This window comes from Typopeltis vanoorti, chromosome 23 (genome assembly GCF_054136105.1).
Source record: "Typopeltis vanoorti isolate ZY-2024b chromosome 23, IOZ_Tvanoo_1.0, whole genome shotgun sequence".
Lineage (NCBI taxonomy): Eukaryota > Metazoa > Arthropoda > Arachnida > Uropygi > Thelyphonidae > Typopeltis > Typopeltis vanoorti.
In genome coordinates this window covers 11,401,728-12,512,522 of record NC_143571.1, presented here as the reverse complement: position 1 = coordinate 12,512,522, position 1,110,795 = coordinate 11,401,728, and the positions used below count along the sequence as shown (strand labels likewise).

Sequence of the window (1,110,795 nt, the reverse complement as noted above, 5' to 3'; positions counted from 1 at the left end):
ATTCCAAAAAAAAAAAAAAAACTTCAGATATGAAACATACGTTATAACTTTTGCATTTTATTTGGACTTGTTTAAACCTGTTGTTTGAACACGCGTGTAAGTAACAGCCAACCGGGATATCAAAATTCAATTCAAAGCATTTGTCCCTCATTCGTGTCTTAGGAAAAACTTTGTTTGCATTTTCCTCTGCAGGCAAGATTTTAAATCCATGTTTAATTAAATTGTTGTTTCTCTTAAGCCGAGACTTCCAAGGTACCTTTATACTATACGTTGTCCAAACGATCGGATTGTAATCACTAAAAATTGTCACTTAAAAAAAAAAAAAAAAAAAAAAAAAAAAAGGATTTTTCTTTCTATTGTGTTACAAGCAACGTGACTATTTGGGATTTTAATATTTATTCTACACCATAAAACTAGACACGATTTGAAAAGAATTTTAATGTCTAATTTTAGCCGATTATTGCAAGGCTACAAAATGCATGTAGCATTTATTTTACGATTAAAAGACAACGAAATTATTTCTAATGCTAATGACTGTCATAATTTTTCATAAGTTGTTGGAAGCATTGACAGTAAGAAGCTATGATACGGATAATGAGTGTAACTTTCCTAGAAAATTAAAGCAGAGAGAGACTCCTTGAAATAAAATAATGAGAAAAAAAAAAGATGTCTATTAGAGTGTAAACCATACACTGCACTTCAAAACTTTGATGGAGCGATAAGTTTTTTGTTTTTTTTTTTGACAGTACCGAATTACTTTTAAGCACACAGACCTGCGTCTGATATCTCGTCTGTTTTTGCATTGATTATTTTCATTCATATTACTTAATCTGATTTGTGTACATGTTCAAAGACCGCTTCTCGTTAGTGGATCTAGAAGTTTATTGAAGCGCAATAATTATCAAGATCTAAAAGCACTAAATACTATTGAAACATGTGATGTGCAATAAAAAAAAACGGAAGATTTAATGACAAGGAAATAGTCCTAATAACGTTTTACGCTACAGGACAGGCCATTGTTATTATCGAGCAAGGCAAGGATAACGACCTTTGGAATAGATTTAAGCCTGGAGACTACCCTATCACCTCCATTATACTTCTGATGTAGTAGACGCAAAAGGTGGTTTATGAAGACAAAGATAAGAGAGCAGTACTGTGACCCATAAATTTGATTTGCTAGAAGGGAAAATTGGAGTTGCTTTATAATATCGACTTAATATTCTACAGAATAAAGAACGATTTGATTTAACCTTCAAAACATTATGCATTTCTAGCTAAATGTTGCTATGCCTTGTGATTGTGTACCTTTAGCAATGCGTAGGCTAAGCGGAGAAGGCCGCCGCAATTAAGTAGCTTTGTCACGCATAACTTTGTTTCATGGTTCGCTTGTGGTGAGAGAAATTTTCCACGCTTGTTTCAAGCAAGATCGAGATAGCTTAAATAGATAGCAAGATGAAAGGACCACACACACACACACACACGTGCACAAACGTAATTACTTCTTGATTTAACAGTGTCTGGAAAGCAATGGCGAAGCTATCAGACCAAGATATTATCACCTAGTAACAGAATGATATTTCTGATAATACACTAAGTTACATGACAGTACGCAATGGATGAATAATAATTTAATCATACAATAAAATACGAATGGCAATCTTTTAGGATCAGGGATTATTAACTCTATTTGTGAGAGATGGCATTTATAAGTATAATATTTCAAGATCAGTTTTTCAAACAGTTCCTTTCATTGAATCTAAAACCATCTAAGACTGGGCTGTTACAGCACAGTTAGCCAAAATTTTTTCATAATAATAACAGTGGAGCTCAGTGGATGTGGCATTTGACTGCACGAAGAAAGACTTCTTGGTCTTGAATCTAGTCAGCGACTAGAAGAAATTTTTCTAAGCCTTTTTTCGACTGGTTCCCGAGTTAAGTCGATCTCTGGTACGCGCAAGCGTATATACTTATGCCTAAGTATATACTATATGTATATTGCTGTGTATAAAATACGTGTTTCCCTGGTTGCGAGACAAAAACCTGAGCTTCGGGGGGAAAAAAAAAACCTACTATCTGCATATGATACCGGTCAACTCACGTTTAGTTGAAAAGCTCTTATAAATTCTTCGTTTCCTCCCAAAACCCGTGAACATAAACAGACTATGAGAACAATGAAAGACGAAACTACGGCCACGAAAATCATCATGCCAAACTTTCAGGAAGCTTGGTTGGTTCAGTGGATAGCAGCTCATCTCTCAACCTATCATGTGATTAGAATCGCTTGAAGTGAGACTATTACCCTGTTTACTGAAAGTCAGGAGGAACTTGTAAAAAGATTCATGATGATCTAAACCAGGAAGGGGGCCGAGGGGCCCTGGCCCCCTCCAAAAGAAAAAGGAAAGAAAACACTAGAAAATTTTTTTAAAATCTTTTCCTAACTAAAATTCATTTTTTTATTTATGTTGTGTCGTGTCGTCTATTTCTACTTATGAATTAGCGGTCATATAAGGTGGGAATACCCAATAGCGCTCGGGAATCTGCCGCTGTGAACGCAAGGCGAACGAAGCAGTGCTCAGGAGGACCGAGCGCTACTTCGTTTGCCGGGTCGGGCTAGAGGAGATCACGGTTATCATGTATTGGCGATCACTGCAGATGATCAGTCATAGGTCATATACAATGCGTAGTGTGTATTCTCAAATCGTCTACTCAACTCGGCCTTCCCCCCCCCCCCCTCCAATATTAAATCCTGAGTGCGCCACTGATCTAAACTCATATGCATTACCACCTGCAGCCTGGCTGGCAGATTACAGAGAGAGAATCTTCATTTTCACCCGCACGATGTGGATCTTGTATTATTAATCGGGGATTCCAAATCATGGGGGGAGACCCTACAAACATTACGCACAATATACCTACGTGCTTGTGATATTTCCCACAATTCGTCCAAAATATCACCACGGAAGTGTCAACTAACCATTATTGACACGATACCTATCACACTTCTCTTTAAATGATTCACCGATGAAGTACTGATATCTACCTCAGGTAGCCCATTCCACTCATTTACTACTCTCGGAACAAAAAAATCTAAACTACACATCCCCTATGTAATTTTACGAAACTTCTAATTATGTTCTCTTCTTCTCCCACCCGTCATATATTGAAAAATTCCTCTCGCATTCTATAAAATCCTTTTACCAGCTTGTTTCTTTCACATCCCTCTCTTCCAGCTGTCAGTTTTTGTAATCCACAAATCTTCAATCTCCGGATCCTCTCAACTACCTACACAGTCCGCGCGGTTAGCCTAATGGCTATGCTCTTCGCAACCATGTGCCTGGGGAAGGAGTATCCTAGGTTCGATTCCCATCGACGACGTGAGGAGCTTAAAGATCCTCAGCCATAGCCAAGTTAGCCGGTCTTGGGCATGGACAGTAAGGTTTTCTTCCCCCAAGCAGGCAAACCGGCCCCGTGAACACACACGGATACAGTCAGGAATACTTAAGACAATCCCTCCAGCCATAGGAATGAATTGTCAGCTATGCCGCTCTCGAGCCCGGATAAAAATGGGGGGGGGGGGTTTGAGGTGGTGCTGTACCTCCCCGTAAAAGGGGCTCACGTCGTTGAATCACCATATGCAATAAAATGAATGAATGAACCTATACATTCCCAAGAAACCCAATCTGAACTCAATAATTCATATCCTTATAAAGAGAGAGGGATTGCTTTATCCCTAGTAGTCAGCATATTATTAATATTTTTGTTTGTTTACCAGTGTTTGCAATATGGTCTGTGAACTTCAGTTTCCTATCAACATTTCCTCCTGGTTGCTGATCTTATCAATCTCCAACACTGAAACCCTATCAGTAGAATATACAAATTGATACTTTTCAATTCAAACTGCATGACTTTACATTTTGCCTCATTGAAAGAAAAACCATCATCCTTTGTCGGCAGACTTGCAAGATGCCTACATCGCTTTCATTTACTATTGCTCTTCTCAGGGCCGGCCGTCTCTATAAAGGGATCTGGGTGCAAGAAACCTTTTGGGACCCTAAAATATTTTTCAAAGGTAAAAATTAAAGGATTCGAAATAAACGTATTGTAAAACCTCTTACCTGCAAATGATTTTGGCACAGTAAAACAAAAAACATTCGAAATATAACAGATTAACATAACGTTTACTGAACACAAAACAAAAGTATTAAATAATTAAAATAAATATTTAACATAATCAAAAGTAACCTGACTCACCAACTAGCACACAAAAACTATTTACAATTAATTATTGTTTAAAGTAATAAAAAAAAATAAATAGGTTTACTATTTAGGGGCCTAGTTTTACTAACACGTATATTGCTTAATATGTATTTATTTAAATATGCGATTTTTTTTTTTTGCTGTCATTAATCATTATCGAAAAATTACAATTTTTGGCAATTTCCTTTTCGATGCTTAATATAGCAAGTGCATTTAAGCGTTCTTCGCACATACTTGACCGAAGATAATTCTTTATCAATTTTAATTTGCTAAAAGAACGCTCTGCACTTGCTATAGTAACTGGTAACGGAAAGAAAATTTTCAATACAGTTAGTACTTTTGGAGTACTAACTGTAACGCGTTATTTACATTTTTTTGGTCCAAGATCAATTCTCGTAACAAATCAATTTCCTGGATTAAGTCTTCATTTTACATCTTTACTATAATATTTTACAAAATCCCTTGAGCGGTTTTCTAGTTCATTTTTTTCTAATGTTTTTATATCAGTGATTAATTTAAAATAAGAAATAACATTGGGTATATTTTTAAATCTCTCATCTATTTGTACAATAACGGTAACAATCACAACGTTGAAAAAGTGATATCTAAATTCCTCTACCGGTTTTAGTAAAACTTCATCTTCTGCTAGTTCAGAAAATAATCTTTTTCTTTTTCGAATTCTTTTTTCAGGGAAGTCATTTTTGCGTCGTCTAAAAATGTGTTAAATTTTGATCTTAAATTTTGGATTTCATTTTTAATTTTATTCACTAAATTAAAAGCAGAGTCAAGAACAATTGTTTTTGCTTGAAATAGTTTGTTGATACTATTAAGTTTTGACAATATTTAAACCACATCGATAAGCTTAAAATAAATGGCATTTCTTCTAATGGATCTAGTAGACTTTTAGCTTTGGATACTGCTGTGTTATCGTTAATTGCCCCAATAAATTCTTCTAAGGCATAAGTTTGTTCAAACTGTGTATACGCTGCTTTGACTGCGTCTATTTTGGCTTCCCATCGAGTACCACATAATGGTTTAAGCGTAATATTTAAATACTTTTGTATAATTTCCCACCTTTTTGTAGATGCAGAAAATACACAATATAAACATTGCAATATTCCGAAAAATTTTTTCCAATATATACTACTGGAAGCAGCATCACAAATTATCAAATTAAAAGAATGTGATAAGCAAGGTACATAAATTGCATGAGGGTTTAAACTAATTATTCTAGATTGTACGCCTTTATATGTTCCTTTCATATTGCTACCGTTATCGTATTCTTGCCCTTTACAATTCATAATATCTAGATCAAGCTCACCTATTCTTTTTAAAAGCGAATTTGCTGGTCCTTCACCAGTTACTTCAAAAAATCCTATAAATGACTCATAATTAATTTTTGTCTACAAAATTTACATATCTAATAATTATTGAAGTTTGTTCCTTGTTAGAAATATCAGGAGTACAATCCATTTGGATACTGTAATATATGGATGCTTTTATATCGTCTTTAATTTTATTAAGGACTTCATTACCTAATGCAGCAATAATTTCCTCTTGAAATCTATGCGCCAAATGATGCACAATTCTTTTTTTTTTCGTATTTTTAATTCTGTTTACATGATCCATTAGCGCAGGATCATATTTACTTAATAATTCTATTAAACTTCTATTAAAAAATTTCCATTATTCGGCGTTCCTATTTTTTCATGGGATCCTCGAAATGACAGATTATTACTTGCTAAAAATAGAATTACATCTACAATTCTTTGGAATAGTAATTTTAGACTTTCCGTTTCTTTATTTATATTAATTTAATTTGATTTGTTCTGTCAACAGTCGAACATAAATTAAGCCTTTTTAGTAATTCTTGCCAAGCAATAAAAGAATTAAAGTGACCAACAGAAAGCTCATGATCTCGAATTACAGATGACAGTTTTCTCCATTTATTAAAAAAACCATATATGAATCGTGTTGATTGATCTTTTCCTCTTCTTTTGGAAAATAATACACAACAAAAGCAAAATACTGAGTCTTGAGCTTTTGAGTAACTAACCAGCTGCGAAGCTGAGTTTCACCATTTGGCATTTTTTTAAATAGTACGATGTAGAAAATTATCTACCTTCAACATTTTCTTAACGATGTGTCTTGATGATGTTGTTTAGGTCCGGTTTTAACACAAAATAATCTAAATTTATCATTTATAATATTGGGCCACAAACCTGGATCATTTATATTCACTTGATCACCATCGTTATTATTGTTTTCTTCGTTATTTGCTGTATTCAAAACGTTTGTATAATCAGACGCGTCTTTTTCGACGAATCCCACAGTTTCTACATTTCCGTTGAAAAGTTGTGCAGCTTGTTGGAGTTTTCTTCTTCAGTTGAAGTTTGAATCGCAACTGCTGAAGTCGTAGCAATTTCGTTGTCAGATTTATTTTGTAGCCATGAAAACAAATCTACTTGTGACTTTTTGAGATTTTGCTTTTCTTCTTTTTTCTTTTCTGCTGATTTCCTTTTTTGACACCCAGAGGGATACTTTCTTGGCATGGACATTATGGGTTAGGCTTTGCCTGTCTAATAAGTAAATAATATTAAATATTTTTATCCCATGAATTAACAAAAAGTTAAATATGTACATACTTTTTACAATATTACAAAATTTTAGAAACACTTAAGAAATGTGTTTATTTTTTTCGTTTGTTTACTTCAGTACATCAGTTTCACCCTCACTATTAACTAAGTTGAAATTAACGTAGTTGAGATCTAATCACGTGCAGACAACACTTCATAATTCTGAATATTGATAATTATTTCACATAGCTTTAAAAATAACTTGCCGCATTTACCGGAATATAACTGGTCCTCGCAACCCTGATTTTACTTTGCGAAAAAAAGAAATTAAAAAGTTTCGCGTAACCTCGCACAGAAGAAAAAAAAAAGTTTAATCACGTTCACTTCATGGCAATAGTGACTCGCTTCCCCTGGCAAACCACGCGCCTTCCATACTAGCCAATACTTCTGCAGACGCCAGTAAAAGCATGTTGTATTATTATATCACTGAATAAGGTACAAACATTTGCAGTCTGTGTAATATATTTCTCAACAAATAGTGCAATTAGAGACAGCTGGGATAAAGGCACTAACTAATGAATCGCATGTCTCTTCTCCCCAAAAACTATGCTATTTAGCCACAAGCAAAACCATATGCTGCACTGACAAACAGTAAAAACTAAATATGTGAGATATAATAAATTTAGTTTAATCCTTTATCCAAGTGTGAGCAAACAAGGTTTGCGCCTGAAAGTATCTTCAGGACTGGGGTAAGGTGGTACAACACCAGGGCACTCCTTGCAAAGGTGAAGCAAGCTACCAACACTCCTATCTCAGTATCTCCAATAATGCACAACACATCTCCTTGCGGATATGTCTAATGTTATGCATTAAAGGACCTGAAGATACTTTCAGGCGCAAACTTTGTTTGCTCACACTTGGATAAAGGATTAAAACTAAATTTATTATACTCTAACCAAGTGAAAAATAAACTTTCAACATCTTTCTCTAAATCCAGAGTAATTTATTAAAAAAGGGTGGCACACCATTTGGCAACTCCTATAGGTAGAGATGACCTGCTAATGCTTCTGCCTAGTATCTCCACTTGGGCCTGGCTCCCACTGAAGAGACCTCAATAAAGGTCGAAACTAGTCTGGGTTGTGGCCCTTCCCTTAATGCATAACATTAGACATATCCGCAAGGAGATGTGTTTTGCATTATTGGAGATACTGAGATAGGAGTGTTGGTAGCTTGCTCCACCTTTGCAAGGAGTGCCCTGGTGTTGTACCACCTTACCCCAGTCTTGAAGATACTTTCAGGCGCAATCTTTGTTTGCTTACACTTGGATAAAGGATTAAACAATTTATTATACTCTAACCAAGTGAAAAATAAACTTTCAATAAATATGTGAGAGTCTGTCCCTCCAGCTCAAATGCAGAGCAACAATAAAAATCAACAGAAAGTGTTAAAATTCGTAAACGTGTTAAAGCTAGGAAATATATAGTGAATATTGTTATGGCACTTTCAGATATTGAATTTAGTTGAAGAGAATTAGCATTTCAATTCAAAAATTGTCTGCTGACTTTTATCTTTGACTCGCGCGATCTTTTGTTAATACCGCACCAATCATATGCACATATCTTTACTGGCCTAGTACCATAGCTGTCTGTTCATTAGTCATTCGTGAAGGATTGTTCATTAAGTATCTCAAGTCTTGTAAATTACTGCTAATTTTTGCTTGAAATAATGGGAAAGCAGATGGTGCTATTTGGGTAGGATGCACCAAGGAAACTGCTCTCTAGGCAGGAAATAGCAATTGCAATTACGAAAAAAACAAAACTTTAGTTTCCGAAAATCAATGTAAAGGAAATTTGCTTTTATATCTAATAAGTTAAACATGTTAATTGACAATAAATACTTCCAATTCATATTTTAATGACTTACAATTTAATAAAATCCAAATACACTTTAGAAAACGGATACGTTCTTTACGAAACATGAAAAGATATATCAAATGATGGTAAATGAGTCACGCCACGTCTGGATGCCTGACGAATAATGCAACAACCGAACTGAACAAAACTTGTACATCAGTATATCGCGGAGATATATTGATGGCTTGGAAATAGGATGTTTGTTTCTAATTTTCTTATTACTTATTATTATGAAACAGTTAGAGTTTAATTAATTATTGCATTTTTATTTGGTATAGCTGTACTTAATAAAATTATATTATATTAAGTTAAAATATGTGTCAGCGAAGATGTTTGAAATGTATTTTTTTCTTTAATTATTTTTTAAGGTGAGCCCTGGGTTGCGTGCCGAAAAAAAAAGTCATGTTGTCCACGGTTGGCAGGCATTTTAAGGGTTGTCCACCCCTACTCTAGACTAACCATATATAAAGAATATAATAAATATTTTTTCAACGGTTTCGATAACGTGCCAAATGATATAAATGTGCAAAGATTAGAAAAAAGCTAATGATGAATGAGGCATTTTAGGGTAAAAATGAAATCGTGTTTGTTAATTTTTATACACTGCATAAACTCATCAAAAGGGTTAAGCAAAAACCCTAATATAATAGAGAAACACAGATATTATTATTACTGGAGTCCCTAAAATCCTGTCGATGAAATCCCTTTAGATATAAGCAAAATTAGAAGAAGAAAAGAAAAACATACGTTTCTGTAAATGTGTACCGACTGTGCCCACTTGATCGTGGGGCCTGGGTGCATTGCACCCATCGCTAATCCCCCCCCCCCCAGATGGCCGGCCCTGGCTCTTCCCAACTTAGCATCATCAGTCAACAACTGATGGCGCCTCGTCAAATGAGTAACCAGCATTAAACCGTGATGGATAACAAACAGAGCTGTGTGACACACCAATCCTTGATTCCACTCCATCATGCACTACTCTTTGATACGTCTGACAACCATCCACTTATCCATCTCACCAAACCAGTATCCATCCCCATTTGCTTCAGCTTACTTAACAGATTCCCAAGCGAAATCCTCTCAAATGCTTTTGCAAAGTCCGACCATTATCAGAGTAGGCATTGCCTTTATAACCACAAGAAAGAACATATCTTAAAACTCTAACTCCCATGTTTCATCAAATTGTAATAATTTGTTCTTTTCTTTTAGGATATATAAGAAGACATAAAAGTAATTAATACTTACTCTAGGTGTTTATCAATACTTTCCAGACCTCCCTCATATTATGGAAACAAAGTAATTGACTAAGACAAAAGCTTCTTATCCACTAAAAATTAAATTATCTTCGTTTTAACTTTTATCCATTCTTGAATACTGGTTTTCATCAGCTTTTTCAAAACTTTAACCAGTATTCCCAGATAATAACAAGTTGTAATTTTCAGCCTGTGCTTTAAATCCAACTTTATGCAATGGCACTATCATACTTACCTTCCACTCTCTTGGAATTCTGCCGGAACTCTAATATAAATTCTGCATTAACAAGAAAGAAAAAAGAAGTCAAAACATTTATCTGTTTCACAAGTTAAATCGCAGTTACTATTGGAAATACAGTGCTTAAAACACGCTGTCAACATACAGCCGATTATACAATCCCTTTTGAAGTAGCTGGAAAGTATCTACATAAAAATAAAACTTCATTTAATTAAAACAGATACAATGATTCAAATAACAAACAAATTAAGGGAATAAAAATAAATTCAATTGAAATCGATTATTATTTGACCGCTAGTATTCCAGTTATTAAGAAGAAATCAAATATTTATGATTCGAATTATGATTCAAAAGAGCTAGCTAAAGGTATTATAATAATATTATTTTTACATACCGGCGTTATGTGGAATCCACTAATATGTATCCACTTGTCTCATCACAAATATCCTTTTTCGCACGTCTATAACTTCGCGAATAATTTAAAGCAAAACTGATGATATATCTCTCACATGACAAAAATTTTCCATTGTTTTCTAATTCCTATTAATATTCGTATAAAAGAGGTTTAATAACATGTTATTTTTGTTAGAGGTAAACCTCGTGAAATAGCTCAAGTGGAAGTTTATTCTTACAACGGCATATACTACGCATCAGGTGACTATGAAAGATGATACGTGGGACATATTTTATGGAGAGGAAAAAGGTCATTTTAAGAGTGGATACAGGGTATCCGGAGAGTTCATCGAAAAACAGTTTACCGAAAGACAATTCATCGAAGGCAATTCATCGAACAACAATTGATCGAAAAAGCAATTCACCGAATAAACAATTGATCGAAAAAGCAATTCACCGAATAAACAATTGATCGAAAAAGCAATTCACCGAATAAACAATTCATCGAAAATCAGTTTATTGAACAATTAATCGAAAAAGCAATTCATCGAAAGACAATTCATCGAAAGACAATTCACCGATGAGCAGTTAATCGAAAAGACAATTCATCGAAACGCAATTGATCGAAAAACAACAATTCATCGAAAACACAGTTCACCGAAAAATGAATTATAAGGCGTGTGGGGGCGAAGATGTATGTGCAATTTTTTTGTTTGTTTTGGATTATTTTGAGAGGTATATATATATCTTTTTATTATCCTACTTCGTTCGGAAAGCGATTTTTTGGCGGGGCATACTGGTTGCAGTGAATGATATCCACTGAGGCGGGTATAGTTGAAATGTTAAAAGAACATTTCATAAAGGGATTTCATCCTTGTGAAATTTTTTAGCTCATATTCTAACCGATGATGAAACATGGCTTCGTCACTATGACCCAGAGAGCAAACAGCAGTCAATGGAGTGGAGACACAAAGGTTCTCCATGGCCAAAGAAGTTTCGAACCAAACAGTCAGCAGGGAAAGTTCTTGCCATTGTCTTTTAGGATATGGATGGTGTAATCCTTACCTTACCTGAAGAAAGGTGAAAGTGTTACAGCAGCTCTGAAGGAATTGAAGGAAAATCGGTTCGAGAAACTAAGCAGAGGCGTGTTGCTTTTGCAGGACAATGCTTATGAAATCCAACAGTCAATATACGACTTGGGATTTCAATATCTACCTCAAACACCATATATTCACCAGGACTGGCCCTAGGGCCAACCCTAGAAATTTTGTCGTCACGTGCAGTACCATATTTTTCCGCCCCTTCCCCTTAAAAAAAAAACTTTTAATGACGTCTTAAAAGCCATGATATTAATCTAGGCTTCAACATCTCTGATCATAAATTCTAAATAGCAGCATTAGCTAATAAAAATTCATACGTTAATGAAAACGGATCATAAACTATATTTTTTACAGAGATTTTTTACAGAGAGAGATTTCCTCTTAATGTGTAGTATAATAAAATGATTCGAAACGTGTTATTGTACTTCGGGATCTTTTAATTTTTAAAGGGGGGGGGCACAAAAATTTTGCACTCAGGCGGCGCAAACCCACGGAACGGCCCAGAAGATCAGTCACTAAGAGTTGTGTAGATTCTAGTTAATTGTTAAGAAAAGTTAATTGCTCTCCACATGTTTACTTGTGGCACCAAATAATGAATGAATGATTCCAGGAAAAAAAAAGTTTCTTTTCCAGGCATTAAAAAATACACAGCCTATATATTTACAAATGAATTGTAAGAATAAATTGCCGGTAGACAGTGTCACATATAAATGTATCACAACAATCGAGTTGAAGCATATAATTACACACACACACACATATATATATATATAATATATAACTAAATAACTAATAAAAAGTAATATACTAATAAAGTATACTAAGAAAAGTGATCAGACTTTATCCACCTTTACCACAAGTTGCCTTGGACTTGCACTACTTACAGGCGCAAACTTGACTTTCTTGTATCAATTATGTGTGGCGAATTTTTACCTGTATTTTCAAGTTTTTAGATACCTCAATGTTTATTACTATTCTCTTCCTTTAAGAATACCTGATGATGGCTATTTTAAGCCGAAACTAGTTGTATTAATCTTATTAAATCTTTATAAGTAATCTCGGTTTTTAAGTCATTAAATTTATTTAAAAAAAAATATATATATATACATATGTAGAAAGTATTTTACCTTGGGTATAGTAAATGTTAAAAATACCAAGCAATTTTAAACCTGGTTTTACTCCATTTCCCAAGTAAGCAAACAGACAAACAAGTCAAGTTTGCGCCTGCAAGTGATGCAAGTCTAGCTGATCCTACAGGTAGTGCAAGACCAAGGCAACTCGTGGTAAAGGTGGCATAAGCTCTGATCACTAATCTTAATATTTACCCTTAATGCCAAAACACATCTCCAAGAAGGGGATGCATGATGTTTTGTTTTAAAGGCAAGAGGCCACTACCCAGACCGGTTTCGACCTTTATTGAGGTCTCATCAGTGGGAGCTAGGCTAGAAATACCAAGATTTAGTAATACAGAGCTTATATAAGTATTTTACCAGAACAAGTTGCCATAAGGTGTTTTAACCAGGTAAAACCAGGTTTGAAATTGCTTGGTATTTTTAACATTTACTATACCCAAGGTAAAATACTTTTTACATTTATATCTCCTCCAGAGATTTTTATTTAATAAGGTTAAAACACATTATGGCAACTTGTTCTGGTAAAATACTTATATAAGCTCTGTATTACTAAATCTTGGTATGATTGTGAGTGAGTGCGTTACGTTTTGTTTTTAATGCTTAGTTCAGAGTTCCCTTCAACATTAAAATGATAATAGTGATTATTTGATGCGTTAACAGCGTGCTCGATCATCAGAGCAGGTAAGACTTTTTATTTTCATCTTCAAAAACATTTTCCAGGCCCTCTCCTGTTCCCCGCCCAGTGCAGCACTCTGTGGTTGAAGGGACAAGGCAGGTCCTTCCCCCACTTCAAGTCTAGATTATGGATTCACCATATGAAGATCTCTCCTTCAAAGAACTGCTAGCTATCTTTCGGCAAATTGGTAACATCTTACACACAAAATGGCCAGGAAAGGTAGAAGTTCATCAGATTATGGAGGTCGAGACAGAAGACCCTCAAACCTCCGAACTTTCTCCTCTCCCTACACATGACAGCGTCATTTCCTCCGCTACAACTGACATAGACTCTATTGATTACCAGGAAGTCAGCAGAAAGAAGAGAAAGAAAGAGTCTCTTGCTGCAGAACATGAATTTGCACCTCAAATGGACACATCAGCACAATCTAGTGCAAGAACTGAGACAAATATACCGATACAGCCCAAAGAGAGGATCCCACCAGTAGTCCTGCGATCTAAGGAAAAATGGTCGTTGCTTGCAGAGACGATGAAGAAAAGTAACATCAAGTTCTCGTCAGCCAAAAACACAGATGACGGAGTCCGCATACAGCCTGAAGGAACAACGGACTACCGCCAGCTCACCAGACTTATGGACCATCATAAATTTCCATACCATACTTACCAACTTAAAAGTGAAAAGAACCTTAAGGTGGTGATCAGAGGATTGGTAGAAAACACAACATCAGAAGAAATAGCTACTGACCTTAGATTACAAGGCTTGGAGCCGATCAAGATTTCTCGAATGTATCGAGCAGACAAGAGCCCCATGCCTCTGGTCTTAGTAGAGATCAGTAAAGACCAGAGAGAAATTTATGATCTTAAAATAATCTGCAACTTGGTCATCAAGACCGAGCCACTACGAAGAAAGGCATCGGCTGGTCAATGCCATCGCTGCCAAAAATTTGGGCATGCGCAAATGTTATGCAGAGCAGACTACAAGTGTGTGAAATGCGGTGGCAACCATCCCTCGCACACTTGCGTCAAGCCAAAGACCACACCTGCTAAATGTGCGAACTGCAGTAGCCCACATCTTGCAAATTACAAGGGTTGCTCTCTCCACCCATCCAACCTTCAAAAGAAGCCTAGACAGGAATTAACCCAGCCCACTCAGAAAAATATTGTGAGATCTGTGCCTGAAATCAAAGCGCGAAAAGTTACACCAGATAAATCGTATGCTTCCGTGGTTTCCTCGAGTAACACTGAGGTACTCCCTGCAACTAGCAGTCAAAATTCTTCAGCAATACTCGCTGCCTCACTTGGGGAGATGCTAATGGCCCTCAGCAAAACAAATCCAAGCCAAGCCGACACCAACAAATTCCTTAGGAATACTCAAGTCATCTTCTCCATGATTAATGACTAATCCGGCTTTAATATCAAATTCCATGCAGATAATATTCTGGAATGCAAACGGTCTCCAGCAAAATTTTGGAATTACAGGAACTTACAGATCACTTGCAAATTGATATTCTCCTCATTAACGAGACTCACCTACGTCCCTGCGATAATCCCAAACTCAGAAACTACTCGTTACTTAGAAATGACTGACTTAATGCCAGAGGTGGAGGCACTGCCATCTTTGTCAGAAGAAACATTCGCTATAATGAGATCAAGAAGATTAATACATCTAACCTCGAGGAGACAGGCATAGAAATTCATACCAACAATGCAGGCAGCTTAAGGATTTATTCTGTATACAACCCCCCTGGCAAACCTCTACTCCCCTCTGATCTCTCTCAGCTATTAGATACAAATGAAGCAATAATTGTAGCAGGAGATCTTAATTCCAAGCATCCTTTATGGAACAGCAAAAGTTTAAACAACAACGGAATGATCCTCTACAACTTGGCCTTGAAGAGAAATATTGTTATTGCAGGCCCGATTGAGCCAACACATTACGGAGCGATCGGCAGACCTGATGTTTTGGATATTGCTATTTTTAACAATATTTCTCATCAATTCCGACTTCAAGTGGTTGACGAGCTAAGCTCAGATCACAACCCAGTACTCTTAAGTTTAGGGGAGGAGCCTGAGCTCATTCCCAGCCAATCCCACACAAACTTTGCAAAATTCAAGACTAAAATGAACACTATCATAGACTCAGTACCTACTATTTCCACCCGTGAAGAAATTGACGCGGCAGTCAACAATCTTGAATGTAAAATACAGGCTGGCTTATCCGCAGCTTGCTCTACTTCCACCCCAGCTCAAGTTAACTTACTTTCTGCAGAAATCCTTGCTCTGATAATGAACAAAAATAGGCTCAGACGCCGCTATCACAACACGCTATCTCCGCAAGACCGTCGAGAACTAAATAGAGCGTCCAACCTAGTCCGTTACGCTTTAAAAGATCACAGAAACCAGCAATGGGAAAGAAAACTCTGTTCTCTCAAAACTGAAGATAATTCTCTGTGGAAGTTGACTAAAGCTCTCCGTACAGATCACTCTAACATCGTCCTGTCCTTTCTTCACGGAGAAAGGACAGGACGCAGGACATATATGGCGCAGAGGGTGAAGCTTGACGCTTTTCATATTCCCTGTTGTCTGTTTTGGGAGCAGTGATGGGAGAGATTTTTGAGCTATTTTAGCTCGCCCTGAGTGGGCAGAAGTGGTTATTCGTCGTTGGGTGTTAGGATGGCTTTCGGTCTTTTATGTTTCCAGTAGTCATTACCGTCATAGTTTCCGGCTTGTTGTATCAGTTGGTTTGGATGGATCTGGTCTGGTTTGGATGAGTCTTCATAAAGAATTTTTCTGCTAGGGAGCGTAGTAGTGGAGAGATGTAGGGGATATTTATGTCCCGATGGATCTGGGCGTTCCTGATGAACCACGGGGCGTCCAGAATCATTCGCAGGCATTTGTTCTGTAGTCTTTGTAGCTTGAGGATGTTTGTCTTGGAGGTATGGCTCCAGACTGGGGAGGCGTATATGACTTTGGGACGGATCACTGTCTTGTACAGTAGTATTTTATTTGTTGAGCTTAGTTTGCTGTGTCTGTTGATCAAGGGGTATAGCTGGGTGATAACTTTTGAAGCTTTGGTGCATATGCTGTTGATGTGGCTGTTGAAGCATAATCGCTTATCGAGAAGTATTCCTAGGTATTTTGCTTCAGTTTTCCAGGGAATTTTAGAGTTGAACAGGGTAATGTCTCCTTTGGGGGATGCTCGTCTTCTTGTGAAGAGTATCGTTGTACTTTTCTGGGGGTATAATTGTAGTCGCCAGTCTTTAAACCATTTTTCTAGATTCAGGATGGTGTCTTGTAGTTTTTTGGTGACGAGAAGTGGTTGACGAGATCTGGCTAGAATAGCCGTGTCATCAGCATAAAGGGCGATGGTGGATGTGAGAGGATTTTGAGGGATGTCTGCTATATAGATGTTGAACAGGATCGGGGCTAGCAGTGATCCTTGAGGAACTCCAGCGAGGATTTTCCGTTGGGTTGAGACTGTTTCATTGATTTTGACTTGCATCCTCCTGTTGGAGAGGTATGATTTGATCAGGTGTATCATGTTTAGTGGAAGGTTAGCGATGATAAGTTTGTAGAGGAGGCCTTGGTGCCAGATCTTATCGAAGGCCTTTAAGATGTCTAGGAAGACAGCTCCAGTGTGTTGATTCCAATTGAATCCTGTGGTGATGTATTCTACCAGTCTATGGATTTGATGGGTGGTGCTGTGATTTTGACGGAAGCCGAATTGTTCTTCTGGAATGATATTTAATTGGTTAACATGATCTTGGAGTCTGATGAGGATGATTTTCTCAGCTATTTTCCCTAAATTGGATAGCAGGCTGATGGGACGGTAATTTTCAGGTAGGTGTGGGTCTTTGCCTGGTTTGTGAATTGGGATGATGTCAGCTATTTTCCATGACTGGGGGAAGTGCTGCCATTTGAGGATGGAGTTTATGATGTTTGCCAGATGTGCTATGGCTTTGCGTGGTAGTGCCTTGATGACTTGGTTAGTGATGCCATCCGGACCTGGGGCTTTTTTGATCTTGAGATGGTTGATGATGCCGATTATTTCAGTAGGTGAGGTAGGCATTATAGGACTTGGATTGGCATCGGGACGATTTACTGTGAATCTGACTTTACGATGGATCTTGTATACGTAGCTGATGTTTAGGTTATCATATGCAGGACTGCATTGTTTCTCTAGGTTTCTTGCTATGGCTTCGGCTTTGTCAGCATCTGTGTATGCAAGGTGCTGTTCTGCTTGCAGAGGGAGGAGGGATTTGCGCTTGATCCTGAGGTTGTTTAGGAATTTCCATATAGAATGATCTGCTATGGAGATGGAGGTGAGCTTGTTGTCCCATTGTTGGTTCCTGTGGTTCTGAAGAGCTTCTCGGACAGATTTGTTTAATCTGTTGAGGGCTGTTTTGTCACCCATGCTGGGGAGCATGAGTGTTGTGATATCTTTTTCTTTGTCTGTTTTTTTCTCTTATTAAGTCCATGATTTCTTCCGGGAGACGATTTTGTTTGTGGGTAATCGTGGATACTGTGGCTGCTGTTATGGCTTTATTGATTTGATTGGTGAGGTTCTTTATTGCCGTGTCTATTTCTTCCTTGGCTTTTATATGGGGAACCGAACCAATATGTTCTGGTAGCACTTTCTTGAGTTTCTCCCAGATGATGGAGGTTTGGGGGGGAGGTGACTGATCTTTGTTCCCTAAGTGAAGTAGGATTGGGTTGTGGTCTGATGATAATTCGTTCAGTGCTTGAATGCTGTGCTGGTATTTGATGTTGTGTAGAATGGCGATGTCTAGGATGTCGGCTGTGCCAGTTGGGCTGTGGTGGGTTGGTTCACTGGGTCCTGTTATGAGAGCGTTGTTTAATCCTGTGTAGCTGAAGAGGATACGGCCATTTTTATTTGTGGTTCTGCTGTTCCAGGAGGGATGTTTGGAGTTTAAGTCCCCAGCGATGATGATGAATTCATTTGTGCCTAGTACAGCATCCAAGTCAGAAAATAGCAGGGTCTTAGCAGGGGAGTTGTAGGCGGCGTAGATTTTAAGTCTTCCAGTTGAATTTGTGTGGACTTCGACACCGGTGAGTTCTAGGTTGGAGGTTGGGTTGGGTGAGTATTCCATTGTGCCTGATGCAGTTCCTGATAAATATGGCTGTACCACCACCTCTGTAGTCCAGTCGGTCGTTTCTGTATAGTGTGTAGCCTCTCAGTTTTGGATTGTCTGCAGGTCTTAGATGAGTTTCATTAATTAGGATGACGTCAGGGTTGTATCTGTGAGAGAATTCTTGAAGTTCCTGTCTTGTTTTTTAGGCCATTGGCGTTCCAAACGGCGATCTGTAGTGAGTCTGGCATTAATCTAGTTTTATTCATTAACAAGCATTGATAATATGGTTTAGGTTTCTTTTAGAAATCTTTTTGTGGAATTTGATGAAGGGTTTGACTTACTGAAGTCTTGAAGCATGTTTGCCAATGAGGCTGTGATGACTGCTGTCATGTTTGGAAGAATTTGGTCCTGCTGGATATATTTGGATGAGCGGGCAACTTCGGCATATGTCCTGCTTCGACTGTGGCTTTCCAGACTGTTGGTATTTTCCACTTGTGAGAGCTGGTATTTTGTTGTCTTTTGTTGCGTGTCAGGCAACTGGGGAGCAGTCAACTCAGGTGCCTGTGGGCAGGGTTCAGAGATCTGTTTCCTTTTGTTGTCTGTTTTATTCTTAGGGTAGTGACTGCAGCCTCTGTAGTTTGCCGGGTGGGGGCCCCCGCAGTTCGCGCATTTGGCTGGTGAGGTCCTGGGTTTTGAGCAGGTTGCTGTGGGGTGGTTTTGTCCACATTTGAGGCATTTGTAGTCTGCTCTGCAGAGTTTCTGTACGTGGCCGTACTTCTGACATCTGTAGCACTGGCCTGACAAGGCTCTTTTTCTTAATGGTTCTGCTGTGATTTTCAGGCCACAGATCGTTGTTAAGTTGTATATATTCTTGTGTGTGTTAGGTATCTCAACGAGTACTAGGGGCATTGGACTCTTGTCAGCCCGTAGCATTCTGCTAACTTTGACAGGTGGGAGATCGTGGAGGCAGAGGTCTTCAGTAATTTCATCTGTGCAGATGTTTTCTGTTACTCCCCTGAGTACAACTTTTAGGTTTTTCTCCGACTTCAGTGAGTAAGTATGATATTTAATACTTGGCTCGTCCATGGTTTTTGTGAGGAGTCTGTAGTCTCTTACTGTGGTAGGCTGGATTTTAACTCCGTCGTCTACGTTTTTTACCCAAGAATAGGCAATTTGGTGGTTTTGCATAATAGGCCTAAGGGCCGTCCAACGTTCTTTTTCCCGTAGAACAATTGGGGGAACTTTTTCGTTGTTGGGCATGGGGAGGTCAGTGTTGGGGACCTCTTCTTCCATCCCCTCGTTTATCTGAGTCTCCGCTGTTTTACGTTTTTTCCGTGCATGGGTTTCTGTATCATGTTTTGGAGTGGGAGCAGAGATTATCAGGTTCATCTTCCCTTCTTCCCCTGATGTTGAGTTGTCCCCTTCTGTGGAGTCGTCTGTCGCTGAATATAGGTTTAGAAACCCTGGCCACTCTACCTCAAATTTCTTCAACAGTTTTTTGAGGAGGTCGAGTGCTAGCTTCTTATCCAACGATTTGATAAAATCATCTGGACTTAAACTGGTCATGTTTGAAATATTCAAATATATGCTTACCTGAGCTGGATCACAAGGATTTCCGTATAGCGTATAAACACAAAATATAACACTCTAAAAGACTATCGCGAGACCGCAATCACTAATTAACAACACAATCATCAGCTACTTGATTACCTTCGCTTTCCGCTTATATCAAAAATCTGAATCAACACTCCGAATTATTCATAAAAACTATTTAAATCACTGATCACATATATAAACACTTGGCAACCGCCACTGTTAACTATTAACTGTTAACTTAAATGGCGAGATGGACGTCAGTCCCTTGGACTTTTATCCCTTCATCGCTAGATTGTGATTATCGATAAGAAAAATTTTTTTTGAGCGCATGGCTCGCACGAATTAAGGCTCTGTAGAATCGTGTGAAGCGATGATCAGACCTGCCTTCGGACGTTTGTGTCTCCATCTGTCGTTTTCATCATAATTTGATGCATCACGAATGAGTTGGTTGGGGTGGAGTGATGCCTGGGCGAAGTACTTGGTTGCAGTCTGGTTGAGATATGAAGGTATGACTGGCATGTTTCCGTCTTGGTGGAGGAGAGCATTCCTAACAAACCACGGGGCGTCGAAGATCATTCGGAGGCATTTATTTTGTGGTACCTGTAATCTTTTGATGTTGCTGGGAGAGGTGTGGCTCCATGCCGGCGATCCGTACGTTAATATGGATCTGAAGATTGTCTTGTATATTGCTAGTTTGTTTTCTGAACTGACTTTGCTTCTTCAGTTGAGTAGCGGATAGAGTTGAGTTATTGCTGAGTTGGCTTTGTTGCAGGCATGTGAGATGTGGGAGTTGAATCTGAGTCGGTTATCAGTTTGATACCCAGGTATTTGACTTCTTTTTGCCATGGGATACCAGTGTTAAACATCGTGACTGCTCCGTGGTGGGTTGCTTTCCTTCTTGTGAATAGTATGGCAGTACTTTTGTCGGCGTTGACATCTATCCTCCATTTCTGAAACCATTCTCCAAGATTTGTTGCTGCGTCTTGTAGTCGTTGTGTGGCTAAGTGTGGCCTGAGTGATCTGGTCATTATTGCCATGTCGTCTGCATAGAAGGCCGTGGTAGTTGATGCTGTGTTTGGTAGGTCTAAGATCAAAATGGTGAAGAGTAGCGGCGATAGGAGGGAGCCTTGCAGGACACCTGCTGTGATGCTTCTCGTGGAGGATCTGAGGCCACGTAGCTTAACTTGAAATTTTCGGTCTTTAAGATAGGAGTCTATGATTTTTGCTAGATTTAGTGGGTATTTTGCAGCTAACAGTTTGTGGATGAGGCCTTTGTGCCATACTTTCTCAAAGGCTTTCGCCACATCCAGGAAGATTGCACCTGTGTGTTGTTTCCAGTTGTATCCAGTAGTTATGAATTCTATAATACTGTGGACCTGTTGGGTTGTGCAGTGGCCTTTGCGAAATCCGAATTGTTCTTTTGGGATTAGGTCGATCTTATCCGTTTCATTTTGTAGGCGGTTCAGAATTATCTTTTCCGCGATTTTTCCCAGATTTGATAGGAGGCTGATAGGTCTGTAGTTCTGGGGGAATTGAGGTGCTTTTCCGGGTTTGTGGATGAGGATTACATCTGCCTGTTTCCAGCGAGTGGGGAAGTAGTTGAGTCTGAGCATTGCGTTCATGATCGCCACTAGATGCATAACTGATTTATGGGGGAGTTCTTTTATGGTTTGGTTTGAAATCTTGTCAGGACCTCGGGCCTTTCTGTTGTTGAGGCTCTTGATGATTTGATGTACCTCCATTGCTGTAGCACAGCTTGTATTGTCTTGGCTGCTGATTTGATGGAGTGCACAGCGGACATGCCTGTGTATTTTTTCAATGAAGTGCAAGTCTCCATGCGCATAGTTGGGGCTGAATTGCAGTTCCAGGGCATCCGCGAAGGCTTCTGCTTTCTCGTCGTCTCGGTAGGCCATACCCCTTTCTCCCTGGATTGGCTGAATGTTGGGGCGGTCGCTGCGAAGGGCTTTCGTCATTTTCCACAATGAGTTGTCTTTGGTGTTTAATGAGCTTAGCTTCTTCTCCCACAGCTGGTTTTTGTGATCTTTGATCGCATATCGAACAAGGTTTGTTGCCCTGTTTAGCCTTTGTCTATCCTGGGGGGATAGTGGTGTATGGTAACGGCATCTGATCATGTTTATGCTGCGGATGAGCTTTAGAATCTCTTCTGGGAGCAGGTTGGCTTGAGTTGGAGTGGTAACGGTGGAAGCTGCTGCTAGGCCAGTTTGGATTGTGCTTTCCAGTTTTCTGATCGTTGTATCTATTTCTTTAGGTGAAGAGATGGTTGGAACGGGTCGTGTGAGGTTGCAGAGGATAGCATTCAGCTTTTTGAAATTTGTGCAGAACTGCCTGGGGATGATTTCAGTTTCCCCGCCTAGGCTTAGTAGTACCGGATTGTGGTCGGAGCTTAGATCATTGACTACCTGTAACTGGAATTAGTGGGAAGTATTCCTTAAAATGGCAATATCCAGCACATCTGGTCTTCCCAGTGGTCTGTACTGTGTTGGTTCGGAGGGACCTGCTATGATGGTGTTTCTTTTCATAGCGAACGTGTGTAGGCTCTTCCCATTGTTGTTGGAGTTCCTACTGTTCCATGCAGGATGTTTTGCGTTTATGTCTCCCGCCACAATTGTTGCTTCATTTGTGTCGAGGAGCTGGGAGAGATCCGAGGCTAGTAGTGGTTTGCCTGGAGGGTTGTAGACTGAATATAGCTTTAGGTTACCTGCATTGTTGGTGTTTATCTCAATTCCAGTTTCTTCCAGGTGTGTAGTCATTGTCTTCTTGATCTCATTGTATCTTATGTCTTTTTTGACAAAGATAGCCGTTCCACCTCCTCTGGCATTGAGTCTCTCATTCCTTAGTAGTGTGTGGTTCCTTAGTTTGGGGTTATCGCAGGGCCGAAGGTGCGTCTCGTTGATTAAGAGGATGTCTATTCTATGTCTTGCTGTAAATTCTTGTAGTTCCAGGAGTTTGTTGTTTAGGCCGTTGGCATTCCAAAATGCGATCTGTATGAAGTTGTTCGAACCAGGTGTATTATTCATTGCTTATCATTGTGAAGATGACTTGAGTGTTTTTTAAGAACTTGTTCGTATCACTCTGATTGGGGTTGGTCTTGCTAAAAGCCGTTAGCATCTCCCCTAGGGTGGCAGCAAGGATAGCAGCTGTGTTCTGACTGTTGGGCATAGATTCTGCTGATTTAGCCTTTGAGGTGACTGCTGCAGCATATGAGCTGTGTGAGGTTCGCTGATTGATACCTTCTTCAAGGGGTGTTGCACGTTTTTGAGCTGGTGGAGTGCCTGATTTTCTGTTGCTTGCCAGGTTATCTGGGTGGAGAGTGCAGCCTCTATAGTTGGCTAGGTGTGGGCTGCCGCAGTTTGCACATGTGGCTGGAGTTGTGCGTGGTTTGGAGCATGTGTGAGTAGGGCGACTGTCCCCGCACTTCACACATTTGTACTTTGCTCTGCACAGTTTCTGTGCATGCCCATATCTCTGGCAGCGATGGCATTGTCCTGCCGTTGCTTTCTTTCTGAGTGGTTCTGTTTTAATCCTGAGATTGCAAACTGTTTTGAGATCGTAAATCCTTCTTTGTTCCTTATTAATTTCCACGAGAACCAGCGGCATGGTACATTTGTCTGCCCGGTACATTCTTGGTATTTTTATGGGCTCCAGTCCTTGAGATCTAAGGTCGATGGCTATTTCTTCGGACGTGATTTCTTCTACCAGTCCTCTAATGACAACTTTTAGGTTCTTTTCGCTTTTCAGTTCGAAAGTGTGGTATAGGGTCTTTAGCTCGTCCATCACCTTTGTTAGCCAACGGTAGTCTGATGTCCCTTCGGGCTGGATACGGACTCCTTCATGGGAGTTTTTGGCTGTTTTGAATTTAATCTCGGAGTTTCTCATGGCCTCCGAAATTCTCGACCATTGATTTTTGTCTCGTAAGATTACCGGCAGAACTTGTTCTTTGATCTGTGCCACTGTGTCTATTGGCTGGTGTTCCAGTTCTTCGGGTGGTGTCTCTTTTCGTCGCTTTTTTCTGCTCACCGTTTGGTAGACGTCTGGTTCTTCCGGAGTCTGAGTATCTGTGGCTGGGTTGTTGTCTCTTGTTTCATCCTGCGATGTGGTGGGGAGAGGTTCTGAAGGTTGATAGTCCTCAGATTCGACTTCCGCAATTTGATGGATCTCTACTTTACCTGGCCATTTTGTATGTAGGAGGTTTCCTACATGTCGGAAAATTGCAAGTAGCTGCTTAAAGTCTAGTTCATCGTAAAGAGTGCTCATGATGATTAAGACTAGTCTTTTTCCTTTACCTTACCTTACCCACTTACCTAAAATTTCTGATCACCTGTCTCAATCTTTATCTTTACCTAACCTTACATTACCTTCACTCTAACTCTCAATGGGATTATCCATCCTCTTGGAAGATCCTCCTGGCAACCGCCATTATGCACCAGTGCCCTGATATCCTCACAGAGAAAGAGGTCTTGTTTACAGAGATAACGAAAAAGCAGAAGCTCTCGTTCAGGCCCTCCAACTTCAGTGCCGTCCTAATTATGCACAAGCGGATCTAGGCTTCATAGAAAAAATACATCGTAGGGTACGCTCTGTGCTTCGGCGACCTTGTAGCTGTGAAAATATCCTCCCCCACCTCACCTAAAGAGGTCTATTCAATCATTAAGAAGCTTAAAAACAAAAAAGCCCCTGGTCCAGACGAAATTACCAACAAAACAATTAAAGCCCTCCCACACAAAGCTGTCGTGCATTTAGTAGCCATTATTAATGCAATTCTGAGAATTAATTATTTCCCCTCAAGATGGAAACAAGCCAAAATTTTCCTTATTCTCAAGCCTGGTAAAGCACCTCAGATGCCACAGAGCTATAGACCCATCAGTCTTCTATCATGCCTAGGAAAAATCGCAGAAAGAGTCATTCTCAACCGACTTAATGAGGAGGTGAATAAAAATAATATAATTCCGAAAGAACAATTTGGTTTCCGTACTGGACATAGCACTACACAGCAAATTCACAGACTGACTGAGTTCATCACTACAGGCTTTAACTGGAAACAGCACACAGGAGCTATCTTTCTAGATGCTGCAAAAGCTTTCGATAAGGTATGGCACAAAGGTCTCATCTACAAATTAATTGCAGCCAACATCCCTCTTTATCATACCAAAATTATTAACTCCTTTCTTCAGGACCGTAAAATTCAGGTTAAGTTGCATGGAATTAGTTCCTCACTGAAAAAAATCACTGTTGGTGTCCCTCAAGGCTCGCTGCTCTCACCACTGCTTTTTAACATCTTTGTTTCTGATGTTCCTAGCACATCACTAACCACTATAGCTAGTTATGCGGATGATATGGCAATTCTTAGCAGATCTCTCAGGCCTAATATAGCTACTCAGCGATTACAAACTGCAACAACAAATTTAGAGGACTGGTTCAAAAAATGGAGAATATCTGTAAATGCCGATAAAAGCACTGCCATTCTATTCACAAGAAGACAAGCATCTCACTTTGGAGAAGTTAAACTTTTTAAAACAGCCATCCCATGGAGATCTAGCACCAAATATCTAGGCATTCAACTTGACAACCGTTTAAACTTTAACTCCCACATAGTTTATGCATGCAAAAAAGCAAACTCTGCAATTGTACAACTCTATTCTCTCCTCAATAGAAGAAGACAAGTCAGCACTGATAACAAACTACGGATCTACAAAACAATTATCAGGCCATCGTTAACTTACGGACCGCAAGCCTGGGGTCACACTTCCCCCAATAACATCAAAAAGCTACAAGTTATACAAAACAAGTGCCACCGTATGATCTTCAACGCTCCGTGGTTTGTCAGAAATACTCTCTTACATCGAGATGCCGATATTCCAGATATTCCCACTTTCCTCCATAACAGTGCTGCTACTTTTTTGCCAAAGCAGCTGTTCATCCAAATCAACTCATTCAAGAGTCATCTAATTATGACGAACACGATAGGTGGAAACATAAGCGCCCAAAAGATGCTTTGGTATTCTGGTACCTCCTTACAACCCTAAGTAGGGTGAGCCAGGTGCTCGCTAACATTTAATACACGACTATTTCATACCGATTAAGGGATCGAAGTCCACGGGACTGTAATCCATCAAGCCTGTTAACTGTTAACTTAAATGGCGAGATGGACGTCAGTCCCTTAGCCTTTTATCCCTTCATCGCTAGATTTTGATTATCGATAATGAGAAATTTTTTGAGCGCATGGCTCGCCCGCATTAGGGCTGTGTAGGATCGTGTGAAGCGATGATCAGAGCTGCCTTCGGACATCTGTCGTTTTCATCATAATTTTATGCATCACGAATGAATTGGTTGGGGTGGAGTGATGCCTGGGCGAAGTACTTGGTATTAACTTAAATGGCGAGATGGACGTCAGTCCCTTAGACTTTTATCCCTTCATCGCTAGATTTTGATTATCGATAATGAGAAATTTTTTGAGCGCATGGCTCGCCCGCATTAGGGCTGTGTAGGATCGTGTGAAGCGATGATCAGAGCTGCCTTCGGACATCTGTCGTTTTCATCATAATTTTATGCATCACGAATGAATTGGTTGGGGTGGAGTGATGCCTGGGCGAAGTACTTCGTTGCAGTCTGGTTGAGATATGAAGGTATGTCTGGCATGTTTCCGTCTTGGTGGAGGAGAGCATTCCTCACAAACCATGGGGCATCGAAGATCATTCGGAGGCATTTATTTTGTAGTACCTGTAATCTTTTGATGTTGCTGGGAGAGGTGTGGCTCCATGCCGGCGACCGTACGTTAATATGGGTCTGATAATTGTTTTGTATATTGTTAGTTTGTTTTCTGTACTGACTTTGCTTCTTCGGTTGAGTAGCGGATAGAGTTGAGCTATTGCTGAGTTGGCTTTGTTGCAGGCATGTGAGACGTGGGAGTTGAATCTTAGTCGGTTATCCAGTTTGATTCCCAGGTATTTGACTTCTTTTTGCCATGGGATATCAGTGTTAAACATCGTGACTGCTCCGTGGTGGGTTGCTTTCCTTCTTGTGAATAGTATGGCAGTACTTTTGTCGGCGTTGACATCTATCCTCCATTTCTGAAACCATTCTCCAAGATTTGTTGCTGCGTCCTGTAGTCGTTGTGTGGCTAAGTGTGGCCTGAGTGATCTGGTCATTATTGCCATGTCGTCTGCATAGAAGGCCGTGGTAGTTGATGCTGTGTTTGGTAGGTCTAAGATCAAAATGGTGAAGAGTAGCGGCGATAGGAGGGAGCCTTGCGGAACACCTGCTGTGATGCTTCTCATGGAGGATCTGAGGCCACGTAGCTTAACTTGAAATTTTCGGTCTTTAAGATAGGAGTCTATGATTTTTGCTAGATTTAGTGGGTATTTTGCAGCTAATAGTTTGTGGATGAGGCCTTTGTGCCATACTTTGTCAAAGGCTTTCGCCACATCCAGGAAGATTGCACCTGTGTGTTGTTTCCAGTTGTATCCAGTAGTTATGAATTCTATAATACTGTGGACCTGTTGGGTTGTGCAGTGGCCTTTGCGAAATCCGGATTGTTCTTTTGGGATTAGGTCGATCTTGTCCGTTTCATTTTGTAGGCGGTTCAGAATTATCTTTTCCGCGATTTTTCCCAGATTTGATAGGAGGCTGATAGGTCTGTAGTTCTAGGGGAATTGAGGTGCTTTTCCGGGTTTGTGGATGAGGATTACATCTGCCTGTTTCCAGCGAGTGGGGAAGAAGTAGTTGATTCTGAGCATTGCGTTGATGATGGCCAACTGATGCATAACTGTTTTATGCGGGAGTTCTTTTATGGTTTGGTTTGAAATCTTGTCAGGACCTCGGGTCTTTCTGTTGTTGAGGCTCTTGATGATTTGATGTACCCCCTTTGGTGTAGCATAGCTTGTATTGTCTTGGCTGCTGGTTTGATGCAGTGCACAGCGAACATGCCTGTGTATTTTTTCAATGAAGTGCAAGTCTGCATGCGCATAGTTGGGGCTGAATTGCAGTTCCAGGGCATCCGCGAAGGCTTCTGCTTTCTCGTCGTCTCGGTAGGCCATGCCCCTTTCTCACTGGATTGGCTGAATGTTGGGGCGGTCGCTGCGAAGGGCTTTCGTCATTTTCCACAATGAGTTGTCTTTGGTGTTCAAGGAGCTTAGCTTCTTCTCCCACAGCTGGTTTTTGTGATCTTTGATCGCATATCGAACAAGGTTTGTTGCCCTGTTTAGCTCTTGTCTATCCTGGGGGGATAGTGTTGTATGGTAACGGCGTCTGATCCTGTTTTTGCTGCGGATGAGCTTTAGAATCTCCTCTGGGAGCAGGTTGGCTTGAGCTGGAGTGGTAACGGTGGAAGCTGCTGCTAGGCCAGCATGGATTCTGCTTTCCAGTTTTCTGATCGTTGTATCTATTTCTTTAGGTGAGGAGATGGCTGGAACGGGTCGTGTGAGGTTGCAGAGGATAGCATTCAGCTTTTTGAAATTTGTGCAGGACTGCCTGGGGATGAATTCAGTTTCCCCGCCTAGGCTTAGTAGTACCGGATTGTGGTCTGAGCTTAGATCATTGACTACCTGTAACTGGAATTGGTGCGAGGTGTTCCTAAAAATGGCTATATCCAGCACATCAGGTCTTCCCAGCGGTCCGCAGTGTGTTGGTTCGGCGGGACCTGCTATGATGTTTCTTTTCATAGCGAACGTGTGTAGGCTCTTCCCATTGTTGTTGGATTTCCTACTGTTCCAAGCAGGATGTTTGGCATTTAGGTCTTCCGCCACAATTGTTGCTGCATTTGTGTCGAGGAGCTGGGAGAGATCCGAGGCTAGTAGTGGTTTGCCTGGAGGGTTGTAGACTGAATATAGCTTTAGGTTACCTGCATTGTTGGTGTTTATTTCAATTCCAGTTTCTTCCAGGTGTGTAGTCGTTGTCTTCTTGATCTCATTGTATCTTGTGTCTTTTTTGACAAAGATAGCCGTTCGACCTCCTCTGGCATTGAGTCTCTCATTCCTTAGTCGTGCGTGGTTCCTTAGTTTGGGGTTATCGCAGGGCCGAAGGTGCGTCTCGTTGATTAAGAGGATGTCTATTCTATGTCTTGCTGTAAATTCTTGTAGTTCCAGGAGTTTGTTGTTTAGGCCGTTGGCATTCCAAAGTGCGATCTGTATGAAGTTGTTCGAACCAGGTGTATTATTCATTGCTTATCATTGTGAAGATGACTTGAGTGTTTTTTAAGAACTTGTTCGTATCACTCTGATTGGGGTTAGTCTTGCTAAAAGCCGTTAGCATCTCCCCTAGGGTGGCAGCAAGGATAGCAGCTGTGTTCTGACTGTTGGGCATAGATTCTGCTGATTTAGCCTTTGAGGTGACTGCTGCAGCATATGAGCTGTGTGAGGTTCGCTGATTGATATCTTCTTCAAGGGGTGTTGCACGTTTTTGAGCTGGTGGAGTGCCTGATTTTCTGTTGCTTGCCAGGTTATCTGGGTGGAGAGTGCAGCTCTATAGTTGGCTGGGTGTGGGCTGCCGCAGTTTGCAAATGTGGCTGGAGTTGTGCGTGGTTTGGAGCATGTGTGAGTAGGGCGACTGTCTCCGCACATCACACATTTGTACTTTGCTCTGCACAGTTTCTGTGCATGCCCATATCTCTGGCAGCGATGGCATTGTCCTGCTGTTGCTTTCTTTCTGAGTGGTTCTGTTTTAATCCTGAGATTGCAAACTGTTTTGAGATCATAAATCCTTCTTTGTTCGTTATTAATTTCCACGAGATACAGCCGCATGGGACGTTTGTCTGCCCGGTACATTCTTGATATTTTTATGGGCTCCAGTCCTTGAGATGTAAGGTCGATGGCTATTTCTTCGGACGTGGTTTCTTCTACCAGTCCTCTAATGACAACTTTTAGGTTCTTTTCGCTTTTCAGTTCGAAAGTGTGGTATGGGGTCTTTAGCTCGTCCATCACCTTTGTTAGCCGACGGTAGTCTGATGTCCCTTCGGGCTGGATACGGACTCCTTCGTCGGAGTTTTTGGCTGTTTTGAATTTAATCTCGGAGTTTCTCATGGCCTCCGAAATTCTCGACCATTGTTTTTTGTCTCGTAAGATTATCGGCAGGACTCGTTCTTTGATCTGTGCTACTGTGTCCATTGGCTGGTGTTCCAGTTCTTCGGGTGGTGTCTCTTTTCGTCGCTTTTTTCTGCTCACCGTTTGGTAGTCGTCTGGTTCTTCCGGAGTCTGAGTATCTGTGGCTGGGTTGTTGTCTCTTGTTTCATCCTGAGGTGTGGTGGGGAGAGGTTCTGAAGGTTGATAGTCCTCAGATTCGACTTCCGCGATTTGATGGATCTCTACTTTACCTGGCCATTTTGTATGTAGGAGGTTTCCTACATGTCGGAAAATTGCAAGTAGCTGCTTAAAGTGTCCATCAAGCCATATCAGGTTATCAGGTTAAATCTTGGTATTTCTAGCCTAGCTCCCACTGATGAGTCCTTATTCCCCAAGACGTGAAAGAGAGCTCCAGTTCGAAGAAGAAAGAACCTGTGCCTACCAGTCCAAAAGAGGATCCAGTTGAACATGGAAAAATGGCGTTTTGCCTAGTGCTCATACATATGATCCGCGATTCTGATATTTGATATAAAATGTGATTTAATGAACTCAACAAATATTTTTACTGGCAGTGAATAGTTCTACTGGTATAGTCAACCGGTTTGGTTCTTGAATAGGCTCATAAAAACTAATTCAGTAGGTAAGTTAACCTTTTTCGAAACAACGGCGGTACGCTAGGCTTACTGCCATCAGCATCGCATTGTTTCATTGCATCAGTTATTATTTTAGAAACTATCTATTATCACAATACGCTAGAAATGGAAAGCATGTCCTGTTCTCTAGAACAAAACGTGGTCCAACCACAGACCTACCGTACGAGGAACTCACCTTCAAACAGCTCCTGGCTATTTTTAAGCATATTGGAAATCTGCTACACAGAAAATGGCCAGGTAAGGTAGTAGTTCATGAAATCCAAGAAGTTGATACAGACGACGTTCAACTTCTTGAACTACTCCAAGACAACGCTACTGAAAAAACAACAACGGCTGAAGATTATTCCCGTACTGACCACACTGATTTTCAGGAGGTTCGCGCAAGCAAAAAGCGCAAAACTTCGACCTCCGAATCACCAATTATAGATGTCATGGAAGAAGATGGCTCTGCCCCAGACTCACCTACCTCCGCAAGGGAAAAGATCCCCCCGATTATCCTGCGTGAGAAGAACAAATGGATGACTCTAAAGAACTTAATGAACAACCTAAAGATCTCATATAACAATGCAAAGAATATCACAGATGGTGTAAAAATTCACCCTAAAACTGTCACAGACTATCGTAGGTTAACAACAGAACTAAATTCCAGAGAAATTCAGTACCATACTTTTTCACTCGGTTCGGAAAAAAATCTCAAGATTGTGATTAGAGGCGTACCTGAGGATGTCTCCACCGACGAAATCATCACAGACCTGCTCTCGAGTGATTTACCACCAATCAAGGTCAGCAGGATGACCAGGAGGGACAAGACTCCAATGCCATTAGTGCTGATCGAGATCAGTCAAACCTATAAACACATATATGACTTGACAACCATCTGTGGATTGAAAATCTCGGTAGAACCGTTAAGGAAGAGAGCTTCTACTGGGCAATGCCATAGATGTCAAAAGTTTGGGCATGCCCAGAAAATGTGTAGGGCCGAATTTAAATGTTTGAAGTGTGGGGTTGGTCACCCAACGAACACCTGTTCTAAACCAAAATCTACCCTTGCCAAATGTGCCAATTGTGGCGGTCCTCACACATCCAACTACAGAGGATGCTTGTACAATCCATGTAACAGGAAATCTGAAGAGGGAACATTCTCTCCTTCCATCAGTTCACCTACATCTGCGGCTACTTCACAGCCTCCTAAAGTTCAGAATAAAGACTCAGAAGCCCATCTGCTGAAAACTGAGGTCCCTCCAAAAACGACTCTAAATTGGCAGTCCAGGACATATGCGGATGTAACCCACCCTAAACAGACATCTCTAGAACAGTTACCATCACTTCCAAATTTGACAGCTATCATTACCGCGTCCCTGGCAAATATGCTATTAGATTTCAGCAGATCTAATCCTTCACAAAGTTCTACTAACAGATTTCTAAAAGACACTCAAGTTTTATTTCAGCCCTCACTAATGAACGGTAAAAAAATTAAAACCAGAAGCCCTAGAGATAATAGCCTGGAATGCAAACGGCTTAAGGAATAAGATCCTAGAACTCCAAAATTTTGCCCACAGAGATCGGCCAGATGTTCTATTAATAAATGAAACGCATCTAAGATCAGCGGACAATCCCAAAATTTATGGATATCAGTCGTATAGAACTGACAGATCAACCCACAGAGGTGGAGGCACGGCAATTTTCATCAAGAATTTTATCTCTCATCACTCCATAAACATTCCTTCTACCTCCAATCTCGAGGTCACTGGCATCGAGATTCTCACGAGCTCAGTAGCCAAATTAAAAATTTTTGCAGCATACCATCCACCTCAAAAATCATTACTACCTTCTGATTTGAACGCTATATTTGATACTGGAGAGCCTACCATTGTGGCAGGTGATTTAAATGCCAAGCATTCTACCTGGAATAGCCACTCCACTAACAAAAATGGACAGATACTACAGAACTATGCTGATTTCAACAACCTTCACGTAATAGGTCCTGCTGATCCCACCCATCACAACACCTATGGCAGGGCTGATGTTTTGGACATAGCCATACTGCAGCACATCAGACTCCAATACAATTTAATGACAATCAATGATTTATCATCAGATCATAATCCAATACGGTTAAAATTAAGAAATCTTGAAAAATTATCCCCACCCCCTCACTCATTTATTCCTTGGGAAAGGCTCTCCAAGGTGCTTCCAAAATATATTGGTCCTGTTCCCATCATTAAATCAAAAGAGGAAATTGATATAGCTGTCAAAAATCTAACAGAACAGATTACAGCAGCCTGTGCAGCAGTTACTACCCCTGCAACTACCCACAAATCCAACCACCTGCCTGTAGATACTATGAATCTGATTAGGGAAAAAAATAGGGCTAGAAAAAGATACCATAACACTAGGGCGCCCCATGATAAACCGATCTTAAATAGGTTAAACTCTGCAGTGAGAGATGCACTCGCAGCTCATAGAACTCAACTCTGGGAAGAAAAACTGACCTCCATTTCCACTGACAGCCACTCTGTATGGAATCTTATCCGAAAGATCAAGAACAAAAATAAACCTCTTCCCCCTTTGCGAACAGATTCAGGTCTCATCCACACTGATGCTGATAGAGCTGAGGCAATAGCTAATCACCTTGAAAATCAATGCAAACCCGCATGCGATCACCTTGACATTAGTCATATCTACAATATACACTGTAATGTCAGATATTCGCTCAAGTCTGCTCTTACACATTCTACTCAAATTACACCCACCTCACCTGCTGAAATATATGCTATTATTCAGAAATTCAAAAATAAAAAGGCTCCTGGACCCGACGGTATCGCCAACAAAGTTATAAAACTTCTACCTCGCAAAGCTATTGTTCATTTGGCAAACATAATCAACTCCATACTTCACTACAAGTATTTCCCTTCCTACTGGAAATTGACTTACATTGTTCCAATTCACAAACCTGGAAAGGATCCCACTTTGCCACAGAATTACAGACCAATCAGTCTCATCTCTAATCTCGGAAAAATTGCTGAGAAGGTAATTCTTACTAGGCTTCAAGATTCTGTACTCCAGTTAAACATCCTGCATGAGGAGCAGTTTGGCTTCAGACAGTTGCATAGTACCACACAACAAATACACAGATTGGTGGAACATATCATTACAGGTTTTAACTGGCGTCAATGCACTGGGGCTGTTTGCCTAGACTTAGCCAGTGCATTTGACAAGGTTTGGCATTATGGCTTGCTATACAAGCTTATATCATCCGGTGTTCCAATCGGAATCATTCAACTCATCAAGACGTGCCTCTGCGATAGACGCATGCAAGTGAGATTAAGTGGAGTAGTGTCCTCACAGAAACACATCTTGGCTGGAGTTCCACAAGGGTCCTTACTAGCACCAATCCTATTCTCCTTATACCTGCATGATATACCACACAACCCATTATCTTCAATTAAAGCTCTTTACGCTGATGACACAGCGATATTGGCCAGATCATTAAATCCTCACTTAGCCATCAAGAAACTGCAAGAAAACCTACTGCAAATAGAACAATATTTTGCAAAATGGCGACTCCAGGTGAATCCTCAGAAGAGCGTAGCCATCTTATTCTCTAGAAGATCAGTGCTTCCCAAAGAAGATATTCTCCTCCTTAACACAAAAATTCAGTGGAAAACAGAGATCAAGTATCTCGGTGTAGTAATGGACTGTAAACTGACTTTCAACTCCCATATCAAGACTCTCTGTGCAAACACATCAAAAACCATAGCCCAGCTCTATCCGCTAATAAACAGAAACAGTAAACTGAGCACCAGAATCAAACTTCTCATATACAAACTGATGGTTCGTCTAATACTCACCTATGCCTCACCAGCCTGGAGCCATACTTCAAACTCAAATATCATTAAATTACAACGCATTCAGAACAAGTGTCTTAGAATGATCCTGGGCGCTCCATGGTTCATCCGAACTGTCCAACTGCACCGGGACACGGAGGTCCCCTACATCTACACCTTCATGCAAACTATAGCAACCAAATTATTTTCAAAAGCAACTGTGCATCCTAACAGACTGATCCAACTGGCCGCTGACTATGATGCAATGGACTCTTCTAAGCACAAAAGACCTAAAGCCATCCTCAACCCCCTCACTGAGGATTAATCTCCTAGCCCACTCAGGGCGAGCAATATAGCTCATAAACTCTTTCTACTCACAGTCTCTATTAAGATAGCCGGGAATACGAAAATTGACAATTGACATTTATGTCTTTAGGGGTGAAGCAAGATTCTTTTCATATTCCCCGCTGTCTGGTGTGGTTACAGTGAAGGTAAAATTTATGAGCAGAATGCTCGCCCTGATTGGGCATGGAGATTATGCATCACTAAAGGAGGCCAATATAGCTTTTGGTCTTCTATATGTGAATATGTCAGTTGGATCGTATGCTGTAGCTTGTTGAACCAAATCGTTGGGATGTGTGGACGTCTTTAGGAAAAACTTGGTGGCTAAAGATCGTAGAAAAGAGAAAATATAGGGAATATTTGTGTCTCTGTGGAGTAGATTGTTTCTAACATACCACGGGGCGTTCAGAATCATTCTCAGGCACTTGTTCTGCACTCGCTGTATTTTGATGATGTTAGCATTAGAGGTGTGGCTCCAGGCCAGAGAGGCATAGGTGATTATAGGACGAATTATCATCTGGTATAGTTGCAATTTGATTCTGTTGCTGAGCTTGCTATTTCTATTAATTAGCAGATAGATCTGTGCTATGGCTTTAGATGCCTTTGTGCACGCAGACTTGGTGTGTTGATTGAAAGATAGCTTTTTGTCGAGAATTACACCTAGGTAATTTGTTTCTGACTGCCAGGGAATTTTAGTATTGAATAGTAACAAATCTCCTACAGGAGACATTGGCCTTTTGAGAAAAGAACGGCTGAGCTTTTCTGGGGGTTGACTTCCAATCTCCACTTAGAGAACCAACCCTCCAGCTTTAGAATGTTTTCTTGAAGCTTTCTGGTAATGAAATGGGGTCTGAGAGATCTGGTTAGTATTGCCGTATCGCCCGCATATAGGGCCAAAATGGGAGTCATCGGATTGTGCGGGATGTCTGACATGTATATAGAGAACAGTAATGGAGCCAGTAGAGATCCCTGCGGCACTCCAGCAAAGATGTGGCGCTGGGAGGATATAGAACCGTTGATTTTTACTTGCATTGATCTATTTTGAAGATATGAGTGGATTAAATGAACCATTTTAGGTGAGATGCCGGCTGAGATAAGCTTGTGCAGGAGTCCAAAATGCCAGATTTGTCAAATGCTTTGGATAAGTCTAGGAAAACAGCGCCTGTGCACTGGCGCCAGTTGTAGCTGGTTGTGATGTATTCAACAATTCTGTGGATTTGCTGGGTAGTACTATGGTGTTGCCTAAAACCAAATTGTTCTTTTGGAAGGATATTTAGGTCATTTATTGAGGTCTGAAGTCATGAGAGGATGACCTTCTCTGCAACCTTACCCAGATTTGAGATGAGACTGATTGGACGATAATTTTGGGGTAGGTGTGAGTCTTTGCCTGGCTTATGTATGGGAATTACGTCAGCCAGTTTCCAGGTGGAAGGAAAATAGTGAAATCTTAAAATTGCATTTATTATACTGGTCAGGTACACTACTGCCCTCCGGGGCAGAAGTTTAATCACACGATTAGTAATGCCGTCTGGTCCAGGAGCTTTTTTGTTCTTTAAATTTTTAATAATGTCATATATCTCAGCAGGTGATGTTGATGCAATATGGTCAGTGCTGGTGATAGGAAGTTTGAGTGAGTGTCTGACCTTGCTGTGAATCTTATGTATGTGGTCAAAGTCAAGGTTTCCATACGAAGGCCTGCATTGCTCTTCCAAGCTGTGCGCTATAACCTCTACTTTGTCCACATCTGTGTGAGCAAGGCCCTGATCAGTTAATATTGGGGGAAGGGATCTGCCTTTGTTTTTGGTATTTTTCAGTAGTCCCCAGATGGAGTGATCACTAGGTGAAATGGAGGAAAACTTTTCATCCCATACATAGTCTCTATGAGCTTTCAGTGCATCTCTTACTCCCCCATTTAGTCTATTTAGATTTGTTTTATCTTGTGGTGCACACGTGTTACAGAATATTTTTCGAGCTCTGTTTTTGTCTCTGATTAAGTTCATGATGTCTTCAGGCAAACGATCTGGCTTGCGGGCAGATTTGTAGGAGGAAGCTACCTTTATAGCAGAATTAATTTGTTGTGTGAGATTTGTAACTGCAGTTTCTACTTCTTCTTTTGTGCGTATGTGAGGAACAGGTCCAATATAATCCTTGAGTGCTGCTGACAGTCTTTCCCATACAATGTAGGAGTGAGAAGGAGGACACAGGAATTCATGATTTCCCAGCTGTAGTAGAATTGGATTGTGATCGGATGATAGTTCATCCATAGATATGATACTGTACTGAAGTTTAATATCCTGCAGGATAGCTATATCCAGGATGTCAGCAGTGCCGAACATACTGAGATGAGTTGGTTCTGTGGGGCCTGCCACAACAGCGTTGCTTGATCCTAAGTAATTGAAAAGGATGCAACCATTCTTGTTTGTGGTTGAACAATTCTATGCGGGATGCTTGGAATTCAGATCCCCGGCAATAATGGTGGGCCCTCTGATGCCTAAGATGGCATTTAGATCAGAGTGACGTAGAGATTTTTGGGGAGGGTTGTAAGCTGAGTAGATTTTCGGTTTGCCAGTGGAGCTGGTGGCTACTTCCACTCCTGTAATCTCAAAGTTAGTGGTTGAAGGAATGCTCACGGAGTGGTGCTTAATGTAGTTTTTAATGAAGATGGCAGTGCCACCGCCTTTGTAGAGTAATCTGTCATTTCTGTATAGGGGATAGCCCCTTATTTTAGGATTGTCTGAGGGTCTTAGATGAGTTTCATTGATTAGAATAACATCTGGCTGATACCTAGATATGAAGGCACGGATTTCCAGGATTTTGTTTTTGAGGCCATTTGCGTTCCAAGCAACTATTTGAAGAGATGCTGGAATGAGTTTGTTACTATTCATTTATGAGAGCTGCGAGGATGACCTGTGTTTCACGAAGAAATCTTTTAGTGGAGGTTTCAGTAGGGTTTGATAGGCTAAAATTTTGTAGCATGTTTGCTAGTGAGGCCGTGATAATAGCTGTTAGGTTTTTAGGTGCTCTTGGTTGATTTTGTTCTGGAATTGGCCTAATTGTACGGGTCACATCGGCATAACTTCTTGTTTGCTTTTGGTTGGAGGTCTCCGACTGTGGCCGCTGAGTCTCAGGTTTTGATGTCTGGGCCTCTGGTGTTCTTGTACTGTAGTAGGAGGGCTGACTGATTGTCTCCATCCATCTGTACTTTGGGTGTTGAGTACATCCTTTGTAGTTCGCCGGATGAGGGCCACTGCATTTGGCACATTTGGCCGAGGTGGTCCTTGGCTTAGTGCAGGTATTGGTTGGGTGGCTGTCTCCACATTTTAAACATCTATATTCCGCTCTGCATAGATTCTGGGCATGGCCAAACTTTTGGCACCTGTGTCACTGCCCAGAAGATGATCTTTTACGGAGTGGTTCCGGTGTGACGATGAGACCACAGACTGTTTTTAAGTTGTAGATATCCTTATATATTTTGTGAATCTCAACAAGGACTAATGGCATGGGAGTTTTGTCTGTTTTGTACATTCTGCTGACCTTGACTGGTGGCAGATCCTGAGAATTTAGGTCAGCAGCAGCAATTTCTGCTGTGTCAATGTCTTCACAGACACCACGAAGGACTACTTTTAAATTTTTTTCCGAACTGAGCGCAAAGGTATGATACTGGATGCCTCTGTCATCCAGTTCCTTGGTCAACCTTCTATAGTCTGTCACTGTTTCTGGCTGGATCTTTATGCCTTCATACATGTTTTTGGCCTTAATGAAGCCAATATGCAGATTGGACATTGTGGATCGTAAAGCTGCCCACTTTTGTTTTTCTCTAAGGATGACTGGAGGCACCTTTTCTTTGGGAGAAGTAGCGGCGTCCGAACCCTGAGAATCTTGTTCCATTACAGTATTGTCATTGTGCGGTTCTTCTGTTGTTCTTCGCTTTTTGCGAGCACGCACTTCTACAAAGTCTGAAGGAGTAGAAGGCATCGACTCTAAATGATCTTCAGCGACAGCGTCTGAGACACATTCGGGGGGAAACGTGTCATACAGTTTAACTTTTCCCGGCCAATTATCACTCAGTAGCTTTCCCAGTCTGAGGAATTCCATGTAAACTTCTTCGAATTTGGTCTCATTCAGAAGCTTAGCCATCTCAAGAATTTAAAATTTGTTGAGACACAGATGGAGAAAGAGTAGAGATCCCTCAGGTGCCCCAAGCAGGCAAAGATAATCCTGTGGACTTTTGAGGTTCCACTATCAAATCCCGTAGACACTCTTAGGTGTCTACCAGCAATAAAATGTTACTCTATATATAAATATCCCGTAGATCAAATCGATCTACCAGCATCGGTAGCAAATATTTCACCTTAAAAATCCTCAGAAAATGATGAACACTTACCTCTATATATATCATTTATCATTCAAAACAATCGCACTGAACTGATACGCGAGCCGCCATTTGCATTCCAACCGGAATACGAAAAGCTTTTGCTTCACCCTGTTAACTGTTAACTTCTGTGGCTTGATGGATGTCAATCGCGTGGATTCTGATCCCGTCATCGGTATGAAAAAGACTTATTTTAAAGGTTAGCGAGCACTCGGCTCACCCTGATTAGGGCAATGCGGAAGCGCCTGAGCCGAAAGGTAGTGCAGCTTTCGGGCGCTTAGAAAACTCCTGAATGAGTTGCTTGGAATGAAAAGCTGCTTAGGTGAAAAAGTAGCGGTAGTGTTACGAAGCAATGTGGAAAAATCTGGGATATCAGCATCGAGATGCAGGAGAGCATGTCATTGGGTGATCATGGAGAAGATGACTTGAGTATTCCTGAGGAATTTCTTAGTGTCGGCTTGGCTGGGGTTCATCTTGCTAAAGGCTATTAGCATCTCCCCTAGTGAGGCAGCAAGAATCTGTGCAGAATTTTCACTGTAAGCTGTCGAGGCTACGGGTAAAATCCGCGGAGAGAACGCAGAAGCGTATGTTTTATCGGCGGGAACACTCCGCACTGTGACTTCCGGCGAAGGTTTCGTGTCTTGAATCTCGGTTGGCGGAGCCAACGCCGCTCTTGTCTTCCGTAGGTTATATGGGTGAATTGAGCAGCCTTTAAAATTTGCTGGATGGGGGCCGCCACAATTCGCACATTTAGCAGGTGTAGACGATGATTTTGTGCAAGTGTGCGAGGGATGGTTGTCACCACACTTTACACACTTGTAATCTGCTTTACATAACTTTTGTGCATGCCCAAATTTTTGGCAGCGGTGGCATTGACCGGCGGATGCCTTTCTTCTGAGTGGTTCGGTCTTGATGACTAAGTTGCAGACTATAGTGAGGTCGTAAATTGCTCTGTGGTCTTTGCTGATCTCCACTAAGACCAGAGGCATGGGGCGCTTGTCTGCGCGGTACATGCGCGAGATCTTAATTGGTTCAAGACCTTGTGATCGGAGGTCAGTAGCTATTTCATCAGTTGTTATGGTTTCTGCCAGACCTCTGATGACTACCTTAAGGTTTTTTTCGCTTTTTAGTTGGTAGGTGTGATATGGGACTTTCTGTTCATCCATAAGTCTGGTGAGCTGGCGGTAGTCAGTTTCTCCTTCGGGCTGTATGCGGACTCCATCGTCGGTGTTTTTAGCTGATGAGAACTTGATGTTATTGTTCTTCATCGTCTCTGCAAGTGACGACCAGTTTTCTTTAGCTCTCAAGATTACTGGCGGAATCCTCTCTTTGGGCTGTGTCAATGTCCCTGTTCTTTCATCAGCTAGCGGTGATGTATCCATTGGAGCTGTAGTTTCCGACGTCTGAGGTATTATTTCAGGATCTGTTGCAGGGGATTTTTTCTTTCTCTTTTTCCGTTTAACTTCCTGAAAGCTACTGGAGTTTGAAGGAGAGATGTCTTCAGTTGTTATTGCTGGCTTGCAGGCGTTGTCATGTGAAGGGTGAGGAAGTTTATAGGGATGGGTATCCTCTGTCTCCGCTTCAAGGATCTGGTGTGCTCCGATTTTATCTGGCCATTTTTTATGTAGCAAGTTGCCTAAATCCCTGAATAGCGTCAAAAGTTCCTGAAAATTGAGATCGTCGAAGGACTTATCCATGGCTAGGCGAAAACGAAATGGAACTTCACTGCTGTAAAACTACAAGTACTCTCTATCTAATCAATTACCTAATCATAACCATAATAATCATTTTTCGCCTCCACCATTTGCTTCACCCGTTAAGCCAGAAATGTTACTAGTTACTAGGATCCAGTTCCCGTGGCCCGAAGAGAGAGCTCCATGCTCACTTTCTACAGAAGTACCTCGGCGTTGGTAAGACCTTTTTTCTTATTATTGGCTCTTTTACCCATTCCTTCTGGTATCTCTTCGCTTGTTGTGTGGGACACCTGGCGTTCCCCGACTTCACCCTCCTTTACCCCCCCCCCCCCTTCTACAGCCAGTAGTTAGGTCTTTCCCCAACAATGCCGTTATTCTTACCCAGAACTAGAACGCTGTTAACTGTTAACTTAAGTGGCGAGATGGACGTCAGTCCCTTGGACTTTTATCCCTTCATCGCTAGATTGTGATTATCGATATGAAAAAACTTTTTTTGAGCGCATGGCTCGCCCGAATTAGGGCTGTGTAGAATCGTGTGAAGCGATGATCAGAGCTGCCTTCGGACGTTTGTGTCTCCATCTGTCGTTTTCATCATAATTTGATGCATCACGAATGAGGTGGTTGGGGTCGAGTGATGCCTGGGCGAAGTACTTGGTTGCAGTCTGGTTGAGATATGAAGTTATGTCTGGCATGTTTCCGTCTTGGTGGAGGAGAGCATTCCTAACAAACCACCGGGCGTCGAAGATCATTCGGAGGCATTTATTTTGTAGTACCTGTAATCTTTTGATGTTGCTGGGGGAGGTGTGGCTCCATGCCGGCGATCCGTACATTAATATTTATCTGATGATTGTCTTGTATATTGCTAGTTTGTTTTCTGTACTGACTTTGCTTCTTCGGTTGAGTAGCGGATAGAGTTGAGCTATTGCTGAGTTGGCTTTGTTGCAGGCATGTGAGACGTGGGAGTTGAATCTTAGTCGGTTATCCAGTTTGATTCCCAGGTATTTGACTTCTTTTTGCCATGGGATATCAATGTTAAACATCGTGACTGCTCCGTGGTGGGTTGCTTTCCTTCTTGTGAATAGTATGGCAGTACTTTTGTCGGCGTTGACATCTATCCTCCATTTCTGAAACCATTCTTCAAGATTTGTTGCTGCGTCTTGTAGTCGTTGTGTGGCTAAGTGTGGCCTGAGTGATCTGGTCAGTATTGCCATGTCGTCTGCATAGAAGGCCGTGGTAGTTGATACTGTGTTTGGTAGGTCTGAGATGAAAATGTTGAAGAGTAGCGGCGATAGGAGGGAGCCTTGCGGGACAACTGCTGTGATGCTTCTCATGGAGGATCTGAGGCCACGTAGCTTAACTTGAAATTTTCGGTCTTTCAGATAGGATTCTATGATTTTTGCTAGATTTAATGGGTATTTTGCAGCTAATAGTTTGTGGATGAGGCCTTTGTGCCATACTTTGTCAAAGGCTTTCGCCACATCCAGGAAGATTGAACCTGTGTGTTGTTTCCAGTTGTATCCAGTAGTTATGAATTCTATAATTCTCTGGACCTGTTGGGTTGTGCAGTGGCCTTTGCGAAATCCGAATTGTTCTTTTGGGATTAGATCGATCTTGTCCGTTTCATTTTGTAGGCGGTTCAGAATTATCTTTTCCGCGATTTTTCCCAGATTTGATAGGAGGCTGATAGGTCTGTAGTTCTGGGGGAATTGAGGTGCTTTTCCGGGTTTGTGGATGAGGATTACATCTGCCTGTTTCCAGCGAGTGGGGAAGTAGTTGATTCTGAGCATTGCGTTCATGATCGCCACTAGATGCATAACTGTTTTATGGGGGAGTGCTTTTATGGTTTGGTTTGAAATCTCGTCAGGACCTGGGGCCTTTCTGTTGTTGAGGCTCTTGATGATTTGATGTACCTCATTTGGTGTAGCATAGCTTGTATTGTCTTGGCTGCTGGTTTGATGCAGTGCACAGCGGACATGCCTGTGTATTTTTTCAATGAAGTGCAAGTCTCCATGCGCATAGTTGGTGCTGAATTGCAGTTCCAGGGCATCCGCGAAGGCTTCTGCTTTCTCGTCGTCTCGGTAGGCCATACCCCTTTCTCCCTGGATTGGCTGAATGTTGGGGCGGTCGCTGCGAAGGGCTTTCGTCATTTTCCACAATGAGTTGTCTTTGGTGTTTAAGGAGCTTAGCTTCTTCTCACACAGCTGGTTTTTGGGATCTTTGATCGCATATCGAACAAGGTTTTTTGCCCTGTTTAGCTCTTGTCTATCCTTGGGGGATAGTCTTGTATGGTAGAATCTCTTCTGGAGGCAGGTTGGCTTGAGCTGGAGTGGTAACGGCGGAAGCTGCTGCTAGGCCAGCATGGATTGTGCTTTCCAGTTTTCTGATCGTTGTATCTATTTCTTTAGGTGAGGAGATGGTTGGAACGGGTCATGTGAGGTTGCAGAGGATAGCGTTCAGCTTTTTGTAATTTGTGCAGGACTGCCTGGGGATGATTTCTGTTTCCCCGCATAGGCTTAGTAGTACTGGATTGTGGTCGGAGCTTAGATCATTGACTACCTGTAACTGGAATTGTTGCGAGGTGTTCCTAAAAATGGCTATATCCAGCACATCAGGTCTTCCCAGCGGTCCGTAGTGTGTTGGTTGGGCGGGACCTGCTATGATGATGTTTCTTTTCATAGCGAACGTGTGTAGGCTCTTCCCATTGTTGGAGTTCCTACTGTTCCATGCAGGATGTTTGGCATTTAGGTCTCCCTCTACAATTGTTGCTTCATTTGTGTCGAGGAGCTGGGAAAGATCCGAGGCTAGTAGTGGTTTGCCTGGAGGGTTGTAGACTGAATGTAGCTTTAGGTTACCTGCATTGTTGGTGTTTATCTCAATTCCAGTTTCTTCCAGGTGTGTAGTCGTTGTCTTCTTGATCTCATTGTATCTTATGTCTTTTTTGACAAAGATAGCCGTTCCACCTCCTCTGGCATTGAGTCTCTCATTCCTTAGTAGTGCGTGGTTCCTTAGTTTGGGGTTATCGCAGGGCCGAAGGTGCGTCTCGTTGATTAAGAGGATGTCTATTCTATGTCTTGCTGTAAATTCTTGTAGTTCCAGGAGTTTGTTGTTTAGGCCGTTGGCATTCCAAAATGCGATCTGTATGAAGTTGTTCGAACCAGGTGTATTATTCATTGCTTATCATTGTGAAGATGACTTGAGTGTTTTTTAAGAACTTGTTCGTATCACTCTGATTGGGTTTGGTCTTGCTAAAAGCCGTTAGCATATCCCCTAGGGTGGCAGCAAGGATAGCAGCTGTGTTCTGACTGTTGGGCATAGATTCTGCTGTTTTAGCCTTTGAGGTGACTGCTGCAGCATATGAGCTGTGTGAGGTTCGCTGATTGATACCTTCTTCAAGGGGTGTTGCACGTTTTTGAGCTGGTGGAGTGCCTGATTTTCTGTTGCTTGCCAGGTTATCTGGGTGGAGAGTGCAGCCTCCATAGTTGGCTGGGTGTGGGCCGCCGCAGTTTGCACATGTGGCTGGAATTGTGCATGGTTTGGAGCATGTGTGAGTAGTGTGACTGTCCCCGCACTTCACACATTTATACTCTGCTCTGCACAATTTCTGTGCATGCCCATATCTCTGGCAGCGATGGCATTGTCCTGCTGTTGCTTTCTTTCTGGGTGGTTCTGTTTTAATCCTGAGATTGCGAACGGTTTTGAGATCGTAAATTCTTCTTTGTTCGTTATTAATTTCCACGAGAACCAGCGGCATGGGTCGTTTGTCTGCCCGGTACATTCTTGGTATTTTTATGGGCTCCAGTCCTTGAGATCTGAGGTCGATGGCTATTTTTTCGGACGTGATTTCTTCTACCAGTCCTCTAATGACAACTTTTAGGTTCATTTCGCTTTTCAGTTCGAAAGTGTGGTATGGGGTCTTTAGCTCGTCCATCAACTTTGTTAGCCGACGGTAGTCTGATGTCCCTTCGGGCTGGATACGGACTCCTTCGTGGGAGTTTTTGGCTGTTTTGAATTTAATCTCGGAGTTTCTCATAGCCTCCGAAATTCTCGACCATTGTTTTTTGTCTCGTAGGATTACCGGCGGGACTCGTTCTTTGATCTGTGCCACTGTGTCCATTGGCTGGTGTTCCAGTTCTTCGGGTGGTGTCTCTTTTCGTCGCTTTTTTCTGCTCACCGTTTGGTAGTTGTCTGGTTCTTCCAGAGTCTGAGTATCTGTGGCTGGGTTGTTGTCTCTTGTTTCATCCTGAGGTGTGGTGGGGAGAGGTTCTGAAGGTTGATAGTCCTCAGATTCGACTTCCACGATTTGATGGATCTCTACTTTATCTGGCCATTTTGTATGTAGGAGGTTTCCTACATGTCGGAAAATTGCAAGTAGCTGCTTAAAGTCTAGTTCATCGTAAGGTGTGCTCATGATGATTAAGACTAGTCTTTTACCTTTACCTTACCTTACCTACTTACCTAAAATTTCTGATCACCTGTCTCAATCTTTATCTTTACCTTACCTTCACTCTAACTTTCACTCTAACTTCCACCTCCACAATCACCTCTTCTGTCTGAACCCTCCCTTCGATGCCAAGAACGCTTGGCATCGAAGTCAAGCGGCTCCCATATGAGCGGACGTTAGTGAAAGCTCTGATTGATACAGTAGGGGCAGAAAACATATACGGTTTCACACCGTACTCAAAAGAAAGATTCCAAATTGTATTCAAAAATGACCAAACAAGAAGCAAATTATTAGAGGGTTTCCCCTGTGCGGGACAAACGATCAAACCTTATTTAATAGGGAGTTTACGGAAAACGTTAAGAATAACTAGATTTCCCTTGGAATACCTGGAGAATGAAGACGACGTCAAGAAATTTTTTAGCCAAAGGGCGATATTATTAGTATCAAAGCATTTGAACATGCTGATTACAAAGGATGGAAAACAGGCGACGTTGAAATACAGATGGATATGAAAAAGGAAGTTCCCAACTTCATTTTAGTGGGCCAAACAAGGGTCATGGTTAACTACCCAGGTGTTAAAAGATTGTGTTTCCGATGTAACTCTGAGGGTCACCTAGGGGAAGAATGCCCAAAACTACAGTGTGGAAATTGCAAATCAACAGAGCACAAAATAGTAAACTGCACAGAAGCTTGTCTTAAATGTGGGGACTTGACCCATAAAGTGGACACGTGCTCGCACAGAACACTCTCAGAAGCAGCCGGAGGGACCATAATACCGATCAGGGCTATACTCCCTCGGTAAACCTGAGGTATCATCAGGGAGCGATTTTCCAGAGCTCCGGCAACAGACCGAAAAAGAAACACTAGCAGAAAACACAACCTCCATGAAACCCGTAACGGGTAAGACACCCAGGGCAACCCGCCACATCAAGGAAATAACAGCCAACTTCGAAACCCGCAGCAAAGAGGAAGAAGTCGTAACAACCAGCGCCCCAATAAAGCGCACAAGAGAGGCAGAAACAGAAGAGGCAAAAAAGGCTAAACAAAGCAGCCTACTCTCGTCAGAAGATGAAATGGACAACATCCAAACTACAAGCCAACGCGAAGGCACCCAGCCCCTTGAGGAGGCGGTAACAAAGACAGGAAACCTATCCCCAGTAGCGGACCAACCTGCAGTACCCCATTCACATATATGCAGCACGGACATTTATGGCGTCACAGAAATGGAATTTCAAAACCACCTCGTTATGGATATTCCAAACAGCTCTGATAGTGAATCACAGGTGGAACATTTAGAGCAACAAACGACAACACCCCCCCCTTCCTCCAAATACCAACATGGATTTTAAAATTGCCACTTTAAACACCAACGGTTTATGCAACCCCTTCGCACAAAGCACTGTCTGGAAGCTAATGTTAAGGTACAAAATTAATATCCTCCTGATTCAAGAAACCCATTTTTATAAGCATTGGGACGTGGAGAACTTCTCGAGAAGCTACCCAGTCACTAGCTACTGGTGCTTTGGGGATGCTCACTCGCGAGGGGTGGGGATACTAATTCGCCCCTCAATCGCGGGGGGGTTCTTCAACGTCCAGAAGGACGCCATGGGACGTCTAATAACGGTGGACTGGAAGTACGGTGGCCGTACCATCCGGCTTGTTGCAGTATACGCCCCGAACAGCCCATACCACATAAGCGGTTTCTTCTCTGCCCTTGAAAACTACCTCTTGGGAGCAGAACACCTAATAGTAGCCGGGGACTGGAATTGTGTGGAAGACACACGTTTGGACAAAGTAGGCGGGAACACAAACTCCGGAACCGGCGGAACCGCCGCTCTAAAAAGATGCTGTGTAAATTTTGATCTCGTCGATGTCTGGAGGAGGAATAACCCATCGAAGGTAGAAACAACGTGGTGCCGCGGCCAGATATCGACGAGACTAGATAGGGTGTACGTGTCCCAAAACTTGGAACAGTATGTTCAAAGGACATGTCACACCACAGCACACAACATGTCAACAGACCACAAATTGGTCATTTTAAAAATTACACTCCCAGAGGTTATGGAAACAGCCAGAGGTCCCTGGAGGCTTCCTCCTACCTTTCCCAGTCTTTTTAGCGACCAGCTACAGAAACTCTGTGATGAATGGACAAACATCAACTGGGACTGGGAAAACTGGCTGCACTTTAAGTGGCAGGCTAAGGAACTGTTACAGCGAACTCGGCTGGTACCGGTCAAGCGAACGGAGCGGAGTTCCCTGCGGACATCTTATCAGACAGGTAGAAATAGAGCTGCAGCAAGAGCGGCAGAGTAAAGTCGATGACCTCGACTTTCGCACGAGACTCTATCTCAGAAATTTGGAAACACCCTCCGCCGCATTCTACAATCAACAACGGGTGGCAGCAAACGATGAAAGAACGATTTACCAGATCGAGGAAAAAGGCCAGATTCTAAATTCAACCCATGAAATACTCCGTCACTTTCACCAGCAGTATCTCGGCATGTTCGCTGACCAGCAGGGCACGGATGACTTCAGTGAGTGGGACATCAAACGTTTTCCCGAGCATCTTAGCGCCCTGCATGACAGGCCGATAACTGCAGCTGAAATAAAAGCCACGTGCAAAACGATGAAGACAAAAAAAGACCCCAGGGCCAGACGGACTGGGGATAGAATTCTATAGATCTATCTGGGACCTTGTACTGCCAGCACTAGTAAAGATCTTTAACGAATTCCTCACTTCCGGAAACATCCCCGAGGAATTCGCTAAGAGCTATACAATCTTTATCCCCAAAAAAGACCGAGATCGGACCTTGTCAAATAACTGGAGTCTCATCTCTTTAACTAACCTAGACTATAAACTTTTCGCAAAAATTATCTGTACACGCATTAAGGGCGGAATAGAAAACATAATAACAAGTTCACAGGTCTACGGAATCCCAGGTAGATCTATGGAATTTAATCTCTTCCTGCTAAGAGACCTAATCAGACTGGCCAAGGAAAAAAATTACCCCCTGGCACTTCTCTCCACCGACCTGGAAAAAGCGTTCGACAGCGTCAGCCACACGTACTTACAGGACACCCTAGAAAAAGTAGGCATAGGCCCGAGACTTCGGCGTACAATTGTGTCGAGGCCTCCGCGTACATATTGTACGCGGAGGCCTCGACACAACTGTCTATTAATGGGTTTCTGACAGAACCAATCCGTATAAGGAGAGGGGTTAGGCAAGGCTGTCCACTAAGCCTCCTTCTCTTTTCCCTAGCATCAGAACCCTTCATCAAAAGAATAGAGAACACCCCTGCAATTAATGGTATTCCACTGCCCCAAGTCTCCAAACAGTGCAAAATAGTAGCATATGCAGATGATGTAGTGGCCACACTCAGAGACTCTGAGTCTATCTGCATCTATCTTGACATACTGCAAAACTTCAGCATAGTCAGTGGTCTCCGAGTTAATGCACAAAAAACCAAAATCAAAAATTTTGGAAATTTCCATAACACCGGACTTCCCTACGGTTTAGCGCTGCATATGCAGCCGCTAACAATACTAGGAGTTCCCTTTTCTGAGTCGCTAGCTTTACCAGTTAAAAAATTACAGGAAATAAGTACAGAAAAGATAAGTCTATTCAAACCGACCTTTTTCTCCTTTTATGGCAGAGCCACAGTGATAAAAACAATCATTACCCCAATGCTGATGCACACAGTCAATATCACAGGCATCACACTGCTACAAGAAAACCAATTATCCAAAAAACTCATAGATTTTTTCTGGAATGAAAAAAACATGAGGTTAAAAAACAATACCTGCAACTAAAACATGAAGAAGGGGGGGGGGTACGCTCTGCCTGATCTCAAAAGCTTGCTTTATGCAAATACATTCAAAACCGTACGGAAGGCCTTAAACTCAAACCATATTTCAGGCCTCCTGATTAGATATTTGATAGGACTTTTCCTCCCCCTCTTTGGAACCACAGACTATGCTGGACCCCGTGCAAGGGTTGTGCCCAAGTGGTACCGCACACTAGTAAAATCACTCACAGTACTTAGAGACAAAGGAACAGAAATCCTCACACACAAACCCAAAGCAGTATACTGGGATTTCTTCCAACTCTCCAGGCGTGATACACCAAACCTCGGGACAAACAATGAAATTCTCTTTAAAAACATCAAGAATAGCTGGGGACAGCCTTTTCATTGGGATCTGGCCTGGTGAATAGCTTATGGGTGGCTCCCGGTGAAACAGGTTAAATCTAGGTACGTACCCAGTCCGTGCGTACCCAGTCCGTGCCAAACAAATCGTGTGTGAATTCACGGTGATTTCAAAAGTGTTCTTACTTAAACATACATAACACATCAATGACACTGTTTGTTCTTTTAAGTTTACATATTTATTTCACAAATATTATTTACATTGCAATATGCAAGAAATAGGAATTGAATTTACATATATCACCAATGCAAATGGTGATTTTCTTGGCGTAACATTTCTTTGAAAAAAAAAAAAAAAAAAAAACTTACATTTCTTTCCTGAATGGGAACATCATGGTACTATCTAGGTTTTCTGAATATTCCAAATTGTTGATTAACATATATTCACAGAACACAAACACAAATCTGAAAAGACTTTTCATTATAGGTTACTGTGGCTAACATATTCACACCACAAAACACACAAAACATAGGAGTTGATGGATATTTCTGTAAGTAACCAGAAAACCTAGTGGACTACTTAATTTACTTTAGTATCCGTTTGGTTCTCTGTATTAATCTTTCCCACGGGTGATCCTTGGTAGGAAAGTCTATGCGCTGTTTTGTTTAGGGTAAGTGTTAATTCCGGTTTCGAATTCCGATTGCTGTTAGTGTATGGAATTCAGACAAGTGAAATTATTTTTTTTTTTTTTCAAATTGATTGGTTGTTTTCTGTATTTTACTTTTAAAAGTCATTCTAACAGAATAACTGAGTAGAATTAATAAATATATAAAGTATATGTGAATTTATTTTCCAACACTGAATATTTCTCATTAAGTCTTTTCTTATCCGGTCGCCTTTTGTTGTACGTAGGTGAGAAATCGTGTGTTTTGTTTCGAACTCTTGGTTTCTGTTGGGAAATTACCAATATAACTATTAATTTTACCTTCGATTCCTTGTGCTCTTAACCTATTTCTGTAAGTAGAATTTATTTGTGAATTATTTTCCCACACTGTTAATTTTCATTAACCTTGTTTATAGATAAATGAGTGACTCATTTCCGATCAGTCGGTCATCGTTCTTTTCTTAGCTGTTACTTCAAAGGTAAAATTTTTCTCAGGGATGCGTATTAGTCAACTTTCTGATGGGTAGCAAAGGTTCGTAATTTGACCTTGTGTGATCGATGAGAACTAAGTTATTCATTGTCACATGATGTGATTTTTGGTTTTCCATTGGTTCTAATTTTTTTATAAATAGACTAAAGGGTCGCTCTTTGGTTCCAATTTGAGTTTCTAGTAGTTACTTTCTCGTAGTATTTGTAACAGTTGTATGCATTCAGAAGATTATTATATTATAGTTTCAAAATGAGTTTTCCTGGAGAAAAGGTAAGTTAATTTTGTTATTTTATAGCAATGTCATGCGAATTTTAGTGACTATATTAGCGATTTTTGTCTATAATGTTATAAGGTGGTTTTTGCAATGGAAAACGAATAATCATGTTCATGATATTCAATCTGTTTTGTGTTAAGTGAAATCCCATAAGTCATATATATATATATATATATATATATATATATTTTTTTTTTTTTTGATTGGGAAAAGATATTGAGTGTGGTTGTTTAGTAATATTGTGTTAGTGAAACCATCGCATAGTTTCATCGAAATTGCTAATAAATTATGATGAGTAACATTTAATTAATTTTTTTTTTGGTTATTAGGATTTTTTGGGGAAAAATTTTGAGGGTTGATGCTTAGTAAAAGTGTGTTAGTGAAACTCTTATGTAGTATTGAAATTGCTAAAATCACCTTGAGTTTTTATTTCTAAACGATATTTCTGAAATCTAGAAAGTAATTTTTTTTTTTTTTAATAGCGATCATCTGTTATTCGGTTTATTGATGGTAATGGGTATATATCCAATCATCAACCCACCATTGTAGAGGTAGATTTGACTGGAGAAAATGAAGAAATCACAGGACGTGGTATTAATTCTAATATAACAATCGCTGGTGTGGCTGGAGGAAATCGCGACCCTCCCCAAAATTTATATGATTCACATTCAGTTACTGGATGTGAAACTAAACTCTCTACTTCTACAACTATTGAACCCTCACTCTACAGGGACTTTTATACTGTTTCGGTGGCCCGATCACGTAAATCCATCAAGTATCAAACTCGACAATTGGAGTATCAAGTTCGATTTCGTGATCTGGAACTCTTTTCACCAGAGTGTTTTTTTGAAATATTTCGAGATATGCTTAATGAAATCATTCAGCGTTTATCGGGTTCTGGAACTTTTTCTCACGTTCGGTTGGGTGTTAGTGCATCCAGTTTAGAAAGCAACATAAACTTACCGTTCATGTTGCTTTCTGAACTAACTATCCAAAGGATAGTTGATGCTTTTTATGCTATCGCCCAATCGAAACGTGAATTTCTTTTGGCAAATGATCTTGTGATCGATGTCGTACTTATCAATATCAGTAACAATGGTGATGGCAGAACTAATGTTAAAAGAAGAACGCTGCTTAGCCTGGATGAATTTGTGAAAATCAAACGAGCTATTGTGGAAATTAACAACAAAGACAATCTTTGCATGGCCCGAGCACTTGTTCTGGGTGTTTCTTCACACACTGATGATGTTGCAACATACAGACAAGTGCGGTTAGATTGTAAAAAGTTACAAACAAAGAGGGCTTTAACTCTCCACAAATTGCAGGGGTTCCGCTCCTTTCTTGCGGTATTCCAGAAGCAGATCTCTTTCAAAAGCATTTGACTCCGGAATACCAAATCGTAATTTTTTCGGCAGATGCTGATTTTTCTCTAGTGTTTCGGGGACCAAATGCAAATAAACAGATCTGTCTTTTATACCGCAACTCTCATTATGATTTAGTGCGTAGTGTGCCAGCTCTGTTTGGGAATAACTATTATTGCCCCAGTTGCATAAAATCATTCAAAAATTCAATGAAATTGCAAATGCATAGATGCCAAAATGTGTGCACCCGCTGCCGCACAAACGCCAATCATAGTGTGCAGAACCTTCTTTTGTGCAAGTTATGCAATAGGTTTTTCTACGGCAACGAATGTCTGAATTTGCAGATACAAAATAATATTTGTTCAAAATTCCATCGTTGCGGACAGTGTTTGGCTACTTTCTCTACAGATAAAAGTCACGTCTGTTCACCTGAAAATTTCTGCAACTACTGCAAATCTGTTCACCCAAAACAGAAATGCTTTGTGCAAAAATCTGATGTCTCAAATAAACAAGTTTCTATGGTTTTTTTGACACAGAAACTATAGCTAAAAATCATCGTCATGTACCAGTATTATGTATAGCTGATTTCGGTAGTCACGAACGCGAGTTCTGGGGTGAAAACGGTGTGGGTCAGTTTCTAGATGAGCTGTTTTCTGTCAAGAATATCATGAAAAGAGATCGAGATAGTAAGATCCTTCGGACTGTCAAACCAAAATACGAAAATGTTCGTGTGATTGCACACAATTTTCGTGGTTTTGACGGGTATTTTATTTTGGAATATCTTTTTTCAAAAAATTTCCAACCCCGTGTAGTGTTTGACGGATCGAAGATACTTGCTATCTATTATGACCCTTTAAACATCATATTTCTTGATAGTTTTTCCTACATCAGTGTCGCTCTTCGGAAACTCCCAGCCATGTTCGATCTCCCAGAAGTTCGTAAGGGTTTCTTTCCTCATAAGTTTCACACATCCGATTCTCTGGATTATCGTGGAGTCATCCCCAAAAAATCATATTTCCAGCCGGAATTTATGAATAAAGAAACTCGTACAGAGTTCGAGACTTGGTACGAAAATCGGCTAGACACTGAATACTGTCTGAAAGCGGAACTTTTAGCTTATACGAAAGATGACGTGCGTGTTTTGCGAGACAAGTTGCAACACTTTTCGCACTCTCTTCATACAGCTCACCCAGATTGATCCCTTTCTCCATGACATTACAATTGCAGGAGTATGTTTGAGAGTATTTCTCCAAAACTTTTTGAAACCTAACACATTGGCCATACTTCCTGCTCGGGGTTACATAGGGGCAAACGTACAAAGTCGAAAGGCTTTCGCTTGGCTCAAATGGCAAGAACAACAGAACAACATAACCATACAACATGCACGTTCTGTGGGGGGGTGGAGTCCTCATCGGACCTTATTTTGTCGATGGGAAATGTGGAAGCTTAATTTTTGAATATTACGGCGCTGCTTCTTCCATGGATGTCAGTTTTGTTACAAGCCAAATACAAACATGATAACCCTTTTTGAGCAAACAAAGGATCGCGAAAACTATTTTCGTAGCCAAGGATTCGATGTTATCTCAATTTGGGAATGTCAGTTTAATGCAGAAATTTCTGAAAACACAGCCTTGAAAACCTTTATTGCTGCTCTTAATATCCCAGATCCCATATTACCTCGTAGTGCTCTGCATGGTGGCAGAACCGACTGCTACAAAATGTATCACAAAATTCAGTCAGAAGGGGAAGTTATTCGCTATTTGGACTTCAATAGCCTTTATCCATGGGTAATGAAATACCAGGTATTTCCTATGGGGCATCCCGAAGTTATTATCGATAATTTCGACTATTCTCCTGGGGTATACTTTGGTATTTGCCATGCAAAAGTGGAAGCACCTACAGATCTCTTTTTACCGGTTTTGCCCATCACAGTTAACGAAAAATTAATCTTCCCCCTGTGTGGAAAGTGTGCTTCCGAAATGGCCCCATTATGCTCTCATACCGACAGATCATTTACAGGTTATTGGTGCAGTCCAGAGTTAGATTTAGCACGTTCTCGTGGTTATAAAGTTATTGAATTTTACGAGGTGTGGCATTTTTCTCAAAAATTTGAAGGGGAAGAAAACTTCTTTGCTCACTATATTGATACCTTTCTGAAGATGAAACAGGAAGCATCTGGATGGCCTGAAGGTCAAAACCGACAGGCTTATCTGGACGAGTTTTTGCTAAGGGAAGGTGTTATGTTAAATAGTGAGCACATTAGTAAAAACCCTGGTAAACGTTCACTTGCTAAGCTTTGTTTGAATTCTCTATGGGGAAGGCTTGGCATGAGAATGTTAAGAACTCACACCCAGGTGATTTCCTCTTATGAAGACCTCGTAGAACTTTTTTTAGATAACAGTAAAGTTATCCAAGATGCCAGGTTAGTTTCAGAAGAGCAGATGATGGTTGCCTACTCGCCTGTTGAAGGCACTGAGCCTGAAAATAGGAAAGGGAATGCTGTCATCTCCTCATTTGTAGCTGCCTACGGTAGGATAAAGTTATACGAGGTCATGGAACCTTTGCAAAGACGGCTTTTATACACAGATACTGATTCTGTGATTTTCATTGAAAAACCGGGCGATTACTCACCGTCCATTGGTCACTACCTTGGGGAGCTAGGTGACGAACTCGACGGTGACTTTATTGTTGAGTTTGTTACCACAGGCCCCAAATCTTATTCCTACAGAACGCGGAGGGGTAAGATTGTGACCAAATGCAAAGGCATTACTTTAAATTCTCGCGCGGCCACTGAGATTAATCTGGAATCTATGATTGCAGCAGTAAGGGGTGAGCCACAAAATATCCAAATTCCTGTACCATTTTCTGTCCACAGAGACAAATGGAGCTGTCAACTGAAAACGACCTCAGTAACAAAAAGATTTGGATACACTTTTGCGAAGCGCATAGTGTCAACAGACACATGCACTTTTCCCTATGGGTATTTTAAAGGATAATTCCTTACACTCATATACCCCATAAGCAAAAGATGCCATCTATGGGACAGAAAACTAAACAACATTCTACCTGGTTGGTAAAAATCCATGGTTGTTTCCCAACACGATGATTTGCAGTGTCGCCCTTCTCTTGTACATTTTTAACATCAATGTTATTGTTACTATTATTCCACAATAGCTTTTTTTTTTCTTAGAATTAAAAACGAAAATTCGTCTTGGCATGATTACATGGTGACTGTGATAAAAAAATTAAAAAAAATGTTGACAAGGAGATTTTTTTTATATTAAAACAAGTATCTATTTGTTTTTACATGATCTCTAGTTATATAAAAACAATCACAGACTTATTATATTATCATTTTCAATTTGTTCATACATCCATTTACATGTATAATTTCGGGAGCTACTCAGTCAGGAAAAACAACATTCGTGTTGTCTCTCATAGAACATTGTAATCAACTAATCAAACCACCACCGGAACGAATCGTTTACTGTTACAGTGAAAATCAAGATAAATTTAAAAAATTTACCAATATAGAGTTCGTGAATGGTTTGAAGTTACCTGAATTTGATTCTAATGTGAGAAATTTACTCATAATCGATGATTTGGTTCACCAGGCTAAGGACAGCACGGAAATAGCTGATGTATTCATAAAAGGTTCACATCACCGTAACCTTAGTGTCATTCTACTGACACAAAATTTATTCTGTAAAGGTACACATTTTCGTACAATTTCTCTCAATAGTCATTATGTTATTGCTTTTAAAAATCCCCGAGACTCTTTGCAGTTTTCTCATTTAGCTTCCCAAGTATTTCCAGGACAAACGAACGTGTTAGTTCAGATTTATAAAGATGCAACACGGGAACCCCACTCATACTTAGTTTTAGACTTTAGACAGGAAACACCTGATATTTTACGCTTGAGGTCACGGATTTTGCCAGGAGAAGAACCCAATACAGTATTTATCCCTGAATGGCTGATAGACTCAAACGCTATGAATATCTCATCAAGTACTTATCTCATTCCTCTCCCAAACAAGCAAATGATGCTTTAAAACATTGCACCTCCAGCCAAATCACCACACTCTGTGAAATTTGCAAAAATGTATTATGTGGAAATATTCCACTAAAAAACAAGCAAAAGTCACGCCTACGAAGGAAAAAAAAATTATAAGAGCACTAAGTAACAAATCGCTTCCCTTCATAACCAGAAGAAAATTGGTTTTACAGCACGGAGGAGCACTGTTCCCATTATTAGGCAGTATCATTGTTCCTTTATTGACTTCACTTATTAGAAAATGAATATGTTTAAAAAATTTACGCTTCTCCAATCACCAGAGGAGCGTGAATTGTATGCACTTGATGATGAAATGAGTGCTATTTTAAAAATAAGAAATAAACATGCAGATGAAAAAGTAAAAGCATATTTAAATGTTCTGCAAAAGTATTTAGGGTTGAAAAACCAATTGGCTCTCACAGAAGGAGAGCAACAGGAACATAGAATACCACGTCCAGAACCTTTACTGAACAAACCAAATACCCAGAACCATTCCCATCAACCATCAACATCAGCCACTCCCAGTGAAGAAAATGCTTCCACTCCAATCCCTCCCCGCAAGAGAGCTCGAAGAAGGAGTACCAAATTCATCTCTCTATCTCCCAGAAAGCTGCGTGGGAATAAGAAACTGGTTTGGAAAAAATGGTAAGTGAAAAACAATTTTTTTTTTTAATTATTTTTTATTTTCAGTAAATGATCTGTAACAGCATTAGTTACTACAATATCATTTAACCATAAATCCTTACAATAACATTTGTTAATAACATTTTGCATAGAAAGACCACGACATCTCAATATTAAAAAATACACACAATGCAAACCACAAGCGACAGATTCCTTAGCTTGTACAATTACAGAATTATAATACCATTTATTAGTATTAATATTCAGAAAGTTAACAATATCGTTTTCGTGTGGACGACCGAAGCTATCGAAAAAATCACCGTGTTTGTCTTTAATATAGATAGCTTGCCAATGTTGTCCTGGCAACCAGGTCGGATCTGTGTTCACGACGAACATCGACTGTTGTTTTCTGATCGGATATAGTGGCAATTCATCACCAGCACAAACTCCTAAACCCACTTTTCTCGTCGTGGGTTCTAACTCTAGTATGCTTACTAATTGTTCAGTGTTCATAGTCCAGTAACACAGAAAGATCCTTTGTTACGGATAACGTACACTCAAATTCTGCATAAAGAACCACTGTGATGTTTTCAGGAAGAGGTTGAGCAAATTTAACCTCGAGTCGCACACTTCCTCTTCTTAACAGGCTGACATGGGGGGCAACGGCATTTTGATCTGGCGATAAGTCAAATCCATAGAGAACGTTTCCCTTTACGTATTCTTCATAAGAAATGTCATTACCACAGTCTCTGTTCCATTTACCTAGTGATGTGAACAGTGACATGTAACATCTGCTGTAATGCCTTTCTTTGAAGTTCGGAGTCAAAGGTTGTGAGGGATACTGAATACCGTCAGCGGCCACTACAAGAAAATTCAGATTGAAATGATGAAAATTAAATGGATTTCTGTTGAAAGTGCCATTAAATCCATTACTAGCGACCAGTCCAATAATTAATCTAGATGGTATTTCACCTAGATACAGATTGTCTCGTGTGGCATCTGACATACCCTTGGGAATTGAAAAATAAGACACTTGCACACGATTGATGGGGTATATCATGTTTGACTTGTCTAACACAGACAGGTGAGCCAGTTGAATCTTTGAATTTATTTTGACTTTGCGGACAAAAAGTGTAGCCTCTTCAATTTGCACTTTAGCCTTAGAATCAGCATTTGCAGTCAGTAAACAAAATTCGGGAGAACTGCGAACCATACGAACACGAACAGTAACGTTATTGATCAAGTACCGGTCTTGATGCATGATGTCAGCGTGTATTCACCCAAGCATCTCGACACTTTTTGATTGGTTAATTCGAGCTTGTCGTCTACGCATCCCACATTCACTTTTGGTAAACATATCACTAACATTAGCCACATCATCTTTAACAAATAGTTCATTTGTGAGTTGACTGTTTTTAGCATCTCTGTCATAATTTAGTAGGTTTTCAATATAAGCCCTATAAGGATACGTGTCTGATGCCACATTCACTAGTTTATCTTGGAGAAAAACGTCAATTTGACTGAACAGGGAATGGAAAAAATTATTCACAACACCAACTGAAGAATCTTCGATAGGTTTATTATCATTGTCGGTGATGCGCACACGAACACGTAGGTATGAGTTTCCCAAATCCAAGTATTCTTCAGATGTACCTGGTATGCAAAATTCTACAGGACCTCGACTATCAGTACTGGATATTGGTTGGTAGGTAACATAAGAACTTCTTTCCACACACATGTTGACACGAGGGTGGGAAAAAAGATCTAACTCTGACATCATATCCTCAGCATAAGATGTCATCTCGCTTGCGTTTTTTAGTATTCGTTTTTTTCTTCTTGCTTCCTTGACCTCTCTGAAGTAATCGACTCTGAGCCTTTTCAGCAATGGTTTTCCCAGCTTCTGATGCTCTGTTTATAAAGGCTCGACGTATAGGTACCCCTTCCAAGACATCTCCTATCATATGCTGACCGGCTTTTAAGGCTTGACGACCGACAAATTGAGCTGCAGGTTTTAAAAGTGGACTTAGAAAGGAGAAGACACTTCTGAAAATGCTACCTAATTCATACCCACGCTCTATTGGGGACCCCGTAAACATTTGAGCCCTACCTGCCTGCAATGTGTAATATCTGAGATAATCAGTCATCCTTCACTTGTCGGAACTGTAATTTAACTATTGTCTTGCCGCCACGAAAATGAAACAACTCGCCGCTGTCAAAACGAATTTCAATGCTAATTGACTGAAATGTTTGATTTTGGTAACGGATAATAATCAGGTTGAGCAAAAAGGAAAGAACACTTGGTGCTGCACTGAACAACTCGTAACAATGGTGCACATGTATCACCAACTATCTGTTCTTGTATTAAATCAGAATAAACAAAATATGCGGCTACACCCCTCTTTATATCAACTGGATATTTCCCTGTGATTGTACCTTTCAGTTTAACACCAATCTGATTAAAACCCAGTAGAAGGCCCAAACCTGCGGCCTCCTTGGGAAACAACAGGTTGTAATCTTTTGGAACTGTCAGAGAAATAGTGTTGTTTGGGTTCTTTTTTCCAGTAATTACAGAACTCACATCAAACACTGCTTGAAGAACTTCAGAGGGTGAATTGTAACTGCCATGGGGAATCTTGTACACTTTGTAAAATCCTTCTTTAGACTTTTCGAAAACTTTATTTCCTGCGATGTTGTTGTCGATATTGTTGACTCCTCCACCAATTGCACGTATCATATGAAACTCATCGTAACCGGAATCTATGTTATTAAATTCTCCCGGAAGATGAATTTCGGCAAGAGCAACTTCCGATTAACTTCCCATTAAGTCTGATCTCGTGTGGTAATTCCACTTGAAATTTCGTTTGCGTGTTTGTAGGAAACATTTTCATACTGGCATTACTGGGGAGGGTTAAGTAAGACATCTTCGCTACGAACCCAAGAATTATACGATGAGGGATAACCGAGCCACTTAACAAAATACTGAAGCTTTCCTTTCTGTTTGCGCTGCTTAAGTACTTGTTCGATTAGATACACGTCTTCCGGAAGTTCATTGGGTATATTAGCCTTTTGCAGTTGAGCTTCGTAGAAAGTTCCCTCCACTATCTCTCCGTCCCTACTGCGAACTCTATATACTACAGGGTTTCTATTAATAACCTGAGCAATAGTGAACAATTCTCGTGTCCAGTTACCCCAATACCCTTTTCTAAATTTGTGGGTATCATCACTTAAAACTACACTATCACCTACTTGAAATTTTGGTTTGCTAGCCTCCTCTTGGGTTCCGTACAAATATTTCCAAACACGATCCTCGTTGTGAAGGTTAACTTGGGAAGGAGCCATACCGATAGTGCGGTGTGGTGTGAGGTTATACGTATGTACAGGGGTCGGCAATACATTTGTATAACTTTTACTTTTAGTATACGTCATCCACTTGTAGATCTTTGTTTTCAATGTTCTGATAAAGCTTTCTGCAATGGGTGCTTTCATTTCGCTCCTGGTCGTGTAGAAATGAATATTATGGTTCTTAAACAATGCACGAACTTTCTTGTTGCAAAACTCTTTTCCTTGATCAGTGTTTATGTAACATGGCACTTCCTCTTTAAAAACAGACTCGAAAGCATTAACAACATCGTCTGCTGATTTCTTCTTCAGTGTTCGAACCCACGCAAATCGGGAAAAACAATTAATGCATACAAGAAGGAAATACACACCCCCATTCTCTTTTGCAAGGGATGACATATCTGCCAAATCACATTGAAAAGTGTGTAAAAGTGTCGGGACTTTGATTTGATTGCGTTTAAACTTTCTTTTAATGGGTTTATGTCTCACATAAGTAGGTTGTGTTGCTAACCAACTTTTCACGGTTTCATGTGGCAAATTTGTATGTTTCTGTAAAGCTTTGATACTTCCAAAACTAACTACTGTATTAGGATTATAGTAATCTGCTAACTTTTCCATTACTATCAATGGTTTTTTTTTCTTTGCAGGTGAAAATCAAGAAACATCGCAAAAGTGGCAGTTACTTGCTTTTATAGCAGTACTGCTAATATTAGTGAGCGGAGAAATAGCCATAATCATTTGGGAAGTAGTATCAAAAGCAGGCAACCAAACTTGCCTCATCAAAGAAATGTTACGCCAAGAAAAACACCATTTGCATTGGTGATATATGTAAATTCCTATTTCTGCATATTGGATTGTAAATAATATCTGTGAAATAAATATGTAAACTTAAAAGAACAGTGTCTTTGATGTGTTATGTATGTTTAAGTAAGAACACTTTTGAAATAACCTTGAATACACACACGATTTGTTTATTTATTTAGTGAATTTTAAGATCTTAATTGAGACAAATCAAAATATTCGGATGAATTATGAATAAAATATGAACTTGATTAGAATATGTATATAGAAGAAAATACAGATGAGGTATGAAAAAAAAAAAAAAAAAGTATGTGTGTTTGAGTGACACCAGTATATAATTAATTATTCAGAAAAGCTCGAATAGCTTATTACACTACCGCCATCGCGACTTACTCTAAGAATCCCACCGTTTAACAGGAAATACCTCAAAATGTATTGGAAAATTAGTAGAACCATCTATAGAAGAAAAAAAAAACTGTATGTTTGAGTGACATAGCATATAATTAAATTATTCAGAAAACCTCGAAACTGTGAATTTCCAAACACATAACGTCACGATTCTTATCTCTAAATATCACCCACAAGGCAAAAAACGAACCAAAAACATCACGTGATATTTCTGACAGACAAGGGCCCCAGCGAATTTCCAAAATCAATAACAACAAACATTCGCGTCACGATTCCTTATCTTATCTTGATCTTGATCTTGTCAGAAGTGTCCCACCAATCATCACACGATTACTTATACACTAATATATCTCCCTTTGCTTTCAAAACAATAACGTCACTTATTTACAACTAACAAATGACATCACTTATCTACATCTCATAACAACAAACATTCACGTCACGATTCCTTATCTTATCTTGATCTTGATCTTGTCAGAAGTGTCCCACCAATCACGACACGATTTCTTATCCACTAATATCATCCTTTCCATTCAAAACAACAACGTCACTTATTTACAAATAACAAATGACGACATTTATTTACAAATAACAAATGACGTCACTTATCTACATCTGAAAACAACACCCACCCACGTCACCATTCCTTATCTTATCTTGATCTTCATCTTGTCACTAGTGCACCACCAATCACAACACGAATCCTTATCTCTACTATCACCCATAATCCCATACGTGAACCAAAACACAAGAGCTGAAGCCAGTGACACAGTTGCCCACAGGGAAATTCCAAACATTCCAGACCCATGAAGCCATGCACACAATGACGTCATCAGTCAAACACGTCACGATTCCTTATCTTATCTTGATCTTGATCTTGTCACTAGTGGCTCCCATACTACTGACCTTGCTTACCACTATGCTACAATTTTTTATTAAGTTCATAATACGGAACTAAACAAATATCCAATTGTCTCGTAAATTTTCTGGAAAGCTCCATTGAGAGATCATTATAAATAAAATAACTTTCTTGCCAAGTCTAATCCTATTGCTAATTTCTTTAAACTGAATTCTTTAACGGACTTATCGCAATCATAATCTTTGGCAGAACTTTCTCCGCCATTTGGTTCGACGTCATCTATTAATTGTACCAGTTCCTCCTCGTTTAACATCACCCCCATCAACCGGGTAGATAACTTCAACTTCTTATAACTTCAGCAGATAGCATTCATCGTCCAGATAAATCTGGATACGATGAATGCTTATCTGTTGAAGTTATAAGAAGTGCAATTCGGCCAGCATGTCCATTAGAAGGTGTGATAAACCCTCCCGCTGAAGAGAACAGTTAATCGGATTACTCACGCTCATAGCTGCATCTCAGTTGTCTGTAACAAGGAATGCAGTTCTTCGTTCTATGCTGGGTAACTGAATCCTAGTTATATTGGATAAACTAAAAATATAGAAATTATTTTTATTTTCTCTTTTTGTTGTACAAAGCAATTTTAATGCCTGGACAAAATAAAGGTTAAATATCGCCTTACCTTGGAACACTAATTTCATTTTTGTTTATTTTTATTTTTTTGCTAATTTTTTCTAATCGCTTACTCCACAAAACATTTTCTTTGTTCTCGAAAAAAATTAATTCACGATAATTATTTGAAATATTTGAATTATTTTTGAAGAAAAAAAAAACAGGCTGCGGAGGTTCAAAATTATGTTATAATTTTGTTCAAAATCATGTTTCGAAGAATACTTCATAGATTTCCTGAAGGACCTGCTTGAGCGACTCTGTTTTATAGAGAATAAAATGAAATTCTTTAATCATATCACTAATTTTTTTTCTTTATTTTCCTTATATTGTAATCTTCTTGGTTTTCTTGTATAATTGGTCATTACAAAATGAAATTAACGGTTATGATTTAAATTTATATGTATATATTTTCTGCTAGTTCAGCTATACTAATTGTATCAGATGTGTTATAATGGCAAAAATAGCAAGAAAATAATCATTTACACTTTCCTTCCAAAACACAAAGAAAGGACATTGTAAATTCACCCAATGAAAAAGAAAATACAACATATTTTTCTTGTGTTATCTGCTTTTTTTTTTCTTGTAATACAAAGAAGAAATCGCTGCCCATAAGATGGTAGAATAAAAGAGGGAAAAAATCTGTAGATTGATTACATTATAACTAATAGAGATATGTCAGAAAAAAATTATTTATATAAGAGTTCTAACATCAGCAGATGTTATTACTCTTGTATAAATGTTATTACTCTTGTATAAATATTTTTTTTCTTCCAGTTTAGATACATGGCATTGTTGAAGTAGCTAAACATTTGCTACTATTTACACTAAAATGAATGGACATGTTTCCCCAAGTGATTTACGTTTGTAACAGTTGTCTTGCGAAATTTATAAAATAAATTCTCTGAAATATCTGCAGATTGAATGTCTATAATCCCCCCCCGCCCCACCAAAAAACAAGATTATGCATATGTTCCTTTTCTTTCAAAAACAATTCAAATCTTCTTTTTTCAAGATAATTGAAAGAAATAATTTATAATTTTTCGATAATAAAAATGAAACTGATCATTACAAATTAAGAACTTATTTTAGCATAAATACTGTATCAGCCTGTGAAAGAAATGTCTATATTTATTTCTATGTTAGGATGTCTACTAATCAACAATTGAAAACAAAACACAACATTCTTGATCTAATTCGCACTACAGCTTGAGGCACTTTAGTGTCCCTTCTGGCTAAGTGTCCTCTCTTTTCCTTTCTCAATAGCACCCGGAGTAATCTAAGCCTTTACCCTTTTCCTCCAGCTAAGAGGATTACTATCAAATATTTCTAAGACGTAGATTACTTCAGAAATAGCAACCAGCATCAGAAGTAGAAGTAAAAATATTTAGATTATTTTAAGAAAAAGAAACAAAAATCTGAAATTTCTACTAAACTTTCTTTTGTGTGGTATGCATATAAGCAGTTTTACACGTTGAAAATATAGCATAGTGTTTCTAAAATTTCAAATAATTTCAGCAGACAGTAGAACAGCTGATTTAAGATGGCAAAGAAAGATTACAGGATTAGAATCTTCACGGTACAACAATATTATTCTCTTATTTCTTTTGTCAAAATGGTAAAATGGAGTAATAGATTATGAATACTCTATGGAAACTTTTTCAAACCTGTAGAAATTAAGAGTGGTTATGTAATTGAATTGCAGGAGAAAATAAGGAGGGGGGGGGGGCGTTAGCATTAGAAATTCTTCTAAATAAGCATAAATTTTGAATCATTCTCTATATGATATCCTTCATATTATATTTTCAACATATCTACGGTGGTTACGCACTGGATATTATCGTAATGTACATCCTACAAGAAAAAAAAAAAAAATAAAAATAAAATTAAAAAAAAAAAAAAAAAATATATATATATATATATATATATATATATATATATATATATATATATATATATATATATATATATATATATATATATAATATACTCTCATATAAATCCAGTATAAGTCTGCTTCCCTAAATAAACTGAATAAATGCTGTATAAAATTTGGTATGAAAATCAACAATAAAAACACGAAATGTGAACTGCATCCTGAATGGAGAACTTACAGAAGAAGCATAATATTTCAGCTATTTAGGCACAATTTTTAGTAAAGTTGGCAAATTTAAAATTTTAAATATGGAAATAGACAACAGAATTAGCAAAGCTGGTATGGTAGGAAGGAAAAAGAACAAAGTTTCATGGAATTAGATAAATTATTCAAAACACTAAAACTAGCTGTATACAAGACAGTGTTCGAACCAGTTTTAAAAAATTATGGATCTGAAAGCTGGTTTAGAAAAAAAAAAACACTATCAAAATCTAGAGACCTCAGATATTAGAGAGAAAGATTAGGAGCGTGAATAGAGGGCATCAATGGCAATATCATATTAAAAACAACGATATGAGGAAAGAACTCAACATTGCTAGCATTGTAGGTTTTTTATTTTATTTATTTCTTTTTTACTGTCAGCAGCTCTTATGTCTTATCAATAATAGAAGATATCTCAAAAATGCTAATATTTTGTTGTAAATCAACTTCTTATAACACACAGAAGTATTCATTTTTACTCAGGAATTGATCAATTTTTACTACTTCTGTTTTGTCCGAAGACTACAATGAAAATGTCCATGTACCATTAAAGAAACTTTCACTTCAACAGATGCTATAATGCAGAAGCCAGAAAACAGGTGGCTTTGTTTAACACTGAATACAGTAAAAAGACATTTATGTATTGCGATGGCAAATAAGTTTGTTCAGTTTATGCGTTAGTAAAAGTTTACGCCTTTACGAAATTTACTTTTCATATCGGTATCAATGCAATATCATTTCAATTTTCTAGCGAATAACATTTTCAGCGAATTTTTTCTGCAATCAATAGTTCGCGAGATGAATTTTTCTGATTTTTCCTCGCGATTAATTGTTCGGTCACGAACATAGCCATATGTAAAAATCGGAAAAAGTAATCATTTGGGAAAATAACTCTTTTACTTAATTATTTATACACGAATATAAATATACGCAAAAGAAGAAATCCATCGGAATCAAATCGGGACTGCGCGGTGGCCACAAGCATTGGGATACGCGCAGTCGCCATAATGTGGAGTTGCTCCATCATGCTGGAAAATGAGGCCCTACACATTCTCAATGTGGGAAACACAAATTTCTCTATCATATTTAGGTATGCCACTCTCGTAGTCGTCTCCTCATGGAAAAAATGGCTCAACAATGCGATCATGCACGATCGCATTGTTGAGCCATTTTTTCGAACCAATTCGAAAATTCCAAAACAGAAAAATCAACTTTAAGAAACATCCCATCTCTGGAAAATGGAAGACTACAAAAAAACTTGGCGTGAATGTATAAAAAAAAGTCCTCTATCCTAAACTTATTTTCTACAAAACTGCAGAAACCGAGAAGAGAAAAATTCTACAGCTCATTTAATGAAACTGCTGAAAAGGACTTCAGCATCCTACGTTTATCAAGGATGTCAAGCGCCTTTATCAGGACGTTTAACCTGTAGGTGAGTTAGCCTGTCTCATACGAGGATGGAAGGTTTTTCCTCTCTGAAATTTTTTCTTTGTTTTTTTCTTGCCGAAAAACAAGCGAACCGAATAGGAAAAACACGCAGTGATTTAAGGCCAGTTGCTTCTTCCTTAATTCAAAACAGCTCAACCCAATTCCAATTTCTTTCAGCACTGTGTTTTCTAACTGTGATCTGCCGACCACTGGCATCCTTCAAAAGTCGAATAAGACTTCCAACCGCTGCTCATCTAAATATAACACCAGATGAGTATGCTTCTAAAGGTTTACAGGTTTGTTTTTTAAGACTCTTTATTCATTATTCCTTATTTTATTATTTTCCTTTCCTAGAGAATATTTTAACCTTTTATTATTTTTTTTTAACTAACTGCACCGATCACCTCCTCAAAATCCAGAAATATACCCACACATATACTCATTAGTATTCTTAGCCTATTCCTTCCCTTATTAACTGCAATTACTTGCTTTCGAGGTTATTCGGGAGATAAGTGCATGTGACACTCCTGTCGTTGAGGAATAACAGAAACAGGAGTAAATAAGTGAAACATGATTGAAAAATCTTCAGGAATGAATTTTTTCAAGTTTTCCAATTTTTTACTCTAAATTCTTGTATATTTTATTATTATATTGTGAAAAATATTTACATCAAAGAATCAATTTATTATTATTAGTAGTAGTGGTAGTAATATTAATGATTAATACTATTTTCCCTCATCCTCCTCAATATAATGATTGTTGGTATAGCAATGCTACTTTACTAAGGAATAATTACAGAACAATATGGATTCTTATTGTCTTTCTTGTCCGATTTGCCTATTTCCAGCAGGAAAAGCCTAGTCATCTCAGTATTAGGCCTACTAACTTACGTTCAGTAAATTTATTTATTTATTACATTTATTAATGAAAAAATTTGATTTGGATTCCGTATTTGAAACTTTTACAAAAAAATGTCGAACCATTCCAGTTCAGCTATATTCGGGGCGACAAAGAAATATGTCGAAATTATGTATTATAATAACTCGCTGACTTAGCAGAAGTTTTCAGTACAAGAAGCTGAATGCACGGTTCAGTTTTAGTTCGTAATGGATCACTTTTATCATGACATTTCCGTAAAGAAGTTCCTAAATGATATTAGCAATTTCGCTCTGGCTGGATGAAATTAATGAAATTTTTAATTTCAATCGACTAGACTTATTGTGACAAAATTTGGTAGAACGAATTTCTTAGCCTATTCCTCCCCTTATTAACTGCAATTACATGTTTTCGAGGTTATTCGAGAGATAAGTGCATGTGGTTCTCCTGTCTTCTCTACAGATAAATCGCTAACTGTACAATGAAGCAGGATGTACACTTACATTAAATGCTCTAAAATGCAAGAAAATAATTATTACGTTTCAATGACCGCTTCCATATGTTGTCTGTATCATGAGTAACGTTCCGCATTGTTACTGAACATTTTCTAAACAATAGTTTGCAAGAAAAATGACTTTTCGATGAATTATGAAAGAATTCATCGAAAAATTTTCGGTGAATTGTGGCGAATTGCTTTTTCGATGAATTGCTGTTCGATGAATTGTATTCAGTGAATTGTCTTTCGATTAACTGTTTTTCGATGAATTTGCCAGTAACCTGGATACAGGTGTTAACAGCATAGTCATATTTTAGATTTCGGTAAATGCTAGTCACTGAAATTTGATCAGAAAAGAAGTTTGAACTATGGATAAAGTACAACACACATTATAAAGGTTAGTTGTTAATGACAATTGGTAATTTGCAGTTAGGTTGGGAACGGGGATTTTTATTATTTTTTTTTTTTTTTTTTTTTAGAAATCCATTATTCAAATTTTAGAAGATATGGATAAGCAGTTGTGTATTATTAAAAAAAAAAGTACGATTTTTTTTTTTTTTTTTTGTCAGGTCAGTTTATACTAGTTATACCCTTCATAAATTGTGATGACATTCACTTTTATATACAGGGTGGCCATAAATTAACTTTTCTTTGGAGGTATCTGTAACTAAAACTAATACACGGAATGAGACCAAATTTTATATTGAGACTTTTGAAGGCATGGGGTAGATGAATTCTGCGAAAAAAAGATTTAATACCAAAAGTCGCCAATAGATGAAATTTTGGAGCTGGCGGAGCCGAAAGCAGTCAGATATTTGCAGTAAACGCAAGTGAAAAGGATTATGCAAATTTTACTGTGCGTATGTGACAACGCCACCAATTCCACTTAAAAAGGGATTGGGAACGTTCAGGCAGTTATTCGAATGACTAACGAATTGTGCTTTGCTTCAACGTGCTTTACTTGTTAAGTTGTTTAACTTAAACAGTGCAACGCCGTAGCAGCCCTTCGGGAATTTAGAAGGCTTCATAACCTGTGTACAGGTCCTATGTCAGCTGTAGCACTGAGAGCTATGATTACGAAGTTTGAAGAAACCGAATAACCAGGAGTTAGACCTGGCAGAGGACGGAAAGCAGTGCAAGAAGAGACAGTAACAGATGTTGCTACTGCGGTGTTCGACGACACAGGGACCAGTACTGGTCCAAGCGCTCCTGCCATAGCTCTCAAACTTGATATGGCTTATGGTTAGGCTGACTATATTTCCTTGGTCAGCCTAACCTAACCAAAAGTTTTATTACATAAACATACTGAGCTTACCATTATTGTTCAGTGACAGAATCCATACAAAAATTTAGGTAGATGTAGAGGGGACTGTATTTCACCACGATTGTGAAATGAATATTTCTCCGATGAAGTGATCTTACGCAGCAAATTTCGGTCTTTCAACACTTTATGAAAGTTCTCACAATCGATGACACAATTTTGTCTTACAACTAACATAGCCCTCATTGTCTCAACATTTAATCTAGATTTCTCCTTTGACCGCATACTGTTCATAACTGAAAATATTTTCTCAACAGGTGCTGTACTTCCTGGAAGACAAAAAATAAACTCTACGATATTAAAGTCTTGAAAGTCTAGGCGTTTTTCACTCATTTCAGAAAAAAAAAATCTGTACCCATCTATCAGAAGGAATGGTTTCTTTATTCCATGTATTCAACTGCCTCACAATTATTGATATTATGAGGGTCCACTGATCGAATACACGAGTTTCTTCTGTTTCTGTGCATGTGATAAGTTCCTCTTTCCGGCTTTCCTGTATTTCTTTCGATTCAGGTGTCTTCCTTAGTAAGACTCACTTGAACTTCTCAGTGTTTCCTAAACTGCACTTCCACTTGTTGACATATTCCAGCTGGTTTCACAGAAATTCTCAACTACCTCAAGAAAACTTAGCTCATTAATTTCTCCTGAATCTACTAACATTTTCAGTTGTTTTTTGACATCAGCAGTTACAAACAATTCACTTTTTCTGGACTCAATTATTACAAGATTTTCAATGTTCATGACTACTTCTGTAACTATTACCCAAGCATCCTTATGTTTCTGGCTACGTAGATGTTCGTTGATATGTCACTTCTGCCTCCATGAGCAATGGAAAAATGGACATTACAACGTTGGCATACCGGTTTCATCACTACGCAGCTTGTCCAATTTAATAAATTTGAATTCTTTCTGGAGATCGTCATTACTGCAGTTTCGCCTCTTTGACATTGAAAAGGATAGACTTAAAGTTTTAAAACATAAAACTTAAAACTTTTAAAAATATGAAACTTAAACCACCGGTTGGCATATGGGCAAAACAAAAACTAACGCGGCGTCTGAGACACGCAGGTGTTGCCAATGTGTATTTTTTATTTTCTCTGAATAAATCACAGCAGATATCGATATTCAGTATCGAGCAATGCGTCTCCATTGGTTATACAAATTACTGGTATCCATGATATTGATATACGATTATTGATTATGAATAATAATTTATGATTGACCAATATTAAAGTATATTTATAGTTTTTACTAAAAACGGGACAAAACTGACATTTTCATTAAAACGACGGGACTGCCGGGAAATATGAAAAAAAATGGTACTGTCCCATTCAAAACGGTACGTATGGTCAGCCTACTTATGGTACAGTCAGGAAAATGCTTCACTTCTATCCGTACCGCAGATTATACCTTCGCGCTAACGTTTCTTGCCCGAATGGAGGTCGACAACGTCTGGCCTTGGAGAATATTGTGGAGTGATGAGGCTCATTTTTTTCTGAATCGTTTGGTCAACACTCACAACTGCAGAATTTGTGCATTTGAACATCCCCAAGCGATCCAGCAAGTATCACTGCATTCTCCAAAAGTAACGGTGTGGTGTAGCTTTGCAGCCGATTTCATAATAGGACCATACTTTTTTGAGCGTATTACCCCTACAACTCCTGTAACCTGCTCCATTACTGGAGAGATTTATCGACGAATGCTGGAAAATTCTGTCATTCCTGCATTGCAGCAAAGACAATGTTTGGACTCCATAATGTTTATGCAGGATGGAGCATGGCCACACATTGAACGTTCAATACAGCGCCTTTTACGCCAGCATTTCAGTAAAATGAGAGGGTTATCAGTCAGTTCTTTCCGACGGCATGGCCGCCTCGATTCCCGGACATCACTCCATGTGACTTTTGGCTGTGGGGATATTTGAAATCCGTTGTGTATATGTTGGTGGCATTCCCAACTTGCATGTCTTGAAAGAGAACATAAAACGAGCTGGTATGAACATCCGACTCCTTACACTCAGCTGTAGAGCATATCGCACACCGGATGCAATTTGATGTACACAAGAAAGGTCAGCACATTGAAAATCGTGTATGTGGTCCATGGAAAACTGATTGTGATGAATAAAACAGTTTTTCCTGTGATTTCAATCACCACATTAATTTCTGTGTCTCTCGCAAGTTGTTGTTTTAGTTTAATTATTATTATATTCTTATTATCATTGTAACGCGCAACATATCCAGCTGGAATGAGCGACGCGGCTGTCGCTTACACCATCGAAATGTTATTATTCCATTTTATCTGCCTTTAATGTAATTATCCGTTTGTTTTCCGTTCCGCAAGCGCCAAAATTTCCCCTATCGGCGACTTTTGGTACGAAATCATCTCTCCATGCCTTCGAAAGTCTCAATATAAAATTTGGTCTCATTCTGTTTATTGGTTTTAGCTACAGATGCCTCCAAAGAGGGAAAGTTATTTTATGGCCACCCTGTATAATTAAGTGCATTTGTAACCTAGTCGCAAAGTTTTGGTTCCTTACTATTGACTGCCATTGGTTCGATTCTAGCGCAGACTAGAAGTTTCCTATGCTGTTTTCATATTCATGAGTTAGTCTATGTTTCACGCGGCAAGAGAGAGAGAGAGAGGGGTTGTATTTTTTTACCCTCTCCTGGACACTCGTTTTTATCTCTCCGCATAATCAGAAAATAATAATATTTAGGGTTTAGGAACATGATATGGCAACAAAAAGCATCAGTAGTTAGTCATGAACTTATCTAAAAACAGCCTACCTATTTTCAAAAGTTAATTAGGACTAAAAGAATCTGGCTACTCCTTTCCTCAATAAAAAGGTGTTAGAAGATTAATTTATCTGACTAGTAGTTGAAAAGTCAATTTGAATACTTCTATATTTTGCCTTCCTCAATGAAATAAAAAAATTTTAATTCATCTTGTGAATTTTCATCTACTACATTCAGAGCCAGAGCTAGGGTCTTTGTCGCCTGCATGCAATGTCTATCTAAGCGCCCATGTAACAATCTGGGCGTGTGTGGTTCTTTTAGGATAATAAAAATTTAAATTATTTGAAATTTCTTAAATAAATTTTGACAGAACCGCTACACATGGGTTCGCTAAATGTAACGAACCTGGGGTGTTGGCTAGGCAGGATAATCGTTTAAAACCCGAATATTCAAAAAATTCTCAAAAGTTAAAGCAATTTTGATAAAGCCACTTCACTTTAATCGTTGAAGATAATGATACAGGGATTATAGCCTTCTCACCGACCCGAATCGCTAACAAAATTAAAATGAATTTTAATTAAAGTTAAAATTTATTTGAACTAAAGTTTAAAAAATTCTTGCATTTTACAAGTTACTAAACTCTTAGTAACTTGTAAAAATTTTTTTAATAATTTTTATAAATGGAACTATCTTTTAGGAAAATAAAAGAAATTCAAGATAGATGAGAAAATAAGAAAATAATTCAGAAATAAATAGAACATTTAATATAAGTATTCAAAAAATAACATCTTTACAGAATAAAGAAAATAAATTAAATTACATAAATATACTTGAAATTTTTTTTATTAAAATTTAAGGGTTTTTGATTTCATATTCATAAAATTAGAAATAATGGTCTTAACGTCTAATTCCGCACATATATCATTTTCAATAGCTATTATCGAAAACTAACAAGCTTTTTTTTTGTGACATACTTGTTCTTAAGTAGGTTTTAATCAATTTCAACTTGGAAAAGGAACGCTCACCGCTCGCTACACTAACTGGTAAGATTAATCATCATCATACGTATCAAGGATTTAGGCCTAGCTTGGCCTGTTCCAGCCTTAGAAGTCATCGTTGAATCGTTTAAGAGGACGTCCTGATTTTCTTTTTCCTAATGGCTTGTACTTTAAGGCTTGTTTTGGTAATCTTTGTGTTTTCATTCTTAATTAAGTAAGGTTAATAGTATTCTTAAAGAAATTGAAAAGTTAGGGAAAGATAAATTATTGGACAAAATAAAATTAAGAATATCGAAAGTGTTTTGAATATTTAAATTATCCTTCCGAAAAATATCCCGGAAAGCACATAACTCGTCATATAATTCTATTGCATTTACGCCTTTATTGTCGCCGTCCTTCAAGGGAATCTCTAAATCGTCGCAATTTTTTCCTAAATCTTCGTTATTAATTTGTAGTAATCTATGCAAGAAATTTAAATTATCATAAAATGTTTTTAGTTGTTCAAAACGTTTTTTTAACGAACACATTGCAACGTCTAGAAGTGCATAAAACACATTCACTCTAAATTTATCTTCTGGCGATTGTGGATTTTCGTCATGATGTTCGTAGTCAAATTGTCGTGTCGTCTTTCGTCGTCGGACTTCCGTACCAGTTTTAAATTCTTGTTCTCCGTCCACCTCTTCACTCAGTTCTTTTGCCGTTTTAGAACTTCTTTAAAATTTGTATCTCATCGATACTCTTCTAAGAATATTTTTAAGATTTCGATAGATTCTAAAACAAGTGTAATATACATATTTTTGTCTTGAAGCATTTTACTCACAGGGTTTATTCTGTTATGTAAATCATGCCAAGTTATAAGAGAGCAAATAAATTTGTACTCCTTTATTTTAGCACATAATGTTTGTGCTGCATGCTGAGTTTCTTTATTAAAATTTTCATTATTTAAAATTTCAAAAAGTGCATCGTAAATTTCTCGTAACTGGTATCATAAAGGGCAGATTGCATTAATTTTACTTTCCCATCGCGTTTCTGATGGCTGTTTGAATGTTAATTTTTTACGAACTTTAAAAGGATTGCCCAACGTTTGTAAGAGAATGAAAATAAATTGTATATTTCTTGAATAATTGCAAAGAAACTAATTGTATCTGCATTCACTTCGGCTGCATCGTTAATGATTACATTTAGAGTATGAGCAGCACATTCACGTAAAATGCTCGAGGATTTTTGTTTAAAAGCATATTTTGGAACCCATATTTTTCCCTTTCGTATTTGCCCCATTGTCATATCCTTGACCTCGCATGTCTTCAATGGGAATGTTCCGTTGTTCCATTATTGTTGCACATAAACCACGTCCTGTGGAATCTGATATATCTGCAAAACCTACAAAATTTTCCCTCATCTTGACAATTCCATTGTCACAGGAAACAAAGCGAATATTAATGGTCATTCGTTCTGTTTTACTGCGTCAGGTGTGCAGTCTAAAATTATGGAATAATATTTAGATTTTGGAATTGATAATAAAATTGTATCCCTGATTGCGTTACTTACAGTTTCCAATATTTCATTTTGAACTGTCTTTACTCAAATAGTGTACTCCATTGTTTCGTTGTAGGGCCCTTTCAACATGATTTTCCATAACGGGATGAAACTTCGCAAACAGCTCGACTAATTTTAAAAAATTGCCGTTATTCCTTTCATATAATTTATCAGATTATCCGCGAAAAGCTAAATTTTGGCTACCAAGGAATTTTATAATTTCAATTAAGCGTTCTAAAGCACTCGTCCAACGTTTCTTTTCCAATGAGTCTGGCAATCAATAGTAGTTTTGTTTTTTAAATTTTTATCAACTTCCTTCCATTTTAAGAAATTTTTCATGTGAGTTAAACTAGTCTCATGTCTATGCAAAGTTGTACTTACATTTCTCCAATCGTTATAACCTTGTACAAGACTACTTGATTCGGTAGGTGCGAAAGGTTTGCAACAAAAGCAAAAAACAGAATTTAAAGTTTCAGAATAAATGAGCCATGTTCTTGGCACGAGCTCACCGTTTTCCATTTTTCTATTATAATACGTGTCGCCAAATTTATGACCATATGTATCTCTAGGATATATTATACTTTTCCTTTGAACAGGCCCCATTTCAATTAAAATAGCTCGTAATTTTTCATCAATATTTCCCCATTCACCTGGACCTTCTAAATTTACAGAGACTAACAATATGTTAGTTTCGTGGTCAACTACAACTAAATCTTCTCCTAACTGTTTTTCACTTAAATCATGCGTCTTGTTATCTTGTTCAATAGTTGAAATAGTACTGTCATGAAAACTGGATGATGTGCACGGTTCTTCAACTCTGATTTCTGATGTATCGAGTTGGTTACAATATGTATCAGAATATTTTAATATTTTAACAAATTTATTAAGAGCCCCAGTTTGTTTCTTAACATCTGCTTCTTTCGCAGCATGACGCTTACGATTTCGTGCACCGGATAACTTTTTTTTTAAATTTTTGATTCCATTTCTATTTTATACCCACAAGAAATTATTACACAACACGACCCAGAGACGAAATAATAGTCCACACTGTGCTACTGTCAGTAACCTGCTGAGATGCGTACCATATGACTGATTAACTAGCAACAAATGTTTTGTACGAAAATTCGTTTCTGCACATAAAAACCGTTCACCATTTCACTTTAGATTAGATTGCAGAAGACAGCATTTTGTAGGCAAGCATTTAGCCTCCTCTTGCTGCAAAATTGTAAACAGCCGGCTGATCACAGAGGCGGCAATATACAATTTTTTTAAATTTTTATTCGGTGTATCCGGCCTTGTTTATTTTAATAATGATCATTCTAAGAATTTTTTGTTTTCATGATAAAAATTTTGTTTCTTTAAAATCAACTTATGAATGGCGCCCCCTTCGTAGCGACGCCCGCATGCATCGCATGCCTGCTTCCACCGGCCATGACTACATTCATTTTATTAATAAATGCATACATGATAATGAAAAACATTTCAGATTTAATCGTTATAGTAACTGTGTCCTCTTGTTTGTTTCTGTCAGCTATAAATTCTGGCAGGCGTTGTTTAACGCGTTCAACGGTACCACAATCTTCGTGCATTGAATTCCCTATAAAGAGCCTCAGCATCGATTCTATAAATCTATACAAAACGGCATCCTCCCTTTTGAATAATAAAAAATAATAAATACTGTGTGCATGCCAGGGATTTGGTAGCTATTATGAAATATTCCCTTGGGTATAAAATACTGAAAGAATTTCTTTTAGATGCGTCCTAATACATTCAAGCAGCGTAACAAAGAGATGAATGACATGCTATTTATATAATGTTGTAATTCGCATCGCGACAGTAGCGGGTGTAGTGAAATAACTATTTTTCTTTTACTCTCGTAAGCAGTGGCGGCCGGTGAAAATTTTTTAAGTAAATTTTAAGGGGTGCTGCATATACAAAAAAAATCTTTTTTTCCCTAATCAGTAACGAATTTATTAATAAATAAATTTACATATTAAGAATTTCTTTATTAAAAATATTTCATCCTCACCACGAACAAACGCCAATAATAAAAGTTTCGTATCAATAGCAATGACAAGCACAAACGAATATCTGCGTTAGATCGCAGTGCATTTGTTTCGTGTAACGATAATTGAAAAAATATAATTATTTTCATATTTTAAACAGTGACATCGTCATAATTCAGCCTTGTATCTATAATAAATAAATAATTATATGTTATTTTAACAAAATAAAATAAGATTTACAAATAATAGTTCACCACGCACATGCACCAATAATAAATGTTTCATATCTCACAGAAATAAGGCGCGTAAGCATACTGAAAGTACAATGCCGTTTGAGCAGTGTGGGGTTGACGTAACGTGCAATGACAAACGCAAACTATCGGCGTTAGATCGCAGTGCATTTGCTTCGTAACCTAAAGCGTTAATCGAACAATTCCAATTATTAACTATTCAATCAATGTCGAAACTTAAGCTGTAATCTTTAACATTGCATTTATATAATGTTGTAAGCATTGTTATTATTTATAAGCACAAACAATTTTTAATTTTTTCATTTTTTCCTTGGGGGTGCTGCAGTGTCGCAGTGCTTATGTAAGGGACGCCACTGCTCGTAAGGCTATACAAAGTTAATGAAGCGGGATAAAAGAAAAGTACACAACAGAAACGGTCTTACAGGTGAAAGATTGTTGACTTTTTTGAAACTGCCATGGCTATTATTCATTCGTAAGGCTTAATAATGAAAGAGAGAGGGAGCAGGGAAAAAATTGCACTTGTAAAGACTCCCGAAGACGTCACATTTCGTACGGAACCGTCATAGTTATCGCACAACATTTCAGCACGTTTTACTAAAACTATATCAACAGGCTTAGCACCATCAGTTATGAATGGCACAATTGCCAAACATCTGCGTTGGCGCGTACGTAAGTGTAAATAAACGCCCAGCTTCCATCATCATCAGTTTAACGACATGACTGTGCACTATATAGAAACTTTTCTACCTTAGTGTTTATACAATATATGAAACAAGACACATATTATGCACTTTAGTCCAACTCTGCATATTTTACTTTTCAGTTTTGATATTTAATTCGGATTAAAAGGTGAAAATAAGAAAGTTTATAACAAGTATTATATTAAATAATACCGTACTTAAATATCTTTAAGACATTGTTCATGTAAACCAGGGGTCTTCAACACATGGCCCGCTGGCCACCTGTGTCCCGCGGAGCTCTTTGACGTGGTCCGCCGGCCATTTTGTAAAACTTATTACTTAACATTAAAACGCGTTTAAGTTAAGGGATATTACATCCTATATAGTTTCTTTAAAACGCGATTAAATAAAAAATTATTTCAATGAAACCCGAGGGCCACTAAGTTATACTGCGGTATTTAGAATTGTAAGATGCTTTCCAGATTCACAAGGAACGCTGTGCATTTGATACTTTACATAAAATCCTATAAAAATAAATATTAAATAGACATGCTTCTTAAGCCATCTACCAGCGCCAAGCGTTACTTAAGTACTAGTGCCTTTCCCGATAATCTCAAATGTTCTCGATACTCATTACTTTCATATAAATACAAGAGGATCTCATCCACAGTCAGTCAGTCAGTCGTGAACAGTGTGATATTCGTGTATAAGGGTACGCAGGTTCGTCGTGTCAGCCATAACCTGTTGTGGTTTTATATTCCCAGACTTTTTTTCATTAGTGTGAGACATATTCAATGGATAGTAACCGTTGCACGGCCATTTTGGATCATTTTTTGGGTTCACATTCCATCAGTATGGCGTCTACGAGTAAAAATCGTAAATCAAGTGATTCTTGTCGGGTTTTTAATGAAAAGTGGACCAATTTGTACTTTTTTGTGCTGACCGATGATAAGCCAGTTTTTTTTTTTAATTTGTCGTGAGTCAGTGTCAGTATCAAAAGAATACAATATAAAACGACATTATGTGACAAAGCAAGCGTCCATTTTCGATCACCTTCAAGGGCAGCTTCTTGTGGACAAAGTGAACCGTCTCAAATTGATTTAAAATGCCAGCAGGGTACGTTTAAAAGGCAGAGAGAAGAGAGCGAAGCGTGCGTCAAAGTAAGTTATATAATAGCTGAAAAAATTGCTAAAAAATCCAAAGCTTTCTTGGAGGGCGAGTTCGTGAAAGTGTGTCTCATCGCTGCTGGGGATATTCTGTGTCCAGATAATAAGGAAGTGTTTAAAAAACCGAGTTTGTCTGGGGTAACTGTAGCACGACGTGTCGAAGAACTTGCCAATGACATGGAAGGAACTTTAAAAAAAAACGGTCGTCCGAATTTGCGTCATATTCACTTGCTTTAGATGAGATCACAGATGTGAAGGATACAGCACAACTGGCTATCTTTGTCCGTGGCACTGACCAACGATTCAATGTGACAGAAGAACTGCTAGCGCTCGTACCTATGAAGGGAATGACGAAAAGCACTGATATTCTTGAAGCCGCCAAGAAAACGCTCCAGCGTTTCGACCTCAGCTTAACCAACCTTGAGGGTGTGGTAACTGATAGTGCCCCTGCTATGCTGGGAAAGACCGAAGGGTTTGTTTCACTACTACGGAAAGGACCGGAACTAGGAAAAGAGTTCGTCCATTACCACTGTTTAATCCACACAACAATTCCAATAGTTTCGCGCACATTTTTACAAAATGTGCGCGAAACTATTGGAATGTCATGAAAGTTATTGTGACTGTCGTCAACATTATTAGGGCAAGAGGATTGAATCATCATCAATTCCAAGAGTTTTTGATCCAAGAGTGCGTAGTGGATCACAGCGATGTGGTTTATTATAGTGATGTGCGTTGGTTGAGCAGAGGGAGGTTTCTTAAAAGAGTCTTTGACTTAAGGAGCGAAATACAGCAGTTCATGGAGACCAAGTGGAATCCGATTGCGGAAGTTAACGATCCGAAGTGGATGACAGACTTTGCCTTTGTGGCCGACATCTCGTTGCATATGAATGACCTAAATACTCAGCTACAATCCAAAGATCAACTGGTGCACACTCTGTTCGATCACATCAAAGCTTTTGTGGCCAAGCTCAAACTTTGGGAGGCACATCTCGCAAAAAAAGACTTAACTCATTTTCAACTTCTCGCTGAGTCCAACTGTTCATCTCTTGATGAATACGCTACAAAATTAGCCGTATTGCGAAGTGAGTTCGAAGAGAGATTTAGTGATTTTCGTAACCAACAGTCTTCTTTACATTTATTTTCAATGCCATTCAGTGTCAATGCTGACGAAATGCCAGGCTCAGTACAAATGGAGCTGCTTGAACTCCAAAACAACTCTTCTTTGAGAGAAAAATTATTCAATGTGCCCTTGCTTACATTTTACAAAGACTACATTTCTGAGGACGCATTCCCTAATCTTCGCCGGCATACTTTGAAGATGTGCGCTTTATTAGGAAGCACATACTTATGTGAGCAGTTCTTCTCCAGAATGAAGCATGTGAAGTCCAAGACAAGAACTCAGATAATGGACCAACATCTCGAGAATACTCTGCGCATAGAGATTTCCAACGTCGATGCCAACATCGACAAACTGGTCAAGGAAAAACATTGCCAAGTTGGCCATGAACATTGTAAAAAATGAATGTTTTCTTCATTAAATTATCTTTTTTCAAGTATTGGTTGTATTTACTTATCATGAACCCGACTCCTACCTACGCTCTTAAAGCTGAGTTTGTTTATTTTTATAGGATTTTATGTAAAGTATCAAATGCACAGCGTTCCTTGTGCATCTAGAAATAATCTTACAATTCTAAATACCGCAGTATAGCTTAGTGGCCCGCGAGCTTCATTGAAATATATGTGACTCGCACTGTCTGAAAGGTTGAAGAGCCCTGATGTAAATGAAACTTGCAATTCCTATATCCAACTATATTTTAAATTTAAATTTGAAATAGGCTTCTTGTCTGATCTGAAATTTCAAAATAATGAACATTTACTTGAGAATCACGTTTTATTCGATGTATTGTTGAGATCAACAAATCTCTGACCTTTCCCTACTCTTGAAAAACACGTTGGTGACTTTATTTCTTAATCTAAGGACATTAACATGACTTTCATGTTAATGTCCTTAGATTTTATTCTTTATTAATCATTAATCATCATCATTAATCTTAAAAATTTTTATCTTATCTTAATCTTCACTTTTAAGATAAGATAAAGATTTTTAAGATTAAGATATTTCTCTCGATGCCCTGTGCATCGAGAGAAATATAGGAAGAAACACTCCCTCCCTTCGGTGCTCTGAGCAATAAAATATGCATAATATGTTACTGGATGTTGAATTAAAATTACAACTGACTTTTATTTGGGAGGGAAAAAATGATTAAATCGTATGCTTATTACCATTTTCTCAAGTGATTAGCAGGGCAGCATTTATACTTTTGGAGACCCTAGGGTGCAACATCATTATGAGGCCTCAAAAATAAGCATTTTTTTTTTAGTTTATTGAAAATAAAAGTCAACATTTCCATAATAACTCATTTTAATAACACACAACATTGGTATACATATATTTGCATTTTAAAAAAAGTATAAAAATAAATCAGTTCAAATTTAAATACAAAATTTAATAACTAAATTTTTTTTTTCTGGCTTTGGTTTTAGCAAATATCTAAAATGTCATCATAATTGATCGAGTCCATTACATCTGATTCAATGCATAATAACGACAGGTCACTCGTTTTATTTTGGTGCAAGTTGCTTCTTAAATAATTTTTTATTCGTTTCAACACTGAAAATGAGCGTTCAGCTCATTTTTATTTTTATTTTTAAAATTGTTTCTATTTCTACGTTCGGAAAAGTAGACCTAAACCCATCGTTTATAAATTTGTACATATTTTTAATTGAAGAATTTTCTCCCTTTATCATTATTGAAAATTGCTTAACTTCATTAGCAAATTTTTCTGGATCAATATCAGTCCCATAAATTTGTAAAATTTTATCAATACTAGTCTTGTACTTGTCTTGATCTATATCTTCCTTCAAAAAATTATCAAACATATCTAATATGTCGAAATAGCTTTTTGTTCTTTCATTAATTTCCAAAATTAGCTTATCGCAAATGACATTCAAAGTGTTCTCAGCGAAAATTTCTTTTCCATGTAATATAATCTCATTGTTAGATTGTGAAACTTCGTCATTCATTTTTTTTTGTTTTTTAACTCTTTCCATTTCACCTTTAAATTTTGTCTTATCTGTTAATAATTCGCTTCTTCATTTACAGCAGCAAAATTATTTCTTATATCTAAAATAAAACCAACTAAAGACTGTAACAAATTATTAGCTAAAAACAAATCCATATTCTGATCTTGTTAGAAGATTTACTAGTAGCATTTATTCGTTGTAAAATTTTGTCCCACACAACTAATAAAATTGCTGTTTATGAATTGTCAAAATGTTCAGCCAATGGTGAGCTCTCTAATTTAGAAATAGGTTTTTCATGAGGAGAAATGGATAGTTCAAGTAATGAGTCTTTAATTTGTGTATATCCACGTTTCAAAGCCAATATGACAGGGGTGTCAACTAATGTTTGCATAAGATCGATATTGCCCATACAGATATACCTGCGATTTAGCTTTTTCAAAAATTGGAGTATAAGGTATAAGATTCTAATTTATGTTGAGACAAAGAAAAAATTATCGTGATATTATTTATTATTATTACAATATATTATTATAATTATCGTAATATTAATTAGTTATAATGCTTAAAAGAATATCGCAGTCACTCTTAACCACACTGATTAAAATAAACATTTCATCTTGAACTTCCTGATGAACCAGCGTTACTTATTCTGCACTGAAACGAGTTTGGGCGATATCAACTGCATCAATAGATTCGTCCAACTGCAGTGAAAAGGCCTGACAATCCTTAATATTCTGCTCTTTTAGATCCGAATTTATTACTTCTACTCGTTTTGCAACTCTATTTCGTTGATGGCAGCAACCATTTCTGATTTATTTTCAAAATTACAAAACAACGATTCAGCTGCTGCAAGAGATGCTTTTTTAAAAATTGCCCCATCACTAAAGGGTTTCTTATGTTTGGCAAGAATATGGCTCACTCTTAACGACGCAGTCGTTGCTGTCTCTGAGTTCGATATTATTTTAATGAAACATAACCACTGCTGTGATCACAAACTTTCCTTCAATTCTTGAATTTTGACTTTTCGTAAATCACTGTACAGTGATTCAAGAAAGTTTTGATATTTCGTAAATCGGTGCACAGCAGCATTTCATAGCTGCTGTGCACAAAGTGTCGTTCCAAATTCCCTTTTTTCGGCAGAGAAACACTTCCATTGCAAATCAAACAACAACATTTCTCTTTGATCATAATAAAGAAATAATCATGTTCCCCCTCTTGATGATAGTGGTATGTCTTTGCGTTTTTCGCAGTAGTCATGATGGTACAATTTTAAATTATATTAAAACACTTTAAACTTCAAATTTTAAACTTGTAGCAGAGCACAAAACAGACAAGTGAGCTTATAATACTGCTATCGTTTATACATCGAGCTAACGTGTTATGTTCGTGCAGTGCATCACAGGGAACCAAAACCCAAAGTGGGCGTGTCTATGAGGGCGCATTCATTTCCAAGTACACTCCACAACAAAAGTCTCATAGCGGGAAATTTGAATATTTTTAACTAATATTTATAATATTTTGAATTTTATTTAGGAAATTTTTGAAATAAAATTTAATTCAATATAATTGAATTATAAACTGGAATTATTGTACAAAAGATATTTATTTTAATTTTTTAATTCACGTAAATTTTAAATAGAACCGTAGTATAGATTATTATTTGATAAAAAAGGTTAATATTATTTATTTGCTTTATCGTATGCGGACTCATCTATAGATTATTTTGAAAATTGAGACAAAATAAATTTGCGATCGACTCCAAAGCATTATGCGATCTACCCGTAGATCGCGATCGACGTTATTGACATCCCAACAATATAGCGTCAGCTCTTGCGAACCACCTCGTTTCATTTAGTCTTTTAACTGTTAAAGATTTTTTTTTCTAAATGTTTAAGGATTATACCCCATCTTCTTGTTGAAGATAAAAAGTAATTGTGCATACATTTTGAATAAAACAAAAATATTGCAATGCTTCCGGACAACATTCCGCGATATAGTTGCCAATTAAATTTAAGGAATGGCTAGAGCACGATATATAGAGGGACAATGTTTTTTCAGCCTAGCTTTAGGCCTTTAGTTTTATATTATGAATTTAATATTTAAAGATAAGTATTTTATTTTGCAACTATAACTAAGCTGTTTTTTATTGTTCTTTGTGAGGAGTAAGGTTTTGAAATGTGGCCCCCATAGAGAGTGAGGGCCCCATCTTGCGCCTAATGGTAAATGCGGCCCAGATGATTAGAATTGTGAAACAGTCTAATGAACAGAACCAACGTGAAAACTCTGCTCTGTTTGTGTATTCTGTCCACAACTACCCAGTTATCTTGTTGACAGAATACCACATAAATGTTTCGTAATGTGTTTGTTCGATGGCAGATTTGTAACACAATAAAGCAAGATTTTGAAACACTTTGCAAGTGGTTAGATAATCCCATCTATACTTTTAATCCAAATTCAAGCAGGACATGATGGATATTCTTATCTTTCCAACAACTAAAATGAACAGTATATACCTGCGCTAAAATAACTGATGGGACAGCACTCTATTTCAGAGAAACCTAAAATTGCTCATACATAAGTGTGATCAAGGCTTTCCTTTGATCCTGATCAGACTTGCATGCCTGCAAGCATTCTCTCTCTCTCTCTCTCTCTCTCTCTCCACATGAAGGAAGAATGGTTTAAGAATAGGATCAGTATAAACTAATCAAGTTTTTTTTTTTAATCATTTTGCTCAGATTATGCCGAGATAGTATATCCAGTATAGTGTTTTCTTCATATCGCCATCTCAAAGAATCACCTAAACAATGATGACTTGCCATCCTAAAGATAGTAGAGAATTGTGGCTAACTCACTGAGCAAGCCAAAACACGGAAATGAAGTACTGTGTTCACAACCAATATTTTTGGAGATAAGTAATTTGCACTATGTGCTACCTGTTGAATGGTAAATAAATTTCTATTTTGATACTTGGTATTTGATGCCAGAATGGCTATTATATCAAATATTTGCTTTGGACAAACTGATAAAAATAAATTATTAATAAAAAACATTTTGCATTGTTTATTTTGTGTGGCAGCGTAGATTTTGGTAGAAAGTTCAATAGTGTATTGTAGTAATATTTTTGGACTTGTATCTACTCGTAGTTTAGCTGAGGACATATATGTCTCAAGCCAATTGACTTTATTTAGCGACTCTTGCAAAAGAAGCTTAAAGAGGTTTTTATTACAAAATAATATTTTCGCTTTGGTCTCACTCGATCATAAAGAACATTTTGCACTGTTGTGAAAATTGTCTCCAGTCTTCCGGAGAGTAATTTACAAATGTACAAATTGTCATGTTTTATTTCCTTTTTAAGCCCATGAAAACCGTAATCAGCACTGGATAAAAAAAAGTCGTTTAAAGAGAAACTTTTATTCCAGGTCCAATAAAGATATTCTTATAAACGTTTAAGAGATCCAAACAGTATTCTTTCACCATGGCCTCACATTTAAACCATAGATACTAAGTTAAGGCAGTTTATTCAAATCAAAAGTTTCTTTTTAAAGTTCGGATAATGTGACGTGATTAATAAACCGTGGAGAAGATCACTTACATCTTCATATTTAATGCTTTCAGCAATTTAAGCCACTGGACAAAGGGTGAATGTTTGAAATATTTTCGTTACAAATTTGTTTTTCGGATAGCAGGCTCTACGAAGGTATATTTGTGAGACCAGCCAAGAGAAAATTAAGCGGAAAAGCGACTTGAATGAACAGTGACCGTAATAAAGAGTGAAATTGTTTAAAAAATTTCTTAGAAAATTTCTCAGGAATCATAAAGTTCTGATTTCAAAAGCAATAATGGAACATATGTATAAAACTTTGAAAAGTAAAATTGTAATAAGACGAAGGTTCATTTCTTTCTCTATTGCAGAGTATGCTCTGAAATTTTTGGTGTAATGAGAGAAGTGTAAAGCGAAAGGTTTCACCAAGATATAAAACAGATGGAAAGAAAACGGTTAGTTAAAGAATAAACTTTCTAAATGCGTTGTTACATTTTCTTCTTTTTTTTTTAATGCTTTCGCTTTATTAGTAATAAGTTTCACTCTATGAGTAACTTTATTAGTAAAAACTCGTTTAAAAAATCGCTTATGGATTTAAAGTTTGAAATCAGCGTATTAAACTTCGGTATAGTAAGTTATTCGAATGCAATTCCCATTCAAGAAGTTTGTGAATTAGAGTTTGTAATATTTTCCCCTAATTATTTAAATAAAGTGCTATCGTAAGAAAATCCCATCACGTCTATTTAAAAGACGCTAATCATGGATATTAAAGAAGTCTGATAGGAAAATAATAGCTGCTCTTGCGATATCTTGTTACAGGAGAGTTTTGATCTCATATATTGAAAGACAAATGAATGGGTGCTAGAAAGGACCAGTAGAATTATAAAACTCCTTAAGGTTACTGACAGAAGAAGTAGAATACTTTGGACACATAAAAAATGGAAGAACTTCTAGGAACAGTAATAGAAAGCAAAGTTCCTGGAAAAAGAGGAAACTAGACCCTGAATGAGATGGGTGGATGGTGTCCGGAATGACTAGCTTTAGGGAGTTGAAGTGCAGTGAAATGACTAGACGTCCTTTGATGTCTGATGAAACTATGAATATGAATTATTCGAATTATTCATCCCGGTCTCATTGCAACAGGTGATTATCTTTTCACAGTTTTCAAGCTATGCTATGTATATCTAAAATAAATCCTATTTCATTCAAACAGAAATGTAATTTTTCCCCCTTTGTTACTTGCGTTTTCTGTAGATATTTGTATGGCCTTTCATCGATATTGGCCAATTTCTTCTAAGTCTGAAAAGCGGACAAACGGATATGAGTAGTAGCTGATAACAATTCAAACATTGATTCATAATTGAACTGTCGATTTGCAAAATAAGTTATTCTCCACTCGTTCTGTCTACTAGTGTCTTTAGAAAAATCACTCTTTTTAGTTTATTTTCTAATGTGTACCATTTGCAGGTCTTTCTCTTCAACTTTCTGTCCATTCACTGTGTCGCATATTATACATTGAACAACCTCCTATTTCGGCTTACCAAAATAATCCCCTGATATCACTTAATTAGTTGCAAAAGTGCAACAAGCAGCTATTCTCGGGTAGTGCAATGAAATATATAAAAACTCAGCTAAAACCTTTTACTGTCTTTTCATATAGGAAATAGATGAGGTCGTTTTAGCTCTGTATAACTTTTAGCGACCGTCATTTCATAGTCTGTGACGAGGGAACATTAATCTCCACTGGTAGCCAATCAGAGATAGCTAGAATGCCATTTATAATTAGTGATAGTCTTGGGTGAAGAAACAAATGACAAGTGCCGCCATCTCGTGATAACTAATCCTAACACAATGTTATCTGAAACAGCGGGGATCTACAGTCGATTTTCTTCAGGTTACAGGTCGAAAAATGGGACTTTTCGGGAGAGAAAACTGCTTGCAATACCAAAGTTCGACTAACTCGAGAAAGTTAGTCGAACCAGTCGAAGAAAGGATTAGAAAAAGTTTCTGTAGTCGGCGACTAGAATCGAACTTATCTTTCTCTGGGAGGCCTAGCAAGGGATGCAGAAAAGCTGTAATAAAAATATATTACCCATAACAACCACAAAATCCTAATAAAATAAGTTTGTTTATTTGTTGCCGATAAATTTACAGACAATAGAATACTAGTGGTGTTGGATAAAACCAACGTTTACTGTTCCGGTTCTTTTATTTCGTTTATTTATTATTATTATTTTTTGAGTGATGTACAGTATACAGCTATATTGTACTCTTCGTAGTCAGTGACGATAACGAATTGGCAGAGATCCTGCCCTCTCTTGATATAATTTAAAAACTCATAAAATAAATTTTTAATGTATATTTAAACATATAAGCACACCAGTGGCGTACCCCGGGGAGGGGGACGAGGGGATCTTCCCCCCCAAAAAGAAAATAAAACACTACAAAATGTTTTAAAAATCCTTTCCTAACTAAAATTCATTTTTTTATTTATGTCGTGTCGTGTCTTCTATTTCTACTTATGAATTAGTGGTCACATAAGGTGGGAACATCCAATAGCTCTCTCCCGGGAATCACTGCCGCTGTGAACGCAAGGCGAACGAAGTAGTGCTCTTGCGGACCGAGCGCTACTTCGTTACTCTGAGCTGGGCCAGAGGAGATCACGGTTATCATGTATTGGCGATCACTGCATATGCTCAGTCATAGGTCGTATGCAATGCGTAGCGTGTATTCCAAATCGTCTACTCAACTCGTCTCCCCCCCTCCCCCCCCAAGATTAAATCCTGAGTGCGCCACTGAAGTACACACAGAACATAGCTTCTCCATACAGAATATTTCAGGATGCTAGCTAAAATTTGGGTTAAATCATTTCAACAATAATTTCGCAAATATACACTCTTGTCAGTTTCATGTAAAGAACAATGCATAATTTAAACAGCTGTGACGAATGGTGTAGTGTGAATTATCCTAGTAAAGTTACATTTCTTACATTGCCTTTTAATTCGAAAGTGAAAGTTAAGATCACCTGTGTTTTTATTGAGATTGTGTATTTTGGTAAAATAGACGTTGAAAATTTTGAAAGGTTTCTTTCGTAGATCATATCGTTATTCATAAATTATTAATAGTGTTCTTCTATTAGTAATTACTAATAGTAATTCTATTAGTGTGTTCTAACAATACTGTAATACTGTTTTCTCATCGGTCTAAAATAAAGTCGACGAATCCTAACAATGAACAAGTGCTAAAATTTGGGTTAAATCATTTCAACAATAATTTCGCAAATATACACTCTTGTCAGTTTTGTGTAAAGAACAATGCATAATTTAAACAGTTGTGACAAATAGAGGGGTCAGAGACTGCCAGCTCTGGCTGTAAATTGAAAATATTGATGAGTTACTTTCTGAAGACCGGTTTATTATCATTATTTTATTTGTTTAATATAGAGGTTTTCGTAATTTATGTATTCTTTTTACATGAACAGAAGTTTTGGAGTTTATAAGTAATAAGAATAACCCAGAAAATGGTACCTACTGAGAGGGAAAGAAAAAGCAAAGAACTTCTGAGAATGATCGGTGAGGTACAAAAAGTCTCCACAGAAGACACAGAGCAGACCGAACAACTGGCTCTAAAAATGCGCAGTATTATCGATGCCTATTATAATTTTAAAAACGGACATATGACTCCATTCGTCGAAATAATATCAAAATACATAATATATTCGCTGTCCACCATTTGTTGGGCCCATAACATAGATGATTATAGATTAGTAACTGAACTGATTATTGAGATGATTTTAATTGATAGAGGGCAAGATCTACTTCTTGAACAGCATCCTGCTCCTGGATATTCAAATAGTAAAATGTTCCGAACTCCAATCACATATTTTTTATCGGCCGCCAATTTGGCCCGTTTAGCATTTGTGAAACGGCGATCGGGGGAAAGTCGACTTGTTCGACTAGTTGATATTATATGCCAGAATAGATGTCTATTTGAGAGAAAAATGTCACCTGCTTTAACACAAACCGTATTAAATTACGGCGCTGAGATAATTTTGCCGGAAACAATACCACATTGTACTAGTATGACTACCCAAGTATGTGTATTTATTATAAAATCCTTGAACGACATTTTAACAGGATCACTGACAGATTCTGATGGAGAAGACCTGAACAGTTTTCAAAACAGGATTAAGTGTGCAGAAATGATAATGCGTGTAGCTCCTCAACTCTCCTTACCAGTTCTCAAACAAGCTTTAACATATAGTATACTACCTTTACAAATGACATCCATCAATTACCTAAATCTTTGTGAAATATGGTTACCAGAATTTAGAAATATCTGTACAAAGCCTGCAAAATTGCTGCACTTATCTCGTAATAAAATAAGAAGATGCCTGTACGTCAAATGGGAACTTCCAGAAGGAATTAGGAAGTTGCCCCTTCCTCCAATTCTCAGTAAATATTTAAATCTGGATTGGTGAACAAGGTCAGTCAGTTGAATTTATTTCCGCCTTTAGTAAATACAGGAATGTTAGCATATGTGTGTATTTATGTGTGATATAAATACTTATCTCTTTTTCTTTCAATATACGCAGGAAAAATGCCATAAAATTATTTTAAAAAAGGTTGAAATTCTCAGACCGTTGTACCCTCCTCGCTTCGCCACTAGGACAAACACGAGGAGAGTACAAATATTGACACGGAAGTGTCAATATTTGTACATTATAATAAATCTTCATTTCAACATGCTAGTCTCTTACAGAAGAGAGAGAAAGGTATACAGGATCTTATCCAGCATATGCCATTGTCGCAGTTTATTTTATTTTATTTTATTTTATTTTACTTTCATTTTAACAAAGCGATTTTGAAGAAAACTTTCTTTCAGAGACTTCTTACTTTAGGTAGCAATGAATTGGTAATTTTTGTTGATTTCGTTTGAACCTGATATACTCGTAATTCCGAAAACAAAAACAGCGATAATCTTATGAAAACTAAAGTGACAAAAAATTGAATACAAAACAGCTGTTGTTTATGCCCTTACATTAGTTAAAAATAAATAAATAAAATAAAAATAGTTCCATTGCATAAAGGTGTCCCAAGACCGATGTAGCTAATTATAGACCAATTAGCATTGGTCTTGTTCGGATTAATTTGTTCGCCATGTACTGGGCCAACCAGGCTGACAAACCTCGACATATTTTCAGTAGTTTCCTTCACACTCGTTGCACATGAGAGAGAGATGGGGTGGGGGGGGGGGGGGGTGGGGGGGGGGGGGGGTGGGGGGGGGGGGGGGTGGGGGGGGGGGGGGGTGGGGGGGGGGGGGGGTGGGGGGGGGGGGGGGTGGGGGGGGGGGGGGGTGGGGGGGGGGGGGGGTGGGGGGGGGGGGGGGTGGGGGGGGGGGGGGGTGGGGGGGGGGGGGGGTGGGGGGGGGGGGGGGTGGGGGGGGGGGGGGGTGGGGGGGGGGGGGGGTGGGGGGGGGGGGGGGTGGGGGGGGGGGGGGGTGGGGGGGGGGGGGGGTGGGGGGGGGGGGGGGTGGGGGGGGGGGGGGGTGGGGGGGGGGGGGGGTGGGGGGGGGGGGGGGTGGGGGGGGGGGGGGGTGGGGGGGGGGGGGGGTGGGGGGGGGGGGGGGTGGGGGGGGGGGGGGGTGGGGGGGGGGGGGGGTGGGGGGGGGGGGGGGTGGGGGGGGGGGGGGGTGGGGGGGGGGGGGGGTGGGGGGGGGGGGGGGTGGGGGGGGGGGGGGGTGAATGAGACACTTCCTAGATGATATTTATCTAGACATTTCCTATATATATATATATATATATATATATATATATATATATATCCTGATGAAATAAGGTATGATAAGAAATTATTCTGATGGAGATACCTGCAAAAGGACCAATGGAGCATTTTACTGGGATCTGTCTTTGGTCCATTTGATGTTTTAAAAAAAAAAAGGAAAGAAATAAGTAGAAAGGCTTGAATTAAATGTACAATATGAACCAAAACTACAAATTGCACATGAATTCATAAATTATCCTTGGAAAACTTAAGGGTGAAAGAGTGGAAGAAGCCCTCCAACATAGCCTTTTAAGAAACATGGAGAATTGACCAGGACCTTCTGACCTAATGTTCAATCCTAACCTTCTTGTGGTGCATTCCAATAGCAGGTGTCTGCCTGGATACTGAATGAATGAAGATGAGCTAGCAATTGTATAATCTATTGAAGTGAATAAAAACACAAAGGTAAAAGAAGCTGAAAAGTTGGACAGGCTGGGATGTCTTCTGATTAAACAAGGGAGGCCCCTGCTGTTTTCATGATGGAACAAGAACAGCAATAAAAAGTCAGGTTCTGAAACAAACTTAGATCAGACAGCTGAATTCAAGAAAGGTACTACAAATGTAAAAAAAATATTGCCAGAAAAATGTGGCGCAGGTAGAAGAATTAGAGAAGTGCCACATCAACATAATTAGTGTTCATGAAACAAATAAGACAAAAACAGGCGAGATTCTTCCTAAATAATGACTACAAAATGTTATATTCAGAAAAAGATGAATCACAGAAAGAAAGGAGTCTCCAACACAAAACAAAGAAAATCTTCTTGAAAGGTAGGCAATATTAAGTAGAATGATGTGGGCAAACATCAAAATGGAAAATTGGAAAATGAGATTTATTTGTGCCTATGGTCAAACAGAAGGTTTGATTATGAAAGATGCAGAGAATTTTTTTGAGTCGTTAGAGAAGGCAGCTGATAAAGAAAAAGTTCATTGGAGATTTAAACAGCAGAATAAAATATGAACACCAGACACAAAGAAATGTTTGGGAAAATTTGGAGAAAAGAGCAAAGCTAATAATAACAGTAAGATTCTGCTGGATTTCTCTTCAGGACATGGAGGAATAATCATCATAAACATTATGTTCCAAAATGCAGATGTGCACAAATTCAAATGGAGACAAGATATAAGAAAAGTCTCACTGACTATATTATTGTTGACAGTGATATCTGCATACTGGTTGAAAAAACAAGAATAAATGAAATTTGAAATGAAATTTAAAAACTAAATGATTGCTATTTAGTTTTTATCAGGATACAACTGAATTCAATCATACCAAATAGAAAAGTGGGTAAGAAAATTTTTAAAAAGAATCTAAATCAAACAGTGCCCATGCTGTATTTTGATTCTTTTTTTGCAGGTGAACTGTAGAATCAAATATTATTCAAAAATGAATGAAATAATTTGTAAATAAGAACCAAACCTTGGAAACTGAGTGGAAGACCCTGAACAAAAAATAAATTGACTGATTCGGCCAGAGAAGTGTGTGATGAAGTTGTCTGCAAGGTTGAGAAAACAGAACTACATGATACTGAACTCAAGAGTTTAAAAACGGCAGTCATGGGAGAAAAAAAAAAAGTGTAGAAAACTTTTTAACAAGCAAGTCAGCTTTTGCTCTCTAAGCCTATCTGTGTCCTCATATTTATGTAAATATAAGTGTAAAGACAGCAAAATGCAGTATGAGCAGAAATTAACAAACCAGTCAAAGAAAAATTTTAGACGATTTTTTGATATGTGGCAAGAAGAAGGAAGGAAGAATGATGATGATAATAGCAAGACAATGTTAATGGATGATAGAATTGTTAACTCATGCAGAGAACAAAGCTGAGGTATTCGGTGAGCAATTCATCAGTGTGTCATCGTGAGAAGCCCAGTGTAGAAAGAATTGGAGAGGATGACTTACTGGTGAGCAAGCAAGAGGTATATAAGGAGTTAAGGACTAAATGACATCTCACTACACATCTTAAGGGAATGTTCCAGGGAGTTAGTATCAGCCTTCGATTACCAGTTTAAAAAGTTTTTGCAGCAGAACAAGTCCAAAAGGAATAGAAGGGAGATAAACCAGTTCCACTTAACAAAAGGTCCTTATCTTCAGCTTTTATGTTACTTATGTCATGGCTCAGATTCCTTTTACGGTGAACTGTAAAAGAATGTTTTTTTCCCTCTCTTTTCATTACTCTCCAGAACATTTTGCTACTTTTAAGATATTCGAAGACAAAGTCCAGGCAAAAGTTGGTGACTAGTGGTGTGCTGCAAGGTTTAGTACTGGGATCACTACTGTTGTACATATGTGTAAATTTGTATATAAATGGTATCAGAAATAACCTGAAAGGAAATATTCAGTTTTTTGCTGATGATGCAAAATTAAGAAGAGTAATAGTAGAGTGATTTAAATAGGTTGTCAGTATGGGTAAAAGATAATAGGTGTCAGTTTAATGTGGAAAAGTGTCAAGTTATGCATTTTGGAATAAAGAGAATACAAGCCATGTATCACATTAATGGCACTGTTCTCCAGGAAATAGTGAAATAATTGATGGTGCTAGGATAAACTTGTCAATTTTGATGCCTGTAAAACACAGTTTTGCCTTATTTCTCATAAAAAAAACTATATTATCCTAGCCTTACCTTTGACAACATTCAAATCTTTAGGCAAGATGAATTCTTTCTCCTTGAACATCAAGACTTTCTTAGCATAAACATATTACAACCATTGCCTCCTTAGAATCCAAAAAATTAGGATTTCACTTTTATTCAAGGTATTACTTTACCTTTGAACAGCTATTAACTCTGTACGAATCACAAATCTACTCATCCATCAAGTACTGCTTGCACATTCTGGGTAAGTGTCCCTAAGAGCTCCTGAAAAATGCTCAAAGCAGTGCAGAAGAAAGCAGACAGACTGATTAATGACATCTCTTACCAACTCACTCCAACCACTCTTGCACAGGCATCTAATATCTACTGTATGCATCTTCTACAGATATTTCCATGGTAAATGTTAATCAGAACTATCTTCAATAATTCACTCCCTCTCTACCAATCCATCAAAACAAGTACAGCTATCACCCAACATCCCTTCACAGTCAAACTCCATACTCATAGAACTCTTCGTCGTCCTTCACACTTACTACTGTTATATTCAGGAACAGTCTTCCTTCTCATGTGTTTCCCAAGGAATAAAATGCACAGGTCTTCAAATCCAATGTGAACAAGTTACTTGTTTCAGAATTCTCTTCCCCACATGGTGCTAATGTACTAATGTTTCCCCAAGAGGTTGCCCAACCAACCTCTCATGTATGAACTCGACATATAACAACAAAAAAAAAAAAAAAAAAAAAAAAAAAAAAGCAATGTTTTCTTATTTTGCATTTTCAAGTTGATATATATCAGGGGCGAATATTCTAGGTGTCCTAGGTGTGCAGTGCTCATCTACGAAATATCAGTAACACCCATATTATATTTTTGCATTTATTCCCATTAAAGGTTCCCCCAATTGTTTTCAGACCTCGCGCTATTCCTAAAATCAAACAATATACTAATGCTTCATTGTCCTCTTCACGAGGATAATGAAGCATTAGTGCTTCATGAAGAGGGCACTTTTTGACACGTAAACAATGCGCGACATTCACGTTAATAGCTCGGGTGTGCTTTCAAAATGCATACACCTTTGAGCCCCTCGAAAAGATGTAAAGAGGGTGCAGTGGGCTTTAAAAATACTAAAATGCTAAATTCTTAGCATTTTAGTATTTTTAAAGTGCTGAGAAGGTGAGACTGGGTGAGCTAACATTTTGAGGCTCACCCAGCACCTAGCAGCTATGACTGGTTATTGTGGCAACCAATCCAATTGAATGTTGTCACGTGTCATGAGTTGAGCACTTTCTGTATCCAATGGCTGTATTACAAACAGCTGTTACACATGTTTTCTGGAACTGAAAATTTGCAAGTGGATGTAAGTAGAAAACACCTAAATGTTTCTCTTGCTATGCAATATAGCAGATGTTGAGGTTGCAAAATTTTTTAACAGTATAGACACATTTTTATTCTAGTCTTCGGAAACAACGGAAAGTAAAAAAAAATATCTATTCCTGAATAAAAATGAATATTCTGTGTATTATAAGAAGTTGTTGATCTACAACAAAATACCAGCACATGTGAGGAGATTGATAAGACAGAAGAACCGCTAATACTATTAAAAAAAAAAACTGATGAATGTAGGATTCTCAAAAGTGTGGATAATTCCAATAATGATTGGATGTTGTGTATACTGAGTTTCAGTGAACTAAGAAATTTCTTGGAAATGGAGCGAAATATACACAAAACAGAGAAATACACATAACATGGGCAACAAATTTTATGAGATGATTTGCTGCTGTGAAATTTATGAAATTTGTGAGATGAAATTTATTCCTGCCATTCTCTGTCTCTTCGTAAGTTTTTTTTTTTAATTATGCCATCATAAATTCACTTACTCATGTCTTTATAGGATCGTGCTATTTGACTACCCAGCAACTTATAGGACACACATATCACAAATGTTAATTATTAATAATTCGTTTACCATTAATGAAAGTATTTCTACTCACACTTATTCTTTATTTTCATTTCCTATTCTAACATGTCTTATAAATGATGGTTCAATATTTTTATCTTTGAGTATTTCAAATATACCAACCAACTATAGAATTCTCCTTCATTGTTGTTTTCTAATAAATCTTAAAACAAACAGATTGTTCCCTCACTTTATGCAGAAGTATTCAAAGTTATTTTGCAATTAATTGCATTGGACCAATTAAGATGAGTGCTAATGCACTATGCACTCTCAAAACTTTCACACATCGATAAAAATGCAACCATAAGGTCATGGGTGTCTTCAGAGAGAGGGAGGCAAACGGGGAACTCCACCTCCCCTCAGGCTCGAGTAAAAAATTCCACAAATTATAATCATAAATGTGATTGAGATATGTAACCTTAAACCCTCGACCATGGAAAGCTTTGTCTGTCTTAAAATTTTATCATGAGTTGACGTGTTTCGGCCTACGGCGGGAGTAGTCATAGAATACATGTTTTATTGCAGCAATAAAATGCGTGTTCGTCTTTTTGGTTCATCTTTTTCTAATTTGTGAACAGCAAGACCAATTCGTTTGCCCTCTGTGTCTAGTGAGTCATTGAGTGAAGTGTAAATTGTAAATTTATAGTGAAACAAAAACAGAAAAATACATTTTTAAAAGGTAAGTGTATGTAATTTAATATTATTTTACTTTTAGTTTTATGATTTTTTTGCTTTTCAACTGAAATAATTTAATTTAGGATTTTGGGATTATTAATTAGTTAATTTTTAATAAAATATGCTAGTCATTTTTTTAATATATGAAATTGTGCTAAAAACTGTATTAATGTGCTAAACTCTACCATGTGCACACAATTAGTGGCACAGTGAGAAGCACCCCTCTCTTCTGGCTGCCTATCCTACCTAACATTGCTCCAGCAAACATATGGAAAAGACAAGCCTCAAGTAAAGAATTTAATAAAGCAATGAGCAACCCACTCCTGCCCCTGCACCAGACTCTCATAAATCGACCTAGTCTTTGCCTAAAATCTAGAAAGCCTTTCTGGTCCATGGACGAACCCTCTTCAGCTGCCCTGTCATCAACACCTGACATGTAAAGAGAATACTAGTCCAACAATCTCCCAACAAACAGCTTCCTGGTAGAAGATCCCTGAGCTCTGCAGCCTGGTTTTGCTCTTCCTAGGAAGATTTGGTAATCCATCAACAGGATGAGAACTAACCAGGACAGATGTGGCTACCAAGTACATAAATGGAGGCTGTTAGACCACCGTTATTGTGATTGTTCTCCTGTGGCTCAGACGATTACTCATATTTTGAACAACTGCCCAAGGTGCCAATTTCACGGTGGCCTACAGGACATCCACAAGGTGACGGATGAGGCCTTGGATTAGCTTTCCAGACTGGACATTGAACTGTAGCTGTTCTGTATTCCTTTTGCCATAAGAATAAATAAATAAGTATAGGCAAAGTTAATAAGTGTCAGGTTAAAGTTGAGAAATGTAAAATTATGCATTTTGGGATAAATAGATTACAAGCCATGTATCACAATGATGGCACTGCACTCTGGGAAATAGATGAAACTAGAGATTTAGGGGTAGAAAAAGAGAGTTAAAGTTTAGAGGACATATTGCTAAGGTAACCCATAAGATTACTTGGCTATTGAAGAAGACATTAACAAGTAGTGATAAAAAAGTTATTCCTCTATATAAGGCCTTGATATGCCCACATTGTGCTCAATCTGGTCCACTGGGTTTCTTGGGAATGAGGAAGCAGTGAAGATTCAGAAGTGAGTGACCAAGATGGTGAGTGGCCTGTGGAATGTTCCCTATGAAGGCAGATTGAGGGTATATGGATTGCCGAAGTTGATAGGAGAAAAAGAGGCAATATTATAGAAACATTTAAGTTGCTTAAAGGGTTTTATAAGATTGATGTAGGGGAAATGTTCAGCACTTGGTTAGAGGGATCAGAGCAAGGAGTCATTCCTGGAAGTTGAATAAAAGTATGGTTAGTGGGGGGGGGGGAGATTAAACTTTTTGATTGGAGAGTTCTGAATGAGTAGAAGGGGCTTCCAGAGTCAGTTGTGAGTGCTTTGTCTGTTAATAGGTTCAAGAAGAGGTATAATGAACTTCTGATATAAACTCAAGCTTTATTAGAAGATTTTTGGTTGATTTTCTGTCTCATATATCTCAGCTTTATAAAAAGATTTTTGATTGTTTGCTGATGATGCTCAATTTATCTCAATCCTTCTTTTTATGTGGTGTCCACTCAGGCACTCAGGTTATATGCAAATCTATAGTACATTGGTAACATGGATGGGAAAAGGATTTATTGAAATTTTTAGTTCATCACTTCAATGTTGGCAGAATTTGCCACAAAATCACTACCTTTGTTGAAATCTGATACATGCAATATTTATCAGCAATAACTGTTTTATACTGAGTATTAATTCTGGTTGATTCATAATATTCTTCTATAACAAGAAAAATATCAAAGGACTATCTTTAAGCCAATGATCTAATGAAGTAAAGTTTTCTATCAGTTATTTAACTGATGAGTTAATTTTGATCTGTAACCTGTTATTAAAGAATCAAAATAAATTTATGAATACTAATTCAATTTTTAAATTATGTTTATCTGTGCACAATTAAGTGAAGCAAAACAAAAAAAAACTATATAAAAAAATAGCAAAGTGTATTTAGCTGGAATGGAGCTGCCTTATGTGTCCAATAGTAGGCTATCAGATTAGGTCTTTTTAATGTTAACAGCATGTTACTGAATATAAATTAGCACTAATAAAATGATCATTAATTTGAATTTTACATATTAGGAAGTGCAAGAAGTCTGATAATACCTGAATTTTTGCACAATAAGGATTATATTGAATTTTCAACTGAATATCAAATTCAATACTATTACATTTTGTATTGAATTTGATCTTTCTTCTTCTTCTTCCTATCCAGTTTCTAGGCTAAGTGGCCTGTTCTGGACTCAGTCCATCTTCTTCTTGGTTGTCCCCTATTTCTTGTTCCTCTAGGCTTATATGTTAAGATCTTTTTTGGTAATCTTTCTCTCTGCATTCTTGCTATATGGTCTAGCCAGTTTTTCCTATATTTAATCACTGTGTCTGTTATGGAATTAATTTTAAGATTTTTAATTATTTCACTATTTCTTTTTTTTATCTAATAGGTTTAGTTTTTCTATTTTTCTAAGGAATTCCATTTCTGCTGCCTGAATTTTCTGTATATCTCTTTCTCCAAAGGTCCATATCTCATTTCCACATAATAGTGTAGGTTTGGCTATTGTTTTGTAGACTCTAAGTCTTCTGTGTTTCTGTTTGTAATTAGGTTTTAAGGTTCTGTAAATTACTCCAGTGATTTTTATAAAGTTTGTCATCTTAAAATCAATATCTATTTCATTTAGGTAAGATAGTTTACAGCCTAGGTATTTGAAATTATTAACTTGCTCAGTTGTTTTATTATTTATTACTATTTTACTTCTGACAGGGTTATCTCCATGAAAAGCCATGACTTTAGTTTTCTCAGTTGATATTTCCAGGCCATATTGTTGTATAATATTATTTAAATTATAGATTGATTTCTGCAGTACGTCTTCAGTCTTTCCAAAGATGATCTGATCATCAGCAAAGGGTAGAGTGTCTATTTTTGTATGTCGATTAATTTGGAAGCCACATGTATTTACTTCTCTCCATTTTTTGATAATATTGTCCATATATATGTTAATATGTTAAATAATATGGGTGATAAAGGACGGCCTTGACAGACTCCTCTATTTATTGGTTTCCAAGTAGATATGGTATTATTTTGCTTTATTGCTATTTCATTATTGTAGTATATGTTCAATAGAGCACTGTATAGTTGGTTTGGAATGTGATATTCCTTTAGAGTTTCCCATAGTTTATTTCTCAAAATTTTGTCAAATACTTTTATATAATCAATGAAAGCTATGTGTGTTTCAATCTTATATTCTCTATGTTTTTCTATAATTATTTTTAAAATAAAAGCAGAGGCTATACATGATCTTCCCTTACGGAATCCATTCTGTTCTTCTCCCAGCTGTGATTCTATATAGGATATTAATTTGTTTGTTAACATCTTTGCATAGATTTTATAACCTGTATTGAGGAGGTTGATGGCATGATAGTTATTGCAATCTGTTTTTTGTCCTTTTTTGTAAATTGGAATCACTAGAGCTCTACCCCAGCTTTTTGGGAATTTTCCCTCTTTGTATATTTGATTTATAAGTTTTAGAAATCTGGTATTAAATTCTTTACCTGCAAATTTAATAAGTTCTGTGTTTATATTATCTTCTCCTAGTGACTTGCCTGTTCTGCTTGGTTTGAGATGTTGTATTTCAAGGGGAATTCTTGTATCAAGGAGTTATCATGCCATAACTTCTGGAAATACTCCTGCCAGGTTTCTGGTTTGATTATATCGATTTTTGTTCTTTCTTTTAAATCGTTATTCATTTGTTTGAGGATTCTATATGTTTTAGGTCTTTTTAATGTACAGTCCTGTTCTAATTTTGCTATAAAATTTTCATATGTTTCTCTATTTTTTTTTTCTACATGCTTTCTTTGCTATTGCTCTTTTCCTTTTATATTCAATGAATGATTTATCTGTCTTTAAATTTAGCCACTGTCTATATGCTATCTTTTTTTCTTCAATTATCTGTTTGATCTCTTCATTCCATTGTCTTAGACCTCTGTGTTTTATCCATTTTCTTCCCAAACTCTCTTTTGCAGCATTTTCTAATATATATTTGATGTTTGACCACTGTCCTACTTTCCTCGATTGTACTCAACCAATCCTTAATTCTATTCTGATACAAGCCTCTGATATTCGCATCATCTAAGAGATTAATCGTATATAGTTCTGTGTTTCTATTTACTTTTCGTTTTTTTCCTTCCCTCCCATCTTGGTTTCCATTTAATTTTCTCTACTAGTAAGTAGTGGTCTGACTCTATCTCTGCTCCTCTGTAAACTCTGGTGTCTATGATCATATCTGATAATTTCTTATTAACTATTATAAAGTCTATGATGCTTTTTATATTTCTTGCCTGCAGGTATATCTGCGAATATCTTTGTTTATTGTTGCATAGGGTGAATGCTCTTAATCTCTTCCCCTTATTATTATATATTGGTTCACCTATTGGTCCTATATTGGGTTTATGTGAGGTATTAACAATTCTTGCATTTAAGTGACCCATTATTATATTGAATTTGATAATGTTAACAAAAATAGTATTAGACTGGAAATAATCTGAGATATGGAACCACTAAATAAGAAGACTGATACATGACAATAAAGCAAAAAATTATGGATTTAAAAAGAATTCAAAAAATTTTTTTTAAAAATTGTAGTTTTTTATATTGCATGAACATCATCCTTATCTCCAAAAATTCAGGTCTGTTCTAAATTTTTACTATTTCTAGTATAGAAAATTCAAATTAATGACTATTAGCAGTAATTTAGGTTCAGACAGCTACTAATCAGCCTACGACAAGATACATAAAGGCAGAACCATTCCAATTAGATAATCTTTGTTATAGATGTATATCTAATTTTTCAAGTGACATGAAATGTTTCTCAGAATCTTAAATTTTATACTCAACTAAACTATTTAACCAGAAGAAATTCAATTTAATTCAGTTTCTTCATTAGGTCAATACTAGAATTAACTTAAAATTATAATCACTGCTCCAGTGTAAAAGAATTACAATTAAGTATACATTATTTTATACATATTTTTAAGACTTTTTATCTACAATACTTTTAATTTACTTACATGGGGTGTTTTACTTCCATTTTCATTTTCTGTTTAGGTGTTCTGTCACCATGACGTATCACAGCTGTAACACAACGCAGCTCCATCCTTTAGCAAAATAAAGAATAATAATCTACACCTTTTTAGATGATATTTATTACATGCTTAACTCAAAGCAAGAGAATACTTTAATAAGAAATATGTGTATAAAAACATAATAAATCAAATTTTAGAAAAAAGAGAAAGAAAGTTACATCCAGATCTTCAAGAATGGTTTGCTAATCTCTATTAATGAAAAATTTTAACATCTAACTTTAATTTGGAAAAAGATATGAAAGAGTTGTTGAATGGCAGAAAAAAGGAGAGCAGACTGTGAGTCTAGACACTGAGCTTTTTGCCAAAGGTATGACATGAGAGAGAGAAAGAGAGGGAGCTGTGAATTCTCTTTCTCTTGGCACCTTGTCATATGCCTTTTCCAGATCTATATAAACTTACAGATACTTGTCATATTCCCATTAATTTTCAACTATTTGTCTTAAAGTAACATATCTGATTCTGAAATTCCTGCCCTTCTCACAATTAGTTTTTTTTTCTTTTTTAATAGATAGGTACTATAAGAGCTATACTCTATCTGGAATTCAACATTCTGACCAAGCCTTCTCAATTAATGCAGTGCAGCTACTGTAAATCTTTTATATTTTGATATTTAAGCATTAAATTAAATCCTTCTTATAAGGAGAGATTGGGGGTATGTGGATTGCAAAATTAAGTTGGTTCACAGGCAAAAAAGGGGGAGTATATGATAGAAACACTTAAGTTACTTAAAGGATTTTATAGGATTGATGCAAGGGAATGCTTCACCACTTGACTAGAGGGGACAGAACAAGAGGACATCCTCGGAAGTTGGATAAGAGTGTGGTTTGCAAGAGCTTGAGGACTAGATTTCTTGCTTGGAGAGTGATAAATGAATGGAATGGGTTGCCTGAGTCAATTGTGAGTGCATGGTTTCAAGGAGAGGTATAACAGCTATTGAGTTGAGGGAATCTACACTACCAGAACGAGTTTTGGGACTCTACGGGGGGTGCTGGTGCAATAATAATAATTTTTGCGCACTATTTCTATTAAACCACAGTGACACTAACGTTTTAGGCTATCTGTTGTGGTAGTGGAAAATTAGGAAAATTTTAGAGCAGGGGTAGTGGTGAAGGACTTCTAGATATGACTGCTATACAGTAAGTGCCTAAACACCAATCCAAACATGGCTTTGACATTACCCCCCCCCCCCCGTGCAGACTGCTATGTAAGTCTGCACGGGGGGGGTAATCCCTCCAGGCACAAACTGACACAGTAAGCGGTAGCAAAATTATTAACCAGCTCATTAGGAAGCCTCCTAGAGCTTTATCTCTACTATCTGCCAACTAACCTGCAGAACTCCTCTATTGCTGTACTCTCAAGCGGAGGCAGTGATGGCTCCCCAGTTGAATATTATGGTGTGGAGAGTATGCCCAGCAAGGCCATCATCACCACCTACACTGCTTCTGAGAAGACAGAGGAGAAACTGGAGAACTTAGAGACAAACATGCCAATAACCACTTCATATCTCTAGTAAGCAGGGCAGCATTGTTTCACTGGGTGATGGAAGTTATCCAGAAATTGGGATCTATTTGGCATTTCCTCCAACAAGTTCCACCTTTCTTACAGAAGGTAAGAAAGGTGGAACTTGTTGTTTCCACATACATGATATGGAAAGTTGAGGCAAGCTGCAGAGGATACTAGCTAAGATTCAGTGATGAATAATAAATCAGATCTGGATGCCTGTAAGTGATATTAGTACTGAGAGCATGTAAATAAAGTGAATGTAGAAGGGTTCCCCACCCCCCAACACAAATAGAATTTTGTTAAATGTTTTGGGGTGTATTTTTGTCATTTTCTGCAAATTTTTTGGTCCATTTTTAATAATTTTTGAAAATGTTCTGTAGTTTATTATGGGAGATTTTAACTGCACTGACACTATAATTTTTTTATCCTATGTTTCGTGGTAGTGAAATACTGGGAAAAATCTATGAGTAAAAGCATATAACAGGGGAGAAGAAGTTGTAGGCAAAATCCCATACTAAGACTGAAATCCAAAGATGGTCTTGACAGAGTTATCTTTCATTCCGTCTCTCAAACACTCTTCTCTCACAATGTTTTCCCTAGAGACTACAAATTGCAGCCTTTTAAAAATACATCAATAGGTTCCTTCTTTTTTCTTTATCACTTGTCTGCATACAACAGTGATTTCTAATAAATGTTGCCCCATGTTGGTTAGTAAAAGTTTGAGGTGGACCATTGCATTGAATATTGACTTCTTAAGAGGTCTAAGAATAATTATATTTCATGTAGGTCTAATAAAAGTAATGACAACAATTAACAAGAAGAAAAAATATACTTTTCAACTTACATTTTACCAAAAGTAGTAGGCACAATGGGAGGATCATCTAACTGAAAAGGCACAGACCATGGAATGTGAAGTTGAGGAGCTAATTCCCGAAGCATCATATTGCTATAATAGAAATTTTTAAATTTTCAATGCAATATAAATAAAGATCAGTATAATGTTCACATCAATGACATTTTATACTTTCATTTACATTTTTCAATCATGATCATCAATTTCCTGATATATATCCTCAAAGGGTGTACAGGCAACTATGACAGTACTACATGATTAAGTTTATATTATCACTAATCTCCTATCAACACAATTTTCCTCCAAATTAGTTTGTTAGTTGTCAGCACTCCAATATTGTCATATCTAACATTTCAGGTTTCTAAGGCATTTCTGATAGAATCAACCTACCTAGTTCTTGGTCTTCCTGTGTGTGTGTGTTTTACCTACCATCTTCGCATTAAACACTGATTTTGCTAACCTTTCTTCTCCCATTCTGTTTAAGTCACCATACCACTTAGATTAGCCTTACATACACATTCTTAAATGCAAAAAATGTCAAGGTCCTACCTAATGTCTTCATTTTGAACATGATTCTGCCATAATGCCATCTGTTCAGGCCCTTGAATTTTCTCAGATTTTCTTCATATCTATGGTCTCTAATCTCTGATCAAGTGTTTTATTTCTAACCGACCTCTCAGATCCACAATTTAAAACTGGTTTGAAATATGTCTTGTATACTGCTAGTTCAGTGTTTTGATTAATTTTTCTGTTATTCCATATAAATTTATTCAACTCACTCGACACCACACCATACCAGCTTTGCTTATCATGTTGACTATTTCCAGATTTAATTTATTTACTATATTCACTAAAAACTACCTAAATAGCTAGAATATTTTACTTGTTATCTATGTTCTCCATTGAAAATACTGAAGTTTTCTATCTTCCTGCTTATTTTCATCTTTTTATTGTTGATATTTTCTTTGCCAAATTTGTTACAGCTGTTATTCAATTTTGCCAGAGAATCCTGGAGACTTTCAATGGGTGTTTAGGAGTACTTTATCTGCATAAAGTAAAGAGTTAAGTTTGATATCTCAGACCCTAATATCAGGTTTGTTACTACTTTCTTTCATAATGTGATCCATATAGATGATGAATAAGAGTGATGATAGTGGATGCCTGATTTTACATCAAACCATCTTCCTGTATTTCCTTCAATTATACCTGCTGACTTTCAACTTAAAATATAGAAAAAATAGCCCCGTATGATGTCCAGCTTATCCCACATTGTTTTGAAAAAGCTTTTCTCTGGGCACCTTGTCATGTGCCTTTTTGAAATCTACAAAACTTAAGTACATATCCTTGTTATATTCAAATGATTTCTTAATTATTAGTCAAGGTGAAAATTTGACCTTGACAACTTCAATTTGGCCTGAACTGAGTTTGTTCTCCAAGTTTTTGTTATGCATTTATTTCTTTGCCTTTCTCATGTATGATTGCATAAACTTTAGCAGGAACACTCAGTGGGTAAATTCCTCTATAATTCTCACATTCAGCTTTATTCTCCTCTTTTTTTTTTATAAATGGGAACTATGAGAGTTCTAGTCCAATCATCTAGAATGCAACCTTCTGACTAGACCTGAATTATTCAGTGTCACCAGTGAAAAACCTGTATACTTCCATATTAAAGCATTTCTAGTCAAACATTTACTCCAGCTGACTTCTACATTTTAGACTTTTAATAGCATTTTCTATTTCAAATATTGATCTATATTCTTGTTTGCATTTCTCTTGAATATTTTGCTACTGCAAATAGTGTTCTGTCACTATTTGTTTCAATTAACTACTCACTTGAGACATAGAATATTCTTATCTTCAGTTCTCATGTCATCTAAATTATCTTTGATTCCTTTTAATGTACTCTTTCCACAGTTTCTAAGCTTTTTTCAAAAACCGCAAGAACAATCTGATATCTTTCTGATATTTATCTCCTATATTCTTACTGGGTGTATGGGATGGCAAGGAGAGATAGTACCTCTCCACTTGGACAGTCGCATATAATTGTGGTTCAGCTGGATTGGTTCTCACTGGACACCCAACATTCACTTATGGCTCTAAGAAGCTACTGTAAACTGGTAGTGGCCACACCCTGGTAAACTATGTCGACCCACAGGATAAACTAAGTGAGGGTAGCCAGATATGGTGATCTCAAGCAGCAACTATATTCAGAAAATCAGCTGCAAACAGCATCTATATTCCATGTTAGGAGCAGCTGAATTCAGGTCAAGGAGTGGTGGTTGACACTTGATGAAACTTAACCATTGAAACTGAATGAACTCTAACCAACCTAAAGATGCATGCCAGCTTGACCATTGCCAGGTCAAACAAGGGTTGTGAAGGCAAAAAATATGTTATTGGAACAAAACATCACCTAGTAGACATGAAAAACATAAGAAGCATAGGAACATGGAACATAAGAACTCCTCACCAGGAGCATTGGAAATACTACTGCATGAATTAGACACCTACAGATGGGAAGTGATTGGACTCTGCAAAACCAGATGGACTGGAAAAGGAGAATTTCACCATGAACAGTACAAAATTTTAACTTCAGGCAGGGAAGACAACAAACACAAGAGGGAGTAGCACCTATATTAAAATCAAAAGCTCAAACTCGCTATTGTCTTACAATCCTATCTCACTTAGAAGAATTAAAGCAAGATTTAAAACATCAAGTTGGATCACTGACTATTATTCAAGTATACTCACCAACTTCAACACATCATCATCAGAAGACATTGAGGAGTTCTATGCAGATCTGCAAAAAGCAGTACAGTAGACATCAAGTCAAGATCTCCTAATTGTAATGGGGCACTTAAACGCAAAAGTAGGCAAGGAGTGGGATACCTGGGCAAGAGTAGTCGGACAGTTTGGGTATGGAGAAAGCAATGAACGTGGCGAAAGACTACTAAACTTCTGTTCAAATAATAGACTAACAATAACTAACACTCTCTTTAAACAACAAAAACCCCAAAGAAAATGGACATGGATATCATCAGATGGACAAACCAGGAATCATCATCAGCCATTGATGGATGAAGGCCTTTCCAAGATTACTCCAAAACTCTCTGTCCGTAGCTCTCCTTTTCCATGTCACTCCTGCAAATCTGATAATATCAGCAATCCACCATGATTTAGGTCGGCATCATGGTCGTTTTTCCTCTCGTGGAATCCAAACCAGTACTTCTTTTGTCCATTGTTGATCTTGTCTTCGAGCAATATGTGCCCATTGCCACTTCAGATGTTTCACTATTCCTATGATGTCAGAGACTTTGGTTTGATTTCTTATCCACTTATTCCTTTTGTGATCCAATCTTGTGATACTAAGCATACTTCTTTCCATACTAAATTGTGTTGTTCTTAATTTTTGAATTTCCTTTGCATTCAGTGGCCATGTTTCACAGCCATATGTCAGTATAGGAAGAATACACTGGTTAAAATTTTTCTCTTCAGGCATAATGGTAGTTGGCTTTTGAATATTGAATGTAATTTTCCAAATGCTTTCCACCCAAGCATCGTGCGCATTTTAATTTCCGCTGATATCTGTTATGCTAAGTATATGTAATGATCTACTTGTTTAATTTCCTCATTATTGATTTTTATTATTTCTGGTTGGACATAGCTATTGAACATAATTTGGGTCTTCTTTAGGTTTATCTTTAGGCCTGCTGTTCTGCTAGCAATTTGGAGCTCATGGATATAGAGTTCTGTAATTCATGTGCAGTTGAAGTAAAGCTAACTATGTCAACTGCAAAGCGTAAATGGCTTAAATATCTTCTATTATCTTCAGACCTTTCCCTTCCCAATCAAGAAGTTTGAATATTTCTTCTAGGCACGCTGTGAATAATTTTGGAGATATTGTGTCACCTTGTCTTATACCTCTCTGTATTCCCACAGTAGAGATGTTTCCATTGAAATGAATTGCTGCTGTGGCATTGGTGTATGCTGATTTGATAGTTCTGATGTAGGGCTCCTTCACTTGTTGTTTCGCAATGCTTTAAGTATTGCATAAGTTTTAAGTGAATCAAAGGCTTTCTCATAGTCGATAAAACCAAGACATAGTGGTAATTGATATTCATTACACCATTCAATAATCTGCTGTACAACTTGAATATAGTCCATTGTACTAAAGCCCCTTCGAAAGCCTATGAGCTAAGACTTTTGTAAACACTCTGTAGACCACTGATAGTAGATTGATAGGTTGGTAGTTCATCAAGTCTTCCATCTCAACTTTTTTGTGTATCAGAATTAGGGTAGCATTCTTCCATGTTGTTGGTATATCATTTTTCTTCAGGCATAAAGTAAATAATTTTGCTAAGGGTTTGTAGATTATTTCTCCACCTGTTTTTAGAAGTTCAGCTATAACTCCATCCTCACCTGCAGCTTTCCCATTTTAGAAGCTTTGGATGCTCTGCATAACTTCTTCTGGTAGAATCTGTAGTACTTCAGCTGTAGTTGAAGTACTACAGATTCTACCAGAAGAAGTTATTGTTGTAGAAGTAGAATTCTTCAATTCTACTCATATAATATAATATGAGTAGAATTGAAGAATTCTACTTAATATTATATCAGGATGATGGATTAAATTGAGTAGAATTCTTCAATTCTTTTTGCTATAGCATATCTATCTCTGGTGATGGTCCCGGCTTATAGTTGTTGTAGTTGTCTTCATTTAATTCATCATCCTGATATAATATTGGGTAGAATTCTTCAATTCTTTTTGCTACAGCATATCTATCTCTGGTGATGGTCCCAGCTTGTAGTTTGACTGCAACCATCTGTTTGCTGTTCATCAATTGCTGTTTAGTTTTTTGATACTACGGTTGTTTTCAATTGTTTGTTGTATGAATTTACAATTGAATTTTCTTATTTCTTCTGTGATACATTTTCTGATTGTTTTGCATAATTCTGCGTATTCAATTTTATTCTGTAGGTTAATTGATTGTTTCATTTCTCTTCGTTTCTTCATAAGCTGTTTTGTTTCTTCAGCGATTTTGTCTTGTTTCTGTTCTGTGGTACCAACTATTTCAAGTGAGCATCGTAAAAGGTTTTGGATAATAATGCCATTACTTTCTGATAGATCAGCACTGTAATCTATAATAAGATTGTAATCTATTGTTTAGTCCGTGTTGGAATATATCTTTTTTTAATGTTGAATTTGTGTACATCTATGTTTTGCTTTGATCTCCAAAACATTTTTCTTCTTTCTTTTTGGCAGTTTATTTGGATTTTACTTTTCGCGTTGGAAGTGACCATCACATGATACGATGGTCACTTCCAACATTGAAGGTGTTTATAACAGACCAGTCTTCAAAGATGTTTTTCTTATTAATGAGGATAAAGTCATTTTCACAAGTTTTTCCATTTGGACTTTTCCATGTCCACTTTCTGTGTTTTTTCCTTGAAAAAGGAATTCATGATATACAGGTTTTCTTTTTCTGCAAATTCTATTAACCTTGCTCCTCTGTCATATCTCATGCCATATCCCAAATTTCCCATTGAGCTTTCATCTGAATGTTGAATACCAATTCTAGCATTAAAGTCTACCATTACAATTCTGAAATGATGTTTTCCTTATTGTAGAGTTGGGATACATCATGATAGAAGGCTTCAATTTGTTTATCGGTATGACTTATTGTTGGTATATAGACTTGGACAATCTTAAAAGTGTATCTTTTCGAGATTTGAACAACAATACTTGCTATTAGATCGGATACACTGTCAAATTCTATTATGTTGTTCTTCAGTTTTTTGTTGATCAAGAATCTGACTCCACTGATTCTTTCCTTATCTTGGCCTCTATAATATAATATGTCTCCATTTTTTAATAGAAGAATTTCTTCATCATTACATCTGACTTTGCACAGTTAGTTTTGTTAGTTCAGTTAGCTGTGCTTCACTGCTCAGAGTCCTACAGTTTAATGTTCCAAGGTCTAGTTTCCAATGGCAGCATGATCTGGTTACCCGAGGATTTTTAGCACTGTCTGCCTTCATGTTTAACTGCCTGCTGCAATAGGTAGTAACAATCCGGCCTCCGGCCCATTTTATTTCTAAACCAAGAATATGATTCACTATATTATTGTAAACCAAAGATGAAAATCAAGTATCCTAAATTGCAGATCCTTTGCTGCAGACTGTGGATCAGACCACAAACTAGTACTAGAAAACCTAAGAATAAAGTTAAATCTGAAAGGACTTTTAGAGTCAAAATGAGACGGAATATAAATAAACTACAAGACAATATTATTCTAAGAAAATATCAACTAGAACTGGATAAAAACCTGAAGGAACTATCAAAACAGAATATAAGCATCGAAGAAGACTGGTGTAAATTAAAGGAAATAATATTAAACAACGTGTGTAGAGGCTTAAGAGCTGTGAGGACATCATGTTGGAGGTTTAATGGATTTTTTACAACACTCAAAAATAATTAAAATAGAATTTAATACTTCCTATATTTCGTCCTAGTCACTAGGACATCTACGGGGATTACAAAAACAATTAATGTAACATATACACAAATAACAAACAATACTAAGCCCAACCACGTGGGTGACACTAAAGTCCTATCTAGGTAGAGCGCCCTCTAAGGGCAGTAGTAGGTGGCCTGGAATGTAAGGTGGGAACTCTGGTGATGAGTGTTTCCCAAATCTTCGGAAGCTTAATGCAACCGTATTTATTGAGATTTGGTTGGTTTTTGAGAGCTGCTGCTGCTTCTAAGAAAAGTCTCTCTTTCTTGAATTTGCTGTGGTGGAGCATGGTGGTTTTCTTCCATGATACTCTGTGGGTGGTGTCCAAAACATGGTCAGCCAAGCCTGAATGGCCATAGTTGTGTTTGAAGATGTAAGACTTGTGTTCCTCTAGACGGATGGATGCTGATCTGCCTGTCTGTCCAAAGTACGCCAGCTTACAGGAACAGGGTGCTTTGTAAACTCCAGGCAGAGAGAGAGGAGGGAGCTGATCTTTCGTAGAATGGATAAGGGTAGCAAGTTTGCGGTGGGGCTTATATGCTGTGTGTAGGTTGTACTTTTTTAGTATCTTGGCTATTTTTTCGGATGTGCCATGGATGTAGGGTATGGTGATGGCATTTTTAAAATCTTGTTGACGAGAAGGACGGGGAATGGGGGAGGAGTTGATTATTATTTTTTTTGATACTGTGATCGCTGTAGCCATTGGAGAGGAAAGTGCTGTGTATGTGGTTAAGCTCAGTAGTGAGGGCGGTTCCACTGGAACAAAGATTGTGGGCTCTCTTGGTAAGGGTTTTAATAATGCCATATTGTTGAGAGGGGTGGTGGTGGGAGAGTTTGTGAATGTATCTGCCTGTGTGTGTGTGGGCTTTCTGTATACAATGAAGGTAAGTGTATCATCAGGCAGGCGTGTGACTAAGGTGTCTAGGAAGGGTAAACAATTGTTCTTTTCCTTTTCCATAGTGAACTGGATTCTTGGATGTAGACTACTGAGATGACTGAGGAAGGAGTCTAACGTGTCTGGGCGATGAGGCCAAATAGAGAACACATCATCTACATATCTTAGCCAGATAGAAGGTTTGAGTGGGACTGAGTCTATGGCTCGTTTTTCGAAATCTTCCATATAGAAATTGGCAAGGGGGGGTGAGATGGGGGAACCCATGGCAGTTCCCGCTATCTGCTTGTAGATTTTGTTGTTCCAAGAGAAATATCCAGAGTTAATGGCAAAGGAAAAGAGATCTAAGATGTCACAGGGAAAAACGTTTTCTAAGAGAGATAAGGGTGTCAATTAAGGGAATATGTTTACCAATATTTTTTGGAATTCTCTCTGTGCAGAAGTTTCCGAAATGCCAGAAAGAATCGACCAAAGTTCAGGGTTAAAAACGGTGGAGAGCTCTGAATGTAAGGAGCCAATGGCGGCGTTCGTCACTGCGAGGGTAGCACGTGTAGAGGCGATTTGCTCACGGAGTAATGCCTGGCTGGCACGGTTATATATACGAAGTGCTTTTTTAGAATGGAAATTGATCTTCATTTTAACAGTTTGGTATCACTCTTGTGTCCCGACATCGTTTTAAAAAGGCCAGCCTATTTAGTTGCCTAGATAGTCGTAGTTTTGACTTACCGTATTGCTTGGATTTGCGTGCTAGTTCTTCTCCATGGATGATTAGAATACATGTGTAGAGGCTTAAGTGCTGTGAGGACATCATGTTGGAGGCTTAATGGATTTTTTTACAACACTCAAAAAGAATTAAAATAGACTTTAACACTTCCTATATTTCGTCCTAGTCACTAGGACATCTACAGGGATTACAAAAAAATTAATGTAACATATGCACAAATAACAAACAATACTAAGCCCAACCACGTGGGTGACACTAAAGTCCTATCTAGGTAGAGCGCCCTCTAAGGGCAGTAGTAGGTGGCCTGGAATGTAAGGTGGGAACTCTGGTGATGAGTGTTTCCCAAATCTGCGGAAGCTTAATGCAACCATATTTATTGAGATTTGGTTGGTTTTTGAGAGCTGCTGCTGCTGCTTCTAAGAAAAGTCTCACTTTCTTGAATTTGCTGTGGTGGAGCATGGTGGTTTTCTTCCATGATACTCTGTGGGTGGTGTCTATATGGAAGATTTCGAAAAACGAGCCATAGACTCAGCCCCACTCAAACCTTCTATCTGGCTAAGATATGTAGATGATGTGTTCTCTATTTGGCCTCATGGCCCAGACACGTTAGACTCCTTCCTCAGTCATCTCAATAGTCTACATCCAAGAATCCAGTTCACTATGGAAAAGGAAAAGAACAATTGTTTACCCTTCGTAGACACCTTAGTCACACGCCTGCCTAATGATACACTTACCTTCACCGTATACAGAAAACCCACACACACAGGCAGATACATTCACAAACTCTCCCACCACCACCCCTCTCAACAATATGGCATTATTAAAACTCTTACCAAGAGAGCCCACAATCTTTGTTCCAGTGGAACCGCCCTCACTAATGAGCTTAACCACATGCACAGCACTTTCCTCTCCAATGGCTACAGCGATCACAGTATCAAAAAAATAATCAACTCCTCCCCCATTCCCCTTCCTTCTTGTCAACAAGATTTTAAAAATGCCATCACCATACCCTACATCCGTGGCACATCTGAAAAAATAGCCAAGATACTAAAACAATACAATCTACACCCGGTATATAAGCCCCACCGCAAACTGGCTACCCTTATCCGTTCTACGAAAGATCAGCTCCCTCCTCTCTCTCTGCCTGGAGTTTACAAAGTACCCTGTTCCTGTAAGCTGGCGTACTTTGGACAGACAGGCAGATCAGCATCCATCCGTCTAGAGGAACACAAGTCTTACATCTTCAAACACAACTATGGCCATTCAGGCTTGGCTGACCATGTTTTGGACACCACCCACAGAGATCATGGAAGAAAACCACCATGCTCCACCACAGCAAATTCAAGAAAGAGAGACTTTTCTTAGAAGCAGCAGCAGCTCTCAAAAACCAACCAAATCACAATAAATACGGTTGCATTAAGCTTCCGAAGATTTGGGAAACACTCATCACCAGAGTTCCGACCTTACATTCCAGGCCACCTACTACTGCCCTTAAAGGGCGCTCTACCTAGATAGGACTTTAGTGTCACCCACGTGGTTGGGCTTAGTATTGTTTGTTATTTGTGCATATGTTACATTAATTTTTTTGTAATCCCCGTAGATGTCCTAGTGACTAGGACGAAATATAGGAAGTATTAAAGTCTATTTTAATTCTTTTTGAGTGTTGTAAAAAATCCATTAAGCCTCCAACATGATGGAAGTCAAGAGACATCAAACCAGTAACAGAAGTAAGAATCTACGAGACAATGGTTCCCCCAATACTTCTCTATGGACTTGAATGCTGGAATCTCAAAACAGCTGAAGAGAAAAAATTATTAACTATTGAAATGGGTTGGCTAAGAAGATTACTTGGAGTATCTCCGCTGGATAGACTAAGAAACGAAGACATAAGGAAACGACTAAAAGAAGAAATAACAATAATAGACAAAATCCAAGAAAGAAGACTGCGATGGTTTGACCATGTGACCAGAATGGGAACAGAAAGATTACCAACTAAAGCCCTGTATACAACAATCGAAGGCAAAAGATCCAAAGGGAAGCTCAGAATTAGATGGATGGACAAAATAAAAGAGGACCTGAAAACCAAATCACAACAAGCGACACCAAACTGGACAGAATTGTTCAGACTCCTCAGGGACAGACAGAAGTGGAAAGAGTTCATCCAGCCTCATCATCATCATACACATAGATGATGGAAGAGAGAAGAAGAAGATATTCTTACTGAAGTCTTCCCACGAACTTTAGTAAGACATATAACTAAGATCTCTTAAAATTTCATCTATTTTTTTTTTTAGGACATTTACTGACTTATTTCCTAAGAGCCTTCTATATGCTTTCTTCTTTTACAGGACTGCTTCTTTCATACTTCAGTTTAATATCTCCAATTCTAAATTTGGTTCAATGTAATTTTTCATCATTTCATCATTTTATGATGAAATGATGATTAACATTGTCCAATCTTGTTTTATACTCTGATTTCACAATCTTACTGTGCACATCCATTCTGTGTTGATGAAGCTATAAGATATTTATGAAGCAAAACTTGCTTATATTTTTACTTGTTTTCATTCATTACAGCAATAAATTCATTTTTAATCCATGGATAGATAGTATTTAGTCTTACGGCTGTTTGGGGGTAGCTATATATGGCACCATCTAGGGAAATGATTATGAACAAGGTGGTTTCCCATTGCCTTCCTTGTCATACTATATCCTACGACTGTAGCCTGTGTGTTCACAGGGCCGGTTTGCCTGCTTGCAGGATGAAAAACCCCAGATAAACTAGTGGAAAAAACCTCTGCTTGGCTATGGCTGAGAAAGATCCTTAAGCTTCTCACATCGTCGACAGGAATCGAACCTAGGCCACTCCTTCACCAGGCATATGGTTGTGAAGCACATAGCCAATACGCTAACCGCACAGACTTTTAATCCATAATGTTTATTAATTCTGAAGCAAACAATAATAAATGGTCAGATTAACTGGATAATGTATCAAATCATTCAAGTTACGATTTAGTATCAAGGTGCTTTTTTTTTCCAGTAGTAAGTCAATCAGCATAGAAATGGGACTTTCCATCACACTTCTAAAAGGAAAATGAAAGAGAAGTGAAGAGCAACTCACTCTTAATTATTATTTTTCAAGAAATAACGTATACTAAAATATTAATTATAAAAACTTTAATACTTTCCTATATTTTGGCAATATTATATTGCTATCATCAGGGATCACAAACAACAACAATAACAATGATGTGTGCATGCAGGCTCTAACACTGGGCAAGTGAAGCTAAAAAAAGCCAAAGTCAGGCCTAGACTCTAAAATGTTGCCCCCTAGTAAGCTAAATTGGATAGTCTTGGCCAATAGATTGAAAATCTGAGGATTAATGCTTCCCAAATTTCGGGCAGTCTCATGCACCCAAATTTGTTAACGTCTGGAAAGATTTTCAGGACTGGTGTAGATTTGAGGAATAGCCTTTCATATTTATATTTGCTACGGTGTTATAGAGTGGCCTTCTTCCATTGTACCCTGTGGTGGGTGTCCAAAGTATGGTCAGCAAGTCCTGATGATTTCATCATCAATAAACTTTCAACAGATGTAGTGTTTTGTTCAGAAATTCTGATATTGGCTGGCCCTTGTCTTTTTGCAACTACAATGGACCTAGTAGACACCTAGTAGTTCTAGAGATGGCCGGAATTTATTGGAGCAGATAAGAGATGCCAATTTTTTATATGGTCTGTAAGTGGTGAAAATGTTGTATTTACTTAGGATTTTTGTCAATTTTTTAGATGTGGCCATCTTCTTCTTCTGCAGCTTCTCCCACTTAAGTGGGGTCACTATTGATAATGAGTCTCCTCCACACCTTCCTGTCTTGGGCTGTCACCACATCCAAGTTCTTCATCCTCAAGTCCTCTTCTACCAGCTCCCTCCATCTCTTCTTTGGCCACCCACGCTTCCGCCTTTCTTGCACATCAATCTGCATGACCCTTCTTTCCACATATTGTCCTCCCTCGTCATCACATGACCAAACCATCTCAACTTGCCTCCTGTATCTTCGCTCCTAAGTTCGTAATTTTCACTGACATAGTCATTTCTCAGACGATCATTTCTGGTCACACCGCACATCCACCTAAGCATTCTCATCTCTGCTACTTCCATCCTGCTGATGTTATTTTTCCTAAGGGCAACAGTTTCTATAGCATATGTCACAGCTGGCCTCACTACTGTCCTATAAATTTTGCCTTTCAGATTGATCACCATCCTCTTATAGCATAACACCACAGCCATCGCCCTCCAGTTCCTCCAACCCGCTTGTATCCTGCATCCCACTTCCTTCTCAGCTCCTAAATCTTTTTCCACTGTTGAACCTAAGCATCTAAAGTCTCTCACCTTCCTGATGACATTTTCTTCCAGCTCCAGATCTGTCTCCTGCCTGCTGCCCACTGTGCAACACATATACTCTGTCTTACTTCTGCTCAGTCTCATACCTCTCTCTTCCAGTACTTTTCTTCATCTTTCCAGTTTAGTTCCCACTTCTTCTCTTGAATCTACACACAGCAAAATGTCATCTGCATACAACATTGTCCAAGGCACATCTTCTCTCATCTCCTCTGTTACTACCTCCATCGCAATATTAAACAGAAACGGACTTAATGCTGACCCTTATTGCAAGCTAACTGTTACGTGAAAACTTTCTGTCTGTCCCAAACAGGTCCGAACACTTGTCTTCACATTTCTGTACATTTCCCGCAACAACCTGACATATTTCTCCGGCACCTTCTTCTCCCTCAGACATCTCCAGACTTCTTGCCTTGGCACTCTATCATATGCTTTCTCCAGATCTATCGTATGCTTTCTCCAGATGTAGCTCCCTTTGTTTCTCTCGATACTTTTCCATTATCTGCCGTAACCCAAAGACAGCATCTGTTGTTGATCTAGCAGGCACGAAGCCAAATTGTTAATTTGCAATCTCAACCTCCTTCCTCAATCTACCATCAAGAACCCTTTCTAGGATCTTCATTGTGTGGGACATCAACTTTATTCCTCTCTAATTTTTATCTTGTGCATCCCGTTTACCCTTGTAGATGGGAACAGGAGTACTCTCTCTCCATTCCTCGGGTATATTTCCTGTTGACAAACTTTCATGAACAGGTCCCACAGCAGGTCAATTCCCTCTTCCCCATTGCCTTCCATGCCTCCACTGGAATTCTGTCGGGGCCCACCGATTTTCCATTCCTCATCTTCTTCATGGCCTCCGTCACTTCCATTCTACTGATGTTCTGCACCATCCCCTCAGAAGGCTGCCCATCTCCTCTGTGAGTCCTTGCATTTTCCTCATTCAAAAGTTCCTCATAGTATATTTTCCATCTGTTTCTTATGTCCACATCCCTCCATAATACTCTTCCTTCAGCATCTTTGATCTGCCTCACATGTAAGATGTCCTTTGTTGCTTTATTTCTACATTTCACTAGTTGGTAAATTTTTCTCTGTCCTTCCTTTGTTTCTAATTGATCATACAGATCTTGATATGCCATGGCCTTCGCCTGTGCCACAACTCTCTTGGCTTCTTTCTCTCTCTCTCTGTACACCTCTCTGTCCTCTTCCACTCTTGACTCATCCCACTTCTGCTTTGCCTTCCTCTTAGCTGTCACTGCCACTTGTACATTATTATTCCACCACCACCAACCCTCCTTCTGCTTTCTAATCTTTCCAGATGTCTCACCAAGCACCTCGATTGCACAGCTCAGGATTACTTTTGAATTATGTTTCCACCAATCTTGTACACTTTCCAGTCCATCCAAAATCCTGTCTAACACCGTCTCCCTAAAATGATTCCTCACACTCTCCTCTTTTAAGTGAAACCACTTAATTATCTTCATCCCATGGTATCCAGAGGTTCTTATCTTCGATCTTATTTTAAAGTCTGCGCACAGCAGCCGGTGTTGCTGTGTGACTTGATCTTTGGAATTACTTAACAATTTGTCATAACCGTAAGATGTTTTCTTCTAGTCAAAATGTAGTCAATTTGTGAACTTTTATCTGCTTTCAATAAAACTCATATATCTAGTTCTAGAGTTTTTTTTTTTTTTTTTTTTTTTTTTACTACGGACCGCTGAACAGTGCTGAAGTACCCAATGTGGCCCTCATGGCGAAAAGTTTGGAGACTACTGCTATAAGGAATACATTCCTCAAGTGCATGATAGTGATCACTATGAATTTTGGACCATTCTTCCTGTAGGCATGTAATGAAGTCCTGGGCTGTTGTGGAATGGACATCCCTTGACCTCACCCAATGCTCCAGTTCATCCCATACATGTTCAATAGGGTTGAGATCAGAGCTCTGTGGAGACTATTCAAGTGGTGAAGTTCATGTCCACAAACCCACAGTTACAGCAGCAACAGCCTTATGACATGGCATATTGTCTTGCTGAAAGAGACAATGGTCAGTTCCATAGAAATGCCACAAAGTAAGAAGCATTGCATTGTCCACAATGTTCAGATACCTCTCAGAGTTCAATGTTCATAGTACCACAAACAGAGACCAAACCGGGAAAAACAGGGCTATACATCATACTGTCACCTCCAAATTCCATAAGCTGTGGTTCTGTACTCTGGTAAGAGATGTTCACTCGGCATCTGGCACACCCACACCAGTCCATCTGCTCAGCGGAGGGTGCAGCATGATTCATCACTCCATAACACAGCTTTCCAAGCTTCCATTGTACATGCTCTTTGTACCACTGAAGATGACTGTCTGTTGGATTGGAATGCGGGGCTTGCATATTGCGGTCCTACACCATGGAAACCCATGTTGTGAGCTTCGGTTCTGAATGTTTTTTTGCGGATTTGTATTCCAGTTGATGCCCAGAACTCCACATCGAATGTGTTGGCCAACAAATGATTTTTACACATTATCCTTCATAGCACCCTACAGTCATGTTCTGGTGGGTCGTCCACTCCTACAGTTGCCACACTGACTGTTGACGTAGAATGCCCTAATCTGTCAACAATTTGCCAAACAGATGGCATCCTATCACATAGCCTTTTCAAATTCCATCAGTTCCCTTCTCAGAGCCATTTCACCTGGACACAGCTGCACTGACTTGAGAGCATTATATTCCTCCAATTTATGTGGCTACAAACATGACTCATTACATGGTTCGTGCGTCTTGCCCATGAAGGTGTCCGTTGACCTCTTTCCAAGAAGTGTATATACAATCAATAAAAAAATTGAAAAAATCCTTAGTTTTTTTTAAAAATCCATGTTACAGATGTAAATTTACTATAGATTTACAAAAAACCTTTTGTGGGTGGGACCAACAACAAAAAAAAAAACTATCCATCCTTCAATATCATTACAGACTTCATGATTTCTTTCATCATATGTTAATTTATTTTCATGGTATTGATTACAACACAGAATGTTTAGAAAATAAATAATTTTTATTAAATTATTAGCTGATATTTCACTGGTATCCAGCATCTTTAGAGCACAAGAACAGTTTGTCACTGTATTGAAAACAATAACAATTTGGTATAACAGCAGTACTTGTTTAAAAAACTGTAATGGACAAAACAAGGAACTAAAGTTCTAATTAAGTGCCATCAATGTTGGAAAAAAAGAGAAAACAAGTATTAATTAGATCTCAAAATGACTGCTTCCCAGATTTTTGGTAAATTAATGCAGCCAAATTTTTTGAGGTTTGGAGTATGTTTTAAAGCTGCTCTTGATTCCTAAAACAATCTCTCTCTCTGACTTATAACTTCTGTGTAGCAATATTGTGTTCTTCCATTTGATCCTGTGTGAATGGATAACCAAGGCATGGTCTGATAGACCTGACTTGCCATAGCGATAGTGCCGGATGTATTTTTTTATGTTCGCCAAAGCAGATGTAAATAGTTCTTCCTGTCTGTCCATAGTAAACCAAGTCACAAGAACAGGGCACTTCATAAACTCCTGGATGTGATAAAAAAGTTTGTCCTCAGGTGAATGGATGAGAGTTGCCAATTTGATATATGGTTTAAATATGGTGCATAGCTGATACCGTATTTACTCAAATATAACTCACCCTCACGTATACCTCCCACCCCTGATATTACTTTATGAAAAAAGAAATTAAAAAGTTTCGCATGTAGTTTACACACAAAAAAAAGTTTAAAACTTTAAGAAATAGATAGTAAATGTTGTTATGGCAGTTTCGGATATTTTGGAATTTGGTTGAAGAGAATCAGCATTTCAACTCAACAATTGTTGGCTTGTCTTTGTCATTGAGTTGTGCAAGCTTTTGCTAATAGTGCACCAATCATATGCATAGAGATGGAACCAACCAATAGAGGAAATGTTGGAGTGAGGGCATTGACTTCTTCTCAATCTTGGATTGTGCAGGGGTGAATTAAGATTAAGAGACCATTATTAGAACTGTTATGCAACTGGATTTTGAGAGCTTGGGACATGATTTCACCAGAAATAATTAATTTAATTACAGAAGCATTGTCACTAAAATATTCAAATATATTGCTTGATGAAGTTGAGCGGACAATTGCATAAATAATGTTGATAATTAACATTTAAATGCATTCGTTTTATAAATAATATGAACAATTATAAATTATGATGAATAATGAGGATTTAATTATAAACATCAATTTAGTTTCCTGAAAAACTTTAATTTCCGAAAATCCCCGCAAATATAACTTGCACTTTTTTAAGAAAAAAAGTGCAAACGGTACTCGAGTAAATACAATATTTATTAAGTACTCCAGATATCTTTTCAGATGTGCCTTAAATGTATGGGATGGTAACAGTTTTGCTGTAGTCTTGTGTGATAGGCAATGGAGGGAATTTCTGGGGAGCATTTAGTATATGGCTGTATAAATTTACTAAAAATCTGGGAGACAGTCATTTTAAGATCTAATTAATACTTGTTTTCTCTCTTTTTCCAACATAGATGGTACCTAATTAAAACCTGAGTTATTTGTGTTGTCCGTTTCAATTTTTTAAACTAGTCCCACTATCATACCAAATTGTTATACCAATACTACTGACCAGATTGGTCAGTAGTATTGGAAAAGGGAAGCCAGTTAATTCTATAAGCACTGCCTTAATGCAAATCATACATCTACCTACCTAAACCTCAACCAGTTTTTCTTCTGGACACATCATAGATGTTACGTCTCCCCTCAGTAGCTCATACCAAAATCATGTGCAACGCTCTTCTCTCATAGAATTCAGTTCCTCCAAATACTTATATATCTCATGTATTTTGGCAATATATTCTTTAATTAAATTAAAGCAAAAAAAACCACAAGGCCTATGTTGCTCAGATTCTGTTATGATGGAGATAATTTGCATTGGTCATCTATGCAGAAAGTAAAGAAAGAAAGAAAGCAAATAAGAAAATACAAGAAATAGAACAAGTATACAAAGCACTATTACAAGAAGAAAGCATTAGAATGCTATATCAATCACGATTAACAGATTACCTAAAAGAAGCTGCCTTCTTGCACATCCATCTGCATGACCCTTCTTCCCACATATTCGTCCTCCCACCTCACCACATGACCATACCATCTCAACCTTGCCTCCTGTATTTTCGCTCCTAAGTTCGTAACTTTCACTGTTCCCCTGACATAGTCATTTCTCAGATGATCCTTTCTGGTCACACAGCACATCCACCTAAGCATTCTCATCTCTGCTACTTCAATCCTGCTGATGTTATTTTTCCTCAGGGCCACAGTTTCTATAGCATGTCATAGCTGGCCTCACTACTGTCCTATAAATTTTGCCTTTCAGATTGATCAGCACCCTCTTATTGCATAACACTCCAGCCATCTCCCTCCAATTCCTCCAACCCGATTGTATCCTGCATCCCACTTCCTTCTCAGCTCCTCCATCTTCTTCCACTGTTGAACCTAAGTATCTAAAGTCTCTCACCTTCCTGATGACATTTCCTTCCAGCGCCAGATCTGTCTCCTGGCCACCACCGCCCACTGTGCAACACATATACTCTGTCTTACATCTGCTCAGTCTCGTACCTCTCTCTTCCAGTACTTTTCTCCATCTTCTCTCATAGAATTCAGTTTCTCCAAATACTTATATATCTCATGTATTTTGGCAATATATTCTTTAATTAAATTAAAGCAAAAAAAACCACAAGGCCTATGTTGCTCAGATTCTGTTATGATGGAGGCTTCTTCTCTTGAATCTACACACAGCAAGATGTCATCTGCATACAACATTGTCCAAGGCGCATCTTCTGTTACCACCTCCATCACAATATTAAACAGAAACAGACTTAATGCTGACCCTTGATGCAAGCCAACTGTTACTTGAAAACTTTCTGTCTGTCCCAAACAGGTCCGAACACTTGTCTTCACATTTCTGTACATTTCCCGCAACAACCTGACATATTTCTCCGGCACCTTCTTCTCCCTCAGACATCTCTATACTTCTTGCCTTGGCACTCTATCGTATGCTTTCTCCAGATCAATAAATACCAGATGTAGCTCCCTTTTTTTCTCTCGATATTTTTCCATCATCTGTCGTAACCCAAAGATAGCATCTGTTGTTGATCTACCAGGCATGAAGTCAAATTGTTCCTTTGCAATCTCCACCTCCTTCCTCAATCTACCATCAAGAACCCTTTCTAGGATCTTCATTGTGTGGGACATCAACTTCATTCCTCTGTAATTTTTACAGTCTTGTGCATCCCCTTTACCCTTGTAGATAGGAACAAGAGTACTCTCCCTCCATTCCTCGGGTATATTTTCCTGTTGGCAAACTTTCATGAACAGGTCCCATAGCAGGTCAATTCCCTCTTACCCCAGTGCCTTCCATGCCTCCACTGGAATTCTGTCAGGGCCCACCGATTTTCCATTCCCCATCCTCTTCATGGCCTCCGTCACTTCCATTCTACTGATGTTCTGCACCATCCCCTCAGAAGGTTGCCCATCACTGTGAGTCCTTGCATTTTCCTCATTCAAAAGTTCCTCATAGTATATTTTCCATCAGTTTCTTTTGTCCACATCCCTCCATAATACTCTTCCTTCAGCATCTTTTTTGATCTGCCTCACATGTAAGATGTCCTTTGCTGCGTTATCTCTACATTTCGCTATTTGGTAATTTTTTCTCTGTCCTTCCTTTGTTTCTAATTGATCATACAGATCTTGATATGCCATGGGCCTTCGCCTGTGCCACAACTCTCTTGGCTTCTTGCTTTCTTTCTTTGTACACCTCTCTGTCCTCTTCCACGCTTGACTCATCCCATTTCTGCTTTGCCTTCCTCTTAGCTGTCACTGCCACTTGTACATTATTATTCCACCACCAACCCTACTTCTGCTCTCTAATCTTTCCAGATGTCTCACCAAGCACCCCGATTGCACAGCTCAGGAATACTTTTGAATTATGTTTCCACCAATCTTGTACACTTTCCAGTCCATCCAAAATCCTCTCTAACACCCCTCTCCCTAAAACGATTCCTTCCCACTCTCCTCTTTTAAGCGAAACCACTTAATTGTCTTCATCCCATGGCATCCAGAAATTCTTATCTTCGATCTTATTTTAAAGTCTGCGCACAGCAGTCGGTGTTGTTGTGCTATTTGTCACAACCTTAAGATGTTTTCTTCTAGTCAAAATGTAGTCAATTTGTGAGCTGTTGTTACCACTCCTAAATGTTATCAAATGTTCTTCTCTCTTGTAGAAAAACGAGTTCACAATTGCCAGATCAAACGCTACTGCAAAGTCCACAACCCTCTCTCCTTCCTGGTTCATCATTCCCACTCCGTGGCCACCATGCACCCTTTCACAGTCTCTATTCTGTCTTCCTATGTGCCCATTCAAGTCTCCTCCGACAATCACCATCTCATTTTCTTCCAATTCTCTCATTTCTTCATCTAACACGTTCCAGAACTCATCTTTTTCCTCTGCTGTACAACTGACTTGCAGGGCATATACACATAATACGACCACCCGCTCTTCTCCAAGACCCAATTTCATTCGCATGATCCCGTCGTTCCTTCTGCCCATGTCCAGTACTTCACCCTTCGTTCTGCCACACACCACAATTCCTACACCATTTCTTCCCTCGTTATTCGCTCCAGAGTAGAACAATTTATATCCATCTCCCAGTTCCTTTGCCTTTCCCCGTTTCCACCTTGTCTCCTGCACAAATAAAATGTCCAACTTCCTCTTCCTCATCATGTCTGCCACCTCTCTTCCCCTTCCAGTCAAGCTTCCAACATTCAGTGTTCCCATTCGCAACATCCTCTCCACCTGCTGGGCCGCTTCATTAACCGCACCTGCCCTTGATGCGGTAGCCCTCGTCCACTTCTCGCAGCTGTAGGACAACGTGGCTGCACGTCGCTTAAGGGGTACGCCCTAGCCCTTATATCATTTTCTCTTTGACTCATAATCATAGTTTGAGTTGGCACTGAAGTTTTCCGACCGGATGCCCTTACTGACATCAACCCTCGCATTTATCTGGGCTTGGGACCGGCACCTATTGAGGCTAGCTTGCCTCCTTCAGTGGCTGCATAAGACAAAATGACTTAGCAAGATAGGAAAGACTCACCCCTAGCCCTCGAATACTCTAATAGCATCGGGGGGGGGGGGGGAGGGGGGGGGAGGAGCAAGGAGAGGAGAAAGAAGCAAAGAAAGAAGAGGAAGGACCAGTCTACAGAATAATATAACAGATATATATTACATGAAGTGAGGCATGGTCCAGCATCAGGTACCTCGGGTTTGCCATTCCCATACTCACTAAAGTGAGCCCTTGAGGTAAAATATTAAAAAGAAAAACATAAAATCTGGAACATAGATACAGAAAATGCAATAAAAGAACAAATGGCATACAAATCACTCCTTCAAAAATATAGAAAAAATAGAAGAAATATACAAAAACAAAAGAAATATAGCTAAAAACTGTAGTACAGAAAGCTCACCAAGATTCTTGGGACAGGTTTATTAATAAAATAGAAGAAGACATACATGGAAGATAAGACATAGCCTACAAAATATTAAAGAAATTAAACAATGAAGAAAGAGATACGGCACAAATCAACATAACACAATTGAATCAATGGATAGAGCATAGAAGAATTGATGGTATGACCCAAATTTAATAACAGGAAATAACAATGAAAAAATCAGTACTGATATAGTACCAATAAAATTAGAAGAACTAAAAGAATCAATAAAAGTATCAAAAAAGAGAAAAAATACAGAGCTTTAGAAATATGGTGGAGAATATATGCCAGCCTGGTTGGCCAAGTGGATAGCATATCTGCTCTCCAGCCAAAACGCTATGGGTTCAAATCCCGTCACGGGTATGGGTGTTTGTGATTGTCTGTGGAAATACCAGTGGTGGTCGGCGGTAGATGGCATTGGTGTAGTTGCGGTCAGTTGGTGATTGAATGGTGGAGACGGAGTTGTAGAGCAGGTGCCCTCCTCGATGAGTCCTTGGACTCTCTGGAGGTGTCAAATAATAATAATAATAATAATAATAATAATATTTACATCACAGATTCTTAAAATTAATAAATAACTGTTGGAGGAAATGTGCAGTTCCATCAGATTGGTTAAAAGCTAATGTTATATCTATATTTAATAAAGGAAACAGATGATTGTGGAAATTGCAGGAGAATAAGTTTATTAAATACAAGTTACAAAAGTCTTAGAAATATTACAAAAAAATCTACTCTCAGAAGAGCAAAATGGTTTCAGATATGGAAGGTCATATATAGACAATATTTATGTGTTAAAATAAATTATATAAAAAAAAACTTAATTTAGAGATTTATAAGGCCTTTATAGATTATGAGAAAGCTTTTGATAAGATACACAGAGAAAAACTATGTAATATAATGAAAAAAACATGGATATCTATTACATCTGGTACAAGTTATTGATTGATTGATTGATCTCATCCATCCCTATAGGACGGATAGAGTCCCCCTAATGAGGGGTTCACGACGAAATTAATGCGGTCGATTTGTCACTCCTTGCTGCATCCCCTAAGGGTATGACTTCATGACTGTAATTAATTCGTGTGTGTTCACGGCACCAGTTTGCCTGCTTGCAGAATGAAAAACTTCAGATAAACTGGTGGGAAAAAACCCTGCTGTCCATGCCCAAGACTGGCAAACTTGGCTATCACTGGGGAAGATCCTTAAGTTCCTCACGTCATTGACAGGAAATGAATCTAGGACACTCCTTCCCCAGGCATATGGTTGCAAAGCACAAAGCCACTAGGCTAATCGTGCAGATATACAAGCTATACAAAGATTATATATTACAAAATTACAGTTAGGTAATAAATTAACAGAAGAGATTGAAATAAATCAGTGTCAGACATGGATGTAGCTTATCTCCAACTCTTCAATATATATATATATATATATATATTGATCAGATTATTAAAATATGAAAAACAACAATAAAACAATGCATCCAGTTAACCAGAAGAGCTGTTATCAGTATAATGCTGTATGCAGATAATCAAATTATGTAACAAGAAAATGAAGATGACCTTCAAAAATCAATTTATGAATTAAACAAAATAAGCCAACAATACAATTTAAAAATTTCACAAAAGAAAACAAAAGTCTCTGAGAAGGTGTTTGAGTCAGAAGAACAGAACAATAACAAGACTATGGGAAGAAAGAGTATATGTTCCAGAGATTGTCTCATCCAGCATAAAAATATCATATCACATCAAAAGCTTCTAAAAAAACTAGGTATCCACCTGACTAGAAACTATACAAATCCCAAATTTGCCCATTCTTAGAACTGTTCATATGATTGGGATAGAGTGTCTAAAACTTCCCTGAAATTCTTTGGTCCAGAGGAAAGGAACTCAGCTCACAGACAATCACTCCCTTGAAGACTCACTTTAATTTCCATCTCATAGATATAACATTTCAGCTCTGTGTCAGTTCTACAGGTACTTCTATGGTCACTGCTCCACAAAAACTGGCAACCATCATTCCTCCAATTTCTGTTGGGCCAGCAGTTGCTCAGTATCCCTTTACAGTGCAACAGGCTAGTGATTTCATTAATTGAGTTAGTATCTCATAATGAAAACCACACATCCTTTTGGGTGTGCAGAATGCTATGCATTATGGGAAGGGCCACTATCCAGACCAGTTCTGACCTTTATTGAGGTCTCATCAGTGGGAGTCAGATCCATAAGAGATACCAAAGTTAACTGCCAAAGTTTGCACATGAAGTTTCTTCATGACTAAACTACTTAAAATATAGAAAGGCAAATTACCTCAGCCTAGATATCTCTTCTGGGTCTGGCTCCCACTGATGAGACATCAATAAAGGTTGTAACCAGTCTGCATGGTGACCTTTCCCATAATGCATAGAATTATACACACCTGAAAGGATGTGTGCTGTGCATTATGGAATATTAAGACAATTAATGTGAAGCCATTAGCCTCTATATAGTTGTAGCCTAGTCGTGAAGAAACTTCACGTGCAAACTTTGTTTGCTTACACTTGGACCTTTATTGAGATCTCAATAAAGGTCCAACTGTAATCTTCAAATGAATATTAAACAATATAATTTCTTGACATTTTTAATTTGATTTATAGCCGAGTGAGAAATCTTTTTACATCTAGTTCTAATCCAGAGTATTTTATTTTAAGAATAAAATATTACTCCTTTTCACTACTTGTATATGGGATATATATGACTTCTGCATTACTTCAATCTTGGTATCTCTTCTGGGTCTGGTTCCCATTGATTTTTTTTAACTCCACGGGAGTTAAAAAACTAATCTTTTACCTGGGAATGGGCAACTCCACTTGGTGACAGGATGGGCTTGTCACTGAATAGAATCACTGCTGATGAATTAAATGATCCTTCAGGTCACTCACTGGGTGATCTGCAGAATCACATGAGTTTTTGGAGAGGTATCCCTGCACTTTAACGTACCTTAATAAAGGTCAAAACCATTTTGGGTAGTGGCCCTTCCTATAAGTTCTACCTCTGGTGAAAGGTTACAAAACTGAACTAACATAAATGAATGAAATAAGCTAAGTCTGCTAATTAATTTAGCAGAGCCTAATTAAGAAACTTGCAATGCACTTTATCATTAAAAATTTGCTAATTGCATTTACAGGAACTATTTCCCATCTAATGATTTACTATTTACCCCTCCTAATTTACTTCAAATGATATAAAAGTTGGTTGCTGATTTACTTTAAATTGAAATATTCATTTAGATGTTCAAAGTAGGTATACATAATAAAGAAAATTCACTGGAGTGCTGCATCCACACATAAAGACAAAGAATAACATACAGAGAAGTCTAGATAGACAGTCTCTCTCTCTCTGGTCCTTCACTGCATGTCATGGTGGATGGTACCCTCTCTTTGAGCTTTGCCCCCCAATGCAGGAGTGAATCAAGGGTCTGATCTATCACCAATCCTCTTTCTCGTATACATAAATAACCTACTCTCTATAACTATCAATCCTATCTATAGTTATGTTGATGCACACTTCATTCATCCTACTCCTTTGACAAACCATGTAGTTCTCATACATCTTTAACAGTGAGATTATCTGCTAGTGCTTTAAACACTGATCTCCATATCATCCTGCATGAATCAAGATTAACTTGGTCACCTTCAATGCAACCAAAATGCTGTCCTGCCTTTTCTCTCACAAAAGGATTGGATTTTCAGCTCACCTTCCTTATCCTCAGTAATACACATATGACCAGACAGGATGAGAATGCTCTCCCTGGACTGACATTTACCTCCAACTCCTGTCACAAATACATCACACCAATAGCCTCTAAAACACTAGGCATTTTTTTTCTTGCAAGAAGCTATTTTACACCTCTCCAGTTACTAATTCTACATAAATCCCAAATCCACCACCCTTAGAATACTGTTTACACATTTCGGGTGGTGCACCTAAAAATTCTTGATGACAGAAAGTTTTCCTCTAGACAGAAAAATTCTGTCTAGAGGGGAGCAATTCAGTTCACAGATGACACTTTCTTCAGAGGCTCACCTTATCATCTCACAGATGATGCAATGGTTCAGCTTTGTCTCTCTTCTACAGGTACTTCCATGGTCACTGAATTCATGGTCAGTTCCATGGTAAATTGGCAAACATCATTCCTCTACTTACTGTTCGGCCTGTTATAACAATGACAGCAGCTGCCCAAAATCCCTTTTCAGCACAACTTCAAACACACTTCTCTATGTTTATTCCATCTACCTCTGTCCTCTGGAACAGCCTTTCTCTTGATATGTTTCCCATCAACTTCAACCTCCAGCTGTTTAAGAAAAATGTCAACAGATTTCTTCTTTCTCAATCCTCATCTGTACCTCATGGATGGCAATGATGTAATATGGATTTTTTTACCTCTCATGTGGGATAAAAAAAAAAAGGACAAAATAGTATAATGGTTCACCTGGATGGTGAAAAACACACTGTTGAATAGAAATAAGGAACTTATTCTCTCTCTCTCTCTCTTTATAAGATCTTGAGCAATAAGCAACCACATCTTGATCACTATTGCACAGATTGGGGCAATGGTTTCTTGGAAATGAAATGGTGCGGAGATTCCAAGTAGGTAATCAAAATGGTGATAGGGATATGTTTCACTGGGGAAGCACAAGGGCAACAGTGCGAGAAATGCACCTATGAGAAAATATTGCATCAGTTTTCGTAACTGTCATACTATAAAAGGTGTTGCTTAGCTATGAATTTGCTAAGGGTGCTAAAAGCCTAGCTCACTGCTGGTCACAGTTTGTGAAATGTTCCCTAAAAGAACAGACTGATGGTTTGTAGAATATAAACTTGGCTGAGAGGCAGAAAGGAGGACATGATAAAGTCATTAAGGGGAGTTTTATAGGCTTGATAGCAAATATTTCTTAATTTGTGATAGAGAAATAGAGAACAAATGTTCATCCTAGAAACTTTTAGCAAGGATGCGAGATCTAGCTTCTTTGCTGGTGGAGTGAATGAGTTTAAGGAGAAATATAATATGCATTATGTGAATAATATTCATGTGGGTCTGTGATGACTCCTCAGAAAACATGGAGATGGTCAGATAATAATAACAATAGGATCCTGGGAATAGTATTTAAGATCAATGTAAAATATTATCAGCCGGCATTCTTGTTCTGTATTTGTGTTTCAAAAATTATCAGTCTACTTAAGGAACCCGTGAAAGATAGAATGAAAAGAACTTTTAAGAAAGTAAAATTTAGGCATATAATGCATACCGATTTGAAATAATGAGAAGTTCTTACTGTTCATTTTATCCTATTTACAGAATGCAACTACAACTTACTGAAATTAAGAATAAAATTACTGAAAACAACTGTTCTTTAGTTCTAAGCTTTCATTATATATATATATATATATATATATAAAGAATTGAGAATAAGAAATTTTGAGAAAAGTAGGAGAAGCAGAAGTTACAGTTTTTATTGTAACTTCATATTAGCAAACATCTCTTGATGAAATAAAATATCGGAATATAAACAATAGTAACTTTATGCTAAATAATTAAGAATAAGATTAATTTTTTTCTACAGATTTTGCATAACATAGTAAAGCTTAATAAACCACAATATTAAATATGGTTTATTAAGCATTAAGTATGAAAGAAAATATAACCAGAAATGAAACCTACCCTAGAATTTTAGCGCAATCATCATAGTACTTCATGGAATTTTTCACAAAACTAAAGCCATTGACATCGCAAACATAAGATTTCCCATTTGCTCGTAGTAAATCAAATCCACATACTGTTTGCTGGAAAGTAGTAAATCATTTATGCATGAAATAAGTAGAATAACAAGTAAATGTTTAAAAAATATGGTTATTCTATTTATTATTTAATTTTAATTATTAAAATTTAATTGTAAAGTGTAATTATAAAATTAATCATATCATTAATACAGCAGCAAATAATTTCATAACTAGTTAATTCACAATTAATACATTTATAGTAAAATCCCTTTTTTACACTTTCCAGGGGACTGATGGAAAAAAGTGTAAACAACAGGAAAGTGTAAATAGCAGGAAATGTAAAAAACATTAAAAAAAGGCTAAAAGTGGAAGATCCATGTTACTAACATGGATCATCCACCACCACAACTTGAAAACAACTATCACACGCTAAACTACGTAGCAGAAATTCTGCAATATACCACGTGCTTCTGAATTGTGACTACGAACACCAACACTGCAATTTAGTGAAACGATATTTCACAAACTGTGGTTTATTCACTGATATCTAATATTCACGAGTAACAACTGTTACTTGGTAGAAGTGTGAATGTGATTTCACAATTTGTGTACGATTGTTGATCACGATTTCGATACAGCACTATGAATGTGAAATCACATCACAACACGTTACGGGTGCCATGAGCTACTGACAGTTTAAAATTACTGATATGAAACTTCACAGTATCGTTATTCACTACATCGCTGTTGCAAGCATGCAAGCCACTGTGATGATGAAAATGAAACTACATCCGAAAGCAACGCCATCTGGGAACAGAAATGCACAGATTTCTGTAGAAATCGATTTGAATGAGAGGAAATCGATTCGAAAATCAGTGTTGCCACTCAAGAAAAAATCGCAGAACATGTTAAATAATGTCCACATCAAGTTGTCAATGGTGGAAAAACAATATATCGTAAGAATAGGCCATAAGATGGGACTAACGGAAAATTACGTAAATGGCAGGAAAGAGTAAATTGGGAACGTAAAAACGTGGTTTTACTAATTTCATAATTATATAAAATTATAAGAAACTTAACCATCACAAAGAAATAAAATGTTTTTTAAACTGTTAAAAATATCTTATTGTGCTCCGTAAACCATTAGGTGAATGAACTAAAACTAAATTATCATCATCATCATCATGAAATTCCTGACATATACCTTAAAGGGATGTACAGGATATTATGACAGTACCGTATGAAGAACTTACATCATTGCTAATTCCTGTCAACAATTTTCCTCCAAATCAATCTGTTACCTGTCAAGACTCCAACATGATCAGACCTTATATTTCTATCTTCTAAGGTACTTTTTACTGTATCAATACCTATATCTGGGTCTTCCTCTGGGTCTTTTTCCTCAGGAAAAAGACCCGAAGGAAGAGAAAGTTCTCTTCCAACCTGGAACAGAACACTTGTTTTACTAATCTTTCCTCTCCAATTCTGTTTAAGTGACCATACCACCTGAGATTAGCTCTGGTAGCACATTCCTGGATGCTAACAATGTCAAGTTCTTAATATCCTCGTTTTTAATATGATATTGCCATTGATGCCATCTGTTCACACCTATAATCTTTCTCAGAACTCTAATATCTGTGGTCTCTAGTCTTTGGTCAAGTGTTTTATTTCTAACCCAGCTCTCAGATCCATAAATTGAAATTGGTTTAAACACTGTCTTATATACAGCTAATTTACTGTTTTGACTAATTTCTCTCTTATCCCATCTAAATTTATTCAGTTGACTTCCTACCATACCAGCTTTGTTGATTGTAGGAAGTCAACTGAATATATTTATATATTTTCATATTTAATTTACCATCTTCACTAAAAACTGTGTCTAAGTATCTGAAATGTTTACTTGTTCTGTAGGTTCTCCATTCACGATGCAGTTGATATTTTCAATGTTTCGGCCTATTTTCAATGTCTTGTTATTGCTGATTTTCATAAGAAATTTATTACAACAGTTACTCAATTTAGCCAGGGAATCTTGCAAACTGGTACTGGATTTATTTAAAAGCATAACATCATCTGAACAATTTTTTTTGTTCAGATGATGTTCAGGTTTAATACCATTTTTTTTCATAATGTGATCTATATAGATAATGAATAACAGAAGGGATAATGTACATCCTTGTGTGACACTAGATTTAACATCAACCATCTTTCTATACTTCCTTCAATTCTAATTGCTGACTCACAACTCAAATAAAGACTAAGTATTGCTTGATATAATGCCCCACACCATATAAATGTAGCGTTTTGAATAGCTCTTTCCTTAGCACCATGTCATATAACTTTTGCAGGTCTACAAAACTTAAGCACAAATCTTGTTATATTCCCATGATTTCTCAACAATTAGTCATAAAGTGAAAATCTGATCCTGACAGCCTCTATTTGGCCTGAATCCAGCTTGTTCTACACCAAGCTGGATACTCTTCCACATTCTTCTTAACCATTTCTCAAGTATACTTGCATAAATCTTATGCAGTATAATCTTAGGAATAAGGAAATACCTCTGTAATTCTCACATTCAGTTTTATTTCCCTTTTTCTATACAGGTATTAATGAGATTTCTACTCCAATCACCTGGAATTTGTCCCTCTCCAGGCCATGCAGTGCAACCACTGCAAGGCTTTTATACCTCCATGCTTAAGTATTTCAGGTCAAATATCAACTACTCCTCCTGCCTTTCCACATTTCAGGCTTTTTCTACTTCAAGTATGGATACGTATTCCTGATAGAATGCCTGGTCAGTATTTATTACTACTGTGCTGCTGCTGCATGTTTCATTTAGCAATTTTTCAAAGTAATTACTCCATACATCAAGGATGTCTTTTTCTCCAGTTTTTATGTTGCCTTTATCATCTCTAATTCCTTTTACAGCACTCTTTCCTCCATTTCTCAGCTTCTTCAACAACCACAAGAATATTATGCCACCTTCCTGATATTTATTTTCTATGTTCTTACCAAAGTCTTCCAGACTTTTGTTTAGCTAGTTTTACGCAGTGTTTAGCTTTCTTACATTTGTCTCTGTATTCTCTATGAGCACAAGCTGACTAATTCACCAGGATATCTTTCAATATTCTTTCTTCTTTTCCTTCACTGCCTCTTTAACTTCTTATGTCCACCATGGAGTTCTGATTTATCTATCCTTGCAGATCTCATCCCATGCATCTTTGGCTGAATCAATGTTTTCTTCAGGGCTTGCCAGTGAATCTCCAATGTTTGGATCCTGTTCTCAAACTCTTTCATTATTTCTTGAATATGTTTGTGTATTTTAGTCTACAGTTCACATCTGAGAGCGGCTCAACTTTTATTTACTTTAAAACTTTCTTACATGTTTTTTTTTTTTTTTTTTTTTTTTTCAATATTTCAAGCAAGGTATGGCATTTTTCAGCAGGATAAGAAGGGAAAGCATGGTGGTAGAGTATTGCTTATGATAAGTGACGACTTATGTCCTCTAAGAGTGGAGGCTCTGGAAGGCAGTGACAGTAATGATTTTTAAAGCATATGAGGTGAGGCAGAAATAGGCAAGGCAGGATATTTAGTGGGATAGAGGGTGGGGACCAGGAGATGTTTAGACACTTGAGCTTGGCAAGTGCAAGAAGAATGATAGTTATGGGAGATTTTAACTACAGCAGTATAAATTGGGGAGAGAAAGATGCATGTAGCAATAAGGGAATGAAATTTCTAGAATTCTTGAGGGACAAATGTCTTAGGCAACATGTAATAGAAGGAACAAGAGATACAAGAGTTTTGGATTTGGATAGCATCAGACTAGTTGATAATAACTGTGATGACATCTCTCCCACCGGTTGGAGAGAGTGACCATGTGGTTTTGACTTGGAAGATGAATAGACATGCAGGAGTATCAAAGAGACAGGAACATATGTGGATTTATAAGGCAGGTGATTATAATAGTCTTAGACATCAACTTGGGGAAGTTTCATGGAGGGAGGAAATGGAAGACTGGGATATCATTAGTGCTTGGGAAATCGTGAAGGTAATATTTGTTAGCATAATAGTAAGCTGTATTCCACAAGTGAAGATGACACAATATTAAACAGGAACTGTATGTGAAAAAGAGGCTATGGAAGAGATATAAGGAGACAGGTGAAGAGCAGATGCATGAAGAATATAAGACACAGGCCAGGAAAGTGACTAGTATGGTAAGGAAGGTGAAACTGGAATATGAAAAGAGATTGGCCCCTAAGATCCAAAGAAAATCCTAGGGAAGTTGTTAGCTATGTGGCCAGTAGGAGGAGAAATGATTGTGGAAGAATGACATTGTGGGATAAAAATGGGAATAGAGTGACTGATGCCGAGGACATAGTGGAATTGTTCAATGAACAGGAGAAGTAAATTTTAATAGTAGAGGGATAGGGCAAGTTTGAGGATTAGAAGTGCAGCAGGAGAGCATGTTTCCAATACCGAGTACTCTGGATGTCAGTAAAGTTGTGGGACTGGATGGTATTTCACCACGAGTTTTGAGAGAATGTGCTAAAGAACTGACAGCTCCTTTGACCTGGCTTTTCAATGAAAGTCTGGCTATGGGAAAGGTGTCCAGAGAATGGAAGGAAAGTAAGATAGTGCCACTGCATAAGGGCAGTAGCAGACTGGAGGTGTTTAATTATACGGGAGTTTGTGTGTCGTTAGTAGTTGCTAAGATCTTGGAGAAATTAGTTAGTGACCATATATAACATGGGACAGCTGAGGGTAATGTTATCTGTAAGAGTCAACATGGATTTGTGAAAGGTTGCTCTTGTTTTAATAATATGCTAGCCTTTTATAATAAAGTTACAAGAGCAGTAGATGAGGGAAAGGCATATGCTGCCATTTTCTTGAATTAAGTGAAAGCATTTGACAGGGTTCCACATGATAAGCTGATATTTAAGTTGCGGCACATTGAGTTTGGATGTCAGGTTGGTTAATTGGATTCAGGATTGGCTGTCCGATGGGTATCAGAGAGTTGTGTATGGTGGGACAGTTTCAAGGAGGCAGAGAGTTACAAGTTGCACAGGACTCAGTACTGGGACCTATGTTGTTTAACCTTTATATCAATGACATTGTCAGTGGATTGCAGGTGATATGATTGAGACTTTTAAACTGTTGAGAGGTGGTTACAGAGTTGACACTGGGGAGTTATTTCGCTTGGTTGAACAGTGGGAAGGAGGGATGACAAGGGACCATCCCTGGAAGTTACGAAAGGAAACTATGAGCAAGAGAATGAAGAGTGGTTGAACCATGGAATACAATGCCTGATAGAGTGGTGAGAGCGGGAACAGTGAATGAGTTTAAAGAGTGGTATGATAGACTTTGTGATTCCTATGAGGGACCCCCACCCCAACAATGAGTCTGGATAGACTTGAATTTCTTAGGAAGAACCTCCCGAGATGAGTCTTGTGACTCCTTGGAGGCCTAAATAATAATAATAATAATACGAAATTCAATTTTATCCTGTTCAAGACTAAATGGTGATCACTTCCAATTTCAAATTCTCTGTACACTTTACTGTCCTGCTGCACCATTGGGAAAACATCACCATCAACAATAACATAGTCAATGAGACTTCTATTTCTTGCCTCTTCTCTCCATGTGAACTTATGCACATTTTTACATTGGAACATTGTGTTAGTAATAACCAGTCCATGTCCTGAGCAGAAATCCAACAGGTATCCATTATTATTAGCTTTGCTCTTTTCTCCAAATTTTCCCAAAATATTTCTGTATGTCTGATAATCATTTCCTACTCTGCTATTTAGATCCCTAACAAGGACCAACTATTCCTCTTTCAATGTGTCAGTTGCTTTCTCTAGCGCCTCAAAAAACTCCCCCACTTCTACCGTAGTAAAACCTTCTGGGGACCATAGGCACAAATAAATCTGATTGTCCAGTTTCACCATTCTGATATTTGGCCACATCACTCTACTTACTATTTGCCCGCCATTCAAGAAGTTTAGCCTCGTATTTTGTGTTGAATACTATGGCTACTCCTTCTTTTCCTTGATTGTCATTTCCTGAATATAACATTTTGTATTTATTGTTCAGAAAGATCTCGCCAGTTTTTGTCTTTTTTGTTTCAGTCACCCCTATTATGTCAATCTGGTACTTATCCAAATCTTCTGCTAGTTCCATTTCTTTGCCATTCAGGCTTCTTATGTTGATAATACCAATCTTGAACCTTGGTGATGTTGAGTTGGGACCTGTTTCAGTTGTTGTTGAGGCGTGTCAATGTCCTCCCCCCCCCCCAGTCAACATGAAATTCTGTCATGTTGTATCATTATTTTACTTGTGGTTTAAGCCAATAAGAATACAATTTTATCAATTAAATCTGAAATTGCCAGCCTCTCCTAGTTCATTCAGTATCCAGGTAGATACCTAAGAGGGTGCACCATGAGAAGGTGAAGATTGGAAATTAGGTCAGAAGCCCTGGTCGGTTCTTCACATTCCTTTAAAGTCAATGTGGAGGTCTCCTCTCAGTTATACGGCTTTGACCCTTAAACATCCTGACTTTAAATTATAACATTTAAATTTTCAATGAAGAGTAGTGGCTAAGTAGAACATTACTATCAGAGGATGTTGGAAGTATGAAGAGCATGAAATTAGTTTAAAGCAGATTATAATAACTTGGAGTGTAGGTTGTAGGTACATAAGATGGATTTAATTTATGTATATATTTTTTATTGGTATAAAATTTTCATCCTAAGATCAAGGGCATCTTCAGTATGACTTAACAAGAACAGACAGGTATATTCAATAATCATCTCTTGGAATGAGATGATTGTTCAGTTATTTAATTTGAAAATCATACTGAATATGCACTTGATACAAGGGCAAAAATTTTAAACAAATAAGAAATATATACATAAATTAAATCCATGACATGTTTATTAATTAGATTAGGATAGATATATTACTGACTGAGTGGGATCCTTCATTATAAGTGAGCTTGCTCAATAGAGGTCTGCTAAGAATAATCATAATAGATTAATCCATTAAAAAAAAAAAAAAAAAAAAAAAAATCCTCCTTCATTCCTGAATCACATTCATAACATTATTGATGATGTTCATTAAGAGAACAAAGGAAGTAATTCAAGAGTAACCATATCTCATATGAACTCATCTAAATTAACTCATACGAAGTAAATCTTTTGGATGGTCTGAGAGAAGACTAAATAAGATATGAATAAAGATTTCTTAACATACCATTCAACACACACACACACACACACACACACACACACACACACACACACACACACACACACACACACACACACACACACACACACACACACTATTTTTAAAAAATTTTTTTTTAGCACCAGAGGTCAGGCAAATAGTTTTAACGGTTGATCAGTAACTTTAGCATGCCATGTAGATTGTAGTGCAGCTTGTTTCTTTGTATATATACGTATACTCCAGAAGATGACATTAATGCGAAGGTCGAAACATCAAGTGTATATTTTGGTTTATATTAAACTAAAGTTTTACTCTAACATAGTAGTTGTATCCATAATTTTTCATAATGTGCATACAGTGTTTATTTTAAAGGTGAAAGTCCCTCATATTTTGTGCTTAGAAAGCCACATTTTTCTTGCTCAGTCAATTATTAGAGGAAAAGCACATCTTCGACAGGCTTTCAAAAAAATCTGTAGATTGAAATAGCTATCTTATTTGTGAAATGACAGCAGTGAGAAAGGTCACAATCCAATGAGGATATGTTCTCTAATAATTTACATAGAACAACACTAGTAAGGGTATTATTATTTTTTCTTTTTTTCTCCCAGTTCTGATTAGTTACAAAAGCAGAGACCTTGCTATTACCTGCGATTACTTTACCTAGCAGAAAATCAAAATGTCTCCTTTGGCAAGTTTGTCTCCTTTGAGGGATTTGTAATCAGTGTAATTCTGACAACAAATATGAAATCTTTATGAATACATGCATGAAGTTAATATGGTCAATAAAGTGAAGTGCAATATCATTGTTTGCCTCAAGCAGATAAGCTTTTGTGCTATAATAGAATTTTATTTATTTTTTAAAAAACAAAATTAACTCAATCCTGCTCTATTTGGTTATCTAATCTAATCCTATGGCTGCCTCTTTAAAGAGGGTTGCAGTTGATGAACAGTCCACTTCCATGCCTCTCTATCTCTTGCTTCTATAAGAGGCTTGCCCATCCAGTCTTTGATGTTGTCTTTCCATTGCAGTCGGGGTATTCCTCTCTTTTCTTTCACCATCCCCTGCAGTACTATTCTGGGGAGCTCTCCAGAAGAACCCCTCAAATGTCCTGCAAATGCTACTTTTTCTTCTCTGGATATTAGCCATATAGTCTCTTTTCACCTTGAATCTCTTCATTGCTCACTCTTTCAGTCCAGCTGATATGATCCATTTTTCTCAAGCACCACATTTCAAATGCATTCAATCAGTCACTCATCTCCTTATTGATTGTAAAGGACTCGCATCCATATGCCCCCACACTCCAGATCATTGTCTTGAGGATTCTTACTTTTAACTGTTTGTTCAGATTTTTGTTTCCTAATATCTTTGGAAAAATGTTGCTTTTGCATCATTTTTAATTTGCTTCATTTCCTTTCCTTGAAATCTTCATCACTTTTGTCTTCTGAATGTTTATTTTCATTTATATCTCTCTCATTTCAAACCCTGTTCAATCTAGTCAAAATTCTTTGCAAAACTTTCTCTGTTTTGCTCATAAGTACAATATCATCTGCATTTCTCATATTATTTATCAGATGTCCATTTATCTTTATTCCATCCTTCAGATCTTCCAAGGACTCCCTCATCATCCATTCGGTATAGACATTAAAAAGGAGTGGGGCCATCCCACACCCTATCTTATGGGGATCCATTCAGTATCCTCTCCCTCAAATCTAACCTTGGCTTCTTGAGTTTTATATATTCTGAACAACAGTTTGATCATTTTTTCATCTATTCATATTTTATGCAAAATATCAAATAAAACAGAGTGATTAACATTATCGAAAGCTTTTTCGTAATCCACAAAGCATAGATATAATGGTTATAGTGTACTTTTAATAACAAGGCTCAAAACATATCACTATGAAGGTGAAATGTTCTGACCTTCAGACAACAGTAAGAAACTCTAACAAGACACACATGCCTTCAGACAACAGTAAGAAACTCTAACAAGACACACATGCCTTTGGTTATTATTTAATGAACCCATGACAAATCTTGACTAAAACCTACAGTCATTAAATAAAATGTCCAAAAGTTGTTATCATCATCATCATCATTTTATTATACAGGTGTCTCCATGGAATCAAAAGACGCATACCTCTCCTTAAACTTATTCACCATTGTGGCACTCACGACTACCTCTGGCAATCCATTCCACATATTCACCACTCTCCAAGTAAAGGAACTAGTCCACACACACCCTCACAACACAATCTTACACAACCTCCAGGAATATAATCCTTGCAGTAATCCTTGTTCTTCACTTACTTCTTATGTTTTGAAATTTTTATTTTGTCAATATAAAAATTTACTAAAGTTTATTACTAAAGGAAGGTCATGTTTTAGCAATTTGCTCATATTTTATAACAATGTTACGGCAGAGTTGGATAAAGGGAATAGATACACCAAGATAATGTTGGACTTTTCTAAGGCATTTGATAGGATAACACACGATAGGCTGCTGCTTAAACTGGAGAATATGGGATTGGAATATAATCTATTGACTTCGATCAGGGGATGGTTGACAGACAGATATCAAAAAGTGGTATACAGTGGGTGTGAATCTGCCAGATTTAAGATAACCAGTGGTGTACCTCAGGGCTCAGTCCTTGGGCCATTATTGCGCAATCTATACATTAATGACATCAAGCAGGGTCTATCATCAGATTTGCAATTGTTTGCCGATGATGCAAAGATAGGCAGGGCAATCAGGGATGCTAATGATATTCAGCAATTACAAAATGATTTGAATAGACTGGAAATCTGGGCAAGAAAAAATTGCTACCAGTTTAATGTTGGTAAGTGTAAAGTTATGCACTTTGGCGTGATTAGAGTTCCAGTGGCATATTATATTAGTGGAGTTATGCTACAAGAAATTGAAGAGGCAAGGGATCTTGGTGTATTGGTAGATAAGAATTTAAAGTTCAAAGGTCACATAGCAAAAGTTGCAAATTCAACTCAGAGGATAATTGCTATGTTGAAGCACCTTGACATGTAAGGATAAGGAAGTCATTTTGCCTCTTTATAAGGCTTTGATAAGACCACACCTGAATTACTGTGCGCAGATTTGGTCTCCTTGGTTCCAAGGGGATAAAGAAGCTATGGAAAGGGTGCAAAGAAGAGTTACAAAGATTATATCTGGATTATGTGATTTAGATTATGTGGACAGTTTGCGAGTATATGAATTGCAGACTCTTGTTAACAGAAGAAAGAGGGGTGATATGATAGCAGTCTATAAACTTTTGAATGGGTGCTATAACATTTCAAATGATGAAATTTTTCATTATATGGAAGGTGGGAGAGAACATGGGGACTTCCATGGATGTTCCCGTGTTCACAGTCAAGAAAGGGGTAAGAGCTAGGTTTTTCTCCCAGAGAGCAGTGAGTAAGTGGAATAATTTGCCTTAGGGATAGTGAGTGCATCTAGTGTAAATGAATTTAAGGGAAGGTATGATAGATGGGTTGGTTGGACAATTTACAGCCTCCCTCAATGAGTCCTTGACTCCCTGGAGGTCTCAGATAATAATAATAATAATAATAATATTATTATTATTATTATTATAGAATCCACTGAGTAACTTATAAGTTTCTATCATGCCCCATCTCATCTGCCTGTCAAATAAACTATGCAACCCACACACCTATGAGGTCACTCATCTGTGAATCCACTCCACTACTTCCTGATCTCCAAGAAACCCAGGTGACCAAATCTGTGCACAATCAATATGGCTGAATCATAGCATTATAAAGAGAGACATAATATCCTCTTTACCTTTATTTGTCAATGTGTTCTTCAGCATTCAATCCTTGGAATTACTTTGCCAACTTTTGCAATATGCCTTCTGAACTTCAAACCTCTCTCCACCATCATATCTCCAGATCCATAGCCTTGTCAATTTTCTTTAATCCAGTACTATCAATGTGATACTGGATTATTTGGAATGAAAATATATGTCATATTTTCATCTCAAAGTATATTAATATGTATTTTCTAACAATAAATTGACAACTCTTGTACTTTACCCACACTGCCAATTTATTTATATCATTCTACAGGATATCTACATCACTTTTATAAACTACTCTCCCAAGATTTGCATCATCAGCACACAAACTGAATATCCACCCTTAAATCTTTTGCAATATCACTAATATACAAATTAAAGAGTAGTGGCCCTAATACAGAGCCCTAGGGTCACTACTCCACTTGTCAGGTTTAATTCCACTCCACAATACACAACCCCTGATATCTGTCAGCCTCATATCCATTCCCTTTTACCCAATTATGTAATTTTCCATGTGATATTCTACCAAATCCTTGGCAAATTTCAGTTGTATCATATTACATTAATTTTCTTTATCCAATTTTGCTGTCACCTTATTATAAAAGTGTGAATAAATTACTAAGATAAAAACGAGGCTAATCTTCTTGAATGGCAGTCAGTCTCAGGTAGAGTAATGTGGGCAAATATGAGAATGGGGAACAGGACAATGAGACTTATTTGTGCCTATGGTCCCACAGAAGGTTCTACTAAGGTAGAAGTGGAGGAATTTTTTGATGCTTTAGAAAAAGCAACTGACACAATGAAAAAATAAAAGTTGGTCCTAAAAGTTGGTTCTAAATAGCAGAGTAGGAAATGACTGTTAGACATATAAAAATATTTTGGGAAAATTTGGAGAAAAGAGCAAAGCTAATAATAATGGCAAATATCTGTTGGATTTCTGCTCAGGACATGGACTGGTTATTACTAACACCATGTTCCAACATAAAAATGTGCACAAATTCACATGGAGAGAAGAGGCTAGGAATAAGAAAAGTCTCACTGACTATGTTATTGTTGATAGTGATGTTTTCTCCCTGGTGCTGGACACCAGAATGTACAGAGTATTTGAAACTGGAAGCGATCACTATTTAGTCTTGAGCAGGATAAAATTGAATTTCATATTGAAAAGAATAACATGTAAGAAAGTTTTAAAGCGAATAAAAGTTGAGCAGCTCTCAGATGTGAACTATAGACTAAAATACACAAAGATTATTGAAGAAAAAATGAAACAGTTTGAGAACAGGAATCAAACCATGGAGATTCAGTGGCGAGCTTTGAAGAAAGCCCTAATTGATTCAGCTAGAGAGGCATGTGGTGAAGTTGTCTGCAAGGATAGAAAAATTAGAACTCCATGGTGGACAGAAGAAGTTAAAGAGGCAGTGAAGGAAAAGAAGAAAGCATATCAAAAGTTCCTGTCAAATAAGTCGGCTTGTGCTCTTAGAGAATACAGAGACAAATGAAGGAATGCTAAACACTGTGTAAAACTAGCTAAACAAAAGTCATGGGAGGACTTTGGCAAGAATATAGAAAATAAATATCAAGAAAGTGGTAAAATATTCTGCAGGTTGTTGAAGAAGCTTAGGAATGGAGGAAAGAGTGCTGTAAAAGGAGTTAGATATAATAAAAGTGACATGAAAACGGAAGAAAAAGATATCATTGAAGTATGGAGTAATTACTTTGAAAAACTGCTAAATGAAACATGCAGCAATGACAGCACAGTGGGAAAAAACACTGACCAGGCATGCAGTCAGGAATATCCATACTTGAAGTAGAAAAAGCCCTCAAAACCTTAAAATGTGGAAAAGCAGCAGGAGTGGATGAATATTCGACCAGAAATGCTGAAATATGGTGGTATAAAAGTGTTACATAGGCTGCACTGCATAATTCAGAAAGCCTGGACAGAGGGATGAATTCCCGATGATTGGAGCAGAGCTCTTATAGTACCCATATATAAAAAGGGAAATAAAACTGAATGTGAGAATTACAGAGGTATTTCCCAACTAAGTGTTCCTGGCAAGATCTATGCAAGTATACTTGAGAAACGATTGAGAAGAATTGTGGAAGAAAAGCTGGGTGAAGAACAAGCTGGATTCAGGACAAATAGAGGCTGTCAGGATCAGATCTTCACTTTACGACAAATAGTTGAGAAAGCATGGGAATATAACAAAGATCTGTATTTAAGTTTTGTCGATCTGGAAAAGGCATATGACAAGGTGCCAAGAGAGAGAAGCTATTCAATATGCTTCAGTTATATGGTGTCAATGGGGCATTATATCAAGAAATACTTAGTCTTTATTTGAGTTGTAAGTCAGCAGTTAGAATTAAGGGAAGTACAGGAAGATGGTTTAATGTTAATTCTGGTATGAGACAAGGATGTACAAATCCCCTCTGTTATTCATTATCTATATGGATCACATTATGAAGGAAAGTGGTATTAAACATGATATCAAAATTGGAGATGTTAATGTCAGCTCTTTGCTTTATGCGGATGATGTTATACTTCTAAATAAACCTGCTACAAGTCTGCAAGATTCTCTTACTAAATTGAATAACTGTTGTAATAGATATGGTATGAAGGTCAGCAATAAAAAGACAAAGACAATGAAAATAGGCAGAATCACTGAAAATGTCAACTGTGTTGTGAATGGAGAACCTGTGGAACAAGTAAAACATTTCAGCTACTTAGGCATGATTTTTAGTGAAGGTTGTAAATTCAATATAGAAATAGACAACAGAATCAGCAAAACTGGTATGGTAGGAAGTCAATTGAATAAATTCATATGGAATAAGAGAGAAATTAGTCAGAACACTAAATTAGCTGTATACAAGACATTGTTCAAACCAGTTTTAACTTATGGATCTGAGAGCTGGGTCAGAAGTAAAACACTTGACCAAAGACTAGAGACCGCAGATATGAGAGTCCTGAGAAAGATTAGAGGCATGAACAGATGGCATCAATGGCAATATCATATTAAAAACGAGGATATTAGGAAAGAACTTGACATTGTCAGCATCCAGGAATGCGTTAGCAGAGATAATATCAAGTAGTATGGTCACTTAAACAGAATGGGCGAGGAAAGATTAGCAAAAAAAGTGTTCTCTGCCATGTTGGCAGGAAAATGACCCAGAGAAAGACCAAGACATAGGTGGATTGGTACAATACAAAGTGCCTTAGACGATAGAAATATTTTTCTTCTTCTTCTTATTGTGCCATCTTCTATCGACGGTCAGTGACCATCTTGGCGAACAAACTGTGCTCTTGTGCTAATCTGAGCAGTTGTGCACTGCTCTTTCCTGTCCACGTCTTGATGTTGTCAAACCATTATATTCTTTTTCTTCCTCTAGTTCCTTTGCCATCAATTCTTCCTACCAAAATAGTTTGTAGAAGTTGGTATTTGCTGTTTTCTCATGATGTGGCCAAGATATGATGTTTTTCGTTACGTGATTATTTGGTTACAAGGTGTTTAGCTTTGCCAATGGGTTTTTAAGACATCTTCGTTGGTAATATTTTCTGTCCATGATATCTTTAGCATTCTTCTGTATAGCCACATCTCAAATGCCTCGATTTACTTGATGGTTGTCACCTTCAATGTCCATGTTTCAACTCCATAGAGCAGAATAGACCACATGTAGCATTTCAGCATTCGGCATATGACTTCCATGTTTAGGTCTTTATTGCAGAATAGTGTTCTCATTTTCATGAAGGACTGCCGTGCAACTTCAATCCTTGTCTTTATATCTATTTCTGGATCCCACCGTTCATTAAGCCAGCAACCAAGATATTTATATCTTGACACTTGATCGATATTTTTCCCATTGAGTGTCAGTTTCATTGATGAGGCTGGATGTTTGCTGATGATCATGTATTTTGTCTCGTTGATGTTTATATTTATTCTCATTCTTTGGCTTTCTATGTATACTCTGTCAATGAGTTTTTGGAGACCCATAATGTTATCTGCAATTAGCACGGTGTAATCTGCATATCGTAGGTTGTTAACAATCTTTCCATTTATTGTGATTCCCTCTGGACATTCTTCCAATGCTTTTTTAAAGATTACCTCTGCATATATGTTGAACAGGAGTGGTGAGAGCACACATCCTTGTCTCACTCCTCTTTTGATGTTAATATCACTGGAGGTAATGTTGTCTAATTGAACAGTAGCTGACTGATTCCAATACAGATTTGTTATTAGTCTTATGTCTTGTTCGTCTAGCCTTATTTGTTGAAGGACTTCTATTAAGTTAGTGTGTTTGACTTTGTCGAATGCTTTTTCAAAATCTATGAAACACATAAAGACAGATTTCTGTTTTTCTATGCATTTTTGTATCAATATTTGGGTACAGAAAAGGGCATCTCTAGTACCAAAATCATTCCGAAAGCTGAATTGTGTTTTACTTAGAGTTTCTTCACTTTTTCTATAAATGCGATTCTGAATTACTTTCAAAAATATTTTTAATGTTTGGCTCATTAGACTAATAAGTCGGAAGTCACCACAGGAATTCGCTTTGGGTTTCTTTGGGATAGTGATAAATGTAGATTTGAGCCAATCTGATGGAAATTCATCACTTTCATATATTTCATTAAATAGTTTTTCAAGAAGGTTGATGTTATCTGGTTCTATTAATTTTAAAAATTCTGTCAGCACACCATCTGGTCCACTGGCTTTTCGCTTTTCCTGTTTTACTTGATCTTATGGCGTACTCTATTTCACATTTTGTGATTGCTGGTCCTTGAATGTTATCTTTTATATTTATAGGCTTCTGTCTAGTATCACTGAAAAGTTCTGTTACATATTTTATCCAAATCTGTGCTTTATTCTCTTCTTCTAGAACTATTTTTCCATTTTCGTCTCTTAGAGACACTATTTGCTTTTTCCTGAGTTTTCCAGAAATTTCATTGATTTTCTTATACAAATTGAAATTATCATGTTTCTTCTGAAGCAGTTCAATTTTAGAACATAAATTTTTCATCCAATTTTCCTTGGCTTCTTTTATTTTTTTCTTGATGATGTTATGTGTTTCTGTATACCTGGCAAGGTCTTTGTTTTTGTACATTCTTCTTGTATCAATAAGAGAAAGAATCTCATCTGTCATCCATTCCTGTTGTTTTATATTATTCACATAACCTACTTCTTCAATACTTGTTGTTACGATGCCATTCTTTAAGCTATTCCAAAGAGATTCCACTCTTTTATTTTCTTCTATGTTAATCTGTTGTAATCGCAGGTCTTGGCACTTTTATTTATGTTCGGGTCTTTCAGTTTTTCTACATCAATTTTCTTTTTCTTTTTTTGTGATTTTTTAGCTGATTTTAATCTAAGAAGTACTTCTGCAACTATGGGATTGTGGTCTGATGAGATATCTGCTCCAGGATAAGTCTTTGCACTCTTTATACTACTGTGGAATCTTTTATTTATCAGTATGTAATCAATTTGATTTCTGACAATGTTATGTTGGTTATCTTGAGGCGATTTCCAAGTGTACAGTCTTCTGGGTGGAAGTTTAAACCAGGTATTTGCTATTGTTAGATCTTCTTCCTGACAGAACTGGACTAGGCGATCTCCTCTGTCATTTCTGGTGCCTAAGCCATGTTCTCCAACAATTTCTCCATCATCCCCTCTTCCCACTTTTGCATTGAAGTCACCCATCACTATGTTTATATCATGTTTCTTTGTTAGGTGTTCATTCTCTTTTAGGTGTTCATAAAACTCTTCAACATCTTCTTCACTTTTGTCAGCTGTGGGTGCATAAGCTTGGATGATATTTATGTTAACGGGGTTTCCCTTAAGTTGTAACAGCATTATCCTTTCAGAAAATGGAATCCAATTTATTACCGATTTATTAATTTCTTCATCTGCTATTACAGCTACACCATGTCGATGTTTGTTCTCCTCATTCCTAGAGTAATACACTGTCGTATTATCTTGTTGACACTTTCCAGATCCTGGCCATTTTGTCTCGCAAATTCCCAAAATCTGGATACCCAGCCTCCTCATTTCTCTTGTGGCATTTCTTAATTTGCCAGCTTCATACAGAGTTCTGACATTCCAAGTTGCGATTTTAAAAGTGGACACCATTTTGAGCCTGGAGATTCTTTGCACCCCCATCCCATTTAAGGGACGCCAGGAACTTGGGGCCAATTCTAAGGGTTTGCTCGCCATAGTGGTTGTTCTGGAGATAAGGTAGAGCAGTAGTTTCTCCGTTTGCTTTCTGCTCCACAGTATTACAGACATACACACAATACAATCATATTGCCATCTGCAAATCTCTGATCACAAGCTTTTCCATCATCATTTGGCTTCAACCTTGTGTCAGTACTGACAATGCTGCTTCCCAATGTTAGGGGCAGTGACCCCAGCAGGTGCTTATTTAATGGTGGCACTACTCGCCATGTCACCGAGTTGTCATTGGGCTTTGTGAGGGTTTAAGTGAGACAGAGTTGCCACTTCTGCTCCCCCACACCCTGATAGCTCAGTCGCTGTTGATCCATGGCTGCTTATTCGCCAGATTGCTCTGCTTATATCGCAGCTAGCCTCCATATCTGAAGGCTGTTCCCCGATCCACCACCTGGGGACGCACCCGGTAGTAGTCAGCTCTGCCCTGGGGATAGAAATATAAGATCTGATAATGTTGGAGTCTTGACAAGTAACAGACTGATTTGGAAGAAAATTGTAAATAGGAAGTTAGTAATGATGATGATTACTAAGATAGGACTTACCTCTTATAAAACTATGATGTCCCCATAGAATATCATACTCCTATCCACCCATTCCCAAATTTTACTTTTAACCTACTTTCCAACATTCAGATACTAACTGGTCACTAATTTGCTACTTCTGCCTTGGAGCCACCTTTATGTAATGGAAATATTTACTCTCTTTCCACTCCCTTAGCTGAGATTTAGATTAAACAACTTCATTCACTTACACATTCTCACAGCATACAAGCCGACATCGTTCAGGCCCACTGCTGTATTCTCATTGATATTTTTCAATGTACTGAGTATCTCTAGTTCATCTACCCGAATTTTCACATTAGTGTCTGTCACGTCAGTAACTGCAAAGTTGCAAAGTCATCACCTGGATGATATACCCTTGCAAGATGATCACTTAGCAATCAATCTCTTTCTTCTGCTTCTGTCACTGTCCTACCATCAGCACTGAGTCAAGTGGTATTTCCATAAGCAGCAATAAACACTTTTGGATTTACTTTGGCCTGTTGAGGTAATTTTCTCTCAAAATATGATTTAGCCTTCCTTATCATTCTTGCTTATGCTTTATATTGGTCAAGAACATGCTAATCACTTTGAATTGAATGTAAGAATGATGTTCTTGGTGGGAACCCAATGATCATCCCTATGTATGCATATTCTTTTCATACTGTAACTCCCTTATCCTTCAGTTTGGAGTAGATCTCTTCATCTGGTACATTGAGGAAATCTCACTCTGATATTATGCCTCAGAAAAAGTTTAAAATTTTGTGCAAAAGGGGGGGGGTAACCATATTTGGCATCCTGATAAATGTAACCTTTTTTGACTGCGTGTCAGTTGATGCTTCAATAAGTATATCTGCTGAATGACACTCTTTACAGTCTTTGAAGATTCTACCAATCCTTCCAAACCCTTGAGAAGAGAAAAATATGCAAAAAAAAAAAAAAAGCATAGAAAAAAAAAAAAGAATAAAAAGGACAGGAACCATCACTGGAAGGTCCCCTTCACAATGATCAGGTGCCTCACATGGAGGGGAGAGGATGAAGGCAGTGACAGCAAATGAATCAATGTGCAGGTGGTGCAGAAGAAGTGTACAGATACCTGTGACCTGAATTTGACAAAATGGAAGGACTTATATAATGCTGATGGAATACACTTAAATGGATTCAGAATTGGGTGTCTAGAGAGCTTTGTTCATTGAAAGTGTGGAAGTGGAAGGTCAGAAAAAGTAAAGTAATCCAGATGAATGGGGGGATGTGTGTGTGTGTGTGGAGGCACACATGAGATAAGAATGATCAAAAAATGCAGAATCTAGTCTCTCAAGCAGCAAATATTGAATGGGTAGTAATACAGAATGTTAAGTTTATATATACTACTGCTAGAAGAAGAAGAGTGGAGTTTCTTGCCTTGGTTTGTGCAACCTGCCAGAAGTTAGAGTCAATGATGACCCTTATCTGTCAGCAGATACAATCACAGGATAGAATGTGAAGGGTCTAGTATTTTCAGAGAAGATAAGTAGAAGTACTGCTAATGATATTAGATGAACTGCAACGAAAAAGATTACAAGACAGTAGTGCAGATGGCAGTTCATTTGAGATAATGCAGTGTGAGACTGAGGCTAATAGCACAAAATATCCAGTTAGTTGCTGCTATAGGTCAGAGGAGGTCAATAATGATGTGGAGGAGAAGACATATATCAACAAATTGGCACAATGAGTGCAGGATGAGTAATTATTAAGAGGGACTTCAACTATGGAGACAGACTGGAGGGAGGAGCGATCACATGGCAGGAAGAAAAGAATTAATTCACCTAGTGAGAGTTAATTACTTTGAAATAGCATGCACTGGAGAGAGATCCTGAAGTATGAGAATGTTGGATCTGGTCAGTCATAACATTCATAACCAAGGCCACATTGCCTGTGATTGGGAAGATTGATCATTTGGTCTTGCCATGAAAAATTGAGAAATGCAGAGTTTACATTTAAGAAAGGGTACAAGTGGAACTAGAAGGCAAGTGATTATGAGAAGCTCAGGAAGTGATATGAAGCAGTGCTAAAGCATAAAAATCTGCAAAGGAAGGATATTATAGTGCATGAGGAATAGTCAAACGGTACTTGAAGAAAACAATACCAGAATATATACCCAAGGTCAGAAGGATAAAATCAGGTAGGAGTTAGATGAATGAGTACTATCATTAAGCAGAAGCTACAAAAAAGAAAACGTGGTAGAGGTTATGCAAGAAGAAAGGTGATTCACTAACTCATGAAGCACAAGGCACACAAGAAACGTGACCAGTATGGTAAGGAAGGCAAAATTAGATTATGAGAAGAAATTAGCAGAGCAGGCCAAAAGAAATCCCAAAATTCTGAGTGAGCGCTTTGCAAGGGTATATTATCCAAGTGAGGATACTGCTGTGACAGGGAAAACGGATGTACGAACAGATGTTGATGAATTGGAAGGACTTAGAATTTTTCAGAATCGCAATGCAAATATGACTGTGGGATTAGATGGGATATTAGCATCAGTTTGACAATAATGTGAAAAATGACTGGCAATGCTTCTGACTAGGCTGTTTAACTTAAGTCTCAGACAAAATAATTCCTTTGCATAAAGGAGGCTATAAGACTGCAGTAGCAAATTACAGACAAATCAGTATTTTGGGAATGGTGATAAAAGTATTGGAAAAGTTGATCAAGGACAGAATTCAAGACTGAGTGGATAAGAATATGATAATCTATGAAGGGCAGCATGGCTTAGTGAAGTGTCAGAGTCATGCCTTAATAATTTACTAACTGTTTATAACAGACTGACAGTTGAGTTTGATAAATAGAATTGCTACATAATAATACCGCTGGGTTTTGCAAAGGCATCTGAGAAGATACTACCTGGAACTCTGTTATGCAAATTAGAACAAATCGGGACAAATACCAAAAAGTAAAATAAGGAGGAGCAGAATCCAGAAGAAAGCAGATGAATAGTAGTGTGCCGCAAGGCTCTGTGCTTGGACTTCTGTTTAAGTTGTACATAAATGGTATAGAAAATAATCTGAAGTGAAATAACTCAGTTGTTTTCTGATGATGTAAAATTGGATAGGATATATTAATCAAGGTGATGTACACCCTCTGTCCAAAAAGAAACCGAACTTTTCGAAAATAGAAGAAACTACTGGCGCCACCTGTTGTATCTTTTTATTGTCGAAAGCGGCAACCTTCATTAGTGTTGTGTCAACTGTTTATGACATTTGTTACATTAGAAGCCAAGTTATAGTGCAAAGAGTGACAGTGTATTTTGACAAACAGTCGGAAAATGAGTTTCAAACAGAGAGCTGCAATTGACTTTTGTGTTAAACTTGGTAAAAGTTTTACCGAAATGCATCAAATGCTTCAAAAAGCATACGGTGATGAATGCTTATCCAGTACTCAAGTTTACAAGTGGTTTAAGCAATTTCAAAGTGGTCATGAGATGCTTGAGGACGACAAAAAGCCAGGCCATCCAAAAACTGGACTGAGCAAAGTTAACTTCCAAAATGTGTGTGATTTCATCAAAGAAAACCTGAAATCATCTGTGAGATTGATTGAAGATGAATTGGGGATTCCAAAATCAACTGTGCACAACATTTTGACCAAGAGTTTTTGAATTCGCAATTTGATCCCCACAAGTTGACCAACCAAAAAATGTATCAAATTGAACACTGCAAGGACCTCATTAAAATCGCTCGTAAGGACTCAAATTTCCTTGAAACAATCATTACTGGTAACGATTGTTTCAAGGAAGGCTCATACTCAAAACGTGGTGTTTTGAGTATGAGCCCGAAACCAAGCACCAGAGTGCTGAGTGGAGACCACCAGAAGAGGGGCATCTGAAAAAAAAAAGTCGCTTGGAGAAGTCAAAAGTAACTGATTTGTTTCTACGATTCCAAGTGCATTAACCACAAAGAATTCATTCCACCTGGCCAAATGGTCAATGGCAAGTTTTATCTTGAAGTTTGAAGAGATTGATAGCAAGAATTCGTCGCGTACGGCATGAATATCATGGTGCAGGCAGCTGGTCACTTTTGCACGATAATGCACTATCTCATCGTTCGCACATTGTGAGACAGTTTTTTAAGCAAAAATCAAGTTTGTGTGTTGGATCACTCGCCGTATTTACCTGATTTAACACCCTGTGACTTCTTTCTCTTCCCCCGACCTCATCTGCCGATGAAAGGAAAGTGATACGAAACCACTGAAAACATTCAAGCAGCAGTAACCACGACCCTCAACAGTACACTAAAACTGATATAATAAACTCATTTAACGAATTAATTGACCATGACAAACACTGTATGGAAGCTGAGGGAGAGTATATTGATTGAAATAAAATGATTTGAATAATTATAATTGCCTGTGTTTTATTTTCTATCAAAAGTTCAGTTTCTTTTTGGACAGAGGGTGTAAATTGCAGGATGATTTATATTAGTCAACAGTATGGGCAAAAGATAACAGGTATCAGTTTAATATGGAAAATTGTAAAGTTATGCATTTCGAGATAAAAATATTACAAACTGTGCACCACACTGATAGAACGGCACTCTAGGAAAATGATGAAGCTAGGAATTTTGGAATTGTAGTAGATGGAGAGTTGAAGTTGAGATAGTATAATGCTAAGATTGCACAGTACATTATAGGATTACTTGGTTATTGAAGAAGACACTAACAAGCAGAGATAAGGAAGTTATCATTTCTCTTTATAAGGCCTCAATACAACTACATCTGCATTACTATGCTCAGCTCTGGTTACTTGAGTTTCTTAGGGTTAAGGAAGTAGAGAGAATACAGAGGGAAATGAACAATGGTCTATGGAATGCTGCAGATAGCATTAGATTGAGAGTTTGTGGGTTGCAAAAGTTGGATGACAGGCAAAAAGCCCATCAACCAACTTTTCAAGAGGATATGATAGAAACATTTAAGTTACTTAAAGGTTTTTATTATTGATGAAGAAGTAAGATTTCAGCACTCAGCTAGAGGGGGGGGGGAGATACTGAAACAAGAGGTCATCCCCCCTGGAAATTGAGTAATAATGTAGAATGATATAATCACGTAATCACAAGAAAGATATTTATTTAACCAAATATTTCGGTTTGGAAATAGCAGACCATCGTCAGTGGTATTACAAAAACAGTTTCAAAAATACAAGCTAGAATACTAACAATAGATCGTTAAAATTAGAACACGCTGCGTGATGTTATATCACTAAGTATGAAACGGAATATTTTGAAGTAAAAACATGAGTGAATTTGGTATTAATAAAAAAAAAAAAAAAAAATTAATTAATTAATTAATGAGTAATCTTGATTAGACTTTCCCAGATTCTTGATATAGATATACAGTCATTACGATTCAGGTTGGGGCAATGGAGCAAGGCCTCCACGCTTTCCTTGAACAAACAATCGAACCTATAACGGGATCTATGTAAGAGGCGAGTCCTGGACCAAAGGATGCTGTGGTCAGTTTCAATCCCGTGTTGAGCCAAACCAGACTTTTCAGGTTTGTTGTGAAGAATGGATGATTGATGTTCTTGGATTCTTTTTTTCAAGAGAACGTCCAGTTTGTCCAAAATGAGAGAGATCACAGTTGCACGGAATTTGATAAACTCCAGGAAGAGATAAAGTTGAGCGTTTGTCTTTAGGAAAAGGAAAATGAGAAGATAATTTGTTAATAGGTGAATACGTAGTTGTTAAATCATATTTCTTTAAAATTCTTGCAATAGGTTCTGAAATACCGGAGTTATAAGGAATAGGCACTCGACGTATTGAAACTTTGTTGTTTTGTGGAGGATTATAAGAATTCAGAAGACGTTGAGTACTTTTTTCAGAAAAGCCATTGAGTTTCATGTGTTGTTGGATAGTAGAAAGTTCTTTTTGTAGATAATCAAAAGTAGAACAATTAGTTTGGGCTCTTCTAATGAGGCATTTTATAATTCCTGTTTTTTGACATGGATGATGGGCTGATTCTTTAAGAATATAACGACCTGTGAATGTTGGTTTCCTGTATACTGTAGTTGTAAGAATATTTGAAAGTGATCGGATGAGGAGAATGTCTAAAAAAGATAACTGGTTGTTTTCTTCTAATTCCATAGTAAACTTTATGCGATGATGCAAGGAATTAATACTGTTTAAAAAGGAAGGTAAAGCGTTTTTGCTGTGAGGCCAAATAGTAACTATGTCATCTATATATCTTACCCAAAAAGATGGTTGAGGGAAAATAGATGCGAAGAGGACTTTTTCTAAATGTTCTAAATAAAAGTTGGCTAAAGCCCGGAGAAAGAGGACTTCCCAAGGCCATTCCTTCTACTTGGCTATAAAATTTGTTTTGACATACGAAATATCCAGAATGTATTACAAAATCGAATAGTTTTATAATATCTTGAGGAAAGATGTCAGCAAGTAATTTTAAAGTTTCCTTGAGAGGTACATTGGTATATAAATATTCTATATCAAAACTAACCATAAGATCTGTAGGTTGTAATGAGACATTTTTTAATTTTTTAAAGAAATCTGAGCAGTTTTTTAAAAAAGAATTAGAGTTGCCAATGTAAGATTTCAATAATTTAGCTAGATATTTGGCTATACGGTAAGTAGGAGAATCAATACAATCTACTATTGGCCGAAGAGGATAGTCAATCTTATGGATTTTTGGAAGGCCATAAAATCTAGGAGGTCTTGCAAAATGAGTTTTAAGTCTTTCAATTGTGTGTTTATCCAAACTGATGACTTCATCAAGGAGAGAATTTAATTTCTTTAGTTGTCTGTTGGTTGGATTATAATCAATTTCTTGATATGTGGAGCGATCTCGAAGCAAAAGAGAGTTTTCTTCTGTAATTTGCTGAGTCCATAACTACTGTTGCTTTTCCCTTGTCAGCTTTAGTGATAATGAGGTGATTATTTTTTCTCAAGGACTGTAAAGATTTCATTTCAGAAGGAGATATGTTGGAAGGAGGAAGTTTAGCCTTAAGTAGAGATGAAGCAACTTCTAGGCGAAGAGCATTAGCTTTCTCACTGGTTAGATGATTAAGATTCCTTTCAATGTTAACTAGGAAATCTAGATATGGTATTTTATTTGGAACAATAGAAAAATCATGTCCTTTTGACAGGATGAGGGTTTCGCTTTTAGTCAAAGGACATCCGGATATATTTACAATCCAATTATCTGGAGTTATGAATGGCTGGGATTGTCTAGACGAAAGAGCTTCATATTTACGGTTAAGATGTTCACTTAGTTTATTATAAGCATGTTGAGTGGAACATTTAGCCACATTTAGAACTATGTGAGAAAGATGTGGATCCAAATTTGTGGATATATAGGTGCGCAAATCAGAAATCTCATGACTCTGAATAGCAAGGTCACGTTTAGCAGCTTTAAGTTGATTACAGATTAGAGTTAAACTAGTGTTCCAGTAAATATTATGAGCTCCAGGAGATTTTATTGTTTCTTTAATCTTAGCGAAATTGGGAATAATCTTGTTGTCACGGCACATTTTTAAGAAATTAATCTTTGCTCGTAACCTACCTTGTATAACTGAAAGTTTTCCTAATTTACCAGTTATTTTGGTAGCATTTTCCCCGTGAAGGATAAGAATTTGTTGTTTCAAGGATACTTGCGACATAAGACTGAATGATATAATCACGTAATCACAAGAAAGATATTTATCTAACCAAATATTTTGGTCTGGAAATAGCAGACCATCATCAGTGGTATTACAAGAACATTTAGAAAAAGTCCTCTTCGATTCTATTTTCCCTCAACCATCTTTTTGGGTAAGATATATAGATGACATAGTTACTATTTGGCCTCACAGCAAAAACGCTTTACCTTCCTTTTTAAACAGTATTAATTCCTTGCATCATCGCATAAAGTTTACTATGGAATTAGAAGAAAACAACCAGTTATCTTTTTTAGACATTCTCCTCATCCGATCACCTTCAAATATTCTTACAATTACAGTACACAGGAAACCAACATTCACAGGTCGTTATATTCTTAAAGAATCTGCCCATCATCCATGTCAAAAAACAGGAATTATAAAATGCCTCATCAGAAGAGCCCAAACTAATTGTTCTACTTTTGATTATCTACAGAAAGAACTTTCTACTATCCAACAACACATGAAACTCAATGGCTTGTCTGAAAAAAGTACTCAATGTCTTCTGAATTCTTATAATCCTCCACAAAACAACAAAGTTTCAATACGTCGAGTGCCTATTCCTTATAACTCCGGTATTTCAGAACCTATTGCAAGAATTTTAAAGAAATATGATTTAACAACTACGCATTCACCTATTAACAAATTGTCTTCTCATTTTCCTTCTCCTAAAGACAAACGCTCAACTTTATCTCTTCTTGGAGTTTATCAAATTCTGTGCAACTGTGATCTCTCTCATTTTGGACAAACTGGACGTTCTCTTGAAAAAAAGAATCCAAGAACATCAATCATCCATTCTTCACAACAAACCTGAAAAGTCTGGTTTGGCTCAACACGGGATTGAAACTGACCACAGCATCCTTTGGTCCAGGACTCGCCTCTTACATAGATCCCGTTATAGGTTCGAATGTTTGTTCAAGGAAAGCGTGGAGGCCTTGCTCCATCGCCCCAACCTGAATCGTAATGACTGTATATCTTATATCAAAAATCTGGGAAAGTATAATCAAGATTACTCATTAATTAATTAATTTTTTTTTTTTTTTAATAGAAAATTCAATCATGTTTCTACTTCAAAATATTCCGTTTCATACTTAGTGATATAACATCACATGGTGTGTTCTAATTTTAATGATCTATTGTTAGTATTCTAGCTTGTATTTTTTAAACTGTTCTTGTAATACCAGTGATGATGGTCTGCTATTTCCAGACCGAAATATTTGGTTAAATAAATATCTTTCTTGTGATTACGTGATTATATCATTCAGTCTTATGTCGCAAGTATCCTTGAAACAACAGAGTAATAATGTAGTTAGCAAGGGTGTGAGGACCAGATTTTTTGCTTGGAGAGTGGTGAATGAATGGAATGGGTTGACAGAGTTAGCTGCAAGTGTTTTGTCAATGGGTTCAAGGAGAGGTACAGTATATTTTCTCTCTCTAGTGTAGGTCTTCCAAAACGAGTCTTCAGACTACATGGAGGTGCCTATGTGATTGATAATAACAACTCCTGTATCATTTCATAGTTGTCATATCAAGAATAAGTGAGGATAAAAAAATAAGTAAATAAAAAATTAAAAAAAAGGAAGGACTACATGAATATTTCACTGTGCATAAATTAGAAACTGGATCAAGAACTTCCACCAACCTTGAAAGCAAGACATACTTTTCTTGCTATTAACTTTTCTGCATTGCTTAAAATGACAGGATAACGAACTTCCTTTCCTTCTTTATCTCTTTCGACTTTACCATCTAATGCAGGAGACTTCCTGGCCTCTGCATGTGCATAATCTGGTCCAACAGTATAAACCTATTACAAGCATTAGAAATATTTACTCAGTAATTTCTCAATAACCTTAACAAATGAAATATGTTATAAGAAAATTGAATCTGAATTGAACTACTCAATTGAAATACCATTCAAAATGTATTTTTCTACCGACAATTAACTATTTTTACAACTCATGACACCAACAATATACTTGTCATAAATCCTTTTCACTAGGCAAACATATGACAGCCTGGTTGGTTAAATGATTAGCAAATCTTCTCCTCAAGCAATGAACATGCTTGTCTTTAAATAGATGATGAAGTTCATTGCATTGTATGAGACCACGAACCCTGCTTAACAGATGCCTGAAGTGGCTTGAAAAAGTTCAATGTCTGTATCTAAAGCAAAGTTTCTGGATTATGTACAAAAAATAAATAAATAAAAATATATAAAAAATTAAAATAAATAAAAATATATAAAAAATTAATAAAAACAAAAAAATTTAAATCCTTAGGTCATTCACAGTATTAATGTACTATAGGTTACAACCTTTCATAGGTGGGAAGAGTACATAGCTATCTGAATAAATACAGTTAAATTTTGAGATACAGCTGACAGTATGAAATAATGCAATATAAAAACTATACCAATATTAAAATAAGCTTTCAAATTACAATTTCAATATGTAAAAAGTAATTATTCTTTACCCTAAAATTACTAAAATAAAAAGCCAAAAGCTTCATTCTGGCTCAAAAGTAACTATGTAAAGGATATTATAAATTCATTTAGATCTCACAACCAGATTAAAAATTTTCCTGAGAGTTTACAAGAACATAAGCTTCAGCATAAGAGTTGCCTTTGGTCTGCAATACTTAAAAGACGTGAACTCAGGCCATGAGCCCAAATATTCTCTTTATTAGTGCATTTTGATTTCCTTAACCTGGCATCTGTTTCAAATTGTTTGACTTCATGTGTTTTAAGTAGTACAAACCAAAGGCAACTCACATGCTGAAAACTATATTCTTGTTAAATTCTTCTTCCAAGTAGACTTCTTCCAAAAAATTGTTTTTCCTACATCGCAATTTCATTTTGATTGTTAAATCCATAATTATTCTGTATTTAACAATTTAAAATCAGAGGAGTAGCTTGTTTTCAAAAAAGTAACTAAACAATAATATAGTTTCTGTATAAAAACATGTATGCTCACCCAAAGCAGAAGGGAAATTTACAAAATCAAACAAGCCAATGTCAGATGCACAACATGTGTGAAACATATTCTGGGTCTGGCTCCCATTGATGGGACCTCAATAGAGGTCAAAATTGGTCTGGATAGTGACCAATTTCGATATTAGTCACTACCCAGATTACATGTCCATAAGGGTATGTGCTTTGTATTATAGGATAATAAGGCAAGTGATGTGAAGTCATTAGCCTCTATATACGATTGCCCACTCTTGAAGTTACTTCAGGTGCAAACTTTGTTTGCTTACATTTGCATGAAGGATTAAACCACAAATATATTTATTGTCATCTTTAATTTATGTGTAAAACATAGCCCAGCATGAATGTATTAAAAAAATACCTGATTGCAGGATTTTAATGTTAAAAATACTTGAGTTTATTTTTTTTTATGTTCAAAACATTTTATATTCGTAAAATTTAAATCAGAATTTTAAAAATTTAATGCAGTATGCCTCAGAAAAACTGGCAGAACTGAAAACCAAATATTCAGTATCCAGCTAAATTATGCTTCAACACATTCCTAATTACAACAGAACAACAGCTATAAATATATTAGTATGTGTTCTTTCATGTTTCTTCATTCTGCAATTAGGACAAAATGTTGAATATTTGGCCAAAGCATAATTCTTAATTAATTAAATTTTAAACATTGTGAATTAAATTTTACAAATGAAGCTTTGAACAAAATATATATATATATGTATATATAAATTTTTACTGAGTATCTTTTTTTTTTTTTTAAAAAAATTGTTTATAAAATTTAATTCAGTATGCTTTGGCCAAATTTCGAACTGAATGTCTGGCATTCAGTGCTTCGGCTAAATCCCACTTTGGTGCATCCCTAAAATTAAGTACATTACTTTGCTCAGATATTATATTCAGCCCTTCAAAAGAAGTCCAACTTGCATTAATTTGTTTTTATCTTTCTGCAAATCTTTTCTCTAACATTTTTGCTTTAAATAATACTATTATTTAAAGCTATTATACTAATCTTTTATCTTTCATTTTATTTAAATTGCCATTAAAATTAGTTCTACTTACATAATCTCAAATATTGGCACTTTCCTTTTCATATATCATTTTAAACATGTTCTGTCGTTATTATTATTAACCTGCAACCTATATGGAATGAAAGCACTCATCACAGGAGGTCTATACTCTCTCATGCAAAAGGATCATCGAACTGTAGCTTAAACTCAATCACAGTGTGGACACTGTCATTGGGTTTAAGTGTGGATTTTCCACACTTTCAGGTAATGCATTCCAGGGATAGCCTCTAGTTCTACCCTTGCCTCCCTCTACTATTCCACATTAATCTGGTAACAACCCCTCACCAATTACATCTCAAAATTTTGTGAAATGCAAATACAAAGTACAATTCGTAAATACGTGCATACTCAAGATCTTCATAGCTCAATAAAGACTGAAAACATCAGTGTTAAACTTCTATGTAGAATATCAAGAATTGTTATAAGGGCATTTAAAATGAAGATGAGTTAGTCAATCTCATAAACTAGTGATAGAGTTTTCACTCCTGAAAAACTAGTTTCATGGCCAGGAGAAAAAACAAACAAACACTGAGTATATCAAGATTAACAATTTTTGAATCTGATTTACATGAAAACAAGAATAAAATTTCTCCTGTACCATGCACAGCACTCCTCAACTAAATTACACACACTATATACATAAATCCTCCAAAAGTGGAGGATTTGCCTTGGAGGTCATTACCAGCCTGATTGGCCGAGTGGATAGCGTATCCACTATCCACCCAAAAGGCTGCAGGTTCAAATCCTACTGTGGGCATGGATGTTTGTGATTGTCTGTGAAAATAGTGCTAGTGGTCAGCAGTAGATGGCGTTAGTGTAGATGAAAATAGTTGCGGCTAGTGGAGTGGTGGAGACAGAGAGTTGTAGAGTAAGTGCCCTCCCTCGATGAGTCTTTCGACTCCCTGGAGGTGTTATGTAATAATAATAATAATAATAAAACTCTCAAATCCAAGGTAAAACTATTACAAGCAATAAACTGGTATTTTTCAATCCTATGCATAGATAACATAAATTTGAAAATAAACACACTTAAATTTTTCTGAACAAAATCCTTTTATACACTAATAATAATTAAATACTTAAGGAATTGACAGCGTACACTAGAAATATAAATTAAATCAACTTTAATATATACTTTCCAATATTTCAGCAACGTCATGTTGCCATCTTCATGGGAACTTAAGATAAAGACACGTGCATGCAAGTACTACATAACAGTAAATGAGAAACGAAGTGAGGAAGCTACTGTGTCCCTAAAGTCCTGATGGTGCCCCCTGGCGGGCTATATTAGGTGTTCTTGCCCTTTGGGCTGAAGTTCTTCTGATGTATGTTTCCCAAATTTGGGGCAGTCTCATGCATCCAAATTTGTTGAAGTTTGGCATGTTCCTAAGGACTGAGGCTGAGTCCATGAATAGTCTTTCATATTTGAACTTGTTGCGGTGTATTACTATGGCTTTCTTCCACCTTATTCTGTGGCAAGTATCCAGAGCATGGTCTGCAAGCCCGAAGTGGCTGTATGGGGAAATCGGATGTAGTCCTTGTGTTCTGAGATTCTGAAATTTGCTGTCCTGCCTGTCTGGCCAAAGTAGGACAATTTCCTCCCGATATCTCAGTCCTATTTCAGTTCACAATGAACTCAGGCTATTTTGTTTGGCAGGAAAAATTCTACAAACAGATAGATGGGACAGCCATGTTCACCACTTTCCCCACCCTCGGACAACTTCTTTATGGAGACTTTTGAAGAGAAAGCCTTAAATTCTGCCCCACAAAAACCAACCATATGGCTTCATTAGTTGATGATGTGTTCACTATTTGGCCACATGGCCCGAATACACTCCTCTCCTTCTTAACACACTTAAACAACCAACACCCTAGAATCAAGTTCACCCTGGAAAAAGAGGAAAACAATAGCCTCCCCTTACTAGACACACTAGTCACCTGCCAACCTGATGGAATCTTAGTTTTCTTCAGTTTATAGAAAACCCACCCATACACCAATAACCCACCAATCCCCCTCAAAACAATACGGTATTATTAAGACACTATTCAACAGGGCTAAACTAATCTGTTCAAATGACCAAGCCCTAACCACTGAACTAAATCACATTCTCAACATTTTCTCAGCCAATGGCTACCCCCCCCCCATAAAAAAAAAATCCAAAAAATACTAAAACCGGTTATCCACAACCCACCTCCCCCCCTTCACAAAAAAGATTACTCTAAATCCATCACCATTCCCTACATCTGAGGCACCTCAGAAAAAAATCAACAAAATCCTAAAAAAACATGACTTGACCTTTTTTTACAGACCACAGAAAATTGGCATCCCTTATCTGCTCCACTAAAGACCAACCACTTCTCCTAGACCTACCTGGTGTACACCAAATCCCTTGCAGCTGTAAATTGTCCTACTTTGGCCAAACAGGCAGGACAGCAAATATCACAATCTGAGAACACAAGGACTACACCCGATTTCACCAGTACAGCCACTTTGGTCTTGCAGACCATCTCCTGGATACTCGCTACAAAAAATAAGGTGGAAGAAAGCCACAGTAATACACCGCAGCAAGTTCAAATATGAAAGACTATTCATGGAATAAGCTTCAGCCCTTAGGAACATGCCAAACCTCAACAAATTTGGATGCATGAGACTGCCCCAAATTTGGGAAACATACATCAGAAGAACTTCAGCACAAAGGCTAAGAACACCTAATATAGCCCGCCAGGGGGCACCATCAGGATTTTAGGAAAACGGTAGATTCCACGCTTCGTTTCTCATTTGCTGTTACGTAGTACTTGCGTGCATGTGTCTTTATCTTAAGTTCCCATGAAGATGGCAATGTGACATTGCCGAAATATTGGAAAGTATATATTAAAGTTGATTTAATTTATATTTCTTGTGTATGCTGTCAATTATTTAAGTATTTAATTATCATGTTAAACCAGCGTATACAAGAATTTTATACACTAAATATGCAGTATTTTATTAATCTATTGCAGACTTAAGCTTAACATTACTTTGACATCTGTCCCATCTGTAGGCATGAATTCCTCATATATATATGATCCAGTTTTTCTCACTCTGCTTTCTGGAGAATAAACACTACTCCGGCTACCAATCTAGAAAAAATTAAAAAATAACTTCATTTAAAAAAAGAAGAAAATATATATATATATATATATAAGGCAAGACATATTTTTCTTCAAAATTAAACTAATCTGGCTTTAAAATGAGTTAATAACAACTTGCATGTTAAATTAATGAGAATCTTAACTGTTATTTTATAACAAAAACAATCACTTATTCTTTAAAAACCAACAAACCACAATTAAGACTACATGAAAACATCTTTCGGGGTGCTTAAGGGTCAAAGCTGTATAACTGAGAGGAGACCTCCACATAGCCTTTAAAGGAATGCGGAGAACCGACCAGGGCTTCTGACCTAATGTCCAATCCTCACCTTCTCGTGGTGCACCCTGTTGGGTATCTACTTTGATACTGAACGAACGAGGATGGGCTGGCAATTTGGGATTTAGCCGACCAAATTGTATTCTTATTGGTTAAACCAAAATAAAAAATGATGGTACAACATGACAAAATTTCATGCCGGCTGGGGCGTCGCCCGGATAAACAAGGCCCCCGTTGTTTTCGCCAGGGAACCAGGGCGAACAGTGAAAAGTCAGCTACTGGAACAAATCTGAAAACAAACCCCAACTCAACATCACCAGAGTTAAAGATCGGTACTATCAACATAAGAAGCCTGAATGGCAAAGAAATGGAGCTAGCTGAGGAATTAGATAAGTACCAGATCGACATAATAGGGGTGACTGAAACAAAAAAGACCAAAACTGGTGAGATCTTTCTGAGCAATAAATACAAAATGTTATATTCAGGCAATGACAATCAAGGAAAAGGAGGAGTAGCCATAGTATTCAACACAAAATACGAGGCTAATCTTCTTGAATGGCAGTCAGTCTCAAGTAGAGTAATGTGGGCAAATATAAGAATGGGGAACTGGACAATGAGACTTATTTGTGCCTATGGTCCCACAGAAGGTTCTACTAAGTTAGAAGTGGAGGAATTTTTTGAAGCTTTAGAAAAAGCAACTGACACAATGAAAAAGGAAAAGTTGGTCATTGATGGGGATCTAAATAGTAGAAATAGGAAATGATTGTGAGACATACAAAAATATTTTGGGAAAATTTGGAGAAAAGAGCAAAGCTAATAATAATGGCAAATATCTGTTGGATTTCTGCTCAGGACATGGACTGGTTATTACTAACACCATGTTCCAACATAAAAATGTGCACAAATTCACATGGAGAGAAGAGGCTAGGAATAAGAAAAGTCTCATTGACTATGTTATTGTTGATAGTGATGTTTTCTCCCTGGTGCAGGACACCAGAGTGTACAGAGGATTTGTACTAATGTAATTTAAACTATTTAGTCTTGAGCAGGATAAAATTGAATTTAATATTGAAAAGAATAACATGTAAGAAAGTTTTAAAGCGAATAAAAGTTGAGCAGCTCTCAGATGTGAACTGTAGACTAAAATACAGAAATATTATTGAAAAGAAAATGAAAGAGTTTGAGAACAGGAATCAAACCTTGGAGATTCAGTGGCAAACTCTGAAGGAAACATTGATTGATTCTGCCAGAGAGGCATGTGGTGAGGTTGTGTGCAAGGATAAAAAAATCAGAACTCCCTGGTGGACACAGGAAGTTAAAGATGCAGTGAAGGAAAAGAAGAAAGCATATCAAAAGTTCCTGGCAAATAAGTCAGCTTTTACTCTTACAGAATACAGAGACAAATGTAAGAAAGCTAAACAGCATGTAAAACTAGCTAAACAAAAGTCATGGGAGGACTTTGGCAAGAATATAGAAAATAAATATCAAGAAGGTGGCAAAATATTCTGGAGGTTGTTGAAGAAGCTTAGGAATGGAGGAAAGACTGCTGTAAAAGGAATTAGAGATGATAAAGGTGAAATGAAAACAGGAGAAAAAGATATCCTTGAAGTATGGAGTAATTACTTTGAAAAACTGCTAAATGAAACAAGCAGTGATGACAGCACAGTGATAAAAAACACTGACCAGGCATGCAGTCAGGAATACATATCCATACTTGAAGTAGAAAAAGCCATCAAAGGCTTGAAATGTGGAAAGGCAGCAGGAGTAGATGATATTCGACCAGAAATGCTGAAGTATGGTGGTATAAGAGTCTTACAGTGGCTGCACTGCATAGTTCAGAAAGCCTGGACAGAGGGACGAATTCCCGATGATTGGAGTAGAGCTCTCATAGTAGGGAAATAAAACTGAATGTGAGAATTACAGAGGTATTTCCCTACTGAGTGTTCCTGGCAAGATCTATGCAAGTATACTTGAGAAACGGTTGAGAAGAATTGTGGAAGAAAAGCTTGGTGAAGAACAAGCTGGATTCAGGCCAAATAGAGGCTGTCAGGATCAGATCTTCACTTTACGACAAATAGTCGAGAAAGCATGGGAATATAACAAAGATCTGTATTTAAGTTTTGTCGATTTGGAAAAGGCATATGACAAGGTGCCAAGAGAGAAGCTATTCAATACGCTGCAGTTATATGGTGTCAATGGGGCATTATATCAAGCAATACTTAGTCTTTATTTGAGTTGTGAGTCAGCAGTTAGAATTGAAGGAAGTACAGGAAGATGGTTTAATGTTAAATCTGGTGTGAGACAAGGATGTACATTATCCCCTCTGTTATTCATTATCTATATGGATCATATTATGAAGGAATGTGGTATTAAACCTGATATCAAAATTGGAGATGTTAATGTCAGCTCTTTGCTTTATGCGGATGATGTTATACTTCTAAATAAATCTGCTACAAGTCTGCAAGATTCTCTGACTAAATTGAATAGCTGTTGTAATAGATATGGTATGAAGGTCAGCAATAAAAAGACAAAGACAATGAAAATAGGCAGAATCATTGAAAATGTCAACTGTGTTGTGAATGGAGAACCTGACAAGTAAAACATTTCAGCTACTTAGGCACAATTTTTACTGAAGATGGTAAACTAAATATAGAAATAGACAACAGAATCAGCAAAGCTGGTATTGTGGGAAGTCAATTGAATAAATTCATATGGAATAAGAAAGAAATTAGTCGGAACACTAAATTAGCTGTATACAAGACTGTGTTCAAACCAATTTTAACTTATGGATCTGAGAGCTGGGTCAGAAGTAAAACACTTGACCAAAAGACTAGAGACCGCAGATATGAGAGTCCTGAGAAAGATTAGAGGCGTGAACAGATGGCATCAATGGCAATATCATATTAAAAATGAGGATATTAAGAAAGAACTTGACATTGTCAGCATCCAGGAATGCGTTAGCAGAGCTAATCTCAGATGGTATGGTCACTTAAATAGAATGGGAGAGGAAAGATTAGCAAAACAAGTGTTCTCTGCCAGGCTGGCAGGAAAACGACCCAGAGGAAGACCAAGATATAGGTGGATTGATACGGTACAAAGTGCCATAGACGATAGAAATATAAGATCTGATAATGTTGGAGTCTTGACAAGTAACAGACTGATTTGGAGGAAAATTGTAGATAGTAAGTTAGTAATGATGTAATTTTTTCATGTAGTACTGTCATATCCTGTACACCCCTTGAGGGTACGTGGCAGGAATTTGATGATGATGATGATGATGATGATGAAAACATCTTTCATGCAAAAGAGGTTCATGGTGTGATATGAATTTTCTTTGTGGAAAACAACACTGCTGCAGATTTTCACTGATGATTGTGGAAGGTTTATGGGCCTAACATAATGCGTGACAGTAAAGTTAGGCAGTGGTGTTTGTTAAAAGAAGGGCACAACAACAATGTTCAGGATCAATAACGCAGTGGCTGGCCAAGTGTGGTGACATACAATTTGGTGGAAAGAGTGAACATGAAAATTTGTGAGATTGTCATTTCACAATTACAGAACTTTCTTTTGAATTCCAAGAAGTTTCATGCTCATTCATTTCATTCATGAAATTGTGACAGAAAAGCTAGAATATAAGAATTGTGTGCCAGGTATGTCACAAAAATGCTGACCAATGCACATAAAGCAATGAGTGGAATCAGCTCAAAAATGTTTGGAGTGTTATGAAAATGCAGGAGACAAACTTTTTTTCTCATATCATGACTGGTGAAGTAACATGGATTTCATACACATAGTCAAAACAACAGTGAGTGTGCCATTCATCACCTCCGAAAGCAAAAAAAAAATTCAGTCACTGTCAGTCAAAAACATTATGACTATTGTCTTCTGTAACAGAAAAGGGATCTTCCTTGTTAATTTTCTTCAGCAAGGAAACACAATTTTTGTGTTCACTCTTTCCACCAAATCATGTCACCAGATTTGGCTGGCCATTGTGCTCTTCGTTATGAACATTGTCGCGCTCTTAAACTTAAATTACAGGCCTAATGCCTGTAAACCTTCCAGTCATTAGTGAAAATATGCAACACTATTGTTTTCTACAAACAAAATCTGTATCACACCATGAACCTCACAACTGGCAGGATTTTTTTAATCACAGCACTCATTATAAATTATTCATAAAAGACCACAAATAATATAATGAAATTAAAATGGTTAACAACCAGCTAATGAGTTATGCTATGCTACTAAGCATGTGCAACCCCTCTCCCATATCTTATTTGGCAGAAAATTCTGAGTGGACCTTACTTTCTAGATGCACCTCATAAATATGTATATTACCTTGATGGACCTGTGTTTCATTCAGGATTTCTCCATGAGTGCAGGAAGATGCCTCCAACGATCTCGATCTTCAGCCTCTCTTTCTTCCATGTTATACCCATAGATTACATTAGTGGATCTTCTCATCTAGTAGGTGGTTGTCCTGCTTTTCTAATTATTTTTGGTTGCCAGTTTAGTATTCTATATGTCCATCTATTATCCCTGAGTCTGGCTATGTGACCTGCCCATCTCATCCTGCTTTCATATACTGCAGTTACCACATCTTTTATGCCTGATCTCTTTCTTAGTTCTGTGTTTCTAACATGTTCAATTTTGCTGATGTTACAAATCCTACATTCTATTGCATGCTGAGTTATTCTGAGATTCTTTTTCTTCTTTTCTTGTCGTGTTCCATGTTTCTGATCCATATGCGAGTGATGGAAGAATATCACTATTAAATAGTTTTGCTTTCGCAGAGATGTCAAGATTTGGATCAGTAAGTGTTTCTTTTAGTCTGTTGAATGATAGCCATGCAGTTTTCTTTCTTTTTGCTAGTTCTTCAGATAAATCATTATTCATTTTTATTGTTTGTCCTAAGTAATTGTATGAGTCAACTTGTTCTATAGGGATGTTATCAATACATAGGTGACTGTCAGTCACTTGTGTAGATGTTTTTGATCCATTTTGTTTTTTCTAGATTCATTTCTAAGCCTATCTTACTGCTGTTTGTGTATATTTTTTCACCCATTTCTTCTAGGTCTTTTCAGTTGTGAGATATCAGTACTAGATCATCGGCAAACATAAGGATTTGTAATTTTTCACCATCTATGCTTATTCCATCGTTTAGGTCTATTTTTTTCAGAATGTATTCTAAAGTGCTGGTAAATAGATTTGGGGAGATTACATCGCCTTGACGGACCCTCTCTGTTTATATCTATATTTATGGATATAAACAGAGGAGGTTAATTCAAATAGGGTTATTTGTGTGGTCTGATTTTTGTTAATTTCTTTTATCATGTGGATGTAAGTAGGGTCCACATTTATTTCCAGTAAGGCACTGATGACTGCATTGTGTTCTATGGTATCAAATGCTTTTTTTAAAATCAATAAAGAGGAAACATAGAGGGATTCAGTATTCTCTGCATTTTTCTGTTAGTTGCGAAATGACCTGGAAATGATCTATTGTGGAGAAGTCTCTTCTGAATCCTGCCTGCTCTCTACTGGAGTTGTCTTCGAGTGTTTTGGAATCTGTTCAGTATTACTCTGTTACTATGTGAGAGAGTAGACAGATTGGACGATAGTTTTTTATGTCTTCCTTGTTCCCTTTTTTGAATAGAAGTATGGATTTTGAGGTCTTCCATTCCTCTGGAATCTTTCTTTCTTTGAAATACCACATGAATCTGGCAGCCAACGCTTTGAAAATAATTGGTCCACCTTGTTGGATTTCTTCAGCTTTAATATGATCAACTCCTGAGGCTTTACCTTATATATATATATATATATATGGAACTAACTTCAAAGTTTCAGAGATTTAATTTTCCTAACTACAATCTGCATGATTCCTTCAACCCCAAGAATCGAGTATGCACATTTGTGAATTCTAACATCTATGTCAGATAATGGAAATCTCTAATCACCTTTTTTGATCGGCTCGAGCTCAAAATTTCCTTGCCATCCCATTCAGTTTTTGTCTCGAATGCTCTCTAATTTCTTATAATCACTATGAACCTTTTTTATTGTTATTATTTGTCTGAATCTTGATTGATTATCTATATGCTAAATACTTAAATGATGTGAGGATGTCTTTCTTGGTTACTAACATTTAAAACTTTGGCTGCTTTCTTTCTCCAATTCCACTAATCAAGCTGAAAGAGATGAAAAGATATTTGATGTCAGCAGTATGTATTCACAAACTGCCACTCTATCTAGCCAATAGAATACACTCGCCAAACACTGTCAGTTATTCTTTTGGAAGCTAAGACCATAACTCACATCTCATTCTACCTCAAAACCCAGACCAATCTAAACTTTGGTTCTCCAACAATGTACCAAGGCAGTGGAAGAAAATAATTCAGCCTATTTCAAGCGACAAAAATCAAAATTCTAGCATCCCACTCAGCATAGACTGCAGCACAAACAGCTGCAAAAAGACTAAGACTGCAAATGCATGAAGCTTGCCTGCTACTCAATATGTACTCACATCTCAATATGAAGCTTGCCTGCTACTCAATATGTACTCACATCTCAATATGAACCTTGCTACTCAATAGTAGAAACATTAGGCAGAGGCCTTTGTCAAGGCCGCTGGGCATAACTTCTGCCTAACGTTTCTACTTCTTTCACATCATATGCTACTACTATAACCTCATCCATAGACAAGGATGACCTCCTAGTACCATTCTTCCCTTCACTAATGATCAAAGCAAACTAACCCCCCCCCTCCATACACACACACACACACACACACACACACACACACACACACTTCAGGAGGAACCGCTCTCTACATCCCCCGATAGTCTTTCATCAGATAATGATATCATAAGAATAACAAATAACACAGATACCAACAAGTCTTCTGGTCCTGATGGTTAAAATATATGTTCTGAATTACTGGCCAACCTATATTATCTTTTGTTGTAAGTGCTGCTAGTCTTTATTTATATTTTCTAGGTTGCTCCACTTCCCAAATGTGTTCTGACATTTGTATCTCCCCTGACCAGCTTATTTGTCCCACACAATAAATCCCACATAACTAACTGATCACATATATTATTGGTTTTTTGAATACTGACTGAGAAAGTTTTGGAGGAAACCTGAGATCAAGATTACAAAGTAGAAGCCATTTTTCTGCCTTATTGAAATAGTATTGAGATCATTTCAGTGAGACAAATCACATGTAAGGGAGCAATACTGCTCTACATTACTATTTTTTCTGTCCATCTATTATTTATTATAATTTTGTAAGGATAAGATTGATTTCTTTTCTCTGTACTGCTGGAAATATATGTTCTCTGTCTCATAGGATGTTTAGAATACCAATTTCTTTGTGGTCGATAGTAGTGGAACATTGCCCTGCGGTATCTTCCTGTGCAGGTAACTTTTTTGTAGCTGAAAAGCTAAGTTTATTCTATTTGGTGACCTCTAGAAGTGTGTCTAAAAAACATAGGGATGTTTTTTTTCTAATTAAACAGTGAACTTGATATGAAGAAGAATGTTGTTAAGATGATGAACCAAGTCCTGTAATTGCTTTACTAGGCTTTCTCTCTGGTAAACAAAGCCTCAAGTATTGTTTACCCTCCAAAACCTCTCCATTAACCATTAAAAAGCAGATCATGGTGGGGGGGGGGTAAGCATAAATCAGGACAGTGGCACATGCAACAGAAAAAAAAATAATCAAATACTATGGCAGTGTACAGAAATAGTCTACATTGATCACAATTTCTTCATTAGGCATTCAATGAACCATTAAAAATTGAAATCAATGTAACAGACAACAAGGTACAAGCCCATATCATGCTGGGTTATCTTTCATCAAAAACCTCTCACAAGGCAGATCTCCATGACAATCTATGCATCATGTTGCTAGTCATTATAATACAATCAGAATTGCACATGCACCACATTGTTAGTCTATTTCAAATATTTTGTATTACTGTTACTATTAACTTGCTTTGTACACAACTAGTATGTAATATCAGTTTAGTATTTTTATGTGTATATGAAAACAGTAAAGATTAAACCTTAAATTGTTTAACAAACAGTCTCCACATAGCATTTATGCCAGACAAACTTTTAACATGTTCCCCATCCAGAATAGTCTACAAAACAAGAAAATTGGAGTCCAGAAATCAACATTGCATAAGTTGTAAATTCTGTGCAGTTCTGAGTAGTTCTCAATTATCAGATCAACTGTCGCAGTATCACAAGTGCTAATTTGTTTGCCCAATTTTATTACTAAAAATGGTGTAACTGAACCTAAAATAAGATGATACGACAAATTTCATGAGAACTTAAATATTAATTCAATTACATTCAGCTAGAGTGGGACTATTAGTATAATTTATAATAATAATACCAATGAAAATTGTCCAGTCTAACTAAAATTGAGGAGGGGCACATATTGACATCAATCAGCGATTTTCTGTCCACTATTGGACAAAGACTTCCAAAATCTATGCATCACACTATCTACCCATCATTAATAACAGGAATGAATCACCACAAACAGCGCTAATGTCACTCCCCATGCATGTGAATGGCCTTGTTCACCAGATCATTTTAATGATGCTCACTTGAGCAAGAGAAACATCAGCTTGTAAATAATTAATTTTGGTGAATAAAGTAGTTATTTGCATTCCAGTGTCTACATAGTTTTCTGTTCTGGAAACTTCAATATGAAAAATAGCAACAACTACCAAAATTTGAACATGAAAATCAGTCACAATTATCCACTCTAGCAACGAACCATAGAAATGCAAAATCTATCATCATCAGATCAGATATGCTACATGTCTATCTGGATAGTCAGATAATTTGATCAATCCAGTAACAAGTGATATACAAGAACAATACAAGAACAAGGGAAAATTACAAGAACAGTAATTACAAAACAATTAAAATAAAACTTCCAGTATTACCTTTCGAAAAAGTCTCTGGCTACCTCCGCCAGCAGAAGTAGGATAATAAATATAAATATTATGGTCCTCGGCAGAAATAGGTTTTTCTACGAATGGCTTATTGAATACAACTCCATTTACTTCTACATGGTCTTCTCCTTCCACCAGTTCTCTCTCTGTACAAAAATACACACATAAAATAAAAATTCAATTAATGCAATATTAATTATTATATAATAAATTTATCTGCAAATGCAGTAATGGTGTGCCTCAAATTGATGAAAGTGATCATGAAGTTTTAACTTAAGCAGTAGCAAATCATTATCATCATAATGCTAATTATAAAAAAAAAAAAAAAAAAAATCAGCTAATGCCTTTTTTATTCCCGTATACGGGGAGTAGGTGAGGCCATTTAGCCCTATCTAACTTTTGGAGACTGAGTGGGCAGCTCAATCTCCACTGGTACCAATCAGAGATAGATGGCCCAAGGCTATCACTAATTAAGCGGTACTCAGTGAAGAGAGACGGCTCAAATGTGCCGCCATCTCGTGGTCCCTAACCCTAACACAATATATTTAATGTCTGAAAAAATAACGTGGGTTCTATGGTCAATTTTCTTGAGTTTACAGGACGAAAAACCCGAGTTTCTGGGAGGAAAAACCTGCTTGCCCGTGCCAGAGATCAACTAACTTGGGAACCAGTCGAAAAAAGGCTTAGAAAAATTTCCTCTAGTCGACTAGACTCGAAACCAAGTCTTCCTTCGTGCGGCCAAGCGCCATGGTTGGCAAACGCCACATCCACTGAGCTACACAGGCTCCCTTATTGTTTTTCAGCCAGTATGCGAAACTCTACTTATGCGAAAGAGTTTTGCATACTGGCTGAAAAACAATAAGGGATTTTTATTCCCTTAATTTATCAACTTCGCCAAAAAAAAAAATAGCTGTTTGGCTTTTCATCTTGGATATAGACTATATTGGTCGGTTCTAGTCTCATTATACATCTAATATCCTTTTTTAAGGTCTACCCTGCCTTCTCTTTCCAATTGGTTTATATTTTATTATTTGCTTAGGATATCAGGTATTGGTCATTTGGTTTACATGTTCTATCCAATTTTGTTTATAATTGTTTAGTGTATCTTCTATTGATTTTTTTTTTTAGTTCTTTTAAAATATCTTCATTCCTTTTTTGGTCTAATAATGTGTATCTTGCAGGTCTTCTCGTGAATCTCATTTCACTTGTTTTTATTCGTTGTTATCTTGTTTGTTATTGTTCAAATTTCGCTACCATATAATAATGTGAGCACTGCTAAAGTATTGTATATTTTCAAGTGTATTTCTTTTTTTGTACTATATTTGAGTTGAGTGTTCTATTTATCAGGCCTATAATCTGTAAAAATTTTCAAGTGTTCAAATTTTCTCCTTCATATGATATTTCACATCCAAGATAACTGAAAGTATTCATCTGTTCTATTATTTTATTATTAATAACTATTTTTCTTCTAACTGGAGTTTGTCCACAAAATGCTTCTTAGTTTTATTTTCATTCCAAGCTGTTCTACTCTAATGTTTATATTATATATTGCTCTTTGTAAATTGTCTTCCTTATCTGATATTATTACCTGAACATCTGCAAATAAGAGCATATTTCTTTTGCTATTCTGGGAAATTTCTATAGCTGGATTGTTTAATATATTTCACTGTATTAATATTTCATTAATATAAATATTGAAAAGTGTTGGAGACAGAGGGCATTCCTGTCTTACTCCTTGGTTTACAGATTGTTTTATAGATTGTTTTTCAGACATTTATTTTTATTTCATTAACTTTGTATATATTCAATACTGCATTGTTATTACGTTGTGGTTTTTCTTTAAATCTATGTTACTGTTATTCCCCTCTTGTGCCAACTAAGAATGAGATCTTCAGTCTATCTCTTTGGGGCCATCTCCTTTTCGAACTCTGACAAATTTTTTTTTGTTCCAGCTGCGCCAGTCAGAGTCCTAGGACAGAAGAATTCTTGCTCAGAGAAACTTTCCCAGAGTTCTAGCAGCTACCTAAATTCGTTAAATATATATATAGCGTCTGTAGAGATCTCAGTTTGCAGTCATGGCCCTATCCTTTCTAATTTATTCTTTACCTTCCCCTTATGCATAGGTTCAAACTTTTATGAGTGATAAATTAGTCTCATGCTCAAGCAAAACTCAGGCTTACATAGTAAAACATGTTTATTAAAGATCTAATGAGTTTACAATTAGGTTTAAACACATCAAAAGTTTATCACAATATCTATACTAAACCAACTGACAATCATAAATGAACACTCTGGTTAATGAACATATAACTCATATCCTCTGGTCAATTAAAACACACTTAGCATGGGAAAATACAAGTTTACAATTTTAACTTCAAATGCTAACACAGATCCCACCCCCATTAATTAGGTCTCACACAAGAACTTAAGTCCTCCAACTACCAGTCCAATGGAGCTAACAAGTTACAATGCATATATGCCATTGAAAAATTCTCTAGGCAATTGTCCATTTTTCTTCCAACTAGAAATGGATTCACCCTTTTCCTCTAATGCTAATTGTTAATAAAATAAGAAAATTCTGTACATTACTACCGCTGCATGAGGTTACCGTGTCCCCTTTGTCCGTCCTTTACTGTTAGATACTTTATTGCTTCAGTGGGTTGCGTCAAGGTGGAGGTCACTTCACTCGTCACGTACAACCATTTTCTGCACTCTGCTGGGCAAACGCTCGTCTTGCTGGTTCTCGCTGGTCACTATCGTCAGACTGCCCGTCTCCCTGGAGGGACTTTCCGTTGTCTCATTCCGGTAGCACTTCTACTAATGGTTCGAGTCGGTGGACGCCGTCATCTCGCATACAGCTCGCCCGATACTCACCAGTCAGCAACGGGGAGAAACTTGCCATCTGATGCCGTAGTATTCCCTTCCGCTGGTCAGCATCGTGGGTACGAATAAAAACAGGAACAGAAAAAACAGGGCTTGAAACCCGCACGAACCCGCATTTATTATCTCTTGTTGCGCCCTCTCTTCGTTGCAGAAGTTTTCTCACGATGCCTTCTTATTGGCCCTTAAGTTGTTTAGTCACAACTCTTCTCCTCAAGAGTGCTTGTTTTGGGGAACGTGAGTTCAATTTGCTTTCCACGAATGCCTTCGCTTCGGTCGTTATGCTTATCGTGGGTAACTCACATGCAACCTTTGGACTTTTGTTTGCATTGACATACATTTTGCATAGAGTATTTTTTCTTACTAGTGTTTTCAAACAACAATATTTCTATCTAGACAGACAAATTCCTCCTTTTTTTTTGTACTTCACTTTAAAGTAACTCAATTATGTTCTCTATTAACAATTTGTTTCTTTACTAACAGTACAAGTATTTCTTGGTTATTATTGTATTCTTGTTAAATCTTGAATTAATGATCCTTTTGATGAAAAGGTCCTTATTCAAGATCTAACAGCATGTAGTAAAATATTAGGTATATTTATTCTTTGTAATATATCAAACAGTATATATATTTTTACTTTGTCAAATGCTTTTTCATAATTTATAAACAAAATATGAGTTTCTTAATTAAATTCTCTTCTTTTTTCTATAAGCAGTGCAGTTTTAAACAAAAAACTGCATACATTGTAGAGCATCCTTTTCTAAATCCATTTTGACATTCTAATATTTTTTTACTGTATATTTTCAATTTTTAGGTATGCTACTATATATTTTGTAGCATGTATTCAATAAATTCATACCTCTGTAATTAGCAGGTTTGGTTTCATCCCTCTTTGTAAATATAGGTATTACAATACCTGTTTTCCATTCTATTGGTTTTTGTCCATTTGTATATATTTTATTTAAAATTTTTAATAATCTCTGATGAAATATTTTTCCAGAAAATTTATACAGTTCAGAGTTTATCCCATCTTCTCCTGCTGATTTATTATTTTTTATTTTACTTAGGCTGCCTTTAATTGTTTCATTGTTATTATATCATTTAAAACATTTTGTAAGTTTTATGTTAGTATTACGCCGGCCGTTGGCTAGCGTATCCGCTCGACAGCCAAAAGACTGCGGGTTCGAATCCTGCTGTGGACTTGGATGTTTGTGATTGTCTGTAAAAATGCTAGTGGTAGTGGTGGGCAGTAGATGACATTGGCATAGTTGTGGGTGGTGGAGATAGAGAGTTGTAGAGCAGATGCCCTACCTAGATGAGTCTTTGGACTCCCTGGAGGTGTCAAATAATAATAATTATCTTATTATTATTATTATTATAATTATCTTATCACAAGCAGTGATAGCCCAGTGGTAAAAAACACTCAACAGGCATACAGTCAGGAATACATTTCCATACTTGAAGTAGAAAAAGCCATCAAAGGCTTGAAATGTGGAAAGGCGGCAGGAGTAGATGATATTCGACCAGAAATGCTGAAGTATGGTGGTATAAAAGTCTTACAGTGACTGCATAGTTCAGAAAGCCTGGACAGAAAGACGAATTCCCGATGATTGGAGTAGAGCTCTAATAGTACCCATATATAAAAAGGGAAATAAAACTGAATGTGAGAATTACAGAGGTATTTCCCTACTGAGTGTTCCTGGCAAGATCTATGCAAGTATACTTGAGAAACAGTTGAGAAGAATTATGGAAGAAAAGCTTGGTGAAGAACAAGCTGGATTCAGGCCAAATAGAGGCTGTCAGGATCAGATCTTCACTTTACGACAAATAGTCAAGAAAGCATGGCAATATAACAAAGATCTGTATTTAAGTTTTGTCGATCTGAAAAAGGCATATGACAAGGTGCCAAGAGAGAATCTATTCAATACACTACAGTTGTCAATGGGGCATTATATCAAGCAATACTTAGTCTTTATTTGAGTTGTGAGTCAGCAGTTAGAATTGAAGGAAGTACAGGAAGATAGCTTAATGTTAAATCTGGTGTGAGACAAGGCTGAACATTATCCCCTCTGTTATTCATTATCTATATGGATCACATTATGAAGGAAAGTAGTATTAAACATGATATCAGAATTGGAGATGTTAATATCAGCTCTTTGCTTTATGCGGAGGATGTTATACTTCTAAATAAATCCGCTATAAGTTTGCAAGATTCCCTGACTAAATTGAATAACTATTGTAATAAATATGGTATGAAGTTCAGCATTAAAAAGACAAAGAGAATGAAAATAGCTAGAATTGTTGAAAATGTCAACTGTGTTGTGAACGTGGAACCTGTGGAACAAGTAAAAAATTTCAGCTACTTAGGCACGATTTTTAGTGAAGATGGTAAATTAAATATGAAAATAGACAACAGAATCAACAAAGCTGGTATGGTAGACAGTCAATTAAATAAATTCATATGAAATAAGAGAGAAATTAGTCGGAACACTAAATTTGCTGTATACAACAGTGTTCAAACCAGTTTTAACCTAAGGATCTGGGAGCTGAGTCAGAAATAAAACACTTGACCAATGACTAGAGACCACAGATATGAGAGTCCTGAGAAAGATTAGAGGTGTGAACAGATGGCAGCAATATCATATTAAAAAACGAGGATATTAGGAAAGAACTTGACATTGTCAGCATCCAGGAATGCATTAGCAGAGATAATCTCAGGTGGTATGGTCACTTAAACAGAATGGGCAAGGAAAGATTAGCAAAAAAAGTGTTCTCTACCAGGTTGGCAGGAAAACAACCCAGAGGAAGACCAAGACATAGGTGGATTAATACAGTACAAAGTGCATTAGACAACAGAAATATAAATTCTGATAATGTTGGAGTCTTGACAAGTAACAGACTGATTTGGAGGAAAATTGTAGATAGGAAGTTAGTAATGATGTAAATTTTTCATGTAGTACTATCATATCCTGTACACCCTTTGAGGGTACATGTCGGGAATTTGATGATGATGATGATAATTATCTGTCCAAAGTTCTGCAAAGTGAATTCAAGAATTCTTTGAAATCTATTTCACAATTTATATTTGCAGTTTCATGGAAGATCCATTTATTTACACAATAGCTATCATTCACACAATACCTATCATACTTCTCCTTAAGCTCCTTCACTTGATAAAGCATCAACAACCACCTCTAGCAACCCATTCCACCAATTCATAACCCTCAAAGCAAAAAAACCTAGTCCTAACATCTTTGCTAACCACACTCTTAGACAACTTTCACTGGTTCTCTCCCCTTTTTGCCATGTACTGAAAAAGTCTTCAGTGTCAATCTTATAAAACCCTTCCAATAATTTAAATGCTTCTATAATTGGCTTCCTTGGACAGAGGAGAGGACACAGTAATATACTTAGATTTCGCAAAGGCTTTTGACAGATTACTGCATGATAAGTTGATAGTCAAACTATCAACTTATTGGGGTTGGATATTAGATTAGTGCATTGGATCGGAGACTGGCTATCTGATAGGTATCAGCAAGCTGTGTATAGGGAAGAAATATCCCGTAAGACGAAAATCACTAAAGGTCTTTCATTCTTGTGAATATGCTACATGGCCAATATGCTACAATGTCATCAACAACCAACTCTTGTACTACCTAGAGATCTAGAAAGTATTTTACCCTTGGGTATAATAAATGTTATACATTTCCCAAGTAAGCAAACAGACAAGCAAGTCAAGTGCTGCAAGTGTTGCAAGTCTAGCTGACCCTGCATGTAATGCAAGACCAAGGCAACTCATGGTAAAAGTAGAATAAGCTCTGATCACTAATCTTAATATTTACCCTTAATGCAAAGCACATCTCCTGGAGGAGATGTATGATGCTTTGTATTAAAGGCAAAGGGCCACTACCCAGACCAGTTTCGACCTTTATTGAGGTCTCATCAGTGGGAGCCAAGCTAGAAATACCAAGATTTTAGTAATACAGAGCTTATAAGTATGTTACCAGAACAAGTTACCAGACTTGCAGGTGCAAACTTGACTTGTTTGTCTGTTTGCTTACTTGGGAAATGGAGTAAAACCAAGTTTAAAATAGCTTGGTATCTTTAACATTTATTATACCCAAGGTAAAATACTTTCTACATTTATATCTCATCCGGAGATTTTTATTTAATAAGGTTAAAACATCTTATGGTAACTTGTTCTGGTAAAATACTTATAAGCTCTGTATTACTAAAATCTTGGTATTTCTAGCCTGGTTCCCACCGCTGAGACCTCAATAAAGGTCGAAACCGGTCTGGGTAGTGGCCCCTTTGCCTTTAATACAAAGCATCATACATCTCCTCCAGGAGATGTGCTTTGCATTAAGGGTAAATATTAAGATTAGTGATCAGAGCTTATTCTACTTTTACCATGAGTTGCCTTGGTCTTGCACTACATGCAGGGTCAGCTAGACTTGCAACACTTGCAGGTGCAAACTTGACTTGTTTGTCTGTTTGCTTACTTGGGAAATGGAGTAAAACCAGGTTTAAAATAGCTTGGTATCTTTAACATTTACCTAGAGATCTAACAACTAATCAGTAACCAGCAGTACAGATTCTGCCAATCACGATCTACAGCTGATCTAGCTTACACAACTCACCTCTGGACTCGAACTATGGAAAAATTCGGAGAAACTCATGTTGACATTTCAAAGGCATTTCAACAGGATTTTAGCAAATTGCCATCCTATGGTCTGTCTTCCACACTCTGCAACTCAATTGTCAACTTTCTCATTGGTTGTTCATTATTATAACTAAGTTCGACTGTATAAGCATATGCCAATGATGCAGTGGGCACTTTGAGGGATAATGATTCTATAAACATCTTTTTGATATTTTGGAAAAATTCAGCAAAATCAGTGAATTAACTACCAATGCTGACAAGACAAAAAATCAAAAATTTTGAGGCATTCCCTTTGGACTAACTCCTAAGAGAGAACCTCTCAGTATACCCAGGAATTCCTTTCTCCACCTATCCAATATTACCAGTTCAAGAACTTAAATACAAAAATATTGAAATCTTGGGCCACTTTCCTTTTTTCTAAAGCCATAGTACTTAAGACAATAATCTTCCCATCTCAGCTGTATATAACAAATATTATAGACATCACAGAAGCCAAAGAAAAACAATTATATATGAGATAGACCAAATGATGGCAGCTTGCTTAGTAAGCCCTTGTGCCAGACCAGGTCAAACGCCTTGGAGATATCAAGTCCAACCGTTTGAGTTTCACCAAACTTTTCCATGGCATTTGTCCAGAGATGGGTGACATATGTGAGCAGATCTCCTGTTGATCGGCAGCGAAGGAATCCACACTGGCGGTCATTTATTAGATGGGTAGCATCAAGGTAATGTAGGAGTTGGGAATTGATGATTTTTTCCATTACTTTAGACAGGATTGAGGTGAGCGAGATGGGACGGTAGTTGGATGGCAGTGACATGTCGCCCTTCTTGGGAATGGGTTGAATATAGGCCAATTTCCAGGCTGTGGGATAGATACCAGTGCAGGTGGAGTAAGACAGTATATATAAGTGACACAGGAGAGAAGAAAGTTCTGGTGTGCAAACCTTCAGGACAATTGGAGGAATGCCATCAGGGAGGGGAGACTTTTTTGTTCTAATTTGGACAGTATTTTGCTGATCTCTTTCTGGCAAAAGGATATAGTGAGCATCTGGAATGGTTGGGAGACATTTGTCATCATCAATTATGTGGGCATTGGAAGCAAAGTGTAAGGCCAGGAGATTGGCCTTTTCTATAGGTGAAGATGCAATGGAGCCATCTGGGTAGCATAGAGGTGGGAATAGTGTTGGGCAGAAGTTACAACTGATTGCTCTGGCGAGGGACTAAAAAGGCTCGGCTGCCATTTGGACAGGCTGCTAATTTCCTGCTTTTTCTCTTTCGAACTCTGTTTTGGAAGACTGATTTTTTTTGCATTTATTTCGGGCTTGGGTCTAAGCCATTACAGCATCTGAAGTTATCGCAGCCTATAAAGAATGCCAGACAAGAAAATCCCTGATGGAAAATCCCAAAAGAACTGATGGTCTAGGGATAGAACTTTACTGCATGGCCTGGGATTTTATTCTTCCTATTCTAGTTATACTATTTAATTCTTTTCTCTCATCAGGACACAATACCAAGTGAATTTGTAGCAATCCATACCGTCTTCATTCCAAAACATAATACAAGAGAACACACCTTAATCAGCAGCTGGAGACCTATTTCTCTATCTAATACTAACTACAAGATATTTTTCAGCATTATCAATAACAGGCTCAAAGTGGGAATGAGATACATAATTAAAAGCACACAGGTGTATGGAGTTCCAGGAGGAGCAGTAGAATTTAATCTGTTTCTGCTACATGATCTAATCCACTTAGTAAATATGAAACAGCAGTCAATGGCAGTGCATCAGTAGACCTTACTCAAGCATTTGATAATGAATATCCTCCAGCAAATTGGTGTAGATAAAAAACGGCTATCCATTATCAAAGGCGCCTATGCCAATTCAACTACCCACCTCCTAGTTAATGGGTTCCTGTCAGACCCAGTAAAAATTCAAAAAGGAGTCAAGCAAGGTTTCCTTCTCAGTCCATTGCTCTTTGTATTGGTTCTTGAACCTTTCTTAAAGAAAGTTGACAATACACATGCTGTGTGAGGAATAAAATTTCCTTCAACTATGAAGGAAAATAAGGTATTAGCATATTCCAATGATGTCAAAAAAGTTATCCTTCAAAAGCACTTTGAAGGATAATGATTCCATATATATCTTTTTTTGGAAAAATTCATTTTTTCAAATGCAGACAAGACAAATTAAAAGTTTTTGGAAAGTGGGATCTTGGAGGCATTCTGTTTGGACTAACCCCTAAGAGAGAACCTTCATTATACTTGGAATTCCCTTCTCCACTTACCCAATATTCCCTGTTCAAGAACTTATATACAAGAACTTTGAAACCTTAGAAAACTGGAAAATAGAAGCACTTTCCCTTTCTTCTAAAGCCATAGTTACTCAAAACCATAATCTTTTCTGCTCAGTTGTATATACTGAATATTATAGACGTCAGAGAAACTGAAGAAAAGCAATTATATAGTAAGCCTGTACAATCTTTTTTTTCCAGCCGATACCAAAAAGTTAAAAAGAAATTTCTTCAATTATGAAAGAAGTATGGAGGATTTGGGCTTCCAGTCTTAAAAGTAAGCAAGACAGCTTCAAAAATCCATAAAATATTGCAGACCTTCTCCTGTATTACCTGGGTTTTCATCTTCCCCTGTTGGAGTAAATGACTATAAAGGTCCAAAAGCTGAGATTGTTTCTGAATACTACAACACTCTGTGCTTAACTCTAAGACTGCTACAACACTCTGGCATTGACATTCTTTCCATTAAAAAAAAAATTAAAATTTCATATACAGAAATCTTTAATCTCTTTCACCGCAAGCCTCCACAGTTGGGTACTGACAACAACATATTGTTTCACAACTTATTGAAGTTCCAAGGATACCCTAAGAGGAGAGATCGACTGGTATGATGTCGATATGATGGTATCCAGTCGATATCATCAAATGGAAGTACTTTAACATTGGAGATCCAATCTGTGATATATGTTACTGAGTGGAAACAGTAGAACATGCAGTCTACAGCTGCCCTCTTGCCCTGCATCTTTGGAACAGATTATGTAATGTGTTGGGAATTCCATTACTTACAACAGAACAGATTATTTTTTTTGCAGTACCCACAGCCTGTCAACAATGGGAAGAGAATTTTGATTTTTATAATTAATGAATTATGGGTATTTATGGAATCTACCATAAATACCATTTATGGAAGGTTCGAAAAAAACATGGATTTGAAAACCAGCAATATGACATCCAAATGCTTTATAATATTGTATTGTGGAAATTTTATTGTTCAGTCAGATGATTTTTGTTGTATAATGAAACCTGTGGAGCATTCATGACTAAACATACACATGTAACCACAGTAATAAGATTTTTTTAATAAGTAATTGCGTACTTATTTTAATATTAATTCTATACTTATTAAAAAAATCTTATTACTGTGGTTATGTGTGTATGTTTAGAGATGATTTTTGTATTTAGAAAGAAGCATTCTAGGAGATATCAAATTTTTGACAAGATGGTATCAGTGATTCTTAACTGGAGGGGGGGGGGGGGATTTATAGAAATTTTCTAGTTTTTAAAATTTTGAAATCTCTTAAAATAATTATTCTTAGCTCTTTATTTTACTTTGTTTCAAATTTTTATCGTTTTGTATTAGTAATCTGAATTATGCAGTTTAATGCAGTAGTTTCTTTCGTGGTGGTGCCACAAGTTGACTTTTCACTGTGGGTAACACTGCTAGTTGTGACATCTGCCTACTGGATGTGTGACCATGACAGAAATGACTCTCTGAAGTTTTAAACAATACTAGTATGAATACATAGAAGATAACATTGTTAAGTGCTACTCGAGTGCAATTAATTTTCAAAACTTTCAGTGCTGTAATACTGACTTGTTATTGACTTCCTTATAAAATGAACAAACAAAGAACATTTTTTGATTTCCTAAATATAAATACACCTGATAGGTCAAAAAGAACACGTGAAAGTAGTGATAGTGATAATTCCATGGATGATGTAAACGCATGTGAAACAGAAAATAATGCCAGTTGTAAAATGTAAAAAAATAAGTAAAAAGATATATGATACAAGTTATATAAAATTCAGATTTATTAGTGTAGAAATGGATGAAATTCAAAAACCACAAATTTTCTGGATGAACTGAAAAATCATAAGTCCTTCATGAATGCAATAACTGTGAAATAAAGCATTAGTGAAAGCTTTGTAAAGAAGAAAAGTTTGGTCCAATTTTGGATACATATACAGAAGGAATATCACCACCTGTTTACCATTGCCATTCAAAATTTGTTGCCTTTTGTTTCTACACATTTGTGAAAAGGGATTTTTTTACAATGGTAAATAATAAAACGAAAATGAAATTGACTCCGAACAGAATCCTGCATGCGAATAGCACTGAGTAACACAATTAAAACATGAATAGACAAATTAGTAGAGAGTGTTCAACAACAGAGGTCTCATTAAAATACATTTAAGTAAAGTTGATTTCTGTTTTCTGCTTTTTTTGTCATGATAATCAGTAAGTAAAAACCACTATTTTTTTTTTTAAAGTTTTATTATTATTAGATAAAATTTGGAGGAATAAGATGGTGCCATACCTCCTGTAAAAGGGACTAATGGCTGCTGTATCATCATATGAAATTATTATTATGTTACTGCAAACTGGGGGAGGGGGCATGAAAATATTTTAGGATACTTAGGGGGACTGTGACTACTGATAGGTTAAGACCCACTGGTGTAGACCACCCACATTATGCAATATTCACCAGAGGGAGATAAAATTTGTCTATATTTGCTATGAGAGGCTTTTTAAATAGTTCCATCCTCTTAATTCAATGCAGTCTTATAGTTAATTGAAAGGATAACTGGAGAGTAATCCCAGGCAGTTAACTCAGATAAGGCTAACTGCCTGGGTATCAGTCATCTTTGCGCTTTAGTTTAAATTGGTCTTTTGGTAGTTCATCTATATGAGATTGGTGAAAAAAGGAAAACTGATAGCCTTTGGCTATATGATAATATAAAAGCGCTGAAGCCCTTTCTCTATCTCTCATACTATCTATCTGTCTTCTCATTCTCCTAATACTATCAGGCTCTCTTTCACCCCATACTAACTACTCTAGCCTATGATGAGCACCCTTTTACTTTTTCACCTTAATAAATGTCAAAACCAGCCTAGGTAGTGGCTCCTCCCATGTCCGTAAGGATATGTGCACTGCATTATGGGAGACTAAAGCAACTGACGTGAAGTCATTAGCCTCTATATACAAGTAGCCCAGTCATGGAGTGACTTGCAAGTGCAAATGTTGTTTGCTGACACTTGTGTAAAGGATGAAACCAAGAATATAACTTCTTGGAATCATTAATTTATAGTAACAAGAGAAACAAGAGAGAGAGGGAAAATGGAAGTTTGAAAACGTAGACCAGAGAATTTTGTTTGAGGAATTTTCTCTTTTGTAAAACTTGGCAGTTGGAATTTATTAACAGATGATTCCAATAAGGGAATCCTAGCAAGGTGAATCATTTGACTAGAAAAGTTGATACTGTCTAAACAGGTGAATAGTAACAAAAGGAGATCATAAATAGACGTACTATTTTCAACATTCAAAGAAAGAAAGGAAAGTCTCAGAGAAAGTATTTTCCTTCTGTCTCAAGGACACCAGTAATATGGATCATCTTCAAGAACAAGCAATGGAATTAGGCAAAACTGAAACTATAAAGTGGCTTCAATAAAGAGCTCTGCTTTGATACACTTTGTTTATAAAGTATTAAAAGAAATTGTTGCTGATAAAAAATTTATGATTTGTGCTTCTTGTAATTAAATTGACTGAGGTAAGATTATTTATACTCAGTGAAACAGTGAAGATGCATGGAAAAAATATATGTTAAATAAAGAAACACTGTATAGTCTCATGGAAGTTAAGAAGTTCTATATTTTAAGAAAAGGTGTGATAAAGAACTGATTTCAATGAGCATTTATTGCTTTTGCACGAATTTGTTGTGCAAAACAAAATGCTGTTTGGTAGCCTGATTAAGAATATGTAAAGCAAACCAATAACAGAATGAGTTCAGCAAGAGAATGAATTTATCCATTAAAGATATAGGAGATCTCAAAATATAGTTTTATTTAGAAGGCATTGGATACAAATAGTTTTGCAGTTATTTAATTATATTTACCATGTATATAGTTTTATTTAATTTCATTAAATATACATTTTTTATTTGGTCTTGAGTCAGTCGTTTCCATGATTCTAAAGGAATGGGGTTAAAAGTTATTGCACTTATCGGATTGAACTCTTGTAAATTTACTTAATGCTCAGCGTGAAAACAGTAATGCATCTGAAAGAATTGCATCACGTGTATACACAGCACACACACACAGAAACAAATACAGATCATTAATAAGAATTTAAACAATAGCCTTTGGCTACATGATGATATAAAAGAGCTGAGACTATTTTATTTCTCTCTCATATATGGGGCACATGAAAGTCAAATTAAAAACCAAATTATAGCCTATCTTTTTTTTTTTACAGCAAAAGGCCAATTTTTTTTTTATATGTGACTAGTCATGGACAGTTAAAATTAAAGGAAGCTACACAATGAACAATGTTTTTTTTTTGTTGGGAGGAGGAAGGGAGAGAGGAGAGAAAGAAGCTTACAAGCTGCTTTCAAACTGACCATGCAATGCATAAATGTTACATCCAAATAACTCAAAGATTAGACTCAAGGATTAGACTCAAAAACCAGCTTGATGGTTTTTGAGTCTAATCTTACTTTATGAAGAACTGAGAGAACTTTTATATAAATTTATAATTCAGATTTAGTACTTAAAAGTCATAGAATTTTTAATCTCCTGAGCTTCAAAATAACCAGATTCTGCCACATGTATACTGTGGATAATCAAATTAAGAAACCTAATACACAGTGTTGTAAAATTAAATACCTTCTAAATTTGGCGAATCTCTATCAAGTACTGCATACCGTGGAAGTTCAATTCCTTCCCTTTCCAAAATTCCATAAACCTTTCTTCTATAAACACAAACAAGTAAAAGGAAATTCTTTATTCTCATGGAAAGGCTTAGACATTGGTTATGCATTTTTTACTAAATAATTTAAGGAAATTACAACGTCAACTAGGATATACATTAAAATAAATTTTAATATACTTCAATATTTCGGCAACGTCACGTTGCCATTTTCATGAAACTTAAGAACAAGACATGTGCACGCAGGCACAACAAACAGTAAGTGAGGAAGAAGCAGAAAGCTATTATTTCTCCTAAAGTCCTGATGGTGCCCCCCGGTGGGCAATGTTGGTATTCTTGGGTGACTGAGCTGAAGGTCTTCTGATGTAATTTTCCCAAATTTGAGGTAGTCTCATGCAGCCAAATTTGTTGAGGTTTGGATTGTTTCTTAGGGCTTAAGCTGATTCCATGAAAAGCCATTCACATTTGTATTTTCTAAGGTGTATTATCGTGGCTTTCTTCCACCGTATTCTATGGCAGGTATCCAGTGCATGGCCAGCAAGACCAGAGTGGCTGTATTGGTGAAACTGGATGTAGTCCTTGTGTTCTGAAATTCTGATATTTGTTGTCCTGCCTGTTTGGCCAAAGTAGGACAGCTTACAGCTGCAAGGGACCTGGTATACACCAGGTAGGTCTCGGGGGGGGGGGGGTCTTTAGTAGAGCAGATAAGGGATGCCAATTTTTTGTATGGTCTGTAACAAGAAGTTAAGTCATGTTTTTTTAGGATTTTTGTAATTTTTTCCAAGGTGCCTCGGATATAGGGTGTGGCGATGGATTTAGAGTAATCCTTGTTGTGAGGAAGGAGGGGAGGGTTATGGTTTACTGATTTTAATATTATTTGGGTTTTGGGGGGGGGGGGGGGTAGCATTTTGCTGAGAAAGTGTTGAGAATGTGGTTTAGTTCTGTGGTTAGGGCATTGGTGAATGCTGCCTGTATGGGTGGGTTTTCTATAGACTGAGAAAACCAAGGTTCCATCAGGCTGACAAGTGACTAGTGTGTCTAAGAAAGGGAGTTGTTTTTTTCTTCTTCAGGTGAAAAAAAGCCACGATAATACACCGTAGTAAATACAAATATGAAAGGCTTTTCATGGAATCAGCTTCAGCCCTAAGAAACAATCCAAATCTCATGCAGTCAACAAATTTGGCTGCATGAGACTGCCTCAAATTTAGGAAACCTACAGCCCAATTGCCCAAGAATACCAACATTGCCCACTAAAGGGCACCATCAGGACTTTAGGAGAAATAATAGCTTCCTGCTTCTTCCTCACTTACTGTTTGTTGTGCCTGCATGCACGTGTCTTGTTCTTAGGTTTCTGGAAAATGGCAACGTGACGTTGCCAAAATATTGAAGTATATTAAAATTTATTTTAATGTATATCCTAGTTGACGTTGTAATTTCCTTAAATTATTTAGTAAGAAATTCTTTAGCTTCATATATAAAATTATTTCATATTAAAATTTTATATATTCATTATATAAAATTTATTTACATAAATAAATTATATAAACATACCAGCAATTCCTGAACTGTGGCAGTATAATTACAGGTATGCATACAGGGTAAAAAAACTAATGATATAAATTATTAAATATTTTAAATTCAGTCATTTTCAAAGTTTATTAAAAATAAATAAATAACCATTTTAAAATAACAATGAACTGAATGTTCATCACTTTCTATGGCTGGAGAATACAAGGGTTAAGTATGATTATGAATGTAACTGAATGTCTGTAGGATTAGTTTAGAGCCCCCCCCCCCCAACCACTATACTTTGGCAGTGTAGTGGTTGGTTGTAGCTGGAGCAATACATTACATAATTGTTAACATAACCTGCATTATTGTGAGTTTTTCGGCATCAGTTTTTTTGTAATTAATATTGTCAATCCCAACACAATGAGCTTAAGTAAAAAAGCGTAAAATAGATTCGGAACATCAAGCATTTAACCCTGAGTGGACAAACAAATTTTTTTTACATTGCTTAAGGACAAAATAGTGTGCATTATTTGCCAGAAATCTATTGCTGTGCCGAAAGAGTACAATCTGAGACATTATTTTGAATCAAAACACCCTACCTTGGCAAATTGGATGCAAGTGAAAAGCAAATAAAAGCAGCAGTTATTGAAAGTCCTTAGCAATGAGCAATAAGCCTTTAAAAAAGTGACATCTGCAAATGAAGTTGCCACAAAGGTAAGCTTAAAAATATCACAAGAAATAGTTTGTGCTGGCAAATCATTTACTGAGGGAGAGTTGATAAAAAGTGTCTAATGATTGCCATTTCCGAATTGTGTCCTGATAAGAAAAATAATTTTGAAAATATCAGTTTGTCCCGTATGACTGTTCAGTGCAGGATGGCTGATATTGCCGAGGATCTTAAAGATAACCTGCAAAAATTGGTTGTGAATTTGTCTATTATTCACTTGCTATGGATGCAAAAGATACTGCACAGTTTTTAATATATGTAAGAGGCATTAATAAGAATTTTGGGGTGACAGAGGAGCTTGCTGGTTTGTGTTCAATGAAAGGAAGAATAACAGGAAAGGAGATCACAGAAAATGTAAAGATGTGTGTAACCGAAAACTATCCTTAAATTTCAAGAATTTAGTAGCAGTTTGCACTGATGGTGCCCTATCTATGTGGGGAAAAAATGTTGATGCTGTAACATTTATTGAACAGTATGCAGATAAACCACTGATAAAATTTCACTGCCTAATTCATCAGCAGGTGTTATGTTCAAAGGTTTTGCAGTTTGATCATATGATTAAAGTAGTATTTGCTCTGGTCAACTATATTCGAGCTGGGGTTTGAAACACAGAGTATTTCAGGTGTTTCTAGAAGAAAATGATGCCGAGTTGAATTTTTGGAATCTCAAGAAGATATAGAAAAATTCCCAGAAATAATGGACAAAGAATGGAATAAAGATTTATTTTTCTTGTTTGACATTTTGGGTCACTTGAATAACCTTAACTTACAGCTTCAAGGAAAAAATAAGTTTGTTTGTCAGTTAATGTCTCTTATAAAGGCATTCAAAATGAAATTATGTTTGTTTGAAAATAAACTTGCTAAGGGGGATATGTCACATTTCTTAACTTGTCGACGGAATATTCCATCAGAATATTATTCAATGGCGGGTGGAAAATATAAGAAGCACATATCACTTCTAACTAAGGAGTTTTAGAAAAGAATGCCATTGAGTAATGAAGATGAAGTCAGCATAAAAGTGATTGAGGATCCATATTCTGTCGAAGCAGGAAATCTACCTGTCGAACTCCAGATGGAAGTTATTGATCTCCAGTGTTCTGAAAACTATCAGATCAAGCATAGGGAAAGTACTTTACAAGAGTTTTATTCTATTCTGCATCAGGATAAATTTAAAAGTTTGTTGGATACTGCCTACCAGGTATTTTGTATGTTTGGGAGCACATATACTTGTGAACAAACATTTTCAGTCATAAACTTGAACAAAACCAAACAGTGTTCATCTTTAAGTGATATCAATTTAGAGGCCATATTAAGAACGGCCACTTCAAACATGACACCAAACTTTGATAAAATAGTGGCAACAAAGAAATGCAATGTGTCACATTGTGACATTCTGAATGTCGCGATGTGACATTCAGTCACTGATATTTCACTGAGAATAAGTGTGATATTCTCAGTGAAATTATTAGTAAACTTTGTGTTTATGTTTAATTGGTTTTTATTGAGAAATTTTGCAGTTATATCTGTTTGTAAATAATTTTGATTATAATTTTAATTGACTCTCTAAAAAATTTAAATATGCATATTAATTAGTATTTACTGTAGACCTACTAACAAATTTACTTAAGTTTAGCTGCAGTGGACTAGTCTAAGATTCTAGGACCAAAGTGCTTGGTCAGGTGGTCCAAGTTGGGTTTGGCCTTCAAAGACAATCAAGTTGTGCAGGCCTGACCTATACTGATATTTATAATATCAAGACACAAGTTTTGTATACTCATCCCCACCTCCCATCAGTGAAGTTCTGTCACCAGTGTTTTGACATATCCTTCACATCTGTCTTCATGCCATCATTACTGTTGAATTGTGAGCTACTAAAAAGCTCTTCAAGTGAGGAAAAAAGATGAGTCACTTTTTTTTCAAGAATAAAAGATAAGTGCTGGAACAACTTCCCATTTGAACTGTTTGAGAAGTTGGCACATTTGAACAGCAACAGCATGCACTGTAATGGATTAAAATAACTCCTGAGTTAAGGAAGCCTCATCTTTTGTTTCAAATAGACCACCACATTTTTTTTTGTCTTACAGTAAAAATTATAAATGCAGACTTCATGTCCATGAGGCAAAACATCGTGTCTATCACAAAATACAGTGCACATGATCTTTCTGGAGGAAAATACCTACCTGAATTTCTTTGCCCTTGAAGAGCCACTATGCCTGGCAATGCATTGATTGCTGCTGATTGTCTGATGTCACATGGGAAATCCAGGTTACATTTCCTGTTACAATGTGATTCAAAAATTTGCAACTGTCATTATGATACTGTTCCAAAAAAGTTCAGTGATGTCACTAATGCATTTTGTTTTGTGATCATTAGTGAATAATTTTTGCCACCCATATTTAACACAATTTGTGATATTGTAAGTGTCCCATGATGATTTTGTATAATAAACAAAAAATGTGTGATCAGCTCAGAAATACTGTTTCTCAAATCTTCTCATTCACCTGGTCAAGCAGGTCGGCAATGATAGGCAGCCAGTTCTGTTTTCATCATTCACATTCATCCTCCCTTTGCTGAAAATTCCCTAGAAAAATATTACTGGCATTCAAAAATTTTATTACAAACTGTGTCTCCCAAATGATGGAATTCGATTTTCTTACTCATTTTATGACATGGTGCAAACATATATACACACAGACTGAGAACTGACAATATGCCCATCATATACTTCTTAACACTCATGTACCAACACTGCACAGGCACATTCTCACGCCTGGCCACTTGAGCCACTGTTATGCAATCAGAAATGATTTTCTAGACATGAACTTTATCTGTTTATAGGCATAAGGAAAGAAGGAGGAATGGTGGAAGCTATCTCACCTAGGGAAGAAATCAAAGAGACATAAGATAGAAAGAAAATATTTGAGAAAAAAAAAGTGACTAGAGTGAATCTGTGTGTGTGTGTGTGTGTGAGAGAGAGGGAGAGAGAGAGAGAGAGGTCATTAATTAACCGGGATACCCTCTTCTTGAAAGTATCAAGCATTTTATATAATGAGGTTTTTAGTGCGCAACCCTTAAATATGATGAACATATTTTAAGGTAGAGCAGATCTGAAAGTTATAATGTTATAGAAGTTGTAGAGAAAAAAGGTAATGTTGTGAACAGAAAAGGATACTTGGTTTTTTGGAGCTAGAGGAGACAATGGGTATATACATATGCCAGAAAAGGATACAGAAGCAAGTCAGCTCAGCCCAAAAATATGATCTGATCCTGAATGAACATCTCAATATCATCAAAGGTGACAGGTGGTAAAGTGTGATATAAGATGGAAAGAAACTAGAGTGAGTCTAAAATAAGAAAGAACTGTGTTTTCAGTTGGTTAAGGACAAGGTCATCCTCATCTGACTGAAACATGGCAAGAAGATTAGAATTTAATGCAGTAGTTATGGAAATTATGGAGAATCTCACTGCTTTGGATATTTATAGATTGCAGGTTTGCTAAAAAAAGAGAAATGGATAGGATTTGAAGTTAATGAGAAAAATAATTAATAAATTGAAGCTTGGATTTTCAGTACATAGCCCTAGGCTACTTCAACATCATTTGGAGCAATTGTGTGGATCAGAAGAGTAAAAATAGTAATCCAGGAAAGGAGTAGAAATCACAAAAATTATCTCATTTCATCTCACTTTACTGCCAAAGGATACAAGAATGAAAGTGGCTGTGATCAGTTATCAGGAGGAGAGCTAACATTTACAGAACATTTGAAAGAAGAAGGAATCAGATTAAGAATGTTTAAGGCAGGTGGAAATTATTCTGAAGATATCTGCTGACAACAAATACCTCAGTATCCCTTCCATCTAAATCATTAGAAATGAAGAAGGAATGACAGTTTAGTTTGTGAATGTTGAAGTCCCAAAGAAAGATGACCTTACTGTTTATGTATCTAGATACTGAAAATGAAGCGCTTCAAAGATAATCAACAACAAAAAAAAGATCAGCCCAGTTATAAGAATTTGGAAAGCCACAGAAACAGTACATGAATGTGACTGAACGGGTGAAGGTAATTTTGAGCTTAATGCATCAAAAAGAGGAGATCCAGAATTAGCATTCTCTCATATGTCACTTTTGATAAATGGAACTAAGAGTGCTCCAGTTACATTCCTAGAAGTGGGAAGAATCATATAGAGTACAATGTTAGAAAGCTGAGTGGATAGCAGTTGCAGAGGCTGCCAGATGAGGTTCTGTTAGGAACGGCACGTTGGTTTAGAGTTAAGATCAGGATGAATGTTAGTGCACCTGATATGAATGATTTTTCAAATAATAGTTTTGGTTGTTTTGTTTATTGTTTTTTGTATATTTTTTTAAATTCGTTATTTTTTGTTATGAACGGTTTGAAGTCTGATGATTAATAAACCCTCGACATCACAAGTTAAAAGAGGGTAAAAGGAAGATGATGATGATGATTTTTTATTTTTGGTAATGTTCTGTAGATAATCTTCTTTTTTTTTTTTTTATTCACAGTGTTATTTATCAAAATTATTTATGATGATCTATATCATCGTATGTTGGGAGAAATTAATCAAAGAACAGGGACGTGGAGGAAAGTGTGTGTCTCTCCACAGAGTTCCTAGTCCTCTGCACAAAGCATGGCCTCAACAGTGCTGCTGCATATCACTATACTCAAACTCCCTTCAGGCACAAATGCAGCAAAGCAATAAAAGCCAGATTATTTCCTATCTGTTTAGATCTTATCTTATGATACATTACCACAATTGAGCAGAACGGCTTACCTACTGGCAGTCCATGTTGATTTATTTAACAATATTAAATCACAACACTAGAATAATAATAAAAAAAATTAATGTTTATTTAACTTATTTGCTGATATCATCTCCAGCATGTTTGTTATAGTACATGAACAGCAACAATTTATGATGATTCTATGTTATTTTCGACCATCTAAATGTAAGAAAATTGACATAAACTGGGTTTTATATTGGCCGAAGGATTTTAATTGATACTAAGTAAGAAATACCAACAAGTTTCGCCAACTTAGCTGTTTGGCTTCTTCAGGGTGAATAAAAGAGATACAAAACAACTTAAACACTTAAACTGTTCATGAAGGAATAAACCAAATACAGTTGTATTTTTTACAAATACAGATTTGTAAAAAAATTTGAAGCATACATCAAACACATGGAGCATGTATGATGTCAGCTGTTGTTATGCAGGAACATTCTGTAATTAGCAGTGGAATTTACCTCTGGCATGCTTAATGATCTTATGAAGGTTTTCCGAATATCAGCTAGAATTAATTCTTGGTTTCTATTGAGATGTTTAGAACGGATAACTGTTATGGCTTCTTTTATGTATCAGGAGTGGAAATCTTCCTCTAAATAGGGCATGGAGCTTTTGTCCTATTCGATGGTATGGTTTGTCCTCAAGAAATGAAGGGCTAACCCAAAATTGTCTTCTCTGTTATTGTTTACATCTCCTACGTGTTATTTCTTTGTAATTTCCAAACTTCTTGAGGTCTGACCAATGTAATTTAATCCACATGAACAGGGGATGTTATAGACACTGGCATATTTGAAAAAGGCATGACTGTCATTCAGAGATCTTAAAAAATGGCAGATAGTCTTTAAAAGTCACTTGTATTTCATGTGGCTTGAGGAGTGTAGCAATCTTTTTAGAAACTGTCCCAGCATAAGGAATGGCGATGGTGGATTTGTGTGTGTGTGGGGGGGGGGGGGGGGGTTGCAGAAAAGTATCTTATGGATCAATTTTTTTAGATAACCATTGTCTATCAGGGTTTTTGATATGTGGGATAGTTCATCTTTGAGATCTTTATCATCTGTAGTGATGCGAAAGGCCCTATTTTTTAGCATGTGTACGATGCTTAGTTTTTGAGAAATGTGGTGCGAAGATGTTAAGTGCAAGTATCGACCTGTGTTGGTTGGTTTGTGATAGACTACAAGGCTGATATGTCCATCCATTTGTTTCTTAATTAAAGTATCCAGGAATAGTAATTGTTTGTCCTTCTCAGGTTCCAAGGTGAACTTTATTTTGTGATGGAAGGAGTTGATCTTGGTAAGAAAATCAAAAAAGATCTTTTTCTGTGTTTTTCCATAGGATAAAAATGTCATCCACATATCTCCACCACACTGTGGGTTTAGGGTCTAATTGAGACAAAATGTCATTTTCTAGTTTCTCCATAAAGAGATCTGCACAAAGGGGGGAAAGAGGGCTGCCCGCTGCGAACCTGTTAATTGTTTGTAAATCATTTCATTCCATAAGAAAAAAATTGATTTTAGGCAATGATGGAAAAGAGAAGTAATATCTTCAGGGAAGAGGTTTCTCAAAATGCTGATTACTTCCTCTACTGGAACATAAGTAAATAGGGATATTACATCCAGGCTTGCAAGAATGTCTGTTTCAGAGATCGAGATGTTCTTTAATTTATCAACAAAATGTTGTGAATTTTTTATGTAGGTATCCGAATTACAGATACAAATGCTAGTCACAATGTGCCATAACGATAGTGCTGAATGTATTTTTTATGTTATCCAGTTGGATGTCAACAGTTCTTCCTGTCTGTCCATAGTAAGTCAGGTCACAAGCAAAGAACACTTCACACTCTCCTGGATATCGTAAAAGAGAGAGAGTTATCCTTAGGTGAATGGATGAAAGTTGCCAATTTGATATATAGTTTAAATGTGGTGAGGACCTGACAGTTATTAAGCACTCTAGATATCATTTTGGATGTGCTCTGAACATAAGGGATAGTAACAATTTTGCTGTAGCCTTACACATGGCTACAGCAAAATTGGCAACGAAAAGGATTTCCAGGTAGCATTTAGTATTTTGTCAATATTTGTGGATTATAGCCATTGGCTAAAAAAAGAAAAGAAAAAAAAAAGAAAAAAAAAAGTGTGATGCAAGTGAGTTCAGTAGTAAGAGCATTGTCATCAGAACAGAGATAGCTCTGGCTTACTGAGTAGTATTTTTAGAATAGCATATTGCTAAGATAGATGACGGACTGAATGTGCTAATACTGTTCAGTATGTGTAGGTTTTCTATAAAGAGAAAAAGATAATGAAACATTTGTTTCAATAATGGAATACTGTGAAATGACATAATCAAAAGATATATTAAAAAGGCGGAAAACTTACATAAATAACTTAAATTTTCACCTAAGTATCAGGCATCATCAGTACAGGATCACAGAAGGGAAATTAAACAATAACAGACAATTCCAAAAAAACCACCTAAGTAGCCAATGTAACTAAATAAAGACAATAATTTCGTAACTAATATATATATAATTATTATTACATCGCCCTCCAGGGAATCCAAAGACTCATCGAGGGAGGGCATCTACTCTACAACTCTTTGTCTCACTACTCCACCAACCTTCATCATCTAACACCAACAGCATCTACCGCCAACTACCACCACTAGTACTTTCACAGACAATCACAAACATCCAACCCACGGCAGGATTTGAACCCGCAGCTTTTGGCTGGAGAGCGGATATGCTAACCACTCAGCCAACCAGGCCAGCTGTTTTCTGATTTGTTCCAGATCACTGGATGAATGACAGTTTTCCTTGTTAGGGCAAGCAGAATTAAGAATATGATTAGATAATGCGCCTGCTCTAGTTCTACCAAATGTAATGTCTCTCACATGTTCTTCCATATGCAACTCAATGGATTTCTGACCAAAAATAGGGCACACTGCAGTTACACCAAAGACTATAACTCCTGGATACTTTAGGCTGTCATGTTTCGGTTTAGGTGTACCAAATAAGGAAAGGAGTTTCAAATGACAACTTCAATGGAACGGCTTCAAATGACAACAATATATTTGCAAGTTAATTTATAGCTGCCTCTTGTAATGTATATTTTTTGTACTTATCACTTCATGTTATGCACCCGATGAAGTCTTCTAAGAAGCAACTAGTTGTGTGCTCAAATAATAAATAGCATTTTTTCTATTTTGGTATCTCTCTCAGCTTCTAGTCATTAAATTTTTTAATCATGCCATATATCTGAGTAATCCATTGCATCATATATACATATAAAGTTAGGAAAGATTAGCAGACATACTATCTCCCATAAAGGGGATAGAAGCAGACCAAGTTAGGACAATAAAGTAAAGTTTCATCCGTTTCATTATAAAAACATTCTATGAGGAAACAACTTTTATGAAGGATTCTTGTTTTGTTACAATAAACTCTATGTTAGTGTCAATAGTATGTTCAGGCTTGTCTTATTTAATATAAGACTTGTGTTGTTCTAGATAAATAAAAACAGATCTTCTGATTTGTCCAATATAAGATAACCCACAAGAGCAAGGGATCTATTAGATACCTGGAAAAGATCTTCTTTGATCTGTTAGACACCTTTGAACAAGAAGCCATCAAAAAAGCTTTTAATAGTTATGATATCTCTACCTCTTCCAATAGAGAAGAAATGATTCAGATAAGGGATGCGAATCATTTCTTCTCTATTGGAAGAAGTAGAGATACCATAACTGCTAAAAGCTTCTTTGATGAAAAATCCTTAAAACCATTAGATAAAATGGTGGATTTAATATGTTGTAATTCTTTCTATAAAGATTCTTTTAATAAATTATAAGTGACTTTTCCTCCATTTTTATATTTCTTTTGATAATGACCCATCAGGAAGACTTGTAACTAGTGTATCTAAGAACAACAGATGGTTATTAGTTTCCACTGTGAAGTGAATTTTAGGGTGTTGGCTATTTAAATGCACTAAAAATGTATTTAATGTGTCTTGACCATGTGGCCAAATAGCAAACATAATCAGCATAGCACAGCCAAACACTGGTTTGAGAGCGGCTGTATATTCACTGCTTGGTTTTACAAGTGTTCTATGTAGAAATTGGCTGCTGTCCATTACAATTCAAACTATAATGGATAAAAATATATATATAATACCATAATACTTATTTTCTACAACATTAGAGGGCACTAAATTAGGACTTTAGATCTTTCGTTGCTATAATTTGAATTGTTTATACTCATTGTCACGAGTAAACTGTAACATGTTGTTTTGTGCTCTGAAAATATAAGCCAGTTATGGGGGAGATGAAAATTTCTGATAAACACTTAGAACAGAAATGATATTAAAGCAACTGATATAACCCCAAGAAAGAACATATCCTAAAACTCCTTAATACCCATGTTTCAAACTGTAATAATTTGTTCATTTTCTTTTAGAATATATAAGAATTCATGTCAGAGGTTTTGAAGAAATTTAAAGACACAGAGGTGCAGGCCATCATCAAATGTTTCATACTGCACGAAAAGTCGACAACTGAGATTCACCAAACTTTGTGTGAATCTTTAGGGACTGTGCCCCAGTATATCCAACAGTTGCCAGATGGGTGGCCAAATTTAAAACTGGACATCCTGACACAGCAGATGCCCCCAGGTCAGGAAGATCTTTTACAATGATCACACCTGAAAACATTGACGCAGTGCACACCATGATCCCTGATGGTAGACAAATACCAGCAAAAACCATTGCAAAGACTCTGGGGATATCTAGAGGAAAAAGTCTAGGTCATTATCCACCAACATGCAGAAGCTCTCAGCGAAGTGGGTCCCCAAATGGTTGAATGCTGACCAAAAGAGAGAACATGTGCAGTCATCTTAAGGGATTTGGGGTTATTTTGAGAAATCAGGTGCAAATTTTTGGCTCATATTGTGACTGTTGATGAAACATCACTATAACCCAGAGGCCGAACAACAATCAACGGAGTGGAGACACAAAGGTTTTCCACAGCCAAAGAAGTTCTGAACCCAAAAGTCAGCATGGAAGATTCTTGCCATTGTCTTTTGAGATACAGATGGTGTAATCCTTATCAAGTACCTCAAAAGAGGTGAAACTGTGATAGCAGCAGCAGTTTATTTAACGGCTCTGAAGGAATTGAAGGAGATACTGAAGAAAAACGCCACAGGAAGCTGAGTGGATGCATGTTGCTTTTGCAGGGCAATGCACCTATTCACACTGCTCATGAAACCAAACAGACAATACACAACTTGGGCTTTCAATGTCTGCTACACCCACCCTATTTGGCAGACCTCCATCTATTCCCCATACTCAAATTTAAAGAAACACTTGAAAAGAACGAAATTTACCACAGATAATGAAGTCATATCTACAACTGAGGACTGGTTTGTGCAACAAGGGAAATACTTTTTTCTCAGAGGATTGCAAATCATGCAGCAGCATGACAACAAGTGTATAACACTTCATGGGGAATATGTAGAATGACATGTAATTTACATGGGTCTACCTCAATTCCTTCATGTGATTATCACAACTTTTCAGTAATAAACGTCTTTTAATAATTTACTTTGTTTGGTGTTGAAATACCGTTAAAATAAGTTATGAATGGAGATGGCAGGGTTTTTTCTCCCATAAACTTAAGTATTTCATTCTGCAAAACATGCAAACTGGCCAAAGAACACATGCAATTTATATCTGTAATCACCGTACAGAAAAGATTAACCTCCCTATCAGAGTATTAAGTTTTCAAACAAGCCAAGTTGGTTGGCCATGACAAACTCTTGAGTCTAATATGCAAAGGAAAATGGGAAATGTAATTTCCATATTTGTCATCTTAAGTATAATATTTTGCTTTAACTCTCACCAATACATCAGAACATGTTTTCTAACTGGTTTGTATTTTACAGTGGGAGTAGTGGAAGGAGACCAAATGTAGGAGGAGAAATCATATTACAATCTAAGTGACCTTCAACTGACATGCCCTTTTAAATGTTCCTCATATTGTAGATTCTTAACCCATGTTTACCAAACTAAAAGCTGTTATCACTATCAAATGAGGACACTACAACAAAAATAATAAATAAATTTTAAATATAAGCTCCATGAATTAGTTTAATTTAAACTATTAGGTTGTGTAATGTCTAATATGGAAAGACTCAACTTCTTTTTGACCTACTGTATTTACTTGTATTAGTTCATCATGGATGTACTAATGTTGTTCATCCACTCTGATGATGCCCTTCTGTATGAATACATTGTGTAAGTCACAAGAGCACTGTAGAATTCTAAGTGACCAGATAAGAGTAACATGTTTAAGTGAAGCCTGAAGATAGTATAGTGAGGAAGTTAGTTGCACCTCTTGCTAACTCTAAGAAGTGTCCCCAGTGTAAAGGATAGGTATGAATGTACTGTGTCATAATTCCAAAAATATGGCAGCAGTCAGCATGAGACCTTCAGCACAATGGTCAAGATTGCTAATAATGACAAATTATGATTCAACAACTGGTACTTTAAAAATATAATCAATTTTTTTCCCACTTTTTGTTATAGTGCCTGCCTCTGTGGCACACTTGGAAGAATGACAGGAAATATATCCTTCAAATATAAAAGATCAGGGTTCTGATCTTGTTACGATAAGAGGAATGTTTATACAGTAAACACGCTCTATAACAAATGCTGCTATTACAAAATGATGTGCTATAATGAACTGTGCAAAAGTCTCAGTTCTTAAGTCTCATAAAACTAGAACTAATGCTATGTTAAGCTCAATAATGCAAACAGTGAAAGTTCAAATCTTGACGATAGTGAAAATTTCATTCACTGAACACAGACACACAACTCATCCCCAACTTACACAAACTCGGACTAAGCAAATTACCCTGAAACAGCCATGGTAAAAATTGAGTTATAAAAATTTTACTTACCACGCTTATGTAATTTGCATGCCAACTATGTCTGCAATGCATATTTCATACACACACCTTTCTCAGTTTCATTTTGTTTACTATTGTACATACTATGTATTAGTATTCATACACGTGAATAATTTCTTTATGTTTGCATACACTCTGTTAAAGTACAAGCATGACAAGAAAAAGGAAGAGATGTGGAAAAAGTAAACGCATGTGTAAATGTACCAAAATTGATCTAGAGATGCAAATGAAAATTATAAAATTCAAAAAATATGAAGATGAACAGATATAAGATGTGTTCATTTTTCACCATCAGCAACGAATAAAAAAATTTTGTGAAGAATGCTGCTCATATAAAGAAGCATGTGAGAGAATCTTCTTCTTTCAAGTCAATAGTAGTCACACAAAAAAAAAAAGTTCTGAGGCTATTTATGACAAGGAAAAATTGTTAATTATTTGCATTGAAGATCAAATCCAAAAGCACATTTTCTTAAGCTAAATGATAATTCAGATGAAGGCAAGTCTTTTTGGAAGACATACAATCAAAATATCCAGAAGGCTCTCAATCCTTTGTAGCAGGTAATGGCTGATTCACTGATTCAGTCCTCTTTTCCTAAGGAAGGTTGAACAGCCAAATTAAACTTTTTATTTTTTCTAGTTTCTCGTTCTATTTATACTATGTTGTATTACTTTGCATTAATAATTACATATGTAAATCTAATATGCGTGTGCATCATGTGAATGAAATTAACAGAAATAACCTTTTAAATATGTTCAAGTACTGTAAACATGTAAGCAATAGTAGGTTAATGGGTGGGGTAGGTTAAACCCAACTTGCATAAAATTTATGTCATGTAACTCTTATGTAAGTCAGGGTCTGCCTGTATTTTTAAGTTGCTGTTTTTTTATTCAAAACAAGAGTGAAGTGTAATATCTGCAATGATATGGTAATAGGCATGAAACGATTTCACCATGTCACAGAATGGAGGGGAGGGTAGCTCAGAACAATGTTTACAATGAATGGCTGTTGAAAACTAACTCAAATTACATCCACTGGAAGTAATGCTGTGGAAAATACTATGAGATTTATTTATATTTCAAACTAACACTGGAAAATTTACTGACAGCAGCTAAATCAAATTCATGTTGTTGTTGTTCAAATTCATCAACTGTGAATATGAAAAAAATAAAAATTTAGGAGTGGAGAGAATAAGTCAAGTTTTGACCACCACTACCAACCACAAATTTATAATGACCTGCTATGTGCTAAACTAATAAATATTCAATATTTTATAGGCAAGACAACAAGATCTACTAAAGAGTGATAAATTGTTAGACAAAACTAACTGAAGTCAGTAAACAAAGAAGGAATTAACAAAGAGAACAAAGGAAATAGCAGGGAATTGTATGCTGATGACACACACAGACACACACACACACACACACAAAAAAAACCTCAGCTAATCATGTATCAATGGCAGAACACAAAAGAAATGGCTGAAAATTGTCCATTGATGGCAAAACAGAAAGAATTGGCAGGAACCACAAGTTTCATATACATAATGAAAACTTGGAAAATACAAATTCAAACAATAACTGGAGATGTTCATTGGACTTCTACAGTACAGAGGCCACAAATTTAGTAATTAGAACTAATTTTATTAAAATAACAATAAAAACCCAACTAGTCTCATAAGCCATCGAACTTGCATCACTGGGTGCATGGGACTGTGTTTTAATGATGAAAGTCCAATGACTTACAAAAAAAAAAATTAATGATGCAAGTCTGATGACTGTTGATATAAAACTAGAAAGATAATTAAACATGAAAGATTTTTCACCAACTTCAACAGTCTAAGACCCTGTTCTTCAACCTGTGGTCTGCCACTGGTTGATGGAAATTTCTTGGCAGTCTGCCAAAAATTTCCCTCCAATCATGTAGAGGCTACATAATTCGGGCACTACATTATTGCAGGGTGAGCTGGACGCTGCACGCGACAATGCAGCGCCCGAAGTATAGATGAAGTGCGCCGCCGTTGAATGCCAGTATTGCATCAGCTCGCATGTCAACGATGCATCGCAGAAACTCTTGCACTCGTCCATATGGTTTTCTAATGTTGTGTTGTGGTATTTCAGAAAACAAGTTATTTCTTTCATAAAATTTGAAACCCTACAAAATGGAAACAAAAAAAGTCAAACAGCAAAACCTTTTAACCTTCTTTAGTAGAGGCAAGGACAATATTCAGGAGAAAAGTAGTGATGGTACCGAAAGTATGCCAAGTACTAGTGCTTCAAGTTTAGAAGAAACAAAGAAAAAGAAATATGTTGATACTTCGGAATGTGCAATACAAACCAAAAAAAGAAAAGGAAACTTTGTTAGGCATTTTGACAAGGACTATTTAAAGCTTCGTTTCATTGTAGCTCCTGGCAGTGAACTATCGCCACAGCCATTGTGTAGTATGTTCCGAAATTCTGTCAAATGACACTATGAAACCTTCCAAACTTGCTCGTCATTTGCATTCTAAGCATAGAGATTTTATTGATAAGCCACTGGACTTTTTTCAAAGATTACGTGACCAGATGAAAAGTCAGAAAAGTGAAATGAAAATGATGACGACTAGTGACAAGTCGCTGCTTCGAGCGTCTTATTTAGTTGCTCTTCGAATAGCTAAAATGAAAAAAACCATTTACTATTGGTGGAGTTAGTAAAGCCTTGCATCTTAGATGTTGTAAGAGAAATTTTGGGTCATCAAGCCACTAAAAAACTGGAGGCAATATCGCTTTCAGACACCACCATTCAGAGGAGAATTATCGATATGGCCACCAATATTGAAAAGCAAGTTGTAGAGGGAATAAAGAAATCGAGATGTCTGGCAATTCAACTTAATGAATCAACTGACGTGAGTAGCCATGCTATCCTACTTTGCTTTGTGAGGTATAGTGAAGATGAAGACTTAAGGGAAGAACTTCTTTGTTGCCTTGACTTACCTGGACGGACCACTAGTTCAGAGATATTTAATGCTCTTGACAGGTATTTTCAAGTGCAGGGCTTAGACTGGAGCAAATGTGTCGGAGTGTGTACAGACGGTGCTGCAAGCACGACTGGATGTCGCTCAGGAGTAGTTGCGAAAATAAAGGAAGTTGCGCACCCAGAAGTTTTGTCCACTCACTTCATGATCCACCAGGAGCACTTAGCTGCGAAGAAGCTTTCTGCTAAACTAAACACTGTAATGAACGACGCGGTGAAGATCATTAATGAAATTTGTAGTCGAGCTATGAACTCCAGGCTGTTCACGACACTGTGTGAGAGTATGGACTCACACAGAGGCATAGCTGGGGGGGGGGGGGTCAACTCCGGGCAGCACTTTGAAACCTTTTGAACTTTTGCAGTTAATTCTAAAATACAGTCTCGAGAACTCATTTCCAAAGATTGTAATACTACTGCGAATTTTCCTCACAATTGTTGTAAGTGTTGCTAGTTATGAGAGGAGTTTTCCTAAATAAAACTGATTAAGAATTATCTACATTATTACGAAATAGACTTCGCCAATATCATCGACGATTTTGCTAACAGAAAACAAGAAAAATAACATTTTACATGGTGTTTTAATTTATTTCCCAATAAATCGTTTTGACTTTCTGTAGTATTTTTGGTGTGTACTGATAGGGGCTACAAACTCGGGGACCGCCACGGGTGGCAAAAGCTCTAGCTACACCACTGGGCTCACACCACCAACATCTCCTTCTCCATGCAGAAGTGAGGTGATTATCGAGAAGAAGGGTTCTTGCACGCCTTTTCGAACTGAGGGAAGAAGTAAAGCAGTTTCTGCGAGACCAAATATCTGACCTAGTAGAGCCTTTGTTAAATGAGGAATGGATGGCTAAGCTGTGTATATGGTGGACATATTTAGCCTTCTTAATGAACTTAATATTTCTCTTCAGGGGTCTTGTACAACTATTTTAAACTGAGAAATAAAATGGCTACTTCAAAAAGAAGCTGGCTCTTTGGGATAGTCGCGTACAAACGGAAGATATAGAAATGTTTCCACTTTTGGGAGAATTTTTGATTGCTGCTGATGTCAACAAGAAAGTCATAATCAACATAATAAGTCAACATTTAAGGGTTAGCTGATAACTTTAATAATTATTTCCCTGAAAATGAGGATCCTTTACAAGGATCCACATTTTCAAGAATGGATTATTAACCTCTGGATTAATAATCCCTTCTTGGAAGATATAAAATCATGCACACTTGATCCTCGTGAAAAAGAAAAGCTGATCAAGTTGTCTTCTGATGTCACTCTGGTGTCCAGACATAAAATGCAATCATTGTCTCGATTTCGGATATCACTTGAAAAAGAATATCCATCTCTGAGTTATAAAGCTATCAAATTATTGGTAGTTTTTTTTGACTTCCTATTTGTGTGAAAAGACTTTTTCAGCCATGTCAGTAATAAAAACCAAACAGAGAAATTGAATGGATGTTATTGCAGCGCTTCGTCTCTCAGAAACAGCACTCCAGCCACGTATATCAAATTTTCTAACCTCTAAGCAGCAGCAGATGTCACACTAGCTAAAAATTGTAATTTTATAACACTGGATTTAATAAATAAAATTCTATTGATATTGGTTTATGTTTCTGTCTTAGCCGTCAGCTGGTCCACGAATTATTTCTCCTATTTTCTCCGGTCCGGAGGTGCAAAAAGGTTGAAGAACGCTGGTCTAAGACATATAACAAAGCGGCGGCAGGGGGGAGAGTAGTTGAGTTAAATTATGTGAGCACACAATAAAAGAAAGCTAATTATAGTCATCAAGTTCTGTGGCATAGTGTGTGTGTGTGTGTCATATCCCAGATCTGTGTCTGTTAGTTTTTTAATAAATGCAGGGCAATCCTGGTGTAGAATTAGGCCTTCATTTTTTGTTACACTATGTAGAAGTGAAGAGCATTTCTAAGGTTTCTTTAAACTTTCTTATATAATAGTTACCATACACAGCATTTCGATTTTTTGCTGAAATGCTTGGTGGCCTGTGTTAGTTGTGTGAAAGGCTAATACCAATCTGTTTCCTTTTATTTGCAACATCCTTTACATGTTCTAACATACAGATCTCTCGGATTCCATCTGACCTACATAGTAAATGCCACAAGAGTAACGAATTTTATGTAGTCCAAGTTTTTAATGGACAGAAGTTGAGATTTCAGTGGATGAAAGAACCCAGAGAAAGAAGCCACTTTAATGTCATAATTTTATACCATCACTAAGATTTTTACATAGTATTCATGATGTGGGATAAGATGCATTTTTGAAATCTTGCATGTCAGATGGAACTGTCAGAGGCATGTATAAAATTTTGTTAATCATCATCAGTTTGTATCCCTGAGGGAGAGAGTATATTTAAAGTAACAATCCCATCTTGAAAGACACTGTAGGACTTATTCAAATTCAACTAATGTCCTGTTATTTAGAGCAATTACCAAGAAACTATTAACAACAAGATATCTGAAAATCAGAATTAAGAACTCAAAGAATTATGATGCAACAAAAATATCACTGTCATCAGACAACATAAGGGAAATGCGACAGTGATAATGAACTCAGAGAAATACACAACAAAACTGAACAACCTACTAGAAGGCACTAATACCTATGTAGCTTTAGACTAGGATACCACAAACAAATTAAGTAACTAATATGAATGATGTCAGGAAAGATTTATACAGAAGTGTTATGCAGAAGATAGTGGAAGAAATGTGAGCTACTGGATGAAATATGAATGAATGAATGTAATGGATGATGAGGTCATAGTGAGGAGAGAAATTATCCAATTACACAGAGTTCTTCACAGAACAAAATGAGCTCAAGAATACCAACATTGCCCATGCTGTGTGGCAGGTATGGGCGAATAATGAAAGAAAAAGTGAATGGGAAAAGTATGAAAGAGCAAAGAACTGGGAGTAAGGAGAAAGAACTATATGGAGATTCAATGAGTTGTTAATCAAAGGTCATTTTTTACTAAATAATTTAAAGAAATTACGTCAACTAGGAATATACATTAAAATAAAATTTAATATACTTCAATATTTCGGCAACATCATGTTGCCATTTTCAAGAAACTTAAGAACAAGCCACGTGCATGCAGGCACAACAAACAGTAAGTGAGGAAGAAGCAGGAAGCTATAATTTCTCCTAAAGTCCTGATGGTGCCCCTTAGCAAGGGCAATGTTGGTATTCTTGGGCGATTGGGCTGAAGGTCTTCTGATGTAGGTTTCCCAAATTTGAGGCAGTCTCATGCAGCCAAATTTGTTGAGGTTTGGACTGTTTCTTAGGGCTGAAGCTGATTCCATGAAAAGCCTTTCATATTTGTATTTACTACGGTGTATTATCGTGGCTTTCTTCCACCGTATTCTATGGCAGGTATCCAGCACATGGTCAGCAAGACCAGAGTGGCTGTATCGATGAAACCGGATGTAGTCCTTGTGTTCTGAAATTCTGATATTTGCTGTCTTGCCTATTTGGCCAAAGTAGGACAGCTTATAGCAGCAGGGGACTTGGTATACACCAGGTAAGTCTAGAGGGGGGGGGGGGAGGTTGGTCTTTAGTAGAGCGGACAAGGAATGCCAATTTTTTATGTGGTCTGTAACAAGAAGTCATGTTTTTTTAGGATTTTTGTAATTTTTTCCGAGGTGCCTCAGATATAGGGTATGGTGATGGATTTAGAGTAATCCTTGTTGTGAAGGGGGGGGGGATTGTGATTTACTGGTTTCAATATTTTTTGGATTTTTTTTGGGGGGGGTAGTCATTGGCTGAGAAAGTGTTGAGAATGTGGTTTAGTTCTGTGGTTAGGGCATTGTCATTTGAACAGATAAGTTTAGCCCTGTTGTGTAGTGTCTTAATGACTCCATATTGTTGCAAGGAGGGGGGGGGGGGGATTGTTGGTGAATGTATCTGCCTGTATGGGTGGGTTTTCTATAGACTGAGAAAGCCAAGGTTCCATCAGGCTGGCGGGTGACTAGTGTGTCTAAGAAAGGAAGGCAGTTGTTTTTTTCTTCTTCCAGGGTGAATTTGATTCTGGAGTGTTGGTTGTTTAAGTGTGATAGGAAGGAGAGGAGTGCATTGGAGCGATGTGGCCAAATAGCGAATACATCATCAACATAGCGAAGCCATGGTTGGTTTTTATGTGGCAGAGTTTAAAGCTTTCTCTTCAAAAGCTGAGAAGATATTATGATACGAATTGAATGCGAGATACGACACCTTCCAAACCACATCGCCAACGATATTAGACTGGATGTGGTTTGTGTTCTGACCAAAGCTAAACCACCAAAAGCCAACATGCCCAGTAAGGAAATTAAATCTCTACTAGAATTAAAGAAAAACAAGAAAATAATAATCACCAAAGCTGATAAAGGGAACGCCACAGTATTGCTTAACCAAAAGGATTACACAGGCAAGCTGAAAGCTCTATTGTTAGATTGGGCTACTTACCTCCCTATCGAGTACAATCCCACCAACTCACAAATTAGAAAACTCCACAGGCTCCTTAAGAAGGTCACTTCTTGGCCTGTGAAAATCACTAACAAATTAAAACGATTTAAGTCATCACCCCCCCCCCTGTATTTATGGACTCCCAAAAATACATAAGAAAAATCTGCCATTATGTCCACTAGTGGATGGTATTGATTCTCCCACATACAAACTAGCTAAACATTTGGACAAAGCTCTCTCACACTATACCGGCAACACACCATCACACATAAAAAACTCAGCCCACTTCAAAGCTAGCATAGAAAACCTTACACTCAAACACACTGACATAATGGTCAGTTTTGTCTCCTCCTTATTCACAAATGTCCCACTCAAAAAATCCTCAGAGCTAATCCAAGCTAAATTTCCTCCCGATATCACAGTGTTAAGTTCTGAATTAAACAAAAATTAAATTAATTTACGTTTCCTTTAGACTTAACATGGGCTTGCAATTTTTAATCAATTATTGATGTGCCAGAATATACTAGACTTTTGTAAATTTCACTAAAATATTACTAAGCTGAGAATCCTTCATTTAATATGTGATATTATAAAGTATTGAGAATTGCTAAACTGCTTAAGTGTAAGTACTTATAGATTGCTGAGAAAAAGAGATAATCCGATTAAATAGAAATGGCCGGAATCGAAACACGCATCAAAGAGTACAGGTGCACCCTTTAGTAAGCAAGTAAGTGTCCCCCACTACACAAACACTCATATGTGCAGAAGAGTAGGCTAAGATTTCCGTGTGTGGCGTGCAGTACTGGGTGTCGTGAGGCGACACTGAGAAAATGGGAAGAGTAATCGATAACGTGGAGTGAACATGTGGCATGCAATTTAAAAAGTCATGCAGCGCCAAGAAAACGGTCTTGTGCTCTTGTTCTTAGGAGGCTGAGTTTTACTCTTGCTCTTGTGTGGAGTTACGCTCCGGAGTTTTCGGGCGGTCTTGCTGATGTGTATGGAGCCTCCTGGTGGCGTCCCCTCGTTCCCCGTGGATTCGAGACAATGAAGGAGGAACTTTGCCATAGATTTCCCAACAATTTACTGGTCGGCGACCAGCCCAGCAGAAGGTATTCACCGATGCTTACGAAGATGTTGTTATGATGTTGAACGAGTTCACCATGGAACATCGTCTACCTATTTTCGGCGGCAGAAGTAAGTGCAGATTGAACCTTTGAAGAATGCTTCAGAGAAAGCAGAAGGAACGTGGTGTCGAAAGTAATTGTCCAGACGAGATATGTAAAGTGGCCAGATAATTCCCCAGCAATTGGTAACGTACAATCCATGTTTTATTATGTGTATGTATTATAAGAATATGTGTAAACTTTAGGAAGGACTCTAGAGAATGTTTCTTTGAATGATAAAGTAATAATGAGAATTTTGAGTATTTTGTTAAGTAAATCAATTGAGCGCACGTGGTGGCTAAGAATTGTCTTTTAATGATAGAAAAGGTTATGAGAATTTTGTGAGAAGAAATTGTATAAGAGCACATGAAGCTAGTTTAGTAATTCAGCTAATAATTGTCCTTAGTATTAATGAAGAAGTGTGATTTTTCAAGTGTAAATTGTATGCCTAAATTGAAGTTCTTTGTCATGCATGCTAAGATTAATATAGAGAATCTAAGTAATTAGTGCTCATTCATTAGCAATTGCAGATTACTTATTAAGAGTGAATTCATAGAATGGACAATGTTTCAATTGAATTATATGTTTTGTTCTTTTTGTTTAACTGATGACTTGCCTGATTTTCTTCTCTGTTGCACTTGCTCATAAATTACGGACCACAGTGGGAGATTAAATTATAGAGAGGCTACGACTGCAAACGTAACTCTTAGTAACATAAGATTGTATGCTAAACTGTGTTCTGGTTCCTCGATTCTACACTATCTGTTAATCTAGGATTCGGGGTGGTGCAGTGAAAAATAAATTTTCCCTGAATCAGAAAAAGGAATTAGAACCAGCGTGAGACAAAGAATAGGTATCTGCCATTAGTAATTACTTTGTCCCACAAACCACTAGCATCTTCTTGTAAGTATAGATCGGCCAAGAGAGATATTGAAGTTAAGAGAATTAAGATTGAATATAAAGTCTTAGTATAATGAAGAATAATCAAGAGATAAAAATAAGAGAATATAGACTAAATATTGAGTAAATAATAAGAAATAATAAGAGAGAAAAATTTTACAATGGCCCAGTTAAATTTCTTACAAAATTTTTTTTTTGATGAGAAAATAAAAGAATAAATATAAGAGAAGAATGATTTTACAACAGCCCTATTTCAGTTAACAATGAACTCGGGCTATTTTGTTTGGCAAGGAAAATTCTACAAACAAATAGAGGGGACAGCCATGGGTTCTCCACTCTCCCCACCCTTGGCCAACTTTTATATGGAGACTTTTGATGAGCAAGCCTTAAACTCTGCCCCATAAAAACCAACCATTTGGCTTCACTATGTTGATGATGTGTTCGCTATTTGGCCACATGGCTCCAATGCACTCCTCTCCTTCCTGACACACTTAAACAACCAACACCCTAGAAGAAGAAAAAAACAACTGCCTTCCTTTCTAAGACCCACTAGTCACCCACCAGCCTGATGGAACCTTGGTTTTCTCAGTCTATAGAAAACCCACCCATACAGGCAGATACATTCACCAACAATCCCACCACCCCTCCTTGCAACAATATGGACACTACACAACAGGGCTAAACTTATATGTTCAAATGACAATGTCCTAACCACAGAACTAAACCACATTCTCAACACTTTCTCAGCCAATGACTACCCCCCCCCCAAAAAAAAAAAAAATCCAAAAAATATTGAAACCAGTAAACCACAATTCCCCCCCCCCCTTCACAACAAGGATTACTCTAAATCCATCACCATACCCTATATCCGAGACACCTTGGAAAAAATTACAAAAATCCTAAAAAAACATGACTTAACTTCTTGTTACAGACCACATAAAAAATTGGCATCCCTTATCCGCTCTACTAAAGACCAACCTTCCCGTCCCCCCTCTAGACTTACCTGGTGTATACCAGGTCACTTGCTGCTATAAGCTGTCCTACTTTGGCCAAATAGGCAGGACAGCAAATTTCAGAATTTCAGAACACAAGGACTACATCCGGTTTCACCAATACAGCCACTCTGGTCTTGCTGACCATGCGCTGGATACCTGCCATAGAATACGGTGGAAAAAAGCCACGATAATATAGTAAATACAAATATGAAAGGCTTTTCATGGAATTAGCTTCAGCCCTAAGAAACAGTCCAAACCTCAACAAATTTGGCTGCATGAGACTGCCTCAAATTTGGGAAACCTACATCAGAAGACCTTTAGCCCAATCGCCCAAGAATACTGCTAGGGGGCACCATCAGGACTTTAGGAGAAATAATAGCTTCCTCTTCCTTCCTCACTTACTGTTCGTTGTGCCTGCGTGCACGTGTCTTGTTCTTAAGTTTCTTGAAAATGGCAACGTGACGTTGCTGAAATATTGAAATATATTAAAATTTATTTTAATGTATATCCTAGTTGACGTTGTAATTTCCTTAAATTATTTAGTAAAAAATGCATAACAAACGTCTAAGCCTTTCCACGAGAATCAAAGGGTCATGTTTCTCTGGATGAAGCATGTTTTGCTGTTGTGAAAATCAAGGATGTTAGTGAAGCCATCAGTTTGCAAAGAGGAGAAGAATTGATTATTTTGGATGGTATGAATGATTTGAAAGGTGACAAATACACAAGGAGAAGATATGAAAGAGCTGCTGGGAGAAGCAAAAAAAAGAAGAAAAGAAGAAGAGTGAGAAAGTAAAGAGTGTGAGTCTGCTATTTCAGAACAATAGAGTGAAATGAGAACGAGGGTCACGATTGGTAAGCAGTCATAAATTTGATGGATGAAAGGCCTTGCATATGCTTAATAAACTGCATATGAATAGTTTTGGACTTCTTTGTTTGGAGAGAGTTGTTCAATGAGAAGATAGACATGCAAAATCAGAGAAAGGGGGGGAGTGAAGTCAAGTGTGGGTTCAACCACCACGGGGACAAATGATAGTGTGTACAGAAATGATGATGCAATCCTGAATGCACTTTCACAGGTTTCAAATCTGAATGGGTTGGTAATGACATTACGCAAGGGGTGGAGAGGGTGAGAACTGTGACAAAGGGAATGTTAAAATGCATATATATACAAATGCCAGAAATATCAGAAATAAATAGAAAGAATTTTTGGCACTGCTCAGCTCTACCTGGTCAAAAACTATTGTTGATTACCACTGATGATATCCTATATTTTCAGGCTGAAATATATGGCTTTAAATAATATTACTTATTTCCTTGTGTTTTTCGTGTGAATTAAAGAAACCTGTCACAGCACAAGCTTTTCTTAAAGAACAAAAAAAAGGGGGAGGGACATCAGAATGAGATTATTGACAGAAGATAATATAGGCACAGAAGTTAAGGGGTATTGTATTATTAGTGTAACAATGTCCAGGTCTTCCTAAACAATTGTTTAAGAATGATACTGGAAATATATTGGCTAAAACATTACTCCACCTATATCTTGGTCTTCCTCTGGGTCATTTTGCTGCCAACCTGACAGAGAAAACTTGTTTTACTAATTTTTCTTCGCCCATTCTGTTTAAGTGACTATACCACCAGAGATTAGCTCTGCTAACGCATTCCTGGATGTTGACAATGTCAAGTTCTTTCCTAATATCCTTGTTTTTAATATGACATTGCCATTGATGCCATCTGTTCACGCCTATAATCTTTCTCAGGACTCTCATATCTGCAGTCTCTAGTCTTTGGTCAAGTGTTTTACTTCTGACCAAGCTCTCAGATCCATAAGTTAAAACTGGTTTGAACACTGTCTTGTATACAGCTAATTTAGTGTTTCGACAAATTTCTCTCTTATTCCATATGAATTTATTCAATTGACTTCCTACCATACCAGTTTTGCTGATTCTGTTGTCTATTTCTATATTTAATTTACCATCTTCAGTAAAAATCGTGCCTAAGTAGCTGAAATGTTTCACTTGTTCCACAAGTTCTCCATTCACAACACAGTTGACATTTTCAATGATTCTGCCTATTTTCAATGTCTTTGTCTTTTTATTGCTGACCTTCATACCATATCTATTACAACAGCTATTCAATTTAGTCAGAGAATCTTGCAGACTTGTAGTGGATTTATTCAAAAGTATAACATCATCCGCATAAAGCAAAGAGCTGACATTAACATCTCCAATTCTGATATCATGTTTAATACCACTTTCCTTCATAATGTGATCCATATAGATAATGAATAACAGAGGGGATAATGTACATCCTTGTCTCACACCAGATTTAACATTAAACCATCTTCCTGTACTTCCTTCAATTCTAACTGCTGACTCACAACTCAAATAAAGACTAAGTATTGCTTGATATAATGCCCCATTGACACCATATAACTGCAGCGTATTGAATAGCTTCTCTCTTGGCACCTTGTCATATGCCTTTTCCAAATCGACAAAACTTAAATACAGATCTCTGTTATATTCCCATGCTTTCTCGACTGTTTGTCGTAAAGTGAAGATCTGATCCTGACAGCCTCTATTTGGCCTAAATCCAGCTTGTTCTTCACCAAGCTTTTCTTCCACAATTCTTCTCAACCGTTTCTCAAGTATACATGCATAGATCTTGCCAGGAACACTCAGTAGGGAAATACCTCTGTAATTCTCACATTCAGTTTTATTTCCCTTTTTATATATGGGTACTATGAGAGCTCTACTCCAATCATCGGGAATTTGTCCCTCTGTCCAGGCTTTCTGAACTAAGCAGTTCAGCCACTGTAAGACTCTTATACCACCATACTTCAGCATTTCTGGTCGAATAGCATCTACTCAGGCTGCCTTTCCACATTTCAAGCCTTTGATGGCTTTTTCTACTTCAAGTATGGATATGTATTCCTGACTGCATGATTGGTCAGTGTTTTTTACCACTGTGCTGTCATCACTGCTTGTTTCATTTAGCAATTTTTCAAAGTAATTGCTCCGTATATGAAAAATATCTTTTTCTCCCATTTTCATGTCACCATTATCATCTCTAACTCCTTTTACAGCACTCTTTCCTCCATTCCTAAGCTTCTTCAACAACCTCCAGAATATTTTGCCACCTTCTTGATATTTATTTTCTATATTCTTACCAAAGTCCTTCCATGACTTTTGTTTAGCTAGTTTTACACATTAGCATGCTTGCATTTGTCTCTGTATTCTCTAAGAGCACAAGCTGACTTATTTGACAGGAACTTTTGATATGCTTTTTTCTTTTCTTTCACTTCCACTTTAACTTCCTGTGTCCACCAGGGAGTTCTGATTTTTTTTATCCTTGCAGACAACCTCACCACATGACTCGCTAGCTGAATCAATAAATGTTTTCTTCAGAGCTTGCTACTGAATCTCCAAGGTTCGATTCCTGTTCTCAAACTCTTTCATTTTTTCTTCAATAATTTTTGTGTATTTTAGTCTACAGTTCACATCTGGGAGCTGCTCAACTTTTATTCGCTTTAAAACTTTCTTACATGTTATACTTTTCAATATGAAATTCAATTTTATCCTGCTCAAGACTAAATAGTGATCACTTCCAATTTCAAATCCTCTGTACACTCTGGTGTCCTGCACCAGGGAGAAAACATCACTATCAACAATAACATAGTCAATGAGACTTTTCTTATTCCTATTCCTCTATGTGAATTCCTTCTCTTCTCTCCATGTGAATTTGTGCACATTTTTATGTTGGAACATGGTGTTAGTAATAACCAGTCCATGTCCTGAGCAGAAATCCAACAGATATTTGCAATTATTATTAGCTTTGTTCTTTTCTACAAATTTTCCCAAAATTTTTTGTATGTCTCACAATAATTTCCTACTCTGCTATTTAGATCCCCAACAAGGACCAACTTTTCCTTTTTCATTGTGTCAGTTGCTTTTTTTAAAGCCTCAAAAAATTCCTCCACTTCTACCTTAGTAGAACCTTCTGTTGGACCTTAGACACAAATAAGTTTCATTGTCCAGTTTCCCCATTCTCATATTTGCCCACATTACTCTACTTGAGACTGACTGCCATTCAAGAAGATTAGCTTCATATTTTGTGTTGAATACTATGGCTACTCCTTTTCCTTGATTGTCATTGCCTGAATATAACATTTTGTATTTATTGCTCAGAAAGATCTCACCAGTTTTTGTCTTTTTTGTTTCAGTCACCTCTATTATGTCGACCTGGTACTTATCTAATTCCTCAGCTAGCTCCATTTCTTTGCCATTCAGGCTTCTCATGTCGATAGTACTGATCTTTAACTCTGGTGATGTTGAGTTGGGGTTTGTTTTCAGGTTTGTTCCAGTAACTGACTTTTCGCTGTTCACCCTGGTTCCCTGGCGAAAACAATGGGGGTCTTGTTTAACCAGGCGACGCCCCAGCTGGCATGAAATTTTGTGATGTCATACCATCATTTTTTATTTTAGTTTAACCAATAAGAATATAATTTGGTCTGCTAAATCCCAAATTGCCAGCCCATCCTCATTCGTTCAGTATCCAAGTAGATACCCAACAGGGTGCACCACGAGAAGGTGAGGATTGGACATTAGGTCGGAAGCCCTGGTCGGTTCTCTGCATTCCTTTAAAGGCTATGTGGAGGTCTCCATGCACATGCAGTCTTTCCTACATTGGACAAACTTCGAGAACCCTGGAAATAAGACAGAAAGAACATGTTGGCAATGTTAATCACAACAGAATGATCACCTCCGGTTTAGCACATCACTTTTCAATTTCGAACCACATTATAGACTGGGATAACAGCTCTATGCCCTACGTAGTTGATGATTACAGACATCGATTATTCAAAGAAGCAGCAGTAGTGCTATGTACAGGCAGCGAACTAAACAGAAATCAAGGGGCCATATTGAATGATACTTGGAAAAATCTAATTAATTCCCTCAGTTCAACAGAACTACAGTAGGCGAATAATCATATTACGTGTTTGCATGTAACACGTGTTCATGATACTTAGTAGAAAGTCACAATTCACACAGACATGTTACACGAACGTATTACCTCGGCTACGTAACAGGTACTAACGTTTTTTGTATTCTTAAATCTTTTTTTTGCATTTATCAATTTTTTGTACTGTGCAAGCCTTGAAAAAGCAAATCAGTTATTAGCAAAACCGGTAGGCAATATTATGCGAACATACGTACAAATTAAAAATCAATGGTTAGTTTATCTATAAGTCTTATACTTTTTAACATTTTACAACCAAAATATGATATAATTAAAACAGTTTAGTGATATATGAATGTATATGCTGGCAGCAAAGTTAAATTAAAGAATTTTTAATAATAATTTTGGGCCATCATAAGTGCAAATAATCGTAAGTCGAGGACTACCTGTGTTATGAATCAGAAATTTCGTGAGGTTTGGGATAATTAGGCAGAATTAACTTACAAAATTGCTGCATCCATCTATAATTAAAATTGCTGCATCCATAGATTTGCATCGTAAGTGCAAACCTATAAAAGAAATATCAGTATTTTTGTTTCTGACTTAAACTAGTTATTATTTGCAGCTCTTTAGATTGACTTCTGAGAATTGTATCATCTTAAAGATCACAATCGTGATGAATAATCTCACGTAAATTTCAGCCTAGTGATTGTTAGGATTATCTTCTAGTATATCTAAGGATTATTCTAGTAATCAGAAAGGATAATTATGTATATTATTAAAGATCTCAGATTTAAGAAATGATAACAATCAGCAGTTGTAATAATCGAGACTTATTTTTAGTAGATAAAAGAACACTGTAAACGATATTATATATAAAAAGATAACATGAAATCTATTTTTATTTACTTTTTGTTATAATTTTTATACATTTTAACCTGATCCGAAAATCGTGCTGTAGAGACCAAACATGGAGCCACTCATCCAATAAGGAGTGCTGTGGTCTCACATCAGACGATGAAATTCATTTCTCACCTAAAAACAATTACAAACATCCATACCCATTGTGAGTTTCAAATTCACAGCTGAATGGTGGGAGAGGGTATGTTATCTAGTCAGTTGTTAACGACATGATATTTCTGATTACAGTTTATTTTTGAATGGTTCACAAGAGAAGAAATTAATTACATATTTCACTTTGGGAACATGCATCTATATATATATATATATATATATATGTGTGTAGAAGGTATTTTTATCTTGGGTAGAATAAATATTAAAAATACCAAGCAATTTTAAACCTGGTTTTACTCCATTTCCCAAGCAAGCAAACAGACAAATAAGTCAAGTTTGCGCCTGCAAGTGATGCAAGTCTAGCTGATCCCACAGGCAGTGTAAGACCAAGGCAACTCGTGGTAAAGTGGCCCCTTGCCTTTAATACAAAACATCATGCATCCCCTTCTTGGAGATGTATTTTGGCATTAAGGGTAAATATTAAGATTAGTGATCAGAGCTTATGCCACCTTTACCACGAGTTGCATTGGTCTTGCACTGCCTGTAGGATCAGCTAGACTTGCATCACTTGCAGGCGTAAACTTGACTTATTTGTCTGTTTGCTTACTTGGGAAATGGAGTAAAACCAGGTTTAAAATTGCTTCGTATTTTTAATATATATATATAGTAAAGAGGACTAAATATAAAATTTAAAATTTCTTAGTGGCATCAAATACTAGTACTGGAGGAAAAGGTAAAGGCTAGTACTGTAGCCACAGCAATTTAGTTTATGCTGATTTACATTATATGATAGCATTTACATAATTTTATCACTTTCTTTAATATAATTACACAAAAAGTGCACCATGATCTTAAACTAGCTCTGTAGATGATGTGTACACATCTTTCCTGTGCAAGAAAAATGGGGTCTTTTTCAAAAGACACATGTATTCAATAACTGAAACACCTCATCTTCTGAATTAGTTCATATAAAATGTATATATATCACATCTCGATGGGTGTCTAAGTGTGCAGAAAAATAGTGAATGGTTTGCAGAATAAATATTCTTAAATACGATGCCCTTTATTCCTAAACCATCCAATTTCATCAACAGAACCTGTAGTATCTAAGTAAGAAAGAACATTTACAACTTTTTAAAACAAACAGAAATTAGGAAACTCATAGATCAATAAAATATTACTTTCACTGTATAACAATAAAAATATTATGAAAATCTAATTATAATCTAAATAAATAATGCATATTATGATAGCATTTATGTAATTTTATTATCAATTTCTTTAATATAATTACTCAAAAAGTGTAACATAATCATACACTAACACTCTGTAGACGATAACAGTATACAACATATCTTCAACATGTCTTACAAAATATATTAAAAAAAAACTTTTTGTGAAATTCATCTTGCACTACAAATATTTACTTGCATATATCAGTATCAATGCAATATCATTTCAATTTTCTAGTGAATAACATTTTCAGCAAATTTTTTTCGCACAATGAATTTTCCTGTGATGATCCTTTCCTTCATTCTTAAACCATGATCAGAATACATCATGGCCATTTTTAAACCACCTTTAAAATTAAAAAACATATTCTACTCCTCTAATGATCCTTCCCCCCCCCCCATTGGCACACCCTGGAGTGTTTATTACATCTATTGCAATTGTAACTTACCTTATAATGAGGAAACTGGATGTACAATTCCTATCCGTAAAAAAAGACCACACTAAATTTAACAAATTTGATGAAGTCAGCCTCTCAGATTGTCAATCATGCTCTTAACACCCTAAACCAAATTGATTGGAAAATCACTTGTTCTTTACATCATACAAAAACCTGTTATGAACGGAAATTTTAAAGAAGCCTGTGAAATTTTGATTAACCACCCTAACTTAACAATAATGGTAGCATAAAAATCCCAAGAATTTAGATGACACACATTCAGCCCATTTAGTTTTTCAGCAAACCCAGCCTTTAGTACTCGAAGCAATTTTTCAGCTTTTATTGGCCACTATTCATATTGGTTTGCTGTGTATAAATTGATATGTATACTTATATAGTCATTTTTTTGTGTGAGCTTAATTTAATTTTAAATTAAGCTCTTCAGCTTAATTTAATTTTATAACCTAATAGATAATAATAATATTAACAGGACTCTAGCTTTGATGTAATGAGGTTTATTTTCACCAGAGGTCAGGTCAATAGCTTTAATGGTTGTTAACATACCATGTAGATTGTAGTGCAGCTTGTTTCTTTGTGTATACTCCAGATGTCACCTTAATGTGAAGGTCGAAACGTCAAGTGCTTATTTTGGTTTATGTTAAACTAAAGTTTTACTCTAATGCAGTAGTTGTTTCCATAATTTTCATGATGTTTCCTGTGATGAATTGTCCGTGAACCGAACCAATAACATTCCTACTTAATACTGAGGTAATATTCAAATTTATGGGGGAAAAAACATATTAACACACACACACACACACACACATACACAAAAGAAACATTCATTAACCACCCAACCGGCTAAGACGTGTATATATATATATATATATATATATATGTCCAGGTTACCATGGATGCAAAGTGCATATTAAAATTGTAATACCATTGATATTACATTAAAATATATGATGGATACGAAGTGTAGAGGAGTGGTGTATTTTATCCATATTGACGATGACGTGGTTAAACATCTTTTTGAAGAATGCTGCATGTGAAATGATAATTATCAGTTTTAACAGATTTCATCAACTAATTCTGATAGAAGTATTAATTAAAGTTATTATATTTAATATTCAGTACACACTGTAATTTTCTAAAAATTTTAGTTATTAATTCATCTACTAATGTATAAACAGCTTCAAAAATGAACACTTTCAAACAGTATATAGTAATACCTCAAGTTACACAAGTAATGTATTCTGCAATAATGATGTACAACTCAAAATTCTCATCACTGAAGAGATTATATTAAAGATGAATGGAAAGAAACAAAACACAATAATTAGATTCATGAAAGGAAGATTTATTTTGAATGGTACATAAAAATATACAAGAAAAATATATTGTCATTTAGCATGACATGAAATTATGAAAACTTAATAGCAGATAGCAGTAACAAAAATAGCAAAGAAACAGGTAAACCAGACTGATGCCAGACAAGCAATGATTCATCTTCACTGCATGTTTAACATTAAGCCTTCAAATCATTCTTATTAATGAATACATCTAACTCTGTCTGCTGATTGCAGCATCAGATCTCTGTATATAAAGATTGTATTTATCTGAAAACAGAAACACTTGTCTCTCTAAAAAGTTCCTCATAATATGTATTTGCATCCAATATCAATTTTAAGACTTTCACACTTCTTTCTTCAGTAGAAAGGATGTTTCCAAAATAGACCATCATCTAAGTTAAACACGTTTGGTGTCAAAATTTTAGTCATCAACTGAAGTCCTCAATATGCTATGAAATTTTGGCAACTTCATTCAGTTTTGCATTGTAGAAGCTATGCCAATCTGAATGTCTAGAGAAATCCATCACTAGTGTTAAAAGTTTTATCCTCAAGATCATCTCTTTTTTTAAAGTCATAATTATTTGAAATTTTTTCTTAAATGACTTGAGTGGAAGAAGGAATGATTTCTTCATTGTGTTGCTCAGTCCATGAAGCAAAAATCCTTTCCATTTTTTTATAATTGCTGGTTGAATAACAAACTCTAGCTGCTTTCATAAGTATAGCACTTTTATATCGCTCTTCAATTTTTTCAGCATTATCTATGATGGTACAAAGAGTTGATTTATCAAGTCTGTTCATTAATTTTATATCATTGGTTTTCTTTCTTAAACTTTCATATCTCCTCTCAAAACAAGGAATTTTTCTTCTAAAGTAAAATCTTTTTTCTTTCCTTTGAAAATTTGTTAGAATTCATATTGCAAAATTAACTGAATTGAAAAAAAGTCAACTTCGAAACAGATAAATTAAAATCTGAAGATAAATAGTTAAAAAACATCTAGTTAAAAAGTTAACTAACACTATGATTTTTACATAAACAAACTTCTATACAGACACTGAAGCTGCACACACCAGCCAAAAATATAAATTTCTAAAAAATCATATAAAAATCTTGTTACTGTGAAATAGTAAAGTTGAACATGCATAACTTGTGTTATTGCTCCAATATTATATTATGATTTTTTTATTATTTTATATACAATACCAGTCTTGTTACTGTATGAAATGAATTTTAAGGAAAAACAATACATTTCTGAATAAAATAAATTTACCTATCTTGGATATCATACTGCATGTATAAATCATTGATAATGAAGGGTTTCCTCACATTTGCATATTCAATAGCTTTGGATAATGGAAATCCTTTGGAATGGAAAGATATTAGGCAGTCACATAAAGGCCACCTGTCTACAGGCTCCTATGGAACAAATTAAAAAAAAAAAAAAATGCCATCAATGCACTAGAGAATGCAATAAACTACACATCGTTTCTAATGATTCAGTTTTCAGTTGATATTATTATGCTATCATGTATAAATTTAAGACCAACTCCAACCCAACAAGTATAAACATATTTTTATCCAATACCAGGTACCAGGGGGTGATAATTCAGGACTTTAGTTATTTTGTAAATTAAATGTTATATCATTATTATTTTTTTTTAATTCCTCAGACAACTAATTATATCACATATAAACATATTCTCGTAGAATCTACCACCTTCCACATCAAATCGCCAACAGTGTAAGATTGGATGTAGCTTGTGTCCACTCTAAAGCAAGACCACCAAAAACCAAGATATCCAACAAGGAATTTAAAGCTCTACAGGAAATGAGGAATAATAAAGAATCAGTTATCATCAAAGCGGATAAGGGAAATGCAACTGTAGTACTTAACCAAAAGGACTACAAAGGTAAGCTTAATGCTCTTCTATTAGATCGGGCTATTTACCTCCCTATCGAATACAATCCCACCAACTCACAAATTAGAAAACTTCACAGGATCCTTATGAAAGTCACTTCTTGGCCTGTAGAAGTTACCAACAGATTAAAGCTGTTTAACACTATACCCCCCGCCCCCGTATTTACGGACTCCCAAAAACACATAAAGAAAATGTGCTATTACGTCCTATAGTGGATGGCATTGATTCCCCCACGTAAAAATTGGCTAAACATTTGGTCAAAGAGCTCACACACTATACTGGCAACACACCATCACACATAAAAAACTCGGCCCACTTCAAAGCCAGCATAGAAAACCTTACACTCCAACATACTGGCATAATGGTCAGCTTTGACATCTCCTCCTTATTCACATATGTCCCACTCAAGGAAACTTTAGAGCTAATCCAAGCGAAATTTACTCCCGATATCTCAGCCCTATTTCAGTACACAATGAACTCAGGCTATTTCGTTTGGCAGGAAAAATTCTACAAACAAATAGAGGGGACAGCCATGAGTTCACCATTTTCCCCACCCTTGGCCAATTTCTTTATGGAGACCTTTGAAGAAAAAGCCTTAGCCTCTGCCCCACAAAAACCAACCATATGGCTTCGCTACGTTGATGATGTGTTCGCTATTTGGCCACATGGTTCTGAAACACTCCTCTCCTTCTTAACACACTTAAACAACCAACACTCCAGAATCAAGTTCACCCTGGAAAAAGAGGAAAACAACAGCCTCCCTTTCCTAGACACATTAGTCACCTGCCATCCTGATGGAACCTTGGTTTTCTCAGTTTATAGAAAACCCACCCATACAGGCAGATACATTCACCAACAATTCCCCCCCCCCTCACAACAATATGGAGTAGTGAAAGCACTATACAACAGGGCTAAACTAATCTTTTCTAACGACATGGCCCTAAACACTGAACTAAATCACATCCTCAACACTTTCTCAGCCAATGGCTACCCGCCCCAAAAAATCCAAAAAATATTAAAACCTACAAACCACAACCCCCCTCCACAACAAGGATTACTCTAAATCCATCACCACTCTCTACATCCGAGGCACCTCGGAAAAATTACCAAAACTTTAAAAAAACACAACCTGACCTCCTGTTACAGGCCTTACAGAAAATTGGCATCCCTTATCCGCTCCACCAAAGACCAACCACTTCCCCTAGACCTACCTGGTGTATACCAGGTCCCTTGCAGTTGTAAACTGTTTTACTTTGGCCAAACAGGCAGGACAGCAAATATCAGAATTTCAGAACACAAGGACTACATCTGGTTTCACAAGTACAGCCATTCTGGTCTTGCAGACCATGCTCTGGATACACGCCACAGAATACGGTGGAAGAAAGCTACAGTAATACACCATAGCAAATACAAATTCGAAAGACTATTTATGGAATCAGCCTCAGCCCTAAGAAACTCTCCAAAACTCAACAAATTTGGTTGTATATGAATGCCCCAAATTTGGGAGGCATACATCAGCAGACCATCAGCCTAACAGCCAAGAACACCTACTTAGCCTGCTAAAGGGGGGGGGGGGGGGTACCATCAGGACTTCTAGAAGAACAATAGCTTCTTCTCTTCATTCTCAGTTACTGTGTTGTAGTGCCTGCGTGCACATGCCTTTTTTGTAAGTTCCTTTTGAAAATGGGAACGTGACGTTGCCGAAATATCGGAAATATTTATTAAAGTGTAATTTAATTTATATTCGTATCTACGTTGTTCAATTCCTTAAGTGATTTAGTAATGTAACATATAAATATAATAATCACTATGGAAAGGTTCTACATCCCAGATATGCTAAATAAGCCAGCAAAGGTTGGCCGATTGGAAGAGCCTCTGCTACTAATGGCTCACGCAAAAAAGTTAAGCAAGTTTGAGTGCAGTTAGTAGTTGGAAGGAGCTCAATCGTTTGATGCTGTTGGCACTCTCCCTCGATGAGTCTTTGGATTCCCTGGAGGTGTCACATAATAATAAACTACCTTTGGAATATAGGAACCTTACAAACTACAACAGCCTGAAAAGAGCCATAAAGACGTAATATGAACAAGAAATACGCACCCCACACACCTTACAAACTTAATGAAACACAATATATTAGTTCAGGATTTCCATTTTCAGTGACACGTCATGACATTCCAAATTATCACATATATGTGGTGTGTGTGTGTTGCCTGAATGAATTTCTCATCCTACAGCTGTAGTGAATATTAGACCTATCAAACATCAGCCTACTTCCAACACAGCAATCAAACCAATAAACAATAACTAGCTGGTGTTCATCCTCAGATAAACTTAATAAAAAGCATAGAGGATGCAAGCTGAGACATTACACCTCAACCAAGATCAACACAATTGTTAATTATATCATTATTATTATTATCATTACTATATCGTGATTATTTTCTTGAAATAGAACAACGAACGTTATGCTTCGTGTGAGCAGTCTATTGCCTAATGATTCAGTTTTCAATTGACTGATACTATATGTATAAATTTAAAACCAACTTCAACCCAACAAGTGGAAACATCTTTTTATCCAATATAAGAGGGTGCTAAATTCTGCCATTTATACATTATATCATTATTTTCTTGGAATTGAGAGTTGTTCGCGATTTTGAAAATTCTCTTTGAAAGAACTGCTTTCTGTGTAGATGTAGTGGAGTGATATTGCTCAAAACTGAGAGCCAGCATCGCAGTGAGTTTGACCGTTTCCATCAAGATTCTCATGATGATTTTGGGTTGATACTGTTCAGGTGTGTGTGTGTGTGGATTCCATACACACGCACACACACCTGAACAGCACCAACTCAAAATTATCATGAGAATCTTGATGGAAACAGTCAAACAGGGCTCTCCAAGATGTACCATTCTGAATGATATTATTGCAGTGTGCCAGTTTAGCAGCAAGTATTTTGTAAGATGCTGATGGAACATCAGAGTCCACAGGCTACTCACCATCTTGGTTACTTGCTTCTGGATCCTCTCTACTATTTCCTCATTCCAAAGAAACCCAGGTGAGCAGACCTGAACACAGTAATCCAGATGTGATCCCCCCCCCCCCGCAGATTATTATTGTACCGGCACCTTCAAGGAGTTCGAAGGCTTATCAAAGAAGACCCAAATTATCCACACAATATTTGTCATATCTCTCCTTGAGTACAATATTGGATAAAGCACTCACAACCCATCTAACATGCCTCTAACAACTCATTCCATCCATTCACTTCTCACCAAACAAAAAAACCTTGTCTTCGCACTCCTTTGTTCGGTAGAACAAAGGAGTGTGAAGGAGTTTGGTAGAACAAAGGGATAGAACAAGAGGGATGACCTCTTGTTCTATCCCTATAGCCAAGTGCTGAAACACTTCCCCTGCATTAATCCTATAAAACACTTTAAATGACTTAAATGTTTCTATCATATCCTCTCATTTTCACCTATCAACCAACCCTCAAGCTATCCTCATAGGGAGCATTCCACAGGCTACTCACCGTCTTGGTCACTTGCTTCTGGATCCTCTCTACTATTTCCTCATCCCAAAGAAACCCAGATGAGCAGACCTGAGCACAGTAATCCAGGGGGGATGTATCAAGGCCATTGAGGAATAACAACTTCTTCGTGTCTACTTGTTAGTGTGTTCTTCAATAGCCAAGTAAACATATAACCTACCTTGGGAACCTTAGCAATATTACTCTAGACATCAACTATCTACTACCATCTATTTCCTGGAGTACAGTTCCACGAATGTGATAAACAGCTCGTAAACTATTTATTCTGAAATGCACAACTTTACATGTCTTCACATTTAAACTGATACCCATTATCTTTTGCCAATCATGACAGCCTATTTAAATCATCCTGCAAGTTCTCCACATTACCTTGATTAACTAACTATTACTCTACCCAGTAATGACCCCAGCACAGAACCTTATTGGCACACCACCTGCATTCTTCCTTGTCACCTGCATTCTTCTGGATTCTGCTTCTCCATATATCACTTTTTGGTATCTATCCATCAGCCACCTCCATATTTATATAACCAGTGTCATATCCATTGCTGGTTGTTCTAATTTGTATAACAGAGGTCTATCTAGTATTCTATCAAATGCCTTTGCAAAATCCAGCAGAATCATCATGTAGCCATTTCCTTTATCCAACTCAGTTGTTATTCTATTATAAAAAAAGTTAGTAAAATACTAAGACATGATCACTCCTTCATAAAGCTATGTTACCTCTCACACAGTATCATATCTTATTCACATATTACTTAATTCTCTTTTTGACCAGCTTTAAGAGTACTTTTACCACTATTCCTAAGATACTGATTGGTCTAGAACAGGTATGGGCAACCTTTCCTAGTTCGGGGGGCCAAATTATCATTCTGTCTACGAGTCAAGGGCTGGACCAAATTATTAAATAAAATAAATTAATATTAAATGAATTAAAACAAGTTGCTACTTCATATTTCATTTATTTATAATATAATGCTTTGGTATAAAGCTCTACATAAATTTTATAATATAATGAACGACATAACAATTTAATGTGAAGATTGGCCTTGTACTTCAACTACGAGACTATCAATATCGACGTTAATATTACTTAAGGATAATTGGATAGAATTTTCGAGGTTTTTATCTGTTATTCTTGTCCGAATTTTTGATTTATTGTATTTCATCCTCGAAAAAATCTGTTCACACATATATGTGCTGCCGAAAAGAGAAATGATTTTTCTTGAAAAGGTGCGTAAATTAGTATATTTTTCTTCCACCAAATAAAATGTATAAAAATCCGTCAAAGCAATGTTGTTAACTTGTGATTTTAGCACTAAATCCGCCTGAAGCTCAATAAGTTCCATCTGTAAGTTTTCTGGCACATTATTTACATCAGCATCCATCGGACGAGCAAATATAGTGAATGTGGAGTCTTTGTTTTTGAAGTCGGCAAACCTTGTATCAAATTGCACTATTAGTGCCTTCAGTTCATCTCCATAACAACTATAAGGGATATTTTTATGAGTTGCTAAAGTAGGAAAATGATAACAATTTTTAGCTCTTATCTGACTTTCCAACAATCTTAGTTTATTACAAAAAGCTTTAACATCTCTATGCAGTTCATGAACCAATTGTCCTTGTTGCAATTTAAGATTCAGTTCGTTTAGGTATCCGGTGACATCTACAAGGAATGCTAAATCACACACCCATTCATCATCTTTTACTTGGTTAATTGTATTTCCTTTTATGTCCATAAAATCTGCAATGTCTTGTCTCAGATCATAAAATCATTTTAACATTTTACCTTCACTCAACCACCTCACTTCACAATAATAAGACACATCTTCATAATCCGAAAATAGGTCTGCCAAATACTCCTTAAATTGGCAGTGATTAAGTGCACGTGACTTAATAAAGTTAATACTGGCTACTACAACTTTCATAACATTTGTGATTTTAATCGATTTTGCACACATATTTTGTTGGTGGATAATGCAGTGAAAATTTGTTAAATTTTCCGGATGGATCTATAGTTCTATTGCTCTTTCATGAACTATTCCAATAAATCCCTTCTGTGCACCAACCATTGCAGGGGTTCCATCAGTGCATATGCCAGATAGTGAACTCCATTTAACTTTTGTAGTTGTTCCTTTTAATGGCCGAAGCACCAATAATTCTTCTGTGATGTTGAAATCCGCATCAACTCCTCGAATAAATATTGCTAGTTGTGCTGTATCGGAGGCATCGGTGCTGTCATCCAAAGCAATTGAAAATGCTTCCAATCTAGCAATCTTCTCTTTTAAACTTTTTTTGATATCATGAGCCATAATTTCTATCCGTTGGACAACAGTATGTCTCGACAAATGAATATTCTCAAAGTCTTTTTTCTTTTCAGGAGATATTATACTTGTAACATCCAGCAGACATTCTTTGATAAATTCTCCTTCACCAAATGACTTAGAATGCTTAGTGATTTTTTCGGTTACCACAAAGCTGGCTTTGACAATGCTGTGGTGCTGCGTTCTTTGCTTGTTGAACATTTGCTGCTGGGTATCCAAGTTCTTCTTCAACTTCTGTATTTCATCTTTTTGTAGATGTTTTTGGGTCATCCGCATGTCTCGAAGTAAAGTGTCTCTTCAAGTTGTATTCTTTGTTGACGGATACGGATTCGTTGCACAGCAAACATACAGGCAAACCTTTATTCAGAATAAAATAATAATCCTCCATCCAGTTGTCTTGAAATTGATGCTTCTCTGCATCTACTTTTCTTTTTTTGCAATAATCCCTGACATTGTCCCAAATTTATGAGCGATATTCAGAACTGTCAAACAAAATTGTCTTCCACACCACAGGCACTGAACAGAACACAACATCAACGCAGGCATTAAACAAAGCACAACACCAATGCAGGTACTGAACTGACACGTTGTAACACATTCACACATGCCGCTAGTCAAAGTGAGAAAGAGACCTTGGTTGGAGAAAACATAGTGTGTTTTGTTTTGACGTCACATGACGGCAGCTTAATGTGAGTTAGTAGAACACACCATGTTTTCTCCCACCATGAATCAGACAAACTTCAGTGAAATAGATTAGGGCCGGATCAAAAGAAGTAGAGGACCGGGCATTGCCCATATGTGGCCTAGAATATGATACTGCAGTTTTAGAGCTTCCTTTAAATAATGGAATTATTTTACTTTTTCCACTCCTTTAGAATCCCCAGGGCTGACTGAAACTTAAAGTAAAGAGCCTAGTCTGAAGCACTGCCATTTCCTTTGCACCTTCACTTAAAATGCAAACTGATATCCCATGGGCTGTATTCAGTGCCAGCCCTAGAAATTTTCCTGCCCCATGCAATAGCATATATTGTGTCCCTTGAGTGAGTGAATGAATATATGAAGGTGGAAGACAATCACAAACACCCATGCCTACACAGGATTCAAACTCGCAGCCTCTTGGATGGAGAACGGATACGCTAACCACTCGGCCAATCAGGCTGGCATATATATATATATACAGGAAACCTTTGATATATGTGGCTTTGATTAATGCGGTTTTGATTAGTGCACAAAAACTTATTGTGACCATAAACTTGATACGTGCGGTATCAAATTTGATTAGTGTAGCCCAAAAAGTTTGAAAATAAGCAAAGCGTTAGACTTGGTCAATGAAACCGATCAGATCACGTGTTACGAGTTGTGTTCCAGCGTTAGTAACTCACTCTCGGTCTCAGTGCTTCAATTTATCAGCAGAGCGTGGCACGTACAGACGTATATGTATGTACAGCAATCCCTCGATTAATGTGCCCCCGATTAGTGCATTTTCGATTAGTGCGCCTATATACATCTTAAAAATAAATGTTACAGATTTTAAAAATTTTAGATCTATACATTTTTTATGGCTAACTATTTTAAAAATCACTCACCAGGATGAAAAAAATTAGTTACCGATTTGGAACATTTTACAGTTATTTTTTAATAGCATACTACACTTTTTCTATGTACACTATGTTCCAAATTTACAGTCAACATTTATGTTATCTGCTTTACATAGCATTTTGCTGATCATATCTCATGCAATTGTTTCCCTTACTTTTTTATTTTAAATTATTTTCCTAATCTTTAATCATGAGTAAAAGAATTAGTGAGCAAAATATAGAAGTGTGCAAATAATTCGAAAAGTAATCTGATTGGAAGAAAAACTTGAAATAATAAAGAAAAATTAACAAGGCGAGTCCAGAGCAAAGATAGGAAAAGAACACAAAAATGGGTGAATCAACTGCTGAATACAAAGAGAAAGGTAAGGCTGCTTGAAGTTCATCATGCATGCACTGAAAATCAAAGTATTATAATGATTGAATTAGAGAGACTTCTTTTTACATGGATCAAAGATTGTAACCAAAAACGGATCCCGCTATACACTGGCCTTATTAAATCAAAAGTATCATCTCTTTGTAACCTGGAAAGAAAGGGCTATCAATGATGGAAAAGAAGAAGAATTCCACATTAGTGCTGGGTGATTTGAGTGTTTCAAAAAGAGAAATAGCCTACATAATGTTCTAATCACAGGCGAAGCTGCAAGTGCAGATAAGGAGATATCCAGAGATTTTGAAGAAAATTGTGTGAGAAGGGGACTATTGTGATCAATAAATATTTAATGTTGATGAAACCGGCCTTTTTTTTTGGAAGCAAATGCCTTCCAAGACTTTTCTAGCCAAATCAGAGAAATCTCAGCCTGGTTATACAGTCGCAAAGTCGAATGAAATCTGCTAGCAATTTGCGAGCCATTTGGAAGCACATTCTTCCACATTGTGCAAATGATTTTAGAGGCTTTTCAAATGAATCTAAGTTAATTAAATCTCATTCTGAGAAGTTGAATGATTCCAACCTGCTAAATTTAGATGCACAGTGGGAAGATCCTGAAGAATATGAAGAAAATGTAATCACTGACAAGCCCAAAGAGATTTGACAGAAACAAAGTAAAAATATTTTTTGTACAATCGAAGTTTTTAAGCAGCAATGCTTACTGCTTACAGACTGACCTTGGTGAAGAGAGAACTAGTAAAATTTACAGAAGAGGCAATAGGGCCATACTGTCAGTTGTATAATAAAAAGAAACAGAATGCCCGCCAAACTATGTTAGCTTGATTCTTTGTTAAGAAGCAGAATAATAAATTTATATTCTGAATATGTTTTATTGTCTTTCAGCTTCATGGTTTTCCTTTAACTATGCCTTGAGACATGCCCTAATTCTTTTATATAAAAAAAAATTAAGGGTCAAAAAAGAAATTTGAGGAACGAATTATACTTTTTCTCTATAGGTTATTATATTTGATTAGCGCATTTTCGATTAATGCGGCTGTTTTAAAGAACGCATTAATCGAGGGACTGGTGTATTACAGTGTACGCTTACGGCCTATCCGCATATCACATAATTTTCAAATTATGTAAAGCATTAACCTTGGTAATCATGGCCTCGAAAAAGAGTAATAAATGAAAACTTATTACTTTGGATACTAAAATTGACATTATTAAAAGGTTTGATAACACAGAAAGCAAAGCAAACATCGGAAGAGCTCTAGGCTTTGGTGAATCAACTATATGAGCCATTTTAAATAAAGCAACTGAGTACTGCGAACAAGGCAAAGTGGTATCTGCATCTTTGAGTATGCAGCGTACTAGGAATAGAAGCCATTAATGATCAAAATGGAAGATTTACTATTTCTTTGGCTAGAAGATTGTAATCAGAAGCGTATTCCCATCGACAGCAATAATCTTACGCTCAAGGCTTTAAGCCTTTTTTCTACACTTAAAAGAAAACAAATATCAAGATGTGACTGCAATATTTTCTGCCAGCAAAGGCTGGTTAGAAAATTTCAAATCTCGATCCGGAATGAAAAATGTAAAATTAACAGGCGAAGCAGCAAGTGCTGATAAAAATGTTGGAGCTAGATATCCAGCTGAATTAAAGAAAATAATTGAAGAAAATGGGTACGACGATTGTCAAATATTCAACATAGACGAAACCAGCCTGTTTTGGAAGAAAATGCCAACAAAAACATTTTTAGCAAGAAAAAGAACAAGCCACACCTGGTTATAAAGCATTCAAAGATCGCTCAACACTTTTACTTGGAGGTAATGCTGAAAGTGATTTCAAATTAAAGCCAATGCTAATTTATTGAACAATGAACCCAAGGGCTTTTAAAGGCTGTAACAAACGATCTCTTCCAGTAATATGGGAATCAAATAAAAAGGCATGGCTTACCAAACAGTTGTTTGAAGAATGGTTCACTTTGCATTTTTGTCCCACAGATGAAAAATACTGCAATGAAAATAATTTAGCTTTCAAAGTTCTTTTAGTATTGGATAATGCCCCTGGACATCCCACTTCACTTAATGATTTATATAGTAATGTGCAGGTTGTATTTTTACCACCGGATATGACATCTTTGATACAGCCTATGGACCAGGGAGTCATTTCTGCATTCGAGGCTTACTATATTAGAGCTTTTGCCTAGGAAATTCAAGCTACAACTGAAGACGATCCAATCACAGAGGAATTTTGGAAAAAATACGATATTAAACAAGCAGTTATAAACATTCACGAGTCTTGGGAAGAAGTGACAGCAAACTGTATGAGACAGTCTAGAAGAATCTTTTACCTGAATCTAAAAATAATTTTGGTAGTTCTATTAATCCCGTCAACGAAGTTATTGATAATATTGTTTTGATTGGAAGTGCTCTTGCCTTTGAGAATGTCGATTCAGAAAATATTAGAGAATTATTGGAATCACATTCAAAAGACCTAAGTAACGAAGATCTTCTTGGAATCGAACATCAACAGGCAAATGAAGAGGAAGAATAAAGGAAACTGAAGAAATGGAAGATGTATCTAAAGAAATCACTATCAAAGAACTTGAAGAATTGTTTAGGACAACTGAGAAGGCAAAAGAATTTATACTAGAGATATATCCAAATGTAGAGAGAAGCATGAACGTTAGTCAGGGTTTAGATAAAACTGGTCGTTATCGCAAAATCATGGAGGAGGGGAAAAAAGCTACCTCTGTTCAATTTACGTTAGATATGTTTTTTTATAAAAAATAAATACTTAGATATTTAAATAAAATATATAAATACGTGTCACCTTAAAAAATAAATGATGTTTAAATCTACTCTATACTATAAAATAATAAGCTGAAATTGGAAACGGATGTTACATCGGCTTGAAATGTAGGCTGTAATGTTTTTATATAACGTTTTTGACAAGTTATTTGAAACGTTTTGAAACTCAGGGCTACCCTGAGTGTTGAGTCTTCAAAATTCGAGTCATTGGAATTCAAGGAGAACTGGCCCACCAGTCCAGAACACGGGGGTTTGGGCGACAGGGGGCATACCCCCTTTTGAAGACTCGACACTCAGGGTAGACCCTGAGTGTCGAGTCTTCAAAATTCAAAGAACCGGCTTACAGTCCGGAACACGAGGGGTTTGGCACCGTAGGCATCAAGGGGCAAAGCCCCCTAGTTTTTATATAAAATTATATATAATTTCATATTTTGTAAAATATAATTCTAAAAAAATAAAATATAAAATATAATTCTAATATTGAATATTTTAACATTGAATAATGCGGTTTTGATATATGCAGTGTCCATCGAAGATTAATTAACCGCATATATCAAGGGATACCTGTATATATAAATTTATAGTTCCTTTCCTTTCCATAATACAATTATGCTCATCTGATTTTCACACTTAAACATTTTCCTTATATGAAACCAAGCTTCATTACAAAAATTAAACTCCATGATTAACATTAACATTAGAGAAATTTACATTGTAAATTGTAATATTTATTACAATTTTTTCATAGTATTCAACTAGTTTTTCTTATTCCAGTATTAGTCTAAAAGATATTATTTATGGATATACATCTGAATACACTAGATAATTTTACAAATTTACCTTTAGGATAACTTCTTCTTCAATTACAACTGTGCGTATGTATTCAAATTCTTCAAGCCTAGTTAAAATTTCTCTCATGGGTTTTGACTGAGATTTTTTAGCCATGGCACATATACCAACAATTACTTGTTTTCCTTCTGATAATTCATCATCTTCTGAGCCTCTGTCAATATCCTTTCAAAATAAAAATATTTGCTACTTGACATACAAATGTTTCACATGTATGTTTAAAAGAGATAAAATTAACATTTAATTGACTACTGAGAAATTACCACAATAAGATATGAAAAAAATGGCTTCATTTAATCCTAGCAAAAAGTGCATGTAGTTCTTTAGTGGTAGTTTACTTTTAGAGTTCTTCCATTTCACTTCTGACATATCTCTTCAAATTTTTAAATATTATTTTCACTCTTCTCCCCCTTTCATCTCATCATTCTGTCAATGATAATATCTCCCCTTCCTCTTATTCCTACCTCTTCAGTCACATCACCCAAGACTAATCAAATTTGCTTACATTGCATCAACTAGAATTATCCAATCAACAGCATCACAGTAATCTATTAAGTATCAAACATCAGGAGTAGTGAAAGGAAAATCTCAATCAATGCAAAATTCACTCCATTACAATTTCATTTTTATGTAATATGCAATAACATTTTCTGTATGCTATATCTCATACAAGAACAGGGAGGGAAAAAATATTTTCAGTTTTGAAGTAATTGTATCCATTATATATATATATATATAATATCTGTTGAAAGTTTTTTTCAACTTGGTTCTACTATAAATCAAAGATGCCAAAAATTATATTCTTGTTTTTTTTTTTTTTTTACTTGGATAAAGGATTAAATCCAAGAATATAACTTCTTGACTTCTTTAATTTAAGATCTAATATGTTATGCTAACATTCATGGGTAAAAGTTCAAAATATTAAACATTTGTTACTACTTGTAATATCATCATCATCATCAAATTCCTGCCATGTACCCTCAAGGGGTGTACAGGATATGACAGTACTACATGAAAAAATTACATCATTACTAACTTACTATCTACAATTTTCCTCCAAATCAGTTTGTTACTTGTCAAGACTCCAACATTATCAGATCTTATATTTCTATCATCTAAGGCACTTTGTACCGTATCAATCCACCAATATCTTGGTCTTCCTCTGGGTCGTTTTCCTGCCAACCTGGCAGAGAACACTTGATTTGCTAACCTTTCCTCTCCCATTCTATTTAAATGACCATACCACCTGAGATTAGCTCTGCTAATGCATTCCTGGATGCTGACAAAGTTAAGTTCTTTCCTAATATCCTCGTTTTTAATATGATATTGCCATCTGTTCACGCCTTGAATCTTTCTCAGGACTCTCATATCTGCGGTCTCTAGTCTTTGGTCAAGTGTTTTACTTCTGACCCAGCTCTCAGATACATAAGTTAAAACTGGTTTGAACACTGTCTTGTATACAGCTAATTTAGTGTTCCAACTAATTTCTCTCTTACTCCATATGAATTTATTCAATTGACTTCCCACCATACCAGCTTTGCTGATTCTGTTGTCTATTTCTATATTTAATTTACCATCTTCAGTAAAAATCATGCCTAAGTAGCTGAAATGTTTTACTTGTTCCACAGGTTGTCCATTCACAACACAGTTGACATTTTCAATGATTCTGCCTATTTTCATTCTTTTTGTCTTTTTATTGCTGACTTTCATACCATATCTATTACAACAGCTATTCAATTTAGTCAGAGAATCTTGCAGACTTGTAGCGGATTTATTTAGAAGTAAAACATCATCCGCATAAAGCAAAGAGCTGACATTAACATCTCCAATTTTGATATCAGGTTTAATACCACTTTCCTTCTTAATGTGATCCATATATATAATGAATAACAGAGGGGATAATGTACATCCTTGACTCACACCAGATTTAACATTAAACCATCTTCCTGTACTTCCTTCAATTCTAACTGCTGACTCACAACTCAAATAAAGACTAAGTATTGCTTGATATAATGCCCCATTGACACCATATAACTGCAGCGTATTGAATAGCTTCTCTCTTGGAACCTTGTCATATGCCTTTTCCAAATCGACAAAACTTAAATACAGATCTTTGTTATATTTCCAGGCTTTCTTGACTATTTGTCGTAAAGTGAAGATCTGATCCTGACAGCGTCTATTTGGCCTGAATCCAGCTTGTTCTTCACCAAACTTTTCTTCAACAATTCTTCTCAACCGTTTCTCAAGTATACTTGCATAGATCTTGCCAGGAACACTCAGTAGGGAAATACCTCTGTAATTCTCACATGCAGTTTTATTTCCCTTTTTATATATGAGTCCTATGAGAGCTCTACTCTAGTCATCGGGAATTTGTCCCTCTGTCCAGGCTTTCTGAACTATGCAGTTCAGCCACTGTAAGACTCTTATACCACCATACTTCAGCATTTCTGGTCGAATATCATCTGCTCCTGCTGCCTTTCCACATTTCAAGCCTTTGATGGCTTTTTCTACTTCTAGTATGGATATGTATTTCTGACTGCATGCCTGGTCAGTGTTTTTTACCACTGTGCTGTCATCACTGCTTGTTTCATTTAGCAGTTTTTCAAAGTAATTACTCCATACTTCAAGGATATCTTTTTCTCCCGTTTTCATGTCACCTTTATCATCTCTAATTCCTTTTACAGCACTCTTTCCTCCATTCTTAAGCTTCTTCAACAACCTCCAGAATATTTTGCCACCTTCTTGATATTTATTTTCTATATTCTTGCCAAAATCCTCCCATGAGTTTTGTTTAGCTAGTTTTACACACTGTTTAGCTTTCTTACATTTGTCTCTGTATTTTGTAAGAGTAAAAGCTGACTTATTTGCCAGGAACTTTTGATATGCTTCCTTCACTGCCTCTTTAACTTCCTGTGTCCACCAGGGAGTTCTGATTTTTTTATCCTTGCGCACAACCTCACCACATGCCTCTCTGGCAGAATCAATCAATGGTTTCTTCAGAGTTTGCCACTGAATCTCCAAGGCTTGATTCCTGTTCTCCAACTCTTTCATTTTCTTTTCAATAATCTTTCTATATTTTAGTCTACAGTTCACATCTGAGAGCTGCTCAACTTTTATTCACTTTAAAACTTTCTTACATATTATTCTTTTCAATATGAAATTCAAGTTTATCCTGCTCAAGACTAAATAGTGATCACTTCCAATTTCAAATCCTCTTTACACTCTAGTGTCCTGCACCAGGGAGAAAACATCACTATCAACAATAACATAGTCAGTGAGACTTTTCTTATTCCTAGCCTCTTCTCTCCATGTGAATTTGTGCACATTTTTATGTTGGAACATGGTGTTAGTAATAGCCAGTCCATGTCCTGAGCAGAAATCCAACAGATATTTGCCATTATTATTAGCTTTGCTCTTTTCACCAAATTTTCCCAAAATATTTTTGTATGTCTCACAATAATTTCCTACTCTGCTATTTAGATCCCCAACAAGGACCAACTTTTCCTTTTTCATTGTGTCAGTTGCTTTTTCTAAAGCGTCAAAAAATTCCTCCATAGAACCTTCTGTGGGACCATAGGCACAAATAAGTCTCATTGTCCAGTTCCCCATTCTCATATTTGCCCACATTACTCTACTTGAGACTGACTGCCATTCAAGAAGATTAGCCTCGTATTTTGTGTTGAATACTATGGGTACTCCTTCTTTTCCTTGATTGCCATTGCCTGAATATAACATTTTGTATTTATTGCTCAAAAAGATCTCACCAGTTTTGGTCTTTTTTGTTTCAGTCACCCCTATTATGTCGATATGGTACTTATCTAATTCCTCAGCTAGCTCCATTTCTTTGCCATTCAGGCTTCTTACAATATAGTACCGATCTTTAACTCTGGTGATGTTGAGTTGGGGTTTGTGTTCAGATTTGTTCTAGTAGCTGACTTTTCACTGTTTGCCCTGGTTCCCTGGCGGGGAACCAGGGCAAACAGTGAAAAGACAAAACAACAGGGGGGGGGGGGCCTTGTTTAACCAGGCGAAGCCCTACCAGCATGAAATTTTGTCATGTTGTGCCATCATTTTTTATTTTGGTTTAACCAATAAGAATACAATTTGGTCGGCTAAATCCCAAATTGCCAGCCTATCCTCGTTCGTTCAGTATCAAAGCAGATACCCAACAGGGTGCGCCACAAGAAGGTGAGGATTGGACATTAGGTCAGAAGCCTTGGTCGGTTCTCCACATTCCTTTAAAGGCTATGTGGAGGTCTCCTCTCAGTTATACAGATTTGACACTTAAGCACCCCACTTGTAATATAATTTCATTAATTCAGCGCATTGGAAGCAACAGATTTACCTTTATTTTTCATGAGTTTTGAAAACTGATTTTGAAACAATGGTTTCAACAAAAGTATCAAATGAAGAACCTACACTAACATAATTATCTCCATAGGTACACAACTTTTTTTTAAGAAATTATGGACAATTCTTACATCTAAAGTTTCCACACCTATATTGGTATCATCAAAGACAAATATACATTTCACTGTTACAAAGTGATTACACATTATCATAAGGGGCTTAAAAGAAAGCTGCAGACATTCTCCTTGAGATATGCACAAATGCAATGTCCAGGGCTAATCTTAATAGTCTAAAATACTCAAGAGGGTGTTCCCATAACAGAATACTCCAAAACTCCATTCTTCTCTTCCTTTCACATATCAATGACCATCTCATTGATTGCAAACCCAATCACAAATCTACTGATTTCATTCTCGTAGACAGGCTTATACGTTGGTTATGCTTTACTAAATCACTTAAGGAATTGACAACGTAGATACAAATATAAATTAAATTACACTTTAATAAATATTTCCGATATTTCGGCTACGTCACGTTGCCATCTTCAAAAGGAACTTACAAAAAAGGCACGTGCACATAGGCACTACAACACAGTAACTGGGAATGAAGTGTGAAGCTATTGTTCTCCTAAACATCCTGATGGTGCACCCTAGTGTGCTAAGTAGATGTTCTTGGCTGTTGGGCTGCTGATGTAAGCCTCCCAAATTTGGGGTAGTCTCATACAACCAAATTTGTTGGTTTGGAGAGTTTCTTAGGGCTGAGACTCATTCCATAAATAGTCTTTAATTTGTATTTGCTAAGGTGTATTACTGTAGCTTTCTTCCACCATATTCTGTGGCGTGTATCCAGAGCATGGTCTGCAAGACCAGAATGGCTATACTTGTGAAAACGGATGTAGTCCTTGTGTTCTGAAATTCTGATATTCACTGTCCTGCCTGTTTGGCTAAAGCAAGACAGTTTACAGCTGCAAGGGACCTGGTATACACCAGGTAGGTCTAGGGCAAGTGTGGTCAACCTATGGCGCATGCACCAGAAGTGGCGCACTGCATGATTAGAAGTGGCACACTGAACCCCAGAGAAAAATTTTAAAAAAATTATATACAATTTATATATATATATATATAAACACAATTAACCTACCACTGAATTCTAGAGTGCGCACTTATTATACTTGTTTGATCTTGAAGAAACAGGCACCGGCAAACATGCATCACCAGTTACTCAATCAGTTTACAGCTGACTCTCGTGTCATAACGTTCAATGAACTTCTGATTCGATGTGAGTGAACACCTGTGTTTTCGAACTTATATGTTTTTATTAACAGTTCTTTAAATTTAAGATAAGATTTCTGTTTTCATGAAGGCTTAATATAGTTCTGTAAATTTAAAAATAAATTTTTTCATTTTGAACGCGTATGTCAAATTCTTGCCCGCTCCCCTAATTTGCTGATTACTGAAACTGCAATTATTCTTTGTATTTGTATGTGTGTGTTTTTATGTTTTTTTAATACAATATCTTTCCTTTTTATTTACGTATAGTAGGTTTATTCCTAAAATTTAACTGATCATAAACAAAGCTTTTGTAATGAGGATGTTTGGATTGTCTGTGGGATTGCCAGCTGATCGACTGCTTTATGGCAGGAAGCGATCTCGTATTTCATTGGACATAATATATTACGAGAGAGAGAGACGAAAATTCTCCATGAAAAAAAATATATATGTGATTTTTAAACTTATAGAACTGTATTAGGCCTTCATGAAAACAGGAATCTTATCTTAAACTTGTAGAACTGTTTTTGAATGTTCATAATGTTTAAAATGATAAAATAATTTAAATAAATTATTTAATAATAAGCTTTACTTTTTGAAATAATTTCTTTTACAGTCAATTACCCATTACTTTGCAAAAGAAAATGAGCAGAAGAAAAGCATAAGGTGATAGCAAGTGCCAGTTTAATGAACTGTGGGAAAATGAGTTCTTATTTATTGCGTCAGGAAAACCGTGTGAATTGTTTGTGAAAGCACTCTCTCAGATAATAGAAGACATGATCTTAACAGACACTATAGAAAACATCAAACTGAATTAGAAGAAAAACTGAAGAGACAAAATATATTTGTGAAACGAAGTTCGGAAAGTGTGGCAATGCTGGAGGCGTCTTATGAAATTGTCTTTGTGTTGGCTAAAAAAACACAAGCCTTTCTCTGATGGAGAGGAAGTTGTTAAGCCCTGTCTCGAAAAATTTGCAAAATGTCTTGGTGATAAGAATGTTGAAAGAAAGTAAACCAAATTGCTCTGTCCAAGCAAACAATTACAAGACGCATCAAAGAACTTTCCCATGTGTTACTGAGCAATTGAAAGACCATGTTCATGCTTGGTCTTTCTTTTCTTTAGCCTTGGACGAATCCGCTGACATATGTGATGTAGCCCAATTAAGCATTTTTATAAGAGGAATTGATGGTAATTTTAACATCTTTGAAGAACCTATCGGTCTTGAGTCACTTCATGGAAAATCCAGAGGGTCAGACATATTTGACAAAGTAAAGTCATGTCTAGAAAATCAACAACTGCATTCTAGTAAGCTCATCAGTGTTTGCACTGATGGAGCACCGTCAATGGTAGCTAGAGTTTCGGGGACTGTAACTTTACTTGAAAGGTTTTTAGGTCGTTCTCTACTAAAGTATCACTGTATTATACATGAAGAATCTCTGTGTGGAAAAACTCTAAATTTGAAGCATGGTATAATACCAGTTGTAAAGCGTGTAAATAAAATTAGAGCAAGAGGGTTAACATAAGAGAATTCAGAGAATATTGTGAGCTGCTGGATATGGAATATGGTGATCTCATCCTTCATTGTGAGGTGCGCTGGCTTTCTAAAGGACAAGTTCTCAGTAGATTTTGGAAGCTGAAAGAAAGTGTTCGTAATTTTTTCGAAGAGAAGGATGAGCTGCATGAGGAAAAAACCCTGTTGTGTGATGAGAAATGGCTATTTCATTTAGCATTTTAGTTGATGTTACCAGCCACCTCAATGATCTAAATTTGAAACTGCAGAGCAAGAACAAATTGTTTTCTAGCTTAGTAAATGACATCAGTGCATTCGAAATGAAATTAAAACTGTTCATCTCCCAGTTAGAAAATGGGGATTTAAGTCAATTTCCACATTTAAAAGAACACAGTGAATCTGTTGAAGATAATGGCAACTTTACAGAATATACTGAGAAACTCAGATTATTGCAAGAGTCCTTTAACAGTCGTTTTGCCGAAGAAGAAAACTGCATACTTGCATTTATAAATCCCTTTTCACTTACTGAACAAAAAATCTTGACGATACCTAGTAACATACAAATGGAACTTATTGATCTCAAAACCAATTCTTTATTGAAAATAAAATTTAATGAACTTTCACCACTCAAAGATGCTTCTGATATAATTAATTTCTGGCGATCGTTGTCCTGTGAACATTTTCCAGAACTGAGAAAATTTGCTCAGAGTTATATCTGTTGTTTTGGAACTACATGCAGATGCGAACAAGCAATGAAAAGGATTAAGAACAAACTACGGTCGCGAATGACTGATTCAAATTTGAAAAACTGTTTGATGCTTTCTGTAACTAATTTAACTCCAAACATTACAAGCTTAGCAAAAGCAAAGCAATTTCAAAAGTCTCAATAAAATAATTAATGTTTATCTTGTCTTTATATGAAATCCTTTTATTAAAATTGCTAAAAGTGTCTATATTACCATATATATAATAAATCATTTAATGCATAACTGTTAAATATATCCATATTACCATATTTTAAAGGCCTAAAAAGTGGTATAAGTTTGTACGGCGCATCTCAACTAAAAAATGAAAAAATTGACACATGACCTATACAAGATTGGCCACCCCTGGTCTAGGGGAAGTGGTTGGTCTTTAGTGGAGCAGATAAGAGATGAGATGCCAATTTTCTGTATGGTCTGTAACAGGAGGTCAAGTCATGTTTTTTTAAGATTTTAGGGTTGTGGTTTGTAGGTTTCAATATTTTTTTGGATTTTTTTTTTTGGGGGGGAGATAGCCATTTGCTGAGAAAGTGTTGAAGATGTGATTTAGTTCAGTGTTTAGGGCCATGTCGTTAGAGCAGATTAGTTTAGCCTGTTGTATAGTGTTTTCACCACTCCATATTGTTGTGAGGGGGGGGGCGTTGTTGGTGAATGTATCTGCCTGTATGGGTGAGTTTTCTATAAACTGAGAAAACCAAGGTTCCATCAGGCTGGCAGGTGACTAGTGTGTCTAGGAAAAGGAAGCTGTTGTTTTTCTCTTTTTTCAGAGTGAACTTGATTCTGGGGTATTTAAGTGTGTTAAGAAGGAGAGGAGTGTATCAGAGTCATATGGCCAAATAGTGAACACATCATCAACGTAGCAAAACCATATGGTTGGTTTTTGTGGGGCAGAGGCTAAGACTTTTTCTTCAAAGGTCTCCATAAAGAAATTGGCCAAGGATAGGGAGAGTGGTGAACCCATGGCTGTCCCCTCTATTTGTGTGTAGAATTTTCCCTGCCAAACGAAATAGCCTGAGTTCATTGTGAACTGAAATAGAGCTGAGATATCGGGAGAAAATTTCGCTTGGATTAGCTCTAAAGTTTCCTTGAGCGGGACATTTGTGAATAAGAAGGAGACGTCAAAGCTGACCATTATGTCAGTATGCTGGAGTGTAAGGTTTTCTATGATGGCTTTGAAGTGGGCTGAGTTTTTTATGTGTGGTGGTGGTGTGTTGCCAGTATAGTGTTTGAGTGCTTTGACCAAATGTTTAGCTAATTTGTATGTGGGGGAATCAATGCCATTCACTATGGGACATAATGGCACATTTTCTTTATGTAGTTTTGGGAGTCCATAAATACAGGGGGGGGGAGTATAGAGTTAAACGGCTTTAATCTATTGGTAACTTCTACAGGCTAAGAAGTGACTTTCTTAAGGAGCCTGTGAAGTTTTCTGATTTGTGAGTTGGTGGGATTGTATTCAATAGGGTTGTATGAGACTGCCCCAAATTTGGGAGGCTTACATCAGCAGCACAACAGCCAAGAACACCTACTTGGCCCGCTAGGGGGCACCATCAGGACTTTTAGGAGAACAATAGCTTCATCACTTCATTCCCAGTTACTGTGTTGTTGTGCCTATGTGCACATGCCTTTTTTAAAAGTTCCTTTTGAAGATGGCAACATGACGTTGCCAAAATATCGGAAATATTTATTAAAGTGTAATTTAATTTATATTCGTATCTAATGATTACAATACACAGTGTATTTCTCCTTTCTCCTTTGATAAACCTTGCACCTACAAAAAACTTACAGAATGTCTGTAATCCTCAATTCTGATTTCCATACTATTCTTCAATGGGTTCTAACAATCTTTACTAGAATGCTGAATACAATCTGTGCATAACATTTTTGTGGATGGGATTCACATAAAAAGGTTGATTTTATTAATGATTCACTCTCACTAGTTCACTATTTTCTTACCAACATTCAGTTCCTACTGCTTCCATTTTCTAAACATTTCCATGGTCACTAGTGTTCAAAACAAACATCAGAAATCTTCCCTTACAAACTCTCCTCCAAATCTGTTAAAATGTGAAACAGTTGTTCAATACTCTTTCACAGTTAAACTCTAAACTCATGTAACAAATTCTTCTTCAATCATTCCCTTTCCTCCTGCCCTTGAAACAGCATCTCTTTTTATAGCCTAAAGATGTCAGCCTGGTTGGCCGAGTGATTAGGTTAGCATATTCACTCTCCAGCCAAAAAGCTATGGGTTCAAATCCTGCCATATTCATGGATGTTTGCGATTGTCTGTGGAAATACTAGTGGTAGGCAGTAGATGGCGTTGGTGTAGTTAAAGTTAGTTGTAGTTGATGGAATGAGCTGTAGAGTAGGTGTAGTTGTAGAGTGGGTGCCCTCACTCGATGCGTCTTTGGACTCCCTGGAGGTGTCATATAATTTTTTTTTTTTTATTTTTTTTTTTTATAGTTTATTATCTCTCAAATAATTACATGAATATACTAATATTTAGGCAACAATGCATCTTTTTCTTGCAAAATGGTTCAGTAAGAATTATAATTACTCTTAATATCATTATGGTTTGCAGAATTTCTCATTGACACAAGAGTAAAAAGTGTGTATTATTACCATTAATAATAATCATAGTAATCGTGTTTATTATTAATGACTCACAAGTTAAACAATATTACTTATGTTGCAGTTTACATAATAATAATTTTTTTTAATTTAAATTTTAAATTAAATATATAATTTTAAACTTAAATACTGAAGTATTACTATCACATTTTCTGTTTACTACTAGAATTCATTACAGAGTGTTAAGTGAATAATGTTAGATAAATACTATGACTGGGATGTAACTCAACTCCACCCTCGAAGCTTTGTAATTAGCTTATCTGAGGGTGTTACTGGTTATATATACATATATTTGTTATTGATTTGTTTGCTGTGTTGGAAGTAGGCAGATCTTTGGGAGGTCAAATGAATGATCTGAAAGGTCGGATCAAAGTGAAATTGCCGATATATCCTGTGTTATTGCATCTGTCTTGATGGTTCACGTTCTTTTTTTTATTGTGGGCTTCTTTTTGAACTATTTAGGAGGATTTTTTCTTCACAGTGGCAGCCTTTCTATGTCTTCTGTGCTTTTAATTTGTATCGGCTTTGAAGTTTGTGACTTCCTTATGAATATCTTGGCATCTCTAGTCCACAAAAATTGGTAATTTTTTTCCATTTTTGCTTTTCTTGTTTGGTACAACAGATTCTGGTTGAATGGTGTTAAATATTCAGATAGGAAGATTGGCGTATTGTCTTGCTGTGCGTTCAAGTCCTTGGCAACTGGATTTTTCTGCCTGCTGGCTTTTATGAGATTGTCTCTTGTGGACTTGCTCTTAAGACGAATTATGACTGGTGCAGGCCGTGGGAAGCCTTGGTTTTTGCTCTTCCTAGGAATCCGATTTACGGTCTGAATGTCGTTAAGCTGTAGGGGGATATCAATTACATGGCCTAATTTTAAAACCACGTCTCTGAGGTTTTCTGTAGGTGCAGTTTCAGGAAGACCATTTATGACAAGATCTTTTTTATGTTGTTGCTGATTTAAACGTTCGTATTTTAGTTTTAGAGAATGAAGTTCTTGACGGAGTTCGGATGTCTCTTTCATCAAATTGTGTTGCCTGTCTTTTAGTGCGTTAATGCTCATTTTAATGTCTTTTACCGTTTGCAACACTTCTATAACTGCTAAATTATTATGTTTTACCAAATCTTCATATTCGCTAGATTTTTTTGTTATTTGTTCGTTCTGTTTCTTAAAGAGTTCTTGCACAAGATCTACTAAGCTGGCTTTTATAGTCACTAGACCGTTTTCTATTAGTATACTTAAAGAGTTTAAATTATAGGACTCACCTGCGTTTTTTTGTCTGTTCAGTTCGTCATCTGATTTTGCCTCCGGTATAATCGGCTGCATCATAGGTGGCTGCCTCACGTGCGTTTCTTTGTTCCTCATGCAGATTACACACTTCCATTCCTCACGTGTTACATCGGGTTCATATTTATGTTGCCCGGTTGTTTCTGAAAAGCCGGCACATTTTAAGTGTAGAATCCTACTGCATTTCGTACAAGTTATATTATTTCCATTGGACGATAACTCCTCCAGGCATTTGATACACTTCATGACTCACTTTTCTTCCCATAGGCAGTGACAATAATAATAATAATAATAATAATAATAATAAACGATTTAAATTTGCAAGTCTTCAAAATCCACTATTAAGTTTCTTCTTTCTTTCTTTTATGCTTTCTATCCATCTACAGTGCTATGTGCCCAAGGCAAGTATCTGACAGAAGCAATGTATAACTGCATACCAAGGGTTAAGCGAGTAAACAGAGTAGGGATGAAATGGATGAACAGTGAAATCAAGCAAGCTGTGTATGAAAAGAAAAGGTTATGAAGGAGATCCAGGAAACTTGGTAGTGATGAGATCCATGAAGAGTATAAAGTGCAGGCTAGAAAGGTAACGAGTATGATAAAAAAAGAAAAGGCGCAGTATGAGAGGAGACTGGCTGGTCAGGGTGAGGTTAATTCAAGGGAATTCTTCCACTATGTGGCAAACAAGAGGACAAATAATATGGCAAGTTGATACAGGTGGATAGTCATGGCAGCATAGTGACCATTGCAAAGGATATCCTTTGCAAATCCTTTATCCAAGTGTAATGCATCTGAAGTATTTTCAGGATTGGGGCAACTCGTGGTAAAGGTGGTATGACTACACATCATTTGTCTTAATATCCCATAATGCAAAGCACATATCCTTGTATAATGCTATGCACTGTGGGAAGGGTCACTACCCAGACCTGTTTCGACCTTTACTGAGGTCTCATCAGTGGGAGACAGACCCAGAGGTGATACCAAGGTTGAAGTAATGCAGGTTCCCACTGATGAGAGCTCAATAAAGGTTAAAACTGGTCTGAGTAGTGACCCTTCCCATAATGCATAGCATCATACATATCCACAAGAAAAGTGGTTTGCATTATAGGATACTAAGGCAAGTAATGTGAAGTCATACCACCTTTAGAATGAGTTGCCCCAGTCCTGAAAATACTACAGGCGCAAACTTTGTTTGCTTACACTTGGATAAAGGGAGGAAAGATGGTTTAGTACATTCAATGCTAATGTGTTCATAGGCATCAAGAAAAGTGAACAAATAATATTGGCCAGTTCTGCAAAAACAAGCCCATGAAGACTAGTTTGAAGGATGTGCTTGGAAGGACTTAAGTTTATTTCTTTAATTTCACTAAAACCAGTAGTTAATTATATCAAATGTCACAGACACTGCTAGTAAAGAAGTCAACAGACACCCCACATGCAAGGTGCATCTTGCCATGTAACAAGTCACATTTGCAGTCAGTATAAATTGGAGGAATATGATTTTTACTCTTTACAGACACTTGTGACATTATGATTAAGAATTATAGACACGTAAACACAAGATTATTTTAATATTTGCCAAATATTTTAGTATGAAAATAACAGACTATCTTCAGCGGCTACATAGGAACAGTTTTTAACCACACTACTGGCCAGGACATATGTATACGTCCAATAAACATAAATGCGAAGTGCATATTAAAATTGTAATACTATTGATATTACATTGAAATATATGATGGATATGAAGCATATGAGGATGCATATTTGATCCATAATGGCCAGTAAGGTGGTTAACAAGGTGAAATACCAATAACTGATCATTCAAAAGTAGAATGAGCTGCGTGATGTTACATTGCTAAGTATTTAAGAGAGGAAATATTTCATCAGAGTGATGATTCAACTATAGGTATTAATTCACAATTTCATGTAATAATCTTAATTTATAAATAAGATCAGACTAACATAGGAATTACAAGTCTCGATTAAAAAAATAAAAAAAATTAATGTGTTATCCTGATTAAACTTTCCCATATTTTTGATAAGGAAATACAGTCATTTCGATTCAAGTTAGGGCATTGAAGTAAGGCCTGAGCACTTTCTATAAATAGGCATTCATATTTATAGCGACATCTGTGTAGAAGGTGAGTCTTGGACTAGAAGATGTTGTGGCTTGTCTCTATCCCGTGCTGAGCCAATCCAGACTTATCGGATTTGTTGTGCTGAATGTATGATTGATGTTCTTGAATTCTTGTTTCTATAGAGCATTCTGTTTGTCCAAAGTAGGACAGATTGCAGATAAAAGGAACTTGATACACGCCAGGCAGAGACATAGTTGATCGTTTATCTTTAGAAGAGGAGAAATAGGTGGATATTTTGTTAATAGGTATATAAGTGGTTGTTACATCATATTTCTTCAGGATTCTTGAAATTGTTTCTAAAATTGCGGAAATATATGGAACTGAAACTCGACTTATTAAATCTTTGTTGTTCTGGATTGGATTGTAGGAATCGAACAGATGTTGTGTATTTTTTTCAGAGAAGTCATTTAATTTCATGTGATGTTTGATAGTTGAAAGTTCTTTCTGTAATTCATGAGAAGTTGAACAATTAGTTCTAGCTCGTCGGATTAAACATTTTATGATTCCAGTTTTTTGATAAAGATGATGAGCAGATTGTTTGAGAATATAACGTCCAGTTTAACAGGGTTTTCTGTAAACTGTTGTTGTTAGAATACCAGAAGGTGAACGGATGAGGAGGACGTCTAAAAAGGATAACTTGACTTTTTCAATCTCCATGGCAAACTTAATACGAGGATGTAAGGAATTGATTCTGGCTAAAAAGCAAGGTAAGGAATCTCTGTTATGAGGCCACACTGAAATGATGTTGTCTATATATCTCATCCAAAAGGATGGTTGAGGGAATATAGATGAAAACAGGACGTCTTCTAGATGTTCCAAATAAAAGTTGGCTAGAGCAGGTGAAAGTGGACTTCCCATGGCCGTTCCTTCAATTTGGTTGTAGAATTTGTTTTGACATAAGAAATATCCAGAGTGCATCGCAAAATCAAATAATTTTATAATGTCTTGTGGTAAGATGTAAGCAAGTAATTGTAAAGTCTCTTTGAGAGGTACATTAGTATATGGAGATTCTACATCGAAGCTCCATAAGATCAGTAGATTGTAATGAAATATTTTTAATTTATTTAGAAAATCTGAGGAGTTTTTCAAAAAAGAGCATGATTTGCCTATGTGATTTTAATAATTTCGCTAAATATTTAGCTATGCAATAAATAGGTGAATCAATACAGTCCACTATAGGACGAAGAGGAAGATCTGTCTTGTGTATTTCAGGTAGACCATAAAATCTAGGAGGTCTTGAGAAATGTGATTTTAGCCTTTCAATCGTGTCTGCATCCAAACTTATCACCTCATCTAAAAGGAAATTTAATTTCTTCAGTTGCCTATTGGTGGGATCGTGATTAAGTTCTTGGTGTGTTGAGCGAGCACGAAGAAAAAGAGAAATTTTTCTTCCATGGTTTGAAGAATCCATAATTACTGTCGCTTTTCCTTTGTCTGCTTCAGTGATGACAAGGTGACTGTTGCTTCTTAAGGAATGTAGCACTTTCTTTTCAGAAGCAGATATGTTGGAAGGAGGAAACTTGAATTTAAGCGGCGTAGAAGCAACTTCTAGTCAGAGAGGATGCCTTTTCACTGGAGAGATGACTACGGTTCCATTCAATGTTAACAAGGAAATCTAGATATGGAATCTTTTTAGGGACTATAGCGAAATCATGTCCTTTTGAGAGGATGAGTGTTTTACTACTGGTTAAAGGGCGACCAAACACGTTGACGACCCAATTATCTGGAACTTGGAAAGGCTTGATTTGTCTAGAAACAAGAACATCAAATTTGCTGTTTAGATGTTGATTCTGTTTTTTTTAAAGAATGTTGTATAGAGCGTTTAGCCACATTGTTGTTCTGTCTGGATTGTAGAAATCGAACAGATGTTGTGTACTTTTTTTTTTCAGAGAAGCCATTTAATTTCGTGTGATGTTTGAGGCTGAAAGTTCTTTCTGTAATTCATGAGAAGTTGAACAATTAGTTCTAGCTCGTCAGATTAAACATTTTATGATTCCTGTTTTTTTGATAAGGATGATGAGCAGATTGTTTGAGAATACAACGTCCAGTGAAAGTGGGTTTCTGTAAACTGTTGTTATTAGAATACCTGAAGGTGAACGGATGAGGAGGCCCTCTATAGAAAAAAGAATTCAAGAACAACAATCATACATTCAGCACAACAATCATACATTCAGCACAACAAATCTGATAAGTCTGGCTTAGCTCAGCACGGGATAGAGACAAGCCACAATATCCTCTGGTCCAAGACTTGCCTTCTACACAGATCTCGCTATAAATTTGACTGCCTATTTAAAGAAAGTGCTGAGGCCTTACTTCAATGCCTTAACTTGAATCAAAATGACTGTATTTCCTTATCTAAAATATGGGAAAGTTTAATCAGGAAACACATAAATTTTATTTTATTTTATTTTTAAATTGAGACTTGTAATTCCTACATTAGTCTAATGTTATTTATAAATTAAGATTATTACATGAAATTGTAAATTAATACCTATAGCTTAATCATCACACTGATGAAATTTTTCCTCTCTTAAATACTTAGCAATGTAACATCACACGGCTCATTCTACTTTTGAATGATCAATTGTTGGTATTCCACCTTGTTAAAAACTTCCTATGTAGCCACTGAAGATAGTCTGTTATTTTCAAACTGAAATATTTGGCAAATATTAAAATAATCTTGTGTTTATGTGTCTATAATTCTTAATCATAATGTGACAAGTGTCTCTAAAGAGTAAAATTCTATTCCTGCATGGGGAAAACTTTACCAAAAAAAAACGGTAAATTAGGTAAACTATCAGTAATACAAGGTAAGTTGGGAGCAAGGATCATCTTTCTGAAAAAATGCCACAACAATAAGATTATTCCTAATTTCGCTAAAAAGAATTATCTCCTTACCTTCATCTCCACAAACTTAGACCCACATCTTCCTGACATAGTTCTTAATGTGGCTAAATGCTCTATACGACGTTCTTATAAAAAACAGAATCAACATCTAAACAGTAAATTTGATGTTCTTGTTTCTAGACAAATCAAGCCTTTTCAAGTTCCAGATAATTGGGTGGTCAACGTGTCCGGTCGCCCTTTAACGAGGAGTGAAACACTCATCTTCTCAAAAGGACATGATTTCGCTATAGTCCCTAAAAAGATTCCATATCTAGATTTCCTTATTAACATTGAACGGAACCTTAGTCATCTCTCCAGTGAAAAGGCTAATTCTCTCTGCTTAGATGGAGAGAGACGATGGTCACAACTGACCATCATCTCTTTCAGCTACAATGCACTATGTCTAAGGCTACTGCTGTAACTGCATGGTCAGTGGATAGCATGTAAAAACCATTCATTGGTCGACATACTGAATGGGAAATTCCAGGTCTCTTATTTCGTGATAGCTCAACATACCAAGAACTTCATCATGATCCCACCAACAGGCAACAGAAGAAATTAAATTCCCTTCTAGATGAGGTGATAAGTTTGAATGCAGACACGATAGAAAGGCTATAAACACATTTTGCAAGACCTCTTATATTTTATGGTCTACCTAAAATACACAAGACAGATCTTCCTCTTCATCCTATAGTGGACTGTATTGATTCACCTACTTATCGCATAGCCAAATATTTAGCGAAATTATTAAAATCACATATAGGCAAATCACCCTCTTTTTTGTAAAACTCTTCGGATTTCCTAAATAAATTAAAAAATATCTCATTACAACCTACTGATCTTATGGTGAGCTTCGATGTAGAATCTCTATATACTAATGTACCTCTCAAAGAGACTTTACAATTACTTGCTTACATCTTACCACAAGACATTATAAAATTATTTGATTTTGCGATGCACTCTGGATATTTCTTAGGTCAAAACAAATTCTACAACCAAGTTGAAGGAATGGCCATGGGAAGTCCACTTTCACCTGCTCTAGCCAACTTTTATTTGGAACATCTAGAAGACGTCCTGTTTTCATCTATATTCCCTCAACCATCCTTTTGGATGAGATATATAGACAACATCATTTCAGTGTGGCCTCGTAACAGAGATTCTTACCTTGCTTTTTAGCCAGAATCAATTCCTTACATCCTCGTATTAAGTTTACCATGGAGATTGAAAAAGACAAGTTATCCTTTTTAGACGTCCTCCTCATCCGTTCACCTTCTGGTATTCTAACAACAACAGTTTACAGAAAACCCTGTTAAACTGGACGTTATATTCTCAAACAATCTGCTCATCATCTTTATCAAAAAACAGGAATCATAAAATGTTTAATTCGATGAGCTAGAACTAATTGTTCAACTTCTCATGAATTACAGAAAGAACTTTCAACTATCAAACATCACATGAAATTAAATGGCTTCTCTGAAAAAGTACACAACATCTGTTCGATTCCTACAATCCAATCCAGAACAACAAAGATTCAATACGTTGAGTTCCAGTTCCATATATTTCCAGGATTTCAGAAGCAATTTCCTGAATTCTGAAGAAATATGATTTAACAACCACTTATATACATATTAACAAAATATCCACCTATTTCTCCTCTTCTAAAGATAAACGCTCAACTATGTCTCTGCCTGGTGTGTATCAAGTTCCTTTTATCTGCAATCTGTCCTACTTTGGACAAACAGAATGCTCTATAGAAACAAGAATTCAAGAACATCAATCATACATTCAGCACAACAAATCCGATAAGTCTGGATTGGCTCAGCACGGGATAGAGACAAGCCACAACATCTTCTAGTCCAAGACTCACCTTCTACACAGATGTCGCTATAAATATGAATGCCTATTTATAGAAAGTGCTCAGGCCTTACTTCAATGCCCCAACTTGAATCAAAATGACTGTATTTCGTTATCAAAAATATGGGAAAGTTTAATCAGGATAACACATTAATTTTTTTTTTTTTTTTAATCAAGATTTGTAATTCCTACATTACTCTATAAATTAAGATTATTACATGGAGGAATATGTTGCTACAAAGTCACTACAACTGTGTCTGGGTAAAATGGCTGCAAGAAAGGAAGAGTTTGAAAGAGGCATTGTGATAGGATGCCATGTTGCAGGCCTATCTGTTTGGCAAATTGTTGACAATTTGGGCCATACTAGGTCGACAATCAGTGAAACCATACTGAGATGGAAATGCAGGGAGTCAGCTCCAAGTGCTACCCACAGTGGACAACCCAACACCATGACGGAAAGTTACCATACTGTGCTATGAAGGACAGTATGTAAAAACCTTTTGTTGGTTGACATACTGAATGGGAAATTCCAGGCATCGACTGGAACACAAAACTGCACAAAAACATTCACAATGGGGCATGGCCATAATAGGACTGCAACCACACATTACCCGAACCAACATGCAGTGTCATCTTCTGTGATGGAGCATGTATAATGGGACATGGAAGCAAGGACAGGTGTATTATAAAATGACAAATCATGCTACACCCACTAATGAATTGATGGGCAGGTGTGGGTGTGGCAGATGCCCGGTGAACATATCTTACCAGAGTATGCAATCCAAATTATGAAATTTAGAGGTGGTGGTGTGATTGTATAGTGCTGTTTTCCTTGGTTTGGCCTCGAACCTCTGTTTATGGTGCCATGAACAGTGAACTTTGAGAGGTATCTGAACATTCTAGACAATACAATGTTTTCGACTTTGTGGCATTTCTACAGAACTGACCATTGTCTCTTTCAGCTAGACAATGCACCATGTCTAAGGCTACTGCTGTAACTGCACGGTTAGTGGACCTGAACACAACCACTGTTGACTAGCTTCCACAGAGCCCTGATCTCAACCCTACTGAACATGTGTGGGATGAATTGAAGTATTGGGTCAGTTCAAGGGACGTCTGCCCCACAACAGTCCAAGAACTCATTACATGCCTAAAGGAAGAATGGTCCAAATTTTCCATTGATTGCTATTGTATGTTTGTGGAGAGTATGCTTGGCAGGACTGCTGCCATTATCACAGCGAAAGGAGGTTCTACATCTTAAAGTGGGTGCCATGGCTGTTGGTTCCACACACTATGGTGCTCATTGACTTCTTTCCAAGCATAAGCATTTGTTCACTTTACTTTCTTCTTCTACAAGAAGAGCTTTAACTTATCATATCTTTCCGTTTGTAAGACGATACTTTTTTCTAAAGTTTCATGGCGAAGCTGCCGGTACCTTGTCTCTGCGAACAGGCTTTTGCCAATCACTAGCCATTGTGAACTCTGTTGACTGACGTCATTAACGGCTGATTCTGAATAAACCAATCAGAACTCTGAAAGCATTTGTACATCTGCAACTCGTTGGCGGACAAAGTTAATGCATTAACAATATTTTGAGCATTAGCCCATAAAAATGTTTGAAAATAAAAAATGATTGTCATATTCTTCAAAATTCAAGTTAAAAGTCATCAATTACACAAAAGAACATTAAAATAAAGCTTCTGAGAGACAGTTTAGGCCTCCTCCTCCCATTGAGTGTATGATTAGACAGTGGAGATGTTTCAAATGTTGATTTCTTAATTTTGGGTTCGAAAAAGTAGGGTTCGTCTTATACAGGGAAAAATATGATATATTAAAAACACTTTGGATTGTAAAAACAAGATTTATGGTCCTCATTAAGGATCTTCTGATTTTATCGTCAGTCTTGATATAGTGTGTTGGTTTACTAATATTCCTTCATCAGATACCATAGATTTACTCAAGCAAGAATTTCCTTCAGATATTGTGAAACTATCTGACTTTGTTACTCACTCCAGATATTTCTATTTTCAGAACAAATTTTATCAGCATACTGATGGGACAGCTATTGGCAGTCCTATTTCTTGAACTATTGCCACCTTTATTATTACGGGAAACTCCAGGGAGTCCTTAGACTCATCAAAGGAGCCCTAAACATCATGTCAAGAACTATTCAGCATTTCCACAGTATCTCTCATCCTTTTTTTAACTCATTCACAATCATGGCACCCACAACATACTCTGGCAGCTTATTCCACTCATTCACCACTCTCCAAGTAAAAAACCTAGTTCTAATAACCTTGCTAACTACATCTTGCTCAGTTTCCATAGATGGTCCCAAGTTCTCCCACCACGAGACTTGTTCTGAAAAATTCCCTCTGAATTAATCTTGTAAAAACCCCTCAGTAATTTGAATGTCTCAATCATATCACCCCTTTTCTGCCTATCAACCAATTTCTGTAACCCAGAGATCTTCAACCTGTTTTCGTAAGTTTCATTCCATAGACCAGCTACTTGGTCAAGCACCTCTGGATCCTCTCTACCTCCTCCCCATCAAGATCTGGGCATATTCGAGACTCGATAAAGAGGAACAATAACCTGCTTGTCTCTGCTTGTCAAAGTATTCTTCAGTAACCAAGTGATCTGATGAGCTGATTTAGCCACTTTTGCTATGTGCCCCCTAAACTTCAACTCCCTATCCACCAACACTCCCAAATCTCTAGCTTCATCAATTTCCTGGAATACAGTTCCACCAATGTGGTATACTGCTGCTAATCTTTTCATCCCAAAATGCATAACCATACACTTTGCCATATTAAACTGATATCCATTCTCCTCAGCCCAGTCTGCCTATCTATCTATCCAAATCATCCTGCAAAATTTTGACATCATGTGTATTCACTATTGCTCTATCCAACTTTGCCTCATCAGCAAATAAATGAACAGATCCTCTCAGATCCTTTCCTATATCATTAATGAACAAATTAAATAGCAACAGTCCAAGAACAGTTCCCAGCAGCACACTACTAGTCACAAGCCTTCTTTTGGACTCTCTACTCCTGAATAAACTGTTCATTTATTTGCTCTCCATCAACCACCCTGCTATCCATCTCACCAACCCTATATCCATCTCCATGTGCTGCAGTTTACTGATTAGAATTCTATGTGGTATCCTGTCAAAGGCCTTAGCAAAGTCCAGCAGTATCACTGAAAACCCATTACCCTTATCCAATTCAGCCGTCACTGTATTATAAAACTTGAGCGAGTTACTGAGGCATGATCTATTCTTCACAAAACCATGCCCCCCCAACACCATATCCCATTTCCATCTATCCATTCCTGTATTTTACTCTTGACTAATTTCTCCAATATCTTGGCAATGACACCTGATATGTTGATTAGTCAGTAATTTGCAACAGCAGTGTTGGAGCCTGTTTTATGAAATGGAACTATTTTCCCCTCTTTCCACCCCCCTCTGGAGTAACCTAGAGCTGAGACTTAAATTAAGCAATATGGTCAAGTGCACTGACAATTCCTTTGCCGCTTCATGCAGGACTCGAGCTGGTATACCATCCAATCCCACAGATCTATTCTGGTATTAAGGTTCTGTAATATGCTGTGCACATCCATTTCATTTACCTCAGTTCCCGCATAAGCCTTTGACTCTCTCGTTTCTGCAATATCACCACCCGGATGATATAACTCTACTATTTCTACTGATTCAGTTACCTCCTTACCATTGGCATTCCTTAAAATCATTCTGACGTATACATTTTTTCTTTTACTTGCAGCCTATCAAAATAACTGTTTGGGATTCCCTTTACCTTGTGTTGCTAACTTCGTTTCATAATCTGTTTTTCTTACCACACTAGTTACCCTTCTGGCCTGTGCTTTGTACAGTTCATGTGCCTACAGGTCACCTTTCTCCTTAAATTCCCTCCACAATTGTTTATTTTTTGCAGCTCAAGCTTAATGGTGTTATTCATCCATTTAACTCCCATTTGATTTGTTCTCCAGACTCTAGGTATGCAGTCAGCCATTACCTCCCTCGAACACTCCTTTACCACTTCCCATGCACTATCAACAGCCAGCGCTTGCAGGTTTACATGCCATGACACTGATCCAAGCAATTTCCTAAGCTTGTCATACTCACCAGCATGGTAAATTCCATATACAGGGGGTCTTCAAGTTACATTGGAGATCCGTACCTACAGACTGACGTAAGGCAATTTTCGATGTAATTAGGACACCCTAAAGTCATACGTATATATCAAGAAACAGAACTAGGCCATAGGAAAATGAAAGGGAGAACATAATTACTGTATAGTACAGAAAAATGACAAAAATGAAACTGTAATAAAAAAAACAAACATAAAAATGAGAACAATCCCCAAAATGACAAATGAAACTGTACATTCTGTACAGGTGATTAAAAAAAAAAAAATGAAAACAATTCTTTACCTTTTATCCTGTGGTTGAAGAGACAGTTGAGGTACCAGCACCTGCTGCAGGCCTCTCTATCTTCATGAAAAAACGTTCCAGGCTAGTCTGGAATGATACCATCCTTTTCTTCTCGTATATCTCTCCCTATAACACTGCAGGAAATCCGTAACCCCTTGGAAGCCCTTAGTGTACCTAAGTTTGAGGCTGACGATGGGATCCTCAGCCTCAAACTTGGCCAGCCCATTCTCAATGAGGGCAAAACTTTCTGCCAAGCCCTTGGTGGTGAATCTTCTGGGTTCAGGGGTTGGAACCATTTCCTCCTCCTCAATCAGCTGCTTCTCTAACTGAATGAGGTCTTCTGCTGACAACTCTTCCCCATGAGATGCCAGAAGCTCTGTGACATCTTCGGCCTCCACTTCCAAATTCATCTGCTTCCCCAGGGCAACAACCTTCTCTGTAACAGCCTCAACTGTCTCCTCATAGCCATGGAAATCATTCACAAACTGAGGACACAGTATTTTTCCACACACCATTCAAATATGTCTGCTTCACTTTATCCCAAGCATGCTCAATGTTTTGTATGGCATTATAAATGCCATACGATCTCCAAAAGTCTTTTAGGGTTAAGTTCCTGTCTTTTTCAGCTGCCCTGAAAGCCATAGCAAATGTCCTGTGGAGGTAGTAGGCCTTAAAGGAAGCAATAACACCCTGGTCCATAGGCTGCAAAAGGGCTGTGGTGTTTGGTGGAAGGTAAACCACCTTAACATTAGGGTGAAAGTCATCCAAGTGGGCAGGGTGACCAGGGGCATTGTCTAGCACTAACAATGCCTTAAAGGGCAGACCCTTGGCTGTACAGTACCTCTGAACTTCTGGCACAAAATGGTTGGTAAACTAGTCCTCGAAGATTTGAAGTGTCACCCATGCCTTCTTATTGGACCTCCAGATGATCCTTCCAAATGCCCTTTAGTGCCCTTGGATTTTCAGCCTGATAGACCAACAAGGGCTTCAGTTTTAAGTTGCCAGCAGCATTAGCCCCAAGAAGCAAAGTCAGTCTCTCCTTACCAGCTTTATGGCCTGGTGCTGCCTTCTCCTCGTTGGCGATATAGGTATGATTAGGCATACATTTCCAAAATAGGTCTGTCTCGTCCACATTAAACACTTGTTGAGAGCACTATAGCCCCCTCTTTTATTATCTCAGCGAACCCCTCAGGAAACTCACCAGCTGCTTTATCATCATCACCACCACTAGCAGCTTCACCTTGCACCTTCAGGTTATGTAAATTGCCCCAAGCCTTAAACCGCATAAACCAACCTTTACTGGCATTAAACTCTTCACCTGCACTCGTTTCCCCCTTTCACTTTTTAATGCCTCAAACAATCTTTTCGCCTTTTCTTGAATTAACATGAGGCTAATTGGAATACAGCGTTGATGCTTGGTCTTCCAGCCAAAGAACAAGAAGCCTTTCCATCTCAATCATGAGTCTACTACATTTTTTCGTAATCACAGTCAATTTCATGGATGCCAATCCTCTCACGTGTTCAAAGATGCGAACTTTATCCTTGATAATAGTCCCGACTGTGGTACGACTTAAGTTCAATGCGCTTGGCCAATGTTCGTTGGTGTTTCTCCCTTTAATAATGTCTAATTTCACTTCTAACGTAATGGCTTTCCTTTTCTTCGACACACTGCCATCGGAAGAGTCTGTCTTACATTTGGGAGCCATATTGAAGGGTAAAGTCACAAAAAAAACACAAACACAAAAGTGAGAGAGCAGATCTAAATAAAGCACGCGGTACCCAAAGAGTGTATGCTGGGACCCAAGCGACGCCACCTCTCCCAAACAAACGCCACATAACGGCGTATTCTTCCACCTAGCTCACAAACAAGTTCGCCCATGACATTTCAATTTTACGTCGCGCTGCTTTAAGTCAAAATTTATTTTTTTAATTATTTATGGGATTACCGCTGTAAAGTCGCAACGACACATGTTGAGGATGATGTAGGTCAAGGACACCCTGTCTTAACTGAAAATTCCACACATTTAGTCACCTCTCAGGTACCTTATGATCACTCTCACCGATTGGTGGCAATGTGCTCATATTCGCTATAGTCAAATTCTCAGATACAATTATCAGATCGAGCACTCTCAAACCCCTAGTATATTCCATTACATGCTGTCTCAGGTAGTTATCCCTTAGTAACTGCATAAAATTCATTTCTTTCCTCCCTCCAATCAGTGTTACCATAGTTGAAATCTCCCATAATAATTACCTGTCCTCCACTCATTGAGTCTATATGCCTATGCATATTGTCTCCATCATCTATTCCAACACTTTGCCTATAAGAGACCCTAACTGTAAATTTTGTTCTGCTGACCTCAATTTCACACGAGATAGCCGAAAATGTGCTAGTTTCACTATCCTGCAGTTGGACTTCTATTCTCTTTGGCTGCAGTTCATCAGCTATCATCAATAACACTCCTCTTCCCTATTCTTTTCTCTCTATCTTTCTTGAACACACTATAACCTTCACATTGTATCCCACTAACTATATCATCTAATGATATTTAGAACACTTTGAATGATGTCTCTCTCTCTCAACAATATTTCATCTAGACCTAACACATTGGTACAGATATTTCAATGACATTTTTGCAGTATGAAACTGTTCTTCTTCTGAGTTACAGCAATTTCTATCCAAAAAAATGCACTTCATCCCAGGATCCAGTTCACCTTAGAAAAAAGAAGAGAATAATCAAGCAGCATGTTCTTTTTTTTTTCTAGATCTACTAATGAGACTCACACAGGCCATTATATCCATGCAGAATCAAGCTATCATTCTACTCAAAATAATTGGGAATATCAAGACCTTAATATATCATGTCCATTCTTTGTCTTCTCTGGACAAACTTCTAGAGAAAGAATTACAATCAATCTCTTATCAAATGGATTTAGGAATGTCTTCCTCATTAAAGTGTTTACTCAACTTCTACTCAAGAGGAAATAACTCCTATTCTTTTCTCTTATGTGCAAGGAATTTCCATATGGAACACTAGTGAGAATTTTAAAACCACTGAACATTTTTGTTGCCTTTTGTCCTGTTAGAAAAATTTCCATTTTTCTCGCACTTCCGAAAGATAAGCTTGTTCCGCTTTGTTTTCTGGGTATCTACCAGATTCCTTGTTCTTGTGGCTTCATCATATTATGGGCAAACTGGAAGATCTGCTTTTATACCTTGCAAAGAATATAAGTCTTAAATTAAATATCATGAGTTGAACATGCCATTCTCCACCAAGCATAAAGTTCACTGGAATAAGACAAGAATCCTTCATAAAAGCTGATAAAAGGTGGGTCTATAAGAACATCATTATAAAGAAACTTGTGAAATGTTGCTCCACTGTCCTAACTAGAATAGATCCAATGGTCTATGTTTAAAACCTTTTTGGGAGACAGTACTATTAAATCAGTTGACCTTTCCTAACTTTTTGTAAGGAAAATATTGACATATTGACCATTTGTTATCTTACACTAGCTAAGGTGGTGATTTTAAGAATTTTCATTCTTTTTTTTTTTTTTAAACTGCTGTTCAAGTTTTGTACAGAAGATACCCATGAAACATTGGTTAAATGTTTATTAATAAGCATAATTTTCCTTGTAAAGTTTCCATTTTTTGTATTTCATCCTTGTCATCTAACAGTATTGTTATATTTTATTTGCTCTTCCTTAATATATTTTATTTACCTTATGTATTTAACCTCTCTACTTTAACTATAAGACTTACAAAATTTCCTTGGCTTTAATATCTGTATCACTTCTTACGTGTTCATTCTATAAGGAAAGCAAATTCTATATTTCTGGCCGATTCCAAATTTTACTCACGTGCTTACCCTGACTGTTACAGGTTATTCCTTGCTATAAGAAACGAATCCTATAATTTCTGTCTGGGGCCGTCTCCTCTTCAGATATTGACAAATTTATTTTTTAATGCTGCACCAGCCAATATCTTAGAATAGAGGGGACTCTTATTCAGGGAGACTTTTCCAGACCTTTGGTGCACATAGAAGAATAAATTTAGTGCTTATACTCATAAATCAAATGCTCTACTATGGCTAAGTAAATTCTGGTTTGGAGTTGTAACCTCTATAACAACATGTTATACCTTTCTTTCAATCCCCCCCCCCTGCTATGGTTCAGATTAATGAGTGGTAGTTTTGGTTCATATCACAGGCAAATCTCAGGTATAAAAGAAAAAACATATTTATTGGAATCCAAAGATATAATATACACTTAGACCAATCTCACTTTCAATTAGTTCAATGACATGTAAATCAAACCTTTTCAAACTGATTAATACTCTAATACATGAACAATAAATCCTTCTCTTCACAGGCAAATCTCAGGTATAAAAGAAAAAACATATTTATTGGAATCCAAAGATATAATATACACTTAGGCCAATCTCACTTTCAATTAGTTCAATGACATGTAAATCAAACCTTTTCAAACTGATTAATACTCTAATACATGAAGAATAAATCCTTCTCTTAAGTTAAAGACTAAACACACATAATATACACATTATACACTTCTAATCTATATTCTACCTACTATGTTTGTCTTGCATATTAAACTAGTCACAATCTTCTATAATTATTCCAAACAATTTGTCTTATGGACATTAGCCACTGCTAAATAATCACTTAAAGTTCTTAAATACTGTCCATACTCGATTAATACACTACAATGATCTTTCCCTTTTTCCGACTGGGAAATTATACCACAAAATCTGTACTTTACCATTTCTTGGGACAGGTTCTCCAGGTCCATCTGAACTGTCCTTCTTTGTTTGAATTACCTTGTCAATACTTACATAAGCCTGCGTCCACGTGGTGGGTCACTATGGTCATCCGATCAAGCTGTGCTCTGCACGTGGCGTTTTTTCCCTCATCTATTCTCGATCTGTTTCGGACCATCGTCATTTCTACTGATGGTTCTGGTATACGTCCGTGATATTATTCCGTCGGAACTTTCAGCAAAGACAGATATGCCGACATCTCACGCTTTCGTACTGGCGGAAATTCCGACATCAAGGAGAAAGGTGCACCCTCCGATATCGAACTATCGCCAAGGAACACCATCATGAACCACCGGTCCACGAGAGAAGTCCATCATCCAGCAAAACAGACGAGAAAAAAAGCCTTGAGAAAGGGGTTCAAACCCTTTTTATTCTCCCTTCCTTCCCACCCCCCTCTTACTAGCGCCCTCTTACTACTTTCCGTGATCTTTTCCCGCCCGCTACTTTCATTGACCACGGCAACTTCGGCACATCACAGATCATAGCAGCGTCTTCGCAGTCCGAATGGGCGTTGCTTTCCTAGATTGCCAATGCCTCAGCCCGCCCGTGACCTTTGGACTATTGTTTACATCTGATTTACCCATTCATTGTATACATGATGCATTTCATATAATACTAATTTATACATGAAGTTCTTTACATGGTATTACAATTCTATTAAAAGAAGATAATTCTATTTCCATTTACTGTTAGTACTCTTCTGCTCCAGTACAAGTTTTTTCTCTCAGCTGATTTTTCTGACTTGTTAAATCCTGAATGAAGTGTTTCTTTAATAAAGTGCTTCATTCAGGATGTAACAGTATCAGTAATTCAACTTGAAGAAAAATGACAAATCACAGATTTTTCATTAAAAATTACATAAATGTCACTCAGGACTAACTTTAATGAACTGATCATAGAGCATAGGTTGACAATGAAACAATGATGAAAGTTACTTTTCACAATGGGATGAGGATATTTTCTAACTACTCATGTGAATGATGAGAATTTTTGATATCTTCATAGAAAAACAGAGCTCCATTACACAAAATATAAGGATTTTACCAATTACAAAATTCTAGCCACAGGTATCATTCCCCAGATTTGAGTTTCTAAAAACTTTTTTGTGATGGATGGATCTCTCCCATTCTGCCATTTCTGAAACACCTATACAGAAATTCTCTGTACTGACAAGATATCTTCTCAACAGCCTATTTTGGTAAAACCAACACATACTACTGTGTTATAGGTTCTGTGACATGAGAGATGATAAAACCTGTAACACAACAGTACTATGTGAAGGCAAATGACCAGGAAAAAAGAAGGAATCTGTTAAGTTTCTAGAGCAGATTGAAAGTGGTAATCATTGGAGTTTACCCAAATGATTAGTATGGGGAAATCTGTTCCAAAGAACAGATGTGAATGGAATAAAATAAGAGAAGAGAATGAGAAGAATTGATGTGATTAAGTTTGGAGCTGTATGGGTGTTGGTCAACAGTTGGTCATGCTCTTATGTTATTGGCAGTGGTGCAGTACACTTAAGACCCTCCCCCACAAAAAAAGGAGTACTCATGAGAAAGCAAAGAGAAAGTCTGCTGGAAAGTCATTTATTAAGTGGAATGACTCTTCTGAATAGTACTGAACATTCTTTGGAAGGTGTTTGGTGAAGCACACCCTATGTGATAACAGTATTCTAAGATTGGACAAATATGGATTTATAATGTGTAGGTTTTCTTACACATTAAAAATCATATTATACAATTATGCACATTAAAAAAGGAGGCTATGGATATGTTTTGTGAAGGATAGGATAGGATAGATGTGAAAATCAGTAATCAAAAGTAAGAATTTCCCTTCTTGAAAATAAAATGGAACTGTTTGTCTCACATTGAAATTTACTAGATTTTTTTTCCGCCATACTTGCGAATGGTGAGAAGAGATCATTGTTTAACACACTGCTTATGAAAGATTTAGAAGCCTGAATCATATGAACATTACAAGATTTCTCAAATATACTGTAATCAGCAAAATTAGAAATAGGATATGATTTGATGAGAGAAGGCCCCTAATTATGGAAAAAGAGTGAGAGCTCTAAGATTATATGTCATCGACAGAGAAATCTGATGAGAAGAAACCATCTGCTATAACACACAATGAACAACCAATTGAGAAACTGAGACCCCCTCCCCCTATCACAAAATGCGGGAAGGAATTCTTTGATTGAAAAACATCACTGGTATTCCGTGAAAGCAGTAGCATCACAAAATCCATAAACACACTATATAGGCATGTTCAAAATTGGCAAACACAAAGAATTCAGCATACAAAACATGAATTGCAATGAATGGTTAAGTACTCAAGTCAAGAATGGTATTTTTGAGAACACAACATAAACATAAATCATATAATATTACATATGCCTTAATGGATACGTCTTACTCTTATGTTGTGCCACTGCAAAATTCATGATCAGGTTTATTTAAGATGCTAAGCCTAGCTTCAGTAAACATTCAGCTTTGAATCTCATAAAAGGTTCTCCCCACACACACACAAGTCCAACCCAAACATCCTTGTAACAGCAGGAAGGAGGGAGAACAAAAAAGCATGAGAATGCCTGCAAGGGCGAAACATGGTGGAAAATTTTGGATCCTGAGCCATTACAGTAGTCACAAAGGCTTTGAAGGAACTTGAAAATCAGATTAACTTGAACAATGGTGAAATCCTGATAGAGAAAAGCGGCTCTTATCAGTACTGGCTTAAGATTGAAGACAAATGATGTCAGTTCCAGAAACTTACAGGCATAATCAGAATGATTATAATCACTGTAATACTGCAAGATGGAAGAGATTAGAGCCTCACCATCTTATCTTTCTATGGCACATTATGGATCTCAGGTTGATATTCTGCTATATATAACTATACAGAAGAAGAAGATGATGATATTAAAAAGCAATAAGGAGTGGATAAAGTTCATGAAAACCACATATATCTCTTGGGAATAGCTGCTTGGAATGTTAGAACATTATATCAAACTGGTAAATTTAACAATTTAGTGGAAGAAATGCTACATATGAATACAGACCTAACGGGAGTTTGTGAGACAAGATGGACAGGAAATGGAAAATTTTGAAAGGGATGACTAAGTTTATCTATTCTGGAAGTGAAGAACACACAAGAGATGTTGGGTCATGAAGAAAACAGCAATTTCCAAATGTATTCTTGGACAGAGATAAATCAGGGAGAATAGAAAGAAAAGAATAGAGGAGGAGTGTTTTTGATAATAGCTGATGAACTGCAACCAAAGAAAGTAGAAATTCGACTGCAGGACAGTGAAATTAGCACATTTGAGGCTATCTGGTATGAGACTGAGGCCAGCAAAATAAAATATAGCAGGAGATGGAAAAGATGGAGATAGTATGCATCGGCAAATAGACTCAATGAGTGGAGGGCAGGTAATTATTATGGGGGATTTTAACTATGGTAACATAGATTGGAAGGAGGAGAGGACACATGGGAGGATTTTATGCAAGTTACTGAGGAATAATTGCCTGAGACAGCATGTGATGGAATATACTAGGGATTTGAGAGTGCTCGATATAGTAATTGCATCTGAGAATTTGTCTCAAAATACATGAGTTAACATGTAATCCAATCTTTGCTGCTGTATTCACGCTGATATTTCTCAATATGCTGATCACCCTCAATTCATCTGCCTCCATTCTCACATCAGTCTCTATCACATTAGCAACCATCAAATCTCCACCTGGATAATACATCCTTGCAAAGTAATCACTTAACTATTTCTTTTGCTTCTGCCATCATCAACAATGATTAAAGTTATCCTTCCATAATCATTCTTTTTCTTATTTAAATTAAATAAGATATTAAATCCCACATTATTTTAAAACCGAATAAGAAACTCAAAGATTGGAATCAGAGAGTTTCATGCCGAATATAGTAAACTATAAAAGTATCAGCGATTACTAGCATGAGCTAATGCAAGTAGTCCTAGTACGTAGTACAATCTCAGGCAACTCGCAGCAAAGGTGGTAAAGTTCTGATTGCTATTCTTGGTATTTTACATAATACAAAAACACATTTCCTAGGAAATGTATGCTGTTATTACATTATGGTGGGAGGTCCGGTTTCAGCCTTTACTGAGGCTTCATCAGTGAGTAGCTAGACCAAATAAATACCAAAGGGTATAGCGAAAAGAACTTATATACTCTGCTATACGAGTTGTCAAAAAGGTGCAACCATTAAGTTACTTAAATATAAAGAGACAATAGGCTCTTTATATTTAAGTAAATCTTTGAGTTTCTTATTCAGTTTTAAAACAATGTGGGATTTAATATCCCCTTAATTTAAATAATGTTTATATCGCCGAAATGAAGCCTATTGATTCTTCTTCTTACTTGCTACATTGTGAAAAAATTCTTTTGGATTTACTTTGGCCTGCTTAGCTAATTTTTTCTCATATTATGATTTCACCTTTCTTACTAGTCAGCTTTCTTGCCTACACTTTATATTGCTTATGAGTATGCTGATTACCTATATTCCTTCCACAATGTTTTCATTTTTTTTCCCAGCTCTCGCTTCATATCTCTACTCATCCACTTAATCCCCACTTGGTTTATCCTCCTGCCCATGGATCTGCAGTCCAATAATGCTTCTTTCAAATAGTGCTAACCACTTCCCATGCACTACTGACATTTCTTCCTTGTAGTTTCTCAAACTATGGCACCACTCCAACATGGCTCCTAAGTCTGTCATAATTATCAGCTTTATAGTTCAACATAAATCCTTTCTTGACAGAGAATTCCACAAGTTTAGCAATCTGCCAACAAGACTGTATGGTCACTTTCCTTGATTAGAGGCAGATGTCTATTTGGATTATGATCTGATGCTATTACCAAATCCAGCACTTTAAAACTCCTGGTCTCCTCTATGGCATGCTGTTTCAGGTAATTATCCCATAGCAACCATATAAATTCCACTTTCATCCTGCCATGCACCCTTTCCTCCCTCCAATCTATGTCCTGATGGCTGAAGTCCCCCCCACCATAATTATTGCATATCCTGCACTCATGCTAATCATATCTTTCTTTGGTCCTCTAGTCTATAGTAACAACCAACAATATATCTTTCTTATATATACAATATACACAATATCTTGTATCAATATACCTTGTTGTAACAATACACCTTGTATCATTATATACAATATATATCTGGTGTGTGTGTGTGTATTAATAATATATTTGATAATTTGTAATTTTTAAATGATAAATTTGTAATAATTGATATTGGCCTCTATGTATCAAATGAGATAATTCATTTGAGGCCAGATGGCCTCAAATGAATTATCTCCCTCAAACCTAAAATCCAACTTTTCTTTTTGTCGATATAGTTTGAGATAGTTTTTGAGCTATTTTAGCAATACTAACCCCTCCTTTCTTATTCCCTCTCTCCTCACTGAAAATAAAATATCCCTTACATTCTATCCTTGTAACTATATCACCTTCTGTCAACCAGGACTTGCTGATGCCAATAACTTCTGGCCAAATCACACTGATGCCATACATTCTTCTTTTATTTTTCTTATATTTCTGATATTTTTGACATTTGAGTACATGTAGTTCAACATTCCTTATGCCCAAAGTACTCCCTTGTTGAATGTCATTACCAACCCATTCAGATCAGAAATATGTGAAACTGCATTTGGTATTGCATCGTTATCATCATTTCTGCACACGCGTGCACACACAAAGCCCTTAATCTCCACCTAAGAGACACAAAAATGTGTACACATACATGATGCAATTTAATGGAATAATTACAGCATAAAGAGAAACGATTAAAGCAGATTTAATTGTTTGAATATTTTGTCTATCAGAGAGGCATCTGCAGAAATTTTAAAATTGTAATACCACACAAAAACATATGAGAAAAAAATAAGTGGAAGAAATGAAATTAGACTAAATATAGCCTTATGAGGGGCATCCTCTATGGATGCTTTTGGCTAGCCATAAACGCTGGACATGAAGCCTAAGAATTAGTATCTCAATTCTTAGGAAGCTTAATACAACCATATTTATTTAATTGATTAGGCTGGTTTTTTAAATCTGCTACTACTGATTTTATAAAGAGTCTTTCAAATTTATATTTACTGTGATAGAGAATGATAGTTTTCTTCCATTTGATTATGTGCAAGGTATCCACAAGCCATAGTCTACTAAACCTGATTGACCATAGTTGTGGCAGCAGATGTATTTTTTTGTGTTCTTCTAGGTGGATATTAGCAGATCTCACAATGTGACAATAATATGACAAGCTGCAAGAACAAGGACCCTTGTTAACACCTCAGACCTTTCTCAGATAGAATAGAAAGCGGAGAACCAGAAAGGAGAGAGGGTTGTGGACTTTGCAGTAGCGTTTGATCTGGCAATTGTGAACTCATTTTTCTATAAGAGGGAAGAACATTTGATAACATTTAGGAGTGGTAACAACAGTTCACAAACTGACTACATTTTGACTAGAAGAAAACATCTTAAGGTTGTGACAAATTGTAAAGTAATTCCAAAAGATCAAGTCGCACAGCAACACCGACTGCTGTGCGCAGACTTTAAAATAAAATAGAAGATAAGAACCTCTGGATGCCATGGGATGAAGACAATTAAGTGGTTTCACTTAAAAGAGGAGAGTGTGAGGAATCGTTTTAGGGAGAGGTTGTTAGAGAGGATTTTGGATGGACTGGAAAGTGTACAAGATTGGTGGAAACATAATTCAAAAGTAATCCTGAGCTGTGCAATCGAGGTGCTTGGTGAGATATCTGGAAAGATTAGAAAGCAGCAGAAGGAGGGTTGGTGGTGGAATAATAACGTACAAGTGGCAGTGACAGCTAAGAGGAAGGCAAAGCAGAAGTGAGATGAGTCAAGAGTGGAAGAGGACAGAGAGGTGTACAGAGAGAGAGAAAGCAAGAAGCCAAGAGAGTTGTGGTACAGGTGAAGGCCATGGCATATCAAGATCTGTATGATCAATTAGAAACAAAGGAAGGACAGAGAAAAATTTACCAACTAGCGAAATGTAGAAATAAAGCAGCAAAGGACACCTTACATGTGAAAGCTGAAGGAAGAGTATTATGGAGGGATGTGGACATAAGAAACAGATGGAAAATATACTTTGAGGGACTTTTGAATGAGGAAAATGCAAGGACTCACAGAGAAGATGGGCAGCCTTCTGAGGGGATGGTGCAGAACATCTGGAAGTGACAGAGGCCATGAAGAGGATGAGGAATGGAAAATCAGTGGGCCCCGACAGAATTCCAGTGGAGGCATGGAAGGCACTGGGGAAAGAAGGAATTAACCTACTGTAGGACCTGTTCATGAAAGTTTGCCAACAGGAAAATATATGCAAGGAATGGAGGGAGGGTACTCTTGTCCCCATCTACAAGGGTAAAGGGGATGCACAAGACTGTAAAAATTACAGAGGAATAAAGTTGATGTCCTACACAATGAAAATCCTAGAAAGGGTTCTTCAGGGTAGATTGAGGAAGGAGGTGGAAATTGCAAAGGAACAATTTGGCTTCATGCCTGGTAGATCAACAACAGATGCTATCTTTGGGTTACGGCAGATGATGGAAAAGTATCGAGAGAACGAAAGGGAGCTACATCTGGCATTTATTGATCTGGAGAAAGCATACGATAGAGTGCCAAGGCAAGAAGTCTGGAGGTGTCTGAGGGAGAAGAAGGTGCTGGAGAAATATGTCAGGTTGGTGCAGGAAATGTACAGAAATGTGAAGACAAAGTGTTCGGACCTGTCTGGGACAGACAGAAAGTTTTTAAGTAACAGTTGGCTTGCATCAAGGGTCAGCATTAAGTCCGTTTCTGTTTAATATTGTGATGGAGGTGGTAACAGAGGAGGTGAGAGAAGATGCGCCTTGGACAATGTTGTATGCAGATGACATCTTGCTGTGTGCAGATTCAAGAGAAGAAGCGGGAATCGACCGACAGATCTGGAGCTGGAAGGAAATGTCATCAGGAAGGTGAGAGACTTTAGATACTTAGGTTCAATAGTGGAAGAAGATGGAGGAGCTGAGAAGGAAGTGGGATGCAGGATACAAGCGGGTTGGAGGAACTGGAGGGAGATGGCTGGAGTGGTATGCGATAAGAGAGTGCCAATCAATCTGAAAGGCAAAATCTATAGGACAGTAGTGAGGCCAGCTATGAAATATGCTATAGAAACTGTGGCCCTGAGGAAAAATAACATCAGCAGGATGGAAGTAGCAGAGATGAGAATGCTTAGGTGGATGTGCGGTGTGACCAGAAAGGATCATCTGAGAAATGACTATGTCAGGGGAACAGTGAAAGTTACGAAATTAGGAGCGAAAATACAGGAGGCAAGGTTGAGATGGTTTGGTCATATGATGAGGAGGGAGGACGAATATGTGGGATGAAGGGTCATGCAGATGGATGTGCAAGGAAGGCAGAAGCGTGGGCGGCCAAAGAAGAGATGGAGGGAGCTGGTAGAAGAGGTCTTGAGGATGTGGAGGAGACCCATTATCAACGGTGACCCCACTTAAGTGGGAGAAGCTGCAGAAGAAGAAGAATAGAAAGAGGAGGAAGTGGATCCTTAGGAAAGTAGAGAAAGGAAGTCCAAGCTTCCCTTACAGCAGAACTTACTTTTATTTGCCAAACCTTCCTGTCCAATGTTTATAATACCAAAAAGGTCTACAAATTATCTGTCCCCTCCATCTCCTCACATCTCTCTCAACATAAAGACTACAGTAATGCCATTACTATACCCTATATCTGGGGCACTTCAGAAAAAATAGCCATAACTTTAAATAAATATAATCTCTGCACCACTTTCGAACCTCATTTGAAGCTGGCTTCCGTTATCCGCTCTCCTAAGGATCCACTTTCTCCCCTCTCTATTCCAGGAGTTTAAAAGGTTCCTTGTTCTTGCAACTTGTCATATTATGGTCAGACTGGGAGATCAGCTAACATCTGCCACCACAACTATGATTAGTAAGGTCTAGCAGACCATGTCATGAATGTCTTGCACATAATCAGATGTATTTATTTATTTAGCATATGGCTCACATGAAAAATTACATCGCAATAATCTTTAGTATATATAAACTTTATGAGAAAAACAAAATTTTCTCATAAAGAAGATACTCAGGAATAGACTACAACTGTATGTCTAGATTGCTTATCCAATCAACTACATTTGCCGTAGCGTAGATGAAGTCCAACAGGTTTCCACAGTATGCATGTTGAGCGCATTCTACTGTGATATGACTAATTGCCCAGTGGAGTAATCCACAGTCGCACTGAGCTAGGCAATCACGCCCCATTTATAAAGGTAGTCTGCACATCTGCTATGATTGGTGCGAATTCTGTTAAGGGTAGACCAAGTTTTCCCTTTGGGTTGCAATCCTAACTTGCCTCCTTGTGGTGCACCCTGGATAACACTAAAGAGCCAGAGCAATCTGGCAACCAGACTATCTTCTCAATCTCCTGGTTACTGCACATATGAACTCAGAGATCGAAAGATTTCGATCTCTGAGTTCATATGTGATGAGGGATTGATTAATGAGGGATTGATTATCTCCTTAACTTAACTACTGTTTATCTCTTTGTGCTATAATTATTCCATTAAATTGCATCATGAATGCAAACAAGCACCTAAGCCTAAATACTAATTTATTAATGTGTACACATATTTTTGTCCCAGTAGTAGCTGAACCCACACTTGACTGCATCTTCTCCGCACTACTTCTAGTTTCCCTGATTTTTCGCTTCCAAGTGAATAACACTCTCTCTCCAAACATGTAACTTTAAAACAATTAAAATGCAATCCATCAGGCATATATACATTCTTTCATTCATCATATTTATTATTATTATTACGGGCAACTCCAGGGAGTCATTAGACTCATCGAGGGAGGCCCCAAATCATTTTCATCACAACTATTCGACATTCATACAGTATCTATCATACCTCGCCTTAAACTCATTCACTGTCACAGCATCCACCACAGACTCAGGGAGCACATTCCACTCATTCACTACTCTAAAAGTAAAGAACCCAGCTCTAACACCTTTACTAACCACACTTTTGCCCAGTTTCCATGGATGTCCCCTAGTCCTCCCACAACCAGCCCTGTTCTCAAAAATATCTTCTGAATTAATTTTATAGAAACCCTTCAGTAATTTGAATGTCTCAATCATATCTCCCCTCCTCCGCCTATCAACCAATTTTTGCAACCCACAAATCCTCAACCTGTTCTCATACGGTTCATTCCACAGACCTGCTATCATCTTGGTCACTCGCCTCTGGATCCTCTCCACCTCCTCCCCATCAAGAAGAAACCTAGGTGACCAAATCTGAGCACAGTAGTCGAGATGAGGTCTTATCAAGGCTTGATACAGAGGAACAATAACCTGCTTGTCTCTGCTTGTCAACGTATTCTTCAGCAACCAAGTGATTTGATGAGCTGATTTGGCCACTTTTGCAATGTGTCCCCTAAATTTCAATTTCTTATCCACCAACACTCCTAAATCTCGTGCCTCATCAATTTCCTGGAGCACGGTTCCACCAATGCAGTAAACTGCCTCCCATCTTTTCACCTCAAAATGCATAACCTTACATTTTGCCACATTAAAATGACATCCATTCTCCCTAGCCCAGACCTCCAATCTATCCAAATCATCCTGCAAAATTTTGACGTCATCTGCATTCACTATTGCCCTACCCAACTTCGCATCATCCGCAAACAAATGAACTGTTCCTCTCAGATCCTTTCCTATATCATTTATGAACAAATTAAACAGCAGTGGTCCAAGAACAGATCCTTGTGGTACACCACTAGTCACAGGCCGTCTTGTGGACTCTACTCCTGAGTAAACCACTCTCTGATATCTCTCCGTCAACCACCCTCCTATCCATCTCACCAACCCTATGTCCATTCCCATATGCTGCAATTTACTGATTAGAATTCCATGTGGTATCCTGTCAAAGGCCTTAGCAAGGTCCAGCAGAATCACTGTAAACCCATTACCCTTATCCAGTTCAGCCGTCACTGTGTTATAATACGTGAGCAAGTTACTGAGGCATGACCTACCCTTCACAAAACCATGCTGTCCCCGATACACTATCCCATTTTCTTCTATCAAATCTTGTATTTTCCTCTTGACTATTTTCTCTAAGACCTTGATAATGATTCCTGTTATGCTGATTGGCCGGTAATTTTCAACAGCAGCCTTGGAACCACCTTTGTGCAGTGGAACTATTTTCCCCTCTTTCCACCCCCTTGGGACTGACCCAGTCCTGAGGCTCAAATTAAACATAATGGTCAAGGGCACTGACAATTCTTTGGCTGCTTCACGTACGACACGAGCTGGTATACCATCCAATCCCACAGATGTATTGACATTGAGGTTCTGTAATAGACTAGTTACCTCTACCTCATTCATCACAATTCCAGTATAAGCTGTTGGTTCCTCCATTTCCGCAAAGCCACCACCTGGATGATATACTCTTGCAAAGTGCTCGCTCAGTAATTCCACAACATCAAATGATTCAGTTACCTCCCTACCCTCAGCATTTTTTAAGATCATTCTACCATGAGCATTTTTCCTTTTACTTGCAACATATTGAAAAAACTGTTTGGGATTCTCTTTAGCCTGCATGGCCAATTTCCTTTCGTAATCTGCTTTTGCTTTTCTTACCACCCTTGTTACCATCCTGGCCTGAGCTTTATACTGTTCATGCACCTGATGGTCACCCTTCTCCTTAAATTCCCTCCGCAATTGTTTCTTTTTTTGCAGCTCAAGCTTAATAGTGTTATTCATCCATTTAACCCCTACCTGATTTATTATTCGGACTCTTGGTATACAGTCAACCATTGCCTCCTGCAAACAGTTCTTGACCACCTCCCATGCACCATCAACATCCAGCCCTTGCAGTTTTACATGCCATGGCATTGAGCCAAGCACACACCTAAGCTTGTCATACTTACCAGCCCGGTAATTCCACATATACCCTGTCTTAATTGTAAATTCGACTCCTTTAGCCACCTCCCAAGTCATGACCTTATGGTCACTCTCACCAATTGGTGGCAACATGGTCATGTTCATTACAGCCACATTCTCAGTTGCAATCACTAGGTCCAGCACTCTCTGCCCCCTGGTATTTTCCAATACATGTTGCCGTAGATAGTTGTCCCTTAATAACTGCATAAAATCCAATTCCTTCCTCCCATGTGCCCTCTCCTCTTTCCAGTCAATATTACCATAATTGAAATCACCCATAATAATTACCCTCCTTCCATTCATTTCTTCTATTTGCTTATGCATACTATTCCCACCATCCACTCCATCACCCGGTCTATAGCAGCACCCAATTGTATATTTTGTTCTGCTAGATTGTATCTCACACCAAACAGCCTCAAATGTGCTTTTTTCCCCATCCTGCAGTTCAACTTCTATACTCCTTGGCTGAAGCTCATCAGCTATCATCAATAACACTCCTCCCCCCTTTTTTCCATATATATAAAACTGCACCCTCTTCCTACACAATCTTCTCACTATCTCCTTAGAAATTATAGCCATTCTTCTCAATTCAGTCCCATTACGGAGGGCAGCAGACTTACAATTTTACCACTCTTCTTTTTTACTTCTTAATTAGCAACTCTTTCACATTTGCTCAAATTGCACATTTCTCACTTTTCAAATCATTCATGCCAGCCAAAACAACTCTCTTGTTTCTCCCTCTTTGCAAATTAGCAGCTTCACTAATATTATTATTATTATTATTTAGGCCTCCAAGGAATCAAAACACTCATCACGGGAGGTCCTTCCTAGGAAACACAAGTCTAACAAGAATCATCGTGGGAGGTCCTTCCTAGGACACAAAGTCTATCATACCACTCCTTGAACTCATTGACCATTCTCGCTCTCACCACTCTAACACGTAATGCATTCCACGGTTTAACCATCCTCCATGCAAAGAAACCACTTCTCACCATCTTGCTCGCAGCTTCCTTCCGCAACTTCGAGGGATGGACCCTTGTCATCACTCCTTCCTGATGTTCCAGCAAGCTAAAGAACTCCCCCAGTGTCAACCCTCTAACCACCTGTCAACAGTTTAAAAGTCTCAATCATATCACCTCTCCTTCATCTATCCACCAAACTCTGCAGTCCACATTCCCTCAGCTGATCCTGATAACTAACGTTCTTCAGTCCTGAAACCGTCTTTGTTATCTGCCTTTGTACACTTTCCACAGTTAATTTATCCCCTTCAAATCCTGGAAACCAAATCTGAGAACAATAGTCTAAGTGTGGTCTGATCAGGGTCTTATACAACGGAATGATAACTCTTTTATCCCTACAGGTCAGTGTCCTTCTCATTATTGCAGCAATCCTTTGTGTTACCTTCACCACCTTTGCAATATGTCCCCTAAATTTCAGGTTTCTATCAATTATCAACCCCAGATCTCTTGTCTCCCCTACTCCCTCCAGTATAGCACCTCCAATCAATGGTTCCCAAACTTCAAGACTTGACATTTTGCTGCATTAAACCGACAATCCCATTCATTTTCCCATCTGTCTAGTTTATTCAAATCATCTTGCAAGGCTGCCACATCTGCACTATTACTAATAACCCTGCCCAGGTTCACGTCATCCGCAAACAACTGAATATCCCCCCGCAATCTACTATCAGAGTCTCTGATACCTATCAGACAGCCAATCCTGTATCCAGTTGACCAATCTGACATCCAAACCCATGTGCTGCAACTTAAATATCAACTTATCATGTGGCACCTTGTCAAATGCCTTAACTAAAACCAAGAAAATGATAGTATATGCCTTTCCCTCATCTACTGCTCTTGTAACTTTATTATAAAAGGCTAGCGAATTACTAAAACAAGAGCGCCCCCTCACAAATCCATGTTGACTCTCATAGATAACATTACCCTCATCTGTTCAATGTTGTATACAGTCCCTAATTAATTTCTCCAAGATCTTAACTACTAATGACACACAAACTGGCCTATAATGAGACACTTCCAGTCTGCTACTGCCCTTATGCAGTGGTACTATCTCTTGCCTTCCTTCCATTCCCTGGGCACCTTTCCCATAGCCAGACTTTCACTGAAAAGCCAGGTCAAAGGAGCTGTCAGTTCCTTAGCACATTCTCTCAAAACTCGTGGTGAAATACCATCCAGTCCCACAGCTTTACTGACATCCAGAGCTCAATATTTGGAACACACTCTCCTCCTGCACCTCTAAACCTCGAACCTGCCCGATCCCGCTAATATTAAAATTTACTCCTCCAGGATGAAATACACCAATAAAGCGTTCATCGAACAATTCTACTATGTCCTCTGCATCAGTCACTCTATTCCCATTTTATCCCACAATGTCATTCTTCCACAATCATTTCTCCTCCTACTAGCCACATAGCTAAAAAATTCCCTAGGATTTTCTTTGGATCTTAGGGCCAATCTCTTCTCATATTTCAGTTTCGCCTTCCTTACCATACTAGTCCCTCTCCTGACCTGTCTCTTATATTCTTCATGCATCTGTTCACCTGTCTCCTTATATCTCTTCCATAGCCTCTTTTTCACATGCAGTTCCTGTTTAACATTTTTGTCATCAACTTTACACCAATACAGCTTACTATTATGCTAACAAATATTACCTTCATAATTTCCCAAGCATTAATTATATCCCGGTCTTCCATTTCCTCCCTCTATGAAACTTCCCCAAGTTGATGTCTAAGACTATTATAATCACCTGCCTTATAATTCCACATATGTTCTCATCTCTTTGATACTCCTGCATGTTTATTCATCTTCCAAGTCAAAACCACATGGTCACTCTCTCCAACTGGTGGGAGAGATGTCATCTCAGTTATTATCAACTCTTCTGATGCTATGACCAAATCCCAAACTGTTGAACTTCTTGTTCTCTCTATTACATGTTGCCTAAGACATTTGTCCCTCAAAAATTCCAGAAATTCCATTCCCTTATTGCTACATTCATCTTCCTCTCCCCAATTTATACTGCTGTAGTTAAAATCTCCCATAACAATCATTCTTCTTGCACTCACCAAGCTCAACTGCCTAAACATCTCCTGGTCCCCACCCTCTGCGCTCCTTGATTTGCAGCAACACCCCCAGTAAATATCCCTTCTTGCCTATCTCTATCTGACATCATGTGCTTTTAAAATCATTAGTGTCACTGCCTTCCAAAGCCTCCACTCTTAGAGGACATAAGTCGTCACTTATCATAATCATAAGCAGTAATCCACCACCACGCTTTCCCTTCCTATCCTGCCGAAAAATGCTGTACTCTGCTACTTCTATTCCTGTTATTATATCTTCTTCTATCAACCACATCGCAGTGATCCCAATAATCTTTAGCCAGGCTGATGCTATCAGCAGCACCAATTCCTCTCCTTTATTCTGGATACTCCTGGCATTAGTAGAAAGCATGAAAATGATACTATTGCTATACCCAACATTATCCCCTCTAGACTCCACTGGGCTCAGCATTACCTGATGTCATCCCCCTTCTCCCAATTACCCTTTGCCACAAGAGGCCACCCCCTACTACCATCCACCTTGGGCATTCTAGTTTTCCTGCATTTACATACTGACTTGTTCAGAACAGCAATCTCTCCAGATGCCTACGTCCTTCCTCATTCAAATGCAAGTGGTCTCTCACATACAATTCCTCTCTGTTCTCAAACACCCTCCAAGCATCAACATATTCCAATCCTATCTTCTGATACATTCTGGCTATTATGATATTCAATATTACTGCTCTTCTGCTCAGCTTGTCACTATCATACTTAGGCAACCACGCACACTATCTTTCCTCTCTGCGTCTTCTTTCGTACTAGCTCAAGCAAGAATCTCATATCTCTCGCTGCCCAATTTACATTACCTCTCAAGTCATTTGTTCCTACCATCACAATCATCTCATCCACCCTTTCACCCATTAATTGCCATAGCCACACTTTCTATCGTTGCTCCAGGCAAACACTCCTCACGCATCCTATCTTGCACACCATGGATCATTGAGTCACCATAAATTACACCTGTTACCATTCCCTCTCTCCTACTGTTTCCATTCTCTCCTCTTCTATCATTCCCATAGCTCTCTCTCATTCCCTCTCTTCCACTTATCCTACTCTCTCCTCTTCTATCATACCCATAACTCTCTCTCATTCCCTATCTTCCCTGTTAATTCTACTGTTAATATCCTTGATCTCCACACCTGAAAAACATGGTTCTGTCATTCTCATTAAATACACCTCTTATCATCAAATCTGCATAGAATACCTTCTCCGTACTCCGGTTTCTCACTTATTCATACTTTTCCCATTCCCTTTTTCTTACATTCTCCCTCCTGCTGTGCAACAAACCAATCATTTCTCAGCTCACATTTTATCATATGAAGAACTGTGTCTGAAGGTAATGTTGATGTGACAGAAGAAAATAGTCACATCAACATTATCTTCAGATGCTTCTTTTATGCTCTTATTTATATTTCATCCACCATCTCACTCCTTCCACTGCATTCTCTTTCACGATCCTCCTTCACATCATTAGTATGAGTTACTTCATTCTTCCACTTTCAACAGGACTCATTTCTTACTTGCATGAAACATTTCTAACATTCTCTCTCTCTCTCTTCCCTCCCTCTAACTCTCATACCATAAACTATTTACTATTGGCAATGGGTACATTGAACAAACACTATATCACACAGAAGGGCTCATGTTAAACTCAATGAATAAGGAATCCTTGGTTGCCATTTTTCTCATGTGCATTGGTGCCATGTAAAACGCTTTTTAAGATATTCCATATTAAATTTTAACACATATTTTTAATTACACAATTACAAACTCTAAAATAAGTAAAATACTCCCAATTATAATTACTAAAATTACTGATATTTACTAAAATAAAAAGCCCTTATCTGTATGCTACATGCAGCACAGCTACTACTATGTGCAAAGGTAAATAAGGTGTTATAATGAAGAAGAGGAATGATGCTCAAGACAGAAGTAACATATAATACCTTCAAGGCAAAAAATAACAGAATGGATGGATGGATGATTGATGAAATTTCGAAGTTAATTTAAAAAAAGGAATAATAATTCAGAAATGTAATGAGGCAAAGAAAACATGTTTGATTGGCAAATGTTAAGACAAAGTCAATTAGCAATGTCTTGATATTCTCGCTACATTGATAGATTGAGAGCTTGTGGATTGCAGAGGTTGGTTGATAGGTAGAGAAGAGGGGATAAGATAGAAACATTTAAGTTACTAAAAGGTTTTTATAAGATTGATGCGGGGGAAATGTTTCAGCTGTGTGGTAGTGATGGAAGAACAAATAGAGGTCATCCCTGGAAATTAAGGAAATGTGTGGTTAACAAGGGTGTAAGAATGAGGTTTTTTGCCTGGAGGGTGGTGAATGAGTGGAATGCATTGCCTAACTCAGTTGTGAATTCTTCATCTGTAAATGAATCCAAGAAGAGATATGATAGATATTGTTTTGATAGTTTGGGTCTCCTGCAATGAATCTACTGACTCCATGGGGATACCTGTAATAATAATAATACTGGATAAAACTCATCATCATCATCATCAAATTCCTGCCATGTACCCTCAAGGGGTGTACAGGATATGACAGTACTACATGAAAAAATTACATCATCACTAACTTCCTATCTACAATTTTCCTCCAAATGAGTCTGTTACTTGTCAAGACTCCAACATTATCAGATCTTATATTTCTATCGTCTAAGGCACTTTGTACCGTATCAATCCACCTATATCTTGGTCTTCCTCTGGGTCGTTTTCCTGCCAACCTGGCAGAGAACACTTGTTTTGCTAATCTTTCCTCTCCCATTCTATTTAAGTGACTATACCACCTGAGATTAGCTCTGCTAACGCATTCCTGGATGCTGACAATGTCAAGTTCTTTCCTAATATCCTCATTTTTAATATGATATTGCCATTGATGCCATCTGTTCACGCCTCTAATCTTTCTCAGGACTCTCATATCTGCGGTCTCTAGTCTTTGGTCAAGTGTTTTACTTCTGTCCCAGCTCTCAGATCCATAAGTTAAAATTGGTTTGAACACAGTCTTGTATACAGCTAATTTAGTGTTCCGACTAATTTCTTTCTTATTCCATATGAATTTATTCAATTGACTTCCCACGATACCAGCTTTGCTGATTCTGTTGTCTATTTCTATATTTAGTTTACCATCTTCAGTAAAAATTGTGCCTAAGTAGCTGAAATGTTTTACTTGTTCCACCGGTTCTCCATTCACAACACAGTTGACATTTTCAATGATTCTGCCTATTTTCATTGTCTTTGTCTTTTTATTGCTGACCTTCATACCATATCTATTACAACAGCTATTCAATTTAGTCAGAGAATCTTGCAGACTTGTAGCGGATTTATTTAGAAGTATAACATCATCCGCATAAAGCAAACAGCTGACATTAACATCTCCAATTTTGATATCAGGTTTAATGCCACATTCCTTCATAATGTGATCCATATAGATAATGAATAACAGAGGGGATAATGTACATCCTTGTCTCACACCAGATTTAACATTAAACCATCTTCCTGTACTTCCTTCAATTCTAACTGCTGACTCACAACTCAAATAAAGACTAAGTATTGCTTGATATAATGCCCCATTGACACCATATAACTGCAGCGTATTGAATAGCTTCTCTCTTGGCACCTTGTCATATGCCTTTTCCAAATCGACAAAACTTAAATACAGATCTTTGTTATATTCCCATGCTTTCTCGACTATTTGTCGTAAAGTGAAGATCTGATCCTGACAGCCTCTATTTGGCCTGAATCCAGCTTGTTCTTCACCAAGCTTTTCTTCGACAATTCTTCTCAACCGTTTCTCAAGTATACTTGCATAGATCTTGCCAGGAACACTCAGTAGGGAAATACCTCTGTAATTCTCACATTCAGTTTTATTTCCCTTTTTATATATGGGTACTATGAGAGCTCTACTCCAATCATCGGGAATTCGTCCCTCTGTCCAGGCTTTCTGAACTATGCAGTGCAGCCACTGTAAGACTCTTATACCACCATACTTCAGCATTTCTGGTCGAATATCATCTACTCCTGCTGCCTTTCCACATTTCAAGCCTTTGATGGCTTTTTCTACTTCAAGTATGGATATGTATTCCTGACTGCATGCCTGGTCAGTGTTTTTTATCACTGTGCTGTCATCACTACTTGTTTCATTTAGCAGTTTTTCGAAGTAATTACTCCATACTTCAAGGATATCTTTTTCTCCTGTTTTCATTTCACCTCTATCATCTCTAATTCCTTTTACAGCACTCTTTCCTCCATTCTTAAGCTTCTTCAACAACCTCCAGAATATTTTGCCACCTTCTTGATATTTATTTTCTATATTCTTGCCAAAGTCCTCCCATGACTTTTGTTTAGCTAGTTTTACACACTCTTTAGCTTTCTTACATTTGTCTCTGTATTCTGTAAGAGTAAAAGCTGACTTATTTGCCAGGAACTTTTGATATGCTTTCTTCTTTTCCTTCACTGCCTCTTTAACTTCCTGTGTCCACCAGGGAGTTCTGATTTTTTTATCCTTGCACACAACCTCACCACATGCCTCTCTGGCAGAATCAATCAATGTTTCCTTCAGAGTTTGCCACTGAATCTCCAAGGCTTGATTCCTGTTCTCAAACTCTTTCATTTTCTTTTCAATAATATTTCTGTATTTTAGTCTACAGTTCACATCTGAGAGCTGCTCAACTTTTATTCGCTTTAAAACTTTCTTACATGTTATTCTTTTCAATATGAAATTCAATTTTATCCTGCTCAAGACTAAATAGTGATCACTTCCAATTTCAAATCCTCTGTACACTCTGGTGTCCTGCACCAGGGAGAAAACATCACTATCAACAATAACATAGTCAATGAGACTTTTCTTATTCCTAGCCTCTTCTCTCCATGTGAATTTGTGCACATTTTTATGTTGGAACATGGTGTTAGTAATAACCAGTCCATGTCCTGAGCAGAAATCCAACAGATATTTGCCATTATTATTAGCTTTGCTCTTTTCTCCAAATTTTCCCAAAATATTTTTGTATGTCTCACAATCATTTCCTACTCTACTATTTAGATCCCCAACAAGGACCAACTTTTCCTTTTTCATTGTGTCAGTTGCTTTTTCTAAAGCCTCAAAAAATTCCTCCACTTCTACCTTAGTAGAACCTTCTGTGGGACCATAGGCACAAATAAGTCTCATTGTCCAGTTCCCCATTCTCATATTTGCCCACATTACTCTACTTGAGACTGACTGCCATTCAAGAAGATTAGCCTCGTATTTTGTGTTGAATACTATGGCTACTCCTTCTTTTCCTTGATTGTCATTGCCTGAATATAACATTTTGTATTTATTGCTCAGAAAGATCTCACCAGTTTTGGTCTTTTTTGTTTCAGTCACCCCTATTATGTCGATCTGGTACTTATCTAATTCCTCAGCTAGCTCCATTTCTTTGCCATTCAGGCTTCTTACATTGATAGTACCGATCTTTAACTCTGGTGATGTTGAGTTGGGGTTTGTTTTCAGATTTGAAAACAAATCTGGATAAAACTTGATAAATAAAATAACTGAGGAATAGCATGGATAAGCAAGTGAAAAAAGTATAAGCAATGCAATATTAAACCTCAGATTGACATGCAAATGATTAATTGCTGGATAAAAACTTCTGTTTCGAAGATTTTGAAAAAAAAAAAAAAAAAAGAAGGGGGGATTCAATTGCCTTTAATGACACTTATAGGTGTCAGAGAAAACATTGAATGAGCTCAAACAATTCAAAGATAATAAACATATAAAAGAATCAACATTCTGCAATAAAAAGAAACACAATTTCAAAAACAGATATAAAAAGAAGGGGTCTGATATGAATATGTGTCATCACTGCTGTTGTTTCCAATTGCCTCAAAATGGTCATGCAAGAAATAAACACAGAGGCATCTCATTTGGCAAAAGAAACATAAATAACCTAAGAATTGGAGATGAGTACTAATCACTGAAAATGAAGATCTGCAAAGCATACATAACAGCAAGATATATTATTATTATTATTATCAACAAACTTCCATGGAGTCAAGAGACTCATGTGGGAGAATATGATAGATTTAATTTAAAAATAATCATTAAACAAAAACAATTATAAGCACAGAAGAAAGCCCCCCCCCCACCAAAGAATAAACAAAACGATTTATCTATCTGGGAAGTCTAATAGCTTATGAGAAAATGTGAACAGAATACAAGTTTTGCAGTGGCTACTCACATAATCCAGAATGCTTAGTCATAAGGTCAAATTCCAGATGACTGAGACAGAACTCTCATTATAACAATGAATATAAAAAAGGAAATAAAACAATGTGAGAATTACATAGAAATTTTTCTTAGTGTCCCAAAAAAATTATGCAAATATACTTGAGAAAAGTATAAGAAGAATTACTTGAAAGCAAAATTGAAAGAAAATTGGTGAATAAACAAGCCACGAATTAGGCTAAATAGAGATTGTCAAGACCAGATTTTTACTTTATGACAAATAGTTAAGAATTATGGGAATATAATGATGATCTCTATTTAATAATCTAAGAAAATCATATGATTAAGGACCATGCTTTCTTTGTATGGTGTAAACAGAAAACATAATAGTTTGATGTTAAATGGGACAAGGCACAGAATAGTACACTATCTCCATTCTTTTTATAATCTATATAATTAAGAAAAGTGAAATGTGATATTAAACCTGATACTCAAATGGGATATTAAGCTTATTTCTTTACTGTATGCAAATATCCTTCACTTCTTACAGGTCAGGAGGTAAATAATTACCTAAATAACTTTTGGAAAATATTAAATGAAAAATAATAATAATAAAAAAAGGCCAATTATAAAATACACATCAAAAGAGGAAACAAAACTGCATTCTCAGTAGTAAACTTTAGAAGAGGTTACATATGTATGCACAGTTTTTAATGCAGGAGCAAATTAAACATGAAGAAAGGGAATAGCTAAGTCTGGTGTAGAAGAATGTCAGTAAATAAATTTAATGGAATAAAACAAAAATTAACCAAAAAGCATTTTCAAGCCAAATTTCAATATATGGGCTAGATAGCTGGTTTGAAATGAAACAGTTGATCAGACTATACCATGGCCTGTTCTGAGGAAAATTAGAAAAGCAGCCAAATGGCATCAACAGTAGAACCATATTAAAAATGAAGCTATCAAGATGAATCAGTTAAGCAATATGAAAGATCAGTAAAATAAGTGAGGTAAAAATGGGAGGAACAAGATCTACCTACATATATTGGTATTCCTCCAAATCCTGTTCCCTCCACATTATTCATCAGCTCAAAGTATAGAACACAATGTAGGAACTGATCAAATCAGAGAATCAACAAATAATAGCCCAATTTGGGAAAATTTATCAATCAAAACTAGTCATAAAATCTTAACTGTGTTAGACTGTCATAATTTCTGATACACTCCATGAGGATATACACCAGAAAATTATGATAATATCTACTGGAATAATGACATTTCATACCAGGTTATCTACCTATAACATCACATCACATCAGAAGTTTTTTTGCTTATATTTAACTAAAGTCTTATGTTTAACTTCAAATGCTCTATTCTAATTTGTTTGTTATTAATATCTCTAATCTAAGTAGCCCAACCAAAGATGGATATAAGATTTGGCTGAAAATTCTTTGAGTATTAAATTTTCATAAGCTGAATCCAGTAATTTTTTATATATGTCTGTAACTTATTATTACATTAAATTATTTCATTAATTTGTACTTTCAAGTCTTATAAATTGAGCATAATTCATAAATACAAGACATTAATCTTAGATACTGTAAATAAAGCATATTAAACACCATTAAACATATATGTATGTCATTCGATCACGTAATTAATCAGCATATAACTACAACAGAAAAAGAAAAATGACAGTGATTTACTGGAAGTCCTGGTGTTTCTCCATGATATTTCAACTTAACTAGCTAAAACAAACACACCATGAAATTATCTGGCAGGAAATTCATTCTCTAGTTATTTTTTTTCCATATTATCTTGAAATTGCATACAGTTTCATAATTATGTTTGAATATTTGGTTTCAAGATGACCTGTACTTTTCCCAAATTTATATGAATTCTGCGATTCATATAAATTTGAGAAAGGCTTGAACATAAAGGTCATAACGCGTTGGTATCACAGTTGCAACAAATGGGGGTGGGAAGTACTCAGCAAACATGCTTGAATTCATTAATATTTATTTCAAGTAAAGGAGATGATAACCAAAGCTTACTTAATATGTGACCACACACACACACATGCTGAATCAGAGCATTGTGTAATTAGACAATACTGCATTACCAAAATATCACAAAGCAGATACATGATGTTTGAAGAAACAGAGAAGGAGAGACAGTTACGCTTCATAAATTTAAATTCTTTATAGTCCAACTATATATGATATTATCAACCAATATTTTTATTTAATACAGTATTTTTTGCTATACACTTAGTTGTCAGTCTTCACTTAATGTTTTAAATGAAATATAAAAAAAATGTATGAAGTACTAATGGCAGCCACACTGATTTTTGCTTTGACCTTTGGTAATGAGTACATATAGTGATTACAAATCTCACTAGGAATAGAGAATAGTAGCAAAAGAGAGATCAAAAGAAGAAATAACAGAAAGAGAGCAAGTTGAATTCTATGATCTAGAAAGCTTTTGTCTTTACAGACCTTTACTCTCTAAGACAGTGAAATTAATACTGAAGGATCTAGAATGTATCTAGTTTTCATATTTCATGAGAGTTGCTATATGCTCAAAGTAATTGCAATTTCCAATCTGTATAAATAGTATCCATAAAAAATAGAAAATATATAAAGGAAAAAGAAAAGAAATAAAGAAAAACGTACATAGGAAAATACAGTCATACCCCGACTTACGTGAATCCAGAGTTACGAGGTTTCTTATATGTACTTATTCCCGTCCCGCTTCACGCCTCACCACTAGTCATATCTTTCAGGCGCCGGCCACATTCGCCAGTGTCGCACATGCTGTGAACAAGCACTGACGTGTTCGCGCGGTCTCCATTCATACACGATTTTTATAGTCTACAAACCTTGCGATTGTTTAATGTTATGTTCTTGATAAAAATTTTATCACATAAAAAATAATAATGTCATCCAAAAGAAGCAAGTCCGATTCTTCTACTGCTAGCAAGAAAAGAAAAACATTGGAAACAAAACTCAACATTATTAACGATTTTGAAGGCAGAATGAAAATTTGTGAGCTAGCAAAGAAGTTCGATCTACAGGAATCCACAGTAAGAACAATCATAAAAGAAAGATTTACAGATTTTGGAGGACATAGATTCTAATGAGGAACGAATTGTAGCCACAAGGCAAGGAATAAAAAAATCATTAGCTTGCTATAAAGAAATTTTGCGTGACAAGAAAAAGACATTATGCCATCAGACGAATCTATTAGATTTTATGAAACCATCGACATCAAAATAACTTTCTTTTTTTTATGTACGAAAAACTACAGTTATGATTATATTTCTTAAAAAATATAGGTGTTTTTGTAAACCTTTGGTCCCAATTGTATGTTTGTATATATAAATTATATGCAAAATTATACCCCGAGTTACGTGAATTCGACTTACATGCTTTTTGTTGGTCACCTACCGTGTAACTTCAGGGTTTTACTGTATTTCCTAGATTTTAAACAATATAATTTATAAGAGACAAGTACTATCTCTTCTTAAATTGTTCAATCAAATTTCTACTGTGATAGCAATCATCTCCATGTTCTACTTCAGGAAATAAAGGGAGATAATCTTCAATAAACATCTTTTCTAAAGGAAGATTTATGCATGTATACTAGCCAGACAAAATCTTAAACATTCAAGGCATGATCATGTAAGGTTTAGAGTAAACGAATGAATGAATGGGTGGGTGGAAATCAGAAAAAAGAGAAATAATAATAAGCTAGCTAGCTAAGCAAGAAATGACAGTGATTAAAAATAACTACAGCAAAAGAATTTAAATCTGTTTACAGTCAGATGAAACTACAAAGTTTGCAGCTGAATGTTATGTTTCTTTTTTGTGATTAATGTTATCCCTCTGATAGATGAAATCAAATGTTACATTAATAAATCTTAACTGTTTAACAAAAAAAAAAAATTACTTCTGACAGATAAAGGGAGGTGGCACTTCTCCCCCCTGAGATCATAGTGATCCATCTCTAGAATGGCTTTAGAATTAAAACTACATTATAGAGCCTCCGTAGCTCAGTTAGTATAGATGAAGTCCTTTGGTCAGAAAGACTTGGGTTCGATTCTTGTCAGTGACCTGAGGAACCTTTATCTGGTCTTTACAATAAAGGTGAGTTAGCCGGTCTCATACGGAAGAAGGGAGTTTCGGGTTTTTCATCCTCCAGAACAGGCAAACCGGCCCCATGAACACATAGGGATAACAGTCATGAATATATCCCAGTCATATGCCAGTCCCAAACCCAGATAAAATTGGGGGATTGGAGAAAGCAATGGTGAACTACCCTGTAAAAATCTCACCAAGAATACTTTCTGCACAATGTCTACAAAGTCACCTACAGCTGGAAATGACTGAAAGGGAAAAACCAATACTGAATTATAATTTAATATATGCAATTCTATAGTGATGTGATTTCCTGATACTTTAGAAGGATAAAGGAGTATATGGAATATACTTAATATGTAGTACTGTATCCATCATACATAAATGTTTATATTAACTATTAATTTTTTATAAAGAACTTTTTAATAACTCCTTTGTACTTTATATCATGTTGATTCAGTAATCAATACAATATTCGAGATATAAATTTGAAATATCCTAATTGACAAGCAAGATTTGATTATAGTTATATGTAAAAAATAATACTACAGGCTCGAAAAAGAAAAAGAGGGTTAACACTTGTATCTGTGCAAAACATTTAATGTTTATGAAATGGCTACTCACAGTTGAGCCCTTTTTCTAATCTGCCAAGATCAGTGCAAACTGCATGTAAAGAACATAAAGAACAAGCTATATGCATTTCTAGCCCCTCTTTGATCTCTCAAGGTCAATAGAAACTACATAAAAAGAACACATTGTTGATGATGTGCAATACTACAATGTCACTGAAGTGTATTCACCTCCTTCCCTTGATGTGTTCTGCATTTGGTTTCCATTGATCATGACTGATCAATAAAACCAAATTTTTACATATATATCTAAATAAGATCTTTTAGAAATCAGTGTAATTTCAGTGGATAGGAGAATTAAGTCTAAAAGGCTATAAGAGGAATTAGTAGACCAAGTGCTCAATAAGAAATATTCTCTCTTTTATCTCATGTTAATTCACAATACATCCAAGATTAAAAAATCACAATAAATTTAAACTAAAGCAATTTAATTATAGTCTTATATGAGCTGTCTTCATCAGGATACAACAGATAATAGTAATTACCTTCTGATATACTGCATGACAGTCATTTTGATATAGTCCTTCAAAATGAATGAATTGGTCATGCTCTGCATGGTTTAAAAGTGAACAGATATAAGCTTAACTATCATGAACATCCTTTTTTATATATGATAGGGATATAGTTTTTTTTTTTTTTGCTCATAAAAATAATATCTACTCATTGTGAAGAATGTGTTCAGCTTATACTAATTTAATAAAGAATTCCATAGAGTTAGATACCCAATATACTACTGTTACTTCATTATATATAATCTAACATTATAAAGTAATTATGATTTTTAGAACAACTTCAAAAATATTGTTATATTAAAAGTTAAAATATTCAAATAAAAATCTCACATAATACTAAAATAGTAACATTCTAAGAGTCAAACTAATAAAAAAATATTAAGTCCAAAATATAAATACTTCAAATGAACACATATTTTATGAAACTATCCAATACTAATATAAAGATAAATTTTGTAGTACGCATATTTAATCCTCGACGTTTTTTTTCCCCTGTTAATTTGTAAATGATAAAAGGGCTTATCCTGTGGGACCACAGAGATTTAGCATGTGCATATATTAATGATAGCAGCTTCTCTGGTTTCTAATTTTAATTAGCTGGTTTCAGATGTTATTCTGATTAGAAACACTGTTCATGTTATTTGGCTATTATTTTAATTTTAACACTAAACCTTTTTTTCCCCCTTTCCTGTTGATTACAGATAACTTATGCTCTCAACCACAAGGCTACTGATTTACAGATCTACTAGTGTTGCATCTCCTAATGTTAGTGCAAAAGAATTGGCAGTACCTCCAACTAGGCTTAACTTAGGTCTCAGCTCTGGTAAAGTCCTAAGATAGCACAGGAAGGGCAAAATAGTTTCTATTTAATAAAGAAAGCTCCAAGACAGAGATAGCAATAGCAAATTATAGACTAATAAGTATCTTGGGAGTTGCAGTAAAGGTACTGGAGAAGTTGATCAAAGACAAAATTCAGTAATGGATGGATGGATGGACGGATAAGAATATGATACTCTACAGAGAACAGCTTAGTTTTGTGAAAGGTAGTTTACCTAGTAATTTATCCACTTTTTATTAACATAGTGACAGCTCAGTTAAATAACTGAAATGGCTACATGATGATACTACTGGATTTTGCAAAGACATTTGGCAGGATACCACATTGAACTCTGTTACACAAACTGGAGCAAATGGGTATAAACATGAAACTAGTGATATGAATATAAGAATAGCAGATACAGATTCTGCTCCTCCATATGAAAGAGCAGATTTCAAAAGAAGGCAAGGCTCAATGATTGGATATTTAATTTGTATATTAATGTTAAAGGAAATTAACTAAAGAGAAATATTCAGTTTCATTTGCTAATGATACAAAACTGGGTATGTAAGTTAATCAGGATAATGTAGATAGTTTTCAGAATGATTTACAAACAAAACAGTATGGACAAAAGTTAATAAGTACCAGTTTAATATGGAAAAGTGTCCGTGCAGTTAGCCTAGTGGCTGTGCACTTCGCAACCATATGACTGGGGAAGGAGTCTCCCAGGTTCGATTCCCGTCGAAGATATGAGGAATTTGAGGATCTTCCTCGGCCATAGCCAAGTTAGCCGGTCTTGAGCACGGGCAGTAGGTTTTTTCCGACAGTTTATCTGGCGTTTTTCATCCCGCAAGCAGGCAAAACGGCCCCAGAACACACACGGATCTACAGCCATAAATACTTAACCACCCCATGAGGGGGGGCTCAACTCGCCCCAATAGAGACAGGGGAGAAAAAGGGAGGAAACTCCATACGAATAAATAAATAAATAAATATGGAAAAGTGTATAATTAGGCATTTTGGGATGAAAAGATTACAAGCTTTGTACTACACTGATAGAACATTACTTCAAGAAACTGATGAAGCTATGGACATTACGGTGGATAGGGAATTGAAGTTGAAAGAATATTTTGCAAAGAGGAATGTTAATTCTAAAGGTAATTCAGCCATATCTAGATTACTGTGCACAGGTCTAGTCAAGTAATCCCTGGTTTCATGAGGATGGGGAAGTGGTGGAGAGGATTCAGAACCAAATGAACAAGATGGTGAGTGATCTGTGGAATGTTTTCTACAAGGAGAGATTGAAGATTTTGATCGAATGAAAGATAGAAGATAGTTGATATGCAGAAAAGAAGGGAAATCACAGAAAAATTTAAGTTGATGAAAGAGTTTTATAGTACTGATACAGAGGAAATTTTTCATCACTTTGCTAGAAAAATTTCCCCCTGTGTCAATGAGAACAAGGGGTTATTCCTGGAAATGGGGGGGGGGATGATACATTTAAGGATGTATGGTGTGAGAAAAAAGGACAACAGGCCAAAATATATTGTTGGTCACTGCTATAGACTGGGCAAGGAGAGGTGGGGAAGCTCCACAGGAGGTTGTGGATGCCATGTATCAGCAGATTAACACAAGTGCAGGTCAAAAAATTATTATGGGAGACTTCAACTATGGAGACAGATTGAAAGAAGAAATGGGATATGGCAAAATGGAAGTGGAATTTATACAGTTGCTAAGGGATAATTACCTGAAACAAAATGTTATACAGGGGACCAGAGGTTAGAGTGCCGAATTTGGTAGTAACATTAGAAGATAAATCCATAACCAAGGTAGACATTATGCCTCCAATTTAGGAGGGTTTCACGAGTGATTGTTAAAGTACTGACAAAGTTCCTAAACATGTGAAATTCTCTGTCAAGAAAGGGTTTATACTGAACTATAATGCTGGTAATTATGACCGACTTAGGAGGCATCTTGGAGCAGTGCCATGACTTGAGATGCTACAAGGAAAGAATGCTATTAGTGCACTGAAAGTAGTCAGAGATTGTTTAAGAGAAGCAGTATTAGACTGCATACCCAAGATCAGGAGGATAAACAAAGTGATGATCAAGTAGATGAGTAGAGATAAAGAAAGAGTGGCAAAAAAAAGAAAACACTGTACAGGGAATATAAAGAAAAAGATGATCAACATACTCATGAACAGCACAAAGTGCAAACAAGAAGGGCAGCTAGCATGGTAAGAAAGGCCAAATCAGATTATGAGAAAAAATTAGCTAAGCAGGCCAAAGTAAATCTAAAAAAGTTTTTTTCGTTATGTAGCAAGTAAGAGGAAAAATGACTATCATAGGATAACTTTAATCAGTTCTGATGGTAGGAAGGTGACAAAGGCAAGAGAAAGTGAGTTGCTGAGTGATAATTTTGCAAAGGTGTATCATCCAGGTGGAGATTTTGCAGTTGCTGATGTGACAGAGATGCATGTCAAAATTGAGATAGATGAAAAGGATATGTTCAGAATAATGAAAAATATCAACAGTGAGACTGGATGGGCTGGAAAGTGCAAGAGAATTGGCATTACCTCTGATGAAGTTGTTCAGAGTCTAAGTCTCAGCTCTGGCAAGGTTCCAAGGAAGTGTAGAGAGGATAAAATAGTTCCAATACATAAACGTGGCTCCAAGACAGACGTAGCAAACTACAGACTAATTAATATATCATGAGTGGTTGTTAAAGTACTGGAAAAGTTGGTTAAAGATAAAATCCAACAAGGGGAGGATAGGGATACCATACCATAGAGTTGGCAGCATGACTGGACTTTTCAATGGCATTTGGCAAAATACCACATGGAAATCTAATACAAAAGTTAGAAGAAATGGAAATGATATGAAGCTAGTAGCATGGATGGGTGGGGGACTGACAGACAGACACCAGAGAATAAGTAGCATATGGAGCAAAATCTAGGAGGATAAGAGTAACTAGTGGAATACCTCAGCGTTCTGTACTAGGGCCACTACTCTTTAATTTGCATATCAATGATACAGGGGAGAGATTTAATGGAGAATATTCAGTTGTTTGCTGATGATGCAAAACTCAGGAGGGCATTACTCGACAAAGGTGATGTAGATATCCTGCAGGATGATTTAAATAAATTGGCATTATGGGCAAAGGATAATGCTTATTAATTTAATGTTGTAAAGCACTTCAGGATAAAAAGGTTACATACTGTGTATAACACTGATGGTACTGGATTGCAGGAAATTGATGAGGCTAGGAGATTGGAGATAATGATGGATAGAGAGTTGAATAATGCAAAAATTAATAAAATAACTCAAATGATTACTTGGATGTCGAAAAACATGCTGGCAAGTAAAGATAGGCATAAATTAAAGAAGTCAAGAAATTATATTCTTAGTTTCATCCTTTATCAAAGTGTAAGCAAAGTTTGTGCATGAAGTAGGCAGGTTAATGACTTCACATCAATTGTCTTGGTATCCCATAATGCAATGCACATATCCTCACAGACATGTATAATGCTATGCATTATGGGAAGGATTGCTACCAAGACCAGTTTTGACTTTTATTGAAGTCTCCAGTGGGAGCCAGACCAAGAAGTGATACCAAGGTTGAAGTAATGCAAAAGTCATTTTCACATACAAGTAGCCAAAAGGTGTTACACCTTTCAATGATGTTGAAAGTTTTTCCCCTTGGTTATGTTATAAATTAAAGATGCCAGGAAATTATATGCTTGGTTTCATCCTTTATCCAAGTGTAAGCAAACAAAGTTTGAGCATGAAGTAACTTCATGACTTCAAACTTGGTATTGCTTCTAGGTCTGGCTCCACTTTATAACCTCAATAAAAGTTATAATTGGTCTGGATAGTGATCCTTCCCATAATGCATAGCATTATACATGTCTGTGAGGATATATGCATTGCATTATGGGATATTAAGGCAATTGATGTGAAGTCATTATTCTGTATATAAGAATATATACGAGAAACTTTACCTCTCTCCTAGTGCAAGCAAACAAAGTTTGCTTACACTTGGAGAGAGGATGAAACCAAGAACATAATTTCTTGGAATCTTTAATTTATAACTTTCAACAAGTAAAGATAAGGAAGTTAATATCTCTCTTTATAAGGCCATGATTTACCTCTTGACTGTGCACAGATTTGGTCACCTGGGTTTCTTGGTGATCAGAAGGTGGTAGAAAGGGTTCAGAGACAAGTGACCAAACTGGTGACCAAAATATTTTTAATATTTTACACAAAGAATTTGAAAATTATATAATTTGGCTTCCTATTTCATTACAACATTTTCCATGTCTGTTGAATCCATATAATAGCAAAACCTGCTGAAGATATTTTATTATTATTATTATACAAACACCTCCTGGAGTTGAGATTTATTGAGGATTTTGGTTTTAATATTTGAATGATTTCCATATATTATTAAATACATACTTAGGTCATCTCATTGATCTAAACTGTGGATTCCAAAAGGAAATAAATAGGAGAGTTCAACTTGCCTGGAGTGAATTTAAAATTGAAAAGCATTTTTCAAACCAGTGATGTCCCACCCTGTTTAAAAAGGAAGACATTTAACCAGTGTATACTTCCAGTCATCACACATGGTTATGAAACTTGGTCTCCAACAAAAGCTCTAGCAAATAAACTGGCAACAACTCAAAGAAAAATGGAGAGGTTGATGATAGGCATCACATTAAAAAATAAGAAGTGAAACACCTGGATAAGAAGTCAGACTCACATCACTGACATCATTCTTCACCATAAGCAACTAAAATGGAAATGGGAGGACATCTATCCAGAAGAGAAGATGAGCAATGGACCACCATACTAGCAAACTGGATTCCAAAAGAAGGGAAACGAGGCAGAGGACATCCTGAAAAAAAAGGTGGAGTAATGAATTGTCAAATTTTGTTGAGGAAAATTGGTCAACTATTGCCAAGAACAGAGAAAGGTGGAAAGAACTGGAGGAGGCTTTCATCCAGCAGTGGACAGAAAATGACTGAAAAGAAAAAGTAGAAGATTAAATCTTCTGAAAGCAGGATTTTCTTCATCAATCTTTTTTTGTTATTCATCAGTTTCCAACTTCAGTATCAACATTAGCTCCAAGTAAAATTTTTAATTTCTAATGTATGTTGATCAATTTTAATTTCTTTCACGCATTTCAGGTTTACAAAAAATTTTTGAAAACATATCAAAAATGTAACTGATCAAAAAATTTTAGTATTATAGTGTATTAGCATAAATCTTCGTGTTTTTAGAGTATTAGTAAATTTATGACATTTTGATTGATATTTATTGACATATTGTTCGCATGCCACCAACGCAACAAACAATGTCAGTAAAGACCAAGTTGTTTGGTGATTTGAATTTGCGAGATATTATTCAGTGCAATGTATGCAAAATGTATGCTTTGAAAAAATTAAAGAATATGTGGAAGAAAATTGAAACAGGAGAGAGAGAGAGAGAGAGAGAGAGAGAGAGAATATGTATTACATGTTTAAAAGTGAGGGTCTATTAGGTGACAAGAATGCAACAAATACCGATGATAAGATGAAAAATGATGTTAATAATGTCGAATGTGCAGCCATGGAAATAGAGGAGAACAAAATGGATATTAATAAAAAAAATAGTGCGTTTAAATGTTATCCTTCTTAGGACATAGTGTGCAACTAATATACTGCAGAAGCTGCAAGAGTTAAATAGGGCTGAAAAAAGAAAGAATCAGGTGATTCGAAAGAATAATAAAGACCAACCAAACAAATAAGAAAAGCGAGTTAAGGGGAAAATTATGTATGGAGACTCAAATAATCAAATAAAACTGGGTGCAAAAATTCACAATATTAGCCACGCCATCCGGAACAAAAAATTAAGTCAAAGAAAATGATTGTCTTGGTTGGTACCAATGATTTGAGAGGGGAGAAGTATTTTATGAGGGAGGATGTAAAGGAGTTGTTAGAAGAGGCAAAACTGAAGAGCAAAAAGGTGAATATTGTAAGTCTCCTTCCACTATGATAGAGGCAAAATGAGTCTATACATGGATTGTGCAAAAGGAATGATATAGAATTTGTGGATCTGTGGTCTCTGTTTGACGGAAAGAAGGATTTGCACAATGCAAATGGACTGTATCTGAATGGTTTTGATGTTAGGTATCTGGAGAGGACTTTGTTCACTAAGTATGTTGATGTGAAAATTCAGGGAAAATTATGCAATTAGAGTGGAAGCAAGTAAGTTTGTGTGAAGGCACCAATGAAGTGTGTGAGTGTGAGAATGACCAAGTGAGAAATCTAATCTCGCAAGCAAATATATTGGATAGGGTAGCATTCAGAAAGTAAAGGTGGGTGGGTGGGAGAATAAAGGGATGTTGCCATTTCTATATACTAATGCCAGAAGTATCAAGAACAATAAGGAGGAATTTTTGGCATTGGTTACGTGCAACCTCACGAAAAGTTATAAGCATTAGTGAGACTTGGTTAACAGCAGTTGATGTAGTTACAGGGATTGAATGTGAAGAGTTTAGTATTTTCAGAGAAGAATGAGAAGATAGGATGGGGGAGGAGTACTGCTGATGAAGCAGATGAATTATAACCAAAAAGAATAGGAGACAGACAGGAGGGTAGCTGTTCATTTGAAGCAATCTGGTATCAGATTAAGGATGGGGGAGGAGCACTGCTGATGAAGCAGATGAATTATAACCAAAAAGAATAGGAGACAGGCGGGAGGGTAGCTGTTCATTTGAAGCAATCTGGTATCAGATTAAGACCAGTAAGATAAAATAAACAATTGGTTCATTTTATTTATTTGTTTGATGATATAATGGCTGTGAGGCCCCCCCGCCTTTTACAGGGAGGTACAGCACTATCCAAATTCCCCTAAATTTTATCTGGGCTCGGGACCGGCATAGCTGACGAATCAGGCCTATAGCTGGGTCTTAAGTATTCCTGACTGTAATCTGTGTGTGTTCATGGGGCTGGTTTGCCTGCTTGCGGGAGGAAAAATCCCAGTTAAACTGGGGAGAAAAACCCTGCTGTCCATGCCCAAAACTGGCTAACTTGGCTAGTCTGAGAAAGATCCTTAAGCTCCTGACGTTGGTGACAAGAATCGAAACCAGAACATTCCTTCCCAGACATATGGTTGCGAAGTGCATCGCCACTCGGCTAACCGCACGGACTGTACAATTGGTTGTTGCAATAAGACAGGGACTTCCACAGATGATCTGAAAGACTCACATTGTCAAATTCGTAAAATGAGTACAGGTCGAGTGATTATTATGGGGGACTTCGACTATGGAAATATAGACTGAAAGGAAGAAAGATTACATGGCAGAAAGAAAACCGAATTTATACACTTACTGAGAGATAATTACTTAGGACAAAATGTGAAGGAAGGGACTAGGGGTGAGAGAGTATTGGACCTGGTCATAGAATCAGAAGAGCTAACCATAACAAAGTTGACAACACTGCCTCCAATTAGTGAAACTGACCATGCGGTCTTGACTTGGGAAATTGTAAAACATAAGGAATATTCTATCAAGAAGGGATATTTGTGGAATTACGAGGCAGGTGATTATGAAATGCTTAGGAAGAAGTTTAAGTCTGTACCATGGCATAAAACAATACAGGGTAAGGATGTTAGTAGTGCATGAGATATAGTTACGAGTCATCTAGAGGAAGCAGTATTAAATTGTATACCTAGGATAAGGAGGGTTAATCAGGTAGGAGTTAGATGGATAAGTAATATCATTAACCATGATCTGCACAAGAAGAAAATACTGTGGAAGGTATATAAAGAGAAAGGTGAGCAGTAAACTCATGAACAGTACAAGACTCATAGCAAGAAAGGTGACCAGCATGGCAAGGAAAGCAAAATCAGATTATGAGAAGAATTTAGCCGAGCAGGCTAAAGGAAATCCCAAAGAGTTCTTTCATTATGGGGCAAGTAAGAGGAAGAATGACTATGGAAGATTGACCTCAATGAGAAATGATGGTCACTAGGAGATGTAAGCAGATAAAATAGCTGTGTTACTGAGTGACCACTTTGCAAGCATATATCTTCCTAGTGAGGTTACTGCTTTAACCTATGTGACAGACACTAATGTGGGAACAAAGGTGGATGAATTGGAGGTTCTTACAATATTTCAGAATATCAATGTAAATACAGCTGTGGGATTAGATGGGATATCAGCTAGGGTTTTGCGAGAATGTGCAAGAGAACTGGCAATGCCTAAGCTGTTTACTGTAAGTCTCAGCTCTGGTAGAGTTCCAAGTGAGTGGAAAGAGGGCAAAATTATTCTTTACATAAGGGATATTCTAAGACTACAGTAGCAAATTACAGACCAATCAGTATCTCATGAATGATTGGTAGAAAAGAGAATTCAAGAATGGGTAGATAAAAATATGATACTGTATAAGGATCAACATAGCTTTTGTGAAGGGTCATGCTTTAATAATTTACTAACTTTTTATAACAGAGTAACAACTGAGTTGGATAAAGGAAATGGCTTCGCAATGATTTTGCAAAGGCATTTGACAGAATACCACATGGAACTCTGTTATGAAAATCAGAACAATGGGGATGGATATGACATTGGTTAAGTGGATAAGAGGGTGGCTATTGGACAGATATCAAAAAGTGGTATATGGAGTGGCAGAATTGAGGCAAAAACAAGTGACTAAAACAAGGTTTGGTGCTGGGACCATTGCTGTTTAATTTGTACATAAATAATATAAGAAATAACCTGAAAGGAAATATTCAGTTGTTTGCTGGTGATGTGAAATTAGGTAGTTGATCAAGGTGATGTGGAGATCTTGCAGGACGATTTAAATAGGCTGTCGTTATGGGCAAAAGTTAATCGGTGTCAGCTTAATGTTGAATTATGTAAAGTTATGTACTATGGCTTGTAATAAATAGATTATAAGCCGTTTATCACATTGATGGCACTGTATTCCAGGAAATGGATGAAACTAGAGATTTAGGGATGGTGATATACAGAGAGTTAAAGTTTAGAGGTCATGTTGCTAAGATTGTCTATAACATTACTTGGCTAGTGAAGAACACATTAACTAATAGAAATAAGGAAGTTGTAATTCCTCTTTATAAGGCTTTGATAAGCCCACATTTGGATTACTGTGTTCAAGTCTGGTCCTCTGGGTTTCTTGGAATAAATAGTTTACATTTGGGATGTGGAAGTGGTGGAGAGGATTCAAAGGCAAGTGACCAAGATGGTGAGTGGCCTGTGGAATGTGCCATATGAGGACAGATGAAGGTGTATGGATTGCAGAAGTTAGTTGATAAGAGAAAAAGAAGGGAATGTGATAGATACAAAGAAGTTGAACAAAGGTGTTGTCAGTAGGGGTGTGAGGACTAGATTTTTTTTTTTTTTTTTCTGTTAATGGGTTCAAGGAGAGGTATGACAGATGTGTAGATAGATTGGGTCTCTGGCGATGAGTCCATGGATGTGCCTGTATAATAATAATAATGTACAGATTGAATAACAGCAGACCAAGGACTGATTCTTGTGGTACACCAATGATTACCTTAAATCTTGCAGACTCACTTCCCCTCCCCCATATACCACTTTTTGATATCTGTCAGTCAGCCATCCTCTTAATCATGCTAATATTTTATAATCCAAACCTATATTCTCTAATTTATGCAACAGTCTTCCATGCTGTATTATGTCAAAAGCCTTAGCAAAATCCCAGGTCTAGTTCAATGGTAACATTATTATAGAATGTGAGAGTTGCTAAAACATGACCTTTCCTTACTAAACCCATGTTGTTGGAAAGTAGAGATTCACTGTCAACCCATTTCTGAATGTGAGCCAAAATCAATTTTTTCAAAATCTTCACCAACACTGAGATACTGATTGGCCAATAGTTGGATACATTGGTCTTCGCACCACCCTAGTACAAAAATTATCATACATTCTTTTCATTCCTGCAGAATGTTTCCTGTTCAGAGACAAATTATATAGCCTGGTCAAAGGAATAGCAAGTTCAGCTGAACACTCTTTTAGCACCAGTGCTGATATCCCATCAGTCCCTATTGCTGAATCCTTATTCAGTTTGTGCAACAGATGTAATACCTCCTTTTCATACACCTGAGTTTCTTTAGAAGAGGTAGCAGTGAACTCAATATTGCATACACCAAGTACCTACCACTGATCTGAGCCTACTTCATGTAAAGTCACTCTACAGTTACATCAATATTATGAAACCCTATCTCACATCAGTTCTTATCTTAAACCATTCTGATGTTTGCTGTGCATGCAATAACAACTTTTACTTTCTTTTTATATTTCTTTTATTATTCTCACATATTTATCAGGCATTCCATAGCTTCTAACAGTTAGCCATACTTGCTATTAATAATGTTAAAGCTTAAAATTGTTAAAAATTTTAAGAATTTCCACCTGTCATAAAACCAACTGCTTATGCTTTAATAACTTTTCTATTTCCTGTTAATTCTATTTCACAAGATTTTACAAAATAAATTTTTCAGTACTGACAGACATTCTGCACAAATTTTCACATTTACTGAGATCACCTTTCTTTGAAATTATAGTTATCACTGCTCATTTCCATTTTCAGAGTATCTTTTCACTATATGGAAAATTGTTGTCTGATTTTGTCCAATCTGCAGAATATATAATCCTCTTTAAGGAAAAAGAAGAGTTAATCCAAACCCCACTGAGTCCCCCACCACACACACACACACACTGTACCTACCACTGATCTGAGCCTACTTCATATAAAGCCAATCTACAGTTACTTCAAGACATATAAAGAATGATTGTTTCGTAGCATTTTTTTTTTTTAACAGAAGAGCAGCCTAGGTAGTGCTTTATAAACACTAGAACCATATGACAAAATAAAACATAGGAATAAAGCAATGATTCTGCTGATATCTCAATTTCCTCAAATATATACGCTACTGAAAATAATCTTGGTATCTTTTCAAATCTAAGTGTAATGCCAAAGCATGAAAAATAGTATTTTTCTATAATTTATTTCCTAGCAGAGCCTTCTTCTTCTTCTCCAGCTTGTCCCACTTAAGTAGGGTAACTGTTTATGGTGAGTCTCCTCCTGTCTTGAGCTGTAACCACATCAAAGTTCATCCTCAGGTCCTCCTCAACCAGCTCCCTCTATCTCTTCTTTGGCCGCAAGCACTTCCTCCCCTCCACCCTGCACATCCATCAGAATGACCTTTCTTCAGGCATATTCATCCTCTCTCCTCATCACATGACCAAATCATCTCAACCTTGCCTCCCATATCTTCGCTCCTAAGTTCGTAAATTTCACCATTCCCCTCACGTAGTCATTTCTCAGACAATCCTTTCTGGTCACACTGCACATCCACCTAAGCATTCTCATCTTCACTACGTCCATCCTGCTGATGTTATTTTTCCTTAGGGCCACAGTTTCCATAGCCTACATCATAGCTGGTCTCACTATTGTCCTATAGATTTTGCCTTTTAGATTGATCAGCACCCTCTTATCGCACAGCACTCCAGCCATCTCTCTCTCTCTCTCTCTCTCTCTCTCTCTCTCTCTCTCTCTCTCTCTCTCCAGTTCCTCCATCCGGCTTGTATCCTGCATCCCACTTCCTTCTCAGCCTCTCCATCCTCTTCCACTGTTGAACCTAAGTATCTAAAGTCCCTAACCTTACTGATGACATTTCCATCCAGATCTGTCTCCTGGCTGCCATCCACTTTGCAACACATACTCTTGTCTTACTTCTGCTCAGTCTCATACCACTCTCTTCCAGTACTTTCCTCCATCTTTCCAGTTTAGCTGCCACTTTTTCTCTTGATTCTACACACAGCAAGATGTTATCTGCATATAACATTGTCCAAGGCATGTCTTCTCTCACCTCCTCTGTCACCACCTCCACTACAATATTAAACAAGAATGGACTTAATGCTGACCCTTGATGAAAGCCAATTGTCACTTGCAAACTTTGTCTGTCCCAGGCAGGTCTGAACTCTTGTCTTCACATTTCTGTACATCTCCTGCACCAACCTAACATATTTCTCTGGTACTTTCTTCTCCCTCAGACACCTCCAGACTTCTTGCCTTGACTATCATATGCTTTCTCCAGATCAATAAACACCAGATGTAGCTCCCGTTGTTTCTCTTAAAACTTTTCCATCATCTGCTGTAACCCACAGATAGCATCTGTTGTTGATCTACCAGGCATGAAGCCAAATTGCTCCTTTGCAATTTAGCTTCATGCCTGGTAGATCATCAACTTTATTCCTCTGTAATTCTTACATCTTGCGCATCCCCTTTACCCTTGTAGATGGGGACAAGAGTACTTTCCCTCCACTCCTCAGGTATATTTTCCTGTTGGCAAACTTTTATGAACAGGTCTCACAGCAGGTCAATTCCCTCTTCCCCCCAGTGCCTTCCCTGCCTCCAATGGGATCCTGTCAGGGCTCACCGAAAATTGTGACTTGATAATGATTGGTTACCGGATGCACTTATACTAAACACAATTGCTCTGGTTCAAAGACAAAGTGAATTATTCACCGAAGGGCATTCTATCCTGTTTCCTGAACCATGTTGTGAGTAGCGTCATGTCAATCTTAACAAAACTTTCATTAAGACTAGTGAAATACTCAGTGGAATATCTGCTAAAATCTATCAATGAAGTAGAGATGTGAAAAAAAAAAATAACAGTGAAGTGTGAATTATCAATTCTTAAACTAGATATGTGAGATGATGCACATGTAATATGTTAGTTCACATAGTGGGAAATTACACAACTACAAATGAAATGAAACATTTGGCTTTGATACATTTGATGAAGTTTTCTGGACTGTCACCCACTAAAAAACACCAAAAAAAAAAAGACTTAACTGAATTGTACAGAAAATTCAGAAATAAGAGAGTGAACTGTTCTATCCAAGAAAGCTAAATAATTAATCACACAATTCCATTATTTCAAATCCAAAATGAAAGGTCAATAGTAAAATAGAAATGATGACATAACAAGGTAAACTCCAGAATTAAAATTTCCAACATTCTGGAGAATACTAGATTTTTGATCAGGGACAGTTATAAAAAGTAATGCTAATTCCATGTCCCTTCAAGGCAGATTTCAATAGGCTGGCAAACGTGAACAGATGAATAAAGTGGCAAGTTCAGTGTTACAAAGTTTTACATTTCAAAGTAATGTAAAGTGTGAAATGCTGTGTGGCAAGATGTGGAAGAAATATGGTATGTTGACAGCGGATAAGAAACTGAAGTTCAGGGGGCATATAGCATGAGTTATGAATTAATTCTGTGAAAGTTACATGCAGACACAGTTGAAAAATTATTTAATTAAAATAGACAAACTACAAATATTTCAATTCATGTATTGTGGATCATCATCAGTGTAATACATTTTGATATTTAAAAATATTAAACAATGAAGGTATATGGAGAATAGAATCTCTACTTAAAATCTCTCCTTAGTTAATCTTCTTAATTAAAGAGGGAGAGAGATTCCATTCTCCGTATACTTTCATTGTTGCTTACTTTTTTAAATTGATAATTGTATTACACTGATGATGATATACCATGCATGAATTAAAATATCTGTAGTTTAAAAATTTTCAACTTTGTCTATGTGTTTATGCAGAATTATGAATAACACACAGTTATCTTTTAGTAAATGTATAAGTTGTGAAGACAATACAGATGACTGTAGAAATAATGTAAAGTTGATGATATGCAGAGATAAGTAATGATAAACAGATTTCGTCCAACTCTATAAGGCAGTCCATCAATCCACACTTCAATTACTGCAGTGATCTGGAAAAATAGCATGACAAAACTTAGGAAGTGTTCCAAGGCAGATCACTTAGATAATATCACAACTCTAAAATGCTAGTTATATGAACAGATTGTGGAATATAATGTCTGTTATCTTTACATATGAGAGAGAGGAGGGGGGGGAGACTAATATGATAGCACTGTAGCTGGTGGTAGCATTTTACCAAAGTGCAGAGGATGTTTATTCACAAACTGAAAGGAGAGAAACAGAAAGGGCAGGAATGACCCTGAAGGCTGCATAAAGTGTGGTAAGCACAGAAATGAGAATCTTTTTTCCTTTAATTTTAAAAGTGGAAACATGTTACCTGAGGATATGGTGAAGACCAAAACAATGGATGTGTTTTAGGCAGGACAATGCCAAACACATAGTAATAGTTAAGACACATCGTGCATTATAACTCTTGCACTAAGAGAATATTTAGCGCAATAATAACCAAAAATGATACAAAACTGAATAAAGTAAGAAAAAAAAAGTTAATTAGCCATTCATGCATTATAATGAAAAAATATATTCTTCTGAACTAAATACCTAAAACCGAAAAATATATGCAAAACTTAGCATAATGGATATGAATAAACAGACCGGACAAAAAAAAAAAAAAAAAAAAGAGAAGATATAAGCCATATTTAAACACAGGATCTCTTTAGAGCTTATGCATAGTAAAATTTATATATCTTTTACTGCATAGTAACCAAATGCATTTATACTAAATACGATGCATTTTAAGCCAGCAACCAGGGCACAAAAATACAAAATTATAAGATGCATTTACACTGGGATATATCATGTATCGTAATATTAAAAAAATAATAATAAATTTTAAAAAAAGCACAAAACATATTAAACAAAAATTCTTAAAAATCTTATTTATAAACTGTAGGCATGTTTGAACTACAAACAAATCCTTTTAAAATGCAAAATTTACAAAGTAGTAAAAATATAAATAAAAATAAAAAACAAAAAAATAAGCAGCTTTTGATAAAGTACTGCTTGTCAGTATTGGCTACTAATATGGATAAGGGGAAATATACGTTAGATACCATTGCAAAGAAAGGTTCACTGCTGCTTCGAATAAATGATGCAAGCTGGCAATGCACAACACACAGGGGGTTTTAAAATCTCTGAAAAGAAAAGCAATAATTTTTACGCAATAGTGTAACAGTGACACACACAGGACAATTTTTCTCTTACTCACATCAAAAATTATAAAATAATTGCTAAATTGAACAAGTTTAGCAAATGTTCCAAAAATTAAATAAATTTAATATGAAAAAAAATCAGAAATATATGCACAATCAAAAAATGAGTTTGAATATAACTTTAATCAAAGATTGATGTAATGCATGTGAAAACTGAAGACTTATGAAAATATTTTAGAGCAAGAACAAAAAAGAATTACAGCAATCCCTCGATTAATGCACTTACTGCATTCTTTTAAATGGCTGTATTAATTAAAAATGTAATTATAATTTATAAAAGAATTAGGGTACGTCTCAGGGCCTAGTTAAAGGAAAACCATGAAGATGAAAGACATTAAAACATATTCAGAATCTAAATTTATTATTCTACTTATTTATTATTCTACTGGGCTAACATAGTTTGGTGGGCATTCTGTTTCTTTTTTTTTTCATACAACTGAACGTATGGCACTATTGCCTTTTCTACTCTTCAGCAAAACAGGTCAGAATCACTCAATTCCTTAGAATGATATTTAATTAACTTTTGGGCGTTATCATTGTCGATCTCATCAAAACCCAGTTCACCCCCGATGTTGGCAATTTCCTCAACAGCATCATCCATTTCATCTGAAAAGCATCTAAAATCATTTGCAGAATGCGGAAGAATTTGCTTCCAAATGGCTTGCATATTGCTAGTAGTAATTTAATTCCAAGATTGATGACAATTTTCAATAGCAAATTTAACATTAAAATTCTTCCAGAATTCTACTAACGTTATAGAATTCTCTCAAGACATTGCATCTATTGCTTACTTAAATGTTCTTCTCAGGTAGTATGCCTTAAAGGTTACAATAATCCCCTGGTCCATAGGTTGTATGAGAGAAGTTGTATTTGGTGGGAAAATATCACTTTAATGTTCTCACACAATTAATCAAGAAGTACGTGACCAGGTGTGTTCAAAAGAAAGATTCCGGTATTGTGACCACAAGTTTATTAAGATAAATAAAGATAAACAAACCCGACAAGTTTCGTATATCGTTTGACTTGCATCTTCAGGGGTTACAGGTAACTAAAAGTTTAAAACACAAGAAATGAGAAATTACTCAAAATAGTCTATTAGATACTGTTATGGTGGTTTAACTGTTCATCAAATTAAAAATTCCGAATGCGGTATCTATACATACATTAATGCATGCTATTTTTTAACAATGCTAGATGTTGTCATGTTCTGTTGTTCACGTTCACTCTGTCCGAGGTCTGACTTAGGTACCAAGTTTGGTCAGCATTCATTAAAAATATACCTAAGTCAGACCTTGAACAGAGTGAACGTGAACAATAGAACGTAACAACATCCAGCATTGTTCAAGCATAGCATGCATTAACGTATGTATAGATACTGCATTCGGATTTTTTAATTTGATGAACAGTCAGACTGCCATAACAGCATCTAATGGACTATTTTGAGTAATTTCTCTTTTCTTGTGTTTAAACTTTTAGTTACCTGTAACCCCCTGAAGATGTAAGTAAAATGACATACGAAACTTGTCGGGTTTGTTTATTTTTATTTATCTTAATAAACATATGGTCACAATACCCGAATCTTTCTTTTGAACTAAACTACAGAAACCTATGCCTATACGATCAGGCGTGTTGTCTAAAATAAACAGAGCTTTATAATCAAGATTATTTTGTTTGCAAAAATTTTGAACTGTTGGATGAAAATAACTTGTGAACCATCTTTCAAATAAAGCTTTAGTAATCCATGCTTTCTTGTTAGACTTCCAAATAACAGGGAGGGAAGCTTAATTAATGCCTTTGAGGGCTCTAGCATTATGTGCCATATAAACTACCATGGATTTTAACTTTAGATCACCTTTGGTATTTCCACCTAATAGAAGAGTCATTTTATCCTTTGCAACTTTATAACCAAGCTGAGATTTCTCTGATTTTGTCAGAAAAGTCTTGGAAAGTATTCACTTCCAAAAAAAAAAGGCTGGTTTCATCGAAATTAAATATTTGTTGAACACAGTAGCCCCCTTCCACAATTTTCTTCAAAATCTCTGGTTAATTTGCAGCCACCTCCTTATCTGCACTTGCAGCTTTGCCTGTGATTTGAACATTATGTAGGCTATTTCTCTTTTTGAAACACTCAAATCACCCAGCACTAGCATGGAATTCTTCTTTTTCCATCATTAATAGCCCTTTTTTTTCAAAGTTGCAAAGAGACTTAATGCTTCTGATTTAATAAGGTCAGTGCTTAGTGGGATACATTTTTGGATACAATCTTCGATCCATGAAGAAAGAAGTTTCTCTAATTCAATCATTATAATACTTTGATTTCGAATGGTCTGCATGCATGATGAACTTGAAGCAGCCTTACCTTTCTCTTTTTATTCAGCAGTTTTGCTTAAAATTGCTCTTATAGTTGATTCACCCATTTGGTGTTCTTGGGCTATCTTTGCTCTGGACCTGATATTCATTTTTCTTTATTATTTCAAGTTTTTCTTCCAATGAGATTACTTTTCAAATCTTTTTCACACTTCCACTTATTTGCTCACTAATTCTTTTACTCATAATTAGAGGTTGGGAAAATACTTTAAAATAAAAAAGTAAGAAAAACAATTGCAAAGGAGGCACAAGATATGATCAGCAAAATGCTATGTAATTAGCAGACAGCATAAATTTTGAAATACTTGGAATATGAAAAAGAATACTTTAGAGACTTATATAATAAAAACAGCTCTCAGAATATTATTATTCCTGCTACTGAAATGGAAGACAAAAAAAATATCTTTACCAAAGAGATAACAGCACACAGCATAGATAAACTTAAAACTAGGAAAGTACCTGGTATTGATCAAATACACACAGAATTCTTAAAAGCAGAAAAGGAACAACTTTTGGAACTATTAAAAACATTAAAAGGATCTACAAAAGTGAAGCACTACAAAAGTGATCAATTATAACTGATTGGACCAAATCGGTTATAATTCCTATGTACATAAAAGGAGATAAAATAGAATGCAATAATTACAGAGGCATTAGCCTCCTCAGTATTCCAACTAAGGTTTTTACGAAAGTACTCCAAAAACAAATTAAGCCATATATAGAACTAGCATTAGGAGAAGAACAAGCAGGTTTCAGACCAGGACAAAGCACAACTGATCAATTATTCACCTTGAGACAGCTAATAGAAAAGACACTAGGGTACAACAAAGTTGCTATATAAATTTCATAGACTTTTGTCAAGCATTTGATTCAATCCGTAGAAGAAAACTATAGGACACTATGAAAGAATTTGGAATTCCCAACAAAACTACAAGCATAATAATAATAAAGAAACTATACGAGAAATCTGAAAGTACAATAAGAGTGGAGAACACCTTAACCAACTGGTTCCACACACACAGAGAGTGGAGTAAGACAGGGATGCAATCTGTCACCGGACCTGTTCAATTTTACACTGGAAGAAACAACCAGTAAAGCCTTAAACAAAGAAGACTCTGGAATCAAAATATATGGGTAAAATATAACAAATTTAAAATGTGCAGACAACATTGCATTACTTGCAAGCACGGAAAAAGATCTACAACGAATTTCTGATAAAGGAAGAATGTATAAAATTTGGATTAAACCTAAATATAGACAAAACAAAAATTATGCAAATAGGAAAAAGAAACACCAATCTGAAAATTGAAACTGAAAGTAAGAATCTAGAGCAGATAGAAAACTTCACCTACCTCGGAGAAGTAGTTGAGTACAATGGTAAAATTACAAATGATATATACAGACAAATCAGTCAAGCATCTCAAACTTTTGACAACTAAATAAAATATGGAAGTCAAGTGACATCAAACAAGTAACAAAAGTAAGAATCTATGAGACAATGGTCCTCCCAATACTGCTCTATGGAAGTGAATGCTGGAATCTCAAAAAAGCTGAAGAGAAAAATTTATTAACTACTAAAATGGATTGGCTAAGATTACTTGGAGTATCTCTGCTGTATAGACTAAGAAACGAAGACATAAGGAAACGACTAAAAAAAGAAATAACAATAATAGACAAAATTCAAGAAAGAAGACTGTGATAGTTTGGTCATGTGACCAGAATGGACACACAAATGGACACACCAACTAAAGCCCTGTATATACAGGGCTTTAGTTGGTCATTATTATATAATGATGGATGGCAAAAGATCCAAAAGACGACCCAGAATAGATGGATAGACAAAATAAGTACACCTGAAAACCAAATCAGAACAAGCAACACCAAACTGGACAGAACTGTTCAGACTCCCTAAGGACAGACAGAAGTGGAAAGAGTTCATTCGGCCTCATCATCATCATCCACACAGATGAGGGAAGAGAGAAGAAGATAAATTTTGGTAGTAAATTTGGAACATAGTGTACATGGAAATAGTGTAGTACAGTACTATATGCAATTTGCAATTAAAAATAACTTTGTAAAATGTTTTAAATTGGTAACTAAATTATTTCATCCTGATGAGTGATTTTTTTTAAATAATTAGCCATAAAAAAATGTATGGATAGAAAATTTTTAAAATCTGTAACATTTATTTTTAAGATATATATATAGGCACACTAATTGTATTTGGGTTTAATTTAATTTCCAAAAATTAAAAATGTTTGGAAACAGTGATTACAATATGCACTAATTGTAAACGTATTAATCGGAGATGCATTAATCGAGTAAATTGCTGCTTTGATCCTACAATAAGCTTTTTTTTCCCTTTCTTTTTCAGTAAACCTAAAATTTTGTTTCAAATTTACTGACTGGCCACTTTAATTATTATTATTTTTTTTTAAATCTAAAGCCTGCCTATGAGAGGCTATAATATATCAGTATTAAAACCATGGGTAGGCTAAGAGTTATAATCCAGAAACTCTCCTCTAGAGATTAAACAAAACTTTTTCAACCCATTTCAGGCATCCAAATAAGCAGGATGGCAGTTTCACGTCATGCGGTGATTTTCATAAATTCATTTACCACTTACATTCAATAGACATCCATGCCTGCAGAGAGATTTGAACCTATGCCCTATCAGACAGCAGTACACTTCCATTTGAACAAACATGCCTGCATAATCATAATTAGCCATGTATATGCAAATTTTATAATAAATGTTATAATTTATATAACATTATTAATATTGAAGGTTATCTGAATTCATGATGCTCCTAATATTTAATATTAAATTAAATTGAAAAGTAAACTCTTTGATACTCTTGAACCAACCAAACTCCTTAACATAAAACCATAAACTCCTTTCATAAAACCATGTTTTTTTTTTTCCAATTTTTTTTAAAACGAAACAGATAGCATGCTGTCATATTGCTGGCTTATGTTTTTGCTCCTTTTATTCTGTATTGTCAGTTCATTTAAATTCATAGTTTGTGTAATTAATTTTCTTGTCATTGGCTTTATTCACATTTTTTGGCACTCTGATAAGTATTTCTGCTCTCAGATATTGGTACTTCATGTTCAATGCTTCTAATTATATTTCATCTCAGCTTGGATCGAGTCCTATAAGCAAATATGCCATAATTTTTACCTTAAAATGCACACAGGTATATCAAATTAATAATCCCCACTTTAATTATATATAATTCTCAATTAATTAGATCATTTTAGTCTACTTTTAAATAGAGGAGCTGCTGCAGTGCTAAAATATCTCTGCTTTTTAATTTAATATTATATAATATTATCTGGGAAGTAGTATGCAATAAGCTAACTAGAAATTTAAGAATGGTAACCATCTTATGATATTCCGAAGAAGCAGGACAGTCAGTATGCATCTAACAGATGATGCTATCATACACAGTAGCAATAACAGATTTCCTCAGAAGAACAGTTTTGTTCAAACATGGGATTAAAAATGGCCATGAAAAATTCAAAACAGAGAAGACAGATGTGATAGAACAATGTAAACATTTGGTAGGAAGAGGAGGAAGAAACACTAGTTTTAACAGTAGCCAAAAAACAGAGCAAATGACCATCCATGAACACATACCATATAATGCAGTCCTGTTTCTCAAAATCTGTCCTCAAGCCTCAAAAATATAACTAGTGCTAGATCTCCACATTATATTTGCACAAGACAATCATTTATAACTGTAAGGAATATTTACAGCAAGAGAATAATTCTTAATTAAACTCATTTTGGAAAATACAACTTTTGCTATTCTAGAAACAATAAAATAATAATAAGGGGGGGGGGGCCAAAAATAAGCTTATCAACTAACTTTCTACAGCAAGTAACTATTTTGAATGATACTAATTTTTTGGAAACAGTGATTAAAATATTGTATTATGATTTTATCAATTTAACATGCAAAATTATTCATGGTAATAATAACAACTAACTCTTACCAACTGACATGAATGACATTCCATACTAATGATCCTCTACAAACTCAGTGCCATAATCATCACTGTTGTTCATGACTATTTAAACAAATTAATAACTGCATACATTCACTTATGCATTTTGTTATTTGATGGTTAGTTTGAAAGAGACAATATTGGGTTAATTGTCATACAGTAATCTACCGTTTATCTGATCCTTCAATAATCCAAATGGTGAATTTGGATAATTGAAGCACTATTACATGGTGCTCTACAGAGAGGATGTTTGATATGCGAGTGGTGGTTAATTGAAGAATTTGTGTTTTGAAGGTTGGATAAATGGTAGATCACTGTAGAATTCCTTATGATGGTCAACATAGATTTGTAATTTTTAACAATTACCAATTTACTTGCATTTTATGATAAGGTAACAAGCATATTAGATAAGGGAGAATCATATAAAGTGATATCCTTACATTTTGCAGATGTGTTTGATAGATTACCACATAATATATGTTGGGGTACAAACTGCAGTGGATGAGAATAGACAGTATACTGGTTGTTTGGTAATTGGCTCTCTGAATACCAGCAGGTTTTGTATGATGGAGCAGTGTCCCAAAAAAAGGAGAATAACCAGTGGCTTGTCCCAAGGTTCTGTTCTTGGGCCCTTGCTGTTTAACTTGTTTGATATATCATGTGGATGATGACTGAGAGTCTTCAGTTGGTTGCTGATGGTGAATGCTGGAAGAATTAAGTAGCACTGCTTATGGTAATTCTCTTCAGGAAGATTTCAATAAACTTTTGACTTGGAAAAAGGAGCGGGTTATGGTTTTAACATTAATAAGTGCAAGGTGTTGCATTTTGGAGTGCAGAAATATAAAGCTGTGTATTGATGGTGTTGTACTGAAGGATAAGACAACAGAATTAGTAAAACTGGTATGGTAGAAAGTCAATAAATTTATATGGAATAAGAAGAGAAAAATTAGTCAAAACACTAAACTAGCCATATTCGAGTATAGGTAGCAGACAGTGGTTTTGTTGTATAATGAAACCTGTGGAGCATTCATGACTAAACATACAAACGTAACCACAGTAATAAGATTTTTTAAAAAGTAAATATTTCTAAATATCATAGGACATCTTCAGTACAGTTAATTTCAAACAATACAAGGAATTACATACAGTTAGGGAGCATGCTTACAATGGAATCCCTCTATACCAGTAGCGTGTTATAGAAATAAAATAAAAAAAACGTTATTACATTAAAATGAGATAACATATAAAATTATGTTACACAATTTAGGATGACAATATCACAGACTTTAGGGATAGTAAGAACATTATTAAATTCAAATTAGGTCTGTGACGTAGGGCTTTGGCACTTTCTTTATATATAAACGTTTATGATTATATGAAGATCTATGTAGGAGTTTGGTTTTTTCCAATGGATCCTATGGTATGGGTTTTCATTTCCATGTTGTGCGAGGCCAGATTTCTGCTTCATGAATACTTATATAAAGAAAGTGCTGAAGCCCTAAGTCACAGACCTAATTTGAACCGTAATGACGTTCTTACTATCCTAAAGTCTGGGAAATTGTCATCCTAAATTGTGTAACATAATTTTATATGTTACCTCATTTTAATGTAATCATGTTTTTTTTTTTTTTTAGATATATTTTAATTTAATTCTATAACACGCTACTGCACACATAGAGGGATGCCATTATAAGCACGCGCCCTAACTGTATGTAATTTCCTAGTATTGTTTGACATTAACTGTACTGAAGATGTCCTATGATACTTAGGATGAAATATTTAACTTATTAAAAAATCTTATTACTGTGGTTACATGTGTATGTTTAGTCTTGAGAACTTGGTTAGAAATAAAATTTGGTCAAAAATGAGACCACAAATACAAGAATTCTGAAAAAAAATTATGGGAGTGAACAGGTGACATCAATAGCAGTATCATATCATATTAAAAAATGAGGATATTACAAAGAACATGACTGTTATCATTCAGGAATGTTAGTACAGCTAATCTCAGATGGTATGATTTACTGAAGCACAGTTGCATGCTGGTAAATTTTTAAGAATTGGCTCAAAAAGATCTGTTCATTCACAATCTACTGGTACTCTTCAGTGGACAACTGTTTCAACAAGGAGTAATAGTGGTTTACAGTCAGTCAACAAATACAATGACCAGCTCACCCATGGTGAGCAGATTTTGCCAACTAACCACAGACTGGAAAAAATAGAAGTTTTTTTTATTTAATAACAAAATAACTTTCTAAATCTTTCTTTAACTTCAAGAAAACTAAGAATGATGAGAGGTGTTGAGTTCTAATTCCTGGAGATATGTAAGTGAATGAACTATAGCAACTTGTTCTGCTTGGTTGCTGGAACAGAGGGGGATGCAGCCTAGAGCAGTGTTCTTGTATAATGGACTGTCTGTAATATGCAATGAAAGAAAAACCAATGTTCTCTTTGGTTTTGCTTCTGTTAATGTTTATATATGGAAAGCATCACTTTCAGAGTTTTCCTTCTCCTTAATATATGTTTTCTCTGCTGGGTGAGCCCACCTCCTGGAGTGAAGCAGACATTCATAGCAATTTGGATCAAAGTTGGAATTTCCGTTATTTATATCTTCTGGAAGTAACTCCATATATAAGAGAGAATTGCATTTTCAGGCAGATCAGTGTTAGACCAGCAATAGCACAAGTTGCCTTGAAAGATATTGTCCTGTATCCTTTAATCATGCATGTGTGCATGTTATATAAAATATTACAGAATATAGAAACATATTGTCATAATAGATTTAAGGTATTGATATGAACACAGATGGATAAGAAAATAACTATTTATTAACTAATATTTTGCTGGTATTATATCCAGCATCTTCATTTGTAACAAACTTTGTGTTGTGTGCTCTGAAGATGCTGGATATAATATACCAGCAAAATATTATGAAAGATAACGCTATGAAAGATAACCACAATCTGGTGTAACATTGGGGCTAGTATAAGTAATTGCAGCGTGCAACACAAGACTAAAGTCCTAATAGGGGGCCATCTAGGTTAAAAAAAAAAATTCAAAGTTTTGAAATACTAGTCCAAATAATAGTCTTAGAAAGTTTCAAAAAAAAATAAAATAAAATAAAATAAAAGTTTCTTAGCCGAATAAGAAACTCAAAGAGTTTCATGCCGAATATAGAAACTATATAAAGTTCGGCGATCCAAGCGTAAGCAAATACCTGGATAGTGCAAACTGAGGCAACTCACAGTAAGGGTGGAGCAAGCTCCAATAATTATTCTTGGTATTTACCCATAATGTGAACTTAGCTCCTAGGAGCTGTATTACTGTTCTACATTATGAGAGAAAGTCACTACCCAGACCAGTTTCAACCTTTATTGAGGTCTCATTGGTGAGTAGGTAGACCTAGTTAATACCAAGTTTGTAGAGAACAGAACTTGCATCCCTTCTATGAAATTGCCAAGAAGGTGTCCTAATAAATTACTAATTATATGAAGAGTCAAAGGCTTCAATTTGGCGACATGAACTTATTTAAGTTAAGAACAAGTTCATGTCGCCGAATTGAAGCCTTTCACTCTTCATATAATTAGTAAAATAACAGTGATAAATATTAATTTGGTCTTAGGATGACTGTCTCCCAAATCTTTGGTAGATTTATACAGCCATACTTGTTAAGGTTTGGAGTATGTTTTAAGGCTTCTGTTGATTCCAGGAACAACCTCTCTGACTTGTAGAAGCTTCTGTGCATTACTTTTGTTTTTTTCCAATTGATCTTGTGTGCTGGGGTATCCATAGCATGGTCTGCCAGACCCGACTTGCCATAGCGAAAGTGTCGGATATATTTTTTGTGTTCACTGAGGCAGATGTCCACAGTTCTTCCTGTCTGTCCATAGTAGGCTTGATGGCAAGAACAGGACACTTCATAGATTCCTGGATGTGATAAAGGAGTGCATTTGTCCTTAGGTGAACGGATGAGAGTTGCTAATTTCACATAAGGTTTAAATACGGTGCGCAGCTGGTGTTTGTTAAGCACCCTAGATATCTTTTCAGATGTGCTTTTAATTTATGGGATGGTGATAGTTTTGTTGTAGTCTTCTGTGGTAGATAGAGGGGATTTCTGGGTAGCATTTAGTATGTTATCTATTTTATGGGGATTATAACCATTGATTAAAAAGGTGTGACATAGGTGAGAAAGTTCAGCAGTGAGAGCAATGTCATTGGAACAGATTGCTCTAGCTTTATGGGTTAGTGTTTTTAAGATACCATATTGCTGAGAAGGGTGATGGTGTGATGGTTTGTGTAAGTATCTTCCTGTATGTGTGGGTTTTCTATAAACCGAAAATGATAAAGAACCTTCTGGTAGACGTGTGATCAGTGTGTCCAGGAAGGGCAGGCATTCATTTGCTTCTAGTCCATTGTAAAAGTGGATTTTAGGGTGCTGGCTATTTAGACGCACTAAAAATGTATTCAATGTGTCTGGGCCATGTGGCCAAATAGCAAACACATCATCAACATAGCGTAGCCAGAGACTAGGTTTGAGAGTGGCTGTGTTGATAGCTAGTTTTTCCAGATGTTCTATGTAGAAGTTGGCAAAGGGGGGGGGGGGGGGGGACCCATAGCTGTCCCATCTAATTGTTTGTATATTTTCCCTTTCCATGTAAAATAACCTGCCTGTATATTGTGAATTTAAATAGCTGAAATATATCTGGGGGAAATTGTGAATTTAGTAAGTTGTGTTTCAATCAGTGGTACATTAGTGAATAATGAGGTGATATCAAAACTCACCATTAGGTCTAAACTATTTAAGGTGTGGTTTTTTTCTAAAATACTTTTTAGGTGGGTAGAATTTTTAACAACAGAGGGAGAATTGTTTGTGCAAGTGGTTAGTAATTTGGCTAAATATTTAGCTACTTTATATTTAGGACTGTTTATACTATCTACAATAGGACACAAAGGTGTACCTAGTTTGTGTATTTTAGGAGCACCCTAAAATCCACTTTACAATGGAACTAGAAGCCAATGACTGCCTGCCCTTCCTGGACAAACTGATCACATGTCTACCAGAAGGTTCCTTATCATTTTCGGTTTATAGAAAACCCACACATACAGGGAGATACTTACACAAACAATCACACCATCACCCTTCTCAACAGTATGGTATCTTAAAAACACTAACCCATTGAGCTAGAGCAATCTGTTCCAATGACATTGTTCTCACTGCTAAACTTTCTCACCTATGTCACACCTTCTTAATCAATGGTTATAATCCCCGTAAGATAGATAACATACTAAATGCTACCCAGAAATCCCCTCTATCTACCACAGAAGACTACAACAAAACTACCACCATCCCATACATTAAAGGCACATCTGAAAAGATATTTAGGGTGCTTAACAAACACCAACTGCGCACTGTATTTAATCCTTATGTGAAATTAGCAACTCTCATCCATTCGCCTAAGGACAAATGCACTCCTTTATCACATCCAGGAGTCTATGAAGTGCCCTGTTCTTGCCATCAAGCCTACTATGGACAGACAGGAAGAACTTTTTTTTCAAACTTTCTAAAACTATTATTTGGACTAGTATTTCAAAACTTTGAATTTTTTTTTTTTTTAACCTAGATGGTCCCCTATTAGGACTTTAGTCTTGTGTTGCACGCTGCAATTACTTATACTAGCCCCACTGTTACACAGGATTGTGGTTGTCAGATTTGTTTGTTACAAATGCAAGATAACCACCGGATTGTGGTTATCTTGCATTTGTAACAAACTTTGTGTTGTGTGCTCTGAAGATGCTGGATATAATACCAGCGAAATATTAGCTTTTAAGTTAATAAATAGTTATTTTTTTATCCATCTGTGTTCATATCAATACCGTTAAATCTATTACAACATGTCTGACGAACACATAAGCATATCCACACATAGAAACATAATTAAATATAAAGATTTCACTCATGCTGGAAATAACTCATTCAATATGAGGATAACGATATGTAAAATACGTAAAAAAATATGTAAAAAATACACAAAAACTTGAGATTGCCAATAGTGCCACTGTACGATAAATCTACATTTTGTGAATGAAAGTCATAAAAATATAACAGGAATCTATATTTAAGTTTTATAGATCTGGAAAAGACATATGACAAGGTATTATGAGAAACAACTGCTTGAAGTACTACAGTAATGGAACATTATTGAGCAATATATATTTTTTATTTAAAATGAACATCAGCAGATAAATTTTATTATTATTATTACTTAACAACCCTAGGGAGTTCAAAGACACATCGAGGGAGGGCACCTACTCTACAACTCTTCATCTCCACTAATCGCAACTACCTTCATCTCCACTAATCGCAACTACCTTCATCATCTACACCAATGCCGTCTACCACCGACCACCACCACTAGTATTTTAACAGACAACCACAAACATCAATGCCCACGGCGGGATTCGAACCCGCAGCCTTTTGGTTGCAGAGCGGATACGCTAACCATTTGACGTACAAAAAAATGGTTTAATGTAAAATGGAATAAAACAAGAGTATATGCTATCTCCATTCTTATTCATCATTTATATGGATAACAAACATCATGAAGAAAAATAGCTAGCTTGAAGTAATTAGGCCAAGTATTTAGCATATCCATTCTCCAAAAAACAGGTTCAAATCCCAATGAGGCATGGATGCCTGTGACTATATTCAAGTGGAAAATGAATTTCTTTGACCAGTATTAGACCACCTCTCCACTTATTGAAGGCCCAAAGTGGTTTGAAAAAGTTCCATGTTTCCTCTCTAGAGCAGGATATCTAGATTATATAAAAATTAAAAATACAAATATATACAATAAGTGAAGAGGTGGTCTAACACTAGGCAAAGAAATTCATTTCCCACTTGAAGACAGTCACAGACATCCATGACTCAACAGGATTTAAACTTGTTTCTTGGAGAATGGATGTGCTAAACACACACACACACACACACACACACATAGGGCTTCGAAAGAAGTCAATGAACAGCATAGTGTGAGAAACAAACTGCCATGGTGCCCACCTTAATAAGATATAGGACCTCACTGTCGACAGGGTGTAGCATAGAGGCAGCCTGCCTCGCGGTGTCACTTAATAAGGTGCTCATTCAGCCATATTGCAGTAGGTGCTGTATTATGGCAACAAGATATTTTACAAATATACAGTGTTTAGTTCAGTTTATGTGTTTATTATATTTGAATAATAAAAAAATTATAGTCATACATATTAAAACTAAACATTTCAGAAGCCACTTATTAGAACAGTGTTTCTCAAAGTGTGGTACGTGTACCCCCTAGGGGTACATGACGATTTTCAGTTATGCATCATTAACGCATGGAATCATTATTAAGAAAAAAAGAATTAATTTAAACATTAATTACGAAAATTAAGGAAAAAAAGAAAAAACATTAATAGTAACATGCTAAGAAACATGCAACAGTAACATCTAAAACAAACATTTAATTAATATTATTATGTAATTGTTTTGCATTAATGTTTCTCTTGTAATAAAAACAAAATAGTAATTGGAGATTTTCTTATATTTTTGTCTTATAATCCATCAGGAGTGATATTTAACTGTTTGCCTCAGGGCATGATCTAATCTGGTGACGGCCCTGACTGTGGCAATCCTATGGGGCATACTTTCCACAAACGTATTGTAAGGATCAATGGGAATTTTGGACCATTCTTCCAGTAGGCATGTAATGAGGTGGACGTCCCTTGACCACAACTGATGCTCCAGTTCATCCAACAGATGTTTAATAGGGTTGAGATCAGGACTCTGTGGAAGCCAGTGAAGTCTGGTGACTTTCATGTCCATAAACCACGCAGTTACAGAAGCAACCTTATGACATGGTGCATTGTCATGATGAAAAAAGATGTCAGTTCTGTAGAAACACCACAAAGTAGAAAGAACTACATTCTGCAGAATGTTCAGATATCTCTCAAAGTTAAATGTTCATGGCACCACAAACAGAGGTCTAGGGCCTAACTAGGAAAAACTGGATCATATCATCATACTACCACCTGGGGTTACCCACACCTATCCATCTACTTGGTAGAGGGTGTAGAATGATTTGTTGCTCCATAACTCAGCTTTCCAAACTTTTGCATCCACTGTACATGCTCTTTGCACCATTGAAGACGATGCTGCATGTTGATTCAGGTAATGTGGGGCTTGAATATTTTGGTCCTACCATGGAAACCCATGTCGCGTGTCTCAGTTATGAATGTTTTCATGCAGATTCATGTTCCAGTCGATGTTTGGAACAGCATTCAACATGATGGCCAATGAATGGTAGTTTTTACATATTATCCTTCATAGAACCCTATGGTCATGTTTGGTGAGTATTTTGTGTCATACACTGTGGATAACACAGTATGGAATCACCTAATGCTGACCTGGGATGGCAATCTGTCCACAATTTGCTGAACGGACAGGCCTGTAACATGGCATCTTATCATGACGCCTATTTCAAACTCCATCAAATTCCCATTTTGCAGCCATTTCACCCAGATATAGTTGCACTGACTTAGGAACATCATATTTGGTTGTTTTTTGGAAGTTAGTTTCTGTCGTGATATAATATATTTTGGTTACCGTCGGAATCGAATGCATAATGGTGGAAGACAAAACGAAGCTAAGTTTTCATTACTGTATTTAGTTATATTTCATTTTATTTAGTGCACTTAAATGTATTGTTTTGCTTGTAATTGTTTGTACTTTTTTTTTCTATTTATTTAACGGAATTTATTAATTCAATAATTAACAATTACGCTACTCGGCAGTAAGGAACATGGCAGATTCAGCTGCAGTTGCAAGTGACATATCGCCAAGTCCTCCACCATTTAAGAACTCGATTATAAGAAATATCATAAGGGACTTTGAGGCATGCAGTACTTGCAGCATGTATGCGTCTCGAGAATTAGATATGTGGCTTGTTAAAGAGAGCAGAGAGCGTATGTGTGCAAAATGCAGGCAGTGGGAGGAAATAAGTGTCGAATTATCAATATCCGACCTTGTTGTTCCAGGAATGGGGAATGAATGTAGGAAGACAAGTAGCGTGATAGGAGAGAATGAAAAAAAATATATGTATGAATGAGAAAATAATAGTTGATAGTGTGGAAGGCATGAGTGACTGTGAAAGTTTAGAAGATGGTTATGTTTGGGAGAGTGAATTTAGATTAAGAGTGACTGACCTGCAGAGGGAGATAGATGAGCTGAATGAGGTGGAATGTCTTGTGAATGAGAGCAGAAGTATGAAAGATAAGATTAGGAGAATGGAAGAGATAAATGCAAGCCGAATCAGAGTTGAGGAGAGAGATAAATTTGGGAGTGTTAGAAGAGGAGAGAAAGGAAAAAACAGAAGAGAGGAAATGAGTGAGAGGTATGTGGGTGCTAGAAGAGGAGAGAATGGAAACAGTAGAAGAGAGGGAACGAGAAAGAGGTATGGGAATGCTAGCAGACGAGAGGATGGAAACAGTAGGAGAGATGGAATGAGAGACAGATATGAAAGTGCTAGAAGAGGAGAGAATGGAAACAGTAGGAGAGATGGAATGAGAGAGAGATATGGGAATGCTAGAAGACGAGAGGATCGAAACAGTAGGAGAGACGGAATGAGAGAGGGATATGGAAGTGCTAGAAGTGGAGAAAATGAAAACAGTAGGAGAGAGGGAATGAGAGAGATGCATGAGTGCTAGAAGAGGGGAGAATAGAAATAGTAGGAGAGAGAGATATGGGAATGCTAGAAGAGAGAATAGCAGTAGAAGAGAGGGAATGAGAGAGACCTATGGGAATGAAAGAAGAGGAGAGAATGGAAACAATAGGGGAGAGGGAGAGAGAGAGAGAATGGTAAGGGGTATAATGTATGGCAACTAAATGATCCGTGGTGTTCAAGATAGGATGCGTGAGGAGTGTTTGCCAGGAGGAACAATAGAAAGGGTGGCAATGGCAATTAAAAGAGGTGAAAGGGTGGATGAGATGATTGTGATGGTAGGAACAAATGATTTGAGTGGTGGTAATGTAAGTCGGGCAGCGAGAAATATGAGATTTTTGCTCGAGGCTGTACGGAAGAAGACAGAGAAAGGAAAAATAGTGTGCGTGTTGCCTAGGTATGATAATGATGAACTGAGCAGAAGAGCGGTGATATTGAATGGCATAATAGCGAGAATGTGTGACAAGAGAGGACTGGTATATGTGGATGCTTGGAGTGCATTTGAGGAAAGATAAGAATTCTATGCAAGAGACCACTTACATTTGAATGAGGAAGGACATAGGCATCTGGAGAGATTGCTGTTCTGAACGAGTCAGTGTGTCCCAGGGAGGATGATAGCAGGGGTGGCCTCTTGTGGGAATGAATACTTGGGAGAAGGGAGACGATGTCAGGTGGCACTGAGCCCAGTGGAGTAAAGAAGGGATAAATTTGGGTATAGAAACAATGGCATTTATATGTTTTATACTAATGCCAGGAGTATCCGGAATAAGGGAGAGGAATTGGTGGCACAGATAGCATCAGCCTGGCCAAAAATTATTGGGATCACTGAGACGTGGTTGACAGAAGAGGATATAATAACAGGAATAGAAGTCACTGGGTATAGCATTTTTCATCAGGATAGGAGGGGAAAGCGTGGTGGTGGGGTACTGCTTATGATAAGTGATGACCTACGTCCTCTAAGAGTGGAGGCTTTGGAAGGAAGTGAGACAAATGATTTTGAGAGCATATGGTGTGAGGTAGAGGTAGGCAAGACAGGATATTTAGTGGGGGTGTTGCTACAGACCCAAGAGCACAGAGGATGGGGACCAAGAGATGTTTAGACAGCTAAGTTTGGCAAGTGCAAGAAGAATAATCGTTATGGGGGATTTTAACCACAGTAGTATAAATTGGAGAGAGGAAGATGCATGTAGCAATAGGGGAATGGAATTTCTAGAATTCTTGAGGGACAAATGTCTTAGGTAACATGTAACAGAGAGAACAAGAGGTTCAAGAGTTTTGGATTTGGTTACAGGATCAGAAGAGTTGATAATAACTGAGATGCCATCTCTCCCACCAGTTGGAGAGAGTGACCATATGGTTTTGACTTGGAAAATGAATAGACATGCAGGAGTATCAAAGAGACGGGAACTTATGTGGAATTATAAAGCAGGTGATTATAATAGTCTTAGACATCAACATCGGGAAGCTTCATGGAGGGAGGAATTGGAAGGCCGGTATATCATTAGTGCGTGGGAAATTGTGAAAGAATATTTGTTAGCAGCAATGGAGTAAACTGGGTGACAAACAATATTAAACAGGAATTGAATGCGAAAAAGAGGCTATGGAAGAGATATAAGGAGACAGGTGAAGAGAGGATGCATGAAGAATATAAGATACAGGCCAGAAGAGTGACTAGTGTGGTACGGAAAGCGAAACTGGAATATGAGAGGAGGTTGGCCCTAAGATCCAAAGAAAATCCTAGGGAATTTTTTAGCTATGTGGCCAGTAGGAGGAGAAATGACTGTGGAAGAATGATATTGTGGGATAAAAATGGGAATAGAGTGACTGATGCAGAGGACATAGTGGAATTGTTTGATGAACATTTTATTGGAGTATTTCATCCTAGAGGAGTCAGTTTTAATGCTAGAGGGATAGGGCTGGTTCGAGGTTTAGAGGTACAGGAGGAGAGTGTGTTTCAGATACTGAGTACTCTGGATGTCAGTAAAGCTTTGGGAATGGATGGTATTTCACCACGAGTTTTGAGAGAATGTGCCAGGGAACTGACAGTGCCTTTAACCTGGCTGTTCAATGAAAGTCTGGCTTCGGCAAAGATGCCCAGGGAATGGAAGGAAGGTAAGATAGTGCCATTGCATAAGGGTAGTAACAGACTGGAAGTGTCTAATTATAGGCCAGTCTGTGTGTCATCAGTAGTTGTTAAGATCTTGGAGAAAGTAGTGAGGGACCGTATACAACATTGGGCAGATGAGGGTAATGTTATCTTGAGAGTCAACATGGATTTGTGAAAGGGCGCTCTTGTTTTAGCAATATGCTAGCCTTTTATAATAAAGTTACAAGAACATTAGATGAGGGAAAGGCATATACTGCAATTTTCTTAGACTTAGCAAAGGCATTTGACAGGGTGCCACATGATAAGCTGATATTTAAGTTGTAGCAAATGGGTCTGGATGTCAGATTGGTCAACTGGATTCAGGATTGGCTGTCTGATAGGTATCAGAGAGTTGTGTATGGTTGAGTAGTTTCAAGGAGGCAGAGGGTTACAAGTGGGGTCCCACAGGGCTCAGTACTAGGACCTATATTGTTTATCCTTTATATGAATGACATTGCCAGTGGATTGCAAAGGGATATTCAGTTGTTTGCAGATGATGTGATGCAGCAAAATGTAAGGTCTTGAGGTTTGGGAAAGATCTATGGGATGCAGCATACTCTATGGGAGGAGTTATGCTGGAGGAAGTAGGGGAGACAAGAGATCTGGGGTTGATGGTCGATAGAAACCTGAAGTTTAGGGGACATATTGCAAAGGTGGTGAAGGTAACACAGAGGATTGCTGCAATTATGAGAAGGACACTGACCTGCAGAGATAAGAGGGTTATCATTCCATTGTATAAGTTGATCGGACCACACTTGGAGTATTGTTCTCAGATTTGGTCTCCAGGATTTGAAGGGGATTAATTAACTGTGGAAAGGATACAAAGACGAATGACAAAGATGGTTTCAGGACTGTACAAGGATAGTTATGAGGATCGGCTGAGGGAATGTGGACTGCAGAGTTTGGTGGATAGAAGGAGGGGTGATATGATTGAGACTTTTAAACTGTTGAGAGGTGGTTACAGGGTTGACACTAGGGAGTTCTTTCATTTGGTTGAACAGCGGGAAGGAATGATGACAAGAGGCCATCCCTAGAAGTTAAGAAAGGAAACTGTGAGCAAGAGGGTGAGAAGTGGTTTCTTTGCGTGGAGGGTGGTTGAACCGTGGAATGCATTGCCTGATGGAGTAGTGAGAGCGAGAATGGTCAATGAGTTTAAGGAGTGGTATGATAGACTTTGTGTTTCTTATGGGGGGGGGATCTCCCCCTCGATGAGTCTTGACAGACTTTATGTTCTTAGGAAGGACCTCTAACGATGAGTCTTTCGACTCCATGGAGGCCTGAATAATGATAATGATGATAATAATAATATTCCCCCAATTTATACCAGCTACAAACATGTGACTTGTTACATGGCACGATGCACATTTCTCATGAAGTTGACTTCTTTCCAAGCAGTATATGTGTTTGTGTGTGTGTATGATATATACATATATATATATATATATATATACAGTAGTGGCATCACATGCCCATTTAGGTTGGGCGTGTTGTCATGTAGCTTATGCAACCCCATGCTACAAAATTCACATCAAATTGACTGCATGATTACATTTTTTTCGATGTATTTTTATATATATATACAGTGGTATCTCGTTAATCCGAACCTCTTTTGTCCAAACCCTCCAGTAATCCGAAATGTGCTTTCGGATTACTGGAGGGTTTGGACAAAAACCCTCCAGTAATCCGAAAAAAATTTTATTTATTACATATTATTATTTTGTATACTATTATTTTTAATTGATAATTATTATTTTAACTATTATTATTTATTTTATTATTATTACTGTACAGTATTTTTTCATACTGTCGATTGTACTGTTATACTGCAGGCCTATTTTGATTTATTACGTGTTCACGTTTCCTCGGGAAGCCGTCGAACCTGAAGCAATTCGAGCACCATGGAAAAAACTGTGGCCTTCTAGAATTTAGGTGATGTACAAAAAGAGCAAATTCAAAATGTGCATAATTTGGTTAAAAATATAAATCCAGATGTTGAAATTTCACAAACAGATGTTACGGAATGGATTACAGGTAGAACCAAAAGTGAACTCGAAATCAAATCAGACGCTGAAATTATAAATATGACGCTACAGAATGAATTAGAAGACGATGATGACAATAAAGAACTCAAGGAAAAAAAAAGTAAAACATGAAGAGGCAGTTGACAGTTTTAATATGCATATAGAATGGGCTAAGCAGAATGATACGCCATTCCACAAAATTTTATTGCTAATGCAGCTCCGAGAAAAAGCATTCGAAAAAGTTTAGCTTCCAAGAAACAAAAGAAAATCAGTGACTTTTTTTTTTTACAAGGAAATAAAAAAACTTTTTTGTGTTATTTTGTGAAACTTTTTTGTGTTCTGTACAAGAAAGTGATATTTTTAAGCAAATTAATTTATGTACTGAACTGTGCAATTTTATTAAATCCGAATCCTCAACAATATAGGTACATACAAACTAAATTTTTTACTAAAATTAACTTGTATTATTTTTTAAGTTTTACATTACAGTACAGCAGATTTTTTTTTCTATCAGTTACTTCATTTACTTACAGAATTAAATTGATGTACCATTAGAATCTGATTATTTTTGTCTTAAACGCTAGTTATTGTGGTCTCTCGAGGAATAATAAAAACCGTGCTTGTTCGGATTAGCGAATACCACTGTATATGATCCATTCACGAAAGGCCACAAGACCTATAGAAGACTAGTGCCATGAGTGGGCAAGAGGAATAGAAGAGAAGAGGAGGCTGTTCTCATTTTACTTGAACAGCTGAGGATTGTAATTTTCAGAGAAGGCAGAATGGGGGAGATTGTTCCAAAGGACAGAAGCAGATGAAATAAAAGACGAGGCAGTGAAGTTGGTTCAGTGAGTTTTAAGGTGGACTGTAAAAAAGGTGTTGGTTAGCAGTGGCTATTGTTTTAATGATGTTGGAGGAAAGTGGAGGAATAATAGTGGCCAATTCAGCAGAGCATTGTCCATGAAAGAACCTATAGAAGAGACACAATGCAGAAACTGAATGTCTGTGAGAGAGGGAGTGAAGTGGATTTGTGAGAGAGGGATCATTAACCAGATTGCTCTCTTCTGGATAGAGTCAAACAATCTTAGGGAGGATTTTGGTGCACCATCCCAAATATGGAAACAAAATTCCATGGCTGGATGGATTTGGGCTTTGTATAGGGTTAGCAAATGTGAAGTAGTGTCTTTTGCAAAAAAGTATCCAAGTTTTTTTTTTTTTTTTTTGGTGGTTGCAGAAGCGATAGTTGAAATATGGTTGTGCAAGAAAAGTTCAGAGGCATAAGTCAGTCCAAGAAGAGATATCTGATAATGTTTGGATATCTCAGTATTATTGAAGATAAGGGGGAGGGATGCGAGCTCTTTCTTGTGGGAGATCAGATAGAACTGGGTTTCGGTGGCATTAAAGTTTACAAGATTTTTCTTGCCCAACTGACATATAGCAAGGAGATCTGAATTCAGGTTACTGGTCATGGTAGATCTTGAGGATTCTAATACTTGAGCACTACAAGGTTTGTCGAATGAAAAGGAGGAATGGAGTGTACTGTCATTGGCAAAGTTATAGATAGGATTAGAAGTCTCTGAGAGCAGGTCATTTATATACAAGAGAAAGAGGGTAGGTGAAAGAACAGAACTCTGAGGTACTCCTGCATCGGTGGGGAACTCTGATCTGAGGAGAGCAAGCCTTCCACCATGACGCATAGTGAGCGACCAATGAGAAAGTTGGTGATCCAGTTGCAGAGTGAGGAAGGCAGACCATAGGGTGGCAGTTTGGTCAGTAGGCCCTGTGCCAAACCTGATCAAATGCCTTTGAGATGTCAAGGCTAACCATGTGAGTTTCTCTATGGCCTGAGTCCATAGGTGGGTGGTGAAAGCAAGATCAGCAGTAGATCGCGAGTGGCAGAATCCATACTGCTGGTCACTGATCAGTTGGCATGTCTCTAGGTGGTTCAAGAGTTGGTTGTTGATTACCTTCTCCATAATTTTTGAGAGAACAGAATTGAGAGCAATTGGATGGTAGTTCAATGGTTGACTTTTATCATCTTTCTTTAGGATGGGCTGGATGTGGACATGATTCCATGTTGACTGGTAGATGCCAGTTGAGTAGGATATATTGAAGAGACGATACAGGATGGATGTTATTTCTAGGATACAATTTTTTTAACACAATAGGAGAGTTGCCATCAGGAGCAGATGCCTTGTTTGAGTTCAGGTTATTCAGGATTCTTCTGATTTCTTTTTGTCAGAAGGTTACTGGAGATATGAAGGGAATGTTTAGGTGAACTTTGCCCAGGTCATCATACAGGAATTGGAAGAGAAGAGTGATGCAAGTAAGCTGGTTTTGTCTTTTGGTGAGGTAACTACAGTACCATTGGGATGTGAAACCTGGGTGGGCAGAAGTTGCACCCAATGATTTGGCAAAGGACCAGAAGAAGCAACTGTCATTTGGGCAGGAGGCGAGTTTGCAGCATTTGGCCCTTCCAAAGTCTGACTTGGGCTTGGTGATGACTCCTTTGCAACTGTTGCAGTATAGGCAGAGAGGGCAGCTGGAGTTTTGGTCTTGAGCCAATTGTCGTAAGCAGATGTATGAAAGTTATAAAAGTGCATAGTGCATTAATACTCATTTCTTTAGTTGAATGCAATTAATTGTAGGATAGCTTTAAATACTTTAATTTTTCAATTAATATAATTTGAAATAAGGAAAGCATAAAGGTCAAATGAACAACAGCTATGCTTCATGGACACTGTTTATGCCAGAAGCATAAAGGATTTACACTTCATGGTGAGATTAGATTATTACTGGCAAATACTAGAATAAGACAAGGATAATTTAAATTTTGTCATGATTTTTAAATGCAGCCAAATAATACGCACAGAAATCAGAAAAAGTAATCACTTGGTAAATTATTATTTTTCTGGATTGAAACAAAGAAAGGCTGAAATAACACTTACTTAATTATTTATATAGACGTTCCAACTTCCTTCAACTATAATCATACAATCCACGAAAACTTTGGCAGAATATGAAAGATTCAGTAGATCATCAACACTGTTTTCCATTGTAAATATGGGCAAAAAAATTAAATCATTTATAGAAGACTTGTCTATATCAGTGTTGTAAATACATCAGTTCACACTTTACGCATGGAAAACAGATGAAACTTGGAAAACAAAAACAACATTCATTTGGAATGGTTGACATAATAACCAATCACAGTCACTGATTTCTGAGTGCTTTTTTCTCAGTACACATCCTGCCTCACCTTCTGGGTGGTTAAAAACCACTGCAATACTAAGAATTGGATCTACTGCACCATCTGTTCAAAGGGCTCAAAGGCATTCTTATTTGTGACCACACAGCCAAGCTATTAATGTGAATGTGATGCAATGCTTATGTGTCAAAAAGTGTCCACTTCATGAAGCATTAGTATATTGTGTTTAATTTTAGGAATCACGTGAAGTCAGGAAAACAATCAGGAGAGTCTTTAAGGAATAAATGCAAAAATATATCAGTGAGACTGCTATTTAACCACAACTTTATTCAACTTTCAGGGATGATCCCTTGTTCTACTCCTATAAACAAGTGCTGAAACATTTTCCCTGGATCAGTCCTATAAACCCTTTTAGCAACTTAAATGTTTCGATTATATCTCCTCTCTTTCTCCTATCAACCAACTTCTGCAATTCACACACCCTCAAATAATTCTCATAGGGAATATTCCACAGACCACTGACCATCTTTGTCGCTTGCCTATGAATCTTCTTCAACGCTTCCTCATCCTCAAGAAACTCAGGAAACCGGATCTGAGCACAGTAATCCAGATGTGGACCTATCAAGTCTTTATAAAGAGGAACGACACTTCCTTATCTCTACTAGTTAGTGTGTTCTTCAATAGCCGAGTAATCTCAGGGGCTACCATAGCAACATGTCCTCTAAACTTTAACTGTCTATCGCCAGCGCTAAATCTTTAGCATCCTATATTTCCTGGGGTACAGTTCAATCAATGTGATACACAACTTGTAATCTATTTATCCCAAAATGCATAACTTCCCATTTCTCCACATTAAACTGACACCCATTATCTTTTGCTCGTTCCAATAGACTATTTAAATCATCCTTCTAACTCTCCACTGCCTTGATTAACTATTACTCTACCTAATTTTGCATCATTAGAAAACAATTGAATATTTCCTTTCGGGTTATTTCCTATATCATTTATGCACGGATTAAACAGTTGTGGTCTCAGCATTGAACCTTGCAGCACACCATTAGTCGCCTTAATTCTGCTCCTCCATATACCATTTTTTGATATCTGTTAAATGCCTTTACAAAATCATTGTGTAGCCATTTCCTTTATCCAACTCAGTTGTTACTCTATTATAAAAAGTTAGTAAATTACTAAGGCACATCCAACCCTTAGTAACATCCAAAACAATGATGTCCCTCATACCATATCATATTTTTATCCACCCATTCTTGAATTGTCTTTTTGATCAATTTTTCCAGTACTTTTACCACCATGTCTGAGATACTGACTGGTCTATAATTTGCTACCGCAGTGTTGGAACCTTTCTTATGCAAGGGAATTATTTTGCCTGCTCCCTTGGAACTCTACCACAGCTGAGAATTAAATAAAACAGTGTAATCAGAGGCACTGCCAGTTTCCATGTACATTCTTGTAAAACCTGAGCTGATATCTTATCTAATCCCACAGTATTTACATTGAAATCCTGCAATATCCTAAGAACCTCCAATTCACCCACTTCTTTTTCCACAGTGTCCATCACATATGTTACAGCAGTAACTTCAAGTGGATGATATACCCTTGCAAAGTGGGTCGCTAAGTAACTCTATTTTATCTGCTTCTGTCACCTCGTGACCATCATCACTCATTAAAGTTATTTTTAAAATTCCTTCTTCCTCTTACTTGTCACATAATGAAAGAACTTTGGGATTTCCTTTGGTCTGCTTAGCTAGATTCTTCTCATAATCTGATTTTGCCTTCCTTGCCATGCTGATCACCTTTCCTGCCTAAGCCTTATACTGTTCACAAGTTTGCTGGTCATCATTCTCCTTATATACCTTCCACAGCATTTTCTTTTTCTGCAGCTCATGCTTCATTATGTTGCTCATCCATCTGACTCCCACCTGATTAACCCTCCTTACCTTAGGTATACAATTTAATATTGTTTCCTCTAGATGATCCTTAACTATCTTTCATGCACTACTAACATCCTTCTCTTTCAGTGTTTTATGCCATGGTGCAGATTTAAGCTTCCTCCTAAGCATGTCATAATCACCTGCCTAGTTCTACATATGCCCTTCTTGACGGAGTATTCTTCATGTTTTACACTCTCCCAATCTTTTACAAGTCACGACCACATGGTCACTTTTGCCAGTTGGAGACAATATGGTAACCTTGATTCTGGATAGGTTAGTAATATAATTCTTGAATCTTCACTGGGTCAAAGTTACACAAAAAAAAAAAAAAAAAAAACTGGGGTGGGGGGGGGTATGAAAATAGACAGGAAACAGAAATATAAACTGCATTCTCAGTGGAGAGCCTATAAAGTAAGTACAATATTTCAGATATTTAGGTACTATTTTTAGTGCAAAAGGCATAAGCAAATAGACAACATAATAAGAAAAGCTGGTAGGGTGGAAAGCCATAAATTTATATGGAATAAAAGAGAAATTAGACAAAAACACGAAACTAACAGTATATGAAACTGTCTTCACTGTGAAGAATTTATGTAGACATAAACATACATAATTACTTTACTTCTAATTATGAAAATATTTGGCATTTCGGCCTCTGTACCGAGGTCACCATCAGGAAAAAACACCTATACACAGGACACAAGCTATATGCACCATGCAAAAGTAAGATAAATCTAAATGCTTTGTTAATCATTTACCCTAGCCTGATCTCTGGTGAAAATAATAAATAAATAAAATTAAAATAATACATTAAATTAATTAACAAAATAAAAAAAAATATATATATACATAAAAGTACCGGGTGATCCAAAAGTAACAGAAAAAGTAAAAATTCAATAATTCAAAAAGTATAGACAGTAGACATTATTAAAAAAAATGGGATTTTTTTTAATAATGAAAAATTTTATTACCAGAATAGTTACATTTGCCACCAATGGGTGGCGCTGCAGTTGTGTCAGTAGTTTGTACAGTGGCACAGCACAGTTCACAACGCAGCTAGGATTACAAATGTTCAATGTGACGGCCATCATTCATGAGAATGGACATCAAACACCTGCACAGCATCAAAGAGAGTTTCTGCTGTAATTCCTGTCACATGATGGCGAATAGCTTCTTTCAAGATGGCCAATGACGTCAGCCGACCTCTGTACACCTGTAACTTCAAGTAGTCCCATGACCAAAAGTCACAAAGTGTAAGATCTGGAGATCTTGGTGGCCATTCGTGTGGGAAAGAGCAACTGAGGACACTGTCATCACCAAATGTCAATCGCAGCAGGTGCTGGACAGGACCTGTGATGTGCAGAGGTGCTCCATCCTGCATGAATTTTACACTATGAAGCGCTTGCCTCTCTTGCAAAGAGGGAATGATACTGTCTCTTAAAAGTGCTGCATAATGCTCACCTGTGACAGAAACAGTTCGAAATGTATGGCTGTGGACTTCCTCAAAGAAAAAGGGGCCTATAATTAATGACGCAGTGAACCCACACCATGCTGTCACCTTTGGCTGATGCAAAAGGGTATCCACAATCACATGTGGGTTCTCTCTCACCCAGATGCGGCAGTTGTGCGCATTACACTTCCATTAAGCAAAAAGTGCACCTCGTTAGTAAACAGGGCATTTGACAGCCAGTCTGCATTGTTCTCCATCTGTTGAAAAGCCCAATTTGCAAATTCACGACATCTCTTGAAATTGGTTGGTTTCAGTTCCTGTACGTGTTGGATTTTGTAAGGATACCTCTTGAGGATGATCCTGAGTGATCGCCACACAGTCCCGTACGAAATGCCAGTTCGTCTTGAAATTTCACGCGCACTGCATTTCCCATGTGCGGAAGCTGCTGATTGTGTGTCGGTCTCGTGTTTGACCACGTGCACAACTGCAATAGTTTTTTTGGGTCTCTTACTTCTTGCACATGCTTCCAAACTGCCAATGTCTTCAAACCTTTTCATCATAGCTATCAGTAAGGAACAAGACATCAGTCCCTTTCCACTTCTAATACCCCGCATCGAACGATAGGTGTGCAAAGTCACACTTGCACATTCGGAGTTCTGATAATACAGCTTAACTAAAAGTGCTTTATCTCGTAACAATAACGTGCCTCACCTTGGCAGGAAAAATAGACGTATGAATGTGAACATGAACAAAATGAAGGATAGAGTGCTGTATGGAGACTCGTTAGTACGAGGTGTGTTAGTAGAGGATTTGACAAAATCGTACCAACCTGGTGCGACCATAAAGGACGTAACTGAGTCTATTAGAGAGCAAAAGGAAAGGGTGAAAGAAATGATTGTTGTAGCAGGTACGAATGATTTGAAAGGAGATAAAATGGAAATGATAGAAGACCTGAATGAATTGTTTGAGGTAGCAAAAGAAAAGAGTGAGAGAGTTAGAATGATTAGTCTTTTGCCACGGTATGACAGTGAAATGTTTAAAAGGAGGGCCATAATTGCGAATGACTTTATGCGTGGGTTATGTATGACGAGTGGTGTGGAATTTGTAGATGTGTGGAGTGAGTTTGATGGGCGAAAGGATCTATATAAGATGGATGGCTTGCATTTGAATGGTTATGGTGTAAGAAGACTTGAGAAAGTGTTGCTGAATGTAGGGGATGTGCAAATTCAGGGAAACTAGATTTGTTAAGGGGAGGAGTAGATATACAGTTGAATATCTACTCCTGGTGTGGTGTGGAATTTGTAGATGTGTGGAGTGAGTTTGATGGGCGAAAGGATCTATATAAGATGGATGGCTTGCATTTGAATGGTTATGGTGTAAGAAGACTTGAGAAAGTGTTGCTGAATGTAGGGGATGTGCAAATTCAGGGAAACTAGATTTGTTAAGGGGAGGAGTAGATATACAGTCCTTATGGAGGCAGTTGAAGGTAAGAATGAATATAATATGCCAGAGCAAATAAGGACAACAAATCTAAGTGGGATAGTTAATATAAGGCATCAAGGTAGGGTTGGGGCTAATGGGGGTCTTAAATTCATGTACACTAATACTAGTATTAGGAACAAGAAGGAAGAGTTTTTGGCCATGGTTGGCACTTCCAGACCACAGGTTATAGGTATTAGTGAAACATGGCTGACTGTAGATGATATAACTAGTGGGATTGAATGTGATGGGTATAGTGTGTTCAGGAATGACAGAGAGAATAAAATGGGGGGAGGAGTATTGTTGATGATAGCTGATGAGCTCCAGCCAAGGAGAATAGAAGTTGAATTGCAGGATAGAGAAAAGAGCACATTTGAGGCCATTTGGTGTGAGATTGTGGCTAGCAGAACTAAATATACAATTGGGTGCTGCTATAGACCAGGTGATGGAAAAGATGGTGGTGACAGTATGCACAAGCAAATAGAAGAAATGGGTGGAAGGAGGGTGATTATTATGGGAGATTTCAACTATGGCCGCATTGATTGGAGTGAGGAGAGGACACACGGAAGGAAGGAACTGGATTTTATGCGGTTATCAAGGGATAACTATCTGCGACAGCATGTAATGGTGGCTAAAGGTGTAGAATTTTCAATTAAGACAGGGTACATGTGGAATTATCGGGCTGGAAAGTATGACAAGCTTAGGAGTTTGATTGGTTCAGTGCCATGGCATGTACAACTGCAAGGACTAGAAGTTGATAGGACATGGGAGGTAGTTAAGAAGTGCTTGCATGAAGCAATGGCTGACTGTATACCTAGAGTCCAAATAATAAATCAAGTAGGGGTTAAATGGATGAATAACACCATTAAACTTGAGCTGCAAAAAAAGAAACAACTATGGAGGGAATTTAAGGAGAAGGGTGACCGGCAGGCACATGAACGGTATAAAGCGCAGGCCAGAAGGGTGACGAGTGTGGTAAGAAAAGCAAAAAAGGATTACGAAAGAACATTGGCCATGCAGGCTAAAGAGAATCCTAAACAGTTTTTTAGATATGTAGCAAGTAAAAGGAAAAATGTACATGGCAGATTGATTTTAAAGAATGCCGATGGTAGGGAGGTAACTGAATCAGTTGAGATAGTTGAGTTACTGAGTGAGCACTTTGCAAGAGTATATCATCCAGGTAGTGACATTGCAGAAACGAATAAACCAGTAGATTATACGGGAATTGTGGTTAATGAAGTGGAGGTGAGTAGTCTATTGCATAACCTCAATGTCAATACATCTGTGGGATTGGATGGTATACCAGCTCGTGTTGTACGAGAAGCAGCTAAAGAATTGTCAGTACCCTTTACCATTTTGTTTAATTTGAGTCTCAGGTCTGGGTTAGTCCCGAGCGGGTGGAAAGAGGGGAAAATAGTTCCACTGCATAAAGGTGGTTCCAAGACTGCTGTTGTAAATTACCGACCGATTAGCATATCAGGAATCATTGTCAAGGTCTTAGAGAAATTAGTCAAGAAAAGAATACAGGATTGGATAGATGAAAATGGGATATTGTATGGGGGACAACATGGTTTTGTGAAGGGTAGATCATGCCTCAGTAACTTGCTCACGTTTTATAACACAGTGACGGCTGAACTGGATAGGGGTAATGGGTTTACAGTGATACTACTGGACCTTGCCAAGGCCTTTGATAGGATACCACATGGAACCCTAATCAGTAAACTGGAGCAGATGGGTATAGATATAGGGTTGGTGAGATGGATAGGAGGGTGGTTGAAGGAGAGATATCAAAGAGTGGTTTATTCAGGAGTGGAGTCTAAAAGACGTCTTGTGACTAGTGGAGTGCCACAGGGCTCTGTTCTTGGACCACTGCTTTTCAATTTGTTCATCAATGATATTGGAAAGGATCTGAGAGGAAGTATTGGGTAGAGCAATTGTGAGTGCACAGGATATCAAAATTTTACAGGATGATTTGGATAGTTTGGAGGACTGGGCTAGGAAAAATGGATGTCAATTTAATGCGGCAAAGTGTAAGGTTATGCACTTTGGGGTGAAAAGAATAGCAGCAGTATATCGCATTGGTGGAACCATACTCCAGGAGATTGATGAGGCCAGGGATTTGGGAGTGTTGGTGGATAGGGAGTTGAAGTTTAGGGGGCACATTGCAAAAGTAACTAAAACAGCTCACCAAATCACTTGGCTTCTGAAAAATACTTTAACATGCAGAGACGAACAAGTTGTTGTTCCTCTGTATCGAGCCTTGATAAGACCCCATCTGGACTTCTGTGCCCAGTTATGGGCACCAGGGTTTCTTTGTGATGGGGAGGAAGTGGAGAGGGTCCAGAGACGAATGACCAAGATGATAGCAGGTCTGTGGAATGAACCTTATGAGAATAGGTTGAAGATTTGTGGGTTGCAGAAATTGGACGATAGGCGAAGGAGGGGTGATATGATTGAGACATTCAAATTACTGAAGGGTTTTTATAAGATTGATCCAGAAGATATTTTTGAAAATATGACTGGTGGTGGGAGGACTTGGGGCCATGCATGGAAGCTGGGCAAGAGCGTGGTTGACAAGGGTGTTAGAGCTAGGTTCTTTACTTGGAGAGTGGTAAATGAGTGGAATAAGCTTCCAGAGTCTGTTGTGGGTGCTATGACCGTGAATGAGTTCAAGGTAAGGTATGATAGATACTGTGTGAATGTTGAATAGTTGTTCTTGACATGATGTTGGGGCCTCCCTCGATGAGTCTGTCGACTCCTTGGAGTTTCCCGGAACAATAATAATAATAATAATAATGTTTAACTTCAGTAATAAACATTAAATGCTGAAAGTTTAACTTCAGTAATAAACATTAAATGCATTAAATTAAATTCACTACATCTGAAATTTACGTACTTCACGGTTTAAATAGTGACAGGTAGCAGCTCGGGGAACACTACAGCACCACCTGTCAGTGACAAATGTAACTATTCTGACAATAAAATTTTTCGTTATTAAAAAAAATCCCATGTCTTTCTGTGCGTTTCTGTGAAAACCGCATCATGCTACTGTCTATACTTTTCGAATTATTGAATTTTTACTTTTTTCTGTGACTTCTGAATCACCTGGTATAATAATATACAGATTAAAAAAAATCGAAATAAATAAAAATAAAAAAAGTTTTATAGTGGAACTACATCAAACACATATCTACAGCCCTCTTATATAAAGGTTTTCTTGTGTTGGGGTTCAGCCATCATGCTCTAGATGCTATATAGGTTGCAGATGAATCCTCCGGATTCTTGGAATTACTTTGTTTAGATTAGAATGATGTTTCTGCATTTCATAAGTGTCCTTGAACTTTCTTTCAAAACAGATTTTGGTGCATTGTTGGGACTTGGTGCCTTTCCAGGAGTGGCAGCCCGTGAAGCTTTAAGTGGGGGTGCTGCCTACACAAAATAATTTTTTTAAAAAATTCTTTTGTATAGGCAGCACCCCCACTTAAACCTTCACGGGCCGCCACTGCTTTCCAGTTGATTTTGTGACATGTTTGAAGTGTCTGACAGGCTTGTTTTACCATAGTGGAGTAATTTAATGTATTATTTATGTTCATCTTTTCTTATTGGGATGGTGTGCCCTGTTTCTGCTATGTAGGGTAGCTTGCAGGTGCACAAAATTTTGTAAACCCCTGGGTGAGCAAGGTAGGGAAGGGGATCTTTGGATGGGCTGAGTATGCTTCTTAATTTTTCAAGAGATTTGAAGATTGCCTTAATGTTGTATTCATATAGTGTTCTATCTATTTTTTCTGATATTCTCTTAATGTATGGGATCGCATTCTTGTAATATTTTTTGCTTTTAATGATATAATTGTGAAGGAGCTTATGAACTGTTTTTTGTTGTAGGCATTTTTTATAAAGATTTGGCTAATAATTTGATATTCTTTGATCGGCGCCTGCTCACTGGAGCAAATTATTAGGTCTCTATGTTTGAGGGTGATGATGACCCCTAGTTTTTGTGTTGGATGGTTGCATGTGTGTATGTGTGGTAGACCATAAATGAAATGCGAAGATGTGTGGCAAGTGTGTCTAGAAAAACAGAAGGGTTATTGTTTTCAATCTTGATCGTAAATTGGATACATTTGTGTTGTTTGTTCAGATAGCTTAGGAATGTATTTATTATTTTGCAGCCATTGAGGCCAAATGGTGAAAATATCATCAACATATCTGAGCCAGACTTTGGGTTTTAGGCTTTCGGAATCTAGAGTTTGTTGTTCGAAGTCTTCTGCATAAAACTTAGCTATGGGGAGGGTAAGCCCATGGCTGTACCTTCTTTTTGCAGGTAGAAATTATTTTGCCACACAAAACACACAAAACTAATTTATTAGTTAATGAAAAACCAATTAAACCACTGTAATGTATTAAAAAGAATAGAAATAATATTCATCTGTACACCCTCTTGAGGGTACATATCAGGAATTTGATGATGATAAATATTTAAAGAGTCCATAAAAAGATTACAGAAAAAACATTACAGCAAACAATAGCCACATTTATAAATGCAATTACGATTACCTGGCTAAATTAATAACATCTGATTTGTTGTTAAAATACATCAAGAAATATGTATGCACTAATAATACTGTATAAACAAGCATATACAGTAAGGCATGTTATATATGTTTTTCTATTCAGCCATTCTATTAAATCAGCCTTTGTCTAAAATACAGTTCAGATTAGCCTGTACTAAAAACAACGCATCATTGACAAATGATTAATACCTGATCAATGTTTTTTTTTTTTTTTAATAATACAGATGGAATGAAAGATGTGCATCCATCTTGAAAGTTCTCACTTAACATATTTTTACTTAATGATGCACATACTTCTCTTTACAAGAAATGATAATCATCCACAAAAGTTGCTGTTGGTTTTCAGCAAGCTAGATCTCAAAATACTCACAGAAAACACAATAGAAAAAAAAAATTACTGGTTTCAGTAGGGGAAGGAAATACTTCCCAATCTGTCAATAAGAAACACTACTGAATAACTTCTGATTCATTAATTAAAAATAGGGTACTGACTTACTTATTACCAGTGCACAAAGACTGTTATAGATGTCACAGACAAGTTTGGCTTTTAATAATTGGCCAGCCTGCTGACCGAGTGGTTAATGTATCCGCTCTCTAGCCAAAAAGCTGTGGGTTCGAATACCGCTGTGGCCATGGATGTTTGCGATTGTCTTTGGAAATACTAGTGGGGGTCGGTGGTAGATGCCGTTTGTGTAGTTGTGGTCAACTAGTGGATTGAGTGGTGGAGGCAGAGCTGTGGAGCAGTACCCTCCCTCGATGAGTCGTTCGAAGGCCTGGAGGTGTCTAATAATAATAATAAAATGCATCATCCTCACCATCCAATAATACCAGACCATTAAAATCTTAGTTGGCACTGGCCAGGTACAAGTAACCATAAACATCATTAGCCTCTGTTTTTATATAAGTGCTATGAGATGTGCCCTTCAGTTTTAAGTGTCTCGCAATTTTTAGTAATATAAGAATTTTAAACTCAGCAAATATTTCTGAAGTTTGGTTGCAGTTGTAGGTAGTAAATTTACCAGTTGCTGCAATTTCCCAATATTCAATCTTTGTTTAATGGATCTTCTGCTTTGCCTTATATCTTGCAGTAAGCTCTGAATGACCACCCATACTACTATTTTCTTCGAAGCTCCATTAAACTGTTACCTCTCCATAAAGAGAAATATGAGGAAAGAAAAAAAATAAAATAAAATTCTGCAACTCTACACTAAAATTTAAAAATAATAATAATAAACTTATTCCACTTCATCACCAAACTCCTGATATATATACATCTTCAGGAGGGGGAGAAGAGTATACAGAATACTCTGACAATTTTCTATTACATTATACTTCATGAGGCATTAATTTATCATTTAACAAATCAAAACACAGCAAATAAAAAATATTGTTTCTTGGCTTGGACTCATATACACTTTTTTATAATGATGTTTTCAATCAAATAAAGAGCTGGATCATTAGTTTTATTCAGGCAGACCAGGATGGTGAGGAGGAGTAATCTGAAGAGCAATCTAAGAATATTCACACACAAAAAAATTAAGTTTATTTTTATTTATTAATTTTTATAACTATTGAAAGAAATTACCTAAATACAAAAGCTGGGAACTGTCCCTTGGATGTTATGTTAAGCTGAAGTGAAACTGAATTTCATGAAGGCAACAATATTTTTACATTTTGAACATTTTTTAATTAAGAACATTGTGTATGAATTCTGTTTAACTTTTGAAACAAAATGCATCCATGAAAATTAGTCTGTGTATATATTACAAAGCAATCACTGTGCATATTGCATGCAGAGAGACACATCCAAGAGACTAATGCAAAAGTGCTTTCCCTTCCCATCAATATTTCACTAATCTGAAGATATTTAACTATTTGGATGAAGTCAAAATATAAATTAACACTAACTGTGGACATTGGTTGGTCCAGAACTGCGAACAAATAGCCATTTATCAACAAGAATAAAGGCACTATATAGAAAAAAAAGACAACCTCTTTATTATCATTGCCTTCCCTTCTAATCTTGACATAATCTTTCTACCTCTCTTCTATCCACCACTTTGTTCTCCCTTCTGAACTTCTTTCCAGAAATCCTTTCCAATTTAATATAAGTCCCATCAAGCACTTCAGTATACAAATTTTCTCAGCCAGTTCAATAACCACTAATTGCAAGAAAAGACACCATCTTTCTGTTCTCCTTTATTTATTGGTTTCCTGTGGTGCTAAATATTGCTTACAAACTTACAAATCACAGACTTACAAATCAAAATTACCAAATGGGATCTGCTCACACATAAGTTAGCCATGCTGATTTAAAAAAAAAAATAAACATTTTCCCCATGCAGTGTGTGTATACATACACGCATGCACACACACTGCTTGAAAAAAAGAAGTCAATGGACATTACCCAATGGGCAAGGTACATGTGCCATGTAATGAATCATGTGTTTATAGCCAGTATAAATTGGAGGAATATGATGCTTTCAAGTCGGTGCAACTGTATCTGTGTCAAATGGCTGTGAGAAGAGAACTGACAGAGTTTAAAAGAAGAAATCTAATAGCATGCCATGTTGCAGGCCTATCTATTTGTCAAATTGTTGACAAATTAGACATCCCAGGTCAACAATCAGTGACATCATACTGAGATGGAAATGTAGGAAGTCAATTGCAGAAGATACCCATAGTGGTTGACCTACTACACTATAACAAAGTATAATATGTAAAAACACCCATTCGTTAGCCAACATACTAAATGCTCAATTTCTGGCATCGACTTGAACATGAATCTACACAAAAACATTCAGAACTGAGGTTCACAACACAGGTTTCCATGGTAGAACCAAAATATGCAAGTCCTACATTGCCACTGAAGACCACAGTGTCATCTTCAGTGGTGCAAAGAATGTATACAGTGGGACATGGAAGCTTTTTATGGAGCAAAAAATCACACTACACTCTACTGAACAGATGAAAAGGTGTGAGTATGGTGGATGCCCAGTGAACGTCTCATACCTTACATGTTGAATGCAGAGTTCCAGACATATCTGCACAAAAACATTCAGAACTAAGGTTCACAACATGGATTTCCATGGCAGGATCACGGAAATCCATGTTGTGAGCCTATATGAAATCCAATATGCAAGCCCCATATTACCCGAACCAACATGCAGTATCGTCCTCAGTGGTGCAAAGAGCATGTACAGTGGAATGTGGAAGCTTGGAAAGCTGTGTTATGGAGCAACGAATCATGCTACACCCTCTGCCGAGCAGATGGAGTTGTGGGTGTGATGGATGCCTGGTGAATATCTCTTACCAGAGTGTGTAACTCCACCTATGAAATTCTGAGGTGGGAATGTGATGACATGATCCCGTTTATCCTGGTTTAGACTCAGACCTCTGTTTGTGGTGCCACAAATAGTGAACTCCAAGAGATATCTGAACATTCTGGACAATGCAATGCTTCCTACTTTGTGGCATTTTTGCTGGAATTGACCATAGTCTCTTCCAGTAAGACAACGCACCATGTCATGCAGTTGCTGCTGTAACGCCGTGGTTGGTGGATATGCACATCGCCACACTTGACTGACTTATATTGAGCCCTGATCTCAACTCTACTGAACATCTGTGAGGTGAACTAGAGCATTGGGTCAGGTCAAGAGATGTCAACCCTACAACAGTCCAGAACCTCATTACATACCTAAAAGAAAAATGGTCCAAAATTCCCATTGATTCCTATCATATGCTTGTAGAAAGTATGACACATAGAACTGCTGCAGTCATCGCATCACATTATGGTGTCTGTTGACTTCCTTCCAAGCAGTGTATTTGTGTATGTATTGATTATGTAAGGAACTTTTCAAACTAAGTGAAAAAAACATCACACATAACATGCATCACAGACAAAAAAAGCTAGCAACCCAGTTGGAAAAGTCAGAAGACACACTATATCATGGAAGCTTATTTAATAGGCTTTTGTGACAAACCTAATCAAACATTTGCCTTAGAAATCTCTAGAAGAACCATTTATCATTCCCCCAACTTTTAATACATGTCCAAGTGATATAGAAAAGCATACTGCAAGAGCTGTGAACATTTAATTACACTTTGGAGAATGAATATAACCGATATCTTATTCTGGGACAATTATATATACCACAAAATACAAGCATCTACTATGGCAAATAACTTTTTTATTTTAAAAACTTATACTGACTTATATACGAGGGTGGTCTGAAAAGTTCTCGGCCTCGACCATAGATGAAAACGCTATCAGCAAGATTGTTTTTCAAACTTGGTACAACTGTCATAAGCATCCATGTGAAACTGCAAGTCATTCTATCAAGTAGTTAGTTTGTTTTATACAGCTGTCTGAAGCAAAAGTGTTGTCTGTATCCCTTGAAATGGATAAAATTGAGTATCGTGCAGTTATAAAATTCTTTGTAAAAGAAGGTTAAATGCCAAAAGAAATTCATTCGAAGTTCATAAAAGTTTATGGGCACTCTTCTCCATCATTTTCCACAATTAAGAAATGGGCTGCCGAGTTTAAACATGCCGATACCAGCCTTGAAGATGATCCATGTGAAGGACGTCCAAAAAGTGAGACAACACCAGAAATCATTGATCAAGTGCACGATATGGTATTGGATGACAGGCGAGTCAAAGTGTGTGAAATTGCTGAGTTTATAGGCATTTCAAAAGAACGTGTAGGATATATTTTGTATGAAGAATTGCAAATGAAAAAGCTTTGCACAAGATGGGTGCCATGTTGCTCAGAGCAGATCAAAAACGCACTCGCAGGAAAATCTCTGAACAGTGCTTGTAATGTTTTAACAAGAATAAAACTGATTTTGTGATAAAACTGATTCATCGATTTATTACTATGAATGAGACTTGGATTCACCATTACACACCAGAATCCAAACAGCAGTGAAAACAGCAGAAAGAAGCCGGTTGTTCAGTGCCATAGAAGACAAAGTTGGTTACATCAGCAGGAAAGGTCATGGCATCGGTGTTTTGGAATGCTAAAGGCGTCTTGTTTATTAATTATCTTGAAAAGGGTAAAACAATACCTAGGGAATATTATTCAGATCTTTTAACCAGACTAGATGAAAAATTTCATGAGAAAAGACCTGGTTTGCAGAAGAAAAAATCATCTTTCATCAGGACAATGCACCTGCCCAAAAAGGTGTTTTGGCAATTGGAAAATTAAGGGATCTGCACTATGAATTGTTGGAACATCCACCCTATTCCCTAAATTTGGCTCCCTCTGACTCCTATCTCTTCCAAAATTAAAACTCTTCCTCGCTGCTCAGCGTTTTTCTTCAAATCAAGAGGTGATTGCAGCTGTAGAGGGGTATTTTGCAGATCTTATTGAGAACCACTACAGGGACTGTATAATGGTGCTGGAGCATCACTAGAATAAATGTATTAGTCTTAAGGGAGATTATGTTGAAAAATATAAATAATTTTGAAATTATAAATTCGTTTTTTTATTGTTAGGCCGATAACTTTTCAGACCACCCTCGTATTTAGAATATTTTTAAACAAAAAACAAGTCCTACTGGCATGATAGCAGAGAGGGTAACTGCTTATGCCAAAGCAATAATAAATACTTTATGCATGCAAGAATTGTCTTTGTTGACTATTATTCTTTATCTTCACTGGCATTATCCAGAAATTTTTGTTATGAGAAACAGTTTCTCTCACAACATCACACTCAAGAATTTGTATGTGCACATAGGCAAGGAGAACTTTAAGACTGATATATACTAAGAAGCAAACACCTAGAATTGTTACACTAGCGTGCATTAACAACCTTTGAGAAGTATGAATACAGGCATAATTGGAGATTTACATCACTTAATTCCAGTTAGAAGAACACTATATACAAATGCTTAATTGCAATTTTACAAACTTGCACAATTTATAACATACTCCAATTAAAGATTTTTGTCGATAGTAACAAAAACAGGTAATGGAAAAGCAACCAGTGCAGATGAATTGAAACGATCAAACTGAGGTTGGTTTCTACGGAAGATGCTTGTTATCAGGTATGCCAAAGATAAATCGAGCTTTCTCTCCTCTAGATGGGAAAGAGGATATAACCCTGATTTGTGCTTCTGTACTGCAGATGATTATGGCAGCCAAATTCCCATCTCTAGGAACGTATTAGACAGTTTTCCAAATTGCCAACATCAACCTATAATCTATAAAGTAGGCCTAAATATTCCAATCATAAGAACAATATTAAAACCTATGTGGAACTTTCTCAAAGCTGACTGGGATTCTTTTAAGAAACAGGTTGACACTGTAATAAGATTCATAAAGTCCACTGTAAACAATTACAATAGATTTGTTGGCATTTTTATTGGTGCTGCCAAACGAACCATTCCAAGAGGTTTTAGGAGAGAATATATCCTAGGCTGGAATAGTGACAGTCATAAACTGTATAAAGAATTCTCTACTAATAATAACCTTACAGTAGCCACTGAGCTACTGAAGTCTCTTGACAATGCTAGAAAAAGCAAATGGATTAAAACAACAAACAATTTTAATTTTATTCATTCCAGTTGAAAAGCTTGGTCCATGATTAGGAAGCTCGACCCTATACAAGGACTTATGGTAAACTGCCCGCCATAGATCCGAAACACATTGCAAAGCATATAGTCTCAATGACTAAATATCCTCAAGATAAATTAGCTACAAGAGAGGTGAAACAAAAACTAAAAAATCTCAAAACAGATCTTCCACCATCATCACTATCTCAGGCTTTCACTTCCCAGGAAGAACTTACCCAGGCAGTTAACTCAATGAGGACTGGGAAGGCAGCTGGACTCGATAACATCTACCCTGAATTCATTAAGAACTGTGGACCAAAAACTATTCAATGGCTTACTGCTATGTACAATAATATCCTGGACTCTGGCATACTTCCATCAATTTTTAAAAGATCTAAAATCATTGCTGTCTTAAAACCTGGCAAAGACCCTACAATTGCTTCCAACTACCATCCTATTGCCTTGTTAAGTATCTGCCTGAAACTTCTCGAAAGAATGCTATACAACAGAATTTCTTCAAGTATACATAACAGAACTTCACAGGAACAAGCTGGCTTCAAACCTAACAGAAGTTGTTGCGATCAAGTACTTGCCTTGACAACCTTTATAGAGAACAGTTATGAAAAACAATTGAAAACAATAGCAGTATTCGTGGACCTCTCTGCTGCCTATGACACAGTGTGGAGAGGGGGTCTAATCTTAAAATTCCTAGAAACTATCCCATCACCAAAACTAGCCAACTTAATAATCAAATACTAGCAGACAGATGGATACAAGTATCTCTCAATGAATCCCAAAGTAAATTCTTTAAGATTAAAAATGGCCTACCTCAGGGATCAGTTCTTGCCCCATTGCTCTTTAACTTATATATTAGTGATATCCCAGAGACAGCATCATGGAGATTCATGTATGCTGACGACATTGCCATTGCAACTCAACATTCAACATTCCAAAAAGCTGAGAACACCGTAACTGAAGATCTGGCTGTACTTGATAAATACTTTAGACGATGGCGATTACAACCTAACCTGAACAAAACTGAAGTAGCACCCTTTCATTTAAGTAATATCCAGACCAACTATATCCCAAAAGTTTTACTTCAGAAATAAACAGGTGAAATTCAACAATCATCCAAAATACCTAGGAGTTACCCTAGACAGAAGTTTGACATTTAAATATCATCTAGAAAATATTGCTAGGAAATTAAAAACTGGTAATAATATAATGTATAAACTTGCTGGTACTTCTTGGGGTGCTGATGCCAACACACTGCATACTACTGCACTGTCTTTGGTCTATTCCACAGCAGAGTATTGTGCTCCTGTGTGACTGAACAGTGCACACGCTTCTTTAGTCAATATCCAGCTGAATCAAACTATGAGGATAATCTCTGGAGCTTTAAGATCTACTCCTGGCTACTAGCTCCCAACTCTCAGTAATATAGATCCTCCCTCGCTCCACAGGACCCAAGCCTTAAGCAAACTATGGACAAAAATAATTGGAAACAGTTCCTTGCCTATCCATCAAGACATTTCCTTTCATACTTCACAAAGACTGAAATCCAGGCATCCTGCCTGGATGAGTGCAATACAAATAAACGACCAGAACTTCAACCTATGCGAGTCATGGGGAGAGTATTGGTTTCAACATACCTCCAATCTTCAAATACCCATCTCAAATCTGACATCTCGTCTGGAGGGCTTTGATCTCCCTAGACATGTATGGACCACTTTAAATCGGATCAGAACAGAACATGAAAGATGTAAGCATCTCTTGCATAAATTGAACTGGTCCGATGCTCCGAACTGTGAATGAGGAAAAGGGATCCAGACTATCAATCACATTGTGCTTGAGTGCCCTATCTACTCATTCTCAGGTTCTAAAGAGGACTTTTTTAAACTGACCACAGAATCCCTGGAGTGGATCTGGGATTTAAGGATTAAGCTCTGACTCCTGATTCTTAATTTGATGTTTAATCATTTCAACCTAGTGTACCCCTTTCAATGTGATTTTTTACAATTGTTTTTATGCTGTTTTATGTAATTTGTATGTTTTATTCTGAGACCTGTACATCATACACTAAATAAAATAAATCAGGTCATCCCAAAAGTAATGTAGTTTTTTATACTGTACCTGTTCAAAAGTGTCTCAACTTGTCTAAACATGAATTTTTAAAGCTTTATGAGTACTGCTAAGTTGGGCTGAGGTGGCTTCATTCTAAGGAATTCAACCAGCAAGAACATCACATATAAGTTATTGTTTAAACTAGATATTATTACAATGGAAGTCACTGAAAAGCACATTACACATCATGCTTTATGAGTTCAAAAAAAGGCAATAATGCTGCTAATACTGTAAAAAATGTGCAAGAAGTGTATGGCAATAACATTTTGAATGTACAAAATGTGCCAGCAATGGTTCCAAAAATTTTGACAAGGAGACTTGAAAGATTCCCCTCAATTTGAGTTTCCTGTCTCTCTCTCTCTCTCTCTCCATAATGATATGATGGAGGCCACTACTGCCAGAAATGCCAATGCAACTGTTGAAGATTTAGCAACAGATCTTAATTCATTGCCATTTGCAAGAACTTGGAATTGTGTCTAAGCTCGGGAAATGGATTCCTCACAAACTGACAAACAATTGAAGAAAATGTCAACATCTGCACAGCTCTTCATTCTCATGAGGTTCAAATCTCTGTTTCTGAGTAATGTGGTCACCAGTGATGAAGAGTAAACACTTTACAAGAATGTCAAGCGCCAAAAACAGTGAGTTCATTCAAGAGAACAGGCTAAACTTCAATCAAAACAAGACTTTCACCCACAAAAGGTTTTGTCAAGCATTTGAAAGGATATGGCTGGTATTATATACTTTCAACTCTTGCCACAAAACCAAACAATCATAGTTGAAGTATAGTGTGAACAACTCGAAAGAATGAATGAAAAACTGAAAGAAAAGAGGTGTTCTTTGGTCGATCAAAAGGGTGTTCTCTTTTGCCATGATAATGCAAGCAATCATAGTACAAGAATCACCCTTTTGATCCTTCAGATTACCACTTATTTTGAAATTTGCAACATTTCACTAATGAAAAAAAATATGATACATTAAAGACATTGAAATTGAGCCTATGTGACTTCTTTGCCTTCAGACCTCCTGAATTCTATAAAAATATCATTATGAAGCTTTCACAACATTGGAAGACCAGTATTCATTCAAATGGAGAATATATTATTATTAAGGGAAACTCCAAGGAGTCCTTACACTCATCAAGGGAAGCCCTTAAACAAAGCTGGGTAGAGCAATAATTAATACATATAATGTCAAAATTTTGCATGTATTTGGATAGACTGGCAGACAGGGAAAACGAGAATGCTGATGTCAGTATAATGTGGCAAAGTGTAAAGTTATGCATATTTGAGTAAAAAGATTATGAGCTGTACACCAGGAAATTGACAAACCCAGAAAATTGGTAATGTGAATGGATAGGGAGTTAAAGTTTAGGGGGAGCACATAGCAAAAGTGGCTCTTCAGAGCACTTGGTTACTGAAGAACACTTTGATGGCGATGTTTAAGGGTCAAAGCTGTATAAGAGAGGAGACCTCCAAATAGCCTTTAAAGGCATGCGGAGAACCAACCAGGGCTTCTGACCTAATGTCCAATCCTCACCTTCTCGTGGTGTACCACGTTGGGTATCTACCTGGATACTGAACAAACGAGGATAGGCTGGCAAATTGGGATTTAGCCAACCAAATTATATTCTTATTGGCTTAAACCAATATACAAAATGATGGTACAACATGACAAAATTTCATGCCGGCTGGGTCATCGCCCGGTTAAACAAGGCCCCCATTATAATAAGCCAAAAGGCTATTTTACCGGCAACACAAGTTAAAGGGAGATGGTAAATCCCATTTTATTCCATAGCCAGGTACGAAACTCGGATCGAAATCCATCGAATCCATAGTTTCATGTCAAAAAAAACTATGAGCTCGCCAATAGTTTTTTCGGCATGAAACTCTATGGATTCGATGAATTTCGATCCGAGTTTCATACCCGACTATGGAATAAAGCGGGATTTAGCATCTCCTTTTAACTTAAGGCCACCGTTGTTTTCGCCAGGGAACCAGGGCGAACAGCGAAAAGTCAGCTACTGGAACAAATCTGAAAGCACACCCCAACTCAACATCACCAGAGTTAAAGATTGGTACTATCAACATAAGAAGCCTGAATGGAAAAGAAATGGAGCCAGCTGAGGAAATGGATAAGTAAAAGATCGATATAATAGGGATGACTGAAACAAAAAAGGTAAAAACTGGTGAGATCTTTCTGAGCAATAAATACAAAATGTTATATTCAGGCAATGACAATCAAGGAAAAGAAGGGGTAGCCACAGTATTCAACACTAAATACGAGGCTAATCATCTTGAATGGCAGGCAGTCTCAAGTAGAGTGATGTGGGCAAATATCAGAATGGTGAACTGGACGATGAGACTTATTTGTGCCTATGGTCCCACAGAAGGCTCTACTAAGGTAGAAATGGAGGAATTTTTTGAGGCTCTAGAGAAAGCTACTGACACAATGAAAAAGGAAAAGTTGGTCCTTGTTGGGGATCTAAATAGCAGAGTAAAAAATTTGCTCTTTTCTCCAAATTTTCCCAAAATTTGGAGAAAAGAGCAAAGCTAATAACAATGGCAAATAGCTGTTGGATTTCTGCTCAGGACATGGACTGGTTATTACTAACACCATGTTCCAACATACAAATGTGCACAAATTCACATGAAGAGAAGAGGCAAGGAATAAGAAAAGTTTCATTGACTATGTTATTATTGATAGTGATGTTTTCTCCCTGGTGCAGGACACAAGAGTGTACAGAGGATTTGAGATTGGGAGAGATCACTATTTAGTCTTGAGCAGGATAAAATTGAATTTCATATTGAAAAGAATAACATGCAAGAAAGTTTTAAAGCAAATAAAAGTTGAGCAGCTTTCAGATGTGAACTGTAGACTAAAATACACAAAGATTATTGACAAAAAATTAAAGAGTTTGAGAACAAGAAACAAACCTTGGCAATTCAGTGGCAAATCTTGAAGAAAACCCTGATTGATTCAGCCAGAGAGGCATGTGGTGAGGTTGTCTGTAAGGATAAAAAAAATCAGAACTCCCTGGTGGACACAGGAAGTTAAAGAGGCAGTGAAGGAAAAGAAGAAAGCATAGCAAAAGTTCCTGGCAAATAAGTCAGCTTGTGCTCTTAGAGAATACAGAGACAAATGTAAGAAAGCGAAATAGTGTGTAAAACTAGCTAAACAAAAGTCAATGGAGGACTTTGGCAAGAACATAGAAAATAAATATCAAGAAGGTGGTAAGATATTCTGGAGGTTCTTGAAGAAGTTTAGAAATGGAGGAAAGAGTGCTATAAAAGGAGTTAGAGATGATAAAGGTGACATGAAAACGGGAGAAAAAGATATACTTGAAGTATGGAGTAATCATTTCAAAAAATTGCTAAATGAAACTAGCAGTGATAGCACAGTGGTAAAAAAACGCTCAACAAGCATTCAGTCAGGAATGCATATCCATACTTGAAGTAGAAAAAGCCATCAAAGGCTTGAAATGTGGAAAGGCAGCAGGAGTAGATGATATTCGACCAGAAATGCTGAAGTATGGTGGTATAAAAGTCATACAGTGGCTGCACTGCATAGTTCAGAAAACTTGGACAGCGGGAAGAATTCCCGATGATTGGAGTAGAGCTCTAATTGTACTCATATATATAAAGGGAAATAAAACTGAATGTGAGCATTACAACAATATTTCCCTACTGAGTGTTCCAGGCAAGATTTATGCCAGTATACTTGAAAAACAAATGAGAAGAATTGTGGAAGAAAAGCTTGGTGAAGAACAAGCTGGATTCAGGCCAAATAGAGGGTTTCAGGATCAGATCTTCACTTTATGACAAATAGTCGAGAAAGCCTGGGAATATAACAAAGATCTGTATTTAAGTTTTGTCGATTTGGAAAAGGCATATGACAAGGTGCCAAGAGAGAAGCTATTCAATACGCTGCAGTTATATGGTGTCAATGGGGCATTATATCAAACAATACTTAGTCTTTATTTGAGTTGTAAGTCAGCAGTTAGAATTGAAGGAAGTACAGGAAGATGGTTTAATCTTAAATCTGGTGTGAGACAAGGATGTACATTATCCCCTCTGTTATTCATTATCTATATGGATCACATTAAGAAGGAAAGTGGTATTAAACCTGATATCAACATTGGAGATGTTAATGTCAGCTCTTTGCTTTATGCGGATGATGTTATACTTCTAAATAAATCCGCTACAAGTTTGCAAGATTCCTTGACTAAATTGAATAACTGTTGTAATAGATATGGTATGAAAGTCAGCAATAAAAAGACAAAAACAATGAAAAAAGGCAGAATCGTTGAAAATGTCAACTGCATTTTCAATGGAGAACCTGTGGAACATGTAAAACATTTCAGCTACTTAGGCACGATTTTTAGTGAAGATGGTAAATTAAATATGGAAAGAGATAACATAATCAACAAAGCTAGTATGGTAGAAAGTCAATTGAATAAATTCATATGGAATAAGAGAGAAATTAGTCGGAACACTAATTAGCTGTATACAAGACAGTGTTCAAACCAGTTTTAACTTATGGATCTGAAAGCTGGGTCAGAAGTAAAACACTTGACCAAAGACTAGAGACCGCAGATATGAGAGTCCTGAGAAAGATTAGAGGCGTGAACAGATGGCATCAATGGCAATATCATATTAAAAACGAGGATATTAGGAAAGAACTTGACATTGTCATCATTCAGGAATGAGTTAGCAGAGCTAATCTCAGGTGGTATGGTCACTTGAACAGAATGGGTGAGGAAAGATTAGCAAAACAAGTGTTCTCTGCCATGTTGGCAGGAAAACGACCCAGAGGAAGACCACGATATAGGCGGATTGATAAGGTACAAAGTGCCTTAGACGATAGAAATATAAGATCTGATAATGTTGGAGTCTTGACAAGTAACAGAATGATTTGGAGGAAAATTGTTGATAGGAAGTTAGTAATGATGTAAGTTCTTCATGCAGTACTGTCATAATATCCTGTACATTCCTTGAAGGTACGTGTCAGGAATTTGATGATGATGATGAATACTCTGATGAGCAGAGATTTATTCCTGAATAAACTACTCTCTGACATCTCTCCATCAACCATCCTCCTGTCCATCTCACCCATCCTACACCTCACGTGCTGCAATTTACTGATTAGAATTCCATGCGATATCCTGTCAAAGGTATTTGCAAAAACCAACAGTATCACTGTAAACCCATTTCCTTTATAGAACTCAGCTGTCACTGGATTATAAAATGTAAGCAGGTTACTGAATCATGACATACCCTTCACAAAACCATGCTCCCCCCATACAGCATCCCATTTCCATTTCTTGAAGATAAACTTATATGTTCGTTACACATGGCTTTAAATTTTTCAAGAAATTACAACATATACTAAAATATTAATTAAAAAACTTTGATCAATACCTTCCTATATTTTGGCAATGTTACATTGCCATCTTCTGGGATCACAAAACTATGATATGTGAATAATGTGCATACAGACACTAACAGCAAGCAAATGAGGCTGAAGAAATCAACTGAAGTTTGGTCCTAGAGTCCTAAAAGTGTCCCCTAGTGGGCTAAATTGGGTTGTCTTGGCCGTTGGGCTGATGTTCTTAGGATGCAAGCTTACCAAATTTAGGGTAGTCTCATACCCAAATTTGTTGATGTTTGGGAAGTTTTTTAGAGCTAAGGCTGATTCCAGGAATAACCTTTCATACTTATATTTGCTGCAGTGTAGTAAAATGGCTTTGTCCCTGCGTATTCTGTGGTAGGTATCTAGTGCATGGTCAGCAAGTCCTGAGTGGCTGTATTGGAGAAACCAGATGTAGTCTTTGTGTTCAAATATCCTGACATTAGCTGTCCTACCTGTTTGGCCATAGTAGGATAGTTTACAACTGCAAAGGATCTGGTATACTCCAGGTAGGTTGGGAAGTGGCTGGTCTTTGGTGGGGCGGATAAGGGATGCCAATTTCTTATATGGTAATAGGTAGCCAAGTCATATTTTTTTAGGATTTTTGTTAGTTTTTCAGACGTGCCCCAGATATATGGAATGGTGACAGATTTAGTGTAATCTCTGTTATGAAGAAGGGGGGGGGATGGCAATTAACTGGTTTTAATATTTTCTGGATTTTTTGGTGCTTGTAGCCATTGGCTAAGTGGGTGTTAAAGGTATGATTAAGTTCAATAGTTAGGGCACTGTTATCTGAACAAATTAATTTAGCCTTGTTATATAGGGTTTTTATAATCCCATATCATTGTGAGCAAGGGGAAGGGGGGGCGATTGCTGGTGAATGTATCTGTTGAATGGGTAATCAGAGTGTCTAGGAAAGAGAGACTGTTGTTTTCCTTTTCCCAGGTGAACTGGATTCTGGGATGTCATCATCCACATAGTGTAGACACACAGTAGGTTTTTGTGAGGCTGAGTTTTTAGACTTTCAAATTTTTTAATGTGCCGACATCGTATTTTATTAAATTCTTTCTCTGCTGTTTCAGTTCACCATGAACTCAGGCTATTTCATTTGGCAAGGAAAATTCCACAAACAGATAGAGGAGACAGTCATGAGTTCTCCACTCTCTCCACCCTTGGCCAACTTCTTCATGAAGACCTTTGAAAAAAAAGCCTTAAACTCAGCCCCACAAAAACCTACTATTTTCTACGCTATGGATGATGTGTTCACTATTTGCCCACATAGCTTGGATACACTCCACAACTTCTTAACACACTTAAATAATCAACACCCCAAAATCCAGTTCACCTTGGAAAAGGAAAAACAACAACAGTCTCCCTTTCCTAGACACTCTGATTACATGCCAGCCTGATGGATCCCTGGGTTTCTCTGCTTACAGAAAACCAACCCATACATGTAGATACATTCACCAGTTATCACCCTCCTTCCCTCCTCACAACAATATGGGATTATAAAAACCCTATATAACAGGACTAAATTAATCTGTTCAGATAACAATGCCCTAACTACTAAATTTAACCATACCCTTAACACCTGCTTAGCCAATGGCTACAACCACAAAAAAATCCAGATAATATTAAAACCAGTTAACCACAACTCCTCTCCTCCTTCATAACAGAAATTACACTAAATCTCTCACCATTCCTTATATCTGGGGCAATCTGAAAAGTTAACAAAAATTAAGTGCTTTCGTAGCACAATTGGAAGAACGACGGCACCATTTGCCCTTCGATTAGAAAAGGCCTAAGTTCAATTCTCATCGTGACAGGAGGAATCTTTATATGGACTTTTTCAATTGAAGGTGAGTTAGCCAATCTCATACAGAAGTAGCAGGGTTTTTTATCCTGGAGACTCGGGTCTTTCATCCCGCATACAGACAAATCGGCCCTTCACATAACACATGCAATTTACAGACAAAAAATACTAGCTGTGGTGGCCAATAGATGGCATTGGTAGTGGTTGGTAAGAGAGGTTCTGTGTAGTAGCAGAGATGGAGAGTTGTACAGTAGGTGTCATCCCACGATGAGTCTTCGGACTCCTTGGAGGTGTCACGAATAATAATAAATTCTAAAAAAATGTGACCTGACTACCTGTAACAAACCATATAAGAAATTGGCATCCCTTATCCACTCCACCAAAGATCATTCACTTCCCCTAGATCTACCTGGAGTATACTAGGTCCCTTGCAGTTGTAAACTATCCTACTATGGCCAAACAGGTAGGACAGCTAATGTCAGGATATCCGAACACAAAGACATCTGGTTTCTCCAATACAGCCACTCAGGACTTGCTGACCATGCACTAGATACCTACCACAGAATACGCAGGGAGAAAGCCATTTTACTACACTGCAACAAATATAAGTATGAAAGGTTATTCCTGGAATCAGAATTAGCTCTAAAAAACTTCCCAAACCTCAACAAATTTGGGTATGAGACTACCCCAAATTTGGGAAGCTTGCATCCTAAGAACATCAGCCCAACGGCCAAGACAACCCAATTTAGCCCACTAGGGGACACTTTTAGGACTCTAGGACCAAACTTCAGTTGCCTTCTTCAGCCTTATTTGCTCGTTGTTAGTGCCTGTATGATCATAGTTTTGTGATCCAGAAGATGGCAATGTAACATTGCCGAAATATAGGAAGGTATTGATTAAAGTTTATAAATTAATATTTTAGTATACTATAATATTTTAGTATAATTTTGTCATTTCCTGAAAAATTTAAAGCCATCCCACTTCCATCTATCCATCCCTGTATTTTGCTCTTGACCAACTTCAATACCTTGACAACCACTCCTGATATGCTGGTCAGTTGGTAATTTGCTTGGAATCTAGTCTCCTTTATGCAATGGAGCTAGTTTCCCCTCTTTCCACTCCCCTCAATACTAACCCAGAGCTGAGACTTAGATTAAACAATATGGTCAAGTGAACTGACAATTCTCTCGCTGCTTCATGTAAAACTTGAGCGGTATACCATCCAATCCCACAGCTGTATTCACATTAAGGTTCTGTAATATGCTATGAATCTACATTTCATTTACTTCAGTTTCCACATAAGCCTTTGACTCTCTCATTCCTGCAATATCACCACCTAGATAATGTATTCTTGCCACTTGTTTACTTAGTAACTCTACTATTTCGGCTGATTCGGTTACCTCCCTAACATCAGCATTTTAAAATCATTCTGCCATGTACATTTTTTCTTTTATTTGTAGCATATCGAAAGAACTGTTTGGGATTATCTTTAGCCTGCATTGCCAACTTCCTTTCATACTCTGCTTTTGCCTTTCTTACTACACTAGTTACCCTTCTGGCCTGTGCCTTGTACTGTTCATGTGCCTGCTGGTCACCTTTCTCTTTAAATTCCCTCCACAATTGTTTCTTTTCTTTTTATTTTCTTTTTTTTTTTGCAGCTCAAGCTTAATGGTGTTATTCCTCAATTTACTCTCCTGACTTTAGGTATGCAGTCACCATTACCTCCTTCAAACACAACACTCCTTTACCACTTCCCAAGCACTATCAACAGCCAGCCCTTGCAATTTTACATGCCACAGCACCGAACCAAGCAATCTTTTAAGCTTGTCATACTTACCAGAAAAATTAAGGAGCGAGTGTTATATGCTGATTCAGTAGTAAAAGGTGTAATAGATGAGAATATAAAAAAATCATGATTTCTGGGTGCGAAAATTAATAATGTGAGGCTATTAGAGCACAGAAGCATAAGGTGAAAGTCATAAGGTATAGTTAGTCTCTAGCCACGATATGACAGAGTAGACTTGAAAAGGAGAGCCATAATTGCGAATAACTCTATGCATAGGTCATGCAGGAGGAGTGGTGTGGAGTTTGTGGATGGGTGGAGTGAGTTTGACAGGTGAAAGGACTTATACAAGAAGGATGGTTTGCATCTGAATGGATTTGGTGTTCATGTTCAGAGACTGGAAAAATTGTTGCTGAAAAAAAAAAAGAGAAAGTGGATATGCAGAATCAGGGAAACTAGAGCTTTTAGAGAGGATGGGGATGCTGTTAAGTGGACATGCAGACATCAGTGAGGCAATTGAGTGTAAGAATATCTATAACATGCCTAAGTTAGGATGAAGGATAACAAACCAAAATGGGATAGTTAGTGTATGGCATCAAAATAGGGGTGGGGCTAGGGGACTTCTGCACTTTATGTATGCAAATGCCAGGAGTATTCGGAATAAGGAGGAGGAATTTTTGGCCTTGGTTAGTTCTTTCTGGCCACAGGTAATTGGCATTAGTGAGACATGGCTAACAGAAGATGATATAGTTAGTGAGATAGAATGTGAGAATATGAGGGGGTATAGTGTGTTCAGAGAGAAAAGCATGGGGGTAGGAGTGTTATTAATGATAGCTGATGAACTGCAGCCAAAGAGAATAGAAGTTCAACTTCAGGATAGTAAAAATAGCACATTTGAGGCTATCTGGTGTGAAATTGAGGTCAGCAGAACAAAATTTACAGTTGGGTGCTGCTATAGACCAGGAATTGGAATAGATGATGGAGACAGTGCATAGGCAAATAGACTCAATGAGTGGAGGACAGGTAATTATTATGGGAGATTTCAACTATGGTAACACTGATTGGAGGGAGGAGAGGACAAATGGGAGGAAAGAAATCAATTTTATGCAGTTACTAAGGGATAACTACCTGAGACAGCATGTAATGGAATATACTAAGGGTTCAAGAGTGCTTGATATAGTAATTGCATCTGAGAAATCGACCATTATGAATATGACCATATTGCCACCAATTGGTGAGAGCGATCATAAGGTCTTGACCTAGGAATTGGCTAAATGTGTGGAATTTTCAATTAAGACAGGGTACATATGGAATTACCAGGCTGGTAAGTATGACAAGCTTAGGAGATTGCTTGGATCAGTGCCATGGCATGTTAAACTGCAAGGGCTGGATGTTGATAGTGCATGGAAAGTGGTTAAGGAGTGTTTGAGGGAGGTAATGGCTGACTGCATATCTAGAGTCCAGAGAGTAAATCAAATGGGAGTTAAATGGATGAATAACACTATTAAGCTTGAGCAGCAAAAAAGAAACAATTGTGGATGAAATTTAAGAAGAAAGGTGACCTGCAGGAACACAAACAGTACAAAGCACAGGCCAGAAGGGTAACTAGTGTGGTAAGAAAAGCAAAAGCAGATTATGAAAGGAAATTAGCAATGCAAGCTAAAGTGAATCCCAAACAGTTCTTTCGATATGCTGCAAATAAAAGAAAAACTGTATATGGTAAAATGATTCTAAGGAATGCCGATTGCAGGAAGGTAACTGAATCAGCTGAAATAGTAGAATTACTAAGCGAACACTTTGCAAAAGTATATCATCCAGGCTGTGATATTGCAGGAATGAGAGCACGAATGGCTGATACAGGAATTGAAGTGAATGAAATGGAGGTGAATAGTATATTACAGAACCGTAATGTAAATACATCTGTAGGATTGGATGGTATACCAGCTCGAGTCTTACATGAAGCGGCAAAGGAATTGTCAGTTCCTTTTAAAATATTGTTTAATTTAAGTTTCAGCTCTGGGTTAGTCCCAAGGGGGTGGAAAGAGAGGAAAATACTTCCATAAAGGAGGTTCCCATGACTGCTGTTGCAAATTACGATCAGCATATCAGGAATCATCGTCAAGGTTTTAGAGATATTAGTCAAGCAAAATACAGGAATGGATAGATGAAAATGGGATACTGTATGGAGGACAGTGTTAATAATTGGTGGATTTTTATATAGATAGAGTATTCATAGATATTATATCTTAATATAATTCCTACCATAGAGAATGATCTCTGTTTCTAACAATTATTTTTTTAATTCCAAGTGCACCTATATCTTATTATATGCACAAGGGTTCACTCCGATTGGTGCAATAATCTTAACTCTTTCTTTCACAATCCAAATAATCACTGACTCAAGACCAAAATACAAAATAAACAATATATATATATATATATATATATATACACACTTCAAACAAATATTAAATGTAACACCCCCTATGTCTCACTAATGCCAATAACCTTTGGGCTAGGATTAGCCAACCAATGCCAAAAATTCCACCTGCTTGTTCCAAATGCTCCTAGCATTAGTGTACATAAAGCACTTACTGAAGCATATTATACACATTCTTACATTTAACTGTCTTACTAATGTCTGCATACCACTCAACAGTTTCCCCCCCACCAAAAAAAAAAGCTTTAGTTTCCCCTGATTCTGCATCCACTTTCACTTCATTCAACAACATTTTTTCCAGTCTCCAAACACCAAATCAATTCAGATGCAAACCATCCTTCTCGTGTAAGTCCTTCCACCCATCAAACTCATATCCACAAACTCTACACCACTGATCCTGCACCACTGATCCTGCATAACCCATGCATCGAGTCATTCACTATTATGGCCCTCCTTCGCAGCTCTACTCTATCATACCGCAGCAATAGACTCACTATCTTAACTCTCTCTCTCTCTCTCTCATTCCAGCCATTATGATCATTTCTTTCACCGTACTCTTTTATGCCCTAATAGCCTCACTAACATCATTAATTTTCTTACCGGGAAAGCACGATTTTGTCACTCTTGTCAATCACAGCTTCGTGATCAAATCAATGTACAACACTTGCTCCTTGATTTTTCTTTCTCTCTTGGTTAAGCCCTCATTTCTGTTATCTCACATTTATTTATTTCTGTTATCAGCTGATCCACTTACCGGACATTTCTGCATTTGGTCCAACTCCTGCTTTGCCCTGTGTATCACTCCATGCAACCAAGCATCTCCCTTCATTCTTTACATTAGTCATACTATCCTTTTGTTCAACACTTTTATTCTCTCAATCATGTCACATTTAATATCACTCTCAATGCAACTGGCATTACATCACACACATTTTCAATCATATTCTGAATTCCATCCACTACCTCAATCTCATGACCTGAGACTCACACTTTTGATCTTGCTCTCATAGGATTTTCGCCACACTTTTCAACTACTATTGCTTTCAAACCAATTCCAGCTACCTTCAGTAATGCATACATTTTGCAGACATTATATGAAGTCCTTTTGATTAAATTTCTTAAACAATGACGCCTTGGACAACATCGTTCTGCTTCACTTCGGGCCGTATGCTACACTACGTAACTTATCGTGCAAAAGACTAAATTAACGATATTTAAAACAAAACTTTTAACTTAAACTAATTAACTACATAATACAGTCTAATTCTAATGCAATTTTTTTAACTGATAATGCTTTATTTTTAAAATAAACAACTTAGCTTTCAGAGCTCTCAAAACACAGTCATACCTATATATATTTGATTAAAGTAGCAAGTGATTTACCTTTTAGATCCTTTCAAAACTTAATGCTAAAAACGACATTACTTTTGGAATGACCTGATATTTATTCCCTCACGGTATTCAATTGGTACCGTGAGGGAATAAATATCAGGATGCTTTATCACAGGTAGGAATGCATGAAATTATTGCCCACATTACATCTCAGGGGTTACATTCTAATCAATAAAATTCATAAAATGGCAATGACTGACACTGCAAGTCTTCCCTATATACTTTCATTACTGAAAGGAAAAAAAAAACATATACGTCCACAAATGTAGATGTCACTCATGGAATGAGAAATAGTGTGACACTTTAGAATATACTGTTCATGAAGAACAAAGTGTAAAAAAAGGTATGGATGAAATTTTCTGAGAAGAAAATAGGAAGCAACCTTACTTGGCATAAGCAACATACCTAGAAAGATAAACATATATCTAGCAGATATGCATCTGTTACCAAACAATATAATTGTGTTTACAAATAACAGAAGTATACGAGTAGACGATACAATTTGCTTTCACATTCTATAAGGCCGTGGTTCTTAACTTTTTTTTTTTTGCATGGCACACCTTTCAACAAATTTGTATGGCCTGGCACCCCTACTCAATTTTACACTAGGTTAATGATTCAATAAGATAATTATAATATATTATTAGGCAAACCTAAACTATATTTGAACATGATTCTAGTAGTAAGACTTATACGTTGGTTAGACATAACTGGTAATTAATTTACGGAATTGACAACGCATATAAAGTAAATATAGAAGTGATTCATTAAAGTTATCTTTAATTTATTTACTTTATATGCGTTGTCAATTCCGTAAATTAATTACCAGTTATATTTGAACATATTTGAACTGATAGTTAATTAAAAATTAATGACTTTGATACAAATTAATTTTTACTCAAAAAAGATGTAAACTTACTGTATTTAATAAGCCAATGAATATTGGCTATCCTGAGCCTGATGAGATCCTGCTAATTTTTCAATATCAGGTTCAATGTTCGACAAACGAAGTCTTAAATCTCCTCTTTCCTTATTTGCAATCTATTTTGCTGCTTAGCTAATAATTGCAACACGACACTGACTCCTTTCTCAACCAAGTATGAAGAAGAAAAAGCAATGAGCAGTAATTTTATTTCTTGCCAAAGCTGAGGATACTTGCATTGCATGTTTGGCCAGAATCTTTCATACCCATGCTGTTGAAATTGTACTTGAGCTTCAAAATCATTTTTTAAGTCAGTAAATGTAATTGTTCCCATCTTCACACAAATTTGGATGAACAGAAGTGACAGCAGAAAGCAATGAATTTATGACCGAATTGGGTATTTTAAGCTCATCAAAGTATTTGAATCTGATCATCAAGTCTTCTTTCATTGTCAGAAGATGGGAACAATAACAATCCAAATCTGTATCTATAAATCATCATTTGTTATTTGTAGACTTTGGAACTGCAGAAAATCTCGTCTTGCAATTAAGGCCAGGACGATTTTTAAATTTAATCTTTAATCTGCAAAAGTACTCCATATCCTTTTTTTTAACTTTATTTGGATGCTTTGTCTTAAGTGCTCAATCATTCTTGAAGGCTTCATTCCTTCGTTTGAGAAAGTTTTTTCACATATTAAGCACTTTGGTAACTGCTCATTATTTATAGATGGAATAACTCCTTGTTTTAAATATTCACTTGAATATTGATGACACTTTCTTTTTTTCACATATTTTAATGGGCTACAGTGCTTCAAAATATCAATTAATTGTGCCACATGATAACCACTTGCTAGATGCAAACTGTAAACTAGGGTTGTCAGATGGGTGTTAGGAAAAGTAGCAGATAAAGCTTATAAAAGTCATGGATTCTGCTAAAAAAATAGCCCTAATTAATTATTTTCAATATCTATAGAATGTGCAGAGATAATAGTGGCTCTCTCTGTGGTGGTGATCTGTGCTTACTGCTGATTGGAGGATAGGATGGGGCACCAAAATTTGTGTGGGTTATACTGTCAGTTTTAATGCAGCTCAGTGGGTTTTGTACAACATAAGCCATGTCTAAGAACAGGCTTTGTGATTCAAAATGGGATCTGTATAGTAGCCTAGCTTTCTTCTTTCACCTGATGAAATGGTCTTCTAAGAAATGTTATGAGAGACCACTTGGCCACCCATACCAAAATACTTCTTATGTTATTTTCTTCCTACCAAGGTGATCCTGTCCAAAATACTGGATCCCACATTGACAGAGGATAATGTGGGCACTTGGAAAGAAAGAGAAGATCCTGACAGATCGTGATTGGTCTCAGAAGGGCTTTGTCCAAAGGTTTATAGAATGTTCTACTTTTGGGTTGTGTTAAAAGTGAGCTCAGTTTATCTGTTTTACATTTAATGTAAGGTAAGAATATGGTATATGTATAATCTGGTTGTGAGGGTAAAGGAGATTTGTTGTACATTAAAAAGTAGATGTTAGCATAGTCCTCATTTGAAAACTGAGCTGGCAACTTTTCAATAAAAATACAGTTAAAAACTTTCACCCTAACAAATCAAAATCATTCGAGAACTAGACTACGTGACTGGATCATGAGCATGTTTACTCATCTGGAATGGGATCCATGTTGATAAAATTTTTATTAATTTATTTTTTTTTGTTTAAAATCACCTGAGTTATCATTATTTACTTATTTATTTACATATTAATATTTCACTTTATACCAAAGATTTATACCACTATTATAGTTATCATTTTTCAGTTACTACTAAACTGTAGATTACAGAAAGCACTTATACAATTTGGAGAAGGTGGTTTATAGGACTGTTTTACAGAATATAAACATGTTCTTTGATTAATAAATTAGCACTGACTACTTTACTGACATTTACAATGCTGACATGCAAAGAATTACTCTGTCTATACTCATGCAGAGTTGGATGACTTTTGATATTTATAATAATCACTAAAATGTGTCACATAAACAATTCATGCCAGAGTTATGAAAACATGTTATGTGATTTCTTATTCATTTTCATATTGATTTTTTTTAATGTTGCAAATAATAACAAAGCAAATGAAGCACAATATATAGGTTTCACCTGTTTCCACAAAAGTAAATCTAGTGAAAGTGAAGCAATATTATTATTATTGTTTTATGGATTCTCCATGGAGTCCGGAGACTCACTGAAGGAGACTCAAATCAACCATCATACACATAAATCCAATCGTCCCTCTCCTTGAACCCATTCCCCAACAGGGAATTCATGACCAATTCTAGCAACCCATTCCACTCACTCACCACTCTCCAAGCAAAAAATCTTGTCCAAACACTCCTACTAACCAGACTCTTACACAACTTTCATGATTGGCCCCTAGTTCTCTGACTGTTTGTCATATATGAAAAATTTCACTTGCATCAATTTCATAAAATCTCTTTAATATCTTAAACGTTTCTATTATGTCCCCTCTTTTATACCTATCAACTAAACTTTTTTTAACCCACAAGCCTTCAATTTATCCTTGTATGGAGTATTCCACAGATCTGTCACCATCATGGTCACTCGTCTCTGAATCCTTTCGACCACATCCTGGTCCCCGGGAAATCCAGATGACCAAATCTGTGGGTATATAACTTTCAAAGCCTATCTTCTCAAACTTTAGAAAATGTCAACTATTAGCTAGCAGTAAGTGAACAAGGCAGACAGATAAAAGACAGATAGCTAGAATCGAACACACTATAAACTCTTTGAACACACTATAAGTTCTGATTTTTTTTTTTTTTATCCTTGTAACTTTGTCACATGCTTCCCTGGTATAAGTCAGAATTTTAATAGTTTTCTGGGTTTATTTGATTAAGGCTGTTTGATCTGAAAGAATAGCACTTTCATTTCTTTTTCTTTTCTTCCTCCCCCTCCTCCTCGACTATTGTCTTCTATGTGTAGTAGAAGAACGTTGCTTGAAATAAATGCTAATGAAATATGCACCTTTAAAGCAAGTAAAATTATTTTCTCATGAAACAAATTGCCTTCAATTCACTAAAAATCATCTAGATATTCTACTGATAGACTTGGTCTACTTAATTTTCATAGCACCACAAATTTAGATACTTTCAGCAATTAGAATTAGAAGTTATTGGTACTTTTGATACTTTAATGTGTCTGATATTATTGAATTTTTTTTTTCTTCTTTTTCACATATAGCATATATTACTCCATATATGCTATATAGAGTAATATATTGCTATATGTGAAAAAGAAGAAATGGCATATATTACTCCATTATCTTCTTTTCTAACTATAGTATTTTTAGTTTGAAATTTTAAAAAAAAAAAACTTTATAAATTGCTACCTTGTCTGGCCTAAATGAAAAGTGATTCTCATCTTCACCTATATAAAAAAATGGACGAGACTGCTTAAGACCCTGATATCCTTGCTCCAACTCTGTATAAGACATGGATGTAGTTTTACTTTGCTGTAGCCCTAAAAACATATGAAGAAAAGAATTAATTTTATGTTAAAGTCAAATTTAGTTAAATCTGACTAGAATAAGTCACTATTCTAGTCAAATTATCTAATACTAATCAAAATTTTAATGAATTTATAACTAGTATACTTAATTTCTCACCAGTCAAATCGGATGCAATAGCTATTAAACATCTGGAAACCCATAAAATAAATAAAAATAAATAAATAATACCAGGGAAGCATGTGACAAAGTTACTTGCAAGGATTAAAAATAAAAAATAAAAATCAGAACTTATAACATATTCAACAAGTTAAAGGATAATCCTGGAAAAAAAAAGTTATCATATTGAAAGAAAAAAGTTAGCAGGTACTCTGAGAAGATACAAAGAAAAATTCAAGAAAGTCAAGCTACATGCTAAAGTAGCTAAACAAACTCACAAGAAAACTTGGGCAAGAATATTGATGGTCAGTTTATTCAATATTTCTGAAACTGACAATTTTTATTTGCCTTACTGCCTTTTTGCTTAAAATAAATAGTTTTTATAGTATATTACTGCTGATGTTTGTGTATTTATTATATTTCCTGATATTTTGTTGGAATAATGTAATATTATATAGTAGTACTATAAAAACAATAGACTAGCTTGAATAGTGAAATTGTGGAAAGGAGGCTTGTCCTAATTAGCAGATTCATGCCATTTCAGAAACTAACAAGGATGCCAAAAACAAATTAAGTTTGGAAATATATCAAGAGAAATAAATGACCTGCAAACAAACAATTAGATGGACGACATCCAATTAGATATCATCCATCTAATTGGATGATAATGGAATTGGAAAAAGTCAAAAAGCAATTAGAGAAACATATGAAGGATAAGAAAGGTAGGCAGCAAAAGGAGAAACAATCAAAGTACTGAGTAATGTAAAACTTTGCATAACGATAATCAGATAGATAACGCTGATTTATAAAAAGGATATTGTAATATGGTATGAAGATTCTATTATAAAAGGTGTGAATATGGGTAAATACTTTAAATTTTCCAGGTGCTAAATTAAAAACATATAACACTAATTACAGGTATATTGGTCTGTTCCAGTCTCATTATCCATCCAATATCCTTTTTTGAGATCTACCCTGCCTACTCTTTCCAATTGGCTTATATTTTAGTATTTGTTTAGGATATCGGGTGTGGGCCATTCGGTTTACATGTTCAATCTATTTTTGTTTATAATTGTTTAGTTTTTCTTCTATTGATTTTTTTAGTTCTTTTAAAATGTCTTTGTTCCTTTTTTGATCTAATAATGTGTATCTTGCAGTTCTCATAAATCTCATTTCACTTGGTCTGTTCTGTTCTGGTCTATTTATCCATCCAATATCCTTTTTTGAGATCTACCCTGCCTACTCTTTCTAATTGGCTTATATTTTAGTATTTGTTTAGGATATCAGGTGTTGGCCATTCGGTTTACATGTTCAATCCATTTTTGTTTATAATTGTTTAGTTTTTCTTCTATTGATTTTTTTAGTTCTTTTAAAATGTCTTCGTTCCTTTTTTGATCTAATAACGTGTATCTTGCAGTTCTTCTCATAAATCTCATTTCACTTGTTTTTATTCTATATTTTGTTTGTTTATTGCCCAAATTTCACTGCCATATAATAATGCCATATAATAATAATATTTTTTCACTGCTAAAGTATTGTATATTTTCAAGCTTGTTTCTTTTTGTACTATATTTGGGTTGAATGTTCTATTCATCAGGCCTATAATCTGTAAAAATTTTTAAGTTTTTAATTTTATGTCTTTTAATCCTTCATATGATATTTCACATCCAAGATAACTGAAAGTATTTATCTGTTCTGTTATTTTATTATTAATAACTATTTTGCTTCTAACTGGAGTTTGTCCACAAAATGCCATTGTTTTAGTTTTATCTATGGAAATTTTCATTCCAAACTGCTCTACTTTTTTTAAATTATATATTACTCTTTGTAAATTGTCTTCCTTATCTGATATTATTATCTGATCATCTGCAAATAATGTATTTATTTTGTTATTCTGAGAAATTTCTATACCTTGATTGTTTAAGGTGTTTGTTCCACTCTATTAATATTTCATTAATGTAAATATTCAAAAGTGTTGGAGACAGAGGGCATCCCTGTCTTACTCCTTGGTGTATATTGTTTTTCAGACAACTTTTCATTTATTTTTATTTCATTATCTTTATATATATATAAAATATTAGGTATATTTATTCTTTGTAATATATCAAACAGTATATATCTTTTTACTTTGTCAAATGCTTTTTCGTAATCTATAAACAAAAGAGTTTCCAAATTAAATTTTCTTCTTTTTTCTATAAGTAGTTTTAAGCTGCATCCATTGTAGAACATCCTTTTCTAAATCCATTTTGACATTCCAATATTTTTTCGCTACATATATGTGCAGCCTTATGTGCCAGTAGGCACGGAAAGACTTGATGATTGATGATGTATATTTGTAGTCTTTCATTAAGTATCCTGCTATATATTTTGTAGCATGTATTCAAAAAACTAATACCTCTGTAGTTAGCAAGTTTTGTTTCATCCCCTTTTTTAAATATAGGTATTACTATGCTTGTATTCCATTCTATTTGTATTTGTTCATTTGTATATATTTTATTTAAAAATTTTAGTAATCTTTGATGAAATTTTTTTCCAGCAAATTTATACAGTTTGGAGTTTATCCCATCTTTGCCTGCTGATTTGCCATTTTTTATTTTATTTAGGTTGTCCTTTAATTCTTTTATCATCATCATATCATTTAAGGTATTTTGTAAGTTTCTGGTGTAATTATTTTTGATGCCAGTATTATCCATCCAAAGATCTGCAAAGTAATCCAAGAATTCTTTTACATCTATTTCACAATTTATATTTGCAGTTTCTTTTATATCAACATTCATGTGTTTTAGTATTTTGTATGCATTGGGTCTTATTTTGTATATGTCATTTTCTAGATATGATACAAATTTTTCCCAGCTTTCTCTCTCTCTCTCTCTTTCTGGTTTCTCTTTTGGCTATTGCTCGTCTTTTTTTTTTTTTTTATATTCAATTTCATCGTCTTGTTTTTTGCTACTTAACCATCTTTTAAAAGCCAGCTTTTTATTTTCAATTATTGTTTTTATTTCATTGTTCCATAATTTTTTTTTTTTTTTTGATATTTTTGTATGTTCCTAGACTTTCATATGCTGCTGATGCAATAATTTCTTTTATATTATTCCATTCTTTCTCAATGTCTTCGCTTTCTTGTATTTTTTCTAAGTAGTTATTAACCCTTGGTTGGTATAAATTTCTTATACTCATTTAGTAGTCTTACTTTGTAATTAGATTTTGTTTCTCTAGTTTGTTTTTGTATTTTTTGTAGCCAGTTTGGTGGAAACCTTAGTTTTGCCTGTACTAAATAGTGATCTGTGTCAATTTCTAGCCCTCTTTTAACGTCTAGGAAGAAGTTTGCTACTTTTTCATTTGCTATAAAGTAGTCTATTATTGATTTTTGTCCTCTTGCATATCACATATATTTATGTATATTTTTTTGTATGTAAAATGTATTCATTATTTTTAAATTATTATACATTGTATAATCAATGAATCACTTTCCATTTTCATTTAATGTTGGTTCTCCAAATTTTTGTATATTATTGTTAGTGTATTATGTTAATTTTTTTCATTCCTATTCTGGTATTAAGATCTCTGGCTATAATTATGTGGTCTGTTTTATTTAATTTTTCATATATTCCTTGTAACTCTTTGTAAAAGTAAATAATTTTCTTCTTCTTTTCCTTCTTCAGGGCATACACTCCAACAACTGTTAAATTTTCTTTAATTTTAATCGCACTTCTAATATTCTTTCATTCCAGTATATATAATGAGTTATGGATCCAAATCATTAAACCAGCTTTTGCATGTATTTGTTTGTCCACTCACTATATATGATATTGTAATTAGCTGTTTCTTTAAGTTCCTTTTTCGTTTCTGTAAGAACTGCAATTTCTATATTTTCATTATTTAAAATTTTATCTAATTCTTCTTCTTTATGTGCTATGCTTCTAATGTTCCATGCAGCATATTTCACCACATTTTTCTTTTTCCAAAGTTTCTTAACCTTTTTCAGTTTGTGGTTGTTTCCCATGTTTTCTGTCCGGTTTGGATTTCGTTGAGACTTGAAAGTAATATGTTCATTTTAAAAATTTTATGGAATTTACAACCATGTTAAAAAAACTTTTTTTTATTATCCCGACATTTCGATCTTCACATCAAGATCATCATCTGGAGCGTACATAAATATACAGGACAAGCTGAGTTACATCATTAACTGGAAGCTAGAGAAACAATGATTTGATCACATGTTATTCTACTGGCATGAGCTCTGGTGGAAAAAAATTAAATTACATTAAATTAAAAATAAATAAATAAAATAAAATTTTTAAAAAAATAAATTTTTACATCAAGCTAAATTCTATTTTTACAATGACAGAAATAAACATTCTTTTAGATGGTTTTCTTTCAGAAACAATTGGTGTCCTATTTTTAGTATTACAATTCTTATTTTTGATTTACAATACTGGATTTTCTATAGTCCTCTTTATAGTTGTTCTTGGTGAGGAAGGTCGAATATATACCTTCCATATATTTGGGATTTTTAAACCATCATTGTTGTTCAGAGTGGGGTGGCTGCTGATAATCTCACAGGCTTCCTTGAATTTCCGTTCATACCATGTTCTAGTGTGATGTAAACAGCTGGTGGTTTTCCAGTCAATTCTGTGTAAGGTATTCAGGGCATGATCAGAAAGGCCAGCTTCACCATAATTATTATATTTAATGTGTCGTTTATGTTCCTTTTGTCTAATAGGAATAGTGAGTCCTGTTTCTCCTATATACGGTATGTTGCAAGTACAATAAATCCGGTATACTCCAGGGTGAGCTAGTGGAGGGAGTGGGTCTTTGGATGAGTTGAGTAAGCTTTTTAATTTTGCAGGAGGTTTAAAGGTGGCTTTGAGGTTGTACTTTTGTAGTACTCTGTTTATTTTGTCTGATATTCCTTTAATGTAGGGAATGGTTATAGTTTTAGTGTAGTCTGGTTTTTCTTTGTTTTTTATTGTGGTTTTGTAGAGAATTTTGTTTATAGTATTTTGGCTGTATCCGTTTTTTTGTAAGTTATTACTGATCATTTTAAATTCGTCTTTCAGTGCCTGTTCACTGGAACAAATCATCTGAGCTCTGTTTTTTAGCGTGTTGATGACACCTAGTTTTTGTGTTGGTGGTGGTAGGAGTTTATGTGTATATATTGTCCCGTATGTGTCGGTTTTCGGTAAACAGTGAAGAAAAGATTGCAAGAGGGAGGACGTGTGACAAGTGTATCTAGAAACGGAAGTGTGTTGTGTTTTTCAATTTCAATTGTGAACTGTATGCATTTGTGTTGTTTGTTTAGGTGGCTAAGGAATGTGTCTAATGTCTGGCAGCCATTGGACCAGATCGCGAAAACATCGTCAACGTATCTAAGCCAGACTTTGGGTTTTAGAGGGGAGGAATCTAGGGCAAGTTGCTCAAAATGTTCCATGTAAAAGTTAGCAATAGGGGGGGATAATGGCGAGCCCATGGCTGTGCCTTCTTTTTGTAAGTAGAAGGCGTTTTGCCATACAAAATAACCCGACCGTAATACATGCGAAAAAAGCGCCGTGATATCTGGAGGGAATTTGTTCTGTAGGAGAAGGATTGTGTCATTGATTGGGACATTCGTAAAGAGGGCAGAGATGTCAAAACTGACTAATAAATCATCTTTTTCTAATGTAATGTCTTTGATGATGTTTATGAAGTGTTGTGTGTTTTTGATATAGGAAGAGGAATGACCTACCAACTCCTTGAGTGTTGCTGCTAATTTTTTGGCTAAGTGATACGTCGGGCTATCAATTCCTTCAACGATAGGTCTTAGCGGGGTGTTTTCTTTGTGAATTTTTGGTAGCCCGTAAATTCTAGGGGAGCACACGTAATGAGGGAACAGCTTTTTGACCGTATCTTTGGGCCATGTTGTAATTGATTTAAGTAGTTTCTCTGTTTTGTTTTTTGTTCTGTTAGTTGGGTTGTAGTTAACTAATTTGTATGTGTTATTGTCAGAGACCAGCAGATTCATTTTTTCTATATAAGTGGTACGGTTTAAAATGACAGTGGCATTTCCTTTATCGCTCTGGTTGTTACTATGTTCGGATTTGTTTTAAGTGATTTTATCACTGTTAATTCGTGTTTAGTTATGTTACTTGTTATTGTTTTGTTATGGTTTAAAATGTTCGCAGTTTCTTTTTATTTCTTTTTTTTTTATTTTATTTTTATTTTTTTTTCCACCAAAGTTCACACCAGTAGAATAACATGTGATCAAATCATTGTTTCTCTAGCTTCCAGTTAATGATGTAACTCAGCTTGTCCTGTATATTTATGTACACTCCAGATGATGACCTTGATGTGAAGATCAAAACGTCGGGATAATAAAAAAAGTTTTTTTTAACACAGTTGTAAATTCCATAAAATTTTTAAAATGAGCTGATCACCGTATAACCCTAAAAGAAATGAAATTAATATGTGTTTCCCTATGTCAAGTGACTAGCATGATTACAGGTATCTGTGGTGGGGCTGCCACCTTAAGACAATTAGGCTTGCCTTTTTTTTTTTTTTTAAACATATATAATTAAAAAAGATATGGTAATTCTGGTAGGAAACAAACAACTTTAATATTAATATTAATCAATATTAAATATAATATGAAAAGGGTTATAAAAGGAATGCTGGAAGGGAGAATTATTATTATCTGACCTCCATGGAGTCAAACAACGTCATAAGTCTATACTCACTCATGCCAAAAGATCAAGATGTGCCTTGAACCATTCAGTTTCCACTCACCACACTTTCAGGCAATGCATTCCATTCACCAGCAATAAATGAAGGCTGAAAATGTGAAACCGTCAGCATATTAACAAGATATGAAAGCAGTGAATTCAGAGAAGGGTTATGGTGACAAATGATTCAATGCTGTGTAGAAAGAATGGTTGCAAGATTTTAGATGTGTGAAGTGAGTCTGAAGGAAAAATGGATTTATATAAGAGAAACATTGTGCACTTGAATACATTTGGTATTAAGTCTGAAGAAATTATTGGTCAGATGCCATAAGAAAAGTCAAGGATACTTTGATTACGATCCGAGTAATGGTGAGAATCTATACATAAGAAAGGATGACTGTGTTAACCAGTTAAGTCTAATTACATGCAAAGATATCTGTATAAATACAGCATTAGATATAAACTGGGATTTGAATTTATCTCATGCAAACTAGAGGTGAGCATACAAAAAATAATGGATGTAACTTATTCTATACACAAATGCAAGGAGTATCAGGAACAAAGGGGTTGAGTCTGTTGCCATGGTGAATATACAGTTGCCTCAGATTACTGGCATTTGTGAGACCTGGCTCTCTGAGGCACATATACTAACTAGTATAAGGTGTAAAGGATACAATATATTCAGGAAGGATAGCAACATAGCAGAAGAGTAAAGCATGATTCTAATGATATCTCGTGATATGAGTCATTAGGGTAGAAGCTATGATTGCAATATTAGTAACAATTTTCCAGTTTGAAGCTATATGGCATGAAGCAGAATCTAATAAGGTGAAGTGTTGCTACAGATCTAGTGGATCAGTTGCTTGTGATAATTTCAATATTTTGATAAAGCTTGAGTTTTACGTGATGCATCAAGGGAATTGTCAGTGTCCTTGACCATCCTGTTTAATCTAAGTCTCAGCTCTGGGTTAGTCCTGAGGGGTGAAAAGAGGGGGAAATACTTCCATTGCATAAAGGAGGTTCCAAGACTTACGTAGCAAATTATCAATTAATCAGCATATCAGGAGTTGTTGTCAAAGTATTGAAGTTGGTCAAGAGCAAAATACAGGAATGGATGGATGGAAACAGGATACTGTATGGGTGGCAGCATAGATCTGTGAAGGGGTAGGTCATGCCTCAGTGACTTGCTCATATTTTATAATATAGTGATAGCTGAGTTGGCTAAAGGAAATGGGTTACAGTATACTGCTGGACTTTGCAAATGCCTTTGACAGAAGACTACATGGAATTTTAATCAGTAAACTGCAGCACATGGGGATGGATAGAGGGTTGGTGAGATGGATAGGAGGGTGGTTGATGGAGAGATATCAGAGAGTAGTTTATTCAGGAGTTGAGTCCAAAAGAAGGTCTGTGCTTAGTTGGTGCCACAGGGTTCTGTCCATGGATGCTACAGTTTAATTTTTCATTAACAATATAGAAAAATATCTGAGGGGAACTGTTCAGTTGTTTGCTGATGATGCAAAGTTGGGTAGAGCAATAGTGAATACACATGATGTCAAAATTTTGCAGGATGATTTGGACATATTGGCAGACTGGGCAAAGGAGAATGGATGTTGTTTAATGTGGCAAAGTGTAAGGTTATGCATTTTTTGGGTGAAAAGATTACCAGCTGTATACCACATTGATGGAACTGTACTCCAGGAAATTGATGAAGCCAGAGACTTAAGAGTTAGTGAATAGTAGGAAGTTAAAGTTTGGGGGGGGGGGGCACATAGCCACTTTTGCTGAAGCAGCTCATCAGATCACTCGGTTACTGAAGAATATTTTGTCGAGCAGAGACAAGCAGGTTGTTCCTCTTTATCGAGCCTTGATAAAACACCATCTTGACTACTGCACACAGATCTGGGTGTCAGGTTTCTTGATATGAGGAGGTGGGAGGATCCAGATGCAAGTGACCAAGATGGTAACAGGTTTATGGAATGAACTTTACAAGAACATACATACATACATAGCTCATGGCAAAAACATGATGTTAAAAAAGAGAATCATGATGTCATTATATATTAACAGAATTGAAGAATTTAAAATATTTTAAGTTAAAACTTTGAAGGAAAACACAGATCTAATCCAAGAAGTTGGAAAATTAAAAAAAAGTAAAAGTCTTAATATGTTATAATAAGGAAAAGAAACATATATATCATTATAAATTCAGATCTAAGTTCATAATCCAGGTCACATCTTCAGGAGCTGCTTGTAAAAAGTCATTCCAGTCATTCTGATAAGCACGGAAGATGCATTCTGTTACAATATGTTGCATAGTCTGTCGTGGAGCACCACAGTCACATTCTGGAGATGTTTGTCTGTTCCATTTATAGAGAGTATCTCCACATAGGCCATGATTTGTCCAAATTCTATTTAATACCGTCCATGTTTTGCGAGGTAGATCTGATCCTGTGATGATTTGATCACCTTTAAAGATGTTATGCAAATGTTCTTTCGTATTTTCCTTCCATGTTTCTTCCCACTTTGATAAAGGATTAAAATTATTTAGCACTAGTTCTTCTGGTGCTCGTAGTGATGGATAGCGAGATTTCAATCTATTGACGTTAAGAGTTGGGAGATTCTGATGAATAGGTAGGTTCGGATTACCAGCAATTTTTTGGAACTCACGGACTAAAGAATTCAATCTACGTAGTTCTGTAGGAATAATGCCTGCTAAAAGAGGTAACCAATATGTTGGGATCGATCTAATAGAGCCTGTAATTAATCTTAAGGTATTGTTCAATTGAGAATTGATAATCCTTGTGTGAGAGCTATTTAGCCACACAGGAGCACAATATTCAGTACTTGAGAATACCAAAGCAAGGGCTGTTGTCCGAAGAGGAGGCTCTAGAACCCCAAGTAGTGCCACAGAATCTCTGTATCCTACAGAGATTCTGTGGTTGATAGGTAGAAAAGGAATATTCCAGTGATATGATTGAGACATGCAATTTACTGAAGTGTTTTTACAAGATTAATTTGGAGGAAATTTTTCAGAACAGGTCTGGTGTGGTGGTGTGAGAACTAGGGGCCATCCACAGAAACTGAGTAAGAATGTAGTTAGCAAGGATGTTAGAACTAGTTTTTTGGCTTGGAGAGCAATGAATGAGTGGAATAGATTGCCAGAGTCTGTTGTAGGTGACATGATTGTGAATGAGTTCAAAGCAAAGTATGATAGATACTGAGCAAATATTGGATAGTCTTGACATGATGTTTAGGACATCCTCGATGAGTTTAAGGAGTCCTTGGAGTTGTCCATAATAATAACAATAATAATAATGAAATGGATCATCACATACACCTAATAGGTATTAAACGATGAATCATCATAGGTGACTGTAATTATCCAAACACATAGAGTAGTAGTGCAATCCCTGAACTCGTGAATTTGAACAGTGAATCTTTGAACAGACAAATCACTCACAATTGACTCTAGCAACTCATTCCATCCATGAACCACTCTCTGAGTGAAAAATCTAGTCCTCACACACCCTTGATAATGCCACTCTTAATTAATTTCCAGGGATGACCTCTTGTTCTGACCCTCTAGCCAAGTGATGAAATATTTCCTCTAAATTAAACTAATAAAACATTTAGTAATTTAGATGTTTCTATCATATCCCACATTTTTGCCTGCCAAAATATTTTTGCTATCCACAAGCTCTTAATCAATCACATCATATGACATTTGGTATTCCAGAGACCACTATCCATCTAGGTCACTTGCCTCCTGGATCCTCTCCAATATTTCCTCATCCCCAAAAATCCCAGGTAACCAGACCTGATAACAGTAATTCATATGTGGACGTATCAATGCCTTATAAAGAGGAATAACAACTTCCTTATCTCTACTTGTGCATTCTTCAATAGCCAAGTAATCATATCAACTACGTTGGCAACCTCAATATGCCCCTGAACTTAAATGAATAGTATTACCACCCCCATTACCTACAAACTTTCTATGTGAAAATGAATATCTTTACACTTTTTCACATTAAACTGATAATTACTGTCTTTAGCCCATAGCCTATACTGTCAGCTTATATAAGCCATCCTGCAAGCTCACTACATCACTGTCCGCACTGTTAGCCTAGTGGCTATGCGCTTCGCAACCATATGCCTAAGGAAGGAGTGTCCTCGGTTCGATTCCCATCAACGACGCAAGGAGCTTAAGAATCTTCCTCAGATATAGCCAAGTTAGCTGGTCTTGGGCATGGACAGCAGGGTTTTTTCCGCCAGTTTATCTGGTCTTTTTCATCCCGCAAGCAGGCAAACCGGCCCTGTGAACACACACGGATTACAGTCAGGAATACTGACCCAGCCATAAGGCCCGATTTGTCAGCTATGCCAGTTCCGGAGCCTGGATAAAAAAATTTGGGGGGACTGAGATGGTGCGGTACCTCCCCATAAAGGGGACTCACGGCCATTGTACCATCATACGATTATTATTACTACATCACTTAATTAACTATTACCATGCTTAATTTTGTATCATCAGCAAGCAACTGAATATTACCCTTTCTTTCATGCTTACACGGTGATCAGAATAAGTTACAAAAATTATGGATACAACTACTGTGTTAGAGTAAAACTTTAGTTTAATATAAACCAAAATATACACTTGATTTCTTCTTCTTTCTTTTAATTAATATTCCAGTATATTGTAAATTCCTTAAATAATTTGGTTACGTGTATACGTATATATACAAAGAAACAAGCTGCACTACAATCTATATGGTATGCTAAAGTTATCGATCAACCGTTAAAACTATTTGCAAGACCTCTGGTGCGAAAAAAAAAATTCACTACATCAAAGCTAGAGTCCTGTTGTTATTATCTATTAAGTTAAAAAGTTAAATTAAGATGGAGAGTAGCATGTTCATACCGAAAATAATAGATAAATAAATAAACAGAAAATAAAATTACTTATATAAATATACATATAAATTGCAACTGGTAAGGATAGTGGCCAATAAAAAATGAAAATTGCTTAGAGTCCTAAAGCCAGGGTTTGCTGGAAACTAACTCTTTGTAATCCACCCTAATCCAAATTCTTGGGATTTTTAAGCTGCCATTATTATTTAGATTAGGGTGGTTAATCAATCTAAATAATAATTTAGATTGATCCTAATCTAAATAATAATGGGAGCTTAAAAATCCCAAGAATCAAAAAGGCAGATTGCTCTCCTCAATCTGCCTTTATCAGTGTGGCAAGCAAACTTACAATCTTCACCCTCTCACTCTTCTTTCTGCTTCCCAATAATTCATATCTCCTCTCATCCAATATTTTTAACTTGCAAGTCATTAGCACCAGTCAAAATAATCAATTTTTTCAGCTTATCTTTTTGCATTCTGACAACTTCACTAACATTATTAATTTTCACACCAGGGAAACTATACTTAGTCAGAGAACAAAGCCAATTTATTCACAGAATGAAGCCAAAGTTATTGGATTGTTGCAAAGCAAATTCCTTAAGCAGCATATGACAGAAGAAACTCAAGGTCAAAGAGTATTAGACCTGTCAGAGGGGAATTTCAGTTATAGTCTTTTTCAGTTACAGATGACCAGGAAATTGACTAAACTCAGAAAAGGTTATATGCTGAACTACAAAGCAAGAAATTATGATCAACTGAAGAGAATACTAGGTTTGATCCCATGGTAACAGTTACTCTACAAAAGGATATCAGAAGTGTATGGATATTAAAAAATAATACTTAAATAATGCAATATTAGAAGTGTCCCCAGAGTTCGAAGAATAAATAGGGTGGGAGTGAAGTGGATGTACAATCTTATTAAGAAAGAGATTCTTAAAAAAAAGATAGAAATACTATATGCATAATAGAAATACTATATGACGTCAGTTATGAAAATTATAAGGCAGATGCAAGAAGAATACAATTGTTGTACAGGAAGTGAGTATGAAAAGATACTGCCTCTGTAAGCTAAAGAAAACTCAAAAGAATTCTATCATTATATTGTAATTAAAAGAAATATAGATGTGAAAGAATAACTCTACTGAACACAGATGGTATGCAGTGGCACATGCAGAAAAGATTGTTTAACTAATGAGTTAAAAAGCCATCAGCCTGATATTATGCAACATAGAGAGCAATGCTCTCTATACCGGATGAAGAAACTCATGTGTATAAGGAAGTTCTAAAGATGTTGCATAAACTGCAACAGCTCTAATAAAAGTTGAATAAGAATTCAAGAAATATGGTAGAATGGGATAACAGCACAAATGCTAAAAGAATGTTCAGCTGAACTGGCTGTGCCTTTGATCTGGCTGTATAATTTCAGTCTCAGCACAGTTCCTGAGCTGAGACTTTCCATAGGAGTGGAAAGAATACATAACCTCATGTTGTGTGTGTGTGTGGGCAAACTATCTGCCTATCGGTATGTTTTGTCAAAATTCTGAAAAAGCAACACCTCATAATGAACAGCATAGGTTTACTACAGAAAGGTTATGTTTTAGTAAAGAAAGTAGAAGTTTTAATGTAATACTAAATTAAGTACAATGACCTAACAATTTATTTCCAAGTAAGTGATAAGGGAAATTTATTCAGTCATGTATACTTCACTAAGTGCAAAACAAATAGATTCATATAATGCAAATTCTCAAAATAAAATACTTTTTTTTCTTTTATTATAAAAGAAAAAAAATTACACACATACACACAGCTCATCATACCATGCTTAACATGGTACACACTCAACTTCTCCGCAGACACACCACACTATTAGGGAAGGCATTCCAATCATTCACAACTCTGCATGCAAAAAACCTGCTTCTCACTCCACTGCTCACACCCTCCTTATACAGCTTCCAGGAATGTCCTCTGGTTCTCCCCTGATCTCCCACCATTTGCTGTAAAATGGTGGGAGATCAGGGGTTGATCCTATAGCAACCCCTTACTAACTTGTAGGTCTCCATCATATAACCCCCTCTTCCTCCTATCCACAACTCTCTAAATTGCATTTTCTCAACCTTTCCTCATATTCGATATTCCAAAGATCAGAAACTACCTTAGTAAGTCATCTCTGGACCCTTTCCAACATCTCCTCATCCATTTGAAAACCAGGTGACCAAATCTGTGCACAGAAGTCCATGTGTGACCTAATCAAAGCCTTATACAATGAAACAATTTCCTCATTTCTACATGTCAGTGTCCTCTGCATCATTCCCAGAATTCTTTGTGTTGTCCTCACAATTTTGGCAATGTTGTGGCAAATTTCAGACTCTTATTCACTATCACCCTAAGATTTATTCTTGGGGTGATAGTGATAAGAGTCTGAAAATATTGTTGGGGTGATAGTGACACTTATTCACTATCACCCCAACAATATATCCCCATTTCCACTTCCTGGATAATGCTCCCATACACAACTTGCTGATACCTATCAGATAGCCAGTCTCCGCCCCAATGCACTAAACTAATATCCAATGCCATCCACTCTAGTGGTCTTGGTTGTTCTTCATAAGAAAGGCAGTGCTTTAGAATGCACCAATTACAGAACTATTGCATTAATGAGTCATCTTGGCAAAGTGCTGATATAAAAACTAACAGAACACCTGAAGGGTCATATGGAGGCAAATCTTCCTGATCAGCAAGACGAATTTCGAAAAGATTGAAGTACAGTGCAACAAATACTCGCACTAAGACTAATAGCAGAGAAAGCTCGAAGAAAGAACAAAAAGATATACTGCTGTTTTGTGGACTTCCAAAAAGCATTTGATAATATTGACCAAAATATAACAAGGGCTGTCTTGGAATCCTATGGTGTGGACAATAAATTTATCCACCTGCTGAAAGATATAAACAGCCAAACACAAGCAAAAATCAGGATAGCAGGTGTGACTGGAAATCTAGTCAAGGCACAAGACAAGGGGGAGACCCAATATCACCAATCATCTTCATCACACATCTGGAAAGAACAATAGATAAGATTAAAGAAGAAGATGGAAGCATTTAAATATGAGAATAAACTACCTCTGCTTTGCAGATGACATCATCCTGATTGAAGAAGACGCAGCAAGGCTGGAACAGACATTGCAAACTATACACAGAAGGAAAAAGATATGGACTAAATGTCAACTTTGAAAAAACTAACAATGATATTTGGACAACAGGAGTTACTGAACAGAGTTACCATAGACAGATTTCAAGTGGAAAATGTGGAACACTTCACATATCTTGGGATGCCACATGAAGCATGACTTGGACTCCAAAAAAGAGATAAAAATTAGAATAGCCAGAGCAACAACTATTTTAAAAGCCATGGACAAAATACAATGAGCCATTCTAGTAGCAAGGCTTATACGTTGGTCAGACATAACTGGCGATTAGTTTACAGAATTAACAACGCATATAAAGTATATTAATTAAAGGTAACTTTAATGAATAACTTCTATATTTCGGCAACGTCACCTTGCCATCTTCAGGAACATAAAGATATGGTATGTGCATGCACCATAAAATTCGTTGGAAGAAAACAAAAATAATTCATCGCAGCAAGTTTAAATACAAAAGATCATTCAAAGAATCTTCAGCAGCTCTAAAAAATGTTCCTAACCTCAACAAATTTGGGTGCATGAAACTACCCCAAATTTGGGAGACTTACATTATGAGAACTTCAGCCCAACTGCCAAGACTACCAAATTAGCCTGCCAGAGGGCACCATTAGGACTTTAGGAACAATATTAGTTTCTTGCTTTCTTCCTCATTTGCTTTGTGTTAGTGCCTGCGTGCACATACCATATCTTTATGCTCCTGAAGATGACAAGGTGACGTTGCTGAAATATAGAAGTTATTCATTAAAGTTACCTTTAATTAATATACTTTATATGCGTTGTTAATTCCGTAAACTAATCAACAGATGAGCCAGCTATAAAGATGCAAACTAAACTGTGTATTGTAGAAACCTGTATCTTCAGCAGCATGCTCTATGGATGTGATGCCTGGGTACTCCTGAGAGAATCTGAAAGGAGGATATTAGCATTGGAGAGGAAGTGCTATAGAAAGATCTTGAGAATAAGCTGGATCCAGAAAGCGAACAATGAGGAAATCTACAGACAAATACAACCAAAAGAAAACCTGATCCAGAAAATAATCAAAAGGAAACTACGTCTCTTTGGTCATATATGTAGAATGAACGATGAGAGGAAAAAATGCTGCTGTTTGGGATGATTGAAGGAAAGTACAAAAAAGAAGACCAAACAGAGACTGGAGCGATGACATTGTCAAATGGTGCAGAAACTCTATACACAAACTGAATCGTCTTGCACAAAATAGAATGCAATGGAAGTCAGGATGGCATCAGACACCTACAAGCATTGGACCCATAGTTGTTGATAATGAATCGATCAAAAGCCTTTGCAAAATGTAAGTATACCACTGTGTATCCTTCTCCTCTGTCCAAGGAAGCTGTCACCTTATTGACTTGAAAAAAAAAATCTTACCTTTATGACTTGAAATAAAATAACATTACATTTGTGATTTACTATACCATTAAGATGATTCACAAATATTATTTTTAGAAATAAAAGTCTATTGAATTGAATCTGGTATATATATATATATATATATTTTAACAACTTATAAAAATGTGCCAGTCAGAAAATGAAGGGATATGTTATACAGTTAAGCAAGTTTCTGAAGTTTCTGCCTGACGTGACTTACAAGAGAGACAGCCTAGTGCAAACAGGAAATGAGTTACTGTACTATTCTCTTCTATGTATATCACTAGGCACCATAAAGGTGGCAGTACTTACATGCTCTCTCCAAATGTTTCGGTCTTGGGATCTCCTTAACAAAGTGGAGAACGAAGAACTAGTCCATTTTCTAATATTATCTACCCAGGTGATTGCAGTTGCCATCAGTTTTTTTTTTTTAAATCAGAAGTCAAACCCTTCAGTACTATTTTAGGTAAACTATCTGGATCTAGCCATGCGGCCTAACTACCTAAGCTGTTTTCGATGCATTTTAGTAATATTTCCTTGTGTTCTGGCAATGGAGCAGATTTTCCTTCTACTCATTATTTGTTATGTGCACTATGTATGGTACCTTCAAAAGTTTTCTATAGCCAATAGTGTACTATAAAATACTATAAATTAATAACATAAGCATGTGACCATACAGCCATGAGACTCATTAAGTTCAAGGCAGTTTACTGAAACAAGGAAATATATTTTATAAACTTACTCAATAAAATTACTACAATATGCATTAAAAATTATTTTAATTTAATAAGAAATATCAGTAGTAAATACCAAATTACTGGTAAATTTTTGAAGAATTTTTGTGCCATTTACAGGTAAACAGTTTACCAGTATTGCAATTCCTAATTCACAGGTACCATCACTTGCACGCATCAAAATCTGACCTAATGTTTCTCAGAGGAACTCAAATGACAGCCTTAACTGTTGTCCATGTCAACTATCCAAACTATACTTCACTTCTTCCAAAAGAAGGGCAGGTACACGTACATTAATTTATTAGACTGGACGTTCTTCGTGTTGGAGGCTTAATGGATTGTATACAGCACTCAGAAAGGATTTAAACAGAATTTAATACTTCCTATATTTCATCTCAGTCAATGAAACATCTTCAGGGATTACAAAAAAAACTAATGTACCGTGTACACAAATGACACACAATACTAAGCCCAACCACGTGGGTGACACTAAAGTCCTAACTAGGTGGAGCGCCCTCTAAGGGCGGTTGTAGGTGGCCTGGAACATAAGGTGGGACCTCTAGTGATAAGTGTTTCCCAAATTTTAGGCAGCTTAATGTAACCATATTTATTAAGATTTGGTTGATTTCTGAGAGCTGCGGATGATTCTGACTACTCAGAGACTATTCTCAGAATCAGCAGCAGCTCTCAGAAATCAACCAAATCTTAATAAATATGGTTGCATTAAGCTTCCTAAAATTTGGGAAACACTTATCACCAGAGATCCCACCTTACATTCCAGGCCACCTACAACCGCCCTTAGAGGGCGCTCCACCTAGTTAGGACTTTAGTGTCACCCACGTAGTTGGGCTTAGTATTGTGTGTCATTTATGTACACGTTACATTAGTTTTTTTGTAATCCCTGAAGATGTCTCAGTGACTGAGATGAAATATAGGAAGTATTAAATTCTGTTTAAATCCTTTCTGAGTGCTGTATACAATCCATTAAGCCTCCAACATGATGTCATCACAGCACACTTAAGCCTCTACACACTGGACATTCATTAGAGCAGTGTTTTATTACACTGTGTTCTGTGGAACCCTAGTATTTTGCAAAAACATGTAGAATTCGCAACAGCATAAATACATTTTAAACTTGTATCATATATATATTTTCTGAAAAACCTTTACTGAATGAGGAAAATACAATCTGGCAAAACTATGGGTGTGAAGGGAGAGATGGTTTCTACCACTGCAATTCGCCAGTTATTACAGCACACTGAAACCATTAATATCACTAATTATTTCTTATCAATACATTAATAGTGAGTTAAGTTTCTTTTTTAAAATTTAAAAAGTCCCATTATAATTTTTTTTCTTTTTTGATGGTAAACCAATGTTCTATCTACAATATTTTGTCAAATTTTGGTTCAGATATCCCATTGAAAAATATGAAGACAATTTATTACTTGGGAATTTTGGGTAAAAATTATAGAGAATATACCCTTTTGGCCCGAATCCTATTATGTTGCAAAGACAGTTAACTTACTTTCACAACATGACAGTGATTCTCAACTTTTACTGTAAAGAAACATAGAAATAGGCTGAAAGTGACACCCACTTTAAGACTATCTCTAACATTACACCAATAATTAATAATTTATATTGTTCACAATGCGAGTTTATATTTCTTATTAAGATTTGTGCATTTTGCATTTAGTGATGAACATTTATTAAATTAGTTTATTTCTAGAACTGAATTAGATAAATAAAGTATTAAATTAGTTTATTTCTAAAATATTCTGCACATAACAATTTTTCATCAATTTATTTTTGGAACAATTTTTTTTTTAAATTTTCATAGGGGTTCCACAAGAAAAAAATATTTTTATATAGGGTTTGCAGTCTCAAAAAATTTAAGAAACACTGCATTATTACAGCATGCCACAAAAAAAAACAGCATTGAATAATTACAACGATATGTTAGAATAAACAGATTTATTAACCAAGAAATATACATTTACACCTGATGAAAAGTACATCCATAACTATCAATCAGATGGAATTTTGGTTGAATAAAGCATTAGCAACAGTAGATTACATGCTCGAAATGGGTACCTTGTCTTTCAAGACAGGTTTCATAGCACATGTGAAGGTTCTCTGTAATCTTAGAGAACAAAGGTTGGGACATTTTTATATATATCCAATCCACACACGAAAGGCCATAACACCTATAACACATTAGTGAGGGTGGCAGGGCCGTTCCGTGGGTTTGCGCTGCCTGGGCACAAAATTTTTGTGCCTCCCCCCTTCCCATTAAAAATTAAAAGATCCCAAAGTACAATAACACAATACGAATCATTTTATTATACTGCAAATTAAGAAGAATGTATATTAAAATAAGTTTTATGAACATGTTCGATTATACCTCCCCTAAATTGTGCCGCCCGGGTTCATTGCACCCTGGTATGGAACGGGCCTGGGTGTAGAGGAATAAAAGGAAGGAGGAATCTGTTCACATTTTTCTTGACAACTACAGGTTGTAATCTTTGTGGAATGCAGAGTGGAAGAGACTGTTCCAAAGGACAGAAGTAGATGGGATGAAGGAGGAGGCAATGAAGTTGGTTCAGTGTATTTCAAGATGGACTATAAAGGGGTTAGCAATGGCTCTTGTTTTAATGATTTTGGAGGAGAATGGAGGAATAATACTGGCCAATTCAGCCTTGCGCTTCTTCTACAGAAATATATCTGTAGAAGAGGCACAAGGCAGAAAATTAAACCTCTGTGATAGATAGAAAAGGAATGACGTGGGTATGTAAAAGAGGAATCATTAATTAGCCGGATTGTCCTCTTCTGGATAGAATCGAGCAACTTAGAGGATTTTGGTGCTCCACCCCAAACATGGGAGCAATATTCTATGGCTAGACAGATTTGGTAGCTGTGAAGTAGCATCTTGTGCACAAAGTTGTTTGGCAGCTGCAGAAGCTACAGTTGAAACGTGGTTGTACAAGGAAAGATCAGAGGTGCAGGTCAGTCTGAGTAGAGAAATCTGATCATTTGGAATATCTCAGTATTATTGAAAGTAAGGGGAGAGGGATGCAAGTTCTTTCTTGTGAGAGATCAGAGAGGACTGAGTTTTGGTGGCATTGAAGTTTACAAGGTTTTCCTTGCCCCACTGGGATATAGCTAGGAGATCTGAGTTCAGATCAGTCATGGTAGATCTTGAGGATTCTAATGCTTTGAGCACTACAAGGTTTGTTGAATGAAAAGGAGGAATGGAGTATACTGTCATCAGCAAAGCTATGGATAGGATTGCAAGTCTGAGAGAGCAGGTCATTTATATACAAGAGGAAGAGAGTTGGTGAATGAATAGAACCCTAGTGTACCTCTACATTAGTGGAAAAATCCAAGGAGAGTAAGCCATCCACCATGACATTTGGCAAGCAACCATTGAGAAAGTTAGCAATTTAGTTGCAGAGTGATGAAGGCAGACCACAGGTTAGCAGTTTGGTGAGCAAGCCCTGTGCCAAACCCAATTTTCTCCATGTGGACTGCAAGTGGTAGAATCCATATTGCAGGTCACTAATTAGTTGCTATAACTCCAGGTGGTTCAGAAGTTGGTTGTTGATGACATTCTCCATAATTTTAGAGAAAATGGACGGTAATTTGTTGGTTGACTTTTATCACCTCTTTTTAGGGATGGGATGGATGTGGATCTGCTTCCGTGCCATAGGATAGATGCTAGTTGAATAGAATAGATTGAAGAGATGATACAGGATAGATGTTAGTTCTGGGGCACAATTTTTTAACACAATATGTAGGATACCATCAGGATCAGATGCCTTGTGTTCAGGTTATCAAGGATTCTTCGGATTTCTTTTTGTTGGAAAACTATGGACGACATAAATGGAACCGTTCTTGGTAGTGTGGAGAGAACTTTCCCAGGTCATCAATGCAGGAATTTGAAGAGAAGAGTGATGTCAGTAAGTTGGCCTTGTCTTTGGGTGAGGTAACTACAGTATCATCTGGATGTGAGAGTGGTAGAAACGTGGGTGGTCAGAAGTTGCACTTGGCAAGGGCCCAGAAAGAGCAACTATCATTTGGGTGGGAGGCAAGTTTGCAACATTTAGTCCTTTCAAAGTCTAACTTGGACTTGGTGATGATTATTTTACAATGGTTGTGAGCTGCAGTGTAGGCAGAGTGGGCAGCTGGAGTTTTGGTCTTGAGCCATTTGTGATAAACAGAGGTTTTTACCTTTACAACATTGGCAGACTTTTCTAAGAACCAAGGCTTGGATAGTGGCTGAGAATTTGGAATGGAATAAGGGATGAAAGCCTTCATTCTTGTGAGGATGATTTCTGTTATTCAGTCTGAGCAGGTGCTTGGATCAGAAGAAGTGAAGCAGTAGTTGGACCATGGGAAGGAGGAAAAGAAGTCATGGGGATCCTCATAGTTGGCATTCTTGTAGTGCCAAAGAACACAATACTGTGAACTGGTGGGTGAAGGTTGTTCTGTGGCAAAAGAGACTTGTATGAGGTTAAGGTCCGAGTTACCAACAAGAGAACTGACAACCACAGTATACCTGGAAGAGGAGCTTGTTAGAAAAAGGTCAAGTGTGCTGGCAAATTGGAGGGGATTGTCTATTCTGGTAGGAAGATTGGTGATCTGAGATTGGTTATTGCTGATGGCAATTACCTTAGCATCTCTACCTGCCTTATTCAGTGAAACTGGAGAAGGGAAGCCAACGTGAGTTGTGGACACTGAACTCCTTAAGAAGAATGACCTCACTATTGGGGTATTTTAACTGCATAAAGTCGAGCTTTACAGAGAGAGAGTTGAAAAGGTCAGAGTGATTGACAGAGTTTGGAGAGCGATAGAGAGAGCACATGAAAAGGGCAGGTCGATTTGGTAGAGAAATTCTGAGCCAAAGCAGATCAAACAGTGAGAATTCAAGGATATGCAGTCTCTGGTATGGTATGCTGGTTCTGATGAATGCACAAGTGCTGCCCTTGTGGCAGAAACAACTGTGTAATGTGTAGTTTGGGCAGTTGATCTTTACAGTAGCTGTCAACTACTTTACAGTAGTTGCCAGTTTGGGTTCTGATAGGAATAGTACTTTGAATTTAGATGACTGTAGGTGTAGTGCATATTGTTTATGTTGCTGTTTAGACCCTAGATGTTGTGAAGTGAATGTGTGAAGTGTCTGCTGGACATATCGTGTAATATCATGTAATCCCTTAGTTCATCAGGGCCATGCCCATTCTTTCAACATACCCCAAACTAAGACATCGAGTGATGTGAGATCAGGAGAACGTGAAGGGTACGGGAATTCAACGGAACTCGAAATGAGTATCCCAGGGAAGTGTTCTGATAAATAGGCTCTATAACTATGTGATGTGTGACAGGTTGTCCTGTTGGAATACCTGTGCACAAAATGGAATGTTTTTTGCATGACACATCCTATGCAAATCCTGGATGAACAGAACCAACACATTCTCATGTTGGTTCCGTCACATCAAATGATGTGAGATCAGGAAAACCTGAAGGGTAAGGGAATTCAGTGGACTTCGAAATGAGCCTCCCAGGAAGTGTTTCGATAAATAGGCTCTAGAACCAAGTGACGTGAGACAGGTTGCTCCCTCTTGTTGGAATATCTATGCAGAAAATGGAATGTTTTTTGCATGACACATCCTATGCAAATCATGGGTGAACAGAACCAACACATTCTTGATGTAGCATTCAGTATTCAAGGTCAGGGTTACACCATCCTCTTCAATGAAACAGGGTCCAATTATACCATGGCCAGAAACTGCATGCCATACAATGACCTCTTTTGCTATGAAGAAATTTCTATTGGGCAAATTTAGGTCTCCAGAAACCAAGAAACCTGGAGATTCATCTGTTTACATGACCGTTTAGATGGAAATGCACTTCATCCAAAAACCAAACATTATGGAGGAAGGATGGATCTTCATAGACATTGGCCAGCACGGGTGCACAGTATTCCCACTGTTCAGCGTAAATCTGTTGCTATTACTCTGACATACAAAAAAGCACCCAAGCTCCTTAAGGATTCTCTGTAGTGACTGCCTTGGTATTCCAAGTTTGCTGTTCTGTGTTGACTGCGTTTTGGAGACTCTTGCTCCAGCACACACCCATGATTCTCATTTGTATTAACAGTTTGTTGTCTCCCCAAATGCCCTATGCAATGTGGCAGAACACTCCCTGTATGTTGAAACCTCTCAATTAAGGCAATGATGACACTATTGCTTCAGGCATGCTTATGGAAACGACAAACATGTCGTAGGATTGGACCATTTGCTCTACTAACTCCATATGAATGAAAATAACGCTCAACAATAAATAAACATATTTTCTTCCAACATCAATATCACAGCTAAATGTAATGGTATACGCTACACGTGCTTTTCTATTGATGTGCATACAGTCGAATGCCATACCGCATGTACTAAAGGGGTGTCAAAGCTCAGGTTTTTTTTTTTTTTTTTTTTTTTTTTTTGCAATCCGTAGAATGCCAAACTTAGAATAAACTCCTTATGACTCAAATTTCATTACCACATTTGTTGCAAATGCATTCACTTGCCATCTTTATTGCTCCCCAGATTCTGATAACTATTTATTATCTCCAAAGATTTATCTTTTTTATCATGAATCCCACCAATGAAAGATTGTATAGTTATAGTAAAATTATCTAACCTACCATGTGATGATGGATTAGATAATCCATTATCATGTGGTAGAGAAACTTGCTTCAGAGACAAAATGAAACATTTACAAGCCACTTCAGGCCTCCATTAAGCAAGTGGCAGTCTCACACTAGGCAATGAAATTCATCTACCACCAAAAGACATTCACAAGCATCCATGTTCATGAGATTTATATTCTCAGCCTGATGACTGGTGAGAGAGCGTATAAGTGAAAATCATCTCATGACATAATTATTCACAACTTAATAACTGATTGTGACTTCACTACCTGAAATTCACACTGGATTCCCTTCTCCAATTCCAATTATGGGGCTGAAAGAGATGGTAAAGGATTTGCTGTTAATGATTAACACAAAATTTTCTATTTCTTCAATGAACATGAAAAAACACAAGAGATAAGTAATACTATTTATTTAAGGCCATATAATTTCATCCTGAATATTACAGACCATAATCAGTGGTGACAATAGTTAATTACAAGATAGAACATGAACAATGGATTGATTTGAAAAAGTAAGGGCCACTAGATGTTATACATAAAACAATGCAATGCTATAATTGAAGAGGGAATATTGCAATATTAATTATTCATTAGCTTAAAAAAATTATTAATATGTGATTAGAATAAGACTTTCTCATGTCTTAGAGAGAGACAGTCATTCTTAAGTTTGGACAGTGAAGTAAAGCCTAAGTACTTTCTTTAAACAAGCATTCAAATTTATTCCATGAGCATGCCGCAATAAAGTTTTTATAATGTTTTTTGTAATGGATGGCGAACTGATTGCTGTTGAATGTAGCATCCAGTGAAAGTAAGCTTTCAATAAAATGAAGTAATTAAATTTACCTGATGGAGAACAAAGTAGTAGAATATCTAAAAAGGACATTTTTTTGTCTTTTTCCATTTCATACTATCTATTCTACAAACTTGTGCTCATACTATTTGTTCTACACCACAACTATTACAACAGGAACTCTTAAACATCAAAAAAATAGGAAAAGCAATGACTTCTCAAAAAGGACCACACAACAGCTTAAATAACAAGGAAACAATACATCAAGTTCCAATTCCTTACATTTCTGTAATCTCAGAACTCATTTTCAGAATGCTTAAGAAATACAATTTAGTGGCTACTTTTCTTCCTATCAAAAAATTATCAGCATATTTTCCATCTTCAAAAGATAAAGTCTCCTCTAGCTCTCCCTAGTGTCTACAAAGTTCCATATGACTGTCATCATTCTTACTTTGGACAAACTGGACACTATAGAAAAGAGAATACAAGAACACCAATCTTACAGTAGCAATAGTAAATCTAATAAAAAATTTGGATTGGCACATGGAATAGATATAGACCTCAACATTCTATGGTCTGAAACATGCTTACTTTATCGATGTTGGCATAATTTGAAAGCTTGTTTTAAAGAAAGTGCTGAGGCCTTGCTGCATCATCTGAACTTCGGAATGACTACCTCTCTTTATATAAGATATGGGAAAGTCATATTTTTAATCACATATCAATTTTTTTTTTAAATAGTTAACGAATTATCAATATTTCCTCAGTTATACCATTGCATTGTTTTATGTATAACATTTATGTATTATGCGGCTCTTACTTTTTCAAATCAATGCATTATTCACGTTCTACTTTGTAATTAACTACTGTTGCCACTGATGATGGACTGTAATATTCATCCTGAAATATATGACCTTAAATAAATAGTATTACTTATCCCTTGTATTTTTTTCATGTTAATTGAAGAACCTCTCATGGCACAAGTATCTCTTAAACAACAAATTTTCTATTCCCTTACCTGAATTCCAGATAATCTTCACTATCTTTCCAAAATCATAGACCTTTTTTTAACCAGCTCTATTTTCCAAATATAATGTAGATGTTAGCTGTCATTGTTTCCTTTTTCATAGAATGTCTTTCATTCAGTAATTCTGTCTCTTTTCCTTCAGTATCACAATGATTCCAAATGGGACGAATGTGAATGTTACTACTTTTCCTTTCCATGATCTGAATACCATTTATATTCTTTCAATTCAAACACCTCTATATGAATATCTAAATTCTTGCTGGAAGAATGAGGATCTTCACCCTCCATCCAAAATCTCTAACCTCTATTCAAATCCTGGTTCGCCTCCAACCCTTGTATAAACAAGCAATGCAAATCACTTCCCATTAAAACAACTTCATTGCATATCCTTTGAACTTGAAAAACATCAGAAAATTCTCAAATAGCTTGGATAATCCTCCTTCAAAAAGTCTTCTGATCCAGATGGCATCTCCACCTGAATTGTACACAAAGTTTGCTTTCCAGAATTAACACCCATCCTTTATTGTCTGTACAAGATGTCATACTTGTTTGACAACAGCATGGAAGTCTATAATCTTATCCTGAAATGAGAAATAAACGCTATCAACTATAAATTTTCTCACCTCAATTCTCCTCACAATAATAGAGGTCAATTTCATCACTACCTACAGGCTCACCAATGTGGATTCTGCTACTATTTATGCCTCAGCAAATCTTCCATCAAACCTTACTCAACTGCACACTTACCATGGAAAGAGCTGGGGAAATTCATGTGGTCATTCTTTCTTGATATTTCAAGGAAACAAAGTTTGACACCTTTGATAATAGTCAAACATCCAGTAAAGAGATGATCTTGGTTCCCAGGCTGACTTTAGCCTCTACTCCTCCCTCGGAAATCTATTTTATTCATAGTCTCCTCAGCTTTCAAGAAATGTGGTCCTCTTCTGTTCCAAGGCATTATTGCTCATCTGTGCAACCCAACACTTTATAAATCCTAAATTTGATCAGACTTAGAAAATCCTCACTAAAAACAGTTTGTTATCCAAAAGATGACAGTTCTCTTAACAGATTACCCCTCTTCTCACAGAACTAATCCAATAATGTTTAAGTTTCTGCCTTTTCTATAGGTTTTTTTGCATGAGTGCTTTGCTCCAAACTGGCCACAACAACTATTTGTTCAGTCCTTGGACTCCCTGGAGGTGTCAAATAATAATAATAATTTTCTTCTAGGCATGTCAAAACATTAATAACTGCTGTTCGGACAGTATCAAACTTCTCACACTCTTCTTTAATTCTCCATTCATTGTTTGGAAAGATACAGTTCTTCCAACCTACAACTGTTTAAGAAACACATCAACAGTGTCTTCCATTATCCAGAACATCTGTCCACATACACACACTACTGTTCTTATGTTTGTGGGTCAGTATATATATATATATACTGACCCACAGTATATATATATATATACTGTGGGTTTGAGAACTTATATATATAAACTGGCTTTGAGAACTTATATATATATATATATATATATGTTATAGATACCAAGCAATTTTAAACCTGGTTTTACTCCATTTCCCAAGTAAGCAAACAGACTAAAAGTCAAGTTTGCGCCTGCAATTGATGCAAGTCTAACTGATCCCACAGGTAGTGCAGGATCAGGGCAACTCGTGGCAAAGGTGGGACAAGCTCCGATCACTAATCTTAATATTTACCCTTAATGCCAAAACACATCTCCAAGAAGGGGATGTATGATGTTTTGTATTAAAGGCAAGGGGCCACTACCCAGACCGGTTTCGACCTTTATTGAGGTCTCGTCAGTGGGAGCTAGGCTAGAAATACCAAGATTTAGTAATACTGAGCTTGTAAGTATTTCGCCAAAACAAGTTACCATAAGGTGTTTTAACCTTATTAAATAAAAATCTCTGGAGGAGATATAAATGTAGAAAGTATTTTTACCTTGGGTATAAATATGTTATAGATACCAAGCAATTTTAAACCTGGTTTTACTCCATTTTCCGAAACCGGTCTGGGTAGTGGCCCCTTGCCTTTAATACAAAACATCATACATCCCCTTCTTGGAGATGTGTTTTGGCATTAAGGGTAAATATTAAGATTAGTGATCGGAGCTTGTCCCACCTTTGCCACGAGTTGCCCTGATCCTGCACTACCTGTGGGATCAGTTAGACTTGCATCAATTGCAGGCGCAAACTTGACTTTTAGTCTGTTTGCTTACTTGGGAAATGGAGTAAAACCAGGTTTAAAATTGCTTGGTATCTATAACATATTTATACCCAAGGTAAAAATACTTTCTACATATATATATATATATATATATATATATATATAAATCTGGGAGTCTTTGGAAATGTCATTAGATTCTAAACATCTAAATAATAACCCAAGTATCAACTTTTCTGAATACATCCTAGCCCTCATCAGCCAAACATACATATGAATGCATAAACAAGCACAACATTCTGAACAATGCAACATACAATTTGAAATATTTTAAAATAACATCAGTCTCATCAATAAGTACATAACAGTTGTTACCTTTGTTAGTCTTTACCTGTTTTGTCTACTAGTTTGTATGTTTACATCTGAAGAAATCCTGTGCAATTGGGATGAAATGCTATGTTGTGAATTAAAATAAATGTTATAATCTTATTCCAGTGTTCTGCCTTATAAACTCTTAGTCACGTACTCATGAACCAACAAAGTCTACACACACACACACACACACACACACACACTTTGGGCCTCCATAGCTCAGTCGGTATAAAGAAGCCCTTTGGTCGGAAAGACCTGGGTTCAATTGCCGTTCATGATGTGAGAACCTTTATCTGGTCTCTTTAAAAAAGTTTGCGCGGGTAGCCTAGTAACTATGCACTTCACAACCATATGCCTGGAGAAGGAGTGTCCTAGGTCTGATTCCCGTTGGTGACATGAGGAGCTGAAGGATCTTCCTCACATAGCCAAGTTAGTTGGTCTTGGGCGTGGACAGTAGGGTTTTTCCCCAGTTTATCCTGGGGTTTTTCATCCCGCAAAGCAGGCAAACTGGCTTTGAGAACTCAACACTACAGAACATAGGATACACCGGGGTGTAGGGCTGACCACCTTATCCTGTGAACGGTTTGAAGTTCGATGATTAATAAACCCTCGACACCGCAAGGTAAAAGAGGGTAAAAGAAAGATGAGATGATATATATATATATATATATATACAGGGTGTTCGGGATAAATTTGACATATTTATAATTAATTATATTTTTCCGTAAGTTACATGTATTAACACACACTTCTCTTCATTTAAAAGTTTGGACCCTTCTTCATTCATATACAAGATGTCAGAAAGGATGGATAGCTGGAACCCACCTGAATCATGGAAGAGAATAACTTGTATCATGATGATTCGTGCCCGCCATCAAAATAAGGATATTACGACTGCTGCCCAATGCTCCCTGAATACAGTAAAAACAATCAGGCATGAACTAGAGACTTGCAATGGTGACTACGAGGATGTAGCAAGAAGAAAGATCCCTAGCAGACGATCTGATTGCGTTCGTACAGCAGAATTCCTCGCAAATCTGCAGGAACAGGTGTTGAAGAACCCTGGCATTGGAATTCGGGCTTTGTTCGTGGAGTTGCTAACTGTAGTCAAGCCCTGGATAACAAGGGTAGCCAATGGTAGGCCGTATGTATGGCAGCAGGATTCGGCCCCTTGCCACACCTCTGGGAAAAGTCAAAAATGGTTGTCTGAAAATTTCTACGACTTCACCAGTCCAAATGTTTGGCCTCCAAACTCCCCAGACCTTAACCCCATGGATTATTTTGTATGGGGCGCAGTTGAAAAAGACACCAATCGCACTTCCAGTAATACAAAAGCCCAGTTAATGGATAAAATTAAAACAGTTTTTGCGGCCCTTCCCAGGGAGACTGTAGCATCAGCTTGTTCGAGGTTCCGAAGCAGAATTGAAGCTGTGATCGATGCTAATGGTGGTTATTTTGAGTAAATCTTGTTGATAGTATTGTAATTAACTCTGCCTGTAATGTTTTTTTGTCAATTCATTAAATTTAATAGATACAAAGAAGATTTTCTTTTTCCTTACGAAACTGTCAAATTTATCCCGAACACCCTGTATATATATCAGAGGTGAATATTCAGGATGTGCTAGGTGTGCAGTACTCATCACCAATATTATATTTTTGCATTTATTCCTGTTAAAGACTCCCCTAATTGTTTCCAGACTTCACGTAATTCCTAAAAGTAAACACAACATGCTAATGCTTCATGAAGAGGATACTTTCAACGTGTAAACATTACATCACATTCGCGTTAGTAGCCCCGGGGGGGGGGGTGCGTTCAAAATACATACACCTTTGAACCCTTTGAAAAGATGTACAAATGGTGCAACAGGCAAGTATTCAAAGTTATCTTACAATTAATTGCATTAGACCAATTAAGATGAGCAGAGCACTGATGTGATGTACACTCTTAAAACTTTCATACATCGATAAAAATGCGATCATATGGTCAAAATAACATGAATTTTGAAGTGCGGGTTGCATAAGCCGCAATAGCACGCCCAACTGAAATGGGCACGTGACGCCACTGATATATATATATATATATATATATATATATAAAACACACAAATGCGAGTTACAAGTTTTGAATCATCACTCCTCCCAGGCCATGGGAAAAAAAAAAAAAAGGTGGAGGGTAGGATTTGGAATATAAATAAGATGGAGTTTGAAAATATGTAAAAAACTTCAAATAACAGACAACAGAACAATTGACTGACTTTTCTCATGTTACAGGTTTCAAGTTCAGATAACTGATAAAACAACAAACAGAACAGGTAGTTTGGTTAAAATTACAGACAAGCAAAACTGCAATTATGAGTATTAAGTCTAATAACTGCATGTTCTCAGGCTAGTTTTTTTTTTGCCTATTTTACAAGATAAAAATCCTGAGTTTCTGTCTGCAGCTCACTCAGTCAATACTGAGTGAACTATAGAGACTGCTGGAAATTTCAATTAATGGAGGTTAGTTTAGTGTCTGAAAGGGTCATAGTGGGAAGGCCCAACCTCGGGGAAGTCAGATGTCATGTACCACTGTAATTACATAAAGAGAAAGAGATATGATAAACAATTGTCCTCCTTTTACAGTATTAGACCTTGTGGCCTGTTCCAATCTCACAACATTTCTTTAAGGGGTTTTTTCCCCCTTTCTTGGCTTATAGATTAGTATTTTTTTAGGAGGAAGGGTTCTTCGGTGACATTCTATTCACATGCTGAATCCATTTGCTGGCCTGGTTGGCTGAGTGGTTAGCATACCTGATCTCTAACCAACAGGTCGTGGGTTCGAATCTGATAGACATGGATGTTTGTGACTGTCTGCAAGTGGGAGATGAATTTCACTACTTGGTTTGAAACCACTACCCCGATTACTGAAGGCGTGTAGTGGCTTGAAAAAATTCCATCTCTAGAACAGGGTTTCTAGACAATGTAAGAAATAAATCAAAAATATAAATATAAAATTGATAAAAATGGAAAAATCCTCAAGCCCACCTCCAGTACAAATGTATTTTCAGGTTTGCTAATAACCTTCCATGGGTGAGAAATATACACAAAATTCATTTCTATAACTAAATTTAGTTTAATCCTTTATCCAAGTGTGAGCAAACAAAGTTTGCACCTGAAAGTATCTTCAGGACTGGGGTAAGGTGATACAATACCAGAGCAACTCGTTGCAAAGGTGTAGCAAGCTACCAACACTCCTGTCCCAGTATCTCCTATAAAGCAAAACATAATGCAAAACACATCTCCTTGCGGATATGTCTAATGTTATGCATTAAGGGAAGGGCCACTACCCAGACTAGTTTCGACCTTTATTGAGGTCTCTTCAGTGGGAGCCAGGCCCAAGCTGTGATACCAGGCAGAAGCATTAGCAGGTCATCTCTACCTATAGGAGTTGCCAAATGGTGTGCCACCCTATTTTAATAAATTACTCTAGATTTAGAGAAAGATGTTGAAAGTTTATTTTTCAATTGGTTAGAGTATAATAAAATTAGTTTAATCCTTTATCCAAGTATGAGCAAACAAAGTTTGTGCCTGAAAGTATCTTCAGGACTGGGGTAAAAAAGGGTGGCACACCATTTGGCAACTCCTATAGGTAGAGATGACCTGCTAATGCTTCTGCCTGGTATCTCCACTTGGGCCTGGCTCCCACTGAAGAGACCTCAATAAAGGTCGAAACTAGTCTGGGTAGTGGCCCTTCCCTTAATGCATAACGTTAGACATATCCACAAGGAGATGTGTTTTGCATTATAGGAGATACTGAGATAGGAGTGTTGGTAGCGTTCTCCACCTTTGCAATGAGTTGCCCTGGTGTTGTACCACCTTACCCCTGTCCTGAAGATACTTTCAGGCACAAACTTTGTTTGCTCACACTTGGATAAAGGATTAAACTAAATTTATTATACTCTAACCAAGTGAAAAATAAACTTTCAACATTTCTATAATTATCTACAGTTTGTAAGATTGGTTTATTCTTGTGTTCTTGTAGAATTTTTTTGTTTCTTATTCTTATCTAGTTTAGTGTATCTTGCTGTTTTCAAAGATTTCATTTCTGCTAATGTTATTCTTTACTGGTCTATGTTTTTTTTCACCATTTATATTGCGCTTTCATATAACGTAACAGATTTAAAGCATTGAATATTCTTAATCTTGTACCTGCTAAATGTAGCTTAAATATATTATTACTCCTACCAATAATTTTGGAAATTTGTTAATTTTATTATGGATCTTTGCTTCAATGTAGCTTATATTACAGACAAGACAAGATAACTAAAATTGTTCTTGTTCTTTGGTTTGCTATTTACAACTATTTTGCTTCTGACCCCCTTCCTTTAAATGCCATAACTTATTTTATCAGAAGATATATACGGTCATCTGCATCTGATAATGTATTTGGTCAGTAATTTGATCCTAATTGTATTCGTGGTATTTTTGCTTCTTAGACTCCCTCTCTTTATTTTTTTTTTTTATCAGAAGATATTTCCATGCCATATTTAGTAACAATCTTATGTCAGATGTATAGGAATAACTGCCACAATCATTATATGCAGATTACTATCCGCACATAATGAGGTATTTACCTTGATGGACCTGTGTTTCACTCAGGATTTCTCTGTGAGTGCAGGTCACAAAGATGCCTCCAACGATCTCGATTTTGAGCCTCTCTCTCTCTCTTCCATGTTATACCCATAGATTTCACTGATGGATCTTCCCATCTTGTAGGTGGTCTTCCTGGTTTCCTCTTTATTCTTGGTTGTCAGTTGAGTATTCTATATGTCCATTTGTTATCCCTGAGTCTGGCTATGTGACCTGCCCATCTCATCTTGCTTTCGTATACCGCAGTTACCACATCTTTTATGCCTGATCTCTTTCTTAGTTCCGTGTTTCTAACATGTTCCATTTGGCAGATGTTACAAATCCTACGTTCTATTGCACGCTGAGTTATTCTGAGTATCTTTTTCTTCTTTTCTTGTCGTGTTCCATGTTTCTGATCCATATGTGAGTGATGGCAGAATGTCACTATTAAATAGTTTTGCTTTCGCAGAGATGTTAAGATTTGGATCAGTAGGCGTTTCTTTTAGTCTGTTGAATGATAGCCATGCAGCTCTCTTTCTTTTTGCTAGTTCTTCAGATAAATCGTTATTCATATTTATTGTTTGTCTTAAGCAATTGTAGGAGTTGATTTGTTCTATGGGGATGTTATTAATACAGAGGTGACTGTCATTTGTTTAGATGTTTTCAATACATTGTTTTTTTTAGATTCATTTCTAAGCCTATCTTACTGCTGTTTGTGTATATCTTTTCACCCATTTCTTCTAGGTCTTTTCAAAGTTGTGGGATATCAGTACTAGATCATCGGCAAACATAAGGATTTGTAGTTTTTCATCATCTATGCTTATTCCTCCGTGTAGGTCTATTTTTTTCAGAATGTATTTTAAAGTGCTAGTAAATAGATTTGGGAGATCACGTCACATTGGCAGACCCCTCTCTTTATATCTATATTTAGAGGTTGATCAAATAGGGTTATTTGTGTGGTCTGATTTTTGTTAATTTCTTTAATATTAAAATTCTTTAATAGGGTCCACATTTATTTCCAGTAAGGCACTGATGACTGCATTGTGTCCTATGGTATCAAATGCTTCTATTTTTAAATCAATAAAGAGGAAACATAGAGGGATTTGGTATTCTCTGAATTTTTCTGTTAGTTGTGAAATGACCTGGATATTATCTATTGTGGAGAAGCCTCTTCTAAATCCTGCCTGCTCTCTACTGAAGTTGTCTTCAAGATTGTTTTGGATTCTGTTCAGTGTTACTCTGTTCATAATTTTATATATGTGAGAGAGTAGTCAGATTGGACGATAATTTTTTATGTCTTCCTTGTTCCTTTTTTGAATAGAAGTATGGTTTTTGAGGTCTTCCATATCTCTGGAATCTTTCTTTCTTTAAAGTACCACATGAATCTGAGAGCCAAGGATGACTAAATACCTCATCAGTAATTTGATACTAATGCATTCCTGTGTTATTTACATACTGCCATTCATTTAATGAGGGTGGGGTGATGCTCCCCAACCCCCTGTATTCTGATAAACACCTAAAACAATTAATTAATTTTGTCTTCTTATATATCCTAAAAGAAAAAGGACAAATTATTGAAATTTGATGAAATATGGAGAGGAGGTTTAAAGATTTTAAGATATGTTCTTTCTTGTGGTTATATCAGTTGCTTTAATATCATTTTGTTCTAGGTGTTTATCAGAACTTTCCAGACCCCCCCTTCATATATATATACACATATATGTTAAAGATACCAAGCTATTTTAAACTTGGTTTTAATCCATTTCTCAAGTAGGCAAACAGACAAGTAAGTCAAGTTTGCGCCTGCAAGTAGTGCAAGTCTGGGTGACCCGCAAAGTATTGCAAGTCTTAGGCAACTCATGGTAAAGGTGGAATAAGCTCTGATCACTATTCTTAATATTTACCCTTAATGCAAAGCAGATCTCCATGAGGAGATGTATGATGCTATGCATTAAAGGCAAGGGCCACTACCCGGACTGGTTTCGACCTTATTGAGATCTCATCAGTGGGAGCCAGGCTTAGAAATACCAAGGTTAAGTAATACAGAGCTTTTATAAGTATTTTATCAAAACAAGTTACCAAAAGGTGTTTTGACCTTATTAAATAAAAATCTCAGGATGAGAGATAGATGTAGAAAGTTTTTTACCTTGAGTATAATATATGTTAACCACGAGTTGCCTAAGACTTGCACAACTTTGCGGGTCACCCAGACCTGCAAAGTAGTGCAAGTACTACTTGCAGGAGCAAACTTGACTTACTTGGGAAATGGATTAAAACCAGGTTTAAAATAGCTTGGTATCTTTAACATATATTATACCCAAGGTAAAAAACTTTCTACACACACACACATATATATATCTCTGATGCAATGGATTTACTCAGGTATATGAGATAATTAAATAAATTTAATGACTAGAAGCCAGGAGATACCAAAATAGGAAAAATGCTATTTATTATGTGAGTGCAGAGATAGTTTTGTTTTCTTAAAAAACTTTATCAGATGCATAACATGAAAAGAGAAATACAAAAATATATACTATAAGAGAAACAACAGCTATAAATTAACTTGCAAACGTATTGCTGGCATTTGAAGGCATTCTTGATGCCATAGTATTGTTGTGCACGTTCATGCAGGCATGATCTTGTAAATGCCAAAGCTGGATAGCTGAATGGTGACAATCAGATAGGTTATAGTTAAGGTACAGATTGAGGACAATTTCTGTTGATTCCACAATTCTTCTCTCCATATGGCAGAACTAGAGCCAGTGCACTATCTAATCAGATTCTTAATTCTGCTTGTCCTAGCGAAGAGGATTCTGTAATTCATCCAGCGATCTGGAACAAATCAGAAAATACTTTTAGATGCTACAATGGAGTTATGCACCCAATGAAGTTTTCTAAGAAAACGAAACTAGTTATGCACTCAAATAATAACTAGTATTTTTTTCTATTTTGGTATCTGTGGGCTTCTGATCATTAAATTTATATATATTCACAGTGTGCCTAAAAGAAATATTCAAACTTCTTGATTGGGAAGAGAAAGGTCTGAAGATAAATGAAAAATATTTAAGCCATTTATGCTTTGCAGATGACTCAGTTATCTTTACTTCAACTGTGCATGAATTATACTTGTCTCCAATGAACTCCAAATTGATAGCAAAACAGCTGGCCTAAAGATAAATCTAAAGAAGACCCAAGTTATGTTCAATGGTTATGTCCAACCAGAAATAATCAAAATCAATAATGATGACACTAAACACAAGCGGAAGAAATGGAAGAAATTAAAAGACAATGCGATGCATGAGTGGAAAACATTTGAAAAATTATTCAGTCAATATTCAAAAGCCAATTATCATTATGCCTGAAAATTAAAGTTTTTAACCAATGCATTCTTCCTATATTGACATTTGGCTGTGAAACATGGACACTAAATGCAAAGGAAATTTAAAAATTAAGAACAACACAATTTCGTGTCAATGGGTTGACATTTCAAGCAATGGATATTGCTTGAAGACAAGATAAATGATGGACAAAAAAATTACTGGTTTGAATTCCACAAGAGGAAAAATGACCATGACGCAGACTCAAATCACAATGGATTGATATTGTCTAATTTGCAAGAGTGGGGAAGGAGAGCCATTGATAGACAGCTTTGGAGTAATCTTAGATATGCCTTCATTCAGCAGTGGATTGACAATGGCTGATGATGATGATGATGTTAAAACACCTGGTATGCCTCTACTTTTATCCATTCTGTAGTTACATTATTGGTTGCATAATTATTATCACATTCATATTTCCAAATGCTTTTATTAACTTGGAGGGTTTTTTTTTAAGTTATGGCTTAAAGCAGATCATTCATCTCCCTACCTGAATTCCTGATAATCCTCTTCACTCATCCAATACTCTAGATATTTTAACTAGCTCTCTCCTTCCAGGTACTTTGTTCAGGTGACTGCTCCTCTTGGCAATTCAGACCACAATTTTATCAAAGTTTTGCCTCTGGTGGAACATCCTTCCCTCAGCCATTCGCAACCTCATTTGCCCTAGCATTGCAACAATGCCAAGTGGAGGACTTGCATGAATTTTACTCCAAGGCCAGACTGTTTTCATTCTTCAGACTTAACTACCTGTTCTGATCTTGTTACAGAAATAATCCATACTGGAATGGAAACTTTCATTCCTCACTCTGTTCAAATTCCTGAATTCATATGTAAACCATAGTTCTCTAAAAAAAAGCATGCCAGGGCTCTCCAAGAAAAGCAAACAGACTTTCACAAGAGCTTGAGACCAAAACACAGGCTTCAAGCAGCCTACACAGCTGCCCACACTTGTGAAACTATACAAGAATCTAGACTTTGTCCTTTTAACAAAGGACAAAATCTAGATTCAACAAGGATAAATGTAGAAAACTTGCCGTTTGTGCCACCAGCAGTTGTGCCTTCTGGTCCCTTGCCAAAGCCATCAAGGCACAACTTTTGTCCATCTGTGCCTCCTCAATCTCACTAATGGTAGCATTGTAACATCGCCTAAAGACAAGGCTGATGGCATCATTCTTCTTGTCCAACTTCTACATAGATGACCATGGCAAATTACCTCCTTCCTTGTCTAGAACATTGCATCTCATGCCTCCTGTGACTTTCCACCAGAAAGACATAAGAAGAATCTTAAATAACTTTATTCTTCTTATGTCTATTACTACAAAAGGAAGCTGAATCTGACAGAATTCCCCTCACTGTGCTCAAGATATGTGCTCCTGAACTAACATCCATTCTCTATCATCTATTCACTAAACTGTACTCAGCTGGCATCCACCCTTCCACATGGAAGAAAGCTCATATACAATCAGTTCCCAAAAAAGGAACTAAATGCTTACCATCAAGCTATCGACCTACTGCTCTCACATCGGTTTTGTCTAAAGTAATGATTAAAGTAATAATAATAGATTATTACTATTACTTTAATAGTAAATTAAAGTAAATTTTGTCTAAAGCAGTTCTCAAGGTGTTGAAGTTGACAACAGTCAACTTCAACACCTTGAGAACTGCTATCAATGAACACCAGTATGGATTTCACCACTCTAGATCCACAGATTTCCGGGCCTATGTCACTCACATTTGGATCCATTCCATTAAAAGGTTTAGAAAAACCTGTTCTGTTGCTCTTGCCATCTCCAAGGCTTTTGATAGGGTCTGCCATTAAGGGCTTCAACGAGTTATCATCATTTGGACTGCCTTCGTCCTTGGATTGACAGTTTTCTCTGAAATCAATCCCTATGTATAATAGCAGATGGTGTTCTCTCCTCAGACTTTCCTGCCAATGTCACTCAGGCTCTTATTTCACCCTCTTCCTGATTTACGAGGTGGTATCAAAAAGTTTCGAGACTAGCTCAGCATACAAGAAATTACTTTATTTATCTAGGCTTACACACTATCACTTTCAAAATAGTCCCTTTGTATATCAATACAGCGCTCCCAGTGTTCTTGCCACTTCTGGAATGTGTCCTGGAAGTCTTCTTTTCGAACCATGTCAAGCACCCTCTGCGATTCGCACTGGATCTCCGCAATGGTGTCAAAACGGTCACCTTTAAGCTGGATCTTCATCTTCGGAAAGAGGGCGAAGTCTGCGGGAGCCAAATCTGGCAAGTAGGGTGGGTGCGGAAGTGAGATCATGTTGCTTCTGGCGAGAAACTCATGTGTGAGGAGAGCTCGGTGACAGGATGCATCGTCATTGTGGAGCATCCAGTTTTTCGAGGGCCACAGATCTGGTCACTTTTGCCAAATGTCCTCCCCCAGACTCCTTAAAAACTAGCAGTAGAACTCACTATTGATGGTCTGGTCCCTTGAGGATGAATTCTCGATGCACAATGCCGCGAATGTCAAAAAAAAAGATGAGCATGCACTTGGTCAAGCTGTGGACCTGCCTTGCCTTTTTCGGTCATGGAGATGATGGGCTCTTCCACTGTGAAGACTGTTGCTTCATCTCAGGGTCGTACTCGTACACCCAAGTTTCGTAACCAGTAATGATCCTCGACATGAAGGATGGGTCATCCACGGCATGCTGATGGAGTTCTTGGCCGACTTCGACGTGGTATTCCTTCTGCTCCTGGGTCAGCAGCCTGGGGATGAACTTGGCAGCAACACACCGCGTGTTCAAAGCACATGTGAGGATTGCCTGGACTGTTCCGTATGACACACTGACAATGGCAGCAATGTTGTGGAGTGTTCTCCGACGATTCTCATGCACAAGTTGCCGAATGGTTTCGATATTTTTGGGAGTTGAGCTCGTTGAAGGTCTTCCTGATCTCTCATCGTCTTCTAGTGATGTTCTTCCATTCTTGAAGTACATGTGCCACTCAAAACACCTCAAATGACTCATTGCAGCATCACCGTAAACTTGCCGAATCATGTCAAACATCTCTGTGGTAGATTTACCCAGTTTCATGCAGAATTTCACGTTTGCTCTTTGTTCTAACTTGCTGTCCATGATGAAATAGCAGATGTGGTAACGCAGGTGGCCAGAATAGCATCAGTTGCACAGCTCCTGATGTACACAGGACGATGTCTTTTGGCACACTGACTTATGAAGGTAGGTGCTCCCTGCGACTGTGCGTGCAGCCTTGTGCTGCCATCTGTTGGTGTGTTACAAACCTAGTCTCGAAACATTTTGATACCACCTCATATATACACATAAATGACCTACTCTCATTGACTGCATACTTTATTCAAATGTATGCAGTATATCCAGATGTCCAACATACAATGCCCACTATATCCTTTTGGCAGAAAGAGATCAGTAAAATACTGTCCAAATTAGATATAAAAAAGTCTCCTAGCCCTGATGACATTTCTCCAATAATAATAATAATCGCATGATGATACACAGCCGTGAGTCCACTTTATGGGGATGTACGGCACCATCTCGGTCTCCCCGAATTTTTTATCTGGGCTCCGGAACCGGCATAGTTGACGAATCAGACCTATGGCTGGGTCAGTATTACTGACTGTAATCCGTGTGTGTTCACTGGACCGGTTTGCCTGCATGCGGGATGAAAAACCCCAGATAAACTGGGGAAAACAAACCTGCTGTCCACGTCCAAGACCGGCTAACTTGACTATGGCTGAGGAAGATCCTTAAGCTCCCCACATCGTCGACGAGAATCGAACCTAGGACACTCCTTCCCCAGGCATATGGTTGCTAAGCGCATAGCCACTAGGCTAACCGCGTGGACGCCATTCCTCCAATTGTCTCCTGAAGGTTTGTGCACCAGAACTGACTCCTGTCCTATGCTGCCTATATATATATATATATATACACACACACACACACACACACACACACACACACACACACACACACACTGTCTTACTCCACTGGTATCTATCACACAGTCTAGAAATTGGTCTATATTCAACCCATTCCCAAGAAGGGTGACGAGTCACTGCCAGTATGGATTCTGTCACTGCTGATCAACAGGAGATCTGCTCACATGTCACCCATCTCTGGACAAAAGGGTTTACTAAGCAAGCTGCCATCGTTTAGTCTATCTCAAAACTCTGTAGTTGGATTGCAGGCTTTCTGTCTGGACACACTATGTGTGGTGGTGGATGGTTCCTAATCCTCTCACCATTCAACTAATGCTGGGGTTCCACAAGTTCTGTCCTCTCACCAACCCTCTTCCTGCTATATATCAATGACCTACTTCAGTTGACCTCCAACCGAATACACAGTTTTGCAGATGACAGCACATTGCACTTCTCCCTTTCTTTTGATAAACCTTATTCTGCACACACCTCGACCTACAAAACATCAACCACCACTGGTCTCAATTCTGATCTCCAAGCCATCCTCCAATGGGGTTCAGATATCCTAGTCAATTTCAATGCTAATAAAACCCAGTACTGTCTTATTTCTCATAAAAAAGAACCATCTTCTTCCAGTATTATTTTTGACAACACCCAAATTTCCAGACAATTTGATATTTCTCTTCTTGGAATTACCCTGACATCAAGCCTCTCCTGGCATAAACACATCACAACCATTGCATCCTCAGCTTCTTAAAAAACTAGAATTTCTCTTTTGCTCAAGACGTTACTTCACCCCTGAACAGCTGTTAACCTTATACAAATCACAAATCCGTCCAATAATTGAATACTGCTCTCACTTATGGGGTGGGCCCCCCAAAAGCCCCCCTCAAAACGCTTGACTCAATACAGAGTACAGCAATCAGACTAATTAATGACCCATCTCTTACCAACTCACTCCCCCCACTTTCACACAGACAATCGGTCTCCACACTATGTGTATTCTACAAACATTTCAATGGAAAATGTTCATCTGAAATAGCATTAATAATTCCCCCACTTAGTACTAAGCTTGTTGGAACACGTGCAGCTGCTGCTCAACATCCCTTCACAGTGCACCTTGAAACCCACAGAACAAGTTTCTTCTTCTTCTCCTCCTCCTTCATCCCTGCAACTGCTGTACTATGGAACAGTCTTTCCCCTAATGCATTTCCCAAGCAATACAATATACAGACTTTTAAATCAAATGTGAACAAGTACCTTCTTTCCCAACCCACCACCCATACCAACCTCTCATGTATGGGCTCAATATAAAAAAAAATCCACTCTTCCTACTCATATGACAAAGACTTACAGCGATCAAACATCTCAAGCTTCAATATCTATAATAACTGACCTGAACATCAATCTCCACAGTATCCTCGATTGGGGTGAAAGCAATTTAGTCAACTTCAATGCTTTCAAAATGTAGTTTTGCTTGCTTTCCCATAAAGAAGACTCCAGATCTTCTCCAATTACTTTTGATAATGCTCTGCTCAACAGTCAAGACCAAACCTTTCTCTCTCTTCTTGATATGACTCTTACATCAAACCTTTCCTGGCATAATCATATCACTTCGATAGCATCATCAGCTTCCATCTTATTTATATATTATGGCATACTCTCATAATATATAGATAAGATGGCTTCAATGATGTCTTTAATGAATTGATATTAATGACAAAAAAGTAAATGTTAATTATGCAAACTAGTCAAATGTATAGTTTATCATTGTCATTTTTTTTTAAATAAACTCAAACACTACTCCATTATTTCATAGTGTTTCCTGTCTGAAGCTGTTCGGTCCAGTATCCATTCATGTATCCTTCATATTGTTCATAGTTTCTTTATCACCATATAGTCACTATTCAGTCCTTATGGAAATAGATAGTGACTATATGTCACTATCCATTTCCAAAGATAGTGACATATAATATATATGATATCACACACACCTGGCACACAGTCTGCATATGTATAAAATCACATGAAAGTGTAATCTAGATGCATCTTTGCAGGAAGAAAAAATTACAGGGGTTGGGCTGCAGTTAGTCTTAATTAAATTGAAAAAGAGGTACAAAATTCCTCTTGATGAGGGATTTTGTGTATTCCTTACCCAATTATTGTGTAAGGAATGCATGATAAAAGCACTCTGACAGGGAATAGAATGAATCAGTAAGAGAATAATTCACAGTCTAAATGCTCTGTTCTATACAAAAACCTTCAAGGGACATCACTTGAAGGGACATTATTTTGAGGTTGAGGAGATTTGTAAAAAGAACTGCTCAGAAATGCAATAGAGTTTGATGAGAACAGTATGACAAAACTAATCAATCTCCAAAAGTAATATTTTCTTATCTGGAAATCCAGCTGTACTTCATGAAGTATAACTGGTATGTGTATACCTAGAAGGTCATATGAAAGTATATTTCACATACACTGTCATAACACTATTTTATAGTCATTTAAAACAGAGAAAAACATTTAACTAAGTAAAATGTGATATATTATATCACAAAAATAAAAAGCATACTGACACAAGCTTGGCATCTGCAGAGATCTACAAATATGTAAAATATAAAGTTTAGAATATAAGTACAATATCTATAAAAAAAAGTTACTTTAATTTAAACAGCTGTAATTCAATCATCTATGCGCTTGAAAACTTCAGCACATTATCCTCAAAAAAATAATGTAATCTGTAATGTCAGTGAAAGAACTATTAGCGCTTCCATAGTGCAATTGAAAAAACAGAACATTACACCTTTTTACTAGGAAGGATCCAAATTCATTTCTCATCGTAACAAGAAGAATCTTTATATGGACTTTTTCAACTGAGGTGAGTCAGCCTATCTCACACAGAGGTCACAAGGTTTTATCCTCCTAGAAACTTAGGTTTTTCATCCTCCCCACACACACTGCAAATCGGCCCAATGAGAACACAATTTTACAGACAAAAAATATTATTGGTGATGATGGATGGCATTATGTGTTGATGGCAATAGTTATGTTGTTGCAAGATTAAGTAAGGAAGACAGTGAGTTGTGTTGAGTAGTGTATCCTCCCACAATAAGTCATGGACTCCTTGTAGGTGTCATGTAATAATAGTAATAAACCAAATTTAATCCCATGCCACATCAACAAACTATTCACCATACTCCAAAACAGCTACAAAAAATAAAATACATGTTTTTAATATATCAATCCCATATATGAGAGGGATTACGAAGCCTCCACCACATCAGTATGCTTATGGACAAGTCACAAAAAAACTGTTGATATGTTTTTTGAACAAATAGAAATTTGCAGTCCTTAGGGAAAACTGAATGGAAAAGACTGTTCCAAGGCAAAGTAGAGGAAATGAAAGAGAATAACAAGCTGATTCAGCATGTATGCAGCTAGACAGTGTACACATGTTAACCAGCAGTTGCTCGTGTTTAGGAATTGGAGGAAAAATGGAAAGATAGTGTCAGCCAGTTCAGTATCAATGAAGATACCTGTAGAAGGGGCATAAGAATTCCATGCCCAATGTGGAACATATTAATACACTTAAAAAGCAAGATATACTTATCTTAAAGTGGAGTTTAATAAAATAAAAGTGAAGAAAAAATGGCTACATTTATTCAAGTATTGAGTATAAACTGAACAAATGCTACAGGTTCAAAGAAATATGTCAGGTGATAAGTCATTCCGAAGACTTTGCTATGTGGGATAAAATATCGGTTACTTATTATTTGTTGCAATATTATTTTGTTGCAATTATTGTCGGCCAACCAGGCTGGCATAATTGTTTAACCTTCTGGTTAAACAATTATGCTGGCCTGGTTGTTCGAGCGGTTAGCATATCCGCACTCCAGCCAAAAGGCTGTGGGTTCGAATCCTGCCATGGGCATGGATGTTTATGTTTGTCTGTGGAAATACCAGTGGTGGTAGTGGTGGCGGGCAGTAGATGGCATTGGTGGATTGAGTGGATGTAGAGTAGTGTCCTCCCTCAATGAGTCTTCGGACTCTCTGGAGGTGTCACGTAATAATAATTAATTACAGGAGATGGCTACTCAGCAGTAGGTTCATAATGTGCTCTAAACAGCCTACAATAATTAAATGTGGTGGCAGTGTTCCTACAGCAGGTTTGTGCATAGATTATTGTAAAATTATTGTAAAAAAGTGTGCTGAGATTGCTAAGATTCCATTCACATAACTTTATTACAGTATGTTGTTATAATTATTTTATTATTAGTTATTGTTGTTAATCTCGCACTGTGTCTAATTTATAAATTAAATTTCATCATAGGTATGTATGTATAGGAAAATACATAGCATATATAGGGTTCGGTTCTATCCACGGTTTCAGGTATCTGCGGGATGTCTTGAAATGTTTCCCCTCACAGATAATGGGGAAATTATTGTACTTCCTTCAACTTCCCAGGAATGGCCCTTTGTCCTTGTTCCTTCCCTTTGCATATGAAAATCTTCAAAGTGTCAATACAGTAAATACCATTCTCGTAGACAGGCTTATACGTTAGTTATGCATTATTAAATCACTTAAGGAATTGAACAACGTAGATACGAATATAAATTAAATTAAACTTTAATAAATATTTCCGATATTTCGGCAACGTCACGTTGCCATCTTCAAAAGGAACTTACAAAAAAAGAGCTCATTCACATAGGCACTACAACACAGTAATTGAGAATGAAGAGATGAAGCTATTGTTCTCCTAAAAGTCCTGAATTAAAATAAAATAATAAAAATTCTGAATGAAAAAAATGAAATATCTATTTCATTTGGCAGGCAAAATTCTACAAACAAATAGAGGGGACAGCCATGGGTTCACCATTCTCCCCACCCATGGCCAATTTCTTTATGGAGACCTTTGAAGAAAAAGCCTTAGCCTCTGCCCCACAAAAACCAACCATATGGCTTCACTACGTTGATGATGTGTTCGCTATATGGCCACATGGCTCTGAAACACTCCTCTTCTCCTTAACACACTTAAACAACCAACACCCCAGAATCAAGTTCACCCTGGAAAAAGAGAAAAACAACAGCCTCCCTTTCCTAGACATACTAGTCACCTGCCAGCCTGATGGAACCTTGGTTTTCTCAGTTTATAGAAAACCCACCCATACAGGCAGATACATTCACCAACAATTCCTCCCCCCCACACACACACACAACAATATGGAGTGGTAAAAACACCATACAACAGGGCTAAACTAATCTGTTCTAATGACATGGCCCTAAACACTGAACTAAATCACATCCTCAACACTTTCTCAGCTAATGGCTACCCCCCAAAAAAAAATCCAAAAAATATTAAAATCTACAAACCACAGCATCCCCTCCACAACAAGGATTATTCTAAATCCATCACCATTCCCTACATCCGAGGCACCTCGGAAAAAATTACCAAAATCTTGAAAAAAACATGACCTGACCTCCTGTTACAGGCCATACAGAAAATTGGCATCCCTTATCCGCTCCACTAAAGACCAACCACTTCTCCTAGACCTACCTGGTGTATACCAGGTCCCTTGCAGCTGTAAACTGTCTTACTTTGGCCAAACAGGCAGGACAGCGAATATCAGAATTGCTGAACACAAGAACTACATCCGTTTTCACAAGTACAGCCATTCTGGTCTTGTAGACCATGCTCTGGATACACGCCACAGAATACGGTAGAAGAAAGCTACAGTAATACACCGTAGTAAATACAAATTCGAAAGACTATTTATGGAATCAGCCTCCGCCCTAAGAAACTCTCCAAACCTCAACAAATTTGGTTGTATGAGACTGCCCCAAATTTGGGAGGCTTACATCAGCAGACTTTCAGTCCAACGGCCAAGAACACTTACTTAGCCCGGTAGAGGGCACCATCCGGACTTTTAGGAGAAGAATAGCTTCATCTCTTCATTCTCAGTTACTGTGTTGTAGTGCCAACGTGCACGTGCCCTTTTTTTTGTAAGAGTTCCTTTTGAAGATGGCAACGTGACATTGCCGAAATATCGGAAATATTTATTAAAGTGTAATTTATATTCGTATCTACGTTGTTCAATTCCTTAAGTGATATAATAAGAGTAAATACCATTGTATTTCCCTCCCCCTTGTCTTCTATCCATCAAAGTCTGTAGTTTGATCAGTTGTCCTCATAGAGAACATTCTAGAGCCCTGACATCATTTTCATCATCTGATTCTGCATTCTTTCCAAGATTACTGTAATCCTTCAAATCCTGGTGATCCTGAGCTCAGTAATCCAGATATGGCCTGATCAGAACGTTACACAATGGAACTATCAGGTTTATTTCTGTTGGTCTACGTCCTCTTCAATACCATGGCAAATTCTCTGGGTTGTTTTGAAAAGTTTTGCAATATGTCCACTGAAATTTCAATCTACTATCACCCAATGATCCCTTGCTTCCTCCACTTCTTGGAGAATAATTCCACCAAGTGAATATAAAACATTCCATATGTGGATCCCAAATTTCAAAACTTTACATTTAGCTGCATTTAACCGATATTCCCATTCATTCACCCACCTTTCCAGGATTATCAAATCATCTTGATGAACCAAACCATCCGTACTATTACTAATAACCGTCCCATCATGTATATAAACAACTGAATGGAATTCCCCAATACAAATTCCTGGGAACTCCACTTGTAACCTTCACACTCCCTAATACTGCTCTTCAATATACAACTCTGTGATATCTATCAGAAACTCAGTTACTAATCCAATTCATATATCAATTTACATACCAACTTGTCATGTAGTACCATGTCTAAATTTAAAATCCAAAAATATCACTATGTATATCTTAACTTCACCCACTGCTCATTACTCTAATATAAAAGGCAACTAGATTAGTAAAACAAGAGTGTCCCTTAACAAAACCAGCAAGCCTATATAAATGTTATTGTCCTCATCTTCCCAAATCTGAATTAGTTCTTACTAATTTTCCAAAACCACAGAAAAATACAAACTGGTCTATAGTCTGATAGCTCCATTCTACAGCCATCACAACCACTCTTCCATTGCTCAAGAATTTGATCTGTTGCAAGACTTTCATTAAACAGTCATGTTAATGGCAAGTTCCTTAGCATGTTCTCTTAATACACATGGAAATTCCATCTAGTTCCCCTGATTTACTAATATCTAGAGTACTAAGTGTCCGTGTGGTTAGCCTAGTGGCTTTGAGCTTCGCAACCATATGCCCTGGGAAGGAGTGACCTAGGTTCGATTCCCATCAGCAACATGAGGAGCTTAAGGATCTTCCTCAGCAATAGCCAAGCTAGCTAGTCTTGGGCATGGACAGCAGGGTTTTTCCCATCAGTTTATCTGGGATTTTTCATCCCGCAAGCAGGCAAACTGGCCCTGTGAACATACAGGATACAGTCATAGGATATAGTATGGCAAGGAAAGCAATGGAAAACCACCTTGCTCATAGTTATTTCCCTAGTATGGTAGCATATAGCTACCTCCATCAGCCGTATGGCTGAGGGAATAGAATAGAGTAGAGTACTCAGTATTCAGAAAGCATCTTCATTCACTTCTAATCCTTCACCTCTCCTAATCTGTAGGAAGGGGAGTAAAGCCTGCTTTAGCAGGGTGGAGCACTCTAATAAAGTAATCATTAAATACCTCAAATATGGTTACCTACCATTTCCATCTAGCAAGGTAATTCATCCACAATCACTGTTTCCTCATATAGGTCACAATATGAAAAAAACTCCCTGAAGTTCTCATTGAATTGCAGCATTAGTTTCCTTTCATTCTGATTTTTCTCTCCTTACTATACTAGTCACCTTCCTAGCCTAAGCCTCTAGTTTCTCTAGTCATCCATTTTACTCCAAATCACTTTATTTTCTTCACTCCAGGTATACAATCTGTCATTATGGTCAGGTTTTTCTTAACTATCTCCCATACACTACTGACCTGTCATCCTTCAAATTCTTTCAAGGATGCTTAGTGCAATTCCACTGCATTGCACTAAGCCAATTTCTAAGTCTACTATTGTTGCCTGCCTTATAATTCCACATAAATTCCTTCTGCCTTGACACCTCTGCATGCCTATTCATCCTCTAAGATTTCATGGTCATTCTCACCAACTGGGAACAAGTATGATATCTCAGTAACAACCAGATCCTCTGATTGCAACCAAGTCCAGAACTCTTCATCCACATATTCTCTCCATATGCTGCCTAAGAATTTCAAAAATTCAGTACCCTTCATGTATGTGTGTGTGTGTGTATATATATATATATACAATGTTCCCTCTAATTTTTTGCTGTGAGTGTGCGCAGAAATTTGCATGTGCAAAATTTGCCTTCTTTTGAAAAGTACGTGCGCACCCATACAAGTCACCATACTGATCATTTAAGCAAAAAAGTTAAAAGATTTTAGTTCACTCTTTACCTGCTGGTGTCAATGGGATGTCAGCCAGGTCACCCCAACTCCCCACCGTGTCTACTATTGTTGCCGTGGCGACTGTTTACTGGGGAGGCTACTGCCGTGTGTGGGAACACACACACACGGCAGTAGCCTCCCCAGTAAACAGTCGGAAATCACGATTCACAAGCCTTGGGCATGACAGGACTCAATCCGGAGACTTCGTGCATGTGAGGCCAACACGATACCGACTGTACTAGATAGGATTCTAAGTGTGTGTATTATTACCATCACCAAGTAAGTTGTGTGACATCGATCACAGAGCTAACATAAATATTTTATATGTATTTAATATTGATCTGATTAGAAGTAAGAAATAAAGTATAAAAAAAAAATAACACTAGTGACTGATTGCCTTTAATTAAATTTTCTAACTTTGCAAATAACTCTAAACATACATAATAAAAGATTCCCATTACTAATTCTCACCTTGTTAAACATTCATAATAAGTCCGTTACTAATTCTCATCTTGTTTAGTTCTAGCTTCTATCTCTTTATTTTTTCTCTCTTCTGTCTTTGGCATTCACCCACTCTTTATACACACTATCTAAATTAATTGAATTTCCATATAATTGGTAACTTTTCACTCTCATTAGCATAGCCAAATGACATTCTCCTAAACGGTTTCTAAGTTGGATTTTTATTTGATTCATTAGACTAAAACCTCGCTCACAGTCTGCACTAGATACAAGGAAGGTTCCTCCAATATCCATCAACTTTGCCAAATCACAAAACTGCTCATTTTGAAGAGCAAATACAACCATTTGTGTAAAATTTGATACCATTTTACATTTAATTTTTTCTTGTACAGAAAATTTGAAATCATTAAACTGACTAATTATTTCTGTAGTATCATCCAGAAAATCATGATATTTAAGACAAAGGGCATTAACATATTCTTTAAAATCTAGTGTGCGCATATTTTTTGCTTTGTGCGCTACTTGTAAAACGTGTGCACATCTTAGAGGGAACATTGTATATATATATATATATATATATATATATATATGTGTGTGTGCTGCCTCCTCTGCAGAATTTATATTTGTGTAGTTGAAGTCTCCCATAATGATCACTCACTTTGCACTTGCCAAACTAATTGGCATAAACATTTCCTGCTCATCATCTATATTTTCTGGCCTATGGCAGCATCCGACTAAATATCTCATGCTATCCACCTCTACCTTACACCATACTTTCAACGCCATTAGAATCATTTCCTCTGCTTCACCTCAAGACAACACAATTCATTTATCACACAAGTAACATTCAACCACCCTTTTCATTCCCTCTCTATCCTGTAGAAACATGCTTTACTTTGAATTCCTGTTGGAACTTCCTCAGTGAACCAAGTTTCAATGATACCAACAATCTTCAGAAAGACTGAGTCAACACCAAAAAAACTCATTCCCTTTATTCCTAATACTATACTGGCATTTGTATACAGAAAAACCAGCACATTGCAGAGATTGTTTCCTGAGACAAATGTCTCAATGTCCTGGAAGATCTTGTCCTGTTTTTACTGTCAAATTATGGATAAGATTTGAGGTCAGTGAAAATAAGGACAACATAAATGAGAGTACAGATTATGCATCTGTGATGAGTCCTTGGAAGTGTCACAATAATTAGTTATTCTCATGATTATTTAGCCTAAGAGATATTTTTTATAATCTTTTATGAATTAATTCATGCTAATATATTCAGGTATTTCCATAGTTTTGTTAGTTATTTTAAATGAGTGATGTGTACATATCATGCATTTGTTTAGAAAATTTATCATACTGGTCAAAAATGATTCCGGGAACATTTCTAAACAAAATTTTTAACATGTATCCCTCACACATTTCTAACTATGTCAATAAATGTATCCAGAAATGTACAATTGCAACTCGCAACACTGTCAACTTATCACAGATCAAATTTGCACACTTTACATGGTAAAGTTAACTTGTACATAAAATCCCACTCTCTGAAATAAACATTCCTTCTAATTTTCCCACATCACCTTGAATAGGGGGGGGGGAGTCAGCATTATTTTCTGAAGAAAATAATTTAGTTCATGGATTTTCTCCAGAAACAAGCACGCTTTTTATTTTTATTAAGTCACAACAGGCATGGTGATCTTTCTTGCCACACAATTACTTTCCACGAAATGCCTTTCCATATTTGAATGATGCATACTTGCTTCCCAGTAAATTTATTTAAGCAAAACATAAATAAGTAAATAAAAAATAGTTTTTAAATCAAATTACATTTCATGTAAAAATATAAAAGGATAAGTCTATGCATTTTGCCATATGACATGAAGAAATTGATTGAGTAAACAGGTAAGGTAACCGATGTTTAGGCCTCATTAGCAGGAAATCGCTTCTTTCCCTTACTTATCTCGCCTAGCCTGTAAATATGCAATGACATCACTAAGTTAAAAAAAAAAAAAAGTAATTTACCCATTAAATTCGTCCTGCTATACTCAGGCATTAGCCGGTTAACCGGCGCTTTCACTACAGGCAAGAAATGAATCAGCCTGAACAGGAATACAGAAGAGAAAGCAATCCACTTAATGATGCGCTATACTCATTGAAAATAGAAAGGGAAAAATTAATAATTGAACTACTTTGAATTAAAGGGATATCTCAGCTAATAGAGAGAAAAAAGAGAAAGGAAGACAAATTAACTGTTAACAAGCCCATCACGTAAAACACGCTACAAAGTAGCGATTGATCGTGACAGATCGCACTAACAAATTGTTCAACATAAATATTGAAAATGAACTGACATCTGACGGCCGAAAATGGTATTCATAAATATTATTAGTCAGTATCTTTAAGGAAAGGAGGGGGCGGAAAGTAAAAACTTGGTGTTTCAAACATGAGCTGTTTCATACTATTGGAAACAAATCTCTTGAAAGGTGTTGATAGACATAGCATTAAAGCCTATAATAATGATAAAACCACTTTAACATCGACTGTGAAAAGTAATCAGGTATCTCGAAAGGCGGTCAGGGTATGAAATTTTCAGTTACGAAGGAATTTAAGTAGCAATGCAGAAACTGTACTTATTACAAATTCCGGAAGCTGCATGAAGCAGGATGTTAACAGAAGATTGACACACCAACAGCCATGAATTGTGTATATTATGTCTGTTAACTACTTTGTTTTATGAAGAAGAAACCTGTTGGTGAGAAAATTATACCCTCCCTAACAAACTATCTAACTCACCTTTTGTTGTGGAAGTACACCTACCTAAAAAAGAGGATTCTCATTTGTGAATTTGTTTGCGGTAGTAAAGTGAAATACAAACAAACAAAAGTTCATAAAACATTTCACCATAATTTGCATTTGGACATGTTTTCACAGTACCAGAAGTGCTATAGACTTCTGATTAATTGGAAGATAATACGTTGTGGTAGGTCTCCAGAAGAAAGACGTTATATGCAGGGCGGCTCGTGCATAGGTACTACGGAACTACAACACCCCAATTTTTCTCGATATATAAATATATTTATTAATTTATTTATATTTGCTTGTAATATTTATTTTTATCATCAACAATCCTATACAATTATCTTATTTTGTATAAAAAATAATAATAATCCATCTTGTAGTACTTAGGTGGGCGAAGGACGCTAGCGGCACTGTGTTTTCCACAGTGCCGCTAGCGTCACTGCGGAAAACACTTTAATGCGGCACTGGTATGAAGCACTGTCCGTCGCGCAGTTCCACTATTGTTTATATGCAGTTTGCGCTATTAGTGCTTATCGTGTTTACTCCGTCTCTTTAAATATTTGGACATTACAATTAAAGACATAACATTTCTTTTAGTAATGTTTAAGTTATATTGAATTATACTGAACTGTATAATTTTATCGATAATAAACAATATCATTTCATGATTAATTTTTTTTTTAATTTTTACCATAATTTTGATATTTTATCCAAAACGTATACACTGCACTTACAGTGGGTATGTATATTTCGACAGTTGCAGCACCTCCACGATTTCAAGCCACGAGTCGCCACTGGTTACATGATTGTACATATAACTTATATGTTCAATAGGAGATAGCAAGGAAGAAACCTCGCTGATTCTATATGTAATCGGACAGCTCACTTTCATTTTAAAAGTCCGTTTGAACATGAGAACAATCGAACTGAGTTCTTTTCAAACCAAGGGTTCATGACCTATAGTTCTTCCAACTGTGCTAATGGCGTGCTGTAAGGAACTTTCAAACAGTTTTCAAACTGATTGGTGTTTCCAAAAATTTACAGATTAATTTCCTGCAGTACTGCAGTTCATTTTAAAAAAGAAAGAGTACGAAACGAAGGAAGATTATTTCACGATTAAGTATGGTGTACTTGTGAACTGGAGAAGGCTCTCTTGTTTTTTTGTTTTTTTTATACCAATCCAATAGCATCAGAATGGCGTTGCTCATTTTTTTTAGTGATTTACTCGATTTCAAGTTCATGGATAGACTCTCTAATGCGCTTTTGCATTAGCGAAAATAAAGTTGACTGATATCAGTGCAAAAAGTAACAAAATGATAAGTTTAACGACAGAGTATAATGCTGTTGTAAAAGCATCTTCGATGTTTAAGAGAAACCGATTGCATTTTCTGTAGTTTCTGACCGTGCTGGGAGAATATAAAATAGGACGTTCTGCGAGTAGCTGAATGAAACTATTCGATTAATGGTGTATCAAGAAGGATGGGAAGGCATTCTCGTCTCTGGAAAAATTTGGAAGCGAGTATTTGAAAATTGCTGACAATGTCCCAGATTCCTGTTTATCTCTGTGAAAATGTCACTTGCATCCATAGCAAGAAAAAATTTGGCTATCTCCATATAATATCGGACAACTCGCCTTCATTTCAAAAAATCCGTTTCTAGACAACGAAAGTTCAGCCAGGCTCTTTTCAAACCGGAGTGTTCATGTGAAATGTTTAACCAACAGAGACTATTATGAGTCCGATTCTAGTAACCGGATAGAAGACATTTTTCTTCAACTACTTCTTATTTAGTGGTTCCCACCTACGGAAAAATATGAGTTTTCCTCGTGAGTATACTTGTTTTTAACGTTCATTTCAAGAACACTGAACAAGTAAACTCATATTACACATTCCGGCCACTAAATTAGAAAGCTCTATGCAGATGTCCGTAAACCTAACTTACGAAGCGTATATGCAAAACACTTGGTCAAGTGAGTCACCATGTGTTCTATGCAAATTTTTAAAAATGCTGCTGATCAGTAATCGTCAATAGGAAAAACAAAAGATCCATCAGAGTTTGATAAAGGGCTTAAAGCGGGTGTCCATGTGACTGAAGACACGATTTTGCAAAAAAAAAAAAAAAAAAAGAAAAAGAAAAAGTCAGTGGAGGTGACTAATTTCTCAAAAGGTGAGATGTTGCGGGTGTTAAATCAGTGGGAAAATAAATCTACTTTGCTTGTCTAAGGGGTGTAACTGTAGACCTAAGACAGTCTGTAAGGAATGAGATCACAGTCGTGTGAAAAGCTTGTATGGACAAAGTTCAATTGCTACAGAACTTCGATTATTGTAGCAATTGAACAAAGCATTTAATGAAAGCTGCTTCTGAACCATATCTCCCCAAACTATGCGCAAGAAACTGAAGAGGACGATGTTGGCAGTCGCATGACTATATGACTCGCATGACGAAAACCACTGATTTCTGCGAAAAGAAGCAGAAAGTTTGGCTACGCTGGTGTCAGGAAGGCTGTGACTAGACACCAAAAGACTGGAAAAAAGTCAAGTGGTCCAAAGAGTCACAGAACCTTGTCCTGTATCGCAGGTATGCAGAGGTTTGTGTAAGACCCATTAAGTAATAAACACAACTCAAAGTTCTGGAGGTGGTATCATGGTGTAGAGCATTCTTTGCTGATAAAGATCAGGTCCCCTGAAAATGATGGAAGGTCGGGTGTCCTAAAAGGATTATCTGCACATTGTTGCCGATCACATCCGTTCTGCAATGCAGACTACATGGGTGGTCTGAAATGTTCTCGGCCTCACAATGAAAAAATAAATTTATAATTTCGAAATTATTTTTATTTTTCAACATAATCTCCCTTAAGACTAATACATTTATTCCAGCGCTATTATCCCGTTCCTGTAGTGGTCCTCAGCAAGATCTGCAAAATACCCTTCTACAACTGCAATCATCTCTTGATTCGAAGAAAAACGCTGACAAGCGAGAAAGATTTTTAGTTTTGGGAAGAGATAGAAGTCAGAGGGAGCAAAATCTGGGAAATAGGGTGGATGTTCCAACAATTCATAATACAGATTCCTTAATTTACCCATTGCCAAAACACCTTTGTGGGCAGGTGCATTGTGCTGATGAAAGATGATTTTTTCTTCTACAAACCGAGTCTTTTCTCGTGAATTTTTTCACCTAGTCTGGTTAAAAGATCGGAATAATATTCCTTGGTTACTGTTTTATCCTTTTCAAGATAATTACTAAACAAAATGCCTTTAGCATGTCAAAACACCGATGCCATGATTTTCTCTTCTTTGGCACCGAATAACCGGCTTTTATCCACTGTTTTGAGTGCTGTTTCGATTCTCATGTGTGAAGGGAAATCTAAGTCTCATCCTGTTAAAACGCTCCAAGCACTGTTCAGAGATTTTCATTCAAATGGTTTTGTGCGAGTGCGTCACCCATCTTGCGCAAAGCTTTTTCAATAGCAAAGGTTGGTCGATTGGTAGAGCCTCTGCTACTAATGACTCAGCAAAAAGTTAAGCAAGTTTGAGCGTGGTTTGTAGTTGGAAGGGATTCAATCGATCGATGAGTCTTTGGACTCCCTGGAGGTGTCATATAATAATAATAATTCTTCATGCAAAATATATCCTACACGTTCTGTTGAAATGCCAGTCGTCTCAGCAATTTCCTGCACTTTGACTCGCCGGTCATCTGCTATCATATTGCAGTGGAGCATTTGGGATTTAATCTTGGGGCGAGGGATGAGAGCTGTGTCGAACGTATAAAAATATTTTTAATGCAAATTCAATAAAATTCATTAGGTGCTTATAAAAATTTATTTAAATAAAAATCAGCTAACGCGTTTTATTCCCTTATAGGGAGTAGGCGAGGCCTTCTTACCCTATCTGGCTTTTGGAGACTGAGTGGGCTGTTCAATCTTCACCGGTAGCCAATCAGAGATAGCTGGTCCGTGTCTATCACTAATTATAGCAGCCACCGATGAAGAGGCTGGCAAACAAGTGCTGCCATCTCTTGGCACCTAACCCTTAATAATGTGGGTACTTCGGTCGATTTTCTTGAGTTTATGGGATGAAAAACCCGCTTGTCCGTGCCAGAGATCGACTAACTCGGGAACCTGTCGAAGAAAGGCTTAGAAAAAGTTCCTCTAGTCAGCAACTAGACTTGAACTTAAGTCAAACTTCGAGCGACCAAGTGCAGAGGACAGAAGCGCCACTTCCACTGAGCTAAACATTTATTTAAAGAATAAAACCCAGTTTTCTTTTCTTTTTACAAAGCTCTTGAATTACTTCAGTCGTAGTTACAATAATCTCTCAGTGTATATATAGCAAAGCCAAGCCGTTCAATCGTGATTGTGTCAAGGTAGATCTTAAAGAGGTTTTTAAAAGGCGCAAGGTAGAAACCTTGCGTTTCACTGATGCATGTTGTTTCCAGAAGCGTTGCAAATATTTTTAATAAGTTATAGATGTTAGGATATATCATTTAGTCACATTTCCAAACTGCGTCAATGGCATTTTTGCATGGAGCTATGGCAAATGTTGTTTCAAATTTTTTATATCACAATTTGAGCTCGCTAAACGAAGTAGCGCTCAGTCCACCCGAGCACTACTTCGTTCGCCTTGTGTTCACAGCAGCTGCGATTACCGAGAACTATAGGTATTCCCACCTTATGTGACCACTAATTCATAAGTATTATTGAAATAGAAGACACGACACAATATAAATAAAAAAATAATAATTTTAATTAAGAAAAGATTTTTGGAAATTTTGTAGTTTTTTTTTTTTTCCTTTTTCTTTGGGGATGCCCAGGCCCCTTGGTTCTCCCCCTCTGGGTGTGCCACTGCCATATCCTGCTCTGGTGTTGTTACACTTTTTAGAGGTCCTTCATGTGGATCATCTTCAAAGCTGGTATGGCCACGTTTAAACTCGGCAGCCCATTTCTGAATTGTGAAAAACGAAGAAGAAGATTGTCCATAAACTTTTATGAACTTCGAATGAATTTTTTTTGGCGTTAAACTTTCTTTTACAAAGAATTTTAAAACTGCACGATACACAATTTTAACCATTTCAAGGGAAACAGACCACACTTTTTCAGACAGTTATATAAAACAAACTACTTGATAGAATGACTTGCAATTTCACATGACTGATGTACCAATTTACAAAAAAAAAACAAAAACATCTTGCCGATAGTGTTATCTATGGTCGAGGCCGATTATTATTGAGGAAGACACAAACTTCAAAACCGATACAAATTAAATGCTCAGAAGACATAAAAAGGCTGCCACAGTGAAAAAAAAGTCTCCTAATTAGTTCAAAAAAGAGGACCACAATAAAATATGATTCACCTTTCAATTCACCTTTCAGATCATTCATTTGATCTCCCAAACATCAGCCTACTTCCAACACAGCAATCAAGTCAATAAAAAAATAATACATATATCTAACAGGTGTCATCCTCAGAAAAGCTCATTAAAAAGCTTCGAGGATGCAAGCAGAGACATTACATCCCAACCAAGATCAACAACAACAAAAAGAAAGAATTATTATTACATTGAAGTGCTGTAGCTACAATGGTTAAATACATTAAAAAGCAAAAATTGTAAAATATATATAACTTACTATTATCATATAAATGCTGTTTAAAAAAATGTAATCTTATTCAATTGCAAACTATAAATTACCATCCATAGCAACCATTATTAATGCATTTTAGAATACAAAAAAACAGAAAAATTTGTATGAAAATCCTGTAAAAAATATTTAATATGTAAATATATGTAAATGTCTGTAAGATAAGAAATAAAATGTTATTACAAAAAAAAATAAAAATAAATATTATTATTATTATTACCACTACTTTATCGCAACTTCATTCCGCAAGACCACCGTTACATTCTCCGTGTTATAAAATCCTGCCAGATAAACCGCACCCTACTCTTCTTCTTCCTAGCGTTTGTCCTACTTTAAGGCAGGGTACACTCGTGTGTACTGCTTCCTCCATCCTGAAGTCTTGGGCAATTCTAGTATTGACATTTGCTGTGCGCGTGTCTTTAGTTAGGCATTGACCATCGCCTTTAGACTCATGGCCGATTTTGTCACAGAGTCTTCATTGTTGCATTACACGTAGCATTACAATATTAGGCGTACCTCTTGCATATTCTCTGTTAGTAGTAAGGTTATTAGTGCGATGCTGAGAATGTTACATATGTCAGTGTTTGGTATTCAGTCGAGCCTGGTGACACCAAATGTCCATCTAAGCATTCTCATTTCCATGGTATGGAGAATTTGCTCGTGTTTCTTTGTTGCTAGCCAGCATTCTTTGCCGTACATGGCTACTGGTCAATGACTGTCCTATAGATTTTAGGTATAGTGGAATCTTCTTATAACAAAGAACATCACAGGTGATTTTTCGCAACTTCATCCAGGCAGCATTGGCTTGGACTTCACCATCTGTTGTTGTATTGCCATTGAAGCTAATGCTGGACTCCAGGCTTTTGAAATGGGTGCATTTGCTCAGTTCTATGCCATCTGTTGTAAACGTGTCATCGGTTTGGTCACCTTCTTGCATAGTCTCATTCCAGACTCGTATAAGCAGCTTTCCATTTCTGCAGGAAATGTCGGAGTTCATTTTGTGATATAGTGCTAAGTATTACGTCATCAACATATAATACCGTATTTACTCGAATATAACTCGCATCTTTTTTCCTCAAAATTAAGTTAAAAAATCGTGGTGCGAGATATATGCGGAGATTTTCCGAAACTAAAGTTTTTTCAGGAAAAAACTAAATGGACATTTATAATTAAATCCTCAGTATTCATTATACTTTAAAATTGCTCACATTAAAATCAATGCATTTAAATTTTAATTATCAACGTTATTTACGCGATCGGAGGCTCAACCCGATATATTCGAAACATTAGCGGCAATGCTTCTCTAATTAAATTAAAACAAACAGTTTCGTTATTGCTTGTTTGGCAGCATTTCAACTAAAATAATATAGATTGAGAAGAGGGAACAACATATTATAATAATTAAGAGAACTAAAATTCTTAGAAACAAGTGTCTTAGATAGTATGCAGTGAATTAAAAAAAATGATCGAGAGTTCCATATTTGGTCAAGGTATCAGATTATTTCTTAGTGACTGAGATGTTATCCTTCACCCTGATTAGTGATCACAGTCCTGATTTGGGAATGAGTAAGCATACAGCAGCACCAAGGACACAGACGCGTATGTGGAATTATAAGAACAGTGGTTATAGCAGAAACTAACTTGAGATGATAGTTTGGATGGAAGAATTTGCTGCAAATGAAGTCAGTAGTGCATTAAAGTTAAAAAATATTTGTTAAGAGAAATGCAAATTATATACCTCAAGTGAGAAAGATAAAGAGATTTGAGAAGAAATGATGACTAGTGAAAGCAAACAGGAAATATAGATAAAAAAAGTTATGGAAAATTGAGTCTGACTCCATGAGGTCTTGTGGTAATAATAATAATAGTAATAAGTGAATAATGCTGTATTAGAAATATCAATCTTAAGCTAGGAACATGACCTGTATAGTAGGGAAGGAGAAATTATAATATAAGAATAAACTGGTACTATGGTCCAAGGAAAATCATTGAGTTGTTTTGTCATGTAATCAACAGGAGGAGGAGAAATGACTGAACAAATGACCTTGTTAAATGAGAGCAGGTGATGGGAATGACCAATATAGATGATATAACTCTCATCAATTCTTGATATGCACCCTCATGTGACAGGATACTAAGACAATACTACATGATTATGTTTGGATTATTACTTTATTATTATTATTATTATTCAGGCCTCCGTGGAGTCAAAAGACTCATCGTCGGAGGTCCTTCCTAAGAAACACAAAGTCCATCAAGATTCATCGATGGGAGGTTCCACCCTCCCTGAGAAAAAAATTCTATCATACCACTCTTTAAACTCATTGACCGTTCTCGCTCCCCCACTCCATCAGGCAATGCATTCCACGGTTCAACCACCCTCCACGCAAAGAAACCACTCCTTACACTCTTGCTCACAGTTTCCTTTCGTAACTTCCACGGATGGCCTCTTGTCATCACTCCTTCCCGCTGTTCAACCAAGCGAAAGAACTCCCCAGTGTCGACCCTGTAACCACCTCTCAACAGTTTAAAAGTCGCAATCATATCACCTTTCCTTCTTCTATCCACCAAACTCTGCAGTTCACATTCCCTCAGCCGATCCTCATAACTATCCTTGTACAGTCTTGAAACCATCTTTGTTATCCGCCTTTGTACCCTTTTCCACAGTTAATTTATCTCCTTCAAATCCTGGGGAGCAAATCTAAGAACAATAGTCTAAGTGTGGTCTGATCAGAGACTTATACAACGGAATGATAACCTCTGCAGGTCAGTGTCCTTCTCATTATTGCAGCAATCCTCTATGTTACCTTCACCACCTTTTGCAATATGTCCCCTAAATTTCAGGTTTCTATCAATCCAAGACAAGAGATCTTGGGTTGATGATTGATACCTCCCCTACTTCCACCAGTATAACTCCTCCCATAGAGTATGCAGTGCCCCAACGATGTGTCCCAAACCTCAAGACCTCACATTTTGCTGCATTAAACTGATACCCCATTCATTTGCCCATCTATCTAGCTTATTCAAATCCTCTTGCAGGGCTACCACATCTGCACTATTACTAATAATCCTTCCCAGCTTTGCATCATCTGCAAACAACAGATATCCCCTTGCAATGTCATTGATATAAAGGTTAAACAATATAAATCCCAGTACTGAGCCTTGCAGGGACCCTGCTTGTAACCCTCTGCCTCCTTGAAACTGTCCCACCATACACAACTCTCTGATACCTATCGGACAGCCAATCCTGAATCCAGTTGACGAATCTGATATCCAGATCCATGTGCTGCAACTTAAATATCAGCTTATCATGTGGCACCCTGTCAAATGCTTTCGCTAAGTCTAAGAAAATGGCAGTATATGCCTTTCCCTCATCTAATGCTCTTGTAACTTTATTATGAAAGGCTAGCATATTGCTAAAACAAGAGTGCCTTCACAAATCCATGTTGACTCTCACAGATAACATTACCCTCATCTGCCCAAGATCTTACTAACTACTGATGACATGCAAACTAGCTTATAATTAGACACTTCCAGTCTGCTACCACCCGTATGCAATGGCACTATCTTACCTTCCTTCCATTCCATGGGCACCTTTCTCGTAGCCAGATTTTCATTGAAAAGCCAGGTCAAAAGCACTGTCAGTTCCCTAGCACATTCTCTCAAAACTCGTGGTGAAATACCATCCAGTTCCACAGCTTTACTAACATCCAGAGTACTCAGTATTTGAAACACACTCTCCTCCTGTACATCTAAACTTCAAACCTGCCCAATCCCTCTAGTATTAAAACTGACTCCTCCAGGATGAAATACTCCAATAGTGTTCATTGAACTATGTCCTCTGCTTCAGTCACTCTATTCCTATTTTTATCCCACAATATCATTCTTCCACAGTCATTTCTCCTCATACTGGCCACATAACTAAAAAATTCCTTTCTTTGGATCATAGGCCCAATCTCCTCTGATATTCCAGTTTCGCCTTCCTTACCATACTAGTAACTCTTCTGTACTGCATGTTATATTCTTCATGTGTTATATTCTTCACCTGTCTCCTTATATCTCTTCCATAGCCTCTTTTTCACATGCAATTCCTGCTTAATATTGTTTGTCATCCACTTTACTCCAAATTGTGTCCTCTTCTTCACTCGTGGTATATAACTTACCATTGCTGCTAACAAATATTCTTTCGCAATTTCCCACGCACTAATGACATCCTGGCCTTCCAAACTAAGCTATGGATTAGGTTAAGATTCTATGGTTAAGATTTTGGAAAATCTTACTTGGTTCCTCTCAATAATTTTCTTTCAGATTTATCTATTGTTTTCTATTGTTTGTCAGGTCTCCAATATGGTCACATTTGGCATTTCAATCTTTTAACTAATAGCATGTATTCACCTAGACCTGCATCGTCCTCTGGGTCTTTTCCCTAATATCCTAGCATCAAGTAAATGCCTGTTTACTCTTTATCATGCTATTCCATCCTGGTGAAACATGTTTTATTCTCAGAGAGAAATGGAAAGGGTTGAAAGAATAAAAGCAAATAAAAATGATATATTTAGAGTACTAAGTATTCTGCACGTCAACAAGGCAATTAGGTGGCTGTGGGGAGGTATGTGAGATTTCACTATATGTTTTAAGGTAATATGCTAAGAAATTCACAATGACACTGACCTGGCTGTTTATAGAAAGTCTTCTATGGTTAAGATTTTGGAAAAATTAGCAAGAGGTCATATCATATACAGAATGGAGTAGATGAGGATAATTAAGGAGAATATTAATAATATTTCAGTAATCTAATTGCATTTTATAATAACTTGAGTAGATGAGGGAAATGCATATAATCTGTAAATTTTCTGTATTTTCTAAAAGCATATGATGATATAGCAAATGACATGGTTGAGCTATTTGATGTTCACTTTATTAGTGTTTCATCCTGGTACAGAGGTTTTATTCCTTGAAGGATAATGGGTGATGAAGTGAAGGAAGAGGATGTATTCTGAATATGCTATATGTTAATAAGGCAGAGAGTCTAGAAGGAATTTTACCCTATGTTTTATGGGACTGACTGTGACATTAGCTTGGTGTTTAATGAAAGCCTTACAATGGAACAACTTCCTGGAGAGTGAAAGGAGGGTAAGATAGTACCATTGCATCAGGGTGGCAGTAGAATGGAAGTATCAAACTATAGGCCTCTTTGTATTTCTTCTGTAGTTGTCATGATTTTAGAGAAATTGGTAAGAGTGTGTTTACAGAATTGGGCAGATGAGAGCAATATTATTGTGCAGGCCATCATGGATTTGTTAAAGGGCACTCTTGTTTTAGTAATTTGGTTACCTTTTACAATAGAGTAACAAGGGCACTGGATGAGGATAAAGCATACAATGTAATTTTTTTGGATTTTTCAAAGACATTTGACAGTGTGTCACATGACAAGTTAATTTTTAAGTTGCAACCGATGGGTTTGGATATCAGATTAGTGGATTGGATTGGTAATTGGCTCTCTGGTAGCTATCAGAGAGTTGTACATGGGGGAGTAGTATCAGGGAATAGGAAAATTAAAAATGGAGTTCTACAGGGTTCAGTACTGGGATCACTGCTGTTCAATCTTTATGTCAATGATATTGTCACAGGACTACAAGGAGATGTTCAGTCGTTTGCAGATGATGTGAAGCTTATTAGTAATAGTGCAAATGTTTTGGCTCTTCAAGAGGATTTGGATAGTCTGGAAAGGTGAACAAATGAATGGGGATATCAGTTTAATGCAACTAAATGTAAGATTTTAAAATCTGGGATCCACAGATGGGATACTTCATACTCACTTGGGATTATAATGGAAAAAGTGGAGGAAGCAAGGGACCTTGGGGTGATTGTGGATAAAGATTTGAAATACCAAGGACATGGTTGCAAAGACATCTTAGAAAACTGCTGCAATGTTGAGGAGGACATTGACTGCAAGAGTAAAAAGTGGGGTGGTCCCATTGTATAAAGCTTTGATCAGACCACATTTGGATTTCTGTATTGATATCTGGTCACTGAGATTTGAAGGGAATGAAATACCTTGGAGAGGATGCAGAGATGGATAGCAAAAATAATATCAGGACTGTACAATGTTGATAATGAGGACAGACTGAGAGCATGAGAATTACAGAGTTGGTGGATAGAAGACAAAAGGGGGATATAATCAAGACATTTCAACTGTTGAAGGTTATTATCTTGTTAACTCTGAGATTTTGATTTTTCATATGGTGAGAGAAGGGAAAGGAGCAAGGAACAAAGGCCATCCCTGGAAGCTGCAATTGGAAATGGTGAATAAAAGGGTAAGAAGTAAGTTTTTTTGCATGGAGTGTGTTAGGAGCCTGGAATGCATTGCCTGAGAGGGTAGTGAACATGCAGACAGTGGATGAGTTTAAGGAGTGGTATGATAGACTTTGTGTTGACCTCCCATGATGAGTCCAATTAGAATTTCCCTGCTCCATGGAGATCAGGAAAATAATAATAATATGATAAGTCACCACATAAGAAGTTGGTATGTAAGTTGTTCTGAAGGTTATGTGGAATATCTTATGCTTTCACTCAAATAATCACAGTTACAAATGGGTATTCATAGAGCTCAGAGCTGGGATCATTACTATTTTAAGCTTCATATCAAGAATACAGTCACTTAATTGCGAGCAAATATTCAATCAATATAGTTGTAAATGATTTGAAACTGCAGAGGGTTATTAATAATAGTGCCAATGCTGTGTCTCTTCAAGAGAATTTAGATGAGGGAAAGGCATATACTGCAATTTTCTTAGACTTAGCAAAGGCATTTGACAGGGTGCCACATGATAAGCTGATATTTAAGTTGCAGCTCATGGGTCTGGATGTCAGATTGGTCAACTGGATTCAGGATTGGCTGTCTGATAGGTATCAGAGAGTTGTGTATGGTGGAGCAGTTTCAAGGAGGCAGAGGATTACAAGTGGGGTCCCACAGGGCTCAGTACTAGGACCTATATTGTTTAACCTTTATATCAATGACATTGCCAGTGGATTGCAAGGGGATATTCAGTTGTTTGCGGATGATGCGAAGCTGGGAAGGATTATTAGTAATAGTGCAGATGTGGTAGCCTTGCAAGAGGATTTAAATAAGTAAGCTAGATAGATGGGCAAATGAATGGGGTATCAGTTTAATGCAGCAAAATGTGATGGGATGCTGCATACTCTATGGGAGGAGTTATACTGGAGGAAGTAGGGGAGACAAGAGATCTGGGGTTGGTGATTGATAGAAACCTGAAGTTTAGGGGACATATTGCAAAGGTGGTAAAGGTAACACAGAGGATTGCTGAAATTATGAGAAGGACACTGACCTGCAGAGATAAGAGGGTTATCATTCCGTTGTATAAGTCTCTGATCAGACCACACTTGGACTATTGTTCTCAGATTTGGTCTCCAGGATTTGAAGGGGATAAATTAACTGTGGAAAGGATACAAAGACGGATGACAAAGATGGTTTCAGGACTGTACAAGGATAGTTATGAGGATCGGCTGAGGGAATGTGGACTGCAGAGTTTGGTGGATAGAAGAAGGAGAGGTGATATGATTGAGACTTCTTTTAAACTGTTGAGAGGTGGTTACAGGGTCGACACTGGGGAGTTCTTTCGCTTGGCTGAACAGCAGGAAGGAGTGATGACAAGAGGCCATCCGTGGAAGTTACGAAAGGAAACTGTGAGTAAGAGTGTAAGGAGTGGTTTCTTTGCGTGGAGGGTGGTTGAACCATGGAATGGATTGCCTGATGGAGTGGTGGGAGCGAGAACAGTCAATGAGTTTAAAGAGTGGTATGATAGACTTTGTGTTTCTTAGGGGGGGGGGGGGAACCTCCCTTCGTTGAATCTTGATAGACTTTAAGTTCTTAGGAAGGACTTCCCACGATGAGTCTTTTGACTCCATGGAGGCCTGAATAATAATAATAATAATTTGAATAAGTGGAAATAATAGGGATGGCAATTTAACATAGCCATGAACTCTGAGACTGTAAGGTTGTCTATACTAAAGAACTAAAATGGAGAGGCCAGGGATCTTGGAGTGATAGTGGATAGAAATACAAGATTCAGGGTATACAGTAGACAGTGTGAAGACAACTCCGAAGATTGTTATATTAATGAGAAGGACACTGACTAGCAAAGAATATAGGTGTGATAGTTATTCTGTACTGTATAAGGCCCTGCTCAGATAACAGTGTCAAATGCAAGAAACACCTTCATCAAAGGCAGATGAAGAAACTAGAGAGAGCACAAAAACAAGAAACAAACATTATATCAGAACTTTAGAATTGGCTGTGATGATACACTAAAACATTTCAGCTGTTGAGAGGTATTTATCAGATGGATAATAGGGAGATTTTTCAAAAGGCATAACAAAGGGAAAGGGAAAAGGGCCACCTCAGGAAAAGGGAGTGGAGAATAAGAGAGTGAGAAGTTTTTTCTTTTTTCCAATGAAGATCCATAGGCGCATTGAATGCATTTAAGAGGGCGATGAGAGTACAGATGGTGAATGAGTTTAAGGAGCAGTATGATAGTTTATAATGTTTGAAATGGATGTCCTGTGATAAAGCTCATGACTCCATGCAGGCTCTATTTAACAGTATTATGAGCACTCCAAAAACGCTAAATATGAAACTTCATTTCATAGAAATCAAGTTTAATATTTAACATTTATGGAGCGTTCCTAGTTTTTATAACTGTATGACTTGCTACTACTACTACTACTATCATCATCATCATCTACAGACCTATAAGGAGTCAAAATACACTGTGGAAGGTCTTCATTATTGAACACACTGTTAATTAAACTGTGCCCAATTAATATTCTGGAAACAAAAGAGGTGTCAGTATTATGACCAATTTAAATCTGTAAACCATAATTATTCTGATGGCCAGTTTCAGATCCAATGAGTCTGCTGACTACATAGAGAACAGGGTGACCAACTCTCCCATATTTTAGCTAATTTTTTTAGATCATCCCAGCTCCCGTAATTTTCATAATCAATCATTGTCGTTAATTTTTCAATGTATACTATAACTTCCAAATACAATTTGACACTAATATCGGTAGTTTGGAAAATTCTAATCGATACAATTCTGTTCCGGCCAATGAATATACATGGGTGTTCCAGCAAAGATGTTATATTGCTAAGTTGATAAAGGGCAGTTTTTTTGGTAATGCCACTGAAAAGATTTTAAACTGTATGATCCCAGCCCTACAAAAAAAAAAAAAAATAAATAAAGATGATTTTGTTAGTTTCTACTGTTTGTTGTACAAGTATATTTCCAAGAATTTTGATTTATCTGATGCAAATCCCATCCATTGTCTTGTGCCCCTAAATTTGGATACTGAACTTTCTTTCAGGCATTTGCAAGCCATTGTTCAACAATTTCATATTGATATTGTAAATGAAGACAATTTGTATGAAGAGTTTTGTAGTGCAGTGAGTGTTGTGAATATGATGAAATCAGGAAGTACTGAACAAAAGTGGGTGAATATATTTACTGAATTAAATAACAAGAAAATCAATGTTCCAAATGTTGGTAAAATTTTAGGCTTTGTGTTAAGTATTCTAGGCTCAAATGCCCACACTGAGAGAATGTTCTCAATGATGAACAATAAATGGACAGATCAGAGAAATCAAAGTAGCTTAGAAGTAATTAAATTAGAACTAACGGTAGTGATCAATTTTGATTATAATTGTAAAGAGTTTTTGCAGTTTGCACAAGGAGACAAGAAAATCAAAGCTGCTGCAGCATCTGTTGATAAATATAAATAAGTTTAATCTAAGAAGTATAAATGTTTAAAATTATATTAAACATTTTGATGTGCTATAATTTAAATTGCTATTTGTATATTTTAAATATACAAACCATCCTATCAATTAATGTAGGATTCATGTCCCAAAAATTTCACTAAAATTTGTTGTGACCCAATCTCCCTTATTTTCATATTCAAAAGTTGGTCACCCTAATAGAGAGTGCAACCATAATAATAATAATAACAGCACAGTCAACTTGAGTATAGGAAACTTGTACTTCTATTTTGACTTTTGGCACTTCGTTATAGTGAAGTGCCAAAAGTCACTATAACGAAGTGCCAAAAGTCACTTCGTTATAGTGACTTTTGGCACTTCGTTATAGTGAGAGTTGATTATAATAATAAAAGTCTAGGTGTAACATCATTTACTTAAAAAAAAAAGAGTGCAATAATACTGTGTATTTTAATTAACACTCCAGTGTAAATGTTACAGATACCAAGCAATTTTAAACCTGGTTTTACTCCATTTTTCCCAAGTAAGCAAACAGACAAAAATGTCAAGTTTGCACCTGCAATTTATGCAAGACTAGCTGATCCTACAGGTACCTTGCCTTTAATACAAAACATCATACATCCCCTTCTTGGAGATGTGTTTTGGCATTAAGGGTAAATATTAAGATTAGTGATCAGAGCTCGCTCCACCTTTACCACGAGTTGCCTTGGTCTTGCACTACCTGTAAGATCAGCTAGTCTTGCATAAATTGCAGGCGCAAACTTGACATTTTTGTCTGTTTGCTTACTTGGGAAAAATGGAGTAAAACCAGGTTTAAAATTGCTTGGTATCTGTAACATAACTATACCCAAGTTAAAAATACTTTCTACATTTATATCTCCTCCTGAGATTTTTATTTAATAAGGTTATAACACCTTATGGTAACTTGTTTTGGTAAAGTACTTACGAGCTCTGCATTACTAAATCTTGGTATTTCTAGCCTGGCTCCCACTGATGAGACCCCCATTACAAAACTGGTAAAAAGAAAAGAACCCCTATATGAATATTCGAATGTAACAAAACGAATCCTATTCTACCTTAGGAATAAACCCGAGATAAAAAACAAAGTCCACACAGCTGTACAGGAAAAGGGAGACGTGGCTTTGCAATGTGAAGGTGAGCTAGAGAGTCTTAGAATATGGCTCAAGTTTGGGAAAGTCACTTACGACCGAGCGGAATGGAATGAATGCTTGAAGAGAATATGGCAACTTAATGATGAAGAGTCAGTACATGTACTCGCAGTGATGGAAAACGTGGTAAAAGACTATGAGGAAGTGGTAAGAGATAGCAGGGCAAATATGACTTAAAAAAAAAAAAAAAAAAAGCCCCTTCTAAGTTTCTTGGTTCTGTTTCTGTATGTTCATGCTTAATCCACATAGGAGGGGGCAGACCTGAGAACCCGAGCGGCGAAGGCTTACAGCGAGGCGTTGCAGCTCCTTGCGGGCTGCATCACTCGGGCCAGGCTCTTCCCCCGTTCTTGCAGTACTTTTCTGTCAATTCACCGACTTTTGTTGTTTCTGTTTATGTGTGTCCTAGTTCTTTTGATTTTCAATTTATGTGTGTCTTCCTGCATTTGTTTTTTTCACTTCTTTCATCGGCCAGACATCTGAAGAGGTGGCTGGCCGGAGAACACGGAGGAGAACGGATGGAGGGAGATAATGTCGGAGATCTGCTTGGTGTTGGCATTTGAGTCAGGCCAAGTAGATCGACTGAGGCCTCCTTTAACTATCTACTACTATCCACTCTATCTTTCCTCTCCTCTCTCACTATCAAGCAGACTCTCAGCACAACTTTTTTTAAATCTAATGAGGCCAGTGATGAAAGGCATGAACTCCCATTCTACCTCAATAAAGGTCGAAACCGGTCTGGGTAGTGGCACCTTGCCTTTAATACAAAACATCATACATCCCCTTCTTGGAGATGTGTTTTGGCATTAAGGGTAAATATTAAGATTAGTGATCAGAGCTCGCTCCACCTTTACCACGAGTTGCCTTGGTCTTGCACTACCTGTAGGATCAGCTAGTCTTGCATAAATTGCAGGCGCAAACTTGACATTTTTGTCTGTTTGCTTACTTGGGAAAAATGGAGTAAAACCAGGTTTAAAATTGCTTGGTATCTGTAACATAACTATACCCAAGTTAAAAATACTTTCTACTCCAGTGTAAACTAATTTAAAAGAAAGAGCCAAGTTATAGCAAAAGTCTTTTACTGTAAATTTCACATTCGGCAATACAGTGAAAGATGTACAAATTAATCTGAATACAGTCAAATAATCACAAATATTCCATCCACAGTATATGTTACAGTATAAAAGTCTTGTCTTTCCTAAAAATGTTATTATCTGTCATATACATAAAATTACTTCTGAAAAAAAAAAAAAAAAGTTTGTGACCAAGTTAAACTTGGCTCTTTTGTGGTGATGTTTTTATGATTACTATTTTCAATTTGCTAAAAGAGTGTAACTAACTAAAAGATGTAGTTAATGTAAACTGATGGCTATTTTTTACAAATTCAGTAGCAGCATACTTTTCCTTAAATAATGTCAACCCAAGTAATCTATAAAAATGAAATAGCAATCTTTTTAAATTTCAATTTTTGGAATATTAAAGAATATCTTTGAATATCTAAGATTAAAGAATATATTCTAGTTCATACAATATTGAATTACTCACTTTTTTTTTTTTTTTGAACCACATGATGCATTTCTTATACCAAAAATACTAGCAATAATAATAGACTCCATAAAAATTTTACTATTTACATGCTAACTTAACAATTCCAGAATAACTTTTGTTATTTTAATTGACATTTACTGACTTCTCTAAATACAGCTGAATTCTTTGGGAGTGCTGGTTTTGTAGGATTGTATATAGTATAAGGATAAGATTAAGTATAAGGTTGGTGGAGACAGAGTTGTAGAGCAGGTGCCCTCCCTCGATGAGTCTATGGACTCCCTGGAGGTGTCAAATAATAATAATAATAAATGTCATATAAGTTTTTTTTTTCATAATGATGCAGTATAGTATATAAAAGAATCATATCAAGAACAAGTTTATGTGTTGCTGAAAAAAATGTGTTCATGTTAATGAGGTGTTGACACTGCCACCACTTGGTGAGAGTGATCATGAGGTACTTGTTTGGGAAGTGATGAAAGAAGAAAAGGTTACTGCCAAAAATGGATACATATGGAAGTATAAAGCAGGTGATTATAGGAAGCTCTGTAGTCAGTTAGCATTGGTATGTTGGGTAGATGAACTGAGTAAAAAAGATGTTGGCAATGCATGGAAATTCATAAGGCAGTATCTCACAAAAGCAATGTATGACTGCATACAGAGTGTTAAGCGAGTAAATAGAGTGGGAGTGAAATGGATGAACAATGAAATCAAGCAAGCTGTACTGGAAAAGAAAATGTTATGGAGGAGGTACAAGATAGTTGGTGGTGATCAGATCCATAAAGAGTATAAGGTGCGGGCTAGAAAGGTGACAAGCAATCAGAGGTGATTGGCTGGTCAGGCCAAGGTTAACTCAAGGGAATTTTTCTGCTACATGGCAAGCAAGCAAGAGGAAGAATAATTATGGCAGACTAACAGCTGCAAAGGATATAGTGGAATTATTGAATGAGCACTTTATCAGTGTATATCATACTGCTGTAAATGATACAGTGCAATATATAGAAGAGAGGCAAGTATTAGAAGAATTGGAAGTGAAAGAAAAAGAGGTGCGTCAGGTGTTGGTTGGGTTAGATGTGAATAAAGCTGTAGGAATGGATGCCATATCACCACATATGCTTAAGGAATGTGCACCACAGTTATTATACCCTTGACCTGGTTATTTAATGAAAGTCTTGCAATGGGTATGGTTCCTAAGGAGTGGAAAGAAGGCAAAATAGCACCACTCCACAAGCATGGTTCTAAGACAGAAGTCTCCAACTATAGGTCAGTCTGTATAACTGCAGTTGTGGTCAAGGTGTTGGAGAGATCAATAAAGAATAGAATACAGAATTGGGTTGATGGACATGGCATTCTTTATGATGGTTAGCATGGATTTGTAAAAGATAGGTCCTGTTTCAGTAATTTACTTGCATTTTATGTGATAAGGTGATGAGTGTGTTAGATAAGGAAGAATCATATACAGTGATATTCTTAGACTTTGCAAAAGTGTTTGATAGATTACCACATGATAAGTTGGTGCACAAGCTGCAGAGGATGGGAATAGACAGTATATTGTTTAGCTGGATCAGAGATTGGCTCTCTGAACGATACTAACAGGTTGTGTATGATGGAGCAGAGTCTCAAAAAAGAAGGGTAACCAGTGGTATGCCCCAGGGTGTTCTTGGGACCCTGCTGTTTAACTTGTTTGTAAACGATATATCATGTGGACTGACTGGGGATCTTCAGTTATTTGCTGATGATGCAAAGTTGGGAAGAATTGTAAGTATCACTGCTGATGAAGAATCCCTTCAGGAAGATTTGAATAGTCTTTTTACCTGGACAAAAGAGTGGGGCTGTAGTTTTAATATCAATAAGTGCAAGATCTCTTGCATTTTGGAGTGCAAAAATATAAGGCTGTGTACTATATCAATGGTGCTGTACTGCAGGAAGTGGATGAGATTAGAGATTTGGGAGTGATGGTTGACAGCAGACTGAAGTTTAGATGGCATATTACCAGTGTTGCAAAGGTTGCACATCGTAGTGCTGCTATGATAATAAGTACTCTAACATGCCAGGATAAGAAAGTGGTTGTGCCACTGTATAAGGCACTGGTCAGACCACACTTGGACTATTGTGCTCATATCTGGTCACCTGGTTTTCAGTGTGATATGGAGACACTGGAGAGGGTCCAGAGATGAGTGACTAAGACAATATCAGGAGTTTGGAATGCTGGCTATTGAGAGAGGGTGATGAAGAGATGTGGATTGCAGAGTTTGGTGGATAGGAGGAAGAGAGGTGATATGATAGAGACGTTTAAGTTAGTGAGAGGATTTTATCAGATTAATCCAGAGGGGATTATAAAAAGAGTAGAAGGTGAGAGGGAAAGAACCAGAGGTTATTCCTGGAAGTTATGTAAAAGTGTGGTGAAGGGTGTGAGAGTAGATTTTTTACATGGAGAATTCCATGTAAAATATGAATGGAATGCATTGCCAGAATGTGTTGTTAATGCAAGCAGTGTTAATGATAAATATGTTGTCAGTTGACTGAACCTCCCATGATGAGTCTGTTGTTATTATTACACCCATGGAGGGTGTAATAATAATAATGTTTCTTGGGAAAAAATGTATTAAAGAATGACAATATCACTAACAAGCAATGCATATACACTTAATAGCATGAGAACTTCTGAAGAGCAGTTGCATATTTATAGTTTATATTATTTATTATAAATATAAGCATCTTATTCAGTGGGGAAAAAAATAGATATAATGCAATCATTCATCTATTGAAATAATTTCTTATAATTAAAAATTATATCCTAAACAAGTTTAATTCGATGCTTTTGTTTATTATCAGATATGCATTTTATATTTGAAATTAATCATAAATTATATGCTATTGTACATTATGAATAGAAAAATACTGTCAAAATATAGATGGAAGAAAATATGCCAGTATGAAAAAACAAGAAACAGAGTGAAGTTAAGAAACTTTGAAAATATTCTTTGAATACAGATCAAATATAATTCTGCATCATTTTTTTTAATATTTTACTTTATTTCATTTTTTTCTTTTTATGCAAGCAATACGGAGGTTACAGAAAACATTAAGGTTGTCTGTCATATATCAAAATTAGGCAGATATACATTTTTGAGCTTAGAATTCAGCTGTTAGCCATCAATGTAAATAATTGCAGTAATGGCACAAGAGAAGATCCATTTATGTTTTAGGTTGAGCATTCCATAATTCCTAAAGTACATTTATTCTTCTTATTCTGACTCATTAGGCAAGTCCAACAAAACAGCCAGTGAAATCTTTAACATTTAATTTTTTTTTTCTTTCATGTTTTTAAAAATCAGATCAACCTCAAAAAAAAATGGAATTTCTCTGGAAAAATTGGTCATTCACTAAAAAGTCATTCAAAAATACAAACAAATATAATTTCACAAATGTTTCAAATTAAGACACTAAAAGTGTGGAGACATTCTCAGGATATAACATATGCAAGTATACAATAAATAAAGGTCAAGTATAATACAAACAATAGGAAGCTATCAGAAAAAGAAAAACATTTATTGTTAGCACAGAATAAAGGATGCCTTCATTAATTTAAGTGAACTGATACATTTTGATGAAGGAAAAAAATGACAATTATGAAAATAATGATGGAAACTAATAATAACACTTATGACTGCAAGTTAAAAACATTATTAAGAATTTTACAAAATATGCACTAGTGAGTAATATTTGATGATTATAATATTGTATAATAATCTGAGCACCTAATTTACACTAATCTCAAGAAACTTTCATGAACAGAAACACAGAAAATAATACTTTTTACTTTAATTATGCTATCTTGTATAATGAAATGTCATTAATGAAATGAGTTTTTATGTTTAAATGTCACGAGACATTTAAACCTACAAACCAAGCATTTATTTAAAAAATTATTCATATAAAGTTGGCACAACTAAGATTTGTTCATAGTTTGGCAAAAAGGCAGATCCTTTACATATACATATTAAAAACCTCAGTATATGTACAAAGATGGCACTTGCAACAGATTAGTGGCATTTGTTTGTTTTTATATCTAGGATTAAAAAAAAACAAAAACAAAAAAACGCTTTCACCTATATGATCAGTACAGTACTGTGCATGTGCACAAACACGTACCATACAGAATTCACTGAATAGTGTAAGGATGTAGAATAAAGTCAGAATGAAACAGAAAACAAATTAAAAATTATGGAAGTATTTTGTCATTTTCTTCCTTTATAAGCATATGAACAAATGTGTTTAACCAATGACTGAAGCAGCAGCAACAAGGAAAAAAAAAAAAAAAAACTGTGACCATGAGATTCATGAAACTTAAATGCTATGTATTTTTGATATGAAAATATTCAACATATGAAATTCAGAACATAATGACACTATCACGCAACCATACAACAGTTAGATCTGAGGTATGCAATAATGAAAAGTTTTCTTTTCTTTAACAAAATAATACACCATTTAATATGAATTTGATGAATGTATTACTAAGTGATTATCAGTACACTTTGAAAGAAATCTGTAGTTTATTTCTTCTGAAACTTAGTAGTCGGATGCACATAGATGCTCAATTTGTTGATTCTACCGGGTTGTTTTACTATGGACTTCCACAAAGTTCACTGTTTGCTAGGCCACCATAAAAATGATAATTACACTGTCCTGTCTTCTCTTATAAAAGTCATGAGAACTTTTTTCTTCTCTGCCCTCCCTATCCTCATCTGTGCCAGCGTATTATAAACAAGTAAAATTAGAGCACTGATAGTGTCAATAATAACAGTTTGTGGCACATAATACATCTGCACCAAAGTAGGAAGGCAGACTGAATTTCAGTTTGTGACTACGATGCACACTGTATACACAATTCTCAGCATTCAAATTCTGAGGCAGTAATTGCATTTAAATCCTTCATTAGGCCTTCTAAATTTGCCATTTCTTGATTTAATTCTTCTGTACTATAAGAAGGCTATAAAAGAGAAAAAATATATTACACATTTTTGATAACTATCTTAATCACATATCATAATACCAGGAATAAAATTACTGTAAGGAAATCGTAGCAAGGCAACAAATTTTAAAATAGCATGTTAAATATTTTATTCTCATTTTTTCCAGTATTTAAAATTTATTATTCCTACACAGTCCACATATATTTTAGGTGTGGGTCTTATTAGAAAGAAAGAAACTGGCCTGGAAAAGAGACTGACTTGGGAAAAAAGAAGAGAAAATGTGTAAGAAGGAGAAAAGCAAGTGCAACACTATGATAAAATATATCTCATATTAGAATAATAAGAACAGTAAGTTACTGTGGAGAGCAGAAAGTTATGTTGAAAAGTCTGTGATTTGAGATATACACCATGAAGTCTGTTAAAGGACTGCTTTCCTGGCAGAACAGTGGCAGCATGTCATTCTGGCTCATTGAGAAAAGAGCAAGACTGCAACACATGAAATGACTGATGATTAGAACAAATGACTTCAGAGCAAATATAATCACATGAAATGGAATTTATAAGTAATGGTGGATTTAGCAAGGCAAGAAGAGCAGAAAAAGGATAGAAACATGAATATGTTGCCTTAGGTATAAAGGGTGTATGTGTAGTGATTGTGGCTGGTAGGATTGAGGAGAATAGCAATGCAGGCAGGTGAAGAAAGAAGAGGATAAACCATATAACTGTCCAGAATGAGTGTGATAGGAAAAAAGGGAAGAGTGTGTTAGAAATCAAGGTCGCCCTTGTATAAGTATGGAAACATATTTAGAGAGGATACTGTTCAGTGAGGAAGAATTAAAAAAACAAAAAAGAGTTTATGGCATAATCTAAAAATAATCTGTCAGTGAAACACAGCTGAATGAGACCAGTATCCAGAAAGAATTCCTAAACTGTGAAGCACAGACTCTGTGTGGGAGACTGAATTAAACTGAACACTTTCAACGGTAAGAATTATACTGTGACATTTATGTAATTTAAAGTTTTCCTTTCACAAGAAAATGCAGTATTTTGTAGTTATATATTACAAAATGAAACAAAAACAGATAAGTTTGAACCACTTCCTTTCACAAGAAAATTAAGTTTTCTCAGTTATATATTACAATATGCAATTGTTTTCTTACACTTGGATAAAGGATTAAACTAAATTTATTATAATATGCAATAAAAAACAGACAAGTTTGAGTTGCTTATTTTCAATGAGTATTTCTACTGAAATTTAAGAAGAACAATTTCTTTTTGGAACAAACTGTTAACTATTATGACAAAAGTGTTATCTTCTATAATTATTAATATTAGTATTAACAGATAACTCCATGGGGTCTGTAGATTAATTGACGTTATATTTAGGGCCACTGAATGCCCATTTAGTGGCCCTAAATATAACATCAAGCACTAACCAACATTCACACACAATCATACTTCACTTTGAACTCATTCATATCCAGTCTTCACACCCTTGACAACTATACCCTTGTAGAATTTCCAGGGATAAGCCCTAGTATCTACCCCACCAATCCTGTACAAAAATTTCCACTGTATAAATCCTTTAAAACCCTTTAAGTAATTTGTAAGTCTCTATCATATCATCCCTTTTCCACCTGTCAACCAGTTTTTGTGTAACCCACAAATCTTCAAAGTATTCTCATGAGAAGCATTCCACAGACTTGCCAATATCTTGGTCACTCGCCTCTGAATCCTCTCACCTTTTCTTCATTCCCAAAAAACAGAGGCAACCAGATCTGTGCATAATTCATATACACTATTTCCTTTCATATAAATAACAAATATACACTCCTTTCTTTCTTTGTATTTTAAAGAAAGCCAAGCAAACACTCTTCATATGTAATTGCTGTTCTTCTGGGATGGAAGAGAGCTGTTCTTTCTCTGTTTTTCTCTTTTCTAAGATTGCAGCATCCCACTTCCCTGTAAGGGAATAAAAGAAACATTTTGTTATTGTGGAAGGTTTGCAATAGTGAATTTCAGTTAAAAAAACCAATAACACAACGAATGCTGGAATTTTCAATAGTAAGTTCAGCTATGGTATGCAAAAATGTGCTTTGGGTTCTGACCTTTTGAGCATATCTGGAAAGGAAAAGAGAAAGTTGTCCAACTGGGCCCAGTAGACTATAGATTTAAGTATAAGAAAAGCCAGGAGGTAATTTGTTATGTCTGTACACAAAATGCTAGAAACATCAGGAACAAAAGGGTTGAGTTCTTTGCTTTGGTGACTACATTCAGACTCAGATGTTGCATTAGGATTGAGTATAAAAGGTACCTTTTCAGAAATGATAGGAAGGGAGGAGTACAACTAATGATATCAGATGACTTGAATCCAGTTAAGGTAGAAACTTATAAATGCCATAATGGTAATAATTTCCCATACAGCAGTGAGTTTGAAGCTATTTATCTAGTGTGAAGCAGAGGCTAACATCACTTTAAATTTTTCAGGAAATGACAATGTATACTGGAATGTTAATTAAAAACTTTAATCAATACCTTCCTATATTTTGGCAATGTAACATTGCCATTTTCAGGGATCACAAAACTATGATATGTGCATGCAGGCACTAACACTGAGCAAATGAGGTTGAAGAAGGCAACTGATGCTGGTCCTAGAGTCCTAAAGGTGCCCCCCCTCTCCTACATTAATCTGATTGAATGAAAAAAATTGAAAAAATGCTCCTTACATTGATAGACTGAGAGCTTGTGGATTGCAGAGGTTGGTTGATAGGCGGAGAAGAGGGGATATGATAGAAACATTTAAATTACTGAAACGTTGGTAATTTTTAAAGATTGGATTTCCCTTGCATCAATGAATAGGATTGATGCAGGGGAAATGTTTCAGCTGTGTGATAGTGATGGAAGAACAAGAGGTCATCCCTGGAAATTAAAGAAGAGTGTGGTTAACAAGGATGTGAGAACAAGGTTTTTTGCCTGGAGGGTGGTGAATGAGTGGAATTCATTGCCTGGCTTAGTTGTGAGCTCTTCGTCTGTAAATGAATTCAAGAAGAGATACGACAGATATTGTTTTGCTAGTTTGGGTCTCGATGCGTCTACTGACTCCATGGAGATACCCGCAATAATAATAATAATAATAATAATAATAATAATAATTTAATTTATTATACTTTTTTTAAATTAATTAATTTATTTTTTTTTGTGAAATCAGGGGTAAACATATGTTTAGTACTATGGATGTGCTGAGAGTTATATAATACACAAACCTGCTCTAGAAACCAAGCATGGAACCTTTTTTTTTTTTTTAATCACTTCAGTTCTTCACAAAGTAAGGTGGTATAACATCGTTCCAAGAAATGATAATCCCCTTCTGGATAAAGACTTTCACAAACATACATGCCACAATGGCAGAGTGTTTGGTAGAAAAGAGATACTGTTTACTATGCTAATCAGCTGGTGACAGATGCCATCAGGACATAAGAGTAGTCAGGCACTATTATAGAGATTTGTAAAAAAAAAAAAAAAGACGATGTGCAGACTAGAGAACAAAACAAAATGTATAGAATTTTATACCTTGCATCACCCCCCACCAAATATATATTTAAAGAATTTCCTACAGATATAACATGAAAATTAGCTATAAGTATACATATTATTTCTGTTCATTATTATTATTATCCTCATCAAATTCCTGATATATATATATTAACCACCTTTACAATGAATTGCCCTGGTGTTGCACCACCTTTACACTTGAACTACGTTCAGGTGCAAACTTAACTGTTTGCTTACTTGGGATTAGGAGTAAAATAACCAAGTTTATAAAATTACTTGGTAACCCTATGCATTATTCCCAAGGTAAATAAACTTATTTACACACACACACACACACACACACACACACACACACACACACACACACACACACACACACACACATATATACACACACTTTCAGGGGGAGTTATACAGTAGTACTACATGAAAAGTTTACATAATTACTATATTCCAGTTGACAATTTAACTCCAAATTAATTTATCTGTCAGGACTTCAGTATTACCAGATCTTATGTTTTGGTCTTCTAAAGCACTTCTTACAGTATCAATCCATGTAAATAATAGCCTTCGTCCTGGTCTTTTTCATGCCATAATGACTTGATAACCTTTCCCCCCCATTCTGCTTAAGTAAGGACAAGACAGTGTTCAAATTCAAACCAGTTTTAGCTTATGGATCTGAGAGCTAGGTTGGAAATAAAACAGTTGATTAAAGATTGGAGACCACCTGAGATTAGCTCTTTAATAGTTATACAATACAGTAGTTATTCTTATGTGACACCTCTAGGGAGTCCAAAGACTCATCGAGGGAGAGTGTGCCAACAGCATCGAACAATTTGATCCCCTTCCAACTACTAACCGCACTCAAACTTGATAACCTTTTTGCGAGCCATTAGTAGCAGAGGTGCTACCAATCAAACAACCTGTTCACACATTCCTGAATGCTAACAGTGTAAAAAGTTCCTTTCTAATGTCCTAATTTTTAATATGATTCTGCCATTAATGCATCTGTTCACTCTCAATTTTTCTCCAAACTCTCATATCTGTAGTCTCCAATCTATGATCAACTGTTTTATTTCTAACCCAGCTCTCAGATTCATAAGTTAAAACTGGTGTGAATTTCAACTCTGTCTTTTATATAGCTAGTTTAGTGTTTTGGCCTTAAGCAGCATGTGACTGAAGCAACTAGTGGCTTTAGTGTTTTGGATTCGGTGATAACTTCACAAGATGTAGTTGTTAATCAGGTATTAACACTCCCACCAGTTGATGAGAGTGATCATGAGGTACATGTTTGGGAAGTGGTGAAACAAGAAATAGTTACAGTCAAAATATGGATACGTGTGGAATTATAAAGTGGGTGATTATGGAAAGCTCTGTAGTCAACTAGCTTCGATATGTTGAGTGAGCCGTGCAAAAAAGATTTTGACAGTGCATGGAAATTCATAAGGCAGCATCTGACACAAGCAAAGTATAACTGCATTCCAAGGGTTAGGCAAGTAAATAGAGTAGGAATAAAATGGATGAACAGTGAAATCAAGCAAAGCTGTGCTGGAAAAGAAAAGGTTAAGGAGGAGGAGGTACAAGACAGTTGGTGGTGATTAGGTCCATGAAGAGTATAAACTGCAGACTAGTTAGAAGAAAAAGATGCAGTATGAGAGGAGACTGACTAGTCAGGCCAAGGTTAATTCAAGGGAATTCTTCCTCTATATAGCAGGCAAGAGGAAAAATAAGTATGGCAGGTGGACACTCATGGATAGTCATGGCAACAGAGTGACCATTGCATTGGATATAGTGGAATTATTGAATGAATGCTATATCAGCATATATCATAAATGATGCCGTGCAATATATAAAAGGGAGACAAGAATTATCAGAATTGGAAATGAAAGAATCAGAGGTGTATCAGGTCAGATGGATTTGGTTAGATGTTATGTGGATTTGGTTAGATGTTAATAAGGCTGTGGGAATGGATGACATATCACCATGTATTCTTAAGGAATGTGCACCACAGTTGGCTATGCCCTTGACCTGGTTATTTAATGAAAGTGTTATGGTGGATAAGATTCCCAAGGAGTGGAAAAAAGGCAATATAGTTCCATTCCACAAGCATGGTTCTAAGACAGAAGTTTCCAATTATAGAGATTGGTTAGGAATAGAATAGAAGAATACAAGTTGATTAATATAAGTATTCTTTATGATGGCCAGCATGGATTTGTAAAGGATAGGTCTTGCTTTAGATTTACTTGCATTTTATGATAAGGTAACGGGTGTGTTAGATAGATTGCTACATGATAAGTTGGTGTATAAGATGGAAAAATGGGAATAAATAGCATATTGGTAGATGAATTGGTGACTGAATCTCTGAATGATATCAGCAAGTTGTGTATGATGGAGCAGTATCTTAAAAAAAGGGGTAACTAGTGGGTACCCATGGGTCTGTTCTTGGGCCCCCCCCCCCTGCTGTTTAACTTGTTTGTAAATGACATATCATGTGGACTAACTAGGTATCTTAATTGTTTGCTGATGATGCAACGTTGGGGAGAATTATAAGTAGCACTGCCGATGTTAATTCCCTTCAGGAAGGTTTGAATAGATTTTTGACTTGGACAAAGGAGTAGGGTTGTAGTTTTGGTATTAATAAGTGCAAAGGTTTGCATTTTGGAGTGCAGAGATATAAGGCTGTGTACTACATTCAAAATTTGGGAGTGATGAAAATTTGAGACTGAACTTTAGAGCATATTTGCAGATGTTGCAAAGACCAAGGATAGGGAGGTTGTTGCATCATTATATAAAGCACTGGTCAGACCACACTTGGACCATTGTACTCAGATTTGGTCACTTGGTTTTCATTGTGACATGGAAATACTGGAGATGGTTCAGAGACACATGATTAAGGACAATATCAAGACTCTGTAATGTCAGCTAGAAAGAGATAGGGGAAGAGGTGTCTGAAGGAATATGGATTGCAGAGTTTAGTGGATAGGTGGAAAATAGCTGATATGATAGAGACATTTAAGTTAGTGAGTGGATTTTATCGGATTAATACAGAGGGGATTATAAAAACATTAGAAGACAAGAGAGGAAGAACCAGAGGCCAAGCCTGTAAGTTATGTAAGAGTACATGAAGAAGGGTGTGAGGAATAGATTTTTTACATGGAGAATTGGAAGTGAATGGAATACATTAATGGAATATGTTGTTAATGAAATGTTAAAAGATTTTAAGATTCAGTATGATAAATTTGTTGTCACTTTGAATGACCCACCCATGATGAGTCCGCAGACTCCATGGAGGGTGTTCTACTACTAATAATAATATGCCATATGAATTTATTCGGTTAACTTCCGACATTTGATATTTTGTTATCAGTTTCCATATTTAATTAGCCATCTTCACTATAATTGTGTCTAAATCGTTGATATGTTTTATTTATTGTATAGCTTTTCATTCAGGAGGATGCATCTAATGTTTTTAATGTTTCTGTAAATGTTCACAGTTCTTTTTTTTTTTTTTGCTGATTTTCATAACAAATTTATTACAGCAGTTATTCAATTTAGTCAGTGGTAAATCCTACAGACTTGTACTGTTGTTTAGGAATGCAACATCATCTGATGTTAGGTTGAATATCTCCAATTTTTATATCAGGCCAAATGCCACTTTTCTTCATAATGTAACCCATATAGAAGATAGAATAACAATGGAGGTAATGTGCATCCTTGTCTCACACATGATTTAACATCAAAAAATCTTTCTGTACCTCCAATTCTAACTGCTGACTTTCAACTCAAATATACACAATTACATCATATAGCATTTTGAATGGCTTTTGTCTTGACACCTTGTCACATGCCTTTTTTGAGATCTACAAAACTTAAATGCATGTTCTTGTTTTTCTTTCATGCTTTCTCAACTGTATTAAAGTGAAAATCTGATCCTACAACCTCTTTTTAAACCAAAACAAGCTTGTTTTCCAAGTTTCCCTATCAGTCTTTCTTAGGGTCTTCTCAAGAATGCTTGTTGTAGGTATTAGCCTACAACAATCAGTAGGGAAATTCATCTAATTCTCATATTCAGTTTTATCGACTTTTTTTTATAGATTTGTGAGAGCACTTTTCTGACAATTGCAATTCTTTTTGATCATGACAGTAGCCAATTGAAAACTTTTATACCTCCATATTCTGCATTTGTGATTATAACACCTTTCCACATTTTAGATATCTAAAATGTGGAAAGGTGTAGGAAAGCTTTTTCCAAATTATATATATATATATATATATATATATATATATATATATATATATATATATTCCTTCTTGAATATTTTCTACAACTGTTCTGTCACTTCTTGTTTCATTTTTGCAGTGTTTTGAAGTAATTACTCCAGACATCTAGAATATTTTCAGTTTTCAAGTCATCTTTATCATCTCTGATTCCTTTTGACAGTATTTTTCCCTACATTTCTAAGCTCTTTTTTCAATAGCCTCCAAAACATTTTGTCACCTTCCTGATATTTTTCTATATTTTTAACTAAATATTCTCGTGACTTTTGGTTGGCTACTTTTACACACTTTCTCTTTCTTACATTTTTCTCTGTATGCTTTCGGGGCACATACTGTCTTACTTTCTAGGAACTCTCAATAAACTGCCTTCTATTCCATGACTTCTTTAAGTTCCTGTGCCTAACATGCCATTCAGATTTTTCTTTATATTTTAAAACCATACTCTTTTCAAATATAAAGCATTGCCACAAGGATTCAACTTCTTGTATGTTATTTTGTCAGTGAATTTATATTTTAAAAATACATTTGAAGCATTAATAATAAAGTATTTTGTTTTTGACTGCAGTATTGCATGACAGATCAAACTACCTGTGAAATAACTTGGCAAAATTCAGAAGTATCGTGGTATATCCATCCTCCTTATCCATCTCTGCTGTTACTTGATCGTAGAATGTCAACAGATTGCTAAAGCATGACAGGCATCATTAACAGACATCATAAGCACCTCTAGCGCAATTGGAAGAACAACAGTACGTTGCGCCCGTTGATTAGAAAAGGCCTAAGTTCAATTCTTGTCATGCTGGGAGGAATCTTTATATGGACTTTTTCAATCGAAGGTGAGTTAGCCAATCTCATATGGAGATAGCAGGGTTTTTCTCCTGGAAACTCTGGTTTTTCATCCCGCATACAGACAAATCGGCCCTTCAGAACACAAGCAATTTACAGCAATTTAATACTAGCTGTGGTAGTGGTGGTTGTGAGCAGTGGATGGCGTTGATGTGGGTGATTGGTAGTGCAGGTTAAGTCTAGTGGTGAAGGCAGAGTGTTGTATAGTGGGTGTCCTCCTACGATGAGGCTTTGGGCTCCTTGAAGGTGTCATTGATAATAATAATAATAACAATAATAATTAATAAAAAAAAAAAAAAAGAGAGAGACCTGACTTCTTGTTACAGACCATATAAAAAGTTGGCATCCCTTATCTGCTCTACCAAAAACCAACCACTTCCCCTAGACCTACCTGGGGTATACCAGGTCCCTTGCAGCTGTAAACTGTCCTACTTTGGCCAAACAGGCAGGACAGCAAATATCAGAACACAAAGACTACATCTGGTTTCACCAGTACAGCCACTCTGGGCTTGCAGACCATGCTCTAGATACCCGCCACAGAATACGTTGGAAGAAAGCCAAAGTAATACACCGCAGCAAGTTTAAGGACGAAAAATTATTCATAGAATCAGCCTCAGCTCTAAAAAACGTTCCAAACCTCAACAAATTTGGGTGCATGAGACTGCCCCAAATTTGGGAGACTTACATCATGAGAACATCAGCTCAACAGCCAAGACAATCCAATATAGCCTGCTAGGGAGCACCATTAGGACTTTAGGAACAACAATAGTTTCTTATCTTCTGCCTCATTTGCTTTTTGTAGTGCCTGCGTGCATGTGCCATATTTGTATGTTCCCATGAAGATGGCAATGTGACATTGCCAAAATATAGGAAGTATTTATTAAAGTTTCTTTTAATTTATATTCCAATATACACTGTAAATTCCTTAAATAATTTAATAGTCATCATTAACAAAAGTATTCTGTCTTCTATAAATGATCACAGTTCTATCTTCCCATCTTCAGATGTAATATCTAATGAGTCTCCTCAAAACCTTGATAACCATACTAGAGATAATACTCATTAGTCTATAATTCATTGCATCAGTCCTCACTCCATCCTTCTATAATGGAATTATCATGCTATTTCTAATGTATCTGATACTGTCTTACCATCCTCATTCACTAAAGTCATTCTCATTTCACTTGATGCATAGTTATAAATTCTCTGTGATTTCCCTTGGCCAACTTCCTTCATAATTGAATTTCCCCTCTCCTCACTATGGCAATCACACCCTCATGTTCCTCTTTTTATTGCAATTGTTACTCTTCACAAAATACAGGATCCAAAACATTCTCTCTTATGTAACTCACACATTAAAGTCTTGTTCATCCATTTAACTTTCATGTGATTTATTCTCCTGACTCTTGGTATGCAGTCAGATATAGCTTCCTTCAGACATGCTTTAGCAACTTCTTATGCACTGCTGATTTCTTTATCATGCAGTTTTTTTTTTTTTTCAAGCTGCCTTCTCAGTTTATTATAATTTCATATCTCATATTTCTATGTCTCATCTTAGTCAAGGCTCTTACATGCATTATCACCTCCCAAGTCAAACCACATGATTGCCCTCACCATTTGGAGCTATAATGGTCATTTAATTTATAGACGAATTCTTGAACACTCTTACTAGATCCATTGTTCTTGTATTGCAAGTCCTTTCCTTCTACATGCTGCTTAAGATGGTTATATCCCTTAGTAATTCTATAAATGATCTTTCCCTTCTTGCTTTCTCCTTCCAAATTATATCCCCATCATTGAAATTACCCATAATAATAGTGTTCCTTGTATCCATAAGATTTATCACCTATGCAGTTGATGGTCCTCTTCAGATCTTGGTCTGTAGCAGCAACTAACTGTATATTCTGTCTTGTTAACCTATCTCATACCAAACAGTCTCAAACCCATTGCCAGTATTACCCATACTATCACCACCATTGAAGATTTCTATTCTCGTTGGATTTAATTCATCTGCAATAATTAGTAATATCTTAATTATCCAACCATGACAGGAATGCAGTTTGCCTGTTGGATCATTGAAGGGTTAGATAACTGAAGATACAATTACATGGTGCTGTTCCAGAAGTCAATTGACATGCTAACACCCATTTATACAAGTTAGGTTAATATTATGTTCATTATGTTACTGATGCCCGTTTGGGTTTTTCTTTGTAACAATTTAAACTGCTGGTGCATTATTCCTAAGAACAGCATGCAAACTGATTCTTTAATATTTATTATTGAAGTTTATTTCACTGTGGAAAGTGTTTGATATTCTCTCATGATTTTGATCAATATAAAAACTTACAGCTAATTCTTCTTCCTTTCCTGACTTTGTCGTAGCATCAGGAGCTCTAGGAGTGATAATACATACACCTGGGCGTGATTTGAGTGTTGACTGTTGTGAAGAACTCCCACTTGTTGATGCTGTGGAAGGTGTATTATTAGATATTGACACCTTTTTATGAGGACTTGCAGCTTGTTGAGGCCTAACAGCTATGAAGAAATTAAATTTTCATAAAATTAATAATAAATTTGCAATGTTTGGAGTATAATTATCAAATATAATGATTCAAGCAAACTGTGAGCAATAAGAATTCAGATATAACTGGTATAATTGAGATATGACATTATTCTGATATTCAAGATGTCTAATTTCAATGTGGTGCTTGTGGTATGTGAAAATAAGAGAAGAATGCTGTTCAGGAGGTGAAGCCGTACTCACCTCCTTAATAGTGTTTTCTCATTTGGCACAACATTAAAATGTAGTAGTTCAATTAAACAAACAACAGAAATTTGGATTATTATGAGGCATTTTCAAACAGTTCAGGAGGACAAGCAAGAGTACATGCCTTATATCACCTTTTTCTACATCTATCAGATGCCTGCCTTATGCATCAGTATATGTAAGACATGCCAAAAGGAGAGGGACTATTCTAGACTAGTGAACATTTAAGGACTAATATGCTATGACTATCTTTCAGAATAAAAATGTTCATGGGTAGTGCATTGTTTTAAATTAATTCTAATTTTAATTTAAGTTACAGCTCAACATTTTGCATCAACATCCTGTGTAACATGTGCTTTATAAGCTTAAGTTGACTAACGCATAGCAAAGCAGATAAGCAATTAAAACATTCTGAACAGCTATATACTAACAAACTTAACAGCTAGTGCTAAAATTTGTGTCTCCCCCCCCCTCTTGGCTCCATAGGGAAAGGTAACTGAAGAAAATAAAAATAAAAAAAACTGAAGTGTACTCTCTCTACTGTTTGAAAAATTATTTGTGTACGTATCAAATAGTGGGCCAATAACCATCCACTCTCTTGAATAAACTTCAAACTATTGAAGACTTTAATAACAGCTATAATTGTGAAATAGCGGACTTACTAAAAGAATACAAATAATATGTACACGAAATGTGCATATGTAAATATGTCAACACATTTTTGTACAGGTTTCTGAAATGAATGTTTTTGAAGTTAACACTGTTATGAGACTGTAGGCCTCATGTTACTGAAAACAAATAGGCAAAATCTTTTACTCTACTTAAAAATAATGGAAATGCATGTCTATCCGTGGTCCTCAATAATTCAATCAGGTACTGATGAGGCCTTTGGTTGGAAAGACTTAGAAATGAAGCCCATCTAGGTTGTGTGGATTTTTTTTTTAATGACTTTCAGCCTTAAAAGATGAACTAACCAGACTTATCTGGAGATAACAGGATTCTTTTGTCCTGAAAAATATGCATCCAGACAGAAACACATATAAATGAGAGATGTAGCAAACTATGTAGGTAAGATTTACACAGCATTACTTTGGTTTCTATGAATCCAAGTTACTTGGCTATGAAATGATATTTTCTGCCCCTACATGTAAGGAGAAGATGAGAGCTGAGATAAATATATATCTTTTGAAACAAAAAATCAATAATTTTATTCATTAAAAACTAAAATATTACTCCATTGAAAACAGAATTGTAATAACAGACCTGCATAGAGAGAGAGAGAGAGAGAGAGAGAGAGAGAGAGAGAGAGAAGATTCATCATGGAGGTTCTCGCTCAACTAGTAACATATCTGATGTTGTACCTTAACTCATTCAAACTCTCTGCACTTACAACATCCTTCAGCACTGGCCTACATTTACTCACCCACCACTCTCTTTGTGAAGAAAAAAAAAAAATTATACTCCCCTGTATTTTGAATAAATCCCTTCTACATTAATCTGGAAAATAAGGACTGGATTGAGAGTGAGTAAATCCAGCTCAGAGGTAATAGCAGGATTTTTTATTCCCGTAAGGTAGAGAAAGCATGTGAATGAACATAATTGTAGTAGACTATGTTGATAAGATTAATCACCCAAATGGACAAACCTTCAATTATAACCAACCCCTGAATAAGTTAAGTGCAGTGGTTTCCAGTTTGTGGAACCCTAGTGACCTTTTTAAAAATTTTATAGAACCCTCTTTTTTTTCTCTTATTAATTAATATATCTTAAAATAAGAAAAGTAACAAATTCTGTACATAGGTACATATAGCATATACTTATAAACTAATATACATATATTAATAAATAATAGATCTCTGGAGACACATAAAATTTAATAATACTTTATCCATGTATTTATTAATTGCATTTAATAACATATCTATGTGTTTCTAGAGATCTTTTTGCTATGCCACACATGAAATTAAAAATCTCAAACAAGTAATTAAATTTTATACAAAAACAAACAAACAAAAAAAAAAACCTTAACTCTTTTATATACTACGAAATATATATACTTTATATATACTATGCAATTTAAAATTGCATGACACTTGGGCTTCTTCATCAGGTTATTAATTTGTGATCTAACTGTGGATAAACACTCATGAATTGAGGTTTCTTGTAATGTCTTCTGTCATGGCTTATAATGTCCATAGTTTCTGTAGCTTGTAGAACCACATAAAACGTTTTTTAGAGAGAGCAATACAAGTAACTCTTGCTATACATGCTTTCGTGGTTACATGAAAATTCATCGAAAAAGCAATTCATCAAAGACAATTCATCGAAAAAACAATTCACTGAAAATTTTAAATTTTCGATAATGTTATGATAAAAGTAATCCATTTAGAACAAAAACTAAACCATGCAGATAGCTTCTTGTACTGGCAACTTCAACTAATTCCACTAAGTCAGAGAGATTTTGTAATACAGTACATAATTTGGACACGTTATTTCTTTGCTGCCCAGAATATAGCTGAACTGAAAACTGAAACGGTTCGACATTTTCTTGTAAAAGTTTCAATAGCAAATCTGAGTAAAATTCATTCCATAATAATTGCTGTATTAAAGTAGCATATTACTACTAGCAACAATAATAATAATGGAGCCTGCATAATTCAGTCGGTATAAACGAAGCCATTTAGTTAGAAAGACCTGAGTGGTTGGAATCCCATTTACAACATGCATAATTTTTATCAGTCCTGTTCAGCTAAAGGTAAGTTAGCAGGCATAATATACAGAGATGACTGGGGTGTTCCTCCCGGAAACAGGCAAATCAGTCCCATGAACAGACACAAAACAGTTATCAGACAAGAAAGACTATAAGAAACCATATTGTTCTATAATTTTTCCCTATTAAAGTAGCATTGCTTTCTCACTCTGCATGGTTCAGTGTTTGTTCTAAATGGATCAATTTTCTCATAACATTTTCGAAAATTTAAAATTTTCGGTGAACTGTTTTTTTCGACGAATTGTCGTTCGATCAATTGCCTTTTCAATGAGCTCTCCGGATACCGCTTTCATTATTCATGTTTTTGCATATATGCCATTTAATTTTGGTACATAAGGACCATCACTGTTTTTTATTCAAGGTCATGGCAGTTTCAACTGTTCTCTCAGTGAACATAAAGACAATACCACCCAAACCAATAACGCAGTGTCTGCACTGCCTTATTGGTCTGGGTGGTATTGTGTTATCTGTAAATAACTTGTGTGCTCTTTGAGCAAGATGTCTGGCAAGAGAAAAACAAAGGAAACTTTAGAGTGAAAAGATAATGTGAATAAAGACAAAGTGAACAAAAGGCCTAGGAAATCCCATTCTTTGGAGGTAAAGTTGGAATTCTGATCATTTTGATAGAGCTACATTCTAAAGCATTGACATTCAAAGGGTTACGGTACAGTGATTCTACAGTAAGAACTATTTGTGATAATGCTCGTACAATTCATAAGAGAGTGCTCAATCATTCATGAATATCAGCATGATGAGTAGTAAAATCTCTATCTCATGCAACTGAGAAAATGGAAAGGCTACTGGCTATGTGGATCGAGCATCAAAAACAGGCAGAACATGCCTTTGTCTGGGGAAGTTGCATGAGAGAAGGCAAAAAAATTTGTATGAAGATCTGACGAAAGATAAAAAACAAACAGCACCTTTTACTGCAAGTTGTGGGTGGTTCAACAGCTATTAAGAGTCGCTATTATTATTATTATTCAGGCCTGCATTCAGACTCATCATGGGAGGTCCTTTCTAAGAAACACAGTCTATCAAGACTCACTGAGGGAGATCCCTCCTAGGAAACATAAAGTCTATCATACCATTCCTTAAATGCATTGACCGTTCTCGCTCTCACCACTCTATCAGGCAATACATTCCATGGTTCAACCACCCTCCATGCAAAGAAACCACTCCTCACTCTCTTTCTCACAGTTTCTTTTTGTACCTTCCAGGGATGGCCTCTTGTCATCACTCCTTCCTGCTGTTCAACCAAGCGAAAGAACTCCCAAGTGTCAACCCTGTAACCACCTCTCAAAAGTCTCAATCATATCACCTCTCCTTCTTCTATCCACCAAACTCTGTGGTCCACACTCCCTTAGCCGATCCTCATAACTAACATTATATAGTCCTGACACCATCTTTGTTATTCGCCTTTGTACCCTTTCCACAGTTAATTTATCCCCTTCATATCCTGGCGACCAGATCTGAGAACAATAGTCTAAGTGTGGTCTGATCAGGGTCTTATACAACGGAATGATAACCTTTTATCTCTGCAGGTCAGTGTCCTTCTCATTATTGCAGCAATCCTCTGTGTTACCTTCACTACCTTTGCAATATGTCCCCTAAATTTCAGGTTTCTATCAATCATCAACCCCAGATCTCTTCTCTCCCCTACTTCCTCCAGTGTAACTCCTCCCATAGAGTATGCAGCATCCCATTGAAGTGTCCCAAACCTCAAGACCTTACATTTTGCTGCATTAAATTGACACCCCATTCATTTGCCCATCTATCTAGCTTATTCAAATCCTCTTGTAGGGCTACCACATCTGCACTATTACTAATAACCCTTCCCAGCTTGCATTCCGCAATCGCAAAATGATTGGCTATAGCTGAAGATCACATTGGTGCAGAATTTCATGATCTTTTCAAAGTAAAGATAGCAGAAAGAGATTACAATCAGAAGTTGAAAACTCAGGTTTCCATTCAGAGATTCCTGAAAAAGCAGTCTTCAATCTCTTATGAGCCTTTAACTTCAGCAATGCCAGTTAAAGAAGATGTGAATAAGATGTGGTTATGATATATTAATTATGAAAATAAGGAACTACGAGGGACATCCAGAAAGTAAGTTCCAATGGGCTATCAGAGAATCAAAAATATACTTACAAAAAAAACTTTACTGGAAATTAAAGTAGACATCTTTCACTACTTTTCTACATAATTTCTGCCATTGTTCAGGCACTTATCATAACAGGGCACCAAGAGTTGTATACCTTCTTTGTAGAAGGTTGCCGCCTTTGATGCAAACCACGTGTTGACTGCTTCTTTGATCTCGTCGTCATCATTGTCTTGAAACCGCTGGCCACCAAGGAAGGATTTCAGATGTTTGAACAGGTGAAAGTCATTTAACACAAGGTCAGGACTATATGGAGTATGATCTAATTGTTCCCAGCTGAAGATGGCAAGAAGGTGTTGTTTTACGAATCACACATCGTATGTTCTCCATAAACTTCAATAATTTTTCGATGAATTTCAGCTGCTTTAATGTTCCTAGCATTCAAAAAACGGATAACTGACCTAATTTCACATGCAGCGGATGATTCGATTTTACATGTGGAGGGCGATTCGATTTTCTTAGACATTGAAAATGACATCAACACCTTGCTAATGAATCAACATTAGCAAGGAAACATGTTTCCATTGAGTCCTTTACAGTGTTTTCCAAAGGCTATCCAACCAAGTTGAATTCTACATCTAATTTCTTCTTTGCAGTCTTCCTCTACTGTGATCTTTTGTCCTAGGTAAACATAGGAGGTTACTATATCAATTTCCTGGTGTTTCATTTGAACTAGCTTTTTAGTGATGTATTTATTTGACATTTTTTTGTTTTGGTTTTGTTTATATTATTCCTTTCTTTTTACTTTCTGCATTCTATTTTTAAATCTGCCACTGATTCTAATAAAGTCTTTCAAGTTTTTATTTGCTGTGATGAAGTGTAGTAGTTTTTTTATCTGATCCTGTGCAAGGTAGCCAAGGCACAGTTCGCTAGACCTGACTGACCATAATTGTGGAAGTAGACATACATTGTTTGGAAAGAAGTCAATCGACACAATAGTGTGAGGAACAAACCATGGCACCAACCAACCTTAATAAGATGTAGGACTTCCTTTCGCTGTGATGACTGCAGCAATCCTAAGGGGCATACTTTCCACAAGCATACAATTTTCGAACAATTTTCAATGGGAATTTTCGAACATTCTTCCTGTAAGCACGTAATGAGGAACTGGACTGTTGTGGGGCAGATGTCCCTTGACTCACCCAATGCTCCATTTCATCCCACAGATGTTCAATAGGGATGAGATCAGAGCTCTGTGAAAGCCAGTCAAGTGTTGTGGTGATGTTCATGTCAATAACCCATGCAGTTATTGCAGCAACCTTAACATTGCAACCTTAGCATTGTCTTGATGAAAGAGACAATAGTCAGTTCTGTAGAAACGCCACAAAGCAGGAAGCAATGCATTGTCCAGAATGTTCAGATAACTCTCAGAGTTCAATGTTTGTGGCACCACAAACAGAGGTCCGAGGCCAAACCAGGAAAAATTGGATCATCACACCGCCACCTCAAAATTTCATAGGTGGGTTTACACACTCTGGTAAGAGATGTTCACTCTGCATCCACCACCACATCCGCACACCTCCATCTACTTGGTAGAGGGGTGTAGCGTGACTCGTCGCTCCATAACACAGCTTTCCAAGCTGCCATGTCCAACTTGCATATTGGATCTCATATAGGCTCACAACATGGATTTCCACGGTCCTACCATGGAAATCCATGTTGTGAGCCTCGGTTCTGAATAGTTTTTTTTGCAGATTTATGTTCTAGTCAATGCCTGGAACTCTGCATTTAAAATGTTGGCTGACAAATGGGGGTTTTTACATATTATCCTTCACAGAACCCAATGAAGGATAATATAGCATGACAAAAGAATCCTACGGTCACGTTCAGTGAATGAGGTGGGTCATCCACTGTGGGTAGCACTTACAATTGACTCCCTGCACTTCCATCTCAGTATGGTATCACTGATTGTTGACTTAGGATGTCCCAGTTCTTCAACAATTTGATGAACAGGTAGGCCGGTAACATGGCATCCTATCATAACATCTCTTTCAAACTCTGTCAGTTCCCTTCTCGTAACCATTTCAACTAGATACAGTTGTACCAACTTGGGAGCATCATATTCTTCCAATTTATTTGATACAAGCACTCATTACATGGCATGATGCACCTTGCCCATGGCAGTTTCCATTGATTTCTTTCCAAGCAGAGTATTTCCTGTATATACTGAGTAGAGAAGGATACTAAAATTTTAGAAGCTGAAGAGGCCATGAAAGTTTAGAGGTAAATATCAGCCCCAAAAGATCTAATCTTGTCTAGAAATCAGTGTATTACCAAAGATAAGGGGAGGTGAAGTAAGATTGTTTTATTATTATACAGTTATTTCCATGGAGTCTGGAAATTCCTCATGGGAGATCCCCACTTTTATGTAAATAAAATCTATAATACCTCTCCTTGACTCATTTACTCATTCAGGGCACTCACAACTAATTCTGCCAATCCATTACACTCACTCACCACTTTCCATGCAAAAAAAATCTAGAAAAAATCTAGTCTGTACATCCTTACTATCCGTCCTCTTGCACAACTTCCACAAGTGATCCCTAGTTCTCTCTCTCTCTCTAGTTGTTGGAAGTTTTTCCACTTGCTTATACTATAAATTAAAGATGCCAAAAAATTATATTCTTGGTTTAATCCTTTATCCAAGTGCAAGCAAACAAAGTTTGCACCTGAAATATAATCAGGACTAGGGCAACTCGTATATAGAAGCTAATGACTTCACACCACTTGGCTTAGTATCCCATAATGCAAAGCACATATCCTTATAGACATGTATAATGCTATGGGAAGGGCCACTATCCAAACTGGTTTCAACCTTTATTGAAGTCTCATCATCAGTAGGAGCCAGACCCAGAGGTGATACCAGAAGAGTAGAGAAGATGTTGTGGCCTTACAAGAATAGTTGAATAAATTGAGTGATTGAGCATGGGAATGTGAGTTCAATGTTGCAAAATGTAAGGTTTTAAAATTTGGAAAACAAAGATGGGATCCAGAATTTATGCTTGGTGAGGATATATTGTCGGAGGTGGAGGAAATAAGAGATCTGGGGGTGATAGTGGATAAGGATCTGAAATTTAGGGAACAAGCCAAAACTGTGACGACAACACAAAGACTTAGGAATGATGTGGAGGACACTGACTTGTAGAATTAGGGAGATTCTTGTTCCATTGTATATATAAGGCTTTGATTAGGCCACACACATGGACTATTGTGCCCAGATCTGGTCACCTGGTTTCAGAAGAATGAAGAGATGTTGGAAAGGGTCCAGAGGTGACTGACTAAGGTAGTTTCTGACCTCTACAATGTCAAGGTTACTAACTTGTAGAGACAAGTTAGTAAGGGATTGTTATAGGATCAATGCTGGAGAGGTTCTACAGCAAATAGTGGGAGAACCAGAGGTCATCCCTGGAAACTGTATATAGAGGGTGTGAGTAGGGGAGTGAGAAGCTGGTTTTTTTCATGCAGAGTTGTGAATGATTGGAATACCTTGCCTGAGAGTCTGGAGTCTGCAGAGAATTAAGTGTGTTTAAAGCATGGTATGATGAGCTGTGTGTATGATAAAGGACCTCCCAGATGGGTCTGACTCCATGGAATCTTGGAGTCAGACCATGTAGTAATAATCAGGGCCGAGCCATGCGGTTGTGCAGATTGTGCGCTTGACAATAGGAGCGCATTTTCACCACGGGAAATAATAAAAAATATATATATAAATTTTCTTATTCTTGAATTATAACGTTATCAATATTACCACAGATTTTATTTCACAGAGTAAGCAAAACTTTTATAAACATTCTCGATTGTTTATTATATTTTTAGTGGAAATTGTTAGTTTAAGAAAGACAGTGAATTCATTCTTACGCTGTGCTTTGCCCAGTACCGTCAACAGGATGTAGCATAGAGACACGGTGCTGCTTAATAAGGGCGCTCGTTCAGCAGTATTACGGCAACAAGATATTTTACAAAAATACAGCGTTTAGTTTACCAAATAAAAAAGGTGCCATTTCCCATTGACAGTTAAATATGTGCTTATTATATTTTATTAATAAAAAATTATAGTCATACATACTAAAACTAAACATTTTAGAACCCACTTATTAGATACCTAAGGAAACAACCCATAAAGTATTATACGATGTGAATTTCATAAACTTTTATAGTCTATATACAAATATATATATATATATTAAATTATATTATGCATGAATTCTCCTACTCAAATTGCGAGTCTCTATTGCCCCGAATTTCACATTTGAGCAATAATTCGCTCCCTGCAGTAAACAATACGCTATCCCCAACAGCCATTACACTGCAGAAACATGAAAACCTATCACAGTAAAACCCCTTTTTTACACTTTTCAGGGGAATGATGGAAAAAAGTGTAAATAGCAGGAAATGTAAAAAAAATTTAAAAAGGCTAACAGATGACTTACTGCTAGTATGTGAGTCTACATACTTGATTACAAAATTTAATAACTGAAAATAAATGAATTTACAATTACATACATTCATTTATTTAAAAAAATCTGCAATTGTCGATTGTTTTTGCTTTTTGTTTTTTTTGTTATTTTTTGACATAGCGCCATGTTTTTTTGCACTGAGTTCAATGCTTGACCTGTTTTTTACTATCGTGCTCAAAGTGGACATGGAGGGTCCAAGATCTTTTGCTAAATGCACATGTGTTCCGGTGCCAATCTACACGTCGCAGAATTGCCATCTTTTCTTCTACCGAAATACATTTTCTGTCTTTTTTCTCCATGTTACTAACATGGATCATCCACCACCGCAACTTGAAAGCAACTTTCACACGCTAAATTACGTAGCAGAAATTCTGCAATATCAATTTGTATTGTGATTGAAAAATCACAGTATCACTCATCACTACATTACTGCTGTAAGAGTGCAAGTCACCGCAATGACGGAAACGAAACTACAGCCGAAAGCAACGCCATCTGGGATATTGTAAGAATAGGCCTTAAGACGGGACCAACAGAAAATGACGTAAATGGCAGGAATGTAAAAACAGGGTTTTACTGTAGTTTTATCATATCACTGGATAAGGTTCACAGACATCATTTGCAGACTTTGTAATATATTTCTCAACAAACAGTGCAATTACAGACAACTGGGAATATAAACACTAACTAATGAATCACATCTTCCCTCCACCAGAAACAGCTATATACAGCAGGTGCAACATATAGTTTTGCTTGACACTACCCCCCCCCCCCCCCCCCGTCATGAACGTGTTAAAACTAAGAAATATATAGTGAATGCATTTCAGATGTTATGGAAATCGGTTTAAGAGAATTAGCATTTCAATTCAGTTGTCAGCTTGTTTTGTTTGGGTAGTGCGATCTTTTGTTAATACCGCACCAATCATATGCACTTCTTAATAGTGGCTTTTTCTCTACTCGCCTATAATTGCACACACCTTTCACTTGTCATTAGTAATTTATCAAGGATTGTTCATTACGTATCTCAAGTCTTAAATTACTGGTAATTTTTGCTTGATATAATGAGAAAGAATTATTATTATTACGGGTATCTCCATGGAGTCAGTAGACTCATCGCGGGAGACCCAAACTAGCAAAACAATATCTGTCATATCTCTTCTTGAATTCATTTACAGATGAAGAGCTCACAACAAAGTCAGGCAATGAATTCCACTCATTCACCACCCTCCAGGCAAAAAACCTTGTTCTGACACCTTTGTTAACCACACTCTTCTTTAATTTCCAGAGATGACCTCTTGTTCTTCCATCACTATCACACAGCTGAAACATTTCCCCTGCATCAATCCTATAAAAACCTTTTAGTAATTTGAATGTTTCTATCATATCCCCTCTTCTTCGCCTATCAACCAACCTCTGCAATCCACAAGCTCTCAATCTATCAATGTAGGGAGCATTTTTTATATCACTCACCAACTTGGTCACTCTTCTCTGAACCCTCTCCACAGCCTCCTCATCTCCAAGGAATCCAGGTGACCAGACCTGAGCACAGTAATCCAAATGTGGAAGTATCAATGCTTTATAAAGGGGAATAATAACCTCCTTATCTCTGGATGTCAGTGTGTTCCTCAACAACCAAGTAATCCTATGTGCAATCTTGGACATCTTAGCAATGTGTCCTCTGAACTTCATCTCCCTATCTACCAATACCCCTAAGTCCCTAGCCTCATCAATCTCTTGGAGTACCTTTCCATCGATGTAGTACACAGCTGGTAATCTTTTAATCCCAAAATGCATGACTTTACACTTTTCCACATTGAACTGACATCCATTTTCTTTTGCCCATTTTACCAGCTTATTTAAATCCTCCTGCAAACTTTCAACATCAGCTTGATTTTTTATTGCACTACACAACTTTGCATCATCAGCAAACAACTGAATATCTCCCTTTAAGCTGTTTCCTATATCATTTATATACAAATTAAACAACATTGGCCCAAGCACAGAGCCCTGAGGCACACCACTGGTCACCTGCCTCATTCTGGACTCGGCTCCTCCATACACCACCTTATGGTATCTCTCCCTGAGCCATTCTCCTATCCATATCACCAATTTAATATCCATTCCCATCTGCTCCAATTTGCGTAACAGTGTTCTATGGGGTATCCTGTCAAAAGCCTTAGCAAAATCCAGAAGTACCACTGTGTAGCCAGTTCCTTTGTCCAACTCTGATGTTATTCTATTATGAATAGTTAATAGATTGCTAAGGCAGGATCTACCTTTAACAAAACCATGTTGGCCTCTATAGAGTATCATATCCTGATCCACCCATTCTTGAATTTTGTCTTTAACCAACTTTTCCAATACTTTTACCACTACTCCTGAGATGGTGATTGGTCTGTAATTCAATACCGCAGTTTTAGAGCCACCCTTATGCAAAGGAACCACTTTGCCTAACTTCCACTCCCTAGGGACCATACCAGAGTTCAAACTTAAATTAAATATCCAGGTAAGAGGGGTTGACAATTCATTTGCACATTCACGCAACACCCGAGCTGATATTCCATCTAAGCCTACCGCAGTGTTTGCATTTAAGTTTTGCAATATATTTAATACTTCTGATTCTTTAGCTTCAATTCTCACATTAGGTATTGCTATAGGTATAGAGATATCCTCACTTGGGTGATAGACTTTTGAGAAGTGATCACTCAGTAACTCGACTATTACATCTGATTTTGTCACCTCAATACCATCAGCACCCACTAAGGTTATCCTTCCAAAGTCATTCTTCCTCTTACTTGCCACATAGCGGAAGAACTCTTTGGGATTACCCTTGATCTCTTTGGCTAAGGTCTTCTCATAATCTGATTTAGCTTTTCTTACTATGCTGGTAACCTTCCTAGCTTGAGCCTTGTACTGCTCATGGGTGTTCTGATCGCCCTTCTCCTTGTAAATTCTCCATAACATTTTCTTTTTTTGCAGTTCAAGCTTGATACTACTGCTGATCCATCTAATTCCTGCCTTGTTTGACCTCCTGACCATGGGGACACAATCTGATATTGCTTTCCTCAGATACCCGCTGATTTTATCCCAAGCACTGCTAACATCTTTCCCTTGCAATATGTTCTGCAATGGGATGGCTGCAAGCTCACTCCGAAGCTTGTTATAATTGCCTAACCTGTAGTTCCGTACATACCCCTTCTTAATAGAAAAATCCACAGATTTTGCAACCTCCCAAGTCAATACCACATGATCGCTTTCACCAACTGGAGGTAACGAGGACACCTTACTTATGCATATAACCTCTGAACCAATAACCAGGTCCAACACTCTCACACCACGTGTCCCTTCAGTTATGTGCTGTTTCAAGTAATCATCTCGTAGAAGATGTATGAACTCCATTTCCTTTTTGCTACGTGATATTTCCTCCTTCCAATTGATATAACCATAATTAAAATCCCCCATAATAATCACTAAGCCTTCACTCATTGCACTAAGTTGCTGATGCATGAATTCAATATCTTCCCCCGTACTCCCTGGCCTATAGCAGCATCCAACTGTATATTTGGTTGCGTTGGTCACTATTTCGCACCAGACTGCCTCAAATGAACTCTCATTTACATGTCTATCATCATGATATACTACTTTCTTTGGCTGCAACACATCAACTATCATCAACAGTACTCCTCCTCCTGTTCTATCTTCTCTATCCTCCCTGAAAATACTGTACCCATCACATTCAATTCCAGTGACCACATCTTCTGCTGACAGCCAAGTTTCACTAATGCCTACAACTTTTGGTGAAATTTCACTGACTAATGCCAAAAATTCTTCTCTCTTATTTCGAATGCTTCTAGCATTGGTATACAAAAATTGCAGATTCCCTCTTGACCATTTATTGATTGCACACAAGGAAACCGCTCTTGAGGGAAAAAGTGATGAAGAATAGAAGCTTCTTAGTAAGTCATACCCATTTTCAGTTTTTATTTTTCTGAAAATTTTGGTTTCTGAAAATCCTCACATATATCTCGCAGCACGATTTTTTAGCTTTAATTATGGAGAAAAAGTGCAAGTTATAGTCAAGTAAATACGGTAATTTTTTTAACTTTCAAATTGTTAAGTATGGATCATTGGTTAAAGACTGAATTTATAAAATGCACAAAAGAGAGCAATATAGCAGATATAGAAATAACCAATTTCACTATTATCATTGATGATGAATTATTTATATTAAATAAAAATGTATAGTATCTTTATAAATTTTGTTCTATTAAAAATAAATCTTTTTCTTTGTTTAAATGTACATCTAAATTTAAATAAAACAGACATTTGCAATGAAATATATTTTTATTTATTATTATTATTTTGATAAGGGTATTTTGAAAAGGTACTTGGTAATAATGAAAATTAAAGAAGGGGTACACAGAAATCTGAAGTTTCAGAAACATTGATCTATCCAAAAATATTTAATCTGAAACATAGGTTCATTTTCAATGTTCGTTTTCTTAAATTCCGCTTCAAATTTGGATAGACAAAATAGCGTCTATCCAAATATGCACTTCTTACATTTTTTTCAGTCATTTCAATTTTGAATGTGAAACATATTGAGTGTATTGTGTATTCTGTGTTTAATTGACTTTGGACAATTTAACTTTGATTTTAATTGTGTATTTATTTTTAGATTTTTGATAGACAAATAAAATTTTAAAGATAATAGTTTATAAATTATAAACATATTAATCAGCTGAGGGACCACAGCTAAAAATCCCATATATGTGCGGGATAGACTATCGGCGCATCAGGCTGACAGCTCGAATTAAATTAATAAACATAGGTTATTTATGAGCTATAAAATCCTTTAGATGATCTTTGTTTACACATACTGCAATTGGCCCTTTCTTGATACTTTTTTGGTGTATTTTTGTATCATTTATCATTTCATTTTGTGCATTACAGTAACAATGTTACTGTGCAGTTGCCTTTTGTTTTATAAAATATATTTATTGTTGTTTAGTAAATTTTTTTTGTGAATTTGGATTATTATTCACGTAAAGTAAGTACATCTATTATATTTTTGCTAAGTTTGAAAATCAGTTAAATTGTTTCATTTTAGTTAATTATCTTATTTTGAAAACAAAAGATTTTTATGTTATCTTGGGTAGACGTCTAGAAAATAAATAATTTTCAATTCTCAAAGCCAATTCCAACGTCTTATTAAAGAAATTCTGTAATAAAAAAAATAGTCAGTCTTGGGCCATTCACCTTAAAAATAATAGTCGGTTGGAGTTAAAAAATAAGTTTAAGGGAAAATTTCAGAAATGATTATTTATTTTGGTGAACAACTTTTAATGCTCTTCTTATTTTAAAGTCTCCCTAGATGTCGGGGAAAAAAGCACAAGAAATTATCTGCTGCACAAAGCAGGAAAAGACAATTGCAACGAGTACAACTGGAACATAAATTGGCTGGATCGCTGAATAAATTTTTAACTTCAGGACCAAATAAAAAACAAAGAACAAAAAGTTCTGACGAAGCGAGTACTCCATGTAGCTCTACTACAGAAAAAGAGAGGACACAGGATAACTATGAAGAAACAAATGTTACATGAGAAAATGAAACTGGCCTGACTGGACTGTCTACAGAAGTTGCAGCAGAAGAAATATTGGATTCCGATTCAGCGAAACATGAAACTTCAAATCTTACTGTAAATTTTAATGTTAATGATCCAGGTATTTGACCGAATCATATAACTACCAAAGTTAGAGATTGTTTAGTTGAGCATTGCCGCCGTCAAGTAGTTAATAAAGAATTTCCCAAAGATGAATCTGGTCGCAAGTTTTCCGATTCATACAATTATCAAACTTTAGCAAATGGAGAAAAACTTTTACGAAGTTATTTAGTTTATTCAGAATCGCAAAATTCGGTTTTCTGTTATTATTGCAAAATATTTGGTAGTCAAAATTCCCAACTTACTAACGAATACAGTTGTAATGATTGGCAACATTTGAGTTATATATACTAAAAATACACAAGACAAGTTCTGTACACATTAAAAACTGTTCAAAACACAACGAACTTAAAATGGCATTGATTAAGAAATGCATTACTGATTGCACACAACAAAGATTATACAAAACTGAGAAAAAATATTGGTAATCTGTTATAGAAGGTTAATCTACATAATTCAATATTATCAAGACAGTGTATAGCTTTTAGAGGTTCTTCACAAAAACTTTTTGAAAATGATAACGGCAATTTTTTAAAGTTAGTAGAAACTGTCGCTAAATTTGATTTGATAATGGCAGAACACTTGCATCGCATCCAAACATCACAAAAAAGGAACATTGCTCATTATTTAGGTGATAAAATACAAAATGAAATCATCCGTATAATTTCAGAAGCTATAAAACAAAAAATTTTAGAAATGGTTAAAGAGGTGAAATATTATTCATTAATTCTTGTTATTAGATTTGTTAATCAAAATAAAGATAGAAACATAGCAGAAATTCATGAACATTTTTTGAGTTTTCAATCTGTAGAAGATACCACTGGGCAAGGACTATTTCAATTTATAAAAAATTATTTAAAATTATTGAATATTAACATTTCGGATTTACGCTGCCAAGCTTATGATAACTGTTCAAATATGTGAGGAAACATAATGGACTGCAGAAAAAAATCCTTGAAATAAATTCAAGGGCTTTTTTATTCCGTGTGCTGCTCATTCATTCAATTTGGTAGTTAATGATGCAGCTAAGATATCCTGCGAAACTGTACATTTTTTTGGGATAATACAGGAATTATATAATTATTTTTCAATATCTGTGAAGCGTTGGGCTATATTAAAAAAACATTTGTATTTTAAATTTGAAACCACTTAAAAATAATATCAAGGAAATTTACCAGGCTCTTTTTGATATTATGGAAGATGAAACTAAAGATATCGATTCTAGAGTTCAGGCAGACAATTTAATTTCAAAGATTTATTCGTTTAAATTTATTTGCTTTGTTCGTGTTTGGTACGAAATCTTAAGTCTCGTAAATGTTGCAAGCAAAATAATGCAGAATCCGACATTTGATATAGGAAAAATTACAGAAAATCTTGATTATGTTATACAAGAATTAAATACTTGCCGAACAGACCAATATTTTGAAAATATTATTAGAACTGCAAAAGAAGTAGCAAATGATCTTAATATCGATCCTATTTTTCCATCACATTCGCAAAAGAACAAAAACAAAAATGTTTGGTTACGAAGCATCAGATGAGACCATGATCCTAAACAAAATTTTAAAATTAATTTTTTTCTTCGCGATTTTAGACATGACAATAACTTCAGTCATGGAAAGATTCATACTCTTAAAACAACATAGCGAGGACTTTAAAGTTGTAAGAGACATTAGCAAATTAAAAGATTGGAGCGATGAAGATTTAATGAAGCACTGTAAAGATTTGCACTTAAAACTGAGCGACAATCAAGATTCCGACAAGCGCGATATTGATGGTATGACTTTATTTGAGGAATTAAAAACTTTGCAATGTTTTAATAAAAAAGAGTCGGCTCCTCAGGATGTTTTGAATTATATATACGAAAATAAATTAACTGACACGTTTCCGAATACTGCGATTGTGATGCACATTTATTTAACATTATCAATATCTGTAGCATCAGGGGAAAGAAGTTTTTCAAAACTGAAACTAATAAAAAATTATTTGCAGTCAACAATGTCTGGAGAGCATCTAAAGGATTCATCAACTGAAAATAACATTATGAATTCATTAGACATTAAAGATATTATTAAAAATTTTGTGGCAGCTAAAGCAAGATGGATAAAAATATGTAAACTAAATCTACATTTATACTAATTGTTATATAGTTAAAAGTATATATCCAAATTATCTTCATGTAATATTTCCTTTTATATTAAAATAAATGTAATTTTTGTTTATATATATATATATATATATATAAACAATTATGTATAGAGATTCTCTATGATGTTCATAGTTTATTTCTTCATGTAATATTTCCTTTTATATTAAAATAAATGTAATTTTTGTTTATATATATATATATAAACAATTATGTATAGAGATTCTCTATGATGTTCATAGTTTATTTAAGCTTCAGTGTTTTAATGTTTTTTCTTTTTTCTTTCTTTTATGTCACCTGATGAAGGCTGTTACAAGCCGAAACTAGTCGTGTTTTTATATTAAAACCATTTTACTTAAATCTCGGTTCTAATCATTCAATTCTTTATAATATATATATATATATATATATATATATATATATTCTCTTGTATTTATATATTAAGGAATAAACATTTTTGAAAATTTTTATTATTAAAAATTCCTTATCAATGAATTTCAGTGATTACAATGTCCTACTACTGTTAAATAAAATTTATTTTTATGTATGTGTATAAACTGTTTTGTACTTTTAAAAAAATAAAATTTTTCACAAACATTTTTAATGGAAACTCATTTTATGGGGGCGCTGAAAAAAATTTTGCACAAGGGCACCTCCTACCCACGGTGCGGCCCTGGTAATAATAATATAATTACAAAGTCTATTACTCTTGACCTATTACCTATGTCATTTTACATTGAAATGGTCAAAATGGATTTTGTTGCAATTTCTCTCTCTCTGTGTGTGTGTGTAAGAGAGAGAGAGAGAGAGAGAGAGAGAGAGGGAGGGGGGGGGGCTAGTATATAATAAAAAAGTGAATGACCCCAATCCTGAAATGACAAATTATTTGATCATCTCACATTTTCTCAAAGAAATACTATCCAAATTCAATATTTTAGAATCTGGGTTAGGTTGGATTGTTGACAATTAGAATTAATATACAACTATGCTGGAGGCATAATTCAGGTGATTATACCTCCAGCAATGTATTATGCCTATCGATAATTGCATGTTCTCCAGAGGAAGAAATCCTGGCACCTTTACCTGTGACTTGGTAAGTACGCAATAACATCTATAAAAATGCTCCATATATAATTGACATGACTCAAAGTCAGATCTTTCTAATGAAGGAACATGTATCAATTTGAATATACTGAAGTATAACTATCATTTTTCAGGAAATAACAATGTATACTACATATAATTATAACTTTCATTAATACTTTCCTATATTTTAACAACAGTAGATTGTCATCATCATGGGTCAAAAACAATATGTGCATGCAGGCATTAACTGGGCAAATGAGGAAAACAACCAAAGTCAAGCACAGAATCCTAAATGGTGTCCCGTGAGCTAAACTGAGTAGTCTTGGCCATTGTACTGAAGATCTGATGATGAGTGCTTCCCATATTTGAGGCAGTTTCATGCACACAAATATATCCAGGGCACATCCAAAAAATTAACAAAAATCCTAAGGAAATGCAACCTTACAGACTACATAAAAAATTGGCTATACTTACCTACCCCACCAAAGACTAGCCATATTCCCTAGCCCTACCAGGTCCCTTGCAGTCACAAACTGCCCTACTACAGCCAAAAGGCAAGACAGACAATATCAGAATTCCTGAACACAAGGACTACATCTGGTTCCACCATTACAGCAAGGCTTACTGACCATGCTTTGGACACTCACACTGGAAGAAGGCCACTCTATTGCACGGCAACCATACAATTTGCCTCAGTCCTGAGAAACTTTCCAAACCTCAACAAATTTGAGTGTATGAAACTGCCTCAAATTTGGGAAGCACTCGTTGTCAGATCTTCACCTCGAGAGCCAAGACTACCCAATTTAGCCAACTAAGGGGCACCATTCTGGACTCTAGGCCCAGCTTTGGTTGCCTCATTTGTCCAGTGTTAGTGCCTGCATGCACATATCATTGTTTTGTGATTCCTGATGAAGGTAATATGTTATTGTTGAAATATAGTAAAGTATTCATTCAAGTTATTATAATTAATATTTAGTATACATTGTTATTTCCTGAAAAATGATAGTTATAAATGGCCAATGTATTTGTTGTCATACCAAGGAATTATGCTGAAGGCACTGTTACATCATCTGAGTGAAGTGACTCAGATGATGTAACAGTGTACATCTGAAGTGTACATCTATGACATCTGTATCACTAAAACCACACTTTTGTTTGCAGTTATTGTTGACAAATAATGCAATATAATATTGACTTTAAATTGTAAAATACAAATATATATATATATTCATGAACATGTTTTTGCATCAATATACACATCTTGCTGACTTCTGGAAAGAATAGAGATTTAATTACTATTATTTCATACCTATATGCTTTGGTTGAGGTGTTGTAGGAGCACTTTGTGGTGGAGGAGCAGGAACACTGAAACTTTTCAGTGGATGGCCTGATGGCCTTTTTCCAATAGTACCAGTACTACCAGGCTCACCACTGTTACTACTACCTGTTGTTGACACAAGAGTGTTTGTGTAAGATGGGTGTTGACCTGTACCCATTATTGTGGCATTTCCCATTGACATTTGGGGTGGAGGGGAAGGCACCCGTCCTGTCACTGCTTCATAAGTTAGAGGAGTCTGTTGACCATGTGAACTAGGTGACGGAAGATCAGGTGTCACACCTAATAAAGAATTCAGATAATGAAATTTTACTTTATTTTGACGGTAATTTAAAATAAACAGTAAATTACATTGGGTATTTTTCTTTAAAAAAAAAACATGATTAATCACTTTATGATTAATCTCAAACTCTAAACTATATCATAAGGATTTCATAGTGTTAAAACTGCAGTAAAGCAGTTCTGCAAGCTAGCCATCAGATAGTGTACAGGACCAAACCAGACAGTAACACATTTTGGAGGCATCTAGTCAGCTGGGACATAATCTTGCTGCCATGTATACTGCCAGGTTACGGCTGGATGGAGGCTATGTAATGGTATGTATGGGGGGTACTGTGAAGGCCAAATTATGGCATGGAGTCTGGATGCTTTCTGTATGGGTAATATATCTAAGAGTCTTTCTCCTCTCACTATATGTTCCCTTGCCTATTTTCTCTTCACCTTGCTGTACTAGAATGAAAGTACACCTAAATAACTGTAGCACTACTGTGGTTAAATTAAAGTAAAAAGACCTTCCCAAAAAAATTACCCCCCAAAATTTACTCCCTACAAAAAAATTTCTTTTACATTCACCTCACCAACATTTGTAGTATGAATACCAACCTAAATGATGTGCACCACTACCTTCACACATCCAAACCATTTTCTATTTTTGACTGAAAACCTTAAATCTTTGCCACAATGACCACAATAGCTATCCAAACATCTTAACTATCCAAACTACACTCTATATGATTCCTTCTGCACAAGGATGGTACTTATGTGATGCTTATGCTTGTGTGTATTCTGACATTATTTTCTAGAGGATGCTTAATCTGGAATCTCCTCTTTTTAACCTTCTGTGGCTTAAGATTATGTCTCATTTATGTGCTATGACTACTATTCCCACAATTCTTATAATCATTCTGACCTCTTTAACTTTTTATCTGTGAAGTCTGATTTCATTTCACACAATCCAAATTCCCCAACAGTGAAATCATCTTCCTTGGTGACTTTAATGTCGACAATTCTAACTCCCCTTTTTTTTTTGAATTCATTGACCAAGCTGGATAAGAAACAGATATTTGCTGTAGGTAACAATTTAAAACAAATCATTCATCTCCCAATGGGATCCCCCGACAGCCTTTCCATACACCCAATACTCTGAATCTTTTCTTAACCAGATACAAAGTCTCCTAGGTACACTTATAGAGGTGACTGCTCCTCTTGGTTAGTCAGATCACAATCTCATTTAAGTTTCATCGCTTGTGGAATGTCTTCTTCTCAGTCATTCACAACCTCGTGTGGTTTGACATTGAAATAATGCCAAATGGGAAGATCTCCTGGAGGTTTACTCCTCCTTTCCATGGTCAGACTAGTGTTTCCATTCTTCAGGTACTTGTGTTCTTATTACAGAAATTATTCACATTGGAATAGAGGTTTTCTTTCCTCACTCTGTTCAAAATTCCCACCCTATTTCCAAAAAGTATGTCACAGCAATCCATGAAAAAAAAAAATGCTTATCAGGTGTCGCTTGAGACAAGAACCCCTGCTTCCATTGTAACATATATGCTGAAGTCCACAATAATTGAAAACCATCACTGAAAAAGCTAAGTCTGATTTCAGTAGGACCAAAATTTAGAAAACTCACCACTCATGCCATGAGCTGTGCTTTCTGGCTCCTCACAAGGTCATTAGGTGTAACTTTTGTTCATCTGTACTTCCACCTTTTTCATATCTAAATGGTAGCAGTACAACATCACCCAAAGATAAGGGTACAATTCAGCTAGAAGCTCAGCATTATTCTTCTCATTCAACTCCTACATAGATGATGAAGGCAATCAACTCCTTCCGTACCTGTGATAATAACTCTATGCCTCCAGTAGTCATCTGCCAGGGAAAAAAAAAAGACATCAAAAGGATCTTGAACCTGTACACCAAAAAGCTCCTAGTTTGGATGAAATCCAACCAAGTGTGCTCCTAAATATCGTTCGTGAAGAAGAAGCAAGAGATGCAGCAGATGCAGAGTGAAATGAAGAGGATTGGAGATATGTATGGAAAATGTGTATTTTCTGTTCCCCTGTTCTGCTTGCATAACAATTATTTTCATTTCTTGTAACTCTTTATTCTCTCCAGTCATTTACCACTTGCACTTTCAGTCTTGCTCTCCTAAACTTGCTTTCCTCATCTTTCCTTCATCTTTAACTTTTTCATACCAACAATTGTAACTATTGTTCTGAAAGATTTATGAAGGGAAAAAAAAAAAGTGACCCTACTTATATTCTCTTCTTCTTTACCATTACTCACATTTTCTTCCCTCTTGTTAACCATTCCTTCTACTACCACCACTGAAAGGGGGTGCAGATTCCCCCCACTCAGATCAATTCCTCACATGAAAGGAAGAAGGAGTACAGGTGAAGGTTGGCAAAGAGAAAACCTAATGATTCCCCCCCCCCCCCCGAAGACCCAATTTGAGGTTTTAGTTGTTGGGAATACTTCACAAGGAAGGCTGTTCCAGAGGCAACTGGAATAAAAGAGAACGATGAGAAGCAGGCTTGATGCATTTGCAGTTGCATTAAAAAGGCACCGTTACTGCTTGTGTTTTAACATTTCTAAAGAAAAGCAGAGGAATGATGGATTTCAGTGGAGCAGTATTCACGGAAGTGCCTGCAGAAAAGATACAGAGCTAAAACAATTTCCTCAATGAATCATTGAGGAAAGGATCATTTATCAGCTGAATAATTCTCCACTGGACAGCATCAAGAATTTTTAGGAAATTTTAGATGAACAACCTCAAATACAAGAACAAAATCCTAAGGGTGGGCAGATCTGGAATATGTAAACAGTTAGAATCTGTTTGAGAAAAGTTGTCCCTAAAGCAGGAAAGAATGTCTAGGTTTTTTTTTTAATTGAAAAAACACCTTTGATATGATGTGCCAGGAGAGGCACATCATAGCAATATCCTGTTTATGACAAGACAGGCTGAAGATAAAAGTCAAAGAAAAAAGAGAGAGATCTGATCCTGTCTGATGATTTGTGTATTAATGAGGACAAGGATAGGTGAGCTGAGATCTCTTTTGTGAGAATAAAGGCAAGGACTCATTTTGGTGGCAATCAAGGTGATTTGGATATTGAATACTGAAAGATGATATGAAGTCAGTGTTTAAGGCAATGACTGCATATGATCTTGAAGTTTTTGGGATGTTTGTGCACTGCATAGTTTATCAAATGATTAAGATGAATGGAGATTTCACAGCCTGATGAATGGAGTCAGCAAAACTGGGGATGGGATTATTGGAGACTGAGAATAGACCATTTATGTATAGCAGAAAGAGGACAGGTGATAGAACAGGACACCGAGACATTCTGACATTGGCAGAGAATCTCAAAGAGAAGAAGTCATCCACCACGACACACACATAGTGAACAACTGGAAAGAAAACTGGTTACTCAACACAGATGGAGGGAACGTTGTCCAAGTCTCAATGCCAGACATGACCAAATGCACTGGAAATGTTAATATCAACAGCAAATGTTTCTCCAAACTTTTCCAGGATATGTATCTAGTAGTAAGTAATGTAAACTAAGAGACCAGTCATGGATCTGGAGTGGCAGAATCCATACTAGTGGTTAAGTTCACTGTTGATGACCTTCTCTATTATTCTTGGTGACACTAGTGTCCTTGGTGAATGTGGCGGTTGTGTTTAGCTAGTCTAGAAAATGTGTTTTTAAATTTAAATATAGTGTGGTTTTTTGTCTCAAATTGTGCTGCAGTTGTGCATCGGTTAGATACAAGTGTCCTTCAGTGGTGTTATTGTTTGGAACTGTGTTGTATACATTGTGTTTTCGCTGCCGTTTGTTTCGCTACTTCAGCGTGTAAAGATGGCATCCAACAAGAAATGTACGTCAGTGGTGTGCAGGACTTCTACTTCAACATGAAAGGCTGGCTCAGCGTTAGATTTTTCGCAATGGATGCGTTGCGGAAACTGCTACATGTATGTGCCGAAGAATGTGAAGGATCTGTGGTCAGTCTGGCTAAATGAGAAGAACGAAAATGTCGACGTATGTGAGAAGTGTCGGGATAGGCTGGAGCGTTTAGGAATGGAAGCTGACATTGGGACCATAGCGGAAGAACTTCGGCGGGAGTTCATGAAAATGAAAAATGACCTTCATCTTCTGCATGAGGAATTGGAAGTGCTCAGTAAGGAGATATTGGAAGATAAAACTGACTTTAATGTGTTAAACAGAGAAATTAGGACTATAGAGATTACTTTAGCTAAAGTAACTAGAACAGAATTATATATGGGAGAGTCTTTGGTGAATGATGCAGTAATAAATAGTATGGGAGTGATTGGGAGTCAACAAAATAAAACCACAAGTGGCCTAGAAGAAACGAGATGTCATGAGAGTGGGGGGTAAGTAATAGAGCATTGAGTAATGAAACTGGGAGAGTCATGCTGAATAGCATAGAAAATGAATCCATGAGTGACACTTGTGTGGACTTGAATGAAGTTAGGAGTGGTAAGATATATGGTGATTCTATGATTAAGGGTATGGAGAGTTGTATGCATGAGGAGTGCTTGGCTGGTGGGACAATAGAAAGAGTGGCTTTAGCAATAAAGAGAGGGCATGAAGCAGACAAGATGATAGTTATGGTGGGTACAAATGACCTGAGTGGTGGTATAAATCGGGTAGGAAAAGATTTAAGAACATTTTTAGATATTGTGAAGAGGAAAAGTGTCAATGGGAGAATAGTATGTGTGCTGCCTCGTTTTGACAATTACAAGTTAAGTAGACGAGCGATGATAATGATATGATTGCAAGAATGTGCAAAAAAAGAGGTCTGGAATTTGTTGATGTTTGGAGTGTGTTTGAAGGAAAAAGACAGTTGTATGCTAGAGATGGACTGCATCTGAACATGGAAGGACATAAGCGATTGAAGAAGTTACTGTTTTCTGAACAAGTTGAAGTAATTGGGCAGGAAAACTAATATTGAAAAGGTTGAGTGTAAGAGAGAGAAACTTAAGCATGATTGTATAATTTTTGATCCTTATTCGCGGAATAAATTGCAGAAGAGAGGGGATAAAAATCAGCATGGGACTACTGAAATTAGTGACTTATATATCAGTTCTAAAGCCGGTACAAGATCTAGAGGGAATCTGCAATTTTTGTATACCAATGCAAGAAGCATTCGAAATAAGAGAGAAGAATTTTTGGCATTAGTCATTGCAATCTCACCAAAAGTTGTAGGCATCAGTGAAACTTGGCTGTCAGTAGAAGATGTGGTCACTGGAATTGAATGTGATGGGTACAGTATTTTCAGGGAGAATAGAGAAGATAGAACAGAGGGAGGAGTACTGTTGATGATAGTTGATGTGTTGCAGCCAAAGAAAGTAGTATATCAAGATGATAGACATGTGAATGAGAGTTCATTTGAGGCAGTCTGGTGCGAAATAGTGACCAATGCAACCAAATAAACAGTTGGATGCTGCTATCGGTCAGGGAGTACAGGGGGAGATATTGAATTCATGCATCAGCAAATTAGTGCAATGAGTGCAGGTTTAGTGATTATTATGGGGGATTTTAATTATGGTGATATCAATTGGGAGGAGGAAATATCACGTAGCAAAAAGGAAATGGAGTTCATACATCTTCTACGAGATAATTACTTGAAACAGCACATAACTGAAGGGACACGTGGTGTGAGAGTGTTGGACCTGGTTATTGGTTCAGAGATTATATGCATAAGTAAGGTGTCCTCATTACCTCCAATTGGTGAAAGCAATCATGTGGTATTGACTTGGGAGGTTTCAAAATCTGTGGATTTTTCTGTTAAGAAGGGGTATATACGGAACTACAGGTTAGGCAATTATAACAAGCTTCGGAGTGAGCTTGAAGCCATCCCATGGCAGAACATATTACAGGGGAAAGATGTTAGCAATGCATGGGATAAAATCAGCGGGTATCTGAAGAAAGCAATATCAGATTGTGTCCCCATGGTCAGGAAGTCAAACAAGGCAGGGGTTAGATGGATGAGCAGTAGTATCAAGCTTGATCTGCAAAAAAAAAATATATTATGGAGAATTTACAAGGAGAAAGGCGATCAGTACACCCATGAGCAGTACAAGGCTCAAGCTAGGAAGGTTACCAGCATAGTAAGAAAAGCTAAATCAGATTATGAGACGACCTTAACCAAAGAGATCAAGAATAATCCCAAAGAGTTCTTCCACTATGTGGCAAGTAAAAGGAAGAATGACTTCGGAAGGATAACTTTAGTGGGTGCTGATGGTATTGAGGTGACAAAATCAGATGTAATAGTCGAGTTACTGAGTGATCACTTTTCAAAAGTCTATCACCCAAGTGAGGATATCTCTGTACCTGTAGCAATAACTAATGTGAGAATTGAAGGCTAAGAAATCAGAGGTATTTAATACATTGCAAAATTTAAATGTAAACACTGCTGTAGGTTAGATGGAATATCAGCTCGGGTGTTGCGTGAATGTGCAAATGAATTGTCAACCCGTCTTACTTGGATATTTAATTTAAGTTTGAACTCTGGCATGGTCCCTAGGGGGAGGAAGTTAGGCAAAGCGGTTGCTTTGCATAAGGGTGGCTCTAAAACTGCGGTAGTTAATTACAGACCAATCACCATCTCAGGAGTAGTGGTAAAAGTATTGGAAAAGTTGGTTAAAAACAACATTCAAGAATGGGTGGATCAGGATATGATACTCTATAGAGGCCAACATGGTTTTGTTAGAGGTAGATCCTGCCTTAGCAATCTATTAACTTTTCATAATAGAATGACATATGAGTTGGACAAAGGAACTGGCTACACAGTGGTACTTCTGGATTTTGCTAAGGTTTTTGACAGGATACCCCATGGAACACTGTTATGCAAATTGGAGCAGATGGGAATGGATGCTAAATTGGTGATATGGATAGGAGAATGGCTCAGGGAGAGATACCAGAAGGTGTGTATGGAGGAGCCGGGTCCGGGATGAGGCAGGTGACCAGTGGTGTGCTTCTGGGATCTATGCTTGGGCCATTGTTGTTTAATTTGTATATAAATGATATAGGAAATGGCTTAAAGGGAGATATTCAGTTGTTTGCTGATGGTGCAAAGTTGGATAGCGCAATAAAAAATCAAGCTGATGTTGAAAGTTTGCAGGATGATTTAAATAAGCTGGTAGAATGGGCAAAAGATAATGGATGTCAGTTTAATGTGGAAAAGTGTAAAGTCATACATTGTGGGATTAAAAAATTACCAGCTGTGTACTACATGGATGGAACAGTACTCCAAGAGATTGATGAGGCTAGGGACTCATCTCCCTATCTACTGTTGGTAGATAGGGAGATGAAGTTCAGGGGACACATTGCTAAGGTGTCCAAGATTGCGCATAGGATTACTCGGTTGTTGAGGAACACACTCACATCCAGAGATAAAGAGGTTATTATTCCCCTTTATAAAGCATTGATACTTCCACATTTGGATTACTGTGCTCAGGTCTGGTCATCTGGATTCCTTGGAGATGAGGAGGCTGTGGAGAGGGTTCAGAGAAGAGTGACCAAGTTGGTGAGTGATGAAAAAAATGCTCCCCACATTGTTAGATTGAGAGCTTGTGGATTGCAGAGGTTGGTTGATAGGCGGAGAAGAGGGGGATATGATAGAAACATTTAAATTACTGACAGGTTGGTAATTTTTAAAGGTTGGATTTCCCCTGCATCAATGAATAGGATTGATGCAGGGGAAATGTTTCAGCTGTGTGATAGTGATAGAAAAAAGAGGTCATCCCTGGAAATTAAAGAAGAGCGTGGTTAACAAGGGTGTCAGAACAAGGTTTTTTGCCTGGAGGGTGGTGAATGAGTAGAATTTATTGCCTGACTTAGTTGTGAGCTCTTCATCTGTAAATGAATTCAAGAAGAGATATGACAGATGTTTTGCTAGTTTGGGTCTCCAGCAATGAGTCTATTGACTCCATGGAGATACCCGTAATAATAATAATAATAATAATTCTTGAGAGGACTGAGGTGAGAGAGTGATCTGTAGTTTGATGGCAGACTTTTATCTCCCTTTTTTTTGGAATATATGTTTGCTTTTGTGTACTGGGGTTCCAGATGAATAGTACAAAAGAAGATAGTAAACATGATAGAGGACAGGTGTTAGTTCTGGAACACAGCTTTTGAGTACAATTAGAAAGATGTAATTGGGTTCCTTCTGATGTCTTTTTGCTGAAAGATCATAGGAGACATATAGTGCTCTCTTTCTGATATGATACGAGGTGATTTTCCTTGGTCACCTGTGTAGGAGTTGAAGGAGAAGAAGGGTACAAGGTCAGCTTTATCTTAACTGCATAGCAGTGGTGATATATGGATGAGAGAGGCAAAAATGCAAGTGAGCAGAAGCTGCACCTGATAGTCTTTGCAAGGGATCAGAAGGCATGACCTCCACATTTGAACAGGAAGCAAGTTTCTGCTAATGACCCTTATAAAGTCAGATCTAGATTTGTTGATGATTGTTTTGTATTTATTGCATGCTCCTGCTTAAACTGAGTATGAAGTTGAGGTTCCTGTTGCAAACCACCTGTGATATGATAAATTTTTTCTACAAATGTCTCTGTTGTTAAACCATGGCTGAGAAACTAAACAGGAATTTTGGATAAAATGGGGAATGAAGGCAAGAGTAATTCCCAAGATCCCCCACCAACCCCCCAACAAGTGTTTGGTTCAGAATGTTTGGATATACACTGCATTAATCTAAAATTGACAAACTATGAGAAAACTACTGCATTATTATTATTATTATTATTATTATTCAGGCCTCCATGGAGTCAAAAGACTCATCGTGGGAGGTCCTTCCTCTTCTTTGGTGCATCAATCTGAAAATTGGTAAATATAGCAGCACATCACAACATCCTGTCTTGTGACTTCCTTTTTATTATCATTATTATTATTATTATTCAGGCCTCCAAGGAGTCAAAAGACTCATCGAGGGAGGTCCTTCCTAAGACATAAAGTCTGTCAAGACTCATCGAGGGGAGGTCCCCCCCCTGAGAAACACAAAGTTTATCATACCACTCTTTAAACTCACTGACCGTTCTCGCTCCCACCACTCCATCAAGCAATGCATTCCACGGCTCAACCACCCTCCACACAAAGAAACCACTCCTTACCCTCTTGCTCACAGTTTCGTTTCGTAACTTACAGGGATGGCCTCTTGTCATCACTCCTTCCCGCTGATCAACCAAGAGAAAGAACTCCCCAGTGTCAACCCTGTAACCACCTCTCAACAGTTTAAAAGTCTCAATCATATCACCTCTCCTTCTTCTATCCACCAAACTCTGCAGTCCACATTCTCTCAGCCGATCCTCATAACTATCCTTGTACAGTCCTGAAACCATCTTTGTCATCCGTCTTTGTATCCTTTCCACAGTTAATTTATCCCCTTCAAATCCTGGGGACCAAATCTGAGAACAATAGTCCAAGTGTGGTCTGATCAGAGACTTATACAACGGAATGATAACCCTCTTATCTCTGCAGGTCAGCGTCCTTCTCATAATAGCAGCAATCCTCTGTGTTACCTTCACCACCTTTGCAATATGTCCCTTAAACTTCAGGTTTCTATCAATCATCAACCCCAGATCTCTTGTCTCCCCTACTTCCTCCAGTATAACTCCTCCCATAAAGTATGCAGAATCCCATCGATGTTTCCCAAACCTCAAGACCTTACATTTTGCTGCATTAAACTGACACCCCCATTCATTTGCCCATCTATCTAGCTTATTTAAATCCTCTTGCAGGGCTATCACATCTGCAGTATTACTAACAATCCTTCCCAGGTTCGCATCATCCGCAAACAACTGAATATCTCCCTGCAATCCACTGGCTATGTCACTGATATAAAGGTTAAACAATATAGGTCCTAGTACTGAGCCCTGTGGGACCCCACTTGTAACCCTCTGCCTCCTGGAAACTGCTCCACCATACACAACTCTCTGATACCTATCAGACAGCCAATCCTGAATCCAGTTGACCAATCTGACATCCAGACCCATGTGCTGCAACTTAAATATCAGCTTATCATGTGGCACCCTGTCAAATGCCTTCGCCAAGTCTAAGAAAATTGCAGTATATGCCTTTCTGTCATCTAATGCTCTTGTAACTTTATTATAAAAGGCTAGCATATTGCTAAAACAAGAGTGCCCTTTCACAAATCCATGTTGATTCTCACAGATAACATTACCCTCATCTGCCCAATGCTGTACACGGTCCCTCACTACTTTCTCCAAGATCTTAACAACTACTGATGACACACAGACTGGCCTATAATTAGACACTTCCAGTCTGTTACCACCCTTATGCAATGGCACTATCTTACCTTCCTTCCATTCCCTGGGCACCTTTGCCAAAGCCAGACTTTCATTGAAAAGCCACGTTAAAGGTACTGTCAATTCCCTAGCACATTCTCTCAAAACTCGTGGTGAAATACCATCCAGTCCCACAGCTTTACTGACATCCAGAGTACTCAGTATCTGAAACACACTCTCCTCCTGTACCTACAGACCTTGTACCAGTCCTATCCCTCTAGCATTAAAACTGACTCCTCTAGGATGAAATACTCCAATAAAGTGTTCATTGCACAATTCCACTATGTCCTCTGCATCAGTCACTCTATTCCCATTTTTATCCCACAATATCATTCTTCCACAGTCATTTCTCCTCCTACTGGCCACATAGCTAAAAAATTCCCTAGGATTTTCTTTGGATCTTAGGGCCAATCTCCTCTCATATTCCAGTTTCGCTTTCCTTACCACACGAGTCACTCTTCTGGCCTGTGTCTTATATTCCTCATGCATCTCTTCACCGGTCTCCTTATATCTCTTCCATAGCCTCTTTTTCGCATGCAATTCCTGTTTAATATTGTTTGTCATCCACTTTACTCCAAATTGCGCCCTCTTCTTCACTCGTGGTATACAACTTACCATTGCTGATAACAAATATTCTTTCACAATTTCCCACGCACTGATGATATCCCGGCCTTCCAATTCCTCCCTCCATGAAACTTCCCGAAGTTGACGTCTAAGACTATTATAATCACCTGCCTTATAATTCCACATAAGTTCCCGTCTCTTTGATACTCCTGCATGTCTATTCATTTTCCAAGTCAACACCATATGGTCACTCTCTCCAACTGGTGGGAGAGACGTCAATTCAGTTATTATCAACTCTTCTGATGCTATAACCAAATCCAAAATTTTTGAACCTCTTGTTCCCTCTGTTACATGTTGCCTAAGACATTTGTCCCTCAAGAATTCTAGAAATTCCATTCCCCTATTGTTACATGCATCTTCCTCTCTCCAATTTATACTACTGAAGTTAAAATCACCCATAACAATCATTCTTCTTGCACTTGCCAAACTTAGCTGTCTAAACATCTCCTGGTCCCCATCCTCTGTGCTCCTGGGTCTGTAGCAACACCCCACTAAATATCCTGTCTTGCCTACCTCTACCTCACACCATATGCTCTCAAAATCATTTGTCTCACTTCCTTCCAAATTCTCCACAGAAGAGTAACTTTAATTTAATATAAATCAAGATATTTATTTCACAGAGAGAATACTGTTGCTTTCTAAAGCAAAGAAGGAACTTCTTAACTTAATTTATAAGTAGGATAAACAGTAACCACAGTAAAAATTATTTAAGAAAATAGTTTGCATAGAAATTTTTCCATTGGTGTATCACAAACCATTATTAGTATGTAAAGAGTCAAAATGGAAAATTCAAACAACAAACTGAAACTATGTGCTTAACAATGATAATCTTTTATATATGCAGTTTGTGTGTGTGTGCGTGTGCATGCATGCTTAGTACTGTTACACTATTAAGATCCTAAAAAAAAATTAAATAAAACTAGGATCCTAATTTGTAATAACAATTTTGTGTCATCAAATTTTTATCAAGGAATCTTGTGGCTAGCTAACCATTCCATGAAATTCGACTATGATGATTAACACATTCATGCAGGGCTGTGTTTCTCATGTATGCCATGCATGAACCCTTGATTGACCAGATAACACGTCCTTTCTGTATCAACATACATATATGGCAAGCCAGTTTCAAGTTGTTTTTTTTTTTTTTTGTAGAATTTTCATTTAAAACTAATATTTATGAACTGCCTTCAGAGTATTGAAAATATCTCAAAAGTATGCTTTTTTTTTCATTTTTCATTACTTATTTTACACACACACACATAGAACTTTCCCTTTTATATATAGTGTAGAAATTTTTTGACGTTTTGTAATTACTGTTCTGTCCAATCCCTATATATATATATACTAGCCCCCCCCCAGCACCTATGCCACCCAATCCCCCGAGTTCCAGGCTGGTAAGCTGGTTCTCCTTCAATTCTGATGATTCGAGACATGAGACAACAATGTGTTTGTCTCGTGAAGGCAAACACATTGTTGGACATTTCAAAACAATGAAGAGACAAAAAACGTGACATAAAACATTTCAAATTTTGGCTTATCTTTATATATATATATATATATATATATATATAAATAAAAAGATTGAGTGACCAGAACCGAGAGAAATGAAAACAAAGTTTATTAGTACTACACAACTAGTTTCAGCTTGTATCAGCCTTCGTCAGGTGCACATTAAAAAAGAAATAACCAGTTATTTCCTCCATGTTTTTACTGGTTATTTCTTTTTTAATGTGCACCTGATGAAAGCTGACACAAGCTGAAACTAGTTGTGTAGTACTAATAAACTTTGTTTTCATTTCTCTCGGTTCTAGTCATTCAATCTTTTTATAAAAATGTACAAGAACCGAGTAAATCAAGCTTCACACACACACACACACACACACACACACACATATATATATATATATATATATATATATACATACATAGAAAAGGAGACCTCCACATAGCCTTCAAAGGAATGCAGAGAACCGACCAGGGCTTCTGACCTAATGTCCAATCCTCACCTTCTCATGGTGCACCCTGTTAGGTATCTACCTGGATACTGAACGGACAAGGATGGGCTGGCAATTTGGGATTTAGCTGATCAAATAAGAATTGTATTCTTATTGGCTTAAACCAATTCAAATGATGGAACAACATGACAGAATATATATATATATATATATATATATATATCATATTTTTCGATAGATAACGCACACCCCCAACACTTTCATCATTCCTTTTGATGTATAGATAACTCAATGCGCCAACTAGCGGTAGAGTTAGGAAGTACAGACAGAGGACGGAGGAATTCTTTAAAAGCATGTGCGTTGCTAGTAGCAGTGGCCGATTTTTTTAAATTCCAAATTTTACAATTTTCACATTATTGGGGAGGACTGTGACATTACTATGACTTTTTGTGTGATCACTGGGCCCCGAAGATAACTTGTGTGGGCTGCATAGTTCTCTAACAATCGAAAGGTAGGTGCACATTTTTTGTATTTTATGAAGTTACATTATTCCATACATCCTGTTTTAAAATATTTCATAAAGTAAATCATTATTTGCTTACATTTTGTTATTAGATCTGAATTACCCATGGAAGACAGAAGTACTTCTCGAAGAAAATCCTACACAGCACAGTTCAAGCTTGAAGTGATAGAAGTAGCAAAGGAAAGGGAATCGTGAAGCTGGTAGATTGTTCAGTGTTGGAGAAAGTAGTGTTCATGAATGGCGAAAGGCTGAAACAGTCCTGAAATGTTTACATACGAGGAAACGTGCTATGAGGTTTAGAAGGTGCTTGTGGCCAACCATAGGAAAAGAACTGTTTGATTGGATTGTTAGTGAAAGAGCTAAAGGTATGAGAATATCTACTGTCCGTGTGTTGCAGGAATCGAAAAGAATTGCATAAAACGATAATATAATATAAAGGATTTCAAGGCCTACCCATCTTGGGTTTTTAGATTTATGAAGAGAAACAATTTAAGTGTGCTCCTCCACTAGTGTTGGACAAAATTTGCCGTGCGACTGGGAAGCAAAAGTAGCTAAATTTCATTTGTTTCTGAGAGAAAACTTGTGTGGGGTTGATGCTTGTCACTTTGGGAATATGGATGAGGTTCCTGTAAGTTTTGACATGCCTAGTTCTAGGACTATGAATCTGAAGGAAGCAAAAGAGGTTTCAGTTGCTACAAGGGAATGAAAAGTCTAACTTTACTGCAGATGGTTCCAAACTGCCACCGATGGTGATTTTCAAAAGAAAGACTGTTCCAAAAGGTTGTGATCCCAAAGATATTATTGTTACTGCTAACGATAAAGGTTGGATAAATTCCGAGGTAAATATTGGTTGGAGAATGTGTGGCTAAAGAGAAAAATGGCATTTTTCAACCCAAAATCTTTGTTAATGTTGGATTCGTGTAGGGCACACACTAGAGCAGAAGTTAAAACAATTGTAAGTATTCCAAATTGGCTGTCATTCCAGGCGTTTTAACAAATAACTCCAACCCCTTGATCTTGCAGTAAATAAACCATTCAAAAACAATTTGCGGGCTAAGTGGGAAGACTGGATGATGAATGGCATTCATGAATATAACAAAACAGGGCAGATGAAAAGAACGTCATATAAAGATATAGTTATGTGAATTGTAGAAAGTTGGGCTGCTGTAAGTGAAAACCGTGTTAGAAATGGTTTCATTAAAGCACAAAGGAATGCAGTGGTGTCCTGTGACAATGATTATGAAGCTGAAGAAATACCATTAAATTGCATATACCATTTTATATATATATATATATATATATGCATTTACACTCAATGTGAACTCAATTGATTCTTTCAATATTGAGTCTGATGAAGAATTTTTTTGGATTTGAATACTGTGATGTTCAATAAATATTAAGTACCGTAATACCTTAGTTTTGTTATTACATTTGATTTACCTCTCATACCTTTCAAATGTATACCGCGCATGTTCATTTTTAACAAATTTAGACTTTTTTGTATAGCTGACACACGCATTATCTATCTAAAAATACGGTACATATATATATATACATACATACATATTTCATCTATCCATTCCTTTACAGAAATGGATAGATGAAAATGGGATACTGTATCGGGGACAGCATGGTTTTGTGAAGGGTAGATCATGCCTCAGTAACTTGCTCATGTTTTATAACAAAGTGATGGCTGAACTGGATAAGAGTAATGGATTTACAGTGATCCTACTGGACCTTGCTAAGGCCTTTGACAGGATACCACATGGAATTCTAATCAGTAAACTGCAGCATATAGGGATGGATATAGGGTTGGTGAGATGGATAGGAGGGTGGTTGATGGAGAGATACCAGAGAGTGGTTTATTCAGGAGTAGAGTCCAAAAGACGGCCTGTGACTAGTGGTGTGTTCCAGGGTTCTGTTCTTGGATCACTACTATTTAATTTATTCATTAACGATATAGGAAAGGATCTGAGAGGAACTGTTCATTTGTTTGCTGATGATGCAAAGTTGGGTAGAGCAATAGTGAATGCACAGGATGTCAAAATTCTGCAGGATGATTTGGATAGTTTGGAGGGCTGGGCTAAGGAGAATGGATGTCAATTTAATGTGGCAAAATGTAAGGTTATGCATTTTGGGGTGAAAAGATTAGCAGCAGTATACCACATTGGTGGAACTGTACTCCAGGAGATTGACGAGGTCAGGAATTTGGGAGTGTTGGTGGATAGGGAGTTGAAGTTTAGGGGGCACATTGCAAAAAGTGGCTAAATCAGCTCATCAAATCACTTGGTTGCTGAAAAATACTTTGACGAGCAGAGACAAACAGGTTATTGTTCCTCTGTATCGAGCCTTGATAAGACCCCACATAGACTACCGTGCCCAAATTTGGGCACCATGGTTTCTTCTTGATGGGGAAGAGGTGGAGAGGATCTGAAGATGAGTGACCAAGATGATAGCAGGTCTATGGAATGAACCTTATGAGAACAGGTTGAAGATTTGTGGGTTGCAGAAATTGGTTGATAGGCGGAAAAGGGGTGATATGATTGAGACATTCAAATTACTGAAGGGTTTCTATAAGATTAATTCAGAAGATATTTTTGAGAAGAGAACTGGTGGTGGGAGGACTAGAGGCCATCCATGGAAGCTGGGCAAGACTGTGGTTAGCAAAGGTGTTAGAGCTAGGTTTTTTACTTGGAGAGTGGTGAATGAGTGGAATAAGCTGCCAGAGTCTATTGTGGGTGCCATGACTGTAAATGAGTTCAAGGTGAAGTATGATAGATACTGTGTGAATGTTGAATAGTTGTTCTTGACATGATGTTAGGGCCTCCCTCGATGAGTCTAAGGACTCCTTGGAGTTGCCCATACTACGACTACTACTACTAATAATATATATATATATATTATATATATATATATATATATATATATGAAACGTACTATTAACTCGGGGTTGGGATATGTTCATTTTTCTAAATTAACTGACTTAAACCCGAGAATTATAACACAATGACATTTATTTGAAAAAACGCAACATGTTTCATCAAGAATGACTTCTTTAGGCGATAAGAATATATATATATATATATATACTGTATATGCATTTACACTCAGTGTGAACTCAATGTTGCATAGGCCAGGTTGATAGCTTTTAGCAAAATGGGCACTCATTAGTTGAACAATATTTTCTGCATCTGTCACCCTCACATGATCTGCATTCAGAAGAGTTATTCTTTCATATTCTTATTTTCTTTTACTTCCAGCATATCAATAGAATTCTTGTGGGTTGTCTTTAGCTTGCCAGTTTCTTTTCATACTATCTGTACAACAATTGTGACTATTTTAACTTTCTGCTTATAATTTTCATAACGGACATTATCTTTATGCATATGGTATTATTTGCACATCATCTGTTTTTTTACGAATCTCTTGCTTAATAAGAATACACATCCATTTTACTCCTAACCTATTTATCCTTCAAACTCTTTGGACACATTCTGATACTGCGTCATTTAATTATTTTTTAAATGCTTCCCATGCACTGTCAATATTCTTCTTATCCAGCAACTTATACCATTCCACTGAACTCAGTATACTCCTTAGTTGGTCATAATTTCAGAATGCAACGTTTTCTGAATGGAACATTCATAAACTTAGTCACTTCACAAGTGACTACTGCATGATCACTGTCACCAACCAGATGCAGAATAGTTATGACTTTAACTGAAATACCCCCTGACACTATAATCAAATCTAACACTGTTTGACCTCAAGTTCCTTCTGTCACATGTTGCTTGAGGAAGTTGTCTCGCAACAGCTAAATAAATTCAGTTCCATTCTTCTCATGGGATTTTACTGCTACCCAATCGATATTTGGATAATTAAGTCTCTCATTATGATTATTCTTTTCACACCCATTGTCTCAAATTGGTGATGCATTTCTTCAACACTAGCAACTTATCCATCAGGTCAGAAACAATACCTCACTATGTAATTGGTCTCATTAGATTCTGCCTCACACCAAATGGCTTCAAATTCACTGCTACATGAAATATTGTTACTAGTACTACAATCATAGGTCTCAACCTAACTGAATTCAAGGCATCCAATATCATTAGCTGCATGTCCCCTCCTCTCCTGTCTATCCTTCCTAAAAATACTGTACCCTTAACACTCAATACCAGTTAGTATGTCTGATTTTGATAGCCAGGTCTCACTAAGGTCTACATTCTGAGGTCCCAACATAATGACCAAGGCAACAAACTCTACCGGTCTGTTTCTGATACTCCTAGCATTCATGTATAGATATAATAACCTACCTGTATGTTCTTTTGCATACTGTTGTCTACAGCCTGCATGACACAGTTGTTATTATTATTATTATTCAGGCCACCATGGAGTCAAAAGACTCATCGTGGAAGGTTTTTTCTAAGAAACACAAGTCTATCAACACTCATCGAGGAAGGTCCTCCTAGGAAACACAAAGTCTATCATACCACTCCTTAAATGCATTGACCATTCTCGCTCTCACCACTCCATCAGGCAATGCATTCCATGGTTCAACCACCCTCCATGCAAAGAAACCACTCCTCGCCCTCTTTCTCAGTTTCCTTTCGTAACTTCCAGGGAAGGCCCCTTGTCGTGACTCCTTCCTGCTGTTCAACCAAGCAAAAGAACTCCCCAGTGTCCACCCTGTAACCACCTTTCAACAGTTTAAAAGTCTCAATCACATAACCCCTCCTTCTTCTATCCACCAAACTCTGCAATCCACACTCCCTCAACCGATCCTCATTACTAACATTGTACAGTCCCGACACCATCTTTGTTATCTGCCTTTGTACCCTTTCCACAGTTAATTTATCCCCTTCAAATCCTGGGGACCAGATCTGAGAAGAATAGTCTAAATGTGGTCTAATCAGAGTCTTTTACAATGGAATGATAACCCTTTTATCACTGCAGGTCAGTGTTCTTCTCATTATTGCAGAAGTCCTCTGTGTTACCTTTGCAATATGTCCCATAAATTTCAGGTTTCTATCAATCATCAACCCCAGATCTCTTGTCCCCCTACTTCCTCCAGTTTAACTCCTCCCATAGAGTATGCAGCATCCCATCGATGTGTCCCAAACCTCAAGACCTTACATTTTGCTGCATTAAACTGACACCCCATTCATTTGCGCATCTATCTATCTTATTCAAATCCCCTTGCAGGGCTACCACATCTGCACTATTACTAATAACCCTTCTCAACTTCGCATCATCTGCAAACAACCGAATATCCCCTTGCAATTCACGGACAATGTCATTGATATAAAGGTTAAACAATATAGGTCCCAGTACTGAGCCCTGTGAAACCTCACTTGTAACCTTCTGCCTCTTTGATATTGCTGCACCATGCACAACTCTCTGATACCTATCGGACTGCCAATCCTACATCCAGTTGACCAATCTGACATCCAGACCCATGTGCTGCAACTTGAATATCAGCTTATCATGTGCACTCTGTCAAATGCCTTTGCTAAGTATAGGAAAATGGCAGTATATGCCTTTCCCCTCATTTAATGCTCTTGTACCTTTATCATAAAAGGCTAGCATATTGCTAAAACAAGAGCGCCCCTTCACAAATCCATGTTGACTCTCACTGATAACATTACCCTCATCGGCCCAATGCTGTATATGGTCCCTCACTACTTTCTCCAATATCTTACTAACTACCGATGACAAACAAACTGGCCTATAATTAGACACTTCCTGTCTGCTACCGCTCTTATGCAATGGCATTATCTTACCTTCCTTTCATTGCCTGGGCACCTTTCTTGCAGCGAGACTTTCATTGAAAAGCCAGGTCAAGGGCACTGTCAGTTCCTTAGCACATTCTCACAAATCTTGTGTGAAATACCATCCAGTCCCACAGCTTTACCAACATCCAGAGTACTCAGTATCCTAGTACCCAGTACCACACTCTCCTCCTGCACCTCTAAACCTCAAACCTACTCTATCCCTCTAGAATTCAAATTGACTCCTCCAGGATGAAATACTCCAATAAAGTGTTCATTGAATAATTCCACTATGTCCTCTGCATCAGTCACTCTATTCCCATTTTTATCCCACAATGTCACCACAGTCATTTCTCCCCCTACTGGCCTATAGCTAAAAAGTTCCCTAAAATTTTGGATCTAAGGGCCAATCTTTTCTGATATTTCAGTTTCGCCTTCTTTACCATACTAGTCATTCTTCTGGCCTGTGTCTTATATTCTTCATGCATCTTCTCTTAACCTGTCTCCTTATATCTCTTCTATAGCTTCTTTTTTGCATGTAGCACCTGTTTAATATTGTTTGTCATCCACTTTACTCCAAATTGTGTCCTTTTCTTCACTCATGGAATACAGCTTATCATTGCTGCTAACAAATATTCCTTCACAATTTCCAGCACTAATGATATCCCGGCCTTTGAATTCCTCCCTCCACAAAACTTCCCCTAGTTGATGTCTAAGACTATTATAATCACCTGCTATATAATTCCACATACGTTCCTGTCTGTTTGATACTCCTGCATGTCTATTCATTTTCCAAGTCAAAACCATATGGTCACTCTCTCCAACTGGTGAGAGAGATGTCATCTCAGTTATTATCAGCTCTTCTGATGCTATAATCAGAAGAGCTGATAATAACTGATCCAAAACTCTTGAACCTCTTGTTCCCTCTGTTACATGTTGCCTAAGACATTTGTCCCTCAAGAATGATAGAAATTCCATTCCCTTATTGCTACATGCATCTTCCTTTCCCCAATCTATACTGCTGTAGTTAAAATCTCCCATAACAATCGTTCTTCTTGCACCTGCCATGCTCAACTGTCTCAACATCTCCTGGTCCCCACCCTCTGTGCTCCTTGGTCTGTAGAAACACTCCACTAAATATTCTGTCTTGCCAACCTCCACCTCACACCATATGCTTTCAAAATTATTAATGTCATAGCCTCCCAAAGCCTCCACTCTTAGAGAACATAGGTCGTCACTTATCATAAGCAGTACTCCACTGCCACACTTTCCCTTCCTATCCTGCCGAAAAATGCTGTACCCAGCAACTGCTATTCCTGTTATTATATCCTCTTCTGTCAACCCAACTCTGTGATCCCAATAATCTTTGGCCAGGCTGATGCTATCAGTGCCACCAATTCCTCTCCCTTATTCCGAATACTCCTGGCATTGGTATAAAGCATAAAAATGCCATTGTTTCTATACTCAGCATTATCCCTTCTAGACTCTACTGGGCTCAGCGTTACCTGATGTCGTTCCCCTTCTCCCAAGTACACATTCCCACAAGAGGCCACCCCTGCTACCATCCACACTAGGACACACTGACTTGTTCAGAACAGCAATCACTCCAGATGTTTACGTCCTTCCTCATTCAAATGCAGGCAGTCTCTCACATACAATTCCTCTCTGTTCTCAAACACACTCGAAGCATCCACATATTCGAATCCTCTCTTCTGACACATTCTCGCTATTATGCTATTCAATATCACCGCTCTTCTGCTCAGCTTGACATTATCATACCTAGGTAATACAAACACTATCTTTCCTCTCTGTGTCTTCTTTCTTACAGCCTCAAGCAAGAATCTCATATTTCTTGCTGCCCTATTTACACCACCACTCAAGTCATTTGTTCCCACCGCCACAATCATCTCATCCACCCTTTCACCTCTCTTAATTGCCAGAGCCACACTTTCTATTGTTCCTCCTGGCAAACACTTCTCACACATCCTATCTTGAACACCACAGATCATTGAGTCCCCATACATTACACCTCTTACCATCATATTCCTCGACTGCTCACATGCATCCCTCACTCTCTCTCTTGTAACAGTTTCTCTCTGTGCTCCCCTACTTACCTGCCTTCCTGACATCACTCTATCTCTAGTCCCTGTGCTCCCTTGCATTCCTCTCATTCCTTCTCTCCTGCTGTTTCCATTCTTTCCTCTTCTATCATTCCTATATCTGACACTCATTCCCTCTCTTCCACTTATCCTATTCTCACCTCTTCTATCATTCATACAACTCTCTCTCCTCTTCTATCACTCCCATAACTCTCTCTCTCAATCCCTCTCCTCTACTATTGTTCCTATTCTCTCCTCTTCTCTCATTATTTTCTTATTTTATTATCTCATTATTCTTATTATTTCATTCATACTTCTCTCGCCCTCTATCATACCCGTCATCTCTCTCTATATAGAGAATCTCCCGTCTGTGACTCAATGAGGTCAGTTATGGTCATTCATTTCTAAATCACCAAGTTCCTCCCGTTGCCTGCATTTTGCACATATATGTTTTCCTCCTTCTTTCTCCTGCCACATATACAATTGCCGGGAATGCATACATTCCGCAAGTTGCACAACTTGCAGATCTCTATTCTTCCCTAGTGCCTTATACATGTAGACATCTTTGCACAAGTTTGACGGGTCCAAACTGGACAAACACAAAGTCAAAATCATTCTCTCCTTGTAATCTTTTCCACGATAATACCCATTCCAGTCATTAGCACAACTTTATAACCACTGTTGCTTTGATACTCGTATTCTCACTATTTCTCCTATTATAATTTAGTTTTCCTGATTCTGTGTTAAGTCTCATACCAGTTATTAGTTTCAAGACTCCTGATATAAACCAAACACATTCAGGCCGTCCCTCTTATACAAATCTAATCTTCCCTCAAACTCATTCCACACATCCTAAAACTTTCATCCATTCTTTCTACATAGCCTACCCATTGAATCATTTGCCATCATAAACCTTCTTAATTCATTTTTGTCATTTTGAGGTAATATACTTACTATTTTCACTTTCTCACTCTTCACTCTCACCTCTTCCAACAACTGTTTCATGTCCTCTCTCATTCTGAACTTATGACTAGTTAAGTCATTAGTACCTACTACATTATGATTTTGTTTACTTTCTTTTCTGTTTTTGAATTGCTTGTGTTATATTTTTAATTTTGCTCATGAAAAAATCAAAGTTATAACCCACTCATCAACGGCATTTTTTATGATAGAGTTGCCATACTAAAGAGCATCCTTCTTTCAAATTACATTACTTACATGATTTTCATTACTTACAGACTTACCTGATTTTGTGCTTTGTTGTTTCTTATTTTGTTGTTAATTTTCTGTTCCTCCCTAATTTAAATGCCTCTCGACTTTCTGTAATGCCTGCATCACCTCTCTAACAATTTGCTTTAATTTTGCTATTTTGGAGGTTAATTCATTTTCAGTAACCTCCTTAGCAGGACAAGCCTTCTTGTTCTCAATTTTGCTGCTCTTCTTAGCACTACATTTCTTGTGTATTTTTGGTGCCATTTTTTTTATATTTATTATTGTAATATCTTAACAAAAATATGTTATAAAACACTAAAAATATGAAAATCTACACTAATGTACTATAAAACACTAATTTTCTAAATGAAAAACACAATAAAACAGATAAAAATCACCAATTTCACACAAGCACTAAATTCATCAACCAATCACAATGTAGCCTCGAAGCCAACAACCAATAAAGTTCCACAATTCCTTATTTAATCTTTTTACCTCAGGTGATTTCCAAAGATAAGATAACTCTTGCTGATCTTTTAAGATTAGCTAAGCTTTTCTTGGATCTTCTAGAAATAAACTCCAAAAAATAAACACCGTTTTTTCTTGGAGTTAAAGGATTTACAGATTTACTTATTTTTTGGAGTTTTGAAAATTCTTAGAAAAATTTTCTCTTATCCATTATTTTGAAACAGATTTTGAGGGTATTTTTTTAATATGGTTCCCACCCATGAAAGGTATAGTACATTTGTATTGTGGGTGGGGTAATGATGTTTTTTTTAATTTTTATAAATTTTATGTATATTTTTTGAAATTTACTTTTACATAGTCCAGAAACCCTGCACTAGAGACTAAACGTATAACTTTTTCAAGTCACTTTGGGCCACCAATAAGCGGAGTGGTGGTGGTGGTGGTCTCAAAATGGGTGATGATTCATCTGTCACTTAAAGACAATCACAAACATCCATTCTCACTAGCAAGAATTTGAACCCTTGAACTGTCGGCTGGACAGTGGGTGCACTAACCACTCAGCCAACCAGGCCTTTTTATGTGCACTTATATACCAATAAGTGCAGTGTAGTGGTAGTGGTGGTGATGGTATTTCTTACAAATCCCCCCCCCCTTTAAAACTAAAACTCTTTATTAATGCACATGTGCATGACTAGAATTTATAGAACAACACATGTATTTTCACTCCTTATGAGTAATTTTCCTCTCTAAATCCTACCCACACCTCATCGTGGTGGAGAGGTGAATGGGAGATGTAGGTGAAGTATGTTGAAAGCTTGATCTTCCAGTAGGGCCACCCTAGGCATGAAGGCTACATCAATATTCCTGGCTAACGTGATAGGCATCTGGTGATTGGGCTAGCAACCCGTCATTGGACATAAAACAATATTGCTCGAGAAATCAAGGCAAACATGAATTGGATGGAAAAATTGGATATCAATTGAAAACAGAAAAGGAAAAGAAAATGATATGGAATAATAAAACTAACAACATGGAATGTAAGAACAATTAATGGAAAAAGAGGATGAACTTATACAAGAAATAGTCAAAAGAAACATTAAAATATGCAGCACAACAGACGCAAAAAAAAAAAAAAAGGAAATGGAACAATGAACATACAAGACTGTATATTTATATACAGTGAAGTAAAAAAACAAAATAGAGCTGAAGCCAGAGAAGGAATAGTAATACATAAAGAGTTAAATGAAAATACAGAAGAATATAAATATATAAACAAAAGAATATTAACATTTAGGATAAAAATAGATAGAGGTAAAATAAATATAAGTACAGTATATGCCCCAAAGAAGGAAGAAAAGAAAAAACAGAAATTTTTTATGAGGACTTACAACAAATAATAAAAGAAATAAAACCAAATGAAAAATTAATTATAATGGGAGACTTCAATGCAAGAATAGGAAATATACCAATAAATGGAATCATGCAAAGATTTAATGAAGAAACAATAAACAATAATGGAGAAACATTGATACAATTCTCTGCAAATAATAAATTAAAAATAATGAATACATTTTATCAGCATAAAAAACAGCATAAAATAACTTTTGGAAACACAAGAGGACAGGAATCAATAATAGATTATATTATATGTAACAAAGTAATACACCCCTCAGAAATAGAAGATGTTACAGTGTTAGCATCAGCAGAAATTGGAAGTGATCATAATTTGTTAATATATAAACTAAGACTTTACAAAAAATAGGTGAAAATAAAATCTAACGAAAACCAACACAATGCCGAAATAAAATTTAAAGTGGAATTATTAAACGAAGAAAGTATAAAAGCATTATACTACAATAGATTAAAACAAAAGTTTCAAGATAACACATTAAGCAGTGAACAACATGTAAAACAGGGGTCTTCAATGCATGGCCTGCGGAGCTCTTTGGTGTGGCCTGCCGGCTATCTTGAAAAAATAACTACTTAATATTAAAACACAATTAAATAAAAAATAATTTCAATGAAGCCTGTGGGCCATTAAGCTATACTGCAGTGTTTAGAATTGTAAGATGATTTCCAGATTCACAAGGAACGCTGTGCATTTGATACTTTATATAAAATCCTATAAAAATAAATATTAAATAGACATACTTCTTCAGCCATCTACCAGTGCCAAGTGGTACTTAAGTACCACGTCACAGGTAGAGGGCTGAAGCAGTAGTTCGTTGTCTAGTGCCTTCCAGATACATCTTAAAGGTTCTCGATACTTCGTTATTTTCATATAAATACAAGAGGATCTCATCCACAGTCAGTCAGCCAATCGTGAACAGTGTGATATTCGTGTATAAGCACATGCAGGTTTGTTGCGTCAGCCATAGCCTAATGTGGTTTTATATTGCTAGACATTTTTCAGTAGTGTGAGACATTTAGTGGATAATAACTGTTACAAGGCCATTTTGGATCATTTTTTTGGGTTCACCTTCCATCAGTATGGCATCTACGAGTAAAAAGCATAAATCAAGTGATTCTTGTTGGGTTTTTAATGAAAAATGGACCAATTTATATTTTTTTGTACCGATCGATGATAAGCCAGTGTGTTTAATTTGTCGTGAGTCAATGTCAGTATCAAAAGAATACAATATAAAATGACACTATGAGACAAAGCATGCATTCAATTTTGATCACCTTCAAGGGCAGCTTCGTGTGGACAAAGTGAACCATCTACAAATTGATTTAAAATGCCAGCAGGGTACGTTTGAAAGGCAGAGGGGAGAGTGAAGCATGCATCAAAGTAAGTTATGTATATGTTAAAAAATTGCTAAAAAATCAAAAGCCTTCTTGGACGGCGCGTTTGTGAAAGAATGTCTCATCGCTGCTGGGGATATTCTGTGCCCAAATAATAAGGAAGTGTTTAAAAAACCGAGTTTGTTTGGGGTAACTGTAGCACGATGTGTCGAAGAGCTTGCCAATGATATTGAAGGAACTTTAAAAAAAAATGGTCGCCCGAATTTATGTCACATTCACTTACTTTAGATGAGAGCAGAGATGTGAAGGATATAGCACAACTGGCTATTTTTGTCTGTGGCATTGATCAACAATTCAATGTGACAGAAGAAGAATTGCTAACACTCGTACCTATAAAGGGAACGACAAAAGGCGCTGATATTCTTGAAGCCGCCAAGAAAATGCTCCAGCGTTTCGACCTCAGCTTAACCAACTTTGAGGGTGTGGTAACTGATGGTGCCCCTGCTATGGTGGGAAAGAACAAAGGGTTTGTTGCACTGCTACAGAAGGAACCAGAACTAGAAGGAAAAGATTTCGTCCATTACCACTGTTTAATCCACCAGGAGAATTTGTGCGTGAAACTATTGGATTTGAGAATGTCATGAAAATTATTGTGACTGTCGTCAACATTATTAGGGTAAGAGGATTGAATCATCGTCAATTCCAAGAGTTTTTGACCCAAGAGTGATAAGCAGATCATGGTGATGTGGTTTATTATAGTGATGTGCATTGGTTGAGCAGAGGGAAGGTTCTTAAAAGAGTCTTTGACTTAAGGAGCGAAATACAGCAGTTCATGCAAACCAAGGAGAATCTGATTGCATAATTTAACGATTCAAAATGGATGACAGACTTTGCCTTTGTGACCGAAATGCCAGGCTCAGTACAAATGGAGCTGCTTGAACTCCAAAACAACTCTTCTTTGAGAGAAAAATTATTCAATGTGCCCTTGCTTACATTTTACAAAGACTACATTTCTGAGGATGCATTCCCTAATTTTTGCCAGCATGCTTTGAAGATGTGCGCTTTGTTAGAATGCACTTACTTATGTGAGCATTCTTCTCCAGAATAAAGCATGTGAAGTCCAAGACTCATAATCTGAGTCCAAGACTCAGATTATGGACTGGCCGAGTGGTTAGCATATCCGCTCTGCACCCAAAAGGCTGCGGGTTCGAATCCCACCGTGGGCATAGATGTTTACGATTGTCTGTGAAAATATTAGTGGTGGTGGTCGGCGGTAGATGGCATTGGTGTGGATGATGAAGGTAGTTGCGATTAGTAGAGACAGTGTTGTAGAGTAGGTGCCCTCCCTCCTCGATGAGTCTTTGACTCACTGGAGGTGTTATGTAATAATAATAATAATCTCGAGAATACTCTGCGCATAGTGACTTCCAACATTGATGCCAACATCGACAAGTTGGTCAAAGAAAAACATTGACATTGTAAAAAATGAATGTTTTCTTCATTAAATTATCTTTTTTCAAGTATTGATTGTATTTACTTATCATGAACCCTACTCCTACCTATGCTCTTAAAGCTGAGTTTGTTTATTTTTATAGGATTTTACATAAAGTATCAAATGCACAGCTTTCCTTATGAATCTGGAAAGCATCTTACAATTCTGAATACCGCATATAGCTTAGAGGAGTGGCCCGCAGCCTTAATTGAAATTTTTAATGCAGCCCAAACTGTCTGAAAGGTTGAAGACCTCTGATGTAGATGATAACTGGAAGATTTTTAAGACAAATTTAACTGAAATAGCAATAGAAGTATTAGGGGTAAAAAAAAAGAATAACAAAATCAAGAAGATGGACTCTATGGTTTAATGAAGAAATAAAAATATTAACAAAAGAAAAGAAAGAAAAATATTAAAAATATCCACAAATGAAAAAAACAGATAATTGGAACAAATATAAAGAAATAAGAAATAAAGTTAATCAAAAGAAAATAGAAAGCAAAAATCAATTTTGGGAATCATATACAAAAGAACTTGAACATGATTTCTATGGTATACAGAAACAAATATGGAGATTTATTAATACACAAAAGAAGGAAGAAGCAGAATATATCCCAATATTAAAAGTAGAAATAGACGAATTAGAAAATTATTTTAAAAACCTTTATAACCAAACAGTTGAAACAAAGAACTAGGTAAATAAACAAATCAAGAAGAAGAAATAAATACAACAGAAATTGAAAATGCAATTAAAAATTTAAAAATAGAAAATCACTGGGGTCTAGATAATATCAATAATGAACTATTAAAAATGGTAAAGAAATTATAATTCAGAGTTTAAATATATTATACAACCAAATAATAAATATAAAAAAAGATTCCAGTAGAATGGAAGAAAAGCATAACAATACCAATATTAAAAACAGGAGATAAAAAAAAAACACAGAAAATTATAGAGGGATAAATTCATTTAATACCTCATTGAAAGTATTCACAAGAATCCTAAATAATAAAATAACAAAGGAAATTAATCTATTAGATGAATAATAAGGTTTCAGAGAAGACGGATCATGTACAGATGCAATATTCATAATCAGACAATTGATAGAGAAAACAATAGAATAAAATAAGAAACTATTTATATGCTTTATAAACCTGGAAAAAGCATTTGACAGAATATTAATTCAAGATGTAATAGAAATATTGCAGAGAAAAAAATAGCAGTAAACATTATACAAATAATTAAAAAATATGTGATAATAATAGATTTATAATAACAACACAAGGAAAAATAAGTAAAGAGATACAAATTAGTAATGGCATTAGACAAGGAGACTCTTTAAGTCCAACAATATTCAATATAATAATGGATGAAATAATACAAAAAGTTAATAAAATACAAAATACAGGAGTGAAAATAAACAATAGAATAATAAGAACTATATGTTATGCAGATGATGTACTATTAATTGCAGAAAATGAAACTCAGTTACAAATATTATTACATACATATAAAGCAGCAAAATTGTATAATATGAAGATATCAAAAACTAAAACAAAACGTATGACAATATCACAAGAACCACAAAGATGCAAATTAGAATTGGAAGGTATGATTATTGAACAAATAATGAATTACAACTATTTAGATTACAACAAATAATGAATTACAACTGAACTGAGAAGGAAGGCCACATCTAGAAGACAGAGAACAAGTTGCAAAATCTGCAAGAATATCAGGATGCTTGAACGAAATAATATGGAAAAATAAACATCTTAAAGTAGAGACAATAACCAGAATTTATAAAGCAGTAATCAGGCCGATTATGACATATAATGTAGAAACAAGACCAGACACTAGGAAAGCGAGACAAATATTAAACACAGGTGAAATGGATATATTAAGAAAAATAGTAAATAAAACCAGATTAGATAAAATAAAAAATACAGATATAAGAAAACAATGTGAAATACAAGCAATAAACAATTTGGTAGCAGCCCGAAGAATAAAATGGATTGAACATGTGGAAAGAAGTGAAGATAGAATAATTAAACAAGTCTATAGTTGGAAACCAAACAATAAGCGAAGAACAGGAAGACCTAGAAAAAGATTAAAAGATACTATTAAAGAAGATGAAGACTTGGTTGCAACAGATACCACATCTAATGCATGAAAAAGAAGAAGAGGAAGATGAGTAATTTATTGGACCAACTGTAGTACTGCAATGTAAATGAGATATTTATTTGTCTGTAACAAATCTATTTGTATTCTTTTCCTGACATGTGTTCTTTTCCTGACATGTGTCAGCCATATGCAAATGGTTCATATCTGATTAACAAAGGTTGAAATATAATTACCTATACCTCTTAGAAATTTAAACATGCCAAACAATTACAGAAAAATTAAAGATGCCAAGAAATTATATTTTTAGTTTAATCCTTTATCCAAGTATAAGCAAATAAAGATTTCCCCTGAAGTAACTTCAGGAAAGGGCAACTCATATATAGCGGCCAATGACTTCACATCACATCCCTTGCCTTAGTATCCCATAATGTAAAGCACATATCCTTATGGACATGAATAATTATTATTATTATTATTATTATTATTCAGGCCTCCATGAAGTCAAAAGACTCATCGTGGGCGGTCCTTCCTAAGAAACACAAAGTCTACGAAGGCTCATCGAGGGGAGGTCCCCCCCCCCCCTAAGAAACACAAAGTCTAACATACCACTACTTAAACTCATTGACTGTTCTCGATCTCACCACTCCATCAGGCAATGCATTCCATGGTTTAACCACCCTCCATTCAAAGAAACCACTCCTCACCTTCTTACTCACAGATTCCTTTCGTAACTTCCAGGGATGGCCTCTTATCATCACACCTTCCCGCTGTTCAACCAAGAGAAAGAACTTGCCAGTGTCAACCCTGTAACCACCTCTAAACAGTGTAAAAGTCTCAATCATATCACTTCTCCTTCTTCTATCCATCAAATTCTGCAGTCCACATTCCCTCAGCTGATCCTCATAACTATCATTGTACAGTCCTAAAACCATTTTTGTTATCCACCTTAGTACCCTTTCCACAGTTAATTTATCCCCTTCAAATCCTGGGAACCCAAATCTGAGAACAATAGTCTAAGTGTGGTCTGATCAGGGTCTTATACAATAGAAAGATAACTGTTTTATCTCTGCAGGTCAGCATCCTTCTCATTATTGCAGCAATCCTCTGTGTTACCTTCACCACCTTTGCAATATGTCCCCTAAATTTCAGGTTTCTATCAATCATCAACCCCAGATCTCTTGTCTCCCCTACTTCCTCCAGTATAACTCCTCCCATAGAGTATGCAGCGTCCCATCAATGTTTCCCAAACCTCAAGACCTTACATTTTGCTGCATTAAACCGACATCCCCATTCATTTGCCCATCTATCTAGCTTATTCAAATCCTCTTGCATGGCTGCCGCATCTGCACTATTACTAATAATCCTTCCCAGCTTCGCATCATCTGCAAACAACTGATTATCCCCTTGCAATCCACTGGCAATGTCATTGATATAAGGGTTAAACAATATAGGTCCCAGTACTGAGCCCTGTGGGACCCCACTTGTAACCCTCTGCTTCCTTGAAACTGCCCCACCATACACAACTGTCTGATACCTATCGGACAGCCAATCCTGAATCCAGTTGACCAATCTGACATCCAGACCCATGTGCTGCAACTTGAATATCAGCTTATCATGTGGCACCCTGTCAAATGCCTTCGCTAAGTCTAAGAAAACAGCAGTATATGCCTTTCCCTCATCTAATGCTCTTGTAACTTTATCATAAAAGACTAGCATATTGCTAAAACAAGATTCACAAATCCATGTTGACTCTCACAGATAATATTACCCTCATCTGCCCAATGCTGTATACGGTCCTTCACTACTTTCTCCAAGATCTTACTAGCTACTGATGACACGCAACTGGCCTATAATTAGATACTTCCAGTCTGCTACCGCCCTTATGCAATGGCACTATCTTACCTTCCTTCCATTCCATGGGCACCTTTCCGGCAGCCAGACTTTCATTGAAAAGCCAGGTCAAAGGTACTGTCAGTTCCCTAGCACATTCTCTCAAAACTCGTGGTGAAATACCATCCAGTCCCACAGCTTTACTGACATCCAGAGTACTCAGTATTTGAAACACACTCTCCTCCTGTACCTCTAAACCTCGAACCAGCCCTATCCCTCTAGCATTAAAACTGACTCCTCTAGGATGAAATACTCTAATAAAGTATTCATTGAACAATTCTACTATGTCCTCTGCATCAGTCACTCTATTCCCATTTTTATCCCACAGTCATTTCTCCTCCTACTGGCCACAAATCTAAAAATTTCCCTAGGATTTTCTTTGGATCTTAGGGCCAATCTCCTCTCATATTCCAGTTTCGTCTTCCTTACCATACTAGTCACTTTTCTAGCCTGTGTCTTATCCTCTTCGTGCATCTTCTCTTCACTTGTCTCCTTATATCTCTTCAACAGCCTCTTTTTCGCATGCAATTCCTGTTTAATATTGTTTGTCATCCACTTTACTCCAAATTGTGTCCTCTTGTTCACTCGTGGTATACAACTTACAATTGCTGCTAACAAATATTCTTTCTCAATTTCCCATGCACTAATGTTATCCCAGACCTCCAGTAAAGATTCCAATACCAATAAAGATCAGTTTTTATCTTTATTGGGATACTTTATGGGATACTAAGGCAAGGGATGTTAAGTCATTAGCTGTTATATATGTTACCCAATCCTGAAGTTACTTCAGCTGCAAACTTTGTTTGTTTACACTTGGATATTTCTTGGCATTTTTAATTTACAGTATAACCAAGTAGAAGAACTTTTAAAACCAATTATAGAAATTCTCTTAGTTATCAATTACATCATCATCAAATTCCTGACATTTACCCTCAAGGGATGTAGATGATTTGATAGTACTACACGAAAAACTTACATCATTACTAACTTCCTACCTACAATTTTCTGCCAAATCAATCTGTTACCTGTCAAAGCTACAACATTGTCAGATCTTATATTTATATATCTATCTTCTAAGGCACTTTTTACCATATCAATGCACTTATATCTTGGTCTTCCTCTGCATCTTTTTCCTGCCAACCTGGCAGAGAACACTTGTTTGGCTAATCTTTCCTCGCCCCATTCTGTTTAAGTGACCATACCACCTGATATTAGCTCTGGCAACGCATTCCTGGATGCTGACAATGTCAAATTCTTTCCTAATATCCTCGTTTTTAATATGATATTGCCATTGATGTCATCTGTTCAAGCCACTAATCTTCCTCAGGACTCTCATATCTGTAGTCTCTAATCTTTGGTCAAGTGTTTTACTTCTGACCCAGCTCTCAGATCCATGAGTTAAAATTGGTTTGAACACAGTCTTACTGAACACTGTTTGATACCCTGTTTGTATACAGCTAATTTAGTGTTTTGACTAATTTCTCCCTTATTCCATATAAATTTATTCAGTTGACTTCCTATCATACCAGCTTTGTTGATTCTGTTGAATATTTCCTTATTTAATTTACCATCTTCACTAAAAATCGTGCCTAAGTAGCTGTTTTACTTGTTGTATAGGTTCTCCAGCTGATATTTTCAATGTTTCTGCTATATTCATTATCTTTGCCTTGTTATTGCTGACCTTCATACCATATCTATCACAACAGTTATTCAATTTAGTCAGGGAATCTTGCAGACTTGTAGCGGATTTATTTAGAAGTATAACATCATCCGCATAAAGCAAGGAGCTGACATTAACATCTGTAATTCTGATATCATGTTTAATACCACTTTTCTTCATAATGTAATCCATATAGATAATGAATAACAGAGGTGATAATGTACATCCTTGTCTGACACTAGATTTAACATTAAACCATCTCCCTGTACTTCCTTCAATTCTCACTGCTGACTTACAACTCGAATAAAGACTAAGTATTGCTTGATATAATAATCCACAGACACCATACAACTGTAGCGTTTTGAATAGCTTTTCTCTTGGCACCTTGTCATATGCTTTTTCCAGATCTTTGTTATATTCCCATGACTTTTCAATGATTTGTCGTAAATTGAATATCTGATCCTGACAGCCTGTATTTGGCCTGAATCCAGCTTGTTGCTCACCAAGCTTCTCTTCAACAATCCTTCTCAATCGTTTCACAAGTATACTGGCATAAATCTCCAGGATTTATGCCAGTAGAGAAATACCTCTGTAATTCTCACATTCAGTTTTATTTCCCTTTTTATATATAGGTACTATGACAGCTCTACTCCAATCATCTGGAATTCATCCTTCTGTGCAGGCCCTCTGAACAATGCAGTGTAGCCACTGTAAAACTTTTATACCTCCAAACTTGATCATTTCTGGTATAATATCATCTACTCCAGCTGCCTTTCCACATTTCAGACTTTTGATGGCTTTTTCTACTTCAAGTATGGATATGTATTCCTGATTGCATGCCTGGTCAGTGTTTTTTACCACTGTGCTGTCATCACTGCTAGTTTCATTTAGCAATTTTTCAAAGTAATTACTCCATACTTCAAGGATATCTTTTTCTCCAGTTTTCATATCACCTTTATCATCTCTAATTCCTCTTACAGCACTTTTTCTTCCATTTCTAAGCTTCTTCAACAACCTCCAGAATATCTTGCCACCTTCTTGATATTTATTTTCTATGTTCTTACCAAAGTCTTCCCATGACTTTTGTTTAGCTAGTTTTACACAGTGTTTAGCTTTCTTACATTTGTCTCTGTATTCTCTAAGAGCACAAGCTGACTTATTTGCCAGAAACTTTTGATATGCTTTCTTCTTTTCCTTCACTGCCTCTTTAACTTCCTGTGTCCACCAGGGAGTTCTGATTTTTTCATCCTTACAGACAACCTCACCACATGCCTCTCTGGCTGAATCAATCAATGTTTTCTTCCGAGCTTGCCACTGAATCTGCAAGGTTTGATTCCTGTTCTCAAACTCTTTCATTTTTTCTTGAATAATGTTTGTATATTTTAGTCTACAGTTCACATCTGAAAGCTGCTCAACTTTTATTTGCTTTAAAACTTTCTTGCATGTTATTCTTTTCAATATGAAATTCAATTTTATCCTGCTCAAGACTAAATAGTGATCTCTCCCAATTTCAAATCCTCTGTACACTCTGGTGTCCTGCACCAGGGAAAAAACATCACTATCAATAATAACATAGTCAATGAGACTTTTCTTATTCCTTGCCTCTTCTCTCCATGTGAATTTGTGCACATTTTTATGTTGGAACATGGTGTTAGTAATAACCAGTCCATGTCCTGAGCAGAAATCCAACAAGTATTTGCCATTATTATTAGCTTTGCTCTTTTCTCCAAATTTTTCCAAAATATTTTTGTATATCTGACAATCATTTCCTCCTCTGCTATTTAGATCCCCAACAAGGACCAACTTTTCATTTTTCATTGTGTCAGTTGCTTTTTCTAAAGCCTCAAAAAATTCCTCCACTTCTACCTTAGTAGAACCTTCTGTGGGGCCATAGGCACAAATAAATCTCATTGTCCAGTTCCCCATTCTGATATTTGCCCACATCACTCTACTTGAAATTGCCTGCCATTCAAGAAGATTAGCCTCGTATTTAGTGTTGAATACCATGGCTAATCCTTAGTATTCAACACTAAATACGAGGCTAATCTTCTTGAATGGCAGGCAATTACTTATATATATATATCAATTACTATTAATTACGTATATATATGTAATTGAATGATATGCCATGTGCTGGCTAGATGGCAAACCAGAAGTAGAAAACAATTTTTTGCTCCACTATTGCAACAAAATATTATTATTATTACGGGCGACTCCAGGGAGTCCTTAGACTCATCGAGGAGGCCCTAAACATCATGCCCACACAACTATACGACATTCTCACAGTATCTATCATACCTTGCCTTGAACTTGCTCAGACTCTGGCAGCTTATTCCACTCATTTACCACTCTAAAATAAAGAACCTAGCTCTAACACCCTTGCTAACCACCCTCTTGCACAGCTTCCATAGGTGTTACCTAGTTCTCCCACCACCAATCCTGATCTTAAAAATATCCTCTGAATTAATCTTATAGAACTCCATCTTCCTATCCACCAACACTCCCAAGTCCCTAGCCTCATCAATCTCCTCGAGTACAGTTCCACCAATGTGGTATACTGCTGCTAATCTTTCCACCCCAAAATGCATAAACCTTACATTTTGTCACATTAAATTGACATCTATTCTCCTTAGCCCAGAACTCCAATCTATCCAAGTTGTTCTGAAAGATTTTGACATCTTCTGCATTCACTATTGCCCTACCCAACTTTGCATCATCAGCGAACAAATGAACTGTTACTCTTAGATCCTTCCCTGTATCGTTAATGAACAAATTAAATATCAGTGGTCCAAGAACAGAACCCTGCGGCACACCACTAGTCACAGGCTGTCTTTTGGACTCTACTCCTAAATAAACTACTCTCTGATATCTCTCCATCAACCACCCACCTATCCATCTCACCAATCCTATATCCATTCCCATATGTTGTAGTTTACGGATTAGAATTGCATGTGGTATCCTGTCAAATGCCTTAGCCAGGTCCAGCAGTATCACTATAAATCCATTACCCTTATCCAGTTCAGCCGTCATTGTGTTATAAAACTTGAGCAAGTTACTGAGGCATGATCTACCCGTACAGTATCTCATTTTCATCAATCCATTCCTGTATTTTTCCCTTGACTACTTTCTCCAAGATCTTGACAACGACTCCTGATATGCTGATCGGTCGGTAATTTGCAACAGTAGTCTTGGATCCTCCTTTATAGAGTGGAACTATTTTCCCCCTCTTTCCACACCTTCGGAACTAAACCAGACTCGAATATGTAATGATACACTTTGTATGGGGCCCAAAGTGAACATGTTAATCAGTTGAATATAAGATTGGTGGTCTGAGATATGTTTTTTAATTGATTGACTGTATAACCAAATTGGATAAATTGCAGGTATTTGGAATCTAATAAATACTAAGCAGGTGCAAGGGAAAATTTTTATCCTTCAGGGATAGTAATAGTAGACAGATTTGACTCATAGGCTTATATGTAGCACTAAGTTGAAATATAGTTTACAATGTAGTCCACATGCTTATACATATAAAAATATTAATAACCATTGTTATAGCATGTAGGTTCAATTTGTAGATGTTATTTGAATTTTCCATTCTGCATCTTTACAATAATAATGGTTTGCAATTGCAAACCATTATTATTGCTACAATAGTGGCATGTAATATTTATAGACTATTTAGTTTATCAACTATTTCATTAAACAATTTTTACCATGTGTACATGTTTATTCCTCTTACAAATGGATTTCCCACAGGTTTCTCTTCATAAAAAAAAAAATAAAAAATCCATATCTTAAATCTGAAGGTAAGTTTAAGTGAGGATAACTTGTACACAACAGCACATTTATTATGTAACATAATGACAATCTAGTGAAAGGAAAAAATCACAATACTAGGGTGGTCTGAAAAGTTCTCGGCCTTGTCCATAGATGGCAACACTATCAGCAAGATTTTTTTTTCTTAAGTTGGTACAACTGTCATAAGCATCCATGTGAAATTGCAAATCATTCTATCAAGTAGTTTGTTTTAGAAAGCTGTCTGAAGCAAAAGTGTTGTCTGTATCCCTTGAAATGGATAAAATTGAGTATCATGTGGTTATAAAATACTTTGTAAAAGAAAGTTTAATGCCAAAAGGAATTCATTCAAAGTTCATAAAAGTTTATGGGTACTCTTCTCCTTTGTTTTCAACAATTAAAAAATGGGCTGCAGAGTTTAAATGTGGCCGTACCAGCTTTGAAGATGATCCACGTGAGACCTCCAAAAAGTGTAACAACACCAGAAATCATTGATCAAGTGCACAATATGGTATTGGATGACAGGCGAGTCAAAGTGCGTGAAATTGCTGAGACTATAGGCATTTCAAAAGAACATGTAGGATATATTTTGCATGAAGAATTGCAAATGAAAAAGCTTTGTGCAAGATGGGTGCTATGCTTGCTCACAGCAGATCAAAAATGCATTTGCATGAAAATCTCTAAACGGTGCTTGGAGCATTTTAACAAGAATAAAACTGATTTTGTGTGTCAATTTATTACTATGGATGAGACTTGGATTCATCATTACACACCAGAATCCAAACAGCAGTCAAAATAGTGTAAAGAAGCCAGTTGTTCAGTGCCAAAGAAGCAAAGTCAGTTCTATCAGCAGGAAAAGTCATGGCATCGGTATTTTGGGATGTTAAAGGCATTTTGTTTATTAATTATCTTGAAAAGGGTAAAACAATAACTGGGGAATATTATTCCAATCTTTTAACCAGAGTTGACAAAAAAATTTGTGCAAAAAGATCCGGTTTGCAGAAGAAAAAAAAATCATCTTTCATCAGGACAATGCACCTGCCCAAAAAGGTTTTGGCAATGGGAAAATTAAGGGATCTGCACTATGAATTGTTGAAACATCCACCCTATTTCCCAAATTTGGCTTTTCCAAAATTAGCTAAAACTCTTCCTCACTGGTCAGTGTTTTTTCTTCGAATCAAGAAGTGATTGCAGCTGTAGAGGAGTATTTTGCAGATCTTACTGAGAACCACTACAGGGATTGGATAATGGTGCTGGAATAAATGTATTAGTCTTAAGGGAGATTATGTTGAAAAATAAAAATAATTTTGAAATTATAAATTAATTTTTTCATTGTTAGGCCAAGAACTGTTCAGACCACCCTCCTATAGTCACTCATGGTACAATCTATCCTAAGAAATGTTCTAGTTAGAACATTTCTGAAGATAGATTGTAGATATGAAATACACAGATATGAGAGTTCTGAGAAAAGAGGGGGGGGGGGAATAAATAGTTATCATCAATAGTAGAATCATATTAAAGATATGAAGATAGGAAGGAACTTGATATGATTATTATTCAAGAATGTGTGTGCTAGTATGTTTTGACCATACAATTTTAGCATTATCTAAGGTTGTATGGTCAAAACACAAGATTGTTAGTTCTTACCAAAATATAAGATCTAACAATATTGGAGACTTGAGAAAATACTGATTAATTTGGAAGAAATCTATTGACAGGAAGTTAATAATAATGTAATTATATAGTACTATCATAGTATCCTATACACTCCCCACCCTCACCCCCCACAAGGTTAAATATCAGGAATTAATGATTATTATTATTATTATCATTTTATTATACTTGTTTATTATTATTATTTGACACCTCCAGGAAGTCTAAAGACTCATCAAGGGAGAGTGTGCCAACAGCATCAAATCATTGATTCCCTTCCAACTACTAACCGCGCTCAAACTTGCTTAACTTTTTTGCGTGAGCCATTAGTAGCAGAGGCTCTACCAATCGACCAACCTATGATGGTAATAAATGAGCTGGAATAAGTTCCCCACTTCACATTTTAGTATTCCATAGCTGTTTAGAATTTTATGTTGTGTAATAGATTGCTGAATTGTGTTGATGATGATTGATGATTAGTTTCCTTTCATCCATGCGGATGGTAGGGGCAGCTATGCTACCATACTAGGGAAGTGATTATGAGCAAGGTGGTTTCCCGTTGCCTTCCTTGCCGTACTATATCCTATGGCTGTATCCTGTGTGTCACGGGTCCAGTTTGCCTGTTTGTAGGATGAAAAATCCCAGGATAAACTGGGGAAAAAACCCTAATGTCCACGACCAAGACCAAGACCGGCTAACTTGGCTATGGCTGAGGAAGATCCTTCAGCTCCTCACGCCTCCGACAGGAATCGAACCTAGGACACTCCTTTCCCAGGTATATGGTTGCGAAGTGCACAGCCACTAGGCTAACCGCACGGACTGAATTGTGTTATCTAAATATTATTGTTGTTGTTGTTGTTATTATTATTACAGTAACCTCCATGGAGTCAACAGATTCACTGTGTGGAAGGCCCACTTAACTAGAAACATGTCTATTATATTGAACTTTGAAATCATTTACCATTCCTGCATTCAGAATGCATTATAGCAGTGTGTTCCACTCACTCACCACTCTCGACATAAAAAATCTATTCCATACCATATTTCTTGATTTCTTTACAAAACTTCCAGGAACAGTCTCTCATTCTTCCCATCTCACTTCCTCTCTTTTTAAAATATCTTCTGTATTAATTTGATAAAATCCCTTTGGTAATTTGAAAAGGTGTGACAGGAAAAGATATGATATGATAGTGACATCACATCTTTTTCTCTTATCCACCAAACTCTGCAATCCGCAATATTCCCACACTAGAGAGTGTCCACAGGCGAATGACAAAAGTAAAATCAGGACTGTAGAATGTTGGTTATTCAGAGCTATTGAAAGAATATTGCAGATTCCCTCATGAGAATGAAAACTAGGTGACTATATTTGAACACAATAGCTCTTGTGTAGTCTGAACAATGTCTTATAAAGGGGCACCTCTTTATATGTCAATGTACTGCTTATCATAACATTAATAAGATGTACATTCTTTGCAACACTTAATTGCAGTGTGCCTTCAAACTTTAATTCACTATCAATCATCATCCCAAGTTCCTAAATCTCATCCACATCTTGAAGAACAACTCCATTAATGCAGTGCACAGCCTTATATCTCTGCACCCCAAAATGCAGCACTTATTAATATTAAAACTACAACCCTATATTTCTACTTAACTTTGCACTGTCAGCAAATTTGAAGATCTCCAATCAATCCATTCTTCTTCTTCTTCATGTAGCTTTCTCAGTGAGAGGGTGCAGCACCATGTCCTTCCAGTTCTCTCTGTTGGTGGCTTTCCTTTTTGTTTCTGCATAGCCATGTGATCCTGTCCATGATCTTATATCTTCAAGCCACATCCTTCATTTTTTGCCTCTTGATCCTTTTCCCATAATTTTTCCTTCTAAAATTGCTAGTATCCTCTGTCCTGCTAATGTCATCTTTCTCTGGATCATTTCCTGTGATAAAGATCTCTGTGTTCTCATTCTCTGTAGGACATCTGTATTTGTCACATGTTCTGTCCATGAGATTTTCAGAGCTCTCCTATAGCACCAGATTTCAAAGGCCATTATCTATTGCCTTATTCTCTTCTTGAATATCCAGGTCTCATTTCCATATGTGAAAATTGGCCACACTAATGTTCTTATCATTCTTTTCTTTGTCTCGATACTCACAGAACTTCTGAGCAGATCTTTATTTTTCCAGTATGCATCTTTAGCTATGGCTGTTCTTGTTTTTATTTCTTTATCTTGCTTTCCATCTACAGTAAAGTAGGTGACTAAATATTTGTATTCTGTTGTATGTACAATTTTCATATTGTTTATGAATATTTCTGGATCGGATCTGTTTTCTTTTGAGATTTTCATAAATTTGGTCTTTTTTGCATTTATATCTAATCCAAATTCTTTACCTTCTTCAATTAGTAGCTGCAGTAATTTGATTAATTTGTTTCTGTTTTCTGCTATTAGAATGGTATCATCAGCATATCTAAGATTGTTGTATTTTATACCATTGATACTAATTCCTATTTTTTGTTTTTCAATCTTTTTCATCACTGTCTCACTATAGATATTAAATAGATTTGGTGAAAGAATAAAACCTTGTCTAACTACTCTTTTTATTTTCACTACAGAAGTCTCAGAGTTAAACAGCTGCATTTTATTTTTATAATCTTAAGTACATGATCTTCTATGTCTAATTTATCTAATATATTGAACATTTATTATTATTATTATTATTCAGGCCTCCATGGAGTCAAAAGACATCGTGGGAGGTACTTCCTAAGAACATAAAGTCCGTCAAGACTCATCGAGGGGAGGTCCCCCCCCCCCTAAGAAACAGTCTATCATACCACTCTTTAAACTCATTGACCGTTCTCGCTCCCACCACTCCATCAGGCAATGCATTCCACGGTTCAACCACCCTCCACGCAAAGAAACCCCTCCTTACCCTCTTGCTCACAGTTTCCTTTCGTAACTTCCAGGATTGGCCTCTTGTCATCACTCCTTCCGCTGTTCAACCAAGTGAAAGAATTAATCAGTGTCAACTCTGTAACCACCTCTCAACAGTTTAAAAGTCTCAATCATATCACCTCTCCTTCTTCTATCCACCAAACTCTGCAGTCCACATTCCCTCAGCCGATCCTCATAACTATCCTTGTACAGTCCTGAAACCATCTTTGTCATCCGTCTTTGTATCCTTTCCACAGTTAATTTATCCCCTTCAAATCCTGGGGACCAAATCTGAGAACAATAGTCCAAGTGTGGTCTGACCAGAGACTTATACAACGGAATGATAACCCTCTTATCTCTGCAGGTCAGTGTCCTTCTCATAACTGCAGCAATACTCTGTGTTACCTTTACCACCTTTGCAATATGTCCCCTAAACTTCAGGTTTCTATCAATCATTAACCCCCGATCGCTTGTCTCCCCTACTTCCTCCAGTATAATTCCTCCCATAGAGTATGCAGCATCCCATCGATGTTTCCCAACCCTCAAGACCTTACATTTTGCTGCATTAAACCGACACCCATTCATTTGCCCATCTATCTGTCTTATTTAAATCCTCTTGCCGGGCTACCACATCTACATTATTACTAATAATCCTTCCCAGCTTTGCATCATCTGCAAACAACTGAATATCCCCTTGCAATCCACTGGCAATGTCATTGATATAAAGGTTAAACAATATAGGTCCTAGTACTGAGCCCTGTGGGACCCCACTTGTAACCCTCTGCCTCCTTGAAACTGCTCCACCATACACAACTCTCTGATACCTATCATACAGCCAATCCTGAATCCAGTTGGCCAATCTGACATCCAGACCCATGTGCTGCAACTTAAATATCAGCTTATCATGTGGCACCCTGTCAAATGCCTTTGCTAAGTCTAAGAAAATTGCAGTATATACCTTTCCCTCATCTAATGTCCTTGTAACTTTATTATAAAAGGCTAGCATATTGCTAAAACAAGAGTGCCCTTTCACAAATCCATGTTGACTCTCACAGATAACATTACCCTCATCTGCCCAATGCTGTATACGGTCCTTCACTACTTTCTTCAAGATCTTAACAACTACTTATGACACACAGACTGGCCTATAATTAGACACTTCCAGTCTGTTACCACCCTTATGCAATGGCACTATCTTACCTTCCTTCCATTCCCTGGGAACATTTGCCAAAACCAGACTTTCATTGAAAAGCCAGGTTAAAGGCACTGTCAGTTCCCTAGCACATTCTCTCAAAACTCGTGGTGAAATACCATCCAGTCGCACAGCTTTACTGACATCCAGAGTACTCAGTATCTGAAGCACGCTCTCCTCCTGTACTTCTAAACTTCAAACCAGCCCTATCCCTCTAGCATTAATACTGACTCCTCATAGGATGAAATACTCCAATAAAGTGTTCATTGAACAATTCCACTATGTCCTCTGCATCAGTCACTCTATTTCCATTTTTATCCCACAATATCATTCATTCTTCCACAGTCATTTCTCCTCCTACTGGCCACATAGCTAAAAAATTCCCTAGGATTTTCTTTGGATCTTAGGGCCAATCTCCTATTTTATTATATTTTACCCAGTCAAAAACCTGAACGTCTATGAAGCATATGTAAATGTTCCAATTTCTTTCGAGTCATCTTTCTATTTTTAGTTCCAGAATAGCATTAATGGTTCCCATTACTCTTCTGAAGCCATTCTGTTGTTCACTCAATTCACTGATTAAGGCTCTTTCAATTTGTTTGTTAGTAATGGTTAAAATAATTTTAGATGCATGGGATATTAGGCTCACAGTTCTGTAATCCTTGCAATTTTTTGCATTATTTTTCTTTGGAATTGGTATGCAGATAGATGTAAAAACTTCACGTAATTCTATTGTTTTATAGATCCATATGAAATATTATTAACAAATAAGTTAAAAAATAAGGGGCCTCAAAAACAGAACCTTTAGGCATGCCTTTGGTCACTTCCTTTTCTGAGCCACCACTACTTTGTACACAACTTGCTAGTATTGTTGAGAAAGCCTATCTTCAATTCATCTAACCAATTCCATCTTCTGCAGCTTATACACCAATATGTCATGTAAAGAGCCATGTAAAGTAGTGAGGGACCGTATACAACATTGGGCAGATGAGGGTAATGTTATCTGTGAGAGTCAACATGGATTTGTGAAAGGGCGCTCTTGTTTTAGCAATATGCTAGTCTTTTATAATAAAGTTACAAGAACATTAGATGAGGGAAAGGCATATACTGAAATTTTCTTAGATTTAGCAAAGGCATTTGACAGGGTGCCACATGATAAGCTGATATTTAAGTTGCAGCACATGGGTCTGGATGTCAGATTGGTCAACTGGATTCAGGATTGGCTGTCTGATACAAGGAAGCAGAGGGTTACAAGTGGGGGTCCCAAAGGGCTCGGTACTAGAACCTATATTGTTTAACCTTTATATCAATGACATTTCCAGTGGATTGCAAGGGGATATTTAGTTGTTTGCAGATGATTCAAAGCTGGGAAGGATTATTAGTAATAATGTAGATGTGGTAGCCTGGCAAGAGGATTTAAATAAGATAGATAGATGGGCAAATGAATGGGTGTCGGTTTAATGCAGCAAAATGTAAGGTCTTGAGGGTTGGGAAACATCGATGGGATGCTGCATACTCTATGGGAGGAGTTATGCTGGAGGAAGTGGAGGAGACAAGAGATCTGGGGTTGATGGTTGATAGAAACCTGAAGTTTAGGGGATATATTGCAAAGGTGGTGAAGGTAACACAGAGGATTGCTGCAATTATGAGAAGGACACTGACCTGCAGAGATAAAACAGTTATCATTCCATTGTATAAGTCTCTGATCAGACCACACTTGGACTATTGTTCTCAAATTTGGTCTCCAGGATTTGAAGGGGATAAATTAACTGTGGAAAGGATACAAAGACGGATAACAAAGATGGTTTCAGGACTGTACAAGGATAGTTATGAGGATCGGCTGAGGGAATGTGGTCTGCAGAGTTTGATGGATAGAAGAAGGAGAGGTGATATGATTGAGACTTTTAAACTGTTGAGAAGTGGTTACAGGGTTGACACTGGGGAGTTCTTTCGCTTGGTTGAACAGCGGAAAGGAGTGATGACAAGAGGCCATCCCTGGAAGTTACGAAAGGGAACTGTGAGCAAGAGGGTGAGGAGTGGTTTCTTTGTGTGGAGGGTGGTTGAACCGTGGAATGCATTGCCTGATGGAGTGGTGAGAGTGAGAACGGTCAATGAGTTTAAGGAGTGGTATGATAGACTTTGTGTTTCTTAGGGGGAGGGGATCTCCCCTCGATGAGTCTTGACAGACTTCATGTTCTTAGGAAGGACCTCCCCACGATGAGTCTTTCGACTCCATCGAGGCCTGAATAATAATAATAATAAAAAAAAAAAGTGCTATCAAATGCCTTTGCAAAGTCCAAGATATCTTCCTTATCTACCACATTCATCACCTTATGATAAAATGCAAGCAGATTGCTAAAACATGACCTGCCTTTCACAAACTCATGCAGACCTACATATAGAGAATCCTGTGTTCATCAATTGAATCTTGTATTCTATTCCTTACTGGTTTAGCACTGCACTGATCTAGCATGAATACATTGATAATCACTCATCTTGAAGTTTAATGGAGAAAACATGTCTAGAGATATTAATTAGTAACTAAATTTCTTTAGCTAATAAATTACTATGTCAATATTTTGCCTTCATCACTGAGTCTTCAGGGGCATAAAGAATATAACTAAGCATTAACTTAGTTCTGTGTATACCCATTTTTGGTATATTATTTCAAGAATATTCTATTATTCTCTATAAAATTATATCTTTTATTGCACTTTATTTTGTGTTGCATTGTTAATGTACTGAGAATGTCTTTGATACTTAGGCAGAAATCTTTTATTGATTAAATTTATTTTCATGTAAGTTTGAGTTTCGGTCTTTAATTTTTACAAAAATGATAGCTTATGTACTTATTTTAAAATGCTTATATTATTTCTAGCTGCTTTTCATACTCTCTCTGTGTTTGCCTTCCTGCTGGCACATGCTTAGAAATGTGCCGTGGAAAGGTACTATTTTGCCTTCTTCCCAATCTTTAGGAACCTTGCCCACTGCAAGACTTTCATTAAATAACCAAGTCAAGGGCTCAGCTAATTTTTTGCACATTCCTTAAAAATACATAGTGATATGTCATCCATTCCCACCTTAACCATACCTAAGCAATACATCCTAATACCAAAATTAGTTGGATATTTTTGTATTATTTTTGGATATCCATAAGGATAAAAAATGATATAATTAACAAGTGATTTAACTTGTTATCTCTTGTTAATTATATAATTTTTTATCCTTATGGATATCCAAAAATAATACAAAAATATCCAACTAATACCAAAATGTTTCTCCATCTAGAGAAACATTTTAGGATGCTTCTATGTACCTTTTTTTTGTTTTTGTATATTACTTCAAGAATATTCTACTACTCTCTATAATGAATTACATCATATAATTATCACATATAAATATAACAAGTTAATATATAAATATTAAATTGTTCATAAATAAAGTGCTAAACAGAATTCATGCTGTGACTTTGAAATTCAGCTCCATGACAATATAAAACTAGCAGAAGTGTATAATGATTGATAGGACAGTTATTCTTTTAATGTCAATGATTTAATCAATGGTTTTTTTGGGGGATTATGTTTGCTGAATCCCACACTTGATTTGCTTTGAAAATTACATGATATTTGGGGGGGGGGGGGGGTATTAAAATTAAGTGATCCACTTGCCTGAATGAGATGCATCCACAGTCACATGAGCTCGAGGAATGTTGTACTGAGTTCGAGGATATAAAGGCCGTGAAATACTTCCTGATCCTCCTTCAAAATGCTGACCTAATGTTCCATTAGGAACAGGCGTAGTTGCAGCAATAGCTAAAAAATATAAAAGGAGAGAGAAAGTGAAAAAGAAAGAAAATAAATTTAAAATACATTAGGCATTACTTAAAATAATTTTAGAAGTATCTATACACAACCAGTAGAAAAGTAGTCTATTTTATTTTCTCTCTCAAAAATACACAGAGGGTAATACTATAGTTACTCCTAATCAGTTACTGGCAGTTTATTCTTAACAGAACGTAAAAATCTATATCACTTTTTATTATTATTATTATTATTCAGGCCTCCATGGAGTCAAAAGACTCATCGTGGGAGGTCCTTCCTAAGAAACACAAAGTCTATCAAGACTCATCGAGGGGAGGTCCCCCCCCCTAAGAAACACAAAGTCTATCATACCACTACTTGAACTCATTGACCGTTCTTGCTCTCACCACCCCATCAGGCAATGCATTGCATGGTTCAACCACCCTCCATGCAAAGAAACCACTCCTCACCCTCATGCTCACAGTTTCCTTTCTTAACTTTCAGGGATGGCCTCTTGTCATCACTCCTTCCCATTGTTCAACCAAGCGAAAGAACTCCCCAGTGTCAACCCTGTAACCACCTCTAAACAGTGTAAAAGTCTCAATCTTATCGCTTCTACTTCTCTATCCACCAAACTCTGCAGTCCACATTCTCTCAGACGATCCTTATAACTATCATTGTACAGTCCTGAAACCATCTTTGTTATCCACCTTTGTACCCTTTTCACAGTTAATTTATCCCCTTCAAATCCTGGGGACCAAATCTGAGAACAATAGTCCAAGTGTGGTCTGATCAGGGTCTTATACAACAGAATGATAACTATTTTATCTCTGCAGGTCAGTGTCCTTCTCATTATTGCAGCAATCCTCTGTGTTACCTTCACCACCTTTGCAATATGTCTCCCCTAAATTTCAGGTTTCTATCAACCATCAACCCCAGATCTCTTGTCTCCCCCTTCCTCCAGTATAACTCTTCCCATAGAGTATGCAGCGTCCCATCAATGTTTCCCAAACCTCAAGACCTTACATTTTGCTCCATTAAATCGACACCGCCATTCATTTGTCCATCTATCTAGCTTATTCAAATCCTCTTGCACTATTACTAATAATCCTCCCAGCTTCACATCATCTGCAAACAACTGAATATCCCCTTGCAATCCACTGACAATGCCATTGATATAAGGGTTAAACAATATAGGTCCCAGTACTGAGCCCTGTGGGACCCCACTTGTAACCCTCTGCTTCCTTGAAACTGCCCCACCATACACAACTATCTAATACCTATCAGACAGCCAATCCTGAATCCAGTTGACCAATTTGACATCCAGACCCATGTGCTGCAACTTAAATATCAGCTTATCATGTGGCACTCTGTCAAATGCCTTCGCTAAGTCTAAGAAAATGGCAGTATATGCCTTTCATCATTATCTAATTCTTGATGTACCATGTATACAGGTTTACTAACTTCCTATCAACAATTTCCTCATTAGTCTGTTATTTAGAAGAATGCCAATATTGTGAGATTCTATATTCTGGTCCTGTAAGGCATTTCAAACTGCATTAATCAAACTAGACCTTGGTCTTTTTCTTGTTATCCTAGCATTAACACCTATTTTACTAATCTTTCCTCTTCCATTGTGCTTAAATGCCAAATATCACATTCAATTAACTCTTCAAAAGTTCTTGATGCTAGCAATGTCAAGTTCCATCCTACTATCGTCATTTTTCATATGATTTTCCACTGATGTCTCTGATAACTACAGTCTAATCTCTAATCAACTTTTTTATTTCTAACCCAACTTGTAGATCTGTCTTGTATACCGGTAGTTTATTATTTGACTAATTTCTCATTCCATATAATTTTTTGCTTATTCCATATAAATGTATTCAACTGGTTTCTCCACCATGCCAGCTTTGTAAGTTATGTGGGGAAGATCGCATTGGCATGGAATCCTTGTATGTATTGCAATTACTCAAGGACATCTTAAGCACCTTTTAATAATCTGAATAGTTATCTATAATACATTTAGCTCTTGTGGTAGGATTAAATGTCATACAGTAATTCATACTGTAGGTCGATGGCATGGTTTAATAATGATTTGCTATATCTTTAAAAAAATTTTTTTTTCATGTACCTGCCTTTTGTTAGAGCAGAGCATTCTCATTTGTTGTAGTGGGAACTGCCTGCAACTGCATGGACTGTGGAGATCAGAAAAGCAGTTAAAAAATGCTAGTTTTCTGAATAAAAAATTCCTTTTATTCTCCCAACCAGCCAAAGTGGATGAAACGTGCAAACCACCTTAGGAAATTTTCAATGATCAAAACATGAGCAGCTTTCTGCCTTGTACCATATAATTATCATCCTCCACCATTAATCTCTTAATGTGACAGTAGAGCCATTAGTGGTTAACTGAGAGACCTTTATGTCACCTTACTTATATTATACTGTTTTACTTAGAATTTTCTTCACTGCCTTTCAATATTTTAACTTTGTTTGCTGTATAATTTATGCACCGTGTCTCTCACCAAAGATAAAAATGAATTTTACATGTGTGAAAATATAATAAAGAAATAAATCATTTATTCTTAGATGTGACAAGAGATCAGCCTTAGCAATGAATTTATTTATCTAATGGTGCATGCTAAAGATAAATTTCTCTTTTATTTTTAAAATCAGTGTAATAGAACAAGATAATATAATTTATGTTCTTTCATTTTGCTGACAATATTACAGAAATCATTTTCATACAATTTTCAAATTCTTGCAATGAAAATCGTTACATTAAATATTTATAAATAACAATTTTGTTATTTATAAAATACAAACTTTTTTTTCCTTTCTTTTAAATACCATAATATGTATCAACATGTTTCAATTTTAGAAATGAGTTTTTTTCTGTTTTAATGAATAATGAATAATGTTAAATTGTATTAATCACTTTCCAACTGTGAAACTTTTAATAATACCAACTAATTAGATTCAATAAAATTTCAGTAGAAACTAAGTTGCCTTTACCTTTAGCTTAAAATTGCAACTTTTTTTTTTTTTGTGTAGGATGCTCATTCTAATAACATTCAATGCTTAATGATTATAGATAGGATATAGTTAAAATATACAAAATATTTTTTTCACCAGAGGGTGATGATAGCCTCAAAAGAATTAATGTGGTGTCAAAGAAAAAAAGATAAGTATCGATAAAAATTATTAGAGTGTTTGTTCTAAATTTACAAGGAACTCAGTCTAGTTAGATCATAACTGACTGTGGATAGTTTTTGTTTCAAGGTTATTATTTTTTAGTATATCCTGTACTTTTCAGTGTCTTTGTACTACTGAACCATAAGTCTGTTTGCTGATACATTATCACCCAGCCTGCCACCCTTCAAGGACTGGCATTTATTCATAAAACGAGTAAATGCCAGTAAATACGAGTAAACGAGTAAATACTGACAGAAGAAGAATATATGAAAAATGAGTTCAGAAGCATGAAAGAATAAATTAGAAGATGAGATCGTAAAGGCTAACTGATATAAAGTAAACAAACAGGTGAGCCAGGGGATGAGAGGAAATCAAAACAGTACAGGAGCTAGGGATGGAGAGAGATGACAGTGACAGGAAGGCAGGTAAGTGGGAGTGCAAGGAACAGAGATAGAGTAAGTGAGGGACGTAGGTGAGCAAGAAATGAATGGAGCAAGCAGGGAGAGATGTGATGATGGAGATTAGAAATGATTCGTGTGATGCAAAATAGACTGCTAGAGGAGTGACTGCTGGAGGAACAACATAGTGTGACTATGGCAATTAACCTCCCAAAAGGCCAGGACGTCTATAGACGTCCAGCTAAATCTGGATACAATGCATACTATCTGTTGAAAGAACATGGATAAGAAGTGCAATTCAGCCAGCATGTCCATTAGAAGGTGTGATAATCCCTCACGGTGAAGAGTGCACTTAATCAGATTATCTCAGGCTCATAGCTGTGACTCAGTTACCTATAACAAGAAATGCAGTTCCTTGTTCTATGCTGGGTAACTGAATTTTAGTTATGTTGGATAAACTAAAAATATAGAAATTATTTTTATTTTCTCTTTTTATTGTACAATACAATTTTAATGGCTGGACAAAATAAAGATCCTTGCATAATTTCTTCACTTAAATATTGCGTTACCTTCGAGAACCAATTTAATTTTTTTTGTGCTAATTTTTTCTAATCGCTTACTCCACAAAACATTTTCTTTGTTCTCGAAGAAATTAATTCACGATAATTATTTGAAATATTATTTAAAAAACCCGGCTACCGACGTTCGAGATTATGTTATATTTTTGTTCAAAATCATGATTCGAAGAATACTTCACAGATTTCCTGAAGGACATGCTTGAGCGACTATAGAGAATAATGAAATTCTTTAATCATATCACTAAATTTTTTTTCTTTATATTGTAATCTATTGTTCTTTGCACTTTCATCTTCTTAGTTTCCCTGTATAATTGGTCATTACAAAATAAAATTAACGGTTACGATTTAAATTGATATGTATATATTTTCTGCTAGTTCAGATATTATGCTCCAATTTTATAATAAGCAATACTTTTGCTTATAATTTCTAAAATTTCAAATCATTTCAGCAGACAGTAGAACAGCTGGTTTTAGATTGCAAAGAAACAGTACAAAATTAGAAGCTTCAGGGTACAACAATATTATTGTCTTATTTCTTTTGTCGAAACAGTAAAATGAAGTAATAGATTTTGAATACTGTCTGGAAACGTTTACGAACCTGTAGAAATTTAGAGTGGTTATGTAATTGAATTCCAGGAGAGGATAAGGATGGGAGGGAGGAGTAAGCATTAGAAATTCTTCAAAATGAGCATAAATTTTGAAGCATTCTGTATATGATATCCTTTGTATTATATTTTCAACATATCTATGGTGGTTACGCACTGGATATTATAGTAATGTGCATCCTACAAAAAAAAGAAAAAAGAAAAAGAAAAAGAAGGCAAAGAATCCCTGTTAAAACATCATTGGATATAAATTTTTGATACTAAAAAGATTCACAATTGGAAACCGAGTTATGCAATATAACATCGCTTGTTGTTCATAAAACAAAACATAAAAAAATTCGTTTCTAAAACTGAAATGTGATGATCCATATAATGGTATTTTGCTAGGAAAGAAAGCAAAAGGTCATATTTATTTCAATAAATATTATTTAAAAATATAAATATGTGACATAATATGTTCAATGCAAACATCGAAAATTCGCGAAAAAAGTTGTTTCTATAGTGGAACAACCACTGCAACTGTTCCATTGCAGTGATTTGAAGAATAAATTTATAATACAGCAACTTTGCTACTACTAAATAGATTCACTGCAAAGGCTGATAGATGGCCATTTCAGGATTGATTATTTTCGCACCTGTGAAATTCGTTTCAATTTTTGGAAAAGAAACACAATAAATCATTTTAGAGGCCAAAAAGTCAAATATTTTAGGACAGTAAAGAAAATTCCAAGTAAAACAGTGTGTGTAAAGACAGGTGACACAAACTGTTAGTCAGGCACTAACAATTAATCCACGAATGGCTCTAAAATAGCCGTAAAGGGATTAACGGCAGCGGAAGGTAATGGCATGATAAAAGGTACAATGCCAATGAAGTTTTGATCCATGCAGAATGCTATGGTGGGCTGGATATTTTATCCACCTCAACCGGTATGAAGGTTAAGTGAGGTGAAAGAGTAGATAGGATGATCGTTTTGATGGGTACAAATCTAAGATATAGTGTGAATCAGGTAGTGAGAGATTTAAGGTTTATTTTTGAGGTTTTATGGCAGATGAGTCTAGAGTTGGCCGGTGAAAGCTAGAAAATCAGCTGTAGATTTACAAGTGGCAGAATCCATATCCATACTGCTGGTCACTGATTAGTTGATAGATTTCTAGGTGGTTCAGGAGTAGATTGCTGATGACCTTCTCCATAATTTTAGACAGAACAGAAATAAGAACAATTAGATGATAGTTCATTGGCTTTTATCACCTTTCTTCAGGATGGAATGGATGTGGGATTGTTTCCATATTGTAGGATAGATGCCACTTGAATAGGATAGATTGAAGAGGTGATACAGAACAGATGTTAGTTCTGGGTCACAAGTTTTTTAAGCAATAGGTGGGATAACATCAGAACCAAATACTCTTTTTGTGTTCATGTCAATAAAGATTCTTTGGATTTCTTTCTAGCAGAAGACAATAGGTGACATGGGGGAGAGCAATTCTTGATGGAGTGGAGAGAACTTTGCTCAGGTCATCAATACAGGAAATGGAAGAGAAGAGTAATGCCATTTTACAAGTGGGGTCCCACAGGGCTCAGTACTAGGACCTATATTGTTTAACCTTTATATCAATGACATAGCCAGTGGATTGCAGGGGGATATGCAGTTGTTTGCGGACGATGCGAAGCTGGGAAGGATTATTAGTAATAGTGCAGATGTGGTAGCCCTGCAAGAGGATTTAAATAAGCTAGATAGATGGGCAAATGAATGGGGGTGTCAGTTTAATGCAGCAAAATGTAAGGTCTTGAGGTTTGGGAAACATCGATGGGATACTGCATACTCTATGGGAGGAGTTATACTGGAGGAAGTAGGGGAGACAAGAGATCTGGGGTTGATGATTGATAGAAACCTGAAGTTTAGGGGACATATTGCAAAGGTGGTGAAGGTAACACAGAGGATTGCTGCTATTATGAGAAGGACACTGACCTGCAGAGATAAGAGGGTTATCATTCCGTTGTATAAGTCTCTGATCAGACCACACTTGGACTATTGTTCTCAGATTTGGTCCCCAGGATTTGAAGGGGATAAATTAACTGTGGAAAGGATATAAAGACGGATGACAAAGATGGTTTCAGGACTGTACAAGGATAGTTATGAGGATCGGCTGAGAGAATGTAGACTGCAGAGTTTGGTGGATAGAAGAAGGAGAGGTGATATGATTGAGACTTTTAAACTGTTGAGAGGCGGTTAGAGGGTTGACACTGGGGAGTTCTTTCGCTTGGTTGATCAGCGGGAAGGAGTGATGACAAGAGGCCATCAATGTAAGTTACGAAAGGAAACTGTGAGCAAGAGGGTAAGGAGTGGTTTCTTTGTGTGGAGGGTGGTTGAGCCGTGGAATGCATTGCCTGATGGAGTGGTGGGAGCGAGAACGGTCAGTGGGTTTAAGGAGTGGTATGATAAACTTTGTGTTTCTCAGGGGGGGGACCTCCCCTCGATGAGTCTTGACAGACTTTATGTCTTAGAAAGGACCTCCCTCGATGAGTCTTTTGAATCATTGGAGGCCTGAATAATAATAATAATAATAATAATAATAATAAGTCAGCCTTGTCTTTAGATGAGATGACTATAGTACCATCTGGATGAAAGAGTGGTGGAAACTTTGATGGGCAAAAGTTGTGTTCAATGGCCTTGTAAAGGGACCAGAAGGAGTGACTACCATTTGGACAGGATGTGAGTTTGTAGCATTTGGCCCTTTCAAAGTCTGATTTGGATTTGAAAATTCTTTTACAAATGCTTCAAGCTGTAGTATAGGCAGAGTGAGAAGCTGGAGTTTTGGTCTTGAGCCATTCATGGTATACAGAAGACTTTTCTTTTACTAGATTGGCACACTTTTTTGATAACCAAGACTTGGATGGCAGCTGTGAATTTGAAATGGAAAACGGGATGAAGGCCTTTATTCCTCTGAGCATTGTTTCTGTTATTCAGCCTGAGCAGGTGTTGGATCAGGAAAACTGAAGCAGTATTTGGACCATGGGAATGAAGAATAGAAGTTACAGAAATCATCCCATTTGGCATCCTTATAGTGCCAAAGGACATGAGACTGAGAACTGCTGGGTGAAGGTTGTTCTGCGGCAAAAGAAACTTGTTGTATGACTGTGATCTGAGTTACCAAGGGAAGAACTGACATCCACAGTATACTTGGAAGTGTAGCTGGTTAGGATGAGATCAAATATGTTGGCAAATTGGAAGGAGTTGTAAGGTATTCTGGTAGGGAGATTTAAAATCTGTGTTAGGTCATTGCTAATGGCAAACATCTCAGTATCCCTGCCTGCATGATTGGTATAATTGGAGAAGGGAAGCCAATTTGAGTTGTGAATGACCTCACTCTAAGAAGGACCTCACTATTAGGGTATTTCAACTGCAGAAAGTCAAGTTGAGAGAGAGAGAGAGAGAGAGAGAGAGAGAGAGAAAGAGAGAGGTAGTTGAAGAGGTCAGAGTAACAGAGTTTGGAGAGTGACAGAGCATATGAAAAGGGGTGGGTTGGTAGAGAAATTTTGAGCCAAACAGGAGGAATTAAAGGTTTGCAGTCTTCTGGGCATGGTATGTCAGTTCTGATGAATGCTCAAATGCCACCCTTGTAGCAGAAAGAATTGTGTATCCCATTTCTGGACAAATACCATGGAAAAGTATGGCAAGTCTCAAGTATTTACCCTTCACATCTCCAAGGCTTTTGACCAGATCTGGCACAAAGGTCTATTAAGTAAACTCCCATCATTTGGTCTGCCCCTGACTTCTGCAGTTGGATGCTGGCTTTATGACTGGATGTTCATTTCTGATGATGGTTCCTTATCTTCTAAATATACAACCAATTCAGGAATCCCACAAGATTCTGTTCTTTCATCCACCCTACTCCCTCTATATATAAGTGGCTTACTGCAAGACTACCAACCCAATACATAGTTTTGTTGATGACAGCACATTGCATTCCTCCCTTTCATTTGACACCTGGCAATGAACAAATCACCACAATCTCCAGGGCCTCAGCTAGTACTATCTTAAATACAGATCTCCAAAACATTCATCAGCAGGGTTTGGATCATCTTATTAATTTTATTGCAAACAAAACACAACTTTGTCTTATTTCACACAAAAATGACCCTTCTCCTCCAGCCTCACTTTTGACAACATCCAAATCCCCGTACACGATAAGATTTATCATCTTGGGATTACAATAACCTCAAATCTCTCTTAGCACAAACATGTTACACATATTTCCTCCTCTGGCTCCAAAAAATTGGATTTTTTTTTATATTTAGTTGTTACTTTAACTGCAAACAACATCTAACTTTATACAAATCATAAATCAGTCTGACCATTAAATATTGTTCCCATATCTGGGGTAGTGCTTCTAAGAGCTCCCAAAGATACTGGACTCCATACAGAAAGAGGCTATCAGACTGATCACTGGCCCCCTCACTCGCTAATACACTTCACTCAATTTCACATAGGCACTCAGTGTTTGCTGCTTACATCTTTTGCAAATACTTCTACTGCCACTGTTAATCAGAATTTGCATCAATAATACTTCACTCTTTCCAAACTTAGAACAAATTCTCCTCCTCTTCATTCATCTCTTCTACTACTGCCCTCTGGAATAGTCTGTTATCTTATGTGTTTCTAAAGAATACAATCATACATTTTAAAGATAATTGTGAACTCCTTGCCCATTCATGGCTCTATAGGCTGACTCCCCCCCCCCCCAAGTGTACTTTGAGCAGTTGAAGCGGACACTAGTTGTTGAAGTTGCTAGTTGGAGTTCTGATAGTTTTAGATGACTCTAGGTGGTAGTGATCATTTTTATTGCTGTTTAGGCCACAGATGTTGGTATGTGGATGAGGAAACTTTTCTTGGGTGTAAGAATTAATGTTTTTTTTTTTTTGACTTTTTTGTTTTTTATGATTTTTTTTTTAACTATCTTGTGTGGGAAAATTTTTGTGATATGCAGTAAAGTTGTATTTCTTTCAGTTGTGATCCATTATATGTGGAGAGGAAGAGATAAAAAGAAAATGGGGCATGAAATGAGAGGTGACACACTTGCAGACATACTGCCTACACAAAGGGAACACAGTCTCCTGTCCATGAGTGGCCTTGATGGTTCCTTCTGCAGCCACTGTACTTAGTCTCTCTTCAGTCACGAAGTGGCAAAATAAGTGGCTTCAGGATTTGATGCTAGTTGATCGAGAAGCCTCCAGGTTCATTACTAACCGGAGGCTTCTCTAACCAGCCAGCCTGCCTACAGGGTGGCCTGCAGAACCATTTTACTACTGTACCTTTGAAGGGGTGAGGGTCTGAGCTCCTTACAGTATGATTAGCATGTCACTGAGGGTATAACTCTCACTGCATGTGGGAAAAGAAGGGGACAGGGGCAGAAACCAGAACCCTTGTATTAGTGACCAAACATGGCTGCAGCCACTTCATATGTGACTGCAGCCATGTTTGGATTAATAATAAGCAAGGTGGTGGTATTTCACTGGGCAGTTATGAACGTCATCTACCACTTAGAGATCGAGTCAGCATTTCCTCCAACTGCAATGCTCGTCAGTATTTGTGGAAACAGGCTATACTACAGGAAAGTGGGGATGATGACTGCAAGAGGCCATACTTATAATGCACTGATATTTCTTTATAACAATGTCAGGCATATCAGGAATAAAGAAGATGAATTAGTGGCACTGATAGCCTCAGATGGTTCAAAGATTATTGGAATCAGTGAAACATGGTTGACAGAAGACGATATACTGACAGGAAGTAGAAGGATATAGCATATTTGGATAAGAAGGGCAAATGCAGTAGTGGAGTATTGCTTATGATAAGTGATGAGTTATGTCCTCTCAGAGTGGAGGAATTGGAGGCAAATGGCACTAATGGTTTTGAGAGTATATGGTGTGAGGTGGGGGTGGGCAGGACAGGATACTATAGGATGGGATGTTACTATAGGCCAGGGGATACAGAGCTTGAAGAGCAGGGAATGTTTAGAAGCTGAGTCAGCAAAGTGAGAAATTATGGGACATTTTAGCTACAGTCGTATATGTATTGGGAAAAGGAAACAGCATGTAGTAGTAGTAGTAAGAGAATGGAATTTCTGGAATTCTTGAGGGACAAATGCCTCAGGAAACATTTAATAGAAAGAACATGAGGCTCAGGAGTGTTGGTTTTCATCCTAGCATCAGAGAACCTGACTGTAACTAAAATGTCATTTCTGCCACCACTTGGAGAGAGTGACCATCTGGTCTTGACTTAGGGATTGCATTAAAGACACCAAGCAATTTTATAAACTTGGTTTTAATCCTATTTCCCAAGTAAGCAAACAGACAAGTAAGTCAAGTTTGGCCTGAACCGGTCTGGGTAGTGGCCCTTACCTTTAATGCATAGCATCATACATCTCTGCAAGTTGATGTGCTTTGCATTAGGGGAAAATACTAAAGAAAGTGATTGCAGCTTACTCCACCTTTACCACGAGTGGCCTCAGACTTGAACTATGTTCAGGTGCAAACTTGACTTACTTGTCTGTTTGCTTACTTGGGAAATAGGATTAAAACCAAGTTTATAAAATTGCTTGGTATCTTTAACACATAGTATATCCAAGGTAAAAAACTTTCTATGACTTAGGGATTAATGACATGCAGAAGTGTCGAGAAGAAAGGAATTTGTGTAGAATTATAAGGCAGGTTATTATAATAATCTTCAAATTCAGTTTGTGGCAGTGCTATGGGCAGAAGAATTGGAAGGGGGAGATATCACCAGTGATTGGGAACTAGTGAAGAAATATTTATTAGTAACAATGGCAAGTTTTATACCTTGAGTGAAAAAGAGATTACAATTTGGGCTTTTTTGACTAACACATAATGACAAATGTTATGAAACAGGAGCTGCAAGTGATAAAGAAGTTATGGAAAAAAGTATAAGGAGAGGGGTGGAGAGCAGTTGCATGAAGAATACAAGATTTGGGCCTTGAATGGAGGAGATGGTAAGGAAAACAAAACTAAATATGAGAAGTATAATTTCTCCAGTACAAGGAAAAATGGTTGCAGAAGAATGACAAAGTTAGATGAAAATGGGAGTAGAGTGATTGATGCAGAATATATAGTGGAGTTGCTTATTAATCACGTTATTGGGGGTATTTCATCCTGGAAAATGTTTTATTACTAGAGGAATAGGGAGAGTTTAAGGTTTGGAGGCACTAGAGGAGAGTGTGTTTCAAATACTAAGTACTCTGGATACAAATAAGGCAATGGGACTGGATGAGATTTTGCCATATGTTTTAAGAGAACGTGCTAAGGAACTGATAGATCCATTGACTTTTAATGACAATCTGGCTATGGGAAAGGTGCCCAAGAAATGGAAGCAGGGGTAAGATAGTGCCATTGCCTAGGAACAGGGATAGAAGAGAACTATCAAACTATAGACTAATTTGTATTTCTTCTGCAGTTGCTAAGATTTTGGAGAAATGTTATCTGTGAGGGTCAGCATGGATTTGTTAAGGGATGTTCTTGTTTTAGTAATTTAACTGCCTTTTATAATACATTAACAAGAGCAGTTGATGAGGGAAAGGCACAATATTGCTATTTTTGTAGATTTTACAAAAGCATTAGCCAGGATGTCACATGATAAGCTGATATCTAAGTTATAGTATATGGGTTTATATATCAGGTTAGTGAATTGTATTGGGGATTGGTTGTCAGAGAGTTGTGTACAAGGGAGCATTATCAAGGAAGCAGAAGTTACATGTGGGATCCCTCGATTCAGTATTGTGATATTCAGTATTCAGTATTGTGACCCATATAATTTAGTCTTTATATCAATGACATTGTCAATGGATTGTAAGAATATCCAGTTGTTTGCAGATGACGTGAAGTTGCGAAGGGTGCTCAGATTTGGTTTCTGGGATTTGAAAGAGATAAATTAACCTTTGAGATGGTGCAAAGGTGGATAACAAAAATGATATCAGGACTGCACAATATTAGCTATAAGGATAGACCATGGACACGAGGACCGCAGAGTTCAGTAGATAGAAGAAGGGGTGGCGACATGATTGAGACATTTAAACTGTTGAGAGGTATTTACACTGTTGATACTAGTAAGCTCTTTTGTATGGCAGAACAAGAGGAAGGAAAAAGGACAATCAGTCATCCCTAGAAGTTATTACAGATGGTGACAAGCAAGAGGGTGAGGAGCAGCTTCTTTGCATGGAGGTTGGTCAGACTGTGGAATGCATTTCCTGACAGAGCAGTGAGAGCATGAAGAGTGAATGAGTTTAAGGAATGGTATGATAGAATATTTGATGTTTACAATGGGCCTCCTATGATGAGTCTTATGACTTCATGGAGATCCTGAATAATAATAATAATTATTATTATTATTACTATTACATATTAACTCAAAATTTATGTTTAAAAATTTATTAATTTTAAAGACTTTCAATTGCACCACTCCCAGATTCCAGGAACTAAATTACAAATTACTATGCATTCTCTAATTTTCTACTGGTTCGAAAGTTTTCTCAGAGAGAGAGTATTCAAATCTATCACTTCATTTTATTATGTTTATTAATGTACAGGCATCTCCATGGAGACTGAAGACTCCATGCAGGTGCCTGTACATTGCAGGAGACCCAAACTATTCACACAATCTGTCATACCTCTCATTGAACTCATTAACAGACAAAGCACTCAACTGACTCTGGCAACCCATTCCACTCATTCACACCTCTCAAAGCAAAAAATCTAGCCCTCATCCCTACTAACTACACCTGTATTCAACTTCCATGGATGACCCCCTTGTTCTGGCCTCTCCAGCTAAGTGCTGAAACATTTCCCCTGCACAAATCCTATACAACTCTTTAAGCAACTTAAATGTTTCTTTCATATCCCCTCTCTTTTTCTCCTGTCAACCAAATTCTGCAACCCACACACTCAGTCTACCTTCATAGGGAATATTCCACGGACCACTCACCATTCAGAGGTCACTCACCTCTGAATCTTCTCCACCGCTCCCACATCCCTAAGAAACCCAGGAAACCAGACTTGAGCACAGTAATCCAGATGTAAATATACAAAATGATGGTACAACATGACAAAATTTCATGCCGGCTAGGGCGTCTCCGGTTAAAAAAGGCCCTCATTGTTTTCATCAGGGAACCAGGGCGAACAGTGAAAAGTCAGCTACTGGAACAAATCTGAAAGCACACCCCAACTCAACATCACCAGAGTTAAAGAAACTATCAACATAAGAAGCCTGAATGGCAAAGAAATGGAGCTAGCTGAAGAATTAGATAAGTACCAGATCGACATAATAGCGGTGACTGAAACAAAAGAGACAAAAACTGGTGAAATCTTTTTGAGCAATAAATACAAAATGTTATACTCTCGAAATTACAATCAAGGAAAAGAAGGAGTAGCCATAGTATTCAACACAAAATACGAGGCAAATCTTCTTGAATGGCAGTCAGTCTCAAGTAGAGTAATGTGGGCAAATATGAGAATGGGGAACTGGACAATGAGACTTATTTGTGCCTATGGTCCCACAGAAGGTTCTACTAAGGTAGAAGTGGAGGAATTTTTTGATGCTTTAGAAAAAGCAACTGACACAATGAAAAAGGAAAAGTTGGTTCTTGTTGGGGATCTAAATAGCAGAGTAGGAAATGATTGTGAGACATACAAAAATATTTTGGGAAAATTTGGAGAAAAGAGCAAAGCTAATAATAATGGCAAATACCTGTTGGATTTCTGATCAGGACATGGACTGATTATTACTAACACCATGTTCCAACATAAAAATCTGCACAAATTCACATGGAGAGAAGAGGCAAGGAATAAGAAAAGTCTCATTGACTATGTTATTGTTGATAGTGATGTTTTCTCCCTGGCGCAGGACAAAAGAGTGTACAGAGGATTTGAAATTGGAAGCGATCACTATTTAGTCTTGAGCAGGATAAAATTGAATTTCATACTGAAAAGAATAACATGCAAGAAAGTTTTAAAGCAAATAAAAGTTGAGCAGCTTTCAGATGTGAACTGTAGACTAAAATATACAAACATTATTCAAGAAAAAATGAAAGAGTTTGAGAACAGGAATCAAACCTTGCAGATTCAGTGGCAAGCTCGGAAGAAAACATCGATTGATTCAGCCAGAGAGGCATGTGGTGAGGTTGTCTGTAAGGATGAAAAAATCAGAACTCCCTGGTGGACACAGGAAGTTAAAGAGGCAGTGAAGGAAAAGAAGAAAGCATATCAAAAGTTCCTGGCAAATAAGTCAGCTTTTGCTCTTAGAGAATACAGAGACAAATGTAAGAAAGCGAAATAGTGTGTAAAACTAGCTAAACAAAAGTCATGGGAGGACTTTGCCAAGAATATAGAAAATAAAAATCAAGAAGGTGGTAAGATATTCTGGAGGTTGTTGAAGAAGCTTAGGAATGGAGGAAGAATGCTGTAAAAGGAGTTAGAGATGATAAAGGTGACATGAAAACAGGAGAAAAAGATATCCTTGAAGTATGGAGTAATTACTTCGAAAAATTGCTAAACGAAACAAGCAGTGAAAGCACAGTGGTAAAAAACACTAATATGCATACAGTCAGGAATACATATCCATAATTGAAGTAGAAAAAGCCATCAAATGCTTGAAATGTGGAAAGGCAGCAGGAGTAGATGATATTCGACCAGAAATGCTGAAATATGGTGGTATAAAAGTCTTACAGTAGCTGCACTACATAGTTCAGAAAGCCTGGACAGAGGGACAAATTCCCAATGATTGGAGTAGAGCTCTAATAGTATCCATATATAAAAAGGAAATAAAACTGAATGTGAGCATTACAAAAATATTTCCCTACTGAGTGTTCCAAGCAAGATTTATGCCAGTATACTTGAAAAACAAATGAGAAGAATTGTGGAAGAAAAGCTTGGTGAAGAACAAGCTCGATTCAGGCCAAATAGAGACTGTCAAGATCAGATCTTCACTTTACGACAAATAGTTGAGAAAGCATGGGATATAACAAAGATCTGTATTTAAGTTTTGTCGATCTGGAAAAGGCATATGACTAGGTGCCAAAAGAGAAGCTATTCAATATGCTACAGTTGTATGGTGTCAATGGGGCATTATATCAAGCAGTACTTAGTCTTTATTTGAGTTGTAAGTCAGATGTTAGAATTGAAGGAAGTACAAGAAGATGGTTTAATGTTAAATCTGGTGTGAGACAAGGATGTACATTATCCCCTCTGTTATTCATTATCTGTATGGATCACATTATGAAGGAAAGTGGTATTAAACATGATATCAGAATTGGAGGTGTTAATGTCAACTCTTTGCTTTATGCGGACGATGTTATACTTCTAAATAAATCCGCTAAAAGTTTGCAAGATTCCCTGACTAAATTGAATAACTGTTGTAATAGATATGGTATGAAGGGTTGCATTAAAAAGACAAAGACAATGAAAATAGGTAGAATTGTTGAAAATGTCAACTGCATTGTGAATGGAACCTGTGGAACAAGTAAAAAATTTCAGCTACTTAGGCATGATTTTTAGTGAAGATGGTAAATTAAATATGGAAATAGACAACAGAATCAACAAAGCTGGTATAGTAGACAGTTAATTGAATAAATTCATATGGAATAAGAGAGAAATTAGTCGGAACACTAAATTCGCTGTATACAAGACGATGTTCAAACCAGTTTTAACCTATGGATCTGAGAGCTGGGTCAGAAGTAAAACACTTGACCAAAGATTAGAGACCGCAGATATGAGACTCCTGAGAAAGATTAGAGGTGTGAACAGATGGCAGCAATATCATATTAAAAACGAGGATATTAGGAAAGAAATTGACATTGTCAGCATCCAGGAATGCGTTAGCAGAGCTAATCTCAGGTGGTATGGTCACTTAAACAGAATGGGCGAAGAAAGATAAGCAAAACAAGTGTTCTCTGCCAGGTTGGCAGGAAAACGACCCAGAGGAAGACCACGATATAGGTGGATTGATACGGTAAAAAGTGCCTTAGACAATAGAAATATAAGATCTGATATGTTGGAGTCTTGACAAGTAACAGACTGATTTGGAGGAAAATTGTAGATAGGAAGTTAGTAATGACATAAATTTTTCATGTAGTACTATCATATCCTGTACACCCCTTGAGGGTACATGTCAGGAAATTGATGATGATGATGAAATTCGTTTTTTTCACTGCAAGGCCAAGAACCTTTAAGTCCACCCTCGTAATTACCTCTACAAATACAACATAATAAATAACAAACAATAACCATCTTACAAACTTTTTAAAGTGTCATAAATATATATATATATATGTGTGTGTGTGTGTGTGTGTGTGTGTTTACTTACAGCTTTGAGGAGAAGATTGTTGTGATTCCACAGGAATCATTAAAGGTTTTGCACGTACTTGACGGCATGTCATCGGAGGCTTTTCTGCATTATCATTACCTACATCTCCTAATAATAAGCAATAGCATAACAGAAGGAAAAAATGAAACTAAACAAAAAAAAAATTAAAGCATAACAGGAAAGGAAAATAAAATAAAATAAAATAAAGAAGCAAAAACTCAAAAAAAAAAATGAAAACAATGCATTAAAATAAACTTTTTTTATTTATTTATTTTATTTTATTTATTTTAAATAAGAAATTAAAAAAATTAAATAGAAAATATCAAAATTTTAGATTTCCAAAATTTCTGTTCCTCTTGAGTGTACTGACTCTATACTTCAACAACAATGCCAGCAGTAAGCATGTTACTCTTCTCCTCTATCTTTTCACATGTAACTATCGTAGTGATTATGTTTACAATGAAAGAGCCAGATGGAGATGACATAAATTGGATAACAAGCATGACGAGTACAAGGTAAGTAATTAAGAGATTTTAACCAGTTGAATTTATTCAGCTAGTAAGAGATAATTATTTAAAACAGCATGTGATGAAGGAGACTTGGAGTTTGAGAGCACGAGCTTTGGGGAAAGCATCAGAGGACTGTCCATACCCAGGGTAGCCACATTACCTCCAACTGGGAAGAGTCTTTGATATGGCGATATTTGAATTCCTGTGTGCAGGACGTGACATCTGGGTTTCTTGGGAATCAGGAAGAGAGAGAGTGACCAAACTTGTGAGTGGTCTGTGGAATGCTCCTTACAAGAATAGATTGAAGATTTGTGTTGTAGAAGTTGGTGAATAGATGAAAAAGAGGGATATGACAGAAATATTTAACTTACTAAAAGGTTTTTATAGGATTGATGCAGAGGAAATTTTTCAGCACCTAACTAGAGGGAAAGAGAACAAGGGGTCATCCCTAGAAACTATGTAAGAGTGAAGACTAGATTTTTTGCTTAGAGCATGGTGAATGAGTGAAATGGGTTTCCTGTGTTTGTTGTGAGCTATGCTGGTGGATATACTTTCAAGGAGAAGTATGACAGGCATGGAAAGTGTGTATGGCCTCCCAGCAATGAGTCTTCGGACTCCATGGATATTCTTGTGCATTATTAATAATAACTTATTTTTACTAAAACAACTTTTCTTTCCTTCCATTTTTAATAATTTTCAGAAAATGCTATTTTTAACAGCCAAGTGAATAAATTTTCCACTTTCTGTTAAAGGCTACAAGTTTGAATCTTAAAGAATATTTTGAGTAAGTTTTTACATACTCTGACAGCATACTCTGTTGGAGGAGCTGTACTGGAGGAATTAGGAGGCGACAAGAGATTTGGGTGTGAATATTGATAGAAATCGGAAATTCGGGGAACATATTGCAAAGGTGGTGAAGGTAACCCAGAGGATTGCTGCAATACTGAGAAGGACATTGACCTGCAGAGAGAAAAGAGTTGCCATTCCATTGTATAAAGCCTTGATCAGACAACACTTTGACTATTGTTCTCAAATTTGGTCCCCAAGATTCGAAGGGGTTAAATTAACTGTGGAAAGGCTACAGAGGTGGATAACAAAGATGGTTTCAGGACTATACAATGTTATGAGGATGGGCTGAGGGGATGAGGACTACAGAGTTTGGTATATAGAAGAAGGAGAGGTGATATGATTAAGACTTTTAAACTGTTGAGAGATAGTTGATGCTGGAGAATTCTTTCACTTAGCGGAACAGGGGGAAGGAGTGAGGACAAGGGGCCATCCCTGGAAATTATGAAAGGAAGCTGTGAGCAAGAAGGTGAGGAGTGATTTCTTCACATGGAGGATGGTTGAACCATGGAATGCATTGCCTGATAGAATGGTGAGAACACAATCAGTCAATGAGTTCAAGGAGTGGTATGATAGACTGTGTTTTCTAGGAAGGACCTCCCACAATGATGAGTCTTTTGACTCCATGGAGGCCTGAATCATCATCATCATAATAATAATGAGCTTAATTTATTTAAACTGCTGGAGTAATATAAAAATAAAAAATTAAATAAATAGAACTCATGCTTGATTTCTCAAGTCATTGGTTAACCTATTGTAGTGTGTGTGTGTGTGTGCGTGTGAGCATGCAAGCATGCACATACACACAGGCACACACCACCGCCAAGGTAAAGTTTCAATTTTTCATAACTGAAAGTAAAGTTTCAAAATATTTCATTTCACATTTTCTATAATATAATATAGTATCAAGCAAAGTGCTTGGAAAAAATTACCTTACCTGAAATGGATATATTCAGAACAGTGTGATCCATTATAAAGATCAATAACATAATAATTATGTATTTAATCTTAATAATATGCACAATATTTCATCCAATTTAAGTGCTTGAAAATAATCTGGATATGAATACTTTTTTGAAACCTGAGAGATAACACCAGCAATAACTGAAAATGTAGCACATTTAGATTTAAGTACTAAGATATGCCAATGGCAATTATAGCAATTTCAAGCCAGGAGTGATAAAGACAAAGTCAACACTAACGAAACAAGAATTCATTAATATCAAGAGAATTTAATTATTTAATAGTATTAACTTAGAACACCACAAGAGCAAAATAACTATATTAATTTATTAAGCCACTGTTATTACACTGGATTTCATATTAGCATCCTAATAGCACAAAAAATACTTGTCACAGAATACAAAATGCTAACAATCAAATAATTATAGAACAATTCAAAATTGTAAGTGGACAAAAGATCTTATGTTCCATCACGGCACCTTCTAAGACTGGATTTAAAATAGTTTACAACTGTTGGTCTGAAGGTGAGATTGAGGTATTGCTCATCACTGATGCTGACTCTGTAATTTCTTGGAGACTTGCAATGACTTCTATGTGGCATACTGCAGTTTTTCTTTTATTTAATCCTGTGTCCTGGAATATCCAACATGTGGTGTGTCAGTTCTGACTTACAATAATGATGGTCAGGTATATATTTCTTATGCTCTTGTGTTTATACCCCATAAAATATAACAGTCCTGTATGTCCCTAGAAATTTAACATGCTGACATAAGACACTATATATCAATGTGTCACATGATGAAGGTTGATAAAATGATGATTAGTAAAACAGATAAGGGATGCTAGGTTGATATGTAGTTTAAAAATGGCATGGAGATTATGTTTATTTAGTACTTTATCTTTTCAGACATACCCCAGATATAGGGAATGGGAATAACATATCTCAAAATCTACCAAATTCAGGATTCTTGCAATTTGAAGTATTCAAAACAAATGTTCTTTGCCAGGTTGGTAAGGAAAAGATCCAGAGAAAGACCAAGATGTAGATGGATTGATACAGTAAAAAGTGCCTTAAAATACAGATCTGATAATATTATAATTTTGATAGATAACAGATTCCAAGACCCTATGGAGTCAAAGATTCATCTAGAAGGTCCTTTTATCATACACACAGCTCATCATACAGTGCTTTAAACATACTCAAATTCGCTGCGGACACTACTCTCCAGCAAGGCATTCCAATCATTCACAACTCTGCATGAAAAAAACCTGCTTCTTACTCACACGCTCTTTATATAGTTTCCAGGGATGACCTCTGGTTCTCCCCTAATCTTCCACTATTTTCTGCAGAACTTCTCCAGCATTGATCCTATAACAACCCCTTACTAACTTGTAGGTCTCTATCATATCTTCCCTCTTCCTCCTATCAACCAGAATCTGCAAGTTGTATCTTCTCAATCTTTCCTCATACTCAGCATTCCAGAGGTCAGAAACTACCTTAGTCAGTCGCCATTGGACCCTTTCCAACATCTCTTCGTCCTTCTGAAAACCAGGTGACCAAATCTGGGCACAATAGTCCATGTGTAGCCTAATCAAAGCCTTATACAATGGAACAAGAATCTCCCTACTTCTACAAGTCAGTGTCCTCTGCATCATTCCCAGAAGTCTTTATGCTGTCTTCACAATTCTGGCAATGTGTCCCCTAAATTTCAGATCCTTATCCACTATCACCTCTATTAGATCTATTATTTCCTCCACCTCCGACAATATATCCTCACCAAGCATAAATTCTACATCCCATCTTTGTTTTCCAAATTTTAAAACCTTACATTTTGCAACATTGAACTCAAATTCCATGCCCAATCACTCAATTTATTCAAGTCTTTTTGTAAGGCCCCAACATCTTCTCTACTCTTCATGGTTCGTTCCGAACTTTGCATCATCTGCAAACAACTGAATATCTCCATCCAAATCTTTACCAATATCATTAATATACAAGCTAAACAGTAATGGCTCTGAAAACAGACCCCTGAGGCACACCACTAGCGACTTTCCTTTTCCTGGATATCGCTCCCCCATACACAATTTTTTTGATACCTATCAGATAGCCAGTCTCCAATCCAATGCACCAATCTAATATCCAACTCCATCCACTCTAGTTTGACTATCAACTTATCATGCGGTAATCTATCAAAAGCTTTGCGAAATCTAAGTATCCTTCTCCTCTGTCCATGGAAGCTGTCACCTTATTGTAATAAGTAGATTACTAAAACATGACCTCCCTTTAGAAAATCCATGCTGTCCATCAAAGATAATACCATTGTTGTCACCCAGTTCTGGATTCTAGTTCTCACAAACTTCTCCAACAGCTTAACTACAACATCTGACACACAAATAGGCCTATAGTTTGATGCTTGAGTTCTATCACCTCCTTTATGAAGTGGCACAATCTTGCCCTCCTTCCACTCCTTAGGAACTTGATCCAGTGCAAGACTCTTTTGGAGGAAAATTGTTGACAGGAAGTTAGTAATGGTGTAAATTTTTCATATAGTACTATCATAATTATCCTGAATAACCCCTGAGTGTATATATCAGTAATTTGATGATGATGATGAGTGAAAGACCATTCAAAGCCTATTGTCAAGCACTTCTGATTAGATGTAACTTAAGTAAAAGGGATTGTATGATCCATGGTTTGGGTATTTGCTTAATTCACACCAATAGTGTTATATGATGCATTTTTGGGTTATTTTACTTTTGTAATATATTTTTTCATGAATAACTAATCATTATCAATAGTAATATATTAACTAAATAAATCTTTCACGCTTTAAAATAACTACTCAATATCCCCTTGCCATTCATTGTTGGCTTTAATTAATTTCCTTGAACATGCTGATGTTGGTGCAATCACATAGTAGCATACTTATCATACTGCAAAATTCTGTAGTGCAGAGGAGATTAGAAGGCACAGTCCTCAATGAACTCATGAAAACATTTGAGAGTAGGTGACTTAAAAAAATCCTCTTAGGGATATGCCACTATGATCACAATATAAAAAAATTCTCATGAACTATTGCAAAATTCTGTAGTGCAGAGGAGATTAGAAGGCACAGTCCTCAATGAACTCATGAAAACATTTGAGAGTAGGTGACTTAAAAAAATCCTCTTAGGGATATGCCACTATGATCACAATATAAAAAAATTCTCATGAACTATTGTTAGCAGGCAATAACAGAAATTCATGTGACCTTTCTTAATGGGTTATTTTACTTTTGTAATATATTTTTTCATGAATAACTAATCATTATCAATAGTAATATATTAACTAAATAAATCTTTCACGCTTTAAAATAACTACTCAATATCCCCTTGCCATTCATTGTTGGCTTTAATTAATTTCCTTGAACATGCTGATGTTGGTGCAATCACATAGTAGCATACTTATCATACTGCAAAATTCTGTAGTGCAGAGGAGATTAGAAGGCACAGTCCTCAATGAACTCATGAAAACATTTGAGAGTAGGTGACTTAAAAAAATCCTCTTAGGGATATGCCACTATGATCACAATATAAAAAAATTCTCATGAACTATTGTTAGCAGGCAATAACAGAAATTCATGTGACCTTTCTTAATGAATATCGATTTTTTCCTTCATTTTTAACTTGCAGTAATTACTTCAAGAACAACAAACTCATACCTTATGATTCTTAGCAATTCTTTTGTCATGCCAATATCCTTGTGACATGACTTGTGACCTTATTAGAAAGTCTCTTCTATTTATATCTATCAAAAGTCAGCCACTGGAACAAATCCCAGAATACATCCCAACTCAATATCACCAGAGTCCAAGATTGGTAATATCAACATAAGAAACATGAATGGAAAGAACTGAACTAACAGAAAAATTGGATAAGTACCATATCGATTAAATAAAATTTAATCAGTAATCGATTGAATAAGTACCAAATAATGATTAAAATAAAAAATTGCATGTTGCAATGAACTATTATTATTATTGTCTTATGACAATACGAGGTGTGGCTATTAAATAACGAGACTGGTTGCAAAAATGTAGTTTATTATTACAACTGTACAACTTAATTGTACAATTGTACAATTTAACATACTCCCCTCCTCTATCTATACACTGCTGCACAAATTTTCCATTGTGGGAAGCAGTGCTGCAAGTCATCAGGTGTTATCTGCTTCAGTAGCGCTGCCGTTTTCTCCTTTACCTCATCCATTGCAAGTCTGGCTGAGAGCAGAACCGGACTTGAAGGAGAAGATCACCACATGTGATGAGACATGGATTTTTCAGTATGATCCAGAAACAAAGAGAAGACAATCGATGCACTGGGAAACTCCCACTTCACCGAGGATGAAAAAAGCAAGAATGAGCACGTCAGAACTGAAGGCAATGCTGATTGTTTTTTTGATATCAATGTCATAGTAATGGTTGAATGGGTACCAGAGGGTCAAACAGTTAATCAACATTATTACCTTGAAGTTCTGGCCAAGCTGAGAGAATGAGCGAGGGAGAAGAGACCCGATCTGTGACAATATTCTGCTTGCCAATAAAGATCAGTTTTCTCTTCTTAGGTTGACTTTCATATCTAGCCCATCCAGCAAAAACACATCATGCCCAGAGTCCTCTGCAGCCTTGAAAAAGCTTGGTACACTTTGCATTCTAAACGATACTTCTCTCTTGCTCAACTCCTGACACTTTATAAATTTCAAATCCATTCAACCTTAGAATAATGTTCTCATATATGCAGAGGTTCACTTAGGATCACTCCGAGAAAATTGATTGTATTCAGAAGAGAGTTATTCACTTAATTGATGACCCTCCCTCACTGATTCACTCCAGGCTCATTCTCATAGGTGCTCTGTTACTGCATTATGCATGCTATAAGTACTCAATAACTACAATGATATATGTTATGGAGTAAATTATTAACTATTATTAAATTATTAACAAAGAAATATATGTTTACACCTGATGATGTGTATATCCACAACTATCAGTGGAACTTGGTCAAATAAAGCATTAATGATGGTAGATTATGTGCTTGAAAAGGGCACCTTGTCTTTCAAGACAAGGTGCCCATTACAAGGTTTCATAGTGCATGCAAAGGTTCTCTGTCATCTTGGAGAACAAAGGTTGGGAATTTTATCCCTTTGTTCATCAAGGTTTGAAGGCAGGTCCATGGTGGAATATCCATTCCTTCAACGTACTCCAAACAAAGGCATCAAGTGATGTGAGAGCAGGAGAAAGTGAACAGGAATTCTGTGAACCTCGAAATGAGCTTTTCAGAGAAGTGTTCTGATCAATAGGCTCTAGAACCATTTGAGGTGTGACAGGTTGCTCCATCCTGTTGGAATACTTGTACATGAAATGGAGTGTTTTTTTTATTATTATTATTATTATTATTATTATTTGCAACACCTCCAAGGAGTCCGAAGACTCATCGTGGGAGGACACCTATTGTACAACTCTCCGTCTCCACCACTACACCGAACCTCTACTACCAATCATCAACATCAGTGCCATCTGCTGGCCACTACCACCATCACAGCTAGTATTTTTTTTGTCTGTAAATTGCATGTGTTCTGAAGGGCCGATTTGTCTGTATGCGAGATGAAAAAACCTGAGTTTCAGGGAGAAAAAAACCCTGCTACCTCTGTATGAGATCGGCTAACTCACCAAACAAAGAAATATATGTTTACACCTGATGATGTGTATATCCACAACTATCAGTGGAACTTGGTCAGTTCCTGCCATGAAGCATAATCCATTGGTGTTAAACACTGACCCACCTGAATGACATACGAAAAGATACCCAGCTCCTTATGGATTCTCGTGTGGTGACTGCCTCGGTATCCCAAGTTTTCCTGCTGTTTGGTTTTGACTGCATTTCAGATACTGTAACACTTGCTCCAGTACATGCTCATGATTCTCATTTGTGTTAATTCATGGTCTCCCCGAATGCCCTTTGCAATGTGGCAGAACACTTGCAGTATGTTGGAACCTCTTGATTAAGACAATGATGACACTATTGCTTGGGGCATGCTTATGGAAATTATGAACAAACTGCTCACAAACATGTAGGCTTAGACCATTTGCTCTACCAACTCCATATGAATGAGAAAATAATGCTCAAAAATAAAGATCTTTTCTCCCAACATCAACACCATTGCTACAGCCAAATGTAATGGCAAACTCTACATGTGCTCTTCTATTAACGTGCATGCAGTCAAATGCCATATCTAATAGCACATCTACTGAAGGAGAGCATCAAAGTTCAGTACTATTTCTTCTTTGCACCATGCCATATTTCCAAGGATGCTGTCCCACTAAACTGGCCACTACCATCCCTCCAATTTCCTTAAATCATATATACAAAACAAGCAGCTTCTGGTCAACACCCATATACAGTTCAGCTTCTAGTCAACACTCATATACAGTTCAGCTTCTGGTCAACACCCATATACAGTTCAGCTCCTTATCAAACCAACTTCTCATCTTTCCCTTTCATTCTCCACACCTTTGCTCTTTGGAATAGTGTACCCCAATGATTACAACCCTCAATTTTTCAAGAAACATGTCAACAAATTCCTTTTTTTCTCTTTAACCACTTGCCCACACATGTAATGTCATAGGTCTTGGGATCCTCATATGTGGATGTGATATATCATCATCATCATCATTAAATTCCTGACATGTACCGTCAAGGGGTGTACAGGATATGATAGTACTTCATGAAAAATTTACCTCGTTACTAACTTCCTATCTACAATTTTCCTCCAAATCAGTCTGTTACTTATCAAGACTCCAACATCATTATCAGAACTTATATTTCTATCGTCTAAGGCTCTTTGTACTATACCAATCCACCTATATCTTGGTTTTCCTACCAACCTGGCAGAGAACACTTGTTTTGCTAATCTTTCCTCGCCCATTCTGTTCAAGTGACCATACCACCTGAGATTAGCTCTGCTAATGCATTCCTGGATGCTGACAATGTCAAGTGATATATTAAGGGGGAAAAAAAGAAAAAGAAAAAAGTGAAACTAATGACTGATTATAAACTGATCAGTATCTCCTGAGGTTAAGGGGGCTAATTAGGACTTGTATCCAGGGATGGATGAGTAGATAAACTTAGATCCTGTACAGAGGAGAGCATGACTTGTTAAAAGTAGATCACATTTTAGCGATTTCATCATGTTTTATAATAGAGAGACTGCAGAGATAGATAAAGGAGAATAGATATACCAATAATTCTGTTTTTTTGTCAAGGCATTTGTCAGAATTCCCATTAATATAAAAGTAGAAGCTATTATATGTAAACTCAAAGAGATGGGCATGTAAAATAGGCTTGTGATGTTGACAAGAGATATCAGACACCAATGTATAGACCTAGGCTGAGTCTAAGAGTATGTAGGTGAACAGTTGAGTACTATAGGATTCTATACTTTGGCTATTATTGTTTAACTGTTATATTAACAAGATGGGAGCTGTTCTGGACATATATTATTATATACATATATAATAATATATGTATATAATAATATGTCTATATATACATATAGACATATTATGCATATATATATATATATATATATACAGGGTGTTCGGGATAAATTTGACATATTTTTAATTAATTATATTTTTCCGTAAGTTACATGTATTAACACACACTTCTCTTCATTTAAAAGTTTGGACCCTTCTTCATTCATATACAAGATGTCAGAAAGGATGGATAGCTGGAACCCGCCTGAATCATGGAAGAGAATAACTTGTATCATGATGATTCGTGCCCGCCATCAAAATAAGGATATTACGACTGCTGCCCAATGCTCCCTGAATACAGTAAAAACAATCAGGCATGAACTAGAGACTTGCAATGGTGACTACGAGGATGTAGCAAGAAGAAAGATCCCTAGCAGACGATCTGATTGCGTTCATACAGCAGAATTCCTCGCAAATCTGCAGGAACAGGTGTTGAAGAACCCTGGCATTGGAATTCGGGCTTTGTTCGTGGAGTTGCTAACTGTAGTCAAGCCCTGGATAACAAGGGTAGCCAATGGTAGGCCGTATGTATGGCAGCAGGATTCGGCCCCTTGCCACATCTCTGGGAAATGTCAAAAATGGTTGTCTGAAAATTTCTACGACTTCACCAGTCCAAATGTTTGGCCTCCAAACTCCCCAGACCTTAACCCCATGGATTATTTTGTATGGGGCGCAGTTGAAAAAGACACCAATCGCACTTCCAGTAATACAAAAGCCCAGTTAATGGATAAAATTAAAACAGTTTTTGCGGCCCTTCCCAGGGAGACTGTAGCATCGGCTTGTTCGAGGTTCCGAAGCAGAATTGAAGCTGTGATCGATGCTAATGGTGGTTATTTTGAGTAAATCTTGTTGATAGTATTGTAATTAACTCTGCCTGTAATGTTTTTTTGTCAATTCATTAAATTTAATAGATACAAAGAAGATTTTCTTTTTCCTTACGAAACTGTCAAATTTATTCCGAACACCCTGTATATTATTTGCTGATGATGTCAAATAAGGAAGGCAATAGTGACGGCTGAACTGGATAAGGGAAATGGGTTTACAATGATACTGCTGGACCTGGCAAAGGCTTTTGACAGGATACCACATGGAATTCTAATCCGTAAACTACAACATATGGGAATGGATATAGGGTTGGTGAGATGGATAGGTGGGTGGTTGATGGAGAGATATAAAGAGTGGTTTATTCAGGAGTGGAGTCCAAAAGACGGCCTGTGACTAGTGGGGTGCCGCAGGGTTCTGTTCTTGGACCACTGCTGTTTAATCTGTTCATTAACGATATAGAGAAGGATCTAAGTGGAACAGTTCATTTGTTCGCTGATGATGCAAAGTTGGGGAGGGTGATAGCGAATGCAGAAGATGTCAAAGTCTTGCAGGATGACTTAGATAGATTGGAGTTCTGGGCTAAGGAGAATGGATGTCAATTTAATGTGACAAAATGTAAGGTTATGCATTTTGGGGTGAAAAGATTAGCAGCAGTATAACCACATGGGTAGAACTGTACTCCAAGAGATTGATGAAGCTAGGGACTTGGGAGTGTTGGTGGATAGGGAGATGAAGTTTAGGGGGGACATTGCAAAAGTAGCTAAATCAGCTCATCAACTCACTTGGTTGTTGAAAAATATCTTAACGAGCAAAGAAAAGCAAGTTATTGTACCTCTGTACCGAACCTTGATAAGACCTCATCTTGACTACTGTGCCCAGATTTGGTCACCTCGGTTCCTTCTTGATGGGGAGGAGGTGGAGAGGATCCAGAGGTGAGTGACTAAGATGATAGCAGGTCTATGGAATGAACCATATGAGAACAGGTTGAAGATTTGTGGGTTGCAGAAACTGGTTGATAGACAGAAAAGGGGAGATATAATTGAGATATTCAAATTGCTAAAAGGATTCTATAAGATTAATTCAGAGGATATTTTTGAGATCTGGACTGGTGGTAGGAGAACTAGGGGACACCTATGGAAGCTGTGCAAGAGTGTGGTTAGCAGTGGTGTTAGAGCTGGGTTCTTTACTTTTAGAGTGGTAAATGAGTGGAATAAGCTGCCAGAGTCTGTTGTGGGTGCTATGACAGTGAGCGAGTTCAAGGCAAGGTATGATAGATACTGTGAGAATGTCATATAGTTGTGTGGACAGGATGTTTAGGGCCTCCCTCGATGAGTCTAAGGACTCCCTGGAGTAGCCTGAAAATAATAATAATAATAATAATAATAATAATAATAATAATACAGAATATATCTGATACAGAATCCTCGTTCTTTAGAAATGATAATGAATATAAGTTCAATGTTAGGCATTTTGGACTGAAATCATGGTGTTATATTAATGGTAATTTGCTGAAAGTGGTCAATAAAAGCTAGAGACCTAGGGATAACAGCAGACATACCTAAAGAGGGTTAAGTCATTGAATAACTGCAATGCTGAAGAGAATACTAAGTTGCAAGAATAAGGATATTATTATTTCACTTCACAAGTCTTCAATAAGGACCACATCTAGAATGCTCATATATGGTCTGTCAGGTTCTCACAAGATTAGGAGATAGAAAAAAGATCCAAAAGTTGGTAACCAAAATGATCTCTGCCTATGGAATTGTGCATATGAGGATAGATTGAATGAAATAGATGGAAGAGAGGAGAGATAACAGAAAAGATATTATCTTTTCTGTTATTTCTGATATTGCAAAGAGAATGTTACAGTATAGACACATAAGTCAAACAACTAATGGCAAGTGCGTGTGAGGGTAACACTGGGTCATCCATGGATGTTGAGTTAGGGTGTATTTAGGAAGCATGTGAAATCCAGGTTGTTCATATGTGTATAGAATGGGCTGTCATTTGAGTACATTTTTGATAAATGTGTTCAAGGAATGACATGACACATTTTATTAGCTGTAAATAAGAAGCTGGAGAAGCCTACATAATAATATAACAACAATGCATTCTCACTGTTTAAACAGATTCATGCAGTAATCCTTTCCACATTTAATAATGCCCTGTATTTCCAATCAATGTGAATCATTAAGGACAGAGATGGATAGACAAAATAAATTTACTAGATGCTTTTTATTTTGCAAAATTATATAAAAACAAAATTTCACTTTCTATCCATGAATTTCGTCCAGTTAATTTCAATTAACTTATAAAATTAAACTGTTCAGCATAGTGGATGATTCAAATAAATATTATTATACAGAAAAATTAATATAAAGATTTTAGTAAAATGTTTGTAAATGGAATGGGAAATCCTCCTTCTTTTGTAGTTTTAAATAAAGAACTGATTTGTTTTTGATAATTTATTTATACAGTGATGATAATACACGATACTTCTCTTTTATAAAATTCATCACTATTATTCTGCTTATCAATTTTTAACTGTGATAGATTTTGAGATGCAAGTTTATCAATATCTGGAAATGGCAGTGCACTTATGCCTTACTGGTAGTTTGCACACTAGATATATAGCAGATTTTAATTAAAGATGAAATATTTTGCTTCACATAATATATGAACTTAAAAAATCTAAAAATCTAAATGTACCCTATAAACAAGAGGATGTACTTATTTATATACAAATCCAATCATACCTATATATGTTCCCTTTTTTTTTTCCAAGGTATCCAGGAGTGGCTCATCACCAAGTTCTTGGGAATTTCTTGGAATTGGTGTTACAGTCATAGTTGTTTCAGCATTACTAGTCTTATCCACAGATTTCAGTTCCATCTGATCATGATGAATCCATAGATCTGGGGGTTTTAATTCTTTACCTCCAGCTTTACCCTTGCTTCCACCTTTTCCAACACCATATCTAGAAAACACATAACAATATATATATATAAGGTAAAAATCATACTGATTAAAAATTAAAAGTTTTTCTTTAATTAAAATTAAATTTAGTCATTCCATCATATTTGAGGTGCTAATTCTAAATCTGCATATCCAAATACGTTCATTATGTAAAGATATTTCTTTACAGATATGTACACTTTCTATAGGTTTCAAAATATTTTTTCATAAGTTGGTAAAGTTAAGTAATGATTCTAAAATTTTAAATTAATGTCACCTAATTGTCCTTTTGTAGCTGTTAAGACTCTCAAAGCATGTTGCAATACTTTTTTTGAAAATGGACATGTTTGAACACATCAGAACATGCTTAAATCGATGAATACTGTAACATGTTTGTGCACAAGATCACCATGCGTCGAAAACAAGGGCATGGCACATAACAACAACAACTATAGCATAAACTTAATCTGTTACAATTCTCTGTTGCATCTAGAAGTCTTTTAATCGTGTCTTTCTTTAATTTATTTGCTATGTCACTTTTAAAAGCAGCTGTAAAGCAAATATGAACTGCTTTAGTTATTTGGTTCATTTACCAGTAATAAGTAACAACACAGCATTGCATGTGCAGAGAGCACTATATGCTTTCATAATTTTGAGTGCAAAATAGGGGTGAAGAGTATAAAATTAGTTTTGAGTATAAAATAGGGTTCACTACTCATCATTGCCACATTTGATTCGGTGAATAAAAGGAAATGCTGCACTACCACTTTTGGGATGCTAACGATTTGGGCAAAACCAAATGACCATGTAATGGATTGTTAGGGCTCTGAAATGTTTATCTAACATACCTTGATTTCCTATGAAATACAAATTTGATATTATACCCAAATTTAAAATTTACCATATGACCAGAGTTTTAATCTTTAGATCTTCTAGTACCTGCTCTGCCATAACTATATTATTATTATTATTACGTAACACCTCCAGGGAGTCCAAAGACTCATCGAGGGAGTACACCTACTCTACAACTCTCTGTCTCCACCACTCAATCCACCAACTACAACAAACCACAACTACCATCATCATCTACACCAACGCAATCTATTGCTCATCATCACGACTAGTATTTTCACAGACAATCACAAACATCCATGCCCAACAGTGGGATTCAAACCAACAGCCTTTTGGCTGGAGAGAGGATATGCTGACCACTCGGCCAACCAGGCTGGCCCAATGCTGTTACATAATTGACAGATAATGAATGACACAATAATAGTGTTATAAAAATTCCAAGAATGTGAATGGCACACATTCAGACTACATAACTTCTTCCAAGTTCTCCAGCAAGCCATCATGCTAGGATGAGAAAGGTCAAGAAGAGAGGAGGAGTGCTGCTGATGATATCAGGGGAATTATGTCTACATGAGGTAGACATGAAAGAAGAAATTGTGGCAATGGTTTTGAGGCAGTGTGGTGTGAGATGGAGGTTGACAGAAAGAGGTTGGATGTTGCTATAGGTCAGGGAATATGGAAGGTCGTGATGAAGGAATGTATAAGAGAGCGAACAAGGAAATGGTGATTATCACTGGTGTTGTATATCCATTTAGGTTGGTTTATGCTTCATGGTGAGATTAGATTATCATTGGGAAATGCTAAAGTGAGATGTGGATAATTTGAATTTTGATATGATTTTTAAATACAGACAGAAATCAGAAATATAGACACAGAAATCAGAAAAAAAGTAATCACTTGGGAAATTATTATTTTTCTGGATTGAACCAAAGAAAGACTGAAGTAACTCATTTTATTTATTTATACATAAGTTCCAACTTCCTTTGACTATAATCAATCAATTCATGAAAGCTCTGGCAGAAAACAGGACATAATATGGGCAAAAAAGTTCACACTTCATACACGCAAAACAGATGAAACTCAGAATACAAAAACAGCAACTCATGACAAACGACAGCATTCAATTGGATTGGCTGACACAATAACCAATCACAGCCACTGATTTCTGGGTGCTATTGTCTCAGTGTATACCCTGCCTCGCCTGGTATACACCCTCTGTTCAAAGGTTTCAAAGGTGTCCTTATTTATGACCATACAGCCAGGCTATTAACATGAATGTAATCCAATGGTTATGTGCTGAAAAGCATCCTTTTCATGAAGCATTGGCACATTGTGTTTAATTTCAGGAATTATGTGAAGCCAGGAAACAATTAGGTGAGTCTTTAATAGGAATAAATGCAAAAATATATTATCAGTGATACTGTTTTCATTTTAGACCAAAAAAAAAAAAGAAAAATGTATCAGTGATATTGCTATTCTGTGGATGTGCACCACACACTTCACATCCTGAATGTATACCCCTGGTGATTATTATGGGCGATTTCAATTATGGCAATATATTTGGAATGAAGAAAATGAATTTCTCAAGCTCTTGAGAGATAACTATCTCAGGCATTATGTAAAAGAGGGCATATGAGGAACAAGAGTTTTAGATCTGATCACTTCTTCATCAGAGGATGTAAACTGTGAGTGGGTTTTAGCACTTCCCTCCAGTTAGTGACAGTGATCATGAAGTGATCACCTGGGTTGTGGCTAGCCATATGAAGACCTGTGAGGAAAGGATACATGTGGAATTACAAGGCTGGTGATTAGCTTAGGAGAAAGCTCATAGCTATAGAATGGGGTAAGGAGTTGAAGGGTAAGGAAATAAATACTGTTCAGGAACTGACAAAGAAATACATAATAGCATCAATATGTGAATGTATTCCAAAGATCAAAAGGCTAAATAAAGTAGGTGTAAAATGGATGAATGAGGGGATTAAGCATGAAATCTGGACAAAGAAGGCACTTTGGAAGTAGCACAAGATGAAAGAGGTAATCATCAGTTCCATGAAGAGTATGAAGTGCAGGCCAGGATTGTGACTCAGTTGGTAAGGACAACAAAAGTGAAGTATTAGCAGAAATTAGCAGAACAGTCCATGCGGTTAGCCTAGTGGCTTTGTGCTTTGCAACCATATGACTGGGGAAGGAGTGTCCTAGGTTCAATTCCCATTGGCGATGTGAGGAGCTTAAGGATCTTCTTCAGGGTTTTTTATCCTGCCAGTTTATCTGGAGTTTTTCATCCCGCAAACTGGCCCCATGAACATACAGGAGAGAGTCATAGGATATAGTACGGCAAGGAAAGCATTGGGAAACCACCATGCTCATAGTCATTTCCCCTAGTATGGTAACATATAGCTACCCCCACCAGCCATAGGCTGAGGGAATAGAATAGCAGAAATTAAAAAATTAGGCTAAGAAAAAGCCTAATGAGCTTTTTAGATATGTAACAAGTAGAAAGAAGAATTATTATGGTAAGATGATGTTAATGGATGAAAGCTGGAGATCAGTAACTGCTGCAGAGGACAGAATTGAGGTATTCGGGCAGTTCATCAAGGTATTTCATCCTCAGTATGAAATCAGCAGCTCAAGTGTAGAGAATGAAATGAGAGAAGAGTTAATGGTGGGCAAGAAAGAGGTATATAATGAGTTAATTAAGTAAATTAACATTGTCAATAAGGCAATAGGACTTGAGACATATCATCACATGTCTTAAGGAAATGTTCCATGGAGTTAGTATCAGCTCTGGCCTACTTGTTTAACAAGTCTTGCAACAGCTCAAGTCCCAAAGGAGTGGAAGGAAGACAAAATTAAAGGCCAATCTGTATATCTGGAGTTGTAGTTAAGGTATTGAAGAGGTTGTGAGAGCTAGAACAGAAAGTGCATTGATAGCAGTGGTATTCTTTGTGCTTGCCAGAATGGGTTTGTTAATAATAATATTATTATTATTATAATCTCTCTTAATAATAATAATAATAACAATAATAATAAAGCTAGGTTGTGTTTTACAAACTTGCTAATGTACTTTAACAAGGTGATGAATGTATTTGACAAGGGGGGGGGGATGCATATACAGTGGTATACTTAGATTTTTCAAAGGCTTTTGATAGACTGCCACACCACAAGTCGATCACTAAACTGAAGCTGATAGGATTGGATGACAGGATAGTGAGTTGGATAGGTGAATGGCTGTCAGACAGATATCAGCAAGCTTGTGTGGGGGGAACTATCTCAAAAGAGGAAAGTCACTAGTGGTGTGCTTCAGGGGTCAGTTTTGGTGACATTGTTATTTAATTTGTATATTAATGATATTGGGATAGGTTTAACTGTTGTGTGTGCCACCATCGATATGATATGTAGTTTAACATATCAATTGCAGAGGAACTGTGTCTGCAAAGTGTGGAAGTTGATAGTGCATGCACAGATTTTGAATCTGTGTGGTGTGAAGTTGAAATAAACATGCTAGTATTTCTGAAAGGAAGCTGTTATAGACAAGGGAATGCAGAAATACGGATTGTAAGTGATTAGCATGTAAAAAGAAATTGATCCTGATGGGAGACTTTAATTACAGGACTATAGAATGAAAGGAGAAGATAGTGAAGGAGAGTGAGTATGTGGAATTTCTGAAAGATAAGTATCTGAAGCAGCATGTGATTGAAGCAACCAGAGGCTTTAATCTTTTGGATTTGGTGATAACTTTACAAGATGTAGTTGTTAATGAGGTGTGGATACTGTTATCAGTTGGTGAGAGTGATCATGAGGTGCTTGTTTGGGAAGTGATGAAACAAGAAAAGGTTACTGCCAAAAATGGATAGATGTGGAAGTATAAAGCACGTGATTATAGGAAACTCTGTAATCAGTTAGCATCAGTATGTCGGGTAGATGAGCTGAGCAGAAAAGATAATGACAATGCATGGAAACTCACAAGGCAGTATCTGATATAAGCAATGTATAACTGCTGCATACCAAAGGTTAAGCAAGTAAATAGAGTAGGAGTGAAATGGATGAACAGTGAAATCAAGCAAGTTGTGCTGGAAAAGAAAATGCTATGGAGAAGGTACATTGGTGGTGATAGAATCCACGAAGAGTATAAAAGGCAGGCTAGAAATGTGATGAGCATGGTAAAGAAAGAAAAGGTGCAGTATGAGAGGAGAGTGGCTAGCCAGGTCAAGGGTAACTCAAGGGAATTTTTCCACTATATGGCAAGCAAGTGAAAGAATAATTATGGCAGATTAACACTGGTGGATAGTAATGAACAGCAAAATAATAACTGCAAAAGATATAGTGGAATTATTGAATGAGTACTTTATCAGCATATATCATACCGGTGTAAATGATGCTGTGCAATATATAGAAGGGAAGCAAGTATTAGGAGAATTGGAAGTGAAAGGATCAGAGTTATATCAGGTGTTGGTTTGGTTAAATGTTAATAAGGCTGTGGAAATGGATGACATATCACCACATATTCTTAAGGAATGTGCACAACAGCTGGCTATGCCCTTGACCAGGTTATTTAATGAACATCTTGAAGTGGATAAGTTTCCTAAGGAGCGGAAAGAAGGCAAAGTATTAGCACTCCACAAGCATGATTCTAGGACAGAAGTCTCCAATTATAGAGCAGTTTGTATAACTGCAGCTGTGGTCAAGGTGTTGGAGAGATTGGGTTGATGGACAAAGCATTCTTTATGATGATTAGCATGGATATGTAAAGGGTAGGTCCTGTTTTAGCAATTTACTTGCATTTTATGATAAGGTAACAAGTGTGTTAAAGGGAGAATCATATACAGTGATATTCTTGGACTTAAAAGCATTTGATAGATTACCACATAAGTTGGTGTACCAGCTGCAGAAGATGGGAATAGACAGTGTATTGGTCAGATGGATTATAGATTGGTTCTCTGAATGATACCAACAAGTTGTATGTGATGGAGCAGTGTCTCAAAAAGGAAGCGTAACCAGTGGCATGCCCTAGGGTTCTGTTCTTGGGCCCCTGCTGTTTAACTTGTTTGTAAATGATATATCATGTGGACTGACTGGGGGATCTTAAGGTGTTTGCTGATGATGCAATGTTGGGAAGAATTACAAGTAGCACTGCTGATTAATTTCATTCAGGGAGATTTGAATAGACTTTTTACTTAGACAAAGGATTGAGGTTGTAATTTTAATATCAATAAGTGCAAGATGTTGCATTTTGGAGTGCAGAAATATAAGACCGTGTACTATAACAATGGTGCTGTACTGCAGGAAGTTAGGGAAGTTGAACAGCAGATTAAAATTTAGAGTGCATATTGCTAGTGTTGCAAAGGCTGCTGCTATGATAAGAAGTACTCTAACATGTAGGGATAAGGAAGTGGTTGTGCCACTGTGTAAGGCACTGTTCAGGCTCAGATCTGGTCACCTGGTTGCATTGTGATGTGGAGACATTGTAGAGGGTCCAGAGGCCAGTGACTAAGACAATATTTATTTATTTATTTCGTATGGTGATTCAACGGCCATGAGCCCTATTACTGGGAGACAATAATGTCTTAATGAGACAATAGACAGGAGAGGAGTTGAAAAATGTGGATCGCAGAGTTTGATGAATAGGAGGAAAAGAGGTGATATGATAGAGATATTTAAGTTAGCGTGAGGATTTTATCAGATTAATCCAGATGAGATTATAAAACGAGTAGAAGGCGAGAGAGAGGAATGACCAGAGGTCATTCCTGGAAATTATGCAAGAGTGTGGTGAAGAAGGGTGTGAGGAGTAGATTTTGCATGGAGAATGTCAGTGAATGGAATGAATTACCAGGATGTATTGTTGATGTAAGGAGCGTTAACAATTTTAAGGTTCAATATGATAAATATGTTGTCAGTTGAATGAACCTCCCACGATGAGTATGCCGACTCCATGGTAATAATAATAATAATAATAAATTATCAGCAAATAGAAAAAAAAATGTATAAAGAGCTACAATGAATACAGTGCTATAAACTGAAAACTAAAGTTGCTAAGAAAACTTGAAAAAAATGATGCAATCTTTTAATAAAGATCTGAAATACTAAGTGTTATCAAAATCTGTTGGATCAGTTGGAGCTAGAGTAAATCCATTATTGTACAGACAGAGAGAGAGACAAAGAATGCCTACTATTAAGCATAAGTAATGCTGCAAAAGCTTCTTGAAACAGGTTTGCTTATTCACATCTATGACAATTTTTAATAATGAAGTTAAGTGAGGAGTGAACAGAGATCTTTTATTTTCCCATTCACTGCTGTGTATTTCAAAAAAAAAAAAAAAAAAAAAAAAAATATATATATATATATATATATATATATATTGTTGAAATTAGGATTTACTCGGGATGTATACATTTATAAAAATAAATTTAACTGACTAGAACCCGAGAAAGTATAACAAAAACCTTTAATACATCACAACTAGTTTCATCGGTGCTCCGACTTCTTCAGGTGAGAAATAAAAACATAAGATATAAAATAACATGGTAAAAAATGAACTCTACAGCTTAATAAAAAGCAGAATAATAACAGTCATATTTGAATAGGTGACCGCGTGCTACCGTTGGCATGAGTAGAATACTGTCGCTCACATTCTACTCATGCCAACGGTAGCACGCGGTCACCTATTCAAATATGACTGTTATTATTCTGCTTTTTATTAAGCTGTAAAGTTCATTTTTTACCGTGTTATTTTATATCTTATGTCTTTATTTCTCACCTGAAGAAGTCGGAGCACCGATGAAACTAGTTGTGATGTATTAAAGGTTTTTGTTATACTTTCTCGGGTTCTAGTCAGTTAAATTTATTTTTATAAATATATATATATATATATATATATATATATGACAGAATGATCATTGACTCGGTTAACATACACAGTTTTATGAAAAAAATTGAATGACTAGAACTGAGATTTAATTAAAAAGGTTTTAATATAAACACACTACTAGTTTCGGCCTGTAACAGCCTTCTTCAGGTGACATTATAAAAGAAAAAACACTAAACATTGAGGGTTAAAAGACTATGAACATCATAGACAGTCTTTATACATAATTAACATTAAAACATTGTATTTGTATACAACTACATTGTTGTATTAAAACGTTGTAGTTGTATATATACAACTACATTGTTGTATTAAAACGTTGTAGTTGTATACAACTACATTGTTGTATTAAAACGTTGTAGTTGTATATATACAACTACATTGTTGTATTAAAACGTTGTAGTTGTATACAACTACAACGTTTTAATGCTAATTATGTATAAAGACTGTCTATGATGTTCATAGTCTTTTAACCCTCAATGTTTAGTGTTTTTTCTTTTATAATGTCACATGAAGAAGGCTGTTACAGGCCGAAACTAGTAGTGTGTTTATATTAAAACCTTTTTAATTAAATCTCGGTTCTAGTCATTCAATTTTTTTCATAAAAATATATATATATATATATATATATATATATATATATGTGTGCTACACAGTTTTAGACACTTATGAGAAGTTAGAATAATTTAAATCTGAACAACTAGAGAATGAATAACAGGTGACATTATTGAGACATAATCATCACAGCTAACATTTAAAGAATTTAATGTTTACTATGCATTTTTAAGAATTCATTTGCAAGGTAATTATTCATACTTCTGAATATCTTATTTGACATCTCTCACATACACACAGATATAAATGCATCTTGAATTTGTTACCCTTTCTTCCTGACTGGTCCAAGGTATCCTTGTCGACGTCGGCATACAACAGTACTGACAACAATTATTACTATTAAAGTGACTCCAGAAACACACGCTATGATGATGTACAACATGCTATTGGTCAGCCCTTTTCCATCTTTATTAAAAAACAAAAAAAAAGGAATTAAAAAGCTAAAGTCCTTATATGTAGTTAACTTGATTAAATTTATATTCAACTTTCATAATCATTTATTAATCAACATGAGAATTTTTAGTTAATGAAAATTTTTGAAGTATACAATACACATTTACTCATGAAATGGTTATATAAATATTGTATCTCCCTGCACAAAGCACAACACAACATGTACACAAGCAGTAATATATAAGCAAAACTAACAACATATTCAGTTCAAATATAAATAGAACACCCTAGAACATTTTGGATCATAGGTTGTCTAGAGATGCCATAAGTGCATTCATTGCCAGAGGTGGAGACAAAAATGGAGAGGGTTAAGAGAAAAAGAAGTTGGGGATTTCTTTTAAGCCTGTTATCGTTTTTTTTTTCTTACTGTGAACAGACATTGAAACAAATGATGAGAATTTATATGAAGCAAGGTATGAAGATGTTCATATCAGCAAGAACAATATCAGTAACACATTAACTAGATGCCATCAAAGAAAAACTGAAAGCAAAGTTCAACAGAAGGACAGTAGAGAAAGAAGAGTAGAAGGAACATCCTCCCACATCCACACAACTATGATACCAAACTTTATTATTATTATTATTATTATTATTATTATTACCCCAAGACCTCATGGAGTCAAAGACTCATCTGGGAGGTCCTTTTATCACACATATCTCATCATACCATGTTTTAAACACACTCAAACTCCTTGCAGACACCACACTCTCAGGCAAGGCATTCCAATCATTCACAACTCTGCACAAAAAAAACCTCTCTCACTCCCCTACTCACACCATCTTTATACTGTTTCCAGGGATGACCTCTGGTTCTCCCCTGATCTCCCACTCTTCTCTGTAGAACTTCTCCACCATTGATCTTATAACAACCCCTTACCAACTTGTAGGTCTCTATCATATCTCCCCTCTTCCTCCTCTCCACCAGACTCTGCAAATTACATCTTCTCAATCTTTCCTCATACTCAACATTCCAGAGGTCAGAAACTACCTTAGTCAGTCGTCTTTGGATCCTTTCCAACATCTCTTCATCCTTCTGAAAACCAGGTGACCAAATCTGGGTGCAGTAGTCCATGTGTGGCCTAATCAAAGCCTTATACAACAGAACAAGAATCCCCCTACTTCTACACGTCAGTGTCCTCCGCATTATTCCCAGAAGCCTTTGTATTGTCTTCACAATTTTGGCGATGTGTCCCCTAAATTTTAGATCCTTATCCACTATCACCCCCCAGACCTCTCATTTCCTCTACCCAACAATATATTCTCACCAAGCATAAATTCTGCATCCCATCTTTGTTTTCCAAATTTTAAAACCTTACATTTTGCAACATTGAACTCACATCCTCATTTCCGTGCCAAATCAATTTATTTATTGAAGTCTTCTTGCAAGGTCACAACATCTTCACTACTCTTTATGGTTCGTCCCAACTTTGCATCATCTGTAAACAACTGAATATCTCCATCCAAATCTTCGCCAATATCATTACTATACAAGTTAAACAGTAATGGTCCTAAAACAGACCGCTGAGGCACTCCACTAGTGACTTTCCTTTTACTGGATATTGCACCTCCATACACAACTTTTTGATGCCTATCAGATAGCCAGTCTCCAATCCAATGCACTAATCTAATATCCAACCCCATCTGCTCTAGTTTGACTGTCAACTTATCATGAGGTACTCTATCAAAAGCCTTTGCAAAATCCAAGTATATTACTGTGTATCCTTCTCCTTTGTCCAAGGAAGCAGTCACTTTATTGTAATAAATAAGTAGATTACTAAAACATGCCCTCCCTTTAGCAAATCCATGCTGTCCATCAAAGATAATACCATTGCTGTCAACCCACCTCTGGATCCTAGTTCTCACGAGCTTCTCCAACAACTTAACCACAACACCTGACACACAGATAGGCCTATAGTTTGATGCTTGAGTTCAATATGAGTTAAAAAATACCCATGAGGAGTTGTGTGGAATAGAAAATCAGCAGCAACTTCTGGTCTACAAGAAAGGTAATATAAACATAAACCTGGAAAAGTAAACTGTTGAAAAAAGAAGAAAACAAAAATACTGAAAATGGCAATTTCTGCATCTTTTCAGGCTTATTCAGTAATGGTAACGTGTTTCTTGTTTTAGTAAGTACATTAATGTCAATGAATGACTTTGTTTAGCAAAGTTTACATTTAGGGAATAGTTCATATTGATCACCCTCCCCACCAATACAATCTGATTAAATTTAACAAATGCTAGCTAACCCATTACCACACAAAAAAAAAACACATTCATGTTTTACATGTATAAACTTCTGTTTTTCACTCTTTTCTCAACAGCCAAAAGTAATGTTTTTTTTTTATTTTTAATTTTTTTTATATGTTGCTCTCACTCATGAAAGGTAGTTTGCAAATGTATAGTACATTTTGTATCATGGGTGTGCTAAGGATTTTTTTCTATTTTTATCAATTATATATATATATATAATTGATAAATTATTATATATATATATATATTTGTAATTTTAATTTTTTTTTACATAGCTGGAAACAATGCTCAAGAGATCAAACATGGACTTTTTCAGCCACCACTTCAGGCCTCCAATAAGTGGAGCAGTGGTCTCACATCTGCCCTCTAAAGTGGGAGATGAATATTTAAATTGGTATATTGCTAGTAAGCACTTCTGTAGTGTTATCAGTAGTAATATTAAAATATCACTCTATAAACAACATTACTATTTAGATGTGATTTTTATTTTTAAATTCTTCAAGTTCTGTCGGTGTAGCATAAAGTTCTAAATATAAATAATAAATTACACGATAACCACAGTAATTAACTTTAATGAAATAAAGGTACAAATATTTCATACTGAAATTAACAGTACATCATCAGTGTAGACAACAAGCAATTCGAAGGAATGGAATACAAAGTATATAACAGTCGGTGGATTACCAATTAAAAACTCTTGCTGTGTGCTAGAAATTAATATTAACAAAACATTATTAAATAATTCTTAAAAACTATTTCTTTGATGGTTACATAAGATAAGAATCTACCAAAATTTTGGGAGAGAGAAACAATCATTTTGATTCAGATTTGTCCAATGTAAAAGGGCTTCACAACTTTCTTTTAGGCATTTGTATTTAAACTTGCATCTATAGAGAAGACGAGCTTTATCCCACTGGATATTGTGTTTAGTGTCAATACTATGTTGTGCCAGCCCAGACTTTTGAGGTTTCATGTATTCAATATAATACTGATGTTCATTCATTCTTTTTTTCCACAGAACAGCCTGTTTGTCCAAAGTATGTTAAATTACATTCACACAGTATCTGGTAAATGCCAGCTAATGATAGCGGTGCCAGTTTGTCTTTTGTAGATGGCAACAGGTGAGAAATTTTGTTGACAGGAAAATATGTGGGAATGAGATGATACTTCTTCCAAATTCTGACAATCAGTTCTGAGATGCCAGAAATATAAGGGATTGGACCCCTGCAATCTGCTGAAGAATCCTGAGGTGTTGGAACATAGAAGTCAATTATCTACTGGATTTGATTAGGGATGTAACCATTAAATTCCATTAACGTTTTGATAGTGAAAAGTTCTTGTTGTAAGCTTGTGGGAGAGGAGCACACTTTATGTGCTCTATTAATTAAAGACTTCATAACACCAATTTTTTGAGAGGTGTGATGAGCAGAACTTTTGATGAATGTATCTGCCAGTAAAGGTAGGTTTTCGATAAACACTGGTTGATAAATTACCAGAGGCTGTGATTGCAAGGAGGATGTCCAAGAATGGTAAACTACCAGCCTTTTCTTTTTCCATGGTGAACTGAATGCATGGGTGAAGGCTATTGAAAACAGCCCTAATCAGTTCTGAAGAATCCTGAAGTGTCAGAACTCCTATGTTCTGACACTTCAGGATTCTTCAACAGCCCGCAGGGTTCCAATCCCTTATATTTCTGTCATCTTGGAACACAAGAGTATCCAGAGGATTTAAAATTAAAACTACATAGTGGTGTTGAGTAGGATAAAACTGAATTTTATATTAAAAAGAGAAGTGTGTAAGAAAGATTTAAAATGAATCAAAGTTGAGCAGCTTTCAGAGGTGAAAACAGGAGATTCAAACATGCAAACACTATGTAAAAAAAAAAAATGAAAGAGATTAAAACAAGAATAGCAATTGCTTCAGCCTGAGAGGCATATGGTGAGGTAATCTTCAAGGATCAAAAAAAATTAGAACTCCATGGTGGATTCAGGTAGTTAAAGAGAAATTCAAGGAAAAGTATAAAATGTATTAATGTATTATGGAATGCTTAGGCAAGTGATCAGAGCTTATGCCACCTTTACCACAAGTTGCCTCATACCTGAAAATACTTTAGGCACAAACTTGGCTTGCTTGCTTACTTGGAAAAAAGGATTAAAACCAAGTATATAAAATTTCTTGGTATCTGTAACATATAGTACACCTAAGGTAAATAACTTTCTACATCTTTCTCTCATCCTGAGATTGCTATTTAATAAGGTCAAAGCACCTTGTGGCAACTTGTATAGGTAAATATAAGTTCTGCATTACTTCAACCTTGGTATCACCATCTCTGTGTCTAGCTTCCACTGATGAGACCTCAATAAATGCTGAAACCGGTTGGAAGCTTGGGTGATGGATGGCAATGCTGTAGCCAATGAAGTTCTAACTGAGGTTTGGATGTTGCTGTTACCCAAGTAGAGGGGTAATGGATGGCAATGCTGTAGCCCATGAAGTTAACTGAGGCACGGCTGTTGCTGTTACCCCTCAGATGAAATATGAGCAGTTCTGCTCGGTGATGGGGTGAGCCTACCACTCAGTAAAACTAAACGCTCAGAGTTCTTCTCAGTGAAGGGTGAGCCTGTTACTGAGGGGAAACAATGCTGAGTTTTGATCCTTCGGGTCACTCATTGTTGGGTGATCCGGGGGATCTCACGAGTTTTTGGAGAGGTAACCCAGCACTTAATACAAAGAAACCGGTCTGGGTAGTGACCCTTCCCATAATACATAGCATTATACATGTCTGTAAGGATATGGGCTTTGTATTATGGGATACTTAGGCAAGTGATCACAGTTTATGCCACCTTTACCACGAGTTGCCTCAGACCTGAAAATACTTCAGGTGCAAACTTGGCTTGCTTGCTTACTTGGGAAAAAAGGATAAAAACCAAGTATATAAAATTTCTTGGTATCTTTAACATATAGTACACCCAAGGTAAAAAACCTTTTACACTTGGCAAGTAAGTCAGCTTCTGCTCTTACAAAATACATAGAAAAATGTAAGAAAGTGAAGCACTGTGCAAAAATTAGATAAACAAAAGTCATCGGAAGATGTTGAAAGTTTATTTTTTCACTTGGTTAGAGTATAATAAATTTAGTTTAATCCTTTATCCAAGTGTGAGCAAACAACGTTTGCACTTGAAAGTATCTTCAGGACTAGGGTAAGGTGGTACAACACCAGGACACTCCTTGCAAAGGTGGAGCAAGCTACCAACTCTCCTATCTCAGTATCTCCCATAATGCAAAACACATCTCCCTGTGGATATGTCTGGCTCCCACTGAAGAGACTTCAATAAAGGTCGAAACTAGTCTGGGTTGTGGCCCTTCCCTTAATGCATAACATTAGACATATCCGCAAGTAGATGTGTTTTGCATTATGGGAGATACTGAGATAGGAGTGTTGGTATCTTGCTCCACCTTTGCAAGGAGTGCCTTGGTGTTGTACCACCTTACCCCAGTCCTGAAGATACTTTCAGGCACAAACTTTGTTTGCTCACACTTGGATAAAAGATTAAACTAAATTTATTATAGTCATCGGAAGACTTTGACAACAACACAGAAAATAAATATCAGGAACATAGCAAAATCTTCTGAAGGCTATTGAAAGAGCTTAGAAATGAAGGAAAGTGCTGTAAAAGGAACAAACATGATAAAAAAAAAACTACATGAAAACTGAAGAAAAAGATACAGATATTCCAGAGGTCTGGAGTAATTACTTTGAAAATTTGCTACACGAAACATGCAGTGATGACAGCACAGTGATAAAAACACTCAACAGGAATACAATCAGGAATACATATCAAAATTTGAAGTAGAAAAAGTCACCGAAAACCTGAAATGTGGAACAGCAGCTGGAGTAAATAATATTCGCCCAGAAATGCTCAAATATGGAGGTGTGAAGTTTTACAGTGGCCTCACCACATAATTCAGTAAGCCAGGTTAAATGGTTGAATTCTGAGTGATTTTAGTAGAGCTTTCAATTTACCCAACTATAAAAAGAGAAATAAAACTGAAGAATTACAGAGGTATTTCCCTGCTGAGTGTTCCTGGTAAGATTTATGCAAGTATATTTGAGAAACAGTTGAGAAGGATTGTGGAAGGGAAGCTTGGTGAAGAACAAGGTGGATTCAAGCCGAATAGAGGCTATCGGAGTAAGATTTTCACTTTAAGAGAAACAGTTCAGAAATCTTGAGAAAATAACAAGGACTTGTAATTAAATTTTACAGATCTAGAAAAGGCATATGACAAAGTGCCAAGAGGAAAGCTCTTCAAAATGCTACAGTTATATGGTGTAAATGGGACATTATAATAAGCAATACATAGTCTCTATGTAAATCTGCAGTTAGAAATGAAGGAGGTACAGGAAGATAGATGTTCGATGTTAAATCAGGTGTGAGACAAGAATATACATTGTCTCCAATGTTATTCATCATTTATATGGATTATGTTATGGAAAGTAGGCTTAAACCTGATATCAAAATTGGAGATGTTAATCTGAGCAATTTACTTTATGCAGATGATGTTATACTTCTAAATAAATCCAGTACAAATCTGCAAGATTCCCTGACTAAACTGAATAACTGTTGTAATAATTTTGGTATGAAAATCAGCAATAAAAAGACAAAGACAATGAAAATAGGTAAAAACACTAAAAATATCAATTGCATCCTGAATGGAGAACCTATTGAACAAGTAAAATATTTCAGCTATTGAGGCACAGTTTTTAGTAAAGATGTCAACGTGGGGAAGTTTCATGGAGGGAGGAATTGGAAGGCCGGGATATCATTAGTGCGCGGGAAATTCTGAAAGAATATTTGTTAGCAGCAATGGTAAGCTGTATACCACGAGTGACCAAGAGGACACAATTTGGAGTAAAGTGGATGACAAACAATATTAAACAGAAATTGCATGCGAAAAAGAGGCTGTGGAAGAGATATAAGGAGACAGGCGAAGAGAAGATGCATGAAGAGTATAAGACACAGGCCCGAAGAGTGACTAATATGGTAAGGAAGACGAAACTGAGAGGAGATTAGCCCTAAGACCCAAAGAAAATCCTAGGGAATTTTCTAGATATGTGGCCAGTAGGAGGAGAAATGACTATGGAAGAATGATATTGTGGGATGAAAATGAGAATAGAGTGACTGATGCACAGGACATGGTGGAATTGTTCAATGAACACTTTATTGGAGTATTTCATCCTGGAGGAGTCAGTTTTAATACTAGAGGGTTAGGGCAGGTTCGAGGTTTAGAGGTACAGGAGGAGAGTGTGTTTCAGATACTGAGTACTCTGGATGTCAGTAAAGCTGTGGGACTGGATGGTATTTCACCACGAGTTTTGAGAGAATGTGCTAGGGAACTGACAGTGAACTTTGACTGGGCTTTTCAATGAAAGTCTGGCTGCAGGAAACGTGGCCATGGAATGGAAGGAAGGTAAGATAGTGCCATTGCATAAGGATGGTAGCAGACTGGAAGTGTCTAATTATAGGATAGTTTGTGTGTCATCAGTTGTTAGTAAGATCTTGGAGAAAGTAGTGAGGGACCATATATAACATTGGGCAGATGAGGGTAATGTTATCAGTGAGAGTCAGCATGGATTTGTGAAGGAGCGCTCTTGTTTTAGCAATATGCTAGCCTTTTATGATAAAGTTACAAGAGTATTAGATGAGGGAAAGGCATATACTGCCATTTTCTTAGATATAGCAAAGGCATTTGACGGGGTGCCACATGATAAGCTGATATTTAAGTTGCAGCACATGGGTCTGGATGTCACATTGGTCAACTGGATTCAGGATTGGCTGTCTGATAGGTATCAGAGAGTTATGTATGGTGGGGCAGTTTCAAGGCAGCAGAGGGTTACAAGTGGGGTCTCACAGGGCTCAGTACTGGGACCTATATTTTTTAACCTTTATATCAATGACATTGTCAGTGGATTGCAAAGGGATATTCAGTTGTTTGCAGATGATGCAAAGCTGGAATGGGTTATTAGTAATAGTGCAGATGTGGTAGCCATGCAAGAGGATTTGAATAAGCTAGATAGATGGACAAACGAATTCGGGTGTCGGTTTAATGCAGCAAAATATAAGGTATTGAGGTTTGGGGCACATCGATGGGACGCTGCATACTCTATTGGAGGAGCTATACTGGAGGAAGTAGGGGAGATAAGATCTGGGGTTGATGACTGATAGAAACCTGAAATTCAAGGGACATATTGCAAAGGCGGTGAAGGTAACACAGAGGATTGCTGTAATAATGAGAAGGACGCTGAACTGCAGAGAATAAAAGAGTTATCATTCCGTTGTATAAGACCCTGATCAGACCATACTTAGACTATTGTTCTCAGATTTGGTCCCCAGGATTTGAAGGGGATAAATTAACTGTGGAAAGGGTACAAAGGTGGATAACAAAGATGGTTTCAGGCAGCAGAGGGTTACAAGTGGGGTCTCACAGGGCTCAGTACTGTACAATGATAGTTATGAAGATCGGCTGAGGGAATGTGGACTGCAGAATTTGGTGGATAGAAGAAGGAGAGGTGATATGATTGAGACTTTTAAACTGTTGAGAGGTGGTTACAGGGTTTATACTGGGGAGTTCTTTCGCTTGGTTGAACAACCGGAAGGAGTGATGACAAGAGGCCATCCATGGAAGTTACAAAAGGAAACTGTGAGCAAGAGGGTGAGGAGTAGTTTCTTTGCATGGAGGGTGGTTGAACCATGGCCTGATGGAGTGGTGAGAGTGAGAATGGACAATGAGTTTAAGGAGTGGTATGAGAGAGTTTGTGTTTCTTAGGGGGAGGGGAACCTCGCCTCGATGAGTCTTGATAGACTTTGTGTTTCTTAGGAAAGACCTCCCATGATGAGTCTTTTGACTCCATGGAGGCCTGAATAATAATAATAATAATAATAATAATGTCAAATCAAATTAAATATGGAAATCGACAATGGAATTAGCAAAGCTGGTATGATGGGAAGTTGACTGAATAAACTTATATTGAATAAGAGAGAAATTAGTCAAAACACTAAACTAGCTGTATACAAGAGTGCATTCAAACCAATTTTAACATTCATCTTATAGCTGGGTGTGAAATGGTATACCTCCTGAGGTGCATGTCAAGAATCTGATGATGATGATGATGAAATAGATAATGAAGAAACCTTAGGTATTGGAACATAACATTCAATTATCAGTTGGATTTGATTAGGGTGATAATTATTAGATTCCATTAACTTTTTAATGATGGAAAGTTCTTGTTGTAAGATTTCTGGAGAAGAGCAAACTTTATGTGCTCTATTAATTAGAGATTTAAGAATGCCAAATTTTTGGGATGTGTGGTGAGCAGATTTTTTATGAATATATCTGCCAGTAAATGTGGGTTTTTGAAAGACGCTTATAGATAAGGTACCAGAAGAAGTTCGAGTAAGCAAAATGTCCAAAAATGGTAAAGTACCAGAATTTTCTTTTTCCATGGTGAATTGGATACAAGGGTGAAGGCTATTTATCTGTTGTAGAAAGGAGGAAAGCTCATCTTCAGTATGTGACCAAATGGCAAAAACATCATCGACATAACCATACCAAAGAGATGGCTGAGGATGAATGGATGAAAACATAGTCTCTTCAAATTGTTTCAAAAAATAGTTAGCCAAGGGTGGAGACAAAAGGCTCCCCATGGCAGTACCCTCAACTTGTTTGTAGAACTTGTTTTTCCAACTAAAATAACCTGAATAGATAACAAATTCAAAAATCTTTGCGACATCTGGAGGGTAATCTTCATATAATAATTTGACTATGTTGGCTAATGGAATATTGTTAAACAGAGATACAATGTCGAAACTGACTAGCAACTCAGACTCTTTGATTTTAAGATCCAGGATTTTTTCAAGGAAATTTGTTGAATTTTTTTTATGTAGGATCTGGAATGTCCAGTGAGAGCACTTAAAGAACGAGACAAGACTTTTGCAATTCGATAAGTAGGAGAATCAATGCAATTCATGATTGGTCGTACTGGATAGCCTTCTTTATGGATTTTCGGGAGACCATACAGACAGGGAGTTCTTCCAAAGTAGGTTTGTAATTTATCCACAAAATTTGGGTCCCAACTGATGACCCAAACAAGTAATTTATTTAATTGTTTAATTTGAGAATTTGCAGGATTATGCATGAAAAGGAAAGGGTATTGTAATCATGAATAAGACTGACTATGAGACAAAAGTATCCAGTCTTTTAGAAGACAGCTCTACCTACAAAGAGATCATGCATAATCCTACAAATTCTCAAATTAAATAATTAAATAAATTACTTGATGAGGTCATCAGTTGGGACCCAAATTTTGTGGATAAATTACGAACCTACTTTGGAAGAACTCCCCATCTATATGGTCTCCCAAAAATCCATAAAGAAGGCTATCCAGTATGACCAATCATGAATTGCATTGATTCTCCTACTTATAGTCTGCAGAGTTCCAATCCCCTACATTCCAGGAATCTCAGAACCTATACGTAGAATTTTAAAAATTTACCAATTGATTCCCATGTATATTCTTATCAACACAATTTCTTCCTTATTGCCTTCTACAAAAGATAAATTGTCATCTCTATCTTTGGCTGGCGTTTACCAAATACCATGTGAATGTGATGTTCCTTATTTTGGAAAAACTGGCCATTCTGTGGAAAAAAGAATTAAAGAACATCAATATTATATTGATTACAACAAACCTCAGAAGTCTGGTCTAGCACAACATAGTATTACCACTACCCATAATATCCAGTGGGATAAAGCTATTCTCCTTCATAGATGCAGGTTCAAATATGAACGCCTCTTTAAGGAAAGTTGTGAAGCTATTTTACACATCCCAAATTTAAATCAAAATGATTGTCACTCTCTCTCAAAGATCTGAGAGCCTTTTATTTTATGTAATCATTAAAAAACCAATTATCTTAAATATTAATTATTTATTAATTTCTTTCATTTCCTAGGTTGCGACAACAATGTATTTTAATAGGTGATCCACCGAATGTTTATTACTTGTATTCAATTCCTATCTGTTTGTAACATTGAAGATGTACTATTAGTTTTAGTATGAAATATCTGTACCTTATTTATTAATTAAAAGTTATTACTGTGGACTTACGTGCTCTTTAATAATTATACTATGCCACAGGTTCCTCTAAAAATAGGAAGAATGGTCATGAAGTTAACAGATGAAAGTGGTAGAATGGTAACTGCTGCAGAAGACATTGTTGAGGTATTCAGTGATCAATTTATAAGTAATCAGGGTGGAATCATGAGGAACTTAAGTGTAGAGGATATAGGAGAGGATAGCTTAATTGTGAGTGAGCAGGAGGCATTTCATCATCATCATCATCAAATTCCTGCCATGTACCCACAAGGGGTGTACAAGATATGATAGTACTACATGAAAAAAATTACATCATTATTAATTTCCTATCTACAATTTTCCTCCAAATCAGTTTGTTACTTGTCAAGACTCCAACATTATCAGATCTTATATTTCTATCATCTAAGGCACTTTGTACCGTATCAATCCACCTATATCTTGGTCTTCCTCTGGGTCATTTTGCTGCCAACCTGGCAGAGAACACTTGTTTTGCTAATCTTTCCTTGCCCATTCTGTTTAAGTGACCATACCACCTGAGATTAGCTCTGCTAACGCATTCCTGGATGCTGACAATGTCAAGTTCTTTCCTAATATCCTTGTTTTTAATATGATATTGCCATTGATGCCATCTGTTCACGCCTATAATCTTTCTCAGGACTCTCATATCTGTGGTCTCTAGTCTTTGGGCAAGTGTTTTACTTCTGACCCAGCCCTCAGATCTATAAGTTAAAACTGGTTTGAACACTGTCTTGTATACAGCTAATTTAGTGTTCCAACTAATTTCTCTCTTATTCCATATGAATTTATTCAATTGGCTTCCCACCATACCAGCTTTGCTGATTCTGTTGTCTATTTCTATATTTAATTTACCATCTTCAGTAAAAATCGTGCCTAAATAGCTGAAAAGTTTTACTTGTTCCACAGGTTCTCCATTCACAACACAGTTGACATTTTCAATGATTCTACCTATTTTCATTGTCTTTGTCTTTTTATTGCTGACCTTCATACCATATCTATCACAACAGCTATTCAATTTAGACAGAGAATCTTGCAGACTTGTAGCGGATTCATTGAGAAGTATAACATCATCCGCATAAAGCAAAGAGCTGACATTAACATCTCCAATTTTGATATCAGGTTTAATACCACTTTCCTTCATAATGTGATCCATACAGATAATGAATAACAGAGGGGATAATGTACATCCTTGTCTCACACCAGATTTAACATTAAACCATCTTCCTGTACTTCCTTCAGTTCTAACTGCTGACTTACAACTCAAATAAAGACTAAGTATTGCTTGATATAATGCCCCATTGACACCATATAACTGCAGCGTATTGAATAACTTCTATCTTCGTACCTTGTCATATGCCTTTTCCAAATCGACAAAACTTAAATACAGATCTTTGTTATATTCCCATGCTTTCGCAACTATTTGTCGTAAAGTGAAGATCTGATCCTGACAGTCTCTATTTGGCCTGAATCGAGCTTGTTCTTCACCAAGCTTTTCTTCCACAATTCTTCTCAACCGTTTCTCAAGTATACTTGCATAGATCTTGCCAGGAACACTCAGTAGGGAAATACCTCTGTAAATCTCACATTCAGTTTTATTTCCCTTTTTATATATGGGTACTATGAGAGCTCTACTCCAATCATCGGGAATTCATCCCTCTGTCCAGGCTTTCTGAACTATGCAGTGCAGCCACTGTAAGACTCTTATACCACCATACTTCAGCATTTCTGGTCGAATATCATCTACTCCTGCTGCCTTTCCACATTTCAAGCCTTTGATGGCTTTTTCTACTTCAAGTATGGATATATATTTCTGACTGCATGCCTGGTCAGTGTTTTTTACCACTGTGCTGTCATCACTGCTTGTTTCATTTAGCAGTTTTTCAAAGTAATTACTCCATACTTCAAGGATATCTTTTTCTCCCGTTTTCATGTCACCTTTATCATCTCTAATTCCTTTTACAGCACTCTTTCCTCCATTCCTAAGCTTCTTCAACAACCTCCAGAATATTTTGCCACCTTCTTGATATTTATTTTCTATATTCTTGCCAAAGTCCTCCCATGACTTTTGTTTACCTAGTTTTACACAGTGTTTAGCATTCTTGCATTTGTCTCTGTATTCTCTAAGAGCACTAGCTGACTTATTTGACAGGAACTTTTGGTATGCTTTCTTCTTTTCCTTCACTGCCTCTTTAACTTCCTGTGTCCACCAGGGAGTTCTGATTTTTTTATCCTTGCACACAACCTCACCACATGCCTCTCTGGCAGAATCAATCAATGTTTCCTTCAGAGTTTGCCACTGAATCTCCAAGGTTTGATTCCTGTTCTCAAACTCTTTCATTTTCTTTTCAATAATATTTCTGTATTTTAGTCTACAGTTCACATCTGAGAGCTGCTCAACTTTTATTCGCTTTAAAACTTTCTTACATGTTATTGTTTTCAATATGAAATTCAATTTTATCCTGCTCAAGACTAAATAGTGGTCACTTCCAATTTCAAATCCTCTGTACACTCCGGTGTCCTGCACCAGGGAGAAAACATCACTATCAACAATAACATAGTCAATGAGACTTTTCCTAGCCTCTTCTCTCCATGTAAATTTGTGCACATTTTTATGTTGGAACATGGTGATAGTAATAACCAGTCCATGTCCTGAACAGAAATCCAACAGATATATGCCATTATTATTAGCTTTGCTCTTTTCTCCAAATTTTCCCAAAATATTTTTGTATGTCTCACAATCATTTCCTACTCTGCTATTTAGATCCTCAACAAGGACCAACTTTTCATTTTTCATTGTGTCAGTTGCTTTTTCTAAAGCCTCAAAAAATTCCTCCACTTCTACCTTAGTAGAGCCTTCTGTGGGACCATAGGCACAAATAAGTCTCATTGTCCAATTTCCCATTCTGATATTTGCCAACATCACTCTACTTGAGAGACTGCCTGCCATTCAAGAAGATTTGCCTCGTATTTTGTGTTGAATACTATGGCTACTCCTTCTTTTCCTTGATTGTAATTTCGAGAGTATAACATTTTGTATTTATTGCTCAAAAAGATTTCACCAGTTTTTGTCTCTTTTGTTTCAGTAACCGCTATTATGTCGATCTGGTACTTATCTAATTCTTCAGCTAGCTCCATTTCTTTGCCATTCAGGCTTCTTATGTTGATAGTTTCTTTAACTCTGGTGATGTTGAGTTGGGGTGTGCTTTCAGATTTGTTCCAGTAGCTGACTTTTCACTGTTCGCCCTGGTTCCCTGGCGAAAACAATGAGGGCCTTTTTTAACCGGGCGACGCCCCAGCCGGCATGAAATTTTGTCATGTTGTACCATAATTTTTTATTTTGGTTTAACCAATAAGAATACAATTTGGTTGGCTAAATCCCAAATTGCCAGCCCATCCTCGTTCGTTCAGTATCCAAATAGATACCCAACAGGGTGCACCACGAGAAGGTGAGGATTGGACATTAGGTCAGTAGCCCTGGTCGGTTCTCCGCATTCCTTTAAAGGCTATGTGGAGGTCTCCTGTCAGTTATGCAGCTTTGACCCTTAAACACCCCGCAGGAAGTATTTGTGGAAATAAATAACCTTGATGTTAATAAGGCGATAGGATTTAATGAAATATCACCATGCATCTTTTTGAGAATGTTCCAGGGAATTGGAAGTAGCATTGGCTTGCCTGTTTAACAAGAGTTTTGCAACAGCACAGGTTCCACGGGAGTGGAAGGAGGGTAAAATTGTTCCACTGCATCAAGGTGGTGATAAGGCTGTAGCTTCAAATTATAGACCAGTCTGTATATCTGGAGTTGTGGTGAAGGTCCTGTAGAGATTGATGAGAAGTAGGATACAGAAATGGGTTGATAACAGCAGTATTCTCTGTGGTTATCAGCATGGGTTTGTTAAGGGGAGATCATGTTTTACTAACTTACTTATGTACTATAACAAGGTGACAAATACCTTGGACAGAGGAGATGAGATGATGAGATGCATATACAGCGGTGTACTTGGATTTTGCAAAGGCTTTTGATAGACTGCCACATGACAAGATCTTAAATAAATTGAAACAGATGGGATTGGATAACAAACTTCTGTGTTGGATCAGTGACTGGCTGTCAGATAGGTATCAGAAAGTTGTATATGAGGGGTGCAGTATCTTGAAAGAGAAAGGTCACCAGTAGTGTGCCACAGGGGGTCAGTTTTGGGGGCCATCATTGTTCAATTTGTATGTTAATGATATTGGGTTGGGCTTAACTAGTGATATCCAGCTGTTTGCAGATGATGCAAAACTGGGAAGAGCAATGCATGGTCAGGCTGATGTTAATGCTTTACAAGAGGACTTGAATAGATTGCATGAATGGGAAGGTAAGTGGAACTGTCAGTTCAATGTTGCCAAGTGTAAGGTTTTGAGATTTGGTAAGCAACAATGGGATGCCAAGTATACACTTGGTGGGGAAACTTTAACAGAAGCAGAGGAGATGGGAGATCTACGTGCGGTGGTGGACAAGGACCTGAAATTCAGGGGCCACATTCCACAAGTTGTGAAGACATCACATCAAATAATGGCAATGATGCAGAGAACCCTGACATGCAGAAATAGAGAGGTTATGATTCCATTGTATAAGGCCTTGATCAGGCCTCATATGGATTATTGTGCACAGATTTGGTCACCGGATTTTCATGGTGATGAGGATATGTTGGAAAGGGTATAGTAAAGAAGATTCACAAAGGTAGTCAGTGGTCGTTGGAATGTGGAGTACAAGGACAGATTGAGGTAATGTAAGTTGCAGAGCCTCGTGAATAGGAGGAAGAGGGGAGGGATATGATTGAGACATAAACTGGTCAGGGGTTGTTATCAGGTAGATATGGAAGAGATTTTTCATAGAATTGGAGAGGGAAATAGAACAAGAGGCCATTGCTGGAGAAACTGTATAGGGAGGGTGTGAGCAGAGGAGCGAGAAGCAGGTTCTTTGCATGGAGGGTGGTTGGTGAGTGGAATGCATTGCCTGAGTGTGTTGTGGATGTGGATGGGATTCACACATTGAATCAGTTTAAGACGAGGTTGGATGAGCATTGTATGCAATAGTGAGTACCTCCCACGATGAGTCTCTGACTTCATGGAGGTTGGATGTTGATAATAATAATAATAATAATAATAATAATAATAATAATAATGAGTAGGAGATAGCAAACACTAAATTTGATTTATGATTTATTTCTACTAAATAAATCCATTACAAGTCTCCAGGATTCTTTACCTAAACGGAATAACAGCTGTAACAAATATGGGATGAAAATTAACAATAAAAAGATCAAAAATATGAAAACAGGCAGTATCATGAAAAACATCAGCTGCACTCCAATGAAAGACCTATAGATCAAGTAAAATATTTCATCTTTTGATACAATTTTTACTGAAGGTGGTCAACTAAGCATGGAAATAGACAAAGAAGCCAGCTGAATAAATTTAAATGAAATAAGAGATAAATCTGACAAAAAGACAAAACTAGCTGCATACAAAGCACTGCTGAAACCAGTTTTAACTAATGGATCTGGGAGTTGAGTTAGAAATAAGCATATGAGTTCTGAAAAAAATTAAGGGAGTGAATTAAAATGAAGTTTTCAGGAAGGGACTTAACATTGTTAGCTTTCAAGAATGTGTAAGCAGAGCTAATCTAAGGTGGTATGGTCACTTAACAGAATGGGGAAAGGAAAGGTTAGTAAAACTGATGTTTGATGCCAGGATGACAAGAAAAGACATTCTAAGATCTAGGCGGACTGATGTGGTCAGAAGTGCTGACTAGTGAGAGACAAATTTTGAGGAATTATGTTGACAGCACATTAGTAATAATAATATAAACTTAACTGTGTAGTACTGTCAGAGTGTCCTGTACACCTACTGAAGGCACATATCAGGAAATTGACGATGCCAATGATGATATTTATATTATGAGAGCAATTAATATTCGGCATAAAAAGGGAGTAGGTAAATTAAAGAAAGAAAAAAAAATTATCTTACCCTGAAAACTTGCTCCCTGTGAATTAGGCAAACCTAAGTTAGTCACACCAAAAAAAACTAAAAAATATAATAAAGAGCAAACAATTACCACACATTAAGCATGCAAAAAAAAGAAAGAAAATAAAACAAAAATTATATTTAAAATATAAAAATAAAATTGAAATTTCGAAAACAATTTAACTGATCTATCAAACTTAAATTTAATGCAGAAATGAAGCACAATCTATACTCATGCTAAATAAATAATTCTTTCAGAAAGGTGCAACAAGCAATAAATTTTTTTACATGCTTAACTATTCATTATGCATTTAATGAAATAATGAAACAAATTTAACTTTCCTTTGAACACTCCATCAGCATTAAATAATACATGAATCATAAAATCATAAAAACCGTGCACACATTTCTAAAAATTTAATTACTTAAAAAGCAATTAAAAGATAATAAATAAAATATAAAAATATCAAAAAAGAAAAAATATAGCTGATAATACTAGCTTATGTAAATAGCATATGTGCATTCAGTGAATTAAAAATGTAAACAGTGCAACATTTTTTCCCTATTAAAATGATCAGACAGATATCTCTACCCATTAATCTTTAGAGGGTACTATACGTTTTATTTCTATATATCTATCTTTTATTTATTTATTATTATTATTATTATACGACACCTCCAGGGAGTCCTAGGACTCATTGAGGGAGGGCACCTACTCTGCATCTCTCTGTCATCATCTTACCAGCACCATCTACTGCCTACCACAACCATTAGTATTTTACAGAAATCACAAACATCCATGCCCATGATGGGATTCAAACCCACAGCCTTTTGGCTGGAGAGTGGATATGCTAACCACTCGGCCAACCAGGCCGGCGTTTATTTAATGAAAAAATTTTTCATCATTTTTTTTATCATAGTTTTTTTATTTTATCATTCACTGTCATCGTTTTCATAATTTTTTCATCATCATTTTAATCATTACCTAATAAAAAAAATGTCTATAGTAATCTTATTTAAACTCTAAAAATAATTATATTTAAACTGTAAGTATAATTTTGTATTAAATATTCTCATCAAGATTAAAAGCTGCTTACCAGGACCAGTGTGGTAAAATACTTCAGGAGAAAGTGGGCCATATCCTTTATTGTTACGAGCTTGAATTTTGAAATAGTATGTTGTATCAGCTGTAAGCCCTTTTAGAGCTGTAGTCATTTTATCACCAACTACTCCTTCTACAACCCAGTCACGATCTCTCTGGGTATTATCTGTTGTATAGAATATTACATAACCTAAAAAAATTGATGATATATGATATTATTATATGATATTATCCATTGTAGAGAATATTACAATAACCTAAAAACATATACAAAATTCACTTCCATATGATAATATTTGAAAGGAAATTATCAACATGAGATTTCATTTTTGACTAATAGTACAAGACAAACAAAATAATTAATTTATGAGATATAGTAATTTGTATATTAATAAGGGGTGAATATTCAGTTGCTTGCTGATGCAAAACTGGAGAGGGCAATAGTTAATATATGGGATGAGGATATACTGCATGATGATTTAAATAAATTGGCAGTGTGGACAGACAAAGGACAATGATTGTCAATTTAATGTTACAAAATGTAAAGTAAGATAATGAGTAGCCTAAATGCCTAGTATGAGAACTCTACTCCAGTCATCTGGAATTTGACTCTCTAACCAGGCCATCTGAATTATGCAGTGCAGCCACTATAACACTTTTATACTTCCATGTTTGAGCATTTATTGTTGAATATCATCTACTCCAGCTGCCTTTCCACATTTTGTGCTTTTGATTTTTCTACCTCAGTATCGATATGTACTCCTGACTGCATTCCTCTTGAATGTTTTCTACCACCATACTATTACCACATGACAGCTTCCAAAATATTTTAGCACCTTCCTGATACCAAAGTCTTCCCTTGACCTTTGCTTATCTAGTTTTACACATTGCATTGCTTTCTTACATTTTTCTCCGTATTCTCTAATAGCTCATGCTGACTTATCTGATAGGCATTCAGTATGATTTCTTCTTATCCCTAACTATCTCTTTCACTTCCTGAGTCCACCACAAAGTTCTGATTTTTCTATCCTTGCAGATAATCTCATCACATGCCTCTATGGCTGAATCAATTAAAGTTTTCTTCAGGGTGTGTCTGCCAACAATTTTGAAAACAAGAACCAAGGTTTGGTTCTTGTTTTCAAAATCTTTAATTTTTTCTTAAATGATATTTGTGTGTCTGATTCTACAGTTCATGTGAAAGCTGCTCATTGATTCTTTTTAAAACTTTCTTGCACACTTTTCATTTCAATATGATATTTAATTTATCCTGCTCAAAACTGAATGGTGATCTCTTCCTATTTCAAACCAACCTCTGTATGCCTCATCATCTGAACCACTGTGAAGAGATCACTATCAACCATAACATAGTTAATGAGGCTTTTCTTATTTCTTATATCTTCAGACTTTTCTTATTCGGTATGTCTTCTTCTCTCCATGTGAATTTCCGCACTTCTTTATGTGGGAACAAGTAATGACTGACATGTCCTGAATAGAAATCCAGTAGGCATTTACCATTATCAGCATCTTTACTGTTTCTCCAAATTTTTCTAAAACATTTCAGTATGTTCAGTTATCATTTCCTTCTCTGCTGTTTCAATCTCCAACCAGGACCATGTTTTCCTTTTTTCTTGTGTGTGTGTGTGTGGGTGGGTGGGTGGGTGTTTGTCAGCAGCCATCTCTAATGCCTTGAAAAATTGCTATAATAAAGTTTTTATATATAAAAACTTAAGTTTTATTATAAGCGTTTAAGTTTTTTAATAATAAATATCACTTTTTACAATAAAGTGATGAACATCTAGGATGAAGGAAATAGCAACAGTCTTTACTGTAGGATTTTGCAAAGGTATCTGACCACATAGAACTCAATTAAATAAATGAACAAATGGGGTTGGATATACAGCTGGTGACAAATATGAGAGCAATTCATAAACAGAAATCAAAGAACTGGGGAATTGGATCCAGGAGATATTTTTCTGTTACAATCTTAATTGTTTCACTTACTGACATATTATTATTACCCCAAGACCTCATGGAGTCAAAGACTCATCTGGGAGGTCCTTTTATCACACACACACACACACACACACACACACACACACACACACACACACACACACACACAGATCATCATACCATGCCTCGAACACACTCAAACTCCTTGCAGACACCACACTCTCAGGCAAGGCATGCCAATCATTTACAACTCTGCATGAAAAAACCTGCCTCTCACTCCCCTACTCACACCCTCTTTATACAGTTTCTAGGGATGACCTCTGGTTCTCCCCCAATCTCCAACTATTTTCTGTAGAACTTCTCCACTACTGATCCTATAACAACCCCTTACCAACTTGTAGGTCTCTATCATATCTCCTCTCTTCCTTCTGTCCAGAAAACTCTGCAAATTACATCTTCTCAATCTTTCCTCATACTCAACATTCCAGAGGTCAGAAAGTACCTTAGACAATCACCTTTGGACCCTTTCCAACATCTCTTTATCCTTCAGAAAACCCGGTGACCAAATCTGGGCACAATAATCCATGTGTGGCCTAATCAAAGCCTTATACAACGGAACAAGAATCTCCCTACTTCTACACGTCAGTGTCCTCTGCATCATTCCCAGAAGCCATTGTGTTGTCTACACAATTTTGGCCATGTGTCCTCTAAATTTCAGATCCTTATCCACTATTACTCCCAGACCTCTCATTTCCTCTACCACCAACAATATATTCTCACCAAGCATAAATTCTGCATCCCATCTTTGTTTTCCAAATTTTAAAACCATACATTTTGCAAGATTGTACTCATATTCCTATTTCCGTGCCCAATCACTCAATTTATTCAAGTCTTCTTGTAAGGCCACAACATCTTCACTACTCTTCATGGTTTGTCCCAACTTTGCGTCATTTGTAAACAACTGAATATCTCCATCCAAATCTTCACCTAAATCGTTAATATACAAATTAAACAGTAATGACCCCAAAAACAGACCCCTGAGGCACACCACTAGTGACTTTCTTTTTCCTGGATATCGCTCCCTATACACAACTTGTTAATACCTATCAGATAGCCAGTCTCCAATCCAATGCACTAATCTAATATCCAACCTCATCTGCTCTAGTTTGACTATCAACTTATCATGAGGTACTCTATCAAAAGCCTTTGCGAAATCTAAGTATATTTAAGTATATTACTGTGTATCTTTCTCCTCTGTCCAAGGAAGCAGTCACTTTATTGTAATAAGTAAGTAGATTACTAAAACATGACCTCCCTTTAGCAAATCCATGCTGTCCATCAAAGATAATACCATTGTTGTCAATCCAACTCTGGATCCTAGTTCTCACAAGTTTCTCCAACAACTTAACCACAACACCTGACACACATATAAACCTATAGTTTGATGCTTGAGTTCAATCTCCTCCTTTATGAAGTGGCGCAATCTTGCCCTCCTTCCACTCCTTAGGGACATGACCAAGTGCAAGACTCGTATTAAAAAAATATGTCAAGACAGGTGTCAACTCCCTGGCACATTTCTTCAGAATACATAGTGATATATTATCAAGTCTTATTAACACAGCCTTATTAACATCTAGTTTATTCAACTCCCCATACACCTCTTGCAGGATACCCATTAAGTATCTCCACCACACATTCTGCAACAGCTGTCTTTATACCATTTTCTCCTATCAATGTCATCCTTCCATCCTACATATCGAAAGAACTCCTTAGGATTCCTTTTGACTTCATTAGCTAACTGCTGTTCATACCTCTCTTTAGCTACCCTCACCAACCAAGTCACTCTCCTTGCCTGGTTTTTGTAGACCTCATAGAATTGGTTATTTCCACTTCTCTTGTGCTGCCACCACAATGCCCTCTTTCTCTGTATCGCATGCTTAATCTCTTTATTCATCCATCTCACACCTACCTTATTTAACCTTCTTACCCTTGGAATACACTTAGACATTGCATCTACTAGATAGTTTTTGAAAATCCCCCAAGCTGCATTGATCTCTTTTCCAGCTAACTCCTCATTCCATGCTATACCCGCAAGCTGCCTCCTGAGCTCTTCATAATCATCCCCCTTGTAGTTCCACATATACCCTTTTCTCACAGCGGTCCTCACACTGCTGGCAACCACCCAGGTAATCACCTAATGGTCACTCTCACCAACTGGTGGATGATTTGACACCTCATTTATAATTACATCCTCTGATGAGATGACCAAATCCAAGATCCTCCATCCTTGCGTGCCCTCTGTTACATACTGTCTGAGGTAGTTATCCCTCAAAAACTCAAGAAACTCATTTCTTTACTTCCAGTTGCCATCTCATCATTCAGTCTATATTGCCATAATTAAAATCGCCCATAATGATTACCATTTTCTTATTTGCTTGGCTAATTTGATTATACATTTCATTATCACCACCAATTATTGATGTGTCTAAACTGTAGCATGTTGTTTTGTGCTCTGAAGATGCTGGTTTGAAATCCAGTGAAATATAAGCCAGTTAATAAACATTTTTTTTTATCAATAAACATCTTTTTTATAATTTAGTTTGGTGTTGTAATATTAAAATAAGTTATGAATGACATTCAACACCTAAGCGTGTTTCTTAGATACATGAATTATATTTCTGAATTATCCAATCACACTGGCTGGATAACGATAACTGAATTGTAAGATAACTAAAGTTATAGTACCATGTAATCATGATGCCAAGCTAGAAGTTGGCTGACACATTAACCAATTCAAAAGGTCAGAACTGGAGGTATAGTCTTTCGAAGGTTGCATAATTGAGGAATAAGTGTATGTATTATCTGTATGATATATACTGCTTGGAAAGAAGTCAATGGACATCCAGATGGACAAGGCGCAACGTGCCATGTGTTTGTAATGGTATAAATCGGAGGAATAAGTTGCTCCCAAGTCAGTGCAACTATTTCTAGGTGAAATGGTTGCGAGAAGAGAACTGATGGAGTTTGCAAGAGATATTGTAATAGGATGCCATGTTGCAGATCTATCTGTTCAGCAAACTGTTAACAAATTGCCCCACCCAAGGCAGCAATCAGTGATACCATACTGAGATGGAAATGCAGGGAGTTCAACTCAGGTGATACCTGCAGTGAATGACCTCCCACACTCACCAAATGTGACTGTAGGGGTTCTACAAAGGATAATATGTAAAATGTTTCATTGTCAGCTGATGCATTGAATGCTGAGTTCCAGGCATCGACTGGAACATGATTTTGCACAAAAACATTCAGAACTGAGGCTTGTAACATGAGTTTCCATGGTAGGACCAAAATATACAAGCCCCACATTACCCAAAGCAATATGCAGTGTCATCTTCAGTGGTGCAAAGAATGTATATAGTGGGACGTGAATGCTTTTTATGGAGCAATGAATCACACTACACTCTACTGAGCAGATGGACAGGTGTGAGTATGGTGGATGCCTAGTGATGTCTCTTGCCAGAGTACGTAACCCCGACTATGAAATTTGGAGGTTGCAGTGCAATGGTATGGTCCTGTTTTTCCTGGTTTGGCCTTATACCTCTGTTTGTGGTGGCACGAACACTGAGCTCCAGGAGGTATCTGAACATTCTTGGCAATGTAATGCTTCCTACTTTGTGGCATTTCTACAAAACTGACCATTGTCTCTTTTAGCAAAACAATGCACTGTGTCATAAGGCTGCTACTATAACTGCATGGTTTGTGGACATGAATGTACCACACTCGACTGGTCTCCACAGAGCCCTGATCTCAACTTTATTTGACATATGTGGGATGAACTGGAGCATTGGATGAAGTCAAGGGACATCCACAACAGTCCAGGACCTCATTACATTCCTACAGGAAGAATGGTCCAAAATTCCCATTGATTGCTGTCACACACTTGTGGAAAGTATGCCTTGTAGGATTTCTGCAGTCATCATAGCAAAAGCAGGTTGCATGACTGTTTGTTCCTCACACTATGATGTCTGTTGACTTCTTTCCAAGCAGTGTATATAGATACTAATATAGATAATAAAACAGTAAAAACTTAAAAATACTATTTATTAAGGTAGTCAAATATTTCTGTCAGTACATATTGTCATTTTAAAGACTAGAAAAATTGAATAAAAAGAAACTGTGCAATACAAACTACCAATATTATGAAGATGACAAGCATTTTTAGATAGAGTATCTAAAAAAAAAGGAAGTGTACAGTTCAGACTATAAATGTATTTCTCCATATTATACAAGTATTGTTTTTAATTTTATTTTATTTTTTAAATTCTTAGAACTTTCTTTCCGCACGACTTAGACACCATCTTTGTTATTTGAGGTCAGCTAATTTTTTATGTTCTACTTTATACCTAAATACATTTCTCAAGCATAAAAACAGATTTCAGGTTCTTTTCAATTTAAATCATTAAAATATTCAAATAAGGACTAATCCTAAATTGTTTTAATAGCTCTCGTTCCATCCTATTCCATCACCTGTATTACTCTGCTGCTGAATTGTTTTTAAATCAATTATTTGTCTAATATTATGAACCAACAGATTCAAAACATTCAATAGAATAATTTAAAAAATAAAAAAAAAACTTGTGCATATCTGTTTCACTTAATTTGAAGACAACTGTGATACTTTTCATATTCTTAATTAAAAAAAAAAAAACCCTAAACGGATCAAGGTGAAACCAGATGTAGTCTTTGTGTTTGGATATCCTGATATTAGCTGTCATGCCTGTTTGGCCATAGTAGGACTAAAATATTAATTAGTGCCTGTGTGCACATATCATAGTTTTTACGTTCCCAGAAGATGACAATGTAACATTGTCAAAATATTGGAAGGCATTGATTAAAGTTTTTTAATTAATATTTTAGTATATGTTGTCATTTCCTGAAAAATTTAAAGTCATGTGTAACCAACATATAAGTTTATCTACAAGAATTACGATCATCCATGGAGATTCTATCGCATACCTTTTTAAAACACTGCTGGGATAATAAGTTGATCCCAAACTGTATAAAATTGAACACCATTTCAGGTCACCAAAGGCTCTCCGCATTTATAGCTGCACTAGCTTTGCCCTACTACATGAACAAATTGTTGCCGCCCGCATTCTCTCTTGGCCGACACAAACGAGGCTATTCGTGTGTTAGAGGAAGAGCTTGCCGCTACGGTGAACGATGACCTTTGGACAATCCTCTCAGACATCTCCTGTGCTTCAGCAGAGAAAGAATTTATTAAAATATGATGTCGACACATTAAAAAAAAAGGTTTGAAAATCTAAAAAAGGACTCTGCCTCCGAACCTCGAATACCACTCAAAACAGTAATTAACCTTTTTTCCATTACCACAAAGCCTGAAGCACTCAGCGCACTTGCACGTGGCCACAACTTTGCCATAACACCAAAAAAAAAAAACCGTCTGAAGAAATAATGATACAGGTAGAACATGGTATCTGCAACCTTCCTATCCATATTGCTAACAATATCAGACTGAACGTAGCCGGAATTCTTACCAAAGCTAAACCACCAAAAACCAACCTATCTAAAGAAGAACTAAAAGCTCTATAAGAAATGAAGAACAGCAAGCAAAATAATAATCAACAAAGCAGATAAGGGAAATGCCACTGTGGTTCTCAACCAAACGGACTACACAGATAAGCTTTTAACTTTACTGTTAGATCATTCTACCTACCTCCCCATTGAATATGATCACACCAGCTTCCAAATCAGAACACTCCAAAGGCTCCTTAAGAACATGACTTCTTGGCCTGAGGAAGTAACTAGCAGACTAAAACCTTTCAACTCTAGATGCCCCCCCCCCAACATATGGACTAACAAAAATCCATAAGCAGAATATGCCATTATGTCCCATTGTGGATGGCACTGATTCCCCCACATACAAATTAGCCAAACATTTAGCCAAAATGATCACACATTATACTCAGGACCAGCGCATAGTATTTTTCTTGTGTGTGTGTGCGATTAATGTTCAGCGCCTTTCCAAAAAAAGTTTTTTTTTAATAAAGCGTGAATAAAAAGAACAAGAAATGAAAAACAAATGAAAACCGCTTTACAGTATAATGTTACCTACGGATTAGTCCTGCTTATACAAATTTTTTCAAGTTACATAAATTTTCAAAATAATATAAAATAGTAATATAAGTTAAGAGATTTATTCAAATACTCTTTATATTAATTTTGCATTAATAAATAAATTAATTTTGAAGATTCAACGAAAATAGATAAGAGAATTTTACAAGAATGTTTCGCATTGGACTCGAGAGTTCGTCGATTATTTTGTGTCGCTGATGCCGTCCTAACAGCCCGCTAATATAACAGGCTCGAATGTCGAGAAGAATGAGTTATGAGTAGTAAGCCGACTTTTAGGGCCGGACCATATGCATCCAATCCGATTAAAATTAGGATACGGCCCTTACACGGAACTCAACAATTAATCATAAGTTGATTTATGATACATCAAAAAATAAAGAACTATTTTAGGTATATTTTCATAAATTTTAATGAAAAATTTCAGTGATATAATCGGGTCCAGGATACAATTTCAGAATTTATTTGTTCATTTCCGGGAAGATCTGAAGGGGCCCAAACAGAAGACGATGTACATTCATAATTATATGTACAATTCTGTACCATTCGTTGTTTGTTTAAACTCTTATCTCATATTTTTTGACATCTTTTAGGTGCCTTTTCTTCTGCAGTGTATATTGCACATGCCACCAGCCAGGCCTGATTATACTGGCAACACACCATCACACATTAAAAACTCTACCCACGTTAAAGCCAGTATAGAGAACCTCTCACTCCAAAACACTGACATAATGGTCAGTTTTGATGTCTACTCCTTATTCACAGATATCCCACTTAAAGATACCTTAGATATCATCCAAGTCAACTTTTCACCAGATATCTCAGCCCTATTTCAGTTCACCATGAACTCAGGCTATTTCGTTTGGCAAAGAAAATTCTACAAACAGATAGAGGGTACAGCCATGGGGGTTCTCCACTCTCTCCACCCCTGGCAAACTTCTTTATGGAGACTTTTGAAGAAAAAGCCTCAAACTCAGCATCACAAATACCTACTGTCTGGCTACATTAACGTGGATAATGTGTTCGCTTCACTATTTTGCCACATGGCTTAGACACACTCCACAACTCCTAACACAATTAAACAATTAACATCCCGGAATCCATTTCACCTTGGAAAAAGAAAACAACAGTCTCCCTTTTCTAGACACTCTGATTACACAGCCAGCCTGATGGATTTCTTGGCTTTCTCTGTTTACAGAAAACTAGCCCATACAGGTAGATACATTCAACAGCAATCAGACCCCCCCCACACACACACACAGCAAATATAGGATTATAAAACCCCTATATAACAGGGCTAAAATAATCTGTTCAGACAATAATGCCCTAACTACTGAACTAAACCATATCCTTAACACCTTCTTAGCCAATGGCTACAACCACCAAAAAATATTAAAACCAGTTAACCACAACCCCACCCCCCCTTTTAACAGAGATTACACTAAATCTATCACCATTCATATATTTGGAGCACTTCTGAAAATCTCACAAAAATCCTAAAAAATTATAACCTGACTATCTGTTACAAACCACATAAGAAATTGGGATCCCTTATCTGCTCCACCAAAGACCAGCCACTTCCCCTAGACCTACCTGGAGTATACCGGGTCCTTTGTAGCTGTAAACTGTCCTACTATGACCAAACAGAGAGGACAGCTAATATCAGGATATCCAAACACAAAGACTACATCCGGTTTCATCAATAAAGCACTCAGGACTTGCGGACCATGCATTAGACACCCAATACAAAATAATATGCTGGAAGAAATCAACTTTACTACACCATAGCGAATATAAATATGAAAGATTTTTTCCTAGAACCAGCATCAGCTCTAAAAAATTTCCCAAATTTCAACAAATTTGGATGCATGAGACTGCTCAAAATTTGGGAAGCTTACATCCTTAGAACATCAGCCCAACAGCCAAGGCAATCCAATTTAGCCAGCTAAGGGGCACCTTTAGGACTCTAGGACCAACACTGGTTGCCTTCTTCAGCCTCATTTGCTCATTGTTAGTGCCTGCATGCACATATCATAGTTTTTATGTTCTCAGAAGATGACAATGTAACATTGCCAAAATACTGGAATGTATTGATTAAAGATTTTTAATTAATATATTAGTATACATTGTCATTTCCTGAAGAATTTAAAGTCATGTGTAGCCAACGTACAAGTTTATCTACAAGAATAAACATTACCAACAGACTGTAAAAGAGACACCTAACCGGTGCTATGCATCACTGTAGTTTTGTTTAATTGGTCTTAGATTGTTTCCTCTTATAACGATTTATTTCTGTTTCAACATCAACTGCTTGAATCATTTTTCTCATTAAAAAAAAGAAAAAAGTCAACTAATACCTATAATTTTTTAATTAATTAAATTAACCAATATCAAAACCTTCATTGTTATTCTTGATGCTACTGGTATTAGTAAATGTGCACTGAAATATCTGCTGGTCAACAGGCACCCTCAGATCCTTTAATGATCATGCCATTTCCAATCTGAGATACTGCATTCATCATGGATCATTCCCATTCTCACATTTGCTTACTTCACAAGCGCCATACAGGCTTTCTTCCAGCGTATTTTGTGGTGGGTGTCTAGTGCATGGTCCGCAAGTCCTGAGTGGTTTTATTTGGTGAAACCATTATCTCACTGACCAACAATTTATTCAGAAACCCAATTCCAAATTAATTTAAGGACAGGCCATATATGTATGAACATGACCATGGCCCTAAAGCCTTTCTGCCTATCAAAATTACTCTACATATTCCAAACTGCAGACCATTTCTCTAGAGCAACCTATTCATTGACTCATTTGTTATCATTCCTCTTATTCTCGATTTGCTCCTATCTTTCTGTACTCTGATAAGATATGTCCATCTGGTGTAATTAGAATGAAATCAATAAATTATCTATAGTACTCTACCATTTATCTCACACAGTAGAAAAGCAATTTGCCATTCTGATAACTGAAGGGTAAGTGAAGTACAATAAGTACAATTGCATGATGCTCCACTGTAAGTTAGCTGACATACATGGGTCAGTTAATTAAAGGATCACTGTTTTGAAGGTCAGATTAATGGTAGATTACTGTAATTCCAGCTTTCTGCCCAACAAGATATATACATATTACCAAGATGTATTCCATGCTATTTTATGTTTTTGTAGATACAATTATAAAGATACAGTACAACTATAGAAAATAAATAAAATAAATACATAAAAACACTTGGACATACCAGTTATTTGACCATTTGGTTGTTTAGGTGGCTGCCAATGTAGATTGATTGTTATTGGATCATCCTCTGAAGCAAACACTGTCAAGTCTCTTGGTGGTGATGAAGGTGCTTTATATTAAAACAAAATTTGAAATGAGTTATTTTTTATACTAATAAATAACATTTATATTGTATGTGTATATTATGTATGTGTGTTTACATGCAAAAAAAAATATTATATATCCTGCAAAGGAATAGAGATGGAAGGGTATGATGTGTTTCATGAAAATAGAAAAGGTAAAAAGGAAAGGTGAGTGCTATTGAAGATAAGGAAAGAGTTATGTCCATACAAGGTAGACATGCAAGAGAGAAATAGTGCCAGTGGTTTTGAGACAGTGTGGTGTGAGATACAGGTGAATAGACTTAGTCAGATGTTGCTACAGACCTGGTAATGTGGAAGGAAGTGAAAATTAAATGTATAAGCACATTTGCCAAGCAAATAGAAAAAGGGTGATCAGTATGGGTGATTTTAATTATGGCAATATAGATTGAGATGACCAGATAGCAACCAGAAGTAAAGAAAATGAGTTTCTAGAATTTTTGAGGAACAACTACCTCAGGCAGTATGTAACAAAGACCATGCAAGGATTTGGGGGTCTTGGATTTAATCATCTCATAAAAGGATGTTATTATGAATCAGATGCAAACGCTCCTTCCAGTTGGTGAGAATGACTATGAAGAGATTACCTGGATGGTTGCAGCCATGTGATGACTTCTTTGAGGAAAGGGTGTATGTGGAACTACAAGGCAGGTGATTATGAGAAGCTCAGGAGACAGCTTGAGCTGTAGCATGTAGAATGAGGAGTTGGGTGGAAAAGAGATTAATGCTGCTTGGGTGATATTCAAGAACTATCTAGTAGAAGCAATATCTAAATATATTCCAAGGGTCAGAAGGTTAAATAAGGCAGGTGGGAAATGGATGAAGAGATTAAGCATGCAATACAGAGAAAGAAGGCATTGCAGAGGCAATATATAGTGAGTGGAAATAATCAATTCCATGAGGATTAGAAAGAACAATCAAGAAGGGTGACTTGATTGGTAAGGGTAGGAAAAGTGAACAATGAGCAGTAGTTAGCTAATGAAGCCAAAACCAATCCTAGAGAGTTCTTTCAATATGTAGCCAGCAAAAAAAAAGAATGATTATGGAAGGATGACATTAATTGGAAAAAAAATGGAGAAAATGGTAAAGTCTTTCATTCTTGTGAATGTGACATCATGGAGAGTTTGAGAGCAGTTGATGATGAGAAGGAGAGACTGACTGTAAGTGAGCAAGAGATACATGGGAAATTGAGCAAGTATGATGCTAATAAGGCTGTGGGACTTAATAATATATCACCTCATTTTAAAGAAATGTGCCAGGGAGTTGACATCTGCCTTGACATATTTGTTTAATATGAGTCTTGCAAATTCCAAAAGATCAAGTTCCAAAAGAGTGGAAGGAAAGCAAGATTGTGCTGCTTCATAAGGGAGGTGATGAAATTATAGGCCTATCTGTGTGTCAGTTGTTGTGGTTAATGAGAATTGGATTGACAATAATGGTATTATCTTTGATGGACAGTATGGATTTGCTAAAGGCATGTCATGTTTTAGTAATCTACTTACTTATTATAATAAGGTGACAGCTTCATTAGACAAAGAAGATGGATACACAGCAGTATACTTAGATTTTGTAAAGGCCTTTGATAGATTACTGCATGATAAGTTGATAGTCAAACTAGAGCAGATGGGATTGGATACTAGACTATAATAAATTTAGTTTAATCCTTTATCCCAGTAAGAGCAAACAAAGTTTGCACCTGAAAATATCTTCAGGACTGAATATAGTGTTGTACTATCTTACCTGGGTAAGTAGTGCAACACCAGGGCAACTCATAGCAGAGGTGGAGCAAGCAACCAACACTCCTATTCCAGTATCTCCCATAATGCAAAACACATCTCCTTGTGGATATGTATACTGTTATGCATTAAGGGATTGACTACTACCCAGACTAGTTTCGACCTTTATCGAGGTCTCTTTAGTGGGAGCCAGAGTTGGAGATACCAGGCAGAAGCAGTAGCAAGGTCATCTTCACCTATAGGAGTTGCCAAAAGGTTTACCACCTTTTTTTTTTTTTTTAATTAAATTACTCTGGATTTAGAGAAAGATGTTGAAAGTTTATTTTTCACTAGGTTAGACTATAATAAATTTAGTTTAATCCTTTATCCTAGTGAGAGAAAACAAAGTTGGTGCCTGAAAATATCTTCAGGACTGAATATAGTCATTACTATCTTACCTGGGTAAGTAGTGCAACACCAGGGCAACTCGTAGCAAAGGTGGAGCATGCTACCAACACTGAAGAGACCTCGATAAAGATTGAAACTAGTCTGGGTAGTAGCCAATCCCTTAATGCATAACAGTGTACATATCCACAAGGAGATCTGTTTCGCATTATGGGAGATACTGGGATAGGAGTGTTGGTAGCTTGCTCCACCTTTGCTATGAGTTGCCCTGGTGTTGCACTACTTACCCAGGTAAGATAGTACAACACTGTATTCAGTCCTTAAGATATTTTCAGGCACCAACTTTGTTTGCTCTCACTGGGATAAAGGATTAAACTAAATTTATTATAGTCTAACCTAGTGAAAAATAAACTTTCAACAGGATACTAGACTAGAGCACTGGATTGATTATCAGCAAGTTGTGCATGGGAGAGCAATATCCCAGAAGAGGAAAGTCACTAGTGACATGCCTCAGAGGTCTGTTTTAGGGCCATTATTGTTTAACCTGTATGTTAATGATACTGGGAAAAATTTGGATGGGGATATTCAGTTGTTTGCAAATGATGCAAAGTTGGGACGAACTATGAGGAGTAGAGCAGATATTGTGGCATCTGCTCTACTCCTCATGTTATAGGACATGGGAGTGAGGGATGCCATTTCAATGTTGCAAAATGTACGGTTTTAAAATTTGGGAAACAAAGATGGGATGTAGAATTTATGCTTGGTGGGGATAGACTTGGTTGGAGGTGGAGGAAATAAGCTATCTTTGGAGTGATAGTGCATAAGGATCTAAAATTTAGAGGACGCATTGCAAAATTATGAGGACAACACAACAAATTCTTGGAATGATGCAGAGGACACTGACTTATAGAAGTAAGGAGATTCTTGTTCCATTGTATAGGGCTCTGATTAGGCCACACATGGACTACTTATGAAGAGATTTGGTCACCTGGTTTTTCAAAACGATGAAAAGATGTTGGAAAGGGTCCAGAGGTGACTGGCTAAGTTTATTTCTGATCTCTGGAATGTAATATGAGGAAAGATTGAGAAGATGTAATTTACAGAGTCTAGTGGATAGGAGGAAGAACGGTGATATGATAGAGGCGTACAAGTTGGTAAGGGGGTTGTTATAGGATATGTGTTGAAAAGGTTTTTCATAAAAATGGTGGGAGATCAGGGAAGAACAAGAGGTCATTTCTGGAAGCTGCATAAGATGGGTGTGAAGAAGAGGCAGGTTTTTTGCATGCAGAGTTTGAATAATTGGAATGCTTTGCCTGAAAATGTGGTGTCTGCAGAGAATTTGAATATATTTAAGGTGTGGTATGATGAGCTGTGTATGACAAAGGTACCTCCTAGATGAGTCTTTGACTCCACAATCATAAGGTCTTAGGGTAATAATAATAATTTTGGAAATTCCACCTACAAAAAGTTGTAAACCTATCTTACATTAGATTAGTACCATGGGTTTACTAACAGTTAAATAATCCAGAAACTCGGCTGGTGGCAGGTGATGAATATGCTTATGATAATTCTTATGTATTGATTCTTATTCGTATGATTCTTATGTACAGAGATTTATGCAGACTTGAGTGAGGGATATAATTAATATATAATATTAATAAATTAATTAAATAAAAATAACATTATTTCTTGTTTCTTAGCAAGACAGCTGAGTTGCATGAGGCAAGGGATTCAGTTTATGAATCTATAGAGTGAATTTGAAGTGAAGTTGGAATGGTTTACAGTTAATGGGTTGAATTTAATGGGCATTTAGAAAAGCTACTGTTTGCTGAGAAGGCAAACAGTAGCTTTTCAAATGTAAAATCAAAGTTAGTATAGCAAATGATCAAAGGGTACTTGTGAAGAAAGATATCACAACCAAACAGGTTAAGATGTTATTGCAACAGGATACAGTGATGAAATGCATAAAGATGAGGATGAGACAGGTATGAATAGCAATCAGAGTCAGGATCAGGGAAATGGGAGTGATCAGACCAAAGAGAGAGAGAGAGAGAGAGAGAGAGAGAGAGAGAAATGTGGTATAGCAGCTAGAATATAGAATGTTGATGTTGGTGGAATGGCCTCAAAGACATGGAGTGTTATGTGTTACATACGAATGTAAGGAATATTTGAAATAAGAGAGCTGAGTTTGTTGCACTGATCGAGTCAGTATGCCCAAAGATAATTGGTATAAGTGAAACTTGGCTGCCTGAGGACGATGTATTGTTGGAAATAGAAATGGAAGAATAGGAAAGTGAAAAGAGGAAAGGGAGGGATACTGTTAATGATTGCAGTGGACTTGTGTCCACTAAGTGTGGAAGCTGATAATACATGACATATTTTGAATCCATGCAGCATAAAGTTGAAACTGACAGGCCAGTATATCTGATAGGATGCTGTTACAGAACAGGGAATGTAGAGAATCCTGATTGTGAAATGTTCAGGCAAATTAGTTGGGAATGTAATAAGAAGGTGATCGTAATGGGAGACTATAATTACAGCAATATATAATGGAAGGAAGAAATAGTGTACATGAACAAGAAGAATGAATTTGTTGAATTTCTAAGGGATAAATATCTTAAACAGTATGTAACTGAAGCAACTAGTAGTTTTAGAGCGTTTGATTTGGTGATAAATTCACAAGATGTAGTCGCTAATTAGTATTAACAATGCTGCTAGTTGATGAGAGATCATGAGGTACTTGTTTGGGAAGTGGTGAAAAGAAAAGGTTACTACCAAAAAAAAAAGGATGTATGTGGAATTATAAGGTGGGGGATTATGGAAAAGATCTGTAGTCAACTAGCATGGGTACACTGAGTAGATGAGCTGTGAATAAAAGATGCTGACAGTGCATGGGAAGTCATAAAGTGGTATCTGACCAAAGCAATGTATAACTGTATAGCAAGAGTTAAGCAAATAAACAGAGTAGGAGTTTAATGGATGAACAGTGAACTCAACCGAGCAATGTTGAAATAAAATGTTATGGAGGAGGTACAAAAGAGTGATGATCAGATACACAAAGAGTATAAAGTGCAGACTACAAAGGTGACAAGCATGGTAAGGAAAGAAAAGATACAGCAGGAGAGTAGATTGACAGGTCCAAGGCTAATTCAAGAGAAAATTCCACTATATGGCAAGCAAGAGGAAGAACAATTATGGAAAGTTGACACTCGTGAATAGGCATGGCAGCAAAGTGACCATTGCAAAGGATATTGCCGTCGGAGTCGAATGCATAACGGTGGAAGACAAAACGAAGCTAAGTTTTCATTACTGTATTTAGTTATATTTCATTTATTTAATTACATTTAGTACTTAAATGTTTTTTGCTTGTAATTGTTTGTACTTTTTTTTTCTTATTTATTTAACGGAATTTATTAATTGAATAATTATTAAAGATTATGCTAATCGGCAGTAAGGAATGATGGCGGATTCAGCAGCAGTCGCAAGTGGTGTATCGCCAAGTCCTCCACCATTTAAGAACTCAATTATAAGCAATATCATAAGGGACTTTGTGGCATGCAGTACTTGCGGCATGTATGCATCTCAGGAATTAGATATGTGGCTTGTGAAAGAGAGCGGAGAACGTATGTGCGCAAAATGCAGGCAGTTGGAGGAAATAAGTGCATTAGAAATATCGATATCCAACTTTGTTGCTCCAGGAATGGAGAATGAACGTAGGAGGACAGGTAGTGTGATAGGAGAGAATGAAAAAAAGATATATATGAATGAGAAAATAATAGTTGATAGTGTGGAAGGTGTGAGTGACTGTGAAAGTTTAGGAGATGGTTTTGTTTGGGAGAGTGAATTTAGATTAAGAGTGACTGACCTGCAGAGGGAGAAAGATGAGTTGAAAGAGGAGGTAGAATGTCTTGTAAATGAGAGCAGAAGTATGAAAGATAAGATTAGGTGAATGGAAGAGATAAATGCAAGGCAAATCAGAGTAGGAGAGAGAGAGAGAGAATTTAGGGAGTATGAGTGAGAGATATGGGGGGTGTTAGAAGAGGAGAGAATGGAAACAGTAGAAGAGAGGGAATGAGAGAGAGGTATGGGAATGCCAGCAGACGAGAGGATGGAAACAGTAGGAGAGATGGAATGAGAGATATGGAAGTGCTAGAAGAGGAGAGAATGGAAACGGTAGGAGAGATAGAATGAGAGAGAGGTATGGGAATGCTAGAAGACGAGAGGATGTATGGGAGTGCTAGAAGAGGAGAGAATGGAAACAGTAGGAGAGAGAGATATGGGAATGCTAGAAGAGAGAATAGCAGTAGAGGAGAGGGAATGAGAGAGACCTATGGGAATGAAAGAAGAGGAGAGAATGGAAACAATAGGAGAGAGGGAATGGTAAGAGGTATAATTTATGGTGACTCAACGATCCGTGGTGTTCAAGATAGAATGCGTGAGGAGTGTTTGCCAGGAGGAACAAAAGAAAGGGTGGCTATGGCAATTAAGAGAGGTGAAAGGGTGGATGAGATGATTGAGATGGTGGGAACGAATGACTTGAGTGGTAATGTAAGTCGGGCAGCGAGAGATATGAGATTTTTGCTTGAGACTGTATGGAAGAAGACAGAGAGAGGGAACATAGTGTGCATGTTGCCTAGGTATGATAATGATGAGCTGAGCAGATGATATTGAATGGCATAATAGCAAGAATGTGTGACAAGAGAGGACTGGTATATGTGGATGCTTGGAGTGTGTTTGAGGAAAGAGAGGAATTGTATGCGAGAGACCGTTTACATTTGAATGAGGAAGGACGTAGGCATCTGGAGAGATTGCTGTTCTGAACGAGTCAGTGTGTCCCAGGGAGGATGATAGCAGGGGTGGCCTCTTGTGGGAATGGATACTTGGGAGAAGATCTCAGGTAACACTGAGCCCAGTGGAGTCTAGAAGGGATAATGCTGGGTATAGAAACAATGGCATTTATATGCTTTATACTAATGCCAGGAGTATCTGGAATAAGGGAGAGGAATTGGTGGTTCAGATAGCATCAGCCTGGCCAAAAATTATTGCATTCACTGAGACGTGGTTGACAGAAGGGGATATAACAACAGGAATAAAAGTCGCTGGGTATAGCATTTTTCGTCAGGATAGGAGGGGAAAGCGTGGTGGTGGGGTACTGCTTATGATAAGTGATAACCTATGTCCTCTAAGAGTTGAGGCTTTGGAAGGAAGTGAGAAAAATGATTTTGAGAGCGTATGGTGTGAGGTAGAAGTGGCAAGACAGGATATTTAGTGGGGTGTTGCTGCAGACCCAGGAGCACAGAGGATGGGGACCAGGAGATGTTTAGACAGCTAAGTTTGGCAAGTGCAAGAAGAATGATTGTTATGGGAGATTTTAACTACAGTAGTATAAATTGGAGAGAGGAAGATGCATGTAGCAATAGGGGAATGGAATTTCTAGAATTCTTGAGGGACAAATGTCTTAGGCAACATGTAACAGAGGGAACAAGAGGTTCAAGAGTTTTGGATTTGGTTATAGCATCAAAATAGTTGATAATAACTGAGTTGACATCTCTCCCACCAGTTGGAGAGAGTGACCATATGGTTCTGACTTGGAAAATGAATAGACATGCAGGAATATCAAAGAGACAGGAACTTATGTGGAATTATAATGCAGGTGATTATAATACTCTTAGACGTCAACTTCGGGAAGTTTCATGGAGGGAGGAATTGGAAGGCTGGGATATCATTAGTGCGTGGGAAATTGTGAAAGAATATTTGTTAGCAGCAATGGTAAGTTATATACCAAGAGTGAAGAAGAGGACACAATTTGGAGTAAAGTGGATGACAAATAATATTAAACAGGAATTGCATGTGAAAAAGAGGCTATGGAAGAGATATAAGGAGACAGGTGAAGAGAAGATGCATGAAGAATATAAGACGCAGGCCAGAAGAGTGACTAGTGTGGTAAAGAAAGCGAAACTGGAATATGAGAGGACATTGGCCCTAAGATCCAAAGAAAATCCTAAGGAATTTTTTAGCTATGTGGCCAGTAGGAGGAGAAATGACTGTGGAAGAATGATATTGTGGGATAAAAATGGGAATAGAGTGACTGATGCAGAGGACATAGTGGAATTGTTCAATGAACACTTTATTGGAGTATTTCATCCTAGAGGAGTCAGTTTTAATGCTAGAGGGATAGGGCTGGTTCAAGGTCTAGAGATACAGGAGGAGAGTGTGTTTCAGATACTGAGTACTCTGGATGTCAGTAAAGCTGCGGGACTGGATGGTATTTCACCACAAGTTTTGAAGAATGTGCTAGGGAACTGACAGTGCCTTTAACCTGGCTTTTCAATGAAAGCCTGGCTTCGGCAAAGGTGGCCAGGGAATGGAAGGAAGGTAAGATAGTGCCATTGCATAAGGGTGGTAACAGACTGGAAGTGTTTAATTATAGGCCAGTCTGTGTGTCATCAGTAGTTGTTAAGATCTTGGAGAAAGTAGTGAGGGACCGTATACAGCATTGGGCAGATGAGGGTAATGTTATCTGTGAGAGTCAACATAGATTTGTGAAAGGGCGCTCTTGTTTTAGCAATATGCTAGCCTTTTATAATAAAGTTACAAGAAAATTAGATGAGGGAAAGGCATATACTACAATTTTCTTAGACTTAGCGAAGGCTTATCATGCTGCACCCTGTCAAATGCCTTCGCTAAGTCTAAGAAAATTGTAGTATATGCCTTTCCCTCATCTAATTTTCTTGTAACTTTATTATAAAAGGCTAGCATATTGCTAAAACAAGAGCGCCCTTTCACAAATCTATGTTGACTCTCACAGATAACATTACCCTCATCTGCCCAATGCTGTATACGGTCCCTCACTACTTTCTCCAAGATCTTAACAACTACTGATGACACACAGACTGGTAATTAGACACTTCCAGTCTGTTACTACCCTTATGCAATGGCACTATCTTACCTTCCTTCCATTCCCTGGGCACCTTTGCTGAAGCCAGACTTTCATTGAAAAGCCAGGTTAAAGGCACTGTCAGTTCCTTAGCACACTCTCTCAAAACTCGTGGTGAAATACCATCCAGTCACACAGCTTTACTGACATTCAGAGTACTCAGTATCTGAAACACACTCTCCTTCTGCACCTCTAAACCTCGAACCAGCCCTATCCCTCTAGCATCTAAACTGACTCCTCTGGGATGAAATACTCCAATAAAGTGTTCATTGAACAATTTCACTATGTCCTCTGCATCAGTCACTCTATTCCCATTTTTATCCCACAATATCATTCTTCCACAGTCATTTCTCCTCCTACTGGCCACATAGCTAAAAAATTCCTTAGGATTTTCTTTGGATCTTAGGGCCAATGTCCTCTCATATTCCAGCAGCACATGGATCTGGATGTCAGATTGGTCAACTGGATTCAGGATTGGCTGCCTGATAGGTATCAGAGAGTTGTGTATGGTGGAGCAGTTTCAAGGAGGAAGAGGGTTACAACTGGGGTCCCACAGGGCTCAGTACTGGGACCTATATTGTTTAACCTTTATATCAATGACATCCAGTGGATTGCAAGGGGATGTTCAGTTGTTTGCAGATGATGCAAAGCTGGGAAGGATTATTAGTAATAGTGCAAATGTGGTAGCCCTGCAAGAGGATTTTAATAAGCAAGAGGATTTTGAGATTTGGGAAACATCGATGGGATGCTGTATACTCTATGGGAGGAGTTATACTGGAGGAAGTAGGGGAGACAAGAGATCTGGGGTTGATGATTGATAGAAATCTGATGTTTAGGTGACATATTGCAAAGGCGGTGAAGGTAACACAGAGGATTGCTGCAATTATGAGAAGGACACTGACCTGCAGAGATAAGAGGGTTATCATTCCGTTGTATAAGTCTCTGATCAGACCACACTTGGACTATTGTTCTCAGATTTGGTCTCCAGGATTTGAAGGGGATAAATTAACTGTGGAAAGGATACAAAGACGGATAACAAAGATGGTTTCAGGACTGTACAAGGATAGTTATGAGGATCGGCTGAGGGAATGTGGTCTGCAGAGTTTGATGGATAGAAGAAGGAGAGGTGATATGATTGAGACTTTTAAACTGTTGAGAAGTGGTTACAGGGTTGACACTGGGGAGTTCTTTCGCTTGGTTGAACAACAGGAAGGAGTGATGACAAGAGGCCATCCCTACAAGTTACGAAAGGAAACTGTGTGCAAGAGAGTAAGGAGTGGTTTCTTTGCGTGGAGGGTGGTTGAACCGTGGAATGCATTGCCTGATGGAGTGGTGGGAGCGAGAACGGTCAATGAGTTTAAAGAGTGGTATGATAGACTTTGTGTTTCCTAGGGGGCGACCTCCCCTTGATGAGTCTTGATAGACTTTATGTTCTTAGGAAGGACCACCCACGATGAGTCTTTTGACTCCATGGAGGCCTGAATAATAATAATAATAATAATATAGTGAAATTATTGAATGAGCACTTCATCAGTGTATCAGTTGAATGACATTTCCATCAGTGTATATCATACTGGTGTAAATGATGTGTGCAATATGCAGAAGGGAGGAAAGTATTAGGAGAATTGGAAGTAAAAGAATTAGAGGTGTATCAGGTGTTGAATAGATTACATGTTTAAAAAAGTTGTGGGAATGGATGACAAATTATTATTATTATTATTACTTAAATTACTTAAATAAAGATCTTTGAGTTTCTTATTCGGTTTTGAAACAATGTGGGATTTAATATCCCCTTAATTTAAATAAATATTATTATTATTATTATTATTATTAAAAGAGGTAGCCTGTGTAGCTCAGTGGATGTGGCGTTTGCACACCATCGCGCTTGGCCGCACGAAGGAAGGCTTGGTTTCGAGTCTAGTCGGCGACTAGAGGAAATTTTTCTAAGCCTTTTTTCGACCGGTTCCCGAGTTAGTCGATCTCTGGCACGGGCAAGCAGGTTTTTCCTCCCGGAAACTCGGGTTTTTCGTCCTGTAAACTCAAAAAAATCGACCGTAGAACCCACATTATTTCAGACATTAAATATATTGTGGTAGGATTAGGGACCACGAGATGGCGGCACATTTGAGCCGTCTCTCTTCACTGCGTACCGCTTAATTAGTGATAGCCTTGGGCCATCTGTCTCTGATTGGGTACCAGTGGAGATTGAACTGCCCACTCAGTCTCCAAAAGTTAGATAGGGCTAAATGGCCCCGCCTACTCCCGTATACGGGAATAAAAAGGCGTTAGCTGATTTTTTTTTTTTTTTTTTTTTTTTTTTATTTTTTTTTTTATTAAGAGAGACCTCCAAGTAGTCAGGAACTCATCGAGGGAGGCCATACTACTCGCACCAGCTGTCATACCTGTTCTTGAATTCATTCACACTACTTGCACACACACCATCCAACAGCAATCCAGTCCAATAATGCACTACTCTATGAGAGAAATATCTAGCCCTAATTCCTGATAGCATTCATTTTCAACTTCCATGGATGCACTCATATCCTTTCCTCAAACTCCATAAAATTAAAAACTTCACCAACTGAAATTCTGTATAACCCTTTCAGAAGTTTGTAATTATCAATCATATCACCCCTCTTTCTCCTGTTTGCAAGTGTCTGCAGCCTACAAATTCTCAATCTGTCTTCATAATATGTATTTCACAATCCTGATATCATTTTTGACATTCTCCTTTGCACTCTCTCTCTCTCTCTCTCCACTGTAGCAGAATCACAATGGAAACCAGGACACCAGACCTGTGTGCAATAGTACAAGTGAGATTTCATCAAAACCTTGTAAAGAGACAAAATGACTTCCTTATCTTTACATGTGAATGTTTGTTCAGCATTGCCATTATTCTCTGTATTTACAATTTTTGCTATATGATCCTTGAACATCAACTTCCTGTCTACTAAAACTCCAAGATCCCTAGCCTAATCAGTTTTTTCTAGAATAATCCCACCAATATAATGCAACATTGGATATCTAATCACACCAAAGTGCGATTTACTGACATTGAAGTGATATCCATTTTCCCATGCACACGATTCCAGCCTATTCAAATCATTCTTCAAGCACTACATATCAGCAACATTCTTGATTATCCTACCTATCTTTGCATCATCAGCAAATAGCTATATGTGGCCTGTCAAATCCTTCCCAATATCATTAATGTACAGATTGAATAACAGTGGACCAAGGACTAATCCTTGTGGTACACCACTAGTTACCTTAAATCTTGCAGATTCACATCCCCCATATACCACTTTTTGATATCTGTCAGTTAGTGATCCTCTTAATCATGTTAACATTTTATAATCCAAACCCACATTCTCTGATTTATGCAACTGCCTTCCATGGTGTATTCTGTCAAAAGCCTTAGCAAAATCCAAAAGTAACATGGTGTATCCATTCCCCTTGTAAATGTATCCATTCCCCTATAAAATTTGATATCTTTTAGCAAAATGGCTGCTCATTAGGTGAACAATCACTTCTGCATCAGTCATCTGCATATCATCTGCATTCAGTAGAGTTATTCTTTCGAATTCATTCTTTCTTTTACTTTCCATGTCATCTTTTTCTTATGAATCTCTTGCTTAATAAGATATCTCTAGGGACCCATTCTAATATTGTATCATTTAAGTATTTTTTAAACATTTCCCACACGCTGTCAATATCTTTCCCATCATCATCATTATTATTATTATTATTATTGACCATATAAATATATGGGTCCCTCCAAACAGTCACACAGCAGCCGTCATAACATACAAACTGGATGACCATTATTTCACAGCATTACAGTTGCACACTGAACCAGAACCCATAAAACTCACCGAGACTACAAAACAGTATTATAGCATTCTAAACGAAACAATAGTAAATGACAAAATCAGAAAAACAGACTGGATGCAGATAGCATCTTAGACTTTGCTGAAGCTATATATAATAATCTTAAACATGCATTTAATAAAATATATAACAAAGCATTAACAAAAATAAAAATACGCTCCCAAACAAAACAGAATCCATGGATAACAGACAATGCATTAACAGACATACAAAGAAAAGATGCTCTATTGAAACAACTTAAGAAGTTGCCAAACAATATCGCTTTACAAGCTGAATACAAAAGAAAATGGAATCTTCTAACAACACAGATTAGAACGGCAAAAAGAAACTACTACAGCAAGAAATTAACAACAGCTCAGAATAACATAAAGGAAACCTGGCACCTGATTAAAGAAATGCTGGACAATATACACAGAACCACTGCCTCAGAAACAATAAAACACAGCTTTGCTTGCAACCTCAAATCCATCAAACAGTTGGCAAACAACTTTAATCAGCAATTTGTGAACTCTCTCCAAAAACTATAAGAAACAACCTTTCCTCACACAAATGAACATACTCCACACAAGGTCCAGGAGAAACCCAGTTGATGTGGTTCCCCACAATAACAAAAGAAGAACTATCACTGGCAATTCAACAAATTAACCCTAACAAAGGACTGGGGATAGACGGAATCAGACCAAAAGACATCTACAAACATTCAACCAACCTATGTCCAGTTATACAAAAACTGTTAAATAAAATCTTCGAAATGGGACACATACCTGAAACACTAAAGACAGTATTAATCACACCCATACACAAACATGGAAAAAGAAACATTATAAATAATTACAGACCCATCGCCATGTGGTATGTAATCAACCAAATCATGGAGTGCATCGTGCATTGCAAACTTTCCACATACATTGAAAAACTTCCAATCATACCCAAAACACAATATGGCTTTCAAAAAAATAAAGGAACAGCAACACTCCTGGAAGATTTCACAGACCTAATAAATGCTGCATTGGATAAAAACAAAATAACATTGGTCATATTCATTGACTTAACAAAAGCATTTCACACACTAACACACAAAACCTTGTTAACGAAACTAATGCATATCGTGATCGGAGGTCATCTACAGTGGCGGATTAAGGATAGCTGGGGCCCCTAGGCAAATTATATTTGGGGGCCCCACAAAAAAAATAATAATAATAAAAAAATAAAAGTTAGGTGGCAAATAAATGAAATTTTGTACTTCTGGATTTTTCTGCCTGTTAAAGGGTTCAAGGATGAAAAATAATAACACTTTTTATTTATTTTTAATTTATTTTTAATTTTTTTATCAGTTTTTTTTTACAATTTGACAAAGTTTTTTTTTATTTGCACTACACTCAAATAATGAAAACATGAAAAGTCACATTAAAAAGTTATTTTTGAAACAAACACCTCACTCTTATACAATTCAATAGCAAATGAAGTTAAGGAGCAACCAAGCGAAACTTCCTATCTCGGCAATGCAATCAGTTTTCGTGACCTCAAAGCTGTCAACAGCACCATGCGCCAACATTGGTAATGCGGTTTAATTTAAAGCATAGACAGTGCGCGCTGTTCAAAATACATATTAAAATGTAATAATTGTTTTGAAAAAATTTTTGCTTAAAATAATCAAGATTTTTGTGATGTTTACTGAAAGCATTAATCTATTTTAAAACACTATAGGAAAATGTCTTGGCTTGGGGGCACCCCCCAGGCATGTGCCTCATTGCCTTAATGTGTAATCAGCCACTGGTCATCTACTCCAGTAGCACATCACATGTATAGGATCAGTGTACAGCAAAGAGGTACCGGTAACCTGTGGAGTACCACAAGGAGCTGTCCTACCTCCCATTCTATTTAACATATACACACACGACATAAGCCATCTTCCCTTAAAAAGGAAAATCTTCTAGTATGCAGATGACATGGCCATAGTATCCATTCACAACAATGCAAATATTGCTTACACAAATATGCAACACAACATCAATCAGATCACTAACTGGTTAACTGAAAATGGCATATATATAAACCCTGGGAAAACAAAGCTAATGATATTCAAAAACCCCCAAACCCTGCCCAATAAAATCTCACTATCCGACATTCACCCTCCTATACACAAAGTGCTGAACCTAAAACCACAACCATCACACAGGTGAAAACAACATGCTATCTCGGACTTCACTTCGATGCTGATCAAAGTTGGAATAGCCATATAAACTACCTACACACCAAGCTTTGGATAATAGCAAGCAAACTATACAGATTAAAAGACATAGCCCCGACACATATAAAAATACTAATCTATAAACCATTATGTGAAAACATTTTAAGATACGCAATCGCATCATATGCATTCTGCACAGACTACAGACTTAACAGGTTACAATGGTTGCAAAATAAAATGATAAAACTGATATTCTGGAACAACCTGCACTTATACAGGCAGCATGGACAGAACACAAAATATTTAAGGTGAAACACTTATGCCACTACACAGTCATGTTAAAACATTACTACAGCCCAACCTATAGAGTAACCAGAACAACATATCAGTTGTTCTGGTTACTCTATAGGTTGGGTTCGAAGACAGAAACCTTGGGACATACAGAGAGCTGAAATAGGTGCTATATAAATATTATAGTTAGAATGAAAATTAGAGAAATTTGTTTCTCTTTCTCTCGCTCTCTCACACACACACACAAAACCTATGACAAACCCCTCTCAAAAAACACCACTACAAGGACACAAACAAACATACCATGTCCAAATCCAACCCTACTTGCAAAAAAAAAAAAAAAAAAAAAAAAAAAAAAAAAAAAAAAAAAAAAAAGTTAAACTGTGTAATAGCAGTTGAAGCCTTCCAAGCACATACCAACAAACAGTAAAATCAACGCCTGGCTTGCGACCAGTATAGAAACATAACCACGAAACCACCGCCATCTATTATGTTCCTCAGATAAGCTCTGCAAAGCTTCGAGGAAGAAATCAGAAATGCCTCCCAAATTATTATTATATTAGTTATTCACTAAAAAAAAATAATAATAAAATAAAATAAATTCTGTATAATCATCACTGTTACTATTAGAACATGTATTGTAAACACTTAATACAGAGGCATAGAGTGTTCTTAAAATTATTAATTAAAAAAAAAATTATTATTAAGAAAGACCTGCAGAGAGTCAGGGACTCATTGAGGAAAGCCATAGTATCTGCACCAGCCTTTCATACCTGTACTTGAATTCATTCACCCTACATGCACACACACACACACCACACCCAATGGCTTCCATTTCAATCATGTACCAGTCTATGAGTCCACACAGTTAGCCTAGTGGCTATGCGCTTCGCAACCATATACCTGGGGAATGAGTGTCGTAAGTTTGATTCCCATCGATGATGTGAGGAGCTCAAGGATCTTCCTCAGCCATAGCCAAGTTAGCTGGTCTTGGGCATGGACAGCGGAATTTTTCATCCCGCAAGCAGGCAAACCAGCCGCATGAACACACACGGATACAGTTAGGAATGTTTAAGAGAATCCCTCCAGCCATAGGTCTGAATTGTCAGCTATGCCGGTCCTGAGCCCAGATAAAAATGGGGGGGGGGGAATGAGGTGGTACCATACCTCCCCGTAAAAGGAGCTCATGGCCATTGAATCACCATACGAAATGAATGAACCACTCTATGAGAGAAAAATCTAATTCACCCCATTTTTGATAGGATTCATTCTCAACTTTCAAGGATGCTGTCTGATCCTTTCCCCATTCTCCATAAAATGAAATCCTGAACCTTTCAGAAGTTTGTAAGTCTCAATCATATCATCTCTCTTTCTCCTGTTTGCTATTGTCTGCAGTCTACAAATTCTCAATTTGTCTTCATAAACAGCATTCCACAATCCTGATATCATTTTTAATACTCTCCTTGCACTCTTCCCACTGTACCAGAATCACCATGGAAACCAGAAGACTAGACCTGTGCACAATAATCCAAGTGAGGTCTCATCAAGGCCTTCTAAAGAGGCAAAATTACTTCCATATTTTTACATGTTAAGGCCCATTTCAAAATGGCAATTATTCTCCATGCAGTTCATCGCAAAGTATAGTTTTCTCTCAACCCTAACCAACTTTTCTATAATTTTCACCACCACTCTAGAGATACTTATAGGCCAATAATTGGATACACCACCGTTATGAAAACCATACTTCATACATTATGTATTTTTAAGGAATCTGCAAAAGAGTTAGCTATGCCCTTCACCTGGTTATTTAACGAAAGTCTTGCAGTGGGTAAGATTCCTAAGAGTGGAAAGAAGGCAAACTAGTACCACTCCAACAAGCATGGAAGGAAGAAACTAGGATGGAAGTTTCCAATTATAGACCAGTCTGTATAACTCCAGTTGTAGGAGAGAGAGAGAGAGAGCACGAGAGAGATTGGTTAGAAATAAAATACAAAATGAATTGATGGAAACAGGATTTTTTATGATGGTCAGCATGGATCTGTAAAAGGTAGGGCTTATTTTAGCAATTTCTTTGCATTTTATGATATGGTAATAGATGTGTTAGATAAGGGAAAATCATATACAGTGATATTCTTGGACTTTGCAAAAGTATTTGATAGATTACCACACGATGAGCTGGTGTACAAGCTACAGAGAATGTGAATGGATAGTATACTGGCCACATGGATTGGAGATTAGCTCTCTGAACAATACCAGCAAGTTGTATATGATGGAGCCAATTATCACTAATGTCACTAATTATCCTCCCAAAAAAGGAGGATAATCAGTGACATGCCCTGAGGTTCTGTTCTTGGGATCCTGTAGTCTAACATGTTTGTAGGTGATATGCAGCGACATACAGCTATTTACTGATGATGCAAAGATAGGTAGGGTAATCAGGAATACTGCTGATATGCAGTACTTACAGAATGATTTGAATAGGCTGGAATTGTGGACATGGGAAAATAGGTGCAAGTTCAATGTCGGTAAATGTAAAGTCATTCACTTCAACGTGACTAGATATCTAACGTCATATTATATTGGTGGGATTAGGCTAGAAGAAACTGATGAAGCTAGGGATCATGGAGTGTTAATAGATAGGAAACTGAAGTTCAGGGCCATATGGCAAAGATTGAATACAACTCGAAAGATAATTGCAATGCTGAAACAAACGTTCACATGTAAAGATAAGGATGTTATTTTACTTATTTACAAGGCCTTGATAAAGACCTCACTTGGACTATTGTGCACGAGTCTGGTCTCCTGATTTTCTTAGTGATTCTGATATACTGGAGGGAGTACAAAGGATAGTGTTAAAAATGATATCAGGATTGTGGAATACTGAATATGAAGACAGATTGAGAATTTGTAGACTGCAGACACTAGCAAACAGGAGAAGAGGGGTGATACGATTGAGACTTACAAACGTAGCTCTTAGGGGGTGAGGGCTAGATTTTTCTCTCATAGAGTGGTGCATGATTGGAATGGAATGCCATTGGATGTTGTGAGTGCAAGCAGTGTGAATGAATTCAAGTATATAAGTATGATAGCTAGTGTGTGAGTAGTATATGGCCTCCTTCGATGAGTCTCTGACTCCCTGAAGGTCTCTCTTAATAATAATAATAATAATAATAATAATATACCATGTGGATAAATGGGAGATCTTTGGTTGTTTGCTGATGATGCCAAGTTGGGGAGAATTATATGTAGCACACTGCTGATGTTAATTCCCTTTAGGAAGATTTTAATAGACTTTTGACTTGGACAAAAGAGTGGTGTTGGAGTTTTAACTTTAATAAGTGCAAGGCATTGAATTTTGAGGTGCAGAAATAGAAAGCTGCATACTATATTGATGGTGCTATACTGCAAGTGGATGAAATTTGAGATCTGGGAGTGATTGTTGACAGCAGACTGAAGTTTAAGTTTCATATTGCAAGTGTTGCAAAGACTGCACATTGTATTACTGCTATGATAAGAAGTACATTAACATGTAGGAATAAGGAAGTGGTTGTGCCACTATAAAGCACTGGTCAGACCACACTTCCACTACTGTGCTCAGATTGGTCACCTGATTTTCTTTGTGATTTGGAAACATCAGAAAGGGTCCAGAAAGAAGTGAATAAAATAATATCAGGACTCTGGAATGTTGGGTATGGAGAGAGGTTGAAGGAATGTGGATTGCAGAGTTTGCTGGAAAAGAGGTGATATGATATGATAGAGAGACATTTATGCCAGTAAAGGTTTTTTATTGGGTTAATCTAGAGAGAATTATAAAAAGAATAGAAGGCAAAAGGTAAAGAACAAGAGACAAGTTTTAAGTAACCATTTCCATTTTGGTTACCTACAACTGTCTCAACTCCTCTGAAGGTGACTAACTTAGCACAATATTCAATACGTAGCCTTATCAGAAGTTATTACTCCACTCTATGCAGTGAAGGAATAACTTCCTTACTCCTAATGTTGGTGTTCTCTTCCAACATTATAATTTAAAACCTTAGCAATACAGTCCCTAAACTTTAACTGTGTCAATTATTAATCCCAGGTCTTAGTTTCGTTGACTACCTGCAGCAATTATCATTAATAAAATTCTCTGCTACAATGTCTTCAACCAAGTACAGAAGCTGATTGTCTTCAATCTTCAATCACAATGCTGTTTTATTTAGTCAGCAATACGCATTTTGACCAAAAAAAAATTAAGTTGAAACTGTGAGCATGGAAAAAAGTCATATACCCTTTGAGACTTAAAATCTAGTGAAAATGAGACTGCTGATAACCTATCAATAACCAAAAAATTACACAAACCTGCTTCTTGAGTGGTATTCAGTACACTCATACTCCATGTACTTTCTCTTCGTCCTTTAATTACTTTCACAGAAAATTCATACTGTGTATTAGGCTTGAGATCATCAATCATACAATTCAAATCAGTTGAATTAAAATATCGATATTTGGGATTTGAAGAATAGGTATAACTTGTATAACGAACAGTATAATAGCGATTATCTGTTATCAGCTGATTTCGAGGCAGTGTTGTATCTGTCCAGTACAGAACTACTGTTGTTGATGACAAGACAATAGCTTTTAATCCAACTGGTGGAAGCATAGGCGTCAGAGGTTCAGGAGCTATGAAGGAGAAAAAGAAAGAATATCATCATTATGAATAAAAAATAAAATTTATTTGCTAACTCAAAGTATTATATTATTTTTGTTAAACACCAAACTTTAATTTAGTGCTGAGAAATTTATTTATTTTATTTATTTTTTTTTTAAATCCGAACAGTGAGACAACTGTTAAACTATGTAATATTAATCAAGTCATAAAACACAGAATCAAAATTATACACATTATATAAAGACATGCAGTCTCATATATTAGATCATCCTGTCAGTAGTCAGCAATGTTACTTTTCCTTTATATTTTAAAAGTTAATCACAAATACAGAATCAAACTGTTATTAATTAGAATCTTTCTCTTAGGCTTTAACCTTCTGCTTAAAATAATTTTAAAGTTCATTATTTTAAAATTCCCTTAGCCTTAAAACAGAGAATGTGGAAAGGAAACTTTCAGCTGCTTTAAAATTAGTAATTATGCAAATCAAGGGGATATTATATTAAATCCCACATTATTTCAAAGCCGAATAAGAAACTCAAAGATAGAAATCTAATCTAAGAGTTTCATGCCAAATATACAAACTACATAAAGTTCGGTGAGTCCAAGCGTAAGCCAACATCTCGTAGTGCAATGCCAGGGCAACTCGTTGCAAAGGTGGAGCAAGTGCTGATCTCTGTTCTTGGTATTTACCCATAATGTAAAACAACAGCTCCTAGATGTATTACTGTTCTACATTATGAGAGAAGGTCACTAAGGCACCAAAACCTGGCTTCCGACCAACAATTGGAAGAGATAGTAGTGCACACGAAAGGTCGAAACCGGTCTGGTAGTGACCATCTCTCATAATGTAGACCAGTAATACATCTCCTAGGAGCTGTTGTTTTACATTATGGGTAACCACCAAGAACAGTGATTGGATCTTGCTCCACCTTTGCAACGAGTTGTCCTGGCATTGCACAACCAGGTGTTGGCTTTCGCTTGGACTTGCCGAACTTTATTTATATAGTTTCTACAGGTTGTCCCAAAATTCACACAAGATTTAAATTTAGCGCCATTTGTGCGGTAAAGTGTTGCCAACGAGAAAAAAAAGACCGCGTGACAGCTGACAGTTCAGAGTTATTAAAAATGGAGCACTACACAAAAGAACAGCGTATTTTCATTGTTGAGCAATATTTTAAAAATAATGAAGGTTTGGCAGCCACAGTTCGCAATTTTCGTACAAAATATGGTCGGAATAGTGATTTAACTTCATCAACTGTGAAAAGATTAATTAAAAAATTCAAGAAAACTGGATCAATTAGTGATCTTATACACTCTGGCCATCCATCAACAAGTCATTCAACAGAAAACATCGAAGTAGTTCATGAGAGTGTTGCTGAGAGTCCAGGAACATCAATTCGGCGCCGTGGTCTTGAATTGGGCATTTCGAGAAGCTCTCTACAGCGTATTCTCACGAAAGATTTGCATCTTTATGCTTACAAAGTTCAACTGACTCAAGAACTGAAGCCTACTGACCACACACAGCGAAGAGAGTTCGTTGAATGGATTATGGAACAACAACAAGTGGATGTTTATTTTTCAAACAAAATCATCTTCAGCAATGAGGCTCATTTTCATCTTGATGGCTTTGTTAATCAACAACATTGTCGCATTTGGGGTTCAGAAAATCCACGAGTGATTGTTGAGAAACAAATGCATCCACAACGTGTCACTGTTTGGTGCAAATTTTGGGCTGAAGGCATCATCGGTCCATTCTTCTTCGAAAATGCAGCTGATAAGGCAATAACAGTTAATGGTGCTCGCTATAGCGACATGATAATCCAGTTTTTTGTGCCTAAATTGCAAGATATGGATGTGGACGACATGGGGTTTCAACAAGATGGTGCCACATGCCATACAGCCTGAGAAACAATTCAATTACTGCATGAGTCATTTCCTGGTCGTGTAATTTCCCGTTTTGGTGATCAGAATTGGCCACCCAGATCATGTGACTTACCACCGTTGGACTTTTTTCTTTGGGGTTTTTTTAAGTGTAAGGTTTATGCCAACAAGCCCACGACCACCCACGCCTTGAAGGAGGAAATTGAGCGCTGTATCAACGAAATTCAGCCACATTTATGCAAAACGGTCATGGAAAATTTTGACAAAAGAGTGCGTATGTGCCAACAAAGCCATGGAGGCCATTTACCCGTTATGCTATTCCATGCATAACCCTATACTGTATACTTTATGAATCAATAAGAAATTACAATTTTTAATTAAAAACCTGTGTTTTCTATCAAAATTACTTGCGTGAATTTTGGGACACCCTATATATTCGGCATGAAACTCTTAGATTAGATTTCTATCTTTGAGTTTCTTATTTGGCTTTGAAATAATGTGGGATTTAATATCCACTTGATTTGGGTAATTTTTACATCGCCGAATTGAAGCCTCTTTGCTCTTTGTTTTAAATAATTAATAATTAGGTTTTCTTCCTGCTCCTGAATTAAGTTCCTTGATTTGCTTTCAATAAAATAATCCTTACATATTGCCCAAGTAGTATGAGGGTACATACTACTTGGGTATGTACCCTCATACTACTTCATACCTCATACTTGTCCAAATGAAACACAGCATCTTTGTAATTGAGTGCAAAAAAAGGATATTTTGCTGTAATATAGTATAATATAGTTATTTAAATTAAGGGGATATCAAATTCCACATTGTTTTAAAACCGAATAAGAAACTCAAAGATTGGAATCAGAGAGTTTCATGCCGAACATAGTATAGTAAACTATAAAAGTATCGGCGACTACTAGCGTGAGCTAATGCACATAGTCCAAGTACATAGTACAAACTCAGGCAACTTGCAGCAAAGGTGGTAAAGTTCTGATCGCTATTCTTGGTATTTTCCATATGTAAAACGCATTTCCTAGGAAATGTATGCTGTTATTACATTATGGTGGGATGTCACTACCCAGACCAGTTTCACCCTTTATTGAGGCTTCATCAGTGAGTAGCTAGACCAAATTAATACCAAAAGGTATAGCGAAACGAACTTATATACTCTGCTATACAAGTTGTCAAAAAGGTGCACCCATTAAGTTACTTACTGTATATTATCGCGTGTAATGCTATCCACATATAATGCGAACTAGAAATTTTGTTTGAAAACTAGCCCTAAAATGCCATGTCCACGTATAATGCGATCTGTTAATCTCGTTCCATAACATTATAAATAATACAATACGAATTAACGAAAGAAATATTTGCTTTAAAACAAAATGTCAAAATACAAGACGAATTAACGAAAGAAATATTTATTTTAAAACAAAATGTCAAAATCCTTTAAATTGTTCTTCATCTTTTGAGTAGTCAAACATTTCATTTATAAATTCATCTGTAGGGATTATTCCACATTTAAGAAATGAGTGTTGAATCATTTCAGATGGTATTGAATCCCATGCTTCTTTAACCCAGCTGGTGACTGGGGTGATTTCAGGCTTCTGAAAATTCCCACCCTTTGTCATCTTCACCAAACCAGATGACATCCATTCTCTCCATTTTTCACGTAAGTGATCTTTAAATGGCTTATTCAAGCTGACATCAAGCGGCTGCAAAATGGAAGTTAGACCACTCAGTATGACTGCTAGGTCTGTACGTAGCTCACATGCTTTCTCTTTGCTAGCCTCTGTTAAATGCCCCCGGAACATATCCCAGACTAGCATGCTTTGTTGACGTAACAAGCTACCTGGACGTATGTTCCATACTTGATCCAGCCACAACTGTACACCTTCTTCATCCATCCAACCTTTCTGATTGGCACGAACAATTACACCTGGTGGAAATTTCATATGCTTCGGAATTTTCTTCCTTTTAAATATCACTGTTGGCTTTAATTTGATTCCATCTGCAATGCATGCTAGAACAACGGTAAAATGCGTTTTTCATGTTTCGTTATTTTTATGAAGACACCTTTTTCACCAACTGAGTTTACTGTTCTATTTCCAGGCATATCAAAGTACATGAGCGTCTCATCCATATTGCCAATTTGAGAAAGTTCATATCTGTGACACTTCCATAATTTTATGATAAATTTATGGAAGGACTGCACTTTTTTCTTCAAGCTGCTTTGGTAACTTCTGCACAATTTTTGTTCAGTGTCGTAATGTTAATGCTTTGCATTCCATAAATCTGTTGCACCACCCAGACGAAGCAAGAAAAGATGAAATATCTGGTGTGTCCTTGAATTTACCATTCTTGAGTTGTAGAGCTCGAAAACAAATTGCATTTCTTCTTACCATAATGCCATCTTGTCGTTGCGTCAAAATCTACTCATTTAGCTCTGCTTCGAGTTCTGGAAAGGATGCTACATCTCCACAATGGGAACGTTTCGTTTTGGGGATTTTTTCAAGACTGTCTTTTTGCTTATGCAAAATTCTAATATTACTCTCTGCTACACCAAATTCTCTCATAGCAACAATGTTATTATGTTCTCCTGCAAACTGCATGACACGCAATTTAAATCCTGCTTCAAAAGATGAACGTTTACATTTCTGTTGGCTCATTTTCAGGCTAGGTTTGTTTAACGAATAATATTTAAAATGAACTGTGATTAAACTGATATACCTAACTGTGCTCTATCATTCGGCGATGGAGAGAACATCGTATCTGCGCATAATGCCAGCAATGTAAGTAGCTTTATGTGCAGATACGATGCGCGCTCGGTCGCCGAATGTGAGTGGGTCAAGTAGATTTAGTTGCATAGGCATTAGATAGTGTATATTGTGTGTGCAAGTCTAATAAGATGTTATATTTTTTAGGATCCGCATATAATGTGAACCCCTAACTTTAAGTAGTATTTTTTACCATAAATTTTTCGCATTATACGTGATAATATACGGTAAATATAAAGAGCCAATAGGCTTCATTTCAGCGATATAAACATTATTTAAATTAAGGGGGTATTACTAAATTACTTAAGGAATTGTACACAACATTGTAAATTAAAGTATAATTTAATTTATATTCATATCACAACGTAGATATGAATATAAATTAAATTATACTTCAATAAATATTTCCGATATTTTGGCAACGTCACGTTGTCATCTTCAAAAGGAACTTACAAAAAAAATGATGTGCACATAGGCAATACAACACAGTAACTGAGAATGAAGAGATGAGGCTATTGTTCTCCTAAAAGTCCTGATGGTGCCCTCTAGCGGGCTAAGTAGGTGTTCTTGGCCATTGGGCTGAAGGTCTGCTGATGTAAGCCTCCCAAATTTGGGGCAGTCACATAATTCCTTAAGTAATTTAGTAATGCATAACCAACGTATAATTCTGTCTATGAGAATCAACATCATCCATGGAGATCACACGGAAAGCCCACCAATACAGTAAAATGAAGTTGAAGCTGTCTAGACAATTAAATTGTCTAACTTTCCTGAAACACTGCCAGGATAATAAGGTGATCCCGAACTGTGTAAAATTCAACCACCGTTTTGTTTCACAAAAAGCTCTCCGTATATATAACTGCGCTAGCTATGCGTTGCTTCGTGAACAAATCGCCGCCACACGGTTTCTCTTAGCAGACATTAACGAAGCTATTCATGCCTTCAAAGATGAGCTTTCGTGCACTTTAAATCACGAACTTTGGTCTATTTTACATGACGTCTCGTGTACCGCTGCAGAGAAAGAATTTAAAAACATACGAGGCCGACAGATGAAAAAATTCGAAAAATTAAAAAAGAACTCTACCGTCAATCCAAAACTTGCTACCGACACCATAATCAACCTTTCTTCGGTCACCCTAAAACCTGAAGCACTCAATGCGCTTTCACGTGGCCACAACTTCGCCATTACTCCCAGAAAAATACCTAGTGAGGATATTATGATCCAGATCGAACGCAGAATCCGCCACCTTCCACATCAAATTGCCAACAGTGTAAGACTGGATGTAGCTTGTGTCCTCTCCAAAGCAAGACCATCAAAAACCAACATAATCCAACAAGGAATATAAAGCTCTACAGGAAATGAGGAATAATAAAGAATTAGTTATCACCAAAGCAGATAAGGGAAATGCAACTGTAGTACTTAACCAAAAGGACTACACAGGTAAGCTTAATGCTCTTCTATTAGATCGGGCTACTTACTTCCATATCGAATACAATCCCACCAACTCACAAATTAGAAAACTTCACAAGCTCCTTAAGAAGTCACTTCTTGGCCTGTAGAAGTTATCAACAGATTAAAGCCGTTTAACTCTATACCCCCCCCCCCGTATTTACGGACTCCCAAAAATACATAAAGAAAATGTGCCATTACGTCCCATAGTGGATGGCATTGATTCCCCCACATACAAATTAGCTAAACATTTGCCAAAGAGCTCACACACTATACTGGCAACACACCACACATCCATATGGCTTCGCTACATTGATGATATGTTCGCTATTTGGCCACATGGCTCTGAAACACTCTTCTCCTTCTTAACACATTTAAACAACCAACACCCCAGAATCAAGTTCACCCTGGAAAAAGAGGAAAACAACAGCCTCCCTTTCCTAGACACATTAGTCACCCGCCAGCCTGATGGAATCTTGGTTTTCTCAGTTTATAGAAAACCCACCCATACAGGCAGATACATTCCCCAACAATCCCCCCCCCCACAACAATATGGATTGGTGAAAACACTGTACAACAGGGCTAAACTAATCTGTTCTAATGACATGGCCCTAAACACTGAACTAAATCATATCCTCAACACTTTCTCAGCCAATGGCTACACCCCCCCCCCCCAAAAAAAATCCAAAAAATATTAAAACCTACAAACCACAGCCCCCACACCCCTCCATAACAAGGAGTACTCTAAATCAATCACTATTCCCTACATCCGAGGCACCTCAGAAAAAATTACCAAAATCCTAAAAAAACATGACCTACTGTTACAGGACTTACAGAAAATTGGCATCCCTTATCTGCTCCACCAACCACTTCCCCTAGACCTACCTGGTGTATACCAGGTCCCTTGCAGTTGTAAACTGTCTTACTTTGGCCAAACAGGCAAGACAGCGAATATCAGAATTTCTGAACACAAGGACTACATCCGTTTTCACAAGTATAGCCATTCTGGTCTTGCAGACTATGCTCTGGATACAGGCCACAGAATACGGTGGAAGAAAGCTACAATAATACACCGTGGCAAATACAAATTCGAAAGACTATTTATGGAATCAGCCTCAGCCCTAAGAAACTCTCCAAACCTCAACAAATTTGGTTGTATGCGACTGCCCCAAATTTGGGAGGCTTACATCAGCAGACCTTCAGCCCAATGGCCAAGAACACTTACTTAGCCCACTAGAGGGCACCATCAGGACTTTTAGGAGAACAATAGCTTCATCTCTTCATTCTCAGTTACTGTGTTGTATTGTCTACATGCACGTGCCTTTTTTTTGTAAGTTCCTTTTGAAGATGGCAACGTGACGTTGTTGAAATATCAGAAATATTTATTAAAGTATAATTTAATTTATATTCGTATCTACGTTGTTCAATTCCTTAAGTAATTTAGTAATGCATAATAATGTATAAGCCTGTCTATGAGAATAAGGGGATATTAAATCCCACATTGTTTTAAAACCGAATAAGAAACTCAAAGATTGGAATCAGAGAGTTTCGTGCCGAATATAGTATAATAAACTATAAAAGAATCAGCGACTACTAGCATGAGCTAATTAACATAGTCCAAGTACGTAGTCAAACTCAAGCAACTCACAGCAAAGGTGGTAGAGTTCTGATCGCTATTCTTGGTATTTTCCATTATGTAAAACACATTTCCAAGGAAATGAATGCTGTTATTACATTATAGTGGGAGGTCACTACCCAGACCAGTTTCAGCCTTATGTGTAAGTAAAGTCATCTCTAAAAATTCGGACGATTCCCTAGACCACTCAATAGTGGGCAAAAGACCGTCCATCTCAGCGTTGGCTCCACTCAGTGATGGTCTTCCACTCACCACCACCACCACCACAGAGCAGAACCACTCATATTCTGAAGAAAAGCATTCACTGACAAAGCCTCTCACCGGACCATGCCGGAAAACGATTTCACTGGAGACTCAAATTGCTCCCTTAAGGCAAAAACCTTAAGAGAGAGAGAGCGAACTCATATTAGCCCCCCCCCCCACACACACACACCGGTTTCAGCCTTTATTGAGGCTTCATCAGTGAGTAGCTAAACCAAATTAATACCAAGGGGTATAGCGAAACGAACTCATGTACTCTGCTATACAAGTTGTCAAAAATGTGCACCCATTAAGTTACTTAAATATAACGAGCCAATAGGCTTCATTTCGGAGATATAAACATTATTTAAGTTAAGGGGATATTAAATCCCAAATTGTTTTAAAACCGCATTGTTTTAAGAACTCAAAGATTGGCATCAGAGAGTTTCATGCCGAATATAGTATAGTAAAGTATAAAAGTATCGGTGACTACTAGCGTGAGCTAATGTACGTAGTTCAAGTACGTAGTACAAACTAGGGCAACTCACAGCAAAGGTGGTAAAGTTCTGATCGCTATTCTTGGTATTTTCCATAATGTAAAACACATTTCCTAGGAAATGTATGCTATTATTACATTATGGTGGGAGGACTCTTTACCATCTTTGGTAAAGAGTCCTCCCACCATCATGATCAGAACTTTACCACCTTTGCTGCGAGTTGCTAGAGTTTGTACTACGTACTTTGACTAGGTGCATTAGCTCACGCTAGTAATCGGCGTTACTTTTATAGTTTACTGCCGGCAAAGGTTGGTCAATTGGTAGAGCCTCTGCTACTAATGGCTCAGTTAAGTAAGTTTGAGAACGGTTAGTAGTTGGAAGGAAACCAATCGTTCGATGCTGTTGGCACACTCTCCCTCGATGAGTCTTTGGACTCCCTGGAGGTGTCAAATAATAATAATAATGATAATATTCGGAATGAAACTTTCTGATTCCAATCCTTGAGTTTCTTATTCGGTTTTAAAACACTGTGGGATTTAATATCCCCTTATTTAAATAATGTTTATATCGCCAAAAGGAAGCCTATTGGCACTTTATTTATTATTATTATTTCGGGAAACTCCAAGGAGTTGACAGACTCATTGAGGGAGACCCTAACATCATGTCAAGAACAACTATTCGACGTTCACACAGTATCTATCAAACCTCGCCTTGAACTCATTCACGGTCATAGCACCCACAACAGACTCTGGCAGCTTATTCCACTCGTTTACCACTCTCCAAAAAAAAAACCTAGCTCTAACACCCTTGTTAACCACATTCTTGCCCAGCTTCCATGTAGGGCCCACCACCACCCACCACCAGTCCTATTCTCAAAAATATCTTCTGGATTAATCTTATAGAAACCCCTTCAGTAATTTGAATGTCTCAATCATATCACCCCTTTTCTGCCTATCAACCAATTTTTGCAACCCACAAATCTTCAATCTCTTCTCATAAGGTTCATTCCACAGACCTGCCACCATCTTGATCACTCGTCTATGGATCCTCTCCACCTTTTCCCCATCAAGAAGAAGAAGAAACCCTGGCGCCCATATCTGGGCACAGTAGTCATCAGGGCTCGATATAGAGGAACAATAACTTGTTTGTCTCTGCTTGTTAAAGTATTTTTCAGTAACCAAGTGATTTGATGAGCTGTTTTGGCCACTTTTGCAATGTGCCCCCTAAACTTCAACTCCCTATCCACCAACACTCCCAAATCCCTGGAGTACAGTTCCACCAATGTAATATACTGCTGCTAATCTTTTCACTCCAAAATGCATAACCTTACACTTTGCCACATTAAATTGACATCGATTTTCCCTAGCCCAGTCCTCCAAACTATCCAAATCATCCTGAAAAATTTTGATCCTGAGCACTCACAATTGCTCTACCCAACTTTGCATCATCAGCAAACAAGTGAACACTTCCTCTCAGATCCTTTCCTATATCGTTAATGAACAAATTGAAAAGTAGTGGTCCAAGAACAGAATCCTGCGGCACACCACCACTAGTCACAAGCCGTCTTTTGGACTCAACTCCTGAATAAACCACTCTCTGGTATCTCTCCATCAACCACCCTCATATCCATCTCACCAACCCTATATCCATCCCCATTTGCTCCAGTTTACTGATTAGAGTTCCATGTGGATTAGTGTCAAAGACATTGGCAAGGTCCAGTAGAAGCACTGTAAACCCATTACCCTTATCCAGTTCAGTCGTCACTGTGTTATAAAACGTGAGCAGGTTACTGAGGCATGATCTACCCTTCACAAAACCATGTTGCTCCCCATACAGTATCCAATTTTCATCTATCCAATCCTGTATTCTTCTCTTGACTAGTTTCTCCAAGAACTTGACAACGATTCCCGATGTGCTAATCGGTTGATAACTTACAACAGTAGTCTTGGAACCTCCTTTATGCAGTGGAACTATTTTCCACTCTTTCCACCCCCTTGGGACTAACCCAGACCTGAGACTCAGATTAAACAAAATGGTCAAGGGTACTGACAATTCTTTAGCCGCTTCACATACGACACGGGCTGGTATACCATCCAATCTCACAGATGTATTGACATTGAGGTTTTGCAATAGACTACTCACCCCCACCTCATTCATCACAATTCCCATATAATCTATTGGTTCATTCATTTCTGCAATGTCACCACCTGGGTGATATACTCTTGCAAAGTGCTCGCTCAGTAATTCAACTATATCAACTGCTTCGGTTACCTCCCTACCATCGGCATTCTTTAAAATCATTCTGCCATATACATTTTTTCTTTTACTTGCAACATATCGAAAAAACTGTTTAGGATTCTTTTTAGCCTGCATGGCCAATGTACTTTCATAATCCTTTTTTGCTTTTCTTACCACACTCATTACCTTTCTGGCCTGGGCTTTATACTGTTCATGTGCCTGCCGGTCACCTTTCTTCTTAAATTCCCTTCATAGTTTTTCTTTTTTTTGCAGCTCAAGCTTAATGGTATTATTAATTTATTTAACTCCTACTTGATTTATTATTCATACTATAGGTATACAGTCAGCCATTGCTTCATGCAAACACTTTTAAACCGCCTCCCATGCACTGTCAACTTCTATCCCTTGCAGTTGTACATGCCATGGCACTGTACCAATCAATCTGCTAAGCTTGTCATACTTACCAGCCCGATAATTCCACATGTACCCTGTCTTAATTGTAAATTCCACACCTTTAGTCACCTCCCAAATCAAGACCCCCATGATCACTCTCACCAATTGGTGGCAACGTGGTCATATTCGTTACAGCCAAATTCTCAGACACAATTACCAGGTCAAGTACTCTCTGACCCCTAGTATTTTCCATTATATGCTGTTGCAGATAGTTATCCCTTAATAACCGCATAAAATCAAATTCCTTCCTCCCACGTGTCCTCTCCTCCTTCCAATCAATGTTACCATAGTTGAAATCTCCCATAATAATTACCCTCCTTCCACTCATTTCGTCTATTTGCTTATGCATACTATCTCCACATCTATTCCATCACCTGGTCTATAGCAGCACCCAACTGTATATTTTGTTCTGCTAGTTTCAATCTCACACCAAATAGCCTCAAATGTGCTCTTTTCTCTATCCTGCAGTTCTACTTCTATTCTCCTTGGCTGTAGCTCATCCGCTATCATCAATAACACACCTCCCCCATTTTATTCTCCCTGTCTCTCCTGAACACACCATACCCCTCACATTCAATCCCACTAGCTGTGTCATCTTTTGTCAGCCATATTTCACTAATGCCAATAACCTGTGGTTTGGAAGTGCCAATCAAGGCCAAAAATTCTTCCCTCTTGTTCCTAATACTTCTGGCATTTGTATACATGAATTGCAGAAACCGATTTGTCCCATCCCTATTTTGATAACTTATACTAACTATCCCATTCTGATTCGTGGTCTTTCCTACTCGCTTGGACATATTACACACTCAACTGTCTCCCTAAAATCTGCATATCTACTCCCCCCCCTTAATAACTCTAGTTTTCCTGGTTCTGTACATTCACTTCCAGTACATTTGACAACACCTTTTCAAGTCTCCATACACCAAATCCATTCAAATGTAAACCATCCATTTTATATAACTCCTTTTGCCCATCGAACTCATTCCACACATCCACAAATTCCACACCACTCATAAAACATAATTCACGCATAAAGTCATTGGCAATTATGGGCTCCTTCTATACTCTTCACTGTCATACCGCGGCAAAAGACTCACCATCATAACTCTCTCACTCTTTTCTTTTGCTACCTCAAGCAATTCCTTTACATTAGGACAATGCAACTGCCCACAAAGGTGTTGTGGCAATGGTGAAATTAAGGGATCTGCACTATGAATTGTTGAAACTACCCTATCCCCAGATTTGGCTCCCTCTGACTTCTATCTCTTCCAAAAACTAAAACTCTTCCTCGCTGGTCAGCATTTATCTTCAAATCAAAAAATGATAAATTTGTTTTTTTTCATTGTTAGACCGAAAACTTTGCAAACCCTCATATATATACTCTACTGTTTACTAATTTGTTTATCTGCAGATGATTTTATGAGAATATAATTTGAAAATTGCAAGAAACTGCTGTAATTATAGTTTCTGGAAGTTCTGAAATATAGTGACAGAGAGAGAGAGAGAGCGCTTTTTTTTTTTTTTACATATAATCTCTTAGTTGCCAAGGTTTCATTATTTCAATCCTATTATTTGAGTTCATTATAACTCAATCATTCCAGTCATCTGATTCTGTTACTTTCATTGAGGCTCTGCATCCTTATCTTAGTCGATTCTTGTATTTTTACATTCATAGTCTCACTGCCTATTTTTTGTTTCCCTGACAGGCTACACACTTTCCTCTTATCAACAATCTAGCAGCTTCACAGTGCTACTCTCACTCAAATGCAAACCATCTACAGCAAACAGCTCTCTCTCTCTCTCTCTCTCTCTCTCTCTCTCTCTCCTTCCTTCCTTCAAATTTATCCCATACATCCCTTACTCAAGTCCTCATTTCTAGCATATCCTAGCATTTGTAATCATTACTCTTCTCCTCAGCTCCCTGCTTTCATACTTTGGCAATACACTCATAATGCTTCTTCTCACACTCTTCCACTTTACTGTCTCTAGCAATGCTTCAAATTCCACACTGCCTCATTCGCACTTCATAAATCACTTGTTCCTACCAGCGCAGTCAACTCCTTTGCATTTCCTTTCCTCTTCACAGCCTCCGTCACTCTTCCTATCATTGCTCCTCTCAGACACACTTTTGACACCAGCTCCATTTTTCTATCTTACATCACACAATCACCAGAGACCCAAACTACTTTCCACCATTCCACTGCAATCATTCATCTATGAATCATATGCCACTGGTACATATTTTAACCACCGATCTCTTCTCTAAATGTTCTATCTTGTTCTGCATATTCCTCAATTCATTCTTCAACCTTACCAATGTTTTTCTCATACCTCACTGATATTTATATATTTCATAGTACATCTTTCATGTTCACTAATCCTGTTTTCTCCAGAATGGCCTATCTGTCCAAAATATGTTAGATTAGATTAGATTAAATTAGAAGGAATTTGGTAAATACCAACCAGAGACAGAGGTGAAAGATTGTCTTTTGCAGTTGGTAAGAGATTAGAAATTTTGCTAGCAGGAAAAAAAAGCATAGCTATCAAGTGAAACTTCTTCAAGATTATTCCATATATTCAGAAATGCCAGAAATATATAGGATTAGAACTCTGCATGATATTGTAATATCCATAAGCATAGGGCTCTGTTAACTATTGAATGTGACAAGGACCCTAAACACTACAGTATTGATAGAATACTTTAGTGTTCTTCTTGTTGTAAGGATGAAGAAAAAGAACAACAACAAATGCCATCTGCTCTATTAATTAAGAATTTGACAACTCCAGTTTTATGGGATGATGACAAAACTTTGATGTATTCATCTGCCTGTAAATGTAGGTTTCCAATATACGCTAGCCGACAAAGTACCAGAGGCAATGCAGATAAGATGTCCAAGAAGAGTAAACTCCCAGAACTTTGTTTTTCCATAAGAAAGAGTCTTTTCATATGATTGATAAGCTTCTTCACTATATTCTCATCCCAGCTAACAATTTCATCAAGAAGCTTATTAAATAATTTCATCAGGAAGCTCATTAAATTGTCTAATCTGTTTTTTAGGTTATAACTTATTTTTTGATAAGTAGATGTATTCTGTAAAGGGAGGGCTATCTTCCTCTCAGAGATATCTTTATCCATTGTCACTATGGCTTTTCCTTCATCTGCTTTTGACACACACACACACACGTGGTTCTTATGTTTTGTTTCAGTTAAAACAGCACAATGCAGTCTTTCTGAAAGATCAGAAAGACTGCACTGAATAAATGCAAAAAATCAAGATACAGAAAGGTTTTAGGTACAAGAAAAATCATGTTCTTTAGCCAGCACATACCAGTCTCAGCAGGAGAAGTCATTAGCATTCAAAAATAACTATCCATTTGTCTGCTTTCCAATGGTATATTTATTTTCTATATTATAAACAATATTTTGGCTTGAGTTTATGCAAATACTTCTCAAAAGATTAAGATTACTGATTGTTTAGAGACAAATAGAATGATATCCAGTAATTCAGCCTTAAGAGTACCAGAAAGCACAAATTTAAGATAAGAAGAAAGTTGCATGCTAGATTCCAAATTTTTTTTTGGCCACTTGATGCTGGTTTCATATCAAGGAAATATGCTGCTTTCACTGAAACAAAAGAACCATATATCTATTTTGAAAACAGATAAAAGGAAAAACCACAGTGTTAATGGATAAAGATGACTATGAAAGGATGACAGACCACCTTTTAGAGAATACATCTACTTATCAAGAAATATTTATAACCCTCTACCAAAACACAGATTAGACAATCGGATAAGCTCTGTGATGACATGATGAGGGATGCTAGGGGCGTTGAAGCATGCGGTGGGTGATTTGAGCTGTGGTAGGGAAAAGTGTTTTTTAAACGGTGTATAGTGTGAATTCTTTTGTGAATTGTGTAGCATTTTTTTCTCAGTAATACAAATGTTCTTTAGTGGCTCTGCTTTTGGGGTTTCGTTGTTATATATTGCGTTATTTTTTGGGTACCGAGAAGGCGAGTTCACAGGCAGCAGTATGTGGAAGAGAAGTTTTCACTATCTAGTATAGTTGAATATAGCATTATATTTATATATATGTGTTTATATTTAGCGTTTATTTATATATATATCTGGGATACGGTGTAAAACTCGATGTAGCTTGGAAGTACCAAAGCACTTTACATCGATTTTTACAGAGGTCAAGTCTCATGAGATTGTTACAAAAATAACCTTGTTTGTCTCTATATATTTTATGCTAAATATTAATGTAAATAACTCTACGGAAATTGACAGTATTTACTGCTTTAACAAAAATTTCTAGAATGTAAAAAAAACAAAGGCAATTCTTTGTCACCAGAACTTTGTATAATAGTTATGTATAAGGGCACAAGAAAGTTGTTTACGATTTAAGTGTATGAGAAAGTTGTTTGAGAGCTCTGCATATAAACACCTTCAAAGTCAGTGAAAAAGAGATCGGCAAGGTTCAGACAAGTTTCACTGCCCGACAAGATGGGATTAAAGGAGTGCACGGAGGAGAAGAAAGAACAGGTTAGTCTTAACAGAAGATCAAGGAGACATGGCGAATTCTTCGGGGGTTACAACCCTTCGTGCAAGGTCCCGGAGAACATGAAATAAAAAGGGACTGAGCCGAACATCAAGAGGAACAGTTAGAGAGGAAATCGACAGTTAGAGTCATCGGCAGTTAACGGCAGAAATATCGGCAGTAGGATCCAGAGGACCAGACGTTATGGCGAACCCATGCCAGAGGTAAAGAATGGGAATGACAAGAGAACAGCTGATGCAAATACCCGAGCAAGTGTCAGTCAGATGTCTTTTTGCCACGGGAGGTAACCAAAGCCAAAAGCCACAGAGTGATCTTCAAGTCCGTATGCTGAAACCTCTTGTCTGAGCTTTTCGAGTACCAAAAAATTGCAGTCCAAAGCCCACCAATATCCTGACGAGAAGCCCCCTGAAGCAAGACTCTCCAGACGGAAGCTTAAAGCCCGAGATGAAAGGAAAAGCATAGGGACTTTATTGCAGGACCTTTGGATGAGTGTGCAACACAGAGCCTCTGTAAGTTTGTCCCATCTTTTGTTGTACATTCCTTTTGTAATCTAGGAGATACATTATAGATGGACTGATAAGAAATAGTAATAAGTATCTATAAGAGAGTCCTCTGATTTGTTATTTATTGGAATTTAATTTGTGAGATAACTTGGCATAGCTAGTTAACCTCTTTGTGAGTAAATTAGTTTCAGTAATTTGATTTAATAAGCAGAGAAGTAATTGAGTAATTATATTGTATAGTCATTTAGTATTAAAAAGGGAAAGTTTGTTTCTTTATGCTAAAATTCTAACAGATAGGTAGAGGGAGTAACCTCCCTATCGTTTAATTAATGTACTTTGTTATTAATGTAAATAAATGTGTTTTAATTATATGTCAATAGAGTGCCGCCTGATCTTTTATTTTACAATGCACTGTTCCTAAATAAATTGGATCTGTGAGTGGGAAACAACTAAGGCATTAAAAGTGAAATTTAAGTACTTAAGAACCAAGACTGTTTATGTAAACTTTATTGAAGGAATATATGATAGAGAGAGAGAGAGCTCTACCAGACGTATTACTAAGTCTTATGCCGATATAGAAATACTGGTGGCGCAGTCTTAACAAATAAATTTTCCAGTGTTCATAGGCATACGACTAGTAAAATACGGAAGGTGGAGCGCAGTACTAATAAAGAATAAAGAAGATATTACAATAACGCATTGGACTTCATTCGTTACATTAGACCTTTATTCGTTACAACAGTGTTCATATATACTTTTAGCGATTAGTTTAGTAGTTACTTGGCAGTAAGGAATGATGGTGGATGCAGCTGCAATCACAAATGTCGTGTCACCAAGTCCTCTGCCATTTAAGAACTCTATTATACGCAACATAATAAAGGACTTTGTGGCATGCAGTGCTTGCAGCATGTATGCTTCCCAGGAGTTGGATATGTGGTGGGTGAGAGAAGGGGGAGTGTGCACAAAATGCAGACAGTGGGAGGAAATCAATGAATTACCATATTTGCCGGCATATAAAACGCACCGGACAATAAGATGTACCCCCTGTTTTGTACACATTTTTTAGGAAAAAAACTTTATCACTGAATATTATAATGAATTTACAGTATATCAAATATAAAGTAATAAATAGTTCTTATCATTTTCTCAGTTGGGGATGGCCCGAAATGCCTCTCTGCAGCCCTGTTTCCATGTTCTTTAGCATACACAATCACATGTAGCTTGTATGCAATATTGTAGCAATGCCGACGTTTTTCAGCCATAATTTGCCAAGAAATTTAGACAAATTTATCACCATTCACAACAACTGCGTCAACAAATGGAAAGTTGAAATGAACAGGAACACGGCTGTGATTATCAATGGCAGTGCATGCGCATCCACTGAACTCTATGTAACTGGAATGCTCTCACACACTGCAAGGAAGCAAGAAAAATTTACAGAAATGAAAGCAATAAAAAACTGAGTATTGGCGTATAAGATGCAACCTGTTTTTCAGACCTATTTTCAAAGAAAAAAGTGCATCTTATATGCCAGCAAATACGGTAGATATTTCAATAACTGACTTAGTTGTTTCAGGGATGGGAAATGAATGTCGGAAGATCAGTAGTGTGATAGGAGAGAATGACGAGCGAAATATGAAGGAGAAAATAAGAGTCGCGAGTGTGGAAGATTAGTGTGGAAGATGGTTTTGATTGGGTAAATGAATGGCGAGTAAGCGTGACTAACTTGCAGAGAGGGATAGATGAGCTGAAAGAGGAGGTGGAATGTCTTGTGAACGAGATGAGAAGTATGAAAGATGAGATTAGGAGAATGGAACAGATGTATGGAAGGCGAATCAAAGTAGGAGTGAGAGAAAGTTTTGGGAATGATAGAAGAGGAGAGAATAGAAGCAGCAGGAGAGAGGAAATGAGAGAAAGAGATTTGGGAATGATAGAAGTGGAGAGTATAGAAACAGTAGAAGAGAGGGAATGATAGAAAGGTATGGGAATGATAGAAGAAGGGAGAATTGGAACAGTAGAAGAGAGAGAATGAGAGACAATTATGGGAATGATAGAATAGGAGAGAATATGATACGTGGAAGAGAGGGAATGAGAGAGAGAGAGAGATGGGAATGATAGAAGAGGAGAGAATAGGAACAGTGGAAGAGAGGGAATGAGAGAGAGAGAGAGAGAGTGTTATGGGAATGATAGAGGAGGAGAGAATGGAAACAATAGGAGAGAGGGAATGAGAAGAATGCGAGGAAGCACTGGAACCAGAGATAGAGTGATGTCAGGAAGGCAGGTAAGTAGGGAAAGTGTTAGAGAAAAGAGAGTGAGGGATGCATGGGAGCAATCGATGAATAGGTGGTAAGAGGTGTAATGTATGGGGACTCGATCCGTGGTGTACAAGATAGGATGCATGAGGAGTGTTTGCCTGGAGGAATGATAGAAAGTGTGGCTATGGCAATTAAGAGGTGTGAAGGGGTGGATGAGATGATTGTGATGGTAGGAACAAATTACTTAAGAGGTAATGTAAATTGGGCAGCAAGAGATATGAGATTCTTGCTTGAGGTATTATGAAAGACAGAGAGCAAAGATAGTGTGCGTGTTGTCTAGGTATGATAGTGATGAGCTGAGCAGAAGAGCAGTAATATTGAATATCATAATAGCCAGAATGTATCAGAAGATAGGATTGGAATATGTTGATGCTTGGAGGGTGTTTGAGAACAGAGAGGAATTGTATGCGAGAGACCACTTGCATTTGAATGAGGAAGGACGTAGGCATCTGGAGAGATTGCTGTTCTGAACAAGTCAGTATGTAAATGCAGGAAAACTAGAATGCCCAAGGTGGATGGTAGTAGGGGGTGGCCTCTTGTGGCAAAGGGTACTTGGGAGAAGGGGGATGACATCAGGTAATGCTGAGCCCAGTGGAGTCTACAGGGGATAATGTTGGGTATAGCAATAGTATCATTTTCATGCTTTCTACTAATGCCAGGAGTATCCAGAATAAAGGAGAGGAATTGGTGCTGCTGATAGCATCAGCCTGGCTAAAGATTATTGGGATCACTGCGATGTGGTTGATAGAAGAAGATATAATAACAGGAATAGAAGTAGCAGGGTACAGCATTTTTCGGCAGGATAGGAAGTGAAAGCGTGGTGGAGTACTGCTTATGATAAGTGATGACTTATGTCCTCTAAGAGTGAAGGCTTTGGAAGGCAGTGACACTAATGATTTTGAAAGCATATGTGTGAGGTAGAAATAGGCAAGATGGATATTTAGTGGGATGTTGCTACAAACCAAGGAGCACAGAGGGTGGGGACCACAAGATGTTTAGGCAGTTGAGCTTGGCAAGTGCAAGAAGAATGATTGTTATAGGAGATTTTAACTACAGCAGTATAAATTGGGGAGTGGAAGATGCATGTAACAATAAGGGAATGGAATTTCTAGAATTCTTGAGGGAGAAATGTCTTGGGCAACATGTAGTAGAGGGAACAAGAGATTCAAGAGTTTAAGATTGGGTTATAGCATCAGAAGAGTTGATAATAACTGAGATGACATCTCTCCCACCAGTTGGAGAAAGTGATCATGTGGTTTTGACTTGGAAGCTGAATAAACATGCAGGAGTTTCAAAGAGATGGGAACATATGTGGAATTATAAGGCAGGTGATTATAATTACACATCAACTTGTGGAAGTTTCATGGAGGGAGGAATTGGAAGGCCAGGATATCATTAGCTTGGAAAATTGTGAAGGATTTGTTAGCAGCAATGGTAAGTTGTATACCACAAGTGAACAAGAGGACACAATTTGGAGTAAAGTGGATGACAAACAATATTAAACAGAAGCTACATGTGAAAAAGAGGCTATGGAAGAGATATAAGGAGACAAGTGAAGAGCAGATGCATGAAGAATATAAGACACAGGCTAGAAGAGTGACCAGTACTGTAAGGAAGGCGAAACTGGAATATGAGAATAGATTGCCATAAGATCCAAAGAAAATCCTAGGGAATTTTTTACCTATGTGGCCAGCATCAGGAGAAATGATTGTGGAAGAATTACATTCTGGGATAAAAATGGGAATAGAGTGACTGATGCAGAGGACATAGTGGAATTGTTCAATGAACACTTTATTGGTGTATTTCATCCTGGAGGAGTAAATCTTAATACTAGAGGGATAGAGCAAGTTCGAGGTTTAGCGGTGCAGGAGGAGAGTGTGTTCCACATACTGAGTACTCTGGATGTTAGTAAAGCTGTGGGACAGGATGGTATTTCACCACGAGTTTTGGGAGAATGTGCTAAGGAACTGACAGTGCTCTTGACCTGGCTTTTCAATTAAAGTATCACTACGAGAAAGGTGCCTAGAGAATGAAAGGAAGGTAAGATAGTGGCACTGCATAATGATGGTAGCAGACTGGAAGTGTCTAATTATAGGTCAGTTTGTGTGTCATCAGTAGTTAGTAAGATCTTGGAGAAAGCAGTGAGGGACCATATACAACATTGGACAGATGAGGGTGACATATGAGAGACAACATGGATTTGTGAAAGGGTGCTCTTGTTTTAGTAATATGCTAGCCATTTATGATAAAGTTACAAGAGCATTAAATGAGGGAAAGGCATATACTGCCATTTTCCTACACTTAGCAAAGGCATTTGACAGGGTGCTACATGAAAAGCTGATATTCAAGTTGCAGCACATAGGTATGGATGTCAGATTGGTAAACTGGATTCAGGATTGGCTGTCCGATAGGTATCAGTGAGTTGTGTATGGTGGAGCAATATCAAAGAGGCAGAAGGTTACAAGTGGGGTTCCACAGGGCTCAGTACCGGGACCTATATTATTTAACCTTTATATCAATGACATTGTCCATGGATTGAAAGGGGATATTCAGTTGTTTGCAGATGATGCGAAGCTGGGAAGGGTTATTAGTAAGCGTGCAGATGTGGTAGTCCTGCAGGAGGTTTTGAATAAGCTAGAGATATGGGCAAATGAATGGGGGTCTCAGTTTAATGCAGCAAAATGTAAGGTCTTTGAGGTTTGGGACACATTGATGGGATGCTGCATACTCTATTGGAGGATCAATACTGGAGGAAGTAGTGGAGACAAGAGATCTGGGGTTGATAATTGATAGAAACCTGAAATTCAGGATACATATTGCAAAGGTGGTGAAGGCAACACAGAGGATTGCTGCAATAATGAGAAGGACACTGACCTGCAGAGATAAAACTGGTAATTAATTTACGGAATTAACAACGCATATAAAGTAAATTAATTAAAGATAACTTTAATGAATCACTTCTATATTTCGACAATGTCACATTGTCATCTTCAGGAACATAAAGATATGGTATGTGCACTAAAGGAACTAACAAAGCAAATGAGGAAGAAATTAAGACACTAATTTTGTTCCTAAAGTCCTAAAGTTCTCATAATGAAGGTCTCCCAAATTTGGGGCAGTTTCATGCACCCAAATTTGTTGAGGTTAGGAAAGTTTTTTAGAGCTGCTGAAGATTCTTTGAATAATCTTTCGTATTTAAACTTGCTGCGATGGATTATTTTTGTCTTCTTCCAACGAATTTTATGGTGGGTATCTAAGGCATGGTCTGCCAGCCCAGAGCGGCTGTACTGGTGAAACCGGATGTAGTCTTGGTGTTCTGAAATCCTGATATTTGTTGTTCTGCCTGTTTGGCCAAAGTAGGACAATTTGCAGCTGCAAGGGACCTGGTATACACCAGGTAGGTGTATACCAGGGATATGCAGAAATAAAAGACTTATCATTCCATTGTATAAGACCCTAATCAGCCCACACTTAGACTACTGTTCTCAGATTTGGTCCTTAGGATTTCAAAGGGATAAATTAACTGTGGAAAGGATACAAAGGCAGATAACAAAGACAATTTCAGGACTGTACAATGTTAGTTATGAGGATCGGCTGAGGGAATGTGGACTTGCAGAGTTTGGTGGATAGAAGAAGGAGAGGTGATATGATTGAGAATTTTAAACTGTTGAGAGGTGGTTACAGGGTTGACACTGGGGAGTTCTTTCATTTGGTTGAACAGCAGGAGGAAGTGATGACAAGGAGTGATGACTTCCATCCCTGGAAGTTACAAAAGGAAACTGTGAGAAAGAGGGTGAGGAGTGGTTTCTTTGTGTGGATGGTGGTTGAATCATGGAATGTAGTGCCTGATAGAGTGAGAAAGGTCAATAAGTTTATTGAGTGGTATAATAGACTTTGTGTTTCCTAGGAGGGACCTCCCATGATGAGTTTTGATAGACTTGTGTTTCCTGGGAAGGACCTCCTGCAATGAGTCTTTTGATTCCTTGGAGGCCTAAATAATAATAATAATGACATTTTTAGCTGGGATGATCATATAACAGAATGCAAATTATGGATTCTTTTTGGGAAGGCTCTTCATCTGTATGGTCTTCTGTAATATATATAAAGAAGGGTGCCACATGAGACCCATTGTGCTCTACTGACTCTCCTAAAAAAATAGTGGCTAAATTCCTTTTCTTGTTATTAAGTGCACATATCAATTTAGATCATTTATCAAGAATTCTACATATTCTGTAAAAATCAAGGATATTTTCATACAAGCTTCTAACATTTTAGTTAGCCTTGACACCATTTCACTTAACCCTTAACACTGGCTTGGCTAACACTATTTGACAACAGTGTTAGCCAATCTTAAGGAACAGTGAATTTGACTGTATGTGAAGATAATCACTATTCATTATACAATCAAGATATCTTAGCTGAATAAAGATCTATAAACAGATTGAAGATACAACCAAGAGTCCTCTGTCCCCATCCTTCACTAATTATTATTTACACCATCTAGAATATATTGTGTTTTCAATCATTCATCCTCAATTCTCTTTCTAGGTAAGCTATGTACATGACATATTTGCCATTTGGCCTTGTTCTGAAAATGAGTTATGATAAAAAGTGCACTATAAATTCAACAGCTTCCATGTTAACTGGCTTTGGATTCAGCTCAGTATAAATCTCCTACCTCCCCAAGTTCAAAAAAATTGTGCAAGGCCAGAGATATGATGAGACTGCTAAATGAAATTTGATATTATTATTATTATTTATGTCATCTCCATGGAGTCCAGAGACTCATTGTGGGAGATGCAAATCAACCATCATACACACAAATACTATCATACCTCTCCTTGAATCCAATCCAATAGATTGCCAATTATGGCAATCTATTCCACTCACTCACTCACCACTCTCCATGCAAAAAATCTGGTCTGCACACCCCTACTAACCACAATCTTACACAACTTCCATTGATGGCCACTAGTTCTCTAACTATTTGTCATATATATATATATATATATATATATATATTGAAAAATTTCACTTGCTTCAGTTTTATAAAACCCCTTTAATATCTTTAAAGTTTCTCTTATGTCTCTCTATCTTTTCCGCCTATCAACTAAACTTTGTAACTCACAAACTTTCAACTAATCCTTGTAAGGAGTATTTCACAGTCTTGTCAGCATCTTGGTCACTCATCTCTGAATCTTTTTAACCGTATATCTTCATAGCCATATAAAGAGGGATAATAACTTCCTTATCTTTACTTATTAGTGTGCTTTTCAACATCCAAGTAATTTGTTGAGCTATTTTACCAACTTTTGCAATATGCGCTCTGATCTTTAAATTTTTGTCCACCATTATTCTCAGTACATAGCCCTTGACAAACATTATCCTTTTTCCACAATGCCAATTTATTTAAATAATCTTGTAGAATATCTACATTACCTTTATCAACTATTGCTCCCCCCCCCCCAGTTTTGCAGCAAATCTTCCGTATGGCATTGATATACAAATTAAAGAGTAGTGGCCCTAGTACTGAACCCTAAGGTACTCCACTAGTCACCATCATTCTCCTAGACTCCACTCCAACATATACTACTCTCTGGTATCTATCAATCAGCCATCTCCCATCCATAGTACTAGTCTCAAATCCATTCCCATCCTCTTCGGTTTGTGTAATAGTTTTCCAATTAATATATATCAGGAGTGCTTGTTAAAGTAGTGGAAAAGTTGGTGAAAGCTAAAATACAAGAGTAGGTGGGTAGGGATGTGACACTCTATAGTGGGAAGCATGCCTTGGCAAAGTCAAGCAGTATCGTAGCCATTACCATTATCCAATTCTGTGGTCACTTTATTATAAAATGTGAATAAGTTTCTAAAATAGGACCTATCCTTTACAAAGCCATGCTGTCCGCTATAGAGTGTCTCATCCCTACCCACCTACTGTTGTATTTTACTTTTCATCAACTTTTCCAATACTTTAACAAGCACTCCAGATATATTAATTGGTCTGTAGTTTGCTACTGTCTTGGAACCATCTTTATGCAATGGAACTATCTTACCCTCTTTCTTAACCTTGGAACCCTGCCAAAGCTGAGACTTAATTTGAGAACTTTGTCAGAGGCAATACCAATTCTCTTGCACACGCATATATTACATGAGCTGATATGCCATCCAATCCCACTGCTGTGTCCCCATTCATATTTTTTAATATGCTGAACACCTCTTGTTCATCTCCCTCAATGCTGATATGCACTCTGTAACATCAGCAACTGTAAAATCACCAACTCGAAGATATACCTTTGCAAAATGATCTCAGCAACTCAACTATTTCTTTTGTTTCAGTCACCTTCCTACCAGGAGCACTGTTTAAAGTTATTCTAGCATAGTCATTTTTCCTGTTACTTGCCACATAACAAAAAAACTCTTTTTGATTTACTTCGGCCTGTCTAGCTAATTCTCTCTTATAGTCCGATTTGACCTTCCTTAACATACTAGTCACTTTGTGCTGCTCATGATTATGCTGATCACTTTTTCCTTTATATTTCCTCCACAATATTATAATTATTTGTCACCTCCAGAGAGTCCAAAGACTCATTGGGGAGGACATCTAGTCTACAACTCTGCTTCCACCATTCACAATCCACCAACTGACCGCAACTATACCAACATCATCTACTGCCGACCAAACCACCACTGGTACTTCCACAGACAATCACAAACTCCATACCCATGGTGGGATTAGAGCCTGCGGCCTCTTGACCGGAGAGCAGGCACACTAACCACTCGGCAAGTCAGGCTGGCAACACACACACACACACACACGTATATATATATATATATATATATATATATATATTTTTTTTTTTTCAGCTCTTGCTTTATATCCCTACTCATCCACATAATTCCAACTTGGTTTATTCTCCTGACCTTGGATATGCAATCTGATACTGCTTCTCTCAAGCAATCTCTGACCACTTGCCATGCTGCTCTACTGACATTCTTTCCTTGTAGCTTCTCAAGCCATGGCACTGTTCCAAGAGGACTCATGAGTCTCTCAAAATCACCAGCCTCGTAGTTGAATATAAAACCCCTTCTTGACAGAGAACTCCACGCATTTAGCAACTTTCCACAACTAGACCGCATGGTCACTCTCCCCAGTTGGAGGCAAAGTGTCTGCCTTGGTTATTGATAGATCTCCTGATGCTACTATCAGATGTAACACCCTGAAATCCATGAAATGTCACCATAACTATGGGGACATTTCAATCGATGTCCACGTAGTAAACGTCTCTCATAATAATTGCTCGACCTATACTCATTGTGCTGATTTGGCAATACATGGCATCTACATATTCTTGTGGACCTAGAGGTCTACAGCAGCACCCATCAACGTATTTTGTCCTACTTGCCTCTATCTCAAACCAGACAGCCTCAAATGAACCATCTCCCTCCATTCCAAAAAAGCACTTCGTATATATAACCGTGCCAGTCGGGCATTACTCCGCGAGCAAATCGCCTCTACACGTGCTACCCTCGCAGTGACGAATGCCGTCATTGGCTTCTTACATTCGGAGCTCTCCACCGTTCTTAACCCTGAACTTTGGTCGATTTTCTCTGGCATTTCGGAAAATTCCGCACAGAGAGAATTCCAAAAAATAAAAAATAAACACATCAAGAAATATAGCAACCTTGTGAAAAACAAACCACAACCACAAATTCAACCGCTCCGGACAGTAAAAAACCTCTCTTCCAAAAGGCTCAACGACGATGCCATCAGCGCCCTTTGCCTCGGCCGTAATTTTGCCGTCGCTCCGAAGGAAGTGCCGGTGCTTGACGTAATGGTGAACATCAAACGGGGAATCAGTCACTTACCGTCAGAGATAGCTAACAACATCAGACTTGACGTAGCCAACATCCTCGCGCATTCTTCGCTGCCAAAAAGTAATTTATCATATGCCCAACGTACAGCTCTCCTGAAACTATGTAAAGAAAAAAGTATCATCATCACCAGAGCGGATAAGGGTAATGCCACAGTCGTTCTTAATACCAGTGAATACAATCGTAAAATGAACATTATCATCCGCGATCGCGCTACCTACATCCCGCTAGAACACGACCCCACAAAAACACAAGCTAAGAAACTAAAAATCTTACTCAAAAAAGTATCTTCCTGGCCCCCTGACGTCACGAAAAAACTTAAACCTTTCCGCTCCTGTCCCCCCTGAATATACGGTTTACCAAAAATCCACAAACCCAATTCCCCACTCAGGCCTATAGTAGATGCCACCAATGCACCTTGCTACAGACTATCTAAACAGCTGGCCAACTCTCTGATCCCCCTCACTGGAAGGTCCCCTTCCTATATAAAAAACTCGACCCACTTTAAAACCCTCACAGAAAATTTAACCTTGAATAAGACAGACATATTGTTAAGCTTTGATATCTCCTCTTTGTTTACCAATATTCCCTTAATTGGCACCTTATCTCTCTTAGAAAACGTTTTTCCCTCTGACATCTTAGATCTCTTTTCCTTTGCCATTAACTCTGGGTATTTCTCTTGGAACAACAAAATCTACAAGCAGATAGAGGGAACTGCCATGGGTTCCCCCCTCTCACCCCCCCCTGCCAATTTCTATATGGAAGATTTCGAAAAACGAGCCATAGACTCAGCCCCACTCAAACCTTCTATCTGGCTAAGATATGTAGATGATGTGTTCTCTATTTGGCCTCATGGTCCAGACACGTTAGACTCCTTCCTCAGTCATCTCAATAGTCTACATCCAAGAATCCAGTTCACTATGGAAAAGGAAAAGAACAATTGTTTACCCTTCCTAGACACCTTAGTCACACGCCTGCCTAATGATACACTTACCTTCACCGTATACAGAAAACCCACACACATAGGCAGATACATTCACAAACTCTCCCACCACCACCCCTCTCAACAATATGGCATTATTAAAACCCTTACCAAGAGAGCCCACAGTCTTTGTTCCAGTGGAACCGCCCTCACTACTGAGCTTAACCACATACACAGCACTTTCCTCTCCAATGGCTACAGCGATCACAGTATCAAAAAAAAAAATAATCAACTCCTCCTCCATTCCCCGTCCTTCTCGTCAACAAGATCTTAAAAATGCCATCACCATACCCTACATCCATGGCACATCCGAAAAAATAGCCAAGATACTAAAAAAGTACAACCTACACACAGCATATAAGCCCCACCGCAAACTTGCTACCCTTATCCATTCTATGAAAGATCAGCTCCCTCCTCTCTCTCTGCCTGGAGTTTACAAAGTACCCTGTTCCTGTAAGCTGGCGTACTTTGGACAGACAGGCAGATCAGCATCCATCCGTCTAGAGGAACACAAGTCGTACATCTTCAAACACAACTATGGCCATTCAGGCTTGGCTGACCATGTTTTGGACACCACCCACAGGGTATCATGGAAGAAAACCACCATGCTCCACCACAGCAAATTCAAGAAAGAGAGACTTTTCTTAGAAGCGGCAGCAGCTCTCAAAAACCAACCAAATCTCAATAAATACGGTTGCATTAAGCTTCCGAAGATTTGGGAAACACTCATCACCAGAGTTCCCACCTTACATTCCAGGCCACCTACTACTGCCCTTAGAGGGCGCTCTACCTAGATAGGACTTTAGCGTCACCCACGTGGTTGGGCTTAGTATTGTTTGTTATTTGTGTATATGTTACATTAATTGTTTTTGTAATCCCCGTAGATGTCCTAGTGACTAGGACGAAATATAGGAAGCATTAAATTCTATTTTAACTCTTTTTGAGTGTTGTAAAAAATCCATTAAGCCTCCAACATGACATCTCCCTCAGACCTAATATCCTCTTTAACTTCTACTTTTGTTGGTTGTAATTCTGTAGCTACCATCAGCAACAACCCACCTCCTGTCTTCTTCCTTCTATCTTCCCTGAAAATACAACACTCTTTACATTCTATCCCTGTAACTATATCATTTTCAATCAACCAGGTCTCACTGATGCCTATAATTTTTGGACAAGTTGAGCTTACCAATTCCAAAAACTCCTCACCCTTATTCCTGATACTTCTTGTATTTGTGCATGCATTTCAATGTCCCTCCCTTTGTACCCATAGTTACCCTTGTGTAATGTCATTACCAACCCGTTTAAATTTGATACCTGTGAAATCCTGCACTACTATACCCATGCTCATTTATCACAGGGGTAGCCAGACACATGCTTGATTTCATCCTCCCTAATATCTCCAGCTTCCCTCATTTTGCACTACCATACTCCAACACTTTCTCCAAACATCACTCCAAAACCATTCAAATGTAGTCTGTCAGGCATATATAAGTCTTTTCAACCATCAAACTGTTGAAATTATAAACAATAAACTGAAATTGAAACAATAAACTGTATACAATTCCCCCATGCACAATCTTCTCACTGACTCATTGATAATAATGGCCCTTCTTCTCAGTTCTGTCCTAGTTCCACGAGTGAAGAAGAGGACACAATTTGGAGTAAACTGGATGACAAATAATATTAAACAGGAACTACATGCAAAAAAGAGGGTATGGAAGAGATATAAGGAGACAGGTGAAGAGAAGATGCATGAAGAATATAAGACACAGGCTAGAAGAGTGACTATTATGGTAAGGAAGGCGAAACTGGAATATGAGAAAAGATTGACCCTTAGATCCAAGGAAAATTCTAGGGAATATTTTAGCTATGTGTCCAATAGGAGGAGAAATGACTGTGGAAGAATGACATTGTGGGATAAAAACAGGAACAGAGTGACTGATGCAGAGGACATAGTGGAATTGTTCAATGAACACTTTATTGGAGTATTTCATCCTGGAGGAGTCAATTTGAATTTTAGAGGGATAGAGCAGGTTCGAGTTTTAGAGGTGTAGAAGGAGAGTGTTAGTAAAACTATGGGACTGGATGGTATTTCACCACGAGTTTTGAGAGAATGTGCTAAGGAACTGACAGTGCCGTTGACCTGGCGTTTCAATGAAAGTCTGGCAACAGGAAAGATACCCAAGGAATGGAAGGAAGGTAAGATAGTGCCACTGCATAAGGATGGTAGCAGACTGGAAGTGTCTAATTATAGGATAGTTTGTGTGTCATCAGTAGTTAGTAAGATCTTGGAGAAAGTAGTGAGGGACCGCATACAGCATTGGGCAGATGAGGGTAATGTTATCTGTGAGAGTCAACATGGATTTGTGAAAGGGCACTCTTGTTTTAGCAATATGATAGCCTTTTATGATAAAGTTACAAGAGCATTAAATGAGGGAAAGACATATACTGCCATTTTCCTAGACTTAGCAAAGGCATTTGACAGGGTGCCACATGATAAGCTGATATTCAAGTTGCAGCATATGGGTCTGGATGTCAGATTGGTCAACTGGATTCAGGATTGGCTGTCTGATAGGTATCAGAGAGTTGTGAATGGTGGAGCAATATCAAAGAGGCAGAAGGTTACAAGTGGGGTTCCACAGGGCTCAGTACCGGGACCTATATTATTTAACCTTTATATTAATGACATTGTCCATGGATTGCAAGGGGATATTCGATTGTTTGCAGATGATGCGAAGATGGGAAGGGTTATTAGTAATAGTGGAGATGTGGTAGCCATGCAAGAGGATTTGAATAAGCTAGATAGATGGGCAAATGAATGGGGTGTCAGTTTAATGCAGCAAAATGTAAGGTCTTGAGGTTTGGGACCCTGCATACTCTATGGGAGGAGTTAAACTGGAGGAAGTAGGAGAGACAAGAGATCTGGGTTTGATGATCGATAGAAACCTGAAATTTACTGGACATATTGCAAAGGTAATGAAGGTAACGCAGAGGACTGCTGCAATAATGAGAAGGACACTGACCTACAGAGATAAAATAGTTATCATTCCATTGTATAGGACTCTGAGCAGACCACATTTAGATTACTGTTCTCAGATCTGGTCCCTAGGATTTGAAGGGGATAAATTAACTGTGGAAAGGGTACAAAGGCGGATAACAAAGATGGTGCCAAGACTGTACATTGTTAGTTATGAGGATCGGCTGAGGGAATGTGGTCTGCAGAGTTTGATGGATAGAAGAAGGAGAGGTGATATGATTGAGACTTTTAAACTGTTGAGAAGTGGTTACAGGGTTGACACTGGGGAGTTCTTTTGCTTGGTTGAACAGCAAACTGTGGAAAGGAAACTGTGAGAAAGAGAGTGAGGAGTGGTTTCTTTGCATGGAGGGTGGATGAACCATGGAATGCATTGCCTGATGGAGTGGTGAGAACGAGAACGGTCAATGCATTCAAGGAGCGGTATGATAGACTTTGTGTTTCCTAGGAGGGACCTCCCTCGATGAGTCTTGATAGACTTTGTGTTTCTTAGGAAGGACCTCCCACGATGAGTCTTTTGACTCCATGGAGGCCTGAATAATAATAATAATCATACAGAGGCATCAGACTCACAATTATTACTTTCTTGCACTTCATTTTTGCTTCCACTAACAACTATTTCATATCTTCTCTCACTGCATATTTTTCGCTTTTCAAATCATTTGTGCCAGCCGATACAATCAAGTTGTTCACTCCATTATTCTGGATACTTACATCATTACTAACATCCTCTATTTTTGACCCTGGAAAGCATGCTTTCTTCACTTTCTCATTAAGTACACCCCTTAATACTGAATCCCCATACAATACTATCTCTTTATGGATACTTGGAAACCAGATCGTGATAAATGTTTCCAAAAATAGAAAAATCAGAAAAGTATACTGCAGAAGAAAGAACTTATTCTGAATAAGACAAAATTCCAAAGCATGTAGGTATAAAATTTATTCTTTACAATCACATCAGTCAGATAATTTTTGAACAACCCACCTGAAATCGTGTCCTGTTGACATATGTTACATACACACACACACACACACACCTGTACATGCACCTTATACATAATGATATAAACCATACTCACTTGTTTCAATAAGCGTTTTCACAGTTTCATATATTGGTCTCCCATCACCAACTTGGTTAAATGCTCTTAGGCTGATAACATATTCAGAAGAAGACTCTGAAATATAAAATAATAACTATGCTAATTTTTCAAAAAATATACATGTTTAACTGAAAAAAAATTTCAAAATTTAAAATATTGTGCTGTAATATTGAGTTACATTGTCATTTTCTCTCTTTACAAGGCCTCGATAAGACCTCAGTTGGACTATTGTGCAAAGGTCTGGTGCTCCTGATTTCCATTGTGGTTCTGATGCTGTGGGGAGAAAGTGCAAAGGAGTGTTAAAAATGATATCTCGGTTATGGAAAACTGATTATGAAGACAAATGGAGAATTTGTAGACTGCAAACACTAGCAAACAGAAGGAGGAGTGATATGATTGAGATGTACAAACTTCTGAAAGGGTCATATAGGATTTCAGTTGATAGAATTTTTCATTTTATGGAGGGTGAAATAGGACAAGAGGGCATCCTTGGAAGCTGAAAATGAATTCTGCTAAGAAGGGGGTGTGAGCTAGATTTTTCTCTCATAAGGGAATCAACATGGTTTATATTTTATCCAATAACTATGTTTTATGTCCTCAAATATTGTATATACCAGGGATGGGCAAGTTCTTCAGTAATAAGAGCCACATATAATACTTTTCATACTTTTTTGAATATTTAAGAGCTGCAGAAAATATTACTTTAAAATTGTATTTATAAATAATAAAAAATACAACTATATAGTAGTCCTACTCACCAAAGAAAAATATGTTTAATCTCTACTCGTTGAAGTAGGCTTTGATTGAGTTTTCATTTGTGCAGTTAATAGTTTAAAATCTGGCTGGTAGGATGTCAAAGCTGTTCTAAGAAGCTTAGTGAGGTGGCTGTTAGTGAGGATAGCAAGATGTTTTGACTTGACAAATTTCGTTGCAGAGAAGAGTGATTCACAGCAGTAAGTTGTCCCAAAAACAGAGAGTATTTGGAAGCCAGTTTTCTGAAGATTGGGATACTTTGCTTCTGGAATTTGTTTCCAAAAGTCAGTTACAGATGAGCTTTTATGTACTAGCTTCAAACCCACATCTTCCTGCAGCACAATAAACTCTGTCTATATTGAGCAATATCTGAAGTAAAAGGTGCAACAACAGGACATCCATTGTTGATGACATCAATCACAAAAGGATTCACAAGAAATTCAAAACATGGCTTTAACTTTTTTAGTTTCTCAAATCTATTCTCAATATCATTAAAAGTTTTTCTAAGTTTCCTTCTTATTGTTTCAGTTTACTGTGTTTAATTTCAGCATCAGAAAAAGCAGTTATTCTTAATTTAAGGTTGGAAAGTGCTCGAATTTCTTTGTTGCCAGATCTCTTTGAAAAAAGCTTTATTTTATTCTGAAAACTGATTGGGCATGTTTTGTAATAACTTTGTTCCTTCCTTGAAGTGCCAGATTTAAATATTGGAAGTGTTGCATTACATTTGTAAAGAACATCAGATTTGTACCCATCCATGATCTTCTAGTTGTGGGCATTTCTTTTTCTTTTCTTTTCTTTCATGAAAGCTATGATTGGTTCAAAAAGAGCAATAAACTTATTCAAAAGATTGGTAGTTGATAGCCATCTTACAATACAGTAGAATGAAAGGTCACGGCTTTTCTTCAAGCTCCAGCTCCTCAATAAAATTTCTAAATTCACAGTGTGTTTTTACACTTGCCCGAATGAAATTCACAATTTCTAAAATTAAATAATAAAGTAACACATAAAATCAGTGATATCTTTAATTAGTAAAAAGGCAGATATTTCGTACTAAAATGAATAGTACATCTTCAGTGTCTGTAACAGTAATAGGAATGGAATACAGGCAAAACGTTCGGTGGATCACCTATTAAAATACAATTGTTACCGTGTGCTAGGAAATAATAGAAATAACAAATTTAATCTATTAAGATAAATGGTTTTTTACATAAGATAAAAGTCTACCAGATCTTTGAGAGAGACATACGGTCATTTCTATTTAAATTCAGTCGGTGTAAGATAGTTTCACAACTTTCTTTGAACAAGCATTCATATTTGAATCTGCATCTATGGAGGAGAATTGCTTTAACCCATTGGACACTATGAGTAGAGTCAATACTGTGCTGCACCAGACCAGACTTCAGAGGTTTGTTATAATCAATATAATATTGATGTTCTTTTATTCTTTTTTCCAAAGAATGGCCAGTTTGTCCAAAATAAGAGACACCGCATTCGCAAGGTATTTGTTAAACGCCAGCCAAAGATAGAGAAGACAGTTTATCCTTTGGAAGATAATAAAGAAGAAATTTTGTTGATAGTAATATATGTTGGAATCAATTGATACTTTTTTAGAATTCTACTAGGTTCCAAGATTCCTGGAATGTATGGAATAGGAGCTCTGCGGACTGTTGAAGAAACTGTAGGAGTTGGAACATAAGAGTAACAGTAATAGGAATGGAATACAGGCAAAAAATTTGGTGGATCACCTATTAAAATACAGTTGTTATCAGTGTGGTTTTTACGTGTTACTTTATTATTTAATTACTATGCCACAGATTCCACTAAAAATTAATTTCTAAAATGCAATTTATGACATTGTTGAACTTGAAGTGTTTGCTTACTAAATTATTATTATTTGACACCTTCAGGGAGTCCAAAGACTCATCGAGGGAGGATACCTGCTCTACAACTCTGTCTCCACCACTCAGTCCACCAACTGACCACAACTACACCAACACCATCTACCCCCAACCACCACCACTAGTATTTCCACAGACAATCACAAACATCCATGCCCACGGTAGGATTCGAACCTGCAGCCTTTAGGCTGGAGAGCGGATATGCTAACCACTCAGCCAGCCAGGCTGACATGCTCAAGGTGAATAAAGAGACATTCAGGATAGTTGATATCATGTGCTAATTGCCAAACTAGGCCAATATTTTGACCTACCATAGCTGGTGCTCCATCTGTTGCAATGTTAAGAAGTTTATGCAGTGTAGCTGAGCATTTAATAAAGCTTTGTTAAGTGCATTTTTGATGTCAATACCTGTTGTGGTTTCCTTTAAGCTTATCAAGTCTAAGAATTCTTCTTTTACATTTCCTTTGTTTGTAACATAGCAAACAAATATAACCGAGGGATATCTTGAATGTCTGTAGATTCATCCAATGCTAAGCTGAAAGCAACACAGCTTTTCAGATCACTCCACAATGAACACACGATTGTAGAACTAATTTCAGAAATACATCTCTCAGCAGTGTGGCAGGAGATAGGAATTTGTTCTATTGTCTGTTTAAGTTTTGAGCTCAATCGCAATCACATCACTAATATTCTTTTTTACAAATTCTTCATGACTGTAAGGTAGTTTACTTCAAGCAATAGTCAAGCTATAACCAAACTAGCTTCAGTAGCTAAATCACTCTTTTCTTAAAAGAAAATAGGCTATTTTGTTCAGTGACTAAATTATATTTCAATTGTTTTATCTTGTTTTTTTGTAGTTCTGATTCAGGAGGAAATTCAGATGCAAACTTTTTATGAACACATTCATGGTGGTGATTTAAATTACTGGCTTTAAAGTGGCTGATGGTTGTATGACAGATAAGACACAGAGCCTTTCACCCTTAACAGTAAAAGCACAATCGTTCTTCCATTATTGGTTAAACACTCTCTTTTCTTGTTTGTATTTCCATTTTATATTCCTCTGTTGCTCAGTCATTTTAAACAAGGGTTTTATAACTTTCACTAAAATCAATCTTCCCTTCTTCTTCAACCTTTTGGTTCTGTCCACTGCTGGACCTTTGTCCCCCATGGTTTTCCAGACACTTGGTTTTTCTGCCTCTCCCATCCATCTCACTCCTGCAATTTGTTCCAGTTCATCCCTCCACCTTCTTCTTGGTCTTCCTCTTTGTCTTGCTCCATCCATTGGTCTCCACTCTGTTGTTTTTCTAGTCCATCTCCCATCACTGCATCTGGCAATATGGCCAGCCCATCTCCACTTAGCCTGTTTAATGTATTTTACAATGTCCATGACACCTGTTTGAGATCTTATCCAGGTATTTGTCTTCCTATCTGTTAATGTTACTCTTAATTTTTAGCGTACTTCTCTCCATGCGATGTTTTCAACTTTTTGTTTAGGGCTTCTATTAAAGTGTATGTTTCTCCTCCGTATGTTAGGATTTGAAGTATGCACTGGTCGAAAGCTTTCCTTTTTAGACTCATAGGGATGTCACTTCTGAATATGTCTCTCATTTTTCCATAAGCCATCCATCCAAGGTGAATTCTTTGTTCAATTTCTTTTCTTTAGCAATCCTCAAAGGATAACAATTGGCCCAAATATACAAGTGAAGTAACTTGTTCTATTTCATAGTTTTCAACTTTAACAGTTCTATGGTTTATGTATTTATTCATCATTATTTTTGTTTTTTTCTCTATTTATTTTTAATCCAATTACTCTGGAGGCTTAATTTAGCTGATTTAGCCTTTCTTCCAGATCTACAAGATTATCTGCTATTAGGACAACATCATCTACAAATTTCAGATGATGCAGCCTTTCTCCATTTATGTTTATTCCTTTTGTTTCCCAATCACGACTTCTTCTAGTGCAGCTGTAAATGTATTAATTGATAAATCTGAGTTTCTTGTAGAAAAAATATTTGGGAGATATGGTGCCTTGCTGGATGCCTTTTTGTATTGGAAACTTTTCACTGTTTTTATATAATTTAATTACAGAAGTTATTGTAAATATGTTTTAGTGTTTCAATATATGGTTTCTCAGTTCCCTGGGTTTCAAGTGCTTTTAGTGTTGCAGATGTTTTAAGTGAATCAAATGCTTTCTGATTATTGCATCTCTATTTTTTATAAGTTCACTATTTTTTCCTCTTACAGCAGCTATTTCCTTTGTTCCAACTGATTAATGTTTGTCTTAGGACCTTCATATTACTATTGTTTCTTTAATTTTCCTAGTATTATACAATCTAATTTCATGTTTCATCCTTTTACGTATAGTTTTACAAATTTCCGCATATTCTATTTTATTGGTGTCAATCAAATCTCTTTTTATATCTCTTCTTTTCTTCATTTGGTGTCTTAGTTTTTCCTCTCTTTGGTGCCTTTTTATACCTCCTATTTCTAGTGCACAATTCAAGATAGATTTTGTTAAGATTTCATTAGCATCATCGATGGTAGTAACTGTATTTAACTTTTTAGTTCATTTTTGAGTGATTCTCTATAACAGCTTTTATTGTGGTAGAGGTTTTGTAGATTCACTAAATTGGCCTTTTTTCTTATGAGCTTATTCCATTCCCATTTTTTGCTGATCCATACTTTTGCCCTTACTAGTCTATGATCACTTCTGGTATTGAATCTATTAAGCACTTCAGTATTATTTATTATATATCTTCTGTTGGAGAGGATGAAGTCTATTTCATTGTAAGTTTGTCCATTTGAGCTTCTCCAAGTCTATTTTCGGTTGATTTTCTTCTTGAAAAAGCGGTTCATAATAAAGAGGTTATTTTCTTCTGCGAATTCAATAAGTCTTTCTTACCAATGGAGTTCAGATGGTCATCTCTGCTTCCAATCTAGGCATTAAAGTCACCCATTATAATTATGTAGAATTCTTTAGAATTATTTAATGTGGATTCTAATGTTTCATAGAAATCATCTACCTCTTCATCTGGATGGTCTGTAGTTGGAGCGTATATTTGTATAATTTTCAGTTGGTATCTTTTATTTATGAAGAGACTTAGTTCAGTTATTCTTGATGTTATTTTATTAACAAACAGGACATTGTCCTTGATTGTTTTATTTATTAGGAATCCTACATCACCAGTTGAGTTTCTGTCACATTCACAGTGGTAGAGCAGATGTCCATCTTTTAATCGCATGAGAGTTTCTTCTTTCCTTATCTCTGAAAGGCCCACAACATTCCATTTTATATAGCCCAATTCCTTCATCAGTTCATCCAATCTATCATCATCCCATAGAGTTCTGCAGTTTTATGTTCCTACTAATATCCTTCTATCATTGTGCACTGTAGGTGGTTTCATTGTAGCTAGTAGAGACTATAGCATATTTTTCGACCTAGACCCTCTGCCTAAGTCCAGGACGAGTCACTTTTTTATGCTGGCAACAGACGAGACAGTATGTAATTTTCCTACTTGATTCATCATTTGCATTGATCATTAAATCAATCTTAAGTATTTATTAATCAGAAAAGTACTTATCTACACTACACTACACATGTTCCACTACCACCAGAAGCACGTAACTTGTGTGTACTGCATGAAGAGTGATGATGCAGAGTCCAGGCAACAGAGGCGGTGGGTAATGCAGCGATCATAGTAGTCACTTTTGGAACTAATTTTGGCTGGAGCGACACAGGCCATCAAATGTCAAAACACTTTTTGCCAACCAAATACAATAATAAAATCCACGTTAACAACCCTTTTGACCGGTACCATTTAAAAGCTAAAAATTTAAAATTTCAAAATATCTGTTTTTTTTACTTATCTTTAAAGCATTTATGAAATAAAAAATTCTAATATTGGTACATGCTATACTACTATAGATTATTAATATGAAAATTGTAACATTTTAAGTTGGAAAAATAGCAATGAAAACCAATATTGTCTGGGAAGCCGCACAGCGTAGCTTTGGGAGCTGCATGGGCTCGCGAGCCACAGTTTGCCCACCTAGGGTATATACATATTTGTGCTTTTGCAAACAAACAACACTCTTCCCAGATAAACACTACTGATTAAGAAGATAGATAGCCCAGTGATTCAAGAGTTGGACAAAATTTCAGCATTTTGAATGCTGTAAAAAAACCTTTAAAGATGCTTAGAATGAAGTTGTCAAATCCAATCTGAAGGTTTGAAAGAAACTTTGCCCATAGTTAAGGAAAGTCTTTCAACGTTTTGAATCTTCTTTTTAAAATTCAACAATGCCCGTGGCTAAGAAAGCAACTCAAATGACACTAGAAATCTCTACTAAGGATGAAAATAAATTACTCAACTTGCATAAAAGAATCCCACAATTGAAATAACTTACTGAAATAGCATAAGGACCTATGAAATTAAAGAACCTAATCTTCTCCAAAAACTTTGGATAATCAGGGTTCACAACTAGAGGCTAAAGACTTCACATTAATTGTCTAAGTATCACATCATGCAAAGCACACATTCTTTCAGGTGTGTATAATGCTATGCATCATGGGAGGGATCACTAATCAGACCAGACTGGACTTTTATTGAGGACCTGTTAAAACTGTGCATGTGTGTGGTAGGGGTACCTTTGAAAAAACTGTGTGATTTACAAGGTTGCTCTAAATCTGAGTGACTTTAAAGGATTACTTCTAAGCTTATCACTCCAGGACAGGAAACTCAGTAGCGGATTCATTCCACTACAGATCTGCTCTACTCTACTCCTCAGAAAGTGAGCAAGCCAAAAGACAAATATTATTAAATTGAGGAAAATGCAGGGGTTACCTCTCCAAAAAACTCTGAGTGATCTATGTCACTCTAAATGTCAGAGTGATCCAAAAAGATCACTACTAAACTCATCACTCTCATCAGTAGCTACACTCAGTAACAGACAAAATCTGACACCAAGCAGAATCACTCTTCTCCCCAGCAAGCAAGCTGAAAGATAAACCTTATACAAATGTTATCAGTGGGAGACAGACCCAGAACAGACAACAAGGTTGAATTAATGCAGAAATCATATATTTGTCATATACAAGTAGAAAAAAAGTGTATCCACTTATTATTAAAGTTATCTGGATTAGAGAAAGATTTAGAAAGTTTTTTTTTTCATTGGCTGCAAATTAAATTAAACTTGCCAAGAATTATATACTTGCTTTATCCTTTATCCAAGTGTAAGCAAACAAACACAGTTCGCATGTGAAGTATCTACCCAGACCAGTTTAAACTTTTATTAAGTCCCATCAGTGGAAGTTAGACCCAGAAGAGATATGAAGGTTAAAGTAATGCAGAAGTCATATATTTCCCATACACAAGTAGTGAAAAAGTGTTTCACTTATAGCTAAGTGAAAAATCTTTCAACAATTAGCTCTAATTCACAGTATATTAATAATAAGACGTTACACCTTTTTATTACTTATGTGCTTACACTTGGATAAAGAATGAACAAGTATATAATTTCTTGGCAAGTTTAATTTAAACTGAAATCAAGTGAAAAAACTTTATATATCTGAAACCTAATCCAGAGAATTTCAATAATCAGGTGATACACCTTTTTTGCTACTTGAACATCGGAAATATATGACTTCTGCATTAATTCAACCTTCGTATCTCTTCTGGCTCACACTGATGTCGATCCTAAGTTTCTTACTGTTCTCTCCCTGCTCTCCTGGAGCATTTCTCTCTCTCTCTCTCTCTCTCTCTCTCTCTCTCTCGGGCACGGTTAAGTTTATTATTTCCTTTATTTAAATAAATTATAATACCGGAATTAACTCAGGTAAAATATTATTTATTAGTATAGTTTGTATCTGAGTATCATAGGCATCTTCAGTACAAGGTTGAACATGATAATTCCAAAAAGCGCCACCTAAGTAGCTAATGCAAGATAACTAAAAAAGGTCATTAAATTTCCTAACTTATTAAAAAAAAACTTACATAAAATAAAATATAAATAAATAATTAATTAAATAATATATATTGTTCAATACATTGAACAATATATATACAATTAAAAAAAGTTAGTAAAGATTAGCTGATTTAAAAAGTACTGTCTTCCACAAAGGGGATAGACATAGACCATTGGATCTCTTTAAGTTGGGAGAACAAAGTAAAGTTTCACGTTTCTTTATAAAGCCGTTCCATTAGGAACCAACTTTTGTGAAGGACTCTTGTCTTGTTCCAATGAACTCTAAGTCTAGTGTTTTGGTGGCATGCTCTGCAAGTCCACACTGTTCATATTCAAGGTGTTGAATATAAGACTTGTGTTCTTCTAGCCAAATAAAATATTCAATAACTTGAACCTGGATAGTCTGGATTTGCAGAGCATGCCATCAACACTAGATATAGAGTTCATTGGAACAAGACAAGAGTCCTTCACAAAAGTCAGTTCCTCATGGAACGGCTTAAAGAAACATGTGAAACTTTACTTCACTCTCCAAACTTAAAAACACATCCGATGGTCTACATCTATCCTCTTTGTGGAAGATAGGAAAGATTAGCTGATTTAAAAAGTATTAACTTTTTTTAATTGTATATAATATATATATATTATTTCATTAATTATTTATTTATTTTTTATTTTATGTAAGTTTTTTTTAATAAGTTAGGAAATTTAATGATCTCTTTTAGTTATCCTGCATTAGCTACTTAGGTGGTGCCTTTTGGAATTGTCAGTTATTGTTTAGCCCTGTACTAAAGATCCCTGTGATACCCAGGCGAAAATTATACCAATAAATAATATTTTACGAGTTAATTCCGGTATTATAATTTATTTAAATATGCCTACTCAATGTATTTCCTTTATTATTATTTTTTTGTTGCAGTTGTGAGGCCACAGAATGGGTACCTCTTAGGGTATCTTGCAGTCCTTTTTCAGGCACTTTAAGTACAGAATTCCCTCCTTTTTACTTGCAAGCACTTGTCTATCAGTGCACGATTTCTTGTTGCAAGTACTATTAAGCAGAGGATTTTAACTCTTGCTAGTGGTGAATCACAAAAACTCACCACAGGATCTTATCGGAACAAAGAGCTTTTTTTTAAATGCAGAGAATAATTTTAAAAAAATCAGTTCTTTACCTCCAAGGGTAAATCCTTGAGTTTTGAAGTCACTGAGTTCACAAAGTGAAAGAAGTCATTAGAGTATAAAAAGAAACAGTAGATACAGAGAATATATATGCTTTTACATTCTTTGGCGGTGGTCAATACCAGGTCACCATAAATGACACAACTTCCAGGGATGAGCTACTAGGTTTCAAAATAAAAAATCTAAGTGAATAAAAAATCAAACTAAGTGAAAAATCTTTCAACGATTAGCTCTAATTCACAGTATATTAATAATAAGACATTACACCTTTTTACTACTTATGTGCTTACACTTGGATAAAGAATGAACAAGAATATAATTTCTTGGCAAGTTTAATTTAAATTGAAATCAAGTGAAAAAAACTTTATATATCTTATCTCTAATCCAGAGAATTTTAATAATCAGGTGATACACCTTTTTTTGCTACTTGAACATCAGAAATATATGACTTCTGCATTAATTCAAACTTGGTATCTCTTCTGGCTCACACTGATGTGGATCCTAAGTTTCTTACTGTTCTCTCCCTGCTCTCCTGGAGCATCTCTCTCTCTCTCTCTCTCTCTCTCTCTCTCTCTCTCTCTCTCTCTCGGGCACAGTTAATTATTTCCTTTATTTAAATAAATTATAATACCGGAATTAACTCACGTAAAATATTATTTATTAGTATAGTTTGCATCTGGGTATCATAGGCATCTTCAGTACAAGGTTGAACATGACAATTCCAAAAAGCGCCACCTTTAATCATTCCTATAATGATTGCAAATCAGGCTTGCATGATTATGATAGAAATTTTGCCAACTGAATATACTGAAAGTTCAAACAAGATCATACATAAATTCTTCTCAAAATGGGGAACAGTCAAAGATATGCACAAAGAGGAATGTCCACAAGAAAAGGTATGGAAATATGGAAAAATCATAATCTTCACAGCAGAAATGAAACAGCAAGTTCCCAACATAGTTTCTGGTACCGTCGACAGGGTGTAGCATAGAGGCAGCCTGCCTCATAGTGCAGCTTAATTAAGGGTGCTCGTCGAGCCATATTGAGGTAGGCACCATATTAGAGCAACAAGATATCTTACAATATCTGATGTAGATGCAACAGATTTATTTGAAGAATTAAAAATTTTCTCAAATATAACGCAAGAGAAAAGTGGTCCTCGCCAAATTTTATCATATATATTATTATTATTATTATTCAGGCCTCCATGGAGTCAAAAGACTCATCGTGGGAGGTCCTTTCTAAGAAACACAAGTTAATCAAGACTCATCAAGGGAGGTCCCTCCTAGGAAACACAAAATCTATCATACCACTCCTTAAACCGTTCTCCCTCTCACCACTCTATCAGGCAATGCATTCCATGGTTCAACCACCCTCCATGCAAAGAAACCACTCCTCACCCACTTTCTCACAGTTTCCTTTCGTAACTTCCAGGGATGGCCCCTTGTCATGACTCCTTCCCACTGTTCAACTACGCGAAAGAACTCCCCAGTGTCAACCCTGTAACCACCTCTCAACAGTTTAAAAGTCTTATGCATATCACCCCTCCTTCTTTTATCCACCAAACTCTGCAGTCCACATTCCCTCAGCCGATCCTCATAACTAACATTGTACAGTCCCGACACCATCTTTGTTAATTGCCTTTGTACCCTTTCCACAGTTAATTTATCCCCTTGAAATCCTGGGGACTAGATCTGAGAACAATAGTCTAAATGTGGTCTGATCAAAGTCTTATACAACAGAATGATAACCCTTTTATCTCTGCAGGTCAGTGTCCTTCTCATTATTGTATCAATCCCCTGTGTTGTCTTCACCACCTTTGCAATATGTATCCTGAATTTTAGGTTTCTATCAATTATCAACCCCAGATCTCTTGTCTCCCCTACTTCCTCCAGTTTAATTCCTCCCATACTCTATTCATCAATGTGTCCCAAACCTCAAGACCTTACATTTTACTGCATTAAACTGACACCCCATTCATTTGCCCATCTATCTAGCTTATTCAAATCCACTTGCAGGGCTACCACATCTGCACTATTACCAATAACTCTTCCCAGCTTCTCATCATCCCCAAACAACTGAATATCCCCCTGCAATCCACTGACAATATCATTGATATAAAGGTTAAACAATAAAGGTCCCAGTACTGAGCCATATGGGACCCCACTTGTAGAAATTTATTCCAACGTAATCACCGCCCTAAGGATATTGTTAACAATTCTTGTTAGTGTAGCAAGTACGGAAAGAAGTTTTTCCAAGTTGAAACTGATTAAAAATTATTTGTGAACAGCAATAACCCAAGAAAGATTGGTTGGTCTAGCAACTATATCGATAGATGCGGACATAGCTTATAATTCAAATTTAGAAGAGCTTAAAAACAGTTTTATTGTGCTATATCCCTGTAGAGCAAACATTTAATTAATATTATTATGTAATTGTTCTGCATTAATGTTTCTCTTGTAATAAAAAAACAAAATAGCAATTGAAGATTTTCTTATATTTTTGTCTTATAATCCATCAGGGGCGATATTTAATTGTTTGCCTCAGGACGCAATCTAATCTGGTGACGATCCTGATAGTTTCATAGGACAGGTTAAAGCTGTAGCAAACTACCCAGGAGTTAGAAGACAGTGTTTGCACTGTAGAGCCAACAACCATCTAGGCACAGAGTGTCCAAAAGCTAAATGCTTCGACTGTCTAAGAATGGGGCACATACCAGGTCAATGCCCTGCACCTTGTAGAAAATGTAGGTCCAATGCACATTAGATTAATAACTGTCTACATGAGATGTGCACTTAAAAAACTAAAGAGACCATCAAACTAATTGTTGCATCTGATGGAAATGCATCCTTTGCTGACACCAATTTCCCTGAACTAGAACAACAACTAGAGAAACAACTTGGAAGAAAAAAGTTTCATCTATCTAGCCTAGGCTAGACAGATGAAATCTGACAAATCCTAGATCTGACTCACCTAGGTGCTGTTACAAAAAAGAAAACTTCTACCCTAAATAGACATTTAACACAAGAAGTCGATATCTCACTAGAGGACATCTAGAGGGCAACACCTTCAATTCACGCATGGGCATGGATGTTTGTGGTTGTCCTTGGAAATACTAGTGGTGGTGGGTGGTGGTAAATGGCGTTGGTGTAGTTGGTGGATTGAGTGGTGGAGACAGAGTTGTAGAGCAGATGCCCTCCCTCAATAAGTCTTTGGACTCCCTGGGGATGTCTAATAATAATAATAATTTCATTTAAGCCAGCAGAAAAGTAAAAAGAAAACATAATGGGCTTCAAAAGTTGTTCTACTACAAGAAGAGCCGAAGAACAAAAATAAATAAATAAAAAAAAAGAAAGAAAAGAAATTAAACCATGTACCACTTCAAAGATTAGGAAAATAGCAAATGACAAAGAACAAGCTACAAAGAGCTTAAAAATAAAAGGTTCAAAATTCATTATTCATTAAGCATCTGTGTAGCTCAGTGGAGGTGGCATATGCCTTCCATGGCACTAAATTCCTGAAGAGAGCATCATAAGTTTGATTTTAGTTGCCAACTACAGGAATTTTTACTAAGACTTTTTTTGACTGGTTCCCAAGTTAAGTGATCTCTGGCACAGGCAGGTGGGTTTTTTCTCCCAGAAACTCAAGAAAATCGACTGTGGAGCCCACACTATTTTCAGACAGTAAACATGGTGTTAGGAGTAGGAACAAAGAAGTAGCTAGGGGAAGGCAGAGGGGGCAGTCTGCCCTGGGCGAAACTTTTAACCTTTTTGAACTTTTGCAGTTAATTCTAAAATACAGTCTCGAGAACTCATTTCCAAATATTGTAATATTACTGAATTTTCTTCACAATTGCTGTAAGTTGCTAGTTGTGAGAGGAGTTTTTCTAAATAAAACTGATTAAGAATTACCTACATTGCTATGAAATAGACTTTGCCGATGTCATCGATGATTTTGCTAACAGAAAAGCAAGAAAAATAACATTTTAGTATTTTGAAATTAAAGTTTTACTTAAAAAATAAACATAGTGTTTTCATTTATTTCCCTATACATAGTTTTTTTAACTTTTTATAGTATTTTTGGTGTGTATTGAGAGGGGTGGCAAACTCAGGGACAGCCCCGAGCAGCAAAAGTTCTAGCTACACCACTGAGTAGGGACCACGAGATGGTGGCACTTGTCAGTCACCTCTCTTCACCAATACCACGTATAATTAGTGATAGTCTTGGGCCAGCTATCTCTGATTGGCTATCAGTGGAGATTGAACTGCCACTCACTCTCCAAAAGTTAGACAGAGCTAAATTGGCCTCACCTGCTCCCTATATGGAAATAAAAGACATTAGCTGATTTTTTTTATTTTTAGAATTCATTATCAAAGAACTGGAAAGTGAAAAAGTACTTTCCAAAATAAATAAATAAATAAATAGCCACATTGAAAAAGCAAATAGGGGAGCCACATTTCCATTTAACAGGAGGCAAAGACTCAAAAAAAACAAATGGATAATTTTAAATGGGGAGAGGAAGAGATCACTGACCTCCTAAATACTAGTGTATTAGACTTTCCGATAGTATTCAAAAACATCAGGCAAATAGCTAAACAATTAAGAAACGAATGCTCTACATAAAAGTATACAAACAAATGTTAATAAAAACACCAATCTTTATATAATGGTCAGTACTGTTACATTAAACATTAGAGGTTTCAAGTCTAACTTAATACTATGTCTGGAAGCTGATGATACTCCATAACATTAACTTCCATTTCAACCAAATAGTACGTTTTTCTTGTGATCATGATGTTGGTGCTTTCTCAAAGAAATTTCTGCTAAGCTCATAGTGGTTAGGTTGTTGCTTTACCAGTGACCGGTGTTGCCTTATTAATTCATCCTTCTGGGTACCTTTTATAATCTACAATGTGATGTAGATGGATGCATCATTGCCATCAGCTGGGGATAGCAGGGAAAGACTTTTTGCCTTGTGAGAATCTATTCACCAAACAATCCCAGGGAACAAATGGCATTCATCTCAGCCTTAGAACTGTACCTACATGGCACATCCAACATCATTATGCTAGGGGATAGATAAAATCTCAGGAGGATGAGATCAGAGGATGTCCTCAGATAGGAAATATTGGAATTAGAGAATTAAAGATCTTCTACAGGAACATGAACCTTGCAGACATACGAAGGGAAAGAAATCCTGATGATATAAATGTTTACTTGGCTAGGTCCAATGGCCCAAGCTGTCCTGGACAGGACTTACATAACCACAAATTTGCAGAATTTGGTTAAAAATATAAGACATGTCAATTTAATAGAAGGTACTAACATCAGAGATCACAGAGTCATCCTATCAATCATTATTACTTGATTGATTAGTCATCACTAATCAATCACAACATTAACGATTAAATGACAACTGGTTCAGGTCCTTGGAGGATACCAGAGAACTTCCTGGAGATCTTTAAAGACTAACTAAAACCTATTAAGCACTGCCCCCTCCAATCTGGGAGGGAAAGGGCTTACAAACAAAGGCGAAGTTTCTGCACTCTATACAGAGAAATACATTGGTTTGTAAATGCTTAAATATATGGAAGTAACTGTCAAGACATTATAAGAGGAATCAATACACAAATACAGCTAAAAGAAAAGGAAAGTAGAAGAAACTGAACTTAAAGTTAGATTACATCTAAGAGCTGCAGACTCCTCCCAACCCCGCTGCTTTCTATAGCAGACAAAAGACAAAAATCAGGAAAGAAGAAAAGATAATCAGGAAAATCAGTTTCAATGATTAAGATCTCACAAGTACCGAGGACATTTTTTTAAAGCCTTTCTGTGCTCACTAAAAGCAGATTTTTTCAAATCCTCAGAAAACAGCAATCTTCTTAACTGGCCTAGTAAAGCCTCTTGCAGATCATCATTCTGTTTTAATGGCCAGACTTATAACATTGAAAGAAATAACTGCCTTCAAATTTTCATTCCCAATCCTAGACTTGATGGATTGAGAATGGAAATATACCATAGAATGTAGAAATTTATACTCTCAATACACTCAAAACAAGGATATCAAGCCACAGTACTAGTTAATGGAGACAAAACAGACAGTTTTTCCATCACCACAGGAGTCCTACAGAGAGATACTCTGGCCCCATATCTATTCATCATAGTGATTGACTATATTTTAAATTGATTCAAGTTAAATCTGGAATCCTCATCAAAGGCCCATATATACAGATGCACCTTGAAGACCTGAGCTTTGCAGATGATATAGTACTCATTGACTACAACATTACAGATACACCAAACCACTTCAACAGCCTTAGGAGAACCGCAGAAATATTTGGACTAAAAATAAACTCCCAAAAAACAAAGATATTAAAAAATCAGATAGATGACATCTAAGAGCACATCTATATAAATCAAAATGATCACCTTGGCGAAGTGGAGGACTTTGTATACCTAGGATCACACATCTCAGATTCCTTAACAGATATTAAGACAAGAAAACAGAAAGCACTCCAGTTCCACAGAAGTCTTAATAAAGTATGGAAGTCAAGCCTCATCTCAAAGCAGATGAAGAATCGTCTTTACAAGTGTACCAGCCAGTCTATCTTTCTGTATGGCTCCCAGATCTGGAACATCTCAACAAAAGCAGCAACCAATATTATAAATAGCTTTGGAACTACTTGTCTAAGAGATATGCTGGATTATTCCTGGCAAGATCACATTCCCAACTCTACTATATTAGATGAAACCCAGCAAGATCCTCTAGTCAGAACTGTTCAAAGAAACCAAATAAAATGGCTCACCACCAACTCAGACATCCACCCTTTGCATCTTTTGATGCTCTGGTCCTCTACTTCCCTACAGATGGAAAAAGAAAAAGAGGCAGACCCCTCAATATTGAAAATACATCAGCAATATTCTCCCCGTTTCTCCCCAACTCTCCGCATCAGAGATCAGTCAATTAGCATATAACAGAGAAACCTGGTTTTCCTTCACATCACAAGAACCTCCAAGTCATATCTTAGTGTACACAGACTACTTATTTGTTTTGATTGGTTTCCCTATTTATAACTGTAAAATTATAAATAAACAATGATGGTGATGACTCTCAATACAATATACTCCTAATCATAATCTTTTACAGCTTTTTAATACATGGAGACATCCTGGAAAAGTTTCTGGAGTGCTATGCAGTTCCCATTCCCTCCCACCACCACTGCTAAAACAAACAAAAAAAAAAAGAAAAAAAAGGAAGGAATCCATCACCAGCGGGAGGCCCATAGCAATAATGAACACCAATTATAAAATCTTTATGAACATTTTAAACATCAGAATTAAACACCATTTAAAAGAATTAGTTCAAAGCACACACATTTATAGGTTTCTCAGAAGAATTATTTAATTCAATTTATTTCTAATCAGAAATTTTATCTGTCGAATTAATCAGTGAAAGCTGCCCTGTGCACTATTATCAATAGACCTAAATAAAGCATTTGTCAGCATGCGGTATGAATATTTGCAACATAATTTAAAGTTCTGCAATATAAGCTTTCTACTCATCTGAGTCATAATGAAAATATACAAAAATAGGCTACACAAAAATGTTGTTCAATGGCTTCCTGTCTAATCCCATTCCAGTGTACAGAGGAGTCAAACAGGATGTTCTCTTAGTCCCATACTGTTTTCCCTGGCTGTATAACTATTAATGCAAAAAATTCATTCAATAATGAATTTTTTGTTCAACACTCCCCCTCTCCCAGAGGGTACATGTCAGGAATTTGATGATGGTGGTGATCAGTCTTTCTGATCAGCACTTTACTTTGGTCTATTTCTGTTTTCTTTCGCTTTCCTTTCTCTTATACCTAAACAAAAACATTCCCTTCATGAAAATTATGTAAGATAATTCTCATCTATACTAATTCTTATGTATAACACTTAATTACTTAACCTTCTTCTGAGTATATATCTTGTTACACCTGTTAACCTAAATACAAAATGAAAAGTCACTTGTATAGTCTCATATTTTCATGATAGGATGATTTACTGCATGAAATTGCATGATTCCATTGCACTAATTCTAGCTAAAAGTGTGGTATTTGTGTGTGTGTGTGTATGTGTGTGTGTGTGTGTGTGTGTGTATGTGTGTGTGTGTGTGTGTGTGTGGTATTGTTATGAAAACATACATTTATGCTATCTCAGGCAAAAGACCCATCCCCCCTCAATTCTTCCTTGTTCTTGTCCAACAATTTTGAAAAACACTGCCTCATGATATATTCAATAATTTTTCACTTTGAAAACCATAATACATACGCAAATGTTCAACAGTGTAGTAACGTTGCTTTCCATCCAACACCTTTGTGTAAACATCAGGAAATCCAATTCCCCAGCCAATAGTGTATCCTCTAATCATTATATTCTGATTCCTTGGGGGTGTCCAGCTTACAAAAATGGAATTTGCTGAAGGACGAGCTCGCAATGAACTAGGCTGGTCAGGAACCCTAGACTCTAAAAAATAAATGGAAAGAAAAAAGCTTAATTAAGATATATATAGAGATAGACAAGATTGAAGCAAACTTCAGCTAACCATTTATTTAATTTTATTTATTTTTCCATTTAATAAAAATATTTTTCAAACGTGTACTAAATTCAATGAATAGCTTATAAAATTGCTTAGTGTATGTGTGTGTGTGTGTGTGTGTATATATATAGATGATGAATTATTGACTCGGTTGAAATACATATTGTGAAAAGAGTTGAATGACTTAAACCTAGAGTTAGGTAAAAGGGGGTTTAATAGTAAAACACAACTAGTTTCGGCTTATAACAGCCTTCATCAGGTGACATTATAAAAGAAAAAAACACTAAACACTGAAGGTTAAAAAAACTATGAACAACATAGAGTCTCTATACATAATTAGTATGAAAACTTTGTAGTTGTATTTAAAGCTGTTCTTTCGTTTGTTGTACTGTTAGGAGAGTGCATGCTTGCAGCATCACGTGAACGCCAGTACATGATTACAGCTGAATGACTATCTGGGAGGTTGTAGCTCAAGTTATTATTTAGATGTTCAGGGTTGAGGATGATTTCCCTATATTCTATGATTTTTCTCTCCAATTCATCATGGCAATGAAAAATATTAGTAGATCTGTCCCAGCGGCCTGTATGATTTGGGGTTTCATCATTAGGATTAGCCGAGAAAAGGATATGGCTTGATAAGGCACTGGCTCGCTGTCTCTAGTAAGCAATGTCCCTCATGTGTTCCTCCATGCATAATTCAATAGATTTGTCTGTCTGGCCAAAATAAGGAATATCACAATCACACCAAATTTTGTACACGCCAGGAAATTTAAGATGATGATGACATAGTTTTGGGTGGCTTATTAAGGAGCGGATTTTTGGAAGTAGAGTGAACTCTATACACACACACACACACACACACACACACACACACACACACACACACACACACACACACACACAGTGGTACCTTGGATTGCGAGTAACTTGGTCTGCAAGTGTTTCGCAAGACGAGCAAAAATTTTTAATAAATTTTAACTTGATAAACGAGCGACGTCTTGCAATACGAGTACTGTATTACCTATACGTTTTGTCTGCCGAGCGTCATGTGATCACAAGCTGTTCGGAATTGTGGGTAATCATCTCGCATGCTCAGTCTCGGTCGGCATACCTCATTCGTATAGTCAACATTCGTGCTAGCGTTGTGACCACGTGTGTGTGCATAAAGCATTTTTTATTTTGTGTCCAAAATGTAGTGACTGTTCTTATATATATATATAAGAACAGATACACACACACACACACACACACACACATACATATATACACACGCAGTGGTACCTTGGATTGCGAGTAACTTGGTCTGCAAGTGTTTCGCAAGACGAGCAAAAATGTTTAATAAATTTTAACTTGATAAACGAGCAACGTCTTGCAATACGAGTACTGTATTACCTACACGCTTTGTCTGCCGAGTGTCATGTGATTACAAGCTGTTCGGAATTGTGGGTGATCGTCTCACATGTGCAGTCTCGGTCGGCATACCTCATTCGTATAGTCAACATTCATGCTAGCGTTGTGACCATGTGTGTGTGCGTAAAGCATTTTTTTATTTTGTGTCCAACCCTTTTCTTCAGAAAAGGGTTGAAAGAAGTGACATCCATAGTGTTGTGAGGCACGGAGAGGCTGCGAGTTCAGATGCAAAGGCAGCTATGGCATTCGTTGCCTAGTTTCAGAAGCTCATGGTTTCCGAGGGTTACCTGCCGCAGCAAGTTTTTAATTGCGATGAGACAGATAGCAGTGATTCCCTTTAGTTACAATGAAAGTCGTCCTACCTAATACAATTAATTGTATTAGGTAGGACATTACATTAATTACATTACAATTAATAAATTCGATTACTCCATGTATTTTGAATTAATCATTTTTATATGAATATTTTTGAGTTTTGGAACGAATCATCTGAGTTTCTATTATTTCTAATGGGGAAATTCGCTTTGATATACGAGTGCTTTGGATTACGAGCATGTTTCCGGAATGAATTATGCTCACAAACCAAGGTACCACTGTATATATATCCACATACACACTTGTGAAAACTACATAAAGTTCATCATCATCAAATTCCTGCCATGTACCCTCAAGAGGTGTACAGGATATGACAGTACTACATGAAAAATTAACATCATTACTAACTTTCTATCTACAATTTTCCTCCAAATCAGTCTGTTACTTGTCAAGACTCCAACATTATCAGATCTTACATTTCTATCGTCTAACGCACTTTGTACCATATCAATCCACCTATATCTTGGTCTCCCTCTGGGTCGTTTTCCTGCCAACCTGGCATAGAACACTTGTTTTGCTAATACTTTGCTACATAAAGTTAAATGATGTATATATTTCATATGGTTGGCCACGTAGTTAGCATGTCTGCTCTCCATTCAAGAGGCTGCGGGTTCGAATCCTGCCGTGGGCATGGATGTTTGTGATTGTATGTGAAAATACTAGTGGTAGTGTTTGGAAGTAGATGGTGTTGGTGTAGATGATGGTAACTGTGGTTCGTTATAGTTAGTGGAGACAGAGAATTGTAGAGTAGGTGTCCTCCCTCGATGAGTCTTTGGACTCCCTGGAGGTGTCATGTAATAATAATAATAATAATAATAATAATAATAACATAATGATCACCCTTTGCTTGCTCACTAAACCAAGTTGTCTAAACATTTCTTTGTCTCCATCCTTCTGGCCTGTAGCAACAACCAAACAAATATTTCATTCTATCAGCCTTTACTTCACACCATACTGCTTCAAACTCCCACTACTCTTTTTTTCTTTGCATCTCAACCTTGTGTGGACATAATTCCCCTGCCATCATCAGCAGCACTCCACCTCCCATCCTCATGAAAAACATCGGTCCATTTCTTTTCCATTCAATATATCATTCTTATCCAATCATGTATCACTTATTTTAATTATTTGCAGGCATATAAACTCAACGCAACAATTCAATTTACCTTGTCAGTGGATTGCAAGTGGATATTCAGTTGTTTGCAGATGATGTGAAGCTGGGAAGGATTATTAGTAATAGTGCAGATGCTGCAGCCCTGCAAGAAGATTTGAATAAGCTAGATAGATGTGCAAATGAATGGGGGGGGGTGTCGGTTTAATGCAGCAAAATGCAAGGTCTTGAGGTTTGGGAAACATTGATGGGACACTGCATACTCTATGGGAGGAGTTATACTGGAGGAAGTAGGGGAGACAAGAGATCTGGGGTTGATGATTGATAGAAACCTGAAATTTAGGGAACATATTGCAAAGGTGGTGAAGATAACACAGAGTATTGCTGCAATAATGAGAAGGACACAGACCTGCAGAGATAAAACCGTTATCATTCCGTTGTATAAGACCTTGATCAGACCACACTTGGATTATTTTTCTCAGATTTGGTACCCAGGATTTGAAGGGGATAAATTAACTGTGGAAAGGGTACAAAGGCAGATAACAAAGATGGTTTCAGGACTGTACGATGATAGTTATGAGGATCGGCAGAGGGAATGTGGATTGCAGAGTTTGGTGGATAGAAGAAGGAGAGGTGATATGATTGAGACTTTTAAACTGTTGAGAGGTGGTTACATGGTTGACACTGGGGAGTTCTTTCGCTTGGTCGAACAGCAGGAAGGAGTGATGACAAGAGGCCATCCCTGGAAGTTACGAAAGGAAACTGTGAGCAAGAGGGTGAGGAGTGGTTTCTTTGCATGGAGGGTGGTTGAACCATGGAATGCATTGCCTGATGGAGTGGTGAGAGTGAGAACGATCAATGAGTGTTCAAGGAGTGGTATGATAGATGTGTTTCTTAGGGGGGGGACCTCCTGTCAGAGGAGGTCCCCCCCCTGAGTCTTGATAGACTTTGTGTTTCTTAGGAAGGACCTCCCACGATGAGTCTTTTGACTACATGGAGGCCTGAATAATAATAATCATTATTATTATTATTATTATTAGGCATACATTATTATTATTATAAGGCAAACAGCAACACACCTGGCTGATAACTATAGTAACAGCAGGGAGGCCTGTTGTTGTGTGCCTTTGACCACCTTATAAAGTATAACAATTCATTTCTTGGACTATAATCAATCCTATTCATGCTGCCCTCATCTATGACTTCTCCACCCTTGTTCTTGTCCAATATACTCCCCCTCCCAGACTCAATGAGTCCACATATATTCTCGACAGTTCCATTCTTATGGTGACATCCCAATATATGTATTCATTACTGCTTTCAGAATTCACTCTCCTTACACTGGATCTCCCTGACCTACACGGCTCACTCCATTTCCTGTTCAACTTCCATTCCTGTTCTCACATTACCGTCTCCATTCACATCAGTCTCACCTAGTTCCCCCCCCCTCAACTATTTACATCATCTCTGACTTCTGATGATACCGTGTTTGCATCAATTATTATACTTCTGGCAGCAGCCTTTCCAGACGACTCACATCAAAACAATTCGGATATAGTACATTACTATTAACAGTTCCATTCATCCTTAAACTCATCCCATACATTCACAAAGTGCACTCCTATCTCTTCACACATTTCTACTAACATTCCATTCAAGATCTCTGCTTTCTACCGCAACTCATAATTGTCATACTAGGGCAACACACACAAACTACTCTTTGTACCACTCTATTGTCTTTCACTCCCCAGGCATTCCCCCTATACCAAACAAAATCATTCATTCCAGCCATTAACTTCCTTGCCTACTTACTTCTCATATCCAGCATCTAAATTACCCTATTCATCCTCCCTACTGGAAAACAGACCTTGTGCACCCTCTCATCCACCAAGCCTTTTATAATAGTATTATTATTATTATTCAGGCTTCCATGGAGTCAAAAGACTCATCATGGGAGGTCCTTTCTAAGAAACACAAGTCTATCAAGACTCATCAAGGGAGGTCCCTCCTAGGAAACACAAAAATCTATCACACCACTCCTTAAATGCATTGACCATTCTCACTCTCACCACTCCATTAGGCAATGCATTCCATGGTTCAACCACCCTCCATGCAAAGAAACCACTCCTCACCAACTTTCTCACAGTTTCCTTTCGTAACTTCCAGGGGTGGTCCCTTGTCATGACTCCTTCCCACTGTTCAACTAAGCGAAAGAACTCCCCAGTGTCAACCCTGTAACCACCTCTCAACAGTTTAAAAGTCTTAATCATATCACCCCCTCCTTCTTTTATTGACCAAACTCTACAGTCCACATTCCCTCAGCCGATCCTCATAACTAACATTGTACCGTCCCGACACCATCTTTGTTAATCGCCTTTGTACCCTTTCCGAAGTTAATTTATCCCCTTGAAATCCTGGGGACCAGATCTGAGAACAATAGTCTAAATGTGGTCTGATCAAAGTCATATACAACAGAATGATAACCCTTTTATCTCTGCAGGTCAGCGTCCTTCTCATTATTGCAGCAATCCTCTGCAAAAATGAGTCCCTTACTTGTCTCCCTTACTTCCTCAAGTTTAACTCCTCCCATACTCTATGGTTCATCAATGTGTCCCAAACCTCAAGACCTTACATTTTGCTGCATTAAACTGACACCCCATTCATTTGCCCATCTATCTAGCTTATACCGCATCTGCACTATTACCAATAACCCTTCCCAGCTTTGCATCATCTGAACATCCCCTTGCAATCCATGGACAATCTCATTGATATAAAGGTTAAACAATATAGGTCCCAGTACTGAGCCCTGTGGAACCCCACTTGTAACCTTCTGCTTCTCTGATATTGCTCCACCATACACAACTCTCTGATACCTATTGGACAGCCAATCCTGAATCCAGTTGACCAATCTAGCATCAGATCCATGTGCTACAACTTGAATATCAGCTCATCATGTGGCACCCTGCCACATGATCAGCTGCCAAATGCCTTTGCTAAGTCTAGGAAAATGGCAGTATATGCCTTTCCCTCGTCTAATGCTCTTGTAACTTTATTATAAAAATCTATCATATTGCTAAAACAAGAGCAACCCTTCACAAATGATGATTGATGATTGACTCTCACAGGACTTTAAGAACTACCGAAGACACACAAACCGGCCTATAATTAGGCACTTCCAGTCTGCTATCGCCCTTATGCAATGGCACTATCTTACCTTCCTTCCATTCCATGGGCACCTTTCCCGCAGCCAGACTTTCATCAAAAAGCCAGGTCAAAGACACTGTCAGTTCCCTAGTACATTCTCTCAAAACTCGTGGTGAAATACTATCCATTCCAATAGCTTTACTGATATCCAGAGTACTCGATATTTGGAACACACACTCTCCTCCTGCACCTCGAACCTGCCCTATCCCTGTAGTATTAAAATTTACTCCTCCAGGATGAAATACTCCAATAAAGTGTTCATTGAACAATTCCACTATGTCCTCTGCATCAGTCACTCTATTCCCATTTTTATCCCACAATGTCATTCTTCCACAGTCATTTCTCCTCGTACTGTCTACATAGCTAAAACATTCCCTAAGATTTTCCATGGATCTAAGGGCTAATCTATTCTCATATTCCAATTTCGCCTTCCTTACAATACTAGTCACTCTCCTGGCCTGTGTCTTATATTCTTCATGCATCTTCTCTTCACCTGTCTCCTTATATCTCTTCCATAGCCTCTTTTTCGCATGCAGTTCCTGTTTAATATTGTTTGTCATCCACTTTAATCCAGATTGTGTCCTCTTCTTCACTCATGGAATAGAGCATACCATTGCTGCTAACAAATATTCCTTCACAATTTCCCAAGCACTAATGATATCCTGGCCTTCCAATTCCTCTCTCCATGAAACTTTCGCAAGTTGATGTGTAAGACTATTATAATCACCTACCTTATAATTCCACATATGTTCCCATCTCTTTGATACTCCTGCATGTTTATCCATCTTCCAAGTCAAAACCACATGGTCACTTTCTCCAACTGGTGGGAGAGATGTCATCTCAGTTATTATCAACTCTTCTGATGCTATGACCAAATCCAAAACTCTTGAACCTCTCGTTCCTTCTATTACATGTTGCCCAAGACATTTGTCCCTCAAGAATTCTAGAAATTCCATTCCCTTATTGCTACATTCATCTTCCTCTCCCCAATTTATACTGCTGTAGTTAAAATCTCCTATAACAATCATTCTTCTTGCACTTGCCAAGCTCAAATGCCTAAACATCTCCTGGTCCCCACCCTCTGTGCTCCTTGGTTTGTAGCAACATCCCACTAAATATCCGTCTTGCCTATTTCTACCTCACACCATATGCTTTCAAAATCATTGGTGTCCAGCCTTTCAAAGCATCCACTCTTAGAGGACATAGGTCGTCCCTTATCATAAGCAGTACTCCACCACCACACTTTCCCTTCCTATCCTGCTGAAAAATGCTGTACCTAGTAACTTCTGGTCCTATTATTATATCATCTTCTGTCAACCACGTTTCACTGATCCCAATAATCTTTGGCCAGGCTGATACTATCAGTCTCACCAATTCCTCTCCCTCATTCCGAATACTCCTGGCATTAGTATAAAGCATAAAAATACCTTCTCCATATTCTATCACAATATGGAGAAGGCATTTTTACTCTTGAGTCATTGGTTACTTGTTTTTTTTCCCCAATCTTTCATTTTATTCCTTTCCACTCTTCCATTTGTATCCACCATAGATCTAATTTCATTTTGTATCTGCCTCATAATGCAATAGTGGCTTATGCACTGTTAAGAGATCCACTTAAAATGCAGTCTACTGAGACTAATTGGTTAATTACTTGTTGTAATCCATCAGAATTAGTGTTGTCAGTTCCAGAGAGAGAGAGAGTTTATATAATAGCTTTGATATTTGTAAATGAATATCATTGATAATAATTAGTGCTTCCATCAGTTTCATCCATTCTTTGGTTGGAAAACAGCCTGGATTGAACTGAATCATAATTAGAAGCATCTTTAAAGGGCTTTTTCAATTAAAAGTGAATTAGCCAATGCCATTCAGTACCTAGATTTTTCTTCTCAGAAACTCAGGTTTGTTCTCCCACAAAATTGGCTAGATGGCATGCAACTGCATTAAGACATTGTGTTTAGGGCTAAATGAAGAGCACAAGATTGCATAATAGTCAAGCATTTAATCAAATGAGGATTGAAATCACTCATTCCAGCAAAAATCAATTCGGTTATTCAGTATGCATTTGTATCAGAAGACTGGAAATAGTCATTAATAATTTCTGCTCTTCTAAAAAACTGAGAATCGTGGAAATCATTGTATTTCTCCCTCTCATAATGCCAAATGGCTGAGAGTGACTGGAATGGAAAATGGAAGTCCAGAGTAAAGTAAACATAATAAGGGCTATGGTCTGTGGTCTGGGTGTGCACACAGTACACTCTGGTATCCTAGTGGATAGATAGAAAACATGTATAAATTCATTGCTATTAGAAAAGATTTCAGTATTTCTTTCAGCTGTCTCAAAGTCTAAAAGAAATCTAGATTGTGAAAAATCAAGCTTCAGAAATGAATATTCAAGTCAGAGTGATTAACAGATAATTTGGGTAACAATAAATACGGCAAATGAATGCAACAGAATGAGGCAAGGGACTTTGAGACAAGCAACAGGATATTAAAAAGAGAGGCTTTCAAATTTAAATAGCAGAGGATCTAAATCTTAGTGAAGGACACTAAGTGTACAGAGGATTTGAAATTGGAAGTGATCACTATTTAGTCTTGAGCAGAATAAAATAAAATTTCATATTGAAAAGAAGAACATGTAAGAAAGTTTTACAGTGAATAAAAGTTGAGCTGCTCTCAGATGTGAACTGTAGATTAAATACACAAAGATTATTGAAGAAAAAAGGGGACCAATCGTTCGATGCTGTTGGCACACTCTCCCTCGATGAGTCCTTGGACTCCCTGGCGGTGTCAAATAATAATAATAATAATAATAATAATAATAATAACAATATAATAATAATAATTGAAAGAGTTTCAGCACAGGAACCACTGGAAATTCAGTGGCAAGCCTTGAAAAACACACTGACTGATTCAGCCAGAGAGGCATGTGGTGAGGTTGTCTGCAAGGATAGAAAAATAAGAACTCCATGATGGAGACAGGAAGTTAGAGAGGCAGCGAAGGAAAAGAAGAAAGCATATCAAAAGTTTCTGGCAAATAAATCAGCTTGTGCTCTTTGAGAATACAGAGACAAATGTAAGAAAGCTAAACACTGTGTAAAACTAGCTAAACAAAAGTCATGGGAAGACTTTGGTAAGAACATAGAAAATAAATATCAAGAAAGCGGCAAGATATTCTGGAGATTGCTGAAGAAGATCAAAAATGGAGAAAAGAGTGCTGTGAAAGGAATTGCAGATGATAAAGGTGACATGAAAACTGGAGAAAACGATATCTTCGAAGTATGGAGTAATTACTTCGAAAAATTGCTAAATGAAACAATCAGTGACAGCATAGTGGTAAAAAACACTGACCAGGCATTCAATCAGGAATACACATCCATACTTGAAGTACAAAAAAGCCATCAAAGGCTTGAAATGTGAAAAAGCAGCAGCAGTAGATGATATTCGACCAGAAATGCTCAAGTATGGAGGTATAAAACTCTTATAGTGGCTGCACTGCATAGTTCAGAAGGCCTGGAAAGAGGGACGAATTCCAGATGATTGGAGTAGAGCTAATAGTACCCATATATAAAAAGGAAAATAAAACTGAATGCAGGAATTACAGAGATATTTCTCTACTAAGTGTTCTTGGTAAGGGTAAGATTTATGCCAGTATACTTGAGAAATGGTTGAGAAGGATTGTGGAAGAGAAGTTTGGTGAAGAACAAACTGGATTCAGGGCAAATACAGGCTGTCAGGATCAGATTTTCACTTTACAACAAAAAGTCATCAGAATATAATCTGTATTCAAGTTTTGTAGATCTGGAAAAAGCATATGACAAGGTGCCAAGAGAGAAGCTATTCAAAACGCTGCAGTTGTATGCTGTCAGTGGGGCATTATATCAAGCAATACTTAGTCTTTATTTGAGTTGTAAGTTAGCAGTTAGAATTGAAGGAAGTACAGGAAGATGGTTTAATCTTAAATCTGGTGTCAGACAAAGATGCACATTATCCCCTCTGTTATTCGTCATCTATAAGGATCGCATCATGAATGAAAGTGGTATTAAACCTGATATCAAAATTGGAGATGTTAATGCCAGCTCTTTGATTTATGCGGATGATGTTATACTTCTAAATAAATACACTACAAGACTGCAAGATTCTGACTAAATTGAATAACTATTGTAATAGATATGGTATGAAGGTCAGCAATAACAAGACAAAGAAATGAAAATAGGCAGAAGAAGCATTGAAAATGTTGCACCCTTAGATTAGAAAAGGCCTAAATTTGATTCTCATCATGATGGGAAGAATCTTTATATGGACTTTTTCAATTGAAGGTGAGTTAACCGATCTCATATGGAGGTAGCAGGGTTTTTTCTCCAGGAAACTCGGGATTTTCATCTTACATATAGACAAATGGGCCTTTCAGAACACATGCAATTTACAGGCAAAAAATACTTGCTGTGGTGTCGGTGGTGGTTGTGAGCAGTAGATGGCATTGATGTGGGTGATTGGTAGTAGAGGTTCTATGTAGTAGTGGAGACGAAGAGTTGTACAGTAAGTGTCCTCCCGCGATGAGTCTTCGGACTCCTTGGAGGTGTCGCAAATAATAATAATAATAATAAAAATATCAACTGCATTGTGAATGGAGAACTTATAGAATAAGTAAAACATTTCTGCTACTTAGGCATGATTTTTAGTGAAGATGGTAAATTAAATATGGAAATACACAACAGATTCAACAAATCTGGTATGTTAGGAAGTCAACTGAATAAACTTATATCGAATAAGAGAGAAATTAGTCAAAACACTAAACTAGCTGTATACAAGACAGTGGTCAAACCAATTTTAACTTATGGATTTGAGAGCTGGGTTAGAAGTAAAACAGTTCACCAAAGACTGGAGACCGCAGATATGAGAGTCCTGAGAAATATTAGGGATGTAAACAGATGGCACCAATTATAATATCATATTAAAATTGAGGAAATTATTATTATTATTATTATTATTATTCTGGCCTCCATGGAGTCAAAATACTCATCATGGGAGGTCCTTCTTAGGAAACTCAAAGTCTATCATACCACTCCTTGAATTCATTGACCGTTCTTGCTCTAACCACTCTCGCAGGCAATGCATTCAACAGTTCAACCACTGTCCATGCAAAGAAACTACTCCTCATCCTCTTGCTCACAGCTTCCTTTCACAACTTCCAGGGATGACCCCTTTGTCATCACTACTTCCTGCTGTTCCACCAAGCAACAGAACTCCCCAATGTCTACCCTGTAACTGCCTCTCAACAGTTTAAAAGTCTCAATCATATCACCTCTCCTTCCTTCTCGATCATATCACATATCCACCAAACTCTGCAGTGCACATTCCCTTCGTCAATCATCGTAACTGACATTGTACAGTCCTGAAAACCATCTTTGTTATCTGCCTCTGTACCCTTTCCACAGTTAATTTATCCCCTTCAAATCCTGGGGACCAAATCTGAGAACAATAGTCTAAGTGTGGTCTGATCAGGGGTCTTATACAACGGAATGATAACTCTTTTATCTCTGCAGGTCAGCGTCCTTCTCAGTATTGCAGCAATCCTCTAGGTTACTTTCACCACCTCTGTAATATGCTCCCTGAATTTCAGTTTTCTATCAATCATCAACCCCAGATCTCTTGTCTCCCCTACTTCCTGCAGTAAAGCTCCTCCAATCTAGTATGCATACTCCCATCGATGAATCCCGAACTTCAAGACTTTACATTTTGCTGCATTAAACCGATCCCCCATTCATTTGCCCATCTGTCTAGTTTATTCAAATCCCCTTGCAGGGCTACCACATCTGCATTATTACTAATAACCCTTCCCAGCTTCATATCATCTGCAAACAACTGAATATCCCCTTGCAATCCATTGACAATATCGTTGATATAAAGGTTAAACAATACAGGTCCCAGTACCGAGACCTGTAGAACCCCCACTTGTAACCTTCTGCTTCCTTTCTATTGCCCCACCATATGCAACTCTCTGATGCTATCGGACAGCCAATCCTGAATCCATTTGTCTAACCCGACAATTAAAACCATAAACTGATAATTAATTTTCAGCACATCATGTGGCACCCTGTCAAACGGCTTTGCAAAACCCCAAAAAATGGCAGTATATGCCTTTCCCTCATCAACTGCTCTTGTCACTTTATTATAAAAGGCAATCATATTACTAAAGCAAGAGTGCCCCTTAACAAATCCATTTTGATTCTCACAGATAACATTACTCTCATTTGCCCAATCCACTTTACACCAAATTGTGTCTGCTTCTTCACTTGTGGAATACAGCTTACTATTGCTGCTAACAAATATCCCTTCACAATTTCCCAAGCATTAATGATATCCTGGCTTTCCAATTCTGCCATCCATGGAACTGTCCCTAGTTGATACCTAAGACTATTATAATCACCTGTCTTATAATTCCACAGACATTCCCTTTGCTTTGATACTCCGGCATGTCTATTCATTTTCCAAGTCAAAACCGTATGGTCACTCTCGTCAACTGGTGGGAGAGATGTCATCTCACTTATTATTTGCTCTTCTGACGCTATGACCAAATCCAAAACTCTTGAACATCTTGTTCCCTCTACTACATGTTGCCTAAGACATTTGTCCCTCAAGAATTATAGAAATTCTATCCCCTTATTACTACATGCACTTCCTTTTCCTTGTCTTTTTGCTGCTATAGTTAAAATCTCCCATAACAATCATTCTTCTTGCACTTGCAAAGCTCAACTGTCTAAACATCTCCTGGTCCCCACCCTCTGTGCTCCTTGGTTTGTAGCAACACTCCACTATATATCCTGTCTTGTCCACTTCTATCTCACACCAAATACTTTCTAAACCATTAGCATCACTGCCTTCCAAAACCTCCACTCTTAGAGGACACAGAGTCATCACTTATCGTAAGCAGTACTCCACCACCACGTTTTCCTTTCCTATCCTGCCGAAAAATGCTGTACCCTGTTATTATATCATCCTCCATCAACCAGGTCGCAGAGATCCCAATAATCTTTGACCAGGCTGATGCTATCAGTGCCACCAATTCATCTCCTTTATTTTGGATACTCCTGGCATTAGTATAAAGCATAAAATGTCACTGCATCTATACCTCATTATCCCCTCTTGACCCCACTGAACTCAGTGTTACCTGACGTCGTCCCCCTTCCCCCATGCACCCATTCCCACAAGAGGCCACTCCCTGCTACCATCCACCCTGGGAATTCTAGTTTCCCTGCATTGACACACTGACTCATTCAGAAAACAGCAATCTCTCCAAATGCCTTCATCTTTCCTCATTTAAATGCAAATGGTCCCTCACATGAAGTTCTCTTCTGTTCATAAATGTCCTCGAAGCATCCACATATTCCAATCCTCTCTTCTGACACATTCTGGCTATTATCTTCTGCTCAGCTCGTCACTATCATACCTGGGAAACACACACACAATCTTTCCTGTCTGCATTTTCTTTTGCACAACCTTAAGCAAGACTCTCAGATCTCTCGCCGCCCGATTTACATTGCCTCTCAAGTCATTTGTGCCCACCATCACATTCATTTCATCCATCCTTTCACCCTTCTTAATTGCCATAGCCACACTTTCTATCATCCCTCCAGGCAAACACTCCTTTGACATCCTATCTTGCACACCACAAAATTTTATAAGAAAAACCTGATGGGCTCATCCAGGATTTGAACCTGGGACCTCTTACACCCCCCAACATGACTCCTATTAGGAAAAGAAATGATTAGGAAAGAACTTGACATTGTTAGCATCCAGGAATGTATTAGAAGAGCTAATTTCAGGTGGCATGGTCACTTAAACATAATAGCAAAAGATTAGCAAAACAAGTGGTCTCTGCCAGGTTGGCAGGAAAAAGACCCAGAGAAAGACCAAGATATAGGTGGATTGATATGGTAAAAAAGTGGCTTAGAAGATAGAAATATAAGATCTGACAATGTTGGAGTCTTGACATGTAACAGACTGATTTGGAGGAAAATTGTAGATAGGAAGCTGGTAATGATGAAAATTTTTCATGACAGTACTATCATATCCTGTACACCCCTTGACGATACATGTCAGGAATTTGATGATGATGATGATTTTAATCTGGCATTCTCTGACATGAGTTGTCAGAACTGTTGAATACACAAGTGATGAATGTGATGAATGAAATCATAAATGTGTAGTTTAGATAGTTGTGGTTTTTAATTTACGGAATTAACAATGCATATAAAGTATATTAATTAAAGATAACTTTAATGAATCACTTATATATTTAGGCAATGTCACATTGCCATCTTCAGGAACATAAAGATATGGTATGTGCACTAAGGAACTAACAAAGCAAATGAGGAAGAAAGAAAGAAACTAATTTTGTTCCTAAAGTCCTAATGGTGCCCTCTTGCGGGCTAATTTGGTAGTCTTGTCAGTTGGGCTGAAGTTCTCATAATGAAAGTCTCCCAAATTTGGGGCAGTTTCATGCACCCAAATTTGTTGAGGTTAGGAACGTTTTTTAGAGCTGCTGAAGATTCTTTGAATAATCTTTCGTATTTAAACTTGCTGCGATGGATTATTTTTGTTTTCTTCCAACGAATTTTATGGTGGGTATCTAAGGCATGGTCTGCCAGCCCAGAGCGGCTGTACTGATGAAACCGGATGTAGCCTTGGTGTTCTGAAATCCTGATATTTGTTGTTCTGCCTGTTTGGCCAAAGTAGGACAATTTGCAGCTGCAAGGGACCTGGTATACACCAGGTAGGTCTAGGGGAAGTGGTTGGTCTTTGGTAGAGCGGATAAGGGATGCCAACTTTTTATATGGTCTGTAACAGGAAGTAAGGTCATATTTTTTGAGGATATTAGTTATTTTTTCAGAGGTGCCCTGGATGTAGGGGATAGCGATAGACTTGGTGTAGTCTTTATTGTGGAGGGGGGAGGGGGGTTGTGGTTTACAGGTTTTAGTATTTTTTGGATTTTTTTGGGGTTATAGCCATTGGCTAAGAAAGTGTTGAGGATGTGGTTTAGTTCCATAGTCAGGGCCTTGTCATCTGAGCAGATTAATTTTGCCCTGTTATATAGTGCTTTTATCACCCCATATTGTTGTGAGGGGGGGGGGGATTGCTGGTGAATGTATCTGCCAGTGTGGGTGGGTTTTCTGTAAACAGAGAAAACCAAAGATCCATCAAGCTGGCTAGTGATTAAAGTGTCTAGGAAGGGGAGGGTGTTGTTTTCCTCTTTTTCTAAGGTGAACTGGACTCTGGGATGTTGGTTGTTTAAGTGTGTTAGGAAGGAGTGGAGTGTGTCTGAGCCATGTGGCCAAATAGCAAACACATCATCCACATAACGAAGCCAAATAGTGGGTTTTTGTGGGGCGGAGTTTAAGGCTTTCTCTTCAAATGTCTCCATAAAGAAATTGGCCAAGGGTGGGGAAAGTGGTGAACCCATGGCTGTCCCCTCTATCTGTTTGTAGAACTTTCCTTGCCAAATGAAATAGCCTGAGTTCATTGTGAACTGAAATAGGGCTGAGATATCGGGAGGAAACTTGGCTTGGATGAGCTCAAGGGTTTCTTTGAGTGGGACATTAGTGAATAGGGAGGAGACGTCAAAACTGACCATTATGTCAGTGTGTTGGAGTGTGAGGTTTTCTATACTGACTTTAAAGTGAGCCGAGTTTTTTATGTGTGATGGTGTGTTTCCAGTGTAGTGTGTGAGTGTTTTGGCTAAATGTTTGGCTAATTTATATGTGGGGGAATCAATGCCATCCACTAATGGGACGCAATGGCACATTTTATGTATTTTTGGGAGTCCATATAATCGGGGGGATCTAGAGTTATAAGGTTTAAGTTTGTTGGTGACTTCCACAGGCCAAGAAGTGACTTTCTTAAGGAGTCTGTGGATAGTTTTAATCTGAGAGCTGGTCGGATTATATTCAATGGGGAGGTAAGTAGTACGGTCTCGTATTAAAGAATTTAGCTTACCTTTGTAGTCTTTTTGATTGAGTACCACAGTGGTGCTTCCCTTATCAGCTTTGGTGATTACTATTTTTTTGTTGTTTTTTAATTCTTGTAGGGCTGTATATTCGTTTTTGGATAAGTTGGATTTTGGAGGTTTGGCTTTAGTGAGAACACCGACTACATCCAGTCTCGTTGTTGGCGATATATTTAGGCATGTTGCGAATTCCACGCTCTATTTGGATCATGATTTCTTCAGCAGGTATCCTTTTAGGAGCTAGGGCGAAATTGTGACCACGTGAAAGTGCAGTGAGTGCTTCAGGCTTTAAAACTGCCGACAAGAGGTTGACTACTGTGTTAAGTGGTGGCTGGGGTACAGAAGTAGAAGTCTTTGTCAGGTTTTCGTATTTTTTCACGTGCCGACTATGTATTTTTTCGAATTCCTTTCTTGCCGATGTGCATGAGATGTCATGAAGTATAGACTATAGATCAAGGCCGAGTGTGTTAGAAAGCTCTTTCTCTAGTGCCCGTAAGGTTTTGTTTTCGTCGGCAAGGAGAACGCGTGTCGCGGTAATTTGTTCTCTTAACAGGGCGAAGCTAGTGCGGTTATAAATGCGTAGAGCTTTCTCGGAAGTAAAACGGTGCTTCAATTTGACACAGTTGGAGATCACTTTGTTATCCCGGCAGCATTTTAGGAACGTCAGATGATTTATTTGCCTCGATATCTTCAACCTCAATTTGCCGTATTGACGGGCCTTTCGTGCGATTGCATCTCCGTGGATGATCATGATTCTAGTAGTAAGACTTATACGTTGGTTAGACATAACTGGTAATTAATTTACGGAATTAACAGCACATATAAAGTATATTAATTAAAGATAACTTTAATGAATCTCTTCTATATTTCGACAATGTCACATTGCCATCTTCAGGAACATAAAGATATGGTATGTGCACTAAGGAACTAACAAAGCAAATAAGGAAGAAAGTAAGAAACTAATTTTGTTCCTAAAGTCCTAATGGTGCCCTCTTGCGGGCTAATTTGGTAGTCTTGTCAGCTGGGATGAAGTTCTCATAATGAAAGTCTTCCAAATTTGGGGCAGTTTCATGCACCCAAATTTGTTGAGGTTAGGAACGTTTTTTAGAGCTGCTGAAGATTCTTTGAATAATCTTTCGTATTTAAACTTGCTGCGATGGATTATTTTTGTTTTCTTCCAACGAATTTTATGGTGGGTATCTAAGGCATGGTCTGCCAGCCCAGAGCAGCTGTACTGGTGAAACCGGATGTAATCTTGGTGTTCTGAAATCCTGATATTTGTTGTTCTGCCTGTTTGGCCAAAGTAAGACAATTTGCAGCTGCAAGGGACCTGGTATACACCAGGTAGGTCTAGGGGAAGTGGTTGGTCTTTGGTAGAGCGGATAAGGGATGCCAACTTTTTATATGGTCTGTAACAGGAAGTAAGGTCATATTTTTTGAGGATATTAGTTATTTTTTCAGAGGTGCCCTGGATGTAGGGGATAGTGATAGACTTGGTGTAGTCTTTATTGTGGAGGGGGGAGGGGGGGTTGTGGTTTACAGGTTTTAGTATTTTTTGGATTTTTTTGGGGTTATAGCCATTGGCTAAGAAAGTGTTGAGGATGTGGTTTAGTTCCATAGTCAGGGCCTTGTCATCTGAGCAGATTAATTTTGCCCTGTTATATAGTGTTTTTATCACCCCATTTGAAGAGAAAGCCTTAAACTCTGCCCCACAAAAACCCACTATTTGGCTTCGTTATGTGGATGATGTGTTTGCTATTTGGCCACATGGCTCAGACACACTCCACTCCTTTCTAACACACTTAAACAACCAACATCCCAGAGTCCAGTTCACCTTAGAAAAAGAGGAAAACAACACCCTCCCCTTCCTAGACACTTTAATCACCCGCCAGCTTGTTGGATTTTTGGTTTTCTCTGTTTACAGAAAACCCACCCACACTGGCAGATACATTCACCAGCAACCCCCCCCCCCTCACAACAATATGGGGTGATAAAAACACTACATAACAGGGCAAAATTAATCTGCTCAGATGACAAGGCCCTGACTATGGAACTAAACCACATCCTCAACACTTTCTTAGCCAATGGCTATAACCCCAAAAAAATCCAAAAAATACTAAAACCTGTAAACCACAACCCCCTCCCCCTCCACAATAAAGACTACACCAAGTCTATCACTATCCCCTACATCCAGGGCACCTCTGAAAAAATAACTAATATCCTCAAAAAATATGACCTCACTTCCTGTTACAGACCATATAAAAAGTTGGCATCCCTTATCCGCTCTACCAAAGACCAACCACTTCCCCTAGACCTACCTGGTGTATACCAGGTCCCTTGCAGCTGCAAATTGTCCTACTTTGGCCAAACAGGCAGAACAACAAATATCAGGATTTCAGAACACCAAGACTACATCCGGTTTCACCAGTACAGCCGCTCTGGGCTGGCAGACCATGCCTTAGATACCCACCATAAAATTCGTTGGAAGAAAACAAAAATAATCCATCGCAGTAAGTTTAAATACGAAAGATTATTCAAAGAATCTTCAGCAGCTCTAAAAAACGTTCCTAACCTCAACAAATTTGGGTGCACGAAACTGCCCCAAATTTGGGAGACTTTCATTATGAGAACTTCAGCCCAACTGACAAGACTACCAAATTAGCCTGCAAGAGTCCATTAGGACTTTAGGAACAAAATTAGTTTCTTACTTTCTTCCTCATTTGCTTTGTTAGTTCCTTAGTGCACATACCATATCTTTATGTTCCTGAAGATGGCAATGTGACATTGCCGAAATATAGAAGTGATTCATTAAAGTCATATTTAATTAATATACTTTATATGCGTCGTTAATTCCGTAAATTAATTACCAGTTATGTCTAACCAACGTATAAGTCTTACTACTAGAGTTGTGGTTTTGTTAGAAATTGAATATCAGTTTAGATTTCCAAAAGTGGGCACATTGTTTAGTTTTGTATTAGGCCATAAATTTTGAAGTGGATATGCAAAAGAATTTTATGAATATTTTCAAGGCCATACCAGTCTTGAAGATGATCCACACGAAGGACCTCCAAAAAGTGTAACACCAGAAATTATTGATCAAGTGCACGACATGGTTTTGGATGACCAGTGAGTCAAAGTGTGTGAAATTGCTGAGACTATAGGCATTTCAAAGCACGTGTATTTTAGAACGTGTAGGATATATTTTGCATGAAGAATTGCAATGAAAAAGCTTATGCCGCTCTTGCTCCCAGCAGATCAAAAATGCACTCTCATGAAAATCTCTCCGAACAGTGCTCGGAGCATTTTAACAAGAATAAAACTGATTTTGTGCATTGATTTATTACTATGGATGAGATTTGGATTCACCATTACACACACCAGAATCCAAACAGCAGTCAAAACAGTGGACAGAAGCTGGTTATTCAGCACCAAAGAAGACAAAGTCAGTTCCATCAGCAGGAAAGGTCATGGCATCAGTGTTTTAGGATGCTAAAGGCATTTTGTTTATTAATTATCTTGAAAAGGGTAAAACAATAACCAGGGAATATTATTCCGATCTTTTAACTGGATCAGACGAAAAATTCGTGAGAAAAGACCCGGTTTGCAGAAGAAAAAATCATCTTTCATCAGGACAATGCACCTGCCCACAAAGGTGTTTTGGCATATGGGAAAATTAAGGGATCTGCACAATGAATTGTTGGAACATCTACCCTATTCCTCAAATTTGTCTCTGTCTCGCTTCTATCTCTTCCCAAAACTAAAACTCTTCCTTGCTGGTCAACGTTTTAATTTGAATCAAGAGGTGATTACAGCTGTAGAGGGGTATTTTGCAGATCTTACTGAGAACTGCTACAGGGATGGGATAATGGTGCTGGAGCATCACTGGAATAAATGTATTAATCTTAAGGAAAATTATTCTAGTAGCAAAGGCTAGACGTTGGTCATACATAACTGGTAATTAGCTTACAAAAGTAACAACGCATATAAAGGATATTAATTAAAGGCAACTTTAATGAATAACTGCAATATTTCGGCAACGTCACGTTGCCATCTTCAGGAACATAAAAATATGGTATGTGCACGCAGGCACTAACAAAAGCAAATGAGAAAGAAGGCAAGAAACTAATATTGTTCCTAAGGTCCTAATGGTGTCCTCTGGTGGGCTAATTTGGTTGTCTTGACCATTGGGCTGAAGTTCTCATAATGTAGGTCTCCCGAATTTGGGGCAGTTTCAAGCACCCAAATTTGTTAAGGTTTGGAACGTTTTTTAGAGCTGCTGCTGATTCCTTGAATAATCTTTCGTACTTAAATTTGCTGCAGTGTATTATTTTTGTTTTCTTCCAACGAATTCTATGGTAGGTATCTAAGGCATGGTCTGCCAGCCCAGAGTGGCTGTACTGGTGAAACAGGATGTAGTCTTTGTGTTCTGAAATCCTGATATTTGCTGTCCTGCCTGTTTGGCCAAAGTAGGACAATTTGCAGCTGCACGGGACCTGGTATACACCAGGTAGGTCTAGGGGAAGTGGTTGGTCTTTGGTAGAGTGTTCCAAACCTCAACAAATTTGGGTGCATGAAACTACCCCAAATTTAGGAGACTTACATTATGAGAACTTCAGCCCAATGGCCAAGACAACCAAATTAGCCCACCAGAGGGCACCATTAGGACTTTAGGAAAAATATTAGTTTCTTGCTTCTTCCTCATTTGCTTTTGTTAGTGCCTGCATGCACATACCATATTTTTATGTTCCTGAAGATGGAAACATGACGTTGCTGAAATATTGAAGTTATTCATTAAAGTTGCCTTTAATTAATATCCTTTATATGTGTTGTTAATTCCGTAAGCTAATTACTAGTTAAGGGAAATTATGTTGAAAAATTAAAATAATTTTGAAATTATAAATTCGTTTTTTTAATTGTTAGGCCAAGAACTTTTCAGACCACCCTCATAAAATCTCACAGGAGAAAAACAGAGAAACAGAAGGAAAAGGTCAGGTGATATGATTCTGAATATAGATTGGAGAGGAATGGAATATGCTGTCAAGATGATTGGTGAATGAAGCTCAGTGAATATGCCACAATCATGACTCCACAAAAGTCTGAAATAAAACTACAGTATTACTATCTTCAAATATAATTCATAATATAATTTCTTACCATCAAGATCATTCTGATAAGTTTCAACAGTCATCCAATCAGTTGGTGGACCACTTCCATTAATGGAAAGAGCTGATATCTTCACACTGTACTGTGCTCCTCGTTCTAGGCCTTAAGGAATAAACAATTTTTTAGAGCAACAATTAAAATTCAAAAAAAATTTAATCAAATTTAAAATCAATATAAAAATTTGTTTGAAATGTGCTTACTATCATACATATAATTTGCTGATGCAATTAAATACTATTATTTTAAAAATATTAATTAGAAAAATCTGTTTTCAGCTTAATGTTCCATTCATGCTTAGTAATAGAATTTAATATTTTAAATATTCTTAGAATTAAGGCTGTGGAAAGTGCAACTCGAAAGGAATAACATGGTGCATTTCCTCACTCTGGAAAGACAAAAGCCTTCTGTGACACTTGAATATGCTGGTGAATGTGCAAAACTAATTGAGGCATTTAATGAAAGATTCAAGGATGTGAAAAGTAAACAAATGGAATTGAACATCTTTGCTATACCGTTCAATGTGGAACCAACTGAGCTACAACATGAAATCATTCAGTTGCAAAGCGATGATGAGCTTAAAGCTAGGTACAACAACCTCCCACTGCTTGAGTTCTATAAACATTACATAAACAATGACGAATTTCCTACTTTGAGGAGACATGCATTGAAATATGCATTTTTTTTCTGAACAACTTACTGCTGCGAGCAGTTCTTTTCAAAACTTTCCATTGCAAAGAGTTGACTGTGCTCCAGACTGACTGATGCAAACCTAAAAAAGCAGTTGTGAGTAGCAACATCATCAATACCAGCTAACATCACATGCCTCACCAAAGAGAAGCAGTTCCAGCCATCACATTAGAGGTTAGTTAATTAAATGTTTGACCAAATATAGCAGGCTAATTTTTAAGTTGATAATTTTGTATGGCCTGCGAATGATGTTATAAATATCCAAATGGCCCTTGGCAGAAAAAAGGTTTCCCCACCCCTGATCTAGACAAACCAATATCATTAATATGCAAGTTAAACACAATGGCACAAATACAGAACCTCATAATACCAAACTGGTTCATCTTCCTACTCTTAGGCTTTGTACCTTCACACATTTCTTTTTGATACTTTAGTCAGCCATCCTCCAGTCCATGTAAAACACCTATTTTGCATACTCATCTCTCTAAATTTGTATAACAATCACTCATGTGGAATCATATGGCTTGGCAAAATCTAAAAGTATTGGGATACATATTCATTTCTATTACCTTACTCTGCAATTACTCAATTATAAATATGAGCTCACTGCTAAACAAGGCCTGCATTTAACAAAGCCACTCTCTCTCTCTTCTCAGAACATCAAGGTGCTACCCACCTCTGGATGCAGATCCAAATTAGCCTCATCAATGACTTAATGGCCACTCCAGAAATACTGGTTAGGATATAATTGATTGCTTCTGTCCTAGTCCCCTGTACAGTAATACCCTGCCTTATAATGTTTTGCTTTATGATAATCCACTCACATGACACTTTCAATTATGAAAGTGTGCCCAATGCTTTTCAATTATGACCAATGCCCATTTATACAATGCATTCACTCATACAACATATTTAATGATATGACACTTCTGTGAATCAACCAATGTGCATTTTTTGTGAACTGTTTATGACATCATTGCTTACTACATCTCAGTGTTTTCCTGTGAATTATAAACTGTTTATAACTATTATTTTACTTCATTGTTGTTAATAATAGATAAAATTCAAAGTAGAGGTGCTGTTGCTTCCAGTGAAAAGAAGATGCATAAACCTATTACATTTACACTAAGATTAAAATTATTAAATTTTAATAGTGACGATAGCGTACTGTTAACAGTTTGTTATATATTCATAATCTTGTTAAATAATGTAAATATGTTTTCTATCTAGTTTTACAGATTCTGTTTCCAGGTCTATGTATTTGATATTTTGCAATGCTACATACTTGAAAATTAAGTTGTCTTTTTTATATATTTTATTAACAAAGTATGTATGTATGTGTATATATATATATATATATATATATATATATATATATATATATATATATAACTCAACATACAAAATAAAATTGTATATTAAAAAAAAAAATAGTGAGCCTTTTACTCATTCATGCTTATATTCATAACCTTTAAGATACTGGGTCTTCTGGCATTAAATACGAAATATCTACAAAAGCAGAAGTTGATTAGTCGGAGATTCAAACAGATATAAAGAGAAAACTTGTCAATCTTGGTATGGAAAGTCAAAACACATGTTCCTCATCAGTTCTTTTCCTATTTGTTGCTGTCATTTTCCTTAGAGAAGTAGCAGCAGCAACAATTTCCTCGGACACATCACACAAGAAAATAACATCTCACACCTGTATCTTCAATATATATAGTTAGTTCCACTAACAGGTGTCAAGAACAGTTGTTCTCTTGAACACGTTAGTTCCAGAGAACAACTCATCTTTCTATCTAACCTTCAATCAAAAAACTAAAATGTACAATGGTGAAGATATAGTACTTCTCAGCAGGAACTTAAATAATAAGGAATCTTAAATTAAATAACAAGAAATAACTATTGATTTCTGATATATTTCTTTATTTCTTAAACGGAATCATTCACAACTCACCTTTTTTGTTTTCTATTTGTTCCATATTTTTAATATCTCTCTCTCTCTATGTATATATTCTTCTCTCTGTCTCTCTCTCTCATCTGTTTACTTTCTACTGCAGCAGAGCACATACTGCATTTTCTGATTTTGTAATTGTGTGAATGATATCACACAATTACATGACAGCCAGGTATCACAGATAGCAAAGAAAAGCTTTCTGTAATGGTGAATTGGATATGTTTGTTGACAGTGCAATGAAATTTCTTTTCCGCTTGATGACTATTTCATGAATTCTGCATGAAATAATTTCCACAAGTATTTTAATTCCAATGATGCAGTAAGGTATGTTGTTGTTGTTATGTTCCATCGAGTCATTTTCAACTCCTGGTGATTCTATGAACATATGCTCTCCAGTTAGATCTGTCCCTATCTATATCTTTCAGAATTTCCAGGCACATTCCAGTTGCTTCTTTAACTCCATCCACCCATCTAATTCTTGGTCTTCCTCTTCTTCTGCTTCCATCAACTTTAGGAAGGTATGTACATCTTGCTAATACTTGTTGCTGCTGCTAAATTAGAAAATTAATTCCATCAGTGCCTTTAAACCATGAGGCATGGTTAGACTTAATAGCCTTACTAGTCGACTACCAATAGCAAAACTTCAAGCATTGCCTTTATATTATATTCTTTTTCTTAGTTGAATATTGTGAATCATGTTGTGCAACATGTAGAAGGGAGGCAAGAATTAGGAGAATTAAAGGTGAAAGAAAGGTTGCTGACCTGGTTGGCCGAGGGGTTAGCATATCTGCTCTTCGGCCAAAAGGTTGCAGGTTCAAATCCTGCCGTGGGCATGGATGTTTGTGATTTTCTGCAAAGATACTAGTGCTGGTGGTGGTGGTCAGCAGTAAATGGCATTGGTGAAGATGATGAAGGTAGTTGAGGTTGGTAGAGTGGTGGGGATGGAGAGTTGTGGAGTGATTGCCCTCGCTCGATGAGTCTTTGGACTACCTGGAGGCATTATGTAATAATAATAATAATAATAATAATAATAATAAGATGAAGAATTGGAGGTGTATCAAGTGTTTCTTGGGTTAGATGTTAATAAGGTTGTGAGAATGGATGACATATCACCATGTATTTTTAAAGAGTGTGCAAAAGAGTTAACCATGCCCTTGTCCTGGTTATTTAACAGAGTTCTGCAGTGGGTAAGGTTTCTAAGGAGTGGAAAGAAGGCAAAATAATACCTCATCACAAGCATGATTCAAGAAAAGAAGTTTCCAATTATAGACCATTCTGTATATCTGCTGTTGTGATCAATGTGTTGGAAAAATTGATTAGAAATAGAATACAGGATTGGGTTGATTAACATAAGTATCTCTATGATGGTCAGCATGATTTTGTGAAGGGCAGGTCTTATTTTAGCAATCTGCTTAATTTTTATGATAAGGTGATGCATGTGTTGCATAAGGGAGAATTATATACAGTGATATTATTGGACTTTGCAAAAGCATTCGATAGATTGCCACATGACATATCGTGTACAAGTTACAGAGGACAGGAATAGATAGTATATTGGTTAGATAGATCAGAGATTGGCTCTCTGAACAACACCAGCAAGTTGTGAATAATGAGCTGCAGAAAAGGAAGGTGACCAGTGGCATGCTTCAGTGGTTTTTTCTTGGGCCCCTGCTGTTTAACTTGTTTGTAAATGATATATCATGTGGACTGACTGGGGGAGCTTCTGTTTTGATGCAAAGTTGGGAAGAATTATCAGGAGTAGTGCTGATGTTAATTTTACACTTTGGGATAGAGAAATATAAGGCTACATACCATATTGGTCAAGCTGCATTTCAGGAAGTGGATGAGATTCGAGATCTTGGAGTGATGGGGGACAGTGGATCGAAATTCTGAGGGCACATCACATGTGTTGCAAAGACTGCACATTGTAATACTGTTATGATAAAAAGTACACTGACATGTAGGGATAAGGAGGTGGTATATAAGGCATTGGTCAGACCACACATGGACTATTGTGCTTAGATTTGGTCACCTAGTTTTCATTGTGATGTGGAAACATCACAATGTCCAAAGACAGATAACCAAAATAATATCAGTACTCTTGGAGTGTTGGTTATGAAGAGCGTTTTAGAAAATGCGGATTACAGAGGTTGGTGGATAGACAGAAGCAAATGATATGATAGAGACCTTAAAGTTAGTTAAGGGATTCTATCAGATTAATACAGAAGAAATTATAAAAAGAGTAAATGTTATGATGAGAAGAATGACAGACCATTCCAGGAAGGAGATATGGTGAAGAAGGGAGTGAGGAGTAGATTTTTTATGTGGAGAGTTGTTAGTGAGTGGAATGCATTGCCCGAGTGTGTTGTGAGGGCAGATAGTGTAAATAACTTTAAAGTTCATTATTGTAGACATATTGCTGGTTGAGTGGACCTACCACGATAAGTCTGTTGGCTCCATGGAGGAAAATAATAATAATAATAAATAATTCCACCAGTGCCTTTAAAACATGAGGCATGGTTAGGCAACAGCCTTGCTAGTCAACTACCAATAGCGAAACTTCAAACATTGCTATATTATATTCTTATTCTTACAGTTGAATATTGTTTTAATAAACATAATTTAGTCAACATAATGACATTTTTATACATCTTTTATTTCACTTTTAATTAACTAAACTAACAATAATATCTTTCATAAAGAAAAATTACATAAAGATATTTAAACATCTTTACAGTATTAAACACTCACATAGACCACAGATGAAACTTATCTTGCACTATACTATTACAGTTGTTAAAACAAATGTTTTGATTTGTGAAAATTATTCTAAATTTTTTTTTGTGTATCTGACATAAATAAATGCTTTATTTGCATAATTTACACACATATATTACTGCTTGAAAAATATTATTAAAACATTACAAGCATCTACAAGTGATTTATTCCTGGACATTCCTCATATTAGGCCACTATTATAATTTTTAATATTTAAAATTTACATTTACTCACATCAACTGTTTGGATTACTGTGTTCATCCAGAGCTGAACTCAGTCACATGGGTTTCTTTTAGATGAGGAAGTGGAGAAAATGCAAAGGTTAGTAACCAAGATGGTGAGTGGTCTGTAGGATGCTTCCTATGAAGACAGATTGGGGGTCTGCAAGTTGCAAAAGCTGTATGCAAGGACTAGATTTTTTCACTTGGAGAGCAGTAAACAGTAAATGAGTATAATAAATTGCCAGAGTCTGTTGTGAATACTTGTCAGTCATTGCATTCAGGAAGAAGTATGATAGATATTGGTAGATAGTGTTGGATATCTCATGATGAATCTTCAGACTCCATGGAGCTTCCTGTGCAATAATAATATTTTAATATTTAATGTGTGTGTGTGAAGAAGTGTGTTTGTTTTTAGTGTTAAAAACAGCTATTCCTTTTCCTTGATTACTAATGCTCAAATAAGGAAGTTGCACTTCTTATTTAAATAAGATCTTGGTTGGTGTAGTAACTTTTGGTCTTAGTAATACCATTAATGTTCACATTATTTCTGTAGTTCTGATAGCACCATCTGTTTTTTTTTGCTACTGATAACTTGCATGCTGATAGTGATCTTTACCCTATTGAGACTGTTCGGGTACCTAATATATCAGTTTCATCTTGGTTCTCTGATAGAAACAGTGAAGAAACTTTACCAGTTAACATAACATAACATAACATTTGGTTAGGTTGTGCCATTGTAATAAATATACAGTATAAGCCAGTACAGAATACAATTTGGTCAGCTAATTTTCAAATTGCCAACTTATCCTCTATCCTCATTAATTCAATGTCCAGTCGGATACAAGAAATTCCATTTTTATCCACCAATCATCTAATTCCACACAGCAGGGAATTAGACAGTTGTTGGATATAAATGGAAAGGTGTAACAGAATCAAATTAAACAGACAATGAACAACACAAGAATATTACCACATGGACACTGTTATGGTGAGAGGATGCGTGTTTGGATATGAGGAGTGAATGAGCAAATTAGTGGTAATTGTAGTTAGCCCAAGCATTGAGGAGAGTGAAAAATAACAATGTCATAAGAAAGGTAGTGAATGCATTATCAAGTATGATGGTGATGAGACAATGAGCAAAGATTATGAATGGTATATTGGAAGAGCTGTGTAAGAAGATAGGAGTGCAGTTTGTGAATGTGTGAAATGAATTTGATGAAGAAATAGAACTACATGAGAATAATGGATTACATTTTGTCATGATCAGATATCCAACAGCATATTATATTGATAGGATTATATTTGAAATAACCGAGGAGGCTAGAGATCATGGAGTTATGGTGAATAAGATGTTGAAGTTTAAAGGTCACACAGGGAGGAATCTTTATCTGGTCGATTTCAATCGATGGTGAGTTAGCCGATCTCATACAGAGGTAGCAGGGTTTTTTCTCCCGAAAACTTGGGTTTTTCATCCCGCATACATACAAATTGGCCCTTCAGAACACACGCAATTTACAGACAAAAATTACTAGTTGTGGTAGTGTTGGAGGTGGGCGGTAGATGGCGTTGATTCGTAGTAGAGGTAAGGTGTAGAGACAGTTGAAGATGTCCTCCCGCGATGAGTTTTCGGACTCCTTGGAGGTATCAGGAATAATAATAATAATAATAATAATAGCAAAAATTGCAAATACAACTCATAAGATAACTGCGATGTTAAAATGAACATTAACATGTAAGGATATGGAAGTCATTTTGCCTCTTTAAAAGTTCTTGATCAACTGCACCTGGACTAATGTGGGCAAATTTGGTCTCCTAGGTTCCAAAGGGATAAAGAAGCTGTGAAAAGGCCAAAGAGGAGTTATTAAAATTATATTGGGAATGGTGTGCTACAGCCAACCTGTCCATGGACTGAAGGACCATACGATGACAAAATGTTTTCAAAATGTGTTAATTTAACTTTTTAAACAGTATTGTAGTTTACCTTGGGTTTAGAGGTATGAACCAGAATACTCCACACTGTTTAAAAAATGACACAAATAATTGATCAACTGGATGAAATAATCAAATCAAACCACTTCACAATGAAACACTCTATGCATTTTTGATTTTTTAAATTGTATTAATTAATATTACTGCAGTTCACACCTACAATTTGGAAAGAAACAAACTGAAGTCATTAATATAACACAAATTCTAACCTGTTAGTGCATAAAGTCTCCTGTTTCCATCAGTTGTTACAGTATCTCCTCTTCTGCTACCTTTCAACTTATAACGAATCTTATACCCAGTTATTATTCCATTCTGAGATTCTTTTGGTGGTGGTTCCCATCTCACAATGATACTCTATGAGGGGAGGGGACGTATCAATGACTAAGTTATACATTATAATTGAAATATTTTAACAAAGAAATGTTAATGAAGAACATTACAGAAGAATACTTACAGTTGAACTAGCAGCTTCTAATGTTACATTTTGAGGTGTATCACTGGGAACTGAAATAACAGCAAATAATGTCAATGAGATAAAGAGCAAATATGCAGAAAGAGAAGAAAGAAAAAAATCTACTTAAAACATTCACCCACCTCTCCTTCATTCTTTACAGATGCTTGTAAAGGATGAAAGAGTTGTGTAACCTGGGATAACTAATTTATGCAGAACTGAAAATATAATGCTAAATAGTCTATTTGAAGTAGTTTGAAATTAGATAATTTTTTCCTGTAAAAAAATACTTTGGCATAAACTGCTTAAATGGCAATGTCAAGTAGAGTGATGTGGACAAATTTCAAAATGGAAAATTAAGTAATGAAAAATATTTCTATCTATGACACAAAATGTTCTTATGGGGAAGAAGAGTCTAGCTGGCATGAAAAAGGAAAAAAGAAAAAGGTTCTTATTCGATCAAATTAGGAAAATCCCATATACAAAAACATCTTAGAAAAATTTGGAGAAAAAGAGCAAATCTAATAATAATGGTATCTGTTGGATACCTTCAGGACATAGAATAATTCCAACATAAAAATGGATATAAATGCATAAGGAGAGAAGAATGAATAAATAACAAAATTAAAAGAAAAATATAGACTCAAATAAAAAAATACTTACCAGAGATACTTTATCAAGTTTTAAAACAAAAAAAAAGAAAAGAAAAAAAAATGACTAATTCACCCAAAGAGAAAGAGAGAGAGAGAGAGATGGCAAAGCCATGTGCAAGAACTAAAAATTTAGAATTCCATGGTACATTCATTTAGAGGCAGTTTTGGACGTACAGAAAATTATTATTATTATTATTATTATTATTATTATTCGTGACACCTCCAAGGAATCCAAAGACTCATCGCAGGAGGACACCCATTGTACAACTCTCCGTCTCCACCACTACACCAAACCTCTACTACCAATCATCTACATCAGTGCCATCTACTGCCCACCACCACCACAGCTAGTATTATTTGTCTGTAAATTGCATGTATTCTGAAGGGCCGATTTGTCTGTATGTGGGATGAAAAACCCGAGTTTCCAAGAGAAAAAACCCTGCTACCTCCGTATGGGATCAGCTAACTCACCTTCGATTGAAAAAGTCCATATAAATGCCATATTATTATGCTATAAGTTCCTGGAAGGTAAGCCAGAATATGTACTGAGATAATACAAAGAAACATGCAAGAAAGCCAACTATGTGCAAAAGCAGTTAAACAAAAGCCATGGGAAGACTGAAATACAGAAGATAAATATTATGAAAGTGACTAAATGTTCTATTGAAAAAGCTTAAAAATGGAGGAAAGATTATCTAAAAAGAAATCGAAGATGATAAAAGTTACATAAAAACTGAATGTAGGAATATTCTGGATATATGGAGTATTTAATTTCAAAACTAGTAAATGAAATAAATAAGATGAGCAATGACAATGGTGGCAAAAAAATATATGGAAAGCCTGTGTTCAGAAATACATTTCGGTAGTGTAGGTATTCAAAACATCATCAGAAATCTAAAATGTGGAAAGGCAACTGAATTAGATGATACTGGACCAGAAATGTTCAAATATAGAGGTAAAACTTTTATGGTTAGCTACACCTATAATTCAGAAGACCCTGATCAGAGGATTGAATTCCTGATCATTGGAGTAGAGCTCTCATCAGTAAGGAGAGAAATAAAATTGACTGTGACAAATGCAGACAAAAGAAACTTGGGGAAGAATAAGATGGGTTTAGCTCAAATAGGGGGTTGCCATGAAATCATTTGTACTTTACAACACAATAGTAAAGAAATCATGGGAATATTAAGTTTTATAGATCAGGCGATGGCATATAACAAGGAGGCAAGGGAAAAACCTCATATGGTATGAATGGAACATTACAGAGCAAGAGTCAGTCTATAATTAAGTTCTAAATCACCTCACCATACCTGACCCTTCATGTTCTAAGCTCAATGATCTGTCATGATCATCTAATTCATAGGTGGCCAACAGCAGGCCTGCGGGCCTCTTGCAGCCGGTAACGTGATTTCGTGGTGCCTGCAGCAGGAAAAAACTATATTAAATTATATGTATTATCAATTTAGCTATTAGTTTCGACCGCAGATTTTCTGATTGATATACTAGTTATATTCATTATTTCTGATGACGGAAACAATTTCTATTCTCAACACGGAATCAAAGTTGCTTAAAAAGATTATTCAATTTATAAAATCATCTACTGCTTCTCTGTGTGAATTGTAGTAGTGGGAGTGATAGATTTCTATGCTCTCCACAGTAACGCATCACTGAAAGTCACTTGCTCTGCTCTGGTTATAGTGATCAGTTTCACAGTTAACAGCGTTATTGTTGCAGTTTGTGTCCCATGGTCAGTTACTTCAGCCTTTGTGTACTATGAGTAAGAAATGCAAGATCTGTGAAAAAAACAGGTCATTTCAGGAGAAATGGGAAAATGAATTTCTGTTTATAAACGATAATGACAACAAACCACAGTGTCTTGTGTGGTTGCAGGTATTGTCTGTACACAAGGAATATAACCTCAAACGCCACTATGCACCATGCCGCTAAATACCAAAAATACGTTGGACAAGTACGTACTAAAATTGTACATAATTTGAAGAGCAAGATTAGTGCTCAGAAATCTATTTTTACTAAACAACATCGATACAAAAAAGCGTGAAGTTACACAGGCATAACCAAACATCTCAGATTTAGTGGGACACCTAGATGGGTTTATAAGTCGACTGAAGGTTTTTAAATTCACCCTAGTCAGAGGAAACTAAGTACATTTCCCCTCCTGCAGAGAGTTGATGGAGGAGAGCCATCACATTGACTTCAAGTTTTCTGTGCCAATGTTAGACCAACTTTTGGAGCAATTCAGGAAGCGATTTTCTGACTTCAGTGACATGTGGCCACAACTAACATTATTTAACAACTCAATGAAATGTGACATTTCAGAGCAGCATGACACTATTCAATTGGAGTTGTGTGACCTTCAAAGTGACCCCTTTTTCTAGTCATGGGTGGAGATAGGCATTGAGTTTTGTAAACTTACCAAGGGAAAAATATCCTGCATTGAGTGACTTCAGCTTGAGAATTGCATCTATGTTTGGAAGCACATACATATGTGAATGTACTTTCTCAACTATGAGGGCAGTTAAATCATCGTTGAAAATCAACTTTGATGAACTTGTTGCTGCACATGAATGCCCACAGTGTTCTCATTACGTTGTGTTACATGTAAAAAAACCAGAAATATGTAATTAAATTTAATTTAACAACTTATATTTAAATCAATCAAGTATTTTATATTGTTCTCCCAGTAGTAAAATGATTTAACAAATATAGTAATTCAATACAAATAACTATTGCCTTGAAAAAATGCAGAGTTTATTTTTATTTAAGTTCTGTCTAAAAGTGTGCAGCCCGTGACGCTACCACTCATCACATATTGGCCCTCGTATAGAATGAAGTTGGCCACGCCTGATCTAAGTTATGTAACTGCTCCAAAAGTGTGGCTTTGCCTAACTGAATAGCCTACTATGTTTGTCATTACAAAATTACGTGTATTCTCAGGATGATCTGAATATCTGGCAGGTCCACTGGTCTCTCATTGCTTTTTCCTCCCTGTTCATTCATCACAATGCTTTAAATCTCATATTACTTGTCTTCCTTTCTCTTTCATATCTCCCTTATTTCCTGAGATTTTTTTACCTTTAACTCTCTCATCTTCTAAGAACAAACAAGAAAAATCTCTTCCCAAGATCCAAACCAAACCTATTCAAATGTAACCCATCTCATACAATTCCATTCATCCCTCAAAATTCATTCCATATAATAACAAATGGCACTCCCTTCTCCTATCACAGTACTGCTAACACATCATCCTAATCTCAATTCATCACTGTCACACCTGGGCAGCACTGCCTAACTTTCTCTCCACACTGTCATCCTTCACTCTCCTTAATAACCTGATACCCATCCTCACATTCTTCTTCTATCCAAACAAAATCATTTGTTTCTACAACCACCATAACTCTCCCACTCAATTACTCCTTATATCCAAAGTGTCAATTAGCTTGCTCTTGTTCCATCCTGGAAAAAAAATAAACAATCCTTGTGCATTCTCTCATTATTTATCATACCTTTAATAATGGCATCATCACAGAGTAAATACCAAAAATAGTCAAAATCTTTCACTAATTGCCTTTAAGTTTTTCCTCATTCAGTAATTATATAGTGAACTGTTAGATTAATGAACCTGATCTGGTGAAGAATAAATGCACTGAGATTGAAAGTGACAAAGGCAGATGAAATGGTTGCATTAATTGAGTCTTTTCACCCAAAAATGGTTGGAATAAGTAAGACATGGTTAGATGAGGACGACATCCTGACAGTAATAGTGATGGAAGGGTATGATGTGTTTCGTGAGGATAGAAGGAGTAAAAAGGAAGGGGGGAGTGCTATTGATGATAGAGAAAGAGTTATGGCGATACAAAGTAGAGATGCAAGAAGGAAACAGTGCCAGTGGCTTTGAGGCAGTATGGTGTGATATAGAGGGGAATGGAATGAAATACTTGGTTGGATGTTGTTATAGACCAGGTAATGTGGATGGTAGTGATAATGAAATGTATGATCAAATTAGCCAACCAAATAAGAAAAGAGTGATCATTATGGGTGATTTTAATTATGGCAATATAGACTGGAATGATGAGATAGAAACTGGAAGTAAAGAAAACGAGTTTCTTGAGTTTTCGAGGGATAACTACCTCAGACAGTATGCAACAGAGGGCACGCGAGAATTGAGGGTCTTGGATTTCGTCATCTCATCACAGGATGTAATTATGAATGAGGTGTCAAATCATCCACCAATTGGTGAGAGTGACCATGAGGTGATTACCTTGGTGGTTGCCAGCAGTGTGAGGACCTCTGTAAGAAAAAGGGTATATGTGGAATTACAACCGGGGGGGGGGGTGATTATGAAGAGCTCAAGAGACAGCTTGCAGGTGTAGCATGGAATGAGGAGTTAGCTGGAAAAGAGATAGAGATCGATGCAGCTTGGTCAGGGTGATTTTCAAAAACTATCTAGTAGATGCAATGTCTAAATGTATTCCAAGGGTGAGAGGGTTAAATAAGATAAGTGTGAAATGGATGAATTAAGAGATTAAGCATGTGATACAGAGAAAAAGGGCATTATGTAGGCAGCATAAGAGAAGTGAAAATAACCAATACCATGAGGTTTACAAAGACCAGGCAAGGCAAGTGGCTTGGTTGGTGAGGGTAGCTAAAGTGAGGTATGAACAGCAGACAGCTAATGAAGTCAAAACGAATCCTAAGGAGTTCTTTCGATATGTAGCCAGCAAAAGAAAGAATGATTATGGACGGATGACGGTGATTAGAGAAAATGCTGTATAGACAGCTGTTGTGGAGATACTTAATAAGCAGTTCATATAGGTTTTAATCTTGTGAATTGATGATGGAGAGGAGAGAGACTGACTGTAAGTGAGAAAGAGGTGTATGGGGAGTTGAGCAAACTAGATGTTAATAAGCCTGTGGGACTTGATAATATATCACCACGTATTCTGAAGGAATGTGCCAGGGAGTTGACGCCAGCCTTGAGATATTTTTTTAATACGAGTCTTGCACTGAGTCAAGTTCCTAAAGAGTGGAAAGAGGGCAAGATTGTGACACTTCATAAAGAGGTGATAGAACTCAAGTATCAAACTATAGGCCTATCTGTGTGTCAGGTGTTGTGGTTGAGTTGTTGGAGAAGCTTGTGAGAACTAGGATCCAGAATTGGGTTGACAACAATGGTATTATCTTTGATGGACAGCATGGATATGCTAAGGGGTGGTCATGTTTTAGTAATCTACTTAATTATTACAATAAGGTGACTGCTTCCTTGGACAAAGGAGAAGGATGTACAGTAATATACTTAGATTTTGCAAAGGATTTTGATAGATTACCGCATGATAAATTGATAGTCAAACTAGAGTGGATGGGGTTGGATATTAGATTAGTGCATTGGATTGGAGACTGGCTATCTGATAGGTATCAACAAGTTTTGTATGGAGGAGTGATATCCAGGAAAAGGAAAGTCACTAGTGGTGTGTCTCAGGGGTCTGTTTTAAGAGCCATTACTGTTTAACACATTCGCTGCCAACCACGAACATACTCGTAGTTCATATATGAGCAACATAAGCCAGCTAACGAGTATACTCGTATGACGCTTACTGCCGGCAACGAGATTACCGTACTGACCTTGAAGAAGTGAAATTGCTCAGTGTACTGGAACAGACTATGCCAAAGTAGAATGGCAGTGAACGTGTTAACTTGTATATTAATGATATTGGTGAAGATATTCAGTTGTTTGCAGATGATGCAAAGTTGGGACAAACCATGAAGAGTAGTGAAGATGTAGTGTCCTTAGAAGAAGACTTGAATAAATTGAGTGATTGGGCACGGGAATGGGGATGTGAGTTCAATGTTGCAAAATGTAAGGTTTTAAAATTTTGGAAACAAAGATGGGATGCTTAGTGGGGATATATTGTTGAGATCTTGGGGTGATAGTGGATAAGGATCTGAAATTTAGGGGACACATTGCCAAAATTGTGAAGACAACACAAATGCTTCTGGGAATGATGCAGAGGACACTGACTTGTAGAAGTTGGGAGATTCTTGTTCCACTGTATAAGGCTTTGATTAGGTCACACATGGACTACTGTGCCCAGATTTGGTTATCAGGTTGTCAGAAGGATGAAGATATGTTGGAAAGGGTCCAGAGGTGACTGACTAATGTAGTTTCTAACCTCTAGAATGTCGAGTGTGAGGAAAGATAGAGAAGATGCAATTTGCAGAGTCTGGTGGACAGGAGGAAGAGTGGGGGATACGAAAGAGACCTATAAATTAGTAAGGGGTTGTTATAGGATCAATGCTGGAGAGGTTCCACAGAAAATAGTGGGAGATCAGGGGAGAATCAGAGGTCATTCCTAGAAACTGTGTAAAGAGGGTGTGAGTAGGCTCACTTTAGTGAGTACGGGCATGGCAAACCCGAGGTACCACATGCTGGACCATGTCTTACTTCATGTAATATATATCTGTTATGTTATTCTGTAGACTTGTCCCTCCCCTTCTTTCTTTGCTACTTTCTCCTCTCCTTGCTCATTCCTCCTGATGCTAATAGAGTATTCGAGGGCTAGGGGTGAATCTTTCCTATCTTCCTAAGTCATTTCATCTTATGCATCCACCAAAGGAGGCAAGCTAGCCTCATAGGTGCCGGTCCCAGATCCGGATAAATGGCGAGGGTTGATGTCAGGAAGGGCATCCAGTCGTAAAACTTCACTGCCAGCTCTAGCTATGATATAAGTCAAAGAAAAAATGATATAAGGGCTAAGGTGTACCCCTTAAGTGACACACATAAACATCGCCCTACAGCTGCGAGAAGTGGACGAGAGCTACTGCATCAAGGGCGGGTGCAGTTAAAGAAGCGAGCCCAGCAGGTGGAGAGGATGTTGCGAGTGGGAACACTGAATGTTAGAAGCATGACTGGAAGGGGAAGAGAGGTGGCAGACATGATGAGGAAGAGGAAGTTGGACATTTTGTGTGTGCAGGAGACAAGGTGGAAAGGGGGAAAGGCAAAGGAACTGGGAGATGGATATAAATTGTTCTACTCTGGAGCGAATAACGAGGGAAGAAATGGTGTAGGAACTGTGGTATGTGGCAGAATGAAGGGTGAAGTACTGGAAGTGGGTAGAAGGAACAACAGGCTCATGCGAATGAAATTGGGTCTTGGAGAAGAGTGAGTGGTCATATTATATGTATATGTCCCGCAAGTTGGATGTACAGCAGAGGAGAAAGATGAGTTCTGGAACGCGTTAGATGAAGAAATTAGGGAACTGGAAGAAAACGAGATGGTGATTGTTGGAGGAGACTTGAACAAACACATAGGGAGACAGAATAGAGACTGTGAAAGGGTGCATGGTGGCCACAGAGTGGAAATGATGAACCAGGAAGGAGAGAGGGTTGTGGACTTTGCAGTAGCGTTTGATCTGACAATTGTGAACTCGTTTTTCTACAAGAGGGAAGAACATTTGATAACATTTAGGAGTGGTAACAACAGCTCACAAACTGACTACATTTTGACTAGAAGAAAACATCTTAAGGTTGTGACAAATTGTAAAGTAATTCCAACAGATCAAGTAGCACAACAACACCGACTGCTGTGCGCAGACTTTAAAATAAGATCGAAGATAAGAACTTCTGGTTGCCATGGGATGAAGACAATTAAGTGGTTTCGCTTAAAAGAGAAGAGTGTGAGGAATCGTTTTAGGCAGAGAGTGTTAGAGAGGATATCAGATGGACTGGAAAGTGTACAAGATTGGTGGAAACATAATTCAAAAGTAATCCTGAGCTGTACAATCGAGGTGTTTGGTGAGACATCTGGAAAGATTAGAGAGCAAAAGGAGGGTTGGTGGGGGAATAATAATGTACAAGTGGCAGTGACAGCTAAGAGGACGGTAAAGCAGAAGTGGGATGAGTCAAGAGTGGAAGAGGACAGAGAGAGAAAGCAAGAAGCCAAGAGAGTTGTGGCACAGGCGAAGGCCATGGCATATCAAGATCTGTATGATCAATCAGAAACAAAGGAAGGACAGAGAAAATTTAACAACTTGCAAAATGTAGAAATAAAGCAGCAAAGGACATCTTACATGTAAGGCAGATCAAAGATGCTGAAAGAAGAGTATTTTGGAGGGATGTGACCATAAGAAACAGATGGAAAATATACTTTGAGGGACTTTTGAATGAGGAAAATGCAAGGACTCACAGAGAAGATGGGCAGCCTTCTGAGGGGATGGTGCAGAACATCAGTAAATTGGAAGTGACAGAGGCCATGAAGAGGATGAGGAATGGAAAATTGGTAGGCTCCGACAGGATTCCAGTGGAGGCATGGAAGGTAGGTGAAGAGGGAATTGACCTGCTGTGGGACCTGTTCGTGAAAGTTTGCCAACAGGAAAATATACCCGAGGAATGGAGGGAGAGTACTCTTGTCCCCATCTACAAGGGTAAAGGGGATGCACAAGACTGTAAAAATTACAGAGCAAAAAAGTTGATGTCCCACACAATGAAAATCCTAGAAAGGGTTCTTGATGGAAGATTGAGGAAGGAGGTTGAGATTGCAAAGGAACAATTTGGCTTCATGCCTGGTAGATCAACAACAGATGCTATCTTTGGGTTATGGCAGATGATGAAAAAGTATTGAGAGTTGAGAGAAACAAAGAGAGCTTCAACTGTCATTTATTGATCTCGAGAAAGCATACGATAGAGTGCCAAGGCAAGAAATCTGGAGGTGTCTGAGGGAGAAGAAGGTGATGGAGAAATATGTCAGGTTGGTGAAGGAAATGTACAGAAATGTGAAGACAAGTGTTCAGACCTGTCTGGGACAGCAGAAAGTTTTCAAGTAACAGTTGGCTTGCATCAAGGGTCAGCATTAAGTCCATTTCTGTTTAATATTGTGATGGAGGTGGTAACAGATAAGGTGAAAGAAGATGCGCCTTGGACAATGTTGTATGCAGATGACATCTTGCTGTGTGCAGATTCAAGAGAAGAAGCAGGAACTAAACTGGAAAGATGGAGAAAAGTACTGGAAGAGAGAGAGAGAGGTATGAGACTGAGCAGAAGTAAGACAGAGTATATGTGTTGCACAGTGGGTGGCAGGCAGGAGACAGATCTGGAGCTGGAAGGAAATGTCATCAGGAAGGTGAGAGACTTTAGATACTTAGGTTCAACACTGGAAGAAGATGGAGGAGCTGAGAAGGAAGTGGGATGCAGGATACAAGCCGGTTGGAGGAACTGGAGGGAGATGGCTGGAGTGTTATGCGATAAGAGGGTGCCAATCAATCTGAAAGGCAAAATCTATAGGACAGTAGTGAGGCCAGCTATGATGTATGCTATAGAAAGTATGGTCCTGAGGAAAAATAACATCAGCAGGATGGAAGTAGCAGAGATGAGAATGCTTAGGTGGATGTGCAGTGTGACCAGAAAGGCTCGTCTGAGAAATGACTATGTGAGGGGAACAGTGAAAGTTACGAACTTAGGAGCGAAGATACAGGAGGCAAGGTTGAGATGGTTTGGTCATGTGATGAGGAGGGAGGACGAATATGTGGGAAGAAGGGTCATGCAGATGGATGTGCAAGGAAGGAGGAAGTGTGGGTGGCCAAAGAAGAGATGGAGGGAGCTGGTAGAAGAGGACTTGAGGTGAAGAACTTGGATGTGGTGACAGCCCAAGACAGGAGGATGTGGAGGAGACTCATCATCAACAGTGACCCCACTTAAGTGGGAGAAGTTGCAGAAGAAGTAGGGGAGTGAGAAGCAGGTTTTTTCATGCAGAGTTGTGAATGATTGGAATGCCTTGCCTGAGAGTGTGGCATCAGCAGAGATTTAAAGCACAGTATGATGAGCTGTGTGTATAATAAAAGGACCTCTCAGATGAGTCTTTGACTCCATAGGATCTTGGGTAATAATAATAATAATAGTAATAACAATTCTAGTCATAATATGGTGAAAACAGCTATCAAAAAAAGCCAACTTACTTTGTGGTTTTATAGGATTGCAAGTGCTATTGCTTATCAGGTCTCAGACATAATCAAGCTTCTCAGAGAAGATTTAGACAATGAAATCAGTGGCAAACTGAATTTCTATTTGTATTTGGACAAGTTAGTCCACTCTCCCCCTCTCATCCAAAAAAAAAAATCGAATTATTCATGCTTATAATCCATGAAGGTTATTATAGATGGAAAGGAAAAATTTACAAACAAACAAATGGAACTACAATGGTCCCCCCCCCCTCTCTCTTTCCCTTTAGAAAATATCTATAAACATTTAGAGAAACAAAGCACCTATCAACATACTGAAATACTGAAATCTTTAGTATGACCGCTTTATGTAGATAAGTTTGCCATTTAGCCCCATGCTACAGATATATTAGATTCGTTTTAAATGATTGGATGTATAAAATAGTGTATATGAGGATATTTCTTCAATATCCTAGCATAGACTTCACTTAGAATTTATTCATGCATAAATATGGAAATATATATATATATATATATATATATATATATATTTTCATATTAAAGATAATCCCATCGATGATAATGATATTCTAGCTAATTTGGACATTATATCTTTATTTACTAACGTTCCTACGGACGAGATACTTACATGTATATATATATATATATATATATATATATATATATATATATATATATACAAATCTTTAAAGGTACCTGTGGCATAACTATAAATAATAAATTACGTGATAACCACAATTATTAACTTTAATGAAATAAAAGTATATAGATATTTTGTACTGAAACTAACAGTACATCATCAGTGTAGAGAACAAGTTAATGTTATTGCTAAATGTTAATGTTTAACCGAATTACTACTACCGAAAGAGATAGATATGACTAGTAGAAGCAATATAATTTTGCTTCTGGGAGATGCAAATTCAAAGGTGGGTAAAGATAATATTGGATATGAAGCAATAATGGGAAAGGAAGGACTAGGAGTTGAAAATGAAAATGGAACAATATTAAAAGATTTCTGCCTCTTCCATAATTTGAAGAGGCAGAAATCTTTTAATTTCTTAAAATAAATTACTAATAGTAAAAATCAAACAGACCATATAATAATAAATAAACCATGGAGATAATCTCTACAGGATGTAAGAACAAAAAGAGAAGCAGATGCATATACAGATCATATATTAATAACACCAAACATAAAAATAAAACTAGCAAAGTTTTTTAAACCAAGAAATTAGAGAAAACGATATAATTTAAGTAAATAAAAAAATAAGGATTATGCACAAAACTTCACATCTACAATTAAAAACAAATATGAAACAAAAATATTGAACAAAATGGAACATGTGGATATAGAGGACAAATGGAGAGAAATAAAACAAATTTATAATAAAACAGCAGAAGAAATACTTGGGAGACAGGATAAGTCAAAGAAACAATGGATAACAGATGAAACAATAGAGTTAAGTGAGGAAAGAAGAGAAATGAGGAAAAAAGTACTGCAAAGTCAAAGTGTAGAAGAAAAAAGTGAGAGGAACAAAATATACAAAGAAAAAATAAGCAAGTTAAAAAGAGTGCAAGGAATGATAAAAGGAAATATATTGAAGAATTGCATGGAGAGGCAGAACAAGTTGCAAGGAACTGTGATTCTAAGCAACTATATGAGATAACAAGGAAAATAACCAGGAAAAACATGAGAAAGGAAAAACATGGAGAGGCAGAACGAGCTGCAAGGAACTATGATTCTAAGCAACTATATGAGATAACAAGGAAAATAACTAGGGAAAAAATGAGAAATGAAATACAAATAAAAGATAAATACTGAAATTTACTGAGCAAGGAAAAAGACATGGAAAAAAGATGGGCTGAATATTTTCAGGAAGTATTGGGTAATAAATCTACAACACAGGAAGAAATACTTCCACAGAACATTGAAACGGAGATACTAGATATAAATGTAGGAGAAATAACAAGAACAGAGATAACAAGAACAATAAAGAAGCTAAAAAATGGAAAGGTAGTAGGGATAGATAATATTCCAGCAGAATTAATTAAAACAGACATTAAATTTTCAATAGAGAGATTACATCCACTGATAAATTAAATATGGGAGAAAGAAAAATGGTCAAAGGACTGGGATATAGGAATATTGGTCAATAGTACTACAAAAAGGTGATATTACAGAATGTGAAAATTGGAGAGAAATCTCACTGCTGAGCAAAGTCAGTAAGATCTTTACAAGAATAATCCTGGAAAGAATGAAATACAAAATCGAAGAGAGGCTGATGGAAGAACAAGCAGCTTTCAGACCATATAGATCATATATAGACCAAATAATTACCCTAATAATAATAATAATAATAATAGAACAATCAATAGAATGGCAAAACAGCCTATATTTAGGCTTTATCGATTCTGAAAAGGTATCAGTATAAATAGAGAAAAAAATATGTATTTAATGAAACAATATGGTATACCAATAAAAATAATAAGTTTGGTGAAGAAAATGCATGACAGTGGTGTAAGACAAGGATGTATACTCACTCCCACAATATTTTTGATTGTAATAGACTGGGTGATGAGAAACACAATAGTTGATAATATAAATATACAATGGGGGTGGACAAACAAATTAAATGATTTAGATCTTCTTGACGATATACGTCTGATAGCTCAAAAGTACCAACACATGAAAAAAAAACTAGATAACTTAAACCAGGAAGTCTCTAAATGTGGCTTAAAAATAAACAGGAAAAAGGCAAAAATAATGAAGATAAACCCTAAACAAAATCTAACTTTTAAAATAATAAGAGAATCACTGGAACAATACAATGAAAAACATATGGAGAAGTAAAGAATTAAACTTAAAAACTAAAAAAAGGCTTTTTAACACAAATGTTAAAACTATTCTACTATGGATCAGAAATGGAAATCAATTGGACATACTATCAGAAATCCTAATAAAGACATGGACAGCCATGGAATGGCACCCCCATGGAAAAAGGAAAAGGGGTCAATATAATTTGATGACCTGGAGGAGACAGACTGAGATGGAGATGAAGCAGATCGGGAGATCCTGATGGGGAGCGAACTTAAGAGAGAGGCAGCAAACAGAGTGTGATGGAAAGCATCGATTAAGGCCCTATGCTCCACAGGGAGTGAAGAGAATAAGTAAATATTTCTTTCAGTTATTATAATAGCAGTTCAAAAACCATAAGCATATTAATAAATATAATTTCTTACCATCTGGGTATGTTCGTGAAGTAACTTCTTCAGTACTTAGTCCTGGTCCGTTTTGGTTGTATGCAACTACCCAAAAACTATATTCTGTGAATTTTTTTAAATTGTGAAGTGTATAACTAGTTTCAGATGTACTGACTTCATGTTCTTCTGATGTTCCTAACTCCATGTAATATAATTTATACCTCTGAATGGGTCCATTTAAGATATCAGGTGGTTGCCATTCTACAAATATAGAGGATGCAGATGTTGGCTTAGATTGTAAGTTTTGTGCTGGGCTAGGAACGTGAACTGAAACAAAGAATAATATCAAAGTAAATATTAACCTACTAGTAAAATATGGACATGAATATTTTGCTAGTAGATAATCACATGCACATGGATAATCATATGTGCATGTGATTATCCATGAATAGTTAGAAATAAATAATATGCATAAAAAAAGCTAATATAAAAAGTGATCAACATAAAAAGAAGCTCAAAGTTTCATTTTTAATAGTGCAATCAAAAAGCAATCAATTTTTAAAACAATTCTTAATAAAAACCATAAAAAAACTACAGTGCCATAATAGGGGTGGGAAGCCAAGGGTTAAACAGAAATAAAGAAGATCATCTGATCCATTTGATCCAAAGAGGATCCATTTTGGCTATTTCAGCCAAATATATAAAGTTTCAAAAGTAGCAGAGTGCTTATGGGAGTATGATCTCTGACATCAGAGTTTCCATTCTAGTTTAACTATCAACTTATCATGTGGCAATCTAACAAAACCCTTTGCAAAATCAAAGTATGCTCACATGTATCCATCTCTTTTGTCCAATGAGCCTGTCGCATTATTGCAATAAGTAAGCAGATTACTAAAAGATGACTTTACTTTAGCAAATCCATGCTGTCCATTAAAGAAAACACCACTGTTCTGGATTCTAGTTCTTGCTAACCTCTCCAACACTTTATTTGGAATACATATAAATGTATTCCAAGGTAGTTCTTGATTAGTAACCAAGCAGCATTGTTCTCCTTTCCACCCAACTCTTCATTCCATGCTACAGCTGCAAGCTGGCTCCTAAGGTTTTCATAATCACCAACCTCGAAGGTCCACATATACCCTTTCCTCACAGAAGTCCTCACATGGCTAGTAACAGCCCAAATAATCTTCATGGGCATCACTTTTGCCAACAGAAGGGAGAGATGACATCTCATTTATAATGATATCCTTTGATAAGATAATCAAATCAAAGGCCCTTGACCTTTGCGTGCCTTCTGTCACATACTATGCAAAGAAATTATCCCTCAAAAAAATTGAGAACTTCATTTTCTTTACTTCCAGTTGCTATCTCATTAATCCCAATCTATATTGCCATAATTAAAATCACCCATAATGATCACCCTTTTCCTATTTGCTTGGCTAATTTTCTTATACATTTCATGGTCACTACCATTTACATTATCCAAGTCCTATACTAACATTCAGCTAAGTATTTCATTCTATTCATCTTTATCTTATACCAGTCCAGGGCATTAGCCTCAAAACCGCTGTTTCCCAAAACTTTTTCTGTCGAGGTGGATTTGAACGATTGACCTATAGATAAATGAATTTTAACTACAGTCCACTGCTCTACTAACTGAGCTACCAACAGATACCAGTTTTTCATTGCACATCACTTGAAATTCAATTTAAGAACATGTTGGCTAAATGATGTCCTACGGATGGACCACACTTTTTTTACTGATATAAAATTATATATTTAATAGTGGTTCAAAATCAAATCATTAATTTCAATAGAGGGAAGTGCCAAAATAACCTAAAAACTGAAACATTACCCTAAATTTATATACACTACTTGGAAATAAATCAACAAACACCACAATGTGAGGAATAAACCACCATGCCGTCAACCTTAATAAGATGTAGAACCTCCTTCCACTACGATGATTGCAGCAATCCTACGGAGAATAATTTCCACAAGCATACAATAGTGATCAATGGGAATTTTGGCCCATTCTTCCTGTAGGCATGTAATAAGGTCCTGGACTGTTCTGAGACAGATAGATGTTCCTTGACCTCACCTGATGCTCCAAGCCTCTGTGGACACGAGCAAAATGTGGTGACATTCATGTCCACATACCATGGCGTTACAGCAGTAGCCTTATGACACGGTGCATTGTCTAGCTGAAAAAAAATAATGGTCAGTTCCATAGAAATGCCAAAAAGTAGGAAGCATTTCATTGTTCAGAGTGGTTTAGAAACCTCTCAGAGTTCAATCTTCGTGGCCACAAACAGAGGCCTAAGGCAAAAATAGGATCATGCCATTATACCATCACATCTGAATTTCATAGCTGGAGTTATGCACTTTGGTAAGAGACGTTCACTAGGTATCTGCCAAACCCACACCATCCATTTGCTTAGAAGAGGATGTAGCATGATTTGTCGCTCGATAACATAGCTTTCCAAGCTCCACATCCCACTGCACTTGCTCTTTGCATGACTGAAGATGAATCAGTATATAGTATTTACTCAAATCTAACTCGCACATTTTTCCTTAAAATTAAAGTTAAAAAATCATGGCATGAGATAAATGTGGAGATTTTCAAAAACTAAATTTTTCAGGAAAAAATAAATTGATGTTTATAATTAAAACCTCAGTATTAATTATAATTTTAATTGTTCACATAGAGCCCCTGCAGCTCAGTCAGTACAGACGAAATTGTTTGGTCAGAAATACCCGGGTTCGATTCCCGTCGAAGACGTGAAGAACCTTTACTCTTTTTTAACTAAAGGTGAGTTAAGCGGTCTCATATGGAGGTAGCAGTTTTTTTTCACTTGGAAACTCAGGTGTTTTGTCCCTCAGAACAGGCAAACCGGCCCTGTGAGCACACGCAAATTTACAGTCATAAAATACATATACTTAATCTCTCATTAAGTGGACTCAACCCATCCTAACGAACAGGGGTAGAAGGGGGGGGGGGGACACCAATACAAATGAATAAATAAATTATTCACATAATTTATAAAATGAATGCATTTAAATATTAATTATCAACATTATTTATGCGATTGACCCTCACCTTCATTGCACAATATATTAGAATCTTTAGCGACAATGCTTCTGTAATTAAATTAAAATATACAGTTTCATTATTGCTTGTCCTTTTATCATTTTGGAATCATAAGATCACCATGATTTAAAAAAATTGAAAATGGGTATGACTTACCAAGAATCTCCTGTTTGCTATCGTTACTTAAGGTCTGGAGAGCAGTTTCCTCATGTGCATTGTCAATCTACCCAAATGGCATCATCTTCATTCTCATCCAGGGCATTAGAGATGCTGGTTTTTAAAAAAACTCTTGGCAATTATTTCTGGTGCAATCGTGTCCCAAGCTCTCAAAATTCAGTTGCACAGCAGATCTAATGATGGTCTCTTAATCTTCCCTGCCAGAGTCAGGTCGTAGCTGCCAGCTGCCATCCACTCCATGTAGAATTTTCGTGCATAGTACTTGAATGATTTGTTATTATTATTATTATTATTATTATTATTATTATTCAGGCCTCCATGGAGTCAAAAGACTCATCGTGGGAGGCCCCCCCCTAAGAACATAAAGTCTGTCAAGACTAATCGAGGGGAAGTCCCCCCTATGAAACACAAAGTCTATCATACCACTCTTTAAACTCATTGACCGTTCTCGCTCCCACCAGCAATCAGGCAATGCATTCCACGGTTCAACCACCCTCCACGCAAAGAAACCACTCCTTACCCTCTTCCTCACAGTTTCCTTTCGTAACTTCCAGGGATGGCCTCTTGTCATCACTCCTTCCCGCTGTTCAACCAAGTGAAAGAACTTCCCAGTGTCAACCGTGTAACCACCTCTCAACAGTTTAAAAGTCTCAATCATATCATCTCTCCTTTTTCTATCCACCAAACTCTGCAGTCCACATTCCCTCAGCCGATCCTCATAACTATGTTTGTACAGTCCTGAAACTATCTTTCTCATCCGTCTTTGTATCCTTTCCACAATTAATTTGTCCCCTTCAAATCCTGGGGACCAAATCTGAGAACAATAGTCCAAGTGTGGTCTGATCAGAGACATACAACGGAATGATAACCCTCTTATCTCTGCAGGTCAGTGTCCTTCTCATAATTGCAGCAATCTTCTGTGTTACCTTCACCACCTTTGCAATATGTCCCCTAAACTTCAAGTTTCTATCAATCATCAACCCCAGATCTCTTGTCTCCCATACTTCCTCCAGTATAACTCCTCCCAGAGAGTATGCAGCATCCCATCGATGTTTCCCAAACCTCAAGACCTTACATTTTGCTGCATTAATCTGACATCCCCATTCATTTGGCCATCTATCTAGCTTATTTAAATTCTCTTGCAGGGCTACCACATCTGCACCATTACTAATAATCCTTCCCAGCTTCGCATCATCTGCAAACAACTGAATATCCCCTTCCAATTCACTGGCAATGTCATTGATTAAACAATATAGGGCCTGGTACTGAGCCCTGTGGGACCCCACTTGTAACACTCTGCCTCGTTGAAACTGCTCCACCATACACAACTCTCTGATACCTATCAGACAGCCAATCCTGAATCCAGTTGACCAATCTGACATCCAGACCCAGGTGCTACAACTGAAATATCGGCTTATCATGTGGCACCCTGTCAAATGCCTTCGCTAACTCTAAGAAAATTGCAGTATATGCCTTTCCCTCATCTAATGTTCTTGTAACTTTATTATAAAAGGCTAGCATATTGCTAAAACAAGAGCGCCCTTTCACAAATCCATGTTGACTCTCACAGATAACATTACCCTCATCTGCCCAATGCTATATATGGTCCCTCACTACTTTCTCCAAGATCTTAACAACTACTGATGACACACAGACTGGCCTATAATTAGACACTTCCAGTCTGTTACAACCCGTATGCAATGGCACTATCTTACCTTCCTTCCATTCCCTGGCCACCTTTGCCGAAGCCAGGCTTTCATTGAAAAGCCAGGTTAAAGGCACTGTCAGTTCCCTAGCACATTCTCTCAAAACTTGTGGTGAAATACCATCCAGTCCCACAGCTTTACTGACATCCAGAGTACTCAGTATCTGAAACACACTCTCCTCCTGTACCTCTAAACCCCGAACCAGCCCTATCCCTCTAGCATTAAAACTGACTCCTCTAGGATGAAACACTCCAATAAAGTGTTCATTGAACAATTCCACTATGTCCTCTGCATCAGTCACTCTATTCCCATTTTTATCCCACAATATCATTCTTCCACAGTCATTTCTCCTCCTACTGGCCACATAGCTAAAAAATTCCCTAGGATTTTCTTTGGATCTTAGGGCCAATCTCCTCTCATATTCCAGTTTGGCTTTCCTTACCACACTAGTCACTCTTCTGGCCTGTGTCTTATATTCTTCATGCATCTTCTCTTTACTTATCTCCTTATATCTCTTGCATAGCCTCTTTTTCGCATGCAATTCATGTTTAATATTGTTTGTCATCCACTTTACTCCAAATTGTGTCCTCTTCTTCACTTGTGGTATACAACTTACCATTGCTGCTAACAAATATTCTTTCACAATTTCCCACACACTAATGATATCCAGGCCTTCCAATTCCTCCCTCCATGAAACTTCCCGAAGTTGATGTCTAAGACTATTATAATCACCTGCATTATAATTCCACATAAGTTCCCGTCTCTTTGATACTCCTGCATGTCTATTCATTTTCCAAGTCAAAACCATTTGGTCACTCTCTCCAACTGGTGGGAGAGATGTCAACTCAGTTATTATCAACTCTTCTGATGCTATAACCAAATCCAAAAATCTTGAATCTCTTGTTCCCTCTGTTACATGTTGCCTAGACATTTGTCCCTCAAGAATTCTAGAAATTCCATTCTCCTATTGCTACATGCATCTTCCTCTCTCCTATTTATACTTCTTCTTCTACAGCTTCTCCCACTTAAGTGGGGTCACAATTTGTTATGCATCTCCTCCACACCTTCCTGTCTTGGGCTGTTACGACATCCAAGTTCTTCATCTTCAAGTCCTCTTCTACCAGCTCCCTCCATCTCTTCTTTGGCCGCCCACGCTTCCCCCTTCCTTGCACATCCATCTGCATGACCCTTCTTTCCACATATTCGTCCTCCCTCTTCATCACATGATCAAACCATCTCAACCTTGCCTCCTGTATTTTCGCTCCTAAGTTCGTAACTTTCACTGTTCCCCTGACATAGTCATTTCTCAGATGATCCTTTCTGGTCACACCGCACATCCACCTAAGCATTCTCATCTCTGCTACTTCAATCCTGCTGATGTTATTTTTCCTCAGGGCCACAGTTTCTATAGCATATGTCATAGCTGGCCTCACTACTGTCCTATAAATTTTGCCTTTCAGATTGATCAGCACCCTCTTATCGCATAACACTCCAGCCATCTCCCTCCAGTTCCTCCAACCGGCTTGTATCCTGCATCCCACTTCCTTCTCAGCTCCTCCATCTTCTTCCACTGTTGAACCTAAGCATCTAAAGTCTCTCACCTTCCTGATGACATTTCCTTCCAGCTCCAGATCTGTCTCCTGCCTGCCACCCACTGCGCAACACATATACTCTGTCTTACTTCTGCTCAGTCTCATACCTCTCTCTTCCAGTACTTTTCTCCATTTTTCCAGTTTAGTTTCCGCTTCTTCTCTTGAATCTACACACAGCAAGATGTCATCTGCATACAACATTGTCCAAGGTGCATCTTCTCTCACCTCCTCTGTTACCACCTCCATCACAATATTAAACGGAAATGGTCTTAATGCTGACCCTTGATGCAAGCCAACTGTTACTTGAAAACTTTCTGTCTGTCCCAAACAGGTCCGAACATTTCTCTTCACATTTCTGTACATTTCCCGCACCAACCTGAAATATTTCTCAGGCACCTTCTTCTCTCTCAGACACCTCCAGACTTCTTGCCTTGGCACTCTATCGTATGCTTTCTCCAGATCAATAAATACCAGATATAGCGCCCTTTGTTTCTCTCGATATTTTTCCATCATCTGTCGTAACCCAAAGATAGCATCGGTTGTTGATCTACTAGGCATGAAGCCAAATTGTTCCTTTGCAATCTCCAACTCCTCCCTCAATCTACCATCAAGAACCCTTTCTAGGATCTTCATTGTGTGGGACATCAACTTTATTCCTCTGTAATTTTTACAGTCTTGTGCATCCCCTTTATCCTTGTAGATGGGAACAAGAGTACTCTCCCTCCATTCCTCGGGTATATTTTCCTGTTGGCAAACTTTCATGAACAGGTCCCACAGCAGGTCAATTCCCTCTTCCCCCAGTGCCTTCCATGCCCCCACTGGAATTCTGTCGGGGCCCACCGCTCTTTCATTCCTCATCCTCTTCATGGCCTCCGTCACTTCCATTCTACTGATGTTCTGCACCATTCCCTCAGAAGGCTGCCCATCTCCTCTGTGAGTCCTTGCATTTTCCTCATTCAAAAGTCCCTCAAAGTATATTTTCCATCTGTTTCTTATGTCCACATCCATACATAATACTCTTCCTTCAGCATCTTTGATCTGCCTCACATGTAAGATGTCCTTTGCTGCTTTATTTCTACATTTCGCTAGTTGGTAAATTTTCCTCTGTCCTTCCTTTGTTTCTAATTGATCATACAGATCTTGATAAGCCATGGCCTTCGCCTGTGCCACAACTCTCTTGGCTTCTTGCTTTCTCTCTTTGTACACCTCTCTGTCCTCTTCCACTCTTGACTCATCCCACTTCTGCTTTACCTTCCTCTTAGCTGTCACTGCCACTTGTACATCATTATTCCACCACCAACCCTCCTTCTGCTCTCTAATCTTTCCAGATGTCTCACCAAGCACATCGATTGCACAGCTCAGGATTACTTTTGAATTATGTTTCCACCAATCTTGTACACTTTCCAGTCCATCCGATATCCTCTCTAACACTCTCTCCCTAAAACGATTCCTCACACTCTCCTCTTTTAAGCGAAACCACTTAATTGTCTTCATCCCATGGCAACCAGAAGTTCTTATCTTCGATCTTATTTTAAAGTCTGCGCACAGCAGTCGGTGTTGTTGTGCTACTTGATCTGTTGGAATTACTTTACAATTTGTCACAACCTTAAGATGTTTTCTTCTAGTCAAAATGTAGTCAATTTGTGAGCTGTTGTTACCACTTCTAAATGTTATCAAATGTTCTTCCCTCTTGAAGAAAAACGAGTTCTCAATTGCCAGATCAAACGCTACTGCATAGTCCACAACCCTCTCTCCTTCCTGGTTCATCATTCCCACTCCGTGGCCACCATGCACCCTTTCACAGTTTCTATTCTGTCTTCCTATGTGCCTGTTCAAGTCTCCTCCGACAATCACCATCTCATTTTCTTCCAATTCCCTCATTTCTTCATCTAAGATGTTCCAGAACTCATCTTTCTCCTCTGCTGTACATCCAACTTGCGGGACATATACATATAATATGACCACTCGCTCTTCTCCAAGACCCAATTTCATTCGCATGATCCTGTCGTTCCTTCTACCCATGTCCAGTAATTCACCCTTCATTCTGCCACACACCACAATTCCTACACCATTTCTTCCCTCGTTATTCACTCCAGAGTAGAACAATTTATATCCATCTCCCAGTTCCTTTGCCTTTCCCCCTTTCTACCTTGTCTCCTGCACACATAAAATGTCCAACTTCCTCTTCCTCATCATGTCTGCCACCTCTCTTCCTCTTCCAGTCATGCTTCCAACATTCAGTGTTCCCACTCACAACATCCTCTCCACCTGCTGGGCTCGCTTCTTTAACCGCACCCGCCCTTGATGCGGTAGCCCCTGTCCACTTCTCACAGCTGTAGGGCAATGTGGCTGCGCTGCCCTAGCCCTTATATCATTTTCTCTTCGACTCATAATCATAGTTTGAGTTGGCACTGAAGTTTTCCGACCGGATGCCCTTCCTGACATCAACCCTCGCATTTATCCGGGCTTGGGACCGGCACCTATTGAGGCTAGCTTGCCTCCTTCGGTGGCTGCATAAGACGAAATGACTTAGCAAGATAGGAAAGACTCACCCCTAGCCCTCGAATACTCTAATAGCATCAGGGGGAAGGAGCATGGAGAGGAGAAAGAAGCAAAGAAAGAAGAGGAGGGACCAGTCTACAGAATAATATAACAGATATATATTACATGAAGATATATACTACAGATATCTCTACAATTTATACTACTGTAGTTAAAATCTCCCATAACAATCATTCTTCTTGCACTTACCAAACTTAGCTGTCTAAACATCTCCTGGTCTCTATCCTCTATGCTCCTGGGTCTGTAGCAACCCCCCACTAAATATCCTGTCTTGCCTACCTCTACCTCACATCATATGCTCTCAAAATCATTTGTCTCACTTCCTTCCAAAGCCTCCACTCTTAGAGGAAATAGGTCATCACTTATCATAAGCAGTACCCCACCACCATGCTTTCTCCTCCTATCCTGACGAAAAATGCTATACCCAGTGACTTCTATTACTGTTGTTATATCCCCTTCTGTCAACCACATCTCAGTGATCGCAATAATTTTCGTCCAGGCTGATGCTATCTGCGCCACCAATTTCTCTCCCTTATTCCAGATACTCCTGGCAATAGTATAAAGCATATAGATAGGCCTGAACATTTGATCCTATCCCAATGCCTCTTTCAAACTCTGTCAGTTCCCTTTTCACAGCCAGACACAGTTGCACTGAATTGGAAGCATCATATTCCTCCAGTTTATATCAGCTACAAACACGTGACTCATTACATGGTACGATGCACCTTGCCAATTGGGTATCCATTGATTTTGGAAAAAAGTTGTGTAGTTTGACTCTGATATCCATCACCGGCCAATATGTTGGAATTTTTCAATTTCAACATTTATATTTAGAAATTACCTAAATTAGTAGAAACAGCAGGCAATGGATACTTTCATGGGTACAGGTGAGATATGGTCTTCTATCATACTTTTTTCAGTTTTTATTACTCTTGATATACTTGTGATGATTGATATTCATGTAATTTTCAGAATTATATTTTATTACTTCTTATGTCATCAGTATATGCATGTGTGTAGAAAACCCAATTTGATTACTTCTTTCATTGTTTCTTATATACGTGTGTGTGTGTGTGTGTGTGTGTGTGTGTGTAAAAATAACAAATGTTAGGATGTGTAATGGAAGAAATATTAATTACAGAAGCAAGCCCTAAATTTGTGCAGCAAAGAAACTTTAACCAGCAGCACATTTTGTCTCAGGGAATAATAGGAATATACACTGAATACCTTTGTTCCGAACATGTTATTGGGAACAAAAGTATTATTTAATGGAAGTTTGATTTATTATTGTCATTTTTATGATTCTGCTATTGTTGAATACTTGTTACTAGTTCAGCGCATACAGATAATAGGAAAATAGTGAGGTTAATTTAAAAGACATTGAGTCCTACTTAGTAAATTCTCGGAAATTTCTCACTGACAGAAAAACATAGAGTTGAAAATGGAAAAGTGAAAACTCTAATCTCATTATTGTTGTAAACAGCTTTAACCAATAAAAGTCATACCAGGATTTTCAAAATAGAGATCTTCATTTGCACAGCATCTGAAAGCTTATCAACTGTATCTGTTTGTTTGCAACTTAATAAATGTAACCAGTACTTGAAAATTAAATACCAATGGGGACTACTGACTGCCACTTCCTTGACAGAGATCAGAATTTTGTCACTACTGTAAAGCCAAAAGTTTCCATTTTTTTCCAATTTTTTCATTGAAAAAAAATGGAGAAGAAGGAATCCAGGCCATGTGGCCAAATAGCGAATTTGTTTCTCTCCTTAACACACTTAAACAACCAACACCCTAGAATCAAGTTCACCCTAGAAAAAGAGAAAAATAATAGCCTTCTCTTCGTAGACACACTAGTCACCCGCCAACCTGAGGGAACCTTGGTTTTCTCAGTTTATATAAAACCCACCTATACAGGCAGATATATTCACCAACAATTCCCTCCCCCACAACGATATGGAGTTATTAAGACACTATTCAACAGGGCAAAACTTATCTGTTCAAATGATCAAGCCCTAACCACTGAACTAAATCACATCCTTAACACTTTCTTAGTCAATGGCTACCCTCCCCCCAAAAAAAATCCAAAAAATACTTAAACTAGTTATCCACAACCCACCTCCTGACCTTCACAAAAAAGATTACTCTAAATCCATTACCATCCCCTACATCCGAGGCACCGCGGAAAAAATCAACAAAATCCTAAAAAAACATGACTTAACCACCTGTTACAGACCATATAGAAAATTGGCATCCCTTATCCACTCCACTAAAAACCAACCACTTCCCCTAGACCTACCTAATGTATACCAGGTCCCTTGCAGCTGTAAATTGTCCTACTTTAGCCAAACAGGCAGGACAGCAAATATCAGAATCTCAAAAAACAAGACCTACATCCGATTTCACCAGTACAGCCACTCTGGGCTTTTAGACCATGCTCTGGATACCCGCCAGAGAATAAGGTGGAAGAAAGCCACAGTAATACACCGCAGCAAGTTCAAGTATGAAAGACTATTCATGGAATCAGCCTCAGCCCTTAGGAACATGCCAAACCTTAACAAATTTGGGTCCATAAGACTGCCCCAAATTTGGGAAACATTTATCCACATATAATAATATAGCCTGCCAGGGTGCACCGTCAGGACTTTAAGAAAACGGTAGCTTCCTAGCTCCGTTTCTCATTTGCTGTTATGTAGCACTCGCGTGCACCTGTTCTTTATTTTAAGTTCCCAAAGAAGATGGCAATGTGACGTTGCCGAAATATCGGAAAGTATTTATTAAAGTTGTTTTTAATTTATGTTTCTAGTGTACGCTGTCAATTCCTTAATTATTAGTTATCAGGTAAACTACAGAATAACTGATTTTTACTAACTATTAAATGTAGCCTGTGGCTGAAGAACTTTTATGAATATATATATATATATATATTTTTTTTTCCTTTGCATGTTAGGTTTAATAGCCTGTCATGCCCAAGTCACTCAGCTTCTTTAAAATGTAATTAATTCTCAAACAGAGGGTTATTCTTATCTGCATAGTTTACTGCAGCTATCATTTGCATGTATTATTCTGGTGTTTTGACAGCAGTTAAAAAAAAAAAAAAAAAAAAAACAGCCTTATAAACTCGAGGAACAATATAAGCCCAATGTGGACATGGATATTTGTAACAGCCTGTTTCTGGATGAGCTTATATTACTCCTTGAGTTTACAAGGCTAGTTTTTTTTTTTTTACACTGTTGTCAAAATACCAGAATAATACATGCAAATGATAGCTATAATACACCTGCACCTAACATGCAAGGGAAAAAGAAGAAAGAAGTGTGCTATCCATCCAAGCAACTATAACCCAATCAGGTTCATCAAAAAAGAACTCAAGTTAGTTAAATCGATCATATCATTACCATCAGATGCCATTAAGAAAATGACAGCAAAATTTTCCCAATCTTTCAGAATTTACAGCCATCTAAAATTCCTAAAATCCCTTCTCTGCATCCATGAGTAAAAATTCCATGGTTCTATTGTTGTTAGGTTACAAAATATATAATTTCGATAATAATAAATTTAGTGTAATCCTTTATCCAAGTGTAAGCAAACAAAGTTTGCACCTGAAGTATCTTCAGGACTGAGGCAACTCGTGGTAAAGATGGACCAAGCTCTCATCACTACTTGTCTCAGTATCTCCCATAATGCAAAGCACATCTCCTTGCAGACATGTATAATGCTATGCATTAAGGGAAGGGCCACTACTCAGACTGGTTTCGACCTGGCCCTTCCCTTAACGCATAGCATTATACATGTCCGCAAGGAGATGTGCTTTGCATTATGGGAGATACTAAGACAAGTAGTGATGAGAGCTTGGTCCACCTTTACCACGAGTTTGCCCCAGTCCTGAAGATATTTCAGGTGCAAACTTTGCTTACACTTGGATAAAGGATTAAACTAAATTTATTATAGTCTAACCAAGTGGACAAAAAACTTCCAATATAATTTCGATATTGGTAACCTCTGCTTCTGCATGTCAATGCATCATAATATGTTATGATGTTCTCACAGTTTTGGCCACATGACTCCCAAACTTAAAGTCTCTATCCATAACTTGATTTCTCATCTCCTCCACCCCCTATTAAAATTTCCTTATTAATTATATATATAGGGGTGCTTAAGGGTCAAAGCTGTATAACTGAGAGGAGACCTCCACATAGCCTTGAAAGGAATGTGGAGAACCGACCAGGGCTCCTGACCTAATGTCCAATCCTCACCTTCTCGTGGTGCACCCTGTTGGGTATCTACCTGGATACAAATTCCCGATGATTGGAGTAGAGCTCTAATAATGCCCATATATAAAAAGGAAAATAAAACTGAATGTGAGAATTACAGATGTATTTCCCTAATCAGTGCTCCTGGCAAGATCTACACAAGTATACTTGAGAAACGGTTGAGAAGAATTGTGGAAGAGAAGCTTGGTGAAGAACAAGCTGGATTCAGGCCAAATAGAGGCTGTCAGGATCAGATCTTCACTTTATGACAAATAGTCGAGAAAGCATGGGAATATAACAAAGATCTGTATTTAAGTTTTGTCGATCTGGAAAAGGCATATGACAAGGTGCCAAGAGAGAAGCTATTCAATGCGCTACAGTTATATGGTGTCAACGGGGCATTATATCAAGCAATACTTAGTCTATATTTGAGTTGTAAGTCGGCAGTTAGAATTGAAGGATGTACAGGAAGATGGTTTAATGTTAAATCTGGTGTGAGACAAGGATGTATATTATCCCCTCTGTTATTCATTATATATATGGATCACATTATGAAGTGAGGTTGTATTAAAAACATGATATCTGAATTGGAGATGTTAATGTCAGCTCTCTGCTTTATGCGGACGATGTTATACTTCTGAATAAATCCGCTACAAGTTTGAAAGATTCCCTGACTAAATTGAATAACTGTTGTAATAGATATGGTATGAAGGTCAGCATTAAAAAGACAAAGACAATGAAAATAGGTAGAATTGTTGAAAATGTCAACTGTGTTGTGAACGAGGAACCTGTGGAACAAGTAAAACATTTCAGTTACTTAGGCACGAATTTTAGTGAAGATGGTAAATTAAATATGGAAATAGACAACAGAATCAACAAAGCTGGTATGGTAGGAAGTCAATTGAATAAATTCATATGGAATAAGAGAGAAATTAGTCAGAACACTAAATTAGTTGTATACATGACAGTGTTCAAACCAGTTTTAACTTATGGATCTGAGAGCTGGGTCAGAAGTAAAACACTTGACCAAAGACTAGAGACTGCAGATATGAGAGTCCTGAGAAAGATTAGAGCTGTGAACAGATGACATCAATGGCAATATCATATTAAAAACGAGGATATTAGGAAAGAAATTGACATTGTCGGCATCCAGGAGTGCATTAGCAGAGCTGATCTCAGGTGGTATGGTCACTTAAACAGAATGGGCAAGGAAAGATTAGCAAAACAAGTGTTCTCTGGCAGGTTAGCAGGAAAACGATCCAGAGGAAGACTAAGATATAGGTGGATTGATACGGTACAATGTGCCTTAGACAATAGAAATATAAGATCTGATAATGATAATATTGGAGTCTTGACAAGTAATAGAGTGATTTGGAGGAAAATTGTAGATAGGAAGTTAGTAATGATATAAATTTTTCACATAGTACTATCATATCCTGTACATCCCTTGAGGGTACATGTCAGGAATTTGATGATGATAATGATGATGTATTAATTATATACTCTACATCCCATCCTCACCAACCAAAGTTCAAGACCTTACACTTTGCAGCATTAAACTAGCAGTTCTGCTCACTTGCCTATTCACACAGTTTATTCAAGTCTTCCCATAAAGTCAGAACATCTGTTCTACTTCTCATGGTTTTTTCCAACTTTGCATCATCTGAAAACAGCTGCACATCTCCAGTTAAGCCTGTCTCAATATCATTAACATACAGGTTAAACGATAATGGCTCCAAAACAAACTCCTGCAACACACTACTAGTGATCTTTCTCTTTTGAAATACCACTCCCAATACACTATCCACTGACACCTATCTGACAGCCAATGACCTATTAAAAGTTATGTTTCCAAGGTGGTTAGTATTTGTTATCGAGACAAAGCGGTAACAAGTGGTCATATATCATGGGATATATTTTACAAAATTACTTCCATTATATTGCACAGAAATAAACTTTGTAATAAACAATATGGATAAAATGAGTTTCTGAATTAGTGGCTGCAAAGTCTTCCAATGAGTTTTAAGACTGGCTGACTGAATGGAGAAGCAGCTAAGCCTACAAGGTAAATGTACTATTACTGTAAAATTTTGTGTGTGTGTGTGTGTGTGTGCGTGTGTGTGTGTGTGTGTGTGTTCATCAAACAATTGTCTGTTTACTGGAACAAAAATATGAATTATTATTAGAGTGCTTATTATTTAATTAAATTATTTTATTTCTTTTGTTTGAAGCTATATATCGTGGCCAATGATATTCAAATAGGCAGCGTTTGATAAATACACTTCCACACTCAACATGGTGAACACATTTTGCCAGCTAGCAAGTAGCAACAGAGCAAACAAAACAGATCCCAGTTAACAAAAAATGATAGACCAAATTATATTTTTCAAAAAAATCAATGTTGTTGTTTTACTGCTCTTTTTAGAATGATTTTCACAAGATATGTTCTCCAAACACCAATACAGCATCACTAATCACTTTATGTAACTCATTTTGACTTATTGGGACATATTAAAAAAATGGGGGAGGAACTTGGGTGAATACAGGATATGAGCAGTTCATTAAGATCTTTCAATCTTGTGAATGTGACTTAATGGAGAGATTAAGAGCAGTTGATGATGGGGAGGAGAGACTGACTGTAAGTGAGCAAGAGGTGTTTGGGGAGGTGAGTAAACTAGATGTAAATAAGGCTGTGGGACTTGATAATATATCACCGCGTATTCTGAAGGAATGTGCCAGAGAGTTGATACCTGCCTTGACATATTTTTTTAATACGAGCCTTGCACTCGGTCAAGTCCCTAAAGAGTGGAAGGAGGGCAAGATTGTGCCACTTCATAAAGGAGGTGATCGAACTCGAGCATCAAACTATAGGCCTATCTGTGTGTCAGGTGTTGTGGTTAAGTTGTTGGAGAAGCTTGTGAGAACTAGGATCCAGAGTTGGGTTGACAACAATGGTATAATCTTTGATGGACAGCATGAATTTGCTAAAGGGAGGTCGTGTTTTAGTAATCTACTTACTTATTACAATAAAGTGACTGCTTCCTTGGACAGAGGAGAAGGATACACAGTAATATACTTGGATTTTGCAAAAGCTTTTGATAGAGTACCTCATGATAAGTTGACAGTCAAACTAGAGCAGATGGGGTTGGATATTAGATTAGTGCATTGGATTGGAGACGGGCTATCTGATAGGTATCAACAAGTTGTGTATGGGGGTGCAATATCCAGGAAAAGGAAAGTCACTAGTGGAGTGCCTCAGGGGTCTGTTTTAGGGCCATTACTATTTAACTTGTATATTAATGATACTGGCGAAGATTTGGATGGAGATATTCAGTTGTTTGCAGATGATGCAAAGTTGGGATGAGCCATGAAGAGTAGTGAAGATGTAGTGTCCTTACAAGAAGACTTGAATAAATTGAGTGATTGGGCAAGCAAATGGGGATGTGAGTTCAATGTTGCAAAATGTAAGGTTTTAAAATTTGGAAAACAAAGATGGGATGCAGAATTTATGCTTGGTGAGAATATATTGTTGGAAGTAGAGGAAATAAGAGATCTGGGGGTGATAGTGTATAAGGATATGAAATTTAGGGGACACATTGCCAAAATTGTGAAGACAACACAAAGACTTCTGGGAATGATGCGGAGGACACTGACGTGTAGAAGTAGGGAGATTCTTGTTCCATTGTATAAGGCTTTGATTAGGCCACACATGGACTATTGTGCCCAGATTTGGTCACCTGGTTTTCAGAAGGATGAAGAGATGTTGGAAAGGTTCCAAAGGCGACTGACTAAGGTAGTTTCTGACCTCTGGAATGTCGAGTATGAGGAAAGATTGAAAAGATGTAATTTGCAGAGTCTAGTGGAGAGAAGGAAGAGGGGAGATATGATAGAGACCTACAAGTTGGTAAGGGGTTGTTATAGGATCAATGGTGGAGAAGTTCTACAGAGAATAATGGGAGATCAGAGGAGAACCAGAGGTCATCCCTGGAAACTGTATAAAGAGGGTGTGAGTAGGGGAGTGAGAGGCAGTTTTTTTTCATGCAGAGTTGTGAGTGATTGGAATGCCTTGCCTGAGAGAGTGGTGTCTGCAAGGAGTTTGAATGTGTTTAAGACGCGGTATGATGAGATGTGTGTGAGATAAAAGGACCGCCTAGATGAGTCTTTGACTCCATGAGGTCTTGTTTAATAATAATAATAATAATAATAATAATAATACATTTTTGTGGTGAGTAGAATTTCGCATAACTTGTCAAGCCCTGGAAAATAGGTATTGCATTAAGCTATCTAGTTCCTAATATTGTTATGTAATAGTTAGATTTGTCTCCTGGTAATGATAAATATTAAATTTAGGAGTCAAAATGCACAGTATAAATAGCTTTAATTAATTCCAGGTGTAGACTTCTGTGGCTAATTGGTTCAAAAGACATATTTCGGTGATTACACCACATTTTTTATTATTCAGTTATACAATATACTGAAATAATAGTTCCCAACATGTCTTGTAAATTGTAGGATTTACATCTTCAGGGGTAAATAGTATAACTTAAAGTTTAAACAAGAGAAATTAATAAACACAAATCATAACCGTCTGGCTATTCATAAACTCAAATAACAGAATGCAGATATAAAACGTTATTGACGCTGAACAATACTAGACGATGCCACTTAAATTAATTTTTTTTTTTCACTTCCTAATCTTAAGCATGTTGAGCCATCATAATTATCATGCATATTTCTTCGAGATATTCTAACTAAATGAAATTCCTGCACGCCCACACCCTTTAAGGATATTCTAAGATATGCTAAATTTCTGCAATTAAACTGGCTATAAAATTCTAGTTAGTCTAGCTGTTAGGAAACATCTGGTACTTTATATTGCTTATACAAATGCAAATGACTCAAGACATGACATATTGATTTAGCATTGACTAAAAAAACATGATCACTCTGTGTTATTATAAACCATAAACAGTCGATGCTCACCGTAGCCAACCTGTAAGGAGCCACAGAAATAGTTCAGGGACCAAAGAAATAGTTTACTATAGTGAATTTCTTTTATCATAGCACACTGTACTTATGGGGATTTTGTTGGGAGCTTTGAATGGTCTGTTATAGTAAGTAAATTTGTTATAGTATTGTTTGCTATAGTCAGAACTGACTGTATTAATATCTAACAAGGGAAATGATTCCACTTATTTTCAGTAATGTTCAAATGTTAACCATAAATGGTTAACAAAATTTATTTTGTTAATTAAACAAACATTTCAGTTGTTGTTTTTTCTTATTTTTTTTTCTTATATTGATAAAAATCATTCAGGCATTAAGAATTTCTTCCAAAAATAAAAATTAATAAATAATTATATCAAATTTTAGTAGTGTACTCCACCTTCTGGTTGTGTTTCAACTGTTACTTCCTCTGAGCTTTGGCCAGGACCATGTTGATTATAAGCCACTACTCGAAAAAAGTACTGCGTAGATGGACGTAAGCTCTGAATGCTAACCTCTTCTAGTCGTAAGCGAGTTGTATTTACTACACGTTCCCTATTTCAGAAAACAAAACATGGTTTAATAAAACCTGCATTTGCTGATATATATGAGATTGCTGTTGTTTCTATTTTAATATCTATAAATAGAAAATTGTTTGTTATCAAATAAATACATAGTAAACTCAGGACAGTACGGAGAAATCTGGATCCTCAAGAAAGATACCTTACCTTAGCTTTCTTATAAAAAAAAAGACCAAAAAAGATTAGCACACACACCGCAATGATTTGATTTATTGGCATAACCCTCATCAGCATACAGAAATGAACTTTTGGTAGCAGTTCAATGCACTTAATTTTTCTTCCAACTGGGAATGTGATCATGCAGTCAGGAAAGTGGCTATATATGTGGGATTTTCAGTTAATAACTGGTCTGTTTGAAATTACAGAGTCAGTGATTATGACAAACTTAGGAAGAAGTTTGAAGTAGTGCTGTGGTATAATAAATTACAAAAGAAGAATGTTATTATTATTATTACCCAAGACTCAATGGAGTCTTGGGTAATAATAACTCATCTAGGAGGTCCTTTTATCAAACACAGCTAGCTGTACATTAAAAATTATCAAGATGTTAGAGGGAAACAGTATCAAATTACATAGAGTCAGGAAGATAGATCAAGAGTGAAAGTAAAATGAATGAGCAGCATCATTAAAGATGATGCTTTAAAAAATAAAATAAAATAAAATAAAATAAAATAAATATATATATATATATGTTAAATATACCAAGCTATTTTAAACCTGGTTTTACTCCATTTCCCAAGTAAGCAAACAGACAAACAAGTCAAGTTTGCATCTGCAAGTGTTGCAAGTCTAGCTGACCCTGCACATAGTGCAAGACCAAGGCAACTCAAGGTAAAATCACAAATCTTAATATTTACCCTTAATGCAAAGCACATCTCCTGGAGGAGATGTATGATGCTTTGTATTAAAGGCAAAGGGCCACTACCCAGACGGTTTCGACCTTTACTGAGGTCTCATCAGTGGGAGCCAGGCTAGAAATATCAAGATTTTAGTAATACAGAGCTTATAAGTATTTTACCAGAACAAGTTACCATAAGGTGTTTTAACCTTTTTAAATAAATCTCTGGAGGAGATACTTTCTATATATATATAGAAAGTATCTCCTTTATATATATATATATATATATATATATATATATATATATATATATAGTATGGAACTAATGTAAAAAGAAAAGTAATCAACAAGCACATAGGCAGTATAATGCACAGACCAGCAGGATTAATTACCAACATACTAAAGGAAAGCAAAAGAGAAGAAATCAGCTGAGCAGGACAAAGGAAATTCCAAGGAGTTCTTCAGACAGTTTGGTTAAGAAACAGTTAAATTAATGAGTGATCACTCTACAAGCACATATTGCACATAGTAGCTGACTATCACTATAGAAAATATAGAGACAGAATGCAGTGATGGATGTGAGAGGGACTGTAAAACAGAGGGCTGTATATATATTGGAGGTGTTTGGACATGAAATCTCAATGTGAATACAGTTCACAGGCTTGATTGGGATATTGACCAATGTGTTCTGAAAAAATGAAAAAGAACTTGCAGTGTCCTTCCTCAACCAAATTGTCTAAATTTAAGTGTCAGCCTAGTTTCCAAAGGAGTGGAAAGCGGCAAAATATTTCTGTTATAGGCTCCAAGATTGAAAATTATAGATCAATCAGTATATCAGAAGTGTCAATGAAGGTATATATTGAAAGAGTTTGCTAAGTGCAGGATTCAAGAATGAGTGAACACGAATATGATGCTATCCCATATAGTATGGAAGCAACACAACTTTGTGAAGGGGAGACTTTGATTTAATAATTTACTCACTTTCCATAATAATGTAACTTTCTTTCATCATCCATATAGATGATGAATAAGATAGAGATAATGTGTGGCCTTCTCTCTCTCTCTCTCTCTCTCTCTCTCCGACATCTGATTTTAAATCAAACCATCTTCCTGTATTTCCTTCAATTTTAATTACTAACTTACAATTTAAATACAGACTATGTATTGCTCTGTATAATGTTCCATTTACTCCATATAACAGCAGTGTTTTGAAAGCTTTTCTCTGGGCACCTAGCCATATGCCTTTTCCATTTCTACAAAACTTAATTACAGATTCTTGTTATATTTTCATGATTTCTGACAGCCTTAGGTGTTAAATACTATTGCTACTCCTTATTTTCCTTGATCATTATTGCACAAAAATAATATTCTATATTTATTTTGTAGTGACACTTCACAGAGGTTGGTGGATAGGAGTTGATGGAGGAGGGGGGTGGTTGTACCAAATTAATGTGGAAGATCTTTCATAAATAACCATAAATCATCTTAATATCAAGAAATTAAGATGATTTATGGTTAACAGCATGTCAATTTTTATATGATATAATCTTGTAGAATTGTCTATGTTCAAGAAAAGATACAACAAGATTGGCTCATGATGAAAAAGTATAAAATTAATGTGATCTGTTATTTCTAAAGTATAAGTTAATTTCATATCTAAATTAAGTTGCATATTAGTGGACATTTCTAAACTGTATCTTAATAACGATGTTCTCAATTCAAAGTGAATAATGGTATAATGTTATTAGAAGAGTCTGAAATAAAGAAAAAAACATTAGGAAGGGGTTGAGTTATTTCTCATTAGAAATGAATCAGACAATGAGATGATGATACATTTAATTCCTATTTAGAAGAGGAAATCAAGATGTGCTTAATAATCATGGAGTCTGTCTGTATAGCGAAGCATGGGAGTGTGTTATCACTATGATTACACACAATGATATCATATACAACAGATAGTAAATTTTGAAGCAACTTTGAATAGTTATGTGAAATAATCATGAGCCAAATGAAAGGGAACAGGACCTTGAATTTAATGGCCAGATTGATATATACTGTATTTTTCCATGTATAAGACGATACTTTTTTCCTAAAATTTTAGACCAAAAATTGGGGATTGTCTTATACACAGGGGTGGGGTAACTGGTTGAGAGACCCACAATTGCCGTGGCGAAACTGCCAGTACCTTGTCTATGCAAACAGGCTTCTGCCAATCACTAGCCTTTGTTAACTCTGTTGATTGATGTCATTAATGGCTGATTCTGAATAAACCAATCAGAACTCTGAAAGCATTCATACATCTGCAACTCACTGGCAGGGTAAGTTAAGGCATTAACAATATTTTGAGCATTAGGTCATAAAAATGTTCAAAAATAAAAAACATTTGTGATATTCTTCAAAATTCAAGTTAAAAAGTCATCAATTATGCAAAAGAACATGGAAATAAAGCTTCAGGGAGATAGTTTGGACCTCTTCCCACTGAGTGTATGATTAGACAGTGGAGATGTTTAAAATATTGATTTCTTAATTTTGGGTTCGAAAAAATAGGATTCGTCTTTTACATTGGAGCGTCTTATACACAGAAAAATATGGTATGTATGTGTGTGTGTGTATATATCTGTTTAAGCTTTTATAACAGTGTCATACCTCGTTTATATGCCATGTTAGGATTCAGACCATTGTCGTATAGCAAATTTCATCATACAACAAATCAGTGTTTTACACACACACACACACACACACACACACACACACACACACACACACACACACACACACACACACACACACACGCACTTGTAGATGCATATAATGGTTTAATAACATTTTTAAGCAATCACATATGTGTATGAATGACATAAAAAAAGCATTAATTTAAGTCAGTTATGCAAACAAAAATTTAGAATAATTTTTGCAAAGTAAAAGTTAATTCTGAACAGCTTGGTTTAAGGGAACATGCCAATCAGTTTGGTCATCAATCTACACCATTGAAAGTTTTTCCATTTCAGCAATAAGAATACTGAACATTTATGTTAAGTTATTTAGTAATGCACATTTATGGATAACTGTAATATTAACTAATGTAGCACTTTTCACTTTACATTTATTTTTAACAACTGTAACAACAGTACTATGAGTTAAGTTTAGCTTGTGCCCAATACACCATCATCACTAAATTTAATACTTTTAATCTTAGCATGTAATGTAATAAGTTACTATTATTATAATTATTATTATTATTAGCATTTGACCTCCATGGAGTCAGAGACTCATCGTGGAAGGTACTCACTATTGCATACAATGCTCATCCAACTGCATCTTAAACTGATTCAATGTGTTCACATCCACAACACACTAAGGCAATGCATTCCACTCACTAACCACCCTCCATGCAAAGAACCTGCTTCTCACTCTTTTGCTCACACCCTCCTTATACAGTTTCCAGCAATAATAGCCTCTTGTTCTACTCCCCTCTCCCATTCTATGAAAAATCTCTTCCATGTCTACCTGATAACAACCCCTGACCAGATTATATGTCTCAATCATATCCCTCCCCTCTTCCTCCTATTCACGAGGCTCTGCAACTTGCATTCTCTCAATCTGTCCTCGTACTCCACATTCCAAAGACCACTGACTATCTTTGTGAATCTTCTCTGTACCCTTTCCAACATATCCTCATCACCATGAAAACCCGGCGACGAAATCTGTGCACAATAATCCATATGAGGCCTGATCAAGGCCTTATACAATGGAATCATAACCTCTCTATTTCTGCATGTCAGGGTTCTCCACATCATTGCCATTATTCGATGTGATGTCTTCACAACTTGTGCAATGTGGCCCCTGAATTTCTGGTCCTTGTCCACTATCACTCCTAGATCTCTCATCTCCTCTACTTCTGTTAAAGTTTCCCCACTAAGTGTATACCTTGCATCCCATTGTTGTTTACCAAATCTCAAAACCTTACACTTGGCAACATTGAACTGACAGTTCCACTTACCTTTCCATTCATACAATCTATTCAAGTCCTCTTGTAAGGCATTAATATCAGCCTGACTGTGCATTGCTCTCCCCAGTTTTGCATCATCTGCAAACAGCTGGATATCACTAGTTAAACCCAACCCAATATCATTAATATACAAACTGAACAACAATGGCCTCAAAACTGACCCCTGCAGCACACCACTGGTGACGAGTTTATGTGTCATCATCTCGTTTCACTGGAAGTAATAGCACCCTTACTCTGAATTGTATGTGCGATTATTAGCAACAACAATAAAATAAAATAATAATTATATACAGTTTATAATTCATAGTGAAATACCACAACACAGAGAGAGAACAATGCAGCAAGCAATAATGTCATAAACAACAGTTCGCAAAAACTGCATGGATTTACAGGAGCATCGTTTTGCTAAGACCGTTGTATGAATGAATGCATGAAGTGTCATATAAATGGACACTAGCCATAATATTGATAAGTGTTGTATAAATGGATCATCATAAATTTGTGTATGTTATGCTTGGTTTATTGATTTAGTAATAGGAGGAAAGAAAAAGAGAGGCGTTTTTTTTTTATTTTGCTTAATGGAAGTGGGGGAAAAAAACCCTACCTTTTCTCACTCTTTCTCTGCAACTGAATAACTAGAACCTGCTTGAAAAAGAAAATGTCCTGTTTTATTTTCCCACCATGAAAGGATTTGATAATGCAAACTCATATTTATATGATGCTTTCTGTGCTTCACAAACATCAGATAATTTATGGAGAAGTATTTATTACTAAATATTTATTACAATAAACCACCTGGAGGTTCACTCTACTCATGAAAAATAAGGGCATTTTGTTAGTATCTTTTAAATATGTAAAATAAAAGTTTTAACTTAATTCTATAAAAAAATAAACTTTACCTGGTTGAGCCTTCTTCTCTGTAATAAACAGAATAGGCAAAGATATCTCCATTTGTGCGAACTGGTTCTCTCCAAGATAATGTAACAAATCTAGTAGACACAATAACAGCAGCCAGATCTCTGGGCTGAGATGGAACATCTTTGCTGTGAGGCTGATCTCCTGAGGAAGCATGGATTTGAGGGATAGTTACAGAAGTATGGGTAGTGGGATTAGGAGAGTCTGTTAATGTTTAAAGCAGTAAAAGTTTTATATGTTATGCATATTAGACCAAAAGAAATGCAGCCAGTTAATTGGAATAATGCAGTTCAGGCAGTGAAAGTAAAAGCCATGTTAATTTAACAGGAAAGGTTACATATACAAAACCAGAATTTTGCAATTAAATAATAATTTTCATAAACATTAGAAACAGTTTATAATCAAAAAAAAGCAATGCATGCCATAAAAGAATAGAAAAAAAAGAGCAAACATGGAGGGGTAGAAGAAAAAAATATAAATAAATTAAAAAAATATTTTAATAACTTTTTATACAATGTCATGCCAAAATTAACAAAAATAAATTAGAATCACAACTCATATTTTTTTTGTTTTGGACAGTAATAAAAAGTAGAAATATAATGAAATAAAAAATAACTGCATTCACTTGACATCATTCAAAGTGATGTTTGCAAATAAACATAATAAAGTATTATAAATTAACTTGGAAATTAGGAATAAAAAAAGATGTAGCTGAGGAAAAATTATTCAGTATATTGTAAGTATTTCGCTTTCTGAAACTTCAAATAACGAATGATTTTATTCTCTTAAATTTAGTATAAATATTAGGATATTTTGTACATCAAAAAATTTAAGAATATTTCATGCTAAAACTGCTGAACATTTTTATTCAGCACTTACCTTTATTATATCTTAATCAGTACACTAATAAAACACAACAGAATCATTTATGGTCGGAAGCAATATAAATAGAAAGTAACAATATATCCTTACAAGGATACAAAGAACAAACTAAAGCTGTCAGCACAACATCTTCTCATCATGCTCTTGGATCACTTGTTTGTAACGACACAGTTATAGACAAATAGCTGCATGCAACCTTTTGTGACCCTCAATATGACTTTTTTTTTTCATACTCATGTAAACAAACACAATAGTTGCACTAATATTAATGCACTTTCTCACTCTGTCTTAAATGCATCTTGTTCCTCTTCATGCACTCAATTAAGCAGAAAACATGAAAACATTAAATTTAGTAAGTCTGTTCATTTTATGAATTAATTAATGGTATTAACTGACCACATCAAAACAAGAGCATAACTACGATACTTCATTAAGCTATTGATATTTCACTTGATTTCAAATGAACATCTTCAAAGCACAAAAAATAGTCATCACAGAAAACAATACACTAACAATCAAACAAACAGCAGAAAGAGTTCAATATCATAATAGACAGATACACAGAATGAACATGTTATCACTGTGTTCTCCAAGGGTGAATTTAAAGTCATGTTGTGATATGGGTGTCTTAAAATAAACATTTCCCAAATTTTTAGTAAATTAGTTGCAATATGGAGAAATCTTTCATTGCAGATGCTAACTTCAAATAATGAATCTCATGTTTGTAACAGTTCTATGCAGGATTTCGTTTTTTATTTTATTTATTTATTTTTTTTTATTATTTTTTTTTTTTAATCCAGTGTGAATGGCTACCCAAATACTGTCATTCCTGAACTACCATATTAATGGTGGTAGTAAACGTATTTCTTCAAGGTATTACCAAGCAGCAATGTTCTTCAGGGAAGATATTAGCATTGTGCAAGCAGCATCTGTCTCCTTTCCACTCAACTCCTCTTGTTATGCCATAGATCCCAGTTGTCTCCTAAATTTTTTGTAATCACTGTCTCTGTTGTTCCACATATATACCTTCTTTTTCACAGAAGTTCTCATATGAAGGTTCATTCAACTGACAATATATTTATCATATAGAATGTCAAAATCTTTAACACTCCTTGCATTAACACATTCTGGTAATACATTCCATTCACTGAAAATTTAAACCATATAAAAAATTACTCCTCAAACCCCTCTTCACCACACTTCTACATAATGATCAGGGATGACCTCTGGTTCTTCCACTCTCACTTTCTACTCTTTTTATAATATAACCTGTCTTCCTATTATCCACCAAACTCTGTAATCCATATTTCTTCAATCTCTTTCCATAGCTAGCATTCCAAAGTCCTGATATTGTCTTGGTCACTTGCTTCTGGACCCTCTCCAATGTCTCCACATCACACTGAAAACTAGGTGACCAGATCTGAGCACAATAGTCCAAGTGTCCAAATGACCAGTGCCTTATACAGTGGCACGACCTCTTCCTTATCTCCTACATGTTAGAGTACTTCCTATTATAGCAGCACTACGATGTGCAGCTTTTGTAACACTAACAATATGCCCTCTAAACTTCAGTCTGCTGTCAACCATCACTCCCAAATTTCTAATCTCATCCACTTCCTGCAGTATGGCACCATTGATATAGTACACAACCTTATATTTCTGCACTCCAAAATACAACACCTTGCACTTATTGATATTAAAACTACAACCCCACTTCTTTGTCCAGGTAAATAGTCTATTCAAATCTTCCTGAAGGGAATTAACATCAGCAGTGCTACTTATAATTCTTCCCAACTTTGCATCATCAGTGAACAATTGAAGATCCTCAGTCACTCCACATGATATATTGTTTACAAACAAGTTAAACAGTTATGCCATTGGTTACCCTTCTTTTTGGAGACACTACTCCATCATACACAACCTCCTGGTATAGTTCAGAGAGCCAATCTCTAATTCATCTAAATATAGTATCTATTCCCATCCTCTGCAGATTGTACACCAATTTATCATGTGGTAATCTATCAAATGATTTTATGTCCATGAATATCACTGTATATGATTCTCCCTTATCTAACACACTTGTTACCTTATCATAAAATGCAAGTAAATTACTAAAACAGGACCTACCCTTTATTAATCCATGCTGAACATCATAAAGAATGCTATGTCCCTCAACCCAATTCTGTATTCTACCTTGACCACAACTGCTGTTATATAGACTGACCTATAGCTGGAGACTTCTGTCTTAGAACCATGCTTGTGGAGTGGTACTATTTTGCCTTCTTTCCACTTCTTAGGAACCCTACCCACTGCAAGACTTTCATTAAATAACCAGATCAAGGGCATAGCCAACTGTGGTGCACATTCCATAGGAATACGTGGTGATATGTCATCCATTCCCAAGGGTATAGCAGAAAATGTTTCTGCTATACCCTTTACACTATATCCTTTACAGCTGTTATTCTACTATCATGACTATCCACCAGTGTTAACCTGACATAATTATTCTTTCTCTTGCTTGCCATATAGCAGAAACATTTTCCTTGAGTTAACTTTGGTTTGACCAGCCAGTCTCCTCTCATACTGCACCTTTTATTTCTTTACCATGCTCGTCACCTTTCTAGCCTGCACTTTATACTCTTCGAGGATTCTATCACCACCAACTGTCTTGTACCTCCTCCATAGCATTTTCTTTTCAGCACAGCTTGCTTGATTTCACTGTTCATCTATATCACTCCTACTGTATTTACTTGCTTAACTCTCTTGGTATGTTGATCAAGTCATACATTGCTTTTGGCAGATACTGCCTTGTGAATTTCTATGCATTGTTAACATCTTTTCTGCTCAGCTCATCTACCCAACATACTGATGCTAACTGACTACAGAGCTTCCTATAATCACCTGCTTTATACTTCCACGTGTATCCTTTTTTGGCAGAGACCTTTTCTTGTTCATCACTTCCCAAACAAGTACCTCATGATCACTCTCACCAACCAGCAGCAGTGTCAACACTTCATAACAACTACATCTTGTGAAGCTGTCACCAAATCCAAAACATTAAAGCATCTAGTTGCTTCAATAACATGCTGCTTAAGATAGTTATCTCACAGAAATTCCAAAAACTCACTCTCCTTGTTCCCATACACTATCTCCTCCTTCCATTCTATATTCCTGAAATTAAAGTCTCCGGTCAGGATCACCTTCTTCTTACATGCCCAGGTGACCAGGGCATGTAAGAAGGGATATACTAACAGATATACTAACCTGTTTATTTCAACTTCACACCATACAGATTCAAAATCTGTGCATGTACTATCAACTTCCACACTTTGCAGACACAATTCCTCTGCATTCAATAAGAGCACTCCCCCTCCTCTTTTCACATTTCTATCCTTCTAAAAAATTATATATATATCCTAATTCTATTCCCAACATCACATCCTCCTCAGACAACCAAGTTTCACTTATTCCAATTACTTTTGGGCATAATGTCTCAATCAATGCCACAAACTCAGCTCTCTTGTTTCAAATATTCCTTACATTTGTGTATAAACATAACAATTGCTATGTGTGTTTGAGGCCATTCTCCCAGCACCAACATTCTCTATTCTAGCTGCTATACCACACTTCTTTCTTCGGTCTGACCACTCCCATTTCCCTGATCATGACTCTGATTTCCATTCCTAACTGTCTCATCCTCACCTTTATGCATTCCATCATCATGGAATCATAAACTTTCTCCAGAAAGCCAACTGGAGAAACTTTCTCCAGTTTATAACTTTCCATAACGTTCCATAACTTTCTCCAGTTGGCTGATCATCATGGATGATCAGCCAACTGGAGAAAGTCTAGACACTCCATTCACAATCACATTTCCTGATGATGTGATCAGATCTAATATTCTTATTCATCATGTGGCCTCTGTTATGTATTACCTAAGACAGTTTCCCTTAAGAACTCGAGAAATTAATTCCCTTTATTCTCTGATGCTATTTCTTCATTTCAAATCAATAATGTTCTAATTAAAATCACTCATAATGATCATCCTTCTCTTGCTCACTATCTTTGCTCACATTTCTTTGTCTCCATCCTCTACATTCCCTGGCATATAGCAAATGCCATAAATATCTTATCTTATCAACCTCCACCTCACACCTGCTTCAAAAACCACTGCCACTATTTTCCCCTTGTCTCAATCTTGTGAGGCCATAATTCTCCCACTATCATCATTAACACTCACCTCCTTTCTCGTCATTTCTGTTCTTAGGAAAAACATCACATCCTTCAATTTCTATCAGGATATCATTTTCATCCAATCATGTTTTCCTCACTATTTATGAGTGAATAAATTGAATCAATACAATAACCTCATCTCTGTTTCATTGTTGTTGCTGCTGATCAATAGGAGATCTACTTACATATATCACCCATCTCTGAACAAATCCCATGGAGAAGTTTAGTGAATCTCAAGTGATTGTACTTGATATCTCCAAAGCTTTTGACCAGGTCTGGCACAAAGGCTTACTAAACAAACTCCCATCATTTGATCTGTCCCAGGGCTTTAGGATTGCCAACTTTCTGTCTGGATGCATACTATGTGTGATGGTGGATGGTTCCTTATCCTCTCACCATTCAAATAATGCCAGGGTTCAATAAGGTTCTGTTCTCTCAGAAACTCTCTTCCTTCTATGTATCAATAACCTACTTCAGTTGAATAATGCAGGGCTGAATTCAATGCAGCTGTGAAGCCCTTATGGATGAACGACCACTTCCTCCAACCCAATACACAATTTTGCAGATGACAACACATTACACTCCTCCCTTTCATTTGATAAACCTTACTCTATGCAAATCACCTCAACCTACAGAACATCAACCACCACTGTCCTCAAATGCAATCTCCAAGACATCCTCCAATGTGATTCAGATACCTTGTCATTGCTAGCAAAACTAAGTTCTGCCTTATTTCTCACAAAAAAGAACCATTTTCTCCCAGTATCATCTTTGACAACACTAAAATTTCAAGACAAGATGAGATTTTTCTTCTTGGAATCATCCTAACATCAAGCTTCTCCAAGCATAAACACATCACAACCATTGCATCCTCAGCTTCTGAAAAACTAGGATTTCTCTTTTGCTCAAGATGTTTTACCTTTGAACAGCTGTTAATGTTATACAAATCAAAACTCCACCCAGCTATCAGATTCTACTCTCATATTTGGAGTAGGGCCCTTAAGAGCTCCCTCCAAATGCTTGACTCAATACAGAGGGGGGAGGGCAATTAGATTGATTAATAACCCATCTCTTACCAACTTTCTCCTCCTCCTCCAACTTTCTCCTCCACTTTTGCACAGCCATTTGGTTTCTGGTGCAATATGTGTATTCTATAAATATTTCCATGGCATCATGTGAAATAGCATCAATAATTCTCCCACTCAGTACTAAGTCCGTTGGAACATGTGCAGCTGCCATGCAACATCCCTTCACAGTATACCTTGAAACCAACAAAACAGGTATCCTTTTTTCCTCCTTCTTCACTGCTTCAGCTGTATTGTTGAACAGTCATACCCCAATGTGTTTCCCAAGGAATACAATATACAGGCTTTTAAATCAAATGTAACCAAGTTTCTCCTTTCCCAACCCACTACTCATGCATGGTATTAATGAACTATAGATTGATTAACGAACCTCTCATGTATGGGCTCAACATTAAAAAAAAAAAGAATAATAAAATAAAATAAAAATAAAAATAAAAAAATCCCTTATTTCTGATACTCCAGGCATTTGTAAATAAGCAAAACAATTCCTTTCTTGGTTTGTTTATCTTGTGCTCTGAAGACGCTGGTTTTGAAATCATATAAAATATCAGTAGTTATGAATAAAATTAATAACTGCCACAACCATTTATGTTAATAAGGTGTATAATAAATTAGGCTGTGGAATAAATTTAGAAGTAAATATATTCCTTTGAAGAGAAAAAAAACTGATGGCAATTTTTTACAATTGAGTATTTCTGTATTGAGTACAACTGTATTTCTGCTTTTATCAGTTTTAATTTAAATTATTTTAAAAATTTTATTAAACATATCAAAAAATTAATGAAATTTTCTACTTAAGTTTGCATCTATAGTCATCTTATATGTTAGACTCTCATACATGTTAAACTCGAAGGCTTACTGTAACCAAGTAATAACCTGGTCTTGCAGAAAACTAATTAATGTCATAATAGGGGTTAATTATATCTGCATAGTCTGTTATTATTATTATTATATCTGTTTTATATATATACTGATATATCTTGTAGAAAGTTTTCCCACTTTAAAATATTACATTACATTTAAGAAAAAAAAAGATACAAAGTATATTATACTTGGCAAAAATCATTTTCTTGTTTTAATCATTTACCCAATCACAAGCAAAGTCTATGAGTGAAATATCTTCATGACTAGTAAGTTGACTTGTCATCAGTTGTCTTAGTATTCCATAATGCAGCAATACTAAGAAAAGGATCATTACCCAGAGTGGGTATACACAAGTACTAGTTGAGAAGATACTTCACATGCAAACCTTGTTTGTGCATACTTAGGTAAAGGATTAAAACAAAAAATAATAATTTCTTGTCAAGCATACTACAATATGTTAAATCTGCAAATTTTATGTATTCTCAGTTGTTATTTTTTTAATTCCTGATATTCAAGGATAAAAAAAAATTGTTTTTAGAAGGGTTTTAGAAGGGTGTGTATTTTTACACACACACGCACGCACACACACACACACACAAACAGAGAGAAAGAGAGAGAGAGAGAGATTACAATAATGCTATTATCTATATCTGGGGTGCATTTGAAAAAATAACCATAACTTTTAAGGAAATACAATCACTGTACTATATGTTGAAAGTTTTGTTTGTTCACTTGGTTATACTATTATTACCCCCAAGACCTCATGGAGTCAAAACTCATCTGGGAGGTCCCTTTATCACACACACAGCTCATCATACCGTGTCTTAAACACACTCAAACTCTTTACAGACACCACACTCTCAGGCAAGGCATTCCAATCATTTACAACTCTGCACGAAAAAAACCTGCATCTCACTCCCTTACTCACACCCTCTTTATACAGTTTCCAGGGATGACCTCTGGTTCTCCTCTGATCTCCCACCATTTTCTGTAGAACTACTCCAACATTGATCCTATAACAACCCCTTACCAACTTGTAGGTCTCTATCATATCTCCCCTCTTCTCTTGTCCACCAGACTCTGCAAATTACATCTTCTCAATCTTTCCTCATACTCAGCATTCCAGAGGCCAGAAATTACCTTAGTCAGTTGCCTTTAGACCCTCTCCAACATCTCTTCATCCTTCTGAAAACCAGGTGACCAAATCTGGGCACAATAGTCTATGTGTGGCCTAATCAAAGCCTTATACAATGGAACAAGAATCTCCCTACTTCTACATGTCAGTGTCCTCTGCATCATTCCCAGAAGCCTTTGTGTTGTCTTCACAATTGTGGCTATATGTCCCCTAAATTTTAGATCCTTATCCACTATCACCCCCAGATCTCTTATTTCCTCCACCACCAACAATATATCCCCACCAAGCATAAATTCTGCATCCCATCTTTGTTTTCCAAATTTTAAGACCTTACATTGTGCAACATTGAACTCATATCCCCATTTACGTGCCCAATCACTCAATTTATTCAAGTCTTCTTGTAAGGACACTACATGGCTCATCCCAACTTTGCATCATCTGCAAACAACTGAATATCTCCATCCAAATCTTCGCCAATATCATTAATATACAAGTTAAACAGCAAAGGCCCTGAAACAGACCCCTGAGGCACTCCACTAGTGACTCTCCCTTTCCTTGATATTGCCCCCCCATACACAACTTGTTGATACCTATCAGATAGCCAGTCTCCAATTCAATGCACTAATCTAATATTCAACCCCATCTGCTCTAGTTTGACTGTTAACTTATCATGAGGTACTCTATCAAAAGCCTTTGTGAAATCCAAGTATATTACTGCGTATTCTTCTCCTCTGTCCAAGGAAGCAGTCACTTTATTATAATAAGTAAGTAGATTACTAAAACATGAGCTTCCTTTAGCAAATCCATGCTGTCCATCAAAGATAATACCATTGTTGTCAACCCAATTCTGGATCCTAATTCTCACAAGCTTCTCCAACAACTTAACCACAACACCTGACACACAGATTCCTATAGTTTGATGCTTGAGTTCGATCACCTCCTTTATGAAGTGGCACAATCATGCCCTCCTTCCACTCCTTAGGAACTTGACTGAGTGCAAGACTCATATTAAAAAATATGTCAAGGCAGGTGTCAACTCCCTGGCACATTTCTTCAGTATACGTGGTGATATATTATCATGTCCCACAGCCTTATTAACATCTACTTTACTCAACTCCGTATACACCTCTTGCACACTTACATTCATCAGTCTTTCTTCACCATCATCAACTGCTCTCAATCTCAGACCTTTATGAACTGCTCATTAAATATCTCCACCACACTTTCTTCAACAGCTGTCTTTATACCATTTTCTCCAATCAATGTCATCCTTCCATAATCGTTCTTTCTTTTGCTGGCTAGATATTGAAAGAACTCCTTAGGATTCTTTTTGGCTTCATTAGCTAACTGCTGTTCATACCTCTCTTTAGCTATCCTCACCAACCAAGTCAACCTCCTTGCCTGGTCATTGTAGACCTCATGGAATTGGTTATTTCCACTTCTCTTATGCTGCCTCCACAATGCCCTTTTTCTCTGTATCGCATGCTTGATCTCTTTATTCATCCATCTCACACCTACCTTATTTAATCTTCTCACCCTTGGAATACATTTAGACATTGCATCTACTAGACAGTTTTTGAAAATCCTCCAAGCTGCATTGATCTCTTTTCCAGATAACTCCTCATTCCATGCTACACCCGCAAGCTGTCTCCTGAGCTCTTCATAATCACCCCCCCCCCTTATAGTTCCACATATACCCTCTCCTCACAGAGGTCCTCACACTGCTGGCAACTACCCAGGTAATCACGACATGGTCACTCTCACCAATTGGTGGATAATTTGACTCCTCATTTATGATTACATCCTCTGATGAGATGACCAAATCCAAGACCCTCAATCCTCGTGTTCCCTCTATTACATACTGCCTGAGGTAGTTTTCCCTCGAAAACTCAAGAAACTCATTTTCTTTACTTCCAGTTGCTATCTCATCATTCCAGTCTATACTGCCATAATTAAAATCACCCATAATGATCACCCTTTTCTTATTTGCTTGGCTAATTTGATTATACATTTCATTATCACCACCATCCACATTACCTGGTCTATAACAACATCCCACCAAGTATTTGATTCCATTCACCTCTATATCACACCGTACTACCTCAAAACAACTGGTACTATTTCCCTCTTGCATCTCTACTTTGTATGGACATAACTCTTTCTCTATCATCAATAGTACTCCCCCTCTCTTCTTACCCCTTCTATCCTCACGAAACACATCATACCCTTCCATCTCTATTCCTGGCAAGATGTCATCCTCTTCCAATCATGTTTCACTTTTTCCGACAATCTTTGGGTGAACAGACGAAATTAGCACAACCATTTCATCTGTCTTGTTTCTTATACTTCTAGCATTTTTATACAAACACAACAGCTCATTTCTGGATCTACAGCTACTTCCACTGATACCACTCACTCGATGTGATCTTTCCATGCTCGACTGGAGCCATTTCCCTTTCTCCTTCTTCATTTTAGAACCCTTTCCAATTCCAACTGTTTCCTCTTGATCCCAGGTCATCCTATTCCTTTCCACACATGCTCTCACCTCCTCTTGGAGCATCCAACTTTCTCACGTTGTGTAACCCTGACCTTGAGCATCTCCGTTTCCCTGCTTCTCTTGCACACCCATTCTCTCATTTTCTATACTCATTTCACTCACTTCCCCATTCATAACCACCTTTTCCATCTCTCCTGTCCTTCCACATCACTTCCCACTTGCTCTAATTCATTCTCTCTACTCATTTCTCTACCTTCCAGCAGCAGTCTCTCCAAGCGACTCACACCATAACACCATTCAAATGCAGTCCATCGCTCCCATACAGCTCACTTTGTCCCTCAAACTCATTCTACACATTAACAAACTGTACTCCTGTCTTATTACACATTCATAATCCTTGCTCGCTGCCTCATTTCACCACAATCATACCTAGGCAACACACGGCACACTGACTATCCTTCCTATCACACTATTCTCTTTTATCCTTCTAAGTAGCCTCCTGATATCCAATCTGACACTCTCTTTGTCCTCTGTCACATTATTCGTTCCTATTAAAACTATTAACTTTTTTGCTTGCTCCCGCCTCATAACCAATGCCTCAATCACTCTACTCATTCTACCACCTGGAAAACATACCTTGTGTATCTTATCATCCAGCACACCTTTAATAATGGAGTCATCATACAATGCCACTCACTCATCTTTCGTCAACTCTTTCGTGCCATCCTGATTTGTTTCAATAGCTGTTACCCGAATTTTCTTAATTCCATTCTGCATCCATTTCATCTCTTTCCTCATCCAATCCAATTCAACTTCCGAATCTCGTGACCCATTCTCTCTATCCTTCAATCTTTCTAACTCTCGACCCCCCTCTTCTCACTTTCACTCTCATTCATCCCTTCTTTGTTTCTGTACTTTCGGTCCAACATGTGTCCAACTTTCGCTATCATTCATTCTTTCGATTTTTTCCATTTTCGATTCCTGTGTCACGCCATTTCCAGTTTCATTCATTCTCTCAATTTCATTTCCTTCTGCTACTGTCGCCTCACTTTCATCCTTTTTAACATCCGTTTTTTAAATCACTCTTTTTCTTTTTTATGATTTTTTAACATTTTTTCGCCTCTCTTTCTCACCATCCTTCTCCTTTGAATGTGCACTCATTTTCTCCATGACATTCTCACTACTAACACTTTCTGTCGTCAATTTCATATTTGCATTCATCAATTCCTTGTTAAGGTCACACTTTGAACACACTCTTCTTCCATCCACCCTAAACTTCCACAAATCATTTATGTAATCGAAAGAATACATATAACACACCTCACACTTAATGAAACAACTGAAATCAAAATTAAAGTCATGGAATGACAAAGCCACCGCCATGTTTGCATTTGCTGTGTCAGTTACTATTCTGAGATCTAATAATAACGATTTCGTAAATACGTTTAAGCAAAACAAAATCCACCACAATAATAATACCGGTGGTGCAGAATGTTTGCAGCAGCTCTTACTCAAACAAATACTCATATTTATTTAATTATTCCAAGAATACTTATCTCAATCAGGAGCTCTTCTGACACATGTCCACTATGCTTGGCTCACGAGTGCCCTTACTATAAATTAAAGATGCCATAAAATTATCTTCTTGGTTTCATCCTTGATCCAAATGTAAGCTAACAATGTTTGCACATGAAGTCACTTCACAACTGGGTTACTCGTGTATAGAGGCTAATGACTTCACATCAATTTCCTTAGTATGCACACCTTACAGACATGTATAATGCTATGCATTATGGGAAGGGTCACTACCCGGACTGGATTTGACCTTGAATGAGGCCTCATCAGTGGATGATGAGACCTCAATTAATCAATCTTCTAAATGCAGCACAAAAGCTTCAAAATACTGCTAATTCCAAAATGTATCTTCGGAAAAGATAAGTGCTATCTTGTGTAATAATTGGAAATATTGCTTGAATTTTAGTATAGCACTGTTTATTTTCATAACTTAGTGTGACTGCATGATTTTTGGCTTTGGAGAATTGTTACTGACGTTATTAATTGAAATTTTGAATCTTGCTTTTTTTTTTTTTTTTGAACAGAACATAATGGTGGTATTCACGAGGTCAATCACTCGGACATCAACCAGTGTGACTATGCGAGTGGCGCGTATGACTTAAGACTTTTTCAAAAATGATTTGATATCATGAGCGTAATATGTACGAGTGTAATATGTGTAATGGTGAAATGTATTATGGTGAAATGTGAGAGTTGTGTTTGTGGAAAGATTGAACAAAAGATGAGAGAAAGTATGGATTTGTAGGAAGTGTGATATTTTGTTAGACTATGAGTTAACGAATGCAAAACAGACTGAAGAAATGAAAGATAGTGTAAATGAAAGAAATAGAAATGGAACAAGTGAAAGATCAGGAGAGTGATATGGAAGAGACAGAAGTGCTTGACAATATAAACAGTAGTAATGTGAGAGATGAAGAGAGAATGGGAACGGGGAAACAGGGATGGCAGTGGGGAGCCCAGGTGGATAGGGAGACATAGCATAGGGAGAGAGGATGTTGAAAGTGGTAGTGATTGTATGTATGGAGATGATCAGCATAGAAATGGAATAGATCAGGAAGTGGGTGGAGAAGTTGAGACTGAGTAGATATATCTGGTAAGCAGTGATAAAGGTGATTGGGCAAGAGCAGGTGTGGTGGGGAAATCACATCCAACAAGTGGCTTGAGTGGGACTAGTTATAGACCTAAAAGTGAACTGCTGTGTTTATTTACAAATGCCAGAAATAAGGGAGATGAAATGGCTTCACTGATTCAGTTTATTTTACCCAAAGTTGTTGGAATAAGTGAAACACGGTTGAACAAAGATAATATCCTAACAGGAATAGAAATGGAAGGGCGCAGTGTTTTTCATGAGGATAGCAAAACTTCCATTTCTATTCCTGTATGATAGAAGGGAAATTATGTCTACATAAGGTAGATATGAAAGAGGAAAATAGTGGCAATGGTTATGAGGGAGTGTGGTGTGAGGTTGACAAGAAGAGATATTTAGTTGGATGTTGTTATAGGCCAGGAATGTGGAGGGTGGCGATAAAGAAATATATAAACAACTTTGGTTATCATTTAAGGGAAGGGTGATTATTATTGGTGATTTTAATTATGGTAGTATAGATTGGAATGAAGAGATAGCATTTGGGAATAAGGTAAATGAATTTCTTGAGTTCTTGAGAGAACTCTCTAAGGCAGCATGTAAAGGAGGGCACATGAGGATCAACACTTTATGGATCTGATCATTTCATTAAACGATATAATTGTGAGTGGGGGTTTATACTTCCTCCAGTTGGTGGGAGTGATCATGAAATGATCACCTGGATTTTGAAGTACAAGGCTGGAACAAGCTTAGGAGACAGCTTGGAGCTATAGCATGGAATGAGGAGTTGAGTGGTAAGGAAAGATATGCTGCTTGGAAACTGACAAAGAAATACATAACAGCATCAATGTATTCTGAAGGTCAAAAAATTGAATAAGGTAGGTGTAAAATGGATGAATGAGGGGATTAAGCATGAAATTTGGCCTGGAAGAAGAAGTAGTAATGGTAATAATCAGTTGTTGGAAGAGTATAAAGAAGGAGAGTGACTCAGTTAATAAGGACCAACAAAAGTGCAGTATGTGCCAAATTAGAAATGAAGCAAAGAAAAACCCTAGAGAGTTTTTTAGATGTGTGACAAGTAGATGGAAGAATGATTATGGTAAGATGATGTTAATGAATGTTAACATCCACAATGAGTCTGCCAACTCCATGGAGGATATAATAATAATAATAATAATAATAATAATAATAATAATGAATGAAAATGGTAGAATGGTAACTGCTGCAGAAGACAATGTTGAGGTATTCAATAATCAATTTATATGAGGATGTTTCATTCTCATCAGGGTGAAATCATGAAAAACTCAGATGTAGAGGAAAGGATTAAGCCATCCAATCCTTTCCTCTACATCTGAGTTTTTCATGATTTTCATTCAGCAGGAGGTATTTGAGGAAATAAATAACCTCGATGTCAATAAGGTGATGGGATTTGAAGACATATCATCACGTGTTGTAAGGGCATGTTCCAGGGAATTGGCAGTAGCACTGGTATGCATGTTTAATAAGAGTTTTACAAACAGCACAGGTTCCAAGGGAGGGGAAAGAAGGTAAAATTGTTCCACAGCATAAAGGTGGCGATAAGGGTGTGGCTACAAATTATAGGCCAATCTGTATATCTGGAGTTGTGGTTAAGGTACTGGAGAGACTGGGAAGAACTAGGATACATAAATGGACTGATAATAGCAGTATTTTCTGTGGTTGTCAGCATGGGTTTGTTAAAGGGATGTTCATTCATGTTAAAGTTTGTTCATGTTTTACAAACTTACTTATGTACTATAACAAGGTGACAAATGTCTTGGACAAAGGACATGCATACACAGTGGTACACTTAGATTTTGCAAAAGCTTTTGATAAACTGCCACACAACAAGTTGTTAAATAAACTGAAAAAATGGGATTGGATAACAGTGGCCCTTGGATAGGTATCAGAAAGTTGCATATGGGGGTGCAGCTCCCAAAAGAGGAGGGTCACTAGTGTGCTGCAGGAGTCAGTTTTGGGACCATTGTTGTTCAATTTGTATATAGTGATATTGGGATGGGTTTACCTAGTGATATGCAGCTGTTTGCAGATAATGCAAAACTGGGGAGACCAATGCAGAGTCAAACAGATATTATGACCTTACAAGAAAACTTGAATAGATTGCATGAATCGGCAAGTAAGTGGAACTTTCAGTTCAATGTTGCGAAGTGTAAGTTTTGAAATTTGGTACACAGTGATGGGATGCAAAGTATACACTTGGTGGGAAAACTTTAAAGGAGGTAGAGGAGATGAGAGATCTGGAAGTCATGGTGGACATGCCCTGAAATTTAGGGGCCACATTGCACAAGTTGTAAAGATGTCACATTGGATAATGGCAATGATGCAGAGGACTCTGACATGCAGATATAAAGAGGTTGACCTGATGTCATTGTATAAGGCCTTGATCAGGCCTCATACAGATTATTGTGCACAGATTTGTTCACTGAGTTTTCATGGTGAAGAGTATATGTTAGAAAGCATCCAAAGAAGATTCACAAAGACTGCTGACCATCTTTGTGAATGGATTGGGAGTATAATAATAGATTCAGAGAATGTAAATTGTAAAGCCTCATGAATAGGAGCGGGTTATTATTGAGACATGTAAGTTATTTAGGGGTTGTTATCAGGTTGACATGGAAGAGAATTTTTATAGAATGGGAGAGGGAGAAGTAGAAGAAGAGTTCATTCCTCGAAACCATATAAGGACGGTGTGTGCAGAGGAGTTAGGAGCAGGTTCTTTAGATGGAGAGTGGTTGGTGAGCGGAATGCATTGCCTGAGTGTGTTGCAAATGTAGACACATTGAATCAGTTTAAGGAACAGTTGAATGAGCTTTGTGTATGATAGTGTGTACCTCTTCCGATGAGTCTCTAACTTCATGGAGGGCAGATGTTAATAATAATAATAATAACATATCATCTATAACAGATAGTTCAAAATTTCTGACACTTCAACACACTATAAAAAGATCATACATAATGAATTAGAAGATTTAGTGAATTAATAAATAGAAGCTACATATAGATTCATAACAAAAGGAATCACAGAAATTACAAAAATGATTATGACAAACAAAAAACCAGTTTCTTGTATCTGTGTGATCACAGCTACAGATAAAAAAATCTGGTTTCTTGGTTTGAAAATGAAATATTCATCACAAATATGACAACTCCTCAAATAAATAATAAAAATAGAAAAATTCATTCAATATGGATGCAAATTAACAGAACCTAAAAGTAATTTGAATATAGAAACTAGTATTAGACTTTATGTCAAATTCAAAAAACAACTATATTATCTTACCAGGATCCAAAATGATAAGTTGTACAGAAGCTTGTGTATTGCCAGCAGGATTGGTGCTAATGCACTGGTAGATGCCCATATCTGATCTTACTAAACCCAAAATCCTTAAATTGTAACCATTTACAATCTGAAAATATTCACTTTGAATGATGATGTCACCATTTTTAACCCACTGAACGGTGGGCAATGGTTTTCCATACACTTCACATTCAAATTCTATATCTTCCTTCTCATAAGCATATCTGTTTTGTGGTTTTTTGACAAAGTGAGGAGGGACTATAATGAAAAAGAAAATAACATTTATAAATTTAGAAAATTATAGAAATTAAGTGACAACCAGGCATTTCAATCAAATTCTGAATCTTAATCCACATTAGATTTATTATATGTGTATTTTATGTTTGATTTAATATTTGTTTTAAATCCTAGAAATATCATTACACATTATATTTTATTACATTACAACAATACATCACAATAATATGTTTTTATAAAATTCTGGTTTGAATGGCCTGCATAAATATCAGCATAACATAATTCAAATTCATGTGCTTTTCAATAATACGACATGGGGGTCTAAACAAAGTTCTTTTCAGTTGATAGTCTGTAGCATATACATATGCTAAATGCTATAATGTGCATACTTGTTTTTTACTATATACATACTTTTTATATAGCATAAACTTATAATCTTCCAAATGCTTTTCAGCAAAGAAGGAAATGACAACTGAGAATGGATAAGCACACTGCAAAGAAATGCAAGGCTAAATGTAGCAAATTCTATCATTCAAAGCATAACTACCCAACTATTACTACAAACAAACTGGTAACCCATTCTGAGTAATATCATGGTCAATTTGATGTTGAAAAAAAAATGACAATATGGTACATAGGAAGATGTTAAAGTTAAAGAAAGTTAAAGAGAGGATGAAACAACAAATATAAACAATAAAAACACATATTCATGGTAAAAAAAAAATTAATAAAGGTAAAATACTAGATATAAATATTTCAGCTTAGGTTTCTTAGTTTCTTAATCAGTATGAAAGAATGAACACATGAAGAATTCCAAAACAATCATATAAATGAATGGAGAGTGGTATCTTTCTTTGTATAACTGCAAGAGAACCAGGTGAAAAACTATTGTATTAATAAGAACTTATAATATATATATAATATAATATATATATATATATAATATATATATAATATAATATATATATATATATAATATATATATAATATAATATATATATATATATAATATATATATAATATAATATATATATATATAATATATATAATATAATATATATATATATATAATATATATATATATATATATATATATATATATATAATATATATATATATATAATATATATATATAATATAATATATATATATATATATATATAATATATATATAATATAATATATATATATATATATATATAATATATATATAATATAATATATATATATATATATATAATATATATATAATATAATATAATATATATATATAATATATATATAATATAATATAATATATATATATAATATATATATAATATAATATATATATATATATAATATATATATAATATAATATAATATATATATATATAATATATATATAATATAATATAATATATATATATATAATATATATATAATATAATATAATATATATATATATATAATATATTATATATATATTATATATATATATATATATATATAATATATATATATATATATTATATATATATATATATATATATATATATATATATATATATATATATATATATATATATATATATATATTCATTGAGACTGAGATGTGGATGATGAAGAAGAATTTCAGCACTTTCCTTGAAAAGACATTCATATTTGTAGATGCATTTATGTAGATACTTAGCATTATCCAATAGAGATCCTATGGCTAATGTTATCAATTCCATCTCTTCTGAAAGTCCAGATTTATGAAGTTTCTTCAGTTTAATATAGGACTGATGTTCAGAAATATTATTATCGTTATTATTATCCTAAGTCTCATAGTGTAACAGACTCATCTACGAGGTCCCTTTTGTCATTAATAAATTTAGTTTAATCCTTTATCCAAGTGTGAGCAAACAATTACGCCTGAAAATATCTTCAAGACAGGAGTAAGGTAGTACAATACCGGGCAACTCGTAACAAAAGTGGACCAAGCTAACATCACTCCTATCTCAGTATCTCCCATAATGCAAAACACATCTCCTTGCAGATATGTATAATGTTATGCATTAAGGGAAGGCTGGTGGGAGACTAGTTTCGACACTACCCAGACTAGTTTCGACCTTTACTGAGGTCTCTTCAGTGGTAGCCAGGCCCAGAAGTGGAGATACCAGGCAGAAGCAATGGCAAGGTCATCTTTACCTATAGGAGTTGCCAAAAGACACCACACTCTCAGGCAATCCATTACAATCATTGACAACTCTCCATGCAAAAAATCTGCTTCTCACTTCCTTGCTCACACCTTTCTTATACAGCTTCCAGGGATGACCTCTTGTTCTCTCCCAATCTCCCACTATTTTATGAAAAATCTCTTCAACGTTAATCCTATAACTCCTTACCAACTTGTACGTCTATATCACATCACCCCCTCTTCCTCCTATCCACTAGATTCTGCAAATTACATCATCTCAACCTTTCTTCATATCCAGCATTCCAGAGATGAAAAAAACTATTTTGGTCAATCACCTCTGGACCCTCTCCAACATCTCTTCATTCTTTTGAAAACTAGATGACTAAATCTGTGCACAGCATTCCATATAGCTTAATCAGAGCCTTATACAATGGAACCAAAATCTCCTTACTTCTACAAGTCAGCCACACCACTGCCAGAATTCGTTCTGTTATCCTCACAATTTTGGCAATACGTCCTCTAAATTTAAGATCCTGATCCACTATCACCCCAAGATCTATTATTTCCTCCACTTCCAACAATACATACCCGAGAAAATTCTACATCACATCTTTGTTTTCCAAATTTTAAAACCTTACATTTCACAACATCATTCTCACCAACAGGTGGCAGTGTTAATACTTCGTTCACTACCACATCTTGTGATAGTATACCAAATCCAACACTTTCCATGTTGCTGCCATGTACTTCTTTACTGCCACCATTTTTGTAACATTACCTAGCACTTCCATGTTAATCAAAATAACAAGTAAAGCAAACACTTTTATAAATACAATACCACAGTACAATGATTATATGCAGTCTGACTACCACACAAAAGCACTATTAAGAAAATCTACAAAGTATAATTAAGGAAAAAAAAAAAACACTTTTCGTAACACCGTTCAAATAAATGGCTACTTCTCCTCGCAACACTAGCAACCAATGTGTGAATAATGGTTAAAGTGGACTTCTTGAAATGAGTCTTTCGACTACATGGCCATATAATAACAAAAAATAAATAAATAATAATAAATTATGTTGAGCTGAATGCTGATTTATTTTTATGATTATTCAGCACAAATGAAGGAAAGCAAAGCTGTCTTCATAAACGATACATTATGAGCATAGCTTTCCTAACAGAGTAATTATTTGGACAACAGATCAAATGTTAACTAATAAATATTTATTAAACCTACTAGTTTCACAAAACTTTATTTGTTGGCATCTTCGGGGTACAAGCACTTAAGTTAAAAAAAAATCACACAAATATGAATAACTGTAAAATTCTAACGATTATAGTTACAAACTAAAATAGCATTGAACATGAGTGATACACGTATCGCATGTACATGATTAACCAGTTGTTGCTAATGAACATTCTGTAGTTTGCATTGAAGTTCATTTCCTGTGTGTTAAGAGATCTAATTAGGGTTTTCCATATCTCTGGGAGTATTAAACCCTGGTTCCTGTTAAGGTTATCAACAGAGCGAGCGACTGTAGCTGCTTCTTTAAACATTCGGGAGTGGTAGTCTTCTACTATGTAAGGGGAACAGCTTTTATCCCACTCAATGACATGGTTAGTTATAGAAAAATGAGATGACAGGCCTGATATGTCTTGTCTGTTGTTTTTGATGTGCTCCTTCTGTCTAATTTTGAGGCTTCTTGATGTCTGCCCAATGTAACTTGAAACACGTGAGCATGGAATATTGTAAACTCCAGCATATTTATAGAAAGGATGGTTATCTTTTGGAGATCTTAGTAGTTTACAAATTGTTTCTATAGGTTTGAATGTCACTCTTATTTTGTGTGGTTTGAGGAAACTAGCAAGCTTGTTGGAGATGCCACTCACATACGGAATTGCAATAGTTTTGATATAGTGGGTATCCTCTCACTCTCTTTGTGGTGGTTCAGAGAAAAGGATTTTGTTGATGAGTCTTCATGGGTAGCCATTCAAGTACAGATTATTAGATATCAATGTTAACTCATCTTGAAGGTCCTTGTTACCTCTTGTGATGATATATGTGGATGTCATCTCCATACAATGAAAATGACATCCACATATCTCCATAAAGTTTGGTGAAACTAGTAGGTTTAATAAATATTTATGAGTTACCACTTGATCTATTGACCAAATAATTACTCTAGATCAAGAAAATAAACATTCATTATGAATAGCTTTCCTAATTTTATTTTACCTTTTTTTGGTACATAAATTCCTTCACTGCACATTTTATGCATACTTTTTAGATTTTTTTTAGCTCAAATAAATCACACACATATTTACTATTTTTATAGCATATTAATTGCACATATGTATGATTTTTTACAGACTATCTTCCTATCCCTATTGATAATTATCAGCAAATTAAGAATAAAATCAAATAATAAGGAATTTACCTTGCACTTCTAAAGTAGCACTTGCATCTACTGAATCTTCATGATTTTCTGCTCTGCACATATATGTACCCTCATCGCCTTCTTGAATACTTTCTATCTGCAGACTTCCAACTCCTACTATCCTGAATCGACTATCTAAATGACTTCAAAAAAATTGATTACAAAATTAAAATATTCATTAGAAAATTAATTAAAGCAAATACTTATTTGCTTTTTTTTTTCTGTTAGCATTTTATCCTTTAACAATAAGGTTATTGCATAATCTTAATTGTTAAAGGAGTTTACAGAGCAAAAATGTTGATTTTTTAGAAAAGAAATATTTCTAATTATGTGAATTGTGTGAATACATTACTAATTATTTCTAATACATTTCTAATTATTACATGAATTATCAGTCTCAGTTCTGGTAAAGTTCCAATGGCATGGTAGGAGGACAAAATATTGCTGTATAAAGGAGGCTACAGGACTGCAGCTGCAAATTATAAACCAAACTGTATCTTGAGAATGGTAAATGTATTGAAAAAGTTGGGCAAAGACAGAGTGCAGGAATGGGTGAATAAGAACAGGATACTGTATCGGAAAATAAACAGAATGGCTACATGACAATACTGCTGGATTTTGCAAAGGCATTTGGCAGGATACTGCATGGAACTCAGTTACACAAACTGAAACAAATGGCGATGGATATGAAACCTGTGATATGGATATTCAAAAAAGTAGTACATGGCAGAGCAGAATCTAGGAGAAAGTAGGTGACTAGTAGTGTGCTGCAAGGTTTGTGCTTGGATTACTACTACTACTGCCTAATTCATAAATGATACAGGAAATTATTTAAAGGGGAATATTCAGTTATTTGTTGATGGTGCAAAATTGGGAGTGTAATAGCCAATGAAGGTGATGTTGAGATCAAGGATGATTTAAATAGGCTGACAATATGGGCAAAAGATAATGGATAGCAATTTAATGTAGAAAAGTGTAAAGTTATGTATTTTGGGATGAATAGATTACAAGCTGTGCATTACATTGATGGAAATGTACTCCAGGAAACTGATGAAGCTAGGGATTTGGGGATGTCTGTAGACAGAGAGTCAAAGTTCGGTGGGTATATTGCTAAAGGTGGATAAAGTAACTCACAGGATTACTTGGTTATTGAAGAACACACTAACAAACAGAGATAAGAAAGTAATTCCACTTCTAAGGACTTGATATGACTACATATGAATTATGCTCAGGTCTCATCACCTGGGTTTCTTAGTGTGAGGAAGTGGTGGAGAGGATCCAGAGTCAAGTCCCAAAATGATGAGTGGCTATGGAATGCTTCCTGTGATGATAGATTGAGGATTTATGGGAGATTGGCTGATAGGTAGAAAAGAGAAAATATAATAAAAACATTTAAACTACTAAAGTTTGATTTTTTAACGATACTTGTGACATAATGATTAGAAATATATACATGTTTACACAAGAATAATGTTTAATTTGCCAAATATTTCAGTCTGAATATTACAGACCATCTTCAGTGGCTACATAGAAATAGTTTTTAAAAAAAAGTGGAATATGAACAATTGATCATTCACGCACAGAACGAGCTGCGTGATGTCATATCGCTAAGTATTAGAAGAGTAAACATTTTTAAAGTCATAATTAAAGATATTAATTCAGAAATTCATATAATAATCTTAATAACAATAGACTAATATAGGAAATTTACAATAAAAAAAAAAAATAAATGTGTTATCCTGATTAAACTTTCCCAAATTTTTGATATAGATATACAGTCATTACAATTCAAGTTAGGACGTTGAAGTAAGGCCTCCACACTTTCTTTAAATAAACGTTCAAATTTGTAGCGACATCTGTGTAGGAGGAGAGTCTTGGACCAAAGGATGTTGTGGCTTGTTTCTAATCCATGCTGAGCTAATCCAGTTTTCTCAGGTTTGTTGTGTTGAATGTGTTGTGTTGTGATGACCTGATGCTCTTGAATTCTTTTTTCTATAGAACGTCCAGTTTGTCCAAAGTAGGGAAGATTACAATTACAAGGAACTTGATACACACCAGGTAGAGACAAAGTTGGGCGTTTATCTTTAGATGAAGGAAAATGGGTGAATAATTTGTTAATAGGTGTATAACTGGCTGTTAAATCATATTTCTTCAGAATTCTTGAAATTGGTTCTGAAATCCCGGAAATGTAAGGAATTGGAACTCGACGTATTCAATCTTTGCTGTTCTGTGTTGGATTGTAAGAATCAAAAAGATGTTGTGTATTCTCTTCGGAAAAGCCATTTAGTTTCATGTGATGTTTGATAGTCGAAAGTTCTTTCTGTAATAAATGAGAAGTTGAACAGTTAGTTTTGGCTCATCGAATTAAACATTTTATGATTCCTTTTTTTGACAAGGATGATGAGCAGATTCTTTGAGAATACAACAACCTGTGAAAGTTGATTTTCTGTAAACTGTTGTTGTAAGAATACCAGAAGGTGAACGGATGAGAAGGACGTCTAAAAAAGATAACTTGTTGTCTTTTTCAATCTCCATGCTAAACTTTATACAAGGATGTAAGGAATTGATACTGCTTAAAAAGGTAGGTAAGGAGTCTCTGTTGTAAGGCCTTGATGGAAAGATGTTGTCTATATATCTAACCCAAAAGGATGGGTGAGGGAATATAGATGAGAACAGGACTTCTTCTAGATGTTCTAAATAAAAGTTGGCAAGAGCAGGAGAGAGTGGACTTCCCATGGCTGTTCCTTCCACTTGGTTGTAAAATTTGTTTTGACATAAGAAATATCCAGAGTGCATTATGAAATCAAATAACTTTATAATATCTTGTGGGAAGATGTCAGCAAGTAATTCTCAAGTCTCTATGAGAGATACATTCATATATAAAGATTCTATATGAAAGATAACCATAAGATCTTTTGATCCAAGACTCTCCTCCTACATAGATGTCGCTACAAATTTGAATGTTTTATTTACAGAAAGTGTGGAGGCCTTACTTCAACGTCCTAACCTGAATCATAATGACTGATTATCTATATCAAAAATTTGGGAAAGTTTAATCAGGATAACACATTAATTTTTTTTTTTTTGTAAATTTCCTATATTAGTCTAATGTTATTTAAGATTATTATATGAATTTCTGAATTGATATCTTTAATTATGACTTTAAAAATGTTTACTCTTCTAATACTTAGCGATATGACATCACGTGGCTCGTTCTGTGTGTGAATGATCAACTGTTCGTATTCCACTTTGTTTTTTAAAACTATTCCTATGTAGCCACTGAACATGGTCTGTAATATTCAGAGCAAAATATTTGGCAAATTAAACATTATTCTTGTGCAAATGTGTATATATTTCTAATCATTATGTCACAAGTATTTAAAAAATCAAATTTTATTCCTTCACAGGGAAAACTTCACCAAAAAAAAACAAAAAAAAAAAAAAAACGGTAAATTAAGTAAACTATCAGTAACTCAACCTAACATCACTCCTATCTCAGTATCTCCCATAATGCATAACATTATACATCTCCTTGTGGATGTGTATAATGTTATGCATTAAGGAAGGGCCACTACCCAGACTAGTTTCGACCTTTATTGAGGTCTCTTCAGTGGGAGCCAGGCCCAAGTGCAGATACCAGGCAGAATCATTAGCAAGGTAGGTCATCTCTACCTATAGGAGTTGCCAAACGGTGTGCCACCTTTCTATTAAATTACTCTGGATTTAGAGAAAGATGTTGAAAGTTTATTTTTCACTTGGTTAGACTATAATAAATTTAGTTTAATCCTTTATCCAAGTGTGAGCAAACAAAGTTTGCGTCTGAAAATATCTTCAGGACTGGGGTAAGGTAGTACAACACCTGGAAACTCGTCTTTCTCTAAATCCAGAGTAATTTAATAAAAAGGTGGCACACCGTTTCGCAACTCCTATAAGGAGAGATGACCTTGCTAATGCTTCTGCCTGGTATCTCCAGTGAGAATGAGTTTTGGTTTTGGTTTCTTTTAGTAGAGACATGTTTCTCAGCGCTCTTCATAGTTAATGCAGCAGTGATAAAAGTTTTTTGAGATATAATACTGATGATTAGTTCACAGTTCCTTTCTACATTAAAATAGTGATTGTTTGATGTTTCTCCTGTAGCATCAACAGCATGCTCGATCAGCAGAGCAGGTAAGACTTTTATTTTAATCTCCAAAAAATTTTTCAGGCCCTCTCCTGTTCCCAGCCCTGTGCAGCACTTGGTGCTTGAAGGGACAAGGCAGGTCCTGCACCCACTTCAAGTCTAGATTTAATTATGGATTCACCATATGAGGATCTCCCTTTCAAGGAACTTGTAGCTATTTTTTGACACATCGGTAACATTTTACACACGAAATGACCAGGAAAGGTTGAAGTCCATCAGATTATGGAGGTCGAAACAGAAGACCCTCAAACCTCCAAACTTTCTCCTAAACTTACACATGACAGTGTCATTTCCCCTGCTAAAACAACCGATGTAGATTCTAATGATTACCAGGAGGTCAGTAGAAAGAAGAGAAAGAAAGAGTCTCTTGCTGCAGAACCTGAATTTGCACTTCAAATGGACACACATCAGCACTATCTGGTGCAAGAACAGAGACAGATATATTGACACAGCCCAAAGAGAGGATTCCACCAGTAATCTTGAGATCTAAGGAAAAATGGTCGTCACTTGCAGAGACAACGAAGAACAATAACATCAAGTTCTCATCAGCCAAAAACACAGATGATGGAGTCCACATACAGCCTGAAGGAGAACTGACTACCGCCAGCTCACCAGACTTATGGATGAACAGAAATTCCCAAATCACACATACCAACTGAAAAGTGAAAAAAACCTTAAGGTAGTCATCAGAGGTTTGGTAGAAAACATAACATCAGAAGAGATAGCTACTGACCTCAGATCACAAGACTTGGAGCCGATCAAGATTTCTCACATGTATCGAGCAGAAAAGCGCCCCATGCCTCTGGTCTTAGTGGAGATCAGTAAAGATCAGAGAGAAATTTACGATCTTAGAATAGTCTGCAACTTGATCATCAAGACTGAGCCACTGAGAAGAAAGGCATCAGCTGGTCAATGCCATTGCTGCCAAAAATATGGGTATGCGCAAATGTTATGCAGAGCAGATTACAAGTGTGTAAAGTGCAGTGGCAACCATTCCTCGCACACTTGCGTCAAGCCAAAGACCACACCTGCTAAATGTGCGAACTGCAGCGGCCCACATCCTGCCAATTACAAGGGTTGTTCTCTCCATCCATCCAACCTTCAAAAGTCTAGACAGAAGTTAGTCCCACACATTCAGAAAAATATCATGAGATCTGCGCCCTGAAATCAAAGCACGGCTAGTTACACCAGATAAATCTTATGCTTCAGTGGTTTCCTCATGTAACACCGAGGTACTCCCTGTAACTAGCAGTCAAAACTCCTCAGCAATTCTCGCTGCCTCACTAGGGGAGATGCTAAAGGCCTTTAGCAAAACAAATCCAAGCCAGGCTGACAAACAAATTCCTTAGGAATACTCAAGTCATCTTCTCCATGATTAATGACTAATCCGGCTTCAACATCAAATTCTATGCAGATAGTATTCTGGAATGCAAATGGTCTCAACAACAAAATTTTGGAATTACAGGAACTTGTAGATCATTTACAAATTGATATTCTCCTCATTAACGAGACTCACCTATTCCCTGCGATAATCAGAAACTACTTGTTACTTAGAAATGACAGACTCAATGCCAGAGGTGGAGGCACTGCCATCTTTGTCAGACGAAACATCTGCTATAATGAGATTAAGAAGACTAATACATCTAACCTCGAGGAGACGGGCATAGAAATACATACCAACAATGCAGGCAGCTTAAAGATTTATTCTGTATACAACTCCCCTGGCAAACCTCTCCTACCCTCTCTCAGCCACTGGATACAAATGAAGCAATAATTGTGGCAGGAAATCTCAATTCCAAGCAGCCTTTATGGAACAGCAAGAGTTTTAACAACAACAGAATGATCCTCTACAATTTTGCTTTGAAGAGAAACATTGTTATTGCAAGCCCGATCGAGCCAACACATTACGGAGCAACCGGCAGACCTGATGCTTTGGATATTGCTATATTTAACAACATTTCTCATCAATTCCAACTTCAAGTGGTTGACGAGCTCAGCTCAGATCACAATCCAGTACTTTTAAGTTTAGGAGGGGATCCTGAGCTCATTCCCAGCCTAACTTTGAAAAATTCAAGGCTAAATTGAATACTATCATAGACTCAGCACCTACTATCTCCTCCTGTGAAGAAATTGACGTGGCATGTCAGCAATCTTGAATGTAAAATCCATTCTGGCTTATCTGCAGCTTGTTCTATTTCCACCCCAGCTCAACTAAACTTATGTCCTGAAGAAATCCTTGCTCTAATCAGAAACACAAATAGACTCAGATGCCGCTATCACAACACGCTATCTCTGCAAGACCGTCGAGAACTAAACAGAGCATCCAACCTAGTCCGTTATGCATTAAAAGATCACAGGAACCAGCAATGGGAAAGAAAACTCTGTTCTCTCAAAACTGAAGATAATTCTCTGTGGAAATTGACTAAAGCTCTCCGTACGGATCACTCTAACATCCAGCCCATTCACGGAGAAAGAGGCCTTGTTTACAGAGATGATGAAAAAGCCGAAGCTCTTGCAGATGCTCTTCAACTTGTGCCGTCCTAATTATGCGCACGTGGATTTAGTCTTCATAGAGAAAATACACCATCGAGTTCGTACTGTGCTTTGGCAGCCTTGTAGCCATGAAAATATCTGTCCCACCTCACCTAAAGCGGTCTATTCAATCATTAGGAAGCTTAACAACAAAAAAGCCCCTGGTCCAGATGAAATTACCAACAAAACAATTAAGGCCCTCCCACACAAAGCTGTCATGCATTTAGTAGCCATTATTAATGCAATGCTGAGATTAAATCATTTCCCCTCACGATGGAAACAAGCAGATATATTCCTTATCCTCGAGCCTGGTAAGGCACCTAAAATGCCACAGAGCTATAGACCTATCAGTCTTTTATCATGCCTGGGAAAAATCGCAGAAAGAGTTATTCTCAACCGACTTAATGAGGAGGTGAATAAAAACAACATAATTCCGAAAGAACAATTTGGTTTCCGTACTCGACATAGCACTACACAGCAAATTCACAGACTGACAGAATTCATCACTACAGGCTTTAACTGGAAACAACACACAGGAGCTGTCTTTTTAGATGTTGCAAAAGCTTTTGATAAGGTGTGGCACCAAGGTCTCATCTATAAATTAATTTCAGCCAACATCCCTCTTTACCTTACTAAAATTATTGACTCCTTTCTAAAGGACCGTAAAATCCAGGTCAAGTTGCGCGGAATTCGATCCTCACTGAAAAAATCACTGCTGGTGTCCCTCAAGGCTCGCTGCTCTCACTGCTGCTTTTTAACATCTTTGTTTCTGATGTTCCTAGCACATCACTAACCACTATAGCTAGTTATGTGGATGATATGGCAATTCTTAGCAGATCTCTCAGGACGAATATAGCTACGCAGCGCTTACAAACTGCAGCAACAAATTTAGAAAACTGGTTCAGGAAATGGCAAATATCTGTAAATGCCGATAAAAGCACTGCCATTCTCTTCACAAGAAGACAAGCATCTCACTTCGGAGAAGTTAAACTGCTTAACACAGCCATCCCATAGAGATCGAGCACAAAATATCTAGGCATTCAACTTGATAACCATTTAAACTTCAACTCCCACATAGATTATGCATGCAAAAAAGCAAACTCTGCAATTGTGCAACTCTATTCTCTCCTCAATCGAAGAAGTCAAGTCAGCATTGAAAACAAATTACAGATCTACAAAACAATTATCAGACCCTTTTTAACTTACGGATCACCGGCCTGGGGTCACACTTCCCCCGCCAACATCAAAAAGCTACAAGTTATTCAAAACAAGTGCCTCTGTATGATTTTTAACGCTCTGTGGTTTGTCAGAAATGCTCTCTTACATCGCGATGCCGATATTACAGATATTCCCATGTTTCTCCATAATATTGCCACTGCTTATTTTTCCAAAGCAGCTGTTCATCCCAATCAACTCATTCAAGAGTCTAACAATGACAAACACGATAGGTGGAAACATAAGCGCCCGAAAGCTGCTCTTCTCTTCGGTTCAGGTGGCCCCATACGTCAGAAATGCTCTCTTACATCGCGATGCCGATATTACAGATATTCCCATGTTTCTCCATAATATTGCCACTGCTTATTTTTCCAAAGCAGCTGTTCATCCCAATCAACTCATTCAAGAGTCTAACAATGACAAACACGATAGGTGGAAACATAAGCGCCCGAAAGCTGCTCTTCTCTTCGGTTCAGGTGGCCCCATACAGCCCTAATTAGGGTGAGCCAGGTGCTCGCTAACCTCTAATATAAGTCTATTTCATAGCGATGAAGGGATCAGAATCCATGGGATTGATATCCATCAAGCCACATCAGTTATCAGTCTGGTATCTCCACTTGGGCCTGGCTCCCACTGAAGAGACCTCAATAAAGGTCGAAACTAGGCTGGGTAGTGGCACTTCCCTTAATGCATATTATACATATCCCCAAGGATATGTGTTTTGCATTATGGGAGATACTGAGATTGGAGTGATGTTAGCTTGGTCCACCTTTGCAACGAGTTTCCCAGTGTTGTACCACCGCCCCAGTCTTGAAGATACTTTCAGGTGCAAACTTTGTTTGCTCACACTTGGATAAAGGATTAAACTAAATTTATTATAGTCTAACCAAGTGAAAAATAAACTTTCAAGATTTAAAACACATGGTCAGAGACACTGCCAATTCTTTTTTTTACACATTCTCATAGCTTACAGAGACTGATCTTCCACTCTTATGGCTGTTTTCACATTGAAATACCATAATATCCTAAGAGGTTCCAGTTACTATCTTCATATCAGTTCCTATAATCTATGTCACTGCATTATCTCTAACTAGATGACACATTTTTGCAAAGTGATCAATATTTAATTCAACATTTTTTTTCTGTCACCTTGTCATCAGCATTCACCGGCATTTTATTTCTAAAACCTTTTGACAGCTTGGCTACATTGTTATCAAAACCTCATTTGCCCTACTTACTACGCTTGTCACTTGTCTTGCCTATTGTGTGTCAATACTGATCATGAGCCTATTTATCATCCTTCCCCCCCCCCTCATTTTAGGTCATTTATTTAACTCCCACTTGACCATGGGTACAGCAGTATAAATTGGGGAGAGGAAGATGAATGTAGCAATAAGGGAATGGAATTTCTAGAATTCCTGAGGAACAAATGTCTTAGGCAACATGTAATAGAGGGAGCAAGAGGTTCAAGAGTTTTAGATTTGGTCATAGCATCAGAAGAGTTGATAATAACTGAGATGACATCTCTCCCACCAGTTGGAAAGAGTGACCATATGGTTTTGACTTGGAAGATGAATAGACATGCAGGAGTATCAAAGAGACGGGAAGGTATGAGTAATTATAAGGCAGGTGATTATAATAGTCTTAGACGTCAACTTGGGGAAGTTTCATGGAGGGAGGAATTGGAAGGCCAGGATATCATTAGTGCTTGGGAAATTGTGAAGGAATATTTGTTAGCAGCAATAGTAAGCTGTATTCCACGAGTGAAGAAGAGGACACAATTTGGAGTAAAGTGGATGACAAACAATATTAAACAGGAGACAGGTAAAGAGAAGATGCACGAAGAATATAAGACACAGGCCAGAAGAGTGACTAGTGTGGTAAGGAAAGTGAAACTGGAATATAAGAAGAGATTGGCCCTAAGATCCAAAGAAAATCCTAGGGAATTTTTTAGCTATGAAGCCAGTAGAAGGGGAAATGATTGTAGAAGAATGAGATTGTGAGATTAAAATGGGAATAGAGTGACTGATGCAGAGGACATAGTGGAATTGTTCAATGAACACGTATTTCATCCTGGAGGAGTAAATTTTAATACTAGAGGGATAGGGGGTTCGAGGTTTAGAGGTGCAGGAAGAGAGTGTGTGTTCCAAATACTGAGTACACTGGATGTCAGTAAAACTGTGGGACTGGATGGTATTTCACCACGAGTTTTGAGAGAACTAAAGAAATGACAGCTCCTTTGACCTAGCTTTTCAATGAAAGTCTGGCAACAGGAAAGATGCCCAGGAAATGGAAGGAAGGTAAGATAGTGCCATTGCATAAGGGCTGTAGCAGACTGGAAGTGTCTAATTATAGGCCAGTTTGTGTGTCATCGGTAGTTGTTAAGGTCTTGGAGAAATTAATGAGGGACTATATAAAGTGTTGGGAAGATGAAGGTAATGTTATCTGTGAGAATCAAAATGGATTTGTGAAGGGGCACCCTTGTTTTAGCAATATGCTAGGCTTTTATAATAAAGTTCCAAGAGCAGTAGATGATGGAAAGGCATACACTACCATTTTTTTGAACTTAGCGAAGCCATTTGACTGGGTGGCACATGATAAGCTGATATTTAAGTTGCAGCACATGGGTCTGGATGTCAGGTTGGTCAACAGGATTGGCTGTCCGATAGGTATCAGAGAGTTAAGGTCTCTCTGATATTGTGGGGCAGTTTCGAGCAGGCAGAGGATTACAAGCGGGGTCCCGCAGGGCTCAGTACTGGGACCTATATTGTTTAACCTTTATATCAATGGCACTGTCAGTGGTTTGCGGATGATGCAAAGCAGGGAAAGGGTTAGTAATAATGCAGATGTGTTAGCCATGCAAGAGGATGATTTGAATAAGCTAGACAGATGAGCAAATGAATGGGGGTTCAGTTTAATGCAGCAAAATGTAAGGTCTTGAGGTTTGCGACACATCGATGTGATGCTACATACTCTATGGGAGGGGCTATACTGGACGAAGTAGAGGAGACAAGAGATCTGAGGTTGATGATTGATAGAAACCTGAAATTTAGGGGACATGTTGCAAATTTGGTGAAGGTGAAATAGAGGATTGCTGCAATAATGAGAAGGACACTGACCTGCAGAGATAAAAGAATTATCATTCCATTATATAAGACTCTGATCAGACCACACTTAGACTATTGTTCTCAGATGTAACCACACTCAGACTATTGTTCTCAGACTAGTGGCCGCCAGGATTTGAAGGGGATAAATTAATTGTGGAATGGGTACAAAGGTGGATAACAAAAGATGGTTTCAGGGCTGTACAATGTTAGTTATGAGGATCGGCTGAGGGAATGTGGACTGCAGAGTTTGGTGGATAGAAGGAGAGGTGATGTTATTGAGACTTTTAAACTGTTGAGAGGTGGTTACATGGTTGACACTAGGGTTTTCTTTCGCTTGGTTGAAGAGCAGGAAGGAGTGATTACAAGGGGAAATCTCTGAAGTTACGAAAGGAAACTGTGAGCAATAGAGTGAGGAGTGGTTTCTTTGCATGGAGGGTGGTTGAACCATGGAATGCATTGCCCGATAGAGTGGTGAGCGCGAGAACGGTCAATGAGTTTAAGGAGTGGTATGATAGACTATGTGTTTCTTAGGAAGGACCTCCGACGATGAGTCTTTTGACTCCATGAAGGCCTGAATAATAATAATAATGGTATGCATTCTGAAACTGCTTCTGTCATTTACCCCTTAACTATCATTCTTCCTTGCGATTCCTTTCCTCTGCACCCACTCTCCCCAAGATATAACAACTATATACCTTTTGCCCTACTGGTCTCTATCTCACATCAGATAACCTCAAATGCACTGCCTCCTACAATCCTGCCTTTCTGTTGAAATACTATAATAAATTTAGTTTAATCCTTTATGTAAGCAAACAAAGTTTGTGCCTGAAAATATCTTCAGGACTGAGGTAAGGTGGTACAACACTAGGCAATTGGCAGCAAAGGTGGACCAAGCTCTCATTGTTCCTTGTCTCAGTATCTCCCATAATGCAAAGCACATCTCCTTGCAGTATACTGCTATGCATTAAGGCAAGGGCCACTACCCAGACCGCTTTCGACCTTTATTGAGGTTGTCAGTGGGAGGCAGACCCAAACATGAGATTCTAAGTCAGAAGCAATAGGAGAGGTCATATTTACCTATACGAGTTGCCAACAGGTGTACCACCTTATTATTGAATTACTCTGAATTTAGAGAAAGATGTTGGAAGTTTATTTTGCACTTGATTAGACTATAATAAATTTAGTTTAATCCTTTATCCAAGTGTAAGCAAACAAAGTTTGCACCTTAAAATATCTTCAGGTTGCGAGTTGCCTAGTGTTTTACCACCTTACCTCAGTCCTGAAGATATTTTCAGGCGCAAACTTTGTTTGTGCAGACATAAGCAATTTACAGACATAAAATATTGTTGGTGGTGGGTGATAGGTGGTATTTGTGTAGTTGGAGGATTAAGTAGAGCAGATATTGAGTTGTACAGTGGAGTAGTGTGCCCTTCCATAATGAGTCCTTCAATTTCTTCTGATCTGATCTTCTGAATATGGAAATAACAAGATACATCTAGAGGTGATTAACTACGGTTGTATCAAAACAGGAAATGTTAAGGAGAGAATGAATGTGGTGTGCAGAGATTGGTAGATTTATATTGTGTGTGTAAAATGTCATTCTACCATGAAAGGTTTAAACCTAAAACACATTAGTCTAGCGAGTGGGCTTGGAGTCCTGACAGATAACAGATTAATTTGGAAGAAAATTGTCGATCAGAAGTTAATAATGATGTGACTTTTTTTTTATAGGGCTATCATAATATCCTGTACACATCAGGAATTTGATGATGACCTTTAGGAAGCGAAAAGATATGAAAGAGCTATAAGCTGGTGAGAGGAGTTTAGCTGAAATTGAAACAACTCAGTGTGAAATATAGTTATTGCCAGGTCTAGACAAATTATGCAAAACATATACTCACTCAAGAAGCTATTCTCCCCCCCCCACCATTTTTTTAAATGATATGTTTCCAAAAAATCAATAGGATTTTCATAAAGCTATTAGGGATGTTGTATCCTCAGTAAAGAAGTTATTTTTTTATTAAATAAAAATATTCAATTTTGAACAGCCTGCAGTTACTTGCCAGATAGAAAATCTTGACTCACCAAGGGTGAGTGGGTTTTCAATAATTAAATTTTACCTAAATAAGAAAGTAATTTCTTGTGAAATAAGTAAATGCCTTACGCCATATCAATAGTTGCACCATCTTTTAGCCATGTAATCCGAGGACGTGGATTTCCATTTGCAGCACAGTCTAGTGTTACATTTGTTCCTTCAGTAATTATTGCACTTTTTGGTATTGCAATGAAATGAGGAGCTGATATTCTATTTGCTTCTGCTGCAATAAAATAAATAAAAATTACTGAAGTCAATATCCTGCTACACACAAAATATTTCATTATATACTGCAAATGAAACAGAATGTAAGGCCCCTTAATCTTTTTTTCCCCATTTCCCATTCTGTCTAATTAACTATTATAAGATTCACTCCTCACTTAGCTATTATCATTTTATAATAACTAATTTTATAAAATCATTTTATATTGACAACTTAAAAGCATATACTTTGAAGATGTCAGTACCCAGTCATCATGGTAGTACTTTAAAATACATAGTTATCCATAAAAAACTGCATTATGTTATTTGTGTTAAAATTCATACATAAAATAAATATAGTGAAAAATGTGAACTTCTATAAACATAAATCAGTGAAACAAGAAAAGAATAGTAACAACAAAAGAGTATCTTGAACAATCACCATCACAAAACTTAATATATCAGCATCTAGTTGTTAATGTACACAAGTACAGACATCATCATCATTATCAGCCATTGTTGACCTACTGCAGGATGAAGGCCTTTCCAAGATTATTCCAAAAACATGTCTGTCCATGGCTCTCCTTTCCCATGTCACTCCTGCAAATCGTATGATATCATCAATCCACTGTGATTTAGGTCGGCATCGTGGTCATTTTTCCTCTTGTGAAATCCGATCCAGTACTTCTTTTGTCCATCGTTGATCTTGTCGTCGAGCAACATGCCCAGCCCATTACCACTTCAGATGTTCACTCTTCCTATGATGTCAGAGACTTTGGTTTGATTTCTTATCCATGCATTCCTTTTGTGATCCAATCTTGTGATACCAAGCATACTTCTTTCCATACTACATTGGGTTGTTCTTAATTTTTGAATTTCCTTTGCATTCAGTGTCCATGTTTCACAGCCATATGTCGGTATAGGAAGAATGCACTGGTTAAAAACTTTTTCTCTTCAGGCATAATGGTAGTTGGCTTTTGAATACTGAATATAATTTTCCAAATGCTTTCCACCCAAGCATCGTGTGCCTTTTAATTTCACCCATGATATTTTGTTCCATTGATATGTGTTGTCCTAAGTATATGTAATGATCTACTTGTTTAATTTCCTCATTATTGATTTTTATTATTTCTGGTTGGAAGTACAGACATATAAAGAAACAATATAATACAAACATATAAAGACACAAGCACAGATATAAAACTTTACATAAAGCATTATCATTGTTCTACACAGTATACTGATCTATAGTGATACAACTTTCATCATAGTAGAAAGACATTATCTGATATTCTTCTTCTTTGAGTGCCATCTCCTATCGGAGGTCGGCGACCACCTTGGCAAATTTTGAGCGATTCTCAGCTATTCTGAGCCGTCTCTCAGAGTTCATACCAGTCCACTGTCTGATATCTGCCAGCCAAGATTTTCTTCGTCTTCCTTGTCCTCTTCTTCCATTTATCTTCCCTTTTATAATCAATTGAAATATCTTATATTTTTCATTACGAAGTAGGTGACCAAGATATGCAGTTTTTCTTTTTTTTATGGTATCTAAAAGTTCACATGATTTCCCCATTTGTTCCAGTACTTCCTGATTGGACGTTTTTGCTGTTCCATGGGATTTTTAACATTCGTCCGTATAACCACATCTCAAAGGCTTCAAATCTTTTTATTGATGTTGTCTTCAAGGTCAAAGTTTCTGCACCGTACAGCAATACAGACCATACATAGCAATTAACCATGCATACTCTAAGCTCTAAGTTTAAACTGCGGTTACAAAGTGTTGATTTCATCAAGAGAAAATTTTTTCTTGCCATTTCAATTCTAACTTATATTTCCATTTCTGGATTGCAATCTTCATTTAACCAGCATCCCCGAGATATTTAAACTTTGCCACTCTTTCTATTTGTTTCTTATTTAAAGAAAGTGCTAAATTACGAATTGGTTTCTTACTTATGACCATGAATTTAGTTTTGGTGATATTTATTTTTAATCCCATTTTTTCACTCTCTGCATTTATTAGTTCCAAAAGATTTTGAAGATCCTGAATATTGTCAGCCAGAAGAGCTGTATCATCGGCATATCAGATGTTACTGATGATTTCACCATTTACACTAATCCCTTCCTTTTTTCCTTCCAAGACTTTTTGAAATATGGCTTCTGAGTAGATGTTAAAAAGAAGAGGTGACAGCACACATCCTTGCCTTACTCCTCGTTTGATGTTAATGGAGTCTGTAATAATGTCATCAACTTGAACAGATGCCTTTTGGTTCCAATATAAGTTTTCAATGATCCTGATGTCTTTACCATCTAATCCAATTCTTTTTAATAGTACAATCATTTTAGCATGTTGGACTTTGTCAAATGCTTTCTCGAAGTCGATGAAGCAAATGAATATTACCTTGTTTTGATCAATACATTTTTGAAATAAGATCTGAGAACAGAAAAGGGCCTCTCTTGTTCCCAAGCCGTTTCTAAAGCCGAATTGGGTATCACTGATGGTGTCTTCACATTTTCTGTATATTCTTTTTTGAATTATTTTCAGAAACATTTTGAGAACATGACTCATTAGGCTGATCATTCTATAGTCATTACAAGTTTTCGCATTTACTTTTTTAGGTAGCATGATGAAGGTCGACTGTAACCAGTCTTGAGGGATTATGCCTGTATTGTAGATCTTATTAAATAGCTTTACTAATATGTTAATATTGTCACCTTCTAATAACTTTACTATTTCTGCTGGTATTCTATTTGGTCCTAGGGCTTTACCATTTTGAGCTGAGTTTAATGCACATTCTACCTCTGATTTTAGAATGCATGGACCTTACATATGTTCATAAGTATTTTCTGGGTTCTGTCTGTTATCAGTAAAGAGTTCTTCTATATATTTCACCCATTCTTGTATTTTGTCATCCTTTATGGATATAATTTCTCCCTTTTTTGTTTCAAAGGATACAGAATTGTTTTTTCTTATATATACCTGAGGTCTCTTTCATCTTTTTGTGTAGATTAAAATTGTCATGTTTTTCCTGTAGAATTTCTATTTCTTTACATTTTTCATTCATCCAGATTTCTTTTGCTTTTTTGATCTTGTGTTTAATAATTTTCTGAACCTGTATATTTTGTTGGATTATGATTTTTATATGATCTGTGTTGATCCATGAGAGAAAGAATTTCATCAGTCATCCAATCTTTCTTTTTTACTGCTCTATTAGGACATAAGGTATTGGTACATTTCTCTATGAAGACAGATTTCAATTTGTCCCACGATTCATCAACCCTCATGATGTCATCATTCTTGATAAGTGCTAGCTCTTGATTCAGATCTTGACTCAATTTGCTTCTTATCTCTGTGTTTTTTAATTTTCCAAAATCAAACCTTTTTTGTTGATGTTTCTTAAGCATAGCTTTCAGTCTAAGTTGTAACTCTGCCACCAGTAGGTTATGATCAGAAGCAATATCTGCACTAGGATAGGTTTTTGTACTCTTTATAGAACTTCGAAATCGTTGATTAATTAGTAAGTAATCAATTTGGTTTCTGACTATATTCCCATTATTATCCTGTGGTGATCGCCAAGTATACAATCTTCGAGGTGGTAGCTTAAACCATGTGTTTGTGATTATTAGCTCCTCTTCCTGGCAGAATTGAAAAAGAAACGGTCACCTCTCTCATTTCTTGTGCCCAGTCCATGTTAGCCAACTACATCTCCACTTCTACCTTTCCCAACTTTAGCACTGAAATCACCCATGACTATGTTAATATCATGCTTTTTTGTGTTTTTCATTAGTTCTTTTAATTGATCATAAAATTCTTCAATCTCAGTATCACTCTTGTCAGCAATAGGGGCATAGACTTGTATAAGATTAACATCTAGTGGTTGTCCTTTCAGTTTTAATAACATCATCCTATCTGAGTAAGGGATGAAGCTCAACAGTGACTTTTTGATATCTTTGTTTATTATTATTCCAACTCCGTTTTGATGGTTGTTTTCACAACTTCCAGAGTGATACATTGTCATGTCATTGACTTGAGTTTTGCCTGATCCTGGCCACCTAACTTCATTCATTCCTAAAATTCCAATTTCAAGTCTTTTCATTTCTTGGATAGCATTTCTTAGCTTACCTTATATCTGATATAGTAAAAGCAATTAGCTATATGAGGGGGGGGGGGGGGTATCGAAAGTTCTGATAAAAACCTAGAACAAAAATTATATGAAAGCAACTGATATAACCACAAGAAAGAACCTATCTTAAAACCCTTTAACCCCTATGTTTCATCAAATTATAATACTTTCTTTTAAAGTTACACGGTGAGCAGCATTCATATTTATAAATTTAGCGACACAAAAACACACGTATTGAATAGATTATTTTATAATTACCAATAAAATAAAACTTGACATTTCGACCCCTGTATTGAGGTCATCATCGGAAGAATACAAGTGTATAAGGAACCAAGCTACATGTTCTAACCCTGTATATCAGTAAACTAAATCTACGTAGTTAATTAATGTTTTTTTCCTAGCCTGACCTCTAGTGATAAAAAATAAATAAATCTTCTTCTTCTTCTACAGCTTCTCCCACTTAAGTGGGGTCACTGTTTGCTATGAGTCTCCTCCACACCTTCCTGTCTTGGGCTGTCACCACATCCAAGTTCTTCATCTTCAAGTCCTCTTCTACCAGCTCCCTCCATCTCTTCTTTGGCCGCCCACGCTTCCGCCTTCCTTGCACATCCATCTGCAAGACCCTTCTTCCCACATATTCATCCTCCCTCCTCATCACATGACCAAACCATCTCAACCTTGCCTCCTGTATTTTCGCTCCTAAGTTCGTAACTTTCACTGTTCCCCTGACATAGTCATTTCTCAGATGATCCTTTCTGGTCACACCGCACATCCACCTAAGCATTCTCATCTCTGCTACTTCCATCCTGCTGATGTTATTTTTCCTCAGGGCCACAGTTTCTATAGCATATGTCATAGCTGGCCTCACTACTGTCCTATAAATTTTGCCTTTCAGATTGATCGGTACCCTCTTATCGCATAACACTCCAGCCATCTCCCTCCAGTTCCTCCAACCCGCTTGTATCCTGCATCCCACTTCCTTCTCAGCTCCTCCATCTTCTTCCACTGTTGAACTTAAGTATCTAAAGTCTCTCACCTTCCTGATGACATTTCCTTCCAGCTCCAGATCTGTCTCCTGGCCACCGCCCACTGCACAACACATATACTCTGTCTTACTTCTGCTCAGTCTCATACCTCTCTCTTCCAGTACTTTTCTCCATCTTTCCAGTTTAGTTTCTGCTTCTTCTCTTGAATCTACACACAGCAAGATGTCATCAGCATACAACATTGTCCAAGGTGCATCTTCTCTCACCTCCTCTGTTACCACCTCCATCACAATATTAAACAGAAACAGACTTAATGCTGGCCCTTGATGTAAGCCAACTGTTACTTGAAAACTTTCTGTCTGTCCCAAACAGGTCCGAACACTTGTCTTCACATTTCTGTACATTTCCTGCACCAACCTGACATATTTCTCAGGCACCTTCTTCTCCCTCAGACACCTCCAGACTTCTTGCCTTGGCACTCTATCGTATGCTTTCTCCAGATCAATAAATACCAGATGTAGCTCCCTTTGTTTCTCTCGATATTTTTCCATCATCTGTCGTAACCCAAAGATAGCATCTGTTGTTGATCTACCAGGCATGAAGCCAAATTGTTCCTTTGCAATCTCCACCTCCTCCCTCAATCTACCATCAAGAACCCTTTCTAGGATCTTCATTGTGTGGGACATCAACTTTATTCCTCTGTAATTTTTACAGTCTTGTGCATCCCCTTTACCCTTGTAGATGGGAACAAGAGTACTCTCCCTCCATTCCTCGGGTATATTTTTCTGTTGGCAAACTTTCATGAACAGGTCCCACAGCAGGTCAATTCCCTCTTCCCCCAGTGCCTTCCATGCCTCCACTGGAATTCTGTCAGGGCCCACCGCTTTTCCATTCCTCATCCTCTACATGGCCTCCATCACTTCCATTCTACTGATGTTCTGCACCATCCCCTTAGAAGGCTGCCCATCTCCTCTGTGAGTCCTTGCATTTTCCTCATTCAAAAGTCCCTAAAAGTATATTTTCCATCTGTTTCTTATGTCCACATCCCTCCATAATACTCTTCCTTCAGCATCTTTGATCTGCCTCACATGTAAGATGTCCTTAGCTGCTTTATTTCTACATTTCGCTAGTTGGTAAATTTTTCTCTGTCCTTCCTTTGTTTCTAATTGATCATACAGATCTTGATAAAAAATAAATAAATAAAAAATAAAATAATAAAATAATAATAAATAAATAAAAAAATGTATAAATACAACTGCAATAAACTGCTAAAGTCCTCATGTATTAATATTCTTCTGGATTTGTACAGTTCTGGTTGTTATAATATGATTTCTTTCAGTTGCTGTTGAATGTTACAAACACTTCACCAGGTTATCTTCTTGTAGTGGGATTTTTTTATGGCTAGTTTAGGTTGTTATGGCTAGATTAGGCCATAATTTTTGTTGAGATTTGGGTTGTGTTTGAGCATTTCACATGACTCTTTAAATTTTCTCTCAAACCAGGTTTTGGTGCAGTGTAGGACTTGGTATTTTTCCAATCAGTTCTGTGGTATGTTTGGAGTGCTTGGTCAGAAAGGCCGGTTTTCCCAAAATGGAGGTATTTAATGTGTCGTTTGTGTTCGTCTTCTCTGATTGGGATAGTTTGCCCTCTATTTTCTATGTATGGTATGTTACATGTGCATTTTATTTTGTATACCCCTGGGTGGGCTAGGTGTGGAAGAGGATCTTTAGAAGAACTGAGTAGGTGTCTTAACTTGTTTGGGGATTTAAAGGTGGTTTTAATGTTGTATTTGGGTAGTGTTCTGTCTAATTTTTCAGAAATGCCTCTAACATAGGAATGGCAATAGCATTCCTGAAATCTTTTTTTGTTCTTACTTGAATAGTTTTTTTACTGTATCCATTTTTTATAAATGTTTGGTTGATGATCTTCTATTCCTGTTTAGAGCTTGTTCATTAGAACAAATTGTTAGAGCTCTGTGTTTAAGGGTGCTTATGACACCTAGTTTTTGTGTTGGGTGGTGGTAAGAATTTTTGTGTATGTATTGGCCTGTGTGTGTAGGTTTGCGGTAAACTGAGAAGGAGAGACAGCCAGAGGGAAGACGTGTGACAAGTGTGTCTAGGAAAGAAAGAGAGTTGTTTTTCCATTTCAATGGTGAATTGGATATGTTTGTGTTGTTTGTTTAGGTGGCTAAGGAATGTATTTAGAGCTTCGTGGCCGTGGGGCCAAATGGCGAAAATATCGTCGACGTATCTGAGCCAAATTTTGGGCTTTAGACATGCTGTCTCTAGAGCACGTTGCTCAAAGTCTTCCATATAAAAGTTAGCTATTGGGGGGGGAAGTGGTGAGCCCATGTCTGTACCTTCTTTTTGAAGATAAAAATTGTTTTGCCAGACGAAATATCCAGAGCGGAGTACGTGGGCAAAGAGGGCCGTGATGTCGTGTGGAAATATGTTCTGTAGGAGCAAGATAGTGTCGTTGATTGGGACATTGGTGAAAAGGGAAGTTATGTCAAAGCTGATTAATAAATCTGGGTCGTTGAGTGTAATGTTTTTAATTTTATTAATGAAATGTTGTGTATTTTTTTATGTAGGAAGGGGACTGACCTACCAATTCCTTGAATGTGGCCGCTAATTTTTTGACTAAGTGATAATTTGGGCTGTCAATTCCTTCAACAATCAGATGTAGTGGCGTTTGTGTATTTTTGGCAGGCCATAAATTCTGGGTGCATGGGCATAATGAGGTATTAATTTTTTTGTTGTTTCTTTGGGACATGTGTGGATGGATTTGATTAATTCAGTTGTTTTCTTTTTGTTACGTTTTGTGGGGTTGAAGTTTACCATTTGGTAGGTGTTGTGGTCCGATATCAAATGCGCACCCAGGGGTATACAAAATACAATGCACATGTAACATACCATACATAGGGGAAACAGGGCAAACTATTCCAATCAGACAAGACGAACACAAACGACACATTAAATACCTCCATTTTGGGAAAACCGGCCTTTCTGACCACGCACTCCAAACATACCACAGAACTGATTGGAAAAATACCAAGTCCCTACACTGCACCAAAACCTGGTTTGAGAGAAAATTTAAAGAGTCATGTGAAATGCTCAAACACAACCCAAATCTCAACAAAAATTATGGCCTAACCATTTCAAGAATGTGGTGGACCCATCTACAACCTATATAACAACCTAAACTAGCCATAGAAAAATCCCACTACAAGAAGATAACCTGGTGAAGTGTTTGTAACATTCAACAGCAACTGAAAGAAATCATATTATAACAACCAGAACTGTACAAATCCAGAAGAATATTAATACATGAGGACTTTAGCAGTTTATTGTAGTTATATTTATACATTTATTTATTTTTTTTTTTATTTATTTATTATTATTATTTTATTATTTTATTTTTTATTTATTTATTTATTTTTTATCACTAGAGGTCAGGCTAGGAAAAAAGGATTAATTAACTATGTAGAACCGGTATACAGGGTTAGAACGTGTAGCTTGATTCCTTATACACTTGTATCCTTCCGATGATGACCTCAATACAGGGGTCTAAATGTCAAGTTTTATTTTATTAGTAATTAATAAAATAATCTGTTCAACACGTGTGTTTTTGTGTCCCTAAATTTATAAATATGAATCAAATTGTAATAATTTGTACTTTTTCTTTTAGGATATATAAGAAGACATAAAATTAATAAATTTTTTTCTAGGTTTTTATCAGAACTTTCCAGATCCCATTGTACTGTAAATAAGTGTTTGTCCTTCAAAATAATCCAGTATTAAAATATTTACAATGAAGTTGAATTTGTTTCTTAAAACATTTCAAAAAAATGTTATAAGAACCATGTTATTATATCCACTGAATGACATCAAATATTTCACGTCTCCTTGGCTTATCCATCATTAAAGTAGCTGTCTACTCAAAAGCGTAGTAGGAAGCAAGATGAAGCATTCTTGAAACATTTGATCCAAGAAGAGGTAGCATGGTTCTGCCTCTACCTGAACTGAATTTTTTTAAAAGAAACTATATGATAAAAACTATTCTACTATATTCTTTTATATAAAAATTTATTAAATCACAATGCATATTAGACATATATTAGAAATAAAAGAATAAAAAGATAAAAATAATCCCTCATGCTGCCTGATACAGATGATGTGTTTTATGCATAGTGATTCCAAACATGAAAACTGGTTAAAAATATTTAAACAAAAATGAGTTAAATATAAATCATTTCAATCAATTTCTAATTTTACAATAGGTTTTTGCCTTTCCTGCACCCTCACTTCAAGGAAAGTTCAGGAACACAGATCAATTATATATATATATATATATATATATATATATCAGAGTTACGCACACACACACACACACACACACACACAACATTCTCACGATATCAGATTCACAACAACTCTTTTATGCCAACCCTGCTTTAAAGTGTTTGTCATCCATTTAACTTCCATGCAATTTATTCTCCTAACTATGAGGATGTACATAGTTAAATATAACTTCCTTCAGATTCTTTGACTACATTCCATGTACTGCTGACTCCTATACTACAATGCAGTATCTCATGCCAAGATATCATGAAAAGAAACTGCTTCAAGATGCCTCCTCAGTTTATCAAATAACCTGCCTTATAATTCCATATATGTCTGTTTATTAAACTTCTCACCTACGCTGCTATCTCCCAAATCAAAACTGCATGATCATTCTGACCAAGTGAAGGCATAAAAATCATCTAATTTATAGAGAGATTCTCAAATGCTATTACTAGATTTAATGTTCTTGAATCATGAGTCCCATCACATGCTGCAAGAAGTTATTACTCGGTAACTCTATAAATTATCTTTCCCTCATCTTGCATGCTTTCTCCTTCCTCAAATCTATAGTCGAAATCACTAATGATAATCATTGCATTCATAACATTTATCTGTCTCTGTAGTGCACAGTCCTCTTAAAATGATCCTGTTCTGTTGCAGTTCTCAACTGTGTGTTTTGTCCTGTCAACTTCACATGAAACAGCCTTAAACTCATTGCATGTATTACTCATACCACTGCCACCATCCACGATTTCTATTCAAGTTGAATTTAATTCCTCTGAAATCAGTAGCAAACTGTCCCTACCCTTCCTAACTTGTTTATCCTAACTGAATGAACTTAAAACATCACATTAAATCAAAAAAGGAGGGTAACCAGTGGTATGCCCCAGGGATTTGTTCTTGGGCCCTGCTGTTTAACTTGTTTGTAAATGATATATCATGTGAACTGACTGAAGATCTTCAGTTATTTGCTGATAATGCAAAGTTAATTCCCCTCGGCATGATTTTAATAAACTTTTGACTTAAACAAAGGAGTGGGAGTTCTTCAGATTAGAGAGCATATTGCTAGTGATGTTGCAAAGACTGCACATCGCAGTGCTGCTATGTTAAGAAGTACTCTAACATGTAGGGATAAGGAAGTGGTTGTGCCACTGTATAAGGCACTGGTCAGACCTCACTTGGACTAATGTGCTTAGATCTGGGCATCTGGTTTTCAGTGTGATGTGGAGACATTGGAGAGGGTCCAGAAGTGAGTGACTAAGACAATATCAAGACTTTGGACTGCTGGCTATGGAGAGAGAGGTTGGAAAACGTGGATTGCAGAGATATAAGTTTAGTGGATAGGAGGAAAGAAATTCTATGATAGAGACATTTAAGTTAGTGAGAGAATTTTATCAGATTAATCGAGATGAGATTATAAAAAGAGTAGAAGGTGAGAAGGGAAAAACCAGAGGTCATCGTTGGAAGTTATGTAAAAGTGTGGCAAACAGGGGTGGAAGCAGTTAGATTTTTTACATGGAGAATCATCAGTGAATGGAATGCATTACTAGAATGTGTTGTTAATGCAATGAGTGTTAAAAATTTTAAGATTCGGTATAATAAATATTTTGTCAGTTGAATGAAGCTCCCACGATGAATCTGTCAACTTCATGGAGGGTGCACTAATAATAATAATAATATAAGAATATATGAATGCAATTTTGTAGTAGCACAGAAAATTAACTTAAACAATCAGAGATGTTTGGATGTGTCAGCAGCAGAGTTATGTCACAGTTGTCCTACCTATTTTTCATGTGTTTATTGTTGATTGTCATGTCAAATTTGTTAAACAGTTAGTCAGTTACTTAATGAATCTTGAAAAATTTAATTAGAAGTGTAACATAATCAACATAAAGTAAAGAGATGAGTCAAATATCTCCAATTTTGATATAAGCTTTAATGCCATTTTTTTTTTTTCAATGTGACCCAAAGAGATGATGAATAACAGTAGCAATAATGCACATCTCTGACTTCCATCTGATTTTACATCATGCCAAGTAAATTATGCTTGACAAGAAATTCCATTCGTGTTTAATCCTTTATCCAAGTAGAAGTACTTTATTTGCTTACTAGAATCTTACCTAAAACAATCGTACCTATAATTTTGCATTCTGTTTTATTTCTCTTGTTATATATGAGTGATATAAGAGCTCTACTCCAGTCATCCAGAATTTGATCTCCTGACCAGGCATTCTGAATTAAGCAGTGTAGCCACTAAAACTTTTATACTTTGTATTTGAACATTTCTGGCAAGTACCACTTACTCACAACTTCCAGCATTTCATGTTTTGTTTTGTTTTTTTTCTGATGGTTTTTTTCCTACTTTGAGAATAGATATGAACTGTGGATATGTAGCTGAACATATTCTGTTCCATGAGTCAGGTTATTCCAAGGAAAGAAATCTGATTGTATCTAATAATTTTGATATCAAATTGAAACATGCATTAATGAAAATAATTTTTTTATGAGAAAGAAGAAGAAATAACTGATTTTGAAGATGGCATAGAGATGGTGGAGATAAACAACTGTTGTTTATCTTCACTATCTCCATGCCCCTCCGATGCTTTCACATATATTGTAAAGAATATAGTAATCAGGAGTTAGGAATAATTTGTATATGTTATCAGTAAGATATTATAATATGGAAATTCTCAGGAGGCCAACTTAATTCATATCTTCTTCTTCTTTTCAGCCATTTTCTGTCCACTGCTGGATGAAGGCCTCCTCCAGTTCTTTCCACCTTTCTCAGTTCTTATATATACACTGGTATCAAAAACTAAGGACGAATTACATTTTTACCTGTATATGAAAAAATTTTCATGACTACAGCCAAATTTGGATATAAATTTGGCTGTAATCGTGAAAATATTTTGCCAGCATATAACACAAAAAATGTGTTATAAACTTCATACAAATTAACTTGCAATATTACTATGATAAAGAGCCAAGAGGCTATATTTTTTTTTTTTTTTTTTTTCCCGGCAGTGTAAATTAAGTTAAGGGGATAATAAATCCCTCATTATTTTTCAGCCGGATATGAAACTCGGAGATCGAAATCTATCGGAATATAAGAGTTTCATGCCGAAGAACTATCGGCGAGTCCAAGCATAAGTCATCACCTGGGTAGTACAACACTATGGCAACTCGTTGCACAGGTGGAGCAAGATCCATCACTATCCTTAATATTTTCTCATAATGTAAAACGCAGCTCCTAGGAGATGTATTATTGTTTTACATTATGAGGAGAGGCCACTACCCAGACCGGTTTCGACCTTTATTGAGGTCTCATCAGTGAGTAGGTAAAAAAAAAAATAATAATAAGGAATTTATTATCCCCTTAACTTAACTTGAAATATGTTTTTGGCAAAAGTTACAAATTTCCTAAGGAAGTACTTAAGGAATTAATGTACAGTGCATACAGAAAACTATGTGGAGAACCATTTCAGTATGGAATATGTCCACCTTGAATTGCAATGCAGCTCTCATATTGTCATACCATATTTAGTACTAAGTGATTCAGGAGTTCTTGATGCAAAGCACATTCCTCCTTCAGAGCAAGGATAAGGCCTTGTTTGTTTTCTGGAAGAGAATTTTGAACAGCAATACCCTATTACATCCCAAACATGTTCTATGGGATGATCTAGGGAGCATGATGGACACTCAATTCGATTAATATTATCCTCGGTCTCCAAAAATATTTCCACTGCTTGTGTATGATGTGGTGTTGCATTGTCATCCTTAAAAATGAATTCTTTGCCTACAGCACCACAGAACAATTGAACACGACATTGAAGAACTTCATTGCAATATCATCTACCAGTCACAACCCCTTTTTCCAGCACTTGTAGTTCAGTGAATCCATTAAGCATATGCCTTCCCACACAACATTGCCATATCTATCCCTTTCAGGAAGATTCTCACGCTCATAACAGTGCCAGATCAAGTGTCATCTAGAATCAGAAGAAAGACTAAAACAACACTCATCTGTAAAGAATACATTAGCCCATTAGTGTCTTGTCCAATGGATACAACACCACAGAAAACATGCTCTACAATGAGCTGTGAATAAAGACACAGACTACAGGCCTTCAAGCATATAGGCCTACAGGTCACAGACATCTTGCCACAGTTTGTCAAGATATCCGCGCACCTGTGCTTGAATGGTGCCAACTTGCAAGCTGACCCACTGTAGTTCATTGATTATGTTTTGCTGTTATAACAAAAAATCTGTCTTCGTGCTCCATGGTTGAGCGAGAGTGACCTCGTTGCAAACATCTGGAACACAATCCATTAGTTTGAAATACTGCCCAGAGCCTGGATGACCTTTCTTCCCACATATTGAATGGTGTGATACACAGAGCTAAAAGGCAACTGGAGCGTATGGAAAAATGTGTGTTGAACGTACTGCCAAATAACCGGCGAAAGTCTGTGATGGCAAATAATAGAATGTTCGTAAACGTCAATAAAATGAAGGAGCAAGTGCTGTATGGGGATTCACTATTAAGAGGTGTAATAGTTGAGAGTTTAATGAAGTCGTACCAGCCAGGTGCGAACATAAAGGATGTCAGCAAATCTATTCGAGTGCAAAAACAGAGGGTGAAAGAGATGATAATCATGGCAGGGACAAATGATTTGAAAGAGGACAAAATGGAAATGATAGAGGATGTGAGGGAATTATTTGAGGTAGCAAAAGAGAAGAGAGAGAGAGTTAGGATGGTGAGTATCTTACCGCGGTATGACAGCGAAGTGTTTAGAAGGAGGGCCACAATTGCCAATGACTTTATGCGTGGGTTATGCATGGAGAGTGGTGTGGAATTTGTGGATGTGTGGAATGAGTTCGATGGGCGAAAGGACTTATATAAGATGGATAGGTTACATTTGAATGGAGTTGGTGTACGGAGACTTGAAAAAGTGTTGATGAATGATGTGGAAGTGGATGTACAGACTCAGGGAAACTAGATTTATTAAGGGGGGGGAGTAGATATGCAGACTTTAGGGAGGCAGTCGAGTGTATGAATGAGTATGTTATGCCTGAGCGAGTACGAAGGACAACAAATTAGAATGGGATAGTTAGTATAAGGCATCAAAGTAGGGATGGGACAAATGGGCTTCTGCAATTCATGTACACTAATGCCAGGAGTATTAGGAACAAGAAGGAAGAGTTTTTGGCCATGGTTGGCACTTCCAGGCCACAGGTTGTTGGTATTAGTGAAACATGGCTGACAGAAGATGATAAAGCTAGTGGGATTGAATGCGCCGTCGTGCATCACTCCTGACGATGTGCGTCAGGAGTGACAGGGTGAATAAAAAGGGGGGAGGAGTGTTATTGATGATAGCTGATGAGCTGCAGCCAAGGAGTATAGAAGTTGAACTGCAGGATAGGGAAAAGAGCACATTTGAGGCTGTTTGGTGTGAGATAGAATCTAGCGGAACAAAATATACAATTGGGTGCTGCTATAGACCAGGTGATGGAATAGACGGTGGGGATAGTATGCATAGGCAAATAGAAGAAATGAGTGGAAGGAGGGTAATTATTATGGGTGATTTCAATTATGGTAACATTGACTGGAAAGAGGATAGGGCACATGGGAGGAAGGAATTGGATTTTATGCGGTTATTAAGGGACAACTATCTACCGCAACATATAGTGGAAAACACCAGGGGCAGAGAGCGCTGGACCTTGTAATTGCAACTGAGAATGTGGCTATAACGAACATGACCATGTTGCCACCAATTGGTGAGAGTGACCATAAGGTCATGACTTGGGAGGTGGCTAAAGGAGTGGAATTTACAATTAAGACAGGTTACATGTGGAATTACCAGGCTGGTAAGTATGACAAGCTTAGGTGTGTGCTTGGCTCAGTGCCATGGCATGTAAAACTGCAAGGGCTGGATGTTGATAGTGCATGGGAGGTGGTTAAGAACTGTTTGCAGGAGGCAATGGTTGACTGTACGCCAAGAGTCCGAATAATAAATCAAGTAGGGGTTAAATGGACGAATAACACTATTAAGCTTGAGCTGCAAAAAAAGAAACAATTGTGGAGGGAATTTAAGGAGAAAGGTGACCATCAGGCGCAGGAACAGTATAAAGCTCAGGCCAGGATGGTAACAAGGGTGGTAAGAAAAGCAAAAGCAGATTACGAAAGAAAATTGGCCATGCAGGCTAAAGAGAATCTCAAACAGTTTTTTCAATATGTTGCAAGTAAAAGGAAAAATGCTCATGGTAGAATGATCTTAAAAAATGCTGAGGGTAGGGAGGTAACCGAATCAGTTGATATTGTGGAATTACTGAGCGAGCACTTTGCAAGAGTATATCATCCAGGTGGTGACTTTGCAGGAATGGAAGAACCAACAGCTTATACTGGAATTGTGATAAATGAAGTAGAGGTAACTAGTCTATTACAGAACCTCAATGTCAATACATCTGTGGGATTGGATGGTATACCAGCTTGTGTCATACGTGAAGCGGCTAAAGAATTGTCAGTGCCCTTGACCATTTTGTTTAATTTGAGCCTCTGGTCAGGGTCAGTCCCAAGGGGGTGGAAAGAGGGGAAAATAGTTCCGCTGCACAAAGGTTGTTCCAAGGATACTGTTGAAAATTACCGGCCAATCAGCATAACAGGAATCATTATCAATGTCTTAGAGAAAATAGTCAAGAGGAAAATACAAGATTGGATAGAAGAAAATGGGATACTGTATCGGGGACAGCATAGTTTTGTGAAGGGTAGATCATGCCTCAATAACTTGCTCACGTATTATAACACAGTGACGGCTGAACTGGATAAGGGTAATGGGTTTACAGTGATTCTACTGGACCTTGCTAAGGCCTTTGACAGGATATCACATGGAATTCTAATCGGTAAATTGCAGCATATGGGGATGGACATAGGGTTGGTGAGACGGATAGGAGGGTCGTTGACAGAGAGATATCAGAGAGTGGTTTACTCAGGAATAGAGTCCACAAGACGGCCTGTGACTAGTGGTGTGCCACAAGGATCTGTTCTTGGACCACTGCTGTTTAATTTGTTCATTAATGATATATGAAAGGATCTGAGAGGAACAGTTCATTTGTTTGCAGATGATGCGAAGTTGGGTAGGGCAATAGTGAATGTAGATGACGTCAAAATTTTGCAGGATGATTTAGATAGATTAGAGGTCTGGGCTAAGGAGAATGGATGTCAATTTAATGTGGCAAAATGCAAGGTTATGCATTTTGGGGTGAAAAGATTGGCGGCAGTTTACTGCATTGATGGAACTGTGCTTCAGGAAATTGATGAGGCACGAGATTTAGGAGTGTTGGTGGATAAGGAATTGAAATTTAGGGGACACATTGCAAAAGTGGCCAAATCAGCTCATCAAATCACTTGGTTGCTGAAGAATACGTTGACAAGCAGGTTATTGTTCCTCTGTATCGAGCCTTGATAAGACCCCATCTCGACTACTGTGCCCAGATTTGGTCACCTAGGTTTCTTCTTGATGGGGAGGAAGTGGAGAGGATCCAGAGGCAAGTGACCAAGATGATAGCAGGTCTGTGGAATGAACCTTATGAGAACAGGTTGAGGATTTGTGGGTTGCAAAAATTGGTTGATAGGCGGAGGAGGGGAGATATGATTGAGACATTCAAATTACTGAAGGGTTTCTATAAAAATTAATTCAGAAGATATTTTTGAGAACAGGGCTGGTTGTGGGAGGACTAGGGGACATCCATGGAAACTGGGTAAAAGTGTGGTTAGTAAAGGTGTTAGAGCTGGGTTCTTTACTTTTAGAGTAGTGAATGAGTGGAATGCGCTCCCTGAGTCTGTGGTGGATGCTGTGACAGTGAATGAGTTTAAGGCGGGGTATGATAGATACTGTATGAATGTCGAATAGTTGTGATGAATATGATTTGGAGCCTCCCTCGATGAGTCTAATGACTCCCTGGAGTTGCCCGTAATAATAGTAATATTCGTCCTCTCTTTATATCACATGACCAAACCATCAATTGTCACCTTGCTGCCTGTATCTTTGCTCCTCATAACATTCACCGTTCCCCTTACATAGTCATTTCTCAGATGATCCTTTCTGGTCACGCCACACAACCACCTAAGCATTCTCATCTCTGCTACCTCCATCCTGCTGATGTTATTTTTCCTCAGGACCACAGTTTCCATAGCATATGTCAGGGCTGTCCAAAGAACTGCCTGCAGGCCGCATCCAGCCCATGGTGTGATTTTGTGCAGCCCACCTGTGGATTTTGATTTTCATGAGCAAAAAAATAAAATAACAATTTGAATCGAATGCATATTAGATATTTTAATTCTATCACTAATTGATAATCTCGATGTTGGTAATTTTATTTGGTGCTTTTAAATCACTATATACCCATGTGTTTTTCAAATATTAGATGTGTCAAAGAAGCGTTCTCACACTGTTTTGTTCCAACACGCATGCTCCGGGTGCTCACGGGGAATGTGAGAGCTCGATTAGTGTTGTTCATTTGTTCAGCTATCGAGGTTGTGTCGCTGCTGTTCACCAAATTACTAGATACGTATTGTGATGCAGCTCTCGGATTACCTAAGGTTATTACCTAAGGACAACCCTGGCATACGTCATAGCTAGTCTCACTACTGTCCTGTAGATTTTGCCATTTAGATTGATCAGCACTCCAGTCATCTCTCTCCAGTTCCTCCATCCCATTTGTATCCTGCATCCCATTTCCTTCTCAGCCTCTCCATCCTCTTTCACTGTTGAACCTAAGTATCTAAAGTCCCTCACCTTCCTGATGACATTTCCTTCCAGCTCCAGATCTGTCTCCTGGCTGCCATCCACTTTGCAACATATAGACTCTATCTTACTCCTGCTCAGTCTCAGACCTCTCTTCCAGTACTTTCCTTCCCTCTTCCAAGCTTAGCTGCCACTTCTTTTATTGATTCTGCACACAGCACGATGTCATCTGCATACAACATTGTCCAAGGTGCATCTTCTCTCACCTCCTCCGTCACCACCTCCATCGCAATATTAAACAGGAACGGACTTAATGCTGATCCTGATGCAAGCCAACTGTCACTTGAAAACTTTCTATCTTTCCCAGGCAGGTCCGGACTCTTGTCTTCATATTTCTGTACATCTCCTGCACTAACCTGACATATTTCTCCGGTACCTTCTTCTCCCTCAGACAACACCTCTAGACTTCTTGCCTTGGCACTCTATTGTATGCTTTCTCCAGATCAATAAACCCCAGATGTAGCTCCTGTTGTTTCTCTCTAAACTTTTCCATCATCTGCCATAACCCAAAGATAGTATCTGTCATTGATCGACCAGGCATGAAGCCAAATTTCTCCTTTGCAATCTCCACTTCCTTTCTCAGTCTTTCATCAAGAACCCCTTTCTAGGATTTTTTGTGTGGAACATCAACTTTATTCCTCTGTAATTCTTGCAGTCTTGTGCATCCCCTTTACCCTTGTAGAGATGGGGACAAGAGTACTTTCCCTCCACTCCTCAGGTATATTTTCCTGTTGGCAAATTTTTATGAACAGGTCCTACAGCAGGTCAATTCCCTCTTCCCCCAGTGCCTTCCATGCCTTCACTGGGATCCTGTCAGGGCCTCTTTATGGTCTCCTTCACTTCCACTCTACTAATGTTCTGCACTATCCCTTTATAAGGCTGCCAATCTTCTCTGTGAGTCCTCGTATTTTCCTCATTCAAAAGCCCTTCAAAGTATATTCTCCATCTGTTTCTTATATCCACATCCCTCCTTAATACTCATCCTCCAGAGTCTTTGATCTGCCTCACATGTGAGATGTCCTTTGATGTCTTATTTCTACATTTTGGACACCAGTATGTATGTGTGTGTGTGTGTGTGTGTGTGTGTGTGTGTGTAGATAATATACACACACACACACACACACACACACAGTAGTGAGCTATGGAAATTTTAACAAAGGGCTCGCATCGTTGAGCAAAAAAAAAAAAAAGCTGTATTTCACACAAAAACTTTTATTAATACAATTTGTGTAAAAATTGTATAAGGGAACAATCAACCTGTAAAGGCTATCATTTTTAAACAAATATTTCATGATCTAAACATGAAATATTTGCACACAATCATTTGTGTTAATTTATCTTACATAAGAAAAACATTTTTTAATTATAAAATTTTAACAAGAATAAAATCTTTTATAATCGCACATATGCAACAGTCCGCATTTTTTATAAACAAAATAAATTTGTTTTGTTTTGTCTGCGATAGAAATTTTTATGACAAACAATCTATAAATAATAAATAAATATTATCTAAACATAATACATTGAAATACAGTATATTTCTCTTTTGTTTTTATACTTCACATGATATCAACTGTACCAATCAAGGGGCATCATTTTATAGTCCTATTTATTTATATGTTATTACCAAAAGTGAATTCTTATTTGTAAAATGGTAGTTACAGTAACTATAATATTTTATTTAATAAAATCACTTTGTTAGGTTAACGTATGATTTTTTGCTTTAACTGTTGTTTTCTATGTATGACATCGTCGTTTTTTTGCCAGAGTACATCGTGTCCAGTGGAAATGGTATGGAAAGCAAGACCCCTTTTTTGTTCTCTTTTGTATTGTACGTTTTTTTGGTGTTCAGCCATGCGTATTTCTCCAGATCTTCCTGTCTGTCCTACGTAGTAAATCCCGCAAGAGCAATGGATTTTGTAGACTCCTGGTTTTAAGAGGATGATGAGGTGGTTTTGGTGGATGTAGGAATCTTGAGATTTTTTTCCATAGGAAGGGGCTATTTTTATGTTGTGTTTGTTCATTAATTTGGCTAGTGTTACACCCTGATAACTTAAGAATGTAAAAATTTCAGTTATCATGGTGTAACAAGAAGAAAGAAAAAGAAGAAAAAGATAAAAACCCTGTATAAGTAGCTAATACATAAAATTTAAAGAAAGAAAAATATGCTTGCATCCAAGTGAAAATTATAGCTGAAATTGTTTGTTTAACTAAATAATAAAAAAGGGAATTTTATTACCGTTGAGATATGAAAAAAAATTAGGTTAAGTATGACAAATAAGATTAGTCATAAGAATTTGTATGTGAGAGGCTAGAGATTAAAATATTCAAGTAAATTCTTAGAAAATTTTGGAAAGGAGATTAATTTTGTATATATGACATAGAGGCTAGCGTAAACAAAAAACTAGCACTCAAGGTCAATTCCCGAAGGGAGACGTCGTCACGTGTCAGTCGAGTGCACACGGATAGCAGCATGTTTTGGCAGAAAAACGCCACTCTAATTGGTGAGTGAAATCGACTCCAGTAAGGGGGGAAGAAAAAAATTGAAGAAGGTGCCAGTAGGAGCCACTTGTATAAAAGGGTTAGGACCCCCCCCCACACACACACACAAGGCTTTTTGATTCCTCTAAAGTTTCGTATAGGTTTCACGGGTTTTCCTGAGTGGCGGCTTAGGAGTTATATCCGTCTGACACAACAAGGAAACAAAGTGCACAGGATTTCGATTCCATGTTCCCTTAACTATACGGTGATCCTATTGCAAGAAACGAGGATCGCCGTATAGTTAAGGAAGGAAGATATTGTCAACATCCAGTATTCGCATTGAGAGAAAGAAATCCATTATGAAGTCAGTGCCCACGTGGTGAGTAAAAACAGCCGTAAAATTAGCTGATCCTATGTGTGTCCGTATTTCAAGCACGTAAAGTAAAGATCGTGAGAGCCCTGTTTAATGCCAAAAGAACTTAGGAGTGATAGATCATAGAAGTGTTTGTTCTAGAAAGGTATAATCGAAAAGAGGTAGAAACTAGTGTAGAAAACCCAAGTCAAAAGAGGTACTGGAAAAATCTAGTGTTAATTGAAATTGTATGTATTTGTAATCATTATTCAATTATTGGACAGTTGAAGAAGTTTAAGAAGGTTTAAGCTAGGACTTTAGTATATATCAGATTAGAATGAGAGTAAGCGTGATAATATTATTTAATAAGTATTCATGTGCCTAGGAATTTATGTGTGTGTATTGTATTTGTATATGAGAGTTTTAAGGGTCAAAGGTATGTGTTAGCACAGCGAAAGGATAGTTTAACCTATATTGTTTTAGAAAGTTAAATAGAGTAATCTGATAATATATGTCCATGGTAATACTGTACTATAGAGAATCCAGACTAGCTTAGGGTTAACTAAAGTGGTAATTTGTTCTGGTATTATATAGATTTTGTTGTAAGCATAGAATCTGTTATGGCGAAATGATTGCAAATCCCATATAGGATCTTAGCCTAATACTTGTATGTTGCTAATGTTAATTTGTAATTATTTTTCTTAGTATTGAAGTGATTTTATATAATAGAAATTGAATTGTACCATGTTTAAAATTTTAATAAACTTTTGTTCATTGAAATTACAGTAGTCTGAAATTTGCTGCCCAAATGCACCACTTGAAAAACACATGAACCTAATCACGCGGGGGTAAATATTTTGTTAAGTTATGAGATAAGGGTCATGACTGCATATTAGTTTGACACTCAGACATAATTTTGGTAATTGCTCCTTGTTTATGAATTATATATCTGAAAGGTGCAGTATAATATAAATATTAGGGACACTAAGGGAGAAAAAGCTTAAGTATTTGTATTTGGGTGATATTTCGTACATAGAAGAGTTTTGGATAAAGATAAGTAGAGATTCACTTGTAAAGATAATTGAAAGTATAAAAATCGTAGATAGGGACACAACACTAGCTTATCTGTAACATTTTTGATATAAGGAAGCGAGATTGCGTTTTTGTAATCCTGTTTTATTCTGTTGTTAGTTGGAGGCATTTTAAGAATTCTCTTGGTGGTTTTTGTTTCATATCCATTCTGTTGGAGGATTTGTGTTAAGTATTTTAGTTCTTCATTACATCTTTTCTTGTATGCTGGATAATCTCGCTTCCTTATATCAAAAATGTTACAGATAAGCTAGCCAAATTAATAAACAAACACAACATAAAAGTAGCCTTCCTTCCTATGGAAAAAAATCTCAAGATTCCTACATCCACCAAAACCACCTCATCATCATCCTCTTAAAAAACCAAGAGTCTACAAAATCCATTGTGGTTGTGAGATTTGTTATGTAGGACAGACAGGAAGATCTGGAGAAATACGCATGGCTGAACACCAAAAAGACGTACAATACAAAAGAGAACAAAAAACGGGTCTTGCTTTCCATACCATTTCAACTGGACACGATGTACTCTGGCAAAAAACGACGATGTCATACATAGAAGAAAACAACAGTTATATAAGAAAATTTAAAGAAGCTGCTAATATGCTAAAAAAACCCAACCCAATGCAATAAAAATCAAGGTTTAATTCTCCATCAAGTGTGGTCAGCTGTAATAAAAAATCTACCTCAATCTGAGCTCAGACGGTATGAACGAGAACAAGAACACGTGACTTCATCCAGTATTGTTCAACGTCAATAACGTTTTATATCTGCATTCTGTTATTTGAGTTTATGAATAGCCAGACGGTTATGATTTGTATTTATTAATTCTCTTGTTTAAACTTTAAGTTATACTATTTTAAACAGGAATATTAAACACAATATTAAACAGGAATTGCATGCGAAAAAGAGGCTATGGAAGAGATATAAGGAGACAGGTGAAGAGATGCATGAGGAATATAAGACACAAGCCAGAAGAGTGACTAGTGTGGTAAGGAAAGCAAAACTGGAATATGAGAGGAGATTGGCCCTAAGATCCAAAGAAAATCCTAGGGAATTTTTAGCTATGTGGCCAGTAGGAGGAGAAATGACTGTGGAAGAATGATATTGTGGGATAAAAATGGGAATAGAGTGACTGATGCAGAGGACATAGTGGAATTGTTCAATGAACACTTTATTGGAGTATTTCATCCTAGAGGAGTCAGTTTTAATGCTAGAGGGATAGGACTGGTTCGAGGTCTGGAGGTACAGGAGGAGAGTGTGTTTCAGATACTGAGTACTCTGGATGTCAGTAAAGCTGTGTGACTGGATGGTATTTCACCACGAGTTTTGAGAAAATGTTCTATGGAATTGACAGTGCCTTTAACATGGCTTTTCAATGAAAGTCTGGCTTTGGCAAAGGTGCCTAGGGAATGGAAGGAAGGTAAGATAGTGCCATTGCATAAGGGTGGTAACAGACTGGAAGTGTCTAATTATAGACCAGTCTGTGTGTCATCAGTAGTTGCTAAGATCTTGGAGAAAGTAGTGAGGGACCGTATACAGCACTGGGCAGATGAGGGGAATGTTATCTGTGAGAGTCAGTCAACATGGATTTGTGAAAGGGCGCTCTTGTTTTAGCAATATGCTAGCCTTTTATAATAAAGTTACAAGAACATTAGATGAGGAAAAGGCATATACTGCAATTTTCTTAGACTTAGCAAAGGCATTTGACAGGGTGCCACATGATAAGCTGATATTTAAGTTGCAACACATGGGTCTGGATGTCAGATTGATCAACTGGATTCAGGATTGGCTGTCTGATAGGTATCAGAGAGTTGTGTATGGTGGAGCAGTTTCAAGGAGACAGAAGGTTACAAGTGGGGTCCCACAGGGCTCAGTACTAGGACCTATATTGTTTAACCTTTATATCAATGACATTGCCAGTGGATTACAAGGGGATATTCAGTTGTTTGCAGATGATGCAAAGCTGGGAAGGATTATTAGTAATAGTGCAGATGTGGTAGCCCTGCAAGAGGATTTGAATAAGCTAGATAGATAGGCAAATGAATGGGGATGTCAGTTTAATGCAGCAAAATGTAAGGTCTTGAGGTTTGGGAAACATCGATGGGATGCTGCATACTCTATGGGAGGAGTTATACTGGAGGAAGTTGGGGAGACAAGAGATCTGGGGTTGATGATTGATAGAAACCTGAAGTTTAGGGGACATATTGCAAAGGTGGTGAAAGTAACACAGAGGATTGCTGCTATTATGAGAGGGACACTGACCAGCAGAGATAAGAGGGTTATCATTCCGTTGTATAAGTCTCTGATCATCCCACACTTAGACTACTGTTCTCAGATTTGGTCCCCAGGATTTAAAGGGGATAAATTAACTGTGGAAAGGATACAAAGACGGATGACAAAGATGGTTTCAGGACTGTACAAGGATAGTTATGAGGATCGGCTGAGAGAATGTGGACTGCAGAGTTTGGTGGATAGAAGAAGGAGAGGTGATATGATTTAGACTTTTAAACTGTTGAGAGGTGGTTACAGGGTTGACACTGGGGAGTTATTTCGCTTGGTTGAACAGCGGGAAGGAGTGATGACAAGAGGCCATCCCTGGAAGTTACGAAAGGAAACTGTGAGCAAGAGGGTAAGGAGTGGTTTCTTTGTGTGGAGGGTGGTTGAGCCGTGGAATGCATTGCCTGATGGAGTGGTGGGAGCGAGAACGGTCAGTGAGTTTAAAGAGTGGTATGATAGAATTTGTGTTTCTCAGGGGGGGGCCTCCCCTCGATGAGTCTTGACAGACTTTATGTCTTAGGAAGGACCTCCCTCGATGAGTCTTTTGACTCCTTCTAGGCCTGAATAATAATAATAATAATATTTACCCCCTGAAGATGTAAATCCTATGATTTACGAAACTTGTCAGGAACTATTATTTCAGTATTTTGTATAACTGAATAATAAAAATTGTGGTGTAATCACCGAAATATAAATTTTCAATTATGTTTTATTTTGAAAAAATAAAAAAGTAAACACGAAGAACAAGGGACTCGCAAATTTAAGAAAAATTTAACAAAGGGCTCGGGCGAGCGCCTTATAGCTCACCACTAGCTACAGCTATACTTGCAACACTTGCAGGCACAAACTTGACTTGTTTGTCTGTTTGCTTACTTGGGAAATGGAGTAAAAACCAGGTTTAAAATAGCTTGGTATCTTTAACATTTATTATACCCGAGGTAAAATACTTTCTACATTTATATCTCCTCCTGAGAATTTTATTTAATAAGGTTAAAACACCTTATGGTAACTTGTTCTGGTAAAATACTTATAAGCGCTGTATTACTAAAATCTTGGTATTTCTAGCCTGGCTCCCACTGATGGGGGCTGGCTTTGAGAGGCTCTGCTTGGGGATAAGTTTTTGCCTGTCTCTGAGTAGGGCCACCGCTCAGATTATGGCTTTGGCTGGTGGTGGGGTGAGCCTGCCACTGGGTAGAGCCAACGCTGAGAAGTTCTTCTCAGTGACGGGGTGAGCCTGTCATTGAATGGAACAACGCTGAGTTGGACAGTCTTTCGGCCACTATGGAGTGGTCTAGGGATCGTCCTAATTTTTAGAGAGAGGTCTTTACTTAAATACACCTCAATAAAGGTCGAAACCAGTTTGGGTAGTGGCTCCTTGCCTTTAATACAAGCATCATACATCTCCTCCAGGAGATGTGCTTTGCATTAAGGGTAAAAATTAAGATTAGTGATCAGAGCTTATTCTAATTTTACCATGAGTTGCCTTGGTCTTGCACTACGTGCAGGGTCAGCTAGACTTGCAACACTTGCAGGTGCAAACTTGACTTGTTTGTCTGTTTGCTTACTTGGGAAATGGAGTAAAAACCAGGTTTAAAATAGCTTGGTATCTTTAACATGTATTATACCCAAGGTAAAATACTTTCTACATATATATATATACTGCCATTATTTTCCATATCTTTTCTCCTGATTAAAAGCCAAATCTCTGGATAGCACCATCATCAACTCATGAACTAAAAGCATTAAATTGAACAGTTTATAAAATTCAGTAGCAAGATAATATTTAATTTCTAATATATTAATGTACTCACCATAATCTAGGCTTACACTCAAAATTCCTGGCATACTCAAACGATGCTTTTCAATATTAGAAGAATTACATCTGTAACTGCCATAATCGGTGGTTTGAACATGATCAATTTCAAGAGCACCACTAGGTAAGACCATCATGCGTGAACGATCTATCTGTAATGTATGCTCATCTTTTAACCATTCTATTGTAGCTGGAGGGATACCCTGGATGGTACATGGAAAATAAGATGTCTGACCAGGAAATACTGTTGTGTCTTGTGGCTGTTCATCAAACCTTGGTAATGCTAAATAATGGTAACAAAAGAATGATCAATATTAATCCTTTCTTTTAGTGTTACACAATGATCAGCATTCATTTTAGTAAAATTATGGAGACTACAACCATGTTAGGAATAATTACTTGAATTTCCCGAAGTTTCAACCATCATATTAAGGTCATCATCTGGAGTATACATATAAATATATACAAATTAAACTGTAGTCTTCATAATTTTACTAAAATGAATGATCAATATTAAACTTAACTAATATAAACAGGATATATTCCTAACAAATTTCAATTATTAGGTTTAAATAAAACAAATGCATGTTTTACATATAATTATTAATATATTTATTTGTTACATATTTATTTGTAAATGCATAGTCATTTATAAATATATTATTTGTTTATTTTCTAAATACAAACAACAGTTGCACTTTGAAACTTGATAAGATATTATCTGGAAAGTCAGATAATATGTTAACATTAGATGATTGGTATGTTAATGGTTTATGAATGCTAGTGTGATTTCAGTTGGCCACATGAATTTCACATCAAAAATGCACTACTTCATCTTCTCTTTAAAGTTAGGCTCAATTGGTAGGACCAAACACTTAGCTTCATATTAACTTGATATTAATGGCATAATAGTGCACTTAATTAGTTAGATTGAGTGGTGGAGATGGAGAGTTGTAGAGTGGGTGCCCTTCCTCGATGAGTATTTGGACTCCTTGGAGGTGTCACATAATAATAATAATAATAATTAATCATAGTGCTTTTCAACTTTTATGATCTATTATAACAACCTAAAATTAGCAAACATGCACAAAATTAATTAAAAAACGACTTGTGGCTTTTACATTCTTCATAGGTGATCAAGCCAGGAGACGGACTCAGTTAGTAAGGAAAACAAAAGTAGAGTTTGAGCAGAAATTGGCAAATCAGGCTAAGAAAAACCCTAGAGAGTTTTTAGATATGTGGCAAATAGAAAGAAGAATGATCATGGAAAGATGAAGTTAAGGGATGAAAGTGGTAGAATGGTAACTGCTGCAGAAGACATTGTTGAGGTATTCAGTGATCAATTTATAAGTGTGTTTCATCCTGATCAGGGTGGAATCATGAGGAACTTAAGTGTAGAGGACATAGGAGAGAATAGCTTAATTGTGAGTGAGCAGGAGATATTTGAGGAAATAAATAACCTTGATGTCAATAAGGCAACAGGATTTGATGACATATCACCACGCATCTTAAAGGAATGTTCCACGAACTGGCAGTAACATTGGCATGCCTGTTTAATAAGAGTTTTGCAAGCACAGGTTCCAAGAGATAAGGCTGTAGCTTCAAACTATAGGCCGGTCTGTATATCTGGAGTTGTGGTGAAGGTCCTAGAGAGAGAGAGAGAGATTGGTGAGAAGTAGGATACAGAAATGGGTTGATAACAGCAGTATTATCTGTGGTTATCAGCACGGGTTTGTTAAGGGAAGATAATGTTCACTGACTTACTTATGTACTATAACAAGGTGACAAATACCTTGGACAGAGGAGATGCATATACAGTGGTGTACTTGGATTTTTCAAAGGCTTTTCATAAACTGCCACATGACAAGCTCTTAAATAAATTGAAACAGATGGGATTGGATAACAAACTTCTGTGTTGGATCAGTGACTGGCTGTCAGATAGGTATCAGAAAGTTGTATATGAGGGGTGCAGTATCTCAAAAAGAGAAAGGTCACTAGTGGTGTGCTGCAGGGGTCAGTTTTGAGGCCATTGTTGTTAAATTTGTATGTTAATGATATTGGGTCAGGTTTAACTAGTGATATACAGCTGTTTGCAGATGATGCAAAACTGGGGAGAGCAATGCACAGTCAGGCTGATATTAATGACTTACAAGAGGACTTGAATAGATTGTATGAATGGGAAGGTAAGTGGAACTGTCAGTTCAATGTTGCCAAGTGTAAGGTTTGAGATTTGGTAAGCAACAATGGAATGCAAAGTATACACTTGGTGGAGAAACTTTGAGAAGTAGAGGAGATAAGAGATCTAGGAGTGATGGTGGACAAGGACTTGAAATTCAGGGGCCACATTGCACAAGTTGTGAAGACATCACATCAAATAATAGCAATGATGTGGAGAACCCCGACATGCAGAAATAGAGAGCTTATGATTCCATTGTGTAAGGCCTTGATCAGGCCTCATATGGATTATTGTGCGCAGATTTGGTCGCCAGGTTTTGATGGTGACGAGGATATGTTGGAAAGTGCACAGAGAAGATTCACAAAGGTAGTCAGTGGTCTTTGGAATGTGGAGTAAGAGGACAGATTGACAGAATGTAAATTGCAAAGCTTCTTCAATAGGAGGAAGAGGGAGGATATAATTGAGACATATAAGCTGGTCATGAGTTGTTATCAGGTAGACATGGATGAGATTTTTCATAGAATGGGAAAGGGGAGTAGAACAAGAAACCATTGCTAGAAACTGTATAAGGAAGGTGTGAGCACAAAGAGTGAGGAGCAGGTTCTTTGCATGGAGGGTGGTTGGTGAGTGGAATGCATTGCCTGAGTGTGTTGTGGATGTGGATACATTGAATCAGTTTAAGATGCGGTTGAATGAGCATTGTATGCAATAGTGAGTACCTTCCACGATGAGTCTCTGACTCCATGGAGGTCAAATGTTGTAATAATAATAATAATAATAATAATAATAATAATAATAATAATAATAATAATAATAATATATGATCATGGTAACATAATAAATGTGTTTTAAGAAAAGGGGGGAAAAGAGAGAGAAAAAAAAAACAGAAAGGGGTGCAAAATCGTTTCTACTGGATGAACTATAGGTGGTTTGCTGAAACCTACAAAAATTAAAATTTTATTAAATAAATTTTGTTTTGACCAATTGCAATAGATCTGAAGGTTGATCAGGTTGAAAAAAAAAAAGTAACATATCTGATCATTAGAGAAGGGCTTTCAGATTATCTAATGCTCAGCTCATACAAAACTCTATAGATTTAATAATTGGGATTATTATTTCAAAAATAAAATAAAAAAAAAAATACTACATAAAAAACAAACAAACTACTAATTGAAGGCCTAACAACAGCTACCAAACTATAACCAAAAATAAACTATAAGTATAGATAGGTCAGAATTCTTCAAAATCTAAATCTCTCAAGGGCAACATTCCATTTAAGGAAATATTAGTCTTATAAAACGTGTACAAAAAAAAAAAAAACATTATAACTAAACTTAATAAGGAAAATGCTTCATCAATAACACAGTCCAACACAATTTTTGCTGACTTTTATATGAGACTTGTTTTTTACTAATTTGGGTGCGCTGATTTCAAATATCAAACCCATTTTTCTCTATCATGTCAGGTTTTTCCTCTATGGCATTTTCTTTTTTGCTAATTTGTAAGTTTTTGATAGTTTTAAGGAGGCAGTACTATTTAGAGGATCAAAAAAATCGATTTTTTAATATTATTTTCTGAAAGTATGTACTTTTAAAAATCTGTTCGTAACTTTTTATCAAGAAATTCAAAAAATTCCCGAAGATATAGCCTATTATTCAAAGCGGTGCGCAGATCAGAATCGGAGCGCTCACCGCTCTCGCTTGTTATTAAATGAATGAGTGCGTAAGAACCTGCAACGGCACGTACTGGTGCTTTGAATGATGCAAGAGAGGCCAATAATTAGATACATAACTACTTAACAATATTCATTAAAAATTACAAGAATATTTATAAAAAAATAACAATTTTACTTACACATGAGTTTCAGGGAATAAATTTTTGTTTGTAGCAATTTCTGCTGTGTGTTCTGTTTTGGCAATCCCTTTGAATACTCCAACAGTAGTCAGCCATCATGTGAGAATCCCATTGTTATTGTTAAAACACATTGTTACAGTAAACAAACCCACACTCGTGTTTAAAATATTGTACAAGATTACTTTCCCTGCTACGATAAAAAGTTATCTTCGTATCTTGCTCCAGTAAGTTTTTTTTCATTTAATCTTGAAGCTAACAATTCCGATGATTCCTTTGATAGGCCCAAATCTCTTACTAAGTCATTCAATTCCGCTTGAGTAAAACGTTGAGGTCCAGAACTAGAAATTAAATTTTCATTGTCTAAATCAACATCTGGGTCTTACTCCTCAAGAACATTTGGCATATCCTGATCATGCTCGTTCTCAAGTAAAGGAAGTCCTTTATAAATTGGCACGGCTATTTCATTGGAATGAGCAACTGGCTGAATTGCTGAGTCGAGATTTGGATACACAATTTTTTTCTTATTCTTCTTATTATAACCAGAAGTCTGAACTAAACAAAAATAGCAATCATCTACGTGATTTTTCGGTTCGTGCCAAATCATTGGAATGCCAAAAGCTAATTTTTGGCGTTTTCCCTTGCTCCACTATCGTAAACTCTCCACACAAGACTTACACACTTTATTTGGAGCCCATGAATTGTCCCGATCAAGCAAGTTTTACGTCAAAGTATGCAAAGTACACTTTCTTAACGAAATCAGTGATATTTGTCCTTTGACTGGGAACAGTAAAGCTACCACAAATGTAGCAGAAGGAATCTACACTATTGACACATTTTCGAGTAGTAGACATGATGTATTTTCTTCACTGTCGACTAACATGCAATTAACAAGACAAAAAAAAAACAGACTTTATTGAAATGTTATAAGCGCTCATCATACTTTCACGATCGATTAACGATTGACTGATTTCAATCGTTCTTTGTCCGCTATGATGCATATAGCATTCATTTGTTTTAGGCAGTTGTCATTGCCTACCTTTCATCACTTAAATGTATTAGGTTGGTTATCGGCCTCTCTCGCATTCAAAGCGCCAGTATGTGCCGTTGCAGGTTCTTACACATTTATTCGTTTACTAACAAGCGAGAGCAGTGAGCGCTCCGATTCCGATCTGCGCACCGCTTTGAACAATAGGCTATATCTTCGGGAATTTTTCGAATTTCTTGATAAAAAGTTACGAACAGATTTTTAAAAGTACATACTTTCAGAAAATAATATTAAAAAATCGATTTTTTTGATCCTCTAAATAGTACTGCCTCCTTAAAACTATCAAAAACTTACAAATTAGCAAAAAAAATGAGGAAAATAGAGGAAAAACCTGACATGATAGAGAAAAATGGGTTTGATATTTGAAATCAGCACACCCAAATTATTAGTAAAAAACAAGTGTCAGATCATAATCAGCAGGAAAAAAAAAATTTTTTTGTTGGCCAGTGTAATCAGAGTATAACAGAAAAATGAGCTGTCTTCTTAGACTCATCCACCTACCAGATTATATATCAGGATCCTGCCAAAAGAAAAAAAGTGTATATAAATTATTTAAAAAAATGCTACATCTTGGTCTGAAGAAATTACCAAAAAACTTGTACTTTACTGTGTTAAAACTCCTTGGATATATGAGACCCCAAAAATTCACACATCCCATACCCGTTCCCCTTTTTCCAACAGAATAGACAGTCCCACTTACTAACATCTCAAGCATCTAGCAAAATCAGTTGTCCCTCTCCCATGGGCTCGGCAGCTCTCTCTCTCTCTCTCCTTTATCAAAGATTCTCTTCACTTTAAAACCTTAATAAAAAATCTTAACCTGAAAGATTCAGACATATTGTTAATTTATAGAAAATTTGAATAATTCAAATGTGTCAGAAAAGTCAAGGATCTCTGCTACTGGTACATTGGTACTTTGTTTACCAAAAAAAGTAATATCATAGGTGATATTACTTTTTTTGGTAAACAAAGTACCAATGTACCAGTAGCAGAGATCCTTGACTTTTCTGACACATTTGAATTATTCAAATTTTCTATAAATTAACAATACCAAGAAATTACATTCATGGTTTAATCTTTTATCCAAGTGTAAGCAAACAAATTTGCACCTGAACTATTTTCTGGACTGGGGCAACTCATATAAAGAAGCAAATGATTTCACATCACTTGCCTTAGTATCCCATTATCTTTAGCTTCTTTATATGAGTTGTCCCAGGATGAAGAGAAGAAGAATAAACTACAAAAAAAAAAAAGAAGTTTCTTGTAGTTTCAGCAGTAACCATGAATAACACTTATACACCATATAAAAACTAGATGAGTCTTTGACTCGATGAGGTCTTGGGTAATAATAATAATAGTACTTACATGCAACCTGAAGTTTTGCAGATCGGCTAACTATGGTTCCAATATTTTTAATTGTAGCAACACATTGATATACACCTTCATCTGGCCTTTCTGTTCTTGTGTGATACACACTACTGAAGTACAGTGAACCATTTGAGAGGATGGATCTGTTATGATGTAAATTTACACATGAAAGAACATAAACACATATGAAATTTAACTTACACTGCAAGCATTATATCATGATTTTTTTAACATATTTAATAATATAAAAAAGGACAAAAATTATTATCTTATATATATATAAGATATAATTATTATTATATCTTATTAATATATAATTATTATCTTATATATGATCCTTTTTCCATAACCTTCAATGCCAAGTTGAAGTCATTTTCACTCTTTTCTGTAACAAATGTTGCATAATTAATAAATTATGAATGCCAGTAGTGTAAATAACTTCAAGCTCATTATGATAGACACTGCTGATTGAGTGGGCCTCCCGAATGAGTCTATTGACTCCATGGAAGCTATCAAAAAATAATAATAAAGAAAATGCAATAGTTTCCAACATATTTTTACATTTAAAGACAAATAAAAAATTTGATATTTTAAGGATACCTGTGACATAAAGATTGTATAATATAAGCACGTATACACAAGAAAGATATTTAATTAGCCAAATATTTCAGTCTGAAAATTGCAGATCATCTTCAGTGGCAATACAAGAACAGTTTTAAAATACAAGGTGGAATACTAACAATAGATCATTTATAAATAGAACAAGTCACGTGATGTTATATTACTAAGTATAAAAGTATATATTACTAAGTATATTACTAAATTTATCAAATTCCCCTGCAACTGTGATCTCTCCTATTTTGGACAAACTGGACGCTCTCTAGAAAAAAGAATCCAAGAACATCAATCCTCCATTCATCACAACAAACCAAAAAATCTGGATTGGCTCAGCACGGGATAGAAACTAACCACAACATCCTTTGGTCAAAAACTCGCCTCTTACATAGATCCCACTATAAATCTGAACGTTTATTCAAAGAAAGCGTAGAGGCCTTACTCCATCGTCCTAACCTGGATCGGAATGACTGTATGTCTCTATCAAAAATCTGGGAAAGTCTAATCAGGATAACTCATTAATTCATATTAATTTTATGTTATTTAAAATTATTGAAATTATTAATTAATATTATTAATAATGATAATATTAATAATAAAATTATTAATTAATATTAATTTATTATTATAAATTAATATTCAATCATGTCTCTGCTTAAAAATAATTTCTCTTTAATACTTAGTGATATAACATCACGCAGCTTGTTCTATTTATAAATGATCTATTGTTAGTATTCCACCTTGTATTTTAAAACTGTTCTTGTATTGCCACTGAAGATGGTCTGCAATTTTCAGACCGAAATATTTGGCTAATTAAATATCTTTCTTGTGTGTACATGCATATATTATACAAAAAAAAAATTCAGATATTAATATTTCTTTAAATACCTAGTTTATTAGCCTGGTAAATGAAATGCCAGCTCAAATCTTTGCTGCCCAAGGCAAATGACAATTTCATTATTTCCTCTTTCCCAATAGGAAAAATCAATGAAAAAATAAATATATTATAAAATAGGAAAATAAACATTCTATCACAGGAAAAATACTAGAAAGAACACCATTTCTTTTTCCATGGTTCTTAATGGGTCCTTAAGCATCCATAACCATCTAAAGTATTCTTGGATTGCATAACTATGATTCCAGGATAAGGTGGTTAGCTATATGCTCTAAGTATATTTTGTATAAAAATTGAGTATGTTCTGGCCATTTGCCTATATGCAGGATGAAAAACCCGAGTTTCCAGGAAAAAGAATCCTGCTAGTGCTATATTGAGACTGGCTAACTCACCTTTACTTGAAAAGCCCTAATAAAGGTTCGTTGCATCCTAGACAGGATTTGAACCAAGGTTTTTCCATCCAAAGGGCACTGTCAAAACCAATTGAGCTACAGAAGTTCATAAAGAATACCACAGAAAGTATAATATAAATCACCAGTAAGCAAACACACTTTCACTAAAGCTAATTTTAATAAGAATTTCCTTCCATTTTTTATAAACTATGAAAAGTAAAAAAAGAAGCTAAATATCAGTTCAAAATACTGAAAATTTAATTTAACAATTAATGATTCTGAAAGTAATATGTATACATGGTTTGAAAGAAATGAAATTTATGTAGTTACTAAGGAATATTTATCTGAGGCAGCATATGATGGACGATACCATGGATTTGAGAGTGCCAATCTGGTAACTGCATTAGAGGATTTGTAACCAAGATGACTACATTGCTGCCAATCACTTTCATGGTGCCAATCCATGAAAGTGATCATGTGGTCTTGACCTGAGAGGGAGGTGGCTAAATGTGTGGAATTTTCAGCTAAAAAAGATTATATATGAAATTACAGAACTTGCAATTATGACGAACTCAGGAGACTGCTTAGAACAGTGTCATAACATGAAAAACTGTAAGTGTTGGATGTTGATAGTGTATGGGAGGTGGTAAAGAGTGTCTGAAGAAAGCAATAGAAGACTGCATGCCTAAAATAAGGGGGATAAATAAGTTGGAATTAAATGGATGAATAGCATCATTAAGCAGAAGCTGGGGGGGGGGGAAGAAGAACTTTGTGAAGATAATTTACAGATAAATGTGATCAGCAAGCACATGGACAATCAGTATGGCAAGGAACACAAAATCAGAACATAAGAGGAAATTAGCTGGTGCAAGCCAAAGGAATTCTAAAGTAAAAGAATAATGGTTATGGTAAAATAATTTTCACAAATCATGATGGTAAGAAGGTAAGAAGGGTAAGAAGGTAACTGAAGTGGATAAAATAGTTTAATTACTAAATGATCACTTTGTAAGGGGTATCATCTGGATGATACCCCCATCAACCCCTGCCACAAGAGTGGCAGGCACTGATGTAAAAACACTGGCAGATGAACTGGAGGTTCATAGATATTACAAAACCTTGGTGTGAATACAGATATGGGATTAGATGGAATATTACCTTGAGTAGTAAGAGACTCCACTAGGCAATTGACGGTGTCTTTGACCAGACTGTGTAATTTTAACCTCAGCTCTAGGTGGGTCTCATGGAAAGAGGTCAAAATAGTTCCATTGCATAAAAGAGGTTTCTAGAACTGAGATAGCAAATTATTGACCCATCAGAATCTTAGGAGTGGTGGTCAATGTATTGGAGAAGTTGGTTAAGGGGAAAAATCCTGGAATGGGTGAGCAATAATGGGATACTATATGGAGGGCAGCATGGTTTTGTGAAGGATAGGTTAAGCTTTAATAACTTATTCAATTTTTATAATAATGTGATAGTTGAGTTGGATAAAGGTAATAACTACGCAGTGATAGTGAAATCAAAAGTTTTGACAGAATACCACACAGACTTCTGTTACATAAACTGCAGCACATGGAAATGGGTATGAAGTTGGTGAAGTAGATAAGAAGGCAACTGATAGAGAGAGAGAGAGAGAGAGAGAGAGAGAGAGAGAGAGTATCAGACAGAAGTTTATTCAGGAGTACAGGAGAAGGTCTGTGAGTAGCAGTGTGCCACAGTTCTCTGTGCACAGGCTATTGCTATGAAATTATATATTAATGATGTAGCAAATGAACTATGGGATAAATATTAAGATGTTTATTGTTGGTGGAAAATTGGCAAAACAAGAGGCAAACCAGCAAAAAGTACACACACACACAACTGACAACCATAACACACAATGCAGACAGGATTAACTGTTCAGGAGTAGAGGAGAAGGTAACATTAAGTAGGTTTTCAAAAAAGAAGAAAGTTACTTGCTCATGACAGGCTGTTGAGTCTGACACAGGGAAAATGGGAATGGATGGGATAAAAAGAATTAATTTAGTCAAGTAGAAATTTTTGAAAATTTTTTAAGATTTATATAAATTAAAGATACCAAGAAATTATATACTTGGATAAAGGATTAAACCAAGTATGTAATTTCTTGGTATCTTTAATTTATAGTATAACCAAGTGAAAAACTTTCAATTAAGATTCATATGTGAATACAGTGATGCTGTGATATGTTAAGCTTAGCTTAAACTTGCAGATTTCTGTTATATCAAATAAATTTGTGAATTGGACTAACAGTAGCATATGTTAAAACCATAATGATCAGTATAACCAGTAAATTAAAAAATGATGAATGCCATTTTAGTCAAACTTTTCACAATGGTTAAAACTGGCAGTAAACCTCCTAATAGCATATAAGGAATGTGCAAAATTTACTATCCAGCTAAATGCTGAACAAATGAGGATGAACTTGCAATTTTGGACTTAGCCAACTAAATAGTACTCCATGTAGGCTGAAAAAAAAAAAAAAAAAAATATATATATATATATATATATATTATATCTATCCTATACTTCAGAGGCTGAAGAATGTATAAACACATCAGTGCCATGTGGGGGTGCAAGTGAGGATTGAGATAGAAGTTTATTTATTTATTATTTATCTTATTTTATTTATTTATTTTTTTTTTTGAAGAGCTACTGCAGGTTGTAGCTGTTTGGGAATACTTCACGAGGAAGCCTGTTCCAGAGGAAAGAGATGAACAGAATAAAAGAGAAGGAGGAGAAGCAGATTCAGTGTTTCTGCAGTTGTACAGTAAAGAGATGCTGAGCAACTGCTGTTCTTGTATTAGCAAGTGCAACAGAAAGTTGAAGAATGATGGTTGCCAGTTCAGTGGAGCAATGACAATTGAAGTACCTCTAGAAGAGACATAGAGTCAAAATATTGCATCTGTAAGATAAAGTTTGAAATAAATTTGCAAGAGAAGGATCACCTATGAGCCGAACTGCACTCCTCTGGACAGCATTAATAATTTTTTGAGAAGGTTAATGTCCACCACCTCAAATCATGTGAGCGGTATTCTCAGGATGTGTGGATTGCTGCAATAATGAGAAGGACACTGCAGAGATAAAATGGTTATCATTCCATTGTATAAGACTCTGATCAGACCACACTTAGACTATTGTTCTCAGATCTGGTCCCCAGGATTTGAATGGGTTAAATTAACTGTGGAAAGGGTACAAAAGCGGATAACAAAGATGGTGTTTGGACTGTACAATGTTAGTTATGAGGATCAGCTGAGGGAGTTTGGTGGATAGAAGAAGGAGGGGTGATATGATTGAGACTTTTAAACTGTTGAGAGGTGGTTACAGGGTTGACACTGGGGAGTTCTTTCGCTTAGTTGAACAGTGGGAAGGAGTCATGACAGTAACATCCCTGGAAGTTACGAACGGAAACTGTGACAAAGAGGATGAGGAGTGGTTTCTTTGCATGGAGGGTAGTTGAACCATGGAATGCATTGCCTGATGGAGTAGTGAGAGCAAAAACGGTCAATGTATTTAAGGAGTGGTATGACAGACTTTGTGTTTCCTAGGAGGGACCTCCCTCGATGAGTCTTGAGACTTGTGTTTCTTTTCTTAGAAAGGACCTCACACGATGAGTCTTTTGACTCCATAGAGGCCTGAATAATAATTATAATAATAATAGAAGCCTTTGGGAAGAATATAGAAGATAAATATCACAAAGACAGCAAAATATTTTGGAGGTTACTAGGAAGACTTAGAAATTAAAGAGAAAGGAGAGAAAAATTAGAAAACAAGTGGAGACTAGCACTGCAATCCAAGAGGCATTACAAGGAATTTTATTTTTGTAATGTCACCAGTATGAAGAAAAATAAAAAAAAATATTATGGATGGATCCCCATGCTGGGTGGAGAGAGAGAACTTGGGTGATTAATGCTGATGACATAGTTGAGCAGCTTAATGATCACTTCATTAGAGTGGTTCATCCTGGTAAAGCAGGCATTAATCCTAAAGGGAAAAGGAGAAGTGAAAAATTAGAAGTGAATCAAGAGAATCTAGTATTGAGTACAATAGATGGTAGTAAGTTGGTGGGGGGGGGGGGTGACTAGATGGAATTTGGTCCAGCAAGTTCCCAATTTTTTCATCCCATCTAAAAAGTAGGATTCGTCAAATTGTGTAAAATAGTAATTGACAGCCTTGATGACATCCCTGTTCTAAGAAAATGCTTTCCCACTGAGCCAAATTTTTAAGTTTGGGAACAAAAAGTCACATGGGGCAAGTCAGGAGAATATGGTGGATGTGGAACCAATTTGAACCTCAATTCATGCAATTTTGCCATTGCAACAGCCGATGTATGGGATGGTGCATTGTCTTGATGAAAGAGCACTTTTTGGTGCACCAATCTTGGCCATTTTTTCTTCAGTTCTTCTTTTAAACAGCCGAACAATGATGCATAATAACTCCTGTTATTGTCTTTCCCTTTTCCAAATAGTCTATCATGATAATTCCTTGGGAATCCCAAAAAACAGTGGCCATCACCTTCCAGTTGACAAAACGGTCTTTACTTTTTTCGGTGCTCTTTCACTGGGCATTATCCACTGTTCTGCCTGCTGCTTGGACTCAGATGTGTAGTGGTGGATCCAAGTTTCATCTACAGTAACAAATCAATGCAAAAAATTCTGTAAATTGCAATTAAATATTGCCAAACACTGCATTGAAATGTCTTTCGCATGCGTTTTTGATTGACAGTCAACAATTGTGGCACTCATCACTCACCCATCTTTTTCATGTGCAATTTTTCATGAAGGATATTATACACTTCAGTTGAGATGCCTACAATCTAAGCAAACTCGCACATTTTCACTTGGTGGTCTTCCATAATGATACCATGAATTTTGTCAATCATTTCCTTCATAGTGACCTCAGTCAAGCATCCGGAGTGCACTTCATCTTCAATGGACTTACGACCACGTTTCAACTCATTTATCAAAAAATAAATAGTCTTTAATGCTGGTGCAGAGTCCCCATGAACTGCATCTAACTTGGCTTTGATCTGCATGGCCGTCCACGTCTTCAAATAAAAGTGTTTTATCACTGCACAAAACTCATTTTGCTCCATTTTTATGAAAAATGCGAACCTGGTCATTTTAAATGTTTGCCAGAGGTCATTAAAAAGATGATACATGCAGACACTGGTATGAATGAACAAATTGTGTCGCTGTCTATTAAAAATTTACCAAACTTTTCAAACAACCCTCGTATTCACTATTTGCAGATGATTATGTAAGACTTAGGAGGGTTATTAGTAATAGTGCTGATGTTCTGGCTCTTCAAGAGGATTAGAATAAGCTAGAAAGGCAAGGAAATGAACAGGATATCAGTTTAATGCAACTAAATGTAAGATTTTGAAATTTGGTATCTTCAGATGAGATGCTTCATCCATATGATCATTGGTGGAGTTTGAACTGGAAGAAGCAAGGGATTTAGGATGATTGTAGACAGAAATTTGACATTCAGAGGATATACTACAAAGGTTGTGAAGATAACTCAAAAAAACAAACATTTATAATTTTTTTTCTGCAGTATTAAATAATAGCTGTAATCCTTCTACTAAAAGGGTTTTTTTTTTGTCTATTATTTTTATTGCTTAACTAGCCATCTGACACGCTCAGAGGCACTGAGTGGACTGGCATGGATGACTTTTGTAATACTAAAAACAACGAGTTCCATTTATTACTCCTGTGAAGAGCTTGATGGAAAATAAAAAGCTGAACAGATACAAAAAAGATTATAGGATCTCATATTTGATATGCCTCCATACCCCAGTTGGTAGCATGATGGAGCATGCAGCCTTCAACTGGAAAAAAATCAAAGTTTTCTTCAAATATGAACTCCATGCTACTTTCAAACTACTAACTAGCTACCTTCATCTGTTCTCCAAAAGATCAAGTTACAGTTAACATCTGCCTTGAAGAACACAATACATCTTTATGGCAAGTTGGGACTGGCAAACCATGCTCTGGATACTCCTGATGTATGATTAAATGGAAGAAGACATCAGTATTACATAGAATTCACTATATGTCAGAGGAACTATTTTTAGAAACAGCATTAACTATGAAGCACTCCACCAACCTCGACAAGCATGGGTGCATTTATTTGCCAAAGATCTGAGAGATGGTTATTCTGAGACCAGATAGCATGACTTCTCCAAATTAATTTTGTGTTCATCTGGTCACAGAGGATACCATGTTAGGCCATTCGTTTTGTTTCAGTCACAATTTGAATTATTTCTAATGATTTAGTTGAGTGCCTGTATGCTTGTCACAGTTATAACTTGTATTCTGAAGATGTTGGGTAGAAAACCTGCAAAATATTACTAAATTAAACTAAATTTTTTTTTCTCTTTCTGTTGTTTACACCATGAAGTGCTATAGGGGTGGCACAAACTCGCTCACTATGATAACCACTCAAAGTGTCTTACCAAAAGTCAAATAGACAGAATTCTAATATTTAAAGAGGAAAAAAAATTACCAAATACTCAAATGTACTGGCATTCCTCCAGTTTCTGCAAAACCTACTGAAATGAAACAGCAGCAAATCCAGATCCATACAAAGTCAAACTTTAAACTCAATTAAGGAGCTTAATAAATTATTATTATTGTTGCTGTTGTACGGGTACCTCCATGGAGTCCAAAGATTCATCCCGGGAGACCCAACCTATCCACACAACCTATCATATTTGTCCTTGAACACATTAACAGATAAAGCACTCATGGCTAACTCTGGCAACCCATTCCACTCATTCACAACTCTCCAAGCAAAAAATCTAGTCCTCACACCCCCTATTAACCAAACCTTTATTCAACTTTCAGGATGACCCCTTGTTCTGGTCCCTCCAGCCAAGTGCTGAAAGCACTTGGCTAGAGGGGCCAGAACATTATAGGATTTATAGGATTGATGCAGGGGCCTCCCCTGCATCAATCCTAGAAAACCCTTTAAGCAACTTAAATGTTTCTATCATATCAACTCTTTTTCTCCTATCAACCAACTTCTGCGATCCACACACACACACCCTCAATCTATCTTCATAGGGACAATTCCACAAACCACTCACCATCTGTCATTTGCCTCTGAATCTTCTCCACCACTTCCTTATCACCAAGAAACTCAGGAGACCAGACTTGAGCACAGTAATCCAAATGTGGATAAATCAAAGCCTTATAAAGAGGAAAAACGACTTCCTTATCTCTACTTGTTAATGTGTTCTTAAATAGACAAGTAATCTTATGGGGCTACCTTAGCAATGTGTCCTCTAAATTTTAACTCTCTGTCTACCACCATACCTAAATCTCTATCTTCATCTATTTCCCGGAATACAGTGCCATCAATGAGATACACAGCTTGTAATCTATTTATCCCAAAATGCATAACTTTACATTTCTCCATATTAAACTGACATCCCATCATCTTTGTCCATACTGACAGCTATTTAAATCATCCTGTAAGCTCCATTGCCTCGATTAACTATAACTCTACCTAATGTTGCATCATCAGCAAACAACTGAATATTTCCTATATCATTTCCTTCCTTTCCTTCTCATTCATCCCTTAGAATGAGTAGAGTCCACTATTGAGGGATGAAGCCAGCTTGTCACTCCTCTGCTGCATTCACAGGGCCAGTTTGCCTGTTCTGAGGGACGAAAAACTAGAGTTCGTGGGTGAAAAAACCCTTTACCTCCATATGTGATCGGCTAACTCATCTTTAGTTGAAAGAGAACAGATAAAGATTCCTCATATCATGGATAGGAATTGAAACCAGGTCTTTCCGACCAAAGGCCTTTGTCTATACTAATTGAGCTATGGAGTTGGTAGAGTACCTTAGGAGGTACTCTATATCATTTAAGTACAAATTAAACAGCAATGGCCCTAGCACAGAATGCTGCAGGCAGAACATCGCTAGTCACCTTTTTTCGTCTTGAATCTGCCTCCACATACCACTTTTTGATATCTGTCCAGCAGCCACCCTCTTATCCATTTAATCAGTGTCATATCCATTCCCATTTGTTCTAATTTGCATAACAGAGTTCCATTTGGTAATCTGTCAAATGCCTTTGCAAAATCCAGCAGATGTCATTTAGCCATTTCCTTTATTCAACTCTGCTGTTACTCTATTATAAAATATTAGCAAATTACTAAGGCATGGCCGACCCTTCACAAAGTCATACTGACCCTCAATACAGTATTATATTTTTATCCACCCATTCTTGAATTCTCCTTTTGACTAATTTTTCCAGTAATTTAATCAGTTTGAGATACTGATTGGTCTATAATTTGTTATTGCAGTCTTAGATCCCCTCCCTTATGGAGGGGAATTATTTTGTCCTCTTTCCTTTCCCTTGGAACTCTACCAGAGCTGAGATTTAAATTAAAGAGTCTAGTCAGAGGTATTGTCAGTTACTTTGCATATTCTTGCAAAACCCGAGCTAATATTCCATCTAATCCCACAGATGTATTTACATTGAGATTCTGCAATATCCTAAGAATCTCTAATTCATGCACCTCTGTTCCTGCATTAGTGTCTGTCACATATGTTAAAGCAGTAACCTCGTTAGGATGATATACCCTAGCAAGGTGGTCACTCAGTAACTCAACCAATTTATCTGCTTTTGTCACCTCATGACCATCATTGCTCATTAAGGTTAATCTTCGATAGTCATTATTCCTCTTACTTACCACATATAATGAAAGAACTCTTTAGGATTTCCTTTGGTCTGCTTGGCTAGATTCTTCTCATAATCTGATTTTGCCTTTCTTGCCCTGCTGGTCACCTTTGTCTTTATATACCCTCCACAGCATTTTCCTCTTCTGCAGCTCTTGCTTAATGATATTACTCATCCATCTAACTCCTAACTGATTAACCCTCCTTACCTTATGTATATATACAATTTAATACTGCTTCCTCTAGATCAGCGCTTCCCAAACTGTGGGCCATGGCCCCCTTGTGGGCTGTAGGTTTTGTTGAGGGGGTCGTGAAATAATGAAAACAAATTTAAAATCTTTTAAGACTAAATAGATTTTTTTATCTTAAAAGAAACATATTTAATTTTTATTATTTATTATTTCTTTTTTGTTATTTTTTATATTTTAATGGAAAAAATCACACATTGTTGTGGGTTCACAAATTGTGCTTCCTGCGTATTTCGGCGCTTAATGAATATTAGTAAATATATGCTTATTCGTATAAGTTTCATTTCAAAGCAGAAATCTAAGAATTGCAGTTTCAAATATTTCACCTGATATTGACTTTTTTTTGTGTAGCAATACTGAAACACATCCATCACATTAAATTGTTATTAAACATCTTTTATGTTTTTAATTCTTTCTTTATATATATATATATATATAATAACTTACGTTTCATGTGCTTGTACTGCAAATGTACAATAACAATATATCTCCATAGTTTATATCTCCATAGTTGAAGTCCCCTATAATAGTCACTCAACCTGAACTAATTGTACTAATTTGATGAAGCAAGTCTACCAGATCATCTGTGGAACTCCCTAGCCTATAGCAACAACCAACATTGTATATTTTGTCTTACTGGCCTTGATCTAATGCTTTAAATGAACAGCCACCCTCCTACCTATTTCCTATCCTTTTTGGCTGCAATGCATCCACTATTATTATCCCTCCCCCACATCCTATCTTCTTTATCTTTCTTGAAAATACTAAACCTTTTACAACTCTCCAAGCAAAAAATCTAGTCCTCGCACCCCTACTAACCACACCTTTATTCAACTTCCATGGATGAACCCTTGTTCTGGCCACTCCAGCCAAGTGCTGAAACATTTCCCCTGCATCAATCCCATAAAAAACCTTTAAGCAACTTAAATGTTTCTATCATGTCTCCTCTTTCCTCCTATCAACCAACTTCTGCAATCCACACATCCTCAATCTATCTTCATAGGGAACATTCCACAGACCACTCACCATCTTGGTCACTTGCCTCTGAATTTTAAATCTTCAATTAAATTATAACAGACAAGAAATTTCATTCTTGTGAAAGGTGAATTTCACTGCCTTGTGTGAAACTACTGCCTCATTTACTGGAACTCTGGAGTAGCTGAAAAAGTTCCGTGTCCGTTCTCTGAAACAAGGTTTCCAGATTATATATATAAAAAATAAACAACTGAACTAAGAAATGTAAAAAATAAATTTAAAAACAGCCTATCCGCAGTACTAATGTACTATAAGTTTATAACTTTTCGTAGAGTCACATAAAACACACATTGTCAGTTTCAAAACTAAGAGACTTGGTGGGGGGGGGGGGGGAGATATTTTCTCTGAAATGTCAATACAAAACTGTTATAACAGCAAAAAAGCAAAAGATTAATTCTAATTTTGAGAGTTCACTTCCCAAACCAAATGAATCTTTCCAACTGATTAGTTAACTAATTAGAAGAATATTGTTTGCAGTTGAAAGAAATGGAATCAAACTTAAAAGTTCAATAACACTAGAAGACAGAGATTCAATACACACACTTTTCTAGTAAATACCTCCTATGACAATGTTGAGTGATACTGTAGATGGTGGTAATTACTGAAATGGCCTTTCATGAGGAGAAAGCCATTGTACTTCTGTACTAATGTTGAAAAATATCTGACATTTTTACATATGTAATCATGTGTTAAATTCACTATTTACAAAAAATATTCGGTTGCAATATGCTCCTCACTGGTATACCCCAAATATATATGCCATGATAATGACGGTTTCTTCACTCCTTTATAATATTACAAATTATCAACACCAATACCACTGCTATTCTTTGTTCAGTAAGCACCTTGTGGTCTGCTTTCTTTCTCTCTCTCTCTGAGCCCTCTTAACCATCTCTCCTATATACCCAAGTGTTTGAAGTGTTTGGGTATATAACAGAGATGGCTGAGAGGAGTACACGCCATAAGTAGCTATTTTTTTAATGACAATCTCATCTACAAGAAAGCAGGTAGAAACTTATAGCACATTTGTATCCCACACGAATAAAATAAACTATGAGCTAAGAGTCAGATTAATGGGGACCACCGTGATATGAATGCACATCATGGTGGTCTCATACAGCACAATGAGAATCATTCACCTAATTCGTTAACCTCTACTCTACTCATTCTGTTTCCCCATGGGATTCAGAATGAGTAGTTAATGGACTTGCCTGGAATGTATACCTCACCAAGAACTTTATTTTTAGTGGATTAGATATTTTTCTACCATCTATATTCATTAAGTTTACTCTTCCATGGTTATTTCTTCCTTTTAGTTACTACAGTGATAAAATTCTTTCATATTTCCCTTTGACCGTTCAGCTAACTTCTTTTAATAATCTGATTTTACCTTCCTCAACATGGCCATCACTTTCCTTGTCCACCCTTTATATATATATGACAATGACTCTTTTCATGATATGTGATCCTCAACATTCTCTTTTGATGCAGCTGTTCCTTTAAAGTACTATTCATCCATTTAATTCCTATGTAGTTCATTCTTCTAACTCTGGAGATGCAGTCAGATATAACTTCCTTCAGACACCCTTTGACAACTTTACATTCATCATGCATTCCTCTATCTACAATGCAGTCATGCTAAGGCACCTCCAAACTGTCTTCTCAGTTTATTATAATCAACTTACCTTAGAGTTCCACATATTTCCCTGCTTAGTCAAAGCTCACACTTTTTTATACTCATTTTCATGCACTTTATCATCATCATCAAAACTAAAGTCTTGCTTCCAGCAAACACACACACACACACACACACACACACACACACACACACACACACACACACACACACACACACACACACACACACACACACTTTCAGTACTCTCAAAAACACTGTTGACATATTCCTTCACAATCTCCAGTCTCCAGTCACAAAAATCTCACTCTAGCTAACAAATATCTTATGTACACATTGCACATAACAAAGTCACACATATTCATTACTACATTTAATGAAATGAATATAGCACAGAGGAACAATAAAATATAAATTTATTGGATCCTATATTTTATTTCTTCCAAAGAGACATCATCATCAGGGATATAATCTCAAGATTGCAAAAGCACGCACAAAAACACTCAAAAACAATAAATAGAAAAAATTAGACCAAAAGCATAAAGTCCTATGAGGGGTGCCCTCTATGGATGCCGTTGGCTAGCCTTAGCTATTGGACAGGAGGCCTAAGAATTAAAGCTTCTCAAATCTTGGAAAGTTCAACACAACCATATTTATTAAGATTAAGCTGGTTTAACAAATCTGTAGCTGATTCTAAGAAAAGTAATTCAAGTTTATATGTGTTGTGATGAATCATAGTAGTTTTTTCCCATTTGATTCTGCACAGGCCAAATCAGTCAGCTAAACCAACAGCCATAGTTATGGTGCAGAAGTATTTCTTGTATTCTTCTAAGCAGATGTGGTAGATCTTCCAGTCGGACCATAATAAGATAATTTGCAAAAACAAGAAACCCTGTAAACACCTGGAACAGAGAAAGGGGGGAGTAGAATCCTTAGGGTAGCAGATAGGAGCAGCCAGTTTCAGATTGGTTTGAAAGCAGTACAGAGGTTACATTTTTTTAGAGTTCTAGCTATTGTTTCTGAGGTGCCCCAAATAGTAATAGTAATTGCATTACTTCTGTCTTATTACATAAGCAAAGTGGACATTAGATCCAGCATTATTTCACAGCCAAATATAGTAACTATGAAAGTTTCATAAGTTGATCAGAGAGCTAGCGGGAACACATTCAGCTTTGAAATAACACTGGATCTAATATCCACTTTGCTTATGTAATTTTGTATCACTGAACAAAGCCTTTTGGCTATTTATTTTAGTAATTACTTTTACGCACCAACTGAGAGTTTGCTTACGAAATATACATTTCTCTGACATTTCAAGTTCCTTAGTGCTCAATGAGAGTTTTTGCTGTCTTAAGGTTTCTTCCAGAATTTTGCTTCAGGGGTCTTAAATTTTGGGGGGTTTGCCTTGAGAGAGCAATTTGAGTCTCCAGGGAAAGTGTTCTCTGGCATGGTCCGAGGGGGGGGGGGTCCTTGTCGATGGATGCTTTTCACTGGAATGTGGAGGGGGGGTGTACGCAGCTGCTAAGTTCTCATTCCTGCATCCTGTTAGTATCCATTAGGGGAAGCTAAAGCTGCTATCAACCAAACGCAAGTGATCGAACTAAGATGCTCTCAAATTCCTGCCCAAAAGGATCTCCCCTGGGGCCAGGCCTAAAATTAATATCATTTAATATTGAAGGTTTCTCCAGTGTCAAGAAAGATCTCATTGCAAATATTTGCAGAGATAATGACTGTGATGTACTCTGCCTACAAGAAACTCACAGAGGGGAAGGTGCCGCAAAACCTTACATCCATGGCATGAAACGCAAAAGAGATACCCTATGATAAATATGGTAGTGCAATATTTTAAAAAAGAAAACTTAATTCCATCGTCCACTGACTCCATGAACAACAGAAACATTGAGATTATTAGAATCACATTTAAAAATATCTCAATCACCTCAGTTTATAAATTTCCAGAAGAAGCTTTCTTATTCCATGACATCCTCCTCAATAATAATGCATACATGACTAATGTTGTATTAGGTGACTTTAACAGCTATAGTATTAGGTTACACAAATTCCAACGAAGATGGAGAACTTGTTGAAAAATGGGCTGAAAACCTTTCTTTAACTGTGATACATAATCCAAAACTCCCTGCATCTTTCAACAGTGGCAGATGGAGGCAAGGCTATAGCCCTGACCTCATATTTGTTAGCTCAAAAATATCCAATGTTTGTGTTAAAAAGGTTTTAAATCCCATTCCACATACTCAACATAGACCTATAACCTTTAATTCAACCCAGCCATTATGCCTAACACAGTTCCTTACAGATGATGATTTAATTTCAAAAAAGCCAATTGGAAGGGTTTCATGGAAGATCTTGACCGCTCCATAGAACCAGTCCCTCAAACCCTCAAGAATATCCTAAATTCATAAAAATATTGAGAAAAATCTCCACCAAACACATCCCCTGAGGATGCTTCACAAACTACATTCCAGGCCTTTCCAGTGACATACAAGCCCAGTATGCTAATTACTTACAACCCCTTCTCACAAGAGACTATCCAAACAGGAGAAAAATTATACTCCAAGATGGTAGAGGAAAGGCAGTCCTCATGGAAAAAAAGAAATAGAAGCCCTTGATATGACCCATAGTAGCAGAAGGGTATGGAACTTTATCAACAGAATTTGGAAGGATTTTACTATGCCATATAAGAATCCACAGGGAACAGCTAATTAAATTGCTCACCAGTTGCTGCAGAATGGAAAATTCTCTAAAAAGCACCCAAAAAAATCAGATACTTAGAACCCCAAGTTAGGAACAAAATATGATTAACTCAGATTTCACCATCACTGAACTCAATGCTGCCATAAACCTAGAAAATCTGCAGGCCTTGATGATATCTGTAATGAACAAATCAAACATTTTGGATCCTAAAACTATACAACACCTGACTCAGAACCCTAAGGATACCAATTATCTGGAGGCATGCTAAAGTGGTGGCCTTTCTGAAACCAGCAACCAAAGCAAAAAATTAGACTTATATCACTACTCAGCAATGTCTTCAAACTCTATGAACGATTAATTTTGAATAGGCTACAACTCCTAATTGAACCCCATCTTATTGCTGAGCAGGTTGGTTTTAGACCAGGCAAATTCTATACATCACAAATTCTCAACCTCACTCAATATACAGAAAATGGTTATAAGCAAAAACTAGCCATAGGAGCAGTTTTGTAGACCTAACTGCAGCATATGATACCATAAATCATCTCACACTCAGAAATAAAATATACAGAATATCACCTTGTTCTCCTGATCCAATCACTCTTGGAAAACAGATGCTTTTTTGTGGACCGTGGGAGGGTACATCAGTTAAAACATTGGTGCTGTAGGCTGGCTGCTAGTTAGCATGAGCCTGACTTGTCAGTAATGAGTCAGGAAGCTTCCTGGTCAACCACCACATAATCCTGCTGCCAGGTCATACTTAGAGAGGGAGTCCAAGTAGTGGTATGAGAGAGGGGTGGGGGACTGTTGAGGCTACATCATGGTAAAAAGCCTAGCTCTCATTGCACATCCCCACTATAGTTTTCCAGCTAATCACAATTAAACTTATGAAGGCTCCTACAAACAATAACAGTAACACTGTGACAAAAATTAATCTCCCTCATAAATCAATCCCATAAAAAAAAGTCACATCACAAACAAACACAATACACAAATCAAGCCAGAATCTTTTCACTAAACACTTGCTTTCACATCCACTTTACTAACATCAGTGGCATTAACATAAATGACATTCACCACCACTTGCAGTATTCCTGACAGAAACCCAGATTGCAATTACATCTCTTACTGTCCACATCCTGTGCCCAAACTACACATTTAATGATTCTTTTTGCTGCAAGGATGGCACCTATACCTCTGTAAAATCTGACCTAGTGCCAGAAAATGGCTAATTTAGAATCCCCTACTTTTGTCATTCTCTGGCTCAAGATTTTCTTGATCCCATTTAATAACATTCACTTGTTGCATTTACCAGTCTCCAAACACTGATAACCATTCTGACCTCTTCACATTCCCTTCCATGAAACTCGATCATCTACAATCCAACTATCCAAACAGTGAGGCCATCTTCCTGGCGACCTACCTCAACATCTACAATTCCAACTGGCTCCCCTATTCCAACATCATTGACCAAGCTGGATGAGAAGCAGAAGTCTTTGCCATGAGTAATGACCTAACACAAATCATACATCTACCTACTTGAATTCCTGATAATCTGTTTCACTCTCCAAATACTCTGGATCCCTTTCTGACCAATACTTCTTCCAAATACACTGTAGAGGTCAACTCTCCTCTCAGTAACTCTGACCATAATGTTATACAAGTCACCTGTCTCACAGAATGCCCTTCCCTCAACCATGCTGGGATGCCTCTGGAATTTCTACTCCTCCTTTCCTTGGTCTGACTATTGTTTCCACTCATCTGACTCTAACATGTGTGAACGAGTTATAGAAATTATTCTCACTGGGATGAAGACCTTCATTCCTGCGAAGGTTTCTGTGGTTAAGAAGTTCAATATAATTACTCCGGTTTTTGTGACCACATGTTTATTAAAGAACGCATTAATGGTTGTATAGATCTGTTATTCATTTTTTTAACGAACTGTTTGGATATTCAGAATACCAAGAAATGAACTAATTTTCATAATTTCTAGTAGTCTGTGCTTTAAACTTTTAGTTCTCTTTACCTCTGAAAATGTTAGTCTGATGACTAACGAAACTTGTCAGGTGTTGTACTTGTTTAGTTTTAAAAACAGTTTTCTTTAATAAACATGTGGTCACAAAACTGGAATAATTATACTGAAGACCTTCATTCCCAATTGAAGGCATAAACTTCAATTGGGGATGAAGAATTTCAATACTCTGTCTATGCCAAAGCATGCAACATATGCAAATCAGTCATCAACAGATTGAAATCTGACAGAAGTCAACCATCAAACTTCCGACCAGTTGCCATCACCTCAGTTGTCTCCAAAATAATGGAGAAAGTCATCAATAGCCAACTCCTCCACTACTCAGAGGCCCACCAATTAATCAGAAACCACCAGTACTGATTCTGCCATTCAAGATTCACAGCAAATCTCGTAGCTTACATCACTACTGGACACATGCCGTGGAAGGGTTTGAAGAAATTAGCATCCTTTGGTCTCTCTGACACCCTCTGTAATTGGGTAGGCAGCTTTCTCTCTGGTTGTTTTCTGCAAATCGTAGTAGATGGCTTCCTCTCTTTGAGCTTCCCCATCAATTCTGAAGTACCTCAAGGCTCTATCAGCTACTCTCATCCTCTTGTTCATAAATGACCTATTCAAAATCACCACTAATCCTATCCACAGCTGACGATAGTACTCTCCATTCATCCTACTCATTTGACAAACCATGCAACATTGGACATCCCAGTCCACAAGATTATCTACAACCAGTGCCTTATACATTGATCTTCATACTATCCTTGTCATGTTCAATGCCACCAAAACACTTGCCTTCTCTCTCATGAACCAGATCTCAGCTCACCTACCCTTACTCTCAGTAACAAACAAATCAACAAGACAAGACAAGATTAGACCTCTCTGCTGGAGTAACATTTACCTCTAGTCTCTCTTGGATAAACACATCACATCAATAGACTCTTAACCATTCAAGAAACTAGGCATTCAGTTTCGTTCAAAAGGCTATTTTACATCCTACCAACTTCTAACTATATACAAATACCAGATCTTCCCATGCTTAGAATACTGGTCACATGTTTGGTGTGGTGCACCTAAAACTTCCCTTAAAATCCTTGATGCTGTCCAGAGGCAAGCCATTAGGCTCATTGATGATCCTTTTCTTACAGATCTGCTTCACCCTCTATGTCACATAGACGCAGCGTTTTAGCACTGTGTTTATTCTACAGGTATTTCCATGATCACTGCTCCAGTTAGTTGGCAACTATCATTCATTCACTTTCAGCTGTTGCACAGCATCCCCTTATTGTGCAACTACAAACACACACTGAACCTGCTACCTCTTCTTCTTTTATTCCATTCATCATACATCTCTGCCCTCTAGAACAGCCTTCCTCATGAAGTAGTCCCAATCAATAACAACTTGCAACTCTTCAAAAAAAAACATCAATAAATGTCTATCTCAGTCCTCATCTGCACTCCCCACACACACACACACATACATAAGCAGCACTGAAGCATTTATAGGCCTCTTCACCTCTCATGTATGGGATCAATATAAAAATTTTAAAAAAAAGTCTCTGAACAATGCATTCATTTTCCAATTATAATCACTAGCATTAATGATAGATTAATGTTAGATTTGATAGATTACCGCATTATAAGTTGATAGTCAAATTAGAGCGGATGGGGTTGGATATTAGATTAGTGCATTGGATCAGAGACTGGCTATTTGATAGGTATCAGCAAGTTGTGTATGAGGGAGCAATATCCCAGAAAAGGAAAGTCACTAGTGGTGTGCCTCAGGAGTCTGTTTTAGAGCCACTACTGTTTAACTTGTATATCAATGATACTGGTGAAGATTTGGATGGAGATATTCAGTTGTTTGCAGATGATGAAAAATTGGAACGAACTATGAAGAGTAGAGAAGATGTTGTGGCCTTACAAGAAGACTTGAATAAATTGAGTGATTGGGCATGGAAATGGGGATGTGAGTACAATGTTGCAAAATGTAAGGTTTTAAAATTTGGAAAACAAAGATGGGATGTAGAATTTATGCTTAGTGGGGATACATTGTCGGAGGTGGAGGAAATAAGAGATCTTGGGGTGATAGTGGATAAGGATATGAAATTTAGGGGACACGTTGCCAAAATTGTGAAGACAACACAAAGACTTCTGGGAATGATGCAGAGGACATTGACTTGTAGAAATAGGGAGATTCTTGTTTCATTGTATAAGGCTTTGATTAGGCCACACATGGATTACTGTACCCAGATTTGGTCACCTGGTTTTCAAAAGGATGAAGAGATGTTGGAAAGGGTCCAGAGGCGAGTGACTATGGTAGTTTCTAACCACTGGAATGTCAAATATGAGGAAAAATTGAGAAGATGCAATTTACAGAGTCTAGTAGATAGGAGGAAGAGGGAAGATATGATAGAGACCTACAAGTTAGTAAGGGGTTGTTATAGGATCAATGTTGGAGAGTTTCTACAGAAAACAGTGGGAGATCAGGGGAGAACCAGAGGTTATCCCTGGAAACTGTATAAAGGGGTGTGAGCAGGGGAGTGAGAAGCAGGTTTTTTGCATGGAGAGTTGTAAATGATTGGAATGCCTTGCCTGAGAGTGTGGTGTCAGCAGAGAATTTGAGTGTTTAAAGTGCAGTATGATGAGCTGTGTGTGTATGATAAAAGGACCTCCTAGATGAGTCTTTGACTCCATGGGGTCTTGGGTAATAATAATAATAATAATAATGACAGTAGCATTACCCTAGTCATTTTTTTTTGTGGGGTAATTTATAGAAAATATGCAACTGGCTGTAAGAGAGATTTCTTTTAGGTGGTGACTTTTGTGTACCAATGTTAGCTATGTCAAGCCTGGTGTTACTGGCAATAGGATCCAATAAAACTGTATTTTGTTGTTCCTCTGTTCTGTGTTCATTCCATTAATAATGATGAGTTTAAATCTAATAATGAGTTTAAAACAGCATATAAACCTTAATACTAGACTGTTAAGTCTTCACATATATTGAATTTCCCAATATATTTGGACCACACAGAGGAAAACAATAAACATTTATCCCAATGCAAACACTAACACAATTGTTGAAAGTTTATTTTTCACTTGGTCAGACTATAATAAATTTAGTTTAATCCTTTATCCAAGTGTGTGCAAACAAAGTTTGCACCTGAAAGTATCTTCAGGACTGGGGTAAAGTGGTATAACACCGGGCGACTTTGCCCCAGTCCTGAAGATACTTTCAGGCACAAACTTTGTGTTGCACACACTTGGATAAAGGATTAAACTAAATTTACTAATACAATTGTATGAAACAAGCTAAACTATGATATGAATTTATGGTCTTTTGGAATGTTATTATAAGTTACTGTATATTTACATTCAAAGTGAAAACTGCACAGTACCTCCTATTATCACCTATAAATTGTAAAACTGTTCCCTCTCTTTTCCATTCTATAACAGGTGTAGGATTACCGACTGCTGAACAACTCAAAAGTGCTGGACCATCTTTAACGACTACTGTATCACTTGGCTCTACAGTAAAATCAAAGTCTGCAAATCCTGTTCCTTCACCTAGACAATATTTTTGTAAGACAAATATATATAATATATATTACCTTTCAGAAGGAATATAAAATTTAAATTTTAAATATAAAATTTATAACTTATTTTCCAAAATAACCATAAAATAGATGAACAATTTTGCACATGTGTGTTTCATTGCAAAAGTTTGCAATGAAACTTTTTAAATTTTGTACATTATAGTAGTATACTAAGATGATGAGCATAACTTTAAAAAGTTTCATTAATGGATACATTGACACCACTCACCAGCAGCTGTCAAAAATATCTATTTGGCCAGAAAATAGGAACCACTGAAAAATGTATACATTTCATCTCCTATTAAATGGATGATATACTTGATGCCATTAGAAATCACCACTTGAAATTAGGGGTACAATCAAATAATGCTATTTGTCTTTTCTTTCTTCCTTTCTTTTTTTTTTTTTAACAGTACTTGTGATATTGCAGAACCTACAGAAATTGATGCCAGGAGTTAAAATGGAAAGGAATCTGTTTAAAGAGCTGGAAGTTGTAGTCTTCAGGAAATACTTCATGGAGAAGGCTGTTCTAGAGAACATCTGCAGATGGAATGAAGGATGAATGGAAGTAGCAAGTAATGTGGTTAGTAATTGAAATGTAAATGGATGTTGGGCAGCTGTTATTCATGCTATAGTAAATTCAACAGAAAATGGGTGGGAATGACTGATACAGTTATGTTGAACAGCACCCATGGCTGTTTATGTGCTTTGAAGCCTGTGAGAGAGGGATTGGCAATTAGCCAAACTGCTGAGTGTTAGTCCAAGAAAAAAAAAAATCTACACTGCTGAGCTCAGTGTTATCAAACGAAAGGAGAAATACCACCTTTTTTTGCAAGGAAAAAAGACAAAATTACATTGTAGAAGCATTGATGGTGACAAGATTATCATCACTTCACAAAACAATACTATGGAGAGTGGCATTTCTGGCAATGATTGTGGAAGATCCTGCTCTGGATACAACAAATCTCAACAGTGCAAGATTTGTCACATAAATGGCGAGAGTGCTATCATTGGTAAAACTATGGGTTTGAGGTCAGTGAGAGAAGGCTGTTTATGTACATGAGGAAGAGAAAGAGTGATATAACAGAAATCTGAAGAACACCTGCATTAATAGAGACATCTGAAGAGAAAAAAACCATCACCCACTACCTGCATCAAATGACTGAGAGCCCTCTATGTCAGACCTCTATCAAATTCCTTTCTAAGGAATTTTTGCTAGGTGCAATAGCAAAGGTTTCTCCAAACCTTTCCATTGCATATGTCCAGAGGTGGGTGATATATGGGTGAGAATACTCTCTCACCTATATCACCATCTAAAAACATCAAACGGGGAATGAAGGCAGTTCGCAAAGTTAGCCTAGTGGCTGTGCGCATCACAACCATATGCCTGGAGAAGGAGTATCCTAGGTTCGATTCCCGTCAGTGAAGTGAGGAGCTGAAGGATCTTCCTCAGCCACAGCCAAGTTAGCCGATCATGGGAGTGAATAGTAAGATTTTTCCCCAGTTTATCCTGGGATTTTTCATCCCATAAAGCAAGCAAACAGGCCTTGAGAACTCAACACTGCAGGACATGGGATACACCGGGGCATAGGGCTGAACACCTTATCCTGTGAACAGTTTGAGGTCTGATGATTAATAAACCCTTGATACTGCAAGGTAAAAGAGGGTATAAAGAAGATGAGATGAGATGAGATGAGATGAGATGAGATGAGATGAGATGAGATGAGATGAAGGCTCTCATTCCTACATGAATGATTTTTGTAACATGATCACAGCAATTATCCCAACGTGGAGAGTGGAAACAGTAATCTGACCATGGAAAAGGAATAATGCCAAAAGGGCATGAGGTAAAGAATAACTGAAGAAAGGGCATTCCACTAGAGATAAGACTTGTATGAGATTATGGTCTAAGTTACCAAGAGAAGAGGTGACCTCGACCCTATACCTGGAAAGACAACTGGTTAAGAAAAGATCTGGAGTGTTGGTCGAGTGGAGAGGATTGTATGACATTCTACCAATTATATATTTGTTTTAATCCTTTATCCAAGTGTAAGCAAACAAAGTTTGCACCTGAAGTATTTTCAGGACTGGGGAAACTTGTGGTAAAGGTGGAGTAAGTTCAGATCGCTTGCCTTAGTATCATCCATAACACAAAGCACATCTCCTTGTGGAAATGTATAATGCTATTCATTAAGGGAAGAGCCACTACCCAGACCAGTTTTGACCTTTATTGAGGTGTGTTTAAGTAAAGAGCTCTTTAAAATTAGGCAATCCCCCAAACCACTTCCCACGAGTGACCGAAAGACCATCCAATTCAGCGTTCTTCCACTCAGCAACAGGCTCACCCCATCACTAGGAAGAACTTCTCAGCATTGGCTCTACCCAGTGGCATCACCCCACCACCAGACTGCCGTAATCTCAGCGGTGGCCCCACTCAGAGACAGGCAAAAACCTACCCCAAGCAGAGCCTCTCATACCTCAAGGAAAGGGACCACTTCTGCACAAAAGCACATCAGTAGGAGCCAGAAACTGAGGTGGTGATACTAAGGTGGAAGTAATGCAGAAGTTATATCACCATATACCAGTTACCAAAAGGTGTCAACACCTTATTATTAAAATTCTCTGGATTAGAGATAGTTGATGGAAGTTTTTTCACTTGGCTATGTTACCAATTATATATTTGGTTTAATCCTTTATCCAAGTGGAAGCAAACAAAGTTTGCATCTGAAGTATTTTCAGGACTGGGGCAACTCGTGGTAAGGGTGGAGTAAGTTCTGATCACTTGCCTTAGTATCTCCCATAATGGCATTCTGTTAATAGATGAACAATTTGCCTGAGGTTATTTCTTACAGCAAATATTTTATCTTCAATTCAGTTTGTACAGTAGATTGGAAAAAGGGTGCACAATGGAGTTGTGAATATTAATGTTACCAAGGAAGATTAATTCACTGTTTGGGTAGTTGCACTGCAGGTAATCAAGCTTCAAGGATAACAAGTCAAAGGAGGTCAGAGTAATTTTCAGAGTTTGGGGAGTAATAAAGTCAAAAAGAGGAAATTTAAGATTTGGTATCTTCTGGCAGAGAATATCAGGCCACAAAAAAGTGCTTAGCAGAAGGAATCATACAGCATATAATTTGGACAACCAAGGAGGTTGTGGTTGCTGTAGCTATAATTTGAGGCTTGGTTTTAAAACTAGATCAAGTTTGTCAGTAGGTGGTGTGGTGCAAATCATTTACGTTGGTACCTATGTCATTCATTTATGTATTTATTCATATGGCATAAATAACAAAACATGTAATACAATACACTGTCATTTATTATTATTATTATTATGTAACACCTCCAGGGAGTCCAAGGACTCATCGAGGGAGGGCACCTACTCTACTACTCTCTGTCTCCACCAACCACAACTACCTTCATCATCTACACCAATGCCATCTACTGCTGGCCGCCACCACCACCACCACTAGCATGTCCACAGACAGACAGACAATCACAAACATCCATGCCTACTGCGGGATTGAACCTGCAGCCTTTTGGCTGGAGAGCGGATATGCTAACCACTCAGCCAACCAGGCCGGCATTATTATTATTATTATTATTCAGGCCTCCATGGAGTCAAGAAACTCATTGTGGGAGGTCCTTCCTAGGAAACACATACCACTCCTTGAATTCATTGACTGTTCTTGCTCTCACCACTCTATCAGGCAATGCATTCGATGGTTCAACCAGCTTCCATGCAAAGAAACTGTGTACCCTTTCCACATTTAATTACTCCCCTTCAAATCCTGAGGATAAAATTTGAGAACAATAGTCTAAGTGTGGTCTAATCAGGGGATTATACAATGGAATGATAACTCTTTTATCTCTGCAGGTCAGTGTCCTTCTCAGCATAGCAACAATCCTCACTGCTCACAGTTTCCTTTCTTAACTTCCAGGGATGGCCCCTTGTCATCATTCCTTCTCGCTGTTGCACCAAGTGAAAGAACTCCCTGGTGTCAACCCCATAACTGCCTCTCAATAACTTAAAAGTCTCAATCATATCACTCCTTCTTCTATCCACCAAACTCTGCAGTCCACATTCCCTCATCCAATCCTCATAACTAACATTGTACAGTATTGAAACCATCTTTGTTATCCATCTATGTACCCTTTCCACAGTTAATTTATTCTCTTCAAATCCTGAGGACCAAATTTGAGAACAATAGTCTAAATGTGATCTGATCAGGGTATTATACAACAGACTGATAACTCTTTTATCTCTGCAATCCTCTGGGTTACCTTCACCACCTTTTCAATATGATCCCTGAATTTTGGTTTTCTATCAATCAACATCCCCAGATCTCTTGTCTTCCCTACTTCTTCCAGTACAGCTCCTACAACAGCCTCCCATCGATATATCAAAAACTTCAAGACTTACATTTTGCTGCATTAAACCGACACCTAATTCATTTTCCCATCTGTCTAGTTTATTCAAATCTTCTTGCAGGGCTGCTATATGTGCACTATCACTAATAACCCTTCCAAACTTCACACCATCTGCAAACAACTGAATATCCCCTTGCAATCCATTGACAATGTCATTGATATAAAGGTTAAACAATACAGGTCCCAGTACTCAGCCCTGTGGAACCCCACTTGTAGCTTTCTGCCTCCTTGATATTGCCCCACCATACACAACTCTCTGATACCTATCAGACAGCCAATCCTGAATCCAGTTGACTAACCCAATATCTAAACCCAAGTACTGCAACTTAATTATCAGCTTACCATGTGGCACCCTGTCAAATGCCTTTGCAAAATCCAAAAAAATGGCAGTATATGCCTTTCCCTCATCAACTGCTCTTGTCACTTTGTTGTAAAATGCAATCATGTTACTAAAACATGAGCGCCCCTTCACATATCCATGTTGACTCTCACAGATAACATTACCCTCATCTGCCAAATGTTGTATACTGTCCCTAACTAATTTCTCCAAGATCTTAACAACTACTGATGACACACAAACTGGCCTATAATTAGATTCTTCCAGTCTGCCAGGTAGCAGACACTTCCAGTCTGCTACCGGCCTTATGCAATGGCACTATCTTACCTTCCTTCCATTTCTTGGGTAGCTTTCCTGTAGCCAGACTTTCATTGAAAAGCCAAGTCAATGGAGCTGTCAATTCTTTAGCACATTCTCTCAACTGTGGTGAAATACCACAGCTTTACTGACATCCAGAGTACTCAGTATTTGGAACACACTCTCCTCTTGCACTTCTAAACCTCAAACCTGCCCTATCCCTCTAGTATTAAAACCTACTTCTCCAGGATGAAATACTCCAATAAAGTGTTCATTGAACAACTCCACTATGTCCTCTGCATCAGTCACTCTAATCCCATTTTTTTAATCCCACAATGTCATTCTTCCACAATCATTTCTCCCCATAGGTGGCATTGGGGTAGTTGCGGTCAGTTGGTGATTGAATGGTGGAGACAGAGTTGTAGAGCAGGTGCCCTCTCTCAATGAGTCCTGGACTCCCTGGAGGTATCTAATAATAATAATATTAATAATAATAATAATAATAATAATAATAATAAAATAAATGCCCAAAATAAAAATAAATAGTAAATAAATAAAATAAAACATAGATCAATATTATACTGCAATGTGCTTCCAAGTGGAAGTAGGATGTACAGGCTCCAAATTTCCCTTCTTGTCCTCTTTTTTTATAAATAATGATAAAATTTTTAAACTTATGATCTGAAATTTAAAAAAATATATATTCTTTCTCTTTTCTTTCAACAAAGTGTTCATTAATTTCAAGCCTTTCAGAGATAAGATGATGCATTGATCATTTGATTTGGTAAGACTTCATTTGAATTTCAAGGTTTGCATAAAGAAGCAAGCAATGAAGCAGAAACACTTGCTGGAATTAAAACTTGTGTTCTATCGAAATGGAAACATGTACATAAATCCACTGACGATTTTAGTGCTACTACATTATTTTTTTTTCTTTCATGCGAAAATCAAGAATCCATAACAATTTCGTTTCAGAATAGAAACAGGCGGAAACAATTCATTATTATTATCATGTCACACCTCCAAGGAGTCCAGGGATTCATTGAGGTTGGACACCTACTTCTACAACTCTGTCTCCACCACTTCTAACATTATACTTTTAACAATAAAATTTCGTTTCGATTGCTGTCAAAAAAAAAAAAAAAGACAACCATTATAAAAATTGTGATATCTGATTGACTGGATAAATTAAATAAACATTTAATTCTGTGACTTACCTACAGTGCGCTTAACGAACAACAAAATAAAGATGAGGAGAGTGGAGAGATGGAGGATTCCCCAAATTCAGTGATAAATGAAATGATGCGCAGTTCAAGATTTTGTTTCACTAAGACAAAAAGAGACACTTAGCCATGTAATCGGCGATCGAACCACAAAGTCCAAGTCATGCGATGTGATGGGTGATAATGAAAGCTTTCTCCGTTTCGCTGACACTACAAAATGGTGTAGTTTGTAACGATCAGTAATTGGACATCAGTCGGAAATGAGCAGATTCAGCGATCTCTGCAGAAACTCTTTTCCTACTTAGAACCTAATCTTGCTTCCTTTTAGTCGCCATTAGCAGACAGCAATTTTATGGATTTTTGTTTGAAAGGAAGTTACCACAACAGCATGCGTTGACACCTCATGAAACGGCTGTGTCATCTTAGCGATAATTTCTTCTTCTTCTTCTTCTTTTTTTTTTTTGACCAATTTTATTCTGTATATTTACTTGGTAAAGAAGACAGTGAGAAGAAGAAGTTCTAGTACATTTTTTCCAAGTTCCTACATATAAAGCGGTTTTCACATCGGCCAAGGTGATGATAGAGGAAATCCATATAAATTTTACAATATGCATAGATTTATCTGTAATGGTCTAATCTCAAAAAAATAAAAATAAATAAATAAAAAAAATAAAAATTAAAAAAAAAATAAAAAAAAACTTATCGTAGGCTATTTAAGGAATTGATTTTTATCGCAATTAGATGGGTTAAAAATCAAATGATTGACATCGCCTTTTATTATTATTATTATTGATAAAAATAAAGTTTCTCTCAGTTTATCTAATTATTATAGCTTATATAATAATATACGGAAGAATAAACAATTGTTTTGATTACCAAACACATATTATTTATCATTATATCAATAACTTCTTTTGTCATTTTTTAATTTAATATAGTGATCACAATACGGAAATATTTAACGGACAACATAACGATTTCTTTTTCGTTGTTCCGAAGAATGTAAAGTTCTCACTTTTTTTTTCTTTCCAAGTTCTGGAAGGTCGATATTTTATAATCATATTAAAGTTATTAAAATATAACAAATTAATGAAGTAATTGTTAAAGTCGATTTAAAAAGATGGCGTTGTGTTTTGATGGTATTCAATGCTGATGTGTATGTAGTTGGAGGATTAATGGGGGATTATCAATGATAATAATAATTTTAATAATACTTTTATTAAAATATGGCTGAGCCGCAAAAAAAAACGATGCATACCATATGAATCTTGCTGATGTTTTGAAATTATATAAGACAATGTTTAGTAAGGAATGCAAAGAGGATTTCTTCTTTGATTTTGAAGCATTTAATATTTAATACAAAGGAGTCATTCTTCGCCAAACTAATCGTGATTGTGAACATTTAAATTCTTCGGAGCATCCGATCATGATGACTTTTGAAGGAAAAAAAATCAGAACTAAATTCTTTCAAATAACAATAAAAAGACACAAACACGTCCTCTCCATCTTCCCTATCCCCTTCAAAAAAGGTTAAATCAGTGGTTGTCCGCTGTGGGCTCGTATACTCACTTCTACACGCTAGCCAGAAAAAAAAAAAATAATAATGTACAGTACTTATAATATCATTATATGTGTATCCGTACACATGCATATAAACAGTTACATCGAATCGACACATGGCTCACCATGAGCACTGAAACAAAACCACGAAACCACCGCAATCTAATATCTTCCTCAGATAAGCAGCACATACTTCGAGGAAGACATCAGAAACGCCACCAGGGCAGAGAGAGAGAGAGAGGATAAGAAAAAAAAAAAAATATATATATATATATATATATTTATCAAAAACGAATATACTCAGTATTTTGTATAATGAATTTTTGTAATGATCAAAAAATGTAACAATAATGTTATTAATTATATATATAATAATAATAATAGACTGTGACACTGATATTGATTAAAAAATATTATTTGGGATAAAATCTAGCACTTTTTTTTCGAAATGATGTGCGTTTTTCAGTAATTGTAGTTTGCATGGAGCGAACTGCTCCTGCTTCTCGCAAAGCGATTTAACTTGAAAGGAATAATGTAGGCATCAAGTTTATGTTATAGTTATCTTCTCACAATTAAGTGAAGCATTCACTTAAGTGAAGCGTTAAATTGATTCCGTTGTTAAGTTTGGTGGATAAAAAAAAACAGATAAAGAAGTAAAAAAAAAATAGAAAAAATAACGGACTACGGATTATCCAGCCATGAAAAAGAAGATAAGCCTAAACGTCAAGAAGGTGGAGATGAGGGGAAGTAAATTTATGATCGCTCTATAGGAGGCTCAGTAGTTAATAGATTGTACTTCCAATAGAAAGCATTGTTCTTGCCTCTACGCCACTCCACCCAAGTAAACATTTGTCAACTGTTTACTTAGGCGTCTTTTCCATCGTTTTTTTTTTTTTTTTTTTTTTAAGTAATCTGAACGAGGGAGTGGCGAAGTACTAACAAATAGGGAAATGAACCGAATAAAGACCTGCCGCACGTTTCTGTCGAAATATCCGCTACACACCTTTTTTAACGACCAGCAATCAATCTTCATCAGGGTTTCGCCTCATCTTCTGCAGATGAACTGGATATAGTGAAAAGAGATGGTGAGGAGGAGTGGAGGGGGATGGAAAGGAATGACAAGTTTGAGAATGGGAGACTTAAATGCACAGTAGCATATTGAAAGAAAAATGAGGTGTAAAAGGGGATGAATTTACTTCTGCCAGCAGCTTATGACGTGTCTGATGGGGAAACCAGGGTTAAAAGGAAGAAATGCGCCACAACTCGGCAATTTAGAAAAAACGTTTGAAGCTCCACTGCTTTTCTAGAGCTGAGTGCATAGCTTAAGTGTTGTGTTTTGTTTTTGTTTTTTTAATTATTTATATAGTCACAGCTGTGTCAATTTTTGACCATTTCAACTGGGCTTTCATCATCATTATTATTAAAGGAGACAATGTATTGTACATGGAATCCATGAACAAGTCGGAGAAATTCTTGTCATATAAAGAAAACACTTTTTTTTTTTGTCTATTAAGGAATGCCGATGAAAGCGGTAGTAGCTAATGGTGTTTCCATGACACCGTCAAAAAAAAAGACACATTCGTGTGGGTGAAAAACACCAGGATTCAAATCTCGTCTAGAACACGAAGAATAATTTCTAGGCCTTTACAAGCGAGGCCGAGTTTTCCAATCTCAAATAGTGGGAGACATTATTTCTCCCAAAACAGTTAGCCTAACTGAACTTGGAATCAAAAGATTCTACGTTCAGTATTAGCGAATAAGTCAGCAAGCTGATTCGGTAAGAAAATAGTTGGATAGTCACCGTGCAGTAAATCAATACCTCTTTTGATTCTATAGCATTACTCAAAATTTCGATGAAAGATTTATTAATGCAGAGATCCACATAAGAGAAGTGAAGAAAACATTAGGAAAAAAAACCGTAATGATTAACTAGCAGCTATGACCGTCAGTCAATTGACTAATGTCAATTTAACACCGGACTGTATATCTAAAAATCGCAAATAAGCTGAACAGATTAATGAATATATTTTTTCGGTATATTTTTTTCAGTATATTTAAATCCGAAGCAACAGCCAGCGAGCAAAAATTTTGGGGCATTTATTACACGAGTTTATTGAACATTAAAATCGTATTGCTCATTAAAACAGTAACATAAAGATGAGTATGAAATTATATTAGTTTTAGGGGATGAAAAACCCCAAATTTTTAGGAGGGAAATCTCTATCTCCGTTTGAGACCAACTAACTCACTTTTAGTCGAAAAGTCATACAGCAAAACAGTATCAACTATGACTATCTTATGAAATGACTGTTTATATGCAAATATCAATATCACTTGAGTATGATTAATGTTAATATTGAAAAGAATAATGTGCCTAAACATATCCTTCCTTTGCCCATATATTGTGTCGGATTTTTTTTTTTTCTTTGTAGTTATTGACGCTTTCTGTGCAACTGCAATAATGGGTTAAGCTATTGCCGTCATCTGCTACTCAGTCAGGTCCAGACAACGACCTTCACAAGGCTGTAATGCTGAGGTTTAAAACCGCAGCAACATCACACGCGAGGTCACACACCATTCTTGGCAAACACGCAAGCTCGACTGGTAATCTAAAAGCAAGAAAAGAGCGAGTAGAAAGAGAGAGAGAAATAAGTACGCGTCATGAACAGTACGCGATCTAGAAAAACCTCACGTGACGCGCCACAACGTAGGGTAAACAGAAAAACGTGTTAGCTACAGACACATGCTTCCTCCCACCCATCTACTCCTCGTCCCCAACCTCATGTTTTCCCTTTCTGGCGAATATTATTAAGTAAATACGTCTAGCAACAGCAACGTATAACTGTTTTTACAAGGCTCGAGGTTAGTGTGTACACTATGAATCTCAGAAGCGACACCTACAAGACTAGAAAGCAAAAATAAATATTTGATTAACACTTTTCAATGTTTACACATTCGTTCTACACTGCTGTACTGTAAATAGAGGCGCGAAACTATATTCTACTTCTTTGGAAAATGAGTCATTTATTCGGTAACTGAACTCCATGGCGTTTTTTTGTTCTTTCTTTTTTTTCGTTCACGTGTCTTAATTTTCTCACAGTTTCGTTAAGATTAGGAAAAAGTTCTGATGTGTCCACTGTTCTAGAAGCCAGTGGTCGTGGTGATAGAATTTTATGCACATGGCTCGCCTCCCGCTCTCTCTCTCTCTCTCTCTCTCTAACTTTACAACACAGTAAAACAGGGGCGGCTCGTGCATAGGCCCTGCGAACTGCAGCAGCCCCAACTTTTCTCCATATATAAATATATTTATTAATTTATTTATATGTGCTTGTAATATTTAATGTTATCAGTAACAATCCTATACAATTCTCTTATTTCGTATAAAAAATAATAAAAATCCATCTTGTAGCACTTAGGAGAGCGAAGGACGCTAGCAGCACTGTGTTTAGCACAGTGTCATATTGCTACGCGCGCAAGCATATGCACGTCATAGTGAGATACGAGCTATTAGCGTAATGGACATTACAATTAAAGACAACATTTGTTATAATTTTTATTTTAGAACATTATTGGGATTCATGATAATGAATTTTATTTTTAAGTAATTTTGAATTATACTAAACTGTATAATTTTATCGATGATAAACAATATTTTTTCATGAAACAAAACAAGAATATATTTTCTTCTTCTCTTCCGTCTAAGACGGGTTGAGTCTTCTCTTGAGCAGAAAGAAAAAGTTCCTTATATGTTCTGCATCCTGAGATGTTCTTTATTAATTTCAGCAAGGTAATTCTTGGTCTTCCGGGTCTTCTTTTTTCAGTTGGAAAAGTATTGATTAGAACGTTAGGAAGTCTGTCTGCGTCCATGCGCACAGTGTGTCCAAACCATCTCAGTTGTTGTTTTCTAATTTTTTCTATTATTGTCTTTTTATACAATAGTTCTTGTCTGACTGTGATGTTTGTTTGCTTTTCTATCCAACTTGTTCTATTTTTTTTTCTTAAGCATTTCATTTCAAATGCCAGCAGTTTTTTCTCCTCTCTTTTTTTTAACTGTCCACGCTTCTGCTCCATAGATGACTCTTGGTATAATTATTGCTTCATATAATTTGATTTTGGCTTGCTTAGATATCTTGTTTGTTTTCCAGATTGTCTGGTGGTCCATCCTATCGCTATTCTGTGTTTGATTGTTTTGAGTTCATCTATTGTTTCTGTTAGTTTTGATCCAAAGTATATTGAAGTTGTCTACTTGTTCTATTTGTTCTCCGTTTAGGGTGGCTGAGATGGTAGTTCTAGTCCTCCCAATTTTCATCACTTTTGTCTTGTGTATATTTATTGTCATGTCATATGTTTTACAGGTTTCGTTTAGCTTATTGATCAACTTTTGTAGTGCATTTGGGGTTCTTGCAAGAAGGATGAGATCATCTGCATATTTGATATTATTTATGTTTAAACCATTAACATTGATTCCAGGCTCATTGTTTATTGCCTTCTTTACAACTTCTTCTAGATATATGTTGAATAGGCATGGGGATAATGGGCATCCTTGCATTACTCCTTTTTGGATCTCTATAGGTTCTGTTGTGAGTGTGTCCTTTTTAATTATTGCATTTGTCTTAGAGTAATATTTTATCAGAAACTGTATTATATATTTGTCTATTGCTTTTTCTAGTAGAATTTTAAGAAGGATTTCTCTGTTGATGTTATCGAAAGCTTGTTTAAAGTCCACAAAACAACAATATAGTTCTTTATGGTCTTTCCAGCTGAGCTCTGCTAGTTGGTGCAATGTGAAAATTTGGTCTATTGTTGAATAGTTTCCTCGGAAACCAGCTTGTTCTATGCCAGTCATTTCTTCAAATGTGTTTTTTAATCTATTTTTCTATAATTCTTATGAATATTTTATAGGTGTGAGGGAGTAAATTGATTGGTCTGTAATTTCTGCAGTCTCTTTTGTCTCCTTTCTTGTATATTGGGATGATCTTTCCAGTCATCTGGGATCTCTCCTGTTTGTAGTATTTTATTGAATAGGGTTGTTAAATATTCTATTGATATGCTGCCTCCATATAACCACAGTTCAGTAGGGATAGTATCAATGCCTGGTGCTTTATTGTTTTTCATCTGTTTTATTGCGTATCTAACTTCTTCCTGTAAAATTTTTGGGTGATCATTATTTTCTTCTATTGTTGACATTGTAGTTTTGTTTCCTTGGTGGAAGATAGTCTTAAAATGGTTTGACCAGATTTTTCTTATATATTCAATATTCCCGGTTTCAGTCATCTTGTTGTTTATCATTGTTACTGCTTTTGCTGAGAATTCCTTTGTAATTTCTCTTACAGTATCATGGAAGACTTTTAGGTTGTTTTATTGGTATGCTTCTTGGCATTTCTTAGCTTTTTCTTCTAACCATTTTTCTTTGGCTTTTTTGCATAGGTTATCAACTTTATTTTTTAGTGCTCTGTATTTTTCTCTATTCTCTTCATTGTTTTGTTGGTTTACAAGTATCTTGGCCTCTCTTTTCTCTTCTATGGTAACTGAAATATATTTATTTTATTTTTATTTTTAAGAATATATTTTATTTTTAAGTAATTTTGAATTATGCTAAACTGTATAATTTTATCGATAATAAACAATATCTTTTCATGTTTCATTTTTTTTTTAATTTTTACCATAATTTTGATATTTTATCCAAACACGTATACACTGTACTTACAGTGTGTATGTATATTTCGACAGTTGCAGCACCTCCACGATTTCAAGCCACGAGCCGCCACTGGTTACAGGATTGTACATATAACTTATATGTTCAATAGGAGATAGCAAGGAGGAAACCTCACTGATTCTATATGTAATCGGACAGCTCACTTTCATTTTAAAAGTCCGTTTGAACATGAGAACAATCGAACTGGGTTCTTTTCAAACCAAAGGGGTCATGACCTATAATTCTTCCAACTGTGCTATATAAATGTATTATAAAATGTGAGCAAGCGCTCAAACATGACCTTCCCTTAGTAAACCATGCTGTTCGTTGCAAAGACTTTTCCGAAATCTTCACCACTCCAGCGAATTATATACAATTTTCTCTCTCACGAGCATGCTATTGAGAACTTTTTTTCTTTGCCGTACTTTGAAGATTCCTGATGTATCGTAATGCACTTACAACTCATTATACATAAATCCATATAACTTAGCGGTATACAATTCAACGTAACAACGATGACTTCTAAGGCCGGAACAGGCTATGCTAGGCCTAAATCCTTGATACGCATGATAATGATGATGAACTTAGCAGTATACTTTTCTTTCTCTTAATCATATCGACTGATGAACAAGATAACAAAATGTAATAACGAACCACCCTTACTATCTCGGGTAGTAGTAACTTGTGCTGGACAGTATTGATTGTCAGGTGTTTTTGAGAAGCAATGATAATCAATGTCGTCCATTCCTCTTATTTAATTATACTGCATATTATACTTTGAAGTAGTCATATGTAACATATAATACAACATTCTCTACCATTCTAATTTGTACCAGGATACTGAATTATATAAACAAAACTCGATCGAAGATTTAAACTTTATATAAACTGTAAACTTGAAAAATATCGTGCGTATAAAAATCACTATAAATCGAGAACTCATAACTTATGGGAAAATAGGGAGATACACGTTCAGAAAATGACGATGATTTAAAAATCCCTCAAATATCGTTGCAGATTAATTTTGGAATCACTGCAAACGGAAGGATCGCTAGAACTGTTAAATCATTTTCTTTCAGTCCTTGTTTCACTAAATACGCCGAAGCACTTGTTGTCCTCTTCTTATCTTCTATTAAAGTGTCAGACTCAGTGGCCCAACTGTGACCGCAAGAGGCCACTGTTACGGCCAAGTTACCTGGCTTTATCATAAACTAATTAATAATTAGATAGGGAGGTTAATTCTGACGCCACAGTCTGCAAATATCATAGATGGTGGATGATTTCCATCGCTTAGTTCGCGTATGGAACTCTGCTCATCATTGAAGGCCTGAATTGACCTGAAAAATTTCCAGGTTTAGTCTTTAGAATTGAGTTCTGAGTTTCCAGATCTAATATCTAACATTACGCGGATTCATTTTCACTCAGTGAAAAAGAATTTCCAAAAATCGTAATTTACCAAAACAAATTCGGTAAATATTAAAGTTTTGTTGTTGCTTATTTACGATGAATTACTATGGTTATTTTACATTCATTTGAACGTTAAAAATATTATGATTATTTTCATTTTAATCATTATATCAGTAAAGCTAAGAAATAAGGAAGAAACCGTCTTGACTTTTTTCTTGTTTTTGCATAACACTGATAGAGGGGGGGGGGAAAGACAACGCTTCAGTGAATTGGCCCATCATAAGTAAATGAAACTGGTAGTTCCATGAAACAGGCAATCGATGTGTAATGTTACAGCATCGCTGTTCAGAACACACTCGCTGTCAAGTTTGGCATACGACTTTTGCAGACCGTTTTTATGTCTTCTGAGTTCCATTTACAATAAATGCCGGCGCGAAAGATAGCACAGAAACTCGTTCTATCTGCGAAGTTCACTTTAAGAGATAATTTAGATAAAACCATCTTTTTAAAAGTTTTAAATAGCCGAACGATGAAATATTTCTTGCTATTTCACCATCTGAAAATTACACGTTTTAAGTAATATTTAATAACTATCTAATCACATAGTAGCAATATTTAATAGTTATTTAAACTGCCAATCTGTAGACTCCAATTCTGGCTTCCATATTGATTTTCAACAACAGCAAAAAAAATATTCTTTCATTTAATATGCGAGTTAATGGATAAAAGATCGAGACAGGCGTTAGAAAAGCGAATGTTTCAGTTCTGAATGATCGCCCTGTTACATAGATGTCTAACAAGTAACTTTAATCACGTTGCTCGCAAAGACCACAATTGATATAAAGTGATTAGAGTTTGAAGCTGTAATAATAATAATAATAATAATAATAATAATAATAATAATGTTATCTTAAATGCCAAAAAAAGCCTCACTAAAATTGTTCTCTCAGAGGAGTTCCTATTTTTATGAGCCGATCTTTCCTTTCGCATGCCCAACCACCTTTAACCATAATGCGTTGAATCCTGTACAATATAACTCATTTGTAATATCCTTTACTACAGTATTTTTATGTACAAGCAGTGACAAAAGGAAATATCACGTTTCCTACTAACAGCAGTACTATATCCAAAATGGCGCTGCATCCATCGGTTATCCAAAATGGCTATTCCTCAAAAGAAGTAAACAAGTCTTCGGTCTCCAAGGTTTCAATCTAGACTTTCTCCTGCTGAGATATGTCAAGAAACACGTCTTCTGAGATTCCACCACTACTAAGAGTACTTAATGAAACGAAAAAGCAAATTTTTGAAGCCACAACATTATTGAACGTGCCTCGGAAGAATGAATACAAACTGGAGATTTTTCTTTGTTACTAGAAATGCGCGTACAGAATCCGTGTGAACGGATTCTGTACGCTTGAAATTAACACTCGGTACTTGTCTCTGATAAAATAGTATTTCACCCTGTCTTACAATCCCTAAAGTAGCCGATAAAAGAACTTATAATCGATCAATTCTTTATGAACTACTCTGTAGTACAACCAAACCAAGTTGTAAACATGAAAAAATAATAATAATAATAACACATTTGCGAGTGTTAAAAGAAACATTCATTTTGAAAAGATATTTTTCGAAACGTCGTACAAAAATAACTTAAGTGAGTTCAAACAAGTCTTAGCAGTTATAGTACACCAACGACGCTTAGGGTATTTCAAGTACTGATTTCGATTACTAAAAGTAAAGACATTTATTTACTAATAGGTAATCCACAACACTGTTGTTAGTATAGCCGTTTCCTTCGTAAACAGAAAAGGTACTTCTCCTTGCCCATGCTTTCTCCTTTGAATGTAACGTCATCTTTAATTGAAGATGAATGAAAAATGCGATTGTAAATTCAGTATTTTAAGTACATACACACAAATTAAAAAAAAAAAAAAATGTAATGGACCATAATATTCAACACTAGCAAACTAGAAGCACGCTATCACATAATATCAATGACAACTAGGAAAAAAAAGTCAGATATAATGATGCAATATGTCGGGGAAATGTAACGATTAAATCAACGAATGGTAATGTGCTATATTAAATTTAATCCTAACCTAACTCAGTAGATAACATGTCAATTCTTTTTGTTCTTTGCTGTTTAGTTTTTTTTTTCTATAATAAAACAGTTCGTCTTTCCTAACTAAAAGAAAGACAGATGTGAGGTAATACTTTCATCTACCAGAACAAAGCAGTTGACGCTGTCAAGAACAAAATATGTTTGCCACTTCCTAAAGTTCTGATTAGATTCCAATTTCTGACAGGATATGTGGAATGCTCTTTCAAAAACAACATAAAGCAACATAAGCGACATTTTTGAAGACTGCAAGACAAAGATTTAATTCTCCTTTGAATGTAATGTCATCTTTAATTGAAGATAAATTAAAAACGCAATTATGAAAGCAGCATTCTAATTATACAGTATTTAGCAAACTTTCCTCCAAACTCAACTCGATATCACGTGATCTGACAGTTATCTTAAAAGAGACAACAATAAATTGGTGCGCTTACTTAACTAGACTTTATCCGAAACGCATTATCTTCCTCTTCTCGAGTATCTGATGTATCGTAATGAAATGTCAATAAATTAGCGAAGCATGGCCTTCTTGAAATCCGTCCTGGAGTCTATTAAAATCTTTTCTATCGATAAACTTCTTAAGTTTTCGAAATTTTTTTTCCCTTCTCAACTTAATCGGAACCCAATTACTTTCGCTAGTTTTAATCCTTCAAAAAGATTAACAGAACTTGAGCTGCCTTAGCGAAACGAAGAGATGTCTATCATCGGATACCTGAGTTGTTAAAACTTAAAAAATTCGCAATACATATGGAAATAATTAAGTAATCTTGTCTTGTCTTTAAAGACCAAGAGCATGATTGTTTTAATCTTTACATCGCTTCTATCAGTCACTCTGATTAAACCTCGAAAGAGCTTTAATTTGCTCTCTCTCTCTCTCTCTCTCTCTCTCTCCTTCTAATACGCCATCGCTTATAAATTTATAAAATAGTTTTGCTTGACAGTTTGAGTTTGAAATTACGTAGTCATGAATACCACTAATTTTATAAAAGATAAAATTAATTTCATTAATTTTATCATCTATTTTATTTCTCGTCGAAATAAGTGATTTATATGTTAAATTATAATGAATAATTACAAATTTTAAATATTTTAAAATGTTCCTAAAATTCCAAAAGCATCGTATATAACGGCATCGTTGGACTAGTGCAGTGCTTTCCAAACTTCTGGATATCAAGCCCCCCCTTTGCAAAAATTAAAATATTTCACGGCCCCCCTCGAAAAAAAATCCTAATACAGAGATATATTATAATATTTATTGTATTTATATTCAATACAAAACATACACAGCGAATACTGCAAAAGTCAAATGCATATATTACATTTTTTGCCTCTTACCGTTTGGTTCTGAAGACGATGCGGGCTGTTCTGTTTCCTTTTTTTTTTTTTTTTTTTTTTTCAGTCTGTTTCTGCTTCTTCTAATTGTTCGCGGGATTTTTTTTTAATCAGCCATTTATCCATCTCAGGGTTAAATTTTTTAACGTAGAATAGATCAAATAATAGCACTACTTACCGATACTTGCACACCACAGACTGATAACATGAAATTAGTGAATATTACCTGAATAAGGGAATCTCTGGACCAGGAACATTTTTCTCTTTTGTGACTTTTCTCCTTTTACGGTAATTAAGCCTAACGCGAAACAGACAGCAAAGGCAGGTTATTAAAACGTGCATATGATTGGTGCGGTATTAACAAAAGATCGCGCAACCGAAAGATAAATGCTAACTCTCTTCAACCGAATTCCATATGTGAAACTGCCATATATATATATATATATATATATATATTACTTAGTTTTAACACTTTTACGAATTTTAACACGTTCGGTTGAATTTTATTGCTGCCTTGGGAAATCGAACTCACACACATCTAATTAATAACAATAGTTTTTAGTTAGATACTGTGTTTGCCCATGCAACATATGGTTTTGTTTCAGTCTATACAGCATATTTTCTGTATGAGGGGACATGTGATTCATTAATTAGTGTGTTTTTATCCTAGTTGTCTCTAATTGCACTATTTGTTGAGAAATATATTACACAGACTCCTCACACCTTATTCACTGGCATAATAAAAGTACTTGTTTTTATTGCCTCTGCAGTATAGTGGCTGTTAGGGAGGGGTATTGTTTGCCACTGCAAGTGAGTTACTATCTCCCCACATGAACTTGTTTAAGCTTTTTTTCATGTGTGAAGTATATGCGAAACTTTTATTGGTAACAGAAAACTAGCTCGGATGACAGTGATAATATAAAACGAGTTCTGATATGTATATAAAGTCAATATCAACAATCCCTGATTACGAACGCGTGATGAAAGGGACAAGAAGATTTGGAGCTTCCCTGGAGAGCATTCGAAGTAAATACAATTAACCACTGCTTTGAAATGAAACATATGAATAAGCAATATTTACTAATATTCATTAAGCGCCGAAATACGCAGGAAGCAAAGTTTGTGAACCAACACCAATGTGTGAATTTTTCCATTAAAATATAAAAAATAACAAAAAAGAAATAATAAATAATAAAAGTTAAATACGTTTCTTTTAAAATAAAAAAAATCTACTTAGTCTTAAAACATTTTAAATTTGTTTTCATTACTTCACGGCCCCAAAGGGGGCCGCGGCCCACAGTTTGGGAAGCGCTGGACTAGTGGATAGCCTACGTGCTCTCCAACCGTGAGATCGAATTTCCCTCCCCTAAGTGGGCCTAATGTTTGAGATTGCCTTTAGGAAGAAGATGAATCTCATCTCGAGGTATAAGATCACCATTCCTGCTTACTGGAGGACTGAAGTGGCTTAAAACGTTCCATGTTTGGTCTCTACAGCAAAGGTTCGAGAGAATGTAAAAATAAAATAAAATATTGATATATATATATTTCCATTTTTTTTTAATTTCAAAGGTTTCTATTTCACTTCAGTTCTCTACAGGATTTTATTCCCAAAACTTGTAAAGTATACACAAAATGACAAAATGGTCGTATGAATACCATGGTGTGTATCCAGGGAACATTGCATATAGAAGTGCAATGTTTTGCTTTAAAAAGATTTAAAAAAAACGTTTCGTATGTTCGCTGCTGTTCGATGGATAACTCGATTATTATCCAGGGGTAATAGAATACAGAAAATAAACAATAACTAATCAATCCTGACACAACAACATAAAACAGGCATGCAACCATCTATCTCATGGGAACTACTCTCCATTTTGCCTTCTACAAATATCCCTTATGTTCAATATTCGTTGAGATTTATTTCCCCTGGGCATTACATTTCACTGTGCCCAGTTTCAGATTTCAATTTCAATGGATCTGCTTTAAAAGCAAAAACCTGCACATGGCAGATTCTCTAACAATTTTTTGAAATTTATGAAATACAGTAGTATAATGTTCGTGCAAGTTATAGTGGGACTTATATTAGTTCCATAAGTAATTAAATGCACAGAACAGGCAGTCAAACATAGTCAAACATAAATCTATTTGTCTTTTAGAAAAGTAGACTACATACACAGTGTAATAATAGTGTATTTCATCGTCTGTGATGATGTCTACTAGAAAGAAAAAAAAAACATTTCTGAACTCTAAAACGGTCTTAATGATTTTATTACAGAACAGATTTGAAGAAATCTCATGATGCATCTATAGATCTTGTTCTAATCATCTATTTCCTATCGCCAGTTTTTCTCTTTATCATTTTAAATATTTTTTCGACACAGATTATTTTCCTTATTGTCCATACTGACATACTGAAATACTAGATTACATAAAAAAACCAACACACATCCTCACACTTCTGTTATAGCGTAGTTGACTAACACTACATTATGATGAAGTCACAGTTACGTCTGCTAATCCACTTTAGTTATTATTAAAAAAATAAATAATAAACTATACTTTTTAAACTAGTGTGTGTGTACTGGATAGTTTCCAGATCTATTAAATTTCACCATAACAAAATGTGTTTAGAATAAAAGCATGAATGCTCTTTCTAATATTCACAATTATTAAGAAGAATCAATTAATTAATATTAACAGGCTGCATATTATAAATTTCCTTAGAAAGTAATGATATCGGAGATGTGTATTGTTTGTCTTTGATACAAGGAAACGTTAAAAGTAAACTGTTTACGGTAGGCATTGTTAAATTAGTAGCAAAAGAACCAAACAAATATAGGAAACCAAAGCACGTGTGCTTAGTAGGCAACCAATCAGGTTGCCTACCAAGGCAAACAGGATTCCCGGATGTTTCAACAGAACAATATGGGAAAATAAAAATCTAAATATATCAATTAAGACAAGTATATATAAAAAGCATGATAAGACCAGTTATGCCTCTGAAACAAGACCCGAAAAAGTTAAGATCAAACAGTACAGACAAATAAAAATTCTTAGGAAAACTGTAGGACAAGCAAAATCTGATAAAATCAGAAATGAAGAAATACACAAAAAATGTGTCTTATAACCACTAAATGAGTGGAAAATGACAAGGAAAAGAATAACAGGAAAAAAGAATGGCAAAAGTACATCAGAGTCCGCGCGGTTAGCCTAGTGGCTTTGCGCTTCGCAACCATATGCCTGGGGAAGGAGTGTCCTAGGTTCGATTCCCGTCGGAGACGTGAAGAGCTGAAGGATCTTCCTCAGCCATAGCCAAGTTAGCCGGTCTTGGGCGCGGGAAGTAGGGTTTTTTCCCCCAGTTTATCTGGGGTTTTTCATCCCGCAAGCAGACAAACCGGCCCCGTGAACACACAGGGATACAGCCAAGAATACCTTGAGGCATAGGAGTGACCATTCTATCCTCGTATTTCGGTTACGAAATCCAAGCATGCTTGGAAGGTTGTGGGCCTTAAAGGCCTGTTAAAGCCATTGGGATAGATAGAAAAGTACATCAGAAGAATGCGAAAAGAAAAAATAGACAAATAGAAAATGGAAACCAAATACTAGAAGACAAGTTGGAAGACTACAAAAACAGTGGACAGATGGATTGCGATAAACATTTGTCGCAACTGGTCTAAGATCGAAAGAAGAAGAAGAATCGTTCCAGTTATATTTTAGACAGCAACACAGTATTATTGATTCACCGCTTGCTTCAGTTAAATTTCCATACGATTTAAATGCTAAACTAGGAAAGATCAGTAATAAGCCTGCAAAGTTTCCTACGCTTATCTAGCGTCATTTTTTTTTTAATGATATTGGGCCTCTTTATGTACTAAATACATGAATATTTTCTATATAAATAAATCTTCTCTTCTTCCTGTTGTGTCTGATCCCATCTATTTTGGGTTGGCCTTTCTATATAAATATATAATGAGAAATATTTTCAATGTAGTCTATAAAATTCGAGCTTATGCGAAAACCTTCCATGATGAATCATCGCTTCATCTTAAATGACCTCTACTTCAGAACACCAAGGTCATATTACAACCCCTAATATCGAACAGCAACTACAATATAGCAAAAACTATGGGACCTATAAAGGCCCTTAGTGGCCCCAAAGAGAATAATGAAAATTAAGTGGCTCCGATAAACTTATTGGTAACGGGGGTGAGGGAACTGAAACGTCGTAGTTACATCACTGATGTCAAATATACAAGAAGGCTTCTTTTCAAACAGCAAAGCTTTATGAAAAGGAGCTGATCCAGTACCCAACCCGTAAACGATTTCGATTAAATGATTCAAATTACTGATTCGAATTTGTTTCGAAGAGAATATTGACCAGAGAATCAAACTCGAATATTCTAAACGGGAAAGATGATCACCATAGTTGTTGAGCTTTCAAATTTGGTTACTTAAAATATTATTTTTATTTTATTTAGTACTAAACTTAATAATGGAGAAGAAATAATATTATTAGATGGAATAATTAATCTGATCACATCGTCGTCAGATTTCTTAGTCTTTTCATCTTTCTGATGTTTCATATTGTGTTATTTTATTATATTCTTCCTATCCCATATTTATGTGTATCTCATATTTATTGATCCTGAGCTTCCCGCATTTTGCATGTATTATCCAAATAATTTGTCTCATTGGTAGGAGAAGAAGCACTCCTCCAACACCACGTCCATATAAGAATATATATATATATATATATATATATATATGTGTGTGTGTTAAGATACCAAGCTAGTTTAAACCTGGTTTTACTCCATTTCCCAAGTAAGCAAACAGACAAATAAGTCAAGTTTGCGCCTGCACGTTGTATGAGTCTAACTGACCCACAAGGTAGTGCAAGTCTAGGCAATTCGTGGTAAAAATGGAATAAGGTCTGATCACTATTCTTAATATTTACCCTTAATGCAAATCCCATCTCCTTGAGGAGTGTATGGTACTATGCATTAAAGGCACCACTACCCAGACCGGTTTCGACCTTTATTGAGGTCTCATCAGTGGGAGCCAGGCTTAGAAATACCAATGTTAAGTAATACAGAGCTTATAACTGTTTTACCAAAACAAGTTACCAAAAGGTGCTTTGACCTTATTAAATGAAAATCTCAGGATGAGAGATAGATGTAGGAAGTTTTTACCTAATGCAAAGCCCATCTTCTTGAGGAGACGTATGATAATACCCTTGCCTTTAATGCATAGCATCGTACATCTCCTCAAGGAGATGATCTTTGCATTAAGGGTAAATACGAAGAAATAGCATAATAATAGAAATTTACTATATATATATATATATATATATATATACATATAAGTAGAGGCTACAAAACTTGTATTAAAATATCACATATTCTTAACCTGTATACTAATAGAATGCTATTGAAGATTTTATTCTACCTCGCATTTGCTGTATATTCCCAAACAGAAGAAACTTAAACCAATGTTTAGCCAAGTTATGGTACGGTATTTTGATGCAATCAGTTTGGGGAAGTGGTCAAAAACTATTAGGATTACTCTTCATAATTTTCTCTTTACACAGCGTTAACTTAACATTCATAATCAATTTTGAAAAAATTTGCTATAAAACGAACTCGTCGCCATTCTGTTCTTACAATCATAAAGTTTTTAAGCTCCGCGTATTTGAGTTAATTTATTTAGCCTATATATACAGGGTGTTCGGGATAAATTTGACAGTTTCGTAAGGAAAAAGAAAATCTTCTTTGTATCTATTAAATTTAATGAATTGACAAAAAAACATTACAGGCAGAGTTAATTACAATACTATCAACAAGATTTACTCAAAATAACCACCATTAGCATCGATCACAGCTTCAATTCTGCTTCGGAACCTCGAACAAGCTGATGCTACAGTCTCCCTGGGAAGGGCCGCAAAAACTGTTTTAATTTTATCTATTAACTGGGCTTTTGTATTACTGGAAGTGCGATTGGTGTCTTTTTCAACTGCGCCCCATACAAAATAATCCATGGGGTTAAGGTCTGGGGAGTTTGGAGGCCAAACATTTGGACTGGTGAAGTCGTAGAAATTTTCAGACAACCATTTTTGACTTTTCCCAGAGGTGTGGCAAGGGGCCGAATCCTGCTGCCATACATACGGCCTACCATTGGCTACCCTTGTTATCCAGGGCTTGACTACTGTTAGCAACTCCACGAACAAAGCCCGAATTCCAATGCCAGGGTTCTTCAACACCTGTTCCTGCAGATTTGCGAGGAATTCTGCTGTACGAACGCAATCAGATCGTCTGCTAGGGATCTTTCTTCTTGCTACATCCTCGTAGTCACCATTGCAAGTCTCTAGTTCATGCCTGATTGTTTTTACTGTATTCAGGGAGCATTGGGCAGCAGTCGTAATATCCTTATTTTGATGGCGGGCACGAATCATCATGATACAAGTTATTCTCTTCCATGATTCAGGTGGGTTCCAGCTATCCATCCTTTCTGACATCTTGTATATGAATGAAGAAGGGTCCAAACTTTTAAATGAAGAGAAGTGTGTGTTAATACATGTAACTTACGGAAAAATATAATTAATTATAAATATGTCAAATTTATCCCGAACACCCTGTATATATTACAAAAAAAAAAAAAACTTTGTCAGTCGTATTTATTAAGGGGGGAGGCGAAAAAACAAAGTTTTTGCGTCTTTTTTATTTATTTTTTGCTTTTAATCACAATTTAATGGATATTACAAACAGCATATTGTTTACTCATCTCGTTTATTATCAGGAATCAGGATTATATAATCCGAAATTAAATACTCGCTGTAAAAAAATCAAACACGCATCGCGGGGGGAGTACACATTCATGATGACACAACTTAAATTTTTATGCTAAAAAAATAACTCTTCGTAAAATATATCCGTTAGCACAGAAAACCAACTGCTCTTATCAACGTACATCACTCCTATGAAAATAATGCACTTCGCCACTAAGTAATTAATAGGCAGAATGTTTGCACAGCATTATGCAAGCAATAAGCAACTGTTAAAACCTAAATGAGCTTTTTTGTTGTTGTTTTATTTGTTCATTGTTCCGTTATTAGTAACACAAAAGGAGAACATGAATTTTCTTTTGTGCCTTCTTTTATATTTTTCGTCGTTTTTATGCAATACCCAGTTACTGCTGTTGAACAAAATGCTACTGGGAGCTAAGAATGCATTCGCTTGGGTGCACACGAGCCCGACTGCTACATCATGTTGATCTTCATTTAGCAACAATGCGTGAAGCACCTATTAAGGTTGCTTTTCATTTGTCTGCTCGCATATAACAGCCGTCTTGGTTGCATGGATTGTTATCAATCTTTGCATTATTTGAGAATCTCTAGCGAAATTCCTAAAGCCATTTCATTTCTGGATAAACCACTCAACTTTTAGTATCTCTCTTATGCTATTAATTATGAAGAGGGAGAAGAAAGAAAAGCACGCAGTTATTTGATAACCAGGGATATCACAATCTAACTAACAGTTCAGAATTTCTGACAATTTAATACGTTGTGTGGTGATTCCTTTTAACTTCCACTCAGGAAAGGGTGGAAGTTAGACGAGTCCTTGCTCGGGACGTGAGATATAAGGAGAAAAAGTTTCGATTTCAATAAATTCATGGTGAGACAACACACCTTTCAGTACCGCTAGGTGGGGCACATGATCGGTCAGTTGTACTCCTGCTGCCACTTTTGAGTCCTCTCAATCGAACGCTTTCCACTACGCACTGGAATCAACAACACGTGCTTTTTGGTTAGAAAGAGCTGGGTTCGAATCTCTAAGGAATATTTATAAGTGCTTCGAGATGGGTGTCTTGTAAAACGGTGGCAGTATTTTTCTCTCCAACAGGGAGTGCTTGAAATTACACGGACTTGTACTGCGACAAACATAACACAATTCGTTCATTGTCTCAGCTTGTGTAGGCGTAAACCTAAATCTGTTAAATCTACTATTGCACGATGCTATTTTCATGCCAAAGAATGTGCGACCCTCGTTCGTTGTTTAGAACTATATGTAACCAATATTCTAGAATTTTGCACTCTGGCAAATCAATGTGAATCCGGACTCATCCTCGTTATGAATCAAGAAAGGAATGATTTTCTGGGTTGTTTCAGAAAAACATACAGTCATTAACAATATTATTAACTGATCATGGTCATTATTCGAAACTATCCCTTACAATATGTTGAAGTAAACTGTAAATTTTCAGTACTTTAGTGCTCTCTTGGCACGCTCTGTTAGACTTTTCAATCGAAAGCAAGTTAGCTACTATCAAATGGTCACTTAGCCAATCTCATACGAAGATAGAAGGGTTATTGCTCTCCGGAAACTCTTGTTTTTCAACTCACAAAATCAGCAAACTGATCAGAACACAGGCAATTTAGTCATTATATAATGGCTTCATTGCCTCATTTGTTGCTTCAACCGTAATTTCAAACAACAATAAATCTACGGGAACGAAGTCTGATTGCCGACTCCTGAACTAGCTCATAACTCATAACTAATAAAAAAAAAATAAATAAATAAATAAACGCCAGGTTCTGTATTTCATTTTAATAAAAAAAATAATTAATAAATAAAAAAGTTATTAAATGTTTACCATTCGTGACTTACGGACCACTCGCCATAGATAGATTCTGTTTTTATATAAAAAAAACAAACATTGAATATGTATTGATAAATTTATAAAGTAACAAATATAGTAAAAAAAAAAACTGTTATACGCTATAAAAACAAACTAAAATCAACGGCAGTTACACCAAATAAACGTTTTTTATTTTTTTTTTATTTTATTCGTCCCTCTTACACATCAAACCATTCTTAACACCCCATTCAAATTCTAACCTGGTAGTGGAGAAGGCATTAGACCAGACTATCAAATGCGTACACCTGCACGAGACAACAGCAAAGACCGCCCATTGACGGGCCATTTTTTACTGCAATCTTTTGTCGAGACCGCCATCTGATAAACCCTGAAGAGGGAAAGCTTCCCCGGGTCTCCTCTGTAACACATCCCGACTGCCAACGAGCGTAAAGACAGCAAGAATAGATGGAGGGGGGAGATGGAGGGGAAGCAGCCACGAGGCAGGCTTGAATGACAACTTCCTGCAGAAACTTCATTGGCGGCCCACGTACTTTACAGGCCAAGAGTCTAGTGTTACCCCCTCTACATATCGAGTTCACTCAAAACTTCAGCTACAACAGTATTTCTCAAATGCTGGTCCTAGGACTCACGGCTGAAGATTATTTTACATAATATTCTCCTCAAATGACGTCATACATCTCAGTTCTAATAATTTTTAAAAAGTATGTAATTATAATACACTCACTTGAAAAATAATTTAATTTCATTGTTAAGAATAAATATATCATTACTAACTTTAAAAACGCATTCAAAACATATCGATGAGGAGTGAAAGAAAAGCGAAAAAAATATGTTAATATATACATTAATATATATTACATTTTAAAAAAAATGTACATCTGAAACTTTTCATACGATCTGTAAATTTGTCAATCCATATAATAAATTTAACATATGATTTGCTTTCGTATTATACACACACACACACAAAGATGTATATTCAAAAATATATATAATTGTACTCAAAAGTATAATTATTTAAATATACTTCACATAAAATATCTGAAAACATACAAAAACGAAAAGTATCTTCTGGACAGAGTGTTGTTCATATTGATATCATCTTAAAAAATAATAATCTGGGGCTATTAGCTATCGAAAGCAAGTTATATATTGAACTTCACTATTTAAAGATATATATATTTTGTGAGTTTAATATATCTCATCATCGGCCTGTGGAGTAAGAAAGGTGCTGAGGTTCAGCAGATAGTAGGAGAGGAAGATAAAAAGATAGAGGTGTATAGTGGTAGAGTAGAGAAAGAGGCCTCAGCTGATCTGTTTTAGCTGTTGACCCCCCCCCCCCAGGGATGCTTCTAAAACGGTCGTTGATTTTTCACTTTAAAACAGGAAAAATCCTGAAAAGGAAAACTGTAGAAGGACTGTAAAATCTAAAGGAATTTGACAGAGGAGACAAAGAAACCATGATAGCAACATGTAAGGAACTAAGATGGGGGGGGGGGGGGGAGTGCCCGGCTCGAGTGATGCAGCCCACAAGGAGCTGCACCGCCTCTATGTAAGCCTTCGCAGCTCGGGTTTGATCGGGCCAACCCGCTCCTGGGTGAATTAAAGGGTCGGAGAAAAGGAAAGGAGTCTGTGGACTCTAAGGAAGCGCAATGTTTGGTTTGCCCTTAAGCTGTTCCGCTGATGATCTGCCGGATCTCTGAGGCTAGATCTCGAGATTTTATTAACTCGACCAGATTGTTATATAACTCCATTTGCTCTTCTTTATTTGAACCTGGAAGATGTCTTAACTGCTCTGGAGTGAGCGCATTCATGTTCTCAATGTGTAGATTTCGTCATCCGATTCGGCTGTGAAACAGTTTTTGATTTTTTTTGCGTCTGTTCTCTGGACGTTTTGGAGTCGCATGATTACCTGGACGTTTTGGAGTCGCATTATTGGTCGCCATTTCTTCTGTGTCTTGTTGGGTTACAGTGTTAGTTTGTCTGTCCTCTAGGTTACTTGGTCTTTTTGATGTGGCATTTTTAGTTTCCATTTTTTCCTCTTCTGTGTTTTGTTTCATTTTTCTACTGTTGTGTCCCTGATATTCTCTGGTGTCTCTAAGATGGCAGTTTCTTTACCCTTATGATTTTTTCCTTTATTGCATTTCCGTTTTGACTTGCCGGTGGCATGGCTTTCTGTTGCATCAACAGCAACCTTCAGGGTTGAAAACTCTTCACATTCTGTGACATTTGTTTGCCTTTTCTACTGTTGCTGCTGGCATGATAGCACCTCCCATCCTTTCTGCATGGGTTCTCGATGGGCAGGTATCAACTTTGTGGTCCTTGGACCCACATTTAAAGCAAACTGTTTGACAGTTTTCAAGTGCATGGCCTGTTGTAAGACAGTTTTTGCATTTAATTTTTGGGCAGCCTTCCCCTAGGTGATCAATCAGGAGCCACATCTGAAGCATTGCCTCTTTACACCGGGGTAATTGACCATTACCCTGGCCGATCCTATGACAACAAAGTTTGGCACTTCTGTCTTCATTTCTATTATTACAGTAACTTCACCGGACTTCCAATCTGGATCCGTGGCCACTTTAACGTCTCTGACTACTCCCAATTTGAAGAATATCCTTAATTATATCGTTCCCTTCCTCTAGATATTCTAGAGGGAACCTATCTATTTTTAAGGTCTTTAGAATACTTCCTACAACAAATGGAAATACTGTCTTACCTTGACATTCCAACCCTAGCAGTAGTTTCTCCCTTGTGGCGGCGTCTTTTACCACCATTTGGTACCTTCCTGCCCCATAAGGGGTAAAGCCAAATATCTCTTTCTCTTGTCTGCACCGAGAGTCCTGGTGCATGGTAAAACAGAGGACATGATTGGGGAGGGTGCCTCTTACACTATCCCCCTCCACTGCCCAGTATTTAACTTTGCCCGGGGTTTAAAATTTATCTGTAGTTGACCGGTTGAATATCTCGATCTCCGAAAGGACCCGTACCGATATTATTAATTATTAACGTTAAAGAACAGATACTGCATTTTGCTCTTAGCCTAAGAACAGATACTACACTTTGATCTTATCCAAAAGGCCGATAAGCGATATAGAGACATATAGAAGGATATGTTTAATATCAATTTTCTTATAGTCCTTATAAGGACTGGCTTAAAGGGGCGAAGCAAGAATGCTTTTCATCTTCCCCGTTATCTGTAGAGGACAGTGTAGGGATAAGGTGTTACTGAGCTATTAAATTAAAGCTCTGATCATGGCAGGAGGGTAACAGCAATAGCCGAACCTCAGAACTTCATTGGCTACAGCATTGCCATCCATTACCCTCCCTCATATCAATTTTCAAGATATTTTCTTACAATATGTCATAAAACTATATTCCTAAAGAAAAGGTGTATTTATAATTTGTAAATATATTATTATTATTTTAAAATTATATGTATTTGTATAATTTTATTTAAAAATAAATAATATTTACTATATTTCTGTTATGATAAAATTATAATTGTAAAAGCAAATTTCATTTTAATTTAAATTATAGACATTTGATCAATAAAATATCCCCGTCTTTATATTATGAAATGTACTTATAATAACATGCACACTGTATTTGTAAACAGAGAGAGAGAGAGAGAGAGAGAGAGATTCAGTTTTGTCGTTTGAATATGACTATATTATTATTATTATTATTCGTGACACCTCCAAAGAGTCTGAAGACTCATCGCGGGAGGACACCTACTGTTCAACTCTCCGTCTCCACCACTACACCGAACCTCTACTACCAATCATCTACATCAGCGCCATCTATTTCCCACCACAGCCAGTATTTTTTTCTCTATATATTGCGTGTGTTCTGAAGGGTAGATTTGTGGATGAAATCTCCGCTTGAGGGATGAAACACCCTGCTACCTCCGTATGAGATCGGCTAACTCACCTTCGATTGAAAAAGTCCATATAAAAATTCCTCCAGTCAGGACGAGACTCGAACTTAGGCCTTTTCCAATTGAAGGGCATATTTACTAAATTTAACCATAAAATTTTACCATATACTAAATTTAATTTAAAATATGCAGCTAACTAAAATTTTAGATGTGGTGCATAATTACGACTTACAGTTCGGGTACGTATAAGACATCTGAATCTTTGTACTTTTCTTCATCCATTATGATAACATAACTGCTCTACGGCATAAACAGCTGGCAATATGCCAAACAAGCGGTCTCTTAGGCGTGAATCTTAAGAAAAGCAATTTAAGAGAAGTCGTAAGGGATGAGAACAACACTCGATTAAAAACGTGGGCGTGTATAAACAATCTTACCTCTGAGCATTAAAATTTTAGACAGCACTAACACAACGTGGTTCAATTAACCTTCTAATCAAAAATTAATTCATCTGAGAAAGTGCTCAAGTCTATTTAAAGCCCTTTGTTAAATCAGATTCAATTCCAACCGTTTCATTTAAAACAAGAGAGGGAATCGAATTAATTGTGCTAGAAACAAACAGGCTCACAAATTATTACGGCTATCACAGAAGATTGCTTTAATTAAAAAAAAAAAAAAAGTAAGTAAATTATGCGAAATATTCTGTTAGTGTTGTGAAGTTAATGACTGTTCGCGATATACAAAGGGAGGTTATAAGATGACAATTATTATTCATTTAATTAAAAGTTTTTCGATAAAGAAGTTTTTGTTTATTATTGTTTCAAGAATGCATTTGTTAAGATATTTCGAAAGTGGCAATAAGAAACCAAAGTTTCTGTCTACGAAAAGAAGCACATATAAAGTCAGAAAAACAATGTGTTCTTTATTTGGAAAGAGTTGTTTTGAATCATGAGTGGGACGCGAGGAACATTTATTATTATTAAGACCCTTGATAATTTTCCTCGAGATTTCTGCTGTCCGAGCATAAAGTCAATATTCATATAAGTTAGGTATTTATCACTTATGATAAAAATGTTTTGTCATTCATATTTTCATATAATCACTTCCTGGGGAAAAAAAAAATAATGCAAACGGTACGCTTTTCGTTGTTATAATAAGTTGCAGAAACAGCTTTTTTATACATTCCAATTTTTAATATTCTTTCCCAATATCTTCAAAAACTACCAAAATGAAGATTTTGGTCTTTTAGCAAATACTCGGTGCATAAATTACAAACTACTGGGAGTCGGTCGTGAAGGACGAGGAGAAAACCGAAGTATCGCCGATTATGGCATAATATTCACGGAATACGTGCATAAACTATCCTATTATGAACATCTGTAGCTACATAATAAGTATGTAGTATGGCAGACAACGATTGGTAGCGAAGTTGCTCTTTCCAACGTCTGCGAACATCGTTACCACTTTTAATGCAGGCATTATATTTAATTATAATTAATAATTAAATTATTATTAACTAATTATTTATATTATATTAAATAAATATTAAATAACAATGCTTAAATATAATTCATAAATATAATTATCATGTTAATTATTAATAATAATTAAAATTATTGTTCATAATTATAACAAACAATTAAAACAAACAAAGATATATTTTATTACTTAGTCAAACAATAAAATATTTTGAAGAAATACTATTCATTAGAAAACTTTCTTTTGACAGTGCAAAAAAATAACTAATTATAATCCTCGACGTAAGTGTATATATAACTTATAAATATTATGCACATTTAAAGTGTTTAAAGTTATATAAACACTCTGATCATTATTTTGAACAATCAATCCCCAAAATTGATTGTGGCGCCATCTCACGTTAGATAGTATACTAACGAGACTCTTAAAAACTCGCATGTCTAAATTTTTATAATGAAAATACGGCAACTGCACAAAAGAGCAGACTTGAAGCTCTTTAAAACATATGAAATCCGAAAGTTATATCACGTGTAAGAGTGGTCGAATGGTTCAAGAGCTATATCGGCCTGCGTCCACAGCAGACTGTCAGCTATCATTAATTTACTAGAAGGAAAATAAGAGTTAGTTAATCCGATAAGCGCAGAAAAACGAAAGGTATTCCTATATACTGAGTTTTTATAATTCTCAAGCATTAGAAAATAAAAAATAAATAAATCTCAGTTAGTGCCTCTCTGTCAGGCTAAATGTTCTACTAGTTTTATCACATCAAAGAAAGAGTTGATGTCGAATTTCTGCTATGGATCGAAAACATTTTCGACATAAGAGAGAAAATTGCGATAGCGCTGGAGATTTTTTTTTTTTTTTCTCCCTTCGCCCGTAGGCAACAGTTCTGGGAAATGCTGACTGGTATAGCACATCGCTTCCTTTACTGATACTGAAATGATGGACAGGTGGCCTTAATGAGCCGCCCCAGCTGCGTAACTGCTCAGCTTTGTTCAGCTGTTGAGAGGGTAGAGTTTACACTGCACTGCCAACCCCCCCCCCGGTTCTTTTTTTTTTTTTTTTTATCTTCCTCTCCAGCTTTTCTAATCAAACATACACTAATGTTCAGACGTTTTGTTTCCATACTTCCGAAAAGAATGCCTTTATCTTCTAATGGTTACAATGGTTCAGTTTATGGAACGAAACTTTTATAAATAAAAATGTTCTGCTTTTCATAAAATAAATAAAATAGTAATCATATATGAAGGCTTCTTCATTAAATGTTCTGTGAGGACTTCGGGTGACTTATTTAATTTCTATTCTGGATTCATTAGCACATTCACTTATTCGTTTTCATCTTCATCTGAAGATGAAGCTTACTTACGTACTTGAGGACCCTACTGAAGACAATCAAGTACCAGCAGAGTTTTATAAGAAATAATTTCGCAATCAACAAGTATCCTAAATATACTGCTTACACTACGAGTAAAGTAAAGAAAGATCTTATAGACTTCATCTTTTTTTTTTTTTTAATTAGAATAAGATTACGAAATCTGTTACGAAGAAGTAAATATCAGGTTCATTCGACCACTGATACCACATCCTATATTATGACATTCCACACATTTCAGTGAATGGCATGCAACTTATGAAAGCTGTTCCAGCTCAAGTTTCTTTTTCATAAATCCTTTCTTATCTAGTGTGTCCATCTTTTCCATAATCTGGACTTTTCTCTTCAATTTAATTTCACATTTTCTTATTAGAATTCTTTCTGTATACATTCACATTATATGTCCAAACCGTTTCAAGAGGGAGTTTGCATTTCTTCAGCACTTTAATCCCAATTGTATTGTCGTCAAAACTTTCATTTCTATTGCATACGCTCTATTTATATCTCTTTTTGTTCATCACAGTATCTGTTTCCACTGTACGAGACAAAATAGACAAAAAAAGTAACAATGACCATTCATAGCTCAAATTTTAGTAAAAGTGACTAAATTGCTGGGTACGATAATACTAATAGTTATGCTGAAAAGATTCAAAATATATTGTGTGTATATATATATATATATATATATATATATATATTTAGAAAGTTTTTTAACTTGGGTATATTATGTATTCGAGATACCAAGTAATTTTATATAAACTTGGTTTTTAATCCTTTTTCCCAAGTGAGCAAACAGACAAGTCAAGTCAAGTTTGCGCCTGCACGTAGTGCAAGTCTGAGGCAACTCATGGTAGTGCCACTCTAGGCAACTCGTGGTAAAGGTGGATTAAGATCTGATCACTTTCCTTAGTATTTTTCCCTTAATGTGAAACACATCCCCTTGCGGAGATGTATGATGCTATGCATTAAAGGCAATGGTGTATGATGCTATTTAACTTTAGCATTGTCAGGTCTGGCTCCCATCATACATCTCCGCAAGGGGATGTGCTTTACATTAAGGGAAAAATACTAAAGAAAGTGATCAGAGCTTAATCCAATTTACCACGAGTTACCTAGAGTGGCACTACCATGAGTTGCCTCAGAATTGCACTACGTGCAGGCGAAAACTTGACTGACTATATATATATATATATATATACAGACACATGTATATATATTTCTTTCTATATATATAAAAAGATAAGCTGAAATTTGAAACGTCCAACAATGTGTTTGCCTTCACGAGACAAACACATTGTTGTCGCATTGTTGTCTCATGTCTCGAGTCATCAAAATTGAAGGAGAACCGGCTTACCAGCCTGGAACTCTGGGGGTTGGGAGCCGTAGGCAACAGGCGGACAGAGTCCCCCCCCCCTAGTATATATATATATATATATGCACATACAAAAACATATACCATCTACAATCATCTACAAGAACATATATTCTACCTACGAAGGGTATTTGTTCTGGTTAGTTACGCTACCATTAATTTCCAATCAATCATTTCATGGTTCAGGCCTTCTAATTATATGATCAATTTATATATTATTATGGTTGAAACCAAAAGAACAAAAAATAGCGAAATTATGCATGATTATACAGTCGAAACCTGGCAATGAAAGCTCTACTACACACACACATTTCTTCCGCTTGAGGTAAATTCATTATTTTATGATTGAGTTAAGGCTGATATAAACCGTCACTGAAGATTTAATCAAGTCCATCTTTACAATTTATGAATTATTCAATACCTTCAAAAGAAAGTCGAGAATATTGTTTAAACAAAACAAGACTTTTTTTCACAATGCCTATTTGATTATTATTATAATTTTTTCTTCGCATTTCGGTACAGCGCACAGAATACCAAACAACATTTAAAAGTACTTCGGATTTTGAAATTAAGTTTTACAAATAACCTTTATGAATAATTACATTTTATAAATCAATAGTCTCATAAGAATAATATTACACTAGCATGTATGCTGAGGATTAAATTAACGCTATTATTTACGTAACCTGAATAATAAGAATTTTGTTCTATTTATAAGAACAGCAGTTCTTATAAATAAAAGCAAGTTATAACTTGCTTGCATAGTCATCGTTTTGTGATACGAATGGGCTCGATATTCCCTCCAGAGATTGCATGCAAGCCGCATCTTTGAGCTGTGCGTAAACAACAAATGAGAATGCAAAATAGCTAAGCAGGAAAATGAATTTCACTTCTCTCTCTCTCTCTCTCTCTCTCTCTCTTGTAAAATCGGTTATGAAATATATTTTCATTACCCTCTCCCACAGTCTTGAAATTTACTAATGATGTTCCTAAACAAACATTTTAGAGAATGCAAGACACGAAAAAGATTACTATAGTAGTAAATAGGCTTAGCAATAGTGTCCAATTTTCTTTTTTTTTTTGATAATTTAAAATTCAGCAACGTTCAAAAATGTTCTGAAAAAAAGTTTTAATATGTTTAAAAGATTTCCAAAAAAAAAAACTTTTTTTTTTTTTTTTTGAAAATCGAAAATAAAAGATATTTTCGATTTTCATCTTTTCAACTTCAATTGATATATAACGTAGTCCAAACTGCAATCCAATCAAAGAAAAGAGCTCTGGGATCTTTCTCTCTCTCTCTCTCTCTCTTTCCTCTAAAACAAAATGAACACAGCGCGGACCCTTTAACACTAATGTTCTTTGTTTTCTCAGGATATCCAAAGCCATCGAAGCGTATACAGCAACACCAGTCCTTTCATCGACTCAGATTAAAAAACTCTCTCTGCGGGATCTGCCAACACAAACCTGCTAACAACAAAGTTACAGGGGAAAAAAAAAAAAAAAAAAAACCTGGAGGATTTCAGAAGATAATTCCCTATTTTCAGATTTTTGAACAGCTAAAATACGAGAATATGTACCTGGTAGAGGTTTTCTAAACTATTGATGCAAATTGGTTCTATTAACACAGTAAATTCATGGGTTTTATTAATTTTCTTGCAGTAGATTGTTAATAGATTTATGTTAATAATACATAATACTGAAAGAATATTATAGAATGAAATAAATTCCTCAATAGGTGCAAAACTTCTCATTCCATACATTTTTTTTGTACAAATTGCAAACACCTTTTCTCTTTTATCATTATTATTATTATTATTATAAATATGAACACTATGGTGTATGATGTTGTTATGATCAACCATCATTCGCTGGATTAATGGGTGGGGGAAGATTATGTCACATAGTTGGAAAAATATATGCGACCTGAAAACGGGTAAATTTTTAATAATTGAAACCTGCATCATATACACAAAAAAACACTTAATATTCGGAACTAGCTCTTGGTAGAGGCGGACGGGAAAATTTATGATCTTCCGGCTTCGTTTAATAAAGGTTATTTGCTCCTGTCAGCATATCAACGTGTTAAGTGCAGTTGTTTCGAAAAGTTCTTTTTTTTTTTTTTTTTTTAATGATATTACAGAGTGGAATTTCAGCTGATTGTAATTCAGATAAGCGAGGTTAGAAGGAAGACAAAAAAAAAAAAAAGTGTATCATTAAGGCGATTCACTACTCAAGCTTTTATCTTCGTTTCATCACTATTAACGCAAACACTGCTGCAGAAGAAATGATGAATACCTCGACATCAAATCTGATTTCTAAAATTTAAAAAGTTTATGACATAATGAATGTCAGCATCAGAAGTGATGTGACATTTATTATGTGGAACTTTTGAACCAGTTGAAATTTATCTGAGAGGTTAAAAGTCAGATAAAAACCGAACATAAAATATAAAAAAAAAAAAAATCGGCAGTTTGAAAGAGAAAAAAAAAAACTGTAAATTTAAGGAAAATTCATGCAAAGCCTGAATATGACAAATGGAAATTCGTTTGTGACCATTCAATGTACAATTGGTAAATATCCACATGATTACATTCTGTACTGATATACTATAGGTTTCCAAACTCTGTGTGTGTGTGTGTGTGTTCTACTTTGATAAAATAATTTTATCTTCTTTTTTTGTAATATATACATTTATGTCGATATCGTCCATGAAAGGCTGCAAAATTATAGTACATAAGCAGGGTGGTGCTTTCACACACGGTGACGAAAAAAGTTTCCTAACGTACCTCAAAGCCAATATTGTTTAGGGCACTTTTATGATAGAGAAGAAAAAAAAATTTACATCTGCTTACTGAACTAAAACAATGTAAGTTGCACACCTTGGATATCGAACATGAAGTAAAGATATACTGTTTTATCAAAACTAGAAAAATGAGACATTACCAGAGGTCAAATAATGCCCACTAAAAAAAAAAAAATTTTTAATTTTTTTTAAAGTTATAAAACTACGATCTTTTGGTTTAAATATATTTATGAAGATTAGTTAAGAAATAAGTTTGGAAATATAATTCATGTATTTATGCTACACTTTTTGCGCTAGTTTTTATATAATTCATTAGTCGAAGATGAAATCATACAACACACAGTGTTTGTCATTTTATGGACTTAACATTTAACATTACATGTAACAATAGATACATGAATTCTTATTCATGTATCTATTTTAATCAATTGAAAATTCTGTTTTAAGTTAGTTATAATTATTATCCACGAACTTTATTACGTTAATTGCTAAATAATATCGTTCAACAAAGTGAATTGTGGTATTTTAGCAATGAGAACTCAACCTAGGACTTTTCCAGAAGAAAAAAGTCGTCATCTTTCATCTATAGAAATCGTGAAATAATTTGCGTTTAATAACTTTCTTACTTCTCTTTCATACAGATTTTTTACAAGAACACGAGCCCACAATAATTTTTCTTTGCTATCGATTGTGACTCATCTGTAGCTGCGATTTTTTTAAGGGTATCTCATAGATGTCACGATTATAATGTATCTGGTACTGTCGACTAACTCTGTGAGATTTATGAAAATTCCAAGTTTCTAGGAATGCAGATAACGCTAAACAGAAAAAAATCATTTTTCATGATAAAGATGATAATGTACCACATATCAAGATCTTATGGTCATTAACATAATTGTCTTACACAGGGTTAGATTCGGACATGAATCTCAGAACTATTAACATTTGAGAGGCCAAAATAGACACGTGGTTTGCGCTCACAATCAATGAACTGGTCGACTTTATTTTTATACAGTGTTACGATAAAAAGTGTTCTTGGACATGTTAGAAACTATGCACTTTTGCATCTTAAAGGAGAGGCTGACACCATTTGCCAATCAGATGATGCACCCCCGCATTTGGCCGCATTATCTGGAATGTATAAACAGACATTTCTCTTCAACAGTAGACTGTCAGGGCAGGGCCGATTTCATGGCTGTCTTTCTCTGGACCTCACCCTCTTTGATATTTTCTTGTGGGGACGTGTAAAAAAGGGCAGAGTGTAGGCAGTGAAGGTGAAGTGAACTAAAAAGATGAATCACTTGGACTTTCACTGCCGTGAACAAAGCATATTTTGGCAAAACTTCGGCATACATACTCAGCTAGACACTGTTACAGAAGGTTCTCATATCGAACCACTCATAACATTAAGATAAATTTTAGTTTTATCGTTTTAAGCTAAAGCATTTTGCTGTCACATCGCATTCAACTCAATATGAAACTTCTGCATTAATAATACAAATATTAAGATATAAAACCAAGGCTGGAATAAAAGCAAGGCCATTGTGTTTGTATTTGAAAAGCAAACAATTGCACTGTAAGTGAATACTCAAACTCGGAGGTTCTCAGATTTCTAATCGCGACCGCCCAGGAAAAGGGTGGGGCAACTTACGAAAAAAAAAAAAAAAAAAAAAAAAAAAAAAAAAAAAAAAGCAAGTATCTTAAACTTCCTTCAAATATTAAATTAAACGCGCTTACTTTTGTTTTAATTTAATTAATTTTATTTTAATTGAATTTTATATTAAATAAATAAATTTTATACTCCATCTGTTCCCTTCTTTAATAGCATGGCGAACATACTACGGATATCCAGCACCTCCTCCATTCAAAGCTATAGTAGACTGGACGTCCAGTCTACTATAGCATAGTGCACTGAACTGAACAATCCTCGCTGTCATCTATTCTACTAGAACGTGCGCGGAGTTCTAGAAGTATCTGAAAGGAAGGAACTGTCGGATATCCAGCAGAAGAGTCGGTATGTATTATACCCAACCAAGCGTTTCATCATCCGCTCAAATGTTACTTTAAAAAGTGCGAACAGCAACACAAACAATGCAAATAAATAAATAAAAATAAAATAAACATACCGCCATCTCAACATAAAATCAAATGAAGTCTACACTCGCAGCTATTCAAACACAGCATTCTCATCCTAACACAATCCCGGTTATTCCTTATCCATTCACTTTAACTGCCACAATTACACATATCGTATGATTCTTTACACCATAAATACGGCAATGCTCTGAGACGTTCCATGCTAGCAAATGTTGGGACAGCGATTCTATTTGCTTTAGCTTAAAATTCCATTCGTTCTTTGATGTTCTGTCACTCGCCAAAAACTACGAATCATCTCTTCAACACAAATCCTTAATCGTCAGTTTTCTCCAATGAAATCCGTTATAACAGGGGCCACAAATTGCCAGCATCCATACAGTCCCTCAGTCGGTTTCGACGATGTCCTCTGGATGGAAGGACCTGGGTTCAAATCCTGTCTAAGACGCGACGAACCTTTATAAGAGCTTTCCAACTGAAGGTGAGTTATCCGGTCTCATACGGAGATGGAGGGTTTTTCATCCCGCAAAGCAGGTAAACCGGCCATTAGAACATACGCGCCTCATAGCCTGAGTTGCTTCGGCCATAAATCCAAATAAACCAACCAACTATGCAGTCCAGTTCCAAGCCTATCAAACTAGCTTTACTCTTCTTTCAATCTTCTTTACCCGATAAAGTTCTTTCTTCGGCAGGCTACATTCTTCTTTAATCCCAAATACGTTAAAATTTTTATTCTCTCTCTCTGTGTGTGTGTGTGTGAGAGAGAGAGAGAGATTAGCAGAATAAAAGAAAATTGAACACGAAAAAGGAACTTTACTTTTGGGCTTTTCCGATCACAAAGTTTGGACTTTCCTAATACTTTTCTGAATCATCTTTTTGCATTATCTGATTATTATTATTTTTTTTTAAAGTTAGTTGTTTCTGTATGTTATCTGCATTAAAATGGTGAGCTGATTTTCATGATTAGTAAAAAAAAAAAATCATTTTTCTAATTAAAAAAGAAATATCAAGAAAAACTTAAAGTTTATCGTTTGCAACTTTGAATTCAAGTCTCTGATGACGTGCTGCTAAGAAATGAATTCTGGTTTTAAAACACCAATTCAGTTAAAATCTTCATTCAATTATTAACACCACGTGATCACAGACTTGAGTTCAAAATGCCAAACAATCAAATTGTTATTTTAAAAAAAATGGTATCATAAATGAATGCATTTTATTTTGTTTTTACTTCGATTTAATTGACCACGATTGTTCCTTCTAAAAATGTATATGTAGCTGAAACACAGGTTCACGGATTGGGCCTACAGAAATCAACTTGCAGACTCCGTTAACTGTTAACCACCCTGTCAAATAATCCTTTAAAAAAAATCATTGCCCAACGTAAACTTGTTTCTATGAACATTCTTCAATGACTTCAACGACAAATAATTAATTGTAGGCATTTACAGAAATCATTACACAACCACGTGACCACAATTCTAATGAATTTTAAAACATTTAACAATGTCAACATACTCGTAGTCATGATTTTTTCCCCACTCCACTAAAACACACTCTTTTTTGCACTCAAACAACACAACATACTAAGCCTGAATGAACTCATCAGTAGATGACGCATGACGTCGGTAGCTTTAGTAAAAGAGCCCATGCTCGTGTGTGTGCGTCAGTAAATCAACAATGCAAGTACACTCCAACTACCATTCCTTATTCTCAACTAAGAGGATTATTTATTATACCGCATAATTAATATTCGACCCTCTTGGAGCTATCCCTAGTGACTAAAAATACACTTGGAGCGGAAGCGACTCTCTCACCTTAATGCCTAGCATAGGTTGTTACGTCCTCGTCAAGCTTTTGCTTATAATGAGTTTTTAATGAAAAATGTTGCGTAGTGAAATATTTATGACGAACAAAGCAACAAAGACTGTCTCCTATTTCTTATAAATAATTACCTTGTTTCTCGTTCTAACGGCATTATCCTACTTTTAAGATACTTTGGGAAGATGAATAAGTTAGGAGAATATTACAACTTCCTGTTAAACGTCAGAACCGAGTTCATTTACTTCCATATTTTTCCTGTCCTGTCCTCTATCCAATTTCTTTAACGACTCATAGAATCAGCGATAAAAAAGATGATAATTTGCACTTATTCTGAGTTGTTCACGATGTGATAAATACTTAATGCTGAGCTTAGCTTTATTTTGTGGAATTCCGTCAAATCCAAGCTAAAAGAGTCCGATATTGTCATTACGTTGCCAAAATCCCTCATTGCCGGGAAGCCAACACTTGCATGGACATTGTAAAACCACCCTCCTCTATCATGTTTTAACGGGCCCTCTGAAAGTTTGTTTGGAAGCACGAAACATCGTAACAATCCAGTTTGTCATTACGCTACCGAAACTCCTCATTGCTGCGGAACTAAGATCTGCATGGACACTGTAAAAGGTCCCTCATCTTCCACGTGCCCTCTCAAAGGTTGTGGAAGGGCGACACATAGTAGTCATCTCACTGAAAAGAATCCATTTCGATCTCCAGTGCCAACACGTCCTGGCGCTTTCAGCAAACTCGTCACATATGCAGGAAATAAAGTAAATACCCCTTCAACCAGTGAAGTGACAGGCTTACAGATCCTTTTAGACATTTATTGGCGTGATGAGATTGTAAACAGAAGTGTCTATAATTGATCTCCTAAGAAAATTTAGTAATTTTCAAAAATAGGAAATACAATCCTATTCTAACCGGAATAGGTTGGTTACTCCTCATTCATGGAGGGCTGTCTGTAGAAGCGCGTGTTCACAGGGCCGGTTTGCCTGTTCTGAGGGACGAAAAACCTGAGTTTCCTGGTACCCCCTCCTCCTCCGTATGAGACCGACTAACTCACCTTTCATCGAAAGAGACCAGATAAAGGTTCTTAACGTCACTGACGGGAATCGAACCCAGGTCTTTCCGAGCAAAGGGCTTCGTCTATTCTATACTGACTGAGCTACGGAGGCTCAGGAAATACTATAAGAATCTAAAACTAGAAATGCATCCACTTTCATATTTAGCCAGTTATATAGCATCTTTATATTAATGGGAAGTCATTATATCTAAAAAAATTAAAGGAATGATTTTAAAAAAGGATAATCAAATTTATTGTGCGTCGCATATAAATTGTTCCTGCGAAAAGTATTCCTTCAGCATTGCACTTTTAAGGTCAGAGATGTGCTGAACGTCTAACTTATTTTCTGCTAAACCGATTACAGTTAGACGAACCTTAAGTGCAATTTCTAGAGGACTGTTTCCCCTTCTCCATCCCTCCTCTAAGTACCATTCGCAAATGCGGATGAAGTTAAAAGGGTAGAGTAAAATCACCTTCCCCCTCCCACAAAAAAAAGGCTTCATCACTCTCTTGCGTCATTGACCCTTAATGGTATGTGGGAAAAGAACATTTCCACGGATTAAAATTCAGTTGAAATCAAAGCATTTAAGCCACCAGAAAAATTTTATGGGGAAAAAGTGACTTTTTTCCCCCCACTTCGTCCGCAGAGTTAAAAGCAAGCAGACCCTTTTCCATTTAGTGAGCCTGGAAATGCAGTGTAATTAGATGCCCGTGCATTTAAGACAAATGCTACACTATGGTTTTTCCGGCACATTACACAAACCGTAAGCGCTCTTTTAATGGTATCCACTGAGTTAAAATGGTATTACACACTCCAATTAACAGTGCAATGATTACCATACAAGCTATACACGTTGGATGGAAATAATACATCATACTGTCTACAATTTCTGTTTTCGTTTGTATTGCACTAATGACCATTTATTTATATTACTCGGTAATGCTAATGACGAAATACAATTTTTTTTGTGTGTGTGGAGATATATGCAGCTGCAGATGGTTGTCAATTAATTAAGTTGACGAAAGAAGCTGATTAAAAAAAAAGATTTTGATGTAACTCTTGTATCTGCACAGGCGATAAACATCGGTTATCTAAATGGACAGAGTTGAAGGCTAACACTATCTGTTGGTAGCAGAAAAATTTATTCCTTCCAATATTTTCGTGGACGTGGTTCTGGATGGATACGGAATTTGAATGCAGGTGTTTCCAGTAAAAGAGCACGTATTTCTTTCCAACTGGACCACGGAATACTAGATAGCAAAACAATTCTGATAATGCCATACGTAAAATGTAGTAGTGACAATGTTCTACTCTTTGTGTGTGTGGATGTAATGCTCGATTGGAGATAGAACATCTCCACATTCGATGTCCATACAATAACCTATAAAAAACAAGAAGAAGAAAAACACAGAATGACCCTAACTAGCCACAGTCCTTAATATTCCAAACCGACTTAACACAAGAATAAAATCGAACTACTAGCATTCTGTGCGTGTGCCTAAAACCCACTACCCCAAAGTATCTCAATTTCTTTTCTAACATAAAATGCGCCTCCGGCTGCAATTTACGAGGTTATCTTGTACGCCTGATCAGCTCTTACTGAATTCGGCAGACAAAACTTGAATTTAGAGCTTCTTTTTTTTTCTTTTTCTTTTCTTTTTTTTTTTTTTTTTTTTTTTTTTTTTTTTTTTTGTCTTGTACGTGCTTTGAAATAGAATTTGACTCTTCGTCATATTTTTTTTCCCGCTCTGGGCCATCTCGGCTATTTGTTTTCACGTCTTTTCTTCTTATAGTACACGATGCGTGAAGGTTTTCCTTGACCCTACGTGGTGTTACCGTCTATTATCATCTTATTCTCTCTCTCTCTCTCTTGCGTTTCTAAAGTTACCACGAGATATGCTGAATAGCTTAATAAATGCATAGTAGAGTAATTCAGCTGATACTGAGGGTTGCGTTGTGTGTGTGTGAGAGAGTGAGAGGCTGACTAGTTGTTATCTTCTGAAGGATTTCAAGAATTCAACTCAAAGAAATGATGTTCAGGTCTTAGGTGATGTGCTAAACTTACTGGAAAGGGCAGTAGGCGGAGGAAAGTCTTACCTTGCGGGAGGGTTCTGACCCTTCATTTTTTTAAAATGATGAACCTCCAGTTCCTCTAAAAAAAAACTAGAGATTACTCCTCCCTTTCCTATATGACGTCTTTTCCAATAGAAAGGAACGCGTTAAGCATGAAAGAAAGATCCTGACAGTCTATCGATTATGGTAAATTTCTTTATAACTGCTTTCTAGTTCTCATCATCATCATCAGTGGCTTTAACAGGCACTTAAGCGCCCACGACCTTCCAAATATGCTGGGACTTCCGAACCGTAATACAAGGATAAATTGCGTATGTTCTATTAGCCGGTTTGTCTGTTTTGAAGGAAGGAATATCCGAGTTTCCGGGTGGGGAAAAACCCTCTGTATGATATCGGCTAACTCACCTTTAGTCGAAAGAGACCATTTCCCTGCTCTACTCACCTAAAATCCAGGAAATTTGCCACCTATCTAACTATATTCCTTCAAATAACTATAAAAGAGGGAAACTCTGTAACAACCCTCCTCCTTGATGAAGTTACTGAGAGCGTAATGAGATCAGCATAATCTTAGAATTCGGACTACTGAACACTTGCGTCCTGAATCTGACGAAAACTAATCTACTTGGAAATCACTTGGAATTAAATCGCTTAACAGTGATGACCAAGGAGTGCACAAAAAAGAACTCATTCCAATTTAGTCAACCATGATGGAATCTACGAAGAGGTTGTACATCATCTCGTATACACCGGTTAAACTGAGTCCCCCAAAGAACCCTGTCAGAAACATTAGTCATCCTCTCTGAAAGGGGGGGGGGGAATGGACAGTTATAAAAGTGGCGTTTACATACTGATCTTGCTTATATACATCCTTCTGCCTAACTTTGTCTTTGTTTATTTTATTTGTATTAAAGGAGATATTAATTCACGTTTCCTTGACAAAGGATAAATATCTATTGTTTATATCGACAAGGAAATGAAACAATGGCAAAAGCAGTTAAAAGGAAGCATATATATATAAAAGAAGAGTAGCTAAACAAAAAGAAAAGAAAAGAAAAGGGAAAAAGAAGAGTAGCTAAACAAAAAAACTTTCAAATTATTGCAAAGTATTGTATTGTTGTTCGTCATAACACAACGTCGATCTCTGTGCAGCACAAGAGGAATAAATTTTTTTCTAACCGCGTACAAATCACAAAAATATAATCAGATTTAACCTGAACTCTTTATTGTTCACGTATTTTACATATTCAACATGTGAGCGACTCCTTTTATGGCGAACATCTAGTTTGCTGATAAATATCACGTCTCGTTTGATTCATCGACACCAGACGATGTTCTTGTAACAGAATCCTCCCATAGCGAATTGTTTTGATGTATGGTGTGATTTGGCCTTACTTTAATGAACGTGATGATGGAAGACCATTAATTCTTAACGAAGAACGACGATGGGCGAAATATATATTGAATCATTTATTTGGGAATGTTTGTGATGCTTTCTTAGCTTAACCATCAATAGATAGCGGATCCGACGAAATGGCACGATAATAATAATAATAAATTTTAATCAGCATCAATGAATAAAATTCAAATTACGCATTCCATATAGGTGAATAATAATAATAATCTAAAAAACAGCAAACTTCGAGGTAATAATAATCACTTTGCTGTTTGCAAAAGGATTTGTTCTTCTACACTTCTATACCTTCGAAAGTGATCAGAAGCTTACTTAGTTTCATCATTTTTCGACATGAGTTGTCCTGGTATTGCAATGCTTAAAAGACACAAACTCCGTAGAATCCACACATTCGCCTTATTATTAATCACTAACTTGGAAAACAATGGTTAACAGACAATTGAATGAGATATGGGGAGAGATGACGATTGATTTTGTCATTTATTAAAATTTTTTAAAGAATTCCTACTTTTTTTTTGTTAACTAATAATAATTTTTTTCATCCTCCTCCTCTTATGCATGGCCTATTACGATTTGAAACCCGGACCGCCTCGAGGATAAGGTGGTTGGCCCTATGCCTCCCTGTGTCCTATGTCTGTAGATGCGTTCCGGGTACAGTTTGCCTGTTCTGGTGGACGAAAAACCCGAGTTTTCCAGTGGAAAAAAAAAAATCCTCTACCTCTGTATGAGACGGCTAACTCACCTTTAGGCGAAAGAGACCAGATAAAGGTTCCTCACGTCTTGGACGGGAATTGAACCCAGGTCTTTCCGACCAAAGGGCTTCGTCTATACCGACTTAGTTATGGAGCCTCCTATTTTTTTTTTTTTCATTTGTATTATAATTCAGAAATATATACAGACAGGTTGCTTTTGTAAAAAAAAAAATAAATAAATAAATCCTGTAACGCCTTTTATTCCCCCAAAGGTAGTAAGTGGAGCTAAATTAGTCCTAACTTTTGGAAGATCGGTGAGCAGCCAGTCTCTAGCCAAGCTTTCACTGATAGCGAGCTCAAGCTATCAATGAAATAAAACTTTCCAGAGAAAGAGAGAGAGAGATAGAGTAACGGGCAACTGCTGCCAACTCGTGTGCCTATACCCTAACACTAATATTACTGTTTATAATACTGTGAGTTCTGCGGTCGATCTTCTTTTGAGTTGTTTTCGGATTTTTAATCTTGGGATTAAAAACCCGAGTTTCCAGAAGGTAAAAAAAAATCCTACTTTCTACTTGCCTGTGTCAAAGATCGACTAACCCGGGAAATAGCAGAAGAAAGATCTATAAAAGGCTCGTCCAGTTGACAACTAGAATCAAACCTATAATGTTCTTTTCGGGCAGCCTAGAGCTATTGAAGCAAACGTCAGTTACCACAGGGATACATGGGTACTCGTTGCTTGTGGTATTTACGTGATTTTTAATCCGATTTCTTGAAGAAAGAGCGGAGAGAATCACCGTTGTAGTCCTCTTTAGATCCTCGCTGTTTGCCCAAACTTTTTTTGGTTCGCCTCAAAAGGTCAGGGAAAAATAGGAATACATAGAGAAATCAGTTCTGTGTTTTGTTCTCTGTTAGTTTAATACATTATCAGAATTCTCCTTACTGCAATTATGTTTTTTTTTTCTTTTATACAGAAAAATAAATATACGGCAACAGTTTGCAAATTGGAACAAACACAGAATCCATATTCTAATTTAAACTTTCCAACCTATTGATGTCAAAATAAGTATTCTGATAATAAATATTTTATTTTAAATATAATAAATATTTATTTAAAATATTTTAAATATTTAAATTAGTTCACAGCTTTTATTCTGATATTCTTTCTCAGCACATTTTTCCAAAAATTTTCTTAGCATTTGGTCTTAAAAAATGAAAATAATTTATTTATTACAACCGCCTTAAAAATTTTCTTGTTTACATCTAAACCTCCACTCTTTAAATCCTGATACGTCATCTACTCGTCTGTGTGATTACTTTTTAATTTAAAATCCACAAAAGTAATTAATTACCAAATTGCAATTAGCAATCTCATCAACTAACCTTGACTAAAGTATACTGGAATCTTTTGTGTTCCTCATTAAGTTTTTTTTTTTTTTTTGGTAGAAATTTCAAACGTTCTCAGTAGTCACGCATGAAGCTGTTTTTCTTCAGTCATGATTAATCTTCTCTCTTCCATGTCTGCCACAAGGAATGATTAGTTAGCATACAGATGCTATCTACCAGTAAATCATTAGATGTATCTATGTCCATCTACTGCGTATTTACTTATTTTTCAAGGTCATCGATAGCACGGAAGAAACCTTGAATTCCAGACACTTAATTAACTAATCATTTTACTCATTTTCTTAGTAATCTAGTTATATGCTTTTCTTTAATATAAAACAGCTACATATACTTAAGAAGTTCGTGTAGCATCCGCTTAGAGTAATATGGAAGATACTGTATTTGTTTCATGAATTAAATATTTCATATTTAAGTTGTCCGAATAGTAATATTAACAAGGAGAGGATGTTGTTAATATTAGCGTGACTAACTCTGCTTCGTATACAGAGTTTTATGTAGGTTCTTTAAAGAGCCCGATACTTGCCTTTAGCGCATCGAAGGCAAGAACAACAACTTATGTCATATTTTTTTTAAAGTAGCTTTTTTATTTTTTGCTGACATTTACTAATGTATTGTTTTTGAAGAAAATTTCTAAGTCAAAAATTCAAAAACTAAAAGGTATTCTTCAGTTGGATGAGATATTTAATTAATATTTTGCCCCGAGCACAAAAAAAAGATCGTTAAATTGCTTCTTGACGTCGATGCAAAAATTATGTCCTAGAAGCTAAAAAATTCTTTCTCTTAAAAAATAAAAAAAAATAATAAAAAATAAAAAAAACGTTTTAACTTGGGCTAAGTTACCTACCTGGCTTCAGCTAAAGAAGCGCGCGCGTGTGTGTGTTAGAAGACAAATTGGTCTATGAACACATTATTATTAAATACAAGCCACAATCTATGTTCGTTGTGTTGGTAGGGATATAAGTTAGGTAGAAAGCAGGAATAAGGTAATTCATAATGTTGACTCCATAAATAGACATAAGTCTTCTGGAGAACACGACAATAATAATAATAATAATCTAGCAAGGAATTTAGGAAGTACAGCAAGTAGAATGACGAGTGGAGTGAACTTTGCACAATGGGTCCTCCAACTCCACGATAATAGCTATAACTTAGAGCATGAGCTAATGGATTTTTTATTTTTATTTTTGCTGGCATATTTCCAGCAGAATGGTGCGATTATAATAATGAATAACTACTGATTATCGTATATAGCGCCTCCGTAGTGCATTCAGAACGACGACGCCCTTTGGTTGCAAAGATCTCGGTTCAATCACCGTAGTAGTGAAACGAGCGGGACATTTATACGAGATTTACAACAGAAGATGAGTCAGTTAGTCTCATATGACGACAGGAAAACTTATTTTTCCCTCGAAAATGAGAATTTTTCCTAAAGCAAAACTGAAAAACCAAATTCTAAACATAATATCGTGGTAGCTTTCTTGGGATCAAGTCTGCAGTAGAAAGTACACCACCATAATTTCAGTCTCCGCCTATAGAAACTTTTTTTGCAGCCAATCCGGACTAATTCAATCGCTGCTACGGGCAAGTAGTGTTTTTGACCTGCAGGAAGAAACGCACAGTTTTAACTCCACAAATAAGCAACGTAGAATATCCGCAAGTCGATAGCAAGCTGTCAGAATGCTATCACGGCGATGGACGTATGACAGCCTCTCTTTGGAGAATGAAAAGGTGTTTGAATATTTACTTTATTATATACATTTGTCTCATGGCCTTGGTTGTTGTGGAATAATCTGTGAAACCAAAACAGCTAATCACGTTACCAAAAATAGATATAACGTTGTGTTACATATGGGATCCACTTTTAATACATAATGGAGATCTATGTGAAGCCATAAACGATATGCTAAAAATTGAATTAAATTTATTTGCGCAATCTCGTCATCAGCCCAAAAAGCTTGGCATCATTTCAACATTAGGTAAATATGCTCGCTTCCTCCTCAGTGAAGAAGAAAAGATCGCCAAAGAAGTACAGTTTACAGTCTTACAACCTTTCAGAAAAACGGTTATCCTCAACAGACTGTTCGTAAGCTACTATTTAATCCACCTGCTCATCGTACTGATGTAAAATGCTTTACATCTCTACCGTATATCAGCTCAGTTTTATCAAAGTTAGCTAAAATTCTCAAGAAATTTAAAATCCGCACTTCTTTTCCTTCTCTATCCAAACTCCGTTCCTTACTCGGAACACCTAAACCGAAGCATGGTAGCCTAAAATATCTCAAAGTTTACAGCCTTTGGTGTAACTGCAATGTGCCTTATTTCGGTCAGACGGAGAAATCCATTGAGTTGAGTATGATAGAGCATGCGAGAAACATCCCATACGGCAGAACTTGAACCAGCGCACTATCTCCTCACATTCTTAATTCTGCTCACTCTAATGATGAAGATTCTATCACTCATCCAAATACAATGATCTGGAACAAATCAGAAAACGTTTTTAGATGAAATGATGAACTCAAGAGAAGAATTGTGGAATCAACAGAAACGTCCTCAGTCCGGTCCATCTCAATACTAACCTTAGCTATAATCTATCTGATTCGTGAACGTGTCCAACAATACTATGGCATCCAGAACGGCTTCAAATGTCAGCAATACGTTTACAAGTCAATTTATAGCTGCCTCTTGTAATGTTTTTTTTTTTTTGTATGTATTTTTCTTTTTGTGTTATGCATCCGATGAAATTTTCTAAGAAGGCGAAACTAGTTGTGCGTTCAAATAATAGATTTTTCTAATTTGGTATCTCTCAGCTTCTAGTGATTAAATGTATCTAATTAAGTCATATAGCCGAGTAAATCTGTTGTATCCAATATGCATATATATGTTTATAGTTTTAATAATTACGCGCAATTAATGATCTATGACACATGCATATTAATTAAAATATTCATAACTATTTTAAAAATAGTATACCTGCTTTTTTAGCAGAATTTTTGCTCCGCGAGTTCATTTTTTAGCTTTATAAAAAAAAATAAGAATGAAGACAAATGAGTTTGTGAAAAGTTTGGAGATAATGAAAATTCTTTGCAGAAACTTCGCAGAACAACCCCTTCTTCCCGTCCTTCATTCACCAAACTGCTTTCTATGCATCGCCCACAAACTAGAAGGAAATATCTGTGATAAGTACAGTCATATTTATCTCAGACTTAATTGAAGTACAGATAGGCTTTAATCACAAACCTTCGAAGTAATAAGACATAAAGTGAGGGGGGGGATGTATCTAACCGACTTGAAGGTCGCGATATCAATGTAAATGTAGTCTATGATGCTCATTAGCATTTCGGCTCTACATTAAAAAATAAAAAGATAAATTTTAAATGTCGTTTCCAATGGTGAGGAAGCAAACAGAAGAATGCAGAAATAGAAACTGCATAAACAGATAATTTATATCTTTTCGATAAGAAATGGTTTCTTTTCCTCAATGAACTGGATTATGGGTTTATCGCTTGATTTTTTTTGTTTCTTCTTTTTTTTTGTTGTGGGGAAATCAAAAACTTCGTTTTTGTTTGTTTTGTTTTAAACCTCCTAGGAGAGACATCTGCAGTGAAAATAGGAATTCACTCCACATACACACACGCACACAAACTAATATTAGTTAGTGGTAGAGATCAAATGTTGGTACTTCCAACATTAATCTCAATGAAATTGTAGACCCAAGTATTGAATAGCCCCTCTAGAAGCAACTCAATGGAAAGGGAAATAATGGTGAAAAAAATCTGGATGAAAGATATGAAGTAAGGAGCTGGAAAACAAAATAGACGAGATTCTACTTTAAAAAAAAAAAAAAAAGAAAGAAAGAAAGAAAGAAAGAAAGTAAAGAAATACGAGTTGTTCTTTTCTTTTCCGCTCCCCCTAACTATTATAGTACAGTATATACTTTCGCTCAAAATATAAATCGAATTAAATTTTATTTAGTAATTTGATAAAGTAATAAAAAGTACATATGAATAAAAAAAAAAGTATAAGACCAAAACTTACTGAATAAATTTCGGGTTCCAAATTATTCATAATATATAAATTGCGTCATTTTAAAAGGCATTCTGCCTGTTCGAATACGAACACCATGTAAGATGGGATGCATGGAGATTGAGCAAAACTCGGTCTTTAACAAAGGTTTTCAAAGTAGGAGGAATTGCCTTTGGTGGGGGCGAGTGTCTTTCTAGGGGGGGGGGGGGCGCTTGACTTGTCGTTGGTGTGAATTAACGACATATGGAGAAACATTTTAAAAATCCTTTGCTTTGCTATAAGAGAAAACGATAAACTGGCGAGGTGATGAGCATACAAGTGTTCAGAATATTGCGAGGATGTGTCAGTCCAATCCGTGTTTTCTGTTGAAGCATTGATAATCTGTTTTAATTTGTCTATTTAATTTTCAGATATACAATAGATCGTCAAGAGTTTGAATAAATGTCCAGGCAAGTTTTATACCCCCCCCCGAAAGGACAACATTCCCGATTTATATTCGCGATCAGAATATAAAACCGAAATCCTTTAAAAAAAAGGAAGATGATAATAGCTTAATCCTAAAAATCTCCATATGAGCCTAAAAAAAAACTAAAAAAATACAACTTAAGAATTATGACAAATGATAGTTATAGGTATCATCAGACCACATCTGTTCCTGTTAGTAGATAGACAAGCTGTTTTTGGATGACGTATTTTAGGCGTAACGAAAAAATTGTCTATCCGAATGAAGAAGGCAGTAATGAACCTGTCTCGTAGCAATCGACTCCCAGAATTTACTGACTAAATGAAGTGCGAACGCAATCAGAACAGCCTTAAAAACCTCTTCGCGTCCTATAAAGAAAACAACATCCGCTTAGAAGTCATCACACGTCCAAGGCTGATTTCTGTTGCTTAAAACAGTCTTAATATTTTGGGGTCAAAATATTAACGAACGAAAGGCTTGCTTGCCAATGATAGAATCCAACAATGTCTTAATAGAGATACCTGACAGGCCGATTCATTCATCAGGATAGAAATAAAAATAATAAAAAAATATACTCGAGGGATAACTCGGTTTTATTACGTCTAGATGCCTTTATCGAAGAACGGGTCATTCACACTTGGCCCACGAAGACACTATCAGTGTGCCGTCTGCCCTGACCTTAGCCAGAAATCACTAGCCTAGAGCTGAAGCAGCGTTAAATGGTAGGCAGAGTAAAAGATAATCCACAATGACAGCTGGCGTTCTATTTCGCAGTTCCAATGATTTAGCACAACGGTAGCCATCCCGTAGGCTGTTGGATAAAAGGCCGGATGTGCAGATGAAAATCGTGGGTCATTAAAAAGTATTGAAGGGCTAAAAATCTTGGAATGCAAGAAGAAAGTTAAGCCTGCTCCGTTTTATGCGGCCTTTGTGTGGAATTTAAAAGTGCCTACACAAAACTTTAACGAGCTAAGGTGGATTATGCACAGACTTTTTTAGCAATACTTGAAATAAAAATGGAAAAATGAACTGCTTATCATAGGTAGCAGGGTTTCCTTATTATATATGGCGTCACAAAATATGGTAGACCTTATTTGGTGTACCATATTTTGTGATGGAAAATAGAAAGCTTGCAATTAAGATAATATTTTTATGACTAGTTTAGTCAGTGTGCAGTTCTTCTTCTTCTTATTATTATTATTACCTGACACCTCCAAGGAGTCATCGTGGGAAGGCACCAGGGTCGGCTCGTGCATAGGCACTGCAACACCCCCACTTTTTCTCGATATATAAATATATTTATTAATTTATTTATATTTGCTTGTAATATTTAATTTTATCATCAACAATCCTATACAATTCTCGTATAAAAAATAATAAAAATCCATCTTGTAGATCTTGTAATTCCTTTAATTGCAATTAAAGGAATGGATTTTATTTTTAAGTAATTTTGAATTATACCTAACTGTATAATTCAAAATAATAAACGATATTTTTTCATGTTTCATTTTTTTAAATTTTTATCATAATTTTGATATTTTATCCAAACACGTATATACACTGTACTTACAGTGTGTATGTATATTTCGAAAGTTGCAGCATCCCCCACGATTTCAAGCTACGAGCCGCCACTGGAAGGCACACTACTACATCACACACGCAACTCACCGTCTTTCCTATTTAATCCTATAACTACACAGCAATACACAACGCCATCTACCGTTATAATTCTTTTCTCTCTCTCTCTCTCTCTCTCTCTTATTTATAACCACAATTAAATTATTGTTTTTTTCTTCACATTTCATTGATATGATATTCCATAATTGAAAGATTGCAGCTTACAGCGCGGATCTAAAATACTACTAAAGTAATAATAATGTTAATCAATACAAAATAAGTGCAATTCCAGTTGAACGAGTGGCATCATTTAATGTAATACAATACTACTACTAATACGTAGCATGTAATGACTGTTTAGCCTTATTTTGAATATTTTCTATTTCAATTCACAACAATGGCTGGTTGATTAATATTAGAGAACAGTTGAGAGAGACTACAGATAGCAAAATTTCCTTTTTTGTTAAACCGAAAAATCACGAGTTAATTCCAATACGCACACTAGATCGAATAATAATAACCTCAACAAGTACAGTTCTACTTATTTTAATCCCATGTAATCTCTAAAAAATAATCATGTAATTATATTTTACTTTGAAAATAGAACTCATATTCTATAAAACTCAAAATATTTTTCTGGAATTATCAAAATATTTTATACACCTTTAAAAGTTTCACATTATTATGAATTAAGTAAATTTTAACCTATAACTGCGAATATACGAAAATTTTGAAGGACTTCCAGGGTAACAAATGGCAATGCTGTAGCCCATGAAGTTTTAACTGAGGCTCGGCTCTTGCCGTTACCCAGCCATGACTAGAGCTTTAGCTCAATAACACCCCATCCACACAGATTTTCTTCATTCAGATGACGGGATAAAGAGTCAAGGACTCAGTCCATCGCCCAGTTCTTTTAAGAACTGCGAATATACGAACTTCTTTTTCCTTTAGACTACAATATCATTGGACAATGACGAGCAAACAAGGAATTGTATCTTGAATATTTTATTCGACCATATTAAATCTAAAACAAAATATTCCGATGATTTCTTATTATGCGAACGGCTAACATAAATGCATTGCGCTGAAATTTCAAGTACAAAGTCGTCTTCTAAGAACTCATGCTAATGAATATATACAAGATATACAAAACTACCTTACCAAGATAATTTAAATTCTACATCTACAGAATAGCCATGGAAACTACCAAAGATTTTAATTCGGAATTCTTTGATCTGATTTTATTTATTGATTATCCCGGAACTTCGGAGACAAATAAAATGCAGAGAAAATTCTAAGAGTTAACAAGCTTATGACTTACAGAATCGTGGAAATATTTTTACGCTAAGGGAAATAAAAATAAAAAAATACATTGAAAAATGCATCCAATCCTTGATTTTCTTCTGAAATACCATAATGAGGAAAATTCTGTGGTAAGCAGAATCACAAAACAGTAACGATGTCAGAAAGGCTTTAAGAAACGCAAGAGGAAATGGCTTTTTTTTTTTTTTCAGATGGCTAAGGTCAGTTACGACCTTGTAATTAATGCATTGCTGTAGAATACCCATACATGATGTATGAGTATTTTAACGAGCTACGGAAAGCCGAACCCAAACGAAGGAAGTTATTCATTTACACCATTCGAAATCCTTTAAAAGCAACTCGCATTAGTCAATCGCCACAATGCTCGAGCAACTAAAACCAATATTTACTACAAACATGTGGAGACATTGATCAACTTTGCGTCTATCCAATGTTGTTATCGGTTTTATTTTATCGCCTTTCTTTTCTTAGAGAACTAACGCTACTCGACATCAAGCAAATTATAACATGGTAATTAATTCTTATCTTCTCGCAGAGAGAACGGGAGATCTCCATAGCGGCTTGTATACAAGAATAGTATAATGAAAGCAATTAGGGGCGACAGCCCTCTTTAAAAAGTGGAGACCGATAATGACCTCAAATACAGACATCTTTTACTCCCCCTAGATGCTGTTTTTCTAATTATCTCGCACGCGTAGAACGTATGATGGATTCATTTGCTTATTTTGATTACTTAATCGTAAAGGGGTACTAAAAAAAATCGCTTTTTCCATCCCGATGTATTCGTTTTCTTTAAGAATTACGTTTTTCTCCTTGTGACTCCAAGACGTCTATAAACGTACAGGAACCCATCAAGTTCCCGTCTCATTAGTAGCTCCCATTTCCTGGTCAAGCTTTCAAAGTTTAACCCCCCCCCTCTCCTTCTTCCTAAATGAGCTGTATCCCCCCCCCTCCGAAACTCTTTTCCCTTCGCCATCTGTCCCGCTGTCATAGAATATGAGGCGTATGTAAAACACGATTAAGTGTGTTGCCACAGTGATGTTGGTACTCAGCTACCAAGCACTAATGAGAGGGTGATGTACGGCAAGCTTAGAGTCACAGGATGAATGTAAATGCCGAAACGCCGCCATTGGAAACAGGAAAAACTACATGCCACTCCCACATTAACATTACCTCGAAGGCATTACACAGGCTTACGACTCGGTATGGGATCGTCTTCAAGATAATGCCGATGGTATGCCGCAATTAAAAGGGGAGACACACACACACACTGAAATCGAATAGTACACAACGGTATTTGATTACACGAACGCTGTAATAAGGACTTACGAGAGGCGGGAGAAAGGGATAAGAGAAATAAATCTTACAAGCTCTTCCCATCGTCTCTGCAATCTCTTGATAAGCTTCAGTTTCGCGCAGTTGTTTATACAGAAATGTAGAATAAAGCTTAGTTTAAAAATGTGATGCACTCCTTCCCCTGTAAATAATGCTTCTGGGCAATACAGGGTTAGGTTCAAATTTGTAGGAGGAGAAAGGATTTATTACTACTAGTGTACAGCTTTTATGATAAGGCATAATAACAAATTCAGATAACAGAGATAACGCCGACAATAGAGGAAACCATCCGCTTCCACTTTAGGGGTTATTTTTCTTGACCTGGATGATGAATTCTAAGAGAACCAACAATGAAGTTTTACATAATTTTCTAGTCTTTAGCGCCACCCCTCTGACATAACGATGACCTTACTGATTACACTTATGGACTTCCTCTCACGTACACGTCATAAAAATTCAATTCATTAAGCATTCTGAAAATGAGCACATTTACTATTTTTAATGTTCACGGTCATTTGCTTGTTTCTTTCTATCTCTCTCAAGTTATTACTGAATGAAGATCAGTAACCTTCAGTTTCTTGAGGGTTCTGTACGTCTTTGACTTTTCCCGACTGACATGTTTCCTTAATTATAGAGTTCGCTAGCCTGACACCTATAATTAGGCCTCATTCAAAGTCCGATGTCCTCTTTTTCATCCAATGTCCTCCTTAATGCGTAACCTCTCTATTCAAAGAGAGAGACCATTTCGGATGTGTGATAGAATTACAAGTTTCTCTAAATGTGGTCTCTGTACAATAATAACAAAAGAATTTCATTAACGTGAATGGACAACATAAAAACTGGATAATTTCGTTCCGTCTATTACACCAGAAATCTAAAAATAAATAAATAAATAAATAATAATACAAAAAAAAACTGAATAAATAATACAAGCAAATCGAGTCCTTTAGGGAACTTTTAGGTCACGTTTTTTGCTCGTGACAAAAGGAAAGGCTTTAACTTCTTGAGTTAAAGCCTTTCTTTTTTAAAAATTTTTAGGTCCTTTTAGTAAAACACTTACTAAAAGGACCTAACTACGTACTTATATTTCCGTCTGTCCGTCCGTCCATCCACATATAATAACTCGGTTCCGGATGAAAACATTTATTCAACATTTTCATTTTAGGTTCTCAACTAAAATTGTCGAGGTATCTCTTGGGTTTAATTTAGACTAATAGAGTTTTTCTGGGCCTGTTTTATTAATTAAATTTTGAGTTTGTTTCATCACGGTACCAGCAAACAGTTTTTTTTCTCTCCCCTAAGCAGAATTCACACTATTTCAAAAAATATCCGTTAGGGATAGAATCACGAGATGACGGAAGTTATATGCCATATTGTCGTCATTATCATGAACGCACAAATTTCATTAATACCGACGATTTGTAGACGAAAATCATCTACAGAACTGAACTCACTGCAGATAACGATTAATGGTGGAGGCTACTCACCGATTTCCAAAAGTAGTCTAAAATATAACTCTTGTAATATAAAAGTGAAATAAATAAATCCTTTGACGACTTTTCATTTTCCAAAAGCCGTCAAAGGATTTATTTATTTGATTGGGTTGGAATAATTTTAGTGGACAAAGGTTTGAAATGGTCTGAATGGAATTTAATGCAATGTAGTAAAATTTGGTTAAAATTTAATGCAATGTAGTAAAATTTGGTTAAAATTTAATGCAATGTAGTAAAATTTGGTTAAAATCGGACCGTTTTTGTAACCAAATTTGACAAAACATAATTAAAAGTATATATTATATAGCGTGAAAATAGATACATATTCAATCATTATGATAAAACTAAGAGTATTTTAAAAAAATACTATTATATAAGACACCTTTTATTTTTTATTATCATCTTGAAATATTTCAATAGAATGTAATATTACCATTAATGTTGAAGACTGAAAAAGTCCTTTTTAGGACTTCCAGGGTAACAATTAGCAATGCTGAACCGAGGAAGTAAACTGAGGTTCGGCTGTTGCTGTTATCCTGGGTGTGAGTTTTTGAGTTCGCTCCCTTAGGGTTTTTGCCTTAAGGGAGCACCTTGAGTCTCCGGGGAAGGTGTTCTCCGGCAGGACCCGCTGAGGGGTTTTTGTCGGTGAATTATTTTCCTCGGAATTTGAGCGGTTCTGCTCAGGAGTCGGGGAGCCCATCGGGGTGCTAGGATGGGGCGGCCGACACTGAGTGGAACCAACGCTGAGCGGTTCTGCTTAAACGGGGAGCCCGTCGGGGTGCTTGGACGGGGCGGCCGTCGATGAGTGGAACCAACGCTGAGACATGGACGGTCTTTCGCCCACTATGGAGTGGCCTAGAGATCGTCCGATTTTTTGAGATTTTACCCTTTACTTACTAATCAGGGTAACAATTAGCAATGCTGAACCGAGGAAGTAAACTGAGGTTCGGCTGTTGCTGTTATCCTGGGTGTGAGTTTTTGAGTTAGCTCCCTTAGGGTTTTTGCCTTAAGGGAGCACCTTGAGTCTCCGGGGAAGGTGTTCTCCGGCAGGGCCCGCTGAGGGGTTCTTGTCGGTGAATTATTTTCCTCGGAATTTGAGCGGTTCTGCTCAGGAGTCGGGGAGCCCGTTGGGGTGCTTGAACGGGGCGGCCGACACTGAGTGGAACCAACGCTGAGCGGTTCTGCTTAAACGGGGAGCCCGTCGGGGTGCTTGGACGGGGCAGCCGTCAATGAGTGGAACCAACGCTGAGACATGGACGGTCTTTCGCCCACTATGGAGTGGCCTAGAGATCGTCCGATTTTTTGAGATTTTACCCTTTACTTACTAATCAGGGTAACAATTAGCAATGCTGAACCGAGGAAGTAAACTGAGGTTCGGCTGTTGCTGTTATCCTGGGTGTGAGTTTTTGAGTTAGCTCCCTTAGGGTTTTTGCCTTAAGGGAGCACCTTGAGTCTCCGGGGAAGGTGTTCTCCGGCAGGGCCCGCTGAGGGGTTCTTGTCGGTGAATTATTTTCCTCGGAATTTGAGCGGTTCTGCTCAGGAGTCGGGGAGCCCATCGGGGTGCTAGGATGGGGCGGCCGACACTGAGTGGAACCAACGCTGAGCGGTTCTGCTTAAACGGGGAGCCCGTTGGGGTGCTTGGACGGGGCGGCCGTCAATGAGTGGAACCAACGCTGAGACATGGACGGTCTTTCGCCCACTATGGAGTGGCCTAGAGATCGTCCGATTTTTTGAGATTTTACCCTTTACTTACTAATCAGGGTAACAATTAGCAATGCTGAACCGAGGAAGTAAACTGAGGTTCGGCTGTTGCTGTTATCCTGGGTGATGAGTTTTTGAGTTTGCTCCCTTAGGGTTTATCCCTTAAGGGAGCACCTTGAGTCTCCGGGGAAGGTGTTCTCCGGCAGGGCCCGCTGAGGGGTTCTTGTCGGTGAATTATTTTCCTCGGAATTTGAGCGGTTCTGCTCAGGAGTCGGGGAGCCCATCGGGGTGCTAGGATGGGGCGGCCGACACTGAATGGAACCAACGCTGAGCGGTTCTGCTTAAACGGGGAGCCCGTCGGGGTGCTTGGACGGGGCGGCCGTCAATGAGTGGAACCAACGCTGAGACATGGACGGTCTTTCGCCCACTATGGAGTGGCCTAGAGATCGTCCGATTTTTTGAGATTTTACCCTTTACTTACTAATCAGGGTAACAAATAGCAATGCTGAACCGAGGAAGTAAACTGAGGTTCGGCTGTTGCTGTTATCCTGGGTGTGAGTTTTTGAGTTTGCTCCCTTAGGGTTTTTGCCTTAAGGGAGCACCTTGAGTCTCCGGGGAAGGTGTTCTCCGGCAGGGCCCGCTGAGGGGTTCTTGTCGGTGAATTATTTTCCTCGGAATTTGAGCGGTTCTGCTCAGGAGTCGGGGAGCCCGTTGGGGTGCTTGAACGGGGCGGCCGACACTGAGTGGAACCAACGCTGAGCGGTTCTGCTTAAACGGGGAGCCCGTCGGGGTGCTTGGACGGGGCGGCCGTCAATGAGTGGAACCAACGCTGAGACATGGACGGTCTTTCGCCCACTATGGAGTGGCCTAGAGATCGTCCGATTTTTTGAGATTTTACCCTTTACTTACTAATCAGGGTAACAATTAGCAATGCTGAACCGAGGAAGTAAACTGAGGTTCGGCTGTTGCTGTTATCCTGGGTGTGAGTTTTTGAGTTAGCTCCCTTAGGGTTTTTGCCTTAAGGGAGCACCTTGAGTCTCCGGGGAGGGTGTTCTCCGGCAGGGCCCGCTGAGGGGTTCTTGTCGGTGAATTATTTTCCTCGGAATTTGAGCGGTTCTGCTCAGGAGTCGGGGTGCTAGGATGGGGCGGCCGACACTGAGTGGAACCAACGCTGAGCGGTTCTGCTTAAACGGGGAGCCCGTCGGGGTGCTTGGACGGGGCGGCCGTCAATGAGTGGAACCAACGCTGAGACATGGACGGTCTTTCGCCCACTATGGAGTGGCCTAGAGATCGTCCGATTTTTTGAGATTTTACCCTTTACTTACTAATCAGGGTAACAATTAGCAATGCTGTAGCCAATGAAGTTTCAACTGAGGCTCGGCTATTGTCGTTACCCAGCCATGACTAGAGCTTTTTAGCTCAATAACACCCCATCCACACAGATTATCTTCATTCAGATGACGGGATAAAGAGTCAAGGACTCAGTCCATCGCCCAGTTCTTTTAAGAACTATTTAAGAACTACCATTAATGTTGGTTGATTGGAATAGAATTTGTTAAAGTCCTTTTTAGGACTTCTAGGGTAACAATTAGCAATGCTGAACCGAGGAAGTAAACTGAGGTTCGGCTGTTGCTGTTATCCTGGGTGTGAGTTTTTGAGTTCGCTCCCTTAGGGTTTTTGCCTTAAGGGAGCACTTTGAGTCTCCGGGGAAGGTGTTCTCCAGCACGGCCCGCTGAGGGGTTCTTGCCGGTGAATTATTTTCCTTGGAATTTGAGCGGTTCTGCTCAGTGGTCGGGGAGCCCGTCACTGAGTGGAACCAACGCTGAGATATGGACGGTCTTTCGCCCACTATGGAGTGGCCTAGAGATCGTCCGATTTTTTGAGATTTTACCCTTTACTTACTAATCAGGGTAACAAATGGCAATGCTGTAGCCAATGAAGTTTTAACTGAGGCTCGGCTATTGCCGTTACCCAGCCATGACTAGAGCTTTTTAGCTCAATAACACTCCATCCACACAGATTATCTTCATTCAGATGACGGGATAAAGAGTCAAGGACTCAGTCCATCGCCCAGTTCTTTTAAGAACTTACCATTAAATATTAATAAATTGTTTATAAGCTTTGTCTTCTTATTATTCTTATAAAAAAGATAAATTGTGGGATATAGTTACATTTGGTTAAAATTTTAAACATTTAAAATAATTAATTTGTTTTTCTATCATTAATATTACATTCTATATAGAGTTTCGGGGAAGCGGGGGGGAGGAGTGAAATCTGTTTACATTAAACTGTTCATTGACCTCTGATGAATAAGATAACAGCTCTCGTTCGGGCATTATCAATGATCCTCGATAACTTAGACCTGACTGACACAGAGCGATTAAAGAGCCATCTCTTTCTCTTCTCTCCATGCTTGCCTTTCCTTTCAATGCCAAAATAACAGGCTTGGAAGTTACCGAGGCAGTCTATAAAGACCCCTGACATTTAATGGACGCCTAAGGAAAAGAAAGAAAGTAGAACTATCATTGTCCACGTAAAAATAGCCACCTAAATAGCCTCAAATTATAACATTGTCTATAATCGACCTTTGTGTGTATGATCACTGTAATTTTTCGTTTACGCATCCTGCTATTTCGGACGGGAAGTTGATCAACAACACTGCGACACCCTTATCAAAGACTCATTTACAACCTGTACTGACTCGCTACTCTTGTTTTGTTGTAGTGTACGACTTTGGAAGAAATCTGTTATTACCCGCGTTTCAAACAAATCGCCCGTTTCTCTTTGAAGCCGATTTTGGGGAAAAACACAAAGGCTAACTACATAAATTACTTTGTTCTCCGGTCTAATTCGGATAGCATGAAAAAAGAGAGAGAGAGAGAGAGAGAGAGAGAGAGAGAGAGAGAGAGAGAGACTATTTTTAACCTGCGGGAAGGACAAAGAGTTCATACAGAAAAGAGAAGAATAGAAATTACTCACTTATTTCCACTGCTGACTACTGTGTGACGCATTACGGACGTCTTCTTAGGCGTATTTGTGTGTGTTTTGTTAAAATCAATCTGACACCCACAAGCATTCTACGGAGAAGATTAGTCCTTGAAGATGGCAGTAGTTTTGAAAGTTTTCCATGATGTAAAATCTTTTAAAGCGAGATGCTCAACACGTTATTCCCAACAGGAGACTAAAACGTGGTTCACGTGATAGCACGTAGGCCCGAGATGCCCGTGGAAGGTTGTGAACTATACCGTATATCAATATTCGCTCTCCCCCCCCCGAATGACATAGTCGTGACTAAAGCATGCTGATATCAAATAATATCGAAAAGTGTTTCATTTGTATCTGGCGTTGTGCAGTGAGTAGAAGGCATATAAAGATTTGTCGTAAAAGTTACGCTAATATACAAGAAAAAATAAGAATGGGATTTATATAACAAGGAAAAATGACTGGGTTTTTTTAGCTTTATGTTTACTGTGAAAAAAAAAATCCATGGACTCGATGAAAGCTTGAAAAGGACTTAACGAAAACAATGAAATAGTGGAAGAACCCAATGAAAGCTTGCTACAAGGGAGGAGGGGATATCCGTAAGGAGGAAGAGACACGGTATTTATTTACTTAGATACCATGTTTAATACGAATAGAACACCCACCTGAGAAACGACCCTTGTCTTGATGGTTTATTAAAGCAAAATGCTACGATGACGATTTATTGAAAGTCATTACTGTCGACAACAGACCAAAAACATCACAAATGCTTACAAGAATAGTAAATAAACAAATTATTTAGCAAAAACGAGTACCAAGTTTTTATTTCGAGTGTTGCAAGTTACAATAAATCCGTATAGTCAGGGTAATAGTAAAATGGCAAACATCCAACCTGCATACAAACTCCTGCCAAGTCTTACGTAAAATATCTAATCACTGATGAGATGGTTTCCAGTTCATTAAGTGTTTTCACTTAAGTGATAGAAAGTAAATATTATATAAGTAGATACGTTCCCTGACATCCCCCCCCTCCTACATGAAGAAGTGTAGTGAGGTAAAGTTAATCGACCTCGGAGATAGAAGACTTGGTTCCTTTTCTTGAGGGTAGCCATTTTTCTTAGTCACAAATGCAGCTGAATTCTTCAGCACAAGAAAACTATTGATATAATAAGAAACTCGACACTTCTTCCCACTTTAGAAGGTTTGATTTGTTGCTCCTCCTAAAGTAATACTAGATATATAAGTATTTGCAATGTTACATCATTAAAATCCCGTTAATATTAATGTTCTGCGTATTCATAGAAGCACATATTTTAAAGCAGAACAAACATCGGGAGTAAACAAATGGGACATTCGTCCCACAATTCATACAAAGTCACCGAATTGTTAGTCTTTCTTCGAGAGTCTAATAACTTAGTACAGGCTAGATTTTAGAATCATAGATATCTGAAGATATTTTTACCCACCCACCCCTCGCCAAGTATATCTCAATTTTAATATCCATCACAAACCCTGACACATTAATATAGAATACCGAATACATTTTTTTATTTTATTTATTCATTTATTTTGTTGGATTTCAATATGTTCAAGTTACATTCATCTCTGCTTCGTAGAAAATAAATTTTAATAAAGCTAAATAAATTTCTAAAAATTGCAAAAAAAAATAATAAAATAAAATAAAAATCTGAGTGGACAGGAAAATGTATTAAATGTGCATTTAGTACTAATAAAAATCACAATACGGTCCCCTATGAGAACTGATGTCAGGTCAGTTTTGTATATGAAGGAGACATATGTAATAACTTATCAGAAAAAAATAACTCATCTATACGTTATTGTTACAGCTGCTTTTATTAAGCTAGTAAATAAATATATATGGGGTTTTATTCTTTGATAAAGCACAACTTTCTTTTCAAAAATGGAGTGTTTTATATAAAATTTTGTACCATGAAGTTTTCATGTACGATACTAATTACTTTTTCTTTTCTCTTTGCTAGAGGGGTGAAGCAAGAATGCTTTTCATATTAGAAGAAAATGTATGGATAGGGTGTTATTGAGCTATTAGCTCTGGTCATGGTGCGGGAGTCTCCGTTAAAACTTCATTGACTACAGCATTGCCATCTGCTACCTTTCGATAAGTACGAAGATATTAATTTCTTTTTTTACTTTTAACTTTACTGACATAAGGGGTGAGGGAAAAGCTTTTCATATTCCCCGCTATCTTAAGAGAAACTGTGAGTAGAGAAAGTTTATGAGCTAATTGCTCGCCCTGAGTGGGCTAGGAGATTAGTCCTCAGTGTTGAAATTTAGGGTGGCTTTAGGTCTTTTATGTTTGAAATAATCCATTGCGTCATAATCTGCAGCCAGTTGGATCAGTCTGTTAAGGTGCACAGATGCTTTTGAGAAGAAATGGATTGCTATAGTCCGCATGAAAGTGTAAATATAGGGGACATTTGTGTCCCGATGTAGCTGGACAGTTCGGATGATCCACAGAGCTCCCAGGATCATTCCGAGACGTTTATTCTGCATACGTTGTGATACTAATTTCTTTCTTTCAACTTTATTGGCTTAAAGGGTGAAGCAGATGCTTTTCATATTCCCCGCTGTCTGATGAGGAAAACTGTGAGTGAGAGGGAAAATATGAATGAGCCTGTTGCTTGCCCTGAGTGAGCCTGAGGATTAATCATTGAGGTTTCAGTTTAAAATAGCTCTTGGTCTTTTGTACTTGGTGTAATCTGTTGCGTCGTAATTTGCAGCTAGTTGAATTAGATTAATAGGATGCACAGATGCTATTGAAAAGAACTTAGTTGCTATAGTCTGCATGAAGGTATAAATATAGGGACTTCTGTGTCTCCGTGAAGTTGCACAGTGCGTTCAGGATTATTCTGAGACATTTGTTCTGCACACGTTGTAGTTTGAGGATATTAGTATTAGCAGTAACTCCAAGCCGGAGAAGCATAGATGAGTATAGGACGAATCATCAATCTATATATAAGCAGTTTGATTCTGGTGCTCAGTTTGCTGTTTCTGTTTATTAGAGGATAGAGCTGTGCAATGATTTTTGATGTCTTTAAACATTGAGACTTGATATGGGAGCTGAAAATCAATTTTCTGTCCAACAATATGCCAAGATATTTGATCTCAGACTGCCTAGGGTAATATATATAATAATCCCGTGGTAACATATTCTACCAATCTGTATACTTGTTGTGTAGTACTGTGAAATTGTCGGAATCCAAATTGCTCCTCAGGAAGAACGTCTAATTTGTGCACTAGTTTTTGGGGTCTAGTGAGAATGACTTTCTCGGCAATTTTGCCCAGGTTGGAGATGAGGCTAATTGGTCTGTAGTTTTGAGGTGATCGCGGGTCTTTTCCAGGTTTATGGATTGGGATTACATCTGCTAGTTTCCAATGGGAAGGAAAATATTTGTAGTGCAAAATGGAGTTTATAATGTTAGTCAGATGCACAATAGCTGTGTGGGGTAGTAGTTTTATCATCCTGTTTGTGATTCCATCAGGTCCAGGAGCCTTTTTGTTTTTAAGCTTCTTGATTATGTCCTATAATTCTACAGGTGATGTGGGTGCAATTTGACAGAAAGTTTGAGCGAAGATCTGACATGTCGATGAACCCTGTATATGTGATTGAAGTCGAGATGGTCATATGAGGGTTTGCATTGCTTTTCTAGAGATGTTACTATTGCCTCGGCTTTGTCTGCGTCGGTATGGATAAGGCCAGTATCTGTTTGGAGAGGAGGAGGAGGTTTGTTTTTATTTTTAATGTTTTTGATAAGATTCCATATGGAGTGATTGTCAGGAGAGATAGAATTCAATTTTCCTTCCCAAATTTGATTTCTGTGTGCTGTGAGGGCATCTCTAAATGCAGAGTTGAACCTGTTCAAGATTCTTTTATCTTGAGGTGCTCGCGTGTTGTGATATCTTTTTCTTGCTCTGTTCTTTTCTCTGATCAAGTTCATAATGTCTTTTGGCAAGTGGTTAGATCTGGGGGTAGTTCTGGAAATAGTTACTGCTGCAACGGCAGTGTTGATTTGTTTAGTTAGATCCTTTATAGCTGTTTCAATTTCCTCTGTGGATTTAATCAGTGGTACAGGACCAATACATTTTGGGAATACTTTGGATAGCTCATCCCAAGGTATATATGTGTGGGGGGGGACAGGTTATCCTGGTTTCCCCAGCTTTAATAGAATGGGATTGTGGTCAGATGAAAGATCATTTAGAGTCACTACACTGTACTGGAGTCTTACATTCTGTAGGATAGTTATGTCTAGTACATCAACTCGACCGTATGTTTGTGATGGGTAGGCGCTGTGGAACCTACCACAACCACATTGTTGGATCCAGAGTAGTTAGCGAGGATGTGACCATATTTGTGGAACGGCTATTCCAGATAGGATGATTGGCGTTCAAGTCGCCAGCCACGATGACAGGCTCTCTGTTGATCAGTACAGCGTTCAGATCTGAAAACAGTTATGTTTTTTGCGGGAGGATTATATGCTGCGAAAATCTTTAGTTTGCCCACCGTGCACGTGAGAATTTCTATGCCTGTAATCTCAAGATTAATGGTGGATGGAATATTTATAGAGTGATGATTGATGTAATTTTTAATGTAAATAGCAGTGCCGCCTCCTCTGCAGGATAATCTGTCAGTTCTGTACATCTGGTATCCATTTATTCTGGCTGACGCCTTTGGGCGAACTCCCGGAGCTCCAAGATTCTACCTCTCAATCCGTTCGCATTCCATGCTATGATCTGTAAAGAATCTGGTTTTATTTTATTTCTGTTCATGAGTGAGCGCTGAGATAATGACTTGTGTGTCCTTTAGAAATCTATTTGTAGAGCATGGTGAGGGGTTGGATCTGCTAAAATCCAACAGCATATTTGCCAAGGAAGAGGTAATGATAGCTGTCAGATTTGGATGTGATGTTGACTGTTCCAGGGATGTCTGTTTAGGGCGAGTTACATCCGCATATGTCCTAGATTGTTGTTTCTGAGTTGTTCTTTTAGGAGCCTCTGACTTCAGCAGATGGGCTTCTGACCCTTCATGTTGATCTTTAGGAGACTGTGAAGTAGTCTCTGACGTAGGTGTGCTAAGAGAGGAAGAGTATGTTCCTTCTTCTGGTTTTCTATTTCTTGGATTGTGCGCGCATCCTCTGTAGTTGGCAGTGTGAGGACCGCCACAGTTGGCACATTTAGCCGGGATGGATTTTGGCTTGAAGCGTGTATTTGTTGGGTGGCTGACCCCACATTTTAAGCATTTAAATTCAGCCTTGCACATCTTCTGGGCGTGACCAAACTTCTGACATCTGTGGCATTGCCCTGTTGAAGTCTTTTTCCTTAATGGTTCTATAGTGATTTTCAGTCCACAGATGGACGTCATATCATATATGTGCTTGTAGGTCTGACTGATCTCTACTAACACCAGTGGCATTGGAGTCCTATCTCTCCTAGTCATTCTGCTGACCTTTACGGGTGGTAAATCTTGCTGGTGTAGATCTGCAGTGATTTCTTCTGTGGAAACATCTTCAGATACACCTCTAATCACTACCTTGAAGTTTTTTTTCTGATCCCAGTGAAAAAGTGTGGTACGGAATACCTCTGGTATTCAATTCAGAGGTTAACCGTCGATAATCCATCACTGTCTTGGGTTGGATTTTAATATCGTCTGTGACATTCTTCGCTTGGCTGTATGAGATCTGTAAGTTGCACATCCTTAGCGACATCCATTTATTCTTTTCACGCAGAATAATCGGGGGTATCTTTTCCCTTGAGGAGGTAGGAGAGTCCGGGACAGGGCCATCTTCTTCCATTTCATCCGCACTGGGTGGTTCAGAGGCTGCAGTTTTGCGAGCGCGAGCCTCCTGATAATCAGTGTGGTCAGTAAGGGGATTATCCTCAGCAGTTGTTGCTATTTCGCTAGCGCTGTCTTGAAGAAGTTCTAAGAGTTGAGAGTCATCTGTATCAACTTCTTTTATTTCATGAACTACAACTTTTCCTGGCCATTTTGCGTGAAGCAGATTGCCTACGTGTTTAAATATTGCCAGAAGCTGTTTAAAATGAAGTTCTTTGTACGGTGCATCCATGGTTAGACCCAAGCCTTGTTCTGTAGAGCAGGACATGACTTTCCCTTTCCACAATAATAAGCAGACAGTTTCTAATAAAAAAAATGGTGATACTAATGGCAGTAGGCCTAGAGTATCACCCTAGTTTTGAAATTTGTTGACTTACCTACTTAGCTGATTCTTTGGACCTGTTTGAAAAATAAACCGATTGATTATAGTAGTAAAACTATTTACTACTAGTAAATTTACTAGTCAAAATTTCTTGAATCACATTTTATATCAACTATCAAAATCTCGCACGTCAGACATCATCGCTTTCTACCATAACCACCAACAAACCATTATAACAATTTTACCTAGAATAACCAACTTATATACTAATTTCTTATAAGGACTGGCTTAAAGGGGCGAAGCAAGAATGCTTTTCATATCCCCCGTTGTCTGTAGAGGAATACAGTGTAAGGATAAGGTGTTATTGAGCTATAAAGCTCTGATCACGGCAAGAGATAACATCAATAGCGGAACCTCAGTTAGAACTTCATTGGCTACAGCGTTGCCATCCATTACCCTCCCTGGGTACCAATTTTAGTCGCCTCGTACGGCATGCATTAGCTACATTGGTGCTATTCTTATCCCGGAAACCACAGGAAAATTTTTATTGTAGTTGATGATATTTATTTTCAAGTACATATTAAAAAATTATGGTGCATAAAAATGTAAATTTTAAAACATTAATATTGCAATTATGTAGTAAATTCTTTTTTTATAACAAATAACATTAAGAATACATGTAAAAAATATAAAAAACAACTAGCGTCCTTAAAAATTCAGTAACTAAGTGGTAGGTCCTGTGGCTCTTTTAGAATAGGAAGTGAAATCCATTGATAATGGTAACTGACTTGCAGCACTTCAATCGTATAAACTGGCCACACACACACACGCACAGGAGGTTCAAAAGTAGTGGATTTTCTTTCTTTCAGGAGGTATGTTGCTGAAAATCAAGACTTGCACGACCTTCCCCCTCCCCTCGGTCTTAAACTCAGAGAAAACTGACACGGGGGGGTCGTCCCTCTATTTATCACGCCTGGAAACTTGTCAGAGGCTACAGGAAACTAACCCACCATGCCGTTCAGAGAAAGAACGATTGTTCGTTCAATCACATTTCATTGACTTCGAGTGCGTATTCTGGCAAAGACCGACAGAATGGCTGTTCATTGTATACACATGGGGTGAGCTGACACACACAGAAAAAAAGAGTGATATATAGACTTTAGACGAAGCATAATGAAGTGTGGTTTTGTTACGGTACGGAGGAAATAGTGGAAAATGGAAAGAAGGCATGTAGATGAACAAAGCCTACCGAAGGTCAGTCATTGGAAAAGAAGACCTGTTGTAGCGGTCAATGGGAAAATGGGCATTGAAAAATCCAAATGAAATTCTTTTCATTCTTTCATTGAAATCATTGGTTTATTATTAAATGCAATTTAATTGAAAGAAAACAGTTTCACCTTATTCGGCAGAGTATTTTTATCCTATTTTCCAAAAGTCTAAATTGAAAATCTTACTTGGGGGGTGTGGGAAAACAGGGAATGATAAGGAAATTACCAAGTGTTCTTTGTACATCAGCCATATTTTAGTACTCTGCAATTCGGCACTTTTTCAACTCGGTTTATTGTCTGCTTTTAGAAACGTTTCTTTGAATTATGTGTGCTATAAAGCAACCCTCATTAAAGTTTATTTCTTCGTTCTGTTTATCGCATAGAAACTTGTGGAATGTACGAAAAAATGTTATCAAATCTTTTTTTCCGGTAAGGTTTATATTTTAAGGGACGCCACAGTAGCGTGTCCTACATCGCATTGCAAGTGTGTGAGCGAAACTCTTCTCGAACTGACCTTGTTAGATGACCTTCCAGTCGCGTGTAAACAGTTTGGGGAGGCCGCCGAGGAAAATTACGGATGTCTGACAGCCAGGTGCAACTTGCCGTAGGCAAATCTGACTGCAGGACTCAAATACGTGCTATCCAACAGCAGTGTTTTTTAAAAAAAAAAAAAATCCTGGAACGCATATTAACAATCTTATTGGACTTAATATGCGTGTTCAGACACTTGTATTGCACTATAAAAGTCCGCATTATTTTTATGGATTTCTGCATATAACATAACAGTATAATTTAATTCATAAATATTGATAGCACTATATAATTCTTCTTTGAAGATTACAAAACAGCGATTTTGAACAGGAGAAGAAAATATTATTTCAATGAATAAAAAAAAATGGTGTAACTAAGAATAAGTAGAAATTTTAATTATTTAAAAAATATTGATTAGATAACATATTTTATTAAAATTTGACTATTAATCTCCAAACTGTTATATTGCTAATATTTTATTTTTACTAATTCTTTTATGTTTAAAAAACGTTTTTGAAACGTTTGGCAGGTGCCTTTCACAAGTTAATCGAAAGAACAAGGGTCATTTAAAATTCAAATATACCTAAGATTGAAGAGGAAAAAGTTTTTTTCCTCTTCAATCTTAGGTATATTTGAATCCTGCACACATTTAAATATGCTCAAAATCACACTACTAAAATGTACAGGGCCATAAATTTAATTTCTTAAATTACGAGGTTGCTAGGCAACTTTTTTCACTTTCTTGAGATATAAAAATTATAGCAAAAAAAGTCAGTTGGTAAAGTATTGGAAGATGCCAATGCGAAATGTGTTTTGGGAACCGTATTTTAATAACTGTTTTGTTAACCAATGAATAAATAAATATTAATTATAAATAGTGTAAATTATTTATTTATAACATTTATTAAAATAAATACATCAATTAATCGTCTATTGATTTTTCATTCCTCCACTAAAGGATTTGATACATTCTTTAATCCATTAACTTTTTTTTTTTTTTTGAAGTCAATCAGCATCCAGTCTCTACCTTTCATCATCGCCGAAGTACAGTGAATTCCATGCTAGATTATAGGCGAAGTTTTAAATCCTAACTAGTATTATTAGCATGTACTTACGTTCTATGGTTTCGATTTTGTTGAACTAGTGGACTAAAAAATCTGTTTCTTCCGAGGAAAAAAAAAGCTATACCTAATCCAGTCAAAAATCAACTGATCTGGATCAGCTATAAACAGTCTTCAAAATTTCCTGTAGTCGTCCGCAGACTTAGGATCATGACACAAAGTTACCAAGTGACTACGCGTGACCTCCAAGTCATAAATAATAATTCATATTATTTAACTAAAACACTTTTGGATCAGTTCAGGATCTGAGCTGTTCCAGCATTTCAGACTTTTTCAAATGCTACTTGATTATAACTCAAGGGGGTCATCATAGAAAGTTAAAATGCCTTAAAGCTATTGTGATTTCAGATATTTCAAAAAGGTATTTGGGTCACCAAAGACTACCCATCTCATGCATCGTTTTAAACGCTTAACCTGAACTTTCCATTCATAACAAACAGGTAACGTAAGAAAGGGATTTGCCCTTCACAAATCTTAAGAAATTGAAAGCAAACAATCTAGAGCTTATTCTGAAGTTCTCCTGTAACAATACGCAGTAAGCTATAGTTGTGACCAAGCTTCATCGTTCTCTTTGATTTATGGTTTGATCACAAAGAAGTGAACTACGTTGTATATCAGGTACTGACCTCGTTGTTGAAGGACGTGGACTCGAATCTGTGAACAATTTTTATGTCCTTCTCGACTCACAAAGTATCCAAGTTGTAAAACTGGTATCGAAGGTGCAGGATAACAGCGAATATGAGAAGAGAAAGCAGACCTACGCTGCTAAACTGACTAATCTGGTTTGCATCTAAAAGGCTTCCCCATCTCTTGCTCCATTATTAGGACTTCGCCGGCGTGTACATTATAAGGTGTCAATAAGCTTTGGAAACGTGGGAAGATGGGTTGTAAGAGTCCTACATTTGGAATGAAGCACATAAAGCAGTTACGGGTTATTTCTTTTGCAAGAAGAAACATCCCTTTCAGAATAATTCAATATTTAATCTAAGTTGTTTAAAATATGCAACGAAATCTTAAGTGATCTGATAATTTTTTCCTTCAAAGTTTAAAAAATGCATTTATGACAACTTTCTATAATCAAGTCCCATTTTTTTAAAAAAATAAAATCCTACATTAGTAGTTATGTTTTTCAAGAAAAGTAAAAAACTATTTAAAAAATAAAAATCTTTAATTTGTATTCCATTTAAAAAAAACAATTTTGAGAGAATGAAATATTTACATTTTGATACATTTTATTATTTATTACAATCATTTTGTCTCTTGACAAAAAAAAAAAAAAAAGTCGAAAAAAGATATTTTGACTTGGGGAAAAGAGTCTAAAAATTCTTCAAGGTTAATTTTGAAGAATATTCATTTCTAAAGAAAAATATATCTGCCTTTTAACATTTATTTTTCTTCTCAGTTAACGCTTTAGTTTAACTGGAGACTTGCCCTGAGTCATTAGCTCACTGCTCAACCTCGAATACGTCATGAGAGAAGCTGGTTTGCACTATTGTTCGTTACTCTTAAGCTAAGGCTAATGAACTACACACTATAGCCAAGGGGAAGGATGATCCATAGGCAAATAAAAGGGTTGAGGTCAAGTAACAACGAAGTTTTCAGATACGGTAAAATCTATTCAGACATTCATTTGAGTCCTGATATTCTCTTGGAATAGCAAAGCAAAAAATAAAAAACAAAAACTTATTCCAAGAGAATGCCATATTTCCGTCAAAATGTGGTTTACAAACACCTGAAGTCTGAATAATAACCACCTGAATATTTTTCTTCTTACCATTTGAAGTCCAATTGTTAAATTGAGATGTAGATGCATCTCTTTTCCGGTTTCTTCAAAGGCGAAATATTTTCACGAGGTCCATCAAACAGTAATTCCAGTTTATATGTGCATAAAACAGAACCCATTTCGTAACGCAATATAACTTCATACTTGGCAACGCCAGCAATTTTAGATGACATTTTGTGTTGCTCTGTTGTCTTTACCAATCTGTGATGATTGCACTGGGAGTTATTACAAAAACAGTACTTTAAAACAAATATTGAAAGCATACGAAGTAAACAATCTAAGAGTGGATTACAAATCCGATCTAGGTATGCATTATTTACTTGCTAGAACGACTTTGCAGAATGAAAAACAAATGAGAAATATTAATGGTAGAAAAATGTAATGTAGTTCCACATGTAAACAATGTATACATGAAGTGCGCATGCTCGTGAATGCTAAATAAAAGTTATTTTTCTGAAGTATACTGAAATTAGTCAGTATCTCGAAATAGTTAAGCTCCACGTGTGTGTGCGTGTGTGTGTGTGTGTGTGGCATAAAATATATAAACTACAAATACAAGATGTGTTTTGATAAATGGTAATTAGGCCTAACTGACGTAGCAAGTTGTCACTGTTAATTATGCCAACTACATTACCCCATTTATCACGGCTGTACCGCCCACCCCACTTCAAATGTACAGCCGAACTGCCTTTAAATTCATAAGTCACCAACTACCAGTTATTTATTTAATTTTTCTCCCCATACGCGGGGCTCCAGTAGCGTCAATCAATAATGAGCTTCGATAACACTAACACCACAATCAAACTCCATTTGTTTTACTTAGCGAACTCTGTGGATCCGATTACTAATTCGGATCTTATTTCTAAGTGACATATCTGCTTTGGATCGCAATTAAGTTGTGCGTTTTAATTGATTATTGAAAATACACAGACTACAGCGCAGGCATTTAATTTATATTTTTGTCGTTTTTAATAATATCGGAAGGTTGTCAGAAAGTGTAATATATGATGGAATGAAGAAAGAGAAGCCCCTAATGGTGTTTTCGGCATCGAACCATTAATCATACTTTTGACATTTTACCCTAAGTGGCCTTTTACACAAATTAATTCCACATACTACTGCATTAACTTGCAAAAGTATCAAAAGATAATGCCTTTTAAGATCTTCCAGCGCGCGCGCGTGTGTGTGTTTTTTATAATGCTGAGTGCTGCGTGTGGATCATTTAAAAGCACATTTACCCAGATTCCAATGAACTGAGGGCATTATTCAAACTGCGGTGACAATTTCGCTTTTCTTTACTGTCGTTCGGTTGGTTTCGATGATGAACCTTCTCCGATCGTGGATTAAGAAAAGAGAATAAAAGAAAGTATTTTATTCTTGCGAGGACCGTCTTGTGATCAATCATCTGTTGGTTCTAATGAAACGGTTTGAACGAAATCACATAAAAATGTGGAAGTTTTATTCTTGCAACACAAACACTGATCTATTGCAGTTCAGTCAGTTAGATGCGTTCTTAGACTAGATGATTTCGTTCGCTTCGTGACGTCAATAACCACGTGATGAGCATAATGTAGAAAAAAAAAGTTGTAGAAAAAAAAAACGAGCAATATTTTGGAATTAAGAATTAAGATTTTGAATGCGGGTGATTTTGATTATAAGACTTTCTTCATTTGCAAATTCTTTATTCGAGCAAAACTTCTGCATCTTGTTGAATGGATTCAATGCCGTTGAATTGCCTAACCTTTAGCCCAGTATTTCCCAACGTTTTTTGGATCATGCCCCACCTCAATGCCTGAAAGATTTTGATGTCCCCCCCCCCTCACCGACAATGGTGAGTGTTTTGAGTATATCAGTGATGAGGTGACGAATGGAACATCATTTTCTAATTGCCCCCCCCCAAAAAATATTCAAATTGCCCCCCACGTTGAGAAACACTGCTTTAGCCCATCCACAGCGTTAATACTAATAGGCTTTCGCGGGTGTGATTCACGTTAAAAAAAGAAAAAAAGATATCCCAGAAAAACGATCGAGGTGGTCTACATGGAGAAGAAAACACAATCAGGAAATCTTCTTGACTAAAAATGAAGGAAAACTACCTCGAAGAATCCGTTTACTATGACAACACATAGGATAGGAAAATTCTACCAAAACATGAATGAAATTTTGAGTTCTCTCTGAAAACAAACATTTCATAGCATAATGAAATCGTGTATGATAGAAAGAAACTAATTTAATTTAATTTTGAATCTTCTCTCAAAATCAGTCCAAGCAGCATAATAAAGGATTCTTTGATCTCATAAAAGATATCAGACAGATCTTACAATCGAAGACAAGAAACAAATTATTTCGACTCGGATAGCGAAAAATTTCAACTGGAATTTTATGGACATGTGATGATCAATGAAGTGCGGAGAGGGAAAAGAGGTAAGTCATCAAGACAAAATTTCCGGTCAGTCAGCAACCATGATGACTATTTTGTAAATAAATAATAATAAGGAAAGATATAAGAACGACTAGTCAGATCCTGATACCCATAAGAATTTTATTGACTCGTCGCAAAGTAGGCATACTCGAGTTTCTGTGTATACATAAATAAACATTGAATAACTAGCGAAACATGGTGCGCCACCTAGGAAGAAAACCATTATCGCTACCTTTAGTAAGTTTAACTCAGCAATTTCTCGCGATCTCCATGGTTACTAAGCCAGTCGGTATGAGAGATAAAAATCAGTTGCTTACAGTTTCGCCAACCACGCAGGAGATCTGCTGGTGCTGTTTTAAGCAAAACTTAGTCAAGGAGCGTAAAATGCAGACTAGATTAGACAGGGTAGATAGCAAGTAGATAATGACGTAATTTACAGGACAAAGATAGGGCAGGGAGCCAAGACGGAACACGTGTTTCACTGAAATAGCCAAGGTATATTCTTGCTCGACTTGTGGCTGCTGACAAATGGGACCTTGGGTGACAACAAAGGAACACCGTGCATGCAATCGTCGATGTTATCAACCTTTGACCCCAATCTGAGCGAAATGGAGATCGGGTAGTTAGACGGAGTGGCTGCGTTGAGTAAATACTTATTACTAATGCAAGCAAACAGCTACGCACAGCTCTGGCCTCCGTAGGCAAACTGGAAACACATACACACGATGACGTCATGCCGTAATCAGAGAAGCGGAGTTAGGCAAAGTTTCGGGTCAAGTGAACCAAATAACGGTAATTTGCACCGCACACTAACACGTTCTCTGTGGTCATCTAATAAGTGTGAGAGACACCTGCAGCAGCTTGGAGGGTGATGGTGGATGCACCCCGTTTCCCCCTACAGTAACCGGAGAAAAGCGGACGCAAAAGTATACCAAGGACGTGGAGATGGTGATGAATCAAAAGAGAACCACTAAATAGCTTTTGGCTCCCATCTTCTCGAGAAAGAGAACGTTGGTGACTCATGAAGCATACCCCTAACAACAGTCACTGTAATTAGAATACATTAATGAAGTATCCTTTATTTGCCAGTACAATAGTACAATGATTGCAAACAGGTGTGCCGAGAAATATTTATTGGTCAATAAAAGAAAAACTGTTAGATTTAGAGCGTGATCCCACTCTTGAGTTCACTTTAAAGCAGTGGCGGCCGGTGAAAATTTTAAGTGGGGGTGCTGCATATACAAAATAAAAAAAAATAATAAATAAATTTACATATTAAAAAATTGCTTTATTAAAAATATTTCACCCTCATCACGAACAAACAACAATAATAAAAGTTTCGTATTTCACAGAAATGACGCGCGCAAGCATACGATACACTGCCCAGACGAGCAGTTACAATCACTTGTTACGTGCAGTGACAAGTGCAAACGAATATCGGCGAGACTGGCTGCAATTGGTCGAAAGTGATAATATCGACACTGCGTTAGATCGCAATGCATTTGTTTCGTAATCTAAAGCGTTAATCGAACAATTCCAATTATTAACTATTCAATCAATGTCAAAACATAAGCTGTAACCTTTAACATGTTGTATTGTATTTATATAATGTTGTAAGCATTGTTATTATTTATAAACACAAACAAAATTTAATTTTTTTAATTTTTTCCTTGGGGGTGCTGCAGTGCTTATGTACAAGCCGCCACTGCTTTAAAGAAGCGATTTGGTAATCCGAATGCTAGTTAACTGTAGAATTTAAAGAGATCACCTTAAAAAAAAATCGCGATCACGAACTGTGTGAGGATCTTACAAGCATTAAACTCGACATATAAAAAGTTATTTTGAAAAAATAGAATAAAGCTCAAGTATCTCGTTACAAATTTTTGTAAAAACTTTTAATTTATTTATATAAGTGCTGTGACTCGAATAAGATTGGAAACTCACTGATCGCAAGAGATGAAAGACACGACTGTCATGTCTTTCATCTCTTGCACAATGTAATTATACATCGTTAAATGTGCACAAATCATATCTCATTCCGACTGAATTTACTTATGAGAGATAAAAATAATTATCATTTATTATTAAAACAAATTTTAAGCCACATGCTTAGTTAAACACTCATTCCATCATCTTCGCTATTATGTCCATAAAGTTCACCATTAAACTTCGGTACCCTTTAAGGGTACCCACCACCCTTTCGTACTTTGTTATATAATACAGTCCATTTCCTGATTGTAAGCGTCTAAACAGTTGGTTTATTCGATGTTAGTCGCGCTCATTTTTTTTTTTTAACATGATAATGCAATTACCTTATTTATAGCTAAGGCAACGCCCTATCCATTAGTTGGTTACTGCATTTTAATTCTTTACAAGCGCCAAAGTAACTCGCCTCATTATCTACACTAACACAAACTTAAGAATAATAAATGAAACGAAAATCTTAGTTTCGGATAACACTCGAGACCTTAGACCTGTATGCAATACTGCAACGGTTTCTCTCAATTTACTGCATCGTACTAGTAGAATGCGCTCTCGAAAGAGGCCCACGAAAAATATGAAGACAGGACTAATATACGAAGCAGTGGGTTAGGTAGAAGCACGAGTACAATGCGAGTGTTTCAGCTGGGTGGATGCCACGACTTAACGTAATGGAAAAAGAAGATAAAATATATTCAAGGAAGAGTTGGGAGGATGGAATAAAAACGGATAGAAAAATTACGCGTTGCTCTTATTAAGAAAGCCTCATCTTCAAGAAAGTGAAGCATCCTTATTTCATATAACATAATTTTGAATTATTTTCTAATAAATACGTAAATGGGATTTGATGCGGTTTTTACCTGCGAAGCGATTGTAGCAGAACATCTTAATGGGCGAATTTTGGTGACATATTTCTTCAGAAAAAAAATATTTCAACTGATTTACACAATATTGATTACAACTATCTCCTTACATAAATATACTACTCAGTTTCTATCCTCCTGCTCTTACGTATATTAGGCTTAGTGGCGTTACGTTCGTATTAGTTCGGCATGGCCTATTACGATTTGAAACCGGGACCGCCTCGAGGATAAGGTGGTTGGCCCTATGCCTTCCTGTGTCCTATATCTGTAGCTGCGTTCCGGGGCCGGTTTGTCTGTTTTGGGGAACGAAAAACCCGAGTTTTCCGGTGAAAAAATCCCCTACCTCTGTATGAGACCGGCTAACTCACCTGTAATCGAAAGAGACCAGATAAAGGATCCTCACGTCTTGGACGGGAATTGAACCCATCCGACCAAAGGGCTTTGTCTATACCAGGGGTCGGCAATGTGGATAGTCACATCGACCACATCGACTCCCTTGGATAGCCACATCGACCTCCAGGGGTCGATGTGGCTATCCAAGGGAGTCGATAAATGTCTAGGGGTCAAAAGTCGGTTTAAATTTTTAATGTTCTTTATAAATTTCTTTAAGTATTTCTTTTAGTTTCTTATTAATTTCTTTAAGTTTTTATCCCCTTAACTTATTTCTTTAAGTATTTTCTTTAAATATTTCTTATCGAGAAGCAGTAATGAAGTAAAAGGGTGAAGGAATTATTATTTTTAAATTGAGAAATTTATTATTGATAATATTTATTTAACATGATGGGAGTCGATGAGTGTTCAATGATTCCATGAAGGCGTCAATGGTCTAAAAAGTTTGCGGACCCCTGGTCTATACCGACTGAGCTACGGAGGCTCATTCAGTCTTTCTATAAAATGACTAAAATAATTCGTTTGTTTGATAGTTGACTAACAGTCTTGTTTACGCGTTCCCACAACGTCAATAGATTCTGCTCTGTAACATGGATAAGATAACTTCATCAAGAACGATAGAGATCACCAGTAGATGTTCGCCATTGTTTCCAAACGCTTCGAGTTCATGTCCAATTTATGACATAAATATGCCACTTCACGCTTTTCATAACACGATTCTTGTTACGTTACTTCCACTCACAAAATGTTTAAACCTATCATAACATTAATACCGTGGGTGGGACAAGAAAATCGCGAAATCCAAGTCCAGAGACCAGCATGAAACTGTTTCGAGCCACAAGTCCCCAACAAGGAGCGTAGTATCACGGAATCCATCTATCGTCTAAAGGCAATCACAACAAGAATTTACACCCACCGTAAGATTCGAACCTACAGCTATGAAAGCTGATATGCTAACCACCTACCTAACTAGACCAGTAGAGGAAGGACTTACTGTCATAACCACATTATCTATTTTATCTGTACAGAGCAGCCTTTCCCAAACTTTTCCTACGACGGAACACTTCACAAATCCTGAAATTTTCACGGAACACCTCGGTTATTTTGTAATGTATTCATTAATAATTAATTGTTAATTTAGCTGATTTTTATTATTAATTAATAATCAATTAAACATAACCATCGCTAAATTAATTTGTGCTGATTTTCATTGCCATATCCCATTCTGATCACCAAAAATTTATAATATTATTATAAGTACTTACGAGTGAATGCAGACTTTTTCTCCTGTGTGTTGGTAGTTTTCCCCTCCTTGTGTACATCCTGGAGATCGCTTTGTAGGCTAGAGGTGGATGAATCACTATCTGTTGCGTTACAAACACCTTCAATAAGAGATTTCTTAACGCCAAAATGAAACAAAGTCCCTTGTCTGTTATTCATATTAAAATTTAAATCTGCAGGCCCATTACTTTTAAAAAATCACGGCACTACGGTTTCGAAACTTTCACCCTACAATACGAACTTGCGAAGAAAGTATTCAGTAGTAATAGATTTGAGAACCGGATACAGACTACCTTCATCTTCAATTTTAGTGGAAAATTTTTCTTGATACTTCCTTGCTGATTGGTCACTAACATTTGCAACACAGATGTTATTTCGTTCAGTTTTGAGAACAGAGGATATTGTTGTAATCGGCTTGCAGGCAATTTTTATGACCGGTCATAAACAGCGGTATTCCCTTTCCCAAATGTTGAAAGGTTTCAATGTGTGAAAATTAACGATAATTCATGAATACATCCACGTTTAAAAATACACGGCTTGGTCACTAACATTTGCTACACAGATGTTATTAGGCGTTCTGGGTCTGAGCATTTTGACATATTCACGAATGTTATTCTCCTCAGAATATTCCACTATAAAATATTTATTCAGGAAAAATGCTTAGAAAACTAAAATGACAAATTCCAGGAGAACTTCTCGCGCAACACAGTTTGGGAAACCCTAGTATAGAGTATAAGGTGATTTTGAAAATAATATGAAAAACGTAGATGGTTTTCCAGTAAAATATGAAATTTCTCTAAAAAAATAAAGAAAAATAACGTGTAATAATAATGCCACCTTGGAAAACATCCTAGTAAAAGAATGTTTTTACGAAAAGATGAATAGAAGATATCCCCCTCCCCCAAAAAATGGCGATCAGTACAACTACCGTCATAATAAACATGCTCTCCATCAATCAAAACGGAAGTTATTGCCACTGGCAATAGCATTATATAAAAAAAAAATTCTCGTATTTAAATTTTGCTGCGTGTAACACTGGGTCGCTCAGCTAGTTCGAACTAAAACCAAACTGTTTCATTGTAACTGATGCAAAGACGGATTATGTATTTCATCCTCTTGAGAAATGACTGAAATAATAAACAGATGATTTGTCGCTGTAGCTTAGCGAATGAATTAAACGAAAAGCGCAAGTTAAAAGAAGGGCAAAGCAGGGTGTAAATTACACTCTTGAGTCACTGCTGGTAGATGTTACTCATCATTGCTGGCTCTCACACGTCTGCAACACTTATTTTGAATCACGTGATCTTATTAGGGAGGCGATCACGTGTCACATCGACTGTAAACTTTTCACGGGTCAAAGTTCCCGCAGATAAACAGAGAAGCCTGACATCAACAAAAGTGACTACGCTCCTGTTTACGAATAAAAAAGGAAAAAAAGAGAGGAGGAAAAAAAAGTAGAATTCCTTCAAGTAATTTTCGTCAAAAAGAGGCTATAAAATCACTCGGTGCAGCCACTTAACTATTTCATTAAAAAGTCGTCTGAACTTACATGATGATTCCCACCTACGAACTTTCTCTACCTAACAGGACAGAAAATGTCATTAACAGATGCGTGACATCTGGCCATTGCAAAATTTATGAGTTCTGGTAGTCGTTTTATAGCTGCACTAAAAACTTTCAGTTGCACTGGAAGCTATAAAGTCATGATAGGGTTCTCTAGCCTTTGCACGAAGTTTCATAAAATGACTATGCTAATAAATATTCCGCTAACAAACCTTGCTCAAACCACGTCACGTAATTTTCAACAAGAATAGAAACAGCATTCTAACAATAAGAACTGTGCGCTCCATTGTTTGAATAACAACAATATATTATGACAAAGAAAAAAGAAACATACTTCAAACTCATTGTTTAGATAACAATACAGTATGAGACAAAAAAGTAACAATATCAAAGCGAAATGTTAATTTCAATGAATTGTAAATGAAATTAATTTACAACTTATTCAAACAGTTGAAATTGTATATTTCCTTTACAAACTTAAAATGGAAATATATAACTGCATACTGGATTTCATGTAATTGTAGATATATACAGTATTTTAATTTACGAAAACAAAACCAGGCACTAGACTGCTACATGCAAACCATCAACAGTTGTTTATTCATAGTAATTTAGTGCCCTTAAATACGTAATTATTTTTACTTTCGGTTGATTTTATAAAAGAGTCGCAACAATCTCAAAAATAAAAGAATTGTATAAAGATAAATTCACTGGAAGAAAGAATACACAAGGTTAACAGGTGCGATAAATTCTAAAAAACAAAAAGAAACAAATGGCCATTGTGTTTGTAACCACCTTGAATCGTGATGCGAATAAAAGGTCGTTCACATGAACTCAGAATCCGGTTGATACTCCACCTCCGAAACTCCTACTTTCTTTCTCTTTTGTTGTTTATGTTTCTCCTAATCGAGGGGAAGAAAAAAATGCATTTTTTTTCACTTACGCCAAAATGCAGATGATATTTTCACTGCTCAAAATCCAATCACTTTTGCGAACATTTCTGAGGTTTATAGGGTGGGGGGGGGAGGCTAAAGGAAAAGAGAAAGTTCGTAGAACGGAGATGACGCTAAGCTATTTATTGCTGACAGTAAAGCTAAGCAAATGAAAAGTTTTATTACTTTCCACATTCACCTTTTCCCGAAAATCATTATGAAGGTTAACACCAAACACGCAGTGGAAACGGCTTTGCTTTTAAGGAACAAGCCAAAGTCTCTCATCAATCATAACGGTAAGGAGGCTTGTTGCAACAGAACAACAGATGGGAGGAGGACTAAAGATGTCCGTTAATGACGGAATCGCTGGTTCGTGAGCGGGGCCGGAGGCTGCAAGATCAAGTAAACTATAACAAACTGGTGATGCTTTGCAGGACTCCACGACTGTATCTGCGAAATCCCTGGCGATGACAGACGATGTCAGCAGCGAAACTGTTTCGTTTCCCCCCACACACACACACACACACCACGCACGCACGCACGCACACACACACACACACACACACACACACACACAAACACTGCTCAGGATCCTTCAACAAGAGCGCTGATTTGAAGGGTCACTTCCACATCGAAGTTTGTTTTAAATATCTGCTGAAGACATGTTTTCAAAACTCTCTTTTTCTTTCTATTGGTTGGAATTCAACAACGTTCGGTTAGGAAATAACTGCAAAGAGATGTTAGCCTTTTTTTTCGGCCTATCGAGACGCCTTGTTACGTTCTTAATGTTTCTTTTATGACTTTCCTAGATTACTTATTTGTAGTTGAAACTAAAATAGTAACGACGCTAAAATGAGAACAATATCTGCACTTTTTTTGTCTTTTTTTTAAAAAAAAATCTTTCATGCAAAAGTATGTGTCTTGAGCTTATCTCCTTCTACTAAAGCATAAAAATATTCTTTTTTTTTTTTTTTTTTTTCGTGTGCTTGAAGATGAAGAAAAACACTGGACGCAACTAAGGAGTTGGGGGGGGGGAGTAAGGAGGGTAAGACAGAAGATGTAATCAAACCAAAGTGGTTCTAAGTGTACTACTTAAGTGTCATATTAGCAAGTGAGACCGCTTGTCTATCCTATTTGCGGTTACTATTTTTATTAGAAACGTAACACGACATAGGTGGTGTTGCTTTAATTAACATTGCTGCGATAGTACAACTCTATGGTAGGAAGAGGAATGCCGCTGTGGATAGAAGGAGGTCAGCGTTCTTTGCTATAAGGGAGCATTTTGAAATGATGTCGTACTTAGGGATACGTAATTTAGGAAAAACAGCAATTTAACGTGCTTTAACAAGAATGCAAATTATAAAAATATTCTAAAAAAATTGCATTTTGTACGAACATTCTTATATAGTGACGTCATTTTTATTATCACAACAATTGAATCGACAGCTACTTTGGATTGTACGTTTAATTGTTGTGATAATATTGTAATATACTATACATGTCATTATGTTTTGCCTAATTTTTGCCACTAAAAATGGTTCGAATGAAACCAAAACTCAGATGGCTTCACAAATTTTACTGAAGATTGTGAAGACAAAATTTCATTCAATTAATTTCAGCGATGTTTTCGATTCAGCGAGAATCGAATTATTACTTCATATCATTTCGAAAGGCCCAGTTAAAGATATGAATTACTGAATTTTGATGAAATTTTTCCATTCAGAACAGAATGGCGGAGCGGGGGAGGGGAATGCATATGGATGGACAAAACAACTGTGACAGGTGCTGACGTATTTTGGGAAACACTTTTAAAATAAAAGAAATTAATAAAAAAAAAAAATAATTGCCTTAGTATCCCATAATGCAAAGCACACATCCTCTTGGATGGCCCTTCCGGCTTTCCGTTGTGACCTTTCCGATAATGTACAGCATTACGCATATCCCAAAGGATGTATGCTTTGCGTTATGGGATACTAAAGCAATTAAGTCGAAGTCATTCGCCTCTATATACAAGTAATCCGGTCGTGAAGATACTTCACGCGCAAACTTTGTTTACTTACAGTTGGATAAAGGATTAAATCAAGAATATATTTCTTGGTAAGTTTAATTTAAATGATGGACCTTATTACCCTGGTTGCATCGTAATAAATTCCATTTAATATCAACACCCAAAAAAGTCTGAAGTGGTTAAGAAATTCTCTTAATAAGAACTGCACGTTATAAATCTTAAAACTAACATTTTGTTGTCCTGTTGAGGTCCTGTTGCATCCCTGGATTTGCCCTGCAGTATCACCAGAGACAAATACGAGATTCGTTTATCTTCCTCTTCGGCCTACTCCATCAGTAGTTTACGTCATGGAGAAGGAATGTGTTCGATGCAGCGGCTTCAGCCAAATGGTACACAACACCGGACAATGGAGGGATGACAACTTTACCAGCAACGCATGAAGCCAATTCTGACAACTGAGAGGAAATACTGTGGCTCCACTGGAGCCGAAACACAGACTGAATGGACAGTTCACGCCGTTATGATCATCCGTATCTAAATACCCACCAAATAAGACTCCACTCCACACCTGCTTCCCCACCCCCCCAACCCTTAGCCGTGAATCGAATGACCTTCCGTTGTGGTAACAAAAATGCTTATTCTTTGTCAGGCTTTGTGGGACACGCAGAGTTTCTATGTTCGATAAAATCAGCACGCCTCATAATAACGGCTCTTTCTTTATGGCACCGTCGCTAAGACTTTCGGACACTATTCATGCTGGAGTGAACACGGTTCGTTCAACACAAAACTGTTGTACAAGTAACATTAACGAGCCCTCACTGGTCTTTTCATTTCGCCGTCCAAGTCGAAACTTATGAATGACAAAAAAAAAATTATTTCACATCTCGTGAAATACAAGAACAATGGCCTCTGCTTTTTTGAAGGGATCTCTTCTTATTCTTCAACCCATCCGTCCCTTAAGACGAAATGAATCCGCAGGGCGAGTTCATACAGCCGGAACATCACTCCTCTCTTTTATTCTCTAAGAGAAAGTATTAATGCCTGTAAATGCGTGTGTGTTCAGAGGCTGGTTTGCCTCCTTTGAGGGGCGAAAACTCCGAGTTTCCGGGAGGAAAATCCGCCGCCCACGTATGAGAACGGCAACTCACCCTTTGATTAAAAAGACCTGATAAAGATTCTTCGCGTCATAATCGGGATTGGAACCCGAGTGTTTCCGACCAAAAGGCACGTTCATACCAAATGCTACGGAGGCTTAATTACTTCTCTAGTCACCTGAAACGAATGCGGTCTTCACATATTCATATATAAATCAATATGATTAATGATGATTTAGTTCCTATCCAACAGATGGCAGGACGAATCGTTTGCCGGATTTTTTTTTTTTTTACATTTTTTATTATAGAGAAATATAAATAAAAGTATATATAATTTTGGTAGTTTTCTTCGTGGTTAAAAGATGTCGCCACGGGGGGTTCGAAGGTGTTTTATATTTTTGTATTATAACATGAAGAGATAAGGAGGTCAGGCGTCTGTTATTAGGTCAAAGGTCAACTGCTCGAGGTCATTTAACATTATTCGAATTCCATACTTAGTCTAAAACCAAATATTTAAACGGCTGTGTCGACGAAGGAAGGTTTGTTCTAATACAAAAGTTTGCCATCAATTGATGGTTCTCTGCTTTTTAAATACGTACAGGTGAGTTGCCGTTAATTTTTAAAATTAGGCAAAGATTACGAAAATAACCATTAGATGGAAAGAAATTAAAATTTAAATACGTCCTGAATAATTTCTTTTTCATATTAAAAAATGCTTTTCTTATTCAAAACTGCAATTTAGCACACACAAACATTCGCTAAGCTGTCAAGTAATCCGGACTTCCAGTATAAAAATCAATATTGTACTAAATGCCTTAAATATGTCTGCTAGACATGTTTAAGACATTCATTCTTTTTTTAAAAAATAATAATAATCATAAAATATCAATTTCTTTCCAGGTAAGAAAAGTGAAGTTGTTGGATGGCGTATATTTCGCTCAAAGAGAAGTACTAGGTTATGTCTACGCTGTTATCTCATTGTTCTATTATCGATTTTACCAGCAGCTAATGAATATTATGGTAAACAATGCAGATAACGTGACGTAACAATACAAACTTACACATAAATGCAACAATGTTAAATCAAGTTATGTGCTATTGATTATTAAATGTAATTATTGCAAATTCAAAATAACGTTTAATTTATGAATTGAAAGTTACTTCGAACTTGTGAATTTAAATGATAGCAGGTTAAAATTTAATTAAGTATTTTAAGGTTAAATTGAGCGAGTCAAGTTATCCCAGAAAACTATTAGACAGAAAGAGCAAACTCAAGACATAAAAATCATCTTCACAGACGAATTTGTCAAGAAAGAACTAACAATTCCCCCATCAAACCATATACTATGTAAATAATCTCAATGTTTCCACTGCAAAGCTTTCATGAACGCTCAATTATTTGATTAGGAACCAAGTTTTCTTTTTCAGTATCTTCTTTGACGTGATGTGTGCTGGCAACTAAATGACACAACAGTCGGGAACTTCCTTTAAAGGTTAATTAAGAAGATTTATTTGCACAGTATTTCCCTAATGTACAAAGCAGGAAATAAAGAAAAGAAGAAAAAAACTTTGCAATCCTTCACTTTCTCTCTCTTAATTAAAGAGTTTAAAAGATGGTGGCTCAGAGCAGTTCCCAACATCTATCTTTCAGCCACACGCACGCGCACGCACACACACACACACACACACACGAGTGAGCGCATTCGAAAGAGCTAAGAATGCATTTAGTAGCTTCTATTTTGGTGTTAGCATCATTTCCTTTAATAAATATCGTGTCTGCCGACATATTCTTTGCTGGAATGTAGAAATCTAGAACATGAGAGAGAGAGAGAGAATAAAAAAAATAAAAAAATTCTCCCCCGATTTTGCGATGCCAACGCCGTCCTACCCGTGGGAAGGTGGGTTCGCAGTGAATTATTTGCTAAACCGTTAGCAATGTCTTGTAAATTTTTTTGAATTTAAATACGTCGTTTCAAATTTCTTAAAGAACTCATCAAGATTTACAATAAAAGTTGATCTCTTGATTGCAAATTCTCTCTTGCTTCTCATCACTGCTAGAGATGCTCCACACGTCCGGATTTTCTCTTATGTGAGAGCTCTGATTGCAAATATTTTATCTTTCCGTAGAATAAAGCAGCATATGATGTAGTTATTACCCATCTCGCTTCAATTACGCTAGCTACCAACGTAGATAGCGAGTTTCAACAGATTCGGAAACCACAAAATCATTCTTATAATACATTCCAAATAAGCCAGAGCCAGGCGAACTTGGTAACAATGAAGACGGCTGCTGTTCCATTGTTGCTCTTCTGAATGCAATCACGCAACAATACTACCTACTATATTGTTGCTAGTCTCGCTCCTTAAAGTCTAATAATGAATGCATTTGTTGCAAGGACTGAGAATTCTGTAACCATGGTAAAAGACTTATTCGAAGTCCCGGATGTTGTATAAATAAAAGGATCATTTATTTGATGAAATAAAAGTTTGCTGGATAAAAAAACATGGGCGAGATGAAACTGAAACATAAAATATAGAAATCAAAAGAAACTAAAGTTAAAAAAAAAAAGAGCGAACCTAACTATAACAAATGACAGAAACTTTCTAAATCGAACAAGTCTGGCTACAAAAGTTAAAAAAGCAATTTTTTAAAAAGCGCCCACTTCCCAACGTATTTTGCTACACATTGCAGAACTCAAGAAAGCAATAAATAAAAAATAAGGGAAAAAACTTTGCCTTCAGAAAAGTAAAAGCTATAAACAAGGCGATTGTTAAAATGACGTGATGTGTGAGAGATAAAACTAAGCAAGAATTTTGAAAACAAGTAAGAAAGACAACGTCAAGGTATAGACATACTTCGAACACACGCAACCTTACCAAATTGGGAAAGCCAAAGGGAATACAAAAGAAAATGATGAACACGATGTGCCTGGCAGATAAACAATGACACGATAAGTTAATATAAGGGCTCTGAAAAGATGTGGATCATCTATGGAGGTCCCAAGTGATCCGGGGGGCGCTACACAAACAACACTGGCAGCCAATCCCCATCTAATTGGAGAATCTGGACGTCATGTGAATTTAAAAATCAATACCTAACTGCCAGTGCTTAGTAAAAGAAGTTTGGGAATTTCAACGCATGCATGTCAAAGATGAAAAACCGAGTTCCATTAGTCCTTCGTTGTGGAAGTGTGTCATTGGAGAAGCGCATTGTTAGGCTTAGCAACGGCGATAGTTTGGAAGGTATTCTCTAAGAATAGTTGGCTCTCTACGAAAACAAACTACTCGCTTTCTCAACTGAGAAATCAGCAAAGTTAAAAAACAAATATGGAGAATTAAATTTAAAAGTTAAATCTGAAAAATAATCTTACACAGAGAGAGAGAGAATCTGCTAAGTGTGGACTCGATGTTTTTAATCAAATCGCGTATAAGATTCATACTTATAGCTTGAAGTCAAACGAATCTTTTCCTTAAGAAACTAAGCATATGACAGCGTTTTTTGATATCGTAGGAATCGTCAAGAAATTAGTTAATACTATTTTTAACCCTCCTTTAACTCTGTCACAAAAGTCCATACACGTTAAGTCTGACACCGACAACATATTGCCAGCTTATTGGCCTTCGAGGACAATTCCTTGGGTCCTCCCAACTCAAGAGCACTTATGAACAGAAAGAACGTTTGCCCATCAGTGAATGGTGGAGATTTGAAAATAGTACCCGGATTAAGTGTGAATACATTTCATGTATTTGCCATACCTACGTTACTCGGAGTACACATGCCTGCAACAACCCAGAACAAAAACTGGGTACTCATTCCTGATAAATGATGCTTGATTATCACAAAATAATAATAATAATAAATAAATAATAAATAATCATTTCAATCGATAGATTCATTTTCGTTCTTTTGACATGCTAGAATATACGTAGACATATTTTTGCCTTTAAAATGGTTCATTGAAATAAAAATTTTAAAAGTAATCTTAAATATCAAACTTTATTAAATTTTATCCGTACACTGATCAAATCTGTCCAACCAGAGCTAAGGAATAATAGGCATTCGGACGAATGAACGAATTTTTTTTTTCATTTTTTAATTATGCTACAATTCATTGAAATTCAACCTTAAAATAAAAGAATCAGACTGTGCTAAGAGGTTAAAAAAAGTTTGAAATGAAATATCTTGTAGTGGCTTTTTTTTTTTTTTAACCATTGAACAATGGACGGCACCAACTCTAATGTTATCTGGTCTGCTGTTAGCTAATTTACGACTTAATTAGAAGTGGATACTGGAACTTGATTGCGTCGAGTCTCGAGACTTTTCCCCCCGCTATCTTAATCAATAGCAGCCGCTGCTGTGCATTGGCTTTTGGAAATGTCCACATCATCGCTAATTTCAGTCTCAATTTTTTTCTGTTCACAAAGATACGGTTTTCTTATTGTACATAAAAAACAAACAAAAAAACATAAGTTAACATTTCCTATTCATACATTCATCAGGATGAATTGAATGAAGGGGTGAACGCAAACGAACGATTACTTCTGAATTGCGAAATGAATTGTAAATGATGGAAAGTAGGGGAGCATCCTTGTTCTAAGATATTTCCGAAGAAAACGCCATAAGCACAAGAGCAAACCAGCTTAATGGTCGCTGAGAAAGCTTTCTGTCACCTGAGGCAGAAGTGATGGATGCGATATGCTAATACCGATAAAACTTAAACAGATTAAAGTGAAATTCCAAGGGGGTACACGAAATCTTGGCTAGAGATCCGGAAGTGACAAATGGTTTGCAGTAAGAGAGGACTGATTTATATTTGGAGTTGGAAGCTGGATGTAAAGACCTGGGTTCGAATTCCGTCTAGGTTGTGGAAAAATCTTTATAAAGGAATTTCGACTGAAGGTGAGTTGAACAGTCTCAAACGGTGTCGAAAGGGTTTTTCATTTCCAAAAACAGGCAAATTGGAAAGAAGAGCACATTCAATTTGCACAAAATGGCTGGTCATAGCCTTAGCAGCCGGGAAAGACTGTTGATGGAACTTGGAGTCAATGGAAGAAACATATTGTGCAGTTGGATTAGTGGCGAGACCACTAAGGTGGTCTCAATGCTTAGGAATATAATACCACGTTGAAACATTGGAGACCAACTAAGGTGGTCTCCAATGGTGACCAACCAATGGAAACGTGGTGGCTCTAAAGTAGTAGCAGGTACAGTTTTAACTCGCTAGACAGGGCTTAGAATTGCTGTGCTCTACCAACTCAACTACTGAGATCATACCAGATGCTATAAAAGGCCTATTCCTCCCCCACCCCTCCCTTAGATCAAATATTCTTATTTCAGAGTTCAACTATTACAAAATATCTAACATTTAAAATATTTAATGTTCTAAAAACAACTCAAATATTTCTAAACAAGTAACTTCCGGATATTTTTGCCTTGATGTCATACGCTATCATGAGGACATTATCAACTCCATTCTCAAATCACGTGAACATATGAGTTACCCATTTTACGTAACAAGCACTGATCCAAACATCGATCGCCATCCAATTAAAGATCACGTGTATATTTAGCTAGATCACGAGATAAAGATATAAAGAAAGCGTCCAGTATGTACTAGTCCATGGGGCCACTAAAGCTGCACTCTGAAGGGAAACGTTGATTCAACGTGGTACCTAATAATATTGTTAATCCGGCTTGGCCATCGAAGTCGCTGACGCTAGGCTTTCAGGGGAGAAATATCCACAGAATTAAATGATACAATATGATTTCAGAAAGCTTATAAACATCCAAAATTGGGGGGGGGGGGGGTTAATCGGGGAGGGGGGTTAATCACAACAGAAACACATTTGAGTATTCCTTTATTCAAATTGATACGAGGGGTCCTTATTTGGAAATAGTTGGATCATTTAACTTTCCGTCAGTGCAATCTACGGCCGCTCTATTCCAGATTCTTTGCAAGGAAGGGACGACAGAGTGAATTACAGCAACAGAGTGCCACCCGAACGTAATGAAATCGTATTGTGGCGCGCGCTTTGTGTAGGCAACCATTTCTAACGAGGCTGTCACCAGAATGGAGATGGCTGACGTTTCAATGCCAAGCGGAAACCATGAATCAAAGCGGGCTGAAATTTGTCACCTGTGCTAACGAAAAGTCAATACACTTTAAGAGAGAGCGTGCCAGGTTATCTTGGTTCGCTACGAATTGTCATTTACCCTTGCCTCGACTGCATCGCCCGTTTCAGCTGCACTTCGGAAAGCTTACAAATGACCCGCATTGGCGGAGGTGCATTTGTTAGCGGAGCTACGAAATGCGAAGTTCGTCGGCCAAAACAAAGACTGCAGTCCGTCAGACAGACATGCGTGCAGCTGCTGCCGCTGGTCAACCAAAACGTGAGTCACCAAGTCAATAAAAGCGTGCATGACGTTCGCCTTGTAAGCTCTTGCAAATATCTCGAGTGTGTTTCATTGAATGAGAAAATTGGGAATGAAAAAGAAACCTAAAACCGTTCTTTCTCTCTATTATGTTCGAGACAAAAAAAAAACGTAACGCTTCCGTGTGTGTGTGTGAGAGAGAGAGAATGTAAAAGTATGAAGAACACGCCATTTTCCCCCAAGGGATTGAGCAAGAAGAAAAACATCTCCTAGACACAGCGATGCTACTGACAAATAGCTTCCTATTTTCTTAGATTTTAAGGAATTTCGCAAAATCTTTCCTCCCTAAAGGTTTTGGTAACAAGGGTATTTGCAACTAGAGAAAAGAAGAAAAGGACTCACTCCGTTTGCTTATCAGAACAAGGTCTTGAGGGAAAGAAACAACCTTCCTTTTACCATGGGGGAAATGCAAATCAGTTCGACTGAATTGTTTACTAAATGATAAGGGGGGAGAAGAAGGTTTGGCAGTTGTTGAAGCCAAAGTTTAGATACTAGGAGGTGAAGAACCAGTGTTAGACCTGATCAGTGTCCAGATCAACGAATTTTTTGAACTTCACTCAGTTATTTGTATATAAAGTAATTATTTTGTATTAATTATAGCGAATATTATAATTTTTGACTAGTCGCTGATGAGAACCAAGTTCGCAACAACTGTCACGCTAATAAACCTCATGAATGCACTAAAAAAGAAAGGCGAATAAACGGGCTCCTGGGAAGAGTCCGTGTCTTTTAAGCAGCGCAAACGAAGGCAATGCGACACCAAGGGTTAAATTCTCATAAAATCTCCGCTATTATTATTACCAACTTAGCCATAGTAAAGCATTTTAGGCTCCACTTCGTTATTTATGTATTTAAAACAAAACAAAACTCACTTAGAAATTTTAAAATCAAAACGTCATATTGTTGTTAATTCGGTTTTTATTTATTTATTTTTAAGCGGCATGATGTGGAGTAGAAGGAGAAGACCAGCATTAAAGCTGTGATATTTGTTAGGGGGCTGTCCAAGACCTAAAAACAACGTAAAATCACTAAAGAATAATTCCTAAACAATCAGAAATCAGCGTACCTTCACAGCCACCTTCCTATAAATTGGATTAAGCAACTAATAAAACACTATGCAACTATTAATTACACCTTCATTCTTTTTATTAACGAAACAATACCCTTGACACCGTTCTTTTTTCATCCTCCCGCAACTTCAGTTCTATCGCGATTCCATCAGCTCTCGTTAATATATTTTATCAGTACGTCAGGTCTTCTTTGCTGCGTCGAAATATAATACAGAAAACCCCTTGGCTAAAATCCGTTAGCGATTTCTCACGCCAAATGGGAACACACAATACCAATAACAGACCAGCAGATGTTACCTTCTCAGTGTTTCCTTTCCATTAATCCAATGCTCAATGTTGCGTGTTGAAACCTTGGATGATTACCTACAGGGGTTTACGAGCTCCATAATTTGCTGTAATTATAGTTGTAGATACTATCGCACACGATGCCATATTGCATTCGTGGTAGGAAATAATTGCATACGGTTTGCAGTGAGATAAAGTAACCACACACTAGGGGAGAAGGAGCAAAAAAATGTTCTTTTAATTACTTGATGTTAATTTCTGTTCTCCTCTGTTTAGTCGGAATAATTACGAAATGGAAAGATCATCGAAGGAAAGAAAAAATAAAATTTAGATAGGCATTACAACGGTTCTACAAGAGATTTAGCTTTAAAAATATGAAAAATGCATTTATTGGACACGCAGTTTATTCATTAGCATTTCATGAGAAGATAGCAAAGTATAATTGTTGATTAAAGTATTAAAAAATGAGCAAAAATCAGAAAATTATCAGAAAACAATGAAACAGACATTTAATTAACTTTAACAACTGAATTAACAGACAATTTTTATGTCGTCTGCTGTCAACAATGCTCAGTGAAATGGTCAATAGAGAGCGCTTCGATCATTTGTTATCGCGTTATTTAAACAATGAAAACAACAACAAAGAAACAACCAAAAAAAAAACTTATATTTCTAGTTGCTTATCTTGCTCTAGCGGCGAATTACAAATACAAGTATTACTTTTCTAAAAATTGATATTCAGTAGGCAAACTACTTTAGCACACATTACTCGCCGACATCCAATTACATACTCAACTACAGTAACAAAAAAAAAAAAAAAAAAATACTGTTGCCAAGCGGACTTATGAATGTAGCGGATCGTCTACCGTTACCGGGTCTTCTATTAATACGGCAAGCGTTAGTGAAGTCATTAAAATACCATGCTGTTGTTTTTAATAAGGTTCGTTGTTTGAATGACACCTCAAAATGTGCCACGACAATCAATCATTCTTACTTAAAATTGCAGCCTTTTCAGAACTCCGTTGTCCCTATTCAACACTTCCATTTATCATGAGCTTCTAATTAAAAAATGAGGGCCATCAAAGGTGTAATAACATAACAGTAATCCATATTTAATGCCAGCGGAAGGTCACCATAATTTATGATCCACAAGAACTAATCAGCCGAGTTAGCACAAGTGAATGCATAAGTAAGACGGTGATTTTTTTTCTTCTCTCTCTCTGTTTTTTCTTTTATTTTTTTATGGGAACATGCAGAGAGCCCCATAACATACCTAATTCGATCTAAGTATTTCAGGGATTACAAATAACTTAACGATAGTCTGCAGGACGGGAATTCCAAACGAGTGCGCATGCGTGCTCATGCACATTTATCGATATGCGCAGTTAGTCCCTAATTTTGACACATATGCGCACATGATCTTTCTTGCATTGATTTATAGCGAAAACTTGTTACGTGACATTCAAAAAAAAAAAAAAAAAAATTACGTGGAACGCCTGCTTTTAAAAAGTATGACAGTTTTAGATTATTTTCAATACTAAATAAATGCGGTTTTTTTTTTTCATATTGCTTAAGGAAGTACTAATTAAGCGGCCATTAAAATGCAAGTATCTCCGATTTGCGCGATTTCGATTAACACGAATTTCTGATAAGTAAATGAGTTTACATATAAAAGCGAGTTAAAATCGTATAATTTTGATGAATTCTCAATTTAAATGCTATTAGTAAAAACAGTGACGTCCAGCCTTAGCAGAACAGCTCGTTAAGAGCGAATTTTTACAAAAGCATTCCAGAATTGTAATATTTCCCGACATAAGAATAGCTGTAACTGTCTTTGTTTTAAGGGGGGGGGAGGAATCGAAGGATAGTTTGCAATTGAAAAGTGAAGTATATTACAAATAAATTTCGAAATCCTGTCTTGACAAATATTGAAAGCTCTTGTTTTTATGAATTCTATAACCAATTAAATTTTGAAAAATTATGTCGGAAAAAACAAGCTCAGGATTCATATGAACTTCATTACTTTTGATATAATGATTTTTTATGCCAATTGCAATTTTTTTTTTTTTTTTTTTTTTTTTTTGCAAATGTAGACTACTAAATGGGAAAATGCATTATTTTTTTATTATGAAACAAATGACAGTCCGCATAAACTACAAAAGCACCGCGAAAAAAATCACATACCATTGTATGTAAGTTTTTAGGCCTAGCAAATCCTTAACAGTTAAAAAATTTATATTGGATCCATCTAACAAATATCATCTGTACTGGAATTCGCTACCGATTCTAATCAAAACAAGTTATTAGATTTATTGTAAAAAACAAATAATACTGGTAACATATAAAAATATAAATGTAAAATGATAATTCAGCTTGTGTCCATTAAACTTTAATGTAACTAATATTATACTGAAAGAGGTTCGCTTACTCCCATCGCATAGTTCACTTTAAACAATTTTGTCAGATGACCCTAGAACCGAAAAGGTTTAGAACTTGGTATCGGTTATTAAAAATATTTAAATGATCACCAAAAGTCATACTAGAAAGTGCATTGCGTTTGTTGATTGCATGAGTGTTCACCAGCCTTTTTTTTTTTTTTTGTGGGAGGGTCCTCCGTTTCCTGGAGATAAAATCCTCTCTGTATGAAACCAGTTAACACGCTTTTAGCTGAAAGTCCTCATAAAAATTCTCCTTCCAACCATCCAAAAGGAATTGTAAAATGTCGTGGGAGCTTAACACGGATGACGATGAGTGTAAATCAGCCATTTCACACATGGGACAAAAACACCAACTAATGATGTTCATTCAAACATGTCTACTTCAATGGGATTAGGTTGGGTTGCTTCGAATTACGCCGAAGAAGTTAAGACTATGAGGCCAGCATGTCATGTCTTTTAATTACACGTATTCTCCGACCGATTTGCCTGTTTTGTGGGATGAAAAACTTCAAGTGGGAATCACAGTCAATGGAAAATGACTTTTTTGACTACCTGCTTCGATTAAAATGGTTTGTGTTGTAACAAAAATAACTTAGATATGCATTGATTTTTTTCTATTTAGGCTATTTTTTAATTCATACAGAAAAAATGAATGCAGATAGATTCTTAGGTGTGTGAAAAGGACAGCCAAATCATTTGATATCAATCATGATCTATGTTCAAGTGCCAACCAGAATACCAGATGAAACTCATCATTCTTCCAAAACCGTGAACCTTTTCTTAACCACCTCTCCTTCCAATTACGCTGTAGATGTTTGTTCTCTCTTGGCAACTCCGACCATAATCTTATCCAAGTCTCCTTGTGTACAGATCGATCCTCTCCCAGAAAATCTCAGCTCGACACCCTAAGGCACTACAAGGGTGCCAATTGGGATGGGATGACCTCCGGGATTTCTACGCCTCTTTTCATTGGTCGGATTAATGTTTCCACTCTCCTAATCCAAACAAACTTCCTCTGATTAGATGACACAGATAATCTTTACTGAAATGAGAGCCTTCATTCTCCAGTCCCCTGTAAACCATGATGTTTACCAAGTCCTGGTTTTCTAAAAAATGTGTCTCGCTGCACCATGATAAAAATACAGTAATATATTCAATGGCTCAAGTTAAACACTTCATCTTCCAAACAAGCGTAAGAAAATGCAATGCAAAATACAGTAAGTTTGCCTTCAGCTCAACTGACATCGAGCCTTCTGATCCCTGATGGATCACTGGTAACATCACCTAAAGATAAAGCCTTTTTCTCCAACTCTTATACAGATGATCAATGTAAATCACCTCCTGGAATACCACGAAATGCTCAGAGCATACTTCTTCTGATCCTTCGTCGGAGGGATATCAGAAAAATACTCAAATAGCCTTGATGCCAACGTCTCCTCGTCCAGATGGTATCCACCAGTTATGCTCAAAATTTCCCAGAATTAACACGAATCTGCAGAGCCTATAATAAGCTGGCATACTCCACTGACATTTACACAATGGAAATTACCTTTACTTAAAAAAGCCTTTACTTAAAAAGGAAGATAAAAGACAGCCATCAAATTATTGTCCGAATGCATCACCTAAACACTCTCCAGAGTGATGAAGAAAGTTATCAACAACCAGCATCTTAATCACCTGATGACAGTAAGTTAATTAATGATCACCAATATGGATTACTTTTACTGCATTACTTTTTCATTCAAAACATTACGTCTCAATTTGTAACCCTTTATAAATCCCAAATCCTACCAACTGTAGAATGCTGTTCTCACATGTGAGATGGTGCGCTACCATCTTTTATTATTTATTTATTCACATAATTGATACACAGTCAAAGCAAAATATCATTTAAACAGCAATTGGACTGGTGATACAGAACAATTCAGTTTCTACCCAAGAATCTAAGAAGTCCGTCAGGTAGCGTCGTAAAATATGGACTGTTCCAAGTAATGCTGTTTTTTTTTTTTGTTTTTTTTTTGTAGGTCATATGGGGTCGCTTCATTGATTTTAATTGCTATAAATAGTTGGATAGCTTCTTTGAAGTTACACCAAGTGTACTGATAACTACTGGAATGACTTTGGTGTGTTTAAGCCACAGTCGGCCAACTTCGATTGCCCAGATCTCGGTATTTAGTCATTTTTTCCAGTTCTTTGTTGTTAATGTTGTTATCACTGGGTACTGCGATATCGATAATCCAAATCTGTCGATGTTCGATAATTGTGATGTCAGGTCTCTTGTGTTCCAAATGCCGATCAGTTTGTATTCTAAAGTCCCGGAGAATTTTTGCTGTTTCGTTTTCCAATATTTTCTCTATTTTATGCTGCCACCAGTTATCAGAAGTAAGAAAACAATATTATTTGCAACGTGCCAATGAATTATTTTGGCCACTTGATCATGGCGGTATTTGTAGTCAGTTTAGAGCTATTTTTCTGCAGGCACTGATTAGATGTTCTACAGTCTCATCTTTCTGATCGCATAATCTGCATTTGCTGTAATTATTGATGTTCAAAAGTTTTGCTTTCATTGCATTAGTTTGTAATGCCTGTTTTTGAGCTGCTAGAATAAATCCTTCTACTTTTTTTTTAATGTATCCGTGTTGTAGCCATTGCCACGTCTTGTTCACGTCAATTTTGTCCTCAGTATCTCTAAGAAATTGCTATGCAAAGGTTTATTTTTCCAGCGCACATATCGGTTATTTTGTTGTTCCTTTTTGTAATCGGATTTGTTTCCTGTTGCTTTTAGAAGACCCTCTTGTGTAACTGCTTGAAGCACTGACTCAGAGCTATTGTCGATGTAACTTTTTAAGCTAATTTCTTCTTCTTCTACAGTCTGTCTCATTTGCAGCAGACCCAGTCCGCCTATTCTGCTTGGTAGGTACAACCGGTCAACATCACATCGTGGACGTAGTCATTAATTTATTATTATTATTATTATTTGATGATGATTACATTGATCATGGCTGGTAACAGTTACTAGCAAGGAGAAAATACCATGCAATAACTGTAAGCGGTATCAAAAGTTGCTTTACAATGAAAAAAAAAAAAAATGGAAGTAGGTTATTTAGAATCGGGTGATATTCCAATACCCAATCGGATGTATTTCAAGTTTTAATCACGAATAGACCTCGAGTTTATGTTTAGAGTTTCAGTGGCATCAATATCCCCTAATATTCAGTGCAGGACTCGGTTCAGACAGGGAAGAATTAGGTTCAGACCCACCTTTCGCTCTCGTTCCTATCTCAGCAAGTTAATTCTCCTCCACCAACTGTTCTTAGGCGAGTGCGAAAGGAGCACATGTGGCCGACATCGCACGACCATTGACAAATAACGACATCTCTACATATTCGATTACCCAAGCTAGACAGAGATTTCCACCCCATTTCCAGAGATGAATGCATGGGATTTCCATATCGAAGTCATTACGGTTAAAGACACTGCAGATCCCTGGAGTGCGATCAATGAAAAAAAGAAAAAGGAGAAAAAAAAAAAAAGCCTTAAAATTGGCTATTTCAAAATCAAATCAAAACATACTGTGTTCAGAAAAACACCTGTAATATATACGTTTCAATATTATATGATATACAGTGACATCTAGTGGTCTATTCAGAATTTCATTTCAGTATTTAATTTTATATATATCTCGTTATGTAGGTTAAGCAAATAAAAAAAAAGGCTGAATTCAGTTTATAATTTAAGTTACACTCCTAAATGACATAAATATCGACTCAGAAGTCCTATTAAGGTGGGGGGAAATGATATATTTTGCAATGGCGCTGCAATATGCAGTTTATTGTCAGCTATCCTTCTATTTATCGCAACTGGAAGATTACAACAAGGATAATAAGCTGTAGATTATTAATGTTAGAGTGTAATTTTGTTTCCTCGTAGATTATCAGAAACACTAGCAGGTGAGCTAATTTTTGAAGAGAGCTTTTCGTATCCGCAGGTGGCCTCAGTCTGATAAGATATCCTAAGATTCCTTACAAGGAGATAGGACAGAATTGTTCAGCTCAGCAGAAAGAAAAGTGTGTCAAGTATAGAGTTTAATAAACATTGCTAGGCCAAGAGATAACAGCAAAATGATGCGGAACCTGAAATATTAAAAACATGCGTGACTTGTTTTAAATTAATATATCACGGAAAAAGTAGAAACAAGATAAGTGTGTCTAAATAATCCATTGCTTTATTATTTAGTATTAATTAGAGCAATACAGTTTTTTTTTAATTTTTTTTTAAATAAGTTTTTTCGTGTTATAATGAAATAAGAAGTAAACGACGTCGTCTAGAAAAAAAGTCACATGAACTAAAACTTTTTTTTTTTAACAGCTATTTAGATTTTTGTATTTACATATAGAAGCTCTGGGAATACCTTTGGAGTTGGGAAAGTTTAGCGAAATCTAATTGTTGTTATGATATCATGAAATAGAAAGTAACAATAAGAAAAGATTTCTAGACAAAGGGTTGCCATGGAAACGCGTCATTCAAATATTTCACTGGTGAGAATATTCAACAAAACAATTTCATGCCACTAATAACAGTTAAAAAATATAAAAAAAAAAAAGAGTGCAATCATAAACAAATCAAATTCTGTATATAAAGATCAGTCTCTCTCTGCTAATCGTATTCAGCATAAAATTTTCACTTAGACTTATTTCAACCTAGTTTTACATATCATCCCTATTTTAGTAACATACAACATTTTACCCCCGTGTAGTAATTGTTGGGATCAGGGGGGTGGGGGGGGGAGGCTCGTGGATAGGCACTGCGGAACTGCAGCACCCCCAATTTTTCTCGATATATAAATATATTTATTAATTTGTTTTATATTTGCTTGTAATATTTAATTTTATCATCAACAATCCTATACAGTTCTCTTATTTTGTATAAAAAAATAATAAAAATCCATCTTGTAGCACTTAGGAGGGCGCTAGCAGCACTGTGTTTACCACAGTGTCATATTCTACGCGCGCAAGCATATGCACGTCATAGTGAGATGCGAGCTCTTAGCGTAATGCGGCACTGTCCGTCGCGCAGTTCCACTGTCGTTTATATGCAGTTTGCGCCAGTGGTAGAGTGTTCGTAGTGCTTATCGTGTTTACTCCGTCTCTGTAAATATTTGGACAATACAATTAATGGATTTAATTGTAATGTCCAAAAATTGTAAATCCATTCCTTTAATTATAATTAAAGGAATAGATTTTATTTTTTAAGTAATTTTGAATTATACGAAACTGTATAATTTTATTGATAATAAATAATATTTTTTTATGTTTAATTTTTTTTTAATTTTTTACCATAATTTTGATATTTTATCGAAACACGTATACACTGTACTTACAGTGTGATTTTTTTCATTAATTTTTAAAATATTTTTATTTATTTTTTATATGGTCCGGAAACCCAGTTATAGAGACCAAATACAGCAATTTTTTAAGCCACTTCAGGCCTCCAGTAAACATGGCACTGGTCTCACACTGCACAATGAAATTCATTTTCCACTTAAAGACGATCAGTAGCATCCATGAATGGTGGATTCTGTTGGTTAGAGAGAGGATACGCCAATCACTAGGCCAACAAGACTACGTTAAATAGTGTCAACCCTTCTCGCATAATAATAATAATAATAAACGACATGAACGTATTTGTTTAAAAAATTAATCCCATTTAAAAATAAAATCAAACTTCCCAATAGTATGCGTCCCGATAGCGATTCCGACAATTGTTCCACGGGGAATTTTGACACTCCCCTTGCTACCAACACACCTAATTACAGTAATTGAATGAAAGTGTTGCTGATTGAATTAATTAGCAATTGATCACTCTCTCCCCTTACTCACCATCGATGTTTAAAGCGATAATTTGCGACATTTCTGTCAAGGAATGAATGGGGGGGGGGGGATATAATAAAAAAATGAAGTACGGCAGATAACGCTGACGGAGCAGTAAAAATTTCTTCACGTCACAACAGAGGTTAAAATATGGTCACTAAAATTGAAATTCCAGACGATATTCATAACAACGCCGCGCCCGCGCAGAGCGGGAAAGTGATGTCAAGCAAATCATGTTATCAGCCCGAGGATAAAAAAAAAAAAAAAAAAAGTAACGTTACGGCTGATACGGTGAGACGCTCTCTTCTCATCTTCGTGATCCTTGCAGCAGTAAGCCAGGCAGAAACAATCTTCAGATTCTAAAGAAGGCGAAGCGCAAAACGCTTCATCGACTTCGCGGTTCTGATCTCCGTAAGAATGTGCAGCAGTCGCAAAAGGCTGTTTATTTGCCTTCCCCCCCCTTTACTGTTTTATACGAATATCGCGAGTAATTGTGCTCATAAAAAGCATTTTTCTTACTAAATGGCGCTGCTTGGCCTCGGGAATCGATGCGTTTAATGTGAATTGTCGTAGAGAGCGCAATGCGAATTGCCCGTTGGTTTACGATATTGTTTTCTAATTAAAGACACTTCCGGCGAATTTTGAATATTTAATGAGAATGAAAAGAAAGTGAAATATTACTTCGTAGGAAGGGAGAAAAAAAAAAAAAAAAACGAATGAGTAGCTGTTGGTATCCACTGTTGTATTTGTTTGTGACTTACCTTTGAACTGTAGAAATATTCGTTTATATGCCGGTATGTACTTCATGTCATTTTCTATTCGTTTCTTTGCTCCCCCCCCTGAAAAAAAATGAAGTAAAATTCTTCCATTTCTTAATCTAAAAGTAGCTAAAATGTAACTTATGTTTAAACGACATAGGGTATGAAATATGTTTTGGCACACAGAGCCTCCGTAGCTCAGTCAGTATAGACGAAGCCCTTTCGTCGGAAAGACCTGGGTTCGATTCCCGTCCGTGACGTGAGGAACCCTTTATCTGGTCTCTTTGGACTAAAGGTGAGTTAGTTGGTCTCATACGAGGGTAGGGGTTTTTTCACCCGGAAACTCGGGTTTGTTTTTCGTTCCTCAGAACGGGTAAACCGGTCCCGTGAACACACACGGATTACAGACATGAATGCGTCCCAGCCATATGCCGGTCCTGAGCCCGGAAAAAAATTGGGGGGGTTGGGGAAAGCAATGGTGAACTACCCTGTAAAAATATTCACCAGGAATACTTTGTGGGAGATGCCCACACAGTCACCTACGGTCGGAAACGACTGAAAGGGAAAATCAAGATTGGAACACATGCCACGCTAACCTATTACTGCCCTAGAATCATGACGTCACACTTGTCAACAACAAAATCTTCATCCTCTCACACAAAGTGACCTTTTCTGTTTCATTTAAGATTTAATTAACGAAGCTTTCTAAAATAGGTTTTAGAAATGAAAATAATTTATTTGGAATACGAGCCGACGCTACAGACCAAAACAGCGGTAATGTTTATCCTAGTTCGTGCAGTGTGTCTATGTAGGCGTGCACTTCTTTACAGATCAAAAATAGGACCGCCCCCCCCCCACGAAATGTGAGATCATCAATTAATTGCGTCATGTTATCTCAACATCAGTCATTTCAGGCTGTACAAAAGAAAAAAGAAAGAAAAAACGGTCTTCAAAGCGGTACTTTAATTCTGTACAAACGCCAGGTTATTCCTTATATCAATGACGACAGAATTCTATCTTATCAACAGTACAATTGTGGATGCTACAGGATTTTGCAAAGTATTCGCCTCTTCCTCCAATTCTCACCAAAAAACCTATAAACGATGATTTTTTTAAGTAATACATAACATCAGTGAAAGAAGAATAAAAAGTAGATTACAGATAAATTCGCATAAATTTAATGGAGCATCATATACTCCGCAGGTTGTCTTAAGTTCTGTCGAAGGAATATTCCTTCCTCTAGTTTCTCTTTCTGGACTGAGTGCCTCCAAATCAGCTTTCTCCACAGCATAATACGAGACAAACTCCTACCAAATCAAGGCAAGAAATTAGACTGCGATTTCTTTTTTTGTTTTCAGAATAATAAGCGCGTGTCTCGGGTGACAATGGCCGTAGTCGTTTCAACAATTAAAACAACTCTCTAAAAAGCAAAAGAAAAGTCAGACGAAATTAGTGATAACAATCATATGACATTTCCTTGCTCAACAAACAAGCACGTGTCTCTAAACAATATACAAGTGTTGCTGTCTACAATACAATACAGACAGTTTTCAAAAACTACAATTTATACATTAATATCAATAGAAGACTTACTCTCAGAATCGATTTCGCCAGCAGGTATTCGATTGGAGGCGTACCTTATGGGCCTAATACTGTTACTTGTGTGGATAGTCTCAAAAATACAATAATGTTAGAAAGCTATTAACAAAACGGTGCTGTAAGATCTGGTTTTTCTCGCTAAGCAAAGAATTATTATTTTATTTTATTTTTTGGCGGGGGGAGATATAACGAAATAGCACGTGCAACTTCTCAACGAAACTTACACATGGTGAGACAATTCTTTCAAGTTTTTCAATTAGAACAATGGAGAGGTTTTTTTTTTATATAGTTACACAATGAGACTCCAGGGAAGGGTATTATACTACCAGCAGCAGTCGCCACCATGCCTCTCTCTCACTCTGTCTTCTCCAGTCTTTTGTTCGTACTATCCACGTGTCTGACAGAATACAAACGTGGTTTTCCAACCTTGACAACAGAGAAAGCCCAGACGGTACCAATCGATACGAAGCCATGATCGATGGCATAAAATTTATGTCATCCCCAAATGCCAACCAGATAACAATCAGTGTAAGGGAAGGAGGGTTACCGACGTTATATGCTCCCTATGTTGCTATTAAAGACCTAAAACACAACTTAGGCTACTACTGTAGGAAGTCTGATAATGTAAGACAGATTTACCTTCATTATGTTCGCTGTGTGGTACTTTTACTGCGGGATATCTTTAGGTCATGAATGTAGATGGATATAACAACCCTCGGAGAATTATTTCCCATCAGGATGCCCCAACAATATAATATTTCAAGTATATATATATTTTCCAACTCCCTTTCTCACAGGGGGAGTTCTGTTTACGGAGTACCATTTATTCTCCCCCAGATCTCCTCTACTTATTGTCAATTTTCAGGACGTTGGTTACCCTGGAGTATAGAGAAATAATCGAACCATCCCTCATTTTTGTTTGATTCAATCTCTGATAAGTACTAACTTCTACTTATCAAATCCGTTTTGGGGTATTTCTTATGACATATGAGTGTGCGGGGAGTATATATTAAGAAGAAGGAAAGAACTTACAGGTCTGGCTTTTATAGGTGGAATTCTAGTCCATTAATTGCAGTGGTAGATAACAGCTACAATAAGCACAGAAACATTGGTGCAATTTAAAATGATGGTAAGAAAAATAGTTCGCTGAACTAGTTATATTAATAGTATCTGGTTTACTGTCAGGTGTGTGTGTGTGTGTGTGTGTGTGTGTGTGTGTGTGTGTGTGTGTGTGTGTGTGTGTGTGTGTGTGTGTGTGTGTGTGTGTGTGTGTGAAATTCATAAGAAACAGAAATGGCTCTTGATTTTCAATTCTGTCTCAACCAAACATCAGAAACCAAATGATTTCCACTCTGTGATATCCATCTGCTATACGAATCAAACAAAAAAAAAACTTGTAAAAAAGAAGAAAAATAAATCCAACGCTTAAGCATAAAATCTCTTTCTACCGCCAGTATGCTGCCAATTATAAAACTTCTCCTCGGTGTTTTCTTATTATTTTTCTTCTTCTCTTCACTTCTGTATATTGATCGTAGACACACGCTGACCAGCTGACATGATATCTGTAAATGTGTGTGTTCATGGGCCTGTTTGTGCGTTTTACAGAAGAAAAATTCGAGAAAGGAAACACAATCTGTCCTCATATGAGACTCACTCATTTCTAATTAGTTGTAAAAGTCCTTATAAAGAAGGATTTTTCGCAGCAGGACGAGAATCAAACTCAAATGTCTTTCAACAAAGATATTTGAGTTTAATTCTCGAATTATGATTATTTTCCTGAAAAAAAAAAATAATATTCGGTGTCAATAAACTGAAAGTATTCAACTAGCAAATGGCTGTAGAATGGCTAAGAGGCTCATAATGAACACAGGAATTAAGCTTTTGTTATCGTTCCCTATTCATTTCCGCTTCTGTAGGTCTCTTCGTTTTTTTTTTTTAATTAATGTTTCGAAGTGCAAAGATCATGTGTAATAAGCCTGCATCTTCAGCTAATGTTTTCCTTTTGCAGCAATCCAATTACCAAAACAACAGACAGTTCATAATACCAATAGTACACAACTTACAACAATGAAACTGACATTATTGCATCACGGATGAGATAAACGCCATTGTGACGTCACCACGAGCATCTAACTAGTTGTTCATTTGTGTCAAAAGAGAAGAACGAGCATTGGAGAAACTTGTCTAGTTAGTTAGTTTAGGATTGTTTCAATAGGGCTTTTGGGTTGATTCATTTGCAGTGGAAGGGTTAAATGTAAATAACAACGGCGTCATGACCACGCCAGGAGTCACATTTTAAATGGGACTTGCTCAGGAGAACCGTGACACCATAAGCGAAATTACTATCGTATATCTAGTGCACCTTGTTACAAAGGGAGCGCGCACCAGTATAACAAACCACCCGACAAGTCACGCCACAACGGTACGTAGAAGTCCGTGGAAGGAGCTAATGGCAGGGAAATAAAGATATCTGGTGGTTGCTGAAACAAGACATGACTATGGTGGAGTAGCTGCTTTGGCAAAGTCACGACCCAGGACCACGCGATGTGACAGCACACCACCTCTACCTTATTTGTCATACACGACCAAGTGAACAGCTGTAATGTGTCGGCACAAAGATGTAAGACGGCTGCTGTACTTCACTAAGATAATATCTTATGGGTGTAAGGGATGGGAAAAACGTATACGTTATTTTCAATGCCATTTTTGGAAGCAGACGACACTTTGGTTTCGCTTCATTGCGGTCGAGATGAGCAGCGATGCGACTCCAGCAGAACAGAAAATCATTGGAACGATCCTTAATCAAAATAATCATGTTTGTCTTACCTGGAAAAGATGAGACGGTAATCAGTTGTTTTATTCTTTAAAAATAATGCAGACGCTTAGGCAAAAAAAAACCGGAGTACCCGGAAACCTGAGTTACATTTGGACGTTATTTGTTGTAGTGTTTTCCAAAATTCGATCTCAATTCTTTCCTTTTTAGTTTTTGACAAAGAAATATGTTTCTTTGATTTAAAAAAAAAAAAAAATTCTCGCTGCTTAAGATAATACCAATTACATGATTACCTTTATGACTGAAGCAATCACGTGTCACTGCTTCATTGATTTTAATATGTCATGGGAGAAACGTATTTACAGAACTCCCTAAATCAACTGCAAATCGCCCATTTAACTTGTGTCTAATAGCCTTTGTCAATACAAGGGGCCACTTAGGTAACAGAACCATTTAGCCTATGGCCAGCAAGTGTTGCGAAATGTTAGGGGAACACATAAATATTTACTAATCACGCCAAATTCCACTTGTTACATTCAGGGAAAGCCGGAGGCATCTTTAAACCTAGTTTTGCAATTCTCGTGGTGTGTGTTTTAAAAACTGGACAGGAAAAAAAAAAAAAAAGGATCGGGGACAAATGATGATACACGTAAAAGACGCTGCTATTTAATACACTTTTACTCTGGAGGTGGGAGGAAAAGTATTCGGCAATACATGAAAGTTAGACGAAATGGTATATGCAGGGGAAAATCCAAATAGGAAGGAATACATCCGACACATTCTCGTAAAAAAAAGAAAATATATTTCAAAAATTATGATTTTTTATATTTTATTAGTAATTTGGTATGTAAATAAAAGCAATATCAATAATAAGCTTTCAAATAGTCGAAATATGTTTGTTTAAACAGATTTAAAATGACAATGCTGTCTAACGTAATTCTATTTTAGCCACATATTTTATTTTAGTGGTGTGTTTGGTAAACTGTTAATGTACAGTGATAAATAGTAATATTTAAAAAAAGTTAATTAAAAAAATAAAAAAAGATATATCATCAATGAAAATATTTACCCTACCTAAGTTTAAAATAAGAAAATTTATTAGCACACCACTAAATTTCATACATAATCTATATATAAATTATTTTTTGATTTAGTTTTTACCAGTTCAGAGATATTGATAGACTGCTCTGTTCGTAATGTGGAAAGGAAGACATTTAAAATAAGAATTACAAAATAAATAAGATAAGAGGGGGGGGGGGATGACGAGATAGAGTGAAAACCAGGCCGGAACAGACCACTTGGCTTAAATCTCCGATAAGAGGACCAGAGGGAGAGAAAGAAGCGCAGGAAACATTTCTCATGTTCGCCAGAACAGCGCATATCAGTGATGGCCGCAGGGATAGCTCTACGGTTCCCAAGTCTTGCTAAACTCTCTCACGTGGCGGAAGAAGGGCGAAGGGAGCGCAGAACACATGGGCGCAGGGTTAGTTCCTGACAGATTTGCAAGACGAACATTTCCGTGCCATACTAGGGGAAAATAACGCCGAAAGGATATTTTTAACCCAAGTAGGACAAAACCGAGATTGCAAAAATTTCTGTATGACTAAAATACAAACCTATTTTATCCATTTGTGTATATCACGTGGTTTCTATCGTGCTTATCTGTAATCAGTTTCATACTAAGATAGAAAATCCCCTGCTATGCGTAATCAAAATTTAACTGTAATTAAAATATATAAGGAAAACCAATAGTACATTTACTATTACATTTGTTTTTTCATTTTATTTATTACCAGCTGTATATTTTGGCATGTATAATTTCCTTTGAAATTAATATAAATAAATAATGAAATTTTATACAAGAAAACAAAATAAAAGACTAATTCTAGTATACACCCTTCATAAACTTCTCTCACTTGCATTGATTAAGTCCAATGGCCTTGACGGGGGGGGGGGGTCTAGTATTCCCTGCTCGTTAATCACCATCTCATTAGCTTAATAAGCTTCCAGAAGTGGCGAACATACTGGATTAGCATTTATTTCACTGCCTAACTAGAGCGACCTCTTTACTCAACTATGAAGTGGCGATAGAAAAACTACTCTGACATTGTACTTATTATGAACTTCAACAGGTCCTTTAAATGTCACCAAATTGTTCTTAAATCCTTTGTTACAGTGCTTTAATAACTTCTTCAATGGTTTGAACAGGCAAACTTCAAACATAAAAGGTGGTTTTTTAAAAAAAGGTTTTTTAAAAAAAAAACTTCCTGATAAGAAAATTACATTTTAAAGACAATAATCATTCTAAATACAACCTCAGTAATGTTGTGGCTGAATTCAGACATTTAGCACAATTGTGGATTAAATACGTCTACAAAAGGTGATAAATCAGAAAATATAAACATCGCTGAGTAAGTGATTGCCTCATCATGGACTTATAAATCAAGATTTTTCGTCTTGATTTATAGGAACGCTGGCCAAAGTTCAACAGCTTTCAAACGTATTAAATATATATTTTTTTTATCTATCAACGAAACATTAAGATATATTTCGGCGGCGATACTTGCTAAAGTGCAAAGAAAAACAACTTTTTTCAAGAAGAAACTGATATTTATCTCAAATGATGGAGATGTGTGCTTCCGCGTCAAGTAGTGCAGCCGATCGAAGACTTCCACTGTACGAGAAATGACTAACTGCAATTCTGGGACAAGTCCGAGATGAAATATCGAGACGGCCTTGGAAAGGTCAATGAGCTGTTCTCCGTAGCAAATCTAGTTGCAAGCACCCTGGACTAGATGAACTCTATTATAGGAGGGGGGGAGGGGTATTAGACTTTCGGTTATGTTTCTTAGCTGAAAAATGTACACTGAACATAGATTGGGCCGACTGATAGTTGCGGGGCGGTAGATAAAACAAGAGGTCACCAATGTTCGTCTACCCAAGTATGCTAAGAAAAAGCATTCAATCTTTTATATTAGAACAATCCTCCTCAATCGTTTGCTTGACTGTGTTCGAGAGAGAGAAACTCTTTGAAATAAATCCCTTGGGACTAAACAAGACATCAATAATGCAACACAAAAAAGGTCATAACACGGAAAGGGTAATGGACTTTCTCAATCTCAATATGCTTCCTGGAAGGGGTTCCAAAAGCGGTTTTATAATAAGTTTCAGAGCAAAAGTACAAAATGGCTATTATGTTGGTTTCGAACTCGTGCATTTCACAGTGCATACAAAACCGACATAATAGGGGGGGGGGGGGGATCCTTATTCCCATGTGCTATGACTCTACATTTCGTGTGTTTTTATGGAGGATTTGCCTGTTTTAAGGGACGAAAGACCAGAATTTCTGAATAAGAAAGAAAGAAAAAAAAATCAGTCCTTGTACGAGACCGGCTAAGTCACTATTTCATTGAAAACACCTGATGAAAGTTCCTCGCGTCATAGACAGGAGGGAGTCGAACTCGGGTGTTTCTAACCGAAAAGGCTCGTCTCAACTAATTGAGCTGGAGAAGCTCGATTTCAAACACACCCCAAGTTATTCCTTCTTTGAAATTAATGACTTGTGAAAGAGTTGCGAGAAAAAAAAAAAAAAAACTTTGGACGAGTTTACGGTTTATGACCGGACCCTACTGTTTCCACTTTCTACACACACACTCTAGCTGGATACTAAGAATCTGAAGATATTTTTAGAGTACAAGATCCGTAACGAAATACAACAAACGAAACATATTAAAAGCATAACCGGTTTATCTACAATAAAAATTCAGATTGAACGCAAATCAAGGGATGCATGACACACACATATGCACATTTAACAAGGTGATGTCGGCGCTCCTTTTACGATAAGGATATCAGAACGACCTAACACTTAATGAACACAAACACTAAGTGGTTTTCCAGTTCTCCAACTGATACCTAAATGTCCAGCTCCACCCACTTTTTTCAGAGCAAAAACGAACCAACTTAAGATGAATAGACAAATAAGGTAACCAAAAATTATTTCCTAAATTGTCCGTCTTCGTACGGACAATTTAGGAAATAATTTATAAGGACTGGACCTCGATTTTAAGGTTTGTAAATATGTGTCAGTCCTATGCTATTTAACCCTATGTAGAAATGTAAAATAGAAGATGCTGCCCGAGTGGTATTAAATGTAATCTAAATTCGTACATGGAAGCACATTCAACATGAAACGTACATAAAAATCCAAACAAAATCGAAATAAGAAACGCAATACTTACAACAAGTATATTTTTGCAAAGTAATCGAAATTCTTAATGTCGGAAATCGGAAATGGATAAGTCGTATGCTCTTCTCTCGTTGTTGGCTAAACAAGTTTATCCCCATCTTCTGCTATTTTCGATCCACAAGAAGAGAGCCTTGGCGCCGTGCTCCACATGCCAAGTGGAAACACTGCAGCGAACAGCATATCCGAGCCACTTCAGTAGGATAATAGTGAACCGATTCAATCATTTTGTTTCGGTAGCTGCTTATCTCTTTTTTCTAGTAAGGCAATGTTTGTTAAAGTGCAGATGACGACTTTTCTATACTTATCTCCTAGAAATATCGACTTTGCAGGTTTTATATTCTTCTGACATGTTGAAATGAAAGAAAAAAATACTAAAAAAGAAAGAAAGTTTTATTGTGACAACACGAAAGCCCAATAATAAATACGGGCACGTTCGTAAAGTCGGGAAAACTACTGGGGCAATATTTTTCCTAAAAAAAAAAAAAAAGTTATCTGTTTCAACTTCAGCAAGTTTTATTTATTTATTTTTAAATAAAGTGGCGTGTCGGATGTTTAATAAATTGCATGCATTGTCAAGGCGCATATTTAATTTGTTCAGTGAACAGTACTTCCAATAGAACTGCTACAATAGCCAGCGAGCTTGCACGAGATTCGCTACTTCCAGTTGAATAACGCTACAAATGAACTTGGTCGCCAACATTATTCTGCAGCTGAAACGGTACGAACAATAAATGTGCCTGCATTGTTACTAATACATTTGCATCATCGAATCGGGTTGTTAGTAAAAGGAAATGAATAAACCATACGAACAAACATCATATTTCATTCACTTGATAATATGCCATTCGCGTGCCGTTCTATTACATATTTTACTTGTTTGTGACGAAACAAAGATCCAAAAGGCAATTAATAAAATTAACAATTTTCGTTGCCTAATTGTTAGTGTAATAATCGCTTGGAAACTGCAAAGTTGACATTACACAAGTGGGTTGCATTCTTACCGACAGTCTAATTTGAAAATTACTAATTTACTTAGCACATAACGAACACGTTTCAAATATTTTAAGGAAAATATCGAGTAATAAATATGCATCATCTATATTGAGATATACAATGTTATCTTTCTATATAGAAAGATGACAATTTGTGTATATCGAACGCTTTTAAATGAAATTGTATATAAATGATTCAATATTTGCTCTCTTTTATTTCTATTTTCATAATTTAATAAACTATCACTTTCAACTGAGAGATTCTTTTATTAAACCTACTTTGCCGGTGTAGTAAATATGCAAATTACATTTTCTCTCCTTATCATCTAATCAGGTAAGTACAAAAAAAACAAAAAAAAAAAACAGTTATATGCATATGACATTTGATAAATAAACTTTTATCAAACAAATAACGAAATGAATTGTTAAGCCAATTCAAACACGCTAAATTCCTTATAAGGACTGGCTTAAAGGGACGAAGCAAGAATGCTTTTCATCTTCCCCGTTATCTGTAGAGGACAGTGTAGGGATAAGGTGTTATTGAGCTATTAAAGCCCTGATCATGGCAGGAGGGTAACAGCAATAGCCAAGCCTCAGTTAGAACTTCATTGGCTACAGCATTGCCATCCATTACCCTCCCTGGGTACCAATTTTAGTCGCCTCGTACGACATGCATTAGCTACATGGGTGCTTTTTTTAAGTAAAGTCGACTCTAAAAATTAGGACGATCCCTAGACCACTCCATAGTAGCCGAAAGACCGTCCAACTCAGCGTTAGCTCCACTCGGTGATGGGGCACCTCCCACCACCGAGCAGAACCGCTCATATTCCAGAGAAAAGCATCCACCGACAAAGCCCCTCAGCGGGCCGTGCCGTAGGACACCCTCCCCAGAGACTCAAAAAATATGCACTCCCAGGCAAACCTCCCGAAATCTAAGCCTCCCCTCACCTGGAGCGAAATTCCGGAAGAAACCTGAGAGAGCAAAAGTCTCGAAACTCTGCGTCCATTTAGTCGCCTCTTACGACATGCATGGATTTGCGGTGATACGTAAGTAAAGCCAATCTCTAAAAATTAAGACGATTCCTAGACTACTCAATAGTGGCCGAAGACCGTCCCTCTCAGCGTTGGCTCCACTCAGTGATGGCCTTCCACCCACACACCACTACCGAGCAGAACCGCTCATATTCCGAAGAAAAGCATTCACCGAAAAAGCCCCTCAGCGGGCCGTGCCGGAGAACACTTTCCCCGCAGACTCAATTTGCTCCCTTAAGGCAAAAACCTTAAGAGAGCGAACTCAAACTCTCGAATCTCAGCGTCCAATTAGTCGCCTCTTACGACATGCATGGATTTGCGGTGGAGCTATTCTTATCCCAGCAACCACACGGGGAGACACACTAAATTGAATGCTTATAGTCCTTATAAGGACTGGCTTAAAGGGGCGAAGCAAGAATGCTTTTCACCTTCCCCGTTATCTGTAGAGGACAGTGTAGGGATAAGGTGTTATTGAGCTATTAAAGCTCTGATCATGGCAGAAGGGTAACAGCAATAGCCGAGCCTCAGTTAGAACTTCATTGGCTACAGCATTGCCATCCATTACCCTCCAAGGGTATGGTGGTTCTCACCCTTATATATATGTCCTTATATAGTCCTTATAAGGACTGGCTTAAAGGGGCGAAGCAAGAATGCTTTTCATCTTCCCCCGTTATCTGTAGAGGACAGTGTAGGGATAAGGTGGTATTGAGCAATTAAAGCTCTGATCATGGCAGGAGGGTAACAGCAATAGCCAAGCCTCAGTTAGAACTTCACTGGTTACAGCATTGCCATCCATTACCCTCCAAGGGTATTGGATTGAATGAATCAATCACCGTCTCATTTTTTCATACCTATATATATGTTCTTATAGTTCTTATAAGAACTGGGCGATGGACTGAGTCCTTGACTCTTTATCCCGTCATCTGAATGAAGTAAATCTGTGTGGATGGAGTGTTATTGAGCTAAAAAGCTCTAATCATGGCTGGGTAACGGCAATAGCCAAGCCTCAGTTAAAACTTCATTGGCTAGCCTTGCCATTTGTTACCCTGGAAGTCCTAAAAAGGACTTTTTAATTCCCCTTCTTCTACCTATATATATGTCCTTATAAGGACTGGCTTAAAGGGGCGAAGCAAGAATGCTTTTCATCTTCCCCCGTTATCTGTAGAGGACAGTGTAGGGATAAGGTGGTATTGAGCAATTAAAGCTCTGATCATGGCAGGAGGGTAACAGCAATAGCCAAGCCTCAGTTAGAACTTCATTAGCTACAGCATTGCCATCCATTACCCTCCAAGGGTATTGGATTGAATCGAAAGTTCTACCCCCTACCCAGTCCTATATATATATATGTTGAATGAATATTAATTATTTATTTCAAGTCATATTAATATGAAAAAGGTGTATTTATAAAACTTTTTATACAACTCAAAATTCCTCAAATCTACCTTAATTTGAAAGAAATATCATTTAGAATGCAACTTCCACTCATATTTTATATGAAATAGTTCTAAATTCTAAAGTATGAATTAAATGTTATTTTTCTTTTGTTATCATTTTTATAATATAGTCAAAACCGATCATGGAGTCCCATTACGGGCAGACAACTATGAATTAGTCATGGATTGCCTAGACTTGGAAATTTTTTTCTTAAAAAAAAAAGAAAAGAAAATTATTATAGTCTCTCTCTGTCTCTCTCTCTCTCTCTCTGGATTAATTATCAATTACAATGATCGGCTATGTTAGCTTTAATTCCACTCCGAGTGGTTCTAAATTATTCATTTATCTCATAGAATTGCCTTATTCATGCAAACTGACTTCTTCATACCATCCCAGTCACTTCTCATTGCTTCTAACGCAATCTTTGTTTTGCAAGCATCCCTTTTACTTCTCCATCACCAGTTTCACCGAACTGCTATATTTAATTCTGACTGCTTACCGTTAAAAGCACCACTCATCCTAAAGATCCCCTCAATTTATCTCAGGGCACTTAGTGGAGATTTGAACTTCTTAAAAAAAAAAAAAAAAAAAAAAACTTCTTTACATCCCTTTAAGCAATGTTTATCTAACGGTATATTTTTCCGTGTTTAATCCTTCGTGTTTTCCTAAATAAATCCATGTTCTAGGGAGGAAAACGATCGCTCGGAGAATCCTGTTGAATAACAGGCTGATGATGTTAGTGCGTTTTCATAATGGCAGGCAACCTGTTCAACCAGCTGGCTTCAATAACCAAGAATCTTGCCACAATAAACATTGGCTTCAAATATAAACATAAGTTTTTAAGGCTTTCCATGACCTATGAGGTTGACCTATACGAATCTATGTGCGGAGGTGAGCGACCGGGCTTGTGATTAATTAGTCTAGTCTTATGTAGTTTTCGGAAAGACTTCCTTTTTCACTCCAATGGATTACGATCGGCACACATTTTAGTCACTAGATGGCGCTTAACTAATAATGATTCGCGAGCCTTTCAAAATTGATTATTTTTGCATTTCAACCCCCCCCCATCCCCCACCCAACACATATACTTGTACCAAAAGCTGATTTTGGAATTTTCCATATTTTTTTTTAAATCAAATGTCATTTTCTCAATTATTACTGTTTTTTTTTTTAAATTGTTTTCAGAATATAAAAGTGGGCGTAATTTTATGATAACTTGCATTTGAAATTGGCAACAAGTCCCACTTTTTTTAATACGATACATCCACAATAAATCATTACAAAAAATGTTGGTTTCTAATTAAACCCGATAATTTATACATTAGAAACACGAACAGCAGTTCTTTATGCTTTTTTTTTTTTTTTTGATAGGCTAACTACGAATGTTTTTCCACATCGTATTGTTTGTATTGGCACCAAGCCACTGTCTAGTCTCTGAGCATGCGCCATTGTGAGCAAACTGATGTAATGTTTGTAAGTTAAAGTGCGAACTGAGATTAACCAAGGAAATATTATTCATATAAATGCGTGTGTAAAGTTAGTCCGGTACTTCGATTTACGGATGTCATTCGAGTAATTGTGTGCCGGAAGGCAACGAGACGTTAATGATTGGTTACCGTGGATTCGTTTACTGATTAAACATTTTCCAAACTAACCTTGAGGATGTGTTATTGGAAGCCGTTCGACTTCATTAATTCGTCAATAATGAATATCTTTTCAGTCAATAAACGTGGAGATTTAAAAGCTATACACACTCCTCCCGTATTATTACATTTCTTGTCACTGCTTTGGGAAACATTTTTATTTCAAATATTTGCATATAACGAAAAGATAACATTGGCTCTCGACATTTTATTGCTTTTTTTAATATAATTAAAATAATTATATTAAAAAAATTAATAATTGAAGATAAATTTGGGAAAGGTTATAAGAAATAGGGCGTTCCGATGGGTTTCAGAAGATTTATAATACCGTGAATTTATTATTTTTTTAATTCCATGTCATGACGAGTATTGAAAATACAAAACCCACGGAAAAATTAATCTTTCAAATCGTCTGTTTGTAGCAAATATAATACACATAAGTTATCCCGACTACTTCTTATAAAGAGCAATTTCTCATCCTCAAAAGATAACGAAAATGATGACTTATATTGAAAAATATATGAACGTAAATCGATGGGCGGTTTAGTGCATCTACTGAGCATGAGCTTACTTAAATATTTAAGAAATGCAAATGTTTTAAAATTATATGCTAAAAAACGCAAAAGTTACAGAATGCATTTTTTGAATGAGTAAATTTCATTTTGTTAAAATGACTAATTCATTATTGGATGACGTAACAATATCAAATGGTACGCAACAATCATGAACAGACGAATCTCCATCCATATTGATTCGATTATTTTTCACATACTTTTCCCATGAAAAGTATTCCGTTCAAATAAGGGTTTACGACTATTTTCAAATATTTTCCTGATCAATCAGCAATAATCGCGTGTCTTAACTACAATACTGAATACACTTTTAATACGTAGTAAAAAGCAAAGTTCACTCTTATGACGTTAAGTACTAAAAATAAAAAGAAAATAACAACAAAAGAATGCAGATAATAATGTAGAGGGTGTGAGGGGAAGAGGGTTGTCAATAGGGTGAAGGACATAGCTCATATCTACCGCGTCCTAGTCAATTACGGTCGTGAAGGAGCTCTCCTTAAATTTTCTGTGTGGTGAATAACGTTAGAGAAGAGTAGGGCGAATACGTCAACAATTTTGACGACAGCCTCTAGAGCGAAACGACATTCAGCGGTCGTCCATCGATCAAGAGCGACAGGAGAAGACCTGATAAGAAGGAAGAACGCACAAGCTTCAGACGATCCCTAACTAGTGTGGTGAAAATGGCTGGGTTAATGGTCGTTATCAATTTGGTGAATACCATCAAGCCTTTCTCTTTTTTTTCTCATCTCTCTCTCTCTCTCTCTCTCTCTCTCTTGTAGTTCGTTAACAGCGTGCTATGAAAACTGCAGACAAAATTGAGAAGAGAGAAATGTCGTAGGGGAGCCGGAAGTGACAAATTTCTAAATCACATAATACAGTTTCGTTGCTACGTAACGAGAGTACTAAAAGGGAAGTTGTTAAGGTTGACTTCACTTTTATAACGCGGTCAGAGAGAAAGAGAGAGAGAGAGAGAGAGGGCCAAGGATGAAGATAGCATCAGATGGAATCAAATGTTTCAGGTCACCATCTAACTATCCATTCTCGCCAAGGGAAATGATCCACTTAAATAGCTAAGGGGGTGGGGAAGAGAGGGTAAGGGTCAGGAGACAGCATTGTTTACCTTTGCATTGTTCATATTTACACTAGCTAAGGAATTTGACCCCACCTAATCATTAAAATGATACAGCAGCACATGTGGAAACTATCCATGGTATTTCGCTTGAATATTTGAGACAAAGGGCTCGTGCGTGAAATGAAGACTATTTAAAGTTTCAGATCCATATATATATATATATATATATATATACATTTAATTGTAATCATCGCGATAGTATGATCCCTGTTAATAAAATTCATTACCATTATAATAGCATTAGGAAAGGAAGATCCTGCCCACATCCCACATTTACACTCAAACAAATTATAGAAAAAGAATACAATTTAACCTGCAAACATATATGGCCTTCCTGGATTATGAGAAAGCATAGGATCAAATCAACAGAACAAAATTAATCAATATACTGTATGGATTGAAAGCTCCACCTCAAACCACAAAAGCAATAGCAAATATAATGGAAGAAAACTATACTGAAATTAAAATTAATAATGAAACAAGCGAAAAAATTAAAACCAATGTGGGATCTCATTCAAGGAAGTGGATTATCACCAATACTCTTCAATATATATATATATATATATATATATATATATATGGGAAAAATTTCAAGAGAGTGGAGGAAAAACAAAATCATAGGAATTAAAATAGGAAATAAAGAATTAACCAGCCTTTTGTATGCTGACGATCAAGTTATTTTTGCTGAAAATGAAGACCAATTACAGAAAAATCTACACACATATTGAAGAAAACAATAAAACAGTACGACATGAAAATCTCAAGGTAAAGAAATTAGAAGATGCAAACTAGTCATCCACAACAAAGTAATAGAACAAGCGAACAAACTTAAATATCTAGGAAATCACATAACCCCAATGGAGAAATCGACATTGCAGATAAAAAGCAAATATTTCTCGCAGTCGCTTTGAATAGACACTTCAGTAAACAGATGTCCACAACAACCTAAATAAAACTGTATAAAATAATAGCCAAACCAATTCTGAAATATGGCAGCGAAACATGGACTTGGGGGAAATGAGATAAAAGACAAGTGGAAGTTGCAGAAATGAAGTTCCTAAGACCGCTTGCAGGCTATAAAAGAATAGACAAGATAAGAAATGAAGAAAGAAGAAAACAGTTATCCATAATTAACATAACAGAAGACATCACAAACTATAGAAAGAACTGGAAAAACCACACAGAAAGAATGAATGAGGACAGATGGCCAAATATTGCCTGGAAATATAAACCAAAGGGACACCGATCAAGAGGAAGACCCAGGAGGAGATGGGCAGAAGACTTTTTAAACCCTTGAAAACGTTGCAGGCAAGCAATTGCCGAACACGCGAAGCCAAGAAGAATATTATAATAGCGTAGTCATGAAAATACAATCTTAATCAAGGTGATTATTATAGTATTAGTCTTAATCAGAATTATTATCATAACATTGCGATCTTAACCATTATGATGTTATAGTAGTATTAAATATTATAATTCGTTCTTATCATAATGAATTTCCTAAAAGCACGGTCTTTATTCGCAACCCATTGTCGCAATCTTAATCATAATCACCATTATTAACGTCTTTGGTCATTTTCTCATCGAACTCTCCCCCTCTTTACGACATCAAGCACTTGGAAGAGCCTAAAATTGTGTCCTAATAAATTAAAAGCCGCAACACGCACACGATAGGAACTACTTCCGGATGGCAGATATCTATTATGGTTGTTTGGCCGAAGAAAGTCCACAAAGGAAGCAACTTGCCTCGTTTGTCATCATCAACGTTAACGTACGTATTTTCCAGTCTGATGGATGCTACAGAACCACGAGCGAAAGGCTTAGTTTCGCTCTAGTTACATTGTTCTCAATGGGTTCCGGTTTAATTGTTCAAGAGTTAAGCCTACAGAACCGATAGCACGCTGCTACTGTGTGCTGCCCTTCCAGGGATCATGTGACCACCTATTTATATGAAGATTTCAAAAGATCCTTCTTGGTGAATAATTAAAATTCCAATTTGCAATGTTGGTAACGGAACCTAGCCAAGGTCTGGGATTTCGCTCAGATACGATTTTCCAGTATAAAGCAACGTCACCCCAAAGAGAATTTCGAAACGTTTGATGAGAGCGCCACACAAAATTATTTTCCTCTTAAAGCATGTTTGTGTTATTTTTAGTTGTGCGAATAATGGCGGCTTTGTCGTGAGAGTAAGGCATACTGTCACTATCCTTTACGTTATCAAATATGGGATCCTTTTACCGAGGCAGGATCTGAATGAGAGATCAGAGTGATGTCTAACTAAGGGGTCCCTTTCCCCCTTAATCTTCTGTACGGTTCACGGAGCAGGTAAAACTGTCCGTTGTTCTTTCAAAGGAAGCGGGGTACGACTAAAGAATTAATATTTAAGACATGGAAATTGGAAGTTATGATTTGCAAACGTTGATGCACGCCCCCACACGTAAAGCTCTGGACTTAATTTGTGCACACTGAAAAATAGGCTTTTATAAAAACATCTCAATACAGAATTAGGATAATAGGCACTAAAAATAACTTTTCGTAGATTTTATTTATTTATTATGTAAAGATATCAGTAGATGTATTTTAGTCGAATTGGAAAAAGAAAACTTCGTCGCTGATATGGTGTTTACAATATATACTCTGTACGCATACATTTTCCAAGCAGAAGGATGATTAACTTTATGGAGTACATATTTTTTTATCCATACTAATAATAATAAATAAAGCTTCAGATAAATCAAATACTCGTGCCATCCATGGGTCAGATGGAAAACTATCACATATTTTCCTATTTGAAAAAATAAACAATTGTCTTTTATGATTAAAAAAAATAATAATAATAACAATACTGTCTATCAGTGAGGTACCAAATTATCCGTATAGTTCCATACTAAGATATTGTAAAGAATTAAAAAAATACGCATATGATGAAAAATTATTATACCGTAAAATATTTAAATTCTGTCTGAATTTTATTTAGATTCTAAGACAAATAGTATTGACCAACTTTTCTTCTCTTTTTATGCAACTCCACTCACGAAAAGTTCGTAAGTCTATAGTGTATTAAGTGAGCTATGGATTTTTTTTTTTTTTTTTTTTTTTTTGTTCATTTTGAATTCATCTTTACCTGGTCTGGGTGAATCTCACCTTGGCGATTCGCCCCGATGGATCTCACCCTGGTGAAACTCATCTCTCATTGGAGGGTTAGCTTCACCTACCACCTAAAGACAAAACCAACGCCCATGCCCACAGCGGGATTCGAACCCGCAGCCTGCTGGTTGGAGAGCGGATACGCTAACCACTCGGCCAACCAAATTGCATTTCATTCCACTATATCTTCTTATATTTTCATGAATTCGCGAATATATTCACAATACCTTCATACATTTGAAAGGAAAACTCGAATTAATGTTTTTTAATTGAATAATCTAAGTCAAAAACTTCATTAAAAAAAGAATTCTGTTTTTAGTTTAGAAAGTACGAAAATTAGTTACGTCAAGTCAGTTTAAGAGAAATAACCTGAGAACTCTTAATTAGAAAAGGATGATTTCGATGTCTAGTGTAACGCGTCACTCTTGCCATTATCTTAAATGAGTTCCTCGCAAGTAACAGACAAACATTTTCTACCTGAAGAGACAAACAAGAAGACCGTCAAAGGAACTGTTTACGGTTGACAGAAAAGGTGAAGAACTCATCAAAGAACAACCTCACTTCGCGCTGCGGGATGCAGAGGATCAACCGCGAATCGAGGAAACGCTCATTCCTCCAGAGGGAACACAGGATCCTAAAGTTGTTACGACTTTCTTTCTTTCTTTTCTCTCTCTTTTTTTTTTTTTTTTTTTGGTTAACCTTAAATGAACTTTCTGGAATCTGGCAGTATTAAAGCTTTCTCTGATAAATCCATGAATTACCGCTCAACATTTAATCTTTTTTTTTTTTTGTTTTCTCCTGCACGACCTGTATGGATGGATAGGGTGTGATTCTAAAAATAAATTAGCTTACCATTAATATGGGAGGAAACGAATAGAATATAAGAAATAATTTTACTTCTCCGAAAGGTATTTATTCTCTTTTTTTTCACTTTTTTAACAAAAAATATTCGCACGGCACGGGATGTAGAAGTCCACACCCAAGAAATTCGAGGAAACCGCCGACCGGCTATCAGTAAATGGAATCACATTTTCCCAATAAAACCCGTCTGCATTTCCCAGAAAAAGCCAAAGAGGTTCTGCTAACAGTCGAAAGAAATACCTCGAGACACCTTCCACAGAAAGAAAAAGTCATAAACGCCCCCGTGTTTATTTTTATATATTTTAATAATAACTTTTCATACTAGTTATCGCTATCGGCGCAGATGATCAAGAAAAACGTAAGTCAGCGATGACAGACTGCAAGAATACGTTTACGTTTTATTAAGGCTCCCCACAAACTACGTCAATGCTAGCTGATGTTATTTGCGTTTTGAATCTTCAGATTATTGAAGTTTTTCTTTTATCGAATAGCACAGGGCACTGGCCTGTCAGAACCTGCACAGTCTGGATCGCTTCCAAAAATATCCCGTGGTGGCTGTCTGTAACATGTTTGGCAATCATCTGACGATAGATGTTTGTTAGCGACCAGCGGCAACTCGACGAGGAAGAGCAAAACTTTACTAGAGAACTCTATTGTGACCTTACCTTCCTAATTCTTCCTCTCTACGAATCCCAAACATTTTTTTTTTAAATATCTAATGGAAAAAAAAACACGATAATTTCATTTCTACACAACTAAGAAGCTTCCAAAATATTCCTCTGTCAATATCTTTGTTGTATGAGCCCTAGTTTGATCATCTTGAACATAAAAGAAATCCAACTCGGAATATGAAGACAGCGTAATTAGGTCTGTTCTTTACTTTATTTTCTTTTGACTAGTTTGCCCATTTGGGGGGGGGGGGGGTGAAAAAGAATTGTGTAACGGATTAACTCACTTTAGGTTTGAAAAATAATGTATAAAGGTTCCGTGCTTCTTAAATTCCTGAGAGAACAACAAAATATGAGATTCGGAAGTTAATACGGGGGGGAGGCGTTTGGAAAGTTCTGATAAGCACCTAGAACAAAAAAAAAAAAAACGATATTAAAGCAACTAAAAGAACATACGAGAATATAAAAATATAAGAACGCAAGTAAATGGAATCACATTTTCACAATAAAACCCGTCTACACATAAGTCAAGAAACAAATGAAGAACTAAGACAGTTAAATGATCGAAAGAAAATATTGGAAAAATTAAAAAATTAGAAAAGCTACAGGAGAAGTTGGAATAAATTCAGAACTATACAAGTACAGCTCTGAACCATTTCAGTTACTATTAATTAAGATTCCTAAACAGAATATGGGAAGAAGGAAACATCCCACGAGAATGGAAGACAGGAATGCAAGAAAAGGAAACAGAAAGGATTGCACAAACTACAGAGGAATATCCTTATTAAATACATGCTATAAAATATATGTAGACATAATTAAAAGTAAATTAACACCATGGACCGAGGAAATTATTGGAGAAGAACAATGCGGCTTTAGGAAAGGAAGATCCTGCACAGTTCCACATTTACACTCAAACAAATTATAGAAAAAATAATAGAATTTAACCTGCCAACATATATGGCCTTCCTGGATTATGAGAAAGCATAGGATCAAATCAACAGAACAAAATTAATCAATATACTGTATGAATTGAAAGCTTCACCTCAAACCACAAAAGCAATAGCAAATATAATGGAAGAAAACTATACTGAAATTAAAATTAATAATGAAACAAGCGAAAAAATTAAAACCAATCAAGGAAATGGATTATCACCAATACTCTTCAATATATATATATATATATATATATATATATATATATATATATATATGGAAAAAATTTCAAGAGAATGGAGCAAAAACAAAATCATAGGAATTAAAATAGGAAATAAAGAATTAACCAGCCTTTTGTATGCTGACGATCAAGTTATTTTTGCTGAAAATGAAGACCAATTACAGAAAAATCTACACACATAGAACAAAACAATAGAACAGTATGACATGAAAATATGAATAAATAAAACGAAATCAATAACATTTCAAGGCAAAGAAATTAAAAGATGCAAACTAATCACCCACAACAAAGTAACAGAACAAGCGAACAAACTTAAATATCTAAGGAAATCACATAACCCCAATGGAGAAATCGACATTGCAGATAAAAAGCAAAAAATCCAAGCAGTCACTTTGAATAGACACTTCAGTAAACAGATGTCCACAACAACCCAAATAAAACCGTATAAAATAATAGCCAAACCAATTCTGAAATATGGCAGCGAAACATGGACTTGGGGGAAATGAGATAAAAGACAAGTGGAAGCTGCAGAAATGAAGTTCCTAAGACCGCTTGCAGGCTATAAAAGAATAGACAAGATAAGAAACGAAGAAAGAAGAAAACAGTTATCCATAATTAACATAACAGAAGACATCACAAACTATAGAAAGAACTGGAAAAACCACACAGAAAGAATGAATGAGGACAGATGGCCAAATATTGCCTGGAAATATAAACCAAAGGGACACCGATCAAGAGGAAGACCCAGGAGGAGATGGGCAAAGGACTTTTTAAACCCTTGAAAACGTTGCAGGCAAGCAATTGCCGAACACGCGAAGCCAAGCAAAAGAACGCAAGTTGCCTTCATAACTGCTACTCGAGTGTTCTTTCTTGTGGTTATATCAGTTGATTTACTTTCATTTTTTGTTTTAGATGTTTATCAGAACTTTGTAAGGCCCCCCCCCCTCGTAAAACAATATTCAGATATTGTTATTCTCTGAATGTAAAATACTCAATTCTTCTAATAATAAATTTCAACTACAGAAGTGATTTGTTTACATTTCAGAAGAAGCAATGCCAGGATAGTTATCTTTCTGTTTTAATCTCAAGAACTGAGTTAGTTGATCTCTGATTGATTCTTCCTTTTTGTCTCCGGTTGGAAGATTTGTAAATAATAATAATAACAATATAGCTTTGCTAATGCCTATTCACAAGTGCTTTAAAAGAAAGCTGAATAATGTATCGATAAGGAAACTCGCTGATCGTATGTCTGTCGCCATCTTGTCTGCCATAATCGCCGTAATGTACATTCTTCCGCTGCACTTTTACGCATACCCACGAACGAACGATCACTCATAACGCTTCCGCACCTGGAAGAAAGCCCTCAAGTGATACCAAACGTTATTACATATTCGCCACAACCCCGAATTACTCCGTTTATGTTGGTGTGCCGTTATAAAAATGAATTCGCAATGAAAGCAACAACGTTCCATAAATATACGTGGCGGCAATTCTCAAGTAGGATTTTGGACCGTTGAAGGCGATAACAATAACGGGGTCATTATTAAAACCGTTAGCCGGCTGTGACCCGGGCTTGACCTTTGTGCGGAATGCTTTTCTTTACAAAGACGACCATCCCGGAGCCGCCTTCGGAAACCTCCTTCTATTTTAATTGCGTTCTCTCCCTTTATCGTGTGTACTTTGGGTCTACGGGGTTTTTATGAACCCCGTACGACGCGTTCGGGGTCTTATCGCCTGCGCCATCGAATGGTGCGAATGGGCCGCAGCTTAATCCGCAATAATCAACTGCAAGCAGATGTTGGCAGTCGATGGTCGGGGGAGAACGCACAGGGATCGGAGAAAGGGGATGCGACTGCAATCCGACTGGCAAGTAAAATTTCGTGCGGTGGTGCACGCTCTGCTGCCGTCGCTATCTGAGTAGGGTTTGCTGCGAGGAAGTAACCTGAAACCGGAACAGCCAAGAAAAGACCGGAAGACGAAACGTGCGTCATTAGAGAAGCCATAACAACCGACCAAAAAAAAAAAAAAAAAAAGGACCGCAGATACCGCAAGACATCTTCTGACCGTTTGGGGGTCTTACACAGTTTAAAAAACAACCACAATAATCATAAAAAAAGTGGTATCGAACACGCAAACGAGTCTTTAGAAAAGGAAAAAAAAAAAAGTCAATAAATGCCGTGTTTTCTGTAGACAACGAACTCGACACGAAGTCTCTGTTAGGTTCAATGGGATCTCGCATCGCGATAAAATCTGCAAACAGTTTGGCTGGCAGTTTTATCATTTCCTTTGCTTGACAGTCGTGTAGGTGTGCGTCAGAGAAGTATGCTAACCGGGAATCAATCTGCATTCGCCAAGTCCGGAAACGACCGGACTCTGGAAAATTCCTCACGGAGGTATGAAACGCAATAAAACCCCGTAAGGCAACGCATTCAGACAGACGATTCAAACACAGCAGCAGTGATAAAAACAAGAACGATCTCTCTCTCTCTTCTCACACGCGCAGATTGTGGTGGCTGTTGGTTGCTTGGAGATTAGGACTGAAGTAGCTAAGGGTATCAAATCATTACGGAAAGAAATAAATAGAAAGAAAGAAAATATAAAAGAAAAGAAAGAGTGTATGAGAGAGAGAGAAGGAATATATAAAGAAAGAGATGAGGAAGAGAAGAAATATACAAACAGAGAGAGAGTTTTTAAGTTTTTCCTTCTTTCGTTCTCGTAATATATTTCTCCTCTCTCTCTCTTCAAAATGAGCAACAGAGATGAAGAAATTAAGAAAGGACAGCAAATAAAGGAAGAAATATATAAAGAGGAAATAAATAAATTAATCCGAGAAGAGGAATTGGGAACGAAAAAGGAAAGATTAGAAATGGATCTTGGAATTTGAAGAAATTGCAAACAAGGATGTTGTTCCAGTGTTAAAGTGTGAACGACAAAACACTGTTAGCTGCACTCGTCCATCCACTGCGCTTCGTGTACACACACAATCGCCGCAAATGAACCACTCCGTCTTACTTGTTGAAATATTACACACTAAGAAAGTTTAATGGCAAAGCATTCTGACAAGCTATCTTAATTATCGATCAGCCTTCTGATATAATTAACGCATCTTCCCTGCAATTAACATTTAATTACGAAAGAGCTTGTACGAATACGACCCACTGTGAATTCATGGGCGAGGCACATCTGGATTTGTCGCTGGAAAATTAGTTGAGGCTGATTTCTTGTAAAACAATTCGTGTATTGCGATCAAAGCTTGTTGTTCATTCCCGCAAACTGCCTTTCAGCTGCTGATCCCTTTGTAATCTTCCCACTGCCATTCTTTCTGCTACACAACTGTTCAACTCTGTACTACAATACAGAAATGTGGCGACAGAACCTTCAGTAACAAATGAAATTGGTTAAAAATGTATCTGATGGCAAACCGACCATTCAAAACTGCTACACTAATTGGATACTAATTCTTTATCTAGTTATTATTACGTCATCACAGAAATCTCATTGTTGGCACAATTCAAAAAAATATGTATATTGCTAGCACGAAAACCGCAGTTGTTTATAAGCTAAAATATTTAAATTAACCAAAGTTAAAATATTCCATTCAAATCTAAAAATATTGTGGATTCTTTTTCAGCTCGCATGTTAGCTATGAAAATACTAGTAATAATAATTGGTTACCGAATAAAATGGATTTTAAAAACTGGTTCCAGGCTGAAAAGTTACCGCATCCATAATTTAGATTTACTTCCAGAGTTTAAAACCGGCCTGCTACTTATCCCATAACATACAACGGAGGAATTTCTCCTCCCGCCCCATTCTTACTTCCCCAGAGGAGGAGGGATCTGAGGAAAGAGAGAGAGAGAGAGAGAGAGACTTGGGAAAAGGACAAAAGAGTACTCGTAGGGTCAGGGGTCCTGCTGACCACATTAAACACATGGCGGGGGGTAGGAGATCAACTAAGCCCACAACACTACGGGAGTCCATTATTTCTGACCTAACAGGATAGCGAGAGAATTTACGACTGCTTAACCTGTCTGTGTTCGGCACTGCACGTGCGGGTTTCAAGGCCTCGTAACACCCCAAACGTTATAGTTCGAGATAGTCTCGTCTGGATGCGTTTCACCCACGGAGAAGTCGTTAACCACTGCAAACCTGCGCATATGCATAAAAACAACGTGATCTTAGTTGGACGGCGAGAGTTCAAGGCAGCCGAACGTAGCACCCTGATGTCAACAAGGATCAATGGTACAGTTCAAGTGGGGGGAAAGAAGGAGGAGAAGGGCCATTTTGGAGATGAGGAGAGAGAGAGAACTAGAGATTGTTGGCTTATATTATCGCCATTGCTACTGATTATCAGAAATTGTGAACTTTCGGGCTGGGGGACTTTCTATAGCAACTACGAAAATATTAAAAATACGAAAAGGAAAATTCCACATTCCTTAGAAATCCATATCGGATTATGACGTAGCTTGTTGACGTGTACTGCGATGAATCTTAACATCACAGATTGATTCGACTTCGCTCTTGGGATAAACAACGTAGCGAAGTTTTCTGTGCATCAAACTATCTTAATTTACAAACCACTGTTGACAGCATTATATTGACGCGTTATTTTTTTTTCTTCAAGTAAATGTAGAAGCACTTCTCGAGATAGGTTACTAAATATCTTTTTTTAACATATACTGTATATACACGCAATAGACTCTGTGTGTGTGCGTGCGCGCGCGCAACTAAGTGCTTCTCATCCGCCCCTTCTGTTAACGAATTGCTCGTGTCATGTGTGTGTTTACATATCTCCATTTCCATGATGTTTTGTAACTGAAATTCCTTCAGTTCTGTTTAAGTCATTGAAAAAGATTTTTATTTCTTTTGTTCAGTAAGGATACGGACTCTGTGGTATGTGTTTTTATAAATACAACAGGGATTTGTACAGAATTCACATTTTTCTCGAATTATGTCACTGTACTTATTTCGAGTTGAAAAAAAAACACTGATTTCCAGCAAGGAAAAAAAAAAAAAAAACCTTCCACCTCTATTTGAGACTTACAACTCATCTTCAATTGAGAAAGATCCTGTAAAGGTTCTTCACGTTCGAGATGACATTTCAAGACAAATCTTTCCAAACAAAAGGGCATTGCCGATACCTACTTAACTACTAAGTAGTACCAGTATATTAAAATTATTTGCTTGTTGTCGAACGAGACGGATAGGATATTTTGCTTTTTGTATTTCCATGGCAACAATAAGTTCTACCTAAGCAGTAATCAGCACATGTTTCCTGCGCCTCCAAACGATCCTGTCAATTTCATTTAGTGAAAGTTTGCCAAAGACACAAATTAATTACGTTGTTTGTGCTATTCGATGATCCGATTGGTGTGTATATTATTCAGTGTGAGAATAGCCTGGCACCTTTTAAGCTTATAGCTCTCTTTTGAGTTAAAAAAAAAAAAAAACTGCTCGGAAACGTAATCTGCAACCGACTCGAGCCTTTCTCTCAAAAGCACTACTTATGTTACCAACCAATCCTAGTGGAGAATTAATTGTGTATTTCCCATAAGAAAAGCCAATCAAACGAAAACAAATAAAGATCTTATTTCTACAGTCGAAACGAAACTCCAATACGGAGAAATTTTCATATTTCTTCAAGAAATCCATTCTTGAGATTATTTTTATAAAACCCCCTTAAGAAAGGCATCGATGATATTACACTTTTACGATGTGGTCGAAGCCTGCCGATCGTCTTCCATGTGAATAAACCAGCAGAATTAATTAATAACAAAGTCTGCACCTTATTCGTCTAAGGTTTTCGTATATTTTTATAGCCTTGAGAATCAAGGAAATTGTGTTCAAGTAGAGGACGACACCGATTCCTTCAAGGCATCGCCAAATTGAGTTTGAGGAGGCAAACCCCGTTAAAGAAGTCAGAATACAACGAATCCTGACATCGAATCGATTGGCTTTTTTTTTTTTTTTTAATAACGTAGGAAGCAGTACGGGAGGGGGGGGGGTAACTCCTATAAAGAGCAAAACCTACCGCCATCCTACTCAAACATTTATGAAAACTAATAAGAAAGCAGACTTCATTTTCGGACCAGACGGAGACATTCCTAAGGGCAGAATTCTTTTGTCGAAATCATTTTTATCACAATCGAACACAGAACTGGGAACTGATTGAATTCTGTTTATTCGCAAACTTTAAAAAAAAAAATTATCTGAATTTAAAATCGAAAAATAATTAAGCATTGGAAGACCGAAATGTACTATTCAATCAAAATCAATAATTAAAAAATCAACAATTTAATTCCAACAATTATCCGTTCACAGTTGAAGTATTTAACGTGAGTATGATGTGATAGTGCCATCTCGCGGTAGTTTGTTTATATAAGTGTCAATCTTTAGGATCATTATTTTTCATTAGAAGACGACTAAACAGTAACCGAATAGCCCACCCATCAATTACACGAGATAGACGGCCTATTCATTATAGCAGTTCATTGAGTTATCACTGACACATGACGGCAGTTTATTTCGCACTCAGCGAAATATTTTTAGCGTACACGTTTAAATCATTCGGATGTGTTTTTACGTAAAACTGCAAATTCGGTCGATCTAAAATTAGAACAAAGATCATGCAGATTTCGCGAGAAATGTGAATTGCATTTATTACCAGTATTATTGAATGATTTCACATTAAATTCAGAGTGCTTGTATTTTTCTATCCGAAAGGGTTATTTAATAGGCTTAATGCATAAACTAGCCGAGCGGGATTACTACAAAAAAAAAAAAAAAAGCAATCACCTTCAATTCCATGACAGGTTTCGGGACCGAACGAAACAAACAAGCGAACGTCGTCGACTCTCATTATCCGACGTTGAAGTCTCCTAATGAGAAGATTTCTATTTTTCAAGGCCCATTTCTGCCTTCGGAAACAGAAAGAAAGAGAGAGAGAAAAAGCGGGCCTTGGCTGCGAAGGGGGCGGAGCACTCCACCTTTCTAACCAGAGGAGGGTGAAGACGGTGCTCGTGACTCAAATGTCTAGCATTTAGCCGAGGAAGCAATTTTGGAGGACACAAAAATATCTTTGTGGCAGAAGATGGCCCTACCCTCTTAACACGCTGGCGGGACGACATTGTAAAGGAATAATTGTGTATTCGGAACCGGCAGGGGGACTGCAGGAGGGAAAGGAAACGCGGGGGGGGGGGGAGAAGCTCATCACGCGTTCTAAGAACTCTCTCACTCTTCCCGCCTCGCTTGCATCTGTGCGAAGAACCTGCCGAAAGGGACCGCCTTTGCGAACCTCGCACGCGTTCGTTTAGATGATAAATCTTAGTCGGGGAAAGGACCTATCATTTTCTGTCGCCCCCCCCCCTTGCTCACTCATCCTCCCGCCTCTCCCTTATCCAGCCATTCTCGGGATATCTGTACAAGGACGAGAATTGGTCTCTACGACGTTCAAGGGCCGAAGACTTATGACAGCGGCGTACACCTAAAATACAAACTTGGTCGGTGCTCCATTTTGGAGGTCAAGGATGTGGGATATCCAGAGGAAACAATTTTATATCACACACGTACCAGCGATGGGGGTCGTGAGGAAATAATTGGACGAATGATAGATAGTACTACATTGAGGTGTTGGAAACTTTTTTTTTTTTTTTTTTTTTGTCGTCATCGCAAAGGGAATTTCATCGGGTCAGATCGGCGGACGTTCATCAGAGTCTTAATGGGCAGCCGACATCTGGCCAAGACGCTCGTGGAGAGGATAACATACTGGAGGAGATTGCTAGACAGTGAACCATATTTCATACTTAAGAGGAAGGTGGTGTCAGATTCACAGATGTGACGCAGAAATCTAGGAGGGGGGGGGGGGAAAGCCAAATAGAAACTGTTGAAGTGTTCACAAACGGAACTATCTAAATAGCAAAGAAGAGATGGAAATTAAGCACTGACAATTCAAATATCTTCCAAAGGCATATAACTCATTTAGTAGCAACTTGAAAACAGTACTGCAGTAGTTTGATGTCAATTTGCGCAACAGAAAAGAGTTCGTTCTTGTCCCATGATAAACCTGTACGAATAAGGCAAACTAGTCATCCTCGGCCATCTTATATATTTTTTTCCAAAGCAGATGTTCATTTCACGACTGTATAAGTGGGACGAGAGCAACCAATTCAAATCAGTGATTTTAGCCGAAGAGCAACCTTTTCATCGCGATGCTGTAATGTCGAACTAGGGCAATGATCCACTTCGACTGACTGAGTGATTGCACGTTTTTTTTTTTTTTTTTTTTTACAACAACCAATATCAGCAACGAACTCATAAAAGGTTCCTAACTTTCACTCAAGTCAAATATAAACGTAGATAAAGTTTGTGGTAACGGAAAAAGAGGCAAAATTCGCAGCCGCTGCTAATTTCATTATTCTGAAAGGCTAGGGTCTTGATTTCTCTTGAGTTTTTTTTTTTTTTTTAGACTCATTGATCACATATAAATTCCAGCGATTTCGTTTTTGAAAATAAGGAGCCAGTTTCGCAAATAGCCAAACTCCGAAGATAAAATAATAAATAAATAATAAATAAAAAAATTCACTCTTTGGTATTGAGCTATCCCCCTATTCAAGCTCAAGGCCGGCTTTAGGAATTTCCCCACTTCCAAACCTAAGAAAAATAGCATCAATTTAACAATTTTATTTTTTAAGAAAAGACAAAAACGTGGGACGTTCTGATGAAGAATATATCACACCTACCACTAAATGACGGGATTCGGGGCATTTCTTGTTATTACAGCTCAAACTAACAAAACTACTATTTATCATAGTAGAACTAACCCTTAATAAGAGCAACATACTAAAATACTGCCCAGACATTCCCTGTTCCATTTAAAACAATATTTGTAAGTTAAACTCAAAAGATACTGTGCTGCCAAATTTTGATCTATTGAATCTCTCTCACACACACACAGATTACTTCGCCACTACGCCACACTTGTCTTACTTAGTTCATTATATATTTATTTACGTGAAGATTTTATGGAAACTATTATATCATCTCCAAGACAATAGGTCATCCTAACACTGAAATGACACGGCTTTAAATACTCGAACTTACTCAGCAGCACAAACAAGATAATTAAATTGTATTGCCAATTAGCAAACAATTAGGAAAAAATAGATGATTTAATGAGATAAAAACAAACACATGCCTTCATTATTATGCGCAAGTAAAATCTGCTGTTGCTATGGAAACGATCTCCCGTCTGTGTTATTCAACAAGCAACAGTATTATTGTGTAAGAAAAAGTTCGCGAATCACTCAGGAAAAACAGGATAGCATGTGATATTATTTATTTTCTTTTTAATTTAGAAAATACTTCTTACTTACTGATTTCTATATATTCCAAGAATAGTTTTCTGCTATGTGTTGCCTGGTGTCTGTGGAAGTTGGGTAATTAGATATTGAACGGACACCCTTCGAGAAAAAAAAAAAAAAATCGATAACAACAAAATATTGAACTCCGACTTTCCTAGGTAAAATGGCAGGTTTTTTTTTTCCCCCAAGTGAAATTGAAAAATTAAACCCGATTACAGCCGATAAGCATGCATTCAATCAACACACTCTAATTAGCACAAGTTCCAAAATAAAATTAAAAAAAAAAATCCCGCCAGTTTGTAAACATTAGATAAATCAATTAAAGCATCCAATGATTTTCCAGGATACACAAAATGCTCCACAAAACAACAAAATCTAAGAATAAAAAAAATTCTTCCTTTTACACATTCATTGGTGCGAGGGATCGTTTAATGACCCTCCCCTAAGAAGTGTTTCGATTGTGTCTTTAATCACTGGGGAGTAATAGTTCCAATATCGTCTGTTGTTTCGAATTTGCCCAAACATCTTTATTGCTTAAAGCTATTTTCTCAGAGAGCCAATTCATCATCCTGTTTTTTTTTTTTTTCCTTCCTTTATAAATTACGGCGTGAACCTGCTAACGTTATTTATTCTTCGACGCACCAGTGAGCCAAAAATAAACAAAACACAAAAAAAGTAAAAAAAATAAAATAAAATAAAAAAGTAGAAAAAAAAAAGCACGCGCGTAGTACATTTCTATTATTGGCTGAAAGAAACATTAAAGGAGCTGTCAATATTGGTCTACTTTGAAAACAACAATAATCAAACTTGAATTTTCTACTATGCTAACAACAATGCTTATTACCGAGAAAGCGTTTGTAGCTTATTGTTGTATCGATTTTTTTTTTTTTTTTTTTTTTTTTTGCGCGTGCAAGGATTGAGTTTTGGATGGGATAAACTTATAGCTATAAACGCTTTATTTCTCGCTATGAACCGCACGGGGCAATCATATTTCTTAAAAGAAAACACTAAATACTTACGCGTTTGCTTATTTGGTGAGCAATTTTATGGTTACGGAGAAATAAAATACTGAAATAAAAGAATTTTTATGACTATCGTGTCATTTATCAAACTACAAGGAAGATAAACAGAACTCCGTTTTATTATATTATCACAAGCAATCTATGGCCGTAGGAAAAAAAAAAAATATATATATATATAAAAGGGAGGGAGATGCGATACAAAATTTAAAATTTCTGCTCTTTGTCGTGTAGTGAGCGCATGATAAACACGACCATAAATCTAATTACATTACACTTGCTAACTTCCATTTAAACCCAACTGAATGGATCACGTGTTGTTGTTTGGTATACGTTAATTTGAAATTTACTTTTTCATCAGTTTCTATGTTAGTCGTAAATATTACAAAATAAACCAAGTTGGTCAGTCGTCAACAGAACGATTTTTTATTTATTTATTTTTTCATGTTTCCCAGCAAGATTTCGCTCATAAAAACTGTGGTTTCAGACATTTTGACGACTGTGTCTTCTTTGCACCCCGTCTTCTCCCCTCCTTGGTGGTCTTGGAGTGCGAAGATGGGGTAGGAGGCCCCTTCGTCCAAAGGGGATACTGGTAGTAACAGACGAAACTTTCCTCCGGGTTTATAAACACACCCCTGTAGCTGTGAGGGTGGAATTGTGTTCTACGATGAAGGTCAAGGTTTGGCGTGCGCCATTGTAACTTAGAATAGCCCCTAGCGAGTCGTGAAAATAGCGGCGAGAATTGCACGTTCAATGAGAAAGACAGTTGGCATCATTTCAGAAACATGAACGATAGCTTAAGAAAAAAGGGATATTCAAAAGAAAAACGGTAAAGAAATTGCGTGTTGATAAATGTTTTTTTCTTTGAGTGTAGATAATAAATTAGATATTCAAACAAGCACACACGGAAGGACCTTTTTCATCAAGTAGAATATTCACCGAGAGATTATCCAGTAAATATTTTATATAACAATTTTAGCTGCATTTCGCAAAATGCATAAACGCCCATCCTCACCTATTAGATTTAACTGATGAATTCCTCGGCACTGACAAGACGGATTTGTATTGAATTTTGATATTTAGCATTGTTATTGAAATTTGTCACAAGATTTCAAAACGAATCAAAATTATATGTTACAGATAACAAAAAAAAAAATAGCTATGTGCAATACGTAAAATACTTATCTCGAAATAGACATTTCATCAAGCTCTCTTGAAATCAACAATTCAGCAAGTTACCTCTGTTAGAGTCCATTGCTGACGACAATGGAGAGTCTCGAAATAAACAATTCATCAACTCTCTTGAAATAAACAATTCAGCAAGTTACCTCTGTTAAGAGTTGATTGTTGACAACAATGGTGAGTACACGTGAATAATATTTACCATTGTTAGTTGTTTAAACATTTTTAATGCTAGCGAAAATAATGAAAATATCTTGCGTGGCTGCTTCAGTTTACGCAAGTGTTCAGTTCATATGATTATCTCTTCGTACCTTCCTTCCGATCTTCAAGCTTCGCCGATTGTTCCAAGCACACCGGGTTTCAGCTTGTAATACGAACACTGGAATGACAGCTGTGTCCCCGCAACATTCTTGGGCGATGTCTTTTGGCATATTTTCTGTTTATTCGCTTGAAGTGAGGACACAGATGCACGTTGGAACTCCAATCATTCTCCCTCCCCCCCCTAATCGGCGTCCAGCACAGACAGCTACTAATCTCAACGAAATAAGGGAAGAGAAAACTCGCCAGGCAGCAGAATAAATAAATTTGAGTCTTTGGAGTAATGCTTGTTAAAAATATGGCCTCCTCGAGAGAGGGAAATTGGACACCATCAAACCGTGCCTTAGTTTACCTTAAAACTATTAATACCAAGTCAACTTTAAAGTAAATATAGGCCACCCACGGAACATGGTTCACATTTCCCTGCTAAAGCTTTCAAGGGATGAAACTAAAATAACACGGACCTGTTTGTCTATTGCTTCTTCTCTCTCTCTCTCTCTCCTCCCCCCGCCCCGCCATCCTTGTTGTCTTCGCTCTCAGTCAGTTTTGATTTGAGTTTAGTTGGAACTGTGGCCAAAGCAATTCAAGCTATGAGACAGCACATTGTGTTTGTCAGTTGCAACACGATGTTTTCGTGTTTTTTTAATCATTTCGATAAAGGGAAGGACTCCATTGACATTTTTCTTCAAAAATTGTTTAAGCCTAGTTTGAAAGGTGAACTCTATCCTCAACCTCCGCACGAGAACGGTCACTCACATTCTTGAAATGCTCTTATGAAAGGTTTCTCGTGTCCTAAACAGGATTCGAACCCAGGCCTTTCTAACTAAATTAAAAATGTGGCGTTGCGATTGCAGTATGGAGGTGTCAACCGGAGAAATAAAATACTGGAGTGTCCGTTGCATTAGTTGTGTGGAGTTCTCATCCAAGAAGGTCTCATATTAATGGTTATGTTGGAATGGTTCCTTCAATGAATAACAATACGATTATCTGCTACGTGACCAACTTTGCATTTTTTTTTTCCGGATTGTATGCAAAAAATTGTAGATACTAAAATAAGTTAGCTTTTCTTCTTGGCGGATTAAAAAATAATCCAACATCACCGCACGTTTATATATAGGAGGCACACGCACACATTACTATTGTAAAATGTTGCGAATAAAGTTGCGATTAGCTAAGAAGGTCAAAATAAAGATTATCTTTAAGTTAAGAATTAGCTTCTTTTAGAATAAGACAGAAAAAAGATCTTTTCTTTCTCCGTATTGAATAATGAAGTGGAAAGGGAAATATCTTGCGGGCTACATGAGAGCCAAGGATTTTTTTTTTTTTTTTTTGCAGGGAGAAAAGAATACGGACGTACATTGGGAATTGCGCCAAGTAATTTTATGAGAAAGGTAGGAAATTCGCTCGATTCTTTACGAGAAATGTTTTCGTAAATGAAGAACTGCCGCGATGAATATGGCCCATTTTTTATATCAAACCTCATCGTTATTAGAAAAGAAATCTAACGTATTAGTGTTATGGATGGAAAGGGTTAAGCCAACAGCATCGCGAACATCCAGACGGCACCACCACAACAATGAAAACCGATCACGTGATATCCTGGAGACGAAATGTTATTTGCAAAGAAGGCTCTGATGGCCATTTTCGATGTCATCGTGCTGATCGATCATTAGAAACGTCTTTATTTAAGAATATAAGAAATTCCCTCATTTAGGCAAGGCTGTTAATGGGCAAATGTGAAATGAAGACAGAAGCTCAGTCGACTAGAACGGGGGGAAGGGGGGGCGTCTTCGTAAGGGAACAACTGTGTTATTAGAGGACCTCATTTTCATCTCATTACACCCACATTTCTTTTTCTGTTCCTTTCAGTTAACAGAAATACAAGGAACCACGGAAACGACCAGCTACCATAAATTTGTTATATTCTTCTTGGCATCTGAGTGCAAATCTTTCATTACCGTACATCATAATCAGATTTCAAGAAGATACGATCGCACCAAAAATAATCATTTGCCACTTCAGGGGAGGAAAAAAATCAAAAATTAAGATTTCGCTTTCGATGTATCGTCAATTTGCTGGTGTGGATTGTAAATTGCTGAGAGCAGGAAGACTGTAATATTAATCAGCACCCCACCCGAACTAATGAATACCCTAGAGATTTGGTACTAGGCACATCAAGAATCCAGGAGGGTGGGTGGGTGTTTATAGTGGTAGTTGCAAGTAGCACGGGCAGAGGCACACCAACACATGCAAGAACAAACAAAGAAATCTGATTAACGAAAACATCTGTGGGGCGGGAGTGGTGTGATTAAAGCCAGTAGAATAACACTGAGCAGTCTCCCGGAGATCGGTCTCCAAGGGAACCGATCCACAATATCGCAAACATCCAGACGGCACCACAACAATGAAAAACGATCACGTGCCCCGGCGAGCACTCCTGTATCTGGGGCTGTACGCACGAGGATAATAGATGACGGGAAAGAAGTGGACAAAGATATGTCCGTGAGGAGGTTCATGGTTCGGCGACTACTGTAGTACAGAGGGATTAACCTCACTTACTTCTTTAACGCCTTCTTCGAGTAAGTTGGCAGCCAAGTGCGACCACAACCCCCCCCCTTCCCATTCTAAGCCGCTTGTCCCACTCGAACTTCAGAAAGCACCACAAGGACAGAGAACAGGGAGACAAGAAGGAAACCTTTTCTTAAGCAGAAATTGTCAAACACGCACTACTTCTTAAGATTCTCTGAAACGATGAAGGCTTGCTGTCGATCATACGAAGGGTGGGGTCACCTCACACGTGCCACGCGTCTTTAAAAATGCGTTAACTAAAATTTACTCAATATTTATTTATCACTGAATCTATTTTTCGTTACCTGCTATGTCTTGAAATACAACAACAACAACAACAAAAAATGTCTATAAACTTGGAAAAGGAAGGGTTCCAGTAATTTATAATATATACAGGGAATTTTTATTTACATAGTGCAGATATTCAGAAGGATATTGTCCTAGGTTTTTCTTAATCCTATACACAATGCACAGCACAAGCTACTATAGTTTGGTCGTTTTCAAGATGCAAAGGTTTCGTTGGGAAAAAAAAAAAAAAAAACAGAATTATAGAAGGAATCGACGTCGTAGTCATCTTTATCTTGAGATACTCAGTAGCGGACTTTTAAAATCAGCAGGTATTCCTAATGTGTTGTCCAACCTGCCTCCATGCCAGTAATTATATGGAAATCTTTTCTTTATATTCAGAAGATGTTCGCATGGAAGACTGTGGAGTTCTAGAATTTTCTAATATTTATGGGCTACTGATATCTAAAGTGATAGCTTCGTCTAATTTATTTTATTTTTTAAAATTTTTTATTACATTTCTAACGTAAGCATATATTTCATTGCAAAAAAACTGATATGTATTCCTGCTGGTATAGGAATAGTGTTAAGTATATTAATCGGAATTGGTAGGAAGTTTCAATATAAGCTTTTGATGAACAAATAAAGAAAACAAATGGGGGTATTTTAAAACCGAATTAAAGTCACGTGAAGTGAAAAAATAATACGTCGCCATATTCAGGTTGTGCTCGATAATTTTCTTCATATGAAATGTGTCACGATGACGTTAAAATTTAATTTATACATTGAATTTGCGAGAATTACTTTGCCCACACGAGTTTAAAAGTGATGAATATGTTTTAGCCTCCAATTTGACTAAAAAAAAAAATAAGAAGAAGAAAGAAATCTTACGGTTAACAGAGCACTGAAAGAAACAGCACGTCCTTTGAACTGTATTAAATTACTTACGTTAAAAAAAAAAAAAAAAAAATCATGTGATTGGCGTTTATATTCTACTTATGGGATAAATTTTGGTCATTTTAATAACCCACAGATTTTTTCTAAAAGCCCTCGGCACTTAATAAAAACAGCCAGCTCTATTTCGGTAATATAAATTTACTTTCAATTACGTGCGTAATTTTAGCTTGATGTTTTCACTCGTTGATTCAGCACCTCTTGAGGATTAATGATAACAGAGTGAGCACCTCCGTTCAATATTCGTTCGATTATAATGGTTTTCTTTTCTTTCAAAATCAACGCAAGTTTCAAAGTCAACTGTTCCAGAATAAATATTCTACTGTACTGGTAATATTCCACGAGAAACAATACCAGGAAAATGAATGAATGACACGAAACGTAATTACCTATAATTACAGAAAAAGAGGCAGGAATCTATAGCATTGTTTACCAAACAATGCTGTTACTAATGCTTACACTTAGCTAATTGTTGCAAACAACTGTAGGTCACATGACTGCATTCAACAATGTTATGGTTTAAACAATGAAATTGCGTGTGCTATCTAAGGGTGTTTTGTGAAGTTTCAATGCAAGCGCAGGACTAATGAACTAGACGTTCATATAGATAAACTAAACTCCCGAAAAGCAGCCCGACCAGAAATATTTTCCGATATGTGTATATACATTCAGGTTCCCCTAGTTGAGCAGTAACAAATGAGCAATTTTATATGCAGTGCGGAAACAGTTTTTCAATTACCTGTGTACCACGACGTGATGCTTGTACTAAAAAGAAAATTACACATTGCCTGTCATTCAGAGCCCACAACAAAAAAGAAGACTTGGGAGGGAGATGGGGGTAGTAAATATGAGAGCGACAGTTATAACCCTAGCGCTCTTACACGTCATAGGGTGGCATTTGTAGTGTCGCTAGCTGCGTGAGAGGCTAGCGCGGCACAAGACAAGTAATAACAGACAAACTCTGGCGATGATAGGGAGGATCCGACAATGCAATTACCGCAGGCCAAACATAAGGCTACTGCACGAGGCAATTCCACTAATGGTACCTTTCGTTGGAGGGATGGGGGAGAAATGGGGGTAAGAAGGTGCACACCTTGATTTTAAATGAACATCTGAAAGTTAATAACACCCCCCAAAAAATTAACACCAGTTCGGTCTTATGAGGCTAATTATAGCCTAACATGCTATTAAAGGAAACTGAGCGATATTTCAATAGCCTATCTTAGAAGTAAACATGGATGAACATAAGGCGGAACAGGAAACGAGTGAAACCATATCATTAACAGGAACGGCATGCTACAGAAAACTCGAAAATTAGTTTTTCTTCTTGTGTGTTAATTGTGCATACTTCTGGGCGGTTTGTCTGTTTTGTGGGATAAAAAATCCGATTTTTCTAGAGGAAACTCAATACCTCCGTATACTGAATATTGACCGAATGTGGAGTGTCAAACGCCTAATCTAACCCGCACGAAATTTCAGAAATATTGTAATGTATAAATATTTGAATTACGAATCCACCTACGAAGGGATGGAATCATAATCCAATATCAATACTGTGAATAAACCAACAGATAATTCGCGAATCGTATTCTAGAGTCAAGCTAGACTCAGAACTTTTCAAGCCACTTGATGAGACCTCTAGTAAAAGAGGGTGGTGGTGTCACACCGCGCGATGAAAATCATCTACCATGGAGACGGAGAGTTGTAGAAGTAGGTGCCCTTCCACGATGAGTCCTTGGACTCCTTGGAGGTATCACGTAATAATAATAATAATAATAATAATAATAATAAAATTGTTATTTTTATTCCCAAATAACATCCGGCTTAAATTCCACTAATAACATCCGGCACCTGTTGCTAACACATTACATAAATATGTAATCTACGCTTGATAGAGAATAACTATATTAATACGGAAAACAAAAACAATTCTCTGGTTATCACCTTCAACTTCATTCTGATCTCATCGCAGTAAACCAATCTCCCATTAGAAGCGTTTCTCGAGGGAAGGGGGAGGTGCTACGGTTTGGAAATGTGCCGACAAAGTTTAATTCCGTCCGCCCCTTTCTATTTTTAAATGCACATTTCTTAACCATGTTCCAAGAAATGTTTTAAAATGTCTTCACACTCCGTAAAGAGTAGGAGGAACAAAGGAGATAAAAAATTAAATAAAAATAAATTAAAAAAACGGTAAAACATTTGTAGAATAATAATCAGAAGAGACACTGCGGAATATAAGTTGTAATTACATTCGATAAGCTACGATAACTCCGCACCTGCATTGTAAAACAGCAAAGACGGATGACCTCAGGAATTCATTGGGACAAGCGAAATACACAAGATGGTGGTGAGTCATTGTGTGGTGCGATTCTTGCTCTTATTCTAACCGATCTTGCAATCGCACAAGTTAAGTAGATGTCGTCTAAAAGTCATTGTAACAAAAGAAAGGTCTTAACACCGATAGATGGCACTATCAAGATTTGTCTCGACTTAGATAAAGACATTAGGAAAAGTAAGTAAAAAATCAATGGGATGATTGAAGCCATTGCTGCAGCAACTGATGATGATAATGCTAGCACATAGATGGCATCGAATGTGTGTGTGTGTGGGGGGGGGGTCTCTGTTAGTTCGTACGATACTCCATAGCAGTGTGCGTCTGTTACGGACTGTTGTAGGACTGCCAGGTGCTGATAGCGGGGAGCGGACAAAGGCATATAACGCTGCGTTCTACAGTTACACCAGAGAAAGAGAGAAGCGGGCATAACTGTCTCTTGCTGGAAGAATGTCATACTTTTTCATGGAGCCTTACTTTCGCTAGGTCTACGGACGGAATATGGCCAATGTTGTCGCTCTGATAAGTGTCTGCCGTAATGGTACACTTCTCTTTCCAGACTGCAAGATAAAGTCGTAGTGATTGATGACTTGGTAGACCCAGACACACACACACACACACACAGCAGAGTGAATCACCATGACGTCTCCAAACTTCCAGCATATAATTGTTTCGGGTGTCTTTTTCTTTCTTTCTTTCTTTTTTTTTTTTTTTGAATGACCCCCGACAATAGTTTACTCTAATCGGAAGATAAGAAAAACCCCTCGATGGGGGTGCACGAAAAGATTTTTCTACTATAAGATAACGCCAGGAATTTACTTGTTTACTTAGCAAACTAATCTCATGAAACCCCGTGCACTTCATTATCTCCCCCCCCCCTGGTGTACGATAGGCTTCCGGAGCTTTTAACAAGGACTTTGTTCCTCTGTGGAATAATACTGTCAAAATGTTTCATTGTTTGACTGCGGTTCTTTTTTTTTAAGCTAATACAACAAGAACAACAAAGCTTTTCAGAAGGAACAAAGCCCGCCGAAATATAAACGACAGAAAAAAAAAAATTGCTGAAGGAAGTCGAGATGGAATTTAACCTCAACAAAGGCAGTCCATGAATCACAGAGCGGCTAAATTGCGAATCATGATTCACAATGAAATGATTAATGTATTGATCATGGAACATTGTTGTAATCCAAAACTATGATACTTCCTGTGGTTGGCATTGAGAAAAATTTAAGAAGTGTAAGATAATAATTCTATTTTTCTATCAGTCTTTAACACATTACGTGGATATCAAAGGTCATCCCTTGCGTGCATCATTAAGGTCATTAATTTCTCAGCCCACGACACTGTGTTATGAGTTCTGCAACTTCTCGTAGTCATACACGCACGCACGCACACACACATTAACGGCAAGATCGGTCTGAGTTCAGGGTTATTGGAAATGTTTCCGGAAGAATCAAGATGGATACGCAGAAAGCTGAGGTATAATTCTCTAATATCTATAGGTCAAATTTAATTTATCCTCTTTTTAAGTATTCCTGGTTTTATTCCAAATAACAGACATCACTCGTGAGTTTATCTTTGTATCTACGATATACCACCCATGTGAAGGATCTCAAAAGTATACGGTGGAAACTATCAACCCCCAAAGCACTCTGTCCCAGATGGCAAGGCTGTAGCACTTAACAAAAATGGCGCTGATAAGGATATCTACACCGCTGACTCTTTTCAGGATTTGCTCTTTTTCTTCCTTTGTTCAATCGTTCAAGTAGTTGAGTATGTTCAGACAAAAGATCTATCAAAGTGACAAATTGGAGTTTGGTTTTTCAGCGACTGGTAGCTTCAAGGAAACCTCCAATCTGTCTTAGGAGAAGACACTTGCATCCCACTAATGTTAATCACGAAAACTTTGTCAAAGAAGAGATGACACTACAGGAATTCTTGGGTGAGGCATATTTTACTTCCCCCAACACACACTGGATGGTGGAATGTGTTGTGTAACTGTGCAGGGAGGACAAGGAATTCGCTGAAAAGTGACAGAAAAGAGGAAAAAAAATCAGCCTCTGTTGATCCCTCACAGTCTTGCTACACTTCTAACAAACCATGCAAAGAAAGACAGGGAAATTCCTTTCGGAGTCAGATACCAGAGGTCAATGAGTACTGGGTTCTCTCCCCCCCCCCTCAATGTTTACCAGGTGTGAAGATTTCGGAAAATTCGAATTGTGAGAATCCAGATTCCCTATAGTGGGATCAAAAGATCCCAAGATTTTACTATATATTAGAGAACCTCAAAATCGTTCATTAGATATAAATATGGCAATAAAAATGTCCCATTAAAAGAATTCTCAAAAAAAACTGCCTTAAATCTCCACATGGTCGAACAGCGGAATTCTAAATCTGTTTATAATTAAAACCATCGTTTGAAACATCCTCCCCACTCCCCCTGCTAACCATAATGCACCCGACTGGAAACTTCAAGAATCTAACAAACAACTCCCTGTTTCTCCCCACTCCGAGTTGGGGGAGAAGCTTGTAACGTCCCCAGGACACGCATGTTTTGCCACAAGCAACGTCTGACAGCTGTGCTAATCAGCACAGTATCAAGCACTTAAAATTCGCATTTACTGCGTGGAATCTATTGATTGCAATACCAAAGAGACAAATGAACTGCAGGAACTTTTCTTTACAGCAGTATCTAAATGCCAAACCTTGGAATGTTCACCGCTACAACTAATTATGATTAAATGAGTACACGGCAAATCGGGTGGAACTATTTCAATTATCACAAACAGATCGGAATTGTATATCCCATTGAGTTTTGTTCGTGTATTTGTTGAAATGCCATGTTGCGTTGTACGTCTGTGATAGAATTGTCAACCGTGAGTTGTTTGATAGTAGATGAGGGTAGCTTAAAGTGCATATCAGGTTAAACGTCTAGCAGCAGTCATAGATACAGTTTAACATGCAACAATCGTATTTGTATGCGGATAACGAAATCCAAACTTGGCATGTTGCCAAGTTGGATTTCTCGTTTGTTTTTGTCATTCGCGTATGTTGATAATGTCAAGAACAATGCCTTCGCGTTAAAATACGTTCTGATAGACTAAAAGTATACAACTTTTCACCAGTTCCATTTTTAAATACCGCTTAAACAAGCAGAAAAAACTTAACGATAATCACATCTGTCCACACGTTTTCTGTATTTTAAATACATGCAGATAAGCAACGACTCTAGCAGAGACAAATGGAGCAAAACCGTTTCATTTTTATACCAGAGGGTGCTTAGAGGAGGAAGAAACGGGGGAGGGAGTCCAAATGACGCTAACTTCCTTTCTCCTTCCATCTGAACGTTTCCCCCCCCCCCCCCTCACTCTCTCTCTTTTTTCTCGCGTCCAGCTACGAACATCTGGTCGAGACGAATAATGAGTCAAAACGAAAATTAGTGCCATATTCACTGAACTGCATTCTTTTAAACGCTTTTAGTAATGTATAAAATCTAAACCGACCACGACCAAAAAAGAACCCACTCACAATTCTGCTAACGGGTAGAAAATAGAATAACTTCATAGTTCACACTAATAAAAACCTGTCTGATATTTGCAGACGACGATTCTAGTTGTTAATTGCATTTTAGCATACATTGTAGAAATCTTTATCTGTTGCTATTCTGCTTTAGAACAGTGTTATTAATGTTCATTGCAAAAACAACAATACTTGGTTAGCAACAATTGATAAAATGCACGCTTTTAACAATGCATGCGCAGTTTAGATGATCGAAAGTATGTCTCGTGTTACAAATTACTATATAATTAAAGGGTTTACCTTAAATCACACTGTTATCGCACTCTATTTACTCATTGGCTTCAGTAAATGTACCACTGGTTTAATAATATTAAGTGTGTGGTGTGGATGCATAAAGCGCTCCAAACTAAAGATTTTATTTTTGTTACATCTCAGTCAAATATCACGGTGACATGACCAGCATCTACGAAAGGTTCACATAATACTGCCTACTGTCTAATTCACCACGTGGCACTTCAGAATGTTGGTTATCTGACGAGTCCTCTACAGTACACAATTTATCTCAGCGTGTATTCCCTACAGATGTGCAAAGAGGTTACATCGCATGCGACTCTTATCCCCCAGCCTACCGATCTGCTTCTACTCATTTCCACAGTCCATTCTGAAAGCCAGATAAGGTTTATCGCGGTTCGGTAGTGATTGAAGAGGGTGAGTAGTGGGTTGCTCCACTTTTCTTTATCTTCTCTCTGGTAGTTGAATCCTACAGTTCCCTAGTGGTGGTGGTGACAGAGGGAGGAGGTGGACAGTGTCTTTAAATGCCATTGGATTTACCGTGGTTAGTTTTCTTTAAGGGCACGTTCGGTTCCTATTTGTTTGAATTATCTGTTTGCTAATGTTCTAAGGCTGGTTTATCTCTCTCTGCAAGCTGAAAAGAAACATTTTTATTCTTTGTTAGGGAAAAAACTGTTGAACAGATTGCTCTATAAACGTCGAAATAAAGTCCGATAATAATAATAATTTTATTATTATTATAATTTGCTTTGATGTCAGAGCTTGAGACAGATGGAACTTTCTAGTCTCTTATTGTGGGGTCGGGCCTTGTTTCTAGAACGTGGGTACATTGAATGATCTGACGGGTCGTTTAAAGCCAAACGATTTCACAACTTTTTTTTTTTTTTCATATAGTAATGTCATCCGTTAAGACCCTCACTGTACGCTAGCATAAACAGAGAAATAAGAAATGCCCTTGCACTGGTTCGCTACTCAACTGTGTCCTGGTTTAGTTTCTGGGAAAAGTATGCAGTACACGAGGCGGTATGTTAACTCTCCAAGTGTGGGAATAAAGCAGACGACTTTAAGCGTGTGACGTCATCGTGGATAACAGACCATTTGAAAAGGAATGTGTTTAACGCGTTCCGAAAATTGAGCTTTCATTGTTGCTTTGTTTTAACGTTCGTTTGGTTCTAATGGCTTCTTCAGTTTTTTTTTTTTTTTTGATGGAAAAAATTGCACTTGGAAGTATCAATGATGAGAAAAAGAACAAAAAAGGTTGCGATTTGGAAAGAAATCATTCCAAAGAAGATATGTTAGGTACGTGTATTCTGTAGCAGACATAATTCGATCGATATTGCGTTTTACTTTCAGGAATGTATGTGTTTATTTTTCATTTTCTTCTCCGAAAAACGAACCCTCCAACTCTAAATGCAATAATTTTCAATAAAGCGATACGAAGACCCTTCTTGATCAATGTAAGGCAAGTACTACAGGGACAACCGGAATAATTTATGTTCATAGCCCTCGGTCTGTCCGAAATATTCAATTTCTTTTTTCAATAACGTGTTCACGATAATAAAAAGAAAAAAAATTCGTTTTTACAAAGGCCTTTCGCTTCGCCTGCTCCAACAAGCTTCCACCAACCGAAAAAATAACGACGAACTAGACGATATCTACACTCGAGCGACAGGGTTCATTATGAGGATAATCATTACTTGGAAAAATTTTTAAACTGCAAATTAAAAAGGTCTTGCACGAAAAAAAAGTCGTTGTAGACCTTATGTCACTGATTAATTGGGGAAAAAACAAATTAATTCTTGCTGATAAAAACATAAGTGAACAATATGAGTCAAACGATGGAATAGTGAATGAGATTCCTAAATATTGATTAGCGTGGCAAAAACGTCTCAGGCCTATGACTAACATCTGATGATAACATTCGTCTGATGTTATCGTTAGCGACAGAATAAAATCCATATATATATATATATATATATATATATATATATATATATATATATATATAAAAAATATATAAAAAAGAAATATATATATATATATATATATATATATTTCTTTTTTCTTAAAAGTGTTTTAATTACATATTTACATTGATTGTCAAATGGGAAGTTTCGTGTTAAAAGTGCTTTCCTAATGGTATATGGGTTACAAGTGTTAGATTCAGAAACAGAAATTTTCAAACAGAGATTCTCAAAAAGAGTGAGATATCCCAAGTGTTTAATCAGTGGGAAAATAACCCAAATTGCTGGCCTAAGAGGCGCCACTGTAGTTCTAGGACAGTCTATCAAGAACGAGATCGCCGTCGTCTGAAAATGCTTTACGGACAAATACAACTTCCTATGTGGAAGCAATTGACCGACGCATTTGATGAAGACTGCTCGCCACCCACATCTCACCAAACTATGCGCAGAGAATTGAAGAGGATCGGTATTGGCAGTCGCTAAAGGAGGCACAACACGCTATTAAATATAATTCAGTGGCCCGTATGTGTACTAACTTAGGTTCGTAAGTTTAAGCCTAACTTATATATCACACAAAAGTGAAATCTATATGCGGGCCAAATATTTTTATTGCAACAAGCATGGACAAGATCAAAACAAATTGGAAACTGTCATTATTTTACTGTTGCATATTGTACCCTATCGCGACTTCTGTTTTTTTTTTTTTTTTTTTTTTTTTTTTTTTTTTTTTTTTTTTTGCTAGGCTCAATGGCCTGTACTAGCAGCAGAGTAACTTGGCTTCTTATAAACTTGCACAGGGAGATTAGATTATTCCTATCAGCATTGTTTACTATGGCTGTAAGATGCGTATTCTACTCTGGCCAGTTGCCTAAAGAACAAACCTTACCCTCCATTTGGGACTGGCTAAGTCGCCTTCAGTCCTAATAAGGGCTCTTCGCGTCCTAGACGGGATTCGAACCCAATACAAGAATATCGACTGAGCGAAGGAGATTCTACGTAGTATCACATATTACTCTTATATGATCGCAGTATTATTAAGAGGATATATTGTAAAATTTGGAAACCATCGCCAAAAACAGATCTGACCTATGCGTTGCTATGTTTGGGATTTATCATTAACTACTTTGTTAATAACCACAAGTATTCTGGATATCTAAACGTGTAATCTGAATTAATTTCCGCTACACAAAAGCGACAAAATTTTGTCACTCCTGCAGAGGATCTACCAGAGATGCAACGACGGGAAACAATATGAGTATAATGGTGACACGTGACTCGCACCGCTAAAGTTTGAGCACGTAATGAAATGTGGCTGTCTTGCTGTGCCGAACATTCCTTTGCGAGTGTGTTGGGAACGTGGCACCGCTCTGTTTCTTTGTCACGGCTTTCTCTTAAGAAGTCTGCTACCTTATTGCTGTGTTGGATCGTTTATTACGCTGGCGGAGCTCTATCCAAGCATGTAGAGACTATAATTAGATAATCATGTGATCAGTTTCGTCTTGGATTCATGAATACGTAAAGTTAATATATAACGTGGGAAAACTGCGCTTGATTTATTATTTCCATCTACGCACTGTGGACATCTGTAATTTGGAGATAAATTCGTTTAGTTTACGGTAACGTAATCTTGAAGTGTTATTAATTTTTTTTTTTTTTTTTATTAAATTCAATGAAAGGAAGAGGATCTGTGGTTTTTATTACTGTTTCTATCGCCTTCTCCACCAAACGTAAACGCTAACCTGTTAAAAAAAAAAAAAAAAAAAAAAAAGGAAAGAAAGAAAGAAAAAGAAGGCTTTTGGATGTTTCCGGTTGCTATAATTTCCCTTTATTAAAAAAAAAGGGGGGGGGGGGCAGTTCCACTCTCAATGTCTCTTAAGTTTCCGCAGGTGCCTTCTTGATTCTCAGAATATTTCTAACTAAATTTATTAATATAACATCTTTAACGTTTACAGGACAATCTATAAGATTTTTAACTGCAATTTCGGGGACTTTTATTATATAAAAACGTGTAGAAATAATCATTACAATATAAGTAAAACGAATAATTCCAGTTAGGCTTAGGATCATCTTCCTAAAGATCTACGCGAAAAAGATGGCTCAGAAAGCGCAGAACAACTATTGACTCACAAAGAAACATTCCTGAATTTACATTTTTAGATGCGTGTCATAACACACGTACCATTTTAGCATCGATTTATTCTTCCATCTGTTTGTATGCCTGTAATAGAGTACTCTGGCTAGACGAAGTTTGGTGAAATTTGGTATTTGGCGGGACAAGTACCGACGATTTACGTACCCTTTGTTTTAATGCGAACATTTAGCACTAAAATTGTATAAAATGATCATAATGACAGCTTTAGTGTAACTGCTTTTATAATGGTATCCAATGAGGAAAAAAAATCAAATAAATCCAAACTTTAGAAACAATCGTAACTAAAATGAATTATTTATGGGTTAGTAGCCCACCGACTACAAGCTAAGTTCAAGTTGACACAAAGCACTTTGTTGGTTTGATTCCCCCCCCCCTTTCTAACTCTTTTAACTGCCGCCGCTTTTTCTATTCCTGGAAAGCTGACCATCACCATTCAAACTAGTGGGAGGTTCGTCTCACGACCTGATGTTTCTGTCAACGCAGTTCAAGGACATTAATAGAGTCACATCACACGCGCACAGCGATGCAAAGATAATAATCGGTTTGGAAACAATGAAGTGTTGTGTCTCCCCTAAGAAATGGGAGGGAAGAAGAATGTTTCGGTGAATGGACATGATGGCCGACACATCTTCGAAGGTCCATTGGTTTATTACTGAGGAAGCTTTCGGCTGACTGTGTCGGGAAATTCCTACGACTCGGAAAATATTTTTAACTTATGTCTGGCAGCGCTCTGAAGGAATCGTGCAAAAATCGATGCGACACACAACACACGACTAATGTCACCTGTAAATTCGATTACCAGCACGTGACCAACTCGACTGAATATTTAACGAGGTTCACTACACTGTCTGACCGTCCAGTGGAGAGCCAACAATATAGCGAGCTTTTGAAAAAAAGAAGAAAAAAATGTATTTTCTTTTACATTTTTTTCTGCTGAACATCTTACGTCACCGGTTTTTATGCCGAATCGAAACTCATTCTCTTTTAATCGGATTTGAACACGTATTGGTAGTTTAATGAGCACGCAAACTAGATCATTTATTACTTAAATTAAGGGGATATTAAATCCCACAAGTTTTAAAAAAGAATAAGAAACTCAAAGATTGGAATCAGAGAGTTTCTTGCCGAATATAGTAAACTATAAAGTATCGGCGACACTAGCGTTAGCCAATGCAAGTAATCCTAGTACGTAGTACAATACCGGACGACTCGTTGCAAAGGTGGGGGAAGTTCAGATCGCTATTTTTAGGTATTTTCCATAATGTAAAAACACATTTCCTAGGAAATGTATGCTGTTATTACATTATGGAGGGAGGTCACTACCCAGACCGGTTTCAGCCTTTTTTGAGGCTTCAATGCAAAGGGAAAAACAGATCGATTGCAACTTGTGGGATTTAATATCCCCTTAATTTAAGTAATGTTTTCATTGCCGAAATGAAGCTTATTAGCTCTTTATACTTAAGTAACTTAGATAATTTATTTTTAAAATTTCTAATTCAAACTCTTTGAAGAAACGAAAAATGGTATTAATATTAAATAGGGAATTTTTAAGTTTAGTTCAGCTGACGGGGGGGCTTTAGGAGATCGAATTGAATTGTGAAATGTTCATTGTGGCTTTTAACATATGTGAAAATGAAATATCTTGCAATTCACATTACAACATAATACGAAATATTCCATTCTAAATTGAATTTATATGCGCGTGTTCGAATAGCGTCCTTGTGATTGTTCTTCACACATTCATCCATACAAATATACTTCACACATTGTGACCTACTCTCTTGAAATGGACTGAGTGACGATGGGAGAAGCAGACCCAACCTCTTCCGCAATGGGGGAGGCCTTCATCCACCAGAGGGGATGACAAAAGTTGATCATCATCATATAAAGATTTTTATAAAGTACGATAAACACAATGAGTTATTTGTTTTAAAAAAAAAGTGTTGTAGTCAAAATACAGAAGTGTGGTGGTGGTGAGGGGGGGGGATGTGTGCAAAAAAAAAAAAAAAAGAACGAGAAAGATGGTTAAAAACATATCCCCAACTAGATTTAACTTTGCATTGTTTTCAATGATCAAGCACATCATCAACAGCTTCTTTCTTAATTAAAATATCGCAAATTAAATTTAATTCCAAACCTAAAAGTTTTATTGTTTGATGCATTCCAACTTGTGACTCAAGGCAGAGTCTGTGAGCCCATTGTGACCTACATTGTGGTCTGCTGTGCTGAGATGCAAAAGATAAATGCATTTAATTAGAATATTAATAATGCAAAGGGAAAAACAGATCGATTGCAAGATTATATTACGCAGAATGAAACACAAGATAGTCAGATGGAAATATGGGTTCAAAATTGTTGGAGATCCATTCAACTAGAAATAGTTTAAAATAGATAAAAAAAAAATCTCTCTTAGTTAACTGGAAAGAAAGTAGGAGTTTCGTGATGAATGTACAAATCAACTGGATTTTCTGGAATTATAAGGAGTTCAATAATGTATTCTACTTAGTTTATCTTCGTGAAATTTCGACACACATGACTACGAGATCGACAAATAAAATTCTGGAAAGCAAGCACTGAAAAGACTTCATTGTCTAAAGATGGTATCGAGGAGGGTAGAGAATTAAATGGTTGAATGTTATGGGGGTTGAAACTTTCATGAACTAGTTACAGCAAAAAGAAATAAACACATAAAGTAAACAACCAATAGATACAAAAAATAATAAAAAAAAAATACAACATAACATTACTCCTAATAACTATATGGACCGCTTTTTTTCTTTTTTAGTGGTGGGGGAGGTTGACGATATTATGGCTTAATGATAATACAAGACATCAGGAATGATCTAATTACCACTGGTAGGGTGGCGAACTAGTGTCGATGAGTAATACCAAAAAAGCAACTAATGAATAACGTGTAATAATGGCAGTCATTAGTTGCTTTTTTGGTATTACTCATCGACAGGGTTCAGTACTAATTTTTATTGTCTTAACGTCAACTTGGTATGAAGCAATACAGTCTTATCTTTGTTATCTACTTTACAATTCAGAAACATACGCCATTTGATAAGCCGGTGCTGATTTAATAATCATGAGTAAACCCCAAATGGTTATTTCTATGTTTTGCTTGCATTTACACGTCTTAAGGTCAACGTGACATGACACACAAGATGTGATAGAGCGAACGTTCGCAATGTCTTTGGAATCGCAGATGTTTCACCAGTGCAATTCTGAATTATTAATAGTGTGAAAGGGCAAATAATAAACTACTTCAAAAATGCGTGGTTCAATCGCAGCCAAGTCCATTTAAATGATTCAATAAAGAAATATTAGTTTCTAACAAAGAAAACGACATAAAAAATTTCAACAATGTGATCCGTTGCTATGAGTTACTAGAGATCATCAACAATGATATAACAATATGTAACGGCCTAATATATTGGCTATTATTATTGAGTCTACAATGATAATGAAGATGGAGATAATAAAAAAAAAAAAACGATTTAAACTGCAAAATGTATAAAATCTAAAAGATAAGTTTTAAACTTGGCACAATGTTAAAATGACGTATAAAAATAACATCGAAATGAAAATATTAATGTCGAGTTGAGCCATCTATAGTTTAGTATTCCTAAACATAAAATGTGGCACATGGCCGATGATACATTCAAGGAAACCTTTCCAAGATCTGTTTACAAGCTCTAGTAGACAAGCGATAAGGAGAGTGGAAAGATGCGCAAACGTAGGGGTACAATAACCTACGGTTAGACACTGAAATAGAGGCCACATGTCAAAAGCATAACACTGGAGCAAGGCCTTACCTAGAACACAGGCTACAAGGGCGAGTATCACCAATCCACACGCCAGGCACTCGGCTTTCCTTCGCTCTCTCACCAACGCTGGCATCTTGAAGATAAGCTCTGTTCTCTACGATGTTTTCAATCCGTTCCACATTTCATTTGGTCAGTCCGCAGCAACACAGCTTAGGAAACAAATCACACACATATACACACAGAAAAAAAAACCACCACCACAACAAGCAAGCGGACCCCTCACGACCAATCACATTGTTACTGTTCGGGAGAGCCAGCAAGCAGCACACTAAACCTAAACAACAGAATGCAGCGCTTGGCGTCGCTAGAAGCCAGTGAAAAATGGCGGCGCGAGGATTGCCAAGCGGCGTTTGCCTTTCGACCAATCAGATTCGGTATTCGTCAGGAATGCCGCTTAGATTTAAAATCATTTCTCTTTAGGGCACCGGAGTTTGTACGAACACTACAGTCGAGTTTGTGAAAAGGGAACTGGGAATAAAACCAGAAAAAGGAAGACCTAACTGGAGTACGCCAACTAGTCGAACAACTTGACGATATTCTGGAGGTTTAAGAATCATTAATTAAATAAATAATATACAGTTTATAGATTTTATTAGTATTATTATTTAAGAGTGAGGGATCGCAATATTCATGATTGCTATCCGAATTTCAAATATTATTCTTTTTTTCCGTAACTTTAACTAAGCCTACATTCATCGGTGTTAACATACAGAAATTCAATAGATGTTTATTTATTATTTTTTTTTTTTTTAGTAAAGAATGACTTGTTAACTTCGGCCCATTATTTCAAACAGCACAAAATAATTATAAAATAATAAATTATTTGAAAAGTGAAAAAAAATGCAATGACATTTAATCTGTTTCGCTAATTACCAGACATGTTTAGAGATATTTAAGAAGAAGAAGAAACAGAATACGACATAATACTGTTTTGATGCCAAGTTAAGGCAAAGTTTTGAGATGTCGTTTACTAAGTTACCAGAACACTTGTACTCGAGAATTGCACCCGTGCTGCCATCTATCAGTGGCATGTAGCATAACTTCCATTTCTCATTACTAAATCATATATTTATTATTAGTATTATTGAAACTATAAATTGGGAGAATCTATAAAGTATAATTTATAATGTAGATTATTAAATTGGATCGCTTGTTGAATGTATAATTAATAATGATTATTATAAGTAGGAATAATATTTCCGTGCGGCAATTGGGAAGCCCCCATAGCTCTGTTGGTGTAGACGAGCCGTTTGTATGGAAAGACACGGATTCGAACCCGTCTATGACGTGATGAACCTTTATCAGGTGTTTTCAATCGAATAGTGAGTTAACCGGTCTCATGCGGAAGCAGTGGGTTTTCCTAGGGATTGCTGAGGTTTTTCAAATCGGCCTCGTGAACACCCAGATCTATAGGCATAAATAATTATCTTGCCCTTCTCTTATCTTAAATTATTATTATTATTATTATATCTTAGCCTTAGGTGATACAGCAGAGGTGAGACGCGAGGGCCGCATTATTTAGACATTTCGCCTGCGATTGGTAAAGTAAAAAATAAAAATAAAATAAAAATAATACAAAATTAAAAGTACAAAAACAAGATTTGTACTTCCAGAAGGTGAATTCAGAGTCCTAAAAAGGGTAATAATGTAACATCATCATTATACTCTGGGACCGGGAAACCCTTCCGGTCACGGATGAAAACATCTCCTGTCTCATGTGTAACTGAGGAAGGCGAGGAAGGGATGTTTTGCTCCTGGGATTTTTCATCCCACAGCACAGACATACGAACTGGCCAAGGGACATACGCTATTTACAGACCTGCATAATTAATCTGCATAATCTGCAGATTAATTCTATCTGCAGATTATGCAGATAGAATTAATCGCTCTATGAGTGTATTAATTAGGTTTACCCCAGGTTAACTGGCTGTGACAGGCCATCGGGATTCAACATTTAAAAGGAAGATCAGAGGAACCGTGCTGGGAAGGGAAAGGAAACTGCTGGGCTCATTGCGCGATTTGTGAAAAGTGTTGACACCTTTGAATATGGTTTCATGACACATGTTGGAGAATTAAAAAGGATGCGTAATTTATTACACCTTCACGAATTTTTAACTTATAATATATAATATATAAAACGCTAAAGTGATAAACTTAATTAATACTGTGTGGCAAAATTAATGATTAATTTTGGATTTCTGGATGCGTTGAAAGGCATCCAGAAGTAGAAGGCATCCACAGATGTTCATCCACCCCATCTTTAAAGCCGCGAAACTACTCGAAAAACTCATTCATGGTTCACTGCACCGTTTGCAAGTTTAATTTTCGTGTATTTTAATTGCTGTCTTGTAAAGGTTTATGGAAATGTTTAACAAAAAAATAAAATGCGCTCGCTAACATCATCATTTTCAAGGTTAGAAAACCAATATCTCGAAATTTTCGGATCCTAAAAATTTTGAAATGTTTAAAAATTGTTTGTTCCCAAGATCCTATTATCAAACAATAATTAGAAATTTTATTTTAGAATAATCTACCAATGACTACAGTGAAATTGTCATACAATTTACCATTAACATTACTGACAGGATGGGTGAAGCACTAGTGCTTTTCATATTCCCCTTTATCTGTAATGAGAGTTGTTTGGGAATGGGAGGTTTGTGAGCAGTTAAGCTCGCCCTCTGAGGGCAGTTGTGATCAGTTGAGAGAAGAATAGCTTTCGGTCTTTTGTGTTTGTAGTAATCAGTCTCATTGTAATTGACAGCTTGTACGATTAGTGGGTTTGAATGTGAACTTGACTTCACGAAGAATTTTTCTGCAAGATCACGAAGAAGGGAGGAGATGTATGGAGTGCCGGTTTGTCGGTGAATTTCTGATGAACCACGGTGCATCCAGGATCATCCTAAGGCATTTGTTTTGGATTCTGTGATTTCGAAATGTTTGATCTTGAAGTGTGACTCCATGCTGGTGAGGCGTAGGTAATGACTGGGCGTATTACCATCCGGTAAAGAAGCAATTTATTATGTAGGTTCAATTTGCTCTTGCGGATTGTCATACAAGTTCTTAAAAGAACTGGGCGACGGACTGAGTCCTTGACTCTTTATCCCGTCATCTGAATGAAGAAAATCTGTGTGAATGGGGTGTTATTCGGCTAAAAAGCTCTAGTCATGGCTGGGTAACGGCAACAGTCGAGCCTCAGTTAGAACTTCATTGGCTACAGCATTGCCATTTATTACCATGGATATTTTTACTCCCACCCTCGGATTGTCATACAGTCCTTATAAGGACTGGCTTAAAGGGGCGAAGCAAGAATGCTTTTCATATTCCCCGTTATCTGTAGAGGACAGTGTATGGATAAGGTGTTAATGAGCTATTAAAGCTCTGATCATGGCAGGAGGGTAACAGCAATAGCCGAGCCTCAGTTAGAACTTCATTAGCTACAGCATTGCCATCCATTACCCTCCTCTCGATTGTCATACAGTTTGTTTGTAAAATTTATATATTCATGACTCATTAATAAAAAGAAAAGGTTTGTTCAATATATTTATGAAAACATTATTAAATTTCTTATATTTTTTAAAATTAATTCTATATTTCTTTTTTATTTTAAAGAGGAAATAAGAAATGTATTAAAATAATTATCTATTTCAATAAAAAATAATTTTTAAAACAGCTGCTTGAAATTAAATAAATAAACAGCAGCTTATTTGATATTGCTGTTTATTAAGGTAATTATTATTAAATCATTTAATACTTAGTATAATGTTAATATATTACATAAATAATTGAAATAAATAAATATATATTTATAACTTTCACTATATAACTATTGCGTCTGAGTAAACATAAAAGGCATTTCCAATAAAACTCTTGTACCTGAGCACAGACCTACAAAGAATACCAACTTTAGTATAATAACCAATTGTAATAAATTAATTCTTTCCTAATATTTATATTTATCTAGGCTTTGTTTAAATTTGTAAATTTGTTTTAAATGCATTGCCAGAACCCAATCAGTGGCATACTCATTCAACATCACTCCCTGTATTCTTTCCCCTAACTATCCTTCTAATCACTTCAGTGATTTTCCCTTAATGTAATATTTCCTCAGTTCGTAAATAAGACAAGTACACAGTATGGTAACGAATGTCTTACTAAAATGAACTTAGTTCAGTGTCTTACGATATATAATGTCCAAGCTATTTCCTGCATCTAATCCCTTAGTTCGAATGTCATAATAACTAAGTTTATTAACTGACTTACGCTTAATGAAACCGTTTTGTAGTTCGCTTATAATCTTATTGTCATCTAAATTTTCCCACAAAAGATGCTAAAGTTATCCGCCTCTTGTCGTTTCCTCACATCGTGTTCTGACCCTCCTTTATGGATTTAGGATAACATTTGCCGTTCTCCAATCCCCTGAATCCAACAAAGCCCTCATTAAAGTTAACGGTTTAGTTCTCTTTCGTTGCTTGACATAGCATGATGGGATGTAATCCGTTTGTTTTCGAAGGCTGATTAAATTTCATGTTTGCTTTTTTTTTTTTTTTTTTAAGTTCATTCTCACCAAAATATCTTTGAATTCACTACCTACACAAAGTAGTTTACTAGCTTTATTTATACTCACCATCTTTTCTTAGGAAGTGGTCAATTAGTTTATCGCTTGGCTTCTACCATCTAAAGGACCAATGCAATTTATACCTTTCTCTTTTATAAAAATGCATAGAAATCCTTATCCTTTGTTGCCAGAACTTTTTCTCTGCCATTGTTAGTCTTATTCATTTAGTAGCGTTCTTACAAAGGACTTTATAATTCTCATGGCTAAACGACTCTTCTCGAAGTCTATAATTATTCCCATGCTGATTTCTTTTTTTTTTTTTTTATTTGGTTTATCGATTTTGTTGTCATCGATTTCAAATTATTTCTAGAACGATATGTTTTGAATTGTCAATTTTAATATTGCGCAAAATCAGATTTTATAATGAAATCTGAATTATCATTAAACAGGCATTTCCGTATAGAATCTAACTTTTTGTTTTAACCCATCAATAACATGATCCCACGTACTCGCGTTACCCTCTATCGTATCTACTGATTATGTAGATAGGATAGAGAGAGAGAGAGAGCGATAATATTAAGAGTCTTGAATATCAAGATGACATCCTGTCTCTCTGGATTTGTTAAATTGATCATTAGCTCAAATTCGCCATTTATATAATGTAATGCATGTTATTCCGATGAATTTGGGAAAAGTATAACAGCGATAATCCAAGGGATCTTTGTCTCTCTCACAACATCCTTTAAGGACGTGCATAATTGTATTTATGTTCAAATCATAGCCACTTGCATTTTTGTTACTAATAATTTATAACATTTTACACAATGCACAAGCTTGAACTTTCTTCGTATTTCACGAAGTTATTTCTATCATATATCATATATAAATTTATTACAACAATTTTTAATAATATTAAACTATGATAAAAATGAAAACGTGTCTTAAATTTTTATCAATATATTTAAAAATATATAGAATTAAGAAAATTATTCTTTCATTTTTTAAATAAAATTATAGATACAATATTATTTTTAATAAAATTTAATAGATAATGAAATGTACGCTAATTATCAGGGTTAGATATCCATGATTTTAGCGACTTTTCAGGATATTAAAAAAAATGAATATTGGATTTAACTTTGCGAACGTGTTTCGACTTCAATGTCCATAGATAACATTTGAAACCTTCCTGAAAAATTAAAAAAATTGTGAACCGTTCTATTGTATAATCCGTTTATCCTAATAATTAATTTAGTCCAGACAAATGAAGCGTAGTAGGTGGTTTGGTAATTTGCATAACAATGTAACGTGAGAATTTTTTTTAAGTTATTACCCCAAAAATTTAATTTCCTTTTTAATATAGCTAAAGAAAAGAGAATTAATTTTCGACCATAATTGCGGGCCCAAATGATTCCTCATTCTTACAGCAAATGCGTGGAACGCGTCTTATGAATATCATGTATGACTTGTTTTGTGCGTTTACCTTGTACATGATCATATAATTCTCAATTGTATAAACATATCTTCTGTCCCGCGTTATAATACACGGGGGGGGACACATACGAGCGAGTTCTCTTGGTTGTTATTATTTGTGTGTAATGTGTACCAACTTTCCAACCTGCTGTGAACAGCGGATGCATTCCACCGAGGAAGGGTGTGCAGAATGGGGAACCATTTACTAAAATGCATTCCATCGAAAGCTCCGAAATGTCAAAATTAGCTTTGGAAGGCGAACTGCTGTGTCGTTTCGTAACAGGAATGCTATAATGACATCAAAGAGACTGATATTCGTTTGGGATCGGATCCATATGTTTAATGTTTGTGTGCATAGAATATTTACACGAAGTTAGAAGAATTCTGTGTAATATTTGAGAAGTCCGTCTAGATGAAGTTTACAGCGAAAGTTCAGTAGTCGTCTGGCAGTAAGCACTGGGATTCTACATTAAAGATTTATAACAGAAGGCTAGTAGGTTGATCGTCTCTCATTCTTATGTCGACATGCTTTAATCAGAAAAATTAATACAATACCATATATTTTTCCTAAAATCTTAACCAGATTCTTTTTTTTAACGTTTTTGTTATTAAAAATATACTTTCTGCTGTGGTGTGTTGGAAGGTTATGTTTGTATATCACTGCTTACACAGTAATGAATAGATAGTTGACGACCAAGTGGCTCTTGGACGCATATGAATGGTGTTGAGGGATTCTTCTCATTGCACACAGCCGCAGTTTAGAGCTGCAGTTTCCCAAGACGAAGGGATTACTTTATCGTTAACAGGATACTTCAGTTAGATGTGCCGGACAATGTGGGTCAGTCACAGGAGAGGTAATTTTCCGACAAGCAGAAATTTGCATATATGATATGAGTGGATGAGTATTTGGGTGGGTTTCTCTGTACGTCGGAATCTAGTTTGGTCATTCTACTCTCGTAAGGCAGATTCCAGATATTTTCTCGAATGTGAATGATTCTCTGATGAAGCTGCTCCCTTTGACCGTTGGATTGATATTTTTCCTTACCCATGCTCGAGGAGCGGAGTATCTGGAGGTATTATTGGATTTCAAGTAATACCACAAGCAGTGGATCTTCTACTACTGATTGTTGAATGCCCGCTCAAAATGTGGTCTCAAGTATGACCACGCGAAAGACAAATTTGAAAACTGTTGTCTTTTCAGGCAACATCTTGTATTCGAAATTTTATAGTCTTTGGGAGAGGTGTTACATGAGACTTGGTGATGGGAAAGAAGAGCAGCTCATCTGTATTTGGGCATGCAGAAAAGAAGAGCTGCATAACTGTGTTTGGATTCGTTATCATAGTGTTATGGAAGAGAAGCCCAATGAGAATTTCAGGAAGAAAGGCTGCCTTCTCTGATGTATGTTGCATATTTAAGTTCTCCCACTTTTGAAGAACATCTCTGTAAAAGGTAGTTAGATGTTTCGCACCTGAGTTGTCATTCTCCAGGAAAGGAAAATATCCCTGGTGGCAAAACAGATCTTCGTTCTCTTTATATAGCTTTTTGATACGTTGAATATTGAAGAAAAACGGGCTACACAAGATTCTTACCTCGTAGTCAACAAGCCTTGTTCTAACTGTGAAGATGTAGATGGTACTCAGTGTATGAGAGCTAATTGGTTTTATTCCGCATAAATCGCTCGATCTCGGATTCAATATGTTTAATTAATTGTTCCTGGGGAGCTAGAATCTATAACGTATCCCAGAGCACATTGAAACTGTTTGGCTAATAATTATTACTCTCTCTCTCTCAGATGCATTGCATCTGAGAGAGAGAGAGAGAGAGAGAGAGAGAGAGAGAGAGTGTGTGTGTGTGTGTGGAGCAGAGTTGGATTAGACTATTTGGATTTCCGACCAGAGGCCAGAGGATATCAACTAACTAAGATTATGAAGCCAGTTATTATGCCTGTAATTGCGTGTGTTCTCCAGCCGAGTCCTGTTTTTCGGGATGATCCCCCTCCTTATATATATATATATATATATATATGTAATTCAATTTAGAACTTTAAAATTTAGAATTAGCACTGAATTTAATTCTAAATACTTTAATGTTGTCTTTAAGAAGATAGTATTAGAAATTAATCTCTAAAATGAATGACTTAGAGTACTCATCTCAAATTCTCGATTTTTCTGACATAAATTAAGAATGGACAAACGTGAGCAATTGATAAAACAAATAGCCGAAGATTTTCTTGGAACAAAGACAAAGAATAAAAGAAGAAGAAGAAGAAGAAGAAGAAATGGAATTACGGCATAAAGCAGCCAAAGAAGAAAAAGAATCGAAACTATCAGATCCTTACAGAACGAAAAGATATATTACAAGAGAAAGGAATAATAAGAAAAGCTTTCCATGAATCTTGAGATGAAATAAGTGATGTAGCAGAAATTTTAGGAATTTCAAAAGAAGAATTTTACGAGTAACTTTATTATGATCTTTCTTTTCTGCTAGGTGCTAATAAAGTTACTTGGAAATGGTATCCATTCTTCTTTAGAAATTCCTAAAATTTCTGCTACATCACTTATTTCATCTCAAGATTCATGGTAAGCTTTTGGAAAATATATTGATACAAGAGAAACAAATATATTGATAGTTCTTTTAAAGTGAAATTCTTGAATTTCTTAAGTGGCTTTTGGATTAACTTCAGTACACCCGAAGAATGGAAAAGATTAAAATGCTTGCGATATATTTCTAAAGAAGATAAACATCAATCTATATGAAAATTATAAATTTATTACTTTATTAAATCCAGAATATAAATTATATGAGATCCTGTTTATCTCACTTTATTCTGAAATCTGAAATTACTGTTTCAAAAGTAAATTATACTTGGCAGGTCGTGGGGCTTAAAGGCTAAGTACCGCGAATTATTATTTTTATTATATAACTGATATAGTACGATTAAAAATAAATGAGTTGTCAGTATTGCTTACAGTTTGTTATGAACAGCCATAAACAGATGGTTTCGGTCAACTACGAGATGCTACCGTAACCAAAGATAGATATACTATAGCAAAAATAATTGAAGCATTTTACTCAATATCATACGAAGATGACGAATCAAATGCAGAAGATAACTACGAAATAACAAGCTCAACAGATTCTATCAAAAGAAGTTATGTGGAGCATCCAAAGCTTGCAAAATGGAAAACCTGCAGATGAGGATGCAGAACTTTTATAGCTGAACTTTTAAAAGCAGGTGGGGAAATGATCTACAAAATCTTCGCAAAACTATTTCCCTTATTTCTGAAAAAAATGATGTATCAAGAACATGGAAAAAGGCTACGCATTTTTCTGATACACAAAAAAAGCGAAGTAGAAGACTTGACGAGGAGCCTTCGTAGCTCAGTCGGTATAGACGAAACCCTTTGGTCGGAAAGACCTCGGTTCAATTCCTGTCAGTGACGAGAGAAACCTTTATCTGGTCTCTTTCTACTAAAAGTGAGTTAGCCGGTCTCATACGGAGGCAGGAGGGTTTTTCACTTGAAGAAACACAAGAAGACACAGCGGGAGGCATAGGGCCAACCACCTTATCCTCGAAACGGTCGCGGTTGTGAAGTCCACAGCTAAAGAACCTCACTGGTTCGTGAAAAGCTTAAGAAGACTTGACTCGACTCTAGACCTAGCATAGCCAAAAGAACAGGCAGGCTTTTGAAGGCTTTAGCCAAATGGACCATATTCAAGTCGTACAACGGATTATCCATCAGTTACCATTATGTCTTGGTTTTATTGATTATGAGAAATCCTTTGATTCAGTAAGTATTTGTGCGATACTTAAGGTATTGTGAAACCAGCAAGCAGAGCAGCCATACTTCAGGACTATCAAATCAGCATATACCAGTGCAACAGCAGCAATTCATTTCAATAGAGACAATTCTACTGTGGAAATACAGAGAGAGAGAGAGAGAGAGAGAGAGAGCTAAGACAAGGAGACAAAATATCTCCAAAACCATTCGTAGCATGTCTCAGAAGAAATATTTAAACTTCTTGATTGGAAAGATTGAGCCATTTATGCTTCAACTGCACATGAATTAGAGACTCGTATCCATGAACTCCAAATTACTAGCAAAGCAGCTGGCCTAAAGATAAACCTAAAGAAGACCCAAGTTATGTTCAATCGCTATGTCCAACCAGAAATATTGAAATCGATGATGATGAAATTGGACAAGTAGATCATTACATATACTTAGGACAATAGATATCAATGGAACAAAATATCATGGTTAGCGCATCTGCTCTCCAGCCAAAAGGCTGCGGGTTCGAATCCCGCCTTGGGCATGGATGTTTGGGACTATCTGTGAAAGTGTTAGTAGTGGTGGTCGGCAGTAGATGGCGTTGGTGTATATGATGAAAGTAGTTGGTGGAATGAGTGGTAGAGACGAAGAGTTGTGGAGTAGGTGCCCTCCCTCGATGAGTCTTTGGGCTCCCTGGAGGTGTCATGTAATAATAATAATAATAATAAATTAAAAGGCACACGATGCTTGGGTGGAAATCATTTGGAAAATTACATTCAATATTCAAAAGCCAACATTATGCCTGAAGAGAAAAGTTTTTAACCAATATATTCTTCCTATACTGACATATGGCTGCGAAACATGGACACTAAATGCAAAGGAAATTCAAAAATTAAGAACAACACAATTTGGTATTGAAAGAAGTATGCTTGGTGTCACAAGAAAGACACGAGCTATCTTTCTTGTGGTCAGTGGTTCTAAATTTCAGCTATCAGATCGGCATCTTCGATTTGCAAGATTTATCTCATTCTTACAATTATATTTTCAGAATTTGGCAATTCAAGGATCAGTATATAAATATTTGAAAGTGAAAATTTATTTTTCTAAGCCCATAAAACGCAATAGCTAAGTTATTCCCCCCTCCCAGAGCATCTCGGCTTGTTGAACCTGCACCCACCAGCCCATGCTTCACAGAGTAACTTACAAGATGAGGCATCCTAAGAAGAGGGCGCCACTTTCGCTGAAACGTGCTCAAGTAGCTCGCATCTCATTAGAGTAAAGCTAAATCACATTCTCTCTCTCTCTCTCTCTCTCTCTCTCTCTCTCTCTCTCTCTCTCTCTCTCTCTCACACACACACACACACACACACATACATGTGTTCCGCAGCATCTTCCCGGTTCTCCAACTGTCATGTTTCCAATACACTGATCGCTGTAACCGAGGTCTCTAGTGCAGTCGAGAGTGGTGGTCGACTGGTTGCCCACGCGCTTTTCAGCACTGCTTCTCACTGCAGAAATTAGTGTCGTCATTTGCCTATTAGGATGCCCTCGCACGCTGTAGTGAGCAGACACAACTCTTTTATTCATGAGAACTCGCGTGTAACTCCTTATTCAGCTGGCAATACGAGTAGGGGAACTGCCGCTGAGAAGTGCAATGGGGGAAAAGACGTATCTCCCTGACTGTGTAGGAGTGACCGTCAGAAATAACTTGACGTCGAATGGTCTCTAGATGATTCTAGGTACTTGATAATTTACTTCTTTGTCAAGATAATTATTAGCCAATCAGATGGAGTCACGTGAGATGCACAATATGTGAATCGCTCTTGTCAGTTGCAATGAGATGTGCTTTAATACTGTTCAAAAAGTAATAACTTGACTGCATATACTGGTTGTTATGGTAACCTCACTTTTATGTCATCGATGAAGGAAGAAAACCGCCATTTAAAGATTGAATTGGATTGATTTACATAGCTAATATCAACAACACTTATTACCATGGAAAGAAATGGGGTACTCCGAGATACGCATCATGTTCGCTTCCTGATATGCAATTGATAAATAAAAGCTAAATTTGTTGTGCTTTTTTTTAACGAAAGGGTATTATTGCTTTCAACTATCTATGGGGACATTCTGACGGACATGTACACATAGAAACATGACAGAATTAAGTGCGTTAGTACTACTACACTGATCACCGATTCGTCGTTTAAATTTTAAAACTACAAACGTCTGGTGAACGTTAAATTCACGTTTATAAAAGAGAAAAAAAATGTTTTCGATATCTATTAATTCATCCTACATAACATTTGTGATGAATTTGGATACCACTTTTTTGCTAACTGCAGTTCCTTTGACGAAATAAACGGCAGTTACGCAAAAGCACTCTTTCACAGCATGATACCAGTTAGGATTAGTAACATGAGATGGCGTCAACTAGCTACCATACTCTCGTCACCCGATAGTCTGCAAATCTTCAGAGGAAATGAATTCAGCTACCAAAGATAATGAAGAGTGAAGACAGATTGCCAATATTCACAAAAGTTTACAATTAAGATAGTTGAATTCGGAGGTTTTTTTTTTTTTTTTTTAATTGCATACGAAATCTTAATTACAGAACTCAATCAACACCTTGGACAACTTTTGCAGCACCAAATTTGGATAACGGGACGCACTGGTATCTGCAAGGCTATCTATCAAATTTGATTCAATACAATTCTTTGTTAAGAAGCCCCTTTTGTACACAAACTGAAATCCCATCAGGATTATAAATTTCAATACTCAATCGCGTCAGAAATTGTCACAAAAGTTGAACTTTCAGGGTCAAAGAAGTGTTCCTTTGAGTAACTTCTAGTAGAAAAAACCACTCCAAAATAATAACCAAATATCACACTTGGCAGTGCAAGTTCCTGAATATTAGCAGTTGTTTCATGATTGGAATTGCCGCTAGGGGTATTTTGTAAATTTTGTTCGAATAAACTGTTAACACGCCATTAACAATATCACCATCACTAGAATTTTGTGTCCGTGTGTGCCATTAAGTACCCAATATCGCTAAAGCCGAATGAAGCAATTTTTCGCGTACAATGACTCTCGTGAAGCTGTTGGAGATAGCATTCCGTGAAGCTACTGGAGCAGTGAACCCTGTTTACGTAATGGCGTGAACATAACAGTGTTATACACTTAGCTTTAATTAATCTCCGTAGGCCTATATGTCATGTCCTCGTGTCTCGCTGCAGTTCTCCAACTTTGTAATGGCTCTCCATCTAGATATGTGTGTATATCAAGGTGATCGCGCCTGCCAAACACACATACAGCTCTTCAAATAGTAGACGATGAATGGCCTTTCAACACCAAATAGGCATTATGATGTCGTTGCGAATAGGAACGAATAATTAGTTGGAGACAGAGTGAGAATTTATTTGCGTGGTTTAGAAATTTCATGTTTCCATTTGTATTTCTTTATTTATTAGAAGGCGACGATCCCCTTGTCATTAATCTACTAACTATAGAGACCGACACTCATTGTCTTCATTCTCTGGTGAGTCATTATCGAAGAAATATCTTCTAAAAGTGTAACAGTGGACTCACCGAAAGATCTGCCTTCAAATTAATGACATCTTTCGAGAACTAATCTCTCTCCAAGAGGGAATCAATTGCTCGTGGCATAGCTACCTTTTTTTTTTTTCAGGCATGTATCGGCACAGGGATTGAAATACACGCAAAGAAGTAAGGCAAGCAAATCTAAGAAAGCCCGTTCACTTTCTGCCTCTCAAATCTCTCCCAAAAATTGGATGTTCTATGTCGTAGCAAACTCTTAGTTTTATTGCAGGTCGAAGCGGCGATGAGGAGAAATTTTATATGGAGACTGCATGTTATCTGTGTATTTATGGCTGTAGTATAGGGAAAGGCGGGAAGAGAAGAATTCAGTGATGGAAAACAGCGTCTTGGACTATTTCTAACTTTTGTTTATGTCTTACATCATATGGATGTAATGTGTTTGCTTGCGTTTTATAGCCGGAGCTTTTAGTCCATCAAAGGGCACACGACACTACGGTGGGGGGAACCGTATTCCATAATGAAACTGTATACCGAGGTATTATACCCTCCCGTGGCATGGCTACCATTAGGCTGTGTCAGGATGACGCCTGGTTATAAGTGGTGTATTGATCGGAGCAGCAGACAAGAAGCTCATTGGCTGGGAGACCATTCTGTCCATGCACCGTGCAGCTGCTATTGAATACCACATGTTGGACACCCTGCCAGAGACACACACACACAAATACGCACGGAGAGAGAGAGAGAGAGAGAGAGAGAGAGAATATTATAAGATTTAGATGACACCTTTTGAGATAACCGTGTTTCTTGTGCTTCTTTAACATTGTCCAATGAGCATCGTGAATCCTAGTTAAACCGTAGGTTTGTTCCTGATATTTTATTCTTAGAATCGCTTTTCCACCCACACACTTGACACTTCGGGAAATAAAATTTGACAAATTCAAACTGATAGCCTTTTATGTGTGCTCTGTTCTTTACTCTGGTGTGATTTAGATTGTTTTCTTTAGTATAACGGTGAAGTTTTCTGTTACGACTCTCCGGATTCAATAGGATCTTTTAGTAACCTTTTGATGTGAGAATTCTGTAAAAATATATTTTTTTAACAGGTGTCAACTGTCGATACTTTAGCCTTGTGTATTTTAGAAAAGTTTAGCGCATAACTACGAGTCTAATTGTAATGCAGTAGTTCTCAAACAGATTAACACTATCATAGCAATACAAATATTTAACGAGAAATAGTGACGACAAAGCGAGAGAATAAAGTTCCGATAATTTCTTTAAATTTTATAAAAATGAAACGAAAATGTAGGTGGCAGTTCCAACACCGAGATTTGGTTCCGTTTATAATCGACTTTCCATAATTTCGCAGCTTTGTCTGACACTGAGATTTCTAAACTCGATGTAGCAGTCACTTTTTATAAAGAAACATTTTTTAATGCTCCTCCATTTCTTTTTATAAAGTATTTAGTTTTGAAAAATTTGCCTAAGTATTTTATTATTATGTACAAAAAAGATCAATGCTTAAAATTGATACACCATTTCAATAATAAAATAAACCACATTTGCTATTTATATGTATTATGTAATGATCATATACATTATTAAAACAAATACTTAACTAATATCTCAGATATTTAATCACGTGTGCCATTTACATTATTTTCAAAATTATCCAAATAAGTATTTCGTTTTTATACTTAATCGCGTTTGCCATTTACATTATTTAAAATATATTTAAATAATTTTAGCATATTCAAAATTATTCTAATAAGCATTTTGTTTTTGTATATAAAGAAGATTATTGCATATACAATTGACACACCACTTAAATAATAAAATAATACTAATATAAGAAAAATTACATTTGCTGTGTTACACAGCTTTCTCTTCATCTTTGTGAACTGTCTCTTTCTTGGTTTGGATAGGGAGTATGAGTTGCTTTTTGGTGCGGATTGCTCTTAAGAATTTCCATACAGAATGATCTTCAGTATTGATGTTAGCCAATTTGGTTTCCCATTGATGGTTTCTGTGTTTTTGAAGAGCTTCTCGGACCTGCCTGTTTAGATTGTTCAATACTTTTTTATCTTGTGGGGCTCTGGTATTGTGGTATCTCTTCCTGGCTCTATTTTTTGCTCTGATTAGGTCCATGATTTCTTCAGGGATACGGTTTGTTGGGTTGAAGACAGTTGATTGTCTGACTGATTCAATTGCTTTCTGAATTTGTATGGTTAAGTTATTTATTGCTGTGTCAATCTCTTCCTTTTTACTGATATTGGGTACCGGACCAATATGATCGGGAAGAACCTTGGCTAACTTGTCCCATGGTATGAATGTGTGCAGAGGAGAGAATTGATCTGATGAACCTAGATTGAGCACTATGGGACTGTGGTCAGAAGATAATTCGTTGACTGATTCCAATTTGAATTGGTATCTTAAATTTTTAAAAATGACAATGTCCAGCACATCCGAGCCACCCGAAGGGCTGAAATGGGTGGGCTCAGTAGGGCCGGCGACTACAACAGAGTTGAGCATTGCATAGTTGAAAAGTGTGTGTCCTTTGGTGTTAGTAGATGAGCTGTACCAAGATGTGTGTTTTGAGTTGAAGTCTCCTGCTATTATTATGGAGTCATTTGGACCAAGCACTAGTAGATAACCTAGAATCTCAGTGCGACCCATCGTATACTAATTTAAATATCAACCTTATGTACAAGATTCATCGTCATGTTAGGTCAACCTTAAGACAGAACATTGTCAACTCAGAACATATCACTCCTACAAATCCAACAGAAATGATAAATATCATCTCCCATTTAAACAATAGAAAAGCTCCAGGACCGGATGGTATAACTAACAGAACAGTAAAACTACTTCCAAGAAAGGCCATAGTCCATCTCATCAACATTACAAATGCTATCTTTAGATTCCAGCATTTCCCTTCTACATGGAAAACAGCCACAATCATACCACTGAAGAAGCCAGGAAAAAATGCTCACCTTCCTGAAAGCTACAGACCCATAAGCCTATTATCCAGCCTCGGAAAGGTAACAGAGAAAGTGATCCTCTCAAGATTCCAAGCAGAAACAGATAAGTTAAGAATTTTGCCTAATGAACAGTTCGGCTTCCGTAGGGCCCATAGTACAGCCCAACAAGTGCACCGGCTGGTAGAAATCATTACTAAAGGTTTGAACTGGAAACTCAATACAGCTGCCATCTTCATCGACGCAGAGAAGGCGTTTGATAAAGTATGGCATCAAGGTCTTCTCTACAAACTGATAAAATTTAATTTCCCAGTCAGACTAATAAAGGTAATACATTCTTATCTGAAAGACAGATACATGCATGTCAGGGTAGGCGAAACGGTTTCGACCAGACGCAGGATCTCGGCAGGCGTACCTCAAGGATCTCTTCTGGCACCTCTACTGTTTTCAATCTATGTAGCAGACATCCCTCTGAACCCAAGAACAACATTCACTGCATTATATGCTGATGATACTGCACTGATGTCAAGTTCACTGAGCCCAAAGCTGGCAACTAAAAGACTACAAAATAGCATACACACTTTAGAAAAGTGGATGGCAGACTGGAGGATCCAAGTTAACCCCCAGAAAAGCTCAGCCATACTGTTTACTAGAAAGAAAATTCATACCATGGAGGATATTTATTTATTGGGAGTAAAGATTCCATGGCAGACTGAAGTTAAATATCTTGGAGTGATTCTTGATAGTAAACTCCTATTCAGCAAACATATTAGTTACATTACATCAAAGAACATCCAAGGTCTTAGCACAGCTCTACCCTATGATCAACAGACAAAGTAAACTGGACATGCAAACAAAATTAACAATTTACAAGATGGTAATTAGACCGGTTATCACTTACGCATCCCCAGCTTGGAGCCACACCGCAAATTCTAACATTCTAAAACTTCAGAGATTACAGAATAAGTGCCTGAGGATGATTCTGGATGCCCCCTGGTTCATAAGAAACACCCAGATCCATAGAGAAGTTAATATCCCTTATATCTCTTCCTTTCTCATAAATCTAGCTGAAAAGTTCTTTACCAAGACAAGTAACCACCCAAACCCGTTAATCAAGGAAGCCTCGGAATATAATGAAGAAGAAATCTACAAATTTAAAAGACCAAAATCTATTTTAAGTTCAGCTGAACGCAACTAACTTCACTGCCCTCAATGGGCGAGCATATAGCTCACAAACACTCCATTCAAAGTTCTTCCATTACAAGACAAAGGGGAATATGAAAAGCAATTTTGCTTCACCCATCTAGCCAGAAATGTTAATGTTAATGTTAATGTGTTACACAGCAAAATTTGATCCACCTTTGCTGCGAGTTGTCCGGTGTTGAACCACGTGCTTTAGCGTACGCTACAATCCGCCGAAACTTTAATTTTATTTACTATATTTGGCATGAAACTCTTTGATTCCGATCTTTGAGTTTCTTATTCGGCTTTGAAATAATGTGGGATTTAATATCCCCTTAATTTAAATAATGTGGGATTTAATATCCCCTTAATTTAAATAATGTTACATCGCCGAAGTGAAGCCTATTGGCTCTTTAATTTAAGTAATTTATCGTTTACGTTATTTATTTTATATCTAAATTATTTAATCACATTTGTCATTTACATTATTTAAAATATTTTAAAATTATATAAATAAGTTTTCTGCAAAATGCTTCTAACATCGTATTATTCTTTACTTACAAATTCACATACCAAATTGTGGAACTAATGAGCATAAAAATTGACACACCAGTCAACTACTGTAATAATATTAATATAAGAATAATCACATTTATGCTTTTATTTCTACAAGGGCAGAATAGAGGCTTGATTCGTTCAATCCAGTTCAATCCCATTCAATCCAATACCCTTGGAGGGTAATGGATGGCAATGCTGTAGCCAATGAAGTTCTAACTGAGGCTCGGCTATTGCTGTTACCCTCCTGCCATGATCAGAGCTTTATAGCCCAATAACACCTTATCCCTACACTGTCCTCTACAGATAACGGGGAAGATAAAAGCATTCTTGCTTCGCCCCTTTAAGCCAGTCCTTATAAGGGCTTTTATTTCGATTTCGACGTATATATATATATATATATATATATATATATATATATATATATATATATATATATATATATATATTGTTGGAAGTACATCTTCGTTTTATTAGTTTTGCAGTTGATGATAATCGAAATTATAAGTGAAGGGAAGTCAAATCATTCGAATATTACATCGCATTCCCTTGGTGCAGGTTTTCATTTCATAGTGGGAGTTCCAACGTTGGAAAACATTTATCTTTATCTAAGAGGCATAGTTATCTTTCAAGAACCACGAACATAACATAATAAATTGCCTAATATAAAATAACCAACATAAGAAAAAAAGGAAAGGGGTGGAAACGAAAAGGAAAGAAGAAATGAAAATAATTGTGACAACTACGATAAGAAAGCAGTCACTCACAATTTCTTTAAACAAGAAACCACCAACGCACGAGCTGCATCTGATAAGAACTTTGTCACTGCCCTAAAACTTTAATTTAAGGAACTGAATTCAATTTTTTCCCTTCTTCGTTCACGCCGCAGATAAGAAGACTACAACACGACGGAGACATGGGTTGATTAGCATTCATTAAAACTTTCCATCTGTATTTGGTGCAATTAAGGGACCGGCATCGACTAGGTTGTGCAGTCAATGAGCACTCTTACATGCAAATAAGATAATTAAATCAGACGTCTAAAGGTGGTTGGTTGCTGCGTCACTGGAGACTTTTCCCCGTATCTGCGATCAAAGTTCGGAGAATGTAAGTTATTATAGCTGGGAAACTTCCCTTTGTCTTCCATCGTCTTCTGGGACTGCTGATGGAGTTCGGTTGATTCGCCATGTTCGACTGTTTAATAGCTCCATTTACACGACTACTGGCGTCACTGTGGTACTAAATGAAGAAAGGCTTCCTCATCGCGGTGGATCTACTAGTTTTATATCCTTTCTAAGAAACTCCGATGGCTATCTGACCCTTCGAACCACATCAGATAAAAGAGGAATGTGTTCGTTTATATGGACGTTAAAATTTGCAGAATGGTGCTGAACACGCGTATATTTCAAACGATGTTTGCATATGGGGTTGCAGTTAACGGCGTAATTTAGCTATTGGAACACAAGAATGGTCATTTGTATGGCGACAGGTGGTTCTATGGATAGCAAAATGATTCGTTTCTTTTCTTATCTGAAAGATCCTAAGAGATTTGAAACATTCAAATAAAGCAATGAAAACACATTTATACAATGCACTTCTCTTTTGGAGGGTCCCATTTGTTGTTGGTCCTATTGCCACTTTCTGTGCTTCTCAGCATCCCGCAAATAAAGTTCCGCAGATATGAAAAAAAGATTATTAATGTGGAATTTCATTTACGAATAGCAAGTACGGATGAGTTGCCTAATAGAGTTGATAAATACGATACACTTTAGTTGGGAAACACCTGCGATGAAATCCAAGCGGCATACCTAACTGGATTGATCAGATAATGGTGAGTTAGCCAGTCTTATATGGAGAAGACAGTTTTTTTTTTTTTTAATAGGTTCAACTAGAAATATATGCAGTTGACAGACAGAAGACTATTCAGGTAGAACATCAACTGCAGCCCATTAATAAAACTTTATATTAAGGCAATTTCCTTGTCTTTGAAAATCCGCTGAGCCTAACATGTTAAGGAGAGGATAAAGAGGGATAACACTTTTTTTTTCTTTTTTTTTTTTACAAAAGAAAAAATACTTTTAAGCATATATCACAGAATTAGGTGCATATATTCAAACGTAAGTGTGGCTTCTAGCCAAGCAGCAAACGTTTTCCACTATTATCTCTAGATAATATTACTTTCAAATTCGAAAGACATTTTGTCAAATATGTTAGTATTAGAAGTATTGAATTATTCTGACAAGAGAAGAACCATTCTGTCGATAGATATATTACATAAAATAATAATAATAAAAACAGTCAGTCATAATTAATCTTTTTGAAACGTATTATTTAATCATACAATAAAATACAGTGTGAGCGAGAGATTCATGCCGAGGTTAATCGTCTTACGAGCGTTATAACAATTGTATTTTTTATTATTATTTTTTTTTTATATCAGTCCATGATACGAAAACGATTTTCAGTATGAAAAGCGTTTTATTATCAGGGGTAAAGTAAGGACTGATAACATGGAAACTTTACGCAGTGCCGTAAGGAGGGCGTGGCGAATGAAGCGCCCGCCACGGGCGCAACTAGATTTGGGGCGCAAAACGTAAAAAATAAAAATAAATAAATAGATATTAAAGTCCGCTATTTTATATTGTATTTTTTAATTTCGGCAATACACCGCTTTAGACACACAAATTCTCCAACTCATTTTGATGGATTAATATTAAGTATTTAACATATTGCATTTAGTAAAATTTAACTTGTTACATTTAAATTTTCCAAAATTATTGTCACTTTTGTGTTGGGGCGCAAGTTACACACTTGCCATGCGCTTCATACTCTCGTTACTGTACTGACCTTACGCTAGGAACTAAACATGAATCTTCTCATAGCGTTAGCTGCATCGGCCGTAATTCCAACCGGTCCAAAACCAAATCCACTTTTCCGTTATATTCACATGAAAATATAAGGTATGGGGAGACTCAACAATCTATCAACAGTACGGAATTTGATAAACATAATTCAATTACACACCTTTGCTATTTTTACAGGAGTTACACGAAACGTGTCGCTCTATCCTCTAGCAAAGAGTCAACACATAATTCCCATCCCATCTTATCTTGTCACATATTAGATCCAATGGCCTTTCACAGCTAAGTAATTTAGCTACTCATTAACTTAATTTTAGTAATCATTGAGCAATTAATCACTCCTATCTGTCTTACACGGCAGGAACAGTTTTCGAGTGGAGGACACCTGTCCTCTCCGTTAGAGATCGTCCAACTTATCTTCAGGTGATCAAACTTTTATCAATCCACTCGCATTCTACACGCCATTCGAACCCAGGTGGTTCCAATCGAAGCGATGTTTATTACCATAACAAGTCGTTGTAATTTTTTTTTGTTTTGTTTTAATTGAAATTTAAGTGAAAAGTATTACAAAATGTTAAAATAACCATGTCATTATTTATTTCTCAGCAAGGAAATTTAATAATTTTAGTAAGAATAAAAATAAGCAAGTCGATGAATATCTACATGAGAAATTTATTCTTACAAAACTCTCTCTGTGTCCTTTTCTCTCTCTCTCTCTCTCTCAAACGACACCAAGGATGCAACCAATCTACATATCCTACATCTACATCAGACGACAATTGCATTTTGGCTATTTTGAGAACAGAAATTAGCGATATAAACCAAAATAACTTACATTCAATGAAGTACCTTCAATTAAATAACCAGATTTTTTTTTACCTGAAAAGGATTTCAAGGGGAGAAAGAATCACGTGTACGTTTATTAAACCATAAAGATGAGGGTAAATCCACGTGCCACTAATATATTATTATTATTATATTACTAAAGGGGAAAGTAGTAGTAGGTTTGCTAATGTACTATAGGTTTGTCGAGAAAGAAATTCATGTTTAAGAAAAAAATGACGCGTTCTTTCAAAGAGTGTATGCAAGTGTGGAATTCCTCAAACAAAAAGCCGAATATCCAAGCACAAGTTTATGTAAAGAGGAAAACTTGCATCGCAAACTAGTCTCCTTTGTGCCTAATAAATGTTTCCTTCAGATCAAGAAAACTTGCTGCTCGCGTGCCAAATGCCACGAGCAGAGCATTTGTTTTTCTTTACCCATTCGTATGAAATATCGACACTGCGTCCATGTATGTGTTTTAACTATTTTCTTCCTTTTTTTATGAGCGCTCCATTTGTTTTCGAAGAACGCCGAAATGCTTTATTGATGTTTGAGACTTTCAGCACAAACATTTCCTCGTCTTACCTCTTTGTCAAAGAGTGATCGCATCGGTGTCACGTGATCTCACACTACCGTCCCTTCGATCAAATATCCCTGCGCAGGAATGTAATCTTTCCGTCAACGTGTTACAAATCACCGAATGGAAGCCATGAGAAGATATCCTCCCCCTTACTTGAGATGCCTTCCCCTCCTTCCTTGCCATTTGTCAACCACCCCTATAGTTTTCCTTACCTCTCTCTCTCTCGTAAAAATCCCTGCTCCGTCAGACACACCCTCACCTCAAAGAGCGCGAATGTTGCAGTTAAGAGCGGGTGTCGCGCGCTGTTCCGAGACTGGCATTAATCAGTGTGGACGTTTCAATTCGCCTCGTTTGCTGCAAACCTTGTCGAATCCTGTTAATTATTTCAAGCGTTGGTGTGAGTCCGAGATGACAACGTGTTAAAGTTTAATGAGAACGTCATAACGTATTGCACGGTGACTCTTTGGACCATGCCAACACCCTCCTTCGATGGACATTAAGGGAGGGGGAGAAAAGAGGGGTGAAATGTGGCACAAGTTGCAAGCCAACCACTAAATAATTAAGCAGGGTTCCCTTTGATGATGTCATAAGCGTCACCCCCCTTGGTGATTATGAACCACGCCTAATAACAGAACACGATTAAGTAAATCTCCCGTAAAGGACGAAATAATCCCCGAAATAATTAATACAAGGAACCCTCCTCGTGGTGACACGTCAAGAATGAAAATATGCTCACGTAAGTTCCAGTCTTTTGTGGTTCGCTGTGCAATCGCCAAAGGCACACAGCGAAGGTGTTATTGCAAAGTATGAAACGGTAACGAGGCTATTAATCCCCTCGGGGATCCCTTAACAATTAAGGAGGTTGGTGACTGGTGTCACTTCCCTGATTGGCCGCAGCACTGGATGTGAGCTCTGCGTACAGGAGATTCATTTCGAATTTTGTATTAATCAAGAGCTAGAGAGAGAGAGAGAGAGAAAGAGAGAGAGAATATTGATAACTGTATCCAAACTAATGGTCACCTAATGTTACGGCATATACAGGCTTGCCTATATAAACACAGAAGGTTATTATGAAAATTAATGACGTAATGAAATACGAGGGGGGGGTTGAAAAATTGTGATAAACCCACAGAACAAAAATGATATTAAAGCAATTGATATAACTCAAGAGAGAACATATATTAAAATCCCTTGTTTTATCAAATGAAACCCCCCTGTTTTCTTTCATCAAAGTTAATAATAGTAATCATAATAATTTAATCCATATTTAATAATAATAATAATAATACTTTTTTTTTATTTTATTTTAGGATATATAAGAAGACATCTCAATTCCTTCATGGTGATTACCACAACTTTTCAGTACGACCTCGTAGAGCCTCCGTAGCTCAGTCGGTATAGACGAAACCCTTTGGTCGGAAAGACCTGGGTTCGAATCCCGTCTAGGAACGCGAAGAACCTTTATTTGGTCTCTTTCGACTAAAGGTGAGTTAGACAGTCTCATACGGATGTGGAGGGTTTTTTCTCCCGAAAAACTCGAGTTTTTCGTCCCTCAGAGCAGGCAAACCGAACCGGCGAACACACGCTGCTCAGTCAAAAATCAAACTTAATCCCTCATTAAGAGGGCTCAAACTAGTCCTAAGGGGAGGTCGAGGATCGGGGGGGAGGGCACGCGAATGAAATAAATAAAAGCACACCCTCGTCATAATTGCTCATAACCTATAATATATTCAAAAAATACGTTGGCAGCTTGTTTAAGTCCTGATGTCTTTGATCTCTGCAGTAATGTGAAGGTAAAATGTTTGCATGTTGTAATCCACCCTACGTCACAAATGTACAGTCCAGCTTGGACTGTACGTACTCTACAGTCCAAGCTTTTAAATTAATAGCAAATGATGACAGTGACCAGATGTGTTTTAGGTGCATTCTACTAAGAAAAAAAGAGTAAATCCATGTACCGTGCTCTAGGGATCAAATATGGTATACATCATGTAAAAGGTATACGAATTTATAGCTCGGATATTAGCGAACCATCCACGCTATACTTATCATCCTGGACATACATTCCCAAGGCCTGAAATATTGGCTAGAAGAAAGGATATCCAAGAAAGGATATTCCTCCCACTAACAAATAAATTCAAGTCCCGAGTTTATTTCTTAAACTAGTTTTTAAAATGACGAGATATTCAGACATTATAAAAATAACGAATGAAATACAAAAGAAGTTTAGGAAAATTTCCGGAGACAACAAGAAAATAATTTCCGTAAATCATGAGGCAGAGATGTATGATGGAATACCACATTCTTTTACAAATTTCCTGGAAGGACATTTGGAAGGAAATTTATATCAAACGATATGTGAATTATCACATCACAGGAGAAGTTAACACCTAATAGAGCAAAATAATGCTGAAACTTTCCTGCTTACAGTGGATGTCGAATAAAAATGATATGAAGGAAGCAAAATAAACTGGATACGTTGTTTTGTGAAAAGATCATCTTTGTAAATATAAATACGACATAAATATATATCAGCTTTTTCATTCTACCAATAATTCGTTATATTATGTAGCAAAATTCATACAGTCATTTCATTCGTTTACTGTCTGTTTTCGATACTATAAACTCCCTCTAAATAAACACAACTTTCGTTAACAACCCCTCTTCCTAACCTTCCTCTCTTCCTTCGTCTAAGGTTCCTCACAATATTTGGTTGTTGCCTCCTTCATCTTGACTGTCGTAAAGATTCGCGTTTATTGTTAGTTTGGACAAGAGTAATAGTGAAGCATAAACCCGTTGTATCTTCGTGCTCTGTTCCAGTCATCGGCAGGACCGTATAATGGCGAGCAGGAAGCCTCTGCTCGGGGGTCGGCAGGACTAATAGGCTCGCTAACGGCGAGAAGATGATATTGATTGCAAGCTGGAGGTCGATTGCCTTCGCCCAGACACACGACTACGCCTGGAAAACACCTCACAGCTGCGCGCGCGAGAGAAGAATTACCCCCAGCTCAGTCAGGATCGATCAACTCGAGATACATCCCCCAGTGACCGTGAACACCAGCATCAACAATTTAGGTGGTAAAACCCTAAGGAATTGTTTCCGGAAACTTCGGAACGCCTGGAATTCCAAAGTGAAGTATCCCTTATCTCCAAAACAGGCATCTCAGCTACAAGACACCAATAACGGCGACTCCTGACTTTAAACTTCACTACATCAGATTCCATCCCTTTTGTTTTCTTCTACTTACTTCCCAAGAGCAGCGATAACGCGATTTAATTTGTTAAAGACAGGATTTTAGACAGTTTAGAAACAGGAAGAGAGTGAAGGACAGTGTGAGCTTCCCACTGAGCAGCGGTTTCCAAAAGTTTAATAAATTCAAGTATATGATTAGAAGTACATAGTCCTAAAATGGAAATGTGTAAAAAAAGCAACCAATCATTCATAATACGTAATTGACATATAACCAAATGCAAGCCATTAATAAAATGAATAAAAACACTAAATAAAAAACGAACAACTTGACACGTAAGTAAATAAAATAAAGTAAAATAGTTCAAATCAACATATGTAAGAGTTTGAAAACGATTCCATAAAAACATACATCGATAAAAACAAGAACAAACAGCGCAAAAATTGGGGGAATAATCGTTGACATTCGTGGCTTAATATTATATAAATTTATATTATTAAATGTGGTTTATTTTTTAAAATTTTTTATGTAATCATTTTTATTGACCGTAAAATTTTACTAAACAAATTACACACTTTAGTACCCGGATTTAATTAATTTATAATGATGTCTTGCACACGCGTAAACTAACGAAATATTATATGACAAAAAAGATTTATTGCAGGAATTTGGTGCTTTTAATGTTTAATTAGGCATTCCGTTTCCATTTTTCCTTATGTATGAGTCATCTCATTGCATGTTCGTAAAGGTTGGTAGGGCAGTGTTTACAGAAGCACGAGAGGAGAGAGAGAGAGAGCCATCTGTCTGTGTAAGATCAATTGGTGAGCATTGAAATGTAGCAACAAACGGAGGAACTTTTTTTGGCGTCAATCAACTACTTGGGTCTGTTAAATGAACGGCCGGATTTACCTGCCTGGGGGTTCAGCAGTAATTAAATTAACGAGGTTGCCAACCATTCGTCCCATCTTGTACCTTGTTATCAAAAGGATTCATGGATAATTAACGATATGATAAATGTGGGCCAAACCTAGCAGATGGGAAGCAAACAAAGTCTTGTGAATTCGCAGTACATAAAAAAATAATCAAAAAAACGACAGAAATTGTGCGCAGTTTAATTACTTTAACATCAAACAGCGTATCTGAATGCCACTGGTTCTGTGGTTCCACATTTAAAAGGATTAGAATAAAGTCTATTGAAAAGAAAGATGAGCTGCTCACTTTCGTGAAACAACTGAGAAGAAATACTGTATGTGCATCGTCATTCGATAACCGTGGAGGACCCTCTTCCAACAATAAAAGAAACTATGTTCCTTAAATACAGGATTTTTTGAAGATAAACAACAAGTTTTTCTGAAATTAGAACAAATCTCTGAAATTTCTTAAAATTAAAATTTCTTAAGATTAGGTGCTTTGAATCGTTTCTTAAAATTAGACCATTTCGCAAAAAGTTTTTTCTTCCAAAACAGTGACGTGTTTTCTAAAAGCAGACTCCCTTTCTAAGAAGTTTTCTAAAATTATAATACATCCTTAAATCGTTGCCTAAAATTAGACCCTGAAGTTCTTAAAATTTTCTTTCCAAAATCAAAATAATTCGCTAAAACGTTTTCTAAAACATTTCCCTAAGAATTGTTTCTAAGATCAGAACATCTCTTTAACTTCCTATAATTAGAACTCATCTTTAATACGTTTCCCGAAATTAAAATAATTTCTTAATACATTTTCTAAAATGAAAGTACTCGTGTAAAACGTTTTCCAAAATTGGAATACTTTCCTAAAATTAGGATAATTTCCTTAAAGTTTTCCTAAAACTGGAATACTTCCTATGAAGATTCTTAAAATTAGAATAATATCATCCAAATTTCCAACGATTTCAAAAAATTACTTTTTTAAGGAATTTCTATAAACACATCCCTAAGCTTACTCAAAATTTAGAAATTCCCCCAAATATTAATAAATATTAGATATAGTCCCTTATCGTAAATAGGCATTAAATCTAACAATACCAAAAAGCCTCTGTTGTCATTAAAGTGAAAAATGTTCATTGGTTCGGTGTTTTGCATTGAAAGCTACGGAACCAACGTAATTAGTTTTGTGTTCCATTACATTAACTTCTTGCATTCAGGAAGTTACAGCGTCTATGAATAAACGTCTCTCACGGTATTGAAAGTCGTAGATTTAATTAGGACCTCGGAACTATGCCTGTTCTGTACACTGGATAGGCTCTGGCAGCGGAGTTGAATCATTTTGATCCATGGATCTTGTCACAAATCTTGAACCCAAGAAAAAAATTCTCCGTCTGGCTGTTGAATAACTTTGACACGAGCCGTAGTTTGTTGAAGTCGATGAAAAGGAAAGAAATGTGGATGTTGATAAGAAACTAGGAGGAGGAAAGCGTACTTCTTTTAAGAAATTCTATTACATACTGCCATACTCTTCATCATTACATGAAGACGTACAGCATAAGACGAAGTAATCATTTAATAAAAATCTACATTTACCGCTATAATGAATTCCTAGTTGTAGATGACTCTCCTCTTGTGCACGCCTATCCAGAGACTCTTCTCTTTAGCACTTGTGTCGCCACTTTGAAATAATCTTCCAGTATTATGAGTTAAAGTGACTGATATTTACCAATATTCAAATTAGTTTTAGGCAAGTAATCAATACCAGTTAGGCACAGTCTAATTTTCCCCTCTTCCAAGATGGTCTAACCTTGGACAGGTAACAACTTTATCCTTGGGTAAACGGCAAACAACTTTTTGAGTACAATCTTTCTTATATGGAACTCGATCCCGTTCTGATGCTACATTACAACACATGATAATTGGCAACAGTAAAACATTAAAATAACTTATGAGAAAAAATAAATAAAAATAGACATAGGAAGAGAATTTATAGGGTGATTTGTTTTTCTTGATTTTACAATTATTTTTTTCTTTTTTGGCAACTCGTATGGTAAAGTATAAGTTCTGCATCACTTCAACCTGAGTATTAACATCTGAGTCTGGCTCCCATTGACGAGACCTCAACAAAGGTCGAAACTGGTCTGGGTAGTATCTCCCCCATAATGTATAACATCATACATGTCCGCTAGGAGATGTGGTTTACATTATGGGAAATACTAACGATACTGATCAGGGCTTACTTCACCTTTACTACGAGTTGCCCCTGTCATGAAAGAATTGCTTACGCTTGGATCCGCCGAAACTTTTATAGTTTCTATATTCGGCATGAAACTCTTGTAGTTTCTATATATTCGGCTTTGAAATAACGTTGGATTCAATATCCACTCAATTTGAATAATTTTTTCAGTATCTTCAAAATAAACACTCCGTGGATTTAAGGAAATATTTTCATACTTCCTTTTTACTATCGGCTTCAGATATTTATTTTTGCTTTATTGATTCGAAATGCGATTCGGATACATAGCGGATTTATAAAACTAAATTTAAATCTGAAAAACGTACTAAAAAATCAGTATGAGAGTTGCGACACGCACCATTCCATGGCACCATCAGAATTCTTATTTTAACTGCCTACATTTTTTTTTTCTTTTCAGTTATGTCGAAGACCTGTGCCTCCTCGATCCTAATAAGTAATTCTCCTGCAACATTCAAATAGTTATCCTTATTATTAATATTATTACATAACCTTCCAAGGAATCCAATTACTCATCATGGAGGGCATTCCACTTCACACAACTCACCCTCTCCACTACTTAATTTTCCATGTCAACAAAATGGCACTAATCACCATCAAGGCACAGCGCCACCTATCACCCATCGATAGTATTTTTGTCTGTACTTGTGTAACCGATTTGCCACTAGGGTAGACGAGAAAAAAAAAAATAGTTTCCGGGAAAGAATTCTACCTTTCTTTTTTAAGTATGAGTTAAGCAACTTCATTTGATGCTACAATTTAACAGTGAAGCCAACATTAGACTTGCTAAAACGGGAAAAAATGGTGAAAAATGCTCCAAACCTGACTAGGAATACTATTCAATAAGCAATAACAGACATTCACCTTCATTTTGTTGTTACTCAAGAGATTGGCCTACTTCTTTTCCTTCCGTTCCTTCCTTTCATATTTTTATCAGATTTTTTCTTTTCTCTCTGAGATTATAAAGCTTCCTCACCGTTGGTCGCAGGCATCAGTCTGCGTTGGCAAAGCGGTTGGATAACTCACCTGCAGGAATGTGTTAGTGTACTAAGCGCAGACGACATCACTTGGAATGTTGTTGGTCAAAGTAAATTACACAAGTCTCACGGGTTGGCACGTGACTGCTTGGATTTCTCCTTTGGGGATGGATCAGAAAAATTACATCCTAACGGAGGGGTCTATTAAGGAACTGAAACGCCATCTTGTGTTTCACGGTTAGATGGGTTCTTTCTCCACATCACTCAACAGGCTGGTGAGATACCAATAGAAATACGTGGGTGGTGACATACTCCGCGTAAACGATGTCCTAAAGCTATTTTCTCTATTTCTGTAGTACCTTCACTGTACGTTTATGATCTTCTAGCAGGAAAGCGAACTTTTATTTAACTGTGGCGCTATTATGGAGCATTTACTACGGACAGAAGAACGTGGGTGACATTCCTTTGCCTGGCTCGTTCTGAAATGAGACTGATGGTTTGTTTTTATTTGCCATCAGTCTGCGTCTGGCTGAGGATCAAATAGGTGGCAAGTAATATTAGGGAACCATAAATTCTTGTGACTTTTCTTCTGTTATTGAGAGCACACATTATTTGTCACACACGAAGATATCCTATTTTATATGATTATTAATACAAAATAGGTTTTATATTATTATTATTATTATTATTATTATTATTATTATTATTATTATTATTATAGTTGCAAAGTAGATCTTTCCTTGTGAATTAAAATTTAAAGTACATCAGTGAACTCCGTTCTTCAAGACGAACATATAGATGTAAAAACTGTAAGTATCTGTTAAGTAATAAGTAAAATATAAGTATTCAAAGTTCGAAGTATACGTTGGTCAACTACGCGAGAAGAGAACAAAGGAGGACGCCATATTAGAAAATACAGCAAGATCGTCAAACAAGAAGTATGAAGTGCTACAAATGCCAAGAAGACCTAACGGGGGAAGAAAACCACGTAACATGTAGGAACTGCCAAAGAAACATGCATTTTTTATGTTCAGGATTGTCCGAGACTACCTGGCAGCGAAAATCAAACAAGAACCGTGACGAGTGGAAGTGTCCCCATCGCAGAGATAACAAAGGAACGTCGCCTTCGACCGCAGGCGGAAAACAGCCAACACAGAAAACAACCGCAGGCAGTAAACAGCTATCAACAACAGAGGGAATTAAAAACAAAGAAAACAACAACGGAAACCCAGGTGAGCCATCTTTAAATGCATTACTTGAAAATAGATTACAAAACCTAAAAGACTGTTTAATCGATTTTGTTGGAGAACTATTTAAAAAACATACCGCACAAATTACAGAAAAATTTAACCAATACGAGGCATTTATTAAATTTAATAATAACTCGATAGAAGATATGTTACAGACAGTTAGAGAAATTAAAAACTGCGTCAAAGAGCTAACTGAAAGACAGCATAATTTAATTAAAGAGACAATGGACCTACGGCAAGAACTAAACTCTCTAAAGCAACAGTACGAGCTCTCAAACCAACAGCAGCACAAAAATGACCTCCTCATAAATGGTCTCCCAGAAATAGCTACGGAACCTCTAAGAGACACTGTAATACAACTAAGCCAAAAAATCGGCTCCCCCATTGAACCAAGAGACATCCAGTCAGTGCATCGGTTACCACAAAAAAGGAAAAGAGAAAATAATACCCGTCCTTCTCCCGTCGTAGTGCGACTCACCAACAGCCTAACAAAAACTACACTTATAAAAGCTAGCAGGATTAAAAATCCAGTAGTCAAGGATCTGAAAGGAGACCACGACAACACCCCAATATACTTGTCTGAATACCTTACTCCACACTATCAGAAAATATTCTACCAAGCAAGGAAAGTAAAAACAGAAAACAATTACCAGTTTATATGGATAAGAGACAGCAAAATATTCCTTAGAAAGACACAAGACTCAAAACCAATCGAAATAAAATCCGTAGAAGACCTCAACAGGCTGTCACATCGAAAGGAATATTGACAACTCGTAAAGAAGGACCAGCACCCCAACCAACATGAATGCACACCATCAAGCAGACGTAATCACCCCGGAACATAATAATTGCCACATTCTGAAATCAATATCAGAATGGAAACAACTGACAATCCCCAAAAAAGGACTATCTATTCCCCACATCAACATCAGAAGCATTCAAAATACTGGCTGACCCTGCAAGCTTATCTGAAGGAAGATATAGACGAAATAGACATTTTAATACTGACTGAAGTATCTACGACAAACGAAGAGGCATCCTCCTACCAAATGCCACACTTCCAACAACACAAACACTGCAGACAAACAAAACGAGGTGGTGGTATAATAATATTTACCAAACATAAACTAGAAGTGACAGAAATAAACTATAAATTAGAATACGCAGAAAACATATGCATCGAAATTAAAAACATCAAACAAGAAAACTCCCTGATATTAAACGCAATATACAGACCACCCAACTTAAGCACCACAAAATTCCTAGAAGAACTAAACAGATGGCTTTCAGCCATGAACGTAGGCACCTCAAAATACTTGATAATAATAGGAGACATTAATATAAACATTAGGAACATAAATAACAACACAGAACAATACCTAGACCTATTATCGGCATATAACATAACCCCATCCATACAGTCGTATACACGAGAAGAGATAGTCGGAAACACAACAACCTCAACCTGCATTGATCACATAAATATAAGGGCCCCTCCAAACAGCCACACAGCAGCCGTCATAACATGCAAACTAGCAGACCATTATTTCACAGCATTGCAGTTACACACTGAACCAGAACCCATAAAAATCACTGAGACTACAAAACAGTATCATAGCATTGTAAACGAAGCAATAGTGAACGATGAAATCAGAAAAACAGACTGGATGCAGATAGCATCTTTAGACTCTGCTGAAGCAGTATATAATAATCTTAAACTTGCATTTAACAAAATATACAACAAAGCATTAACAAAAATAAAAATACGCCCCCAAACGAAACAAAATCCATGGATAACAGACAACATACTAACAGACATACAAAGAAAAGATGCCCTATGGAAACAACTTAAGAAGTCACCGAACAATATCGCTTTAAAAGCTGAATACAAAAGAAAACGGAATCTCCTAACAACCCAGATTCGAACGGCAAAAAGAAACTATTACAGCAACAAATTAACAACAGCACAGAATGACATAAAGGAAACCTGGCACCTGATTAATGAAATGCTGGACAATATACACAGAACCACTGCCACAGAAACAATAAAACACAGCTTTGCCTGCGACCCCAAATCCCTCAAACAGTTGGCAAACAACTTTAATCAGTACTTCGTGAACTCTGTCCAAAAGCTACAAGAAACAACCTTTCCTCACACATACGAACATTTTCCACTAGGTCCACGAGCAACCCAGTCGATGTAGTTCCCCACAGTAACAAAAGAAGAACTATACTGGCAATTCAACAAATTAATCCTAACAAAGGACCGGGGATAGACGGAATCAGACCAAAAGACATCAAGAAACACTCAACCGACCTACTTCCAGTTATACAAAAACTGTTAAATAAAATCTTCGAAACGGGACACATACCTGAAACACTGAAGACTGCATTAATCACACCCATACACAAACAGGGAAAAAGAAACATAATAAGTAATTACAGACCTATCGCCACGCTGCCTGTAATCAACCAAATCATGGAGCGCATTGTACATCGGAAACTCTCCACATACGTTGAAAATTTTCAAATCATACCCAAAACACAATATGGCTTTCAAAAAAATAAAGGAACAGCAACACTCCTGGAAGATTTCACAGATCTAATAAACGCTGCATTGGATAAAAACAGAATAACATTAGTGGTATTCATTGACCTAACAAAAGCATTTGACACACTAACACATAAAACCTTGTTAACGAAACTTACCCACATCGGAATTGGAGGTCGTCTACTCCAGTGGTTTAAAGCATACACGAAAAACAGAAAGCACATCACACGTATAGGATCAGCACACAGCAAAGAGGTACATGTAACCTGTGGAGTACCGCAAGGAGCTGTCCTATCTCCCATTCTATTTAACATATACACACACGACATAAGCCAACTCCCCTTAAAAAGTAAAATCTTCCAGTATGCAGACGACACTGCCATAATATCCATTCACAACACTGCAAAAATCGCTTACAAAAATATGCAACACGACATCAATCAAATCACTAACTGGTTAACCAAAAACGGCATATATATAAACCCTGGAAAAACAAAGCTAATGATATTCAAAAACCGCCAAACCCTGCCCATAGAAACTAAATATCTCACTATCAAACATTCATCCTCCTATACACAAAGTGCAGAACCTAAAATCACAACCATCACACAGGTGAAAACAACACGCTATCTTGGACTTCACTTCGACGCAGATCAAAGTTGGAATAGCCATACAAACTACCTACATACCAAGCTTAGGATAATAGCAAGCAAACTATACAGATTAAAAGACATTGCCCCAACCCACACAAAAATACTAATCTATAAAGCATTATGTGAAAACATTTTAAGATATGCAATCACATCATACGCATTCTGCGCAGACTACAGACTTAACAGGCTACAATGGTTGCAAGATAAAATGATAAAACTGATATTCTGGGAACAACCTACTCTTATGCAGGAAGCATGGACAAAACACAAAATATTTAAGGTGAAACACTTACACCACTACACAGTCATGTTAAAACACTACTACAGCCCAACATATAGAGTAACCAGAACAACATATCAAATAACAAGACCACAGTCAACAAACTACATAACATATAAGTACAACAATCACCACGACAAAGCCACCTGAAACTACTACGTACCTGACATGATAAACAAACTGCCGTTCGACAACAGAAACCTAGGAACATACAGAGAGCTGAAACAGGCACTATATAAATATTATAGCGAGAATGAAAATTAGAGCAATTCCTGTTTCTCTCTCCCCCACCACACATACACACACACACACAAACCTACGACAACCCCCCCTCTCAAAAAACTACCACTACAAGAACACAAAAAAACAAACACACCATGTCTAAATCCAACCCTATTTGCACAAAAAAAAAAAGTTAAACTGTAATAGCAGTCGAAGTCTTTCAAGCACGTACCAACAAACAGTGAAATTAACACCTGGCTTTGACCACTATAGGAACACAACCATGAAACCACCACCCTCTGTCATCTATTATCTTCCTCAGATAAGCTCTGCTAAGCTTCGAGGAAGAAAATTACTAACTTGCAAGTATCTGTTATACACACTTGTAATGCGTTATAAATATTATATACATATAATTACTACAGCAACTATGTATGCAATTCATCTGAGACATAAAAAAAAAAAATCTGTATAATCCTTATTGTAAATACTGTAAATATTATTATTGTATGTAATTTATACTGAGACATAATAAAATGTTAAAAAAAAAATATAGACCGTAAATCGGATTTCTAGGAAGAGCAAAAAACAAGGCTTGCCACGACCTTTACCAGTCCTAGTTCGTCTTACAAGCAAGTCCACAAGAGACAATCTCATAAAAGCCAGTAGACAGAAAAGAACCAGTTACCAAGAGCTTGAATGCATTGCAAGACAATACACCAATCTTCCTATCCGAATATTTAACACCATTCAACCAGAATCTGTCGTACCAAGCAAATAAAGGAAAAACAGAAAAAAATTACCAATTTTTGTGGATTAGAGATGCCAAGATATTCTTGAGGATCGGCTTTGAAGTCACAAACTTTAAAGCCGATACTCAGAAGACATTGAAAGGCTGCCACAGTGAAAAAAAAAGTCTCCTAATTAGTTCAAAAAGAAGACCACATTAAACATGAATGTGAACCATCAAGAAGGATGCAATAACACCAGAACATACCTGCAATTTCACTTTGATCAGACCTTTCAGATCATTCATTTGACCCTCCCAAACATCAGCCTACTTCCAACACAGCAATCAAATCAATAATAATAAAAAATACATATATCTAACCGGTGTCATCCTCAGATAAGCTCATTAAAAAGCTTCGAGGATGCAAGCTTACATCTCAACTTAGAGCAACAAAAAAAAAATTATTTATTACATTAAAGTGCTGTAGTTACAGCGGTTAAAAAACATTAAAAAGTATAAATTGTAAAATATACATATAACTTACTGTTATACTATAAATACTGTTAAAAAATGTAACCTCATCCAAATGCAAACTATAAATTACCACCCATAGTAGCTATTATTAATGCATTTTAGAATACAAAAAACGGAAAATTTGTATGAAATTCACTAAAAAAATATATGTAATATGTAAATATGTGTAAATATGTGTATATATGTAAATGCTCCGTAAGATGATAAATAAAATGCTATTATTATATTATAAAAAATTATTCTGAAAATCTGAAAAAAATCGAAGCACTACATAACATTAATAAGGAATTACTTCAACATCACCTATCGAAACAACCGAGACACATATCGTATAACACGACCCACAACAACTCTCTACATCCCCACACCCTTCAACAACTGATACGTTTCTTTTGTGAGATCGCATCAGATACCCACGCAACTCAAGAACCTACCAAGAAATTTAAAACACATAGGTAAATAACTACAGAAAATTAAAACACGAACTCTGGAAAATATACCAACAAAATTAAGAAACCATTAACACTAATATACACATTATAAATCACTAGCATCCAATGCCTACACCCCATACATAAATAGTAGCAACAACATAAATAGTGAAGGCTAATCCCGCTCTCTTCATGAAAGCTAACCCAAGCTTCGAAGTAGGTGGGATTAAAAATCGCCTCATTCATCTACACGTAATCCTCAAAATCAAAGACTGCACATTATGTAACAAAACAGTCAGTACGGTGTATAACAATAATGAAGATACGGATAACATTATTCAGGTAAACTCTGCAAAGCTTCGAGTAAGAAGCCACCCAAAGAAACAAGTAAATATTATAATCGATTTGATAAAAAATGAATCATTGTAAATATGAATGTGAAAAAAAATGTAAAACAGATTGTTAATATCATTATTTATGCAATTTAAATAAAAAAGTTTCCTAAAGTTCTGTACTGAAAAAAAATATATATAGATAGATAGATAATTGTGTAATCTATCCTGTGTAACTGAACTATAACTGATTATAAACTATAATTAAAATCGTTATTACTACTAATAACACACGAGTTGTTGAACTATATGACTTGCGCACTGTACAAAGTAGGCGATAAATTGGAATCTGAATTGAACCACAAGTGAAAAATTGTAGCATTATCTTCAAATTGTATGTAATTATATTAAATTATATGTTTTATATAAATATGTGTATTTATATAATACATATAATATAATATTATATGTATTATATAAATTTTATGTATAATTAAATTGTATGTATATGTTAAAACATTATTATTATTATTTAGCATTATGCCTTCGTTAAAGAAGGTTAGGATGTTGCCGAAATTCCAACCAACTCTGAACACGCCGAAATTAGTGTTAGAAGTCAGTGCTAAGAGAAACAAAATATAAATACATTATAAGAGCAATACATAGATCTCTGTACATAAACCGGCACAATTTTCTACAAGAACTATCACCACTCGCATAGCAGACCGCCTTATTCTAATAGGAGACCTCAATATCAATATACTAGATCCTATCTCTGCTGCCACGAATGCCTATCTGGATTATTTCTGTCAATATAACATTAACGTAACCATAAGTTCTCCAACATGAGAGAAAAAAATTGAGAAACCCACAAAATCATGCATCGATCACATCAACATGAGAGCGTCTACAAACCCATCATCATCAATAACAATAAAAATAGCGGATCATTACATAATAGTTACCACTTTCCACGGCACAATTGCCGACTACTCCACAACCACTAGCAAAGCAAACAAGAATGGACTATCACAGTAAAAAATATCACAGACAACCTCATAAAAACACACAGATTGGAACAGTTCACGTAGTTTGGATGATCCACTAACTTTATTTGAAAATATTACATTCTGTTTTACAGAAATATTTAAACAGTCAACAAAAACGTTTAAAAAAAAAAGAAGACGAACAGACTCAAATCCCTTGATAAAAAACGAGACACTGAACAGCATTCCTTTAAAGAACATTTAAAGACTTAATCTCTTCCAAAGATTAAAACAGTCCAAGACGGAACCACAATACTTAGCAGAATCCTTCAACCAAAACTTTGCAAACAACATTAGTCAAGAGAGAGAGATGGAATTTTCATTTCCGCAAAACAAACAAAACCGTCCAGAAGAACACACGTGCAATAAATAGGCTTAGGAGACTATCGTAATAAGGATTAACCATCATATTCTGTCTGATCTGGTTTCGAACCCTACATGTTAGAGTGTGTCTACATAAAATAATACAAACTTTTCCATATAGCAAGCACGTGTTTTTATCTCTGAATTTTATGCAAAAAAAACCTGCAGATTTGAAAATTGGCTGAATTAAACTCCTGAAGTATAGAATGGAATGTTGCAAACCAAACAAATCTTTGTCATTGTTATTATTAATGTACGGGCACCTCCATAGAGTCCTAAGTCTCATCGTCGGAGACTCAAACTATTGCCACAATACCTAACGTCCCTGAAACATTAACAGACAAAGCAATCACAACTGACTCAGATAACCCATTCCACTCATTCACCACTCTCCAAGCGAAAAATCTACTCCTCGTACCCTTATTAATTACGCTCTTATCCAAATTCCAGAGATGACTCCTTATTTTGTTCCCCTTTAGCTGAGTGCTGAAACATTTCCCCTGAATCGATCCTATAAAACCCTTTAAGTGACTTAAATGTTTCTATCATAGCCTTCTTTTTCGCCTATCAGCAAACTTTTGCAATCCGCATACCCTCAATCTATCCTCATAGGTAGCATTCCACAAACCACTCACCATCTTGGTCACTCGGCTCTGGGTCTTCTCCACCACTTCCTCATCCCAGAAAAACCCAGGGGACCAGACTTGAGTACAGTAATCCAGATGTGGTTGTATCAAGGCTTTATAAAGCGGGATGATAACTTCCTTATCGCTTCTTGTTAGTGTGTTCTTCAGTAACCAAGTAATACTGAGAATTAGCCTGGCTACTTGAGTAATATGCGCTCTAAACTTCAACTCTCTATCTACTACTACTACTATTATCCCCCCCCCCCAAATTCCCTGGCTTAATCAATTATCTGGAGTACAGTTCCCTCAATGTGGTACACGACTTGTTATCTTTGTATCCCAAAATGCATATCCTTACACCTTTCCATATTAAATTGACACCCATTATCTTTGTCTACACTGTCAGCCTACATAAATAATCCTTTACGCGCTCTCTGCATAACCTTGATTAACTATTACCCTTCCCAACTGTGCATCATCAGCAAACAACTGAATATCTCCCTTCAAATGATTTCCTATCATTTATGTACAAATTAAACCACAGTGGTAGTTGACTAGTGTTCCACTAGTCAACTACCTTCTCCTGTATTCTGCTATTTTTTGTTATCTGTCCATCAGCTGTCCCTTTATCCATGCGACCATGTCATATTCATCTTCATTGGTTGTAATTTGCATTTGACAGAGTTCCATGTGGTAATCTGTCAAATGCTTTTACAAAATCCAGCAAAATCATCGTGCAGCCATTTCCTTTATCCAAATCTGCTGTTACTCTATTATAAAAGGTTAGTAAATTACTAAGGCATGATTAACCCTTTACAAAGCCATGTTGCCCCTCGTACAGTATCATATTTTTATCCATCCATTATGGAATCTTCTCCTTGACCAACTTTTCCAGTACTTTTACCACTCCTCCTGAGATACTGATTGGTCTACAATTTGCTACCACACACTTAGATCATTCTTTATGCAAGGGAATTATTTTGGCTTGTTTCCACTCCCTTCGAGCTCTTCCAGAGCTCAGAGAGAAATTAAGGGCCTCGTCAAATGCATTACCACATTCTCGTGATACCCAAGCCGATATCCCATCCAATCCCACAGCTGTATTTGCATTCAGATTATGCAATATCCTAAGTATATCCAATGCATCAACCTTTGTTCTCACATCAGTGCCTATTACTTCTACATTACCAGTATCTTCGCCTGAATGACCAGTAATGCCAGTAAACAATAATAACGATTTTGAGTGACCAGTTCGCCTTGCAAACTGGTCACTCAAAATCGTTATTATTGTTTACTGGCATAATAATTATTACAGAATTATGTTAGTGTCATTTAATGTCAACGCAAATTTTTTCATAAGTTTTTTTATTTCCTTTATAGGGGAGAGTTGTCGAAATCGTACCTTAAGACATTTTTGACATATTTATTGCCCAATATGCTTTTAAATGACAAATCATGAGATGCATAAGGAATCAATTTGTTTCTACAAATTGATTCCTTATGCATCTCATGTCTGTATTTTTAGCACGTTTTTTCCTTCTTTACAAGTGTTTTAAACGTTTTTCTATGACCCTGCAATTGGTACCATTTAGGAAACCCGGTCCCTGAATCGTACTGGTCTGTTTCCAAAATCGTACCTAATAACTGTGAATAAGGAAATGACAGTAATATGAAACTTACTCTAGAAAGTCAATTTATTTATAAACAAAATTGAAAAATTACAAAATGTTTAGGGATTTTTAGAAACTAACATAACCTTAACAAGAGTTAAATGGTTTTTATAAAACAAATATTGAAAATAATATAACAAGTCCAGTAACAAAAAAAATTCTAGTAACGTACTGTGAAATGTTATTATTCGATCAATGTCATCTATATAAATAAAGTCAAAATTTACATTGAACTTACCTGATTTTTTCGACCTTAATAACTCATGAAGATCACAATGTAACCTTTCAACATTTTTCCTACAATACATACTAGTCGTTTAATTTATGCACCAGCCGCTAGATACCAATTATATTAATTGGTTTATGAAAAATGCCTCAAGTACGATTTAAGCAACCGGTATGCATTAGACAATATTTTTTTTTTTATTATTATTTTTATCAATGAAATACAATTGTCAAGGATTTTCGATGATTACTTAGTGCAAAAACTCCAAACAGGGGGATTCATTACACGCACTGAAAAGGTACGTTTCGTCTTATAGAAGCAGAACGTAAAGATACGATAATAAAAATTGACTTTAACCTCAAACAAAACACGAAGTAAGAAGCGTGACGCTAAGGTGTCACGCAAGACACCCCGATGTCGGGGTATCGGGAAGTAAGCGACGCAGTTTTTACACTTAAAATAAAAATTGCTTAAAGCACCACACCCTGCACTGAGACGGTCGTTCTCGATCGAGGGCTGCAGAGAAGAGAAAAGATGGGAGGGTGTTGGAGGAGGGGCACAACAATTCGAAATCATGGGGTACCGTGGGAATTGCAGCGCGTAATTTGCGGTATTCAAGTGAGTCAAAACGCATAACATCACGCCATGCTGGCGAAAATACCGTAACGTTTCCTCTTAACTTTCGCATCAGGCGATCCCATGTGGACATAGAATATTAATTCCTAATTGGAACTGCATGCACAAAAAGGTCCTCCCCACCCCCTCCCCAGATATTTAAATTATTCAGAGGTCTGACCTACCATCATTATCCCATTTCATTTTGTCTTCGGGTTCTTGCCTTTCATATTCAAATGAAGCCATTTTGCAATTGGGATTTTAGATCAAAATCTGTCAAGCGCAAATTAAATCCAAAGCGTATTTTATTTTCTCAGTTGAAGTTTTATTCTGTGGAGAATTTATCTTGATCTTCACAAAGTGACTTCACAAAGCAACTCATTGCATTTAATAGCAATGAGTTGCTGCAAATACCGAGAAGAGGAGGAAGGAAAATATAAATATCACCTTATTGTTCTCAAGTGGAGAAAAAATGAGAACCAGTTGTGGATCCTATTTAGAAATTTCTTAGATATGAAGAAATAGAAATAAATAACTAAATAAAATAATGCCTTTTTATTCCTCAAAGAGAGTGGGAGGAATTCCTTTAATCCTAGCAACCTTCTGGAAATTGGCGGATAGCTGCCTCTACTCTTCACCATCTTAGATAACCGAGTTCATGATTGTCGGTGATTTTGAAGTGATCGGAGTGAGAGTACAGAAGACAGCTGCTGTCATTTCATACTCTTAAACTCTAAAATTATAAAACTCAAGTTTCTTGTTACGAAAAAAAAACTACCTGCATATATCAGACATCATCCCTGCATGTAACTTGGAACCAGCTGAAAAAAAAAGCCTACAATAAAGTTCCTGGGGGATTGGGATGCTGGCAAATTCAAGGGAGGTTTTCAAATGAGAATTGTTGTTTGGAATTATGGTCGAAGCTACGAGGCAGCGTATTTTGTCTGCCAATTGCACATGTTTAGCTTGCTTTGAAAAGGAAGATTGATTTTTACCCTTCCCTTTATCTGTTGGATTTTTAGAGCAATTGAATTTCTTTCATTTTATCAAGTAATGGACACTCCGAAACTTTCAGTTAAAAAATTACGAAGAAAGAAGTGCGACAGACGGAAAGATGCATAATGACAACGACCAGTAGATTCTTGCCCCTTCTCCGACCCCACAAGACCAGATGTGTGTGTTGTTTCCTCATTAACGTCCTCTAAATTGCAATCGTTTTAGCCCTTTAGTAGAGCTTCATTGAGTTTTTGATAAATGATGTGTGTGTGTGAGGCTTCATAAAACGAGGTTCCTTTTTTTTTTTTTTTTTTTTTTCGTTTGGTTGACAACAATATATTGTTATTTCCAGCACGTTCCAAGTGTTGAATGCGTGCTTGTGTATATTCTCATGTTGCGCACCAAGGACTCTAGCGCGTGCTGTACAACAGCGCAATCCGCAGGCACTTTTTCAAATAATCGAAATGCTTTTGTTTTCGTGAATCGCAAACGCCAGATGAGCAACCTTCGTGTGTGATTCGACCGTTGAAACGTCCCTGAGGAAGATCCTTTCCAACGAATGACTCCGACATGTTTATTTATTTATTTATTATTAACGAAAACACTCATAATCGTTTTCCAATTGTATCAATATATATCTGTCAACGTAGTGCTGTCGTTTATTTCGACACGAATGGTTGATGGACAATTAAATTTAACATTAACATTTTCATTAACAATTAACATTAACATTTTCCGGCATTTCATTATATTTAATTTGATTAAATTAAATTTAATCAAATAAGTTTCTGGAAACAGCGGAAAGCACGTGAAGCTAATATTATTTTAAAAACTTCGTGGCAACACGTTTATGACACAAAAAAAAAAGTTCTTGGGGAGGGGCGATACATTCTTTGGTGAAAAGAAGTGGTCTATGTTGTCTTGAAAACGGTATCTCTACATAAGCCGGTTTCGATCCGATTCACGCAATCGCTTGTTGGAATGTCCTCTGGCTGCGAGGAGATAAAACCCCTTCCGAAAGTATTCGGAGCCGAGCATAAGTACGAGGTGTTTATCGCGGACCTCCATGATGGTGCGGAGAGGGTTTCAATAGCGTGTGGATATAAACGGGATCGCACGCAAGGATCTTCGTTCATTTGCATTTCAAAATGCTACGAGAGTGGAGTCAGCGAATTCGTAGGTGAAGTGAATGAATATCGGAATGGAGGTCTTCTGAATGTTCAACCGATTTTTGTGATTCTCAGTTGCCCGAAGGTTGTTGTATGATACAGGGGGGGGGGAAGAGACAATCTTGAATCGGGCGAGGATATTTTTTTGCACAACACGCACGCACTAAATTGTTCTAGTGATTATTTGAATCGTGAAATTGTGTCTATTAAAATGAAAGGCAAGTCGTGGGGGGTGGGGATTATGTCCCATAGAATAACACTGGCCAACAAAAAAAAAAAATTTTCTGCTGATTATGATCTGACACTTGTTTTTTACTAATTTGGGTGCGCTGATTTCAAATATCAAACCCATTTTTCTCTATCACGTCAAGTTTTTCCTCTATGGCATTTTCTTTTTGCTAATTTGTAAGTTTGTGATAGTTCTAAGGAGGCAGTACTATTTAGAGGATCAAAAATCGATTTTGTAATATTATTTTCTGAAAGTATGTACTTTTAGAAATCTGTTCCTAACTTTTTATCAAGAAATTCGAAAAATTCCCGAAGATATACCCTATTATTCAAAGCGGTGCGCAGATCAGAATCGGAGCGCTCACCGCTCTCGCTTGTTAGTAAACTAATAAATGCGTAAGAACCTGCAACGGTACGTACTGGCGCTTTGAATGCGAGAGAGGCCTATAACCGACCTAATACATTTAGGTGATGAAAAGTAGGCGATGACAACTGCCGCCTAAAACAAATGAATGCTATATGCGTCATAGCGGACAAAGAACGATCGAAATTAGTCAATCGTTAATCGATCGTGAAAGTATGATGAGCGCTGATAACGTTTCAATAAAGTCTCTGTTTTTTTTGTCTTGTTAATTGCATGTTAGTTGGTAGTGAAGAAAATACATCATGTCTACTATTCGAAAATGTGTCAATAGTGTAGATTCCTTCTGCTACATTTGTGGCAGCTTTACTGTTCCCAGTCAAAGGACAAATATCACTGATTTCGTTAAGAAAGTGTACTTTGCATACTTTGACGTAAAAATTGCAGATCAGGACAAGTCATGGGCTCCAAATAAAGTGTGTAAGTCATGTGTAGAAAATTTACGACAGTGGAGCAAGGGAAAACGCCAAAAATTAGCTTTTGGCATTCCAATGATTTGGCATGAACCGAAAAATCACGTAGATGATTGCTATTTTTGTTTAGTTCAGACTTCTGGTTATAATAAGAAGAATAAGAAAAAAATTGTGTATCCAAATCTCGGCCAGTAAAGCGCCAGTACGTGCCGTTGCAGGTTCTTACGCATTTATTCGTTTACTAACAAGCGAGAGCGGTGAGCGCTCCGATTCTGATCTGCGCACCGCTTTGAATAATAGGCTGTATCTTCGGGAATTTTTCGAATTTCTTGATAAAAAGTTAGGAACAGATTTTTAAAAGTACATACTTTCAGAAAATAATATTAAAAAATCGATTTTTTTGATCCTCTAAATAGTACTGCCTCCTTAACACTATCAAAAACTTACAAATTAGCAAAAAGAAAATGCCATAGAGGAAAAACCTGACGTAATAGAGAAAAATGGGTTTGATATTTGAAATCAGCGCACCCAAATTACTAAAAAACAAGTCTCATATAAAAGTCAGCAAAAATTGTGTTGGACTGTGTAATTTACCACTAAATCACCCTGCGATCGATTCACATTTTCAAAATCTCTGTTGATAAATGTAAACTGCATTTAAAACTGTGGTTACATAGCTGTAGAAGCGATTAGGTGTGTTAACTCGTGCGAATAGTTCTGATAACAAATTCATTGTAGAGCGGAGGATCCTCGAACACTTTTGGCCTCGATGTGTATAGCAAATGCAAATCCACTGACTAATCTACGAAGGGTAATTCACGTTTTTCTAAAAAATAGTCTGAATATTGTCGAAGATAAACGCGGAGTTCTGGGTGTTTTATGTAGGGGCCAAGAATGCTGTTTGAAATCCAAACTTTTCTTAGGAGATCAAGAAATTTGGCAATGATTTCAAGCGTGGTTTTCAACGTTTTATTAAACTGCAAGGTACGCAAAAATGTTCCCTCCAGAAATTTTGGGTCATTTTCGAGTTACAGACGGAAGAAAAATGTGTTCTCGAAAAATCCAGAATATTGTGGGAGTACTTACCTCAAAAATGTTGTTTTCGATTTGTTTTTTCTTGAGTGCTGTTACATTAAGGCATTTTTTTTTTATGTGAATCCCATCCACAAAAGATTATAAAACCAATCTTCATTTAGCTCTTTGGATGACCAACAATTAAAAACCTGAATGCTTCCTACATTCTGGAATTCACAAAGAATATCTTTGTGAAGAACCAGAATGTCCTGTGTGGACCAGACCGACCCGTGTGTCTCAAGGTACACGGACTGAATGGTGTGGAAAGAAGAATCTTCCAAAATACCTAACTCGCTGTAAAATGGTGAGTGGCAGCTCGTGGCTTGAAATCGTGGGGGTGCTGCATTCGAAATATACATACACACTGTGTAAGTACAGTGTATTTGTTTGGATAAAATATCAAAATTATGGTAAAAATTTAAAAAAAAAAATAAAAATGAAAAAATATTGTTTATTATCGATAAAATTACAGTTTGGTATAATTCACAATTACTTAAAAATAAATTCCATTATCATAACCCCAATAAAATAAAATAAAAACTATAACAAATGTTACGTCTTTAATTGTAATGTCCAAATATTTAAAGAGACGGAGTAAACACGATAAGCATTACGAACACTCTACTAATGGTGCAAACTGCATATAAACAACAGTGGAACTGCGCGACGGACAGTGCCGCATTACGAACTATTAGCGTAATCGAACCTCATTACGAACTATTAGTGTAATTTTGTGCATGTCCTCTGAGTGACATGCACAAAATGGAGCATCTCACTCAGCAGCGTAGCTAGAGCTGTTTCCGCCTGGGGCGATCCCTGAGTTTGCCGCCCCTCTCAATACACACCAAAAATACTACAAAAAGTCAAAACAACGTATAGGGAAATAAATGAAAACACTCTGTTTATTTTTGAAGAAAAACTTTAATTCCAACATTCTAAAAAGTTATTTTTCTTGCTTTTCTGTTAGCAAAATCGTCGATGACATTGGCGAAGTCTATTTCATAGTAATGTAGGTAATTCTTAATCTATTTAATTAAGAAAAACTCCTCTCACAACTAGCAACACTTACAGCAATTGTGAGGAAAATTCGCAGTAGTATTGCAATATTTGGATCTGAGCTCTCGAGATTGTATTTTAGAATTAACTGCAAAAGTTCAAAAAGGTTCAAAGTGTCGGCCCAGGGCGGATCTCCCCCCCCCCAGCTACGTCACTGATCTCATAAGTGCTACAAGATGGATTTTTATTATTTTTTATACAAAATAAGAGAATTGTATAGGATTGTTGATGATAAAATTAAATATTACAAGCAAATATAAATAAATTAATAAATATATTTATATATCGAGAAAAATTGGGGGTGCTGCAGTTCCGCAGTGCCAATGCACGAGCCGCCACTGGTGAGAAGCATACCCATAAAGGTCGGAAGTGTGCAGTCAGAAACAAAGAAGGATTTACTGCTTGTTAGGATGTGTAAAATTTAGATTTCTCCAAAATATAGTGCTTTCCCAATATTTATTTCGTCACAGTGTATCATTTATCGGAGAGTTGACAGTCAAGAATTGCCATCTCCATTGATGTGACACGTCGTGCTTACGCTTCAGTAACAAGACAAGCATTTTGTGCCGTTTGGTTGGAAATGGGAACTGATTTGAAAACCGACAGAAAATATTCTTGGAGTTTGTTTCACGTGATAAAATATTCAAAATAATAACACTCGTGAGAAAACTCTCCGCTTACTTTTTTTAGTATCACGTGCTTAATACAATTTAGTGATGTCGTAAATTCGAGTCCATTTTAATGGAAGGGCTATTAAACTGATTTATCCACACGTCGCTTCAGAATGTGAGTTGTAGCTTAAAGGGGTGAACATTTTCATCTGCACACGAAAATATTAATTGGCTGAAAAGAACAAGCAAAATGCCCTCTTAACGGTAGATGAAAGTCACGTGATGGATAACCATCAGTGCATCTACAGCTCTCCTATTCCGAACAGTGAATTTTCATGAATTCATCTTCCCATTTGTGTTTTGCCAGAGAAATATTCACAATTTCCAGAGGAGAGACATCCCGCTATCTTTGCATGAAACTGTTCTCCTTTGGAAAAGCTCTTAAAAATTCGTCACGTTCTACGTGAGATTACACGAGATTTGAATCTAAGCCTTTTCAACCTCAGGACAAATGTCACGTTGTCCTCGCGATTACACTACGTAGGAGCCCGTTCTTTACTTAACGCCCTCATGAACACACCGACATTGTTTATCCCGATGCAACAATGATCATTCTTACAATAATTTATCGCAACAATGCTCAGAATAATCCAGTCTCGTGTACAAATCATAACAAAATAAATAACAAGACAAACTTCACTCCACGTGCCTTATAATTCATTTTTTGGTGAATTTCGATTTGTAGTTTCAATGAATTGTGATTTTTCGATGAATTGTTGGTTTTCGATTAATTGCCTTTCGGTAAATTGTCTTTCGATGAAATTGTTTTCGGCAAATTTTCTGGATACCAAGCAAATAATTACAATTTACACAAGAAAAAAAAAAGTTCCGAAAAATGACTTGTATTATTGGCCGAGACAGAATAAACCCTCGTCTCTTCTGTCTCGGCCAATAATTAGTCTCCGCAACAGAATTCGGAACTATCCTATAACCCCCCCCCCCTCCAAAGATGTCATCCTTTATTAACTATCATTCCTCTCTTCATCCATCCACTCACTAACGCATGTTCCATCAACCAGACAAAAACTGCGATTTATTTCTCTCTGCCATCCTTTTATTTCCACTAGAAACTTATTGTCTCAGCATCGTGGCATCGATCTAAGAATAATTTCATTTTCGATAGTCTCTTTGGCATCCTGATAGTCTTATTACTACCACTAGGCGTCGCTGTCTGTCAGGCAAAGAATGGTAGCAGTGTCAGCACAAATACAAGCATGCTGGATTCTTTAATCGGATGATCCGATTCTACGACTCAAGAACCGAACGCACTTCCTGCGCAGAAGGTACAGAATGATCGAGTCTAATGAAATTGTACTCTGGAAGAACAGATAATCCCAAAACAAACCAGACAATTCAAGTAGATCTATCCGTTAGGATACTTTCAATTCTGTGGAAGCAATCTGGTTCTTATTTTAACCGCAAATTCATAGATTAATGTATGGCTTTCAACAAAACGTTCTTTCATATTCCATGTTTATCTTGTGGTAATTTAAACCAAAACAAACAAAGCATCGTGTGTATGTGTGTGTGTGTGTGTGTGTGGTTAAGTTATTATTGATGGACTTTCAAAAAGGAAGTTTATATCACCGTTAATAATGAGGAAACAATACCGTAACGGAAAACTTAATTCTTTTTATCGCAATAATTGAAATAACAACAATTAAAAAGCAGTCCATTGCATTTCTGACAACAGAAAAAGCAATTGTTATACAATACGCATGGCAGAAAGCAGCAGTCTACACTTATAGATTATAATCGTGGTCTTGGATGGGTCAGCCATTTTGAACCCACAATTGCTTTTTTTTTTTTTTTTTATTATTACATCATTGAATTTAGCAACACATTTCACCTTTGAGAATTAATTCTTATTACAGGTTTCCTCTGAGTCACCTCACATTATACCGGAAATGATGGCAGGATAAAACACAATTAGGGGATCAGAAAGGTCTCATTGTGTGCATTACATTTAAGGGGAACAGTCACGGTGGGCGGAATTATCGTCGGTACTAGGGGAGAAAATTCACCGTCCAACAGATGCTGACACGAATCAACCCGTGCGTCTATGAGTCATTATTGGGCACGTTAAGCTCTTTCAATACATCGGTAATGAGTTCATTTATTCGTTTTATGTGAGTTTCCATAAACCCACTTCATTCAACAAAGTGTGATTTCTGTTTTGGTAACCCCCCCCCCCCTCACAAAAACAAAATAGACAATAACTGCTTGATCCATCATGTTAAACGGCAAAAAAATGGGGATGTGCCCTTCCACCAGTCGTCACGCGTCTCTGCCTTCCTTTCCGAGGTATTAGAGCTTCAAATGAAGCATATACCAAGAGCCGCAACTCCAACATTTCCCTAAAGACTTATTTCCTAAGTTGGCAAATCACGCATCTGGAAAGGTGCGTGATCTGTTGTGTTGTTAGTAGCCCACTTTCTCTGATCCCCGAGGGAGTAGTTGGGGTGGACACACACACACACGTACACACACACACACACACACACACACACACACACACACACACACACACACACACACACACACACACACACACACACACACACACACACACACACACACACACACACACACACCCTGAGAGAGAGTTTATGCATATAAAAAGCACTACAAATGCACTTTATGTGTAAATTCAACGAATACAAGATGCCGACTTTGCTAAGAACTGAGACAGTAATGGGAGAATGAAATTGATCGAATTGTCTGATGACGCGACAGTTAATTTACAAAGTTCAATCAAACTGTAGCGTATTACGTATAAAGAGGAAGATTATGGTTCTATATATAGTATGGAATCATCATTTTGGGCAGAGCAGCTTGCCTTGATTTCGACCCATGCATCGTAATTAAGACATGGGATTACGTAGTAGTAAAAAAAAAAATAATAAAAAATAAAAATAAACAAACATGCTAGTAAGGAAAGAATATCTGATGATTCAAGTTCGTAAAGAAATATAAACTGAAAATAATGACAGTTTGATACTATTTAAAAAAGGAATTACTGTGATCATTCATGACCATGGAGCATCGCGATTTTAAATCTTAAATACCAGAAAAATATATTTTATTGTTATTTGCAAACAGCTAATTTTGAATAAATAAAACAAGTTATGCATTGTGCTGCCATCTGCTGGAATTCAGACAATATTTCAACTCAAATGCGGAATACGGTTTGTTCTGTGTGTTAATGAATTAACTACTTTCAAGAATAAACGAAACAAATGTTAACCAGAATGTAGAAACATTCTGTATTATTTTCCTAAATTTATTTTAACTGCACTTTATGATCATTTTGGATAACTTCCAGGCGTATTTTAAAATGAAATAAAATAAAATACAGCAAAGAAACAACAACAAAAATAATAAAATAAAATAAATAAAAAAGAAAGAAAATCACAACAATGAAATGGAATCTGCTTGAATAGTCGTCGATGACACACTAGAGATCACTTTAACCATCGCGTTATACGTAATAATTATGGAAACAAAAGCGCAAATTTGTCCCACTTGCTAAACCACTTTGACTAAGCGGTTTGGTTCCCAAACTTCTGTTAGTGGATTCTTGGAGAGTCAGAAGGTTTTTGCACAACCGAAAGTACTGAAAACTTGTATGTGTGTGTGTGTACGTGTGTATTCCCTTCGTGCTTCAGTTATTATTTATGGATATTACATATTTTATCAACTGTATTTTCCAAAACAGATTGCTTCGATATTTTTGGTCTCAAGTAATCCGAAATAGTTTTGAAGATAGCTTTTTTATTTTTAAAGAATATGCGATGAAAGCCGTCCAAATGTTGCCAGCAAGCTATAGCTTGCAACAGATTTCATGAGTATTTTATGAGACGAAAGAACATCGGTAATTTATTTAATGGTTTCGAAAAAGATGGAAGAAACATGCACTTCTGTTTATGTGAAAGGTAATAGCTAAGAAACTCGGCTGTTATCGTGTCTAAAGAAAACATTAAGAAGGAGATAAATGATGAAAACATACACACATATAAAAAAGGAAAAAGAAAGAAATTACAAAAAGACAAAAAAAAAAAAAAAGAGATACACAGCGCCATCTAGTACAAATTTTCAAAATACACAAACATTTTCATTGTTCAAATGTTTTGCTTCGTTTTCGTCTGCTGCTATATACAAAAAAATATCGCAACCAAATTAACAAACAAACAAAAAAGAAGCACGTGCGAGAGTTAACATTGGTCGGATTATATGAAAGATGAGATGGCCTTGCTATGAATAAAAACAGTTGCAATCTGTTAAAAAAAAATGAATAAATGCGAAACTGTATCTTGTAAACTGCTGACTGAAATGACGGATAGCGAACATAACTTATTACCGAAATTCCAAGAAATAGTGCTTGCCTTTGGAGAGATTTTTATTGACATGTTTTGGATTTAAAATTCTTTTTTAATGAAACACTCGGAAATACACGTTTGATTTATGCGCGATGTTGATCAATGAGCCGGAGTGAAATGTATGGCGAAATGTCACAAGGTTGAGGGGAAGAAGCTGGCGTCAGGTTTCTATGCTCCACCGATCCCGTGGCACTTCGCTATGTGGCGCACGTGATTCACCGAGGACGCAGAAATGGCATGAAAAAATAACTACGATTACCTTTAGAGAAATATTTCATTCGACTAATGGACAAGCGAAATGGGCCAAGCTAACAGGTACGGACGTTGCGTCACTGTTATTAATGGGTCTGGAAACGCGAGGGAAGAGCGCCGAAACGGTTTGTCTCGGCAAGATATTTGCTGAATGCATGATGAGTGTGGCGTGTTGAGAGAAGAGAAAGTGTGCGCGCGCGCGCGCGAGCATCAGAACGACCGAACGAATCGAGGAGATTACCGATATGAAGAAGAGGGCTGTTAAGTTTTCCTCCGGACGCTCCAGGTTGCGTTTCATAATCAGGATGCCGACTGTACAAATATGTAATACCCTACAGACATTCTTATTAAAAATTAAACCAACTAGAACCATAGCAACGCGAAAAGAAAAAAAAATGTAGTTTTTTTATGCAGCATTTATGGACTCGTCACTGTTCAACGACAACATCGTTCAGTAGCTGTGGTGAAGCAAAAATATACGGAAAAATATTCTTCGGCCGATTCTCGAGTTAGTCGCATTTTGACAAGGACAAAAATGTTTTTCTTCCCTAAACTGTGATTTTAACCCCTCATCTCAAAAAAATAGTGCAGAATTCATATTGTTATTGACAATACTACGAGTGTTGCGATTTGTGGCTACTAGATGGCGTGGTCATTGTCTCCTGAACGCTTTGGTTCATTGATAGCATACGATCACTTATGCTACATGAGATCAGTGAAGAATAGAGAGTGGCTGTGCGCTTTCTTTAAAAGTTGGTCAGAACTAAAGGAGCTCTGTCTACTCCTGTTGGAAATAAAGTTCATCAGGTAGGCAAGTGCACGTGGTCACGTGTTTCATGCTCCATTGTTAAAACTCAATTCAAAAACATTTAAACCATTTCGTAGGTCCGGACTTGTCCAGCTGATTTACCAATTACTCGCTCGCCTATATACGTTAAGTGCAGGGAGAGAATGATCATCAATAAAGTTTAAAAAATAAAGTTTATCACCCGCAGACTTACAGAAAGAGTGCAACGAAAACGGAGATATAATACGATTACAAATATTTTTATTTTTTGTGGTCCTGGAATACTGGTGTCAGCACCACAAGCAAACAAATTTCTAATTTCATCGGTTTCAGATAATTTTTAAGTTCATTTTCGCAAATGTTGATTCGTGATATGCCCAAGTGAATGCTTTATTATTAGCTTTATTATTATTATGTATATTTATTAAAAATCAATATACTTGGCATTTTGTAATGAAGAATCAACGTAATAATAATGTTTTAATTGTATCTACGAAAATACTGTATATGATGATTAATAAATTTTGTTATTGACATTTGTCAAAAAAAAATGAAAGAAAGAAAACAATACATGGAAATTACTCTTATAGCACGCACAACTCGAATTTCATTGTTGACATTGAACATAAGCACGTTCATTGATTGGTATTTTTAGTTACACATGCTGTCGAATATTTTTAATTGTTGCACACGTCAAAATGTAGACTTCTAACAATGTAAAACTAAAATGATTCCGTTCAAATTATCTTGTGCTGATCTCGACGCAGATTGTTAGACGAGTAAAACTGAGTTATTAAAATATTATTGGGGCTCCGCCCCTGACGCCCCCCCCCCCCCGAGTTCTGGAATGGTAGGCCGGTTCTCCATGAATTCTGATGACTCGAAAAGGGGGTCACCCCACCCCCCCGAGTTGCGGACTGGTAGGCCAGTTCTCCTTGAATTCTGATGACTCGAATTTTTAAGACTCCACACTCAGGGTACCCCTGAGTTTCAAAACGTTTCGAATAACTTGACAAAAAACGTTACAAAAAAAAGGCTTATCATTTTATATTATAGAGTACATATTATGATATTACCGTCAAATTGATGTCGTCAGCTAATAATAATCACATAACATTTTGTTGATCATATTTCGTGCTTCCTTTGCAATTATTTTCCTTACTTTTTTTTTTAATTTTAAAGTATTTTTCCAATTCAAACACTGCAAGAATGGAAGTTGCTGGCTAAAGCTAGGAGAATCGAGACCATATTTAGGCACAAGCTAGAGAAGCTTAAGTCCTCACATTGAAAGGGGGCCTCTTCCTCAGTATACGAGTAGATAACTTTACTAGGAAAGCATTTACTCGGTAAAGAGGAGTCTCTGGGCACACCCAAAGCTTTCCTTTGGGTGTGCCTACGCATAAATGGACTAACGGGGAAATTAGGATTGAAACACATAAAATTTGTGAATGGAAACGACTTGTTGATTCCACTAAATGCACTCGAAGTGCAGAGTTTGTTGCAAAACAGGCACATAAAAAGGATTCAGTCTAACAGTTCACTCCTTTGGTATTAAGGGAACTTACCATTTACTCGAATATCGAATGCAATCAATATTCGGGTAAATCCTAACAGATGCGTAGTGATTGGAAATTCAGTATGCAGCAATCCCTCGATTAATGCGCCTCCGATTAGTGCGTCCTTTTTTTTTTTTTAATACCCAAATTCGATTAGTGCGCCTATATACATCTTAAAAATAAATGTTACAGATTTAAAAATTTTTTCTCTCTATACATTTTTATGGTTATTTTAAAAAATCACTCACCAGGATGAAATAAGTTAGTCACCGATTTAAAATATTTTACAAAATTATGTTTTAATGGTATACTACACTATTCCCATGTACACTCTGTTCCAAACTTACCGTCTAAATTTATGTCGTCTCCTACTTATTTCGATTATCGTACCTCGTGCCTCTTTTGCAATTGTTTTCCTTAACTTTTTTGTATTTTAAAGTATTTTCCCAACCTTTCATCATGAGTAAAAGAATTAGTGAGCAAAAAAAGTGGAAGTGTGAAAATGATTCGAAAGTTAATCTCATTGGAAGAAAAACTTGAAATAATAAAGAAAAATGAACAAGGCGAGTCCAGAGGAGAGATAGAACAAGAACCCAAAATGGATGAATCAACTATAAGAGCCATTTTAAGGAAAGCTGCTGAATACAAAGAGAAAGGTAAGGCTGCTTCAAGTTCATCCTGCATGCACTCGAAATCCAAGTATTATCATGATTGAATTAGGGAGACTTCTTTCTACGTGGATCAAAGATTGTAACCAAAAACGGATCCCGCTAAACACTGGCCTTATTAAATCAAAATCATCAAGTCCCTTTGCAACCTGGAAAGAAATGATTTGAGGGTTTCAAAAAGAGAAATAGCCTATATAGCCTGAGATTTTGAAGAAAATTGTGTAAGAAGAGGAGTATTGTGATCAACAAATATTTAATGTCGATGAAACCGGCCTTTTTTTGGAAGCGAATGCCTTCCAAAACTTTTCTAACTAAATCAGACAAATCTCAGCCTGGTTATAAAGTCGAATGAAATTACTGCTAGCAATGTGCGATCCGCTTGGAAACAAATTCCTCCAAATTGTGCAAATGATTTTAGAGGATTTTCAAACGAATCTAAGTCAATGAAATCTCATTCTGAGAAATTGAGTGATTTCGATCTGCTAAATTTAGATGCACAGCGGGAAGATCCTGGAGAATATGAAAAAAATTTAATCACTGACAAGCCCAAAGAGATTTCACAGAAATAATTTGAAAAAGTTTTGAAAAATTTGAAAAAAAAAATAAAAAAATAAGGATCAAAAAAGAAATTTGAGGAACGAATTTTACTTTTCCCCATAGGTTATTATATGTGATTAGTGCGTTTTCGATTAATACGCCCATTTAAAAGAACGCATTAATCGAGGGATTGCTGTACTGTTTCCTTTGGGCTTCAGAATAGTTTCATCAATATTGTAAACGGGCGGAGAAAGAAAAAAAAAAGAAAGAAAATTCCCTTTGGAAAATGCACTGTTCGGTACACGTCATTAGCGAAACCTGAATTGACTTCTTCCTCCATTAAACATAAAGATGGATCTAATGAAGTGGATTCTCCATAACTCAACCGATGCCCTTTGGTTGGAATGTCGTGAGTTCGAATCCTGTCTACGATGGAAGAACTTTAGATAAGTCATCCAGTCTCGCACGAGAATGGCAAAAAAGGTTTCCTTCATGGAAATTGAAGTTTTTCATTCCGGCAAACTGGCCACAAGAACGCACCCCTAATACACAATCCTCATAGCTTTCAGCGGTAATTGCAAACCAAAACCTGAAGTAGAATTCACTGGAAGCTTTGGATAAGCAAGTGATGGTCTTACTTAAAGAGGGGGGGAGAGTTTCCAAAAAGAAATAACGCAAAGCTCAAACGAGTTATCTTTGTTGGTCCACAATTTCAAATATTACATGACGTGATAAGAGTTTGACACTAAATTCCATTGAAGTGATTGTGTGGAGTCCTTTAAACCTATTGTTTCTGAGTACGAGAACTATCGACAATTGAAATAACTGCTGAGTATTATCAAAATTACTATTTATTATTATTATTATTATTTCGTGACACCTCCAAGGACTTCAAAGAATCATCGAGGGAGGGCGCCTACTCTACAACTCCCCATCTCCGCCACTTCTATCTGTCTCCATCATCGACGGCAACGCCATCTGCTGTCCATCACCACCACTAGTATTTCTTGTCTGTAAATTGCGTGTGTTCTGATTTACTTGTATTCGGGATGAAAAATCCAACTTTCCGGGAGAAAAAACCAACCCTGCTACCACCGTATGAGATCGGCCAACTCACCTTCAATTGAAAAAGTCCATATAAAGATTCTTCCCGTCACGACGAGAATCGAACTTAGGCCTTTTCCAATCGAAGGTCGCAACGCACCGTCGTTCTTCCAAATGCGCTACGGAGGTGCATAAAATCAGGTTAATCAATTATCGGATGTCCGATGAACACACTGAGGTATAAATAATATGCAACACATAGAGAAAGGTCAGTGCTGGCAGATGGAAATCGGATGCTTTATCGCCTCCCCCCCCCCCCCCACACCTTTGTTACACAGCGAACATAATATTATTCATGAATTAATAATAAATTTGTTTCTGATAATTTTATAATTCTTTAACCGATATATAAGAATTATTTTTCCTAAGCCACATTTTGTAGCAGACATTTAACATTTGCCAGCTACTCAAATAAATATCGTTTGGCATACTCGTCTGCTACGAGCAATGATGCACTACATGCTGCCATCTATTGATGATAATGCAAAGTAATAACATTTATATATAAGAAAAAATGAATTCTCTATTAACTAGCTCGTAACGAAATTCCTGTATAACTTAATGAGAAGAGAAAATACCATTAACTCGGTGGAAGGAAGCTAACATGGTGAAGTATTGAACACAAAATTTTCAAGACCATAATTCCTTTATCCAGTTCTTACGAATTGACACATCTAAGACGAGTGTAATTTATAAAAGCTGTTCTTCCCTACAAAAGTCTTCTCTATTGAAGTGGACAGTTCAAACCCTTAACTCGTAAGCCGCAGAACGTTACTGGTTTGATGGGTGAAGCATGAATGCTTTTCATATTCTCCCTTTGTCTGAGAGGGAAGTCTTTGAGTGGAGATTAATTGAGCTTTAAGCTTGCCCTGGAAGGGCAGTGAGATTAGCTGTGTTCAGCTGAGCGTAGAATTGACTTGGGTCTTCTGTATTTGTAGAATTCTGCTTCATTGTAGTCTGAAGCTTGCTTGATCAGCGGGTTTGAATGATTGCTTGTCTTGGTGAAGAACTTTTCTGCTTGATCATGAAGGAGGGATGTGATGTAGGGAATGTTGACTTCTCTGTGAATCTGGAAGTTTCTGATAAACCATGGGGCATCCAAACTCATTCTCAGACATTTGTTCTGTATTCTCTGCAGCTTTTGAATATTTGTATTCGAGGTATGACTCCATGCGTAAGTGATGACTGGGCGTATTACCATCTTGTATATGAGTAGTTTGTTTCGAGTATCCAGTTTGCTTCTTCTGTTGATCATGGGGTAGAGTTGCGCGGTTACTTTGGATGTCTTCGAGCTCATGTGTTTTATATGACTGGTGAATTGGAGTTTTTTTGTCAAGCATCAATCCGAGATATTTGACTTCAGTCTGCCATGGAATCTTCACTACTAGCAGGAGTATGTCCTCCTTGGTCTAGACCTTCTTTTTGCAGAACAGTATGGCTGAACTCTTCTGGGGGTTTGCTTGGATCTTCCAGTCCATCAGCCACTTCTCCAGTGTATGAATACTGCTTTGAAGTCATATTCACAAGTTTGGGGCTGAGAGATCTTGCTAATAAAGCAGTATCATCTGCATATAATGCAGTGGGGCCAGACTTGGTGAGTCCTGCGGCACACCTGCTAGGATCTTGCGTCTGGTTGATACAGTTTCATTTATTTTGATATGTATGTATCTGTCTTTGAGGTATCTGTCAATTATTTTTATTAGATTAATTGGTATATTGAATTCCATGAGTTTGTACAGAAGACCCTGATGCCACACCTCATCAAAAGCCTTCGCAGCACCTATAAAGAGCTCGTAAATCAGGGTTAACTTTACTTCAGATTATATGTATTTTCTTCAATTGAAATAATAATAGGTGTTTGAATAAATTATGTCTTTTTAAATAAGCATACAAATAACAAAAAAAGTTATACATAAACGCTTATTAGAATAACATATACAAACGTTTAGAGTATAAAATACTTCATAATGATATTTGCTCAATTGGCTTATTTATCCATATCCTTCAGGAAATTAGACTGTGGGAACTACTAGATGAAATGACGTTTGCATTTTTATATTCTTCGTGTTTATCGTCTTTGAAGATTAAATTTTACAATTTTATCATTTATATTTCATTGTAGTAATTATATAAATATAAAAAATCAAAATTTTAAACCATAAAATGAATTCAGCTTGGCATAAGTAAGCACCTGGATCAGGTAGATAGCATTTCACCATCATCATCATCATCATCTGTTCATTGGACATCCACAGATGCCGTATGGTCACTCCGATGCTCGGAGATGTGCCACATCAGTTCTCGTCAAGTGGTTCTGTTGTATGCTTTTCTAGAGGCTTCAACTCCCTGAAGATCAGTCTCTCCACACACACACACACACACACCCCATCCATCCATCTCACTGATGGTTTACCCCTCCTCTTTTTACAGGAACTTTACTTCTATTACTGTTAAAACTGCATCCAAAATCCTCAACTTTGTTCCTATGAAGATAGATCCAGGTCTACCTACTCACTGATGAGACCTCAAAAAAGGTTGAAACCGGTCTGGGTAGTGACCTCTCCTCATAATGTAATTATAGTATTACATCCCCTAGGGGCTGTGTTTTTACATTATGAGAAAATATCAAGGACAGTGAGGGATCTTGCTCCACCTTTGCTTCGAGTTGCCTTGGTGTTGTACTACCAAGTGGTCATTTACACTTGGATTCGCCGATAGTTTTTCGGTATATATGAAACTCATAGATTCGTAGTTCTCGATCTTCGAGTTTTGCTTACTGGCAGTTGAACAACAAGGGATTTGTATCCCCTTAATTATTATATAGATCCATCCTTTCAGATTTTAGACAAGTCACTTATGCTTTAGGTCACGAACTAAATGAAAGATCCTTTTGTAACTGTGCTTCCTCATCTGGAACTCTTCTCTCTCTCTTCACATATATAAGTATAAAACATTTCCTTGTCCTGCTTGATGGCTTTTCTGACTTCGCTACGTAATCTCTTATATTCTTCAGTCCCTGTGTCTCTTTGTTTTTCCAGCCGCCTTCTTTCGATTAGTTCCCCATGTTGAATCTAATAACCGTGGGTCTCTTGATCTTCTTATTGGGCCGAGATACTTCTTCGCTGTATCCTGTATTATCACCTTGACTCCTTCCCAAAGCATTTGTGGTCAGTTCTCCTCACTAGTCTCCACAAAATCATCCAACTGAGTTAATGTTTCTGACATTCAGTCTAGTGGGATTCTCCGAAACTTCAGAATGTTCCTGAAGTTTGGGAGTCTTAATCTTATTTTGGCTCTTACTAGCTGATGGTCTGTACCATACCACAACTATAGAATAACACGTATACTACAGTAAATAACTTTTTTATTATGTAAATAATTCGTCTCATGTATCATAAGACATCATCAGTACAATTAGCGAACAACAATAGGAAATGAATTCAAAATACAAACAAATAAAAAGTAGTGTGCATACTTAAATTGGAATCCCTCTATGTATACATTCGCGTATTCATGGATTGAAATCTACTGGGCTGAAATTAAAATTATTTAAATTAAATTAAAACATAGCAGATAAATTATTGAACACAACTGAGGATAACAATTTCCCACATTGTTGGAATAGTGAGACAGTCATAAGATTAGGTCTACGAAGTAAGGCTTCAGCACTTTCTTTATATCACCGTTCATGTTTATATGTAGATCTATGTAGTAACTTGGCGTTTTACCGTTGGATCCTGTGGTTAGCGTTTTCAATTCCATGTTGTGCAAGGTCAGATGCGAGGTCTGATAAAACGGATGTAGTCTTGATGTTTAGAAATATGTTTATTTATAGATCTTCCTAGTAAGGCAAATTACAAGAACATGGTACTTTGTATACGCCAGGTAGCATCAGTGGTGAGAGTTTGTCTTTTGGAGAAGGTAGCAAGTTGTGAATTTGGTTGATGGGTTTGTAGGTAGCAATGAGTTGATATTTTTTTCATAATTTTTGTCCTACGTTGGAGAGATGCCTTTAATATATGGAATGGGAGTCTTGTGGGCTTTTTCTTGTCTGGGTCTCCTACAAATCAACCCAGATTTGTAGTCTGGGTTCCGGTACTACCATGGAAACCCATGTTGTGAGTATCGCTTCTGAATGTTTTTGTGCAGATTCGTGTTCCAGTCGATGCCCGGAACTCCGCATTCGACGTGTCGGCCAACGAATGTCTCTTTTTTACATATTATTCATCGCAGCACTCTTCGGTAACGTTCAGTGAGTGTCGTCTACTGCAGTTGACTCCCTGCGCTTCCATCTCAGTATCCCCATACTAAGATGGAAGCGCAGTATTGGTCCACAATCAGATCCTGATTGTGGACCTGGAATGGCCCAATTTATTAACAATTTGCGGAACAGAGAGGCCTACAACATGGCATCCTTTGACAACGTCTCTTTTAAACTCTGTCAGTTTCTCTGAGATAGCATGTACAATTAGATCATTGATCTGTTGTTCTAGATCTCAGTAACTGGTTTTAAATCATGCGTTATTTATAATTTCATTTTATCTGTCTCAGAGAAGAGTGTGGTCTGTGTTTCGTGTGTTCTGAAAATACCAACAGAAAAAACGAGGGTGGAAAATTCGGTGCCTGGGAGAGTTTGACTTCTCGGCCCAGATTCGCTTAGAATTCCGTGTACGTTAAAGGGGGTAGAGGAAAGCGAATAGAAAAGAAGAACCAAAAGCACTGCTGGTACTGATATAAACGGAAGAACAAACTGAATCTTGAGCTTACTTTCCTAGCATTTGCAGATGATGGCTGGGTCGCACCACTCTTCTACAAAGTCTGGTAGGCCTGAATGAGTGATATATGTATGCCTCAATGATACAAGGATACACAATGAGCTTTTTCCAAGATGAGAAGCTGAAAAGATATGAAAAAACTTACCAGTAATAGTATTATATAACTTCCGTAGGGGGGGGCCAGATATATTCCTTTGCTTGGTCTTCCAAATACGATACTTTAGTTCTGTAATGAGGAACATATAAAGTTTGGTTTCCTTGTTCATCAGAAAACAAGGAATAACACCTCATCGATCATGAATGTTAGAATATTTAAAGCCTCGCCTGTATTCATCCAGATTTGTTGCTCAAGTGGACGGTGGTAAATGGAATGTTTCCATAGAACCACATAGCCGGCAGACGGGTTTCTTTGTGTTGGGTACTCTAACCAGATTGCCGAAGAAAAGATTTGCGTTAGTTCCTAAATCAGGCTGTTGATGATCATAATGGTCAAAACGTATCTCGTATTTGTCTTTTTCTGTGGCAATGGTTATGTTGATACCTTTTTGTGAGATTTGTTTTTATCACTGTACAGATTTTCTAGTGATAATCTGGCAAGGTTTCAGCTGAAGGCCCTTTATAGTTCGAAACCAAAAAGAGGAAGTCAAAAAGAGGAAGTCTATATATATATGTGTGTGTGTGTGTGTATCATTTTTATCTGCTGCTACTTTTCATGGGGTTATCCAGAATTCCAAAGGATGAATTCAAGTATTTATAACGATCGTTGTAGTAGACACAGCTTGTTCGACACGTCTGTTACGAAATGTGAGCTTTTTGACCAAAGTGTTGTAACTAATACTTTGTCCAAGGCAAAGATCAAGAGGTCAAATTCTTCTCGCCTTATCGTGGATTTTAGTCTCGTCAACACCCCCCCCCCCGATCCCTTCACGTATATTAGTGAAAAATATTTCCCCAGCGCTGCATATGAGGTCTGTTATAGAGTGAGCGTCTTTTCTCGAGATTCTTTGGTATTCAGTGTGAATACTACTCTTTTACACCAATCATCAGTCATATCATTTCTTGACATTAATGAAGAGCTGTAAGTTCAATTTAATTTTATTTTTTAAGAAATAAAATTGCAGTTTTATTTATGACGTCTATAAATTTATTTACAAACAAACTGTACGTTATGTTTTAGTAGGAAATGCCCTTGTTGCGTCATATTTTATATTTTAGCTCATACGATGTTGTAGGAATATGTCGTGGGAATGTATCTTTCTGTTTTCACTTTAAAAGCAAAACATAATATAAAATAATTGTAGCACCTCAATATGGTGATCACGATGCGTTTACAACCTTTGGCACCACCCACCTTACTATACAAAAAAATTATAATATATACTATACTATACTATATATACTATATAATAAAGTTAGCTGGGTTTTTCGTTAGTATTACAAAAGTAAACATAAATTCATTATTCCAGATCAGTAGTTCTTAACCGGTGTTCCCCGGAACACTTGTGTTCCGCTGACAAGTTACAAGTGTTCCACAGGTGAAAGATCTCACATGACACAGTTTTGAGTGCAACTGGCTACTCTGATCCTAACACCTGAAGACTGCTATGCGCGTTGACTTCTAAACCAACAGAATAAACCAGCATGTTGTGAAATAGTAAACATTATGTTTGGCGACGACTCAAAGAAGGAAATTATGAAAATTCCTCATTGCACGATACAATAAAAAATAAAATTAAAGATATGTCAGATGATATTGAGAACACTATTACCAGTAAACTTTCCAAACAACAGTTTGCTTCACAAATTGACGAGTTCACTGACATTAGCGGTAAAGCCATATACTACGATTCGTTCGTTTCAATAAATGAAAATCAATTTTAGAAGTCTGGTAGGAAGCTATAAAAAGCAAGCGTTAACTAGATTTGGGTACATAAGATTCGTTGCTTTCATTTTTTAACTAAGTTAGTTGGATTTTTCGTTGGTATTACAAAAGTAAGCATAAATTCATTACTCTAGATGTTTTAAACAGTTTGTCTTTATTATTATTATTATTATTATTATTATTATTATTATTATTATTATTATTATTATTATTATTATTATTATTATTATTATTTGTAGTAGTAGTAGTATTCAATTTTTGCAAACATAGCTACCCTTTTAACTATGATATTAATATATTTTTGTCATCATATTTGCTTCTGTTTATTTTCAGTCACTAGATGGAAGTACTGATAGTTTATCAGAAGCGTCGATTATAAATCGATGTTTATTAACATTTCCCCAAAACAGTAAATAAATTCTCTAACGCCTTTTATTAACATTTTAAAATACATGTTACTACATAATTTTAAATTACTTATTTTTAAATCATTATTTTATTTTAAAATAATGGCTTAAAACCCTTTTTATAACTGTTTAAACATTTATGATTTAATAAACAAGGTGAGTATATTTAATAAAGCAACGAAATATACGATCTATTGCTTTATTTATTTAGCTTTACAGAAAATTAAATTGTAATTACAAGTAACACAGAAAGTCCGTCTTCTTTTCAAAGCACTTCAAGAACAAATAACAGATTAAACTTTGGGAATCTTTTTCAGTGATTTGCAATCAAAAACACATCTCCTGAGGGAGAAACTGTTAGCTGGTGACACCAAGCAACTGCTTTAAAGCATGTTCGGAAGAAGTTTCGTAATTTAATTCAAGGAAAAGTACCGTTGAGCGATTAATCATTAAACAGGAGGAGGGAAAGTATCGAACAAGACGACTTGCACTCTTTGGGAACAAAATATTTGCAGAATCCCAAAGGTCTGTGCACACGAGTGGTTTACCTGATCAGAAAAGTTAGAGATAAGTGAGAAAGTGAATTGTTCCACCTTGTTGTACCGTTCTCTGAGGACCTATTAGATTAAGCGGTGACATCCTCAAAGAGCTGCTCATCCACAGCTCTCATTACTGGCAAGCATTTCTTTATTATGGATAGTTAAGTTTTCCTTCTTTCACAGCTTAATTTAGTTTCGTTTAGCGAGAAACGTGATTGTTACGTTTATATTCTCCAGTCGATTGAAAAATTCTTAACATTGAACAATTAAATGGACAAATTGATGTCTCTTGTCTGAAAGGAAAAAAAAAAACTTGTTTACTGTTGATCAATACCTGCTGTGGCCAGTATTAATGTTTTGAACTTAATAATATTCTGGATCGATACTCTCCTACCTGATAACCAGAGAAGAATTTATTTACGTTGTTTAATATAAAAATTGTGTTCACTAAGAACTGAACAAATAATAGGCTTGCCAGAGGTCCCGTAATTTACGTCGAATTTTGCTATCTCGTATTGTGCTTGTAGGGACAGCCCAATGTCCCGTATTTTAATGAAAAAATTATATTACAAATATTATGTTAAGCAATTATAATTTTCAATATTCTTTTCGAATAATCTAACTTAAATTGATTTGTAAGTCATAAAAACTGACAATTCGAGAAAATTAATTATGTTTAAAGTTTACGGCGGTTACGACGGTCCCTTTCATTGGTCGCTTTTTATTTAATATAAGCATTTCATTTATAATTCTGTACAGATATATTGCATTTGTTTATCTTCAAACAGTTCTTATTTGGATATTTTGCGATGCGGTATTAGTACAGTACGTGGATTTTATTGCAATAATTATTAAAAACATAATATCTCGTCTTTTTTGAATGTGCGATATTTGGTTAATACATAAAATATATAATTAAAGATAAATTAATTTTCTTTATTAATTGTACAAGGTAAATTAAATTTTGCTTCTTTCTTTAAGCCCTTAAAGTGCGTTTTTAACGATGATTATTCCAAAGAATAGAAATTTATTGCAAAAGGAAAACATAACGACGAACTTGAATGTAAAATCTGCAGACGAACGTTTAGTATTGCACGTGAGGGACGATGGGATAGTATACAAGAAACTCGCCAAAATTGTCCCGTATTCGGAAAACCAAATACAGAACAAGTATGACCCATGTCCCGCATTTGGTTTTACAAAATCTGGCAACTCAGCAAATAATAACCACACACACACACACACACACACACACACACACACACACACACACACACACACACACACACACACACACACACACACACTCGCGGGAGGTGGAATATTAGTGATAGATTTTATCTCAGGAAAGTCGTACAACGATTTAAACTAGTAAACTCCAAAGAAATAACTGAAGTAGATGAGGAAAAACAAGGAGAATACTATGATTTCTTAAGAAGATAAGAGAGAGAGAGAGAGAGAGAGAGATGCAAATTAACGAAAGAGAGTAAAACTAAAAGGAAAGGTGGAGTCAGAAATTCAAAATCATAATATTGATACATAATAATAATAATATGAAAGATGCTAACGAAGATTTATTAATTTCGTTCTCTATTTGAAGGTGTAAATGTTACATTCAGCATAATAAAGATTACGTAACATATACACACGCACACAGCACGCTTTTTATAAACAGCCCTTTCAGTCGAACGTAATTCACAATGTGTCAAGGTTAACTGCAATCTCTTCTCGCGATTTGTTTGAAAATTCGTTGACCAAGAAATCGCCTTTAAAATCTAGTCTGGATAGTTCATCACCGTTTAAAAGAAAACATCGAAGAGGGTACACTTGGTTGAAGATTATCTCTTCAGAAAGCGAAGAACAATTTATTGTAAGTACTTCGTTTAATTATGTTTAAGTTGTTAAAGTTCCAGTAAATTTGCGAATCTGAACTTTAATAGTTCAGCTCAGGAAGTGTTTAAAGAAAAAAGTAATCGTGATGAAGTTTCCAAGATTAACAAAAGCAGATAATTATGCAAATATACTTCGAAACAGTTATTGTGATTACGGGTGAGTGTGTTTCGCAATTTCTACAATAAATAGTTTGCAAAGCAAGTCGGCAACTCCTCGGAATATAAAAATGTTCTACCATTTTTTCCTATTTTCGTTTCATTCTAAAAACACATTAAAACCGTGGATGAATATCAGGATAAATAATCCAAAAAAGACGCCTCAAACAAGATTTGGCATTTCTAGAAAAAAATAACAAAGCTTCATGACTTTGTGCTTAGTAAACGTTTAAGTTTACTAAGCACAAATACTGCATTTATATAATGCAATAAAACAATATGTTCTATTGCATTATATAAATGCAATACAACATGTTAAAGGTTACAGCTTATGTTTCGACAGTGATTGAATAGTTAATAATTGGAATTGTCCAATTAACGCTTTAGATTACGAAACAAATACACTGCGATCTAACGCAGTGTTGAATTTTGACGTTCGGTCAATTGCAATTAGACGCGCCGATAATCGTTTGTGCTTGTGATTGCACGTTACAAGTGATTCCGACACTGGTCGTTTGGGCAGTGTCGCTTACAGATAAATAGTACGCATGTGCGCGTTATTTCTGTGAGATACTAAACTTTTATTATTGGTGTTTGTTCGTGGTGAGGGTGAAATATTTTTAATAAAGCAATTTTTTAATATGTAAATTTATTTATTAATAAATTGGTTACTGATTAGGAAAAAAAGAATTTTTTTAAAAATTTTGAATATGCAGTTCCCCACTTAAAATTTTCATCGGCCGCCACTGGTAGACATGCATATTTATTTTTGGCGTTTCGGACAAAAAATTATGCGATATTGACGAGAGAATGTTAGAGAATATTAAAACACACGTTATACGGTAAGATTAGTTTTCAATTGCAGAATTTTCTTTCAAATATTAATTATTCAGTCAAGGTTAGATTAGATAGGCTGATTCGCAGAGTTAATTCAGAACACTAGACATATCGCAATAGTTGTCATTGCTTACACACTAAAAATTAACTACACTCTTTTTATCCTTCCAGAAAAATGGTGTTCTGCTTGTTGTTCTCGTCTTTAATCTTCAGCTGGATGGAAACTTCAGTAGTAGACAATCCTGTGAACAGGGAAGTCCTCGACATGACCTACACTTTCGATGAAAATATTCCAACTTGGCCATCGCTAGGCGTACTGCCATTTAGTATGACTCTGGTTACAAATGGAACCCAAGAGGGTGGATATTGGTAAGTATCTCACTTTCTTTAAAGAATAGCCATATTATGCGATTTAGAGCAGGAGTCACTCATAGAAGACTAAAGTTATTATCTGATCATCTACTTTCTCAGAACTAGTACAACGGCGAGGATAGTAGGTGATAGCCTCCATTTCCAATCATCCTCAATCTGTTAATTTCAAATTAACAAGTTTGCAGACATTAGAAAACACGAAAAAGAGAGCTAATATGATAAAGATCTACAGACTAAAAGGATCACATAGGATGATGATGATCATATGAGACACTAGTAATGGTTTGGATGTTAAAACACACACACACACACACACACACACACACACACACACACACACACACACACACACACACACACACACACACACACACACACACACACACACACACACACACACACACACACACACACACACACACACACACACACACACACACACACAAAAGAAAAACATATATAAGGGCTCTGAAGGAAACAAAAATTGGTGGCTCCATCACAATTAATGCACAATCTGCTCCAAGTATACGTAAGAGGAAAGAAATTTGTTGAAGTTATTGTTGAAAAAAATAGCTGAAGACTCTAGTCTTTTATTTACAGGTAGAAGAGAACGTGTAAAAGTAAAAAGCCTTGAATACTCTTTAATTAGTGAGAAATCTGAAGAGAGGAACCCATCTACCATAACACGTAATGACCACAGAGGAAATTGCCGACTAGTTGAAAAAAAGTTGAAGGTGGGTCTCGGGATAATGTGCCAAGTTTGGTGCACCAAAGATTGCTGAGAAGACCTTTGTTCCATACTAGATCAAATGACAGAATGATTACTATTAATTTAATGAGATTGCTGGTCATCGGGCGTATGCAGGTGCAGGAGAACACACATACAAACATTAGAAATACATCTGATTGCCTGTCTTATGCGTTAGCTGCATATTTGAGTAACAAACACTTTGGGGATTGTAGAGTAGTCTGTCAATATTTTTGACGTCATCTTCTTCGCATACGTCGTTCTACGGATTTCTCTTATTTGTAGGTGATGTGGAACACTGAAATCACACCCAGGTTGTTGTGTTTCAGTTTCACTGATGTTTGTGCACGTAAGGTATTGATACGGTTTTGAATTTATTGTGTAGGATTTTTTTGAGTCTCACATGAAGTAATTACATTAATAATAATATTCGATACTTACAGACCCACCACCTGCCAAACATCCTCGGCTTATGGAGCTGTAATTCGTATGAAGGTCTTATGCGTAAATTGCGAGTATTCTTCTGGATGATTTACCTGGTTTGGGACATACGAAAATCTGAATTTCCACTATAAAAATGCCTTTAACCTCAATATGAGATCGGCTAAATCATCTTCCATTGAAACGCTCCGATAGAAAGGTTATTTCCATTCTACAAGGGATTTAAACCCAGGTATTTCCATCCGAAGATATCATTGAAACTAACTGAGCTCCAGAGGCTCTGACTTAAATAAGACATAAGAAAATAATCTTCGGTATGTAAATGTTTCTATTACATTCTTCGTGATGTGAAACCGTTATCAAGAAAAATTTAGGAAACCCTAGTATCCAGTTTTTTACCTTAAATACTTTCAAAATCTGTAAAACTTCGCTACCTGATTTATGTGATAATCCAAGGGTGTGATTTAAAGGTCTGCTATATGTTCAATATCAATCCAAACGAAGTTTGTGGGATTAGTCTTTATACTACAAGGTTGAGTTTTGTGTATTATTTAAAAGCATTATTTTGATCGCATAATTTACCAGTCAGTATTTCTATTGTTTAGGATACAGCTCGATAATATTCAAGAATCTACTCATGCTGGAACTCACTTAGATGCTCCATGTCACTTCGCGCCAGGTCGATGGGCTGTGGCTGACATTCCATTGGATCGCTTGATAGTTCCAGCCTTCGTAGTGGATATTTCAGAAAAGGCCAGCAAAAACAGTGACTCCGCTCTCGAAGTGGAAGATATTAAAAAGTGGGAAACAAAACATGGTCCAATTCCTTATGGTTCGGTTTTGATGCTTCGCACAGGATGGGGAAAGAAATGGTCTGATAGAGATGCTTACTTTGGAATCAGAAATGGCGATGTCTTCGACCTTCATTTTCCTGGTGTATCTGTAGAAGCTGCACAGTGGCTTGTGGACAACAGAGTCATATATGGGATTGGAACCGACGCAGGATCAATAGAACGAGGTCAATCGAAGACTTTCACAGCTCACCGCATAGTGGAGGATAAAAACATATACAGTCTTGAATGCGTTGCTAACATGGATCGACTTCCAGTAACCGGAGCAACTCTCTACATCAGTCCAATGAAAATAGCAAAGGCTAGCGCGGCTCCTTGTCGTATTTTCGCCATTTGGAATAAGTAGTTTGTGTATGGGTTTCCCATGCTATTTAAGCATTTGATGTTTTGATAAACACATGTAATTTGCTGTTGAAATTTAAATCAACTTCTACATCAGAAAGATTATTAGAAAATAATCAGAAATATGGTAGCATTAGAAAAAAAAATCCATTTCTGATTGAAAATCTGAACCAAAATCTTTTAACAAAGCGGTATTCTTTATTCATAACTGTGCACTTGTTAAGGGACCAAATGTGTTATGTATTTATTATATATATATAATAAAGTTTATGAGAAGTTTGTTTCTATAATTGCAAGCCTTTTTTGACATATGGTTGTCGGTACAAATACTGCAGTTCCTTGTTTTAAACTAATTGATTCTACACCAAAAAATGTCTGAAGTAAAGCAAGAATTTGAGTCTCACATTAGTTCCAAACCGATGAGATAACTACAGATAATGTAGGTGAGGGATAAGAAAAATTTCGAGTTGTAAATGTACGAACAAGACAGCAGGCGTGTGAAAGAACAAGTGGAAAGAGAAAAGAAAAAATAACACACTGGTGGAATGAGAGAGTTAAAGAAGCAGTCAAGTTAAAAAATAATCCTTCTAGGCGGTTTATGAAGACTAAATCGAATGATGATTTATAATCAGAGAAAGAGCAATGGAAAAAAATAGCAATTATAGAGGAAAGGATGAGCTGAATTTACACATAAATTGGAAGACGATGTTAATGTGAATAAAAATGTTATATGGATTAATTGAAAATAAAAGAAGAAATTAGGAGTTAGATTTCTTTTTTTTTTTTTTATAAACTGGAATGAGAATCTTGTGAATTACGTAAAGTGAGAGCAGGACGATGTAGTAACGTTATTTTAGAGATTTGTTAAACAAAGATGAAAGCGATAGTCAAAGAAATTGGAATGAAGAGAGTGATAAGATAGATAATGAGGAAAGCAGTTTGGCAGAGGTTGAAGAATCATTAAAGCAGATAAAGAATGGAAAATCCCGTACGACAGATGGTTTGTCTGTTGATCTGACCAGAGCTTATAGTATTACAAGGAAGAAATGGTTATGTGACATCTTTAGATTGATCTGGAGAAATAGGGTGATACTTGACAATTAAGCCAAGGAGACAATCGTTCCAATATACAAGAGTGGTCTGAAAACTTCTCGGCCTCGACATAGATGGCAACACTATTGGCAAGATTTTCTTTTTTGAGTTGGTAAATCTGGCATAAGCATCCATGTGAAATTGCAAGTAATTCTATCAAGTAGTTTGTTTTATACAGCTGTCTGAAACAAAAGTGTTGTCTGTATCGCTTGAAATGGATAAAATTGAGTATCGTGCGGTTCTAAAATTCTTTGTAAAAGAAAATTTAACGCCAAAAGAAATTCATTCGAAGTTCATAAAAGTTTATGGCCACTCTTCTCCTTACTTTACGACAATGAAGAAAATGGCTGCAGAGTTTAATCGTGGCCGTACCAGCCTCGAAGGTGATCCACGTGAAGGACGTCCAAAAAGTGTAACGATACCAGAAATCATTGATCAAGTGCACGATATGGTATTGGATGACCGTAGAGTCAAAGTGCGTGAAATTGTTGAGACTATAGGCATTTCAAAAAATCTGTAGGATATATTTTGCATGAAGAATTGCAAATGAAAAAGCTTTGCGCAAGATGGGTGCCACGCTTGCTCACAGCAGATGAATAACGCACTCGCATGAAAATCTCTCAACAGTGCTTGCAGCGGTTTATCAAGAATAAAACTGATTTTGTGCGTCGATTTATTACTATGGATGAGACTCGAATTCACCAATACACACCAGAACCCAAACAGCAGTCAAAACAATGGACAGAAGCCGGTTGTTCAGCGTAAAAGAAGACAAAGTTGGTTCCATCAGCAGGAAAGTACATGGTATCAATGTTTGGGGATGTTAAAGGCATTTTGTTTATTATCTTGAAAAGGATAAAACAATAACCGGGGAATATTATTCCGATCTTTTAACCAGATTAGACGAAACAATTCATGAGAAAAGACCTGTTTGCAGAAGTAAAAATCAACTTTCATTAAAAATTATCTCAGTATGATCTGCAAAATACCCCTCTACACCTTCCCACAAAGGGAAAATTAAGTGATCTGCACTATGAATTGTTGGAATACCTTATTCCCCAGATGTGGCTCCATCTGACTTCTCTCTCGTCCTAAAACTAAATCTTACTCACTAATCAGCGTTTTTCTTTGAATCAAGAGGTGATTGCAGCTGTAGAGGGGTATTTTGCAGATCTTACTGAGAACCACTACAGGGACCGGATAATGGCGCTGGAGCATCGCTGGAATAAATGTATTAGTCTTAAGGGAGATTACGTTGAAAAATAAAAACAATTTTGAAATTATAAATTCGTTTTTTCTTTGTTAGGCTGAGAACTTTTCAGACCACACTCGTATAAAGGAGGCTCAAGAATGGAGTGCAATAATTATAGAGGAATAAGATTATTGTTTCACTGTGAAGACATTTATGAAAGGATAGCAGCAGCAAGAATAAGAGATGAAATGGAGGAAGGTCTAAGAGAAGAGAAGTTTCAAGATCGCCCAAGAACGGGATATGGAACGATATATATATATATATATATATATATATATATAGAGAGAGAGAGAGAGAGAGAGAGAGAGATGCATGTAATAGTAATATATTTTTAAATTTACAATTTGAAAATTTCAGAAATTTCTCAGAAATATTAGTTATTCAATCCGGATTAGATAGCATGTTTAGATAATGAAAATAATATCTTTTTAAAGGAATGCTCAAGAAATGTCTTAATCATCACATATACGCAAACCATTTCTTTGTAAATATCTTACAGACGAAATAACCAATTCACAGATATAGCATGCTTGTTATCGTGAATATTTTCACAGGATTGTTACGTTCGTCACATTTTGAGCTAACTTCTAATATTTTAAAATAATAGAGAGAAATTGACCATTTCTACACGCAATAAAACGATGGCCCCTCTTTCGCATTCCAAAAAATATCTTTCTACTTGTTGCTCCTGCCCTTGAGTGTCGGGTGGATGGAAACTTTGGTGGGAATTGATATAAGGACTTCGCTACATCTTTGATGAATTTTGTCATGGGCAAACATATTCAGTGGTGTAGCTAGAGCTTTGGCCGCCCGGCACGGACCCTGAGTTTGCCGCCTCTGTCAATACACGACAAAAATACTACAAAAAGTCAAAACGACGTACAGGGAAATAAATTAAAACTATGTTTATTTTTGAAGTAAAACTTTAATTTCAACATTCTAAAATGTTAGTTTTCTTGCTTTTCTGTTAGCAAAATCGTCGATGACATTGCCGATTACCTACATTATTTCATAATAATGTAGGTAATTCTTAATCTATTTTATTTAGAAAAACTCCTCTCACAACTGGCAACACTTACAGCAATTGTGAGGAAAATTCGCAGTAATATTACAATATGTGGAACTCAGTTCTCGAGACTGCATCTTAGAATTAACTGCAAAAGTTCAAAAAGGTTCAAAGTGTCACTTGGAGAGGATCGCACCCTCCACCTTAGCTAAGCCTCTGAACATATGGACATTCAATATGACTCTGATGTTAAATGGAACACGTAAGGGTGTCTTTTGGTAAGTATTTCACGGCTTTTATATTAGTCTTGACATAACAGCGATATTACATTTGTTAGGGCCTTCATAGCAGGGGTGTCAATAACGTCGATCGTGATCTACGGATAGATCGCATAATGCTTTGGGGTCGATTACACATTTATTTTGCCTCAATTTTCAAAATAATCTATAGATGAGTTCGAATACGATAAGGCAAATAAAGAATGTTAACCTATTTGTCAAATAATGATCTCTATTATAGTTCTATTGCAAAGTTCAGTTTATTAAAAACTTTAAATAAATATTTTTTGTACAATAATTCCAGTTTATAATTCAATTATATTAAATTAAATTTTATTTCAAAAATTTCGATAGAAAAATTACAAATATTAGTTAAAAACATTTAAATTTCCCGCTGTGAGACTTTTGTTGTGGCGTGTACTTGGAAATGAATGCGCCCTCATAGACACGCCCACTTTGGTTTTTTGTTCGCTTTGATGCACTGTACAAACATAACACGTGAGCTCGATGTATAAACGATAGCAGTATTATAAACTCAGTTGTTTGTTTTGTGCTCTGCTACAAGTTTAAAATTTGAAGTTTAAGGTGTTTTAACATAATTTAAAATTGTACCATCATGACACTGCGAAAAAAGCAAAGACATACGTAAATCACTGTTACGTTTCCACGTAACAGTGATTTACGAAAAGTAAAATTTCAAGATCAGTCAGTATTTTTGTGTCATCAGAGCAGTGTTTATGTTGTATTAAAATAATATCGAACTCAGAGACAGCAGCAACTCCATCGTTAAGAGTGAGCCACATTCCTGCCAAACATAAGAAACCGTTTAAATGATGGTGCAATTTTTAAAAAAGCATTTCTTGAAGCAGCTGAATCGTGTTTTGTAATTTTGAAAATAAATCAGAAATAATTGCCGCCATCAATGAAATAGAGTTATCACGAAATACAGTTGCAAAACCAGTAGAAGAAATAAATTCTGATCTAAAAGAGCAACTAATGCAGAATATTAAGGATTGTCAGACCATTTCAACTTCAGTTGGACGAATCTAGTGATGCAGTTGACATCTCCCAAATGATTATTTTTATTAGAATGGTTTAAAAGACTTTTCTACTAAAGAAGAATTACCTGCTATCATGTTGAAGGGGAAAATACGGGTGAAGATATATCTACTAGTTTTAAGAGTTACAGCAAGACCATTCAACTGCCTCTTCATAAACTAGTGTCAATTACCACAGACGGAGCATCAGCTTTAACAGGTCGTCGAACGGTTTTATCACGCTATGTAGGAATGATGAAGATTTTCCTAATTTCTTACAGTATCATTGTATTATACAAGTGCTGTGTGCTATGAAAGTTTTAAATATGAAAGAAATTATGAATATAGCTTTTAAGATTTCCAATTCAATTCGGGCAAAAACTCTGCAAAGGCGCCTTTTTAAGTTGCAAATGGAAGAAAGTGATAATGATGGATCTTCTGAGCTGCTTATGCATAATGACGTAAGATGGTTAAGTCGGGGCTAATTTCTTCAAAGATTCAGGGATTAAATTAAAAAAATTAAACAATTTCTTGCCGATAGGGGCGACGAATACGAATTAAAAGATGATATTTGGCTAATCGATTTAGCTTTTTTGACAGACATAAACAGTAAATTAAATGAATTAAACCTAGAACTTCAGAGTCCCGGAAGAACAATTTTTGATATGATTAATTCTATCAATGTTTTTAAAGAAAAATTGAATCAACTGAGAGTGAAGCTTGAAAATAACAATTTTTGTAATCTTCCGAATATGAGCGCACAATTAAGTAGTTCTGCTTTTGCTAATTTCAACGGAAATAAATATATTGGTGAACTTCGGAAAGTAATTGCAGAATTTGACGACAGCTTTCAGGATTTCAAGAAACTTGAGAATGTAATTCTCTTCATGAGTTTTCCATTTGATACCAACGTAAAGCCAGAAATAATAGCAGAAACCCTTTCCTCTATATTTGATGTGCATATTGTTAGGCTAGAAGAAGAAATAATAACGATAAGAAATGATGTCTAATTCAAAGCAAAGGCACACGAAGAGAGATTTTGGAAACATTTATAGGAATGCAAGCATCCCAACTTAAGAAAATATGCGCAAAATATTTATGCTTGTTTTCGTTCGACATACTTGTGAGAATCGACATTTTCACAAATGAACATTATTAAGTCAAAATATCATACCACATTAACATTCGGGCATTTGGAGTCATGTTTGAGAAATGCATTGACTAATTACACACCGAATTATGCAAACATTGTGAACTCGTTGCATCAGGAGTTCAAAATGAAATGTTTATTTTAATCAGTGTGGTTAAAAAAAAACTGTAATATTATTTTAAGCATTGTAACTAATTAATATTACGATAATTATAATAATATATTGTAATAATAATAAATAATATCACGATAATTTTTTCTTTGTCTCAACATAAATTAGACATCTTATACTTTATACTCCAATTTTGAAAAAGGTTGATCGCAGGTACATCTCCATGGGCAATGTAGATCTGTGCAAACATTAGTTGACACCCCTGTTCCATAGTATGAACGATTAAGGGTTTTATGTGGTCTTCTACTCTCTCAGAATCGGCATATTGATGATAATAGGAGATCATAGCCTCATGCTGCCAGAGGGGAGCCTGTGTTTCGGACAGTCGAATATCTTGATTCAACCCTGTATGATACATAATGGAAAATGAGCTCTTTTTGAGGACAGTTGGCAACCAGACTACACTCATCAGCATTTTCTGATAGTGACTCAATCTGTCAATGAACGAAGACTTTCAGGAGAGAGAGAGAGAGAGAGAGAGAGAGTATGACAGACTTCTACTTCTTCTTGTAGTCCTAAATTTCAACATTTTATTAGCCTGCAATAATTAGAAGTCCTCAGTCCTTTTTTCTCAAATGCATGTTTAAAATTCCGAGATTCCTGGAAGAAACCTCCACTTGCCCTTTTAAATGCTACTTAACTCAAAAACTGGCTAAAGAAATATTGAATGACTACACACACATTAAATTACTTAAAGAAAATATCATAAACCGCTGTGATTAGATGATCACAGGGATGATTTTTAGCCGTTGGCTATGAGAGATTTACACTTGAATAGCGGAAATTTGCATTGAAAGTGGAGAAATGAATTTCAGAAATGAACTTTCCAAGACAGAGTTACAATATCGCGTATTCACCATAAGTTGAAACTGACAGTATTATGTCAAATGTACACAAACAACAACTTCGATGACCTGTAACATCCATGCAAGTAGTAGTAGGCAGGTCACTCTGAACCAGCTCAAGATCAAGATAAGATAAGGAATCGTGACGTCATTGGTTGATGACGTCATTGTGTGTGACACCATGAGATTGGAATGTTTGGAATTTCCATGGGGCATATGTGTCAGTGATGTGAGTTCTTGTATTTTGGTTCGCGTATGGAATTATGGGTGATGGTTGAGATAAGGTTTCGTGTTGTGATTGGTGGAACACTCTGAACCAGATCAAGATGAAGATGAGATAAGGGATCGTGACGTGAATGTTTGTTGTTATCAGATGAAAATAAGTGATGTCATTTGTTATTTGTAAATAAGTGACATTGTTGTTTTGAACGGAAAAGGGAGATATATTAGAGATAAGGAATCGTGTCATGATTGGTGGGACACTTTTGACCAGATCAAGATCAAGATAAGGATCGTGACGTGAATGTTGGTTTGTTGTTGTCAGATGAAAATAAATGACATCATTTCTTAGTTGTAAATAAGCGACGTTATTGTTTTGAATGGAAAGTATGATATATTAGTGGATAAGGAATCATGTCGTGATTGGTGGGACACTTCTGACCAGATCAAGATCAAGATAAGATAAGGAATCATGACGTGGATGTTTGTTATTATAGAGTTTGTAATGTTCGGAATTTTGCTGGGGCCTTCGTCTGTCAGGGACATCATGTGGTTTGTTTAGTTCATTTATTGCATTGTTGGTGATATTTAGAGATAAGAATCGTGACATTATGTGTTTGGAAATTTCTGGAGAACATATGTCACTCTCTGTGATATGACATGGCGTTTTAGTTTGGCTATGGAAATGTGGGCAATGTTTTTGAGATACAATATCTTGGAATTTTCCCAGTGTGACACACATCCGTCATTGTTGTCATGTTTTGTTTGGTTGTCTATAGATGGGTATACTAATTTCCAATACATTATGGGTATTTCTTTCCTGTTAAAGGTGGGAATTCTTAGAGTAGAGTAGAGTTGTGATGGCGTCCGTGGTTAGGGTTTTCTGAATAATTTAATTATATATACTAATGTCACTCGAACATACAGTTTTTTTCTTCTTCTATAGCACATCTGTATTTTCTTCTATATTTATGTCCTAAACAAGTTCATATTTTATTCATAATTCATCCGAATATTTTGATTTATCTAAAATTAAAATCTTAAAGTTCAATAAATAAATAAATAAAAAAATCGCATGTGAATTCACAGTGATTTCAAAAGTGATATTACTTAAACATACATAACACATCAAAAACACTGTTTGTTCTTTTAAGTTTACATATTTATTTCAAAGATATTATTTACAATGCAATATGCAGAAATAGGAATTTACATATATCACCAATGCAAATGGTGTTTTTCTTGGCGTAACATTTCTTTGATGAGACAAATTTGATTGCCTGATTTGGATACTACTTCCCAAATGATTATGGCAATTTCTGCAGTCACTAATATTAGCAGTACTGCAATAAAAGCAAGTATCTGCCACTTTTGCGATGGTTCTTGATTTTCACCTGCAAAGAAAAAAATCATTGATAGTAATGGAAAAGTTAGCAGATTACTATAATCCTAATACAGTAGTTAGTTTTGGAAGTATCTTACAGAAACATACAAATTTGCCAGCAGTTTTGACAACCATGGAAGAAGCAACTGTAATATTCATAAATAAAGCTTCCACATTTCCCATAAACAAAATAAGGTCCTATGAGGACTTCCCCCCATAGAATGTGCATGTTGTATGGCTATGCTGTTCTGTTGTTCTTGCCATTTGAGCCAAACACAAAGCCTTTTGACTTTGCACGTTTCCCCCTATGTAACCCCGAGCAGGAAGTATGGCCAATGTGTTAGGTTTCAAAAAGTTTTGGAGAAATACTCTCGAACATGCTCCTGCAATTGTAATATCATGGAGAAAGGGAACAATCTGGGTGAGCTGTATGAAGAGAGTGTGAAAAGTGTTGCAACTGTCTCGCAAAGCATGCATGTCATCTTTTGTATAAGCTAAAAGTTCTGCTTTCAGACAGTATTCAGTGTCTAGCCAATTTTGTACCAAGTCTCAAACTCTGTACGAGTTTCTTTATTCATAAATTCCGGATGGATGATTTTTCGGAGTTGACTCCACGATAATCCAGAGAATCAGATATGTGAAACTTATGAGGAAAGAAACCCTTACGAACTTCTGGGAGACTGAACATGGCTGGCAGTTTCCTAAGAGCGACACTAATGTAGGAAATACTGTCAAGAAATATGATGTTTAATGGTCATAATAGATAGCAGGTATCTTTGATCCATCAAACACTACACAGGGTTGGAAATTTTTTGAAAAAAGATTTTTCAAAATAAAGTACCCGTCAAAACCACGAAAATTGTGTGCAGTCACATGGACATTTTCATATTTTGGTTTGACAGTCCGAAGGATCCTGTCATCTTGTCCCCGTTTCATGATATTCTTGACAGAAAACAGTTCATCTAGGAATTGACCCACACAGTTTTCACCCCAGAACTCGCTTTGGTGACTACCGAAATCAGCTATACATAAGACTGGCATTTTAGCTATAGTTTCTGTGTCAAAAAAAATCATGGAAACTTGTTTATTTGAGACCTCCGATTTTTGCACAAAACATTTCTGTTTTGAGTGAACTAATTTGAAGTGAGTGCTGAAATTTTCAGGTGGACAGATGTGACTTTTATCTGTAGAGAAAGTAGCCAAACATTGTCTGCAATGATGGTATTTTGAACAAATATTTTTTTGTAAGTGCAAATTCAGACATTCATTGCTGTAGAAAAATCTATTCCATGACTCACACAAAAGAAGGCTCTGAATGGCATTGTGAAACAACGGATGCATATGTTTTTACATCTATGCATTTTCAAATCGAATGGATTTTTGAATGATTTTATGCAACTGAGGCACTAATAGTTATTCCCGAACAGAGCTGGCACTCTACACACAAAATCATAATGAGAGTTGCGATATAAAAGACAGATCTGTTTATTTGCATTTGGTCCCTGTAACACCACAGAAAAATCAGCATCTGCCAAAAAAATTGCAATTTGGAATTCCAGTGTCAAATGCTTTTGAAAGAGATCTGCTTCTGAAATACCGCTAGAAATGAGTGGAACCCCTGCAATTTTGTAGAGAGTTAAAGCCATCTTTGTTTGTAACTTTTTACGATCTAACCGCACTTGTCTGTATGTTTAGGCATCATCAATTTGTGCAGAAACACCCAGAACAAGTGCTCGGGCCATGCAAAGATTGTCTTTATTGTTAATTTCCACAACAGCTGTTTTTATTTTCACAAACTCATCCAGGCTAAGCAGCATTCTTCTTTTAACATTGGTTCTGCCACCACCATTGTTACTGATATTGATAAGTACGACGTCGATAATGAGATCATTTGCCAAAAGAAACTCACTTTTCGATTGGGCGACAGCATAAAAAGCATCAACTATCCTTTGGATTGTTAGTTCAGAAAGCAACATGAATGGTAGGTTAATGTTTCTTTCTAAACTGGATGCACTAACGCCCAACCGAACGTGAGAAAAAGTTCCTGAACCCGATAAACACTGAATGATCTCATTAAGCATATCTCGAAATGTTTCAAAAAAACACTGTGGTGAAAAGAGTTCCAGATCACGAAATAGAACTTGATATTCCAATTGTCGAGTTTGATACTTAATAGATTTACGTGATCGGGCCACCGAAACAGTATAAAAGTCCCTGTAGAGTGAGGGTTCGATAGTTGTAGAAGTAGAGAGTTTAGTTTCACATCCAGTAACTGAATGTGAATTATATAACTTTTGGGGAGGGTCGCAACTTCCTCAAGAATTAATACCACATCCTGTGCTTTGTTCATTTTCGCAACCATTTTCTCCTGTAAAATCAACCTCTACAAAAAAAAGGAGTGATCATTGTATATATTCCCATAGCCATCATCCAAACGAATAACGGACGATCGCTATTTAAAAAAAATTACTTTCTAGATTTCAGAAATATCGTTTAGTAATAAAAAACTCAATGTCATCCTAAGATAATTTTTGCAATTTCAACACTACATGAGACTTTCACTAACACATTTTTACTAAATATCTGCCGTCAAAATTTTTTCCCAAAAGTCCTAACAACCAAAAATAAAACTAATGTCACTCATCATAATGTTTTTAGCAAATTTTTAGCAATGACTTATGGGATTTCACTTAACACAAAACAGATTGGATATCATGAACATGATTTTTATTTTTCCATTGCAAAAACCACCTTTTAACTTTATAGACAAAAATCGCTAATGTAGTCACTAAAATTCAAATGACATTGCTATAAAAATGACAAAATTAACTTACCTTTTCTCCAGAAAAAATCATTTTGAAACTACAATCTTCTGATTGCATACAAATATTACCAATACTAGAAACTCAAATGGAACGAGTGAGCCCATTAGTCTATTTATAAAAAAATTAGAACCAATGGAAAACCAACAATGACAACATGTGACAATGAATAACGTAGTTCTCAACGATCACACAAGGACAAATTGCGAACCTTTGCCACCCATCAGTAGTGTAATAATCAATTCCAGCATCACCTCGAAACAATTAGTCACAACAGTAAGCTTGAGTAATACATAATCCTGGGGAAATTTATCTTTGAAGAAAATCCGATACATATAGGAAAGGAAGTGATGCGAACAACTTAGTTCTCAGCATCACATGAGGTCATTGCAAATTTTGCTACCTAACACTAGTGTAAACATTAGTCACATCAGAAAGTTTGACTAATACACTACCTTGAGAAAAATTTTACCTTTTAATAAACCTATATGGCTATGAAAAGAATGATGACCAACCGGAAATGAGTCATTCAGTTATCTACAAACAAAGTTAATGAAAATTAACAGTGTAGGAAAATAATTTACACACAATTTATTTATTTATTTTACACACTTATTCTGGTTTTAATATGTAGTTAACTGAATTTTAAAGTGAAACCTATAATGAAAAAATTCAACTGGATTTTCAGACTTGTGTTTGTGTTCTGTGCTACGAATATATGTTAATAATCAACAATTTGGAATATTCAGAAAACCTAGATAGTACCAAGATGTTCTCATTCTGGAAAGAAATGTAAGTTAATTTTTAACTTAAACATAACAATTTATAATTGTAATTTCAATAATCACTGGTCATTAGTTTTTGGTAAGCGTAATTCTAATACTGAATTTTAAAATTTTTTAAAAAAATTTATTATTATTTTTTCAATAAGAATAATCATAGGGTACATATTAGAATATCAACATGATACATTAGTGATTTGTCATGCCTAATGTGTGTGTGTGTTTAAGGGACACCAGTATAATTAAATTATTCAGAAAAACTCGAAACACGAGCGCCATCACGACTTTCTCTAAGAATTCCCACCCTTTAACAGGAAAGAAATACCCCAAAAATAAATAAAATAAATAAATTTTAGTTACAGAAATAGGTTAAGAGCACAAGGAATCGCAGGTAAAATTAATAGTCAATATTAGTTTTAAAATTAAATGTAAACATTAATTTACTACTATTTATTTATCTCTAAATATCACCAACACACCACTTGATGTCCCTGACAGACAAGGGCCCCAGCGAAATTCCAAACATTCCACACTCTATAACAACAAACATTCACGTCACTATTCCTTATCTTATCTTGATCTGGTCAGAAGTGTCCCACCAATCACGACACGATTCCTTATACACTAATATATCTCCTTTTCCATTCAATACAATAACGTCACTTATTTACAACTAACAAATGACATCAATTATCTACATCTCATAACAATGAACATTCATGTCACGATTCCTTATCTTATCTTGATCTTGATCTGGTCAGAAGTGTCCACCAATCACAACACGAATCCTTATCTCTACCATCATAATTCCATACGTGAACCAAACCCAAAAACTGAAGCCATTGACGCATATGCCTACAGGGAAATTCCTAACATTCCAAACTCATGACGTCATGCTTACAATGACGTCATCATCACACACGTCACGATTCCTTATCTTATCTTGATCTTGATCTGGTTCAAAGTGGCTGGTATACTACTTATCTCGTTCCTCTCCCAAACAAGCAAATGATGCTTTAAAACATTGTACCTCCCACACTCTGTGAAATCTGAAAAAATGATTTATGTGGAAATATTCCACTAAAGCATAATCAGAAGTCATGCCTACGAAGGAAAAAAAACTATAAGAGCACTAAGTAACAAATCGCTTCCTTTCATTACCAGAAGAAAACTGGTTTTACAGCATGCTGGAGTACTGTTCCCATTATTAGGCAGTATCATTGTTTCTTTATTGAGTTCACTTATTAGAAAATGAATATGTTTAAAAAATTTACGCTTCTCTAATCACCAGAGGAGCGTGAAATGTACACACTAGATGATGAGATGAGTGCCATTTTAAAAATGAGAAAAAAACATACAGATGAAAAAATAAAAGCAAAAATATTTAGGGTTGTAAAACCAATTGGCTCACACAGAAGGAGAGCAACAGGAACATAGACTACCACGTCCAGAACCTTTACTGAACAAACCAAATACCCAGAACCATTCCCATCAACCATCAACGTCAGCCAGTCCCAGTGAAGAAAATGCTTCCACTCCAATCGCTCCCCACAAGAGAGCTCGAAGAAGGAGTACCAAATTCATCTCTCTGTCTCCCCGAAAGTGCGTGGAAATAAGAAACTGGTGTGTAAAATGGTAAGTGAAAAAAACAAATTTTTTTATTATTATTTTTTATTTTCAGTAAATGATCTGTAACAGCATAAGATACTACGATATCATTTAACCACAAATCCTTAGAATAACATTTTCTAATAATATTTTGCATAGAAAGACCACGACATCTGAATATTAAAAAATATACACAATGCAAACCACACGTGAGAGATTCCTTAGCTTGTACTGCTACAGAATAATAATGCCATTTATTAGTGTTGATATTCAGAAAGTTAAAAATATCGTTTTCGGGTGGACGACCAAAGCTATCGAAAAAATCACCCTCTTTGTCTTTAATATAGATAGCTTTCCAATGTTGTCCTGGCAACCAGGTCGGATCTGTGTTCACGACGAATATCGACTGTTGTTTTCTGATCGGATGTTGTAGCAATTCATCACGAGCACAAACTCCTAAACCCACTTTTCTCGTGGTGGGCTCTAACTCTAGTATGTTTACTAATTGTTCAGTCTTCATAGTCCAGTAACACAGAACGATCCTTTGTTATGGATAACGTACACTCAAATTCTGCATAAAGAACCATTGTGATGTTTTCAGGAAGAGATTGAGTAAATTTAACTTCTAGTCGCACACTTCCTCTTCTTAACAGGCTGATATGGGGGGGGGGGGGCAACGGCATTTTGATCTGGCGATAAGTCAAATCCATAGAGAACGTTTCCCTTTACGTATTCTTCATAAGAAATGTCATTACCACAGTCTCTGTTCCGTTTGCCTAGTGATGTGAACAGTGACATATAACATCTGCTGTAATGTCTTTCTTTGAAGTTCGGAGTCAAAGGTTGTGAGGGATACTGAATACCGTCAGCTGTCACTACAAGAAAATTCATATTGAAATGATGAAAATTAAATGGATTTCTGTTGAAAGTGCCATTAAATCCATCACTAGCGAACAGTCCAATAATTAATATAGATGGTATTTCACTTTGATGCATGATGTCAGCGTGTATTCGCCCAAGCATCTCGACACTTTTCGATTGGTTAATTCGAGCTTGTCGTCTACATCTGACATTCACTTTTGGTAAACATATCACTAACATTAGCCACATCATCTTTAACAAATAGTTCATTTGTCAGCTGACTGTTTTTAGCATCTCTGTCATAATTTGGTAGGTTTTCAATATAAGCCCTATAAGGATACGTGTCTGATGCCACATTCACTAGTTTATCTTGGAGAAAAGAGTCAATTTGGCTGAACAGGGAATGGAAAAAATTATTCACAATACCAACAGAAGAATCTTCGATAGGTTTATTATCATTGTAAGTGATGCGTACACGAATGCGTAGGTATGATTTTCCCAAATTCAAGTATTCTTCAGATGTACATGGTATGCAAAATTCCACAGGACCTCCACTGTCAGTACTGGGTATTGGTTGGTAGGTGACATAAGAACTTCTTTCCACACACATGTTGACACGAGGGTGGGAAAAAAGATCTAACTCTGACATCATATCCTCAGCAAAAGATGTCATCTCGCTTGCGCTTTTTCGTATTCGTTTTTTTCATCTTGCTTCCTTCACCTCTCTGAAGTAATCGACTCTGAGCCTTTTGAGCAATGGTTTTCCCAGCTTCTGATGCTCTGTTTATAAAGGCTCGACGTACAGGTACCCCTTCCAATATATCTCCTATCATATGCTGACCGACTTTTAAGGCTTGACGACCGACAAATTGAGCTGCTGATTTTAAAAATGGACTTAGAAAGGAGAATGCACTTCTGAAATGCTACCTAATCCGTACCTACGCTGTATTGGGGCGCCGTAAACATTTGAGTCCCACCTGCCTGCAATGTGTAATATCTGAGATAATCAGTCACGCTTCACTTGTCGGAACTGTAATTTAACTATTGTCTTGCCGCCACGAAAGTGGAACAACACGCCGCTGTCAGAACTATTTGCAATGCTAATTGACTAAAATGTTTTTTCGTAACGGATAATAATCAGGTTGAGCAAAAACCAAGGAACACTTGGTGCTGCACTGAACAACTCGTAACAATGGTGCACATGTATCACCAACTATCTCTTCTTGGATTAAATCTGAATTAACAAAATATGCGGCTACACCCCTCTTTATATCAATTGGATATTTCCCTGTGATTGTCCCTTTCATTTTAACACCAATCTGACAGTAGAAGCCCCAAACCCGAGGCCTCCTTGGGAAACAACAGGTTGTAATCTTTTGGGACTGTCAAATTAATGGTGTTGTTTGAGTTCTTTTTTTCCAGTAATCACAGAACTCACATCAAACACTGCTTGAAGAAGTTCAGAGGGTGAATTGTAACTGCCATGGGGAATCTTGTACACTTTGTAAAATCCTTCTTTAGACTTTTAAAACTTTATTTGCTGTGATGTTGTTGTTGTAGATATTGTTGACTCCTCCTCCAATTGTACGCATCATACCAAACTCACCGTAACCGGAATCGATGTTATTAAATTCTCCTGGAAGATGAATTTCGGTAAGAGCAACTTCTCATTTAACTTTAAGTCTGATCACGTGTGGTAATTCCACTTGAAATTTCGTTTGCGTGTTTGTAGGAAACATTTTCATACTGGCATTACTGGGAAGGGTTAAGTAAAACGCTACGAACCCAAGAATTATACGTTGAGGAATAACCGAGCCACTTAACAAAATACTGAAGCTTTCCTTTCTGTTTGCGGTGCTTAAGTACTTGTTCGATTAGATACACGTCTTCTGGAAGTTCATTGGGTATATTAGCCTTTTGCAGCTGAGATTCATAGAAAATTCCCTCCACTACCTCTCCGTCCCGACTGCAAACTCTATATACTACAGGGTTTCTATTAATAATCTGAGCAATAGTGAACAATTCTCGTGTCCAGTTACCCCAATACCCTTTTCTAAATTTGTGGGTATCATCACTTAAAACCACACTATCACCTACTTGAAATTTTGGTTTGGTAGTCTCCTCTTGGGCTCCGTACAAATATTTCCAAACACGATCCCCGTTGTGAAGGTTAACTTGCGAATGAGCCATACCAATAGTGCGGTGTGGTGTGAGGTTATAAGTATGTACAAGGGTCGGCAACACATTCGTATAACTTTTACTTTTAGTATACATCATCCACTTGTAGATCTTTGTTTTCAATATTCTGATAAATCTTTCTGCAATGGGTGCTTTCATTTCGCTCCTGATCGTATAGAAATGAATATTAGGGTTCTTGAACAATGCACGAACTTTCTTGTTGAAAAACTCTTTTCCTTGATCAGTGTTTATGTAACATGGCACTTCCTCTTTAAAAATAGACTCGAAAGCATTAACAACAGCGTCTGCTGATTTCTTCTTCAGTGTTCGAACCCACGCAAATCGGGAAAAACAATCAATGCATACAAGAAGGAAACACATCCCCATCCTCTTTTGCATGGGATGACATATCTGTCAAATCACATTGAAAAGTGTGTACAAATGTCGGGACTTTGATTTGATTGCGTTTAAACTTTCTTGTAATGGGTTTATGTCTCACATAAGTAGGTTGTGTTGCTAACCAACTTTTCACGGTTTCATGTGACAAATTTGTATGTTTCTGTAAAGCTTTGATACTTCCAAAATTAACTACTGTATTAGGATTATAGTAATCTGCTAACTTTTCCATGACTATCAATTATGTACCGGGAGAAATTAGAAGCAGTCCTGTAACGATTCCTCTGATCACCAAGGAAATCTGTCCAAGAAGCTTCTTAGGAAACAGGAATCGCTGGTATAGTTTTTTTTTTCATTTTAAAGCATTCAAACGATACATTCCCAGATCAGTGTATGCCCTGAACAAAGATGATCTTGATCGCAGGGTTGAATTCTGGGAATGGGTTTGTCAAAATTAACAGACAACCCACTATTTGTCAATAAAATAGTTGGAGTGAAGAAGCAAAATTCCATTTGAATGATACAGTCAGCAGTCACAATTGTGATTGGTGATCAGCAGATTTGTTTGTTTCAGTTCCTCACTTTTTCAGCAACTAGTATTAAAATTCAAATTCATTTCAAAAGCTTTCAAGGATAAAAAAATAATGTTCATGAAATCAGAAAAGGTTACTATCGTTTTTTGAGTAAAAATGAAGAGTGAAATAGTATCCAACTAGTATAGTACTTAGACTCGACTAACGCGTTAATTCGCGATTTAATATAAAATAAACGAGGAAACTAATTTAACAAGAGACGAAATCATAACAAGTCAAAATACACTGACAGTATAATCCTACATCAGGGAATACAGGTAGAAATTATTATTGCCTTGTAAATACGGAAGCATGTCCAAAATGTCGTATTATACGTGGTTTTAAAACTAATTTATTATACGTAATAACAAGACAGAATATGATTACTCTACCCTACATTTCCTACATTTCGTTGAACGAACATGACCTAAGCATTTCAGATGAAATCTACAGGATTGATTGGATGCGGAAGAGAACACATCCATGGTCGAACTTAATGAAAATCAAGATGGAAGTTTTGGTAATAGATATAATAATGCATTACTATTTATGAGCTGGTCATCACACAAAAGATATAAAATATTACGGCAAGATATTAAGCTGCACGCACTTATAAACGAACATTAAAAATTGAGAATAAAAGCTCAAGATGGGAATAAGAAATTTCAAATAGATATGCATCAAATTGGAAAAATTATTGGAAACCGGAACAGAAAGAGAAACTGTCTGCTCCACCTTCTAGTTTCTTTTTAATTTCATTGTTGTATAGGGTAAGTGTTTCTTCAGATCTATCCACGGATATGCTGGTGTTCGGCGGCTATTGGACAACAAAATCACACAAGAATTGGAACTGATGAATTTTCCCCAAAGCAAATGATCTTGGTTTTGTTTGTACGCGGTTGCCTTTTTATATGAAGAGACTCAAATGTATGCATGCCATTAGGATTGGCATTTTTATAGAGAGTGAGAAATGATATCGTTTCCTCTGTGGGGCCGTTTGTAAGTTGAAAGGAAGCTTGCCCTGGTCTTACCTTTTCAAAGACTAGAATCCCTTATCATGGATAAAAAATATCTCGCTTTCTTAATCTATGAAGAGGTTGTGCCTGTCGAGGTGTGTTAATACTTAATTTATTTATTTCATTTATTTTTAAGATTCTTTGAAGTTAAGCCAAGAAAACTGAAGTGTAGAACCCACACTTTTTCAGACAATCATGTATTCTGATAGGGTTGGGGTCCAGAAGATGGCAACAGGTGTCTGCCGTACTTGCTTCACCAGATTCCGCTTAATATCGCTTATAGGTTTGGAAAACTACCTTGCTATGGGTACACATTGATTGCTCCTCAGTGCCTAAAATTAGATAGGACTAAAACGGCCTTGCCAAATACTTTTCGGAAATAAAAGGCGTTAGTATATTGTTATTATTATTATATACGCATACCTGCTACTGAATTAGAGGCCTTCATGCAGATGTAGGTAAACGTCACTTACGATAACGTGTATGTGAAACACTGGTCACGTGCATGTTCTAGACAACTATTTCAGAACGTTGCCTTTCTAGTAATTGTCAGTACGGTTCATCACAATAGGAAAAACAAAATATCTTTCGGAGTTCGATGAAGAGCTTATTTGTGGTAACCGTCTCGCTCTTGCCCTGAGCTCTGGCTCTGAGACCACTTGCAAGGACAAACATTGCTGTCTGTTTGCAGCAATTGACCAAAACGTTTAATGGAGGTTGTTCCCAACCCACATCTCACCAAACTATGTTCAGCGGGATTCAAGAGCATTGGGAGTCGCATGCCTATACGGAAACCACTGATTTCTGCAAAGAACTGGAAATGTCGTCAACACTTGCATCAGGAACTCCGTGACTGGACAGTGGATGACTGAAAAAAAATCACATGGTCCGACGATTCACGTTACACCTTGTTCTCTATGGACGGTGGGCAGCGAGTTTGGTGAGAGTACCATACAGCAATGAATGCACCTCGCCCTGTAAAGACAACTTAACGTTCTGCATGTGGTATCATAGTGTGGAATGTTCTGTTGGTGTCAGTGGCGGCCGGTGAAAACTTTAAGTAGGGGTGCTGCATATACAAAATAAGAAGAAAAAATACATTTTGTCCTAATCAGTAACGAATTTATTAAAAAATTGCTTTATTTAAAATATTTCACCCTCACCACGTACACACACCAATAATAAGAGTTTCGTATCTCACAGAAATAACGCGGGCAAGCATTCAATTTATCCAAAGCGACATTGCCCAACGAGCAGTGTCTGTTTCGACATTCCGACACTGCGTTAGATCGCAATGCATTTGTTTCGTATAACGATAATTGAGAAAATATAATTCTTTTCGTATTTTGAACAGTGACACTCGTCATAAATCAACCTTGTGTCTATAATAAATAAATAATTACATGTTATTTTCACAGAATAAAATAAGATTTATCAAAAATAGTTCACCTTCACCACGCACCAATAATAAGTTTCGTATCTCACAGCATACAATTTATCTGTAGCGACATTTCTCAACGAGCAGTATCGGATTCCTTGTTTCGTGAAGTGACAAGCGCAAACGAGTATCGGCGAATCTAGCTACATTTGACCAAACGTGATAATTCCGACACTGCGTTAATTGTCAGTGCATTTGTTTCGTAATCTAAAGCGTTAATCGAACCATTTCAATTATTAACTATTCAATCAATGTCAAAACATAAGCTGTAACCTTTAACATATTGTACTGCATTGTTATAATGTTTTAAGTATTGTTATTATTTATAAACACAAATGAAATTTAATTTTTTCGTTTTTTCTTTGGGGTACTGCAGTGTCGCAGTGCTTATGTACAAGCCGCCACTGGTTGGTACAGAACTGGTCGTCCCCTGATATTGCTGGAAGATCGAGGGTTCTTCAAGGAATATCTGAACATTGTTGCCAATGAAATCCATCCTGCAAATGTTGATTTTTTTATTCAGCAGGTGATAGTTGTTTTATCGACGACAATTCTACTGTTCATCAAGCAAGAATTGCTCACCAGTGGTTCAACGTGCACTGTAGAGACTTTCACCATATTCCCTGGCCACTACAAAGTCCAGATCTGAAATACATTGAGAATGTATGACTTTGTGAACATGTATGAATGCGGAATGTATGACATTGAGAACACGTTAAAAAACAGATCTCAAAGCAAGGTTCTCTTCAGTTAAATCTAGTTAAAGGACGCTCTGATGTGCGGTAGACGTAAATGCAGTCCATCACCTTGTAGAAACTATGTTAAAACTCATATAGGCTGTAACTCTGGCTAAAGGAGGTCCAACAAGGTGTTAAATAAAAGTTTTATAATTCAGTCGCCGGTATGTGTTTTGCGAAATTCATGAAGTTCATGAAGTTCTCTAACTATAAAAAAATGGAAGAACAAAATTGGTGGATTATTTTGAGATGCATAACTTATGAATCAGCGTGTATATTGCTTAGAGTACAGTACGAAATATTCAAGAATCAACTCATGCTGGAACTCACATACGTAGATGCTCCAAGTCACTTTGCGCCTGGTCGATGGGCTGTGGATGACACTCCATTGGATTGCTTGATGGTTCCAGCCTTCGTAGTGGATATCTCAGACAAGCGGTTATGAAATATAGTGACTGCTCTGTTGAAGTGGAAGATCTTAAAAAGTGGGAAAAGAAAATGGCCGAATTTCTGATGGTTCGGTTTTAATGCTTCATACAGGATAAGAAAAGAAATGGTCAGAGAGAGAGATGGTTATTCTGGAGTTGAAAATGGCGATGTCTTTCGATCTCCCTTTTTGTAGTGCATCGGCTGCCTTGTCGAAATCAGAATTATATACGGAACTGGAACTGACTAAAGATCTATTGACCGAGGTCAAGCGAAAACTTTCCGAATGAACGACATAGTGCATGATAAAAACGTATAGTGTCTTGAATTCGTTGCTAAAATGAATCGACTTTCAGTAACTGGAGCAACTTTTTACAATAGTCCGATGAAAATAGAAAAGGCTAGCCGACAGCCATGTCTTTTTATCTCCAGTTGCAAGAATAAGCAGTTTGCGTATGGCCTTACAAGTGCTTTTAAGAATTTTAGTTTTGAGGAATGTATATGATTGGATTTGTTTGTAGTATAAAGAAATTTCTACATCAGACACATTGGAAGAAAACGATCAGAAATATGTTAATACGAGAAAAACGAAATCCCTATGCGATTGAAAATCTGAATGGAGAATAAAGATTTTTTTAATAAAGTGATATTTTAAATTAAATAACTCTGCACATGTAGTAATTTTTAGTTGTGTGTGTCTGTGAGGAGAAAAGAGACCAAAGCCTAAATAACACATTTTTATTCACTTCTATTATGCATTTACGGACATTATTTCCGTGAATGCATACTTGACCACACTGTGCATCCTTTGCTCAGTGTATGCAACTGAAGCCAGAGTAATCAGCTTCTCGGGACTGATGATGTGCATATTCTGCGTTATGCTGTCTTTCAGCGCTGGCAAGTTACTAAGATGCTGCCAATAAACCATGTCTTTGAGAAATTCCCAGAACCAGAAGACCCAGGGGATCAGATCAAGTGAACAAGGCAGTCATGGAGTGGGAAACGTACTGCTGCTGCTCACTCTTGCTTCCGTAAACTGTTCTCGAAAATCCTCATGTACGGATCGGCCAACGCATGGATGGGCACCATCCTGTATGACAATAACTGATCCAAACACAGGCGCAGCTGTATCTGTGTCACAAGAAAATTGTTTATCATATCGCTACACCTGTCGACAGTAACTGAGCAAGTCACAGAACACAACTGGCAAATGGTGTGAAAGAAGAATGGTCCAATGATAAACGAAGCTGTAAACCCGCACTAGAGAGTAACTTGGGGTGAATGCATTGGAATTTCTTGGATTGTGTGCCGATTTTGGAAAGCTCATGTGCAGCAATTTTGGCTAGTGACAGCATCGTTCAGGTAAAGGAAGTTGAGTAAAGTTAATTCAACAAAGATTTAAAAAGGTCTAGTTGGCCGAATGGTCATCGTATTCGATCTCCAGCCAAAAGGCTGCGGGTTCGAATCCCGCCGTGGGCATTGATGCTTGTGATTATATGTGGAAATACTAGTGGTGGTGGTGGTGGTGGTGGGCGGTAGATGGCGTTGGTATATTTGATGAATTGAGTGGTGGAGACAGACAGTTGTAGAGTAGGTCCCTTCCCTCGATGAATCTTTGGACTTTTTCCAGGTGTCACGTAATAATAATAATAATAATAATAAAAATATGCTTTATTAGGTTTAGTATATCTTCATATAAGAGTAATCATCATGGAAGAAGCAAAGGCTTGTTTGGAAGTAAATATCATGTTGTCCTGGTTCATGTTTTTCAGACTCTTCTCAGCAAACATTCTCGAAGCTTCTGTCAAGATGTTTGCAAACACTGACAAAAGGTCAACTAATGCCCTGATTAAAGTGTCTAATACTGATATGAAGAGGTTAATCCTCTCTACCATTTTTAGGTATTCAAGCCTAGTCAGCTCTTCCTTTCACTTTTTTTGTTCAAGTATTTTCCCTAGCGCTACCTATAATGTCTCCTATAGAGAACTCTTTCTACAGATCCGATGTTTTTACGTTTGAATTCAGGTCAATATCCAATTTAACTCAATTATAAACAAATTTGGTGGAATTATTTTTAGGTAAAAAATAAGAAGAACTAATATGAAAGAAGCTAGCAAAGGATCTCTTTTAATGACATTCTGTTTAATAAACAATCATATTTGGATTTTTGCCAAGGGCGTTGTTGTCAAAAGGGCGCCAATGGTAAAATATTTTATGGATTATGAAAATTGCCACATTTAAACCGCTTAGCTACGAATTTGCCACTGCTACACTACTCCGATGCTAATGATGATTCAACTTTTTTGCGGGCGGACCCACACCCACACACACACACACACACACACACACGGGAAGTGGATTATTAGTGATAGGTTTTATCTCAGGAAAGTCGTACAACGATTTAAACAAGTAAAGTCCAAAGAAGTAACTGAAGTAGACGACGAAAGACAAGGAAAATACTATGATCTCTTAAGAAGATAAGAGAGAGAGAGAGGGGGAGAGAGAGAGAGGGAGGGAGGGAGAGAGAGATGAATGCAAATTAACGAAAGAGCGTAAAACTAAAAGGAAAGGTGGAGTCAGAAATTCAAAATCATAATATTGATACATAATAATAATATGAAAGATGCTAACGAAGATTTATCAATTTCGTTCTCTATTTGAAGATGTAAGTGTAACATTCAGTATAATAAAGATTACGTAACATATACACACGCACACAGCACGCTTTTTATAAACAGCCCTTTCAGTCGAACGTAATTCACAATGTGTCAAGGTTAACTGCAATCTCTTCTCGCGATTTGTTTGAAAATTAGTTGACCAAGAAATCGCTTTTAAAAACTAGTCTGGATAGTTCATCACCGTTTAAAAGAAAACATCGAAGAGGGTACACTTGGTTGAAGATTATCTCTTCAGAAAGCGAAGAACAATTTATTGTAAGTACTTCGTTTAATTATGTTTAAGTTGTTAAAGTTCTAGTAAATTTGCGAATCTGAACTTTAATAGTTCAGCTCAGGAAGTGTTTAAAGAAAAAAGTAATCGTGATGAAGTTTCCAAGATTAACAAAAGCAGAAAACTAATCAAATATACTTCGAAACAGTTATTGTGATTACGGGTGAGTGTGTTTTGCAATTTCTACAATAAATAGTTTGCAAAGCAAGTCGGTAACTACACGGAATATAAAAATGTTCTACCATATTTTCCTATTTTCGTTTCATTCTAAAAACACATTAAAACCGTGGATGAATATCAGGATAAATAATCCAAAAAAGACGCCTCAAACAAGATTTGGCATTTCTAGAAAAAAATAACAAAGCTTCATGACTTTGTGCTTAGTAAACGTTTAAGTCACTAGACATCAGTGGCAGCTCGTACATAAGCATCGCGACACTGGAGCGCCCACAAGAAAAAATTAAAAAATTAAACTTTGTTTGTGTTTACAAATAGTAACAATGCTTACAACATTATATAAATGCGCTGTTAAAGATTAAAGCTTATGTTTCGACAGTGATTGAATAGTTAATAATTGGAATTGTTCGATTATCGCTTTAGATCACGAAACAAATACACTGCGATCTAACGCAGTGTATTTATCGCGTTCAGCCAATTGCAGCTAGACTCGCCGATATTCGTTTTGCGCTTGTCGCTGCACGTAACAAGTGAATCCGACACTGCTCGTTTGAGCAGTGTCGCTTACAGATAAATAGTACGCATGCGCGCGTTATTTCTGTGAGATACTAAACTTTTATTATTGGTGTTTGTTCGTGGTAAGGGTGAAATATTTTTAATGAAGCAATTTTTTAATATGTAAATTTATTTATTAATAAATTGGTTACTGATTGGGAAAAAAAGAATTTTTTTTTAAATTTTGTATGTGCAATTCCCCACTTAAAATTTTCATCGGCCGCCACTGGTAGACATGCATATTTATTTTTGGCGTTTCGGACAAAAAATTATGCGATATTGACGAGAGGATGTTAGAGAATATTAAAACACACGTTATACGGTAAGATTAATTTTCAATATTTCAGAATTTTCTTTCAAATATTAATTATTCAGTCCAGGTTAGATTAGGTAGGCTGATTCGCAGAGTTAATTCAAAACACTAGGATAAAAAAGATAAAAGAAACTCTCTGATTCCGATCTTTGACTTTCTTATTCGGTTTTAAAACTATGCGGGATTTAATATCCCCTTAATTTAAGTAATGATAAAAGAAGATTAAAAATCACTCTTTTTATCCTTCCAGAAAAATGATTTTCTGCTTGTTGTTCTCGTCTTTCATCTTCAGTTGGATGGAAGCTTCAAATATAGACAATCCTCTGAATAGGGAAGTACTCGACATGACCCACACCTTCGATCAAAACATTCAAACTTGGCCATCACCAGGCGTAATGCCATTTAGTATGACTCTGGTTACAAATGGAACCCAGGAGGGTGGATTTTGGTAAGTATCTCACTTTCTTTAAAAAAATAGCCATATTATGCGATTTAGAGCAGGAATCTCTCATAGAAGACTAAAGTTTTTATCTGATCATCTACTTTCTTAGAACTAGTACAACGGCGGGATAGTAGGTGATAGCCTCCATTTCCAATCATCCTCAATCTGTTAATTTCAAATTAACGCGTTTGCAGACATTAGAAAACACGAAAAAGAGAGCTAATATGATAAAGATCTACAGACTAAAAGGATCACACAGGGTAATGATGATCATATGAGACACTAGTAATGGTTTGGATGTTAAAACACACACACACACACACACACACAAGCAAAACCATGTATAGGTCTCTGAAGGAAACAAAATGTGGAGGTCTCTATCATAATTAATGCACAATCTGCTCCAAGTATAAGTAAGAGGAAAGAAATTTGTTGAAGTTATTGTTGAAATTTGTTGAAAAAAAAAGGCTCTAGTCTCTTATGTCTTATGTACAGGTAAAAGTAAAAATCTGTGAATACTCTTTCATTAGTGAGAAATCTGAGGAGAGGAACCCATCTGCCATAACACGTAATGACCACAGAGGAAATTGCCGACTAGTTGAAAAAAAGTTGAAGGTGGGTCTCGGGATAATGTGCCAAGTTTGGTGCACCAAAGATTGTGAGAAGACCTTTGTTCCATACTAGATCAAATAACAGAATGATTACTATTAATTTAATGAGATTGCTAGTCATCGGGCGCATGCTGGTGCAGGAGAACACACACAAACATTAGAAATACATTTGATTGCCTGTCTTATGCGTTAGCTGCATATTTGAGTAACAAACACTTTGGGGATTGTAGAGTAGTCTGTCAATATTTTTGACGTCATCTTCTTCGCATACGTCGTTCTACGGATTTCTCTTATTTGTAGGTGATGTGGAACACTGAAATCACACCCAGGTTGTTGTGTTTCAGTTTCACTGTATGTTTGTGGACGTAAAATATCGATACGGATTTGAATTTATTGTGTAGGATTTTTTTGAGTCTGATATGAAGTAATTACATAAATAATAATATTCAATACTTACAGACCCACCACCTGCCAAACATCCTTGGTTTATGGAGCTGTAATTCGTATGAAGGTCTTATGCGTAAATTGCAGGTATTCTTCTGGATGATTTACCTGGTTTGGGACATACGAAAATCTGAATTTCCACTATAAAAATGCCTTTAACCTCAATATGAGATCGGCTAAATCATCTTCCATTGAAACGCTCTGATAGAAAGGTTATTCCCATTCTACATGGGATTTAAACCCAGGTATTTCCATCCGAAGATATCATTGAAACTATCTGAGCTCCAGAGGCTCTGACTTAAATAAGCCAAGAAAATAATCTTCGGTATGTAAATGTTTCTATTACATTCTTCGTGATGTGAAACCGTTATCAAGAAAAATTTAGGAAACCCAAGTATCCAGTTTTTTACCTTAAATACTTTCAAAATCTGTAAATCTTCGCTACCTGATTTATGTGATAATCCAAGGGTGTGATTTAAAGGTCTGCTATATGTTCAGTATCAATCCAAACGAAGTTTGTGGGATTAGTCTTTATACTACAAGGTTGAGTTTTGTGTATTATTTAAAAGCATTATTTTGATCGCACAATTTACCAGTCAGTATTTCTATTGTTTAGGATGCAGCTCGAGAATATTCAGGAATCTACTCATGCTGGAACTCACTTAGATGCTCCGTGTCACTTCGCGCCAGGTCGATGGGCTGTGGCTGACATTCCATTGGATCGCTTGATAGTTCCAGCCTTCGTAGTGGATATTTCAGAAAAGGCCAGCAAAAACAGTGACTCTGCTCTCGAAGTGGAAGATCTTCAAATGTGGGAAGCAAAATATGGCCGAATTCCTTACGGTTCGGTTTTGATGCTTCGCACAGGATGGGGAAAGATATGGTTTGATAGAGATGCTTACTTTGGAATCAGAAATGGCGATGTCTTCGACCTTCATTTTCCTGGTGTATCTGCAGAGGCTGCTCAGTGGCTTGTAGACAACAGAGTCATATATGGGATTGGAACTGACGCACGATCAATAGAACGAGGTCAATCGAAGAATTTCCCAGCTCACCGCATAGTGGAGGATAAAAACATATACAGTCTTGAATGCGTTGCTAACATGGATCGACTTCCAGTAACCGGAGCAACTCTCTACATCAGTCCAATGAAAATAGCAAAGGCTAGCGCGGCTCCTTGTCGTATTATCGCCATTTGGAATAGGTAGTTTGTGTATGGGTTTCCCATGCTATTTAAGCATTTGATGTTTTGATAAACACATGTAATTTGCTGTTGAAATTTAAATCAACTTCTACATCAGAAAGATTATTAGAAAATAATCAGAAATATGGTAGTATTAGAAAAAAAAAATCCATATCTGATTTAAACGCTGAATCAAAACTTTTAACAAAGCGTTATTCTTTATTCCTAACTGTGCACCTCTTAAGGGACCAAATGTGTTATGTGTTTATTATATATATTATATAAATATATATATATATATATATATATATATATATAGAGAGAGAGAGAGAGAGAGAGAGAGAGAGAGAGAGAGAGAGAAGAAAGTAAAGTTTTTGAGAAGTTTGATTCTGTAATTTCAAGCCTTTTTTGACATATGGTTGTCGTTACAAATACTGCGATTCCTTGTTTTGAGCTAATTTATTCTACACCAAAAAATGTCTGAAGTAAAGCAAGAATTTAAGTCTCACATTAGGTCCAAACCTATGAGATAACTATAGATAATTTAGGTGAGGGATAAGAAAAATTTCGAGTTGTAAATGTACGAACAAACAGCAGCAGTGTGAAAGAACAAGCGGAAACAGAAAAGAAAAAGAAACACACTGGTGGAATGAGAGAGTTAAAGAAGCAGTCAAATTAAAAAATAATCCTTCTAGGTGGTTTATGAAGACTAAATCGAATGATGATTTATAACCATAGAAAGAGCAATGGAAAAAAATAACATTTATATAGGAAAAGATAAAAAGGTGAACTGAATTTACACATAATTGGGAAGAGGATGTTAATGTGAACACAAAAAATGTTATATGGATTAATGAAGAAGAATAGAAGAAGAGGAAATTTGGAGCTAGATTTTTTTTTTTGTTATATATAAATTGGGATGAAAATCTTGTGAATTACGTGAAGAGAGACCAGAACGATATGGTAACATTATTTTAGAGATTTGTTAAATAAAGATGAAAGCGATAGTCAAAGAATTTGGAATGAAGATAGTGATAAGACAGATAATGAGGAAATAAGTTTGGCAGAGGTTGAAAATCATTAAGGAAGATAAAGAATGGAAAATTCGCTACGACAGATGGTGTGCCTGTTGGACTCTTCACAGCTTCTAGTATTACAGGGACGAAATGGTTATATGACATCTTTAGATTGATCTAGAGAAAGAGGTTGATACCTGATAATTAAGCCAAGGAGACAATCGTTCCAATATACGAGAGAGGTCAGAAAACCTCTCGGCTTCGACCACAGATGGCAACACTATCGGCAAGATTTTCTTTTCTAAGTTAGTACGTCTGGCATAAGCATCCATGTGAAATTGCAATTCATTCTATCAAGTAGTTTGCTGTATATAGATATCTGAAACAAAAGTGTTGTCTGCGCTTGAAATCGATAAAATTCTATGTAAAAGAAACTTTAACGCCAAAAGAAATTCATTCGAAGTTCATAAAAGTTTATGGCCACTCTTCTCCTTACTTTACGACAATTAAGAAATGGGCTGCCGAGTTTAATCGTGGCCGTACCAGCCTCGAAGATGATCCACGTGAAGGACGTCCAAAAAGTGTAACAACACCAGAAATCATTGATCAAGTGCACGATATGGTATTGGATGACCCGCGAGTCGAAGTGCGTGAAATTGCTGAGACTATAGGCATTTCACAATAACGTGTAGGATATATTTTGCATGAAGAATTGCAAATGAAAAAGCTTTGCGCAAGATGGGTGCCGCGCTTGTTCACAGCAGATCAAAAACGCACTCGTATGAAAATCTCTGAACAGGTGCTTGCAACGGTTTAATAAGAATAAAACTGATTTTGTGCGTTGATTTATTACTATGGATGAGACTCGAAAACCCAAACAGTAGTCAAATCAATGTACAAAAGCCGGTTGTTCGCGCGCGAAAGAAAACAAAGTTGGTTCCATAAGCAGGAAAGTTCAATGTATCAGCGTTTTGGGATGCTAAAGGCATTTTGTTTATTAATTATCTTGAAAAGGGTAAAACACTAACCGAGGAATATTATTCCCATCTTTAACCAGACTAGTCGAAACAATTCATGAGAAAAGACCCGTTTGCAGAAGTTAAAATCATCTTTCATTAAAAATTATCTCAGTAAGATCTGCAAAATACCCCTCTACACCTTCCCACAAACGGGAAATTAAGGGATCTGCACTGTGAATTGTTAGAACATCCACCCTATTTCTCACATTTGGCTCCCTCTGACTCCCATCTCTTCCCAAAACTAAAATTCTTCCTCGCTGGTCAGCGTTTTTCTTCGAATCAAGAGGCGATTGCAGCTGTAGAGGGGTATTTTGCAGATCTTACTGAGAACCACTGCAGGGACGGGACAATGGCGTTGGAGAATGGCTGGAAAAAATGTATTAGTCTTAAGGGAGATTACGTGGAAAAATAAAAATAATTTTGAAATAGTACATTAATTTTTTCATTGTTAGGCTGAGAACTTTTCAGACCACCCTCGTATAAAGGAGGCTCAAGAACGGAGTGCAATAATTATAGAGGAATAAGATTATTGTTTCACTGTGAAGACATTTATGAAAGGATAGCAGCAGCAAGAATAAGAGATGAAAGAAAGGAAGGTCTAAGAAGAGGAGTGTCAAGAAGAACGTGATATGGAACGATATATATATATATATATATATATAGAGAGAGAGAGAGAGAGAGAGAGATGCATGTAATAGTAATATATTTTTAAATTTACAATTTGAAAATTTCAGAAATTTCTCAAAATATTAGTTATTCAATCCGGATTAGATAGCATGTTTACATAATGAAAATAATAAATATCTTTTTAAAGGAAGACTCAAGAAATGTCTTAATCATCACATATACGCTAACCATTTCTTTGTAAATATCCTACAGACGAAATAACCAATTCACAGATATAGCATGCTTGTCGTGAATATTTTCACAGGATTGTTACGTTCGTCACATTTTGAGCTAACTTCTAATATTTTAAAATAATAGAGAGAAATTGACCATTTCTACACGCAATAAAACGATGGCCCCTCTTTCGCATTCAAAAAAATATCTTTCTACTCGTTGCTCCTGCCCTTGAGTGTCGGGTGGATGGAAACTTTGGTGGTAATTAATATAAGGACTTCGCTACATCTTTGATGAATTTTGTCATGGGCAAACATATTCAGTGGTGTAGCTAGAGCTTTTGTCGCCCGGGGCGGACCCTGAGTTTGCCGCCTCTCTCAATACACGAAAAAATACTACAAAAAGTCAAATCCACGTATAGGGAAATAAATAGTAATATAGGTAATTCTTAATCAATTTTATTTAGAAAAACTCCTCTCACAACTAGCAACACTTACAGCAACTGTGAGAAAAATTCCCTGTAGTATTGTAATATTTGGATCGGAGTTCTCGAGACTGTATTTTAGAATAAACTGCCAAAGTTCAAAAAGGTTCAAAGTGCCGCCTGGGGAGGACCCCCCCCCCTTGCTAAGCCTCTGAACATATGGACATTCAATATCATTCTGATGTTAAATGGAACCCGTAAGAGTGACTTTTGGAAAGTATTTCACGGCTTTTATATTAGCCTTGACACAACAGCGATATTACATTTGTTAGGGCTTCCATAGCAGGGGTGTCAATAACGTCGATCGTGATCTACGGATAGATCGCATAATGCTTTGGGGTCGATTACACATTTATTTTGCCTCAATTTTCAAAATAATCTATAGATGAGTCCGAATACGATAAAGCAAATAAATAATGTTAACCTATTTGTGAAATAATAATCTCTATTATCGTTCTATTTCAAATTTCAGTTTATTAAAAACTTCAAATAAATATTTTTTGTACAATAATTCCAGTTTATAATTCGATTATATTAAATTAAATTTTATTTCAAAAATTTCGATAGAAAAATTACAAATATTAGTTAAAAACATTTAAATTTCCTGCTGTGAGACTTTTGTTGTGGAGTGTACTTGGAAATGAATGCGCCCTCATAGACACGCCCACTTTGGTTTTTTGTTCGCTTTGATGCACTGTACAAACAACACACGTGAGCTCGATGTATAAACGATAGCAGTATTATAAACTCAGTTGTTTGTTTTGTGCTCTGCTACAAGTTTAAAATTTAAAGTTTAAAGTGTTTTAACATAATTTAAAATTGTACCATCATGACTACTGCGAAAAACGCAAAGACATACCACTATCATCAAGAGGGGGAACATGGTTATTTCTTTATTATGATCAAAGACAAATATTGTTGTTTGATTTGCAATGGAAGTGTTTCTCTGCCGAAAAAAGGGAACTTGGAACGACACTTTAAATCGGTGCACAGCAGCTATGAAACAGCGTAAATTACGTATGAAATTAAGTAAATCACGTAGCAGTGATTTACGAAAAGTCAAAATTCAAGAATTGAAGAAACGTTTTTATCATCACAGCAGTTATGTTTCATTAAAATAATATCGAACTCAGAGACAGCAGCAACTGCATCGTTAAGAGTGAGGACAAAGTTTAGGTATTGAAGCCTAGTCAGCTCTCCCTTTCACTTTTTTGTGCAAGTATTTTCCCTAGCGCTACCTATAATGTCTCCTACATGAGATCTGTAGAACTCTTTCTACAGATCCGATGTTTTTCCGTTTGAATTCGGTTCAATATCCAATTTAACTCGATCATAAACAAATTTGGTGAAATTATTTTTAGGTAAAAAATAAGAACTAATATGAACGATGCTAGCAAAGGATTTGTTTTCATGACATTCTGTTTAATAAACAATCATATTTGGATATTTGCCAAAAGGTTGGCAAAAGGGCGCCAATGGTAAAATATTTTATGGATTATGAAAATTGCCATATTTAAACCGCTTAGCTACGAATTTGTAATAAGTTAGTCGTCTACGATTTGGGGTCGGAGTTGAGTGTATGTAGACGGGATATAAAAGTTGTCCAACTGGACCAAGCCGACTGCAGATAAATGTATACGAAAAAGCAAGAAGTTAACTTGCTATATCTATATATTTGTGCATCACCAGCAAACGGGTTGAATTCGTTGTTTTGGTGAATATTGATCTACGAATATTGATATCAGTGAAACCTGAATAGGAGTTACATGTAGTAATCACTATCCTTTACACTGGAATCAACGAAAAGGAGTAGGGTATTTTTTTTTTTTTTTTTTTTGAAAGAATGGAAGAGATAGCGGGATCTACTACTGATTTTAAATTATTTGAATCCAGTTAAGGTAGAAACTAATGAAAGCAATAACAATAATTCTTGTATAGCATTGAGTGTGAGACAATCTTGTGTCAAGTGGAGGCTAACAGGATGAAATATATGGTGGTTGTTGATACGGATCTGGTGGTTCAGTTTCTGAGGACAAACAAATGCATCGTCAAAATATTCTGATGGGTTATCGCCAGTAATTATTATAAGAATGAAGTCATCGTGATAAGTATGAAGGAGAATTCATTGAACAGTTGGAGGCAACTTTCTCAAGAAGCATTTGGAAGAAGGAATTCGAGATCATAGCGTTGGTGACCGTTTAGTCACCAGATGGTGGTAATGATCATGCCGTATGACCTTGGAAGTAGCTAAGCATATGGATGTTCCAATTAGGACAGGTAACATGTTGAACTGAGAAGCTAGAAATTATGACAAACTCAGGAGAATACTATCTTTGGTTGCATAGTATTAATTATTCAATGTTAAGAACAATATCAATGCATGGGATGTTTTGAAAAGATGCTTACATGATGGAGTATCTGAATGTATCACTTCAGTTTGAAGAAAAAACATGATGAGAGCAAAATGGATGCGCAATCTTATTAAGCAAGAGATTCAAAAGATGATGTTGAAGGAATTACGAGTATTGTATGGACAGCGAGGTCGGAGTGCGAAAACAAATTAGCTGTGCAAGCTAAACGCAACCCAAAGAAATTAAACTAGGTTAAGCTGTAAATTCAAGAACTAGTAAACGTGGAAGAATAACTTTAGAGGAAGTAGGTAGTAGTCGAGTATCAGAAGATAATGTGATTGTTCAATTAATGATTGTTCAGATTTACTAAGATTTCTCAACCTGGTATGTGCAACAGGACTACAGTACTCCAGAAGAGATAGAGGTGCATGAGAAGGAGGTTCCAGAACTGTTAGCTAACCTGAATAAGAATTTGACAGTAAGGACAGATATGATATCAGCACGTATGCTAAACGAAGGTTCAGCCTAAACGAAGCTAAACGAAGGAACTGGCTAGGGTTGACGTGTTCGTAAGTTGATCCTCAGTTTAAGAAACGTCCTATAGGAATGGAAAAATGTATAACAGTTACATTGTTCAAGGCTCGTGCACAAACTGAGCTGTCAACTAACGAGCTACTGTACGCCCACAGATGCGAGACTCTTCGACACTTCTGCGCATGTTAGAAGAAGGGGAATCCATTCCGATATTAGGGTAATCAATGCGTTTTGTAGGATGAATGTTTATTATTATACGTCGGAAAATTAGCTTTTCTTTTATGATCATTGTAGTTTTTAAAGTAGTAACTATTTTGCTTGTACAACAGTTGGAAAATGTACGTATAAAACAGGGGATTTCGCGTGTTGGTGACCAATTCGTACATCCTTTATTTTTTCTCCCCTTCAGCATGAATTGACTATTCTTGGCACATTGACAAACCCGGTTCTACGAAGTGTGGGCGTACAATATCTGTATCTCTGGAGTCGCAGTGAACATCTTACAGAAGTTAGTAAGACCTCCCATACAGGAATTGGTTGACGGGCAAGCTATACTTGGAAAAGACAACATAGGAGGTCATGTTTCAGCAACTTGCTCATATTTTAAAATGACACAGCTGTCTAAAAGGGAAATGGATACACTGTAATACTGTTAGACTTTCATAAGGAATTTAATAGGACACCACATAAAAGGCTGTTGCATAAATTGGAGAATATGGGACCGGAATCAAAACTATTGACAAGGGCAGTTGGCTGACAGACAAAGATCAGAAAGAAGTATACGTGAGTGTGAATCTACCAGCTGCCCAAGGAATTAATATCCTAGGTTCCGATAGAATAAAGAAGCTGTTCTTCTTTACATTGAACCTAATCCCGATAACATAATCTTTACAAAGATTATGTTATCGGGATTATGGAAAGTAAATTATGAGAATAGACTGAGAGGATGTGAACTACAGGCGCTTGTAAACAGGAGAAAAAAGGATATATATGATACAGGTCTATCAACCTCTGAAAGGATGTTATAGGATATCGGTTTGTGAAATATTTTTCTATATGAAAGGAGGAGAGAAGACAAGGAGGACATCCGTGGAATTTAAGTTTGTATGCAGTTAAATATCAGGGGAGAGCTAGATATTTCTCTCACAGAGCAGTTTGTGAGTGGAACAGTTTACGTTTTGAAGGAGTGGGTTCATCTGGTGTGAATGAGTTTAAGAGAAGTACGACAGCAAGTTTGGGAGATCTATGTCCTCTTTCAATGAATCCTTGACTCCCTGGTGGTTTCTAACAACAGCAATAATAATAGTTTTGAGCATAATCTCGAAATCCAGTCTTTTGTTTCAAGAGTATTGACGATTATTTTTTACCTATATTTCACCTAAATGCTATGATTTTGCTGTAAATCAGACTTACTGATTTACAGCAAAATCATAGCATTTACAGACGTTGTTACGGTGTGTACTAAGATGAATGGGGACTGTTGTTGTGCAAGCCTAAGTGTAAATTTAAAAATTTATAACTGTAGGATTCCACTGATCTTTCAAATTTTAAATGAAATAAAGATGGTAAAATAAAATTTAATTTTTTTTAAAAAAATTATTATTTATTCAGGCCAGATTAGATAGTATCTTAAAATAATAAACATATATTTTTAAAGGAATGCCAAAGTAAAGTCCTAATCATCACAATAAACGCTAGCAATTTGTTTGAAAATATGTTATATAAAATCTATATCTATATCTATAAAATAAGCAAGTCACAGATATGACGTACTTCTCTTCGTCAATGTTTATATTAACAGAATTATTAAGTTTGTAACATTTTAAGATTACGTTTTAATATTTTAAAATAACAGATAGAGTTAATAGTGACTACAATGCTAAAAGATGATGATCTTTTTTTCTCATTCAGAAAAATGGCTTTCTATTTGTTGTTCCTGCCTTTAAGCTTCGGATGGATGACAATTGTGGAAGTGGATAATCCTGTGATTAACGAGATCCTGACCTATCATTGTTTGTTTCAAAACCGAATAAGAAACTCAAAGATTGGAATGAAGCTTATTAGCTCTTTATATTTAAGTAACTTAATGGTTGCACCTCTTTGGAAACTCGTAGAGCAGAGTATATAAGTTCTTTTCGCTATATACTTTGGTATTAGGTCTAGCTACTCACTGATGAAGCCTCAAAAAAGGCTGAAACCGGTCTGGGTAGTGACCTCCCTCCATAATGTAATAACAGCATACATTTCCTAGGAAATGTGTTTTTACATTATGGAAAATACCTAAGAATAGTGATCGGAACTTCCCCCACCTTTGCAACGAGTTGTCCGGTATAGTACTACGTACTAGAGTCACTTGCATTAGCTCACGCTAGTGTCGCCGATATCTTTCATAGTTTACTATATTCAGCATGAAACTCTCTGATTCCAATCTTTGAGTTTCTTATTCGGCTTTAAAACAATGTGGATTTTATATCCCCTTAATTTAAAAAATTATTATTTTTTAATTTCATTATTTTCATTTTAGTTTAATAAAAAGCAATCCAAATTTTGGAAACAATTTAAAAAAAAAGTGTAAAATTGACAAAGCGAGTGCAGATGCTGTCCAAGTTTCCTATAAGGAATCGAACACCAGTGGAGTGATGAGGCATTTAGAACCTACGCATGAATCACATTTCAAAAGAAACGCCGAGGACAACCTGGAGCCATCGACCAACTCAGAAAGAATTAAATGATCATTCAATTTTACACTTTTATTAAACAGAAATATTAAGTGAAATTGTATCTAACTTGGCTGCGAAATATGAAATCTAAATTCCAATAATTGGCAATAATGATTTTCTACGCGAATCAATTTCAAAGCAGAATTATGTATCGCCAAAGAGCAGTCAAATATTTTTATTTTATTTTTGACTTCTATGAACAAAAAAAAAAAAACCCGAACAAACATCAACAATTAAATAATTAACAGAGGCAAATCACCATTTTAGTCTTAATTTGGATGAGTGGACCAGCATTGGAAATAAAAGATATTTCAGTGTTGCTATTCTATCAGATGACTCAAAAATTGCAAATTTAGGATTAGTTCGCGTATAGCGGAAAGCGTTCGTCAATTGATATTGAAAATATTTTGGGCTTACGAATGCAAGAATTCAAAATAATTTATATATATACGATGATTAGCCCACAATACCCACAATTGCAGCCTATTCGTATCATTCTGCAGGTGCAGCAGCATATCAGTTGCATTCTTGATCACACTGCCAATGTTTGCATTATCATCAAACAGCTGTATCTCCCGTCAAATTCCTTCAAAACTATGTAAGAATTGGATAACAATGAATCATGCAGTGGTTTCTATGGTACACCATTGATTACCTTATATCTTGCAGATTCACATCCTGAGAACCACTTTTTAATATATTAGTCAGTCATTGTCTTATCCCAGCTGATAGTTTATTATCCACTTCCCATATCCTCCAACGTATGCACAACTTTTCATAAGATTATGTCCAACTTTACCATGATTTATCGATTTCCTAGAGTAATTAACTGTGAGCTTATTATAAAACGTGTGCAAGTTGCTCAAACAACAAGACTTTCCTTAATAATGACAAATGCTGAAATTTTGTTAAAATAAAGAATCAAATTCGGTATGGAATTAGATTTTCTGGTTCCGAATGGTAACGAATTTCTAGTTCCATATTTTCCTCCAAAATATAGGATCGATATTTACAATTCAATATAGTTTTGTTTGAAAAGCCGACAGTCGTGGCTTTCTTGGTTTACTTTAGTCGTAGACAATGGTCGATCTACTTATAGAAGACATAAAACTGTTATTTTTAAGGGATTTTTTTTAAATATTACGCTTTTTTTTTAAATGCCAGGTTACACAAGTTATTACGGTGTGAATTTTACTGATATTTCATATTTTAAACTCTTACAAAAATGTGTAAAGCAGCTCCAATTTTCCGTTCAACTACACTGCTGAGAAAGAAGTTAAAGGATATCCCTGTAACTTCTTTCCAGACGTGACTTCTTTCTGATGGGAAAGAAAGTCACGTCTTTGTAGCCGGTCTAAACAGGAGGAATATGATGTTCCCAGGTAAGTGCAACTGTGTCCGGGTGAGATGGCTGGGAGAAGGAAACTGATGGAGTTTAAAACAGGCGTTGTCATAGGATGCCAAGTTGCAGGCCTATCTGTTAAGCAAACTATTGACAGTTTGGGCCATCTCGGGTCAATAATCAGTGATATCAATATAAATTAATATATATACATCTATCCAGTGGCGCACCCAGGAGGGGCCCGGGAATCCTCCCCTAAAAAAAAGAAAAAGGAAAAAAAAAAAAAAAAAAGAAAATTTTCCAAAAATCTTTTCCTACTTAAAATTAATTTTTTATTTATGTTGTTTCGTGTCTTCTATTTCTGTACTACTTATGAATTAGCGGTCACATAAGGTGGGAATACCCTATAGCTCTCGGGAATGACGGCCACGCCAGACCAGAGGAGATCACGGGTTTCATGTATTGGCGATCACTGCAGATGCCCAGTCATAGGTGGTATGCAATGCGTAGCGGCTATTCTCAATTCGTCTACTCAACTCGGCCCCCAAGATTAAATACTGAGTGCGCCACTGGTTTTATCTCTCTAAAATGAGCAAATATCTTAAGAAAATCGGACCTTCTTCACAACACTGCGTAAGCTACGTTCCCTTCTCAGTCGACCAAATCATAACGGTCTCAAATATCACGGCGTTTATCAAATTTTCTGCAATTGTGGCAAACCTTACTTTGGTCAGACGGAAAAATCAATCGAACTCCGTAACGAAGAACACCAAAGAGACATCAACTACTAAAGAACTCGAGCAAGCGCCTTATCCAGCCATGTCCTATTTTCGGCAAATTCGAACGAGGAGGGCCTCCCACATCCAGTAAGTTCAATCTTCACTGTTGTTATGACGAGATAGAAAGAAAAATTTTGAAGTCAAAAGAAATAATCCTAAACCCTGTTCATGTCAATAGTGATTTAAGCTACAACTTATCAGACTGCTACAGCTCTGCTATTCAATACTGGCGTGCGCGAGATCGTGGACGCACGCACGTGCCTAATAATACAGTTGGAGATTGTTCTTCTTTTTAAAGTCATCTAGGCTTTATCCTATACAGTGTTTTTGCTGCGTTTTTAATACGGTTCAGATCCAGTTCCTCTACAGTTCTTTACTGGGATTCTTATATGTTTTTTAGCACCTGAAGAAGTCTATGTTAGATGAAACTAATTGTGCGATTAAAACCTTTTATGTTAATCTCGGTCTTTAGTGATTTAATATTTTTAACATATATATATATAGCACATAATATATAATATATAATACATGATAACAATCTATAATACTGAGATGGAAGCGCAGGGAGTCAACTGCAAATGCTACCCGCAACTGACACGTTGAATACAAAGTTCAGGACATCGACTGGAACACGAATCCGCACACAAGCATTAGAATCGAGGCTCACAACATGGATTTCCATGGTAGGACCAAAATATGCAAGTCAGACATTACCCAGCGCTATCTTCAATGATGCAAAGAGCGTGTACAGTGGGACATGAAAGCCGTGTCACGGAGCGACGAGTAAAGCTACACCCTCTACCGAGCAGATGGACGGGTGTGGGTGTGGCAAATGCCTGGTGAATTTCTCTTACCAGAGTGCGTAACCCCAACAATGCAATACGGAGTTGGCGGTAAGATGATATGGTTCTGTTTTTCCTAGTTTGACCATGGACCTCTGTTTGTAGTGCCACGAACATTGAACTCCGACAGGTACCGAACATTCTGGACAATGCTATGCTTCCTAATTTGTGGAGTTTCTATGGAACTTTCAGCAGGACAATGAACCGTGTCATAAGGCTGCTGCTGTAACTGTGTGGTTTGTGGACATGAATATCACGATACTTGACTGGCCTCCACAGAACAATGATCTCAACTCTATTGAATATCTGTGAAAGGAACTGTAATGTTGGATGAGGTCAAGGGACCACCGCTCCACAACAGTCCAGGACCTCATTGTATGCCTACAGGAAGAATGGTCAAAAATTCCCATTGATACCCTTGTGGAACTTATGCACCATAGGATTGTTGCAGTCACTGCAGTGGAAGGTGGTTCTACATTTTATTAAGGTGGACGCCATGGCTGTTTGTTGCTCACGCTGTGGTGCCTTTGACTTCTCTCTAAGCAGTGTATATTCATGGCTACAATGGGACATCATGTCAATTTAGTGGAATTCGAGAAACTTCGGAATTTTGGAAACGTGTAAATGAATTTGCGTGCGCGATCTAAACTTGCTTACTTTTAATGAAAATCTTTGACAAAGAAGTTAGAAATCAGATTAATAATTCCGCTGCGACTGGATTTATTTTAATGAAGTTTTGTAGTTACGAAGTTTATTAAAATTTGTCAATTTTGATTTCAATCGGACATTTTTGTTGTGAAAAAAAGTAGCTGGACTCTTATTTTCCACAAACAAATCAATCGACACAATGAAGAAGCAGATACTTTTATAGAGATGATGTTTTAAAACAGAACAAGATCACAATTAAAAGATTGATCTTCATCTACTCATGTTATCTGTATCTTGCGTATGGTTACTGGAAATTTTAACGCACTATTTTTCAAGTAAATTACGCTTTCGCCGAATTATTTATAGGGGAAAAAAAAGCCGCTATATGAAGCCAACTATCTAACCTTCACTGCCAAGGGTTTGTCGAAACCAAAATTCGATTAAAAGAAAAAGAAAAAACACTAGAGTATCAATACAATCAATGATTTCAATTGGTACCCTGGGAAAAGAGTACCGTAGACAACTATCAGCCTCTCATGGACACTAATCCTAACACGATATATTATTGTTTGAAATATTTTGTGCTCTATCGATTTTCTTTATTAGCTAAAGATGGAAATTGACTGTTCCCCTAAGGTCTACAAAATTTACTTACAGCTATACGCCCTCTCCTACCATTTATATGCATAAAGGAAGCTTCTAGTATACATTTCTCCAGTTACATACTTCCAGGATTCAGTAAAACTTCTCCAACTAATTTATCTGATCATCCAAGGCGAGATTTACTTACATTCACAGTTTTAAGTGTGTTTCTTCTACACGTTAAAAATCAATCAAAGCTAAAGTTCGTTTTAACAGAGAGATTACTCATTACACTATAATCGTAATTATTCTTGATTATTTATTTATTTATTTTGGATTCTTTAAAGTTAATCATCAGGTAATGTGAACTACTCTACTTTTTAAAAAAATTAAATATAAAATTTGAAGAACAAAATTCGTTGATTTCAAGGCATAAGGTACCAATCAGTATTTCTATTATTTAAGATACAGTACGAAAATATCCAAGAATCAACACATGCTGGAATTCACATAGATGCCCCGTGCCACTTCGCGCCAGGTCGATGGGATGCGGCTGACATTCCATTGGATCGCTTGATAGTTCCGGCCGTCGTAGTGGATATTTCAGAAAAGGCTAGCAAGAACAGTGACTCCGCTCTCGAAGTGGAAGATCTTCAAAAGTGGGGAGCAAAATACGGTCGAATTCCTTACGGTTCGGTTTTGATGCTTCGCACAGGATGGGGAGAGATATGGTCTGATAGAGATGCTTACTTTGGAATCAGAAATGGCGATGTCTTCGACCTTCATTTTCCTGGTGTATCTGTAGACGCTGCACAGTGGCTTGTGGACAAGAGAGTCATATATGGGATTGGAAGTGACGCAGGATCAAGAAAATGAGGTCAATCGAACACTTTCCCAGCTCACCGGATAGTGGAAGATAAAAACATATACAGTCTTGAATGTGTTGCTAACATGGATCGACTTCCAGTAACCGGAGCAACTCTTTTCATCAGTCCAACGAAAATAGCAAAGACTAGTGCGCTCCATGTCGTATTTTCGCTATTTGAAAAAGGCTGTTGGTGTATTTGTTTCCAAGTATTTATTAAGCATTTAATAAAGTTATAAAGTTATAAAGGACACATGTAATAAGGTGATTGAAATTTCAAGAAATTTCAGCAACGGATGGAATGGTAAAAAAAATTGTCGGAAATACCTTAGTATCCGAAAAATCTATGGCTGTTTGAAAACTTGCATTTGAAATAAATACAGTTATTGTGCGTACTCAAATATTTGTATTCTTAATTATTTTAATATTAATTTTATTATTCGCCACTGCCGTTTGTTTTTCCTACCGTTGCGTACTGGACAAAAGGGTTGACTAAATAGTTACTTGCTTTTTATTATTTATATATATATATATAATATATTATATCTTATATAATATCTAATGTAATATCTAATATATTTATATAAAATATATAAAATTCTTTAATTGGCTCTTGCAATTGACTCCTGCACTCAAGCAAAGACATGTGATACATTCACATGTCTTTGAATTATTAATGTAATTAGGCCCACTTTATGATCTGCACATGCATTTGGAGTGACGAGTTCCATCCATCAGTCGCTTTAACAGGAACTAAGCGTTCATAGCCTTCGAAGTACTCTCGGACTTCTCAACCTAATACGATATGCCTCCAAGTATTCTTGTCTGTAAATTGGGGGGTTCTATTGGGCGGTTTGTCTGTTTTGAGGGACGAAAAATTCTAGTTTTCGGGAGAAAAAGCCCTCTGCCTCCGTATGAGACCGAACTGACGTTTAGTCAAAAGAGACCAGATAAAGGTTCCTCACGTCACTGACGGGAATCGAACCCAGGTCTTTCCGACCAAAGGGCTTCGTCTATACTGACTGAGCCACTGAAGCTCGGAGTGACGAGTTATCTTCTTAATTTACTGTGATTAAGTTTCTTGCACTAATGCAACTTATTCGTATATTCTAAGTATGTTATTTGATTCGGTTTGGAGTTCTCTGAATGTTTTAGGATTTGCTTCCCTCTCTTTTCCCTATATATATATATATATATATATATATACAGAGAAAATTCTTGTTATTCGCAACAAAACGTAACATATTCTCAAATTAACCAGAATTTGGGTTTCCGTTTGCACTAATCTTAGCATTCAGTAAAAAGGTTTCTTGAGAAAAGTTGATGCTGTATAGATTGAATTGGGTAATCAGTTGGCTCTCACTAGTTTTGTGATGATCCGTAGACGATGTTTTTTTTTTTTTCGGGCCGCATCCCGAACAATAAATACAGACATATATTATATACGTTGGAACAAAGCAGTGCAAGAACGCTTCTTTCACACATCTAATATTTGAAAATCAGGTGGGTATATAGTGATGTAAGAACACTAAATAACATTACCAACATCGATATTATCGATTAGTGATAGAATTAAAATATCTAATACGCATTCGATTCAAATTGTTGTTTTATTTTTTCACTCGTGAAAATCAAAGCCCACAGGCGGGCCGCATCCGGCTCGAGGACCGTGTTTTGGACAGCCCTGGTTTACCTGATTAAAAAAAAAAAAAAAAAAATTGAGATTGAGAAAGTGAATTGTTACACCTTGTTCTTTCGCTTCCTATGGACCTAGTGGATTAAGGTGTCAATTCTAGACAGCTACTCTTCCATGGCTCTTAGTACTGGCAAGCAGTTCTTCATTATTGTTAGTTCGGTTGCCTTTTTACACTGCTTAATTTAGTTTCCTTTTGCGATAAATATTATTCTACACTTATATTCATTCTCCAGTCGACTGAGATTTCTTAACATTGATCAATTTGATGGATACATGGCTGTCTCTAGTGTACTTGTTTAAAAAATTAACTGGTTCCACATTAATCAGCAGTACCTGCTGTCGCCATTATTAGTATTTTCAACTTAATAATATTGTAGATGTATAATGTCTGCTGTTTAATAACCAGAGAGGAATGCCGTTTAGATTTTTTTAAAACATAAACATTGTATTCACTAAAGACTAAACAAATAATAAATAACCACACACACACACACACACACACACACACACACACACACACACACACACACACACACACACACACACACACACACACACACACACACACACACACACACACACACACACACACACACACACACACACACACACACACAAAGAGAGAGAGGGAACGCACGTTTTATAAATAATCCTTCTAATCGAACGTACTTCTCAATATGTCAAGGTTAATTGCTTTTTCTCTACGGGTTCGTTTTCAAAGTGGTTTAACAGGAAATTAGTTCTAAGAACTAGACTGGATTGTTTATCATCATTTAAAAGGAAACATTGAAGACGATACACCTGATTGAAGATACTGTCTGGATAGCGCCAATCAATTTACTGTAAGTGCTTCGTTTACTTATTTTCAAGTTAGTTATTTAAATCCTAGCAAATTTGCGTATATGAAAACTAACAGTTCAGGTATGAAAGTTATTTGGCCTTACGCAAAATGGAAGATGAGATGAGAAGAGCAAAATTGTGTATTCGGAGGTGCTGGGAAAACAAACGCGAAACAGCATTTTTCCTCGTGAGATTAAGTCGCGTATATATCACTTATTGATAGCTTTTCTAAAAATATTGTTTTGAAATTTCAGAAATTTCTTTAAAATATTTGTTATTCAATCCAAATTGGACAGTATTTTAAATAATAAAAAAAATATTATTTTAAATTAATGTTAAAAAAAAAAAGGTTTTATCAGTTCATATGCTAGCAATTTGTTTCTTCTCATTGCAAACAAAATCATAGATAAATTAACGAAGTCGCATATTCAAATACTTTTTACATGCATGTTGTTTAATTATTAAATTTGTAATATTTTAAAATAATAGTGAGAGTTAATTCAAAACATAATGACCACTCCTAGGGCATTAAAAACAATGACTTCTTTGTCATGCAGAAAAATGACTTTCTATTCGTTCTTCCTCTTCTTGAGCTTCGCGTGGATGACAACTTTGGTTGCGGGCAATCTTCTGAACAGCGAGGTCCTCGATATGAGCTACACCTTTGATGAAAATACCCCAACTTGGCCATGGCCGGACATATTGCCATTCAATATGACTGTGGTATCAAATGGAACCAGTAGTGGTGGATTTTGGTAAGTAATTCATTTCCTTTTCGTCAGTCTCCAAATAACGGAGATATTACTCGAATTCTATCATTGTGGTTTGGGCGATGAAAGTTTAATTTGCTTAAAAAAAATTGTGAAAACTCGCAGAACTGACATAATGTGTGTGTGTGTGTGTGTGTGTGTGTGTGTGTGTGTGTGTGTGTGTGTGTGTGTGTGTGTGTGTGTGTGTGTGTGTGTGTGTGTGTGTTAGGATAACCAAGTTATTTTATTTAAACTTGGTTATTTTAACTCCTAATCCCAAGTATGCAAACAATTAAGTTTGCGCCTGAAACAAAGTTCAAGTCTAAAGATGGTACAACACCAGGGCAACTCATTGTAAAGGTGGGTAAAGCTCTGATCACTATTCTTAGTATTTTTCCATAATGTAAAGCATATCTCACTAGAAGATGTATACTGCAATGCATTATGGATGGGGTCACTACCCAGACCGGTTTCAACCTTTTTTGAGGTCTCCTCAGTGAGTAGCTAGACCCTAAATACCAAGGTTATAATAATACGGAGCCTTATCAACTTTACCTATAGAAGTTGCAACAAGGTGTTTTTATTTTTAATAAAAATCTCTGGAGGAGATATATCCCTGGTGTTGTATCATCTTTAGACTTGAACTTTGTTTCAGGCGCAAACTTAATTGTTTGCATTCTTGGGATTAGGAGTTAAAATAATCAAGTTTATATATATAAAAAAACTTGTTTATCCTAATATACAATATCCCCAAGGTAAAAAATTTATTACACACACATATAATTAATTTATATGTGTGTGTAATAAACACACTTCTCTTCATTTAAAAGTTTGGACCCTTCTTCATTCATATACAAGATGTCAGAAAGGATGGATAGCTGGAACCCACCTGAATCATGGAAGAGAATAACTTGTATCATGATGATTCGTGCCCGCCATCAAAATAAGGATATTACGACTGCTGCCCAATGCTCCCTGAATACAGTAAAAACAATCAGGCATGAACTAGAGACTTGCAATGGTGACTACGAGGATGTAGCAAGAAGAAAGATCCCTAGCAGACGATCTGATTGCGTTCGTACAGCAGAATTCCTCGCAAATCTGCAGAACAGGTGTTGAAGAACCCTGGCATTGGAATTCGGGCTTTGTTCGTGGAGTTGCTAACTGTAGTCAAGCCCTGGATAACAAGGGTAGCCAATGGTAGGCCGTATGTATGGCAGCAGGATTCGGCCCCTTGCCACACCTCTGGGAAAAGTCAAAAATGGTTGTCTGAAAATTTCTACGACTTCACCAGTCCAAATGTTTGGCCTCCAAACTCCCCAGACCTTAACCCCATGGATTATTTTGTATGGGGCGCAGTTGAAAAAGACACCAATCGCACTTCCAGTAATACAAAAGCCCAGTTAATGGATAAAATTAAAACAGTTTTTGCGGCCCTTCCCAGGGAGACTGTAGCATCAGCTTGTTCGAGGTTCCGAAGCAGAATTGAAGCTGTGATCGATGCTAATGGTGGTTATTTTGAGTAAATCTTGTTGATAGTATTGTAATTAACTCTGCCTGTAATGTTTTTTTGTCAATTCATTAAATTTAATAGATACAAAGAAGATTTTCTTTTTCCTTACGAAACTGTCAAATTTATCCCGAACACCCTGTACTTTTAACCTTAGGTATTACTTCCAAAATTCAGTAAAAGCTCAGTACTTAATTTAGGTGATTATCCAAGGTAAATAAGATTTCAAGGTCTGTGTTTTGTATTCATTTAGAATGAATCTAAACTAAAGTTGGTTCGGAACAGTGAAATTACTCATTTTACTAGAAGAATGATTTTTATCTTGTTTTTAAGCAGCATGAAAGGTAAAATACATACACTACTTTTTTTAAATTTAAACATAAATTTAAAGAACAAACTTTGTTGATTCACTTTGATGGTATATCTTAATAGTCGGCATTTCTATTATTCAGGATACAGTACGAAAATATTCAAGAATCAACTCATGCTGGAACTCACATAGATGCTCCATGTCACTTCGCGCCAGGTCGATGGGCTGTGGCTGATATTCCATTGAATCGTTTGATAGTTCCGGCCTTCGTAGTCGATATTTCCGAAAAGGCCAGCAAAAACAGTGACTCTGCTCTCGAAGTGGAAGATCTTCAAAAGTGGGAAGCAAAATACGGTCGAATTCCTTCCGGTTCGGTTTTGATGCTTCGCACAGGATGGGAAAAGAAATGGTCTGATAGAGATGCTTACTTTGGAATCAGAAATGGCGATGTCTTCGACCTTCATTTTCCTGGTGTATCTGCAGAGGCTGCTCAGTGGCTTGTGGACAACAGAGTCATATATGGGATTGGAACCGACGCAGGATCAATAGAACGAGGTCAATTGAAGACTTTCCCAGCTCACCAGATAGTGGAAGATAAAAACATATACAGTCTTGAATGCGTTGCTAACATGGATCGACTTCCAGTAACCGGAGCAACTCTCTACATCAGTCCAATGAAAATAGCAAAGGCTAGCGCGGCTCCTTGTCGTATTCTCGCGTTTTGGAAAAAGCCATTGGCGTATTTCTTTCCAAGTATTTATTAAGCACTTGGCTTATGATTAACATATGCCATTAGGTTCGGTTATAATGTAAAGGCATTTGTACATCATAAAGATTGGTAGAAAACAGTCAGAAATACGATAGTATAGGGGAAACAATCCATGCCTGATTGAAAACTGATTTAAGGGCTTTATGCTTTTTAAACAGCATTATTCGAAATTCATTAATTATGTGTTGGTATCGCGATTACATGGATTTATTTTTAAAATAAATTATCGCTTTTTTATATAAAATAAAAATAAATTCAGTTTAGAGAAACTTGCTTTTATTTCGACTTCAAACGTTTTCTGACATCTTACTTAGTTGTCCTTACAAAAATAACGATTCTTTCTTTTGTAAAATTTGATTTTATTATTGTAGTTTATGTCTATGTATAATGTTCCTAAAGAGAAAATTAAAAATTTGCACGTTTATTTAGTGATTCTGTGTTAACGCTTTATCTTAGATATTAAAAAAATAGGTGCAATTGTATTAAGAAAAAAAAAGCTTATTAGACTAATCTTCTCTTGTGCGTCCCAAGAAATGAAATTTCTTGGGATACACAAGATGAATGGTATTGTCTTAGAATCAAAAAGGAACTTGTGCGATTACTTTTATACGTCAGTTTCTATACGGAGGTAATTCTAGGACTGAGCAGGCGGATGACTTTATTGAAATTTGGTATTTTGTATGGAATCAGAAGAAAAATTTGCAGAACGATTTCAATTTTTGTTTCAGTTGAATCGCTGGCACATGAAATTTCAAGTAAGTTCAAAATTTAGGATACACCCAAGAAGACGTCCATTATGCTTCATGTCTGGTCAATCGAATCATTTTTAATTGATTGAATTTGGCAAAACAATCCAAATCAAGCCGGTGTAGATATTAATATATCTACACCGGCTTGATTTGGACTAATAAAGTTTGGTGTTTAGGAATACTAAATGGAGCCGAAAACAGGAGTCTACACGGAAAGATAAACTTTCATTATAATGGAAAAAAAAATCATTCTAACAGGAGACTTTAGTATCCACTTTGGACGAGATTTTTCTGATCTCTTTCTAGTGCAAAATTGGATTGAATTTTGTGTCTTTGAGATGGTAGGGTGGCATTGACCAAGATCATCAGAATATGCAAGAATTAAAGGAAAGTAGAAGTCAAGATATTGGAATTTTGTGTGAATAAACGTGCAGCGGAACTATCCGAGTTCAAAAGAAGTGAACAGTTTCAAAATCAGGTTTGGATGTCTTGATGATTTAGTTTCAGCTGTTTAGGACTTTGGTGCAAGCAGAAACGGAAATGGACATTTCGAAGAAAGCTCGTTGTGATTTGTCCAATTCTTTTGATGCCTTGGCACATTTCATGTAGAACACCAAGGATTATAACGGACAAGACGTTGTTTCGAATCCTATCTAAAGGCTCAAAGAATATTTATAAAGACTTTTCTAATGAAGGTGATTAGCCAGTATGGTCTGATGCTCCAAATAAGGTTCGAGAATTTAAACTGGAATGGGGAATAAATGTCATCATCATCATACGTATCAAGGATTTAGGCCTAGTATGGCCTGTTCTGGCCTTATAAGTCATCGTTGAATCGTTTAAGAGGACGTCCTGGTTTTCTTTTTCCTAATGGCTTGTACTTTAAGGCTTGTTTTGGTAATCTTTCTGTTTTCATTCTTTGAACGTGTTCCATCCATCTATGTTTATATTTTTTAATTATTTCAATTACTGGTTCTTGGTTTAATTCTTTCATAATATCTTCGTTTCTTTTGTGATCAAATAGGGTATACTTTGCAGTTTTTCTCATAAACTTCATTTCTGCTGTTGTTGATCTTTGTTTGTCTTTTTGTTTTATTGTCCAGATTTCGCTTCCAAACATTAAGACCGGTAGGGCTAATGTACTGTATACTTTTAGCCTGGTTTGTTTTTGAACTAGGTTTGGTTTAAATATAGAGTTAATTACTCCTGTTATTTTTAAATATTTTGCAATTTTTATGTTTATATCTTTTTCATTTTCATAAGTGATCGTACATCCTAGGTAGTTAAATGAATTCACCTGTTCTAAGATCTTGTTATCTATTACTATTTTAGTTCTTGCGGGATCTTGTCCTTTAAAGGCCATAGTTTTTGATTTTTCCGTTGATATTATCATACCATAATCTTTGGATATCTCATTTAGATTTAAAATAGCTTTCTGTAAGTTATCTTCAGAATTTGTAATTATTATTTGGTCGTCTGCAAAGAGGAGAGTGTTTAAGCTAACTGTAGGTGAAAGTTTAATTCCTTGCTGTAAATGTTTACTCCATTTTATTATTATTTCATTTAAGTAGATATTAAAAAGAGTTGCTGAGAGGGGACATCCCTGTCGGACCCCTTGGTTTATCTCTCTTGTATATGATAACTCATGATTTAATCTTATTTGTATTTGATTATTTTCATATATACTTTTGACAGCTTTTAGGATATTATTTGGTATTTGTCTTTCATTTAATATGTTAAATAATATGTTTCTTTTAACTTTGTCGAATGCTTTTTCAAAGTCAATAAATGCAATATGTGTTTCTAAATTATATTCTCTTCTTTTCTCTATTATTAATTTTAGGCAGAAAGCTGGGTCTTTACATGATCGTCCTTTTCTAAATCCATTTTGTACCTCTAGAATAAAGTTTTCGGAATATTTCATTAGTTTGTTATTTAAGATTCTGCTGTATATTTTGTAACATGAATTTAGTATACTGATACCTCTATAGTTTTTAGGGTCATCTCTATTACCTTTCTTAAAGATAGGAATCACAATTGCTTTTTTCCATTCTATTGTATGGATACTAGTTGAGTAAATTTTATTTAAAAATAATAAGAGTCTTCCTTTGAATCTTGTTCCTGCGTATTTATATAGTTCTGAACCTAGCTTATCTTCTCCAGGTGATTTTCCGTTTCTTGTTTCTTTCAAGCTGATTTCTAATTCTTCTTCAGTTATTTCCTTTTCATTTTCGTTAATTGTTTGCTTGTTGTCTTTTTTAAGATATTTGTCTGTCCATAGTTCTGTGTAGTAATTTAGAAATTCTTCTAATTTCAATTCAGTGTTTAATTTTATGTTTTCTTTGGTATCTGCATTTAGTTGTTTCAAAATCTTATATACATTGGGTCTTATTTTATATAAATCATGTTCTAAATTAGAAACAAATTTATTCCATGATTCTCTATGTCTTTTTCTGACTTCTCTTTTAGCTATGGCTCTTATTCTTAATAAATGTTTTCATACGAATAAAACTTGGTTCGTTATTATGTGTCACATAATCTTGTGGTAATGGATGCTTAAAAGTTGTTTCTTGGACAAGAACAACCATTTGTTCTCTTCCACATGCAATTATGACTAAAACATGTAAAAACAAGTCTTGGTCCTGCTTTCTTAGTAATTAATTTTTCAGTGTCTTACTGCCTTCTCTCTCTCTCTCTCTCTCTCTCCCTCTCTCTGAAGATGTTATAATAACAAGCGGCAAAATACGAGTAAACGAATTCTACTTTTGCAGCGTACAAACTAGACTTATTATTATTCCTGTTTTAATACGTCTGAGATGTATATTCCATTAAGAAGTTTTTAATCATTATTTTATAATTTATAAATAACTTCTCTCAAACCAAGCGTATGTGCAGACCGTAAATATACAATATACAGAAATTCTGAAAAAAAATGTGTAGAGTATGTACGAGTGGGAATGGATGACTTGCAGAGGTATCCTTCGATGTCCTTATACAATCCATACGCTTGGAAATCGGGAAATTTGGCCTCCTGCTACAAAGAAACGCGGAACCTTTATAAACGCTTTCCAGATAAATTTGCGTTAGCTGGACTATTACGGAGGTGGTAAGGTTTTCTTCCTAGAAATTTGAATTTTTTTCCCTTCCCTAAAACAGGCAAACCAGAGGATAGTAGATGTAATTAAAGTTAGAAATGCATACAGGCAGTATAGATTTAATTGCTTTGATTGCAATTCTGACCAACAAAACCATATCAAAACTACACTAGTTGGAAAGAAGTCAACGGACACCATAGTCCGAGAAACAGACAGCCATTGCGTCTACCTTAATAAGATATAGGACCTGCTTTCGATGCGATGATTGCCGCAATCCTAAGGCATACTTTCCACAAAAGTACGATAGCGATGAATAGGAATTTTGGAACCATTCTTCCTATAGCCATGTAATGCGGTACAGGACTGCTGTGAAGCGGGCGTCACCTTGATCTCATCTAATGCTTCTGTACATCCCACAGATGTTCAATAAGGTTGAGATTAGGGGACTGTGGAAGTCAGTTAAGTGTGGTGACGTTCGTGTCCAAAACCACACACTTACAGCAGCAGCAGCAGCAGCTTTATGACAAGGTTCATTGTCTGGCTGAAATAGACAATAGTTATTTCCGTGGAAACGCCACAAAGTAAGAAGCATTGTGTCTAGAATGATCATCTGACTAACAGATGACACTACAAACAGAGGTCCGAGGCCAAACCCAGGAAAAACAGGACTATATCATCACACGGGCCCCTGCGAATATCACAGCTGGGATTGCACACTCTGGTAAGAGTCGATCATCAGGCATCTGCCACTCCCACAGCCACACACGTCCAACTCGGTAGAGGGCGTAGCTTGATTCATCGTTCCATAACAAAGCTTTCTAAGCTTCCATATCCCACCGTACCTTCCATCTCAGTATACTATCACTGATTCTTGATCTGACACGGCCCAATTTGTCGAACAGATAGGCCTGCAACATGGCGTCCAATCGCAACGCCTCTTTTAAACTCCGACAGTTACCTTCTCGCAGCCATTTCATTCGGATATAGTTGCAATGACTTTGGAGCAGAATATTCCTCCAATTTATACTGGCTATAAACACGTGATTCGTTACTTGGCACCTTGCCCATGAAGGTATTCGTTGTCTTCTTTTCAAGTAGTGTACACAAAAAAATAAATAAACTTACTAAAATAAATAAATAAATGTGTAATCATGATTATCAGTAGTTCTAAGAAGCAATTAAATGCCCACAACACTCAAAGTGTTCTTACATTTATTATCCATCACTATAGGATAAGGTGTGACCTCTATGAATATAAGTTTTCTTTGTATGGATGTATGTGTATCAAATGCGTGTGTTCTTCTGACTGGTTTGAGGTTTTAGAAGCCCTGCCACCCCCTATATGAGACCGACTAACTCACCTTCAGTTGTAAAAGTTCTTATAAGGGTTCTTCGTGTCGTAGACAGAATTTGAACCAAGATCTTTCCAACCAAAAATACTGAACTATGAAGGCGTTCAAATAAACATGTACTTTTAGAAAATAAAGTGTTGTGGAGCAAGCTGTTTGTGAAGAAATAGTTACTTAGTTTGTTACAGAGTATTTATTTTGAAAACACCATACGATTTTAAGGGTCTGGATAACGTTAAGGAAAGAAGTTGTCAGGTTATCTGGCCCTGACTTGACTATTTAAAGTACATGAAATGAACATATCACCATTTCAACATAAACAAACAAACAAAAAAACCTAAAAACATGAAAAAAAAAACAATACTAGAAAGGAGAGCAATAAGCAGCAAACAGCAGTTTGCTTCTTGTTGCTCTCCTTTCTGATATTGATTTACAGATTTGGTGTTTTTGGATTCGTTTGACGTGAGTTGTTTTCTTTTCTTAGATTAATTTTGTGTTGAGAAACCAGTGAATTTTATTGGACCCACATCTGAATAATCCCAAATGTATCTGCTCCCCTTTATACCCACCATGGCAAATTTGGCATTCTACGTAATTTGGAAGAAATAACAACTGATATTTTCACATCAAGGGAAATCCTACATTGCACATTTTAATAAATTGGATGTCAAGTTTACTGGAAATCAAGAAATACTACCAGTGGCGTCTTTCTCAATGACTGTATTCGAGTTAACAGTCATCACTGTAGCAGAAGAATATACAGCATGCAATATAACTTATTACAATATAATATAAATATAAATATAATTATAATATAATATAAATTGCAACTCGGCTATCTCTGAATGTAAACCAAGTACCGAAGGAAAAATACCTAAACATTATATTTAAAAAGTTAAGGATTCAGAAAATAATCTCTTCGAAGCACCATTTACTAAAGAGAAACTAGAAAATGCCCTAAAAGCCTTAAACCCAGGAAATATCATATACAGGGTGTTCGGGATAAATTTGACAGTTTCGTAAGGAAAAAGAAAATCTTCTTTGTATCTATTAAATTTAATGAATTGACAAAAAAACATTACAGGCAGAGTTAATTACAATACTATCAACAAGATTTACTCAAAATAACCACCATTAGCATCGATCACAGCTTCAATTCTGCTTCGGAACCTCGAACAAGCTGATGCTACAGTCTCCCTGGGAAGGGCCGCAAAAACTGTTTTAATTTTATCCATTAACTGGGCTTTTGTATTACTGGAAGTGCGATTGGTGTCTTTTTCAACTGCGCCCCATACAAAATAATCCATGGGGTTAAGGTCTGGGGAGTTTGGAGGCCAAACATTTGGACTGGTGAAGTCGTAGAAATTTTCAGACAACCATTTTTGACTTTTCCCAGAGGTGTGGCAAGGGGCCGAATCCTGCTGCCATACATACGGCCTACCATTGGCTACCCTTGTTATCCAGGGCTTGACTACAGTTAGCAACTCCACGAACAAAGCCCGAATTCCAATGCCAGGGTTCTTCAACACCTGTTCCTGCAGATTTGCGAGGAATTCTGCTGTACGAACGCAATCAGATCGTCTGCTAGGGATCTTTCTTCTTGCTACATCCTCGTAGTCACCATTGCAAGTCTCTAGTTCATGCCTGATTGTTTTTACTGTATTCAGGGAGCACTGGGCAGCAGTCGTAATATCCTTATTTTGATGGCGGGCACGAATCATCATGATACAAGTTATTCTCTTCCATGATTCAGGTGGGTTCCAGCTATCCATCCTTTCTGACATCTTGTATATGAATGAAAAAGGGTCCAAACTTTTAAATGAAGAGAAGTGTGTGTTAATACATGTAACTTACGGAAAAATATAATTAATTATAAATATGTCAAATTTATCCCGAACACCCTGTATATCGTTGCCGATATATATGATATCAGAAGCGAGATACTAAGAAATCTGGGAGAAAAGGCAACAGAGTGGTTGTTAGAATTTTTCAACTTTTGTTGGAAATTTGCTAAAATAACCAGCATATGGAGGCAAACGAAAGTAATACCTATCTTGAAACCGGGTAAATCTGCTGAGGATCCAAAGACATACAGGCCTATAGCTCTCCTATGCACAACACTGAAGCTGAATGAGAGGATAATCTTGAACAGATCAAGTAGAAATAGAGAAAGTGCTGATACAACAGGCAGGATTTAGACCAGGAAGATCATGCACTGGACAAGTATTAAACTTAACGCAGTTTATTGATGACGGCTTTGAAAGGGGATTAGCAACAGGAGCTGTATTTATAGATTTGACAGCAGCATGAAATTATACGAGTCTCTTCCTTCCGGCTTACATCTTGACTGGCAAAGATGGACTTCGTTCCGGAATGGGCAGATCAAAGCAGAATGGCCAGATGGTGGTACACAGTCAATGACAGCTGATCATGTGGTGAAACACAAACCATGGATCATCTTCTGCAATGCTGCTTAATCAAAAAAAAAAAAAAAATCAGCTAACGCCTTTTTATTCCCGTATACGGGGAGTAGGCGAGGACATTTAGCCCTATCTAACTTTTGGAGACTGAGTGGGCAGTTCAATCTCCACTGGTACCAATCAGAGATAGATGGCCCAAGGCTATCACTAATTAAGCGGTACGCAGTGAAGAGAGACGGCTCAAATGTGCCGCCATCTCGTGGTCCCTAACCCTAACACAATATATTTAATGTCTAAAATAATGTGGGTTCTACGGTCGATTTTCTTGAGTTTACGGGACGAAAAACCCGAGTTTCAGGGAGGAAAAACCCGCTTGCCCGTGCCAGAGATCGACTAACTCGGGAACCGGTCGAAAAAAGGCTTAGAAAAATTTCCTCTAATCGCCGACTAGACTCGAAACCAAGTCTTCCTTCGTGCGGCCAAGCGCCGTGGTGCGCAAACGCCACATCCACTGAGATACACATGCTGCTTAATAGACATTAATAATATATGTACCCGAGACGATTTAATGCAGTGCAATGAAACAGCTTTAAAGTATATTAGTCGTTGGATGAGTGAAATTTGACATTTTATGTTTTTGCTTAATATTTCATACAAGTGGCGTTTTTGTCTTTTAATGTATGCTTTTTATTTCTATTCTTTTAATGTCTATTTCGTTAAATGTATGCGTTTAATCATTTATATGTATGCTCTTACATTTTCTGTAGTTCGCGCACGAAATAAATAAATAAATATACCTTATTAGTGTTCATCAGGATAATGTAAGTTTTTTTACAATAAGGAAACCAACTGAAACCAACGCCCAGTAAAACCCACAAATGTGTCTTTTCCATCTCAATAATAGGGAGGCGAGGAGAGAGTTGAATATAGAATGGAATGGTGTGAAACTGGTCAATTATCCAAATTCAACTTACCTAGGTGTTACACTAGATTGGACCCTAAATTATGAGCGACACATAGAGAAGACAGCAGCTAAAACTAAAACACTTTTTTTTTTTTTTACTTCAACTATCAAATATAAACAATGTCAAGCGCAGGCGGAAATGAATTTAGAGAACTTTTAATTCTTTGCTGCAACAAAAAAATGACAAATATCGTATAATTGCCCGAATTTAGTGAATTAATTAATCATTGTTTGAAGAAAGAAAAGGAAAGAAATGAAAAGTAAAAGAAATGCTAATATATAGCATTAATTTTATTCTGACCAAAACTAACGGTTTGGATTATAAATAATGAAGGTGGAACTATTATCAACCAATAAAAGCGTCGTAGAAAATCTGTCGTTTCGTCTAAATGTTTACCCTGATTATGTGGCATTTTTTCTGGGTATTATTTACCAGCTTGTTTTCTTTTTGAAAGTCGATGTTTTCCAAATTTGCGAATCATTTTCGTCCATTGTCTTACGCGCGGGAGCGCTTTGATCGCAATCTGACATCACTTGAAGTGACGGTTTTGGCACCGCCCACCTAATCACGTGATTTTGTTCACGCAGCTGGTATCGGAAAGCAGGCTATCGTCGTATAGTTATACCGATGCATATTACTAACATAACAGTTTGAAATTAAAGTTCGCTAACCTCCAATTCCACATCGTGCAAGCTTCTGACTAGACACCGAAACATTACAAACAAGTGGTTCAGGGCTTCCCAAACTTTTATAGGTCGAGACCTACTTTCGAAAACGGTAATTTTTCGCTACCCCCGCTTGTAATGCATATTTTGAAAGGAAGGGGGGGGGATTGAATAAAAAATATCGCTTTACTACTTTTAAGCTTTTTTTATTGAATACACTTAACTAATATATAAATTTATTAATCAGATACATAATGAGGTATATGTGAAGAACGCTTGTTTTCTATTTTTGCTGTTGACGTCTTTGATGTCCTCATTGATATATGCTATTTTCAGACGCCAGGTGTTTAATGATTGAAGTTTATATCGAAATCTGTATTTAATTCCTAGCATTGCCGAAAATCATATGAGTAAAACTCTCCTAATGAACATGTAAACTACTCTCATATTTTAATATTTAACGCGACCCACCCAAAATCAGATTTTGGGAATCTCTGGTATAGTTACTTAATGGATATATTCTTCTTCCTCGATATTAAGGATATATATTTGTATTAAAATAAGTTTTGTAGCTAAGTAAAACTCGACTAGTATGTTTGTGTGTGTCTTACAATACAAAGCGAACACGCTTTGATTTATAATCTATAGTCTATTCAATTTATCAGATGTGTAATAAATTAGTCTCAATATCACCAACCATCTTCATCCCACATCTGGGAAGAACACTAGATAAGATTAAAGAAGAAGGTGAAGACATTTCAATAAATGGTATGAGGATAAACTACCTCTGCTTTGCAGATGACATCGTTCTGATTGAAGAAGACGCAGGAAGCCTAGAACGGACTTTGCAAACACAGAAGGAAAAAGATATGAATTAAATGTCAACTTTTTAAAAACTAAAACAATGATAATCGGACAACAGGAGTTACTGAGAAATGTTACCATAGACGGATTTCGACTGGATAATGTGGAACACTTCACACATCGTGGATGACGCATGACTCAGACCCCCCCAAAAAGAGGTAAACATTGGAATAGCTAAAGCAACAGCTATCTCGAAAGCTATGGACAAAATATGGATGAACCGAGCTATAAAGATACACACTGAACTGCGTATTGTAGAAACCTGTATCATCAACAGCATCTTCTATGGATGTGAGGCCTGAGAGAATCTGAAAGGAGGATATTGGAAGTGCAATAGAAAGATCTTGAGAATAAGCTGGATCTAGAAAGTGAACAATGAGGAAATCTACAGACGAATACAACCAAAAGAAAACCTGATCCAGAAAATAATCAAAACGAAACTGCGTCTCTTTGGACATATATGTAGAATGAACGCTGAGAGGAAAATAAAAATGCTGCTGTTTGGGATGATTGAAGGAAAGAACAAAAAAGGAAGACCAAACAGAGAATGGGACGATGACATTGTCATCGCCAAAAGTCATATCTCTAATCCTAGGTGCGGAAACTCTATACACAAACTGAGTCATCTTGCAAAAAATAGAATGCAGTGGAAGACTCATATCAAGATGACATCTTGATGTCAAAAAAAAATGTCATCCTGATATCAAAAAAAAACAAAACTTTTTTTTCTTGACTAAACTATAGAGGCATACATTTGTCAAAAGGAACTCAAAAATTAAACCTGCACACATTGATGCAAGAATAAGGTAAAGTATCTCTTGCAGCAATTTAATGGTGGAGAATTGAATTTCTTGAGGCCCCAGAAATTCAATTTCCATTTTCAATTGAATAGGTCTATTAAATATCGACCAAGTTTGCATTATATCCACAAACATGTGCAATTTTTGAAGATGATAATGTCTTTTGACACGTTGTATTTGCGTTGTCTGTTATTGTACTACTGAGAGTTGTTAGATGATTTTTATTCTCTTCTGTATAATAATGTTTTAGTGCAATGCTATTTTAAAACATGCATTCCGACCACATATTTTATTATTTGTTTATTGGAATATGATTAATAACACATAATATTTAATCGTGCGTTATCGCGAGTACTTCTCTTGTATGGAGGCCATAATACTAAAAATGATGAGAGGAAGCAATTCAAGTATTACTTGTACGGGTATGAAAGGATGCAAACATTAATATGCGTCAAGCAGTACAAGTAACTCGTTTTGAAACTGCAAGCAATACAGTTTTGAATGTATTTCCTTTCTCCCACGTATAAACTATGCCACGCACGTTGTCAATTTTGCGCAGTATGTACTATTACATATTATAACGGAACCAAATATATTTGCATAAACTGTATAAAATGGTAAAGATGTGGAAGAGATAGTGTCCTCATCACGTGTCGTTACGCCCATAGTTAATTAACCATGAGTCATCATGATAGTCAACCTCCTAGATAGGAGATGACATATGAATGGATAGAAATAGTAAAGATCCAATCACTAAATGAGAAGCTAGCTATATATGCCGCTTCCCAAATACGCGCTTGATCATATTTCTGCAAATTCACCAGGAAAATATCAGGTATGCTTATTTTTCAAATATTATTCTAGCTATGATAACTGTAAGAGTAAACCCATTAAAACTAAGCAATACATTTACTGAGTTATCAGTCAATTAAAATATTATTATTTTTAACTTAAAAGTCATATCTCAGTACGCAAATCTGTGATTAACAGAAAAAGTTTCTGAAGTTCTCATAACAAAAATGCAATCATAATATTAATTAGAATTCCATGGTTTTCGACTGAAACTAGACTTCTGAAATTAGAAAAATTAAGTTTGGTGAAAAAATCTCTACTATATAGGCTGGGAGATAATTCATGTGGCTCGTATTAGCGCAGAAATGCTCTAGTGCCAACACCCCTTTTGCGATGTGATATTCTGCACACGTGAGACTTCTGAAGGAACTCGATAATAGGTGGGTGATTATTGGAATTTTCATTGTAAGGGATTTAATCAGTTCTTGAAATTTGGACCAGTGGAGATATAACACCGATCCTTGAGCGAGAGAGAGAGAGAGAGAGAGAGAAAGTTCGCCATGCCCGTTATTTATTTGAGGTGGTGTTTGGAATTGTAAGTGTATCATGGTTGTAAATTGCGTGTGTTCTTCTAACCGTTTTGCATCTTTTGTGGAATGAAAGATCGAATATTCTGGATATCACTTTACCAATTTCCTAATGAGATTCGATAGAAAGAATATTATGCAGAATACCCTCGTCTTGTGATTTTGTCAGTTCAGCGAACGCATCACAGACTTCTTTGGTAATGATAATTGTTTAGGCCATTTCATTGTTCTTAGAAAAGAAAGAGAGGTATATATATATATATATATATATATATATATATATATATATATATATATATATATATATATATATATATATATATATATATATATATATATATATATAGAGAGAGAGAGAGAGAGAGAGAGAGAGAGAGAGAGAGAGAGAGAGAAAGAAATAAACTTATTTGATTTTCCTTTTCAGAAAACGATGCTTCTGCTATTCTTGATGGTTTCTATTGTCGGACGGGTGTCAGTTTCCGGCACAGGCAAGCCATTTGGTCCCAACTACCTCGTCATGTCTTATCCATTTGATAATGATACGTTAACTTTTCCGGGTTTCCAGAATTTCGAGCTGACTGTTCTGGATGGCTATAGGTAAGATCGTGCAATAAACACAGAAGTAACTTATAGTGATTGCATATTAGCACTGCTACAGAGTCTCTGTAATTAGAGTCTGTAGTCGTTTAACAAGTATAATAACAAATTTTGTTTAGTCAGATTTCGTATTAAGATATACACCTATATTCACCAACCAGAAATAGACTCAAATTGCTGTTCGATCCAAACATCTGAATATCTTTCTGGGGATCATATCCAGTCTCAAATTAATACTAGTACTCAACTAATTGAAACACCCTACATTAAAAAATTGAATGCTTTGGCCAAACCCCATAAAATGTTATATCCTCTGTTAAGACTACAACCTAATATATGTCGGAAAACTCAATAATCCACTTGCCAAACTATAATACCACTCCGTGAAATCCTGTTAAATAAAGAACTTTGCCGTGTCTAAAAGATATTCTAAATAAAGATTATTGAAACCCATTAAAGATTATTCTAAATATAAATTATTGAAACCCATGCTAAATTGGAAACAACCTAACAACGAAGCTATTTTCAACAAACAAACAAAAAATAAAACCCACATCCCTCAGATCGAAAAATCAGTCATGCTAGATTTTCAGAATAATGAAATTAGATTGCGTTTTTCCAGAAACCATAGCAATAAGGTCTATTTGCGACGCAAATAACATCCACCGTCCATATGGGGGGGGTTCCTCTCTGAGAATTGGCTGCTCTAGAATATTAATATTATCCCCGCTTCCCAGCCAAGGTGACTGGAAATTCGATGCAACTGATTTAATGTACCCCTCCCCCTATCTTTCATTTTCATTTTCATTTGCATATCGTTCCGAGACGATCCCCCCCCCAGCAATTTTGTTATGTTATGTAATCCATTTTTTATCTATTGATTTCTTTTTACGTTTTTAATTCTATAATAAATTCTTCAATCAATCTTTTATGTTTAATCGTTCACCATTTATTGTTTCAAGGTTTTAATTTACTTCTTTTCACATTTAGTGGCTCAGGTTCTTTTGTAAAATCTGAAATATGTTTATTCCTTTATTAGTTTATCATTTCAACACGTTTAAATTCACTGTCAGGATTAAAGTTTGTTTGTGAACTACAGTAAAAGAAGGAAGAATGTTTTTATCTTCAGCATATCCCCGAGATATATTTTAACTAAAACATACTCGGCTATTTCTATTTTAATTTTTGGAATTACTTTAATGCACGTTCGATTACTTTTATGTTTTACTCACTGAGATGCAAGGTTCAAGCCAACTAGTTGAACAAAGAGATACTCCTAAACAAATTAAGCTTGCTACTAATAAAGTAAAGGAGCGTAATGAATAAAAATTTCATAAATAATAATATATAGTTTAGGCAGTAATCCCCCAAACCCACAGTTTGCACTATTAGAAAGTTAGAGTTAGTTGGGGTGATTTACGTTCAATACTAAGATATAATGCATTTTCTGTTTATCAGATTTTACTTTATGAGTTAACTAGTCTATTTATATGTTATAGTGAGAGACAGGGAAGCGTTTCGGATTAAATTTAGTTCAGTTTGAAAATAAAATAAGTATACGTTACAATGAATTTTTTCGTAACTTGTAGAACTAGACTTGTTCTAAATAACTATCTTTACTTATTTAGAACTATGTTTAGCAGAACACAATTTCGCGAAAAACCATAAAATGCGATCTACAAACAATGACTAAGTCTCCACGTTCCATGCTCTTAATGTCACGCGTCATTTCAATTTTAATTAATTTTACTGTCGTTCTTTTTTAGCATTTAATGTTCGGGTACCCATTTCTTGTCCTGAAGAAGCCAGACAGACTTAAGCTGCCGAAGCTTGTAGACGATTGTATACATATATTTATAACTATCTTTACTTGACCCAGTTTCTTATGCTCCTGTTTTCCATTATTTATCTCATGTATAGTAAATTATTCCTTTATTGTTTAATTTTCATTTACTTTTATCTTTCATTACAACTATGCAATTGAAGTAATTTTTTTTAGTTTTCTCTTTACTCAGCAGATATTGTTTCAATATTGATTTTGCTATTTTAGGTTTCAAATCGAGACTATAAAGTTGTCAACTCATTCTGGAACTCATCTAGACGCTCCCTGCCACTTTTTGCTTGGTGGTTGGACTGTGACCCAGATTCCAGTTCCTCACTTGATGGGCGTTCCAGCTGTTGTAGTGAACATCACTGAAAAAGTCAGTCAAAACTGCGACGCAGCCCTAGAGGTTGAGGATCTTGAAAACTGGGAAAATGAAAATGGTAAGATTCCGGATGGTTCTGTTGTGCTGCTTCTCAGTGGATGGGGAAAGAAATGGCCCGATAGAGATGCTTATTTCGGAATTCAAAATGGCAACACTAGCAATTTATGTCATCCCGGATATTCTTCTAAAGCTGCCGAATGGCTTTTTACTAATAGAAAATTATATGGAATTGGAACCGACTCACCTTCTGTTGATGTAGGACAGTCTAAAGACTTTGAAGTCCACCAGATTTTAGCAACTCATAATTACTTTAATTTGGAAAATGTTGCGAACATGGAAGAACTTCCTATAGTAGGAGCAGTTCTTTATATACAGCCAATGAGAATTCGTGAAGCATGTGGTGCTCCCACCAGCATAATTGCCTCTTGGAAGAATCATTGCCACTTAAAGAAAATATAATTCCAAAAACAAGTTGCGAATCTGCTATTATTTTTGCTGTAATAAAGTGGGTGATACAAAATGGATTATCCTTTAAATGCTAATAAAAATGATATCTACAATAAAGCTTGATTTATGTCCTATTCCTATAAAAATTTTGCTAATCTCAGAATCTAACCTTTAACTAATAACATTAGAGTGATTTGCAAAATACGATAACAAGAATGTGAATATCAACAAACAGTTTTTTTTTTTTAAATTTTATATTTTAAGGATGTGAGTAATTTTATAAAGGTTATTCAACTACTTTCAATTTTGATTTGCGACAGTTTGCTTGTACTATGCCTTTGTGTTTATATTGTATGCGTTTGTGTGTGTGTGTGTGTGTGTGTGTGTGTGTGTGTGTGTGTGTGTGTGTGTGTGTGTGTGTGTGTGTGTGTGTGTGTGTGTGTGTGTGTGTGTGTGTGTGTGTGTGTGTGTGCGTGCGTGTGCGTGCGAGAGAGAGAGAGAGAGAGTTACTCAAAGAATCGAAACGATTTCTGTGGGAACAAAGTATTGGGATTATTGTTCTCTTAAGTGTTAGAGGCATATCTAAGTACCGTATATGAATGGATTCATAACTGTTAAAGTGTCTTCATAATAGCAATAAATATAAAAAATCAGGACATCTTCCACACATAGTCTGAACCATGATCACGCTTTTTATTAAAAAAAATTTCAAATTATCCCCGTTACGACGCCATAAATTTATAGTTTTCAACGAAGGTTGTTAACAGTCTGATAATGGACATTGCATGATTTTCCTTGTCCTCAAGATGAACAAACGCGTCATAAATATGTCGTGTCAGTAATCGCTTTGTTTTTAAATGGAGTTGAGAGAAAAAATTCCACGCTTTAACACTTCCCTCTTCAACAACGCAAAGAACTTTTATTTTTATTATTATTTTGTTTTTCGAAATTCTGCTGTTTATTTTCACAACAGAAAAAAAATCAGCTCTCAAAAATATATGTCAACTGCAATGTCTATATTTTTTATTTTTTTTATTTTTTTCATTTTTTTATTTTTTTTTGTTTAGTAGGAATCACCGGAGTTTCTTAGATAAAAGAATTCTACTCACTGGCTAAGCTTCGGTTAAAAATCTCTAAAAAAGTTCTTCGCATTCCTAAGAACCTCTTATAGCTTAAGTTGTCTTGAGGATTATCTAAATAACCACGGGTTCTTTCCATTGTGAGATCTGCTGATTACATTTTAACTGTGCTTCGACAATACATCATTATTAAATAACTTTTAACTTACTCTTTCTAAAACAGTTTATTCAGAAAGCATCACGATTGGATTTATATTTAAAGTAATAACTTAGGGCCTCACATCATTACAAGGCCTCCGAAAAGCTATTAAACCTAGAATTTAGTCGGTTAACGGGGCTCACCTACCTTAAATTCATCCTCGAAAGGATTGCGACATAAAGGATTATCCAGAAATTACCCGATGGTTTTTGGAGGGGAGGAAAAGTCGGGCATTTTCAACTATTTGAGAGAAGGAATGGATATAGGAATATTCCACCTAACACAAAGTTCTCTCTTGTTTTTTAAAAAAATTCTATACATATATTTCTATACAAAATCAAAAACTTCTATACAAAATTTCTCTCTCTCTCTCTCTCTCTCTCTCTCTATATATATATATATATATATATATATATATATTCTTTGAAAAAGCATTTGACAAAGTTAAAAGAAGCATTTTATTTAACATTAAAAGAAAGCCAAATACCAAATAATATTCTAAACACTATCATAAATATATATGAAAATAATCAAATACAAATAAGCCTAAATTATGAACTATCATGTGCGAGAGATAAACCAAGGAGTCCGACAGGGATGTTCCTTTTAGCAACACTTTTTAATATTTAACTAAATGAAATAATAATAAAATGGAATAAAAAGTTCTATCAAGGTATTAAACTTTATCCTACTATGGTCTTAAACGCTCTCCTTTTTGCCGACGATCAAATAATAATTACAAATTCTGAAGATAACATACAGAACGATGTTTTATATTTAAATCAGATAGCCAAAGATTATGGAATGATAATATCAACAGAAAAATCAAAAACGAAGGACAAGATCCAGTAAGAAGTAAAATAGCAATAGATAATAATATTTTAGAACAGGCGAATTAATTTAACTACCTTTAAAAATCTCAAAATATTTATAAATAACAGGTGTAATTAACTCCATATTTAAAACTAGCCTAGTTCAAAAACAAACCAGAATAAAAGTATACAATACGTTAGCCCTAGCAGTCTTAATGTACGGAAGTGAAATCTGGACAATAAAACAAAAAGACAAACAAATATTTAGCTCAATTGAATTTTATGAGAAAAACTGCCAAATATATTCTATTTGATCAAAAAAGAAACGAAGAAATTATGAAAGAATTAAACTAGGAATCAGTAATAGAAAAAAATTAAAAAATATAAACATAAATGGATGTAACACGTTCAAAGAATGAAAACAGAAAGATTACCAAAACAAGCCTTAAAGTACAAGCCATTAGGAAAACGAAAACCAGGACGTCCTCTTAAACGATTCAACGATGACTTCTAAGGCTGGAACAGGCTAAGGATTTAGGCCGAAATCCTTGACAACCATAATGATATATATATATATATATATATATATATATATATATATATATATATATATATATATATATATATATATATACATATATACATATACATATATATACATATACATATATATACATATACATACATATACATATACATATATATATGTTAAAAATACCAAGCAATTTTAAACCTGGTTTTACTCCATTTCCCAAGTAAGCAAACAGACAAACAAGTCAAGTTTGCGCTTGCAAGTGATGCAAGTCTAGCTGATCCTACAGGTAGTGCAAGACCAAGGAAACTCGTGGTAAAGGTGGCATAAGCTCTGATCACTAATCTTAATATTTACCCTTAATGCCAAAACACATCTCCACGAAGGGGATGCATGATGTTTTGTATTAAGGGCAGGGGACCACTACTCACCTTGGTCTTGCACTACCTGTAGGATCAGCTAGACTTGCATCACTTGCAGGCGCAAACTTGACTTGTTTGTCTGTTTGCTTACTTGGGAAATGGAGTAAAACCAGGTTTAAAATTGCTTGGTATTTTTAACATTTATTATACCCAAGGTAAAATACTTTCTACATATATATATATATATATATATATATATATCACAAAATGAATTGAAATCATATGAAATTGGGATTATATGGATCATTTTGTGCTCACTTCCGATCTTGTTTCTGATCTTTTAAAACGTCTACTTTCTCAGTATATTGCATCAGTGATTTTGCCTAAACGCAAAATACCTAACATGCTTGTTTGTTAATTTTGCATCATTTCTATTATTAACTTATTAAAGGTGTCTAATTGAAAAGAATACAGCGATGGTTCGGAGAATTTTAATAAAAAATACCAAATTTCACCAAACTTCCTTCAGTCAGTTTGGCATTTTATATTCTGTATACAACGTCCAGATAGACAAAGACCGAATTCAATACAAACTTAACCAAAAAATCACACTTTAGGTAGGGAATGTGCTGGATTAAAAATTACCTAAACGGAATAAAATAAAAATAGGGGATATTAAAGATCCGCCATTATTTCAAAGATGAATATAATAAAGACTTTGAAAGTTTCGAAATTTTGACCAGAGAGCTGAATATTTACGAACCTTGGCGTCGCTATCATCTTTCTTCGATAATTATTTGAACTTCCTTCAGAAAGTTGAAGAAAATCGCGATTGTTAAATTTTTGATTATTTAAGTTAGTTTGAAATGTTTTAAAAACTATCTAATGAAGAAAAATATCTTCTCTCTCTCTCTCTCTGTCTCTCTCTCTCTCTCTCTCTCTCTGCAAATGTGCATGCCCTTTTACTGAAAACACACAGCCGTATTTTTATGTTTTAATACAGGAATTGTAATGGCTTATTTAACAACCAGGTAAATGCTACTTGTGCAACATGTCCACAGATAGAGAAATTAAAAAAGGTTTTTCGGTAAATAATGGATATGAATCTTTCAAAAGTAATCATTTCTACTTTGCGTAAAAATGTGCGTCATCATTTCTAGCCACGTCATAAGAATAAAGCAGGAGGTGTTTTGTCAGGTATGTCGAAACATAGCTGACAAAGCGCATACATTTGACGCATTCAACTAGAGGAGAGTTGGCACATCACTAAGAAAGCACACCTTCCTGTTACTTGTCGTGTCGTTGACAGGAAGATACGAATAAAATTGTTAGGAATACTGCAGCGGATAGGAAGGAGGAGACCACCGCATACACTACAGTAATACACATTATATACGAGTACGTGCAAAATTGTAATACGAGAAGTATATTCTTCCTTAGAATAAAGTTATTTTATGATTTTCTCGTTTTCAAATCGTTTTATTTTTAAATCAGTAATTTCGGTAAAACATGAACGACCATTGCAATGACTTTTACTTGAAACTTTTATCGAAACGGGAAATGAAGAATCACGTCTAGCGCCCTCATACGGCTTTTTTTTTCCCTTAGCACAACTTGGTAATACGCTGAAGTTCACATCTTAATTGTATGTGCTAACAAATTAATTAAATAAATAAATTTAAAAAAATATATTCATATTTTTTTAAATTTATTTTATTCTGCCGATACTTTTATGAATAAAAGCATGGGCAGGAAATTTTCGGATCACATTTATGAAACTCTCGAAAATTAAGTTTTACGAAGAATATGTAGTTCGAGGTTAAAACGTTTATGATGGAGATCAGATTTTATTATTAGGAAACTCTACGTGTAGCTATGAAAGAAGCCAAAGATATATTCGTTTTAAAGGACTAGTTTTGAAAGCACTTGCAATTTTGTTATTCTTAGAATACCCCATCGATGTTCTTGAATTTGTAAAGCATACACTCTGACATAGTATAATAAATCCAATATACGTTTATTACTGTTGGTGGCGATGATGGGCAGTAGATGGCGCTGATGGTTGTGTGTAGTAGGAAAGTTAAGCAATAGAGGAAACAGTGAGATGTGTGTGGCGGAGCGGTGTAATATAGTTGGTGGAGAAATGATGGAGACGAAGAGGTGGAGAATAGAGTGCCCTCCCGAGATAAGTCCTTCTTGGACTCCTTGGAGGTGTCACATAATAATAATAATAATAATAATAATAATAAATTTGAATAAACTGAAACGATCCAGTCAGGATAGAATAACTACGATACCTCCAATAACTACATATACGCTTTCCAAATACTAACTGATGGCATTTTTGCATTTTATTGTATTAATGCTGGGAAAATATCAGACATATTTTAAAATATTACCGTGAGCAAATCAATTAAATCATTATACTTTTAAGAAGTAATTTCTTGCCGAATTTGTGTTTAAAAATGAATGTATGCAGAAAAGAGTTCTTGATATTCATAATAACAATATAATCTCAAATTAATTTGAATTAGAGGTTTTCGTTTGAATCCTGGCCTTAAAAAAGGCCAGTTGCGGAAAAATGATGCCTTACGATTTATGGCTCAAGTTAGATTTGCGAGCGATGCTCAGCGGATAATAATATTTGTCGATGTAAAATTGTGCACACATGACCATGGTTTAGAATCAAATTTTCCAATTTCAGATACAGACTCCATATACCAGCTTTAGTTATGGGGAAAGATTCCTTAACCTACCGAATGATCTAGTCTAACTCATTACGCAGCCTGACCTACTTCTGGTATTCATCATTAAGCAGGTCTACTTTTGAATTCTAAGAACTTTGGCACTTCCGTTCTTTTTTTTTTCTTTCAATATGGAATTTTCAATGAGCCCGGACAATAAATCCATCAATCTTTATTTACTCCTATTATAACCTGTCCGCACCTCGAAATCGCAGAGGTCCAAATATACGCTGGTTGCCCTATTGTATTTAGAAAAAAGAGGAAACAACATAACTCGATTTCCATTTTCCTTTTCAGAAATGTGTAGTGTTCTTGATGGCTTCTGTTGTCAGATGGCAGGCAGCTTCTATCACTGGTAGGGAAAGAGATTTTCATGATTCACCCATTTAATAATAATATATTTCCTTATCTGATTTCTCAGATTACAATATAACCGTGTTGATGAATGGGACCCAGCATCCAGATGACTGCTGGGTCGATCCCACTTACCAATGTTATAATTTATAGCTCACACTTGAGAGTTACCACAAAGATGACTGAGAGTAGGCGATGTATGATAAGTGAGCAGTTGGAAGTTGGGTAGTTGTTGCTCGGTTTGCTGTAGGTTTATCGGAAATACCAACAGATGGCATTTTTGCACTTTATTTTATTAATGCTTAAAATCGCTTTTAATATCATACAGTTGGTGTTGAAAGGAAATCGTGGGGCTAAATATATTAAGTTTGGTAATAACGTCGGATAATGTAATTGTCCACAACATATCAATATTGCCACCGGTTTATAACAGTGATCCTTCCAGAAGGATCACTGTTTATAACAGTGATACTTCAGATTGTGTAACTTGAGCAATACGGCGGACTGAGAATGTAGATGAAATGCTTGCTGGTTGGGACGAATGGTTTGAGAAGCAAACCTACATCGAGTGCAAGATACTTCAGAGAGATGTTGGAGAATGATAAATCAAAGAGGGAAAGCATAGTCCTGATTTGGGAACTGCAAAAGCATGTAGCAGTATCAAGAATAAGATGATATATGTGGAACTATAGGGCAGGAGATTATGAAAGGCTCAGTAAACAGCTTGAGTCAGTTCAATGAGAAAAGGAACCTGAAGGGAAAAAGATTAATATGGCGTGGCCGACAGTTATAAATATTTGATGATGGCAATAATGAAGCGCTAACAGAATAGGTGTTAAATGGATTAAAACTGATCCTCGATAGTGTTTCATTCGCTTGTCCCTGCTTTATTTAAGGTTGTTTTGTCGTTTGGAAATATAGCAGACGCAACTGAGCCTTTGAAGTCATGTGTCATGCTTTTGAATTGCATGTGTTCTTCTGGACGATTTTCCTGTATTGTGGTATGAAACCCCAATTTCAAGGATCTTTATTTGTCAGTTTTTCCCGATAGGAAGATCTTTGTGCAGAATACTCTAGTTGTCTGATTTTGTCAGTTCTGTGAAAGTATCATAGATTTGTTTGGTAATGATGATGTGCTAAGTCATCTTATTATCCTTCATAAAGGGAGAGATAAAAAAATACTTATTTGATTTTCCTTTTTAGAAAACAAGGTTTCTGCTTTCTTGGTGGCTTCTGTTGTCGGATGGATGGAAATTTCCGTCACGGGCAGACTATTGACTGCAACTTATTGGTCATGACCCACCCCTTTAATCATAACACGCTAACTTTTTCCGGTTACGCAGATTTCAAGATAAAAGTTTTGAAGAATGGTACTCATCAACCAATTGGCTATTGGTAACATCATGTATCAAAATGGAATTAACTTACAATGAATGCTTGTTAACAATGCTATAAAGAGTGTTTGTAATTATAGCTTGCGGACTTCTAGCCGCCACTAATCTCCAAACCTGCAGTTTGCACTATTAGAAAGTTAAACTTATTTATGTTATTTAGGTTCAATATTAAGGCAGACAAAGGGTCGACATGCATTTAATGATTATCCATTTTCTTAGCTCATTGAAATATCTGTATGTTTTGTTGAGGGGCTGGGTAGAGCTTTGCGTTTCTAGTTAAACTTCGTCGAAAAGGCAATGCAGCCGATTCTTTTCGCCCACACTGGAGTCGATCTCTGTAATTTACAAAGACGAAGCTTAAAATTTTCCGGTGTATTTCTTCCAACTGGACATGCGAGAAATATTTCACAGTTGTTGTATAGCTGTCTAAGTGAAGTATAATCGGAGACACGCTGTCGTTTAATGAAAATATTCTTCTTCAAGTTAAAGAAATAAATTTATATTCAAACGAAATATTTTATAACTTTTAGAATTACACTAGTTTTTACTTAACCTGGTTTTTTAGGTGCTGACGTTTTCCATTGTTTATCTCATGTATAATAAATGATTCCTTTATTTTTATTTTTCAATTAAACCACGGGATTGAAATAACTTCAGATTCCTCTTTAATCAAATTTTGGTTCAATAACAGTTTTGCTATGTTAGGTTAGAAATCGAGGCAATACAAGTCATGCGGGAACGCACCTAGACGCTCCCTGCCACCTGGTGGTTGGACTGTGACTCAGATTCCGCTTAGTCACCTGATGGGCATTCCAGCCATTGTAGTGGATATCAGTGAAAAAATTGGTGTGAAAATAAGGATGGATGCCTTCAGCTTCAAGATCTTGAAAAATGAAAATGGTAAGATTCCGGATTGTTCTGTTTTGAGGCTTCGCACTGGATGGACAAAGAAATGGCCCGACAGTGAGGTTTATTTGGGAATTGAAAATGGCAACACTAGTGATTTACACTTTACTGGATTTTCTCCTGAAGCTGCCGAATGGTTTGTTACTAATACAAAAATATGGAATTGGAATTCACACAGGACAGTCAATGGAGCGTAAAGTCCATCGGACTGTATTAGCTCATAATTACTTTATTCTGGAAACCGTAGCGAACATGGAACAACTTCCTACGGTGGGAGCACGAGTTTATATACAACCAATGAGAATGAGTGACGCAAGTGGCGCTCCCGTCAGCATAATTGCCAGAATTAACAAAATTAAAGAGAACCTTGGACATACTATATTTTCAAGTTCACTGTAATGCTATTAAGAATGTGGGCTATTTCTCTCGAGTGAGAATTGGGATTATCGTCGTGTTAGTATCAGAAGCGTATCTAAATATGTAAATACAGTATATTCATAACTGTTAGTGTCTTAATAATAACAAACGTACTATTAAGATCATAACAATTTCCCGTTTGTAAGTACTTGTCAATTGAAGTTCAGTTAACAGTCTACTATGGAGATGGTTGGACTCTCCTTCAAGATGGACAAAAGTGCAGGAGATCACAAGATATAATAATTACTGTCAATAATTGCTTTATATGTCTTCAATTTAATTGCCACCAATCCTAAGCCACAACATTTTGTTCTTTAACGACGCAAAGAACTTTTTTTTTTTTTTTGATATTTCTAAATGAAGCTAAGTTTAGCTCATTGGAAGAGTTATTATTATTTATTTATTTATTTAGAAAAAGAAGGCACTTTCACACATTGGTTAAGCCACGTAGCCTCCGCTGAAAATGTCGCATCCTTAAGAAAGTCTTATAGCTTTAGTTGACGCAAAGATTTACAAAATAACTACGGCTTCATTTCATTTCTCGTCTTAAGTACAATAAAAATACTGAAATATACTGTTTAACTGTATTTTGTTTTACTCTGATATGCAGTGTAGATAACTTCAGTTATTTTTTTTATTAAAACATTTTTTTTTCTTGTATAAGGCATGTAAATTTTCGTTACAAATTTCACTCAATTGTAATGTGAATTATCTGCATTTAAAATCCACCGAGAAACTTATGTTATATTATGATTTATTTATACATTCGTCAAATGCATTCCCACGAGTCTTAA

General features: G+C 36.6%; 6 protein-coding genes and 1 pseudogene across 12 annotated transcripts; 5 read left to right on the top strand and 2 right to left on the bottom strand.

The window, feature by feature from the left end:
- Window positions 1-101,759: 101,759 nt before the first annotated feature.
- On the bottom strand, window positions 101,760-415,086 carry l(1)G0196 (inositol hexakisphosphate and diphosphoinositol-pentakisphosphate kinase). Its single transcript, XM_090413234.1, has 11 exons — window positions 414,803-415,086; window positions 363,670-363,800; window positions 234,396-234,569; window positions 222,256-222,401; window positions 187,445-187,530; window positions 172,940-173,094; window positions 163,592-163,693; window positions 158,160-158,321; window positions 130,981-131,102; window positions 104,186-104,287; window positions 101,760-101,850 (listed from the first exon to the last, which is right to left on the bottom strand). The coding sequence occupies exons 1-11, from the start codon at window positions 414,831-414,833 to the stop codon at window positions 101,760-101,762; spliced, it is 1,302 nt and encodes a 433-aa protein (XP_090269360.1). The 5' UTR covers window positions 414,834-415,086.
- Window positions 415,087-433,237: 18,151 nt separating this feature from the next.
- Window positions 433,238-968,265, bottom strand: fra (neogenin protein frazzled). Of its 6 annotated transcripts, none has more exons than XM_090412604.1 (26): window positions 968,072-968,265; window positions 813,104-813,272; window positions 791,434-791,579; window positions 784,992-785,276; window positions 758,599-758,752; window positions 745,401-745,543; window positions 740,546-740,821; window positions 723,856-724,075; window positions 717,929-718,083; window positions 699,198-699,485; window positions 685,340-685,389; window positions 685,095-685,239; window positions 677,245-677,355; window positions 655,717-655,911; window positions 637,592-637,687; window positions 605,758-606,078; window positions 585,848-585,955; window positions 574,495-574,689; window positions 573,401-573,457; window positions 555,786-555,924; window positions 546,991-547,211; window positions 533,518-533,625; window positions 516,242-516,385; window positions 469,789-470,097; window positions 449,723-449,910; window positions 433,238-438,716 (listed from the first exon to the last, which is right to left on the bottom strand). In XM_090412604.1, the coding sequence occupies exons 1-26, from the start codon at window positions 968,154-968,156 to the stop codon at window positions 438,618-438,620; spliced, it is 4,407 nt and encodes a 1,468-aa protein (XP_090268730.1). In that variant the 5' UTR covers window positions 968,157-968,265; the 3' UTR covers window positions 433,238-438,617. The 6 variants fall into 6 exon arrangements, with proteins under 6 accessions (XP_090268730.1, XP_090268733.1, XP_090268734.1 ...); XM_090412607.1 differs by lacking the exon at window positions 968,072-968,265 and adding an exon at window positions 840,591-840,670; XM_090412608.1 differs by lacking the exon at window positions 533,518-533,625.
- A 65,723-nt stretch (window positions 968,266-1,033,988) lies between these two features.
- On the top strand, window positions 1,033,989-1,038,037 carry LOC150093622 (uncharacterized). Of its 2 annotated transcripts, none has more exons than XM_090413056.1 (3): window positions 1,033,989-1,034,055; window positions 1,035,242-1,035,439; window positions 1,037,237-1,038,037. In XM_090413056.1, exons 2-3 carry the CDS (start codon window positions 1,035,246-1,035,248, stop codon window positions 1,037,826-1,037,828), a joined length of 786 nt encoding a protein of 261 aa, XP_090269182.1. In that variant the 5' UTR covers window positions 1,033,989-1,034,055; window positions 1,035,242-1,035,245; the 3' UTR covers window positions 1,037,829-1,038,037. The 2 variants fall into 2 exon arrangements, with proteins under 2 accessions (XP_090269182.1, XP_090269181.1); XM_090413055.1 differs by lacking the exon at window positions 1,033,989-1,034,055 and adding an exon at window positions 1,034,144-1,034,234.
- Window positions 1,038,038-1,061,902: 23,865 nt separating this feature from the next.
- Window positions 1,061,903-1,065,963, top strand: LOC150093621 (uncharacterized). The gene is made up of 3 exons (XM_090412980.1): window positions 1,061,903-1,062,028; window positions 1,063,340-1,063,537; window positions 1,065,203-1,065,963. The coding sequence occupies exons 2-3, from the start codon at window positions 1,063,344-1,063,346 to the stop codon at window positions 1,065,792-1,065,794; spliced, it is 786 nt and encodes a 261-aa protein (XP_090269106.1). The 5' UTR covers window positions 1,061,903-1,062,028; window positions 1,063,340-1,063,343; the 3' UTR covers window positions 1,065,795-1,065,963.
- A 16,932-nt stretch (window positions 1,065,964-1,082,895) lies between these two features.
- On the top strand, window positions 1,082,896-1,085,764 carry LOC150093620 (uncharacterized). Its single transcript, XM_090413112.1, has 2 exons — window positions 1,082,896-1,083,082; window positions 1,085,039-1,085,764. The coding sequence occupies exons 1-2, from the start codon at window positions 1,082,931-1,082,933 to the stop codon at window positions 1,085,658-1,085,660; spliced, it is 774 nt and encodes a 257-aa protein (XP_090269238.1). The 5' UTR covers window positions 1,082,896-1,082,930; the 3' UTR covers window positions 1,085,661-1,085,764.
- Window positions 1,085,765-1,098,432: 12,668 nt separating this feature from the next.
- On the top strand, window positions 1,098,433-1,101,214 carry LOC150093619 (uncharacterized). Its single transcript, XM_090413232.1, has 2 exons — window positions 1,098,433-1,098,548; window positions 1,100,599-1,101,214. Exons 1-2 carry the CDS (start codon window positions 1,098,469-1,098,471, stop codon window positions 1,101,212-1,101,214), a joined length of 696 nt encoding a protein of 231 aa, XP_090269358.1. The 5' UTR covers window positions 1,098,433-1,098,468.
- Window positions 1,101,215-1,105,326: 4,112 nt separating this feature from the next.
- LOC150093618 (uncharacterized) lies at window positions 1,105,327-1,109,983 on the top strand (annotated as a pseudogene).
- Window positions 1,109,984-1,110,795: the final 812 nt, after the last annotated feature.

Bases quoted from the DNA above. Each gene is read 5' to 3' on its own strand.
- LOC150093620 (XM_090413112.1), top strand. From the start codon at position 1,082,931: ATGACAACTTTGGTTGCGGGCAATCTTCTGAACAGCGAGGTCCTCGAT. The intron at 1,083,083-1,085,038 runs GTAAGTAATTCA...TCTATTATTCAG, and splicing joins ACCAGTAGTGGTGGATTTTG to GATACAGTACGAAAATATTC.
- LOC150093621 (XM_090412980.1), top strand. From the start codon at position 1,063,344: ATGATTTTCTGCTTGTTGTTCTCGTCTTTCATCTTCAGTTGGATGGAA. The intron at 1,063,538-1,065,202 runs GTAAGTATCTCA...TCTATTGTTTAG, and splicing joins ACCCAGGAGGGTGGATTTTG to GATGCAGCTCGAGAATATTC.
- LOC150093622 (XM_090413055.1), top strand. From the start codon at position 1,034,164: ATGAAGTTTCCAAGATTAACAAAAGCAGATAATTATGCAAATATACTT. The intron at 1,034,235-1,035,241 runs GTGAGTGTGTTT...TTATCCTTCCAG, and splicing joins AACAGTTATTGTGATTACGG to AAAAATGGTGTTCTGCTTGT. The intron at 1,035,440-1,037,236 runs GTAAGTATCTCA...TCTATTGTTTAG, and splicing joins ACCCAAGAGGGTGGATATTG to GATACAGCTCGATAATATTC.
- LOC150093619 (XM_090413232.1), top strand. From the start codon at position 1,098,469: ATGTCTTATCCATTTGATAATGATACGTTAACTTTTCCGGGTTTCCAG. The intron at 1,098,549-1,100,598 runs GTAAGATCGTGC...TTGCTATTTTAG, and splicing joins ACTGTTCTGGATGGCTATAG to GTTTCAAATCGAGACTATAA.
- fra (XM_090412604.1), bottom strand. From the start codon at position 968,156: ATGCCAGCGTTGGTGAGAGAGCGAAGGAAAGCCGAGTGCCTGGCGTGT. The intron at 685,390-699,197 runs GTAAGAAATTAT...CTGTTATTTCAG, and splicing joins TTCACGAACATACCCAGATG to TTCCCAGTGATACACCTCAA. The intron at 555,925-573,400 runs GTAAGATAATTT...TTTTTAATAAAG, and splicing joins ACAGGGAGCAAGTTTTCAGG to ATGGAAAAGGGCTGACCAAT.